At 39.7% G+C, this 1,153,433-nt stretch overlaps 24 protein-coding genes, 2 long non-coding RNA genes and 6 pseudogenes across 62 annotated transcripts; 20 read left to right on the plus strand and 12 right to left on the minus strand.

Moving 5' to 3' along the window:
- Positions 1-15,267: 15,267 nt before the first annotated feature.
- Positions 15,268-16,323, minus strand: LOC119538194 (annotated as a pseudogene).
- A 2,300-nt stretch (positions 16,324-18,623) lies between these two features.
- On the minus strand, positions 18,624-23,114 carry BTG4 (BTG anti-proliferation factor 4). Its single transcript, XM_037842032.1, has 5 exons — positions 23,040-23,114; positions 22,389-22,587; positions 21,777-21,914; positions 20,431-20,635; positions 18,624-18,815 (listed from the first exon to the last, which is right to left on the minus strand). Exons 2-5 carry the CDS (start codon positions 22,559-22,561, stop codon positions 18,624-18,626), a joined length of 708 nt encoding a protein of 235 aa, XP_037697960.1. The 5' UTR covers positions 22,562-22,587; positions 23,040-23,114.
- Positions 23,115-32,110: 8,996 nt separating this feature from the next.
- LOC119537301 lies at positions 32,111-32,968 on the minus strand (annotated as a pseudogene).
- Positions 32,969-36,725: 3,757 nt separating this feature from the next.
- HOATZ (HOATZ cilia and flagella associated protein) lies at positions 36,726-82,736 on the plus strand. 3 transcript variants are annotated; one of them, XR_005217560.1, is made up of 8 exons: positions 36,726-36,944; positions 41,014-41,470; positions 41,977-42,015; positions 42,490-42,560; positions 79,851-79,910; positions 80,387-80,439; positions 82,236-82,310; positions 82,552-82,684. XR_005217560.1 is itself a non-coding variant. In XM_037841385.1 (7 exons), exons 2-7 carry the CDS (start codon positions 41,251-41,253, stop codon positions 82,607-82,609), a joined length of 501 nt encoding a protein of 166 aa, XP_037697313.1. In that variant the 5' UTR covers positions 36,726-36,944; positions 41,014-41,250; the 3' UTR covers positions 82,610-82,736. The 3 variants fall into 3 exon arrangements, 2 of the variants coding, with proteins under 2 accessions (XP_037697313.1, XP_037697316.1); XM_037841385.1 differs by lacking the exon at positions 82,236-82,310 and having other exon boundaries at positions 82,552-82,736; XM_037841388.1 differs by lacking the exon at positions 82,552-82,684 and having other exon boundaries at positions 82,236-82,541.
- A 5,295-nt stretch (positions 82,737-88,031) lies between these two features.
- On the plus strand, positions 88,032-111,121 carry LAYN (layilin). 3 transcript variants are annotated; one of them, XM_037841389.1, is made up of 7 exons: positions 88,032-88,297; positions 91,216-91,513; positions 97,257-97,414; positions 101,579-101,611; positions 102,221-102,295; positions 108,389-108,491; positions 110,250-111,121. In XM_037841389.1, the coding sequence occupies exons 1-7, from the start codon at positions 88,213-88,215 to the stop codon at positions 110,611-110,613; spliced, it is 1,116 nt and encodes a 371-aa protein (XP_037697317.1). In that variant the 5' UTR covers positions 88,032-88,212; the 3' UTR covers positions 110,614-111,121. The 3 variants fall into 3 exon arrangements, with proteins under 3 accessions (XP_037697317.1, XP_037697318.1, XP_037697319.1); XM_037841390.1 differs by lacking the exon at positions 101,579-101,611; XM_037841391.1 differs by lacking the exons at positions 101,579-101,611; positions 102,221-102,295.
- A 69,340-nt stretch (positions 111,122-180,461) lies between these two features.
- On the plus strand, positions 180,462-327,784 carry SIK2 (salt inducible kinase 2). Its single transcript, XM_037841392.1, has 15 exons — positions 180,462-180,596; positions 199,177-199,293; positions 201,412-201,475; positions 272,796-272,957; positions 300,339-300,463; positions 300,874-300,997; positions 302,319-302,539; positions 304,402-304,554; positions 310,464-310,628; positions 316,977-317,205; positions 318,238-318,522; positions 318,663-318,826; positions 319,553-319,663; positions 320,368-320,459; positions 321,202-327,784. Exons 1-15 carry the CDS (start codon positions 180,462-180,464, stop codon positions 321,803-321,805), a joined length of 2,751 nt encoding a protein of 916 aa, XP_037697320.1. The 3' UTR covers positions 321,806-327,784.
- On the plus strand, positions 258,136-261,042 carry LOC119538461 (transmembrane protein 231-like). 2 transcript variants are annotated; one of them, XM_037841404.1, is made up of 2 exons: positions 258,136-258,475; positions 260,877-261,042. In XM_037841404.1, exons 1-2 carry the CDS (start codon positions 258,167-258,169, stop codon positions 260,913-260,915), a joined length of 348 nt encoding a protein of 115 aa, XP_037697332.1. In that variant the 5' UTR covers positions 258,136-258,166; the 3' UTR covers positions 260,916-261,042. The 2 variants fall into 2 exon arrangements, with proteins under 2 accessions (XP_037697332.1, XP_037697331.1); XM_037841403.1 differs by lacking the exon at positions 260,877-261,042 and adding an exon at positions 259,075-259,739.
- PPP2R1B (protein phosphatase 2 scaffold subunit Abeta) lies at positions 324,646-372,417 on the minus strand. Of its 8 annotated transcripts, none has more exons than XM_037841401.1 (17): positions 357,881-358,008; positions 357,019-357,109; positions 356,496-356,596; positions 352,591-352,823; positions 352,152-352,299; positions 348,086-348,241; positions 347,756-347,870; positions 347,078-347,148; positions 346,682-346,816; positions 345,610-345,783; positions 343,143-343,203; positions 339,346-339,500; positions 338,853-338,995; positions 338,422-338,513; positions 333,948-334,069; positions 325,924-326,004; positions 324,676-324,890 (listed from the first exon to the last, which is right to left on the minus strand). In XM_037841401.1, exons 1-17 carry the CDS (start codon positions 357,992-357,994, stop codon positions 324,786-324,788), a joined length of 2,097 nt encoding a protein of 698 aa, XP_037697329.1. In that variant the 5' UTR covers positions 357,995-358,008; the 3' UTR covers positions 324,676-324,785. The 8 variants fall into 8 exon arrangements, with proteins under 8 accessions (XP_037697321.1, XP_037697328.1, XP_037697329.1 ...); XM_037841394.1 differs by having other exon boundaries at positions 324,735-324,890; positions 325,924-326,024; XM_037841393.1 differs by having other exon boundaries at positions 324,646-326,024.
- LOC119538460 (60S ribosomal protein L23a-like) lies at positions 367,860-368,377 on the plus strand. The gene has a single exon (XM_037841402.1). It carries the CDS (start codon positions 367,870-367,872, stop codon positions 368,338-368,340), a length of 471 nt encoding a protein of 156 aa, XP_037697330.1. The 5' UTR covers positions 367,860-367,869; the 3' UTR covers positions 368,341-368,377.
- Positions 372,418-380,145: 7,728 nt separating the features above from the next.
- LOC119538466 (F-actin-capping protein subunit alpha-1) lies at positions 380,146-382,541 on the minus strand. Its single transcript, XM_037841410.1, has one exon. It carries the CDS (start codon positions 382,405-382,407, stop codon positions 381,547-381,549), a length of 861 nt encoding a protein of 286 aa, XP_037697338.1. The 5' UTR covers positions 382,408-382,541; the 3' UTR covers positions 380,146-381,546.
- Positions 382,542-382,894: 353 nt separating this feature from the next.
- On the minus strand, positions 382,895-545,855 carry ALG9 (ALG9 alpha-1,2-mannosyltransferase). 2 transcript variants are annotated; one of them, XM_037841407.1, is made up of 16 exons: positions 545,646-545,855; positions 544,606-544,744; positions 543,646-543,780; positions 516,555-516,625; positions 510,790-510,878; positions 508,097-508,232; positions 506,793-506,880; positions 506,519-506,624; positions 499,636-499,758; positions 496,737-496,891; positions 493,661-493,790; positions 492,872-493,019; positions 491,619-491,748; positions 420,081-420,211; positions 383,423-383,541; positions 382,895-383,145 (listed from the first exon to the last, which is right to left on the minus strand). In XM_037841407.1, the coding sequence occupies exons 1-16, from the start codon at positions 545,774-545,776 to the stop codon at positions 383,108-383,110; spliced, it is 1,869 nt and encodes a 622-aa protein (XP_037697335.1). In that variant the 5' UTR covers positions 545,777-545,855; the 3' UTR covers positions 382,895-383,107. The 2 variants fall into 2 exon arrangements, with proteins under 2 accessions (XP_037697335.1, XP_037697336.1); XM_037841408.1 differs by lacking the exons at positions 543,646-543,780; positions 544,606-544,744 and having other exon boundaries at positions 382,907-383,145; positions 545,646-545,699.
- LOC119535881 lies at positions 468,262-468,472 on the plus strand (annotated as a pseudogene).
- LOC119535882 lies at positions 468,642-469,391 on the plus strand (annotated as a pseudogene).
- Positions 545,856-548,199: 2,344 nt separating the features above from the next.
- Positions 548,200-555,066, minus strand: FDXACB1 (ferredoxin-fold anticodon binding domain containing 1). Of its 2 annotated transcripts, none has more exons than XM_037841405.1 (5): positions 554,870-555,066; positions 554,483-554,639; positions 550,343-550,546; positions 550,022-550,180; positions 548,200-549,632 (listed from the first exon to the last, which is right to left on the minus strand). In XM_037841405.1, the coding sequence occupies exons 1-5, from the start codon at positions 555,039-555,041 to the stop codon at positions 548,444-548,446; spliced, it is 1,881 nt and encodes a 626-aa protein (XP_037697333.1). In that variant the 5' UTR covers positions 555,042-555,066; the 3' UTR covers positions 548,200-548,443. The 2 variants fall into 2 exon arrangements, with proteins under 2 accessions (XP_037697333.1, XP_037697334.1); XM_037841406.1 differs by lacking the exon at positions 554,870-555,066 and adding an exon at positions 554,719-554,801.
- LOC119535883 (PRKC apoptosis WT1 regulator protein-like) lies at positions 552,513-553,269 on the plus strand (the record flags this gene model as incomplete). The annotated part of the gene is made up of 1 exon (XM_037838274.1): positions 552,513-553,269. A coding segment is annotated over one exon (729 nt), but the record flags the coding sequence as incomplete, so codon positions are not given.
- Positions 555,060-559,692, plus strand: C6H11orf1 (chromosome 6 C11orf1 homolog). The gene is made up of 5 exons (XM_037841411.1): positions 555,060-555,526; positions 557,138-557,257; positions 557,735-557,798; positions 558,040-558,166; positions 559,052-559,692. Exons 2-5 carry the CDS (start codon positions 557,189-557,191, stop codon positions 559,059-559,061), a joined length of 270 nt encoding a protein of 89 aa, XP_037697339.1. The 5' UTR covers positions 555,060-555,526; positions 557,138-557,188; the 3' UTR covers positions 559,062-559,692.
- A 309-nt stretch (positions 559,693-560,001) lies between these two features.
- Positions 560,002-560,985, plus strand: LOC119538129 (annotated as a pseudogene).
- Positions 560,986-573,090: 12,105 nt separating this feature from the next.
- Positions 573,091-576,379, minus strand: CRYAB (crystallin alpha B). The gene is made up of 3 exons (XM_037841419.1): positions 575,920-576,379; positions 574,758-574,880; positions 573,091-573,438 (listed from the first exon to the last, which is right to left on the minus strand). Exons 1-3 carry the CDS (start codon positions 576,118-576,120, stop codon positions 573,235-573,237), a joined length of 528 nt encoding a protein of 175 aa, XP_037697347.1. The 5' UTR covers positions 576,121-576,379; the 3' UTR covers positions 573,091-573,234.
- A 213-nt stretch (positions 576,380-576,592) lies between these two features.
- HSPB2 (heat shock protein family B (small) member 2) lies at positions 576,593-578,461 on the plus strand. Of its 3 annotated transcripts, none has more exons than XM_037841415.1 (3): positions 576,593-576,747; positions 577,087-577,318; positions 577,805-578,461. In XM_037841415.1, exons 2-3 carry the CDS (start codon positions 577,225-577,227, stop codon positions 578,257-578,259), a joined length of 549 nt encoding a protein of 182 aa, XP_037697343.1. In that variant the 5' UTR covers positions 576,593-576,747; positions 577,087-577,224; the 3' UTR covers positions 578,260-578,461. The 3 variants fall into 3 exon arrangements, with proteins under 3 accessions (XP_037697343.1, XP_037697345.1, XP_037697344.1); XM_037841417.1 differs by having other exon boundaries at positions 576,602-576,747; positions 577,137-577,318; XM_037841416.1 differs by lacking the exon at positions 576,593-576,747 and having other exon boundaries at positions 576,873-577,318.
- Positions 578,462-581,501: 3,040 nt separating this feature from the next.
- C6H11orf52 (chromosome 6 C11orf52 homolog) lies at positions 581,502-589,240 on the plus strand. The gene is made up of 6 exons (XM_037841420.1): positions 581,502-581,562; positions 581,647-581,828; positions 585,713-585,796; positions 586,548-586,585; positions 587,699-587,760; positions 588,418-589,240. The coding sequence occupies exons 2-6, from the start codon at positions 581,740-581,742 to the stop codon at positions 588,664-588,666; spliced, it is 522 nt and encodes a 173-aa protein (XP_037697348.1). The 5' UTR covers positions 581,502-581,562; positions 581,647-581,739; the 3' UTR covers positions 588,667-589,240.
- Positions 589,241-589,548: 308 nt separating this feature from the next.
- On the plus strand, positions 589,549-666,630 carry DIXDC1 (DIX domain containing 1). Of its 3 annotated transcripts, XM_037841413.1 has the most exons (21): positions 589,549-589,753; positions 590,847-590,939; positions 621,278-621,407; positions 625,133-625,258; positions 627,237-627,468; positions 628,085-628,192; positions 634,298-634,410; positions 635,934-636,082; positions 638,663-638,752; positions 648,835-648,888; positions 650,027-650,077; positions 651,408-651,512; positions 651,939-651,992; positions 652,486-652,578; positions 652,657-652,728; positions 653,680-653,769; positions 654,146-654,307; positions 654,971-655,037; positions 658,229-658,334; positions 659,280-659,388; positions 660,825-666,630. In XM_037841413.1, exons 2-21 carry the CDS (start codon positions 590,883-590,885, stop codon positions 660,903-660,905), a joined length of 2,049 nt encoding a protein of 682 aa, XP_037697341.1. In that variant the 5' UTR covers positions 589,549-589,753; positions 590,847-590,882; the 3' UTR covers positions 660,906-666,630. The 3 variants fall into 3 exon arrangements, with proteins under 3 accessions (XP_037697341.1, XP_037697340.1, XP_037697342.1); XM_037841412.1 differs by lacking the exons at positions 589,549-589,753; positions 590,847-590,939 and adding an exon at positions 595,721-599,268; XM_037841414.1 differs by lacking the exons at positions 589,549-589,753; positions 590,847-590,939; positions 621,278-621,407; ... (1 more) ...; positions 627,237-627,468; positions 628,085-628,192 and adding an exon at positions 630,588-631,048.
- Positions 666,631-667,392: 762 nt separating this feature from the next.
- Positions 667,393-701,241, plus strand: DLAT (dihydrolipoamide S-acetyltransferase). 2 transcript variants are annotated; one of them, XM_037841421.1, is made up of 14 exons: positions 667,411-667,784; positions 668,216-668,317; positions 668,644-668,768; positions 668,923-669,076; positions 670,912-671,038; positions 672,786-672,973; positions 674,054-674,207; positions 679,118-679,185; positions 680,047-680,139; positions 680,500-680,607; positions 688,751-688,866; positions 697,266-697,428; positions 698,670-698,806; positions 699,422-701,241. In XM_037841421.1, the coding sequence occupies exons 1-14, from the start codon at positions 667,506-667,508 to the stop codon at positions 699,549-699,551; spliced, it is 1,944 nt and encodes a 647-aa protein (XP_037697349.1). In that variant the 5' UTR covers positions 667,411-667,505; the 3' UTR covers positions 699,552-701,241. The 2 variants fall into 2 exon arrangements, with proteins under 2 accessions (XP_037697350.1, XP_037697349.1); XM_037841422.1 differs by lacking the exons at positions 697,266-697,428; positions 698,670-698,806; positions 699,422-701,241 and adding an exon at positions 692,732-693,512 and having other exon boundaries at positions 667,393-667,784.
- Positions 686,975-687,363, minus strand: LOC119535884 (annotated as a pseudogene).
- Positions 701,242-702,838: 1,597 nt separating the features above from the next.
- On the minus strand, positions 702,839-708,886 carry PIH1D2 (PIH1 domain containing 2). 4 transcript variants are annotated; one of them, XM_037841425.1, is made up of 6 exons: positions 708,599-708,886; positions 707,641-707,847; positions 706,926-707,049; positions 706,322-706,567; positions 705,715-705,980; positions 702,839-703,662 (listed from the first exon to the last, which is right to left on the minus strand). In XM_037841425.1, exons 2-6 carry the CDS (start codon positions 707,815-707,817, stop codon positions 703,528-703,530), a joined length of 948 nt encoding a protein of 315 aa, XP_037697353.1. In that variant the 5' UTR covers positions 707,818-707,847; positions 708,599-708,886; the 3' UTR covers positions 702,839-703,527. The 4 variants fall into 4 exon arrangements, with proteins under 4 accessions (XP_037697353.1, XP_037697352.1, XP_037697354.1 ...); XM_037841424.1 differs by having other exon boundaries at positions 708,595-708,886; XM_037841426.1 differs by lacking the exon at positions 708,599-708,886 and adding an exon at positions 707,938-708,536.
- On the plus strand, positions 708,727-719,590 carry NKAPD1 (NKAP domain containing 1). 6 transcript variants are annotated; one of them, XM_037841429.1, is made up of 7 exons: positions 708,728-708,997; positions 709,445-709,560; positions 710,191-710,267; positions 713,813-713,913; positions 715,442-715,591; positions 716,457-716,510; positions 716,938-719,590. In XM_037841429.1, the coding sequence occupies exons 3-7, from the start codon at positions 710,199-710,201 to the stop codon at positions 717,443-717,445; spliced, it is 882 nt and encodes a 293-aa protein (XP_037697357.1). In that variant the 5' UTR covers positions 708,728-708,997; positions 709,445-709,560; positions 710,191-710,198; the 3' UTR covers positions 717,446-719,590. The 6 variants fall into 6 exon arrangements, with proteins under 6 accessions (XP_037697358.1, XP_037697357.1, XP_037697356.1 ...); XM_037841430.1 differs by lacking the exon at positions 709,445-709,560 and having other exon boundaries at positions 708,727-708,997; XM_037841428.1 differs by lacking the exon at positions 708,728-708,997 and having other exon boundaries at positions 709,007-709,560.
- Positions 719,507-721,681, minus strand: TIMM8B (translocase of inner mitochondrial membrane 8 homolog B). Its single transcript, XM_037841434.1, has 2 exons — positions 721,526-721,681; positions 719,507-719,901 (listed from the first exon to the last, which is right to left on the minus strand). The coding sequence occupies exons 1-2, from the start codon at positions 721,646-721,648 to the stop codon at positions 719,734-719,736; spliced, it is 291 nt and encodes a 96-aa protein (XP_037697362.1). The 5' UTR covers positions 721,649-721,681; the 3' UTR covers positions 719,507-719,733.
- Positions 721,682-721,760: 79 nt separating this feature from the next.
- On the plus strand, positions 721,761-731,229 carry SDHD (succinate dehydrogenase complex subunit D). Its single transcript, XM_037841435.1, has 4 exons — positions 721,761-721,879; positions 724,539-724,646; positions 726,669-726,813; positions 730,540-731,229. The coding sequence occupies exons 1-4, from the start codon at positions 721,828-721,830 to the stop codon at positions 730,703-730,705; spliced, it is 471 nt and encodes a 156-aa protein (XP_037697363.1). The 5' UTR covers positions 721,761-721,827; the 3' UTR covers positions 730,706-731,229.
- Positions 731,230-731,594: 365 nt separating this feature from the next.
- On the plus strand, positions 731,595-864,057 carry LOC119538478 (testis-expressed protein 12). Of its 9 annotated transcripts, XM_037841440.1 has the most exons (17): positions 731,595-731,712; positions 813,520-814,263; positions 815,846-815,921; positions 816,821-816,932; positions 817,040-817,091; positions 820,958-821,013; positions 825,252-825,462; positions 828,122-828,333; positions 828,559-828,674; positions 832,855-832,957; positions 838,088-838,216; positions 838,985-839,145; positions 841,666-841,833; positions 861,259-861,396; positions 861,951-862,133; positions 862,651-862,712; positions 863,803-864,057. In XM_037841440.1, exons 3-16 carry the CDS (start codon positions 815,862-815,864, stop codon positions 862,696-862,698), a joined length of 1,749 nt encoding a protein of 582 aa, XP_037697368.1. In that variant the 5' UTR covers positions 731,595-731,712; positions 813,520-814,263; positions 815,846-815,861; the 3' UTR covers positions 862,699-862,712; positions 863,803-864,057. The 9 variants fall into 9 exon arrangements, with proteins under 9 accessions (XP_037697368.1, XP_037697366.1, XP_037697373.1 ...); XM_037841438.1 differs by lacking the exon at positions 815,846-815,921 and having other exon boundaries at positions 813,520-813,609; positions 862,602-862,712; XM_037841436.1 differs by lacking the exons at positions 731,595-731,712; positions 813,520-814,263 and having other exon boundaries at positions 815,387-815,921; positions 862,602-862,712.
- On the minus strand, positions 787,240-811,455 carry IL18 (interleukin 18). The gene is made up of 6 exons (XM_037841446.1): positions 811,269-811,455; positions 797,089-797,175; positions 796,123-796,134; positions 792,437-792,571; positions 791,529-791,665; positions 787,240-788,224 (listed from the first exon to the last, which is right to left on the minus strand). The coding sequence occupies exons 2-6, from the start codon at positions 797,165-797,167 to the stop codon at positions 787,982-787,984; spliced, it is 606 nt and encodes a 201-aa protein (XP_037697374.1). The 5' UTR covers positions 797,168-797,175; positions 811,269-811,455; the 3' UTR covers positions 787,240-787,981.
- A 4,449-nt stretch (positions 864,058-868,506) lies between the features above and the next one.
- On the plus strand, positions 868,507-876,191 carry PTS (6-pyruvoyltetrahydropterin synthase). Its single transcript, XM_037841448.1, has 6 exons — positions 868,507-868,678; positions 869,559-869,638; positions 870,806-870,828; positions 871,215-871,271; positions 873,324-873,394; positions 873,588-876,191. The coding sequence occupies exons 1-6, from the start codon at positions 868,596-868,598 to the stop codon at positions 873,709-873,711; spliced, it is 438 nt and encodes a 145-aa protein (XP_037697376.1). The 5' UTR covers positions 868,507-868,595; the 3' UTR covers positions 873,712-876,191.
- A 38,605-nt stretch (positions 876,192-914,796) lies between these two features.
- LOC119537467 lies at positions 914,797-921,130 on the plus strand. Of its 2 annotated transcripts, none has more exons than XR_005217432.1 (3): positions 914,797-914,852; positions 919,679-919,728; positions 921,029-921,130. It is a non-coding gene; the product is annotated as an uncharacterized LOC119537467 (long non-coding RNA). The 2 variants fall into 2 exon arrangements; XR_005217433.1 differs by lacking the exon at positions 914,797-914,852 and adding an exon at positions 916,111-916,223.
- Positions 921,131-986,635: 65,505 nt separating this feature from the next.
- LOC119537468 lies at positions 986,636-1,011,998 on the plus strand. The gene is made up of 3 exons (XR_005217434.1): positions 986,636-986,871; positions 1,005,635-1,005,728; positions 1,011,594-1,011,998. It is a non-coding gene; the product is annotated as an uncharacterized LOC119537468 (long non-coding RNA).
- The last annotated feature ends 141,435 nt before the right edge of the window (positions 1,011,999-1,153,433 follow it).

A 1,153,433-nucleotide genomic window follows, 5' to 3' on the forward strand; every position in this document is an offset into this window, starting at 1 on the left:
AACAAATGCCTCAGTGTATGACCTATTCAGATATTTCTGCCCTAGGATATTGGTACATTGCCTTGACACTCAACCTGCTTCTCAAACCACAATGACAATATTTTTTAAATCCTATATTTGACAGGACATACAGTGTTACATGGCTCTTTGAGTCCATGGACTATACTCACTACTTCATGCCCCACTGACATATCAATAAGTAAGCAGAATTCCATCTGTAAAACTCACTGTGACTCAGACTAAATTTAGATGCCTACATGATAGCATCTTGACCCAAGCTTACTGTGTGCTGTTTTCTGTGCAAACTTGACAACAGTATTTTTTTAATACTGTTGTTATTTAAAGCACTTTTATGAAAAATATTATCATCTCAGCCTTTTAACTATTAAAAATAAAAGATCATAAATTCTATGCCTCACCAATATGGACTAACTACAATGTGTAAACTCAGAATTGAATCTTAGAACATAGCCTAACATGGACACAATAATTGTAATAGTCCCTAGATTGTAAGCTCTTACAGCAGTTAACTCTATCCCTGAATTGTAAGGCCTATCTCTAAACTTTGAGATGCTGATCCTCTAGCGTATGTTGTCACAAACTTTGGGACTGGCGGTTTGATGTGCTGAGCCCTCGAGCATGGGACTTGCCCTTATGAAGCTCATTACCACAAAGGAGAGTCTAAACTTGTATGTAATGGTGCCTAAGAGTCTCCCCCTGAGTACCTCTTTGTTGCTCAGATGTGGCCCTCTCTCTCTCTAACTGAGCCATCTCGACAGGTGAACTCGCTGCCCTCCCCCCTACGTGGGACCCAACTCCCAGGGGTGTAAATCTCCCTGGCAATGCAGAGTATGACTCCCGGAGATGAATGTGGACCCGGCATCGTGGGACTGAGAGTATCTTCTTGACCAAAAGGGGGATGCAAAATGAGACGAAATAGTTTCAGTGGCTGAGAGATTCCAAATGGAGTCGAGAGGTCACTCTGGTGGACATTCTTATGCACTATATAGATAACACCTCTTAGGCTTTAATGTATTGGAATAGCTAGAAGTAAATACCTGAAACTACCAAACTCCAACCCAGCAGTCTGGACTCCTGAAGACAATTATATAATAATGTAGATTACAAGGGGTGACAGTGTGATTGTGAAGTCCTTGTGGATCACACCCCCTTTATCTAGTGTATGGATGAGTGGAGGAATGGGGATAAAGACTAAAGGACAAATGGGGTGGGATGGGGGGATGATTTGGGTGTTTTTTTTCACTTTTATTTTTTATTCTTGTCCTGGTTCTTTCTGATGTAAGGAAAATGTTCAGAGATAGATTGTGGTGATGAACGCATAACTATGTTATCATACTGTGGACAGTGGATTGTATATCATGGATGATTGTATGGTGTGTGAATGTATTTCAATAAAACTGAATTTAATAAAAAACAAACAAACAAAAAAACAAAACAAAAACAAAAACAAAAAGATCATAAATTTTAAGTCCATGATCTTAAAAAGGCCATCCTTCATTAAAGGCCAATCCATTCTTAGGTTATAAACAACAGGGTATCTTTTTTTTATTTTTTGTATAAATCTTTATAACTTTCAAAGTACACACACACACACACACACACACACACACACACACACACACACACACATGGTGGGGGGGGGGGGTTGATCCATTCAGCAATCCTGCAAAGTAGGTAGCATACATATTTTTAGTCACATTTTATAATTAAGGAAAGAGTAAGCAATTTGCCCAAAGTCATGATGATATCTGTAGTAGATCTGAGAATTAGGATCTCCTGACTCTATGTAAATGTTCCATATACATCTCTCTATAATCTAATCTCCATTAGTTACTGAGTCAAAGATTCATTTTATGGTTTTTGATGTTGATGATGTTTTGAAATACTTAGGTTCAAAACTGTTGGCCATCCAGACCACAGAATTCTGTTATACCCCAACTCCCACAAATCACAGAGAATGGTTAGTTCTCTGTCCTCACTTGGACACATCTGATCACTTTCTCCTCCTCGCTTGGTTTTTCTTCACTTGGTTTCCAGGTCACCTGCCTCCTCTGGTTTTCCTCCTGCCTCTCTGGTTGTTCTTTCTCAGTCTCCTTTGCTGATCTGTCCTCCTTTTCTTGACCTCTGCATGTTGGAGGGCCAGGGTTCAGTCCTGGTTCTTTTCTCTTCTCTGTCTATATTCACTTCCTTGGGGGTCTCATCCAGTCTCATAGTTTTCAATCCCATCTGTATGTCAATGACTCCCAAATTATACCTCTAGCCCTAACTCAACTCCCAAACTCATCTCATATATCCAACTGTTTACTGGGCATCTCCACTTGGATGTCTCATAATTATCTCAAACTCAACATGTCCAAAACCAAATTTCTGATCTTTTTTTCAAAACTACTCCATCCAAAAGCTTACCATATCTCAATTGATGGTCATTCCATTCTTCATGTTTCTTAGACCAAAGTCTTCCTTGAACCCTCTCTCTCTGTTGCAGATACCCACAACCAATCCATCAGGAAATCCTGTTGCTCTACCTTCAGATTATATCCAGAATCTGACTGCTTCTCATCACCAACACTACCACCAACTTGGTGCAAGCCATGACCATCTCTTGCCTGAATTACTGTAATCCTTGCTAATTGGTCTCCCTGAGTTCACCTTGCCTCTCTTCAGTCTATTCTCAGCACTAAAGTCAGAGTGAGATACTTTTAAAATGAAAATCAGACCTTTTCAAAATCCTGCTGTAGCTTCCCATTTCACTCAGAGTAAAAGCCAAAGAAGCTCAAGTCTCTACATGTCTTCCTCACCCCCTCACCCACTACCCTATCCCTCATTCACTCAACTCCAACCACACTTTCCTCCTTGCTGTTCTTCAGACACACCAGGTACACTCCCCTCTTAAGGATTCCCACTGCCTAGAACACTCCTTCCTCAAAGGCAGTGGTTCTCAACCAAGAGCAGCTTTGTCCCCTGCAGTACATTTTTGATCATTACACCTGGGGGTTGCTGCTGTCAACTAGTAGGTAAAGGCTAGGGAGGCTGTAAAACATCATACAATGGAGAGGACCGTCCTGCCACAATGAAGATTTATCCATCCCAAATGTCAATAGTGCTGAGGTTAAGAAACCCTGGACTAATGATGCTGAGGTTAAAAAACTAGTTAGAGCATTCCTAATTCCCCTACCTCCTGCAAAGTTCTGCTCAAATGTCACCTTCTCAATGAGACCCACTCTGAACATTTGTCTTAATTTTTGGCCCTCTTTAACCCCCTACTCATCAGATTTCCCTTACCCAGGTCTACTTTTCTTTTTCCTCTATCACTTTCTAACATACTATATAATTTACTCATTTATTATGCTTCTTGTTTATTACCTCTCTTCTCCTGCTAGAATGGAAACTCCATGAGGGCAGGGATGTTTGTCTGTTTTGTTTCCTGATGTATCCCAGATGCTGGGCTCATTGTAGGCCCTTGGAATATTGACTGCTTTAATGAACAAATTGATTTATACATATGACCTTAATGCTATATTCTGAAATATCCCAAAACTATCAGAGCTAACTTATAAGGCAGATGATAGCAGACATTTATTTCATTCTTGCCACATGCTAGATTTTATGCTAAGAGTTTTACATACATTATTTTGTTTAATCTTATCCATACTCCTATAATGTAGGTGCTACTTTTATTCCTATTTTATAAATGAGGAAGCAGAGAACTTAGAAGGGTTAAAAAACAACTTGCTCAAGACTTACAGATCATTGTGGAGCTGGAATGTTAGTCCTCTACCAACAACCAACCATGAAGAGGTCTCATTTTATTTTAAAAGCAAAATTGCATGCTATACTCTCAGGTCCACATTCCAATTAAGAAAATCCAAAAGCACTTAAAGGAAATGGGAACAAGGGTTTTATCTGTGTACTCCATGCTTTCTACAGTATATTAAGAAGAATAAAGACCTTCTCCTCTTCACCAATATGGAACATTTCCTGAAAAGCATACTTACCGCAGAGCAACAAAACCTAAGAAAACCAGGAGATCAATTTGGAGGTGAAGATAAGGTAAGAAGCCTGAACAAGATGAATAGCAAGGTCATTTGCTATTCACCTTGAAATTTATCGTGCATTTTGGGCCATATTTGTACTTGATTATATCAGAACAAAGGATTAGGAATTAATGGCCATATGAATAAATTATATCATCAGTAACTGCATTTAAGGGCTTCCCCAGTAACAAATGGTAGATCTTAGATCTCCGAGTTAGAAAGAACCCAATAGATCATAGAGTTTATCCTTGTACCTTCCAGGCAGGTAAAGTATGAATCCTAGAGAGCAGAAACTAAGCTAAGACTTGGCCCAGTTCACCCAGCTGGGAAGAAGACAAGAAGTAACTAGAATTTGGGTCTCCTGCCTTCAAGCTATATATTACAAGGTTGCCTACGGCTGTTTTCTAAAAAGGTTTTTGGTTTAGGGGCCTTTGTTAGTATTTAGTCACAAGCATTTAAAATGTTGGCATGGCTTAAAAAAAAAACTCAACCAACAATATGTGTTTGGTTCCAAACTACAAACATGAATATTTTGTAAGATCGATGGGCAATTTTAGCAGAGAGCACCCACATGCCATCACTTTAGTCATGCAAAGTGGAAAGGTGCCACATGGAGATCCCAATCAGAAATCAGCAAACCAAAGGATTAACACAGCCCTGACCCCAGCCCTGGCCTCCAATGTCTAGGGCAATAACTATTCTTTTAAAGCATTATTAAAATACAACACAGCTTTTAAAAGTGCACAAATCATAACTGTCGGCTCAATGAATTTTCCAAGATGAACACTCCCATATAACCAGCATCCAGAACAAGGAATAGATTGTCACCAGCTTCCCAGAAGCCCCTCATGCCTCCTTCCAGTCACCAATCCCCTGAGAGTAACCACTATCCTGACTTTGAAAATTATAATTTTCACTTATTCATGAACTAGATATAAATAGAATTGTAAAATATAAATGACTTTATTTACAGCCTCTTGTGCTCAACTTTGTGTTGCGATTCATCCATATGGTTGCACATAGTTGTAGTTTTTGATTCTCTTTGCTGTAAAGTATTCCATAGTGTGAATATATCATAATTTATTTATTCTAGTTGATGGGTTTGTGAGTATTTTCCGGTTTGGGGTTATCACAGATAGTCTTGCCATGAATATTCTCATGCATCTTTCAGTGATTATATGTGACTACACATTTCTGTTGGGCATATTCTTGGAACTGGAAACCCTGTATCTTAGGGTATGAACATGTTCAGTCTTAGTAGATACTGCCAAACAGAATTCCAAGACAATTGTATAAATATATACGGCTACCAGCAGTGGGGAAGAATTCTGGTTGCTCCCTATCTCCATCACCACTTAGTATTGTCCATCTTTTTAATTTTAGCCATTCTTCTGGGTGTGTGCTATCTCATCATATTTTAATTTGCACTTCCCTGATGACCAAAGAGCATATTTCATATACTTATACACCATTTTACTGTCCTCCCTTGTGAGCTACCTATTCTGGCCTTTTGCCCGTGTTCCATTGGATTTCCTGTTTCATTTTCTTATTGATATATAGAAATTCTTTATTCTGCAATCACTTTTCCTCATTCTGTGTATTATCTTTTCACTCTCAAGTGAAATGGCATCTTTTTATAAAAATAATTATTTATTAATGCTTATCCTTTTCTGTTTTATTTTTAGCTCTAGAAAGAGAATGGTGACCTTATTTTAGTCTGCTTGCTAAAAAGAAGTTGAAACATCAATACAACATCTGATGATTCTAAGAATAAGAATTATTTAAAGATATCTAAATTTCATGTATGAATCACAGATATGTTGTGTAATTTGGGGTATATATACAAGCAGTAATGTCTGACAGAAGATGAAGAACATGATTAAGAACAGAAAGAGATCGTGAGACTCCCTGTCTTAAGATAATCATTATTTTTAAAATATTTACTAAAACTGTTCTAGAAATGTAAAAGGTATAAATTGTATATATTTTCATTTATCAGACAAACATAATTGTTGAGTCACACAGGTAAATGAACATATTTCCACAATATTTGGAGAGTGATCTAAGATGAGAATATTTAAGATGTAGGTTATATGGGAGCTACAGAATTCCTTTTGGAGGCCCTAGTTGGAACACCATAAAGAGAGAAGCAGTCATCCTTCAGGACAGTTGAAACTGAAGTTACAGGTGTATTTGAGTGCTACTCAGGAGGGGCACACCATCTCGGGATTCAACGTAAGCAAAGCAAAACAGAAAAAAATTCCAAATACAAACGCCAAATCAAAAGCAACAGAAGCTCAGATTACAAATCCAATGCCAGCAATTCAAGCTGATTCTTACAAGGATAATTCTCTGTATTGTGTTCCAAGATGTGTAGTAGAAGGATTTTTTGATATAACAATTGTTATTCAGTCTCTCAAGCAATGCAAGAAAGGCAGGCTAGTAATGAATTAAAGCTTTAATTTAAACAAACATTGTTTGGGTGGATAATGAATAATTAGTGAATTCAGTGTCCATCTGGTGTTCAAAATTTTTAGCCCTGCAGGTCTTTTGTCATTATTAAGAGATGCCAATACATGGCTGAGGACTATAGTTCTAAATTCAAACAAAATATTGACGGTAAAATTATTTTAGAGAAAGTACATTAAAATAAAAATATTGTGAGGCAACATAAGATTTAAAATTACGTTTCAACAAATGTTTTTCAATCTTGCCATTAGGAAGATCTACTCAAAATCAACTCATTACGTCCATCTCCTCCATTCTCCTACTTGACACTGACATTCAGTTCTCATTTTTTTGCTGTTCAGGGTTGGTCACTTAGTAATCCTTATTCAGTTTAAATAGTTTGATTAACAGTCAGGCAAAGAAGGACCAAATCTGTCAGCCTTAAAACTGCTCCATTAGTTACTATTTCAATTAAAATTACCTGCTGCCAAATTTTTAACTAGGTCAAGTTTAAATGTTTGGAAATGGATAGAGGTGACAGGAGCACATTATTCTGAGTATAATTAACAATGCTGAATTGTGGGTGGACGTGGTGGAAAGGGGAAATTTAGTCATGTGTGTCACTGGAGGTTAAAACATGGCAATGTACATCACAGTGAATCTTGAGGTGGACGATGACTGATTAGGTGCACAAATATTAAAAAGTTCTTTCTTGAACTAGAACAAATGTACAGCACTATTATAAGGAGTTAATAATAGAGGAGTATATAGGAAAAAATTTACCTATTGCAAACTATGGACTACAGTTAACAGTAATACTTTAATATTCTTTCAGCAGGAACTAATGTAGCACACCAATACTAGGGGTCACTAATGGGGGGGGCAGTTAAGGGTATGGGATATTTTGGGTTTTTTAATTTCTTTTTCTGGAGTAATGAAAATGTTTTAAAATTGATCATGTTGATGAATGCATAACTATGTGATGATACTGTGAGCCACTGATTGTATACTTTGGATGTATTACATGGAGTATGAATATATCTCAATAAAATTGCATTTTAAAAAAATGGGTAGTTGCCTCTAAGAGAAGGCTATGCAGTAGCTGTTCTCCTGTCTCTTCCGTGATCTGGAAATTCTTAAAGCACACCCCCAAACCAATGCATAACAGCATTACAAGATTAAAGACTGCCAGTGCTTTAAGATGGAGGTAAATCTTGGTTTGATTTGATAAATACTGGGTATGTATCATCTAGAACTTTATTTAGCTATTCACATATATTATGAAATATATTTCCCAGAAAGCAAAGTGAAGATTATTTAAACCAAATATGCAAGACTATTTAGATTTTAGTTAGGCCAAGAGTCCAGGGCCTCAGGGAGAGGTGGGAAAGAAAAAGTAGTGTAGAAAGTAGAGATCTTTCTTGTATAGTTCCTATTCTTGGCTGAATCAGGCTCCTACCAGAATGTGCTCCTATTAATTTCCTGGCTGACTTCTTGAGCCCTCCATTCAATTTCCATTAATACACTAGCAGCTGTAGGCTTTTAATAAGCGCATGCTTCTTAATGGAAATGCCACAGAGTACAAGGCAGGGATCATGTTCGCCTTCCTGCAACATTATGTGTATTTATTGCTGAATCAAATCAATAGCAAGTTTCTTTTTAAAAGTTCTCAGATTCTAGTTATCTTTAAGGCATTAGCTTGTATGCATACATATGCATTCACTGGCCAGAAAAAAAAAGACAAGAAAACCTCAATAAATGTAGAAGCCAGATTTTACCAACTATTAACAAGAAGGACCCTTTCCCCAAAATATAGCAATTACTTTCAGATGAATTTTTTTATTTCAAAAGTGGTAAATATGATGGGATATTACTCAGCCATAAAACTGAATGAAGTTCTGATCCATGCTACAACAGGGATGAACCTTGAAAACATTTTGCTTAGTGAAATAAGCTGAACTCAAAAGGACACATATTGTATGATTCTGCTTACATGAAATATCTAGAGTATTGAAATTCACAGAGACAAAGTTGATTACAGTTTACAGAGTTGGGGGAAGGGAAATGGGGAAATTATTTAATGGGTACAGAGTTTCTGTTTCATGTAATGAAAAAGTTTGGTAATGGATGGGGTCAATGGAAGCAAAACACTGTAAGTGCAATTAATGCTACTGACACCTGAATGGTTAAAAAGGCAAGTTTTATATTTTATATGTGTTACCACAATAAAAAGAAGTGGTATATAGAATTCTGCGTTTGGGAAGATGGACTAAGCATACTTTTACCTATCCTTCCCGCTAAGTACAACTAACATCCCTGGACATTGTACAGAAAACAAAGGTAAGAAAACTCCAAAAGGTATAGAAAAGAAGGAAGACCAGCTAGGACCTCAGAACCATAAGGATGTGGTGGTGAAGTTCCTGGATTTTCATCTTTTTGCCTCATTCCAGACTTGGAACTGAAGAAGTTGGCAACCCATAAACACAAATGTGTACAGACCAAAAAAGCTCCAATAAGATCTGCTCCTTCTAGCCAGAGGCCAAGAAATGAAACAACCTAGCAAGACAGAAAACTTTTAAACAATAACTACTCTGCTCTACCCAAGCACCACAGAAAAAACTGTGGCACTGCCCCATCCACACCAGCAAAGTTCGAGCAGGAATCTAGACTCCCACCCTTGCCACAAGATGCCCCAACCTCTCACCAAGGTGGTGCCAGAGAAGGCTTGAGCACAGAGCTGAGACTTATCCCATGGGGTGATAACAAGCCCCTTCCCACCCTGTGGTGTCAGAGAATGCCCATGAGGAGCCTACACTTTCACCAACACCTGGCAGTAACAAGGCACCCCCCCAACCCACCTCCATGCTGGAGTGGCCTCAGAGGAGGCTGAGTCGAGTTAGGAATTTCACTATTACCCAGCAGTAACATGGTAAGATCCCCATACCCCCATTTCTTTCTCCCCCCACCCACTCCCCTACTCCCCCACTTCCCACAGCAGTGTTTGCAGAGACCACACGGGGAGCTGGAACTCCCACTCCCACCCAACAGTAATGAAGAATCCCACTCCTCAGTGTCAAGGGAAGCCTGGATTTTATCCTCACTGGGCAGTAACAAGGCAGTGCAATTCCTTCCCCTACAAGTGGTATCAAAAGAAGCCAGCTAAAACAAATGATTTAAGTAAGATCCTTAGTCTTATAATACCAAAATGTCCAGACTTCGATAAAAAAACACTCATACCACATCGATGTTCATAGTGGCATTGTTCACAATTGCCAAAAAATGGAAACAATCCAAACGTCCTTCAAGAGATGAGTGGATAAACAAAATGTGGTATGTATACACAATGGAATACTATACGCAACAGTAAGAAGGAACAAGGTCCTGAAAAGTTTGACAACATGGATGAACCTTGAAGACATTATGCTGAGGGAAATAAGCCAGACACAAAAGGAGAGATATTATATGTTACCACTAATGCAAACTCTGTGAAAAATGTAAAATAAGTGTCTTATAATGTAGCATATAGGGGCCTAGAGATAGTCAGAAGCTAGTGAAGGGGGAACAATAATCTAATATGTACAGATGTGATAATGAGGGTGATCTTAATGGTATGGGAATGGTCAGGTGTGACTATGGTTTGTTAACGGGATTATAAGTATCAGTGATGCATTGAAGGTGAACATGTTTGCAAATGGTTGTTTAAAGGCATGTAACCCACAGGGTAGCACCACAAACCTAAATAAGTGTTAGCATGATATAAGGTATGACACTGGTGTAGATAGTTAACAAAAGAGTGGTATGAGAAAAAACTACCCATTATGTATTAATGACTATATTAAATAGGAATATCTTACCCACTCTACACTAATACTAGAGATGAATAATTAACAGCTGATAAGAGCTCTGGGATGTATTATGTGATGATGATTGTTTAAAGTTGAGAGTGACATGGTTGCACAACTAAGTAAAGATAATGTGGGAGGCTGACCATTTATCTTGGGATAGAATATATATTGAGTGAAGTTAGGAACCCATTATTTAATAAATCAAATCCTTGACTGGAGGCTTCCTCTTGTGAAATTTAGGGTTGTAAATAGGAGGCTGAGCCCTCCTTTAATTATGCCTGAGAGGCACCTCCAGGAAACACCTTTTGTTGCTCAGATGTGGCCTTTCTCTCTCTAAGCCCAACTCAGCAAATAAATTCATCAACCACCCCCCAACCCCTCCATGAGAGACATGACTCCCAAGGGAATGAATCTCCCTGGTGATGTGGGACATGATTCCCAGGAATGACCCTGGCCCTGGCAGCAAGGGATTAAAAATGCCTACTTGACCAAAAAGGGCAAAAAGAAAGGTAACAAGCTGAGGTTACAGTGGCTGAGAGATCTCAAATCGAGTCAGAGGCTATCCTGAAGGTTTCTTTTATGCAAGCACCAGCTAAACATCAAATGGCCACAGTATGCTGTGCCCTTACCGAAAGTAGCCCCCAAACACCTAAGTCCCTACCTGAAATTCTATAAAAGATTCACTCACTAAGTCTTATCTTTCAGAAACTTAAATCTACCAGAGTGTTCCTATACCAGACAAGTCCTAAAACCCAGAAGCAACAGTCTTTTTAAGAGCAACAATCAGATACAGTCCCCTTCTCCTTACTATCGATACTCCCTTTCAATATGAACAAGTTAGGGTGCTCACTGCCTAGACACCCCTGAAGATGGAGAAAGATTAAGTGAGAGGAAGGAGTAGCAACAAACAAGATAAGATTTTAAAAAAGGTCTATGAATACAGACAGTTTATATAATTATAAATTTTTTTTGGATGCTGGGGTGTTGGAATGGCTGGAAGGATATAAATGACATGGTGGAACTGTAGCCTATAACATCTTCTGGAATTTGCTCTATAGCTGCTCATTGAATTGTGCCTTGGAGGTCTTCACCTTTCTGTATATACCTTCTATTGGATAATGGGAAAGGGACTGAGACTGTGGAATGGTAATCCATAACAATTTTTTAAATTACCTACATGGCTGCTTGTTGAGCTGTATGTTGAAAGCTGACACCTTTCTGTATGTACGTTATACTTTACAACAGTGGAAATAGCTGAAGTTGTACAACTGTGACCCATGACATTCTTTGAAATTTGCTCTCTAACTACTCGTGGAATCGTACTTTGAAAGATATCACTTTATGTATATATGTTAAAGTTCACAATAAAAAAAAAAAAACACTCACACCAAGAACATGAAGATCTCAAAATAAATGAAAAAAGACAAATGCTAATACCAAGATAATGGATATGTTAAGAAATAGATTAAGGCAGCCATTATAAAAATGTTTCAGTGCACAATTAAAACATGTTTCAAACAAATGAATAAACAAAGTCTCAAAGAAATAGAAGATATAAAGAAGAACCAAATGGAAATTTTAGAAATGAAAAATATGGTAACCTAATTAAAATTCTCCATCAACAGGCCTAACAGCAAAATGGCACAGGCAGAGGAAAGAATCAGTGAACTGGATGATAGAACAGGAATTACCTGATCTGAATAAGAGAGAGGGAAAAGACTGAAAATAATCATACAGAGCCTCAGAAACCTGGAGGACTGTAACAAAAGATCTAACGTTCATGTCATTGGAGTCCCAAAGGAGAAGACAAAGAGGGCTAAAAAAGTACTCAAAGAAACAATGGCTGAAAACTTCCCAAATTTGGCATAAACCTACAGATTCAAGAGATATAAACCTAGAGAGACATAAACCTACAGATTAAGAAGCTGAACAAACTCCAGTCAGGATAAACACAAAGAAATCCATGCCAAGACACATCATAATTAAAATTCTAAAAACTAAAGGCAAAGAAAAAAAATCTTGAAAGCAGCCAGAAATAAACAGCAACTTGTTTACAGAGGAAATACTATTAGAATGCTAGCAGTTTTCTTATCAGAAACCATAGAGCCAGGAAGAAGGGGGCCAACATGTTTAAGTGCTGGGAGAACAGAAAAGTCAACCCAGAATCCTATTATCCAGCCAAAATATCCTTCAGGAATGAATGAAAAAAAGGTTAGTATGAGAACGTGAAGTTCGTCACAGGCAGAACTACCCTAAAAGAAAGGCTAAAGGAAGTTCTCTAAACAGAAAGGAACAAAAGAAAGAAGAGAAAAACATGGTAAGCAAAAATATGGATAAACACAATAGTTTCTTTCCCCTTTTGAGTTTTCTAAATTATGTTTGATGGTTGAAGCAAAAATTATAACATTGTCTAATGTAGTTCTAAATGCTATGTGCAGGAAATATTTAATATACATATTATAAATGGAAGAGAATAATGGGACATAAAGGGTGGTAAGGTTTCTGTACTTCACTTGAACTGGTAAAATGATGACACCCATAGACTGCGACAAGATATGTGTGTATAACGAAGTATGTAGAACCACCACTAAAAAATAGAAATATATAGTGTTTTTTAAATTTAAAAGTTAAAATGGAATTCTAAAAAGTGCTCAGGTAATGTATAGGGAGGCAAGAAAAAAGAAAACAGAAACCAAAAAAAAAAAACAGAAAATGGCAAGCTTAACCACTAACATGTCCATAGTTACATTAAATGTCTAAATGTACCAGTTAAAAGAAATTGGCAGAGTGGACTAAAAAATGCAACCCAACTATAATATGTTATCTATATAAAACTCACTTCAAGTATAACAATATAAGCAGGTTGAAAATAAAAGGAAGGAAAAAAGATATACCATGCAAACCTTAATCAAAAGAAAGCAGAAATAGCTATTTTAATATCAGATAAAGTAGACATAAGAGCAAAGTAAGTTATCAGAGACAGAGAGGAACTTTATATAATGATAAAAGAGCCAATCCACTAAGACATAGCAGTCTCTTAAAAGTGCATGCCTGAAACAACAAAGCTGCAAAACAGGAGAAGCAAAAACTGATAGAACTGAAAGGAGATACAGATTCACAATTATACTTGGAGACTTCAATACCTGTCTCTCAACAATTTATAGAATTAGAAAGAACATTTATAATCAACATTTATAGAACAATCTACCCAACAATAGCAGAATATGCATTCTTTCATCTATACACAGAGCTATACCAAGATAAACTGTATCCTGGGCCATAAAACAAACTTCAATGAATTTAAAAGAACTGAAATCATACAGCATGTATTTTCTAATCACAGTGGAATCAAACTGAAAATCAAAAACAGAAAAATAACAGGTAAATATCCAGATATTTGCAAATTAATACTTCCATGAAATCTAAGGAAAAGAAGAAGTCTCAAGGGAAATAAACTTGTACTGACAATGAAAATACAACATATCAAATTTGAGGTACATAACCAAAGCAGTACTCAGAAGGAAATTTATAGCACTAAATGCGTACATTAGGAAAGAGGAAAAGTCTCAAATCAATAATCTCAGCTCCCACTTCAAGAACCTAGAAAACAGAGAGAAAAATAAAGGTAGAACAAGCAGAAGGAAGAAAATAATAAAAAATAAGAGCAGAAATAAATGAAACTGAAATCGGAGAAACAATAAAAAACAATTAGAGAAACGGCAGAGACAAATTAACAAAGAACTGATTCTTTGAAAAGATCAATAAAATTGACAAACCTCTAGCAAGAATACAATGAAAAAGAGAGAAGACATAAGTTTCAAATATCAGGAATGAAACAGGGGATATCACTATAGACCCTGAAGACATCAAAAGGATAAAAGAATATTATGAATAACTCTCCGTACATAAATTTGACAATCTAGATGAAATGAACCAATTCCTGAACCATACAAATTACTACAATTTATTCAATATGAAATAGGTAATTGAATAGCCATACAATTAAGAAAATTGAATTCATAACTCATGAAAAAGGAATTTCCAGATCCAAATGATTTCACAGGAGAATTCTACCAAACACTTAAAAAAAGAATTAACACCAATTCTATACAATCTCTTCCAGAAAGAAGAAGAGAAAGAAAGACTCCCCAATTCATTATTATTGTTTTAGGCACAAAATATTTCTTTCTACCCACCCTCCTGCTCTCTTTTAGCATATTATAAACCAAATTAATCTCTTTTGGACCCAGGGTTGTGACAGGAACCATCATGTTACAAAGCAGTGGCAGTCCTGTGTCTGCTTTTACATTTTTCTGGCCCCTCTCAACCTCTGGCTGTCACTTCTCTTGTCCCCTTAACAGTCTATTCTAACCCCTGTAAAGTGGGGACTCAAAGTACCAACCTCATTTTTATGAGGTTTAAGAGAATGCCAACACTAAACGAGATTCTTAAGAGCATTCAACTCCAACAGCTCTTCCCTGACCTTCAAGACTGCTTTTCCTCATCTGTCATGGGCTGAAGAACCAGGGAACCTATAAACCAAGCACATGAGTATAAAGTCCATAAGGCCAGGTTAACTCCTAGATGGTAAAGTGCATTGGTGTTGTGACTACTGCTGCTTACTTCCAGCCTAAGGACTAAAGTGAGCATTCCAAGACCCTTGAACTCATGGTTCCCTTATGGCGTCTCCCTTATTACCTCTATTGTGACCAGGGCTTGAGGGTTTCTCAATGCCCTTTGCCATACTTGGAACAGTATGAGGGATGCAGCAGAGGCCAAAGACTGAGTGATCAGCCCTAGGGAATCGATGGTGGGGGACAGTAACAAACCAATTTCAATGTTGGTGCCTTTTGTTCTTAGGAGGAGAGGTAGGGCCTGGGCAGGGATGCCAGCTGGAAGGCAAAGGGCAGGCCTGGCTCTCAGTAGCAGTAGAGATCAGGCTTGAAGGGGCCATCATGGAACATGCCCAGGTACTGGGCCTGCTTCTCAGTCAGCTTAGTCAGCTTCACATCCAGCTAGCCCAGATGGGCTTTGGCCACCCTCTCATCCAGCTTCTTGGGCAGGAAGTGGACCCCAATAGGGTACTTGTCCAAATGGGTCCACCACTCAATCTGTGCCAGCACCTGGTTGGTGAAGGGGTTGCTCATCACGAAGCTAGGGTGGTCCACGGCACAGCCCAGCTTGACCAGCAGGCACTCAAGTCAGCAGGATGATGTGGTGACCATTCTCCAGTCATTAGCAGTCCACCTGGGGCTTGATGTTCACTTTCTCTACAGTGTTTTCAGTGAGCCACTAACACCAATCTCCACGTCAAAGTGTCCAGCGTTACGCAGGATGGCATCATCCTTGATCTGCTCGAAGTGCTAGCTGAGGATGATGTTGATAAAGCCTGTGGTGGTGACAAAGATATTGCCTTCCTTACAGGCCTCATCCATGGTGGTTACTACATAGCTCTCCTCGGTGGCCTGCAGTGCATTGATGGGGTCGATCTCAGTGATGGTGACAGAGGCCCCAAAACCCCTGAAGGCCTGGGCACAGCCCTTGCCCTATCACCATAACTTAACACCACCACCACCTTGCCCACAATCATCACGTCTGTGGCCCACTTGATACCATCTATGAGGGAGCCCAGCAGCCAAAGAAGTTGTCAAATTTGCTCTTGGTGATGGCGTTGATGACGTTGATGGCAGGCATTTCAGGATCCCTTTGGCCATCACCTTGTAGAGGTTGCGATCCCCTTGGAGGTGCCTAGGATACCCAGCAGGAGCTGCAGGTACTTGGTGTGGATGAGGTTAATGAGGTCACCACCATCATCCAGAATCATGTTGAGGGCCCGTACTTGAAATACAGTGTCTGCTTGATGCACCACAGGTACTCTTCATCTGTTTCACCCTTCCAGGCACACACTGGAATGCCGGCCTTGGCAATGGCCCTGCAATATAGTCTCGGGTAGAGAAAATGTTACAGCTGGACCACTGAACCAACTTTGTAGGGTAGTTTTTCTGATGTGCTGGCAGCACCTCGGCATGGAGTAATGGGTACAGATGAAGGGGGCTGAGCCTCTGGGGACAGGAACAGGGCGGGTAGCACTGAGCAGGGCCCCAATTCATTTTTGATATTAGTATTACCCTCATATCAAAGTAAGACAAAAATAGTACAAAAAAGAAGAAAACTACAAACTAATATCTAATATCCCTCATGAACATAGATACAAATGTTCTTAACAAAATATTAGTAAGTAGAATTCAAATATATATATGTATTTACATTTATGTATATATGTAAAGTATTATATACTATGAACGAGTGGGGTTTATTCCAGGGATGAAAGATTGGTTCAGTCAATACTCAAAAAGTAATCAGTGCCTCTTCAACATATGGTACTGGGACAACTGGATTTCCACATGCAAAAGAATGAAGTTGGATCCCTATCTCACTCCATTTACAAAAATTTACTCAAAATGAATTAATAACTTATATATAAGAGCTAAAACAGTAAAACTCTTAGGAAAAAACAGGGAAATTTTCATGAATTTGGATTTGGCAATACTTCCTTATATGTGACACTAAAAGCACAAGCAACAACCACAACAACAAAATAGATCAAATGGACTTAATGAAAATTTAAAATTTTGGAGCAAAGGACATGATCAAAAAAAGTGAAAAAAACTACATAATGGGAGAAAATATTTGCAAAGCACATATCTGACAGGTGTTTAGTATCCAAAACATATAAAGAATACCTATAACTTAACAATACAAAGACAAACAACCCAATTTAAAATTAGGCAAAGGACTTGAATAGACATTTCTCCAAAGAAGATATATAAATGGCAACCAAGCACATGAAAGATACTCAACTGTCATAAGAGAAATGCAAATCAAAACTATGAGAAACCACATCACACCCACTAGGGATGGCTATTATTAAGAAAAAACAATAAAATGTTGGTGAAGAAGCAGAGAAATTAAGACCCCCGTACATTGCTGGTGGAAATGTAAAAAGGTACAGCTGCTGTGAAAAACTGTTTGGTGGTTCTTCAAAAAGTTAAGCATAGAATTACCTTATGACCCAGCAATTCTATTCCTAGATAAATACTGAAAAGAATTGAAAAGAGGGATTAAAGATATACTTGCATGAGAATGTTCATAGAAGCATAATTCACAATGGCCAAGAAAGATGTAAACAACCCAGCTGTCCATCAACAGATAATATGTACATACAATGGAATATTTTTCAACCATAAAAAGGCATGAAGTTCAGACACATGCTACAACATAGGGGAACCTTAAACATCATATCAAGTCAGACACAAAAAGACAAATTTCATAAAAGTCAGACTTATATGGAATACCTAGAATATACAAATTCAGAGACAGATAGTAGACAGCAGGTTACCAGAGGTCAAAGGATGAAGGGAATGGGGAGTTATTGCTTAATGGGTACAGAGTCTATTTGAGGTGCTGAAAATGTCTGGGTAATAGATGTTGGTGATGGTAGAACAATATTGTGATGTAATCAATACCACTGAATTGTACACTTGAAAGTGGTTAAAATGGGAGATTGATTTGTATATAGGTTACTAAAATTAAAAGTTTAAAAAAATAATTTTGGGGTGGTAGGAATTTTTATTTTCTTTGTGTATTTTCCTACTTAGCCTGAATTCTTTATGAGTATACATAATTTTTAATAAGTCATAATTAAGCCTATTAAGAGGACAAAATATAAACCAAATTTTCTTTTAAAAAACAAAAAGGGAATTTTGCATCTTAAAAAAAAACTAAGATTAATTTTCAAGCAAGCTCCTACTGGACTTGTGAAATAGAACAATGATAGAAGGTAATGCTGTATTTATCAGCTAGAATACTTTATTATGAAGATCTATCTCCCTAAATGAATGTCTGCTTTTTTTAAATCGCTAATGAACAAACACAAATGTTTAAAACTTTCTTGCAATAAACCAAAATAGGAAGGAATTAAAAACACAGTACGTTTATTTAAATTGTTGCTTTTCATAATTAGTCAAATCTTATCACAAGTCAATATCTTCATTCTATTACCTTATTGGGCACATTCATTAGTGATACATAAAAACTTCATATAAAATTAAATAACAATTAAAAATACAGCTAAGAACAGAGTCTTCATCTCTGTGAGAGGATTCACCATCATGCACCCTAGACCCTGAGGTGGTTATTTTTTCTCCATTTCTCAGTCTTACAGACAATAAAGCAGCTCCTCCGAGCTCTCCCGCACGGCGGGCCCAGTCCCTGCTCATCGGTTTGTGTTGACCCAGTGGTACCTGTCTACCCGCTGCCCAACCAGCATAGCAGCAGGCCTGTAACTCTTAGGGTTCTTGTGCCATGCGCGATAAGCATTTCCCAGGAGACTGGCTTGGCCATCAGTCATGTTCTTTTTGCGAGGGATTTGGAACCAAGATTGAAAGGGCTGTTTCAAGTTTTCAACCTATGGGGGGAAGAAAGGTTATGAAGATCTAACACTAATAAGCTAGCTCTAAGGATTAAATACGGGCCCAAAACTCAGAAGTTAAGCTTTTCAAAAGCATAGGAAGTACAAATGAATATAAACCAAAGTACATAAAAATCATCTTGGGAAAATTGGCTAGCATTTTGGGGGGTAAAAAATAAGTCTCTCCGTACTTTTTACCAAAATTAATTCTTTAATTTGGCAAAAATTTTTAAATATTTATTCAAATTTGTGTATATTCTTGGATTCTTCCCCCAATTCCCCACCCCAAGAATATAGCTCTATATATATATATATATCTATGGATCTGATCCATAGATAGAACTTTTTTAAGCAGAAAAAAAAAATAGTATTAAGGGCAAATATTTGATTACATAAGTTCAAACTTCTATACATATAAAAGATCAGTTTAGAAGACTGACAAGATAGGGATATTTGCCTCTATAATATGGCAAAGGGCTAAAATATCCCTGATCTATGAAAAGCCTATAATATGATACATTAGGACCTCAAATAATGGGTAAAGAAGAAAAAATTCCTAAAACAGTAATCTAAAGCATTTGGATTTTGGACAGTATCTGAAACATAAGAGGATTTTTAATTATTTCATTAATAATAAATGTTCAAAATACAGATTTTTTTAATCAAATTATCAAATTTCTAATCCTAGAGAAAATAGTAGAACAGATACTTTCATCTTTAACTTAAGAATCAGTAATATATTCATACAAAGTAACCCAGTAATTCCATGTCTGAAGCTCAGTCTCAAGAAATAACTTAAAATTCAAACATCTCTGTACAAGTTATCAGCTTTTTTATGTCACAACAATGTGGAAACAATCTAGATGTCTGCCAATAAGAAATAGGCTAAGTAAATTACAGGGAGGGGGAGCAAATGAATACTAAATTGTTAAGTATTTAAATTACATTAACATTTTAATTCATTAGTGATTAAGGAAATATACAAGCAGGTATATACATACAAAATGTTAACAGAGATTTTCTCTAGATCAGTGCTTTTCAAACTGTGGGTTGTCACACCATGGGGCCATGAAATCAATTCAGTGGTAGAAGTCCTTAATTTAGTTTAATAAAGTGATGGAGGCATTGCACCAGGAAAGGAAAAAGTATTGTTTGATGAAACCTATTTCAGATATAAATATACATATCTTTCTATAGGTTGTGGTTAAAAAAAAAAAAAGCACACATTGATAAAAACTGCTCTGGTGGTAGTTTTAGAGCCCTTTCAACTTTTCTTAATATTTCAAATTTTCTATAAGTGGCATGTTATTTTCTATTGACAAAAGAAAAAAACCCACTAATTTTAAGTCTGAAGAGACTTAAAAGGAAACTTGTGTATATTGAAATACTATATAAAGAAACAGGAATACAAAAAAATTGTGTAGATCCAAGCACTCCACCAAAAAGAGGGAATACATCCAGGAAAACTATTGCCAAAATATTAATAGTGTGATTTTTTAATCTTTGTTTTGTTCTTTCCATGTTTGTTTTTGTTTTGTTTTACAGCAAACATATTCTTTTTAGAATTAGAATAGGAAAAAAATGTGTAGAGAAGAACTGGAACACATTTTACCTGATAAATGCTCTTTGGATTGCTGACTTTAGGAATCATCTGAGGTTCTTTGCTACAACTTTCTTCGTCGGAGGAAGCACCGGAGTAGTCGTCTAAGTCTAATGTGAGCCTACTAACAGCTCGGCTGATTTGTTGAGATAGCTCCCATCCCTCCCATCTGTCTTTAAAAGAAGCAATTGTAAAGGGATGATTTTTCTCACCATACCTAAGCAAGAAAGGAAAATATTCATTAGGGATTCAGTTTCTCACAATGTTTATCTCTAACCTTTGCTGGAGACAACTCACTCACTTCACTTATGAAAAGAGGTATTTAAAAGGATTAGGTCAACAAAAACAAACTGAAATGGCTTGACAGCAAAGCAAGTTGAGGGACATTATGACTTCCAACAACTACACTGTCATAATTAGTGAGGATACTCAGTTATTTTGCTTAATTGCTCTGAAATTTTATAAAAGACTAGTGTTTTTAAATTCAACTAATGGACTGAATTTTCCAATGATGATACCTCTTCCCTCTTTATCTTGTTTTTTTTTATTGTTTTTTTTTTAATTTTTTGATAAAGTTAAAAAAAAACAATGAATGAGTGTTAAAAAAAAGTAAATAAGTAAATGAACAATGGGGGAGGAGGGGAATGGAATATTTTGGATGTTCTTTTTTATTTTAATTTTTATTTTATTTTTTGGAGTAATGAACATGTTCAAAGATTGATTGTGATGATGAATACACAACTAAATGATGATACTATGAACAACTGATTGTACACTTTGGAAGATTGTATGTTATGTGAATATATCTCAATAAAATTGCATTAAATAAATAAATAAATAAATAAATAAATGGGTTAGGTCAATAAAAACAAACTGAAATGGCTTGACAGCAAAGCAAGTTGAGGGATATTATGACTTCCAGCAACTACACTGTCATAATCAGTGAGGATATTCGGTAAGAGCTATTTTGCTTAATTGCTCAGAAATAGATAAAAGACTAGTGTTTTTAAACTCAACTAATGGACTGAATTTTCCAATGATAGATGATACCTCTTCCCTCTTTATCTTGCCTGTAATGCTTAGAAGTTATAATCCACAGTTTCCAACAGTGTCTGGTGATTAAAGTCAAATTTCAAATACTACTTAAAATCTTTGTTCTTGCCACTCCATCCACTCCTAATGGAGGTCTGCATTGGCTAATAGAAGTTTGCAACTAAACTCTTAACCAACCAGTGTCCTCACTGATAATCCAAGACTTTGGAGCACCATCTTTCACAAAGGTCTATACAGCTGACTTAATAAATTAAAGTATTCAGGGGTCACAAAGCAAACAAACGAACTCCAATGAGATTACTCACCTACAACATACTTCAAAGGGATCTACCCAGATGGTCATCTCCTTTGGAAGTCCCAGGTGAGAAAAATTCACATTACTTTCAGCACAAGCCCTTTCTAGAATGGGATCTTTATTCTGATTATTGTTTATCCTGATACACCTTAAAAAAGCAAGGAAAGGAAGACAAGGACATGGTGACAGGTGCTTTTAGCAGGAGGATCATACTGCTCCAATACATACAGCTCCCACTTCGCCCCCACCTTCCCCTCACTCCCTTCCTCATACCCTACTATTTTGCAAGTAGAGTAAAACATTGATTTTTTTACACAGTGACTTAGAACGTGTGTTGCATCACTAAGTCACACAATTAGTTCACCAACTATTCACTGCCTATCTTTCATGGCAAATACAAGTTAGATATTATTTAATCCACCTCACATATGAGATTTGCTCTACAGTTGTTTCCAACTATAATGTAACCTATCACATCTCTCTTTTTTGAGCCCATATTTGAGCAGATGAATTTGGGCCCACAAAACTTTAGTTACCTACAGACAGACAACAAAATTATCACATTTTCCTAGCAGATGGTTGCTTGTTTCTTCCCTTTGCCATACCTCATACTTGCTCTCACCTGAAGGCTTGCCCTTTAGAAGGGCAATCGGAATGCCAGTGACTTCTGTAAGTTTCATACAAGACTGTCATCAGCTTTTCTGCAAAGGCTTCTATTTGCTGTTTACTCAGTTTATCATGTTTTTTCACCAGTCTTGTGACAAAGAAAACTGTTGCTGCAATTTCATCTCTCATGATTCAAGAAAAATCTTTGAAGAGGTCTGCAACAATTAAAAGCAAGAAGAAATTAAATAGAAACAAGGGTTTAACTTATTATCAACATATGTCACTTGGAACCATTATAAACCTTAAATTTAGAACAGAAATCATTTGCTAGAAAGAATCTGTAATGAACTAGCAATCAATACAACTTTAGCCAAGAACACCAATTCCTCAGCTAGCTGGTTTTAAAAGTTTTTCAAAGGAAAAAATATATTTTAAAAACTTTAAAACATTAAAAAAAAAAAACAAATGAAACATTATGCAACTGCAGTAAAAAAAGATCCTGAGAAGGGAGAGTAAATTACACCAAGTACCACTCTTTAAAAACATTTTTATAGAGAGCAAAACATTTCAGAATACAGTAGTTCTGAAATGTGACTCTCAGGTTGCCTGTGGCACCTAGATTTCCTTAAATAAAAGTTAAGATTAATCAAACATATATTATACGTACCAGCAAAAGCTCTTGAGCCCCACCAAAAAGTGGGGAGGAGTTAGAAGAGCAACTGTTCTTCGTTTCTGACACTCACCCTCACCTGTATTGTTAGTTGTAGGCTGAACTTTATATAAGCCTGAGCTCTGAAGGCTGATAGGAGTTTAACTCAAACAGGTGTTTTCTATTAGGATAACCAGACAGCTTTTTCCAGGCCCCCATTAGAGTGTTTCTTGGCCTATATAGAGTGGGTTCTTTATTTAAAGTGTTTAAAAGTATTCAAATTGAGTTTATATTTTCTATTTTGCTATTAACTCTTATCTTTTATGACATGGATTGAGAATCAAGCCTTCTCCTTCCAAATCCCAAGATTCTACATCCTAATAATTTCATCTCTAATTGTAACTGTCAAGTTATTAAAGAATTTTGTCTTGGATCTTTTGTAAAACTTCACTAACCAGGAAAGAGATTGAACTAGAGAAAGGAGTAACAACAGACAAGCTGGAATTTAACAAAGGATTATGAACACTGAATATTTGTATAATTTTCTTTTTCTTAGTTGCTAGGGTATTAGAATAGTTTGAAGGAAAGAATTGAAATGGTTGAAATGTAACCCACAGCATCCTTTGAAATTTGTTCTATAGCTCCTTGCTAAATGGTAATTTGAAAGCTATACCTTTTTGTATATATGTTGTATTTCACAATAAGGAAACAACTGAAACAATGGTACTATAACTCATAATAACTTTGGGAATTTCCTATATATCTACTTGTTAAATCCTACTTTAAAAGATATTACCTTTGTGTGTATATGTTATATTTCATAATAAGAAAATAACTGAAACTGTGGAATTGTAACCTATAATATTCTTTGAAATTTGCTCTCTACTGGTTAAATTGCACTTGGAAAGTTGTCACTTTTATATATATATATATATATATATGTTATATTCTACAGTAAAAAAAATGAAAAATAAGTACAAAAAAACTTCATTGACTACACACATATTTTACTAAAATAAATAGAACACATAGAAAAGATCTGAGTTTATCTAGCCTTACTGGTTCTCAAAGTGTGGATCACTGACCACCAGATTTAGACCCACTGAGCAGCCTGTTAAAATTGCAGATTATTGGACCTTATCCCAGATCTACTGAAGCAATACTTCTAAAGATAAGGCCTTCAATATTTAAAAAGTTGCCCCAGTTAATTCTCACACACACTAAACTTGAAGAAACACCACACTTGACATGTAAGTATTTTCTTTAATACCCATAATCACTGGTCATTCAGCTTCTCTGTCAATGAAAAAGAATTCACTGCCTTACAAGGATGCCCATTTCATTTCTAAAAAGCTCTGAATACCAGGCAGTCCTTTGATTCTCTGTATGTGCAGCCTAGTTCTTCTCTCCGAAATGATACAGTTTGTATCTAATCCTCCACCACATGATGACACTTTAAAACTAGCCTTTCAGCCTCCCCTAAGTCTTCTCTTTTTGGAAGCTAAGTAGTCTCAGCTATTTAACATTTCGTCCTCACTGAGTTCGTAACTCACCCACGGATGAGTTTCAGGTGTGCCAGTAATCCCCTGCTAACATGCGGGGCCCACAATCGCACACAGTGCTCAGGCGTATTCTGCAAATCCCAGGATAGAGTGGGCTGTCACCTCCCTGGCTCTGTGCACTGAACTTCTTCAAATGCCATTCAGCTTGTTCACAGGGCATCCCGCCACTGCCTTACATTAAACTTGCAAGTAGTCTTTTTCACTAACGCTATTGTTTTGTCGCATCTTTCCCATCCTGCACAGCATAATGTTTAAGAATATGGGCTTTGGGGTCTGACAGACCTGGGTTTGAATTCCAACTCCACGACTCACAGTCTGTGTAACCTGGGGCAACTTGCTTAACCTCCTGAACATTCAGGTTCCTGTCTGTGAAAAGGGAGGTATGATAGCGACCTCATAGGATTGTTATCAAGATTACAATCGATAATGTATTGAAGCACCTGGTCCAGAGCCAAGTGGCTACACAGAGGCAGTAAAACAGAGTAGTTAAGGAATCAGCTATAAAAGCAAGCATCCTTGGGTTGAATCCCAGTTTTCCAGCTTAACAGAGACCTGGAGAAGTTTCTCAACCAATCTAATCTTCAGGATCTGTATCTGTAAAAAGCGGGGCAGAAGTATACCCTCTAGGAAAAGTTCAGGCCTTGAAATGAGATGGCTGGGTTTGGATCTCAGTTCAATTTCCTGTGTGACCTTAAGTGAGTTATTTAACTTCTCTGTGCCTCAGTTTCCTTATGTATATATGAGATAACAACGGTGTCCATCTCATAGGGTTGTTATGAGAATTAAGTGTAAGAAGCTTAGAACAGCATATGGTACACAGTGAACACTCTGTACATGTTAGATATTACCACTTATGCTACTGCAATTATTTTACAGGGTTCCTGTCAGGATTAAATTATAAAAGTGGTGACATTTTTTATTAATAAGTGTAAACGATTTTATGTTTCTCATTTAATTTTGTCATTTCTAATGCTTTGTGGTTTAGTGAGATATGAAACAACTATATATTGAAGCTATACCTATCATATACCTATCATACATATCATGTGTTATATTTAGACCTTCACTACAGGGAATCAAGATTATTTGTGAACCTGATTTTGTCATACAAAAAAATTTCTTCGTTTTGGCTACCTGTTAGCTGTAAATTTAGTAAGAATGCCACCTGTGTTCTCCCACAAGTAATGAATTAAGTTGAATAGGATAAAGCCCAAGCATAGTGCTTTGGCAAAACCCTAGGAAATCTCTCTGTGAATTGGTGTTTTTAGTACAGTCACTTTCACACCAACCAATTAATTCTGTTATCATCCAGTGGAAAAGTAGTCAATGTGGAATAAAGAGAGATTTTCCCAATTACCTTGCTGAAATACAGTACAATTTCCCAGCAGAGTAACCCTATTGTTAAAGAAGACAATTAATTTAACCTGGCAGGCCTTGTTCTTTGAGAGTCGTGAAGTTCCAAAGAATCCCAACTTCCACAATATTCAGAAACAATTTGTTCGATAAGCTGAGAATTTTGCCCCACTTGAGGTCAAGATCACTGGTCTATAATTTAAGGTATCTATCTTCTTTTCTTTTCTGCTTGAAAAGAAAGACAATGTGTAACCATCCTTGTCTTCTATCGAGTACAGTTTCTATCCACCATTAGGTCAAATTTTTAAATTTAGTTATATATAGAGAGAGAGTGTAGTGTATAGTATATGAATCTGGTATATGAAACTTCATATTCTGATATCCATGTATAGGGATTAGAGACACTTTGCTTTCATAAAATTAGTATAAGTAAAAATTCTTGTATAATACAAACCAATATTACATAAAGTTAGCACTTATTCATGAGATTTAAAATTCAAATATTTGTAATTATAACTCAAGTATATTTTTAACATATTAGTTACTTCCATAAAATGAAGAGTTCGGCCTAAATTCTAGTTATATCCCCACTTTTCCATATGGAAGTGGGCAAATTAATTATTCTTATTGTGTCTGTCCCAACTAATTCTCCCTGTCTCAGTTCAACTTATCTTAGTTCTTCAGAAAAAAAATGTTAGAATAAGATGTCTTAGTGATATAAACAAATACATAATATGAAAGATAATGGTAAAATAAATTTCATTGAGAAGTTCAAAATGAATAGAAAATCAAGTAAGTTAAACTTTAGGATCTACTATTCCTATATTCTAACAAGATGAAAATTATACCTATTGGCATAATCACACAAAGAAAAGAAATATTTCAAGTGACTCTAGAACACATTAGAACATAATCTAAAGATCAACAGAGCTGCAAGGATATGTATACACACATCTGCTGGCTGGCATAAAGTCTCATCACTAGTGGTAGTAGAATATGGATCTGGAGAGCTCCTGGAATGTTGTAGAGGTATAGTTGTTAAAACTTTCACCAATGATGAAATGGGGTGGAAAATACAGATATTAGGAGATGCACTGGCTATTGTAGTAACTTGGATGCTTGAGAGTTATGAGAAATGCTAATTATAAGGGTTATGGAAATAGATGGCTTTTGCTGAGCACCTTGATATTTAGGAGTGACATGATTTCAATAAGATTAGTTCAATTCAATTCATTAAGTATTTAAGTGTCTACTGTACGCCCAGAACATACAGAAGTAAAATAAAAATGAGAATAGCACTTAACAATCTTCCGCCACCACAATGATCTTATTTATTTCAGCTGTCCATGATATATTTCTTATTCCCTTTCACCCTATGTCAGGGGTCCCCCACCTCCTGCACTTTGGAATCATCTCAAGATCTGCCAAAAATGCTGATGCCAGTCTCTGACACCCAGACACTCAGATTTAATTGGTATGGAGTGCAAACCAGGCATCAGGATTTTTCAGAGTCCCCCAGGTGATTCTAATGTGCAGCAAAGGTAGACAGTCATTAAGATAGCTCTCTTCTAGATATCTAGGAGATTTTAAATGTATTTTACACTTTTGATTGCTTAATTATACGTTAAGCTTAACAAAGATTATTAAGACAAATTTGCACCATACAGTCTCATCTTTTCTATTTAACAGAGTAACTTTTGCAAAGATTATTTTTAAAATTTATGTTAGAATTGACAAAATTGAGAATTAGGACAACTACCCATATATTGCTGAAATAAAATTTGCTTCTTAACTAAAGGCAACGTATGTTCTAGCACATACAAAAAATTTTCCTCTCTCCAAACGGTTAGTGTTTGCATTTACAATATTGAAATGGTGCCAAGTTTTAATAATTCTTTCATTACTTCACCTCCAGATGACACACTGTTCTATTGCACTTTGAGTTGGTGAAGCACATTAACTGATGAGGCTGTAAACCCTCTCCTAGCATTATTTTCTGCAACAAGCCCAGGCAGGCCTTGGGAGTTATGAATAGAACAGAAGAATAACAATGTACTTAGATTTCAAGAAACAACAATCAAATAGAAACTAAACATCATGCAAGACTTACTCCAGTTACCTGTTTATGATGATTTAGACACCTTATTAAATCACGTCCTATACATTAATAACTACGCCTGTTTTAAGCAACATTCCCTCCACAACTATTTACTGCCTATATTAGTACACATAGTAATAGGCATATTAGCAGGGACATATCACAAACTTCTAAATGCAATTGGGGGCAAAAAAAATTAACTTTCCTTTCAAGTGGTTTATAATCTAGGGAAGGAAATCAAACATGTATACTCAAGTGACTATTTGGATGCATAGTCTGAGAAATGGGATGCACAAAAATTAGTCCAAGTTGAAACTTGTAACCTAAAGAATAATGTTATCTTTGGAAAAAAAACTAAAGAGTTCAGCAGAAGAGCCAGTATAAAGAGAATAATTAGTTCAGTTTGAAGAATGCTGAGTTTTCAGTGGCAACTAAACATCCAGGTAGTAATGTTCATTGGGAGGATATTAGAATTTAGCAAAGGTCCAGCCTGGACCAGTCTAAGCCAACCTCTTATTTGATAGAACAGATAATAATTACTGAAATTTGAAGGATACAAAACTGCTCTCCCACCCTTCTAGTGTAAAATCTAAAATCCCCATTATAGGACATTTTATTCCCTTGCTTAAGGCATTGTCTTACCAGAATTTCCTTTTGAAAATGCAAGATGAGTTATCCATAGTAGAACAAAAGGCTAATGTTCTGTCTGGAGACAGTTTGAGTGAGGAGAGTAAACCTGGGCGAGGCATCACAGAACACAGGGAAAATACAAAGTTGCTGGTCTTTGGAAAGAGGTTGAAGAAAAGAACAAGACAGAAGTGTCAACAACATATTTCACCTGCTTTTTAGCCTTTAATAGAGTATCAAATGATAGAAAACATGAAAATGACTGAAATGACCATGTAAAAGCAACAGTTTCTAGAATTGCATTTCTTCATTTTAAAATGAGGGAGTTCAACTTGATTGCTGGAGAGCTCCAAGCCCCCAAAGTTCATCAATAAAGGTAAAACTTGAAAAAATCTGGTTCTATATTTGCATTCTTGCTTTTAGTTAACCTTCACTTGCAAAATAAAACTAGTTATGCATACATCAGTTTTAAAATAGGCAAAGTCACTTTAAAATATCATCTAAATCAAACATGAAATTCGCTGAACTTGTGATGCCATAGCCAGTCTTACAATCGGCCCTATTTAATTTCTTTCCCTTCCTTAAGTTACAAATTTCATCTCCAGGCACAGCTATCCATTTGCAAATGCATGTTATTGCTAATGAGGGAGAAAGAATAGATGTTTTAGCACAAATCTGACTTCTGATGGACAGTGTATTTTTTAATGACAACGAGTAAGTGGCACCGTTTTATAAAACAATGAACAGATTCTACAACCTACACATGAACTCAGTCCGATTACAATCCAACTATATATAAAACAAGTTACATTAATTGTTTAAACAAAATTACATATCCCAAAATGTTGCTTGGTGAAATTCTAGTCATGCAATGTTGATTTGAACACCAAAGAAATTAAGTTGAGAGTAGCCTAATCTAAATGAACTCTAAACTCTGCGACATGATGTTTCTTTTGTGCCAAGTCTCCAGGCAAGTGCTTTACTTGCCACAGACATTTTTCCTACTTCATGTGTATTTTCTATGTGTGTTAGTAAACACTTACAATGTAAGTGACATTTGTGCTAGAAGACACAAACAAATTATTTTGTATATCAAATTGGGGAAACAACCCACCAAAAATAATTCAGTAAGTGAGAATATGTTTGTATATACAGTACTAGATACTAATATAAGCATGTATATACACATCAGCCCTCTATACTATTATAAAAATAAAATGCTAGATATGAAATACGAGTATAGGAATAATACTCTTTTACCAAAAGAAGATACTCATTGTAGAGTGAATATATTAACTACAAAGGGAGTGAGAGAAAGAAAACAAACAAAGCTGAGATGAGCTAAAGTCTCCAGCAAAGATTTGACCCTGAAAGTAGAATTTGAACTTGAGATTTAAATAAGCTATAGGTGAGCTAAGACGGGGAAGGGAAATTATGCTTGACTAAATATACATATGACGAGATCCTTGAGATATATTCGATGAATATTCTGAGAATAAACATAACAAATGAGTTACGTAGTTTTAAAAAACTAAAGGATATCAGCTAAGTTCCACATCTTAATAGGAAAAAGAGTTGGATATCAGATAAGTTCCACATCTTAATAGGAAAAAGAGTTTAAGTGCCAAATGAAGATAGTGAAAATAAAAATAAGTGGACATGGAGTGACACCTAAGAGAATGGCATATGTTCATTCCTGTAAATGAATTAATTTGCCAGAGAATCCGTCGATTTTCTCCTTTGGGCTCCATAGGTTTACAGAACATGCTCTAGAGCTCTTAAGAAGGAGAATCAACTTTCTCTGACTGTGCATCCAGACTATTAGCTGTACTGAAACCCTAAAATTACCTCTGTAAACCTTAAAAATCTACCTGAGGTTCTTTAGAGAGTTTACAGAAGCTAATCAGTGGAGGGAAGCAGCCAGAGAAATTAATCCATTTAATTATAGCTTAGAGAAGATACTTGACTCTTTATTTTTTTAGGAGAATATCTTTATTATTTGGGATAGGCAATGCTTTTTTATACAGGACACAAAAAGCACTCACTATAAAAGAAAAAATAAGTTTAAATATTAAGAACTTCCATTCATGAAAAGACACCATTAAGAGAATGAAAAGGCAAGACACAGGAATAGAAGGTATTTAATATATATATATATGTATATACACATATATATATACACATACATATATATATATATGACAAAGGACTCATTACCAGAATATACAAAGAACTCTTACAAATCAATAAGAAAATGACAGACAATCCAATCTGAAAATAGGCAAAGGATTTGAACAGTCGCTTCATAAAAGAAGACATCCAAATGAGCCAAAAGGCTCATTTTCATTACTCGTCAGAGAAACACAAATCAATACCACAATGAAATAGCACTATATACCAAGCAGAGTGGCTAAAATGGAAAAGATAAATACGGTCAAGTGCTGGCAAGGATGTAGAGCAACTGAGACTCTAGTACGTTGGCAGTGGGAGTGAAATTAGTTAGGACACTTCGAAAAATTAGCAATATCTATTAAAGCTGATCATATGCATACCTTATGACCCAGAAATTCATACCCAAGTATATATACAATAGAAATGTACACAAGTATTCTCTCAAAAGACATGTATAAGAATTTTCACAGCAGCACTATTCATAACAGCCCCAAACTGCAAACAACTCAAATGCCCATCAACAACTGAATAAATATGTAGGGTATAGTGGCATAACGGAGTATTATAAAACAATGAGAATAAGTAGAACTACATGCAACAAAATGGATGAATCTCACTGACATATGTTGAGCAAAAGAAGCTAGACATAAAAAGTACAGACTGTAATATCATTTACACAAAGTTTAAAATGGGTAATGCTAATCTACAGTGACAGCAGTCAGAACTGGTTACTCCTAAGGGAGGATGAATCAGCCATTAGGATGGCATGAAGGGGTTTCTGGTAATATTGGGTTTTTTATCTAGGCGCTGGTACCCATGGATGTGTTCACTGTGAAAATTCAATGACCTGCACACTTATGATTTTTGCACATATTTATATTTATATTATTGTTCAATGAGACTTGTTAAAAAATCAAAACAAAACAAAACCTTTGGGCTTATGACTTGTGTGGATCAGTGGCAGGGAGGAAAAGAAAGCAGGCATTGCCAAGATTCACTGAGACACCAAGTAAAATGCCGAGCTCATCAGTCTGCCCAGCCTCTTGGGCAGCAGGCCAGCTAACAACGCTTGGGAGGCAGGGAAGGTCCACTTTCTTTATCTGTTCCTTCTCCATACTGCCTCAGGAGATTTTTTATTCAGAGTCAGAAAATTCTAAGGAGTAGCCTAAAAGCATCTTCCGTTTCCTGCCATATGATGCCCTTGAGGTTGACACTGGTCCCAGGTTCACAAGGGCCCAGACATTCAGGCTTTGTGGCTAGAGCCACATCACATGTGTTCACCCCGACTGATCAGATGCAAACCATGATCTGCTCACAGGGGGATGAGATGTCATTACTGAGCACTGGCACCAAAAGGTGCAGCAGCAGCACAGCTGGTGTGGAACAGGGGATTCCATCTTTTCAGACTTGAGTTTCTTTAGCGGGCAACACTCATTCTCCCCTTCCTCTGGCTCTGGTTTAGCTCCCAAAGGACTAAGTGCGGCCCCGGGCTCAACAGCTATACTCCCAAGTGGCTCCGCAGGTCCTGTGTCCATCCCCGCTCTTCCATCACACTGACCACCCCATCTCCCCAAAGGAACTGGCTGGAGGACCCCAGGATCCTTTTCTGGACAAGTCCCCACTCCTTCATTTCTCTCCTTCTTGCTTTTTGATCAACTGTTCTCATTCTCCTTTTTGAAGCCAGCTACACTGCAGGATGTCTTGGCTGCCTTCTCTGGAAGCAATCGCAGCAACAAGGCCTCCTGCATTGGCACTGTCTCCTGAGTGTCCCTGCCCCTCTTTCTTGCTAGCTGCCCCCTCACTCGGAGTGAACAGAGAAGTCCCAGGAGTGGGTTTGCTAGTGTCTTTGCCACTCTTATTCCTTTTGGATTTTGATTTGCCTTCCTTCCCTTGAGGACCTGGCACCAGGGTAACAAACCTAATGTCGTCTGGTAGTGTGGCCACAGCCTTGGGAGCCGGCATCCCCAGTTCCTTTGAGCCCGGCATTACCAGGTTCTGCTGGTAGTTTTCCAGACAGCGTCCAGGTCAATGATGAGATTCCCTACTCCAATGTCCCATTCATCCCCACTGTCATATGTCTCAACCAGGTTTGCATCCACTCCTTTCCCTCCGGAGGCTCCACTGCTCAAGGACATCTTACAGTCAACGTCCCACCTCAAGATTCAAGACTCTGGACATGACTCCTAAGGGTATAAATCTCCCTGGAAACGTGGGACATGACTCCCGGGGATGAACCTGGACCGGCATTATGGGATTGAGAAAGTCTTCTTGACCAAAAGGGAGAAGAGAAATGAAACGAAGTAAAGTTTCAGTGGTTGAGAGATTTCAAATGGAGTCAAGACGTCATTCTGGAGGCTATTCTTATGCTCTATATAGATATCCCTTTTTAGTTTTTAGTGTCTTGGAATAGCTAGAAGGAAATACCTGAAACTGTTGAACTGCAACCCAGCAGCCTTGATTGTTGAAGATGATTGTACAACTATGTAGCTTACATGGTGTGACTGTGTGATTGTGAAAACCTTGTGGCTCACGCTCCCTTTATCCAGTGTATCCTCATCTACAGATGAGTAGAAAATGGGGACAAAAATTAAATGAATAATAGGGAGGGGATGAGGGGATGGGATGTTTTAGGTGTTCTTCTTTACTTTCATTTTTATTATTATTTGTAATATAAAGTAATGAAAATATTCAAAAATTGGGGTGACAAATGCACAACTGTATGATGGTAATATGAACAACTGATTGTACACTATGGATGACTGTACGGTATGTGAATATATCTCAATTAAACTGAATTTAAAAAAAAAAGATTCAAGGCTCTTTCTTGCCCCCGGCTTTCATTTTTTTAGCTTCAGCTATGTTCTCAGACCCGCCACAATGGTTAGTACATACCCAGTGGACATCATTGCGCATGGCTGATCCTGGGAGCGGCCACCTCCACCAGGCTGCTGTCCCGGGCCATAAATCATTGACTCTTCATTGACTCAAAGAACTTTCTGGTACAGCCAATCCAATGATCTGCCGCCCCATGGCCACTTGCACTGTGGTGGTGCCAAGACAGCAGTTTCCCTTGAATTCATCTGTGTTTATGACCCTGTTCAAAACAGCTTGGCTTTTGTGAGAGTCCCCTTTTCTGCTTCTCTTTGTGGACTGACTCTTCTCAAAATTTACTTCCTCCTGCCAGGCCCTAAATGGGAGAGGGACCTCTCAAAGTTTGGCCGTGAGCCTCTTGCTCTTCTCATCCTATTCTCTATTTAAGAATAACACAATGCTGCCAGTCACCTATCCTGGGCTGGCTGAACCATACCAGGTATTAGCAGGTCAAATAAGAATAAAGCAGCGTACCTCCCTTGGAGATCTCGTGTATCCTCATGACTTCAACTATTACAGCTTCAGAAAACTCTCTTTTCAGTTTCTGCCTAGCTCTACCTAACTCCACCATAAAATGTCCTTCCATTACCTAAAACTAAACTCATTATAATTTTCCTCTGACTAGATTAGCATCCGAACACCTCCATTTGTCACAGAAACCTGGAAGTTAATCTTTTTTTCTCTCTCTCCACTTTAACCAGTCACTCTCATTCATCCCATATTTTCTACATCACTCATACTTAGGCTATTAAAATAATCTCCTAAGTGGATATTCAGTCTCCTCTGTCTTTCCCTCTTTGAATCTATTCTCCATAAAACAACACATTGTATATATCACGGGCCTCTCTGTCAAAAGAATGAGACTAAAACCCCCTGGCCTAACATTTAAAGGTTTCCATAATCTATCCTCCAAACACATTCATTGCTCTCTCAATTTGCCACTTATGTTACTGTCTGCATGAATTTGCTTGTGTCTATCCCTTCTCAAGTTGTTTCTGCTACAAAGAACATCTACTTTCCCTCTTTCCTCCTTATCTATGTCCTACTTTTCTTCTAGACCCAGCTCAAATCTCATCTTTTCCATAGAGCCTTCTCTTGTTGTCCCCACCTATGTGATTTTCCTTTTTTTTTCCCCTAAATACTGGCAATAATGAATCTTACAATAATATTCAGGATTTCTGAAATACCTACTAATCTATCTATCTTGTTACTTAATATAATCTTAATTAGTTATCTCTGTATACAAGTTGTGTATCTCTCCAACTAGATCATAAATCCCGAGAGGCAGCGTTCACCAAAGATGGTGTTCCAGTTTGCTAATGCTGCTGTTATCCAAAATACCAAAAATGGATTGGCTTTTATAAAGAGGTTTTATTCGTTTACAAAGTTACAGTCTTTAGGCTATAAAGTGTCCAAGGTAAGGCATCCACAACCAGGTACCTTCACCGAAGGATGGCCATTGGCATCCAAAAAACCTGTTAGCTCAGAAGGCATGTGGCTGGTGTCCGCTCACTCCCAGGTTGTGTTTCAAAATGGCATTCTCCAAAATGTTGCTCTTGGGGCATTCTGTCCTCTCTCAGCTTCTCTGGAGCAAACTCTGGGCTAGCATAAGTCTGCTTTCAATGGCCGTCTCCAAAATGTCTCTCTCAGTTGCTTTCCAAAATGTCACTCTCAGTTGCTCTGAGGTCCCTCTGTTTGTGAGCTCTTTTTATAGGACTCCAGTGAACTAATCAAGACCCACCCTGAATGGGTGGGGCCACATTTCCATGGAAACATTCAATCAAGAGGTCACACTCTAATCAAAGGTGTTAGCAGTCACATCTCCATGGAAACAATCAAAAGGTTCCAACCTAATCGACACTAATACATCTGCCCCCACAAGACTGCATTATTTGGGGGATATAATACATCCAAACTGGCAGAGATGGTAAATATGCAATGTGTTTGCTCCTACTGATGAAGCCATAGCTAAGAGTTCAAGCAACTTTAATTACAAAATCTATTCTGCTAGATTGTTTCTAATTTACCTAAAAGATAAAATATTGTAATTTTTTTAATTGAAAGTAACAGTATTGATTAATCAATGAATATAAACAAGAAGCCAATTAAGAATCTAGTGCACTTTAACTAATGAGAGTACAATGAAATGGAATCAGAAGTATGTTATAAAAACTGCTGGCAGTTCACTTCAGTTAGACAGAAAATCTCCTTTGATAATCAAACAGATTAACTGATTTTTAGTACTTCAGAGGCACTAATGTTGATTTCATTTTAGTCTTGCTTCAAGATATAAACTAGTTCATAAGTATAGCATCATAAATGGTAATAAAGTAATATGACATCTACTGATCCATATCAAAAACAAAACACGGTTTTATATTTCATAAGACAAAATAATGCATTAACAAAAAAAAAAGATTTAAAAAGAAGTTGCTAAAATCCATTTATTTGTAATCAGTCCGCTTCTTGACTTCTTCCTCCAACAACGTCCTTGAAAACCTGTGGAAGATAAAAAATATTCAGATTGTGTGTTTGTGTGTGTTGAAGGGAGGGAGTAAACTGCTTCCACCTTTGTAAAGCCCCAATTCCCACTGCTCTAGTCTTTTATCTAGGGGTGGTTAAACAGCCAATATAAATTTGCAGAAGCTGAAGCAGAAGGTCTTTGTTTTCTGGACGCTTTTTGGCTTCCACCTAATCTCCAACTTCACCTCTCTTAGACTCCCCTCCCCCAATCTCTCTGATCACCAAAAGCCCACAAATTAAAACAGTAAACAATTCCCCTGAAAGGTGCCTTCCTGGTGCTGTCTAAAACAAATGCAGTCTTCTGTTTGGGCATTTAAAACACCACAAGCATTCCTACTTAGATTAAATTATGGGTCTCCCTGGTCTCCAGGCATGCCTAGACATGAACCATAAAGAGAATGAGTCCCTTGGAGTTTCTCTAGTAACTGCAGGCCAAATCAACAGCAACCATAAGAACAAGCATTCTTGGTGTTTTGTGTTTTTTTTTTTTAACAGAACTAGGCCACACGTATTTTTTTATCCTTAAGTTTTAGTTACATTACATATTAAATAAACTGCATTTTAAAAACATCATTTCAGTCAGCAATGCATCTTGATGAAGTTTACATGTGAGGTTTTTTGTTTGTCTTTTTACTACTTTTGAAGAAAAGTTTTTAAAATCTATTTATCAAAGCCTCCATCTCAACCAATGCCTTGGATGACAGCAATCCAGTTCAGGTAAGACATCTAAAATGCAACCTAATAATCATAAAACACCAATTAGGAAGTAGTATTAAAAAATTGTTTTGGGTAAAATGACTAATTATTTGAAAGATCAAAATTGTTTTAATAATCATGTCCTAAATTAAGAGATTTATAAGTCTGCATACTTGTTAATGGAATGGAGGCTATTTCATTCCCGATTTTGTTTATATATATTTAACTGTAGAATACAAAATTGGCCCTATAATGATCTGTGGGTAGCCCAGAGCTTAATTATAGCTCTGATTTCAGCATGTTGTCTGGTATGGCTTGGTATACTGTACCAGTTAAGTGAACGTGATTGATTTATGTTGTGTACTACAACATTGTGCCTTGCCCAAAGTGGGACTGAATATAAAATACAGTTAGTTGTAAATGATTTGCCTTTTTCCTTTAAAGTCTATGTACTATACATTGTATACTTTAGTGTCTTACTCTTCACTTTGGTGTTCACAGAGCAAACTATGCACTTGGCACAAATGTGCTCTGTCTTTCATTTACAAAGATAATACTACATAACTCACTCAAACTCACCATTGGGAGGTTCTTCTGGTATTTTAATAGTGTGAGTTCGGAAACTGCGTTGAATGCTCCAAGTTACCGGCCCTATGCATGTTACAAGTGGCATCTATGAGACCATTGCTGGGTTTAGAGAATCAATCTATAGCCAGGAAGTTTTCTTTGTGGAAAACTAGCCTTCAGGGTCAACAGTGAGTCCTCAGTGCTGGGTAAATGAAAGCTATATTCTAGGGGGGCTTCTACCAATTAAGTTGCACAAAGTGTGTAATCATTGAACATTCTTTTTCCTCTCCTGATTCATTCATTGAAGGTAAAGAGGGGGAAGGAGTAAGTAAAGGAATGAATTATTAGCAGAGGTCTCCCAAAAGTATTCTGTAATTGCTCTCTTTCTCTGACCTACTCCAAATATACATAAACACATCTATATCATCATAAGTAGAATTTTGAGAAAAAGAAAATGTAATTCCTCATGAGACATTGTCTCTCTGGCTTCGACAACCCTCACTCTGAATATCCAAAATTCTTGCTTGAAGTCCTTATTCAAGTCTCACCTGGTGGGGGAACCTCCTGATTGCAGCCCTCATTGATTCCAGCCCCATCCCCCCTTATCTATTTCAATCAAAATCTACACAGTTTAGTAATTTCTTGAATAGTAAATAATGTTACCACCTAGATTGTACATGAATAGTAAATAATATGTTACCACCTAGATTGTACATACAGAAGGACCATGCTTTATACTCTTAGGTGCTGAACACAGAACAGGTATTTAGATAAATATGTGCTGAAAGTAGGAATAATTGTGCCTAAAGTTAACCTTCAAAACATAAAACTGGGGCCTTGATTTCAAGATCACTTTGATCCAACTAAGAGCTGACACTGACCCACGATTTGCCTACAAGAGTCGGCCTTCCCCCTATTGCACAGCCCTCCAGAAGTGTAAGGCCAAGTCCCCAGGGGGAGGCAAGAGCAAAGATGGGATCCTGAAAGGCATCCAGGCCTACCTCCATTTGGAAAACTCAGGCCTACTATTCGAGGTACCTGTAAAGCTGTTTTCCCTGAACCCCTGAACGGGATGGCCTGAAAGCAGGGTTGTCCCCGAGGGGTGGGGGTGGGGGGGTAGGGGCAGGAGAAAGGGAAGGGGAAAGAGCCCTTGGCTCCTCCCGCTAAATCTAGAAGAGAAACTTCTCGAGAACCTGTGCCTCCCTCTCTTAGCCTCTTCCCTCGAGGCCCTCCAGGGGCCCGCCCTCTGCCCTTCCCGCATCGCTCCCCTCCCCCCGCCCCTCCCCCACCCGCCCCGTCTCGCGCCCGCCCCGCCCCCTGCGCCCGCGGGGTTCCAAGGGCGGTTGGGCGGCCACGGCCACGGTCACTGGGCCAGTCGGAGCTGCGGGGCGCACCGGGCTCAGAGACCCGGCTCTAGGGTTTGGGCTGGGAACTCAAGAGGTTTCTGGGGCGGGCTGGACCGAGCGTGAGGGAAGTGAGAATGGGGCCCGAAAAAGCAAAGGGAAAGGAACGGGGAAGGGAAGTGGGTGCTGGGGGTGACTGCGGGAAAGAGGAGGCAAGGCGCGGGTTGGGGCGGGGGGCGGGAAGTGGGTGAAGGGAAGCCGGCCGGCCGGGCGCTCCGGGTCACCTGGGGTCGCGGGGCGCGGCCCTGGGGGATGCAGGTCCCCTCCGGCAGCGCCGCCCGCTGGCCGTGGTTATGCGGCGCGAATGCGACGAGTCTGGTGGGGGCCCGCACGGGCCGGGCGACGGTGCCCGGTGGGCCCGGGAACGTCCTCCGGGGCCTCTCGCCTGGTTTGGAGCCCAGGCACTGCCGGGCGTCGCCCCCAGTGAAGTGTGTGCCGCGCCAGGGCCCTACCCCGCGTCCCGCCCGCTCGGGAACACCGCGTCGGCGCTGCGGACAGTCCGGGAGCTGCAGCCCACGGACGCCCGGTGCTCGGTTTGTAGGCAGTGTAATTAGCTGATTGTACTCTGGTGCTTACAATCACTAACTCCACTGCCATCAAAACAAGGCACGCCATCACCCGCCGCCCCGCCGGGAGGAGGACGCCACCCTCGGCAGCACAGGGCTCTCTCCGAGCGCGACCCGAAGCGTTTAGGTCGATTTGATGCTTTGAGATTTGATGCGTCAGCATTTGTCCCGCATAGCGCTGCTCCGCTAGCACGGTGTCAAAGTACGAGTTAGCTATCTCGATCAGTAAAAGTTAGTTCGTGCAATCTTATATAAGGAAAGCGCAATTTCTGGAATGTAAATGGCTTTGTGATATTTATATAAAGACATTTAAATTGCTTGGAGGAACCCGCTATATAACATTTAATGCTGTATGCTGAGATTCATTGTGCCTATTTTTCATTATTAAGTAAGGTATTCAAGCCGGCAACTAAAGTGAACTACAACTTAACCAATGATTTGCCAATCACAACGTATGGGGGCATCACTTTGAGACTGCAATTGGTAATGGAAATAACTTTTTCTGTGAGTCTGGTTACTAGGCAGTGTAGTTAGCTGATTGCTATTAGTACCAATCACTAACCACACGGCCAGGTAAAAAGATTTAAGAGTCCATCCAAGTGAGCTGCCTGTACATCAGCAAACACGCTGATGAGAGGTTGGGGGGACTGGTATATGCTAATATTATCCATTACCTATTTATCAATAGTTAAGCCAAGAGAGAAATCAACATTTTAGCTGCTAAGTATGCAAAGTATTTCATATGTTATATTTTTTCAATATTTCATGCTTTTAACGACAAAAATTTAGATGACTTAACATATTGGTAAATAGAATTTTTTCCTTAGCTGATAATTCATTATATAGATTTGTGATCATCAACTTTTGAACTTTCTTTTTGAGACTATATTGTTAATTATACTTTGAAAGAGTAAAGTGCCATAGAGACAAATTATGATTATCACTACGTGTCCATTTCCTTTTCTAAACTGGCTTTATGCTGTCCATCTCAGTTCCTGCCAGTAATTAAAATTTTCTGTTACTTACATGGTTAAATTGTTCCTAGATTAATATCTTGAGAAAGCTATTCACACATACTTGTTAATATTTTTATAAGACTACATTAACTGATTTTTTCTTAATTTTTCATGAAGGGATTCATTCCACTCATTAGATACATCCCTTCTTGTAGTAGCCTTTTACACCTGTTACACTCCAGGCAGTTTTTAGTGGGAATGATTAGTAAATGCAGTTAGAATCTAAATCAAACTTATAAGATTCCTCTTAAAAGTATTTGGGGGCAAAAATGTATCACAAATACTATACACCTGGGTACCCACAGGCCCAATTCAGACTTCTAACTCGCATAGGCTAGGATCTTAGCTGCCTTATGGAATTCTTCAACCAACGCAGGCCCAGAACTTCCCGGTAGGGGTTGCTAAACCGAGGCAGTCTAGATTGGAAGAAAGAATTGGTGCAGTGGGGCTAAGGGTTTATTTAGATTTCGGGCGAGGGGAGGGGTGATGAGCTAGAAGATACAAGGGGGCTGAAGTACTCTCCCACTGACTCCAACAGGACAGGACACGCCCCAAGGTTGCTGTTCCGACGCTTCCATATTCAAGGTTTGATCTGGTTCTGAAGCTTGTGATCACAGCAGAAGTGGGCTTCAGATCTACCACGAGCGCGCACTAGACCCCAACACCAACGGCGGAAACTAAGGGCTTCGGCGGTGGTGGTTACCGCCTCGGCGGTTCCCGGAGGGGCGGGGCTGGGGTGGGGGAGAGGGAGCTGGGAGAAGCGTCCCGAGTTGCCATGGATTCCGGGCCCAGCACTAATAGTAGCCTAGAGTCCCACGAAACACCCCTCCAGGGACTCCTGGTGTTTTCCGGCTCCTCGGAACAGGACGTAATCCTGGCCAAACAGTTCTGGATTTCGGCGTCGATGTATCCTCCTAACGAATCTCAGTTGGTGCTGTCCAGAGACAGCAGGCAGCGTCTGCGGGTGGCGGGGCCCTCTGGGAGCAGTGTGGCCGGTGAGTAGCTGCTTCCGGTCGGTGATTTTTACTTCCTCCAGAACCAGCGTGGGGTATACCAGATCCCTTTCCAACAGGAACTGCAGAATCTAATTCTAAAATAATCTTTCATTCCGTATGTTTAAAATACAATACAAATAGTTGCTGAACCTTCCCAGCAATCCTTCCAATTGAAAAAGATCAGTGGTATCTTTATTGCCTCTTAAAGTATCCCTTAAATTATGGCATCTATTTGGCTAAACAGTGTAGAATAATCTGGGGAAATTTTATATGCTGGTTGAAAGGATATGAAAAAATAGTTTAGTTATTTGAGTGCAAACATGAAATCCCTAGAGAAAGTTGAAAGCATCTTCAATATTAGGAACCAAGTTCCCTAACCCGCAAGCCCTTAGTGAATCCCAAGATATGAACGTTGTTTTTATGCGATTTTTGGGTGCATAAAAAGTTCAGATATCTTTAATGCCATGATCGTTTCCAATGATTTACTTCCCTTTTGTATTTTTTAGAGAAATGTCACTTCCAGCCTTTTTCTCCTGAGAATACCAGTAAGTACCAAGTTTTATGCCTATCAACATCCCTGACTCCTAAGTTCTTCAGAAAATAAGTAATAAGGATACATTTTCACTTTGAGATGACAGTCTGAATTGCACACTGAGACCCTGCCTCAGGGACTGCTCTATGTATCTGAAGGATGATGCCTACATTTCTATAACACATTGAATAGGAATGTAGAAGTTGGAATCTCTGATACTGCAGATATGTTCTCTTTAGAGACCTCTCCTTGTCTCTGGACTCAGGTTTACTCATCTTCTAAAGAGATTAGAGGTTCCTGTAGCTTTAGCTAATTAATTCAGTCTCCAATTATTTATGAATCTGGTTTGTAAATTTTCAAGGCACAGAACGTATTTGTGTTTATTCTCCTAGTCTATTACCTTTAACTCTTACCTAATTTTACATCCATATTATTGTAAAATCATGACAAAACAATTTCAGATTGAATTTGACTTTATTTCCTTTAGAAAATAGAGACATCATTGCAGAAGCCCTAAAAATACAGGCATCTGAGGAGAAAGCAAAATATCTCCAAAAGGTAGGCCAATATTTCAGGTCATCTGGATTTTCATAAAATTTCCTAAATAATCCTAATAATCTTTTCTTACCACATGTATATGAAAATTTCCTACTTCTGGTGTGTCAGCTTGAGCAATTGGGAAAATCTTTATTAGAATTTTAATTGAAGATTAAGAATTTCTATTATTGGTTTTTATGTCTGCATTTAGAGAATAGTTCCAAACTAATACTTAGATTTCTAGATATAACTTTTTCTACATTAGGAAATAAACTACAAATTTCAGTTTTCATTCATAAATAACTATAGAGTAGTAATGTAACAAATTAGTCACAACAAGCACATAATTGGCAGCCAAATCTATATAGATAGTCTTACTGATTTATTAACTAAGAATCGGGTCTGTGAAGATGATGCCAACATTTAAAACCGGCAACTGGGTATAGTTGGGAGAGCATAATATTGAGTGGAAAACACCTAGATTTGAGTAACAGCTCTTTTAATTACTTGAGTCTCTCTGAGTTTCAATTTCCTCTTCTTTAAAATGAGAACTACAGTACCTGCTTTGCCTGCATCAACAGATTATGGTAACGATCTTCTAATATATGTGTTTTGTGAACAAAAACTGCAAATATTAATAAGGTTGCTGAAAGTATTCTGGCTCAAAAAAAAAATAATTCTACTAATTTCTTTCCTTCCTTCCTATAGAAATTTTGAATGCCCCAAAGCCTCCTGGTATCACTTTCAATCCCATGGGAATGCTTTCAAACCTATAAACTCTTTACTGGAAGAGCAAGGAGTCTCTGAATGACTTGGTATCAGGATACAGGGTTCTGAGACCTCCTATGAGCTAATCCCAGTTATGTTAGGATTTATAACTCCTTGCAAATGGCTAGCAAGTGCTTACTTGGAGGTTTAACCTTTTGGCTTTTCTCAGTCTCTGCAGAAGCCCAAAGATGTATAGGAACAACAGAATCAGAGGAAAATGGGGAAAGGAAAGACAGATTCACACACTTTCCATCCAATAAGTCCCAAAACCATAAACAGCCTTCCAAGAACAGGAATTTGTAAGAACTAAGAAAAATCAAATAGAATTTACTGTCTTAATAGGTCAAAACTAAATAGTCAGAGGAATGCATTTGTCATTTAGAACCATTTTGACTAAAGGTTGAAATTAAACACATTGGTAGCATCAAATCAACTGAAGACCTCTCTTTGGGGCAGCATTTCTTGCTTGCTTTTCATGATTGAGGCACAGCCTTTAACTCAGCAATTAAAACAGTGATTTATGGAAGCATTTTGTTTTGTCATGGATAATGCTATTCCTGTAACTGTTCCTGTACTACAAAAGCAAAGATAGAGGATCCATTTTGGCCTAATGTCTTTAATCATTGGACATATTGGCAAACTCTGTAAGGTTTATCGGGAATTCTGCATAAATCACAGAACAATGCATTTGAGTTTGCTGATCACATTAATTCACTTTATGGACTACTGGTGATTCCTTCAAACAAATTAGATGATTTGGAACATTAGCATTTTCTTCTCTCTTTAGTGTATTATACACTGTATATTTAGGCCAGAACTTTATTGGCAGAGGGGAGCCTAATTTTCAGTGAAGTAAAAATCAATAAAAGTCAACTTCTACCATATTTTTAGAATGTCATTTTCATTTATTTCATTTTAGGAAGGGAATAGAAATAAAAGGTTAGAGGTTACCAATTTTATCAGCTTTTGTCAAACAATAAGACAATATGACGTGAGATACAGGTGGATGTGCTGCTAATGGATTGTTGTATTAATAGTCTTAGAATTGGTTTCATGCCTTGGGTTTTCTATTTATTAGTTAATTAATTCCACATATCCTTATTGAGAAACTACTATATTCCAAGTACTGTACTTGGATGCTGGGTATACAAATATAAGATGTGGTTCCTGATCTCAAGGGTTATACAGTCTGGGAGGGGAGACAATCAATTAAAATCAATAATTATGATACAGTATTATTAAAAATGTATGCACATAATACTATGGGAATATATTGAGAGAAATCAAAATCAAATTTAAAGGGTCAAAAAGCCATCCCAAAGGAGCTGAGTTTTGAAGGATGTATAGAGTAAATCAGAGTTATAATAAGCAAAGCAATCTTCTATATTGCCACAAGTTATCTTCCTAATACCCAAATCTGATTATGTTGCTCTTCTGCTTTCGTTTCTTTCCATGGCTCCCCATTTCCTGCAGGATCAAGACCAAATACTTCAGCAATGCATTCAGGTTCATTATAATCTGACCATAATCTAACCAGCTGCCTCTCCTACCACTCTCCTCTTTCCCCTCTCCCTGCTCCCTCACCCTCAACAGGGCTTTCTCTGTACAGTAGGTTCTCAACCACTAGGCCAAAGCACACTGTGAACCCCTGCCCATATGTGCTACAGAAGTAACACAAGGGTAAAATATTTTTGCTGCAACTAAACATCCACATTATTCTGTGATATCTGCCAAATTGTACATGGAGCCACTTTGAGTCCTGCAATGGGTCTGCAGTGCATTACAGGAGGTTTTATCTGTTGAGAGTAGAAGATAGGAGGCCCAACAAATCAGCAAGCCAGCAGGAAAGAAAGAGAAATTTACTAAAACTCTGCCTTGTGATTATATAGGAAAACTTAGTCAATCCTGTATAGTCTCTTCAAACAATGAAGAAAAGTGCACTGGTGCAGAAGGACAACTAATAGAATCCTGCAGTACCGGATGCTTTTAAATATATATATATTATATTTTTTATATGTATATTTATATATGTACTATATATATATATATATATATATGTAATCTCCAAAAATATGTTGTTACGATGTATTATTGATAACAATTTATTGAGTGCATCCTATGTGCTGTATACCAAGCTAAGCAATTTACGTTTGTCAACTCATACACTCATTAAAATAGCCCCATGATAATTATCCCCATCTTGCCAAACAAGACTTAAATGATTTTCCAAAGTTCCCATATCTGCAGAGCCTAGAATCAAACCCCAGTAGCCTAACTCCAAAGCCCATGTGATTAACCCAGTAATAGACTTGTAAGGATTGCTGATTTGGAGTGTTTTAATCCCTTCAGAATATGCTGCCAAATATTCTAAAATTCAAAATTGTAGTATGAATACAAGGGTGAGAAAAACTCTTCCTAGGCCTGTTTGACTATAAATTGTTTCTTCAATACACAATGTGCTTTCAGGTCTCTACTTGCATTCAAGGCCTAGCTCAAATGCCAGCTCCTTCCCAGAGATTACCTAGAGACTAGCAGAATAAATAGCTCCCTTCTCTGTGCTCCCATAGCAAGTCACATATACCTCACTGATAATATTTATCAGAGTCTCTGATCTATATTGTAGGCAATGGTGTATGTGTCTGTCTTTCCTGCTAGATAATGGGCACCATAGTGTAGTGATTGACTTTGGAGACAAGAAGATGGGTTTGGAAGCTATAGCCTTAAGCAACCTTTTGAACCCTTGAGAGGCTCAGCTTCTTCCCATAGTGAAGAAGGAATGATAAAAATATGCCTCACAGAGTTGATGTAAGATGTGTAAACCCCTGGCCATAGTTTGCCTTCAACTAATGTTAATTCTCTTTTTCTCTATGAGAGCAGAGGTCATGTCAAATTTGCTAAACCTGTGCCTTACTAGTTATTGCAACTCAAAAAATATTTGTTAGTTGAATTCATTAATGAGTGAATGAATGCTCTCTATAATGATATTTCAATTTTGTTTAGCCTTTTCCACATATATCCATTTGGCAAAGTTTTCAAGACTGATAATTTTTGCAAGAATGCTCCCAAAATTTGTTTGCAAGCCTGCTTTAAGACCATTTTAGCATTTCACCTCTCTTTTGAGTTTTGCTTTTGTCTCTGGGGTCAGTATATGATGGGAGGAAATGAGACTCCCTGTGATTATTGAAACACAGAATCTATTTTTGGATTCTACTGTGTTTTTAAGTCTATGGTACTATTTCTGCATTGCTGCCATCACCATTCTAGAATTTTTAGCTTGATGGCAGAACATAAATGGGTGGAGGGTACCTTTTGAACTAATAAAACATCTACAAATATCTATCTAATTTAAAAGAATCTTCTCCATGTTTTAAACACATACATTAATATATAAATTCCAGGTAAAATTGCCAGCTTAGAATGGGAAAAAACATTTCCCACTAATTCTCTTTTCAAGGTTTATTATTCTACTTTCTCCTTAAAATCAATGAAAATGAAAAAATTTTCCATCTCTCCTAAGAATGCCTTTATAATCCTTTCTCTCCAATTGATATTGATTTTTCAGTTGTTGAACTTTTTAAAAACTTTTAGCACTATCCTCCATTTTGGAATATTTTCCAGGTATACATTATAAATGCTTTTGGTTAGTGGACAAAAGGCTGTTAATCATAACTACTATTACAGTGATGGATATCCGTGGCAGAAAATCAAAAACAATTGAGTCTGTCAAGACTAAATGGCTTACTCTGTGTATAAAGGAAACCATGTAGCACTATACTGGGCCATTATTCTTCCTTGGAGAGTTCTGAAGTAGCCTAAAAACATTATAATAAATGAATAGTCAGCTAATTCTTTGGAATTATAAAACTAATTTGCTTTTTAGTTGTGCCACCTTCAAGAGAGCTCTTTAGCTGAGTATCTCTTTATTGAAAGAATTATACATAATTCATTTGCTGAGGGAAGGAAGAAGAGACCAGTAATTTAGAGAATATAATAGATTTAATCTTTGTAAATGTCAAACAGGAATCAGAATTTTAACATCAAAGAATATAAACTAAAGAGTTCTACAAGAAAAATATGTAATGAGCAAAGCAACATCTCAGAGATGTTCTTTACTGGTATGAGGTTTTAATATGTTCAATCAGACATCCTCTGCAACTAATACTGAGCACAGTGTAAGTCTCCCTCAAGAGTGGGCTTATTATATGGCACTTCCTCAAACCAGAAGCAAATCATGCTGTAATGAGAGCATGAATCTTAGAAAAAGGAGCTTCACAAAGGGGTATTTTTAGACACTGAGTAGAGTCATGAAAGTGGAAAACTTTCCTGATCCAGTGTTTTCATTTCCTTGGGAGCTCAAGCAAGCACCAATGCAGTGAGTTGGCTTAACAATGGGAATTTTTTAGCTCGCGATTTTGAGGCTAGGAAAAAGTCCAAATCAGGTCTCATCAAGGCAAGGCTTTCTTCCCAAAGACTGGTGTTCTGGGGCTGGCTGCCAGTGATCCTTAATTCAGGGCTCTTTTGTCACATAGCATTGCACATGGCAGCAAAGGGGTTCCTTTGACCTCAGCTTCTTTCATCTCATGGCTTTCTCTCTCTCTGTCTGAATTTTATTCTGCTTATAAAGGACTCCAGTAATAGGATTAAGACCGATCCTGATTGTGGTGGGCCACACCTTAACTGAAGAAACTTCATCAAAAGGTCCTACTTACAATGGGTTCACACCCACAGGAATGGATTGAGTTTAAGAACATGTTTTCCTGGGGTACATACAGCTCCAAATCACCATATTCAGTAGTGGTGAAAGTAGTGAGAGGGATGCTCAGAATCATTGTAAGTCGGCGTCATAGAGCCAAAGCGAAGATATACAGCATTTTCTCAGTGTCATTGCCAAGACACTCAAAAGAAAATCCGAGGCGGGGCAAGATGGCAGACTGGTGAGCTGTATGTTTTAGTTACTCCTCCAGGAAAGTAGGTAGAAAGCCAGGAACTGCGTGGACTGGACACCACAGAGCAATCTGACTTTGGGCATACTTCATACAACACTCATGAAAACGTGGAACTGCTGAGATCAGTGAAATCTGTAAGTTTTTGCGGCCAGGGGACCCGCGCCCCTCCCTGCCAGGCTCAGTCCCGTGGGAGGAGGGGCTGTCAGCTCTGGGAAGGAGAAGGGAGAACTGCAGTGGCAGCCCTTATCGGAAACTCATTCTGCTGATCCAAACTCCAACCATAGATAGACGGAGACCAGACACCAGAGAATCTGAGAGCAGCCAGCCCAGCAGAGAGGAGACAGGCATAGAAAAAAAAACAACACGAAAAACTCCAAAATAAAAGCGGAGGATTTTTGGAGTTCTGGTGAACATAGAAGGGGGAAGGGCAGAGCTCAGGCCGGAGCCCAGGCCCTGAGGCGCATATGCAAATCCCGAAGAAAAGCTGATCTCTCTGCCCTGTGGACCTTTCCTTAATGGCCCTGGTTGCTTTGTCTCTTAGCATTTCAATAACCCATTAGATCTCTGAGGAGGGCCCTTTTTTTTTTTTTTTTTTTTTTAAACCTTTTTTCTTTTTCTAAAACAATTACTCTAAGAAGCCCAATACAGTAAGCTTCAAAGACCTGCAATTTGGGCAGGTCAAGTCAAGAGCAGAACTAGGAGAGCTCTGAGACAAAACGCAATAATCCAGTGGCTGAGAAAATTCACTAAACACCACAACTTCCCAAGAAAAGGGGGGTGTCCGCTCACAGCCATCATCCTGGTGGACAGGAAACACTCCTGCCCATTGCCAGCCCCATAGCCCAGAACTGCCCCAGACAACCCAGTGTGACGGAAGTGCTTCAAATAACAGGCACACACCACAAAACTGGGCGTGGACATTAGCCTTCCCTGCAACTTCAGCTGATTGTCCCAGAGTTGGGAAGGTAGAGCAGTGTGAATTAACAAAGCCCCAATCAGCCATCATTTCAGCAGACTGGGAGCCTCCCTACACAGCCCAGCAGCCCAGAACTGCTCTGGGGGGATGGCACTCACCTGTGACATAGCACAGTCATCCCTCAACAGAGGACCAGGGGGTGCACGGCCTGGAAGAGGGGCCCACTTGCAAGTCTCAGGAGCCATACGCCAATACCAAGGACTTGTGGGTCAGTGGCAGAGACAAACTGTGGCAGGACTGAACTGAAGGATTAGACTATTGCAGCAGCCTTAAAACTCTAGGATCACCAGGGAGATTTGATTGTTAGAGCCACCCCCCCCCTCCCTGACTGCCCAGAAACACGCCCCATATACAGGGCAGGCAACACCAACTACACACGCAAGCTTGGTACACCAATTGGACCCCACAAGACTCACTCCCCCACTCACCAAAAAGGCTAAGCAGGGGAGAACTGGCTTGTGGAGAACAGGTGGTTCGTGGACGCCACCTGCTGGTTAGTTAGAGAAAGTGTACTCCACGAAGCTGCAGATCTGATAAATTAGAGATAAGGACTTCAATTGGTCTACAAATCCTAAAAGAACCCTATCAAGTTCAGCAAATGCCACGAGGCCAAAAACAACAGAAAATTATACAGCATATGAAAAAACCAGACGATATGGATAACCCAAGCCCAAGCACCCAAATCAAAAGACCAGAAGAGACACAGCACCTAGAGCAGCTACTCAAAGAACTAAAGATGAACAATGAGACCATAGTACGGGAGACAAAGGAAATCAAGAAGACCCTAGAAGAGCATAAAGAAGACATTGCAAGACTAAATAAAAAAAATGGATGATCTTATGGAAATAAAGAAACTGTTGACCAAATTAAAAAGATTCTGGACACTCATAGTACAAGACTAGAGGAAGTTGAACAACGAATCAGTGACCTCGAAGATGACAGAATGGAAAATGAAAGCATAAAAGAAAGAATGGGGAAAAAATTGAAAAAATCGAAATGGACCTCAGGGATATGATAGATAATATGAAACGTCCAAATATAAGACTCATTGGTGTCCCAGAAGGGGAAGAAAAGGGTAAAGGTCTAGGAAGAGTATTCAAAGAAATTGTTGGGGAAAACTTCCCAAATCTTCTAAACAACATAAATACACAAATCATAAATGCTCAGCGAACTCCAAATAGAATAAATCCAAATAAACCCACTCCAAGACATATACTGATCACACTGTCAAACACAGAAGAGAAGGAGCAAGTTCTGAAAGCAGCAAGAGAAAAGCAATTCACCACATACAAAGGAAACAGCGTAAGACTAAGTAGTGACTACTCAGCAGCCACCATGGAGGCGAGAAGGCAGTGGCACGATATATTTAAAATTCTGAGTGAGAAAAATTTCCAGCCAAGAATACTTTATCCAGCAAAGCTCTCCTTCAAATTTGAGGGAGAGCTTAAATTTTTCACAGACAAACAAATGCTGAGAGAATTTGCTAAGAAGAGACCTGCCCTACTGGAGATACTAAAGGGAGCCCTACAGACAGAGAAACAAAGAAAGGACAGAGAGACTTGGAGAAAGGTTCAGTGCTAAAGAGATTCGGTATGGGTACAATAAAGGATATTAATAGACAGAGGGGAAAAATATGACAAACATAAACCAAAGGATAAGATGGCTGATTCAAGAAATGCCTTCATGGTTATAACGTTAAATGTAAATGGATTAAACTCCCCAATTAAAAGATATAGATTCGCAGAATGGATCAAAAAAAATGAACCATCAATATGTTGCATACAAGAGACTCATCTTAGACACAGGGACACAAAGAAACTGAAAGTGAAAGGATGGAAAAAAATATTTCATGCAAGCTACAGCCAAAAGAAAGCAGGTGTAGCAATATTAATCTCAGATAAAATAGACTTCAAATGCAGGGATGTTTTGAGAGACAAAGAAGGCCACTACATACTAATAAAAGGGGCAATTCAGCAAGAAGAAATAACAATCGTAAATGTCTATGCACCCAATCAAGGTGCCACAAAATACATGAGAGAAACACTGGCAAAACTAAAGGAAGCAATGGATGTTTCCACAATAATTGTGGGAGACTTCAACACATCACTCTCTCCTATAGATAGATCAACCAGACAGAAGACCAATAAGGAAATTGAAAACCTAAACAATCTGATAAATGAATTAGATTTAACAGACATATACAGGACATTACATCCCAAATCACCAGGATACACATACTTTTCTAGTGCTCATGGAACTTTCTCCAGAATAGATCATATGCTGGGACATAAAACAAGCCTCAATAAATTTAAAAAGATTGAAATTATTCAAAGCACATTCTCTGACCACAATGGAATACAATTAGAAGTCAATAACCATCAGAGACTTAGAAAATTCACAAATACCTGGAGGTTAAACAACACACTCCTAAACAATCAGTGGGTTAAAGAAGAAATAGCAAGAGAAATTGCTAAATATATAGAGACGAATGAAATGAGAACACAACATACCAAAACCTATGGGATGCAGCAAAAGCAGTGCTAAGGGGGAAATTTATAGCACTAAACGCATATATTAAAAAGGAAGAAAGCCAAAATCAAAGAACTAATGGATCAACTGAAAAAGCTAGAAAATGAACAGCAAACCAATCCTAAACCAAGTAGAAGAAAAGAAATAACAAGGATTAAAGCAGAAATAAATGACATAGAGAACAAAAAAACAATAGAGAGGATAAATATCACCAAAAGTTGGTTTTTTGAGAAGATCAACAAGATTGACAAGCCCCTAGCTAGACTGACAAAATCAAAAAGAGAGAAGACCCATATAAACAAAATAATGAATGAAAAAGGTGACATAACTGCAGATCCTGAAGAAATTAAAAAAATTATAAGAGGATACTATGAACAACTGTATGGCAACAAACTGGATAATGTAGAGGAAATGGACAATTTCCTGGAAACATATGAACAACCTAGACTGACCAGAGAAGAAATAGAAGACCTCAACCAACCCATCACAAGCAAAGAGATCCAATCAGTCATCAAAAATCTTCCCACAAATAAATGCCCAGGGCCAGATGGCTTCACAGGGGAATTCTACCAAACTTTCCAGAAAGAACTGACACCAATCTTACTCAAACTCTTTCAAAACATTGAAGAAAATGGAACACTACCTAACTCATTCTATGAAGCTAACATCAATCTAATACCAAAACCAGGCAAAGATGCTACAAAAAAGGAAAACTACCGGCCAATCTCCCTAATGAATATAGATGCAAAAATCCTCAACAAAATACTTGCAAATCGAATCCAAAGACACATTAAAAAAATCATACACCATGACCAAGTGGGGTTTATTCCAGGCATGCAAGGATGGTTCAACATAAGAAAATCAATCAATGTATTATAACACATTAACAAGTCAAAAGGGAAAAATCAATTGATCATCTCAATAGATGCTGAAAAAGCATTTGACAAACTCCAACATCCCTTTTTGATAAAAACACTTCAAAAGGTAGGAATTGAAGGAAACTTCCTCAACATGATAAAGAGCATATATGAAAAACCCACAGCCAGCATAGTACTCAATGGTGAGAGACTGAAAGCCTTCCCTCTAAGATCAGGAACAAGACAAGGATGCCCGCTGTCACCACTGTTATTCAACATTGTGCTGGAAGTGCTAGCCAGGGCAATCCGGCAAGACAAAGAAATAAAAGGCATCCAAATTGGAAAAGAAGAAGTAAAACTGTCATTGTTTGCAGATGATATGATCTTATATCTAGAAAACCCTGAGAAATCGACGATACAGCTACTAGAGCTAATAAACAAATTTAGCAAAGTAGCGGGATACAAGGTTAATGCACATATGTCAATAATGTTTCTATATGCTAGAAATAAACAAACTGAAGAGAGACTCAAGAAAAAGATACCATTTTCAATAGCAACTAAAAAAATCAAGTACCTAGGAATAAACTTAACCAAATATGTAAAAGACCTATACAAAGAAAACTACATAACTCTATTAAAAGAAATAGAAGGGGACCTTAAAAGATGGAAAAATATTCCATGTTCATGGACAGGAAGGCTAAATGTCATTAAGATGTCAATTCTACCCAAACTCATCTACAGATTCAATGCAATCCCAATCAAAATTCCAACAACCTACTTTGCAGACTTGGAAAAGCTAGTTATCAAATTTATTTGGAAAGGGAAGATGCCTCAAATTGCTAAAGACACTCTAAAAAAGAAAAACGAAGTGGGAGCACTTACATTCCCTGACTTTGAAGCTTATTATAAAGCCACAGTTGCCAAAACAGCATGGTACTGGCACAAAGATAGACATATAGATCAATGGAATCGAATTGAGAATTCGGAGATAGACCCTCAGATCTATGGCCGACTGATCTTTGATAAGGCCCCCAAAGTCACTGAACTGAGTCATAATGGTCTTTTCAACAAATGGGGCTGGGAGAGTTGGATATCCATATCCAAAAGAATGAAAGAGGACCCCTACCTCACCCCCTACACAAAAATTAACTCAAAATGGACCAAAGATCTCAATATAAAAGAAAGTACCATAAAACTCCTAGAAGATAATGTAGGAAAACATCTTCAAGACCTTGTATTAGGCGGCCACTTCCTAGACTTTACACCCAAAGCACAAGCAACAAAAGAGAAAATAGATAAATGGGAACTCCTCAAGCTTAGAAGTTTCTGCACCTCAAAGGAATTTCTCAAAAAGGTAAAGAGGCAGCCAACTCAATGGGAAAAAATTTTTGGAAACCATGTATCTGACAAAAGACTGATATCTTGCATATACAAAGAAATCCTACAACTCAATGACAATAGTACAGACAGCCCAATTATAAAATGGGCAAAAGATATGAAAAGACAGTTCTCTGAAGAGGAAATACAAATGGCCAAGAAACACATGAAAAAATGTTCAGCTTCACTAGCTATTAGAGAGATGCAAATTAAGACCACAATGAGATACCATCTAACACCGGTTAGAATGGCTGCCATTAAACAAACAGGAAACTACAAATGCTGGAGGGGATGTGGAGAAATTGGAACTCTTATTCATTGTTGGTGGGACTGTATAATGGTTCAGCCACTCTGGAAGTCAGTCTGGCAGTTCCTTAGAAAACTAGATATAGAGCTACCATTCGATCCAGCGATTGCACTTCTCGGTATATACCCAGAAGATCGGAAAGCAATGACACGAACAGATATCTGCACGCCAATGTTCATAGCAGCATTATTCACAATTGCCAAGAGATGGAAACAACCCAAATGTCCTTCAACAGATGAGTGGATAAATAAAATGTGGTATATACACACGATGGAATACTACGCGGCAGTAAGAAGGAACGATCTCGTGAAACATATGACAACATGGATGAACCTTGAAGACATAATGCTGAGCGAAATAAGCCAGGCACAAAAAGAGAAATATTATATGCTACCACTAATGTGAACTTTGAAAAATGTAAAACAAATGGTTTATAATGTAGAATGTAGGGGTACTAGCAATAGAGAGCAATTAAGGAAGGGGGAACAATAATCCAAGAAGAACAGATAAGCTATTTAACGTTCTGGGGATGCCCAGGAATGACTATGGTCTGTTAATTTCTGATGGATATAGTAGGAGCAAGTTCACAGAAATGTTGCTATATTAGGTAACTTTCTTGGGGTAAAGTAGGAACATGTTGGAAGTTAAGCAGTTATCTTAGGTTAGTTGTCTTTTTCTTACTCCCTTGTTATGGTCTCTTTGAAATGTTCTTTTAGTGTATGTTTGTTTTCTTTTTAACTTTTTTTTTCATACAGTTGATTTAAAAAAGAAGGGAAAGTTAAAAAAAAAAAAAAAAGAAAAGAAAAACAAGGAAAAAAAAAGATGTAGTGCCCCCTTGAGGAGCCTGTGGAGAATGCAGGGGTATTCGCCTACCCCACCTCCATGGTTGCTAACATGACCACAGACATAGGGGACTGGTGGTTTGATGGGTTGAGCCCTCTACCACAGGTTTTACCCTTGGGAAGACGGTTGCTGCAAAGGAGAGGCTAGGCCTCCCTATGGTTGTGCCTAAGAGCCTCCTCCCGAATGCCTCTTTGTTGCTCAGATGTGGCCCTGTCTCTCTAGCTAAGCCAACTTGAAAGGTGAAATCACTGCCCTCCCCCCTACGTGGGATCAGACACCCAGGGGAGTGAATCTCCCTGGCAACGTGGAATATGACTCCCGGGGAGGAATGTAGACCTGGCATCGTGGGATGGAGAACATCTTCTTGACCAAAAGGGGGATGTGAAAGGAAATGAAATAAGCTTCAGTGGCAGAGAGATTCCAAAAGGAGCCGAGAGGTCACTCTGGTGGGCACTCTTATGCACACTTTAGACAACCCTTTTTAAGTTCTAAAGAACTGGGGTAGCTGGTGGTGGATACCTGAAACTATCAAACTACAACCCAGAACCCATGAACCTCGAAGACAGTTGTATAAAAATGTAACTTATGAGGGGTGACAATGGGATTGGGAAAGCCATAAGGACCACACTCCACTTTGTCTAGTTTATGGATGGATGAGTAGAAAAATAGGGGAAGGAAACAAACAGACAAAGGTACCCAGTGTTCTTTTTTACTTCAATTGCTCTTTTTCACTCTAATTATTATTCTTGTTATTTTTGTGTGTGTGCTAATGAAGGTGCCAGGGATTGATTTGGGTGATGAATGTACCACCATGTAATGGTACTGTAAACAATCGAAAGTACGATTTGTTTTGTATGACTGCGTGGTATGTGAATATATCTCAATAAAATGAAGATTAAAAAAAAAAAAACAACAAACAAATAGATGAAGCAAATATAAAATAAATGGCAAAATGGTAGATAGACCTAAGCCCAAATATGTCAGTAATTATATTAAATGTAAATAACAGCATTCCACTTAAAAAACAGAGATTATCATATTGGATGAAAAAGCAAACCCAGCTATATTCTGGTTATAAAGGATTAACCTTAAGTATAAAAAAACAAAGATAGGCTGAAAATAAAAGGATGGTAAAAGATATTTTATGCAAATCGTAAGCAGAAGAAAACTGTTGGATTATATTAACATTGATAAAAAAAGACTTATAGACAAGGATCACTGTCAAAGATAAAGAGGGATGTAATGATAAAGGGGGCATAAGAGGACTTTCTGTTTTGATGGAAATGTTTTATATCTTGGTGGGATGATAGTTACATGGATGTATTCGTTTGTCAACTTATCAAATTATACACTTAAGATCTTTGCAAAAAGAAAAAAGAAAATCCATTTTGCTGTCAAAATGATCAGGATTAGTTTCCTAGACAAACGTAAAATTTCTCAGTAACAGTGAATTCATTTGCCCCATAGAGATCCAGCCCCAGAGTTAGATAGGGCTACGCCCTTAATGCATCTATTCCCCCTTTTTTCCAAAGGTCTAATGCATTTTAGCTTCTATTCACATTAATCAAAACTAGAAATCAGACACAGAAGACAAGACAATGTTCCATACAGTAGAATTTTGGTACATGAGAGAGGTAAAGCTGTAAAAAAGAAAGCACAGTCCTAAAAGCATATACCCTTCCCTCCAGACTCCCATTCTATTGCTAAACATTTGTGTCATTTCCTACTGCCATATCCAGAAATCTACTTTAGAACCATCTGTACATGAGACAAATAAATTGACCTACCTAGGCTATTTTTATTTTTTTTTGGCCAAGCCAAAATAATATTGTTCAAAAATCAATTTAAAAATAGTTGATCCTATTGCTGATCTAAACTCTGTTAAATAACTTTTTAAGAAAAAGGTATATTTTCTTTCTAACAGTAATTCAGTAATTAGAAAAAACTTCTAATGAAAAATTATTTAGTATATACAAACTTGTAAATTTTTCTTATAAAGTATAGAGTTTAGAGCACTGAATAACCTAAAACATAAATAAAAAGACAGTTGTTTAGTTCTTAACTTTGATTGCATTATATTTTATAAATTAACTTTGCATTCTCTGGGGTTTATGGCCATAAATGCTACCAATAGATATAAATATAACATGGTCATTAGTCTATATGTGAGATTGAATTGGACAATGTTGGGTTTCACTCCAGAAAGGTGGGGGGCCTTTTGCTGGAAAGTAGGGTCATGGAGTGTTAGGGGTTAAATTGTATCCCAAAAAGATATGTTGAAGTTCTCACCCACACCCCTACCCTGACTGTGAATGCAACCTTATTTAGAGTCTTTGCAGATGTAATTAAGATGAGGTCATACCAGAATAGGGTAAGCCCTAAATCCACTGGCTGATGTCCAGAGACTTGAGCACACAGAGGGGACACAGGGAAGAAGGCCATGTGATGATAGAGGCAGTTACTGGAGTTAGGCCGCCACAAGTTAAGGAACGCCAAGGATTGCTGGCAACCACGAGAAGGCTGACACCTTGCTGACACCTTGTTTCTGGACTTCTAGCCTCCAGAACCAAGAGAGTAAATTTCTGTTATTTTAACACTCAGTTTGTGGGAATTTGTTACAGCAGCCCTAGGAAACTAACCAAGGGGTCAAGCTGAGCTTCACGGAGTATTTGCCCAAAGCAACTGAAAATTAGGTAGCTTTAAAAAGAGATGTAGGCAAGTTAAGGGTCAAAGGTGAAGAGGCAATGTCAACCTCAGGCAAGAAGGGCCAGGCAAAACCATGAACAGTAAGATGAATCTTAGGGCCAAAAGTTAGGAGAATCTGATTTGAAAGAATTGTGCAAAATTCATTCAATAAATATTTATTGAGGACCTCTGTGTGCCAGGCATTGAGCTAGTCACTGGAGTACAGTGATGAACAACAAAAACTATGTTTTAAAGATGCAAACTCTGCCCTTAAAGAACTTGTGGTCTAATCAGCTACTGATCAAAGAATTAAACATGGTGTTAGGAGGGCATATAATAGGGTGGCATTGATACATTCAAGGGAATCAGGGAGAATTTCTGCAAAGAATCAATGACTAATCTGATATTTGAAGGAAGAGTAAGGGTGGAAGAAGGGTTGTGAGAGTGTTCCAGGCAGCAGAAACAGCATGTGCAAAGACCCTGTTGTGAAAAAGCAGCACATTTCAGAAATGGAATGGCCAATGTGGTAATGGAAAGATTAGACCATAGTGGAGCAACAAGAAACCACTGAAGGTTTAAATATATATATAATTTTCTTTTGTTAGAGAACTTGTAAGTTTACAGAAAAATAATGCAGAAAATACAGAGTTCCCATATACACCCTCCCTGTGCCCCACGCCTACCCCCCATCTCCCCACACAAGAGTTTTCCCTATTGGTAAAACTGCATTCATGTGGTACCTTTGTTACAATTGATGACAGGATATTATTATAATTTTACTATTAACTATAGTCCATAGTTTACATTAGGGTTCACTGTATGTGTTGTACAGGCCTATGGGTTTTTAAATTTTTTATTCTAATAACATATATATAAAACCTAAAATTTTCCCTTTTGACCACATTCAAATATGCCATTCAGTGGTGTTAATTAAATTCACAATGTTTTGCTACTATCACCACCATCCATTACCAAAATTTTTCCATCATCCCAAACAGAAACTCTGTACCAAGTAAGCATTAACTCCCCATTTCCAACCCCCACACCAGCCCTGGTAACCTGCTTTCTAGTTTCTGACTCTCTAAATTTGCTTATTCTAATTATTTCATATCAATGAGATCATACAATATTTATCCTTTTTTGTCTGGCTTATTTCACTTAATATGTCTTTGAGGTTTATCCGTGTTGTCGCATGTATCAGACAACATGCAACATGGTTCATAGCTAAATAATATTCCATCATGTGTATGTAACATGTTTTGTTTATCCATTCATCTATTGATGGACACTTGGGTTGCTTCCATTTTTTGACAATTGTGAATAATGCCCCTATGAACATGGGTGTGTAAATATCTGTTCAAGTCCCTGCTTTCCATTCCTTTGGGGATATACCTAGAAGTGGGATTGCTGGGTCATATGGTAATTTTATATTTAACTTTCTGAGGAACTGCCAAACTGTTTTCCACAATGAATGCACCATTTCAGATTCCCACAAACAATGAAATAGTGTTTCTATTTCTCCACATCCTGTCCAATACTTGTTAATTTCCATTTTTTAATAGTAGCCAATCTGGTGGGTATGAAATGGTTTCCCATTGTGGTTTTGATTTGCATTTCCCTAATGGCTAATGATGTTGAGCATCTTTTCATGTGCTTTTTGGCCATTTGTATATCTTCTTTGGAGAAATATCTATTTAAATCTTTTGCCCATTTTTAAATTGGGTTGCTTGTCTTTTTGTTGTTGAGTTGTAGGATATCTTTATATATACTGGATATTAAACCCTTATCAGATATGTGGTTCCCAAATATTTTCTTCCATTCTCTTTTACTTTCATGATGAAGTCCTTTGATAAACGAAAGTTTTTAATTTTGATGAGGTCTTATTTATTTTTTCTTTTGTTGCTCATGCTTTTGGTGTTAAGTCTGAGAAGCCATTGCCTAGCACAGGTCCTGAAGATGCTACTCTATGCTATCTTCTAGGAGTTTTATAGTATTGATTCTTATATGTGGGTCTTTGATCCATTAGAGTAGATTTTTGTAAATGGCATGAGGTAGAGTCCACCTTCATTCTTTTGCATATGGAGATCCAGTTTTCCCAATACCATTTGTTGAAGAGACTATTCTTTTCCAATTGAGTGGAGTTGACATCCTTGTCAAAAATCAACTGGCCATAGATGTCAGAGGTTATTTCTGAACTCTCAATTCAATTCCATTGGTCTATATGTCTGTCCTTGTGCCAACACCATGCTGTTTTGATCACTGTAACTTTGTAATAAGTTTTAAAATTGGGAATTTTGAATCCTCCATCTTTTCCAGAATTGTTTTGGCTATTTGGGGTCCCTTGCCCTTCCATATAAATTTGATGATTGGTTTTCCATTTCTGCAAAGAAGGATATTAGCATTTTGATTGAGATTGTGTTGAATCTGTAAATCACTTTGGGAAGAATTGACATCTTAACAATATTTAGTCTTCTAAATGAACATGGAATGTCTCATTGAAGGGTTTTATGTTGAAGGTGATGTATCAGATTTGTTTGAAAGAGATCAGGAGACTTAATGTGGGGCTGAACTGAAAGTGGCCAGAGTGGAAGTGTGGAAACCAGATTGAAGGCTTCCAGTCGGGAGGTAATGGTAGCTTGGATTAGGATTATGGGGATGAGGTGGGAAAAAAAGTCAATAGAGATATATTTAGGAGATAAAATAACAAGGACTTGGGTTATATAGGTTATATATCGAATATGAATGGTGACACATAGCAAGGAATCAAAGATAACTCATAGTTTTCTGGCTTACACTGCAGGATGGATGCTGCCATTCTCTGAAACAAGGAACATTAGATAAAGATTAGGTGGGTTTTTTTTCATAGGAAAGTAGATCATAAGTTCATTTTAGATGTGTCAACTTTGAGGTGACTTTGAGCTAAGCAGGTGGAGCTGTGAAGTAAGCATGTGGATATATGGGCTAGAAACTCAGAGAAGTAAGGGCCAGAAATGAACTTTGAGAATCATCTGTGTGAGAAATCCCTTACTCCCTCCTTCTTAAGTCCTAGTGGGCAAGACAAGAAAGATATACCTGAAAGATAAGGTCAGTCCCACTCACCCATTCATCATATCTTTAGAGACAAATATGATGAAAACCTTAAAGATACAGTAGTCATTCATTTGCTAAGCCCAAACTTTGACAATTATTTCAGACCAAATTGTCAATAGTATATAATTCAATACATAAATAGATATAGAGAGGTATCCTTAAAGTATGTATACTTTATTGAATTTTTAAAATATAGTATTCATTTTATGCCTACATTTTTTCAACATTAAAATTGAAATCTCACATATTGCCTTTTTTAAAAAAATAAGTGCCTTTTAAAGTAATATTAAAGTAGTTTTTTAAAAATCACTTATACATTTACCCTGCATGCATTTTGTAGTGAGTGTTTTAAAACAAGAGCTATGCTCTTCAGGTAATTATTATTGGCTTTTCATTAAAATATATGTAACAGAACTAAGAAAAATACAGACTTTGTCTTACCCACACTGGATAAATTATGTTTCATTGAAACCTACATTTAAGAAAAATTGAATTGAGTCCCTTTTATGTAATGACTGATATGTTTTTCTCATTTTAGTAAACTTATTTTTTAAACAAAAATTATATGTCAAAACTGGGAATTGAGCCAGGATCAAGCAATTTCCAGGAGGTGTGGAAAGGTGCTGAGATCTGTATCTTTTTTCCTGCAAGTCAGCATTCTTCCTCCCTCTGATTAGTAATGCTATAACATCTTCCATCCACTTGCATAGATTACTGCCATTAAGTCCACCTTCTAAAATCAGATTAGTGCTAGAGAAAGCCTTTTCACTGATTATTCAGCCTATATTTTAAAGTGCATAGTAGATCATTTGGAGGTCCAACAATTTTGTGTCTTAATATTAGAGTAGATATACATTTACTACATAGCAGTTGTAGAATCTGCATAGCAAATTTCAGTTAATAGGCACAGGGACTCATAATAAATTCATAGATTAAATCCATAGTTGAAGCATTCTGTTATCAAAATCAACAAGGCATACTGCTTTTTGGAATCAAGTCCAAATGTGAGATTTTTACCAAAATATAATTTTACCTTAAGCTTATCATAATTGTCACCTTCCTCTAGATTGCATTGGTAACATAGAAGAGAAATGGAACCCACTAAAGTTTTAGATTTTGCGTAGGATAAAAACTAAAATTCTCTAGTTCTACTATTGGACAGTTAACTCCCAATTCATTGGCATAGAATCAAAAATAAAATTCTGAAGCCTGAATTAAAAAACAAAATCAGATAATGTCCTCAACCTCTGTTAAACCTTTATTCATTGGTCTTTAGGAGGGGCAGAAACTGCTTAGGCAATATTCTAAGTTTAAATATAATTCCCATCTTATAGTTACTTGTAATCAAATATCCTACATAAATACTTAGTTTACATTAAATAAGATCTTAGAAAGCTCATCGGTTTATAAGTGTCACTATAATTCAACTACTGTTTACCCTTTAACAGTATTTTCTGTAAAGTGCTACATGATACATTAAAATAAATAAATCATTAACTTTGATCCAAGCCAACCCCAAACTGGGTTAGGTTCCCCTGCTGTGGCTTCCCATAGCACACATTTTCTACTAGAATGTAAATTTTTCTGTGAGAGCAGAAACTGTATTTCTCTTTCTCACCATAATCAATTCTAATTAATTCTTCATTTTTAATATGAAGATTGAGTGTAGAAAACATTCTGTCACTGTATGTGTGTGTGTGTGTGTGTGTAAATATTCAGAATCACTAGTATGTGTTTGAACTAGTATAGCAAAAGAAGCAAAAGATTTGGCGTTAAACAAAACTCGAATCAGTTTGAATCCTGGTTCTGCCTGTTACTAGTTAGTTAAGTGACCCAGAGAGAGTTCCTAATTTTATGATTGAGTTCCTTCTATCTGTAAAGATTTAATAGTAATTCCTACCTCACCATGTTGTAAGGATTAAATGAGATAACATGTAAGGAATTCACACAAGGCCTAAAACCCATAAACTCAATAATTTTTTTTTAATCTTCTCTGCTTTCCCCTTTTTTTTGTAACCCATGGTTAAAAAATAAAATTTTAGCAGCTTCAGATAGGTTTTAGTATCAATAAATCTACTGTGACCAAAGCAGTAAATCCCAAAGAATGATGAGTAGATTACTAAAGGCATGAGTATCTAAGTATCCACATCCTGTTTAGAAGAAACAGATTGGCTTGGCCATACTGGTGAAAAAAGACTCGCATGGTGTTTCTTCTTAATCATTTCTTTATCACCTGTGAAAGAAAAAATTAATTTTGCAATTTCAGCTATGGAGCAATTAACCATTTGCAGATAAAGAAAAGGCAATTCAATTTATCCTCAGTAGATGCTTAATGCCTTCTCTACAAATGTAGATTAAAAAGTGAATACCATGATGATTTTGAAGGTTTGATCAGTGATTCTTGTACTAGTCTGGGTTCTCCAGAGAAACAGAACTGACAGGAGAAGATAGATAGATAGATGGGTAGGGATATAGAGAGCTAGAATATTAAGAGATTTATTATAGGAATTTGCTCACATAACCATGGAGATTGACAAGCAGAATTCTGTAGGGTAAGTTGCAAGTTGGGAATTCCAAGGAAGCTTTTGATAAACTCCCCAGGAGGTACTGGGACTGAAGTGGAGATAGAAATTCTTCTTAATGACTGCTGAAATCTTCAGTTCTCCCTTTAAGGCCTTTAACTGATTGGATGAGATTTCTGTTATTACTAAAGGCCGTTTCCTTTGTTGATTGTAGATGCAATCAACCATAAATAGATGCAATCAACTGACTAATGATTTAAATCCACAAAATGCCCTCCCAGTAACAGTCAGGCCAGTGCTTGCTTGACCAAACAACTGGACACCATAATCTGGCCAAGTTGACACATGAGCTTGACCATCACAGTTCTCAACCAGAATATAAAAAATCAGCTGGGAAAGGTATATTTTCAACTATATAATACACTCTTTGCAGAAGGCAATAGTTCTTGAAAACCTAGAAAAAAAGCTCTAGTATAGAAGCTAAGTTACTGAAGCCAAAGCACTGTTAGAAGTGGCTAGCACAGCAATACATCCAAGGCAATACAAGGCAAATCCATTTGATGAGCTAAATGGTGACTAAAAATACTTGAGATGATAAATATGGCGCTAGTCTGTGTAAGCACTATAGGTTTGGTTTGCTTATTTATTTTGTTTCTATTTGGGGGCAGAGAAATGGGCCTGTTTTTTATTTCTTGAATCAGTTTGGTAAATTAGTTTTTTGTAGGAAATTGTCCATTTCATCTACATTTTCAAATTTATTCGTGTAAAGTATTCATTGTGTACTTTAATCATCTTTTTCATATCTTCCATATATCTAGTAGTTATCCTTTTTCATTTCTACTCACTTGAATATTTTTTTTTGAGCAATTATGCCAAGGAATTATATATTTTAGTATTCTTGTTGAAGAACAAACATTTGGTTTTATTATCCTCTATTGTATTTTTGTTTTCTTGTTATTAGTTAATGATTTTTATTACTTCCTCCTACAACTTTGGGTAAATTCCATTTTTCTAATTCCCTTCTCATTTTCTTTCTTATTTTTCAGTTTTTTCTCCTTTCTATTATAAGGATTTAATGCTATAACATCCCTCAAAGACTACTTTAGCTATATCTCACAAGCCATATACATGTCATTTAATCACTATACTTTGTTCATACATACTATGTATTATATATGGCATATTAATTATTAAATAATAATTGATAATTATTTATTATTAAATCTATAGTATTATTCCATTTTAAGTAATTTTAAATTTTCTCTTTTAATTTCTAATTTGTCCCATGTAATATTTAGTAGTGAGCATTTTAATGTCCAAATACATGAGGTCTTCTTAAGTTATCTGTTATTTATTTCAAACTTAATTAGATTAGGATCAGGAATATAGTTTGTATGATACACTGAACACTTAAAAGCTGAGACTTGCTTTATGGCCTAGAGTATGTTCACTTTTTTGTAATGCTCCAAGGACACTTAAGAATGTATATTTGATAATCGTTGGATGTAGAGTTCCATATATATCAGGTTCTTGTTATTTGTGTTCTTCACATCTTCTTTAACTTTGTTTGTTTAATATATATTACGAGAGAGTTATGTTAAAAATATTCCACTATGATAGTGGATTTTCTTTCTCCTTACAATTTTGTCATTGTTTGATTTTATTTATATTTTGAAGCTGTGTTATTAGATGCATACATATTTAGAATTATTGTATCTTCCTGGTAATTGAACTTTTTATCATTAAGTATTGATCTTCTTATTCCTAAAATGCTTTTAGCCTTAAATTCTATTTTTATTGGTATTAATATGCTACATTTTTTTTTTGATATTTGTCTATTGTATCACTTTGCATTATTGTAATTTCAATATTTCTCTGTACTTTCATTTTAGATATGTCTATTGTAAATGCCTGTAACTGTTTTATTCGTTCATTTGATTGTTTTTATTCATTCTGACATATTCAGTTATTTACAGTCATGACTACTGATGTATTTGGAATTGTTTCTGCCATCTTGTTTTTCACTTTCTTGTTCTGCTATTTCCATATTGCTGCTTTTCTCCTTCCTGCTTTCTTTTGGAGTGTGTGTGTGTATGGGTGTGTGTGTGTGTGTGTGTGTGTGTGTTTCCACTTTTTCCCTTATTATTCTCAAAGTTACATCATCAATTTTTATTATTTTAGTAATTGCCTGTAAAATTTTAATGTTCACACTTAAAGTGTAAATCTAATTGGAATTTTTACTTTGCTCCTGAACAATATAATTCCCTTCTTCCTATTATTGACATGCACTATTTTAGTACTATCTTCTTTTAGTTTTACCCCACATTGGACATTACAGTTATTGTTTTACAGAATGAATACTTTTTAGGATTTATCCTCATGTTTACTAGTATCTTTGCTTACCATTCTATTACATAGAGGATTGCATAAAATAATCCCAGAAAGGAGATGCCCAACCATCCTGGTCTTCTTGAGATGTTCCAGTTTAGCACTAAAAGTCCCACATCTAAGAAAATCCCTCAGTCACAGGCAAACCAGGACATTTGGTTGCTCTAACTCTGCCGGGAAACCCAGACTACTACCAATCTGGGATCATTTTAATTTCTTATCTTGACGTTTCCTAAACTACACAAGTAATGTAAGTTTAAGCACTAAATCCATATGAGGGCAAGGCTGTGGTTATAAATTCTCAGAGGAAACATATTTTATTTCTTTTTAGACAGTAGTCTTCTTGAACTGTAGTACTCAGAATTTAGCTCAGTTCCACATAGATGTTGACAGAGTATACTAGACTGTTATTTCTTAAAATCAGAACAGCTTGTTTTGACTAATGCAAGCAAAGTTTACATTTGTTTTTAAGCAGATATTTTACACTGTTGACTCATATTACCCAGACTGCCATCATGGCCTCTCTTTTTTAAAAATACAGTTTTATTGAGATATAGTCACATACCCTACAATCATCCACAGTGTACAATCAGTTATTCACAGTACCATCATATAGTTGTGCGTTCATCACTAGAATCAATTTTTTGAACCTTTTCCTTACTCCAAAAAAAAAAAATAATAAAAGTAAAACAGACCGCCCAAAACATTCCATCCCCCCCATCCCACCCTATTTTTCGTTTAATTTTTAATTTCCATGTAATTTAATTTTTCTACTCATCTGTCCATACACTGGATAAAGGGAGTGTGAGCCACAAGGTTTTCACAGTCACACAGTCACACCATGTAAGCTACATCGTTATGTATTGTCTTCAAGAATCAAGGCTATTGGGTTGTAGTTCAACAGCTTCAGGTATTTCCCTCCAGCCATTCCAATACCCTAAAACCTAATAAAGGATATCTGTATAGTGCATAAAATGCCCTCCAGAGTGACCGCTCAACTCCATTTGAAATCTCTCAGCCACTGAAACTTTGTTTCATTTTGTTTCCCCCTTTTGGTCAAGAAGATGTTCTCCATCCCATGATGCCTTGATGGCCTCTTAACTGGTCTCTTCACCTCCACTCTCTTTCCATTTCTAGTTCACCATGTATACCCTCCTAAGTGCTGGGCTTTATCGTGTCCCTCCCCTGCCAAAAAGTCTTCGATAGTTCCTGTCTTCTCCTAAATCAACTTAAATGACTCTACCTTTATGTCAAGGTCCTCAATATGATCCCATTAAACTTTTGTACCCTTTATACTCCTGTTCCCTCAAACAAACATTTTGCTGCAGTAAATCCAGGTTTATCACCATCTTTAGACATGCTAAGCTCTTACATACCTTCATGTCTCTGTTTATTTTTAATTAAACTGTTATCTTCTTTTTATCACTGAGCATACTTTTTGTGTTATTATCATTAAGCTTGCCCACTACTTCCCTAGCCAGCTTTTTCCCTTTGACGTATTATTTTTAAATTTATGAATTAATTATTTTAGAACTCCTTTAAGGTTCTTCTGAAATTTTTATGTGTTTTAAACTTAAAAACTTATATTAAGATTTTAGATTTAGCCATGAATTTTATGTAAACATTATTTTCCTTTATGTGCTTTTCCACATTTTCTGACATTTGTATGTGATATGTATTTATATTCAATTGGAAGAACTAAAGATTTTTTGCCATTCCCATTTGAATTAATATATTTCCTCCAGTACTTCTTATTTTATTTTCTTTATGTTTTTTCTCTCACCTTCTGCTCCTTCCCTCACTATATAACAATTATATTTTTGAGAATTACTACTTACCATGTACACTGTAAGTGTTTTACTCATATTCTAATTTAATCATTGGAAAAACTGAGAAGCATTAGGATAGCCTCCATTTTACAGATGAGGAATTTGAAGAATTCTCTAAGTATTGGGGTGATTGCCAGGTAACTAAGTAAAGAGCTGATTTTGGAATCAATTCAATATAATTCCAAGACATTCTTAAGATTAAATTCAGTAATTCAGTATGGTAGTCAAGAGAGAATTCCTTTTGGTAATGTAGATAGATGATCTGAGAGGAATAGATGCTACTTCATATTATTTTGAATGAATGTTTCACTAAAAATATTTTAGTCATAATCTAAGGAAGAAATGCAATTTTCATATGAGAACTGGGTCTTGAGAAGAAAGGGCTTGCTTTTATTTTAAAGTCTAGTGTTTATTAAGAGATTTATTTTTGTAATGGGAGATTAATGGAGGAGAAAGTTTATAATACTCTGGAGAATTTATGGACAGAATTGGTACCTCATATTTAGTGACAGTATCTTAAATATCCCTCCTTAATTTTCCTTTCCTCCCTCCAGCTGCTTTCACCAGCTAACCCATCGGCCAAAGGTTGAATCATCAGAAGTCCTCCATGCCCATACAAATCCATCCTTCTTTTTCCCACTTTTTTCCACGTTTTGGAAACATTGAAAGAAAAAAATTTTTCTCATAATTATAATAAATAATATTATCATTGCTACCATTTATTAAAGGTCCACCATATGCCAGTCATTATGGCAAACAATTTCTGTATTATCTCTAATTTTCATAACAACCTTCCTTATAGATGAGAAATCCAAAACTCAGAAGTAGTTCATTAATTTATCCAAGATCACAACCTCTAACTTATAGGAGAAACCAGGAGGTATAGTTAAGATATTACTTGCCATTAATTACACAGAATTGGGATTCAAACCCAAGTTTGATTCCACTGTTCTATATTGCCCCCTCCAGGTTGCTGGATTTTAAAAACTAAAAAGAGAACTAAGAAATTTAACTCTTGAAGTAACACTAAAAATCATTAACCATCCCTGGGACATTAAATTTATTTATTACCACACCCTAATTTCCTGGAATCAATTTTTATTCTATAAATTTTAGGAATAGTATGTAAATATAAATTAATATAATTAATATAATATAAATATATATAACATAAAGTACTGTAAAATAAACTTGACCCCTTATAGTATTATTTTAAGAATTAGCAAATTAAATACCTTGTAAATATAAAATTCCATTAATGAACCCAATCAAAACACTATGATTAGAAATGAGAATTCTTTTGTTGTTATGAACAAGTAAATTATTTTTCCCTATTAACAAGGTAAATTGTAAGGATTTTCTCTTACCACCTGAATTGTATTTAGTTATCCTTTTCTTAGAATAGTCAGCAGTGTTTTTGTTCAGATGACAAAGTTGTTTACAGTAGTTTTAAAGCATGTTATTCATTCCCAGGAAGCATGTCCGGGAACTGAAATCAAATTATACTTAAAGTTTTGTTTCTGGTGCATTATATTACATTATAAAACTGATTTGGTACTAAAAGCCATTATAATTACAAAAGGATCTGAAATCAAAGGAAGAAAATGAATGTACTTTTAATTCTGTTATTTTAGAATCTGGTAATTAAATGTTTGTCTTTTTTTATATTTTAAGCATGAAAATATAGCTTGCCTATGGATACCCAGTTGTTAAACAGAAGATAATCATAGTTTTGTTTATACAAGGTCTTACAGCACTAAACTTATCCCATTGTTTGATTTCACTTTCTAAAACTTTTTTCTTTTTGCTTAGACTAATAATTGTGTATTAGACAATGCAGTGATTTCATTCATACATCATGACTCAATCAATTCAATTCAACAGATATTCACTGAGTATCATATACAAGGCACTGCTAAGCTCTAAGGAAGGATAAAAAGATGACTAAGACTGAAAGAAAAAGACATGGTAGCAACTAACAGAGCAGGAAAAGTAAGATCAATATCATAATAAAGGTTCAGTATGGGAGCAGTTAACTCCAATTGAGTACATGTGTAATGGAAAAGTTGGAAAAGAAACCACCACTAAATACCTACATTGAAAACATTGCAGGTCTTGTCTACAGACAATATTTTATTTAATCTATAGCAACTTGAAAAGTGTTACGAAACTTAGTTGTTGAAGTATCCTGAATTTTCTTTTTCAGTAACTCATACATGATTCCTAAAATTCAAGCAAAAAGTAGAAATCCAGTCCTAAAATAAATCAATTTAAAACCCTAGAGGCTCGTAGAAGGCAAGATTCTTTTTTTTTTTTTTTTTTAATCATCATTTTATTGAGATATATTCACATACCACGCAGTCATACAAAACAAATTGTACTTTCGATTGTTTACAGTACCATTACATAGTTGTACATTCATCACCTAAATCAATCCCTGACACCTTCATTAGCACACACACAAAAATAACAAGAATAACAATTAGAGTGAAAAAGAGCTACCGAAGCAAAAAAGAACACTAGGTACCTTTGTCTGTTTGTTTGCTTCCCCTACTTTTCTACACATCCATCCATAAACTAGACAAAGTGGAGTTTGGTCCTTATGGCATTCCCAATCCCACTGTCACCCCTCATAAGCTACATTTTTATACAACTGTCTTCGAGATTCATGGGTTCTGGGTTGTAGTTTAATAGTTTCAGGTATCCACCACCAGCTACCCCAATTCTTTAGAACCTAAAAAAGGTTGTCTAAAGTGTGCGTAAGAGTGCCCACCAGAGTGATCTCTCGGCTCGTTTTGGAATCTCTCTGCCACTGAAGCTTATTTCATTTCCTTTCACATCCCCCTTTTGGTCAAGAAGATGTTCTCCATCCCACGATGCCGGGTCTACATTCCTCCCCGGGAGTCATATTCCACGTTGCCAGGGAGATTCACTTCCCTGGGTGTCTGATCCCACGTAGGGGGGAGGGCAGTGATTTCACCTTTCAAGTTGGCTTAGCCAGAGAGAGAGGGCCACATCTGAGCAACAAAGAGGCATTCAGGAGGAGACTCTTAGGCACAAATATAGGGAGGCCTAGCCTCTCCTTTGCAGCAACCATCTTCCCAAGGGTAAAACTTATGGTAGAGGGCTCAACCCATCAAACCACCAGTCCCCTATGTCTGTGGTCATGTTAGCAACCATGGAGGTGGGGTAGGCAAATACCCCTGCATTCTCCACAGGCTCCTCAAGGGGGCACTACATCTTTTTTTTTTTTTTTCCTTGTTTGTCTTTTTTCTTTTTTTTTTTTTTTTTAACTTTCCCTTCTTTTTTCAAATCAACTGTATGAAAAAAAAAGTTAAAAAGAAAACAAACATACAATAAAAGAACATTTCAAAGAGACCATAGCAAGGGAGTAAGAAAAAGACAACTAACCTAAGATAACTGCTTAACTTCCAACATGTTCCTACTTTACCCCAAGAAAGTTACATAATATAGCAACATTTCAGTGAACTTGTTCCTACTACATCCATCAGAAATTAACAGACCATAGTCATTTCTGGGCATCCCCATAACGTTAAATAGCTTATCTGTTCTTCTTGGATTATTGTTCCCCCTTCCTTAATTGCTCTCTACTGCTAGTTCCCCTACATTCTACATTATAAACCATTTGTTTTACATTTTTCAAAGTTCACATTAGTGGTAGCATATAATATTTCTCTTTTTGTGCCTGGCTTATTTCGCTCAGCATTATGTCTTCAAGGTTCATCCATGTTGTCATATGTTTCACGAGATCGTTCCTTCTTACTGCCGCGTAGTATTCCATCGTGTGTATATACCACATTTTATTTATCCACTCATCTGTTGAAGGACATTTGGGTTGTTTCCATCTCTTGGCAATTGTGAATAATGCTGCTATGAACATTGGCGTGCAGATATCTGTTCGTGTCACTGCTTTCCGATCTTCCGGGTATATACCGAGAAGTGCAATCGCTGGATCGAATGGTAGCTCTATATCTAGTTTTCTAAGGAACTGCCAGACTGACTTCCAGAGTGGCTGAACCATTATACAGTCCCACCAACAATGAATAAGAGTTCCAATTTCTCCACATCCCCTCCAGCATTTGTAGTTTCCTGTTTGTTTAATGGCAGCCATTCTAACCGGTGTTAGATGGTATCTCATTGTGGTCTTAATTTGCATCTCTCTAATAGCTAGTGAAGCTGAACATTTTTTCATGTGTTTCTTGGCCATTTGTAATTCCTCTTCAGAGAACTGTCTTTTCATATCTTTTGCCCATTTTATAATTGGGCTGTCTGTACTATTGTCATTGAGTTGTAGGATTTCTTTGTATATGCAAGATATCAGTCTTTTGTCAGATACATGGTTTCCAAAAATTTTTTCCCATTGAGTTGGCTGCCTCTTTACCTTTTTGAGAAATTCCTTTGAGGTGCAGAAACTTCTAAGCTTGAGGAGTTCCCATTTATCTATTTTCTCTTTTGTTGCTTGTGCTTTGGGTGTAAAGTCTAGGAAGTGGCCTCCTAATACAAGGTCTTGAAGATGTTTTCCTACATTATCTTCTAGGAGTTTTATGGTACTTTCTTTTATATTGAGATCTTTGGTCCATTTTGAGTTAATTTTTGTGTAGGGGGTGAGGTAGGGGTCCTCTTTCATTCTTTTGGATATGGATATCCAACTCTCCCAGCCCCATTTGTTGAAAAGACCATTATGGCTCAGTTCGGTGACTTTGGGGGCCTTATCAAAGATCAGTCGGCCATAGATCTGAGGGTCTATCTCTGAATTCTCAATTCGATTCCATTGATCTATATGTCTATCTTTGTGCCAGTACCATGCTGTTTTGACAACTGTGGCTTTATAATAAGCTTCAAAGTCAGGGAGTGTAAGTCCTCCCACTTCGTTTTTCTTTTTTAGAGTGTCTTTAGCAATTCGAGGCATCTTCCCTTTCCAAATAAATTTGATAACTAGCTTTTCCAAGTCTGCAAAGTAGGTTGTTGGAATTTTGATTGGGATTGCATTGAATCTGTAGATGAGTTTGGGTAGAATTGACATCTTAATGACATTTAGCCTTCCTATCCATGAACATGGAATATTTTTCCATCTTTTAAGGTCCCCTTCTATTTCTTTTAGTAGAGTTATGTAGTTTTCTTTGTATAGGTCTTTTACATCTTTGGTTAAGTTTATTCCTAGGTACTTGATTTTTTTAGTTGCTATTGAAAATGGTATCTTTTTCTTGAGTGTCTCTTCAGTTTGTTCATTTCTAGCATATAGAAACATTACTGACTTATGTGCATTAACCTTGTATCCCGCTACTTTGCTAAATTTGTTTATTAGCTCTAGTAGGTGTATCGTTGATTTCTCAGGGTTTTCTAGATATAAGATCATATCATCTGCAAACAATGACAGTTTTACTTCTTCTTTTCCAATTTGGATGCCTTTTATTTCTTTGTCTTGCCGGATTGCCCTGGCTAGCACTTCCAGCACAATGTTGAATAACAGTGGTGACAGCGGGCATCCTTGTCTTGTTCCTGATCTTAGAGGGAAGGCTTTCAGTCTCTCACCATTGAGTACTATGCTGGCTGTGGGTTTTTCATATATGCTCTTTATCATGTTGAGGAAGTTTCCTTCAATTCCTACCTTTTGAAGTGTTTTTATCAAAAAGGGATGTTGGATTTTGTCAAATGCTTTTTCAGCATCTATTGAGATGATCAATTGATTTTTCCCTTTCGAGTTTTTAATGTGTTGTAATACATTGATTGTTTTTCTTATGTTGAACCATCCTTGCATGCCTGGAATGAACCCCACTTGGTCATGGTGTATGATTTTTTAATGTGTCTTTGGATTCGATTTGCAAGTATTTTGTTGAGGATTTTTGCATCTATATTCATTAGGGAGATTGGCCGGTAGTTTTCCTTTTTTGTAGCATCTTTGCCTGGTTTTGGTATTAGATTGATGTTAGCTTCATAAAATGAGTTAGGTAGTGTTCCATTTTTTTCAATGTTTTGAAAGAGTTTGAGTAAGATTGGTGTCAGATCTTTCTGGAAAGTTTGGTAGAATTCCCCTGTGAAGCCATCTGGCCCTGGGCATTTATTTGTGGGAAGATTTTTGATGACTGATTGGATCTCTTTGCTTGTGATGGGTTGGTTGAGGTCTTCTATTTCTTCTCTGGTCAGTCTAGGTTGTTCATATGTTTCCAGGAAATTGTCCATTTCTTCTACATTATCCAGTTTGTTGCCATACAGTTGTTCATAATATCCTCTTATAATTTTTTTAATTTCTTCAGGATCTGCAGTTATGTCACCTTTTTCATTCATTATTTTGTTTATATGGGTCTTCTCTCTTTTTGATTTTGTCAGTCTAGCTAGGGGCTTGTCAATCTTGTTGATCTTCTCAAAGAACCAACTTTTGGTGATATTTATCCTTTCTATTGTTTTTTTGTTCTCTATGTCATTTATTTCTGCTTTAATCCTTGTTATTTCTTTTCTTGTACTTGGTTTAGGATTGGTTTGCTGTTCATTTTCTAGCTTCTTCAGTTGATCCATTAGTTCTTTGATTTTGGCTCTTTCTTCCTTTTAATATATGCGTTTAGTGCTATAAATTTCCCCCTTAGCACTGCTTTTGCTGCATCCCATAGGTTTTGGTATGTTGTGTTCTCATTTTCATTCGTCTCTATATATTTAGCAATTTCTCTTGCTATTTCTTCTTTAACCCACTGATTGTTTAGGAGTGTGTTGTTTAACCTCCAGGTATTTGTGAATTTTCTAAGTCTCTGATGGTTATTGACTTCTAATTGTATTCCATTGTGGTCAGAGAATGTGCTTTGTATAATTTCAATCTTTTTAAATTTATTGAGGCTTGTTTTATGTCCCAGCATATGATCTATTCTGGAGAAAGTTCCGTGAGCACTAGAAAAGTATGTGTATCCTGGTGATTTGGGATGTAATGTCCTGTAGATGTCTGTTAAATCTAATTCATTTATCAGATTGTTTAGGTTTTCAATTTCCTTATTGGTCTTCTGTCTGGTTGATCTATCTATAGGAGAGAGTGATGTGTTGAAGTCTCCCACAATTATTGTGGAAACATCAATTGCTTCCTTTAGTTTTGCCAATGTTTCTCTCATGTATTTTGTGGCACCTTGATTGGGTGCATAGACATTTACGATTGTTATTTCTTCTTGCTGAATTGCCCCTTTTATTAGTATGTAGTGGCCTTCTTTGTCTCTCAAAACATCCCTGCATTTGAAGTCTATTTTATCTGAGATTAATATTGCTACACCTGCTTTCTTTTGGCTGTAGCTTGCATGAAATATTTTTTTCCATCCTTTCACTTTCAGTTTCTTTGTGTCCCTGTGTCTAAGATGAGTCTCTTGTATGCAACATATTGATGGTTCATTTTTTTTGATCCATTCTGCGAATCTATATCTTTTAATTGGGGAGTTTAATCCATTTACATTCAACGTTAAAACCGTGAAGGCATTTCTTGAATCGGCCATCTTATCCTTTGGATTATGTTTGCCATATTTTTCCCTCTCTCTATTAATATCCTTTATTGTACCCATACCGAATCTCTTTAGTACTGAACCTTTCTCCAAGTCTCTCTGTCCTGTCTTTGTTTCTCTGTCTGTAGGGCTCCCTTTAGTATCTCCAGTAGGGCAGGTCTCTTGTTAGCAAATTCTCTCAGCATTTCTTTGTCTGTGAAAAATTTAAGCTCTCCCTCAAATTTGAAGGAGAGCTTTGCTGGATAAAGTATTCTTGGCTGGAAATTTTTCTCACTCAGAGTTTTAAATATATCGTGCCACTGCCTTCTCGCCTCCATGGTGGCTGCTGAGTAGTCACTACTTAGTCTTATGCTGTTTCCTTTGTATGTGGTGAATTGCTTTTCTCTTGCTGCTTTCAGAACTTGCTCCTTCTCTTCTATGTTTGACAGTGTGATCAGTATATGTCTCGGAGTGGGTTTATTTGGATTTATTCTATTTGGAGTTCGCTGAGCATTTATGATTTGTGTATTTATGTTGTTTAGAAGATTTGGGAAGTTTTCCCCAACAATTTCTTTGAATACTCTTCCTAGACCTTTACCCTTTTCTTCCCCTTCTGGGACACCAATGAGTCTTATATTTGGACGTTTCATATTATCTATCATATCCCTGAGGTCCATTTCGAGTTTTTCAATTTTTTTCCCCATTCTTTCTTTTATGCTTTCATTTTCCATTCTGTCATCTTCCAGGTCACTGATTCGTTGTTCAACTTCCTCTAGTCTTGTACTATGAGTGTCCAGAATCTTTTTAATTTGGTCAACAGTTTCTTTAATTTCCATAAGATCATCCATTTTTTTATTTAGTCTTGCAATGTCTTCTTTATGCTCTTCTAGGGTCTTCTTGATTTCCTTCATATCCCGTACTATGGTCTCATTGTTCATCTTTAGTTCTTTGAGTAGCTGCTCTAGGTGTGTCTCTTCTGGTCTTTTGATTTGGGTGCTTGGGCTTGGGTTATCCATATCGTCTGGTTTTTTCATATGCTTTATAATTTTCTGTTGTTTTTGGCCTCGTGGCATTTGCTGACCTTGATAGGGTTCTTTTAGGGTTTGTAGACCAGTTGAAGTCCTTATCTCTAATTTATCAGATCTACAGCTTCGTGGAGTACACTTTCTCTTACTAACCAGCAGGTGGCGTCCACGAGCCACCTGTTCTCCACAAGCCAGATCTCCCCTGCTTAGCCTTTTTGGTGAGTGGGGGAGTGAGTCTTGTGGGGCCCAATTGGTGTCCCAAGCTTGCGTGTGTAGTTGGTGTTGCCTGCCCTGTATGTGGGGCGTGTTTCTGGGCAGTCGGGGAGGGGGGGTGGCCCTAACAGTCAAATCTCCCTGATGATCCTAGAGTTTTAAAGCTACTGCAATAGTCTAATCCTTCAGTTCACTCCTGCCACAGTTTGTCTCTGCCACTGACCCACAAGTGTTTGGTATTGGCGTATGGCTCCTGAGACTTGCAAGTGGGCCCCTCTTCCAGGCTGTGCACCCCGGGTCCTCTGTTGAGGGATGACTGTGCTATGTCACAGGTGAGTGCCGTCCCCCCAGGGCAGTTCTGGGCTGCTGGGCTGTGTTGGGAGGCTCCCAGTCTGCTCAAATGATGGCTGAATGGGGCTCTGTTAATTCACACTGCTCCCCCTTCCCAGCTCTGGGACATTCAGCTGAGGTTGCAGGGAAGGCTAATGTCCACGCCCAGTTTTGTGGTGTGTGCCTGTTATTTGAAGCACTTCCGTCACACTGGGTTGTCTGGGGCAGCTCTGGGCTATGGGGCTGGCGATGGGCAGGAGTGTTTCCTGTCCACCAGGATGGTGGCTGTGAGCGGACACCCCCCTTTTCTTGGGAAGTTGTGTTGTTTAGTGAATTTTCTCAGCCACTGGATTATTGCCTTTTGTCTCAGAGCTCTCTTAGTTCTGCTCTTGACTTGACGTGCCCAAATTTCAATTCTTTGAAGCTTTCTGTATTGAGCTTCTTAGAGTAATTGTTTTAGAAAAAGCAAAAAGGATTTAAAAAAAAAAAAAAAAAAAAAAAACCAAAAAAAAAACGGCCCCCCTCAGAGATCTAATGGGTTATTGAAATGCTAATAGACAAAGCAACCAGGGCCATTAAGGAAAGGTGCACAGGGCAGAGAGATCAGCCTTGCTTCGGGATTTGCATATGCGCCTCAAGGCCTGATCTCCTCCCTTCCCCTTTCTGTGTTCACCAGAACTCCAAAAATCCTCTGCTTTTATTTTGGAGTTTTTCGTGTTGTTTTTTTTCTATGCCTGTCTCCTCTCTGCTGGGCTGGCTGCTCTCAGAGTCTCTGGTGTCTGGTCTCAGTCTATCTATGGTTGGATTTTGAATCAGTAGAATGAGTTTCCGATAAGAGCAGCCACTGCAATTCTCCCTTCTCCTTCCTGGAGCTGACAGCCCCTCCTCCCCTGGGACTGAGCCTGGCAGGGAGGGGCGCGGGTCCCCTGGCTGCAAAAACTTACAGATTTCGCTGATCTCAGCAGTTCCACGTTTTCATGAGTGTTGTATGAAGTATGCCCAAAGACAGATTGCTCTGTGGTGTCCAGTCCACGCAGTTCCTGGCTTTTTACCTACTTTCCTGGAGGAGTAACTAAAACATACAGCTCACCAGTCTGCCATCTTGCCCCGCCCTCCAGAAGGCAAGATTCTTAAGACTTGAACAGAGTGAGGGAAAGCAGAGGCGCCCATTGCCTGTGGTCCAGCTGATAAGGACAGCCGCTGGCAGCAACGACAACGCTCATGTATGTCTGCGGGGTATGCCTGAGGCCCCCAGCTCCCCCTGCAGCTGAGCCATCAGGACTAAGACCTGGGGTCCTCCTGAGGAATTACTTTGCAGTGCACCTGCCTCCAGGCTTTGCACATGCTGTTTCCTCTGCCTTAAAGCTTTCTGCCCCACCATTATTTAGCAATTATCAGTTTCACGTCTAAGCTTGGAACTCACCTCCTCTGGGACTTCTCTGAGCACCCCCACCTAGTCTGAATTGAGTTCTTTAGTTCTCTAATTGCACCCTATACTAACCCCACTGTAGAACCTTTGAAGCTATTTACATGTCTTTTTTCTCCACAAGTCTGCAATCACCTTGCAGGCAGTGATTATGTCTCTTCCACCCTTTAGCACATGGTTAGGTGCTCAAGAAATTCAAGTGGATGGATGGATGGATGGATGAATGGATGGATGGATGGATGGTTGGTTGGATGGATGACTCAGCCATGACAATTCTCAGTAATTTGCTTCTAGTCTTGATTTAAACAGAGCTTCTTTCATTTTATTTGGCCACCTGAAGCTACAAGTTTTATTTGTCAGACCCTCCAGTTTTTCTTTTATTCTCAAATACTCCAGATGTGATTTTCTGCCTAGCTAACTGAACATAGCTGGATTCTATTTAAAAGTTTTGTATCTATAATTATCTATTTTTATGTAGTCTATATCTTTTATTATTATTATTATTATTATTATTATTATTATTATTACAGCAGTTGTCTTGACAGATGTTCATGCCTGTACCAAATGAGTTGTTTTACATTTAGAAAAACTTGCCTGAGAATATGTATTTCTCATTGTCTGAGTCAGAGAAAGGAGAGATGAGAGAAAAAGGCTTTGTTCTCATATACAAGCCACTAAGAAAAGCCCTCTGAACGGTAGACCTAGATGGTGTTAGCTGTTTGAGCTTGCTGATCTGGTATCTTGCCACCATTTAATGTCAATTTACTGTAGCAGTTAGTAGGCTGGGCCTTGGTGCCAGATGGAGCTAGGATTAAATCCAGTTCTGTCACTTCATAGCTTGAGTAAGTTATTTAACCTTACTAAGTGTCAGTTGCCTTATTTTTCTTTTTTAATCTTCATTTTATTGAGATATATTCACATACCACGCAGTCATACAAAACAAATCGTACATTCGATTGTTCACAGTACCATTACATAGTTGTACATTCATCACCTAAATCAATCCCTGACACCTTCATTAGCACACACACAAAAATAACAAGAATAATAATTAAAGTGAAAAAGAGCAATTGAAGTAAGAAAGAACACTGGGTACCTTTGTCTGTTTGTTTGTTTGTTTCCTTCCCCTATTTTTCTACTCGTCCATCCATAAACTAGACAAAGTGGAGTGTGGTCCTTATGGCTTTCCCAATCCCATTGTCACCCCTCATAAGCTACATTTTTATACAACTGTCTTCGAGATTCATGGGTTCTGGGTTGTAGTTTGATAGTTTCAGGTATCCACCACCAGCTACCCCAATTCTTTAGAACCTAAAAAGGGTTGTCTAAATTGTGCATAAGAGTGCCCACCAGAGTGACCTCTCAGCTCCTTTTGGCAGTTGCCTTATTTTTAAATGGAGTAATAGTAGTGGTTGTAAGACATAAATGGCACAATGTACAAAAAGTTGTTAGCATAGTTCATGTAGAAAAAGCTTAATAAAAGTTAACTTTTATTAGATGGGGAAAAAAACTCCATTTAGGATCAAAACCAAATTATTTTTACAAATTATTCCTCTGTTACATATTTTTGTATTGAAATAAAACTATAACTCCTTCATGAAAAAAAATAGCATTTTAAAATTCTGCCAAAGAATGTAAGAAAGAAGTGGAAGAAATTCTACCCTCTACTGGCACAATTCTTTATCATTAGTCAAAAGACTCATCCACTTTTTTTTTCTTTGATTTAAACAGGCTAAAAGGAGAGATGAGATTCTCCAACTCTTAAGAAAACAAAGAGAAGAAAGGATCATGGTGAGACTGATAGGCATTCAGATATGTCTGTCTGGAGTTAGGCTGTGGGGCAGCTTCTCAGAGGTTTTATAGATTGGCCCATTAAATCTAGGTACCATGGACCAGATGTTTCCATAAACTGGAGGTGAAGTATATAGAATGCACTTAATTTGGCAGTTCTTGATAAACCAAAGATATCTTCAGCGTTTGCAGCTCTGCTGGTGTGGGGGAGAAGGTACTATTGTCAGTGGAGCTTATTGTTCACACATGATAAAGCTGTGCTGTGAACTTACAGATATATAAACACACACTTTCCTGAATGAACCCCAAATTCTCTAATATGGAGTATTTCTGATCCCACAGTTTCTAAATTTAAGAGGCTAATCTGTATAAACTCTGTGATGATTTTACCTCAGTTTTTTTCAAGTGAGTAAATTTCAGTCAACGCAAGAAGTGATATTGTTCCTTTTTGGTTTTTGTTTTGTTCTATTTTTTAGAAAGAACTGATTTCCCTTCCTTATAAACCAAAGGCCAAAGTACACAAAACAAAGTAAGTTTACTTCTGTCAATATTCTCTACTTTCTAGTTATAGTGTAGAGAAGCACTTTGTTTTTTCTGACTCACTTTGCTCCCTATTCCAAATCTTTTAAAAACCAACCCCTGTAGTAGGAATTTCTTGCCTTGGATAAACTTTCTTCTCCTCAGAGACATTAAAGCCTGTATGCCCACTTGCATATCTGTGGAATTTATACAAGCATAAGTTGGTGCAAACAGAACAGACCAGCCTTGAATTTCTGTATACATTGTCTCTCTATCCCTTCTCATCCCAGGCTCTTGTAGTAACCTGCCATCATGTCCTCCCACCTCCACTCTCTCCCACTCACACCTACTCCCACCATCGTTAGAAGACCAGCAGGTCTTGTAGATCACCAGCTACGAAACCATCAACAACATATCTAAGCTTCCCAAGACTAAGATCATGTAGCAACTGCTTTACAGTCTCACAGTGACAGGTTACTAGCCTAATCCTTGGAATAATATTAGAAGGGTACCAGGCACATTGTCTAGAAGATTTTAAAGGAAACTAGCTATCACCAGATAATCATTTTTTTTAAAAACCCTAATAAACAATCTTTTCTTTTTGGATTATGACTGGAAACCGATCTGCCTAACAACATTAATTTGGGAAGTATTTATTTGTATACTAGATTCAGAGAAGAACAGTCAGAAAGTAATAGAATTATGATTCTAATATCATTTGTATTGAAGCTGACTCCCTTTAATGTTATCAAGATAATACCCTTAAAGAAGAATGAATATTTTGACACTAAAAAAAAAAAAAAAACTCATTGGAAAAAATGAAAATATCATTTAATCACTCAGCTATATATTGACAACACAGTGTTCAGCTACTTAATTTTTTGCTTTTTAAGCCAGGTGATTTAACATAGCTTCCAAGGGTGGAGCAAAACTAGATCAATTGAAAGATTCACAGATCTGATGTAAACAGTGGGTGAAGATACTACTTGAGTAGCATCAACAAATATGTCTGAGTGCCCTAGATCTCTGGGTCTACTTTTTCAGGGATGACTCAGAACATGCCTGCTGCTATCCATGTTGATCCGCCCTGAGAGTATAACATTATTTCACAGCTCCAGCAGATAATTCCCTTAATATTTGTAATGCTTAGTTATTTTACTCCTTTTGTATATTGACACCATGCTTAGTCCCCCTCCTCTATCCTGAAGCCTCTGAACTTCACTCCATCTCACCATGGTATCTCCTCCCTCTGAACTTCTTATACTTGTATTGTCTGTACCATTCTTCTGGCAATTAATCATGCTATGCTTTGAGCCAATATTTTATATTATTCAATTCTTATTTTCTCTTAAATTGTTATTTAGCTTTTCATATATTTGTGTCTTGTCTCATAACTATATTTTAAGCTGCATGAGAAATTGGGTCACCCATAACACAGTGCCCAGATGTAGGAATTCATAAAATATTTGTAACAAAAAAAGTTTAGGTCAAAAATATCATGCAGTTCAGTATTAAAGTGATGTTTTATACTGTACATTAATTTAGAAACATTTTTAAGTGGGTAAATATTTTAGACACAATTGTAAAATCCTTTAACTTTTCCCTCTTTTTTCTTGCCCCACCCCATCCTTTCCTCTCTGCCCCAAATCTCCCTACATGCGCAGAAATACCCTTATCATCCATCCTTCAACAGCTATTCTCAGAAAAATTTTAGTATCCTTCTGCCAGAAAGAAGGAGCTAGGAAATATGTTTTAGTAGCAATAGGTTTATTAACCACACCAGGAATATTTGCATTTTAAAAACAGACTGACTGGCAGGAACAATGAGTAATCCAAAGAAATGAATTACCAATGATGAAATCACGGAAGTTTGACTCTTGGGTGAGCAAAATATATTTAAGTAGGAGGTCTCCCCTGCCCTTCAAATCACACTTCATAGTATGATGACCACTTCTCTAAAATGTAAGTTTATACTTTGTTGCAAAGCCTAATGCATATTCAGAATCCCAGGACAGTGAATTTTTTTTTTATTGGGGAAATTTTCAAAAGCTTTTTCATCTTATGACATAGTCAAAATGACAGAGTTCTATGTGTTGGAACTGATCCATGTTACTACCAACAGGAAAGTGATATCAGAGTCAGATAAACAAGATCAAGAAGAAGTCAAAGCCTTGGAATAATTTGATTGGCACATGGTACAGGATGGTTTACTCACATATCTTCATTTTTGAAACACCTACACTTATATAAGGATCATTGGGATCATTTAGTTAAAATGGATAAAAAAATAAAGATCAAATATGCAGACTTCTTGGGAATTTTGCCAATTATTGAATATTTGTGTCTCTTTTACTTCTTGGATACTACTCTGTTTGATGCTAAACAATGATGTCTCCTTCCTGTTATACATTCCCAAACTCCTATTTATCATGTTAGTATTTCAATTTCTAGATTTGACCTATATTATAAATATCAGATAAAAAGACACAGGAGAGTTACATGCCCCAACTTATAGACCATCAGGAAAAACAGTCGGGAAATAGGGAGTAAAGAGCAATCCTGAAAACTTTCAAATTTTCCTGCTTTTAAAAAAAATCTCTTTTCCAAAATTTGGTTTATTTGGTTTCTGAAACATGTCTGATGTCACTCCCAGAAATGAATTGCTTCTGGTTCTGTTACTAACTGGTTTAGCATGCTTATGTCATGTACTCACATATGTAATTCCATTGCCAACCTCCCTCACAATCAAGGGTCATTCTCTTTAGTATATTTTGGAAAAGAGAAGGTTAAGTGTATTTCCCTTCTGAATTGTCCAACTGGCAGTCCTACTCAGGGGCACACACCCTTCCCTGGTGCTTGCACCTCTACTTGGGACTGCCACTCACTCCATTATTGGCCTAAACCTGAAGTCCTGGACATAATACCCATAAAATGCTACTCCCACTTCCCTTTATGCCTCTTACCCTTTCCCCACTACATCACTCAAGATGGTATTGCCTCAGACTTTACTGAAGTTTTGGGGTAAGTAATGGGAATTACAAGGAAAGGAAAGGAAATCTTCCCTCTGTATGCTTAGTATCTTTTCTCTAAATAAGGGGAAAAGATCCAAGAAGATAAACCGTCAGAGGAGACCTTCTTGACTGCAAGGAGACCACCTTGTTTTCTAACTTTGCTCTGCTATCTTTATACTCCTATGCCTGGTCCATTTATATCCTTTTAGGAAATCCCACTCGTCCCTACCTACAGAGTTCATTTTTCTTCCCCCAAGTGCTGCATTTCCCCAAGTCTGAGTTATTTGAATACATAACTATCTTCAGCAGTACGGTCAGCCCAAATCCCACAGAGCAGGATAATCTGGGAGCAACAAGGGAAGTCCCAAAAAGTGGGCTTTGGTGCTTCAAGTTCCATAGCATAGCCAAGAGTAAGTATGAGCCCTCCAAGACCGGTTACATTCCAAATTACCCAATAAGTAATACTGGAATCCATCTTTCTCTCTCTCTCTCTCTTTCTCTCTCTCTCTCTCTCACACACGCACACACACACACACACTTCCCAAGAGCAAGCAAGCATTATTCTACAGGGCATTACAATCTAAATAAAAAGGAAGGGAAATATTTTTTCCAGCTACAAGGCCACTGCTCGCCAATGGATCTGGGCTTTCCACAGACTATTTTTTTTTTATTCATTTTATTGAGATATAGTCACATACCATGCAGTCATACAAAACAAAGCGTACATTTGATTGTTCACAGTACCATTACATAGTTGTACATTCATCACCTAAATCAATCCCTGACACCTTCATTACCACACACACAAAAATAACAGAAATAATAATTAAAGTGAAAAAGAGTAATTAAAGTAAAAAAGAACACCAGGTGCCTTTGTTTGTTTCCTTCCCCCATTTTCCTACTCGTCCATCCATAAACTAGACAAAGGGGAATGTGGTCCATATGGCTTTCCCAATCACATTGCCACCCCTCATAAGCTACATTTTTATACAATCTTCTTCAAGATTCATGGGTTCTGTGTTGTAGTTTGAAAGTTTCAGGTATTTACTGCTAGCTACTCCAATTCACTAGAACCTAAAAAGCATTGTCTATATTGTGTGTAAGAGTGCCCACCAGAGTGACCTCTCGGATCCTTTTGGAATCTCTGCCACTGTAGCTTATTTCATTTCCTTTCACATCCCCCTTTTGGTCAAGAAGATGTTCTCCATCCCACGATGCCGGGTCTACATTCCTCCCCAGGAGTCATATTCCACGTTGCCAGGGAGATTTACTCCCCTGGTTCCGCAGACTATTATATAGAGTAGTATTCATTTCCTTCATGTATCTCCTAATCAGTTTCAAATTTTGCCTCATTTGAGCTTCCTTCAAATAAGAAAGGGGATATTGCAGAACTGCATTTCTCCTAATGGCTCTCCCTAACCACATAGACTGAGCTTTGAAAAGATTCATCCTGTGGACTCAGTCAGAGTTTAGTCAAGGGCCACCCTCATATCCAGTCACTGGAGGAAGAGAAAGGAATGGCACCATTCTTCAGATACAAATTCAACTTGCAGTTAAGAAATTTTTTTCATAAAAATGAAGTCTGGAAGTTTTCACTAGCCAACCTTTTGTTATCAAATGTTTCTTCATTTGAAATATTCTTTATGATGTCAGTCCTAGTCCAAGGCCACTTGTCAACACATAGGGATAACAATAAAGTACCCACTCAGAAATTGGGAATAAGGAAAATGAAGTTAACATCAGAGTTGAGCTAGTAAAATTTTCACACAATTGCTATTATTTTCCATCTGAAATTTGTAAGAAATTTGGGACTTACTGAAATGTCAGTTAAAAATCATCTAGAATATGGATTCTGGTAATCAAGTAAGCAGAAATCAAATCAATTGTTTGGTACCTACAATTTTTAAGTGCATTTTTATTGAGATATATTCACACACCATACAAACCATCTGACGTATACAATCACTGGCTCACTGTATCATCACATAATTGTGCATACATCCTCATGATCAATTTTAGAACATTTTCATTACTCCATAAAAGAAATAAAAAGAAAAAAGAAAACCCAAATCCTCCCCTACCGCTTATCCCTTCCTATTATTGATCCACAGTATTGGTGTTGGTACCCACATTTTTAAGATATTGGTTCAGCTGCTGTAACAGAGAGGCACAAAGCAATAGAAGTTAAATGAAATAGAGGCTTATTTCTTACACACATACAAAATTGGTCAGTTAAGTATCCCAGAGATGCTATGGAAGCTCTACAATCATCAGAGAGCCAAGCTCCTATCTTGCTGCTTGTCAGTGTCCACAGGCCGCTCCCATCTTGTGGTTGAGAATGACTGCTGAGTCCCCCTATTGTGTCCAGATTTGAGCCAACAGATGGGGGCAATGGAAAGTTGACTGTATACCTGTTCCTTTAAAGATCATGATCTGGAAGTTGAATATATCCCTTCTTCTCACATCCCATTGGTCAGAACTTAATCATAGGGCCACACCAAGCTGCAAGGCAGATGGGTGGCCATCTGTCTTGTTAAAACTCGGGGACTCTATCACTGAAAGCTGTATAGAATGAATATTGAGAGACAACTAGCATTTTTCTGCCCAGAACACTATTTGGGAAAAAAAGTTTTGAACAGAAGGAAGATAGGTCTACAAAGGGGCCATATAAAAAATTCTAAATTGGGATTGCCTATCCACAGGGAGAATATGTGCTCATCAGGCCAATGCAAATATCTGGTTTCCTGATGATTATATTTCTCAATTGTAAATATATTTATTCTTAGTTAGATTGTGTTTGAGCTTGCCAAAGTAAGGATTAGACTCTGGACCAAGATAAATTCCACTTTGTAAGCCCTTTTGGCAAACAGCCTTCTCCAGGTAATAACTGCCTGCATTGCCAGGTGTAATCATGAGCCATTGCTGCAATCATACTGCATAACAAAGTGGTCTAAAACAACCACCACCTATTATGGCTCCCATATCTTCAGGTCAGCTAGGGTTTGCTGATCTATGCTTGACCAGACAGCTCTGCTTCTTGCTATAAGTCTGTCAACTGACTGAGGCAACTCCATTCCAGGCATCTTCCCCTTGGGGCCAATAGGATACCTGGGGTATGTTTCTCTCAGAAAGTGGCAGAGAAGTAAGAAAACAGAAAAAAACTATGTGGGACCTCTTATGGTCTAGGCTTAGAAACATCTGGCTCGTTCTATTGCCCAAAGCAAGTCCCATGGTGTAATGCAAAATCCAGGAGTGGAGAAATATATTCTGCCTCTTTAGTGGATAGTGGTAAAGGGCCTGGATACAGAGAGGGATAAAGAATTTGGAACAATAATGCAATCTACCACACTAGGTTGACTGCCTACCTAAACAAAGCCAATATGAACCAAGGTCCAGGGAATCAAAGGGAGAGTTCTGGTCACCATTTAAATATCACAGACAAAGGAACAGCTTCTCTAAGCTGTAGTAGATGTTGTAAAATTGGAAATGAGCCCTTTTCAATTGATATTAGGTTCTGTGCCCAGCTATCTGCACACTTCCATATATATTTACTTTACTTAACCCTCATAAAACTCTTAAGGTAACTGCTAGTGTAACTAAGAGTTAAAAAAAAACTTTGAGAGGCAACGGGGCTTGCTGAAGACAACACAGACAGTAAGTGAAGAAACAGAATTTGAAACTGCACATCACATGCTAACTCAAGTGCTTCTTTTCACTGTAACAGTTCTCTCTTTGATAGTTTTGATAGCCAGGAGTTTCTAGAAAGAATGTTTGTTGGGTGTGAGATTTTCTAATCAGGACATAGAAGCAAGTTGTAAATGAACTTGCCATAAGGGTCAATCCTCATCCTGCTGAGGCTTCTGTTTTCTGCAGTAGCAGAGCTTCCCCATATTATCAGCTGATAAGGAAACAGAACCCCCCAGCCTGGATTCAGTCCTGCTAGTCTGGAATCGCAGTGCCTCAAGGCCTTGGGAGCATCTAGACTTTCTTGCCTGTTGTTTGGAAAAGCAGGACAAGTAAGCAGGCAGAAGCAAGGGGGACCAAAATTTCTTTGGAAGCCGCTCTCCTCTCAGCCAAGAGAACCCCGATTTAGCCACCTTCTCACCCATGCTGAATGCCATAACCTGCCTTGCCAGTAGGCACACTGCCTGCTGCTCCTGCTTGAGCAGCTGTTCCCTGTCTCAACCATCCCTTTCTCAGGTGTAGCCTGAACTCCGGAGCAGCCGCCGTCCCCGCCCCAGGGAAGTCTCAGTGCCTTGCCTCTCCCACTGGCCCACACCGCAGAGCTTAAGTCGCTGGGTGAACTTGGGGAGGTGGGTGAGGGGATGGTCGGAAGTAGAGGTGAGACGTGGTCCTGTTTTTAGCCACAGTGCACTCGGTTAGATTTCAGAGAAGCCAGCCTGGGATTTTCCGGCGCACTGCGCACTAGGCAAACGCAGAATCTCCCTGGGAAGCTGAGGGTGGAGATTGGCTCCACTCCCCGGCTCGCTCCCCTCGGGCCAGCCCAGTGGCTGGCGCCGAATGTGCCGGAGGAGGCCGTCGGGGCGGGCCAGCCGGCCGGGCTGCCCTCCCAGCAGTGACGTCCCAGGGAGCGGTGGCGCCGCAGGCTGGTTCCTCGCCCTCCCCGCCTCTTCCCAGTGCCCGGTCCCTCTGTCCTCGGGAGATGCTGCTGCCGCCACCCCCGCGGGTACAGTTGTCGCGCACGCCGCTGCCTGTCCGCCTGCCCCACCGCCACAGCGCCCCGGCGTCCGAGGGGACACCCGAGCACAGCCATGCAGCCCGGAGCGACCCTGCAGGCCATGCTGCTGGCCGTGCTGCTGGCGGGGTCGCGGGGCGCGTCGGGTCGCCTGCTGAGCGGTGAGTGCGCGCGCTGGGGCGGGGACCGCTGCCCGGGCGGACTCGCCTGATGGACTGTCTGCGCCCCGCTGCTGCTGACCCTCTTCCGGGCCGCGCGCCTCTCCTCTGACCCTCTGCGGCACAGAGACGGCGCCGTCCCAGTTCCCTGCGTATCCCGGAAAGCGCGAAGTTCATTCCCCGCCCGGGGTTACTGGGGGATCGGGGGGCGTCGGCTGGCGGCGGCGGACAAGTCTGCCCCAGGGGCGCCCCCTCGGCCCACTCCTTCGAGCGCGGCACGTAGTCCCCGGGACCCCCACGCGGGGCGGGCTCACCAGCCAGCTCTCACCTCCCGGCCACTGGGAGAGGCAGCCCCGGAGGCGCGGGCTCAGTAGGGGTCAGGATCGGCGGTGCCGTGGGAGCCCTGCCTGCGACTCCGGGTCCCCTCTGGGGGGAGGATGGCTGGATGCAGCGCCTGGAATGAGAGCGCTTAGAGATCGGGAAAGCAGCACAGTTAGCGCGGGACGAGCCCCGCCTGACTCCGGGGAGTGACTCTTGCTGCTTCCTTTCTTCTACCGTGTCATGGCAGCCGCGGACTTGTATCTCAGAGGAGGTACAGTGCTCTGCCTCGTTGCCTCCTCCAGTTGTTCTGCAGGTCCGGGCGCGGCGGGGGGGATGTCCCGGCCCCTTCCTCAGGGCCCCTTCGCGGGCGCCGACGGACTGGTTAAGAGTTGCGGAGGAGGATGGACACCTCCTTCACTCTCAGTTATCCCGGCTCACAAAACTGATTTAAAGAACCTAAAGTTGGTTCCAGGATGGCGTGCGAGGCGGCCAAAGGGGACGCTAACCAATTAAACTGCTTGGATCAGGCTACACAGGCTCCGTCCTCGGCCGTGGGGAACAGAGGCCCTCTGGCCCTTCCCTTTCCTGCAAGTGAGAGAAAGACACTTCCTGAAGGCAGGGGAACCAGATGCGCCCTTGGGCCTTTTTCCAGTTCTGCCTCTCTCAGTCACCCACCAGTTCTCTAGGTCACCAGATGCCTTGGGATGTGTGGCCAGGGTGGGACCACAGAGGAAGCTCTTTTGAGGTGTTATGATAATCCAACGTGGAAATGTGGGTCTGCCAGTAAATTCACCTCCAGTTTACTTATGCAGGTCATCAGGCTGGTGGTTTCTGGGGCTGTCTGTAGTCATTCACCTACCCTCTGCTGCCTGATTTGGAGCCGTCTTAGGGAATCACAGAAGATTGGCTTGCCCAGCCCCTCCCCAAGCAGTTTCCCAATCTTTCTTGCTGGTGGTCCCCTGGCTCTCTGGAACACCTTCTTGGTGAGAATATTGTGCTTTTTGAGGCCTTATAATTTGCTAGTGGACTAGTCCAGTTAGAGCGTCTCGGTTTTGTAGCAATAGCAGAAGGATCAGGTGAAGACGCAAACTCCTGTTCACCTGTTGCTTATTGAGAATTTCTATAAAGGGTTGATGAGAGAAGAAATCAAAAATAAAGATGCACACTTTCTGGGTTATCTTTGTGTTGTCTGTTCCCATTTAGCACTGATAATGCAGTTAACCAGCTGCAGCCTTTTGCCCTGTGTTCTGGACAGATTGGGAATAACAGCTGCAAAATAAGTTAGGAAAGTGAGAACATTCCAGGAGGGCTGAAAAGCGGTTTCCCCAAACCAAAATCCTTTATCCCTTACTCTCTGGCAGCTCTTCACACCCACAGCCCATAGTAGGCTCTTGCGTTGCAGACTATTCTCCTTGTTGAAATTTGGTTTTCACTTGTGTACATTCAGATCTAGATACTGTGTGCTCCTGTGGGAAAAGAATAGGCATTTGTTTCTGTATTCCCAGCCCCTAGCACAGTGCCAGGCACAGAGTGTACACCCCATAAATGCTGATTGACAAAAAGGTGTATAATGAATATAATGTTTCAGATGCAGCCAGGCTTCAGTCACCCAAACACAAGTGAGGGCAGTGTGTACTGGACAACGAGTTCTTATTGGTTGCTCGGGAAAATCCCGTCCGTTTACCTGAGATGGTCATCAGCCCTTTAGGTGTCAGCCAGATGAGATACATTGCATGGGTTCCCAGTGCAACCTGAGCCGGGGCGGGGGTGGGCAGTACAGTTCACTGGTTACCACGGTGACCCTGTAATCAGAGCAGGGTTCTGACTCAGGGAGTACTGCTGATAGCTGTGTGACCTTAGCCAAATTACTTAATTTCTCTGAGCCTCAGTTTTCTCATCTGTAAAATGGGGCATAAACAAGATCTATAATCGGGATTATTGTGAGTATTGAATGAGATAAAGTATGTTTATAAATGTAAAGCTTGTTGCATAGTTCCTAGCACATGGTATGAGTTCAGTAATCCTCAGCTGTTGTCTTTAGGCAAGGTCAGGAGAGACTGACAGTAGCCAAAAACCCCATGGATCTGCTGCTTTCAGCTTTTGGTTATACCAGAGACTGAGTGAATTCTCAGTTCTGCTACATAGGCAGAGGATTCCAGGGTAGAGGAGCCACCCCTGGCTTCAGAATGCTGCCCTTGCCTGAAGGATACTCAGAGATACTCACTTTAAACCACACTCTCCCTTGAGATGCCATCAGGGTGTGAAAGTGCCTTTAAGTGAAACCATAAATCTTCATATACCTCTCTTTTGAAGGATAGTAAAAAAATGTGTGCTTTTCAAGAATCTATAATGGAACTAAACAGTGCATTGAAACAGAACACGGAGTCTCTGCACAATATGGGCACTGGAGTTTAAATCACAGCATCCGCAAGCTGGAGGGGGTATTTGCTTTGGGAACCCTAAACCAACATTATAACAGTCCAATGATGAGGGATCAGAATTCCTGCCTAGACATACTAACATTCAAATGCCTCCGAGCATCCCTGTCTGGTATACTTTTAGGGATGATGAAATAGACTGTCTTCTTTTTTTTCTTCTAGGACAGCCAGTCTGCCGGGGAGGGACTCAGAGGCCTTGTTATAAAGTCATTTACTTCCATGATGCTTCTCGAAGACTGAACTTTGAGGAAGCCAGAGAAGCCTGCAGGAGAGATGGTGGCCAGCTAGTCAGCATTGAGTCTGAAGATGAGCAGAGACTGATAGAAATGTTCATTGAAAATCTCTTGGCTTCTGACGGTGATTTCTGGATTGGACTCAGGAGGCACGAGGAGAAACAGAGCAATAGCACAGCCTGCCAGGACTTCTATGCTTGGACCGATGGCAGCACATCAAAATTTAGGTAAGTGTATGGAATCTACAGCTGACTCACTTGACTTAACTCAAAAACAAGGTGGGCTGGATCCACGGTTCCAAATTGGTGGGGAAGAGAAGGCCCAGCCAGGCAGAGCCCTGAGTGGGTGAGGAGTAGCACTGCAATAGCCATGGACCAAAGCAGTGTAGTGGAGGTGGTGAACTCAGCCCTGATTCAGACCCTGCTGATTGCCAAAGAGCTCAGTTCAGGTGGGTGCTGCCCAGAGCTTTGTTTCACTGGCCCATGACATTTCAAGTTAGTGGTTCGGCCTATCAGGCCTTCTGGACTAGGACTCCAGTGAGAGATGGAAGGTCTGTGGGGCTGAGACTCAGGAAAGGACTCCAGACCCCAGGAACTGTGATCATGGGCAAGAAATTGGAGCCAAGATCTCACTCTATGGATTGGCCAAGATGGGTCTTCAGAAAGGCTGCAGTTTGTAGGATCCTCCTAAACTCACAGCCTCAGGACTCCCTCACTTCTCACCCCACCCTGGCACCAATGCATTGCTGTCATCCCTCCCTAAGAAAGGCAGTGAAATGGACACATAGGGACTATAACATTTTTAAAAGTCTGCCCATCAAAAAATATCAAGATGAAAAGGCAGACGCAAGACTGGAAAAATGTTTGTAACAAATCTGACAAGTTATCTTTTGAGGATAGTTTATTTAGATCAATAAAACATCAAGGCCCCAAAAGATAAAGAGGCCAAAGACCTGAGTAGACAGTTCAAACAATATAAAATTTAATTGGTAAACAATCATATGAGGAGAAGTTTAAACTCATTATCAATCAAAAGGACACAGATTAAAATATCTTTTTTTTTAAACTTACCACATGTAAAATATCATGTTTGGCATCTATTGAAATCCACCTGTTATGCTAATCAGATATACATCTTCATATAAGTTCTGGGAGCAGCTCCTCCAGAATTCTGTGGACCTCTATTCATGGGAGAAACCTAGAGGAGGAAGGTTAGTAGGATGAACTAGCTTCCCTATCTCTACAGCTTGTCTCAAAGCTACAACTGATACTCCCTGGGCCCCTTTCTCTACTAGCCATCTAGATTCCCCTCACCCTCCGCAGGTCTGTGACTTGCCTTGTAGCATGGCGCACACCCTCATCCCTCAGGAATCATACCACGTATTGCACCCCCCTAAAGCTGCCAGCCTGACTAGAGTGATGGAATAGCTTGTTGGAAATTTCTCAATTATCATCAAAATTGGGCAAGTGAGTACCAAGAGGTATCCAAGCGGATAATTTGGGTGCCAAAAATATTTCTCCCTGCCCATAATGTATAACAGCAGACCTACCTCCTCCTAATTATTGGAGCTAATTAACTCCTGCCAAGTTAATGACTCCTCTTCTTGCCTGCTGGTCTCTGGACACCAGAGTCCCTAACTTATAGTTCAGCAAGACTCTTGGTGTAACCCCCGGCAGAAGCATTCTCTTTTGGGAACTAGGATCTCTAAACCCACAGAGCCCAGCATTGAAGAGACAAGAAGCACAAATTCCCCAAGCAGGTCCTCGCAGTGATGGTACGTGGCACCACTCCTGCTTCCACCCCTTGGCTCCCAGACTTGTGTATTCTTACTCTTGGGGACACAGGACATAAAGTCATTGATTTAAAGTGTACACTACGTCTTGGAAGATGACTCCCCATCCTCACAAAGTATTGCCTCTAAGTTTGGGCTTCAACTGTGTGTTCAACAAGCTATTCCATCACTTTCGTCAGGCTGGCACCTTTAGGATGCTGCAATCTGTGATACGACTAATAAATTCCATGAGTGAGTACTTACTCCTGCACCTCCTTTGCTAAAAAATAGGTTCCTTGGTCTGATGAGCTATTATTTATGACCCTGTGCTTGTAGATCAAGTATTGTATATCAAATATTCTCTTTATATATATCAAATAGATCAAATATTGTTTTTGGATAGTGGCACTGGCCAAGATCCTGAGGTCAGGCAAGGCAAACACATACCCAGTTTGTATGTCCATTCCTATAAAAGTGAATAATTGTCTCTTTCAGGGTGGAAGGGGTCCAATGTAGTAACTTGCCACCAAGAGTCAAGTTGGTTTCATTAAGGGCTGGTGCTATATCAGGGACTTGGTGTTGGTCTCTGTTGCTGGCAGGTTGGATGTTAGTATCTAGATCAGCCTTAGTGAGTGGGTGCCAGTACTGTTAGGCCCAAACACAGCCTCCATCCCTGCCACCATGGCTACTCTCTTGATGCATCTGTGGCACCAGCACTGAGGTGACTGGCTGACATCAGCTGGCTGAGTCAAATTTGTCTCCTGGTTGTTCATTGCCTCTTTTATGGTAGATGACCTCTAGTGGGCTTTAATATGTGATAGAAAGATTCTTAGACTTTATGTCCACTTATGTGTCTATCTATATAACTATCCAAGACCTCCTTGTCCCCAGTCTTTCAGTCTTTCTCCTTTTAGGCTCCTAATCAGCTGGCCAAGATATTTGCCACTGTCCCTGAGTCCTGATATATTCTTTCCTCAGACAACTTCTCTTTCCATACAAGATGGCTAACTAGGTGCACCAACTAAAGGTTCAGCTACCAAGAGAATGTCCCCTATCTTTCAGGGCTACCTCTAAGTGGGGCTGTAGTACAGCTACTGTTCATTTCAGCTTGTACTCCCATACTTAGCTGACCTATCCATGAACCAAGTTCAAGCTGCTTCTCTCAGCTAGTCATAATGGATCCCTCCATGCAACTATACGTGGGAGCAGAGAGGCTCTGGCAATTGTGGTGAATGGCATGGTGGTTTGCACTACCTGTTCATACAGTACCCTTGGGCCCTGGTTACACCTCTTCCATCTTACAATAGATCAATTCTTGATCCATCCAACTTTATGACTAGGTGTGCCTGACTGTACCAAACTCAGGATGGGTAGATTGGTCCACATGGTCTCCTGGTGCTCTGTGCCCAGTAGCAAGCCAGGATTCATTTTCAAAAGGTATATAGGTCTCTGCTACAGATGGCATGGGCTTGCTCCAGAATCCTAGTGTCAGTACTGTGATTCTTTCATTGAGGCTTGTCACAAATTCTATGACATCATTTTCCCACCACTGTAATCTCTAGATCTCTAGTAACATAGGATCTGTTGGATCTTATGACCCAAGAGACAAGGCTGCTTGCAGTACAGCCTATACCTGGTTCAGAGTCCTTTCCTGCTCTGGACCCCACTCAAAGCAGGCAGTCTTTCATGTCACCTGAAGCAATATTCCCAGGTGTACAATATACTGCCTCTAGAACTCAAAGGTTCTATGCTTCCTTCTTCAAATTATTGTAAGATGCAATAATTTTTCTTTTAATTTTGAAAGTGGTGTCTGGCATTCCCTAGACCATCAGGCACCTACAAATTTTTATGCAGTGGCAGGTCCCTAAATCTTCATAGGATTTATCTCCAGTTCTTTTGGAGCATATGAGTCTTTCTAAGCCCCTAGTGTACTAGCCACTGCTTGCTCATCTGGTCTGATTAGCATGATGTCCTCAATATAGTGGACCTGGGTGATTTTCTGCAGTATGTCTAGGCAGTCCAGGTCACACCCACACCATATTAAGACAGAGGGTAGTAAAATAAGTATATCCCCAAGGCAAGACCATAATTGTATACTGTTATCCATTACAAATGAATGCAAACTGTTACTGAGTCTCTTTCTGATAATGATGGAAAAGAATGTGTTCAATAGCTGCATACTAGGTCCCAAGGGCGTGTTAACCCACTATAACAAAGATACCACAAATGGCAGAGGAGCTACAATTGCAGTTTTTATTTGATTGAGTTTGTGCTTTGCCAGTATCATCCTTCAGGATCTGTCTGGTTTTTGTAGGAGCCAGACTAGTTAACTAAGTAAAGGTATGACGAGGCACACCACCCCTACATATTCTAGGCCTTTAAAGGTGACTTTGCTTTCTGCCATCTTCCTCTGGGTAAGATGTTGGTTTAGATTTACTATCTTGCCTTGGGAGGAATGGGGACAGTGCAGTTCTAGAGGCTTCTACTTGGCCTTCTTCCCTATGATAGCTCTTACCCTGTAGGGACTGTACTGATTACCAAATATGTCTATTCTATTTATGTATTTGAGAACTGGGGAATGGCCATTAGGTGGGTCCCACTGTGAGCTGGCCTTGGCCAGAACTCCATTTAATATCCGGTCCCACTCTAATGGGGGTCTTGAAGACACTTCAACTATTCGCTTTCAATGGCAACTTGCACCCTGTATTGAACACTCTTCATAATATTTGGATATTCCTCTTTCTTAAGTTTATAGTTATCTGAGTAAATGGCCATAGGTCCCTTTGGGGGAAGAACAGGGTAAATCATTACCATGTATACCTGCTATGCTGTTAAGTTTCCATGTGGCAGTCCTCCTGAGGGCCTGGGCTTTCCTCTATCAGTGGGCTTGGGTCCAGAAACTTTGTGCCAGGCATAACATTCAATCTATTTATGAGATGAAATAACACAAAGCCATAAGGCTAATGGGAAGGGAAACAAGCAAGTCAGGGCAGGAGGCCCACCAAGGAGGTTGGAAAATAGGTTGGAGGTAACCAATGAGGTGCTGAGCCCAGCCCCAGTCAGGGCCTCCCAGCTGTCCAGGCATAGTATCCAAGGAGGGTTACAAGCTCAGTTACTGTTCAGGCAAATTCAACCCAATGAAGTCAGCAAAGGATCTCCCTTTCGTAGAAAGCAACACAGGACCCAAACATACAGTACTGTGGCTCTTCCAAGAGACCAATCTATTAGCTACCTCTTCTCTGAGGAGGGGCCCTGACAGGAGCTAAGCAGAGGAGCAGGGTGTATCTATATAGTCTGAGAATCAGGGAAAGCTCTGAGCCCTGGATGGTAACTGGGCTCCAGGCAGATAATCAGGCAGACTAAAACGTTCAGCCCTGAACCAACACATGGGATGGGTGCTCCCAGCATTTAGACACTCTGTGGAATCCCAGGGCTTTAACCTGGTGCATACACATTCAACTGGGTGGCAGCACCACTTAATTCCAAGTGTCACTGAACAGTGGAGCTGAAGTTGCTGAGGCATCATTTCAGGGAGCTAAGGAGACAAAGACAAGAAATTTGGTGGCAGAAGCCAAGGTGGGGGCAGGAGCACCCTCCTCACCCTCCCCCCATCACCCCCCACACCTCCAGACCAGTATCAGCCTGCACAAGTGAGAACTAAAAACTGAAAAACACTAAGTGGGCCTCCTGCTCATGTCCCCACCCCCTCACCTGCCTTGACAGCCTCTATATCTTGCTCGAATGCTTGAATTTTTCCTCTGCTTCTCAGGGCTAAGAAGACAGTTGTGCTTGCTTAGGCACAGGAGAGATGGGAGCAGGGCAAGTTCTGTCTCTCCTCAATGCATCTGGTCTCTAAAAATAGAGACATAAACCCCAATTAGCAAGAAAGAAATAAGATCATCCAGACTGGCCTGCTAGTTGCCTTTTCCTCATAATTACTTTGCAGACATCATATGGTAATATACGCCTCCTTGCAAAGAGGTTGTGGTAAATGTCAGGTGATTGATTGTGACCTTCATATTAGAAAGCGTGTGGTTCTACTTGTTGGCAGTACTTCAATTCCTTCCTAATCCTGTAAGGTGTTCTGAAGCAGAATCTTAAATTCATGGCTCGGTGAAACTTGATGGGAAAACAAAGACTTTGAAGTTGAAGACTTGTCTTCTCTGCAGTTGCCCTAACTGTTGACCCCTTTCCTCCAGAAACTGGTACGTGGATGAGCCTTCCTGTGGCAGTGAGATCTGCGTGGTCATGTACCATCAGCCATCGGCGCCCGCCGGCATCGGGGGCCCCTACGTCTTCCAGTGGAACGACGACCGATGCAACATGAAGAACAATTTCATTTGCAAATATTCCGATGGTAATGAATCCTCTCCTAAGCTATGCAGTAGAATTCTCAACCTCCTCGCTCATTTCATAAGCAGCTGTCTAGTACCAAGAATTTGTTGTGTGGTCTCTGAGAAAGCTGATTGCAAATGCCTGGGGTGTTAAACATGTGCAATTCTTGTAAAGGGAAATGTAAGGACACTCCCTCACTGAGGAGTAATTCTAGCAATGGAATGAATGGGTTACCATGCTAAGAGAAGGGATGAAGAAAAGAAATTGTCTGATTTATGTATGCTAAAGCAGGAATTACGAGAAACCTCAGAACATTAAAAAAAGCCCTCTAAGTGGACAACCACCAATTCCTATTCTTTCCACATTTGAGGTTGGCTGGGGGAGCTCAGAATAAAGAATAACATGAAAGGAAGCTAGCCATTGCTCCTGCAAGTCTTCTTACAGCCATATGAGATTATTTTCTGGGACTTTCAGGCAACGTAATGACCAGAGGAGGTAGTTGGTAAAGTACACCAATTTCACCAGCATCAGGGCAAGATAGCAGGCACTTTGGTAAGCAGGTTTAAATTCCCCGGAGCACCCTTTACATATAATGCCTTGCAAATTCAATTGGCATTTGCTTCCAGATCTGTTAAGTGTTGCGAATTGGCTACAAGCCCTAGTCTCACTGTGCCGAGGTTTCCCAGACACCTCCAACTGACTTAGATCTAAATTTGAAGTGATTTTTGATCTGTCCCTGAAATTTCTCACTTCCCTAAAACCAAGAGGTTGGCACCAATTCTGCATTGTATCCAGACAGGAGTAGAATAACTTGTTAGTTGTATCTAATTTGGGATTAAATAATCCTGTCGTTTTTTAATTGTTTGGATTTGACTATGCTTTTACTGCAATTTTGCTGCCAGGCAGTTTTTCTTCTCCCTTTTTCAGCCCCTCAGATCAATTCTCTCCAACGATCTGCCGCTCACCATCATACGGAGTTGCCTCAGGCAGGGAGATTGCCAAGAGGTCGCCTTTTCAGGGCAGTGAAAGCAAGGCGCTTGTTGAAATTGGCTTTCCATCACACTTTTCTAACTACCGTTCTATTAGCTTCATGATTCAAAATTGTGTACTTTTAAAATATTCTTTTAAAAGTGAAATTTGTTTTAATATCCTTCTATTTGTGTACCTATTTTGGTTTGTTGTTGTTTAGATCAGTCTGTTTGTTACTTGTGTTGTTGCCTGTATTACTTAGACGGAGTTCTGGCAGGAAAGAGATGGCACACTCAAAGGGTTTGAGGAAAATATAAGAAAAGAATATTTGCAGAGGTACAGGCAAAGAGCAAGAGATGGTGACGCACCCAGGGACTAGCAACAATGGGAAGCTTTACCACCCCTAGGCTAAAGGGGTAAGAGGAAGAAATGGTTTTACCAGAATCTAGAGAAGACTTGGAGTCATGGAACAGGAGCAACACAGCAGAAGCTGTAACCACATAATGCAGCTACTGCCAAACTAAGAGGAGGAAGAGAGGGGCCATGGGAATAAATTCCAGAACCTCTCTTTCTGCTGTGCTCTAAAATCCTGCCTCTGCCTCCCATTGGCTCAGTCCAACCAGAAGCCAAAGGACAAGGGAGCCCCAATGTCACAGTCCATAGGGGTTGGCCTCCCAGGACACAGAAGGACAGAGAATGGATCTGGCAGAAGGAAGAGAGAACACAGAGAAAAACCAACATATTGCCTTTATGTGGCTGCCCATCCTCAGGATAAATTCACATCTCTTGCTCTTAGCATACCATAAAAGGCTCGGTGTGATCAGACCCTTGCTTACCTCTCCAAACTCAATTCTCACCATTCTTACTGCTCTCCCATCCCATTCCCTATTTGCAGTTCCCCAAGAGCTCTTAATTGCTGTTTCCTGTGCTGGGAACACCCTCCACTTCTTTCCTAGGTAATTCATTCTCACCCTTCAGGTTCAGGTTAAATATCACCTTTCTGCATGACAACTAAGTGCAACAGGGGAGCCTGGATTGGATCCTGGACAATGATGATGATGATGATGATGATGATAATCATTTGCTATAATGGACATTATTAGGACAATTGCAGAATTTGAATAAGGTCTGTAGATTAGATAATAGTGTTGTGTCGGCACTAATTTCCTGGTTTTGATAATTTGTACTGTGATTACGTAAGAGAATGCTTCCGCTTTTTAAAATACATATTGAACCATTTAGGAGTAAAAGGGGTGCCATGTCTGCCACTTACTTTCAGGAAAAATTGCATCTATATACATATATGCACATATATGTATGTATGTATATGTATATGGGGTATAGGTGTGTGGAGAGAGAGAAAGAGAGAGAATAATTAAGCAAATGAAATGTGGTAAAATGATAATATTAGGGGATGTAGGTGAATAATATATGGGAATTTGTGTACTATTCTTGCAAATTTTCATATATATGAAGTTAAAAAAGCAACCTCCTCTGGAAAGCCTTCCAGGCACCCTCCAAACTAGGTTAGATGTTCCTTCTATGAGAATCATAGCACCTCCCACACTGTACTTCGCCTTTTTACAAGTCGTACCCTTGAATACATGGTTGGCATGAAGTCTGGAAACATGTCATGTCTGGCCAATTAAAGACTCTGCTTGATGGGTACAGGAAGGTCACCCAGCGTAGTTCCAAGATGGTACACCATCATCCCATTACATCAGGGTGGCAAGGGACTCATGGAATGATACCTAAAACTGGGTTTGACAATGAGGCCATATAGAATGAGCATTATAGTAGAAAGATCAGAACCCCCTGATTACTTCTTCTGGGGTATACTAAAGGCATGGGTGTATTCAGTGAAAATCATCTTTACATGTGTAGAGATTGATGAAAATGCTGCATTAGCACACCATGTTTGTTGCAATTTGGCACAGTGGATTGAACTACAGAGGGACAACAAAATGAACAGATCATATATTGGCAATAAATATACTATTTATTGCAGTATAATATCATGAAATTAATATGTATCAATATTCTCCTATATTTCCCGATTTTTATGGCCATCCTGTAGACTGTAGAGCAGGGACTATTTCTCATTTGCTGTTGTAACCCCACTACCTAGTACAGAGTTTGTCTCTTTAGCATTTAATTCAATTTGAATTTCTTTGGTTCAAATCCCAGCTCAGCTACTTACTTACTAATTGTGAGATACTGGGCATATTACTTAATATCTCAGTTTCTCGGTGTATAAAACTGGAATAATAATAGCACCTACCTTGTAAGGTTGTTAGGATTGAATTAGTTTTTATGAAACACTTAGAACAGTGCCTATCATATACAATATATCATTCAAAACACTTAGGACAGTAGGCACTACATAAGTGTTGTTAAAATAAATAAATGGATGTGCATCACCTCTACATACGCATTGTATGGAATTACGATTAAAGGCTTTTGTCCTTTCTGAATGACACTTGAGAAAAGACTTGATATCCTGGACTTAGGATGGTGATTTCTAACATCTTACCCTTAAGGAGCTTGTCCCTGTGAACCCCAGACTCACTATCAACACAAGGGATCAACACACTTCCAGCCAAAAGTAAAGGCATCAGATGCTGTAGGCTATCTGTGCAACCTCGCTTCCCTGAGGCTCTCTGAAATACTTAAAATAACTCGAGGTTCTGGATCAGCAGCATCTTCCTTGGGAAGGGCCAACCCCAACCACTTCCACTGCTTTGAGATTAGTGTTTGTTGCTCTTTAAAACATTCCCTAATATTAATTGATAAAATATCTGGGATTTGCCTTAAAATAATAATCCAGTCAGGGGGTGAGGTGGGAGAGGAGTCAAGATTATTGTTGAAACTAGATTAGCCATATGTCGATAAGAGTTGAAGCTACATGCCAGGTACATGGAGGTTCATTTTACTAGCCTTTCTACTATTGTATATATTTGAAAATCCTCATAATTAAGTGTTTTAAAGTACACATTTTAAAAAAAGCTGGGGAAAGCTGATCAGATTCTAGTGCACACCACTGGTCTTTGTGCAAAAGTGATCCTTTTGACTACTAATCCAGCTCCTGGCACCTGGTAACACTAATTATCAGGTGTTGGATGACTGAATAAACGAACACATGAGTGACTTGCTCTGGTAAATTTTAGCTGGATGATGTAGAAATTTAGTTATTTTTTTTCTGTTTCTTTCCATACAGAGAAACCAATAGCTCCTTCTACAAGGACTAGAGGTGAGCCTGTCATTTTGAGATCTGGGTTAATTTGTGTTGTTTCACAGCCCCTCCTCATGGGTTTAGAGCTGTATGTTCTTTAGACCAGATTATTCCACAAAAATGCCACTGGCATTAACCCAGACCATTTGGACAGATATATGCCACACCCAGTCATGCAAGGAGTTCGTTAGTCCCACTCTCTGCAGTGTTGTCATTTCTCTCAAAGCTGAAAAGCAACAGTTGCAAAGTTTGGATGTTACTTATCCTTATTCACCATGTGAAATGAATAATTTAATCTAATGAGATGGAAGTGAACCAAGCTAACAATTTAGGATCCTAGAAATAAATCATTGGCCCTTTCTCTTGGCACCTCAGTATTTTATGTACCTTGATGCCAACTGCTGTTTCAGTACCTGATCCTTGGTAGCAAGAGTCTCGCCTAAAAGATGAAGACAACTAAACCTCTGGAGCAGCACATGCAAGGCTTTACCTTTCTATTGTTATAAACTGCACTGGTCAAATTGTTACAGCTTTGTTGCATCCCACCTTGCACCTGGAAGGACCTCAAAGAATATCTGGGTTATCATACCATTTTCTGGGTTCTCAAGTCCATGTGTTTTTCTCCAGATGAGAGAACAGAGCCCTTTCTTCCAAAAGACTCACGGAAAGAAGATACCAAAAAAACATTCGAAGAAAGTAAAGGTATGTAAAGAACTGTCCTGGGAAAAATAGATAATGGGCCTCCTCTGATCACAAATTGCTAATGGTTACATTCCCCTACTTTGTCCTTAAAAATGGAACAGCTATTTAGAAATGGATCTAGATGGGGATTTACTGCTTAACAGGTACAGAGATTCTGTTTGGGGTGATGAAAAAGTTTGGGAAATAGTGATGATGGTTGCACAACATTGTGAGTGTAATTAATTCCACTGAATTGTACACTGAAAAAATGGTGAAAATGGCAGATTTTAGTTATGTATATTTTACTGCAATTAAAAAAATCTGAAAAAAATGGAACTAGACACAGCATCAGTGACTTTACAAAAACTTTCTTAAATGTTAAGTTTCACAGTGACGTAAGTGAATGGAGCTGCTGTCAGACAATGGGACAGATTAAACTAGTGAAAGAGGTGAAATATTGGCTTGAAGATGGGAAGTCGGAGCCTCGGGAACTACCCAGAGAGCTTGCACGGCAGTGGCTGAGAAAGTGGAGGTAGAGAAATAAGAGCAGAAAGATTCGGCTGTGATGCATAATACCCATGATTACTAAACTGCAAAACAGACAGAGGAAATGGACAAAACATTTTAAAAGATAAATCTTACAAGGCACAAGAAAATGGGCTGATACACTGGAATGCTTGTGAACCTTCAGCCTCAAAGAGGATTTTGTCACTGGAGAACTTTAAAAACCACTTAGTTTCTCTGTGCTTCAGTTTAATCATTTGCAAAATGGAGGTAATAATATTTTTTTACCCACCTAAAAGCATTAGGTGTCCATAAAATAAACTATGATGTAATGTTTAAAAATGCTTTAAACAAATTATAAAGTGCCAGGCAAATAAGTGGCATTTATATTGCTGCATTGTTATTATTGGTGGTATTTAAAATGTCTTTTTTTTTTAAGCAGTCAGGTTCATCGCCTCACAGAGAAACAAAGCAACAACCTCTAGATGGTTGAGAATCTTGGATCAGTCAGAGTAGGAAGGGGTCAGTCCTCAATTCTTGATTCCTCCTGATGCTCCTTGAGGGAAAATTCTCTGGTTCTAAGTTTTCTTTAATAATCCTTTTTTATTCTTTTTTTTTTTTTTTTTGTAAAATACAACTGAATATTTCCAATTTTAACCCCTGTGATGGTTAGGTTCATGTGTCAACTTGGCAAAGTGATGGTACCCAGGTGTCTGGTCAAGCAAGCACTGGCCTAACCATTACTGCAAGGACATTTGTGGCTGGTTAATAAACCAGAAGGCTGGTTTATTAAATCATCAGTCAATTGGCTGCAGCTGTGACTGATTACATCAACGAAGGGCGTGTCTTCCACAATGAGAGAATTCAGTCAGCTCCAATCAGTTGAAGACTTAAGCGAGACCGAGAGAGGACCTTCAGTTCTTTGGCTGACAAGCGAAGTGTTTCCTGAGGAGTTCATTGAAGTTGCCAGTTTGTTGCCTGAGGAGTTCATCGAACATCTTCATTGGAGTTGCCAGTCTGTTGCCTGACCTAAGGAATTTGGACTTGGGCATACCCACAGTTGCGTGAGACACTTTTATAAATCTCATATTTATACGTATCTCTTGTTGATTCTGTTTCCCTAGAGAACCCTAATTAATACAATCCCTGTCAAGTGTACAATTCAGTGGTATTAATTATATTCACAATATTGTGCTACCATCAGCAATATCCATTACCCAAACCTTTTCAGCACCTTAAACAGAAATTCTGCATCCATTAAGAATCAACTCCCTATTCCCTTGGTAATCTATAACCTACTCTGTCTCTATGAATTTGCTTATTCTTTGTATTTCATATAAGTGAGATCACACAATATTTGTCTTTTTGTGTCCGGGGTATTTCACTCTACATGATTTCTTTAAGGTACACATGCATCAGAAGTTCATCCCTCTTTACAGCTGATAATATTCCATTGTACAGATATACCACATTTTGTTTATCCATTCATCTGTTGATGGACACTTGGGTTGCTTCTGCCTTTTGGCCATTGTGAATAATGCTGCTATGAACATTGGTATACAAATATCTGTTTGGGTTCTGGCTTTCAGTTCTTTGGGGTAAATACATAGACGTGGGATTGTCAGGTCATATGGTAATTCTATCTTCAACTTTTTGAGGAACCTCTAAACTTATTTCCACAGTGGCTGCACCATTTTACAATCCCACCAACAATATATGAGTTCCAGTTTCTCCACATCCTCCTCAACACTTGTTACTTTCTGTTTTTTTATTAATAGCTATCCTAGTGGGTGTAAAGTCATACCACACTGTGGTTTTGATTTGCAATTCCTTGATGATTAATGATGTTGAGCATCTTTTCATGTGCTTATTGGCTGTTTGTGTATATTCTTTGGAAAAATGTCTCTTCCAGTCCTTTGCCCATTTTTTTTTTTTATTAAACAGTTTTATTCACAAACCATACAATCCATCCTAAGTGTACAATAAATGGTTCTTGGTATAATCACATAGCTATGCATTCACCACAACAATCAATATGAGAACATTCTCATTTCTTCTGAAGAAAAAAATCCCATACCCTTTATATCCTCCTATATTGACATTTAGCTTTGGTATAGTGCCTTTGTCACAATTAATGAAAGAGTATTACTATGTTACTGTTAACTATAGACCTTAGTTTGCATTAACTGTATTTTTCCCATGTGCCACCCTGTTATTAACACCTTGTAATAGTGACATACATTTGTCCTAGTTCATATAAGAACTTTCTTATATTTATACCACCATCATCACATACTCCAGGTTTCCCTAAGTTATACAATCTCAGTTTTTATCCTCTAGCTTTCCTACTGGTGACATACATGACCTTAGCCTTCCTCTCCCAACCACACTCACACTCGCCTTCGTTAACTACACTTACAGTATTATGCTACCATCACACAATATTGTGCTATACATTTCTGAACATTTACTATCAATCTTATTAAACATTCTGTACTCTGTATCAATTGCCCAATCTCTACTATCTCCTGATAATCTATGCCTTGAATTTAACTCCCAGAGTTTGCTCATTAGAGTTACTTCATATTAATGATGCCATACAATATTTGTCCTTTTGTTTCTGGCTTATTTAGCTCAACATAATATTCTCAAGGTTCATCCACGTTGTTGCACGCAGCATGACTCCATTCCTTCTTACAGCTGCATAGCATTCCATTATATGTATACACCACCGTTTGTTTAGCCACTCATCAGTTGATGGATATTTGGGCTGTTTCCATTTATTGACAATCATGAGTGATGCCACTGTAAACATCGATGTGCCCTCCCAAGTTTTTGTTTGCATTTGGCCAATGGGTAGTACTTGAATGACACTGAAGGGTGGAAGGAGAAAGAAGCCAGATATTTATCCCTCTCTCTCTTACTCTGGCAGTGACTGTATTCATCACTGGCCACAGATCCTGTCTGGCCAGCCCCCTCCCATGGCTTCAAGCTCTCTCCAGTTTCTGATAACTCCTTTCCCTCCAGTTGTTCCTTCAGGCTTAGGGATTGAAGGGCTTCCCAACATTAGGGATTCCTGGCACTTCACTATCAAGGGATGTTTCCTTAACCCTGCCCACAGTTCTGTAAACAGTTGCTTCATTAAGTGATTTTTCACTAAACCCTTAGGTTATGTCATTTATTTCCTGACTGATACAATCTCCAAATGTCACAGAACATATATTCACAATATGATTGAACCTATCACTTTGGGTCAATCCATTAAGGAGTCTATGGACTCAAATCTGATTTTCCCCCCATAGGTTTTAAAAAGAAAAAAAAACTGCAGATTTGATTGAGATATAGTCAGATACCATATAATCCATCCAGAGTATACATTGTCTCACAGTATCGTCACCTCACTGTGCAATCATCATCACAATCAATTTTAGAACATTTTCATTACTTCAAAAAGAAAAATAACAAACAGACATAAAAAAGAAAACCCCAAACACCCCATACCCCTTACCCCCCCCATTATTGACCCCTAGTATTGGTGTGGTTCATTTGTTACTGATGAAAGAGTAGAAAGATATTACTGTTAACTATAATCCATAGTTTGCAATAGGTACTTTTTCCCCCATATACCACTCTATTATTAACTCTTTGTGCAAGTGTCATACATTTGTTCTAGTTCATGAAACAACTTATTTATATTTGTAGTGTTAATCATAAACATCGTCTACCACAAGGTTCACTATGTTATACATTCCCATATTTTGACCTCTACCTTTCCTTAGGGTGACATATATAACACTAAACAACTCCTTTCAACCATATTCACCTACAATTCAGCACTATTACTTATAATCCCAATAACAAGCAAATGACACTTCTTCCATTTCCAAACATTTAAGTTCACCCTTGTTAAAAATTCTGTACATATTAAGCAACCACTCCCCATTCTCTAGCTTCACTCTAACTCTTGATAACCAATATTGTAAATTTTATGACTATGAGTTTACAGATTCTAATCAGTTCATATTATCGAAATCATACAATATTTGTCCTTTTGTGTCTGACTTATTTCACTCAGCATTATGTCCTCAGGGTTCATCCATGTTTTCGCACACTTCAGGACTTCATTCCTTCTTACTGCTGAGTAATATTCCATCGTATGTATATACCACAGTTTGTGTATCCATCCATTTGTTGATGGACACTTGCATTGTTTCCATCTTTTGGCAATTGTAAATAATGCTGCTATGAACATTGGTATACCTTTGCCCATTTTAAAATTGGATTCTTCATCTTTTGTTGTTGAGTTGTAGGAGTTCTTTATATATTCTGGATATTAAACCCTTATCAGAAATGTAGTTAGCAATCATGTTCTCCCATTTTGTAGTTGCCTTTTCACTTTCTTGGTAATACTCTTTGATGTCTGGTTGGTTGTAAGTTTTAAACAACACAAAAAGCAGCCTTCTGAGTGCTCTTCAGTCAAAGCTCATGGGCCCATCTCAACACAGTAAGTCTTAGTCAGAAATTTGGGGAAGGTTTATGGTCTAATTCACGAGCTTTGTGTGACCTTCTCTTTGCTGGGAATAACACCAAAACTCCTTACCTGCTTTCTTTTTCCCTCCCTCTCCCCCACCCTCCCTTAGGAACTACAAAACCTGTCTTTAGCAGCAAAAGCATCAACACTGCCCAAGAGTCTCTGCTTTTGCTAAGGAAGAGTAAAGACAAGAGAGAATCTCTTTCTCTGAAAAAAAAAAATTCTATTAAGAAAATTAAAATTTATTTTCACTATTACTTAGGATAAAAAGACAAGTAGAAAGTGCTCATTTATTGAAACTAGAAAACTCTTTGCTAATTGGGTAGCTGTATATCTACATCCAACTCACATTGTTCATGATATTGTATTATATTATATTTAGTTGCTGTGACACTGAACTAGCAAATCTTGAACCATTGCTCCTACAGGAAATAGAAGGTTAGGTTCCTGTAAGCCTCTGATCACATTTTCTACAACCGATCAGTATATAAACTCGTTTTATATGTGTTTCTGCTTAAAGATATCTTATTGCCTATATAGTTGATCCATTGACATTGAACTCATGGCCAGCAGCACTGTAACTCCTGCCTGAATGAAGCTTATCTAACACAGGTGTTTTCTCCATAAGTGCCCTTAGGAACACAAGACAGCACTTCAGCACTACACTTGGGGGGCCATTTTTAACAGGGACATCAACAACAAAAAGAAAAAAATGCAAAACACGTGGCACTAAATACACCATGAAAAGGACACATGTTTACAGTAGGCAGAGCATTGCTTTGTTTAACCTCAGTCAGGAACATGCATGTCAGGTGACTCAAAGTTTTGCCACTCTGTGCATGTCCACAAATGACCCCAAATGTGCCCTGTGTATTAATCTGGGAGTTACACCTAAATTGTGGTAAGTAGGAAAATTCAGAAATCCAGAATCTGTGAATAGTAAGGATCAACTTATTTCCTTGCAGGAATGGGCTCTTTGGAATACTTTTGGTTGATTAAGCTTTTAAAAGTGTGTTTTTGAAAGCATAATTAACATTAAAAACATTACTAATGCTGTTGGTGTGTGTTTTTCTTTTCAGAAGCTGGCTTGAATCTTGCCTACATTCTTATCCCCAGCATCCCCCTTCTCCTCCTTCTTGTGGTCACCGCAGTTGTATGTTGGGTTTGGATCTGTAGAAGGAGGCAAGTGAAATCTTCATTGTGAAAACCTTTGTGTCTTCTGCTAACAGGCACTCTTTGAGATTTAGACATTGCCCTGCTTCATTAAAAGCCTGGGCAGCTCCAAGTGAGAGTATATTTTCTGATGGGATCAGGGAATTTGTGCTTAGCTGTAATTAAGACAGTGATCTAGTATTTTAATTTCTGTAAGTGTGGAAGATTTTAAACTACTTCAGGGATGAAACTGTATTGTTTGCCTCCTGAGTATCCACACATCACCCAGAAAAGTGTTCTCATGAATGTATAACCTCACTCAGAAAATTAAGTGTGTGAGCAAAGAATGGATTGTGAGCCAATTGGAAAATAACCATTCCAATGCATTTTGGTAAATCTGAAACTAAACTGCTTATTTCAAAATGAAATAGCCAAGCTCCTTTTAAATGGCTTTTCATTTAATTGAATACACAAGCTATAGATTAGCTACACTAAGTGGCCTACAGCCCCTTTGTTAGGCTCTGGATCACCATTTTTGAGGTACTTAGAGCTCTGCTCATTTACATTTTAATTCCCCATCATCGTTGTATACAGAGATGAGGCCTATTAGTCCCATTTTGGAACAGGTAAACTAAGGTCTAACTTAAGATTTGACTCCCTTTGATCACCAGTTTAATATGAATTAGTAAGATTTCAATGTAGGACCTACCTAATTCAATCACTTCCTTATATAAACAGTAAACATTCACCAAATGTTAGCTATTATTATAATATTTTTTGTTGTTGTTTACTTTCACTCTGTAGAGTAGAATTCAGTTTTAAAATTTTGAATATATTTTACACCTGCTTATTCTGCAGCTGTTTCTTGATTTCCCTTTTGTACTCTATTTAAAACCCCTCTGGTGCATGCACAACTATATGGTGGTACTGTGAACAATTGATTGTACGCTTTGTATGACTGCATGGTATGTGAATATATCTCAATAAAATTGAATTATTAAAAAAAATTTAAAAAAAAAAACACCTCACCAGAATTTGGGAATTGTGACTCTGAAACTGGGGTTCTCTCCATCTCAGGGATTTTTAAGCATTTTTTGTGCCACAGGCCCCTCTGGCAGTCTGATAGAGCCTAATAATCCCTTCCCAGAACTATATTTTTAAATGCATAAAATAAAATATATGAGATTACAAATAAAGCAATTATACTGATAGGTAGTTTAGCAAAGTATTTCCAAATATGAATTTGAGACACAGTAATACACATGCTTCCTTACTAATGCTTCTTATTTAGTAGTAGCTATAGTTATCATAATTTTGAAGCAGAGATGTGTATAAAATATATTTTAAGACATCTGTGTCTTTGAAATGATAAATGTTATGATATGAAAAAATCTACCATTTCTGTTGGTGACAAAGACATAGATATTACTAATATTTACAATGTGGTTTGTTGCCTGCATTCACAACAGGGTATGCTAAATTTCAATTAGAGGTGACTTTTTTCCCCATCCATCCAAATCCATGGATCCTTTCGGTGCTCAATGGACCCTTGTGACTACCTCTGGCCTACACACTGGCATCTGTGAATGATAGATACACAATTGTTTTCCATGTAATCCTTTCCTCTGTTTTGTTCTCCCCACCCCAAGCCCTGGCCTGTAAGTTCAGGTAGGTGAGAAGTATGGCTTAGCAACTGTACAGAAATACCTCCTCTTGTCTGAACAGGTAAGCACAGGGATACTCTCAGTCCCCTTGTGGTTAAAATACAGTGTTTTGCTTTTCTCCTAGAAAACGGGAACAGCCTGACCCTGGCACTAAGGAGCAACACACCATCTGGCCATCTCCTCCCCAAGAGAACAGCCCAAACCTGGAGGTTTATAATGTGATAAGAAAACAAAGTGAAGCTGATTTAACTGAGCCCCGGCCAGACCTGAAGAATATCTCCTTCCGCGTGTGTTCAGGAGAAGCCACTCCTGAGGACCTGTCTTGTGACTATGACAACATGGCTGTGAACCCTTCAGAAAGTGGGTTTGTGACTCTGGCGAGCATCGAGAGTGGATTTGTGACGAACGACATTTACGAGTTCTCCCCAGACAGAATGGGAAGGAGCAAGGAGTCTGGGTGGGTGGAAAATGAAATATATGGCTATTAGAGCACATGAAAAAAACCAAGCTGCCAAGAACAGGAAAGAAAAAAGAAGCAAAATTCTCCTATTGCCTATAAAGGAAAGTACTCAGAAGGTCTATGAAAATGCTTACCTTGGTGAAACTCAGATCAAGTCTTGGGGGTGAGCATGTGATCCCCACTGGCCCCTGCTGAATGCCCAGGTTTTGGCTGTATCCCTCATCCCAGCCTTTCACCCAGCTCAACCATATGAGAAAGCACCTTGTCCAGGTGCTGGCAAGTATAGATTCTCAATAAATGGTGGTTGTATTGGTTGTATCTGACTTTGAAGGGTCAAGGCTGTAATTTGCAGGCATAAGGGTTGTGGCCAGGGTTCTTGCTCTACGCAGCAACACACAAAATCACAAGGAGACAGAAATGACGGATTTCCAAGGCCCACGCATGGTGGCATGAGGCTAGCCCGCATATCAGCAGTTCTCATATCTGTTGTTGTTTTTTCCTCAACGAATAAATCAAATAAAAAGCAGGAAGGAGAATATTAGTCACTCTCTGTCTATAGCCTTTCCTCTGCTCGTGGCCTCGGGGGACCTTGTTTTCTTTCTCCTGACGTCCAAACTTGGAAGTATCCAACTTGGAAACACTTTAGAAACTAAAAATGACATTTAAGTCTAAGCTTCTAGGCTTAACTTTCCTCCCAGCCCTGAAACTGTACATTTTTCTGTTGCTGTTGTTTGTTTTACTGTAGCATCAGCATAATATTGCCAATCATGATGATGGTTATACCTTTTGTTTTAGGGGCTATTTCAAAAATATGTGGACTCAAATCCAGAGAAAAATTTCCTGGTCTAACATCAGTCATTTACCCTTTGAATGTCTGAAGGTCATTATTTAAATCACTAGCAACATCCTGTCAGTTTAATAATCTTATTATTTTAGCCTTTCCTCCTACGTCTTATTTTTCAGTAGTTTAGCATATTTGTCTCACATATGAAGCCCCATCCTTGACAGAGTCAATGAGTCTGAATCAGATCACTATTGAATGTAATGGATTATAAACACTGCCCAATTACGTGCCCTGTTAGGACAGAGAACAATGGGAATAACAAAAACATCATTTATACCTGGGAAATACAGGAAGTATGTTTTGTAACCAAATGTCTCATTCTGTGGATTTACAACATTTTAGGCAAAAACAGTGAACACTGCTCTAACATGTCCAAATTCCCTTTCTCTTCAGACTTCCTGGCTTCATACTCTGTCCCTTTGCCCTTTGTTCTGCTCATGTTAGACTGCAAGCTCCCTGAGGGCAGGCATCACATCTGCCCCATCAGCGTTGTACCTCCTGCATCCAAGACAGTGCCTGGCCAAGTACAAGAAACTGTGATATTGATTTAAGGCAATAAATAAGTGTTGAATGAATGAACCATTCATTTTTCAGACTGATGTAAACTCATCCAAAAGTTTCAGCTTAAAAGTTGGCAGTGTTTGTTTTTCACACTCCCCCTGAGTGGAGGAGGTAAATGAGTAATTTTAATTTGAAAAGCACTCCTACTGCTGGGAAGAAGGAAGCATGGTAACATGTAAACAGAAGCTGGTGCATTGTGTGAGGGACATACTTTAATTATGTCACTAAAACTCAAAACAAGGACCCATCTTTAATGCATAAAGGGAGTAAGTTTATAATCAAAGTGGCCTCTTCAGCATCTTCCCTTTGTCATTAGTGTGCCTTCTCCACCAGGATCCAAAGATCTCTCTGCATTTCTGTACACAGCTAGTCTTAACCCCATATGTTAGTTATACAATTTCTTTATTCCTCTTCAAATTTACCAGCCTGAGTTTACCCAACTCCAGTTCTATCTCTAATAATTGCACTTCATTTATTTAGCAAACATTTGTTAAATGTTAAGTGTTTGTTATGTTCAAATTAAACACTGAGTTTATTCATCCAAGTATTCAGAAATGTAATAAACCTGATTCATCATTTTAAACCATAGTTCCCAACCTTTTATTCCATGTGACACATGTGACAGATGGAATGTATATATCAAATAACTCCCTGTGTCTATCCATTCAGCAAGAATTTCTTGCATAACTACTATGTGCCAATCATGCTGGATGCTATACTAGCCCACAGCCAGGTTCCAGGCTAAAGCTTGGATAAGTTGGCTTGTGGGTTATGTGCATTTTCAAATATTATAACTGTAATACTCTCTTTTATTTCCTCATTTTATTAAAAGTTGTAAACACACCTGCCTTGAGTCAGGAACTTTGCCAGGTGCTAGGCATATGATGAATAACACAGATACAGGCCTATCACCACAGAGTTCTTGTAGTGTATAGACACATCAGAGCAGAAATGAGTGAAAGTGAATTTGCAGTGATTTTGATGTTTGTTTGCAACACTCTTACTCTCCTTCCTCTCTCCCTGCCCTTCCTGTCCATTACTGAACACTTTAGCCCTGAAGTCATCAGATAAGTCGGAGGAAGGCAGGCATCTGTGCCGAGGGGAGGGGACGGGGGATCTTGGCAGCTCTGAGCGGGGCGTCAGGCTGGAACAGGGAGAGGAAGGTGTCCACATAGAGGAGCGGCAGGGGATGGGGCAGCAGTGACAACGAGAGATGATTACATACAGGGGGATGAGTGACATAAATCAATATATTAAAGATATGAGAGCCAGGTTTCTCGCTGTCAGAAGGGATATGAAAAGGGAGAAAACTAGAATGGAACCTGTGTTGGATTGGAATTAGAAGTATTGGGATGACCTCTTGGTTTACAATACTGAGTATATGGCACATGTTTGTGTGTGTATAGACATACATACATTCCCTAGCCAGCACTCAGATCTTGGCTTCTATATACCATTCTCCACGAAAATACACCAGAGCACTTGGGAAAATAGCTGATTCTGGGGCCAGGGCAGGGAAGATACAAGATTAACTTGGAAAATCTTTTTGTGATGGAAAACAAAGATGTTCAAAGAATGATAGGGCTATGTCAAAAGATCACCAGCGAGCATATAATGGTCCATATTGGCCAACTGTGGGATAATCTGAGCATCAAAATAAATAATTATAGTGATAGATTATAACTCATTGGGTAAAACAGGAAACTGTAAGTCCATACTGATATAAACAATAAATAAGTTGAAATTTTGATGAAGAATGGGATATTTATACAGCTTAAAAGTGTGTCCCCACAAAATGCTCATTAATTACAAAAGCAACACTGTAGGCAGGATGCTACCTTGATCAAATGATCAAAGTAAAGATCATCATCAACAATGGAACAAATCAAAATTATAGACTGCTGTGGTGGTTTGAAGATGTATGTACCCCAGAAAAACATGTTCTTAAATGTAATACATTCTTGTGGCCCCATGGTAAGTGGGGCCTTTTGATGAGGCTACTTCAGTTAAGGTGTTTCGCACCTCAGTCAGGAAGGTATTAATCCTCTTACTGGAGTCCCGTATAAGAGAATGACATTCAGACAAAGACAGAGAAAGCCAGGGAAGCAAGATGCTAAATTCAACAAAACCTGGAAGAGAAGGGAGAGACCAGCAGATGCTGCCATGTGCCTGGCCGTGTGGAGAGGAGCCAAGGATCCCTGGCAGCTAGTCTTTGGGAAGAAAGCATCGCCTTGATGATGCCTTGATTTGGACATTTTCCCAGCCTCCAAACTGTGACGGAACAAACTCCCATTGTTTAATCCGACCCCTTTCATGGTATTTGCTTTGAGCAGCCTAGGAAACTAAAACAAGCACCTAATGGAATGCAATGAGATGAACTCGGCCTCACCTCTATGACATTCCTCCCAAAGATACATAATCTGAATTTAATCATAAGGAAACTTCACACACACCCAAATTGATGGATAGTCTACAAAATAACTGGCCTGCAATCTTTAAAAGTCGCAAGATAATGAAAGTCAAATAAAGACTGAGAAACTCTTGCAGAGTGAAGGACACTAAAGAGAGAATAATTTAAGGCACTGCTTGATTCTGAACCAAATCTTTTTGCTACAAAGGATTCTGGAACATTTGAATAGAGTCTGAGGATTAGACGGTAGTAATTTATCGGTACTAATTTCCTGACTTTGATGATTGTGTTAAGGTTATCTAAGAGAATGTCCTACTTTGTAAGAAATACACATTAAAGTATTAATTTGTAACAAGGCAAATTCTTGGGTACAGTCCTTCTTTTTTTCTTTCAAAGATGGAATATCAGGTTGGCAACTTATTTTCAGATGGTTCAGAAAAAAAAAGTGCTTTGTACTGTGCTTGCATCTTTCCTCTTAATTTGAAATTGTTTAAGAAAAAGCATTTGCAAGCATTGTTACCATCATTATTACTTGCAGGATACCTTGCATCTAAGCTCAACACACCAGTTTGTCATGATGTTATGGGTAAGTGCCTCTGATCCAAGACAAAAATGAATCATTGATAAGCTGTCAATCAGCATTCTTGTCCCAGGCTCAAGCCCAGCCCTGACACACCACTTTTTCCATGTTCTTGCAGCCTAGAGGGAGCCACAAGGAGTCCTTCCTGTTTAGGATCACCATCTCCCAAAAGTCAATACAGCAATTCATTTCATCCAAGATTTCCTGTCTTTCTCCTCTGAAAACACAGATTGGGAGACCTGGACTAAATAAGCTCGAAGGTGTCTTCCTGCTCAAAATGATTTCTTCTAGCCCATATTACTTCTCAATTTGTAGTAAGAAATATCTAATGTTGGGTAGCAATTTGAGGTGCTAAGTGAAGGTCTAGGAAATTGTATGTCCAGAGATGGAGAAGCAACAAAGCAAATTCTTCAGCACAGTCCCTCTTTTTTTATTTTAAAGATCAGTAAATGGTTACTAATTGCTAACTAATCTTATGTTGTTTTTGAATCCTGACTCTGAACAGTACAAAGAAATAGTGACTAGAATGAAAGAGACTAGCTTTTCAAAATAGAATAAGACCAGGTACAAGATTTCAAAAATATAAATCTGTTAATTACGTATTATCACAGAAGAGGTGCTCAAGAGTTTTCTGTAATCAGTTACATATTCTAAACAGCAAAATGTAAACCACTTCAGGGATTCCAAGTGTGCTGTTCTGTTCTCATATGTCCCGTGTTTGGTTTGAAGCAGGATCAAGCAGATCTCATAACTGCTGGACTGCACTGATGGAATTAGGGAAAAGGCCTGTGAGCATTTCCTGTAGTGCAGTTTTGCGGGCACGTTGGAGTCGGCTTTAATGATTTGTACCACCAGGTGGCAGTGCTAGAATACCATAGAAATGTTCCCTAATTACAAAGTGCATTCCTTTCCAGCAAGTAACTTCCTGCTGGAAAGGGGAAGGGAAAGTAAGAAGGATATAAGGAGAAACAAGACGGTACAATGAGATAGTTAAAATCCTTGGGTCCTGAAATCAGAGTGCTTAGGTTCTAAATCCTGTTTTCTGCCACTTTTTGGCTGTGCGTTCCTGACAAGCTACCTAATTATGTAGGCTTCATTTTCATTTCCAAAATGGGGGTAATAATATTACCTACATGAAAGTGTTGTTATGAGAATAAAATTCACAAAATATAAGTAAAGCTCTTGGCACATAAGTGCTCATTAAATATTAGCTGTCATTAGCCCTGTATGCTTTAATAATAAATATATAACAGCTTTTCTGAGATATAATTCACAGACCATACACTTCATCTTTTAAAATGTATAATTTAAGGGTCCTCAGTATATTTACAGAGTTGTGCCACCATCACCAGAGTCAATTTTAGAACACTTTATCACCTCCCCTAAAAGCCTAATTCATTAGCAGTAACTTTCCTTTTCCCCAATGTCATGCCCTATTTCCCAGCCCCAGGCAGCCACTAATCGACTTTCCATCTTTATAGAGTTGCCTTTTCTGGACATTTCAGATAAGTGGAATCATACAATATGTGGTCTTTTGTGTCTCACTTCTTTCACTCACCATAATGTTTTCAAGGTTCATCCACACTGTAGCAAGGCTCAGTACTTCATTTCTTCTTACTGGCAAATAATATTCCATTGTATAGACATACCACATTTTATTTATCCATTAATGAACATTTGGGTTGTTTCCACTTTTTGGCTATTATGAATAACGATACTATCAACATCCTTTTAAAGTTGCCCTGTATGCTTTTAATGTAATTGTACTAAGACAACACAACTGCTTTTACTGTAAATAAAAGTGAATTTTCTAGCTACCATGGATTCATATCTCCCACTCCCTGAAATCATGACATTCTGTGGGGTGACAGTGGACAGAACTAGGACAGAGACACAGAAGTTGGAGGAAGGTGGATTTCAGCAAAGCACAGGATACTACCAACGAGAACTGTAAGTCTTCCTCCAGCAGAGGAAGATTCAGAACCCTCAGATGTGGTTTTGAGCTGCCCCACTGTGTGCTATAAGGTGCAGTCTAGGTGTTGGCTCTTATTAACAGAGGGGCGACTTGTTGGAAGGTCCTCTTTGATATCACTTAAGATCTCTCCCTCTCTTTCCATGCCTGGATTGCAGCCATTTTCCTTTGGCCCTGCAAAAGCTGGGAAGGAAGAGGGGACAGAGAAGCTTGGTGGCTGCTGGTTTCTTTTTCTTTACTAGGATCTAGAGTCTCTAACAGCTAATTTTATTGAACATTGAGCTCAGGTAGATAGGATTAAGGCTGAGGACTGCCTCTAACTCCACCCCCCACCCCCACCCTGTGCCGCACACCTCCTGGCCTAACCCACAGGCAATGAATAAACAAATCTTGAGTAAATTTGAACTGGAAAAGGCAACACCGCAAGTTACCATATTTGGCAGACAGTTCACCGCAAACCTTCCCTTCCCCAGGCTCAGAGAAAAGGCTCGGCCCATCCGGGAGCCTTGGGGGGAGAGGGGCGGAGCTGTCAACCGGGCAATTTGGAGCAGCCCATTTTGCATGCATGATGAAGAGAAGATAGGAGGGGATGTTCCCTGCCAGGGGGGCTTTAAAGGCTCCCCGCCGAGGTCCTTGCCATGACTTGCCTCTAGGGCAGCACCACCCTCAGGTGGGATTGCGATTTTGAGTAAAAGGTGACTTCGATATGGGGACCTCGTTTGGATCCTGATGTGAACAAACCAATCAGAAAAAGACCTCTTGAGGCAATTGGAAAAATTTGAATGTGGACTAATAGCTAAAATTAAAGATTTATCTTTGTTTTTATTAGAAGTGATAATGACATAATGATATTATAAAAGATAAAAGACTTTATCAGTTAAAGATGTAAACAGTAAAAGGGCACAATTTCTGGGGTTTGCTTTTAAACGTACTGGAAAAAACGGGTGGTGGGAAATGGATGAAACAAAATTAGCAAACTGTTGATAAATTCTTAAAGTGAGTGAGAGAGACATGGAAGTTCATTATATTATTTTCTCTACTTTTATGTGTGCTTGAAAGTTTCCATTAAACTATTTTGAAAAATAATAAAAAGAATGGGAAGGCCTCACCTGTCCACGGATGCCTCCCCAAACCCCTAGACAGAACTAGCCCTCCCTTCTTTCTTCCCACAGCCCACTACTTACACTTGATCATCACCTCCTTCACACTCTAACTCAACTGAGAATTAACTGTCTTCCTTGTTGGCCTCCCTATTGCAGAAACCATCTCGCATTCACCATCGTGACTCCAACTCTTAGCACAGTGCCTTGCACTTAACTGACAATAATAAATGTATTAACCAGAAATGAAAGACTTCCCTGAAAAGTACAGCCAGCATTAATTTTCCACCCTCCATGCCCTACAGATTTGTATCTGTTCCTTGTTTTGCTACTAGAAATATTCAATCTAGAATCTCTCAGCAGAAATCAATGTTTTAAAATATATATATACATACACAAGATAATCAGATATAAAAAAGTGCAAAGATTGAGATGCTTTTTGTGAAATAATACTTATTTCACAAAGTCCAAAGCAGACAGAGATCCAATGTAAATATTTACACTCTAGAAAGTTGCTCTGGTCTAGAAAACAGCTGGTGCACTTGTTATCTACAAAGTTTACTTTTTTTCCCCCAAGAAAGAAACTCGAGGACAAATATTATTTCATTCCACCTATATGAAAAATCTAGAAAATGTAAATTTATAAAGACAGAGAGTAGATCAAAGGTTACCCCAGGGGCCAGGGGGAAGGAGGGGTGGGAATAATTGCCTAATGTGTACCAAGTTTCTGTTTGGAGCGATGAAAAGGTTTTGGAAATGGATGGTGGGATGGTGACACAACATTTTGAATATAATTAATACCACCAAATTATATACTTGAAAGTGGTTAAAATGGGAAATCTTATGTTATATGTTACCATAATAAAAGATTTTTTGGTTGTTGTAGTTTTTAGTTCTGCAATAAGACAGAAAACAGACTAGTGGTTACCTGGGGATGGGAGTGGAAGGAAGGAGGATTGCGAAGGGCATAAGAAAACTTTCGTGGGTGATGTGTGCTATTGATTGCAGAGATGGTTTCAAGGATGCATGCATATGTCAAAATTCACCAAATTGTACACTTTAAATATATGGAGTTTATTTACCTTAATTATACTTCAATAAAGTTGAAAGAAATGTTAAACACATAAAAGGAAGGAAGGAAGGAAAAGAAAGAAAAAAAAAGAAAGAAACTTGCCTGCTTCCTTTTGGAAGAGATCACTTTTTCTTCCTCTTCTCTTTCTAGAAAGGAGCTTGCTTAAAATGACTTTGTGTATTTAACGACCAGTAAGCTCTTAGTATATTGCAATCAGCTCTTTTTCTCTGCCAATCTCTCCTTCATCTGTATCCTCCCCAAGCTAACTTCATACTTTTATGGCTTTGTCACTGAATGTAACAGCGAATGTCTCCTCTGACGCCCATGAAAACTACAAGCCTGTATCACCTCATGAGTTCTACGTTTCTCCTCCTGGACATGACATCAGTGTAGCACTGCCAAGGGCATGAGCAGGGAAACTGGCAAAGGGGAGGGCCTGGGCATGAATCCAGCCTGCCCTTTGGATTTATAGACCAATCACTTTAGCAACAGGGCAAGGTATATTTGTAAGGTTACAAAGCATCTTGATAATGGACAGATGTCCCAGGATCTGTCCCATGTTTATCAACAGTTTCTGAAATTTTCCCAACATTCTCCAAGCTCAGTGCCACTGGGTTCTACAGTGGGAGACAGCAAGGAAAGCAAGTCCCCTAATGGTCCCTTCTGGTTCCTTTTCCTTCTCTTGTGATTGTTGTCTTTTTCACTTTTCCCTTTTCACTCATTCCTTGCCTTTTTTTTTTTTTAATCCTTCTTTGCAGTTACTTATTTTTCTTTCTGCTTACTGCTTTCTATACACACCATTTGACTACACATATAATTTCAACATTCAGCAAATATTTACTAAGCTCCTACTCTGTGCCAGATACTAGGAATACAGTGGTGAGCAAAAACAGACCCTGCCCTCCTGGAGCTTGTTTTACAGCAGTGGAGACAGACCTTGATTAAACAATCACACAATTAAATCTACATTGTAAATCAGTTATCTCCTGCTGAGTAACAGACCACTCCAAAACTATGTGGCTTAAAATAATGACCCTTTTTTTGCTCATAATCCTTCAATCTGCGCTGGCCTCAGCTGGGTGCTCTGTGGGGCTCTCCTGAGCTCGCCCCAGTGGTGCAGATATCCAGGGGCTTGGCTAGGCTTGGAGGGCCTAAGGTGGTCTGGGTGCTGGGTGCTGGGTGCTGGCTGTTGACTGGGCTTCGTTCTCCACATGGTCTCTTTTCATTGGTTAGTATAACCAGGGCTTCCTAACATGGTGATGGGAGGGTTCCAAGAGGGCAAGCCCAATGAGCAAACTTTTATCAAGCCTCTGTTTGTCTCCTACTTGCTGATCCCCAGAGTCATGGTGGGAGAGAACTACACAACTACTTGGGAACTGGGAGGTGTGATTCGTTGGAAGCCATTAGTGTTACAAACACCACAGCTTGCAACTGTGACAAGTGTATGAAGAACAGGTACAGGATATATCAGAGGGTATAATAGGAGAATTTGACTTCGTCTATTGAGAGGGCCATAACTTGTATTAAAGCCAATAAGAAGGATCCAATTGAGAAAGGGAAGTTGAATATATGTAACAAAGGTGGATTAAATAAGATTCCTGAGAAGGCAGGGGATTCCAAAGTATAGGTGGAGGAGTTGGCTTTAAGTCAGAGAAGGGACAGTTCCTCCATTGTAAGAAGGGGAAAGCCACAGAAAGATTTAAAAAAAAAAGAAAAAAAACAACTTTCTGCCTCATGGCTTTTTTTTTTTTTTTTTTGCTGAAAAGTAGATGAATTGGCATTCTAAACATGAGGGCAGGGTGGGAAGGGGGTCAAAACATTGAGAGTGTGGAGAAGATTTGAAATAGTCATTGAGAGCAGTCTATGGGTTCCATGTAAATACATAGAAAAGCAACTTGTCTAATTCACACCAAACGGATAACAGGAGTTAACCTTTGGAGAAGGGCAGTAGGACCAGTGTTGGTGGTGGTGATCACAGGAGACTTGAATCTTATCTATAGTGTTTTAACATTTTACAAAGAGAATATATGTATGTTGTGTATTATCTATTATCTATTATATGACTTATTATTAGAATATTTTTTAAAAGAATGGGAGAGTGTATTGATCAGAGGAACAGAGTGAGGAAGGGTTATAAAGCACTGGGACTAGTGACCATGAGTTTACAGGGAACCCAACTGCCCTACTCTAATGCTTTGAAAACAGACATGAGGAAAGGGACAGGTTGAGCTTCTGTCTATTCATTTCTGTATCTTTTTCCAAAATTGAGTATTAACACCCATGAGCAAGGGGGCCTCTTGTCCCCAGGCTGTGATTAAGAATTGGGGTTACAAGAAGCTGCTCAGAAGCTACAATAGTAGTGCCTCCATAGCATTCTACCCAATTCCCAGCATGCTGGTGAGTCTCCATCGCCTGCCGCCAGATCCATTCCCTGACCTTCACCCTGCTCTGTGCCCCGGAAGGCTGACCTCCACCGACTGCATCACCCTGACTCCCCAGCCCACTGCCTTCCAGTTAGGTTTGGCAATGTGAGCACCAGCAAGAGACTGGAGTGCAGGGGGCGACAGGGGCTGTTTTTCCCCTCCCCCTCCCTGTCTCACCATGGTCCTGGCAGGGGCTCTGAGTCCTGCGGACAGATGTCCAGAACCAGATAATTACAATGGCATCTTCCTTAGCTTTGAGGAAGTCCTCCATTTCCCTTCATCTATCCCGTCTCCTTGATGTGAAATGCAGTCACTTTCTGAACATGTGTATTGGTGTCTGTAACAGAATTAAATATCAAGTCAGCAGCTCAGATTTCAATCATTTGGTCACTTTTCCTTATCTTGTGTTTTCTCAGATGAATTCTACCTTTTTTTCAACCCAGGTTAAATCTCTTCAAACCCATATATTATATTGGGTATATTATCCAACACTAATATTGGGTACAACTAGAAAATAACTAGAACAATAGTAGAATGAAAAAAGAAACTGTAATAGTCATTTGAATGAATGGTGTTTTTTTTTATTAAATTCAGTTTTATTGAAATACATTCACACACCATACAATCATCCATGGTATACAATCCACTGTCCACAGTATGATAACATAGTTATGCGTTCATCACCACAATCTATCTCTGAACATTTTCCTTACATCAGAAAGAACCAGAACAAGAATAAAGAATAAAAGTGAAAAAAGAACACCCAAATCATCCCCCCATCCCACCCCATTTGTCCTTTAGTTTTTATCCCCATTCCTCCACTCATCCATACACTAGATAAAGGGGGTGTGATCCACAAGGTCTTCACAATCACACTGTCACCCCTTGTAATCTACATTATTATATAATTGTCTTCAGGAGTCCAGACTGCTGGGTTGGAGTTTGGTAGTTTCAGGTATTTACTTCTAGCTATTCCAATACATTAAAGCCTAAGAGGTGTTATCTATATAGTGCATAAGAATGTCCACCAGTGTGACCTCTCGACTCCATTTGGAATCTCTCAGCCACTGAAACTATTTTGTCTCATTTTGCATCCCCCTTTTGGTCAAGAAGATAGTCTCAGTCTGAACGAATGGTTTCTAGCTTAGTATCTAGCATTTTGAATCCTCTCTACCTTGGGAAAGAATGTGTAGTACTGTAGTTGAGCTGCCCCAAATCAAAACCTTGAGATGGTCTTCGTCTCCTCTCTCATGCTTGTCCCCCATTTCCAGGCAGTTTCCAAGTCCTGCCAGTGTTATCTCTGCATTATCTCTTTTGCCTGAGCCTTTCTCTTTATTCGGGCTGCTTCTTACCTCTTGCCCAGATAAATCCAACAGCTTCCTGTCTGGCTTCTCCACCGTCAATACTTCCCCTCTCCAATCTATGCTGCATACTGCTACCAGATTAATCTTCCTTCTGATCAAAAACCATCAATGATTCCCGGCTGTTCAAACTCCTTAACCTCCACAATCAGGCCCCAACTCCCTCATCTTATTTTCCACCGGTCCCCTAAAACTAGTCAAATGACTCATTGTTCTCACACAAACCTAGCAAAAGCTTTCCCATTGCTGTCTTTGCCTCTTCCCTCTGCCTGGAATGTCCTTTCCCTACAGCCTTACGTGACAAATCCTACCCAGGAAGACCCAATTAAGGACCACGTTCTCCTTAAAGCCTTTCCCTTCTTCCAAACTCCTTTAGCTCTTTACCTGTATCAGCCTCTCATCATTCTCAGAACTTTTTGCCTATCATCAGTGCATGGAACAACAGCCGAGAACCCCTTAGGGCCTAGAAATAAAGAGGCTGTGCTGGTTTGAATGAATTATGTCCCCCAAAATGCCATGTCCTTTGATGCAGTCTTGTGGGGGCAGATGTATTAGTGTTGTTTATGTTGGAACCTATTGATTAAATGTTTCCATGGAGATGTGACTCAATCAACTGTGGGCAAGACCTTTGACTGGATAATTTCCATGGGGATGTTACCCCACCCATTCAGGTTGGGTCTGAATTAAATCACTGGAGCCATATAAAAGATCTGACACTGATGCTTAGACATGCTTGGAGTTATGGACCCCTGATGTTAGGTGCAACTGAGAGATACATTTTGAAGACGGCTGTTGAAAGCTGATGCTTGGAGAATGCCACTTTGAAACACAAGCTGGGAGCAAGCAGATGCCAGCTACGTGCCTTCCCAGTTAACAGAGGTTTTCTGGATGCCAATGGCCTTTCTCCAGTGAAATTACCCTATTGTCGATGCCTTCCTCGGACACTTTATGGACTTAAAACTGTAACTTTATAGCTGAATAAACCCCCTTTATAAAAACCAATCCATTTCTGCTATTTTGCATAACGGCAGCATTAGCAAACTGGAACAGAGGCCATTTGACTATTGAATTATGGAAAGTAACTTCTATATGGACCGAAAAAGTTTCTCCAAGACATCAGGGAGTGGCTAGCAGGTGATGTCTGACTGTAGGTTTGCAAATGTTGCAGAGTAAATGGTATTAATGTTTATTCAATGATTCAAGAAGTATCTATTGAACATCTGCTATATAACAGTTACTGTGCTTGGTATTAGGGAGATGAAATGGTGAATAAGATACAGTCTCTACTCTTGTAGAGATTATAGCCTAGTAAAGAACTAGATTAACAGTCAGTGAAATACAATAAATGCTATCATAGGGCTATGGGTGAGCTCAGGATCAAAGAACACTTCCTAGAAGAGGTGATGCCCAAAGCAAGAGCATGGTACCTTTGCAGGATTGCAAACAGTTCAGCATGCCTGAGCTCAGGGTATCAGGTAGGGGAAGAGGGGACAAGACAGAAGAAAAAGACGGTGTTAGATTGTGAATGGATTTATAAACCTTGCTACCTCCATGCTGGTTTATTCCTCATTTGTCGTACCTCCCCCTCCCCCTGATCCATTTTCTGCCCTGCTCTGTGCCCCAGGAAACTGACCCCTGCAGACTGCATCACCCAACTCCTTTGCCAGCTGGTGTCTCATATGTTTTATATAATCAAAACTCCAGCAGGTCATCTGTGGGTAGAAGGAAGGAAATGTCATGGTATTTCTTCCCCACTTCCTTCCTGCTTGGAGCCAAATCTATAATAGTAACTGAGCTCCACCGACTGGCCCCCTTGTCTAGCTCTCACTGTGATCCAGTAACTTTATTTCTTCTTCTTGTCCCTTCAGTACAAGGGGTGGTAACAGCTTCCACTGTTGCTAGTTTCTGGGTGCCTCGCCATTCCTTGTTTGTTCCCTTAACCCTAGCTATATCTACAACTAGACCTTTCATTAATGTTCTTCCTTTGAACCACCTGGGGTAAGTTCTATTTCCTGTCAAGGCCCTAATCGACACAATCCCAAAGGCTATGGGGAGACATTCAAGGGTTTTAAGAGGGGCATCACATGATCAGATGAGTGCTTTAGAAAGTTCATCATGGCTATAAGGTGGAGAAGAGATTGGAAGAGGGCAAAACTCAGGGAGAGTATGACTGGTTAGGAGGTTATTTCAGTAATACAGGCAAGAGATTATAGAGACAGTGGGAATCAAAAGTGGATAGATTCAGGAGATACTAAGGAAGCAGAATTAATAAGACTTGGTAATTGATTGGATATATGGAAATTAAAAATGACAATCAGAACCAGGATGGCCAGCACACACACACGCACATACACACACACACACACGAGAAAAGAGGGAAGGACAAGAAAAAATACAGTCAGCAATGTGTACATCCAATACTACCTAGGGGACAAGGCCCTTAAATTTCACCAATCTATTCCCAACGGCAGCTCTGTCCCTATTCCGGAGATGCAAACATCAGCAATCATAGAGTGGGAAACTCTGAATCATGCAACTAACTCCTGACTCTGATGTCTGGATTGCAAAGTAATCTTAGTAAGCTTAAAGCAGCTATCAACAGGAAGAGAAATATGCATGTCATAAGCATTCTGACCTCCATGACATTTATTTAATTATAAATTAACAAACTGCTAGTCTGGTGTATATATAAGACCACCATGAGTTTGGTTCCTGCAGACTCAATCTCCAAAGTCTAGTCCACTCTGAGATGCTGAAAGGATCAGGTTTTTAGATCTGCAAGAAACTTTTCCATCCTAGAGCCTTTGTGGGTATTTCTTGTTCCCTCTTTCCAAAGGACATCTTCTGTCCTACTCGGTTTTGCCTGGCTAATTCTAATGTGTCCTCTAGGACTCAGCTTCAAGGGCATTTCCTCCACAAGGTCTTCTCTAACCACTGCACTTATCTCTCTCATCATACTGGGTAACATGCAGTAAGGAACTTTGTTCCCCTCTGCATCCGCAGCACCTGGCTCCAAGCCTGGCCCATAACTTGTCTCCCTTGTTGGGCTAAAAGTATCTTGAGATCACAATATATGCCTGTTTCATTTTTATCTTTCTATAGTGACTAGAATAATGCCAGCACACAGTAGATCAATAAACATTTGTTAAATATACCAATGAATAATGTAATAAGTGTGGGTGCAGTGTTCTTTATTTCTGTATTTTAAAGGAAAAGATAAAGAATCACAGTAACAGAGCCAAACCAATCCAAAGGAACCTCCAGGAAACAAAAATGTGCAAATGTACCAAGAGGTTTCACAGAGTAAGTCCATATGGCTTTTAAAAAACAATAACACACGTGGCTGTAGGAGTTTGTGAATTGGATCTGCCAATATCAATGCTGAAGGAGCCAACCTTGAAGCCAAATACCAGCATTTGTTTCACAAGCACTGATTAAAACAAATATTTTCCAGTTGCCATGGCTTTTGGATCTATTTTTGGCATGCACACTGAACGCAGGAAATAATATGGAAACTCTGGCTCTCGTCATTGCTGTTTGACATTGAGACGTCTAACCTCACTAGCGAGGCCGGAAAACACCAGCTTCACAACCGCAAGACAATCCTCGGCTCTAGATTGACAATTCCAGGACTAACTTTGTGATGGTTCGCAATTTCTACTGGTAGCGTGTGCTTTAAAATTGAACATGGTCCGGACAACGCCATCCCCTTGCCTCCCCACCCCCGCAGCGCTTGGCGAGCAGCCCACGCGGGTGCCCCCGTGCCCCAGGGCCCGCCCGCTCCTGCTCCTGCTCATTGGCACTCAGTGCCAGTGCAGCGCGACCTCTTCGCCATCTCTGCATCTCTGTGAAGGGCGTTCTGTACCTGCAGATGGGCCGGTACCCCTCGGCCTCCCTGAGGGCGCCATCAGCTCCTCCCTCACGGCGCGCAGCGGCTCCCACTTCAGCGCCGTCCACCTTGTGTGTGAGCGGCCGCCGCAGGCCCTTGCTCCCACGGGACAGACGGAGCAGCATCCCAGCGACCTCTAGGCAGCGTCCGCCAGCGCCTGCGGCCGCGGTCAGGAGCCTCTCCAGGGACGCTGTCCACACCCCTCTTCGCGCCTCGACCTGCAGGCCTGCAAGCCGCATGTGAACCACACGCAGGAAGAGATTTCGGGATGCTATCTTTTTAGAAGAGGAAAGCACTCTTGGGCTGTTTCGGTGGACGTGTTTCTAGTCTGGTTCAGTGCCCTGGTGCTCTTGCTTTCTTCCTCCCAGCCCCTCTCTCTGGGCCTTCCCAGCTGCAGCCCCGGGGCTTTTGCCTGGCCTGTTGGGCAGCTTGCCCAGGCGGCCTCAGCGTCTCTCCTTTGGCCCGGCCCCACCTTCTCCATCTTTTATAAAGTTGGAGCTGCAGGGAAAAGCAGCCTGGAGAGATAAGGCAGGTCAGCCTGCCCAGCCTGCCCTGCGTGAAGGAGGGTCAGTCTGCCCCTGGCTTGGGGCTGCTGAGGGAGAGAAGGGAGCCGAAGCAGGCTTTGCAAATCAGCCCCTCCCCCAATCTTTGTCTGAAGCTGGGGGGTCCCTGGTCCTTACTGGCCCCACCCCCAACTGTGCCCTCCACCTGCTCGTGGCCCGAGGTCACTGCTTGACCTGCTATGGCCCCTGGCACAGCAGCTTCAGGGACTGAAGGAATTCTGGAAAGAGGCTTATGGGTGGACTGTGAGAATGTGGGTCTGGCTTCCAGGAGAGTTCTCACTTCTAATGTAGATCAACTCATAACAAGTTCCCCTGCAGATGACCTTTTCAAATTGGATCTACACCTCCTCCCTTTGCTCTGCAAATCCTTTAAAGGACAAGGTCAGGTTCCCCTCTTTAGGCCTGGATGATCTCTTCCCGGAGTCATTCCAGAGCCCTGACTCACTGCTAGGCTTCCACCCACTGGATGAAAGGTGGAGAGCATCTTTGCATAGCCTGGCAGATGAAGCGGGACGCCCGCTGCCCACCATGGCTGAGCTGGGTCAGACCAGCCTGAGATTCTTCTTTGAGCCCCTTTCCCATGTGGGTGGGAATATGCCCATAAGTTTGGGCTGTGGGGAAGGAAAGTGGTGCTGAGACCTGGTCTTGGGTTGTCCACCTTCCCAAGAGCAAGTCCTGCTTGTGTTCTTACAACAGTATTAGGATGGGGGGGGGGGGGTGCCTCCCACGAGGAGGTTTTGGGGTGTCAGCCTGCAGCTTGCTTAAATATAGGCTCTGTTCTGGTTTGCTAATGCAGCAGGAAAGCAAAGCACCAGAAATGGATTAGCTTTTATAAAGGGGGTTTATTTGGTTACACAGTTACAGTCTTAAGGCCATAAAGTGTCCAAGGCAAGGCATCAATAGGGTACCTTCACTGAAGGATGGCCATTGGCATCCAAAAAACCTGTGTTAGCTGGGAAGGCACGTGGCTGGTGTTCGCTTGCTCCCAGGTTGTGTTTCAAAATGGTGTTCTCCAAAACGTTGTTCTTGGGGTGTTTTGTCCTCTTTCAGCTGCAGCTCCTCTTCAAAATGTCACTCTCATTTGCTCTCCAAAATGTCACTCTTAGCTGCTCCAAGTTCCTTCTGTTTGTCAGCTTTTTATATGGTTCCAGTGATTTAATTCAGACCCACCCTCAATGGGTGGGGTAACACCTCCATGGAAATTATCCAATCAGAGATCTTGCTCACAGTTGATTGAGTCACATCTCCATGGAAACACTCAATCAAAGAATTACAGTCTAATCAACACTAATACATCTGCCCCCACAAGATTGCACCAAAGACATGGCGTTTTGTGGGACATAATACATCCAAACTGGCACAGGCTTCCATGTTTTTATCCAAGTTGCTGGATTGGCTCAGAATAGGTAGTAGAAGAGTACAAAGGCCCTCAGCAGCTCCATCCAGGGTCCAGACTAAGGGGACTGGATCCTTCCATGAGGCCTATCCCTCCTCCCCACAGTCTGGCCACAGGCAAACCAGTCCATAGGGCTCCCGGGGACAAGCTGGTCTGGCCACGGTGACTTCAGGCCTGAGAGAGAAAGGAGCAGGGGGCACAGGATGAGCAGGTGACGTCAGGCAGGCCTGACTGATTGCCCAGAGCCACATTCCAGAATCAAACATCTCCCTCCCTCCAAGCCAAGGGCCCCTCTGTGCCTGCTACCCATAAACCAAGTACTCTGCCCGTGGGCCTGCCTGCTCAATTCTCAGTGGGCTGGGCACCCACCCTACCAGGAAGGGCCTCACATTTTGATAAGGGATAGTGCATTTACTGGATTTCACTTTGTATCCAGTGGACATAGATATTTTAGCGAAGTTGTCTTTCTCCCTTGAAAAAGTATGTTTCTATTTCATTTTCTCAATATAAAAGTATGTTATACAAAAAAAAATTGAACACAGTCTCAACGTAGCTTTTTCAAGTTTGGAAACTAGTTAAAATAAGATAAGCCCTGTGTCTTTGTATGAAAGAAATCCCAACATTTTTTGATGCTTTGTGTAGCCCCTATATATTAATTTTTATTATGGAAATGTACTACACATACAAAATTAGAAAAGTAAAAGGGCCTATCACCCACTTCAACAATTATAGATTATGAAAAGAGAACACAGACACAAAGCACTAAGAATTTTTTTTCACCTGTACTATCTTGCAAGGGAGACCACACTTTGGAAGAACTGAGCTCTCAAAAAAAAAAAAAAAACAAACAAACAAAAAAAAAAACACTGTAGGTATTCAGAGAAAAAAAAAAACAAAACAAAATGGGAAGTTACCAAGATTAGAATCAGAATCAGTTTGTTCCTCACATTATTATCACATTTTCAAGGGTTCTCATGTATCTGTAGACATCAATATTGCAAAAATTAGGAATAAAGTTGTTTGCATTGATTTGTTAGCAGCTTTCAGGAAGGGCTCAAGGCTTCATTTAGAGACTAGTGCTAGACAGTGTGTTTCTGCCTTTGTTTAGTTTATCTAAGAATGCCATGTGCTTTTTTGATTTGTTAGTTACTGTGGTATATAATGTGCTAAGTCAAAACAGCAGCCAGGCAAGGTGTGGGTCCTGCTCTCTTAGCCCCTCCTTCTGATCAGCCCCTGCCCCTTAAGTGTACATTTGGCCACATGGGTTTATTAAATAATTTTCTGAGTCATATCATTAACTTGTTTTTTTTTTCCCTCTGTAGCCAGTTTAATTTACATGGGTGCCAAAAGAGGTGTTGATTAATACTCAGAGATTTCCTTGTTGAATGGTGCTATGGGTTGAATTGTGTCCCCCAAAAGACACATCGAAGTCCAACCCCCAGTATCTCAGAATGTGAACTTATTTGGGAAAAGGGTTGTGCAGATGGAATTAATCAAATCAAAGTGCAGTCATACTGGCATAGGGTGGGACTCTAATCCATGATGATTGGTGTCCTTACACAAAGAGAAGAGACAGCCATGACAGGAGGGAAGATGAGGCCATGTAACAACACAGGCAGAGGTTGGAGCATGGCAACTGCCAGCCAGGGACTGCCAAGGATGGCCGACAGCCATAAGAAGCTAGAGGAGCAAGGAAACCCTACAGGTTTCAGAGGGAGCACGGCCCTGCCAACAGCTTGGTTTCAGACTTCCCGTCTTCAGAACTGTGAGACAATAAATGTCTGTTGTTTTAAGCTATCCAGTTTGTGGTACTTTTTTTTACAGCAGCCTAGGAAACTAATACTTATCATTTAAAACACTAAAGCCATGTGACACTAAGGCTTGCAGAATTAACTTCTGTCCAGGACTTCCTAAAATCCCTAGTCATACTTAGATCACATCAGTGTTGGAGAATGATTTGAATTGCTGTTATTGGCTTGTCTATTTTGTCACCAGATAGTTTGCCTCTACAATGCTTTTTTCTGCAGTAACTATATAACTGAAGTATCCTTCCTTCTCTGAGATCCCCAAATCTGTCAGTGTTTCTGGCCTTTCAGGAAGTGACATACTTTGCTGACTATAAGGCTGAGATTTCGCCAGCCATAGAGCAGGTACAAGGCAAGCTTTCTGGAAGGATTTTGTAGGCATCATTTCCACATATGCAGTGCAGTCCTTGTTTCTTAATAGTGAGATTATCATACCTAATTAAATGAGATGTGTTTTTAAATGTGACATTTCTGACATGGTCATGGTGACAAATTTTCTTTATCCAATCATATCCTGATAGGAAAGAGGATGGATTCTTACTGAATCTATGTAAATAATGACATGGTCATGAAAAGTAAAGGAAACAATAAATGGCATTTTGTAAAACAACCATTGTCCTGTGCAATTTTTTTTTTAATTTTTTTTATTGTAGAATATAAAAGTGACAACTATCCAAGGGCAAGTTAACAAGTAGTTAGAGGGCAAATTTCAAAGAATATTGTCCCGATTTGCTAATGCTACCATTTTGCAAAACACCAGAAATGGATTGGCTTTTATAAAGGGGGTTATTTGGTTACAAAGTTACAGTCTTAAGGCCACAAAGTGTCCAAGGTCACGCATCAACAATAGGGTACCTTCACTGAAGGATGGCCAAAGGCATCCAGAAAACCTCTGTTAGCTCAGCAGGCACGTGGCTGGCATCTGCTTGCTCCCAGGTTGCGTTTTAAAAATGGCATTTTCCAAAATGTCAGTATCAGCTTTCAATGGCCATCTTCAAAATGTCTCTTTAAGCTGCAGCAGCTCTGAGGTCCTTCTGTTTGTGAGCTTTTATAGGGCTCCAGTAAACTAATCAGGACCCATGCTGAATGGGTGGGGCCACACCTTCATGGAAATAATCTAATCAAAGGTATTACCCACAGTTGGGTGGGTCACATCACCATGGAAACAGCCTAATCCAAAGAGTCCAACCTAATCAACACTAACACATCTGCCCCCGCAAGATTGCATTAAAGAATATGGCTTTTGGAGGAACATAATATATCCAAACTAGCACAAATATTACAGGTTACAATTCTATAGTTTCATTTATTTCCTTATTATGAAATATATATACAAAAAAGGTAATATCTTTCAAAGTATGCTTTAACAACTAGATATATAGGAAATTTCCAAAGTTATTATGAGTCATAGCACCATAGTTTCAGTTATTTCCTTGTTGTGAAATACAACATATATACAAAAAGGTATAGCTTTCAAATTACCATTTAACAAGTAGCTATAGAACAAATTTCAAAGGATGCTATGGGTTACAGTTCCACCATTTCAATTCTTTTCTTCTAACTATTCTAATACCCTAGTAACTAAGAAAAAGAAAATTATATAAAGATTCAGTATCCATAATCCTTTGTTAAATACCATCTTGTCTGTTGCTACCCCTTCCTCTAGTTCAATCACTTTCCCGATCTTCAGGGATGTCTAGGCAGTGACCACCCTAACCTGTTCACGTTGAAAAGGGGTGTCAACTTTATGAGCAAAGGGGACACACCTAGTTGATGTTCTTGAAGAGGCTATTGCTTCTGGGATTTGGGACTTAACTGGCATAGGAGCACTCTGAAGGATTTAAGTTCCTGAAGAATAAACTTGGTGAGTGAAACCTTTATAGAGTCTCAGATAGGGATCTGGGCATTCTTTAAAGTTTTCAGAACTACTGTTGACTTGGGCCTATCATATTGTGGTCATTTGGCATATTTAGGTGAAGTTTGCATAGGAGTAACCTCCAGGACAACCTTCCAACTCCATTTGAATTCTCTTAGTTACAAAAACCTCATTCTGTTGCCTTTCTTTTCCACCTCTTGCTCAAAAAGCACTCTCAATCCCTCAGTGCTGGGGCCAGGCTTATCCCCAGAATCCATGTCCCACGTCGCCAGGAAGGCTGATTCATCTTGGGGGTCTGTCCTAGTTTGCTAATGCTGCAGAATGCAAAACACCAGAGATGGATAGGCTTTTATAAAATGGGGGTTTATTTCGCTACATATTTACAGTCTTAAGGCTACAAAACGTCCAAGGTAACACACCAGCAATCGGGTACCTTCACCGGAGGATGGCCAATGGTGTCTGGAAAACCTCTGTTAGCTAGGAAGGCAGCTGGCATCTGCTCCAAAGCTCCGGCCTCAAAACGGCTTTCTCCCAGGACGTTCCTCTCTAGCAAGCTTGCTCCTCTTCAAAACATCACTCCCAGCTGCACTCCGTTTCCTCCCCGCCCCCCGTCAGCTCATTTATATAGCTCCACCGATCAAGGCCCACCCTAAATGGGCGGGGCCACGCCTCCATGGGAACATCTCATCAGAATCATTATGCACAGCTGGGTGGGGCACATTCCAAGCAAATCCAACCAGCACCAAAACTTCTGCCCCACAAAACTACAAAGATAATGGCATTTGGGGGACACAATACATTCAAACCAGCACAGGGTCCTATCCCATGTTGAGGGGAGGGTGATAAATTATTCACAGAGTTAGGCTTAGAGAGAGAGAAAGTCCACATTTCTGCAACAAAAGAGGTTCTCTGGAGGTGACTCCCAGGCATAATTACAGGTGGGCTTAGCCTCCTCTCTAAAGCCATTAATTTCATCTGAGCAAGCCTCAATATCGAGGGCTTGACTTATAAAGCAGGGGGTTACTAAGTTCACAAAGCATATGTTATATCCACAATAATCCATTCATATCTCACATTGTCATCCCTTAGTCATACAATCCTAATCACTCTCCATTTTAAACAATTCTCATGACCCAAAACATCTCATAGCTCTTGTCAGCCCTTAAGTATTTGTCCCTAATATTTGTGTAATACTAGTATGGTGTATTCCTATTAATCAGAATCCCTAGTATGCATTATATAGATTTTTCCCATATACCCTTCTGTTGTCAACTTGCTGTGCTAGTATCACACCTTAGAAGTATATCATGTTCCTATCTATATTTGTGGTGCTGATCTGTGGGAAACATGCCTTTAAACAACCCTTTCAATCCTATTCACCTTTAATACAGCTTTGATACTTATAATCCCATTAATAATCATCACCCCTATCCATTACCATACCTATGAATTCACCATCATTAACATATCTGAACATATTATATCATGTGTAATTTTATAGACAAAGCCAATCAATATGTCATTATTTTCCTCAGAATCATTTTTCTTAAAATTTTGTGTTGATTTGTTAGCTATAACCTATATCCCAAGATATTTTATAGATTTTTTTCCCTAAATTCTGAGTGGTCAGTTGCAATAAGACACCATTTGAAGAGTATTTTGTTCCACTTTGTACAGTTTTACCTTATTAAATTGAGAGTTAGAGATAGATCAGGAAGAAAGAACAGGAGGATTATTTGCCAAACAGAATATAGAACATTAGCCACAAGTATAATTTTCTTCTCAGTTTCCTTCAATCCTAGATAATTAATTCTTGTTTTCCAATCCTGGTTTAATTAGCCATCTAGTGTCACAAAGTCAACTGCTTTGGGACTAAAAAAGGCACGGATAGGGTAACTGATCATACACTTTGGATCTTTGGATAATCTCAATCTCAATAAAAACTAAAAAAAAAAACAATCTCAATAAAAACTAAAAAAAAAAACTCTAACATAGTTCATTATCTTGCAATAATAAATTGATTTAAAACAATCCTATAGAGGATCTAAGATGGCAGCATAGAAAGGAGTGGAAGCTAAGCAGTCCCCCTGGAACAACTGAAAAAAAGCCAGAAACAACTAGTGAATGCAGAACAACTGCAGGGGGGCAAATGAGACTGTCCACTCATCAAACACCAACCTGAATTGGGAGGAATGCCTGAGATCACAGCATAAAATCTGTAAGTAAAACCTGCAGATCCAAGTTGTGAGACCCCCTCCCCCATAGCCCGAGCTGCAAAGCCTCGTGCTGCCAGAGAGAAGCTCTCTCCCAGCAAGTGAATATAGCTCAGCTGAGCTCCAACTGGGGTTTTAAGTAGCAAGGGTGAACTGCTCACTACAGGTACACATCCCTAAAAAACAGAGGCTTTGGGTGATGACTGACCTTGGAGAGCTGGAGGGTTGCCTTGGACTAGATCTGAAGAGGACTATCTGTTTCTTTTTCGGCTCAGTGGAGAAAGCCCCAGCCATTTTCAGTTCCCAGTGCTGTCACTCAAAGAAGGGTGGAGATAGCACAAGCAGAGAGAGACACCATTGAAATACTAATAACCTCCCCCTAGGGGGTCTATCTTCTCCAAGAGGAAAGGGTTGGGGCCCTTTCCACTCAGAACCAGACCCCAGAGCCTGGGGGAACACGGCCATATCTCCTCACACCAGTCAAGAATCATAGGCTAAAAGGAGAGAAAAATGTACGACTTGCAGCCATCTCCCTGGTGGGCGGGTCACTCCTGCCCTGGGCCGAACCCACAGCACAGAGTCGTGCCAAGAAACCCAGTGTGACACGGAGTCTTTCCCGCAGCACTGCTCACATGCCACAACATCGGCTATGGACAGTGGCCTTGAATACACACCCATGGCTGATTGTCCCGGAGCTGGGAGGGCAGAGCTGTGCGGAAGGGGGAAGTTAACGTGTCCCATTCAACTGTCTTTGAAGCGGGCTTGGAACGCCCCTGCACAGCCCGGCATCCCAGGGCTTCCCTGGAGCCCAGTGCGCACTAGTGATGTGGCACAGCCCTCCCTCCCTCGGCAGAGGTCCTGGAAGAGCACAGCAGGGAAGGGTGAACCACTTGGAAATCCCAGGGAACCTATGCCAATACCAAGGACTTTTGGGTCAGTGGCAGAGAACAGCCTTAAATCTCCGGGAACAACTGGGAGGTCTGATTATTAAAGCTGCCCTTCCTCCCTAACCACTCAGATGCACACCCCTCATTCGGGGCAGATGGCACTGACAGCACACCCAAATTAAGTGCACCAAGTGGACCCCACGGGGGTCAGATCCCCACACACCACAAAGACAGGGTTGGGGAGAGCTGACTTGAGGGGAATTGGTGACTCACGGACGCCATCTGCTGGTTGTTTGGAGAGAGTGTATGCCACCAAGCTGCAATTCTGACAAATTAAAGATCAGGTAAAGCAAATGCCAAGAGGCCAAAAACAACAGAAAATCTTAAAGTTTATGATAAAACCAGACGATATGGAAAACCCAAACCTAAACACCCAAATCAAAAGATCAGAAGACACACAGTACTTGGTGCAATTACTCAAAGAACTACAGGCAGGCAACGAGAGCATGGCACAGGATATAAAGGACATAAAGAAGACCCTAGAAGACCATAAAGAAGGTATTGCAAGAGTAAATAAAAAAACAGAAGATCTTATGGAAATTAAAGAAACTGTAGGCCAAATTAAAAAGACTCTGGATACTCATAATACAAGATTAGAGGAAGTTGAACAACAACTCAGCCTCCTTGAGGACCACAGAACAGAAAATGAAAGAACAAAAGAAAGAATGGGGAAAAAAATCCAAAAAATTGAAATGGATCTCAGGGATATGATAGATAATATAAAACGTCCAAATTTAAGACTCATTGATGTCCCAGAAGGAGAAGAGAAGGGTAAAGGTCTAGAAAGAGTATTCAAAGAAATTGTTGGGGAAAACTTCCCAAACCTTCTATACAATATAAATACATAAAGCATAAATGCCCAGCGAACTCCAAATAGAATAAATCCAAATAAACCCACTCCAAGACATATTGTGATCAGACTGTCAAACAGTGAGGAGAAGGAGCAAGTTCTAAAAGCAGCAAGAGAAAAGCAATTCACCACATACAAAGGAAACAACATAAGACTAAGTAGTGACTACTCAGTGGCCACCGTGGAGGTGAGAAGGCAGTGGCATGACATATTTAAAATTCTGAGAGAGAAAAATTTCCAGCCAAGAATACTTTATGCAGCAAAACTCTCCTTCAAATTTGAGGGAGAGCTTAAATTTTTCACAGACAAACAAATGCTGAGAGATTTTGCTAATAAAGGACCTGCCCTACTTCAGATACTAAAGGGAGCCCTACCAACAAGAGAAACAAAGAAAGGAGAGAGAGAGATAGAGAAATTTAACAGACATATATAGAACATTACATCCCAGGTCACCGGGACACACATTCTTCTCTAGTGATCACGGATCTTTTTCCAGAATGGACCGTATGCTGAGACACAAAACAAGCCTCAATAAATTTTAAAATCTCTTACCACAATGGAATGCAAATAGAAGTCAATAACCATCAGAGACTTGGAGAATTCACAAACACCTGGAGGGTAAAAATGAGGGGGAGATGAAAACATTCCCAGATAACCAAAGGCTGAGGGACTTCATCACCAGTAAATCAGTCCTATAAGAAATGCTAAAGGAAGTTGAGCAGGCTGAAAGGAAGGGACACTAAATAACTGACTGAAACTACATGAAGAAATAAAGATTTCCAGTAAATATAAATATCAATACTACTGTATTGTTGATTTATAACTCCACTAGTTACTTCCTATGGGATCTAAAATACATAAACTGTAATGATAAATCAGTGGTTTTGGACTCAATGTAAAATATGTAATTTTTGACAAGAACTACATAAAGGTGGGGGAATGATGGAGTATAGGAACATAGTTTATGTGCCATATTGAAGTTAAGTTAGAATCAAAGAAAAACAAGATTGTTATAGATTTATGATGTTAAATTTAAGCCCCACGGTAAACACAAAGAAAGTATCAGAGAATATGACCATAGAGATAAAAAGTAGAGTAGGGGTTCCGAGAAGTGGGGGAAGGGGCAATGGGGAGTTAAGAAATGAGAGTAGGGTTTCTGTTTGGGGTGAAGGGAAACTTTTAGAAATGGATGGCGGGAAGGTGATAGCATTGCAACATTTTAAATGTGATTAATCCCACTAATGGAATGCTAGGGAGGGGGTGGAATGGGAAGCTTTAGGCTATGTATATGTTTCCACAATTGAAAAAAAAAAAAAGTCTAAATAGTTGACAATTAAATGCCCAGGATGGTCCTGGATGGGATCTGAGGACGGAGGAGAGGATCAAAAGGACACAGATGGGACATAAGTAAAAAAAAAAAAAAAAGAAAATACAGAATGTAAGCTTTATATCAATGTTGAATTTCTTGAACTTCTTAGCTGTGTTTAATGAGATTGCATAAAAGAATGTTCTTGTCCATGGGAAAGATATATGTGAATTATATAGTTTGTTCAAAGATATGTGCAGCTTGCTCTCATATGTTCAGAGGACAGAGCAATAGATGATGGATGATAGATAGGGAGGGAGGGAGGGAGAGAGAGAGGGAGGGAAAAAAAGAAACGGTGGTGTGACAGGATGTTAAAGGTGGTGGACTGGGGTATCAGGGGAGGGGGGTCGGGGTATGATGGAGTTCTATGTATGGGGTTTATACTGTTTTTGCAACTCTTCCTGTAAGATTGAATTTATTTCAAAATAAAATTTATCAAATTAAAACAAACAAACAAACAAACAAAATCCTATAACAAAACCACATGTGGTCAAAAAAAAAAAAAACCCTGGATATCCTCAGTCACAGTCTGGCAGTGTGCTAATCAAGTTGTTATATTCAAGATTGTCATATAATTTGTGTTTTATCAATAGTAATGGTATAAAAGATAAAAATTAAAATTTAATGTATTCAGACTATATATAATTTTATATTTTCATTAAAAATGTAAACTCAAGTAAATGCAAAAAATAAAAATGCAAAATAATATTGGATATATTGTCAAAAAAGTTATCTTTTATAATATTCATAAGTATCTATTAAAATTGAAAGGGAAAATACAAATTAATAAATATCAATACTTTAAAACTTTAAAATCTGACATTAATTTTTGAAAAGTTAATCAAAGATTATCAAATAGTTTATAAAAATAAAACTATTCATAATTTATAATTTATTGTCCACCTAGTTGTCAATGTAAAGAATTGGTATGATGCCTCATGCATGCTTTGGTTACTCTTTCATATATATAATTTAAGAGTGATATGAATTATTTAATATTGCAAAATATTCCCTGGCCACCACATGAAAAGTTGTGAATGCCACCCTAATTTGTGAATAAAAAAGAAGCAAAAAAAAAAAAATGTGCACTTAACGTTATTGAGGAAAAAGATTTGTCATGGAGAAATCTATTGCATTCTTGTTGAGAGGATTTCAGGTATTAATTAATTTGTCTTTCCTCTTATCTAAGCACTTTGATCACTTTTGCTCCCCACACTTCAAAGCAGCATTGGACTCCAACACTGGAAACAGCACAACCCAAAATCCTTCATAGCATTCAGATGCAGCCTCCTTTTGTTTTGAGGACATAGGAACAGAGATGTGGAGAAATGTTTTCCTGGGGTCTAAACAGTGTTAGTTACAACGGTGGATATTTAAGAGTATGGCCATTGCTGAATGCCCAGTTACAGAGGGGTCCATGTGTTCTTTAATAATTTATGGGGAGTGAGAGGCGGGGCAAGATGGCGGACTGGTGAGCTGTATGTTTTAGTTACTCCTCCAGGAAAGTAGGTAGAAAGCCAGGAACTGAGTGGACTGGACACCACAGAGCAATCTGACTTTGGGCATACTTCATACAACACTCATGAAAACGTGGAACTGCTGAGATCAGCAAAATCTGTAAGTTTTTGCGGCCAGGGGACCCGCGCCCCTCCCTGCCAGGCTCAGTCCCGTGGGAAGAGGGGCCGTCACTCCAGGAAGGAGAAGGGAGAACTGCAGTGGCAGCCCTTATCGGAAACTCATTCTACTGATCCAAACTCCAACCATAGATAGACTGAGACCAGACACCAGAGAATCTGAGAGCAGCCGGCCCAGCAGAGAGGAGACAGACATAGAAAAAAACAGCACGAAAAACTCCAAAATAAAAGCGGAGGGTTTTTGAAGTTCTGGTGAACATAGAAAAGGGAAGGGCAGAGCTCAGGCCCTCAGGCTCATATGCAAATCCTGAAGAAAAGCTGATCTCTCTGCCCTGTGGACATTTCCTTAATGGCCCTAATTGCTTTGTCTCTTAGCATTTCAATAACCCATTAGATCTGTGAGGAGGGCCCTTTTCTTTTCTTTTTTTTTTTTATCCTTTCTTCTTTTTCTAAAACAATTACTCTAAGAAGCCCAATACAGAAAGCTTCAAAGACTTGCAATTTGGGCAGGTCAAGATAAGAGCAGAACTAAGAGAGCTCTCAGACAAAGGCAATAATCCAGTGCATGAGAAAATTCACTAAACACCACAATTTCCCAAGAAAAGGGGGGTGTCCGCTCACAGCCATCATCCTGGTGGACAGGAAACACTCCTGCCCATCACCAGCCCCATAGCCCAGAGCTGCCCCACACAACCCAGTGTGATGGAAGTGCTTCAAATAACAGGCACACACCACAAAACTGGGTGTGGACATTAGCCTTCCCTGCAACCTCAGCTGATTGTCCCAGAGTTGGGAAGGTGGGGCAGTGTGAATTAACAAAGCCCCATTCAGCTATCATTTCAGCAGACTGGGAGCCTCCCTACACAGCCCAGCAGCCCAGAACCACCCTGGGGGGACGGCACTCACCTGTGACATAGCACAGTCATTCCTCAACAGAGGACCAGGGGGTGCACGGCCTGGAAGACGGACCCACTTGCAAGTCTCAGGAGCCATACGCCAATACCAAGGACTTGTGGGTCAGTGGCAGAGACAAACTGTGGCAGGACTGAACTGAAGGAATAGACTATTGCAGCAGCTTAGAACTCCAGGATCACCAGGGAGATTTGATTGTTAGAGCCACCCAGCCTCCCTGACTGCCCAGAAACACACCCCATATACAGGGCGGGCAACACCAACTACACACGCAAGCTTGGTACACCAATTGGACCCCACAAGATTCACTCCCCCACTCACCACAGAGGCAAAGCAGGGGAGAACTGGCTTGTGGAGAACAGGTGGCTCGTGGACGCCACCTGCTGGTTAGTTAGTTAAAGTGTACTCCACGAAGCTGTAGATCTGATAAATTAGAGATAAGGACTTCAATTGGTCTACAAACCCTAAAAGAACCCTATCAAGGTCAGCAAATGCCACGAGGCCAAGAACAACAGAAAATTATAAAGCATATGAAAAAACCAGACGATATGGATAACCCAAGCCCAAGCACCCAAATCAAAAGATCAGAAGAGACACAGCACCTAGAGCAGCTACTCGAAGAACTAAAGATGAACAATGAGACCATAGTACAGAATACAAAGGATATCAACAAGACCCTAGAAGAGCATAAAGAAGACAGACATTGCAAGACTAAATAAAAAAATAGATGATCTTATGGAAATTAAAGAAACTGTTGACCAAATTAAAAAGATTCTGGACACTCATAGTACAAGACTAGAGGAAGTTGAACAACGAATCAGTGACCTGGAAGATGACAGAATGGAAAATGAAAGCATAAAAGAAAGAATGGGGAAAAAAATTGAAAAAATCGAAATGGACCTCAGGGATATGATAGATAATATAAAACGTCCTAATATAAGACTCATTGGTGTTCCAGAAGGGGAAGAAAAGGGTAAAGGTCTAGGAAGAGTATTCAAAGAAATTGTTGGGGAAAACTTCCCAAATCTTCTAAACAACATAAATACACAAATCATAAATGCTCAGCGAACTCCAAATAGAATAAATCCAAATAAACCCACTCCGAGACATATTCTGATCACACTGTCAAACACGGAAGAGAAGGAGCAAGTTCTGAAAGCAGCAAGAGAAAAGCAATTCACCACATACAAAGGAAACAGCATAAGACTAAGTAGTGACTACTCAGCAGCCACCATGGAGGCAAGAAGGCAGTGGCATGATATATTTAAAATTCTGAGTGAGAAAAATTGCCAACCAAGAATACTTTATCCAGCAAAGCTCTCCTTCAAATTTGAGGGAGAGCTTAAATTTTTCACAGACAAACAAATGCTGAGAGAATTTGCTAACAAGAGACCTGCCCTACTGGAGATACTAAAGGGAGCCCTACAGACAGAGAAACAAAGAAAGGACAGAGAGGCTTGGAAAAAGGTTCAGTACTAAAGAGATGCGGTATGGGTACAATAAAGGATATTAATAGAGAGAAGGGAGAAATATATATGACAAACATAAACCAAAGGATAAGATGGCTGATTCAAGAAATGCCTTCATGGTTATAATGTTGAATGTAAATGGATTAAACTCCCCAATTAAAAGATATAGATTCGCAGAATGGATCAAAACAAATGAACCATCAATATGTTGCATACAAGAGACTCATCTTAGACACAGGGACACAAAGAAATTGAAAGTGAAAGGATGGAAAAAAATATTTCATGCAAGCTACAGCCAAAAGAAAGCAGGTGTAGCAATATTAATCTCAGATAAAATAGACTTTAAATGCAGGGATGTTTTGAGAGACAAAGAAGGCCACTACATACTAATAAAAGGGACAATTCAACAAGAAGAAATAACAATCATAAATGTCTATGCACCCAATCAAGGTGCCACAAAATACACGAGAGAAACACTGGCAAAACTAAAGGAAGCAATTGATGTTTCCAAAATAATTGTGGGAGACTTCAACACATCACTCTCTCCTATAGATAGATCAACCAGACAGAAGACCAATAAGGAAATTGAAAACCTAAACAATCTGATAAATGTATTAGATTTAACAGACATATACAGGACATTACATCCCAAATCACCAGGATACACATACTTTTCTAGTGCTCATGGAACTTTCTCCAGAATAGATCATATGCTGGGACATAAAACAAGCCTCTGTAAATTTAAAAAGATTGAAATTATTCAAAGCACATTCTCTGACCACAATGGAATACAATTAGAAGTCAAGAACCATCAGAGACTTAGAAAATTCACAAATACCTGGAGGTTAAACAACACACTCCTAAACAATCAGTGGGTTAAAGAAGAAATAGCAAGAGAAATTGCTAAATATATAGAGACGAATGAAAATGAGAACACAACATACCAAAACCTATGGGATGCAGCAAAAGCAGTGCTGAGGGGGAAATTTATAGCACTAAACGCATATATTAAAAAGGAAGAAAGAGCCAAAATCAAAGAACTAATGGATCAACTGAAGAAGCTAGAAAATGAACAGCAAACCAATCCTAAACCAAGTACAAGAAAAGAAATAACAAGGATTAAAGCAGAAATAAATGACATAGAGAACAAAAAAACAATAGAGAGGATAAATATCACCAAAAGTTGGTTCTTTGAGAAGATCAACAAGATTGACAAGCCCCTAGCTAGACTGACAAAATCAAAAATAGAGAAGACCCATATAAACAAAATAATGAATGAAAAAGGTGACATAACTGCAGATCCTGAAGAAATTAAAAAAATTATAAGAGGATATTATGAACAACTGTATGGCAACAAACTGGATAATGTAGAGGAAATGGACAATTTCCTGGAAACATATGAACAACTTAGACTGACCAGAGAAGAAATAGAAGACCTCAACCAACCCATCACAAGCAAAGAGATCCAATCAGTCATCAAAAATCTTCCCACAAATAAATGCCCAGGGCCAGATGGCTTCACAGGGGAATTCTACCAAACTTTCCAGAAAGAACTGACACCAATCTTACTCAAACTCTTTCAAAACATTGAAGAAAATGGAACACTACCTAACTCATTTTATGAAGCTAACATCAATCTAATACCAAAACCAGGCAAAGGTGCTACAAAAAAGGAAAACTACTGGCCAATCTCCCTAATGAATATAGATGCAAAAATCCTCAACAAAATACTTGCAAATCGAATCCAAAGACACATTAAAAAAATCATACACCATGACCAAGTGGGGTTCATTCCAGGCATGCAAGGATGGTTCAACATAAGAAAATCAATCAATGTATTACAACACATTAAAAATTCAAAAGGGAAAAATCAAATGATCATCTCAATAGATGCTGAAAAAGCATTTGACAAAATCCAACATCCGTTTTTGATAAAAACACTTCAAAAGGTAGGAATTGAAGGAAACTTCCTCAACATGATAAAGAGCATATATGAAAAACCCACAGCCAGCATAGTACTCAATGGTGAGAGACTGAAAGCCTTCCCTCTAAGATCAGGAACAAGACAAGGATGCCCGCTGTCACCACTGTTATTCAATATTGTGCTGGAAGTGCTAGCCAGGGCAATCCGGCAAGACAAAGAAATAAAAGGCATCCAAATTGGAAAAGAAGAAGTAAACCTGTCATTGTTTGCAGATGATATGATCTTATATCTGGAAAACCCTGAGAAATCGACGATACAGCTACTAGAGCTAATAAACAAATTTAGCAAAGTAGCGGGATACAAGATTAATGCACATAAGTCAGTAATGTTTCTATATGCTAGAAATGAACAAACTGAAGAGATACTCAAGAAAAAGATACCATTTTCAATAGCAACTAAAAGAATCAAGTACCTAGGAATAAACTTAACCAAAGATGTAAAAGACCTATACAAAGAAAACTACGTAACTGTACTAAAAGAAATAGAAGGGGACCTTAAAAGATGGAAAAATATTCCATGTTCATGGATAGGAAGGCTAAATGTCATTAAGATGTCAATTCTACCCAAACTCATCTACAGATTCAATGCAATCCCAATCAAAATTCCAACAACCTACTTTGCAGACTTGGAAAAGCTAGTTCTCAAATTTATTTGGAAAGCGAAGATGCCTCGAATTGCTAAAGACACTCTAAAGAAGAAAAACGAAGTGGGAGGACTTACACTCCCTGACTTTGAAGCTTATTATAAAGCCACAGTTGCCAAAACAGCATGGTACTGGCACAAAGACAGACATATAGATCAATGGAATCGAATTGAGAATTCAGAGATAGACCCTCAGATCTATGGCCGACTGATCTTTGATAAGGCCCCCAAAGTCACTGAACTGAGTCATAATGGTCTTTTCAAGAAATGGGGCTAGGAGAGTTGGATATCCATATCCAAAAGAATGAAAGAGGACCCCTACCTCACCCCCTACACAAAAATTAACTCAAAATGGACCAAAGATCTCAATATAAAAGAAAGTACCATAAAACTCCTAGAAGATAATGTAGGAAAACATCTTCAAGACCTTGTATTAGGCGGCCACTTCCTAGACTTTACACCCAAAGCACAAGCAACAAAAGAGAAAATAGATAAATGGGAACTCCTCAAGCTTAGAAGTTTCTGCACCTCAAAGGAATTTCTCAAAAAGATAAAGAGGCAGCCAACTCAATGGGAAAAAAGTTTTGGAAACCATGTATCAGACAAAAGACTGATATCTTGCATATATAAAGAAATCCTACAACTCAATGACTATAGTACAGACAGCCCAATTATAAGATGGGCAAAAGATATGAAAAGACAGTTCTCTGAAGAGGAAATACAAATGGCCAAGAAACTCATGAAAAAATGTTCAGCTTCACTAGCTATTAGAGAGATGCAAATTAAGACTACAATGAGATACCATCTCACACCGGTTAGAATGGCTGCCATTAAACAAACAGGAAACTACAAATGCTGGAGGGGACGTGGAGAAGTTGGAACTCTTATTCATTGTTGGTGGGACTGTATAATGGTTCAGCCACTCTGGAAGTCAGTCTGGCAGTTCCTTAGAAAACTAGATATAGAGTTACCGTTCGATCCAGCGATTGCACTTCTCGGTATATACCCGGAAGATCAGAAAGCAGTGACACGAACAGATATCTGCATGCCCATGTTCATAGCAGCATTATTCACAATTGCCAAGAGATGGAAACAACCCAAATGTCCTTCAACAGATGAGTGGATAAATAAAATGTGGTATATACACATGATGGAATACTACACGGCAGTAAGAAGGAACGATCTCGTGAAACATATGACAATATGGATGAACCTTGAAGACATAATGCTGAGCGAAATAAGCCAGGCACTAAAAGAGAAATATTATATGCTACCACTAATGTGAACTTTGAAAAATGTAAAACAAATGGTTTATAATGTAGAATGTAGGGGAACTAGCAATAGAGAGCAATTAAGGAAGGGGGAACAATAATCCAAGAAGAACAGATAAGCTATTTAACGTTCTGGGGATGCCCAGGAATGACTATGGTCTGTTAATTTCTGATGGATATAGTAGGAGCAAGTTCACAGAAATGTTGCTATATTAGGTAACTTTCTTGGGGTAAAGTAGGAACAGGTTGGAAGTAAAGCAGTTATCTTAGGTTAGTTGTCTTTTTCTTACTCCCTTGTTATGGTCTCTTTGAAATGTTCTTTTATTGTATGTTTTTCTTTTTTGTTTTTCTTTTTGTTTTTTAAAATTTTAAAAATTTTTTTTCCATACAGTTGATTGATTGAAGAGGAGGTTAAAAAAAAAAAAAAAAAACAAGGAAAAAAATATGTAGTGCCCCCTTGAGGAGCCTGTGGAGAATGCAGGGGTATTGGCCTACCCCACCTCAATGGTTGCTAACATGACCACAGACATAGGGAACTGGTGGTTTGATGGGTTGAGCCCTCTACCACAGGTTTTACTCTTGGGAAGACGGTTGCTGCAAAGGAGAGGCTAGGCCTCCCTATAATTGTGCCTAAGAGCCTCCTCCCGAATGCCTCTTTGTTGCTCAGATGTGGCCCTCTCTCTCTAGCTAAGCCAACTTGAAAGGTGAAATCACTGCCCTCCCCCCGATGTGGGATCAGACACCCAGGGGAGTGAATCTCCCTGGCAACGTGGAATATGACTCCCGGGGAGGAATGTAGACCTGGCATCGTGGGACGGAGAACATCTTCTTGACCAAAAGGGGGATGTGAAAGGAAATGAAATAAGCTTCAGCAGCAGAGAGATTCCAAAAGAGCCGAGAGGTCACTCTGGTGGGCACTCTTACGCACAATTTAGACAACCCTTTTTAGGTTCTAAAGAATTGGGGTAGCTGGTGGTGGATACCTGAAACTATCAAACTACAACCCGGAACCCATGAATCTCGAAGACAATTGTATAAAAATGTAGCTTATGAGGGGTGACAATGGGATTGGGAAAGCCATAAGGACCACACTCCACTTTGTCTAGTTTATGGATGGATGAGTAGAAAAATAGGGGAAGGAAACAAACAAACAAACAGACAAAGGTACCCAGTGTTCTTTTTTACTTCAATTGCTCTTTTTCACTTTAATTATTATTCTTATTATTTTTGTGTGTGTGCTAATGAAGGTGTCAGGGATTGATTTAGGTGATGAATGTACAACTATGTAATGGTACTGTGAACAATCGAATGTACGATTTGTTTTGTATGACTGCGTGGTATGTGAATATATCTCAATAAAATGAAAATTTAAAATAATAATAATAATAATAATAATTTATGGATTCCTAGTCCGAGGGTAGTGAGAAGTCTTCTTGTAAAGATGCAAAATGGAATTAAGAGGAGTGGATGTTCACCCTCACCCCCTCTCACCAGGGAGTGTATATTGGGTCAGAAGAGAGCCTAGGATCAAAGTGTTTACAAATTGCTTTTCCATAATTACCTACCAACCCAGTCAAGTCAGTAAATAAAGCAGACATGAGTATTACTACTTTACAAATTAGAAAACTGAGGCTCAAACTAAATTGGAGTGACCCTGCAATGGTTACCTAGCTACTACGTGGTAGAACCAAGACCAGAACCCAGCACTGCCCACAGAACCCTGATGCCTCATGTTTAGCTTCTTGATGCTCAGAATTTTTGCATCAGTACTTGGGTTTTGTGGTCAAGAATTATGTAAGTTGAAGAAAGTAAAGGGCCATTATTGTTCAGCTGCCTTCACTGTTTAAAGATGTGGAGGTTCTGGGAGTGGAGAGAAAGGGGAGTTGTTTTAATTGATGTTTTCAGAACCTGGTCATTGAACTTCAAAATCTTGGAATCAAAATATACTGAAAATTTTCTGTTCAAATAGTGATTATGGGCACAACAATAAAATTACTGTATTTAGTCTTCTGGTGAGCGGTCAGCATCCTCTTTCATCCGTTTGATTTGGATTTCCTTGGGCTACTGGATGGGGATGTTTTCTGTTCTTACATGGCAATTTGAGAGGGGTAGCTAAGTAGCATAATTGTTATTTACCATGTGCTATGCATTATTCAGGGTCAGGGGGCTGAACCTGACAGAAAATTAGATGTGATCTCTGCCCTCAGATGTCCCCATTTTACTCTGATATATATATTTGACATGTAAACACAGGAAGGAGAAGAGAGTACCAACTTTCAGGGGAAAGTGGATAGAGACACACTCAATAAGACAGAGTTTTGTGAAAATTTGACGATAAGTTGAAGAAAATGAAGAGGTTTTTTTTCCTGTGAAGCAAAGGCTGCAGATGCTGCTTCTAAAGCGGATCTCCTCATTTCTAATATTCTTCCCCCAAAGTTTTCATATAAATTTCATTATGTGGCATCTGCCCACAAGCCAGGTTCTTGGGGATATTTTGTCTTCTTCAAAAAAAATATAAACTCCTTTCTCTGTCAACTCCTCAAAAAAAAAAAAAAAAAAAAAAAATCAGGGCCCTAGAAATATGCATCAAATTATCTTTGCTCACAGGGGTGGATGGATGCCTATTTATAAAGATGTTTATGACAAAATGTGGAGGACCAGTAGAGGGGGCCTGAGCTTCACATTTGCTGTTCTTTAAAGAAATGAGAAACCAGACACGGAGCTGCTGGGGTGAGGTCAACAGCATAAATTAGGCATATAGCAAATCTATAAACGCTAAAAAGTTTTGTGAACATTCTCTCTACACCTTTACATTCTGGTGTGGGCCTATGAAAGAGGAACACTGTGCAATTCAAGGAACAAATCACAGTCTTGATCCAACAGTGCATGACATTTCTTAGTTGAGCTCTCTTGCATTCAAATTCTTATTACTCAATATGACATGTGATTCTATTTTAACACAGCTTATCCATTATGACACACATAAAAATTCGACTTGCCATGATATATGTTGCATGGCAAAATACTTAAATATTAGGTGAACTTTTACCTTCACATATCTGGAAACTGTTATCCTCAGAAAAACTGTTCTTGGTGGGTATCTTTGACCAGGAGCCTAACTAGGAGTCTTTGATTTTCTATGACGCAATCATATCATCAGCAAATAATGACAATTTTATTTCCTCCTTTTCAATCCTTATGCCTTCCCCTTCTTTTTCTTGCCCTATTGTACTAGCTACAGGGGCCAATGCAAGGTTGAACAGAAGTGATACTGGGCATCCTTGTCTCATTTCTGATTTTAAATGGAATGCTTCAATTATTTCCCCATTAAATATAATGTTTGCTGTAACATAGTTATCTTTCATCACGTTAAGGAAATCTATGCCTTGTTTGCTAAGCAGTTTTATTTATTATGAATTATGCTCTTTTGAGGCAATCCATGCTATTTTTTTTTCCTTTAAGCTGTTAATGATGTGAATTACATTTATAGATTTTCTAATATTAAACCACACTTGCACTCTTGGGACAAACCCTACTTGGTCATGGTATGTTTTACTTTGTGTACCCTGATGGATTTATTTTGCTAATGTTTGGCAACCCCATGTTTCTGAGGAAATGGATCTGTAATTTTCCTTTCTTATACTATTCTTGTCTTGCTTGGGGACCAACATTATATGACCTCATAAATGAGTTGGGGAGTATTCCCTCTTTTTCTATTCACTGTAATATTTGTGTAACCTGGCCCTGATGTTTTATTTATGAGATGATTTTAAATCTATTGCTTCAATTTTTCATAGTTACAACACTATTAATATCTTCTATTTCTTCTTCAGTTTGACAGGTTATATTTTTTTCTAGGAATGCATCCATTTCATCTATTTTCGAATATGTTTGGATAATATGCAGATGGTATTATGAATAACAAAATGGATCTACAAAGTTGAGATCAAAAATGATAAAATATTAGTTTTTAAATTACCTTTTTTTTTTCTCTTAATCATTTTTACCACAGTCTTCTCTATTTTATTAGCTTTTTTTTTTTTTCCAAAGAATCAATTTTGGGGTCTGTTGATCTGGATTTTTTTTTAATGTCATTAATTTTTGTTATTATTTTTCTCATTTCCTTCCTTTTACTTTCTTTTAAATTTATTCTGGTTTATTTTTTTATCCCAAAGAGTGTTTAACTTAGAGACACCACCCACTGATGTGTAGAATTTAAGTCTAGGTTATTGTGGATAAACTTTCTCATTTTCTTTTCTTTGATCTTTGCTAGTCTTTGAAAAACACCCAAGTTTACCCAGGTGTTCACATTTCTCTAGCAGCGTCTCCTGGATTTATTTCTTTTCTTATACAAATATCTCTTATAATACTGTTTTTAATATGGATCTTTATGTGACAATCCTTCTGAATCCTAATATGCCTAAAAATATTTTTATTATAACCTCACATTTAAATGCCAGTTGGCTGGATACAAAATTTAGGCTCAAAGTTCTTTTTTCTTTTCAATACTTTGGAAATATTATCCCTCTGTCTTCTTGTTGCTCTTGAGAGGTCTGAGATCATTATGATTCTTATTACTTTATAGTTGATCTGCTCTTTATCTCTGGGAACGTTTAGAATTTTATTTTTGCCTGTGATATACTTAAATTTAACTATAATATTATTTCATTATAATATTATCTTTTAGGGTTAGTTTGCCCTTATCTCTTTATAAATATGAAGTCTTAAATTTTTATTCAGTTCTGGGAAATTTATTTCCCTATTTCAAATATTTTCTTTTCTCCATCTTTATTTTTCTCTCCTCCACACACTCTTATCTAGAGGTTGGCATTCCAATTCTATCTTCTTTATCTCCTAATTTTAATTTTACATATTATTTTTCTTTGTACTTCCCTGTTTTCTTCTAGAAGTCCTTAATCTGATCTTCTAGCTCACTAATTTCTTTTCAGCCATGTCTATTCTACTCTGTATCTCATCTTTTTCATTTCTACTATCATATTTTTCATGCCTAATATTTCCTTTTATTTTTTATGACTTCCTTATTGTTTATTATGCTTATTTTACATTTGTTAACCGTCTGATCTAACATATTTGCTTCTTTAATCTAGGCATCTGTAATCTAGGTTGCTGTTTTCTTTTGAAGTAGTTGTGCTACCGATACATCTCATTACTTTGGCTGGTGATCTTACATTTCTCTGATGGTATCAGCTATTCTGTCTGAGCATTTGTAATTTTTGAAGGCCAAATCCAGACTACGGATGTTGATCCAATCTGTGTCTACCTCCAGCAAGCCCAAGGAGATGGAAAGGGAAAAGCTCTAGGGTGGAGAGCTCCAAGCAACAGATTACAAGAATTAATGGCTTAGGTTGAGTATCATGCCACAGGCAACTCTTCAGGTAAGGGCCCTACATTTAGACCTTATGTTCCACCCACCACTCCCATCTCCCCACAGAGAAGCAGCCTGGGGGAGAGGTACTACTAGATTTTAATTCACCAACTCTAGGGGTTGGAGGGAATGGAGTGGGGTGGGGAGTAAATGCCCAAAGTCAGTCAGTCTCCATCAGTTTTCCATGACTCTGGCTTCTATTCTACCCTGATTTTTATCCTTGTGCATGCTTATGTCCATAGTATGAGCCTCTGTTGTTAATTTCCACAGAAGCTCCTATCCCAGGCTACAGACACACACAGATACACACACATACACACTATTTTTACATATTCACAACACATATATACACATATACACAATACCTACATGTACATATACACACCAGTTCAAAGCTTCTCTCTCTTGGGGCATTTCTTCAATTTTTCTAATTTCCTAATTTCATGATGATTTTTCTCTATGCTTCCTCCAAGACTGATCTTGATATAGGTAAGCCATCCATGTTATAATTCTCTATTTTGGCAAAATTGGATGTCCTGGACCTAAAACCTGTTGTATATAGGTTTATACTAAACAACATTATGAAACAAGCATCCCTTGGGACCTGTAGCATACCAGGGCAGCCTCCTTTCCCCATCATCAGCCAAAGGTTTCCACTCTGTTCCTTACCTTCTTTGCATTTCATTAGTTGAAGTTTATCTGTTCCCTATGTAAATACCTAATTAATCAAATTGTGAAATTAATTGGGGGAAAAAATTAGGATAAGAGAGGAAGGAGGCCTAGGGATTTTGCTCTCAGGTAACCCAAGTACATTTTAATGGTTTGGGAAGGCAATCACCTCTTTCTTTTCTTTTCTTTCCTTCCTTCCTCCCTCCCTCCCTCCCTCCCTTCCTTCCTTCCTTCCTTTTCCTTTCTTTTGTTCAGAGGAACAATTTTATTTTGTTGAAGGGAAATAGTAGTTACAGGAGGAGGCATTTTATTCAGATATAATCTTTCAACTTTCAAATCTCACTGCGTAGAATCATATACCCATAATAGTATTATAATTTCTATTAATGCTTGTAAGCTAACAACAGCAATATTAATAAGTCAACTTTTCCCATTCCAAGTCGTATGAGTCAACATATCCTCCATGATTTAGTATATATTGGACCTTATATAATATGATCCCAACCTACCTCTTTGGCCCATTCCTCTTGATCCGTTATTACCACTCTCAGCTTATTCCCACCCCCAAGATATTCAGAAATCTTGCTTCTTTAGCTCGTAAGGCTCTCCCCACATCTAACTTCTACTGATTCTTAAGATCTCATATTAACTGTCACTTCCTTAGGGAAACTTCTTGACTCCCACCTCCCAGCCCAGACCAGGATCCCCAATTATACCATCTCATAGTATGCATTACTTTTCTTTTACAATATTTACCATAATTGTAATTATCTAATGAAATATGTAGGAAAGGGGGTATAAAATATGGGGAAGCAGGAAATAAAGAATTTTTACACATTTTTTTAAACAAATATATCCTGAGGACTTAATATGTTCTAGGCATTGTGCTAGGTACTGAGAGTACAGTGGAGGAAGGGGCAAATTCCTTTCTCTTCACTTTAATCACCCATTCTTAAGAAGATCCCCTGGATCTTATCATCACCTAGAGCAATATCTAATTCAAATATGCCAGCATAGAACATAATTCCTTTTCAAGATCTTTCCTGCCTTCACTTTCATCTCATCTATGCTCCAGACTCTTTAACTGTCCATTTTTCCTACAGTTTTCCTGCCTCTTCTTTTTTTTATTATTTAAAATTTTTTAAACAGTTTTATTCACACACCATAGAATCCATCCTAAATGTACAATCATTGGCTCTTGGTATAATCACATAGTTATGCATTTACCACTACAGTTAATATGAGAACATTCTCATTTCTTCTGAAGAAAAAAATCCCATATCCCTTATGCCCATGTATCACTGACATTTAGCTTTCGTACAGTGCCTTGTTACAATTAATGAAAGAATTTTACAGTGCTACTGTTAACTATAGACCATAGTTTACATTAACATATTTTTCCCATATAACACCCTATTATTAGTATCTTGTGATAGTGACATATGTTTGTTTTAGTTCATGTAAGAACTTTCTTATATTTATACAATTAACAACCATCATTGTCCACTCTAGGTTTCACTAAGTAAAACAGTCCCAGTTTTCATCCTCTAGCTTTCACAACCCTAGCCTTCCTCTTTCAACCGTACTCACACTCAGCTTTGTTAATTACACTTACAGTATTGTGCTACCATCACACAATATTCTGCTATCCATTTCTGAACCTTTAAAAATCAGCTTTATTGAACATTTTGTGTTCCTTAAGCACCAATCACCCAACCTCTGCCCTCTTTCTATCTCCTAATAACCTGTGCTCTCGAATATAACTCTCACAGTTTGCTCGTTATAGTTAGTTCATATTAGTGAGACCATACAATATTTGTCCTTTTGTTTCTGGCCTATTTAGATCAACATAATGTCCTCAAAGTTCACTCACATCATTGCATGCATCATGACTTCATTCCTTTCTGCAGCTACATAATATTCCATTGTATGTATATACTACAGTTTGCCCTTCTGCTCCTCAGTCAATGGACCCTTGGGCCACCTCCATCCATTGGCAATCTTGAATAATGCTGCCATAAACATCAGTGTGAAAATGTCTATTTGTGTCCCTGCTTTCAATTCTTCTGAGAATATACCTAATAATGGGATTGCTGGATCATATTTTCTGCCTCTCCTTATCTTCACTTCCTTCTCCATCCAGACTACACAGGTTTTCTTTTTAATCATTCTCTTGCCGAATCTTTAATTCCCTTGCAATTTCAACATCTGTAAGATCTACCCACCAAACTCCAGTCTTGTATCAACATGACACTTAGCCTTCATGCAGTCATATCCAGTCTAAAAAGCATTGTTATTAAAGGTCCCATGACCATGTGGATTGATTTTTTTTTTTTTTATCGGTTCATGGTTTTCTTGCCTCAATTGGACCTTCTTGTTGCCCAGCAAGTTTTCTATGGGTCCTAATCAATTTCCTTTCCCATTCTCGTGGCAGAGTTTTCAAACCTTTACAGCTCACCTAAAGCCACCCTCCACCCCTCTGCAGAAAATCTGCTCCCATATCACAGAGGAAACAGATGCCAAGGGTAGACTTCCTGCACTGCCAACTATCCATTTACCTGCAGTCAAAACCACCTTTGCTTCCTTCTCCCACCTGCATTAGAGCAAAGGAGGCATCTCACTTCCTGACTAAAGATTCCCCTGTGTTCTGGATTCCACTGCCCTCTACAAATTAGCTCTAATCATCTTTATTTCATTCTTCCTCTGCTGGCTCTTTCTAAAACTCTATACCAATTTAAAAAAATCAAAACATCAAATTTCTCTTGATTTTATGGCCCCCTTTATCTTCATTCCTTCACAGACAAGTTTCTTGAAAGAATGGTCCATACTTTTCTTCACTGCTTCCCACTCACTCCAGTATGGCTTCAGCTCCCAGTACTCTGAAACCCTGTGCAAAGATCATCAATTATCTCTTTGTGACTAAATTCAATAAATTTCTTTCACTCTTTATGTTGCTTGACATCTTTTCATGCTTGAAAATATTCCCTCCTTCTTAAAATTCTCCTTCTTTAAACTCGCTTTTGCCTAGATTTTTAAAGATACTTTTTTCTCTATATCCATTTTGCTTCTACTTCTCTGGTCTCTCCTTGGGGGAGAGGAGGAGATGCTTTTATTTGCTCACTCCCTTGCGTGCTGAACTGATACTGTAGGATCCTGCCTTCTCCTTTTATTCCCGATGCTCCCATTGAGTGACCCTGTCCACAATCATGACTTCAACAACCACCAGTATCAATCTCTAAATTTTCAGCCTAGATTTCTTTCCTGAGCTCCAGAATTATGTATTGAGACACTCCCTCTGTGCTGGTTTGGATGTATTATGTCCCCCAAAACACCATTATCTTTGATGCAGTCTTGTGTGGGCAGGAAACGTATTGGTGTTGATTGGGTTGGAGACTTTTGATTGGATGTTTCCGTGGAGATGCAATCACTCAACTGTGGGCAAGATCTTTCACTGGATAATTTCCATGGAGGTGTGGCCCCACCCATTCAGCATGGGCCTTGATTAGTATACTATAGCACTGTATAAGCTCAGACAGAAGGAGCAAGCTGGCTTCAGCCAAGAAGGACACTTTGAAGAATGCACAGGAGATGAGAGAGTAGCTGCAGCTTACAGAGACATTTTGAAGACGGCCATTGGAAGCTGATGCAGACATTTTGAGGAACGCCATTTTGAAACGTGACCTGGGAGCAAGCAGAAGCCAGCCACGTGCCTTCCCAGCTAACAAAGATTTTCCGGACGCCATTGGCCATACTCCAGTGAAGGTACCCGATTGTCAATGCGTTACCTTGGACACTTTATGGCCTTAAGACTGTAACTGTGTAACCAAATAATCCCCCTTTTATAAAAGCCAATCCATTTCTGGTATTTTGCAAAAAGGCAGCATTAGCAAACCTGAACACCCTCCCACAGAGCTTATAAATGGCAATGCAGAACATTTGACTCAGTGGCACAAATTCATTTTACTACAATATACACACATAATATATGTTGATTTCAGCAAGTTATTTAATAGTCTTTCATAATATCCTTGTACATATTAGAGAAATAAGGGTTAAATGTCTGAAAGAAATAGATTGCATGTTCTTTTAGGGCTGGGATCATATTTTATCTACTTCTGAATGTTCAATGTCTGGCAAAGTAAATGGCACATGGTACTCTCTCAGTAATTAATTGCATCTGTTCACTCCTGTCAAAAACCCTGGTGTGATATTCAACATCTCCCTCCCTCCTATCCTTCACATCTATCACTGCCTACTGTTAGGGTCTATCACTTAAGCAGCTTTTTAACCAGCTGCAGCTTCAGGATTTCTCAATGAGGGTTTTAGGAGCAGCAATCTGGCTGGAGGGGGTAGAGGGAGGCCTCCATGTCCAGTCCCCATATTTCTTTTAGTTTTATCTTTGGACACTCTCACTGAGTCTGGATGTTCACACCTCATGGTACTTACTTACCTGAGTACATCATGCCTCTTCTTACCTTCAGGACCATTGCTCATGTTTCTTCTGGAATACCAGTCAAACTTTTCTTCACCTGGCTAACTCTTACTAGACCTTTACAATCTGCTCATTTCATCTTTTGAAAGTCTCCCTTGTGGCCCTTAAATCAAACTTAGAGTCTCTCATCTGTGCTCCCTGTGCAAACCTCCTATCTTAGCTCTCACTAATTTACATTAAAAGCATCTATTTATGAGTCTTCTCCCCACCCAGTAATCCTTTGAAGTAGGTTCTATTGTTGGCCCTATCTAAAAGATGAGAAACTGAGGCACAGAGAGGTTGAGCAACTTTCCCAAGGTCAACAGCTAGTAAGTGGTAGAGCCACAGTTCAGACGTCAGTGGTCAGATTTTAGAGCTTTCACTCTAAACCACACGCTTCTCAAGGGCAGGGACTGTGTCTTATTCATGTTTGTATTCCCAGTGTCAGCTTGTGATACATAACACATAAATACAATAAACATCAAACTAAATTGCATTTGTTGAATTCTGCTAAAATGTTTAGAAATTCTCAAAAACAACCAAGACATAATCCTTACTCTCAAACAAGTTCATAACCTAGCTGGTGGGCATGGACTTGGGGAGAGGTTGGTAAAATACTCCAATAATAGCAAGGAATGTACTATGGGAAAAGTAGCTGAGAATTAAGGAGATTACACATTGAAACATCATTATTAGAATGTCAAGGATCCTCTTTAAAATCTTATTGCAGAAGCATACATATACAATCTTTCTAGAATGCATGGGTGCATGAAAAACCAAATTGAATGAGTATTGAATAATATGTTGTTGGAAGTCAAACCGGAAGATGTCTAGTGGCAAGTTCTAAAACTCTAGACCAGGCTCTTCCCTATTTAAAAGTTTATCAATCAATGGTCATGAACCTACTTGGAGCCATATATTTGTACTAGGAGTAGTGATGCAACAAATAATGACTGCAATAAAGATAGGGAAGGCATGCCAGTAGAAATTGCAAATGTAATAAAGTGTGTGGTAATTTGAAGTTGTTACATACCCATTGTAGGTGGGACCTTTGATTAGGTTATTTCAATTGAGATGTGACTCACCCATTCAAAGTGAGTCTTAATCCTCTCATTGGAGTTCTTTATAAGACAATAAAACACATACAGAAGCCAAGAGATGAAATTAAGAGAAGCTCACAGAGAAAAGCCCCAGAGAAGCTAAGATAGGAGCCACGGAAGCTCAGAGAGGAAGTCACTGGAATCAGAAGCAGAAAGCAATGAAACTTGGGAATGGAAGGACCAGCAGACACCTTCCCAGGTGGCAGAGGTGTCCTAGATGCCAGCAGCCTGTCTTCAGAGTAAGGTATCGTCCTGTTGATGCCTTGAGTTGGGATATTTTCAGGGCCTAAGAACTGTAAATTCTAAGTTAATAAATCCCCGTTATAAAAGCCAACCCATTTCTGGCATATTGTATTTCGTCAGCTTTAGAAAACCAAAACAAAATGCTTATGCGTGCTACTATATGGATGAACCTTGATGGCATCATGTTGAGTGAAATAAGTCAGACACAAAAGGACAGATATTATATGATTCCTCTTATATGCAATAGCTAGAATATACAAATTCATAGAGACAGAAAGTAGACTACAGGTTATGAGGTAGGGGACAGAGAATGAGGTGTTAATGAGAAATGGGTGTAGGGTTTCTGTTTCGGGTAATGGATGGTGATGAGGGTAGCACAACATTGTAAATGTGATTAATCCCACTGAACTGTATGCTTGGGAATGGTTGAGATGGGAAAGTTCATGTTGCATATATGTGTCCACAATAAAGAAAAAGAGATAGAGAGTAACAGGACAAAACTAAATGCAATTGCCTTTTAGAATCATGGGAAGATGGCAGAGTAGGGAGCTCTAGGGCTCAGTCTTTCTACCAAAGCAACCATGAAACAGGCAGGAACTGTCTGAACAAACTATTTGAAAACTCCAGAGTCCAGAAGAACACTGTACAGCATCCAGAGACGAGTGGTAGGAAGAGGCTGATAAATTATGGTAAAGAACAGTAAATTGCTTTCTATACATGATAGCTAGCAGCACTTTTCCCTGCTCTCATAGCAGGCTGCTGAGGGGTCCAGCTCCTGGTTAGCTCACTGGTGACAGAAAGGTACACAAACATCCTATTCCCCAAGAACAGGGATGGGCACAGCTGATCACTGATCATGGCCTTTGATTAGCCACTTTGGATTGTTGCTAGGGATCCAGCTCTGAGGGCAGTTTATTGTTTTGAACAGCCATTGTTTCAACCCTCCCCAGAGAGGGACAGAGGTGGTGGTGGTGGTGAGACTTAAAGATGCTGCACTTCCTCAGGGCTGCAGGGAACAGTTTGTTGAAGAGCTGCATTTGCTGGGTAGGCCAGGAAAGCTCAGCTTTGGGGAAATGTTTGAAAAGCTCTTGGCGTGCTTCCTGATCTCCTCCCAGGGACGTTTTGGAGCTGGTCTGCACCCCCTTCACAGGTCCCTGGCCCTATTTGGCTGGGAAAGACTGACTTAGGAAAGTTCTCTACAGTGTGCCTGTGCCGGTTTGAATGTGTTATGTCCCCCAGAAAAAGCCATGTTCTTTGATGCAATCTTGAGGGGCAGAAGTTTTAGTGCTGATTAGATTGGAATCTTTTGAGCATTTCCATGTAGATGTGCCCCACCCAACTGTGGGTGATGACTCTAATTGGATAATTTCCATGGAGGTTTGACCCCACCCATTCTGCACTATATATAGGCTCAGACAGGAGTGAGCTTGCTATAGCCAAGAGGGACACTTTAAAGAAAGCACAGGAGCTGCAGATGAGAGACAGTTTGAAGATGGCCGTTGAAAGCAGACTCTTGCTCTGGAGAAGCGAAGAGAGGACAAATACGCCAAGTTCAACTAAGAGCGACATTTTTGAGGAACTGCAGCCTCGAGAGGAACATCCTGGGAGAAAGCCATTTTGAAACCAGAACTTTGGAGCAGATGCCAGCCACATGCCTTCCCAGATAACAGAGGTTTCCTGGACATCATTGGCCATCCTCCAGTGAAGGTACCCGATTGGTGATGTGTTACCTTGGACACTTCATGGCCTTAAGACTGTAACTGTGTAACCAAATAATCCCCCTTTTATAAAAGCCAATTTATCTCTGGTGTTTTGCATTCTGGCAGCATTAACAAACTAGAACAGTACTCATCCTCCAAGAATTTGCCTTCCAGGTAAAAGCAGCTTGAGACAATGGAAGGAATGTAAAAAACTATAGAGGCAGGCAGTCTGGGGCAAAGGCCTGCCAGCTTCAAAAACCTTGGAGAGGGAGATTTGTCTCCTGGGAAACAGAGGGGACAATGAACTACCATAAACAGAGAAACTCCAAAACAGTTAACAAACAAAAACCCAGGACAAGACAGAAGCCCAGAAAGACAGGGAAAACCCAGCACACTGCATTTGCCTTGGGCAGACATTCCTGATTGGAGGACTGAAGCACAAGAAAGTTTCTGTCTTATCACCAGCTGCTTACAAAATCAAGAAACAGACATCTCGGGGAATAAAACCCAGAATTAACATTTTAAAATATTAAAATGTACAGTGTGCAACAACAGTACAAGACAAACAAAGAAACAGGAAATTATGGTCCATCCAGAGGAAGAGAGAAAAAATCCCAAAACACCATGAAGAAGATGAGATGTGGACATACTGAAAAAAGCCTTTAAAAAAATTATCTTAGAAATGCTCAAGGAAATGAAGGAAAGTAATGAGATAGAACTAAAGGATAGAAATTTTTTAAATGAATCAAATAGAACTACCAGAGTTGAAGACCACAATAACTGAAATGAAAAATTTGGAGGAGAGTTTCAAGAGCAGACTGGAGCTGGCAGAAAAAAGAATCAGTGAACTTGAAGACAAGCTACTTGAAATGAGTCAGGCATAGGAGCAGAAAGAAAAAAGAATCATTAAAAGCCAAACTAGCTTAAGACACCTCTAGGACACCATCAAGTTTACCAATATACACATAATAAGAGTCCCAAAAGGAGAAGAAAGAGAGAAAAAGGCAGAAGGAATTTCAAAGAAATAAAGACAGACAATTTCCCAAACTTAGGAGAAGACATGACTATGCATATCCAAGCAGCTCAGGGAATACTAAACAGGATAAACTACACCCTGTCATAAACTGAACACACTACTGAATGCAAAGGACAAGGAGAGGGTTCTGAAAGCTGCAAGAGAAAAGCTATGTGTTATGTACAGGGGAGTCCCAATTAGACTGAATGCTGATTTTCCATCATAAACCATACAGGCAAGAAAGCAGTGGGTTGAAATACTTAATGAACTGAAAGAAAACAAGTACCAGCCAAGAATTTTAAATCTGGTGAGACTTTCTTTCAAAAATGAGGGAGAGATTAAGACATTCACAGATAAACAAAAGCTGAGGGAGTTCATCACTATTGGATCTGCCCTACAAGCAATGCTAAAGGGAATTCTTCAGACTGAAAGGACACTAGAGAGTAGTTCAAAATGGTACAAAGAAATAAAGACCTGTGGTAAAGGTAACCATCTGGGTAAATATAAATGCCAGTATTATAGTAGTGTATTGTTTGGTATGTAACCCCACTTCTTACTTCCTACAGAAGCTAAAATGCAAATGTAAAAAGTAACGATAAATCTGTTTCTGGACATATAATATACAAAGATATTTAAAAAAGGTGTGGGGACAGAGGGGTAAAGGAAAAGTATATGTGTATGCTATTGAAGTTGAGTTGGTATCAAACCAAATAAGATTGTTACATATTTAGGGTGTTAAATTTTAACTCCATGGTAACCACAAGGAAAATAGATGGAAATCTATCAAGACAGAAATGAGAAGGCACTCAATATGGTACAACACAAAAAATCAAATAAATACAAGTAGGTATAAACGGAAGTGAGGGATGAAACAGGTATAAGGCTTACAAACACTAAATAGCAAAATGGCAGAAGAAAGTCCTGTATTATCATAGTGACTTTAAATATAAATGGATTAAGTGCTCCAGTAAAAAAGGCAGATATTGGCAGAATGGATAAAAAAGCATGACCCTATTATGCTGTCTGCAAGAGATTCACCTTAATTAAGATACAAGCAGTTTGAGGACAAAAGGATGGAAAAAATATATACCATGTATATTAGTTAGGGTCCTCTAGGGAAAGAGAACCAACAAGAGATATCTGTAAATATAAGATTTTATAAACATGTCTCATGCAACTGTGGGGATGCATGAGTCCAAATTCCTTAGGGCAGGCAGCAAACTGGCAACTCTGATGAAGGTGCTCAATGAACTCCTCAGGAAACACTTTGCTGGCTAGCCGAAGAATTGAAGGTCCTCTCTCCTTCTCCCTTAAAAGTCTTAAACTGATTGGATTAAATCCAATTGATTAGATTCTCTCATTGTGGAAGACACGCCCTTCGTTGATGTAATCAGTCACAACTGCAGCCAATTGACTGATGATTTAATAAACCAGCCTTCTGGTTTATTAACCAGCCACAAATGTCCTTGCAGTAATGGTTAGGCCAGTGCTTGCTTGACCAGATACCTGGACATCATCACCTTGCCAAGTTGACACATGAACCTAAACATCACAGTCCACCCCTTGTCAACTTGGCACATCACCTTAAACCATACTTTATCTATATATAAGTAGAGAACAATAACAAACATATATTTCACCTAACAATACTCTGCTGTCCTGCATACAACCGGAAATGCACTAAGTCTCTCCAGAATAGGGTGCAAGTCCTTGGGTGACATTAACTCTTAAACTTGATTTCCTTTAACTTAAATACTGCAAAATGAACAATACAGCTTATGTCATATGATAAGGGGATAATATAGAGAAGAAAACAAAGATATTTGCTTTATTGACAAAGAAAAACATACTCATAACAAAACAAGGAGGAAATATGCAATCATAGTCCTTGTTTCTATAACTGGTCATGTGGTCATAGTCCATATTTATCACTACCTTCTTCCACCACCCATTCTGTTTTCCCTTTACCCTCAGCAAGCACTTCAGCTGGCCATGGTTCTTTGCCTAGAGGGGTGACCCAAAGCTTCATTCCTGAAGTTTCTTGGGCATTGGTAGTCCTGTGTGGATTGGGTTGTTGCAGTTTTCCACTGACTTTAATCACAGGTATGTTAGCACTAAGAGATGCCCTAGGGAATCTCCTGTATAAAAGGAAAACTCTTCTTTACCTCCATTGTGTAGTTGCAGTGCTATTGCCCCTTGATAGTCAGGATCAATCACCCTAGCCAATACAGTAATCCCCTTCCTTGCCTGTTGATTCAGAGGCATCAGAAGCCCAAAGTGGCCAGGTAGCAGTCTTAACTTCCAGTTCAATGGAATTATTGTTGTGCCTCCTTGTGGAAGCATGCCTCCTTTTGGAACTAAGACTTACAGACCAGCAGAGCTTAAGGATGCAGGGATAGGAAGCAAAAATTTTCATAGTGGATCACTAGGAGTGATATTAAGTGGTGCCACTCCTGTTTCCACCCCTTGATTCCTGGCCCCATGAATCTTGGCTATGGGAGAAACAGCCCCTAGAGTGGACGCTGATTCAGAGCATACACAGCCTCCTGGAGAACACTGCCCAAGCCCTGCAAGGTATTGCCACCTAGTTGGCACCATAGTTGAGTCTTCAACTGGTCATTCCACTGTTCTATCAACCCAGCTGCCTCTGGATGATAGGGAACATGGTAAGACCAGAGAATTCCATGAGCATGTGCCCATTCCCTCACTTCATTTGCTGTGAAGTGGGTTCCTTGGTCAAAAGCAATGCTGTGTGGAATACCAAAACAGCGGATAAGGTATTCCGTAAGTCCAATGATGATAGTTTTGGCAGAAGCATTGCATGCAGGGAAGGCAAACCCATATCCGGAGTATGTGTCTATTCCAGTGAGAACAAATTGCTGCCTCTTCCATGATGGAAGTGGTCCAATGTAATCAACCTGCCACCAGGTAGCAGGCTGATCACCCCGAGGAATGGTGCCATATCGGGGACTGAGTGTGGGTCTCTGCTGCTGGCAGATTGGGCACTCAGCAGTGGCTGTGGCCAGGTCTGCCTTGGTGAGTGGAAGTCCATGTCACTGAGTGCATGCATAACCTCCATCCCTACCACCATGACCACTCTGTTCATGAGCCCATTTGGGCAATGACAGGAGTGTCTGGGGAAAGAGGCTGACTGGTATCCACTGAATGGCTCATCTTATCCACTTGGTTTAAAATCTTCCTCTGCTGAAGTCACCCTCTGGTGAGCATTCACATGGGACACAAATATCTTCATGGTTTTGCCCATGCAGAAAGGTGTATCCACATACCTCTTCCCCAGACTTCCTTGTTACCAATTTTCCAATCATGTTCCTTCCAAGTCGCTGACCATCCAGCCAAACCCTTAGCAACATTCCATGAATCAGTATACAAATGCACCTCTGACCGGTTCTCTTTCCAAGCAAAATGAACAACCAGGAACACTGCTTGAAGTTCTGCCCACTGGAAGGATTTCCCCTCACCACTGTCCTTCAGGGACATCCTAGAAAGGGGCTGCAGTGCTGCAGCTGTCCACTTTCGGGTGATACCTGCATATCGTGCAGAACCATCCATAAACCAGGCCTAAGTTTGCTCTTCTTCAGTCAAATGATTGTAAGGAACTCCCCAAGAGGCCATAGCTGTGGGCTGGGAAAGAGAAAGTAAGGTGGAAGGAGTGGGGGCCATGGGCATTTGGGCCATTTCCTCATGTAAATTACTTGTGCCTTCAGGGCCCATTTGAGCCCTATATTGTATATAGCTGTTCCAGTTTGCTAATGCTGCCTTATGCAAAATACCAGAAATGGACTGGCTTTTATAAAGGGGTTTATTTGGTTACAAAGTTACAGTCTTAAGGCCATAAAATGCCCAATGTAAGGCATCAACAAAGGGTACCTTCACTGGAGAAAGGTCATTGGCATCTAGAAAACCTCTGTTAGCTGGGAAGGCACGTGACTAGTGTCTGCTTGCTCCCAGGTTGTGTTTCAAGATGGCATTCTCCAAAATGTCAATGTCAGCTAACAATGGCTGCTTCAAAAATGTGTCTCTCAGCTTCAGGAACTCTCTCAGCTTCTGTGCATTCATCAGTGTCCTTCTTGGCTGTGTCAAATATCTGGGTCTGTGTGGCTCTTTTTAAAGTACTCCAGTGATCCAATTAACACCCATCCTGAATGGGTGGGGTAACAGCTCTGTGGATATTATCCAATCAAAAGTTTCACTCACAGTTGATTGAGCCACATCTACATGGAAACAATCAAAGGATTCCAATCTAATCAACACTAAATACATCTGACCCCACAGGACTGGATCAAAGAACATGTCATTTGGGGGGACATAATACATCCAAACCAGCACAACACCATTTCCATTTTATGATGGAGTGCTGCTGTGCACACCCAACTTTACGACTTGGAGGGTCAGGTAACACCCAGCTCAGGTTTCATGGTTAAGCGTTCTATCTCTACTAAGGCCCATGGTTAAGCATTCTATCTCTATTAAGGCATAGTACCAGGCCAAAAGCTGTTTCTCAAATGGAGAGTAGTTATCTTCAGAGGATGGTAAGGCTTTACTCCAAAATCCTAAGGGCCTACATTGTGATTCTCCAGTCGGAGCCCCAAAGACTCCAAGCGGCATCTCTGTTTGCCACTGACACTTCCAGCACCATGGGAACAGCTGGATCATATGATCCAAGTGGCAGAGCAGCTTGCATAGCAGCCTGGGCCTGTCGCTGAGCCTCATCTTGTTCTGGTTCCCACTCAAAACTAGAAGCTTTTCTGGTCACTTGGTAAACGGGCCTGAGTAGCACACCTAAATGAGGAATATGTTGTCTCCAAAATCCAAAGAGGCCAACTAGGCACTGTGCCTCTTTTTTTGGTCATAGGGGGCACCAGATGAAACAGCTTATCCTTCACCTTAGAGGGAAAACCTTGACATGCCCCACACCACTGGACACCTAGAAATTTTACTGAGGTGGGGGAAGAAATAGGTCTTAAAACGCAGTCTCTCAGACAGTTTAAAAAATTGGAAATTTCTAACTTAGAGAAGAGTAGACAAAGTAATAGCTATCATAACATATTTGATGTGCTATCATAGGGAGGAAGATTTGGCTTTTATCTTTAAAGGCCCAGAGTAGTACATAGGACCAAGGGATGTAATTCTGAAGAGACAGAAAGTTTGATGTAAGAAAGAACTTTCTAAAAGTGCAAGCTACCAAAGGATGGAAGGAATTTCTTGGCAAAGAGGTAGCATAAACTGGAGACTACTTTAAGGAACACTTTATCTTTGAAGGGGGTTGGAGTATGTATCTTTTATGGTCCCTTTTCGCCCTGAGAGTCTATAATTTACTAGGATTCCAGTTTGGACAGAGAGCAAACAAATGTACCCTGGCTTTTTTTTTTTTCTCCTCTTTATTTTAAAGGTTAAGTTCTTTTAAACTTCTTTAGGTTTACTTAAATTTCAGCATAGTGCTCCCTATTGGCCAAGCCCAACCAAAAAGCAGAGGACAAAGGAGCCATGTAAAAGGTAGCCTTCCAGGAGAACCTAAGATGGTGGCTAGGTGAGACAGGGCAAAATAACACCTCCATGAAAAATACTAGATAAAAACCAGAAGGTGACCCAGAATACCGGTTTCTGCGATGCACCAGCTGGACAAGGTCTGCTAGAACCACAAGGGGCCATACACTTGGTGAAAACGGGAGTCTGCATTCTGAAACGAGTGAGTAAGCCAGCTGAAAGACCCGCAACCACGCTGCAGTGTGGGGAAGCCGGGGGTTGGCATTTGGAGACGAACTGGTTCTTTAAAAAAAAAAAAAAAAGGAAAAACCCAGGAGCGGCTGCATTTGCGATGGTGAAAACCGTGCTGTGGAAGCACGGCAGAAGCAGTCTGAGCAGGCCTCTCGGTGTCTGGCGTGGAGGATAGCCCACTGCAGATTCCCTCAAGGCCAGGGGAGTGGAGGGGAGAGCCAGAAGGAGAAAGAAACCCCGCTGCTTGCAGCCGCTCCCCGGCGGGCTGGAGACACTCCTGCCCAGGGCCGTGCCCACAGACCAGAGCAGCGCCAGTTGTTCCTGAGCTGGGAAGGAGGAACTGTGCGAGGAGAGGGGAGGGGTGGAGACGCCCCGTTCAGTCATCTTTGCATCAGGCTGAGAGTGCCCCTGCACAGCCCGGCAGCCCGGGGCTTCCCTTGAGGAACGGTGCACACTTGTGATGTAGCATAGCCTTCCCTCAGCAGAGGTCCTGGAAGATCACAGCTGAGAAGGGAGGCCCGCTCGGAAAACCCAGGGACGCTACATCAATGCCAGTGGTTTGTGGGTCAGCGTCAGAGAGGATCGGGGGCAGAACTGAAATGAAGGCTTCAACTCTTGCAACAGCCTTGAATCTCTGGGAACACCTTGGAGGTTTGAATATTAAAGCTGCCCTTCCTCCCTAGCCACAGGGACACATGTCCCACATTCAGGGCGGACGGCTCCAGCAACACACCCAAATTGAGTTCACCAACTGAACCCCACAAGAATCATTTCCCCACACACCACTAGAATAAAGTTGAGAACTGACTTGAGGGGTATAGGTGACTCGCAGATGCCATCTGCTGGTTAGTTAGAGAAAGTGTATGCCACCAATTTGTATTTCTGAAAAATTAGACTGGTATTTTTTTTATAACTTGAAAGAACCTTATCAAGCAAAGCAAATGCCAAGAGGCCAAAAACAATAGAAAATCTTAATGCATATGATAAAACCAGATGATAGGGAGAACGCAATCCCAAAGACCCAAATCAAAATATCAGAAGAGACACAGGACTTGGCACAATTAATCAAAGAACTACAACTGAGGAATGAAAACATGGCAAAGGATATAAAGGACATGCAGAAGACCATGGAACAGGATATAAGGGACATAAAGAAGACCCTAGAAGAGCATAAAGAAGACATTACAATAGTAAATTAAAAAAATAGAAGATCTTATGGAAATAAAAGAAACTGTTGGCCAAATTAAAAAGACTCTGGATACTCATAATACAAGATTAGAGGAAGTTGAACAATGTCTCAATGTCCTAGAAGTCCACAGAACAGAAAATGAAAGAACAAAAGAAAGAATGGAGAAAAAAATCAAAAAAATCGAAATGGATCTCAGGGATATGATAGATAAAATAAAATGTCCAAACTTAAGACTCATTGGTGTCCCAGAAGGGGAAGAGACGGGTAAAGGTCTTGAAAGAGTATTCAAAGAAATTGTTGGGGAAAACTTCCCCAACCTTCTACACAATATAAATACACAAAGCATAAATGCCAAGCGAACTCCAAATAGACTAAATCCAAATAAACCCACTCCAAGACATATTCTGATCAGACTCTCAAATACTGAAGAGAAGGAGCAAGTTCTGAAAGCAGCAAGAGAAAAGCAATTCACCACATACAAAGGAAACAACATAAGACTAAGTTGGGACTACTCAGCGGCCACCATGGAGGCGAGAAGGCAGTGGCATGACATATTTAAAATACTGAGAGAGAAAAATTTCCAACCAAGAATACTTTATCCAGCAAAATTCTCCTTCAAATTTGAGGGAGAGCTTAAATTTTTCACAGACAAACAAATGTTGAGAGATTTTGCTAATAAAAGACCTGCTCTACTTCAGATACTAAAGAGAGCCCTACCAACAGAGAAACAAAGAAGGGAGAAAGAGATATAGAGAATTTTAACAGACATATATAGAATCTTACATCCCAAATTACCAAGACACTCATTGTTCTCTAGTGATCATGGATCTTCTCCAGAATGGACTAATATGCTGGGACTTAAAACAAGCCTCAATAAATTAAAACAAAAAAATTGGATATACTCAAAGCACATTCTCTGACCACAATGGAATACAAATAGAAGTCAGTAATTTGTGAATTGTAATGCCACTATTTACTTCCTACAGGGTCTAAAATACACAAACTCTAATGACAAATCAGTGGTTTTGAACTCAATGTAAAATACGTAAGTTTTGACAAGAACTATATAAAGGTGGGGGAATGGAGGAGTATAGGAGCATAGTTTATGTGTCCTATTGAAGTTAAGTTGGTATCAAAGAAAAACAAGATTGTTATGGATTTCAGAGTTTAATTTTAAGCACCATAGTAAACACAAAGAAATTATCAGAGAATATGACCATAGAGATGAAAAGTAGAGTATGGGTTAAGAGAAATGGGGGAAGGGGCAATGGAGAGTTAAGAAATGAGTGTAGGGTTGCTGTCTGAGGTGAAGGGAAATTTCTAGCAATGGATGGTGGGAAAGAGATAGCATTACAACATTCTAAATATGATTAATCCCACTAATGGAAGGCTAGGGAGGGGGTAGAATGGGAAGATTTAGGCTGTATATATGTTTCCACAATTGAGAAAAAAAAAAAAAAAAGGACAGTCTAAATAGATGACAATTGAATGCCAAGGATGACCCTGGATGGGATCTGAGGATGGAGGACAGGAGGCTCAAAGGGACACAGTTGAGACATAGGGGAAAAAAAAAGGAAATATAGAATGTATGCTTTGTATCAATGTTGAATCTCTAGTACTTCTTAGCTGCATTTAATGGGATTGTATAAAAGAATGTCCTTGTTCATGGGAATTGTATATGTGAATTATAGTGTTTGTTCAAGGATGGGTGCAGCTAGCTCTCATATGTTCAGAAGACAGAGCAATAGATGATGGATGATAGATAGGGAGGGAGGGAGGGAGGGAAAGAAATACTGGTGTGATAGCATGTTAAAGTTGGTGGATTGGGGTATCAGGGGAGGGGGGTCAGGGTATGCTGGAGTTCTGTGTATGGGGTTTGTATTGTTTTTGCAACTGTTCCTATAACTTTGAATTTATTTCAAAATAAAATAAAATTAAAAAAAAAAAAAGGTAGCCTTCCAGGTAACAGAGCAGCGTAGAGAAGGTTGAAGAGTGAATCTGGAATACACAGCAAAACTGCCTAGGGAGAAGAGGGGAATATATTTATATAGAGAGAGATTATTTGGGAGAATATGGACTACTAGGCAAAGAAGTATAGCTTGACATCAAGAAATAGGGAGCTTTGGGGATTCTTGAGTAAGGATGATATGACAAAATTACCATTTTAGGAAGACTAAACTCTCAATAGTGTACAAGATGGAGAAAAGTTGTACCCAAAGGGAACTGGCTGGTAGGCATGACCCAGATATGAAGTTTGGAAAGCAAAAGTGGAGAGGGCAGTACATGACACAATGATGGACAAAATTCACCAAGACTTGTCAACTGATCCCAACGCGGTTGAAAGAAAGAAAGGATCCAAAATTTCAGCACAATTTTAAGTTTGTGGGATGAAGAGAATTGTGATTAGAACAGGGCAATTGGGAAGGAACTTTAAGAAGTCCAGATGAAAACATCCTGGATACAGGTGAAAAGTTTCCAGGCCACTACCTTAGCGGATAATTTCCTCAGCTGATAATTTCCTCTTATATCAAGAGAGAGCCTTACCTCAAGAGAAGGATTCAGTTACTTTACCTGTGGTTATAACCCTAGTGAGGGAAAAGTTTTTTCTTTCCATTGAAGAGTTACCATATGAATAAAAGACAATTAAGTTGCAAAAAATTTTTTTACTGAGGTGGAAGGCCCCTGTATTTTTGTTGGATTTACCTCCCATCCTCTGACATGCAAAAACCTTACCAACAAATCCAGAGAAGTTGCTAATTCTTGCTCACTAGGTCCAATCAACATGATATCATCAATATAATGGACCAGTGTGATGTCTTGTGGGAGGGAGAAACAATCAAGATCCCTGAGGACAATATTATGACACAGGGTCGGAGAGTTGATATACCCCTGAGGTAGCAGTGAATGTAAACTGTCGGCCTTGCCAGCTGAATGCAAACTGTTTCTGTTGAGAAAAAAGCATTTTCCAGGTCAATAGCTGCATACCAGGTACCAGGGGATGTGTTGATTTGCTCAAAAAATGATACCACATCTGGAACAGCAGCTGCAATTGGAGTCACCACCTGGTTCAGCTAATGATAATCCACTCTCATCCTTCAAGACCCATCTGTTTTCTGCACAGGCCAAACAGGAGAGTTGGATGGGGATGTTCTGGGAACCACACATCCTTCAAGTCCTTAACAGTGGCATTAATCTCTTCAGTCCCTCCAGGAATCTGGTATTGCTTCTGGTTTACTATTTTGCTAGGCAGGGGCAGTTCTAGTGGCTTCCACTTGGTCTTTCCTACCATAATAGCCCTCACTCCATGAGTCAGGGAACCAATGTGAGGATTCTGCCAGTTGCTAAGTATGTCTGTTCCAATTATGCGTTCCAGAACTGGGGAAATAACCACAGAATGGGCCCAGGGACCCACTGAGATGAACCAGAGCTAAAACTCCATCGATTACCTGACCACCACAAGCCCCAACTCTGACTGGTGGACCAGAGTGACTTTTGGGTCTCCTGGAGTTAATGTCACTTCTGAACCAGTATCTAATAATCCCCAAAATATCTGATCATTCCCTTTTCTCCAATGTAGTTACCCTGGTAAAAGGCCGTAGGTCCCTCTAGAGAAGGCTGGGAGGAAGATCAACAGCATAAATTTTTGGCAGTGTAACAAGGTCCTTCCCCAAGGGTACCCAGCCTTCCCTTCATTCAAGGGGCTCTGGATCTGTGAACTGTCTCATGTATGGGAATTGATTAAGGGGCCATGACTCTGTTTTTGTAATTCAAGGTACACTTTTGTTCATGACCTAGAATTCTTCTGCTTATACAGCTCAAACAAGAATTTAGTAGACTGCCCATCTGTTTTACTTCTAGGTACTCCATAATCTACTAGCCAATGCCATAAGACTCTGCGAGTCAGATTATTTTGACTGCTGCTTTGAGCCTGTTTTCCATTATGGTAGCCACACCCACCTTGTCTTTGGTGATGAACTGCTGCCACATGGCTTCTGCCTACTCAGAATCCAGTTATCCCTATTGTGTTTAAGGATTCTAGCTCAGTGATTCCCACAGTAATATGTGACCTATAAAGAAGGGTGACTACAGAGCTCTTCAGGGATGATGGAGCTAGTCTCACAAATTTATTGCTCACAGTACTGGTAAAAGGTGTGTCCTCTGGACATTCCAGGGGTGAGTGAGCAGGTATTCCATGATAAATCCACTCTAACATTCCAGTCTCTCTAAGCCTTTGAATCCCTTCCTCTACATTATACCAGGGCAGTTTTGGCATTTCAACCTTGGGTACATTGATCCATGTTTCAGCCAACCACCCAAACTGTTAACGCCTTTTCTAATCCCTCAAGCTACAACATTGAATGCCAAATCTCTGCTTAGTGGGCACATATCAATAAATTCAGCCTGATCCAACTTTATAGTCCTTCCACCATTATCCCACACCCTTAATATCCATTCCCACACATATTCCTCTGATTTCTGTCTCTATAAATTAGAAAACTCATGCAGTTCTTTTGAAGTATAGTATAATTCCTCATGGGTCACACTTCATACCTCACCCTTTGGGGCCTGTTGGGACTTTAGTCTAGTCATAGGTCTTGAAGCAAAGACTGGTGGTGGGGGTGGGTCATGAAAAGAATTAGAAGTAACCCTCAAGCCATTTACCTCAGGACATTCTGTTGTAGTTTCATCTCGTGAAACAGGATTAATCTCTCCAGACAGCGAAGTGAAGGCTGCTTCCTCAGGGGAGGTGATTATAAGTTTAGCAGACACTGAAGGGTTAATCTCTTTAGGTGGAGGTTAGATGGCAGGCTCCCCAGGGCAGACTGGAGATGGGGAGGGGCTGTTTCCTCAGGGCAGAATATTACAGGTATATCTAGCAGAGACTCAGCAGAATCCAGGGTTCCAATGTCCCCACTGCCATTATTATCAATCGATATGTCCCCATCCCAAGTTTCAGGATCCCATTCTTTTCCAATCAATGCCTTTACTTTAAAATCAGATACCCTAAGAGGTTGAGATTTTAGTTTACGTTGTAAATCTACTACTCGCACAATGAGACTTGTTTTCAGAAATCTCAAATCTGCGGCCACAGGAAATAAGATTTTCTTTCAGGGCACACATAGAAACATTTACATTTGTCATACGGCACTTAAGTTTCAAATTTGAAGGCTTTAGCTTGTCCCTTTCTCTTATAACTTTATCCAACCTATCTAAGAGCAACTAGCTAACATCATTATACCTCTTAACTCCACAAAACTCTGTGAAAGTGTCAAAAACACTGTCACCCAGAACCTTGCTTTGTATAAGAGTATGATTAGGAGAATCAAATGGTGATATTTTGTGTATCTCTATTGCCAACTCATGCCATGGACTGTCAGTACCATCTTGATTATTGAAAATGGAGTCACTAGTGCCTTTAAATCTAATCAAAGTAGAAACCCAATTGTTAAGGCCTATTTTAAGATTCTGTTTCTCAAGAACCACTCCTGGTACCAGGCTGTATTAGGGTTCTCTAGGGAAAAAGAACCAACAAGAGATATCTGTAAATATAAGATTTTCTAAAAGCATATCACACATCTGTGGAGATGCATAAGTCCAAATTCCATAGGACAGGATGCACGAGTCCAAATTCCATACGGCAGGCAGCAAACTGGCAACTCTGATGTAGGTGTTCAATGAACTCCTCAGGAAATGCTTTGCTGGCTAGCAGAAGAAGAAGTGAAGGTCCTCTCTCTCCCTTAGAAGTCTTAAACTGATTGGATTAAATCTAGGTGATTGAATTCTCTAATTGCAGAAGACACGCCCTTTGTTGATGTAATCAGTCACAGGTGCAGTCAACTGACTGATGGTGCTGATTATTAACCAGCCACAAATGTCCTTGCAGTAAAATTTAGGCCAGTGCTTGCTTGACCAGACACTGGACATGATCACCTTGCCAAGTTAACACATGAACCTAACCATCACACCATAAAAGCAGTAACCAAAAGAGAGCTGGGGTAGCTATATTTTACCTGATATTAGTATAGCTAATATGAGGTAAAATAGATTTTAAGTCAAAAACAGTCACAAGGGGCAAAGATGATTATTATATACTGAAAGAGGGGACAATTCAACAGGAAGATGTAACAATTATAAATATATATGCACCTAACAGCACATATATTTATATGCTGTTTATATTATATGCTCCAAAATATATGAAGCAAATACTGACAGATTTGAAGGAAGAAATTGATGGTTCTTTATTAATAGTAGGAGAATTTAATACACCATTCTAAACAATGGATAGAATGTCTAGTCAGAAGATCAATAAGGAAGTACAAGACTTGAATGATACTATAAACCAAATAGACCTAACAGACATATATAGAACACTTCACCCAACAAAAACAATACACATTCTTCTCAAATAAACATGGATTATTTTTGAGGATAGCTTATAATTGGGTCACAAAACCTTTCAATAAATTCAAGAATATTGAAATCATACAATGTATACTATCCTACCACAATGGAATGAAGCTAGAAATCAATAACAGAGGGAAAAATGGAAAATTCACAAACATGTGGAAATTAAACAACATACTCTTAAACAAGCAATGGGTTAAAAAGGAAATCAAAAGCAAAATCAGTAAATATCTTGAGGAAAATGAAAATGAAAATACAACATACCAAAACTTATGGGGTATAGTGATGGAAGTGCTAACAGGGAAATTTATAGCTCTAAATGCTAACATTAAAGAAGGACTTCAAATCAAAGAGCTAACCTCAAAACTGGAAGAACTAGAAAGAGAAGAGTAAACTAAACCCGTGTGAATAGAAGGAAGGAAATAACAAAGATTAGAACAAAGATAAATGAAATAGAAAAAAAAATAGAATCAAGAAAACCAAAAGTTAGTTCTTTGAAAGGATCAATAACATTGACAAACCATTAGCTAGACTGACAAAGAGAAAAAGCAAAGAGGATACAAATAACTAAAATCAGAAATTAAGAGGGAGATATTACCAATGATCTCAGTGAAATATAATGGACTATCAGAAGATACTATGAACAACTGTACACCACTAAATTAGATAACCTAGATAAAATAGACAATTACCAGAAACACACAAACACTGACTCAAGAAGAAATAGAAGATCTCAACCAACCAATAACTACTAAAGAGACTGAAACAGTAATCAAAAGCCTCCTAACAGTAAAGGTTCCTGTATTGTAAGCTCTTACAGCAATGGTTATCTCTAAACTCTGATATGCTGAGCTCTTTGTGTATAACCTGGTCAGTCCCTAGAACTTTGAGTATCTGTGTGACACCTGAGACTGAGCTAGAGTTCGGCAGCTACGAATGTCAGTATTTCATACAGCAAACTGTTAAAAAAGCTGAAAAAGAGTTCAGACTTCAATTAGAGATATGAATGAAGTGGATCTGGTTAGGACTAAGGCAAATCAGACTAAAGGGTAAGGATGATATTGACTGTGCTTTAAAACTTCAACTTCTGTGTGATATCAAAGGAAGAGATGTTTATTTGGTGCAAAATCTTAATTTTCTGTAGCACACTGAATAATTTAACTTGTACAGTCTGTTTATTCAAACACCATAATTACATGGAACTTTGAACAGGGAGTGAGATCTGATTGGTTTGTACAGGTTAGTGTGAAACCCCGATACATCCCAAAGTAATTTGGGCAGAGAATAAAAATGTGTTTGCAAAGCCCCCCTGAGGGACTGGGGGAAAATGTGGAAATATTAAATTTTCCCCACCTGGGGAATTACTGATATTTCACACGCACTGGGGACAACCTATTTAGAAGGCCGAGCCCTCGAACTTGGGGCTTGCCCTTATGAAGCTTGTTACTGCACAGGAGAGGCTAAGCCTACTTATAATTGTGCCTAAGAGTCTCCCCCAGAGAACCTCTTTTGTTGCTCAGATGTGACATCTCTCTCTCTCTAAGCCCACTTGGAAGGTAAACTCACTGCCCTCCCCTCTGCGTGGAATGTGACTCCCAGGGGTGTAAATCTTCCTGGCAACATGAGACATGACTCCCAGGGATGAGCCTGGACCCAGCATCAAGGGACTGAGAAAGTCTTCTTGACCAAAAGGGGGAAGAGAAATGAAACAAAACAAAGTTTCAGTGGCTGAGAGATTTGAAATGGGGTTGAGAGGTCATTTTGGAGGTTATTCTTACGCACTATATAGATATCCCTTTGTGGTTTTTAGTGCACTGGATTAGTTAGAAGGAAACAGCTGAAACTGTTGAACTGCAACGCAGTAGCCTTAATTCTTGAAGATGAATGTATAACAATATAGTTTATACAATGTGACTGTGTGATCGTAAAAACCTTGTGGCTCATTTTCCCTTTATCTAGTATATGGACAGATGAGTAGAAAAATGGGAGCAAAAATTAAATGAGTAATAGGGGGGATCAGGGAGATGGGATGTTTTGGGAGTTCTTTACTTGTATATTTATTCTTTTTTTTTTTTTGGAGTAATGAAAATGTTCAAAAATTGATTTTGGTGATGAATGCACAAATATATGATGGTGCTATGAACAACTGATTGTACACTGTGGATGATTATAGGGTATGTGAATATATCTCAATAAAACTGAATTGGAAAAATAAACAAACAAACAACAAACAAAAAACAAAACAAAAAAAACCTCCCAACAAAGAAAAGCCCAGGATCAGATAGTTACACAGAAGAATTGTACCAAACATTCCAAGAAGACTTACTCTAATTCTGCTCACACTCTTCCAAAAACTTGAAGAGGAGGAACACTCTAATTCATTCTATGAGCCCAACATCACTCTCATCCCAAAGCCAGATAAAGATATCACAAGAAAATAAAATTACAGATGCATATCTCTTATGAATATAGACACAAAATTCCTCAACAAACTACTAGCAAACCATATAACAACAGCACATTAAAAGAATTATACACCATGATCAGTGGGATTTATCCCTGGGAGGCAAGCATGGTAGTTCAAAATAAGAAAATCAATGAATGTAATATACCACAATAACAGAATGAAGGGAAAAAATCACATGATCATCTCAATTGATGCAGAAAAGGCATCTGACAAAATCCAGTACTCCTTTTGATAAAACACCTAGTTTTGAGAACACTAGGAATAGAAGGAAACTTCCTCAACATGATAAAGGGCATATATGAAAAGCCCACAGCTAACATCCTACTTAATGGGGAAAGACTGAAAGCTTTCCCTCTAAGATCAGAAACAAGACAAGAATGCCACTGAATCACCACTGTTATTCAACATTGTACTGGAAGTTCTAGAGCTAGAGCAAGTAGTCAGGATAAAGAAATATAATGTATCAAAATTGGAAAGGCAGAAGTGAAACTTTCCCTATTTGCAGATGATATTATTCCATAGATAGAAAATCCTGAAAAAATGCACAACAAATCTCCTAGAGCTAATAAATGGCTCTAAGCAAAGAGGCAAGGTACAAGATCAACACCCCCAAATCAGTGTTTCTATACACAAGCAATAAACAATCAGAAGAAGAAATAAAAAAATTCCATTCACAACAGCAACTAAAAGAATCAAATATCTAGGAATAAATCTAACCAAGGATGTAAAGGACTTATACACAGAAAACTACAACACATTGCTAAAGGAAATCAAAGAAGACTTAAATAAATGGAAGGACATTCCATGTTTATAAATTAGAAGACTAAATATTGTTAAGATGTCAATCCTACCCAAAGCAATTTATAGATTCAGTGTATTCCCAATCAAAATGGAATATAGGCTGTAAACTTCATATATCAATATTAAATATTTGAGCTTGATAACTTTACTTGATGTGGTTACACAAGCGAATATCCTTGTTCTTAGGAAAAGTACATGGAAACATTAAATGTCCAAGGAGCATTATGTATACAACCCACTCTCAAACATTTAGAAAATAGACAGAAGATGAATAGTAGATAGATAGATAGATGGATGGATGATAGATAATGGAATGGATGGATAGATGGATAGACAGAAATAGAAAGAATGATACAGCAAATATGGCAAAAGGTGAAAAACTGGTGGATCTGGATATCTGGATGAGGGGTATGTTGGAGTTCTATGTATGGATTTTGTATTATTTTTGCAACTGTCCTGTAAGATTGAAATTATTTCAAAATAAAAAGTTTATGGTATTAAAAAAACACTTAAGAGACCATATAGGGTTAAAAATAGAGGGATAAGTAGATCTTTTGGATTGCAGAAGCTAAGGTTACAATATTCTAAATTAGTCTACATACATTTCTTCAGGGTTACATTTACAGCCTACCAGTAATTTTCAGAGGCATACCCGCTGCATTCCCAAGTGAGCAAGGTTTATTTTTGACACAGCCCCTCCTAACTCTCTTCTATCTCCGACCTCTAGACATTCAGCACCTTCATACTGAACTCTGGTTTTCTGAAACCCTTTTGGTCCTCTCTGCTATCTCTTTCCTTCTTCCAGGCCCACAATCAAGTCTTTTTCCTAGATTGTGCAAGTAGGGAGCTGGCCTGGCTATCTGATTAAAGTTATCAGATAGAAATGAGTCTCAATTCTTGCTTAAATGATGTACTTTAAAAGAGGGAGTTGTTAGCCCTAGTGGGTCTCCATGCGCATTTTCTGGTAAGCACCTTTTCATCAGATTTCCAAAGGAACCCACCCCCAGACCAATTAAGAAACATTACTCTAATTGGCAAAATGTATGTGGGAAATTTTCGTGAACTGGGGTACACATGTGGGCTCTCGGTCTAGTTAGAGGAAACATACAGAAATCTCACCAGTCTCACAACCACCCGCCACTTCCCTCCTTCATTTTGCAAACAACATAACTCACAGTTTAATAAGGCATTTCTTGGGGAAAGTGAGTGGCAGAAGCACAGAAAGCAGGTGGAGAACCTAACAGATAGATCTTGCACTAAAAAAAAAGAAAAAGTAAAATAATATGTATACATATACAAACATATTAATTTTCATTTAAAAATAAACATTACAGAAAACATACAAGAACAATGCAATGATACTCTTTACCTAGATTTATCAGTTTAACATTTTGCCACATTCCCTTTGCCTGTGTATCTATCTTTGCTAAATTATTTGAGAGTAAATTGCATACATCAAAACTTTTTACCCCTAAATACTTCAGTGTATATCTGTTAATATGGATACTCTTTCATAACCATAGTACAATTATAAAATTCAGTAAGTTTAACACTGAAAAAATACTATTATCCAATATACAATCCATGTTCAAATTTCAGCGATTGCCCTGAAAATAATACTTTATAGAATTTTTTTCCCAAACCAGAAGCACGTCTTTAATGGCATGTCTCTTTAATCCCGTAAACCTAGAGCAGTTCTTCAGCCTTTGTCTTTCACGACACATTTTTAGAGTTCAGACCACTTGTTTGGTAGAATATTTCTCAATTTACATTTTTCTGATTATTTGTGTTTAGATTCAGATTATGCATTTTGAGCAGGGATATTTCAAAAGAGATATTGGATCTTCATACAAGAGGCACATCATGTCATTTTATCCCATAATTGGTGACCCTAGCTTTGATCATTTGATTTGGCTGGTGTCTGTCAGATTTTTCCACTGTAAAGCTACCATTTTACCCCTTTGTAGTGAAAGGGAAATCCAAAGATACTTTGAGATGGGTAAAAATTCTGTTCTCCAGCAAACTCTCACCCAATGGTTTTAGTATCTATTGATAATTCTTGTTTAAATTATCATTACTATAATGGTTGCAAAATAGTGAATTTCTATTTCATCATTCCTTCTACATGTATCAGTTGGCATTCCACTGTAAAGAGCTTTTGCTTTTCTACCATTTACTTATTTAAATTTTCAAGAACAACTATGAACTGAAGATTATTTTAAAATTCAATGTGTTATAATCCATTCCTATCATTATTCAATCACAAATTGTCCCAGATTTGGCGACTGGGGGTAACTTCAAGTTTGCTCCTGTTTCCTTTTGACATGTCCTCATCATTCTTTGAAAATCTCTTTGCCTTCCAGCAGAAAATCTTTCAAAGGCCTTTTATACTTTCCCTATCTCTGCCCTGGAATCAGCCATTTCTCCAAGGAGTCTGATTCCTTTTAGCGGACAACAGTCTATAGAAACAAAGATCTGGAGGTACTTAATATTTCAAATTATTCAAATACTGCTGTTCCTGTTATCTAGGGGCACCATGTGAAAGACTGGTGTGGCGATTTGTAATTCTAACTCTATCATTACCTGCATGACCTTGACAACTATCTTCATTTCTTTGGGCCTGTTTCCTCATCTGAAAAGAAATTGGATAGATATTTCTGACCCTTTCCCGGGTCACTTACATATTTGGGAATCTTATGAAAGCTACGGTCCCTTCTTCCCAGAAACATGCTCAAATAAGCAAGACCGCATATTTCTCAGGGAACTCAAGTCCCAAAGCCCATTTAGGTCCCAACCCACTGGAATAAACGATCTCTAAGGTCTTTTCAGCTCTGACATTCTGATCCACCGTACTGTCAGAATGATTCCTCTGAGACATCAAAATGTGGAGAGATTTATATAGAAACAAGATGAGAAAAGGATACAAAGAAAGAGGACTATGAGCAATGCATTGCTCAGGCACAGTTCTTTGCCCGTGCTAAAATTAGGGCGCACTGTACTCATAGGTGAGAGGTTTTGGCGGGAAGGTCCTCGGGTAGGCGGAGAATGTCGGGGGTTGGTGGTAGCGGGCGGTGAGGAGACCGCAGGCCCGAACCACATCGCTGCACCCCTCGGCACTGCCCGCCAGGGCTCGCTCTTGCCCTTCGGCTGAGAGGCCGAGGAATGGGGCGGGCCGGGCGGCGACCCCGCCCCTGGCAGCAGTCAAGGCGGCGGGGAGAGGGGAGAGAGCCCGAGCCCGGAAGGGACGTGCCGGGCAAGCCCGGCGCCCCTTCACCAGCCCTCCTCCTTCCCCTCCCGCCGCCGACGTCGGCGGTGCTCCGGTCGCCATGGTGACCAATCGAGGCCCGGTCCCGCCCCCGCCCCCCTGCCCCGGCCCCCTGACGTCGGTGCACGTCAGCGGCGGCGCGCGCCTGGCTGGGCTCTGCGGAGCGGGAGGGAAGGAGCTAAGGAGCGAGCTGAGCGGCTGTCGCCCAGCCGAGCCCCGCCGCCCGCCGGTCTTCCCGCCTGCCCGTCCGCGCTCCAGTCCGCTGAGTCTAGCAGCGAGGCCCAGCATGGTCATGGCGGATGGCCCGAGGCACTTGCAGCGCGGGCCGGTCCGGGTGGGGTTCTACGACATCGAGGGCACGCTGGGCAAGGGCAACTTCGCCGTGGTGAAGCTGGGGCGGCACCGGATCACCAAGACGGAGGTGCGGCCCGGGGGGCTGCGGGGGTTCCGAGGCGCGGGTTTGGGAGAAGAGCTGTTTACTGAAAGGGGCGGCTGCAGTGGTGAGAACTGGGGAGAGACTCCTCGAGAGCTTGGGGCACTAGCTGAAGCGAGCGGGCCTGGAACTAGGAGGACCCGGGAGGTGCAAGGGGTCGGTGAGCACTGAAATGTTCGGGGCCCGGTCACCCTGAGCCGAGCGTCGTCCAACTGGAAGCCCGACCACCCGAGGCTTTGCTTTCCCCCACGCCACCCCTGGTGGCCACACGAAATTTCGCCCATACCTCTCCAGCCGGGCGGTGACCTGGTCTGTGGCCTCTGCTCCGGAGCCCAAGTTCCGCGTCTTCCCTGCTTTCGGCTAGGGGTGGAGTGGGAGGGGAAGTCTCGGTGCTCGTGGGCTGCGCGGTGAGAGACGTCGCCAGCCCCGAGGAGGGGACCGTTTGCGCTTCGGTTCCGCGCTCCCGGCATCTCTCCCCTGCCCAGCGAGGAAGGGGGCCCCTGGTCGGGAATGCCCGATGGCCACTACCCATCTTCTCTCTCTCCTTTTGCCCGACTCTGATTTGATGTGGGGGGCTAGCTTGATCTCGTGCCTGAGGCATTTCCGTCTAATGCTCCAGACAATAGAACTGGTTGAAATGGTCATCTCGAGCTTTGCACAGTTGGTGGGTTGGTCTTTCTTATCTAAGCCTGTCCTTTACCAGGTGTGCTAATGGCCATGAAAACACATTCCTTAAGCCACATCAGAGCTGCTTTTTACTCTTAACCCCACCCCCCAGCTGCTTCCTGAGGGTGAATCCAGCGCACACGCGCGCATGCACACACATGCACACACATACACACACACCCACTGCACATTCTGATCCACCGCACATATTTTCTCACCAGTCTCTGTTCTTACCTAAACCGCCCCCCTTCCTTCCACTGCCTCAAGCTGCTCTCTTCAGGGTCTCTATTTTAAGACGTGCAAATTAAATACCTCAGAAAAAACGGTAGAAACAAAGGCGTTCTTTGGAATAAAATCTTGTTTTGACTAGTCTACTGTGCTTTATTGTAGTCGCTACTGGAGTTTCATCCTTTTCCCTGTTCGGTTTTACCTTATTAGTACAAAGGCGCTAGAGTTTGAATGTGGAATAAAGTTAATACATGTTCGTTGTCCAGAAGACTTTTTTTTTTCCAGAATGCTTTATGTAGGGCAAAGGGTGTTTGAAAACAAGTAATTTTTGGAGCGATTGTTCTTAGAAGTTTTGCTAGTGTGAAGGAGTTTATTTCCAAAAAAAAGGGGGATGTATTATCAACTTCATTTTTTGTCCTCCTTTACTGATCCTGAAGCATCCCAAATCGGACTTATTTTTTAGCATTGGGACCAAAGTCACAAATTTTCCTCGCAGTAAATTTATCGGTGTTAGCAATCTAGATTAGCTTTGTAATAACTATAATTCACTATATTGATTACTACATCTGCGTAGTTCAATCTGATGTCAGCATGCTTTAAAATGAAAAAAAAAAAATTGTTCTATTCGTCCAAAGAACCATGGCCTAATTCCTTGCTATTTCCCCTTAAATTATATAAAAGAAGGTATTGAAATGTGTATTTTTATATGAGTCCTTGCTTTATGAATATCAAAAAATCACACAAATTGCATTAGGTTCTATAGAACTTCTCAACTGTAGTAAATGGTTGAATTCTAAGCCCATCCCTTCATAGTATTTTTTTTCTCATCAGCTCCTATCAGTATTAGTAACAAGATTTAATTAGCTCACTTGTTGTTGATCAGGTCAAATTTAGGTAATACCAATACAGGAACTATTTGAGTGGAGCTGATAGTGACTGACACTGGAGGTTGGCAATACAAAAGGTGTCCATTTTAAACTGACATATCTTATTATAGAGCTAGGGGGCACTGTAGAGTAGCATCTTGGCTATCCGATATAGTGAGATTAATGCATTTGTAATTCAAGGCACAGTTCATGAAAGAGCACTCAGATCTTAAAGAGATTTAGTGATAAAGTGATTTAAAAGCTAAATTTCTAGTAAAAAGAGCCCATCTCTCTTGTGCTTTTCTGAAAAAGCTGCCATAATATGTTTAAAAAAATGCTGTGAATTTAAGTTGAATGAGTGTGTTCGTGGTAATTTAGTGTGATTGGAGACTTAAGTTTGAGAGGACTGAGGGAAATGGCAAGGTAATGACTGATCAGAAACTTTCCTGTAGATCACACGTTTTATAAAAGTTGCTCTGTGAACTTTTATAGGTAATTTGCATTAAGAATTGTTAGCAACGTCAGATATATTCGTTTCTTAATCTATGCCATTTGTTGTTAATGAGTTTTTTAAAGCTGTATTTACTGTCTTCATTCACTGGACAAATAGTTGTATGCCTTTGATGAATACAGCAACTACCTCAAATGCCATAAATAAGATGGGAGTGGAAACTTTAAAGTTTTATTTTAAATTTATTTTAGGTTCTCATTGCTGAACATATGATAGTAAGTATAGTGAGAGCAGTTAATATTGTATGTATTAGCAAAATACCATAATTATATTTGTTGTTTATAAAAGTTTTAATGTGGTATGTTTTAACATTGATAGGTTTTTATGTTTTAAAACTCAGAGGCCTTTCTTCCCAAGTTTGAAACTAGGACAAATTTTAAGGCTTAGTTTAAACGTCCATGTGATGAACAATTGGACCATTTTGTTCTTAATTGGCTCTTCTTTGTCTCCTGTTCTTTATACCTCTTCCCTCTTCCCCACAAAATGATGCATTTTCTGCAGACCTTGGGAGATCTAAGACTTTGTGCCTTTTAGGAAAAAAAAAATTAGTAGGCATAAGAAAGCTTTATTTTTGGTCTAATCTATCAAACAGTTTAACAATGTCTAAGAAATATACTTACTCATCTGAAGTGGTATTTTTATGTCAGAACTCTATGTAAATTTTGCACACAAAAGGAAAGGCAGGTGGTGGCAGAATCCAGCTTCCTAATAATAATACTTCATAAAAGCTTTGTAGTATTGGTTTGTGGTTTATGAATTAGAGAAACTGATTTTATAAAATTAGCATAATGGGAAAAGAATAATAGCTTTAAGCTGTTAAGTTATTTTGGGCAGTAGTGTTGCTAGTTTGCTATTCTATGAGTGTCCTTGAGTAGTGTTTTATTTTATTAACACTATACTAGGGAAGAACTTTTTCCTTCTAGCTGTATTGCTACTCTGGGGGAGGAGTTGTTCATTTCATTTTTTGTTTTTGGTCTCTGAAGTAGAATTCCAGAAAAGCCTCTTGTACTCTTAATTTTTTATTTTGTTTTCTGATTATTAAAGAAATGTAGTCTTATTGTAGAAAATTTCTTAGAAGGAAAAGTAAAGTACACAAAAAATTTCAACCATAATCCTTCCATCAATGGAAATAAACCAAACCATTCTGAACAGTATGGCGTATTTCCCTCTTGTCTTTTTAAAAAAAACATTTTTTTCTGTAGATGAGATCACCTATATGCCTTTTTCCCACTTACCATTATAGCCCAACTATTTTGCTTGTTATATATAACTTTATAAAATATTTTTAATAGCTTCATAGTGTTTTCTTTGTGGATTGATCCTATTTTACTTAGTGATTCTAATATTATTGAACATTAAATAGTTTCCAATTTTCACATAAAGTAAATAATGTTGCATTGAACATTTTTGTGTATAAACTGCATTTTGAAATTTCTTAGGGAGGAAGGGTTGGTGGTAAATTCCTAGAAGGGAAATTACTGAGTGAGGTTAGAAGGTATTGTTTTTACATTAAAGGGTTATGTATTTTTTTTAAATTTATTTTCTTCTTTATTTTTTTATTAAGATTTATTCACACACCATACATTTGTCCAAAGTATACAATCAATTGATCATATTACCATCATATAGTTGTTCATTCATCACCCCGATCTATTTTTTGAACATTTTCCTTGTACCAGAAAAAGTGAAAATAAGAATAAAAAAAAAGAACAAAAAAACAACACCCAAATCATGCCCCTCCTCCCGCCCTATTTTTCCTTTAGTTTTTTTGCCCCCATTTTTCTACTCATCTGTCCATACACTGGATAAAGGGGAGCGTGATCCACAAGGTTTTCACAATCACATTGTCACCCCTTGTAAGATACGTTGTTATATAATCATCTTCAAGATTCAAGGCTGCTGGGTTCTAGTTTGATAGTTTCAGGTATTTACTGCTAGCTAGTCCTATTCACTAAAACCTAAAAAGAATCATCTATATAGTGTGTAAGAGTGCCCACCACGTAACCTCTTGACTCCATTTGGAATCTCTCAGCCACTAAAACTTTATTTCATTTCATTTCACATCCCTCTTTCGGTCAAGAATATGTTCTCCATCCCACGATACCGGGTCCAGATTCCTCTCTGGAAGTCCTATTCCACGTTGCCAGGGAGATTTACACTCCTGGGTGTCAGATCCCACGTAGAGGGGAGGGCAGTGATTTCACCTGCCAAACTGGCTTAGCTAGAGAGAGAGGGTCACATATGTGCAACAAAGAAGGATTCAGGGGGAGACTCTTAGGCACAATTATAAGCAGGCCTAGCCTCTCCTTTGCAGTAACAGGCTTCTTAAGGACAAGTCAAAGGGTAATGTATTTTTATTACCAAATCTAAAAAAATTAAAAAGAATAAGTAAATGAAGACACCCTAATGTCACCACCCAGAGAATAACCATTAGTAATTATTTTCAGACCTTTTCTAGAAATGACGTATTAGTGGGTTTTCCTCAACCCCATACCTCTTACACTGTTTAGCTAACAACCATGAAAATGTGTGGTTCATAGAATCTTAAAGCTGTTTCACAGAGGTTCTGAAAAATTACCTTATTAAAGTGGTATGTAGGTGTTGAGCTATTTACTTATTCTGAAGAACACCTAGAATGCAAAACTGAGAACAAAGATATTCTAAAAACTGCGTTTGTTCACTGAAAAGCTTTCTTTGTGCCCTTTGGGGTTTTTGTAGTTAGGCATAATTCTAAAATTAAATGTAAGAAACTTTAAAGCTTTCCAAAATAATTAAAGTATCAAAATTGAATTTTTCTAGCAAGGGTAGAACCAAGAGAAGGGCTTATTACATCCTGATTATGATGTTTCTTGAAGGAGAGAACTTTACATATATTTCTTATATTTGTTTAAATTTTATATTTTGCTTTAAAATTTTAAGACTCCTCTTCGTAGTCTCAGTATTAATCTTGTGCTGTGAAATATTCCAGCTTTTAAGAAGAAACTGCCATCTGCAAACAGAAGAACTTGACTTTTTACCTAATAACTTCATCACTAGTACTTATACCTAGACCTATGTATGATTTTTAATTGTGTGTAGAAATATTATACTTGTTGGAATTTATATGCTTTGTTGGAAATTGTTGTCAAGTCTCTTGACACCCCAGAAAACAATATTTGGCAAATTATTCTGCTAACTATTCAAAATGATCTGTTCCATTTTTCTTTTCTTTCTTTCTTTTTTTTTGGCTGGGGAAGTATAGGGACTGCGGTGGGGAGAGAGAACTAAAATGCAAAATACGAGTTGTGAAAATTTTGATATTTTGTAGAAATTTTTAACTTTAACAGAGTTTAATATGTTGTGATATTAAAATCCACTGGGAAATTCTAACTTGGCATCAGGCAATTAAGAAAACATTTATTTGGAAATAACTGAAACTGGCGTATCTTCTTGGATTCACATGATGACATCTGATTTGTGGCCCACTGCTAATTGCAGATTCTTTTCCTTGGAGCCAAATGGATTCCAGAAATTCATTAAGATATGTTTCTTTCCTCTTTAGTGTACCTAGTACCTGTCCTACTTTCCATCTCTACCTTTTTGACATAAAAATTTTTAATGTGAAAGTTCCTTTATGTAGAACACTTGTGGAGAATGCATTTCCATTCTTCAAAGAGGAACAGCTCATATATCCAGTTTGAGAAATATTTGAAAAATGAAATACAATTAATTAGAAATTTAATCAGAAATTCTTCCTTTAAAAATTCTTTTAAAAATACTATGGGCAGATTGAGAGGAATCTTGAATGAATTAAACTGAAAAAAAAAAAAAACACTAAAATTTAAGTTCTTGTTTAGAATAAACATAGTATTTATGTGGTGTTTCCCCTAATTACAAAAATGGTAGACATTTTTGAAAACGCCAAGGAGAAATAAACATCCTTAATCCCACTATCCAGACCCAGAGATAGCCATTGTTAGTATTTTGGTTCATATCCTTCTAGGTATTCACTTATTTTTGTGTGTACGAAATAAATTGTTGTCATTTCTACATAGTGTTTTATAATTTGTGTTTTTTACTGACTATGTTACTAACATTTCCCGGCGTTTTCTAAAAACTGTTTAAAGTGTTGTTAATATTTTGGTTCATATCCTTCTAGGTATTCACTTATTTTTGTGTGTATGAAATAAATTCTTGTCATTTCTACATAGTGTTGTATAATTTGTGTTTTTTACTGAATATGTTACTAACATTTCCCCGTGTTTTCTAAAAACTGTTTAAAGTGTGGTTAAATAGTATTCGTGCATATGACTGTCCATACTCTATTTAATCAGTTCCCTGTTATTGAATATTTAGGTTATTTCTTTCTTTTGCTGTTTCTCTTCCTAATATAATGCTCCAGAGGGTATTTCTATTCATATATCTTTGTGACGTATCCAGTTATTTCCTCAGGGTAATTCCTTAGAGATGGAATTCTTGGTTAAGGAGTGTGTACATTATTAAGTGTTTTGACATGAGATGCCAAATTACCTTCCAGAAAAGAAATATCCTTTGATTTTCACGAGGAAGAAGGCACATTTCCCAAGAATATTATTTTTAAAAATCTTTGCCAGTTTGATAGGGGAAAAGAATAATTTTATTATTTTAATTGGAATTTCTTTGATTGCTTTGATTACACAATTTTACATGATGGTCATCTGATTTCTTTTGTGACTTCCTGGTCTTTTGGCCCATTTTTAAATTGGGTAGTCTTTTTTTATTGATTTGGCTACTTTTAAGATAGAAAATTATTTTTAATCACTTCTTTTATAGTTTTGAAAATTCTCAATGTGTTCAATTTCTATGAACACATTTTTATAAAAGCATAGTGATTTTTACCTTTCCTCCATTCTAGTTTAGTAATCTGTTCTACTCACCATTGTAAAAGTTAAATCTTAGCGAGGATTTATTTTATTATTTAAATGCTTCTATTTTAAAATTCAAATTTTAAATTGAAAAGACGGTTAACTTTATTTTTCCTGAGAAGATAGAGAACTACATGTCTGTTTTATCCCTGACTTACTGCTTTCAGAAATCCTTTCATTGTAGACCAATCACACTCATTTTTCAATAAAATGATAGAATGGTATGTTCTAATTCTGCTGGTGATTTGATGTATCAGCTTGAAAAGTGTATTTATTTTTTAATTTCAAAGATCTAATTGTATGGTAAGAATGGTGCTCCCCAGAAGGACAGTGTGTAGATAGTGTTACTTGTAAATAGCACTGAAGCAAATGTTACCTGAGACAGCAAGTTTATGTTAATCTCTTCTGATTTGTTAATAGAATGGCTCTTGTTGTGTGATTTCCTTATGAAGTCCCCAAATCCACTTTTGGATGTGTGGTTTCTTTTTTTTTTTTTTTTTAAATCATCATTTTATTGAGATATATTCACATACCACGCAGTCATACAAAACAAATTGTACTTTCGATTGTTTACAGTACCATTACATAGTTGTACATTCATCACCTAAATCAATCCCTGACACCTTCATTAGCACACACACAAAAATAACAAGAATAATAATTAGAGTGAAAAAGAGCAATTGAAGTAAAAAAGAACACTAGGTACCTTTGTCTGTTTGTTTGCTTCCCCTACTTTTCTACACATCCATCCATAAACTAGACAAAGTGGAGTTTGGTCCTTATGGCATTCCCAATCCCACTGTCACCCCTCATAAGCTACATTTTTATACAACTGTCTTCGAGATTCATGGGTTCTGGGTTGTAGTTTAATAGTTTCAGGTATCCACCACCAGCTACCCCAATTCTTTAGAACCTAAAAAAGGTTGTCTAAAGTGTGCGTAAGAGTGCCCACCAGAGTGATCTCTCGGCTCCTTTTGGAATCTCTCTGCCACTGAAGCTTATTTCATTTCCTTTCACATCCCCCTTTTGGTCAAGAAGATGTTCTCCATCCCACGATGCCGGGTCTACATTCCTCCCCGGGAGTCATATTCCACGTTGCCAGGGAGATTCACTTCCCTGGGTGTCTGATCCCACGTAGGGGGCAGGGCAGTGATTTCACCTTTCAAGTTGGCTTAGCCAGAGAGAGAGGGCCACATCTGAGCAACAAAGAGGCATTCAGGAGGAGACTCTTAGGCACGAATACAGGGAGGCCTAGCCTCTCCTTTGCAGCAACCGTCTTCCCAAGGGTAAAACTTATGGTAGAGGGCTCAACCCATCAAACCACCAGTCCCCTATGTCTGTGGTCATGTTAGCAACCATGGAGGTGGGGTAGGCGAATACCCCTGCATTCTCCACAGGCTCCTCAAGGGGGCACTACATCTTTTTTTTTTTTTCCCTTGTTTGTCTTTTTTCTTTTTTTTAACTTTCCCTTCTTTTTTCAAATCAACTGTATGAAAAAAAAAGTTAAAAAGAAAACAAACATACAATAAAAGAACATTTCAAAGAGACCATAGCAAGGGAGTAAGAAAAAGACAACTAACCTAAGATAACTGCTTAACTTCCAACATGTTCCTACTTTACCCCAAGAAAGTTACATAATATAGCAACATTTCAGTGAACTTGTTCCTACTACATCCATCAGAAATTAACAGACCATAGTCATTTCTGGGCATCCCCAGAACGTTAAATAGCTTATCTGTTCTTCTTGGATTATTGTTCCCCCTTCCTTAATTGCTCTCTACTGCTAGTTCCCCTACATTCTACATTATAAACCATTTGTTTTACATTTTTCAAAGTTCACATTAGTGGTAGCATATAATATTTCTCTTTTTGTGCCTGGCTTATTTCGCTCAGCATTATGTCTTCAAGGTTCATCCATGTTGTCATATGTTTCACCAGATCGTTCCTTCTTACTGCCGCGTAGTATTCCATCGTGTGTATATACCACATTTTATTTATCCACTCATCTGTTGAAGGACATTTGGGTTGTTTCCATCTCTTGGCAATTGTGAATAATGCTGCTATGAACATTGGCGTGCAGATATCTGTTCGTGTCACTGCTTTCCGATCTTCCGGGTATATACCGAGAAGTGCAATCGCTGGATCAAATGGTAGCTCTATATCTAGTTTTCTAAGGAACTGCCAGACTGACTTCCAGAGTGGCTGAACCATTATACAGTCCCACCAACAATGAATAAGAGTTCCAATTTCTCCACATCCCCTCCAGCATTTGTAGTTTCCTGTTTGTTTAATGGCAGCCATTCTAACCGGTGTTAGATGGTATCTCATTGTGGTCTTAATTTGCATCTCTCTAATAGCTAGTGAAGCTGAACATTTTTTCATGTGTTTCTTGGCCATTTGTATTTCCTCTTCAGAGAACTGTCTCTTCATATCTTTTGCCCATTTTATAATTGGGCTGTCTGTACTATTGTCATTGAGTTGTAGGATTTCTTTGTATATGCAAGATATCAGTCTTTTGTCAGATACATGGTTTCCAAAAATTTTTTCCCATTGAGTTGGCTGCCTCTTTACCTTTTTGAGAAATTCCTTTGAGGTGCAGAAACTTCTAAGCTTGAGGAGTTCCCATTTATCTATTTTCTCTTTTGTTGCTTGTGCTTTGGGTATAAAGTCTAGGAAGTGGCCTCCTAATACAAGGTCTTGAAGATGTTTTCCTACATTATCTTCTAGGAGTTTTATGGTACTTTCTTTTATATTGAGATCTTTGGTCCATTTTGAGTTAATTTTTGTGTAGGGGGTGAGGTAGGGGTCCTCTTTCATTCTTTTGGATATGGATATCCAACTCTCCCAGCCCCATTTGTTGAAAAGACCATTATGGCTCAGTTCGGTGACTTTGGGGGCCTTATCAAAGATCAGTCGGCCATAGATCTGAGGGTCTATCTCTGAATTCTCAATTCGATTCCATTGATCTATATGTCTATCTTTGTGCCAGTACCATGCTGTTTTGGCAACTGTGGCTTTCTAATAAGCTTCAAAGTCAGGGAGTGTAAGTCCTCCCACTTCGTTTTTCTTTTTTAGAGTGTCTTTAGCAATTCGAGGCATCTTCCCTTTCCAAATAAATTTGATAACGAGCTTTTCCAAGTCTGCAAAGTAGGTTGTTGGAATTTTGATTGGGATTGCATTGAATCTGTAGATGAGTTTGGGTAGAATTGACACTTAATGACATTTAGCCTTCCTATCCAAGAACATGGAATATTTTTCCATCTTTTAAGGTCCCCTTCTATTTCTTTTAGTAGAGTTATGTAGTTTTCTTTGTATAGGTCTTTTACATCTTTGGTTAAGTTTATTCCTAGGTACTTGATTTTTTTAGTTGCTATTGAAAATGGTATCTTTTTCTTGAGTGTCTCTTCAGTTTGTTCATTTCTAGCATATAGAAACATTACTGACTTATGTGCATTAATCTTGTATCCCGCTACTTTGCTAAATTTGTTTATTAGCTCTAGTAGGTGTATCGTTGATTTCTCAGGGTTTTCTAGATATAAGATCATATCATCTGCAAACAATGACAGTTTTACTTCTTCTTTTCCAATTTGGATGCCTTTTATTTCTTTGTCTTGCCGGATTGCCCTGGCTAGCACTTCCAGCACAATGTTGAATAACAGTGGTGACAGTGGGCATCCTTGTCTTGTTCCTGATCTTAGAGGGAAGGCTTTCAGTCTCTCACCATTGAGTACTATGCTGGCTGTGGGTTTTTCATATATGCTCTTTATCATGTTGAGGAAGTTTCCTTCAATTCCTACCTTTTGAAGTGTTTTTATCAAAAAGGGATGTTGGATTTTGTCAAATGCTTTTTCAGCATCTATTGAGATGATCAATTGATTTTTCCCTTTCGAGTTTTTAATGTGTTGTAATACATTGATTGTTTTTCTTATGTTGAACCATCCTTGCATGCCTGGAATGAACCCCACTTGGTCATGGTGTATGATTTTTTTAATGTGTCTTTAGATTCGATTTGCAAGTATTTTGTTGAGGATTTTTGCATCTATATTCATTAGGGAGATTGGCCGGTAGTTTTCCTTTTTTGTAGCATCTTTGCCTGGTTTTGGTATTAGATTGATGTTAGCTTCATAAAATGAGTTAGGTAGTGTTCCATTTTTTTCAATGTTTTGAAAGAGTTTGAGTAAGATTGGTGTCAGTTCTTTCTGGAAAGTTTGGTAGAATTCCCCTGTGAAGCCATCTGGCCCTGGGCATTTATTTGTGGGAAGATTTTTGATGACTGATTGGATCTCTTTGCTTGTGATGGGTTGGTTGAGGTCTTCTATTTCTTCTCTGGTCAGTCTAGGTTGTTCATATGTTTCCAGGAAATTGTCCATTTCTTCTACATTATCCAGTTTGTTGCCATACAGTTGTTCATAATATCCTCTTATAATTTTTTTAATTTCTTCAGGATCTGCAGTTATGTCACCTTTTTCATTCATTATTTTGTTTATATGGGTCTTCTCTCTTTTTGATTTTGTCAGTCTAGCTAGGGGCTTGTCAATCTTGTTGATCTTCTCAAAGAACCAACTTTTGGTGATATTTATCCTTTCTATTGTTTTTTTGTTCTCCAGGTCATTTATTTCTGCTTTAATCCTTGTTATTTCTTTTCTTGTACTTGGTTTAGGATTGGTTTGCTGTTCATTTTCTAGCTTCTTCAGTTGATCCATTAGTTCTTTGATTTTGGCTCTTTCTTCCTTTTTAATATATGCGTTTAGTGCTATAAATTTCCCCCTCAGCACTGCTTTTGCTGCATCCCATAGGTTTTGGTATGTTGTGTTCTCATTTTCATTCGTCTCTATATATTTAGCAATTTCTCTTGCTATTTCTTCTTTAACCCACTGATTGTTTAGGAGTGTGTTGTTTAACCTCCAGGTATTTGTGAATTTTCTAAGTCTCTGATGGTTATTGACTTCTAATTGTATTCCATTGTGGTCAGAGAATGTGCTTTGAATAATTTCAATCTTTTTAAATTTATTGAGGCTTGTTTTATGTCCCAGCATATGATCTATTCTGGAGAAAGTTCCGTGAGCACTAGAAAAGTATGTGTATCCTGGTGATTTGGGATGTAATGTCCTGTAGATGTCTGTTAAATCTAATTCATTTATCAGATTGTTTAGGTTTTCAATTTCCTTATTGGTCTTCTGTCTGGTTGATCTATCTATAGGAGAGAGTGATGTGTTGAAGTCTCCCACAATTATTGTGGAAACATCAATTGCTTCCTTTAGTTTTGCCAATGTTTCTCTCATGTATTTTGTGGCACCTTGATTGGGTGCATAGACATTTACGATTGTTATTTCTTCTTGCTGAATTGCCCCTTTTATTAGTATGTAGTGGCCTTCTTTGTCTCTCAAAACATCCCTGCATTTGAAGTCTATTTTATCTGAGATTAATATTGCTACACCTGCTTTCTTTTGGCTGTAGCTTGCATGAAATATTTTTTTCCATCCTTTCACTTTCAGTTTCTTTGTGTCCCTGTGTCTAAGATGAGTCTCTTGTATGCAACATATTGATGGTTCATTTTTTTTGATCCATTCTGCGAATCTATATCTTTTAATTGGGGAGTTTAATCCATTTACATTCAACGTTAAAACCGTGAAGGCATTTCTTGAATCGGCCATCTTATCCTTTGGATTATGTTTGCCATATTTTTCCCTCTCTCTATTAATATCCTTTATTGTACCCATACCGAATCTCTTTAGTACTGAACCTTTCTCCAATTCTCTCTGTCCTGTCTTTGTTTCTCTGTCTGTAGGGCTCCCTTTAGTATCTCCAGTAGGGCAGGTCTCTTGTTAGCAAATTCTCTCAGCATTTCTTTGTCTGTGAAAAATTTAAGCTCTCCCTCAAATTTGAAGGAGAGCTTTGCTGGATAAAGTATTCTTGGCTGGAAATTCCTCTCACTCAGAATTTTAAATATATTGTGCCACTGCCTTCTCGCCTCCATGGTGGCTGCTGAGTAGTCACTACTTAGTCTTATGCTGTTTCCTTTGTATGTGGTGAATTGCTTTTCTCTTGCTGCTTTCAGAAGTTGCTCCTTCTCTTCTATGTTTGACAGTGTGATCAGTATATGTCTCGGAGTGGGTTTTTCTGGATTTATTCTATTTGGAGTTCGCTGAGCATTTATGATTTGTGTATTTATGTTGTTTAGAAGATTTGGGAAGTTTTCCCCAACAATTTCTTTGAATACTCTTCCTAGACCTTTACCCTTTTCTTCCCCTTCTGGGACACCAATGAGTCTTATATTCGGACGTTTCATATTATCTATCATATCCCTGAGGTCCATTTCGAGTTTTTCAATTTTTTTCCCCATTCTTTCTTTTATGCTTTCATTTTCCATTCTGTCATCTTCCAGGTCACTGATTCGTTGTTCAACTTCCTCTAGTCTTGTACTATGAGTGTCCAGAATATTTTTAATTTGGTCAACAGTTTCTTTAATTTCCATAAGATCATCCATTTTTTTATTTAGTCTTGCAATGTCTTCTTTATGCTCTTCTAGGGTCTTCTTGATTTCCTTTATATCCCGTACTATGGTCTCATTGTTCATCTTTAGTTCTTTGAGTAGCTGCTCTAGGTGTGTCTCTTCTGGTCTTTTGATTTGGGTGCTTGGGCTTGGGTTATCCATATCGTCTGGTTTTTTCATATGCTTTATAATTTTCTGTTGTTTTTGGCCTCGTGGCATTTGCTGAACTTGATAGGGTTCTTTTAGGGTTTGTAGACCAGTTGAAGTCCTTATCTCTAATTTATCAGATCTACAGCTTTGTGGAGTACACTTTCTCTAACTAACCAGCAGGTGGCGTCCACGAGCCACCTGTTCTCCACAAGCCAGATCTCCCCTGCTTAGCCTTTTTGGTGAGTGGGGGAGTGAGTCTTGTGGGGCCCAATTGGTGTACCAAGCTTGCGTGTGTAGTTGGTGTTGCCTGCCGTGTATGTGGGGCGTGTTTCTGGGCCGTCGGGGAGGGGGGGTGGCCCTAACAATCAAATCTCCCTGATGATCCTAGAGTTTTAAAGCTACTGCAATAGTCTAATCCTTCAGTTCAGTCCTGCCACAGTTTGTCTCTGCCACTGACCCACAAGTCTTTGGTATTGGCGTATGGCTCCTGAGACTTGCAAGTGGGCCCCTCTTCCAGGCTGTGCACCCCGGGTCCTCTGTTGAGGGATGACTGTGCTATGTCACAGGTGAGTGCCGTCCCCCCAGGGCAGTTCTGGGCTGCTGGGCTGTGTTGGGAGGCTCCCAGTCTGCTCAAATGATGGCTGAATGGGGCTCTGTTAATTCACACTGCTCCCCCTTCCCAGCTCTGGGACATTCAGCTGAGGTTGCAGGGAAGGCTAATGTCCACGCCCAGTTTTGTGGTGTGTGCATGTTATTTGAAGCACTTCCGTCACACTGGGTTGTCTGGGGCAGCTCTGGGCTATGGGGCTGGCGATGGGCAGGAGTGTTTCCTGTCCACCAGGATGGTGGCTGTGAGCGGACACCCCCCTTTTCTTGGGAAGTTGTGTTGTTTAGTGAATTTTCTCAGCCACTGGATTATTGCCTTTTGTCTCAGAGCTCTCTTAGTTCTGCTCTTGACTTGACGTGCCCAAATTTCAATTCTTTGAAGCTTTCTGTATTGAGCTTCTTAGAGTAATTGTTTTAGAAAAAGCAAAAAGGATTTAAAAAAAAAAAAAACAAAAAAAAACGGACCTCCTCAGAGATCTAATGGGTTATTGAAATGCTAATAGACAAAGCAACCAGGGCCATTAAGGAAAGGTGCACAGGGCAGAGAGATCAGCCTTGCTTCGGAATTTGCATATGCGCCTCAAGGCCTGATCTCCGCCCTTCCCCTTTCTGTGTTCACCAGAACTCCAAAAATCCTCTGCTTTTATTTTGGAGTTTTTCGTGTTGTTTTTTTTCTATGCCTGTCTCCTCTCTGCTGGGCTGGCTGCTCTCAGAGTCTCTGGTGTCTGGCCTCAGTCTATCTATGGTTGGAGTTTGAATCAGTAGAATGAGTTTCCGATAAGAGCAGCCACTGCAATTCTCCCTTCTCCTTCCTGGAGCTGACAGCCCCTCCTCCCCCGGGACTGAGCCTGGCAGGGAGGGGCGCGGGTCCCCTGGCCGCAAAAACTTACAGATTTCGCTGATCTCAGCAGTTCCACATTTTCATGAGTGTTGTATGAAGTATGCCCAAAGACAGATTGCTCTGTGGTGTCCAGTCCACGCAGTTCCTGGCTTTTTACCTACTTTCCTGGAGGAGTAACTAAAACATACAGCTCACCAGTCTGCCATCTTCGGATGTGTGGTTTCTTTACATTCATGGAATTAATATTTCTTTTATAAAGGTGGAATAATTTTTTCCTAAATTATCGAAAAGACAGGATAACATTTCAAAAATTACATTTTGAAAAATGAAAAAATTCCTTTTATCTGTCAGCTTAACGCTATTTTCTTTTCTGGTCTTAAACGTAATTCCTTGTCCTTGCAAATATGTATTTTACATAGTTGTTACTTATATATGTATTCTTTTTTTTTTTTTTAACGTAATCTTGTTGGAAACATTTTATCTGTATATAGACCTCTTAATATTTTTTTATTTTTTTATTTTTTAATTAATATTTGAATCCTATAAAATAATATAACAACTTTGTAAAGAGTTTAGAAAACAGAAGAAATGGAAACAATTTTTGTAATATTTCACAGATGGAGAAATTAGCATATAAGTCAAATTTAATAACTCCGTTTTTCTGTTTTTTCTGATTAGAAAAGTAATTCATTCTCACTGAAGAAAAATTGCACAGAGAAGTGTAAAGCAGGAAAAGAAATGATCCATAACCTTTTCACCCACTGATGAAATTTTGTCACCTTTGCATGTAGTTTTTCTAGTCTTTTTTTCTATGCATATCTTATGTTGAGACTTACTGATATCCTGACTTTTAGTTTAATATTTAAGTTTAAATTTCTTTATATTATTAAAAGGAACCATTTTAATAGCTGTATAATATTCATAATGTAATGCAAGTGATATAATCATTCCCAATTCTTCTACTTTTTATATTATAAATAACTATTGACTATGCATAAATCTTTGTCATCATTTCAGATTAATTCCTTCAAATAATTTCTGAGAAGTGGAATCCTTACACTAAATGGGGTGGGTGATATTTAAGGTTCTTGATAACGATTGTCAAATTGCATTCGAGAAAGATTATAACCTATTTTATATTTTCACCAGCATTGTGGCCATCTTCCTTGAGCCTTAGTTTCCAGGGATATTTATTTTTTAATCTTTCTCAATTTTATAAATGAAAATGGTTTTTTAATTGTTTTTAATTCACATTTTTCTGAGATTTAATATTCAGTGTTGTTACTTTATATGAGAATTAGTTTGATATTAATCATTTTAGGTTATCCTGTGTGTCCTCCAGAGTTGTACAGAAAACCTTCCTTTTGCCCTGCAAGCATAAATTCATTGGTCTATTTTTTTAGGATAATGCATGCATAATTAAGAATTGGAGAGTTTAATATATTAGATGAACAACAGCCAAAAAAAGGGTCCCTTCCTTGGCTTTCTTGACTCGCTTGACTTTCTTGTCTCACTTGACTTTCTTGTGACCATGCAGATTTTGTGCCTTGGTACCATGTTAGAACTAAGTAGGAGAAGGGATGCAGAGAGTAAGTTCCCAGAAATCTTAAAAATGAACTATTAGAACACAACCTTTTTGTAAGTTGAGAACTTTCAGTATACCATTGGGGAAATCCTAAAATATATTTTTTCATTGAAATTTGTTCTCTAGTATGTGTTACTTTTGTTCTCACCGACCCTCTTAGAGGGTAGGAATCAACTCTCATTCATTTGTGTATCCCTGGCATAATATCTGGCGTGCAATAGGTATTCAGTAAATTACGAGTAATTGACTCATTAGAATAGTGAAAAGATTGAACTTGAGTCAGAAGACCTGGGGTGTTTTTCCCTTAATTCACTAGCTCGGCAGGACCTTTTGACTTATGTAATATCTTTGATCCTTATTTTTATCAAATGCTTGTTCCATTTGTTTCACTGAGTTCAGAAATAAATGATATACAATATATTAAAGTATCTTCTAAAATTTAAAAATGCTGCATAGTTATGAAAGTCATCATCGTCACCATCATTCTATTTCTCAGAAGTACTTGGTACAAAAGTACTTCATTGTTAAGAAATTATCTGGAAGAGTATGACAGAGACTGCTAGCAGGTTAGCAAAATCCATCATTCCCTCTTCCTGCTGGACCTAGAGCTGGACTGTTTCTCAGCTTCCCTTGAATTTAGAAGTCTTGTGACTGAATTCTAATTAATGGAATGAGTAGCAATGATGTACTCCACTTCCAGGCCTTGCCGTTGAAAACTTCCCATGAGGGCTCTTCCTCCAAGTTCTTTTTACCTTCTATTTGGCTGGAAAGGAGACAACCTTCAAAGTAACCTTGGAAGCCACATGATGCAGAAAGTTAAAACCTCTTTGAACCTAATATTACTGCATGGAGGAGGGCCACCTGCTCAATGTCTTCACCCATCCAGTTCTACATGAACAAGAAATACACTTCCATTGTGTTTGAATTATTGTATATTTTGGGGTCTACTTGTTCCAGCAGTTAAACTACCCCTAACTATTAGAGGCTAATCCTAAGTATTAGAAGGATCATGCTAATACATTCTCTACTGCTTCTTCAGAGAAGCATAATCCTCATATAGCAGCCCTCAAACAAGCAGTAACTATGTAAAGACATAAATATATAGGTCTGTGGTCCATGTAGTATAGTCTGTGACGCAAGATAAAATTGAGGAATTATAATATTTTGACATTTGAAATTTTTTTTATTGTGAACTTATATATACAACAGCGATAACTTTTGAAGTAACGATTTCACAAGTAGTTAGCAAATCTCAAAGAATGTCATGGGTCACAGTTCCACAACTTCAGCCATTTCTGTTGTAAAATATAACAACAGAAACTTTTAACTTTAAAAGTTTTAAGTTTTTTAAACTTTTTAACTATCTTCTGCATGGCTGAGCATTTCTTTATAGTTACTTTGCATTGGGATGATAACTACTGCTGATACTTTATGTCTTCAGTTTATAAGTGGAATAAAAGGACATTACAGTTTTACTGAAGAAATGTTTTACTAAAGTAACTTAGCAGTTATTCTTCTTAGCATAGTAAAGATACTTCCAAACAAAATCTACCACCGTACCTCATACACAGTAGTTGTTTAAAAAATATTTGTTTAATGACTCAATGAGTGTGTGTGCATTGAATTTAAATTATCATTGTCATAAGAACAGATGAAGCCTGAGATTTAATTTATCAAGAAGATTAATTTGGAAATATTAACTTGTATACTATTGTATTTATTTGTGTTCTTGGTTGCAGGTGGCAATAAAAATAATAGATAAATCTCAGCTGGATGCAGTGAACCTTGAGAAAATCTACCGAGAAGTACAAATTATGAAAATGCTAGACCACCCTCATATAATCAAACTTTATCAGGTATGTTGTAACCTTACAACTCTCTGTGCTTTCTACATTTGGTTCTCTGTTTTTCAGCAAAATATTTCTCTTTTATGTTAGTTTTTAAATTTATCAGTGAAGGATAATTAAATGTTTTTATAAGCTGAGTATATCCATTTTTCCATATTATCTTTGAATAAAAATATTAGGAAATAAAAAACTACTACTTGTTGCTTAATTTTAAGTTGTCTCTTAGACTGTAAGTTATTTATTTAAAAAGTTTGCAGTTGTGAATTTATGATACCCTGCTTAAACCTGCAGGATTTTGGTGATGGTGCCATTAATCAGGATATGGCAGTTTTGCTTATTTGGCAAATGTGCTATTTATGTTTTATGAAATATAAAAGCCAAAATGTTAGTGTATTACTTGGTGTCATGATTTGTAAGACTTACAGCAAATCTTATATTTTTGGGGGGTTGATAGATGAAATAAATGAGCTACTTTTTTGAAATCAACTTTATTAAGGTGTAATTTATGTGAAATAAACTGCACCCATTTCAAGTATAAGCCATGTTTTTTAAAAGAAGAGTTTCTCAGATTTTTAAGAGTAGTTCATGTTTAAGAATGTTAATATAATATAAAACATTTAAACAATTTCTGTTCAGTGATAAGTAGAATTTTTACACATTAAAAGGTGACAGTATGCCAGCCTGTGTCACATTGATTTCCAAAGCAGAATTTGTACACCTAGTCCTACACTGGATTCAGACTGTACTGGCTTATAAGAGCCAGTTTGCTAAATTTTTCAAAGTTTTGTGAGCCCGTTCTCACAAAATTTTTCAATGGTGTTTATACCACAGAAGGTGGCCCATAGATCAGGGTACTTTTCTTTTAGTCAGAGAGTTTGTTCACTAGCATTTCACTGTGTGCACCACAATGGATTAGCACAAGTGTTTATATTTATTTTCTAAATTCCTCTTCTTGTATGCATTTTATAATGTACATAATGTATTTATAAAATGGCACATGTATGTATTTGTGTCCTTGTATGTGTACATGCATATATATACCTATATGTGCATATACATATGCATATACATACACATATATTCGGCTAAACAACTTTTTTTTGATAGAGATTTGCAATTAAATAGTTATGGTGACCATACCTTATGATATACCTGCTAAGAATGAAAGACTATGATATGCCACTTAAAACATTTCCTGAAGTTCCAAATCTGCAGTGGTTCTCTTAGATCAAATTTATATCAGAGTCTTTCTGTTTTAAGCTTTTTAAAAAAAATTCCTTAAGAGAATACAGGAAGTCTTTGATGAACCATAAGCCAAATTGAGGATAAAACTACCATGATTCATATGATAATTCTATCTTTATGTCAACTAAATAATCAGTTAAAGTTGATTACCATTTGACTTATTCAGGCCCAGATTATAGGTCATTCGTAGCTTTCTGGCCTGAAGCGGAATCGTCTTAAACCTACATTTTAGAGTAAAATTATAGTTTTCAGCCTTTCAGTAGGTTGCAGTTGAAATTTTACATAATTAGCATGTGCTAATATATAAAAAGATAAGGAAAAATTGTTACAGAGAAGTATTGTAAAAATCGCTCATCTTGAATCTATAAATGTATTTGCTTTCTGAGTAGACATCCCTTCAGTTTGAAAAATCAAATTTGTAACAGACACACTTTCTTTTTGAACCCCGAGAAAATAATTTAAATAAAACTGAACAGTAGAGCTATGAATAAAAATCTCTGGAAAAATATTTTAAATTCCTTTTGTCTATACTAGTACTTCTCAAACTTTAATGTGCATAAAAATCCCCTGGGGATTTTGTTAAAACGTAAATTCCATTTCAGTAGGTGTGGAGCGGGGCCTGAGATACTACACTTTTAACAGGCATTTAGGCAGTGCTGCTGCTGCTGATCCATAGACCACACTTAAAATATCAAGGATTTAGATGTTTCACAAAAAATGTTAACATAAGGCTATTATGAAGCTTGTAAACTTAGCCAGCTTCTGAATTATTCATAACTCCTTTTCTTTTTTTTAGTAGGTTTAATTTAGGGAATCCTGTAGAATGTTTTGATAAATTGCAATCCTTGCCTGTCAGACTAATATGGAATTATTTATCAATAGGTAATGGAGACCAAAAATATGTTGTACCTTGTAACAGAATATGCTAAAAATGGAGAAATTTTTGGTAAGTCTTTCCTTTAAATTGTTTTTTAATTTGAAGAGGTCACAAATCTGCATGAATGGAGAATTTTCTATTAATTCTTATTTAAGAATCAGTAGCATGAATTAGAAATGTTTAAGCATTAGAATATAACAAAATGCCAGTAATCTTAAAAATATGGAATATAATTTATTTTTGGATTTATGATATTGAAGGTACTGCTTAATTCTCAGATCTGTGTTAGAGAGATGGCAGAATCAGAGGGCAAAATTTTCAGTCATATTGCAAAGGAGATTTTCTTTCCTTTTATCTTTCTTTTTACCTTTCTTTTCAGGGGAAAGTTCAGTCAATAAATATTTATTGAGCTCTTACTATATTCCAGGCATTATACTAGGTTGGGGGCACAATAGTGACTTAAATAAATGCAATCTCTGTCTTCATGGATCATTGTAAGGCTGTTGACCACCTGTAAGACCTTGAGAAAGTCACTAAACCTCTCTGGCGTTCAGTTTCTTTATCTCTAATATTAAAGTTATCTTTTTGAACATCTGAAATGTGGTTATAATAACTTTTAATGTCCTTGTTTGCTAATTCTAGCATCTCTGTCAGTTCTGTATGGTTTTTTTTTCTTTTGTTTTTTAATGCAATTTTATTGAGATATATTCATGTAACTACAGTCATTCAAAGTGTACAATCAGTTGTTTGCAGTATCGTCATATAGTTGTGCATTCATTACCACAGTCAGTCTTTGAACATTTTCATTACTCCAAAAAAAATAATAAAAATTAAAAAAAGAGAACATCCCAAACATCCCATTCCCCTCCTCCCCCCCTTTGTTCATTTACTTTTTAAAATACAGTTTTATTGAGTTATATTCACACACCCTACAGTCATCCACAGTGTACAATCAGTTATTCACAGCACTATCATACATTTATGCATTCATCACCAGAATCAATTTTTGCACTTTCCATATTCCAAAAAAAAAAAAGAATAACTAAATCTTTCTTTTCTGGATGGGTTTTGATGTATTGATTTTTCTTCTCAGTTTTGGCCATATTTTCCTGCTTCTTTACATGCCTAGTAATCTCTGATTGTATGCCAAGACATTTTGAATTTTGCCATATTGGGCACCAGATATTTTGTATTCCTGTAAGTCTTCTTGGGCTTTGTTCTGGGACACAGTTAAGTTACTTGGAAACAGTTTCATCTATTTGGGTTTTGGTTTTTTGATTGGAGCAGTGATCAGTCTAAGGCTGATTGTTTCTCATTTCTGAGTACCTTACCCAATGCGCCATGAATTCTGAGGTTTTCCAGCCTGAGCAGTGGAAACAGGTACTAAACCTGGCTCTGTATAAGTGCTAGGCACTGTTGTTTCTAATCCTCTCAGTGGTTCTTTCTTTGACCTTGGGTTGTTTTTTCACACACATGTGCCAATCAATCCTTGAATGTTCAAGGAAGACTCTCTGTAGATCTTTGGGTTTTTCTCTCTGTATAGCTCTCTTCTCTCTGGTACTCTGTCTTGTGATTTCTAGCTGCCTTGGTCTCCCTGGACTCTCAGCTCAGTCTTAGTCTAGAAACTCTCAAAGCATTCATTGGAGGACATTCACAAGTCTCACTTTATTTGTTTCCTGTTTCTCAGGGATCACTGTACCTTTTTGCCTGATATCCAGTGTCTTATAAATCATCATGTCATATATTTAGTCTGAGTTTTTTTTTGGCAGGGTGGGGGGTATTGTTCTAAGCGGAAGAGTAAATCTGGTCTCTGTTACTCCATCTTGACTGGAAGTAGAAGCCTCTGATCCTCTTAAAATTATTATTTTGGTTTTATTAAAGAGAAAAATATGCATTTCTATAGTTTCAAAAAATAACTTTTTACAGTAAAATTTTAAATACATAGTTCTGAACTGAATTATTTTCTAATTGTGCTTCTGGAAAGATGGTCTTCTTGTCTGTTTTACTTATTCTTTTATTTCTACTGCTTATTGAACTTATTTAATTCTTAAGATATTTATTTAAACTAGAAGGTTCTGTAACTCCTGGTATAATCGAATGACATGGGTTTTGAAGCCAAGCAGATCTGGCTTACAGTGCTGGCTATACCATATCAGTTGTATTACTTTGGGCAAGTTTTTTCCTTTCCTTTCCTTTCATTTCTTCCCTTCCCTTTCCTTCTTTTCCCTTCCTTTCCCTCTTTCTTTTTGTTCTCTTCCTTACTCTTTCTTACCGATTCTTTTCTTACACCCACTTATTCATTCATTGAATCAGTCTTTTAAGAAATCTTGAAACCCACTATGTGTCATATACTTTACTATGTGGTAAGTATACCACATGAAGAAAACAGACAAAATCTCTGCTGTCATGGATCTTACCTTCTAGCATGGGGAGAGAGATAATAAAATAAATAAGTTCAATGGTATATTAGATGGTTATAAGTGCCATAGAAATAATATAGCAAGGAAGGGGGCTTGGAAGTGTGGGTGGGTAGTTGCAATTTCAAATTGAGTAGTTGGGAAGATCTCACTGACATTTGAGCAAAGACTTGAAAGCATAGTCATGTCGATGAGGAAGGGGGTGATCCCAGGAGAGGGAAGAGTAAATACAAATACCTTGAGGCACCAGTGTACTTGGTGTGTTCAAGAAATAGCAGGGAGGCCAGTATATCTGGAGAAGCAAGCAAGTGGAAAGAGCAAGAGTGAGCAGGGGAGAAGAAAAGTAGGAGATGAGGTCAGAAAGGTAAATGGGAGGCAGGAATGGAGCAGATTTGGGGGTTTTGTGGGCCAATGTAAGGATTTTGACTCTTATCTTGAATAAAATGAGGGAACAGAAGTGACTGAATCTAATTTAATATTTAAAAGAATCACTCTGGCTGCTGTGCTGAGAATAGATTATAGTGAGCAAGGATGGAAGCAAGGAGACCGGGAAGGAGACTCTTACAGTAGTCCAAGTGAAAGATGATGATGGCTCAGACTAGAATAGGAGCAGTGCAGGTATTGATAAATAATCAGACTCAAAATATATTTTGAAGGTAGAATCAAGGATTTCTTGGCAGATTGAGACCACCTAAATAATGTGTATAATTAGGGAAGACATCAATGCCTGATCCCTAAGTCACTCAAACATTAAAAGGTTGGGAAAAGAGGAGGAACCAGCAGAGAAAATTGAGAAGGAAGGACCAGCGAGATGGGTAGAAAACCAAGAGAATGTAGTGTCCTGGAAACTAAATGAAGAAAATGTTCTTGGGAGGTAGGAGTAAACATTTGTGTGAAATGTTACTGATAGGTCAAGAAAGAGAAAGAATGAAAATTGACTGTTTTATTTGGCAATTGGAAAGAGCAGTTTGGTGGAGTGATTGGTCCAAAAGCTAGATTGAAGGGTGTTAAGAGCAAATAGAATAAAAATTGGAGAGAGCAGAATAGACAACTCTTTCAAGGAGTTTTGTTGCAAAAAAAGCAGAGAAATGGGAAAGTAGTTCATAGGGGCAATCGGGTCAAGAGAAGGCTTTTTTTAGGATGGGAGAAATAGCTGTATATGTATATTTACTTAACTCTCTCTGATCCTCAGTTTCGTCATCTGTACGTCAGTATCTAACATGCAGTAAATACTCAAAATGCTCCTCCTTCTCCCTCTCTGTTCTTTGAGAGACACTGTTCTAACCAAAGTTTTTTTTTTTTTTTTTTTTTTTTTGGATGAGGTGATTTTCTTCTGTTTTCTGAAGATTGGTTTTAGAGTAGAAAATTTTCCTATAAACTTCTTATGAAAGTAAAACTATAAAAAATAAAAAACCTAATGAAAGAGTAGCTTACATACTGCTTGTTAAAATCTTTGCCCACTGGAATATTTTTAGAGCTTTTTTTTTTTTTACTTATGTAGTTTTATGAGTAAACTAGAAATGGCTATTACATGTTAGTTAACATTTCTCTGAAAATGGCATGTTCTAAATTGCTATTTTTTTTTGCTAAGACATTGATACAGGTTTGGATCACATTGTTTTTCATAAATTGAAGTATAATTGGAAATTTTTAATGTGCAAAGTTTGTTTTTAATGTAAAATATCTAGAGTAAATATGGAATTTAAGCTCTGAAGTGGAGTAAGAAGAATTGGATGGTAAATGCTAGTTATTTTATTTTCTACTCTGGTTCAGCTAATTTCTTGAGCCTTGAAGATCATCAGTAATAGATTTTCATGTAAAAAGAGGAAATCTTTTTGATTGGAAGAATATGAATTTAAAGGGAATTTGGAGATCATTTAGTCCAATTAATTTTTATTTACTTTGTCATACGGCTTATAGCCCAAGAGAACTCATTATCTGCAAAACTATTTCTCCTTTTACTGACTTGGCTTCATCATTTACAAATGATGAAGGAACTTTGGTGTCAGTATTGATTCCTTCTCCCTCATCCTCATTTCAGATGAGATTTAAATTCTACCTATTCTGCATCTTAAATATCTCAGAACTGCCCTTCTCTCCATACCTGCTGCTGTTGCCTCAGTTCAGGGTCCTCATTTTTGCTTGTCTATATTATGCAATAGTCTCCTAACTATTCTATTTGACACTGCCTCCAGAATCGTCTTTCTAAGACACAAACATAATCTTCTTGCTTATCTTTATTTTTGAAGTTTTTTTTATAATGACCATTAACCATGGTAAAAGTACTTTTACAAAACTGTAGGTGATAGCATGGAAATGGTTATCAGTAAAAGAATTGCTGCTTAATTTTATTCCTGTACTTTATTAATTTTGGCCCTTAAATATCCCTTCAACTTAATTTCCTCTTATAAGAAACGTTCTTTGTACTGTCTCAGGTTTCAGGGCTGTCTTGATGTACAAACAAGGAGTTACCTACCCTACTTAAATTTTCATTGTGGTCAGTAGGGGTGGGAAGAGTTGAATGTCATGCTAAGTCTGAGATAGAAAAGTAAACAGTGACCAAGAAGGGGGTGTGGGTGGGATAGAAGACGATGGTCTAAACAGGCAAAATATTGTTGACCATATGTGGATATGGAATATATAGGAATAAAAGACATAGTAAATTATGGACTCAGGTAGGTACAAGAATAGTCTGGTATCCAGCCAATTTCTGACATGGGGTCCATGAGGATAGTAAAATAGAAGTAAGACGATGTAGACCAAAGAGCAGTAATCAAGTAGTGATAAATTGTATAAGAATTTCAGTGAATTCTGAGCCAAAATGTTTAAAGTCAATTTGGAAACTTAGATGGAAAAGAACCACATATACAAAACCATGTATTTGGAACTATATATTATCTTTTGGGTTTATAACTTTGAAATTATTATCTATTTAACTTTACAAGTATTCCTTTAGTGCCTGCTCTGTGCCAGAGGTATTATATTCCTTACTTTTTTTCATTCCTTTAGTTTCATCTTTAGTTGGCCAGCAAATTAGTTAGCCAATTAGTTTGGATTTATCTCCATATCTCTAAATAATATGCTTGATTTCCTTCTTCTGGATTCTTCTGTTTTATTTATAATCTATTGAATCCTTTTGAGTTTTCCCCCTGCCCCTGTATGTAGGAGGCATATGTTAGAAAGGTATGTAAGGACCAGTTGTGGGAGACCTTGAGTGTCAAGGATAGGGGATTTGGATTGTGTCTGCTAGAGTGGGCATCTGTGAGAACTGAAAGGTAATAATAAGCCAAAAGGTGATGATGTATATAAGGATGTTTTTTAGGAAATTAAATCTGGCAGTAGTGTGTAGTGTGAATTAGAGGAGGAGAAAAGAGGCCATTTAAGGAGACTGTTTTAATTGACTAGATAGGAGAGACTGAATACCTGGATTAAGATGTTAATTATTTGAGTCATGAAAAAAGATTTTTAAGCAGGAGGCATTTCTAGTTCTAAAAAATAATAACAGCTAACATTTTTTGAGCACTCTCTTTTTGTTTGATACTATTTAAAGTACTTTACATGATTTATTTATTTAAACCTCAAAAAACCTTATAAGGTAGGCACTAAAACGTTCAGTAGTTTGTCCAAAGTCACATAGCCAATAACCAGCAGAGTCTGGATTTGAACCATGCAATCCTGGAGCCTGTAGTTTTAATAATTATGCTGTAGTAGTGCTCAAGATTTTTTATTGACTGGAAAGAGGAGAAAAGAGAGTTGGGAGTAGACTAATGGGCATGACTGGAAGAATATTGGTGATGTGATTGACAATAATAGAGAGGTTAGATAGGGCCCTAATTCCAGAGTTAACAATGAAAAGTTTGATTTTGGAAGTGTGTTGGTGATAATATCAATACATTTAGTTTGATATGGGCTGTTGCCAGGTGGAGATATGGAAGCAACAGCATTCAAAAGAGAGTTTAAATTTAGTAATAAAAAAACAGCCCATTAAAAAATAGGCAAAAGACTGGAACAGACACTTTACAGAAGAAGATATACAATGGCCAATAAGCACATGAAAAAGTATTCATCCTTATTAATTGTCAGAGAAATGTGAATTAAAAACACAGTAATTTAATATTTCGTATCAACTAGAAGGGTTAAAATAAGAAAGACTGACGGTACTAAATGTTAGCAAGGATAATGGAGCAACTAGAAGTCTCATAACATTGCTGGTGGGGGTACAAGATAGTACAGCCGCTTTGGAGAACTGTTCTGTCAGATTCTTATAAAATTAAATACACGCCTACCCTGTGACCCAGCATTTCCACTCCTAGGTATTTACCCAAGAAAAATGAAAACAAATGTCCATAAAATGACTTGTTGAAGAATATTCATAGCAGTCGTTTGCACAGCCGCCCAAAGCAATAGCACCCTCATACAGCTGTGCATCCATCACCACACTTAATTTTTGTACAATTTTTAGAGACTTTTCATTACTCCAGACAAGAAATAAAGTGAAAGATGAAAAAAAGAAAAAAAGAAAAGGAATAAACTCGAATCCTCCCCTATCCCTAACCAACCCCCCTCAATTGTTGACTCGTAGTGTTGGTATAGTACATTTATTACTGTTTATGAAAAAATGTTGAAATACTACTAACTGTAGTATATAGTTTGCAATAGGTATATATTTCTTCCCTATATGCCCCTCTATTATTAACTTCTAATTGTATTGTCATACATTTGTCTTGGTTCATGAAAGTGATTTCTAGTATTTGTACAGTTGATCATGGACATTGACCACCACAGGATTCAGTTTTATACATTCCCATCTTTTGACCTCCAACTTTCCTTCTGGTGACATATATGACTCTGAGCTTCCCCTTTCCACCTCATTCACACATCATTCAGCACTGTTAGTTATTCTCACATCTTGCTATTGACATGTCTGTTCATTTCCAAACATTTAAGTTCATCCTAGTTGTACATTCTGCTCATATTAAGCAACCACTCCCCTTCTTAAGCCTCGTCCTATATCTTGGTACCTTACATTTCATGTCTATGAGTTTACATATTATAATTAGTTCCTATCAGTGAGACCCTGCAACAGTTGTCCTTATGTGTCTGGCTTATTTCACTCAGTATGTTGCCCTCGAGGTTTTGTCATCAACCCATTTTTTTTTAATATGGTTTTGTTCACTCACCATACATTCCATCCTAAGTAAATAATCAGTGGTTCTCTGTATGGTGATATATTTATGTGTTCGCCACCTTCACCATTATCTATATAAGGGCATCTGCATTTCTTCCACAAGGCAGGAGGGAGAGTCAAAGAAGGTAAGAGAGGCAAAAGAAAGAGGAAAAAAAAAAATGACAGCTAGGAAGCAGCAAAAGGAAAAATAACCTTAAATCAAAGTAGAGTAAAGAATCAGACAATACCACCAATGTCAAGTGTCTAAGATGCCTCCCCTATCCCCCCCTCTTATCTGCATTTACCTTGGTATATCTCATTTGTTACATTAAAGGAAGTATAATACAATGATTCTATTAGTTACAGTCTCCAGTTTATGTTGATTGCATCTCTCCCCCAATGCCTCCCCATTTTTAACACCTTGCAGGGTTGACATTTGCTTGTTGTCCCTTGTAAAAGAACATATTTGTACATTTTATCACAATTGTTGAATACTCTAGATTTCACCAAGTTACACAGTCCCAGTCTTTATCTTTCCTCCTTTCTTCTGGTGTCTCACATGCTCCCAGCCTTCCTCTCTCAACCGTTTTCATAGTTATCTTTGTTCAGTGTACTTCCATTGTTGTGCTACCATCTCCCAAAATTGTGTTCCAAACCACGCACTCCTGTCTTCTGTCACTCTGTAGTGCTCCCTTTAGTATTTCCTGTAGGGTAGGTGTCTTGTTCACAAAGTCTCTCATGTCTGTTTGTCAGAAAATATTTTGAGTTCTCCCTCAAATTTGAAGGACAGCTTTGCTGGATATAGGATTCTTGGTTGGCGGTTTTTCTCTTTCAGTATCTTAAATATATCACACCACTTCCTTCTTGCCTCCATGGTTTCTGCTGAGAGATCCGCACATAGTCTTATTAAGCTTCCTTTGTATCTAATGGATTGCTTTTCTCTTGCTGCTTTCAGGATTCTCTCTTTGTCTTTGACATTTGATAATCTGATTATGAAGTGTCTTGGCGTAGGCGTATTCAGATCTCTTCTGTTTGGAGTACGCTGTACTTCTTGGGTCTGTAATTCTATGTCTTTCAAAAGATGGGAAATTTTCATTTATTATTTCCTCTGTTATTGCTTCTGCCCCTTTTCCCTTCTCTTCTCCTTCTGGGACACCAATGATACGTACATTATTGTGCTTTGTTTCATCTTTAAGTTCCCGGAGACGTTGCTCATATTTTTTCATTCTTTTCTCCATCTGCTACTTTGCATGTAGGCTTTCAGGTGTTTTGTTCTCCAGTTCCTGAGTGTTTTCTTCCGCCTCTTGAGATCTGCTGTTGTATGTTTCCATTGTGTCTTTCATCTCTTGTGTTGTGCCTTTTATTTCCATAGATTCTACTAGTTGTTTTTTTGAACTTTCGGTTTCTGCCTTATGTATGCCCAGTGTTTTCTTTACAGCTTCTATCTCTTTTGCAATATCTTCTCTAAACTTTTTGAATTGATTTAGCATTAATTGTTTAAATTCCTGTATCTCAGTTGAAGTGTACGTTTGTTCCTTTGACTGGGCCATAACTTTGTTTTTCTTAGTGTAGGTTCTAATTTTCTGTTGTCTAGGCATGGTTTCCTTGGTTATCCAAATCAGGTTTTCCTAGACCAGGGCAGGCTCAGGTCCCAGAGAGAAGAAATATTCAGTATGTGGTTTCCCTGAGGGTGTGTCTTAGAAAATTGCTCCACCCTGTGATGCCTCAGGTCACTGTGCTTTTCTGCCCAGCAGGTGATGCCTGTTAGCCTATAATTCTTGACTAGTGTGAGGACGTATGGCCGTGTTCCCCCAGGCTCTGGGGTCTGGTTTTGAATGGAAAGGACCCCACCCCTTTCCTCTTAGAGAAGATAGACCCCCTAGGGGGAGGTCATTAGCATTTGAATGGTCTCTCTCTTTCTGCTTGTGCTGTCTCCACCCTTCTCTGAGTCACAGCCCTGGAAACTGAAAATGACTGGAGCTTTCTCCACTGAGCCGAGAAAGAAACAGATAGTCCCCTTCAGACCTAGTCCAAGGCGACCCTCCGGCTCTCCCAGGTCAGTCGTCACCCAAAGCCTCTGTCTGTTTTTTGGGGATTCGTACCTGTAGTGAGCAGTTCACACTCACTACTTAAAACCCCAGTTGGAGCTCAGCTGAGCTATATTTGCTTGCTAGGAGAGAGCTTCTCTCTGGCACCACGAGGCTTTGCGGCTCGGACTATAGGGGAGGGGGTCTTGCGACTTGGATCCACAGGTTTTACTTACAGATTTTATGCTGTGATCTTGGGCATTCCTCCCAATTCAGGTTGGTGTATGATGAGTGGACGGTCTTGTTTTTTCCCCCCGCAGTTATTCTGGATTATTTGCTAGTTGTTTCTGGTTTGTTTTAGTTGTTCCGTGGGGGACTACTTAGCTTCCACTCCTCTCTATGCCGCCATCTTGATCACTTATCCCAATCTATTTTTGAACATTTTCCTTATACCAGAAAGAATCAGAATAAGAATAAAAAATAAAAATCAAAAAGAACACCCAAATCATCCCCCCCATCCCACACTATTTTTCATTTAGTTTTTGTCCCCAATTATCTACTCATCCATCCATACACTGGATAAAGGGAGTGTGATCCACAAGGTTTTCACAATCATACCGTCACCCCTTGTAATCTACATTATTATACAGTCGTCTTCAAGAGTCAAGGCTACTGCGAGCCCTCTATCATGGGACTTGCCCTTATGAGGCTCATTATGCAAAGAAGAGGCTAAACTTGCATATAATTGTGCCTAAGAGTCTCCCCCTGAGTACCTCTTTGTTGCTCAGGTGTGGCCCTCTCTCTCTCTAACTGAGCCACCTCTACAGGTGAACTCGCTGCCCTCCCCCCTATGTGGGACCCAACTCCCAGGGGTGTAAATCTCCCTGGCAATGCAGAATATGACTCCCGGGGATGAATCTGGACCCGGCTTCGTGGGACTGAGAGTATCTTCTTGACCAAAAGGGGGATGCAAAATGAGATGAAGTAGTTTCAGTGGCTGAGAGATTTCAAGTGGAGTCAAGAGGTCAATCTGGTGGACATTCTTATACACTATATAGATAACACCTCTTAGGTTTTAATGTTTTGGATAGTTAGAAGTAAATATCTGAAACTACCAAACTCCAACCCAGTGTGTAAGATTGTCCACGAGAGTGACCTCTCAACTCCGTTTGGAATCTCTCAGCCACTGAAGCTTTATTTCGTTTCATTTCACATCCCCCTTTTGGTCAAGAAGATGTTCTCAATCCCACGATGATGGGTCCAGATTCATCCCTAGGAATCATATCCTGCATTGCCAGGGAGATTTACACCCCTGGGAGTCAGGTTCCACATCCTACCTGGGTTTTTTTAACACTAAATCTAAGAGGAGCAGTTCAGCCTTTCTCTGGTGGAGGAAGCTGAGAGCAGTGGGAAACCCTCAGCACCAAGTTCCCTCCCAGCTGGAGAAAGCTAGTCTGCAACAGGAAAGAATAAAGCCAACACCCAAAGAAAAACTGAAATGAAAGGTAGGGAAAGAGAGGGACATGTTCATGTCTTGATCCAGGTGGCCCTGAGACCGAGCTGAAGCTCTAGCTTCCCCAGGCATCCATGAGGTTACTTCTCCTTCCTTCTCATAAATTCTCCTTTCTGCTTGAACATATTTGAGCTGGGTTTTACTCACCTGGAAGAAAGGAAATGAGTTCTAATTAAAACACCAATCAATCAGATATCTTTCTTTCTCCTATTCATCTGCATCCCATCAGAGCTTTGCCTTGAAGTATTTTCACATATGCTGTGGGATAAACTGAGAACCTGGAGTAGTTTCGGGGTTGGGGGAATGCCAAGTTCCTGGGAATTAATTAGTGCAGTTGGAGTCTTTTTTCTATGATTTTTTTTTCTTCTGTGATGTTTATGTGATGTTGTCTCAGGACAATTTGGTAGCAAAAGAGCAAATGCAGGTGTCTCAAGTGGTGCTTCTGAGAGGCAGCCCAACATGTGGAGCAGGGAGCATGCTAAGTCAGGAGATAGAGGATATGGGTTTGAGTCCCTGCCTGGCTGCGCATTAGTGTGAATTTGGGTGAGTCATAGCCTGACCCTGGGCCTCAGATTCCTCACTGGTAAAATGGAGGTGATAGCATATGTCATGCCTGTCTCATGGGAGGTTGTATGTTGGATGAAAGAATTCATTAATTCAACAAACCATCAGGTTGCTACACCAAGCCTGGCATTGTGTGTTCATGCAGAGCACTTTGAGAATATGTACTGTCTCATCCATCCTCATACCCTCAAGGAAAAACTGGGAAGCATGTCTGGGGAAGGAGGGCAATTCTCATCTGCCCTGACTCAGGACTCTAGATGGATAAAGGAGACAGCATCTCCAGAGCAGGCTCCCAACTTATATGATAACTTAGAGGTTTTCCCCTAAGATATCATAGCATGTTGGACATTGCCTATCTCAGGCTCACCATTACATACAATAATCACCCCAGTGGGGAGCTTTCTCCTTTCCATTCCTTTCTGCTGAGCCTTGGGGCCTCCTTCCCTCTCTGGGGACCTAGAATCAACATGCCCCTTCAGCTTCTTGCCCTGCCTGCCATTTTCCAACAGGCCAAAGCCAGGGCCATGGTTGTCTTTGGCACCAGTGTCTCACCTTTACAAATTCATACTTTCTTCTCCTGCTCCCTGTTCCTCAGTGTTCCCAACTGAAAAACAGGGCTAAAAAAACCCCTGCCTTCCTGACTTCAGAGGTAGGAAATTAGATTATAGATGTAAGATGCAGCAAAGTACTATGTGACTGAAGGTCCTATTATTTTTTATATATAACCTTAAAAATCTTATTACAAAAGTGATTAATGCCCATTAGAGAAAACTTAGAAAATGTAGATAAGAAAATGATAAGAATAAAAATAGTCCATAGTCCCATCACTTAGAGACAACTGCTTTAAATAATTTGATGTAGCTTTCTAAGATCTGTGTCTTTATACTTGAAATGGTGTTCTGGTTTGCTAATGCTGCCATCTCGCAAAATACCAGAAATGGATTGGCTTTTATAAAAGGGGGTTTATTTGGTTACAAAGTTACAGTCTTAAGGCCAATAAGTGTCCAAGGTAATACATCAACAATAAGGAACCTTCACTGGAGAAAGTCCATTGGCATCCAGAAAACCTCTGTTAGCTGGGAAGGCATGTGGCTGGCATCTGCTTGCTCCTAGGTTGCATTTCAGCTCCTCTCTCAGCTGCTGTGCGTTCTTCATAGTGTCCCTCGTGGCTGCAGCTCCTCTTCAAAATATCACTCTCAGTTGCTCTGAGGTCTCTCTGTTTGTGAGCTCTTTTTATAGAACCCCAGTGAACTAATCAAGACCCACCCTGAATGGGCAGGGCCACATTTCCATGGAAAGATTCAATCAAGAGGTCACACCCTAATCAGAGATGTCATTCACAGTTGGGTGGGTCACATCTCTGTGGAAAAACTCAATCAGAAGGTTCCAACCTAATCAACACTAATACATCTGCCCCCACAAGATTGCATTAAAGAATATGGCTTTTTATGGGGGACATAATGTATACAAACGAGCACAAATGGTATCATACTATTTGTGCTATTTTGCAATCTGATTTTTCACTTAAACAAAAAGAGGGAGGCCAGAGGGAGTGGTTAGCTTTAGAAGAGAGGAATTCCTCCTTCTCCTGTGGTGTGCATAGGTGCCGTCATAGTGAGAATTTGAGATCGTGCTGAGGATGTGGCTACAGAGGCCCTTTATGATGGGATGTAAAGAAGATGAGATTGTTAATCTAGCATAGATTTAATTCACTTCATAAAGTAGCAGATGAGACATCAGGGAAAGAGCAGCACATTAGATGCTGTAGTGTGGGAAAAGGCTTGGAACAGCTGGCTGTCCTCGTGATCGTTGAGGGATGAATAAAAGGATTGATAATTAGCAGCAGGGGAGTTTATGTTAGACTTATGGTTGGCAGTGCTTTGCAACCTAGGAAGAGAAAAAGTAGACAATATGAATGATCCAGGTTGGAATGAGAATGGTGGAAGGGTAAATATGTATAGGAGTTTGTATGGTTAGAAAAGTCAGAGTTGAAATGGCTGACTATGAGATCCAAGTACACAAGGGAGATGAGTGAAGCAATAAATGGCCCATGAGCTGGGAATGTTAACAGTGGAGAGACTAAAGGTTATGAAGAGTGTGAAGTCCTTTAGGGAAAAACATTCATATTTAAAAATGAAAACCCTAGATTTGAGTGTGTACCTAACTTCCTAGCAGCTTGTCACTTTCTGGCTGTCTTCTTCCCCTAGCACTGATTGCCCCAACTGTCCACCTAATTCAGGAAAGGCATTAGGTCTTTGTACTGGTCTCATCTGCGTCTTCTTTGCATAGAGAGAGGTTTCTTGGGCCATATGGTTTTCTTGTTTCATTTAACTAGTTTTATGCTGAAACAGTGATTGTGGTAGCATGCTGGGCATGCATCTACAGTATTAAGAAGATACAGTGTTTATGCTTTATTTTTATTTGGTTAAATTATATTGCACCTCACTTCATAAAGGATTGAAATAGCTTTAAAGGAGAATAATACAAAAGGTAATTCTAAAATATTAATAATAAAGACTTGAATCAGTCAATACATACAAGATTAGACAACAGTTACCAAGGGGAAAAAAGAACACCAATATGCAGACAGTAAGGGCTGAAGAGCTTCAGCTTTGGCTCCAAGCTTTCCGGCAATCAAAGTGAAAAGAAGGTAAAACCATTTACACAATTTTATCTGAGAAAGAAAGGTACCTACTCTGCAAAGAAAGCAGACATTTTCTTATTAGTAAACTCTAAAATAAATTTTTCCTTGGGGGTATCTTATAAATAGTAATAAATAAGCTGTCTTTTTAAAGCGAAAATCTGATCCTTTTAAAACTTTTCAGGGACTTCCATTGCTTTTGGAATAAAGTTCAGGATCCTTAACAAGGCCAACAAGGCTCATTATACTTTACACACCCTGGCTGTCATTTCTTGATCATGCCAGGTATGTTACATACACTATGTCATTTACTGTATCATTTAAGTCCTGTACATACAGTATCATTTAATTCTCTCACAAACCTTATAAGATGTGTACTATTAATATCCCCATTTTATGATAGAGGAAGCTGAGGGACAGAGAGGTTAAATAATTTGCCCAAGGCCACAGAGCAAGTAAGTGGCATAACCAAGGTTTAAAGCCATAATCTGACTTGAGATCCAGAACTTTTAACTACTCCACTATACTAATTGGTTATACAGCCTTCTTTAAGTTCTTTGAATTTAAGCTTTTTTCTGTCCCAGTGCCTTTGCACATTACTGTTTCTTCTGCCTGAAGGATTCTCTGCCTCTGCTGGTCCCCTTACGCATGTCATTTAATTGAATTGAATCTTGATGGCTATCATCATTAAAGATAAGAAACAGGCAAAGATTAAGCATTTAATGGTTTTGTCCACTATGGTGGGTATAACTATTCCTCTTGATGTAATGTGGGTCTTTAGTCCTGTATTCTTTCTTTAACTTTTATGGAAATAGGAAATATTTGAGCTCCTGTTTTAGATACTTTGGAAACTTGCTAGTGGACTTCATGCCAAATCTAATGACCATATCTAATCATCTCCTGCAAAACCCGTAACTAACTCATTTCCCTATTGATTCCCGAAGTAGAATACTACGAATTTCTGATTCAGAGTCTGTGCTTCTGTTGATCTGGAACCCCATAAAGCCTTTTGCTCTCTATGTATTCAAATCCTACTTTTTAAAAGGTGTAGTTGAAGTTCCACCTCTTCAATAAAATCTTTCTTAATTAATTCTGTCCACATTGAGGATTATAATTCTCTTCCCTATACAACTTATTTTAGAATTTATCTACATACTACCTTATTATCTAAATTCTTCATATGTATCATTCTATGTCTTCTAGATTATAAGCTTCTCTAGAGGGCTTAGTACAATATGAAGTGTTTTATAAATACCTATTGAATGAATGGTGTAATAGTCTACTTTGGCCTTATAGACCTTGTTTACTCAGTAGAGCCAACAGGAGAACACTCTGCCAGGTACTTCTTAGTCTGAGGTACTTGTTTGTTCAGTTTTTGAAAGGAGTTTTCTGTTGGTTTACTCTTTAGGAGATAAACATAAATGAGGGAATACTGATGGAATCAAGGGAGGACTTTGGCTTCCTCTGGTATTCTGAACGGCTTCTGAGTGCTTACTGGTAGTTACCACCCTACAGTTATGTTCTTTTCTTCCAACTCCCACATCTCCCTAAAATAACCTTTTCAGATTATAGTGCTAAATAAGAGCATATAAATTTAATCTGGGTAACTTTTTTCCAAATCTTATATAGCAGTTGGTGCTCATATCTGAAGGATATATTTTTCTTGGTCTGGCAGCATGGAGTATTTATTTAATGGCAAATGCATTTACTAAAAAGAGCCCTGGGGTATTTATAAATAGAAGATTTAAACTCTTAAAAAATTTTTTTCCTTTGTAATCATAAGTGTGATTAATGAAAGTTATTCAAGATTCCTACATTCCTTAGAATTTATTTCTCATATTTGTCCATGTGGTCACGTGCAGTAAACAGTGCAAAAATCTTAGGGTGGTCACCTCATCAGACAGTTTGGGCACTGTTCAAACAATTAAACCGGCAGTCAGCAGATTCCGGCCTGGTAATTAAGTTACCCAGAGCCTTTGTTTTCAGATCTCTGCTCCTTGATCTGCTGTGTCTTTCCAGGCCAAGCATGTGCCAGAGGTTTATTGATTCATTTCCTGTCTTTCCCTTTCGTTGGTAACATATTAGGATGCTGGCTCTGGTAATTGAAAAGGGGCTTTGTTTTAGTCAAAATACCTTTAGATACTTGGTAACTCAGAGTACTTAAGGGACAATTTTTGTGGCTTTTGGTTACTATCTTAACAGTCTGCAGTTCGTTTGCCTTCTATTATGAGTTTAAATAAACTGAAGGTAGATTCACTTACTTAACCAGTCTCTAATTTGTTTTAATTCCTTTTTTAAAAAATTATTATTACCTAGGGTCCCAGTACAGTATTGCTTGCATCTATCCTAACTTCTCTAATTTCTTCCATCATTGCTTTAGTTCAGACACTCAACATTTCTCATTTAAATTACTTCAGCAGCCTAAGGGTTGTGTTTGCCTCCAGACCTGTCTCTCTTTTAATCCATCTTCCAGGTTGCTATCAAAATGATCTTTCTAAAATGCAGATATGATCATAGTCATTTATTCCTCTTAAAAAAATTGCCTTCAGAATAAAATAAAAACTTAGGGGTCATATCATTATACTAATTTTATACTATGTTTTATATCTACCTTTCTAATCACATCCCAACATATGTTTTATAAGCCTTATTAACTGAACAAAATCTGCTTTCCAGATGTGTAAGTGAATGTTGCTTTCACACATCTGAGGACCGTAGATTTCAAGAAGAAAAATATTAAGTTGATGCATTCTTCAAAAGGGATATGCAAATGTTGAATTCATGCAGATAAAGTTATTCTGTCCTTAGATATAAAATTTAAGATCTTTTCTTTTGAATTTTTGTTAGTCTCATGTAACAAAGCTACCTTTGCAAGGGTCAGATCTAGTTGGATCATTTGTAAATCTTTCTAGTTAACTTTTAGGGAGACTAGTAACTACATAAGAGAGCCAACATGATTCATGATTCAAAAAGTTGTTGCTATTCTCCCCCACTTTGTTTAAAATGGGTCAGACCTTAAAAGAAAAGTCTAGAGTAAGGTCTGTGTGCTAGTCCTAGTTCTGCCATTAACGTCTAATATCTATATCCTTGGGGAGCCATGTAATGTTTCTGAATCTCAGTGTCTTCTAAAATGAGGGAGTTGTATGAGTTTATTGAGTGTTATGTGCTTGAGACTCTGCCTAATTCTGGGGATTTAAAAAAAATAGAGAAATGAGTGCACAGAGGTGTTCAGTCCGTTTTCTACATCTAAAAAAGTCATTGTCTGTAAATGTGAACATACATCAAATGGATTTGTCAGAGATGATTAAATACATTTTAAAATTAATTGTTTTTTATTGTGGTAACATATATAACATAAAATTTGCCATTTAGCATTTTTAAGTGCACAACTCAGTGGTGTTGATAACATTTACAATATTGTGTTACCATCACTACCATCACCACAACTTTTCCATCACCCAAAACAGAAACTCTGTACTCAGTATGCAATAACTCCCTATTCCCCCTGCCTCCAGCCCTACTAACCTCTATATGCTTTCTGTCTCTATGAATTTTCTTATTCTAGATATTTTGTATAAGTAGAATCATACTATATTAATCCTTTCCTGTCTGGCTTTTTTTACATAGCAGAATGTTATCAAGATTCATCCATACTGTAGCATTAAATATATTGTTTTTAAGCTTCATATGTTTGAAAATATAAGCATAACAGGCCTTCACAGAATAGACAAGTTTCAAAAAGCAGTCTAGTTTTCCTGTTGATTTCTATTTTAATGTCAGATATTGCCTGCTGATTATTGGCAGCCTGACTTTAGTTATGGTTCAAAGCAGGTATTCTTTACTGCGAACATTGAGCTTCTTCCATGGCTGGTAGCTGCAGCTGCAGCTAGGTTACAGGGAGAGGAAAGAGAGAAACATCAGCTATTGTGATCTTGGCCATAACCATATCCAGCCGAATTCTATTAATGTGAGGCTTTTGGCAGTCTGTGTTTGATTTGTTCCCTAGTTTTCTGTTTCTTTCAGAATAAATGTGTATTAGGTGAATCATTGTACTAAGGAATCTCAATAATATTGAATTAATTCAAAGGAAGCTAATTCTTTGTGATAGGGGAGAGCCAGAGGTATATTTTATCTGCTAATTAAGATTGTGAGAGGAATAGATTTCCTACTTAGGATAAAATGAAAAAAAAACATGGTCCACATAGGCGATGATTTTTCCCCCTGTGGAGAATATTCCCTCTGCTTTCAGAAATAGGTTTCTGGGTGATAAACTTACTGAGACCTTGTATTTCTGAAAAGATCTTTATTTTATCCTTACATGTAAATCATATGAGGATAGATAGATCATAGTCTGATTGCACTACTGCGTTGCCTACTTTTATAAAATTATTATTTCTATCAAAGCAACACTCTATTTATTGAGGGCCTGTTATTGGTCAGACGCTGTTCTAGGTACTAGGATGAACGACATCAGTGAACGAAGTGTCTGCCCTTATGGATATTATATTTTAGTGCATTGGAGGGTGGGGGGTGGGGGGGATTAAAAGAAAATTTACTGTATCAGTGTTTCAGAGACAAATAAGGAAGATAAGGGGGATAGGGAGGCCAAGATGTGGGTAAAGATTTGCTGTTTTATAAAAGGTGGTTAAGGAAAGCCACTCTGATACATATTTGAACAGAAACCTGAAAAAGAATACATGTTTTTTGAGATCTTGCGCAGCTTTCGAGGTCTTGCATGTCTACCATAATACTTAATAGTTTGTCTGGGAATAGAATTCTTAGTTGGAAATAATTTCCCTTCAGAGTAATGAGGGCATTGTTCTATTGTCTTGTAGTTTCCAGGGTTCTTTTGAAAATCCTAAAGTGATCTATTTCTAATCCTTTGTTATGAATTGTTGTTTTCTGTCTGTAAGATTATAAGATCATTTCTTTGTCCCCAGTGTCCTAAAATTTCACCATGATGTGTCTTGGTGTAGATGTGTTTTAATTCATGGTGCTGGGCTATTTAATCTGGAAACTCATATCCTCTGCTCAGTGGATTGCCTTGTATTACTTAGTTGATGGTTTCCTTCCCTAATTTTCTTTGTGCTCTCTTTCTGGAATGCCTGTTAATCAGATATTAACCCTCCTGGATTGGCTTTCTAATTGTTTTTCTCCTGTTTTCCTTGTCTTTGTCTCTGCTTTCAGTGAGATTTCATAAACTTTTACCTTCCAACCTTTCTTTTGCTATCATAATTTTTAATATCCATGGGCTTATTTTGTTCCCTGATTGTTCCTTTTTAAAATAAAACCCTTTTCTTATTTGATGATTACAATAGATTCTTTTAGCTCTTTGAGAATAACAGTATTAATTTTGTTAATATTTTCTTCTTTGTGTAGTCTATTTGTCCACATTGATTTTTTTTCCTATTGGTGAATTTATTTTGGTCTACATATTTTATCTTAGAGGGTTTCTTTAGATTATTACCAGACTTACTTGTCAATTCCTAGTGAAGAATAGTGAACCAAAAAGCTGACTGTAGCCAGTGAATGGAATTTGTCAGCTGTTATTTTACTGTAGGAGCAATCTGGCTGTGTTCTTTTACTGGGAGTTCCCAGTATTTGTATCTTTAATTGTGAGTTGATATATTCCCAAAATAAGATTCTTTTAGTCTTCTCCTAGTAGGAGAACATCTGGTTGCCATAGTTTCAGGAACTTAGTGGATGAGGAAGACCAAGGCATGTGAGTATCCATGCTTATTCCATCCCCCTGTTTTCATTGTAGTATCCTTCCCCACAACTGTGCCTGAGGTCTTGAAGTCTTAGGGCTCTCTATTTTAGTCTCTGAAGAGAGTAAGCTCTAGATTTCTGCTGGTGTGAAAGTCATGGGCACTCAACCTGGTTGCATGGAATGAGAGAGGAGATCTGGGGGTCATTGCTTCTTAAGTCATCCTTAACTCATCATCCTTATTTTAGCTTCACTTCACAGTCATTTTCAGAGTTCCTGTGCCATTAGTTCATGAATCTTTGGGAGATTCTACAAGGTAAATTATACTGGTTCTAGACTTTTTCCATTACCGAGGCTTCAGGTTTCTCAGGTCTGTTAATGTTTGTAATTTAACACTTTTATTTTTTGTTTCCAAGTGCTCTAATTAGTTCTCTTCCCCCATTTTCTACTCTTATTTCACAGACATAATGTGTTCCATTATCTCTCGGAAGATATTAAACATACATATTTTATCTCTAGATGTTCCGGTTTTTTCCCTCATCACTATATTTTCCTTTAAATACTAGAAAATAGATATAATGGCTATTTTAGCATTCTTGTCTAATAATTCTACCGTCTCTGTGATTTCTCGATCTTTCTATTGTGGTCTGATTTTTCTCCTGGTTATGGATCACACTTTCCTGTTTCTTAGTATGTCTAATAATTTAAAAAGTTTTTCATTGTCAAGTCTCTGGATTTTGTCATCTTCCTTTAAAGAATGTTGAGCTTTTTTTTTTTTTTTTTTTTTTTTGGTAGGCAGTTAAGTTACTTATATTTCAGTTTCATTCTTTTGAAGCTTGTTTTTAAGTTTTGTTGGCATGGTTGTAGAGTGGTCTTTAGTTAAGCCTCACTGCAAAGGTGTGGCCCTTCTATGGTTTCTGCTGAATGCCCAGAATGATCCATGAGCGCTCTCTACTTTGACTTGTGGAAATTTAAATGATTCTCAGCCTTCTGAGAGATCTGAGAACCAGTCCTCTCGCATTTCCCCAGTCATTCTTTGCCTAACCTTGTAGAATTTCAAGGCTTCACATAAATCTTAATATATAATGAAAACTTAAGGGCATCTCTGCAGACTTTTAGAGCCCTTTTTCTGCATAGCTCCCTCCTTTCTGGAACTGGCCAGGAACTCAGACTTCTTTAATTCCAATTTCTGTCTCCTCAGTTCTGTATATTCAGCAAGACAGCCATGCTCTTCTGCTTGGGAACCCTGCTCTAAAATCCAGTGTGCCTCCAGGCAGAAAGCCAATAGATCACAGGCCTCATCTCATTCGTTTCCCTTCTCACAGTGATTACAGTCCTATGTTACCCATTGTGTAGTGTCTAAAAACAGTTGTTTTATGTATTTTGGCTAGTTTTCTGGTTGTTTTGAGTGGAGGGTAAATCTGGTCCCTGTTAACACCATCATGGCTAGAAGCAGAAGTCATACATTTGTTTTAAAACCTTATTCTGCTTATTCTATTAACTGTTTCTTTGGGTGTGTTCTTCATTTGTTGAGCTTCTTGTCTGTGTTAAATGAGATTTACACTCCTTGAGAGTTTGCTCATTCTTTGATTGCATATGCATCTTTGTAATTGAAATTCCTTGTTAGTCTTTCTCCTGCCTCTGTTTAGGCAGCTGCTTGGGGAGGGGGCTAAGACCTGCTGTTGGGGTTTTCGCTCAGAATTTTCAGTAAGAGTGAAAGGAGAAAGATATCCTGGTGGCTGGAGATGAATGCTTCCCTTGCCTTCTGGGTATCACCAGCCACCAGGGCACTGTCCTATCTCTAAGATCTTATAATCATTACTCCCTCCTGGGATCATATATTCCCTGCTATTGACAGATGTTATGCAGGGAATGAACACAGACTGATTTGGATTGGCTGCACCCTCTATGGTGTTCCAACTAATATTGCTGTTGATTGCCCCTTGGCCCTGTCCTTTTCTTAGATTCCACCTTTGAGAATGGGCACTGGTCGTTCTATTGCTATCCTTTGTGTCTGTATTACCTCTTAAGTTCCCGGATTGATCCTAGCCTGTGATTTTCTTCTTTAGTTTGATTCAGTCTATTGTAGATCACGGAACCATTCCCAATTTCTAAACCATCAGTTTTTTGTTCTCAGGTGACCATTAGTTAATTAATTTTCTGTCATTTCCAGGACTTGATGTGGGAGGGGGAAACTGTAGCCAGTTCTGTTTTCCATCTTGAAATAGGCAGAATCATCTCTTTTTGACCCTGCTTATGTTCAACCATTTTAAAATAGATTTGCTTTTCATTGAATATCAATAATTATGTGTATAAATATCCAGCCTTACTGTTTGTGAGCTAAACATTAAATAGTATAACATTTGCTTTTTGCTCCTTTATCCGATTGCCAGCCACTTATTTGTCCCTTCACTGAATAAATAATTACTGAGTTTCTTATTTAGATGTTTGAGTGGGGAAGAGTGCTGTCTAAAAGGGGAATTATAGATACAACTATGGTATGATATGGTATATGACAGTGCTGTAAGAATGTACAAGAAAATTACCATAGAAAGTCAGAAAAAAATAGGAAGTCATTAACAGGTAGAGATGATATTGCAGGTTGTAGAGTTTTAAACGTCTGGCAAAGGTCATCAATGACCTAATGGCCAAATCTTAATTGCTTCTTTTTAGTCCTCATTCTCTTTCTCTCCATTGCCACAGTTTCACACTTAGCAAGCACTGTCTTTTTTTTTCCTTGGAAGTTCTCTTCTGTGATAGGTTTCTTTTCCTGCTTTTTAAACAGTTGTCTGTCTTCATTTCCTTGTCCCCTAAAGGAAATGAGAGAGACTCTCACTGCAGAACTCCTGTATTCCCAAGGCTTTGGTGCTTCTAGGCAGATGATTCTCAAACCTCAGCCTTTACCTTTCCCTGAACTCTAGATCCTTATATCTGAGATATAAATTGCAAAACTGAGTATACTACCTTCTCCTCTTCTAAATAAACTTCTGTGTTCAAAATTCTGTTACCAGTTTGACCATTTTTCTTGTCACCACTGAATTATCTTTGACTCATCCTTCTTTATGTTTACATTTAGTCATTTAGTTGCCAAATCTTATAATTTTTTCTTTGAAATATTTCTCGTTTCTGCCCTTTAATATGTTTTATATTTCCATTGCCTTAACCCTAGGTTAGCCCCTCATTAATTCATTGCCGGCTCATGGTTAGCATCCCAAGTAGTCTCCTGCCTCTAGTATTTCCCTTATCAATCTATCCCGTGTTTGCCAGTTAAATCTAAAGCATCATTTGGATGGTCACTTCTCTTCTATTACATCTTCCAGAGTTCCTTATTGCATATAGACTTCTTTGTCCTGCACATAAGGTACTTGAATGGACTAGCTCTTAGGTTACCTCAATTGCATTTCCCATTATTTCCCTATGTGTACTCTGAAAAGACAGTGGGGCTTTGGAATTTGAGAGTTGGATTCTTAACCCAACTCAGCCATTTATTAACTGTGTGAATAAGTATCTTTGGAAAAGTTACTAGCTTTTCTGAATGTCAGATATCTTATTTTGTAAAATGGTTCGTTAGTAGAATGAATAAGATAACTAAAATTCCAGGAACCATAATACCTGGTACTTAATAAATGTTAGTCTCTTCTTTTCTTTCTCAGAAGTAATTTGGATGGTCCTCTGTTCCTGGAGTGCTCCATGTTTTCCTATATCTATGCCATCACCCTCTTACTACTTTTGTCTAGAATTCCCTCAGTCCCATCTTCACTACACAAAATCCTCCTTATTTTTTTCATAGCTCAATAAAGTTATCACTTCTTTTGTGGAGGCTTTTCATCTGTTCCCTAGTTAAAAGAGGTCTTCCTTTCATTCCCTTTCTCGTGGTATTATCTGTTATGAAGTACCATTATCAGTTTATTTATCTTTCTCCTACTCCACTATGATTTCCTCATTTTCTCTATCCTCAACTCCCAGTAGTGTCTGTCATATAATAGGCACCTAGTAGTTAAATGAATGAGGTAGGACTTGTTTTGCTCTTAAAGTATGTATTATGTTTTAAAAAGTAATCAGGCAATCATTACAAATATATGAGATTTTATTTTTCAACTAAAACTTTTGATAATGGAGTAATAATTTTTGTAGGTTGGTATGTATTGATTTATGAGAAGTAGGTCACACCTTGAGAACCCCGCAAAACCTGCCTTGGCGTTATAGAAAGACAAATAAATATGTAAAGTCCTTATTTTCCCAAAAAGGAGTGAGAAAAAGGGAAAATTTTTTCTTAACATATTGGCTACATGTTACATATCTCATTAAATGCTTTCAGCATTTCTACTGCTTAAGCTTTATCTTCAATTTTGGAAAGCTGAGATTTGCTTGGATTGAGAGAAGCTCTGCTACATATTCACTTGTTAGTTTATTTCCAGACTTATATTCTTAATATACAATATGTATCATGCTGAAAAATATGAAGGAATCTGAAGAAGAATACTAAAAGACTCAGAAACTGTCATGAGAAGATTTTGCTTCTGCATTGTATGAGGAATTTGATTTGTGAATCTAAACTGCTTTCTTGACTGACACACTTAAACATTTTATGGGCCTCTTACTATTTCAGTTGAAATACAAATAGCATGGTTACAAAAAATTAGAAAATAAGGGGAAAATCATAAACCCATTTTCATTTTTTATTCCTATTTAGTCATTCTTCATTTACATATTTTTAAATTGAGGTTTAACTTACATACAATAAAGTGCACAAATCTCAAGTTTATGGCTTGATGAATTTTTTACATATATATCCTCTTAGGTTACCATATCCTAGAACAAGATCTAGAACATTTTCAGCATCCTAGAAGCTTCCTTTGGTTCCCTCCCAGTTAGTATCTCCATAAGGATCAGCATTAACCTTACTTCTGTCACCATAGATTAGTTTTGGCTGCTTTTGAATTTCAGATAAATGAAATAATACTCTTGTATGTCTACTTCTTTCACACAACATGTTATCCATGTTCATTCTTTTTCATTGCTATTGTATGTTTTCAAGTTCACTTTTTTTCACAAAAACAATATATTTATTGTAGAAATTTTGGAAAATAAGTAAAAGGTAGGTGTAGAGGTGGGAAAATGGGAGGTTAAGATCCTTCAGTGCTAAAAGTCAAATGTCCTTAAGTTTTCATTTGTTTCCTTTCACCTTTATTCTTCATATATACGCAGTTTTAGATAGTTGAGATCATGGTATATAAATTATGTATCTACTTTTTATTGTATAACAAATATTTTTGGAGTCATTAAGCAAGGGCAGCTGTCCTGCTTTACCCTGGGCCATACTTACTAATGGGCTGGGATTTTTGTCTGATAGAGTACTTACTCTTTCCTTCATTTAGTAATTCAGTGTTCAGCCCTACCAAGCACTGTTCCAGTCACTGTTCTAAGTGATGGGAGTAAAGCAGTGGACAACAGGCAAGGTTCCTGTTCTTATGGAGGTTACAGCCTAGATTGGGAAAGATGGGCATTAAACTAATAAAAATAATCAAGAAATTTCAGATCGCAATAAATGCTAGGAAAATAATACATGGATATGGAGCAATAGGAACTCTTTTATGTATTATTGGTGGGTATGTAAATTATTTAGTAAAGCCGAAAGTAAACAATACCCTATGACCCAGCGATTTTCACTGTTTCATGTTCATGTAAACCAGGATACAACTAAAACAATGTTCATAGCAGTATTGTTTTAAATATTCCAAAACTGGAAACCCAAAATGTCCACCAACAGTAGAATAGTTAAATATATTATAGAAAATTTATACAATGGGATCCTATGAAACAGCAAAAACTAACCTACTACACTCTGTATTAGTGAATCTTAAAAACATATTATTGAGGGAAAGAAAACAAGACATATATGGAACAAACATAGTCTATTTATATAAAGTCCAAAGCATGTAAAAAATAAGCTATATTTGAGGACACATACTTAAGTAATAAAAGTGTTCAAAAAAATAAAAGCAAAGAATTAATTACCATAAAAATCAGGATATGGTTACCTCTGGAGAGGAAGTTGTGATTAGGGAGGAAAATGTACAGGAGGCGTTTCTGGGGTGCTAGTGAAGTTCTATTTCTTGTCCTTAGTGGTGGTTACATGGATATTTATATTTATTTTTATTTATACTCATTAAACTGCACATTTATATTTTAGATACTTTTCTGTTTGTGTTTTATATTTCAAACAAAGCAGTAGGATCCTAACATAATTGTAGCTTATGTGTATGTGTGTTTATGTTTTTAACAGCTTTTTTGAGGTGTAATTTACGTATAATAAAACTACACATTTGAAGTATTCAGTTTGAAAAGTTTTGGCATATGTATTTACCCATGAAACCATCACCAAAATCAAGATAATGAATGTGTCCGTCTCCAAAAGTTTCTTGTGTCCCTTTATGATCCCTTCCTCCTGTTTTCTGTCACTATCGGTGAGCTTGCATTTTCTAAAATTTTATATAAATGGAATCTTATAGTATGTACTCTTATTTTTGTTTAGCTTCTTTCATTCAATTATTTTGAGATCTGTCCATGGTATTGCATTTATCAGTAGCTCATTTCTTTTCATTTGTGAATTATATTCCATTGTATGTGGCTATAATTCAATTATTTATCCATTCACCTGTTGATGGATATTTAGGTTGTTTCCAGTTTTGTGATATTATATAAATAAAATTGCAGTAAACATTCATGTACAAATCTTTGTATGGAGATGCCCTTTTTTTCTCTCTTAAACACTTTGGAATGCAATGGCCAGATCAGTATGATAGGTGTTAACTTTCTAAGAAACGTAGTTCTGTAACCTCATCTTTCACCTAATATCCTGTGAAAACATTTTCAATTTGATAACTATATTCCTTTAAAATTATTTTAAGTCACTGTATAGCAGCCTATCAGGTCATGACATAATGTATTTAACCAATTCTTTGTAGTTGGTCATTTAGATTATTTCTAGTTTTTCCATTATTATAAAAAGCATTACTATGAACATCATTGAAATTAAATTTTTAGACATACTCTCAATTACTACTTTAAGTTAAATGACTAGAAATGAAATTTATTGGCCCAACATTCAAGCTTTTGTTACAGATTACCCTCCAGACATATGACAAATTAAATCTTCATCAGTCAGATTTTTTCATTAGAATATTAGATCTATGTCAGATACAGTTAGTCAAACATTCTTTTTTTTTTTTTTTGCTGTGAGACATTTTTATTTTATTTTTCTTTAGTATTTATAGGTGAAAATAAGTCTAGAGTCTCAAAAATGGTTTATTCTATTTGTATCATTTGATAAATAAAAGTTCCTTTCCGAATCAAATGTAGCCATGAAAGAATTACCTTTGGAATTAAGAAATTTTTCATGTATTGTTAAGAAATTAAAAAATAAGTTGCAGAATAGTTGTGTATAGTATGACTGTACTGGGGTTTTTTAATTTATTGTAACTATTTAATATTCTTTATTATTTAAAGTAGTTCCTATAAAATGTTCATATTGATATGAAACATTTATATGCCATAAAATGTATTTATACATAAAATGTTTGTATTTCATTTTACATACATTTTCACAGGCATAGGGAAAAGTTGGAAAATATAAATTGAGTGGTACAGTGGTTGTGTCTGAAGGTTATGATTATGGGGGACTTTCATTTGTACTTTGTGTGTTTTATGTGTTTGAATTCTTTTCACAATGAGGATGCATACTGCTTTTGCTATTGGAAAAAATAATATTTTCCTTTGAAAAAAAAATAATGCAGCTCTACGGTTAAGTTCAGAAGATATCTTAAGAGTGTAGCTCTTTGGGAGAAGGTCCAACTAGATGGGAGGCTGTGGCATGTGCATATCCTATTGCTGAAATACATGTCTGTTCACCAATTATGGTCCCCGAGTCAGTGTTTGTGTTCTTGAGTTGTTAGGAAAATTGATACTTTTTACTCTCTCCTAAATTCTGTCAGTCTACACATGTTTCATAATTGATATGTTACGTAGCTTCTCAGTTCCAGAGTTCTAATGCCTATTATACATCAGCATACCACAACTTCATGTCACACAGTTTTATTCTTTTTTTCTGTGCTTATCTACCCATCTGAGAGTTCGGCATTTTGTTGATCGTTGCAAATATCCCATTTATCTGACTATACCCTGACTGAATCTGCTAATCAAACACTGTACACTTCAGTTGTTGACCAAGGTGTTCTAAAATAGTATATTGTTTTTGTAAGTACATAGCAAATTATTTTCCCCAGATCAGGTAACATCTTGCCTATAAATGAAGGTAACCAAGTGAAGCTGTTTGGATACTTGAAGTTTATAGTATTACAGTGGAAAAATCACTCACCTAGCTAACAGAAGACCCATGTAATTATCCTGGTTTGTTAGGTAGTTACATACTATATCACCTACTTGGGGCTACTAATATTCGCTTGCTGAGATAACCCAACAAAATTGTTATGAGAATTAAGCTAAGCAAGATTATGTTTTATAAATGGTTAAGTGTAAGGCAGATGTATATATGTTTTTGTTTTTGTTTTTTTGCTGTTTTGCTAATGTAGAGTCCTTATAATGGCACAGACGGTAACAGTGGTGTAATGTTGGTGATGGGAATACAGAAGGAAGATATTGCTAGTGCTTTTTTCAACACAGTTGTGTTCTTTTTGTTGTTTTGTTTTGTTTTTTTATCTCTAACAAGACCTTTTTTTCCGGGATATCTCTTGCATAAAAAATTTTAATTGCCCTAGAAGTACTCATAAGTATCTGCACATCCAGAAGTTGTTCTAGGGGATAAAGAGAGGCCAAAAAATATAGTTTAGTGGTTCACTAATAAGCACTAATTCAAGGCATGTGCAAATGCAATGGTATCTTCTCAGCATTAACTGTAAACAGTTTATTAGTCTTGAAACCTTTATGTTTGACTGTGAATGTATAGATCTTCCCCCCAGAAAACATTGGGTTAGTAGATGTACATGTCTTATGTAAATACGCTAAATAGCTAAAATATCACTTAATATCCTAAATTTAGCTTTGGCAATGATCTTTTTTCTTTTCTGAGCGACCATATTTCAACTCATGACTTTATGCACCTGAGGTTGAGAAAGCACTTGGGCAAAGAGGGAGAGATTCCTGTTTGCAGATGAGGGAAGTTGTCAGATAACAGTCAGCTAGTGGCTGCTGCAATGACTGGAGTATAAGATGGAATGAGATGAGGAATGGGGCAGAAGAGGTATTCAAAACAGTGTTGTGGTCAAATTGTCTCTGTTTTGAACTTGCTGAACAAGTAGAAGAAAAACTCTAATCTTTATAGGAAAACATGAATATAATGACCAGTAAGTATATATTCTACTTGGCTGTTCTCTAAGGTCCGGAAAGAATTTCAACCTCCACATTGGAAGTCAACAAGAAGAAGCTCTTAAAAAAATAGTGTTCTCCTAAAACCAGAAATGCTTCTTGCTTATTATTTTAAAAATACTTATTGTACCCCCATTACAGAGACTAATGATATGATGCTCTAGTACAGTTACATAATCTTTGGTATAATTATCATATTGGAGGAAGTAAAGGCTTAGTATCAGTATATTAAAATCTTATAAACATTTTGTTGATCATCTTAAACAATCATTCTCAATCTCTTCTATTTTTCCTATTCACATTTTCAATAATTCAAATAGCAAAATATAAATTATCTGAATTTGGCCATGTTGCTTGTTTTCCCATTATATTATGTTTATAATAGGAAAAATGCTTTTCATATAATTATATAAGGTAAATGAAAGTAAAAATAATAGACTTGAAGTAAGATTCTATTCAATAGATCTAAAACCAATGTGAACTCTACTTTTATGTTTACTCAAAGTCCTAATAATATGTCTGGTCTTAGTAGGCATGAGATTTCCAGAAATAGTACAGTTTAATATGAGTTTCAGCTAGAGGAAAAGCTCTGTTTTCCATCTTTGATTTTATACATGGAAATAAAATATTTTTATTGCTTTTAGTAGATCTCTTTTGTTTTTTGTTAAGGGCACTTCTGAGTTCAAGTTAGATTTATAATATTGTTAAAATGATATCAAGCTACATATTCTTTTTGAAACATTTGATATTAAGCAAGGACGATTTTCTTGTATTGTGGTAACATGTATACAACACAGTTTTCCCATTTTAACCACTTTCAAGTGTACAATTCAGTAATATTAATTGTAGTAATAGTTTTTTTTAACAAACACTCCCCTTTTCCCCCAGCCCCCTTCCCCCCTCCTCCACCTCTAATCTGCTTTCTATTTCTGTGAATTTGCTATTTCTAATCATCACTAATGAGTGATATAATAAGATTTTTGTCTTTATGTGCCTTGCTTATTTTACTGAGCATGTTTTCAAGGTTCTTGTGTGTTACAGCATGTCTCATAAAATCATTCTTTCTTATGGTTGGATAATATTCTGTTGTGTATATGTGTGTGTGTTTTGTTATCCATTTGTTTGGTGATTCATTTTTTGACTTTTTAACATCTTATGGTAGAATGGGGCACTCAGATGTGGAAGGGAAAGGAACAATAGAAATTGGTAGGGCACCAAAATGAATCTCCTGGTTTACATTTTGGAAACAATACTGGTGGCAGTGTATTAGTCGAGGTTCTCCAGAGAAACAGAACCAACAGGATAAATATTATATACATATACATAGATATACATGTAAATATTAAGAGAGTTATTATAGGAATTGGCTCATACGATCGTGGGGAGGCAAGTCCGAATTCCGCAGGGCAGGCTGCAAGTTGGAAACTTGATGAAGCTAATGTTGAATTTCCCAGGGGAAGCTACAAGATGTGAACTCTGATGAAGGTGGTGAAGAATTCCACAGGAAATACTGGCTATATGATAGAAATTCTTTCTAATTTCAGAAATCTTCAGTTTTCCCTTTAAGGCCTCCGTCTGACTGGATGAGGAGACTTCTCATTGCTGAAGTCAATCTCCTTTATTGACTGTAGATGTAATCAGCCACAGATGCAATCAACTGACTAATGATTTAAGTCCATCTACGAAATACCCTCATAGTAACAATCAGGCTAGTGCTTGCTTGACCAAACAACTGGACACCATGACCTGACCAAGTTGACACATGAAATTAACCACCACCAACAGTAAGTCATTAATGTCATCTTGGGGCCCCCTTTGACACACCACTCCAGTCTTAAGCATGTTACCATGAAAAACATAGGTCCCTCAGATGTGAATGAGAGTAACTTGAATTCATGATAACTGGGCATCTAACTCACATAAGTGTTTAGGGAATCAGAACCAACCAGATTCAGATGGCTTTAATTAGAAAAGCTAATTTAAAAATTATTGTCAATAATACTAATAACAATAACTGGCATTTATTAAATAATTACCATATGCCAGGCACTTTACTACTCACTTTTATCTATTATCTCATTCAGTCCTTACCTCAGTAAATGTATTATAATTATCATTTTATAGATGAGGAAAATGAGATTTGAAGAGGTGAAATAAATTTGCCCAAGGTAGAAGTAGTATGATTCAAATCCAGATGAGTCTTGATTAAAAAACCCATGCTCTTAACTGTTTCATTAGTGTCTGTAGACCAGTAACAACAAAGTTATGTTTGGGACCTGTGTAAAAAGTTTTCTAGGTTCCATACCAGCTGCTGAATCAGATTCCTTGACTGTAGGATCCAGGACTGCATTTTTAACAGCCTCCCAAGGTGATTCTTATGTACACTACCGTATGAGACCCACTGCACTATACTGGTATTGTTACCTAGTTTGGGTATATATAAAACATACAGTGAGGACTGATAGCTAAAAGGATGAAGAATATTTCTGATACCAGAAATGGTACATACAAAATAATGGAAAAATGAGTAAGTTGGGCAATACTGGAAAACATAGGTTGTGATATAGAGGACTCAGAAGATTTTGAAGTCCAAATTAAAGATTGGGACTGTGCTTTAGAAAGGGAGAACATTTTCAGTAAATTGAACAGAGTTTAATGCTAACTTTTTCCTGTTCCATTAACACCTTTCTCATATCTGTATTATAATGATGACACATTGTATTTCAGTTATTCACCTGTTTTCTTCATTAAACTGTCCTTGACACTGGATATTCTATTTTATTTGTTTTTATGTCTCCATCTACCAACCTAGTTCCTGGTATACATAGATTCTTAGCTAACATCAAATTGTCTCACTTTTTTCTTTTAAAACTTTTGAAAGGCCCAAACTGGACTGGAATCCTTTCTAGGCAAACTTGTAGCAATTTGAGAGCCTTGAGTATTTATTACCTTCCCATCTGAACTCAAAGATCTAGGAGGAGCTTCAACCTGTGTCTCAGCTTGCATGAATTGACCACTAAAGTTTAACCCATCCTTGAATCCTGAGTCTTTGCAGATGCCCCCAGAAGAAAATGCCCAGGAAAGACACAGCAACTTCTCATCCTTCCTCATCAGAAATGTTGATAGAGATCCTGAAAAACTTGACCATCAGCAGTGATACCAGCTACCCTTGTCCTCCACCAGAGGGACTGCCCCAAGAGTAGGACAGAGAAGATCCAACAATAAAGGTGACAAGAAAAGACATTGTTACTTCAGTTGAAAAGACAATTTAGTTGAAGATTTTTCAATCACTGAATAGAGCATAAAAATACTTCAGACTCAAATTTGAATGTTTTCAATTCTGGAATCCTTCTGGGAATAATAGAGTGAAAAAGAAGCCTCTCTTCCTTTCTCCTCAGGCCAGAAGTACTCAGTCCTGGTATCCACTACCGTTCCCGTCCATCAGAAGAATTGGTCCAACAGCATGAGTGAAAGGAGAAGGTCCGAGAAGGGCAGTGGGAAAAGGGAATTGGCATTTTCATACAAAAGAAGACTTCAAAGACTCCTGAAATTGTGGTTTAAAGAAGGCTTGCTTTCCTCACAGGATGAAGATCAGATTGGATACAAACATGAATATCTATAGTCGCCTTGCACAGAAGCTTTCTGAGAACTTAAAACAGTGGTAACTGGTCAGTTGTAGCAACAGGATGCATGCAGATTTATGCCATAGAATGAGAAGTAGATTTGATCCAGTTTCAGTGCCAGTATGAAAATGTTCCACCAGTAATTTTAGGATCACTGTGGGGCAGGCTGGGAGATTTCTATTGCTTTGAGTTGCCTTTTTCCCTCCTCAGATCTGTCTTTCTTTCCATGTTATCTACAATTTATAAATTATCTGTATAGTTTGAATGCCTTTCTGATTTCACTTTGCTTTCTAAAGAACTCCATTTTATTGATTTGGTCATTATTCAGCACTTGCATGTGTGTTTTAGAATTGTAAAGTCAATCATAAGATGAGACCCACTGTTAAGAATTAGAAGTCAAAAACAGTGAGAAAAGGAAAACAGAAATTGGTAGGTTTACGTTGTATTGTCTAGGTAAAACATAATTGTGCTAAAGTATGTGTTAGTAAATATTTTTCTGCTTCATACAGTGATCTTATTATTCCCCCTTAAAGGAATTTTTATTGTGTTATTTCAATTTTCAGTACAAAATAAATGTATTTAAAGGGGGTGGGGTCTTTTAGAAGCTCCAATGACTGGGCAAATCCTTTGGAAAAACAAAGAGAAAATAATTTAGGTATCAGGCTTAAAGTAGCTGATTTCCTTTTTTCTGCCTAACATTTCATTTGCTTGTTGAAATCTCTTTATTGCTACATGATCTCCTGTGCTTCAAGATTTGAGTCATTATTTTTCAGCTATTTGGCCATTGTCAGATTCTTTAGCCAAAATAAGTACTATTACCTCTTATTCTTTATTTCTTGACTCAGTTATATGATTTTGTTACTTGGTTCCTCTGTTCATAGTTCTACCTACATAAAGACCAAATTGTGAGTTTTTACAAATGAAAGGTAAATTCTTTAATATTGTGCTTTGTTTAATCAGTATAAAGTGACTATTTTTTTTTAATTTTTTTAATCTTCATTTTATTGAGATATATTCACATACCACGCAGTCATACAAAACAAATCATACATTCGATTGTTCACAGTACCATTACATAGTTGTACATTCATCACCTAAATCAATCCCTGACACCTTCATTAGCACACACACAAAAATAACAAGAATAATAATTAAAATGAAAAAGAGCAATTGAAGTGAAAAAGAGCAATTGAAGTAAAAAAGAACACTGGGTGCCTTTGTCTGTTTGTTTCCTTCCCCTATTTTTCTACTCATCCATCCATAAACTAGACAAAGTGGAGTGTGGTCCTTATGGCTTTCCCAATCCCATTGTCACCCCTCATAAGCTACATTTTTATACAGTTGTCTTCGAGATTCATGGGTTCTGGGTTGTAGTTTGATAGTTTCAGGTATCTACCACCAGCTACCCCAATTCTTTAGAACCTAAAAAGGGTTGTCTAAATTGTGCATAAGAGTGCCCACCAGAGTGACCTCTCGGCTCCTTTTGGAATCTCTCTGCCACTGAAGCTTATTTCATTTCCTTTCACATCCCCCTTTTGGTCAAGAAGATGTTCTCCATCCCACGATGCCGGGTCTACATTCCTCCCCGGGAGTCATATTCCACGTTGCCAGGAAGATTCACTCCCCTGGGTGTTTGATCCCACGTAGTGAGGAGGGCAGTGATTTCACCATAAAGTGACTTCAAAGTGTAGCTTTACAACTCTAATAAGACAGGCATCTCAAGTAGCTTTTAAATTAGTTTCCCACACCTAAATGCAAGTTAGAATCATACATTTTTCTGCTTGTCATCAACTCTTTCTTCTCCTCAATCTTAACATGTTTCACTAACCATGTCCATCTGTTATGTCTTAAGAATCTGTACCCATCAACTTAATACTCTTAGAAAAGTATAGTTCAAAAGCTTCATGGAGAATGTGACTTGATGTTTAATATGGGGTGAAATTTCCCTTCCTAAGTAAGGACTATTTTTATTTTTCACTGTAGATGAAGATACTTCAGAAGATAATTATGAGTATGAAATCTGATTTCAGCATACATTGCAGTTACTCCTTTGAGAGAATATTTAATCAGCATATTTAAAGCTTTATTCTGCAATATAGCAGACAATTTATTAGATTTATCAATGAGCACTTCAAGTATGTATAAATGGTATATGAAAGAAAATTAAATTTTTTTTTTACTTAAATACTTAAAAAAAAAATTCCCCCTTCCTTTAGTCACCTTATCTACCTGGTAAAATCTAAAATCTTAAATTTCTTTATATAGGTCAGGGGATATCAGTAACATTTTTATTTCAATTTTTTATATTAACTATCATTTAAAAGCTATGTAGGTTATCTTCTTCTACTCTTTTGTCTATGCTATAAGACACTTTTTTTTCTTTTAATTCGATTTTATTGAGATATATTCACAAACCACATAATCATCCACAGTGTACAATCAGTTGTTCACAGTACCATTATATAGTTGTACATTCATCACCACAATTAATTTTTGAATATCTTCATTACTACACACAAAAAAGAATAAGAATAAAAATAGAAGTAAAAAAGAACACCCAAAACATCCCATACCCCCCATCCCTCCCTATTATTCATTTACTTTTTATCCTCAGTTTTCTGCTCATCTGTCCATATACCGGATAAGGGGAGTAGGAGCCACAAAGTTTCACAGTCACATGGTCATGCAGTGTAAGCTATATAGCTATACAGTCGTCTTCAAGAATTAAGGCTACTGGGTTGCAGTTCAACAGTTTCAGGTATTTCCTTCTAGCTATTCCAATACACTAAAAACTAAAAAGGGATATCTGTATAATGCATAAGAATAACCTCCAGAATGATCTCTTGACTCTTATTTGAAATCTCTCAGAAGAGGGTTTTTTTTTAAATGAGAAAGCAGCATTTCAGTGAATGTTTAATATATTTTATCATTCCTTTCATTATCACACTGTTAAACACAGACACTGAAAAGAGAGAGATACATGTAACAAGTCAACTTATTGAATATTATCTGTAGAATATATATTTTACATGAGAAACAAATGGTTTATCAGTATTCATATAATATTGCTCCCTATAGGAAGAATGGTAGTCAACTTAACTGCAGCTCTGTTTTCAAACCAACCATGTGTTTGTAAATGAAATATTACCTTCTAATCCCAAAATTTACATGCATAATTATTTTTAGAAACAAATACTATGAAATTGATAAGAATCTAAGTTCTTAAGGCAAATAGCTATGAAATCTGAACAAAAAGCTCCTTAGTTTCTCATCTTCTAGTAACAGTATCACAAATCATTTGAGAAATCAGCCTGGAAGTAAACATAAACCACATGTCCGTCCTCCCTCCACACTGCCCACCCCCCATTCTTGAGCCACCCATTCTTGAGAAATGATCAAGCAGCACCTATTGTTGAAGATACACAATAAATCCTGAACCTGATACTGAAGATTTGTTTCTGGATCAGTTTTTTTGGCTTGTATTGGTCGGAATCCCTTCCTTCAGAAGCTTCGTTAGTGAATTTAAGCGAGCTTTTGAGCTCTCCAATCTTTTCTGATGGGGTACATTGTGAATATCCATCTCAGAAACATTTACCATGGCTTTTGTTTTTAAGAAGTAGCATGCCATTTTGTCACTGGAAGGCAGAAGTGAACTCCCACGGCAGCCAGGGAAGCATAGATGGAAACCAAAGGGAATCTTACAGGAACTATGGAATAAAAGGTTTTAAGAGCTGTCTTTGAGTGAATCTTCAATGCTAACTAATAAGGGTGCTTTTAAAATAATGGAACCACATAAAAACCTCAATAAGTACTTCCATAACCCAAGTTAAATATAATCAGGACTAACATAAGGTAATATCAGCAGGACTCAATTTGAGTGGGTGGGTAGAGGATGGGGCACCAGATGGAGAGAGACTGCAAGAGAAAATGTCAAGTCCTGGCATTTAATATGTATTATTTCATATAACAGGAAGTCCAGAGGGAAAGCAGGCTTTAGAATTGGTTGATTTGGAGACTCAACAATGTCATCAAGAACCCCCGGTTCTTTTCATCCCCTCACTCTGCTATCCTTGGTATTGACTTTATCCTTAGTAATATGACTACAGCAGTTCCAGGCATCACTTCCAGATACAACAATATTCAGAGGAGGAAGTTTCCATTTCTGCCTGTGGCTTTTTCTTAGGAATGAGGAAAATTTTCCTAAAATCTCTTAAAATGAACAGATTTCCCCTCATTTCTCATCAATCAAATCTGCATTTAGAGATTTGTTTGGGATAATAAGCTCTATTGGTAAGAAAGAGAAGCCACTGTAATATACCATTCCTGAACCCTTCACTGGCAAGGGGAATGGGATAACCCTGAGACCAAATCAGGCCCATCTCTGGAGTTGAGGTTGAGGTCTGTTCCAGTTTGAATCTGTTATGTACCTCAGAAAAAGACCATATTCTTTTGATCCAGTCTTGTGGGTGCAGACTTATTGTGGGTGGGATCTTTTGATTGAGTTGTTTGCATGGAGATGTGAACCACCCAGTTGTGGATGAGACCTTTTTTTTTTTAATATTCATTTTATTGAGATATAGTCACATACCATGGAGTCATACAAAACAAATTGCACACTTGACTGTTCACAGTACCATTACATAGTTGTACATTCATCACCAAAATCAATCCCCGACACCCTCATTACCACACACACAAAAATAACCATAATATTAATTAAAGTGAAGAAGAGCAACTAAAGTAAAAAAGAACACTGGGCGCCCTTGTCTGTTTGTTTGTTTGTTTGTTCCCTTCCCCCACCTTTCCACTCATCCATCCACAAACTAGACAAAAGGGAGTGTGATCCCCATGGCCCCCCCAATCCCACTGTCCCCCCTTATAAGCCACATTTTTATACAATTGTCTTCAAGATTCATGGGTTCTGGATTGTAGTTGGATAGTTTCAGGTATCTACCACCAGCTACCCCAATTCATTAGAACCCAAAAAGGGTTGTCTACATTGTGCATAAGAGTGCCCACCAGAGTGACCTCTCAGCTCCTTTTGGAATCTCTCTGCCACTGAAGCCTATCTCATTTCCTTTCACATCCCCACCCTGGTCAAGAAGATGTTCTCCATCCCATGATGCCGGGTCTGCATTCCTCCCCGGGAGTCATATTCCACGTTGCCAGGGAGATTCACTCCCCTGGGTGTCTGATCCCACGCAGGGGAGAGGGCAGTGATCTCACCCTTCAAGTTGGCTTAGCTAGAGAGAGAGGGCCACATCTGAGCAACAAAGAGGCATTTGGGAGGAGGCTCTTAGGCACAATTATAGGGAGGCCTAGCCTCTCCCCTGCAGCAACAGTCTTCCCAAGGGCAAATCCCGTGGTAGAGGGCTCAATCGTGTATGAGACCTTTTGATTAGATTGTTTCCAGTGAGATGTGACCCCACCCATTCAAGATGAGTCTTGATTGGTTTATTGTTGTCCTCTATAAGAGGATAAAAGACAGAGACATTATGAAAGAGAAGAGAGAGCCAACCTATGCTTGGAGATGCAGACAGAAAGTCGTTTGGAGATGCTAAGCTAAGAGATGAAGCCCAGAGTTTGCCCCAGAGAAGCTAAAAGAGGACCCCAGATGCTTAGAGACAAATGCCCTAGGAGAACAAGCAAGGATGCACAGGAGCTGAGAGAGAGAAGCTAAGAGAGTCAGAAGCCCAGAGACATTTAGGAGAAAGCCATTTTGAAACTAGAACGTGGGAGCAGAGGACCAGAAACGCCAGCCACATGCCTTCAGAGCTGACACAGGTGTTCGGATGCCATTGGCCTTTCCTTTCTTCAGTGAAGTTATCCTCTTGTTGATGCCTTAGTTTGGACACTTTTATGGCCTTAGAACTGTAAATTTGTAACCTAATAAATCCCCTTTACATAAGCCAATCCATTTCTAGTATTTTGCATAACAGCAGCTTTAGCAAACCAGAACAAGGTCATTTTCCTCTGTAGTAGATGAAGCCTTGTATCTGAAGAGTGGAAGGGAATAGCATTCTTTTGAATGCATCTGTTCAAAAATGTATGTTCATATGCATTGATATCTAAGTTCTTCTTTTAAAATGAAAATGACTATGGGAATTTTACCTGAAAAAGTTGGAGTTCTATCAGGATGAAAGATATTTTACTACAGTTATCTTTGGCTCACCTGAGTACCCTGTCGCATAAAACAAGGCCACTTTTGTACTATGGTGACTTCCCCAGAGGGGCATGGCAGACATATCCTGAAATATGTCTGGAATGTAACTCTTTTGGCTCCATCTTTTGAATTCTTACGACAGTTCTTTCTCAAAGATTTTCAGTAATAAATACGCAAGGAAACAGTACTTCTTACTATTGTCATCAGAAATAGTAAGTAGTCAGTCACATGACATTTTTGCAAAGTTTGGAATACAAAAGAAAAGTCCTTTGCATCCAATGAGTGTACCATATAAGATCACAGTACCAGTAAAAGACATACTTTCCAAAACCTGAACATAATAAATTTAATAACAAAGCTGTGTTATCTAATCTAATTTTCAGGATTAATTTTGAGTAAAGGGTGCCCTACCTTGGATGGTCTGTATCCTGAGTTTTTGCATACCAGTTTTTAAGATGAATCTAAAAATATTGAGTATCTTCCATGAGACTTTGCTTGGTAGGTATGGAAGCAAAAAGACTCAAAATATAACACCACTGAATAACAAGATTATTTAAATGAGTCAAAGGAAAACTAAAGTAGGTTAAAGGCCCAGAAAGGCTCTTCTTTTCAAAGATTCTGCTAATACACACACATGCAGTTTGAGATTTGTTTGGATTAATAAACTCTGTAGGTATGAATGAGAAGCCACAGAATGTGGAAGAGAGATGTCAAGAGGAAGGAAGTAGGGAGGACACAAAGACAGTTGTCTTCTTTTCAGGTTTACCTAGAGCCTGATGGCAATTTTTGAAAATGTTCTTAGATACTACTACAGGCCAGTATTTCCTAAAGCATATTCTACAGAAGCCAGTTCTTGACCTGCTCCTGGAAAAAGGATTCTGTAGTCACAAACAGTGGGAAGCCTATTAAGTAAACCCTTTCTCTGGAGATTTGCTTTGCATATTAGCAAATTAAAGCCTCTGTGACTTTCTGTAGTAAATGACCAAATTACTTTAATCCTGTATTTTCCAAACTTTCTTAATCAAGTCTCTCTTTTCACATAATGTCTGTTAACATGTTTCAGAGTACACTGGGAAACTGCTAAGATGAGAGAAGAGTGTTCTTGAGCAGAGGAACAACATTCTGAAAGTAGCATTTTAGTGAGAGTAATCCAGTAGTGTGTAGGAGGGAATGAAAACAGAAGGGACTGGAAACCTAAAGTCCTGTGTGGAAGCTGCTGGAATAACTTAGTATGAAGAGATCACAGAGGAAATAATAATAGCAAATATTTATTCTTCATCAAATCAATAAATATTCATTGAGATGCAGGGGATACAGCAAACAAAACATTCAAAATCCTTGTCCTCATGGAGTTTAATTACATTCTAAGAGAGGGAGAAATACGTTAAACAAACAAACAAAATGGAGAGTAGTGAAAAAGTGCTTAAAAGAAAAGTAAAGTTGGGTAAAGGTCTCTACCTTGAGCAGGTGTTAGAGGTAGACCTTTCTGATGAGTGGACATTGAAGCAAAGACCTGAATTAAGTTAGGAAAAAAGTAATGTGGATATCTAGGCAGAGGGAACAGCCATTCAGAGCCTTTGAGGTGGGAAGATGCTTGTTGTTGGAGGAGCCATAGGAACCCAGTGTGACTAGAGCCCACACTGAGGGTTTGAGGGTGTGGGGGTGGTTGTGGGAAGGCAGGGAATGGCCGAGATTGTATAGGGCCTTAAAGACCACAGTACGGACTTTGGATTTTATACTGAGTGATACTGGAAGCCATGGGTATTTTTTTGTTTGTTTTTTTTTTTTTTTTTTGAAATAAATTCAAAGTTATAGGAACAGTTGCAAAAGCAATACTAACCCCATACACAGAATTCCATCATACCCTGACCCCCCTCCCCCAATAGCTCAATCCACCAACTTTAACATGCTGTCACATCGCTATTTCTTTCCCTCCCTCTTCCCTCCCTCCCTCCCTATCATCCATCATCTGTTGCTCTGTCTCTGAACATATGACAGCTAGCTGCACACATCCTTGAACATACACTATAATTCACATATACACTTCCCATGAACAAAAACATTCTTTTATGCAATCCCATTAAGCACAACTAAGAAGTACAAGAGATTCAACAATGATACAAAGCTTACATTCTATATTTCCTTTTCCTTATGTCTCAACTGTGTCCCTTTGAGCCTCCTGTCCTCCATCCTCCAATCCCATCCAAGTTCATCCTTGGCATTCAATTGTCATCTATCTAGACTGTCTTTTTTTTTTTTTTTTTTCCAGTTGTGGAAACATATGTACAGCCTAAATCTTCCCATTCCACCCCCTCCCTAGCCTTCCATTAGTGGGATTGATCACATTTAGAATGTTGTAATGCTCTTTCCCACCATCCATTACTAGAAATTTCCCTTCACCTCAAACAGCAACCCTACACTCATTTCTTAACTCCCCATTGCCCCTTCCCCCATTTCTCTTAACCCATACTCTACTTTTCATCTCTATGGTTATATTCTCTGATAATTTCTTTGTGTTTACTGTGGGGCTTCAAACTAACCTCTTAAATCCATAACAGTCTTGTTTTTCTTTGATACCACCCTCACTTCAATAGGACACTTAAACTATGTTCCTATACTCCTCCATTCCCCCACCTTTATATAGTTGTCTAAAATTACGTATTTTACATTGAGTTCAAAACCACTGATTTGTCATTAGAGTTTGTGTATTTTATACCATGTAGGAAGTAAATAGTGGAGTTACAGTTCAAAAATTATTGACTTCTATTTGTATTCCATTGTGGTTGGAGAATGTGCTTTGAGTATATTCAGTTTTTTTTTTTTTTTTTTTAATTTCTTGAGGCTTGTTTTATGTCCCAGCTTATGGTCCCTTCTGGAGAAAGATCTGTGATTACTAGAGAAAAATGAGTGTCCTGGTGATTTGGGATGTAAGGTACTATATATGTCTGTTAAAATTCTCTATATCTCTTTCTCCTTTCTTTGTTTCTCTGTTGGTAAGGCTCCCTTTAGTATCTGAAGTAGGGCAGGTCTTTTATTGGCAAAGTCTCTCAGCATTTGTTTGTTTGTGAAAAATTTAAGCTTTCCCTCAAATTTGAAGGAGAGTTTTGCTGGATAAAGTATTCTTGTTTGGAAACATGGTGTTTTGAGCAGAGCTGTCACATGGGGTGACTTAGTTTTATGTGGCCACTCTGACTTCTATTCTGAGAACAGACTGTAGTGGAGCTGGAGTGGAGACAAGATAGGAACCTTGTTTCAGTCAAGGCAAGAGAAGATGACCTGGACTCAGGAAGTAGTGATACAAGTGGTGAAGGTGGTAGTAAATGGTCAGATTCAGGATAAATTTTGAAGGTAAGAGTTAACAAGCATTTCTGTTGATGACTCCATGTGGTAGGTTTTAAACATTTAACACTATTTAATCCTCATAAAACTTTTTGAGGTAGTACATTTATTATCTCTGTTTCACAGTTGAGGAGACTGAGGCACAGAAAATTAGCTTGCCTAGAGTCAATCAGCAAATAAGTGGTGGCACTGAAGTTGGAACCCAGCCATTATAGCTCCAGAGCCTGTGCAAACCATTATGCTACATTATCTGCCATCTCCCGAGGGAGGAATTAGAGGACAACCCTGGGCCAGTACCAGGCTTCTGCATCCTCTAGCAAATTACCACATAATGCCTTCTGTCTTCTGTCCAGTATGTGTAAAATTCATAATAAATAAAATTGAAGTTCTTCTTCTTTTATCAGCTTATAATGTGTTTGAGCTAGTTCTGTATTACCTTCTCCTTTTCATTTTTCTGTGAAACTGTTTTTAAAGACTTTCAATGTTGCATGGGGGGAAATGATGTCTTCTGACTATTTTGCCATAGGAAGAGGTTGGGACAGCATGAACTGGTGCTGGGCAGACTGGAATGCAGGAGAGAGAGAGAGAGATAAGATTCCAAGTATTCTTTTGGGGTTAATTCCGCCAATTCTTTAAAGCATTACCCTTCCTCCCCCTCTTACCTGCTGTCAGAGAAATGGGATAGCAGTCAAGGCATCATAGGCTGCTTTTTGTCTCTCTGTTCAAGGTGGCCCACCTACTTTGAGGGATTCTGAGAAGCATTGTTGGAACAGGAGAATTCTTACTACTGCTGATCAGATTACTCTTACCTTTTCATTTTTCCACCTTAGCCTGGAATATTTTTTTCCAGCTGCATTTACTCTAATTTAACCAAACAAATCAAGGTTAAATTAAATCTGACCTTCTCTCACAATCCATTGAACTCCATTTTTAAAATAGTGGATTTGAGAAAATAGCTGAAATACAGAAGCAAGGAATAGATACAGATACTGTAGGAATTAGATGTACAGATGATATACGAGGGATGCCATGAGGTGTAGATGGTCAGTATGTAGACCAGGGATGGTATGGAATGATCAAAGTAAGGCCAAAATGGGTGGGAGATCATTAGAATCAAGATTTAGAAATGGCAGAGGACCATTGAGCCTATGGTTCTGTTTTCCATGGATTTGCTTTTCCTAGTACTGCTGTCGAATATATGTCTGACCGCCATTAATGGTCAGAACCTTGGAGAGTTCCAAACAGAGTAGGGCAGGAGAAGCTTTGGAATGTGGATGTACTACTGCACTGGCATGATGTCAACAAGATGAGGCTTTTACTAATGATACTACAGCAAACCTTTTGTTTTCTTTCTATTGGAATCTCCAAGATATCAAAAGCTGGACTTCCACCTCCCCCCAAACTTATGGAGATGGTGGTGGAGCTAGAAGTTTCAGTCAATCTTGTGGAACAAGAACAAATCATCACAGTTGGGTTTATGTTAAATTCTGATATTACAGAGGGACGTCGGGGCCCCTTTCAGGTACTGTGCTTTCTCCTAAGGACTCTCCTATGGGTATGGTATTGTTTTTGTATGTTATTACCTGATCTTGTATAAAATTAATTTAAATCTCTGATGGGGTTGGGAGGGTAGATTGGCCTAAAAGTTATTTTCTGGTAGGCACTTACATTTGTAACTGAAAGATGAAAAAGATAGTGTGTGTATTAGAAGTAGTTTGTAAAAGCTGAAGGTACGGAGACTCGGGCAAGATGGCGGCATAGAGAGGAGTGGAAGCTAAGTAGTCCCCCTGGAACAACTACAAAAAACCAGAAACAACTAGTAAATAATCCAGAATAACTGCAGGGGGACAAACAAGACCACCCATTCATCATACACCAACCTGAATTGGGAGGAATGCCCGAGAACACAGCATAAAATCTGTAAGTAAAACCTGCGGAACCAGGTCGGGAGACCCCCTCCCCCATAGCCTGAGCTGCGGAGCTGCGTGGTGCCACAGAGAAGCTCTCTCCCAGCAAGCGAATACGGCTCAGCTGAGCTCCAACTGGGGTTTTAAGTAGCGAGTGTGAACTGCTCACTACAGGTACGCAGCCCCAAAAAACAGACAGAGGCTTTGGGTGACGACTGACCTGGGAGAGCCGGAGGGTCGCCTTGACTGGGTCTGAAGGGGACTATCTGTTTCTTTCTCGGCTCAGTGGAGAAAGCCCCAGTCATTTTAAGTTTCCAGGGCTGTGAAGCAAAGAAGGGTGGAGACAACACAAGCAGAGAGCGAGACCACTGAAATGCTAATGACCTCCACCTGGGGGCTCTGTCTTCTCTAGGAGGAAAGGGGTGGGGCCCTTTCCATTCAGAACCAGACCCCAGAGCCTGGGGTAACAGGGCCATACCGCCTCACACCAGTCAAGAATTATAGGCTAACAGGCGTCACCTGCTGGGCAGAAAAGCACAGTGACTGAGGCATCAAAGGGTGGAGCAATTTTCTAAGACACACCCGCAGAGAAACCAGATACTGAATATTTCTTCCCTCTGGGAAAACCTGATTTGGATAACCAAGGAAACCATGCCTACACAACAGAAAATTACAACCTACACTAAGAAAAACAAAGTTATGGCCCAGTCAAAGGAACAAACATACACTTCAACTGAGATACAGGAATTTAAACAACTAATGCTAAATCAATTCAAAAAGTTTAGAGAAGATATCGCAAAAGAGATAGAGGCTGTAAAGGAAGCACTGGACATGTATACGGCAGAAATCAAAAGTTCAAAAAACCTACTAGTAGAATCTATGGAAATGAAAGGCACAACACAAGAGATGAAAGACACAATGGAAACATACAACAGCAGATCTCAAGAGGCAGAAGAAAACACCCAGGAACTGGAGAACAAAACACCTGAAAGCCTACATGCAAAGGAGCAGATGGAGAAAAGAATGAAAAAATATGAGCAACGTCTCCGGGAACTCAAGGATGAAACAAAGTACAATAATGTACGTATCATTGGTGTCCTAGAAGGAGAAGAGAAGGGAAAGGGGGCAGAAGCCATAATAGAGGAAATAATTAATGAAAATTTCCCATCTTTTATGAAAGACATAAAATTACAGATTCAAGAAGTGCGGCGTACTCCAAACAGAAGATATATGAATAGGCCTATGCCAAGACACTTAATAATCAGATTATCAAATGTCAAAGACAAAGAGAGAATCCTGAAAGCAGCAAGAGAAAAGCAATCCATTACATACAAAGGAAGCTTCATAAGACTATGTGCGGATCTCTCAGCAGAAACCATGGAGGCAAGAAGGAAGTGGTGTGATATATTTAAGATACTGAAAGAGAAAAACCACCAACCAAGAATCCTGTATCCAGCAAAGCTGTCCTTCAAATTTGAGGGAGAACTCAAAATATTTTCTGACAAACAGACAATGAGAGACTTTGTGAACAAGACACCTGTCCTACAGGAAATACTAAAGGGAGCACTACAGGGTGATAGAAGACAGGAGTGCGTGGTTTGGAGCACAATTTTGGGAGATGGTAGCACAACAATGTAAGTACACTGAACAAAGGTAACTATGAATACGGTTGGGAGAGAAAGATGGGGAGCATGTGAGACACCACAAGAAAGGAAGAAAGAAAAAGACTGGGACTGTGTAACTTCGTGAAATCTAGAGTATTCAACAATTGTGATAAAATGTACAAATATGTTCTTTTACGAGGGAGAACAAGCAAATGTCAACCTTTCAAGGTGTTAAAAATGGGGAGGCATTGGGGAGGGATGCAATCAGCATAAACTAGAGACTGTAACTAATAGAATCATTGTATTATGCTCCCTTTAATGTAACAAAGGTGATACACCAAGGTGAATGCAGATAAGAGGGGGGGATGGGGAGGCATGTTAGACACTTGACATTGGTGGTATTGTCTGATTCTTTACTTTGATTTAAGGTTATCTTTCCTTTTGCTGCTTCCTAGCTGTCATTTTTTTTTTGTTTCCTCTTTCTTTTGCCTCTCTACCTTCTTTGACTCTCCCTCCTGCCTTGTGGAAGAAATGTAGATGCTCTTGCTTAGTATGAGCAGAATGTTCAATTAGGATGAACTTAAATGTTTGGAAATGAACAGGGGTGTTGGTAGCAAGATGGGAGAATAACTAACAGCACCGAATGGTGTGTGAATGAGGTGGAAAGGGGAAGCTCAGAGTCATATATGTCACCAGAAGGAAAGTTGGAGGTCAAAAGATGGAAATGTATAAAACTGAATCCTATGGTGGGCAATGTCCATGATCAACTGTACAAATACTAGAAATCACTTCCATGAACCAGAACAAATGTATAACAATACAATTAGAAGTTAATAATAGAGGGGCATATAGGGAACAACTATATACCTATTACAAACTATATACTACAGTTAGTAGTATTTCAACATTTTTTCATAAATAGTAACAAACGTACTATATCAATACTAGGAGTCAACAATTGAGGGGGGTTGGTTAGGGATAGGGGAGGTTTAGAGTTTCCTTTTTTTCTTTTTTCATCTTTCACTTTATTTCTTGTCTGGAGTAATGAAAAGTTTCTGAAAATTGAACAAAAATTAAGTGTGGTGATGGATGCACAGCTGTATGAGGGTACCCAGGGGCAAGTGATTGTACACTTTGGATCTTTGAATAATTGTATGGTATCTGAACAATCTCAATAAAAATGAAAAAAAAAAAAAAGCTGAAGGTACGTTCAGGCCATTGCCAGCAACAGACTTTTGCAGTATAATCAAGTTTAGACTATCTCTACTTATTACCTCTTCTTTCAGTAATCTGTTCTTGTGGGGGTAGGGGCACTAAAAAAAATCCAAACTTTAATTTCCATTGTTTCTTTTCTTTCTCCTCAGTTTTAGGGCATGTCCTTGGTTTTCATGTCAGATTAGTAAATTTCTCCTGCCTCAGGTAAAACTTTACCTAACTTAAAAAAAAATTTTAACCAATCTGCCTTTATGATGCCATATCAGGCAAAAAATAAGAACTCGAATGTGAACTTCAGGAAGCACCTACCTAGCAAATCCTTCCAGAAATAATAGCAAAGGACAGAAAATGATATGAAAATAGAATTTATTGTAAAAAATAAGTCATGATGTATTTATACTCTGTGTTACAGTTCCACGATTTATTTATAGTCTTTTTCCACTACTGGAGACAATAGGAGAATCAGTAAAATTCCTGAATAGCTAACTGATTCACAATGCCAATAATTAATATGGTCCCTAAAAAGTGTGTGACAAGTGAGTCTACAGGATTGTATTATTATTCTGATGAGATTTTGGAGATACGAAAAGAGTTACATTAAGTTGTGAATAGCAACAGTAAGGATTAATGAGAAATATTCCAGGTTCTACCAAGGTTTATTTCTCCTTCAAGAGGCATCTGTAGGATTAATATTTGTTCATGTCTGTTGTTGGTTATTTTAATAAAAGAGTGTTATTTTTAAAAATTATGAGGTAGGCACAGATTGTGGTTGTGATCTGAATTTGGACTAAGACTTAAATTTGTAGTTCACACCATATACATCAAAACACCAAGAGGCTTAACTTCAGGAAGATTATCAAGTGGGTTGATTAGGAGAGGTAGTCTGTTTCCGGAATGTGAATTTGCAATTGTAAAATTATTGGTAAAAACATCACAGAAAATGACAGAGTAAGGAGAGCCAGATGTCAAAGATGACTAGAAGGGGAATACTGGTCCCATTGACAGAAATGAGGTGTTACAAAGGAAACTGGTAAGAATGAGTGCCATTCTGAACATATTGAATATAAGGGGTTGGGATACATCTAGTTGGAAATACTTGGATGATAGTTTCCAATTTTATTCATCCAATAAATATTTATCAAGCCCTAGAGAACATTGATGGGATTGAGGTTACTAAGGGCTTTTTCCCTGCTCCCATAAGCCCAATAGTGTAGTTCCCAGCTGGTTTTTCCTAAGAAAATATTTTAAGTTAACTATGTAATATAACATTTTTTCACCTCTGTGTTTCATCTTACAGTGATCACAAATTGATGGTTCTCAAACCCAGAGACTGTTTTTAGTATTGTTTAAAAAAAAATTATTCTCCTTGTAAATGTTCTGGAAAGCATTGAATTGTGCAGTGTGAATAGGTGAATTATGTGTTGCATAAATTATATCTCCGTAGAGCTGCTAAGAATTATGCTTCACTGCAACACATCTGCAGTGAAGCAATGTGTTTGCGATCACTAGGGATGGCCATAGTTCTGTATCAGTGGTAGATCATGTGAAAAATAAATAAATTACATTGGATTTGAGGGAAAGAGAATAGACACCAATTGAATTTTAGAATGACATTTCAAGCCACTTTTTAGAATATAGAAAATGTAGATATTTTTCTTTTAATCTATTCACAAAATATTTATTGAGCACCTGCCGTATCCCACCAGAGTAGCCAGGGAAGGCTTCCGTTAGGAGACAATACTCTTAAGACAAATCTTGAAGGATGAGTAGGAATTAGCACAGAATAGAGAGCAGAGATATTTAGAGGAACAACTTGTTCAAGGGACAGAGTATGTGGAGAACTACACTCAGTTTGTAATTACTGAAGTACGAGGGGTGTATGTGTGAGGGGGGAGAGAGAGAGAGAGAGAGAAGGGGGGGTGGAGAGAGAGATGGAGAGAAGCTAGGTTAAATCATGTCAGCCCCCTGATGTAATACTAAGAGAATGAGTTATTTTACATAACCAAAAAATTCCGTTAAATTGATGTTTTATGTGCATGTCATTTTTAAATAATTTTTTGAAAGAAAGCTTTCTGAAATATATCACATAAATCCTTGCTTCCTTAAACTATGTGCATGAGATATCATTTACTATGTCTTATGATTTAGGGGCCTTGTTGACCATATCAGCCATTACAAGGTAAAATAACATTGCCTTAAAGGTTATTGGTATGAATGACACTCAGCATTCCCTTTTATTGACTTCCCCTCCATAACAGAGCGGACTTGTTGTATATCTATTTGTGATTTGTGTCATGTCCTTCAGGACTACCAAAGTGTCTATTTGTCATTGCTTTCACACTAGAAAGATGTTCTAGGTTTCCTTCTGTCTTTTTTGGAGCCAACTCTTTAACACTAAATAAAAATGATAGAGAAATAAAATGTTGCTATTAGCCTGTTTGCAGCCACCAAGCACTAACACTTCTTCCTCTACAGCTTGCTCTCTCTGTCTCCACTTTCTACTCCTTCTTTTTCTTTTTTCTTAACATTTTTTTTTGTGAAATATAACATACATACAGAAAAGTGATAACTTTGAAAATATGGCTTAACAAGTGGTTTTAGAGCAAATTTCAAAGTAGAGAATGGGTTACAGTTCCACAGTTTCAGTTATTTCCTTCTAGCTGTTCTAATACACTAGAGACTAAAATATATATATAATGATTCAGTAGTCATAATCCTTTGTTAAATCCTATCTTGTCTGTTGCTACTCCTCCCTCTCATTTGATTACTGTCTCAATCATTAGGGATATCTCAGCAATGACCATTCTAACCTGTTCATGCGAAAAGGGCTCACCCCTTCTTCTTTATCCTTTTTCTTAACACGTTTTTTTTTTTTTTAATTTTGGGCTAGTAGAAATTAGTTAAAAATGATTTTGTTGCAAAAATAATTCTACATATTGTAAAACAGTCAATCAGTAAAGTAAAATTAGGGACAAAGAAGTAAATTCTTCCTTCACAACTTCTTCAGATTCATTCCATACTGCTGTTAACGGTTTGGTGTGCATGCTTTAGACCTTTTCTCTGCACCTGATATGTAAATAGTTTATTTAATTAAAACAGGATTATACTGTTAATGTCATTCTTCAACCTACTTTTCTCCCTCAATAATACATCATGGATATTCTTCTAAAGTACATAAAGATTCATCCCATTTTTATAATGGCTTTATAGTATCCCATAGTACGATCATGTCATTATTTAACCGTTCCTCTACAAATGGACTTTTAGATTGTTTCCTGGTTTTGGCTATTTCAAATAATGTTGTACTATACATATGTCCTTGCAAACTTGTGAATATAATTTTTGTCAAAGGTTTTGATGGTCAGCATTGATCAATTCGATATATACCTTAGGTCTGAACTGTAGCCAGTCCTGCTTCATTATGTTGTATAATTTTTGTATCTTCAATTTTTTTTATTAATTCAAGAAGGTTTTCAGTTTCAGATCTTGAAAGGCCTTGCTAGGCCACAGTAAGGACTTTGGCTTTTACTCTGAGTGAGTTGGGAAGTCATTGGAAGGTTCTGGGCAGGGCACCAACATGGTAAAATTGTTTAATTTAAAGACTACTCTGGCTACTTGTTAAGAATAGAAGACGGGGAGGCAATGATAGAAGTAGGAAAACCACTTCAGAAGCTATTGTAATAGTCCAGTCAAGGGATAATGGTGACTTAGACTAGAGGGGTAATGATGGAGGTAAAGAAAAATGATGGGATTCTGGACATATGTTGGAGTTGGATTGACAGGATTTGCTGATGGTTTGGATGTGAAGAGAGAAAAGGGTCTCAAGACTGACTCGAAGATTAGGATGGGGCTTCTGCTGAGTTGGGAAGATGGGGAAAGATGCATGTTAAGGAGAGATGATCAAGAATTCGTTTTAGGGCATGTTAAGTTTGAGATGCACAGTGGCTATCCACATGGAGTTAATGAGTAGGCTGATGGAAGAGGAGCCTAGAGATCAGGGTGCCCAATATTTCATTAAGGAGTGAGTGTGTGAATAATTGAATGAATGGTGTGCTAGATAAATCAGGAAGGAAATGTATAAAACAAAAGTTTGAAAGAGAACAAGAATAACAGTTAATTCCTTTATTTTGACTCACGTACGTGGTCCTTTTTTCTACACTTCCAACCAGGTCTCATTTACAGTAGAATAGAACTGAACTGGTAAGAGTTTAGAGAAAGAGAAGAATAGAGGAAATACGTTTGTATATGCATAAATATCTCAGCATCTACCTGTATTTAAGACATGACAGTCCTCAAAAAAATAGCTGCTGTTAATTATTGGGTGCAGATATTCTTCATTTTATGTAATTGCTGTGCTTCATCAAAATTATTGTAAAGAAAACCTCTTTTCATTTTGAATCCCACATACAATTAGAAATTAAAAACATTTTCCAAAGACCAAAAATTCCCAATAATTGAGGTGGAAAACTTCTTGGTAAACTAGCAAAGATGTTAATCATTTTGCAGTATTCTGGCTGTGATAATTTACCCATTATTTAGACTTTATGATCATTCGATCCAGACTTTGGCTTGCCTTTTGAATGCATCGTTTCCTTAAACCCCACCGTCATTTCTGATCTCAGCTGTCTATCCCTTTCTTATAGATCATAGACTACATTTCCAAACCCTGCTCCACATTCTCAACTCTCAAAGTGTCTGTTCTGCCTTTTACTTATGTGTTTACAGTAACTAATAGAGTTAAATTACAGTATGACAATTTTTTAATAGCTACGGCAACTTGTTCTATTATGTCCTCTAATTTGAAAATTAGACATTTTACTTGCATCTCATTTGACCTCAAAACTCTGTGAAGTAAATGGAGGAAAAGGAAAAGGGGATTAATTAACTTGTTGAACCTAAGTCTTTCTGGATTCAAAGCCCTCACTTTTTCCAAAACCCCAACTCTTTTTTTAAAACTCAAGTCTTTGTGGAAAGTAATTTGCATTATGGTTAAATGCCTTTATAACATAGCTAATTATCATGTTAATTTAAATTTATCTTCATATAGTAACAGTCTAGTTTAATAATCTAAAAGGATTATCTTCCCTTCCTAATAACTTTTACTCAGAAGGAATGATGCCCCTTTTGATAAAACCTTATTCCACTCATGGCACAAACTGCAAGCTAATTGTAATGGATTAGAATACTGTGAATTAAGACTTTGTCATTTATTTGCATGATGAAATTTTCTTCAGGAACATTACAGAGCCAGAAACTCACTGCATGTGAATTATAAATCCATGGTGGCACTGATTGCTTAATCACATAGATTTCAAAGGATCAAATTGAAAGGCATTGATGGATCCTGCTGGCTTTTTTCCAACTTGTTAATAGACATCTTTATTTATAGAAAAGCTAAATGGTCCACAAATATTTGAATAGCACATAAGGTATTATATTTGAATTGTAGGTAACATTGGCAAATGATGGGTTTTAAATTAAAAATAAGGCAAACTCAGAATTATGAGATATGTTAAATTCGCATTGAATATTCTTCATTTATCTATAAGATTTTGCCTAAGGTGTTTAGTAAACCTTGGAGTAGCATTTTTTTTAAAAAAATACACAGACTATTCAGTTGGTAGTTAAGCATTGATTAGATTTAGTATGTTTTAACAGATTCCTCCTGGAAGGCAAAATGGACTTAACATTAAATTATTTTTTCCTTCTGCTAAAAGAAGAAGGAATAAGAGAAGGTAAAAGATTGATTAGAAAGATAGGTCAGAGACTGTTGATAAGCTGCTGACCAAACAGCAACAACAAGGTAGTCACAAAAGAATCTATAAACGACAGCACTTGTGAGAGTACTATGAGCCTTTCCAGTCCAGGAACCATGCTTGAACTTTAGTAAGTACAGAGATTTGAGATAAGGATGCAGACAGCATGAGAGACTTTATAAACTCTGTTGATTATACCACTGGTTGTTTTTAAACTCTGACTTTAAAAAAACATGACAATCAGTGAGAAAGATACCAAATTGTCTTAGAGTGCTTTATTTTAATTTTGCCCTCTGTGCATCAGCAGTACATGGTAATAGTGTGTTTGGTTTTCCTGAGTAATGATTAGAAATCCACGCTAATCTCTTTCCTGGTGTTAAGTACACCTATGACATGAGGCTAGCCATTTAAACCACCTGGAGATACAAGATCTGCAAACCCAACTCTGCAGTCATGTCCTTTGCTGAATATTAATCTTTTAATGGCCACAGAAGAAAACCTTGCTCGAGACTATTAACAGTTCCTCTATTATTCAAGGTTATCACCAGTAAATTACTTAGGACTAGCTGGTTTCATAAGCATTTTCAGTTTCTTTTTCTATTATTAAAAAGAAACATTTATTAAATAGCTACAAGATTAGAGGCTTTCATACTCATTCTTTCATTTAATTTTATTTCCGTCACTGAGTACTCTTATTTTGGCACGCTACTGCTAGCTTTGTGAATGTCAGATCTTGTTTCCTAAACTACCATATGAGACGCTCCTGCCTATCTTAGATCCCTGAATTCAGCTCAGGCCCATACTGGAGCCTGGTACCTTTTAACTTTCCTGTGGACCTCTTGGATTTGACCTGTTTTTCTTCTGGTCTCTAGCAGTCATTTTCCACCCAAGATTCTGTCCCTGTAATCTTGCTGCTGAAACAGAGAAGAAGTTTCAGAGCTGCCAAACCAACACATCTAATATCTCTCCTGTCCTAAAACAAGTGTCTTAGGGATATGTACTAGAAATTACAGGGAAAGAGATGAGATAAAACTAAACTAAGGAGAAAAATAAGTAAATAAATAAACAAACCAAGGAGAAGTTTGAAGTCATGTTTTTATGAAAAGCTGACAGTATGATTATTGAAGTACTAATATTGAATTAAAAAGCAACTTAGAAATTGCCTAATTATATTTATTTAGAAACTGAGGCCTGGAAAAATGAAGTGATTTGCCCAAGAGCTGAGAATAGAACCCAGTGTTTTTAACATCAGTCCATGGTGCTTTGGAACTACCTTCTTTAGTTACTCCTTGACTTGGGAGTTAGCCATAACTAATTTCCTCTATCTTTTTTATCCTCTTTCACTTCTGGAATTGATAATTGGCTCTTCAGAACCATTCCTAATCAGTTGTCTCCTTTTCCCAGCATTGAACCTGGAAATAGGAGGTAAAAGGTAAGTTTAGGTGATCATAGTGGGTAAATTGGCTTGGAAAAAGTGCTCAAGTCACTTTCATGCCTTTCTTACCTTGACATCATCTTACATAGTAGAGTCGATGATATAATACAGTCTATACAAGCGGTTCCAGACTAGGTATTCTTCCAGGCCAATCAAGTTGGGTTTGATATCTAAAGATGTCATACAGACATGTAAAAATTGTGCAAGTGTATATGTAGTAGTTAAGGAACACAGAATGTCACATAAATTGTTTGGCAAAAAATGTTCAAAAGATTTCTTTGTGCAATTGTTAGTTTTTTAGCTGAGCACCGCCCCACCCCCAATATTGTAAATTGTATCAGTCATATTTCTGCTGTGGTTTATTTATATCAACAAATATTTTTTGTCTGGGTCAGCTGGGTGGCTCCATTTCAGACTGTAGGTTAGGTTCTGATCTGCTCCACCTGTCTCATTCTGGGGCATGTTCTTCTCATGGCAGATGGTAGAAACACAAGATCAAGTCAAACCACACACATTCTTCATTGCCAAGAACAAAAGTAACAGGGCAGGAGGGATATGATATATACAGCACCTGTTCTAGTGGGAGGCATTGCATAGTTACGTGACAAAGGGTACTGATATATAATCCTGTTAGAGAGAGAGTGAAAAAATGGGAAGGGTAATCTACCACAGAAATATTTCAACCTTGTAATGTCAGTTTGTCACTTAATTAACTATCCTCTTTGATTTCTAAATAGTTGAGCAAACAGAGTCTTGTTTTTTTGCAGCTAGCCCTTACCTTTCACTGTTGCCTTTTCACCTCTCTGTCAAGTAACTTTACAATATCATTATTAGTTACTGTATAGGACCCCAGAAAACATACATCTTAGTCAAGCCACTGGCTGATAAACTAAGGGACTTGACTTTTGGTGCATTTGCTTACCCCCAAAATTTGATTTGCTATAGCTAACTTCATTGCAAACGCTTCATTTGAAAATTGGTCTTGCTCACACCAATTTATCTATACTCTTAAGTTCCCTTGCTCCCATTTCTGAGTGAACCAACCCAGCATTGCTTCATTATTTTCCACTCTTTCAATTCACCTGAAGAACTCAATAAAACAATAAAAGAAATGTATTTGCCCTTTGATTTATGAATGAATGATAATGTCATAGGTCTCATGTATTTGCTGAAAATGTAGATATCTTTAGATCACATATATTCAGAAACAAAAATATTAAAATTAAGAAATTTGCTTCCTTTATCAAGATCTTTTCTACAAGTTCAGCATTTGATTCCTAATTCCTAAAAATTGCATTGTTTGGTAAACTGTAGTCTGTTTTAGTTGCGATTACATTCCTTTCCTTCTTAAGAAATTATTGCATATCAAAATAGCTATCTGGATGTATTTATCTGTGTAAAGAATGTGTTAGAAGTGTGACCAGATTGCATTTATAAATATTATTATAACACTACCATAAATTGTGTAAATAGCACACAACATCAGTAGTTCAGCTCAGAGTGACTCATTTATCAGTCCAGTCATATGCATTACTCAGAAATAATTTACAACACACTTTGAGGTCCTCTAGGGATGATAAAAATAGGTGGGATGAAAATACCTATTTAGGGAATTGTCTGGAATGTTTAATCCATTGAAATGACATCACCATCTGATAGTATTAAATAGGACTTGGTGCTTTTCCAAGCTATTCAGTTGATACTATTATTCAAAAAAAACTCAAGACTGCCTAAAACACAGTGCTGAGACAGTTAATGAAATGTTACTACATATATCAAAATTAGTAAGAAAACCCACCTGTTGTGCTGGGATTATATTAAGAAAGTTTATGGTGTTTCAGACAGTATCTCATTATCTGCAAGCCAATTGTTACCCTGTGACATTTCTTATTATTGTCTTGAAGTGCTGATTGAAATTTATCATGTAAGCTTCTTTCATATGTACTGTGAATTTGTTTGCATTAGGGACTGAGTTTTATTTCCTTGTAGGTCCCTTATCACCTATTAGGACATGCAATTGGGGTGCTTAAATGTTTTGTTTTAATTTTTGCTTAATGGGACTGGTACATTTTGTTTAACATAGAGTTCAGAGCTTCAGATTATTTATAAGTGCTTTAAAAATATAAATTACATCAGGTCTCTCACCTACATAAAACCCTTAAATGGTTTCCCAATATATTAAAATATTGGCTTCCTCCTTAGACCTGTAAATTCTTGCTTAGTTTGACTTCCACTTCTTCAGTTTCATCAAATTCCTTCCCCCTTTCCTTGTTCTTGGCCCGGCTGCACGCGGCGTTCATGGCGCTCTGCGAGCTTTTTTCTCACCCCGCCGAGCGCCGGTACCGCGCGGGGCTCTGTTCCAAGGCCGCCCTGTTCCTGCTACTGGCCGCAGTGCTCACGTACATCCCGCCGCTACTGGTGGCCTTCCGGAGCCACGGGTTTTGGCTGAAGCGCAGCAGCTACGAGGAGCAGCCGACCGTGCGCTTCCAGCACCAGGTGCTGCTGGTGGCCTTACTGGGACCCGAGCACGGCGGGTTCCTCGCCTGGAGCACGTTCCCTGCCTTCAACCGGCTGCAGGGGGATCACCTGCGCGTCCCGCTTGTTTCGGTGCGTGGTTGGGAATGAGGGCGGAGGAGGGTGAGCGAACCCCGCCCTCGGGGGAGCCCATCAGTGGTCCTAAGGGGTCGCGAACCCACTGCACTTGTGTACACAGGTTGGTGGGCTAAAGCATGTGTTTACTTTCTTGCGGAGGAGATGTGTTGTTTCATTCAGCTTTTCCAAAGAGATCGCCGATCCCAAGTTAGCCGCTGCTGTCAGGGAAACAGCCTGTCCCTGGCTCTTTATTTCCGTGGAACTAGCCTGATGGGATGGTCCTGAAAATGTTTCTGTGAGCCATGGAGGCCTAGCATCACGACACCCTAGGAGCGGAAAGGGCCAGCAGTTTTATGCTGACTTCACACGTGGAAGCCGAGGCGCTGATTGACTCCAGAATGTGCCGCTGGCGGGGTCACGTCTCCCTGGGCTTGTCTTCTTAGATGCTGCTCTGTCCTGCACCTGTCTAGGATGAAATACAAGGATTTTATTGCCTATAATTTAGATTTTGGTTCAGGATAAGTGAATGCTTCCTTTACAGTCACCCCTTTCCACGCATTTTCTGAGAATGTTTTCCTTCGTAAGTGTGAAACTTAGGTTTCCTTCTTCCAAAGCCGAATCTCTTTAGCACCTCGAGATGGTGGTCTGCGCTGTACTTATTTTACTTCGCTGGGAAAAAAATCAGACTTTCTTCCGTCAACTCAATAAGATGATTTTTTTTAATCTGATCATTTGAATAACTAAACAAAGTATGGTTTTGATAACTTTTTTTCTGATTACTTTTAAAATTTCCCTTCATTTTTTTTTCTGATTACAAAAATGTATGCTCATTGTAAAATATTAAAGAATTACAAATATATATAAGGAGAGAAAAGGCTCAGGCACATGTATCAATATTTGCTGATCAACCTTATTCTTTTTAAAGTTTGCAAAGCATTTCATGATATGGAGGAGCTATAATGCTTTTAGCCAGTTCCCTGTGGATGGATATTTGATTTGCTTCCAGTCTTTCACTATTAAAGACAATCCTGCAAGAGCAGGATTTTGAATAAATCTATAAATCTTACACCTTGAATGTCAAATTGTGAGGAATTGGAGTACAAGCTGTTTATTGTAATTGTGAGAAGTACATGGAAAACTAAAAAAAAGCGTTAACTCTAGGGAAGTAAAAAATATGGAAAGGTATAGTAATCAGAATTGTGAATAGGGTTTTATGTAGCCATAAGTATGTGAACACTGAATACTGACTAACCAAAATGACAGTTTAACTCTATTGGGAGGATAGGAGGAATCCATGAGTGTGGTGGGACTGGTGGGAGTGAGCAGGGGAAGCTAACTTTTCACTGGAGGAAGTCAATAGAAAATGCCCAAAACTGAGAAATGCCAAGACAAACATTATTTAGAGACATAGAGATACATTTCTAAATAATCAGACAAATGAGATAAAAGTATTTGCCTTTGGGGAGGGGGGTGGAAGTCTGCTGTTTGTTTGTTGCTGTTGTTGTTGTTTGTTTTTTGTTTAATCTTCATTTTATTGATATATTCACATACCATGCAGTCATACAAAACAAATCGTACATTCTATTGTTCACAGTACCATTACATAGTTGTACATCCATCAAACCACCAGTCCCCTATGTCTGTGGTCATGTTGGTGGCCATTGAGGGGGGGTGGGCCAATACCCCTGCATTCTCCACAGGCTCCTCAGGGGGGCACTACATATTTTTTTCCTTTTTTTTTTTTTTTTTTTTAACCTTCTTTTCCTTTTTAAATCAACTGTATGGGAAAAAAAAATTTTAAAAACAAAAACAAAAAAGAAAAACATACAATAAAAGAACAAATATTGTTGAACTCTGATTCCTTAAGTGATATTAAATTGATCAGCTCTTTTAAATTGATTTTTAAAATGGGAATGGAGTAGGAAGACAAATTTCTTTCAATAACTCCTCACTAATCATGACATATTGCCCATTTTTATTCTTACTTGAAATTATAATGCCTCTGGGGAAGGGTAACTATGGATAAGGGGTCAGTGTAGAGGTAAACTTACATTTTACTGCATATCCATTACTTCTTATGTTCCACATGTATTTCCTTTCCAAAGGGAAACAAACAAAAAATTAACTTGCTAGCTTTACTTTAGATTAGCAATCCCTATCTTCTAAACTTTGGTGGAAGTCTTCTTCTTTCCATTTGTATATTCCTCGCTTTCATACTCTTCTGGTTATTTGATTCTAAGATAATCGTGAAAACTTAAAGCATTACAATTTTAAATCTAGAACCAATACTACCTGTTATTTTTATGATACCCCTAATCATTAATTTTCATACTGGATAATTTTACACTGTTGGTAAAACATAAAACCCAAACTTCTTTTTCTTGGTCTTTTTTTTTCTTCTTCTTCTTCTTTCTAGGCCAGTGCCTATAAGAACTTGATGACCTCATATCTATAGTCCTTCTTAGTAAATGTTTTGCTGACTTCTTGTTTGAGCTCTTGGTGTGGGAATAGTTTAAAATCAGTTGATACCAGAAAAAAAAAAAAAAAGTTAGAAGATATGATGCAAGAAACAACCTTGATGACTACCCAAAAGATAATAGGAGTAAACCTAACAAGAAATGTGCAGATATATATGAATAAGACTTTAAAAGATTGCTGAAAGAAACAAAAAAGGTGAGAACAAATGATAATTCATGCCATGTTCTTTGAGAGGAAAACTCATCATCATAAAGATATCTCTTCTCCCTAAGCTAATCTATAGTTTTAATGCATTCCCAATAAAACACAACAGAATTTTTTTGAGGGGAAGAAACAGACAGGAAAAAGTAAAAGTAGCCAGAAAATTCTAGGAGAAAAAGAAGAGAAATACAAGGAGACTCACTCTGCCAGATATTAAACTATGTCATAAAGCCATATGCCAGTTTGAATGTCTTATGTCCCCCAAAATACCATTATCTTTGATGAACTCTTGTGTGGGCAGACGTATTAGTATTGATTAGATTGTAATTCTTTGATTGAGAGTTTCCATGGAGATGCGATCTACCCAACTGTAGGTGATAACTTTGATTGGATAATTTCCATGGAGGTGTGGCCCTGCCCATTCAGTTTGGGCTTGATTAGTTGATTGGGGCACTATATAAGCTCAGACAGAAGAAGCAAGCTTGCTACAGCCAAGAGGGACATGAAGAACGCACAGGAGCTGAGAGAGGAGCCGCAGCTTACAGAGCAACATTTTGGAGATGGCCTTTGAAAGCAGACTTTTGCTCCGGAGAAGCTAAGAAAGGACAAACGCCCGAAGAGCAACTAAGAATGACATTTTGAAGAGAAGCTGCAGCCTAGAGAGGAATGTCCTGGGAGAAAGCTATTTTGAAACCAGAACTCCAGAGCAGACGCCAGCCATGTGCCTTCCCAGCTAACAGGTTTTTGGATGACATCGGCCATCCTTCAGTGAAGGTACCCTGTGTTGATGCTTTATGGTCTTAAGACTATATGAATACTTTATGATCTTAAGACTATAACTATGTAACCAAATAAACCCCCTTTATAAAAGCCAAAAAAAAAAAAAAAAAAGAACTAGTCCGTCTCCAAATGCCAACCCATGGTTTCCCCACACCGCAGCCCAGCCATCGGACTTTCAGCCGGCTCACTCACTTGGTTCAGAATGCAGACTCCTGGTTTCACCAAATACACGCTCCCTGTAGATTTAGCAGACCTTGTCCAGCTGGTGCATCGCTGGAACTGATGTTCTGGGTCACTTTCTGGTTTTTATCTAGTATTTTCATGGAGGTGTTTTTTTGCCCTGTCTAACCTAGCCGCCATCTTAGGATCCTCTCTATATTTGCTTTTAATTGTTGTGTAAAACTTGAACATGTAGTCATGGAAGTCATGGAAGTTAATGGTAAAAAAAAAAAAAAAAACCTTTAAAACTTTAAACTGTGTAACTAAAAACTCATTTTACTTCTCTGAAGACCATGGTTTGCTTCAGCAGTTCCAAATAGCTTGAAGAACTGATGCAGAGTCTAACAGATGCAGACAGTCTAGTGCAGGGAAATTGCTGAAAGCACAATTAAATTGCCAGTTTACCACAGGCAACAATTTCTTTTAATTTTTGTCAAACACATGATTTGAAATGATTATGTGCTTACAAAAACCCAAGGAAAAAAAGCGGAGTGTTTTAAAATCTGTAGTTTCATACTCATAAGTAGGCTTTAAGGTTAAAATTTAATATAATCTAATATTATAAATTATATTATTATCTGATTTTAAAAATTAGAATAACCAGAGTTATCCTCATTCAATACAGGGCACACACCTAATCCATTTTCTATCTATTCGCGCTCACAATATAAGGCAGTACATGTAGTAACGTGCTAAAAACTGTTTTTCAGGTTTCTGTTTTATCCAGTGGGTCTTCTTTGCTTAGTACATTTTGTCCAAGATTGATTGTAAGAACCAGCACAAGTGGAGCTGACAAAGAGGATAGTCCTGATCTACAATGAAAAGGGGTTTTATTTCTCAGTAACTTTTTGTACTAATTATAGGAAAGAAATTTTAGAGAGAAAGATGAACAGAGATTTGGATATAGGGATTGAAAACAATGGATCTTCAAAATATTTTGAAAGGAGAAAAGGGGCACAGTTTTGATTACCTTACTGGAACCTTAGGGTTCATAGAGATCATGTTCCTGAAAACACTATTTCCCTTCAGATTTATTAATTAGAAATGTGAAGTCTTTGCAGCTTTGTGGGTTAGGGATCTCTGACCAGGATTTAATTATCTGAGTTATTTTTAAAAAAGACTAATTAAGCATAAAATATTACAATGACATTAGCCTTTTTACTTCACTCCCAAATTACACATTGATGAAATTATAGATGAAATTCTTTTAACCTAAATTAAATATTTAACTGCATAAGTTATTAATCTTTTGGACCATTATTCCGCTCCAGGTTTGAGAGATGCTAATAATTTCTGACCAATGAGTCTGAGGCTGAAAGGTAGTCATTAAACCTTCTTACATCCCTGAAATTTAGGGAAACTCAGCTGGTTAGGTTCCCCCACTCCTTTGATAATATTCTGGGAAAGCTCCCCTTATCCCTGATGAAAAAGAAGAGATGCCATAAGTAGTGATGATGATTATAGCAGCTAACATTTATTAAGCATTTATTATGTGTCAGACACTCTGCTATGAAATTTATACTTGTTATCTATAATCACAGGATGAAGACATTGATTAATTATACTATGTAAAAGTTACATCTATATAATTTTAAACCTACTTATTGGAGCTTCAGCTATACTTAATTTAGGAGTTGGTAAAAGATGACCCTTGAATTTTTGAGGTTGAGTGACTATAAGTTGATGGTTATAGTGACTTAGGAGGTAATGAAGTTTATAAAAAGAAAAATGAGCTCAATCTTGATAACGCTGCAGTGGTAGAAAGAAAATCAATATACATATAAAGTTGAGTTGAGTCAAAAGGTCAAATGCACTTGGCAAATCTGGAGGTTATTTTTATAAAAATTTTAATCAATGAATGAAATCCTCAAAGGTAGGGTTTCTTAACCTGGTATTAAACTCCAAATTGTATAGACCCCCTTGAAATTACATATAAAATTTTATATGTATGTTTGTGTGTATACATTGTTTTCGTTAGATTCTCAGTAGGGTCTGTGAACGTAAGAAGGTCCCAGGCTAACATGTTAAGACATATCTTTGGTGGGGTGCTAAAGAGGCACCCATGAAACAGGCACTGAAAGAGAAGAGTGTGAAAGAGAACTAACACCATCTGGCTAAGAATAAAGCAAATCAGATTATCCTCATGAAGGTGAGAATTCAGATTAATTCTGTGAGGGAAGGAGTATAGAAAAAGAAAGGCTAAGGCTCAGAACCAGACTTTGGTAATTCTATGTGGTTAGAAGAAAAAGAAGAGCCTATTAGTGAAAGAGATGGAGGGAAACCAGGTAAACACAGAATCAAGCAGAAGAGATATTTATTTTGGAGCCCAATTAAGTGTTAAATATAATCAAAGGTTAGAAAAGATGAGAACTGAGAAAAGATAATTGGCTTTAGCCTAAAGGAGTTGCCAGTGATCTTAAAGCAAATTCAGTGGCATGTAAACATAGAAACCATAGCATAGGCTAATGGCTTGATAGTAAGTAGGAAAGGACAAGAGCTTGAGTCAACACTTGATAAGATAATGACAACAGCAATAGTAAAAATCACAATTGAAATAATAGCAGCTAACATATTTTTAGCACTTCTGTGTGTCAGGTACCATGCAAAGATTTTTTTTTAATTGGATTTTTTCATTTAATCTCACATACCTATGCAGTAGATTCTATTATTATCCCACTTCAGGATAAGAAAATGGAGGCTTCAGGAGGTTAGTTAATTTGTCACAGTTGTATAGTTAGCAAATGTTAAGCCAAAACTTGAACACAGCAAATTGACTCCTGGGCCTTCATTCTTAGCACCATACTGTTAAATTCTAAAAGTGTCTGCAATGCTGTAAAAGGAAATGTGGAAGATTTCTGTGACTTATTTGAAATGAAAAAAAAAAAGAAAAAAAAAGTGTAAATGTTTTTGCATAAAAAGTAGGGAGAATAAAATTATGTAAACATATTTTCACATATAAAATAAAGCACAGTGGTAAACCAAAAAGTAATTAAAAAAAAAAAAAAAAAAAAGGATACCTGTAGGCAGAGGACAGGAACAGGGATAGAAGCAAGACTTCTCTGACTTTATCTTGTAATATAATTTTAACTTTGGTATCATGTTAAAAATCATGTGTTTATATATCCAAAAATAAAATTAAGTCAAATAGGAGAAAGGAAAGTAATTCCTAATATTTGGAAACAAACAAATATATATATACCTATCTGTATAGCATGTTGAAAAACACAACACAGACACAGAGATAGCTCTTTTGAGTAACTTTAAAACAGTATTTGGACTATGCATTCTTAGTATAATATAAACTCAAGATAAAAAGAATTACAAACAATTATTAACTGTTAAGCTTTACCCAGTAGTTTTATTTTTAGTTGCAATATGAGTATACTTATTTTTTTTTTTTAGTGAGGCAAGAAGATTATTTTTTTTTTAAATCTTCATTTTATTGAGATATATTCACATACCACGCAGTCACACAAAACAAATCGTACATTCGATTGTTCACAGTACCATTACATAGTTGTACATTCATCACCTAAATCAGTCTCTGACACCTTCATTAGCACACACACAAAAATAATAAGAATAATAATTAAAGTGAAAAAGAGCAATTGAAGTATACTTATTTTTATTGTTAATTGTAATATTATTTTAGTTAGTTTGAAACTATTTTATACTTATTGTATGATAAAAGAAGTAATTTATGTTAATGTTGTTAAGAACCAAGATCTTTCATGAAGAAAAGAGATATAAAAAAATTTTCAAAGAAATATAATTCCAGTCATGTAAAATGTGAAGCAGAAATAAACAGCATGAATTCAAGATTTTTTTTTTCTTTTTAAAAATACTTATGTCCTAGCTCTGTCCCTCAAAATGCTGAGAAGCAGTATCCAACCCAGCAGTGATAAGCACTGAGCATCCAGATAACAATTTCCAGTAAAAGAACCAAGGCTTCTTGGAGAAATGACTGATTCCAGGTTTGGGGCAGAAAATATCAAGATAAGCATGGGACATTTTTATTATGCCAAAAATTAGTGAAGCTATTGAATATTTCTTTGTTCATGTTAAAAAAATAAATAAATAACGTAGAGAAGGTCCCAAGACCAAAGATGGGAAAATGAGCATCAAAAAGAATGACTGCCGTTGATTTAAACAAATTGATATATAAAAATCCATGCATTCTTTATGATACTTAAAAGGGCAAAAAGAAACCTAAAAAACCGAAAAAAACAAAAATCATAGTCACCATTGGAGAGAGCTAGTAGGCCAACCCCTTCCCCTGGAAACTGGTACTTAAAAAGGAAGAATTAAGCATTCATTCTTCCTATACTGTTCGAGTGGTATTTCAGGAAAACCAAATAACCCTAATTGACGAGAGAAAATTTGGAAGAATTTCATCTAGTGAATGTGGCAGGAATAAAATAATTAGAAAATCACAGTTTTGCAACTGCTACTGAAATCATTGATTCAGGTAACAACCACCAAAAAATACTAAAACTGTTAATGCTATAGTTCTCAAAATGTGGACTCTGGACCAGCATCTTCAGCGTCATCTGAGTACTTCTGAAAAATAAAAACACTCTGCCTGTGTGCCGGTTTGAATGTATTGTGTCCCCGCAAATGCCATTGTCTTTGTAGTCTTGTCGGGGCAGACGTTTGGTTCTGGTTAGATTTGCTTGAAATGTGCCCCACCCAGCTGTGGGTAGTGATTTTGATGAGATGTTCCCACGGAGGCATGGCCCCGCCCATTCGGGGTGGGCCTTGATCAGTGGAGCTATATAAATGAGCTGACTCAGAGAGAGGGAACTCAGTGAGTGCAGCTGTGAGTGATGTTTTGAGGAGGAGCAAGCTGGAACGTCCTGGGAGAAAGCTGTTTTCAGGCCAGAGCTTTGGAGCAGACACCAGCTGCCTTCCTAGCTAGCAGAGGTTTTCCGGACACCATTGGCCATCCTCCAGTGAGGGTGCCCAGTTGCTGGTGTGTTACCTTGGACGTTTTGTGGCCTTAAGACTGTAACTGTATAGCGAAATAAACCCCGATTTTATAAAAGCCTATCCATCTCTGGTGTTTTGCATTCTGCAGCATTAGCAAACTAAAACAGGCTGCTTCCAACACAAAGTATATCAGAAACTCTGGCAATCTATGGTTTAACAAGCCCTCTAAGGCTCTGATGTACACTGGTGTTTGAGAACCACAATATCGCCTCCAAAACCCATTGATCAATCTTAGTACCACTAAGAGCAGAAGAACCAGAAGTTGCATTCCTCCTAAAAGATACATTTTTTTGCTCCCCAAAATATTAAACCCAAATCTCTTTAAGCCCTTACATTTGAACTCCATTTTATAAGAAATATGGGAGATAGAAGAATAAGTTAAACTTTCATGAGGAAGCAAAAAACAAATCTGGAATATAAGACAACTTACCTAGTTTCTTCACTAAGTCAATAGCATGGAAAGAAAGGAGGAAAGGGTAGGGGTTCCAGAATAAAAGGATTCCAAAGACAAAATAAACAAATGCAAAATAATACATTTTGTTTGGATCCTGATTCAAATAAGCCAAGTGGGGGAATTTTAATTCTGACTGGATATTAGATGACATTAAGAAATTGTTAATTTTGTTAGGTGTGATAATGGTATTGTGGTTATATAAGAAAATGCCATTTTTTAGACATACAAAAGCATTTAGTGTGAAACAAAATGATTTCAAGAATTTGCTTTAGAATATTGCAGAAAAAAAGGTATGAAATAAAAAAGATAAATGAAACAAAATGGCAAAATATTGATAACTCTTGAATCTGGGGAATTCATTATACTGTTTTCTGTACTTTCATGTATGTTTAAAACCTGCATAATGAAAAGTCTAAAAGAGAGTTTAAAAATTGAACTACAATATCGTGGATTTATTAGGATATGTGTATTCCTGTGCTATCTTTTATCACACTGTACTGTAATAGCCTGTTTACTTGTATATTCCAATATTTCTCAAACTATCAGTAGTGAAATGCCAGTTTTTTTAAATGTCCAATCTGTCACAGACAATTATTTTTTAAAATACAATAAAAGTCAGTTACCACTGGTGGGAGTATGTAATGGTATAGCCACTGTGGAAGACAGTTGGGCAGTTTCTCAGAAAACTAGGTATTGAATTACTGTATGATCTGGCAAATTCACTTCTTGGTATATACCCAGAAGATTTGAAAGCAGTGACACGAACAGACATTTGTACACCGATTTTCATAGCAGTTTTATTCACAATTGCCAAGAGATGGAAACAATCCAAATGTCCTTCAACAGATGAGTGGATAAACAAAATGTGATATATACGTATAATGGAACACTTTGCAGCAGTAAGAAGGAACAAGGTCCTGAAACATGGCAAGATGGATGAACCTTGAAGATACAATGCTGAGTGCAATAAGTTAGACACAAAAGGATGAGAATTGTTTAAAATGGAGACTGATGAGGATTGTACAACTGAGTGATGATAATGTAAGATACGGGTGTATTACCATGGACAGAACATATGCTATGTGAACTTAGGAACCCCCTACTTCATAAGTCAATTGGGGCTTGCTCTTGTGAAACTTATGGTTGTTAAGGGGAGGCTAAGCCAACCTATAATTATGCTTAGAAGTCACCTCCAGAGAACCTCTTTTGTTGCTCAAATGTGGACTTTATCTCTCTGCAAATAAATTCATTACCCTCCCCCCATGTGGGACGGGACCTCCCAGGTGAATGAGTCTCCCTGGTGACTTGCAACATGGATTCTGGGAACGAGCCTGACCCTGGTATCGAGGGGTTAAGAATGCTTTTTTGACCGAAAGGGGGAAAAGAAAGACAACAAATTAAGGTTTCAGTGGCTAAGAGATTTCAAATAGAGTCAAGATACTGTCCTGGAGGTTACTCCTATGTAAGCTTTACCTAGATATCCCAAATGGCCACAGTATGATAAGCCCAAGTCAACAGTAGCCCCAAAAACCCTAAAGAAGACTTGGATCCCTATCTGAGACTCTAAAGTTTTAGTCACTAAGTTTATTCTTCAGAAACTTAAATTCTCCAGTAAGCTCCTATGCCAGCTAAGTCCCCAAACTCAGCCTCTTCAAGAACATCAACCAGATGTGTCCCCTCTTCCCATAATGTCGACATCCCTTTTCAACATGAGGAGTTAGGGTGGTCACGGTAGACATCCCTGAAGATTGGGAAAGTGATTAAACTAGAGGAAGAGGTAGAAACAGACAAGATGGAATTTAACAAAGGATTATGAATACTGAATCTCTGTATAATTTTCTTTTTCTTAGTTGCTAGGGTATTAGAATAGCTCGAAAGAAAGAACTGAAATGGTGAAACTGTAACCCATAGCATTCTTTGAAATTTGCTCTATAGCTACTTGTTAAATTACAATTTGAAAGTTATCATCTTTTTGTATAAATATATTTCACAGTAAGGAAATAACTGAAACTATGGTACTGTAACCCATAACATTCTTGGAAATTTCCTATATAAGTACTTGTTAAATCATACTTTGAAAGTTATCACCTTTTTGCATATATGTTTTACACAAGAAGGAAATAACTGAAGCTGCGGAACTGTAACGCATAACATTCTTTGAAATTTGCTAACTGCTTGTTGAATTGCACTTGGAAAGTTATCACTTCTATGTATATATGTTATATTCCACAATAAAAATATGATAAAATGTCAGTTACCAGAAAAGCAAAATTTAAAAATAGCACATACAAAGTATTAGCTTAAAAAGTTTCATTGTTAAAGTCAACAAACATTACATTGCATTTCACTTAATCAGAACAAATAAAACACAAGAAAAAAGAAAATAGTTTTTGACAACTATTGGTTCATTGAAAATCTGCACATAGGCAGTTAATATAGAGAATTGCTATCACACTCCTAAGTCTTTGTTCCATAATGTTAATTCACATTTTTAACGTGGCACATGAGTGTGCTATTTGCATGTTAACTTGAGGAACTTGTGCCTTAACTTGAGCTTGATGACAGTTCTCCCTGCTAGGGATGATTTATCCCTAAACTGATTTTATGTTTGCAGCCACAGGCTTTCCCTGTTACTTCTGTTACTGATTTCTCAGCAAATTTTACAGTTTTCAAGGATACCTGCACTGCCAAAATCTTAAAGAATTGGGAAGGTAATAGATAATGCTGGAATAATTGCCGGATTTTCTCTTAAAGAGTGAAAATACCACCTCTTTAAATAGTTGGTCTCTTAATCTCTAACACTCAGATGTTGTCACTTTTTTCCTTCCCGTGTGTTATGTATTTATTGACATGTGATGATGCTAGGTTCAGATATACCACACCTTTGTATAAATGTAGGTAATATTTTCTGTTTTTTCAGATAGTACTGATGCCAAGCTGCAAAAGTTTTTTCCCTCTTTGTTGGTAGTGCCAAGTTGGACTGATAACTTCTAAAAAACAATAATTGTAGATTCCATTGTGCCCACAGGACTCATTTTGTAGACAGTGATTTGGGTTCTTTTTCCATGTATATTAACTTTAACTTGTTTACATTGGATGTATGATGCTTTTCTGTTTTGTCAAAATCTCCAAAATTTTTTATACTAACCAACATTGACTCAGCATTTTCAACAGAAAGAAATTTTGTCCATCCAAAGAAGTCAATCATTTGTCCTTGAAAAAATTGTCTTGTTTTAGTGATGGCCATTTAAGTAGCAGTAGTTGTGAAATCTTAAGAAGGATATTATTAACTATCCAAAAGATATTTCCCTGGAGAAAACATGTTGCATTCCACTCGGTAGGTTTTGTTTGCTCAAGGTTCCAACCTTCTATTTTGGACTTCTCAGCTCATTCTGTATAGAAGTGAGATTCTGGTTTACTCTTATGAGTAGAAGGCCCTTTGTCCACTTGCCAGTTCTTAAACATAGTCACTCTGATGACAGTTTGGACATATTGACTAAAAACGCTATAGATTTGTCCCTAAGTGAATCCTCTTTTCCCCTTCAGAATGATGAATGGCTGTTATATGAGCTCTGTGAAGGCAGAGGGAAGATGTGACAAGCTGATTATCTCACTTTGTGATAATAGCAGATGTAGAAGAATATACAAAATGTTCACTTACATTTAAAGCCTATCCGTGTAGAATATGGCACTACTTCGGCACATTTTTATAATGTTGATGAAGAGGTTCATGATACCACTCATGGAAGGACCTTAGCTAAATATTTAAGTACTGTTTCTGTGACATTTTGTGCATTGAGGCAAGTACAGAAGAGAATGATGTTGTCCCTGTCCTTGGGAAGCTTAAATGAAGGTATCTTTTATTTTCTAAAACACAGTGGTTTAGGGGTAGATCTGTGTATGTGTGTGCGTTGGGAGATTTTTAATTTATATATGTGCAGGTAATTACAGTGTGAGACTGTGTGATAAGTGATAAGAAGTTCAGAGAAAAGAGAAATTTCTACCTGAAGTGATCAGGGACTGTTTGTGGGGGAAGGTAGCATTTAAACAGGGTTTTAGAACAATGGTTAGGATCTCCGCAGCAGGATACTAGAAAAGAAGCTTCATAGAGTGAAAAATGCAGTCAGAGATTTTGGTCCCAGATCAGTCATTCACTTACCAATTATATGAGCTCAACTTCTTCATCTATAAAATAGGAATTACATTAATAATTATCATAGTATTTAGGAGTATTAAATGAGATACTGTGATATGAACATGTTTTGTAAACTGTAAAGTGCTATACAAATGTTAGTAAATTTTATATTAAATATTGAGAATGGTGTGGTCCAAAGGCATGGAATTTAAAAGACAACAACAACAAAAAATTACAGTAAACCACATAGACCAGAGCAGAAAATGTATAAAGGTGACTGTGAATATTCACCCTACAGCTCATTGCTTGTGAAAATTATCTTAAATAGAAAAGTCTTTCAAGATTTATGTTGGCCACCTCCCCTCAAAAGATAATTTCGGAGGTCTTTCAGATCTTCAGCTGAAACCTGAATGTGTTCTAATGTACTGTTTTATTGAGTCCATGTAAGAGTATATGCATAATTAATTTTCATATAAACTGGTTTAATAAAGATTAGGACACTGCACAAAGATGGCTAATGTATATTCAAAATATTTTTGTCTTGCATGGGTATATGGCAGTGTTCACTTTAGAGAACAGGTCTGCCTAATTTTAGGTAGATCAGAATTGAACAGGAGAACAGGGTTTGAATTATTTAAGCTACTTCCAGGCACTGCCATATCTCATGTTACAGGTGGTTTATATAATAATTGCATGAAAAGAATGTCTTTAAAAAAGCTGTCCTTTGTCTGACGGGATGTCAGAGAATTTATTCATGTTCTTTGTTTTACATAGATTTTATTTTTTAAATGTTGGCTAGGAAAAATATTCAATAAATTTTTTAACAAAAAAAGGGAATGCTTAGGCATAAAAACCATTTTGAGTTGTACTGTGACTATTATGCCACCTGCTATTGTGCTCTCACCATTTACCTGGACTCTAGTGAAATATGGGAGTTATTACTCTAAAAGGCAAGGAAGGAAACTGGAAAATGACATGTTATTTGAACATTAAACCTTGTTCATTAAAAAAATTACAAATACTAATAGTAGGTTTATTTTAGTTTGCTGAGTAATTCTAAATTCTCTGTTCCTTTATAGACTATCTTGCTAATCATGGCCGGTTAAATGAATCTGAGGCCAGGCGCAAATTCTGGCAAATCCTGTCAGCTGTTGATTATTGTCATAGTCGGAAGATTGTGCATCGTGACCTCAAGGCTGAAAATCTTCTTCTGGATAACAACATGAATATCAAAATAGCAGGTAACTGGGACATAGCTGGCTCTAACATGATCAGAGTGAGCCAGTGTACTCAGCATGTGCTGAAACTAACCTATAGTCACAGATTCAGGATCATCTGTACCTGATGACACCAGGCTTTCTCCAGGTGTACTTCATTCATTTTCTTAAGATTATGTGTAGTTAAAAGTAAGGGAAATAAGTTCATTATTAATATACACAATAACAGGGCTGTAACTGGGTCTAATTTGTCTCCTCAGTTTGATTTGTGTCTAGGGCCCTTTGTTAGGTTCTGCTGGAGAAGGTACGTTTGCATGTATGTGAGAGTGATTGGAGGGACTGACACAGCAAGAGGAGCAGGGTAGGTTGCTAGTGCTATAACCTTTTCTCCTAATATGGTGATGGCTACAGGGAGGTTACGTACAGAAAATACAATGGAGGTGATGGAAACAGAAGGAGAAATGTTTGGAACACAAAAGCACCTTGCCTTGCTCTGATATAATAGGGTTTTGATTTATAACAGGGAGACTAAAGGTAGAAATTATTTTTGCTTATCTTACTCCCACTCTTTTCACAGTTGTAAACACTTTTATATTTGAGTTTCTTTATTCACATGATCAAAACTCATTCATTCGATAAATATTTGTGTCAGGTACACATATGCTAGGTACTGGGGATACAAATCAGAAAGTCATTTACTCTGATTTTAAAAGTTTAGTGGGGAGATAAGTATAATTACATACAATATGATAGTTGCCATAAATAAGGTATGTATGAATTGCAATGGGAGTGGAAGTGGGGTGAGGGACATTGACTGCTTGCAGAGCCAGGGAGGCTCCACAGAGAAGGAACTATTTGAGCTTATGCTTGAGAGATGAGTTAGAAGTTTGCTAGCAAGATAAACAGAAGTAGGATGGTCCAGGCAGTCAGAAAGACTATATCATATATAAATACCACAGGTGAGAGAGAGAGAGACAGAGAGAGAGGGAGGGAGGGAGGGAGGGAGAGAGATTGAGACTGAAATGGTGGGGAACCATTAATCTATAGTGGTTAAATGTAAAATCTGTAGGCATGGAGAATTGATAAGGAGGAGCAGGTAAGTAAAGACCAGCATATGAAGGGTGTTGAATGCCATGTAAAAGATTTAGAGTCTATTCTTTAAGGAATAGGGATGCCAGTTTATTGAAAATTGTAGGGCGAAGATGGGGGTGAAGTGGGATTGGGTTAGAATTAGATTTGTTTGTTAGATAATGTCTCTAACAGAGTGAAGATAGGTAGGAAATGGGTAAGATTAGAGACAGAAAGATTAATAAGGAATCTAATGCAGTAGTCCAATTAAGAAAATGTGGTCTTAAATAGAGCAGCAGCAGTAGAAATTGAAGGTGTAGATGGAGGGAAGGAGATTTATTTTGGTTAGTTTTGTTTTTTTTTTGTTTTTTTTTTGTTTTTTGATTTTTTAGAGATATATTCACATACCATACAGTCATCCAAAGTGTACAATCAGTTGTTCACAATATCACCATATAGTTGTGCATTTATCACCACAAGGTTTGAACATTTTCATTACTCCAAAAAAATAAAAGAATAAAAATTAAATATAAAAGAACATCCAAACATCTCATCCCACCATCACCCCCATTATTCATTTAATTTTGTCCCCATTTTTCTATTCATGTGTCCATACACTGTGTAAGGGGGGTTTGGATTGATTTGTCTTTTTTGTTTTGAAAGTGCAATACACTGTTTTAGAGTGTTTCCATAGTTTCTTATGTGCTTCCTCCATTTGGTTTTTGTTTTGGTTGTTCTTCCTTTTCCTTTGGCCCTTCTATTTGGTCTCATTCATTTCTCTCCTTTTTGCCAACCTTCTGTAATACACTTCATTGGATTTTGTTTGTTTGTTTGTTTGTTTTTTACTTCTCCTTGAAAGCATCAGCTGTCCAAAAATTGTGCTGTTCAGACTAGTTGCTCCTTTTTGAAGTCCTTAGGTCTGTAGAAAGAAGGGGGAGAGCCCTGCTTCATCTTTACATTCCTTTATTGCCCAAACAGAAATTCACAACAACAATAGCTCAGAGGAGTTCTGGAAGTCTTTTTAAGCAGGGAAAGGTTAGAGGTATGAATCATACTGCTCTAGGAATTAAAAAGTGCTCTGTCACTAACATTTTAAAAGAAAATTTCAAAGTGAAGCACCAAGGAAACTTAAAACAAAAAACACAGAATATTGCTTTAAGATTATAACCAAGTTTTGCCTGGCTATATTATGATACTATAATTCTACCCTAAAATATAAGTAGGTCCACTCAGTATTTGTAATATCACCGTGTGCTATCTAGATTTTTGTTTTGTTTTTGGTGTTTTTATTTTTGTTTTTGAATATCCAAACTCCAGGAACTTCTAATAATCTGGAATAGAGGGAAAATGTCAGATACCTAGAGTTGCTCTCTCCTGGTTAAGCTAGTATGACAACTAATATTTACTGCGCCTTCACTATTTTCAGTTACTCTGCTAGGTACTTAAATTGTTTAATCTTCACAGCAACCCTGGGAGTGTATAATTATCGCCAGTTTTTAGACGAGAAAACAAATATAAAGAGATTAAGTAACTTGCTAAGGTGACCCAAAAAATAAATAGCAGACCTGGAATTTACACCTAGGTCTCTTTAACTGCAGTGTAGCTTCCAAGTATTATTTGTCAATTATTCCTTCAAGGGTACTCACGAGCTACATTTTGGGTTCCATTATTATATTTATACATTGTGACCCTGATTGCATTCCTCATAAGAGGAATCACACGCAAGTATTTCTAAGCACTCAAATATTTTATTAACCACATTTTTTCTCTGTCATCCTCACCACCCCCAACCCCACATTTTAGTAAATGCTTATTTAGCATCTACTCTGCTCCTGGGCTAGGTCCTAGAGAGTCACACATAATCAAAACAATGACAACAGCAACAAACAGAAAAGCTCAACTCGGTTCTCCATGGTAAGGAATTAACAATCAACTAAAGAAACAGACCTTTAAGTAAATATAATACAAAAAGATAATTGCTTTGGGAAATTATTAGCTAAGGCTTGATTTGAGAAGGCATTTGTGGTGGGGTTAGAATGTGTGCGTGTGTACACACACACGTGCATGTGTTGAGAGGGTGAGGTAGGGATGGCTGTTGCAAGCAAATGGATCGACATGTGCAAAGGCAGAAAGAGGCAGGAGAAAACACAGAATGTTTAGGGAAACAACAGGTCTGAGCTAGTGGAGTATCAGTGCCAGTGAGGGGTGATGAGTAAGAGCCTGGACAGGTAAGCAGGGGCAGGTAAGGGTTTCACACACCATAAAAAGTTTAGATGTGTTCCACTGCCTTTAAAGAATTTCTCCAGAGTATTTTTATCCATGGTTTTCATAACTTTTAGATGGCCCAACTTTAAGACATTATCTTCTGATCTTGAGAATTCTTCTTGAATTTTAAAGAAATTTAAAACATGTGGGAAAGATGGGGCTCCATGGAAAGAAGTTGCAAAACCCAGAATAAAATGCAAAATTATTCCCTCAAATTATACTTTCTTTCTCTGTTTCTTCTACATATGAAGATCCCTTAAATTGATGAATGGGCTGAATAAATTTGCTGTTTTAGCCATCTAGTGTATTGAAATTGAAGAGAAGCATAAACCAAAACTAGTTTAAATTAAAATATTTGTCTGTTTCTAAGAAAGAAAATGAAATAGAAGTATCAGACATGATTCATTTTGATAAATATAGAAACATAGCTTTAGAATCAGCTTCTAATTTATGTTCCCCCAATGGGTAAAGACCTTAAACACCAGTGAACTAGGGACTTACCCACACCTGTGCCCAATGCCTGCCTCCGTTATAAGACCTCATCAACCTTTGTAAAATCTGAGTGTTAGAACATTCAGAGTAAGAGGGTAAATGCAAAGCAATATTGGCTTTCATTCGTCATTGTTTCTTCCTAGCTATTTTGGATATTTCTTTTCAGACATTATGTTGATGAAGGACATTAAGTTTTATCTTTCAACTTTGCTACTTCTGAAATGTTTATAATAAATACTTAGATAAGGTTAAAATTGTATGAATTACTTGGAGGAAATTTTCAGAAAGTATTACAATTCAAATAGGGCCTCATGTAAAGAGTGCTGAGTTTGGTATCAGACAGTACTGGTGCAAATTCTGGCTATGCATTAGTACTTGGTAGCTGTGTGACCTTGGGCTGATTATTTAAGCTCTCTGAACTTTGGTTTTCATATCTATTAAATGGAGATTAATCTGTTTTTCTGGAACATTTAGGGATTAGTGATAATATTACACAAGGAGTCAGTATAATAGTAAGAGTATAGACTCTAGAGCCAGGCTATATGGGCTAGAATCAACCGGCTCTGCCACTTACTGTCTATGTGACCTTGGACACATTGCTTAACCTCTCTGTCCTTAGTTTCTTTATCTGTAAAGGAGGAATGATAGTTCATGTCTCATAGTGTTTAATGAGATAATATTTGCAAAGTACTTAGTGCTATGTGTTTGTTAAATAAATTAATTAAAACTCCTGGTACCATGTAGGCACTCAATAAAAGGTAGCTATTACTTGTATTCAGTGTATTATTGATAACATGTGAAAACAAATCCTTAACATTTTGAAAGCTGTGTAACCTCCTTCAGCATTTTTTTTAACCAAGGCCTTAAAGCCTCGATACAAATCTTAAAAGAGCAAAGAAGGTTTATCGTTTGTTTTCTAAAGTGTCTCTACTTGATGCAAATTAATTTTTTGAGAGGGACTGTAAATATAATTAGCCTAAATCTGACCTATGGATCACAAGTCAGTTGTTTTTAACCTAGAGGGAATGCTTCCTTTCTGAGTTTATACGTTATATCATCTCTCATCATTGCCTCTAACAACCATCCTACTTCTAGGAGACCTTGAGACAGATTTACTGTATATGTAATTCTAGTTTTGTGAAGCTTTGTGCCCTAGAACTGGAAGAGTATGGGGAAATCTGAGATAGGTTTTATCAGTAAAATCATAATATTAAGTTTTATATTTGTTATCCTCCTGCTACCAGAATTATGTTTAAATGTAAAAAGAGCTTTACATTAGCAAGTACCATGAGACTTTTTTTCCCTTCAAACCTGCCTAGCACTAGCAGCATATTAAACCTGAGATACGGAAGAGAGCCCAAAGGTTTGTTTTGTGTTTCCCACTTCATCTGACTTCCCCCCACCTCCTTCCTCCATTTTGGGCTAAGGAAAATAATTTGGTTTTTTTAGATTATTAGACAGATGTATGTCTCAAACTGGTCAGCAAGAATACATTTATCGCAAGTGTGATTATTATTCTTTTGCCCTCCTGTCAGGTAGGGAGAGAGTGACTGATGTTTGGAAGTGAACCATGCAGCTGGCCTTTTCTTGCTGGTGAGCAACAAAGTTTGCATTGACGTCAGTGTTGATTGATCAGTATTCAGTTTGTGCAATGGGTCAGGTTTGTCTCTGTCATTCTCCTACCTTTCATTTGTCAGCTTTCATTTCCTTATAATTTTCTTCTTCGGTACTATTATGATAATTACAAAAAATGTGTAGCTCTTCATCAAGGATAGATAGCCAAATTCTACTGCTTATTTTAGAAGCAAGGATAAATTTAACCCTAAGGCCATCTGCTATTCTATGGGAGGGTTTTTAAAATTATATATTAGACATTATAGCACACTGCTGGAGATTTAAAATAACTCTTGTTGTGTTGATTCCTAGAAATAGTTTAATTTTTCTTAGTTTGAAGACTAGTTTTCAGTGTTTTGTTTGCTGTTTTCCTTTTTAAAAATTAGTTAATGTAACAACTTGTCTATTTAGTCTTTCATTTAAATAAAAATTCTAAAACTATTTAGAAATTATGATCATTTTGCTACAATAAATGCTGACAAACTGCTTAATATCTTCTTTATCTTTTTCACACACTTTTATTCTCTCTTTCCGTACTACTCAAAGAGTCGTCTAGGGACTAGCAACAATCAGCATCACTTCTGAGCTTGTTAGAAATCCAGAATCTCAGTTCCCACCCTAGATCTACTCAGTCAGAAACTTAATTTTAGCAAGTTGCAATGTGATTTGTTGTACATGTGTTCATGTTTAAGAATGACTGATCTATTTCACACCAGAATCCTGTAATGTGCTCAGTTACCATTAGACAGTAGTCATCAGGATCAGTATATTTACTCTGTGCAAGGACCTGTTATTCCTAAAACATTAACACTTTGCTAATGATGTCTGGGCACTGATAATTCACAAATTTAATTAGTGAAGACAATAATAATTGGTGTGTTAGCAGGAAGACTTAGGTCAATCAGTCAACTTACAAAATATAGGGCAGAAAACAATAATAGCAGTTCTAGTTCTGTGTTCAAATATATCCATGGTCTGTAACTGGGTAGCTGGATAAGAGGTAGTTAGATAGAGCACTCAACTTTTGAGACCAAGTTGATTTCCATGAGAGTCAATAATTGATCTTTTCTCTGGTTAAAGAGTCTACCCCAAACTCTATTTTTTTATAGGCATTTTAGGCCATGTAGAAACCAGAGAGAATAAGAATATATAAGGAAAGCCCAAAACCCATATTAAACTTCGGAGTACATGCCTTGGTGTTTTGAAAGGGATGGGTGCATGGGGGTATATTCTTGACATGCAAAGAAGAAATGTATCTAGTTAACACATCATGCATTCTTAAAATGCATGCAGAGTCCTAAAATGAATGTAGATATATATTTCTGACATTTGCTTTGTAAACCTCCTAATTCTTCCCATTCACTTATTAAGGATGCTGTTAACATAGCTTATAACATCATCAAGAAGAGAAAGCCCTCACTTGTCAATTTCTGCTATCAGAGTGATAAATTAGGAAATCTATCTTCTATGTTTAATGTAGAGGATTTTTTCTTAGTTTATGACAGCCTTACCTTCAATTTTAAGTTAACCCTTTGATTAGCTGGCATCCTTGGAACATCTGTGATATAGTAAAAAAGAACACCTGGTTTGAGTTCAGAGGTCCTCTATTTTGATACTAGCTAAGCCACTTGCACCTGTAGATACTTGGGCATGTCAGTTAACCACTCTGAGCCTTAATTTTCCCCTTTGTAAATTAAGGACAGTAATACCTCACTAAGTTGGCATCAGTATTACAATAGAATACATACAGAATATCAAGAATGCAGCATCTCACCTAAAGTAGGCATGATAATAAATGTTCTTTGCATATGAATATAACTCATAGACTGTGTTAAAGGACTAGTTGTCATTTTTTTATTTGTAAAAATACTTATGATTTCATATTGAACCTTCTTAAAATTGAGAAGCTAAGAGATTCTTCGAGGAAGATCTGTATTTTTCCTACTAGGTTCAGGAAATGTTGAAAATCATGATTGATCTGATAAATTAAAAGTATGTTATGAGAAAGAATTCAAACTTAATTGCTCCCACACAAATGACAAATTGCTGCAGAAGAAACTTTCTTTCAAAATTTTGTCAGAGTTGCTAAGTCAGTAACATAGGAATAAAAAGATGATAATGCTAGATAATGCTAGAACAAACCCTAAAATGGAGTCAGAGGTATCAGTATGAACTCATGGTTTTGCTTTGTTTTTAAAATGCATATACATATAGACGGATACAGAAGTAAAGATAGATGTGTGGGTATTCATGGGTTAGTATTAATACATATATTCCCTAGCTCTGTCTGCTGACAGAGCCTAGGAACAATGACGTACCAGTAGCAGTGAGCACACCTAGGGCTTTTAGTCTTGAATTCTAGATACCATTCTTCACTAAAAGAGCCAGGGATCCTTGGAGGAGTGGTTGATGTCAAGGCTTGGACAGAGAAAATACAAAATAAGCCTGGAACATATTGTGGTACGAAAAGTAAGGAAAAAGAGAAAAAAGATTGGGACATGTTGAAAGAACACAGGAGCCAACCTTAAATAGCTCCCAGTGGCCAAAGCTGGAATAATTTCAGCATCAACATAAATAATAGTATTGAATTATAATCCAAGAATAAAACTAATATTCATCAGTACATAATATATTATATAATAAATTAATTATTGACTAAATAAATGAGTAGAAGGGAAAATTCTTCCTTAGGGAAGAATTCTAGTTAATAAGTATAGAAGGAATGAGGGAAATGAAAACTCACTATTAGAACACCACAGTAATCATTGCTGCAATCAAGATCCCACTAATGAATGCTCAAATTAGTGGATAAAAATTTAAGGAGAAACAGGATATTTATATAGTGTCAATATATCTTCTCTAAAATATTTCTTCATTACAAAGAGAAAAATAGTAACAGTGAAGACACCTGGCACAAACCGCCTTGATCAAGTGATTGAGGTGATTAAGTGATGAAGGTTAACCTCACCAGTAATAAACATAACATCAAGTACCCTCTGATATGATGCGCTAAGAAGAGCACATTACTTCTGTGAAGTTCTTCCCCAAAATTCATGATCTTAATCTGACCATGAGATAACAACAAACAAAATATGGGATCCTGAACTGAAAAAGGATGTAAGTGAAAAATGGTTAAAAAAAAAAGTTTAAAAAATAACATCAAAGTGAATCCAGCATTGCTTGGCATAGTATTAAGACAGAGAAACAGCAAGCAAAACTTTTGAGGAGACTTGGGACTTCCGGTTGACCAAGATGGTGGCGTAAGACATTCCAGGGTGCCATTCCCCTACAGAATCTTTGAACCACTAGCAAAAACTGGCAGAGCCTTCTTCCTCAAAACTGCAGCAAACAGTTAAAGGGTTACGGTAACTGAGTGACTGCTAAATCAAGAAAACTACAGGAAAGGTTTGTGGCTCCCTTGCTGCCTCCACCACCACCCCCCTTTCTGGCACAGTGTGGTGCCCTGGCCCTGTTCCAGAGGGAGCAGAGTAACCCATAGGCAGATACTGGGTGCCTGTGTGTCAATACAATCTCTTACCAGGTGGCAGACTGAAAGACTGACCCGGAAAATACATCTCTGGTTTGTACTCCAGAACTTGCCCTATAAGCAGAAGCATCTTGTAGACACCTAAAGCAGTGTGAGAAATAATTAAGTCAAAGCTGCCTGGGGCAAAGGATTGCCAGCTTTAAGAAATAAAATAAAGCACGTGGAGTTGGGGAGAAGGAGTCTATTTCATAGAGAGGAATTCCATAGAGTGACAAGATGGAGAGGAGCCTGAACTTCTTTTCACCTCAGGCTGATTTTCTTGACAGGAGGGCTAAATTTGGAAAGAGAGCACAAGCTAACGAGACAATTTACAAAGGCTGTGAACAGTGTTTTCTGCATTGGTTTGTTTTTGTTTGCTCCTGATGCACTCAAAGGAGTTTATCAGTAGCTGGATACAAACTTAAGGAACAGACAGCTCAGGGACCGAATCCCATAGTTAACATATTTATATATTAAATTGGACAGTGTGCAACAAAAGATTACAAGACAAACAAAGAAGCAGGAAATCATGGTGCATAAAAGAAACAACATAACAATTCAGAAATCATTAGTGAAGGAGAAAAGACTGTAAACATAAAGGACAAGGACTTTAAAAAAAAACTGATGTCCAATGTGCTTAAGGAGGTAAAGGAAAATACAGAGAAAGCACTGAAGGATATCAGGTAAACAATGAATGGTTAATATGAGCATCTCAATAGAGACAGAAATTTTAAAAAGGAGCCAAACAGAAATACTGGAGTTGAAGGCCACAATAAGTGAAATGAAAAATTCCCTATAGGGTTTCATCAGCAGATTGGAACTGGTAGAAGAAAGAATCAGTCAACTTAAGACAAGACAATTTGAAATGATTCAGGCTAAGAAGCAAAAAGAAAAAAGAATGAAAAAAGGTGAACACAGCATAAGAGACCTGTGGGACACCATCAAGCTTACCATTATGGGAGTCTCAGAAGGAGAAGAAAGAAAGGGACAGAAGGAATGTTGAAAAAAATAATGGCAGGAAACGTCCCAAATTTAATGAAAGACATGAATATGCACATTCAAGAATCTCAACAAACCCTGAACAGGATGAACTTGAAGAAAAGCATACCTAGACACTTAATACTGTAGCTGTTAAATGTCACCTGCAAGGAGAGAGCATTGAAAGCTACAAGAGAAAAGCAACATGTCATGTACAAGGGAGCCCTTAAGTACCAATAAGTTTAAGTACCGATTTCTCATCAAAAACCACAGAGGCAAGAAGACCGTGCGGTGAAATATTTAAAGTGCTGAAAGATAGCAATTGCCAACTGTGCCAGTTTGATGTATTATGTCCCCAAAATGCCATTATCTTTGATGCAGTCTTGTGTGGGCAGACATATTAGTGTTGATTAGATTTTGGAATCCTTTGGGTATTTCCATGGAGGTGTGATTCAATCAACTGTGGACAAGACCTTTGGCTGGATAATTTCCATGGAGGTATTGCCCCACCCATTCAGGGTGGGTCTGAATTAAATTACTAGAGCACTATATAGGCTCAGACAGAAAGAGCAAACTTGCTACAGCCAAGAGGGACACTTTGAAGAATGCACAGGAGCTGCAGATGAGAGACGGTTTGAAGATGGCCATTGAAAGCAGACTTTTGCTCCGGAGAAGCTAAGAGAGGATAAATGCCCCAAGAGTAACTAAGAGTGACATTTTTGAGGAACTGCAGCCTAGAGAGGAACATCCTGGGAGAAAGCCATTTTGAAACCAGAACTTCGGAGCAGACAGCCGCCATGTGCCTTCCCAGCTAACAGATTTTCCGTACACCATTGGCCACTCTCCAGTGAAGGTACCCAATTGTTGATGTGTTACCTTGGACACTTTATGGCCTTATGATTGTAACTGTGTAACCAAACAAACCCCCTTTTATAAAAGCCAATCCATCTCTGATGTTTTGCATTCTGGCAGCATTAGCAAACTAGAACACCAAACAAAAAATTTATATCTGGGAGTGGTGTCTTTCAGAAATGAGGGAGAGATTAAGACATTCCCAGATAAACAAAAGTTGAAGGAGTTCGTCACCTCTAGACCTATCCTAAAAGCAATGCTAAAGGGAGTTCTTCAAACTAAAGGGAAAGGACATTAGACAGTATATCAAAATAGCATAAAGAAATAAAGACATCTGGTAAAGGTAAACATATGAGTAATTATAAATGCCAGCACGATTGTATTGTAACTCCACTTTTTACTTATGACATGTTCTAAAATGCAAATGCATAATAGTATTGATAAATATATGGTTTGGGACATACAATGAGTAAACATATAATTTGTAACAAGTACAGCAAAAAGGTGGGAGATGGCAGGGTTTAGGAACTGTGGTTATGTATGCTATTGAAGTTAAGTTGGTATCAAATGAAACAAGATTTTTATAGATTTAGGATGTCAAATTTAAACCCCATGGTAACCATATAGCAAATATATGAAAAATATATACAGAAGGAAATGCAAAGTGACTCAAAATGGTAATCTACAAAAAATAGAATTAATATGAAGAAAAGGCATTAATGGAACAATCAAGGAACAAAAAAGCTATAAGACCTATAAAGACCAATTATCAACATGGCCCAAGAAAGTCCTGCACTATCAGCAGCTACTTTAATGGTAAATGGATTACATAGTTCTAAAGGGGTCAATTCAACAAGAAGACATAACACTTAAATATTGTGTGTACCTAATGGCAGAGCCTCAAAATATTTGAAGCAAACGTTGACAGCTTTGAAGGGAAAATTAGACAATTCTACATTAATAATAGATGTCAATATACCACTTTTAAAAATGGATAGATCAGTGCATAGCTATATGAACAACTGATTGTACACTTTGAAGGATTGTATGTTATGCGAATATATCTCAACAGAATTGCATAAAAGGTAAAAAACAAATGCAAAAAAAACGGATAGAACATCTGTGTAGAATATCAATAAGGAAATAGAAGGCTTGAATTATACTGTAAACCACCTAGTCCTAACAGGCATATGTAGAACCCGTCATCCAGCAGCAATAGAATACACATTCTTCTCTAGTGCATACACATTCTTCTAGTCATTCTCCAGGACACACCATTATGTTAGGTCAAAAAACAAGTCTCAATAAATAAAAAAATATTGAACTCATACGGTATATCTTCTCTAATGACAATGGAATGAAGCTAGAAATCAGTAACAGGGAGAACTGTAAAATTCACAAATATGTGGAAAGTAAGCAGCATATTCCTAAAAAACCCAACAGGTCAAAAAAGAAATTACATGGGAAATTGGGAAATATCTTGGGATGAATGAAAATCAAAACTTGTGGGATACTTCAAGGGCAGTACTGAGCAGGAAATTAAGATCTAAATACTTACCTATTAAAAGACAAGAAAGCTCTCAAATCAAAGACCTAACCACAGAGGATCTAGAAAAAGAAAAGGAAACTAAACCCAAAGCAAGCAGAAATAAGGAAATACAAAGATTAGAATGTAAATAAATGAAATAGAGGATTCTTAAAAATAGAGAATCAACAAAACCAAAATCTGGTGTTTGAAAAGATCAGTAAAATTGATGAAACTTTAGCTAAACTGACCAAAAAAAAAGAGAGGGAGAGAAAGAGGATGTAAATAACTAAAACCGGAAAAGAAAGGGGGAGTGGTAGATTACTACCAACCCCACAGAAATAAAAAGGATTATAAGAGAATACTGTTAACAGCTATACGCCAACAAATTATATAACCTAGATGAAAGGAACAAACTCCTAAAAACACACTAATTACACTGACTTAAAGAGAAGTAGAAGATCTCAATGGACCAACAAAAAGTAAAGAGATTGAATCAGTAATCAAAAACTTTCCAAAAGAGAAAAGCCCAGGACCAGATGGCTTCACTGGTGAATTTTCACAGGCAGTCCAAGAAGCATCACTATTAGTCCTGCTCAAATGCTTCCAAAAAATTAAAGAGGAGAGAACATTTTCTAACCCATTCTATGAGGTCAACATCACCCAAATACCAAAGCCAGACAAAATACCACAAGAAAAGTACAGACCAATCTCTCTTAAAAATATAGAATCAAAAATCCTCAACAAAATACTAGCAGACCAAATCCAACAGCATATTAAAAAAATTACACACCATGATCAAGTGGGATTTATCCCTGGTATGCAAGGTTGGTTCAACATAGAAAATCAATTAATGTAATACACCCCATTAACGCAATGAAAGAAGAAAACTACATGATTGTTCTAGTTTGCTAATGCTGGCAGAATGCAAAGCACCAGAGATGGATTGGCTTTTATAAAAGGGGATTTATTTGGTTACACAGTTACAGTCTCAAGACCATAAAGTGTCCAAGGTAACACATCCACAATTGGGTACCTTCACTGGAGGATGGCCAATGGCGTCCGGAAAACCTCTGTCATCTGGGAAGGCACGTGGCTGGCATCTGCTCCAGAGTTCTGGTTTCAAAATGGCTTTCTCCCAGGATGTTCCTCTCTAGGCTGCAGTTCCTCAAAAATTTCACTCTTAGTTGCACTTGGGGTATTTGTCCTCTCTTAACTTCTCAGGAGCAAGAATCTGCTTTCAACAGCCGTGCTCAAACTGTCTCTCATCTGTAGCTCCTGTGCATTCTTCAAAGAGTCCCTCTTGGCTGTGGCTCCTCTTCAAAATGTCACTCACAGCCTCACTGAGTTCCTTCTGATATGTCAGCTCCTTTATATGGCTCCACAGATAAACATAGACCCACCCCGAATGGGCAGAGCAACACCTCCATGGAAATCATCCAATCAGAGTTATCACCCACAGCTGGGTGGGGCACATTCCAAAGAAACACTCAAAGAATTACAATCTAATCAACACTGATAATGTCTGCCCACACAAGATTACATCAAAGATAATGGTGTTTGGGGGGACACAATATATTCTAACTGGCACAATGATCATCTCAATTGATGCAGAGAAGGCATTGACAAAATCCAGCATGCCCTCTTGATAAGATCACTTAGAACACTAGGAATAGAAGGAAACTTCCTCAACATGATAAAGGGCAGATATGAAAAGCCCATAGATAACATCCAACTTAGTGGTGAAAGACTGAAAACTTTCCTTTTAAGATCACAGACAAAACAAGGATGCCCACTGTCACCACTGTTACTCAGCATTGTGCTGGAAGTGAATGCCAGAGCTGTTAGGCAAGAAAAAGAAATAAAAGGCAGATTGGAAAGGAAGAAGTAAAACTTTTCCCTGTTTGCAGATAATATGATTCTATATACAGAAAATGCTGAAAAATCCACAACAAAGCTACTAAAGCTAATAAATGATTTCAGCAAAGTGGCAGGGTATGAGATCAGTACACAAAAATTAGTATTGTTTCTATACACTGAATCTGAAGAGGAAATGAAGAAAAAAATTCCATTTACAACAGTAACTAAAAAAGCCAAATATCTAGGAATAAATTTAACCAAGGATGAAAAGGACTAGTATACAGAAAACCTACAAAACGTTGCTAAAAGAATTCAGAGATGACCTAAATAAATGGAAGGACAATTATTTATTCTGTGTAGTGGTTTGAAGTTGTAAATACCCCAGAAAAGCATGTTCTTAAAGTTAATCCATTCCTGTGGGTGTGAACCAATTGTAAGTAGGATATTTTGATGGGGTTACTTATAGTTAAGGTGTGACCCACCTCATTCATGATGAGTATTAATCCTCATACTGGAGTCCTGTATAAGGGAATTAAATTCCAACACAGAGAAAGCCAGAGAAGCAAGAAGATGAAAGCAGTGAAGGGAGAAGGGAGAGACCAGGAGATCCCGCCATATAGCAGAGGAGTCAAAGATTGCCAGCAGCCAGTCTTCTGGAAGAAAGCATTGCCTTGATGATGCCTTGATTTTGGACATTTTTCTCAACCTAAAAATTGTAAGCTAATAAATTCGCATTGTTAAAAGCCAACCCTCAACTCTGCAGGTAAACTCATTGACCTCCCCCATACGTGGGACATGACTCCCAGGGATGTAAATCTCCCTGGAAATGTGGGACAAGACTCCTGGGGATGAAGCTAGACCCAGCATCGTGGGATTGGGAAAGCCTTCTTGGCCAAAAGAGGGAAGAGAATGGAAACAAAATAAAGTTTCAGTGGCTAAGAGATTTAAAACGGAGTCAAGAGGTCATTCTGGATGTTATTTTTATATGTTATGTAGAGATCCCTTTTTAGTTTTTAGTGTACTGGAATAGCTGGAAGGAAATACTTGAAACTGTTGAACTGCAACCCAGTAGCCTTGATTCTTGAAGAGGATCATGTAACAATATACCTTACATAGTGTGATTGTGTGATTGTGAAAGCTTTGTGGCTTACACTCCCTTTATCTAGAGTATGGACAGATGAGTAGAAAATTGGGGACAAAAATTAAATTAATAATAGAGGGGAATGTGGGGGGTGGAATGTTTTGGGTGTTTTTTTTTACTTTTATTTTTATTCTGTTTTTTGGTGTAATGAAAATGTTAAAAAATTGTGGTGATGAATACACAACTGTATGATGGTACTGTGAACAATTGATTGTACACTTTGGGGGATTGTATGGATTGTGAATATATATCAATAAAATTAAATTTAAAAAAAAGCCAACCCATTTTATGGTATCCACTTTTAGCAGCCTAGGAAACTAAAACATTCTGCATTCATGGATTGTTAAGATGTCTGTTCTTCTAAAAGTGATTTACAGATTACTGCAGTCCCAGTCAAAATCCCAGTAGTCTTCTTTGCAGAAATGGAAAAGCCAGTAATCAAATTTATATGGAAATATAAGGGGTCCCAAATAGCCAAAACCATCTGTGCCAGTTTGAATGTATTATGTCCCCCAGAAAAAGCCATATTCTTTGATGCAGTCTTGTGGGGCAGACATAATAGTGGGGATTAAGTTGGAATGTTTGGATTGGGTTGTTTGCATGGAGATGCACCCCACCCAACTATGGATGATAACTGATGGGATATTTTTGTGGAGGCATGGCCCCACCCATTGAGGGTGGGCCTTGATCAGTGGAGCCATATAAACGTGCTGACTCAGAGATGGAACTCAGTGCAGCTGTGAGTGACGTTTTGAAGAGGAGCAAGCTTGCTAGAGAGGAATGTCCTGGGAGAAAGCCATTTTGAAACCAGAACTTTGGAGCAGACGCCAGCCACATGCCTTCCCAGCTAACAGAGGTTTTCCGGACGCCATTTGCCATCCTCCAGTGAAGGTACCTGATTACTGATGTATTACCTTGGACACTTTGTGGCCTTAAGACTGTAACTGTATAGCCAAATAAACCCCCTTTTTATAAAAGCCAGTCTATCTCTGGTGTTTTGCATTCTGCAGCATTAACAAACTAGAATACCATCTTTAAAAGAACAAAGCTAGAGGACTCACACACATTTCCTGATTTTAAATCTTATTACAAAGCTACAGTAATCAAAACAGAGTGGTCACAAGGACAGACATATAGACCAATGGAATCAAATTGAGAGCTCAGAAATAAAACCTTCACACCTATGGCCAATTGATTTTTGACAAGGCAGGGGCAAGCCCACTTAGACAGGAAAAAACGGTCTCTTCAACAAATGTTGCTGGGAGATCTGGGTAGCCATATGCAGAAGAAGGTAGGTGGACCCTGACCTCACACCACATAAAAAAATTCACTCAGTGGCCCAAAGACCTAAATATAAGAACCAAAACTATAAAACTAGAAGAAAGCATAGGGAAGCATCTTCAGGACCTTGTGTTAAGCAGTGGTTTCTTACACCACTTTACACCAAAAGCATGAGCAATGAAAGAAAAAATAGTTAAATGGGACCTCATCAAAATTCAAAGCTTTTGTGCACCAAAAAACTTTATCAGGAAAATAAAAAGATAACATACAGAATTGGAGGAAATATTTGGAAACCACATATCTAATAAGGATTTAATATCCAGAATATATAAAGAAATCCTACAACTCAACAACAACAAAAAGAAAAAAAGTTTTAAATGATCAAAAGACTTCAATACATACTTTTCCAAAGAAGGTATACAAATGGCAAAAAGCAGATGAAAAGATGCTCAGCATTATTTGTCATTACAGAAATGCAAATCAAAACCACAATGAGATACCATTTCACACCCTCTAGAATGGTTGCTATTTTTTAAAAAAAGGAAAGAAGTAGTGTTGGAGAGAATGTGGAGAGATAGGAATACTCATACATTGTTGGTGTGAATGTGAAGTGCTGCAGCCACTGTGGAAAACAGTTTGATGATTCTTTAGAAAATTAAATATAGAATTACCAGCAATCCCACTTACAGGTATATACTCAAAAGAATTGGAAGCAGAGATGCAAACAGTATTTGCACACCAATGTTCATAGCATCGTTACTCACAATTGCCAAGAGATGGAAACAACCTAAGTGTTCATCAACCAATGAGTGGGTAAACAAAATGTCATAAAAATACACACAATGGATTCAGCCCCATAAAAAGCAATGAAAATCTGATACATGTGACAATATGGATGAACCCTGAAGACATCATGTTGACTGAAGTAAGCCAGACACAAAAGAACAAATATTTTATCATCTCACTGATTTGAAATAATTTGAATAAATAAATTCATAGAGTCAGAAACTAGAATACAGGTTTCCAGTGGCCGGGGTGGGATTAGGAAATGGAGAGTTAATGCTTACTGTGCACAGAGTTTCTGTTTGGGGCAATGAAAAAGTTTTGGTAATGGTGGTGACGGTTAATGTAATTACAGTACTGAATTGTATAGTTGAATGAGGCTTAAAGGGGGGCAATTTTAGGTTGTTAGTGTTACCAGAAGAAAAAAAATTTTTAAACCATAGGATTGTACAACATGGACAGTGACTGTGGCGGTTTGAATGTATTATATCCCCAGAAAAAGCCATATTCTTCGATGCATTCTTGTGGAGCAGACATTTTAGTGCTGATTAGATTGGAATTCTTTGAGTGTTTCCATGGAGATGCGGCCCTCTCAACTGTGGGTGATGATTCTGATTGGATAATTTCCATGGCGGTGTGGCCCCACCCATTCAGGGTGGGTCTAAATTCAATCACTGGAGCCATATAAATGAGTTGACAAACAGAGGGAACTCAGTGCAGCTGAGAGTGACATTTTAAAGAGGAGCTACGGCCAAGAGGGACACTCTGAAGAATGCCCAGAAGCTGAGAGAGGAACTGCAATTTGAAGACAGCCGTTGAAAGCAGACTCTTGCTCCGGGGAAGCTGAGAGAGGACAAATACCCCAAGTGCAACTAAGAGTGACATTTTTGAGGAACTGTAGCCTAGAGAGGAACGTCCTGGGAGAAAGCCATTTTGAACCCAGATCTTTGGAGCAGTCACCAGCCACATGCCTTCCCAGCTAACAGAGGTTTCCTGGACACCATTGGCCATCCTCCAGTGAAGGTACCCGATTGCTGATGTGTTACCTTGGACACTTTATGGCCTTGAGACTATAACTGTGTAACCAAATAAATCCCCTTTTATAAAAGCCAATCCGTCTCTGGTGTTTTGCATTCCAGCAGCATTAGCAAACTAGAACAGATTTTGGTACCAGTGAAGTGGGGTGCTTTTGCTGCTGAGTTTGCAAATACCAAACAAGTTGGAGTGGCTTTTTAAATGGATAAGGGGAAGATTCTGGAAAAACTGTGAAGAGCTTGATAGAAAAGGCCTAAACTGCTTTGAAAAGACTGTTTGTGGAAATATGGACTCTAAAGATACTTCTGATGAGGACTTGAGCAGAAATGATGAATGTGTTGTTGCGAACTGGAAAAAGGCGATCCTTGTTTTAAGGTGGCAGAGAATTTGGCAAAATTGAGCCCTGGTGTCAGATGGAAGGAATAATTTGAAAGCGACAACCTGGAATACTTAGCTGAGGAGATCTCCAGACTACGTGTGGAGGATGTACCCTGGCTTCTCCTTGCAGCTTATAGTAAAATGCGAACAGAGAGAGATAAACTAAGAACTGAACTCTTGGGTTCAAAGAAACCAGAATCTGATGGCTTGGAAATCACTGGCTTCCAGGGGGTGGAATCCCAGAAGCTACATCCCAACATGAGGATGTAACCAAACATGGAGCCCAGCCACCATTTCAGTACAAGCCAAGATTGGAAAAGTTAAGCAGAAAGAATTTGTGGAAAGTCCTATTGTCTGATGGCTTTGACCTCTGTGTGCTTCATGCAAAGCCAATAGAATTTTTGCAAAATCTTTATAGACAGAGCCGTTGCCGGTCTGTACTGGAGGAGACAGATAAGGAACAAATTGAAGGAAAAATTTCTTCAAAGACAGAGCCATGGAGGTTGAGGTCTGGAGTCAAGAGGCCTTGGGCTGGGAGAGTGGAGTGGCCCACACGTGTGGAAAGGGTGAGTTTGCCTCGGAGGTCAAGGATGGGCATTCCACCTCGATGCTCCAGAAGAGCTGTGCCACCCCAGGTCCCAAAGAGGGTGGAGCACATTCCCAGGGAATTAGGGAGAGCCTGGCTGCCATACCATTGTTCTGAAGGGATTGAGCATATGCTCCAGAGGTGGAACAGAATCTGGGTGCTGCCCCGATGTTTGAGGAGGGTGGAGCCGAGAAGGTGGTCTCCCCAATGTGTGGATATGTTGGAGAACTCACCCAAGTGTTTGGAGAGGAAAGGGCTGCCGCAAAGGCCCTTAGGAAGGGTTAGACTCCTGCTCTCTCAACCCCCAAGGATGCAACGTCGTTCTGTTAATGACTCTCAGACTTTGAAATGTAATGGAGTTTGTCCTGTGGGTTTTAGGAACTGTTTTGGTCCTGTTAACCCTGTTTTCCTTACTCTTTCTCCTTATGGCAATGGGAATGTTTATCCTATGAATGTCCCTCCTTTGTATATTGGAAGCACATAACTTGTTCTAAGTTCACAGATCCACAGTTAAAGGAAAATTATGCCTTAGGAATGACCATGCCTATAATTGATTTTGATGGGATCTTGTACTTAACTATTGTTACTGAAATGATTTAAGTTTCTGTGATATTGTGATGGGATGAACATGTTTTGTATTTGGAAAGAATATGTTTTTCTGGGGTCCAGGAGTGGAATGTGCTGGTTTGGATGTATTGTGTCCCCCAGAAAAAGCCATATTCTTTGATGCATTCTTGTGGAGCAGACATTTTAGTGCTGATTAGATTGGAATTCTTTGAGTGTTTCCATGGAGATGCGGCCCTCTCAACTGTGGGTGATGACTCTGATTGGATAATTTCCATGAAGGTGTGGCCCCACCCATTCAAGGTGGGTCTAAATTCAATCACTGGAGCCATATAAATGAGTTGACAAACAGAGGGAACTCAGTGCAGCTGAGAGTGACATTTTGAAGAGGAGCTACGGCCAAGAGGGACACTCTGAAGAATGCCCAGAAGCTGAGAGAGGAACTGCAATTTGAAGACAGCCGTTGAAAGCAGACTCTTGCTCCGGGGAAGCTGAGAGAGGACAAATACCCCAAGTGCAACTAAGAGTGACATTTTTGAGGAACTGCAGCCTAGAGAGGAACGTCCTGGGAGAAAGCCATTTTGAACCCAGATCTTTGGAGCAGTCACCAGCTACATGCCTTCCCAGCTAACAGAGGTTTCCTGGACACCATTGGCCATCCTCCAGTGAAGGTACCCAATTGCTGATGTGTTACCTTGGACACTTTATGGCCTTGAGACTGTAACTGTGTAACCAAATAACCCCCCTTTTATAAAAGCCAATCCATCTCTGGTGTTTTGTATTCCAGCAGCATCAGCAAACTAGAACAGTGACCCTTTTTTTTTTTCTTTTTTTTTAAATTCAATTTTATTGAGATATATTCACATACCATTCAGTCATACAAAGCATACATTCATTTGTTCACAGTACCGTTATATAGTTGTGCGTTCATCACCAAAATTAATTTTTGAACATTTTCATTACCACACACACAAAAATAATAAGAATAAAAATTAAAGTGAAAAAGAACAATTAAAGTAAAAAAGAACACTGGGTGCCTCCTCCCCCCCCCCATTTTTCTTCTCATCCATCCATACACTGGACAGAGGGGAATGTGGTCCATAAGACAGTGACCCTTAAACTATGGGCGATAGTTAATAGTGTATGTTCCAGTTTGCTAGAGCTGCCGTTGTGCAAAATACCAGAAATGGATTGGCTTTTATAAAGGGGGTTTATTAGGTTATAGATTATAGTTCGAAGTCCATAAAAATGCCCAAACTAAGACATCAACACAAGGATGTCTTCACTGAAGAAGAGCCAGTGGCTATCAGCTGGGAAGGCACGTGGCTGGCATCTGCTGGTCTTTTGCTCCCGGGTTGTGTTTCAAAATGTCTTTCTCCAAAATGTCTCTGGGCTTCTGTTTTAGCACTTCTCTTTCAGCTCCTGTATGTTGTTGCCTGTTTCTCCCTAAGCGTCTGGGGGTCTTCTCTTAGCTTCTCTAGGGCAAACTCTTGGCTTCATCTCTAAGCTTAGCATCTCCAAATGTCCTCCTGTCTGCATCTCCAAGCATCAATGTCTATGTTGGCTTTTGAGCCCTCTTAAGGACTCCAGTGAACTAAACAAGACCCACTGTGCTGGTTTGAATGTATTATGTCCCCCAGAAAAAGCCATATTCTTTGATGCAGTCTTGTGGGGCAGACATTTTGGTGCTGATTAGATTTGCATGGAAATGCACCCCACCCAACTGTAGGTGATAACTCTGATGAGATATTTCCATGGAGGCACTGTCCCACCCATTCAGGGTGGGCCTTGATTAGTGGAGCCATATAAATGAGCTGACAGGCAGAGGGAACTCAGTGTAGCTGCAGCTGTGAGTGACATTTTGAAGACGAGCTACAGCCAAGAGGGACACTTTGGAGAAAGCACAGGAGCTGCAGATGAGAGACAGTTTGAAGACAGCCATTGAAGGCAGACTCTTGCTCCAGAGAAGCTGAGAAAGGACAAATACCCCAAGTGCAACCAAGAGTGACATTTTTGAGGAACTGCAGCCTAGAGAGGAACGTCCAGGGAGAAAGCCATTTTGAAACCAGAATTTTGGAGCAGATGCCAGCCATGTGCCTTCCCAGCTAACAGAGGCTTTCCAGACGCCATTGGCCATCCTCCAGTGAAGGTACCCGATTGTGGATGTGTTATCTTGGACACTTTATGGCCTTAAGACTTTAAGTGTGTAACCAAATAAACCCCCTTTTATAAAAGCCAATCCATCTCTGGTGTTTTGCATTTCGGCAGCATTAGCAATCTAGAACACCCACCCTCCAAGAAAATAATTTAAGCAAAGTCTCACCCACAGTTGAGTGAATCACATGTCCATGAAAACAATCTAAAGGTTCTACCCGAATCAAAAGACTAATAAGTCTTCCCCCACAAGATTGCATTAAAGAACATGGCTTTTCTGGGGGACATAATGTATCCAAACTGGCATAGTATAATTAAAATAATATTTTTTCATCCATTGTAAAAAAGGCGTATAAATGTAAATGTTAATAATAGGGGAAATATTTAAAATAAGTTAATTTTTAGAAAGATTAACACTGTTTGAGGAATGTAGCAGCCATAGTTTTAGATACTAACTTGCAGATCAGAGAATCAGAGAAGACATTAAACTAGAAGGATGTCTCCTTTCCAGCAAAGCCAGGCTTGATCTGCGTCTGGCATAGAGAAAGGAATGCCCAAGTGACTGTTTTCATGATGTTTTCCAAAAGTCTTCTTGGGGGTCTTTTTGTTATTTTCTGTATTTACACAGTGGTTGACACATGCATGACATGCACGTGTTTAGAGAAGGAATAAAAGAATTTGGTTAGTTTGATGAAACGTGAATATAGCCATTCCAATTTGAATAAGTGGTGATAAACAAATTTTGCATAGCTGTGCCATTTTCATATTTCATCCTTCTTGCTCACCTCTCACTTCACTATGTGTTTTTAGGCAGAAAGCTACAAACTGAAAGAAGCAAATTATCCAGTTTCCCATGAAGAAATAAAAAGACTTTTATTTTTAAGTGCCTTTCCACTGCCACTCCTTAGAACTGACAATTATTAAATTGCTCAAAAATAGTACATATTGCTGTGCCAGAGAAGGGCCGTTAACAGCGAAGCCTCTGTAGTCAGACTTGGTTTCTTTTCCAGTTCTGTTGCTTAGTAGCTAACTGTATAACCTCTGGTAAGGTACTTAACTTTCTACCCTCACTGTTAGGTAAAATAAGGATACCGCATAGGGTTATTAAGAAGAGTAAATGAGATCATCTTCAGAAATGTTAGGTGAGCTCCTGGCACATAGTAAGCACTTTTAAAAGTGATAATAATGACAACATATTCATTCAGGAAACATTTATTGGACAGCTGTTGTCTACAGACATTGTGCTAAGGGCTGGGACTACATGCTTGTCTCATTCCCCCATTCTCTACTCTCAAGGAATTTAGTCTGAATGGGAAGACAGATAAGTAAAACAATAAAAATAATAACAACAAATGTAGCTGCCATTTGTGAGCACCTACAGTGTTTCAATACCATGCCTAAAGCATTATACATTCTCTTTATATCAGTGCAGTGGTACCTCAGTGTTTGACTGTTCTGAAACTCATCAGATTTGGTACTTGATTTGGTACTTTGTATTTTGATGCAAAAATTTTGTTCCAGTGCTAGTCGTTTGTTTGGTACTCAGTGTGGAGTATCGGTTGCTTCATGACCTGCTGCCCTTTCCAGCCAAAACAAAGGGTCATGTGTTAGTCACGCAGTAGCTCTTGCCCCGTGCACATCCCCTTGTGGTCTTATCTTAGCTTCTGTGGTCATTTTGTGTATTTTTGCGCTTTTTATTTTTCTCATCATGGGTCCTAAGAAAATGAGGAGTGATAGCACTGAGCAGAAAAGAAAATTACTTCACACCACCATTGAGCAAAAAAAAAAAAAAAAAGAAGCAATAGACAAATATGAGAGCCGTATTCATATTACTAATCCTGCTAGGGAATACGGTATGCCTACAACAATGGTCCTCACCATCATTAAAAATAAAGAAGCGATAAAAAAGGCTGATGTTGAGGAGTTAGTGGAGGAGCATCGTGAAGAGCTCAGCACTGAGGAGCTGCAGGAACCACAGAAGGAGCAACAAGAGGTGGCTGAAAAGATTTCTTCAGGTGAGGAGGAGATGAGGGAGGATGTTCCCAGTTCCTTGATAAAAGAAATGTGTGCAAAATGGACAGAAGCTCAAAACTTTGTGGAGAAGTACCATTCGGACAAAGCTCTGACAAGCAGAAATGTGAATTTACTGAATGACGAAACAATTTCACATTTTTGAGAAATTCTGAAAAGAAGACAGAAGCAGTTCTCATCGGATAAATTTTTAGTGACGGTGACAAAGAGTGTGTCAGAGCCTGTGGTGCAAGTTAAAGAAAGTCAGAAAAGAGAAAGAACACGTGAAGTGCAAGTGCCCAGTGTTCTATGGGAGGGACTCGCTTTCCTAGCAGCTCTCCCTGTACCCTCTCCTCCCCACCCCTCTCCTCCCACCATCCCTTTAGGCCATGGACTCTTCTCAGTACAGGTAAAGTGAAGTTTTTATTTTATTTAATCTAAGTATTTATTAATTTTTAGGTTTATTTCTCGTGTAAAGTAATGATATATAATCATATCTTTTTACATATTGCCTTAAAAATGTCATTGTCTTTGGTTTGGGAACACGTTAAAATTATTCCTTATGGGAAAAATTTGTTTGGTACGCATCAATTTTTGGTACTCATTGCGACTCCCAGAACCAATTGACAACAGGTACTGAGGTACCACTGTATTCCAACAGCCTTACGAAGTTTAGGTATTGTCCCCATTTTTCAAATCGGGAAACCAAGGCTCAGAGAAGTCAAAAACCCAGGATTTGATCCCAGATCTGCCTGGCTCCAAAGTCTTCCTTAACCAGTACATTAGATGATTACAAATACAATGTTTTAAGGGCTTTGGCAAGGTTATGGAAAACATCTGCATATTGTGATATTGTAACAGCTTTAGTGAGCCCAATTTTCTTCCCGTGTTTTGAAAAGAATGTTTCCACAGACTCAGGTCTTTCTATTTTCCTCATTTATCTACAAAAAATGGAAGTAAACAGTTGCTTAGTCCCACTCTTCCTGTAAGTTCACAGGAAACTTTCTTTGTCCTAGATATGAAAAGGTTGAAACCAGGCTACCACAAGCTCTGGGATGCTTTCCTAGTACTTTGTGCTTTTGTCTATCAAGTGTACCAGTGAGAGAGCTGAAGGTAGTAGAGGCCAGGCTGTCTTCTGTTGGGCCCCTGCCCGTCATTCCTGTAATTTCATTTTCATCAGTTTGGGCAAGTTCAGAATGAAGTAGTTCTATAATGACTCTTTGAAACTTTGAGACATTGAAACTTCACAATACTATTTGGAGAGTATCCTCAACCTTCATGGTTAAAACTCATCCTGTGCTTATGATGTAGCATTTACCATACCTGTTTCAGGATCTCTAAATACATGCCCCTGAGTTTCTTGTGCTCTTCTGTGTCAGTGACCTTATATGAACGTCTTGTCCTTGACTCAGTTGAGTGTGTTTTTTCCTGGAAAATCAGAAGCATATCTATAGTACACATGGCTTATAATGTGATTTGAGTGGTTGGTTATAGAGGTGGAATTTAGAAGATAAGACCTCTCCGATAGTTATTTTGGAAAGCAGAGCGTGAGATGGAACCAAGGTCACATTGGGAAGGGAGCAGAAGTTCTCCTTGGTGTCCCCTTTGCCTCATGCTTCAGGAACCAAGTACTGGCCGCAGTGTTGCTCCTCCAGGCTTAGATGGGGTACCTGAGGCTCTTTCCCAGGTGCACCCTCTTTTCTCTTCTGAACCCTCAGTCTCCCTCTGTACTTCCTCTACCCCTCTGGTTTATTTTCTAGGGCCTTATTCTCAGAACAATAGTTAGTAGTAATGGTTTCACAGAAGGAGACAGGATTTGACATTTCACATCTACTAGGTTTTAGGCATTTTGCATTTTAATCTCATGTAATCTTCACAACATCCATTGTGGGTTCGTGATATTATCCCCAAGTTTACAGACAAAGAAAGTAAAGTTCAGAGAAGTTAAATGATTTACCTTAGGAGCTTGAAGCTAGAAAGTGGCAAAACTGGAAATCTCTTTTTCCCTGAAGCCGTGGTGGGGGTTGTTACTGTTATGAATGCTACTGCTGCTTATCCCTAGTTCTTACGTCTGTGAGCTGTCGAAGGGAGCAGATATATGCCTCGTCTCAGGGCTTAGGGGAGGAATAGAGTGCTGGTCGTGTATGTTAACTCATTTGATCCTAGCAACAACCTGCTGACTAGGTATATTTATTCTTTCAGCTTTACGAATGGGGAAACTAAGACTCACAGAGACTGATTCAGAGTCACACAACTAGTCAGTCTGGCGCTAGAGCCTTGATCCAGTTCACCTCAGGCCATCCCTTAAAGCTTACCATGCATGCAGTGCTGTGTGACAACTGAGAGCCAGTTCCTGTTACCAAGGCAGTGTCACTGCTGCAGTCAGGAGTGTGGAACAATATTAGACAATATAAATATAACATACAAAATGTAGGAATTCATTTCTTCAGTAAGACTGTGTAATGGCTTAGCAAAAGAACGTAAGCTTACATTTACACCAAAGCTAGTTGAATTTGTCTTCTGCCTTAATTTTTATGAGTATCAAAGTACATCTCAGTACTGTGTTTCCGGAGTTCAGTTTGTGTTTCAAAGCTGTAGATGGAGTATGACCCAGATTATAAAGGGAAGGCCACTAACTGTACTAAAGTGTAAGGCCACTGCATTCCATAAATGAACACGTAAGTGATCCTGGTGATAGGTGGCCCATTGCTGGGCCATGTAGCAGTCACGCTCATGATCTGTTCATATGGGTATTTGTCTAAATCTGGATGTATGGACCAACACTTAGAGAGCTGTTATTAGAAAACACTGACCTCAGTGGCCTTATAAGATTATAACCTGCTACCCTGGGGTAATGGCTGTAAGAACAATCACCATGTTGTATTTAAGTAAATATCAAATTCTACTCATTTGTTTCTTATCTTATAGACCATCTAAAATGGAACTATTGCTCAGTCATGAGATAACTAAAATTCTAAGATTATCACATTCAAGTTGATTGTCCACACCAAGGGATTTTAAATAAATAATTTAGTCTTTTTCCAGTCTCTCACTTACTCTCTATATGAAGAAAACTTGATTCACTCATTCGACAAATATTTATTGGGTACTTCACTATTAGCTGGTCTTTGTACTAAGTGCTAGGGAAATATCACAAGATAACTGGCATTCCCATCTTCACAGAGCAATGAGTGGTCACATTGTTAATATAGCCTATTATGAAATTCATTACAGAGAAATTCAGTATAGTTTGAGAGCATAAATGAAAATAACATTTATTTCCATCCCAATAGATTTCGGTTTTGGAAATTTCTTTAAAAGTGGTGAACTGCTGGCAACATGGTGTGGCAGCCCCCCTTATGCAGCCCCAGAAGTCTTTGAAGGGCAGCAGTATGAAGGACCACAGCTGGACATTTGGGTATTTCTTTGCTTTGCTATGTTAAATGCATCTATAATGATAATGCTTGGTACTCTGGCCCATCTTAAAAGCTCTTGGTACCTAACACTTGGGCAGTAAGTATTTCATATTTCCCTGTAGACTGTATTTAGAGCATCTTGAATTGGATCCCTAGGAAAGGATATCTGGGGACAAATGTTACCCTAATAGTAATTTAAAGTCAAATAGCAATCAAAATGATTAAATTCAGATCTTTTGTTACTCATTATAGGGTACTTTATTGCAGTAGTCAGCATTTCAGATTTTATCAAATTCTGAGAAAATATTAGATTCAGACAGAAATCTTTCTTATGATTTTAAGAAACCTGAGGATGGAAAGCACAGAGTGTTTGAAGTTCACAGAAATGTGACTCTACTGTTTTCTCCCCTAGAGCATGGGGGTTGTTCTTTATGTTCTTGTCTGTGGGGCTCTGCCTTTTGATGGACCTACTCTTCCAATTTTGAGGCAGAGGGTTCTGGAAGGAAGATTCCGGATTCCATATTTCATGTCAGAAGGTAACATGTTTATCTTGCTAACTGTGATTTATAGAATTTAAGCTCTGAATACAATGCCTAGGCAAAAGCTTCCTTTTTTCTAAGATTCGGGTGTCAGATAAAGTGACTAAGTCATATTAAACACCATAGAAATAAGCAACCCCCTCTATGTAGGTGAGACAAATTCCAGCCTTCCTGCTTGTATCTGAAAACAGAATCAGTTTCCCAGATTAACAGCACAAGTCTTCCCATTCACTCTGGTAAATGTCCTAGGTTTATTTTAGACTTGGAGGAGCATATCATAGATACAGATTCACAGCCATTTTACTCAGAATAAAATGAATTTTCCTATTTCCTTCGGTAGGAAGCTACAGGCTAAAAATTTTTAAACTGAATTAAAAGCCAACTGGCAAAACTGTTCAATTAAGATGAAACGCCATAATCCGTGCCAGCCTTGTATTAGGTTGTTACATAGGAGGGGGTTACCTTTACTCTTTAATTCAGTTTTGATTATCATCCTTAATTCTTTTGTTCCTAGTAGACCCTTAGTAGTTAGGAGCATGGGCTCGGGAGCCAGATTGCCTGGATTTAATCCCAGCTCCACCACTCACTCACTGTGCAACTTTGGTTTCAGTTTCTTCATCTGTAAAATGGAAGTATTTTTACAGATCCTACCCTGAGGGTGTTGTGAGGGTTAATTAAATTGATCTATATAAAGCACTTAGCACAGAGCCTGGCACATAGTGAGTGATAGAAGGTTAGCATATAAGGGGCTGGTGAGGAGCATGATGTCAACTCAGAGAATAAACTAGTGCCCAGGGTGGCAGCAGTGTAGTTTTGGTAGTGTAATCAGAAGTAAACAATGTTTTTCATACATTTTTCTCAGCTATACTGATGTGGAGAAAAGCAACAATCTGCTGGATAGCTATTTGTCTCCTACATTATATAGCCTTAATGTACAGGCCTTTCAGGTGACTGAGGATCAATATATTATTTGCTTATTCTAAGAATGAGGTTTATTTTTTTTCCTTTAGGCAAATCAGAGTCTATGTCTAGACATTAATTGTTTAAGTTGAGAAACACAGTTAGTAGAAAGGTTCATTTAGCACAGAATTGGATAGACCCACAACCTCCTGTTTTCCTTAAATATTTGTCTACCATGTGAACTTGACAAATATAAATAGCCTTCATTTGTTGATTTATTCATTTAAATCCCTGCTCTGTAGTGGGCACTGTGGAGGATACAAAGATGAAAGCTGTTGGACAGAGTCACATGAGTCAGGCAAATAACTGGAAGTGCAAGGTGATTTATGTGCCTTTTGTAACATTGTGTTTTCTCTAGATTGTGAGCACCTTATTCGAAGGATGTTGGTCCTTGACCCATCCAAACGGCTAACCATATCTCAAATCAAGGAGCATAAATGGATGCTGGTAGAAGTTCCTATACAGAGACCTGTTCTCTATCCACAAGGGCAAGAAAATGAGCCATCCATTGGCGAGTTTAATGAACAGGTTCTGCGATTGATGCACAGCCTTGGAATAGATCAACAGAAAACCATTGAGGTAAAGTGATCAGAGATTTGACTAAAGATATGTTAGGGTTCCATCACACTTAGTAACTTGAAATGTCATGCTCGTACTTGTCAACCTGGTCTTTCAAAGGTTCATCCCCAGCGCCTCAGCATACCATCCAGTTTTTCCTGACAATTACTTCAGACACTATATATGTTTGCTTTTATTCAGTTTATAAATCCCTTGGAGTGATGGAAGAGTTTTGGCAACAGCTAATGGAGATCGAGGCACAACTTTGTGTATGTAATTTACACCACTGAATTATATGTTGGAAAAGGAAAATTTTAGGTTGTATATAAATTACCCCCCCACACACGCACATAAAATTTAGAACTGTACAGTACAACACAATGTAAACAGTGTATTCAGGTTAATAGCATAATTACAATAATAATGTTTCATCAGTTGTAACAAAGGTACCACACTAATGCAAATTTTAATAATAGGAAAAACTGTGCGTTTGATGGAGAGGCATAGGAAGTCTGCACTACCTGCATGATACTTTCTGTAAACCTACAACTGCTCAATTTAAAATTAAAAAGAAATCAAGAGCAAGGCGGTATAGGGGAGTCAGAAAAGACAAAGATGAAAGGTTAACAAATGCAAAGTAGAGCATTTCTTGTAAGATGAAGCATAAAGTTTTATATAGGTATTAAACTAGTTTAAATGGAACATAAATGTGCAGTTATGGAACAAGGCTGAGGGCTGAGCAGGAAACAAGGAGAAGGGTAGGCATCAAGTTTTAAAAAGTCAGTTGGATTTAGATTGTGAACTGGAGAAAATTAGAAGACAAACTCGGATGGATTCCTGATTTGGAAGCATTAAGGATCATAGAACAGAGAAGGCCATGAACCTGGGAAATAAAAGTATTTCTATCCTCTAATAGCATATTCATAGGATATACATACTTTTTAATACCTTCACAATAATATAAAACAAAACTGAGGAAAAAATGCTGTTTTTAAGAAGGAAGCATAACATGAAAAGAATACAAAATATCCCCTTGGTTACCGTGAAAAAACAAGGCTCCAGACTGATCTGCCCTTTTCTCCATTGTTGTCATAAGTGACACCAAACTGGCTTTCCTGCTCTGCTCCTGAAGCACTCTGGTGTTTTTCTCCCATGTCCAACTGTGAGCAAGGGCTGATCGTCATGGAGAGGGCCCTGCACCTTGATGCAGATTGCCAGGTGGAATTATAAGCTAAAGGAGCAGTTGTTTCTCTGTTCTGTTAGTACCCTGGGAAAGCTGGCAAGCTAGAGATGTGAAAAATTGGGAATCAACTTTATTTTCAAGGTTTCTGGCGGGTGGGACTGCAAAAACATTAGGAAAACATTACCTAAGAATGGAGACATAGTGTGTCTCGATCTAGCATCCAGATGTCATTCTCCAGTCCAAAATAATCATCAGAAAGCTCTCCAGAGCCTTCATCATTCACTTCAGAGTTGTGAATGGGTTGGGCTGGTAGTGCAGCTATGGAATTAGAGCCTCCTGGCTCAGGATGCAAACTAAGCTTACATTCTAGTGACAGCAATGAAATGGGACCGTGTGGCACATTGGGAGATGTCTACATGAGACAAGGCATTTTCTCTGAATGCAGAAAAATAAATGGATCCTGTTCGTGTAAAAGGGTCAGTCAAGTCATTTGAAGATTTCACCCTCTACATAATTAATACTAGACACTTGAAATTTTGTCTTTCATTCTGAATTCTGTGGAACAGCTTTTATTTTGAGGCATATTTTCTTTGTGACTCTATTTCTAAGAACACGTGATTTCTTCCCTCTTAGAAAGGTATAGATCACTGGATTGGTTCATTATGGGTCCCTACCTTCAGCACTTGTTTTCTCCTTTTAGTCTTTGCAGAACAAGAGCTATAACCACTTCGCTGCCATTTATTACTTGTTAGTAGAGCGCTTGAAATCACACAGGAGCAGTTTTCCCGTGGAGCAGAGACTTGATGCCCGCCAGCGTCGGCCTAGCACCATTGCTGAACAAACAGTTGCCAAGGTAACACCCCATTAGCCAGTAGTCTTATCTGTGCATGTGCCTATTCACATATTTGACTCATTTTTCATCTTGTAGTACAAAGGATTAGGATTTCATCCTCTGTGCTCCATATTTCTGCCTTTGTCATTCACTGGATTCTCAAATGTTTTTAGTACCTTCCTATTTTTAAGGATTAACTTTATTTCAAACATTGTTTTTTCCTTTAAGAGATTTTTTGTTTTTTTACCATTCACTTATGTTGAGAATTAATGTAACTAGCCTGTACATTCAATTTCATTTAACACTTTTATTGCAGATATACTGTGTGCAAGCTTCTATTATTAGGCATTTTAGGGAGTAGGATGTAGAAAACACAGCCATTGCTCTCAGAGACTTCACAGTATAGAAGGGAAATAAACCAAGATCATAAATAAGCATATTTCAAACTAGAGAAAGGTAAGTGCTGTAGAGAAACTAAGGGCAAGAGAAAGAGATACATCTAAATGGGAAAGACTTTGTGGGAGAGATGGCATTTAGGAAAGGTCTTCACAGATGCGTAGGACTCTGTTAGGGAGAGGCAGTAGTTAAAGGCATTATAAGCAGGCAGAGGAAGCAGCACAAGCAGAAGTGGGCAATGCGGGATTTGTTCAAATTAATCCTCTTGAGCTGATAAATCAGGAGGTGAAAAGGTTGGTGGTAAAAGTGGTAAGTTGAAGCCATATTGTGGAGGGCTTCGAGCACCAAGGTAAAGAGTTTATTTATAATTTAGGAAGCAGTGGGGACCTACTGAAGGCTGTTAAGCAGAAAAATGATATAATTACATCCATGCTCTAAGCTATTTAATTTGGCAACATTGGGAAGGATAAAATTGAATTGGAAAGAGAAGAAATTTAGAGAGAGCAGTCAGGAGATTATAGTAGTTGAGAAAAATAATGAAGGCTTCAAATAATGGCGATGGCGGAAGTAGGAAGGAACAAGCATAAGGACCATTTTGAAGGTAGAGTCTCCATGAACTTAGCGGTGGTTTGGAGAGGAAGCTCAGCGTGGTGGTTAAAAGCAGGGACTCTGGAGCATGCCCCAGATTCTGCTATTTACTCTTGTGTGACCTTAAGAAAGTTACTTAAGGTCTTTCTGTGCTTCAGTTTCCCAGGATGTAAAATGGGGATAATAATAGAGGGTCATGAAGATTAAATTGGTTGATATTTATGAAGCATTTAGAACAGTGCCTGGCTGTAAGAGCGATGTAAGTGTTTGTTCTTTAAATTAATAAGTATGTGTTGGAGAAGAATTGGCAACAATGAGTTCCAGACGAACTTCAGTCTTGAGCCCAGGGCTGAGAGAATAGTGACAGTGCTGCCTCGGTTGCACAGGTGGAAGACACGGATCTGCATCCCAGGAGAGGCTGTGGCTAAAAAGATTTGGAGAATCTCCATAGAAGAGGAATGGGTCAGTAGTATGGTCTATTAGGACGTTTATCTACTGCTATGAGTAACTTTGTTCAAAGTGAAAGAAAGGGCCGAAGAGCTTTGACTTTGTATTTCTTATTTGTCAGTTTTATAGAATGTATAAGGTTTAATGGGATTTTCCACATGTAAAATAATGCAAGGAAATTAAAACCTGGTTTTAATAGGCAAATGATACATTCTGGTATACAGTCTTTAGAATAAAAAATAGTGTTAGTATTAATACTGATGTGAATAAGATAATGTATTGAAACAGTTTCAGATACTTGGTTTAGCGTATCTCTGAGCACGTGGGAACCTTCAAAGTGAATCTATTGATTTAAGACAGAGGGGGATAAAATGAGAAGTCTTTAGGTTAGGGTAGTAGTGGTGACATGTGGTAGAAGCCCCTTGCCATCTTGAAAATGTCCTGTGAGAGGGTAAGAAGCAGGAAAGCCTCCGGGACTGTGGCAGGCTTTCCCTCCCAAGTCTCTATTCTTCTTAAACATTATGTAGGTGAGGGAGTGGTAAGGGGCTACATAAGCTACTGTTTCTGAGTACATGCATGTTGTTGTCAGTTATATCCTTTGGTGGCGAAACTTGAAACAAATTCCTTGGGATATCTCAAATTATATTTTCATTTGGTAGGTTCACATGTATAATATGGCTTTTTATGTTTGATAATTTTTTAAATTACCAAGCACCCATGAGTTCTTTTTACTTTTTGCATTGACCCAAGTTGTCATAGAAACCTACATATTGTAGTTTAAAGTATTCTAATTTAAGTAGAAGTCTTCCTTGCTTATTCACAAACTTTGTCTTGAGTGCCTTCTAGATGTTAAACAGTAGGCTCTGAGGATGAATGAAATGCTTCCTCTCCTCAGAGATAATCATATCCTAATTTTTAGTGTTGAACTTGTTAAAAATAGACTTCTATGTTTATGGATATAAATAGTGCTTAAAATTTTAGTAGAGTCTTTTCATTTTAATTCTTTGATGTTCCAATATTTTTTAAAAGAAGTGGCAAATCACTTGTTGCCTGATTAGCAATAAGAAATTGATATAGCAATAAGAAAACATGATCCAGTGCAGAGATCACGTGAGCTTTGGAATCATGCATATCTTGGATTCTAAACTGACTGATTGTGGACAAGTCAGCATTTTTGAGCCCCAGTGTCCTTACATATGGAATGAAAATAGCAATATCTACCCCATAATGTAGAGATAAAATTAGTTAAACTATGCCAACAGTTCATTTCAGTTTACTTATTATGTGCCAGGCATAGTTCCAGCCACTGTGGCTTCAAAGGTCCCCAGGAAATAGTCCTTGCCCTTAAACAATTTAGAGTCTAGTAATAAGTGCCCCTTATTGTTATTTAGAAAACAGTGAGATTCCCATTTTAGATAGAGTTAGGATACTTACCTTTGCTGTATAATATACAGGAAATGTCTCATCTGATAGACTTCAGGCGACTATTTAGAAAAAGTCTGGGTCATTGTCATGCCTTTTTCTCATGAATTCTAACCACCAGTTTGTTGTTATTTTAGTGGTTGCTTTTTTTTAAATTTTATTTACACACATTTTGTATCTACCAACCATAAACTCCTCCTTCCACTCCCCCCCCCCAATCCCCTGGTAACCTCTATCCTCTAATCTGCTTTTTGTTTCTGTGGATTTGCTGTTTCTAGACATTTCTTATAAATGACATCATACAATATTTTTCCTTATGTGTCTCACTTATTTCACTGAACATCATGTTTTCAAGGTTCTTCCATGTTGCAGCACATCTCAGAACTTCATTCCTTCCCCATGGCCAAATTGTATTCTGTTGTGTGATTGTACACATTTTGTTATCCATTTATTTGTTGAGGGACACTTGAGTTGCTTCCACCTTTTGGCTACTGTAAATAATACTGAATAACCACTAGTTTTTAACAGTCCTCCCACTCCAAGTTTCCATCATTTGTCAACAGATAAGAATGAAACATCCCGTTTCTCCTTCAATTACTGATAGAGGTTGCCTTCCACACCTGTAGATCAAGCACATTGCTGTCAGTGCAGTAAAGATTTTTCCATAGGAGAGAACTTTCTTTTCATTTCAATGGTTCTGAAGGCACAAAGTCAGAATAAGAGATTCAAGACAAAGCATATGGTCTAAAAATTTATCAGTGAGACACAATCATTGTTTTTTGCCAATCTCAATGAAGTTGGTAATATCTGCTTCCTTGGGCTGTTGATTAACTATGGCTTTATTATGATACATTCTCTAGTCAGCTCTGTAGAGCTGAGCATGCCATTTGTATATTTATACTCTACCTTTTTTCAAAAAGACCTCTTCAGCGCATGCTATGTCTCGTCACTGAAGTCTCATCAGTGATTGCAAGACTCCTAAAAAGCAGACTCCCAAAACCCACCATCCTATTTCCTATGGAGTGACTGTCACAAAAAAATGTGTTGTTCCTCCGTCCTTTCCAAGTTTATGGTAAGTTGTTGTAGTCCAGGAAGGATGTGAAAGTTGTCAGGGAAAATGTGTTACACCTGGTCTGGCACAGCATGCTCCTGCCATTTAAAAAATCATAGCTAATGGGAAACAGGGACTGAGAAGGAACGTGTTGGCAGCACATTTCTAGTGCAGTATCTTCAAGTACTGCTTTGCCCTAATAATTGGCTACTTTCATATAGAAGGAAAAATCTAATAAAGTCAGGGCAACAGAAATGAAACTTTAGTTTTATCATTTGATTGAAAAGTTCATGATGTGGGTAAGAAGAAGGTATCAAATGTACTTTTTAAGGAACCTTATATTTTACGTTGTGACAGTGGTGGCTCTGAAAATTAATTTAAATGACTGATCCTTGAGAGGAAATAATAGTTGTTTAACTTCACAAGTGGCCCAAGATAGAAGCCTGAGGAATGATGATATTTCTTTATCATGGTCAAAATGGTATGCGGTGTATTTTTCCTGTTTTTCCATCCATGTGATTCTAATACTTTGCTATTGCTATTTTATTCTTTTATCTCATGCAGTATCTCTAATGATACTATTATTGGAATACGCCAAATACAGAGTCATCTCTTCTAACATAGCCACCCCTTGAAAAACATCAACCTAAAATTTTAACTGGGAGCCATTATATAGTATCTGAGAACAAACTACATTCATTTTGAGATCTAATTCCTATATTAAATTCTTTTGATCATTTTAAGACTTTAGAAAGAAGGGGAAAGGAAAAATTAACATTTAGAGTTGAGGACTTTACATGATACCTTTTATAATGCTAGCTTCCCTGTGAAGTAGGTATTATGCCCATTTCTACAGATGAAGAAAATGAAGCACAGAGTGGTTAAGTAACCTGATTAAAGTCACACAATTAGTAAAAGATGGAGGCAGGAATCAAACTTGGATCTTGGGAGAGGAGAAGCTACAATCCCAAACCGTTTTGTTACTTTCATTTGTTTAAAACTCGCTGTCATATATCCCTTGAAGTTGCCATTGCAGGAAAATTGTAGACCGTTCCCCTGCCCTTTAGAGTCCAGTGTGATGACTTCTTGAGATGTTTTGCAATGACTAACATTCAACACGTATCTAATAAATTTTTTTGCTAATTTTGAAGGGGTGGGAAGAAAAGGATCATCCAGTGGTTTCATCTTTAAAATCAATCCTTGCCCCTTGTCATAGGGAAGATTTTTTTCTTAAATTTTTTTTACAAGAAGAGTTTGTAGTCCTTATTCACTTAGAGTACTTAACGAAGAAGACATGAGTGAATAATGCCCATTAACAAAACACCTAGGAGCTTTCTGCAGTAGGGTAAGTTCAGGAGGGTCACTTTCTCAGCAGTAAGCTTCTCTCCTCCCAGTGGGCCAGCAGGCTGTGTTCAGGCTGCGCATTCAGGCTTCCGAGGAGAAAGGAGGGCATTCCTGTCCCCTCCATGTAGCTGCTCCTTCTCTTGTCTTCTTCTTCACACACTCATGTTTTTGTGTCATGCTGAAATGAGGCCACAAAATATATACTATCTCACCCCACGGGAAAGAAAAACAAAGTTGAGTGATCACACATATTTCAGTGTGCCTTGTATCATAGTTACTTGTGGGTGGGTGTGTCTATCCCAGGGTTCAATTTTGAACTCTTGGAAGCAGGGAATATTCCATTCATCTTTCCAGGGCAATATATTTAAGGAAATAGACAAATATATTTGTTGAATTGCTACATTCCTTACAAACTAGCTTTCTTGTCATCTATGTGAAAGTTACACATCTCATCATGGGACAGGAATGAAATTCTTCAACCTATTTCAGAATATTTGATTGCTGAGACTGTTTCAGAATTGATACCTCTGCCATATACATATTTTGTCAAATCTTTCTTGGAATTTCCAACAAATAACTGTTTATCCTTTAATTGTACCTGAGAGAATTATTTTAGTCTAAGAACTTTGTGTATTTATATAGAAAGTTTTAATGTACCCAAACTGTCTGTTCTTGCCCACAGGCACAAACTGTGGGACTCCCAGTGACCTTACAGTCACCGAATATGAGATTGATGCGGTCTGCCCTCCTCCCACAGGCAGCTAACGTGGAGGCCTTTTCATTTCCAGCATCTGGCTGTCAGGCAGAAGCAGCATTTATGGAAGAAGAATGTGTTGATACTCCAAAGGTATGGATGTGTTTGAGAGAGAGAGACTCAGAGTTTTATTTGGCTGGAGATTTAAATTTGGTCCACAAGTGTTATACTCTGGCATTGTTGAATGTTGTTGTTTCCTCAAGTCAGAATTTGTTTTTGTGGGGAAGAACTTACGAAAAGTGTCCAGTGCTAAACCTCAGCCCCTCATCAATGTCTTAGTATTGCAACCATTACATAACTTGTCAGGCCCCCTTCCTACTTTTCAAAAGCCCTCTTCTTTCTCCTTCTCAAACCGTCTCTTCTCTCTCTAAGTTTCTAGTTCCCTCACAAGTTTGTGGGTATGTTTTTTATTTTTATTTTTTTAATAAATTTTAATTCTGAAAACAGAACAGTAATTATTGTGCAACAGCTATAAAATAATGGGCCATCATTTTTGGTCAGTAGAACATTTTTATCCTGTTTGGACATACTAAAAGGAAGTAGGTTTACCATGGTGTACTGCAAAAAAGTTGACTGTTGGGATATGGAAGATGACAGCTTTTCTCATTCCACAGATATTTATTGTCTTCTGTGTGTTATATATACATAGCATACAGTGATGTACCATAGATCAGATCAATGGGTAGCAGAGTATCATAAAAGAACATAGGTTTAGGAGTATGTTCAAAGCAGACTACTCTTTCCTAGCTGTGTGTACTTGGGCAAAGTGACTAATCTCTTCAAATCTCAATTTTCTCTTGTGTATGAGGACAGTATAATGAGAACAATGCCAACTTTATGAGACAGTTTTGAGGATAATTGAGATAATGTGTGTGAGGTTCTGGGTAGATTGTAGATATTCAGTAATACTGGTTTCCTTTCTTTTTAGCCTCTGTGGGTAATACAAAGATGTCAGACCTGATTTCTGCCTCAAAGTTTATACCCTAGCCAAAGAGACGTATACATAACAAAAGACAATGTGCCAGGTGCTTAATAAATTGATAAGGGATAAAATAGGTTGTTCCCTTAAAGAGGTATAAATCAAAGTGCCTTGCAGTGAGAAGGAGGCGGGGGGAGTTGCTTTAGCTGATTTTGATCAGAAAGTCTTTGGGGAAAACTGTCAGAGGTGGGACTTGATAAGTGGATAGCAACGGGATGGGTAGAAATTAGGGTGTGATATCCTCAGTGGAGGGAAATGCCTGAGCAAAAGCAAATCATTAGGAAAACTTAGTCCCATCTAAGTAATAGCAGCAGTTCAGTTTTGTTTGAATGGCATGCCAAACAGTTAAGACTTTTTCCCTAGGCTAGTGTTCTCAATGTGGGGGTGTGTTTCAGTATCATTGGGAGAGTTTTTTCAGATGGATTTCCCCCAAGGTAGTAAGGAACAATTTAAGACTTTTGAGCAAGGAAGCATTATGGTTTATGTTATGCTTCAGAAAGATTACCCTGGAAGTACAGATGGCAAGACTTGGACAAAGAGACTGTGACAAGGAAAGTGGAAGGTTAGATCACGTGTCCAGGAGGGAGATGACAAGGGACTGAACTAAAACAGTGGTCGTGAAACCAGAGAGAGAGAGAGGAAGGGATGATGTGGAAGGAATTGTGCAAATAAAACCGATAGAATATTGGAGTCCAGAGAAAAAGAAGTTCCAACTGATAATAAGGTTTTGAGCCTTGATGATTGGGAAGGTGAGTGCCATTTTCAGAAATAGGTAGAGCTGACTCAGAAGTTAAATAATGAGTTTAATTAGAACATAGTCCAGGCCAGGCAGCTTGATGCCCAGCTGCCCCAAGCAGGTGGTAAGCCAAGTTGCTGACCATGAGTAGTTAGTGTCCACCCCCCTGAGGACAAGCCCACCTACCCACTTCCTGTGGACATTCTGTTTTTTCTGCCTGTGGTTGCCTAACATGTTCAGGCAACCTCATAAACTGCTACTAGATTCCCACCCCGAAATATAGAAATAAATTAGAGCAACGTGATTCATTTATTTTGAAGATCTAATTTCCTCAATAAAATTAAAATGCAGTCTGCTAAAGACTTGTCTGAGGGCATTGGGCCCAAAACACAGATTGGGCACTGTCTGCCATCTTATATGGGGCAAGCTATTTTTAAAGCTTGTGTTACCATAACTAGGAAACAGACAGGAAGTGAATGATTTTGTGAAAGATAGAGACAGTAGCTAGACAGAGTATTTGCATTTGTAGGAAAAGCAGTGCCATGCTGGAACTGGCCTCCCACACGGGCAGTGCCGCCCTGGCATTTAGCCAGGCCATAGACATCCACTGATCCTGAACAGGGACCATTTTACTTATGTCTGCAAGAATGCCTGTCCCTCTTCCCTCCCTGGTGCATCTTTCCTTGGGGTCTATAAATAAAGGCACAAAAAACATCAATCAGTTTCTTTTTTGCTCATAAATCCTTTGCATTTTATAAAACACCTGTTTATTGTTTCCTGAAAAATTCTTCATAATTTTGCGTATTTCTGATTTCATTTGTGCTTTCAAATGGGGGCATGTATTGTGCATCTCAGAGAGATTTCACTCTCCTCTCTAAGAGTCTTCAATGCTTTGCTCTCAGTAAAATCTCTTAGGGAGTCTGCATTGAGACTGTATCAGGTTCCTGCCAAAAAAAAAAAAAAAAAAGCACCTTTCTGTGATCATCTCCCAACTCTAGATAAAATGGTTGGTTCCAGGGTTCTGACAGTAACCGGGGCTTGCAGGTGAAGCCAAGACCATATAGAAAGGCAGATGTATAAACCCTGCAGATTACATCTTTTTTCTTTTGAATATTTCTTTGGAAGTAATGAATTTTTTTATATATTCACACATATTTCAGTCACTTTTAAGATTTTATTGGAGATTATCAAAGAGTGCAATAATAAAAGGATTTTGCAAGATACCAACTTTATAGCTGAAGAGCAGAAGGGAACTATGAGGCTAAACCATGAAAATTCACATGTAGTAGAGGTGTTTTGTGTGTATTTACATTACAATAACCTTTTATTATACAGGTAATGCACATAGGAGAAGGTCTGAAAGGATTTAAATCAAATTCTTAATAGTGTTCACCTCTAAGGCTTCATAAGGGAGAGGGATTTCACTTTTATTTCAGAATTTGAATTTTTTATAACAAATTTATAACTTTGAATTAAAAAAATAAAGCAACTCATAATTATGCATGGAAGATTCAGAGGGGATAAAGAAAAATATTATTTTATCCATAATCCCACTACCCAGAGATTAGCATATGTCATCTTAGAGTGGGTTATGATGGGTGGGTGTAGGGTGGTTCAGTAGGCAGAGTTTTTAAAACAAAATTGTATTATATGTAATTTTGTGGCTTATGTTACATAATATGCATAAGTATTTTCCTCATGTCATAAAATGTTCTTTGAAATAATGAATTTTAACAACTGTCTAATATTGATTATATTACCTGTCCCCTTATTTAACTATACTCCTGTTGTTGGACATTAGGTACTTTAATTTTTTGCATGCTTACATATGCTTCTGGTGAAATCCTTTTGTCTACGTCTCTGATTATTTCCTTAGGAAATAACCCTAGAACTAGGGTTATCCAGTTCTTTGCTTACTCACCTGTTGATTTGTTTATTTTAATTTGGCTCAATTTTATGTTAAAAATGCTTTAAAAGAAAGTGATATCACTTTCTTTTTAATTCTCATGCTTTCAAAATTTTTATTGTTATAAAGTATTCTCTTCACTCAAGAAACAATAATTATAGATAATATGCATTGAGTGCCTCAAGTTAAGGTACTATGCAGGGTATTTTATGTATTTTAATTTTACTTATTCTCCCAGACAATTTTACCCCCATTTTACAAGTTATTCCTATTTTACAAGTGAAAAAAAAAAGCAAAACAAAACTGAGCTTTGTAGAGGTTAAGCAGCTTGCTAATAAGTAGAACTGAGGTTTGAGCCTATAGCACTTCCTAAGCATATGCCAGACTTGCTAGGCACTTCAGATACAAATTAGACATATTCCCAGCCTCCCAAATCCCTGACTAGCATTGTGCATTGCTCTACCAGTCTCCTGTGCTAGAATCTTGTACTTGTGGTGGTAGGTTCAGGGCTTTATCAATTGGTATTGGGCCCACATGTGTGTTTTGGTCCTACATGTATCCCACTGATTGCATATGAGGTCTCAGAAGCAAAGTTATCATTTGGGCTTTAAGGAAAGACAAAAACAATGTATTAGAAACTGTACATTTGACCCACATTGTATTTTGAAATTCTGTAATTTATAGTTAATCTAGATTATTTCCTAGAGCAGTTGTTGTTATTTCTAGCAGCTGAGGTCACTTAGATAGTAATCAGCCCAGAATTTCAGTCACAAAATCCAGGAACTGAATTTAAGCTCTTGTTGTATCAAGTCCCTGGGTAAATTGGCAGGCGAGGGTGGCATCGTTATGAGCGGTTTCAGGAAACCTGAATTTATGGCTGAATGTGTTCACACCTTATTAACTATAAACCCCCAACCTCTGTTTTCTTAATCATCATCAGACATCATCCAAAAAATCAGAGCATTGTCTTTACCTTCCCAGGATTAAATTCAATTCAGCAGATGTTTTTTAATATAAGATATAATTCCTCTTATAGTCTAAATGAGTAGAAAAAGCTAAAAGCAATTTCAGTAAAATTGTAAATGTAGGGGGATGGCAGGGTTTTTTTGAGTACTCAGATAAAGGTAACTTTTCTCTATTAAGAAAAATAAAAGAACCTGGTTGTAAGACTTCTGTTATAAGAGATATCTGGTAAAATTTTGGCAGGGGCTATAAGTGTAAAGATGCTCAGTAGATAATTTCTTAATAACACTCTTTTCTCTGTTACTTTATTCATTTCTAAATCACCCTTGGTTAGTCTTAGAAAATTGTATTAGTAGACATTTAAGGGTCCTAGAGGTACGAATATACATTTTCAAACAGGCGTTCTTTACTCCAAGAAAACTCTTTAAGTGTAGTCAAAAAAAGGGACAATTTATCTGGGGAAGGACCAAGGAGAGAATAAGAATTGCTGGACAGATTTCAGAGTTTTGTTTTTTGGTGCCATGGAGAAGCTTGGGTGAGTCTGGGCATACCCTGAAGAAAGCATTTTGCCCCTGTCCCTTTTCTTGACCACTGGTCACTTTAAAATCCTGTAATGCATTAGCCACCTTATCCAAGTAATGGCTACAGCCCCAGAAACAGTTTTTGTGGAATAACCATCTCCTCACCCCAAGCAAGCAAAGATCTGAGTCACCCACGTCTCCCTGTCCAAATAAAGGGCCTTTAAGCGCCTTCAGATTGGTTGCCATGAGAGGAAAGTTTCCTTGCTTCTGGCCCAGGGGTGAGCCACGTCACCTCTCACACACATGAGGTCTCCTGTCTCCAAGGGAAACAATAGCTCTCCCCAGTGTACTCCAGGTGAAAGTACTGCTGAGAACCGAGTGTCTTAGGACTGGCTGTTCCTGAGCAGCTATTCATAGGAGACAACGGATTGATTTACACAGGGGAATAGTTAAGGTAATGAGGTAAATAATTGCCTCCTCATTGGGGCTTTTACCAGCCAGAACAACTCTGCAACCACAAACTCCCCTTTGTGTGCTGTTGCTGCCTGCCATTAGGTGATTTGCTTGGCAGCTGCCTGGGAAGGCAGAGTTCTTGCTTGGGAGCTGGGCTGAGGTCATCCCTGTGGGAGATGAGCTACAGACATTGTATGTCTTGATGCAGGAGAAAGAATTCAGTGCAGTGGTGCTTATTAACCTCTGCTGGAATTTTGGGCTTGTGAGTCACTTGTTATTTCTATAATGGAAGGCTTTGGCTGTTTGCCATTTGAATTTTTTTTTCCCAATCCTTTTTGTGGTATCACTCTGTCTATAAAGAATTCTTACTTTCCATTCCTCGAGTACATAGCACCAATTAAAGACTAAATCAAATGGGCACGTACTATAAATTATAAACATGTTTGTTTTGTGCTTGAAAATTAGAAGAATATTGGTGACTGCTCCTTTTTCTTAGCCATGAGCTATATTTAAAAAACTCTTCTTCTTCCATATCCGTCATTAAAAAAAAAAAAAAAAAAGGCAACAACAAAAACTGGTAGGCCTCAAGCTAATATACCCCTTTGTATCTGGAAACCACTAAAAAAATTGTTTATTGTAATGATGATGACTCAGAGAAACCTGGGAGTCAGTGCTAATTTGGGTCATAATGGGCGTCTGTCTGTAAGTGCTGCGGTTGACCTGCCTTAACTTCTTATTATCATTAGGAATAAATATGTACATTTTAAATATTTTACTTAATTTCTGGTTTGCCACAAGTCTTGATATTTTTTCCTTTGTGGATTTTTCTTGGGTCTCAGCAAAGCAGCAACTGATCGTTTCCTCTTTCCCCCCTGATATGTAGGTAAATGGCTGTCTGCTGGACCCCGTGCCTCCTGTCCTGGTGAGGAAAGGATGCCAGTCATTGCCTAGTAATATGATGGAGACCTCCATCGATGAAGGATTGGAGACAGAAGGAGAGGCTGAGGAAGACCCCAGCCATGCCTTTGAAGCATTTCAGTCAACCCGCAGTGGGCAAAGACGGCATACTCTGTCAGAAGGAACCAGTCAGTTGGTCGTGATGCCTGGTTCAGGTAAGGTGTAGGATAAGTAATAGGTTACATCATCACAGCATTGTCTCACATTCCAATCACCAAGAAATATTAATAGTACCAAACACTTCCTAGAATTTAATGTATATCTTATAATTTCTGGACCAGATTCAGCAGGCTTTAGGATTAGGCCTGCTCAGCAGCTAAGATTAAAATGAAATGTCTCTGTACTGCCTCCCCTAACTCCTGGGTTTCATCTGAGTGCCACATGATGCATCCAAGACTGGCTCTTTCAGAGTGGCAGAGATCTTATGGGTGCAGGTTGTGGAGTGTTTTCCCTCACTAAATTCAAAGACAATTAAATTTCAGCTCTTGCTCCCTGTTCCGGTTTGCTAATGCTGCTGTTTTGCAAAACACCAGAAATGGATTGGTTTTTATAAAGGGGGGTTATTTGGTTACAAAGTTACAATCTTAAGGCCATAAAGTGTCAACAGTAGGGTACCTTCACTGGAGAAAGGCCATTGGCATCCAGAAAACCTCTGCTAGCTGGGAAGGCACATGGCTGGTGTCTGCTTGCTCCCAAGTTGTGTTTCAAAATGGCGTTCTCCAGAATATCAGCATCAGCTTTCAACAGCCATCTTCAAAATGTCTCTCTAAGCGCTCCGAGTTTTGTTTGTCAGCTCTTTTATATGGCTCCAGTAGTTTAATTAAAACCCACCCTGAATGGATGGGGTAACATCCCCATAGAAATTATCCAATCAAAGATCTTGTCCACAGTTGATTGAGTCACATCTCCATAGAAACAATCAGTAGGTTTCAACCTAATCAACACTAATATGTCTGCCCCCACAAGATTGCATTAAAGAACATGGTATTTTGGGGGACTTAATACATCCAAACTGGCACACTCCCCAAAAGTTCCAGTTCAGGTAAAAAGTTTCTGAGGAAAAAAATGCTTTGATTGGTTATTTAGGACAGTGTAGCTGTCAGGGCTCAAGCTGGTTATGCTTTGTATCCCATGTTCAAAGAAGATGCTGTTGCCATTGGTTGAATCTGTTTTGTTTTCTCTTCCAGGGAAAATTTTCTCCATGAGTGACAACCCCTCCCTTGATAGTGTGGACTCTGAGTATGATATGGGGTCTGTTCAGAGAGACCTGAACTTTCTGGAGGACAACCCTTCCCTTAAGGACATCATGTTAGCCAATCAGCCCTCAGCCCGCATGGCATCGCCTTTCATTAGCCTGAGACCTGCCAACCCAGCCATGCAGGCCCTCAGCTCCCAAAAACGCGAGGCCCACAACAGGTCACCAGTCAGCTTCCGAGAGGGCCGCAGGGCATCAGATACCTCCCTCACCCAAGGTGACTGCTTTCTCTTCTACCTTTTCAAATTCTTATCTATAGGAATTTAGGGGTTTGGGTGCCACATTGGTTTCACACCTTTGATCACTGAGAGGCCTTGTGCTTTATTCCCACTGTTGGGTTGTTGTATTTTCTTTCAGGAATTGTAGCATTCAGACAACATCTTCAGAATCTGGCTAGAACCAAAGGAATCCTAGAGCTGAACAAAGTGCAGCTGCTATATGAACAAATAGGATCAGAAGCAGACCCTAATTTGGCACCACCTACTCCTCAGCTACAAGACCTTGCTGGCAGCTGCCCTCAGGTGGGTGCTCAGGCGCTTCCCACAATGGCCCTGAGGGTAGGAAGCAGGAATTTGTCCTAAAGATGTGTCATTTTCATTTAGAGGATTTACTCCAGTCCTGGAGAAAATAGGTTCTTCTGGAAAGCCCACAGCCTGAAAGCTTTCCTTTTGGCTACCACCCGGCACTGAGAGGTTAGACGCATCCACAGTAGCCCCAAGTGCCCAGTACTACATGGAGGGCCGGGCATTCCCAAGCTGGTTTTTTGGCAGATTTTATATGGATTTACTACCTCTGTAGCCCCCCACTCCGTCCCTCCCCACACACAAATTAAAAATCATAAATTTCATCCAAGTGGAAAGTGTTTTTTTGCCACTACTTTGATGTGCTGTCACTTCCTTAAATATTATATGTGTATTCTTCATGCTAAAAATAGAAAAATATTGCTCTTTAGCCAATAAATGTTATTCTGAGCCTCTTCCTGGCGCATCAAGGATATTACAGTATCAGAGCCCACAGGAAGGTGATGGCCTCCTGGCAAGACCGTGAGCCTTGGCCCTTATTATACATGTGTAAATGTTCTGCAAATAAATGAACCCTCAGCTGGCTATAGTTATGTAAAAAGATTTTGAGAATTAAGTTTTATAAAATCAGATTTCCTCTTGGACATTTGCAAAGGTGCTTAAACTAAGAATTGAGACTTTTTCTCCACATGGAGTAGTAAAAGTTTTCAACTCTTTTCTTCTCAGGAGGAAGTTTCTCAGCAGCAGGAAGGCGTCTCTCCTCTCCCTAATAGCGTGCATCCTCAGCTTTCCCGACGGCAAAGCCTGGAGACCCAGTACCTGCAGCACAGACTCCAGGTGGGGGCCTTCTTGTTCTTCCAGCTCCCCCTTCTCTTCCAGAATCTGCCATTCCACAGAGCAGAAACCCGTTCTACTTGGCATTTATTTTTGCTGCTTTATGGCTCTGCACTTGTAGTTTCTAGAAACACATTCAGACCTAGTCTTATGCTGTATTGGCAGTGAGAAAGGATTTGTCCTCAGGCCCCAGAAAAGGATGTATCACTGAATGGTAGAAAGAGGTAATGTGGTTTTGTTGTTTCTAATTTTATGCCTCTTGATAAAAGAAATGGAAATCTGGAGTCTGCAGAATTTTAACATCAGCTCTCAACATTGGTACATGAAAATCTTAAAAACTGATGTGATATAGATCCCAAAAAGAATGAATCATTCATTCATTTAGCAGGAACTGTGACTTTTGCCATAAAGATTTACTTCCACTTTTCTCACTGTTTTTAAACCCCGTGAATCCTCACAGTCCTAGAGCAGTTTCAGAAGTGGAAAACTGAAATAGATCAGAGCTGAGGTGGGTTCAGGCCTCCTGACCCAGTGCTTTTGTGCCCCAGGTCTCTACCGGGGTCTCAGTGAGCAGGCATCAGTCCCTTCATCCTGTGTGACTCGGGAGGAGACACTCAGATTCGTCCTCCAGGCCCAAGCATAGTCTGCTGACGGCATCCCAAGTGACAGCACGTTGTCATGCGTGTGTTGTTTCTCTGCTCTTCCAGAAACCCAGCCTTCTGTCAAAGGCCCAGAACACCTGTCAGCTGTATTGTAAAGAACCACCCCGGAGCCTTGAACAGCAGCTACAGGAACACAGGTGAAAGGGGGGCATTGGCCAAAAGTCACTTTCTTTTACGGGTGTCTTAAGAATGCTGGGTGTGTTGTCATTTCCCACTCCTTTATGCCTCTGATAGGAAAGTGGATTTTTGATGTGGGGGCTGCAGTCTTTGTAAGACATGATGGCTCAGTGGGATATTCCTGTATCCATAGAATATGGACCTGTCAGGGAATAGCAGCCCTAAAACATGCCTTGTTTTCCTTTTCTTCTAGCATTTAAGCTTTGGGATATAAATAGACCTAAGCATTCAGAATAGTGACCTGATATAATTTGCAGGGGTGATATAGCAGAGGCGGCCTCGTCCTCCCTTAGAGCAGTAGCCCCATGGCTCACTGTGATGGCCAAGATAGAACTACCCTAATTCATCAACCTTCAAACACCTGCAGAGGCTAAAGTGTTAGCTCCCCTTCTGAACACACCAGATGGGAATCAGCCTCTCACTTCATAGGGAGGAAAACCCAAAAGTCTTAGAGAAAATGAATGAGTTGCTTACTTTAGGACTGAGGGATCAGTCAGAGGGGTTAGAGAGGTGGGCAAAAACTGAGCTTAGGTTTAAGAAACCAGACACCAGTTGTACCTGCTCCACCTTGCTTGTCTGCCAGGGGCAAGAGAGAAGGGGTGAGGGTGGGGGGCTGATGCTAACAACTGATACTTGATTTATGTTAAAATTGCCATCACTGGAGCAGATTTAAAATTCTTCCTTTTGTTGTTGTCAATTCAGGCTCCAACAGAAACGACTCTTCCTCCAGAAGCAGTCTCAGCTGCAGGCCTATTTTAATCAGATGCAGATAGCAGAGAGCTCCTACCCACAGCCAAGTCAGCAGCTGCCCCTTCCCCACCAGGAGAGTCCACCACCCTCACAGCAGTCATCGCCATTCAGCCTGACCCAGACCCTGAGCCCTGTCCTGGAGCCTTCTGAGCAGATGCAGTACAACCCTTTCCTCAGGCAGTACCAGGAGATGCAGCTGCAGCCCCTGTCCTCCACACCAGCCCAGTTGCAGCGGCCGCCGCCACCACCTCCACCACCTCCGCCGCCACCTCCGCAGTCAGGGGCCGCCCCAGCCCCCTTACAGTTCTCATATCAGACTTGTGAGCTGCCGAGCGCTGCTTCTCCCGAGCCAGACTACCCCCCTCCCTGTCAGTATTCCATGGACGGAGCCCAGCCGAGTGGCATGGCAGTGCCAGACTGTCCCAGGAGCTCAGGACTGCAGGAGGCCCCCTCCAGCTACGACCCTTTGGCCCTCTCGGAGTTACCTGGACTCTTTGATTGTGAAATGCTAGAGGCTGTGGATCCGCAACACAATGGTTATGTTCTGGTGAATTGATTTCAGCATAGGAAGTGAGGTGGGTCAAGTGAAGGAAGTGTGTATTTCTATTTGTATTCCAGCCTTTTAAACTTAAAGCTTATTTTCTTGCCCTGTCCCTAATGGGGAAAAATCAAGTTGCCCAACTGGAATCAAAGGGCCTGGCTGGGATGGATGTGGCTCTGTCCCACTACAAAGGCTCCTGGCCCTGTCCCACCACAAAGTTTTCTGTGGCAAGTGCTGGAACATAGTTGTAAGCTGAAGATCATGCCCGTGGGTCAAGTGGAGAACGCTTTCAAGGGAGGCACCAATAAATGTTTATAAGAAGAGGATACTGAGACCTAGGTTTTGTGCCGAATTACAGCAGTTCATTATTGAGGGAAACCTTGGCCAAAAGCAGGAAAAATGTGTGCCGTTGCATGTGTTTTCATATATATATATATATGTAAAGGAGAAAAAGGCAATATGTTTCACTGAAGCAGAACAGCAACAAGTAAGCGTAAAAGCAAATCAAGAATACATAATGAAATTTGATGCACAGGAAGTAAAGGAACGTTTATACTTTGTCATTGACTTATAAGTTCTAAGCTGCTGATGCAAGATTTCCCCAAGGCTGTCGCAAAGCAGTGGAGCCTGAGCTTTGTTTTGGGAGCCACTGAATGACAGCAGGTACTGACCCCTGAGACTAGCAGCCATCTGCACATGGGAGCAAGAGACACCTCTTGAGAAGGTGCCCCTGGGCTCAGGTGGCAGCTACTCGTGCTCCAAAGATGGCACCTGTGGAACCAGTGGGGACCACACGGTGGAGACGGGGTGGGCAAGAAACTCCAGAAGCCACCATGAGCACCAGCCCTGGGCCAGAGGAAGACAGGCTCTTCTGCCCAACGGTCTCTTGTAGAGACTTATGGTTTGGAAGAAGCTAGTCTCCAGAGGACCCTATTATCTCTTTTAAAATGTAATAACTACTCTAACTTTACACTAAATGTTGCTAGTAGTTTACTGAGCTTTGTATATTTGGACAGTTTCCTGTAGGGCTTAGAAATTTTAAGGATAAGAAAAAAGAACTTTTATCTCCCATATGAAGTGGTAGTGCTGTGCCTTTTTTCCCCCAGATCATGCTTTAATTATTTCTTTTCTGTAGAATCCAGCAGTTTTCCATATATGTCAATGCTAAATCCAAAGTCACTTCAGAGTTTGTTTTCCACCATGTGGGAATCAGCATTCTTAATTTCCTTAAAGTTTTGACTTATAATAAAATGTTAAAGTATTACAGCAATAGTCAAAGATCCACAGATGTGTTAACCATTTAAGCAGATCATCTGCTAAACATGGTATATTACTAGTACGACTTAACCTTTAACCCTTATAATTCCTGGAAGTAAGATAAAAATTGATGCTACAGCTACTTAACAGTATACCTAAAATAATGAGTAACCTATCATTAGGACAGTAACATCCAAGTGTTACAGATTCAGTATTATTTACAAAGGTTATCATTTCGGTCCTTTAGAATGGCTCATCCTCTCAGCAGATTAATGCGTTAAGCACAAAGCATCTTCCATAAAGCACAAAGAAGAGAGATACTGCACTCATGCTGCATCTCGAAAACACCTTTAAGTTGCCTTTCCTCTTTGTAATAAATGTCTGAGCAGGTGAGGAGATGCATGGAAATTCTAAGGCGTTTCATTCTGGCTACCCCAGCCCAGCCCCTACTCACCATGGTAACTCAAGCAGTCCTGTTGCTGCCAGAAACTGACTGGGGTGGGCCCTGGGTGTTTGTTAGCAAGAAAGGTTAGTGTGAAGAACTGTCATTTTTGTGATTTAACAACATTCAGTGAAAAGCCAGGAAGAATGAATTATGTTCCTTCTATGGATTATTTATTCCTCCTTGTGCTTGAAATTAATGATTTCATGAAATAGATAAAATCATTTAAGAGTAACAGAATGTTAATTAGAACTGTCCTTGACTTGGGGATCCCATTCGAAGATACCACCAAATTTAAACTGGGAGACATTTGTTAACACAGTTAAAAGTACTTTATATTCTTAATTTGCTAAATTCTGACTCATGCTTTTTGTTTTTTGTTTGTTTTGTTTTGGTATATTGATCTCTAATCTGTTTCAAGTCTTTGCAAAACAAGTCAGTTATAAAACGGCTTGGTTTGTTTATACCGAAGAAGGATGTTTTCCCCAAATATTCTACAGAAGTGGTGTAATATTTATGAAATTTAAATGCCTCCCAGTTTGAAAATGGGAGTCGTTAATTTCAGAATTGCAGGAATAGCACGATTACAAATTTGCATTAACCCCTGCCCCCCTAACAAAGTCATGAGCTGCTTAGCCCAGGAAGCCAAGGAGCTATGTCAGGACAGCTAGGCCGACAGATGAGGGATAAGTGGTGAGGCAGTCAGAAGGTTAAAGGACCCAGTTGTAGAAATGGGGAAGCCCCCAGCAGTGAACCAGGGCTGTTAGAAAACGACAGGCGTAGCTGCCTGGGCACTCACCTGGAGCATAGCAGGACCCTTCTGCTGAAGCCCTTCACCAAAACCTAAGCTCCTGTGTGCTTATCTCATTTATTTCAGGCAGAAATCAATAAATTCCTTAACCCATCTGTATTTCCTGACATGTCCCCTGGTGAGAGAAGACTGGTTCTGCTGGTTGGTTAGCTGCTTTCCCAGCGCTGTGCCATCTCTGTCGCTCTGCCCCTAACCAGTGATATGTGTAAGCGTCCACGCAGTTCTCGCTCCATAAATGCTCAAGTAACACTATGAAGCCTTGGTACCACTCTTCGTATGAGAGGCGACTTGGAAATAATGACTCTTTCCAGTCTGTTTCACATTAGCTGTGTGTACACTACTGTATGATAATCATTAGCTTTATTATCTTGTAAACCAGGCTCCTCTGAAGAGACTTTGGTGAGATGAACATGAGGTAAAAATTTCATTCGGCAAAAAGTGCAATATGTGTGGTACTTCTTTATTTTTTTGTTTATGTTCTTTTTTTAATCCAGGGGTATTAGTCTGCTTTGGGGAAAGTGCACTAGTTTGGCAATTTCCAGTTGTGCAAGTGTGTCTCTAGTATTTACATGCAACTGATATGCTGGTCCCTGTAAGGCAAATGTATTATGTTAACATGTGGAAAGAGGGCAGGATTCCGTTTGTAAATTTCTCCCGACCTACACTGACCATCTCCAGCAGCTCCCTCTCCACCTCTGCCCGTCCTAGGCCTGCACTGCCTTTTTCTACCCGGGGAACAGAGAATGGGCCAGAAGGCTTTCTACACCAGCAACCCTCCAATCTCCACTTCATGGGGAACAGCCGGGGCCCCATCAAGGAGGAATAGGAGGTGGGACAAGAAGATTCCTTTAGTTCTAATATGATCAAAAACCCTTCATTTCTTAGACTGTGCCACCCAGGAAAGGCAGTCAGTGGTCCTTTCTTCCCCTGAAATAAATAACTCCTCCTGAGCTTTTAAACTCGGTGAGGTGGGACTGGCAGGAGCCTGGGATTGGGACCAAAGTCACATCTCCCATTCCCTGCACCCTTGTGACGCTGGCCCTGGAGTAATTAGGTCCCGTGCCCCAGGGAGGGCGGACGACCCAGCGGGGAACTGGGCTCTCCCACTGCTGCACCCACTGGGTGTCAGTGGTTCCCAAACGCAGCTAAACTCTTGAGAAAAAAGTGTTCTCCAGTTGTTAAGAGTTGGGAAGAAGGGTATATCCTCAGCTAGAGGAATTAGGTGATGGACTAGAAGCTGAAGAAAGGCGGAAAGAGCAGCTTCCAGGGAGAGATTTTTGGTAATTGGCCCCAGAAGTGTGGTCACTGGTGCACCGCTGGTTAGGAGCAGGCAGCTCGGAGCATGTGGACACAGTGACGTGAATGAGGCTTCCTTTGTGGGGTCCTCCAATCTCTAGTCAAACCCCAGGTACTTAAATATTGGAGTCTATGTTGGGGTCAGAGTTTTTCTGCTCTGGATTACATTTAAAAGCCTTTATCAACAGGTATACTTATGCTCCATAATGGCTTAAAGAAAATCCATACTCTAGGTAACTTTTTCACATTCCTCCTCCTCTACCATACTTCTTGTCACTTGACAGTATTGGGCCCAGTGAATTTCAGAATCCCCGGGCCGGGTCTGACCTCCGCTGCACTCTGTCCCCCTCCACCGGCCGCCATCACTGCCTCCTCGGTAGCCACCTGAGCCGCTCGGTCTCTTTCTGCCTGGACATCAAAGGCAAAAACTGGAGAGCAAACATTAAGTTGGAGTAATTGTATAGGCAGGAATCTTTGATCATTTTGTTGTTTGGGAAATTTTTACAGAACCTATCTTAGTCGATGGTGGAAGACAAGAGCAGTATCATCTGCCTGTTTCTAAACTGGAGAAAAGACATTTTAAAAAATGTATACATCGCCTCTGACAGGTTCAGTACATAAAACATGGTCCTCTCCAGGCTGTGGCCCCAGGGAGGGGATGGTGATTATAGAGCCCTTTTTGTCCCCCAAAGTGGGCTCCCCAGCTCAGCCCCTGAAGGCAGAGAGATGAGCTATTTAAGTGACCTTTCAAAGGCCCCTTTGGGCCCTGGAGTCTCTGAGCTCATGGTACCCTATCCCGTATTTGTTTTACTTTTTCCCAATTAAGGTAGCCTGGTTGATTTGAGAAGACTCACCACTGCCCTAGTTGCACAGCCACCTTATATCCACATTTTATCTGGGCAGATTTCAACACACTTGGCAGATTTGGGGCACATCCTATTACATACATTGAGAAATCGGCAGAGGAGTTCAGTACTGCCCACCGTTAACCAATGATAGTTTTGATGGTTCCTACCCAAATACTCCATTTGCCTGTCCTAAGGGAGCAACTGCTTACATTTCTACCAAGCACCTGCACAAGTAATCTCCCGTTACCCTCACAACAATGCTATGAATTTAGCTGGGCAGATACTGTCCTTGATTTTTACAGCTGAGGAAACCAAAGCTCTCAGAAGTTTCCATGAGCCGTCAAAGGTCACAGAGCTCGTGGGTGGAGAGGCTGGGACAAGGCTGGGTTTGCTGGTTTTCTGTGCTGCTTCTCCTCCTCCCCAGTAATGGCAAACAGCTGTATCAACACAGCCCTCCTGGTTAAGCACTGGGTGGATGTGATACTGTCCCCCCAACCTTATTCTCGACTTCACAGTGTCCTGGCTTGGGGGAGCAGTGCTCTCCAGGTGACAACTGCTGGTGTCCAGGGCGACCAAGAGCAGCCCTCCTTCACCTCAGAAATGTCTCGTTTTCCAAGTTACCCAGTAAAGCAAGTTCCTGTAGAAGAACACAACCCTCCTTCATCACCAAGGGGCCAGACCACCTGGACTCGGCCCACACTGCAGGCCAACAGACTCAAACCCAAGAAGGGGCTGCTCAGAGAAGAATCACAAAATGGGCCTGGGTTCTGACAGGTGGAGAAACATTTTTTTACAGTTGTTAAGTCCCATCAAGAAGAAATGCTGATTAGCTACTTTAGGGTTGAGAAAAATAACATGCTTTGAGTATTTTCTCTTTTCAGAGGCCAAAGGGTGGTGGGGGTGGGGGGGGTTAAAATAGAAGTACAAAACAACATCCTGGAAACTATTGACCCCAGACTGGAGTATAGTGTTAAATTAGCAAATACAGATAACCGGGACTTGCCACTGGCTGTGTGATGCCTATCTGTACAAGAATTGCTCAATCCAGAAATCCAAGTGGTGTTGCCTTCCCCCTACTGATCATAAAGGAAATCTGCCTTCACTATAGTCTTTGAAGGGAAAGAAGCCAAGAGGAAAAAGTTTTCTTTGGGGATGACAATGTAAGAAGCAAAAATTGATAGAGAAATATTTGCACTTTGTAGAAAGAGCCAAAATATTTGCTGTTTCTGCAAGGGAGGAAGGGTGGTCTTTGCTAGATGTTTGATCTGTGAAAGAGTTACTTTTGATAAGTTAATCTAATTGTAGTCATTTTTTTCTGTGTGCTTTTTTTAAATTACTAAGAAAAAATCAGTGAGTTCAATAGCTTTGGTATTGAGTGGAATCATAATAACACCAATGTGAAAAAATCAAAATATAATCTGTTACTCAGTTGGAAAAATTGCCTAAAATGTAGTCTAATAAATGATCATTGTACCAAATGATAATTTAAATGGAGTAAGTGTCTGCAAGGAAAAAAAATGTACCATTTTCATGTTTCCGGCCCTCTTGATTTAAAATAAAAACTTGTTTTTCTAAGAGCCTGGGTGTCTGAATGTCAGGCGAATGAGACTGGGCCTTTATCTCACCAGGTCGTGGGTGGAATTTTACAAGTATGGAAGGTGGCTGTGTTCTTTGAGCTCTGGTGCTCATTTCAGACTGGAGAAAAGGATAGCGGATAATAATGTTCTCATTGACGTCAGCTGGGTAAGTAATACCTTGCTCTGAACTCGCCCAAGTACATGTTAGCCACTGCGGAACGCTGATGGGAGCCTGCTCACCCCAGCCTCCTTGCGGACAAGGCCCGGAGGGTTCAGCCTGACACTAACCCCACTTCCCAGTCTTGGGGCAAAGCTTGTGGGACCAGGGTTCCAGGTGGCGCCCCAGGACAAGGAAGCTGCAGGTCTCAGGGTGGAAGCAGGAGGAGCCCTGAAAGCCAGGGAGCCTGAAAAACAACACTGCTACTTAATTTAAGATGTCACATCTTCCTTGAGGTCTGCAAATGGCCTCCGTGCTGCTCACGCGCACACTGTGGACCCCTCACAGGAACAGGCACCCTTCTGAGACGCAACTCAGTGCCCTCAAGGGTGCTGGGGAGTATTTGCCATGGAAGTTGGGGCTGCTCTCAACCAATGGGGGCTTGTTTCAGCGCCAGACCCTCAGTGAAAGGGCAATATTAAATCCTACTTTCTGGCAGCAAGTTCAACTAGGATTTGGTTTCACACAGACTGTTCCATTTGTCAAGGGAGCATTTGACTGAGCATGCTATAGAACTGAGGCAGTTCCAAATTGAGGACTCAGCTGCCCACAGTGGAAGGAGGGAGGGTAGTTACAGGCAGAGTCCACAGAGACTGCAAAGGGCGGGGGGGGGGGCCTCCCCAGGGCTCGTCCTGTGGCCCCAGCACCACTTACAGGAGCTTAGTCCTGCCTCTAAAACAGTGGTCCTTGTTTAGCTGTGCAAAAATTAAGTATCACTGAGTTTCCACTGAGTTTGGTGCGTGTGGAAAGCACTCATTTCAGTCATGATGTTTGCAAACTTTTCCCTTTCCCACCAAAATTTCTACATCATCTTTATCTTGCCAAAAACAACCCTAGTGCCCCAGGCAAAAATAACAAGCCTTGCCAGCAGAAACTGACCAGAACTTCAGCAGCCAGTCGGGCCCCTGCTCTCCACAGACCCCAGAACATCCTCCTGTCAGGCTGTAGCCTTTGAGAGCCAAAGACTCAGCACAGCACAGAGGGAGACTGGGGCTGGGGACCTGAGCTCTGGCCACAGGGTCTCTGCCTGCTGGGCTTGGGGCTAGGGCTCAGGGTGCAGTGTCTGCGGTGCCCCTCACCAGAGCCACTCCACCCCCTCACTTCTATTCAAGGCACTGCTCCAGGCCCCAAGTTCTGCTCTTGGGGATTTGCAACTTTTTATCCCGCTGGGTCATTACCTGAAGGATCACAGATCCCTTTGACACACTGATAAAACGCTATGGACACTTGCCCAGTCATGTATCTGGATCCAAAAACCTAGAGAAGGGTGGGTCCTAGACCCCCTGAAGCTCTCCCATGAGCCCAGGTTAAGAACCCCTGACTTAGAAGAGAGAGAGCATTGGTGGCACCATCTGCAATTCTTTGTCTCAGAGTTGAGTTCTTGCAGGGACCCTCCCTGCTAAGGATGTTGTAAATCTTCCCTGGGTGGATCCAGGTTACAGAGGGGGGGATCCCTGCTCGGCCTGCATCCCAAGGGCACTGTGGGAGAAAGTTCTGGGATTTGTGCACTAAATCCTGGATGCCAGGTGGCTACCAAGGAAACATCACCTTCACAGGCCACAGCTGCTCTGCCCTTCTCACTGCAGCCCAGCCAGGGACATAACTTCAAAGTCAGGAGGCTGAGCAGCTCTGTCATGATGGACTGTTGGGCACAGATAACACTGTGCAATGTCCCTGGGAAGACAGAAGAGGGCCTGACTGAAGCTAAGGGGTTGGACCCTCACCTCAGGCTCAGAGCCATCACTGGCAAGTTACCTGATCCCACCCAAGTACAGACCTATGATCACAAAGCCACCAGGACCAAACCAGACGGCTGGGTCAGACAGAGCAGGGAGCTCTGTGTGCCTCCAGCCATTTCATCTTCCCAACAAGCCTTCCTGCCCTGGTTGTCACAACTCGAACATTAAAACGGAAACTCTCTGGATCTACAGTTGGAAACAGCCCTATGGACTACCAATACATCCCTTTGTATGGGTTTGTAGGAGGTTTTCCTAGGGGGAACTGACTCAGAACTTATCTGAAATAGGCCAAGAGAATTTTCAGGCTGGGCTGAGCACACACAGGGCCAAGCCAAGTGAGGTACCTGGAAGGGCAGAGGGAGGACAGATGCCCTGGGGGAGCCAGGCCCCCAAGAACTAGCTGGACAGAAAACTTGGGCCCAGAGAAAACAAGGGGTTCAGCCTCTCAAAGGCAGAGCTGAGTCACTCTCCACCTCTGGCAAGCTGTGAGAGATTTCTGACTCAATGTTCCTCAAAGAGAGGACAGAAAATAATGGGCCTGAGATGCCCAAATGAGGCATTGGTTGGAAAGTGGGATGCACTGGAATCAGGAAAAGCCACTGCAGCATTTCCTGGTGGAAGTCCCCTCAGTTCACAGCCTCATTTGTCCCAACTAAGACTCAGGAACACAGATCTGGCTGACTTATCTCCCAGGTCAAAATGAGGTTCGAAATGCAGCCTTGTATGGTCCTGCCTGGTAAAATAAAGAACCCAGAAGACACTCCCCCAGACCTCTGGTGGCTAGTCCCAGGATCGCACCTATACAGGGCTTGCTTTTTAACTTAACTCATGACTGTCCCATCAGTGGACACAAAAAATGGTTGCTTAGTGCCTGTGAACTCTCGTCACAGATTTAAAACTGCATACCCTCTCCTGAGCACCCACTCCAAGTTTAGAACCAAGAATTTTGCCCCAGAATTTCTTAGTTCTCAGAGTTCTGGGAAGCACCTGCCATGGCCACCACACATATAAGAACATCCCTGAGAATCTGCTTCCACCTAGGCCAAGCTCCTGGGAGGAGGGTGGAAGGGCCTGGGGGAGTCTTTCTTTACCTAGAGGACTGCTCAGTCCCTAGGCTCCACAGAGGAGCCGAGAGGCCAGACACTGCTCCAGCTGACCCTGTGACCAGCCCATTGACCTCTGGGGGCCACTGGGTAAGGGATCGAGCATCTCTGGGCTTTGGCCTCTCCTCCGCTGGACTGGACTCAGGCCTCTTCCTGGGTTCAAGAAAACTACTCCTTTGGCCAAGAGGGTGGCCCTTGTGTCCTTAACCTCAGGCGCAGCCCCGTGGCCTCCGAAGCTGCTCTCAGGAGGATGTGGCCCTCCCTTTCTGAAAGCTGGTTCTAGGAAGGCCGAGGTGCCTGAGCTGCCTGAGCTGCAGAATGGTCCCCTCCTCAGGCTCACCAGAACAGCTTGGTTCACCAGACAGGGCTGGCACAGGACGTAGAGGAGACAAATGCCAAAAAGAGTGGGGCCCAAGTGACTCTCTGAGTTTGTGGGGGAAAAAATGAAAACAGGAAAAACTAGAAGTAGAAACAAAAAAGCAGAGGAGCAAGAGATGCAGAAGATAAGGTCTGAGTGGAGACTTGGTTTGCAGGGGCTGCCTCTAGTTAACATTGTACAGGACAGACAGTGCAGGCAGAGAAGGAAAGGAGGAGGGTGGACTCAGTCCGTGTCTGCAGCTATTATTTATGGACGCCTCACTTGATTTCAGTCTCCAAACCTGAGCTTGGCATGGAGACTAAATGTCCCTCACAGCTGCTCCTTCCTGCAATAACAAGACTGACATCACTGTTGTCAGGGAAATGGTGTTTTGATTAAAATCATGTGACAGCTACTTTGTGATTCAACAAACAAATCCCGTTAACCCTTGCGTTACAGCCATCACAGAGCATTCCATACAGGAGGGAAGTCCCACCCAGCAGAGGGGAGACACCTGGCCCAGGCTGGGAGTGGTTGAGCTGCATGCGGGGTTACAGGGCAGCCAGGACATCCAAACCGCTCTGGCCGTCCTGTGAGGACAGATACGGGAGACCGTGAGAGTAAGAAAGGCTCTGTACTTCCAGGGTCAGTCACGGAGCACAGCAGAACTGCCCCTCTCCCCCTTCCTTGGGGCTGTTCTCTCTCGGGGGCATGGAATGACTCCCATGGGGCCCTGAGGCCAGCCCAGGTCTCTCAACAGCAGGCCTTGGCTGTGACCCCTCCGCAGGCTACGCATCGGGGCAGCGAGGGGTTAAGAACAATCGCTGGTTTGCAATTGGATGACTTCCTGGATCACTCACTTGGCTACTGGTCCCGGACACACAGGGCTCAGCCTGGCAACTGCCAAGTCCCTTTCCATCTCACCCTCAGGCCATTTTCCTTAAGTAAAACAAATGTAGGGAGCACTTGAGTCACGAGTGGAGTCTCACGAGTCGAGTCATGCAGGCAGGGGATTTTCCTGGGTTAAATGAACTGCAGTCTCAGAGGCCTAGAGCTGCCTCAAGACAGACTCCCAGGTCGAGATGACAGGGCTGGGGGGAGAGGCTCACGCCCACCTGAGAAATGCATGGGACAGTACCCATCACCTAGTTTTGAGGATTAAATGAGATTTTTGTCAAGTGCTTGACAAGGCGCCTGCAGTTACTCAGGCTTAAGGAACGGCAGTTATTGTTTCCAGAGCTGTACCCATCACAGGGCCATCTTCAGTCCTGCATGGAGAGGTCCTCAGTGAGCCCACGTTCAATCAGGTGCACACCACACACTTAATGACATGGCCAGTTGGCCCCTAATTTGTAGAAAACTTAACTCCTTTCTTCCCAAGGAAGTCTGTGGTTTAGGCCTAAGAAAATACAACTGTGACTCCCTCTGCCTCAGCCAAGGCCTCTCCCACTAAGGCCAAGTTCTGTAGAGTAGTCAGGGAGCAGAGGACCCTCAGGCATCAGTCAGGGTCCAGGAGCAGTGCAGGCCGTGAGCAGTGCCACCCCCCACCTCCCCCAGTGTGGCCGCTGTGGGGCTGGGCCTGGAGCTGCCTGAACCCGCCACCTGGCAGCTAAGGCCCTGGAGCAGATCTTGAAAAACCCCCAGTGTGCAGCACCGCAGGAAGGAGAGAACATTCTAAGAGGAGTGACTGCAGCTCAGGGCCTGGGTGGCAGGAAAAAGTTTTCATGGCCTCCATTCACATAAAAGAATGGATTAAAATGGCAAAGTTTTTGATGTTAGAACATTCACCAAGCAAACCCACTGGGGTGGGTGTGAGGATACCAAATTCTTCCAAATAAGCTAAATGCCGCCTGACATCAGTGGGGAAGCGAGGTGGTAGGGCCCTCTGCCCACCTTCTCTGACTGTATAAGTAAATCGCCCTCCTCATTAACAGCCCCAGGGCGGTAGCTGGGACCAACTTTGCTGAATTTAAACTTTTTTTTTTTTTTTGGCACATCTTCTCCATGCAAGAGTGGCATCAAATGGGTCCCGTAAAACATTCAGATTATCACATCAACTTGACAAATGATTTTTTTCCTTGAATGCAAATGACCACATGAGAGGAATTACAGCAAATAACTTCCTATGTTCTGGGAAGTAAGGGGAAACAGCCCCGTTCTACTAAACTCTTCCAAACACCACTCTTGTCCCTCGCTCTGTCCTCGCTGTCTGAGATGGAGGGGTGAGGGGATTTACCTCAAGCCACAAGAGTGAGAGAGCTCTGGACAGCCCATCCACACCTTGTAAAACATTCCCAGAATGATGGAAGTGAAACAGGGAAACAGGCTTAAAAAACTTGCTCTCCTGGCCTTTCAAACTGGACACTGCTTCCTCGGGGACAGAGGAAAAGTTACTGCTTCTCACCTATCCTGCTGCAATGCCCTGTTGCACCAGGCCATGCTGACCGCCCTCATCCCATGCCTCAGCCGTGGGTGCAGGATTCAGAGCCTGGCCTTCTGGGGCACTTACCTTCCCAGTGTTCTCTCCAGGACCTCTGGGTCTCAGGAAGTGGTTCTTGTCAGCCCCAGGGGCCCTGGGCGCGTCACTGTCCTTCACAGGAAAATCTAGCTTCTTCAGTCTTTGCGCCACCACTAGAGATATAGACATGGGCGCTGTAACCACCCTGATAGGGCACAACCCTCCTGTGTCCCTCTGCCTGTGCTTCCTAGCCACAGTGCCCTCAGATGTTCTAGCACCGCGGTGGGGTGGTTGAGCAAGCCCTGTGGACATCAACCCATGTGCAGGGAAAGCCGGTTCACCCAGGACCTCCCCGAGGGGCCCTGCCTCAGGAGGCTGACCTCACCTTCCCACAGGACCTTACGACACCCAGCCGTGTGCGCCCCATGTCCTGGTCACTGATGCCTGCAGAGGCCCAACCAAAGACAAGGCCCAGCTACTTGCAGAACTGATATCATCCGTTTAAGAGAACAACACTGGAGGAAGAAATTACTCTGGCTTTTCTACCCAACAAGTAATTAAACTCCCTTCATCCTACAAAACATTTCCATCTCAACTGAACATTATGTAATTTCTTGGAAACAGTGGGTTTGTGGAGGCAAATGGGGAATAGTCAGACTGTTCTAAGTACAAAAAAGGACTGGAGACGTGAATGAGTACGAAAGAGAAAAGCAAGGAATTGGATGGAAACAGGAAAACAAGAAGAGAGTCAAAGGGAAACAATTATATAACATCAGACTGCAATCACTTCGTCAGTTAAATTAAGAACACTAGGTGACAGGTACTTTTCTATTCTACAATTTTATATCCAGGCAGTGGAGAAAAAGGAGGCATAACGGGAGTAGCAATAGAAAAACTAAAAAAAAAAAAAGTGTCAGGAATTTAAGTACACTGAAGGAAAGCAAGCAAAATGCAAGAGGAAAGGAAAAGCACCCAACCTGTCTGACTACCCTGCCCTGCCAGCCCTGGGGGAAATGGAACCAATGTGATTTCTACAGGAAAGCACCAGACTTCCAGTTCACTGACAACACAAACAGTTAATAAAGGTGCAAAACTGTACTAGGAAAGAACTGATATAGCTTAACCACTGGGTCAGGAGTAACATATTTATTTTCCCTGGAGGTCTATGCAAGCATCTTAAACAAGATGCTCAAAGGTCAGACTATGTCCATTGGTCAGGACAAGTTATCCAGCAAAGACCACTAGGGCCTTGCAATGTAGTGGTCAAGCGGTGGCATTTCCATTAACAGAGAGCTGGCCATTACTTCAATGAGGCCTTATCAAAAACCAAATATTAACCTGTTTATTCTGATTACAACAGCATGCATCTTCAAGTTCATATTTTCTCACCAGCACAGAGAGAAACAAACGCTGCTTTCTTAAACCCATGAGGGGTTAAATCCCACACCAACTGTAGAAACACTAAGGGGAATTCCAACGCTGATAAGGTATTTAAATTGGCATAAGGTTGTATGCCTGTAGGCTTCACTTTCCTAACAACCAAAGTGATGTACACCATATAGGATGAAAAACTACAGCAATGAATGTTCGAGACAAAAGAATCATGCAAATCAAAATGGAACCATGGCCTAGGATGGGGGACTGGAGAAGGGCCACATAAAGCTTGTAAATCCTTTCATTGTGTCAGTGGGAGAATGAGATGCACTCTAGTGCTCAGTAAGCCTTTGAAAACTCATTCCATGCATGGAGATGACAAATTTAAAAATTCATTCATTGAACACATTTTTATTGATCACCTACCATGTACAGCAGACAATCATCTAGGTGCTAGTGACACAGAAGACAAAACAGACAAAAACCCCTGCCCTTATAGAGCTTCTGGAGCTTACGTTACAGTGAAATCAAGATAGGAAAACTAATCCCTGGAGAAATAATCAAGCTATGAGCCAAAGAACAATTCATCTATAAAGGAACAAGAGGGACGTCCTATTACTTAAGTCAAAAAGAAGCAAATCTCTGAGGGGAACCCAAAGAGAAGGTCCTGCCAGGCTCACTGGACCACGCTTGAGAAAGCAGGGGCTCTATCTCCATTTAACACCGTCTTACGACAGAGAGGACAATGTACAGGGCTCCCCTTTGGAGGGAAACAAGGGAATTTTAAGTTTATCCCCAAACCACCAACATTCTCAAATAATAAAGTGATGGATGAATAGATTTGTTTCAAGAATTATGACAATATTCTCTCAAATATGAAATTCAATGAAGAAGAACATAACCTGTAGGTAATCAAAACTAAAGAGCCATGAAACTAAAATTAAAAAGTTTACAGCACAATAGTTTAAGATATTAAAATGAGAAAGTAGGAAATATTTTGCTTAGGAATAATTTAATCCACAGCCCAAAAAGTAATAAAATGGAAACTTACTATAAAGTAATTTGGCAATTTAAAAACGCAGGCAGATAATTTCTGATTTAAAAGGTTCTGCTTTTCTAAGCTAAGACAAATTTGAAACTATTTAGTCAAACTTGGTTTTATGCAATTGTTTAATATACAAAGTTTTATAGGAGTCTTTGGGTCTTCACAAAACAGAATAGGGCTAGGAGGTTGTGAATGAAACAATTCCAAAACCAAACAGAAATAAGCAAACTACATAATAAGTTGCACTGAGAGAAAAATAAGCTACAGTAAAACCTCATCAATTAAAATTCACTAGGGACAAGGTTGAGTCTGAATAGGTGAAAAATATAAATAAACTAAGAAAAAATATTTAAATTCTCCACAAAATACACGTTTATTTCAAGAATAAACAGTAAACCGAATGCATCTAAAAAAAAAAGTAAGGCTTTCTAAGGGACCTCAAGGAAGGCATTTTAATAAAATTGAAAAGAGTGATTGGTAATTGGCATATCAACTGTAAATGGGTGCTTTTTAGAAAGAGTTTTAAAATAATTTCTTTAGTACTTCACATAGGCTATTAATTTGCTTCAGCAAACCTTTCAGCTTAACCCATTATCTTGAATTCCAGGAGGAATTAATGAAGTTTTACTATAAAAGCAGAAAAACAAACATTTCAAACAATAAGATTTCGGCATCATCCATATCAAAAAATTAGTAATGAAACTTCAATTTGGAAAGCTGTTGTCCACTGTAGCAATGCTGGAAGCACAACCAGGTAAAGAGTAGGCCACCTGCACAGTATTATACCAGTGGCTCCTTTACTCATGAAAAATATAAACCTGAAATCCCACAATGAAACAGAACTAGTGCTTATCAGGAGGCACAAAATTTAAAGTTTCTCAAAAGAAAGAGAAGTATTTTTGAATGCAGTTACAGTGGTGAGCCATTGAGATTCAATTCAGTTTCAACATCACCTGTTAGCAGCAAGATGCATTCACAAGTTAGGTTTCTGAATGACATGATTATAGTCAGAATTGAGCAAATAAAAACCAAACAACCAGTACATTAACCCTGAGCTTCTGCATTCCCCTTCCATGTGAGACATGATGCAAACCATCATTATCCAGGAGAATGTGGCTTTCACTCAAGTCAAATCTTGGTATGTCTCCCAAATGGAGACTTTATAAAATAAGTTATTCTAAACCATGTATATCTAACTTTGGAATGATGGAGATACACACAGATAGATGTAAACATCAAGACACTCACTCCACTCCATGTCTGGGTCCAAATCCATCCATGCTTTGTGAGGAACATTAAGTGGCCAGGGCTCAATTAAACAGTGAGGATCCAGGAGCCCAGAAAGTCACAGATAAATCATTAGGAGACAATCAAGAGATGACTATACCAAATGTCAGGAATTGATCAGAAACAATAAGAATAACTTAAATAATCATCCCAACAAAGAGTAAAAAAAAAATCCCATTTCATCTTTACAAAGAATCAAGTCACTGAAATATGATTTCTTATAAGTTGTTGCCATTTGCTTGAATGAAATCTTGAAGGTATTCCATTTTTTCTCCACCCAGTTTAAGAACACATTGACTAGAAATCTGTGATAAGAATTTAGTAAAGTCTTTTCCCTCCTGTTCCTCATTATGTCAACGCAAGAACTGGAAAATTCCAAACAAAATCAGGTTAGTGGTACAGAAAGTTCATGAAATCTATGAATATTAAGAATGAGAACAATGATCCAAAAGCATGAGACTATAAATTTCTCATTGCAGTCAGTTTCTTTACTCTGCCATGTAAATCAGAAGTTAAACTTTAAAAAGTGATTTAAGTCCAACTAAAACAAAACTGTTCTTACCAGTAAAAATCATATTCCCACCTGGTGGCCATAGACATTGAATTGAGAAAAATGGCCAGCTCACTTATGAGACAACAGCAGGCCACAAAAGTTCTAGTCAAAGGTGGGAGGGGCGGGGGCAGTTACCAACAGTCCATGAACTCACCACCCTCCCTGCCTCCCATAATGTTTTTAACTTTGCCGATGTAAAATCACTTGAATAAAATAGGAATGAAACCCTATTAACCAAAGCATAAGCAGAAAACAGAAAGACATACCACTTATAGCTTCCTGAGCAAAGTATCTGACATCCATGTCTTCGTCTTGGCCTAACTTCTGTAGTACCAGTTTAACTTCCCCCTGCAAAGCACTGAAATTCAACAGTCATTGTGACTAGCAGTCTACTGGGCTCCACAGTAAATTTTAAAGTTAAAAAAACATTTTTTTAAACAACTATAATATAAACTTAAAAACTAACTATTTTCTAATGAAGTTATCAGAGAATTAGCTGCAAACGATATACACATATACAGAGTTAAAACACAAAAGTAAGAATGGACATCCTCAGAAACGGTTGTTAAATTACCTTATTTTCTTTAGGCAAACTTAGGTAAAGTGAAAATCACTGAACTTGATTTTACCTGTTACTCCCCAATATAAGGCAAATTTAAAACCTACTTTTAAAACAAGAGTAACACTAAAATCTTACTCAGTATCTAGAATTGGTCCAATTTTTTGTAGCGATTTGGCCACATTGAAACGAACATTCGCTACTTGGTCTCCTGCCATTTTTAATACGATGGGCAGCATTTGCTTAGTGGTTATTTCCTGACCACAGGCTTCAGACAGAGCCTAAAAAAATAAATAAGATGGCATGTTTAAAACACTTCCATTAAAAAAAAAAAAAAAAAAAATCCAAAATCTAATGACACAAATTAACATTTAATAAGAAAGTAATTGACCAACAGGAAAATGTTTCCAGTTTGAGCATCTTAGTGAGGGACACCAAGTACATTCAATGAATCACAAAATTCAACCAGAATTCATAAATACTACCATATATTTTAACATGAAATGTTAAATTGACATTTTCTCTTACCCCTTGTCCAAATTAATCAGTATAAGAAACATATTTAGAATTCAGAAATAGTCCTGAATACTTTAACGCCTGGGCATAGCAATAACATTTATGTAATACTTACATTAATGCAGAATAAAGTGGTCATTCTATGCAAGTAATTAGGATCATTTGCCATTACTAACACTTTGGGAACGATGTTATTTTGTGCCCACTCTGTACCAAACTTCTGAACTAGTTTCATGAGGTTGTTTGTGGCAGCTTCTCGAATAGCATATACTGCAAAAAAGGTGAAGAACACATTCTTGCGCAGTTCACATTATAAGATAATCTATTTTACTTCCAATCATCAAAGTTTGACCAATAATAAACCTCTCTGCAAACAGACTCCAAATTTAATCTTACTGCAATGACAAAAATGTTCAGCTATGTCTCGTAATATACTGATTCAGTCTTAGTTTCAAAATGTTTGTGTCTCAGGAAAAAAAACGTAAGCAGTTTGTTACATGCATCCTCAATTAATTAAAAAACATCTTCATGCCTATTATGTGCTATGTGTTATTAAAAAAAAAATACAGAAGATACTTGCCCTCAAAATCTTATACTTAGTAAAAGCTAACATACCCCAAGAAGTCACATGGTTAAGACTGACTATACCTAAGTATTAAATTGTATTGTAAAATCTGTGAGGGCCGCAGGAGTTTAAAGACAAGTGAACAAGGGAGATCTGGGAAGGCTTTTGGAAAGAGGGAGGCCTCAATCTAGGCCTTGAAGATTAGGGAGGATATGTATAAGAAAAAAGACAGAAGGAATGCCTGGAAAGAGCCAAAAAAAAATTTACCAAGGGCACAAAGGGAAAAAAAGAGATCTGGGTGACAACAAGTTTGTACAGTTAGGATAAACCCAGAACACAGAGCATCTTGAAACCTAATTATAGTCTTGATAAGAAAAACGATGGATTTTTAAAGCAAAATTGTGACCTGGCGACCGATGTGGTAGTTTTAGCAAGATTACTCCAGCAGCAGCAAGGGGAGAAAGAAGTCAAGGAGATCGTGTACAGGTCTCTGTGGTCATCCACACAATGGCAAATAAAATCTTTAGACTAACTTGCTTCTTTTCCATTAAAAAAGTTTACTTGAGATATGTCAAATATCTTCTGTGAATATATGTGCTTGCCTTAACATCTAGTAATTCCCTACAAGATCATTTATCAAAGACATCTTAAATCTAGATAATAAAGTTCTGAGCTACTAACTCCTATCTCCTCAACAATTAGGTGCTAAATATAGCACTGAACAAAGACAGGCCTGGTGTCACTTCACTTCACAGGTCGAATAAAACTCATGATTTGGGCTTGGATAACCAACCTAGGGTGGTGGGTCTGGATTCCCTATTCTATTCTCCACACCGGGTGGGCACATCCCTCCTTGGTGACAGAAGGGGCAGGATCACCTATCCAAGCCAGGCTGCCCTGGTCCCAGACAACAGATACATGCCCCCAGACAGGGAACATCCAACTTTCTCCAGTTCACAGATCCTTTTGGGAAATGAGGTTGATAAGGAGGACAGACAACACAGCATGGACAAGGAACTATATGATTTATTACCAGAATTTAACCTGACCCAAGTCTATGGGAGAAGCAACCTGTCAGCGCTTTCAAGAGCAAGCTCAAGTCAACTATTTTGCTCATAACACAAATTCTTTCCCTTCACATCCATAGTCTTTATCTTTGTCATAAACCCCTCCCAGCCTCTCCCCCCTTAAGTGGAGCTGGCTTGAGATTTTCCTCATCATAATGCCATCACCACAGGATGAGACCCACATGCCAGAGGACCCAGAGATGGAGAAGAGACCTTAACCATAGTAAACTCTACTTGGCCACATGCCTACCATGTTCTTGGCTTGTCTCAATTTTGTTGTCCAAAGAATGCAAACCATTTCATAGTTCTACCTGTTTTCTCTCCTTGTTTTGTCTCTTTTTTTCTCTCCTCCACCCCCTTAAAGGCTGGCTGACCTGCAAGGATTCTTTGAATGTCTAACTCACCTTACATATGCTTACTAACTTTGATACTTTTTCCTTTATCATTAAAAAAAAAAAAATGCCCCTTCTAAATTACTGCCTCTGATTAATACTACTCACTCAACTACTGGAATACAGGTAACTGACACTTTCTTCCTTATGCTTTTCTGGATTTTTCACAATATTCTTTCAGTAGTTTAATAATCAGGAAAAAAATTTCCAAAAAATCTAATTGGTCAGTGATCATTATATAAGAGTTACCTAAAATGCAAGAAGCTCCACAAACTTTCGATTAAGTAAATAATTTCAGAGCCAACATTTTTTTGCTTCAAGTAATTCTTGCAGTCCTCACTAGAGTATGTTGTTACAGAAAGAGAAACAAACATCTTTTCTCTCCCAAATTAGAAGCACCAAAAAAAGAAAAAAGAAAAAAAACAAAAAAAAAAAAAAAAAAAAAAAATCAGAGAAAAAAGAAGTAATAAGCTCCAGATTGAAAGGTGTAAGGATTCTTTGTGGACTACAAGGACTTTAAAAATTCCTTAAAATAAAACACCATCTTAATCTAGAATGCCAGTTTTCAAAAAAAGAATAAAATGATCTACTAGAATATATATACTAGAATATATACACTCCCACTAACATCAAATATTTTCCATAAATAATTTCTTACCTATGATTTGCCAAACTTAAAGAAAAAAGTTGTTAGGGCATAAAAAAGAAACTTTAAAAGAGAAGAAATAAAGAAATAATGCAGTCTTCACAATCCAATTTGAAAACACCAAAAGTATGTGTATGTGTGTATGTGTGTGTGTGTGTGTGTGTGTGTGTGTATGCCCCTACAGATTTTCACATATTTTCTCACACCCCTCTACTTCATACTCTTAACCATATGATCTCCCATATGATACAAATATTCCTTTAACAAAACCACCTACACAAGCATCTCAATTCATCCAACTATCCTGGCATAAGCACACACAGATGAACAAAGAGATACACTTGATATATATAAAGTATATAAAGATACTGTGCAACTGAAACAGGATACCTATCACATGAACCAAAGCTCAGAGGACAATATATTATGAGGTCCTAGAGCACTCAGCTCAACAGGTTTAAGATCACAGTGACGCTACTGCGTCTGCACCTGGGACCAAGGCCAGAGGTTACAGAGGTTCCTCCACCTACTGCCACCTGGCAGACAAGAGGATATGCATATATACATATGTATGAGACTTCACCAAAAAGTAAATTGTTAATTCCTGCTATCCTCTCTGGCCCTGTCCTGAGCTCATCCTTTTCTTAGCATCCTTAGCAGCAGCAGTTAGAGTACAAGCAGTAAGCTCTCCTTTCAACAAAACCAGAAATCTGGGCCCTCCTTTATCCTTAGTCACGGCTGACGTCTCCTACTCCCAAGAATCTTTTACTACCCTACTGTATACCTCCTTCTGTGTCACTTCAAAAAATCTTAGTAGCCATTTCTCCCTCCCAGGCTTTTCATTTGGATCCAGCCCTGTCCAGCCTAGTCTATAGCTGCTAAAGACAAAATGACAGAATGGTTAAACAGATGACCTTGGGATAAGAAAAAGTAAATACACATATAAGAGATAGTCAGAAGATAACAGGATGGAATGAGAAAGCAGCAGGGCAAAGAGTGTTTAATGAAGAAAATAAAATTTAAAAAGACAGAAAAGTATTGGTAGCAATTAAATGTCAAATTTGTGTCCAGAGGAAGCTAACTGTGACTTCAAGCAGTCTTTCTACACACCTGCATTGTGAAGGCAAATATCTGACCAGATCAGGATTCCTATTTAAAAAGGAAATGTAGGAAAATCAAGGGATATATGTGAAAACACAGGCTTTCTATAATAATCTCTTTTTAAAAAACTTATCTACTTACCATGGTCCACAAGCCAGGCCATACATAAAGAATTCAGCTTTTCATCAAAAAATTCCACACCCTATGGATACAGAAGAGTCCATCAATACGTATCTCCAAAGTTTATAACTCAAGATGGTCAATTTATATTACAATATGGTTACTTGAAAGCTAAAAAGCACTTGTTTCCAAATAAGCCAGAAAAGGAAAAAGAAGGGATTTACAATCTGTAAATATATTATACTGCATAGGAGTCACACAAAAAAAGTACAAGTGAGATGATGGAGGCCTTGCTAAGTGAGAGAGAGCAGGGTGGTTCAGACACAGCTACAGCACTGATAGATGAGTAGGGAGAATGTGTTGTAGATGGTCTGCCAAGAAATTCCTAGAATATTTGTAAAAATGAGTTGGCCAGGAAAATACCTGTCAATAATATTAGTAATTCTCCTCCCTCCTCCCATCTTTTTTAGTCAGTATCATAATCAATCCTTAAGGATGAAGAAATTGACATCAAAATTAGAGATATCCCCATTAAAGAGTATTTCTAGGATGAAAGAGAAAGCAGAAATGGCGAACTAAGCAGGCTCCTGTGTACAGGTGAAGTAGCCCATTGTAGCCATCCTGATGGAACCATCCTGGCTCTCCCAGCTCTGCACCTTCTGATGTTAGCAGGTGGCTGTTTTAGCTTAGGCTGCAGATGAACTCCTGGAGCTGTGATATGCACTTCCCCAGCGCTTCCCTTCTGGGGTCCACATATTTAGTCTTTGCTTCTTTGGAACCTAAGAAGTTCCTGACCAGTGATTATATATTTTAAATAAAGTGATGCAATTTAAAATTGCAGTGCTTTGAAAATAGTGATTTTATAAGACAAAATGGCTTTATAATAGATCATTATGAGAGGTTTAGGCATACACTTAGATTACCATGTCAACTCTCAAAGATCTCTTTTATTTCAGGTTGAGGATCTTCCATGAGTCTTAATTAACTTTTATTTTCCTGAGTTTTATGATTTAACTTCTTGCATCTAATTAGAACTTGAGATAATTTTATCAATTGAATACCTGATAAAAATTTTTACACATAGAAGAAAATCTTTAGGATAGAAATATACAATACTAATCAAAAACTGTAAAACAAACTTCGTGACTGACCCATGTCACCCCTGCCTTGCTTCCACACTGCTCTACACAGCTTTCAACCTTTGGAGACTTCCTTAGGTTAAGAAATGGTATTAAAAGCCACCCTTTCCTTCTGGACAGTTGTTTCAATCTCTAGTAAACCAGTTAGCCATTGATAATTTCCACTTTGGAGAGGTGATCCATGGCAGTCACCGATGAGATAGGAGAAACAAAACGTGCCCCTCAGCACTTGGAGATGACAGAGGAAGAAAAGAGTGATAAGATGATTCTACCTGACTCTACTAGCTGATATATTTAGAGTCCATCTTGAATGGGACACTTCAAATTTTTTAATATATATGATGCTACAGACAAGCATGAGGTGTATGTTCATAAACTAAATACCAAAATCAGCAATACAAACTCAGTGGCCAAGAAAGAAGAAAAATCCATTACGCTGTGGAATAAAAATGGGGGTGAAGTAGGGGAAACAAATTACAGTAAGGTTAGCAATAAACTGACATGCAATGAGCTTTCTCAAGAATATTCTGGTATCCATTTATTCAGTAATCAACAAATGTTAAATACCCTCTTAGTGCCAGGCACTATAGGAGATGGAAATAAAACACTGAACACAGATCCTGCCCTTATCTTCCCAACTAGATCTTAACAGACAGTTACAACACACTGTACTAAGTGCTATCAACAGGGTATAACAAACTAAGATCAGTCTAAGGCACCTACTAAAAAACAAAGGAAATGGGGTAAAAAAGAGGAAAGGAAGGGATGTGCTATGAAACCTTACTCAGAAATTTTAATTCACGCGTTATCAGTTAGAGTAAGACTCACACATGAACCCACACAGTAAGTGACAATGTGGTTTTTGGTTAAGATACTAGCATTATAAGCTTCAATATTCCTTTTCTATGTGATGATTCCTCCACTTTTAACCAGAATGTAGAAAAAGTGTCACCCAGGGACATTTAGCTCAGAACATAAGCAAATAGGGAAGTTGCCATGGGCAAAAATCAAAGCTGACATTTTGAAACCATACTGCCTTTTGTTCTCGGTTAAAAATTCCTTAAGTCACAGAGGCATGAAATATCACAAAATCTATGCTGCATGTAGTATAGTATTCTGTGGTTCTGTTTTTAGGTGGTGGTAAGATGAAATGTGTTTCTATAATACTTTTTGTAGGACGTTAATGCACTCATGAAAATAAAACCATCCTACAGGCAACGAGGACAGATCACACTTTCATGCATCTAAATGAACACAATCATATGACCTATTTGAGCCTAATGCTTATCAGGATAAATCTGCCCCACTACATGATGCTACCATTCAGTTCACGGAGCACACATACTCACCAGCTGGCCTGCCAACAGTGGCATATACTCTATGATGGCCAGACGGACTCTCCACTTGGCATCTTCAGCCAGCTCCACTATGGCAGGAAGGAGAGACTGAGAGAGCTGACGGATTCCAATCACTTCATTTACACAATCCAAATTGGAAATGATATTCAAACGAACTTCAGGACACTGCAAGTGCACAAGCCCCAGAAGAACACATAAAAAATCAAGTTCCTCCTGTTCTGTCAGCCTAAAAAATGCAGTTGGATCAGGGTTTATCACGTATTTAATTTTATACTGTTAATGACACTGCTGTGTTCTTAAATTTATGTTGGTGGTGTATACCTACTGGTCAATGATGAGAAGATCAATTAAATGAAAGTGTCTCCATTAATCAGACATCAAAAACAAAAATCAAGTTATTTGCTCAATATTCTCCTACTGTCATAATAAAGTAAAACACTGCTAAACAAATTTTAAAATAAGAAAGTATTGATCGAGTGGGAAAAAAAAGTAAAGTCTTAAAAGAAGTACTTAATACTGGGTACATGAGTAATTCAAGGCACTTAAATTTAGATGAACTTACACCAAAACTATAGGATGGTAAAGAGCATAGGCTCTGAAATCAAACTACACTGTTAAGAGATCTTGGGCAAGTTCTTTTCCCTCTCTGTACCTTGGCTTCCTCATCTATGAAATGGAGATAGTAAGAACTACCTCTCTTAAGACTGTTGTGAGGATTACAGGTAATAATGGATACAAATCATTTAGGATCATGCTTGATACTATTATATTTAAACTTAAAACAAAAGACTTTTTTAAAAAAAAGATACCCTAGTTTTAAAGATAACAAAACAGTGCATATAAGCAAGAATCAGGCAGAGAGGATGGACAGACATTTTTAAGTCTGCTTCAGTGGGTCCTTGTGTCCATTTCCTAGGGAATCCTAACCAGGGACCATGTCACTGCTTTAAAATAATTACATTTTTTAGTCCTCATCCCCGTTTTAGGTTCCATTTTAGTGAAAATGCAAACCAAAACCCACTAATCACTATCAGAGGGCAATACAATTTAGAGCCAGACTCACCTCATCCTTTAACTGAGCTAAAAAAAGAGGCAGAAGATGTTCAATGGTATTCTCTTTACCCAAAATGGTAGACAATCCCATAATTACAGAAGCTAGAGCCGATTTGACATGTTGATTGGTATCAGATACTAATTCCTAAAAAAAAATAAAAATTAAAAGACTTTCTTGTTTTGCAAAATGGCAGAAACTATTCTATACCATCTCCCAATGAATTTAAAAAGACAGCACTATTACAATATTGCTTAGCTGATGTTTCCTCAGTCCATCCACATATTAACGTATTTGCCCCATTCTTCCCTGGTCTACCTCTAAGCGTTAAGTGAAACAAAAAAATTGAGATAAGGTTTAACTTCATATAGGGCAGAGAGAAACAAAATAAGCTGAAGTTAGGTTTACCTTTACATAGGGCAGAATTTGACTCATGATTATGGTCTCTCTACCTTCAATGGGCAAGTTCTCACAAAGTTCTAAAAGAGATAAATGGAAAAAATAATACTTACGTAGAGCCATTTATAAGGGCCCAAATGAGGAAATTTAACCTAGTTTATCAACAGTTGAAAGTTAAATCAAATCATATTCAGGCATACTTCAAAGATATTGTGAATTCAGTTCTAGAAGCCGCAATTAAATGAATATTGCAATAAAGCAAGTCACACAAATTTTTTGGTTTCCCAGTGCATATAAAAGTTATGTTTACCTATTCTGTAGTGTGTTAAGTACACAATAGCGTTATGTCAAAAAAATGTGACACAGAGACACGAAGTGAACACATGTTGTTGGAAAAATAGCATCGATAGACTTGCTCAATGCAGGGGTGCCACAAACCTTCAATTTGTTAGAAAAAAAAAAAGCAATATCTGTGAAGCACAATAAAACAAGTTATACTAATAAGATCTGAGGGGGAAAACAGCTTTTATTCTAAATACACTGTTTACGGTGTGATATTCCTACACACTGAAGTCATCACTATCTGAAAAACCTATTCTATAACAAAAACACTGCAAAATTCACTGATACAAAAGAAAAGCACCAAAATGAGTGACCAATGTTGCAACATAAATTGAACCCCTCAACCTTTCACTTTGTGGGCAGCAGCTGCTCGGACTTCAGCTTCACAGTCTTTAAGAAGGTTCTGAAAGGCGGGGATGAGGTCATTTAGGGTGATTTTAGGACCCACAGCTTTCTGGAGCTATAAAAGAATTTGTACAGGTTTTAATGAAAACTGACAAAATAATTAACAAGAAAACAGAATAATTTAATTTTCAAGTATATATTTTCACCACAAACATTCCCCTTCAGAGGAATTAAATCAGAGACATGGTACAGCAGTAAATCTGTGGGGTTTTGTTTTTTGTTTTGTTTTTTCCTTTAGTACTTATAAAAATGTCAGTGCAATAATTTTACCTCTGAAAATTTGTCAGCTACCATATAGCGAACTCGCCAAGATTTGTCTTCTGCTGCCTGTCGAAGTGTAGGCATCACCAAAGCCTCGAGGTCATCCTGAGACAGTAACTGAGCAATACTGACGCAAGCTTCCACAGCTAGGAGGCGCACTGAATCCTGAAGAAGTAAAATTTCTTTTCTGTTACACAGTATTTTCTGAGACACATGGCACCAAACAGCACTGTGTGTATGTATGTACGTGTATGTGTGTGTTGGGGGGCAGGGAGAGGGCAGAGTTGTGAATGTTGTTTAAAAAAATAACAACATCATGTGGTTCGCCTTTATGTTTTGAAACAGCTGTTCCTTTTGCCTGGAATGACATGTAAAAGCCACAAAGAAGAGAAACAACTTTGTTCTATGAGTGAACTGCAAGGTAATTAACTTGGCTGGTGAAATGTTTTAAAGATTATATGAAAAAAGAGAGAACATTTTAACAATGTTTTCAAAACCATATGATAATAGCAACTTGAGTAATAAAAAATGAAAATTATACTTGTGCAAAGTTTTTATAACAGATTAGAGCAGAGAGAGAGATTAGGAGTAAAGAATTTAGGAAGCTCAATTTTCAAAATACTCAGTTTTGAGTGGCAATAAAGTCTAGGTAAGAGATGACTTGAAAAGAAATAAAAAGAACAAAAAAGAATTAGTAACAAAAAATCAGTTGAATTTAAATATGGAAGATCACAGAATCATCAACACAGCCATGTCTAGAAGAACACAGAAAAAAATCAGAAAAGAATGAGATTAATGAATTCAGCTTCCCAAATGTTAACCACAAGGGTCCACGTGACACCTACACGCCCTTTGAGCAAGCGGAATATGCAATTAGAAAAATCAATGAGAAATTGGGAATTGAGATTGTAGATTTGGGAACTATATATATGTGAACAGAAATTGCAAACATATGAGCACCCAGGAGAAACAGGACAAAAGTTTTAATAATATGTGTGCATGTGTCTACATATTATTATACATTATATGGAATATATAATATACATACATGCAGAGAGAGATAACCCTGACTCCAATTTTTCAATACATTACAAACTAAAAAACTTTGGATCAACAATAATTAACTGTATGCCTACGACACAAACTCCCTTGTATCCAATTAACAGGCTAAAAGGGACAGAACTAGGCTCTTGGTAATGGCTATAAAGATATTTTTGAATTCTGAAAATGATGCTAAATCTAGGGACAACTACTGTCTGTGGAAATACATGCCAATAAATCTATGTTCAATTAATAAATAACATCTCTTCCAGGCTCCTAATTTACTCCCCTATACCTACTCCTACTCCCAGAATCTTCTCCATCTCAGCGATGACATGACCCACCATCTGTCCAGCTGCTCAAGATAAAAGTCTAGATCTTCTTGACCCCTCTTCCCCTCAACCAATCCAACACAGCAGCAATTCTATGGAATCCACCTCCAAACCTTATCCCCAGATTCTTTCCACCTTTGCCATTACCACCCTAATTCACCACCATCATCTCTTCCTTAGATTATTACAAAAGTCTCCTAACTGGTCTTCCTATTTCTACTCTTGCCTCCCTTACAATTTAATTTCCACCAAGACTCCAGAATGATCTTTAAAAAATATAAATTACATCATATCACACTCCTGCTGAAAATCTTCCAATGCTTTCCCACCTCACCAAGGAAAAAAATACATCCAAACTCTTTACCCTGACTTGAAGGCACCCCATGATCTGGCCCCTGCCTATCTTCTCTAATCTTATCTCTTACCGGATTCCTTTCCTCCCACTATGTCCCAGCCTCAGGACCTTTACACTAGCTGTCCTCTCTTCCTAGAATTCTCTTTTCCTGGAGCTATGATACTGCAGGAAAGGGCATGGCTGGCAATTTTCTTTCTGGTCTCAATTTATATGTCACCTCCTCAGAGTCCTTCTCTGGCAAACCTAGAGGAATGCACTATAATCACTCCCTTATCACACTGTCTTACTTTATTTTCAACCTATCATATACCCCTACCTGATTCTTTCTCATTTATCTGTTTATCTGTTTTCCTCCATTAAAACATTAACTCTGTGAGAACAAAGTCCTTGTATGCTTTGTTTAACACTGTATCCCAGCCTGATACATAGTAGATGCTCAATACTTTTCAACAATTGAAAAAGCCAGAAGCAGCTTTTCTAACAGTAGTCAGAGGAACAAACACAGTTTTCAACTAAGCACTTAATATTTTTTGAGCATCAACTGCTGCTAATATCACAACTAGACATTACACTCCTCTTGATAAAAATCACATTCTCACCTATAAAATGATCTTATCATTCCTCAAAATATCAAATCTAAATCTGATTAAGCCTCCAGATCAGAGGTAGGCCAAACACTGGCCAAATCTGGGCCACAGAATCTTTGTAAATAAGGTTTTACTGGAACACTGCCACACCTGTTAGTTTACATATAGTCTGGCTGCTGATGCACAACACAACAGACCTGAGGAGTTGTAGACAGACCAACAAAACCTAAAATATGTACTATCTGGCCCTTCACAAAAAAAGTTTGCAAATCCCTGCTCCAGATTCAGCTACCAACTTACAGGAAACATAGATAGCAAAAGAAAATGTTAAACTGTATCATGGGAAATGTAATCAGTAAAATCCCAAATGAGGGAAACTCTAAATCCATGCTGTCCAGTATGTTAACCAAGTAGCTACTAAGCACTTGAAATGTGCACTTCCACATGTTCAAGTGATAATATTTTGGATAAACTAGAGTAATAAAACATTATTAACATTAATTTCACCTGTTTCTTTTTACTTTTTTTATGTGGCCACCAGAAAATACAAAACTATATAGGTGACTGGCATGATATTTGTGTTGGGCAGCACTGTTTTAAAACTATAATATTTAAGGGTGCATGCTTGGGTAATAAAAGTACAAAGAAAAGTTAAGGAGGTAATGACCATAAATGTCAGGACAGTGGTTACTCTTTAGGGAGTGGGGAAGGAAGGCTGTGTTTGGGAGGGAATGAGTGGAGAGTTTCTGGGGTAGCGGCTAGCAAAGTTGCATCTCCTTTCATAGTTAGAAAGTGTTCACCTTAAAATGAATCATTAAGCTATATATTTATTTTGTGCTGTTTTCTGTATGTTATTTTAACAAACAAAATTCAAAAATATTTTGAAAGATTTATCATCTTAAGATTTAGAATCTGGAAATGAGACACATCAGTATTTGTCCTGATGCTCTTGGTCCTGTACACATGAAGTGATTCTAGGGCAGGCACGAGACAATTTTAAAACCCATAAGAACACTTCCTCTAGAGTACAAGAACTCTAGGGGCTGATCCTTATTCGTAGGCATCATTACAGGGAGATGGACATCATTTCTGGAACCAAACTGCCTAGATTCAAATCCTGACTCCACAATGGATAACTATGCAACCTTGGGCCAGTAACTTAAACTTTTCTGTGTACCCTAAATGTAAATGGGGAAGCTACTTCATGGGGCTGTTGTGAGGACTGAATTAATATATATAACCCATTTAAAAGAAAGACTGAGAACTATTAAGTACTTTAAGTGTTTGCTATTGTTATTGTCATCATTGTGATTTCTACAATAAAAGACATCTAGAGCCTTGGACTTAGAACTGCTATTATGCTAAGAGGATACATTGCTTTCCTAACACGTTATGCTTATTTTATCTGAAAGTCAAAAATTCCAGGAAACTGCACTCGCCCATATTACAATACAGCCTGCAATTGCCAAAGGTACGTTATCCTGTAATGCAGCTTTGATCATTCCTTCTAATTATGGCTCCATTTCCTTTTTGAATCCTCCTCCTTTTAACACTTGCTAATGTAAGAGAGGAAATCATGGCCTGGTTAAGAAAGAAACATAAGGACACAGAGATGTGTCATATTATACTTTATCCAGGCCAAAACTTCATATTAATTTTGTAAAAAAGAACCTAACATGAGAACCAAAACTCCCCAAAGAAATTCCTAAAATGCTGAGAGGAGCATATGTGGATACATTAGATATTAAGAGTTAATTTACCTGTTCATCTGAAGCTAGGTTAGTGAACAATGGGACAATTTCACTTTTCACACTCTCTAATTCCAGAACTTTTGCAAATTCACCCAACTTGGAAGCAGCAGCCCGTCGTACCATTGGTGTATCATCTGAGCACAGGGAACGGAAGTGCCTGCAGCAAATAAAAAAAAGAAGCTATCTTCCGTCAGATATCAGTAAGCGCCCCAATGTGCACACACAGACACACATCTCAGAATTTTTCTCCTACAATCAGTAATTAGGCTTCTACTCATAGAAGTAAGAGAAATAAAACCACTGGTATATTCAATTGGACAATAAAAGACGATATCATGAATCCTACCATCCTTATTTGACCCACTCACTGCTAACAGGGTACTATGTAAAATTGTCAGCTATCAGTTCCCAATAAATCCAAATAGTTCAAAAACAAAAAAAAACTTACTGTCTGATTTCTGCCTGGACAGCATTTGAAGCCCTGGGATAGCAAACACTGAACAAACCACATGCAGATGTGCGAGAAGTGAACCAGTCCCCACTTGCTAGGCGTTTCACCAGAGGTACAAAATGAGCTTCCAGGGCAACAGGAGTATGCTCCTGGGAGATCTGCCTCAGGGACTCAACAGCTTTGTCACGAACCACAGTCTCTTCCACGGTCGCCAGACTTTCCAAAGGAGGCTAAATAAACCCAAAAGGAAAACCAGAGAAAAAAACTTAATGAATTGGGATACAGATTATCATCTTTTAAAGTGACTGAAGGGGAGTTGGAGCATGTAACCAGAATGTTAGCTACACCATACCAAATGGTTACTTTCAGTTCACACAGTGATAACATATGGTGTGTCCAACCTGAAGACACGACTTCTGTAGGACAGCCAAGATCTCATGTCCCAGATGGCAATTCGCAGATGGTGTCTACAAATGGCACAGTGAAAGAGACTTTACACAATATTAATATTATTGTGAGCTGAATCACTAGGTTTAAAAGAGATGTAGCCAAATTCAGACAGACAGATCATGTATATTTCCTCAAGAAAAAGTGCAAAAATACGACCAACACTGGGTACCACGATTACATGATGACTTCCTGTCAGGCTACTGAGTCCACAGCCTTTTGAGTATGAGTTCTACCATTCCTGGAAGTCCAAGTAACCCATGTCTACTAGCTCCATACCAACAGTTTATCCAACCTATAAAAGGCTAAAGAGTACAAAATCACTTTTTTCAGACTGTAGTCTGAATCCTTCCCATGAGCCAAAAATAAGGTAGAAGGAGTTTCTGACAGAACAATCAAGTAAAGAGTATAGAGAAGGCAGGAAACCTTGCAGCATTAGAAACAGAAGAGACCAAATGTGTTGAGGGTCTGGACTAGGATCAATTACTGAATATGATATGAGCAACTGCAAAGTAAAAATGGCTGATTCTCTGGGCCTCTGCCTTTCTGGGTTTGCACTTGCTCCAGGTAAATTTGGCATATTCATGAGATGCAAATGTTGAAGCACAAGACCCACATATAAAACTGACTAGAACAGAACAGAAGGATAATGAGTCAAAGGAAGGAAGTATATCTGCCTAATAATACATTTCCAAAATTGTTTGACACAACAAAGTAGAAAATGGACAACAAAGCACTCAGCTTCCCTAGAGGGGATTTCAGAAACCCTCTGAGAGGATACTGTTTCTTACTTGCAAAGGCTTTTCATGATCTGTCCCCTTCCTACTCTGACCTTGTCTCATACAATATTCACTGGATAATCTCTATCATAGCTAAGCTCCTGAGTTTTCTCTGCCCACTTTTCCATTTCCCTTTCCTACTCCCCCCGACCATGACTCCTGCATACTCCAGCCTGAACTCTCCATGGTCCAGCAGTCTGGAACCCAACCTGTTCCAAGCCTCTGAAACTCATTCTTTCAATGAATGATAACTGCTGTATTGTAGGTACTGAGGATATAGAAGTAAATAAGCAAAAGAGGTTCTCTGCTGGGGTAGAATTTGCATTCTAATGGAGGAAGACAAAAGATAGTTATGTCTGAATGACAAGGTGCCAGCCCAGAAAGCTCAAAAGCATTCCATTAGAGGAAACAGCTAGGGCAAAGGTCCAAAGGCAATAATTTGGTTAATTCTAAGAACAGAGAGAAGGCCAATGTGAATGGAATGAAGTTATCAATAGGGAGTATAGTATGAGGTAAGGTCAAAGAGGCAGGTCATGAAGGGTCTTGTAAGTTAAGGTAGGGAATTTGGATGCATTGGTAAGGAATGATCCATCTGCTAGGTGAAAAGTAGACTATAGGGTAGGGTGGGAGTTAAGAGTGGAAGGAAGCTAATTACAAAACTAATGTACTTAGCCAAAGAAAAGATTATGGCAGTAGAGTGGTAATAGCAGTAGAGATGAAAGAAAGTGAACTGAAGTGAAATATATGTAGAATCTACAGAATTACTAAGGGATTTGATGCACGGAATGAGGGAAAGAGGATTCAAGAATGCCTTCTAAGCTCTTGCTTGTGTGACTGGGCAGATGGTGATGCCCCTTACTGAGAAAGGGGCAACTAAATGAAAAGCAGATTTGGGGGAGTAAATTTAAGTTGTGTTTCAGATATGTTAAATTTGAAATGCCTGCTTGATATCCAAGTAGAAAAATCACAGATAGTTGGATATATAAATCTGGCGTTCCATGGAAAGTTCAGAAGTAAAGCTAGAAACTGTGAGAGTCCGCATCATAAAGATAATATTTAAAGCCCTGAAGCATACACCCCGATCTTGTCCAACTTGAATTCTTAGCTATTCTTCAAAATCTAGTTCAGCCATCACCTCCCAAGAAGTCTTCTCCAATCACCCTGAGTTAATCTCTTTGTCCTCTGTTACTTAGGTACCTTGTATGTGGTTCTCTTTTTCTACTTCACCCCACACAACAAGACCACAGAGATTTCATTACGTTCTCAATGGTCTTCTTTAACATTAACATTGTAACTTCAGTGTCTGATATAGTAGGTACTCAAAAAATGTCAGCTAAATTGAACTGAAATCATCAAATTCACAGAGTAAGTAAGAGTAAAAGTTATACTACAAAGACAAAAAGGTAATAAACATTTTCAAAGTAGTGACATAGCTAGGTGAAAATTAAGACTTCCAATTTCGGGGGTGGGGGAACATAAAAACAATCAAAAAATGCAAATCAAAACCACAATGAGATACCACTTCACACCCACCAAGACGGTTCTTATTAAAACAAACAAAAAACAAAAAAAACAAAAACAGAAAACAGAAAACAGTTAAGTGTTAACAAGGATGTGGAGACAGTAGAACCCTTATATACTGCTTGTAAGAATGTAAAATGGTACAAGCCGCTATGGAAAGCAATTTTGAAGCTACTCAAAAAGTTAAACAGAATTACTATATATGACCTGGCAATTCCACTCCTAGGTATACACATAAAAGAACTGAAAACAGGTATTCAAATAGAAACTTGTATATGAATATTCATATCAGCCCTACTGTCAATACTTAAAAGACAGAACAACACAAATGTCCATCAACTGATGAATGATAAACTAAATGAGGTATACCCATACAATGGAATATTATTGGGCTATAAAAAGAAATGAAGTACTGATACATGCTACATCATGTATGAATCTTGAAAGTATTATCCTCAGTGAAAGAAGCCAATCACAAAAGGCCACATAGTATATTATTCCATTTATATGAAATGTCAAGAATAGGCAAATCCATAGAGACAGAAAGCAAATCAGTAGTTGCCAGGGGTTAGGGAGAGGGAAGGATGGAGAGTAACTGCTTATTGGGTACATAGTTTCCATTTGGGATGATGAAAATGTTCTGGAACTAGAAAGCTGTTAATAATTGCACCACTGTTTATGTACTAAAATGTCAGTGAATTAACTTTTTGGTTAAAATGGCAAACTTTGTTATGTGTATTTTACCACAATAAAAAAAAAATCACATAATTATGTTGGTTTTTTTTTTTTTTTAAATCAGCACAAACCTGTGAACATAGTAAAAACCACTGAGTTGTTAAATGGCTGAAGGAGATAGTATGTGAATTATATCTCAATAAAGCTGTTTTTTTTAAAAATCAAATCCTTTTTCTCTCCACCTCTCAATTAATAAATAAGTCAACAAGCAGAAAAGGAAAGAGGAAGACCCTGTATTCATAAGTCGGAAAAAAATAAGAAAGGGTTGATTGAGTCCATATGCCTATATTATTTGTTCTCTCAATAGCTAAGGCTGTGACTATAAAGAGACTGCACAGTGCTTCAGTGGGGCTATCACCAAACAATGCATCATTTATATTGCAGAAGTCCTAAGAGGGTAGGTAACATATAAGTACTCACCAGCAGACAGTGGGCAAAGTCGGGACCTCCCACAAGGCCAGTGAAATTTCCCAGCTGCTCAGCAAGAGCTAACAGCACCTCATCTTCATCATAAATTGTATCTGGAAATGACAACAGGGTACTCCTCAATAAAGATAGCTGGCCCAGAGTTGGATACTCTTACAAAACTTGGAGTAGAATATGTGGCAAATTAAGATGGGCAAGTCACAATTCTAACAGGATTTCCTTCCTTCTCCTCAAATAGCAGTCTTCCTGGATATGTTTTACAGAACGAATTACAAATTAATATTCCCATACCAATTTTCAATTTTCAATTATCTACCAATTCTCAGCTAGCCAAATACTTAATGTTTGAATACATCTGGCCACAATATTACAATATTCTTTGTCCTGTTTTACATAGAAAGCACCAGGCTCTGCTTAGTAATACCATGGTTACCAAACTTTAAAAAACAGTCAAGGTTTTGGAAGTCACTGGAAAATGGAAACATTCATGCCCTTCTTTAAAGGAATATTCACATACCAGTAAGGAATGGCAGCAGTTCAGTTCGAGTCCTTTCTACTCCAAGTGCTAGAGCAATTGTTGATAACTTCTTAATACTGTTGAGACGGAGCTTTTAAAAAGAATGTGGAACAAGAAAAGTAAAGAAACGGCTGCAAACAGGTGAGTCTAATAAGACAAAGTCAGAATGAGGAAAGTCCTCAATTTAGATTTTATTCCATGAGGAACCTGTGGTGTAGCGTAACATGGCTTCATTAGCCAGATTTCCTAGGAGCAACATTAAGAAGAGAAATGAATGAAAAAGAATACAATACCCAGGAAGGAAGATAATTTTAAAGAGAATTTGGCAGCGGTGAATGAGTGAAACGGTCGAACACAACTCCTGACTTCAAAGAAAAGTTCCATCAAAGATGATACATCGCCTCAGCCATCCAACCCTCTTTCTACCCAACAAGCCCGGCCAGTTTCTAACCCCAGGGGAAGGCATTTCACCTGCACGCCAAAGGGTCCTTGGCCTCCTGCGACCCGCAGGCAGCTCCGGCCCCTCGCGGCGGGGAGCCCCCTCCTCCCGCTAGCCCATCATCAAGGGAGGCTGCCCGGGGAAGGACCGGTGTTTCCCACCGCGCGGACGCAAGGGGCGTCCAGGCGGGAAACCGGTTCTCCAACAACCGCCCGGACGCGGTCTGGCGCGGGCCGACGCGCCTCAGGGGTTCGGGAGGAGGAAGAGTTGGAAAGCCACCGGGAGCGTCAGGCCGGGCCACCACAGCACCTCACAAGTCTTCCCCTTCTCCCCCTCAAGTTTCTGCTCCGAGTATCCGGCCTTCTTCCTTGCCTACCACGCGCCCTTCCTGGCCCGCCTCAGATCCTCGGCCATGCAGAGTACCTGCACATCCTCATTGCGGAGCTCGTCGATTAAAACCGCGATCGGGTATAGCGAATCGTCTCCATCACCGCCCGCTGCCCCTGGGACGGTGCCGGGCCCCGCCGCACCCGCCATGTTCTTTCCCTTCCCGCCGGTCGCCGCCGCCCGGTCCGCGTCTAGGCCCCGCCCCGCCTCGCGTCCCTACCCCGCCCCCCCGTCCCGCCCCTAGGCCCCGCCCCTAGACCGGCCCCGCCCCGCGCCCAGAACTGAGGAGGAGGAGCTAAAGCCCACACGCGGGCTCCGCCGCAGCCGGGAAGCCAAATCTCTTCTCCTGGCTATTGCAGTTTCCCACCGGACCCCTGGTGCGGGAGCTGTCTGAACTCCAGAAGGCTGGGCTGACTGGGGGACCCGCGTCCTTTCCGCAGCCTAAAAAAACACAAACCGGGATTCATCCTCCTCCTTGTGGTCTGAAGGGGTCAAGACCTACCTGAGTGATCCCTTACTGAGCCCTCTGAGGACACGGGCATGCCAAAAAGTATGCCCAAGGCCGGGTGTGAGACTGGGGGGGGGGGGAAGTGGAGGATTTGGCGCCTTCCTCTTCCTTCATCCTGGCCCTGAACGACTGGGGTCTCCAGCACCAATTTCTCCAGCCTCGGACGTCTTGAGAACCTCCTCCTCCGGCCTATTCGCCAGAATGAATGTATCTGGCTCCTACTCTATAAGACAAATGACGCAGGCGGTGAGAGAAAATGAACAGTGCCTTCCAAACTCCCCAGTCAATATTTTTTCCACTTTCTCCATGCAAGCTGTTAAAAACATGCTGCTCTCTTGTTTTTGTGTTTCTTTTCAATCTTGGATCTGGAATGGTGCCTTGTGTTGTATTTTCTTCCTCTCTTTTTTTTTTTTTTTTTTTTTTTTTTTTTAGCTCTTTAGCACGCTAGAAGTAAAACTAGGACAAGCCGAATTCTTCAAATTGGGTGGAGTGAGTGGCTATTTGACTTGTACAAGAAAAATCCAAACTGGCCTCCCTAAACCTCCAACGGTTCTCAAAAGCTGCAATGGCGGGAGGGAAGGTCTGTGAGTTCTTTCATATTACAAAACCTAATGTAAATTTTTCATTTACCCTTGTTAGGGCAGCACAAAATAACTGGAAATTTTTTTTTTTTTTTGCTTTGAACTGAAATTTAAGCAAATCAGATTAACGACATAGGCTGATCACAAGCTCTGGCATGGTAGTTCTATGTGTTTGATTAATAAAATGTAATATTATTAATAAATGCAACTTTGGAGAAAAACATTTTTTTAAAAATATGGGGTTCCTGGGAGTAAACATAGTTAACAAAGTGTTTGGTAGCTGTGAAAAGTTACCAAAGTATCTGAACAGTGTTTCTCACATTAGGCCTGCAGATATATTCTCTAGGGTTTTAATTTGTTATTATTTTGTTAATTATTTTTAGATTTGCATAAAGAAATTCTGGATTATTTGGATAACCACTTTATAAACCAGGATTGCCACACAATTTCAGTACCTACATTTGCATGTGTATTTCAGGGCTCCTTTATTCTTCCGGGATAATAAAAGAACAGAGGTAGATGTAAAATGAAATTGATGCTTTCCTGCACAAAGTGAAAACCAAATGACATCATGGGACTGTATAGATTCAGTAACTGTAACAGAGGAAAGTGGTAAGAAAATTAAGATACCAAAGGTCACTTGGTAGCATATGCATATAAACTGAAAAGCAGCTGAGCTTTGTCAAGCAGTACCATAGTCACAATACAAAGGATGATTTCGTTTCACCATCATTTGTCAGGTTAAGTTACTATATTATTATTAATATGAATATTATTAGTTTTGTAGTTTCATTTGTATTTATTTGTAAATCTTTTATTTTTTAGTTTAATTTATCTTAGTTAGAAGAAATATAAATAAAAGGACTTTATATTCCTAGTTTATATTTGTAAAGTTAAGTAACATTGTAATAAAAATAATTTAAGTTGGGAACTAAGATAGCGCTAGCTGAGACAGGGCGAAAAAAACGCCTCCATGAAAAACACTAGCTAAAAACCAGAAAGTGACCTAGAATACCAGTTACAGCGATGCACCAACTGGATGAGGGCTCCTAGCTCCAGAGGGGCCGTATACTTGGTGAAACCGGGAGTTGGCATTCTGAAACGAGTGAGTAAGCTCGCTGGAAGAACCGCAGCTGCACGGCGGGCTGGGGAAGCCAGGGTTCAGCGTATGGAGACCAGCTGGCTGTTTAAAAAAAAAGGAGCGGCTCCAGTAGCAATTGTGGGAACCATGCAGTAAAACACAGCAAGAGGGGGCTGGGCTGGCCTCTTGCTGTCTGGCCGGGAAGATAGCCCGCAGCAGATCCCTTGGGTTCGTGGGAACGAAGGGGAGAGCCGGAAGCAGAAAGAAACCCCGTGGCTAGCAGCTAGCTCCCAGAGGGCTGGATAAACTCCTGCCCGGGGCCGTGCCCACAGCCCAAAGCCCTGCCAGTTGTCCTGGAGCTGGGAAGGAGGAACAGTGCGAGGAGGAGGGGGCTGAGACGCCCCGCTCGGCCATTTTTGCTTCGGGCTGGGAGTGCGCCGCCACACGGCCCGGCGGCCCAGGGCTTCCCTTGTGGGACGGCACGCACTGATGATGTAGCACAGCAGTCCCTCGGCTGAGCTCCTGGAGGAACGTGGCTGGGAGGGGGGATCCGCTCGGAGAACCCAGGGAAGCTACACCAAGTCTGGTGGTTTTTGGATCAGCGAGAGAGAGAGGCTGGGGCTGAACTGAAATGAAGGCTTAGACTTTTGCGGCGGCCTTGAATCTCCAGGATCCTGGGGGATTTGAACATTAGAACTGCACTTCCTCCCTGGCTACCCGTACACATGCCCCACATTCAGGGCGGACAGCTCCAGCAACACACCCAAACTGAGTTCTCCAACTGAACCCACAAGAATCATTTCCCCACACAAAGCGGAAAAAAGGTTGAGAACTGACTGGAGGGATATAGGTGACTCACAGATGCCATCTGCTGGTTAGTTAAAGCATACATCACCAAACTGTGTTCCTGAAAAATTAGATCGATATCCCTTTTTCTTTACAACTTGAAAGAGCCCTATCAAGCAAAACAAATGCCAAGAGGCCAAAAACAACAGAAAATCTTAATGCATATGATAAAACCAGAAGATATGGAGAATCCAAATCCAAACACACAAACCAAAATATCGGAAGATACAGTATACCTCGCAAAATTAATCAAAGATCTACAATTGAGGAACGAAAACATGGCAAAGGATTTAAAGGACATCAAGAAGACCATGGCCCAGGATATAAGCTACATAAAGAAGACCCTAGAAGAGCATAAAGAAGACATAGCAAGAGTAAATAAAAAAATAGAAGATCTTATGGAAATAAAAGAAACTGTTGGCCAAATTAAAAAGACTCTGGATATTCACAATACAAGACTAGAGGAAGCCGAACAACATCTCAGTGTCCTAGAAGCCCACAGAACAGAAAATGAAAGAACAAAAGAAAGAATGGAGAAAAAAATCAAAAAATTGAAATGGATCTTAGGGATACGATAGATAAAATAAAACGTCCAAACTTAAGACTCATTGGTGTCCCAGAAGGGGAAGAGAAGGGTCTAGAAAGAGTATTCAAAGAAATTGTTGGGGAAAACTTCCCCAACCTTCTACACAATATAAATACACGAAGCATAAATGCCCAGCGAACTCCAAATAGAATAAATCCAAATAAACCCACTCCAAGACATATTCTGATCAGACTGTCAAATACTGAAGAGAAGGAGCAAGTTCTGAAAGCAGCAAGAGAAAAGCAATTCACCACACACAAAGGAAACAACATAAGATTAAGTAGTGACTACTCAGCAGCAACTATGGAGGCAAGAAGGCAGTGGCATGACATATTTAAAATTCTGAGAGAGAAAAATTTCCAACCAAGAATACTTTATCCAGCAAAACTCTCCTTCAAATTTGAGGGAGAGCTTAAATTTTTCACAGACAAACAAATGCTGAGAGACTTTGCCGATGAAAGACCTGCCCTACTTCAGATTCTGAGGGGAGCCCCGCTGGAGGAGAGACAGGGAAAGGAGAAAGAGATATAGAGAATTTTAACAGACATATATAGTACCTTACATCCCAAATTACCAGGACACTCACTTTTCTCTAGTGATCACAGATCTTTCTCAAGAAGGGACCATAGGCTGGGACATAAAACAAGCCTCAATAAATTAAAAAAAAAAAAAAAAACATTGAATATACTCAAAGCACATTCTCCAACCACAATGGAATACAAATAGAAGTCAATAATTTTTGAACTGTAATTCCACTAGTTACTTCCTACATGATATAAAATACACAAACTCTTAAGGACAAATCAGTGGTTTTGAACTCAATGTAAAATATGTAATTTTAGACAACTATATAAAGGTGGGGGAATGAAGGAGTATAGGAACATAGTTTATGTGTCCTATTGAAGTGAAGGTGGTATCAAAGAAAAACAAGATTGATATGGATTTAAGAGGTTAATTTTAAGCCCCACAGTAAACACAAAGAAATTATCAGAGAATATAACCATAGAGATGAAAAGTAGAGTTTGGGTTAAGAGAAATGGGGGAAGGGGCAATGGGGAGTTAAGAAATGAGTGTAGGGTTGCTATTTGAGGTGAAGGGAAATTTCTAGTAATGGATGGTGGGAAAGAGCATTACAACATTCTAAACATGATTAATCCCACTAATGAAAGGCTAGGGAGGGAGTGGAATGGGAAGATTTAGGCTGTATATATGTTTCCACAACTGAAAAAAAAAAAAAAGTCAGTCTAACTAGATGACAACTGAATACTAAGGATGAACTTGGATGGGACAGGAGGATAGAAGACAGGTGGCTCAAAGGGACACAGTTGAGACATAAGGAAAAGGAAATATAGAATGTTAAGCTTTTATCATTGTTGAATCTATTGTACTTCTTAGCTGCGCTTAATGGGATTGCATGAAAGAATGTTCTTGTTCATGAGAAGTGTATACGTGAATTATAGTGAATGCTCAAGGATGTGTGCAGCTAACTCTCATATGTTCAGATGACAGAGCAATAGATGATAGGGAGGGAGGGAAAGAAAAAGCAATGTGACAGCAAGTTAAAGTTGGTGGATTGAGCTGCCGGGGGAGGGGGGGTCAGGGTATGATGGAATTCTGTGTATGGGGCTAGTATTGTTCTTGCAACTGTTCCTATAACTTTGAATTTATTTCAAAAAAAAAAAAAAATCTAGAATAAAGGTCCCAGGGGGCTGGGTTAGGGGTGGGAATGGGGAGTTAATGCTTAATCTATAGAAAATTTCTATTAGGGTTGACTGTAAAGTTTTGGAAATGGATGGTGGTGATGGTAGGACATTATGAGTGTAATTAACAGCACTGAATTATATATGTGAATGTGGTTAAAAGGGTGAAATTTTAGGTCATATATATGTTACCAGAATAAAATTAAAAGATAAAACATAGGACTGTATAACACAGTGAACACTATTATAAACGATTGACCACAGTTAAAAGTTAAAAAAAATAATAATAATAATGGATGGGGGTATTTAGGGGTATGGGAGGATTGGAGTTTCCTTTCTTTGTCTATTTCTTTTCTGGAATAATGAATATGTTCAAAAAATTGAAAAAATTAATTGTGGTGCACAGCTGTATGATGGTACCATGGTCAATTGGTTGTACCCTTTTGAACTTTGGATTGTTGTATGGTATGTGAGAAATGTCAATAAAAACTAAAAAAATAAAAAAATAAAAAAAAATTTAAGTTGACTAAGAGTTTTTAGGAATTTTTTTTCCTTTAAAAATGTATCTATACACTACTCAAATTTGAGGAACAGGACTTTACAAGTTTGAAGACGATCAGAAGGGCCTTTTGGCAGAGGGAAGAAAAATCTGTTCCCGTATACTTTATGTAAAAAGACTTCAGAAGTAATAAAGGAAACAAGTGCAGAGAAGCAGATCAAATCAGTTCTGCACATATTATCATCTAGATATTAGCTCAAGCTCAGAAGAGCCTTGTTGGGGATTGAATCAAGTCACCCTCCCCACCATCCTACAAAAGGCATGTTCAGGTCCAAACGCCTGGTCCTATGGGTATGAACCCTTTTGCAAATAGGACCTTTGAAGATGTTATTATAAAAGGTGTGCCAAACTGAATGAAGGTGGGCCTTAATCCAACATAAGCAAAGGAAATTGGGCAAAGAGTGAGAAAGCCATAGGGGAATAAATCGGAAATCAACAGAACCCAGAAGAGAAAGAAGACGCCTTCTTGGGCTTTACAATGTGATGGAAAAGCCACAGAACCCCAGAGATTGCCAGCCAGCCACAAGAAACTGACCCCAGGAGGATACAAGCCTTCTAGCGTCTGAAACTATGAGCCAATAAATTCCTGTTGTTAAACCAATCCATTGTATGGTATTTATTTTAGCAGCTTGGAAACTAATACAAGTCTCCATATGCTAACAAAAACTGGCACACTGATGACAAGTTATTTTGTTGAAAACTTAAATATGTTTTGCTTACCCAAGCACAATGAATTGGAGCCCTAAGGAATAACTATGATTAAATATTAAATCATGGGCTGAGAAAATAAACCCCAGAAAATTGCCTGGTTTGAGAGTCATCAATTCTGGACTTCAATTCCCACCTGTCTCTGACTCATCATAACCTTCCTCTTCCTACGCCTAAATGCCAGCCCCCCAATAAAGTGGGGATAACAACCTTTGGGTCTCTCTAGTTACCATGATGCTGTGAGAATGAAACAGATATTAAACGTAGAGATGCTAATAAATCCTTCAATAAAGAAAGTGACGGAAACAGACTTTAGCAGAAAAAAAGAGACTGTTTTAAAAACTGAGCCAAATGTAAACCAAACAAAGTCTAAGGCAGTCTTTTAGGGAGTGCAGTCTGCTGGCCATCTGAATTACCTAAGCTACTTGTTTAAAATGCAGATTCCTGGCCTCCATGCCAGACCTACTGAATCAGAATTCCTAAGAGTGGGGCTGGACATTTGTTAAAATTAATTTATTTATTTTTAATACAGTTTTATTGAGATACATTCACATATCCTACAGTCATCCACTGTACAATTATTCACAGTACCATCATATAGTTGTGCATTCATCATCAGAATCAGTTTTTGAACCTTTTCCTTACCCCCCCAAAAAAAATAAAATAAAAATAAAAGAACACCCAAAACATTCCACCACCCCCCATCCCAGCCTATTTTTCATTTAATTTTTGTCCCCATTTTTCTACTCATCTGTCCATACACTGGATAAAGGGAGTGTGAGCCACAAGTTATACAATCGTCTTATACCATGTAAGCCACATAGTTATACAATCATCTTCAAGAATCAAGACTACTGGGTTGTGGTTGCACAGCTTCAGGTTATTTCCCTCTAACCATCCCAACACCCTAAAAACTAAAAAAAGATCATCTATATAGCGCATAAGAATGCCCTCCAGAATGACCTCTCAACTCCATTTGAAATCTCTCAGCCACTGAAACTTTATTTTGTCTCATTTCACTTCCCTCTTTTGGTCAAGAAGATTTTCCCAATCCCACGATGCTGGGTCCAGGCTCATCCCTGGGAGTGACATCCCAAGTAGGGGGGAGGGCAGTGAGTTCACCTGCCGCCTGGGCTTAGAGAGAGAAAGAGGCCACATCTGAGCAGCAAAGAGGTTCTCTGGGGGAGACCCTTGGGCACAATTATAAGTAGGCTTAACCTCTCCTTTGCAGCAACAAAGATTGAGGGCTCATCCTACTAAATTGTTAGTCCTCAATGTTTGTGAGAATATCAGCAATAACCCAAGTGGGGAAGTCCAGCATTTCCACATTCTTCCCTAGTTCCTCAGGGAGGCCCTGCAAATATATTTTTATTCTCTGCCAAGTTACTTGGGGATGTATCAGTATTTCACACTAATCTATACAAACCTACCAGATCTCACTTTCTATTCAAATTTCCATGTAATTATGGTGTTTGAACAAACTGACTGTACAAGTTTAATTACGTAATGTGCTGCAGAGAATATAGATCCTGCACGAAATAAACTTCTCTTCCCTTGGTTTCACACAGAAGTTGAAGTTTTAAAACAGTCACTATTGTCCTTTACCCTTTGGCCTGATTTGCCTTAGTCCTAAATCAGATCCACTTCATTCTTATCTCTAACTGAAATATGAACTTTTTTTCAGCTTTTTTAAACAGTTGCTGTATGAGGTATACTGACATTCATAGCTGCCGAGCTCTAGCTCTGAGTTTCAGGTGGGGGCTGGACATTTTAACGTGCACCCCTGTTGATTCTCATGTACACTTATATTTGAAAGTCACTGATTTTAAAAGTTCATCTGGCAAAATAACTTCCAGATAAACATCTCTTTCAGGTGAAGTCTGAAAGAATCTTTGGAGGACATTTCTGTCCAGAAAAAGCCAATGACATCTACAACTTCTCAATAAGCAGTACTGTCCCTATCTACTGTAGTTTTTGCCAGATTAAAAAGATGTTCCCTCTTTTGCTGGATTCCTGGAAGTCAGCTAAACTCTACAAAAACAATGCTGTGGCATTGAGCTATTTCCATATCCTCATTTCCTCTCCATTGCTCCCTTTCCTCTCCCCTTCCCACACACACCACAAGAAGCTAAAGACCAAGGAATACGAGAGGCAGCAGCTGAGATTGGGTTGAGGATTTAAGACAGCCCCTGGAAAACAATGTGACATTCTCAGCACAAAAGCACTGAGTTCTGACACTCACAGGCTGTTCACTCATCCACTGAATCAAGGAAAGACAGGATTAGACTTGCCTACTTTCAGTAAAACAAAGCATCAAGACTATGGGGAAGCACAGGCAGATAGGATCACCAGTCATCCTCCCCTGTGCTGTAACAGCTCATTCTTAAAGTCTCAACAGAAAAGGGTCAGTTCTAACGAAGTCTGAATGACATCACTCTCATCCTCTGTGCCCCCTGGCCTCCCATTTACTTAGTTTGTCTCTTGCAATTTACAGAGCTTTACATAGAGGCTGATCTGCTCCACAAAGTCACCAGCTGGGAGAGAAGCCTGAGTGGGGAGAAAGCCCTGTGGACGGTTCTTTCAGGGCAGTCCCAGAGTGCTGTCCTATTAACAGGGCCATAAGAGAGTGGCGGTGGACCTTCTAGTTCATTCACAGAAAGACAAACTAAAGTGCACAGAGGTGTCTTCCAGCTGTCTTCCTTTAGCAAGATGACCCTGGCAAACTGATGCCCAGGTCTGTATTTAATACATTGCAGAGTAGTAACTGTTACCATAGCATTAATGGTATCTTGAATATTTATTTATAAAAAAGATGTCTTCTCAATTATATAATAATGTAGATTACAAGGGATGACAGTGTGATTGTGAAGACCTTGTGGATCACACCCCCTTTATCTAGTGTATGGATGAGTGGAGGAATGGGGATAAAAACTAAAGGACAAATGGGGTGGGATGGGGGGATGATTTGGGTGTTTTTTTTCTCATTTTTATTTTTTATTCTTGTTCTGGTTCTTTCTGATGTAAGGAAAATGTTCAGAGATAGATTGTGGTGATGAACGCATAACTATGTTATCATACTGTGGACAGTGGATTGTATATCATGGATGATTGTATGGTGTGTGAATGTATTTCAATAAAACTGAATTTAATTTAAAAAAAAAAAAGATGTCTTCTTTCTGTGGAACTCAAATATCTTCATCTCAATTTCACCTCAATATTATCAACTTTTTCCCCCTCTCTGTTTTCTTTGTGGCAAATTTTTATTCCCATTTTTATGACTGGGAATCCTATGACAATGAAAGAGAAATTTTGCCTGGAGTCAAACAGTGAATCAAAAAAAGACATGAAGCTCACAAACACAGAGTCTGGCTTTTAAGTTATCACTACTTCTTGCTTCATCCTCTACCTCCACTGCCCATCACTTTATATTAAAAACATATTGGGCTTTTCACGAAGATGGCGCCGAAAGCGAAGAAGGAAGCCCCTGCCCCTCCCAAAACCGAAGCCAAAGCAAAGGCTTTGAAAGCCAAGAAGGCAGTACGGAAAGGTGTCCACAGCCACAAGAAAAAGAAGATCCGCACTTCACCTACATTCCGGTGGCCCAAGACTCTGCGTCTCAGAAGACAGCCCAAATATCCTCAGAAGAGCACCCCCAGGAGAAACAAGCTTGACCACTATGCCATCATCAAGATCCCCCTGACCACTGAGTCAGCCATGAAGAAGATTGAAGACAACAACACACTTGTGTTCATTGTGGATGTCAAGGCCAACAAGCACCAGATCAAACAGGCTGTGAAGAAGCTCTATGACATTGACGTGGCAAAGGTCAACACCCTGATCAGGCCTGATGGAGAGAAGAAGGCATATGTTCGACTGGCTCCTGACTATGATGCTTTGGATGTTGCCAACAAAATTGGGATCATCTAAACAGTCCAGCTGGCAAATTCTAAATATAAGTTTTTTGACCATTAAAAAAAAAAAAAAAAAAAAACATATTGGATTTCCAGAACAAAATTTTGCATGAATTATTGGGAAGAGAAAAGCACAGAAATGGGACAGTCAGTTCTGGTTCAGGGCAGTATATACAATGGTTAAGAGCATGTACTTGGGAGTCAGGAAGTCCCAGATTTAAATACCAGATCTACTAGCCATGGGGCTCTGGGCAACTAACTTGTTCTCTCTGAATCTTGATTTCTGCACTTGTAGAGTGGAGCTGTTGAGATTAAATGAGACAATTTAATTAGATTGGTGCTTGCTAACAGTAAGCCCTCAAATATCAGCTATTATAATAGAACTAAGGAAGTAAGAACAGGTAAGGAAACATTCCAATCAACTGAGCTTTGGCAACAGAGAGAACCAGTGTGAAAGAATGAAAGGGGTACAGGATTTCAAGTCAGAAGACCTGACTCAAGGCTTTCTAGAAGTTTTCTCATCAGTAAAATGGGGGCAAATCTTACCCTACTTCTGTCTCAGGATTGTTGAGGAATAAGACCCATAATACAAAATGCTTTGTAAATGGAAAGCACCATTTAAATGCTAGGAGTTGTGTTATTTATTACAAAGGGCTCACTGAATCTCGTGTCCATGCCAAAACAAAAAAAGACCTATGCTCAAGGTGTGCAGGCCCCCAGGTCCCCAAGAATAGCAGTCAGAATCAGTACTTCCCCTGACCACAGCATAGGTTTATGCTGAAATAGGCATCGTGACCATTCTCAAAAGTCTTAGGCCTCTGAGTCCTATTATGGGCTCTAATTTTCTTGGGACAGAACCCCTGGTTATTTTTCTGGTATTACACATAGCTCAACAGAAAACTCGGCTACAGTGATAAGTGAAAAAAACCACAGTGCACAATGTTATTGAAGCTGCAGGGTGCTATTTAAATTGAAAATTTTCATAAATAACAGATTGCTCCTAAATGTGTAATATTAAAGTGATCTTAAAATTAACAATAACAAAAAACATGGCCAGAGCAGTGTATATAGTATGCTACCATTTGTGTAATATAGAATGCACACAAATTTACTTGCATGTGCACAAAGAAATCTCGAGAAGGACACACATAACTAATAACATTGGTTGGTTATGGGAAAGTAACTGGGTACCTGGGGAACAGTGATGGAAGAGTTTTCAATGTATAGTACATTCATATGTACTTTATTATTTATGAAACTCTAGACTTTACTCAAACTTCACCTGTTTTCCACTAATTTTTCTGTTTCAGGATCCAATCTAGGATACCACATTGCATTTACATTTTTTGAATTCTGAGTCATGAAAATTATTACCTGTTCAAACCAACCAACCTTTTGGCTTTTGGTTACCACTCTGCAGTCAGTGCTCTGCCGTCCCCTGGCCGGTCTTCCTCATGGCATCCCTAGATGTGTACACTACACTCCTCCTGCTCAGCTATTTTGTGTCCAACACTGCTATGTCCACAGGGTAGGGTCCAGATTTCCTTCCTTTCTCTTATTTTTGTAAGCCCCTTATCACCATGGCTTGTACTAGACCCAGTCAATGTAAGTAGTCGCTTTCAGCAATGGGGCACAGAGTCCCCAAATCCACCTAGACAGAGGTTTGATTTAGCAGAAGCAGGCTTAGTAAAATCTTCTTGGTCCCCTGAAAGCTTTCGCCAGTGGTCTCCCCTGAGTATGGTATTCTTTCCCACTTCCTTTTCTGATCTGCCCAGTAGAACCGTCCAGAGAAAGGTCACAGGAATAAGAAGGACCTGTGCCAAGATTCCCTGGACACACCATCCACATCTTGGCAGAAATCCAGCTGGGACTGTAATCAAAAACCGGAATTTCCACCAACTTCTTCTATGACTTCAGGAAATCAGCTCCTTCTCTGATCTAGCTGTGTGATTAAATAATAGCTGGGGGCCCACAGTGGTTCTAGAAAAGCCCCTACAAAGGCTGAGCTATCTGCAGTCTCTTTCTTACTAGAACTCCAGACTGTAGTTACTGGAAGCAGATGCAGAAGTAAACAGGTGAAACAACTTTGACTGGATCCTGGCCTCATCTTTGCCCATTAACTCCTTCCAGATACTCCAACATCACACCCAAAAAAGGTCATGAGCTGTGGACTTCAAACAGTTCATGAAATAGGGAGTATAATGTCATGATTAAAAGAGAGGCCATGGAGTCTTGGCCAACACTATCTATAAGCATCAGTTTCTCCATCTATAAAAAAGAGGATAATAATAGTTACCTACACTGGAAGGTTATTATGAGGACTATATGAGGAAAAAATCAACTTACAACATTCCTGGCACATAATAAGTGTTTAATAAATGCTAGCTATTATTCATATTATTTCTCCACAGAACAAACCTGACAATCTAGAGGGTAAAAACAAAACAAAACAATACATACCCCACGTGGTTCTAAGATTGAGTTCAAAGGAGGGAGACTGTCAGGTGTTACACAAAGTAGGGAATCCCCTCCTGTATCTGGCATAGCTGACCCTGTCTATTCCTAGGCCTAAATCTGCCTAGGTGGTTAGCCTAAACTTTTAAAATGCAAATTCTGTTTTCTTCTGCAGATGTTTGCTTCTTACCCCATGATCTAGGCAGAGGAGCAATCAAAGGCATTCTAAGGTCCCTTATTTTACAGAAGCTCAGGCCCTTCTGTGGTGCTACTGTGCTATGGATAATGTGTTGGCATTCATATATTTTTTGGGGTTGCCTTTGACAATATTAACAAGTTAGCAGAGGCAAAGTTAGGACAGTGTGTATGAAGTGATTCGCCCTTAAAGGGACAAATGACTGTTAATTGCCCCTAAAAGGAGCTGCTTTACTCTCTCAACCAAACACATATCTTTTATTAGCTGTGAATACAATCAACATCATGCCAAATAGAACTGAAATTAACTGAGAAGACTTGACTACCTGTGGATAGTCTACCACCCAGGGAATTGCTGTTGTGATAGATAATCCATACCCTGATAACTTGTGGACATGGTTTTCTCCAGGAAACTTTTACAAATATAGCAACATAGGAGTATAATGTAGGATACAGATTCTAAAGAAAAGCTACTAGGACTTTTCAACTTACAGTGGAATGACTACACCAAGAGTAGACAAATACTTCGAAAATTTCAGTGAGAATAGGATGCCCTCTGCTGGAAAGTAGGGAAGTCTCTGCGACCTCATTGCGGAAACCCTATGATGTTTTCAGAGACCATGATACCAAAGGGAAAAAAACAGAAACAAAACAAATTAAACAAATTAAAACTTTGGTGCTCTTTTTTCTTCTCCCAGAATATCTCCAGTAATCACAGACTGGAAACACAATTATCTAAAAAGGTCCAAGGAAGGGGGAAAGGGCTAAGTTTAAAAAAAAAAAAAAAAATCCCTAAGATTCCTTTGTAAATAAGGCACGGAAAAACAACCATCTTTTCTACACACTTCCACAAATATTTCATTGGCAAGAAAAAATGGGAACACATTATAGGAGATGCCAGGAAGGCTTAGAAACATTGCTAATAGTGAAATAAGAAAGAGAAAAGACCAACTCCTGAATCATACATACAATGTTTTCTTGTTGTTGAGTGCACACATTTCAGATCATTTCTCTTAAAATGAGATTAATCTTCGCTCTCATGTTTGAGGGGGTGGCGGCAGCTCCAGAGAAGACCAGTGGCAGGATGACAAAGGGAAAGAGGATCTTCACTGTATTCATCTCATATAAATAGAGCTAAGTACATACAAATTGTATGAGGCAAGCTCCCCTCAGTGAGTTGAGCAGGAGCTCTAACTAGCCACACACATTTTTTCCCATTCCCCACTCAAGACAGATACAGGTCCTTACCTGGGGAGGCCATGTGGTGCCAAGCAATATGGTTGAATTCAAAGGCCACAGTCTTCCTGAAGGTGAGATCTGCCTGTCTCTCCTCCTACCTAATTAAAAATAAATAAAATGGCATTGAATTTGCCTGAATATAGTCTTTCCTTCTTTTTTTCCAGCTGTATTAACATTCAAATGTACTGGGATGGGAGGATAAATGGGAAGAGTACTACAGTAAATCATTAACTTCCATTAGTGCACTTCAATACCATATTAGTTCATTGTTTTCTGGAAAGCAGGGCCCAGAAGGAATGGGAAATAGGACAAGTAAGGTTTGATAGGAAAGACAGAGTAAGGAAGAGGGTCTGTGTGGGGCAAGAGACCTAAATAGAGCCTGAGTAGCCAGAGGTCATAATTAGTAGTGTTCAACTCTAGCTGCACATCATAAAAAAAAAAAAAAAACACCTGGGGAATTTGAGGAAAAAATACTGATGCCTGGGCCCATCCCAGACACTAAATCAGAATTTCTGAGGGTCAACCAGAGTGGCCATTTTTTAAAGGGCCCCCAGGTGATTCTCATGTGCAGCTATAATTTAGAATCAATGCTCTATAAGTTATGTTTTCTTTAGCAAGGCATTCCAGGCTACTGATGCAACTACCATATAAACCAGAAAGCATACTCTTTCCAGACAAATGGCAGGTAAAGGACACCAGTTGTCAAACACTGGTCCTGCAGGTGAGTGAAGGTCAAAGAGAGCCCATGGAAAGCAGGCAATGTCTGGAATCCATGGTTGTAGATCTGCAAAAAAAAATCATCATCATAAGTTCATCTTGAATCATATAATCTTTTAGTATCAGGAACATTAAGAAGTCACCTGGTCTATACCTTTATCTCCAGGCATGCACTGACAGAGAAACAAGTACAGAAACTGGAAACAAAACCAAAACAAAAAACCTACCATTTTAAATTATTTTATGCAGATACCTTAAGATTCATTGAAAATTTCAGAAAAAAAAAAAAAAAGTGCTCATACTCAGGTAAAATGCTTTTTAGCCAATCGTTAATTTAAACAGAGCCGTTTATTCTAAGAAGCTACCACAGGAAATTCCCAGTGTGTCCATGTTACTATAGCACCATAATCTCCTATCACTAATCCAAATTCCCCTCATTTCATTATTCTGGTTCATCTATCAAATTTGTTGTTCATAATTTGTTTAAATGTCACATCTATGCTGAACTCAACTGAAGAGAGCCCAAACAACTTTCAATTTTAAAAAATCACTTGCGAGGCAGCCAACTCAATGGGAAAAAATTTTTGGAAACCATGTATCTGACAAAAGACTGATATCTTGCATATATAAAGAAATCCTACAACTCAATGACAATAGTACAGTCGGCCCAATTATAAAATGGGCAAAAGATATGAAAAGACAGTTCTCTGAAGAGGAAATACAAATGGCCAAGAAACACATGAAAAAATGTTCAGCTTCACTAGCTATTAGAGAGATGCAAATTAAGACCACAATGAGATACCATCTAACACCGATTAGAATGGCTGCCATTAAACAAACAGGAAACTACAAATGCTGGAGGGGATGTGGAGAAATTGGAACTCTTATTCACTGTTGGTGGGACTGTATAATGAATGGTTCAGCCACTCTGGAAGTCAGTCTGGCAGTTCCTTAGAAAACTAGATATAGAGTTACCATTCGATCCAGCGATTGCACTTCTCGGTATATACCCGGAAGATCGGAAAGCAGTGACACGAACAGATATCTGCACGCCAATGTTCATAGCAGCATTATTCACAATTGCCAAAAGATGGAAACAACCCAAATGTCCTTCAACAGATGAGTGGATAAATAAAATGTGGTATATACACACGATGGAATACTACGCGGCAGTAAGAAGGAACGATCTCGTGAAACATATGACAACATGGATGAACCTTGAAGACAAAATGCTGAGCGAAATAAGCCAGGCACAAAAAGAGAAATATTATATGCTACCACTAATGTGAACTTTGAAAAATGTAAAACAAATGGTTTATAATGTAGAATGTAGGGGAACTAGCAGTAGAGAGCAATTAAGGAAGGGGGAACAATAATCCAAGAAGAACAGATAAGCTATTTAACGTTCTGGGGATGCCCAGGAATGACTATGGTCTGTTAATTTCTGATGGATATAGTAGGAGCAAGTTCACAGAAATGTTGCTATATTAGGTAACTTTCTTGGGGTAAAGTAGGAACATGTTGGAAGTTAAGCAGTTATCTTAGCTTAGTTGTCTTTTTCTTACTCCCTTGTTATGGTCTCTTTGAAATGTTCTTTTATTGTATGTTTGTTTTCTTTTTAACTTTATTTTCATACAGTTGATTTAAAAAAGAAGGGAAAGTTAAAAAAAAAAAAAAAAGGAAAAAAAAAAAGATGCAGTGCCCCCTTGAGGAGCCTGTGGAGAACGCCTACCCCACCTCCATGGTTGCTAACATGACCACAGACATAGGAGACTGGTGGTTTGATGGGTTGAGCCCTCTACCACAGGTTTTACCCTTGGGAAGACGGTTGCTGCAAAGGAGAGGCTAGGCCTCCCTATGGTTGTGCCTAAGAGCCTCCTCCCGAATGCCTCTTTGTTGCTCAGATGTGGCCCTGTCTCTCTAGCTAAGCCAACTTGAAAGGTGAAATCACTGCCCTCCCCCCTACGTGGGATCAGACACCCAGGGGAGTGAATCTCCCTGGCAACGTGGAATATGACTCCCGGGGAGGAATGTAGACCTGGCATCGTGGGACGGAGAACATCTTCTTGACCAAAAGGGGGATGTGAAAGGAAATGAAATAAGCTTCAGTGGCAGAGAGAATCCAAAAGGAGCCGAGAGGTCACTCTGGTGGGCACTCTTACGCACACTTTAGACAACCCTTTTTAGGTTCTAAAGAATTGGGGTAGCTGGTGGTGGATACCTGAAACTATCAAACTACAACCCAGAACCCATGAATCTCGAAGACAGTTGTATAAAAATGTAGCTTATGAGGGGTGACAAGGGGATTGGGAAAGCCATAAGGACCACACTCCACTTTGTCTAGTTTATGGATGGATGAGTAGAAAAATAGGGGAAGGAAACAAACAGACAAAGGTACCCAGTGTTCTTTTTTACTTCAATTGCTCTTTTTCACTCTAATTATTATTCTTGTTATTCTTGTGTGTGTGCTAATGAAGGTGTCAGGGATTGATTTGGGTGATGAATGTACAACTATGTAATGGTACTGTGAACAATCGAAAGTACGATTTGTTTTGTATGACTGCGTGGTATATGAATATATCTCAATGAAATGAAGATTAAAAACAAACAAACAAAAAAAAAACAAAACATAATGCTGAGCAAAATAAGCCAGGCACAAAAAGAGAGATATTGTATGTTACCACTAATGTGAATTCTGTGAAAAATGTACAATGTTTTATACTGTAGAATGTAGGGGACCTAGAGATACCAATTAGTGGAGGGGGAATGATAATCTAATAAGAACAGATAAACTATGGAGGGTAATCTCAATGTTATGGGAATGCTCAGGAATGATTATGGTTTGTAAACTTTCTTGGATATAGTAAGATCATGTTGGAAGCAATAGAGTTATTTTAGGTTTTTTTTTCTCTTATTCCTTTGTTTTCTTAGGGGTTGTTAATTTTCTTGGGGTATGGTAGGAACATGTTGGAAGCAATGTAGTTATTTTAGATTATTTGTTTTTCTTACTCCTCTGTTTGGACATGGTTTATTAATTTTCTTGGGGTATGGTAGGAACATATTGGAAGCAAAGTAGGTATTTTAGGTTATTTGTTTTCCTTAATCCATTGCTTTGTTTGAAATGTTGTGGGGTTTTTTTGGTTGTTGTTTGCCTGTTTGTTTTTAATTTTTTGATAAACAAAGTTAAAAAATTGAAAAAAAATCAGTAGAAAAATGGGAGTAAAAACTAAATGACAAATAGGGTGGGATGGGGGGATGGTTTGGGTATTCTCTTTTCACTTTTATTTTTTATTCTTATTCTGATTCTTTCTGATGTAAGGAAAATGTTCAGAAATAGATTGTGGTGATGAACGCATAACTATATGATCATACTGTGAACAGTTGATTGTATACCATGGATGACTGTATGGTTTGTGAATATATTTCAATAAAACTGAATTAAAAAAAAAAAAATCACTTGCAGTTTACTATTATTGAACTTGATTGTATCACTACAAAGTCACCTTGAAGATTGACTTCCGTTCCCCAGCAGGGCATGTAGCTGGTAGGACCTGAGTACTTCCTGACACCCAGAGAGGCTTTCTGACCCAAACTCATTAAGAAAGTCTCTTGGGCTAAAGCCTGACCCTCCGAAATCAAGTAATAAAAGAAATATTCAATATTGGCACACCATCTTTCTTTTTAGAAGCTACCCAGAGGACTCCTTCTGCCTTTGTGTGGAAACCAGTGTACTTCAGGATAACTGCTAAAATATACACTTAATTCAGCTTCATTCACATCTTCCAAATTGTCTTTTGAGTTCCGCAGGATGTATGACTTGCTCTATTTTCTGTGGTCTATTTATCTCTGCCAAGCAGAAAGCAATGGCAGTCTATCAGTTCCTGGTTTCTTTGCACTTTTCTTTCTTCGTCATTGTCAATAAACATGTACAGTGCTACAATGTTCACAGAACTGTGTGGAACACTGGGAAACATTACAAGTGTGATGTGATCTTTGCCTCTAGTCTTGTCAACAATGTTCTTGGGAGACAGGTTTACAAGGTTTATATGTTAAGGTTCTAAGCTGCTGGTAAAGACACTAGGTACTCAAGAGGGTTCAGAAAAGGAAAATATCTCAGGGATTTTTTCATAGAAAATCCCTTCATAGAAGGTGGAAACTTAAGCTAGCCCTAAAAATAACAGTAACAAATAGACAGAAAGAAGGATGAGACTCTAGACAGGGGGAATGGAATTCATTAAGGCTGTGGACTTCTCCCTCCTGGAATTATATTAATAAGAGCATCTTCCCCTAAAACAATTTGGAAGAAACAAATCAAGTTACAAGGACATTTTGGGTCATATAAGATGAAAAATGATAACCAATGGTATAAAGCCAGATGGCTGCTAGAAGTTATTGCATACAAGGTACAAGGTATAGGAATGATGTTAGGAATTCATTTTCTTGCTCCTGACAACCCCTAACAAAGGGGGGAAATTACCTAAACATTAGATATAACTGACTTGCATTTCAATGAGAATTAGACTCCCACAGCCCAGAGATTCTCAATCCAAAAACTTAACATGGATTTAGGAAATGTATCTCTTTTAAGTACAACATTGAAACATCAAATAATTCCTACTATGCTTGGTTTTTCTACAGGTAAAATAAAACTAACCCTCACTGTTCCCAAAGGCTTCTTCCTAATGTTTTCAGGATAAACATTCTGGGCTCTTTGTTCTCTGACCTGTAGAAGACAGGTCTATACAGTTGAAGGAAGAGAGGGAAAGTTGGAAGGAGGTAAACTCCTTCAGTGTCCAGTTTCCAACAAAGATTTAAAAGTTAAAACAAAACAGAAAATGTCACCTTAAGATAAGGAAAATTAAACTGTCAAAATTTATTTAACTTTTTCGTTCACAGTAAATACAATAAAGTATGTAATGTAAACACTGACACATGAAACAAAATACAAGGATCAGGAAGACAAGTGAATTGGACAATATGCGTGCTTCAACATTGTACTGCTTCCTGATTTCATTTGCAGCATGAATCACATGGTTATATATACTGGAAAAATTAAAGGCAGTATTCATTTGGATCTATTGGCATATCAGAAAGCCGCTGAAATCCAACAATGCCATAAAGAAGTATGATCTTTCTGTTGCAAAAATAATAATAATAATAAAGCTGAGCACATGTCTATTTATCCATTTACCCAAGGCATTTAATGTAGGAGCATAAAGAATAGATTAACACATGAGTTTTAATATACCTGTGGAGGCAAAGATTAAACAGTGCTTCTTTTCTTTCTTTGGAAAGAAAATTAAATTAACCAAATTAGAAGCAGAGCTGACTGACAGTAGCCAGAACACTGCACAATCACAGTGAATTCTTACTTTGATAAATTCCCAAAAATGTAAAAAACTGTTATTGAGGCTTTGCCCTAGGGTTCCCCAAAACTTAATAAACCAAAATCAGAGGGTTTTATGGTTCTTTTCCAGAACTCAAAACTAGGAAAAATGACCCAAAAAAATGGGGATCAAGAACCACCTTGATTTAAAACAGAGTCTGTTTCTAAACTTGAATTTAGTCATGAAGAGTATGGGCTGCAACTTTCTGTGATTATCCCAAGAGATTAAAATGTCCTGTTGACACCTACCAGGTGAGAAGTAAATTTTGATAACAGGTGGCTACCACTCAGTCTAGCTGAATAATGGTTCCTGATGTCAGAGAATATGGAGTTCAGATAAGGCTGCTTAAAATCTAGAGATCACTGAGCCCTGGATTTGCCAATACACATACTACCTCCTTCAGACCCATATCAAAGGCTACTACAAATAATCTGTAGTCCTCATTCCTTGATACCCAACAGCCTACGGAGAAATAAGTATCTTAGGTACTTTATCCTTATAGCCAGCAGAACAGTCAGCTAAATTTGAACACTGATTTTTTGGGGAGGAGAAATACTACTCTGACTAGGTGTTTTGCCAATCTTCTCTCAGTCAAAGCCAATCTCCCTGCCTAAGAAATGGAGATTGTTTAACATGTTTGTATAATGTCATATGAAAAATGCACTCACAGCAAAAACCATTCATTTTTGTATCCCCTTCCTATAGCACTCGGCATAGTGCCCTGCAATTTATCATGCTCTCACTAAAAATACAACACATAGAACAGAGAAAACCAGAATCTGGTTTTTAAAGAGATGTATTCTCAGGGAATCCCTGGATCAATCATGACCTTTTTAACACTGTATTACAATTAAGTTCTAGCCCAAAAAGCTATTTTTGTTTTTTAATAAGCAAGACAATAAAATAAATAAGCATTGTACCACTTTAATTAGAAAAAAAAATGGTCACTCATCATGGACCTCCATTACTGGACTCTAATTTACCTGTGCAAAAAGTGGAGGGCTTTAGCCACTGTGAAGGACAATATGCTATTTCTGCAGATATGGCAAGAGATTTCTCCTAAAATTTTCTGAAAAGTCAGATTATATGCCAATATTTGCCTTGGAAAACAGTAATCAGGTATTGAGAATTAAATCCCCAAAATCTTTTAAGCAGCAAATGGGAGCCCAATCTATCTTTACTCTCCAGTTATCATTCTCTACTATCTAGACCTACTGCCTCTCCAGTGCTTCATTCCTTTATAAGGAATCCAAAAGAGGTGACTTTTTAATATGGTAACTAGTCACTCTTTCCCTTCTTCTCTCCCCTGTTGAAATCAATTTCTGTTGAAAAGCCCTTCTCTTTGAAAAATGAAAGGTGGAAACTCTGAAAGATAGATTCATCCTATTTGCAAACACTAGAAACAGTTACCCTCAGAGAAATAAGGCACCTATAATGTGACCCCAGATTTACTACAGGAAAATACTGATATTGGATCCTGTAAGGCTGCAAAAGAGCATGACTCCCTAAGTTGAGCACTACTTTCCTGACATAGGCCAGCCTGCATCATGAAACACACATGACAGTAATCACATGTTCCAAAGAACTCAAATAAATCCAGATAAAACTCTTACTAAAAATCAGAATGAGATAATGCTTATGAAAGGACCTTATAGATGGTAAAATGCCATAGGTAAAGGTAAAGTAACAAACTATACTTACTAACTTTTTTTTTTTTTTTTTTTTTTTTTTTTTTTTTTTTTTTTTTTTTAGAACAAAACAGGTATATTTCTATTAGACTACCTGATACAGAGGATAGTGTGGTATGGATGAAGAGTATGTATGACAAATAATACAAATATATTTTATTTGAAATAAAAATGCTTATACAGCACAACGAGTCACTTGGAAACACTCTTGCTTGACTGTATTACTGAGCAAAAACAAAGCTGAAGCACAATCACCCTTCTTTTTTGACATGTATTTGGAGATAGGTAGGAAGACACTACTTGGTTTTTAAAAAACTGACCTTCCTTTAAGGCCTGGTCATAGAAGTGTAAACAATGTAAATGAATCCATCATTACCAGTTGTCATATCATATCTATGTCACCTGTGTACTCTGAGATTAAACACACATACCTGCCAATATACCTGGGAAGGCTTGCTATATCAGAGTTAGGTTTGCGTTCTTGGCAGGCAGAACTGAAGAAGAGTAATTTGGAAAAAGTTTTACATCCTATATAGAACAAATCACTAGTATTCCCTTAAATAACAGGTTACAATAGAAAGATACTGACTGGAAGCTATCCTTCTTACTTTGGTTCATTTTTACTTTTTATTTGTGATTTACATAGTTAATTCATTTGCTTATAGTACAATCCTGCCACAAAGTATTAAAGCACAAGATACCTATTATTTCTTCAACATCTGCATTTTTCAAGTTTTAGATTTACTCTACTACATCCACAGTATGTCAGCAGTTCTTGAATATTAAAAAAAAAATAATAAATGGGTAAAACTCTCTTCTAAAAATGCAGATGTATATATTTATAATGGTACTAAATGGAAAACAGACAATGAGGGAAGGAAAAAAAGCAAACACGTTCATGTGCAGGGAATGTGGTTCAAGTCTTTGGATTTAAAAACAACTTCCCCAGAGAAGCTGGCTATAATGGAATTTCCAGAAAACTTCCTTTGCCCCACAAAAAGAACCTGAAAGCCCTAACCCCAAATTTTGAAAACCACCATTATGAGATGCCCTAAGTGATGATCAAAGCAGTTGGAGGGAGAAGGATGAATGTGTCTTCCATTTAGCTATAGTGTAGGACAGCCTCTTGGGCTGTTGGTAGATCAGTAAAAGCCTATGAAGTACCAGAAATGCTTTGAAGATGGGATAAAAAATATTGAACATATTACCTGTCTATATTGGCAACAGGGCTTCATGGATAGGAAAATTTTCTAAACAGTCAAATGACTCCTGGATAGAGCTCTCTCCCCAACATTAAACGTGGCAAAATTAAAAAAAAAAAAAAAAGTAGATGCAGCGGAACAAAAAATTACAAAGCAAAAACACAAAAGAATCAAGACAATCCTAGAGGTTCAACAGTATCCCATGAGGCTAGAAAACCAGTTAACTTTGAAAGCCCTAGCAAAATATCACTCTCATTTATAAACCACCTGTTTATCATATGACCACACGTTGAATGAATCCTCTATCCCCCATGTACTGAAGAATCCTACATTCAGCCTTTTAAGCATTCTGCATTTCTTTGCCAATCTTGTAGCTGAGTATCTTGTTCCAGTCGATTTTGGTGCGGGTAACTGGAAGCTGCCGGCGCAATGCCTTGAATGTGGTGTCTGACATTGTTTGATAGTTCTCACTAATTGCTGTCTGATACTCATTTTCTGCATGCTCTATGATTTTAATAAACTCCTTGGCAGTTTGGACTTCATTCGAAACAGATATTGAATCCTGTACATCTTTATGACTAACCAATTGAACATTGCCATCTTCATAATAGTGAACCTGAATCTTAAGCACTCCAACCACCTGGGCTGTAGGTGGTGTGATGGTGAACTTCCACTCTGATCTCCAACGGCCATTCCAGAAGTTTTTAGGCTGAAACTGGTGGCTTTCAATACATGCAATAATCGTCTGTTGCCCATCTATAGTTTTAGCGTAAACAGTACAGAAGCCGTTGGAATAATGATCTTTCACATAGGCCCTTAACGCACTGTCACAGGATTCTCTCCAAGACTTCAGACCTCCATCTACTTCCTCTGGTTGGGGGTCACTTGCTTCTTTCCGTAAGTGATCAAACTTAAAGGAAACTTTGTTTCTTGGATCTAAAAATCTGCTATTACCCAGGTCACCATGTTCTGTAATTAAGACCTGATCGTCATATCCTTCTATCTTCACAGGTGTGAACTGATCCATGTTATATTGGGCAAATGCATGTGCTGCCCCTTCCCTGAGAAGATTGTCATTATTAAGTAGTAGCCGAACATCATTAAACACTTCATTAAATTCCCCTGGGGGTGCATGAGTGATGAATTTAGCAGCTATGCGTACCTTCTCCTCATCCGACACCCGATCCTCAAAGTCGGCCATTTTGGGCTGCTCTCTACTTACTAACTTTTAATTAGGTCCATATCATTGTCTATTTGACTAGAAGAGCCCCATGCCAGGTGTGCTTTGCAGTAGACCGAACTCAAAAATAGGTGCAATAAATATACACTAGTTCTTTTCACTAGGGTTTGTTAAAAGTAAAGCCTTAATATCCTCAGAGATGGCCTCAGAATACATTACTTACAAATATGATGTCATCCAAGTCTACCAATTAAGGGAATTAACTTTCTCCAAATATGCCCTACAGAGCTACAGTCCGTCTGTTGTTACCCTTATACAGGGAGTCTTGAATTTAAGAAATAGTATGTTCAACTTAGAAAAAAATCATATAGTTACAATTTTTCATAAAGTAAATAAAATGAAAATTAGAGGCATTACATATAATAAAATTAGATCACAGTTCCTCAAACGGTTGTCTTTTTCCTGAGATATTTCCAGGACACGGTCCTAGTCCTGTGAAGTGCTTTACAGAAGCTTAGTTATGCTGCAGGTGAAATGGATATGTGGGTTGGCAACTAGGCTGCACTCATTTTCAGCACTAGCATTTGAACAAGAAGGTCTGCTAGGAGCTGCCAAACAGCTTTGGTGGAGAAGCCCATATGGCCAAAGAGAGACTTTCTAGTTCCCTGATGCCAGGCCAGAGTGGAGAACAGCTTAACACAGCCATCCATTCCAGGGATTGTCAATTCTTCCTGTGAGTGGATTCTGCTCTTCTCCGGTCTAGTAAATAATTGAACAGAAGAAAAACAATGAGATATGGAGCAAGGTATTTTACCCAGGCTGTCCCTGCCTACTTGTAAGAAATTTACATGCAGAACAGAGATACGGTAATGAGTGAATGTGATTGACTGTGACTAGCCCAAAGCACCCAGATGCCAGTATTCATATCAGAAGACCTTTATTACAAATGTTACAAGCCACAACTTGGAGGGAGTCATGTCAGTGGAATCACTAGTTAACAAGATGCTTGTCCTTTGGGGCCAGGTGTGTTGCTAACCTCCACTTTTCTTCCTGATTTGCTTTGCTTTCCGGGGTTTGAGGATGGAATAGTTTGCAAACACTGTATACTGCTCTGACAAGAAGGGAACATAGAACGCCCGCAGCAGCTTTGAAGATCTGAAAAACAAAGAAAATAGAAAAGACAGAATTTTATCATTTGAGAGAATTTAGCAATGGCACTGAAAAAGATTAAAGGAAATAAACTAAGTACTATGGTAAATATTATGTTTTATATAAGTAGTGCAGAAAAGTCTGTTATTTATAGCTTACCAGATCACGAGAAAAGACTTAAGACTAAGTACCTTGTTACCTACTCCAAAATGATAAGTCTCCCCAATGAGCCACAGCATCTCCTTCAGGACAGTACTACGTCTTCACTTTGCATTAGAATATACAACAGAAGTTCCAGGTCAATCAAAGGACTGCTATTACAGAACTAAATTCTTAACATGCAAATTGTTTCTGCATCTAAGAATCGAGAGAGATGCCAAATGTTCAAATGACTCTGACTTCAGCTCTAAATTTTGCAAGAGAGGTGAAGAAAAATATGTCATGGGCTTTATGCACATAGTATCAAAACAGTATTCTAGTAATGCTTAAGTGAAAGGAGAGTCTACACACAAGCTCATGTTGTGACAACATGTCCCTCGCAAATAGCAGTTCTACTTTTTACTGAAATATAAGTGTTATAGTTTGCTAATGCTGCAGAATGCAAAACACCAGAGACGGATTGGCTTTTATAAAAAGGGGGTTTATTTGGCTACACAGTTACAGTCTTAAGGCCATAAAGTGTCCAAGGTAACACATCAGCAATTGGGTACCTTCACTGGAGGAAGGCCGATGGCGTCTGGAAAACCTCTGTTAGCTGGGAAGGCACATAGCTGGTGTCTGCTCCAAAGTTCTGCTTTCAAAATGGCTTTCTCCCAGGACGTTCCTCTCTAGAAAGCTTGCTCCTCTTCAAAACGTTACTCACAGGTGCACTAAGTTCCTTCTCTTTGAGTCAGCTCATTTATATGGCTCCACTGATCAAGGCCCACCCTGAATGGGTGGGGCCATGCCTCCATGGGATAGCTCATCAGAGTCATCATCCACAGCTGGGTGGGGCACATTCCAAGCAAATCTAATCAGCACCAAAATGTCTGCCCCATGAGACCACATCAAAGATAATGGCATTTGGGGGACACAATACATTCAAACCAGCACAATAAGAAAAGCTGAAAACCTGATTTCTCAAGAGTTTCTGAAGAATGTGAAAAACACATTTATTGAATACTTATTATTAGGCACTTGGTAAGCACTTTTAATAGATTATTATTCTAATAACTTTACAAAGAAAGTAACAGTCATATCCCCATAGATGGGAAATTGAGACCTAAATAGATTAAGTAACTTTCTCAGCATCACACAGTGTTAGAGCCCTGATTCAAATCCACATCTGACTCCAGAGTCTGTACTCTAACCACTATGGTTTATCCTGCATTCCAGGAACAGACTAACAGGATTCACTGTTTCTTAGAAAAAGAAGCAGTGATTGTTTCAAATTCTATATGAAACACTGCTTCCTGACTCAGATTTCCAAGTGTGAATATCAAAAGGTGGCACAGTTACTGCCACCCTAAATGAGGTAGCTGAGGGGTGTTCCATTACAGTCCTTTTCCAGATCCTAAACTTGTATATGCCATGTCAACATGGCATTTGTGCTGGCAGCCTATCCCTGGGTTTGGCAGATGACTGCAATGCCTTCACACAATGCTATCGTGCTTGGCTCATATACCTCGCAGAGAATCTTCCCAGTTGGGACACTGGCAGTGCTCTGCACTCAGCAGAAATGCACTTCACTTCAACAGCTAACAGCTTAAGAGCTCTGATAGAGAAAAGAGGTTAGAAGAGAGACACACAAGCTAAAGCAGTCTCTTGCAAACAAAATGAACGGGAGGAGGAAGCACCTACCTCAGGGGAAAGTCAGAATAGAAAGATGGAAGCTAGAGCAAACTCTTCCAAGCTTAAGTGTAGTAAAGAAAGGCCAAAACTAATTAACTTCATTCCCATTCCAGTTGACTCCACAATAAAAGCTTCATTAATATAGCCAGTACATATTTCTGGTCAATTCAGCCCTTGGTTTAAAACATCAGGGTCCTCTGGACCCAACTTTATAGTTTTTACTTTCCTTTTGGAGCAGTTCCAACTATAAAGAACTATAAATAGTTCTAACTATTTATTCATTCTAGAGTCTACCAAAGAACAAAGAGATTATTTACTTATTTTTAAATACAGAATAAAACTCATTTTCTCTTTTAATTACTGTTTGGGTCCACTGAACCCTTTTATAAATGTAAGGTACATTAATAGGATTAGTGATGTTACTTTGTTCTATATCTTGATTTCAACTATACTTTAAAAAAGACTAAAACAATAAGGAAAGGGAAGAATGATGAAATTACTGAAAAGGATGATGCAATAGTGAAATAAATCATCACCATTACATTATCCTTCAATTTTCTTATTGCATTGCCCAAAGTATTGCATCACCTTTCAGTAAGGTATAAAAGACTAGAGATGCTATCTTTGTAGTCTGCTTTTAGCTTCCATTGAACACAGTTGAGAATTCCTGAATTTTTAAATTTTCCATTCATAATGGCAGTGAGAAGAAAACTGACACAGGAAGATATTTGACAATTATTAGGCAAATCAGAAGATAAATGCAAAAAGACAAAGAACAGTACTCCAGACTCTAATGATGATGGTGAAACTGATTGGATAAGCAAAATTTCAGACTATAAGTCTTCAGATGAAAATACACCTGAATTTACTCAAATTCAAGAATTGTTGAGTGAACAATGTATTTCTAAGGCTAAAAAGGAAAGATGGTATTCTCAATCAGTTAATCATTCAACAAGGTCTTCATTATACAATATTTTGCAACAAGAACCTGGACCAGCCTGTTATGCTTAAAGGACATGTGACAGTATCTGTTAATCTTTTATAGTGTTTGTGTTCCAAATTTTATTTGATTATTTCTTAAGTGGAAAAATCTGGAGGCAGCTGAGTCTACAAAGGTGACTAGGAGGAAATAGATGATGAAGACATAAAAAAAATTACTGGTCATTCTAATTGGTATTTATAAATCTAAAAATGAAAATGTTTAAATTATGGAGCAAAAGAAAATGGCTGTTTTCTACAAAATTATAAGACATCAAAGGTTTCAAAAAATTCTTTAAGAATTGCATTTTGATGATGCAAATGCAAGAAGAACAAAAAATAATGATAAGCTGGAACCTATCAGAGATATATCTGAAATCCGGAATCAGTATTTACAAGGTGTATATGTTCAAGGTTCATGCATGACAGCTGATGAGCTCTTCGTGGCATTCACGGATACTGTCTATTTCAGGTACATATACCTTCAGAACTAGGAGACTGTAGAATAAAAATTTCAGGTTTCTGTGTTTAAATTATTATTAAAATTTAAAATGAAATTGTTTTCACTATCCTTTTACTGATATTTCTGTAAAATATTCATAAAATAATTAAAATACATAAAACACAAAAAAGCTTCACTGGACCAAGATGGGAAATTGTAATGACTATTTTTCCTGGTATACTGACAGTTAAAAAATATTAACAGATAAGACAGGGGGTTCTAAAAGATCATTTCAATAACCATTTTTGGAAGCACATGGGACATAACACTGTCAAAAATACTGTCGGGACTTAAATGAAAGGGCCATTTGAGTACAGAAAGCTGTAACAAAGGTAAAAGAGAAAAGCTACTGGGAGAAAAGATTTGCAACATATATAACAGAAACTAATATCTAGAATATATAAAATGCCCCTGCAATCAATAAGATGACAAAAAAAAAAAAATGACAAAGGATATGAGTAGGCAAATAAGAGAACAGAAATGCAAACAGCCAATAAACATATGAAATAATGTTCAACCTGACTAGTAATCAGGGAACAGAAATTAAAACCAGACACAATTTTTCAAGAATTGGGTTTGCAGAAATTTAAAAGTCTGACAGTATCAAACATTGGTGAGAAAGTTAGGAAACCAACATTGCCAGCAAAAGTGTAAATGGCACAGCCACTTGGGAAGGTGATTTTAGCAGTATTAATTAAAACAAAAATTATGCATTCCCTGTGATACAGAAGAAGACTTTACTTTGTACTTTACACAACCTTGTTTATTTTTTTTTCTTATTTAACAACCTACTTTTTCCCCATTTGCTATAACAGAAATTTTCAAACATATACAAACATAGGATAAATACATTGCTTGTAGTAATTTTTTTAAAACCAGCCAACAAATTTTTAAATAAAGGAAACCCTGAATCCTTAAAAACAAACAAACGTAAGTGCCTACTATGTGTAGGGCTTTTTGTGTTGGCCCTGGAGACATGAAAGTCTCTGTTCTCAAAGAACTAATCATCTAGTTGGGGGAAACAATATAAATGATACATTACCATATCTTAACATATAATAAATTCTAAAGAGCTAAAATAGAAGTTGAAAATGATAATATACACATTCAGAAGAGAGGACAAGCACTGAGGATTGGTTAAGTATGAAAAAAGAATTTTATATACATTATTTCATTTTATCCATCCACCATTCCAGAACACCCTTAGGAAAGCAACTTGCCCAACCAGAACTAAATCCATAAGCACCTCAAGTTAAATACTCTGTCCATTCAGCAGCAACTAGACAATGGCTACAATAAAATCCAAAGTCTTTATCATGGCTTACAAAGCCCTAGGAGATCTAACCCTTGCTTCCTTGTCCTACCTCACCTTCTGCCATTTTCCTCCTGGCCTGCTATGCTGTCACCACACTAGCCACCTTTCTGTTCCTCAAAAATACAAGCTCTTTTCTAACCTAAGTTCTTTGCATATGCTGTTCCTTCTTTCTGGAACACTCTTCCACCCTGTTTTTCTCATGACTAAGTCCATCCCATGCTTCATGTCTCAGCTTAACAGTTACCTCCTTTGATGGTTTGAAGCTGTTATGTACCCCAGAAAAGACATGCTCTTTTTTTTTTTATTTCAGTTTTATTGAGAAATATTCACATACCATCTAATCATCCATGGTGTACAATCAACTGTTCATAGTACCATCTTATAGTTGTGCATTCATCACCCCAATCTATTTTTGAACATTTTCCTTACACCAGAGAGAATCAGAATCAGAATAAAAAATTAAAAAAAAAAAACAAAACAAAACATTTCCCCCCATCTCACCCTATTTTTCATTTAGGTTTTGTCCCCATTTTTCTACTCATCCATCCATACACTGGATAAAGGGAGTGCGATCCACAAGGCTTTCACAATCACACTGTCACCCCTTGTAAGCTACATTGTTACACAATCATCTTCAAGAGTCAAGGCTGCTGGGTTGGAGTTTGGTAGTTTCAGGTCTTTACTTCTAACTATTTCAATATATTAAAATCTAAAATGTGTTATCTATATTGTGCGTCCAGAGTGACCTCTCGATTGCATCTGAAATCTCTCAGCCACTGAAGCTTTATTTCGTCTCATTTCGCATCCCCCTTTTGGTCAATCCCACAGTGCCAGGTCCAGATTCATCCCCGAGAGTCATATCCTGCGTTGCCAGGGAGATTTACACCCCTGGGAGTCAGGTCTCATGTAGCGGGTAGGGCAGCCAGGTTACCCGCCAAGGTGGCTTAGTTAAAGAGAGAGAGGCCATGTTCTTTTAATCCATTCCTGTGCAGACCTATTGTGGGGGGGACCTTTTGATTAGGTTATTTCAATTGTGATGTAACCCACCTTATTCAGGGTGGGTCTTGAGCCTCTTGCTAGAGTCCTTTATAAGAGGATAAAACACATACTGAAGCTGAGAGATGAAATTAAGAGAAGCTCATAGAAAAAAACTCCACGGAAGCTGACAGAAGCCACTGAAGCCAGAAGGTGGAAGCAACAAAACCCAGGAGAGAAGGACCAGCAGATGTTGCCATGTGCCTTCCCATGTGACAGAGGTGTCTTGGATGCCAGTGGCCTGTCTTCAGAGTCCAGGTATCATCCTGTTGATGCCATGAATTGGACATTTGCATGGCCTAAGAACTGTAAATTGTAAGTTAATAAATCCTTATTGTAAAAGTCAACCCATTTCTGGTATATTACATTTCGTCAGCTTTAGCAAACCAAAATACCTCCTTAGAGAGGTCTTCAAACACTCTAGAAAACCCAGGTTTCCACTTCTATCACTTATTCTCTATCAGTGTACCTTGTGTGTTTCTTCATTACACTCTTCACACTTCGTAATTATTCAAACTTGGTTATTATCTGTCCGCACTCCCACCTCCACACCTAGACTTGCAGGATTGTGTCTGTTTTATCTACCAGTAGCATAGTGTCTGGCACACAGAAAGTGCTGAACAATGTATATTGGATGGATGGATGGATGGATGGATGGAAGGAAGGATGGGTGGGTGGGTGGCTGGGTGGATGGATGGACAGAACAAAGGAAGGAAGGAAGGAAAGATTGAAAAAGATAAAGAGGACAAGGAGTTTAATTCAATTCAGTTCAACCACCAGTGTCTGAACACCAACCATGTCAAGCACTGGGTTAAGTGTCAGGGATACAATGGTGAATAGGGTTACTTTTTATGAGGAAGCCAAAGTCCAACTGAATTTGGATTTGGAATAATCTTCTTGCTAAGGACAAACCTGGGTCTGAGTCAGATGCATAAGAGATCCCCCTCCCCCAAAGACAAAACAAAGCTAGCCTTACTTTTTTGCTTAAAAAATTCAAAAGGAAGAAACATCTTGATTTTACAGTGCTCCCTCAGTGTAGAATCATAAGAAATTCAGCATCCAATTCTAAATAATGTGTTCAGGAAGCATGAAGGCATTTCTTGGGGTCAAGCCTGAACACAAAGCTATGTAAAAGGTAGGGATTAAATAAGGAGAAGCTAAGAAGAATCTACTTATCATCAGAGCTTGTTACAGGTAAAAACCTTATTAGAAGATGAACTTTTTCTCCTGAAGATTCTGCTTGTGGTCTTTAATAGAACTATCTATCTTTAACATATGAAGCCACCAATTTCTTCTAGAAGATGAAGTGAGGAAACAGCTGGTATAAACCGAGGTCCATTCTCACCTCTGAGCAAGGATGGGAAGATTTTGTGGTTTTTTTTTTTAAACCAAAAGAACAAATTGGTTTGAATTCTTAGTTTCTAACATTGTAGCTGCTATTCTAGATGAATTTCTTTACCATTAAAAGCATTAATATATTAAGCATGACTAGGACCTTTTGCATTTCTGCTATATTGTACTGTTGCCGGAAAAAGGGAAATCGAATAGGTTATTTGCCTTTATGAAGGAAAAGAATGGTTGAGCATTGGAATAACATGTATGCGCACACATCCAAACACATGGAAACAAAGATCAGATTGAATCAGAAATTAGAACAAAACTAAAGACTATCAAAAATCACACAACAACATCTGCAATAAAATGAAATGCCAAAGTATTGCCCTGGGGGGAACACAGGCAGCGTAACTTAGAGATTCATAAAATATGTGCCTTTATCACGGAAACTGAGATACTTCCCCTCCCAGTGAGAAAGTCACTCAAACAATTCAAGGATAAAACAGACCTGGACAAAGCAATTGCCTGAACAGTATAATCAGCTGACAGCTCAGAATGTTTTCTAATTCATTTACCAGTCCTATTTATAAGGACTGGGAAGCATTCTGCTGTGGAGATTTAAATCTGCTCTGGCTGACGTCAATAAAACTGATGTTGCCAGTTCAGGAGGCATGAATGGAACTGCTGGGTCAATTGTTTATTTTAAAAAGAGAACATCTTTGTACTTAGTTTTCTCTTTTAATTTTTAATCCATCCATCCATCCATCCAAACATTATCCCCTGTGAACATGTATTCTAAGCCCACTGCCAATTCTCTTTCCAGCTGAGGCTTTTTAAAGCTAGGTTTCTCTCTTCTCTCTTCTCTTTTCTCTCTTCTCTCTCTCTTCCAATTAATTTACATTTCACTGGGAGATTTTCCATAACTCTCAATGCAGCCATCATCAGTTCTAGGAAAGTGGACCTTAGAATCCCCTCAAGACATAAACCATAGTCAATTTATAGTCCCATATCAAGCATCATAAGAACTGCTCAAAAAGCTGCTATGGAGCAAAAATGTAACTTTAGTTCTTAGATTTTGATAGGAAATGGGGTGAGGACATTACTCTAGTGTCACTAACTAATGCAGAGGTGACTTATAATTCTGTCCCACAATAGAGAAATGGACACATAAGTTACATGCTATAGCTTATAGTCTACTAGAATGTCAATCCCTTCAGGATAGAACTTTGTCCATCTCATTGCTCTATCTCCAGCTTTTAGAATAGTGCCACAGAAAGTTCTCAATAAATATTTTGCAAATGAATGAATGACTGTGCCCTGACTATTAAATCAGAGAATCTAGGCTACCCCCCTCCCTTCTGGCAATATTCCTCTTACAGGGAAAAGGAAATATCAAAAACAGTATGCAGTATTTCTTTCTCTTCTCTTACTAAACAATTCATTCCTAAAGTCATTACATAGGGCACAGCAAAGTAGGAGTCTACAGTAGAGGATGGGGGTGTGGGATGGGGCGCAGAGAGTGGGAAGCTGTTGTAGCCCATGGACTGTTACAGAACAAATGAGATGTGGAGGGTGTTCTAGTTTGCTAATGCTGCCGGAGTGCAGAATACCAGAGATGGATTGGCTTTTATAAAGGGGGCTTATTTGGTTACACAGGTATAGTCTTAAGGCCATAAAGTGTCCATCAGCAAAGGGTACCTTCACTGGAGAAAGGCCATTAGCATCCGGAAAACCTCTGATAGCTGGGAAGGCACGTGGCTGGCGTCTGCCTGCTCCTAGGTTGCGTTCCAAAATGGTGTTCTCCAAAATGTCTGCATCAGCTTCTAACAGCCATCTTCAAAATGTGTCTCTCAGCTGCAGCTAGCTATGAGCTCCTTCTGTCGGAGCTTATATAGTGCTCTAGTAAACTAAACAATCCACGCTGAATGGGCGGGGCCACACCTCCATGGAAATTATCCAGTCACAGTTATCACCTACAGTTGGGTGGGTCACATCTCCATGGACACTGAACCAATAGGTTCCAACCCAATCCACCCTATTATGTTTGCCCCCACAAGAATGCAGTAAAGAAAATGGCTTTTTCTGGGGGATATAAATATATAAACCGGGACAGAGGACATCCATATTAGCCAAGAAAATATTAATACAAAAGGTCAAGTAAGCTCTCCAGGCTTCAGCTGAAAAGAATTTGCTGAATCATCATTATCCATGTGACCAGTATGATACTCTATTTTCAGTAGTCACATACAATAGACCCTTGTCATTTAAGCCTTCAGTTTTGATTATTTGGTAGCAACCTCCAAAGACCCATAATGTATCATGACTTAGCTTTAAGCTTGCTGAGACACCAACTGGAATCATGGCACTGCAAGACTGATGTACAAAGGGAATCACTTCTCTGATTTGTGGCCCTGGCCAACCTGACATAACACTATAACCCCTTGACCAGTCACCTTTAGCCAATATACAGAATGAGGGAATTGAGACAGAACTGCTATTAGGCAACTGGTTATTTTATATTCTTTGGTCCTCCCCAGGTGCTGGAGAAATGTCCTTCACCGGTCTTTTTTCCATTTGATAGCTATTTAGATACTCAAAGCCACTATATGCTCCATTCCTGTGGAAAAGACACCAAACAATTCAAGAAGGTGTCTGTCCCTGCTATTTGGGTCATCAATCAGGCTACCTCTATGTGACAAATAGTAAGTAGCATTGAAGGCCACGTCAGGCAGATGATTCTGACAACCTTTATGGAGATGAAATAAACAATGATTATAATTTAAAATAATTCAACAACAATCTTTATTTCACCAAATCAGAAGCTCCTGAAGAAAGTCTTATTTTACCTTTTTTCTTTTTACTCTAGCATAAAACCACTGTTAAGGACAAGAAACACCAAATAATCAATAATTATTTTCTAAAACCCTACTATATGCTAGGAATTGTAGGGAATGAACATGAGATGTGATTCTAAATCTCAAAGAACCTAGAACAAAGACCTCTGATGATGTTACTTGTTTGATCTAAGCTAGCTAAAAGCAGTGGCAGTCCTAAAACCTATAAAAAACGTACCTCAACTAGATGGTCTATAACTGATCTCTTTCTAGAGAACTAATTTTACAACAATAAAATGTAGACTCTCTGAGCTTCAGAAAAACAAAAAGGTTTCTTCTTAAAATGGCAACAGGTCTCAATGATTTTGAGCAAAACACCAATGTGTTATGAAGTCAAATCTGGCCTGGGGCTCTGCCAGGTGAAGGGTCTCAGGGAAATATCTTTGGAGAAATAAATAAGGAAAAGTCAAAGGCTGAAAGAGAAAGTAATAAAAGAATAAGAGAATAAGAGAATAATGAGCTAATAAAAAATTGCAAAATTACAGAACCTCCAACGTCCTTCTTGTTTTCTCAGTTTTCTTGGCATAGATGAGGGAGCTGGAGGTACCGCCATGACCGACACATGAGAAAAGGCAAGAGCACCTCAATTATTGTTTCAGAGGGAGAACTATTTCTACTCAAGAGACCTGAACACCAACTGAAGCATGTCAAACTGTTGGCCTGCAACCAAATTCTGCCATGGGGTGCAGTCTCCCTTTCCACCAGGTAGAAACAACCCAATGGACTATTTTGTATACCATGTGTCTCTTTTGCAAGAAATCTCTTTAAAAAGAAACATTTGAAAAATCATCCAATTTGAATAAAGAATGGCATCAAAAGAGCTGTGTTGGTTTTCAAACACTTCCACAAGTTCTTTGACACTCCTCCCATCAAGAGGTGAAGTCTAATTTCTCTCTCCTGAAACATAGGCTATTCAAGTAACTTGGTTCCAACAAAGAGAATGAGGTGGAAGAGATACTGTATGACTTCCAAAGCTAGGTCATAAAAAGCTATACAGCTCTTGAGATACTTACTTTTGGAAGCTAGACATATGAGTGAGAAAGCCTTTGAGATGTTTCCAGCCCCAGCCACCATCTGATGGCCAGTGCATAAGAGACCCCAGGTAAGAACCACCAAGCTGAACACAGATAATCCCAGAACCATGAGAGACAATAATTTTGTTGTTTTACACTACTAGGTTCGGAGTGATCTTTTACACAGCAATAGATAATTATAACTTTATAGTGATTACTCCAACAGTCTTCCTACCATCTTCCAAAAGTAGACAGTTCTGCTTATCCTGCGACTAGAGGCTGGGGGAGTTCCTGGCTGCAACCAACCAGACTACTACATGGTAACAAAATGGATACAGGTGCCATGGAATCTTTATGCCTCAAAACTGCTGGGTTCACTACTTCTTGGGGACTGAAAGGAAAGCTATGAACTCAGTAAAAATACCCATGGTAGCTAAAACTCAATGGTCCTACCTATCTGGTCTAGGTAGGCATTGAAAGAACAAAAGCAAAATGTTTTATCAGCACAATCTCCACCTTACTGTTTATAGAGATCCACTGACTAGAAACGGTCTCTCTTCTGCAAACCAGTTGACAGTGTTAACTTCTTACTTGCATCTACTCTTCACCTATAATTATAAAATACGGGGATTTTGTCCTATTTAAGACCCATCAAATTGTCTAAAGCCCCTAACCAAGCAAGCCTAAATAAAATCCAGCTGTACCAAAAGAGGGAAGAATAAAATCTCACAATCCAAAAACCAAAGGTAAATGCAAAGCAGTCAAGGCAAAAGGGACCTTTAATAAAGGAGGAAAGGGTGGGAGGAAAGTGGCTGTGGGGAGCAGTGGAAGGGCATCCCAACATGTTTCAGAAGCTACCAACAGACCCCACTGCTCAGGAGGCCAACGCCAACATCCTGGAGAGGCATTTCCCACAGACTCCCACAGCCACACAATCTCACCACACTTAGAAAGGAACTCACCATGGAGCTGGTAATTTATTGCAACACTCTCCTTTCACTCCTCTCCAGGGAATCGCAGAGTAACCATTACATCTGCCCAAATGTCAAGATATTTTATACAAGTAACAATTATATCATGCTTCAAAGAAAGGAAAAAATCCTCTCTTATTTTAGTAAGTATGTAAAATGAGACAGCCATAGAGTGACAAATGCATCTGATTTAAAAAATGATGTCAAATAATTTAACCTCATATCCTGGAAGTATGATAAACTTTTATAAAATTAGCCAGACACGAGCATGGTAAACCCAGGGAAAAGAAGCTGTGGCTGTGGTACCAGCTATGCACAACAGATTAGAAAATGACTCAGAAGACCACATGCCTGGATCCTCTTTCAAGCTAAAATGGACTGTGGTCTCTAGTCCTCTCTGATAAGGCAAAGAAGCCTATTAAGAAAAGAAGTGAATGGACATCTTTGCTGCTGTTCTCCCAAATGCACTAACATTTAGCAACAATTACTCCTCCATTAGAAAAGACTCTTGCTTATCTTCCAGCAATTTCAACAGAAAACAAGCCTTACACATATTTCAAGATATTCAGAATTCCTAAATTTGTACCAATCACAATACTGTCCTAATAATCTTTAGGTTGCTTCTCCTTGGAGTTGAGTCTCCAATGACACATGCTCAGAGTATGATTTTTTTAATGTGCTGAAACTGTCTTCAAACTGTCCTGATTGCTTCCCTTTCACAAAGCTGAGGCCCAATCTAGGCTACAGTCATTGCAAACAACAAGGAATATCAACAAACTAAATCAAATAAGTAAATCCTGGGCAAATTCACATAATAAACATGGACCATGAGGCAAAAGAACCATATCCATATGCTTCATTCTCCCATCCTGCTTTCTGGGAAAGCCCTTTTATTTTGGTCACATTAAACCGGGATAACCTTATATTTGGATTTGCGCAAAACAGGGCCCCTTTTACTTTGAAAAGAATCCTGATTTGTATGATATATTATATGATTACTTTATCAAAAAGCAAATTCAAACCAGTCAAAGAGGTAAACTTTTTTTTTTTTTGCTGACTATCCCCTTGCCCTCAGGTCCTTTATACAATAAATAGGCTTGTTTATCTTACACTTGTCCTCAGGATTTCTTCTGCCTGAATTAAATAAGTGATTCTTCCCTCTTTATCACTGGTACAAATCCTGCTTTTCCTTTAAGCCTTGGCTCAAGTACCACTTCCTTCAGGAAGCCGCCTCAGTTTGCTCTAATCTCCCTGGATCTTTCATTTTTTTGAAGTTCTAGCAGATGATTTGGCACCTCCTATGTTCTTATACTCTTTTCAAATTTCCATATGTATAAAGTCATAAGGTATTCAAGAGCAATGTCTCAGTCTAATTACCTCTCTTATACTCCTTAAAGAATCTAGCTCTGTGACAAGCACATAATAGATGTTGAATAAATACTTTCTAATTTCCAAACCTGTTTAACCAGTTGGCTTAAGGACACAACAAGAGGAGTCCAGGCATCTGCCTGCTGACTCCTTTTCTCACAGCACACTGCAATTTTCCTTTAAAGCACCTTTTCCAGTTTGCTAATGCTGCCGTTTTCCAAAACACCAGAAATGGACTGGCTGTTATAAAGGGAGTTTATTTGGTTACAAAGTTTCAGTCTTAAGGCCATAAAGTGTCCAAGGTAAGGCATCAACAATCAGGTACCTTCACTGGAGGACGGCTGATGGCGTCTGGAACACCTCTGTTGTCTGGGAAGGCACGTGGCTGGCATCTTCTTCCTTTGCTCTCAGGTTGTGTTTCCAAAATGGCTTTCTCCCAGGACGTTTCTCTCTAGGCAGCTGGGGGTATTCTCTTAATTTCTCCTAGGCAAACTCCGGAGTAGCAAAAGTCTACTTTCAATGGCCGTCTTCAAAATGTCTCTCTTGGCTGTAGCTCCAAAATGTCACTTCTAGCTGCTCTCCAAAATGTCACTCTTGGCTGCTCTGAGTTCCTTTTGTTCGTCAGCCCTTTTATATGGCTCCAGTGATTTAATTAAGACCCACCCTGAATGGGTGGGGTAACACCTCCATAGAAATCATCCAAAGTTCTTGCCCACAGTTGATTGAGTCACATCTCCATGGAAACAATCAATAGGTTACAACCTAATCAACACTAATACGTGTCCCTCCCCAAGATTTCATCAAAGAACATGGCGTTTTGGGGGACATAATGCATCCAAACCAGCACAGCACCTAACATATTTTGTAATTACATGCATTGATTTGTATGTTTGTTTAATACCAGCTCCCCTGAGACTGCAAGGTCCAAAAGAACAGGAAATTGTGTATATTTACACTGTATACCCAATATCCATCACAGTGTTTGGCAGTGTTAAATAAGTATCTGCTGATTGGAAGGATGACAGACAGATGGATGAAAGAAAGAAGAAATGACCTCAAAGTGAACTGTAAAGAAAGCAGACATATTTTAGGGACTTAAACATTTGAGAAACTAACCTGCTTACATTTCTTAATAGATAATGTGGCTGTATGTCACAGACAAATTAAAACTTTCTCTTTTCCTCAGAAAGAGTTAAGTAGTTTACTACTTAGAATATCGTTAAGTCTGCAGCTAATAGGGTCTAAGACATGAATGGCCACCACAGTTGGATTATGTTTTCTTGTTGTGTAAATCACTAAAGTACAAAAACCATTGTCCAAGAAGGCAGAGATAATGTAACAACCCCAGTGAAGAAGCTTGAAGGCATTCCAGGATCATGCACCCAAGAGCATTTCACACACCATCCCAGAGAGACAGCTCTGAGGCACAGCCTCTGACAGTACAGTCTTTCTTAACTGGCCCAAAGTCAGCAAAATGAGATGTCACAGAACTGACAGTTATAAATTGCTTTGGCAAGTTAGATCAATGTTAGTATTAGGAAATGCTGAGGAAGAGAAATATAAAGAAAATCAGCATAATTTTGGAACCCTAGTCAAATTGCTAGTTAATTAAAGGGCCTGACATTTAGACGTTAAAACTTAAAAGCACTTTCATTTACCCACCCTCAATTAATCCTCACAATAACCCCATAAAGAAGATAAAATAGTATTATCTGTTTTACCGATGTGGAAATTTGGGACTCGGAAAGGAACAACCAGAAAGTGGTCAACATTAAATTCACAGGTCTGATCCTGTGCTCTTTTCAGTATACTTTGCAGACCTTCAGATGAACCACATCTCTTCAGTTCTTAACCCAACTGTTTTCTTTCCCTCTCAGCATTTGGTCATGAAAATAATACCCTGAATACAATCTATGGGAAATGAAAAAAAATCTGAAAGCATGCCCCAGGAACCTTCTCTTTCCCTCTACCTATACACTCCTGCACTAGAGGTATGCTCAGTGGGAGACAAGAAATGAAGTAGCAGGGACCGACGAAAAGGAGAACACACAATGAGATAAGCTTATGGAAGCGTTTCTCCATGGCAAGTTCTGCTCAACTAGCAAAAGCTTCTGCTCAGGAATCAGTCCAGCTGGAAAAACCAGTCTAGAAGTACTGTACTTCTTATATAGGAAAGAGGGAAGAAAAGCTTGAAACAGACCCCTGGGGAAAGTCATGGACTTCCTGGATCTAAAACATTACCTAACTCGGCTCTGAAAGCAATATGTCTTCTGAGTCTATCCCTTCTTTGCAGTCAAATTCATTCCTTATTATCTCTTATCTAATCAATCAGAGTAGCCTCCCTCCTATCTCATTTCTATGCCTCATTTCCCCCCTTCTAATACCCACACTATCACCAATGCAATCTTCAAATGTCATTTTGTCTTGAAATCTTTCTTGGTCACTCTTCACTCTGGCCTTTTTAAAAATACAATAGCGAAGATGGCGGCATAGAGAGGAGTGGAAGACTGTTAGTCCCCCCCGGAACAATTCATAAATGACCAAAAAAACTAGTAACTAACCTGGAATAACTGCAGGGAGACAAACATGACTGTCCACTCTTCATCCACCAACCTGAATTGGGAGGAATGCCCGAGATCACAGCATAAAATCTGTAAGTAAAACTGTGGACCCGCGCTGAAAGCCGAGAGCCCCTCCCTCACAGAAGCCTCGCGATGCTAGAAAGCAGCACTCTCTTAGCCCAGCTCCAACTGGGGTTCTAATGTTAACTGCTCAATACAGACAGCGAATCTTCAACAAGCAGACAGAAGCTTTTGGTGACAACTGACCTTGGGAGAGTCGGGGGACATATCTGTCTCAGCAAGGGGAGCCCAGAAGATCGGGTGCTATCTCTGGCTGACGGGTGAACCTGGGAGCTCTTCTGTCCCTTTCTCTCTCTCTAGAGAAAACCTCAGCCATTTTCAACCAGCAGCACTTTGCAATAAAGACAGCCTCAGCCATTTTAAAATCAAAATACTTTGATCAGCAGAGTCACAGAAACAAAGAACTTATTGATATGCAGATGACTCTCTGGAGGGGGCATAGCTTCCCAAGAGGAAAGGGAGGGGCCCAGCTCTACTGCCCACCTGTCCAGAACCAGACCCCAAAGCCTGGGGGAGGAGAGCCACAGGCCACACCCTCTTACACAGGCAGTGACAGGCTGACAGGTGCACCTGCTGAGCAGAAAAGCACAGGTGTATCAATCCTCTAAGAAAAACCATCAGGGAAACCAGATACTGAATATTCCCTCCTTCTGTGACCTGAGCCTGTTCTTGTCTGGGAAAACCTGATTGGGGTGGTCTAGGAGGTCAGATGCCTAGACAACAGAAAACTACAACCTACACTAAGAAAAACAAAGCTATGGCCCAAAGGAACAAATGTACACTTCAACTGAGATACAGGAATTTAAACAACTAATGCTAAATCAATTCAAAAAGTTTAGAGAATATTTTGCAAAAGAGATAGAGGCTGTAAAGAAAACACTGGGCATACATAAGACAGAAATCGAAAGTTCAAAAAAAAAAACTAGTAGAATCTATGGAAATGAAAGGCACAACACAAGAAGACAAAAGACACAGTGGAAACATACAACAGCAGATCTCAAGAGGCAGAAGAAAACACTCAAGAACTGGAGAACAAAACACCTGAAAGCCTACAAGCAAAGGAGCAGATGGAGAAAAGAATGAAAAAATATGAGCAACATCTCCGGGAACTTAAAGATGAAACAAAGTACAAGAATGTACGTATCATTGATGTCCAAGAAGGAGAAGAGAAGGGAAAAGGGGCAGAGGCAATAATAGAGGAAATAATCAATGAAAATTTCCCATCTCTTATGAAAGACATAAAATTACAGATCCAAGAAGTGCAGAGTACTCCAAACAGAATAGATCTGAATAGGTCTATGCCAAGACACTTAATAATCATATTATCAAATGTCAAAGACAAAGACAGAATCCTGAAAGCAAGAGAAAAGCAATCCATCACATACAAAGGAAGCTTAATAAGACTATGTGAGGATCTCTCAGCAGAAACCATGGAGACAAGAAGGAAGTGGTGTGATATATTTAAAATACTGAAAGAGAAAAACCACCAACCAAGAATCCTATATCCAGCAAAGCTGTCCTTCAAATATGAGGGAGAGCTCAAAATATTTTCTGACAAACAGACAATGAGAGACTTTGTGAACAAGACACCCACCCTACAGGATATACTAAAGGGAGCACTACAGAGTGATAGGAGAAGACAGGAGTGCGTGGTTTGAACACAATTTTGGGAGATGGTAGCACAGCAATGTAAGTACACTGAACAAAGATAACTATGAATACGGATGAGAGAGGAAGGTTGGAAGCATCTGAGACACCAGAAGAAAGGAGGAAAGATGAAGAATGGGACTGTGTAACTTGGTGAAATCTAGTGTTCAACAATTGTGATAAAATGTACAGATATGTTCTTTTACGAGGGAGAACAAGCAAATGTCAACCTTGCAAGGTGTTAAAAATGGGGAGGCATTGGGGGAGGGATGCAATCAATGTAAACTAGAGACTGTAACTAACAGAATCATTGTATTATGCTTCCTTTAATGTAACAAAGGCGATATACCAAGGTGAATGCAGACAAGAGGGGGGGATAGGGGAGGCATGTTACACACTTGACATTGGTGGTGTTCTCTGACTCTTTAACTCTACTTTGATTTAAGGTTACTTTTCCTTTTGCTACTTCCTAGCTGTCATTTATTTTCCTCTTTCTTTTCCCTCTCTACCTTCTTTGATTCTCCCTCCTGCCTGGTGGAAGAAATGTAGATACCCTTATATAGATAGTAGTGAAGATAGTAAACACATAAATATGTGACCATACAGAGAACCATCGATAGTTTACTTAGGATGGAATGTATGGTGAGTGAACAAAACCATATTAAAAAAAAAAAAAGAGTTGATTACAAAACCTCAAGGGCAATATACTGAGTGAAATAAGCCAGACACATAAGGACAAATATTGCAGGGTCTCACTGATGAGAACCAATTATAATATGTAAACTCATAGACAAGAAATATAAGGTACTAAGACACAAGACAAGGCTTAAGAATTGGGAGTGGTTGCTTAGTATGAGCAGAATGTGCAACTAGGATGAACTTAAATGTTTGGAAACAAACACGTGTCAGTAGCAAGATGTGAGAATAACTAATAGTGCCGAATGGCGCGTGAATGAGGTGGAAAGGGGAAGCTCAGAGTCATATGTGTCACCAGAAGGAAAGCTGGAGGTCAAAAGATGGGAATGTATAAAACTGAATCCTATGGTGGGCAATGTCCATGATTAACTGTACAAATATTAGAAAACTCTTCCATGAACCAGAACAAATGTATGACAATACAACTAGAAGTTAATAATAGAGGGGCATATAGGGAAGAAATATATACCTATTGCAAACTATATACTACAGTTAGTAGTATTTCAACATTCTTTCATAAACAGTAACAAATGTACTATACCAACACTGTGAGTCAACAATTGAGGGGAGTTGGTTAAGGATATGGGAGGATTCGAGTTTCCTGTTTCTTTCTTTTTTTTTTTTTTTCTTTTTACATCTTTCACTTTATTTCTTGTCTGGAGTAATGACAAGGTTCCAAAAATTGAACAAAAATTAAGTGCGGTGATGGATGCACAGCTGTATGAGGGTACCAGGGGCAAGTGATTGTACACTTCGGATCTTTGGATAATTTTATGGTATCTGAACAATCCCCATAAAAATTAAAAAAAAAAAAATACAATAGCAGTTTCTCTGGACTTCTGTGACAACATTAATCATATTCTATCATATATAGCAGTCATCTGAACACAGCCCTGTCTTTATAGGTATACTATAACCTCTCCACGGGCTAGAACCATGTCTGCATGCAACCTAAAGTCTTAAATGTAGAAAATGGAAAATGCTCAATAAATGTTTACCAAATTGAGTCCGTTATGCTTTATTTCTACTCTTACACTCTAATTTGTGGAAATAGGGAGTTTCAGGGCTCACTCCTCTTCCAAAAACAGCTAATGGACAGGTAGAAAATATCTGAAACAACTGTTCTGGGGCTCTGAAGACCAGGGGAGTACTGCACAGCATCCAGGGAAGAGCAGGATGAAGAGAATGAGAAACTGCAGTGAAAAACTGTGAGTAACTCATGTGGCCAAGGCTCCTGGTTCCCAACCCCCACCACCCTCAAGGCAAGTAGCTTCAGGTGGGCCCAGTTCCTGTCTGGCAGGATGCTGCAAAGTGGAGGGCCACGGAAGCCCTCTTCTCCAAGACGACCCAGCACTGAGCCACCTGTTAGTCAGCAAATTCAGACTGCTGGGTCCGCTGCCTTCGACCATCCTGGACAGGTGTTGCCCACACCACTGTTTTGACCAGTGCCAGAGGAGGAACTGTGAGAGGGCTAAAAATACCCTACCTTCTTAGGGCTGGGGAGAATAGGTTGCTGAAGTGCGCCATCTGCTGACAGGCCATGAAAGTGCATGCCCAGGAAGCCATCAAAAAGGCTTCTTGGCAAAGCGCGCCATCTACTGGGCAAGGCAGGAGAGCACACTATTGGGGAGATGAAATAAAGGCTTTCTGGCTGTGTCTGTCTCCCCAGGGCTCTTTGGAATTGGCCTGTGCCCCTAGCATGGGTCCCTGGCCCAATCAACAACAAAATGTAGACAAGAGAGAGAAACAAACCTTCAGAATAATTTCATCAAGAGAATCAGATGCCCAAGATAATTACAAGCCATACTAAGAAGCAGGAAGATATGGCTGAGTCAAAGGAACAAATTAAAAAGTTGGAGGAGATACAGAATGTGGAACAACCAATCAAAGACATTCAAACAAAACTCCAAAATCAATTCAAGGAGATGAAGGATAATATGGCTAAAGAGATAAAGGATATGAAGAAGACACAAGGTGAGCACAAAGAAAAATTTAAAAGCATGCAAAGAAAAATAACAATTTAGGGGAATGAAAGGCACAACAGATGATATTAAAAAATATGCTAAAGCCATACAACAGCAGATTTCAGCAGGCAGAAGGGAGAATCAACAAACTAGAAGACAGGACATCTGAAATGGCACAGACAAAAGAGCAGATAGAGAAAAGAATGGAAAAATTGAGTGGGGTCTTAGGGAATTGAATGACAGCATGAAGCACATAAAATACAGGTCATGCCATCCCAGAAGGAGAAGAGAAAGGAAAAGTGGCAGAAAGAATATTTGAGGAAGTAATGGCCGAAAGCTTCCCAACTCTTATGAAAGACATAAATATATGTATCCAAGAAGTACAACATATTCCAAACAGAATAAATCAAAATAGACCTACTCCAAGATATATACTAATCATACTATCAACTGCCAAGGATAAAGAGAGAATTCTGAAAGGAGCAAGAGAAAAGAGATCCATCATATACAAGGGATGCTCATTAAGACTAATTCTAATTTCTCATCAGAAACCATGCAGGCAATAGTATGATACATTTAAGATACTGAAAGAGAAGAAAACTGCCAGCCAAGAATCCTTTATCTAGCAAAACTGTCCTTCAAAAACAAGGGGGGAGTTTAAAATATTCATAGATAAAGAGAAGGTGAGAGAGTTTTTTAACAAGAGACCTGCCATACAAGAAATACTAAAGGGAGTTCCTCAGGCTAAAAGGAAAAGACAGGAGGTAGAGGCCTGGAAGAGAGTGTGGAAATGATGATTATCAGTGAGGATAACTAAAAACATAAAAAGAGAGACATAAACAAGATAAGAAATATAAAAGTCAAAGGATAAAACGGTTAAAGTAAGTACTGTCTATACAGTAATAACACTGACTGCTAATGGATTAAACTCCCCAATCAAAAGGCACAGATTGGAAAAATGGATTTTAAAAAATATGATCCATTTACATGCTGTCTACAAGAGACAAGGATTTCCCGTGAAAGACTGGAAATAAATATTCCACTCAAACAGTAACCAAAAAAGAGCTGGGGTAGCTATACTAATATCAGACAAAAAAGACTTTAAATGCAAAGATGTTATAAGAGACAAAGAAGGGCATTATGCATTAATAAAAGGGGCAATTCACCAAGAAGAAATAACAATCATAAATATTTGTATACCTAACCAGGGTGCCCCAAAATACATAAGGTAAACACTGGCAAAACTGAAGGAAGTAATAGATGTTTCTACAATAATAGTTGGGAGACTTCAATACATAGAACATCTAGACAGAGGATCAATGAGGAAACAGAAAACTTAAATAATATGATAAATGAACTATACCTAATAGACAGATGCAGAACATTGTACCCTAAAACATCAGGATATACATTCTTCACAAGTGCACATGGATCATTCTCAAGGATTGACCACATGTTGGGTGACAAAATAGGACTCAATTAAAATTTAAAAGATCAAAATCATACAAAGCACATTCTCTGATCATAACAGAGTGAAGCTGTAAATCAATATCAGGTGGAGATCTAGAAAATTCACAAAATACATGGAGGTTAAACAACATGCTCTTAATCAGTAGGTCAAAGAAGAAATTGCAAGAGAAATCAGTTAATATCTTGAGATGAATGAAAATGAGAACACAACATATCAAAACTTATGAGATAATGCAAAAACAGTGCTGAGAAGGAAATTTATAGCCCTAAATGCCTACATTAAAAAGGAAGAAAGAGCTAAAATCAAAGAACTAACTGCATACCTAGAGAAACTAGAAAAAGAACAGCAAACTAACCCCATAGCAAGCAGAAAGAAAGAAATACCAAAGTTTTTAGCATAAATAAATGAAATTGAGAACAAAAAAAACAATAGAATCAACAAAACAAAAAGTTGGTTCTTTGAAAAGATCAATAAAATTGACAAACCCTTAGCTAGACTGACAAAGAAAAAAAGAGAGAAGATGCAAATAAATTAAAAAAAAATGAGAGTGGGCAGGGGGGACATTAGTACTGAGCCCACAGAAATAAAAAAAAAAGATCATAAAAGGATACTATGAACAACTGTATACCAACAAAAGGCAACTAAGATGAAATGAACAATTTCCTAGAAACACACAACCTACACTGACTCTAGAAGAAATGGAAGATCTCAGCAAACCAATCACAAATAAAGAGATTGAATCAGTTATCAAAAACCTACCAACAAAGAAAGTCCAGGACCAGATGCCTTCACTGGTGAATTCTACCTATCATTCCAAGAATTAATAACAATCCTGCTCAAACTCTTCCAGAAAATGGAAGAGGAGGGACTGCTACCTAACTCATTCTATGAAGCCAACATCACCCTAATACCAAAGCCAGATAAAGATACTAGAAGAAAAGAAAATAATAGTCCAATCTTGCTAATGAATATAGATGCAAAATCCTCAATAAAATACTTGCAAATTCAATCCAAAAGCACATTATACACCATGATCAAGCAAGTTTTATTCCAGTTATACAAGGGTGATTCAACACAAGAAAATCAATTAATGTAATACATGACACTAAAAATCAAAGGGGAAAAACCAAATGATCATATTGATTGATAAAGAAAAGGCATTTGACAAAATCCAGCATCCTTTTTTGGTAAAAACACTTAGAAAAACAGAAATAGAAGGAAACTTCCTCAACATCATAAGGGGCATATACGAAAAGCCCACAGCTAACATCATATTCAATGGTGAAAGACTGAAAGCTTTCCCTCTGAGATCTGGAAAAAGACAAGGATGCCCACTGTCACTACTGTTATTCAACATTGTACTGGAAGCTCTAGCCAGAGCAGTTAGCCAAGAAAAAGAAATTAAAGTCATCCAAACTGGAAAGGAAGAAGAAAAAATTTCCCTCTTTGCAGATGACATATCCTATATTTAGAAAGTCCTAGAAAAATATACAACAAAGTTACTAGAGCTAATAAATTAGTTCACAAAGTGGCAGGATACAAGATCAATATGCAAAAATAAGCATTTTTTATACACTAGTAAAAAGCAATCTGAGGAGGAAATCAAGAAAAAAAATTCCAGTTACAACAAACTAAAAGAATCAAATATCTAGGAATAGATTTAACTAAGATGTAAAGGACATAAACACAGAAAACTACACAACATTGCTAAAGGAAATCAAAGAAGACCTAAATAAACAGAAGGACATTCCATGTTCATGGATTGGAAGACTAAATATCATTAAGATGTCAATCCTACCCAAATTGATTTACAGAATCAACACAATCCCAATCAAAATTCCAATGGCCTACTCTGAAGAAATGGAAAAGCCAATTATCAAATTTATTTGGAAGGGGCCCAGAACAGCCAAAAACATCTTGAAAAAGAAAAATGAAGTTGGAGGACTCACACTTCCTGGAGACTTAAAAGCATATTACAGAGGAGAAACTAAGATGGCAGCTAGGTGAGACAGGGCAAAAAAACACCTCCATGAAAAACACTAGATAAAAACCAGAAAGTGACCCAGAATACCAGTTACAGCGATGCGCCAGCTGGACAAGTTCTGCTAGTTCTACAGGGGTTGTATGCTTGGTGAAACCAGGAGTCTGCATTCTGAAACGAGTGAGTAAGCTGGCTGGAAGACCCGCAGCTGCGCGGCATTGTGGGGAAGTCAGGGCTTGGCATTTGGAGATCGACTGGCTCTTTTTAAAAAAAAAAAAAAAAAAAAAGGAAAAACCCAGGAGCAGCTGCAGTTGCGGGAGTGGGAACCACGCAGTAAAACACGGCAAGAGGGGGCTGGGCCGGCCTCTCAGTGTCTGGCCTGGAGGACAGTCCACTGCAGATACCCTCGGGGCCGGGGAAACAGAGGGGAGAGCCAGAAGCTGAAAGAAACCCTGCGGCTCACAGCTGGCTCCCTGAAGGGCTGGATAAACTCCTGCCTGGGGCCGTGCCCACAGCCCAGAGCCCTGCCAGTTGTCCCGGAGCTGGGAAGGAGGAACTGTGCAAGCAGAGGGGGGGCTGAGATGCCCCGTTTGGCCATCTTTGCTTCAGGCTGAGAGCGCCGCTGCATGGCCCGGCAGCCTGGGGCTTCCCTTGAGGGATGGCGCGCACTGGTGACATAGCATGGCATTCCCCTCGACTGAGCTCCTGGAGGATCGCAGCTGGGAGGTGGGACCCACTCAGAGAACCCAGAGACGCTATGCCAAGTCCAGTGGTTTGTGGGACAGCGAGAGAGAGGGTCTGGGGCTAAAATGAAATGAAGGCTTAGACTCTTGCGGCAGCCTTGAATCTCCGGGAACCTGGGGGATTTGAATATTAAAGATGCCCTTCCTCCCTGGCCACCCATACACATGCCCCACATTCAGGGCAGACGGCGCCAGCAACGCACCCAAACTGAGTTCTCCAACTGAACCCCAAAAGAATCACTTCCCCACACACCGCAGGAACAAGGTTGAGAACTGACTTGAGGGGTATAGGTGACTCACAGATGCCATCTGCTGGTTAGAGAAAGTGTACATCACTGAACTGTGTTTCTGAAAAATTACATTGATATCTTTTTTTTTTTTTACAACTTGAAAGAACCCTATCAAGCAAAACAAATGCCAAGAGGCCAAAAACAACAGAAAATCTTAATGCATATGATAAAACCAGACAATATGGAGAATCCAACTCCAAACACACAAATCAAGATATCGGAAGAGACTCAGTACTTGGCAGAATTAATCAAAGAACTACAATCGAGGAATGAAAACATGGCAAAGGATTTAAAGGACATCAAGAAGACCATGGCCCAGGATATAAGCGACATAAAGAAGACCCTAGAAGAGCATAAAGAAGACATTGCAAGAGTAAATAAAAAAATAGAAGATCTTATGGAAATAAAAGAAACTGTTGGCCAAATTAAAAAGACTCTGGATATTCACAATACAAGATCAGAGGAAGGTGAACAACGTCTCGGTGTCCTAGAAGTCCACAGAACAGAAAATGAAAGAACAAAAGAAAGAATGGGGAAAAAAATCGAAAAAATTGAAATGGATCTCAGGGATACAATAGATAAAATGAAACGTCCAAACTTAAGACTCATTGGTGTCCCAGAAGGGGAAGAGAAGGGTAAAGGTCTTGAAAGAGTATTCAAAGAAATTGTTGGGGAAAACTTTCCCAACCTTCTACACAATGTAAATACACAAAGCATAAATGCCCAGTGAACTCCAAATAGAATAAATCCAAATAAACCCACTCCGAGACATATTCTGATCAGACTCTCAAATACTGAAGAGAACGAGCAAGTTCTGAAAGCAGCAAGAGAAAAGCAATTCACCACATACAAAGGAAACAACATAAGACTAAGTTGGGACTACTCAGCGGCCACCATGGAGGCGAGAAGGCAGTGGCATGACGTATTTAAAATTCTGAGAGAGAAAAATTTCCAACCAAGAATACTTTATCCAGCAAAACTCTCCTTCAAATTTGAGGGAGAGCTTAAATTTTTCACAGACAAACAAATGCTGAGAGACTTTACCAATAAAAGACCTGCCCTACTTCAGATTCTAAAGGGAGCCCTACCAACAGAGAAACAAAGAAAGGAGAAAGAGATATAGAGAATTTTAACAGATATATATAGTACCTTACATCCCAAATCACCAGGACACTCATTTTTCTCTAGTGATCACGGATCTTTCTCCCGAAGGGACCATGCGCTGGGACATAAAATAAGCCTCAATAAATTAAAGCGTATTACAAAGCTACAGTGGTCAAAACAGCATAGTACTAGCATAAAAATAGACATATTGATCAATGGAACCAAACTGAGAGTTCAGAAACAGACCTGCACATTTATGGTCAATTGATCTTTGACTAGGCTACCAAGTCCACTCAACTGGGAAAGAATAGTCTCTTCAACAAATGGTGCTGGGAGAACTGGATATCCATATCCAAAAGAATGAAAGAGGACTGCCATCTCACACCTTACATACAAATTAACTCAAAATGTATCAAAGACCTAAATACATGAGCCAAGACCATAAAACTCCTAGAAGAAAACGTAGGGAAGCCTCTTCAAGATCTTGTGGTAGGTGATGGTTTCTTAGACCTTACACTCAAAGCACAAACAACAAAAGACCTTACACTCAAAGCACAAGCAACAAAAGAAAAAACAGACAAATCAAAATTGAGGATGTTTGTGCTTCAAAAAGGTGAAAAGGCAGCCTACTCAATGGGAGAAAATATTTGGAAACCACATACCTGATAAAGGTTTAATATCCAGAAAACATAAAGAAATCCTACAACTCAATAGATAGTGAATAGACATTTTTCCAAAGAGGAAATACAAATGGCTAAAAAGCACATGAAAAGATGCTCAACGTCACTAGCTATTAGGGAAATGCAAATCAAAACCACAATAAGGTATCGTTTCATACCTACCAGAATGGCCACTATTCAACAGAAAACTACAAGTGTTGGAGAGGATGTAGAGAAAAAGGAACATTTACTCACTGCTGGTGGGAATATAAAATGGTGTAGCTACTGTGGAAGACAGTGTAGTTCCTCAGGAAGCTAAGTATAGAACTGTCATATGATCTGGCACTCTTGCTTCAAGATATATACTTGGAAGAACTGAAATCAGGGATGCGAGCAGACATTTCCACACCAATGTTCATAGCAATATTGTTCATAATTGCAAAAAGACAGAAACAATCCAAGTTTCCAACAACTGATGAATGGATAAACAAAACATGGTATATTCATACAATGGAATATTATTCAGCAGTAAGAAGGAATGAAGTCCTATTGCATGTGACAACATGGATGAATCTTGCGGACATTATGTTGAGTGAAATAAGCCAAACACAAAAGGACAAATATTGTATGTTCTCACTACAATGAAATAAATATAATGAGCAAACTCATGAAGTTAATATCTAGAATATAGGTTACCAGAAGATAGAATGAGGGTAGAGAATGGTGAGCTGATGCTTAATTTGTGCAGAATTTTTAAAATGGTTGATTGAAAATGTTTGGAAATGGATAGAGGTGATGGTAGCACATTATTGTGAGCATTGTTGGGGACAATTAAGGTAGCATATATAATATTCACCTTCAGCGATACCGGTAACATGTAACATGGCCGCCAGGGCTGATGCAAGAACAGCCTAAGCTATAATTAGCCTTCTTCTAGGAAGTAACAGTAGTTCCCACCCAAGCAGTAGCTAGTTCGCGCCTAAACAGTAGCCGCCCATTGGCCATCCACCCCAGCAACAGCTACCACCAATCCCAGATCCCCAGCAACAGCAACCGCCAATCCCCCTACGTTTGCCTTCCACCCTAGCAACAGCAGCAGCCAATCCTAGATCGCCACCCATCCTTACTAGCCACTCCCTCCACCCTTAGAGTATATATACCCTGCCTCTTCAATAAAATTTTGCAGCTTGATCAGAAACCTCTCTTGCTGTCATTCCTCGTGTCTCTTGTCCCATACCATTCCTCCCTCACAGGACTTGGAGCCTCCGTTGAACGTCCCGCGGGCCGGGACAAACTGGCGCCCAACGTGGGGCCCTGAATTCTGTGAGAGACGGAACGCTGCACTCAAGGAGAGAGGTACCTCACACTCACCGCACCCGGGATCGCCGCAAATAAACTCGGTCGCGAGACAGATCCGTTCAGCAGTCAAAGAAAGAAAGAAAACCACACCAGGGATCACCGCGAATAAACTCGGTCGCGAGACAGATCCGTTCAGCAGTCAATCAGTGCCGGCGAAAGGAAGAAACAGAAAGAAGAAAAGAAGCCAACAAAAGGTAAGCCCCCATCCCTAACATGGGACAAGTAACTTCCCAACACGAATTATATGTTAGTCAGGTCAAACAATCACTCAAGGCACGAGGAACTCGAGTTAAGAAAAAAGATCTCACACATTTTTTTGATTTTTTGTTAAAAACCTGCCCTTGGTTCCCTCAAGAGGGTACTATAGACCACCAATGCTGGCTAAGAGTCGGAGACTGTTTAAAAGATTACTTCCAGGCCTTCGGTCCTGAAAAGGTCCCGGTTACTGCCTTTTCTTATTGGAACCTAATTAATGAAATTCTAAAAGTTCATTCCTCAGCTCCAGACATTCAAAATCTCTGTAAAATAGGAGAGGAAGTTTTAAGAGAGCACTCTCGCCCCGCTTCAGCATGCAGCTCAGTAATTATTAACATGCCTGAATATCCCTTAAACGAAAATTCCAACAGGGATAGGCCAAATACCCCAACCAGTCAAGCTAGTCTATTGCCCGATCAGCACAAAATCGAACCAGAGGCTGAAGGTGAATATTATATATGCTACCTTAATTGTCCCCAACAGAGCATAATTAACAGTGCTGAATATCATTATGTGATTGTGTTTGAAAGAGGATGTTTAGGGCCATGTATGTCACTAGAAGGAAAGCTAGAGGATGCAAAATAGGACTGTATAACATAGTGAACCCTGTTGTGGACAACAAAAGTGGTTAACAGTACAAATGTAAGAATGTTCTTCCATGAACTAGAGCAAATGTATGTCAGTATTACAAGGTATTAATAATAAGGTGGTATATGGGAAAAACACACCAAATGCAAACTATGGACTACAGTTAACAGTAATATTATAATATTCTTCCATCAACTGTAACAAAGGTATCAGACCAATGTTAAGAGTCAATAACAGGGATTTAAAGGGGTGCATGGTTTTTCTTTCTGGAGCAATGAAAATGTTCTAAAATTGATTGTGGTCTTAAGAGCACAACACTATGATTATACTGAGGGCCACTGATTCTAAAAATTTTTTTTAATTAAAATATAAAAATAAAAAGTCTAGCTTGTTAGGGAAGCAGGATGCTCAAGGGAAACAAGCATCTCTGGGCAAGGCGCTTGCATTTCAGGGTCTCCCATTTGTGTCACCTGCTCCCTCTGGCTGAGGAGAATACTGAACACACCAGGGGCCTTTGCAGCAACACTCAACCACATTACTTGTGTGACTGTATTAATCAACTCCAGTCACTCACTGCACACCACAAGACAGGTGGGAAGGTGATCAACACCTTCTGCTCTTCTGTCAAAAGATTTAAAATTCTCCAGTGAGAAGTACATGAGCTTTAGGCCTCTTCACCTTGTTCCAAGGGATCTCAATTTGTATATACAGGCTACCATGCTAGCATGCTACCAAAAAGGGAAATGGTAAGATGAGGAAACCTTCTCATTTCAATCCTTACAAACCAAAAGGAGAGGAAAAAAGTTACCCCACAAATATTCCTTTGCCCTATTTGCTATAAACAGAGTTTACTCTATGAACAATATATTGCTGGTCAGTAGTTGTATACCATGAAGTATCCCTTTGTTAACAGGAAATTGTTGGGGTTTACTGTTTGCTCAGGTCTCATGTTGTCAGTTTTCTCAACTCAGAAATGAAGGCACAGTAGAGACCTAGTCCAAAGAACTACATCAAATAAAAAAAGCATAGAACACAGAGAAACACATCCTGTTGCTTCTATGTTTCCAGCTCACTCCTAACAGCACCCCAATTCCTGCAGTCTTTTAAATTTCCAGGACCATCAATTCACAATCCTACTCCTTTTCATTGTCTCTCACTTCTCTTTCCCCAACCTACAGCCATGTTCAATCATTACACCACGTCCCTGCACACAGTCTCAAATCTCTTGCCCTTCTCATGCGTTGTTAAACTTTCTTCGTTAAAACCCAACCCAACACACAAAGACGTGCAAAGGTTCACAGTCTCACATGTCAGAATAGCCAAAAAGTGGAAACAACCCAAATATTCATCAACTGATGAATGGATAAACAAAATAAGGTATACCCACAGATATGCCCATACAATGGAACAGTATTCAGCCATAAAAATGAACACATTTCTAATACATGCTGTAAAATGAACGAACTTCAAAAATGTTATGCTAAATGCAAGAAACCAGACACTCAAACCCACCTATTGTATGATTCCACTTATATGAAATTTCTAGAAAAGAGGCAGAAAGCAGATTAGTGATTCCCTGGATGTGAGCCTGGATGTGAGGATGGGAATGAGGGATCTTACTGGAGTGACAAAAATTTTGTAAACTGAATTGTGGTGATGGTTGCACAACTTGGTGAATTTACTAATACCTGAACTTTATGTTATATAAATTATACCTCAATAAACTTATTTTTTTTTAATCAACACTGGGTTAAATCCACCTAGTTTGTGACTCAACAGTGCAGCTAAACATAGCTGGAGGGGTAAGAAAGCAAATACAGAGGCCCATTTAAAACAAAAATCTGCTCTTACCCTGTCCTCCAATCATTCCATATTATACACTCCAAATCCTTTCTTCTCCCATTCTCCTCAATTATCTCACACCTTCTCCTCTCTCCTCGAGTCTCTAACACCCTACTCCCTTTACTCCCTTCTCAGTTGATAATCCTGCCTCCTATTATCTGAGAAAATTGAGGCCATCAGAAGAAAACTTCCAGACTCCCATCATCACACCCACCTGCTTCCTGTTACTATTCTGCACTATCCACGTGTGACCATCTAAATTTAAATTAATTAAGATTAAATGATATTTAAAATTCAGTTCCTCAGTAATACTGGCCACATTTCAAATGCTTAATAGCCACATGTGGCTAGTGGCTACTGCACTGCACAATGCAGATGTAGAATATGGTTTCCACTACTGTAGAAAGTTCTAGTAAACAGCACTGCACAAAGATGATCTATCTGTGTGTCTATCCAAAACCAATCCATTTACTTGTGCATCTCCTCTTACCTAACTCAAGTGTATTGCTCCAGCAACTCTTTCCTTCCTCCTACATCATCAGTTTTTAGCTCTACAATGGATCATTCCCATCAATATATAAACATGCCTCTTATTTCTCTCATGTCAAAAAAGGGGCAAAATCAGAAATGAAAGGACAAATATTGTAAGGCCTCACTATTACAAACTATAATGAGCAAATGCTGAAAACTGAATTCAAGAGCATAGGTTATCTGGGGATAGAACATGGGCAGAGATTGGGCAATTGATGATGCATAAGTACAGAATGTTCAATAAGGCTCACTGTAAAGGTTCCTAGATTTTAAGCTCTTAACAGCAGTCACAGCTATTCCTGAGTTTTAACAGTTATTTTTAAATTCTGAGATGCTGAGTTCTTTGTGTATAACCTGGTAGTTCCCTGGAACTTTGGGTATCTGTGTGACACCTGAGACTCAGAGTTAGAGTTCTGCAACTCTGCAAGCAGGATTACTCCATACAGCAATTGTTAAAGAAGCTGAAAAAGAGACCAGACTTCAATTAGAGATATGAATGAAATGGACTTTGTTAGGACTAAGGTAAATCAAAATACAGGTTAAAGGATGATATTGACTGTTTTTTAAAACTTCAACTTCTGTCTGAGACCAAAGGAAAACATGTTTATTTGGTACAAAATTCATGTTTTCTATAGCACACTGTCTAATTTAACCTGTATGGTCAGTTTATTTAAACAACATAATTACATGGAACCTAGAATAAGGAATGAGACCTTGTTATTCTGTACAGGTTAATGTAATAACCCAATACATCCCAGAGTATTTTAGGCAGAAAATAAAAAAGTATTTACAAAGTCCCCTTGAGGGACTGAGGGAAAATGTGGAAATACTGAACTTCCCCAACTGGGAAATTACTGATATTCTCGCAAGCATTAAGGACTCCCAATTTAATAAATGAAGCCCTCGATTTGGGGCTTGCCTTTATGAAACTTATTCCTGCAAAGAAGTTGAGCCTACATATAATTACATCTAAGAGTCACCCCAGAGAACCTCTTTTGTTGCTCTGATGTGGCGTCTCTCTCTCAGCCAATACTGCAAAGAAACTCAGTACCTTCCCCCTACATGGGATATGATTCCCAGGGGTGTTAAGTCTCCCTGGCAACATGGGACATGACTCCCAGAGATAAGCCTGGCCCTGGCATCGTAGTATTGAGTATGACTTCTTCACCAAAAGGGAGAAAAGAAAAGAAACAAAATAGTTTCAGTGGCTAAGAGATTTCAAATTGAGTCAAGAGGTCAATTTGGAGGTTTTTCTTATGCATTATACAGGTATTCCTTTTTAGCTTCTAGTGTATTAGAATAGCTGGAAGGAAATACCTGAAATTGTTGAACCATAATCAGTAGACTTGATTCTTGATGACTGTATAAAAATATAGCTTTTATCATGTGACTGTGTGATCGTGAAAACCCTGTCACTGACACTCTCTTTATCCAGGGTATGGGCAGATGAGTAATAAAGACAAAAAAATAAATAGTAAGGAGGGATAAGCAGTAAGGGATGTTTTGGGTGTTCTTTTTTACTTTTATTTTTTCCTATTCTGAAATTGTTTATGATGATGAATGCACAACTATATAATGATACTGTGAGCCAATGATTTCATACTTCAGATGGAGTATGTGGTGTGTGAATATAGCTCAATAAAATTGCATTAAAAAGATAAAATAAAATAAAATATATCCACAAAAAAAGGGCAAAAAAATTCACTTACCTGCTACAGTATCACAAGATATAGCCCTATTTCTCTTCTTCCCTTTAATAGCAAAGCTCTTCAAAAGACCTGTCTATATTTGCTATCTCCAATTCTTTTCCCGTATACTCACTTTAATCCTTCCAAACTTTCAAATCCCTTTTCCCCCAGCACTCCACCAAAATTGCTTTCATGAGCTGCCAAATTCAATGGACACTTGTTAATCAACTTACTTGATTTACCAGCAGCTTCTCACACAGTTAATGACTCTCTCCTCCTGAAAACACTCTCCTCCCTTAGCTTCCAACTAACCTATCTTCATTTTCCAACTAACTTAGGGGTCATTCCTTCTCAGTCACTTCTGCTGGTTTCTTCTCTTTTCCCCAATCCTTTTAACACTGGAGTTCCCCTGTCCTCTTCTTGTCTCTAAATTTATCATTCTCTCGGTCATCTCATTCAGTCTTATGTTTTTAAACACCATCTAAACAGCAACAATTCTAAATGTGTATCTCTAGCTCAGACCTCCCCACTGAACTCTAAGACTTGTGTATCCAGCTGCCTACTCAATAATTCCATATGCTTGGTAATTGACATGTTAAAATTACACAACCAAAGTTGATCTCTCATCGTACCCCCAAAACCTGTTCAATTTGCAGTCTTTCTCATCTCAATTAATGGCAATTTCATCTTTTCAGTTGTTCAGACCAAGTCATCCTTGACTCCTCTCTTGCTCTCATACCTCAAATCCAATCCATAAGAAAACTCAGACCATTTTTTATCTCCTGAATCTATCCATATCTCACTAACTCCACTGCCTCTCCCTGATCTGAGCCACCTCATCCCTCATCTCTTGCCTGGATTATGGGAATAATCTCCCAATTAATGTCCCTGCTTCCATTCTTGTCCCCTACAATTCATTCTTTTTGTTGTTGTTGTTGTTGTTTAGTTTATTCTTAACATCGTAGCCAACACAATCCTTTTAAAACAGAAAGTATAATAAGTCATCAACTTACAACAGCCTACGGAGCTCTTAGAAATCTGCACTCTCACACCATGTTACCAACTCTGACCACAATGCTTATTGCTCTCTGCTTGCTCAGCTCCAGCCTCCCCAGCAACTCACTGTTCCTTCCATATAACAGAGCCTTGTCACCGGCTATTCCCCAGATACCCACATATTAACTCCCTTAACTCTTTTGAATCTATCTTCAAATACTTCTTTTCAGTGAGGTCTATCTTGACCATCCCAGTTAAAATTGCAACTCCCAGCACCAGTGGAACTCCCAATCCTCTTCTTAACCTGCTCTATTTTTTTCCTTAGCATTTAAAATCTTCTAATATACCATATAATTTATTTACTTATTTATCATGTTTACTGTGTCTACCTCCAAACAGTAAGCTTCACGAGGGCAGGGATCTTTGTTTTATTCACTGATATATTCAAAGCACCAAGAAGATGTCTGGCATATCATAGGCTCTCAAAAAATATTCATTGAAAAGAAGCATTATTTCCCATTATGTGCAAATGGCTCTCCTAGAAATTATACATCACATAATTGAGGGAAGGGCTTTAGGCTAGAGAATGGCTTATAGGATGATGGTGTGGTTTACGGTCCCGTATTTGAGAATCACTCCAGAACTCAGGCAACCTCATGACTGTCCTCCTCTCTCCACCCACCCAACTACAACTGCTTGTAAAGTCATTGAAGAGACTTGGCCTAAAGGCACAATGCCCTGCCCAGCTCCTGCAACTCTCCAAACTCAGCTCCAGCCTCAGCTCTGAGACCAACCTCGTGATCTAGTATCTACGTCAGCATCTCAGTCTTCCAGCTAGTCCTGTTTAGACTGAACTTACTTATAGTGACAGGGCTTTCGCATTCTTAAGAAGAACCATCCTTCAGTGGCAGAGAGATTCCAAAAGGAGCCGAGAGGTCACTCTGGTGGGCAATCTTATGCACAATATAGACAACCCTTTTTAGGTTCTAATGAATTGGGGTAGCTGTTGGTAGATACCTGAAACTATCAAACTACAACCCAGAACCCATGAATCTTGAAGACAATTGTATAAAAATGTGGCTTATGAGGGGGGACAGTGGGATTGGGGGGGCCATAGGGATCACACTCCCGTTTGTCTAGTTTGTGGATGGATGAGTGGAAAGGTGGGGGAAGGAAACAAGCAAACAGACAAGGACGCCCAGTGTTCTTGTTTACTTTAGTTGCTCTTTTTCACTTTAATTATCATTCTGGTTATTTTTGTGTGTGTGGTAATGAGGGTGTCGGGGATTGATTTTGGTGATGAATGTACAACTATGTAATGGTACTGTGAACCATCAAATGTACGATTTGTTTTGTATGACTGCGTGGTATGTGAATATATCTCAATAAAATGAATATTAAAAAAAAAAAAAGAAGAAGAAGAACAACCATCCTTATATGTCAGTTCCAGTAATTAGGTTCTCCCGCCTTTCTCCCCATATTTTATTTCCTGTCTTGATATCTGTGCTGGTTTGGATCTGCTACGTACCCCAGAAACAGACTATGATCTTTTAATACCATCTTGTGGGGGCAGATCTGCTGTTGGGTGGGATCTTTTGATTAGGTGGTTTCCACGGAGATGTAACCCAGCCCATTCAAGGTGCACCTTATTCCCCTTGCTGGAGTCCTCTATGAAAGGATAAAAGGCAGGGACATTTTGGAGAGAGCTCAGAGAAACTAAGATATGTAATTCAGAGCTTGCCCCCAGGAGAAGCTGAGAGAGACAGAAGCCCAGAAATATTTTGGAGAAAGTCATTGAAACCAGAAGCTAAACCCAACAGAGAAGGATGAGAAGAGCCAACCATGTGCCTTCCCATGTGACACAGGAACCCCAGATGCCATCAGCCTTTCTTTATCTTCCTGTTGATGCCTTAATTGGGACATTTTCATGGCCTTAGAACTGTAAATTTGTGAACTAATAAACCCTTATTTTAAAAGCCAATCCATTTCTGGTATATTGCATTTGGGCAGCTTTAGCAAACTGAAATAGTATCCCATCCCATATTCTGGTTTCCCAAACTTATACCCAGCACCTTGTGTTCATCTCGTCTTTCTAGATTCCTGACCTGAGCCCTAGTCCCTGTTTCTGAGTCCCAGACCTTCTTCTCCGGACCTGGTCCTCCACATTTTCCTTCCTATCAGACCTCATTGACCCTGGGCTCTGCCCAATAGACTTCTCTGGACTTCCTTAATGTCAACTCTCTATTTATCTCAGCCTCTGCTTTCTTCCTAACACAGACAACCTGATCTCCCCCGCCCCATGCACCCTCCTCATTACTCCTTCACCTGAATGTCTTGACTTGCCTCTCATCATTAATCCTGAGACCTTTCTGAAGAGCCAACCAAGCCCTGTTCTATTTGGTTTCTCTATTTAAGATCTGGCAAAGCCTGTCCCAGCCCTGACTAAGCCTTGAACCTGAAAATAGTGGACAGGAACTTCCAACTCCTTAAAGGACATAGTCAATCTTCCTAAAAGTGTTAGAATACTCTCAGTTAATATAACTGAATTGGTTGTCAAAAAATGATCAATTTCAAACACTTATATAAGTTTTCTTCAGTAGATCTTATATGTTTTATTTAGATTCTTTCATTTGGTTGATATCAGAATACACTTTGCATTCTGTTGCCTAGAAAATAAAAGCACTCTTGGATTTCTCAGGAAACAGAAGAATAGAATTTGTTGTTTTGGACCCAAATAAAACAAAAACACTGACTACTAGAGTTAGCCAATGACTGGAAGCTATTTGATCCTAGAATCCAATTTTCACCTTACATTCTTAATTCATCTCTTAGGGTTAAATCCACATACCTAGAAGCATCAAGGAATGGTCTGTAGGCCAGGCAGATCCATTCTTCTCTGTTGGATGAATACTTTGGCTCCCGGAGTGTTTCTCTCATAGTGTCCAAATCCACTAAATAATGGCATTTATTGATGTCAACCTGCAATGGAAACAAGGCCGATTCTTCATTAGTAATTGTGAAGATCCTTTCAGAGGTGGGAAAATCAATTGCAATCCTAAGAATCTCCAGATTTTTAGAGGAATAAACATACACATCCTCAGACATATCCTACAATGTTACTTGTGTCCTCTCCTTAGGAATCAGAGTGTTAGGTGTTGGGATATTATTTAAGGTCCAGAGTTAATGCACAGAGCCAAAGGTATATGTAAGCTTTAGATGGTCTGACTCTAGCTTGGGTTATTAAGTCCCTCTAGCCCCACAAATACTTCTGAAGCCACCATGAGCCCACAATCTGGAAATCCTATCTTTTCCTGCTCAATATTGCTCCCTTCCAATCTTCACTTCTTATTACAGAGATTGAAAGGGTATGCCTAAACATAACTGCTAATGTATGGGGAAGCCCTGACTTTTCTGACAGAGGCACATAAAGTTACACTACACCAGACAGGTGGTACAGAAATATCATGTGTAATATCTCCTTCAAAAACAACAAAATTAAGAAGTGGGAACTGTCCCTGTGCCAAAAGTTCAGTAAAACTGAAATATGAGAACTACAGGAGAGAAGACTGTGAAAATTAAATAAGTATTAGGAAAACTATAGTCATCCACCAGTTTCTATTGCTTCTTTTGTTTTATTTATCTTTGATTTGCTATTCCTGTATGATCTAGATTTAAAAATGAATGCACTGATCTGGCTGAACTCTGGGATTCTGCTTTGTTGAAAAAGAGAGCTGTATACTTTTATACGGTTATTGTAAAATTTTAAAAAATCAGTAAGTATTTATGGAAAGTAAGAAGCTGAAGTCTTTTCCTCTTCCCCACACAATCCTTCCCAACCCCAATTTGCCACTGTCGGTAATCCGCTGCCCCAAAGGTAGCTTCTGTTAACAGTTTGGTGTGTATTCTTTTGCGTTTATGTAGTTATATGTACAAATCTTTAAAATTTAAAATCACATTTTAAATAAAGTATGAGGCATATCATTTTTTCAAAAAATAAATAAATGCAATTAATTTTGAAAGAAAATTATAGTCATCCAGTCACAGGTACTCATAGAATATTAATGTATTTCATTAAGAACCGTGTTGGTACTGTGCTTCTCACAAAATTAATTCAATGGAATATGCTATAAAATCTGGAGGATCCTTCTGTTGTTAAACAGTTCACTTTAAACTGCAATCACATTCTTCCCTCTCAGTCATAAGAACACTTAACAGCCACAGGAAAATTTTTTAAGGTCCTTTTTAGTTTTTAAAAAAGTTTTAACTTTTTAAAAGCAAAAAATAAAATTTAAAAACCACTTAAGTTTTTAAGAGCTTAAACAAATCTAAAGATGGAAAACGTATCACTAATGTGGTCAGAAAAGTAAATCATAGGGGGAAGTGAAGGAAACTAACATTGTTTCAATGTCTTTTACATGCCAGTTAGTTACATATATTATTTTTTTTAATAATTTTAACAAAGCCAATAATGGATCATTACCCTTATTTTATAATGAGGAAGCTAAGACAGCAAGAAATTAAATTTAATTTCATTTTTTCAACATACGTATATTAAGGCCCTACAATGGACTAGACATTAAGTTAGAGCTAAGGATACAGAAGTAAATAAATTAGACACAGTTCCTTCCCTAACAGGGTTTACAGTCCTGACCAAGATGGCATGAATCTACAGCAGATCCATATTTGGGCCAAGATCTATGTGACTTCAAAACTCACGCTTTTTCCTTTGTCTATCTATATTACAGGTCACACCTCAAGATTGTTAAAAATAACTGAATCAGAGGTAAAGTACTCTCAGGAGTTCATTTAAATGTCTCTTAGAACTTAAAACCAAAAACAGTCCTCCTGCATTGTCAGGCTTCTGCTATGATAAAGACCATTTGCAAGATGAACAGATCTACAGCAAATCTCATATTTAACAGTGAAGGGATGAAATATTTTCCTTTGGGTTCAGGAATAAGACAAGGTTATCACTACTCTATTCAACATGGTACTATAGGTACCAGCAGAGTAAGATAAGAAAATAAATAAAGGGCAGAAGAAATGGAAAGAAGAAATAAAATTCACTGATGGAAAATTATATGACTGGGTATATAAAAAATCCAACAGAATCCATAGATAAAATTTTGCAACTATTAAAGAAAGCGTAGCAAACTTAGAGAATACAAAATCAATGTCATATTTCTATATAACAGCAATAAACAAAAATGAAATTTTAAAAAAGATACAATTTACAAGGATTAGAAAACATGTGCCGCCTTGGAATACTCTAACAAAAGGTTGTTAAATCTTCTCCAAAAATTTACAAAATTTTATTGAAAAATGTTCATCAACTAATGAGTGGATAAACAAAATGTGGTAAACCCATCCAATGGAGTAGTATTCAGAAGCAAAAAAGAATTAAGTATCGGTACATGCTACAACATTATGAAAACATTATGGTAATTGAAAGAAGCCAGACATAAAAGGTCACATACTATATGATTTCATTTATATGAAATGTAAGACAGAAAGCAGATTAATGTTGTCAGGGACTGGGGGGGGGCAGGGGAATTAATGCTTACTCAGTATAAAGTTTCTTTTGGGGGTAATGAAAATGTTCTGATATTAGATAGTGAAGATTGTTGCACAATATTTGTGAATGTATTAAAAGCCAATGAACTGTACACTTCAAAATGGTAAAATTTACATTATGTGAATTTTACTTCAAAAAAATTTTTGAAAGGCAATAAAGTAGAGATATATACCTTATTCCTAGACGAAAGACTCACTATTATAAAGATGTCAATTCTCCCCAAATTGATTGATAGATTATCTCAATCAAAATCCTAATAGATGCTTTTTTGTGAAACTTGAAAAGCTGATTTTTTTAAACTAGAAAAGTTGTAGGTTTACCGAAAAATCATGCAGAAAATACAGTTCCCATCTATCCCCATCTACCCCCCCCCCCAGTTTTCCCTACTATTAATACTTTGTATTAGTATGGTACCTTTGTTACAATCGATGAAACAATATTATAATTATGCTATTAACTATAGAATATCATTTACATTAGGGTTCACTGTGTAGTAAAGCAACAAAAAATTTTATTCTGGAAACATACATACATCCTAAAATTTTCCATTTTAACCAGTTTCAAATATATAATTCAGTAGTGTTAACTGTATCACAATGTTGTGCTACCATCACCACCATTCATTACCAAAACTTTTCCATCACCGCAAACAGAAACTCTGTACCAAATAAGCATTAACTCCCCTCTCCCTATCCCAACCCTGGCCCCTGGTAACCTGTATTTCATAACAGTGAGATTATATAAGACTTATCCTTTTGTGTCTAGCTTATTTCACACTACACAATTTGATAAGCTGATTTTACTGAAATAAAGAACAAGAATAGCCAACAAACTAAAACAACAACAAGGTGGGAGACTTATTTACTAGAAAGTTATATTAGTTAAGAACAGTTATTTAGGTATTGGTGCAGTAATAGATCAACAGATCAATGAAATAGAACAGAGGCTAGAACAGATTCACACACATCTGGACCCTAACTTAGGACAGAAGTGATACTGCTGAGCAGTAGAGAGAGATGTTCTTTTCATTAACTGGTGCCAGAACAAATGGATTCCAAAAGCAGAAAAAATGAAATTGGACCTCAATCTTACTCCATAGACAAAATCAACCTCAAATGGATTATAGAGCTAAATGTAAAAAGCAAAATGATAAAACTTTTGGAAGATAATACAGGAAAATATCTTCAAGATCTTGGAGTAAAAGATATTTTAAATTGAATTTTTTAAAAAGATATTTTAGACAAGACACAAAAAGCATTAACTATAAAAGAAAGAACCGATATATTTGAATACATTAAAATTAGGAATATCTCTTCATCAAAAGACAACATTAAGAGAGTGAAGAGACAAGCCACAGAATGGGAGAAGATATATGCAATACATTTAACCACCAAGGATAAATATCTAGAATATATAAAGAACTTCTACTAACAATAAGAAAAAGACAGAACACACAATAGGAAAATGTGCAAATGGCTTGAATAGATACTTCACAAGAAAAAAACAAAAAAGCCAAGAACAAATGAAAAAGCATTCAACCTCATTTAAATGAGGTTGGTGTTCTTTGGTGTTCAAGGAAATGCAAATTAAAATCACAATCAAAAATTACAAGACCAAGTGTTGCCCAGAACCTGGGAAAACTCTTATACAATGCTGGAAGCAAATGAATTGATACAACATATTTGGAAAACTATTTGGCAGAATCTATTAATATTTAAACATATGTATTTCCCATGATCCAGCAATTCTACTCCTAGGTGTTAGATTGAACCATATGAAATTGCTAATATTCAACTGTTTGATCCAGAAAAATGGCAATTTCATTTGGTTCAGTATAATGTATACCCAACAGAAATACACACATCATAAGATAAGTTCAAGAATGTTCAAAGTAGCATTATTTGTAGTTGGCCCAGAATGGAAACAACCAAATACCCAACAACAGTAAAATAATAAATATATTGTGGTATAGTCATATAATGAAATACCATACAGTAATAAAAGAGAACAAACTACAGCTACATGCAACATGTATGATTATTACAAGCAAAATGTTGAGTGAAAGGATCAAGAAATGAAAGAATAAATACAGTATGATTACATGTATATGAAGTTTGAAACCAGGCAAAATTAAAAAAAAGCAAGGAAGTTATTATCATAAGGGAGTGGGGAGTAACCAAAAGGAATTGTTGTGAATGTTGCTAAAATGGAAATTTTTAGGTTGTATATATGTTACTACAATTAAAAATATTTTTTAAATTCATAGAACTATACAACACAGTGAACCCTAAGTTAAACCATGGACTATAGTTATTAGTACAATTACAAAAATGTGCTTTCATCAATTGTAACAAATGTACTACACCAATGCAAGGTATTAATAAGGTGGTATATGAGAATCCTGTATTTTATGCATGATTTTTCTGTAAGCCTACAACTTCTCCAATAAAAAAACGGGGGAGGATTGCTGGGGGAGCTTCTGGGTACTGGCAATGTTCTATTTTTGACATGGATGATGGTTACATAGATACCTGCTTTATCATTATTTTATTATTAATTTACTGTACACATATTTTTTGCACATTTAGGCTTATGGGTTATTCACAACTGGAGGTTTAACACATTCCCAGTTGAGAGAAGCTGAAAGAGAAGGACAAAGAAAGCAAAGAGAAACCATGGAATAGAGAGGAAGCCACTGAAACCAACAAAACCCAGGAGAAAAGGGAGAGACCAGCAGACGTCGCCAGTGCCTAAAGCTGATAGCTGGTCTTCAGGGAAAAAGCATCTCCTGTTGATGCCTTGATTTGGATGCTTTCACAGCCTCAGGACTGTAAACTTTTGAATTTGTTTCCTATCTTGCTTGATCAAGACTGCTGGACAATGTAAGTACACGTCAGACACTATCTCTGCCTTCGAGCTGACAATCATACAAGGCAATAAGAAGTGCCGCAGAAGAAATACATATCTATGTATTTCTCATCGTTTTCTTGGCCATATGATAGAACTGAAATTTTAAAAATTTGGCTATTCTTGTTGACTACTTTTGTCCTTCAAAAGAGACCCAATCACTTAGCAGCAACAACAAAAACATGATTATTTCAGTAGTTTTCCTGGAGATTACAGTGGACCATGTTGTCAAAAGACAAACAGCAGCTCATAAGCTGACTCTTTAGAATTTGGAAAAAAACAAAACAAAACAAAACTTCCTCCAAAAACAGCGGTGGTTTGGTTCACAAAAGTCTGTGTGTAGAAAATACTCTATAGAAAACTCATCAAAGTTTAGAGTCAGGACTACTCAAAGAGGAAGCTGGGACACTCCTTGTGCCACTTTAGATATATTATGTCCCTCCAAAAGCCATATTCTTTAATGCAATCTTGTGAGGGCAGACTTATTAATCTTTTTGATTAGGGTGTGACCTCTTGATTTTCCATGGAGATTTGGCCCCACCCATTCAGGGTAGGTCTTGATTAGTTTACTGGAATCCTTTAAAGGGAGTTCACACAGAGAGCAGAGAAAACACCTCAGGATATGCTAAGCCAGGACACACAGACGTTAGACGCTTAGAAGCCAACAGAGATGATTAGAGATGCTTGGAGAGGCAGACAGAAGGATGTCTGGAGATGCTAAGCTAAGAGATGAAGCCCAGAGTTTGCCCCAGAGAAGCTAAGAGAGACTCAGAGACATCTTGAAGAACTCCATTTTGAAACGCAACCTGGGAGAAAAGGAACAGCAGACGCCAGCCATGTGCCTTCCCAGCTGACAGAGGTGTTGTGAATGCTATCAGCCATTCTCCAGTGAAGATGATGCCTTAGTCTAGATATTTTTATGGCCTCAGAACTGTGAATCTGTGACCTAATAAAGCCCCTTTATAAAAGCCAAAAAAAAAAAAATTCCCAGTCAAAATCCCAGCAAGTTATTTTATGGCTATCAACAAACTGATTCTAAAGTTTATAAGGAAAGGCAAAAGGCCCAGAATAGACAACATAATACTGAAGAAGAGCAAAGTCAGAGGATTGAAACTACTCAATTTTAAGACTTAAAGCTTTAAGACCATGGTATTGGCAAAAGATAGATCCATGTAACAGAATAGAGCGCCCAGAAATAGATCCACACAGTCAACTGACTTTTGACAAAGAAGCAGTGGCAATTCAATGGAGAAAGGATAGTGTTTTCAACAAATGGGGTTGGAGCAACCAGACATCCACAAGCCAAAAAAAAAAAAAATGAATCTAGACACAGACCTTGCACCTTTCACAAAAATTAACTCAAAATGGATCATAGAAGTAATTATAAAATGCAGAAGAATACAACTTCTATAAGATAACATACAAGAAAAGCTAGGTGACCTTGGGTTTCACAATGATTTTGTAAATGTAAAGCCAAAAGTCCAATTAATGAAAGAAAAACTATTAAGCTGGACGTCAATAAAATTTAAAACTTCTGCTCTACGAAAGACATTGTTAAAATAATGAAAAGACAAGAGTCACAGACTGGGAGAAAATATTTGCAAAATATATGCCTGATAAAGGACTTGTATCCAAAATATATAAAGAACTTTTAAGACGCAAGAATAAGAAAACAAATAACCCAATTAAAAAAATGGGCAAAAATATAAACAGATACCTCAGCAAACAATCTATACAGATGGCAAATAAGCATATGAAAAGACATCAATATCACGTGTAATTAGAGAACTGCAAATTAAAGCCACACAATGAAATACAATTATGTACCTATTAAAATGGCTAAAACTCAAAATACTAACACCACAAAATGCTGGCAAGGATATGGCACAACAGGAACTCTCATGTATTGCTGGTGGGAATACAAAATGGTACAGCCACTTTGGAAGAAAGTTTGGCAGTTTCTTACAAAGCTAAAACATAGGTTTACCACACAATCCAGCAATCATGTATTTACCCAGATGAGTTGAAAACTGATGTTCACACAAAAACCTGCACACAAATGCTCAGAGCAGCTTTATTCATAATTGCCAAAAATTGGAAGCAACCAAGTTCTCCTTCAATATGTGAATGGATAAATAAACTGTTATAGCCATACAATGGAATATTATTCAGGGATAAAATGAGCTATCATGAGGAGGAATATTCTGAAAAGGTGATATACTATATTATTCCAATTATATGATTCTGGAAAAGGTAAAACTAGAGACAGTAAAAAGATCAATGGTTTTTTAGGATGAACAGGTAGAACACAAGGCATTTTTATGGCAGTGAAACTATTCTATATGGTAGTGTAATAGTATATACATGACTTGATGCATTTATCAAAACCCATAGAACTGTGTAACACCAAAGGGTGAACCCTAATGCAAACTACATACTTTAGTTAATAATAATATATCAATATTGATTCATCAATTGTAACCAATGTACCACTAATGCAAGATGTTAAGAATAGAGGAAACTGTGCTGGGGGAAAGGAGGGCATATGGGAACTCTGTACTTTGTGTACAATTTTTCTATAAGGCTAAAACTGCTCTGAAATATAAAGTCTATTAAACAAAAAGTGCATCTGAGAACAACTTGGTCATCTCTGGTTTACAATGAACTCTGGTTTTCCCAACCTCCAACTCCCAGCAATGTTCTCATTCTCTCCCAGCATTATTTATCTGTAAAAATGACTTTGGTTTCACATTTGTCTCTACATATGGGATATTCCTCCAGGGGAAAGAAAGCACACTGAGAATTGACGTCAGATCCAATTACATTCCACATAACTCTCTAAAAATGATCCTCTGCATAAACACTTCGGGAAGCAGCCTTTTTAGTCTGCACACCCACTCTGTAGCTCCCAAGGATTTAAGAACATGAAACAAGTTTTTAAAAGCTTCCCAAAGACGGTTGCTGCAAAGGAGAGGCTAGGCCTCCCTATGGTTGTGCCTAAGAGCCTCCTCCCGAATGCCTCTTTGTTGCTCAGATGTGGCCCTCTCTCTCTGGCTATGCCAACTTGAAAGGTGAAATCACTGCCCTCCCCACTACGTGGAATCAGACACCCAGGGGAGTGAATCTCCCTGGCAACGTAGAATATGACTCCCGGGGAGGAATGTAGACACGGCATCGTGGGACGGAGAACATGTTCTTGACCAAAAGGGGGATGTGAAAGGAAATGAAATAAGCTCCAGTGGCAGAGAGATTTCAAAAGGAGCCGAGAGGTCACTCTGGTGGGCACTCTTACACACGCTTTAGATAACCCTTTTTAGGTTCTAAAGAATTGGGGTAGCTGGTGGTGGATACCTGAAACTATCAAACTACAACCCAGAACCCATGAATCTTGAAGACAGTTGTATAAAAATATAGCTTATGAGGGGTGACAATGGGATTGGGAAAGCCATAAGGACCACACTCCACTTTGTCTAGTTTATGGATGGATGAGTAGAAAAATAGGGGAAGGAAACAGACAGACAAAGGTACCCAGTGTTCTTTTTTACTTCAATTGCTCTTTTTCACTCTAATTATTATTATTGTTATTTTTGTGTGTGTGCTAATGAAGGTGTCAGGGATTGATTTAGGTGATGAATGTACAACTATGTAATGGTACTGTAAACAATAGGAAGTACGATTTGTTTCATATGACTGCGTGGTATGTGAATATATCTCAATAAAATGAAGATTAAAAAAAAAAAAAAGCTAAGGGAAAAGATACTGAGACAACAAAGAGAAAAAAAGGAGAAAATAAAATCTTTCTTAGCCTTTAAAAAAAAAAAAAAAAAAAAGCTTCCCAAGTGCCATGCCTCTGTAATCAAATAGAGCCAGCAAGAGGCTGACTTTATACTTAGACCACCTTTGGTGAGGAAGCCATCAGTGTGACATTTCAATACTTGGCCTTAGTTTGGCTTTTTCTGGCCAGATATCCTACAGGTCTGGTTATCTAAACCTGATATTGAGTACATGGTCTTCCAAAGATACGTGCAGTAACTAATTAATAGCCAACTATACCAGTCAGCTTTAGGCTCCACTCATCACACCATTGGTATGCAAATTCCATTTAAAATAAAGGCTTAAAAAAATACCAAGGCAAAATCATTATTAGTTAGGACACCAATCCATAAAAACAAAACAGAACAAAACAAAAAAACTCTTTTTCATCCTTTCTTGGAAGCAGCTGCTGAATATCTTTTTGTTCTAGGAAGCAGCTGTTGAACAACTAAAATACATAAGGACAAAGACCTCCTACAGAAAACGGTTACATACAATCAAGAGCAGATTCTTCATTAGCGAAGAAATGAGGTCAGAAAAGGAGTGTTAAGTCAGCAGACCTAGATTCAGGTCTGGGCTCCACGACAAACTAGCTTGGGTGTCATAAACTCATTTAAGTTTTATATACCTCAATTTCTAATTTCTTCATCTGTAAAATAAGGATAATACCACTTACCTCAAAGAGTTGTAGTGAGGATTAAATGAGATGATTCACATAATCAAAGGACTATACAAATAGCAATAATATTAGAAGGTATCCTTGACTAATTGTGAAATGTGAGAACTCAATTGTAGAAAATTACCTTGGAGCATTAAAGTCCATTAAACTTAATTATTCATGTTTTCAACCTAGATTGATATTTATGTCTATTCAAGTTAAGTTCAACATGTAAGACAGAAGGTTGACAACCATATAAGACATGAACCACCCACAGTGCCTGTTTAGTAATGAATTAGCAATGTCTTCTACTAAAGGAATGCTCTATCAAAATGGATCTTCTGGGTATAATCAAAGCATTTATTAAGTACTATTTGATGACTCCTAAACTAGGGCATATAAAATTCCAGTAAGAAATGCCTCTATTCTGAAGCTTATAATTTAGGTGAGGAAATGACATTCACATATAAGAAATACAGAAAGTATTATCATAAAAGCAAACAGAGTTCAGAGAGGAAGAGATGACTGGGGGCTACAGTAGTTGAAAAGATTTCTTAGAGGTAGGAATAAAAATTAAAGAGAGAACAGAGGAAATAAGGCATATATGAGCATAGCATACAGGGGAACAGTAGGAATACCTGTCCTGAAAGGTGTGCACTGAAAAATAAAACCAGCGAGTCAGAAGACTGATAACAGAGGATCCAAATTAGGAGAGTCTGGATTTTATGCATCAGGAATCCACTCCAGGTTTTTCAGACAAGGAGTAATATGATAAAAACTGGGTCTTAGAAGGAAAGCTCTAGAAGGTGTATACTGGCTCTGCTGGGAAGGGTCTGGCAGGGAAGTGTTGGAGAAGAACTCTGGAAGCAAGGACTCTAGTTGCTAATGCAGTATCCAGTTGTGAAGTGTAGAAGCCTTGAACTTTGATGGCAGTGGGAACGAAGAAAGAAAAGACAAATCTCAGTTCTATCCAAAAAGAAACAGCTGATAAAGACAATAACAAACCAGACAGGAGATAAAGGACAAAAATGAATGACACCAAGATTTCTAATCCAGTGAACTGGGGGAAAAAAGGGGGTTGCAGTGAGTAAACAGCTGAAGCAAGACTGAGGAAGGATAATAACTTGCATTTTATACATACTAAAGTGGAAAGAAGCATGGTTACATTCAAGTAATTGAAAGAAGGCCAATGTAACTGCAATACTGAGAGTTAGAGGGTTGTTTTCTGTTCCTATTGCCTAGAACACTCCCCACCTCCAACTAATCAATTCCCAATCTTCGTAGTTCAGCTAAAATTGAGTTTCTTAAGAAAATTTTCAACTGAACACTTAAACAAGTACCTAGCTCCTCAAATTGTATGCTCTCATCACAACCAGTACTTCTCCATTAAAATATTTTCATGATTATAATTTAAGAATTAATTGGGAAATTAGTTGCAAACTCTATGAAAGTTGGTGAGTGTCTATATCATTCCCATGTTCCAAAAACCTGGCACAGTACAATGAACAAAGTAGGAGCTAAGTAAAGGTATATTTAACAAACACATAAAAAATGCATGAAAAAAAGGGAAGGAAGAGTAGGAGAGAAGAAAAGGCAAAAGGGTAGGAGAAAGAAGAGAAAAAAGCAACAAGAGGAGCAGAATGCCATGGATAAAGTTTGGAAGGATGCCTGCAGTACTGAGCAGAAGAAAGAAGCAGAACAAGAAAGGGACAGAAGGAACCATTAGAGCGGTTGCTGGAGGAGAATCTGAAAAGTATACTGTTTTGAAAATCAGGGAGGGAAGGGGGATTTCAAATGCCACAGAAATGAGGAAGCTGAAGACTGAGAAAAGGTAACAACGGGAATGGGTACAATAGTTGTACCAAACGATAAATTTATCACAGTTTAGAATGCTGTGTGGGGACAAGGAAAGAACTGATAGTCCAACCTCCTATTCTTAGTGACCTTCCCTGCTGTCTATCCCGCTGCCCGAGTCAAGTCCCACAAGCCCTAAGACAGGAAGAATGTAAATTTACATTCAGTGTCTATCAGCTGGAAATGACAATGACGCACATAGCTGTAAAAATAGAGATCTCTGACAAGGGCCAACATAAAGCTCAGGGAACATCACAGAAAAACTATCTCCATATATAAGATGGCTCTTGTTCCTTAAATGTCATTGCAAATCCCCTGGTAAACAAATACAGTAAAGAAGTCTCTAAGAATCTAAGGGGATAGTGTGAAAGATCAATTGAAATCAACAGTCCTCTAGTCTCCAAGGCAAATAGTAGGTTTAAAGCTGAAAAACAGTTTAGACGCTTTGCCCATAACTAAGTATACTTTAGTCATAATTGAGGTTATCCAACAGTAACAATGGCTGACGCATGCTATTAATTTATACTTAACTATTAAGCAGTATTTTGGATGTCTTCTTTCTTTCCAAAACACATAATAAATTATAATTCTTTACATGTCTACATATCCCTCTGAGAAACTGTAACAAGGCGAAGGCCTTCTTATGGCTGGGCATTTTCAGTGCTGTGAAAGCAGGGACTAAGTCTGTCTTGATCACCCTGTACCCCTGCTTCCTGGTCCAGGACCTGGCTCATAGCAAGCAGTCAAAAAGTATTTGTTGAAGGAAAGAATGATCACCAGCTGCATCAGGAAACTGTGTATCTCCAAAAACCAAGCTATTAAAACTATGACCAGGTATCTGTATGTGTCAAGAATTCCTTCTCTTAGTTTCTAGCCCCTGGAGGACAATCTATTTCCTCCATAGCGTAATACAATAAAGATCCAATCACATTGTAATGAATCTACAAAAAAATCTCTGATTAACACAATGAGTTCAAGCTGCAGTAAACTGAATACTAATTTTGAGAAAGGCTAGATAATTTATCATAAAAGGATTTGAATTACTTGCTATTTTATAGAATGGAAAAGTAAGAGTATGTGAATTGCCCACAGAATCAATGTAAACAGTTATTCTTGGATTCCACTCCTGTAATCAGCACCTGCAACTCCATTCAAATCTATGAGTGGGCACCTACTCTTGGGAAGGGAATTAGAACCCTAAGGGCACAGAAAATTTAAAAAAACAACAACAACAAAAAAACCATTTAAGAGGAAATCTCACCAACACTTGTTATTTTCTGTTTTAAATAACAGCCATCTGTGGTGGCTTGGAACTGCATGCACCCCAGAAAAATCATGTTCTTAAAGCTAATCCAATCCTGTGAGTATGAACCCACTTTAAGTAGGACCTTTTGATGAGGTTACTTCAGTTAAGGCATAGTCCAACGTGGGTCTTAATCCTTTTACTGGAGTTCTTTATGAGAGAATATAATTCAGACAAAGACAGAAAAAGCCTCAGAAGCAAGAAGCTAAAATCAGTGTAACCCAGAAAGGAAGGGATAGACCAGGAGATGCCACCATGTGCCTTGCCATGTGGCAGAGGAGCCAAGGATCGCCGGCAGCTGGTCTTCAGAAGAAAGCATCACCTTGATGATGCCTTGATTTGGACATTTTTTCTCAGCCCCAAAACTGTAAGCATGTAAGCTAATAAATTCTTATTGTTAAAGCCAATGCTTTAACAGATATCATGGTTATCTGTTTTGAGCAGCCTAGGAAACTAAAACACCATCTAGTGAGTATGAAATGGTATCATATTGTGGTTTGGATTTGCATTTCCCTAATGAGTAACGGGGTTGAGCATCTTTTTTTGTGCTTATTGGCCATTTGTATATCTTCTTGGAAGAAATGTCTATTCAAGTCTTTAGCCCATTTTTAAACTGGATTATTTGTCTTTCTGTTGTTGAGCTGTAGGAATTCTTTATATATTCTATATAAATCCCTATCAGATTTATGGTTGCCAAGTATTTTCTCCATTCTGTAGGCTGCTATATCACTTTCCTGATAATGTTCTTTGATGCACAAAAGTTTTTAATTTTGATGAAGTCTAATTTATCTATTTTTTGTTGTTATTGCTTATGCTTTTGGTGTCATCTCTAAGAATCTCTTGCTTGACATGAAGTCCTGAAGATATTCCTGTTTTTATAGTTTTAGCTCTTATGTTTAGTTCACTGATCCATCCTGAGTTAAATTTTATAAATGGTGTGAAGTAGGGTTTAATATCATTCTTTGGCACTGGATATCCTGTTTTCGTAGCAAGATTTCTTAAAGATACTATTCTTTCTCCATTGAGAAGATTTGGCACCCTGTCTAAATCAATTGGCCATAGATGTGAAGGTTCACTTCTGGACTCTCAATTCTATTCCATTAGTCTATATGATTATCCTTACACCAGTACCACATTGTCTTGATAACTGTAACTTTGTAGTAAGTTTTGAAATCAGGACATGTGAGACCTCCAACTTTGTTCTTCCTTTTCAAAATTGTTTTGGTAAGGTATCTTTTGACTCTAGCCACAATTTTTTATGATAAAAAATACAAAGGTAACAGAAGCTTTCAACAACCAGCAAGAACTGACAGCAACATCTTTTTCAAGTCTCAGAACATAGTTAAAGGATTGCAGTAACAAGGCAAAGAAGCAAATCAGAAAAAGCTACTTAAAAAACAGTGAAGTGGAAAGACTGTGGGAAGATGGGGGAGTAGGAATGTACAGCAATCAGTCCCTCCACTAAGACCTGGCAGGAACCTTCTGAATCGACTATTTTGAAACTCTGGAGTCTACTGGAACACGGTGAAACATGCAGAGAAGAGAAGGAGGAAGAAGCTGGTAAATTGCAATAAATATCACTGAATTTCACCCTGTGTGGAGTGGCTACCATCCCCCATCCTCTACCACATGGCAGGCAGCAACGGGGACTACAGCCCAGGCTCCTGGTGCCAGGATGGGCTATAAAGAACTAGGGCTCCAAAATCACTGCTTTGGATCAGCTACTTCATTTTGGTGGCAGGCTGGCTCTGAGGGCGGCCACTGTTCCAACCCCACTCAGGCAAAAGTGGCAGAGAAGCCTTAAAGAGGCAGTACCAGGCTGGAGTGAAATCCCGACACATCCCAGAGTGATATGGGCAGAGACTGAAAGTGTATTTGCAGGGCCCCCTGAGGAACTGGGGAGAAATGCAGAAGTGTTGGACTTCCCCACCTGGGCTACTGCTGATTTTCCCTCAAACACTGAGGACTGCCAATTTAGCAGGCCAAGCCCTTGATCTGGGGGCTTTCCCCAGTGAGGCTAGTTGCTGCAAGGGAGAAAGCTAAGCCCACTTATAATTGTGCCTAGGAGTTCCCCCAAGAGAGCCTCTTTGTTGCTCAGACGTGGCCCCGTCTCTCTAAGCCCACTAGGCAGGTGAATTCACTACCCTCCCCCCTACGTGTGACATGATTCCCAGGGGTGTGAATCCCCCTGGCAATGTGGGAAATGACGTCTGAGGACAAGCCTGGACCCAGAATTGCGGGATTGAGAGGATCTTCTTGACCAAAGGGGGGAAGAGTGGTGAAACAAAATAAGGTTCCAGTGGCTAAGAGATTTCAAATGGAGTCAAGACATTACTCTGAAGGGTATTCTTGTGTGCTAAAGAGATATCATCTTTTAGTCTTTAGTGTGTTGGAACGGCTAAAGGGAAATACCTGAAGCTGTCAAGCTGCAATCCAGTGACCTTGATTCTTGAAGACGATTGTATAACTACATAGATTGCACAGTGTGACTGTGAAAACCTTGCGGCTTGCACTTCCTTTATCCAGTGTATGGGCAGATGAGTGGAAAAATGGGAACAAAAATTAGATGAAGAATAGGGTGGGATGGAAGGTACAGGAAGATTTAGGTGTTCTTCTTTGCTTTTATTTTTGTTTTGGAATAAGGAAAAGGTTCAAAAATTGATTCTGGTGATGAACACACAACTTTCTGATGGTGCTATGAATAATTGACTTTACACTAAGGTTGACTGTAGGGTGTGTGACTATATCTCAAGTAAACTGTATTTTTAAAAAAGTAAATGAACAATGGGGGGAGGAGGGGAATGGATGTTTTGGATGCTCTTTTTTATTTTAATTTTTATTTTTTGGAGGAATGAAAATGTTCAAAGTTTGATTGTGGTGATGAAAACATAACTATATGATGATACTGTGAACAACTGTTCACTTTGAATGACTGCATGTTATGTGAATATATCTCAATAAAACTGCATTTAAAAAAAGGAGGTCATACTTTTTTTTTTCTCTTTTCTATTTTCTCTTTCCATTCCCACTTGGGTTCAAATAGTTTGGAAAAGTCACAAATAGATGGCTCCTGCCCTCAGCAACCATAAACACCCAGCAATCCCAGAGGAGTGGGAGAACTAGATTTCCAGAGTTAAAACAATAAAATATTCAGAATGTCCAATTTTCAACAAAAAATTACAAAAACACACAAAGAAATAGGAAAGTATGGCCCATTCACAGGAAAAAAAGAACTTGACAGAAACCATCTCTGAGGAAGTTTATACACTGGAACTATGAATAAAGGACTTTAAGTCAACTGTCTTAAATATGTTCCATGAGCTAAAGGAGTCCATATACAAAGAACCTAAGGAAATTAGGAGAGCATTGTCAGACAAAATAAACAGTTGGAAATTATAAAAAGGAACCAAATAGAAATTTGGAGCTGCAAATTACAATAATTGAAATGAAAAATTCATTAGACAGATTCAACAGCAGATCTGAACAGGCAGAAAAAAGGATCTACAAACTTTAAGACAAGAAAATTGAATTTATCCATTGTGAGGAGCAGAAAGAAAAAATAATGAAGAAAACTGAATAGAGCCTAAGGGACTTATGGGACAACATAAAACATACTAACATATGCATCACCAGAGTCCCAGAAGGACAAGAGAGAGAAAAAGGGGCAAAAAAAGTATCTGAAGAAATAGCTAAAAACTTTCCAAATCTGACGAAAGACATGAATATACATATCCAGGAAGTGTAACAAACTCCAATCATGATAGACTCTAAGAAGCCTACACCAAGACACATTATATCAAAATTATCAAAATCCAAAGTCAAAGAGATTTTGAAAGCAGCAAGAGAGAAGCAACTTGTCACATACAAAGGAACCTCAGTAAGATTAACAGCAGACTTCTCATCTGATACTATGGAGACTAGAAGACAGTGAGATAACATATTTAAAGTCCCTAGAGAAAAAAAAACTGTCAACCAAGAATTCTTTTAAAATAACCTTTTAAAAATGGAAGAGAAATTAAGACATTTATAGATAAACATAAGCTAAAAGAGTCAGAATCTAGAATATAGGTTACCTGGAGGTAGGTTAGAGGTAGGGAATGGGGAGATAATGCTTAAATTGTTCAGAAATGCTATTCGGGTTGATTACACAGTTTTGGAAATGGATGGTGGTGATGGTAGCACAATATTGTGAATGTAATTAACAGCAATAAATTATATATGTGAATTTGGTTAAAAGAGGAAATTTGGGGATGTATAAACGTTACTAGAATAAAACTTAAAAGAAAAAACATAGGACTATACAACACAGTGAACACTATTATAAATTATGCACTATATTTACTTTTACGATTATAAAATTGTTCTTTCATGAATTATAACAAATGTACCACACTAATACAAGATGTTATTGATAGGGTAGTATATGGGCAACAAAGTAATACACCCTAATGTAAACTATGGACCATAGTTAATAGTATAATTATATTCTTTCATCAATTGTAACAAAGATACCACACTAACGCAAAGTGCTAATAACAGGAAGAATATATGGGAACCCTGTATTTTCCACATGATTTTTCTATAAACCTACAACTTCTCTAATAAAAAAAAAATGTTTATACCAATTTTAAAGTTCTTGAACTTGATAACTGCATTTAAGGTGGTTACATAAGTGCATATTCCTCACTCTTAGGAAATGTACATGGCAATATTAATTGTTCAAGAAACATTATGTATATAACCTACACTCAAGTATTCAGAAGACAGATTGGATGGATGGATGGATGGACGGATGGACGGATAGATAGATAGATGGAAGGAGAGGGGAGGGGAGGGAAGGGATGGTAAATGAAGGTAAATGGATGAAAGAAAAAGAGAAAGAGAAAGAGAAAAATGGCAGGGATGACAAAATGCTAAAATCGGTGGATCTGTGTATCTAGGGGTGAGTGGGGGTATACTGGAGTTCTCTGTACATGGTTTGTATTATTTTTGCAAGTGTCCTGTAAATTTGAAATTAGTTCAAACTAAAAAGTTATAAAATATACAAATGTAAAATGAAATCTTATTTATATGCCCTACCATATTTAGATTTGGATTATATCAGCATAAAACAAATGTTTGAAGCAGCTAACTGCAAAATGACACCAAAAGCAGAATATAATAATGTACTATACCCCATGACCCTCACTCCACTTTCAATATTTAAATCTATCTAATATTACCATTTGCATCAAAAAATAGTACTTCTAACTCTAGCTCTGTGATCTAGGGGAGTCAGTTAAGCTAGTTTCATAAGTTTTATCCTCTCTCCAAAGAGTTTGAACTGCAAATCACTAAGATCCCTCTCAAATCTAAAAAAAGGATCATTGTAGAGAAAAGAATTTCATCGTAATTGAAATATGCTCCACGTTACTGATTCTACTCTTCTCTAAACCGCTGCTGCTTGCCATTAGATATATTTTCATATTAAAAGACAGCCCTGTGCTGGAGGTAGTAAATCTGTTTTTTACATTGCCAAGTCTTGTGCAAAAAGAAAGTCTATGTCTTACTTCTAGCACCAACACAGTGGAGATACATATTTGTCAGGAACGACAAAGAACAAATAAGAGCATATAAGTCATTTTCTCTGAATTTGGTGATGTCAGAGAACTATTTAAAGCCAAGATACTATCACTATCATTCTGACACCGTTAAATAAGAAAAGGGTTAAGGAAATTTTGTGGGATTGCATACTTGAAAAATTTAAATTTTAACAGAGTTCCTTCAGCTCCAAGTAGAAAATGCTTTATCAATAAATAACACATGACTGGGGAACAGATAACATGTCTTCCTTACAGAATCTAGAAATCACCATAGAGATATATCCTGAAGGTGGGTGATGACAAATATAGAAAGCTCAGAAAGTTGTTTCCCTACCCATTGCTCATGCTTGACATCAGTAAACAATTGTTGCAAACTCATCAGAATACATCCTCATCATGCTTTCAACCCAGGGCTCCAGTCAGCCCCTACCAATTGACCAGAGTGTCAAATGAAATGAAACTATTAGCCTTCCTTGTTAAATCACTAAATGGGAGTGAATACCCACAGTGTTGATACTGCCAACTGAGTGAAGCCCAATGTGGATATCTTTTTACTCTCAATAACTGCACATAAACAAATCTACCACTTTATATAAAAATACAGATGTAGAAAACAGAAATCATGGGCAATTGCTTAATTTATTTTGCTTTACAATAAATGCAGGATTTCTTTTGCAAATTTGATATTAAAACATCAGTTTACATGAAATATTTCAAGATATCTATAATATAGAGTAAAATTCATTAGTATTTATGACTGAAGTTGCTGCCACTTCGATCATCAGGAAATGCCTACTAAGTACCAAATTAGGAAACATAAGAAAAACTAAATCACATAATTTTTGGAAAATTTTTACTTTGGAGTTAAGTCACGCCCTGTGTACAAAAAGTCCCATGTCATTTTTGTCAAAATTTTCAAAATTTTAAGGTTTTTACATTGTCATTACAACTTAAAAGAGGACCAGAGGGAGACAAACTATGTACATACATACCTGCCCCTTAGAAGCTTACTAAGGTGGACAACATCAGAAGAATAAACTTTAAATGTCATTCACCCAATAGAATAAAGCCATTAACGTGAAATATAACTGAAAAGTAACAGAAAGTTAATTTCCAATTATCCAGAGTTGGCAAAACATGCTCATAAAATCTTTTCTTATTATAATTTTCTCTGCTTAACTGATCAGTCAATTGACATTATTACCAGTTTCTGGTTTACGTTTGGTGATCTAAGACAGGAAATGTCTTCTTAAACCTAAATGTTCTCACAATTATTTTCATCGCCCATTCAAAAGCGTATAGATTCAATGGATGAAATTCTACCTAAGTTAATCATATGAACTAATTATATGACCTGTTCCTGGCTTGAAATGCTGGCAAAAGCTATCTGGAGAAAAAGGACTGCGGAAGGTGATCAACCTTCTGGCGATTCCTATGCCAGTTTTCCATAAGCAACTTGGTTACTTTATATGAAATTCTCTGAATTCTCAAAATATCTCGTTCTCATAATGAAGTGTCAGTAGCAAAACATAAGTAGTAGTTAGATACCTATGTACTATTTCCTCTATTAACAGTGACACTATGGAGGATTGGTTATATTATATACGTTAAGAGTAAATGGATCTTTAAAAAGATTAAGTAGAATTTTTAAAGGAAATGAGTATTAATTACATAATTATTAGGGGATTGGGTAGGGTAAATGGTCATAGAATTGTGTCAGACTAAGAAAATTTTAAAAATCAGTATCTCGAGAGGTGGGGCAAGATGGCGGACTGGTGAGCTGTATGTTTTAGTTACTCCTCCAGGAAAGTAGGTAGAAAGCCAGGAACTGCGTGGACTGGACACCACAGAGCAATCTGACTTTGGGCATACTTCATACAACACTCATGAAAATGTGGAACTGCTGAGATCAGCAAAATATGTAAGTTTCTGTGGCCAGGGGACCCGCACCCCTCCCTGCCAGGCTCAGTCCCGTGGGAGGAGGGGCTGTCAGCTCCGGGAAGGAGAAGGGAGAACTGCAGTGGCAGCCCTTATCGGAAACTCATTCTACTGATCCAAACTCCAACCATAGATAGACTGAGACCAGACACCAGAGAATCTGAGAGCAGCCAGCCCAGCAGAGAGGAGACAGGCATAGAAAAAAACAACACGAAAAACTCCAAAATAAAAGCGGAGGATTTTTGCAGTTCTGGTGAACATAGAAAGGGGAAGGGCAGAGCTCAGGCCCTCAGGCTCATATGCAAATCCCAAAGAAAAGCTGATCTCTCTGCCCTGTGGACCTTTCCTTAATGGCCCTAATTGCTTTGTCTCTTAACATTTCAATAACCCATTAGATCTCTGAGGAGGGCCCTTTTTCTTTTTCTTTTTTTTTTTTTAATCCTTTTTTCTTTTTCTAAAACAATTACTCTAAGAAGCCCAATACAGAAAGCTTCAAAGACTTGCAATTTGGGCAGGTCAAGACAAGAGCAGAACTAAGAGAGCTCTGAGACAAAAGGCAATAATCCAGTGGCTGAGAAAATTCACTAAACACCAAAACTTCCCAAGAAAAGGGGGGTGTCCGCTCACAGCCATCATCCTGGTGGACAGGAAACACTCCTGCCCATCGCCAGCCCCATAGCCCAGAGCTGCCCCAGACAACCCAGTGTGAAGGAAGCGCTTCAAATAACAGGCACACACCACAAAACTGGGCGTGGACATTAGCCTTCCCTGCAACCTCAGCTGATTGTCCCAGAGTTGGGAAGGTGGAGCAGTGTGAATTAACAAAGCCCCATTCAGTCATCATTTCAGCAGACTGGGAGCCTCCCTACACAGCCCAGCAGCCCAGAACTGCCCTGGGGGGACGGCACTCACCTGTGACATAGCACAGTCATCCCTCAACAGAGGACCCAGGGTGCACAGCCTGGAAGAGGAGACCACTTCCAAGTCTCAGGAGCCATACGCCAATACCAAGGACTTGTGGGTCAGTGGCAGAGACAAACTGTGGCAGGACTGAACTAAAGGATTAGACTATTACAGCAGCTTTAAAACTCTAGGATCACCAGGGAGATTTGATTGTTAGAGCCACCCCCCCCCCTCCCTGACTGCCCAGAAACACGCCCCATATACAGGGCAGGCAACACCAACTACCAGGCAAGCTTGGTACACCAATTGGACCCCACAAGACTCACTCCCCCACTCACCAAAAAGGCTAAGCAGGGGAGAACTGGCTTGTGGAGAACAAGTGGCTCGTGGATGCCACCTGCTGGTTAGTTAGAGAAAGTGTACTCCACGAAGCTGTAGATCTGAAAAATTAGAGATAAGGACTTCAATTGGTCTACAAATCCTAAAAGAACCCTATCAAGTTCAGCAAATGCCACGAGGCTAAAAACAACAGAAAATTATAAAGCATATGAAAAAACCAGACGATATGGATAACCCAAGCCCAAGCACCCAAACCAAAAGACCAGAAGAGACACAGCACCTAGAGCAGCTACTCAAAGAACGAAAGATGAACAATGAGACCACAGTACGGGAGATAAAGGAAATAAAGAAGACCCTAGAAGAGCATAAAGAAGACATTGCAAGACTAAATAAAAAACTGGATGATCTTATGGAAATTAAAGAAACTGTTGACCAAATTAAAAAGATTCTGGACACTCATAGTACAAGACTAGAGGAAGTTGAACAACGAATCAGTGACCTCGAAGATGACAGAATGGAAAATGAAAACATAAAAGAAAGAATGGGGAAAAAAATTGAAAAAATCGAACTGGACCTCAGGGATATGATAGATAATATGAAACGTCCAAATATAAGACTCATTGGTGTCCCAGAAGGGGAAGAAAAGGGTAAAGGTCTAGGAAGAGTATTCAAAGAAATTGTTGGGGAAAACTTCCCAAATCTTCTAAACAACATAAATACACAAATCATAAATGCTCAGCGAACTCCAAATAGAATAAATCCAAATAAACACACTCCGAGACATATACTGATCACACTGTCAAACACAGAAGAGAAGGAGCAAGTTCTGAAAGCAGCAAGAGAAAAGCAATTCACCACATACAAAGGAAACGGCATAAGACTAAGTAGTGACTACTCAGCAGCCACCATGGAGGCAAGAAGGCAGTGGCACGATATATTTAAAATTCTGAGTGAGAAAAATTTCCAGCCAAGAATACTTTATCCAGCAAAGCTCTCCTTCAAATTTGAGGGAGAGCTTAAATTTTTCACAGACAAACAAATGCTGAGAGAATTTGCTAACAAGAGACCTGCCCTACTGGAGATACTCAAGGTAGCCCTACAGACAGAGAAACAAAGAAAGGACAGAGAGACTTGGAGAAAGGTTCAGTACTAAAGAGATTCGGTATGGGTACAATAAAGGATATTAATAGACAGAGGGGAAAAATTATGACAAACATAAACCAAAGGATAAGATGGCTGATTCAAGAAATGCCTTCACGGTTATAACGTTGAATGTAAATGGATTAAACTCCCCAATTAAAAGATATAGATTCGCAGAATGGATCAAAAAAAATGAACCATCAATATGTTGCATACAAGAGACTCATCTTAGACACAGGGACACAAAGAAACTGAAAGTGAAAGGATGGAAAAAAATATTTCATGCAAGCTACAGCCAAAAGAAAGCAGGTGTAGCAATATTAATCTCAGAAATAATAGACTTCAAATGCAGGGATGTTTTGAGAGACAAAGAAGGCCACTACGTACTAATAAAAGGGGCAATTCAGCAAGAAGAAATAACAATCGTAAATGTCTATGCACCCAACTAAGGTGCCACAAAATACATGAGAGGAACACTGGCAAAACTAAAGGAAGCAATTGATGTTTCCACAATAATTGTGGGAGACTTCAACACATCACTCTCTCCTATAGACAGATCAACCAGACAGAAGACCAATAAGGAAATTGAAAACCTAAACAATCTGATAAATGAATTAGATTTAACAGACATATACAGGACATTACATCCCAAATCACCAGGATACACATACTTTTCTAGTGCTCATGGAACTTTCTCCAGAATAGATCATATGCTGGGACATAAAACAAGCCTCAATAAATTTAAAAAGATTGAAATTATTCAAAGCACATTCTCTGACCACAATGGAATACAATTAGAAGTCAATAACCATCAGAGACTTAGAAAATCCACAAATACCTGGAGGTTAAACAACACACTCCTAAACAATCAGTGGGTTAAAGAAGAAATAGCAAGAGAAATTGCTAAATATATAGAGACGAATGAAAATGAGAACACAACATACCAAAACCTAAGGGATGCAGCAAAAGCAGTGCAAAGGGGGAAATTTATAGCACTAAACGCATATATTAAAAAGGAAGAAAGAGCCAAAATCAAAGAACTAATGGATCAATTGAAGAAGCTAGAAAATGAACAGCAAACCAATCCTAAACCAAGTACAAGAAAAGAAATAACAAGGATTAAAGCAGAAATAAATGACATAGAGAACAAAAAAACAATAGAGAGGATAAATGTCACCAAAAGTTGGTTCTTTGAGAAGATCAACAAGATTGACAAGCCCCTAGCTAGACTGACAAAATCAAAGAGAGAAGACCCATATAAACAAAATAATGAATGAAAAAGGTGACATAACTGCAGATCCTGAAGAAATTAAAAAAATTACAAGAGGATACTATGAACAACTATATGGCAACAAACTGGAGAATGTAGAGGAAATGGACAATTTACTGGAAACATATGAACAACCTAGACTGACCAGAGAAGAAATAGAAGACCTCAACCAACTCATCACAAGCAAAGAGATCCAATCAGTCATCAAAAATCTTCCCACAAATAAATGCCCAGGGCCAGGTGGCTTCACAGGGGAATTCTACCAAACTTTCCAGAAAGAACTGACACCAATCTTACTCAAACTCTTTCAAAACATTGAAGAAAATGGAACACTATCTAACTCATTTTAAGAAGCTAACATCATTCTAATACCAAAACCAGGCAAAGATGCTACAAAAAAGGAAAACTACCGGCCAATCTCCCTAATGAATATAGATGCAAAAATCCTCAACAAAATACTTGCAAATCAAATCCAAAGACACATTAAAAAAATCATACACCATGACCAAGTGGGGTTCATTCCAGGCATGCAAGGATGGTTCAACATAAGAAAATCAATCAATGTATTACAACACATTAACAAGTCAAAAGGGAAAAATCAAATGATCATCTCAATAGATGCTGAAAAAGCATTTGACAAAATCCAACATCCGTTTTTGATAAAAACACTTCAAAAGGTAGGAAATGAGTGAAACTTCCTCAACATGATAAAGAGCATATATGAAAAACCCACAGCCAGCATAGTACTCAATGGTGAGAGACTGAAAGCCTTCCCTCTAAGATCAGGAACAAGACAAGGATGCCCGCTGTCACCACTGTTATTCAACATTGTGCTGGAAGTGCTAGCCAGGGCAATCCGGCAAAACAAAGAAATAAAAGGCATCCAAATTGGAAAAGAAGAAGTAAAACTGTCATTGTTTGCAGATGATATGATCTTATATCTAGAAAACCCTGAGAAATCGACGATACAGCTACTAGAGCTAATAAACAAATTTAGCAAAGTAGCGGGATACAGGATTAATGCACATAAGTCCGTAATGTTTCTATATGCTAGAAATGAACAAACTGAAGAGACACTCAGGAAAAAGATACCATTTTCAATAGCAACTAAAAAAATCAAGTACCTAGGAATAAACTTAACCAAAGATGTCAAAGACCTATACAAAGAAAACTACATAACTCTACTAAAAGAAATAGAAGGGGACCTTAAAAGATGGAAAAATATTCCATGTTCATGGATAGGAAGACTAAATGTCATTAAGATGTCAATTCTACCCAAACTCATCTACAGATTCAATGCAATCCCAATCAAAATTCCAACAACCTACTTTGCAGACTTGGAAAAGCTAGTTATCAAATTTATTTGGAAAGGGAAGATGCCTCGAATTGCTAAAGCCACCCTAAAAAAGAAAAACGAAGTGGGAGGACTTACCCTTCCTGACTTTGAAGCTTATTATAAAGCCACAGCTGCCAAAACAGCATGGTACTGGCACAAAGATAGACATATAGATCAATGGAATCGAATTGAGAATTCGGAGATAGACCCTCAGATCTATGGCCGACTGATCTTTGATAAGGCCCCCAAAGTCACTGAACTGAGTCATAATGATCTTTTCAACAAATGTGGCTGGGAGAGTTGGATATCCATATCCAAAAGAATGAAAGAGGACCCCTACCTCACCCCCTACACAAAAATTAACTCAAAATGGACCAAAGATCTCAATATAAAAGAAAGTACCATAAAACTCCTAGAAGATAATGTAGGGAAACATCTTCAAGACCTTGTATTAGGCGGCCACTTCCTAGACTTTACACCCAAAGCACAAGCAACAAAAGAGAAAATAGATAAATGGGAACTCCTCAAGCTTAGAAGTTTCTGCACCTCAAAGGAATTTCTCAAAAAGGTAAAGAGGCAGCCAACTCAATGGGAAAAATTTTTGGAAACCATGTATCTGACAAAAGACTGATATCTTGCATATATAAAGAAATCCTACAACTCAATGACAATAGTACAGTCGGCCCAATTATAAAATGGGCAAAAGATATGAAAAGACAGTTCTCTGAAGAGGAAATACAAATGGCCAAGAAACACATGAAAAAATGTTCAGCTTCACTAGCTATTAGAGAGATGCAAATTAAGACCACAATGAGATACCACCTAACACCAGTTAGAATGGCTGCCATTAAACAAACAGGAAACTACAAATGCTGGAGGGGATGTGGAGAAATTGGGACTCTTATTCACTGTTGGTGGGACTGTATAATGGTTCAGCCACTCTGGAAGTCAGTCTGGCAGTTCCTTAGAAAACTAGATATAGAGTTACCATTCGATCCAGCGATTGCACTTCTCAGTATATACCCGAAGATCGGAAAGCAGTGACACGAACAGATATCTGCACGCCAATGTTCATAGCAGCATTATTCACAATTGCCAAAAGATGGAAACAACCCAAATGTCCTTCAACAGATGAGTGGATAAATAAAATGTGGTATATACACACGATGGAATACTACGCAGCAGTAAGAAGGAACGATCTTGTGAAACATATGACAACATGGATGAACCTTGAAGACATAATGCTAAGCGAAATAAGCCAGGCACAAAAAGAGAAATATTATATGCTACCACTAATGTGAACTTTGAAAAATGTAAAACAAATGGCTTATAATGTAGAATGTAGGGGAACTAGCAATAGAGAGCAATTAAGGAAGGGGGAACAATAATCCAAGAAGAACAGATAAGCTATTTAACGTTCTGGGGATGCCCAGGAATGACTATGGTGTGTGAATTTCTGATGGATATAGTAGGAGCAAGTTCACAGAAATGTTGCTATATTAGGTAACTTTCTTGGGGTAAAGTAGGAACATGTTGGAAGTTAAGCAGTTATCTTAGGTTAGTTGTCTTTTTCTTACTCCCTTGTTATGGTCTCTTTGAAATGTTCTTTTATTGTATGTTTGCTTTCTTTTTAACTTTTTTTTCATACAGTTGATTTAAAAAAGAAAGGAAAGTTAAAAAAAAAAAAAAAAAAGGAAAAAAAAAAAAAAAGTTGTAGTGCCCCTTGAGGAGCCTGTGGAGAATGCAGGGGTATTCGCCTACCCCACCTCCATGGTTGCTAACATGACCACAGACATAGGGGACTGGTGGTTTGATGCGTTCACCCCTCTACCACAGGTTTTACCATTGGGAAGACGGTTGCTCCAAAGGAGAGGCTAGGCCTCCCTATGGTTGTGCCTAAGAGCCTCCTCCCGAATGCCTCTTTGTTGCTCAGATGTGGCCCTGTCTCTCTAGCTAAGCCAACTTGAAAGGTGAAATCACTGCCCTCCCCCCTACGTGGGATCAGACACCCAGGGGAGTGAATCTCCCTGGCAACGTGGAATATGACTCCCGGGGAGGAATGTAGACCCGGCATCGTGGGATGGAGAACATCTTCTTGACCAAAAGGGGGATGTGAAAGGAAATGAAATAAGCTTCAGTGGCAGAGAGAATCCAAAAGGAGCCGAGAGATCACTCTGGTGGGCACTCTTACGCACACTTTAGACAACCCTTTTTAGGTTCTAAAGAATTGGGGTAGCTGGTGGTGGATACCTGAAACTATCAAACTACAACCCAGAACCCATGAATCTCGAAGACAGTTGTATAAAAATGTAGCTTATGAGGGGTGACAAGGGGATTGAGAAAGCCATAAGGACCACACTCCACTATGTCTAGTTTATGGATGGATGAGTAGAAAAATAGGGGAAGGAAACAAACAGACAAAGGTACCCAGTGTTCTTTTTTACTTCAATTGCTCTTTTTCACTCTAATTATTATTCTTGTTATTCTTGTGTGTGTGCTAATGAAGGTGTCAGGGATTGATTTGGGTGATGAATGTACAACTATGTAATGGTACTGTGAACAATCGAAAGTACGATTTGTTTTGTATGACTGTGTGGTATACGAATATATCTCAATAAAATGAAGATTAAAAAAAAAAAGACATAATGCAGAGCAAAATAAGCCAGGCACAAAAAGAGAGAAAAAAAAAAAAAAACTAAATGACAAATAGGGTGGGATGGGGGGATGGTTTGGGTATTCTTTTTTCACTTTTATTTTTTATTCTTATTCTGATTCTTTCTGATGTAAGGAAAATGTTCAGAAATAGATTGTGGTGATGAACGCATAACTATATGATCATACTGTGAACAGATGATTGTATACCATGGATGACTGTATGGTTTGTGAATATATTTCAATAAAATTGAACTAAAAAAAAAAAAAAAAAAAGGCTAAGCAGGGGAGAACTGGCTTGTGGAGAACAGGTGGCTCGTGGACACCACCTGCTGGCTAGTTAGGGAAAGTGTACTCCACGAAGCTGTAGATCTGATAAATTAGAGATAAGTACTTCAATTGGTCTACAAATCCTAAAAGAACCCTATCAAGTTCAGCAAATGACAAGAGGCCAAAAACAACAGAAAATTATAAAGCATATGAAAAAACCAGACGATATGGATAACCCAAGCCCAAGCACCCAAATCAAAAGATCAGAAGAGACACAGCACCTAGAGCAACTACTCACAGAACTAAAGATGAACAATGAGACCATAGTACGGGATACAAAGGAGATCAAGAAGACCCTAGAAGAACATAAAGAAGACATTGCAAGACTAAATAAAAAAATGGATGATCTTATGGAAATTAAAGAAACTGTTGACCAAATTAAAAAGATACTGGACACTCATAGTACAAGACTAGAGGAAGTTGAACAACGAATCAGTAACCTGGAAGGTGACAGAATGGAAAATGAAAGCATAAAAGAAAGAATGGGGAAAAAAATTGAAAAAATTGAAATGGACCTCAGGGATATGATAGATAATATGAAACATCCGAATATAAGACTCATTGGTGTTCCAGAAGGGGAAGAAAAGGGTAAAGGTCTAGGAAGAGTATTCAAAGAAATTGTTGGGGAAAACTTCCCAAATCTTCTAAACAACATAAATACACAAATCATAAATGCTCAGCGAACCCCAAAGAGAATACATCCAAATAAACCCACTCCGAGACATATTCTGATCACACTGTCAAACACGGAAGAGAAGGAGCAAGTTCTGTAAGCAGCAAGAGAAAAGCAATTCACCACATACAAAGGAAACAGCATAAGACTAAGTAGTGACTACTCAGCAGCCACCATGGAGGTGAGAGGGCAGTGGCACGATATATTTAAAATTCTGAGTGAGAAAAATTTCCAGCCAAGAATACTTTATCCAGCAAAGCTCTCCTTCAAATTTGAGGGAGAGCTTAAATTTTTCACAGACAAACAAATGCTGAGAGAATTTGCTAACAAGAGACCTGCCCTACTGGAGATACTCAAGGTAGCCCTACAGACAGAGAAACAAAGAAAGGACAGAGAGACTTTGAGAAAGGTTCAGTACTAAAGAGATTCGGTATGGGTACAATAAAGGATGTTAATAGAGAGAGGGGAAAAATACGACAAACATAAACCACAGGATAAGATGGCTGATTCAAGAAATGCCTTCACGGTTATAACGTTGAATGTAAATGGATTAAACTCCCCAATTAAAAGATACAGATTCGCAGAATGGATCAAAAAAAAATGAACCATCAATATGTTGCATACAAGAGACTCTTCTTAGACACAGGGACACAAAGAAACTGAAAGTGAAAGGATGGAAAAAAATATTTCATGCAAGCTACAGCCAAAAGAAAGCAGGTGTAGCAATATTAATCTCAGATAAAATAGACTTCAAATGCAGGGATGTTTTGAGAGACAAAGAAGGCCACTACATACTAATAAAAGGGGCAATTCAGCAAGAAGAAATAACAATCGTAAATGTCTATGCACCCAATCAAGGTGCCACAAAATACATGAGAGAAACATTGGCAAAACTAAAGGAAGCAATTGATGTTTCCACAATAATTGTGGGAGACTTCAACACATCACTCTCTCCTATAGATAGATCAACCAGACAGAAGACCAATAAGGAAATTGAAAACCTAAACAATCTGATAAATGAATTAGATTTAACAGACATCTACAGGACATTACATCCCAAATCAACAGGATACACATACTTTTCTAGTGCTCACGGAACTTTCTCCAGAATAGATCATATGCTGGGACACAAAACAAGCCTCAATAAATTTAAAAAGATTGAAATTATTCAAAGCACATTCTCTGACCACAATGGAATACAATTAGAAGTCAATAACCATCAGAGACTTAGAAAATTCACAAATACCTGGAGGTTAAACAACACACTCCTAAACAATCAGTGGGTTAAAGAAGAAATAGCAAGAGAAATTGCTAAATATATAGAGACGAATGAAAATGAGAACACAACATACCAAAACCTATGGGATGCAGCAAAAGCAGTGCTAAGGGGGAAATTTATAGCACTAAACGCATATATTAAAAAGGAAGAAAGAGCCAAAATCAAAGAACTAATGGATCAACTGAAGAAGCTAGAAAATGAACAGCAAACCAATCCTAAACCAAGTACAAGAAAAGAAATAACAAGGATTAAAGCAGAAATAAATGACATAGAGAACAAAAAAACAATAGAAAGGATAAATATCACCAAAAGTTGGTTCTTTGAGAAGATCAACAAGATTGACAAGCCCCTAGCTAGACTGACAAAATCAAAAAGAGAGAAGACCCATATAAACAAAATAATGAATGAAAAAGGTGACATAACTGCAGATCCTGAAGAAATTAAAAAAATTATAAGAGGATATTATGAACAACTGTATGGCAACAAACTGGATAATGTAGAAGAAATGGACAATTTCCTGGAAACATATGAACAACCTAGACTGACCAGAGAAGAAATAGAAGACCTCAACCAACCCATCACAAGCAAAGAGATCCAATCAGTCATCAAAAATCTTCCCACAAATAAATGCCCAGGGCCAGATGGCTTCACAGGGGAATTCTACCAAACTTTCCAGAAAGAACTGACACCAATCTTACTCAAACTCTTTCAAAACATTGAAAAAAATGGAACACTACCTAATTCATTTTATGAAGCTAACATCAATCTAATACCAAAACCAGGCAAAGATGCTACAAAAAAGGAAAACTACCGGCCAATCTCCCTAATGAATATAGATGCAAAAATCCTAAACAAAATACTTGCAAATCGAATCCAAAGACACATTAAAAAAATCATTCACCATGACCAAGTGGGGTTCATTCCAGGCATGCAAGGATGGTTCAACATAAGAAAAACAATCAATGTATTACAACACATTAAAAACTCGAAAGGGAAAAATCAATTGATCATCTCAATAGATGCTGAAAAAGCATTTGACAAAATCCAACATCCCTTTTTGATAAAAACACTTCAAAAGGTAGGAATTGAAGGAAACTTCCTCAACATGATAAAGAGCATATATGAAAAACCCACAGCCAGCATAGTACTCAATGGTGAGAGACTGAAAGCCTTCCCTCTAAGATCAGGAACAAGACAAGGATGCCCACTGTCACCACTGTTATTCAACATTGTGCTGGAAGTGCTAGCCAGGGCAATCCGGCAAGACAAAGAAATAAAAGGCATCCAAATTGGAAAAGAAGAAGTAAAACTGTCATTGTTTGCAGATGATATAATCTTATATCTAGAAAACCCTGAGAAATCAACGATACACCTACTAGAGCTAATAAACAAATTTAGCAAAGTAGCGGGATACAAGATTAATGCACATAAGTCAGTAATGTTTCTATATGCTAGAAATGAACAAACTGAAGAGACACTCAAGAAAAAGATACCATTTTCAATAGCAACTAAAAAAATCAAGTACCTAGGAATAAACTTAACCAAAGATGTAAAAGACCTATACAAAGAAAACTACATAACTCTACTAAAAGAAATAGAAGGGGACCTTAAAAGATGGAAAAATATTCCATGTTCTTGGATAGGAAGGCTAAATGTCATTAAGTGTCAATTCTACCCAAACTCATCTACAGATTCAATGCAATCCCAATCAAAATTCCAACAACCTACTTTGCAGACTTGGAAAAGCTCGTTATCAAATTTATTTGGAAAGGGAAGATGCCTCGAATTGCTAAAGACACTCTAAAAAAGAAAAACGAAGTGGGAGGACTTACACTCCCTGACTTTGAAGCTTATTATAAAGCCACAGTTGCCAAAACAGCATGGTACTGGCACAAAGATAGACATATAGATCAATGGAATCGAATTGAGAATTCAGAGATAGACCCTCAGATCTATGGCCGACTGATCTTTGATAAGGCCCCCAAAGTCACCGAACTGAGCCATAATGGTGTTTTCAACAAATGGGGCTGGGAGAGTTGGATATCCATATCCAAAAGAATGAAAGAGGACCCCTACCTCACCCCCTACACAAAAATTAACTCAAAATGGACCAAAGATCTCAATATAAAAGAAAGTACCATAAAACTCCTAGAAGATAATGTAGGAAAACATCTTCAAGACCTTGTATTAGGAGGCCACTTCCTAGACTTTATACCCAAAGCACAAGCAACAAAAGAGAAAATAGATAAATGGGAACTCCTCAAGCTTAGAAGTTTCTGCACCTCAAAGGAATTTCTCAAAAGGTAAAGAGGCAGCCAACTCAATGGGAAAAAATTTTTGGAAACCATGTATCTGACAAAAGACTGATATCTTGCATATACAAAGAAATCCTACAACTCAATGACAATAGTACAGTCGGCCCAATTATAAAATGGGCAAAAGATATGAAAAGACAGTTCTCTGAAGAGGAAATACAAATGGCCAAGAAACACATGAAAAAATGTTCAGCTTCACTAGCTATTAGAGAGATGCAAATTAAGACCACAATGAGATACCATCTAACACCGGTTAGAATGGCTGCCATTAAACAAACAGGAAACTACAAATGCTGGAGGGGATGTGGAGAAATTGGAACTCTTATTCATTGTTGGTGGGACTGTATAATGGTTCAGCCACTCTGGAAGTCAGTCTGGCAGTTCCTTAGAAAACTAGAGATAGAGCTACCATTCGATCCAGCGATTGCACTTCTCGGGATATACCCGGAAGATCGGAAAGCAGTGACACGAACAGATATCTGCACGCCAATGTTCATAGCAGCATTATTGACAATTGCCAAGAGATGGAAACAACCCAAATGTCCATCAACAGATGAGTGGATAAATAAAATGTGGTATATACACACGATGGAATACTACGCGGCAGTAAGAAGGAATGATCTGGTGAAACATATGACAACATGGATGAACCTTGAAGACATAATGCTGAGCGAAATAAGCCAGGCACAAAAAGAGAAATATTATATGCTACCACTAATGTGAACTTTGAAAAATGTAAAACAAATGGTTTATAATGTAGAATGTAGGGGAACTAGCAGTAGAGAGCAATTAAGGAAGGGGGAACAATAATCCAAGAAGAACAGATAAGCTATTTAACGTTCTGGGGATGCCCAGAAATGACTATGGTCTGTTAATTTCTGATGGATGTAGTAGGAACAAGTTCACTGAAATGTTGCTATAGTATGTAACTTTCTTGGGGTAAAGTAGGAACATGTTGGAAGTTAAGCAGTTATCTTAGGTTAGTTGTCTTTTTCTTACTCCCTTGCTATGGTCTCTTTGAAATGTTCTTTTATTGTATGTTTGTTTTTTTTTGTTTTCTTTTTAACTTTTTTTTTCATACAGTTGATTTGAAAAAAGAAGGGAAAGTTAAAAAGAAAAAAAAAAAGAAGACAAACAAGGGAAAAAAAAAAAAAAAAACACGATGTAGTGCCCCCTTGAGGAGCCTGTGGAGAATGCAGGGGTATTCGCCTACCCCACCTCCATGGTTGCTAACATGACCACAGACATAGGGGACTGGTGGTTTGAAGGGTTGAGCCCTCTACCATAAGTTTTACCCTTGGGAAGACGGTTGCTGCAAAGGAGAGGCTAGGCCTCCCTGTATTTGTGCCTAAGAGTCTCCTCCTGAATGCCTCTTTGTTGCTCAGATGTGGCCCTCTCTCTCTGGCTAAGCCAACTTGAAAGGTGAAATCACTGCCCTCCCCCCTACGTGGGATCAGACACCCAGGGAAGTGAATCTCCCTGGCAACGTGGAATATGACTCCCGGGGAGGAATGTAGACCCGGCATCGTGGGATGGAGAACATCTTCTTGACCAAAAGGGGGATGTGAAAGGAAATGAAATAAGCTTCAGTGGCAGAGAGATTCCAAAACGAGCCGAGAGATCACTCTGGTGGGCACTCTTACGCACACTTTAGACAACCTTTTTTAGGTTCTAAAGAATTGGGGTAGCTGGTGGTGGATACCTGAAACTATTAAACTACAACCCAGAACCCATGAATCTCGAAGACAGTTGTATAAAAATGTAGCTTATGAGGGGTGACAGTGGGATTGGGAATGCCATAAGGACCAAACTCCACTTTGTCTAGTTTATGGATGGATGTGTAGAAAAGTAGGGGAAGCAAACAAACAGACAAAGGTACCTAGTGTTCTTTTTTACTTCAATTGCTCTTTTTCACTCTAATTATTATTCTTGTTATTTTTGTGTGTGTGCTAATGAAGGTGTCAGGGATTGATTTAGGTGATGAATGTACAACTATGTAATGGTACTGTAAACAATCGAAAGTACAATTTGTTTTGTATGACTGCGTGGTATGTGAATATATCTCAATAAAATGATGATTAAAAAAAAAAAAAAAAAAAAGAAGAAGAAATAGCAAGAGAAATTGCTAAATATATAGAGACGAATGAAAATGAGAACACAACATACCAAAACCTATGGGATGCAGCAAAAGCAGTGCTAAGGGGGAAATTTATAGCACTAAACGCATATATTAAAAAGGAAGAAAGAGCCAAAATCAAAGAACTAATGGATCAACTGAAGAAGCTAGAAAATGAACAGCAAACCAATCCTAAACCAAGTACAAGAAAAGAAATAACAAGGATTAAAGCAGAAATAAATGACATAGAGAACAAAAAAACAATAGAAAGGATAAATATCACCAAAAGTTGGTTCTTTGAGAAGATCAACAAGATTGACAAGCCCCTAGCTAGACTGACAAAATCAAAAAGAGAGAAGACCCATATAAACAAAATAATGAATGAAAAAGGTGACATAACTGCAGATCCTGAAGAAATTAAAAAAATTATAAGAGGATATTATGAACAACTGTATGGCAACAAACTGGATAATGTAGAAGAAATGGACAATTTCCTGGAAACATATGAACAACCTAGACTGACCAGAGAAGAAATAGAAGACCTCAACCAACCCATCACAAGCAAAGAGATCCAATCAGTCATCAAAAATCTTCCCACAAATAAATGCCCAGGGCCAGATGGCTTCACAGGGGAATTCTACCAAATTTTCCAGAAAGAACTGACACCAATCTTACTCAAACTCTTTCAAAACATTGAAAAAAATGGAACACTACCTAACTCATTTTATGAAGCTAACATCAATCTAATACCAAAACCAGGCAAAGATGCTACAAAAAAGGAAAACTACCGGCCAATCTCCCTAATGAATATAGATGCAAAAATCCTCAACAAAATACTTGCAAATCGAATCCAAAGACACATTAAAAAAATCATACACCATGACCAAGTGGGGTTCATTCCAGGCATGCAAGGATGGTTCAACATAAGAAAAACAATCAATGTATTACAACACATTAAAAACTCGAAAGGGAAAAATCAATTGATCATCTCAATAGATGCTGAAAAAGCATTTGACAAAATCCAACATCCCTTTTTGATAAAAACACTTCAAAAGGTAGGAATTGAAGGAAACTTCCTCAACATGATAAAGAGCATATATGAAAAACCCACAGCCAGCATAGTACTCAATGGTGAGAGACTGAAAGCCTTCCCTCTAAGATCAGGAACAAGACAAGGATGCCCGCTGTCACCACTGTTATTCAACATTGTGCTGGAAGTGCTAGCCAGGGCAATCCGGCAAGACAAAGAAATAAAAGGCATCCAAATTGGAAAAGAAGAAGTAAAACTGTCATTGTTTGCAGATGATATGATCTTATATCTAGAAAACCCTGAGAAATCAACGATACACCTACTAGAGCTAATAAACAAATTTAGCAAAGTAGCGGGATACAAGATTAATGCACATAAGTCAGTAATGTTTCTATATGCTAGAAATGAACAAACTGAAGAGACACTCAAGAAAAAGATACCATTTTCAATAGCAACTAAAAAAATCAAGTACCTAGGAATAAACTTAACCAAAGATGTAAAAGACCTATACAAAGAAAACTACATAACTCTACTAAAAGAAATAGAAGGGGACCTTAAAAGATGGAAAAATATTCCATGTTCATGGATAGGAAGGCTAAATGTCATTAAGATGTCAATTCTACCCAAACTCATCTACAGATTCAATGCAATCCCAATCAAAATTCCAACAACCTACTTTGCAGACTTGGAAAAGCTAGTTATCAAATTTATTTGGAAAGGGAAGATGCCTCGAATTGCTAAAGACACTTTAAAAAAGAAAAACGAAGTGGGAGGACTTACACTCCCTGACTTTGAAGCTTATTATAAAGCCACAGTTGCCAAAACAGCATGGTACTGGCACAAAGATAGACATATAGATCAATGGAATCGAATTGAGAATTCAGAGATAGACCCTCAGATCTATGGCCGACTGATCTTTGATAAGGCCCCCAAAGTCACCGAACTGAGCCATAATGGTCTTTTCAACAAATGGGGCTGGGAGAGTTGGATATCCATATCCAAAAGAATGAAAGAGGACCCCTACCTCACCCCCTACACAAAAATTAACTCAAAATGGACCAAAGATCTCAATATAAAAGAAAGTACCATTAAACTCCTAGAAGATAATGTAGGAAAACATCTTCAAGACCTTGTATTAGGAGGCCACTTCCTAGACTTTACACCCAAAGCACAAGCAACAAAAGAGAAAATAGATAAATGGGAACTCCTCAAGCTTAGAAGTTTCTGCACCTCAAAGGAATTTCTCAAAAAGGTAAAGAGGCAGCCAACTCAATGGGAAAAAATTTTTGGAAACCATGTATCTGACAAAAGACTGATATCTTACATATACAAAGAAATCCTACAACTCAATGACAATAGTACAGACAGCCCAATTATAAAATGGGTAAAAGATATGAAAAGACAGTTCTCTGAAGAGGAAATACAAATGGCCAAGAAACACATGAAAAAATGTTCAGCTTCACTAGCTATTAGAGAGATGCAAATTAAGACCACAATGAGATACCATCTAACACCGGTTAGAATGGCTGCCATTAAACAAACAGGAAACTACAAATGCTGGAGGGGATGTGGAGAAATTGGAACTCTTATTCATTGTTGGTGGGACTGTATAATGGTTCAGCCACTCTGGAAGTCAGTCTGGCAGTTCCTTAGAAAACTAGAGATAGAGCTACCATTCGATCCAGCGATTGCACTTCTCGGGATATACCCGGAAGATCGGAAAGCAGTGACACGAACAGATATCTGCACGCCAATGTTCATAGCAGCATTATTCACAATTGCCAAGAGATGGAAACAACCCAAATGTCCATCAACAGATGAGTGGATAAATAAAATGTGGTATATACACACGATGGAATACTACGCGGCAGTAAGAAGGAACGATCTGGTGAAACATATGACAACATGGATGAACCTTGAAGACATAATGCTGAGCGAAATAAGCCAGGCACAAAAAGAGAAATATTATATGCTACCACTAATGTGAACTTTGAAAAATGTAAAACAAATGGTTTATAATGTAGAATGTAGGGGAACTAGCAGTAGAGAGCAATTAAGGAAGGGGGAACAATAATCCAAGAAGAACAGATAAGCTATTTAACGTTCTGGGGATGCCCAGAAATGACTATGGTCTGTTAATTTCTGATGGATGTAGTAGGAACAAGTTCACTGAAATGTTGCTATAGTATGTAACTTTCTTGGGGTAAAGTAGGAACATGTTGGAAGTTAAGCAGTTATCTTAGGTTAGTTGTCTTTTTCTTACTCCCTTGCTATGGTCTCTTTGAAATGTTCTTTTATTGTATGTTTGTTTTCTTTTTAACTTTTTTTTTCATACAGTTGATTTGAAAAAAGAAGGGAAAGTTAAAAAAAAAAAAAAAAAGAAAAAAGACAAACAAGGAAAAAAAAAAAAAAAAAAAAACGATGTAGTGCCCCCTTGAGGAGCCTGTGGAGAATGCAGGGGTATTCGCCTACCCCACCTCCATGGTTGCTAACATGACCACAGACATAGGGGACTGGTGGTTTGATGGGTTGAGCCCTCTACCATAAGTTTTACCCTTGGGAAGACGGTTGCTGCAAAGGAGAGGCTAGGCCTCCCTGTATTTGTGCCTAAGAGTCTCCTCCTGAATGCCTCTTTGTTGCTCAGATGTGGCCCTCTCTCTCTGGCTAAGCCAACTTGAAAGGTGAAATCACTGCCCTCCCCCCTACGTGGGATCAGACACCCAGGGAAGTGAATCTCCCTGGCAACGTGGAATATGACTCCCGGGGAGGAATGTAGACCCGGCATCGTGGGATGGAGAACATCTTCTTGACCAAAAGGGGGATGTGAAAGGAAATGAAATAAGCTTCAGTGGCAGAGAGATTCCAAAACGAGCCGAGAGATCACTCTGGTGGGCACTCTTACGCACACTTTAGACAACCTTTTTTAGGTTCTAAAGAATTGGGGTAGCTGGTGGTGGATACCTGAAACTATTAAACTACAACCCAGAACCCATGAATCTCGAAGACAGTTGTATAAAAATGTAGCTTATGAGGGGTGACAGTGGGATTGGGAATGCCATAAGGACCAAACTCCACTTTGTCTAGTTTATGGATGGATGTGTAGAAAAGTAGGGGAAGCAAACAAACAGACAAAGGTACCTAGTGTTCTTTTTTACTTCAATTGCTCTTTTTCACTCTAATTATTATTCTTGTTATTTTTGTGTGTGTGCTAATGAAGGTGTCAGGGATTGATTTAGGTGATGAATGTACAACTATGTAATGGTACTGTAAACAATCGAAAGTACAATTTGTTTTGTATGACTGCGTGGTATGTGAATATATCTCAATAAAATGATGATAAAAAAAAAAAAAAAAAAAAAAAAAAAAAACTAAAGGAAGCAATTGATGTTTCCACAATAATTGTGGGAGACTTCAACATATCACTCTTTCCTATAGATAGATCAACCAGACAGAAGACCAATAAGGAAACTGAAAACCTAAACAATCTGATAAATGAATTAGATTTAACAGACATATACAGGACATTACATCCCAAATCACCAGGAAACACATACTTTTCTAGTGCTCATGGAACTTTCTCCAGAATAGATCATATGCTGGGACATAAAACAAGCCTCAATAAATTTAAAAAGATTGAAATTATTCAAAGCACATTCTCTGACCACAATGGAATACAATTAGAAGTCAATAACCATCAGAGACTTAGAAAATTCACAAATACCTGGAGGTTAAACAACACACACCTAAACAATCAGTGGGTTAACGAAGAAATAGCAAGGGAAATTGCTAAATGTATAGAGACGAATGAAAATGAGAATACAACATACCAAAACCTATGGGATGCAGCAAAAGCAGTGCTAAGGGGGAAATTTATAGCACTAAACGCATATATTAAAAAGGAAGAAAGAGCCAAAATCAAAGAACTAATGGATCAACTGAAGAAGCTAGAAAATGAACAGCAAACCAATCCTAAACCAAGTACAAGAAAAGAAATAACAAGGATTAAAGCAGAAATAAATGACATAGAGAACAAAAAAACAATAGAAAGGATAAATATCACCAAAAGTTGGTTCTTTGAGAAGATCAACAAGATTGACAAGCCCCTAGCTAGACTGACAAAATCAAAAAGAGAGAAGACCCATATAAACAAAATAATGAATGAAAAAGGTGACATAACTGCAGATCCCAAAGAAATTAAAAAAATTATAAGAGGATATTATGAACAACTGTATGGCAACAAACAGGATAATGTAGAAGAAATGGACAATTTCCTGGAAACATATGAACAACCTAGACTGACCAGAGAAGAAATACAAGACCTCAGCCAACCCATCACAAGCAAAGAGATCCAATCAGTCATCAAAAATCTTCCGACAAATAAATGCCCAGGGCCAGATGGCTTCACAGGGGAATTCTACCAAACTTTCCAGAAAGAACGGACACCAATCTTACTCAAACTCTTTCAAAACATTGAAGAAAATGGAACACTACCTAACTCATTTTATGAAGCTAACATCAATCTAATACCAAAACCAGGCAAAGATGCTACAAAAAAGGAAAACTACCGGCCAATCTCCCTAATGAATATAGATGCAAAAATCCTCAACAAAATACTTGCAATTCGAATCCAAAGACACATTAAAAAAATCATACACCATGACCAAGTGGGGTTCATTCCAGGCATGCAAGGATGGTTCAACATAAGAAAATCAATCAATGTATTACAACACATTAACAAGTCAAAAGGGAAAAATCAAATGATCATCTCAATAGATGCTGAAAAAGCATTTGACAAAATCCAACATCCCTTTTTGATAAAAACACTTCAAAAGGCAGGAATTGAAGGAAACTTCCTCAACATGATAAAGAGCATATATGAAAAACCCACAGCCAGCATAGTACTCAATGGTGAGAGACTGAAAGCCTTCCCTCTAAGATCAGGAACAAGACAAGGATGCCCGCTGTCACCACTGTTATTCAACATTGTGCTGGAAGTGCTAGCCAGGGCAATCCGGCAAGACAAAGAAATAAAAGGCATCCAAATTGGAAAAGAAGAAGTAAAACTGTCATTGTTTGCAGATGATATGATCTTATATCTAGAAAACCCTGAGAAATTGACGATACAGGTACTAGAGCTAATAAACAAATTTAGCAAAGTAGCGGGATACAGGATTAATGCACATAAGTCAGTAATGTTTCTATATGCTAGAAATGAACAAACTGAAGAGACACTCAAGAAAAAGATACCATTTTCAATAGCAACTAAAAAAATCAAGTACCTAGGAATAAACTTAACCAAAGATGTAAAAGACCTATACAAAGAAAACTACATAACTCTACTAAAAGAAATAGAAGAGGACCTTCAAAGATGGAAAAATATTCCATGTTCATGGATAGGAAGGCTAAATGTCATTAAGATGTCAATTCTACCCAAACTCATCTACAGATTCAATGCAATCCCAATCAAAATTCCAACAACCTACTTTGCAGACTTGGAAAAGCTAGTTATCAAATTTATTTGGAAAGGGAAGATGCCTCGAATTGCTAAAGACACTCTAAAAAAGAAAAACGAAGTGGGAGGACTTACACTCCCTGACTTTGAAGCTTATTATAAAGCCACAGTTGCCAAAACAGCATGGTACTGGCACAAAGATAGACATATAGATCAATGGAATCGAATTGAGAATTCAGAGATAGACCCTCAGATCTATGGCCGACTGATCTTTGATAAGGCCCCCAAAGTCACTGAACCGAGTCATAATGGTCTTTTCAACAAATGGGGCTGGGAGAGTTGGATATCCATATCCAAAAGAATGAAAGAGGACCCCTACCTCACTCCCTGCACAAAAATTAACTCAAAATGGACCAAAGATCTCAATATAAAAGAAAGTACCATAAAACTCCTAGAAGGTAATGTAGGAAAACATCTTCAAGACCTTGTATTAGGCGGCCACTTCCTAGACTTTACACCCAAAGCACAAGCAACAAAAGAGAAAATAGATAAATGGGAACTCCTCAAGCTTAGAAGTTTCTGCACCTCAAAGGAATTTCTCAAAAAGGTAAAGAGGCAGCCATCTCAATGGGAAAAAATTTTTGGAAACCATGTATCTGACAAAAGACTGATATGTTGCATATACAAAGAAATCCTACAACTCAATGACAATAGTACAGACAGCCCAATTATAAAATGGGCAAAAGATATGAAAAGACAGTTCTCTGAAGAGGAAATACAAATGGCCAAGAAACACATGAAAAAATGTTCAGCTTCACTAGCTATTAGAGAGATGCAAATTAAGACCACAATGAGATACCATCTAACACCGGTTAGAATGGCTGCCATTAAACAAACAGGAAACTACAAATGCTGGAGGGGATGTGGAGAAATTGGAACTCTTATTCATTGTTGGTGGGACTGTATAATGGTTCAGCCACTCTGGAAGTCAGTCTGGCAGTTCCTTAGAAAACTAGATATAGAGTTACCATTCGATCCAGCTATTGCACTTCTCGGTATATACCCGGAAGATTGGAAAGCAGTGACACGAACAGATATCTGCATGCCAATGTTCATAGCAGCATTATTCACAATTGCCAAGAGATGGAAACAACCCAAATGTCCTTCAACAGATGAGTGGATAAAGAAAATGTGGTATATACACACGATGGAATACTACGCGGCAGTAAGAAGGAACGATCTCGTGAAACATATGACAACATGGATGAACCTTGAAGACAAAATGCTGAGCGAAATAAGCCAGGCACAAAAAGAGAAATATTATATGCTACCACTAATGTGAACTTTGAAAAATGTAAAACAAATGGTTTATAATGTAGAATGTAGGGGAACTAGCGACAGAGAGCAATTAAGGAAGGGGGAACAATAATCCAAGAAGAACAGATAAGCTATTTAACGTTCTGGGGATGCCCAGGAATGACTATGGTCTGTTAATTTCTGATGGATATAGTAGGAACAAGTTCACAGAAATGTTGCTATATTAGGTAACTTTCTTGGGGTAAAGTAGGAACGTGTTGGAAGTTAAGCAGTTATCTTAGGTTAGCTGTCTTTTTCTTACTCCCTTGTTATGGTCTCTTTGAAATGTTCTTTTATTGTATGTTTGTTTTCTTTGTAACTTGTTTTTCATGCAGTTGATTTAAAAAAGAAGGGAAAGTTAAAAAAGAAAAAAGAAAAACAAGGAAAAAAAGATGTAATGCCCCCTTGAGGAGCCTGTGGAGAATGCAGGGGTATTCGCCTACCCCACCTCGATGGTTGCTAACATGACCACAGACATAGGGGACTGATGGTTTGATGGGTTGAGCCCTCTACCACAGGATTTGCCCTTGCGAAGACTGTTGCTGCAAAGGAGACGCTAGACCTCCCTATAATTGTGCCTAAGAGCCTCCTCCCGAAATCCTCTTTGTTGCTCAGATGTGGCCCTCTCTCTCTGGCTAAGCCAACTTGAAAGGTGAAATCACTGCCCTCCCCCCTACGTGGGATCAGACACCCAGGGGAGTGAATCTCCCTGGCAATGTGGAATATGACTCCCGGGGAGGAATGTAGACCTGGCATCGTGGGACGGAGAACATCTTCTTGACCAAAAGGGGGATGTGAAAGGAAATGAAATAAGCTTCAGTAGCAGAGAGATTCCAAAAGGAGCCGAGAGGTCACTCTGGTGGGCACTCTTACGCACACTTTAGACAACCCTTTTTAGGTTCTAAAGAATTGGGGTAGCTGGTGGTGGATACCTGAAACTATCAAACTACAACCCAGAACCCATGAATCTCGAAGACAGTTGTATAAAAATGTAGCTTATGAGGGGTGACAATGGGATTGGGAAAGCCATAAGGACCACACTCCCCTTTGTCTAGTTTATGGATGGATGAGTAGAAAAATAGGGGAAGGAAACAAACAGACAAAGGTACCCAGTGTTCTTTTTTACTTCAATTGCTCTTTTTCACTCTAATTATTATTCTTGTTATTTTTCTGTGTGTGTGCTAATGAAGGTGTCAGGGATTGATTTAGGTGATGAATGTACAACTATGTAATGGTACTGTGAACAATCGAATGTATGATTTGTTTTGTATGACTGTGTGGTATGTGAATATATCTCAATAAAATGAAGATAAAAAAAAAAAATCAGTATCTCCCCTTTGTTTAATCTGCAAGGAACTCCTGAAGAAAACATATCTGTAGCCTGAAAGATTGTTTGACAGTCTAGTTTGAAGAAAGGTGGTAAAAAAGAAAGAATGTCATTACAGGACTAGTAACTACCTTACTAAAAGCTTACAGATATAAGTGAGCCAGAGAAACCACAAACAAACAAACAAACCATAAGTGAGCCAGAGAGACAGGCTTGGTGGAAGAGGGTAAGTTAAGTGAAGCAGGCTAGAGCTCCCAGGTTTTGAATTAGAATTTCTGTAAATGACCCTGACTGGGGAATTTTGAAGTATCTGGGTGAAAAAAAATTAACGTAGCTAATATAAAAATATTCCGTCTTTCTGCAATATATCAAAATTGATATAGAACTAGCTAAAATGCAAATCTGCCAAATAGTAACTTCTGCCAATTACACTGGAAACAAATGGCAGAAGAAAACTAGCTCATTTCTCAAATGACTCTGAGGTTAAAAGCAGATAATGAAGGTCTTTGAAGCAAACAGATATTTTAAATTTCCTTTCAAGTTAAAGGTTGGGACTATAGAATAGAAAGTTAAGAAAGGTAAATACTGAATTTGAATGGAGTCAAATAATAGGTTACAGACTAGTAAGTTCCTGACAAAGGTCAGAATGCATCTCAAGGCCAGGATGGATGTGCTCAGAATTTCCAAGTAAATTAAGAAAATTTTAAACTAAAATCTGAAAGGAAAGCAGAAAAAATTAGACGCTCTAGTCCAAAAGTGTGATATTCTAAAAAACAACATTGAGGGAAGAACTAAATGATTTTGAGGAAAAAAAAAAAAAAAAAGAACAAGCTTGGAAAAAAAAATTTAAGTCCTCAAATATCAATGAACCACTGAATCTGATATACCAAAAGAAGGTGGAAAATAAAAAGCAAGAGCAGGTACTTTTCCCTATTCCTCCTGCCAAGTCCAGCTAAAAACCCTGGACATTGTATATAAAATAAACATAAGATTTATGCAGAGAAAAGAAGGCAGACTGCCTAGGAAACTCGGATCCTGAGAAATAGCACTTTTAGACAATAACCATTCTCCTCCAACCAAACACCTCAGAAAAAAACTGTGATTCCTCCTGCACTTCCAACAGCAAATACCAAGTGGAGAGCCTAGACTTCTACCATCACCGGGCTGTAACAAGAGGCCCCTCCCTCCTGGCCTGGAGGGTGTTAGAAGGTTGAGTGGGAAGCCAGGACTTTCAACCACGGTGGGCAGTAACAACACCCCTTTCACCTGTCATCAGTGAAAAATCACACAGGGAGACTGGACTTCCACCCCCACCTGGCAGGTGCTGTCAGAGGAGATCTAGTGAAGAGTCAGAAGTTTTACCACTGCTCAGGTAATAAGGCCATACCCCATGGGGTCAGGGGAGGCCATGTGGGGAGGAGTAATGAGGCACCCCCTTGCCCCTCAAACCAGGGTGATATCAGTAGTGGCCTACTGGGGAGCCCAAACTCCCACTGCTAGCCAGCAGAAACAAGTGCCATTGCCCACCCCAGACTGTCAACGGAGGCCAAATGAGGAACCTGGACTTCCATCCCAAGCTGGCAGTAAAAAGGCCATATTCCCCTTCCCCCCACAAGTCTGGTTATCAGAGGCCTGCTAAAACAGAAGATTTAAATAATATTCAGTCTCATAACATATGTGATAGGTTGAATTATGTACCTCAACAAACATATTCTTAATCTTAGTCCACATCCCCATGGGTGTGAATCCATTGTAAATAGGACCTCTTGAAGATGGTATTTGTAGTTAAAATGTGGCAAACTGAACAAGGGTGAGTCTTAATCCAGATTACTGAAGCCTTATAAAAAGAAGCTAGAGGTTGCATAAGTGAGAAGGAAGAGGACAATGCCATGTGACAGGAGGCAGAAATACTATCCAAAAACACACAAGAACAGCAAGCAGTCAGCACCAGAATGCTACAGATTTCAAAAAGAAAACACGCCTTGCTGATATCTTGATTTTGGACTTCTATCCTCAAAACTGTGAGCCAAGAAATTCCTGTTGTTTAAGCCATTGTGCGATATTTGTGTGATATTTGTCATAGCAGCCTGGCAAACTAAGACACATAATACCCAAAATATCTAGAATCCAAACAAAACTCATTCATCATATCAAAAACTAGAAAGAGCTCACCTTGAATGAGAAAAGACAATCAACAGAAGCCCACACAGAGACGCTGGTATTACCTAACAAAGATTTTAAAGCAGTGATAATGAAAACACTTCAACAATTACAAATGTTTGAAACCAACAAAACAAACAAACAAACAAACAAAAAAAAAACAGAAAGTCTCAGCAAAGAAACAGAAGATGTAAAGAGGAACCAAATGGAAATTTTAGAACTTAAAAATATAATAATTGAAATAAAAAGCTCAAAGGACATTCTCAAACACAGAATAGAGGACAGAGGAAAGAATCATTGAACTGTAAGAATAATAGAAATTACCCAATCTGAACAACAGAGAGAAAAAAGAAGGTTGCCTTGGGTTGACCTTGATAGGAGAGCTGAACGCTGAAAGAGAGTACCAGCCAATGCAAAGACACTTTGCGAAGACTTTGCCTAGGTTTGCTTGTTTGTATTAGCTCTTGACTTAAAAGAAAATCTCTCCCATATCACTACCTGGTTACAAACTCAAAAAAAACAGACATCTCAGGGAATAAATCTGAGTTGCCAGTTTAAAACATTAAAATGTACACTGTGCAACAAAAGATAATAAGACAGACAAAAAACTTAAAATAATGGCCCATCCAAAAGAAGAGGATAAAAATCCAGAAACACCAACAAAGAAGATCAGATGGTGAACGTACTGCACAAAGACTTTAAAAAAATGATCTTTGATATACTCAAAGAGATGAAGGAAAATACAAAGAAAGAACTAAAGAATATCAGAAAAACAATGAATGAAGAATATGAGAATCTCAATAAAAAGATGGAAATTTTTAAAAGGAACCAGATAGAACTTACTGGAGTTGAAGACCACAATAACTGAAATGAAAAATTTCCAGGAGCGTTTCAATAGCAGACGAGCTGGCAGAAGAAAGAATCAGTGAACTCGGAGACAAGGAAACTGAAATGAGTCAGGTTGAGAAGTAGAAAGAAAAAAAGAATTACCAAAAGCAAAATTAGTCTAAGAAACCTCTGGCACACCATCAAGTGTACCAATACATGCATTATGAGAGTTCCAGAGGGAGAAGAAAGAAAGAAGGAGTATTCAAAGAAATAATCACAGAAAACATCCCCCAAATAACAAAAGACATGTATATACACAACCAGAAAGCAAAGAGAAAACAAACAGGATAAACTGGAAGAGAAATATGCACCATCACATACTGATCAAACTACTGAATGCAAAGAACAAGTGCAGAGTTTTGAAAGCTGCAAGAGAAAAGCAACAGGTTTGGACCAGGGAGTACCAATTAAACTAAGTTCCGATTTCTCATCAGAAACCACGGAGGCAAGGAAGCAGTAGGCTGAAATACCTAAACTGCTAGGAGAAAAACAATTCCTAAGCAAGAATTTTGTATCTGGCAAGAGTTTCTTTCAAAAAGGAGGGAGAGATTAAGACATTCCCAGATAAACAAAACTGCTTATAGACGTGCCTATAAGCAATGCTAAAGGAAGTTCTTCAGACTAAAAGGAAAGGATACTAGACAATGGGTCAAAGCATAAAGAAATAAAGACTCCCAGTAACGGTTACCATTTGGATAATTATAAATGCCAGTACTATTATATTTTTTAGTATGTAATTCAACATCTTACTTCTCCCAAGTGCTAGTAAGGGCAGAGCAGAGAGGCAGCTAGAGATGCCCCACGTGCTGGCATGAGGAGTGGGCAGCAGCGGCATGATAGAGCGGGCCAGGGACCACTTACACCTGAGACGGACTACAGAACAGCAAGTGCCAGAGGTGGAAATCCAAATCAAACGTAGAATGACAGCCTCACTGGGCAACCAGGAGTGCCAGTTTTACCAGAGGCAATCAGTAGGTACCTGTGGTGGACTTCCAGGTGGAACTGAGACGGGCATTCTTAGCTGAGACACCAAGAGGCAGTTAAAGCAAACATCAAGGAAGCTGATTCCAAGCAAAACCCAGGCTCCATCTACTGTTTGAAGCTTCTGCCCAGCTTTTGTTGTTTGTAGGAGAACCTGCATCATACCTTTATTGGCAGCCTTCTCCTAGGTCTTAAGGATCTAGAAACTTTACTGAGGATATTGGTTTTGGTGGAACAGCAATCATGGGGCAAGAGCAGCAAGATGCTACAGCACATTGACTATAGAATGAGATGTATCATGCAAGATGGCCGAACCTTTATTGATACCTTTAAGGTTTTTGACAAGCATATGAACTTGATCCTCTGTGACTATGATGAATTCAGAAAGATTAAGCCAAAGAATGTGAAACAGCCAGAGTGTGAAGAAAAGCAGGTTTTGGGTCCAGTGTTGCTGCATGGGGAGAATTTGGTTTCCACAACTGTAGAGGGACCACCCTCCAAAGATACTGGCATCACTCGGGTACCACTTGTTGGAGCTGCAGGAGGCCCTGGAGCTGGAAGGGCGGCTAGCAGAGGAGTACCAGCTGGTGTCCCAATTTCCCAGGTGCCTGCTGGATTAGCAGGCCCTGTCGGAGGGGTTGGGGGACCACCCCAATAGGTAATGACTCCCTAGGGAAGAGGCACTGTAGCAACTGCTGTACTTGCTGCTACTAGCAGCACTGCTGGAGCTCCAACATAGTATCCACCAGGTCACAGAACCCCACCCCAACCTGTGGGGAGAGCAACCCCACAGCCAAGCAATTTGGCTCTTCCACTTAGCATGAGACCACCCATCGGCCCACCAATTGGGCTGCCCCCTACTCAAGGGATAACAATAGGCATGACCCCTCCAGGAATGAGACCCCCTCCACCAGGAGTTCGAGGTCTACCTCCCCCAGGGATGCATCCACTAAGACCCTACGTTACTGTTCATCCTTCCTGATCACTTTTTCCTGCAGTGAATGTTGTGAAACTGTAGAGTGTTTGTGAGATTTTTGTTTCCTCTTTGCTGCATTAATATTAGCAAATAATAAATGCATACAGCAATTAAAAAATATGTAATGATAAATCTATGGTTTTAGACAGACAAAGATATAATTTGCACATTACAAAAAGGTGGGGGAACTGTGAGGTATGGGAATAGGGTATATGTATGCTATTGACATCCAGTTGATATGTAATCAAATATGACTATTACATATTCAGGGTGTTAAATTTCAACTCCATTGTAGCCACAGGAAATATATGAAAAATATATCCAGAAAGAAATGAGAAGGAACTCAATATGGTATAATATAAAGAAACCAAATAAACATGAAAGTTGGCATAAACAGAAGAAACGAGGGACAAAAAAAAAGTATAAGACTTACAAAGACTCAATAGCAAAATGGCAGAAGAAAGTCCTGCATCATCAGTAGTCACTTTAAATGTAAATGGATTAAACTCTCCAGTCAAAAGGCAGAGATTGGCAGAATGGATAAAAAAGCATGACCCAACTCTAGGCTGTTTACAAGAGACTCACCTTAAATTCAAAGACATAAGTAGACTGAAAACGAAACGATGGGGAAAAAATATACCCTGCAAGTAGTAGCCAAAAGAGAACTGGGTAGCTATACTAATATCAGATAAAATAGACTTAAAGTAAAAAACTGTTAAAAGGGAAAGAGAAGGTCATTATATACTGATAAAGGGATCAATTCAACAAGAAGATACAACAATTACAAATATATGCGCACCTAACAGTACAGGCAGCCCCAAAATATATGACATAAATATTGACAGATCTGAAGGGAGAAATAGACAGTTCTACATTAATAATATGAGACTTCAATATATCACTTTCAAGAACAGACAGAATGTCTAGACAGAAGATCAATAAGGAAATAGAAGACTTGAAAATGCTCTAAATGAGTTCTTTATATATAGAAAACTTCACCCAAAAGCAACAGAATACACCTTCTTCTCTAGTGCACATGGATCATTCGCTAGGACAGACCATACCTTATGTCAAAAAACAAGTCTCAGTAAGTTAAAAAATACTGAAATCATATAATGTATCTTCTCCAACCACTGTGGAATGAAGCTAGAAATCAATACCAGAAGGAAAAATGGAAAATACACAAATATATGGAAAGTGAACAATGTACTCTTTAGCAACCAATGGGTTAAAGATGAAATGACAAGGGAAATTAGGAATGAAAATGAAAACACAACATAACAAATACTATGGGATGTAGCAAAGGCAGTGCTAAGAGAGAAATGTATAGCTCTGCATGCTTAAATTAAAAAAGAAGAAAGATGTCAAATCAGAACTAGAAAAAGAAGAGCAAACTAAAGCCAAAACAAGAGGACGGAAGGAAATAACAAAGACTAGAGCACAGATGAATGACAAAAGAATTTTTAAAAATACAGAGAGATTCAGCAAAACCAAAAGCTGGTTCTTTGAAAAGGGAAATAAAATTGAAAAACTTTTAGCCAGACTGATGAAGAAAGAAGATAGAGGACACAAATAATGAAAATAAAAAATGCAAAGGGAGATATTACTAACGACCCTGCTGAAATAGAAAGGACTATAAGAGGATACTGTAAATAATTGTACACCACCAAATTAGTTAACCTAGATGAAATGGACAAATTCCTAGAAATGTATAAACTACCTACACTGATTCAAAAAACAAAAAAAAAAAAAAGAAGAAGATCTCAACAAATCAGTAACTAGTAAGGAGATTCAATCAGTAATCAAAAACCCCCCAACAAAGAAAAGCCTAGTACCAGATGGCTTCACAGGAGAATTTTCAGACATTCCAAGAATTAACACCAATTCTGTTCAAACTCTTTCAAAAATTGAAGAGGGGAGACACTCCATAAATCCTCATATGAGGCCAACATCACCCTCATACAAATGCCAGATAAAGATACAACAAGAAAAGAAAATTACAAACCAATATCTATAATGAATATAGACATAAAAATCCTCAATAAAATACCAGCTAACCAAATCTAACAGCACATTAAAAGAATTACACTCCATGATCAAGTGGGACTCATCCCAGGTATGCAAGGGTGGCTGAACATAAGAAAATCAATGAACGTAATGCACAACATTAACGCAATGAAGGGGAAAAAACTACACGATCATCTCAATTGATGCAGAAAAGGTGTTTGACAAAATTCAGCAACTCTTCTTGATAAAAAGACTTATAAAACTAGGAACAAAAGGAAACTTCTTCAACATAACAAAGGGCATTTATGAAAAGCAAACCGCTAACATCGTACGTAACGGTAAAAGACTGGAAGCTTTCCATCTAAGATCAAGAACACGACAAGATGCCCACTGGTACCACTGTTATTCAGCACTGTACTGGAAGATCTAACTACAGCAACAGTCAAGAAAAAGAAATAAAATGCATTCACATTGGAAAAGAAGTAAAACTTTGCCTCTTTGCAGATGACATGATCCTGTATAAAGAAAATCCTGAAAAAATCCACAACAGTGCTACTAGAGCTAATAAATGAATTTAGCAAATGGGTTGGTACATGACCAAGACCCAAAAATCAGTAGTGTCTTTATACACTAGTAATGAACAATCAGAAGACTAAATCAAGGAGGGAAAAAAAACTCCATTTACAATAACTAAAAGAATTAAATTATCTAGGAATAAATCTAACCAAGGATGTACAGAATGTGTACACAGAAAACTACAAAACATTTCTAAAGGAAATCAAAGAAGACCTAAATGAATGGAAGGAAACTCTGTGTTCATGGATTGGAAGACTAACTATTGTTAAGATGTCAATTTTACTCAAAGCAATTCACAGATTCAACACAGTCCCAATCATCAAATTTGTATAGAAGGATAAGGGGCCCCAAATAGCCAAAGCCACATTGAAAAAGAAGAACAATGTTGGAGGACTCACACTTTCCAATCTTTAAAACATATTACAAAGCCACAGTAATCAAAATAGCATGATAATAGCTCAAGGACAGACATATAGACCAATGCAATCAAATTCAGAGTTCAGAAATCAACCCCCACTTCTGGGAAGATGGAGAAATAGGAGAGGCAGAGCAAACTTCTCCCATATGGAATAACTATAGAAAAGGCAGAAAACAACTGGGACAGCGGTTCTAGAGTATGACTGGCCAAAGAATGATCTCTACATATATAGTGTGGATGAAAAAGCAGAGAAATTATGACTCAAAGGATGGGGTGTTTATTCAATCATGACCACAGCCAACGCTGGCAGCTACATGCAGTCTGGGGTAGGAGAGGAGGAGCTCTGCACTCACACACTCCCATCTCAGCAACCAGATGAGAAGATAACCCTTTTAAACCCCACAGTCAGGAGCTCCCAGGAGGGAACTCGGGAAACAGTGGATGTGTGTTGGCCACACACAGAAACCTTGGTGCAGCATGCAGTGCCTACCCCTCAGTTCTGAGGTGGGCTGCTGTGGGGGCCTGGCTCTGGGGAAGACTTGGGGGCCCTTCTGTTGGGAGGAGAGGGGACACAGAGCTGAGCAGAGCCAATCCAACAATTAGCAGGCAAGAGAGACAGTCTGTGTGCCGCTGCCTTTACTCTTCCTCCATAGAAACCTGCGTTACACATGGGCAGAGATGCAGGGATAAGGGAGGGTGCCACATGGAAGCACCAGGAGGCCCTCCTCTACCCCAGAGGCCTGCAAACGCAAGCCGGGTAGGGATCTTGTGGGCCAACTAAAAGCGTACCTCTGAGCTTGCTGAGGGCTGAGAAAGGTGAAACTCGCAGCCCCACAGCCCAAGCCTGATCCACTCAGAGGCCTGGAAATCACCAGACCCGCTGTGCCTTTAAGCAGATTCTCTATCAAACCGCACAGCGCCCAGCCCCCACCACCCACCCCTGGGGCTGGCAATCTCCAGGGTGCAAGGAGGACTGCTGTGCTGACTGGATTTCCACCTGGTTGGACATGCAGCTGCAGACAGAAAAAAGCAGGCTCGAGGGGGAGAGGTGACCCTAGAATGCCATCAACTGGAAAGACAGGAAAAGTGCACTCTGGCAAAAGCAGTTCTGCCAAATTTTATACAGATGTCCAAATAGACTTGCATCTTCCAAAATAACCTTATTAAGAAAAGCAAATGTCACAGAATCAACAGAAAATCACAAAGCATATGAAGATCCAAGGAGATATGGCCAAGCCAAATGATCAAATTAAAAAGCTGGAGGAGGCATAGAACGTAGAGCAACTTACCAAAGAAGTACATACAAATCTCCAAAACAACTTCAAGGGGTTGGCTAAAGACATAAAGGACATAAAGACACTAGAAGAGCATAAAGAAGAATTCCAAAGAGTAAATAGAAAAATAGCAGATCTTATGGAAATGAAAGATATGGTAGATAAAACTAAAAATATACTATAGACAGACAACAGCAGATTTGAAACGGCAGAAGAAAGAATAAGTGAACTAGAGGATAAAGCAATTGAATGTGAATACACAAAAGAACAAATGGTAAAAAATGACTGAAAAATTTGAAATGGATCTCAAGGAAATGATGGACAACATGAAGTGCACAAATATAAGAATCACTGGTGTCCCAGAAAGAAAAGAGTAAAGGGCTATTTGAGAAGATAGTTGGGGAAAACTTCCCAACCCTTATAAAAGACATAAATATGCAAATCAAAGTAGTCCAATGAACTCCAAATAGAATAAATCCAAATAGACCCACTCTGAGACACATATTAATCAGACTGTCACAGATTGAAGAGAAGCAATTCACCACATACAAGGGAAACCACATAAGACTAAGCACTGACTACTCAACGGGCACCATGAAGAAGATACGGTATGACATATTTAAGATTCTGAAAGAGAAAAACTGACAGCCAAGAATTCTTTATTCAGCAAAGCTGTCCTTCAAAAGTGAGGGAATTTTTAAAATTTTCACAGAAAAACAAATGCTGAGAGAATTTATTAACAAGAGACTTGCTCTGCAAGAGTTACTAAAGGGAGTTCTGTCAGCTGAAAATAAAAAAAAAAAGGAGAAAAAGGTCTGGAGAAGAACATAGAAATGAAGAGTATTAGAAAGGATAATTTAAAGGAAAAAAAAAGAGAGAGAGGGAAAAAGTAGATCTGACAAATAAAAACCAAAGGATAAGATGGTTGGTACAAGAACTGCCTTTACAGTAATAACTTTGAATGTGAACAGATTACATTCCTCAATTAAAACATACAGACTGGCAGAATGGATTAAAAAGTATAATACATCAATATGCTGTTTACAAGAGACTTATCCTAGACGCAGCGACACAAAGAGATTGAAAGTAAAAGGACAGAAAAAACTATTCCACTCAAGCTGTAACCAAAAGAAAGCAGGGGTAACTACACTAATAGCAAAACAAAACAGACTTTAAATGGAAAGATGTTGTGCCAGTTTGGATGTATTATGTCGCCCAAAACGACATGTTCTTTGATGCAATCTTGTGAGGGCAAATGTATTAGTGTTGATTAGGCTGGAACCTATTGGTTCAGTGTTTCCATGGAGATGTGACTCAATCAGTGTGCGCAAGACCTTTCATTGGATTATTTCTATGGAGATGCCCCACCCATTCAGGGTTGGTCTTTATTGGATCACTGGAGTACTATAAAAAGAGCCACACAGGCCCAGACACAGACCAACTGAAAATGACATTTTGGAAGAGCTGCAGCTAAGAGAGGACAAAACACCCCAAGAGCAACATCTGGAGAATGCAATTTTGAAACACAACCTGCGAGCAAGCGGATGCCAGCCTTCCAAGCTTACAGAGGGTTTCCAGATGCCCCTGGCCTTTCTCCAGTGAAGGTACCTGTTGTTGATGCCTTACCTTGGACAGTTTATAGCCTTAAGACTGTAAACTTTGTAACCAAATAAACCTCCTTTATAAAAGCCAATCCATTTTTGGTATTTTGCATAATGGTAGCATTAACAAACTGGAAGAGATGTCATAAGAGACAAAGACGGAGACAATATATTAATAAAAGGGACAATTCACCAAGAAGAAATAACAATCATAAATGTTTATGAACCCAATAAAGGAGCTCCAAGGTGCATGAGATAAACATGGACAAAAATCAAGGAAGCAACAGACATTTCTACAATAATAGGGGAAACTTCAATACACCTGTGCCAGCTTGAATGTATTATGTCTCCCCAAATGCCATTACCTTTGATGTAACCTTGTGTGGGCAGACCTATCAGTGTTAATTAGATTGTAATTCTTTGAGCATTTCCATGGAGATGCACCCTACCCAACTGTGGGTAATGACTCTGATTGGATAATTTCCATGGAGGTGTTGGCCTGCCCATTGGGTGGGTCTGAATTAAATGCACTATATAAGATCAGACAGAAGGTGCAAGCTTGCTACAGCCAAGAGGGACACTTTGAAGAAAGCACAGGAGCTGCAGTTGAGAGACAGTTTGAGGATGGCTGTTGAAAGCAGACTCTTGCTCCAGAGAAGCTGAGAGACAACAAATATCCCAAGTGCAACTAAGAGTGACATTTTTGAGGAACTGCAGCCTAGAGAGGAACTTCCTGGGAGAAAGACATTTTGAAACCAGAACTTTGGAGCAGATGCCAGCCACATGCCTTCCCAGCTAACAGAGGTTTTCTGGACACCTCTGGCCATCCTCCAGTGAAGGTACTGAGTTGCTGATGTGTTACCTTGGACACATTACGGCCTTAAGACTGTAACTGTGTAACCAAATAAACCCCCTTTTATAAAAGCCAATCCATTTCTGGTGTTTTGCATTCTGGCAGCATTAGCAAACTAGACCACCACCACTCTCTTCTATGGTTAGATTACTAGACAGGACCAATAGGAAATTAAGAATCTAAACAATGTGATAAATGAATCAGACTTAACAGACACATACAGATCATTGCACACAAAAATATCAGGATATATATTCTTCTCTAGTGCTCATGGAATGTTCTCCAGGATAGATCATATGCTGGGGCACAAAACAAGTCTGAATAAATTTTAAAAGACTGAAACTATTCAAACACACTCTCTGACCATAATGAAATGCAGCTGGAAATCTCTAACTACCAAAGAATCAGAACTTTCACAAATATATGGAGGTTAAACAACACACTCTTAAACAATCAGTTGGCCAAAGAAGAAACTGCAAGAGAAATCAGTATAAACAATGAAAACAAGAACACAACATCTCAAAACCTATGGGATGCAGTAAAAGTGGTGCTGAGAGGGAAATTTATAGCTCTAAATGTATATATTAAAAAAGGAGACAGAGCTAAAACCAAAGATGCACTGGACAACTGAAGAAGCTAGAGAGTGAACAGCAAACTAACCTTAAAGCAAGTAGAAGAAAAGAAATAACAAAGATTAAAGCAGAAATAAATGATCTGGAGAACAAAAAAAATAGAGAATAAATAAAACCAAATGTTGGTTCTTAGAGAAGCACAAGATTGACAAACCCTTAGCTAGACTGAAAAAGTCAAAAAGAGAGAAGATTCAAACAAACAAAATCAGAAATGGGGGTGGGGTGTCATTACCATGGATCCCAAAGAAATTATAAAAATCATTAGAGGATACTATAAACAACTGCATACCAACAAAGTAGACAACTTATAGGAAACAGACAATTTCCTGGAAACACATGAACAACCTAGACACGAGAAGAAATAGAAGACCTCAACAAACCAATCACAAGTAAAGAGATTCAATCAGGCATCAAAAATCTTCCTACAAAGAAAAGCCCAAGGCCAGATGGCTTTTTACCAAACATTCCAAAAAGAACTAACACCATTCTTGCTCAAACTCTTTCAAAAAACTGAAGAAAAAGGAACACTGCCTAATGCATTTTATGAAATTAACATCACTTGAACACCAAAATCAGATGAAGATACTACAAGAAAGGAAAACTACAGGCCAATCTCCTTAATGAATATAGATACAAAAATTCTCAACAAAATACTTGGAAACTGAATCCAAAGGCACATTAAAAGAATTATACACTATGGCCAAGTGGCACTCATTCCAGGCACGCACAGGTGGTTCCACATAAGGAAATCAACCGATGTAATACAACACATTTACTGAAAGAGAAAACTCAAATGATCATCTCGACAGACATTGAAAAAGCATTCAACAAAATTCAGCATCCTTTCTTCATAAAAACACTTCAAAAGGGAGGAATCAAAGGAAACTTCCTCAATATGATAAAGGGCATATATGAAAAACCCACAGCCAGCATAGTACTCAATGGTGAGAGACTGAAAGCCTTCCCCCTAAGACTGGGAGCAAGACAAGGATGCCCACTGTCACCACTTTTATTCAACATTGTGCTATAAGTTCTAGCTAGAACAATTAGGCAAAAAAAAGAAATAAAAGACATCCAAATTAGAAAGGAAGAAGTAAAACTTTCATTATTTGCAGATGATATGATCCTACATTTGGAAAATCCTGAGAAATCAACAACAAAACTACTTGAGCTAACAAACAAATTCAGCAAATTAGCAGGATAAAAGATTAATGCCTCCAAATCAGTAATGTTTCTATACACTAGTAATGACCTAACTGGAGAGGCAATTAAGAAAAAAATTCCATTTTCAATAGCAACTAAAAGAATCAAGTTTCTAGGAATAAACTTAACCACGGATGTAAAAGACTTCTACACATGTCTCTTTGTTGCTCAGATGTGGCCCTCTCTCTCTAGCTAAGCCGACTTGGCAGGTGAAATCACTGCCCTCCCTGCTACATGGGATCTGACACCCAGGGGAGTGAATCCCCCTGGCAATGTGGAATATGACTCCCGGGGAGGAATCTAGACCCGGCATCATGGGATGGAGAACATCTTCCTGACCAAAAGGGGGATGTGAAAGGAAATGAAATAAGCTTCAGTGGCAGAGAGATTCCAAAAGGAGCTGAGAGGTCACTCTGGTGGGCACTGTTACCCACAATAAGACAACCCTTTTTAGGTTCTAATGAATTGGAATAGCTAGCAGTAAATAACTGAAACTACCGAACTACAACCCAGAACCCTTGAATCTTGAAGATGATTGTATAAAAATGTAGCTTATGAGGGGTGACAAATGTGATTGGGAAAGCCATAAGGACCACACTCCCCTTTGTCCAGTGATGGATGAGTAGAAAAATGGGGAAAAAAAAAAAAAAGGCACCCAGTGTTCTTTTTTACTTTAATTGTTCTTTTTCACTTTAATTTTTATTCTTATTATTTTTGCGTATGTGATAATGAAAATGTCAAAAATTAATTTTGGTGATGAATGTACAACTATATAATGGTACTGTAAACAACTGAATGTATGCTTTGTTTCGTATGACTGCATGGTAAGTGAAGACATCTCAATAAATAAGAATTTAAAAAAAAAAAAGACCTCTACACAGAAAATTATAAAACTTTACTAAAAGAAATTAAAGAGGACCTAAATAGGTGGAAAGATATTCTGTGTTCATGGATAGGAAGGCTAAACATCATTAAGACGTCAGTTCTACCAAATGATCTACAGATTCAATGCAATTCCAATCAAAATTCAAACAACCTACCTTGCAGACTTGGAAAGCTAGTTATCAGATTTATTTGGAAGGGAAAGGGGCCTCAAATTGCCAAAAACATCCTAAAAAAGAAGAACGAAGTGGGAGAACTTATACTTCCTGATTTTAAAGCCTACTATAATGCCACAGTGGTCAAAACAACATGAGACTGGCACAATGATAGACATATTGATCAATGGAAATGCAATCGAGTCTAGAGTTTGAAAATGGATCCCCAGATCTATGGTCAATTGATTTTTGACAAGGTCCCCAAATCTACTGAACTGGAACAGAATAGTCTCTTCAACAACAGGGGTTGGGAGAACTGGATATCCATATCCAAAAGAATGACAGAGGACCCCTACCTCATACTCTATATGAAAATTAACTCAAAGTGGATCAAAGACCTCAATATAAGAGCCAGTTCCATAAAACTCCTAGAAGATAATACAGGGAAACATCTTCAAGACCTAGTAATAGGAGATAGCTTCTTAGATCTTACACCGAAAGCACAAGCAACAAAAGGAAAAATAGATAAATGGGAACTCAAGATCAAATGCTTCTATGCCTCAAAGGACTTGGTCAAAGGTGAAGAGGCAGCCAACTCGATGGGAAAAAAAAAGTTTGGAGACAATATATCTGATGAGACTGATACCCAGCATATATAAAGAAATCCTACAACTCAGCAACAAAAGTATAAGCAGATACTGATAAGAGAAATAAGAGATTTCCAAAGAGGAAACACAAATGGCTAAAAAACCACGTGGAAAAATGTTCATCTTCATAAGCTATTAGGCAAATGCAAATCTAAACCACAATGAGATATCATCTGACACCTATAAGAATGGCTGCATTAAACAAACAGGAAACTACAAATGCTGGAGAGGATGTGGAGAAACAGGAACTCTTATCCACTGCTGGTGGGAATGTATAATGGCACAGCCGCTATGGAAGACAGATTGGCAGTTCCTCAGAAAACTATATATCAATTTACCCTACAACGCAGCAATTCCACTACTTGGTATATACCCAGATCTGCATGTAGTGACACGAGCAGACATTTGCACACTGATATTCAAAGCAGCTTTATTCATAATTGCCAGAAGATGGAAACAAATCCAAGTGTCCTTCAGCAAACAAGTGGATAAACAAAATGTGGTATATATATAAGATGGAATACTATGCAGCAATAAGAAGGAATGAGGTCCTAAAACACATGACAATATGGATGAACCTTGAGGACATAATGCTGACTGAAATAAGTCAGACACAAAAGGAGAGATACTGTATGATATTACTAATATGAACAAACTGGATAATGTAAAATCAGTGTCTTAAAATGTAGAATACAGAGGACCTACAGATAGAAAGAAGCTAGAGAAGGGGGAATGATTACCTAATATTTACAGAGTTTTAATGAGGTTGAACTTAAAGGTATGGGAATGGACAGGGGTGATGATAGTTCGTTAATGGGATTATAAGTATCAGTGCCATATTGATGGCAAACATCATTGAAAGGGGTTGTTTAAAGTCATGTGTCTCACAGATTAACACTGCAAATATAAATTCTGGTACATGTAACTACATTGATGACCCCTGAAGACATCAAGTTGAGTGAAATACGCCAGACACAAAAGAACAAATATTGTATGAGCTCACTGATATGAAATAATTAGAATAAACAAACTCATAGAGTCAGAATCTAGACTATAGGTTACCAGGGGATGGGGCAGACCTAAGGAATAAAATCCTTATTTAATGCTTAATTGTACAGAGTTACTGTTTGGGGTGATGGAAAAGTTTTAGTAATGGACAGTGGGGATAACACTGCAACACTGTGGATGTAATTAACACCACCAAATCATATATTTGAATGTGGTTAAATGGGGAAATTCTAGGTTGTATATATGTTACTAGAATAAAAATGTTTAAAAAAACAACATAGGACAGTTATGACACAGTGAATGAACCCTATTGTCAACGATGGATGATAGTTAATAGCTCAATCATAAAAATGTTCTTTTGTGAATTGTAACAAATGTACCACACTAAAGCAAAGTGTTAATAATAGGATGGAATATGGGAGTTCTGTATTTCATGCATGATTTTTCTGTAAACCTACAACTTCTCTAATAAAAAAATAAATAAAAAGAAATTCATGGGACTATATAACACAAACAGTGGATTAAAGCTAATAGTACAATTTTAAAATGTGCTTTTATCACTACTAACAAATATACCATACCTTGCTAATGCAAGGTGTCAGTAATAGGGTGGTAAAGGGGAACCCTGTATTTTATGCAAGGTTTTTCTATAAATCCACAACTTCTGTATAAAAAAAAAAGTTAAACAGTAAATGAAAAACAACAATACCCACCACAACCCTCCTTATTCCCCCATCCAGCTTCCTAGAGGCAATATTCTCAACTCTTCTAGCTTTTTCTTCTGAGTAACTTTTGACTTTTCAATTATCAGATAATACAAACTGCGTTCTTTTAGTACTTTTGGTGGCTTAGAGCTATGTACCCCAGAAAAACATGTTCTTAAACTTAATCCATTCCTGTGGTGTGGACCCTTATAAACAGGATCTTTGGAAGAAGTTACTTCAGTTAAGATGTGGCCCAGCTGAATCAGGATGGATCTTAATCCTCTTACTGAAGTCCTTATAGGGAAGGTCAGAGAGAGAGAGAAAGCCACAGGGAGAAGCCAGAAGCTGGATGTCAACAGAACCTGGAAGAGGAAGTAGCAGCCAGGAGAGGCTGCCTTGTGCAGTCATGTCACAGACAAGGCAAGTACCAAGGATAGCCAGCAGCCAGCCCCAGAACGCCACAGTCTTCTGAGAGAAAGCACTGCCTTGATGACGCCTCGATTTTGGACTTCTCCTAGCCTCAAAACCATGAGCCAATAAATTCCCATTGTTTAAGCCAACCCATTGCATGGTATTTGCTTTAGTTGACAGGAAACTAAAACAGTACTTGATATATCTTGGTATGGATCTTTTCTCATTCATCATTTTAGGTACCATTTATAGGCTCTTTCAATCTGAGAACTGATGTCCCTCAGTTCTGGGGGTTTTTCTTATATTATTTCTTTGGCAATTTTCTTTCCTCCATTTTATCTGTTCTCTCTTTATACCTCCTATTAGGTAGATTTGGATCCTCTGTGTGTTTTTTTTCTTTTCCTATCTTCCATCTCTTTGTGGGTTTGTGTATGTGGTTTTTGTTTGTTTGTTTGTTTTCTGTATATGGAAGAATTCTTCAACTTTATCCTCTAATCATTCCACTTTTTTTTTTTTTTTTTTTTTTGGTCTGCCAGAGGATTATCTATTTTATTGTCCAGTATTGCACTGATAGCAAAACCACATAAACATATTACAGGAAAACTCTTGAATATAGATGCAAAACTCCTCAAAAAATATTAGCAAACTGGATTTAGCAACATATAAAAGGATTATACATCATGACCAAGTGGGATCTATCCCAGAAATGCAAGGTAGGTTTAAAATGTGCAAATTAATTAATGTAATACACCATATTAATAGAATAAAGGGAAAAACCACACAATCATCTCAAGAGATGCAGAAAAAACATTTGACAAAAGCATTTGCACCTGTTCATGATAAAATCTCTCAATAGATTAGGTACAAAAGATAACTCTTTCAACATGATAAAGGGCTTCTACAAAAATCCTATAGCCAACATCATACTTAATGTTTAGACTGAATTCGTTCCCCCTAAGATATGCTCACCACTTTTATTCAACATTGTTACTAGGTGTTAGCCAGTTCAATCATGCAAGAAAAAGAAATGAAAGGCATTCAAGGAAGAAGTAAACAGTCTTCATTTACAAATGGCATTGTCCTGCATGTAGAAAATCCTAAGGATACAAGGTCAGTATACAAAAACCAGTTGCATTTTTACATATTTGCAATAAACAATCCAAAATGAAATTAAGAAAACAATACCATTCACAATAACTTAAAAAAGAATAAAATAATTAGAAGTAAACTTAGTGAAAGAAATTCAAGATGTACCCTGAAAATGACAAAATGCTGTTGAGAGAAATTAAAGACCTAAGTAAGTAGAGAGACATTCTGTGTTTCAAGGATGAAGAACTAATATTGTTAAGATGGCAATTCTCTCTGTTAAGGTTCTCTAGAGAAAAAGAACAAAGAGGAAATATATATTTCAAATACATATAAAAATTTCAAGAATTGGCTCACACAGTTACATTCCACTTATTTTTAAAATCTCCATTATCTTATTTTTAATTTTTAGGACCTCTTTCTTATTTTCTTACTGTTCCCTTTTCAAAGCATAGTTTTTGTTTTATGAATCCCCAAATTGTTTTTTTATCCTATCAGGGAATAATGAATACAGAAGTTTAAAACTTTTTCTGCTTCCTACATTGTTTCCTTTTTTTCTCATAGTTCATTTGTTCATTCTTTTTTTTCTCTCTCTCACTCTTTCACTCTTTCTTGTTAGGGACTTTCCTCAAACGACAGGAGGCTATGCTCTTTTTTACTTTGGTATTTTCCACACATAGTCAGAAGTTGAATGAATGGATGGATGAATGAGCCAACGCTGGAAGAGAATGAAGAAAACTTAAAAAACGACTAAGAATGAAAAACATGCCAAGAGATTTTCGATTACTGTTATTGTGCTGATAAGATTTATAGATCATTATCTTTATCTTTTTAAGCCAATCACTCAGGACTGTTGGAACTACCCAGACAACAAGTAGTCTCTGCCACACTTGCCAGACAGACAAGGTTTTCTGTCAGAACCCCAACAACAGGCAGATTAAATATACTCCCCTCCTCACTGGAAGAGTTTACATATTACTTCATAGTCTATTTGCCTTACCTACAGCAGCATCCTCGTTTTATTCTTTTTTTAAAATTGTTCCTCATAGCTTGTAAGTAGGTAAACCACATCTATTTCTTTAAAGCAATCTAGATTTTGTTTGCAGAAAGAGCAGCAAAGGCAGTTTTAAATATAATTATTGAAAATGACTTAATTTTAGACAGGCCAGAAGGATAAGAGACTAAAATTACTCAATAAGAAACATATCTCCCAATTTTGAGTTGAAATTTCTTCCTATGCTCAAAGAAGGGAAACCTGAAGTTAACTGACAGCATGCTGAGTGTTGTTTGAGAAACATACTAAAGAGCTTCTTAGTAGTTTCAAAGATTTGATACCTATGCTCCTAATTAGTTATTTATTTTTTCAAATGATGAAAGGAAAACCTGATTTATTATAAAAATATGAGAGAAAAAAAGCATTTTTAAAAATTACCTATAATCCCACCATTCAAAGGAAATCACAACCAATTCGTCACATCTTTTGTTCAATATATATTGATTCCTCCTCACAAAATCAGGATCAGGCTATATATACTGTTTTACTGTGACTATTTTTAGTTTGACATTTCTCAGCCTGAAGCCCTGGTAACACCAACTGACTACCCTCCCTTAGATCTGAAGGCTGAAGTAACACTAGTCAAGTTAGGCGTCAAAAAGAATAGTTTCCTCTCTCAATTTTATCAATATCTCACACTGCAAAATCCGGGCCCACTCTCCATAACCACATCATCTGCAATTCAAAAATCAAAACACTGGATTTAAATCTGCTTAAAGTTATACCAAAGATTCATTTTTTTTGTTTCTTCAGATTTAATCATTCTTTCTAGCATCAAAAATAACAAAATTGTAGGGTGACATTAACACATGATTGTGAAACAAAAATGTGTTTCATTTCATTAGTCACAGGCTACATATCAACCAGCTGTCGAAGCTAAAAATATGCCATAGTTTAAAACTTTGTAAAACACAAGCATTTAAGACTCATTTTGAAAGAAATGTGACTTCTTTCAGTTTCTAAAAACCCACAAGCAGCTTTGGAGAAGAACAAATTAGCACCTCTAAGTCAAAAGAAAAGAGATAGTGTGGGAAGGGGAGAATTTAAGCTCATTTACTGATGATCAATATCGCATTGTTAGGATCTTAGCAATAAAAATATGCTAAAGATGATAATTTAATGCCACTCCAGATGTAAACAAAAATACACATTCTCAAAGAAAAGAAAAGGCAGAGGTTAAGACACCATTAAGGTGGGCATTTTTGTGGGAGGAGGAGCAATTTAAGGAGAGTTGGGCAGGAATAAATATCTCACAGCTTTTCTTTGTCATCTGTAATGGAGAATGCCAGTGTTGGAGCCTGCAGTGATATCTTCTCAGTTCTCAAACATGTGCATCACACTCAGGTAGCACCACACAGAACTGAGCGAGCAACATGTGGACTTCCATCGCAAGTCATCAGCTCCTATGGCCCAGGAATCACATCTCAAAATAAGCTTTGGCCACTATAAAATACTTCATCAGAAAATAGGTGATGGGATAAGCTGAAATATAAACATTCGAACTGAATTTCAAGTGTAGTAACAGAAAATTGGAAAGAGATGCAAAGAAATCTCAAGGGTCTTGGAAATTCATAAAGTCATTCAGAAGAAAATACACTTCACTCAATTCCAGAAAAGAATCACAGACTCTCCTAACTCCTAGTCTAGTGCTTTTATAACCACATCGTGTTGCCAGGCATCAATATCTCCTATGATATTTCCTTTATTCAGACAGGAACATTGGGATCTAAGAGGAAACATTTGATAAGGAAAGAGTTCAAGCATTTTTCTGGCTTTTCATTTTCACTTTTATATATATTCCAATTAAATTCTAAAAAAGTAGTTGTGACCTAGACAGTCTTATATATAAGTTTTTCTGTACCCTACAAAATACTTGTTGAAATTTTAAACTCACAAGTAAAATTTTTACTGCACTAAAAAATGGAAACTCACAGGCAAAAATCTGGGCTCTTTCAATCAATATAAATCATGGAAACATCACTTCCAATTGCCAACATAAGGCATACTAGAGAATTAATTTTAAAGAAGTATTTCAAACAGCCTTCATTCAAATTTAGTAGATTTCAATTTTATTCCACTGCACATATTATAAAAACTTGAATTTGCTTGCTTTGATACCCAAGGCTGGTAACAATTAGTGAGAAGACCTAGAAGGCATTTTATTTTCTTATCCAATAAAGACTTCCAAAAAGGGAAGGAAAAAAGATACAAAGAAAGAGAAAAAGAAGAAAAAGAAAAGAAAGAACGGGAGGGGGGAGGCTCCTGATCATTCCTATTGATTGAAAAACACAATATTCATTACTTTTACTTAAAGTACCTGCGATTTATAATTCTAGAAACAGAAAGCAACCTTTTTTTTTAAAGTAATACTCACCTACTTAATACCTATTCAGTCCTGTTACATCGAGGAATGATGAAGTATTACATGAAAACATATATTCAAGTACTTTATCACATGAATAAACTGTAAGTGCTATAAAGGTAAGAGGAGGTGTGAAAAGAATATTAGGAAATCCTTAAACAAAGCTTCTTATCATGGGACCAACATTTGTCCAGCTGGAAAAAAAGTAATCAATAATCAATTTATTTTCCAAAGACGAAAACAGGCAAGCTTCAAGCAAGTCTGCTTAAGCATTAAATCAAAGTCAGACAAAAGTCTTACCTGTAAGCGCCCTTCCAAACAGTTGTTTTTTCTCCAAAGTCTATCCACTGACAAGATAGCTCTCAAATCAGATACCAGATTTGGAGCTGGAAAGATATCATTCTCCTTCAAATAGTGAATGAAAATTTGGCTTTGTCAAGAAACAGAAAGGTGTCACTGTTAGGATTATCTGTTTCTCCATGTATCTTCTAAAACCAGAATTTATGCTCGCAAAATATCTCAACATGTTCCACTATAAATGCCACCTATTCAGTAACGGGATGTTCACCAGCTAATCAATAATTACTATGAAAGAATTTACAGCAAAAACATATATTTCTGCAATATAGTTATAACAGTGCAGTAGAAATCACAAAGCCTTTATAACCACTCACTCCTAATGTTGATAAACTCAGAGGTTAAGGAGGATAGTGAAACAAAGAAGGTCATACATGTTTTCTAGTTTCCATGCAGGACAGAAACAGGGGATGGACTGAACTACTCAGTATTGAAGCCAAGCACTGCCTAAACCTTGTCACTCAGAGCCAAAAGGCAGATAAAATAAATACTGCTTCTTAGCAAGCTCAGGAAAGATGGAGAACGTAATTATTCTGCCTTCTTGAATGAACCGAGACTTAAAACCAGAATTGATACCAGAAGTAATGAGCATCAAGGATTGCACAGCATGTGCTCCTGCAGAGTTAGGGCCTAGTTATTTGGCCATTACAGTCATGATTCTGGTACCATTTATTGAAGAACTAAACACATTAAGTATGTAAATATAATTAGTTTTTTTTCAAATACCTATGTGCATATACATATATATATATGGGAAAAAAATAACAAAGAAGAAAAAGACTTCAAAATGGTTACAATGGTAATACTGGGTAATGAGATGACAGGTGATTTTTTTTTTACCTTACATATTTACCTTTCATTATTTTATACAATGAGTGTAAACTACTTTTATCATCAGGGAAAAAAATATATATTTTTTCAAACAGTTAACTAAATGAAATAAATCCCTGATCACACTTCATGTAAAATTCTCAGTAAGCCATCAAATGTCCCTTTTACTTTCCAAAGGGTCAAAGGTAAGTGGCCTGAATTTGGAGAGCATATCTCCCAGCCTATAGGGAAAGTCCCTAAAACCAGAACACAAAAAGAACTCTGCAGGAAAACTCTCCAACACAGGAATGAGAATAAGGCACAATGACAGACAACACAAAACCAGCAGATATCTGACTTGTTAGCTAGCTTTTCAGTGACTCCTATCAGCGTTCTGAAAAATCTTCACTTTTCAGACAAAAGTAACAGAGTCACTTTAAATCTAATTTTGCAGTATCTGGCAGCAGGGACTACAAAAATATGATCTAACCAGAGACAATTAGTGACCAAAGCCTAAGAAATGTGCAAAAAGCCACTGTAGATTTTAAAGCCAGCTTTTTCTCAAGGTCACTATCCCAATAATGATGAAAACGCATTTATTTAATCAGAACGCATGTATAGGCTAATTACTAAGTATGCAGAACTATCCTAGCTGTTATAGTGAATACAAAAGAAATAAGAGTCATTCCCTTCATACTTCATAGCATTCACAATCTGACAGGGAAAGATAAGATATTCATATCAGGAATATTTAAATAACATAAAACAACAAAATTAAATGGCTACATGAGCTGTACAAACAAGTACATAAGGCACTTAAAGGAAGGACTGCCCAATGTGACTTAAATTGCTGGCAAATGCTTCAGAGAGGAAGAGAATTTTCATAGTTTAGAAAGAGACAAGGGTAGTTCAGGCATGGTCCCCAAAAAAACAAAGTCTTTGGGGTGGAAAAGGCAATGATGAGTCTGGACAGACTGGAATAAAAATCAGGGTGGGGAACAATAAAAGTAAGGAAGAAGAGAGAGACTGGGGCAGATTATAAAGTCTCTTACATGTTCCTTTCCCTTTAATCCATCTAAAACACCATTATCAAACAAAGAATATTTGTTGGAAAATCTACTTTGTGCCAGAACCTGCGCTAAATATGACAGAGGGATGCAATATCCAATCTCATAATAATCTTCCAAATTATTATTATTCACATTTCATGGATAGAAACTAAAATTAGTTAAACAGAGGAGTTAACTAATTTGCCCAAGGTCACTAAAGTAATAAGCAACAGAGCTGGGATTCGAACCTAGGCCTCTTTAACTCCAAAGTCCATGCTTTTTTTTAACACCTCACACTACCTCTTCCTAAAGCATTGCTCTGAGAGCATCACTCTGAATTTATATCTTCTCCCTATCATGGTGTCTTTTCCTATCCTTCTTGACTGTCCCCATGTTCCCATGGTGATTCCCTGTACATCAAAACCTGCTCTTGGGAGAGCATCCACGGTGGGCCGATTTGAACGTATTATGTCCCCCAAAACGCCATTATCTTTGATGTAATCTTGTGTGGGCAGACATATCAGTGTTGAATGGACTGTAATTCTTTGAGTGTTTCCGTGGAGATGTGCCCCACCCAACTGTGGGTGATGACTCTGATTGGATAATTTCCATGGAGGTGTTACCACACCCATTCAGGGTAGGTCTAAATTAAATCACTGGAGCCATATAAATGACCTGATGAACAGAAGGAACTCAGTGCAGCTTGAGAGTGACATTTTGAAGAGAAGCTACAGCCAAAAGGGACACTTTGAAGAATGCACTGGAACTGAGAGAGGAGCTTCAGCTTACAGAGACATTTTGGAGATGGCCTTTGAAAGCAGACTTTTGCTCCAGAGATGCTAAGAGAGGACAAATGCTCCAAGAGCAACTAAGAGCGACATTTTTGAGGAGCTGAAGCCTAGAGAGAAACATCCTGGGAGAAAGCCATTTTGAAACCAGAACTTGGAGCAGACACCGACCACATGCCTTCCCAGCTAACAGAGGTTTTCTGGACACCATTGGCCATCCTCCAGGGAAGGTACCCGACTATCGAAGCATTACCTTGGACACTTTATAGCCTTAAGACTGTAACTTTGTAACCAAATAAACCCCCTTTATAAAAGCCGATCCACTTCTGGTGTTTTGCATTCTGGCAGCATTAGCAAACTAGAACACATGGCTAAAATGAAAATGACTAATAACAGCTTACCCTGCCCAGGGGATTTACACTGTAACAGGAATCAGAGCCCTAAATGAGAACAATGAAGCTCTGATATCAGTCACTTGGTGGAAATACCCATCTTACCTTCTCAGGGGGCCAGCCCAAGTATGTGTTATAAGATGTCCATTTTCATAGTTTATAGTTAAAGCTCATCCAATAAGAATCTCACCTATAAGACTGAGGGTCTCTATGGAAGTCTAACCAGCCCCAATCTGGGAGACAAAAGGCTAGATGTGACTGCATGTTTGCTTCAGAAGGGATTGGAAGTCCCAAAATTTTACACTTTAAGCATATGACATACAAAAACCTAAATGAACTATATTTGACATCTAAATTGTTAAATGTTTTTTTAACAGTCAATTGTCAAAAAAATGTGCTTCCTAATAATTCTGAAAATGATCTTCTATTATCTCTGGGAACAGAAAGGTGCATTACCTTCATTGCTCTTAACTTTCCCACAATCAAAGACTTTAAAGGTATCACATGTCGAAAGTGCCACCTCTTAAAGGAACTGAAATAAAATTAGCATGGAATCTCATAGTGCACTAAGACAAGCAGGCAGAAGAGCACAACACTGACCAAGAGTGCCCCATGGTACTATGAAAATAGTCTCCACTGCCTGTTCATTTTCTAAAAACCAGAATATATCAATAGTTAAGTCAAAGGTCCATCTGATAACTGGAAAGTTTCCTACCAGGTATTTTTTTTAAATATGGGTTTATTGAGATATATTCACATACCCTACAATCATCCACAGTGTACAATCAATTATTCACAGTACCATCATATAGCTGTGCATTCATAACCAGATTCAATTTTTGAACATTTTCCTTATTCCAAAAGAAATAAAAATAAAAGTACAAAAGAACACCTAAAATATTCCATCCCCCCATCCCACCCTATTTTTCATTTAGTTTTTGTCCCCATTTTTTTACTCATTTGTCCATACACTGGATAAAGGGAGTGTGAGCCACCAGGTTTTCACAATCACACAGTCACAACATGTAAGCTACATAGTTATGCAATCACCTTCAAGAATCAAGGCCACTGGGTTGTAGTTCGACAGTTTCAGGTATTTCCTTCTAGTTATTCCAATACACTAAAAACTAAACAGGGATATCTACATAGCACATAAGAATGCCCTCCAGAGTGACCTTTCAACTCCGTTTGAAATCTCTCGGCCACTGACACTTTATTTTGTTTCATTTCACTTCCCCCTTTTGGTCAAGAAGATTTTCTCAATCCCATGATGCTGGGTCCAGGCTCATCACCAGGAGTCATGTCCCATGTTGCCAGAGAGATTCACACCCCTGGGAGTCATGAGCCACATAGCAGGGAGGGCAGTGAGTTCACCTGCCACGTGGGCTCAGAGAGAGAGAGAGAGAGAGAGAGAGAGAGAGAGAGAGAGAGAGAGAGGGAGAGAGAGGGGGGCCACATCTGAGCAACAAAGAGGTTCTCTGGGGGAGACTCTTAGGCACAATTATAAGTAGGCTTAGCCTCTCTTTTGCAGTAACAAGCTTCACAAGGGCAAGCGCCAATATTGAGGGCTTATCCTACTAAATTGTTAGTCCTCAAAGTTTGTGAGAATATCAGTAACAACCCAGGCCCCACCAAGTATTTTAACAGGCCTAGGAATGATAAAGAGTTGCAGAATGTGTTCCAGAACAAAGGTTCAAACTCTACCATAAGGAAATTTCCAGCCCACCCAAAAGCTTAGAAATCATATTGAATTGTATGTTTCAAATAGGAAAAAAAATAAGAAAAAATGTAATTCGGAAATAAAAATGACACTGTTCACAATTTTTCAACAAAAGTTGTTACATCCCCCACCCTAAAGAAATTGTTTTCTAAGAAACTCCCATTTCATCAATGCTCTAATATGTAGGCTAACCAGTTCTAGGGTTATAACTCTTTTCACAGAAGGAGGAGAATGATGCCCTTACGTATCTGGATGGCTCTTCAAGGTTCTGGTCATTCATGTCAGTGGGAATGATGCGGGTGGCCAATGGTCCCTCGGCAAAAGGTTTTGGTAATTGGCCTGTGAACTCTGATGGAATGAACTGAAGCTGCCAACTGTCAGAAACACAAATAAGGAGAATAAGCAAAACACAGGGGGATCATATTGCCAAATGTACTTGAAACAAACAAACCAAAAAAAAAAAGAAAGAAATCATGCAAAAAACATTTCACTTGGAGAAAAAAATATTTCTGCTAAAACCTCAACCAGGGAGCACAGAGGCAGAGGGCATAATCCAGTCCAAGATGATTGAGAAATTAAAAACCAGAGGTCTCTTAACCCATTTCATCAACTCTCAGCAGTGAAATTTTCAACCAAATGACCATACAAATGGACAAAGATACAACCAGAGAAGCTTCAAAGCTAACTGTCAATTATCACATGATCACAGGGACTTATGCATATTAAAGCAAATTCATCAGTGTATAAAGCAAAGAATGAAACGTAATATACAACACTAAGAACACACTATGGGAGAAAGTACTTTGCTCCTGACTAAACCTTCAAAATATCTTTAGTTATGAAACTATTTCAAGTGTAAAAAGCAAAGGCCAAAGTCAATACTTAAAAAAAACAAAAGTCTTAATTTAATCACTAATGATGGATACAGGGTCTTTGTCAAGCACAAGATACCACCAGGTAAAGTTAAGTGCTCAAATGGAGCAACATGACTCATCTTAACCAGATTTCCCTTTTACCTTTTTTTTCTCAGACTGAGCTAAGGAGATACAAGGAACTCCGGAGCCCATGCCACCATCTCCAACAACAGACAGCATGAAGGAAAGTGAGACAGATGTCTTAACCACAGCTTTCCCAGTCCATAAGTTAAAGAATTTCACTGCTGTTAGATGGAAAAAATTCCTACTCTAAAATTGCTTTTAGCTAGAGTTTCTAGACTGCTTGTAGAAGTGGTTTTATATATGAATCCTCAGGAAGAGGCGCCAGCAGGAGTCTAAGGCCCAATGTGTTTTAGAAGTTCTCACACGTGTGCAGGGTGCACAAGCATACCCAGCACTCCATCTAATGAACAGTGCAGATCCTGTGGCTCTCTGAGATGGCACATCGTTCAAAAACTTTTTGTGAAAACTCCAAAATAAAAGACAAATTAAGAAGGCATTGCCCTAGAACTGCCACTTGTATTCCTTGATTTAAAACACTGGGAATTAAAATACAGCTTACTTATCAGGCAGAAGGAAGCTGCTGGGGAATCGATACCACTCTTTCCCTACGCAGACATTCACAGGTCTGCCTTCTGGGACAGTGTGGATGGTTGGGTCTGTAGCAATTCGGTAAAATTCTGGATACAAATCAAGGGGCCCATGATATCCTGAAAAGGAGAAGGGTATGTGAAAGCCAATAATGAGTAAGATGAGATTCTGACATTTAATTATAAAGTGTGTTAACATCCCACTGAAATCCATGAAAAATACAAGAGTGTGAAGGCCCAAGGCAACTCCAACAGGAAGTCTGCTCTACAGAACCTTCTCTGTGGTTAGGAAGATGGTTATGGCAAAAGTCCTATTTTGTCAAAAATAATTTGTTTTCTTTCCCTTCTCTTCACCGTTTTACCTTTTAAACTTCATGTTCTATGAGCTTATTTTAACATTCTGAGTCCAAATAATATCACAAAAAAGAATATAATCATGAGAATTAAGCCCCAAATTTTCATCTCAGTTTAAGGCTTTTTAAATTCATCGGCATGCTTTATAAGGAAAAAAAAAATCAACAAAAATAGAGAAAAAATTATAGTAAATCAAACTAAAAAATTATAGTTAATCAAACTAAAAAGAATTCCCAATCTTCTCTTCAATCTAAGGTATAGAAGTCATATTCTAGTCGTATGTCAACAAGTTCTCCCTGTAGGAAAAGCCTCCTCTTAGCTTCAGATGAATATGTATTAAACAATCAGGCATCAGGTAAAACCTCAGGTGAAATGCCTCAAGATTAAGATATTGTTGGCACACCTACCCCTGAATAGCGCCACAGAGCGAGAAAAGGATAAGAGCCCAAACAGGGAGACCGTTCCTAATGCCAGCCAATTGGACGTCACGGTATAATGCTCCAGGCGGTAGCGTTGAAACACAAAGTGGTAACATTTCTAGAAGGGAAGAAAACTGTATTGAAAAAGAAGACATATCTTGCAGAATATATAAAATCACAAGACATCACAATAATACCAAGGGTGAGGACACAGAAAAAAAGGTTTTATTAAGGGTCAGGGCATTTGCCAACAGTGAGGTATACGCCACAAATTCTAAGATAAAAGTAAACTCTAAGACAATCTGTATGGTCAGCTCAGCCAGAGGGCTTGCTAAGAAGGAAATCTCACCAGCTTCACAGACAAATGTGGATATTTCCCTGATACGTAAAGCCACAATAATTTATTTTTTAATAGTTAAACAAAAATTCTTTTTTGTAGTTTTGATAAATGAAGTATCTCAATGTGTTTCAATAACAAGTATTAATGTTTACTTTCCTTACCCACAAATTTTCATCAAAATTTTTAGTATCAACAAAATGTCTCATGATCAAACAAGAAGATAAAATAATCCCTCACAAAGAAGACTAAGAATAGGCTGTTAATTTTCTGCCAAAGTACTTTACAACTAGATGAAATATCGTTATAACATATACATGTGTACATGAATTCTGCTGACTGTCTTTGAGTACCTTCCCCCAGATTTCTTTCCTTTCTTTCCTCCTGGACTGGAACAAGACTTCTGGAAAGCAATTTTGCAATATATAACAAGTGTCATAAATATGTTTGAACTGTTTTCATATTTTGGGGGATCTGTTGTCCTAAGGAAACAATTCAAATACCTAAATGAAGGGACCTGAGATAAGTAGAGCAACCTAAATTCCAACATGAATTACATTATATCCAACTGTTATACTAGATATCCAATTCAATATATAATATGTATTATACAATAATGATTAAACATAGAGTATACATATATTATATCCCATTCAATAGAATGTTAGACTGTAATTAAAATGATGGGTAGATAGAGCAATATAGAGAATGTTATGGTATAATATTAAGTTACAAAGTATATAAAATCATACGTACACTTAGATTACAACCATAATAAACCTGAAATGCAAAAATGCTAGAAGGTAGGTAAGGGGACTTCCTTTTTTTTTTTTTTTTTTTACTACTTTCTAATGAAGTTCAATTACTTTTACAATTAAAATTATTTTTAAAAACTATCATCCTAACATGGATAAAACTTGAAAACATTAAGCTAAGTGAAAGAAGCCAGTAACAAAAGACCACATATATTATGGGTCCATTTATAAGAAATGTCCATAATAGGCAAATCTACAGGGACAGAAAGTAGCTTAGGGCTGAGGGGAGGGAGAATGTGGGGAAAGGCAGACAGCAGCTAAAGGATACAAGGTTTCTTTCTCAGGTGATGAAAAATTTCTAAGACTATGGTGATGGATGCACATTATCTGTGAATATAATGAAAACTATTGAACTGTACTTTAAATAGGTGAATTGTATGGTAAGTGAATTATATCTCAATAAAGTTGTTAAAAAACAATCTACCACTATTTTTTTCTGCCAAATGCAAATAGTAGCAGAGGGCAAGAAAGAGTCTAGAGGTTGCTGAGATCATAAATACAGAGATATTCAAACAAAGGTAAGATTAACTTTGACAGGATATTGACCTGGGCAGGTTTTAAGCCAGGATTACAAAGTGTCCTATATTGCTAAACTGCCTGAAATAATCACAAACATTTGAGCAAATTTTATTCTTATCTAGTTGCTAAAGAGCAGACATTCCATTAGCTCTCCTATGGCATCACCATTTTAAATGACTTTAAAAAGCATCTCTTAATATCAATTGGATTTTTGTTGGCAACAGAGACAAATTAATACACATCTGCAAATTAGAGTATGATAAACAGTTAAGCAATCAATACATAAAAGTTTAGTAACAGGATCTGTATCAGCTCTAATGTTATAGATAAAATATCTTAGCTGAAGCTCTCATATGTTCAGAAGACAGAGCAATGGATGATGGATGATAGATAGGGAGAGAGGGAAGGAGGGAAAGAGCGGTGTAACATGTTAAAGTTAGTGGATCGGGGTATCGGGGGAGGGGGTCAGGAAATGCTGGAGTTCTGTGTATGGGGTTTGTATTGTTTCTGCAACTGTTCCTATAACTTTGAATTTATTTCAAAATAAAATTTTAAAAAAATTAAAAATAAAAAATATCTTAGCTGGAAGCATTCTGTAATTTGCCCCCTTTTTTTTCTGTTCAGTTTTTTTAAATTCATTTTTATCAAGATATATTCACTTATCATGCAGTTACACAAAACAAAACATACATTCAATTGTTTACAGTACTATTATATAGTTGTGCATTCATCATCAAAATTAATTTTTGACATTTTCATTACCACACACACAAAAATAATAAGAATATAAATTAAAGTGAAAAAGAACAACTAGAGTAAAAAAGAACACTGGGTACCTTTTTTTTTCCCTTCCTCCATTTTTCTACTCATCCATCCATAAAGTAGACAAAGGGGAGTGTGGTCCATATGGCTTTCCCAATCACATTTGTTACCCTTCTTAAGCTACATTTCTTTACAAGATTAATTTCTTCAAGATTCATGGGTTCTGGGCTGTAGTTCGATAGTTTCAGGTATCCACCACTAGCCAATCCAATTCACCAGAACCCAAAAAGGGTTGTCTATATTGTGTGTAAGAGTGCCCACCAGAGTGACCTCTCAGCTTCTTTTGGAATCTCTCCACCACTGAAGCTCATTTCATTTCCCTTCACATCCCTCTTTTGGTCAAGAAGATGTTCTCCATCCCACGATGCTGGGTCCAGATTCCTCCCCGGGAGTCATATTCCACGTTGCCAGGGGATTCACTCCCCTGGGTGTCAGATCCCACGTAGAGGGGAGGGCAGTGATTTCACCTGCCAGGTTGGCTTAGCTAGAGAGAGATGCCCCTAACTTCTGTGAGCTATGATTTATAAAGGGAAACAGAATGATGCTGATAACACTCTTCCCTGAAACTCACCTGAAGTGCAGAAAGAGCCACAGCACCACAGAGACATATGAGTGGATACACAGGGAAAAGAAATCTCTCCTCTTTGTGAGGCTGGATGAAGAAAATTATAAACCAAATATACATTGGAGCCAAGGTAAGCCAATATGGGTGGCCTAAATTCTGCACTGCAAGACACAGAAAAATATCCACCTTTCACCATATTAGAACAAAACAACATAGTTTTCAATGTGCTTTTTGATTTTAGACATGGGATTATGCCCTAGAGCACCACATAAATTTCAATTCTATCATTCACAATTTCTTCAGTGCAACAAAGGTGTCCAGTAGAAAGAGGAATATACTCCATAGCTCTCCCAACAGATTCAAAATCTAAGGGAGACACAATACTAGATTTGGCTAGAATAAAAATGAAAGTCAGACTAATAGTCTATTGGGATTAACAAACTCTACATTAGAGGGAGGGGAAAAAAAGCCTTATCCCTCTAATGAGTCCTGTCTCTAAGACCAAAGGTTCCTGAGATTAACCAAAAGCATAACAAACTCACTTCTTGGGTTTTAATTCCCGTGTTCTGTTTAATACATTAATCTTCTTACCTACACACTTTTAGGCATAGATCAAAGGAAAGAAAAGGAAATGGATTCACAAACCCATCACTGATTTTCATTAAGCTACAAATGACAAAGAGCTTGTTTCAATGCAAAAAGAAAAAAACACTCTTAAAGGAAGATTTACTGATTAAGTTTTCTCTCCTCTTCTGCAATACGCATCCGCTATGAATCTCAAAATAGTAACAAAAAATGTACTAAAGCTTGTGAAAAAATTAAAGGCTGGGTATCTGGGTGAGGGGGTATGCTGGAATTCTAGGTATTATTTATGCAACTTTCCTGTAAGTATGAAGTTATTTCAAAATAAAAAGTTAAGCAAAACAATAATTAAAGGAACTTAATAAACAGTAGACCCATGACCCTTCTGGCAAGTTCCTGTGGTTAGGTGTATGAACAACGAGTGAAAAATCTGCAACCCACAGTGAAGCCATCTCCTGCTGTGCTTACGTTAGTAATAATGAGTAAGACAGTGAAATTACTGGCAAATAGCAGGTACACAGTGCCCCCTGGTGCCCACTATAACTACAGCAAACAAGTTTAGGTGACAAAATCCGGACAGTCAAGATCTACCTGAGCAATGCCCAATTTGGCGTTTTTAGGTTATCTGTATCTTTGGAAAAATTCTTTAGAGATAAAAATTCTTGAACTGCAATAACAAGCTTATTTAAAAAATTTTCCACTCTAAGATTTTATCATGAGATTATAGGCTATAATCTAGGATTTATATCTCTCCAGGAAGTCTATTTTAAATTGGAATTTTTTATAAGAATAGAAATCTATTTATTTTCTACAAAGAACAGTCTTTTAATGTTTCATATTTCAGAGGCTAACATAATTTTTAAAAACATGGCCTAAAATTTTGAAATGTCTTGCCTCTTTATATTTTGTTTTTTTATTTTAAAAAAAATACTGTTTCTATATTAAATTCCCATAAAAGTATAAAGGAAAACAAAAAACCACTCATTTTCTTACTAGGTGGCCACATGTATGTACACAGACATTTTAAAGCCAAAATTGCATTCATATTGTAGAAAACAGCTTACTCCTCTCCTGTTGTTTTTTTTTTTTTTTTTTACTTATATCACAAGAATTTCCAAATTTTCCACAAGTAGATTATTTTTATAGTCAGGAAAAAAAGTTACCTTTTTAAAAAAAAGAAAAAGTAATCCTTAAGAAATAAAAGGGATGGAAGAATAAGTTTACACCTTAAGGAAGCAAACAGCTGGATCTAAAATGTGAAACACTATGTAAGACAAACGACCTGGTTTCTTTAAGAAATCTTTGGAAAAAAAGGGAGAGAGGGAACTCTCAAGAAGCTTAAGAAACTAACAGAAAATTCGATATGTGACCCTTGTTTAGGTCATACTTCAAGCAAACTGAAAAAAAATTTCTTCATGAAATCTGATTTTATCAACTGGGTAGTAGACGATATTAAGAAATTATTGTTAATTTTGGTAGGATACTGGCATTATGGTTATGTTGAAATAAAAGTCCTAAAACAAAACACACATGACTCTGAAAGTTGCTTTCATAGTCTAATAACAAAACACAGGGAAAACCATTAAAAGTAGAAAAGCAGGAAGGGGGTGGGTTGGGGAGAATCAATTATATTGTATCCAAATCAGACTGAAAAATCTGTAATTAAATCTCTTTCCAAAGCTCATTCGAAATTTTGCTCAAATCTGTCTTCCATAAAAGAAACCATAAGCACAAGATATCCAGAGCCATAACAACACTAGCTGAGAAATACAGACTTGATGTAAGCAAAATGAATGACAAACCATACTTTTCACAATAAGGCAAACAGAAGCAAAAGGATAAAAAGAGAAATATCATGCTTCTTAAAAGTCCAAAGCTTCTCCTATTTCAGCTGGGGGAAACCAAATTACTTGGTTGAAGTAATTTCCCAAAGAATGTTTGCCTCTAAGCAGGGCTTATCTTAAGCAATCTAGTAGGTCAACACTTACATTTTTAGGACACAAGACTCAAATAAGCTTGTCACTCTCCGAAATTTAATAAATGTTTTGGCTTCCCTAGGTGATTCTGTAAGTTATACTGATTTCCTTACTTGAAACATTTTAAAGATCCTCTTCCTATCAGTTTAATTTGCAATAATTAACAAACCTTCATACGGGTTCAAAAATGTAGAAAAACAGGTTAAAAATTTGATAAGCCAACCATTTCCATAGGAAGACAACGGAGCATAAAATGCTGTAAGTAGAATTTTTTTTTCACTTCTTGGTAAACAATGTTACTTGCTCTTTCCTCCGAAAAAACCTATTATCCTTTTTAGGCCACTCACCATGAAATCTCTGCAGCAGGTATTCCATAAGAGAAGTCAGTGGCAGGACCAGAAGAGCCAAAGCAAAGGCTACATTGAAATTCAGAAATCCATTAATTAAATAGAAATACCAAGGTTCTGTACCTGAGGGAGACAAAGAGGTACAACATCATTAGTGAATACCTCCAATACCTATTTCAGTGCTTGACTGATAATGTCCTTTGCTCAAGTAATGTTGAGATCTAATGACTCAGGAATGTGAGTCCACCAACCCTCTCCTTCCATGTTCACCTACACATGGGAAGCTCAAAGGCAGAAGATGGGAAGGGTGCAGGATTGGTCATGATGATTAAGACAAAAATTCAAAAGTTTCAAATACTTAGCTGTATTTTCTATACTGACCACTATATCTAGCCCAAGTTGCCATGCCCAAGTGGGACTAATACTTTTCCAGAACAATCAAATAATTTAAATGGTTTAGGAACATAGAGCCACGTACAGATTTAATTAGATTAATTTAATCTAATTAATCCCTTAACATTCTACAGACCAAAAGAAAGTGATAAAAGAAACTTGTCTGAGCTATTCAGGCCTCTCCCATTTTGTTCACATGTTTGTTCCATTTACATTCGAACACCTTTCTCCTTGATATGCTCAGACACTATGTTACAGTCATGTACACAGGGAACCATGTGTTAGGATCATGTTTAGAGACTCAAACCCTGCTCAGAAGCTTTGAGGACTGCGAACGAAGCATAATGACTGAAAACACAAGCCTCCCTCACTCTAGTCTTGAATCTTTAACTCAAAATCCTTAAACCCAAATGATGAGAAACAGCCCCCTCTGCACATTTAGCAATTTTCTCATCTGCCTTTCCCCCCGTATGATTACTTCAATCAGCCAGTGAATGACACATGCGGGTTTTAATCACTGTGTGTTGTGACACCCGCCTTGCACCACAGCAATTTCCTGCAATCAGCATTGCTTAAAAGGGTAATCAGAAGGCAGAGGAATATTCAGGCAAACCTGACATTTTTGCAGCTTGCACAGCAAAATAAGATTAGAAACCAAACTCACAGTGCTAGAAACATTAAAGGAGGAGTAACAGGAAGGGATACATGAAGAAAGGACTCGAGTTCAATCAGGTGTGTCACCTTTGGGAACACTCACCCCTTCCTGTCTAAATACAATGGTTAGAATTGTTCAGGCTAAGTTCCTTATGGGCATTTATATCTTATATTCCTTAAAAATAACCTTTTGGACTACAGAACGCTAATGGGTGATTTTATTTTCAAAACAAATATCTGTCTTCTATAGATTTTTTTTAATTCATTTTATTGAGATATATTCACATACCACACAGTCATACAAAACAAATCGTACACAGTACCATTACATAGTTGTACATTCATTACCAAAATCAATCCCCGACACCCTCATTACCACACACACAAAAATAACCAGAATAATAATTAAAGTGAAAAAGAGCAACTAAAGTAAAAAAGAACACTGGGCACCCTTGTCTGTTTGTTTGTTTGTTTCCTTCCCCCACCTTTCCACTCATCCATCCACAAACTAGACAAATGGGAGTGTGATCCCTATGGCCCCCCCAATCCCACTGTCCCCTCTCATCTTCTATAGATTTTTATTCCTATTTAATAACACAGTTCCTATATTGAGTCTTTTAGGAGTCCAGTTTCCAAAGAAGTTAGTTTTCACACAACACTCTGCTGCCCACCAGTGTGCAGGAAGTACTTCCAACTTTTGACCCATTTTTTCCCTCAAAAGAATTCTGGAAATCTGACCCTTTGAAGAGAAATCACAGTGACTAGCAAGAAAAGGGGTCATCTTTTACATCATCTATTACAGATGCTAAGCATCAATAACAAGAACCCTCTTGTCTCTTTTATATTTGAAAATATGTTTTGTTTTTTTTTCTCAGGGAAACTCTTTGGTTCTCAGTAATTATTTGTCTTTACCACAAGTTACTATACCCTCCTGTTAATTATCTTTTTATCTAAGTATACTGTATTCTGAGATGCTGAACCAAGTGTGTTAAGTGGTAAACTCAATTATTTTTATTGTGTTAGAAGCTCATAGATCAAGTTCATGGCTAAGCAAACTGAATATTTCACAATAGACTGTTAGCATCCTGAAGGATGGGGCAAATATGGGAGAATAAGCCAAGAGTGAGGAAAGGTCAAGTGACAACAGCCTTAAAAACAATGGCAAAAGGGGACAGAAAGTGAACTCGGTTATGCCAGTATCCTCCCTTACTTGACCAGACATCTGCCTCAGAAGAGCAAAGGGTAAAAGCTTTTATCTCTTTCCAGCGAGATATTCAATGCTGCTGCTTAGAAAGTATCAAAGCTGAACTATGCATGAAAAATACGTCAGCATGACAACCTAAGCATTTAACTGATGCCAAGAAGTAGGATGAAAAAAACCCTAGAAGCCCATGGTCCCTGCAGGGAGTGACTCACCAGTCTCCCTCTTTTTGGAAAGTGCCTCAATGTCTTTCATTCAAATGAGTTAAAGGGAGCAATCAGGGAGGTTAAAAGAAGGGATAATATTTACTGTTCCATAGTTTGAATGAAGGGCAACTGTTTTAAAAGTCTACAATTTTATAGAACTGTAAGAATTAAATTATAGTAAGTCATCCTTATAAATATCAAGTTTGTATCACCAACTTTTCAAGAAAGAAAAGCCACCAAGGCCCAACAGAAATGATTAAAAAAAAGAGTGAAGGTTCTGTAACAGTTCTGGCTGGCAATCAGCTCTAAGCAGTCCTCCAAGACTCCACTTGCATTTTCTCCTCTGCCGCTGAGAGAAAACGGTAGACCCTTTAATAGAGGACATTCACTTTTACCTTCTGAAACTGCCTATCCAGTGATTGTGCAGATGCTGAAAAACTTACGAACAGGTCATGGAATCCTGTTCTAACTGCAAAGTAGCATCCTTGAGAAGAAACAGAATTTTGAGCAAGGAGAATTTCTTGTAACTTTCCTCATAAGCCTTCCCCCAGGCCTGCATACTTGTCATCAGAGCACCACACTTCACTTACCAGACAAAAATATGCATCAACATCAACATTTGAGGGCTCTAAATGTTACAAAGGTCAAAGGGGAAAATCACTGCCAAGATCTGTCACCTTTTTTGCGACACTAAATTTTTCTGCTTGATCTTTGACCACTTAGGTAGATGTTTTGCCTACATGTTCACAATTTTACGTCTACACTACTCTAAATTTCCTAAATGCCAAGTATTCTTTATCCTGTCCAAACATTCCTCCTTTCTTCACCAAGGGTATGGCGTAATGTTCCCACATGAAAGCAAAACCTGCCAGTATGCACGTCCCTCTGTTATCCAAGTCCTCCTGTGGCTCCTGGTCACCCTCCAAGCCAAACTCTGCACTGGGCCTTCAAAGGTGCAACTTACAGCCCATTCAATAGATTGGATCTGATCTTCTCCTAAACCTAACTCATAATCTCTGTTTTTGCAAGTTTATTCTCTTGTGGAGTCTCAAGAGCCAAATTACAGGGTTTTCATAAGGTTGTTTTAGTGTAAAGAACACAGGGCTAGAACCAGACAACCCTGCATTCTTTCCCTATTTCTGCCACTTATTTAACTATGCGGAAAGTTCCTCACCATCTCTACCTCAGTTTCCTATCTGCGAATAAAAATAAATAAGACCTACCTCACAGGGTTATTGAGGGGAATGAGATGGCATGTGCAAAATTCCTGTATATAACAGGTACTCAATAAACAGAAATTACTGTAATTAATAGTTGTAAAAAAGTATTCCTTTTCTTTCCCAAGCTTCCAAAGAAAGGACTCGAGCTCTGGTCTGGAGTGTGTGTCATTGATATCTATTTCCTAGCCAGGAAAGTATACAAAGGTGCCTTTGAGAATCAGGAATGACAGAGTAAATATTTAATGATTATAGTCACGATGGAAAGAATGAAATTATCTTGTTCATGCCTACTTTGTCTCTATGTAAAGTTCAGCTAATGTTGTAAAAATACTATTTTTTAAAAGAACTCAATATTCAATCTTTTTGCCTCATTTGTCTGAAATGCATCTCCCTAAAGAGTCTACTAAAAGGCAAACTCCTATTCTTCCTTCCTGACTTAGCTCAAGGACCACCATCTCTAAGAAGACTTTCCTGATTCCACCAGGTAAACTTCTTCTATGAATCCCTTACTATCTTTCCACAGGAGCATACAATACATTGTACTCTACTCATCTATTCATGTCTGAAGCCTTAGTAGACTGCAAATTCTATCAGAGGCCATATGGTAAGTGCTCAAAAGCAATTTATATAATGTTTCTTTAACTGAAGTTCCTTTGTCCATTCATTCAAGAAGTATTTATGGACTTATTCTTATGTATAAGAAATGACCCTAAAAGATGCTGGCAAAATCTATCAGCACTATGCACTTTCAATTTTCAGAGAAGAAACTATATGCCTACCATAGATAATGAGGCACATGGATCAGAGGAGATTCTTGCAAAATAGTCAAAATAACACCAAATAGTGCCAACATGCCAGTAAAGAACTGGAGTTACTTTGACAAAGAATGCCTCTCACTGCATTATCTTACAGCATCAAAGCACCTATTAAATGACAGATCTATGATATTTACTAAATGGACTCACCAATTACAATAAAATTAGCTAACAGTCATAAAGCATTTTTTGGTTTAAAAAGTACTTTTCTTACTTGGTATCAAGAAAATCCCAACTTGCACCATAGCCAGGTCTAACCAAAAGATTTCTAGGACACAATAGCAATCAAGGCACTATGTAACATGATGGATACTCCAGTATTCATTTATTCATTCTTGACAAATCTTTATTGAAGGCCTAAAATATAAAAGAATACCTAGTCCTAAGATGGAAGAAGTATTCTCTCTGCATTCCAAAGAATGGAAATCAGAAAACATTCAAAGATGAGATAAAAGCAGAAAAATTCTACCATCAAGGAAGAAGTCCCCAAAGTCCAGCTGACCAGAGCACTGCGTCAGTCCTATTTGTGCCCTGCTCTGGCAATTCCCTCTGTCCCAATAAAGCTTTTCCTACCACCAAGAAAGTGATCAGTTCCTGAACATCTAAAATATCAAAATGAAGCTATTCTAGGTTCATTAAAATGGGCAGAAAGAAGCCCCAAGGACTTCCCAGTAAAACACTTGCAAAATGAACAGTAAATTCTAATGTCCAAGGAAAGACTTGTCACTGCTCTGTTGGGTTCTAAGACCTACCATAAGGGTCCCCTGACCCACTATCAAACTAGAAACAGAAATCAGAATTGATTCTTTCTTTCCTACCCCTCCTAACAACCTTCATACTTCTAGATTCAATCAGATTACAAAAAAATATGTATTTTCCCTATACTCTCACAGATGTTTTTATAAATAGTCAGAATATCAATATGTAATAATGTATTTATGAAGGAGGTGATGACAATTTTTCAAAATTAAACTCAAATTAACACAATTTATTTACCCATACAGAATGGATATTACGTTTCTAGGAAGCTCCATGTAAATTGATTTCTAATGTGCAATCTGGGTCTAAGAAGAGAATCTTCATGTAGAATCAAATGAAAATTTGCAGGTAAACTCAAGCAAAAAAAAATTAAAAGCATACACACTCTCCCTAGCTAAAGAGAGACATCTAGAGGCGAAGACTAGACATTTAGGCAAAAAAGCAAAATTGGGACTTGCTCTCACTTCCTTGGGGATCTTGGAGCTATAAGGAAATCTTTTAAAGATTCTTCACTTAGCAAAAAACTTTGCTTATCTTGACCTATTACTTACCATTTAAAATGACAAAATTCCCCAAATTCCAGGAGGCCAAATTAAATCCCATTCATATTCTCACTTTAAATTTCCTCATTCAATCTATTGGTTCTATTGCCAAAATGGCACAGATAAATTATGGACAAAGATATTGGCAAGTCTTAAGTTTACAAGAGGCACCAACAAGGATATTAATCTGCTTCATAGCAGAATCCCAAGACAATCGCATATACAGAATGCTCCAAGACCTTCAAAAGATTAAGGTAAATGAAACTATACTTATTTTAACATAAAACTATCTCTCTCATAAAATATTTACTGACTTGGCTACAACTATTCCTGACCTGATCTCCATCTCATCCCTCTGCAACAATTCCTTCTCGGCCACAAATTCAAACGCTTATAGGGGCCATATAAAACAGCTCAAGTGCTGGCTGAGTGAAAGACATCAGGAGAGGGGTGGGGATGATGGTCAACTGGAGAAGATGTCCTCAAACTAATAGCATTCAATTTGTTTTTCTCTTAACCCTAAGCTGGCCAAACTACATACCTTCCCAGGCTGACCTCAGCCCACTTGCTACATTTTGTCTGCAGATTTTCCAAACTTTCTCCCATAATGCTGATATTGATATTGATGTTAAAAAAAAAAAGTATTATCAAATGTGTATATGTACAGAAAATGTCTGGAGGAACAAACTGTAAGATATTAAAAATAGTTATCTGGAGATGACGGCATTATGGGCATTTTTATTTTCTTCTTTTTGTTATATAGATTTTTTCATAGGAAGAGAAAAAGGTAACTTTTAATTTAAAAAAATAGTATCAAAATCTTGACATCACTGACAGAGTCTTTAAAACTCTGAAATCTGGAATAAGTGACAACAATATCTGAATAGTATACATTAATCAAGGAGAAATAAATATATGAGTGGCTACAACATGTCATCACTGTGACATATTCAAATGCCATTCTATTTTTAAATAAAACATCACTAGCAAAGAAATGTTATATTTGATTAAATGAGGCAATTAAATTTAAATTTTGAAGCTCAGACAAATTAAGCTATCTCCTAACTCTTCCCCCAATTTCCTAGAGCCTTACCATAAAGATCAGGTCCATGAGGAGTAAAGACATTATACAAAACAATGTTGAGTGGTGCAATCACCAACTTCCCATAATAGTAGCTGTCAATGACCACCACAGGCACCTAAAACAGAGTAGAAAATATATTAGCAATTGTAGGGTTTTGCTCTGGAAACATTCTCACAATGTTCAAAGGATACACCTCAGAATGAACTCCTAATGTTCTCTTTCCTACATCAGAACTTGCTTTCACTATGATTTTAGAACAAAATGAGGAAAAAATAAAACTCACCAGAAAGAGTATTAGGGCCACCAGTGACCAGTGAAAGAAACTCTTCCACCTGTGTTTCATGACCAGCAAATCAAAGGCAATAGGTAAACTATTTAACAGAGAAACAGAAAGTGGGGGGTTAAATTAAATACTTACAGAGAATACACTCAAACAGGTCAGATTCACCATATACCTCATGCTGAACTGAGAATAACTCTGCCAGTATAGTGAGGGAAGAAAGCTGGTATGTGAGAGGATGTCTTCTCAAGAATGAGCTGATCTCTTCACAGGACCTATCAGAGTTCTGTGCATCCCACTAGCTATGTTTTCATTAGGCTCAGTATTCCTCCTCTGGTAAGTCATCATACATTCATTTACTTATTCATGTTTTTCTTTCTTACTAAAATATCAACTTCATAAGGACAGGAACCATGATTGTCTTATTTATCACAATATCAGCAATGTCAAATCCAAAATAAGTATTCAATTAATGACCAGTTTGCTAACTGAATGACTGTTTGTTAACTTGCAATCACTTATCTCACTTAAGACACCAATAATCAAAATGAGCCACCCAGAAGTCTTGTGGGAACTCAATGAAGTTCAATTAGATGGAGCAGAGAATGAAAGGAATGGAGAAACTGACAAAAAGGCTGGAGAGGCAAATAGAGGGAGGATCATGCAAGTCCTTGTATGCATATCAGAGTCAGGATTTCACAGAGCAGGGGTTGGAAAACTTTTTACGTAAAGGGCCCGAAAGAAAATATTTTAGTCTTGCAGGCAACATATGGGAACAAAGAGTACAAAGGGATGAAAATACCATGGAACTTGGAGAAAAAATGCTAGAGGCAAGAACAGAGGAGGATTGAAGGAAGACTCAGATTTCAAGCCTGGGTGACTGGGAAAATGGCACAGCACATGGTGGTGAAGTATAGAAAAAGCATCAGCTTTAGAGCCAGAAAGAACTGGATTTAAAAGCAAGCCTATCTCAAGGCAAGTTACTCCACCTTTCAGAGTCTACTTCCTCATTTATAAAACGCTAATAATTGTATTTTTCTTGCGGAATTGTTGCAAGATTTAGGAATAAAGTTTATAAAGGATTTAGCAATGCTTAACATATAGCAGATGCTTAATAATCACTGTCTTACTAGAATTAATCATAATAATAAGCACTAAAAGAAATATTCTTCCATTTCCCGGGTCCTCTGTAGGCTTAACTAATTCCTATAACTTTAGGTCCTATCCAGAAAATATGGAGATAACCTAACATTAAGATATAATATACACCAGTGATAGGAGGGAGAGGAATTATGTCAGTTTCTTACCCAAGAGCCGCACTGAATGGCCAGCCTAAGATAGCACCAGATGCTACTCCCAGCACAGCGATGGAAGTCTTGTCCATATACCATCCAGTCATAGCTATCAATGTAGTATACATGCAGAAGCTACTAGGAAGAAATGCTGCAACAGTAAAGAAATGAAAAAAAAGGGGGGAAGGAAAAAATAGTTTGATTCATTAGGAATCAATTACTAAAAATCTACCTACATTGCAAAACATCAATAACCAGGAACATATTTTGTACAGTGCTACATTAGAAGTGCACAGTACTCTACCATAGGACTTGCTCTTGGGAAGACTGTTGCTGCAAAGGAAAGGCTAGGCCTCCCTATAATTGTGCCTAAGAGCCTCCTCCTGAATACCTCTTTGTTGCTCAGATGTGGCCCTCTCTCTCTAGCTAAGCCAACTTGGCAGGTGAAATCACTGCCCTCCCCCTCTATGTGGGATCTGACACCCAGGGGAGTGAATTTCCCTGGCAATGTGGAATATGACTCCCGGGGAGGAATCTGGACCCAGCATCGTGGGATGGAGAACATCTTCTTGACCAAAAGAGGGATGTGAAAGGAAATGAAATAAGCTACAGTAGCAGAGATTCCAAAAGGAGCCAAGAGGTCACTCTGGTGGGCACTCTTACCCACAATATAGCAACCCTTTTTAGATTCTAATGAATTGGAATAGCTAGCAGCAAATACCTGAAACTATCAAACTACAACCCAGAACCCATGAATCTTGAAGACGATTGTATAAAAATGTAGCTTATGAGGGGTGACAATGTGATTGGGAAAGCCATATGGACCACACTCCCCTTTGTCTAGTTTATGGATGGATGAGTAGAAAAATGGGGGAAGGAAAAAAACAGAAAAAAAAAGGGCACCCGGTATTCTTTTTTACTTTAATTGTTCTTTTTCACTTTAATTTTTATTCTTATTTTTTTTGTGTGTGTGTGGTAATGAAAATGTCAAAAATTAATTTTGGTGGTGAATGCACAACATTATAATGGTACTGTGAACAACTGAATGTATGCTTTGTTTTGTATGACTGCATGGTATGTGAATATATCTCAATAAAATGAATTAAAAAAATAAAAAAGATACCAAATGATATTTAAAAAAAAAAAAGTGGGCAGTAATGTGGTGTGGTGCTTTTCAAAAAAAATGAAGTTCAATGATTTTTATCATTTTCTCACTCCTGTTTTGCAGGGCCCCTAGTATATAACACTAACCATGTCATTCCTTTCCTGGCCTATACCTCAAATCCAAAACTTACAGATTCCAGGTTCCAGGTTCTCCTGGAATACCCCCAGGATATAGTTCCAGACAGGGAATATACTTCAATGTCTTAGAGCCATTGATGACCAATCTATCTCTGATAAATCTTATCTTTTGATGGTTTTCTGACAAGGTCCCGGTCCTAAACTATAAACCCAAAGGTCTTCTAGGAAGTTTTCTCAAGAGCTAAAAGTTGGATGATAGCATAACTTTGTATCCTGCAGTGACTGACACAGATTGGCTTTTAGTTAAGCTTCTAATTATTTCCCTCTAGCATAATCTTCTTGTTGGACACAGCAAGACCTCAGTACTTCCAAGGTCTCTGTTAATAGTAACACTGGACCAAAGAGTCTAATAAAAGTAGTCTATTTGTATTTCTAGCGACTGCAAAAAATTACTGTCATAAGGCTGCTCACAAAAAAATTCTGCCTGTCCTGCTGCGTAAGGCCTCTTTACATAGCATTAGGGAAGAAAAAGTAGCACCAACTCCAACAAGAACCACAATGAATACGTAGTATGATTTCAGAAACTCAGTAGGGGATTCAGAGGCTCTATACCAAAAGAAGCCTTCAACTTATCTGTGTCTTAACATGCTCAACTGAGATTACAAAAGTAAATACAATTTCAGGTATTGCCCATCATAAAAATCAATTTTAGTTGTGGCAAATTAACTAAAAAAAAAAAAAAAAGAAGTGAGATGCAACCTTCACAGCTAAATTTAAATACTGATGACATCCAAAGCTGATGCCAACACAGAGCACAAAGCTAACAGAGGAATCTTAGGTCTCTCTCAGCTGAAAGGGTAGAGTACAGTCTCATTTCAGACAGTGGATCTCAAAGTTATTCAGAGGTTGGAGCCCTGAAGTCCCTAGAGAACAACATTAATTTTGTTATTTTCGACAAAGGAAAGTTAATATAGAATTTTGTGCTAGATACCATTTTGTGTGTATATTAGATTCTGGTATACACACAAGCAGAAATTAAAATTGAGATAATTATATCTAGTAACAATTTTTCTGGAGAATTGTGAGCAGATTACCTCTACTCAATTTTGGCAGCAGGCTCAGTTCATGGAACACAACTGTTCAATGGCAGCACAGTTTGAGAGACATCACTTTAGAGTAACGTTTTTATTCTAAATATCTAGAAACTTATTTTAAGAGCCCAACAGAAGATGCACACCACTACAGAATACATCTCAAATAATGGGTAGGAAAAAGAACCATCATGAGCACGATTTGTAGGCACAAAAAAGTTCAATCAAGGTCAATCAAGAGAATGTAGACAACAGTGCTTTGCAAATTATTGACATTTTATACAAATAAAACCTACATTTTGACAAGGGCTTCCTTTCAATTCAAGTGTAGAATATCTGTGGACTTGTTAGGCCCTCATCTGCCCTTTTACTTACCTGATGATGAGCAAAACATGCCAGTGCTGAGAACTAAGAAGGCTAGCATCATTCGACTCACATGCAGCCCAAACTTCTTGCACACAGCCCTAAGAGAAAGACAAAGGCTATTAGCATAGCAAATCTTAAGAACAAACATTTCAAATCAAAGGACAAAAACATGCCTGCATCACAGATAACCCTACAGATCTAAAGTCAAACACAGAACTGCCTCAACAGGTTTGTTAGCAATTTCAAGTGGATAAGAAACTCAAACGTTCTTATTCCTTACATACTTATTCTCTATCTAAAAGGAAATGTCTAGTTTATGTGCTATGATTATGTCTACTATTAACAGGAAAACAACATGATGTAGTAGAAATATAATAAGCTTTGGATCCAAATGGACACAGGCTCAAATTCTGGCTCTGCCACTTAATAGCAGTGGGACCCTGGATACTTAACATAATCTGTCCGATTCCTCATCTGTAAAATGAGGATAATAATACCCACTATTTCAGGTTTCTGTGAAGAAAATGCACAGCAAAGTGCTTAGAAGACTGCCTGGCACACAGCTGCTCAATAGTAGTTATCAGGGGAAAAAAAAAAAAAACAGGAGAAAAACCAAAATGTTACTGGTTACTAAGTCAGTGTTTCTGAAACTTAAGCAATTATACAGCTCCTTTAGTTCCTTTAGTTCTTCCTTGTGGGTTTTTTTAACCTCACAAATTAAACATTAAGATATTTTTGTTGCTTCGTTTGGTCAATATTTGTTCATATATATCCATGTATTAACTATTCTCTTGCTCGGGTTCCTTCTTTACTGCACTTCAGAGCTTTCTTCCGAAATAATTTTGTTTCTAAGTATACCCTTTAGAAGTTCCTTTAGTGAGAATCTATTAATGGTAAATTTTATGTTTTTGTTTGTTAGGATGGTTGGTTATTTTGATTTTTAGTCTGAACAATCTTTAGTAGTTAGCCCTTGATCTTAAAAGGTGGTTTAGCTGAGAATACAAATTTACGATGACAGTCATTTTCTCTCAATAATTTGAGGATTTTTTTTTTGCCTTCTGGTGTTTGAGAAATCTGTCAATCTAACTGCCTAACATTGCTTTGTAGGTATTCTACTAGTTCTCTATCAACTTTTAAGATCTTTCTCTTTGTCCCTGGTGACATACACAGTTTCATTAATTCTTTTTACTTATCCAGTTTGGGATATGTTAGACTTCCTGAATCTATGGATTAACATTTTTCTTTCATCAATTTTGGAAAATAGCTATTATTTCCCTGAAGATTGCCTTTCCCCATTCTCTGTCATCTCCTTCTAGAATGTGATTAAATATATATTAGATCTTTCAACTCTTTCACATTTTTTTCTTAATATTTTTTTATTAGGGCAGTTGTAGGCCTACAGAAAAATCATGCAGAAAGTTCCATATACCCCTGTCTCATACACACGGTTTCCCCTTTTATTAAGATTCTACTTTAGTATGATACTTTTTTTTTCCAAGTTTCAACCTTTTTTTAAATTCATTTTATTGAGATATATTCACATACCATGCAGTCATACAAAACAAAGTGTACATTTGATTGTTCACAGTACCATTACATAGTTGTGCATTCATCACCAAAATCAATCCCTGACACCTTCATTACCACACACAAAAAAATAACAAGAATAATAATTAAGGTGAAAAAGAGCAATTAAAGTAAAAAAAGAACACTGGGTGCCTTTGTTCATTTGTTTGTTTGTTTCCTTCCCCTATTTTTCTACTCATCCATCCATAAACTAGACAAAGGAGAGTGTGGTCCATATGACTTTCCCAATCACATTGTCACCCCTCATAAGCTACATTTTTATACAATCGTCTTCAAGATTCATGGGTTCTGGGTTGTAGTTTGATAGTTTCAGGTATTTACTGCTAGCTACTCCAATTCACTAGAACCTAAAACGGGTTGTCTATATTGTGCATAAGAGTGCCCACCAGAGTGACCTCTCAGCTCCTTTTGGAATCTTTCTGCCCCTGTAGCTGATTTCATTTCCTTTCACATCCCCCTTCTGGGCAAGAAGATGTTCTCCATCCCACGATGCTGGGTCCAGATTCCTCCCCAGGAGTCATATTCCACGTTGCCAGGGAAATTCACTCCCCTGGGTGTCAGATCCCACATAGAGGGGGCAGTGATTTCACCTGCCAAGTTGGCTTAGCTAGAGAGAGAGGGCCACATCTGAGCAACAAAGAGGTATTCAGGAGGAGGCTCTTAGGCACAATTATAGGGAGACCTAGCCTTTCCTTTGCAGCAACAGTCTTCCCAAGGGCAAGTCCTGTGGTAGACGGCTCAACCCATCAAACCACCAGTCCCCTATGTCTGTGGTCATGTTAGCAACCATGGAGGTGGGGTAGGCGAATACCCCTGCATTCTCCACAGGCTCCTCAAGGAGGCACTACATCTTTTTTTTTCCTTGTTTTTCTTTTTTTTTTATTTTTTAACTTTCCCTTCTTTTTTAAATCAACTGTATGAAAAAAAAAGTTAAAAAGAAAACAAACATACACTAAAAGAACATTTCAAAGAGACCATAACAAGGGAGTAAGAAAAAGACAACTAACCTAAGATAACTGCTTAACTTCCAACATGTTCCTACTTTACCCCAAGGAAGTTACATAATATAGCAACATTTCTGTGAACTTGTTCCTACTATATCCATCAGAAATTAACAGACCATAGTCATTCCTGGGCATCCCCAGAACGTTAAATAGCTTATCTGTTCTTCTTGGATTATTGTTCCCCCTTCCTTAATTGCTCTCTACTGCTAGTTCCCCTACATTCTACATTATAAACCATTTGTTTTACATTTTTCAAAGTTCACATTAGTGGTAGCATATAATATTTCTCTTTTTGTGCCTGGCTTATTTCGCTCAGCATTTTGTCTTCAAGGTTCATCCATGTTGTCATATGTTTCACGAGATCGTTCCTTCTTACTGCCGCGTAGTATTCCATCGTGTGTATATACCACATTTTATTTATCCACTCATCTGTTGAAGGACATTTGGGTTGTTTCCGTCTCTTGGCAATTGTGACTAATGCTGCTATGAACATTGGCGTGCAGATATCTGTTCGTGTCACTGCTTTCCGATCTTCCGGGTATATACCGAGAAGTGCAATAGCTGGATCGAATGGTAACTCTATATCTAGTTTTCTAAGGAACTGCCAGACTGACTTCCAGAGTGGCTGAACCATTATACAGTCCCACCAACAATGAATAAGAGTTCCAATTTCTCCACATCCCCTCCAGCATTTGTAGTTTCCTGTTTGTTTAATGGCAGCCATTCTAACCGGTGTTAGATGGTATCTCATTGTGGTCTTAATTTGCATCTCTCTAATAGCTAGTGAAGCTGAACATTTTTTCATGTGTTTCTTGGCCATTTGTATTTCCTCTTCAGAGAACTGTCTTTTCATATCTTTTGCCCATTTTATAATTGGGCTGTCTGTACTATTGTCATTGAGTTGTAGGATTTCTTTGTATATGCAACATATCAGTCTTTTGTCAGATACATGGTTTCCAAAAATTTTTTCCCATTGAGATGGCTGCCTCTTTACCTTTTTGAGAAATTCCTTTGAGGTGCAGAAACTTCTAAGCTTGAGGAGTTCCCATTTATCTATTTTCTCTTTTGTTGCTTGTGCTTTGGGTGTAAAGTCTAGGAAGTGGCCGCCTAATACAAGGTCTTGAAGATGTTTTCCTACATTATCTTCTAGGAGTTTTATGGTACTTTCTTTTATATTGAGATCTTTGGTCCATTTTGAGTTAATTTTTGTGTAGGGCGTGAGGTAGGGGTCCTCTTTCATTCTTTTGGATATGGATGTCCAACTCTCCCAGCCCCATTTGTTGAAAAGACTGTTACGTCCCAGTTCAGAGGCTTTGGGGGCCTTATCAAAGATCAGTTGGCCATAGATCTGGGGGTCTATCTCCGAATTCATTGATCAATATGTCTATCTTTGTGCCAGTACCATGCTGTTTTGACAACTGTGGCTTTATAATAAGCTTCAAAGTCAGGGAGTGTAAGTCCTCCCACTTAGTTTTTCTTTTTTAGAGTGTCTTTAGCAATTTGAGGCATCTTCCTTTTCCAAATAAATTTGCTTACTAGCTTTTCCAAATCTGCAAAGTAGGTTGTTGGAATTTTGATTGGGATTGCATTGAATCTATAGATGAGTTTGGGTAGAACTGACTTCTTAATGACATTTAGTAGTGTGATACTTTTGTTAAAATTGATGAAATATTATTATAATTATACTATTACTATAGTCCATAGTTTACATTAGGGTTCCTTGTTTGTGTTGTACAGTTCTACGGAGGGTTTTTTAATTCTGGTAACATATGCACAACCTAAAATTTCCCATTTTATCCTCTTTCAAATATACAATTCAATGGTGTTAATTACATTCACAAAATTGTGTCTTGATCAACATCATCCATTGTCAAAACTTTTCCATCACCCCAAAAAAAGAAACTCCTTGTATTTAAACATTAACTCACCATTATCCACCCTCACCAGGGCGCTAGAGACCTATATTCTAGTTTCTGACTTTCTGAATTTGCATATTCTGCTTTGTTCATATAAGTGAGATCACACTACATTTGTTCTTTTGTGTCTGGCTTATTTCACTCAACATAATATCTATAATATCTTCAAGGCTCATCTATGTTGTCACATGTATCAAGTTTTCTATTCCCTCCTTTATTTCTTTAAAAATATTAAATATGCCTATTTTATGTTATTATTTTAATAGTTTCTAATAAATGAAGTCTTGCAAATCAGTTTTCTTCTGATTGTTATTTCTGCTGGCTCTCACTCATGACATCTTTCCCCATCCATGCTATGGATTCATTTTTATTATAGTCTCTTATTCACTAGAATTTCATCTGTGGTAATTCTTTGACACCTGGATCAAGAGTCCACTTCTGTAGAGAAATTTTACATTTGCTTTTGCAAGATGCTTGGGGGCCCTACCAACGCAGAACAATTTAAAATAAATTCTCAACTTGGGGCTTTGGAGACTATGTGGGTGATGTGAATTCATGCTCCTACCTATATAAATGTCAACATATAGTTACAATCCTCAGAGGTGGCATTGGCTTTTTTTTTCCTCCTCCCCTCCACCCAGAGTCAAAGTTAAAGATTTTTTTTTAATCTGACATTTTTAGCTGTTTTGCAGTGGGAAGATTTTTAATAATGATCATAAATCCATATACTTTTTAAAACTTAATTAAAATAAAATGTTTGTTAGCTGTCATGTAAAAAAAGGTTGCAACACTTAAACTTTTAAAACTTCCACTAATATTTAACCAACCAATAGCTACTTTTTGAAAGACAATGTACTGGGTGCAAATAAGAGCAGAGTCCCACACTAGACATAGTCTCCTACCAGCTAAGCTCTTGGAAAAGAGATAAACCATGAGCCTATATTTTAGGGCTAAAAATAAGGTTCTATTAAATCCTACCAAGTAAAGAATCAGTTAGATATGTACGGGCAGAATTAAAATTAATAATATGGGAGTCAGAATTAAAATTAATAATACGGGAGTCAGGTATATATGAGCCTCAGGAAAAGAAAGTGGTAATTAGAAGTATTCTCCAACTGTTTGTTTCAAACAAGTCACCCTTCAGATATAACATAAGGAGCTAGAAATTGTTTTCTATTTGTAAACAATGTCTCAACTATCAAAGACATAATCTATGTTATATTGGGTTTCCTCTTAGCACTTTTAGAAGCAAGACATGTATACTCACTTGTAAAAGTAAAGTTCACAAATACAGCTCACAAAAGCCAGGAGACATCGCAAAAAGTAAAAGACAAGAATCTGAAAGAAATCCAGAACAAAAAAGCAGAAGTCAGAAACAAGTTATAAAAACTCCTAAAAATGACATCACTTTTGTTTCTTCTTAATGACCTTATTAATTGGTAAAATCATTTTGAAGAGCAATATATATAATAACTATAAAAATTTTCATATCCCCAGACTTGGTACATCTACTTCTATGAATCCAGCCCACAGAGCAGTCAGGTTGTGCTGCCTGTGGCAGGAGATTGCTGGCTCTAGGATATACAGTACAGTGTCTAGGACTGTGAGGTATCTGTTTCCTAGGAAAGAGGGGACATTAGGATGGGGAAATGTAAATGGGGAAATTCCAAGGACAACATACACGTGCCCAAGACAATGCCCATGTGCAGAAAGGATCAAGGCAGCCCCTACACTTTGGCCTGGAGCTATTCTCCAAAGTCATTATATGGATACACCCTGAAGGGAGCACTTGCATAGGTCAATCTGCAAAGACTGGGAAAGGTGTTTTCATTCCCTTTTCTTTTCTTTTCTTTTTTGGTTAGCTCCAGGCATTCAAGGAAAATTATGAGTTATGTCATAATACAAGCTGGATATAAGCTTAAGGAACTGAAACCTCAGAGACTCAACTCTAGACATAAGACATTAAAACATAAAATGTCCAGGTTTCAACAACAGGTTTCCAAATATACAAAGAAACAGGAAGCAATGGCCCAGGCAAAGGAGAAGATTAAAGCATCAGAGGCCATCAATAAGGAGTTCCAGATCTGAGACATAACAGACAAAGAGTTTTTAAAATAGCCCTAAATAAGCTCAAACAGCTAAAGGAAAACATGGGACAAAGAATTAAAGGACATCAGGAAAACACTAGATGAACAAAGAGAATATCCAGAGAGATGGTAATTATGAAAAAGAATGAAATGGAGCTGAAGACCACAACAATAGAAATTACAAATTGCTTAGAGGGAGTCAACAGCAGATTGGAGATAGCAGAAGAAAGAATCAGTGAACTTGAAGATTAAGACAATTAAAATCATTCAGTCTGAGGAGCAGAAAGAAGAAAAATGAAAAAAAAAAGTAAATAGGGCCTGCGGGAACCATCAAGCATATCAATATACCATTGTGGGAGTCCCAGAAGGAGAAGCAAGAGAGACAAAGCAGAGAGAATATTCAAAGAAATAATGGATGAAGACATCTTAAAGTTAACAAAAGACATCAATATATACATCCAAGACACTCAACAAACTTCAAACAGGATAAAACCAAATACACTGTGGCATACTATAATGAAATTATAAGATGCCAAAGTTAGAGAATTCTGAAAGCCGCAAGAGAGAAGCAATATATCACATACGAGGGCACCTCAATAAAATTAAATGCTTATTTCCCATCAGAAACCATGAAGCAAGAAGGCAGGAGGATGACATATTTAAAGTGCTGAAAGCAAAAAACTGCCACCCAAGAATTCTATATCTGGCAAAACGGTCATTCGAAAATGAGTGAGGGATTAAGACATTCCCAGATAAACAAAAGCTGAAGGACTTCATCGCCACTTGACCAGCCCTACAAGAAATTCTAAAGAGAGTTCTGCAAGCTGAAAGAAAAAGACACTAGACAGTTGACTGAAGCCACATGAAGAAATAAAGACCTCTGGTAAAGATAATGATATCGGTAAATATAAATATCAGTACTATTGTTATTTTTGGTTTGTAACTCCATTTTTTACTTCCTCCAGGACCTAAAAAGCAATGCATAAAATGTAACGATAAATGAACAGTTTTGTACTTGTAATGCATAAATATGTAGTTTGTGCTAAGAACTACATAAAGGTGGAGGGACAGAGGGGTATAAGAACACAGTTCATGTATACCATTGAAGTTAAGTTGGCAAATGAGATTGTTATAGATTTAGGATGTTAAATTTAAGCCTCATGGTAAATACAAAGAAAATATTGGAGAATATGCAAGCTCATAGAGATAGAAATTCAAGTTGCCAGGAGTGGGGCAGGGGAGGTAGGGAGTTAACGCATAATGGGTATAGGGCTTCTGTCTGGGGAGATAGCAGTTTTAGTAATCAAAAGTGATGAGGGAACCCCCTACTCAATCTTGAAGCTTGCTCTAGTGAAACTTACGGCTGTAAAAGAGAGGCTAAGCCTACCTATAATTACACCTAGTTGTCACCTCCAGAGTCCTTTTGTTGCTCAGATGTGCCCTTTCTCTCTCTAAGCCGAACCCTGAAAATAAACTCATTACCCTCCCCGCTACATGGGACTTGACTCCCAGGGGAGTGAAGCTCACCAGCGACGTGCGACACAACTCCCAGGAATGAATCTGGCCTTGGTATAGAGGGATTCAGAACGCCTTTTTGACCAAAAGGGGAAAAGAAAGGTAACAAAATAAGGTTTCAGTGGCTACGAGATTTCAAATGGAGTCAAGAGGCTATCCTGGAGGTTACTCTTATGCAAGCTCCAGCTAGATATTCCAAATGCCCACAGTATGCCAAGCTCTAACCAACGGTAGACCTAAAAATACTGAAGAAAATATAGATTCCTATCTGAGACTCTATAAAAGTTCTACTCACTCAGTTTACTTTTCAGAAACTTATAGCCCCCAGAGTGTTCCTATGCCAGATAAGTCCTAAAACCCAGAGGCAAAAGCCTCTCCGAAAACATCAACCAGGTTCCTCTCCCTTCCCCATAATGTCAACACTCCTTTTCAATATGAACAAGTTAGGGTGGTTGTTCTACTTTGCTAATGCTGCCAGAATGCAAAACACCAGAGATGGATTGGCTTTTATAAAAGGGGGTTTATTTGGTTACACAGTTACAGTCTTAAGGCCACAAAGTGTCCAAGGTAACATCAGCAGTCGGGTACCTTCACTGGAGGATGGCCAATGGTGTCCGGAAAATGTCTATTAGCTGGGAAGGCACGTGGCTGGCGTCTGCTCCAAAGTTCTGGTTTCAAAATGGCTTTCTCCCATGACATTCCTCTCTAGGTTGCAGTTCCTCAAAAATGTCACTCTTAGTTGCACTTGGGATATCTGTCCTCTCTTAGCTTCTCCAGAGCAAGAGTCTGCTTCCAATGGGTGTCTTCAAAATGTCTTTCACCTGCAGCTCCTGTGCTTTCTTCAAAGTGTCCCTTTTGGCTACAGCTCCTCTTCAAAATGTCACTCTCAGCTGCACTGAGTTCCCTCTGCCCGTCAGCTCATTTATATGGTTTCAATGATCAAGGCCCACCCAATGGGCGGGCCAACACTCCATGGAAATTATCCAATTAGTGTCATCACCCACAGTTGGGTGGGGTGCATCTCCACAGAAACACTGAAAGAATTACAATCTAATAACACTGATAACATCTGCCCACACAAGATTACATCAAAGATAATGGCGGTTGGGGGATACAATATATTCAAACTGGCACACTGATAGCCCTGAAGATTGAGAAAGTGATCAAACAGAGAGAGAGGGGTAACAACTGACAAGATAAGAAAGGACTACAAATATTGAATGTTTATATATCTATGTATTAGTTTCTAGGGTACTAGAATAGCTAGCTAGAAGGAAATAACTGCATGATGGAATTGTAACCCATAATATTCTTTGAAATTTGCTCCCTACTTGCTAATTCATACCTTGAAAGTTATTACTTTTCTTTATATATGTTATATTTCACAATAAAAAACTGCAAAAAAAAATTGATGAAGGTACTGCAGTGTTATGAATGTGATTAAACCCATTGCATGGTATGCTTGGGAGTGGTTGAGATGGGAAAGTCTGTGTTGTATATACGTTTCCACAGTTAAAATAAAAAAAGAGGAACTAAAGAGATGATGATACTTAAATGCAATAGATGATCCTGGATGGGATCTAACAGGGGAGGAAAAGGCTTGAAGGGACATTATTAAACATATAGAAAAAGCAGAATATAGATGGCAAGCTTTATAAAAATGCTAGATTTCTTGAATTGGCTATACTTAAGGTAGTCACATAGGTGAATATCCTTATTTTTAGGAAATGTACATGGCAGTATTAAGTATACAAGAAACACGATGTGTACAACTCATACTCAAGTGTTCAGAAAAATGGATTGATAAATAGAGAGACGGATGGATAGACAGATGGAATGATATGGCAAATAAGGCAAAACATTAAAATTGGTGGATCTGGGTATCTGGGGGGACGGTATGTTGGAGTTCTCAATATGGGGTTTCTAACATATATTTTTTTTAAATCTTCATTTTATTGAGATATATTCACATACCATGCAGTCACACAAAACAAATCGTACATCCGATCATTCACAGTACCATTACATAGTGGTACATTCATCACCTAAATCAATCCCTGACACCTTCATTAGAACACACACAAAAATAACAAGAATAATAATTAAAGTGAAAAAGAGAAATTAAAGTAAAAAAGAACACTGGGTGCCTTTGTCTGTTTGCTTGTTTGTTTGTTTACCCTACTTTTCTACTCATCCATCCATAAACTAGACAAAGGGGAGTGTGGTCCATATGGCTTTCCCAATCCCATTGTCACCCCTCATAAGCTACATTTTTATACAATTGTCTTCAAGATTCATGGCTTCTGGGTTGTAGTTTGATAGTTTCAGGTATCTACCACCAGCTACCCCAATTCTTTAGAACCTAAAAAGGGTTGTCTAAATTGTGCGTGAGAATGCCCACCAGAGTGACCTCTCAGCTTCTTTTGGAATCTCTCTGCCACTGAAGCTTATTTCATTTCCTTTCATATCCCCCTTTTGGTCAAGAAGATGTTCTCCATCCCACGATGCCGGGCCTACATTCCTCCCTGGGAGTCATATTCCACGTTGCCAGGGAGATTCACTCCCCTGGGTGTCTGATCCCACGTAGGGGACAGGGCAGTGATTTCACCTTTCACGTTGGCTTAGGTAGAAAGAGAAGGCCACATCTGAGCAACAAAGAGGTATTTGAGAGGAGGCTCTTAGACACAATTATAAGGAGGCCTAGCCTCTCCTTTGAAGCAACAGTCTTCCCAAGGGTAAATCCTGTGGTAGAGGGCTCAACCCCATCAAACAACCAGTCCCCTATGTCTGTGGTCATGTTAACAACCATCGAGGTGGGGTAGGCCAATACCCCTGCATTCTCCACAGGCTCCTCAAGGGGGCTCTACATATTTTTTCCTTGTTTTTTTGGTTTTTTTTTTTAAACCAACTGTAGGAAAAATAAAAAAATAAAAAAAATAATTTAAAAAAAAACATACAATAAAAGAACATTTCAAAGAGACCATAACAAGGGAGTAAGAAAAAGACAACTAACCTAAGATAACTGCTTAACTTCCAACATGTTCCTACTTTACCCCAAGAAAGTTACATAATATAGCAACATTTCTGTGAACTTGTTCCTACTATATCCATCAGAAATTAACAGACCATAGTCATTCCTGGGCATCCCCAGAACATTAGATAGCTTATCTGTTCTTCTTGGATTATGGTTCCCCCTTCCTTAATTGCTCTCTATCACTAGTTCTCCTACATTCTACATTATAAACCATTTGTTTTACATTTTTCAGTGTTCACATTAGTGGTAGCATATAATATTTCTCTTTTTGTGCCTGGCTTATTTCGCTCAGCATTATGTCTCCAAGGTTCATCCATGTTTTCATATGTTTCACGAGATCGTTCCTTCTTACTGCCGCGTAGTATTCCATCGTGTGTATATACCACATTTTATTTATCCACTCATCTGCTGAAGGACATTTGGGTTATTTCCATCTCTTGGCAATTGTGAATAATGCTGCTGTGAACATTGGCATGCAGGTATCTGTTCGTGTCACTGCTTTCTGATCTTCCAGGTATATACAGAAAAGTGCAATCGCTGGATCAAACGGTAACTCTATATCTAGTTTTCTAAGGAACTGCCAGACTGACTTCCAGAGTGGCTGAACCATTATACAGTCCCACCAACAATGAATAAGAGTTCCAACTTCTCCACATCCCCTCCAGCATTTGTAGTTTCCTGTTTGTTTAATGGCAGCCATTCTAACTGGCGTGACATGGTATCTCATTGTGGTCTTAATTTGCATCTCTCTAATAGCTAGTGAAGCTGAACATTTTCTCATGTGTTTCTTGGCCATTTGTATTTCCTCTTCAGAGAACCGTCTTTTCATATCTTTTGCCCATTTTATAATTGGGCTGTCTGTACTACTGTCATTGAGTTGTAGGATTTCTTTGTATATGCAAGATATCAGTCTTTTGTCAGATACATGGTTTCCAAAAATTTTTTCCCATTGAGTTGGCTGCCTCTTTACCTTTTTGAGAAATTCCTTTGAGGTGCAGAAACTTCTAAGCTTGAGGAGTTCCCATTTATCTATTTTCTCTTTTGTTGCTTGTGCTTTGGGTGTAAAGTCTAGGAAGTGGCCGCCTAATACAAGGCCTTGAAGATGTTTCCCTACATTATCTTCTAGGAGTTTTATGGTACTTTCTTTTATATTGAGAGCTTTGGTCCATTTTGAGTTAATTTTTGTGTAGGGTGTGAGGTAGGGGTCCTCTTTCATTCTTTTGGATATGGATATCCAACTCTCCCAGCCCCATTTGTTGAAAAGACCATTATGACTCAGTTCAGTGAATTTGGGGGCCTTATCAAAGATCAGTCGGCCATAGATCCGGGGGTGTATCTCCAAATTCTCAATTCGATTCCATTGATCTATATGTCTATCTTTGTGCCAGTACCATGCTGTTTTGACAACAGTGGCTTTATAATAAGCTTCAAAGTCAGGGAGTGTAAGTCCTCCCACTTGGTTTTTCTTTTTTAGAGTGTCTTTAGCAATTCGAGGCATCTTCCCTTTCCAAATAAATTTGATAACTAGCTTTTCCAAGTCTGCAAAGTAGGTTGTTGGAATTTTGATTGGGATTGCACTGAATCTGTAGATGAGTTTGGGTAGAATTGACATTGTAAGGACATTTAGCCTTCCTATCCATGAACATGGAATATTTTTCCATCTTTGAAGGTCCCCTTCTATTTCTTTTAGTAGAGTTATGTAGTTTTCTTTGTATAGGTCCTTTACATCTTTGGTTAAGTTTATTCCTAGGTACTTGATTCTTTTAGTTGCTATTGAAAATGGTATCTTTTTCTTGAGTGTCTCTTCAGTTTGTTCATTTCTAGCATATAGAAACATTACTGACTTGTGTGCATTAATCCTGTATCCCGCTACTTTGCTAAATTTGTTTATTAGCTCTAGTAGCTGTATCATTGATTTCTCAGGGTTTTCCAGATATAAGATCATATCATCTGCAAACAATGACAGTTTTACTTCTTCCTTTCCAATTTGGATGCCCTTTATTTCTTTGTCTTGCCGGATTGCCCTGGCTAGCACTTCCAGCACAATGTTGAATAACAGTGGTGACAGCGGGCATCCTTGTCTTGTTCCTGATCTTAGAGGGAAGGCTTTCAGTCTCTCACCATTGAGTACTATGCTGGCTGTGGGTTTTTCATATATGCTCTTCATCATGTTGAGGAAGTTTCCTTCCATTCCTACCTTCTGAAGTGTTTTTACCAAAAACGGATGTTGGATTTTGTCAAATGATTTTTCAGCATCTATCGAGATCATCATTTGATTTTTCCCTTTGGAATTGTTAATGTGTTGTAATACATTGATTGATTTTCTTATGATGAACCATCCTTCCGTGCCTGGAATGAACCCCACTTGGTCATGGTGTATGATTTTTTTGATGTGTCTTTGGATTCGATTTGCAAGTATTTTGTTGAGGATTTTTGCATCTATATTCATTAGGGAGATTGGCCGGTAGTTTTCCTTTTTTGTAGCATCTTTGCCTGGTTTTGGTATTAGATTGATGTTAGCTTCATAAAATGAGTTAGGTAGTGTTCCATTTTCTTCAATGTTTTGAAAGAGTTTGAGTAAGATTGGTGTCCGTTCTTTCTGGAAAGTTTGGTAGAATTCCCCTGCGAAGCCACCTGGCCCTGGGCATTTATTTGTGGGAAGATTTTTGATGACTGATTGGATCTCTTTGCTTGTGATGGGTTGGTTGAGGTCTTCTGTTTCTTCTCTGGTCAGTCTAGGTTGTTCATATGTTTCCAGGAAATTGTCCATTTCCTCTACATTATCCAGTTTGTTGCCATACAGTTGTTCATTATTATCCTCTTTTAATTTTTTTAATTTCTTCAGGATCTGCAGTTATGTCACCATTTTCATTCATTATTTTGTTTATATGGGTCTTCTCTCTTTTTGATTTTGTCAGTCTAGCTAGGGGCTTGTCAATCTTATTGATCTTCTCAAAGAACCAACTTTTGGTGATATTTATCCTCTCTATTGTTTGTTTATTCTCTATGTCATTTATTTCTGCTTTAATCTTTGCTATTTCTTTTCCTCTACTTGGTTTAGGATTGGTTTGCTGTTCATTTTATAGCTTCTGCCGTTGATCCATTAGTTCTTTTATTTTGGCTCTTTCTTCCTTTTTAATATATGCGTTTAGTGCTATAAATTTCCCCCTCAGTACTGCTTCTGCTGCATTGCATAGGTTTTGGTATGTTGTGTTCTCATTTTCATTCGTCTCTATATATTTAGCAATTTCCCTTGCTATTTCTTCGTTAACCCACTGATTGTTTAGGAGTGTGCTGTTTAACCTCCAGGTATTTGTGAATTTTCTAAGTCTCTGATAGTTATTGACTTCTAATTGTATTCCATTGTGGTCAGAGAATGTGCTTTGAATAATTTCAATCTTTTTAAATTTATTGAGGCTTTTTTTATGTCCCAGCATATGATCTATTCTGGAGAAAGTTCCATGAGCACTAGAAAAGTATGTTTAAAAGTATTTTTAATCCATTCTGCAAATCTATATCTTTAAATTGGGGAGATTAATCCATTTACATTCACCGTTACAACCGTGAAGGCATTTCTTGAATCAGCCATCTTATCCTTTGGTTTATGTTTGTCATATATATTTTTCCCTCTCTCTATTAATATCCTTTAATGTACCCATACCGAATCTCTTTAGTACTGAACCTTTCTCCAAGTCTGTCTCTCCTTTCTTTGTTTGTCTCTCTGTAGGGCTCCCTTTAGTATCTCCAGTAGGGCAGGTCTCTTGTTAGCAAATTCTCTCAGCATTTGTTTGTCTGTGAAAAATTTAAGCTCTCCCTCAAATTTGAAGGAGAGCTTTGCTGAATAAAGTATTCTTGGTTGGAAATTTTTCTCTCTCAGAATTTTAAATAATATCATGCCACTGCCTACTCGCCTCCATGGTGGCCGCTGAGTAGTCACTACTTAGTCTTATGCTGTTTCCTTTGTATGTGGTGAATTGCTTTTCTCTTGCTGCTTTCAGAACTTGCTCCTTCTCTTCCATGTTTGACAATGTGATCAGAATATGTCTCGGAGTGGGTTTATTTGGATTTAATCTATTTGGAGTTCGCTGGGCATTTATGATTTGTGTATTTATTTGTGTATTTATTTCTTTGAATACTCTTCCTGGACCTTTACCCTTTTCTTCCCCTTCTGGAACACCAACAAGCCTTGTATTTGGACGTTTTATATTATCTATCGTATCCCTGAGGCCCATCTCAATTTTTTTTATTTTTTTCCCCATTCTTCCTTTTGTGCTTTCATTTTCCATTCTATCATCTTCCAGGTCACTGATTCGTTGTTCAACTTCCTCTAGTCTTGTACTATGAGTGTCCAGAATCTTTTTAATTTGGTCAACAGTTTCTTTAATTTCCATAAGGTCATCTATTTTTTTATTTAGTCTTGCAATGTCTTGTTTATGCTCTTCCAGGGTGTTCTTGATATCCTTTGTATCCCGTAATATGGTCTCATTGTTCATCTTTAGTTCTTTGATTAGGTGCTCTAGGTACTGTGTCTCTTCTGACATTTTGATTTGGGTGCTTGGGCTTGGGTTATCCATATCGTTCAGTTTTTTCATATGCTTTAGAATTTTCTGTAGTTTTTGGCCTCTTGGCATTTGCTGAACTTGATAGGGTTCTTTTAGGATTTGTAGACCAATTGAAGTCCTTATCTCTAATTTATCAGATCTACAGCTTCGTGGAGTACACTTTCTCTAACCAGCAGGGGGCGTCCACGAGCCACCTGTTCTCCACAAGCCAGTTCTCCCCTGCTTAGCCTTTGTGGTGAGTGGGGGGGTGAGTCTTGTGGGGTCCAATTGGTGTACCAAGCTTGCGTGTGTAGTTGGTGTTGCCCGCTCTGTATACGGAGAGTGTGTCTGGGCGGTCAGGGATGGGGGTGGCTCTAACAATCAAATCTCCCTGGTGTTCCTGGAGTTTTAAAGCTGCTGCAATAGTCTAATCCTTAGTTCAGTCCTGCCACAGTTTGTCTCTGCCACTGACCCACAAGTCCTTGGTATTGGCGTAAGGCCCCTGAGACTTGCAAGTTGGTCCCTCTTCCAGGCCGTGCACTCCCTGGTCCTCTGTTGAGGGATGATTGTGCTACGTCACAGGTGAGTGCCTTCCCCCCAGGGCGGTTCTGGGCTGCTGGGCTGTGTAGGGAAGCTCCCAGTAGATTTCGCTGATCTCAGCAGTTTGACGTGTTCACGAGTGTTGTATGAAGTATGCCCAAAGTCAAACTGCTCTGCGGTGTCCAGTCCACGCAGTTCCTGGCTTTCTACCTGCTTTCCTAGTGGAGTAACAGGCTTACCGAGCTTTATTATGATGGATCTGACTGGCACACTGTCACTGGGAAGCCTCTACTGAAAAATCCTGAGATGTTTCACAGAAGCCGTTATGTTTGTAGTAATGGGTCATTGCCTATTAATGAACTCCATCATCAATTGGTAAGCCGCAGAGCTGGGTCTCAAACTCAGGTTTTTCTGACTTCAAAGCCTGTTTTCTTAACCCAGATGCTAGGCTTCTCCTGCGCGGGCCTGCAGCAGACAGCTGAGTGCAGGAGACAGCCCTCGAGGGACCCGGAACTCCCCAGGCCCGCTTCCCCAGGTCTCTCTCTCGGCCACCGTTCTAGTATTTTTTTAATTGTCCTTTAAGTTTGAAAGTATTTCAAAACAATAAGTTTTAAAAAAGAATGTACTGAAAATACGTCATATGTCGAACACTATGTAGATGATGTTAGAAACACAGATAATTGATAATTTTAAAAAGGTATCTACCAGTAAGGACTCCTCATCTAACTGCGGAGAAAACAAACATACATTTAGAAAGTTAAAAACTAACATATTAATAATGTAGGGAGAAACTAAGATGGTGGCTAGGTGAGACAGGGCAAAAAAACACCTCTGTGAAAAACACTAGATAAAAACCAGAAAGTGACCCAGAATACCAGTTACAGGAATGTACCAGCTGGATGAGGCCTGTTAGTTCCACGGGGGCCATATACTTGGTGAAACCAGGAGCCTGCATTCTGAAACAAGTGAGTAAGCTGGCTGGAAGACCCGCAGCCATGTGGCGTTGTGGGGAAGTCAAGGCTTGGCATTTGGAGACCGACTGGCTCTTTCAAAAAAAAAAAAGGGAAAAACCCAGGAGTGGCTGCAGTTGCAGGAGTGGGAAGCACGCAGTAAAACACAGCAAGAGGGGGCTCGGCCAGCCTCTCGGTGTCTGGCCTGGAGAATAGTCCACTGCAGATACCCTAGGGGCCGGGGGAATGGAGGGGAGAGCCAGAAGCTGAAAGAAACCCTGCGGATAGCAGCTGGCACCCCGGAGGGCTGGATAAACTCCTGCCCGGGGCCGTGCCCATAGCCCAGAGCCCCGCCAGTTGTCCCGGAGCTGAGAAGGAGGAACTGTGCGAGGAGGGGGGATTGAGACGCCCCGTTCGGCCATCTTTGCTTCAGGCTGAGAGCGCCCCTGCACAGCCCGGGGCTTCCATTGAGGGACAGCGCACACTGGCGACGTAGCATGGCATTCGCTCGGCAGAGGTCCTGGAGAATCGCGACTGGGAGTGGGGAGCCGCTCGGAGAACCCAGGGACGTTATGCCAAGTCCGGTGGTTTGTGGGACAGCAAGAGAGAGGGTCTGGGGCTGAACTGAAACGAAGGCTTAGACTCTTGCAGCTGCCTTGAATCTCCGCGAACCTGGGGGGTTTGAATATTAAAACTGCCCTTCCTCCCTGGCCACCCATACACACACCCCACATTCAGGGCGGTTGGCTCCAGCAACACACCCAAACTGAGTTCTCCAACTGAACCCCACAAGAATCATTTCCCCACACACCATGGGAACAAGGTTGAGAACTGACTTGAGGGGTACAGGTGACTCACAGATGCCATCTGCTGGTTAGTTAGAGAAAGTGTACGTCACCAAACTGTGTTTCTGAAAAATTAGATTAATATCCTTTTTTTTTTTACAACTTGAAAGAACCCTATCAAGCAAAACAAATGCCAAGAGGCCAAAAGCAACAGAAAATCTTAATGCATATGATAAAACCAGACAATATGGAGAATCCAACTCCAAACACACAAATCAAGATATCGGAAGAGACTCAGTACTTGGCAGAATTAATCAAAGAACGACAATCGAGGAATGAAAACATGGCAAAGGATTTAAAGGACATCAAGAAGACCATGGCCCAGGATATAAGCGACATAAAGAAGACCCTAGAAGAGCATAAAGAAGACATTGCAAGAGTAAATAAAAAAATAGAAGATCTTATGAAAATAAAAGAAACTGTTGACCAAATTAAAAAGACTCTGGATATTCACAATACAAGATCAGAGGAAGGTGAACAACGTCTCAGTGTCCTAGAAGTCCACAGAACAGAAAATGAAAGAACGAAAGAAAGAATGGGGAAAAAAATTGAAAAAATTGAAACAGATCTCAGGGATACGATAGATAAAATAAAACATCCAAACTTAAGACTCATTGGTGTCCCAGAAGGGAAAGAGAAGGGTAAAGGTCTAGAAAGAGTATTCAAAGAAATTGTTGGGGAAAACTTCCCAAACCTTATACACAATATAAACACATGAAGCATAAATGCCCAGTGAACTCCAAATAGAATAAATCCAAATAAACCCACTCCGAGACATATTCCGATCAGACTCTCAAATACTGAAGAGAAGTAGCAAGTTCTGAAAGCAGCAAGAGAAAAGCAATTCACCACATACAAAGGAAACAATATAAGACTAAGTTGGGACTACTCAGCGGCCACCATGGAGGCGAGAAGGCAGTGGCATGACATATTTAAAATTCTGAGAGAGAAAAATTTCCAACCAAGAATACTTTATCCAGCAAAACTCTCCTTCAAATTTGAGGGAGAGTTTATTTTTCACAGACAAACAAATGCTGAGAGACTTTGCCAATAAAAAACCTGCCCTACTTCAGATTCTAAAGGGAGCCCTACCAACAGAGAAACAAAGAAAGGAGAAAGAGATATGGAGAATTTTAACAGACATATATAGTACCTTACATCCAAATCACCAGGACACTCATTTTTCTCTAGTGATCACGGATCCTTCTCTAGAAGGGACCATAAGCTGGGACATAAAACAAGCCTCAACAAATTAAAAAAAAAAAAAATTGAATATACTCAAAGCACATTCTCCAAACACAATGGAATACAAATAGAAGTCAATTTTTTAACTGTAACTCCACTATTTACTTCCTACATGATATAAAATACAAACTCTAATGACAAATCAGTGGTTTTGAACTCGGCGTAAAATATGTAATTTTAGACAACTATATAAAGGTGGGGGAAAGGAGGAGTATAGGCACATAGTTTATGTGTCCTATTGAAATGAAGGTGGTATCAAAGAAAAACAAGATTGTTATGGATTTAAGAGGTTAATTTGAAGCCCCACAGTAAACACAAAGAAATTATCAGAGAATATGACCATAGAGATGAAAAGCAAAGTATGGGTTAAGAGAAATGGGGGAGATTCTGGGAGGGCGGGGCAAGATGGCAGACTGGTGAGCTGTAAGTTTTAGTTACTCCTCCAGGAAAGTAGGTAAAAAGCCAGGAACTGCGTGGACTGGACACCACAGAGCAATCTGTCTTTGGGCATACTTCATACAACACTCATGAAAACGTGGAACTGCTGAGATCAGCGAAATCTGTAAGATTTTGCGGCCAGGGGACCCGCGCCCCTCCCTGCCAGGCTCAGTCCCGGGGGAGGAGGGGCTGTCAGCTCCGGGAAGGAGAAGGGAGATCTGCAGTGGCTGCTCTTATCGGAAACTCATTCTACTGATTCAAACTCCAACCATAGATAGACTGAGACCAGACACCAGAGACTCTGAGAGCAGCCAGCCCACCAGAGAGGAGACAGGCATAGGAAAAAAACAACTCGAAAAACTCCAAAATAAAAGCAGAGGATTTTTGGAGTTCTGGTGAACACAGCAGAGGATTTTTGGAGTTCTGGTGAACACAGAAAGGGGAAGGGCGGAGCTCAGGCCTTGAGGCGCATATGCAAATCCCGAAGCAAAGCTGATCTCTCTGCCCTGTGGACCTTTCCTTAATGGCCCTGGTTGCTTTGTCTATTAGCATTTCAATAACCCATTAGATCTCTGAGGAGGGCCGTTTTTTTTTTTTTGTTTTTTTTTTTAAAGCCTTTTTTCTTTTTCTAAAACAATTACTCTAAGAAGCCCAATACAGAAAGCTTCAAAGAATTGCAATTTGGGCACGTCAAGTCAAGAGCAGAACTAAGAGAGCTCTGAGACAAAAGGCAATAATCCAGTGGCTGAGAAAATTCACTAAACACAACTTCCCAAGAAAAGGGGGGTGTCTGCTCACAGCCACCATCCTGGTGGACAGGAAACACTCCTGCCCATCACCAGCCCCATAGCCCAGAGCTGCCCCAGACAACCCAGTGTGACGGAAGTGCTTCAAATAACAGGCACACACCACAAAACTGGGCGTGGACATTAGCCTTCCCTGCAACCTCAGCTGAATCTCCCAGAGCTGGGAAGGTGGAGCAGTGTGAATTAACAAAGCCCCATTCAGCCATCATTTCAGCAGACTGGGAGCCTCCCTACACAGCCCAGCAGCCCAGAACTGCCCTGGGGGGACGGCACTCACCTGTGACATAGCACAGTCATCCCTCAACAGAGGACCCGGGGTGCACAGCCTGGAAGAGGGGCCCACTTGCAAGTCTCAGGAGCCATACGCCAATACCAAAGACTTGTGGTTCAGTGGCAGAGACAAACTGTGGCAGGACTGAACTGAAGGACTAGACTATTGCAGCAGCTTTAAAACTCTAGGATCATCAGGGAGATTTGATTGTTAGGGCCACCCCCCCTCCCCGACTGCCCAGAAACACACCCCACATACAGGGCAGGCAACACCAACTACACACGCAAGCTTGGTACACCAATTGGGCCCCACAAGACTCACTCCCCCACTCACCAAAAAGGCTAAGCAGGGGAGAACTGGCCTGTGGAGAACAGGTGGCTCGTGGACGCCACCTGCTGGTTAGTTAGAGAAAGTGTACTCCACGAAGCTGTAAATCTGATAAATTAGAGATAAGGACTTCAATAGGTCTACAAACCCTAAAAGAACCCTATCAAGTTCAGCAAATGCCACGAGGCCAAAAACAACAGAAAATTATAAAGCATATGAAAAAACCAGACGATATGGATAACCCAAGCCCAAGCACCCAAATCAAAAGACCAGAAGACACACAGCACCTAGAGCAGCTACTCAAAGAACTAAAGATGAACAATGAGACCATAGTACGGGATATGAAGGAAATCAAGAAGACCCTAGAAGAGCATAAAGAAGACATTGCAAGACTAAATAAAAAAATGGATGATCTTATGGAAATTAAAGAAACTGTTGACCAAATTAAAAAGATTCTGTACACTCATAGTACAAGACTAGAGGAAGTTGAACAATGTATCAGTGACCTGGAAGATGACAGAATGGAAAATGAAAGCATAAAAGAAAGAATGGGGAAAAAAATTGAAAAACTCGAAATGGACCTCAGGGATATGATAGATAATATGAAACGTCCGAATATAAGACTCATTGGTGTCCCAGAAGGGGAAGAAAAGGGTAAAGGTCTAGGAAGAGTATTCAAAGAAATTGTTGGGGAAAACTTCCCAAATCTTCTAAACAACATAAATACACAAATCATAAATGCTCAGCGAACTCCAAATAGAATAAATCCAAAAAAACCCACTCCGAGCATATACTGATCACACTGTCAAACATAGAAGAGAAGGAGCAAGTTCTGAAAGCAGCAAGAGAAAAGCAATTCACCACATACAAAGGAAACAGCATAAGACTAAGTAGTGACTACTCAGCAGCCACCATGGAGGCGAGAAGGCAGTGGCACGATATATTTAAAATTCTGAGTGAGAGGAATTTCCAGCCAAGAATACTTTATCCAGCAAAGCTCTCCTTCAAATTTGAGGGAGAGCTTAAATTTTTCACAGACAAACAAATGCTGAGAGAATTTGCTAACAAGAGACCTGCCCTACTGGAGATACTAAAGGGAGCCCTACAGACAGAGAAACAAAAACAGGACAGAGAGACTTGGAGAAAGGTACAGTACTAAAGAGATTCGGTTTGGGTACAATAAAGGATATTAATAGAGGGAAAAATATGGCAAACATAAACCAAAGGATAAGATGGCCGATTCAAGAAATGCCTTCACTGTTTTAACGTTGAATGTAAATGGATTAAACTCCCCAATTAAAAGATATAGATTCGCAGAATGGATCAAAAAAAATGAACCATCAATATGTTGCATACAAGAGACTCATCTTAGACACAGGGACACAAAGAAACTGAAAGTGAAAGGATGGAAAAAAATATTTCATGCAAGCTACAGCCAAAAGAAAGCAGGTGTAGCAATATTAATCTCAGATAAAATAGACTTCAAATGCAGGGATGTTTTGAGAGACAAAGAAGGCCACTACATACTAATAAAAGGGGCAATTCAGCAAGAAGAAATAACAATCGTAAATGTCTATGCACCCAATCAAGGTGCCACAAAATACATGAGAGAAACACTGGCAAAACTAAAGGAAGCAATTGATGTTTCCACAATAATTGTGGGAGACTTCAACACATCACTCTCTCCTATAGATAGATCAACCAGACAGAAGACCAATAAGGAAATCGAAAACCTAAACAATCTGATAAATGAATTAGATTTAACAGACATATACAGAACATTACATCCCAAATCACCAGGATACACATACTTTTCTAGTGCTCACGGAACTTTCTCCAGAATAGATCATATGCTGGGACATAAAACAAGCCTCAATAAATTTAAAAAGATTGAAATTATTCAAAGCACATTCTCTGACCACAATGGAATACAATTAGAAGTCAATAACCATCAGAGACTTAGAAAATTCACAAATACCTGGAGGTTAAACAACACACTCCTAAACAATCAGTGGGTTAAAGAAGAAATAGCAAGAGAAATTGCTAAATATATAGAGACGAACGAAAATGAGAACACAACATACCAAAACCTATGGGATGCAGCAAAAGCAGTGCTAAGGGGGAAATTTATAGCACTAAACGCATATATTAAAAAGGAAGAAAGAGCCAAAATCAAAGAACTAATGGATCAACTGAAGAAGCTAGAAAATGAACAGCAAACCAATCCCAAACCAAGTACAAGAAAAGAAATAACAAGGATTAAAGCAGAAATAAATGACATAGAGAACAAAAAAAACAATAGAGAGGATAAATATCACCAAAAGTTGGTTCTTTGAGAAGATCAACAAGATTGACAAGCCCGTAGCTAGACTGACAAAATCAAAAAGAGAGAAGACCCATATAAACAAAATAATGAATGAAAAAGGTGACATAACTGCAGATCCTGAAGAAATTAAAAAAATTATAAGAGGATATTATGAACAACTGTATGGCAACAAACTGGATAATGTAGAAGAAATGGACAATTTCCTGGAAACATATGAACAACCTAGACTGACCAGAGAAGAAATAGAAGACCTCAACCAACCCATCACAAGCAAAGAGATCCAATCAGTCATCAAAAATCTTCCGACAAATAAATGCCCAGGGCCAGATGGCTTCACAGGGGAATTCTACCAAACTTTCCAGAAAGAACTGACACCAATCTTACTCAAACTCTTTCAAAACATTGAAAAAAATGGAACACTACCTAATCATTTTATGAAGCTAACATCAACCTAATACCAAAACCAGGCAAAGATGCTACAAAAAAGGAAAACTACCGGCCAATCTCCCTAATGAATATAGATGCAAAAATCCTCAACAAAATACTTGCAAATCGAATCCAAAGACACATTAAAAAAATCATACACCATGACCAAGTGGGGTTCATTCCAGGCATGCAAGGATGGTTCAACATAAGAAAAACAATCAATGTATTACAACACATTAAAAACTCAAAAGGGAAAAATCAATTGATCATGTCAATAGATGCTGAAAAAGCATTTGACAAAATCCAACATCCCTTTTTGATAAAAACACTTCAAAAGGTAGGAATTGAAGGAAACTTCCTCAACATGATAAAGAGCATATATGAAAAACCCACAGCCAGCATAGTACTCAATGGTGAGAGACTGAAAGCCTTCCCTCTAAGATCAGGAACAAGACAAGGATGCCCGCTGTCACCACTGTTATTCAACATTGTGCTGGAAGTGCTAGCCAGGGCAATCCGGCAAGACAAAGAAATAAAAGGCATCCAAATTGGAAAAGAAGAAGTAAAACTGTCATTGTTTGCAGATGATATGATCTTATATCTAGAAAACCCTGAGAAATCAACGATACACCTACTAGAGCTAATAAACAAATTTAGCAAAGTAGTGGGATACAAGATTAATGCACATAAGTCAGTAATGTTTCTATATGCTAGAAATGAACAAACTGAAGAGACACTCAAGAAAAAGATACCATTTTCAATAGCAACTAAAAAAATCAAGTACCTAGGAATAAACTTAACCAAAGATGTAAAAGACCTATACAAAGAAAACTACATAACTCTACTAAAAGAAATAGAAGGGGACCTTAAAAGATGGAAAAATATTCCATGTTCATGGATAGGAAGGCTAAATGTCATTAAGATGTCAATTCTACCCAAACTCATCTACAGATTCAATGCAAACCCAATCAAAATTCCAACAACCTACTTTGCAGACTTGGAAAAGCTAGTTATCAAATTTATTTGGAAAGGGAAGATGCCTCGAATTGCTAAAGACACTCTAAAAAAGAAAAACGAAGTGGGAGGACTTACACTCCCTGACTTTGAAGCTTATTAGAAAGCCACAGTTGCCAAAACAGCATGGTACTGGCACAAAGATAGACATATAGATCAATGGAATCGAATTGAGAATTCAGAGATAGACCCTCAGATCTATGGCCGACTGATCTTTGATAAGGCCCCCAAAGTCACCGAACTGAGCCATAATGGTCTTTTCAACAAATGGGGCTGGGAGAGTTGGATATCCATATCCAAAAGAATGAAAGAGGATCCCTACCTCACCCCCTACACAAAAATTAACTCAAAATGGACCAAAGATCTCAATATAAAAGAAAGTACCATAAAACTCCTAGAAGATAATGTAGGAAAACATCTTCAAGACCTTGTATTAGGCGGCCACTTCCTAGATTTTACATCCAAAGCACAAGCAACAAAACAAAAAAATAGATAAATGGGAACTCCTCAAGCTTAGAAGTTTCTGCACCTCAAAGGAATTTCTCAAAAAGGTAAAGAGGCAGCCAACTCAATGGGAAAAAATTTTTGGAAACCATGTATCTGACAAAAGACTGATATCTTGCATATATAAAGAAATCCTACAACTCAATGACAATAGTACAGTCGGCCCAATTATAAAATGGGCAAAAGATATGAAAAGACAGTTCTCTGAAGATGAAATACAAATGGCCAAGAAACACATGAAAAAATGTTCAGCTTCACTAGCTATTAGAGAGATGCAAATTAAGACCACAATGAGATACCATCTAACACCGGTTAGAATGGCTGCCATTAAACAAACAGGAAACTACAAATGCTGGAGGGGATGTGGAGAAATTGGAACTCTTATTCATTGTTGGTGGGACTGTATAATGGTTCAGCCACTCTGGAAGTCAGTCTGGCGGTTCCTTAGAAAACTAGATATAGAGCTACCATTCGATCCAGCGATTGCACTTCTCGGTATATACCCGGAAGATCGGAAAGCAGTGACACAAACAGATATCTGCACGCCAATGTTCATAGCAGCATTATTCACAATTGCCAAGAGATGGAAACAACCCAAATGTCCTTCAACAGATGAGTGGATAAATAAAATGTGGTATATACACACGATGGAATACTACGCGGCAGTAAGAAGGAACGATCTGGTGAAACATATGACAACATGGATGAACCTTGAAGACATAATGCTGAGCGAAATAAGCCAGGTACAAAAAGAGAAATATTATATGCTACCACTAATGTGAACTTTGAAAAATGTAAAACAAATGGTTTATAATGTAGAATGTAGGGGAACTAGCAGTAGAGAGCAATTAAGGAAGGGGGAACAATAATCCAAGAAGAACAGATAAGCTATTTAACATTCTGGGGATGCCCAGAAATGACTATGGTCTGTTAATTTCTGATGGATGTAGTAGGAACAAGTTCACTGAAATGTTGCTATATTATGTAACTTTCTTGGGGTAAAGTAGGAACATGTTGGAAGTTAAGCAGTTATCTTAGGTTAGTTGTCTTTTTCTTACTCCCTTGTTATGGTCTCTTTGAAATGTTCTTTTATTGTATGTTTGTTTTCTTTTTAACTTTTTTTTTCATACAGTTGATTTAAAAAAAGAAGGGAAAGTTAAAAAAAAAAAAAAAAGAAAGAAAAAAGACAAACAAGGGAAAAAAAAAAAAAAGATGTAGTGCCCCCTTGAGGAGCCTGTGGAGAATGCAGGGGTATTGGCCTACCCCACCTCCATGGTTGCTAACATGACCACAGACATAGGGGACTGGTGGTTTGATGGGTTGAGCCCTCTACCATAAGTTTTACCCTTGGAAAGACGGTTGCTGCAAAGGAGAGGCTAGGCCTCCCTGTATTTGTGCCTAAGAGTCTCCTCCTGAATGCCTCTTTGTTGCTCAGATGTGGCCCTCTCTCTCTGGCTAAGCCAACTTGAAAGGTGAAATCACTGCCCTCCCCCCTACGTGGGATCAGACACCCAGGGAAGTGAATCTCCCTGGCAATGTGGAATATGACTCCCGGGGAGGAATGTAGACCCGGCATCGTGGGATGGAGAACATCTTCTTGACCAAAAGGGGGATGTGAAAGGAAATGAAATAAGCTTCAGTGGCAGAGAGATTCCAAAACGAGCCGAGAGATCACTCTGGTGGGCACTCTTACGCACACTTTAGACAACCTTTTTTAGGTTCTAAAGAATTGGGGTAGCTGGTGGTGGATACCTGAAACTATTAAACTACAACCCAGAACCCATGAATCTCGAAGACAGTTGTATAAAAATGTAGCTTATGAGGGGTGACAATGGGATTGGGAAAGCCATAAGGACCAAACTCCACTTTGTCTAGTTTATGGATGGATGTGTAGAAAAGTAGGGGAAGGAAACAAACAGACAAAGGTACCCAGTGTTCTTTTTTACTTCAATTGCTCTTTTTCACTCTAATTATTATTCTTGTTATTTTTGTGTGTGTGCTAATGAAGGTGTCAGGGATTGATTTAGGTGATGAATGTACAACTATGTAATGGTACTGTAAACAATCGAAAGTACAATTTGTTTTGTATGACTGCGTGGTATGTGAATATATCTCAATAAAATGATGATTTAAAAAAAAAAAAAAAGAGAAATGGGGGAAGGGGCAATGGGGAGTTAAGAAATGAGTGTAGGGTTGCTGCTTGAGGTGAAGGGAAATTTCTAGTAATGGATGGTGGGAAAGAGCATTACAACATTCTAAATGTGACTAATCCCACTAATGGAAGGCTAGGGAGGGGGTGGAATGGGAAGATTAAGGCTGTATATATGTTTCCACAATTGAAAAAAAAAAAAAAAAAGTCTAAATAGATGACAATTGAATGCCAAGGATGAACCTGGGTGGGACTGGAGGATGGAGGACAGGAGGCTCAAAGGGTCACAGTTGAGACATAAGGAAAAGGAAATACAGAATGTAGAATGTAAGCTTTGTATCATTGTTGAATCTCTTGTACTTCTTAGCTGCGCTTAATGGGATTGCATAAAAGAATGTTCTTATTCATGGGAAGTGTATATGTGAATTACAGTGTTTGTTCAAGGGTGTGAGCAGCTAGCTCTCATATGTTCAGAAGACAGAGCAATAGATGATGGATGATAGATAGGGAGGGAGGGAGGGAAAAAATAGTGATGTGACAGCATGTTGAAGTTGGTGGACTGGGCTATCAGGGGAGGGGGTCAGGGTATGATGGAATTCTGTGTATGGGGTTAGTCTTGTTTTTGCAACTGTTCCTATAACTTTGAATTTATTTCAAAATAAAAAAAAATTAACAATGTAAGATAATAACTGCATTAAGGAACAGCTCAACAATGTCCACTATCACTAGTAATATCAGTGACGTAAGAGGAAGAATGTAGGGTTGGACATGTCAAATTTGAAGTGACAATAAATAATCAAATGGAAATAAAAAAAACTCTAAGCACTACATATTGTCATTTCTCTACTGAGCCCCTCAGAAAACAGAGAGGTTCAAAATGTACAAGTCCTATATTAATCATGTCTTTCCTCCGACAAGTTCAAAAAACAACAAAGGAAATACTAAGTAGGGAAGGAAAGGACAGTGTTCTTTTCTGCAGTTGCTACCTTGAATAAGTTCTGACCACCTCAAACCTAGTGGTTTGTAGCAGACTCCAAAACAGCATCCATGTGCCAAATGAAGTAAGATTTACCTAAGTGAGCTTTCCATTTCCTTGTTTCCCTTTTTCTTCTGTAGTTACTTCTCATCTTTTCTACTCTCCAAACATTAAATATTGAAAACCCTCAGAACATCGTCCCAAGCCCTCTTAGAAGCAGCTCAACAACCTCTCCTTACATCAGGGGTTCTAAACCTTTTTTTATTTTGGACCTGAAGGGGAGCTAGTGAAACACTGGACAGCTCCTCAAAATATTGCTTTTAAATGTACAAAATAAATTAAGAATGACTAACAAAGGAAACCAACCAGATTGAAATGCAGTTAACTAAATATAGTTTAATTGTGATGATAGATATGTTTTTTTATTAATGCATTAAAATTAAGATCTCGTGACTTATCCAATAACTGCTATAATTTCAAAGTAGTAATAAGCATAAATGATATTCAGAGTTACCTGCAATCTCTGTAATGTAATATGAAAGTCATGGGTACAGTTAATACTACTGTTCAAATAGATTCACAATTGAAGGAAATACTAAATTTTAATTAGAGATTAATGGAAATAAATACATAATTATTCCCCATCCAAATTCATGGATCATCTGTAATTCACCCAATGACCCCTTAGGGTCAGGAGATCCCAGGTCTCGCAAGCACACTGCCCTCAATGATCTCATCCATGCACATGGTTTCAATAACTTTTATATGTGGATTAGTTTTAAATGAGTGTCTTCAACCCACATCTCTCTTCTGAGCTCCAAACCCATTTATACAAATTTACTTAGTATTAGTATTTACATAAATTTACTTATAAATTTATTTAGTACCACACAGGCATCCCAAAGCTGGCATGTCCAAAAATGCACTCATCTTCCCTGCCAACCTTGCTGCTCCCCCCACTTTCCTTACCTCAGTAAATGCCACCCTATTCATGCTGATGCTCAAGCCAGAAACCCAAAACTCATCCCCCTCTTGATTTCCCTTTCCCCCTCAACTCCCAAATCCAGTCAATTACCAAGTGTAATCAATTCTATTTTCTGAAGATCTCTCAATTCTACATGATCCTTCATATCTCCACAGCAACCAAATTAATAACTAATTGTATTTATAATACATATAATAATAATTTACCAATATATACTTGGTGTTTATCATATGTCAGGGACTGTTCTAAATTACATGCATCAATTCCTCTGGTCATTTAAAGTATGAGCAAACCAAGGCACAGAGAGGTTAAGTAACTTGTCCAGTGTCACAAAGCAAGTAATTGGCAGAACCAGAATTTCAACCAAGACAGCCTAGCACCAGGGCACACTCTTCAGTCACCTCACCTGTGACCTCTACTCTCTTGTCTACATCACCACAATCACTTATCTGGACTACTGTAAAGCCTCCAGTAGTGCCATCCCCACATCCTTTCTTAACTCCTCTAATCCATTCACCACATCTAGACCTAGAGTAATCTTTCTAAATGCAAATGCAATGTCTCTCCTCTGTTTAAAATCTTTCAGTGGTTTCACAATGCACTTGGGAGAAAAAAACAACAAAAACAAAAACAGTCCTAATTCCTTAATAGAGCCATCCTGGTCTTGCACAAATCTGGCCTCTTCTTACTCCTTCAGTCACATCTAACCCACTCCACCACTCACTCTCTCTTCCAAAAGTCACACCAATTTCACAAGAAGGTCAGGATGGCCTTCTTGCCAGCCTCATTGTCCTTAGTCTAGAGGGTTGTTCCCAACTTCTTCCCTCGTTCCCATTCTTCCTTTATCTAGACAACTCCTACATTTCCTTCAGTTCCCTAATTAGAGACTTTTACTTCCAGGAAGATGGACTAGCCATCTGTGCCAGTTTGAATGTATTATGTCCCCCAGAAAAAGCCATATTCTTTAATGCAGTCTTGTGCGGGCAGACGTTATCAGTGTTGATTAGATTTCTTTGAGTGCTTCTTTGGAGATGTGCCCCACCCAACTGTGGGTGATGACTCTGATTGGATAATTTCCATGGAGGTGTTGCTCCACCCATTTAGGGTGGGTCTAAGTTGAGTCACTGGAACCATATAAATGAGCTGACGGACAGAGGGAACTCAGTGCAGCTGTGAGTGACATTTTGAAGAGGAGCTACTGCCAAGAGGGACACTCTGAAGAATGCCCAGAAGCTGAGAGAGGAACTGCAGTTTGAAGATGGCTGTTGAAAGCAGACTCTTGCTCTAGAGAAGCTGAGAGAGGACAAATATCCCAAGTGCAACAAACAGTGACATTTTTGAGGAACTGCAGCCTAGAGAGGAACTTCCTTGGAGAAAGCCATTTTGAAACCAGAACTTTGAAGCAGACGCCAGCCATGTGCCTTCCAAGCTAACAGAGGTTTTCCGGACACTGCTGGCCATCCTCCAGTGAAGGTATCCAATTGCTGATGTGTTACCTTGGACACTTTATGGCCTTAAGACTGTTAACTGTGTAGCCAAATAAAACCCCTTTTATAAAAGCCAATCCATCTCTGGTGTTTTGCATTCTGGCAGCATTAGGAAACTAGAACACCATCCTTTCCCCTATTCTTCCTGATAAGAATAGCTAGAAACCCTGGACATTATATGTGAAACAAAAATAAGATGACTCCAAAAGGTGGAGCGAAGAAGACAGACTGGATAGGAACTTTGGAACTTGAGGAACAACATGGTGGTAAGTTCCCAGGGTTTTCTTTTTGCCTTATATATTCCAAACTTGGAACTCAAGAAGTTGGCAACCTGGAAACACCAATGGGTATAGACAAAAAAAAAAAAAAGCCCTAACAAAAATGTGATCTCTCTAGCCAAAGGACCAAGACAGCAGTGGCCTAGCAAGACAAAAAACATTTAGACGATAACCGCTCTACTCAAGGCAACACCCCAGAAAAAATCGTGACCCCCATCTGCACCCATATCAGCAAAGGCCCAATAGGAAGACAGGACTTTAATTACCACTGGGTGGCAATGCCCCCCACCCTTACCCACTCAGTGTCAGTGGATACCATTTGGGGAGGTGGAACTTCTACATCTATCACGCGGCAGTAATGAGGTGTCCCTATTCCCTGCTAGGGTGGTGTTACAGCAGACTTAATGGAGAGTCAAGACTTTCACTATTGTCCAGCAGTAAAAAGCCCCCACCACCATCATGGTGTCAGTGGAAGCCACTTGGGGAGCAGTTAACAAGGCACTCCTACCCCTGCCAGCCAGGGAGGTATCAGCAGAGGCCTAGAGGGAGCTGAAACTCCCATTCCCACCCAGTAATAGTGAGGTGGCCAAGGGGGGAGCCTATACTCCTACCCCTGCTTTGCAGTAACAAAGTGGACCCCTGCAACTTTCCCTACCAGAGCAGTGTCAAAAAAACACAGCTAAAACAGAAGGTTTAAATGAGACCCAGAGGAACAGAGAGTCAACAGAAGAAGTATGGGCCCATAAATACAATCCAGAACCTCATAACATAATATCCAAAATATCCAGGTTTCAACTGAAGATCACTTATCATATAAAGAACCAGGAAGAACTCAAATTGGATGAAAAAAGAAAATCAATAGCTGACAATTCCAAGAAGACAGAGATGTTAAGAGTTATCTGACAAAGTTTAAGCAGTCATCACAAAAATATTCAACAAGCAATTAAGAACATGCTTGAAACAAATGAAAAAAGAGGAAGTCTCAGTAAAGCAACAAAAGATATAAAGAAGACCAAATGGAATTTTAGAACTGAAAAATTACACTAACTAAAACCCAAAGAAATCCATAGCACTTAACACAATATCAATTAAATAAAAGTTGATTCATTAGCATTTGTTAACCGATGACTGAACGAAAAAATGACCCTTCTTCAAAAACAGTCCCCCACTCCCAACTACCACTCTTTTGTCCTTTCCTTAAAACTGTTCCAGATGTGCTTTACATCTGTAATCAGCTGACTTTAAGTAAAGGCGATTACCTTTAATAATGGGTGGACCTCATCCAATCAGTTGAACACCTTAAGAGCAAAAACTGAGATTTCCTGGAGAAGAAATTCTGCCTGAAGATTGCAGCATCAATTCCTGCCAAGTTTTCAGCCTGCTGGCTGCCTTAAAAATTTCACACTCAAATCTGCAGCATAAACTCCTGCCTCAGTTTCCAGTCTGCTATCTTGTCAGCCTCTCTTACAGATTTCAGGCTTGCTAGCCCCCACAATCATGTGAGGCAATCCTTAAAATAAATGTCTTTGTGAGATAAAAAAAAAAACAAAAAAACTGTTCCAGAATATCACCTCTTGGTCAGTTGTGATTGTGTCCCAGTTGGCCTGCCCTTACCTTATTAGTTTGTAGAATTCTTGCATGAAATGCAGCTGGCCAGGCATGAAGCAACAGGTAAGCATAGGAACGAATGGCATAAACTGGGGAATATTCCCAAGTCTGGAACCCTTTCCCATAAATGAGGTAGTGTGTCTAAAATACATAAACAGAACAGTGGGTCAAAAATCCTCTTTAGGAAGATGCATGTGAAGTTTCTAAGTAAAAATATTAGAGATAATGGTACCCAAAAATGCTAAAATTCTCAGCAAGATTTGCTGCTAAAGGATAGGAAAAAAATCTAAATGACCTAAACTGAAAAATATTAGGACATTATAAATTCTACAAGATCATTGTTTGGTCAATATTAAAAGCTTGAAGGTAACCCTCTACTTATTTTTTTTTTAAATAGTCACTAGTCAAAATAGAGAAACTCTAAATCCTGTATTTCCTTATACTACCTACATCAAGCATTTTTCTGATTTTTTTCTTGACACAAAATGTGATCAATAAATTTTACTTTGAATTTTCTATAGTAAGAATTCCACAAATAATGTCTAAAATATATAAATAAAAAAATAACCATGTAAGTATGTTATTTAGCAACACTTTATTTTAGTAAATTCAGAAAAAAATAGCTAAAAGAGTTTAAACAAAGTGGTTGCCTCTAGGGAGTGGGATTTGGACATGAAAGTGGAGCAGTGGGCTAACTTATTCATTTAAGTTTTGTAGTAGTTGTAAACTTTAAAAACTATCTTCAATATTATTTTTATAAAGAGAATTCTAAATAAAATCACAAATTACAGCTTTAAGTAAACCAAACTCCCCACAGCCTTCAGTAGTAGGCAAATCATGTTTAGAATACAAAAGTGAAAATAATTTTTCTAGTAGTCACACTTGTATATTATCTGTATCCTGACTGGTAAAAAGTCCCAAACAGCCAAATCAAGAATAAAATAAAACTTTAAAGAAAACACCTACTGGTTCCCAGTAGTTGAATGTTTCATCACAGTCAGAGATGTTGCTCAGGAGAGCAGCACATAACCTTGCTGAGAGCAGACACTTGAAAGCAGTAGATCCTTCAGGAGCCCAAACTTGTCCTGCTTTGTTCCCAGATAAACTGTTCAGAAGAAAGAAAAAAAAAGAAGAAAAAGAAAAAGAAAGAAAAATCACAAAGCACTTGCTAACCAGGACTAAAACTAGCCAGAAAGGACAAGAGGGGAGGGGACATCAAAGCACTTATTCACCCAGAAAGGTGAACATTAGTTCTTCTGAGTACAATGAATAAGGAAAGAAATAAGACTTTACCACTCCTTCCATTTTTAGAGGTGTAAACTAATTCTTACACCTTAGCCCCTTAAATGACACTTTCATCCCAAGACCACTAATGATTTGAAGGCAACAACACTGTCATTCTCCTTTCTTCTCTTAACAAGGTTATTAATGTCCATGGCTTTATTCATTCGCCCATTTGTTCAATATGTAGGAACGTAATTAAGTGCAAGGTACATAAACGCCTCCAATTCCACGTGCTGAAAACTTCTTTAATGTTAACTTGCAGCTACCCAGGCTTGAGGAAAGCTGGCTGCTGATGCTGGAAGTTGGGGGGGGGGGGGGGGGGCGGCTGGCTGGGACGGACCACCAGAAGGGTAAAGGGGTAGGACTTCTGAGACAATGAAGTCAGCAGTGAGAAACAACAACAGTAAAACGTACACTTTTTGCTCCTGCCCAAGTCTCCCACCGAGGCTCTACCAACTCAAGCCCCAAGAAGCCAGGACTCTCGAGGCCTGAGCCAGAGACATCACAGACGCGCTTTCCAAGGTTTCTTTTAGAGAAGGGACCCAAGGCTAGGCAAAGAATGAACGTTGACCAGCCCAGAAAAAGCAGAAGGATCTGGCTGAAGACGCAGCCCTGGGAGGTCGAGCCGAAAGTCCGACCACCAACCCGGGTGAGACATTCCGGGGGCAGCCCCAAGCCACGCCGCGCGGCCGGCCACGCCCCCACCGCGCCCGCACACGTACTCGCTCCGACGCTCTGCGGCGCCAGTTTCTCGGCTGCACAGCAACTCCCGCAGCTTTTCTGCCGCCGAGGTCGTGTCCCCGACACCACCCCCACTTCCCTTCAGGCGCTGGCGGGCCCCTCGGCTCGCCATGGCAAGCGTGGGGAAAAAGGCAGAATTCAGCAACCTACGAAATCGGCGAGCGCAAAGACATAGCTTTGACTGGCAAACGGTGTCCGCCGAGGGACAAAAGACCTTGACATGCGCAGACAAGATTAAATCATTGCATGATTTGGTCAATGGAGGCAAATCCCCAGCAGAGAAGAAACAGGACTTTAGACTTTACTTTCACCATCATAACTATCCCTTCCACATACTTCTAACTCTGGCCACTCCTCCCTCAAACTTTCTTTCCTTCACTTGTCAATATTCTCCACTTGCCTGCAAAAACCGTCCTTCAGCTCCACTATTTAAAGGTAAGCACAAACATAAAGTGTCTAAACAACTCTACAAAGTTAGCTATTCAGTTAAAGCGCATAACACCACTGCCTACCAAAGGAGAGGTCCCTAAGAGGTCACTTTGATCTCTCTGTACTTTCGCGAGAGTAAGAGACACAGCGGTAATGGCAGAATATAGGATGAGAAGAAAAGTGAGACTGTAAAAATTCTGTGCAGCAAATTTAACCAAACAACAGTCACGGTCATTGCTACTACAGCATTTTACAACTTTTATCCTTTTAAAATTTAATACTAGTAAATAGTAGGGCCATATTCCAACCCAGATGTGTCTTTGATTATGAAGTCCACGCTCTTCCCACCAGGAAGCTCTGTAGGATTTTCAAACAGGCATGTTGATAATATCATTCCATCTGTTCCTGACATTCTGCCCATTCCCCCAAGCTCTACACCACCACCTGTGGAATTCTGCACTAGTAAATGAAATGAATTTATAGAGGGAGCACTGAACTTGACAGGGTCCCAGGTTACGATTTCTTGCTAAAAATTCCGAGTATGGAAAATGGAGATTGATCATATCACTTAACTCCTGTGTGCAATTGTAATTACCATGTTCAGGCATCCCAGATTAGGCACATGCCATAATCCATCCCCTCCTTTTCAGTCCCTCTTATATTTCACTCTAGTGCTGGCCATCCCTGCCTTTACCTGCTACTACAATAGCATCCTTATAGGACTCTCTCATCTCAAAGTCATCCTGTGCAACACTGTTCAATTAATTTTCCAAAGTACTACTCTGATTGTATCATTTCCTTAATCAAAAATCACCAGACTTTTCCTATTGCCTGTCAAATCAAGTATGAACTCCTCATTGTAGGACTCACAGCCTTTCATGAATTAGCCCCAGCCCCTTTACATTTCAACTAACAAGACTACTTCCCTGAAAATTGCCCCAAATGCTCCCTTATCCATTCCTCCACTTATGTATGCCCTCTTTTGCCTGGAATGGGCATCCTCCTCAACCAACAATCCTGTCCTATCAAATTCCTGCACTTGTTTTAAAATCCAGCTCAATGCAACCTCATCCATGTACCAGGCAATATTGGGGATGGAAGAAAAGTATAAATCAGATTACTTTCTCTCAGCTAATTTACAGCCTATGTGAAGAGCTAAGCCAAAACACATGTGCATACAAGATCCCTTGATTCTTTATTCCATTCCCCAAACACATTCCCATGCCAGTTTTTCCATCCCACTTCTGTTTCCCCAGTTGCTCAGGTAAAAAACCTAGGGGTCCTGCTTAATTTCTGACTTTCCCTCTCCCCACACCCCTCCCACACACACACATATTTAATTCTTAAGCAAGTCCATTTAAATATTACCCAATCCAATAACTTCTCACCACCTTGGTCCAGGTCACCATCATCTCTTGCTTGCATTACCATAATAACCTCCTAATTTGTCTCTTTGCTTCCACTCTTACCATTACATAAACTTTTCTCTACAGAAGAATGAATAAGACAAAGTCATTTCCTTCACAGAGTTTACAATATAATTTCAGTCTGTGGAGGGGAATTGCTAATCAACAGGAACATACATTATTTCACATTAGAGTACCCCATTCTGCAGAGTCCTGTGCTGAGCCTATCCCTCAATGTTCCTTAGAGATACAACAGTGGAAGGCTACAATATCTAGAGGGGGCAAATTTAGAGTTAAATCACAATTGAGAGGTTACTGCTGAAGACTAGATGAGGAGAAATAAGGTAACAGAAAGTAGCACAAAGAACATGGGCTTTAAGAGTCAGACAAACCTGGGTGTGAATACTAAATCTGACACTTACTAGTTCTATGACTTTAATATAGTCAACCATAGGATAAAAATTACGATGGTGAGAAAATAATAGTCATAATAGCAATAATACCAGTACTAATTATGGATCACTCACAACTTACCCAAGCTAACAATTGCAGATCTAACTCCAAAACCACTCTCATAATTTGATTTAATGAGACAATTCAATAGAGTTAAGAGACATTGCCAGTGTGGCAAATTTATTTATATATATATTTGATGAGAAACTCAGGTTCTACTGCCTCTTCAGCAACAAAACAACTAAAGTACAAGAAGCTGTTTTGTTTTATTTGTTTTCTTAGTCATTATTTGCACAGCTCCAAAGGTTAACAGTCACATTATAGTCTTAAGTTTAAGTGATTGAGTTGCAGGTATCTTTAGGGTCAACCAACAGTGGCTATAATCACAAGGTAAAAGACGTTAGAAAAACACAGTCCAGAAAGGATTACTGATTGAAAATTGGTCTTTTTTCATCCATAATGAATCACACTATAGAAATGAATTTACTGAGCTACCGAGGTGTCACATATAGTCGTTGCTGAATCTCTTTCCTAAGTTGAGACTGCATTGATGCTACTTGCTGTTGGGTGAGGGCCTTGTCACAGGTCTGGTAGGTCAATCTATAGCAGAGGCTGACTTGTTCAGTCTTTGGATGCTGAAAACGACTAAGGAACTGTATGGCTATGATAGTGTCCTGGGACACTGCTCGGGCCACAGTATGAAACTCTAGTTCATTAAAACCTTTCTTCTCATCTAACCAAAAACTAATATCATGCACATAGCATGGAGGATACAGGGAATAGCTTATAAAGGGTTCTACTTTTCCAGGGACAAAATTCTTCAGGAAACGGTTATCATAGGTCCATAACATTCTCCAGTCAGAGATACCCCAGACAAGCATAGTTAACAGGTCCAAGTTCATAGACACATACACAAAACATTGGTCTTTGTGTATAATGCTTGAAGCAGATATGGTAACAGACCCAATAATTAGACCCTTGGCATCATCTGAGCCAAAATTATATGACTTAATGCAAAGCACATAATCTTTTTCAGTTGGTTGAAGGATAAATTCCACTGAACTGCTCAGCTTAGACCCTTCCAGCAATGTGTGGGTGAAGAGGTGATTGAGAATGCCCTTCAGGTGATCCAACAGTGACTGAAGACAGCTGTCCTTCAGATTTTGATTAAACCCAAGAATAAATAAAATTTCATGAAATGCTGGCATTGTGAAAGGCAAAATATGGCACTTCCTAAAGACGGGTCCACTGAGGACATGCAGAGAACCTGGGAGGAAGTCTGGTGCTTGGATGACTGCCTGAACGTGAACTAGGAGAGAAGGTCTAAGGCAAACCTTGGCCTGGCTATATATTTCTTCAGGAGCTTCTTCATTATCATCTCTCCCAGGAGCCCTGAAAGCCTTGGACAGGCTAAGTTCTGAAAATGACACTATCAAGTCCTCCATATCTTGTGCTGTTCCACCAGTCAGGGACTCAGAATTTGAATTGTCCTCAAGATTAATCCAAAAAGCAGCTGACAGAATGTCATCGTTCCAGGAAGGGAGAACACTGGTGCCTCCCTCTGGCAGCAAAAAGAATGGACACTTCAGCCTTTTGAGAGGGAATACTTTGCCGAATTCAGCAATCAGCTTCTCATTTATGTTTTTGGTAGGATGACATGAAGGTGCTTCCAGGAAACCCCTGTTTAAACACACACACATAAAAATAACTTTTCCAACTTAAAAAATTAAATAACTGAAATAACTATAACATAGATAGAATGAAAAATACAAATAGTTGTTTAGAAAAAAATTATCCTTAAATTGATCCTGAAAGAAAACAAAAAAATTATCTACCAATAAGCAGAGATGTCATGTGTTTCAGAACTCTAACAGGCACAATCCCTACAATATACCAGAGAATATGACAGCTTTTAATTCTAAAGGGGCTTGAGGAGGCCTGATGGATATGGATTCACATCACCAACATCATTAACAATTTATATAACATTCATTCAATATATGTTTACCAACAAGCCAAACAGGATACAGCTTGAGATGGATACAATATCCACTAAAAGAACAAGTTACCTGTTTAACTTTCCTGCAAGTGATTCTGGTTCCGCAAAGAAAAAACATTGGTCACCTAGTTTGATTCTGAAGATTCTGGGCTGAGAAAATTTGAAGGGTAAACTCCGGGTGAAGATATGGTTCAAAGCACCTTCAACATGAAAGGACTTATTTTGACTCCTGGTAAAACAGACAACAAGTACAAAGTCTGTCACTATTGAAGAATGCAAGTATTTCTAGAGACTGAATCAGGAAATTGGAAGGGAAAAAGTCCACTGATGAAATTTTTTTACCATTAGTGAGGGAGATAAAAGAGAAGGCTTAGCCCATGTTATTACTTACTTATATCCAGTGCACTTGTACCCGGGCACAGCCTCACTGCTGAAGGGAAGCACATCACTTAAAATGAGCCCCCCCTGAGCTGCCATGGCAACCACTTGCCAACTGTTGTGCCATTCTCTCCTGGGCTTGTCAGCAGGAGTCCCACCTTGTCCTCTGCACAGTGCCACATGGACTTCTCCCTCCTCTGCAAGAACATCTGCACAGCTAAAGGAGGTGGGAGGAATACCAACCATTTATCAGCAACAGGTAGAAATTACCACAGGAATTAAGCTACATATACATAGTATGGCTGTGAAGACTGTACTTCAAATAGTTAAAATCTAAGCATACCTATTTGCAAAGATCCACTGGATTTCAAACATGCAAAAAAAGTGACTGGAAGTAAGTAAGAATGCAAATTCAGTGACCAACCCACTAACCCACTAACCAGGGTAGTCATCCAACTTGGTATTTGCTTTGTTCTTCTATGTGTCATAGAAAGGTCACTGCTTACAAGGTTCCTATACATGATTCACTGCTTAGGCTATTTCTCCGTGTCTTAATTTCCTAGGGCTGCCACAATAAAAGTACCACAAAATGAGTTGCTTAAAACAACAGAAATGTATTGTCTCAAGGTTCTGGATGCTACAAGTTTGAAATCAAGGTGTTGGCATGGCCATCTTCCCTCAAAAACCTGTAGGGGAGAATCCCTCCTTGGCTTTTCTAGCTTCTAGTGTTTGCAGGCAATCCTTGGCATTCCTTAGCTTAGTACTGCAGCACTTCAGTCTCTGTCTCAGTTGTCACATGGCATTCTCTCTCAACTCTCTTCTCCCATTCTTTAAAGACACCAGTCATATGAACTTAATTAATTCCATCTGCAATGACACCATTTCCAAATAAGGTCACATTCACAGGTAACAGGGATTAGAACTTCAGCAAATATTTTTGGGGGGACACAATTCAACTCATAACACTCTCCATTTACAGAGTTCTTCTTTTCATTTCCCTCCTATCGATATTCTATCCTTCAAATACAAGCTTAAAATACAGCCTCCATGGCTAAACCTGCTTATAATTGTGCCTAAGAGTCCCCCCTGAGTGCCTCTTTGTTGCTCAGATGTGGCCCTCTCTCTCTAAGCCACCTTGACAAGTGATCTCACTGCCCTCCCCACGATGTGGGACCTGACTCCCAGGGGTGTAAATCTCCCTGGTAACGCAGGATATGACTCCCAGGGATCAATCTGGGCCTGGCATCGTGGGATTGAGAACATCTTCTTGACCAAAAGGTGGATGCAAAATGAAAAGAAATAAAGCTTCAGTGGCTGAGAGATTTCAAATGGAGTCAAGAGGTCACTCTGGGGGACATTCTTATGTACTATATAGATAACACTTTTTAGGTTTTAATGTATTGGAATATCTAGAAGCAAATACCTGAAACTACCAAACTACAACCCAGTAGCCTTGACTCTTGAAGATGATTGTATAACAATGTAGATTACAAGGGGTAACAGTGTGATTGTGAAAACCCTATGGATCGCACTCCCTTTATCCAGTGTATGGATGGATGAGTAGAAAAATAGGGGAAAAAACAATGAAAAATAGGGTGGGATGTGGGGGAAAATTTGGGTGTTCTTTTTTACTTTTATTTTTTATTCTCATTCTAATTCCAGTATAAGGAAAATGTTCAAAAATAGATTGAGGTGATGAATGCACAACTATATGATGGTACTGTGAACAGCTGATTGTACACCATGGATGATTGTATGGTATGTGAATATATCTCAATAAAACTGAATTTAAAAAAAATACTGCCTCCATGAAAGGTTTCCTGATAACTATTTTGGTATAATAATAGTGCTAAACAACTGTTCACAATAATTTTTATGACATAATTACTAATCTCGTCATTTTACAAATGAGGAAGCAGAGCAAGTAAAGATTAAGTAAATTTCCCTAAAATCACTAGTAAATGGAGGGGCTGGGATTTGAATCCAAGCAGTTGAGTATGGTTCCTAAGTCCATATTCTTAGCCATTAGACAATACTGACTCCCATATTATTTTGCATTGTCAGAAATAAGTGATTCCCTATGTAGGCCCAAGAGGACACTATTTGTACTTTTATTTAGCATTTAGGGTTACATGTCTGCCTTTCCAACACGACTATGGGTTACTTTGGGGCTTTAAACTCTATCTACGGCCGTGCCCTGCGCGCGGAGGCCGGAGGACGAGTCCCCAGCCGCTGCCGGCTCGAGGACCCCGCCGCTCCGGGGAGAGGAGGAGGAGCGGGACGGCCCCCCAGAGAAGGGCAAGAGCTCGGGCCCCAGTGCCAGGAAAGGCAAGGGGCAGATCGAAAAGAGGAAGCTGCGGGAGAAGCGGCGCTCCACCGGAGTGGTCAACATCCCCGCGGCAGAGTGCTTAGATGAATATGAAGATGATGAAGCAGGGCAGAAAGAACGGAAACGAGAGGATGCAGTTACACAACAGAACACAATGCAGAATGAAGCTGTAAGCTTATTAGATCCAGCCAGTTCCTGTCTGCTACAAGAGCCATCTAGAACAGTTTCTGGCAGATACAAAAGCACAATTACTGCCTCTGAAGAAGATGTTTCAAATAGATATCCCCGAACAGATAGAAGTGGGTTCAGCAGATATAACAGGGATGCAAATGCTTCAGGTAATTTGGTTTCAAGTAGCACGCTGGAAAAGAAAATTGAAGATCTTGAAAAGGAAATAATAAGAGAAAGGCAAGAAAACTTAAGACTTGTGAGATTGATGCAAGATAAAGAGGAAATGATCGGAAAACTCAAAGAAGAAATTGATTTGTTAAATAGAGACCTAGATGACATAGAAGATGAAAATGAACAACTAAAGCAAGAAAATAAAACTCTTTTGAAAGTTGTTGGGCAACTGACAAGGTAGAAGATTCAAGGCTCAATATGGAAAAAATATTTTACAACTACTGATTGAATGTTATGTTCATTGCTAGGACAATATTCCTATGCTGCAATACTTTAAAATAACTATGTATATTTATTTCTATGAAACTGATGGATGTTTATTTTCAAAATACTTCTTTTTCATTGTTATGGTTCAAAAAAAGTCTCCACCTTTCATTTCACGTATCAGTAACATCTTCCAGCTATTAAAATGTTAGGTTTTGTCTTTTTTTGGCTTTTTGTGGTAGTCAAATAATTTATGGTTTAAAGTCATAACCATTTGAATATATTTTATCTGCAGTAGTGCATTTTCTCCCTAAAGAAATATACATAGTCATTGTTTACATGAATCCAGATACTTTGGGGGACTTACCTGCAAATGCCTTATTACTGATGTGTGCAACTTTTTATGTGTTGATGACTTATTCAGAAAAGTCTTTGTCTACTCTCATTTTTATTTTCAACTTAGTCTAAGTGATTTAGAATAACAGTCACTATTTTGTATAAGTCATCTCTTTTAAAAGGAAAGGTATTATAAAAAGTCACAATATCATGTACTAGTTGGCTAAATATAAATTTAGAACACTTGAAACAAAAATTTACTATTTTGTTTGAGTATTGAAAATTTTTAAAAATCACTTTATCTTTTGAAAAACTGTATACAATTGTGTTTTAATGTAAAATTTCTTATGTAGGTACTAATTTTTTTATTGCTCCAAGGTTTCTTAGTGAACATGGGATATTTAAAAAGTTGTTTAGTATTATTCTTCAGGCCTGAGAAGTGTGTACAATTTCAGTGTGTAGGAAAACAATCCATATTCTTGATTATCATATTATGCATTAAAATCAAAACCAAATTATATATCCACACTTAAAAACTTCTATATTTACATTAACAAAACAGCACACAAGCAGAAATAGTAGTTCTAAAATACTTTGCTTAATTTCTAACTTTTTATAATAACACTGTGACACAGTTCTTATGTGAGAGAGTATTCTGCTACCTGAAATTTAAGGAATTTTCTTCCTAACATTAGAATTATTAAAACAGACTTATTTTTGAAAAAAAATAAAATAAAATAAAAATAAAAAAAAATAAACTCTATCTACACCTATCATTGTAACTTATACACATCTGCCTTAGTTGCCCAATCAAAATATTTGCATGAGGTAACCAAATTATACACATCTTAAACATTTTGTAAGGGGCTCGCCTTTCCTCACCTCTGGAAAAACTTGGCAAGCAGTTCCCTGTTCTTAGCCACTCCAGCTTTGCGTCCACAGTGTGGGAAGTTAAAATAAATTCGATCAAACTTCCTGTCGTGCAGTTCAAAGGCATCTGCCAGCTGGGTGCAGTCCACACCAAAACGTAGCTCTGTACCTGGCAAGGAGTTTGAAAGCGTGAAATAAAGACAGGAGGATGTCATAAGACCTGGGCCCAGAGAAAAACCCTCCCTAACCTGAAATGTGCAAAACAACAGGTTTTCGGTAAATATCCATGGGATAATCAAGAGCAACCTCCGCGTTTTTCACATACCAAAGTCCCCACCCTACCCACTCTGGAATGCGCTCGCAGCTGGACCGAACTGCGTCAAGGGGCGGCCTCGCTACCTCGCTCGCGCAGGCGCCTTAAATTTTCCCGGGCCACCGGATCCCGGTCCAGGTCCGCCGGGCGCTGGAGGCAGGTGGCTGTAAGACTAGAGCTGGGACCCAAGGTCTCGAGGAGAGCAGCGGCGAAGGAGAAATTCCCCTCCCCAACCAACAGGAGGCGCCGAGAGGCCATTGCTCAATTTGCTTCTTGCTTGGGTTCTCAGGGGCGCTCGTTTCTTACGTCACTTCCTTCGCGGTTCTCGGGCCCACCCCCTCTCCATCCGTCACTGGTAGAGGACGTGGCCTCTGGTTGCCTTGAAAATCCTGGAGCAGCTCTTCTCAGGGATGACAGTAACCACGAGTGCAAAAGCGAAATCCCCACTCTCCTGTCCCCCTTATCCCTCAGCCTCTCGGAAAGATCAAAATGCCTTTTAGGCTGTGGACGGCCCTATGCGACTTCGTCACGCCTACATGAGGTCACAGTCATCTGTGCCGGAGGGGCAGGCCAAGGGCGAGGCGACTTCCGAGTGAAAGAAGCAGGGGCGGGGGCGTGGGGCTGAGGCGAAGGGGAGGTTGGGCTGGGTCCTGCATGTTCTTATCGCAGAGGATTTTGTAATTGACTTCGTCTCGTCCGGAATGGCTCTCTCCCACTGAGTCTGCTGTCCAAAATTTCCCCAGGTGCTTCTATCTCCTCTTATTCATTCAAGAAATTTTATTGAGTGCCTATTATGTGCCAGGCCACAGTGAGGGCCGTTTGGGAAATACAAGGTTGAACAAGATTCGGCCTATGATTTCACCGAGTCTGCAGTCTGGTGGAGGATGTACACAGCAAAAAGGCAATTCAGATACAGTGAGATGAGCGCTACGAATGGAGTAATTCAGGGTGCTTTGGGAGTACACGGAAGGGAAGTGGAAAGATTACCTGGGTAAAGTGACCTGAGTTGAAACCTAAGAGGGAAAAGTACATCTTACCTGGGTCAAGTGGAATGAATAATGTATAAAAAAGCATAATGGAGAAACAGAAATTTAGTTTGGCTGCAACGGTTGGAGGGACAGTGGGTAATAAATAGGACTGAAGGGTTTAGTGGGGGCCAGGTCATATAGAGCCTTGTAAACCATTTTAAGATCCTGGACTATCCTGAAAGCAGTAGCCCAATTGAAAAATTTCAGATAGAAAGATAACACAACTAGATTTTCGTTTTCAAAACTTGCTTTCCTGTGGAGGAACAATTGGGGAGGAACAAGGCTGATGGCAAAGAGATCAGATAGGAGTTTGCTGGGAGTAATTCAGGCAAGGACTGATAGTGATCTGAATTAGGAAGTTGGCAGTGGAGCTGGCAGTAGTGGACTGATTGAAAAATCAACAAAACCTAGTGACTGGATGGATGTAGGGGGTTGAGAGAGAAATCAGGGTCAAATACAAACCCCAGGTTTCTGGCTTAGACAAATGAGTGGATGGTGGTATCTGTTCTTGCAGTCCCAGAGATAATGTCACCTACGTCAGCAGTCTGATTACTAGACCTATTGGACCTAGCAGGACTAGCTCCTCTTCAGTCTTCAGGCTGTTTGGTGACATCAGTGCATCTATTTTCATAAAGGCAGATAGCCTGAGGGCAGTTACCTGGGATACCATACTTTAAAGCTATGGTGTTGACTTTGTCCCTGCCTGTGGAAAGGCAGGTGAGTGGTGGCTTCCAAATCATGGCCACAGGGATTCTGGGTCATCTACATTCTTTCCTTGCCTGGAGAACTGGAAATAACAGGTTTGGTGACATACTCTTTCCTTAAAGAACATGGAACAACTGAGTAAAGATATCTGTCTCTTTCCTATGAAAACTTCAAACACCACAAGCTACTCGGCATCAAATTACTCGTCTTCATGGAAGGTATCACCTTGCTCCCAAGACTCATCTTTTGGCAAAAAAAAAAAAAAGTTACGCTTTTGATTCCTTATAAAAAAATCAGGATTAAGATATTGATCACCTGGTATGTGCAAACCTTGACTGATTGGGAGGGCAGGCTGAGGGAGAGGTTGCAGTAAGACATGGATTCTGCCCTCAAGGGGTGTACAGTACAGTTCAGTAGAGGAAGTAAGACATGTACTTGAAGAACTCTAACATAAGATAGAAAGTTCTTAGTGAGATAAAAGGAGAGACAAGTTAACTTCAGGGAAGGGCCTAGAAGGAAGGAAGCAGTTTATTGATCCTTTACTGCATTATCTAATTAATCAACTCTCAGTTTTCCCTATTCTCTGACTATATTTATATAACAATATATAAATTTTTCCAGTATGGATGGAGATGTACCACTAATGAGAATGCCTATTCGAACCATACTTTGATGGGCAACTGGAACCAGGAAAGATATGACCTAAGGAATATCATGCAGCCAAAGCCCTTACCCTCCCAGGTAATCTTTCTCTTTTGTTTCCTTTCTTTTGACAAAATAAATGCCAGTGGCGAATTTACAGACAAGAATCCAGCACTGAGATTGGAGCCGCTGTTGAGTGAAATGGCTGGGAGAGCAATCCTCAGCTGGAACACCTATCTTACTTTACTATCCAGTTGAATTTATTTATTTATTTTATTTATTTCTTATCTGTAAGGTATTGAAAGGATGAGCTGTACCCTTTTTCTGTTTTTTTCTGTTTGTACTTCATCTATTCATATACCTGGTCCTTTCCTACCTAGACGTGTCCTTTATCTGAGTCTTACCCTTAAATCTCTCCTAAACATACAAACATAAATAAGATATGAAAGTTAGTAGGATATGACTAATGACATCTAAAATATGACAGAGCCTGTTAGAATTCATGTCACCATGTTCTTTATTTCCTAATATTAGCAATACACTCCTAGATACTTAATCTGTTAATTTTTTTTCCAGTTTGGACACTACTTTGAAACAACATATGATGCAAGCTACAACAAAATGTCACTTTCAACCCACAGTAAGTAGACTATTCTTTTTAATTCTTATATTCTCTGGTCCTAACTCAGTGCCTGGAGCATAGAAGGAATTCAATTAAAAATATACTGGATGAATGAATGTGAATGAATGAATAATTTCTCTCTTTTTTCAGTTTTGACAGGACTCACTATTGCCTCAGAATTAAGAGTTTTATCTATTACTAAAACTCCTTGTCGTTAACTGATTCCACTTCTCTTTCCTTCTTTTTTCTCTTCTCCCAGGATTTAAGCAAGAGCCTCACTGGTTCCCAGGACATCAACCTGAATTGGATCCTCCTCGATACAAATGCACAGAAAAGTCAGCTTATATGAATAGCTATTCAAAACCTCAAATTGATTATCACTCTGGGTATGTGTGGGATCCAAAGAATGGCCAATTTCAGGAACCAGGATTCTAAGAAAGAATAAGAAGCATCATTTCCTCAGAGTAGAATGTAAAAGGGAGCACATTCTAAACAACTAAGAACTCACTCTCTGAATAAAGCATAAAATACAAATATTCTCTACCCCTCTTTTTGTTTTAACCAAGATTAAGTGTCAAATTTAATTGTATCCACCCTTAGTTCTCTATTAGGGGTATGGTAGGGAGGCCTTAAAGAGAACTATTTCTCTCATACCTACAATTACTCCGTTTTTGCCTGCTTTCCATCAGTGGCATTCCTGCAAAATCTAGTATAACTTACATTCTGTTTGCCTAGATGCTTTCTGGATATAAGCCTGACAGTCACAATCATATAGTATACTTTGTTTAATGAACATCCCCTCTTGAGTGCTAGGTCAAGAAAAATAACTTTTTTGTTAAATAGATTTAAAACATGTGCAATAGTAGACAGAATAGTATAATGAACTTCTATGTACCATTACCCAGCTTCAACAATTTATGACCGTCTTATTTGTTTACTATAAATATCTATAAATATTTCAGTATATATATTTCAGTAAATATTTCAGTATATATCTCTAAAAGACAAGGATGTGCAGTTGTTGACTTTCCCATAAAGATTGCCAGGGAAACCTATCTTAGTAATGAATGATTCAAAAGGGGGATATTATGGTAAGGTTTTTATTGAGTTTGGGGATAGGTTTCCGTTGGCTTAAGATGGGTCTTTCAAAGTGGCAAACTGGTAGGGGATCGGGAAAAGTTTGTGAATAGGTTTGGTGAACACAGGCAGGTGTCTTAAAATGTGGTCAAACTTATCAATATTACCGTATATTTTTGTCTCCTGTTTAACAGGACAATATAATATATGAGCATATGGGTATACCTCCCAAACCTTCATTCTTTTATATTTCATATATAGATCTGGAATTTGTGTTGTATATGAAGTGAGGTAGGTACCAAGTTTCATTTTTTTTTTCTATATGGCTATCTGATTGTCTCAGCATTAGCTATTAAAAAGACCATATTTTCTCCACTGCTCTTCAGTGCTATTTTTACTGTAAATCAACTGTCTGTGAATGTGTAAGTCTGTTCCAGGGCTTTCTATTAGATTCTGTTGGTCTAGTTGTAATTCCTTGTACCAATACCTCACCATCTTAATTACAATAATTTTATAATGTCTTAGTACCTAATAGATGAAGTCCTTTCACCTTGTTGTCTTTTAAGAGTGCCTTAATTATTTTTGACTCTTTGCATTCCATTTAAATTTTATATCAACCTGTCAAGTTCCATAAAAAGAAACCGTTAGGATAATGATTGAAACTGCATTGAACTGTTAGGTCAATTTTAAAAGTATTGATTTCTTTACATTATTGCAACTCCAAATACATAATCATGGTATATCTCTCCACTTATTTAGATCTTTAATTTCTCTCAGTAATGTTTTATGGTGATCTGCAGAGAGGTTTTACACCAACATATCTTTTCTTTGATTTATTCCTCAGTATTTGATAGTTTTTGTTATTATTAAAATTATTTAACTTTTTTTAATTTTTATGTTTCTAATACATAGAAATAGAATTGTTTTTATGTTGACTTTCTATACATCAATTTTAATAACTAAACTCTCTTATTAACTCTAATAATTTATCTGTAAATAGTTTGTATTTTCTACATAAACAGTGATATCTGAAAGTAAGGATAATTTTGTTTCCACCTTTTCAAACTTTCACCATTTTGTTTTATTTTCTCCTCTGGCTTGAAACTCCATTGCCGAATACAAGAGGTGATAGTGGCCTCTTAGTATTATTCCTGATCTTAAAAGGAAAGCTATCAACTCTTCACCATTAATTATGACATTATTCTGATGTCATTTGGGGGACATGTCTTCCTGATATTGTGTTCTCCTTATTTAATCATATCACTTTTTAGTAGTCTTATTTGCCCAGAATGTTTAACCTTAATCTAATCATGAGGAAACACAAATCCAGGAAAAATTCAGTGTCTTGAAAAAACAATAGAAGACAGAAGGGCTATTCTTGATTAAAAGAAACTAAAGTGGAGGCCACCATGGCTCTGGAGGCCGCATTCTTGGTCCTGGCTTTGGCCCCAGCCAAGCTGCTGGTGCTCCCGCCCCGCTTATGGCCATAGCCTTGGGCTGCCTTGTTAGCATTGACACATGTGCCAAGGAGTGCTTCTTCCAGCGGGTCACCTCAGGCACCAAGATGAGCCTCATCTTCAAGATGGCTGAGGGTGACTTCCTAGACAATGATGTGGAGATTACAGGGCCTGATAATAAAGGAATTTATAAAGGAGACCGAGAGTCCAGTGGGAAATACACATGTGCTGCTCAGATGGAACGCAGAAGTTTTGTTTTATCAACAGGATGTCCACCATGACTCCAAAGTTAGTGATGTTCGCTGTTGATATATAGGCCCCAAAAGGACAAGACATGGAAACAGAAGCTCACCAGAACAATCTAGAAGAAACAACTGATGAGCTAGCGGTGGCTATGACAAGCATAAAGCATGAACAGGAGTACATGGAAGTTCAGGAGAGAGAACACACAGAGCGATCAATGACAACACAAACAGCAGAGTGGTCCTTTGGTCCTTCTTTGAGGCTCTTGTTCTAGTTCCCTTGACATTGGGACAGATCTACTATCTGAAGAGATTTTTCGAAGTCCAGAGGGTTGTCTAAAAGCCTTTTTTCCTAAATCTTCTTGACCAAAAGGGGAAAAGTGGAATGAAACAAAATAAAGTTTCAGTGACTGAGAGATTTCCAGTGGAGTCGAGAGGTCTCTCTGGAGGGCATTCTTATGCACTGTATAGATATCCTTTTTTAGGTTTTAGTGTATTGGAACAGCTAGAAGGAAACACCTGAAACTGCCAAACTGCAATAAAACTGAATTTTAAAAAAAAAAAAAAAGGCTTTTTCTCAGAAATACCTAAAACTGTTGAACTGCAACCCAGTAGCCTTGATTCTTGAAGACGATTGCATAACTATGTAGCCATGGTGTAACTGTGTGATTGTGAAAACCTTGTGGCTCACACTTCCTTTTTCCACTGTATGGACAGATAAGTAGAAAAATGGGGACAAAAACTAAATGAAAAATAGAGTGGGATGGGGGGATGGAATGCTTTGGGTGTTCTTTTCTTACTTTTATTTTTATTCTTATTTTCATTCTTTTTGGAGTAAGGAAAATGTTCAAAAGTTGATTGGGGGAGAGGCAGGGCAAGATGGCGGCATAGAGAGGAGTGGAAGCTAAGTAGTCCCCCTGGAACAACTAAAAAAAAACAAAAACAACTAGTAAATAATCCAGAATAACTGCGGGGGGACAAACGAGACCATCCACTCATCATATACCAACCTGAATTGGGAGGAATGCCCAAGAACTCAGCATAAAATCTGTAAGTAAAACCTGCAGATCCAAGTTGTGAGACCCCCTCCCCCATAGCCCGAGCTGCAAAGCCTCGTGGTGCCAGAGAGAAGCTCTCCCCCAGCAAGCGAATATAGCTCAGCTGAGCTCCAACTGGGGTTTTAAGTAGCGGGTGTGAACTGCTCACTACAGGTACGCATCCCCAAAAAACAGACAGAGGCTTTGGGTGACGACTGACCTTGGAGAGCCGGAGGGTCACCTTGGACTGGGTCTGAAGGGGACTATCTGTTTCTTTTTCGGCTCAGTGGAGAAAGCCCCAGTCATATTCAGTTTCCAGGGCTGTGACTCCGGGAAGGGTGGAGACAGCACAAGCAGAGACCATTGAAATGCTAATGACCTCCACCTGGGAGCTCTGTCTTCTCTAGGAGGAAAGGGGTGGGGCCCTTTCCATTCAGAACCAGACCCCAGAGCCTGGGGGAACACGGCCATACCTCCTCACACCAATCAAGAATTATAAGCTAACAGGCATCACCTGCTGGGCAGAAAAGCACAGTGACCCGAGGCATCAAAGGGTGGAGCAATTTTCTAAGACACACCCTCAGGGAAACCAGATACTGAATACTTCTTCCTTCTGGGACCTGAGCCTGTTCTGGTCTGAGAAATCCTGATTTGGATAACCAAGGAAACCATGCCTAGACAACAGAAAATTACAACCTACACTAAGAAAAATAAAGTTATGGCCCAGTCAAAGGAACAAACGTATACTTCAACTGAGATACAGGAATTTAAACAACTAATGCTAAATCAAATCAAAAAGTTTAGAGAAGATATTGCAAAAGAGATAGAGGCTGTAAAGGAAACACTGGGCATATATACGGCAGCAATCAAAAGTTCAAAAAAACAACTAGTAGAATCTATGGAAATGAAAGGCACAACACAAGAGATGAAAGACACAATGGAAACATACAACAGCAGATCTCAAGAGGCAGAAGAAAACACTCAGGAACTGGAGAACAAAACACCTACACGCAAAGGAGCAGATGGAGAAAAGAATGAAAAAATATGAGCAATGTCTCCGGGAACTCAAGGATGAAACAGAGTACAATAATGTACGTGTCATTGGTGTCCCAGAAGGAGAAGAGAAGGGAAAGGGGGCAGAAGCAATAATAGAGGAAATAATTAATGAAAATTTCCCATCTCTTAGGAAAGACATAAAATTACAGATCCAAGAAGCGCAGCGTACTCCAAACAGAAGAGATATGACTAGGCCTATGCCAAGACACTTAATAGTCAGATTATTAAATGTCAAAGACAAAGAGAGAATCCTGAAAGCAGCAAGAGAAAAGCGATCCATTACATACAAAGGAAGCTTAATAAGACTATGTGCGGCTCTCTCAGCAGAAACCATGGAGGCAAGAAGGAAGTGGTGTGATATATTTAAGATACTGGAAGAGAAAAACCACCAACTAAGAATCCTATATCCAGCAAAGCTGTCCTTCAAATATGAGGGAGAGCTCAAAATATTTTCTGACAAACAGACAATGAGAGACTTTGTGAACAAGACACCTGCCCTACAGGAAATACTAAAGGGAGCACTACGGGGTGATAGAAGACAGGAATGCGTGGTTTGGAACACAGTTTTGGGAGATGGTAGCACAACAATGTAAGTACACTGAACAAAGGTAACTATGAATACAGTTGAGAGAGGAAGGTGGGGAGCATGTAAGACACCACAAGAAAGGAGGAAAGATAAAGACTGGGACTGTGTAACTTGGTGAAATCTAGAGTATTCAACAATTGTGATAAAATTTATAAATATGTTCTTTTACGACGGAGAACAAGCAAATGTCAACCTTGCAAGGTGTTAAAAATGGGGAGGCATTGGGGGAGAGATGCAATCAGCATAAACTAGAGACTGTAACTAATAGAATCATAGTATTATGCTTCCTTTAATGTAACAAAGGTGATATACCAAGGTAAATGCAGATAAGAGGGGGGGATAGGGGAGGCATGTTAGACACTTGACATTGGTGGTGTTGTCTGACTCTTTACTCTACTTTGATTTAAGGTTATTTTTCCTTTTGCTGCTTCCTAGCTGTCGTTTTTTTTTTTTCCTCTTTCTTTTGCCTCTCTGCCTTCTTTGACTCTCCCCTCCTGCCTTGTGGAAGAAATGTAGATGCCCTTATATAGATAGTGGTGAAGGTGGTGAACACATAAATGTATGACCATGCAGATTACCATCGATTATTTACTTGGGATGGAATGTATGGTGAGTGAACAAAACCATATTAAAAAAAAAATGGGTTGATGACAAAACCTCAAGGGCAATATACTGAGTGAAATAAGCCAGACACATAAGGACAATTATTGCAGAGTCTCACTGGTAGGAATTAATTATAATATGTAAACTCATAGACATGAAATATAAGGTACCAAGATATAGGACAAGGCTTAAGAATGGGGAGTGGTTGCTTAGTATGAGCAGAATGTTCAATTAGGATGAACTTAAATGTTTGGAAATGAACAGGGGTGTTGGTAGCAAGATGTGAAAATAACTAACAGCACCGAATGGTGTGTGAATGAGGTGGAAAGGGGAAGCTCAGAGTCATATATGTCACCAGAAGGAAAGTTGGAGGTCAAAAGATGGGAATGTATAAAACTGAATCCTATGGTGGGCAATGTCCATGATCAACTGTACAAATACTAGAAATCGCTTCCATGAACCAGAACAAATGTATGACAATACAATTAGAAGTTAATAATAGAGGGGCATATAGGGAACAACTATATACCTATTACAAACTATATACTACAGTGAGTAGTATTTCAACATTTTTTCATAAACAGTAACAAATGTACTATATCAATACTACGAGTCACCAATTGAAGGGGGTTGGTTAGGGATAGGGGAGGATTAGAGTTTCCTTTTCTTTTTTTCTTTTTTCATCTTTCACTTTATTTCTTGTCTGGAGTAATGAAAAGTTTCTAAAAATTGAACAAAAATTAAGTGTGATGGATGCACAGCTGTATGAGGGTACCCAGGGGCAAGTGATTGTACACTTTGGATCTTTGGATAATTGTATGGTATCTGAACGATCTCAATAAAAATGAAAAAAAAAAAAGTTGATTGGGGAAAAAAAAATTGATTGGGGTGATGAATGCACAACTATATTATGATAATGTGAATGGTTGACTATGCACCATGGATGATTTGTATGGTATGTGAATATATCTTAATAAAACTGAATTTTTTTTTAAAAAAAAGCCTTTTTCTCATATCTCACTGTTTACCAAACAACTTGGTCACAATAATGTCACTAGTTTTCTGTGTTTATTTTCTGAACTGTACATTCACAGCTGATGTTTCTTTGTTGTTAATAATTATAAGGGGGAAAACATCTTTTTAGGAAAGTTATAATGAAAATACGACTTTTGGCATTATTTCTTACTTGAATTCTGCCTCCATTATACAGTCCTTTCAGAACTCAAACACTGTAAATGCAATTTAGGAGTATTGTCCTTTTTTTATGTATTTTTCTTGTGTTTTCATAATAAAATGCAATTGGTTCAAGAAATCAGCACAAAGGCTGATAGTACTTCACTAAAAGGACTGCATTCTGTGGATCCCTTTCATGCAGTTCTAGTCCTTAAAGATTTGTTTTGTTGAGTCTTTATGAGAAACAGCCAGTCTGCACCTGAACATTTTCTGCCCAGCCTAATGGCACAGCTCTCTGACTTTGGAGTATGCTACCGTGGCTGGGTACTTTTATACTTGCTTGTTTTTGCTTTAAAGATAAGACTTGCCCCAACACACATTTCCCCCCCTTTAATTTTTTACATTGACCCTTAAATCACCTCCATTTAAATTGATGACACAAGCAGCTAATAACCATTTTTTTTGGTTTCTGCCTAACCTTATAAGAAGTCTCTGTTAAACCAATTCTTTGGGTATTACAGCAAAAGGTAGCTCTTTTTCTTTCTGTGCTGGCATGTCCACTTTCTCCGCTCTTGGCGTGTAGGAAGTGTGTAGTCACGCAGTTGGAAAAATCTTGGATTTCATTGCAAAGATATACAGCCACTATTTTAGTTTTAATCAGTGGCCTTTTGGGCCACTATTAGTTTACTGAACAGCAGCATCAGTACTAGGTTTTTGTTTTTGTTTCTTTTGGCTCTTTCATTTTTGGCACATGTGAATTTTGTATAAAATGAAGTGACTCTCTTGGTCTCTGATGAGAGGTTTAAAATTAAGCATCTGGTTAGGTGTGGGGATGATTCAGGATTATGCTGTGACTGGTGTATGTTATTTACTTGCACAATTTTTTTTTTTGATCTTTGAAAGGGGAAAACTACAAGTAACGTGTTATATAATTAATTTTAATTTGTTACAGGTTTTCATGTTCACTATAAGCCATTTTTTTTTAACTTGCATGAAAATACCTGCAACAGTTTTTTGGTAAGATGTTTCACATTAGGACAACTGTTGCATTCCTATTATTTTTGTGTGTGTAAAAACACTTAAAAATTGAATTAAAATATATAAATTTAAAATTGATTGTGTATCTGATATCCCTAGGTTCAGTCAATAAACAATTCTTTTTTTAAAAAAAGACTAAAGTGACTTTATTAACTTTATTATGAGATTACGATTATGTCACATAATAATCCTTGATTTGATCCTGGATCCAAAAAAAAATCTATAAAAGATAGTTTGGAGAAATGCAAATCAAACCACAATGAGATATTACTTCATACACACTGGGATATCCATAAGCAAAAAAACAGATAATAAGTATTGGCAAGGATGTGGAGAAACTAGAGCCTTCATCCACGGCTGATGGGAGTGTAAAATGGTGCAGCCTCTTTGGAAAACAGTTCAGTATTTTCCTCAAAAATTGAATTCCTCAAAAAAAAATAGAATTGCCATATGGCCTAGCAATTTCACTCCTAGCTATATACCCAAGAGCAATGAAAGCATTAAAAAAAAACTTGTAATGAATGTTCATAAGCATTATTCATAATAACCCAAAGTGGAAGCACCCAAATGTCCATCACCTGATGAATGAATAGATAAAATGTGGTCTATCCATACAATGGGATAGTTTTGGGCAACAAAATGGAATGAAGTACTGATACACACTACAACATGCACAAGCCTTGAAAACATCATGCTAAGGAAAAGAAGCTTGACACAAAAGGTCACATATTGTATGATTCCATTTAAATGAAATGTCAAGAATAAGCAAATACATAGCGATTCAGGGCTGGGGAGGTTGGAGAGAAATGGGAAGTGACTGCTAATGGATACGTTTCTTTTTAGGATGATGGAAATGTTCTAAAATTGATTGTTGTGTTGGCTGCACAAACTGTGAATATACTAAAAATCATTGAATTGGTAAATTTAAGGTATATGAATTATTTCTCAATATAACTATTAAGCTATTTTTTAGAAGTCAGCTTAGGAGTATCGTGGAAATTTGAACAGGGGTTGTACAGTAACTATTGTTGAATTAATTTTAATTTAATTGGGTAATTAGGCTAATTCTCTTGGATATTTTGGGTCATGGTCTTTAGGTAATTTTTTTCTTAAAATTTTTTTTTGTAGATTTAAAATGTTTCAAGAGAAAAAAGTAGTGAGCTGTTAATTAATTATTAATTAATACTGTTATTTGGTGTTAATACTTTGATGTTAAACTATCTTTTTACTCTGGCTGCTTTTAAAGTTTTCTCTTTGTCTCTGGTTTTCTGTTTCTATGTTGTTGCTTCATTTAATATGCTTGGGACCATGGGGATTCTTGAAGTTTAATTTTTCAGTTTTCAAAAATTCCCAACTGTATTTCTTCTTCCTCATTCTTTTTTTTCTCTTTCATTCTCCTTCATTCTCCAGTTGAAAATGTACTAGACTTTCTCCCTATATTTCTGGGTCATTTATCCTCTCTTCTACATTTCCCATCTTTTTTTTTTTTAATCTCTCTGTGCTTCATTCTGGACAGTTTCTCTGAACTCTGCCAGTTCATTGATTCATTCTTCAGCTGGTCTAATCTACTGTTAAACATGTCCTTTGAGTTAATTCCAGTTTTTGTATTTTTCTGTTATGGAATTTATAAATTGTTCTTTGTCATGTCTGTTATGTCACCCTTTATAGTTTCTAGTTCTCAGTTGAAATATTCAAGTTCGGCTTTTATCTCATTGGACAAAGTGTCATTTTTCTACAGACGTATTCGATAAGTCAAATATCTGGAATCCCTGTTGACCTATTGCTGTTGTCTGTTGTTTCTACTGATTCTTGCTCATATCGTCTGGTTTCCTTATGTGCCTGGTTAGCCCTGATTTTGTACTGGATATTGAATTGGGGACAAAAAGCAATTAGAGACCTAGGATAACTTTTTCTCAGTCATTTTTGTTTGCTTCTGCCAGGAAACTGTGGCCCTATTAATCCAATTTCAGTTCTTCAGAATTTCAGTTGATTTGAAACCAGACAACACATTTTTCAGGGTTGGTTTACTTCTGGTTTACCTTTACTCCTAGGAGACAGCCCTTCAGAGTCCCTGTTCAAAATTGTGGAGGGTTATTGTGGCTCCCACTCTTGGTAGATCTTTGATTTTGCCTTTCATAGCCCAAATGTTGCAAGGTCCTCAAAAGCATGATTCAGCCTTTCAGCCACCTATTCCAGATCAGCAAATGCCCTAAAGCAAAAATGGCCCTCAACGCTGGCCTCACCTCTCTTGATATCCACCTACTGTCAGGTCTCAGGCCATTAATTCCTCACTATATTGTAGTGATTGAATGCATTATAATTTTTACAAGCGTATTTTAACAAATATTTTTAGTTGTTTTTCAATAGGACAGTGAAGATTTCTAGCCCACCATACTATATGAAATGGGTATCTATTCTTAATATTTTAACACATTTAACTAATATTTTTCTAGTAAGTCTATAGTTACTATATCTAGTCTCATACAACCTTAGCACATTTTAACTATCCATTGAATACTATGGCCATGCTATTATCATTATTGAACTTTAGATTTAAATTTTAATGCAAAAAAATAGTAATTTTAAAACAAAAAGAGTAATGTGTTTTTACAAGAAATGATTATATTTATTTATATATGTTATCAATTTTATCAATCGCTGTGCTTACCCTTGTTTCTTGTATGAATGCCTTCCCTATGAGTGTACTTTATTTCTTGCTGAATTACCTCCTTTAGTGTTTTTCAAAATAGGGTCTGTGGATAGTAAACTTTCTTAATCACTGTATGACTAATAACATCTTTTGTTTAATCTTAAAGAACATTCAATTAACTTAAGTTCTACTTATGGCACATTATTGTATTTTGTCATACAATTTCCTTCTCTTGAATTTATGTATGTATTCATTCATTTGTTCATTTGTTGACTATTTTTATCCTAATCTGCACTCCTATATCCCTCCCCAGCCTAGGTAACCATATAAATGTGTTTATTGTGTATCTTTGTATTTTACTGTGTTCTTGCAGTATGAATAATGTTTTATATGTACATATTTTAGGTTTATATGTTATATAAATTATTTTATTCCCTATGTATTCACCACATTTTAATTTGCTTCTAACTCCCCACTGCCAGAAACAAAGATGCAGAGAAGATCCTCATATGTGTCACCTTATGGACATGTATAAATTTACCATGAGTAGTATCTCTGCGTCATGAGGTATGTGTATATTTAATTTGATTATTGCTCTCCAGAATGGTTGTACTGCTCACATACCCCCAGCAATGCCTGAGGCTTCCTATTTGCCATATCTCTGCTCACACTTTGCATTAACAAGCTCCCTAATTTTGCCAGGCTGATAGGGTAAAGTTGTGGTTTTCAACCAGGGGCAATTTTGCCCTCCAGAGGACAACTGATAATGTCTAAGGAACATTTTCTTCACAATAGTGATGTTTACAGCCATATATGGATAGAGGCCAAGGATGCTGCTAAAGATTCTACAATGTACAACAGCCCCACACAACAAAGAATTATCTGGCCCAAAATGTCAATACTGCCAATATTAAAAAACACTGATGTAAAATAACTTACTGTTTTTTTATATTTTGCATTTCATTAACTACCAGTAATTTTTAATATTTCTTGATATACATGTTGGCTTTTTGGTTTCCACTTCTGTAAATTTCCTATGCATAGGCTTTATTGATTTTTTTTTCTACTGGAGTAGCTGTCTTTTCTTGTTGATAAGCAGGAGTTCCTTCTATATTCAAGATGTTAATGCTACTAACCCCTGTAAGTTTTAGATATTGCATATACTTTCCCCCTTTTTGTCAACTCTTGTAGAGGATAAAAGACAGCCACAAATTCTTTGACATTCTTCTGATCAACAGGTGGAGGTCTGAGAGTCACCCCAATCAAGATGGTAGAGTAAGACACTTCAGGGCTCTGTCCCACTACAGAAGCTTTAAATAACCAGCAAGAACTGGCAGAAGTATCTTTCTCAGGGCTCCAGAAAACAGTTAAAGGATTGCAGTAACAGGGCAAGTGCTGAATCAAGAAATACATTGCTTAAAAACAGTGGGATCTCCTGGTGCCCAGGCCTTCCTCTCCCATCCCCTAACCTGCTCCTCACACAGCCCCCACACTCCTAGTGCAGATTGCTGTTTTCTTAGGAAAAGGGGACATCGGTATCCATGTAAATGGGGAAACTCCGAGGGCCAAATACACATGCCCAAGACAAGATACGTGTGCAAAAAGGACCAGGGAGGCCCCTACACTGTGGTCTGGAGCTATTTTCTAAACTCTTTGTATGGATAAGGTCAATCTGCAAAGACTGGGAAAGATGTTTTCTTTTTTTCTTTTCTTTTTCTTTCTTTCTTTTTTTTTTTTTTGTTAACTCCTGGCATTTAATGAAAGCTCCATCAAAGCACTAGCTGGATACAAAGCTTAAGGAACAGAAGCTTCAAAATGTAAATTCCAGCAATAACACATTCAAATATCAAAATGTCCAGGTTTCAACAAAAGATTACAAAACACTCAAAGAAATAGGAAGTGACGGCACAGGCAAAGTAGAAGATTACAGCATTATAAACCATTAATGAAGAGGATCAGACCTAGGACATTCCAGACAAAGACTTAAAAAAGATGGTCCTAAATATGTGCAAAGACCTAAAGGAAAACACAAAGAACCATAGGAAATCAGGAAAATGATAGGTAAAGAAAAGAAAGAATATCAAAAGAGAGACAGAAATTATGAAAAGGAAACACAGAGCTGAAGACCACACTAACAGAAATTTAAAATTCCCTAGAGGGGTTCAACAGCAGATTGTAGCTGAAAGAAGAAAGAGTCAGTGAACTTAAAGATAAGACAATTGAAATCATCCAGTTTGAGGAGCAGAAAGAAGAAAGAATGAAAAAAAGTGAACAGAGCCTGAGGAGCCTGTGGGACACTATCAAGTGAAGAAATATACACATTCCGGGAATCCCAAAAGGAGAAGACAGAAAGAGAGGAGTGGAGAGAAAATTTAAAGAAATAGCATCTGAAAACTTCCCAAATTTAATGAAAGACAAGAATGTACACATCCAAGATGCTAACTGAACTCCAAACAGAATAAACCCAAATAGACCCACACCACACCATGTTATAATCAGACTGTTGAATGTCAAAGATAAAGAGAATTCTGAAAGCCTCAAGAAGCAACTTGTCACATATAAGGGAGTCTCATTAAGATTAAAAGATGATTTCTCATCAGAAACCATGGAGGCAGGAAGTCAGTGGGAAGATATATTTAAAGAGCTGAAAGCAAAAATTGCCAACCAAGAATTCTATATCCAGTAAACTGGCTTTCCCAAAAATAAGGGCGGGATTAAGTTATTCCCAGATAAACAAAAGCTTCATTGCTGCTAGAATGGCCCTATAAGAAATGCTAAAGGGAGTTCTTCAGATTTAAAGGAAAGGACAAAAGACAATTGACTGAAGCCATATGAAGATATAATGGTCTCTGGTAAAGATAATGACTTGGATAAATATAAATAACAGTACTATTGTATTTTTTATTTTTGTAACTCCACTTTTTATTCCCTACAGTATCTAAAAGGGGAATGCATAAAATGTAATGATAAATCAATGATTTTGAACTCATAAGGTAAAGAAAGAAAGAAAAAAAGAAATAGAAAAAAGAAAAGAAAAGAAAGATAAACAAAATGTTAAAATTGATGGATCTAGGTTATCTGGAGAGGGCAGGGGTATGTCAAATTCATCAACTGCCACTGCTTGCTTCTAGACCTAGAGTCTGTCTGATATATCCATTTCTCTGCATTTTACTGTTATTTATTTAGATATTTTGTTGTTTATTTTGCTCATATCATCATTTATCATTTTTCTACTTAAAAAGTGCTACCATTGCAATGGGTTTGGAGCACAGGATTGCATCAAACATGAAAGCATTGCTCTAACTTGTCGAAAAGTCTGTCCCCCATTTGTTCTTTGACCCACCACTTTTCTGGAACTGTATTTGTGAAAGGGAAAGTTTTGCTAAATCTGATGAACACTTAAGCTCATATGCTATTTGACTTTTATATTCTGCATGTGATAATCCACTTGACCACCCATCTCTTCCTTCTTGCAACCTCACTCCCTTAGTTTCTGTGACATTGTGTTAAACACGTTTATCTCCTGTCTCTCTGGCCACTTCTCAGTGTCTTATGTGCTCATCTTTCTCTGCCAATCCCTTAATGTTCACCTTTGCCTTGTTGGCCCTCCTTTCACTTTTTTTTTCCTAGCCCTAGATGATGTTATCCACTGCCATAGGTTCCATTCCAGAGCACTGGATCTGCACATACTATCCATTGAAATGATGTTTTTTTGTTTTTGTTTTTGTTTTTGTAGAGAAATATGTCTTTTCTTAAGCCAAATAATAGAATCCCTTATTGATGAATTATTAACTGTATTTCTAAAATTTAACTTTTTCTTGATCATTAATGGGATATTTCTCAGTCTTAGTTCATTAGGTGTTTGCTGGATAATTTACAGGCCACACCTTAGAGGCTTGTTAGGTGATAATCACTCAAGTCCTATTTGTTGCCCTTGCGAATCAGCTGAAGTAATGCTTATCTGTAGAATAATGTCAAATAAGGTTGGAGGCACCATGTCTTTTCTTTATTTCAAAGATGCAGTAAGGTCTTTTATATACAGTTACCCAGAGTTCCTTCAGATTTTCTCAGACTGTTGGCAAACTGAGGGTAAAATCAAAGAGGAAGGAGAGAGAGGAACTGACATTACTTGAACTCTGCCAGGGTTTTTATGTATTTTGTCTCCTTAATTTATTCCTTACAACAACTTTGTACAAATAAGTATCCCATGTTATAAATGGAAAATCTAAGAACAGAAAGGTCAAGTAACTTGCCTAAATGTAACCATTAGTAAGTGGTGCAGCTATTCTGACTCTAAAATCCCTGGAGTCCCATGAATCATGATTAAAAAGATCTGCTGGTAATTGTGCATTTATTTTTAAAACACTGAATATTCAAACATGAGACAGTTATCTGTTGCTGAATGATACTTTATTAGCTTAATAAATTGGGCCTGCCCTTAGAATTAATAAGCTTCATCTCTAGTCACAAGGTTTTCATTCGTTGGTGGGGAAGCTCCCTTGTTTTAAAAAAAAACACAATTAGAGAAAGGGCATCTACTTCTTGGGGGCTGCAGTGACAGCAGGCCTCTCTTCACGGGTGATGGGAATGGTGCGCTCAGGGCCAGAAACCTGTTTCCTTGGTCCATTCACAGTAAGGACCCCATCAGATGACAGGGATGAAGTGATGGAGACAGGGTCCACATCAGCCGGAATCCGGTATTTCCTGTGGAACTCCCGGGAGATGAAACCATGTTCATCCTAATCCAAGGAAACGAGGGAAGAGGCAGAGAGATAAGAACAGAAAATAACACCACTTGCCTGAAACCCAGATGTCTTCATTCCCCTTAGGTTGAAACAAATTCCACAGCCACAAGATGAGAGAAAGCTAAATAGCTGTTCATTTCAGATTTGGGGCTAAGATGAGGTTACCTACGTGATCACTCCTACCACCTACCAATGAGAGTCTGAGAAGTTTGAAATGGCCCTGAACTTCAAACTCCAAGGCACAGACATGTTTAGGTGTATTTTCCAAAGGTTTAGATAAATGTTTGCTGGACCTACAAGATTTGGAATCTCACCCTGACATTGAGGCCAGGAGTCCCTGAGGAAGCCCAGAATTGTCCTGACTCTTCACGAGTATCCCAGAATGTTCCAGACCAATGGGACTGCTGCTAAAAACGTGACTCCATTCAGGGAGACTATGACCCAAATTTAAATTGTATGAGCAAAACTGAACCAGCCTGAGGACATCAAACTGTTCTTTTTGATGCACAAATATCTGAGTTATCATTAATAATGAGAAGCATAGTCATTTAAAAAACTCTCCCAGAAAGTAACGAGAAGCTGCTCCATTTTTCAGAATCCCCCAAAGAATACTTAGTTCTAACCCTTACACCTGCTAAATCTCAAAGCATTTTTCCAGGCAGGCTCTCAATTAACTGATTTCCACATGGGCTCTAGAGTATTAGGAACTGAGTACAGATCTGAAACAGGCAAACCAACTAGTTCAGTATTAGGATGGGCTTAAAGAAAAGTGGATTCCTGAACATCTATAAAAGGCATCACAATCTCAAATGCCTTTGGGTGCATGCAATTAATTTAATTATGTGAAGCAACCAAGTATCTGACAAGCACTGTGCCTAAATCAGTGGTTTTCAACCCTGACAGTACATTAGAATTATCTCGGGAGCTTTAACAAATACTGATGCCTGGGTCTCATCCATAAGCATTCTGATTTAATTGGTCTGGGGTGCACCTAAGCATTAGGATTTTTGAAAATCCCCTGGTGATTCTAATGTGGTCAAGGTTGAGGACCGCTGGTTTAAATGGAGAATGGACATTCCATATCTTCCATTTAAGGCAATCAAATCAAAACAAACAACAAAGGTCACTTCCTTGCCCCCCCCCCCACAAAAAAAAATCTGTGACTAAATTAGTCTTCTAGCTACTGATTTGTGACCGTGATCTGGACCCTTACAGCTTCAGACAGGAATGCTGCCAGTCTCATAGGCTGGTGGCAGTGTCTGGCATATAATAGGCACTGAATGAAAGAGCAGAAGAGAAAATAAGCTACATACCTGGCGCTCTTCATGTTTGCCATGCACCTCAATCACATCTCCCAGCACCTTGACCTTGAGTTCCTCTGGGGAGAAGTGCTTCACATCCAGGTTGACAGAGAATCTGTCCTTCTCCAGGCGCATCTAGAAATAGCAAGGTGGGAGAGGAGATAGTGGAAAAGATGGCAGGAAAGCTGATTACACTGCCACAGTCTCATCATTCTATAGAATTGCTTTCTGTCTAGCTAGTTTATCCTCCTCTTTTCTGCTAAAAATCCCTTTTTGAATAAAGAAGCATGGCTTTCTGGTTCAGGGAGCCACCACAGTGGTACTCAAAGCATACAACTTGGTCATGAGGCCCAAAATTTATTTATCAGGACAAGGGAGAAGACAGACCATGCAAGGGACTCAGTCACAAGAATGGCCTGGGCATGGCTTCTGCTGCCTCTCTGGCATGAATGCCTGGCCTTGTCATTTGTCTGTGAGACAAAGGCCCCTTTTCTTTGTTCACAGCTCTGCCAAGTTTCCCACCCACTCAATCTGGAATGTTCTGCTGGCCCTGCTTGTCCTTCCAAAGCCCTTGTCCACTCAGCTCCTGTTTACTCACACTTGATTATTTTTAAACTAGGGTATTATCTCTGGCAGCTTTTGTCAACCCTATCTGTTCATCCCTCCTAGGACAAGTGGGGGTTCCTTTCCTCATAAGGCTTGGACCTGGGCCAATGCCCTGTCACAGCCCTGAGAAGCCAGGAAAACCACAGAAAAGAGAATAAAAAGTTATGTTGTTGTCTCCAGCTCCACCCAGTGGGGATGAAAAGCTCAGGATGGGGTAGGACTCTCCTAGTCAGGAGATTGAGGTATTAGAAGAGGTTAGCAAAGGAATCTGAAGGCAGCTCTCTCCTTGCAGATCATTATGAACCAAACCAGAGAAGTTAGGAGGACAGAAGATGATTTTTATCGTGCATAAACCAAGTGCACTAATAAATAGGATACAGAAGTGTATCAAACAGAAACAGGTAACTGTGGGAGGGAAGTGTTGGTAACCTCATCTTTCTTTACTACTGGACACTAAAGACATAAATATAATTGGGTTTAAGCAGAAAGGGAAAGGAAAGCAGATGGGGAATTTTCCAGGATGTTCCAGGAAGAATTGTTCTGTCCTGGCAGATAGGGGGGGACTCACCTCTGAGAGTCCAGTGTCAATCCAGCTGGGTGCCCGCAGAAATGAGGGTAGCCGAAGGTAGAAGGGGCTCAGGGAAGTAGAAGTTGGGAAGACATCAGATTCCAACAGGTGCTCCCCGAAGAACTGGTCAAAGAGGCGGCTGGGGGAGTGGAAAGGAAAAAAGGGGCGGCGGATCCAAGGATGGTGGATGGCGATATCCATGGTGGCTAGGTGAGCGTGGGGCCTCGGCTGGCTGGTTGGCTTCTTCAGCCTCAGCTACAACCAGCCCCTTATATACACAGTCTTGTGAAGCTTCTGGAACGGTGATGTCAGGGGTTTTATTATCCCAGCTCGCCACCCGTTCATGGAGACTTGTGATGGGGATTTGGCAGTGTGACACATACCCAATACTCACTGAGCTAAGAAAAGAGAAACACAAACAGGTCTGAGCTGGCCAGTGACTTGTCCTGGTCTTGTTTCACTGGCTCTCCTGTCCACACCCAATAGCAGCACCCCCACTCCCCACCCCTCATTCTTTTCTCTGGAGCTGGGATGCTGTCAAGAATGTCAGGCAGGCGGTGGTGTGCCCCTCCCCTCTCCTCTCTGGTCTCACATGCCAGGGGCATCCAGCCAGCAACTATCCTGGGCCTGGGCGGGCACTGGAATCTTCCTAGGCTGTGCCCCAGGGACATTAACTCTTTGTGGGTCCCTGGAGAAGAGCGGTGATCACCAACACGCCAGTGCCAGGCGTCTGCCTGGTGCCCTGGGTTGACCTGGGTTCAGAAGACGACCCTAACACTAATCTGGGGAGGGGAGACACCCCAACCCCGAACTGACCCCACGGAAAAGGTAGAAAGTTTAAGCCATCTTTCAACCTACAAGCCTCGCAAAACGTTAAATCCAGGAGTGCTGTATGAAGTAGGGAGCACGGTGCCTGCGATTGGGGAGGAGAAAGGGTGGCATGGGAAACGTGCAAATCGTTTGCGAGGGTCTCAGCTAAGCAGCTCCGGGCCCTCCGGGCCCAGCCTCCCCTCCCCCAGCCCGCTCCTGAGCCCGGACCCCCAGCTGTCCTCTCAGACACCTGTGACAGCTAAAGGGTGTGCGGGGGGAGGGGACTGGGGGTCCGGGAGGCACTAGTCACACGCACGTCGCACTCACCCAGGGCCCCCTTCCCCGCCCCTCCCCCAGAGGCTCGGCACTATTTTGGGTGGTGTAGACCCCGCCCCCACTTCCGACAGAGCCCTGGCTCTTCAAGCAGCTGGAGGGGTCGCGCCGCCGCCTGTTGGGGCTGCACCTCCGCCCAGGACCGCCAACGCCTGTGCAGCCATGTCGGGCCGCTCGGTGCCACATGCCCACCCGGCCACCGCCGAGTACGAATTCGCCAACCCGAGCCGTCTGGGTGAGCAGCGCTTCGGGGAAGGTATGGCACAGACGCCGCCCCCACCTCCTGAAATTCTGGGCAGACCTCCCAACGTTACTGGCCTCCACCCCACTTCGGGCTTAACTGAACTCCTGGGGTGAGCCATCTCCCACCGCAGACTGCCCTGCCCACCCCCCTCTCTCAGCCCGACCAGCAGGGCTCTTTCCCTTTCCTTCTGAGCTGAGAGCAGACATGGAATCTGCGGCGCTGATCCCTTCTCCTTGCCCCCCTTGGTGGGCCTTCTTGTCCCCCTTCTAGCCACCCTGTCCCAGTTTGGTTTGCCCTCCCCACCCCCATCGCATTAACTTTCTCGACCCCCTCTCCCTGATGCTGCTGCTTCCTCCTTAGACTCCCTGTGCCCCTCTCCCTACTTCTGACTCCCCTGTTGCTCCCCCATCCCTCCTTGTCTCCTAATCTCTCGCTTCACCCTGTGCTCACCTCTCCTCCCTCTTTCTGCTTCTTCCCTTCTCTCTCTCTGCCCCTCAGGCCTCCTGCCAGAAGAGATCCTGACACCCACTCTCTACCATGGCTACTATGTCCGGCCACGGGCCAGCTGTGCTGGAGAAGGCAGCAGGGCAGGGGCCTCCGAGCTTAGGCTCAGTGAGGGCAAATTCCAGGCATTTCTGGATGTGAGCCACTTTACCCCAGATGAGGTGACCGTTAGGACTGTGGACAACCTGCTGGAGGTGTCTGCCCGGCACCCGCAGCGCCTGGACCGCCACGGCTTCGTGTCCCGGGAGTTCTGCCGCACCTATGTTCTGCCTGCTGATGTCGACCCCTGGCGGGTCCGTGCTGCTCTATCCCACGATGGCATCCTTAACCTGGAGGCGCCTCGGGGTGGCCGACATTTGGACACGGAGGTCAATGAGGTCTACATCTCCCTGCTCCCTGCGCCTCCTGATCCGGAGGAAGAGGAGGAGGAGGCCAGAGTGGAGTCCTGATTGCTGCAGACCCAGCACCTAGCAGATCCCTTTCTATCTCCCATGGTGATAGGAGCAGCTGCCCACCACCCCAGAGGTAGCAGCATCCTTGGGGGAAGGGAGAGGTGCACAGTCCTCAATGTATGGTTTGGTCCTTTTGGGACATGTCATAGCCTTTGACTTAGTTCTGGGTGGGGGGTGGAGCTGAATAAACCCAAATCTCAGGGCCTTGTTTGTGCTGCTCCCTGTTGTGTGGCCTGGAGGGTGGGATGGGCAGGGAGGGAGGAGGTTATAGAAAGCTAGATATAAAGCTCTTCAGATAGATGTGCCCAACATTACAGCACCCTGAGCTCACACTTGGATGCTGAGATCATACCCGCAAGCTGGCACTGGCTCCAGATCAAATTCCTAGCCACAGTTTTCTCACAATGCAACAAAAGAGATTGTGATCCTGGGAGGGAAAAGGGATATGCCATCCAAACAGCCCAGAGGGTACTGTCTGAGCTGGTGATTAGAGACACAAAAACTAGGGTCTCCAGACTGTCTGGCCCCATTTGAGTAGGGGTTAGGGAAACAGTGACTGGCTGGAGATAGTTGCGGAAAGCCCTGGGGTGAATACTTTGTTTTCCCATACTAAGGTCTGTCTACTGAAAATGATTCTAAGGGACTGCCAATGCATATACAGGGGCACAGACACACAGCCTCTACCATTATCACCAGACCCCAAAGTCTCCTCACCCTTTGCACAGGGGAGACCCATGAGAGAAAGCATGGTCTCCAGTCTTGGAACATTCCAAACAGAGGAAAGTCTGCATCACCTCACCCAATCCAAGTCTAAATGCAGGGGCTCTAAGGCCACTAGTGTGGTGGTGATGGCTCCCAGGGAACATCCCCTTGGAATTGGAGTCCTACAACTAGGGTTATGGGTTATTCAGGAAATTCTGGGTGTCTGTCCCCTCAGTTACTCTCTGTAATGAAGAGAGTATGCATGGATCTGATTTGGGAAGTGTCCAAAATACTTTCCTGCCTAAAAATATATCTTTTACCCAACTGTGGTTGATACCTGAAATTCTTCCATTAAAGTGGTGGTTCTTAACTTTTTTGGGTTACAGACCTCTTTGAAAGCCTATATATACCCTCTTCCCAGAAAAATGCACATGTTCAAAATCTGGGCTACAATTTGAATAGGTTCACAGAAGTCTTTTGAGATCCATTCATGTATTCTGCTTAGGGATCCATGAATCTCCAGGATAAAAACCCTCACTTGAGAATTCAATGATTGGTTAAAGGATTGCCTCAGAGAAATAACTATTCATAGATTCAGTTTTTGATTCATTCATTCAACAAATATTTATTGAACCCCAAATAATACACTATGGGAGATATACATTATAAACATTAATTATGTAAAAATATGGTCTTTTATTATCTACTCTCAAGAATGTTAACATCTAGTTGAGAAGGAAAACAATTTTTAAAAATGTGCCTACTCAAATTTCAACTAGAACAGGTTCGCATTGTCTGTTTGGTAATTGGGGTGTTTATATGTGCTTTATTTAAAAGAGTTCCTTAGCTAGGAAAAATTTGAAAACCTCTTATTTAGTCCAACTCCTTACCCCATTCGAAATTCTTTTCAGGTTATCAGTCAACTTCTGCTGGGACATTTCTAGAGAATGTAGACCTCTATAAAGCAATCCACTTCATTTTGGGGGGACGTATCTGTCACAAATTCTTCCTTCTGTTGAATCAGAATCTGCATTTCAATAACTTCTTTTGCCCGTTAGTTCTGTTTATGTCCAGAATATAAATGCAATCTTTCTTTCACTTGAAATTTCTTCAGATATTTAAAGATAACCATCTTTAATGTCCTCCTAACATTTCCATTTTCCTAGATAAACATGCCTAGAACCATATCTTATAGCAATTTGCATACCACTTACTACCAAGACAGCCTTCTTTTAAACAAACTGCCTTTTGATCACTTGAAATTCAACTTGAAATTCAGCATGGAGACCTAAAATTATTATTCCAGTCATGGACCAACTAGTACAGACTTCAGTGGACTAATCAGTGTCCTTGTTTAGTATCTCTAGACTTGTTCATGCTGCTTAAGGTGTATCAGGTGTTCTGGTTACCGCAACACACTATTGGCTCCTTTGGAGTTTCTGGTCATCTAAAATATCTTAGGTATTTTCCTTTAAATTATGGATGTGGCTAGAAATGGACCAGATTGGGAAGGGCTTTCAGTGCCAGGCTAAGATATGTGAACTTTATCCTGCAGATATCATTAATGGCTTTTGATCTAGGCAGCAACAGGATGAAAAAAATACAGTTAATGGCAGAGTACACAAGAGACTGCAGGAGAGCATCATGGCTGGGAGACAAGAGGCTACTGATCCAGGCATGAGATAATAAAATAAGACGCTTTCCCTCTGACAAGTAGCTGAGAACAAAAAGTAATAGTAATATAAAAATAGCTAAGTCTTCCTGAGAGCTAGAGCTTTATGTACATTATCTCATTTAACCTTCACCATAATCCTATAAGGTTGTCACTTACAGGGGAGAACATGGGGAGGAATTATGAGTTCAGGGTACACTCTGTACAGACTGCAATGCTGAGTTCTGATCATCCATAATGGGCATGCAAATAACCAGGCATCTGAGGAAGATACCAAAGATGGGGGTGAGAGCACTGGAAACAAGCCTTCACGTATTTCACAAATTCTAGAATCTGTATTTTCTGCAGAGGAATTTGCTTGACGGCATCCTAGCTGCTGGTAAGTGTGGAGTGGGTCCAACTTTGGGTCATTGGAAGGAGAAGCTGGGTTGAGGGGTAAGTGGAGATTCTGTAGTTCTATGCTGTGTATGCGGAAGTGAGCAGTTAAAGAGTGCTGAGGCCAGCCCCATCAGAATCATATGATCTTAGACCAAAAAGGGGATTAGATAACGAGTTCAGTTCTTCGTTTTATAGTCCTAGGAACCTAGGCTCTGAAAGGTTAGGTTATATGCTCACATTAATTCTGACAGCCAGGGAGAACATAAAAGGAATCCATTTCCCTAAATTCAAGGTTGCAAGAGACTCGGATATTCAAACCCAGATTCTGGACAGGGATAATAAGAAACTGGCACCAATTACCTTGAAAGAGAAATTCAGTTAAATCTGAGTGCTGGGGAAACGTAAGGTAAGTTTCGAAGACAGTGAGATGTAATAGAGAAATATTTCCAAAGAAAACCCAGAAAGCCCCTTTCTATCTCAGGTTTCTTTTCACTGAAGCTTGAAGCTCAAAGTCTATGGCCTCACTAAAGAAGCTCAAAAGCCCTAAGGTGAGATAGCTCTCACCTGGAGCTGGGTTTGTGTTGCCCCGCCCTTTGGCTGGGAACCGAGTCACCTGGGAATCCTTCCAGCAGGTGGCTTCCAAAGTCCAACCTGCTAGATTGAAATCTGACACTGACAGAGACTCCCCTGGAGCTGCCACTGAAAGCTAGACGGGGAACCAGGAAATGCACAAGCCTCTTTATTGCAGAAAAACTGCTGGGCTCCCTCAGAGACACGGTACCATGGGAAACCATATCTGCTGTGGGGGAAGCTGGTGAGTAGGGGGAAAGGGTAGAGGGTAACACCTCTGATGGTGGACATGAAGGCCCCAAACTGAGGAAAATACCACTCCCTTCATTACATGCTTGAGTAAGAGAGAGCCCGGAGCTAGTTCTCTGTCACCGTCCTCTGCCTGGCACCCACTGTTTCCAGCATAGAGCAGTACCTCTTTCTGTGCTCACCCCTTTCAGGAGACCTTAGAAAACAGCCAAGCCAGCTGTCTGCAGAATGGCCGGAGCCGGGCTGAATGGCGAATCAGACACTGTCTCTCTTTGTCCTTCTCCTCCTCCCCTTTCCCTTCTCTCCCTTCCCTTCTTTCCTAGAGGATAATAATAATATTAGCATTTAAGAGTTTACTATGTGCCAGGCACTTTACAACAATCCCATGAGGTAAGTGGTCTTATCCCACCCCTTCATTTTATAGCCAAGAAGCTGAGGCTCAGAGAAGTAACTTGCCCAAGATCACATGGCTTGTAAGTAAACGCCGATTCCAACCCAGACTTGTCTGACCGTAGAGCCCAGACTTTTAACCATTATATAGTACTGCCTCTCAGATCAAGCAAATCAACTTTGGAGAAATGTTCATTTAAAAGGGCAGAAGTGGGAAGGAGGAGGATATCCACTGAATAGTTGAATATATTTTTCACACTGACTTGCTATGTGACCTTAAGCAAGTCCTTTAACTTCTCTGTTTTCTTGTCTGTAAAATTGGTTATAAATAATATGACCTACCTTGTTTAGATCACAGTTTGTTTTGAAGATGAAGGCATATGGTATATGTGAAAACCTCATAATAAATGGTGGTGGTGTTATTGTTCTTTCCTGGAATTTTCATCACTATAAACCCCTGGGCCGTTTTTTTTTTTTTTTTTTTTTTTTTGGTTTCATTCATTTTTTTTAATAATTCAATTTTATTGAGATATATTCACATACCATATAGTCATACAAAGCGTACAATCAATTGTTCACAGTACCGCCATATAGTTGTGCATCCATCACCAAAATTAATTTTTGAACATTTTCATTACCACACACACAAAAGTAATAAGAATAAAAATTAAAGTGAAAAAAACAATTAAAGTAAAAAAAGATCACTGGGTTTTTTTTTTTTTTTTTTTTTTTGTCCTGTTTTTCTACTCATCCATCCATACACTGGACAAAGGGGAGTGTGGTCACATGGCTTTCCCAATCACATTGTTACTCCTCATAAGCTACATTTTTATACGATCATCTTCAAGATTCAGGGGTTCTGGGTTGTAGTTTGATAGTTGCAGGTATTTACTGCTAGCTACTCCAATTCATTAGAACCTAAAAAGGGTTATCTATAGTGTGCGTAAAAGAGTGCCCACCAGAGTGACCTCTTGGTTCCTTTTGGAATCTCTCAGCCACTGAAATTTATTTCATTCCTTTCACATCCCCCTTTTGGACAAGAAGATGTTCTCCATCCCACTGTGCCGGGTCCAGATTCCTCCCCGGGAGTCATATTCCACGTTGCCAGGGGTATTTACACCCCTGGATGTCAGATCCCATGTAGCGGGGAGGGCAGTTATTTCATCTGCCAAGTTGGCTTAACTAGAGAGAGAGAGGGGCCTGGGCCTGGTTTTATCTGTCCACTGCCTTAGCTATACCATTCCATGCCTGGGTCAGATCTTGTTTATAAATAAAGCATCATCATCATATTTAGAGAGACAGGTGAGATACGTTGGAAAGCAGATAAGTTTTGGGTCTTTATATTGGATTCAAGTCTTGTTCCTACCACTCAATTCATTTATTAAACAGTTATTTATTGAACATCCACTGTGTACCAGGCACAGTGCTAGATGCAAAAGACATGGTAATAAAAGGAAATTTGATTCCTGCCTTCTTGAATAAGACAGCAAAGTTCTAGGTCCTTAGTTGACTCATCTGTAAAATGGGAGCAATACTATGAGTTTTCTAGAATATTATCAAGGTTGAAAAAACAAAAGGAGCACTTAACACACTCTTTCAACTATGAGATATTGTACAGACATTGGGCATTTAGAGACATAAAAAAGGCTTTTAGAGAAGTGGATGTAAAAGCTTTTTACTTCCCTTCTTTCCAAGTCTTCATATTCTTCATTATTGGTCAGTTCTTGTTCTGATGGCATTAGTCAAGGCAGTTGTAGTAGTCAGCTTTTACTGATGTTCATTACATGCCAGGCACCAGGCTAAGTATCTCATCTTTATTATTATATGTAATCCTTAAAATAATCCCATGAGGTTTAAGTTCTATTATCATCCTCATTGTATTAACAGAGAGGTTAAAAACTTGCTGAAAGTCACGCAGCTAATCTGATGTTGACAATCTGACTCCCCAGTCCATGATAGAACCACTACACCAAACATTCTAACCAAAATCTATTTTTTCTCTTAAAATATTATTAGGATTGGTTAAAAATTGCTCATTATCTCATTAAGCCTCCAGAGATTTAGATACTTTGACAATCCCAGAGTTTTACATATTTTTATATATTCTTTGTTTTGTTTTTTTTTTTTCTGATTACAAAAGTAATACACATCCACTGTATAAAATTTGGAAAATACCAGAGTAGGAACTAAGAAGTAACCATAAATATAAGTAACCAGAGATGACAGCCAGGAATATTTTAGTGGATTTCCATACATACCTTCTAAAATGCATATATACACAGTTTTATTCCAAAACATATCTTTTTTTAAAACTTAATAAAGAGTAGTTCTTTCCATACTGTTAGTTGTTAAAAGAAATAAAACAAAATAGAGTTTCTATGGCTAAGAGATTTAAAATGGATCAGGAGGTCATTCTGGAGGTTACTCTTATGCAGGTCTGGGCCAGATATCACAAACTGTCAAAAATGTGCAACGCCTTGAGCAACAATATTTCCCAAAACCCTAAGGACATCTAGACCATAAAACAAACCATAATTTAGAGAACTCAGTTAACTATCTAACCTGAAGGAGAATTAAAATACCTCAAATATCTACCGTCCGCAAACAGCTTGTCTAGTATTCTTTCCCTTTATGCCAAAATGGATATGATTTGGGTTGCTACCTGAATCTGTGCTTCCAAAATTGCAATTCTAAGACCCCAAATAAATGCCTTTGTTGCCTTGCAGTTTAATTTGTTATTTCTCAGTTGGCAGTGTTCTTTAAACATCTTTTTTACGTGGCTGCAGTGTTCCCCTGATTGGATATGCCATTTATTTAGTCAATTCCTAAATGCTGGACATTTAGGATATTTCCAATTGTTGGTACTTATAAATATTGCTACAATGAGCATCTATGTTTACTCAAGTCCAATTATTTCTAAGGATATGAAATTGTTACATCAAAGGGTGTATTTTCAAGGTTTAAAAAAAATAGTTGTCGCCAACTGCATTCTAGAAAGATCACGCCAATATTTATTCCTTCTACCAGTATCAGAGAAAACCACTTAGTTTTCTTAATTTTGAGTGAAAAATAAAATCCCATCTCCAATGAATGGGTTGTGTCCAGGCACTGTGCAATATCCAAACCGGGAATAGGCTCTGTTCACTAGAATCAGGTAACACCAGCCTACGTATTTTAGATTTAATATTCTCCTTACCCATATAAATAGAAATAACTAGGAAGACAGTGACTAAGGGCAAATTAGAGGCTAGGATAAGGCTATGACTTGGCAGCAGTGAGACAAAGCAAGAGCTGAAATGGCAGAAGCAGGCAAAAAACATAGAAGTATTTTCAAAACTGCTTCTGAACCACCTATAGCATCTGGATAGAGACTCTGCTCTTAACTCAACAAGTTGAATTAAAAATAAAAACCAAACCAAAACACAAATGTCCATCACTAGTAAAATTATCATGATTTTGAAGTCTCCCTCTCTCTTTCTTTTTAATTAGCAAAAGAAGAAAACTTTCCTGGGAGACAAATGGGGTTGGCTCTGGTGAGAGCTGGAAATATACTACCAAGAAAAAGCATGAAGAGTAAGTTCCAAACTATTCTGCCTGTTTCCCCAGACAAATGCTATTTCCCTGGACATCAAACACTTGACAATCACGTAGACACACTGGCTCCATCTGGGACCCCGGGGGCCCTGAAATGAATATAAGGGTTCTGTCCTGCAGCATGGGCGGGATAGCTGAGTCACTCACCAAATTTAGCATTCCTTGTGCTGTGGACAAAGTTCCCAAAAGGACATTAAAGGTTAAACATCTCTCACTTTCTCTGTTAATTAAAAACAAGGACTGGAAAGCCAGGAGCAAGGTCTGAGGGGGACCCAAACTAGTTAACCCTGAGTAGGGCAGCTTCTAATGAATCCCAGAATGAAAACCCCAGGTTGGCGTAGACCCAAGAAAAGCACTGAATAAGAAGCAAGAGGGTCTCTGAATGCAGGAATATGTCATTATTTGGCAGGAGTCCCTTGCCCTCTCCTGGGATTAGCCTGTTAGACAATCCAAGAATAGCCCTCAGCCCAGCTACATCCCTGGCATATAGCGCCTGGTTGTTTGAAGCTGTATTTGGGGTTTGGTTATGTCAGTTGTACCACTCTACCTTCCAGAACCATCCATGTGGGAGAGGTGTGCTATTCTTGATAAATGCTTTGGGGCTAAACTTGGCTCAGGGTGAATCTCTGTTAGAAGGAAGTGAAGGGGAGGGGTGTCATTCCAGAATTTTAAGAGGGAAGATGGAGGCCAGGGCTCTTGCACATCTGTGATCTGTTTTTTCCTATCACAGGAGCTTTCCATCAACTTTTCAGAGGAAAAAGAAACCAGGTAACAGTGTGGGGGTAGGGGGTGGGGGACAGGTGTCTCCAAGAAATCATGGGGTTGAGAGAGGCAAACTAGAGAAGCGAAGATAAAAGAAATGGTGTTTTTGGAAAGGCCTAAGGGTATAAAAGAAGAGTGGCTTTGGAAGGGACAAAGGGAGGCAATACACCAAAGAGAATCTTTAGGTCACTGGGCTCAAGACCGGCTCTGAACCTCCGGTTGTTATTCTTTCCATTAACAGATCAGCAAGGTTGGTCACTCATTCTTTCATTTATCCAGCAAACACTTACTGAACACTTATATTGTGCGTGAGGCACTGTGGCATCTCAAGTTGCAGAGAGGCACAAGAAGGAAACACTTTCTTGGCCCTGGAAAAACTGAAAGTCAAGTATGAGACAGATGCAAATAAATAATCATAATACCATCTACTGGTGCTGTAATAGACATACTCACGCTGTGGGAGAATGGGAGAGGACAACAATGTTAAAGGAATAATAGCAACTTCACAAGGAAGCAGAGGCGTAGTGGTGGTATTTTAAGCAGGGGAATTAGCCAATGCGAAAAAGAGAGAGAGAAGAGACTGACTTGATTGAAAGTGGCAGTTAATTTGAAGTAGCTGAGCATTTACCACACTGCATTGTAATAGTCTTTTTACTTCTTGGTCTCCCCTAGTAGACTGTAAGCTTCCTGGGACAAGGGAACATCTTACTCATATTTCTAACCCCCAGAACATGGCACAGAGCCTGACATGTAATGAGCTCTCAACATGTATTTGTTGTAGTTTATTAAGGGATGGTGAGAAATGAGGATGAGACACATTAGGGCCAGTTTGTGAAAAGGACCAGATTGTATACCCTTCTAAGGAGTTTCGATGTTATCCTTAGGCAATGGGGAGCCATTTGAGGCTCTGAAGCCCAAGAGTGACCCAATATGATTTATATGGAAACACAGAAATAACTCTGATAGCAGTGTAGGAATGGTAGGAGTGGAGAGGGGTGAGAATGGAGGCAGGGAGATGAGTTAGAAGACCACCATAATAATTTAATAGAGATTTGAAGAGGATAATCTCAGTGGAGACAGGGAAAACAGAATCTGTTTAAGTTGGTTTCTTCCCTCCAGGGAGCCAAGCAAGACAGACATTGAAGCAGCAGCAGCAACTGCAGCAACAGAATGGCACAAAGGTAATGACAGGCCGCTGTCCCTTCCCCTGGGCTGCTAAGACATGGGATCCCAAGACTGAGGTTTTTTTTTTTTTTTGCCCTGGGACAGACACATCTCAGTTATCTTAGAACTTGCTGGTTCTATCCAGCTCTCTCCACTCCTCAAAGGGGCAAAGTGAAGGGACATCAGTCTTACTGGCCCTGAATTGGAGGTGAGGGATGTATTAGTTCTCTGTGGCTGCTGCAACAAATTACTACCAACTGGGTGCTTAAAGCAACAGAAATTTATTCTTCCACCATTCTGGAGACCAAAGGTCTGAAATTAAGGTGTTGGCAGGGCCATGCTCCCTCTAAAGGCTCTAGGGGAGGATCCCTCCTTCCTCTTCCAGTTTCTGGTGGCCCCAAGAATCCCTTGACTTGTGGCAGCATATCTCCACCCACTGCCTCCAACCATGGCCATCTTCTCCCTGTATCTGTGTCACTGTGTCCAAATTTCCCTCTTCTCAGGACCCTAGTCCAGTAGGAACTCAACTAATCACATCTGCAAAGACCGTATTTCCAAATAAGGCCACATTCTGAGGTTCTAGATGGATATGAATTTGGGGGGACACTATTCAATGCAGCATAAGGGGCAAAACCAAGCCAAGATTCTTCCTTGATGCTGTTCATTCCTCGCAGGGTCCTGAAACACCAGGCCGTACATATAAGCGCGTGTTAGAGCACCCCAAGTCTCAAGAAAGGACTCCACGCCTCTGCTCAGAGGGGAGCAGCTTGCATTATGCAGACATCCAACTGTTCAGCCATAGCGAGCCACATTCTGCCCAGGGAATGAAGCACCTGCGGTCAGAAAACACAGTGGAGTATGCAATCCTTCGCTTCCCCCAGGTCACGCCTCACTATGACAGCAGGAATGGAACCCTGGTGTGAGCCTTGGGGAGCAGGGGACAGTTTCCATCATCTCACCACTACTTCCGTGATGAGAATCTACTTTGAGGAATTGGGTGGCAACCCAATTAGCCACGTTTTAAGCTTTAAGAGCTCCTGGAATTGTGAAGGTCACCAATCTTGCTCTCTCCCCTAGGTGTAACTCTTATTTGCCAGCATTGGCTTGGAGTCGTGTTTTGGTTAGCTAGCGGTGGAGTGTACCGGAAATAGGTCTTTGACGCCTACATGTATTCCTGCACTCAAGAAAAATGGAGAAAGGTTACCTCATAAGCACTTTGGGCTCATCTTGTTGGACTTTATTTAGTGGTTATCTCTTTTATTCACCTTAAACTCCAAATCTGAAGAACAGGCGCTTCGGAAAAGCATTCTGAGCTTGTGCAGACTGCCCCCAGACTGGCTTAGGCAGAGGCAAATGGAGGCAGGACTGAGGCCTGGAGGAAGGCTACAAAGACTTCTTGTCACCGATACCTGACAGCACAGTAGGGCTCGGAAACTCCCCTTGGCTAGACTGTTAACTCTCCCGGGTGCGGAGCCGCTGGGATCAATAAATCGCTTAAAGAACATGCCTGGTGTTTTTTCTGGGGCGGCGTTCTGCGGGCTCTACCCAAGTACAGCGAGAGACGCCCACCCTACAGGCGGTCTGGATGTCCAGGGGGTAGAGAAGCCATCACGCCTCACTCTTCAGGCCTCCGAGGCGGCGGAGCAGGGGTGGGGTTTGCTGCCGTCCGGAGGCGGGGTCCAGACCGCTAGTGGGCGAGGCCATGACAGGCAGTTGCTGGGGCGATCTCGAGCCGACAGCAGGCGGGGTTCAGGCAGACCGGAGGCGAGGTCAGGGGAGGTAGGGGCCAGCCTGGACTGGCAGGCGGCGGGGCCGGCTCGGGCATGCTGAAGGTGGGGATCGGGCCGGCAGGGGGCGAGGCCAGGGCGGGCAGGAGGCGGGCCGGGCCGCGGCCGGCCTCGGCGTCACCATGGCAGCGGGAACGCGGCCGCGACGCCGTAGTGTGAGGAGACCCGGCCCAGAAGGGCCCGGTACCCGAGTGCCGAACCAGACGGACAAATGGCTTAAACGGTAGGTGCTGAAAGGTGGTGGGTAACTGGGAAGTAAAAAAGAAACTCCTTTTAACCCCCCTCCACCGGTTAAGCGTCCAGAAACGTCCTCGAGACACGCGGAGGGGCCAAGGGTGGAATGGGAGGAAGTTTCAAGGTCCGAACCCCCTCTGAGCCTTACAGATTCTTAGTGTGCAGTTCCTGATTCAGACTTTGAGAGATTAGAACACAGTGGTAACGCACTTCCCTTTTTCAACCTGTACACCATGCTTCCTAAATACCGCTACCCCTCGGTTAGTCCCTGGAAGGGACAATTCCATTAAGATGGGTGGAGAGTACCGAAATAGAATCGCAGCACACACAAAAAAATTGGCAATAATAGTATCAACCTCATAGAGTGATTATGACATTTTAAAGCACGTGGAACAGTACATAGTATTCAGTCAAATATTGGCTGCTGCCGTCATCATCATCAGTGTTCTCTGGGTTAGAAGTAGTGCAGCTGGATTCAGAAGAGGTGGCCTGGGGGACTGACTGCCTCCATCATTACTGGCAGAGGAATTCCCCATGCCTGTATTCTATGTATTAACTGGAGGTGATAAAATTAACTGTCTCCAAAGGTTATTTACTGTGAAGAGCAAATAAGGTGATACAGGTGATAGCACTTTGTAAAGTGCTATACACAAATTTCTGCCTTAGAATGTAAATGCTGCTTTTCTGGGTTAAAATTGAATTCCTGGGGATGGAGGGATTTAAGTGCCAGGAGCAGAGCTCCCATATTTTTCCTGATTGTTTTCTGAACACTTCCTATGGTCTAGGACTGATAAGTGTAGAAAGGAGGGTAAATGCATCCTTGTTTGACTAATGATGGGGAAGCATTGCTCTTTATTACCATTAAAATCTAAGTGACTAGGTTTACAAATGCCCGCAGAGCCCTGTTTTGATTGTAATGTCTTGGGCTGGATTTCTGCTAACAAGGGCCTCGTTTCTGAAACCTCATGATGACTCAAGTTGGTAGGTTTGGGGGAGGGGCCTGACCCCACTAGGTTGGTTTAGCTCTTGGGATTTCTTTCCTGTTCTGTATTTTTGCACATTTCTTCCTCTTCCTATTTCAGGGTGGCCCTGATTCAGCTCTTCCTGGGACTCTGAAGATGGGGACCCAAGTGGTTATGAGACTCTGTACCTCCCTTCTGCCAGCAGAGCCCTCTGTAAGTTTCTTCTGTGCTGTTGAGAGAAGTATTAATGACATCACTGAAGTTTCAGTACAGTTAATACATCTGGGACATTTCTCCATCAGGACTCAGGTCCTGGGACAAAATTGTAATGTATTTGCCTTCTTTTCTTGCTTACACTTCATGCGGAAATTCTAGCTCATTTGGATCTTGATGCTCCTCCCTTTATCATCTTTTTCTGGAATTGATAAAATAAGGGAGAGCTTGGAAAATTCTAGGGATTAATCAGAATATATGCATTTTAAAAATATATTTAGATAAAGTTTGTTTTAGAAATAATGCATGGTAATTGTAGAGTATCTGGAAAATATCAAAAACCATGAGAAAATCCATAATCCTCCCATCCAGAAGCAACCACTGTAATATATTGGAATATTTTCTTCCAGTCTTTTTTTCTATGTGTATTTTTTACATACTTGAGATCATATTATGTACATAATTTTGACTTTGCTTTTTTCACTTAACGTTTGTTAATATGAAATTGTTAAAACGTTATAATGTTGTAAACATTATATTGGCTCTAATTTTCTTGACCTTTCCTCTGTTGTTGGACTTTTGGTTATTTTGGTTTTTCTCCCTATTGTAAATAACTCTGTCCATATTGGTCTTGAAACACAAAATTTATTTACTCCTTTAATACTTTTTTCTTAGGGTAGATTCCCAGAATTGGAATCCCTAGGTCAAAGGATGTGAACATTTTAAATAATGTTACCTTTAAAAAGAAGAATTGTGGTGTCAGATTTTGTATACATCAGTCAGAAGGCAGCTGGACATCAGTTAGGAGCTAGGAAGGTCCTTGGTAGAAATTTGCCTCTCTGTTTCAATGAGACCTGGGCTCTGCAGAAAGATTATTTCATGATGGAATAATTTGTATTGTGGAGCCCCAGTCCAGAAGCATAAGGGCGTTTATAGTGATTTGATAGTAAACAAACTCAAGGGTCATTTCCAAAATATCCACCAGATGTCGCCAGTCCCATTTAATTTTTATCCACAGGATAAGCTGGCAGATAACGTTTGAAATACAAATTTTAAAAATTCATGTAGAATATATTTGCATATCCACTTTGGCACAGTTTATATTAAGCACTTGCATCTGGTGATTATTTTGCCGACCTCCTACTCTAGTCTCTCGCTATTCTTTTTTCTTTTCCCTACCCACTCAGTCTGTCACCCTCACACTGTATACTCTGTCTCCACACAGTAATATTGGATTCTCAGTTTTGCCAGTCTTTCTTTTACTATTCTTTCTTCTAGTCTTTTTTCTTGCCTGTGTATGTGTGTATTTGTGTTTTTATGTAATTGTCTGTTCTTAAAGTTTTTACTGAAAGAATAGGATCTGGCATATAATGGCATGTAATAAGTGCTCAACATATATTTAATGAATGTTTAATGAATGCATGGATGAGGGAGAGGAAAGTAAAGAAGGATATCAAATATTTAGTACAAATATATGTTCATTTGGCTTGGGAATATAGTAAAAGAGGTGAAGATTCACGTTCCTAAATTAACGATGATTAAATGCTAAATGATATATTATATAGCATGTTATGATCTTTGAATTTTAAAGACAGAAAGATTCATTTATTCATTCAACCAATACGTCTTTAGCATCTACTCTGTGCCAGGAACTATTCTTGGTGCTAGGGATAAACCAGCAAAAAAAAAAACATAGAAAATTCCCTGTCCCCATGGAGCTTATATTCTGGGAAGTGGGAGGCTGACAATAAATAAATAAACAAGTAAAAATATAGAATATACAAGATGTTGATGAATGCTATGAAGACACATAAAAATAAATTATGCAAAGGGGCAAAGGGGAGGGAGAGTTTTGGGGTGATAGGTGTTGCCATTTCAAACAGTAGTCTGTGTTGGTTTTTCTGCTGCTAAAACCAATACCATATAACAGGTTGGCTTAAACAATGGGAATTTATTAACTCACAGTTTCAGAGACTAGAAGGCTTGCTTCGTCCCAGAGTTGGTATCTTCTCGCTGGCCAGCAGTTCTTGGGGTCCCTTGGCTTTTCTGTCACATGGTGATGTCCTCTCCTTTTCTTCTGGGTTCCTTTGACCTCCAGCTTCTACTCCTCCCTATGGCTTTCTCCCTCTATGTCTGAATTTTCATTCTGCTTATAAAGGACCCCAGTAATCCAGATTAAAGCCCAATCTGATTCAATTTGGCCACATCTTAACTAAAATTAACATCTTCAAAAATCCTATTTACAATGAGTTCACACCTGCAGGAATGGATTAAGATTAAGGACATGTTTTCCCAGGGTACATAATTCAATATACAACAGGTCAGAGAAAGCCAAATGGATAAACTGACATTTTAGCAGAACCTGGAAGGAGAAGCAGGAATGAACATCCCGAGGGATGAGTGTTCCAGACAGATCAAGAACACATCAAGATCAAGAGTGGTCAGGGGAGTTCCCTGGTAGAAGTGCTACTTGACCTAGGCCTAGTGAAGATCTGGGTAGCAGAAGGGTAGAAGGTGGGACATTCTAGGCAGAGGGAGTCATGAAAGCATGGAAGTGAAAATGAGCCTTGTAAATCCGAGGCAGTGAGAAGCCTCCTAACCTGAGCAGAAGCAGTTTGTGGGAAGGCCTTAAGAGCTGGGCATACTAGGAAAAGGGAGTGTTTGAAGACATTCGAGCACGTGAGCTGCAAGATGAATGCAGTGTCTAAGGAAGATTAAGATGGGTGTAGACTGACAGGTGGAAAAGCCTGGAGACAAAGAGAGCAGCTTAGGAGCCAGAACGTGTTTGGGACCTTTGCCAGAAGACATGAGCCCTTTTTGTATATCTAGGCTGATGTCTCTGATGGGAAATGCAATAGAAATTTTAAATATATGTTACTGTCAAGGAACTCAGCTAAATTTTTAAAAAAAGAAGAAGAAAGATTAAGAGATTATCTCAGAGGGGCATCTAAACTATTTCATTGACAGTTTTAATTGTTTCTTTATTCAAACTGCCATGCTGGTTCTTCATAGTCATTAATGCCGATAACAGATGTGCTAAATTTGACATAGGTGTGAATTGCACACATCTTAGCTCTATCCATGGAGGAGTCACAGTCAGTATCTTCACCAAATGACATTTTTTCCCCCAGTGGTAATGAAAATAGTCTTTATTATTAGCAGACAGTATCACTCTTCAATTTAAAAAATATTTAGTAGTTATTCTAATAAATTGCATCAAGCAGACTGGAATGTTTGATTGTCCAATAAAAATATCTATACATGTCATCCATTTTATCACTTATATGTGCATATCCTAACTCCAAGAAATAAATAATTTCTTAGTTTATTATCCTGCAATTTTCTGAGCTGCTTTGAAAATGGATTTCTGCTGGAATGATAGCTGGTGGTAAGGTTGCCATGTTTTATTCCCTCCCATGTCTTCAGCATTTAATCTCTCATAAGTAGAACTTCTTGGTCCCTAACTCCTATGAAAATAAAATTCCTTCCTAGATTTAAATGAAAATTGTCAGAAAAGTAAAAATACACCTGTATGACTATAAAGAATTTAGAAGACATCTGTGTAGCTTATCAAAACCTGGTGTTTACATTTTAAATTGTTTTTAAATATCAGAGAACTACTACAAAATTTTCTTCTAATATATCATTGTTATAAGACACCTCATAAAGTTTTAATGTTTACTATAGCCAGTCAACAATGAAGTTCAACTTAGTGCCCAGCTTGTTGGAGCTAATGGCAGAAGACAAGTTAATAAAACCAACACATTCCAATTGTTTGATCATTTATACAAGAGGTTGTTGGGAATGTGTTTTTTTAAGGTAATTTAATTACATACCTGGATGTCTTTACTCAGCCATTCTGTAACATATATTTTCCCAATTTCAGCATATAACCCTTCTCTACTCTCAATTAGCTACAGCACTGGGCCTTTGCTTCCAAACCCCATAAGTAATATTAACTTAATTTTCAAAGCCACAAATCAAGTAGACTCATGCTCCACAGCATGTGTCCCATTTGTTTTTTTTTTTAATCTGCAGAGATTTTATTGAGATGTATTCACATACTACATATTCCATCCAAAGTATAAAATCAATGTCTCACACTATCATCACATTCAATTTTTTATTTCATTGCTCCCAAAAGAAAAATATCAGATAGACACAAAAAGGCACAAAGTCTTAGTTAGGCTAGCATGTTATTATCCTTATTGACAGAAGTGGTAAGTGCAGCTAATGTTTCCTCCACTGGCACAATCATTCATTCATTCAATTAAAAACATTTACTGAGTACCTTCTGAGTTACAAGCATTGTATAAGAGTAGTATTGCATAATGGTTAAGAACTTGGACTTTAAATTAGACCTGGATTTTAATGTGGTTTCACTATTTAGTAGCTATAAGGTCTGAGGCAAAATAACCTCCAAATCTCTCTTTCTTCATATGTAAAATCAGGACTGGCAATGTGGGACCTGACTCCCAGGGATGAGTCTGACCCTGGCATCGTGGTATTGCCAATGCCTTCTTGACCAAAAGTGGGAAAGAAATGTAACAAAATAAGGTTTCAGTGGCTAAGAGATTTCAAATAGAATCAAGAGGTCATTCTGGAGGTTACTCTTATGCAAGCTTCCACCAGATATTGCAAATTGCCATGGTATGCCAAGCTCCAACCAACAGTATTCCTGAAAACCCTAAAGAAAACCCAGGACTCTATCTAAGACTCTATAAAAGTTTTACTTTATAGTTTAGTTTCTAGTGTATTAGAACAGTGAGAAGGAAATACCTAAAACTGTGGAACTGTAACCCATACCATACTTTGACATTTGCTCTTTAACTATTAGTTAAACTCTAGGTTGAAAATTATCACTTTTCTGCATATATGTTATATGTCACAATAAAAAATGTTAAAAAAAAAACAAAACCCACTGTTCATAGTACTTGGGACCATGAAGTAACCTAATGTATATAAGTGTTCAGTACAGGGCTTGGCATGTAGTAAAAAGTTCAATTTTGCTATTGTTACTGTTGTATATAGGTATTTGAGTTGCTTTTAGTTTTAGTTTGTGAGGGAAGTGTCTGCTATTACTGCCAAAATAATGTAGGACTGAGGAAGCCCAGTGTAAGTTCTGAAATCAGTGTGGCAGAGGCAGTGCAGAAAGAGGCTTGCTATGTTTCTTTGCCTCTCCTCCCAAGCAGAGAGAATGACAGGCCTGCAGCCCTGGAAGTGGTTCCCGCTACCCCTTGGGCTTACAGTTTTCCCATGTATAGGGATTACAGGATGCTAATCATTGTTCTACTTTTTCCTAGTTCCTTTAGCTAACCCACTTACTCTCCCAGCTCTTATGTTGATATCACAACAGGGTGGGAGGAGGAAGATGGAAAGAATAGAAAATGTTAGGGCTGCTTAGGACTTTTAAAGCTCATGTCTTCACCTGGCCCACTTTCTAAGCCAGAGCACAATAAATATGATGAACATATCTTTTAAAGCAAAAACTTGTGACAGGAATTTTGTGCTTTTTCCAAGTGTAAGGGGGAGACTATATGTGAAAATAATTTTTGGAATATTTCAGTAGTTTCATGGGGACAATGGGGTAGAATATTTTGAAATTGTAGTATTTGTATTTAAATCAAATAAAATTAAATACCATTAAAAAGTTAGTTCCCACAGTTACATTAGTTGCGGTTCAAGTGATAATGTCTTGGCCACCATATGGGACAGCACAGATACAGAACATTTCCATCACTACAGAAGGTTCCATGGGACAGCACTGCTCTAGAATATTTGGTAAAATTGCAGAATTGCAGGGAATAGTCCAGTCTTGGACCATATGCCCTATAATAAATCTCTTTTATCAGTTCACCACAATTCTTGCTAAGTCCTCCAGCATGCTGGGAGGTACAGAGCAAAGAGCACAGGGCCAGGTCTCAGAAACCTTTGGTTCTGATCTTAGCTCCTCTAGGGAATTGCTGAGTGACTGTGAGCACCTTTCCTAGCCTTGGTCCCTTCATCTGAGAAATGTGGGAGTTGAACCAAATGGTAGATTTCAGGGAGTGCTAGCTTTAAAATTCAGTGATTGGATGAGACTTTTCACAGGTACATTGAGCTCACAGGTCATACTTTGACAGATGACTTGTTTTGGCATAAGTAACTGTCAGCAGGACCTCCCTCTACTGTCTCAGTATTTTCTGCTCTGTGTCCAAAGCATGATGGTCTGTCAACCAGTAGGGATCCTCCATCCAGGGATCCACCAACTGGGTGCTTTGATTTTGTATCACTCTGCATTTAGATGTGTTATAATGCAATTTTATGCTGTTGGAAGTTTCAGGCTTCTCTTTAAAAAGGGCTTGTTGCATTAACTGCCTACACATGAACTGTGGTAGGGCCAGGGGAGGTCTTGGCAACTAAACTCCCCAACTTGATTAGATTATGAAGGACAGAGGTCTTCTGACTCATGGGCTGCTCCGGCTCAGTTTGATTTTGCTATTATAGCTATTCCCCAGCCTTGACCAGAATTGAACCCACACATCCAACCAGCAGCTGTTACTCAATACATGTTCTGGCCATCAGCTTCCTGCCTGTTGTGGTCAGAGGGAGATGTGTCTTTTCCCAGTAACATCTTTGCGTTTAACAGCTTTAGATATTCAGACAAGATCTTGCTGATCTGGTTACTTAGGGTAAGGTATTTCTTTTTCTCCAGTGACCATGGGAGGAGGACACTGGGTTGAGTATGAGCCATTATAGATTTTCCCTGCTAAGATGCTAATGGGGATGGAATCTAGGCCTTCTGAAAAGTCATGAGTGTTGAGTACTAGCTCCTCAGCTGCCTCTGTCACTGACCAGCTGTGTCCTTGGGCAAGGCCCTGACTGTCTCTGAGCCTTAATACCCTGAAAACTCTTCCCCTCCATATGGGATCACGAGGAGTAATGCATTATTAGTGTTCTTTCAGCTTTTGCTTTTCCTACAGAAACAAGATTATGTACTAGAGCAAATAAATAATCAAGGTTGTGATTGAATAACTAGAAACAAAGGGGAATATCTGTTTCACTTGAGAATGCTTTTAAGTTAACTCAAAAGTGCCACGACATTTTTTGGACTTTTTGTTTTGATTAAAACTTATTTAAAAACCATTAAAATATGGGTTTTACATTTTAGTGGTAATTTTAAAAAGAAAGAAAAAGATTTTTTTTGGTAAAGCCTTGGGCACCTGTGGTTTGCCCTTGAGGCTTCTGTTGTGATCCTGCAGGATTTGCTAAGCACTGTTCTAGTAAACATGTTCCAGGACCATCAATAACTAAAGTTCTCTCTTTCTATCCTTTTATAAAAATTCTCCATGTTGATGGTTCTTCTTTCTCTGACTTTTTGTTTCTCTTCCTTGTGCTTCCTTTTCTTTAGACTAACCCTACTGTCCAGGCCCCATTGGAAAAAGGTTGCTATTTTCAGCTAGCCTGGAAAAATATTCTTATTATTTTCCCACCCACTTACCAGTGGGTTGCCTGGGGCCTTAAATCAGCCGAGTATGAGTGTGTCTGTGTAGCGCAGGCTCAAGCCCGCATTCCTGCAAGCCTAGAGTGTGTGTGTGTGCGTGTGCGCGCGCGCGCGCGCATGTGTGTGATTGCAAGCGCATGCACACGCCGACACGGATTGCAAGCGCATGCACACACCGACACACCCGTCTGTATGCGAAAGTGTGTTTGCGTGTGTGTATGCACGCAGCGCGCGCACACATGCCGGCAAGCCCGCTTCCAAGCCTGGTGTGTGTGCGTCTGTAGAGCACGAACGCATGCCCCTCCACCCTCGTGTGTGTGTGTGTGTGTGTGTGTGTGTGTGTGTGTGTGCGCGCGCGCGTCTGTAGAGCACGAACGCATGCCCCTCCACCCTCGTGTGTGTGTGTGTGTGTGTGTGTGTGTGTGTGTGTGTGTGTAGCGCGCGCACACGCCGGCGCGCCTGCCAGCCCGCCCGCGCGCCCGTGTGCTCTCCCTTACGCAAGCCAAACAGGGGGTAACCCGCCCGCGCCCCTCCATCCTGTGCGCGCCCAGCTGTTTCTATAGGAACTGCTACAGCGCCGGAGCCCCTCCTGCAGAGGCCCGGTTGCGAGCATGCCCAGTGGAAGCCGCTACTTTGGCTCTAGTCTGGGTTTCCAGTAAGTGGCATGCGGGACTCAGGAGAGATCCCGAAGAGCTGAGCCGAGAGTCTTTGTGTGCAGAGGGAGCTGGAGGCGGCGGCGGCCGTTTGGCCTGGAGACCCCGTCCAGGGAGCTCCCCGGCAGGAACAATGCTAGCCTGCCTGACCCGGGGGAACTTAATGGACGTTCTGCAGGAGGGCTTCAATGAGGTAACTGTCTTCCTCTTCTCACTCCTCAGCTTCCCTCCCCCAGCGCCTCCCGCCCAATCTCTGGAAGGGGTCCTTCTCCACCCCCGTCCTTACCGGGACCCTAGAAGAATCGCCCGCACAGCCCCTACGGGGGCTGAGGTGGCGGATACGGTGGACCCGGGTGAACAGGAAGAAATCAAAAGGGTTGCCTGCCTCCAGCTAAACTGGAAGATGACCTTCCCTGGTAGCTTTCTTGAGCCCAGAGGGTAGGATCACAAATTCAGAAGTCATCTCTTCCCAAAAGTGGTCTCCCGCTCTCCCTGGGGATTTTCCCCAAGGAAATCCTTCGAGAAACTTCTCAAGGTATTTCAGGAGCTAACCGGGTTGGCAGCTAGTGAGCCAAGGGAGGGGCTTGGTGGCCTTGCATTGGTAGAAAGTTTGAGAAAAGGCAGAGGGTGTAGGTGGCCCATTTGACGTGCCCTCACCACGATTGTATCTCTTCCTAAATCCTGGGCTTTAGATTCTCCACAACCAAGGATGTGGTTGGCAGAGAGGAGTTATGAAGAAGAGAGGGGGCCTGGGTTCCTGGGCCCAGTCCAGTGGAGCCAGGGTTTGCTCGTTTCTGTGTGAGAATGGGGAACTGGATTGGACAGGCAGTATGGGCTAGGGTCTTGCCTGGGGGTCATTTTCCCTTCATAAGGAAAAGAGACTTGTCTTCTCTCAAAATTCCATTGTTTATTCCATTTCCTTCTCTTGTGACCCAGGAAATTCTTGTGACGCTTCCCCCTTGCGACTTGCTCTGATGTGCTGCGATTTGCTGCAGTTTGCTTCCATTGCTTCTGAGCCCCATCCCCTTGGTTTGCTTCATCCCAGCATCCAGGAACACTCCTACAAGGAGGTCTAGGCGTTAGTTGTTTCCTCCTTTCTCTCTCTCTCCCTCTCCCTCTCTCTCTCTCTCTCTCTCTCTCTCTCTCTCTCTCTCTCTCTCTCCCTTTCCCTCTCTCTCTCCCTCTCCCTCTCCCTCTCCTTTTCTTTCTGCCTCTCCTTCCCATCCCTGCATGTCTCTCTTTCTTAAATTTAAGTATTCTTAATCACACAGGTAACACATGGATGCATTATCTTCTTAATTACTGACATTACAAGCAAGACCAAAGTGCCCTTGGTCACCCCTCCAGTCCCAGCCAGAGGTAACCACTCTTAGGAATTTGTGTATACGATTTTCTTTCTACAGCAGTGTTATACAGGCTTTTCCTTAATTCCTGTTTCTAATTAAGAAACTCTGCAGCCTGATCTGCCTCAGAACCTACCCCAGTCCCAACCTGTGTGCCCTGGCCTTGTTCCTGACACAGAGGAAAACGTTTTGCAGAAGTGCTGTCCCTACAGAAACAACTGAGTCAGAATTTTCCTTTGGCTGAGGGGCATCACAACCTGCATTGAAGGGCAAAGCTTACCTCCTGTCTACACTGCAGGGCTCCTTATCCTTTGCATCTTTCCTGTCTGAACACCTACAAAGGGATTGTTAACAAAGAGTGCAGTCTAAAAGTTGTAATACAGAAGAGCTAGGAAGCCACCTCTTTGAGTGCTTCCAGTATTCCTGGTTCCTCTGTTCTCATTCTCTGCCTTTGACCTCCCCTTGTCCTTTGCCTCATAGTGCTGACTCATCTACCAGTTGTGGAAGAAGCTTCTTTGGTCCTTTTATGGCCTCCCCTTCTATTACCTAGCCCCCAGGCTCAGGTCCCTCTGTCTGATGAGTAGGAGGAAACCAGCAGAGAGTCAGTCCTGGTCTTTGTCTTCTGCTCATTTTCACTTTCAAACCTGTCAGCTGAACAACCAGGTAAACCATGAGGCTTGACTGTCTTTGTTTTGCTTTGGTGTTTCCATAAATATCCTGGATCTCCAATTCTTATAAAACATAAGGGAAAATGGGAGAGGGAGAGTTTTTCTTTTTGTGGTGGTGAGGGAGTCTTCATAAAATCAACAGATATACAACTTTATATTAATATATCTCTAGAATAATGCCTATTTTCCCTCTCTGACATTTGATTTTCTACCCATCCTGTAAACTTCTCTCCACAAGCTATACTTCTCTTTCCTTCTATTGAACTTCGATAGCCAATAAATATTTTTGGTTGCTCTGAGAAATTGGCATCATTTAAATAATAGTAATAATAAGTTACATTTGAATGATCCTTTACAATTTAAATAATTCCTTCACATACATAATAAATTATATTAAATAATTCTTTTTGCATAAGATCACACTTAGTGCTACTACATAATGGTATGATTGGTTATTTCAGATTTGAAGGGGCCCTGTTTGAACTATTCCAGCCTCTAGGGTTGCTTAATAGATCCAGTAATATTCAATCTGTTTTGTTAAGACTCATGTGATAAAGATGTAAATAGGGACTTAAAAACTGGGGTCAGAATACACTTCCTCTGACAAACTCTTCCTACTGACGGTAAGAATACCACACATGTATCCATTCATCTGGGGATAATCCTAGCATATCTGAAGCTATTCTTTATCACCCGGGTACTGTATAGGTCTGTGTGGTTAGGGATGTGACCTCATTCTCTGTTGCCATAGGAAATGGGGCTCTGACCCTAATTGGCTAATTATAAGGAAACTCTGCAGCAGGAAGAACCCTGAATCGAGGTTTCCCTCTACCCACACTTGGCCTCTGTTCTCAATCCATTTGCCACTATGCATAACTATGCATGACAGATTTCTTCTTCATTTCCTGAATGGAGCCCCAAACTCAACCTACCTGGTAAATTACTCACAGAATTGATCCATGTCAGTGCTGTCAATGCAGTCCCTTTTATTGACATGTTTAATTCGCACTGTGAGTTATCCACAAGTTTTGGCTTCTGCCATATTCTGTAGTTGGACCTGGACTGTCATCTCCTGTCTTCTATATTCTGGGTCTGGCTAGGCTTTCTACAGTTCACAACTTTTTCACTCTGTATCTGCCTCAAAGCTCTTATATATTTGTTTTCTCTGCCACCTGGTATTGGTGTTGTCATATGAATGTTGTCTTTGGTTAATACAAGTGTTTCTCTGGGGGCTGAACTTTCATTAAAAAAAGACTCTGGCACTTGTGTTGGAAGGTTTTGGTAAACCCAAGACTATAATATGGATTGGCCAGCAAGCATTCATTCATTCTTTCAGGTATTCAGTCATTTATTGTGTGAGAGGAGGGATAAAATAATTGAAAAATATCTGGTCCCTGCTGCCAAAGAGCTTTCAGGGAGAGACAGGGTGTACTCAAAAGACCATATTAGCGTGCTTAATGTGATAAATACCATAAAAGAGGGAGGGTTTATAGGAGATCAAAGAGATACCTTCTAATTAATGATAATCATGAAAAGCATCAAATATTTATTAACCCATCTACTCATTGGGGCCAGTATTTTTTTTCCTGCTAGTCAGTTAAACATGCATGCAAGCACTCATTCACTTCGCATCTACTGAATTGCCCTGTTTACCAGGCACTGTGCCAAGATCTGGAAATAGAAGTCAGATAACATTGAATCAGTGCTCTAATGGAGCTCACAGGCCTATGAAGATAAAGAAGGGAAATGTTCAGAGTATCAAACTTGGGAACATTGTGATTTAGAAATCTTGCTTGTGAGCACAAGTGAGCCCATACCTGAGCTGTGGTGTGAATGGCCTGAGGGGCTGCAAGTTGTAGGAATGATTTATTAAAATGTTGTTCGACAGGAGATCAGTTGTCTGAGCCTTAGCCTTTTAAACATACTACCTGGAAGACTTTCCCTGCCAGTTTGTAACCAAGTAGAAAAGCAATTTAAATCCCACATTAAGATTCATCTGCTTGGCAGTCCTTGAGAAAATTCAGAAGAGCTTTTGTCTGGTTTCATCCTCATCAGGGGAACAGAGAATGAGTGAGGAAGAGGAGGGCAGGAGTAGCAGCTGCAGTGAACATCTCTCTCCTTATGCCCCATGCCTTCCATGGAGAAGGATATGCAACATCAGGCCAACTTGAGGCTCCCAGACATTTCCACAAAGGATTCCTCTGTGCTTTGCTGTAGAAATTAAAGGCCTATTAAGTCTTTAATGTAACAAAGCACCACACTCCCCAGCCTTCTTTTTTTCTGTCCTGAACTGATTTCTCCTCTCTCCACCCAGGCTCACTGGCTTTGTTCCCACAGGAGTCTATGCCAGGAAAACAGATGCTCCCTGGCAGCACGCTGTCGGTAGCTGTATGTTCTTCGTGGTGAGTGATGGGCTGGCCAGGCATGTGAAGCAGTGATAGGGCACTGTTTGCCAGGTGCCACTCCTCGGGGCAGCTCTGAGAGTCTGGGGAGCACTAGAAATGCTTCGCCTGCCATGACTGGACTGTTTAGGCCATAAAGACCAAAGACTCAAACTGACACTTTCCTGAATGCATTTCCTTGTTTCTTATCCCCCAAATCAGGCCCTATTTAAGAGATCATGGACATACCCTTCAGTAGCCATATGTGGTTAGGGGCAGGGAACCAATTCTGAAGGACCTCAGGGTAAACTCCATGCTCTAGGATAAGGGATACTCATAGACTATGTAGTGATACCTCATTCATTCATTCATCCGTTCATTCACATGCATTTATTGAGCACTTACTTTGTAATGTACTCGTGAAGTAACAGAAGGGGACTCATCACCAAAGGAAATGGAAAAATAAGGTTAGGAGACAATATCTTGCTTATCTTTCAGAAGTCTTTTGCTTTTTTACTTTCTGATATGCCATCCTTTGACCACTGAGCTGAATAATTACCTGAGGTTCCCTGTCCACACAGAGAAGAAGAAATGTAGTGATATTTTTGCTACTGAAATTTTTTTTACCTAATTAGCTATCAGTTTCAATAAACAAATAACCTTTTCTGGTTGAGTAAAGGCCTGAAAGAGTTAACAGAAAAGAAATACAATATTGTGTTCTTTTTTTCCTGGCAGAATTTAGGCCAATAATAACTCAAGGTTCCTAAACCTCCCGCCTTCCTTTCAATCCCTCAGCAAATCTTCCTCTTCCCCCTTCCCCCATCTCCCCATCTTCTGCTGCTGGAGGGTCTCAGAGTTCTAAACAGGTATCTGGTTTCATTGTAAAACTGATTTCCTTCCGGAGCCTTTCATGTCTCCTCCTGAACTGTCTCTCTGGCACACCACAAAACTCCTGCTGCTTTTCTTCTTGGCCAGCGGGGACCCATGAAGCAGGCTTCTTGGATGTTTCTCCACTGGAAACAGGTCCACAGACTTCCCTGGTGAAGCCCAGTCAGTGCTTTTGCAGCTCTAACCAAACAAGTGCCCTGCAGTAATTCTCTTTGACCTTGAAGGTTGGAGGATGCAGACAGCAAGGCTGGGTTTACACACTTTGTTTGGAAGGAAGGGCAGGTCCCAAAGAAAAACAGAAAGTTAAATTTGGGGGCAAGAATGTTTTCAAGGTCAAGATTTCCTGCCCAAATGAAGAATGTGGACTGAATTGTCTATACTGGAAGAGCTTTAACTCAGATCGTAGAGCTATTTGGAGTGCATGAGAGGTTACCAAGGCCTCGCCACAGTGCCACTTCTTGGTACCACCACTGCTGTGACAACTTGAGAGAGCCCCAGACTCTATCACACCAAACCCTCAGACAGCTTTGACTGTCTTGATTGCTGTGTCTCCTCTTCCATCTCCTACAGCCTGACTCAGAGGGTTGGCATAAAAGCCCTCAGCTGTTCCAGACTGCTGGATTACACTGGCATCCTTCCAGAACACATTAGCTGGAACTCTGGGCTGAAATTAGTTCTCTGCTGCCACTGACATTGTATGCACCAACTGTCTTGCTTTTTTTCATTAGCTTTGTTGCAATTGACAAGAACCCAACTTGAACTAGAGAGATAGAAAGTGGTATTTATTGACTCTTGGAATCCAAGGAAAGGTTGAAAAACCAAACCATGGAGAGGGCAGGGATGCAGCAGAGTCTCAGGGACAATGAGAACTGAGAACTCACACACTGACAGGATCCCTCCTCCCTCTGCTCTCTTCCTCTTATGGCTGCTGCTTTTTCTGGGTGGTTTTGTTCCCTTTCACCACAAATAGCTTTTCCCTATCAGGTAGGCAACCTCCCTATGGCAATATTTGAGCTTTGTATCTTCCAATTTTGTCCACTAGAGAGAGACTGATTCTGTTCCTAAAGCCAGTTCAAACAAATTCCACAGATTTGACCTATAATCTCGGCTAAGAGTTGTAATATACTGACCTGGTCACAGGTCCCATCGTGCCTTTCCGGCTGTTGCTGGAAAGAGGCCAAGAACTGGGGCCATGTTCATGGTATTTTTTCATATTCCAGATATTTTATTTTTGCTGCACCTATTGCATCTTGTCTTTGCTGAATAATAGAATTATAAAATGATAGTGTTAGGAGGCAACAAAATACAGTATGGACTTTTTTTCCCAACTACTGCAAGAGGCCCTTAAAAAGTTACTTTGGATGGTGGAGGGTGGGGTGGGGGGGGACTTGGAGGTGGAGAAAAAGAGGATGAATCACCCACTCTGGCTCTAACCAAAGAAGCTCTGTTTTTTCCTATTTTACATATATGACTTTAACACAAGTTATAATTTAAAAACAGGATTATGAAGCAAAGGAAAAGAAAACTACTAGTCTAACCCCCAGCGAGTAATGACCTCATGCATTAGCATTTGGTGTTTCATCTACTGCAGAAGTAGAAGCTCTAGAAAATTGTTAAAACCAAACAGCAGAGCTATTCATGGCCTAGGCTTGCACCACAGGCATCTTTTAAAATAAACATCTTTGTGGGAAAGTGGGTGGTGTGGCTGGTCCTCATAAGTGTATATTCTGGCCTTCAAATCTGTTTTTTCAGAGCCAGCAGAAGGTGTTTATAGCAGGAATAGTCTTGCCTGCTCCTTGGGCGAGAGGTGCAGATATCTTCAAGTCAAGCAGGTAACAAGCTCAGACTCAGTTTCCTCGTTGGTGCCCAGATTAGACATGCAGGGAGAGACAGATACCTAAAGTGAGTGTAACCCTTACCCTGTGGGTAAGGGTAGCCCCACTAGAGTGCGAAGCTCTGATTGCTTTGTTAGTTGCCAACTAACATTCATGTTGACATTTACACATAGTGTGACATTTCAAAGCCTTTCTCCAATTAAAAATTTTTTTATTAATGATTTAAGTGGAGGCATGCTTATCAGCTGTTTTTTTTTTTTGTTGTTTTTTTTTTCAATTACATGAATCTGTAATGATTGTTGCCCTCTGTGCCATTTCAACAGTCCACACCGTGGGACTTATCCCACAGCATTGCCTTACCTCCTGAAATCCTGAACCCCCAAACTCTACTTTCTGCTCTAAACCCCTTTTTTCACAGTCTTAAATTCCCACTAAACTTATTTTTTCAATTTTATCAAGTTCTCTTCTCCTTATTCTCTATTCTCTCAGTTTATTGGTTCTTTTAATTTCATTTCTTCTCTCTGGCCCAGAATCCAAAATTAATCACTTCACTAACATCCTCACTTCCTTTGCCCTGGTCATCTCTGCCTCTCCTCTGACCGTTTCCAGTCAGCCCTACATGAACCCATTCTTGGTTTTCTCTGCCCATGGTCCAGGCCTGCTGAGTACTTCTAGAGTAAACTGCATAACCTTGCTGATTGATTCATTTACAAAATTATGATTTCCAGTCCTATCTGGGTCCTCGTTGCTGCCAGGAAATCTTTACTAGTCACTGTTCTTTCCAGCTTCTTACAGGGTTGTTCCTGTTTGCTAATGCTGCCGTTAAGCAAAATACTGGAAATGGATCGGCTTTTATAAAGGGGGTTTATTTGGTTACAAATTTACACTCAGAAGCCCAGGGAAATGTCCAAATTAAGGCATCTGCATAAGTATACCTTCAGCAAAGGAAGGCAGATGGTGTCAGGAAAACCTCTGTTAGCTCGGAAGGCACATGGCTGGCATCTGCTTGCTCCCAGGTTGCATTTCAAAATGGCAACGAAGTCTGCTTTCAATGGCCATCTCCCAAATGTCTCTCTCATGCTGCACCAGCTCTGAGCTCCTTCTGTCTGAGCTTTTATAGGGCTCCGGTGAACTAATCAAGACCCATGCTGAATGGGTGGGGCCACACCTCTAAGAATCTAATCAAAGGCATTACCCACAGTTGGGTGGGTCACATCTCCATGGAAAGAACCTAATCCAAAGATTCCAACCTAATCAACACTACTATGTCTGCCCCCACAAGATTGCCTTAAAGAACATGGTGTTTTGTGGGACATAAAACAAACATCCAGACTGGCACAAGGGTCTATTCCAAACCTCAGTCCCTTTCCTGGAGACTTCTTAATTCTTCCTGTCCCTTTCATTATCAACAGATAAATTGGCCTTCCACCTACTTCATAATGAATAGTAGGGCAATCAGGTTTGAACTCTCTCAACTTCCTTCTTCCCTACCTCCAAAGTTAGCCACCTTGGTACCTACTGTTGCATCCTCAATATCAGAGGAAGAAGTGGCCTTCATCCTGGTTGACTCTGGGATCTTACTATATTTATCCCCTCTGTCTTGTATTTCTGTTTCTCACGCACCACTAACTCCTTATCAGCCTACAAATGTCCTCTTATCTTAAAAAGTCATTTTCCCTTATCCCTACTTTCGTTTCCAGCTAATACCCTTTCTCCTCTCACTGCTTCTGTTTTCCTACTTCCTTGGGACTTTTCATATCATTGATATCCGACTTTTAACTCCACCACTTTTTAGTATCTGTCCTCAAAAAGGTCACCACATTAACATCAAGGGCTGTTAATTATGAAATCAAATGGTCTTTTTCAGTCCTTGACAGCATTTGATCTTATTGACCATCCTTCTTAAAGTTCCCTCTCTTCCCTTGACTCCCATATAACACTCTCTCCCAATTCTTCACCTATCCCTTTGTTTAGTTTTGTGGCTGCTAAAACAGATACCATACAATGAGTTGTCTTAACAACAGGAATTTATTGACTCACAGTTTTGAGGCTTGGAGAAGTCCAAAATTGAGATGTCAGCAAGGTGATGCTTTCTCCCTGAAGACTGTGGTGTACTAGGGCTGGCTGCCAGCAGTCCTTGGTCCTTGGTTTTTCAGTCACATAACAATGCCCATGGCAGCATCTTCTCCATTCTCTTCTGGGTTTCGTAGACTTCCAGCTTCTCACTGCTCCTGTAACTTTTCCTTATGTGTTCAATTTCCTTTGCTTATAGGGACTTCAGCCATACTGGCGTAAGGCCCCCTCTTGTTCAGTTTTCACACACCTCAACATCATCAAAGGCCTATTTACAAACGGGTTCCCACCCACAGGACCAGGGGTTGAGACCTGAACATGCTTTTTGTGGGGGACATGATTCAATCCCCAACACCCTCTGATTTCCTGTTCTAAATATATTTTTTTTTCATCTCACTTAACTTGTCTCTTTAATATTGATATATCCCAGCTTCTGTCCTGAGTCTTCTTTTCTTTTCTTTCCTCATATGCTTTCTTTGGTATAGGAGAAATAATATCTTCTTTGGAGAAAGAAGGAGTAGGTTCAAATCCCAGTCTCACAACTTGATTTATCTCTTCAGCAAGCGTTCTCTATTTTAATGATTGGGTATGAGGATTAAAGGAGGAATGCATATAAAGTGCCTCCTTCAATGCATGAGTTGCCATTCAGTACATTTTGGTTCCCTTCTTTCCCTTCCATGCCCTCTTTTCCCTCTTATTTTCCTGCCAAATAACTTCTTATAATTCACTGTACTTTTTTGAGATATGGTAGAGCCTAGGATTTGGAGTCAGCATTAAGTTCAAATCCTTGTTCTGCCACTTACCAGCCCTATGACCAAAGACATGTTACCTCTCTAAACCTTGGTTTCCTTGTTTGTAAAATGGGAATAATAGTTCCTCACAGGATTGATGTGAGAATTACATAGGAAAAGATGAGATAACGTGTTAGTATAGTATCTGGCATGTATGAAATGCTCAGTAGGTGTTAGCTATTATCTCATTTGCACCTATGGCTCTATCTGTCACTTGTAGGTAGATACTCTCAAACCTGTATCTCCCACCCCACTCCCATTGCTTGTACTCTAGACCTGTATTTTGCCAACTGGCTGTGGCACATCTCTACTCTGATGTTCCATAAATAGCTCAGACTCTCATTCACAACTGAACTATTTGCCTTTCCCCCACACTTGCTCTTCATGTATTCTCCATCTCTGTTAAAGCATCACCAGTCAGCCAGTCATTCAGGCATCACTTTTTGGACCCTCTCTTTTGTCACTGCCTATATCCTATCAGTCACCCTGACCTGTTTCTGGAATTTGTCCCTTTCTAACTTTTCCCCCTGCTCTTCCTTCAGTTTAGGCTCTCATGTTTTCTCATGTGAATTATTACCTGCTCTCCTCATTATTTTCTCCAAATGCTTCTCTTTCTCCCTTTATTCTACTCTGTATCCAGAATGACCTTTCTAATATGCAGATCTAACAGTTTCACTATCTTCTTTCAAAACTCTCCACACTTTCCCATTCAAGGTCTTTAACTGCTGGTGGGTCTTGTGCAGGCTCTTTCTCCATCATCATCACCTCCCACTGACAGCTCTGTCCACACACTAATTTGTTAACTGGCTAGTCTTCCAAGATACTGTATGCCTTCTTGGCCCTTCCTCCTTCTATCACTTCTGCCTAGAATGTCCTTCTTCTCTTCTCCAACTGGCAAACATCTTTAAAGTACCAGCCAAATTGCCTGCTCCCCTCTTGACCCTTCGTTCATCATCCCCCATCCTTCCTTCGTGTTGCTTCTTCTGTGCACTGATAACATTTTTAATGTTTTTTCACAGTAGCGGCAATTACTTTTCATCATAGTTATTTATGTGCCTGTAAGCTCTGGGTTTAGCACAATGCCTGGGAGATACTAGGGATTCAAGAAATGGTCAATTTGATTAAATGTATGCATTGAATGACAGGGTCTAGAAAGATTTTGAGAGACCAAATCTAAGAAGTTGAAGTTTATTCAAGGTAAACGGGGATCAAGGAAACGAATTTTACATGCACAAAGATGGAAGAGATTGGTTTACATCAGAACGTATTTTAAAAATTAGAAGTTTTGGTTGACAGCTAAGTGTGAGTCAACAATGTGAGGCGGTAACAAAAAAAAAAAAAAAGAAGAAGAAGAAAAGAGTGTGAATATTTTGAATGAGAAAGCTGAGGGTCTGGTTTTCATCCAAAATATTGTGTTTGGTTCCAGGTTTCATGGTTTTAGAGGAATTTAGACCAGACTATCAATAATTCTAGAAACTTTTTTTATTTTTTAAGGATTTTTGAAAAAATTACCAAAATAGACAAACCAGTAATGAACTTGATCAAAAAGAAAAGGAGAGAAAGCACAAATATACAAAATAAGAAATGACAATGGGGAGTTACCATTAAAATAAAAAATTTAAAAAAAATTAAGAGAGACTTTTCAGGCCTCTGTAAAACTATATTTGAAAACCCTGATGAAATGGATAACTTCCTAGAAAAACACAGATTACCAAAACTGTCTGCATTAGAGATAGAAAATTTAAACAGACCAATTTCTTTAGACAAAATAGAGAACCTTATTAAGGAACTACTGCTCAAGAAAAGTACCAGACAGATTATTTTTCAGGGGAATTCTACTGAATTTTCAAATATCAGATAGTCTCAATTCTGTATAAATTGTTTCAGAGCATTGAAAATGAATGGAAACTTTCCAGGTCTTTTCATGAAGCAAATAGAACACTGATATTTACACATGATAAAAAAGTACAAAAAAGAAAACTACAGATCGATATCATTTATGAATAACCATGAAAAATTACTAAATATATAGTACTATTATAGAATTAATAAATATTTCATTAGCGAATAGAATCCAACACCACATTAAATAAAATATAATTGACTATAATCAGATGGGATTTATTCCAAGAATGCAAAGTTTGTTCATTATTAGGAAATCTACTCATATCATATGGCATATCAGTAGTTCTCCAGAAAAATGATAGGATATCTCTGTAAATGCTGAAAAACTTTTGTCAAAATTCAACATCCACTTTTCATAAAAAATGTTCAGAAAGTAGATTTAATGGATACTTTCTTAACATGATACCAGTAACTTGCTAATTGGGAAACATTATAAGGATTTCCCTTAAGTCCAAGAACAAGGAAATGATGCCCACTATCTCCACTACTATTCAGCATTGTACCAGAGGTATTAGCCAATGCAGTTTGACCAGAGAAATTAATTAGAGGCACAGGGATTGGAAAAGAAGTAGTAGAATTATCTCTTTTTGCAGATGATATGATAGTAAACCTGGAAAATCATAGAGAAGCAACGATAAAAGTAACTCAAAGAAAAGGTAAGATAACAGGATATAAAATTAACATACTGTACTCAATAGCCTTAATATACACAAATAATAACAAGTTAGAGAACATTATGGCAGACAAAACCTCATTTACAATAGCAACAAAGAAGAGAAATAGTTGGGAATGATCTTAATAAGAAATGTGTAAAATCCATAGGAGGAAAACTAAAACACTCTTGAAAGACACCAAGATAGACTTGAACAACTGGAAAGACATCCTATGTTCTTGAATAGATTGGGTCAACATCATAAAGATGGCAGCTCTTCTAAGTTAATTTGTAAGTTTAATACAATCCCAACAACAATTTCAACAAGCTTTTTTAGGGAGTTAGACAAATTGATACTAAAGTTGTATGGGGAAATAGCCAGAAAACCTGAAAAAATAAAATTTCCAAGAGGGACTAGCTCTGCAAGGCATAAAAACATACTGTAAAGCCTCTATAATTAAAACAATGAGGTATGGTGCATGAATAGACAAGTAGACCAGTAATATAGAATAGAAAGCCCACAAATATATCCAAAAACTTAAGAAAATTAGGACATGATAAAGGTGGCATCTAAAATCACTGGGGTAAAGATGGAGTTTTTGATAAATGGTGTTGGAACAACTGGGTATCCGGTTAGAAACAGATAAATTAGATTCATATGTCACACCATACATAAGAATGAACTCCCATTGGATCAGAGATTTAAATGTAAAAATGAAATCATACAAGAATTAGAAGAAAATAGGAGTGAACAGGAGTGAGTTCCTCTTTCACTTGGGTGTAGGGAAAGTCCTAAGACTCAAAATTCAGAGGCTAATATTCCTAATATATAAAGATTTTTTTTTAATGTAGGGACAAAGAACAAAATGACATGAATAGACAATTCTGTTTGATAAAAGAGATAGCATTGGTTTTTAAACCTATGAAAAGAGGTTCAAACTCACTTATAATTAGAGAAATGAAAATTAACACAACACTAAGATACCATTTCTCACCTATCCGAAAATTAAAAGTATGACAGCATCTTCTGTTGGTAAGACTGTGGTATGCTCCTACATTGCTGTTGGGAATGCAAATGGGTACAGATTTGGCAATATCTAACAGAGTTACATATTCACTTGCCTTTGGACCCAGCAATCCCATTTCTCAGAATCTGTCCTGAAGGTACACCTTGGTCAACACGAAAATACATATGCCCAAGGTTATTCACTGTAGCATTATTTCTAATTGTAAAATATTGGAAACAACTTAAATGCCCATGTATAGCAGAGTGTTTGAATAAACTGTGGTACATCCATATAATCCACATAATGCACCTGTAAAAAAAAATAATGGGGCAGATCTCTAAAACTGATTTGGATTGCTTTCAGGATATTAAATGATTATTAAGTGAAGTGAAGTGAAGTGAAAAAAGCAAAGTGCAAAAAAATGTCAACACTATGCTATCTTTCATATAAGAAAGAAAGAGAAATAAGAAATTATGCATGTTATCTGCTCTCCAGAGATACTAGGAACTAATCTAAAGGAATGAAGTGGAAAGAATAGGAAAAAGGGAACAGAGTAAATAGAGTGATGGGGAGTAAAACTTTGTGAATATATGTTTTTGTATAACTCTGATTTTTAGAACCATGTTAATGTTTCACATACCCAAAAAATAAATAATTAAACTCAGCCTTGATGTGGGGAGAAATAAAAATGGACTAAAAACAATAATGAATGAATCTAAATCTATTACAAATGAATAAGGGAAGGGAAAAAGAAAAGAACTAACCTAAGTAACTTCAGAATCAGTATTTTGACTATATGTTGTAAGGCCAAATAAAAAAGAATTGTACACAATTATTGTAATGTAGTTAGGAAATTTGTTTTACACTGGGTATGAATAGACATTTTGCCAAAGAAGATATAAAATGGCTGAAAGTATATGAAGAGATGCTCAGCTATCATAAGTCATTAGGGAAATGCAAATCAAAACCACAATGAGACACCACTTCACACCAACTCGGATGGCTATTATTAAAAAATGGAAAATAACAAGGGTTGGGAAAGATTTGGAGAAATTGGAACCCTTGTACATTGTTGGTGGGAATGTTAAGTGGTACAGCTGCTGTGAAGAACAGTTCGGTAGTTCCTTGGAAAGTTAAACACAGAATTACCATATGACCTGGAATTCTACTTGTATGTAATATACCCCCAAATAATTGAAAACAGGAACTTAGACAGATATTTGTGCGCTAGTGTTTATAGCAGCATTACACACAATTGCCAGAAGGTGGAAGCAACCCAAGTATCCAACAACATTTGATTGGATAAACAAAATGTGGTATATACATACAGTGGATTATTATTCAGCCATAAAAAGGAATGGAATTCTGTTGCATACTACAATATGGATGAACCTGAAGATATCATGTTGAGTGAAAGAAGCCAGATACAAAGGGACAAATACTGTATGATTTCACTTATATGAAATAGCTAGAATAAGCAAATCCATAGAGACAGAAAGTAGATTACAGATTACCAGAGGCTAGGGTAGGGGTGTAAGGAAGGGGGAATTATTGCTTAGTGGACATACAGAGTTTGTTTGGGGTGATAAAAAGTTTTGATAATGGATGATGGTGATGGTAGCACAATATTGGGAATAAAATTAATGTCACTGAATTCTACATGAATTCTATAATGAAAGTGGTTAAAATGGGAAATTTTGTGTTATTTATGTTACCATAATAAAAATTAAAACAAAAAAAAAATAATGAACCCTGTGGTGTTGGGTTGGAATTGGAGGTATCAGTATAATTTATGGTATATATCTCTATAGTTCTATCTATCTGTCTGTTTATCTGCCTATCTATTATCTAACAATCAAGAGATAAGCAGAGATATATGTGTGTGTATATGTGTATAGATACATATATCTCCTACTCTCTCTACTGAGAGGATCTAGAAGCAATGTTGTGCCAGTAGCAGCAAGCACACTTCATACCCAAATCTTGATTCCTAAAAACTATTCTCCAATAAAAGGAACCAGGGTATTTTGGAGAGACGGCTGACTCCAGAGTAGGGGCAAGGAAAGTACAAGATAAGCTGAATATCTTTTGATGCCAGAAAGTAAGGAAGTGTTTAGAAAATGATGGGGACATGTGGAAAGAATGGAGGAGCCAAATCTGGAATAATTTGAATGGGGGAATAAATAGAGTAATGGGTTAATAGAATAGATAAATAAAAATAAAATAAATATCCATGAGTCCATAATGCTGTAAATAAATAGGGGAGAAGGGAGAACTCTTCTTCATTACATTAATTAATGTAGAAGGAATGATGGAATTAGAAAATCATCATTTGGCAAATGCCACAGTGGTAATTGTTGCAGGAAAGAAAATAAATGCTAAAATTAAAAAGGGATGTGAAAGTGATGATGAGAAAAAGTATTTTCACAGTTTCAAAGCATATTCCTACAAGATGCTTAATAATTATAAGGGGAAAAATAGCAACTTGGCAGCACTACCTTAACCAAGTGATTAATGTTAACATCACCAGTAATGAGATGTATTGCCATCGTGTACCTTTTCACTAAGATGAGCACAATATGACTTCTGTGATATTCTTGCCAAAAATGCATAACCTGAATTCAGTCATGAGAAAGCATCAGACAAACCCAAATTGAGGAACACTGTACAAAATAACTGGCTGTTACTCTTCAAAAGCATCAAGGTCATGAAAGACAAAGAGAGACTGTAGAACTAACTGTCCTAGATTGGAGGAGACTGAAGAGACATGACAGCTAAATGGAGTGCAAGATCTTGGATTGGATTCTGGACCAGAAACAGGACATTAGTTGAACAATTGGCAAAGTTTGAATAAGGTCTGTAGATTAGTTCATAGTATGGTGTCAGTGTTTATTGCCCATTTTGATAACTGTATGATAGTCATGTAAGATGGAAACATTTTGGGAAGCTGGGTAATGGATACAGGGGAACCTCCTATGTACCATTTTTGCCACTTTTTTGCAAGTCTGAATTATTTAAAAAATAAAAAGTTAATATATTAAGAAAAATACTTAGGGGTTTTGATTGACTGCTCAATGTCAGTCAATGTGATCTGGTGGTCAAAAAAAAGATGAAGAAAAGAAAAGAAAGAATATTTTGAATGACGTAGCTGCACTTCTCCTTTCCACCCAGTGTATTGAGTTCGGTTCTAGGTGTCATGGTTTCAGAGAGAGTTAGACTGGAATAGCCATGATACTTGAAACCATTTTACGTAAGGAATGGTTAACCTTGGTTCTCATCTCTGAATGCACCTGGGAGCATTTAAAAAATATTGATACCTGGGCTCCACTTTCAGAAATTCTGATTGGTCTGGGGTGGGGCCCAGACATTAGTATTTTCTTTAAAGATTTTGATGGACTTTAAGGGTTGAGAACCGCTGAGTTACAGGAACTGACATGTTTAGCTGGAAGACACAGATCAACTCCACAAGAATCATTTGGGGGAGCTTGGGAAAATAAAGTTTTCTGAGTTCTAACTCCAGGAGAGAATTTAGTGATTTGGGATGAGGTCTGCACATCTATATTTTTGAAAAACTTTTCCTGTTATCTTGAGGTACAGCCAGATATGGAAATAGTGGGCTGGGTCAGTGCTTCTCAGACTTTAACGTGCATGTGACTCACCAGCGGATCTTGTTAAAATGCAGATTCTGATTCAGTAGCTCTGGGGTGGAGCCACAGAGTCTAACAGGCTTCCCGGTTGATGCTGATGCTGCTGGTCTGGTGCTGATGCTGCCCGAGTGTAGATTATTATACATGGGATTCAAGCACTGAATATGGGATAGGGGATGGGTAAGACTAAGGTCCCTTCCAATCCTGAGGGCTGTAGTGAGGTCATTTAAGCCCCAGAGCTGCATTTATTTAGGTGATGGTGCAGGAGAGTGGAAAGAGCATTGGCTTGGGAGTTAGATCTGAATATCATATCCATAGTTTACCATCTGGGTGACCTTGAACAAGGTATTTCAGCCTTTTGTCTGCATTTCCATTCAGCAAAATAGATACAATAAAATCTCCCTGGCAGATTAGTATTAGAGAAAATATTTTCAAAGGACCCAGCAAAACTCTTAACAGAGTAGATATTCAGAAAAGTGGAGACTATTATTGTTTATCTTGTTAGAATCCTCTTTTGTTGAAACACCAGAGCTGTGGTTTATGTGCATGAAATGTACTGTTAGGAACCTCTTATCAGTTGTGCATCACAGATGACTTACTTCCATTCTACGGCCAAGGGAAGGCTATGGTTACTTAACTAGAAATTATCTTGACCTAATGAAAAATACTTGTTCTTTGCTGCCCCGCATAATTAACTTTTGTAATCATTTTAAGTCTTGATCTGATGAAATGTGACGAATGATTCATTTAAGCAAATTACAGTGCGTCTAAGCCTCTGAACTGTTGTAACTCGCTGCATGGATCATGTTTCAGATCTTAGTGCCTTTGCCTCCTCCTCTGCCTACAGGAAACCTCCCTGAAGCCTCAGGTTGGGCTAGTGCTTTCTTCTTTTTTTTTAAATGCATTTTTTTATTGTGAACTTTAACATATATGCGTAACAGTAATTGATAACTTTCAAAGTATGATTTAACAAGTAGGTAAAGAGCAAATCTCAAAGAGTGCAATGGGTCACAGTTCCATGACTTCAGCTATTTCCATTTTTGTAAAATATAACATACATACAGAAAGGTGTTAACTTTCGACGTACAGTTCAACAAGCAGTTATATAGGTAATTTCAAAAATTGTTATGGGTTACAGTTCTACAGTTTCAGTTCTTTCCTTACTTTGAAATATAGGGTATATACAGAAAGGTGAAGACTTTCAAAGCACAAATCAACCAGTAGCTATAGAGCAAATTTCAAAGAATGCTATAGGTTACAGTTCCACCATGTCATTTACCTCCTTCCAGTGAGTCCAACACCCCAGCATCTAAAAATATATATATATATTTATTTATTTGTATAAAGTTTCAGTATTCACAGACCTTTGTTAAATCTTACCTTGTTTGTGACTACCCATTCTTACTTAATCTGTTTCTCCATCTTCAGGGGTGTCTAGGCAGTGAGCACCCTAACTTGTTCATATTGAAAGGGGGTGTCGACAGTATGAGGAAGGGGGCTACATCTGATTGTTGCTCTTAAAGAGGCTGTTGCCTCTGGGTTTTAGGACTTGTCTGGTATAGGAACACTCTGGTGGATTTAAGTTTCTGAGAAATAAAACTTAGTGACTCTTTTATAGAATCTCAGGTAGGGACCCAGGTATTTGGGGACTACTGTTGGTAAGGGCATGGCATACTGTGGCCATTTGGGATATCTAACTGGAGCTTGCTTAAGAGAAACCTCCAGGATAGCCTCTTGACTCTTTGTGATCTCTCAGAGCTAGTGCTTTCTTGGCACCCTTTGCCCTTTTTTCATAGCACTTGTCTCCACCAGCCTGCCAACTTTTCCTTCTCTTCCCTCTTTTCTTTCCCCCTACAAACCTCTTTGTAGGGCCTGTACTCCTTGTGCCGGACACATTGTTGAACTAAGTATGTGACACAGAAAGTCCTCAAAGAGATCAGAGTCTAACATGTCAGGGAGGGTTAGAAAAGGTTTCCCGGAAAAGATGATGCTTGAGTTGAGGCTTATGAAGAGATGGCAAGCAGGAGGTAGTGACTAAAAAGTATGGCACATTTGGGAAACTGCATATAATTTGGAAGGGCTGAGTCATGGGGAATGTATGGGAGTTGTGGGTGAAGTTGGAGAGAAGACAAGGGCTAGAGTATGATGACTTGAATGCAGTTATGGAGATTGGATTTTATCTTGAGGATAATGCGAGGTTGATGAAAGATTTTAAGCTTGAATGTGTGGTTATTGGATGGGAGGGTGTTATTAGATAAAGGGAGATTGGTTAGGAGTTTTATGCATAAGTCAGGTAATCAGTTCCCAGCTGTTACCCTTTGTACTAGTTACCCAACTGTGATCACAAATACCATGAAATAGCTTGGCTTAAACAATGGAAATTTATTGGCTCATGGTTTGGAGTCTAGGAGAAGTGCAAAATCGAGGTGACAGCAAGGCAATGCTTTTTCCCTGAAGACTGTTGCATTCTGGCACTGGCTGCTGGCAATCCTCAGTCCTTGGCTTTTCCTTCACATGGCAGTGCACAGGTCAGCGTCTTCTCCTCTTTCTTCTGGGATCAGTTGACTTCCAGCTAGTTTCTTTTCCACATGGCTTTCTTTTCATCAAGCTACCAGTAATCAGATTCACTTAGGCCACACTAACTAAAAATAACATCTTAAAAAGGTCCTATTTAAGATGGATTCACACCCACAGTAATGGATTAAGATTAAGAACATGTTTTTTTTTTTCTTTCTGGGGAGCAGAATTCAATTTACTGTACCCTTAATGCCTTTTCTGGTCTGAACTCTTTTCCCCAAGTGGTTTACACAAGAGGCACCCTTTGCCTGTCTTGTCTCAGATAGCGCTCTGGCTGTGCAATGGGAACAGACCTTGGACCTTACACATTTCATCCAGGCTCTGGGGATAGGTGTCAGCCAATGTTAAGCAGAAGGTGCAGGTACCTTTGTTCTATAAAATGAGTTTCACATCTTGACCAAAAGGGGTATGTGAAATGAGATTAAATAAGTTTCAGTGGCTGAGAGATTCCAAAAGGAGCCAAGAGGTCACTCTGGTGGGCACTCTAACGCACAATATAGACAACCCTTTTTAAGTTCTAATGAATTGAAATAGCTAGCAGTAAATACCTGAAACTATCAAACTACAACCCAGAACCCTTGAATCTTGAAGATGATCGTATAAAAATGTAGCTTATGAGGGGTGACAATGTGATTGGGAAAGCCATGTGGATCACACTCCCCTTTGTCCAGTGTATGGATGGATGAGTAGAAAACGGGCGAAAAAAAAAAAAGGCACCTAGTGTTCTTTTTTAGTTTAATTGTTCTTTTTCACTTTAATTTTTATTCTTATTAGTTTTGTGTGTGTAGTAATGAAAATGTTCCAAAATTAATTTCGGTGATGAACGCACAACTATATAATGGTACTGTGAACAGCTGATTGTATGCTTTGTATGACTGCATGGGATGTGAATATATCTCAATAAAATTGAATTTAAAAAAATGAATTTGATAGCAAGAGGCCCTTTGTAACTGTTTGGACAAAATTACTGGGTTTCAGTACCAGAACTTCTATCTCCTAGCTACGGGGACATTGGAGAAGTTATGTAACCTCTCTGAGCCTCATCCATAAAATGGAGATACATACCTACCCATCAGTGCTTTTGTGAGAATTAGATGATGATGATGAAGATAATAATGACCTTTTAGTAGGTGTCAGCTGTGTGTCAGGCCCTGCGTGAGGTACATTCATTAACTCATTAAAACATGTACAAAACAACAAAAATGGTTTGGTTCATGGTAATATGTTAAATCATCCCCCTGCCTCCTTCCTGCTGACCATTGCACTTCCTACGATTTGCCGGTAGCTGGCAGAATATTGCCTAGTACTGTTTTCCAGAGAACATTATTTATTCCCACAAATCGACATAGAAAATAATGAAGATTTGATTTAAGCTCAGGAAGCTGCCAGGGAGTAATTACTAACATCATTTCTTCAGGAAGTACTGGGGCTTAGAAAACAACTAAACTTTAACGAAATTATAGTTTAATGCAGTTATCCCTTGAACTTAATTTTTAGGTTCTGGGTCTCAGTCTGCTATAGAAACCAGGCAGAGCTATTGCCTAGATGATGACATTTTTCATGTGCTGTTTTGAGATTTAATGCCCATCTCTTGACCAAAATATCAGAATAAATACCTGAATTCAAGCTCTGTTTAATGGACAAAATAGAATATGTAAGGTTGTCAGGGGGGTGGAATGCGTTATATGCCCCTATCAGTCTGACAAGCTTCTGATCTAACAGGGCCCTAGATTTGTCTGAAAATAAATGAATACTTCCAGTCCTCAGTAATGCTGCTCTCCATAGCCTTTCTTTTTCCTTCTTTTTGTAAGTTTTAAGTAATTCAGATCCTCTTTGACAGTATAAAGCATGGATTAAACCTAACTCTATAGCAATCCCAGGATTATGGGCTCAGAGAATCAATCTTTGGGTGACTGAGATATTTCAGTTGTCTCATTCTGCTGTGGGAAAGGTGGTCCTGAGCTTGGTTTATTCTTTATTCCTGGTCCCCAAGATCAATTCTTATGAGTATCACAGCCCATCGTGCACATGGTGCATGAGTGATTGTTCCCGAGAAGCAGGGTGGGTCACTGGCAGCAGTGATTACACCCAGCAACTGCTGTGGTTCTGGCCCAGCCCTTAACCCTAGTCAAAAGAGAAAAACTCCAGAAAAGCAGGAGTCATAGTCATCAAACAGTCATCTGCTTATCTGTTTCTACCCAAGTCAGAGGTTAGTTTACCCCTGGAGATTAGCTTAAAGCTAGAGAATTTTAGCCCATGCACCAATGTCTGAACACACTACCATCTTTCTTCTTTCATTGTTTAAAGCCTCCTTCTTCTCCCTTGGGTTTAGATTGCCCACCATAGCCCAATCTCAAATCCTGCCCTAGAGGATACAGGGTAGGGGATTAGATTGATATGTAACCTTTCCCTTATTTCTACTTTTCATTTTCTAGCAACAGCTGCAGGCATATGTGGCCTGGGTGAATGCACAGCTGAAGAAGAGACCGGCAGTGAAGCCTGTGCAAGACCTGCGACAGGATCTCCGGGATGGGGTGGTTCTGGCATATCTCATCGAGATTGTTGGTCAGTTGGCCCGGATTCTACTCTAGACCAGAACATGACCTTCTTTATCCTCTATATGGCCTTCCAAGCAGAAAGGGGAGAGTGGGTTATTTCTTCTTTTAAAATAAACGGAAATGGCAGTAGAGAAGGCATAAAATACTTTCCTAAGGTTAATCCATTTATTTATTTGTCAATAAATATTGTGTGCTAGGCACTGTATTATGCTTGGGATATGATGCTGAACACAGTCTATGCTCTCAAGAACCTCTCAATCTAGTTAGGAAGACTGGAAAGTGAAGTCAACTTCATTAATATACTGTGTGGGGGGAAGCGTGGATGGGAGCTTCAGTCTTTGGGGTTCAGGGCTGGCTTGTCAGGAGAACTGATGTCTAAATTGAAGTCAGAAGTAATTTAGCCAGGGAAAAAAGATCCCTCCATGATAGTCACTACCACAATACTTCATGAAAGGGCTTTTTCTTTTGGAACCTTGGAGTTGTCAGTTTCTCTTCTTAGATGATGCCCTAACCTGACTTCTATATCATTTGTCCATAGCTCTGTTAAAATTTGTCTCACCAAATGGTGAATATTTGTGGTAATTATTTATTTAACTATCTCCTGTCTAGGCTGAGCTCTTTAAGAGCAGATACGGTATCATTTTTTCTGTGATACAACCCCTACCTAGTGCCTGGCACTTAATAAGTCCTCAGACTTACCTTTTTATTGTAATCAGCTGACTGGCTTAGAGTCCTTGAGAGATGTGGGACTTGTGTGTGGTATGGAAGAAGCCCCGTTTGCAACACGCAGCCTCTCCATGAACACCTCATTGGGAGAAATCATGGATTTATCGGAGTATTCATTTATAATAATAATAGTAATAACAGCTGCCATTTAGTGAACACTTTCTATCTCATTTGATTTCATTCCATTTAATCATCACACCCTTTGGAGACAGATATCATCCCCATTTTAAGGAAACTGAAGCACAGAAGAAAGGATTTTTATATAAATAAATGAACAAATGAATGAATTAAATAAATTCTTTGAACATTTAGTATCTGTCAAGCATTTTGCTAGCATGCTACATTATATCGGTATGATATGAGAACTACTATTGTACTCATTTTATGAGGTTTAGAGAAGCTAAACAACTTTCCAAGGTCACACTACTTAGCCAAGGTACGTAACTAAGCAAAGCAAACATACAAATCAAGATCTGCTTTCATTCCAAAGCCCATTTTAAACATTTAAGTTTAACTTATTATTTGAATAGGATATACTTGGACCAGTAGAAAATTTAGAGGATTCAAAGGGGTATAAAGTCAAAACACTTTTTTCCATTTGGTAATGGATGGTGGTGAATATAATTAACATCACTGAACTATATATTTGAAAAGGGGCTAAAATGAAAAATTTTGTTATATATATGTTGCCACAATTTAAAAAAATCAATTGTAAAAGAACAATAAATAAATTTTTAAAATTACTGATTATTCTACCTCTAAAGATAACCAATTTTTATGCATTTTCATATATATAAGATTATCTTATGTATACAGCTTTGTACCTTCTTTTTTTTTCACTTATGGTATCAAAAACATTTTCCTGTGTCACTAAAAATCTTGTAAAACAAAAAACAACAACAAATACAAAACCCTTTTTTTTCCACCTCTGTCTCCCCTCCAGTTACCCATTATCCTTCCTGTTTCTTTCTAGAGATATTCTATACATATGCAAGCACTTATGAAAATGTATTCTGAACTTCCCAAATCCCAAGTTCTTCTTAAACTCTGCACTCTATTGTGACCTTGCTTATACAGAAAAACTTCTCAGAAGATTTTGTCCTACTTTCTGAATTCACTTCCTTTTTCCCCATTCTTTCTTTAACCCACTCTTATCAGGCTTTGATCCTCCTACTCCACTGAAACTGTTCTCATCACAGCTACAGTCTCCATTTTGTCAAATTCAGTGGATGGCCTCCATACTCATTTTATCAGATTTAGCAGAATTTGATAGAGTTGACCACTCCCTTCTCCTTCAAGCAGTATCTTTACTTGTCTTCCAAGACCCTATTGACATCTGGTTTTCCTCCTTCCTCACTGACCCCTCCTTTCTGATCCCTAAATGTTGGAGGGCCCCACGTTCAGTTCTAGACATGAATATCCAACTTCCTATTCAACATCTGTACTTGGATATCTAATACGCAACTTGTCCTAATCAGAACATATGATTTACTTTCCCCTACCAATTGCTTTATTCTCCAAGTTCCTTCATCTTAATTACAGTACTGTTCACCTAGTTCTTAAAGCAAAACACTTAAAAGTTGTCCTTTATTCCCTTTGCCTTATATATCATAAACATCCTTCATGAGTGCTGTTGGCTTCCTATTCAAAATATATCCAATATCCGACTTCTCACCAGTCAACTTCTTCCACTTTAGCCCAAGCCATCTTATCTCTTATCTTGACCATTTTCAGTATCCCTGTAACTGATCTCCCTGTCTTCTTCTCTGCATAGTCTATGTCCATACAGAGTGCACATTTTAAAACATAAATTGGATCAGGTCAATCCCTTGCCTCAAACTCTCCATTGACTGCCCATTACACCTAGAATAAAATTCAAACTCCTAACTGTGGCTCACAAAGCCCTGTATGATCTGGTCTTGCCAATCTCTCTGGCCTCTCCTAGGGCTTGACTCCTTGCTCACTGTACTCCAGCCACGCTGGTTGTTGCTGTCCTTCAGCTAAGCTGAGTTCATTCCTACCTTGGGGTTTGGTACCTGCAGTTCTTCACTCTGGATTGCTTTCTCCTCAAATATTTTTTGTTTTTTTTTTAAATTTTTGCTGTGGTTACATATATACAGCATAACAGTTCCCTTTTAACTACTTTCAAGTATACAGTTCAGTGATGTTAATTACATTCACAGTGTTTTGCTACCATCACCACCATCCATTTCCAAAACTTCTTCCATTGCCCCAAACAGACTCTCTGTACCCATTAAGCATTAACTGCCCATTTCCCTCCCTCACCCCCACCTCTGGTACCCTGTAATCTTCTTTCTGTTTCTATGAATTTGTATATTCTAGTTAGTTCATATAATGAGATAATACAATATCTGTCCTTTTGTGCCTGGCTTATATGTCACTTCACATGATGTCTTTGATGTTCTTCCATGGATCAGAACTTCATTCTTTTTTATGGTCGAATAATATTCCATTGTATGTATATACCATTTCTCCTCAAATCTTAACATCCCATACTTTTTTCAAGTCTCTGCCCAAATGTATTATCAGAGAGGTCTTGATCACTCTGATTTATTTTTCCTCATAGCAATTATCACTACCTGAAATTATATTAAACATGTACTTGTTAACTTTGTTATCCATCACCCCTACTAGAATGTAAACTCTATGAAGGAAGGGACTTTATCTGTCTTGTTTATTGCTACCTCTTGGTGCCTAGAACAGTGCCTGGCACTGTAGGCATTCACTGAATATTTGTTGATGAATAAATGTACACACAGTAATTGCACTGGTACCTGGGTATAGATTTGAAAATTTGAAGGCACTAGAAAAAGGCTTTCTTTTTCCTATGTTCCATCTAAACTAAAAACATGAGGGTTTAATTCCCTTGAATACTAAAACATAATTTTAGTGCTCACATCAGATATTCCCTTCCTTTGTGTCTGGCTGCTATGAAACTTTGATGATATTCCTCCATATAATTTCATATATTTTCTCTCCTAACAGCAGGAGAAAAGCTAAGTGGGGTACAGCTGAGTCCCTGCAACCAACAGGAAATGAAGAATAACGTAGAGAAAGTGCTACAGTTTGTGGCCTCCAAAAAGATTCGAATGCACCAGACTTCTGCCAAAGGTCAGTGCCTCAGCACACCCTTGGTGGGTGGGCGTACTCAGCTTTAACCGATGATTACCGGCCTCAGAACAGCCCTTGGTTGTGTAAGGTTCTGAGTAGACTTGACAGACTTGAGTAGAAGCAGGCCTGTGGCCTCGTATTATTTTTCCATAAAGAAAGTGATCCTCTTGGGCAGAGTGATTATCAAAATCTGAGTGCTTTGGATACCTGGGTAGAGATAGAAGTTCTCTATTCATTTTAATTGAATGCAGGTTTGCTGTGAGTGTGTGTATAGGAAAATTAATGGTTAGAGAAGAATTTGCAAAATTGGGATTTTAATTTTAGAATGTCCCATTTAAGATATCAAAAGTGAAGATAGATTACTTTTCATTTTTCAAGACCTTTGGGTTTCATGACCAAGTATAATTGCAAATCATCATAGCCCACATTTTTCCCATCCAGTTTTCCAGAAGGAAAATATTTTTATAGCATTTATTTGGGCCATCACAGAACATTCTAGGCAGGATGAAAGGGGCTCTGTAATCTCTGCATACACCCTCTACTGTAGCCATGTGGCCCAGGCGGGTTTGCCAGAAGAGGACAATTCTCAGTCCAGTTGAGCCTAGGCTGCAAGGAAGACTCAGTGGAGGTGTCCTCAGAGAGCACTGGCTCTCTAGGTCTCTTGCTGCCTCACCAGAACTGACTGTTCATCTAGTTCTGTTTCAGCCTCAGTTTCTGGGCCTTGCCTGTGGGTCTGATGAGAGGTGGGTATGAGGGAGCCCTCCTTTCGTGGTGGATTATTGTTGTTCTCTGTGTTGGGGTCACTTGGTGGGGCAAATATTGACCATTGGGTGTGCCCTGTAGAGGGTATCACTCAATCCTTCTCTAAGCCTCACATGTTTAAAAGGCTATGATATTACAAAAGTAGAATTTTACCTGTTTCCTTACATTAACTTTCAGCAGACCTATCAAATTGCTTTCTGCCAGCATTTCTCTTTTTTTTTTAAGGCAAAATTTAGAGTGCTATAATATATGTGATCTAGTTCCCATGCAGACTGGGCTTGGGGGATCTGGCTCATTAAAGTTGGTTATTTTGAGGGAACAGTGCCATTTGAGACATCATTGTGTTTTACCTGGAGCTTCCTAACTAGTCTCGCTGGATTGATTTTTGTTTCCCTCCTTTTTGTTCTCCACACTGCAGCTAGACTGATTTTTTTAAGAGCACTAGACTCATACCACTCCTCTGTACCTGAGGGCCCTTAGGATAAAATCCAAAGTCCTTCCTATGGCTTCCTGTGCCACTTCTGACCTGACCTCTGATTTATTCCCCTGCGGCCTCTTCCTTCATGGCTCACCCTGCATGCTGTGCTGTAGCTATGCTGAACTTCTTTCAGTTCTTTTGCTGCAGTGTTGCTCAGTGGAAACAGTCATGCTAAAAAAAAGGAAAACTAACAGGTGAAATTAATTTTAATAATATATTTTAACCCACAATATCCAAATATTATCATTTCAACATGTAATCAATATAAAAAGTTATTAATGAGCTATTTTACATTCTTTTTTTGTGCTAAGTACTATACTTACAGCACATCTCAAATCAGGCAAGCCACACTTTTAAGTGCTCAGTAGCTGCATGTGGCCAGTGGCTCTAGACCTTCATCTACTGCTTTCTCTTCCTGGAAAATTCCTTCTATTCCTTCATCTGATGAATCATTATTCATCAGTCAAGTCACACTTTAGAACTTTCCTCCTCTAGGGATCCTTCCCTGAACCCTCTAGACTAGATAAGCCTGTACTCTGAGCTCCCCCAAAATTCTGTTCTTCTCCTATCATAACATGTTATCATTCCCTGTTGTAATTGTATCATTCTCTGTCTCCTTGTTGAACAAAGTTTTGTGGGGACACTGCCTTGCTTACCTAGTCAAATATGTATTAAATCAGTGTGTGAGTCCTCTCTCTGCCTCCCTCTTAGGACCTCTTGGTCTGTTCTGTCCCACAGATATTGTGGAAGGAAACTTGAAGTCTATCATGAGGCTAGTCCTTGCCTTGGCAGCTCATTTCAAACCTGGCTCTAGCAGGATGGTTAGCCAAAGGCGGGACTCCAGAACCCCTCTGCAGAGTCACCAACCCCACTGCGCCACTGCTGTGGCCCAGGGGGCAGCCGCGGCCCTGGCTGATGTGTGCCATGACATGTCACGGTCAGGACGGGATGTCTTTCGATACAGACGGAGGTAAGGGTAGAAAACTGGCAGTAGGGAACAGGTCCCTCTCTCTGATAGTTCGACCCTTAAATGATAACAGCACAGGCGATCACCCAAACAGCCTTTACCTTGCAAAGAAAAACATGGAGTGGAGGATGGGGAGGGCACTCCAAAAGAGAAGAGCCCTTTCTTCTAGAGATGTTTATCTTGCAGTTAGCAGAAAGTAAAGGAATCATATGTGTGATTTTTTTTTGCTCTGATGCCCAGAATTTTAAATATAGGCCTTTGGTACAGTGTGTTTTCTTCACTGGGAGATATGTGGAGGCAACGTTCCTATTCATCTGAGGGAGTCTCTACCCTGAAATGTATCCAAAAGGCCAAGCTGTCCTGGAGAGTCATGGCAGGAAATGCTTTGGGGGTTATGTGTCTGCTGAGGGAGAGTGTGACCCTGAGGTGTTACAAAGATTGGTGAAATTGCTTGGTTTTCTGTCTATCTTCCCTACTGGGTTTTAAGTATCTTTAAGGCAAGGGCTTTTGCCTTTTTCATCTTTTTATCCATGGCACTTCACAGAGTGGCAGTATTTATGGAGTTGTCTTGAACTGGAGGACTGACGCCCTCTCCTTTGTGACTGCCCTCTGACTTTAGGAACAGCAGCATGGACGAGGAAATTGAGAATCCGTACTGGAGTGTGCGAGCCCTGGTGCAGCAGTATGAAGGACAGCAAAGGTCCCCATCTGAGTCCAGCTGCTCCAGGTAATGTGTGACTTCAGGCTCTTTACCATTGCAGTTCTGGTTGACAGCTCAATCCCTGGGGATTCCCAGGGTTCAGCTTCAAGAGACAACACAACAAGCAGTAAGGCACCTAACTCTTTTCTCTTCCCCTCAGTTTATGCTTGGCTTTAAAGGGGTAATCGTCAGCACCACCTTGTGCTTTATGCTGGCAGGATGGTGGAGTCAGGTGCTGGTGAGTTCCACACATAGCAAGCTTTGTGCCAAGCCACAGTGCCAGTGCTTAGTTGTGACCACCTGGGGCATGACTGGGACCTGTCAAGCCCCAGGCCAATAGTTCTGGCACTTGCATGTCCGCCGCCAATATTTATGACATCCAGTTCCATTACATTGTCTTTGAGCCTGAATGTAACTCTAAGTTATGACCCAACAATGCTGTATAAAGCTCAAGGCAAGAGAGTAAATTGAGCAGAGTTGTCTGAGATCATTAGAATGTTTCCAACTTCATTTATTGGGCTGGGAATTGAGGCATATTAGTGTGCCTTTGAGTGGCCTAATGATGTTTGTGAATCTAGCTGAAAGGCAGTCTGTATTCCTTAGAGCTAGGTGCAGAGACCAAAACAGGACATAATGCTCTAATAAAAGCTTGATCAATTCCAAGTATAGTGGCAGAAAAGGATTACTTTCCTGGCTCATGTAAATCATGCTCCTATAAACACATCCCCAGACTATGTTAGCTTATTTCCTATCTTCACTTCATTGCTGAATCATATTTAATTTATGCTCTTGTGACCTTTTCTCTCCTACCTCCACCCAGCTTAGTTTGTTGTATTTAGCTTACCTGATTGTTCTTTGTCTTATATGTGTTTATTTGTTTTGGTTTTCTTCTTCCTATTCCTTTTCCTCATAAAATTCCATTCTATTTTGAATGACCGTTTCCTTAATTTATTGTGGTCACATGGAATTCTTTCCAGCACTTTATTTTCACATTTAATAGGTATGCTTTTTAATACATTTATTTGTTGAGGCAAAAATCACGTAACAAAATTAACCATTAAACATTTAAACATGTTCAGTTCAGTGGCATTTAGTACTTTATAATGTTGTGCAACCATCAATTCTATCTGGTTCCAAGATGCTTTCATCACCCCAAAAGGAAATCCCATACTCATTATGCAATAGTTGTGCTTTAATAAGAATCTAAACCATTTCTTCCTTGCTTGCTGCTTAGACTTTCACTTGGTACAGAATCAAAGGATGTTTGGTGGTATAATGAGAAATATTGCTTCCTGTATGTCTATAGGCCTTTTACTCCTCAGAGCCTGGTAGTGCCTGCCAGTGTTAGGGAGCAAAAAAATAAGAATATGGATTTCTTTCTGAGAGCACCAGCTTCGTTGGTTGCTGGCCATAACGCTCAGACGGGCTGTGAGACAGTGTGAATAAGGGACCCCCTGGAAATCAGGCTGCAGTGGACCAGTGGTGACAGTCTTCTAGCTGAGGGGTCAGAGGAGAATAATTTGCATTCCTCTGACTATTTTTCTCTCCTTATTTTGCCATTTTCTTCTAATGCCGACCTCTCACTCACTCTTTGGGATGTTCAGTCGGCACTGGGCCTTTTCCTCCGTGAAGTGAGCCCGCAGGAAAGGAGAGGGCTTCCCACCGCTGCCGGGGACCCAGCAGGTTTTCTGGCATATTTTGTCCCCCCGCCCCCCACTTAGGGGCCCCACCTACTGGCTCTGTGACCCATGAAGGGGCCAGGAGATCCCGGGATGTGGTTTAGGATTGGGAGTGCCTCAGAAGATGGGAAAGATAGCCCCTGGTGTCTGATCCCCTTTCGCGGCTCCTCGAGAGACGCTCTGGCGGGCCCCTGCCTGCCTGTTGCTTTGTAAACCTCAGGCCACCTTCTTACTGTGGCCAAGCAAAATGATCCTCCGAGTCGGGGAAAAATGAAAGTAGAAAAAGCCGGAGGGGAAGGTGGGAGGAGATAGGCGTTCTCCAGGGGAGACCCTGAGTCTCCACCCCACCAGTTTACTCTCTCCCTCCGCGAGCCGGGCTGAGCCTCATTTGGGCTAGACCTGCCCAGACCTCCTGTCCACGAAGGGAGAGGCTAGATTAGAGAAGGCAACGTTTCAATCCTGGGATTCTCAGGACAAGGACCACCAGACCCCTCCCGGTGATTGTACGGACCGTCGGCCCCTCCCCCGCCCTATCCCGGTGCTCCGGGTGGGCCCCCAGCCCGGCCCCGCCCCTGTCGCCGGCCCTCGCCCACCTTACCTCCGCCCAGAGCTCCTTCGGCCGCCCGGAGCCCCGGCTTGGGTCCGAGCTCGGCACTGCCTCGCAGCATGTGACAGCCTGGGAAGGGAGGGGAGGGGAGGGGAGGGGACGAGAAGACCGGGGAAGGGAGGGTTTGGGAGAGGCTGCTGCGGAGCTGGGATTACCCGCAAGCTCGCCGCGGGGAGTGTTTCTCCCTGTCGGAGATGGGTTGAGATGCCTCGGCCCGGGGGGATGCCCGGAGCCACGCGGCGGGGGAGACCAAGATGCGGCCGCCGAAGACCGGCAGCTTGCGAGGGGAGGTGGCTTCCGCGGATTCCTGGCTGCTGCAGGGCCTGAGCTGCTGGGACGGCACGCCTCAGACCCGGGAGCATCCCCACCTCTGGGGCCGAGACGCCTGGCTCTCTGTCCTTCCTACTTTCTCCCGCCATCAGAGCAAGCAGCTCCGGTAGTTAGTCTGTCCGTGGAGTCATTCTTCGGGCCCCAACGGGGGTTGACATGCCCGAATTTGAGAGCGATGTGACCCTCAGCCTCCCACTTCATCCAGGGAAGCAGGTTTGCTGAAGCCGGAGCCAGGAGGGGGACCATGGGAGGGACGCAAGTCAAATGGTGAGCTGAAGCCACTTTGGCCTCAGGGGCACGGGTGGGAGCAGGGTTAGGGCTGGAGGGGGCTGTTGGGATGGTTGGGGGGGTATATACTGGGGCTGCTGGTCAGGGATTATCACTTTAAAACACAGTGGGTTTAGGAAACTGAGCCAGCATAGGGAAGGAGGAGTGGCCTTTACCCTGTTGGTGACTCTGCCATGGGAGGGCACTTCAGGAGGGGACAGGACTCGTTTACTTATTGCCCATTTATATTTGAGAAATTGATTTGAGTCTAATTTGTTAGTATTTTTGCTGGAGTATTGCTCCTCTAATAAATTATGATTAGAGAGATGTTAGACATGTGGGAGTTAAGAAACATATCAGTAGGACCTGATATGCAATCAGTCATCCTCTGCCCTCAGGGTTATGATGGCAAGTAGGGAATTATTTGTTCATAATATAGGGACTTTAAGTGAATCAGGGAGGAGCCTAAATCATATAATGAATAAGCATTAAAATACTTTTCTCTAACCTGAGGAGAAGATTAGATTGAATGCACATTCCTCATCCGTGAATGGTGCTTCTTAGGGAGGCAGAAGATGCTGCTCTGACACATGCCTCAATAATTGTCTTCCTCCTGTCCTTTACCTTTTGACTTGGCCTTACTTTTCTGTGGCCTCTCACACTGGCAACCTTAATTCAAGAAAGAGAGATGTTGTTTTCCCTTGGCTGGGTTGCCACGCCCCCAGCGGGGTTGGATATCCAGACATCCGCCTCCTTCTGCCCTTATATGGGAGACAACTCAGGAGGGAGAAGGGAGCTGAGCCTGTGTCTGTGCTTTTAGGAAAGCAGTTTTCCAGCATCCTGGTTCACATTTCCCTCCCACCCCCACCTCACCCCCCTTCGTCTGGCACATTCCCACTGTTGCAGGCAGTGGAATGTGTGATCCATAGCACCTTGTCTGCTGAGGAGGTGTTGTTTTATTCTTTCTCAAAGAGGAGCTGTGGTTGCAGGTCTCTTTCTGCACTTGAATCCTGGGTTTCATAAGGCAAATGCTGAGTCCTAAGCAGTCATAAACCTATTCTCATGAATGACATAGAGTTCTCAGAGCAGTGCTTTTCCAGCAGCTAATTCATGTTGGCTTGGAAGTCAGATTGCCTAAGTGGTAAAAGATGGATAAGAAAGTTATGCAAAGGAACGCCCATCTCTAAATACCAGCTCTTTCCACCCGCCCACCCGTTTGGGTTGTAGATCTTTAGAGGTAGTTAAGTGACTTTCTTTATTCTGTTTGGAGTTCGTTGAGCATCTTGAATGTGTATATTCATGTCTTTCATTAAATTTGGGAAGTTTTCAGCCATTATTTCTTTGAATATTCTCTCTGCTCCTCTCTCTCTTTCATCTCCTTCTGGGTCACCCACAATGTGTATATTGGTTTGCTTGATAGTGTCTCACAGGTTCCTCAGGCTCTGTTCACTTTTCTTCATCTTTCTGCTCCTCAGACTGGGTGATTTCATTTATCTTATCATCAAGTTCACCGATTGTTTCTTCTGCCAGCTCCAATCTGCTGTTGAACCCCTCTGGGGATTTTTAATTCCTGTTACTTTTGTCCTAAGCTCTATTTGGTTCCTTTTTATAATTTCCATCTCTATATTGATATTCTCTTTGTGTTCATTTATTGTTTTCATGATTTCCTGTAGTTTTTGTCCATGTTTTCCTTGAGTTCTTTGAACATATTTAGGACCAATTTTTAAAAAGTATTTGTCTGGTCTGGATCTCCTCATCGATGGTTTCTAATGCTTTACTCTTCTTTGCGTGGGCCAGGGCTTCCTGTTTTTTGTATGTTTTGTAATCTTTTGTTGAAACCTGTACATTTTGATATTTTCGTGTTATCACTGGAATTTAGACTCTGAGGCATGTGTTCCTTATGCTTGTATCCAGCTAGTTAAGTGACTTTCTTTACTTTGAAGAAGTGAGAAACTTAAAAAAAGAAATCTGTGGTTCTAATAAGGTAGAGAACCTGTTACTGGTTGAGGTCATTCCCACCAAAACCCCTTAAACTCTTAAAACTCTGGGAGGAATAGACACTGGTGCTCAGGCTGCTTCAGAGATTTAAAAATCTCTGACTACTGCCACTGTGCTTGGCTCTTGTTTTTACTGGTTTCTAGGAAGACAAAATGTTAACTCCTGATTGTGGTTGTGAGGATTAGCCTGGGAGACTTCAAGGGCACATTAAGTGGGTCAGTGAATCCTAGACACTTTTGCTGTTGTCTGGGTGACAGATTTGGAAGGAATTCTTGAGAGGGGGCTGGGCCTACAGACCTCACAGCCCCTAAGATTGTTGCAGTGCTGATGTTCTCAAAGTGCAGTGCAAAGAAAAATGGCTCCTCAGGCTCCTTTTTCCTTATCAGGTGGAAGCATCAGCCTCACATTCCCATCTTGTCTTATAGATTTGCTGCCATTCTGGAGATTCAAAATCTTAACAGTTCCTTCCAAGGCTAGTATTTATATCCCGAACTTAAGAATTTTGTTGAAATGGTTTCTGGTGACAATTTGAAAACATCGTGGCAGAGATATAAATAACTCTAATGGGAGTAAATCCCGTAAACAGCAGTTCCCTTTACTCTCCCATTCCATAGCAGGTCTTTACCCTTTTGACATATTATCCCTCTCCTACCATATTCTAGTTCAATTGTTGATATATATATCTCTGCCCCTCTGCCCAGCCTGGCACTGTGCACACTCCAGGAATTTCTTCCCCCATACCATCCCGTTCTCTGTCCCCTCCTTTGGGATCCACTTAGAGATGATCTGCTGGGGTCACTCTGCTGGTCCTGCTTGTCTCTGTAAGAGATCAATGTCTTGGATACAGATTTTCCTTCCAGCTTCCAAAGCTACTATGATACAGCCTGTCATCAGTCATTTAACTGGGGCCTGAGGATGATAGTGGTGGTATGGGAATTAAAAACAAATACAATGTGGAGTTCTTTAGATGCTAGATTACCCATCCTTCTGATCTCTTTGTGAATTAGGCATAAAGGCACGCTTGGTGTGGAAGAGACTTCCTGGGACTAGGTCATTCATTCATTCAGCACTCATCTCATTCATTCAACAAGTTCGTCACTCAACTAATATTTGTTCTTACTGTGGGGCCAGCGTACCATGTGAGGTGTTAGGAGTAAGATGAATAAGAACATGTCTCTGGGATAAATGGTGAAAGTTGGTTTTTAATCAGTTGTTGGTAATAACTTTCTCTTCTTTTTCTTTTGATTACAGCCTGACCTCACCCAGTCCAATCCACAGTGCAAAGAGTGAGTCCATTATAACCCAGTCAGAGGAGAAGGTGGATTTTGTGCTGATTCCTTCCGAAGGAATAGAGAACAGAACAGGTACTGTCTATCAGCCTTCCCGGGCTGACTCAGGGACTAGATTTCAGATTGAAGAGCTTGGAGATCCTGACTATCTACCTACCAATTCCCTGTCCTGCCTCCTCTCTGCATGCAGGGTCAGCTCTAAAGGGCTCTGTGTCTTTGGGAGCAATTAGGTTGCTATATTCTTGTAGTATGTCCCTTCTGGTGTCCTAGCTGTCAAAAATCTTGCAACAACCTGGATAGGGCCGTCCTCATCTGATTGTCAGTAAAGTAGGAAATGACTTTGTGACAGACAGAAACCTTGTTTAGTAAACAGTTTTTATTCCTGTTTTATACAAATAATTTTAGCATTTCCCTAACTTAAATTAGGACCAGGAATATATAGTATGAGTTGAGGAGTCTGTGAGAACATCCAGGAGAGAACAGGTCTACATCAGGCTTGATATGAGGAGTACAGAAATGATAAGCAAGAGTTTCCTCTGTTTAGCCTTCCCCTTGCTCGGTTTCAACTGCTCTCCTTTATCTTACATAAACATAGAGGAAAGCGTGGAAGAAGCAAAGCAAGTGATATAGGTATTATGAGATTTTTGCACCCATAAGGGCTGTAATGAAACTAAAGCCCTCAGAAGAAAAACTGGAATTAAATTCTTCTTGCACTGCTCCCCCTCTAGCCCTGACTTTAGTACCAAATAGCGAGTCATGTTCCTGAGTCTGAAACTTCTGGGGCCCTGGGGAAGGAGGGGGAGAGCATTTATTGAGTGCCTGCTCTGGGCCAGGCACCACCAGATCCTGCACATAAGTTACCGCATTCCATCTTCACAACAACCCAGAAGGATTGTAACTTGTCTTACAAATGAAGAAACGTGCTCAAATAATTTATATACTGCTGTGTTCCATAATGTGTTTGAAATGACTGTCCATGCAGTTAGGTACAATAAAATAGACAAGGAAACCAGGGCAAAAGGACTATAAAGGGAGGAAAAGAAAACTAAACCATGTTTGTGCAAGTATGCTTTCACTGATTTCTTTCCTGAGTGACTAACACAATGTTATATGTGAGAGAGGTTCAGTTATTATGGGTGAATGGTCAAAGGAGTATTGATTTAATCAAGGTTTCCCCTCTAAAGCTCCAAAGCAACCAATAGGAATTTTATTTTCATTGCACCTGACAGCTCCTCTCTGTACCTGGCAGAATCAGGTTCTGGGAATCCCAGTTCTAGAGAATTAAAAGTAAAATCTATGTGTCCCATTCCAAGACTCCCAGGGAGAGAGTCTTACTGCTTCCTAAGGGTTCTGAAGAGGAACTAACAAAGTAGTACTGTCAAATACTAAGAGTAACTGATGCTTTGAGAGCAGGGATCCCGAGTTTACAACCAATACTTTATGCCTCACAACCCCACCTGGTGGAGAGTCCAGTTTGTGCGGTGAGGACAGGTTCAGAAGGCAGGTGACCTGAACCAGTGAATGCTACTGTGAACGCTTTCTGCCGGAAATTTCAGTTTTCATCAACATGAACTGTACTCCGTCCTTTCATTTTGTAGAGGAGACAGATTCTCCATTATCCCGAGACTGGCGACCAGGGAGCCCAGGAACTTATCTGGAGACCTCATGGGAAGAACAGCTGTTGGAACAACAAGAACATTTAGAGAAAGAAATGGAGGAAGCAAAGAAAATGATATCAGGACTACAGGTAGCTTTCCCTTGTAGTGTGTCCTGGGTGCACCAATTGATTATTATTTTTAAATCACTAATATCAATTGAAAATCAACTGATTTTAGTTTTATAGATCAGGGTTGCAGGGAGGAGCTTAGGTAGAAGGAGATAGTACACGAAGAGCAGGATATTCCTTTCTCACGAGTACTCTTAAAAGGACTTTATGGACTCTTGCGTAAGCATATCTGTTAGGATTTCCACAAGTCCAGGAGCCATTATCAACCCCTACCAGATTCCTACTCTGGCTCTCTACTTCACAGGTGGGTTTCTCGCTTTTATGTGGGTGCAGATCTGTAATTGCAGATTTCACCAAAGAATGGCACTGTGAATAGTCAAGGATTTTCTCCTAGGAATTCTCTGGCAGTGGGGTGTAAGAGCCAGCAATGTTGTCAGGATTCCATTTGAGTCTAGCTAAGGGACTTAAGCTTATTCCTAATGCATTTGCAAGTGGATGCCAAGGCATTATGATCAGGTAGAAGTCTTCCTTGAGCCACAAAGCCCTTCAGTTTTAACTATACCTGCATTGCCGGCTCAGCAATCCCCAGGGACTGACTGACCCACTTGACATGGTTTCTAGCCTGAATGACCCCCACAATCCTCTCTTTGTGTGTCTGTCCCCATTTGGAGGGAGCCCTTGTAATGTGCTGATGACCCTGAAATTTCCTAGGAATATTCCTTTCTCTTTGTGCTGGGAACTGCACTGCTTCTGAATTGTCAAATATTTATGGACACGTAAACAAAGCCCACTTTATGTGTGTGGCTCTGGCAGCCGGCAGGCGGTGGAGGGCTTGCTCCCAGCCAGCTAGCTACAGGGTGGGGACACAAAGGGTTCCTAAAGAAAAGAGGAGATTGGTGCTGCGGTAAAATAATTTGCATAATGTCTGCCCCAGGAACCGAGAAGGGTTGTAGGAATGTTTACTTGCCTAAATATTCCCATGGAGAGTTGTTGGTTTTCCCCCATTTGCTCCGTATTTTTAAAATGTCTGGCTTGTGAAGCCATTTAGATCCCTTTTCTGCCACTCCATTAAGGAATACCTTAATGGAATGGTTATTTGTGCTGTGCTTTAATAGGAAGTACTCCATGAAGAACTTTGAGATTATATTCTACCAAGTTTTTCCCAGGATATTATATGAAAATAGATATCCATCAGTTTGGCTCCTAGTTTGGTTTGCATTTCTGGGAGAAGCCTAGGAGAAATCTGATGGCAGATTAGATAGAAAAAGAAAAGAACTGACAGGCAGAAAGTCAGCATCCTAATAGTCCCAACAAACAGAAGAGTTTTAATGCAAGCCACATGATCACAATGAGAATTCAGTTCCATTGTAGAATACAAAGGGGCTCACAGTGTCCTCTGGGCTTCTTAACTCTTTCAGTGATGAACAAGTAGCATGCTAAGCCACATCCAGAATTTCTGACTTACAGGAATGCCTTAATTAGAGCTCTTGAACAAACAGTTTGTCATTAGAGTCAATATTTCTATAATATTGCTCTCCCTTAGCTCCTTGCAATCCTGCAGCTTTTTATATATGCCTGGACCCCTGCAACAATACAATGGGATAACCAAATTCATTTAATTTATTGAAATTTTATTTAGTGCTTGGTAGACCAACCATAGACTGGATTGAAAAATGTTCTTTATATTTAAACACTTGTGATATAATTTGGGTTATAGTTATTGAAACAGGATTTAACCTCTGTAACTGTTCTCTTTTGATTGACTTTGACCAAATCAAGATATAAAATGAGGACACCTGTTTCGATCTTAAACTGAAAGGTCTGAGTTGATGGCTCTGATAATACCTACCTGCAAGGGTGGATCCTTTTTTGGGTTTTATGGGTCCTAAAGGCATACAATTTCGGAGGACTTCTTTAAGAATAAAATTACAAGATTATGAATACAGTAATAGATATAGGGCCTTGAAAGGGGTTCCTGCAAGTGATGGGGGCCCTGAAGCTTGAGCTTCCTTAGCTTCAGGGTAAATCAGCCCCACCCCTCCACTCACTGATATGCCAATGAAAACAATGCCTGGTGTAGGGAGTTCAATGACGACATGGCTGCAAATATGTTTTTTTCTTATTCTACCCAGGTTGCCTTCAGGACTAAAAAAAAAAATGCAGAATTTTTAAAACAAACAAAAATCAAACAAACCCAAGTCAGTACTCTAAACATTTTCCAAATTATTCATTATAATAAACTGTAAGCCAGGATAATTCTACACTGCTTTTTGTTCACTCTATGGCTGGTAAAATTCAGTTGGAGCAGCTCTGATTTGAAATGTTTTGCAATTCTGAAAGGGAGGTCCATTTTTAGATTTTCTTGGAGCAGAGGATTCAGGAGTATCCAAGTTAATGAAAGAGGCCTAGAGCATGGGCTTGACCAGAGAACTCCAAATAGTCCCAAGATAGCAGTTAAGTGTCTAAGGAACAAAAATTACTGAGGAGATTTCTAGAGGAAACTGGGTTATGATTTCATTTTGGTGTGAGCTTGCCATGCCCAACTCTGTGCTGAGTTTTCTGACGGGGGTTAAGTTTCTTTCTACCTTTGTGATTATTCAGGCCTTGCTGCTTAATGGATCCTTGCCTGAAGATGAACAGGAGAGGCCCTTGGCTCTTTGTGAACAAGGAGTCAATCCGGAGGAACAGTTGGTGAGCTCCCTCTTTTGTAACTGGATACTAAATAATCAGTCTTGTGTGTTTGATTTATTTTTAGGATGTGACACTGTTGACCACGCCTTCTTGATATACTTTCTTCCCTAACCCCAGCTATCCTGGTTTCCTTCTACCTTTTTGACTCCTGTTTCCTTCTTTCTTTCATTCATTCAATTGACAAACATTTACTGAGTGCCAACTATGTGCCAGGTAGTGTATCAAGGTGCCAGAGACAGAGTAGTGAACTAAGGAGACCTAAAGTCCCCATCCTTTGGAATTTACATTTAGGTTGATCCTGATCAAAGCAATGGGTACTCTGCCCACTATGCTCAAATGACCAATTTCTGAGACACCAGGGTTTCAGTGTAAGAGTTTATTGCTAGGTGGGAAGCAGGAGATCAGATGGCCTATCAACCTGAAAATCTGTCTCCTGAACTGCAGTAATTTTGATAGTTTTATCATATCAACAGATAGGCAGGTTTTAGGATAATAAGCACAATGGTTTGAAATGACAAGGTTAGAGATGATCTAATTATTGAGCATGCACAGATTGATTACATGCTTGGTCACAGAACGTATGTAAGAAAATGGCAGCCTTGATATGATGATGGGTGTGGTTTTTAGTATTAAAATGAGGTATAGGTCACTTATAGTTTAAAGTTTAAGCTACTTCATATTTCAGGTGGGCCAATTTTGGTTAGATCTAGCTCTGTCTAACAAGATAGCTTTGGAATTGGGGTGGGTTGGTTCTGGGATGACTCAAGGCCCTTCATTAATTAACATTAGGGGCCTTCTTTAGTGGTCATAAGACCCTAAAATTGAAAAACAGGATAAGGGAGTATAAGTGAGGGTCAGTCACAAGGTTTTTACAATCACAACATAAAATAGATATACAGTCATTATCAGAGATCAAGGCAGAGAAATTCCTTTGAGGTGCAGAAACTTCTAAGCTTGAGGAGTTCCCATTTATCTATTTTTTTGTTTTGTTGCTTGTGCTTTGGGTGTAAAGTCTAGGAAGTGGCCGCCTAATACAAGTTCTTGAAGATGTTTTCCTACATTATCTTCTAGGAGTTTTATGGTACTTTCTTTTATATTGAGATCTTTGGTCCATTTTGAGTTAATTTTTGTGTAGGGTGTGAGGTAGGGGTCCTCTTTCATTCTTTTGGATATGGATATCCAACTCTCCCAGCCCCATTTGTTGAAAAGACCATTATGACTCAGTTCAGTGACTTTGGGGGCCTTATCAAAGATCAGTCGGCCATAGATCTGGGGGTCTATCTCCGAATTCTCAATTCGATTCCATTGATCTATATGTCTATCTTTGTGCCAGTACCATGCTGTTTTGACAACTGTGGCTTTATATTAAGCTTCAAAGTCAGGGAGTGTAAGTCCTCCCACTTCGTTTTTCTTTTTTAGAGTGTCTTTAGCAATTCGAGGCATCTTCCCTTTCCAAATAAATTTGAGAACTAGCTTTTCCAAGTCTGCAAAGTAGGTTGTTGGAATTTTGATTAGGATTGCATTGAATCTGTAGATGAGTTTGGGTAGAATTGACATCTTAATGACATTTAGCCTTCCTATCCATGAACATGGAATATTTTTCCATCTTTGAAGGTCCCCTTCTATTTCTTTTAGTAGAGTTATGTAGTTTTCTTTGTATAGGTCTTTTACATCTTTGGTTAAGTTTATTCCTAGGTACTTGATTTTTTTAGTTGCTATTGAAAATGGTATCTTTTTCTTGAGTGTCTCTTCAGTTTGTTCATTTCTAGCATATAGAAACATTACTGACTTATGTGCATTAATCTTGTATCCCGCTACTTTGCTAAATTTGTTTATTAGCTCTAGTAGCTATATCGTAGATTTCTCAGGGTTTTCTAGATATAAGATCATATCATCTGCAAACAATGACAGTTTTACTTCTTCTTTTCCAATTTGGATGTCTTTTATTTCTTTGTCTTGCCGGATTGCCCTGGCTAGCACTTCCAGCACAATGTTGAATAACAGTGGTGACAGCGGGCATCCTTGTCTTGTTCCTGATCTTAGAGGGAAGGCTTTCAGTCTCTCACCATTGAGTACTATGCTGGCTGTGGGTTTTTCATATATGCTCTTTATCATGTTGAGGAAGTTTCCTTCAATTCCTACCTTTTGAAGTGTTTTTATCAAAAACGGATGTTGGATTTTGTCAAATGCTTTTTCAGCATCTATTGAGATGATCAATTGATTTTTCCCTTTTGACTTGTTAATGTGTTGTAATACATTGATTGATTTTCTTATGTTGAACCATCCTTGCATGCCTGGAATAAACCCCACTTGGTCATGGTGTATGATTTTTTTAATGTGTCTTTGGATTCGATTTGCAAGTATTTTGTTGAGGATTTTTGCATCTATATTCATTAGGGAGATTGACCGGTAGTTTTCCTTTTTTGTAGCATCTTTGCCTGGTTTTGGTATTAGATTGATGTTAGCTTCATAAAATGAGTTAGGTCGTGTTCCATTTTCTTCAATGTTTTGAAAGAGTTTGAGGAAGATTGGTGTCCGTTCTTTCTGGAAAGTTTGGTAGAATTCCCCTGTGAAGCCACCTGGCCCTGGGCATTTATTTGTGGGAAGATTTTTGATGACTGATTGGATCTCTTTGCTTGTGATGGGTTGATTGAGGTCTTCTGTTTCTTCTCTGGTCAGTCTAGGTTGTTCATATGTTTCCAGGAAATTGTCCATTTCCTCTACATTATCCAGTTTGTTGCCATACAGTTGTTCATAGTATCCTCTTATAATTTTTTTAATTTCTTCAGGATCTGCAGTTATGTCACCTTTTTCATTCATTATTTTGTTTATATGGGTCTTCTCTCTTTTTAATTTTGTCAGTGTAGCTAGGGGCTTGTCAATCTTGTTGATCTTCTCAAAGAACCAACTTTTGGTGATATTTATCCTCTCTATTGTTTTTTTGTTCTCTCTGTCATTTATTTCTGCTTTAATCCTTGTTATTCCTTTTCTTCTACTTGGTTTAGGATTGGTTTGCTGTTCGTTGTCTAGCTTCTTCAGCTGATCCATTAGTTCTTTGATTTTGGCTCTTTCTTCCTTTTTAATATATGCGTTTAGTGCTATAAATTTCCCCCTCAGCACTGCTTTTGCTGCATCCCATAGGTTTTGGTATGTTGTGTTCTCATTTTCATTCGTCTCTATATATTTAGCAATTTCTCTTGCTATTTCTTCTTTAACCCACTGATTGTTTAGGAGTGTGTTGTTTAACCTCCAGGTATTTGTGAATTTTCTAAGTCTCTGATGGGTATTGACTTCTAATTGTATTCCACTGTGGTCAGAGAATGTGCTTTGAATAATTTCAATCTTTTTAAATTTACTGAGGCTTGTTTTATGTCCCAGCATATGATCTATTCTGGAGAAAGTTCTGTGAGCACTAGAAAAGTATGTGTATCCTGGTGATTTGGGATGTAATGTTCTGTATATGTCTGTTAAATCTAATTCATTTATCAGATTGTTTAGGTTTTCGATTTCCTTATTGGTCTTCTGTCTGGTTGATCTATCTATAGGAGAGAGCGATGTGTTGAAGTCTCCCACAATTATTGTGGAAACATCAATTGCTTCCTTTAGTTTTGCCAGTGTTTCTCTCATGTATTTTGTGGCACCTTGATTGGGTGCATAGACATTTATGATTGTTGTTTCTTCATGTTGAATTGCCCCTTTTATTAGTATGTAGTGGCCTTCTTTGTCTCTCAAAACACCCCTGCATTTAAAGTCTATTTTATCTGAGATTAACATTGCTACACCTGCTTTCTTTTGGCTGTAGCTTGCATGAAATATTTTTTTCCATCCTTTCACTTTCTATTTCTTTGTGTCCCTGTGTCTAAGATGAGTCTCTTGTATGCAACATAATGATGGTTCATTTTTTTTGATCCATTCTGCGAATCTATATCTTTTAGTTGGGGAGTTTAATCCATTTACATTCAACGTTATAACCGTGAAGACTTTCCTTTAATCAGCCATCTTATCCTTTGGTTTATGTTTGTCATATATATTTTTCCCCTCTTTCTATTAATACCCTTTATTGTACCCATACCGAATCTCTTTAGTACTGAACCTTTCTCCAAGTTTCTCTGTCCTTTCTTTGTTTCTCTGTCTATAGGGCTCCCTTTAGTAACTCCAGTAGGGCAGGTGTCTTGTTAGCAAATTCTCTCAACATTTGTTTGTCTGTGAAAAATTTAAGCTCTCCCTCAAATTTGAAGGAGAGCTTTGCTGGATAAAGTATTCTTGGTTGGCAATTTTTCTCACTCAGAATTTTAAATATGTCGTGCCACTGCCTTCTCGCCTCCATGGTGGCTGCTGAGTAGTCACTACTTAGTCTTATGCTGTTTCCTTTGTATGTGGTGAATTGCTTTTCTCTTGCTGCTTTCAGAACTTGCTCCTTCTCTTCCGTGTTTGACAGTGTGATCAGAATATGTCTCGAAGTGGGTTTATTTGGATTTATTCTATTTGGAGTTCGCTGAGCATTTATGATTTGTGTATTTATGTTGTTTAGAGGATTTGGGAAGTTTTCTCCAACAATTTCTTTGAATACTCTTCCTAGACCTTTACCCTTTTCTTCCCCTTCTGGAACACCAATGAGTCTTATATTCGGACGTTTTATATAATCTATCATATCCCTGAGGTCTGTTTCGGTTTTTTCAATTTTTTTCCCGATTCTTTCTTTTATACTTTCATTTTCCATTCTGTCATCTTCCAGGTCACTGATTCGTTGTTCAACTTCCTCTAGTCTTGTACTATGAGTGTCCAGAATCTTTTTAATTTGGTCAACAGTTTCTTTAATTTCCGTAAGATCATCCATTTTTTTATTTAGTCTTGCAATGTCTTCTTTATGCTCTTCTAGGATCTTCTTGATATCCTTTGTATCCCGTACTATGGTCTCCTTGTTCATCTTTAGTTCTTTGAGTAGCTGCTCTAGGTGCTGTGTCTCTTCTGATCTTTTGATTTGAGTGCTTGGGCTTGGCTTATCCATATCGTCTGGTTTTTTTATATGCTTTATAATTTTCTGTTGTTTTTGGCCTCTTGGCATTTGCTTAACTTGATAGGTTTCTTTTAGGATTTGTAGACCAATTGAAATCCTTATCTCTAATTTAGCAGATCTACAGCTTCGTGGAGTACACTTTCTCTAACTAACCAGCCGGTGGCATCCACGAGCCACCTGTTCTCCACAAGCCAGTTCTCCCGTGCTTTGCCTTTGTGGTGAGTAGGGTAGTGAGTCTTGTGGGGTCCCATTGGTGTACGAAGCTTGCGTGTGTAGTTGGTGTTGCCCGCCCTGTATATGGGGCGTGTTTCTGGGCAGTCAGGGAAGGGGGGTGGCTCTAACAATCAAATCTCCCTGGTGATCCTGGAGTTTTAAAGCTGCTGCAATAGTCTAATCCTTCAGTTCAGTCCTGCCACAGTTTGTCTCTGCCACTGACCCACAAGTCCTTGGTATTGGCGTATGGCTCCTGAGACTTGCGAGTGGGTCCCTCCTCCAGGCCGTGTACCCCCTGGTCCTCTGTTGAGGGATGACTGTGCTATGTCACAGGTGAGTGCCGTTCCCCCAGGGCAGTTCTGGGCTGCTGGGCTGTGTAGGGAGGCTCCCAGTCTGCTCAAATGATGGCTGAATGGGTCTTTGTTAATTCACACTGCTCCACCTTCCCAACTCTGGGACAATCAACTGAGGTTGCAGGGAAGGCTAAGGTCCACGCCCAGTTTTGTGGTGTGTGCCTGTTATTTGAAGCACTTCCGTCACACTGGGTTGTCTGGGGCAGCTCTGGGCTATGGGGCTGGCGATGGGCAGGAATGTTTCCTGTCCATTAGGATGATGGCTGTGAGTGGACACCCCCCTTTTCTTGGGAAGTTGTGGTGTTTAGTGAATTTTCTCAGCCACTGGATTATTGCCTTTTGTCTCAGAGCTCTCTTAGTTCTGCTCTTGTCTTGACCTGCCCAAATTGCAAGTCTTTGAAGCTTTGTGTATTGGGCTTCTTAGGGTAATTGTTTTAGAAAAAGAAAAAAGGATTAAAAAAAAAGGGGGGGGGCCCTCCTCACAGATCTAATGGGTTATTGAAATGCTAAGAGACAAAGCAATTAGGGCCATTACGGAAAAGTCCACAGGGCAGAGAGATCAGCTTTTCTTTTGGATTTGCATATGAGCCTCAGGGCCTGAGCTCTGCCCTTCCCCTCTCTATGTTCCCAGAACTCCAAAAATCCTCCTCTTTTATTTTGGAGTTTTTTGTGCTGTTTTTTTTCTATGCCTGTCTCCTCTCTGCTGGGCTGGCTGCTCTCAGATTCTCTGGTGTCTGGTCTCAGTCTATCTATGGTTGGAGTTTGGATCAGTAGAATGAGTTTCCGATAAGGGCTGCCACTGCGTTCTCCCTTCTCCTTCCCGGAGCTGACAGCCCCTTCTTCCACGGGACTGAGCCTGGCAGGGAGGGGTGCGGGTCCCCTGGCCACAAAAACGTACAGATTTCGCTGATCTCAGCAGTTCCACGTTTTCATGAGTGTTGTATAAAGTATGCCCAAAGTCAGATTGCTCTGTGGTGTCCAGTCCACGCAGTTCCTGGCTTTCTACCTACTTTCCTGGAGGAGTAACTAAAACATACAGGTTCCCAGTCCGCCATCTTGCCCCGCCTCCTCCTAAAGTCTTAAAATACAGACAGGATCAACTTTTACCCTGTATTGTGGATTTAACTTAGTCCTAAGTAGATCAGCTTCATTCACATCTCTAATCAAAGTCTAATCTCTTTTTCAGGCTCCATAAAACAGTTGCTTTATGGAGTAGTGCTGACTTGCAGAGATAGAGAATTCTAACTTTGAGTATCAGGTGTCACACAGGGAACTACCAGGTTATAAACAAAGAACAAAGCAGCTCAGAATTTAGAAATAACAGCTAAAGCCCAGGAATAAATGTGACTGCTATAAGCACTTACAATCTAGGTCCTAATTTTCTTATATGCATTTCTAAATGAAGCTATTTTCAGAAATGTAAACATTTGGCAGCTGACTTATATTGGGGTCATCAACCACAAACCATAGCAGAAGTTTCGTCCTTTCTCAACTTTACACATCTACCAAGGTTATCTTAATTAACAGGTAGAGCATAATTTATATACTTGCCTTGCTTCTCATTTAAAGTCCATTTTTGTTGAAGATGAAGTTCTGACTTACAGCTGATCTCTTGTACTTTTAGAGAAGCATTAGAGCAAAGTAGTGTAACTGACAAGCACATTTTGTTGTTTCTGTGATCTGTAACCTTTTTCTAAGAATAACTAAAACCATGATTAACAGCATCATACTGTTGTCTAATATGCAAATCAGTATCAGGATATAACATGGACAGTGAGAACATTGTCAAGTCTTTAGGAATTTTATACAGTCTCTAAATATATGAATAACATTTCACCCATACAAAGGATAGAAAACCCCTTTTAATTATTGTGATACTTACCAAACACTTCCTATGTAAAATCTCCAGGCCCAGTAGAAAGAATTCTAAACCAAGCCCACACCTCCCCCATCTTTCTGCACCCAGCCCTTCCCCCATAGCTGCCTTAGCTCATTAGGCCCTGAGGGCAGGGATAAGTGAGATAGAAAGAATGAGGCCCAGTCTGTTGAAATTGGTTTTAAAAGTTTTAAATGAAGGTGGTGGGATTTAAGACTCCTAAGGTAGCCTTAGTGTTGATGAGAGTTCTCTGCCCTTTGTTTTTTTTTTTAACTGTTTCCAATCATTAGGTCTACGTATTTCACCTAAAGCTGTGACCTGGACGTTTGGGAAAGTCTTCGCTATTTCCTGAGACAGCCCTCTGCTGCCTTTGGGAAATTTCAGAGGGCAGTTTCTTTCCAATGTCCAGTTTTTTTTTACAGTAATTACAAAAACTAAGGCTTTGAATTACCTACAGGGTTTTTTTAATTTTTCTCTGGGACTCCAGGAATACTAATTTATTTATATAGATATAAAAGTGCTTATTTATCTTTAAGCAATTCAAATAGAGCTCTTTAAGAATTTTTTTTGTTAATTTGCTATTACCATCCAGAGGTATGAAAATATTCATTGAACAAGCAGACAGACACAAATAGAAAGTTAGTCATACACAAAAAAAAACAGAAACAGAAATGTACTTTTGAGAGGGACAAATTGGATTGAATTTATTGGATTGAATATATATCACCTCATCCCATTTCTGCTCTCCTTTGCAGAACAATTCTAACAGTAATACAGCATCCTTTTCCATAGAACCATATTCAGGCCATTTCTTTCCTGATTCTAAATCCTATTGAGGCCAGACTATGTCACAGAAATAAACTCTTTTTGTTGTTTTTTTCCATAGACTTGTGACTAAAATCTTGTCCTGCCAGGGTTCCAGAACTTCGAGCAGTTGTACTCTTTGCTTCTTAGGAATCTTTGTCCCTTCTAGGGTCACCAAATTGATACTAATCAAAAGCAGTGGGTTCTCTTCCTGATGTGCTTAAATGACCAATTTCTGAGACACCAGGGTTTCAAAGAGAGAAAGAGTTTATTGCCAAGTGTGAAGCAGGAGATCAGATGGCCTATCAGCCTAAAAATCTGTCTCCCCAAACTGTAGTAATTCTGATAGCTTTATAGTATTAAAAGACAGGCAGGTTTTAGGATAATTAGCACAATTGCTTGAGATGATGAGGTTAGAGATGATCTAATTATTGAGCATGTGAAGATTGATAACAGAGCAATTAGATTTGTCACAGAATGTAAGTAAGAAAATGGTAGCCTTAATATGATGATGGGTGTGATTTTTAGTGTTATAACAAGGTATAGGTCACTTTTAGGTTTAAGTTTAAGCTACTGCACATGTCAAGTGGACCAATTTTGCTTAGATCCAGCTTCATTTATCAAGAAAGCTTTGGAACTAGGGTGGGTTAATTCTGGGCTGACTGAAGGCCCTTCATTAATAAACATTAGGGGCTATCTTTAGTGATCACAAGACTCCAAAGTAGAAAAACTGGATAAGAGGATATAAGTGAGGGTCAATCACAAGGTTTTTACAATTACAAGATAAAGGCTATATAGTTATACAATCATTATCAGAGATCAAGGCATCTGGATTACCGTTCAGAAATCTCAAGTATTTCCCTCTATTCTAAAATACTAGAAAGCAAAAGAAATATCTAGGTAATCATTCAGTAATCATAATCATTTCTTAAATCCTAATTTCTTGTTTATAAGGTCTCCTTTGAGAGCTTCTCTTTTTCTGCCTGTGCCTTAACTGTTGGTGTCCCTCAGTGTTCCACTCTGGGCCCTCTTCTGTCTTATACATTCACCTGGGCACTATTATTTGCCTCCATGGTTTCACACACTTCCTGCCTGCCTCAGATTTGCCTCTCAAATGTTTATTTTCAGCTCAGCTCTTTCTGTGGAGTTCTAGATTTGTATACACAATATACACCTGCCTGCTAATGATCTCCACTTAAATGTCCATAGCATCTCAATTTTCATGGTCCTAAATTAAAAAGCTTTTCTCTCCCCTCCCCCTACTACCTAAACTACCATCCTTGAAATCTTTCTAGTCCTTGTCTCTACATCTGATCAATCAGATAGGGTTATCAGTATATGTCAATTTACTTTAAAAATATCTTCATCTTCTTTCCCCATTCTCATGGACCCCACCTTAATTCGGGCCACCATCCAGTACTTTAGGGACCATCCATCTGGTTTTCCTGATTCCTCTCCTTTCTTCTTTTAACCCATTTTCTATTAAACAGCAAGAGAAATTTACCTTATAGGAAAATTTTATTCTGTCTTTCCTTTGCATAAAACTTTCCATTGGTCCCCATTGCCCTCCCTGCCTCTTCAACCTCTTGTCCCAGCCCCTGTGCACATACTTACTCTAAGCTTTATCCACCCTGATCTACTTGCAACACCCTAGACATACACGTCCACTAGAGGGCAGGGTCTGTTTCCTGTTATTCTTTTTCTGTATCCACAGTTCAGAGCCTGGCATCTAGTAGGTGTTTAAGAAATATTTGTTGAATGAATGGCCTCTAAACTTAACAACCTAAGGTGCATAACTGTCTCTTTGCCTTATATCCAGATTATAATCCAAAGTCGTCTGGATCAGAGCATGGAGGAGAATCAGGACCTAAAGGTATGTCAGGATCTGCACAGTTTACCCTTTGAAAAAAATTATGGGACTGTTACACACCAACTTCAGGACAATAATGGGGGGAGGGAAGGGGATGCAGAGTTGGAACTTTATTTGTATCAGAATCTATATTATGTCTTTAATTGAAAGAGAAAGATCTGTCCTAAATATAGCAAAATGGTGACACCTTTTTAATTCTGGTGGTGGGTAGTAGGTGTCCATCTTATTATTGGTTGTACTTTTCTGTATGTTTGAGATGTTTCATAGTTCTTTTCTTAATTAAAAGAAAAAATGATTTAATATCAGTATGACCTTTTTAAATGAATACTTCTCAGACTTCTTTTAGATCAGTGGTTCTTAACCTTTTGGGGTTATCAGTATATGACTAAAGCCATTGACTTTCTCCCCAGAAATATGCATCTGTGTATGCATACACCCCCAGACAAGAATTTTTAATAGAGGAACTTAAGCCTATCTGTAGAATCCAGGTTAATCCCAATTTTAGATATGTTAATTATAAATTCTTGGTGTGATGTGATGGGAAAAGAAGAGAACAGAGTCTGGGTTATGGGTATTCCCCACCTAAAATCTCATTCCTAGAGAGAATCCTCATGTACATATGTTTAATCTCTTTTAAGGGAAGGTTAATTACTCAGTATTTCATTATTAGGCTAAATGTGGTTTTTTTGGACCATAAAGAACAATACCCTTTTAGGGAATCAAAAGCACTCTGACTCTTGGCTGAACATTAAGAACTGAGACATTAGCGGTAGATGTATTAAGATATGATCATATATTTCAGTGAGAGGGATTTGGATTATTATGATGAGGTTTTCCTTTCAATGAACATTGCTAAATATAGGGGAATGTGTGGTGTCGTCTTTCTTGGCACGGCTCTCCTCTCTACCTGGGAGCAGTTGAGCCTCAGTGCCTCTGGGAAGAATGGAATGGGTCCGGCTCTTGATTCTCTAGGTCAGCCTTTACTGCTTGCTTACTGCAGACCTGCTTTCTGCCTTAGTAGAGGGGTAGTTTTTCATGAAATGTTCTTCTGGGTATTGTCCTCTTACTGACAGAATGAGGTAATGCTTCTGAAGCAAACCAGATGCTGCTAACATCTGATCTAACTATATTTGGTTTACAGAAGGAGCTGCTGAAATGTAAACAAGAAGCCAGAAACTTACAGGGGATAAAGGTAAGAAGGAAGACATTTAACTTTTGAAATAAAGTCTCTGGGAGGAAAAGTAGTCTGCTGGTGAGAGTGGGCAGTAGGAGGATAGTTGGGTCCTATAGTCTTTTCTTGTATAGATTTGCTGGGTGCCTTTATTAGGCGCTGGGCCTTTGGTAAATAAAGGCCTTTTCAGTGGGAAGTGAGATATGTTGAAGAAGACACCTTTGTTTCCCTGAGGCTTATTCTTGGTAGTTATGACCTATGGTGCTATCACTTCCTTCCCTGTATCACCGTGATTATCTCTATTTGTAAAATATTCCCCTTCAGTTCTAAGGAAGAAGCACTTTTTCTCACCCAGAACACTTACTAGAATCCAATGGAGCACCATCAGGAAATACTATAGATGCCAGAGACATTTTAGACTGTCTTTGCCATCTGCTTTCGTGGCAGGCAGTATATTTAAGAAGGGGCTCCCACATTTTCCAGGGCCTATACCATTTCTCTGCTATCTAAAGAGAAAAGTCAGAGCCAGTAAACTGAAAGCAGGGGGAAGCAGCCCAAGTCCATTAGTTCCATTCAAAGTTGCCCTAGTTGAGGAATGTATTGTAGCAGCCTCTCACAAGTGAGTAAATACAGCCCAGCTTTTCTTAGACTTGGTAGGAACCCAGAGAGTCCAAGGTGAGGGAAAGATTGAACTAAAGCTGATAAAAGCTTCGGCATTTGGAAAGAGGAACATCAGTCTAAGAACACTTCTGAGCAGTGGAACTATAATCTTCCACTGATGTTGGAAGCCAGTGGAAGCAGAGCAGAAGAGGGCTCTGGGAAGCAGGGTGGGAATGACTGCATGGATTCTATATGAACAGAGTGGGTGGGCAGGGATAGGCTCTGGGAAATGGAGACTGGATAGACAGGTAGAAGGAAAAAGAACTACTATGGATAAATTATTTATATGCCCAAGATATAGATGAGAAAGGTAAGGTGGGAGTGGGGAGAGTGTTGTCCATGTTCACAAAAGTACCAAGTGGTAGACTTTTAATTTGAGTCTAGGCCTATCTGATCTCAGAGGCCACGCATTCTCTGTCCAGGAATGAAGTTGAGGGTAGGGGTGAGTAGGAGGTGAAAGAAAAATCAAGTTTCAGTCAGCTTGGTAGAGCAATGGGTAGATGCTACTGTCCTGGAAGGGGGGACAGAAAAACCCTCGCTCAGCTCCTTGTGAGGAGACCCTTATAATCCCTTTGTCTTTCAGTTTGACAGAACTACTGCTGGACGTACAATAAGAGGTTTAATAACTTTTAGTGATAACTGACTGATTGACTAATTGGGACCACAGTGATTGGTATGCTTTTTTCCCCAGGATGCTTTGCAGCAGAGATTGACTCAGCAAGACACATCTGTTCTTCAGCTCAAACAAGAACTTCTGAGGACAAATATGGACAAAGATGAGCTGCACAACCAGAATGTGAGTTAAATGAATGAACTCTGACTTCATTCAGTCCAAGTAGCAGAATAAGACACCATGTGATCCTCTTAGATCTGCTGTCCTAATCTCTTTTATTTTTATTCCCTGTCAGGCTCATCTTCCTAGACGGTTCCTAGGTGAACCATCTTCCTAGATGGTTCCTAGGTGAGAGCCCAAACCACGCTGGGCAAGAAGGTCCTTGACTTTCTTTGAGGACACTGGGACACTGAGGCTAAATTGTGCTTCTACTGTCTGATGATCATGCTAACTGCTTAGAGAGGAGCTGTGTGTTTTTACCCTAACGTGCCCTCTCTGTGCTGTATATTGTCACTGCCAACATCAACTCTTTTCTCAGCGGCTGGTTTCCTAATGAGGTTGGCAGACAATATTTCTAGGCTAGTGAATTCTTTCTTACCCTTCTTGCAGGTGGATCTGCAGAGGAAGCTAGATGAGAGGAACCGGCTCTTGGGAGAATATAAAGTAAGAGTAAACAACAGTTTGGAAATGATTTCTTTCTGACCTTTTATGAACAGCTTGACTGTTGTCCATTGCTGCCATTACTCAATGAGCACTTGTGTACCGTGTTCTCTTCTTTGTTTTCTGCAAGGAAATCTTTTTCTATGTTCTCTTGATTCACTAGCCCTAATAAATAAGTAGCATGGCTAGAAGAAGGAGCACAGAACTAGGGGTCTGGAAACCTGATTTCTAGCCTTACCTTTATCTCTGACTAGTATGGATGATACTTAGTGGTCCCCCAACAAATAAATAGTAGTTCCCTTCCTGCTTACCCTTCCAAGCATCCTTTGTACCATGTAAGATTATTATGGCATGTAATGTCTTCCTGTTATAGCTTGAGGAAAGGACTGTTCACCCAGAGGCTCTACTTTACTCAGGTGGAAATTGCATCACAAAGGGTGGATTGCTCCATGTCCTTGGTCTTGCCACACATCTGAAAGCTCTATCTCCATTGCAGAAAGAGCTGGGGCAGAAGGATCGCCTCCTTCAGCAGCACCAGGCCAAGTTGGAAGAAGCACTCCGGAAGCTCTCCGAGGCCAGTTACCAGCAGGTGAGAACACATTGAGCTACATATGTTCCTGTCCCTTTGGCTTGAAGAAATCCTTTTCTGATTTAGTCTCTCTTGCAGGTAGATCTAGAGCGGGAGCTGGAACACAAAGATGTCCTCCTGGCTCACTGTATGCAAAGAGAGGCAGATGAGGTAATAGAATTCGGTTTCTCCCTCCCACATTTACTAGGGCAAAGAGGAAGAGTCTGTTTGTGACTCTGGGCTGAAACAAGGCCACAGGTCAGTTTGCTAGAAGTCTGTATGGTGAGGTGGGTAAAAGTTCCGATTTCAATTCTAGCTTTACCTCTTAGGCATTTTGTGACCTTGAGTGAGTGGCTTAACCTCTGAGCCTTAGAAATAAGGTTCATCTGAAAAATGGAAATAATAGGATTCTTGGAAGGGTAAGCAGAAAGGGAACTACCATTTATTTGTTGGGGAACCACTAAGTATCATCCATACTAGTCAGAGATAAAGGTAAGGCTAGAAATCAGGTTTCCAGACCCCTAGTTCTATGCTCCTTCCTCTAGCCATGCTACTTATTTATTAGGGTTAGTGAATCAAGGGAACATAGAAAAAGATTTCCTTGCAGAAAGCAAAGAAGAGGACAGAGTACTTCAGTGCTCGTTGAACAATGGCAACAATGGACAACAGTCAAGCTGTTCATTATGAGATAATTCATGTAAATAAACTAAACATGATCCTTTTAGTTACATCTGACACAGAGTCAGGTTCAAAGCATATTAGTCTTTGTTTTTATTATCTTTTTATTACTGAAGCAAAGGCAGGTGTCGTTGGTGCAGCATTCTGACTCTTCACAAGTGTGAGGTCCTCCAGTGGCTGTGGCAGAAGCTGGGTTGGGGGCTCTCGGCTGAGGTTTCCGTTTCATTCATTCAACATGTCAGGTGCTGGAAATGCAGCAGTGGACAAAAGGGGAAAGCATCTCTACCCTCATAAAGCTTGCATTTTCATAGAAAGAGATCTTAAACAAAATAATTATATACTATGTCAGGAAGTGATGGATATAAAAGAGAAAAATAAGACAGGACATCTACCTTGGCTTGTAATTCTCCCCTAAAACAAGCATCCTTTTTCTTGCTGCCATAGGTGACCAACTACAACAGTCACAACTCTCAAAGCAATGGTTTTCTCCTACCAGTGGCAGGAAAAGGAGCTGCTTCATTCACTCACAGAGGGGTAGGTTCTTAGGATCTGGGTACAGACCTGCCGCTTCTGTCTGAAACAAGAGAGTGCCCCAGCCCCGTCATGAGTGGACTTAGGCCTTTCATATTCCAGTCCTTGTATTTGTTGGGTGTGTAAAGATGGGAGGCATTTGCTATTCTTCAAAATTAAGAATTAATGGGATTAATGGGAAAACAGATGGCCTGCTTCTATGGAAGAAAAGTTCCTACAGTTCACACCTCCCCTCTACTCCACCCGCCTTCCCTCCACCCCCCAAAGAAAAGATCTATCCTGAAAACCTCTCTCCTATATCTTCTTAAGCCCAGCAGCTGGGACCTGGTTGATAATATGGTACTGCTCCATGCCAGTAGCACCTTCTTTTTGCCCACAGACCAGTGACCTGCAGCTTGTTCGCGATGCTCTGCGCAGCCTGCGCAACAGCTTCAGTGGCCATGACCCTCAACACCACACCATTGACAGCTTGGAGCAGGGCATCTCCAGCCTCATGGAGCGCCTGCATGCCATGGAGACCCAGAAGAAACAAGAAAGAAGGGTGCGTCTCTTTCCGTGGTGCCTCTCTTAGACAAGCTCCTGAGAAAGCTTGGCTTTATGAGTTTTAATTTAGGTGAAGGCGGGATTCAAAGATTTAGACTCTTGGAAGGTTGCAGTTGTTTCTCTCTTTGGTTTTCCCTTAGTTAAGCTGACTATTCATCATGGTATGATAATCCAGGGGAGGAGTTGATGATAACTCCTTTTTGTTTTTTAATTATATTGTAGTAACATATATACCACCTAAAATTATCCATTTTAACCATCTTCAAGTATAAAATTCAGTAATATTAATTACATTTACGAAGTTGTGCTACTGTCTCCATGATGATAACTCGTGCTTCTAGCAGCTGTATAGGTGTCTAAGGAATTGTGACTCCTCACCCCACAGGGTGTCTCTTTGCTTCCTCCCAAACCCTCCACCCCTAAAAGAGCTCTTGACACAGACAGTATTAGATGAGATAATATAGGGGGAAATGCATTGGAAACTAGAAAGCACTTTATAAATGTACATTGTCAAGATAAATATGTTCAATTTTACATACTGTGGAAGAAGAGGTAGTGGGAGAAGTATGCATTTTAGGTAGACTTATATTTTATGATTTAAATTTCCTGGTTGAGTTCCCCCATTGATGATGACTCTTGTGATTTCTGTGTGGCTCCCCAGGTGTGGGGCAAGTCCCCCAGAACTCAAGGTGGTGGCGGATACCGGGAGTCCTGGCCCCCTAATTCAAGTGAGTATTCATTATTGCTCAGCAAACAGTCCTAGCATATTAGACAAGACATTTGGTATTTTTCATGCTACTAATATTTTGAGGATAGAATTTTTCTTGTAGTATTTCACACTTACTGAGTTATTTCCAGGACTATGAGGACATATACCATCATCACCACCACAATCACCCCAAATGCTAGTTAGCCATGGGCAAGATGCTGCTGACTGAAAGAGACTAAAACATCTTTGGAAAATATACAAGCTCAAAACATTTAATGTTGAACAAAGCAAAATATAAAACAAACAAGAACACACACAAATACACACAGAAGTCACCCTATAGCAGGACAGAAATTTTCATTTCTTCCTAGAGGTAAGAAGTTAAATGTCTTTGAGAATTTTCCTTAAACTTTGAATGCTTAGGTTATTCAGTGTTTGTCTTGCAAAATATTACACCATCTAGTGCCCTGGCTAGGAAATATGGTTTGACCTGCTCATATATTTCATTTTCCCATCTGTTCACTCCACCATGTAAATCCATCCTGCCTGGTAATTTCTGTTTTACTTTGTAGCTTACCTTTTGGTTTAATAATGTTAACATTTTCTTATCTTTTATAATTTATCCAAGCCTACTCTAAAAGTATATAATAATTTATAAAAACCAAATAGTAGTAAAAAGCTGACTAAAACTAGTTTTGTATGTAACATACACGGTTTTTAAAACCACATTATTAAACAAAACCTAAAGTAAACCACTTAAAATATTTTCACAAATATGTAATATAAAATAATTTTTGAAGAGTTAATAATATAGCATTCTCAAACCTCTGATCTCTGTTCTTTTTCCTCTTGGATGAAAATTGTCTGTGCTGGAAATGAAACAAATTATTTTAGTACCAAAATTAGTTTCAGTTGCTTTTTCTAGCATTGCTTCAAAATATTCATTTCTGTATTCTTGAGAGGATTTTTTTTAATCTATTGTCATCCTCTTCAGTACTTTCTATAGGTTGGTGTAAATTGCCAGTGTAGACAAGACTGAGTATTTGGAAATTCTCCTTCAAAAGTCTAATTCCTCTCTTTCTGGAAAAATTGTTTCATACATATGCAGTACTTATTCAAAATACTACAGATAAATTCATAGCTGCTTGTAAACTAGGGTCTTAAGCTAAAGCTTCCAGTGATATCTATACATACAAGCTGAAATGTCTAATCTGAAAATATAAGAACCTCTTTACCTCTGCTAGCCCACTAGCTACTGAGTTATTTCTCTTATTCCCCTACATCAAAACTTCTTGAAAGAATTGTTCTAACTGGCTCTCTCTTCTTCCTCACTTCCCATTCACTACTCAGCCCACTACAGTCTGACCTGTACCCAGTTACTCCACCTGGTATTCTTTCTGTAGGTTGCTGTTGACTTTCTTATTGTCAAATCAAGTGGTTACTTCTCAAACTACCTTTCACTGACTTTTTGAAAGCATTTACTATTCTTGACAAGTCTGTCCTTTGGAAGCATTCTTCTTCAATGTCAATGCCAACCAATTACTCATTCAACAAACACTTATTGAGCATCTAATGTACCTATGGTAGACACTGGAGATAGAGAGTTGAACAAGGTGGAGTTGGTATCTGCCCTCATTGGACTTGCAATCTAGTGAACTAGATAACCCAGTTCTTCCATATTTCTGACTACTAACTCTTCTGAATCTCCTTTTCTTCTCTTTCTCTGTTTAACAATTAAATGTTGGTGTGCCCTGGGATTTCCATTTGAGGCCTAGCCCTTTTCATATTCTTTTTGGGTATTCCCTTCCACTCCTATGGCTTTAACTACTCTTGGTGTTGATTATTTTTAAACCCTTATCTCTAACCCCACCTCTTTTCTGAGTCATTTTTTACTTTTCCCTATTATATCCCCTAGGTTCAATTATATCCCAAGTTGTAAGACTTTTATGTTCTAAAGATCTCTCAAATCCATCCCTTCTCTGGTACCTGTAATTGCCTCCTAATAGGAGTACGGGTTTTAGAGTTTCTCCCATCCAGTCCATACTTTACTTTGCTGTTAGATTGATTGTTCTAAAATGCCAGTCTGATCATACCAATCCCTTTTAGTTCCCTCCCCCATAGCTTAAGACTAATACCTAAATAGAGTCAAGCCTGGCAATCAGAGTCCTTTTTTTGAAGGATTTTCTTCAAAGGTAACTTCAACTGTGGGACTTTTCTGATCTCCTCTAGGTAGAATTAACCTCCTCATCTTTAGCTTTCCCCTACAGTTTGTACAAGTCTGATTTTAGGTGTTGTAAAAGTATTTGTAGTAATGTCTGTCATCTGTACTAGACTATAAACTCTTTGAGGATAAGGAACATATATAGCTGATTTTTGTATTCTCAAAATCTTATGTACAGTAGGTACTCAATAAATGTTTTTGAATGAATGAATGAATCTTAATATACACTTCAATGCTAATTTGAAATTTCTCTTATTCGACGAATATTTATTAAACAACCTTTGCGTACCAGGGCTGTGCCAAGAACTGGGGTCAAAAAAGCATCATGGCATGTGGGTGAACGTATAAGACAGAAGAGGGCCCAGAGTGAAACACTGAGGAGAACCAACATTTAAGGCGTAGGTAGAAAAGACAAGCTCTCAAAGGAGACTTGAATGTAAGCTAAAGATTCTACGTAGCTAAGGGATAATAAGGTAGATCTTGTATCTTTTAGACTGGAAGCAGAAAGCCCTTTGGGATCTGAATTTCTAAGATTACTTTGTTCCTATTCATTTCTTCTTTCCTATATCACATGAGCATTCTGTACTAGTATCCTCCAAAATCTACGTAGGCAGCCTGCAGCTCCTGCTATGTTTCTACTCTGCGTTGGCCGAAATCTTGCCAGGCTTCTCTGTCTTCCTTTGACCTTCAGCAACAGTGCCTGTCAGATCAGTTGCTGTTCTCTTGCCAGAAGTACCTGGAATGAGTGAGAAATTATACTCCTGGTGATGGTGCCCATGTCTGAAGCACCTCCTGTCCTCACAGCTATATGGGTGACTTCCTGTGGATCATACCCTATGGACATAATCTTTGGCAGGGTGTGAAATCTGTTCAGTGACCTCCATCAGCTTCATTCTCCTGGGATATTTGAATAACTGGGAATGAGGAGTGATTTGAGTAAACTGAATGTTCTGACCACAGGGTCTTTCTCTGATTCTCTCTGATTGCAGAGTTGCCTCACTCACAGAGCTCTCCAACTATCAGCAGCGCCTGCACTAAAGTGCTCTATTTCACCGACCGGTCACTTACTCCCTTCATGGTCAATATACCAAAGAGGTGAGATGCTGGGTTCATTATTTCTCTATAAAAAATGAAAGGAAGGCAGAACCAAGGTGGCCCTTCTGACCAGCTGAGAGGTATTTGGAAAGCAGTATTGTGCAGTGAGAAGAGCACAGGATGTAGGGAGTCTAGTTGCAGCTCTGCCACTAACCAGTTGCATAAGCAGCATAGGTCATCATCTAAACTGCTGGGTTCAGATACAATAGTAGTACTCCCAAACCTGGTAACTATGCACATATGCTCCAAGTTTGGAAAAACAGCTTTCTTAAGTGCTCAAAATAGCTCCTGCCAGTAACCACAGATTGCAGCCTGGCACTCCAGGGATATTACTCATTGATCTTTGTTGCTATTTAGGAATTATTACTAATCCCTAGTGAAAATTTATGTTAAAAATCTTCCAAACATTCAGTTAACATATTCCCTCCTAAGGGAAATGGTTTTGTACTCAAGAGTTTAAAACTTTGGAACAAACTACCAAGATAGGTTATATTATTTTCCTTTCCTAGGGAAAAGCCTGCCTATTTTTCTAGAAAGTCTGCCTATTTAGTCTGAATTAGAAAAACTGGAATATTGTAGCAAAGAAGGAAATCAAGAGAACTTGGACATACTTACAGTTGTTCAACAAATTTGGTTTTAGAGACCTATGTTTTATTACCAGAGAAAAACAGAAGTTATTTGGGTGCTGCTGAAGCAATAAACCTGTTTTAAATTCTCAGATCACCCCATATGTAGTGTCATTTTCATTCCCTGGTGGTGACTGGTTCCCCAATCCTCTGCTGTTTGAGAATCTTCTGGGTTATCAGGGGCAGTGACCTAACAAGGCTGTGCTGTGCTATTTTTGCATGCAGTAACTTCAGTGTGGGCCTGGATTTAAAGTTAACACCTTATCTTTCCAGTCTATTGATTAACAGTCTGTTTGAGTGCTCTTTTCTTTTGTTGCAGGCTGGGGGAGGTGACACTGAAAGATTTTAAAGCAGCTATTGACCGGGAAGGGAATCACCGGTATCACTTCAAAGCGCTGGATCCTGAGTTTGGCACTGTCAAAGAGGAGGTACAGAGTCCGTGGGGAGTCTGGGCATTATTAATGATGGCTCTTGAACCCCACAGCCTCCTACTCAGAGGCTAGTGCCTGGAAGTGCCTGAGTTCCCTAAGCAAGTCAGAGGAATTTCTCAACATCTCAGACCACACTTGGGGTTACTCTAGACTTAGAAGGTCATGGAATGGCCTAAGAAGTTGATGGCTTCTTTAGTTCAAGGACTTTGACCATTGATCAAGAATGAGGATAGAATTTTTATTTGAAAAAGAAAAAAGTTTTATTTTGTTAGGGAAAAAAAATCTAGACGTGTTCTTGTCTTTTGGGTCCCCCCCCCTTTTTTTTAATCTGTAGCTAATCTTCGAAAACTTCCTTCTGCCTAAATGGAGCAAAGTAAACAAACAGGCATGACTCTGTAGAACTGTACGTTATGTGATATTCGTTCCTCAGGTGATTAAAATGAGGAACTTTTGAAAAGTCATCTATGTTTATTCCCGTCTCTTTGAATGTTTCCTCAGCCTACACTTTTTTTTTTTTCATGTTTAATAATCTTTAATTCAAATGTAAAAGTTTAATACAAACCATTTGTAGGGCTTGGGATTTGTTCTTTTAAAAACAAGGATGGGGGAATGCAACAAAATGATCTTTCCAATTTTTCGTCAAAAACTTTCAGGGAAAGGATAGATCATGGGGCCATGAAAGATCCACTTAGCCAAACCCACTCACTTTATAATCCGTCTGTCAAATGTAGACAATTTTTTTTCCTGGTAGAGTTTTCTGTGTTATGAAGAATTGCAGATGCCCTCATTGTGGATTATAGAATGAAATAAGTTGGAATAATCAGTATTTGATTTGTAAAGATTTTCTCACTGAAATGTTTTATTAGCCCTGTTCTAGTAGTGGCTTACGAAATGAGCTGAATGAAATAAATGAAAAGAACTGCATCTAAGGTACATATTAAGATTGGTCTTCTTTCCAACCTTTTCTTTACAGTGCCATGGATCAAAATTTTCCCCTTTCCCGATTTTTTACACTTATACTATTGCTTTCACCTAAAAAGTCCCAAATAATAAATAAATTATTTATTAATTTATTAAATTTTTTAAATCTCTGTGAGCAAAGCAGTGTTATTTTACCATTTGATAGATATGGAACTAAGAATTTTAAATAATTAAATAAATATGAAGGAAAACTATGAAAAATAAATATGCACACACAAATATAAAATAAATATTCACACATATATTAAATATTTATATTTTTATACATATAAAAATTACTAGTTACAACTTTAAGGACAGAACCAAAGGGCCATAGGCACGAACTCAAAGCTTTCTTCTGTACTTTCTCATCTTTTATATTTGAGGTATTATTTTTATCAACAGCAGTTCCTCAGTAGGACTTCCTACCTTACTCTGTTACTTTCTATTATGACTTTTTTTCCTTTCTCTAGGTTTTCCATGATGATGATGCCATCCCTGGATGGGAAGGGAAAATTGTAGCCTGGGTGGAAGAAGACCATGGAGAGAATTGATGCTGATTATTAGATTAGAGGCTTGTGGAACGTGGTCACTCCCTGGCTGCTTCACTCAGGAAAGAGGACTAAAACCAGAATACACTAAGAAGTTTCTGGTTCATGCTGCCAAAACAGAAGTTTCTCCAAGTGTGACAGCCACTAGCCAGTTCAGTTTCTGTGCCTGGCATACCTGGTACTTCAAATCCCTGTCCTAATGTAGACCATGGGTTCATCTGGAGTTCCTTGTCTGGGAACACAGTGTTTTATTTTACTCTGAGGACAACAAACCAAAGGCCTTAACTAATGGGAATGGATGATCTTGGCCCCTATAGGGGCATGGCTGCTATTATCTGAAATCTGGGAATTGGATACATCACTCTGGTGTGTTACAGTATTATTTTAATTGGCCTCAATGGTTGCAGCAGAGTCCCAGCATTTGTACTCACAGACAAGAAAAAGGTACCAGCGTTTCTGCTTCCTTGCAGCTATTGCAAACCAAGACTAACTCATGAGGTGGTACCAAAGATGAAGCATGCTCTTCAGTAATCTTTTGGACTGAACATGGATGGTGCTCAATTGTTGATTGGATGGAAAAAGGGCTGCCCATATTGTGCTATACCCTTCTCAAAACCATAATTTAGTAAGACATTGGGCTGACTCTGTGTCTTAACTGAATCTGCAACTTGTCCTTTAGCCCACACAGGGCATGTTTCCTGTACTGCTAATTTTCTCTGGGGACTCTTTAACATTAGAGCCATTTTTTTTTTCCTTCCAGCTAATGAACTTTGTGTTTGAAAGAAATAAGGAGCGAAAAGCTCCTTAAAAATCCAGGTGGGTGTGGAAAGGTGCTGCTACCCATTTCTTCTTGACTTTTTTTCTCTCATGACTTTGTTTAGCCATCAGGCTCATGGAATCTCCTCTGCAGTCAAAAGGAGACAGACCATTAAATTCAGTATTTCTTTGTGATTTATGAGTACTGAGCATGCATTATTGTTCTGCCCCTCCTCATTTTAAGGCCAGGAGTTATATTCCATTATATATGTAGTCTAGGCTGATCCTTTGTGGAACTGTAGAAACCATGGGGCGTGAAGCGTTAGTTGTCAATGGCAAGATTGATTCTGGGTGAAAAAACCCAGAGTCCTTTCTCGCATGCAACACTGTCAAGTGTAGAAGCTAACAGAAAAGAGTTAAATTTCCAGAGATTACTTAATAACTTGAGTTTTCACATTCATCCACCAAGCATTATTAACTAATGAGCCATTATTATTTGTATATTCCCAAAAAGCAGTCTGCCTGTGACCACCAGTGTACACTGCCAGCTAGAAGAGTTGGACAGATCAGTTCTGGGTTCTTTACCTGTCTGTCTCCAGTTCATCTCCCCTTTCAGCCATTTCAACAGATTCCTCTTTGGAGCTCTGAGATGACATCTTGTTGTTTTATATGGATGTGTCTTTTTAAAATAGCTCATGTTTGGAGAATTCTTTTGTACTCATTTGCTTTTTGTCTAAAAACCATGTCTATTTTTATAACTTGAGTGTGAGTTCTGAATATTCTTACGTTCTATATAACTTGTATCCATTTTTTAGAGAACCCAGTAGCTTTTGTACAGGCTCTTCTTACCACCCCTTGTGGTTTCAGAACAAGCTTTATTTTGTTACGAGGATACTAATGACAACTAATTTCTTTTCCAAATCTACCTGCCAGTTTTAGTTGTGGAGGTAGTTTCATCTAAGACATTTGATTGGTCCACCAAGCAGTCAAAAGGAGCCCAAAAGACACCTTGTATCTTTCAATGTAAGTTTACCTGTCCACCTCGCTATTGAAGAATGATTTCTCATCAGAAATGCCTGGGGAAGTTTGGGAAAGTCAGTCAAAAGCAAAAACAATTCATTATGAAAAGAAAACTGAAGAAAACAGTATAGTGTCAGTTTTTTTCCCAGGAAATAAGGAGAAAAAGTCCTCATATCACCAATTTCTTTGTTGCATGAATTTTAGTGTTTCACTGTAAGACAGCATGAGGGTTATCAGTCCAAACTTTATTATATTTCCAATGCAATTTATCTTGAATGTCTGTCTCTTAAATTGTTTGTTTTGTTTTGTTTTGTTTTTTTAATTTGTCAGTTTCTTTCGGCTAATTCTTACTATTATGTGGAAGTTTTCAAAGAAGATTAAATTAGAGAAAATTTCCAAGATCCTCTACCTTATTTGTCTTCTATTCCTGTGTCCTTTGGAAAAGGAGCTGCATGGCCTCAGTGCCTTCAAAGACAGCTGAAGTTGAGTTCAAGGGACAGAATGAGATCATTTTTTCCCCATTAGCTAGTGTAGCCTGGGTGGTGATTAAGCATCCCTCCTGTGTGATTTTGCTCTAGTAACCGTTGTGTAAAATGTGTTAATGATCCTCATTCCAGTTTTTAAAGGCAGAGGAGTTTTCTGAGGAAGAGTACTTATTCATTCTGTTTTGAGTAGTCTGGTATTTGAATGCATCGTGGCTTTATCCATAGTATTGTCCTCTTGACTTATCCATAGTATTGTCCCCTACTGGCACATGTGTGGTATAGTCCATCCTGCTGCTGCTGAAGCTGTCTTTTCTTGAGAAAACTAAGGAAGTAGAGTGTTTATAGAGTTCATAAAATAATCTCTATATCACTTTAGATTAAAAAGTAAATGACCCTCTCAAAAACTAGTTGAGAGCACAACTCTTTAAAAAGTCTTCATTTAAAAACTGAAGACTATTCTCTTCTTGCTCAGTTCCCTGAGTTAGCAGGATTGGAACACTTTACAGTGTGTGCCTCAAGAATTTGGGTTCAGTCACTTGGTAATGGCAATCCTACTTACCTACCAACTTTTTGACTCTTTGACCAGGATAGATGTAAATTAGGGAAATATCTTTTTGCTCTACATCCAATCCAAGAGGACTTGTTCATAAAAAGCACTTAGGTCATAATTATTATTTTCATTTTTTTCCATAAAATGAGCATTATGATTACACATTCCCTCTCTTGTCTGAATTTATGTAAGAGATATAGCTTGCTTAAAAAACATATATATGTAAAGTTATATTTTCTTAGAAACATGGATGTTTGCAGTCATTGCTTTCAAACAGATTATTGCTATGTATTCTCCCTGTCTTACAATATGTTTTCATGAAGACTGTGTTATACCAGAGGCTTTGGATTATGGAAGTGGTAACCAGTTTTAACTGCCTGTTTGTACCAGAGATTTGTGTACTGATAAAAAAAAACAAACCACAGAAATAAACTGTGAATAAAATGGAGTTTGCAAACTAAATTTCATTAATCCTCTTCACTTGCTTATCAACTGAGGATTAATCAATAAAAACATTTGTATTTAGTGAAAGTAAATTTCATCAAGTGCTCTCCCTGGTATCATGTTTACTCTCTACTTGGAAGAGTGGAGATAAGGAATACTTAATTGCCACAGATATTTTCGCTATTGATATTTCTAATGTAAGCATAAAATAGGTTATTACTTTCAGAGAGAATTCATTGATTTAGTACTTCTTTGGAAGTTATATATAAATGTGCAAACAGATAATGTAACTGGCACCCTGCTGGCAGCAGTGCCAGGCAGCACCCTGTTCCAGATTTGAGACTCGCTGCAGAAAGAATTCAGAGACGAGAGGCCAGTAGAAATAAGTAGTAAAGTTTATTAAAGAAAAACAGAAAGAAGACACATTAAAGAAGGAAAGTTGGCATGTTCGAGAAGTATGCCCTGAGTGGGAGTGGGTTGGCTTGTTATACAGGAAAGTTTTACTGTGATCTTATCTCGACCTTTGAACACCAGGTGTCTTTTTTCTAGGAGGAGACAGTTATCACAGTGATCAGAACTTGTGACCTGCCCTCTCAGTATCTAAAATTTTTCTTCGGGCAGATGTTTTAACAACCCTTATGACCCCATGCTTTTTTTCACTGACTGACAATTTGCTTTAGGCCCGTGATTTTCCAAGTGTTTATGGTCTAGGGAAGCTTCAGAGCTTTAGGGGGAATTTTGGCTCCATAAAGTCTGCAGGTAAAGCTCTGCAGGTTTGCATTAACTCTTCTGAAGCTGAATAAAAGACCACAGCCTTGATGCTGTATTCTATCCTGCTTCAATAAGAACCTGAGGCTATAAACTGTATGACAAAACTGTTTGTTAGACAAAAGCAAGCAACATTAACATGACTCAGAAACATTTCTGCCCAAAACTTAAGTAGGCTTCATTTATGGCTTCATTTCAAAGGTTTTTTTTTATTTTATAACTAAATCATTAGCCCTATTTTCACTTGACTTCCAATTACATATTTCCAACTATTAATTATTAAGGTATTTTAATTGGGAATATCCCACTATTATGTTAAAATTAATATGTACAAAACTTAAATTCTTTTGCTACCAACCATTTCCCCTTTCCATCTGTCCACTTTGTATCAGTGATACAGCTATTCTGCATGTCTCTAGTTCATTCCTTTGAGGTTTGAGTATTCATTCCTTTTCTTTAATTATTTCCTTGATCTAATCTGTTTAGGGGAGTTCAGGTCTGTTGTCCCAGGATTGATTTGACAAACCTAAGAATTCCTAGCCTACCTCTGGGGTAAATTTACCACCCCTAGATTATTCAGATCCCATAATTTAGCTATACCTAGGCCAAAAGTATACTCAAAATGCAAACTTGCTATGCTTTGAAAAATGCAAAACAAGTAAGTGAACAGTAGAACTAAAGATAATCTCATACTTTACAAACAAAGATCTGGTTACTAAATTCAAATGCAGTTGTAGTAGTAAGATACTTTTTAGCCAATTCTAAATAGTTAAGCATTTTAATAATTATAAAGTTACAGAATAGCCTTTTCAGTATTCACAATTCTTTGTTTTTTCCAATTGTTATTCATTAGTAAAGTTTTACATAATTGTAATAATACAATTGCTCTACTCCTATGTTATTGCAAATGTCTTTCTCTTTAATATGTAAATTTTATATTTCTCAACTGTATTGCTTGCATATTATTCTATTAGGCTGTGGTGCCTGCTTAAAACTTTTCCTTATTTTAGGACAGTTGTTTTTCCAATTCTTTCTCTGTTATAAAGATATTAAAACTTTTTTTTAATGTTTTGAATGATTCAAGGAAACTAGAATCTTTGGGAATGACAAACTTTTTTTTCTGATTTTGTTACTTGTTGCAAAATTGTCATCCCTCAACACATCCAATATTCATTACTCCCAGTTGCATGTATCTCTTTCTCTGCAATCTCATTAATACTGAGTTTTTAGAATTTTTACTGTTTCCAACTTAAAATAAGTATGAAATAGCACATCATGGCTGTTTTAATTTTCTATATGTTTAATTACTACAAGCCTGAATATGTTTTGAAATTTTTTTTTTTCCTATTTCTTCTTGTGTTCTTGGTGTTCTCTGACCATCTGTACACTGGGGACTTGGTATTACAACTACAGCACATGCTTCCTCCTAATCTAATGTCCCTTTCTGTTCAGAACTGAAGAGATATTTTTCTAATTATAGGACGTTAGGCCCACAATAGAATTATATGTAAGAAATATGAGAAGATAACTCTTCATTAATTCCAAATAAGTGCCTTTAAGCCTCCACTACTTGCCAGGTACTATTCTACGCTCTGGAGATATATGGAAGAATAATACATACAAGATCCCTGCATTTACCGGCTTATTAAAGCTTAATTTTGGTTCAAAATACTTCAAACATAATAAAGACCATACAAAAAGAAAATAATAAAGGCTTTTACTATTTAAAGGGATTTGCTTTTGGGTAAAGCGAATGTTTTATAAACTTGGTCTTCATATGGGAAATATACTTAATCTCGCACAAGTACACAAGAATGTGGGAATGTAGTTTCCCCTTGGCTGCTCTTCTCACTATTAAACTGGAAAACCTGTTCATTCCAGTTTCCGCTGGGGCTACAACCTGAAATTAAATCTGCAACCCAGTACTGCCTGCGCACGGCGGGACCCCAAACCCAGTCATGGTTGGGTTAGCAGAGGCGGAGGGCGTGTCACTTTCCACTTGGTTTCCACGCTAGGGCGGCCCTGTGCTTCCTTCTCTACAGAAGCGCTCCAAAACCACGCCCGTCCGCAGGCACCTTCCAGCCCTTCCTCAAAACTCGCCCTCTCGCTTCAGCCCAGCTTCACAGACCATTCTGCCTCTCACTTTATTAGCCCGACTCTCTCTGCCTTTATAGGCCCTTTCCTTTTGTCGTGCCCTTCACATCTCCCAGGGCCCGGCCTAGCCTTTGGGATGCTTCTCCTAGGACTCCACTGTCTTAGAACTCCCTCCACATCTTATTTCTCCCAAACTACCGCCTGCATAGGCTCCACTGGAAAGCCCCTACCCCCGCCCCGTGGCCTCAAAGTACCTGTCTACCGGATTTGTGGTCACCCTTTCCCTCATTGTCCCAAAAGGAAAAGCTTGCGACCCACGCATTTCTGGCCTGAGAAGGGGATGGGATGAATCTCCGGGGACCGTTTTACGACAACGTGCGGCCGCGCGGCGTGGCTGACGGCAGCGCCGCGCTACATTTGGAGAGGTCACTCAGGAGACGGCATTGGGCTCGGGGTCTGGGGGGGGGTCTCAGAGTCCGCGGCATTATGTGGAGCGTCTGTGCGCGGCGGGCCCAGCGTGCGGCCCCGAGGGCGGGATTCGGGGCTCGGTGCACGGCCTTGCGGGAGGGATCCGAAGCTCCCTGCACGACCCCCCTGTTTGGCTGGGCCCCGGCCCGCTGCAACAGTGCGATCACAGGGTATGGCGGGGTCCGGGCACTTTGCGGCTGGAGCCCCAGCTCTGCGGCCACACCGCGGAATCGGTTTCTGCTGCAGCTTTTGGCCTTGCCCGGCCGCCGGTGTTATAGTTTTCCGCCGCATCAGAAGGTGAGCCCCCAAGAGTCCTTCGCGGGACTCCGTTGCCCTTCAAGACAGACTTCTTGGCCTTGAGATCCTCCCTCAGAGGCATCAGGGAACCCTCACCCCTTCCCAATAAATGTCATCGTCCTTTCTTCAACACCCAGCTTTGCTGTAGCTCTTGAGCTTCCCTTTGCTGATTTATTCCATTGAAAGAAGAGCTCCAAGCCTGGAGCAGTTTGTGAAATATTTGCTGAGATACGTGATCTGTCAGACCCGCGAGCTGGGAGCATAAACTTGGCACTATCTGTTTTTGTATCCCTAGTGACCAGCGTGTAATGGGACTTAATTAACTCTTTGCATTAAATTAGTTGCATTAAATCGAATCGAATAAAACCTTGAACCAGACTGGGAGTTAGTAGCCCCTTTTTAAAGTTAGGGTTTCTTCTTTTCTTTTCCAGGTTCCATTGCCCTCTCTTTCCCCTACAATGCAGGCTGGCACTATAGCTCGTTGGGAGAAAAAGGAAGGGGAAAAAATCAATGAGGGTGATCTAATTGCAGAGGTAAGTTGTTTTAAAATATGGAGATGACTTTGAAGGGACTGGCTTAATACACTGATTGAGCATTAACACTGGGTGGGTAATTATCCGCTTTGCTAAATAAACTGAGATGTTTTTTACAGCTTGGCATTAGAGAAGATTGGTTAGCTAAGTTTTGTCAGCAGCGGGCCAACCTGATTTTTAGCTAAGATGTCTTTCAATAATCCTTCTTTCAAATCTGTGATAGAGCCATTATATTCACATAACTGTTGGACTGTATGATTCTGGAAAAGGCTTACAAAATTCATGCTGGCTGCATGAACCTAAACTAATGCTTTTTGTGTTGAAAGGTTGAAACAGATAAAGCCACTGTTGGGTTTGAGAGCCTGGAAGAATGTTACATGGCAAAGATTCTTGTTGCTGAAGGTGCCAGAGATGTTCCAGTTGGAGCAATTATCTGTATTACAGTTGAAAAGTGAGTGGTACCTTGGTAATTTGTGGAATTTTGTGCTTAGTGGAGTATTTTAACCTAGAATTGAGAAATGAGGAGTTAGAGTGTTCTGTTGCTTGTGTGGGAGCTGAATCTCCTTTATAACCCTTTATGTTTATGCATTGTTTCTCTTCCTTAGGCCAGAGGATATTGAGGCCTTTAAAAATTATACATTGGATACCTCTGCAGCACCTCCCCCACAAGCAGCCCCAGCATCAACCCCTGCTGCTGCTGCTTCACCTCCCACACCTTCTGCTCAGGCTCCTGGTAGCTCATATCCCACTCACATGCAGGTGAGGCTCAGCCTCTGAGTGTTTGCTGTAGAGAATTTATTATTTATTCATTATTTCTCCTAGATGGCTATCATCTCCTAGAGATTGGCATTAAATGTTGCTAGCTCTTGTCATTTTGGGAGTAGAGATTGAAGCATGGAAACACATAGCCTTTATTCCTAGTTGTTATTTCAAGGTCTTTGAACTTGAACAGTTCCTTTAACTTTTCTGAGCCTCACTGTAGTACAGAGGATAATGTGTGGCACTTCTCATTCAAGAAGAACATTGTTACAGATTTTGAGAATGATTTGTCCTTATATCTACTCCCTGTATTAATAGAGTATGTAATAGGCCTCAAGTGCTGACTGTTGAATAAAGGATCCGCATTTGGGTTTTCCTTTGATAAGTAGTCTATGAGTGGGTGAAGTAATCCAATAGTATTAATAAATGAGAAAACTGATAATGAAGAGAAATAAGTATAGAAAAATATAGTATATAATAGCATTCCAACAAAGCTGAAAGCAGTAAATGTAATCACTGTTGATTGTCTTATCTAAATCAGTTTTTTAAGAAATGAAATCAGCTTCATGGATATTAGTTATTCCATGTATTTTTCTGTGTTGAAGATTGAATATGGATATATACCAGCTGTCCTTTCTAAAGGATTACGATTAAAACTATTCACTTATTTTATTTGTAGAAATTTCTGTATGGGAATTATTTTCTCCTTTGGGCATCATGTTCCACTCCATAGGACAGAATAACATCTGTTATTATTGATCTTTTTGATTAAGTTTTGCCTGGTATTCAATTCATAGATTTATTTCATCTTGTTCGGTAAACTGTCTCACTACAGAGAACTTATTTCTTTTCTCTCCATATTATGTCTGGCTTTGTGTACAAGTGTTAGGATTGTGCCTTAATTATGTAGAGATTTTTGGCTCCAGTAATTTTTAAGAAGCAGATGAAAATGGCAAATTCTAGTAAAGAAATGCATTTTTCTAATTAGAGTTCTTGTTTTACTTTTTTTTTCCTTCCTTCCAGAGACATCATCAATTGAAATAATTTTTCACTTGCATAATCCTATTGCTACTTAGATAAAAAAAGACTAAGAAGACAGCAAGTGAAACCCACAATAAATGAATAAGCATCTGAATTCAGTGGACACACAAGCCATATAAATAGGAGAGGAATTTTAAATTTAGATCAGTGAGTCTGATGTTTGGATTTTGTTGGGGTAAAAGTGACTTGTGAGAATAGTTCTGAATATTAGTTTTGTTTTGTTTTTTTTTTTTTTTTACTTTTTATTGTAGTAACCAATGTATAGCACAAAATTTCCCTTTTTAACCACATTCAAGTGCACTGAATATTAGCTTTTTGTCTTAGAAAGACACTGGGGAGTTTGGGAGAAATGCTTTTTTTTTCCTTATCATAAGATGACACCTAGATGAGATGCTAGGTACAGAGCACAGCAAAATTTTAACAGAATGATCTGAGACAAGATTGTAACATGAAAATGAAAATCTTCCAACTTAATCTAAGTGTTTAAAAAAAGACAAGAGTTTGGTTTGTTCTTAGATATTTATCAAGGAATTAATTTTGACTGTCTAGAAAGAAATCTTTCCCTATTGCTTTTGACATTGGAGGATCAGTTGGAGTATTGCTGATACTTATGAAGTTTGTGATTTTAAGGGTGATTTAACTGATGTGAAGCTGTTGAGGCACTGTGCTCTTGCTGATGGGAATTTGGATTCCCATAGTCACTATCATTCTATAAAAATGATACAAGTTTGCCTGAGTGCCATTGTGACCAAGTCTACCTAGTCTTAAGCAATAATATGTATTTGTTTCTACAGGTGGTTCTTCCTGCCCTTTCTCCCACCATGACCATGGGCACAGTTCAGAGGTGGGAAAAAAAAGTGGGTGAAAAGCTAAGTGAAGGGGACTTGTTGGCAGAGATAGAGACTGACAAGGCCACCATAGGTGAGATTTCTTCAGCTCTCAATGGTTGAGGCACTGAGTTTTCCAATGAGGAAAGAGCATTGCCATCCTGTCCTATACTGAGTGAGTGATAACATGAAAACTTCCTAATTTTGTGATTCAATTCCTGGGACAGGATATTTTATAGCAAAAATATGCACAGTAGGATTTGTCTGTACCATACTGTATTCTCACTGAGTCAAGCATATGTCAACTCACAGGTTATTCTTAGGGCAGAATTTGCTACTTAGCTTAATTATTATTTTACTGAGAAGTCATATTTGAACTGCCATTCTCTGAACGGGAAGAGGGAAGAAAAGAAGAAAAAGGAGAAAATAACCTCCAAGGCAGGAAAATAACAGAATTTTGTATGGCTTTGAGGGAAAACTGAAATCAGGGTTTAGATGGTATTCATCACTTAAGAGTTACTAATAGAATTTGTTAGTACATTCAGATGTTCAGATACCTTTCACATTTCCTTGTATCCATTTCTGATTCATTTTTTAAACTACTCAGAAACAAAACCCACATAGATAATTATATATTTATGATAATATTTCTAGATATTCATAGATACTTTGAATATTTTCCCTCTGCCCCATAATCACCACTAAAGAGAGACCTGTCCATTTCCCACCATTCTAGTGGGAAATTGCTGGAAATCCTCTATAGTGGTTATTTTTAAAACCCCACAATTCCTTGATGGTTCATTGGAGTGGGGATGGGGAGGGCTACTTAAGAACAGGGTTCTGTACTCTACCCTGCTCATCCACATTCCCACTTCCACTAGAGCAACTCCTTTTTATCTTTTTGCATACTGTGCTTTCTCGAAAGATTTTATTAGGGGAAAGGATTCTGTTTCTTTTAAAAACCAAACAAACCAAAAATACCTTGAAAATGACAAGTGTATATTTCAGTTTAACTTCAGCACCAGTGTCACTGTACTAGAAAAGTATTACCTTGTTCAAAGTCTTTGAACTTTATGGTGGCTCTGGGGCCTTTTCTTTTTTTCTTTTTAATCATATCTTTTATTGGATGTTAATTCTCTACTGGGAAATGGAAGGATTCTTCAAGGATTGCATTTATCAAGGAAAGACACTGGCATAGAAAGCTAAGATCAAGAAAACAAAGCTTGTCCTCTGCATTGGCTTCTTTTAGTTGTACTTTTGCAACCTTTCATGTTTGAGTTCTTTTAAGAAAAGCAGTAACTGAATAAAATGTTGTTTCTAGCATCATAGAAACTCCAGTAATGCTGAATTTCTTCACATTGGAATATTTGGTGTGATACCAAGTATAACCTCTTTGAAAAGCTCCAAAAATGCTTTTAGATGTGAAAGCCCACCTCATTGTCCAGCTTGGTAGTTGCCTTAATTTGACATCCTTGAAGGTCTGCTTTTTAGTGGTATAACTGATGCCATCTTGGAGTGCTGTGGGTCTGTATGGTCTGTATGGAAGATGTTTTTAAGAAAAACTTTCAGGTCTAAGCATTGTCTGTAGTCTCTCATAGTTTTATTTAACAAATACTTATTTGGTAGTCGTATTGTATCAGATACTGTTTCATAATACCCCTGTGAGATAGGTACTATTATGATCCCCATTTCATAGGTAAAGAAACTGAGAGGTTAAATAACTTAACTAAAAGGTTAAATAGCTAGTTTGATGGAGGAGAGCCTTTTACTTAAAACTGTGCTTTGAATGTAGAAGAATACTATAGTCCTTGAGTCCACAATGGTTTTTCTTTCTATTTAAGGTTTTGAAGTTCAGGAAGAAGGTTACCTCGCAAAAATCTTGATCCCTGAAGGCACAAGAGATGTCCCTCTAGGAACCCCACTCTGTATCATTGTAGAAAAAGAAGCAGATATACCAGCATTTGCTGATTATAGGCCAACTGAAGTAACTGATTTAAAACCTCAAGCACCACCACCTACCCCACCGCCGGTAGGTATGCTTCTGGATTTGAGAGAACAATTAATTTTGTTCATTTCTAAATTAAGGGGCTTGGATCAGATGATATTCCAGGTTCCTTCCAGCTCTAAGATTTTGTGAATGAGAAAGAAGATGGTCAGTTACCATTTATGGAGACCACTGCAACATTCACTTAATGGTCATTAGTTTAATTCTTATAGCTTTTTTCCCCTGCTGTTTTGAGTCCTGTTGAAAACAAATCATATTGAAGTTCTAGGTATTGAGGTAGCATGTTCTTTTTCTCCTTTAGATGTAGATCTCATGCTTTTGGAAGGTAAGGCTTCATTCCTCAGTTTTCATAAAATGTACTTTATAATCTCTGACACTGTCCATCTTGGTGTATTATATATTATCTCGGTTAAGCATGTATTTGTAATCCATTGGAACATTTGCATACATGACTTGTTTTGGCATAGAATTTAGTATATATCTATGAATGGTTTCACCTCTAAACATGAACTTGTATGAACTCCCAAGCATAGATAACATAGCAAGTCTTCTGCAGATGCTAGAATCAGGTGAGTTTAGATTAGGTACACATTTCTGTCTGCAAAAACTTGTTTTCTGACTGCTATACATTTATAGGGAGCAGACAGATAAGTAGCGTTGGTTTATTGGTTGAGATACTTTTCAACATGAAATCTTCCAGCATAATTTTGTATTTCCAAATTGAATTAAGTGAAAAAGAAAAAAAACAAACAAACAACCATATTGGTGATGTAAGAGAATGAGAATGAAAAAAGCAGCCAGAGATTAAAGTACTAGACAGGTTGTAAGAATATATTGATCAACAGTATTAAATTCCACACCTTTCCATGTTGTCATGGAGTAAGATAACTTGACTTTGCTCTATAACTGACAAAGTATTATTCTTGGTATTCACATTGCTATATTATGTTGGTTAAGCAGAAAACAACTGCATTATGGTCTATAGAAAAAAGGTGAAATTATTTAATTCAAACAACTTTTAAATTCTTAATGGAAAGTAAACCCTTGATCTTTCAGACCTATCTTTGCAGGGGTGAACTAACAATTTGTAACTTTTTTCAAAAGGTGGCCACTGTTCCTCCAACTCCCCAACCTGTAGCTTCTATACCTCTAGCTACCCGCCCAGCTACTTCTGCTGCACCAAAGGGAAGGGTGTTTATTAGCCCTCTTGCAAAGAAATTGGCAGCAGAGAAAGGGATTGACCTTGCACAAGTGAAAGGTAAGTCTGTTTCTATGGTAAGGGATTAGAAAGTTAAAATCTGGTTGAATTTCCTCTTTAAGACCAGCAAGTACAACTATTGTCTTCTTAACTGGGATAGTGGGGAGAAGGGTGAGGGAGGGAAATTTGTCCTTTGCTGCCACCAGTATAGGGATACTATTATTGTGTTTTGTTTAGTCTGCCTAGGGCTTATCTGTGTAATTTAGATAACCTATTTTCATTCTCTTCTGTTCTTTAGAACTGCTTAATTATTGGTGATAGCTGAATGTATAAGGTGCTTGTTTGAGAAGGTTGGATTAGAGGACTGGATTATGTAGTAAGAAGAAATCTCTTTATCAGTGCTAGGTTGACTGAATGAAGCAATCAGCCAAAAAACAAAACATAATATGAAGTTGAATTGATTCAAAATGACTTAAAATAATAAAATTCATGTAAAACTGAACTAAAACTCCTTGAGGAGAAAATGTTGTACTCATTTTTCCCTCCCATAAGAGAAAATATAGCTTAGCGATAAGAGCATGAGGTCTGGAATAGATCGCCGAGGGTTAAATCCTGGCCTTATCATTTTCTTTGCATATGTCTTTAGGTCAGTTACTTAACTTGTATATGCCTTTAGATGAATTATATAACCTATCTGTTTTCTCATCTTTGAAATTAGGATAATAATTAGTGTACATCAATATAGAATTGTGAGAATTAAATGAATCAAAAGAAGTGAAGTGCTTAGAACAGTATCTGGCATATAATAAGTACCCAGTACATGTTAGTTGTTGTTCATATTATTATTGACTGATGCTTGGATAAATGTTTTTAAATTAAACTTGGGCTAAAATTTAATGTTAGGTAATTAAAATAGTTATTTGGAAAAAGGGGGGAAATTATTATCTCTGGAACCTGATTTGATAGCTAGTACTATATCCTAGGCATTTAACTTGCACATTTTATTTTCACAATATTTCTTTGAAGTAAGAATCACCATTCCCTTTGTTTTGGGTAAGAAAACTGAGACTCTCCAAGAGGTCTCCTTTCCTGTTAAGTAGTAAAGTTGTGATTTGAATCTAGCCTTGTTTAACTCTAAAGCCTGTATTCTTCCCACTACTCTATGCTGCCTTCTGCTTTGATGCTCTGCCATCTTTAATTACTAAAGGAAAATACAGTTCTTTCCCCAGTTTTCCAGTTATGGGCACTCAGTTCTGGTTATCATCTGTGTGCAATCTACTGTTTTTTGGTTAGAAGGCAAGCCCATCTCAAAAGACAAAAGAACAGAGGGTTGTAAGTTTTTTGGACCTTAGAAGATTCTTGTAGTATTGGAAGATCCTTTTTTCCATCTTAATGTTATTTCACTAATTGTACCATTCATTATATACATGTGATTAGAATCAGGGACCGTACTGTAAGCTGGAATAAATTTTAAGGGGAGAAGAAACTGTATTAACAATTATGTCTCAAGATGTTTCGGTAATGAATGGTGTTGATGGTAGTACAACATTGTGAATGTAATTAGTATCACTGAAATGTATACTTGAAAGTGGTTAAAATGGGAAATTTTATGTTGTATATGTATTATCACAAACTTCTTAAAAAGAGAATTAAACAAGTAAAGATGGGCCATTTATTGAATATATAGCAACACGGGCTACTTTGCTAAAAATATAACTGCTAAAAATATATCATGCAGGCAGTGTCAGGTGATTCATTTATTATTTCAACAAGTATTTGTTGAGTACTGTCTCTCTGTGTCAAACGTTTGTTCATAGGATGAATAAGATAGACAAGATTTCAGTTGTCAAGTTGCTTATATTACCAATGATAAAAAATTAAATGAACAGAGAGAAGAGAGTATAGCATAGCAATTAAAGCATGTGGACTCGGGAGCTGGAAGGCTTGGGTTCACATGCAGCACTGTAAGATAATTTAAGTGCTAAGGAAGAAATAAACCATGTGATACACTAGTGAGGGACAGTGTGGATATATGTGGAGTTATGACTGGCTTTAGACAAGTGGTTGGGGAAGATCTTTTTGATGAGGTGACATTTGATCTGACCTGAAAGATGAGGAGTCAGCTATGAGCCAACCATGTGAAGAACTGAGGAAAGAGCATTTTGGCATGGTAGACCAGCATTACATCTTCTGAAATGGGCAGGAATTTGTCATGTTTGAGGAAGATAATGGAGGCCAGTGCGAGTGGACTGTAGCAAGCAAAAGATCTAGTGGTAGGATATGAGGTTGGAGAATATAATAGGGGTGAGAACATAAAGGACCTTGTAGGTCCTGGCAAAGAGTTAGTTTGTATTTTATTTAAAGTGCAGAGAGAAACCATTAAAGGATTTAAGCAGAGAAGTGACATAAAATGATTTGTTTTTAAAAGATCATTTTGGCTGCTGTGTGGAACTGGATGAAATGAAAGCCAAGGTATGCATTAAGATGTTGTTGCTGGAGCTGATGATGGTGGCTTAGACAAAGGTAGTGAAAGTGGAAATTACAGAATCATGATATGTTTTGACATAGAATCAAGAGGAATTAGTCAAGGATTGGATATAGGGACTTGACAATAATTTCAGAAGAAAGTGGGATGGAAGTGTCACTTGGGAGGCAAACTTGCCCCAATTGAAAACCAGTGGTCTGATAAGAAAGTATAAATCAACCATGGAGAAAGGGCAGAATGATTTGGTAAGGAACAAAGTTCTTGAAAATGTAAGAGGGGATGGGGTTGGCTTTTGAGAAGAATTAGGGCCATTTTGTCTATTTTAACAGAAGAGAAGAGAATACAGGATTGATTTATAGGTTTTTGGAAGAAGATGAGGAGAATTCCTCGCCAGTTGCATCTGTTTGATCAATTAAGTATAAAGTGGGGGTATCACCTGGAGTTTGAGGGCAAGGAGGTTTGAGGTTAGAGAAGTTATGAGGTAGTATTCTTCAGATAGCGGGAAAATGAACTTAAGGGAAGCATAATGGAATTTCTGGGCAGTTTTGTGTGTCCATTTTAGGTTTATGGTTGTGAATTTATAGAACATTCAGCCCAGGTATTTAGAGTTTTGCAAGGGAGTGATTAAAACAATAATCTATAGAATCAAAACTGGGTAAGGAGGCAAGTGAAGACAGGAGGGATAATGAGATACTGAGATAACTTAGATAATGAGAGTAGAGGGCTCAATGGGAGTATGAAAGTGTTGATGAGGTAGAAGAGATTTTGCAGAGATGAGTGGGGTGGTTTGGAATAAGTGAGCTGAAAGGATCAGTGACAGCAGTCAGAGAGAGAATTGCTTGAAATCTAGATTTCAGAGATGTGCAATTACTGGTGATAACAAGGTCTAGGATTTGACCTTAGAAGTTGGAGAGCTCTTATGGGGTGGAGGGAAAAGTCTGGGATGAGTAGGTACAAGAACTTAGAAGCCTGAATGTTGGATGGATTTGGGTCCCCAAGATGACAGTGGGCCAGCATCCAGATTAATCTGAATAAAAAGTGGTAATTATGAATTGGTAGACAAGACACAGCAAGGAGGAGTAGGTTATATAGCCAGATAACATGCACTTTAAAGGGAGTTGAGGTTTTTGAAAGAAGGAGGAGGAGAATGATTTCGAAGTGCTTAGGGGGAGCAGAGGGGACAGCAATCCCACTTCCCAACCCTGAGGAACTTGAGGTATGAGAGGAAAAAATAACCCAATTAGGGATGTACCAGGGGAATGTTGAATAGAGGGACAGATTGCTTAGCAAATTTGACCAAAATGTAATCATTTGGGGAAAAATTGTGTTGAAGTCTAGCCTTGATGTTCAGGGTTTGATTTTGTCTCAAGGCTACCCACGTAATAGTTTCTATTTCTGTGCATTTTAACCTCACAACAGTTCTGTGAGCAGGGGATGTGATCCCCATCCTGCAGAGGAGACTGAAGAATTGATGAGATTAAGTGACTGTGCTCATCTGCCTAGTTTATATTCAACAAAGACCTTCCTTACATTTTTGACTCATAGGCCAATATTTTTCCCAGTATGCCATATTGCTTTATGATGGCCTGTTGTACCTTCTTAGGGAAATAGGTAAAGGGTTTAAAAGCTTTCAGCTAATTCCAATACTCAGTAAATTCTTGTGGGTGACTGAGACTTAGCATAAGGCAAGTGATACTCCAGCTGTCCTCTTGAGGTGTTGTGGTATCCAGATAGCCTTGGTTGTAAAGGGAGGTTATAGTTTCTGTCTTTTATAAAGTAGGAGAATCTAACAGGGGTACTGCCACCTCTGTTCTAGAGCTCCTGGTGAAGATAAACACAATCCTAGCCAACCCTTCAGTTTTCATAATGAAGGAAAAGAGTTGGAAATAATTGCACACAATGAGAGTCCTTTTAAAAGTCTGTCTTGGGAGAAAATGAGTTGCTGGTGACCAAATTCTTTCTAGAAGTGTGCCAATGTAAAAGGTATTCTAATATCTTAATTCTGAATCTTCTTAGAATTAAGGTTCAGGATTATCTTCTTGGCTCTAAAATTATACTGAAGAGTTTGGGGATGAGAGGAGGAAGGAAGCTAAATAAAAATAAAATTAAACCTATTGACAGAACTTTGATGATCTCTCCTCCTGTACAATTTTGTACCTATTTCCTTCATTGTCTCTAATACAGATCAGTTTAGAGTCTTGGCTACTAACAGAAAGTTGTGAATGATGGAGACTACCTAGGGATTGAATCAGTCCAAAGATGAGATAATTGCAATTAAAAGTTATATAGGCTATCTTGGGGGTGAAAAAATTGACTTGTCCCATTTGTCGAAAATAGTTTTCATCACATCTGTTGATCATATATAAAGGGATTATTTTATGGTCAAATGAATCTAGAACCCAAATGAGATCCTTCCTTTCTTCTTTCCTCCCTTCCTCCCTTCTTCCTTCCTCTGTCTCTCTCTCTCTTTCCTTTTCTCTTGTAGGGACGGGACCAGATGGCAGAATCACCAAGAAGGACATTGACTCTTTTGTGCCTACCAAACCTGCCCCTGTGAGTTACATTTAGTTCTTTTTTGCAGTTTGTCCCTGCAAAGTGTTTTGTCCAGCCTGTTAGACTGGTTCATACATTATGAATGAAAGAGCTTATCCAGAGTATGTTTTCCTTTGTCTAATCTCAGTGGCATAACAATATTTAGATATGAATGTGCTGTCATTTATATATAAAATCAAAGGTGATATACCTGGTACTTCATTGACATGCATTCCAAATTGTTTTTTGAGTAGTGATAATGTTTAATAATATACCCTCTCCTTATTCAGCTCCTATTTTTAACATTATGTTTGCAAGTTGATGGACTTGAGTTTGGGTTTTATATGGATAACTGGTCTACACAGGGATTAAATCCATATAGCTAGTGTCTGTTTTGATTGGTTAAAGGACTAAGGTAATTAGCTAAAAGTAAGGAAAATTATTCTGTTATTTAGATTTTTGCTTAAAGATGAAAGATTTGTGATTGTTTTTTCCTTCTCAACACTGTTCAGGATAATGGATTAATTTGTTTATATTTATCTCTTAATCCTTTTTATTTAACATGCTTTGATTGCTCTTCTTGCAATACCAGAATTATTTTGCACAAACTAGTCATTGAAACATACTTTGGCTCAAGGGAAGATAACAATTAAAACATGATCTGAGAATTCTAAGTAAAAAAAGCAAAAACATGGCCCTTAAACAGTCAAAATCTAAGTCCTTTTGCTCCTTGGAGATAGTGATAGCTGTTCTTCTACAAGACTTTTTTTTTTTGCCATCCATTTCTTACTTTACCATCTATAAAAGGGCCACTGTCAGTCTTGCTAGGTGCTTATGCTAAGATCGAATCACTGTTGTTAAGAGCTTTTTCCTCCCCCACAGGCCCCAGCAGCTGCTGTGCCTCTCCCAGGTCCAGGAGTGACACCAGTTCCTACAGGTGTCTTCACAGATATCCCAATCAGCAACATTCGCCGAGTAAGAGTATTACCATAAACTAAAACCAAAGCTGTTGGGGTCACCTTTACTCAGTTTGTTTAATTGCATCCATAGTTTAACAACACTAACAGGGGCTTCTTTCAGTTGGGAATCTTGGATGATTAGTTTAAGGGCTATATGGTTTAGCCAGCTGAATACTAGGGATAAGCACATCACTGTGTTCTGGTTAAATACTGTTAGAAGGTGCTGGTTTATGGTGCAATCCTCCATTTTTTAATTCTGATAATGCTTGAGGTAAGCATTATTGGGGAGCAGGGTGTGGGGGCAAGCAGCACTGTCAATTAGATAAGGACTCAGCTCCACTCAAGATAATTGAATTTTGAATCTCTTTGGTTTCAGGTTATTGCACAGCGGTTAATGCAATCTAAGCAAACCATACCTCATTATTACCTTTCTATTGATGTAAATATGGGAGAAGTTTTGTTGGTACGGAAAGAACTTAATAAGGTAAAAGGTCTGGAAATTCCAACTCTCTAAATGGTAAAAATTTTGTGTTTTCCTACTGTACGTTTATAGTTTTGCTCATATTCATTAATATTGAACTCATAGCCAATAGCCATATAGCTCATGCCTCAATGAAGCTTATCTAATGCACGTAGTTTCTCCATAAGGTACATCTCAGCCTTCTTGAGCTTAGCACTTCAACACTAACCTTGGGGTCCATTTTAACTAGTGAAATCACCAACAAAAGGCAAAAAATGCAAAAAATGTGGCACCAAATATCCTGTGACAATAGTGGTTTACAGTGTGAGAGCTGATACACAAAGGCAGCATGTTGCCTTGTTCAGTGACTCTGCTGGGAACTTGTATGTTGGGTAACTCACAATTTTTTACCACTCTGCACATGTCTGGGAATGACTGTGAAGAAAGTGCTGTGAGTATTGATTTGGTGGCTACAGATAAATTTTAGCGAGTAGGTGAGTTTGCAAATATGGAATCCATGAATAATGAGGATTCACTCTATATGGTGTAAGGTGTGGGTTCAACTTCATTCTTTTGCATGTGGATATTCAGTTCTAGAACCATTTGATGAAAAGAGTATTCTTTTTCTGTCAGATGGCCTTGGCACCCTTGACAAAAATCAATTGATCATAAATTTGAGGGTTTATTTCTGGACTGTAATTGATCTGTATGTCTTTTCTTATGCCCAGTTCCACACAGTTTGATAACTGTAGCTTTGTAGCAAGTTTTAAAATGGGTAAAAATCAGGTAAAGAACCTGATTCTTTTTAAAGATTGGTTTGGCTAGGTCCCTTGCATTTCTAAATGAATTTTAGGATCAGCTTTTATATTTGTGCAAAGAAGCTAGCTGAAATTTTGATTCAGGTCATGTTCAGTTTGTTGATGAATTTGAGAAGTAATGCCATCTTAACAATATTAAATCTTCCCACCACGAACATGGATGTCTTTCCATTTATTTAGGTATGCTTTGATTCTTTTCAACAATGTCTTTTTAATAGTTTTTAGAATGTAAGTTTTGTACTTCTTTTGATAATATATTCCTAAGTTTTTGTTTTTCTTTAATTTTTATTGGGATTGTTCAGATACCATACAATTATCCAAAGATCCAAAGTGTACAATCATTTGCCCGTGGTGCCCTCATACAGCTGTGCATCCATCACCACACTTAATTTTTGTTCAATTTTTAGAACCTTTTCATTACTTCAGACAAGAAATAAAGTGAAAGATGAAAAAAAGAAAAAAAAAAGAAAAGAAAAGGAAACTCGAATCCTCGCATATCTGTAACCAACCCCCCTCAATTGTTGACTCGTAGTGTTGGTATAGTACATTTATTACTGTTTATGAAAGAATGTTGAAATACAACTAACTGTAGTATATAGTTTGCAATAGGTATACATTTCTTCTCTATTATTAACTTCTAGTTGTATTGTTGTACATTTGTTCTGGTTCATGGAAGAGTTTTCTAGTATTTGTACAGTTAATCATGGACATTGCCCACCATAGGATTCAGTTTTATACATTCCCATCTTTTGACCTCCAGCTTTCCTTCTGGTGACATATATGACTCTGAGCTTCCCCTTTCCACCTCATTCATGCGCCATTCGGCACTGTTAGTTATTCTCACATCTTGCTACCGACACCTCTGTTCATTTCCAAACATTTAAGTTCATCTTAGTTGAACATTCTGCTCATACTAAGCAACCGCTCCCCATTCTGAAGCTCATCCTATATCTTGGTACCTTATATTTCATGTCTATGAGTTTACATATTATAATTAGTTCTTATCAGTGAGACCCTGTAATATTTGTCCTTATGTGTCTGGCTTATTTCACTCAGTATATTGCCCTTGAGGTTTTGTCATCAACCCATTTGTTTTTTTTTAAGATGGTTTTGTTCACACACCATACATTCCATCCTAAGTAAATAATCGATGGTTCTCTGTATGGTCACATATTTATGTGTTCACCACCTTCAGCACTATCTTTATAAGGGCATCTACGTTTCTTCCACAAGGCAGGAGGGAGAGTCAAAGAAGGTAGAGAGGCAAAAGAAAGAGGAAAAAAAATGACAACTAGGAAGTAGCAAAAGGAAAAGTAACCTTAAATCAAAGTAGAGTAAAGAGTCAGACAACACTACCAATGTCAAATGTCTAACATGCCTCCCCTATCCCCCCCTCTTATCTGCATTTACCTTGGTATATCACCTTTGTTACATTAAAGGAAACATAATACAATGATTCTGTTAGTTACAGTCTCTAGTTTACGTTGATTGCATCCCTCCCCCAATGGCTCCCCATTTTTAACACCTTGCAAGGTTGACATTTGCTTGTTCTCCCTCGTAAAAGAACATATTTGTACATTTTATCACAATTGTTGAACACTCTAGATTTCACCAAGTTACACAGTCCCATTCTTTATCTTTCCTCCTTTCTTCTGGTGTCTCACATACTCCCAGCCTTCCTCTCTCAACCTTATTCATAGTTATCTTTGTTCAGTATACTTACATTGCTGTGCTACTATCTCCCAAAATTGTGTTCCAAACCATGCACTCCTGTCTTCTATCACTCTGTAGTGCTCCCTTTAGTATTTCCTGCAGGGCAGGTGTCTTGTTCACAAAGTCTCTCATTGTCTGTTTGTCGGAAAATATTTTGAGCTCTCCCTCATATTTGAAGGACAGCTTTGCTGGATACAAGATTCTTGATTGGCGGTTTTTCTCTTTCAGTTTCTTAAATATATCACACCACTTCCTTCTTGCCTCCATGGTTTCTGCTGAGAGATCCGCACATAGTCTTATTAAGCTTCCTTTGTATATGATGGATTGCTTTTCTCTTGCTGCTTTCAGGATTCTCTCTGTCTTTGACATTTGATAATCTGATTATTAAGTGTCTTCGCATAGGCCTATTCAGATCTATTCTGTTTGAAGTACGCTGCACTTCTTGGATCTGTAATTTTATGTCTTTCCTAAGAGATGGGAAATTTTCATTGATTATTTCCTCTATTATTGCCTCTACCCCTTTTGCCTTCTCTTCTCCTTCTGGGACACCAATGATACATACATTCTTGTACTTTGTTTCATCTTTAAGTTCCCGGAGACGTTGCTCATATTTTTTCATTCTTTTCTCCATCTGCTCCTTTGCGTGTAGGTGTTTTGTTCTCCAGTTCCTGAGTGTTTTCTTCTGCCTCTTGAGATCTGCTGTTGTATGTTTCCATTGTGTCTTTCGTCTCTTGTGTTGTGCCTTTCATTTCCATAGATTCTACTAGTTGTTTTTTTGAACTTTTGATTTCTGCCTTATATATGCCCAGTGTTTTCTTTACAGCCTCTGTCTCTTTTGCAAAATATTCTCTAAACTTTTTGAATTGATTTAGCATTAGTTGTTTAAATTCCTGTATTTCAGGTGAAGTGTACATTTGTTCTTTGACTGGGCCATGGCTTCATTTTTCTTAGTGTAGGTTGTAGTTTTCTGTTGTCTAGGCATCTGACTTCCTAGGCCACTCCAATCAGGTTTTCCCAGACGAGAACAGGCTCAGGTCACAGAAGGAGGAAATATTCAGTATCTGGTTTCCCTGATGGTTTTTTTTAGAGGATTGATACACCTGTGCTTTTTCTGCTCAGCAGGTGCACCTGTTAGCCTGTCACTGCCTGTGTAAGAGAGTGTGGCCTGTGGTTCTCCTCCCCTAGGCTTTGGGGTCTGGTTCCAGACAGGTGGGCAGTAGAGCTGGGCCCCTCCCTTTCCTCTTGGGAAGCTATGCCCCCTCCAGAGAGTCAACTGCATATCAATAAGTTCTTTGTTTCTCTGACTCTGCTGATCAAAGTGTTTTGATTTTAAAATGGCTGAGGCTGTCTTTACTGCAAAGCGCTGCTGACTGAAAATGGCTGAGGTTTTCTCCACAGAGAGAGAAAGGGACAGAAAAGCTCCCAGGTTCACCCGTCAGCCAGAGATAGCACCCGATCCTCTGGCTCCCCGTCCTGAGACAGATATGTCCTCCGACTCTCCCAAGGTCAGTTGTCACCAAAAGCCTCTGTCTGCTTGTTGAGGAGTCTGTCTGTATTGTGCAGTTAACATTAAAACTCCAGTTGGAGCTGGGCTGAGAGACTGCTGCTTTCTAGCACTGCGAGGCTTCCATGAGGGGGGAGCTCTCGGTTCTTGGCTCTCAGCGCAGGTCTGCAGTTTTACTTACAGATTTTATGCTGCGATCTCGGGCATTCCACCCAATTCAGGTTGGTGGATGATGAGTGGACAGTCACGTTTGTCTCCCCGCAGTTATTCCAGGTTATTTACTAATTTTTTGGTCATTTATGAATTGTTCTGGGGGGGACTAACAGTTGTCCACTCCTCTCTATGCCGCCATCTTAGCTCCTCCCCCTAAGTATTCTTTTTAATACTAGTGTAAATGGGGTTGCTTTCTTAATTTCATTTTCAGATTGCTTATTACAAGGGTATAGAAATACAATAGATTTTTGTATATTGATCTTGTATCCTGCAGCCTTCCTGAACTCATTTATTAGTTCTGGTAGTTTTTTTGAATGGATTCCTTAGGAATTTTTATATCGAACCTCATGTCATTTGTAACAAAAAATAGTTTTATTCTTCCTTTCTAATCTGGGTGCCTTTTATTTCATTTTCTTGTTTAATTACTCTGGTATCTCAATACAATGTTAAGAGTACTGGTGAGAGCAGCCAGCCATACTTGTCTTGTTCTTGATCTTGGGGGAAAATAAGTCTTTCACCATTGATTGTGGTGACTTTTGTAGATCCTCCTTATCAGGATGAGGAAGTTCCCTTCTATGCCTAGTTTGTTGAGTGTTGGTTTTTTTTTTTTCACAATGGGGTGTTGAATTTTGTCAAATGCTTTTTCTCTGTCTTTTGAGTTGATCATGTGTTTTTTGTCCTTTATTTTATTAGGACATTATAGTATCAGTTGATTTTCAGATCTTAAACCAACCTTGCATTCCTGGGATAAATCTCACTTGGTCATGGTGCATAATCCTTTTTATATATGACTGGATTTGGTTTGCTAGTATTTTGTTGAGGATTTTTGCATCTATAGTCATAAAAGATAACAGTTGTGGTGGTTTGGAATTGAATGTACCCCACAAAATCATGTTCTTAAAGCTAATCCATTCCTATGAGTGTGGACCCATTGTAAGTAGGATCTTTAAATGTTTGGTAGAATTTACCATTGAAGCCATGTGGATCTGGGCATTCCTTTGTGGCTAGTTTTTAAATTACTAGTTCAATCTCTTGTTATCTATTCACATTTTCTATTCTTGAGTCAGTTTTGGTGATTTATGTTTGCTTATGAGTTTGTCCATTTCATTTAGGTTATCTAATTTGTTGGCATACAGTTGTTCATAGTATATTCCCTTATAAACTTTTTTTATTTCTGTAAGGTCCCCTTTTTTCATTCCCGATTGTAGCAATTTAAGCCTTACCTCTATTTTTTTTTTTCTTTTTTTGTCAGTCTAGCTAAAGGTTTGTCAATTTCATTGATCTTTTCAAAGAGTCCAGTTTTGGTTTTGCTGATTTTTGTCTGTTGTTTTTCTCCTCTAATTCATTAATTTCCACTCTAATCCTTAATATTTCTTTTCTTCTGCTTTGAGTTTAGTTGCTCTTCCTTTTCCAGTAGAAGTTTAGGTTGTTGATTTGGGATCTTTCATCTTTTTTAACCTAGGTATCTACAGCTCTAGGTGTCACTTTAAATTCTGCTTTAGCTGCATCCCATTAGTTTTGATGTGTCTTCATTTTCATTCATCTCAAAACATTTTCTAATTTTCCTTGCCATTCCTTCTTTGACCCATTGACTTTGTAGGAGTGTGCTGTTTAATTTCCACATTTTTGTGAATTTCCTACATTTCTCTGTTATTATTTTCTAATTCCTCTCCATTTCAATCAGAGAACATACTTTGTATGATTTCAGTCCTTTTATGTTTATTGAGACTTGTTTTATGACCTATCATATGGCCTATCCTGGAGAATGTTCTATGTGCAGTTGAGAAGAATGTGTATTCTGTAGTTGCTGGGTAGAGTGTTCTATAGATTTCTGTTAGGTCTAGTTTGTACACAGTGTTGTTGAAGTCTTTTATTTCCTTGTTGATCTTGTGCTATCCATTATTGAAAATTGTTCTATCCATTATTGAAAGTAGGATATTCACATCTCCACATGAATTGTCTATTTCTCTCTTCAGTTCTGTCTGATTTTGCTTCATGTATTTTGGATCTCTGATGCTCAGTGAATATATCGATGTATTTTTGTTTTTTTTATTTTAATGGGATAAGGAGTCAATGCAATTGCTAGTCTTTATTCAGATGAAGAAAACATTACAGCACATTTAGAGTGAGTCAGTGTAGGGGTTCAGTAGTGGCTTAACTGGTGGGGCACCAGCTTGTAAGGGGTTCCACAGTTAGGGTATTACTGGCCTTACCTTTTTGCAGCCCAAACCGGATGACAGCACTGTTGTCCTCTTCACAGATGCAGCCTACTATTTGCTTATTGGTGATGGAGGGGACGAAATAAAGGTCCTCTTGGTGCCTGCAGCTGTTTTTTGGGGTAGTATATTGTATGAGTCCAGTCCCTTCCTTGTAGACATCATGACCTCCTCTCCAGCCCTGTTGCCTGCTGGACATTGGCAGGAACACCACCTCCATACACCATGGATTACACAGTGACTACCTCACTGGGGCGCTGTGCCCACAGGTCTGCTTGGCCAACCCTCCAGCTCCATGAAGTAATCTTGAAGCCATCATGCCAGTGATAGGAAACTCAATGTATTTTTATACTATATTTTAGGCCTCTAGGATTGGCAGATGAAAATATCAACACCTTTTTGAAGTACATTTGATTATAACCCTTTGGGATCAAATTTAATACCTATATATATGGAAATTTGAAAATTACTTTCCTAATTATTCCTTACCTTGTTCTAATTTAGGGCATCTTCACTCTAGAGTTCTGTATAGTATAACACTATTTTGATTTTTTGTTTCATTATCAAGTGATTAATTCCTATCATGTCTAAAAATTACCCTAAGGTAATATTATCAAGTATAACCATGGTTATTCCAGTTTGCATATTGATTTCACAAGTGATGAAGGGTTCTGAAGATAAGACTATTTTATGGCTGTTTCCATCACAAAAAACCCTAGAACCCTGGTTCTCAGAGTGTGGTTGGGGCTCTGTAGGGTTCCTAAAACCTTTTCAGTGTATCCATAAGATCAGAAGTATTTTCATAATAATATTTGCCTTTTATATTTTCATTCTATCATTTTAGTGGTGTTTTCCAGAGGCTACATGAAGTGTGATACTGCAGTAGAATGAATACAGATATGATACACAGATATGAGCATTGGTTTATCAACTATTAAATCAGACATTAAAGAGATTTGCAAAATGGAAAGCACTGCCACTCTTCTCACTGATTTTTGTTTAGGGAAATATCCTTTTTTTTTTTTTCCCCATTAAAAATTTGTTACCTATAATGGGTTTATTATTTTTAAATAAACTAATAAATATTTGATAGGTTTCTCAGTTTTAATTCATAACAGTATTTATCAATAGATATAGAAACTCACATAAATAAAAGCTCTTTGAGATCCTTAATCATTTTTGAGACTGAAAAGGGGTCTTGAGACCAAAAAGTTAGAGAACTGCTGTCCTAAAGTGTTACAGATATTTAGATAAACTCTCTTAAGTCTCTTGAAGGAAAATTGATTAATAACCCTCAACTCAGTTCACATTTAAAAGGGGGAAGTGGACCTGCATCTCCACAGTCAATATCATCATATCTAGCCTAGACATACTACAGGAGCAGCCTAAATTGTCCACAGTGAAGTAATTGATGGTTTCCCACTGCATTTAGAATAAAAGCCTAACTTCTTACCATGACCTACAAAATTATGTATGATATGATTTCTGCCTGCCTCTTCTAATCTTGTCTTTTAATGCTCTTTCCCTCACTGAAATTGGATCTAGCCATAATGACCTTCTTTTGGTTAAAATATGCCAGCTTGCCTTCTACCTTTGAGCATTTGTGTATTCTCTTCCCCCTCCTCCCTTTCTCAAGATTATATACTTTCTGTCTCTAAGGAGAGAATTAAGAAACTACAATAATTTCTTGTTTTTTTTTTCAGATTTTAGAAGGGACCAGCAAAATTTCTGTCAATGACTTCATCATAAAAGCTTCAGCTTTGGCATGTTTAAAAGTTCCTGAAGCAAATTCTTCTTGGCTGGACACAGTTATAAGACAGTAAGTAACATTACTGGGTAAGTATTAATTCATCAGCAGTTTTCTTTTCTTGTCGAAAGTATGACTAGGAGTGTAAAGGATATGGAGAAATGGAAGACAAGAGTTCTCTGGAGTGCGGAAGATGACTTCCATAGGCAAAACAATGTGAAAGCAACAAGAGATGGTGCTAAATTTAGTTAATAAAGGCTACAAATTCTTTGTATCACTTTAGAAAAGGGAGATCAGAAAATATAAAAATTAAACTGGATAGTAACTATATCACAAATCAGGGTAGAATTAGATGGTTTTTATTCACCAGTAAAACAAAAACAAAAGCTGTTTGTTATATATGGCTGCAATGATGCTCAGTGTGTTTTGAATATTATCTCATTTAATCCCCATGACAACTTTAAGAGTTAAGTACTTTTACTCCCATTTCATAGATGAAAAAACTGAGGATCAGTAAGTATAGTAACTTGCCCTGAGTTAATAAGTTAGTAAGTGGTAGATTGGAACCAGAACTCTTTGACTCCTAAGCCTAGGCTTTTTCTACTTTGTGGACCTACTATCATTATCATTATTAATTTTTGTCAAAATAATAATACATAGTGTGAAATAGTGCTACATTGCTTACAGTGAACTACCTCAACCTTTAATCCAATTCCCACTCCTAAGTGGCAAAAATACTTTTTAAACAATTGTTTCTTCTGGTATTTACCTTCATATTTCTAAATATCATTTTTCTGCTGCTTTTCATGGATTTTTTTCATTTGTTTTACTTTATCAACTGACTTCTTATTAAAATAAGTTAAGATTTAGCTCAGTTAAACCCTCCCTAAATACACACTGACTTCACACACTCCCCCAACCATCCTCTCAAAATGATTATAGAACAAATTTTGGTTAGTATTCAATAGTGTTAATATCTTTATGCCTATGAAAATGTTTTTCATGACTTTAAGCCATGCATTATATCATGAATCCTAACCTAATTGATTTTAATGATTGCCTGAGGGGGGTGTCTGGTTTTCTGTATACTCATCATGAATTCTTTTCTCAAACTCTCCCTGAGGGAACTCTCAAACATTTCTCAGACTGGCCAGACATATAAGTAATCCATTAGTTCTACTCTTTTCCTTGGTCATGCCAAGGAATTTCCTAGAGCTGCAATAACAAGTTATCACATAATTTGTTGCTTAAAACAACAAAAATTTATGCTCTCACAGTTCTGGAGGAAAGAAGTCCAAAATCAAAGTATTAGCAGGGCCACACTCACCCCAGAGGCTTTAGGAGAGGACCCGTCCTTGACTCTTCCAGCTTCTGATAGTTCCAGGAGTTCTCTGGTTTGTGACTGCATACCTCCTGTCTCTGCCTGTCTTCAGATGGCCTTTTCCTCCTCTGTGTATTTGTCTTTTCTTCTGTCTCTTATAAGGACACTTGTTACTAGATTTAGGGCCCACCTGGATAATCCAGAATGACCTTATCTCAAGATCCTTAACCTCGTCTACAAAACCCTTTTTCCAAATAAGGTCACATTCACAGGTTCTAGGGGTTAGGATATGGACTTAACTTTTTGGGGGCCATCATTCAACCGACTATATAGATTTTGAACCAATCTTTCTATTTTCATCACCTGCCTATACCACTGATTCATGGATAGATTTCTGGTACATGAGCAGAAATGGCTTGCTGCTTAAGGTATCCAGATCCTTCTGTAATGCAGTCAAGGCCTATTTTCTATTACTCCTCTATAAAACCTTCTTCTCTTTCCAATCTGTGTTAGTTACTATTATTGAACATGCCTTTCAGTTCTCTCTTTCTAGGATGCTGTTTGGGCTTTCCTTGCTCTTAGATGCATTCCTTTCCCGTGTTATTTATGGTCATGATGATGATCCACCATCACTGCATCTGACATTTAATCAGTGCTTACGTAGTGTACATTCATTATCTCATTTAATTCTCACAAGAACCTTATGAAGTAGGTACCATTATTGTCTCCATTTCACAGATAAGGAAACTGAGGCACAGAGTAGCTAAGTAACCTGCCCAAGGTCACATAGGCAGTAAATGATGAGCCAAGATTTGAATCTAGGCTATCTGAAGATAAAACCCAGGTGTTTTACGACAACTGTATACTGCCACCTTTTGTTTGTTGAAATTGTACCCATCTTTAATGTCTTACTCAAATTCCACCTCTTTTAGTAATTAAGGCAAAGGGCAAAAGTAAGCTCCCCCTCCTCATAATCTTGTAGGTATTACTCTTTTGGCACTTTCATTAATGCAAACTATTTATTATGTATTCTTTTGCTTTTTAACCTCCATACATATGTAGTTCCTCTCCCTAATTAGAATTTCAGCATCTTGAAGGCAGCAGGGATGCTTAGTTTACTTTCAGTCCCCTCTATGTCTGGCACATAGTCTTTTTTTTTTTTAACAGTTTTATTTTTCTATATATTACATACCATAAAATTCATCCATTCTAATTTGTGCAATTTGATGACTTTTATTAAATTTAAAGTTGTGCAGCATTCACTACAATTTAATTTTAGAACATTTATGTCACTCCACAAAGATCTGACATTTGGAGTCAATCCCTGCTTCCACCCCAAGCCCTGGGCAGTCTGTTCTGTTGCCTCTATAGATTTGTCTTTTCGGGACATTTCATGCACATTGAATCATAAAGTATGTGGTCTTTTGCATTGACTTCTTTCATTTAGCAAAATGTTTCTGAGATTCATACATGTTGAAGCGTGTATCAATATTTCATTCCTTTTTATTGCTGAATAGTATCCCATTGTATGTTTATACCTCATTTTTTGTGTGCAGTTACCAGTTGTAGATATTTGGGTTGTTTCTACTTTTTGGCTATTATGAATAATGCTGCAGTGAACATTTGCATACAAGATTTTGCATGGACATACGTTTTTAGTTCTGTTGGATTGGTCCCTAGGAGTGGAACTGATGGGTCACATGGTAATTTTACACTTAATTTTTTAAGAAATTTCCAAACTATTTTCCAAAGTTGTACCATTTTACTTTCACATCAGTGGTGGATGAGGGTTCCAATTTCTTCACATCCTCACCAGCATTTGTTATCTTTTTATTTTATTGTCATTCTAAAGGGTGTGAAGTGGTGAAGTGAGAGACCTCATCCACTTTTTTTTTTTTTAATTAGCAACATGAATTTCATGTGACAGTGATGCTTTTTATTGTGGTAACATATATGCAACATAAATTTCTCATTTTAACCTCTTTCAGAAGTGTATAGTTTAGTGGTATGACCATCACATACCATCCATTATCAAAACTTTGCCCGCATCCCAAACAAAAACTTTGAACCCATTAAGTAATAACTCCCCATTTTCCCCCATCTGCCCACACCTGGTAACCTGTAAACTGCTTTCTGTCTGGACTGTTAAGAATATCTGAGGAAAATACTACTTAGATGAAAGGATTGAAGTTGCAGGGTAAGTTCTATGAATTTTTTTATTAATTCTCACCAAATGCCCTTCATTTATTTGTTCTGACAGCCATTCAGCAAATATTTATTGAGCGTGTACTGTTTGCTGGATTCAATGGTGAACAAGATAAGACCATTCCCTATTCTCTGAGGGGGAAGATTATTAAGCAAGAAATGTTACAATAACAGGATAAGTATTCCTGTGAAAGCAGTATTTGCTGTGTGATACCTTGACTAGAGCTCGGCTGTGGTTACTGATGAGGGTCACACACTGCATTTCTAGATCAGGTCCCTGTGTTTGCAAGTGACAAAAACCTGCCTCCAGCTGGCTTGGACATATTGGGGTTTTAGTAAAGAGTTGGAGTTCTTTCTTTGGAAGATAGAGGTATGCCTTCTCTTAAGTTCTTAACTTTTTCTTGATTGCAGAACATTTCAGCAGGGACCCTTATACTGGAGTCCAGAAACCCCCAAGAAGTCCAGTGATATAATTCAGGAGGTTGTGAACTTGGATGGAGTGGAAAAATCACATCTTTTCCCCCTAACTTCTAACTGAAATTTAGAATTTCTTCCTAATAAAAATGTAAAAAGCAAACCAAAGAAGTGTTAATAGTACTGGTGGCTGGTCACCAGTAAAAATCATTTTCACAACACATTGCAGTTGCAGTTGTTGCATAGTATTGTTTTATGCATCACTACTTCAGAATTATATATAGCCATTATTAGACCTGCTATGAGATCTTGTTATTAAGTGGGTTAATACGGAAACATGTTATGTCACAATTGTGTTTTTAAAATATTTTGATAAGTGACTTTCAATACAGTTTTTTTCCTTGTAATTTGAATAGTTTATCTTCTGCATTAAAAAATATTCTGTATAAGGACCCAAGTACAAAGGGGCTCGTGGTGCAGAAAAGGTTAGAAACCCTAATTTAAAGGCTTATTTTCTTCTGAGACAACGCCACCCCTATGTCCTTAGTTCACGTTTGATCCCACAAGGCAGTTCTTTCCCTCCACTCTTCCTTTCATTGGCTCAAGCTCTGCCTGCAAAGACCCAACTCCAGCCATTCCAGCTCCTCTCAAAATCCAAGGAGGGGAGAACCTAAGATGGCGGCTAGGTGACACAAGGCAAAAAAACACCTCCATGAAAAACACTAGATAAAAACCAGAAAGCGACCCAGAACACCACTTCCAGAGTAGCACCAGCCAGACAAGGTCTGCTAAATCCACAGGGAACGTGCATTTGGTGAAACCAGGAGTCTGCATTCTGAAACGAGTGAGTGAGTCAGCTGAATCCCTCGGCCATGCTGCAGTGTGGGGAAACGGTGGGTTGGTGTTTGGAGACAGACTAATTCTTTAAAAAAAAAAAAAAAAAAAAAGCCCAGGAGCAGCTGCAGATAAGATGGGAGTGGGCTGGGCTAACGCCTCGGTGTCTGGTGTGGAGGATACCCCTTCCCACACCCACTGCTGATTGTCTCGGGCACAGGGGAGCAAAGGGGAGCCAAAAGGAGGAAAAAAACACATGACTTGCAGCCATCTCCCCAGCGGGTGGGGTACTCCTGCCCGGGGCCGAACACACAGCACAGAGCCAAGCCAAGAAACCCAGCCTGACAGGGAGTCTTTCCCACAGCACTGCTCACACGCCACGATATCGACCGTGGACAGTGACCTTTAATACACCCACGGCTGACTGTCCTGGAGCTGGGAGGGCGGAGCTTTGCAGAAGGGGGAAATTAACGTGTCTTTGAAGCGGGCTGGGAATGCCCCTGCACAGCCCGGCATCCTAGGGCTTCCCTGGAGGCCGGCGCACACTTGTGATGTGGCACGGCCCTCCCTCCCTCAGCAGAGGTCCTGGAAAAGCACAGCAGGGAAGGGGGAACCGCTGGGAAATCTCAGGGAACCTACGCCAATACCAAGGACTTTTGGGTCAGTGGCAGAGAACAACCTTAAATCTCCGGCAACACCTGGGAGGTTTGATTATTAAAGCTGCCCTTCCTCCCTAACCACTCAGATACACGCCCCTCATTCAGGGCGGACAGCACCGACAGCACACCCAAATTAAGTCTACCAGTTGGACCCCACAAGAATCAGATTCCCACACACCACAAAGTTGGGGAGAACTTACTTGAGGGGAATAAGTGACTCATGGATGCCATCTGCTGGTTAGTTAGAGAAAGTGTATGCTACCAAGCTGCAATTCTGACAAAAATCAAGTAAAGCAAATGCCAAGAGGCCAAAAACAACAGAAAATCTTAAAGCATATGATAAAACCAGACAACATGGAGAACCCGAACTCAAATACTCAAATCAGAAGATCAGAAGACACAGAGTACCTGGGGCAATTAATCAAAGAACTACAAACAGGCAATGAGAGCATGGCACGGGATATAAAGGACATGAAGAAGAGCATGGCACAGGATATAAAAAACATAAAGAAGACCCTAGAAGAGCATAAAGAAGATATTGTAAGAGTAAATAAAAAAAACAGAAGATCTTATGGAAATTAAACTGTAGGCCAAATTAAAAAGACTCTGGATACTCATAATACAAGATTAGAGGAAGTTGAACAACATCTCAGCCTCCTTGAGGACCACAGAACAGAAAATGAAAGAACAAAAGAAAGAATGGGGAAAAAAATTGAAAAAATCGAAATGCATCTCAGGGATATGATAGATAAAATAAAATGCCCAAATTTAAGACTCATTGGTGTACCAGAAGGGGAAGAGAAGGGTAAATGTTTAGAAACAGTATTCAAAGAAATTGTTGGGGAAAACTTCCCAAACCTTATACACAATGTAAATACACAAAGCGTAAATGCCAAGCGAACTCCAAATAGAATAAATCCAAATAAACCCACTCCAAGACATATTCTGATCAGACTCTCAAATACTGAAGAGAAGGAGCAAGTTCTGAAAGCAGCAAGAGAAAAGCAATTCACCACATACAAAGGAAACAACATAAGACTAAGTAGTGACTTCTCAGCGGCCACCATGGAGGCGAGAAGGCAGTGGCATGACATATTTAAAATTCTGAGAGAGAAAAATTTCCAACCAAGAATACTTTATCCAGCAAAACTCTCCTTCAAATTTGAGGGAGAGCTTAAATTTTTCACAGACAAACAAATGCTGAGAGAGTTTGCTAATAAAAGACCTGCCCTACTTCAGACACTAAAGGAAGCCCTACTGACAGAGAAACAAAGAAAGGAGAGAGAGATACAGAGAATTTTAACAGACATATATAGAATATTACATCCCAGGTCACCAGGACACACGTTCTTCTCTAGTGATCACGGATCTTTCTCCAGAATGGACTGTATGTGGGGACATAAAAACAAGCCTCAATAAAATAAAAAATAAAAAAATGAATTTGTTCAAAGCACATTCTCTGACCATGGTGGAGTACAAATAGAAGTCAATGGCCTTCGGAGACTTGGAGAATTCGCAGGCACCTGGAGGATAGGAATGGGTGGGAGATGGAAACATTTCTGGATAATCGAGGGCTGAGGGACTTCATCGCCAGTGGATTGGTCCTATGGGAAATGCTGGGGGGAGTTGACCAGGCTGAAAGGAAGGGACATTGGACGGTTGACTGAAACCACATGAAGAGACGATTTCCAGTGAAGATCGCATGGTGAATATGAATACCAATACCACCGTATTGTTGATTTGTAACTCCACTGTTTACTTCATACAGGATCTAAAATACGTAAACTGTAATGATAAATCAGTGGTTTTGGACTCAGTGTAAAATATGTAATTTTTGACAGGAACTGCATGTAGGTGGGGGAGTGGAGAAGTGTAGGAACACAGTTTGTGTGTCCTATTGAAGTTGGGTTGGTATCGGGGAAAAGCAAGATTGTTGTAGGTTTAAGATGTTGGATTTGGGCCCCATGGTAAACACAGAGAAGGTGTCGGAGAGTGTGGCCAAGGAGATGAAGAGTGGAGTAGGGGTTCCAAGGGGTGGGGGAAGGGGCAATGGGAGTTAAGAAATGAGAGTAGGGTTTTTGTTTGGGGTGAAGGGAAACTTCTGGGGATGGATGGTCGGAAGGTGATAGCATTGCAACATTCTGAATGTGATTAATCCCACTGATGGAATGCTGGGGAGGGGGTGGAATGGGAAGATTTGGGCTGTATATATGTTTCCACAATTGAAAGGAAAGAGAAAGGGTAAGACAGTCTAAATAGATGACGGTTGAATGCCGGGGATGGTCCTGGATGGGATCTGGGGATGGAGGAGGGGAGGCTCAGGGAGACACGGATGGGACACAGGAAAAAGAAAAGGAAAGGAGAAATATAGAGTGTAAGCTTTATATCAATGTTGAATTTCTTGAACTTCTTAGCTACGCTTAATGAGGTTGCATAAAATAATGTTCTTGTCCATGGGAATGGAATATGTGAATTACATTGTTTGTTCAAAGATATGTACAGCTTGCTCTCATATGTTCAGAGGACAGAGCAATGGATGATGGGTATTAGGGAGGGAGAGAGGGAGGGAAAGACAGTTGTGTTACAGGATCTTATAGGTGATGGATCGGGGTGTCAGGGGAGGGGGTCAGGGTATGATGGAGTTCTATGTATGGGGTTTATACTGTTTTTGCAACTGTTCCTGTGGGATGGAATTTATTTCAAAATAAAATTTATTAAAAAAAAAAATCCAAGGAGTTCTGTTTGTTTCTCACTAAATGACAACCCTTTTTTCCTCCTGCACCCATGTTTTGGTTAAAGCAAGATGGGGGGGCAGTGTTGAAGGTACATGTGAAACCAACCTACTGACATTTCACATTCATTTTTAAAGTTTGCAAAACAGGGAGGGCACAACAAACTGGAAAAATGTCTCTCTGGCTGAGCATCAGCACAAACTGGTTCTAAAATTGTTTGGAAGTAAGTATCAGTATTGTTGCTTACCCTAGCACATACATTCTTAATAACGTTAATTTAGATTTCCTTTTTTTCTTTCTGAAAAGGAATCACGTTGTTGATATCAGTGTTGCTGTCAATACTCCTGCAGGACTTATAACTCCTATTGTATTTAATGCACATATAAAAGGACTGGAAACCATTGCGAAAGATGTTGTTTCTTTAGCAACCAAAGCTCGAGAGGGTAAACTACAGCCACATGAATTCCAGGTAAAGTATTGCAAAAGTACCTCATGTGTGCTCACAGACATTGGGGACTGGTGGTTTGATGCGCTGAGCCCTCTATCACCAGACTTGCCCTTTGGAAGATTGTTGCTGCATGGGGGAGGCTGGGCCTGCTTATAATTGTGCCTACGCGTGTCCTCCTGAATGCCTCTTTGTCGCTTGGATGTGGCCCCCTCTCTTTAACTAGGCCAACTTGGTGGGTGAAAGCACTGCCCTCCCCCACCCTACATGGGATTTGACACCCAGGGGTGTAAATCTCCCTGGCAATGTGGAATATGACTCCCGGGGAGGAATCTAGACCTGGCATTGCAGGATGGAGGGTATCTTCTTGACCAAAAGGGGGATGTGAAATGGGATGAAGTAGGTTTCAGTGGCTGAGATATTCCAAAAGGAGCCAAGGGGTCACTCTGGTGGGCACTCTTATACGCAATATAGATGACCCTTTTTAGGTTCTGGTGAATTGGAATAGCTAGCAGTAAATACCTGAAACTATCCAGCTACAACCCAGAACCCTTGAATCATGAAGATGATTGTGTAACAATGTAGCTTATTAGGGGAAAGCCATGTGGATCATATTCCCCTTTGTCCAGTGTATGGATGGATGAGTAGAAAAACGGGGCAAAAAACAAAACAAAACAAAAAACCAACCAACCAACCAACCAAACAAAAGGCACCCAGTGTTCTTTTTTACTTCAATTGTTCTTTTGCACTTTAATTTTTATTCTTATTACTTTTGTGTGTGGTAATGAAAATGTTCAAAGGTTAATTTTGGTGATGGACACACGGCTATATGGTAGCACTGTGAACAATTGATTGTACGCTTTGTATGACTGCATGGTATGTGAATATATTTCAATAAAATTAAATTTAAAAAAGTACCTCATGAATTTTACAAATTATTTTTAAGGTCAGCATAATGCTTTTATTGCATTTTCTGCCTCTGATTTTGCCATATATTCTAACTGACACAAGGTCCCCAAAATAAAGGAAAATTGAGTAACATGGCAAAAAGACATTTTCCAACTAGTGTGTAGAAGCAGCACTGACTTTTGTTCATATTGTAATGGTTGTATATTTTTGGTAAACTGTGTTTCATTCAGGTGTTTCTTAAAACAAAGTAAAAGATTATCCTGCAATCTTTTCCTGAAACATTTGCCATTTTTTCTGATTCATTTGATAAGCAGTTAATTTCTATTTTTAATTTTTAAAATGTTTTTTTCCTGTAGGGTGGCACTTTTACAATCTCCAATTTAGGAATGTTTGGAATTAAGAATTTCTCTGCTATTATTAACCCACCTCAAGCATGTATTTTGGCAATTGGTGCTTCAGAGGATAGACTGCTTCCAGCAGATAATGAAAAAGGGTAAGTGCCAAATGGAGAGGGAGTTGTAAGCCCATTTTTATTACATTATATCTACTTTTGCATCTCACTTTTACAGACATTTATTAGCATGGTATATTGAGCTTCAAGTAGAGTTAGATATAAATACAGAATGAAGACGCTCAGGGCAGCAATTTTTCTTAATTTACTAATTGCAGTTAATCCTGTTTGAGATGGGAAGCCTTATATACTGTAGATCAGGGTCAGGTTTCTTAAAGAACCAGATAGTAAATATTTTACTCTTCATGGGCCATATAGTCTGTTGCAGATATTGATCTCTGCCATTGTAGTGTGAAAGCAGGCATAGATACATAAATGAATGGGCATGGCTGAATTCCAGTAAACCTTTATAAAAACAGGAGGAGGGCTAGATTTGGCCAGTGGGCCATAGTTTGCTGAGCCATGCTCCAGATGGCTGTTTGGTCTTTTTCTTTAAGCTGTTAATTTGACCTTGAAGTGTAGGGGACATCAAGAGTAGGCAGAAAGTAATGTTAACTGATTGAGATTATAAGATAGGCGTAAGCATTTGGGTTGGTTACTGGCTAAAATCTAGCGACTGCTTTTGGAGTGCCTAATAATGTTTTTATCTTTTTCTAGATTTGATGTAGCTAGCATGATGTCTGTTACACTCAGTTGTGATCATCGGGTTGTTGATGGAGCAGTTGGAGCACAGTGGCTTGCTGAGTTTAGAAAATACCTTGAAAAGCCTATCACCATGTTGTTATAATTAACCCAAGAATTTCTAGACGACTCAGTCATATCAGTTCATTCTTATAAAAAAATATTTATGTGTTATTAAACATGTGGTTCTTTTTATTTTAAAGTTAAACAGTTATTTTGTCCAGATAAGTTATTTGTAATGGGCATTACTGGATTTTTTTTTTTTAATGCCAATTACACCCAAATATTTTGCACATTTAGTAATTAAATACCAGATTTTAAGCTGTCTTCCTTGTCACAGGACATGTGGCCTAGCCCTTTGGTGATAAGTACTTTCACTCAGAAATATAGTAGAGGCAGAATTGTGGTTCCCTGTTGAGACAGGTACATAAAAGCAACCTGGGTGAAACTTGGAAGCTCTGCAATTAATTACCTAAAATGTTTTACTGGGTTTAAAAAAAAGAGAAGTCAGGAAAATTCTCTTGGAAAAAGGGTTTGGCTTGAAGGTTTATTTTGGAATTTAACCTCTAAATTTTTCTATACATGATTTATCATGGATGGGGAGGATAGAGAACATCGAAAATAAGTGAGATTTCAAAAGTCAACATTTTCTTACATCTCTTCAACCATGTTATTTTTCTATGAATCCCTAAACTGTTTCGTATCCTATTGAGATGATGACATAATGACATATAAACCAGTTACTTGGTGTGAGAATTTCTGTGGGTATTTAAACAACTTAAATGGGTAACTCAGAGTACAATTCTGCAGTTATCTCCAAATAAAATATGCTTGTAGAATTTAACAGAAAGAAGTTGTGAAAGAATCCTTACTTCAAGATTAACTGGGTGGTTACTTCCAAATGAATTTAACTATCAGAATTTGTTGCTTGGAAAACTATGGAAGAAGTGTATATATATATAAAATGGCTACCAAGAATTGGATGTGTGCCAAAGTCCATTTATTACTAAGACCCATTTGCATTGTTGAACAGTTTGGAGTGATGAAAGGATCAATCGCAAAACAAAGTGGTCATTTTTACTTGGATAAATAGAAAAAAGATAAGTGGAAGATGTTAAATATATGCAAAAAAGGCCTATGTCTTTCCACCCCAGGGTTGTCGCATATAAATAAGAAAGGTAGTGGAGAGAAAAATTTGTTTAGTTGCTATCTTAACAGCTTAAATACTTTTTTTTTCCATTTTGTTATAATTTGCCTTTCTTTTGTGGGGAGGGAGGGGAAGATATTCAGGATGATAATAATTGGAAACATTATTACAATTCCAGACTTCCTTATCAAATTGATGTGTTTTAGTAACTGTTTGGAATTGTTTATGACTAAAATAAATTTGACCAGTGCTTCCTTGTATATATGTATTATGTGGTGACACTAGCCCAGGATATTTATTCTGTCTTTTAGCGTTGACTCTATTTCTAAATGTTCATTTACATGATGCATGAGTACAAGTGACACTCCATATATTCTATAAATATTCATTTTGTTGTATTATTTTGAAAACAACTGAATCCATTAATCTAATTTTTCAGTAATTAGTTATTTTATCTTGAACTGAAGATTATGGAGAAGGAATAAGCTTATCACAAGGGACCATCATCAGTATGAGCCAAATCTGGTTCAAAGATAAGAAATTTCAAAGATAATTCACTCTTTGCTAATGCTTATGGCTCTGTTATTCCCTTGAAAGAAAAATAAAAACAACTGCCTTTTAATAAAAATTGTTCTGAGTTAAAAATTAATCTGAGCTATAATCTGAACCTGGATTCAGTCTTTCTTTTACCAGGACTGAAAGAAACAGTTAGAAATAGTGTTTGAGGTTAAATTAGATGGTTTAAATATTAAAGTAAATGATATGTTTTCAACATGTCTGGTTTAATTTTTGATCTGTTGGTAATTATTTTTCAAATTAAATGATTAAGATAGGTATGTAAAGATAACTTCTAATGCAGATTGGCCTCGACACAGATATAATTTGAGTTTATAGAACTGGTACAAGGACTAAGTTTAGGAGGATATAATCTAACACTTCAAGCTCAAGGAATTACTAAAGTACCTCATGTTGGAGTGTGGCACATATTAGCAAGATGCAAGTGTAGTCTGGCTCTGTTAGATACTTTATTCCTATTCTGCAGTTTATGGGCGTGAAATTATGGTATGCCAACACCTGGTCTCCGAAAGAAGTTGACTAACATGAGAGAGGATAGGGATGGGCTGCAAAGGAATAGACATCACCTAGTAATACACAAGCCCTGGAATACAAGAGGAAGTCAGTTACCGTTGATAGTTGCTTTAAGATCAACTTTATAGAAAAATCTGTTCCCTAAATCAAGGATACTGTTAATGACTCATCTCAATTTCCAGTTTTGAGGAAAAAAGTTTTTATAAGATTCAAATTTAAACAAGTTCACAGTTCATTATTACTTAGTGCCCTTTCTGGGCAAAGTTTTGCTTTTTGTAAGGAAGGGGAAGATGTCACTTGGAGCTATGTACCCCAGAAAAACATGTTCTTAAACTTAACTCATTCCTGTGGGTGTGAACCCTTGTAAATAGGACTTTTTGATGAGGTAACCTCAGATACAATGTGGCCTAGGATGGGTCTTAATCTAATTATTACTGAAGGCCTTATAGGAAGGTTATAGAGAAAAAAAGACACAGAGCAGCCAGAAGCTGAAAGTCAACAGAACCCTGAAGAGAAAGAAGAGGCTACCATGTGCACTGCTATGTGACAGAGGAGCCAAAGACCAAGGATCACTGGCAGACGGCCCCAGAACACCTGTCTTTGGGAAGAAAACATCACCTTGATAAACCTTAATTTAGACTTCTGGCCTCAAAACTGAACCAATAAATTCCCATTGTTTAAGGCAACCCATTGCATGGTGTTTGCTTTAGCAACAAGGAAACTACAAGTGTCAAGAGATGTTTTTATGACTAAAATCCACTGAAGTAATATGGTTAAATAGAATAACTGGAATGTAAATATAGCATGTTACATGTTTGATCTTGATGTGTGTTTTATTAATGGGTACACAAATAGATACTGACATAAATAACATCAAGTGCTGGGAGTGCAAGAGTAGAGGTTCAAACAGCTCCATGTGGTGAGGTAGGAAAGTTTCTAGGAAACTTTCTAGGAGGTAGGTTTTGGCTACTATTCTGTAGAAGAAAAGAGGATGAGTGTATTCCTAACAATATCCTATTAGAATTCAAATCCAGGCCAAGTTATTTGCTTTTAAATGTAACATCAATTATTTTATAACACGTGCAACATTACTTTCTAAAATTCAAAAGCTTTTAAATTAATAAGGACTTTAAAAAATAACTACAAGGAAACTTGTATATAGAAAATAAAAATTGAATTGGAAAGTTGGTACTTTTTTATTGAACAAACCATTTGACAATTTACAAGGGAGGAATGGGAGTAGAAAAGAATTTCACTTCTGTATTGTTGACCATTCTCTTAGGAAAAAGGCACTTATTTCAAAGTCACTTCCTTTTTCCCATTCATCTTAGAGATGGATATATTTTTGTGTTATATGCATTAACCGCCAATTACTATTACTGTATCTTTGTATTCAATCTGCAGAAAATCCACATCTGGCATTAAAAGCTCTGGCTCAGTAGCTTGGACTCCTGGCAGAGCTGTTTTATAGATGTATAGAGGTTCCTAGAAGTATAGATTTGCATATTATTGCATTTGCCCTGTATCTTTATTGCTGGAAGAAATTTTCACTGCTACAGTCCATCCTGGTAATAAAAATTTTTTGCACAGTCTGGGACTTTTATTCTGATGCAAAAATTTACTGAAGACTTCAAAATAGAGTTTTTTTGAGTCTTCTCATTGTCGCTTGTTACTTAAAAACAAATAGTACCAATCTACTTCAGAGTATTAAAAAAAAACAGCTGAAGAGAAAAATCTCATTCCATCAAAAGGAATCCTTAGAAAATATGAAATTGGTGTTTTAAGATGAACTGTAATGAAGACCGTATAAATTACATGAAAACCCAAAACACACGATGCTCTTGTCTTACAATAGTTGCATTGTGATGATCAATGTAGCTTTTTCTTTGATAAATTTTGCTGTGGTCGTTTCAGTATTAACCAGTTCTGGAAGATTCAGATGTAACCTATACTTTTCAGGGACCTCAATCAATAAATCATCCTAGGAATAATAAACCAAGAGAGAGTTTTAGAAGTGAAAATGGAAAGTATGTCCTGGTTAAGATTTGTTTGATGCGATTATTGTTTTCAGTTATTCACTGCTCTGCCATAAGTAAAGGATCCCACTCATGGTCATTTGTCTTGCAAGGAACAATAAAACTGCTCTTGTAAGCTACTGAGGTTTTGAGGTGATTCGTTATTGCAGCTCAGTGCATCAAAAGTTAATTGACATGGTACCTCAGGTAGGGTGCTGCCATCCTAGATTATGTGGCTAATGAGCAGCAAGCAAACACTATTAAACTAGAAAGATGGCAACTCATGTTCTAGAGATAAAGCCTTTAGTTAAACTTTCTCAATAACTTGGAAGGCAAATAATGTACCTAATTAATTTGTAACTTTAGGTGAGGAAGTAGGAAAGTAGAATGTTGGTAGCACGCAATGGTTGGCTGCATTTATTTAACAAGGTATTATAAGAAAGATGAGCTTAGAAAAGAATTGCCGAGTTTGGAATTGAAAGGAGAGCGAGCCCAGAAATTATATTACTAAGGGGTGAAAAAATGGAACTACCTTTATTTTCAACCAGTAAAAGATAAAATTGAGAAATTATCTGATCAACAAAAGCAGAATAAGACAGCTAGACGCAAAGGCTAAATCACAGGCCTTGATGCCCTTTGTTAAAAACCTCTGACTGAATAGATTCAAGTCACCCTTTGTAAATCCTTTCATTTGGCCAAAAGGACAGCAATTAAGTTTAGAGAGGCAGGCAAATGTTGAAAATTGAGCATTGTCTAAAAAAGAACTGTGGAGCACTGATTGGAATCAAATAAATGCTACAAGCCTGGTCTAAAAGAAAATTATTTCAAGATTTAAAACAACCTTTGGATTCACCACATTCCTCGGCAGAAGACAAGCTGAGAAAACTGCTCAGCACCTAAGGATGGCATATTCTCTGATGCTGTTGCAGGTGTGGCCAAGGTGGATATTGGAATAGGACAAACTTCCCAAAGAATGGAGCCAAAAGTCACGGAGAACAATGAAACTTGAGTACTAGTTAATCAAAGAACCTTAAAAGGGACCTAAGCAAGAATATCTCCTTCTTCCAGGAAAGTGGCCCTAGAAATGTCTAGGATGAGAATTTCAAAATTGCTGGCACTGAATGATTGTATACTTTGGATGGTTTATATGGTGTGTGAATATATCTCAATTGCATTAAAAAAAAAAAAAAAAGTCAAGAGAGGCCTCTCCACAAGACTTTCTCCCTCCAGGTTTTGGTAACCTCTCCCTTTTTTCATCCCTTCTGGCATCACTGCTGCACTATCTCTTGTAGTTTCTTTACACCCTACCCACATGTCGTTAATCTCTTTATTAAACTCTCCTTGAATTAAAAAAAAAATTGAAACATTGCTGGCATTGGTAACTGCCATGTGTCTTATATTTTTCCCATTTCAGAATTGAGACTATTAATGGTTGCCCTCTTCCCTTTCTGCCTTGTATGATGGATGGGGTTGGGGGAGTAGATAACCTTATAGTTCATTCGTCTGTGGTTCAAGAGGAGCAGAATTCAGATTACTATGACAAAACCCTGTATTTTGGAGTCTGATACTGGGATTGGAGGTGTTTTCCTTGGGGAAAGAAGCAAATATTTGTGACCAAGAGGGGAGACTGTGGTAGACTGTAGGATTGTTCCCAATTATTTGCTCTTCTTCTGTAAGATTATATATCCCTGCTATGTGACTTCCTGTGACTACCTGGGAGAAGAATATACTTCCCAGCCCTACTGTTGTAAGATTTGGCCACGTGACTTACTTTGGCCAATAGAATGTGAGTAGAAGTGATATATGCCATATTGAATGGAAGTTTTAGGATCCATTGCATGGTTTGGCCATTTCTATTTTCCCTTTGCCATGAGAATGGCAAATCTCAGAAGGGAATCTCTCCTTCACCTAGATCATGCAGCAAAGCAGACCTAGATGACCTAAAACCTGAGGAAACTGTTGTAAGTCACTAAAGTGAGTGCTGAGTGATACAAATTTACATTATCTATTCAACTTACCTCAGAAACACTAAGGTCACAGAGAGAAATTGAATCAATACCAGGTAATTCAACTTTCAATTCAATTTTCAGAGGTTTCTCATTCTGATCCTTCACAATTTTTAATTCATAGGTTGGAATCTTCATCTCTACCTGGATCTCAGTACTGGAAATCTCCTGTATCAGACACCCTGTTTTGCCCAAATCTTGGTCCTTTGACAGTAAAAGTTGAGGAAAGTGATCTGGATTGTTCACAGTTCTGTTTCTTATCTGTTCAAGAGTTACTTCTTTGTGGAAAAAAGAGGGAGAGATAAAATCACGAAATTAGTCAATAACATAAAATACTATCAGACTGTGATATATGTAATGTTAGCCAAGATGGCAGTTGAAGATGAAGCTAAATTAGTTGGGGAATCATAAGCCAAAAGAATCTTAAACCAAGAATTTTGTTTAAAAGTTTGCAAGAAGATCCAAAATCTTTTAGGATATCCTAATATTTCTAATACCTAATCTTTATATTTTTCTATCTGGAGTTTCTCATCCTTTAAAAGCAAGGCTCTTGTTTGCAAATGTACACAGGATGCAAAATGTCTTAAATAGTTTAATTTTCCAGTTACATTCAACTTACCCTTTTTAATTTTCTGTCTTAAATCTGGGGAGTCAACTTGGATTCCCATCAGATTTTGTTTCATCCTTTGAATGCTTCCTTTTATTCTAAACTTTGTAATATGGTAAGAGTGGGAGAGAGTGATTTGGAGTCGTTCCTCAATGCATTTCATGGTCATCTGTATCAATTGATCCTTTTTCATTAGGTCCTTTTCTGCTGCCTGGAGAACATCAGGATTGTAGGCAACATCGATGACTGTGTAAACATCTGTGAGTATAATTTGGAGGGTGTGAAATGAAAACAACTTGACCTTTTTTCACTATTGATATTGTCAGGTAATATATTAAACCATAATCTTGATAAAGCTGGGAAATATAATTTCCATTCCTGTATTTTTCAAATACAATCACAATGCTATATATACAAAATTCCAATTTTTATATGGGTTAAAACACTTCACATTGTTAGAAAAACTAAACAAAAAGTATTTAATCTGCATAAAGGTACACATTTACATTATCACCAAATAAAATATTTTACTTGAAGCATCTTTTATCAAAATCTGGTCCATCCTTTTGCCAATAAAATTTTTCAAATGTGCTTCCTCTTCCATAATTCTGTGTACCTGATGTCTCAGACATATCTTCTGGCCTGCCAACACTCAGGGTTACTGGATGAGTGGTTGATTGGGGAGCTGGGATTCTTTTCCACTGGCATAGGTTGATAAAAAGTATTTTTTCTCTTGGTTTCTAGAAAGCAAACATTTTTTGCATATTTCAAAACATAGTTTATTTTAAAATAATATCCTAAAGGCAACTCATCACAGATTGTAAGGGGGAGAATTTTAGTCTCCATTAATCATTTCACATATTAAAACTGTTTTTGATAAATTATACTCCTGCTACTTGATTTCCCCAAAGCTGCTGGTTTTCCATCTAGAATCCAGTTGCTGAACTCAGAAGGAACCGGCGTGGAGGTGTGGTAAGGGAAGGAGGGACTGATCTAAGCAGCTGTTCCAGATGATTTAGTTTGACCCTATCACAGCACTTCTTACTGCCCCAACCAAATAGTCATTTTTATTTTAAAAAGCTCCAATTCCATGATTCTCCATTAAATAAATTACTTTTTCTTTTCATTCTAGCAGAAAAAATAACTCATTTGAGATCTCCAAAATACAACAGGTATGAATTTACCACTCTTACTCCTCAACACAACCTTCCACACAACTTTTCATTTTCTAGAGTGGCAGTTTCCATTAAGATTTCTTGTGCCCTATTCTCTGGTTATCCCAGTATCATTTCATTCAGGACCTCCCCATCCCTGACACCAACTCTACACACCAGAATCTTGGTCTGTAGACAGAGCTGTGGTTCTGGGGCAGCAAAGAACTCTTTCCCCTCTTTCAGCTGCTGTTGAATGAACTTCTCATAGCTCTCAGGGTCACTTTCAGCCAGATCATCTAGGAGGTTCCAGAATTGAGTAACTTGGGTGAGCAGACCCTTTGAGGATGCCTCCATGACCAGTGATAGTGAATGGGTCTCTTAAACCTGTGGAAAGACATGACTTAAGGGGAAAAGTCTATATGGATGATTCATTTCTTCTTTTGTGGGAAGGAGAACAGGTATGGTAACAGTTACCTTAACACCCGTGTCTCAAAGATTATGGATCACCGCTGCTATATCTTTTCCTTATTCCCTATCTAGTACCCCTTCCTAAATTCTCAAGTTGTCCTCTAAGATAAGGCCTTATCCCTACCTGGAACCTCACAAGAGGTGGGAGAGGAGACATTTTCAGTTTGGATTTCTGGCTGTCTTCTTGTTCCAGTACCTGTGTATTGGCTAAGTGCTGGCTGCTCCCCAGTCCTGAAGTTGCCAGTGGTGCATGTGGGGTGCGGTTCATAGGAAACTTCCACAATCCTCAGTATAGCTTAGTAGTTAAAGGCACGGACTCTGGAGCCAGAAGGCCTTGCTTATAATCTTAGCTCTATCACTAGCTGTATGATCTTGAGCAATTAATTTTCATATATGCCTCAGCTGACTCTCAAAATGAGGACGATAATATAATAGCTATCTGACAGAGTTATTTTGAGGATTGAGTAAGCTAATACAGAGAGATTTACACTTAGTAAACACTATATGAAAGTAAAAATACCTTTTCCAGGTTTTGGGAATATCACTTCCTCCACCCCCACCCCATCTCCCTCTTCGCGCCCACTGGAGAGGAGTCCCACACCATCCACCAACTGAGGCTTCGAATACTGTATTAGGTTAGGCTAAAAAGGAAACTTAACTAACGGACAGTCATTCCAGAAGCCGCTGAATCCACTTCTCTGTTTCCAGACACACCGCGACGCCTGTTACTAGGGTAACCAGACCGGGTACAATGCTTAATTGGATCCGGGAAGCTCCAGGCAGAAAGGTCTCTTTACATCCAGTTCCGGAATCTCTCCCTTCCGGTGGTAGATTCGCTTTTCAGTTGGGCCTGACCCACTTCTCTTCCAGAAAAGCGCCTGCCTCCCTCCTGCACCCATCGACCTCTGGAATGTCCTAGAAATCCTCCCTGTGAGACACACTGTGTCATCCGTTAGTGGGAAGAATTTCTCAGGAGCACGACTTCCGGCCTGAAAGGGAAGCCTCCTCCTTTTCCTCCCAGATCGCTTCCTCCCCCCACCCCCGCCACGCGAGGCTGCGGCGCACGGTATGGGTGTATTTGTGTGTATTTGTGTGGGGAGGGCGTTTGGAGGGAAGGTTACCGGGAGCTCCAAGGCCGCTGGCCTCTGGGTGGCAGGGATACCAGTGACAAAGATGGGGGTATTTTCTCTGTCTTCCTCTTGGAGACCTCAACCTCCCCTTCAGGCCCCCTAGACACTTCCCGGGGCCCAGCCGAAAAGTCATATCCATCCAAAGCGCTCCCGCCTTTTCTGGGGAGTGAAACTTAATCCCCGGGTCCATCCCAGCCAAGCCTGAGCGGGGAATGCCCTGGCGGACGGGGCCGTCCGGATTCCGCGCCAGCGCAAGCTCCGGCCTCAGTTCGGGAAATCTGCCTGTCGGTCTGGGCTGGGGGAAAGGCAGCCATGCCTGGGCCACGGGTGAGGGCAGAATAACCGGTGGGAAGGCTGCGTTTTCACGAAGGACTCGGGTGAAGCTGCAGAGCTGCCTTTGAGCCCTGACTCCTTGGCTTCCTGGGTCGGAGGAGATCTTGTAATGGAGTGGTTCTTCGTCTCACACTAACAAGATGCCTGATTTCCTCAGGATCGAGGGGTGAGTGAGCTGTGGGGTGGTTGCACAAAGTCCCTGCTAGCTACACACGTTAATATCCTTGTCATCTATTATTTGGAGGGTTCTGCACAAAATAGGAAATAAAATTCTCCTGAATGAAGAAATTTAGGGCATCTCTGCCTCTGATGTTTCCCGGAGTCAGTTTTTGTTTTCAACGTTTGGAGTCACTGACACTCTTAAATTTAGGTATTTGCTTCATTGCAAATTAATTTTAGGAATCGAGAGTTGTTTTCTAATCTGGATCTCGGTGTATACCTTGTTTACTTTAGACTCTGTGACCTGGGGCAAGTTAGGACTTTCAGGGAAGTCCATCTGTAAAATAGGGATGAAGATACTTGCCTCATAAAACACATAGTTATTGTGAGGATGAATGAAATGGTGCTCATGTCATCTTGTGCAATTTCAAAGAATCTTAAGGAACTCTAATTATCTCCTTTCATCCTCATACTGGTGTTGTCAGGCATTTTCCCGTTTTATTGGTGAAGGAAAAACTATTCCTCAGGGCTTCTGATCCATAGTTCAGTGACCTTACCTCATGCTTATTTATAAAATTGTAATAAAAAATAAGGTAATAGAAATCATTATTAAATGTTATTTATTGATTCATTTTAGATTGAAGAATGTCCCGGGTTCCTTTGGGGAAGGTCCTCCTGAGGAATGTCATCCGGCACACAGATGCTCACAATAAGGTGGGAGGTACAACCCAGCCATTCCGTAACACTTCCTGAGGGCATATAATGTGCCAAGCAGTATTTTGGTACAGTTGGGAGGAACAAAAATGAATTAGTAGATAATTACAATACATTTTATTAGGTATTATGATAAGGCATATACAAAGTGCTTTAGGGCACTGAAGAAGGAATCATGAAGAATGAAATCTGCCTTTAGGAATTAGGAAGAATTTCACAAAAAGGGTAGTTTTTGATACTTTTTTTTGTGATATGTCTTGTTAAATGGGTACAAGTTTCACCAGGTAAAAGATCATCCTGGACAGAGGGAACATTATATGCTAACATATGGCAACAAGAAAGCATGAAGCACTTGGGCATGGTATGAAATTGTTTGTGTCTAACCTGTAGGGAATTGCAGAGATGAGGCCTTAGTTGTCAGTTGGATTTTGAGGGGTCAGATTTCATTTGAAGAGATTTCTGTGTGATGCTTGGGAGATTTTAGTCTTTTTCCTCTGGGCAATAAAGAAGCCCTCAAATGTTTTAAGTAGGGGAATGACATAATCATATTTGTATTCTTGAAAGGTGATTTGTCAACTGGGTAGGGCATAGATCAGATGAATAGAAACAGTAGGTAGACAAATTAGGAGTCAACTACAGTGTACCAGGTGAGAGGTGAAGGTTCAAATGAAAGCAGTGACAGTAGGGTTAAAGAAGAGGAATTTAGGAGATAGAATCTGAAGAACTTGTGACTGATTGGATGATGATGATGCTATTGATTGAGATAGGGAACAGAAGAAAATGGACAGGTATGAAGGGGAAGGTTATTAGTGTGGTTTTGAACATGTTGATGGTGAGGTGCTTATAGAATGTCCAAGATAGTTGGAAATTCAGACTTGGTGGAAAGGAGAAAACTTGGGACATGAAGGATTGGAAATTATTGGTATATAGGTAGAAGTTAGAAGTTATGAGAGTAGATAAAGTCACCTTTGGAGAGCACGTATACTGAAAAGAGGACCAAGGACTCTTGATTGGCTTTCTTCAGTGAACTGTATAAGTCTTGGTTTGATCATAAATGTTATTACTATTATATTACCTGATAATTTGAAGAGTGGTGGGGATAAAACTGTTACCCAAGCAGCCTCTCCAATTGTGTTAACCCACCCCTAGTTATAGGGTGAGCTTACATTTGAAAGTGGTGGGCTAAGAGATCTAGCATGTATTTTATAAAATGATGCAGGAGGACTTAGAATTAAAATGTATTCTTGTTCTTTGGCAATTGTAATCATTTTTTTTTTAATCTTAAATTTTTATCATGGTGACTCGTGTTCTGCTTTTCAAGAAATTCTTTAGCAACCATATTGTTTAACTTTTTTTCTTTTGTTTTTGACAGATAAAATGTAGTGAAAAGAGACTCAGTCTAAAGACCTGTCATTGCTAGTTTTTTTGACTTTGGCAAATCATTTGTTATCTCTGAGCCTTTAATTTCTTCTCAGTAAAATGTAATAATGGTACCTCCTTTGCTTTCATAAGATTTCTTAAGGTTCAATTGAGATGATATAATTAAAATCATTAAGCATCTTAGAGACATGGGATTATCAGTTACTAATTGCAACACAAGTGCAAAATTGATAAGGTGATAAGTGTGTATATGCAGGGTTTTCTGTTTTTTTTTTTAGTTTATTGTGATATATTAGCACACCAAACAACCATCCAAAGTATATAATCACTGGCTCACAGTAGCATCACATAGTTGTGCATACAACCCCATGATCAAATTTAGAACATTTTCATTACTCCAGAAAAGAAATAAAAAGAAACAAGAAACCCAAATCCTTCCAAACCCCTTATCCCCTCCCGCCATTATTGACCCATAATATTGGTGTAGTACATTTGTTACTGTTGATGAAAGAGTATTAAAATATTACTGTTAAACTATAGTCCATAGTTTGTAATAGGTATATTTTTTTCCATAAACCCCTCTATTTTTAACTCTTTCTAATAGTGTCATACGTTTGTTCTAGTTCATGAAAGAACTTTTTAATATTTATACAGCTAATCATGGACATTGTCCACCACAAGATTCCTGTGTTATACATTCCCATGTTTAACCTCCAACTTTCCTTCTGGTGACATACATTCACACACCATTCAGCCCTATTAATTATTCTCACAATAACATGCTACAGTCACCTCTATGCAGGGTTTTTTGTTTTTTTTTTTAAATGCAATTTTACTGAGATATAATCACATAACATACAATCATTCAAAGTGTACAATCAGTTCACAGTATCATCATATAGTTGTGCTTTCATCACTACAATCAAACTTTGAACATTTTCATTACTCCAAAAAATAAAATGAATATTAAAATAAAAAAGAATATCCAAAACATCCCATTTCCCTCCTCCCCCCATTGTTCATTTATTTTTTTTTTTAAACAGGTTAATTGAGATATATTCACACACCCTACAGTCTTCCACCATGTACAATTAGTTATTCACGGCACCATCATACAGTTGTGCGTACATCATCAGAATCAATTTTTGAACTTTTTCCTTACTCGAAAATAAAAATAAAAGCAAAAAAGAACACCTAAATCTTTCCATCCCCTCCATGCCACCCTATTCTTCATCTAATTTTTGCCCCCATTTTTCAACTTTTCTGTCCACATACTGGATAAAGGAAGTGCAAACCACAAGGTTTTCACAGTCACACAGACACACTATGCAATCTACATACTTGTACAGTCATCTTCAAGAATCAAGGTTACTGGGTTGCAGTTTGACAGCTTCAGGTATGTTCCTCTAGCCATTCCAACACACTAAAGACTAAAAGGTGATATCTATATAGCACATAGGAATACCCTCCAGAGTGACCTCTTGACTCCATTTGTAATCTCTCAGCCACTGGGACCTTACTTTGCTTCATCTCTCTTCCCCTTTTTGGTCAAGAAGATCTTCTCAGTCTCACGGTGCTAGGTCCAGGCCATCTCCAGGAGTCGGGGATTTACACCCCTGGGAGTCACGTCCCATGTAGTGGGGAGGGTAGTGAGTTCACCTGCCCAGTGCTCTGAGAGAGAGTGGGTGGGCCCCATCTGAGCAACAAAGAGGCATTATAAGTGGGCTTAGCCTCTCCCTTGCAGCAACTAGCCTCACAGGGAAAGGCCCCCAGATCATTGGCTGTCCTCATTGTTTGCGGGAAAATCAGCAATAGCCCAGGTAGGGAAGTCCAATACTTGCACATTTCTCCCCAGCTCCTGGGTGGGGGGGCCGCAAATACGTTTATACTCTCTGCGCATATCACTCTGGGATGTGTCGGGATTTCATCCCAGCCTATGCAGGGGTTTTAAAAGTTCCCTATTCCTGTAGAATTCTAAGCATTTGGAATTTACTGATTGTTTAACAACTTTATAGAGAAACTAGAATTTGTTTCCCAGTTTTCTGATCATAACCTAGCCTGTAATCCAATATTAGTGCAGACTGTATTTTCAATCGGTTACTCTTCTGTGATGTAAAGGGTTAATTTTTGTAACTTGCTTTTGTTTTCTTTAAAAAAAAATCTAGATTCAGGAGGAATCAGATATGTGGAAAATAAGAGAACTGGAGAAACAGATGGAAGATGCTTACCATGGGACCAAAAGGAAAATGTTACCCAGCAGTTCAAGGTGAAGTTGAAGCTCTGAGGACCAAAACAGTTCTTAATCTTTTTCAGAATCATCAACTTTTGTTTAACAACATTTTGGTGTGCTAAGGATAGATGATGATTCACATCCAGAGTTCAGTTCTGTGAGTCCTTAAGCCTTTCCTCTTTCATAAATTTAGACTCAAGTAAAAAGGTAATGACTATGATGCACATGGGCCCACTCTGTACATATGTGCAATGGAGAATTTAAAAATTCTACCTTGAACAATTGTAAATGTTGACAGTTCAATGGATTCTGACCTTGTTTGATGGCTTTTAACCTAAGATTTTTTACTGTTACTTTATAGTCATTTAGCTGACTATTCATTCACTCTTTTTCCCTATTAGTCTTTCATTCTCTTTCCTAGCATTCTGTACCCCATCTACACACTTTGTTAAGTCACTTAGCTTTCCCCATTATCTTCTTAATAATTTGAATGTGACTATGAAGGATTGTGCAGGCTCACTTGCAGGAGTATAGGAATGTTTGAGTACACATCTCTTGGGGCTTATATACCTGTGACTGTAGGAGCCGTGAGTATGAAAAGTGACTGTAAAGTAATAATCCTGATTTCTAAAGCCATTCAGGAAAAATTACTAGTTAATAGTGAGATAAAAGAGAGTGTGTGTGACTGTGGAGTATGTGGACTTTGGTATATGATTGGCTGTGTGTTCAGGTTTCCAAGGAAAAGAAGACAGAATCTGCAACATAAGAACAAACATCTTTTCAGTTTCTTTTCATTCTGAAAGTGGTCTTGTAAGGATTTAGAAGTACAGTTAGTACAGATGATGATTTATTTTGCATTATGTTGCTTAACTCCAAATGGCATTTCTGGGAACAAAGTACTGCTTTTTTAGAGTGGCCCCTATGCTGATGATTAACATGGTGGATAAGAACATAATCTCTTTAGGGGTGGGGATTCTGATAGTCTCATTGCTGTATTCCCAGCAGCTAAAAGAGTGCCTGGCACATAGTAGTAGGCTCTTAAAATTTTTGGATAAATGATTGACTGGCTTACTGACCAGTTAGTGGATTACTATAGTAAACAGAGGTTGGATCAGTGGTTTTCAACTTAATTTCTACCCCAACAAAGCCTTGCTCCCACTGCTATTGTGGCCTCACTATAAGGAGTCATTGGTTTGTGAAGTGGAAGAGGTATTCCAGAATCTTTAGGGTAGTTTGAAAGTCCCTAGCTATGATTATATTCTGCTTCCTTTTTGCATGCCCTCTTAAGTTGAGAAACGGTGAGTAAGCTCTAGCATGCTACAGTCCAGAAGTGATTTCCTTCCTACTTTGCAATAGGATAGGTAGTAATGGTCAGGTTGTTTTCATTGGACAACTTTACAAATGTAGAGAGAGGAAGAGGCTATGAATTTTTTGTGTGTGATTTTTATATTTAACATTAAGTATCAGTCGTTTTATTCTTCCGTCATCTTGTTCCATGAGCTTTCTACATGTTCTTCCATAAAGTAAACTCAGAGATTGCTTCTAAAACTTTTTTTTCTTATAGTAGGATGCGTAGTGATGGTTTTGATGAAGAAAGTCAAAGAGATTATTGGAGGCCAAAGCATGAAATTTCTGGGACACTGGAAGATGATTTTCTTAAGGCTAAATCCTGGAACAAGAAGCTATATGATTATGAAGCTAACATGCCAGATAGGTTTGTGACTAAATTCCTATGACCCTTAATGATATTTGGCTTGAGAAAATGTAATTCTAAAAATAATTTTTCCCACAAATGTTCATAGCAGAGCAACTCTTTACTAAATATAAATATATCAAAAACCACTGAATATAAAGGGGCAAAGTTTTATGTTATGAATTATATCTCAATAAAGCTGTCTATTTTTTAAAATTAATTAATCCCAATTAGAAAGCATTATGTTATGAAGTGTTTCGGGAGAAGAGCTTCCCAGCTAAAGAGCATAGTATTAAAGAGTTCGTTAGTCTTTTTTTTTTTTTTTTTTAATTCTGGTAACGTATAACACAAAATTTCCCATTCTAACCACTTGCAAGTGTACAATTCAGTGGTATTAATTACATTCACAGTATTGTACCATTATCACCACCATCCATTAAAACTTTTTCATCATCCTAATCTCTTTACCCAAAAGGCGGTAACTCCACATATCATACCCCATGGCCCCTGATAACCTGTAATCTACTTTCTGTCTTTGAATTTGCACAATCTAGGTATTTCATATAAGTGAAATCATACAATATTTGTCCTTTTGTTTCTGGTTTATTTCACTCAACAGGATGTCCTTATTGTTTCTTAAGGAACAGAAAGGCAAGTCCTCTTACAAGTGGACAAAGGAATCCTTTGTTTCTGAAATGATAGTGCGCAGTGCAGAAAATGTAGCCAACTAACTTATTGTGCCATAATGTGGGGTTGGCTCTATCATATCTCTTTTTTCTTTTCTATGTGTATCTGTGTGTATGCACATATTCATAAGCCTAGTTTTATTTTAATTTCCAAAATGTATGCATTACTTTAACAATGCATGTAATATGTCATCTTACAGATGGGGTCACAGTGGCTATAAAGAGTTATATCCTGAAGAATTTGAAACAGACAGGTAAGGCTAATAGGCTTACTGAAAAAAAAAAATTAGAAATTAAGATAGTACCAAGTCCCTACTATAAATTGAGTTCCTAACTTTTTCAAATGCTATTAATATTATTTTCCTTTGAAAATGTAACTAGAGAAACAATAGGTTGGTAGATTGATCTGTATTTTGCTTTCTGATGTTTGGCATGTCTATTACACTTAGGTTTCATATATAGTATTACATACAATAACTCAATATAGCAGATTTGAATTTTTGTCATTTTAAAGATGAGGAAACAAACTCATAGTAATAGTTGATAGTCTCACAATAACTATGTCAAAGGTCTGATTTAAAATTCAGATAACTCCAACTTCTTACCTAGAATGCAGAATATTAAAATATAAATACACATTTTTCTTTTCTGTAGTAAAATTTCTCTTTTTTATTTTATCAGTAGCGAGCAGCAAGATATTGTCAATGGAAGAATAACATCTCCTCAGGTAAAATCACCTACCCATGAATCCCGCAAACACAAGAAGTCAAAGAAATCCCACAAAAAAAAGCAGAAAAAAAGGTCACGTAAAAAGCAGAAGAAAAGCAAAAAGGAAGCCATAGATATAACAGCAGATTCCTCAAGTGAATTCTCAGAAGAAACTGGAGCTTCTAGTACCAAGAAAAGGAAACAACCACAAAAGTGCAAGAAAAAATCCAGGAAAAAGTCTCTCAAAAAATCTACTTCATTCTTAGAGTCAGAAAGTGGCACTTCTCAGTCAGATGATTCAGCATCCAGCAGTTCTGAGGAAAGTGAGGAAAGAGACACTAAGAAAACCAAAAGGAAAAAGAGAGAGAGAAAAGTTCATATCCCTGTAGTTAACAATGAAGTACAGGAGAGGACAAACAAACGTACAAATTGGAAAGTGGCTACAGATGAAAGGTCTGCTGAGAGTTCAGAGGATGACTAAATGCAAAGAAAGGTCCATTCTTCAGTTTCCCACGTGCCTCTGCATATTTACAGCCCTTACATCTTGGGGTTTTGCCACTGACTCCCGTTTAGCACAGAGGCTGAGGTCCGAGCTGTCTTGTGCCATCTGTAAACATAGACTTCCTCTGTTTTGGCCTGTTAAACTTGATTCCTTTTTATTGTTAATAGGGAATTGGGTATTTTGTTATGGAGGTTCTTGAAGAGATTATTTTTTGCAATTAATCACATTTAGTGTAGAATACGTATACAGCAAATTAAAGGACCCAGAAAGCTAAATTCAAGAATGACCTGGGCACACCTATTGGAATATTCACTTTGGGGAAAGCAAGAGCTGGGATCGAGGGGTAGATTGGAACCAGTGCTGTATAGAATGGTATGCCAAGGGAACATTTTCTTGCTCTCTGTCTTCTTTTTGTATAGCAGGTGTCACAACTTTTGTTTCCAGCCTTGGTGCTTTGAGCCTTCTACATTTTGACCCCACAGGTGTGGTCCAGTTTAAAGGAGAAACCGGCATTAAGAACAAACCTTTTTCCTTCTGGATAACATCCATAGACAGCTGTTAATACAAAATAGGATCAAATTTCCCTGCTGGGCAGGGTCTATACCTCTAAACATGGTAATTGGATAGCAGTTGAAGGGTTTTATCGCTCCATTGCTGGATATTACCGAAATGGACCTGTATTTGTAATTAGTTCTCCAGTTGTCATTGATAATCCTCACCCAAATGAGGAAGAATTAGGAGTTAGTCATGCTGTCTTACGGTGCTCTGAACAGGATTCAGGGCAACTGCCATTTGAATGTGTGTTCTATGTTTATTTCTGAAACTATTAATGAACTTCAGATTTTCCCTGAAACTAAGATGAATCAGTTCCAAAATGAAACAGGTGTCTCAGGGTCATACATACACACTTCTTCCCAGTCTGCCTCTGGGTTAAGGCACCAAGCAGAAACCACATTATTTCTCTTTATGATTCTGTCATCCCTAATATGTTAACTGTTAAGAAACTAAAATGTCACTGATAGAAGGCAGGCAGGACACAAGTGAATTTTTTTCATTATGGGAGAAAGCATCAAGTGATACACTGTTATTGTTTTTTCTTGGTTGTCACTTCATGGGTGGAGTAAAAAGCTGAAAACTCAGACTTTTGACTTGGTCTTGGTTCTGCCACTAATTGGTTATGATGTCCAGAGCAGGTAAGTTAACCATCCCTGGCCTCATTTTCCCCATGTGCAATACAGAAGTACTTCATGATAGCACAACAGTATAAGATACCAGCAGTAGAATACAATTCTAATGACATTCCAGAAGGTGATAATATTTTGTAGTTTTCACTAACCACTAAATTTGTTCACTTTACAGAACAGATTTCTTAATAAAGTGCTTAGTCTTAAAAAATACATAGCTGGCCAGAGATTGCCTATCCTTTGATAGCAGGTGCTGCCCTTTGGGATATCTGAAATAACAACTTTGGTACTAAACTTTCAGTGTTCCATGGCATATATTTTTATCCTTGGGACTGGTGGGGGCTTATGGAGGAAAGAAGAGTCTATAATTACTACCTCATATCCTAAAGTAACTTGTTCTTGTTGCAAGTGAACTTATTGGAAAACTTTTATCATGTATTTTTTTAGCATTGTTTCTGTGCTGATTCCAAGCACAGACTCAGTAAGGTAGTCTAGTGGTACAAGGCATCTGCAGAACTTTGCTCTCTTTGGGTCATGACTCTCCCACCACCCCCATGCTAGCAGGCCTCTTACCCAACTGTTATGGATTCTTGGCTGTTTTTTTTTTCCCCCCCGTATTTACTTGGTCATGTGTGAGCAATGAAGCTGCCTTCTGTTTATCACCTTTCTCAACCCCAAACTCTGCTCTATGCCTTAGGCTAAGGTTTTGATGGTTCTTCCTTAAATATGACTTACAGTGGCTCTTTAAAATCTAAGGTCTTCCGTTTGCACTACCAGCCCTGGTACATATTTCTAGTGTTTATACGAGTCAGAGGTGTCTATATGAAGTCCTAACATGGGATTAAGGAAAAGAGAGTGTTGGAGAATTCACATTTATTGAATAACCAATGTGATACAATCTGGAATTTCTGGATTCCAAATAAATTTCACTTTTTGAACATTTGACCTGTTACTTTTTAGCACCACAAGGCTTGTTAAAAGCCTGATGTTGACCTGACAGTGGATTGACAACCTTCTCCTACTGGCACTTTTAATGTCCCCAATAACAAGTCCATTGCTTCTGTCATTCTCCCAGGGAATGGCCTACTGCCCTCCTTTCTGTACAATCTGAGCAAACCGACTGGTGATGGCAAGAGTAGTGTCAATGAAACGGTCCACACAGCTAGAGAGACAATTTTCAGTGCGAGAGTCTAGGCGATTCCCTGGCTTCTCCACACATTTATCCCAACATAGCTCCATGAAATGATGCACCTAAGAGGAAAGAAAAATAGCAATCATTGGTGTCTGCAGGTAGTCTTAATTTTATCTTATCTATTCATTTTCTGTTACCTGACAAAACCATTCTTTAAATCAACCATAAATCACTTGGGTTCTGTTTCCTCACTTCCTAATTTGTCACCAATATGGTCTGGACTCTCATCCCTAGAGTGCAATAAAACCCTTTTATCTTCTCCTTTTCTATTTTCCTCCTCTGGTAATTGAGAAACTTTCCATCATCAAGTCACCCCTGTGTTTGCTTAGTGCATCAGTCGTAGATGTCTCTGCTAGCTGCTCAGGACACTCCTTTATAAAATAACCCCCAACCCACTATTTCAATGAAGTCCAGATCCAGTATACTTGATTTGACTCTTAAAAATGATCCTGGAATGCACTCCCTAGAGATTTTTCCCACTTTTCAAGACAGTCCCAATTCTTTCTGAAGGTCACTGATAACAGTCTTCTGTGAACCTATCCTACAGTACCTATAATAGTATAAGATGCACGACTTGTTCCATGATTATGTACAGCTTTGTTGTTCTCTTAATTGTGTCAAGTCTTTAATCAGATTGTAAATTCTCAGGCAGGGCTTAATACCTTCTCTTATATTCCCCAGAGCAGCTAGCACCAGTGTAAACTCGGAAGGCAGGGTACCAATTCATTACCTTAAACCACTACACTCATCTCATTCTGGACCTAGGATTGTAGTTCTTAAGTTCTTAACCTTTTTGGGGTCATGGCTACCTTTGACAATCCGAGAACAGTTAAGGCCCAATCCCCCAGAAAGATGCACATACAGCAAAAAGAATGTGCATTTCAGAATGTTCGGGACCCGAAGATTTCTAACCAGGGTTCTCACTCCTCAATTTTCCGTGCAGTCCCCCTGCCACCATCCTCCTCCCAGCCCCCGAAAAAAGAAAGGGAGACGGGAAAAAAAAGCTGTTACATTAAGTGCTTGCTATTGGGAAGGCTGAGCACTAATCATCCTTTCTGCACTCCTAAATGATAAAAGAGGCGTGGTTAAGTAATTAGCCCAAAGTCATAAAGCTGGTAAGGGATCACCGCCCGACTTCGAACCAGGTCTACAGGACGCCAAACCGAAAGTCTACTTCAGAGCCCACCTTTTCCCAATTATGTCCTAGGGCTCCTTCGTTTTTAAATACATTATCGCATATGACCCCAACAATCCGATGAGGCAAGGCGCGAAGGCAAAATCAAGTCCTTCAGAGGTTGGATGCCTGGTCTAAAGGCACATGTGACCTGTGAGGAACTAAGGCAGGATTGGAACCAAGATCTTCCGAATGCCAGCCCAGGGACCTGGCCGCCACACTAGGCTCCCGTTTCCTCTCATCTCCCAAACCTTTCGGCCCCTGCTTTACACTTTCTCTTCTTTCCAAGCGGGAACTGCTTTCAGGGCACCTGAGCAGTACATGGCACCCGCGGCAGGGGGGCTATAACTAGTCCTTTTTTTTAGAGGGGACGGGGCGCAGCAGCGATCAAGTACCCGATAACCGTCAGCGGCCGCCCCGCTCCGCCAGTGTAGAGTTCCGCAGCCACCAGGACCTGTACTTCACCCTCCTTCCCCTTCACCCTCCAGGTGTGCTCCCCGTCCCGGCACCTGTGCAGTGAACTGCGCCTTCTGCTGTTCGGCCGCCACCAGTCGCTGCAACTCTGCTTGGTCAGCTTCACCAAGATCTGCCATTGTCTGGGTACGGCTCCGGCTCTTCCGACGAAGGGGCATGCGCGGTGGGACAAGAATCGAAGTACCCTCCCCACGTTCCCACGACTTCCGGTTCCCTCTGCGGTTTCATTTTCCTTGTTTTCTTTCGTGGTTGACGGCGGGAATGGGGTGGGGGGGAGGGGGGGTTGTCACAGAATTGTTTCCGGGTTGCTGGATGACCTTGAGGGCTTAGCGGCAGGATGGCGGCTCTTGGGAGGTTGGTTGTCCTCTGTGGTGCCCAAGGAGGCCGAGGTGAGGAGTCATGGCAGCCAGAGATGCTTAGCCCAGCATCCAGTGGGAGCGGGTATAGGGGTGAGGACTCGTCTGCCGGGTGGTGAGACCCCCTTAAGGAGAAGGAATCGCTCCTTCTTCCCTTCGGCGGTTCTGGCACCTACCCGAAACCGCGACAACGGCCGCTGTCGCCTGAGGGCCCAAATGTTCACCCAGGAGCGTTTCTTCCGTCTTCTGGGCCTACAGGTTGATAGTTTAATGTGAAAAAGAGCTCCTTCTGGAAGTTAAACAGCCCAAGAGTTCCCTTTTTTACCCTTTCACCGTCCTTGGAATGCTTCCACCCCGAATCGGAGAGGAGGCTTAGGGTCTGAGTCCCAGTGTCTATTCTTTCTCATTTCTCCTAGAGTTGGTGTGTGTGTGGGGGTGGTGGTGGTGGGATGGTGGTTCAAGGGATCAGATCGATAAGCATTTAACTGGACATTTGTGTTTTACCAAGCACTGAAAGTATGGTTGGGATACACATGTGAATAAAACATGCTTCCTGCCGTCAAAGATTTCATTTTTATGGGGAAAGCATATGTAAGCATAATTTTAGCATAAAGCAAAATCTGTTGTGCTATGTATAAGGTGTTATGAGAGTCCAGAGAGAGAGTGTTTTATTTAGCTCTGTGTTTTGAAGGATTACCCTATTTTGGTTCGTGAAGGAAGTGTCCTGATCTAAGGATCAGAAAAGCCAAGGAAAGAAGGGCATTGCAGTTGGAGCTACTGGGATGAGCAGAAGTGATGATGAAAGCATAGAAATAGTATGGTATAAGAGAAAAACAAAACAAAATGGATATTATTAGAGCCTCAGGGTCAAGGTGAGGAAGAGAGGTAAGTCTGGAAAAGTGTGTTGAAACCAAGTCACAGAAGAACATATGAGTTTTGATAAGGAGTGTGCATTTTACCTGGTGTGTGAAGGGGACCAGTTGAAAGGTTTGACTTTAGTTTAGATGGATCATTTTGTAGCTATTGCTATTAGTATAGCTATTGTTAGGGTAGTGATGGTCCTGATGGGAGATGGTTCTGAAGCAGGGAGGTGAGATAGGACACTGTTGTAGTCATCCTGGCAAGGAAGGTGAGGTCCTGAACTTAGAAAGTAGTACAGAGAGAAGAAAGTCTCAGGAAATGTTAAGGAGATGTATCAACAGGACTTGGTGATTGTTTGGATAGGGGGAAAGTCCTACATGAATTCCAGTTGTGAGTTAAGTTAAAGACTGGCTGGAGTGTCATTAAATGAAGTTGGAAACATGCAAATGGGAAGCAAATCATGGATGAGAAAGTGAGTTGAAGGATGATTTCAGTTTTAGGCATAGTGAGTTTGAGGAACATGTAGGGTATCTCAGTGGAGAGATCTGGCGGACAGTTGAACTTATAAAACCCCGGAGAGCTGTCAGGAAGGAGATTCAGATTTGGGTGCCAGCAGTTTATAGGCAATAGATAAAAACCTGAAAGTGGAAGAAATGGCCTGGGGTGGGCAAAGAGAATAAGGAGAGCAATAGGCACCTGATAGAATCTTGGGAAAAACAGTTTAGGAGTGAGACTGATAAATGATTATCAGAGAAGGAGGAGAGCTAGAGGAGAGTTCTGTCAGGGAAAAAAGGATGAAGAGGCCACCAATGTCAGGTGATGCAGAGAAGCCCAATAACATGAAGACTGAACAGTAACTGTTGGATATGGCCTTATGGAGATCATTGATGACTTACCAAAGCAGCTTTGGTGGGAATAAAACAAGTGTAAGAGAATCGAAGGATTGGGGAGTGAGGAAGTGAGATAATTTGGATAACGTTTTAAGGAAGCATGGTTGGAAAGAGAAGGAAGAGTGAGAGCAGGGAAGAGATTGCATGAGTATTAGACAGAGGACATGGAACCCAAGGGAAGGTTACAACATGGGTTGAAGGAGAATGGCCAATGGGAGGAAGGAGAGTTTGGAGCACAGGAGAGAGAATAATAAGAAATTACATTTTGTTGAGTACTTATAACATTTTGGGGATGAAGCTGCATACTTTGCATTCATTATTTTAATTTTCATCTGCATATGATGAAGTAAGTGCTGTTACTTCCATTTTACAAATGAGTAAATTGAGCCTTAGAAAGCCAAATTAACTCGTCTGCCCATCATCGCATAGCTAGTTAAGTAGTGGAGCTGGGTGAACTTAAATCTGTCTGTTTTTTAACTGAAAGCCAAGTTCAAAAGGGAACGGAAAGGGATGGGATCAGTGGACAAATTGGTCTTGAAAGGAGGAAGGTAGTAGATGAATTCACCAAACTGGATTAAATTCCTTGAGGGCAAGGACTTTGGCTTTTATCCCTTTTGATCCAGTACAGAGCACAGAGTCTTTCATATAGTATTCGTTTGTTGGATGAATAGATGAATAAATAGAAGGAAATAGAAGCTACTGTTTTTTTTTAAAAATGAATAAAAGTGAAGCCCTTTTACGTAAAGGACTCATTGATTCTTCATCAATTGATGCTTTGCCTGGCTTCATAGCAACCCAGTGAAATAGATGTTATCTTCATTTTACGGGTGAGGTGCTATCCTTATTTGGAGTTATGTGACTTGTGCCTTGCCATTTAGAAAGTCTCTCAATCCTGGTAAAAGTAGAGGTGCCAATAACCCCCCTAATGTTTCTTTCCTCAGCTCTGTTCCTCCGAACCCCAGTGATCAGACCTGCTTATGTCTTAGCGTTCCTCGAGGACCGGTCCACCCAAGGAGTGCAGCACATTCACCTGTCCCCCAGCCGCTATAGTACGTTCTCTCCATTACCACTGTTTTTTGGGCCCTAGTCATCTTGACTTGGGCTAATTCTCATGACTTTGTGCTAAGATCTAGCCTACAACTTTGAGCAGACAATGCCAGCATAGTTGAATGATGCCACTTACACTCATGGAGAACCTTATGGCCTAAGTCTTTTTAAAATTTTATCATTATTATTTTTCAAGAAAATTTTCAGTAGAAAGAGTCTGTTCAGTATAGTTTACTATATATATTAAGCTAATAGAGAGGAGCCAGATATAGATGATTTAGAATAGTAGAAGGTTAGAAAGTCCTATCTTGTGGAATGCATCATGTGTATTAATGGCTGTGGTTGACTTGCTTATTTTTATTTAGGTTGATATTAAAATCATGACATTTCCTAGATGTATACTGGAAATTTCTTTAAAAATCTGTAAGTGAATAATTGAGTTGATTACATTTACATTTTTTAAGTCTGGAAAGATCAGAAATACAGATCTTCTTGATTTTCGTGTCAACCACTTAGATATAGTTGCAACTGAATTATGAGAGATTAGATAAGAATAGTGCTTTTTCTGTTTTTTAGAATTTTTTTTTAATTTTTAAGAGTTTCAGTTTCTGGATTCCTTAGATTAGTTCAGTTAGATCTTCATTAGAGAAAGCGTTTTAAAAGAAAGTCTTATGTTCAGAAGTATATACTAAGTCCAGACTCAGCTATTGCCAAAAAGAGAATCTTTGGAATCTACTTTAACATGTTATATAGCATTCCTGTCTCTAGCAAACTACCAGCATTTGCAGAAGTTAACTTCTATAGGTCTCAAAGAAAAGGAGACATCCTGGAATAGAGGACTTCTAACAGAGAGCAGGAAGCAAGTAAGCAGGCCTCCATCTTCTTAGTAAAATGAAGGATTGGATAAAGAGCATTTTGGTTGAACTTGGCTTCGCTGAACAATCTGGGTCAAACTGGAAAAAACAGCTTGACCTTAGGTGTTGAGATTTAAAATTTTAGGTGTACAATGGCTGCATTATTTTAGAGTTTAGAGACTGATGAAAAAAGAACTAAGAGTAGTCTGTGTGTAATCATTAGTCAGAGATGGGATTCATAAATTCTGGTAAAAATTTGACCCTGCAAACTAATCTAACCATGTCACCAGGAAAGGAGGCCTCTTATTACATTCCCTTTTAAGCAGTTTCCAGAACCACAGAGCCATGCAGCTGGGGAGCCATTTGTCTGTTCCTTCCTTAGGGAGCTGACCCCTTAGCAGAGTAGTTTTAACTTGTTATCCATAGGGTTGCAAGTAATCCCCTGAAAGCTGTATACATAGTTTTTTGTTTGTGTACATGTGCGTTTTTCTGGGAAGAAACTCCATCCTTTTTATTAGATTCCCAAAGGGGTCTATAACCAAAAAAAAAGAGAGCCACTCAAAGTAGTATTTGAAGCCCATATTGTTTCTCATTTGTTTAAAAATTTGTATGTTGTGTATCTGTTTTGGGCTCTTTATAAGTAATGAGACAAAGAAAAACCATGGTGTTAAAAATTTACACCAGGACTTTGCTTCTCTTTGAGTTGGTTGGTTTAATTTTGTTTTTGGAGGATTGTTATTACTACATTACTTCCAAAGATTAGAAGGTATAAATAGACAAGTAATATTTTAAAAGAATTCTTTGGCATCATTCACTTCTATTCACAAGATAGCTGTCCATTCACAAGATAGCTGTCCATTTCACTGAAGCTGAAAACTAGCTTAACTCTGTAAAGATATTTCACCCATCCTCTTGTTTATAATAAAAGGGACTCTCTCTTTTAACAGAATAATGAGCATTGAGACACCCATGTGCTAAAAGACTTCAAAGAAGGAAGATAGCATCTCCCTGAATTATCTGTTTAAATCTTTTACCCTCTTTATGCTTAGACTAAATCTTATATGTATACTGTTTACCCTTCTGTTCATTTGGGTTATTTTGTGGCAGATGTTGAACATGGGAAGTGTGTGTTTCCCTCCTCAACTCTTATGAATCTGGTCCTTTTTATAGCTAGTTCCAAGGCTGCATCTCTTCACTGGACTGCTGAGAAGGCTGTCAGCATTTTGATCCTGGGCCTCCTTCCAGCCGCTTATTTTACTCCTTGCTCTGTAGTGGACTACTCCCTGGCTGCAGCAGTCACTATCCATAGTAAATGGCAAGTACAGAAGTCTCTTCAGTGTGACATTGCTCAGTTTGTTTGTGAGCTTGTCTCATGTATTACATATGGGGGAGGAGGGGGAGACTGAGATGCTCAAGACCTGTAGAAAGCTTTAAAACCTATAGAAAAATGTTTATTTCACCAGATTTGTATATATCTACCTGTCTATTACATATTTTCATGTGCCTATCTAATAGGCATTTTGATTATAGCATGTTATAAAACTGAGTTCCCGATATCCCCCAAGTCTCTTCCTCCTGCCTGCCCTCTTGTCCATTTCAGTGGCATTTTTACTCTATTTTTTCAAGCCCCCAAACCTTGTAATTATCCTTGACTACAGTAGTAATCTCCTAGCTGGTCTCCTGCTTTTACCCTTGTCTCCCTTCTATCTATTCCCAACATTGCAGCCCCAGTGAGATGTTGTCAGGTCAAGACATTGACCTTCTCAAAACCCTCCTTTGTCTCCTGAACATAAAGTAAAAGCCAAAATTCCTAGTGCCCTATGGGCTCTGTATGATCTTGCTCCCGTTTCTTCTCTCATCTCCAGCTACTCTCTCCCTAGTTCACACCGGCTTCCTTGATATTTCTCAAATACACCAGGGACACTCTAGGCCTTACTATTCCTTCTGCTCTGAACTCTCTCCTGTTATATACCTGGCTTGTTCTCTCATCTTCAGATCTTAAATGTTTTCTCTACAAAGCCTCCCTTAATCTCTTATTTTAAATTGCAGAATTCTTCCCAACATTCCTTATCCCTTTCCCCTGCTTCATTTTTCTCAGTAGCACTATTACCTTCTAATATATTATATTTTCTATTATTTTGTTTATTAATTGTCTTCTGCCACTAGAATGAAAGCACACATACACAAAAACACAAAAATCAAATATATGGTTTAATGAGTTACTGTAATATCATCCTGGTCAAGAAATAGAACTTGCCACCTACCCCAGAAGTTCCTTCCTTTTTCTCCATCTCAGTCCTAACCACCACTACTGCCTGAAGTAACCATATCCTGACTTTTAAAGTAATATGTTTTTACATTTTTTCATAGTTTTATTACCAAAATGTGCATCCCTAGACACTGTGGTTCAGTCTTTCCCTTTTTATAAATATGTAATATGGATTTTTGACTGTTTTTGTATGCTGATGTATCCCCAGTACCTGGAACAGTACCTGACACATAGCACACAGTAAATAATTGCCAAGTGAATGAATTTCCAGCCTCTATTTATTTCACCCAGTGTAGTTGGTAAGAATTTCTAAGTTAATGCACCTTGTAGACAGATTGTAAATAATAGGTTGGGTTCCTTGAGTTTATGTTGTTTTGCCTGAGGACAGATGATGTTGTATGGGTGTGTGTTGTTGGATTCTCAGAACTGGAAGGACTTTAGGGAGCATTTTCATCACCTCGTCAATTTACAGATGTGTAAACTAAGCCCCAGGGAGGGTAAGTGACTTATCAGAATCATTTTCTAGCTAGAATTAAGGAGGTTTTCTTATCTAGTGTTCTAGAGCTGATTAGAAGAATTAGCTTTTATATAGATAGAACTTTCAAAATAAGGGATTCTTAGTTGGCTATGTGATAATTAGATCATAAGTACAGTAATATTTCTCTAATGTGTTTCTTGGAAGGAAATCCACTTAAATTAATGAAAAATCAAAAGAATGGAATAATTCTAAAGAAATACATTTTTATTACACTTGACTTCTTGACTTCATTTTCTCCTCCAATTATCTCACTAATTCTCTGTTCCCTTTCACAGAAAAAAAGTTATTTAGAAGAGTTGTCCATAATTGTGCTCCAGTACCTCAATACCCAATCTCTTTTAGCCCACTGTAATTTGGTTTTTATCTTGACTATTTAACTGAAGACATTCTTACCAAGGTCACTGGAAACCTTCATCTTTCCAAATACAGTTTTCTATTCTCTGTCTTCCATGTATATGAACTCTCAGTAGCATTCAACTCAGTTGATCATTCCCTCCTTAACTCACTTTTCTTTGGCTTCCTATATGCCATATCATCTTGTTTTTGTCCACCTCACTAGCTATATCTTTGCAGTCTTCTCTTCCAGCTCTTTCTCCTGACCTCTGAATGATCAAGGTCCTAGGACCAGTTCTTGGCCCCTTAATTTCTGTCTGTATACTTTCCCTAGGTGACCTCAGATCTGAGCTGCAGACTTGTATATCCAATTGTCTAACTGCCATATCCACTTGATTATATGACAGTCTGATAGTCATCCCAAATCTAACATTGCCAAAAATCACTCTCTTCCTCCACCTCCCAAATCTCGATTTCTCCTCAGAACCTCTCTCCCATTCTTCCCCAACTCAGTTAAATCTAGTGGCTGAAGCCAAAAATCCAAAGGGTCATTCTAGATATTTCTTTTTGTCTTACTCCACTGTTAGCTCTTTATGTTAGTCCTATCTTCAGATCATGCCCTGAATTGTTACTTCACACTATCTCCCCTGGCACAAGCCTAGGCTACTTCACTTGCCTCTCAACTTAGTTTTCTGTTTCTGTTCTTGCTGCCTTTCCCTACCTGCACTGTCCATTCACTACACTGTAGCCAGAATGATCTTTCTAAAAAGTAAATTTCTTTTTAAAAAGATATGCAAATGGCCAATAAGAACCTTAAAAGAGGCTCCACATCATTAGCCATTAGGGAAATGGAAATCAAAACCACAGTGAGCTAGCACTTCACCCCCACTAGGAAGGCTGTAATAAAAAAGATGGACAATGACAAGTGTTGCCAAGGATCACTGGTGGGAATGTAAAATGTTGCAGTGGCTTTGGAAAATAATTTGGCAGTTTCTCAAAAAGTTAAAAACATAGAGTTACCATTGAACTCAGCAACTCTACTCCTGGTTATATACCCAAGAGGATTAAAAGAAAAAAAAAAAAAAGCTTATTTAGGAATGTTCATAGAAACATTTTTCATAATAGCCAAAAAGTGGAACATAATTGGTGGGCATAATGGGTTTACTATTATATTTCAAATAAAATTTAAAGTATCATGACCTTCAAAGCCATACGGGATCTACTTTCCTGCCTTCTTCTGGTCACTACAGTCATGTATGTGCTCCAGCTGCCCTAGCCGCCTTACTGTTTCCTCAAAGATGCCAAGATTATTGTCACCTTTGTTTGGAATGTTCTTTTTATTCAGGTCATCCTGCCTAAAATATTTCTTCATAGTGCATATGTATTTACTTTTTCTGTTTTTCTCCTTCACTGGAATATATGCTTCATAAGAGCAGGGACCCTATGCTACCAACATCGAATGCTGGTTCTGGCATATAATATCTGCTCAATAATTCTGTTTGAATTAATGAAAAACTCCATTGAGCATTTGCTTTTGTTAAAAAGAACCAAGATTTTGTAAATACAGTAGCAATTAATTGCTGTCTCTGACAAGAAAGACTGGAAAATTGAATCCCAAGACTAGGAAGATGTCTTAATTATACTATCAGAACACTCTTGGTTCCTTCATTTTGGTTTATGAATCTTATTGTGAGTTGCTTTGGTTTAGAATCTCAAAAATAGAAATAATTCCACCTATAAAAAGAGCTACACAGAATTCCCTGAAGGAGTAAATAATTATTGAATTGGCAGATGGAGACACTGCATTTTGAACCTATTTCTTTGCAGCCGTGTTATTTGTATAGACTTCTAACTCCATTTGTGATTTTTCATTTGTACTGTGGTTTTCTTTTTTCCTTTAGGGGCCTTGAAGAAGTTATTTCTGACTATGTCCCTGGGAAAGCATTACAGAAAACTGCCAAGGCAGGCCTTGTGACACTCTTGGCATTATCCTTTGCTGGGCTTTGTTATTTCAATTATCATGATGTGGGTATCTGCAAGGCTGTTGCCATGTTGTGGAAGCTCTGACTGTATGTATGAGCTTTTGCTTTTTCATTTACAATCTGCTAATGGGAACTCAGTTTTATTACTCTCCATACATTGTGATCACTCTTCTATATTTGCCTTGGGAATGATTGACAAAGGGAAAGACTGTTAATAAAATAAAGACTTTGCAGAAAATTAGATTCTGTTTAATTTTTTAAAATTTCTCTGTATAGTTGATACCAGCTATAATGGTTACATGTTCCAAGGAAACTTTAAAATTAGGAAATGCTGACATCTCACATTACTAATTTCTAAATGCGAGGAGGAAGAGCTTGGAGAGCTTCTAGTTTCATTTAGGGAAGAGGTCCCTCTTGTTGACCTTTCAAAATATTTCTCATTCTGTACTGAGACTTATCCTTCAAAAGTGTTTATTTTACTTGACCTTAAATGAAATGTCCATAAATATAAAACAATGAAGTAATTGTTATTTTCCCACTGTAGGAATCTCTAATGTCGGAATGTATTTAAAAATATCTTTTTCTTTAAATAAAATGCTGTATAATAAACGTGTATTCTAATCTTTTATATATTAGCTGTGTAGTTTTATTCAGTAGACTTAGTGTCTGCTGCATCCACAGCACTTTGGGTAATTCTAAAACAGTTAGGACTGAGTTTAAATTTCCTTTTTGGGTTTACCGGGTGAGACAGACACAAAATGTTGTCACACAAAAAAGATGTACAATAGGCAGAAATATATTGAGTATAAATTGTTATGAATAGAGTATTCAGATTAAGTAATAGGAATTAGAGTGAGGTCCAGATTATGGTGTTCTGTCAATACCAGCCTTCCAAATTCAAATTATAATCTGTACGCATTTAGTCTGGCTTAAGAGTTGTGTGTAAGGCATGATGGTTTCTCCTATCAATATAGACTACCTGAGATGGGAGAGGAAGCTGGGACCCAGCACAGTTCATCACTGAAGAATTGACTTTGCAGCTGAGGCAGACTGATGAAGGATAGCTGGCTAGAGGGGCACAGAGTCCAGTGGGTAAGCCTATTTGTGAATATCTGTGTACTAGGGGGTTAAAGACAAGCTTCCTTTAAGTTGCTCAGGGTCTCTTTTAGGAGATTCATGTGTGCATTAAGGGTTTGGGAAGAGGTGATTAATTCTGTTTGGGGGATGGGTTGCAAAAGAAAATAATGTCTTAATCACAGTGGCATAACAAGGGGTGGTGATAGTGGGGCCCATCTGCCTGGTGGGGAGGATTCTCTTGTTACTGACAATGTTTACCATTGTTGATACGTGGTGATGATAAAAAGCAGGCTATTTTAGTTTCCCAGTTGCTAAAACAAATACCGTACATTGGTTGGCTTAACAACAGGAATGTATAGGCTCACAGTTTCAGAGGCAGGGGCTAACAGCAATAGGGCATCCCTGAGGTTGAGTAGGACGTGATCAGATCTGTGCTTTAGAAAGAATTTAGGTGACATTCTAAAGCTAGAGACAGAAGAATGTGTAAGAGGATAAAGGTATAAGTAGGAGCCTGAACTTGGAGAGTGGCAGTGGGAAGTAGAAGTCAATTTCAAAAGGTACTGTAGAAGTCAGTAACATTCATTCATTTGATAAATACTAAGTACCTCATGTAATTGGCACTTTACCAGGAACTGTGGATAAAGAGATAAAAAGATTTTCTCTGCCCTTGAATTCACACTGTAATTGGGGCAATGGATAAATGATTACAATACAGGGTGATTAGTGCTGTAATAGCTAGGTACACAGTACAGTGATGTAACAAAGGGTGAGTTAATAATTTGCCTGCAAGTTTCCTGGAGGAGAAGACTCCTGATCTGGGTTCTGAAAGATAAGGAATTGAGGGGGGCGGGAGGTAAGGAAGCAGGAGTGACGTGTGAGGATGACTGGAGGATGGCATATCAAGCAGAAGACTGCACATAGCTTAATATGACTGCAGCATGGAGAGAGAAGGACTGGTTGTAGAGGGCTTTATATGCCATGATAAATAATTGAGATTTTATCTTGAAGGCAACGAGGAGCCACTGAAGGTTGTTAATCATGCAAACGACATGGTCAGATATGGTTAGGCTGGCATCTCTGTAAAGTATGGATTTGAGGGAGGTAAGCATGGAAACAGATTATTTCAGTGGTCCAGAAAAGAAATAATGAATTCTCAAGGCAGTAGTAGCCAGAATGAAAGAGGGAGCAAATTCAAGAGAGATTTAGGTGATTCAGTGAAATGTTACTGAAATAAAAGTGAAATCATTAAAAAAAAAGATATTTACAACTTAGAATCACTAAGCATTATATTAGGATGTTAAGGATTGAGAGGAGGATTCTATGCCCCTCCCTTTTTTTTGTCTTATGACAAGATGGATGCCATTAATTAGAGAAAATTTTTGAAGGAAAATTAGATGGTGTTAGTGGGAGTATAGGTGACTACTACTAAAGTTTTGGATCTATGAGATATCCAGGACAAGATAGGATTTGTAGACTTATATTTCTGAAAATACAACAGACTAAATTTTTGAAGTATTTTGCAATGAAACATCTAAGAATGTTAGATAAATAGCAATAACAGAACATTCTTTACAACATGGCCGAGCTTACAAAAGGAAATCCTCTGAAGTCAGAATAAAGTGAGGCAACTGCATTTAGGGAAGCAAGCAAAGGCTGAGGGCATTAGTTGCCCTGGGAGCATCTACTAGTTTCAGGGGGGCCTAGAGTTCTAGTTTTAAGGAAAGACTACACAGGGGACACAAGCAAAGTTTGGGGCCCAAATCAGGGAGTTAGATTGAAGACTCCCTTCCTAAAAACAGGAACCACAAAGAGTTTTACCCTCAGAGAAAGGATGAATTAGGAAAAAACAAAACAAACAAACAAACCTGAAAAAGCAGAGAGCAAAGAAACTTGTTTATCTTGCCATGTTTATGGTTGGAAGAAAGAAAGTCTCTGAGAATATATGGCCAAGGGCCAGCCCTCATGCCAGTTTGTGCTCTGAGTCATATTACCTGTATGGTCTAAAAAAAAACTGCTGAATATTCAATTTGTTTACCTAGTTTAATTTAATATTTACCTAGTGCTCCAGATACCTGGTAGAGAAAACACAAATTTTCAGTGGAGGAATGTTCCCCCTACCCAAGCCTCAAAAATTCCCCACAATAATGACATCATCAACATGGTGATGTAAACAGCTACTGAAAACCTTTTCCCAGTGATTTAGTGAAAAAGACAATTCTCACTTTTCAGAACTCTGGAGTAAGGTATAGAGTTGAGAAAGGATCCCACAAACACTGAATCAAAGAAAGAGAAAAATATCATGTAGGGAACTTCTGTCCCAGAGTGGTTGGTTCTCTCCCCTCCCCCTCACTCAGTCCCACCCAGCTTGGGAAGTTCTCAGAGGCAGCAGTCGGGATCTCTCCCACCTCCCACCAGGGACACAGGCTGAAATCTCTCACAGCAGGGAAACAGATCCTCATCTGTATCCAGACACTGAGACCCAAACCCACAGGGACCTACAACAGGACTTAAGCCACGGAGGAGGGCAGAATACAAAAGGGCAGCAAGAAAGAGCTTCTAAGAGGATCAAGGAAGGAACCACAAATTCTTTCCTAAAAGCAGCAAGTAGCCAGGCAGAAACTACCCAAGTCAACTTCTTGGGGACTAGGGGACAGGGGAGGACAGTCTCAGGTCAATGAGGGATGAAGTCTGAGAAAATGTGGGTAGAGACTGTGTTTCCAGTCATGGGTTCTGGTGCCCACCCCCCACCCTTGAGGAAAACAGCTGGAGATCCAGTCCTTGTCTAGGGGATGGCTACAGACTGGGGCAGTTGGGGGAATCCTCCGCCACAAGTACGAGGGGGACACAGCCCCATACTGAGCCAGATTTTGGCCGGGGAAGTGAAGACACAGGAACCCTGTGGTTCCTGAGGCTCCAAGAGGTAAACAGCTTCTGAAGACGATTAAGTCACCAAACAGCATCATCTTCTGGGAAGGCCAGAAAGTGCAAGGGAAAATTACAGGGCTTTTTCAGAGACTCTTCAGACCCTATCCCAGGCCCATTGGAGCTGGTCTACATCCCCTGCATGGGTACCCAGCCCTGTTTAGGCTGAGAAATACCAATGACCCAACTATCAAAGCAGTGTCCTAATACAAACCCAGGCATCAACTAAACCCTAGACGAGAGAGAAATCGACCTTCAGAATAGACCCACCAAGATAATCAGATGACCAGATACCAGTAAAGAATCACAAGGCATACTAATACTAAGGAAGAAATGCTCCAGTGAAGGAACAGATAAAAAAGTCAGAGGATATACAGAATCTGGAACAACTAATCAAAGATATGCAAACAAATCTCCTGAATCAGTTCAAAGAAATGAAGGAAAATGGGTATAAAGAGATAAAGAATGTTAAGAAGACACTAGAAGAGCATAAAGAAGAATTTGAAAAAACACATAGAAAAATAACAGATATTATGGAAATAAAATACACTGTAGATGAAATTTAAAATATACCGGAGATACGTAACAGCAGATTTGAAGAGGCAGAAGAAAGAATCAACAAGCTAGAAGACAGATCAACTGAATTTGAACCGACAAAATTAAAAATGGAGGAAAAAAAAGGAAAAAATTGAGCAGGATCTCAGGGACATGACTGACAGCCCAAAGTGCGCAAATATGTGCATCATAGGTGTTCCACAAGGAGAAAAGAAGGCAAAAGGGCCAGGAAGAATATTCAAAGAGATTGTGGCTGAAAATTTCCCAAACCTTATGAAAGACATAAGCATGCAAGTCCAAGAAGCCCTACATACTCCTAACAGAATAAATCTGAATAGACCCACTCCAAGATACATAGTAATCAGACTGTCAGTTGCCAAAGAGGAGAAAATTCTGAAAGCAGCAAGAGAAAAGCGATTCACTTCATCCAAAAGAAGCCAACTAAGACTAAGTGTTCATCAGACACCAAAGAGGCAAGAAGGCCATGGTATGATATATTTAAGATATTGAAAGAGAAAAATTGCTAGCCAAGAATTCTCTATCCAGCAAAGTTGTCCTTCAAAAATGAGGTCAGAGTTTTAAATTTTCACAGATAAACAGAAGCTGAGAAAGTCTGTTAATGAGATTGGCCCTTTGAGAACTACTAAAGGGAGTCCTGCCAGATGAAAAGAAAAGACAGGAGAGAGAGGTGTGGAGGAGGGTACAGAACTGAAGAATATTAGTAAGGGTAACTTAAAGGATAAAAAAGAGAGAGAAAAAATAGATCTGATGAATAAAAACCAAAGGGAAGACAGTTGAATCAAGAGCTGTCTTTACAGTAATAACCTTGAATGTTAATGGATTCAACTCCCCAATCAAAAGACACAGATTGGCAAAATGGATTAGAAAATACGATTCCTGTATATACTGTTTACAAAGAGACTCATCTTAGACCCAAAAGTGCAAATAGGTTGAAATTGAAAGGATGGAAAAAGATATTCCATGCAAGAAGTAACCAAAAGAAGGCTGGGGTAGCTATACTAAACCAGACAAAATAGACTTTAAATGCAAAAATATTATAAGAGATAAAGAAGGATGCTATATGGTAATAAAAGGGGCAAATCAATGAGAAGAAATAATCATGAATATCTCTGCTCCTAATCAAGGTGTCCCAAAGTACAAGAGGCAAACACTGGCAAAACTGAAGGGAGTAATAGACGACTCTACCATAATAGTGGAAGACTTCAACACACCACTTTCTCCAATAGATACAGCAACTAAACAGTGGATCAGTAAATAAACGGAGAACCTAAATAATGTGATAAATGAACTGGACCTAAAAGTCATATATAGAATACTGCATCCCCAAACAGTATGATACACATTTTTCTCAAGTGCTCATGGAAAATTCTCAAGGATAGACCATATGCTGGGGCACAAAACAGGCCTTACTAAATTTTAAAAGATTGAAATTATACAAAGTACTTTCTCTGATCATAATGGAATGATGCTAGAAATAAATAACAAATGGAGAACTGGAAAAGACACAAATATATGGAGGTTAAATAACATGCTCTTAATCAGTGGATCAAAGAAGAAATTGTAAGAGAAATCATTAGATATCTTGAGATGAATGAAAAAGATAACACAATCTATCAAAACTTAGGAGATGCAGAATAGGCAGTGCTGGGAGGGAAAATTATAGCCCTAAATGCCTACATTAAAAAGGAAGGAAGAGCTAAAATCAATGACCTAACCAAATAACTGGAGAAAGAACAGCAAACTAATCCCAAAGCAAGCAGAAGGAAAGAAATACAAAGATTAGAGCATAAATTAATGAAATGGAGAACAATAAACAATAGAGAGAATCAACAAAACCAAAAGTTGGTTATTTGAGAATATCAATAAATTCAACAAACACCTAGCTAGACTGACAAAACAGAAAGAGAGAAACTGCAAATAAATAAAATCAGAAACAAGAGAGGGGGAATTACCATGGGTCCCAAAGAAATAAAAAAGATCATAAGTGGATACTGTGAACAACTGTATGCCAACAAGCTAGCCAATTTAGATGAAATGGACAACTTCCTACAAACCTAAGAACAACCTACACTGACTCAAGAAGAAACAGAAGACCTCAACAAACCAATCACAAGTAAAGTAAAGAGATCAAATCAGTCATCAAAAACCTGCTAGGAAAAGAAAGCCCAGGACCAGAAAGCTTCACAGGTGAGTTTTACCAAGCATTCCAAGAAGAATAAATACGATCCCTACTCAAACTCTTCCAAAAAATGGAAGAGGGAACACTACCTAACTCATTCTATGAAGCCAACATTACCCTAATACTAAAGCCAGATAAAGATAGTACAAGAAAAGAAAACTTCAGACCAATCTCTAAACTAATCTCTCTAATGAATATAGATGCAAAAATTCTCAACAAAATACTTGCAGATTTGGGAAGATGGCAGCATAGAGAGAAGTGGAAGCTAAGTAGTCCCCCTGGAACAACTACAAAAAACCAGAAACTACTAGTAAATAATCCAGAATAACTGTGGGGGAACAAATGAGACCATCCACTCATCATACACCAAGCTGAATTGGGAGGAATGCCCGAGAACACAGCATAAAATCTGTAAGTAAAACCTGCGGATCCAAGTCGTGAGACCCCCTCCCCCATAGCCCGAGCTACAAAGCCTCGTGGTGCCAGAGAGAATTTCTCTCCCAGCAAGCAGATATAGCTCAGCTGAGCTCCAACTGGGGTTTTAAGCAGTGGGTGTGAACTGCTCACTACAGGTACACATCCCCAAAAAACAGACAGAGGCTTTGGGTGACGACTGACCTGGGAGAGCCGGAGGGTCGCCTTGGACTGGGTCTGAAGGGGACTATCTGTTTCTTTTTCTGCTCAGTGGAGAAAGCCCCAGTCATATTCAGTTTCCAGGGCTGTGACTCCGGGAAGGGTGGAGACAGCACAAGCAGAGAGCAAGACCATTGAAATGCTAATGACCTCCACCTGGGAGCTCTGTCTTCTCTAGGAGGAAAGGGGTGGGGCCCTTTCCATTCAGAACCAGACCCCAGAGCCTGGGGGAACACAGCCATACCTCCTCACACCAGTCAAGAATTATAGGCTAACAGGCATCACCTGCTGGGCAGAAAAGCACAGTGACCTGAGGCATCAAAAGGTGGAGCAATTTTCTAAGACACACCCTCAGGGAAACCAGATACTGAATATTTCTTCCCTCTGGGAACTGAGCCTGTTCTGGTCTGGGAAAACCTGATTTGGATAACCAAGGAAACCATGCCTAGACAAACAGAAAATTACAGCCTACACTAAGAAAAACAAAGTTATGGCCCAGTCAAAGGAACAAACGTACACTTCAACTGAGATACAGGAATTTAAACAACTAATGCTAAATCAATTCAAAAAGTTTAGAGAAGATATTGCAAAAGAGATAGAGGCTGTAAAGGAAACACTGGGCATATATACGGCAGCAATCAAAAGTTCAAAAAGACAACTAGTAGAATCTATGGAAATGAAGGGTGCAACACAGGAGATGAAAGACACAATGGAAACATACAACAGCAGATCTCAAGAGGCAGAAGAAAACACTCAAGAACTAGAGACCAAAACACCTGAAAGCCTACAAGCAAAGGAGCAGATGGAGAAAAGAATGAAAAAATATGAGCAATGTCTCTGGGAACTCAAGGATGAAACAGAGTACAATAATGTACGTATCATTGGTGTCCCAGAAGGAGAAGAGAAGGGAAAGGGGGCAGAAGCAATAATAGAGGAAATAATTAATGAAAGTTTCCCATCTCTTACAAAAGACATAAAATTACAGACCCAAGAAGTGCAGCGTACTCCAAACAGAAGAGATATGAATAGGCCTATGCCAAGACACTTAATAATCAGATTATCAAATGTCAAAGACAAAGAGAGAATCCTGAAAGCAGCAAGAGAAAAGCGATCCATTACATACAAAGGAAGCTTAATAAGACCATGTGCGGATCTCTCAGCAGAAACCATGGCAGCAAGAAGGAAGTGGTGTGATATATTTAAGATACTGAAAGGAAAACCACCAACCAAGAATCCTATATCCAGCAAAGCTGTCCTTCAAATATGAGGGAGAGCTCAAAATATTTTCTGACAAACAGACAATGAGAGACTTTGTGAACCAGACACCTGCCCTACAGGAAATACTAAATGGAGCACTACAGGGTGATAGAAGACAGGAGTGTGTGGTTTGGAACACAATTTTGGGAGATGGTAGCACAACAATGTAAGTACACTGAACAAAGGTAACTATGACTATGGTTGAGAGAGGAAGGTTGGGAGCATGTGAGACACCAGAAGAAAGGAGGAAAGATAAAGACTGGGACTGTGTAACTTGGTGAAATCTAGAGTATTCAACAATTGTGATAAAATGTACAAATATGTTCTTTTACGAGGGAGAACAAGCAAATGTCAACCTTGCAAGGTGTTAAAAATGGGGAGGCATTGGGGGAGGGATGCAATCAGCATAAACTAGAGACTGTAACTAATAGAATCATTGTATTATGCTTCCTTTAATGTAACAAAGGTGATATACCAAGGTAAATGCAGATAAGAGAGGGGAATAGGGGAGGCATGTTAGACACTTGACATTGGTGGTATTGTCTGATTCTTTATTCTACTTTGATTTAAGGTTATTTTTCCTTTTGCTGCTTCCTAGCTGTCATTTTTTTTTCCTCTTTCTTTTGCCTCTCTACCTTCTTTGACTCTACCTGCTTTGACTCTCCCTCCTGCCTTGTGGAAGACATGTAGATGCCCTTATATAGATAGTGGTGAAGGTGGTGAACACATAAATGTATGACCATGCAGACAACCATCGATTATTTACTTAGGATGGAATGTATGGTGAGTGAACAAAACCATATTAAAAAAAAAAATGGGTTGATGACAAAACCTCGAGGGCAATATACTGAATGAAATAAGCCAGACACGTAAGGACAATTATTGCAGGGTCTCACTGATAGGAAATAATTATAATATGTAAACTCATAGACATGAAATATAAGGTACCAAGATATAGGACGAGGCTTAAGAATGGGGAGTTGTTGCTTAGTATGAGCAGAATGTTCAACTGGGATGAACTTAAATGTTTGGAAATAAACAGACATGTCAATAGCAAGATGTGAGAATAACTAACAGTGCGGAATGGTGTGTGAATGAGGTGGAAAGGGGAAGCTCAGAGTCATATATGTCACCAGAAGGAAAGTTGGAGGTCAAAAGATGGGAATGTATAAAACTGAATCCTATGGTGGGCAATGTCCATGATCAACTGTACAAATACTAGAAATCGCTTTCATGAACCAGGACGAATGTATGACAATACAATTAGAAGTTAATAATAGAGGGGCATATAAGGAAGAAATATATACCTATTGCAAACTATGTACTACAGTGAGTAGTATTTCAACATTTTTTCATAAACAGTAACAAATGTACTATATCAATCCTAGAGTCAACAATTGAGGGGGGTTGGTTAGGGATATGGGAGGATTAGAGTTTCCTTTTCTTTTTTTCTTTTTTCATCTTTCACTTTATTTCTTGTCTGGGGTAATGAAAAGTTTCTAAAAATTGAACAAAAATTAAGTGTGATGGATGCACAGCTGTATGAGGGTACCCAGGGGCAAGTGATTGTACACTGCATCTTTGGATAATTGTACGGTATCTGAACAATCTCAATAAAAATGAAAAAAAATAAAAAAAAATACTTGCAGATAGAATCCAACAGCATATTAGAAGAATTATACACCATGAGCAAGTGGGTTTTATTCCAGGCATGCAAAGGTGGTTCAACAAAAGAAAATCAATTAATGTAATATAACCATATTAGCAAATTAAAAGGGAAAAAAACACATGATCATCTCAATTGTCGCGGAAAACGCATTTGACAAAATTCAGCATCCTTTCATGATAAACACTTAAAAAGGTAGGAATTGAAGGAAACTTACTCAACATGATAAAGGGCATATATGAAAAACCCACAGCTAACATCATACTCAATGGTGAGAAACTGAAAGCTTTCCCTCTAAGAGTGGATATAAGACAAGAATGCCCACTGTCACCACTGCTATTCAACATTGTGCTAGAAGTTCTAGCTGGAGCAATTAGGGAAGAAAAAGAAAGAAAAGGCATCCAAATTGGAAAGGAAGAAGTAAAACTGTCGCTATTTGCAGATGACATGATTCCATATTTAGAAAATCCAGGAAAAAGGACAGCAAAACTACATGAGCTAATAAGTGAGTTCAGCAGAGTGGTGGGATACAAGATCAACATGCAAAAGTCAGTGGTATTTCTGTACATTAGTAATGAGCTATCCAAAGCGGTAATGAAGAAACAAATGGCATTTACAATAGCACCTAAAAGCTTCAAATATGCAAGAATAAATCTGACAAAGGATGCAAAGGTTAAACTACAAAATGTTGCTAAAGGAAATCAAAGAAGATTGAATAAATTGAAAGACATTCTGTGTTCATGGATTGAAAGGCTAAATGTCCTTAAGATGTCAATTCAACCCAAACTGATCTACAGATTCAATGCAATACCAATCAAAATTTCAACAGACTACTTTGCAGAAATGAAGAAGCTAATTATCACTTTTATTTGAAAGGGTAAGGGGACTTGCATAGCCAAAAACATCTTGAAAAAGAAGAATCGAGTGGGAGGTATCATGCTTCCTGACTTTAAAGCATATTATAAAGTCACAGTGGTCAAAACAGCATGGTACATATTGATCAATGAAATGTAATTGAGAGCTCAGAAATAGACCCTCAGATATATGGTCAATTGATATTTTTTTTAATCTTCATTTTATTGAGATATATTCACATACCACGCAGTCATACAAAACAAATCGTACTTTCGATTGTTCACAGTACCATTACATAGTTGTACATTCATCACCTAAATCAATCCCTGACACCTTCATTAGCACACACACAAAAATAACAAGAATAATAATTAAAGTGAAAAAGAGCAATTAAAGTAAAAAAGAACACTGGGTACGTTTGTTTGTTTGTTTGTTTCCTTCCCCTATTTTTCTACTCATCCATCCATAAACTAGACAAAGGGGAGTGTGGTCCTTATGGCTTTCCCAATCCCATTGTCCCCCTTCATAAGCTACATTTTTATACAATTGTCTTCGAGATTCATGGGTTCTGGGTTGTAGTTTCATAGTTTCAGGTATCTACCACCAGCTACCCCAATTCTTTAGAACCTAAAAAGGGTTGTCTAAAGTGTGCGTAAGAGTGCCCACCAGAGTGACCTCTTGGCTCCTTTTGGATTCTCTCTGCCACTGAAGCTTATTTCATTTCCTTTCACCTCCCCCTTTTGGTCAAGAAGATGTTCTCCGTCCCACGATGCCAGGTCTACATTCCTCCCCGGGAGTCATATTCCACGTTGCCAGGGAGATTCACTCCCCTGGGTGTCTGATCCCACATAGGGGGGAGGGCAGTGATTTCACCTTTCAAGTTGGCTTAGGTAGAGAGACAGGGCCACATCTGAGCAACAGAGGCATTCGGTAGGAGGCTCTTAGACACAATTATAGGGAGGCCTAGCCTCTCCTTTGCAGCAACAGCCTTCCCAAGAGTAAATCCTGTGGTAGAGGGCTCAACCCATCAAACCACCAGTCCCCTATGTCTGTGGTCATGTTAGCAACCATTGAGGTGGGGTAGGCCAATACCCCTGCATTCTCCACAGGCTCCTCAAGGGGGCTCTACATATTTTTTTCCCTTGTTATTTTTTTTTTTTTTACCTTTTTTTTTAAAAATCAACTGTATGAAAAATAAAAAAAAATAAGAAAAAAATACTTAAAAAAAATACAGTAAAAGAACATTTCAAAGAGACCATAACAAGGGAGTAAGAAAAAGACAACTAACCTAAGATAACTACTTTACTTCCAATATGTTCCTACTCTACTCCAAGAAAGTTACCTAATGTAGCAACATTTCTGTGAACTTGTTCCTACTATATCCATCAGAAATTAACAGACCATAGTCATTCCTGGGCATCCCCAGAACGTTAAATTTACCCACAATAGCTTATCTGTTCTTCTTGGATTATTGTTCCCCCTTCCTTAATTGCTCTCTATTGCTAGTTCCCCTACATTCTACATTATAAACCATTTGTTTTACATTTTTCAAAGTTTACATTAGTGGTAGCATATAGTATTTCTCTTTTTGTGCCTGGCTTATTTTGCTCAGCATTATGTCTTCAAGGTTCATCCATGTTGTCATGTTTCATGAGATCATTCCTTCTTACTGCCGTGTAGTATTCTATCATGTGTATATACCACAGTTTATTTATCCACTCATCTGCTGAAGGACATTTGGGTTGTTTCCATCTCTTGGTAATTGTGAATAATGCTACTATGAACATTGGCATGCAGATATCTGTTCGTGTCACTACTTTCAGATCTTCCGGGTATATACCGAGAAGTGCCATCACTGGGTCGAACGGTAACTCTATATCTAGTTTTCTAAGGAACTGCCAGACTGACTTCCAGAGTGGCTGAACCATTATACAGTCCCACCAACAATGAATAAGAGTTCCAATTTTTCCACATCCCCTCCAGCATTTGTAGTTTCCTGTTTGTTTAATGGCAGTCATTCTAATCGGTGTGAGATTGTATCTCATTGTGGTCTTAATTTGCATCTCTCTAATAGCTAGTGAAGCTGAACATTTTTTCATGTGTTTCTTGGCCATTTGTATTTCCTCTTCAGACAACTGTCTTTTCATATCTTTTGCCCATTTTATAATTGGGCTGTCTGTACTATTGCCATTGAGTTGTAGGATTTCTTTATATATGCAAGAGATCAGTCTTTTGTCAGATACATGGTTTCCAAAAATTTTTTCCCATTGAGTTGGCTGCCTCTTTACCTTTTTGAGAAATTCCTTTGGGGTACAGAAACTTCTGAGCTTGAGGAGTTCCCATTTATCTATTTTTTCTTTTGTTGCTTGTGCTTTGGGTCTAGGAAGTGGCCGCCTAATTCAAGGTCTTGAAGATGTTTTCCTACATTATCTTCTAGGAGTTTTATGGTACTTTCTTTTATATTGAGATCTTTGGTCCATTTTGAGTTAATTCTTGTGTAGGGTGTGAGGTAGGGGTCCTCCTTCATTCTTTTGGATATGGATGTCCAACTCTCCCAGCCCCATTTGTTGAAAAGACCATTATGACCCAGTTCAGTGACTTGGGGGCCTTATCAAAGATCAGTCGGCCATAGATCTGGGGGTCTGTCTCCGAATTCTCAATTCTATTCCATTGATCTATATGTCTATCTTTGTGCCAGTACCATGCTGTTTTGAAAACTGTGGCTTTATAATAAGCTTCAAATTCAGGGAGTGTAAGTCCTCCCACTTCATTTTTCTTTTTTAGAGTGTCTTTAGCAATTCGAGGCATCTTCCCTTTCCAAATAAATTTGATAACTAGCTTTTCCAAGTCTGCAAAGTAGGTTGTTGGAATTTTGATTGGGATTGCATTGAATCTGTAGATGAGTTTGGGTAGAATTGACATCTTAATGACATTTAGCCTTCCTATCCATGAACATGGAATATTTTTCCATCTTTTAAGGTCCCCTTCTATTTCTTTTAGTAGAGTTATGTAGTTTTCTTTGTATAGGTCTTTTACATCCTTGGTTAAGTTTATTCCTAGGTACTTGATTTTTTTAGTTGCTATTGAAAATGGTATCTTTTTCTTGAGTGTCTCTTCAGTTTGTTCATTTCTAGCATATAGAAACATTACTGACTTATGTGCATTAATCTTGTATCCCGCTACTTTGCTAAATTTGTTTATTAGCTCTAGTAGGTGTATCGTTGATTTCTCAGGGTTTTCTAGATATAAGATCATATCATCTGCAAACAATGACAGTTTTACTTCTTCTTTTCCAATTTGGATGCCTTTTATTTCTTTGTCTTGCCGGATTGCCCTGGCTAGCACTTCCAGCACAATGTTGAATAACAGTGGTGACAGCGGGCATCCTTGTCTTGTTACTGATCTTAGAGGGAAGGTTTTCAGTCTCTCACCATTGAGTACTATGCTGGCTGTGGGTTTTTCATATATGCTCTTTATCATGTTGAGGAAGTTTCCTTCAATTCCTACCTTTTGAAGTGTTTTTATCAAAAACGGATGTTGGATTTTGTCAAATGCTTTTTCAGCATCAATTGAGATGATCAATTGATTTTTCCCTTTCGAATTGTTAATGTGTTGTAATACATTGATTGATTATGTTGAACCATCCTTGCATGCCTGGAATGAACCCCACTTGGTCATGGTGTATGATTTTTTTAATGTGTCTTTGGATTCGATTTGCAAGTATTTTGTTGAGGATTTTTGCATCTATATTCATTAGGGAGATTGGCCAGTTGTTTTCCTTTTTTGTAGCATCTTTGCCTGGTTTTGGTATTAGATTGATGTTAGCGTCATAAAATGAGTTAGGTAGTGTTCCATTTTCTTCAATGTTTTGAAAGAGTTTGAGTAAGATTGGTGTCAGTTCTTTCTGGAAAGTTTGGTAGAATTCCCCTGTGAAGCCATCTGGCCCTGGGCTTTTATTTGTGGGAAGATTTTTGATGACTGATTGGATCTCTTTGCTTGTGATGGGTTGGTTGAGGTCTTCTATTTCTTCTCTGGTCAGTCTAGGTTGTTCATATGTTTCCAGGAAATTGTCCGTTTCCTCTACATTATCCAGTTTGTTGCCATACAGTTGTTCATAGTATCCTCTTATAATTTTTTTAATTTCTTCAGGATCTGCAGTTATGTCACCTTTTTCATTCATTATTTTGTTTATATGGGTCTCCTGTCTTTTTGATTTTGTCAGTCTAGCTAGGGGCTTGTCAATCTTGTTGATCTTCTCAAAGAACCAACTTTTGGTGATATTTATCCTCTCTATTGTTTTTCTGTTCTCTATGTCATTTATTTCTGCTTTAATCCTTATTATTCCTTTTCTTCTACTTGGTTTAGGATTGGTTTGCTGTTCATTTTCTAGCTTCTTCAGTTGATCCATTAGTTCTTCGGTTTTAGCTCTTTCTTCCTTTTTAATGTATGCCTTTAGTGCCATAAAGTTCCCCCTCAGTACCGCTTTTGCTGCATCCCATAGGTTTTGGTGTGTTGTATTCTCATTTTCATTCCTCTCTATATATTTAGCAATTTCTCTTGCTATTACTTCTTTAAGCCACTGATTGTTTAGGAGAATGTTGTTTAACTTCCAGGTATTTGTGAATTTTCCAAGTTTCTGATGGTTATTGACTTCTAATTGTATTCCATTGTGGTCAGAGTATGTGCTTTGAATAATTTGAATTTTTTTAAATTTATTGAGGCTTGTTTTATGTCCCAGCATATGTTCTATTCTGGAGAAAGTTCTGTGAGCAATAGAGAAAAATGTGTATCCTGGTGATTTGGGATGTAATGTTCTATATATGTCTGTTAAATCCAATTCATTTATCAGATTGTTTATTCTGTCTGGTTGATCTATCTATAGGAGAGAGTGATGTGTTGAAGTCTTCCACATTTATTGTGGAAACATCCATTTCTTCCCTTAGTTTTGCCAGTGTTTGTCTCATGTATTTTGTGGCACCTTGATTGGGTGCATAAAAATTTATGCTTGTTATTTCTTCTTGTTGAATTGCCCCTTTTATTAGTATGTAGTGGCCTTCTTTGTCTCTCAAAACATCCCTGCATTTAAAGTCTATTTTATCTGAGATTAATATTGCTACACCTGCTTTCTTTTGGCTGTAGCTTGCATGAAATTTTTTTTTCCATCCTTACAGTTTCAATTTCTTTGTGTCCCTGTGTCTAAGATGAGTCTCTTGTATGCAACATATTGATGTTTCATTTTTTAAATCCATTCTGCAAATCTATATCTTTTAATTGGGGAGTTTAATCCATTTACATTCAACATTATAACTGTGAAGGCATTTCTTTAATCAGCCATCTTATCCTTTGGTTTATGTTTGTCATATATATTTTTCCCCTCTCTCTATTAATATCCTTTAATGTACCCATACCAAATCTCTTTAGTACTGAACCTTTCTCCAAGTCTGTCTCTCCTTTCTTTGTTTCTCTGTCTGTAGGTCTTCCTTTAGTATCTCCAGTAGGGCAGGTCTCTTGTTAGCAAATTCTCTCAGCATTTGTTTGTCTGTGAAAAATTTAAGCTCTCCCTCAAATTTGAAGGAGAGCTTTGCTGGATAAAGTATTCTTGGTTGGAAATTTTTCTCACTCAGAATTTTAAATATATCGTGCCACTGCCTTCTCGCCTCCATGGTGGCTGCTGAGTAGTCACTACTTGGTCTTATGCTCTTCCCTTTGTATGTGGCGAATTGCTTTTCTCTTGCTGCTTTCAGAACTTGCTCCTTCTCTTCCGTGTTTGACAGTGTGATCAGAATATGTCTCAGAGTGGGTTTATTTGGATTTATTCTATTTGGAGTTCGCTGGGCATTTATGATTTGTGTATTTATGTTGTTTAGAAGATTTGGGAAGTTTTCCACAACAATTTCTTTGAATACTCTTCCTAGACTTTTACCCTTTTATTCCCCTTCTGGAACACCAATGAGTCTTATTTTTGGACATTTTATATTATCTATCATATCCCTGAGGTCCATTTCGATTTTTTCAATTTTTTTCCCCATTCTTTCTTTTGTGCTTTCATTTTCCATTCTGTCATCTTCCAGGTCACTTATTCGTTGTTCAACTTCCTCTAGTCTTGTACTATGAGTATCCAGAATCTTTTGAATTTGGTCTAAAGTTTCTTTAATTTCCTTAAGATCATCTATTTTTTTATTTGGTCTTGCAGTGTCTTCTTTACGCTCTTCTAGGGTCTTCCTGATATCCTTTGTATCCTGTACTATGGTCTCATTGTTCATCTTTAGTTCTTTGATTAGTTGCTCTGTGTACTTTGTCTCTTCTGATCTTTTGATTTGGGTGCTTGTGCTTGGGTTATCCATATCGTCTGGTTTTCTCATATGCTTTATAATTTTCTGTAGTTTTTGGCCTCGTGGCATTTGCTGAACTTGATAGGGTTCTTTTAGGATTTGTAGACCAATTGAAGTCCTTATCTCTAATTTATCAGATCTACAGCTTCGTGGAGAACACTTTGTCTAACTAACCAGCAGGTGGTGTCCACGAGCCACCTGTTCTCCACAAGCCAGTTCTCCCCTGCTTTGCCTTTGTGATGAGTGGGGGAGTGAGTCTTGTGGGGTCCAATTGGTGTACCAAGCTTGCGTGTGTAGTTGGTTTTGCCCGCCCTGTATATGGGGCATGTGTCTGGGCGGTCAAGGAGGGGGTGTGGCTCTTACAATCAAATCTCCCTGGTGTTCCTGGAGTTTTAAGCTGCTGCAATAATCTAATCCTTCAGTTCAGCCCTGCCACAGTTTGTCTCTGGCACTGACCCACAAGTTCTTGGTTTTGGCATATGGTTCCTGAGACTTGCGAGTGGGTCCCTCTTCCATGCCATGCACCCCCTGGTCCTCTGTTGAGGGATGACTGTGCTATGTCACAGGTGAGTGCCGTCCCCCCAGGACAGTTCTGGGCTGCTGGGCTGTGTAGGGAGGCTCCCAGTCTGCTCAAATGATGACTGAATGGGGCTTTGTTAATTCACACTGCTCCACCTTCCCAACTCTGGGACAATCAGCTGAGGTTGCAGGGAAGGCTAATGTCCATGCCCAGTTTTGTGGTGTGTGCCTGTTATTTGAAGCACTTCCGTCACACTGGGTTGTCTGGGGCAGCTCTGGGCTATGGGGCTGGCGATGGGCAGGAGTGTTTCCTGTCCACCAGGATGGTGGCTGTGAGCGGACACCCCCCTTTTCTTGGGAAGTTGTGGTGTTTAGTGAATTTTCTCAGCCACTGGATTATTGCCTGTTGTCTCAGAGCTCTCTTAGTTCTGCTCTTGTGTTGACCTGCCCAAATTGCAAGTCTTTGAAGCTTTCTGTATTGGGCTTCTTAGAGTAATTGTTTTAGAAACAGAAAAAAAAGGTAAAAAAAAAAAAAAAAGCCCTCCTCGCAGATCTAATGGGTTATCGAAATGCTAAGAGGCAAAGCAATTAGGGCCATTAAGGAAAGATCCAGGGGGCAGAGAGATCAGTTTTTTCTTTGGGATTTGCATATAAGCCTCAGGGCCTGAGCTCTGCCCTTCCCCTTTCTATGTTCACCAGAACTCCAAAAATCCTCTGCTTTTATTTTGGAGTTTTTCTTTGCTGTTTTTTGCTATGCCTATCTCTTCTCTGCTGGGCTGGCTGCTCTCAGATTCTCTGGTGTCTGGTCTCAGTCTATCTGTGGTTGGAGTTTGGATCAGTAGAATGAGTTTCCAATACGAGCTGCCTCTGCAGTTCTCCCTTCTCCTTCCTAGCGCTGACGGCCCCTCCTCCCACATGACCGAGCCTGGCAGGGAGGGGCGCGGGTCCCCTGGCCACAAAAACTTACAGATTTCGCTGATCTCAGCAGTTCGACGTGTTCATGAGTGCTGTATGAAGTATGCCCAAAGTCAAATTGCTCTGTGGTGTCCAGTCCACGCAGTTCCTGGCTTTCTACCTACTTTCCTGGAGGAGTAACTAAAACATACAGCTCACCAATTCGCCATCTTGCCCCGCCTCTCCAACTGATTTTTTATAAAGCTCTCAAGCCCACTCAACTGGGACACTACAGTCTCTTCAGTAAATGGTGTTGGGAGAACTGGATATCCATAACCAAAAGAATCAAAAAGGACCCTTATCTTACACCCTACTCAAAAATTAACTCATAATAGATCAAAGACCTAAATATAAGAACCAGTACCATAAAAATCCTAGAAGAAAATGAAGGGAAACTTATTCAAGTTCTAGCGATAGGCAGTAGTTTCTTAGACTTTACACCCAAAGCACAAGCAATGAAAGAAAAAAAAATAGATAATTGGGAACTCCTCAAAATCTGGTACTTCAGTACTTCAAAGGACTTTGCAGAAGGGTGAAAAGGCAGCTGACACAATGGGAGAAAATATTTGGAAACTACATATCAGAGTTTGATATCCAGTATATATAAAGAAATCCTACAACTCAATTAAAAAACGGGCAAAGGACATGAGTAGACATTTCGCCAAAGAAGAAATACAAATGGTTAAGAGGCACATGAACAGATGCTCAGCTTCACTAGCTCTTAGGGAAATGCAAATTAAAACCAGAATGAGATATCATCTCATACCTATTAGAATGGCCGCTGTTAAACAGAAAACTACAAGTGTTGGAGAGGATGTGGAGAAATTGGAATACTTCACTGCTGGTGGGAATGTAAATGGTACAGCTGCTCTGGAATATGGTTTGACTGTTCCTCAGGAAGCTAAGTATAGGGTTACCTTACGACCTACAATCTTGCTACTTAGGATATACCTGGAAGATCTGAAAGCAGGTATGTGAACAGATATTTGCACACTGATGTTCATATGGCATTTTTCACAATTGCCAAAATATGAAAACAACCCAAGTGTCCATCAACAGATGAATGGATAAACAAAATGTGGTATATACATACAATGGAATATTATTCAGCAGTAAGAAGGAATGAAGTCCTGAAGCATGTGACGACATGGGTGAACCTTGAGGATATTATGTTAAGTGAAATAAGTCAGACACAAAAGACAAATATTTTATGATCTCACTGATATGAACTAATTGTAATATGTAAACTCATAGACATAAAATATAGAATATAGGTTACCAAGATATAGAATGAGGATAAAGAATGGAAAATGGTTGTTTAATATGTGCAGAATGTTTAGGGTGAATTGAAACATTTGAAAATGGACAGAGGTGACAGTAACTCATTATTGTGAGAATAATTAACAGTGCTGAATAGTGTGTGAATGGGATGGAAAGGGGAAGTTTAGAGTCATGTATGTCACTAGAAGGAAAGCTGGAGGTTAAAACATGGGAATGTATAACACGGTGAATCTTGTGGTGACAATGTCCATAATTAACTGTACAAATAAAAAAAGGTATTTCATGAACTAGAGCAGATGTATGACACTGTTATAAGGAGTTAACAACAGACATATTTGGGAAAAAAGTAACTATTGCAAACTATGGACTGTAGTTAACAGTAATATTTTAATACTCTTTCATCAACAGTAACAAATTTACAACACCAATACTTTAAGTCAATAAAATGGGAGGATAAGGAGTATCAGAGGATTAGGGTTTTCTTTTTTCTTTATATTTCTCTTTGGAGTAATGAGAATGTTCTAAATTTGATCATGGGGCTATATGCACAACTTTGTGATGACTCTGTGAACCAGTGATTGTATATTTAAGATGTTTTGTATGGTGTGTGAATATATCTCAATAAAATTGCATTAAAAAAATAAAAAATCCCCCAGAATTCCATTAACAAAAAAATGAACAACAACAACAAAATACCTACAAGAACACTTGAAACAAGAGTCAGCACAAATAACAACCATATCCACAAAGAATTCAGACATAAGAATTTTCAGATGCAGAATATATAATGAATATTTCAATATGTTTAAGGAAATAAAAAAGAATGAAAAAACTTTGGTTAGGAATAACAGTCTACTGAAAGAAAAGTTACCAAGCAGATTTGAAAGGAGCCAAATAAAACTTTTAGAACTGATAAATCTAATAATTGAAATAAAAAATTCAACAAAAGAATTAAATATCATAGTGGACACTGCTAAAGAGAGAATTAATTGAAAGACAAATCTGAAAAAATCAACTATGCAGCATACTGAAAATAAAGATGGAAATTACTGTAGAAGTTAAGAGGCATGGAAGACAGAGTGAGAAAATCTTAATATACAGTACCCGAAGGAGATAGAGAGTGGGAATGAGGTGATATTTAAAGAGAGAATAGGTGAGAACTTTCCAGAATTGGTAAAAGAAAAATAATAATAATAAAACAAAAATCATGTATCCTCAGATTAAAGAAACACTGAATCCCTATTAGGATTAATAAAAAGTGTACCATGCCTGACACATTGCCGTGAAACTCAGCAAACCAAAAACAGATGATCTTAAAAGCAAGTGAGAAAAGGTGAATACTTATAAACGAATGACAACGGTAGTGTCAATTTATTTCTCAATACTAAGAGAAAGCAATGTATTATAGAGAAAGCAATATATTATAGAGGATATTGTCCAAGTACTGAGAGAAAAAATATCCACCTAGACCCACTGAGATTATCTTTTAATAAGGAAAGCAAAATAAACTTTTTCAGACAGATGAGAACTGAAAGTATGCAACCTTAGGAAAGGGACTTCTAAAGAAAGTAGGATGGAGGAGAGGAGGCGGGGCAAGATGGCAGACTGGTGAGCTGTAAGTTTTAGTTACTCCTCCAGGAAAGTAGGTAAAAAGCCAGGAACTGCGTGGACTGGACACCACAGAGCAATCTGTCTTTGGGCATACTTCATACAACACTCATGAAAATGTCGAACTGCTGAGATCAGCGAAATCTGTAAGTTTTTGCGGCCAGGGGACCCGCGCCCCTCCCTGCCAGGCTCAGTCCCGTGGGAGGAGGGGCTGCCAGCTCCGGGAAGGAGAAGGGAGAACTGCAGTGGCTGCTCTTATCGGAAACTCATTCTACTGATCCAGACTCCAACCATAGATAGACTGAGACCAGCCACCAGAGAATCTGAGAGCTGCCAGCCCAGCAGAGAGGAGACAGGCATAGAAAAAAAAAAAAAAAATAACACGAAAAACTCCAAAATAAAAGCAGAGGATTTTTGGAGTTCTGGTGAACACAGAAAGGGGAAGGGCGGAGCTCAGGCCTTGAGGCGCATATGCAAATCCCGAAGAAAAGCTGATCTCTCTGCCCTGTGGACCTTTCCTTAATGGCCCTGGTTGCTTTGTCTATTAGCATTTCAATAACCCATCAGAACTCTGAGGAGGGCCCTTTTTTTTTTTTTTTCTTTTTTAATCCTTTTTTCTTTTTCTAAAACAATTACTCTAAGAAGCCCAATACAGAAAGCTTCAAAGAATTGCAATTTGGGCACGTCAAGTCAAGAGCAGAACTAAGAGAGCTCTGAGACAAAAGGCAATAATCCAGTGGCTGAGAAAATTCACTAAACACCACAACTTCCCAAGAAAAGGGGGGTGTCCGCTCACAGCCACCATCCTGGTGGACAGGAAACACTCCTGCCCATCGCCAGCCCCATAGCCCAGAGCTGCCCCAGACAACCCAGTGTGACGGAAGTGCTTCAAATAACAGGCACACACCACAAAACTGGGCGTGGACATTAGCCTTCCCTGCAACCTCAGCTGATTGTCCCAGAGTTGGGAAGGTGGAGCAGTGTGAATTAACAAAGCCCCATTCAGCCATCATTTGAGCACACTGGGAGCCTCCCTACACAGCCCAGCAGCCCAGAACTGTCCTGGGGGGACGGCACTCACCTGTGACATAGCACAGTCATCCCTCAACAGAGGACCCGGGGTGCACAGCCTGGAAGAGGGGCCCACTTGCAAGTCTCAGGAGCCATACGCCAATACCAAGGACTTGTGGGTCAGTGGCAGAGACAAACTGTGGCAGGACTGAACTGAAGGATTAGACTATTGCAGCAGCTTTAAAACTCTAGGATCATCAGGGACATTTGATTGTTAGGGCCACCCCCCCTCCCCGACTGCCCAGAAACACGCCCCACATACAGGGCAGGCAAAACCAACTACACACGCAAGCTTGGTACACCAATTGGGCCCCACAAGACTCACTCCCCCACTCACCAAAAAGGCTAAGCAGGGGAGAACTGGCCTGTGGAGAACAGGTGGCTCGTGGACGCCACCTGCTGGTTAGTTAGAGAAAGTGTACTACACGAAGCTGTAGATCTGATAAATTAGAGATAAGGACTTCAATTGGTCTACAAATCCTAAAAGAACCCTATCAAGTTCAGCAAATGCCACGAGGCCAAAAACAACAGAAAATTATAAAGCATATGAAAATACCAGACGATATGGATAACCCAAGCCCAAGCACCCAAATCAAAAGACCAGAAGAGACACAGCACCTAGAGCAGCTACTCAAAGAACTAAAGATGAACAATGAGACCATAGTACGGGATATGAAGGAAATCAAGAAGACTCTAGAAGAGCATAAAGAAGACATTGCAAGACTAAATAAAAAAATGGATGATCTTATGGAAATTAAAGAAACTGTTGACCAAATTAAAAAGATTCTGGACACTCATAGTACAAGACTAGAGGAAGTTGAACAATGAATCAGTGACCTGGAAGATGACAGAATGGAAAATGAAAGCATAAAAGAAAGAATGGGGAAAAAAATTGAAAAAATCGAAACGGACCTCAGGGATATGATAGATAATATGAAACGTCCAAATATAAGACTCATTGGTGTCCCAGAAGGGGAAGAAAAGGGTAAAGGTCTAGGAAGAGTATTCAAAGAAATTGCTGGGGAAAACTTCCCAAATCTTCTAAACAACATAAATACACAAATCATAAATGCTCAGCGAACCCCAAATAGAATAAATCCAAATAAACCCACTCCGAGACATATACTGATCACACTGTCAAACACAGAAGAGAAGGAGCAAGTTCTGAAAGCAGCAAGAGAAAAGCAATTCACCACATACAAAGGAAACAGCATAAGACTAAGTAGTGACTACTCAGCAGCCACCATGGAGGTGAGAAGGCAGTGGCAGGATATATTTAAAATTCTGAGTGAGAAAAATTTCCAGCCAAGAATACTTTATCCAGCAAAGCTCTCCTTCAAATTTGAGGGAGAGCTTAAATTTTTCACAGACAAACAAATGCTGAGAGAATTTGCTAACAAGAGACCTGCCCTACTGGAGATACTAAAGGGAGCCCTACAGACACAGAAACAAGACAGGACAGAGAGACTTGGAGAAAGGTTCAGTACTAAAGAGATTCGGTATGGGTACAATAAAGGATATTAATAGAGAGAGGGAAAAATATGGCAATCATAAACCAAAGGATAAGATGGCCGTTTCAAGAAATGCCTTCACGGTTTTAACGTTGAATGTAAATGGATTAAACTCCCCAATTAAAAGATATAGATTCGCAGAATGGATAAAAAAAAATGAACCATCAATATGTTGCATACAAGAGACTCATCTTAGACACAGGGACACAAAGAAACTGAAAGTGAAAGGATGGAAAAAATATTTCATGCAAGCTACAGCCAAAAGAAAGCAGGTGTAGCAATATTAATCTCAGATAAAATAGACTTCAAATGCAGGGATGTTTTGAGAGACAAAGAAGGCCACTACATACTAATAAAAGGGGCAATTCAGCAAGGAGAAATAACAATCGTAAATGTCTATGCACCCAACCAAGGTGCCGCAAAATACATGAGAGAAACACTGGCAAAACTAAAGGAAGCAATTGATGTTTCCACAATAATTGTGGGAGACTTCAACACATCACTCTCTCCTATAGATAGATCAACCAGACAGAAGACCAATAAGGAAATTGAAAACCTAAACAATCTGATAAATGAATTAGATTTAACAGACATATACAGGACATTACATCCCAAATCACCAGGATACACATACTTTTCTAGTGCTCATGGAACTTTCTCCAGAATAGATCATATGCTGGGACATAAAACAAGCCTCAATAAATTTAAAAAGATTGAAATTATTCAAAGCACATTCTCTGACCACAATGGAATACAATTAGAAGTCAATAACCATCAGAGACTTAGAAAATTCACAAATACCTGGAGGTTAAACAACACACTCCTAAACAATCAGTGGGTTAAAGAAGAAATAGCAAGAGAAATTGCTAAATATATAGAGACGAATGAAAATGAGAACACAACATACCAAAACCTATGGGATGCAGCAAAAGCAGTGCTAAGGGGGAAATTTATAGCACTAAACGCATATATTAAAAAGGAAGAAAGAGCCAAAATCAAAGAACTAATGGATCAACTGAAGAAGCTAGAAAATGAACAGCAAACCAATCCTAAACCAAGTACAAGAAAAGAAATAACAAGGATTAAAGCAGAAATAAATGACATAGAGAACAAAAAAACAATAGAGAGGATAAATATCACCAAAAGTTGGTTCTTTGAGAAGATCAACAAGATTGACAAGCCCCTAGCTAGACTGACAAAATCAAAAAGAGAGAAGACCCATATAAACAAAATAATGAATGAAAAAGGTGACATAACTGCAGATCCTGAAGAAATTAAAAAAATTATAAGAGGATACTATGAACAACTGTATGGCAACAAACTGGATAATGTAGAGGAAATGGACAATTTCCTGGAAACATATGAACAACCTAGACTGACCAGAGAAGAAATAGAAGACCTCAACCAACCCATCACAAGCAAAGAGATCCAATCAGTCATCAAAAATCTTCCCACTAATAAATGCCCAGGGCCAGATGGCTTCACAGGGGAATTCTACCAAACTTTCCAGAAAGAACTGACACCAATCTTACTCAAACTCTTTCAAAACATTGAAGAAAATGGAACACTACCTAACTCATTTTATGAAGCTAACATCAATCTAATACCAAAACCAGGCAAAGATGCTACAAAAAAGGAAAACTACCGGCCAATCTCCCAAATGAATATAGATGCAAAAATCCTCAACAAAATACTTGCAAATCGAATCCAAAGACACATTAAAAAAATCATACACCATGACCAAGTGGGGTTCATTCCAGGCATGCAAGGATGGTTCAACATAAGAAAAACAATCAATGTATTACAACATATTAAAAACTCGAAAGGGAAAAATCAATTGATCATCTCAATAGATGCTGAAAAAGCATTTGACAAAATCCAACATCCGTTTTTGATAAAAACACTTCAAAAGGTAGGAATTGAAGGAAACTTCCTCAACATGATAATTTGCATATATGAAAAACCCACAGCCAGCATAGTACTCAATGGTGAGAGACTGAAAGCCTTCCCTCTAAGATCAGGAACAAGACAAGGATGCCCACTGTCACCACTGTTATTCAACATTGTGCTGGAAGTGCTAGCCAGGGCAATCCGGCAAGACAAAGAAATAAAAGGCATCCAAATTGGAAAAGAAGAAGTAAAACTGTCATTGTTTGCAGATGATATGATCTTATATCTAGAAAACCCTGGGAAATCAACGATACACCTACTAGAGCTAATAAACAAATTTAGCAAAGTAGCGGGATACAAGATTAATGCACATAAGTCAGTAATGTTTCTATATGCTAGAAATGAACAAACTGAAGAGACACTCAAGAAAAAGATACCATTTTCAATAGCAACTAAAAAAATCAAGTACCTAGGAATAAACTTAACCAAAGATGTAAAAGACCTATACAAAGAAAACTACATAACTCTACTAAAAGAAATAGAAGGGGACCTTAAAAGATGGAAGAATATTCCATGTTCATGGATAGGAAGGCTAAATGTCATTAAGATGTCAATTCTACCCAAACTCATCTACAGATTCAATGCAATCCCAATCAAAATTCCAACAACCTACTTTGCAGACTTGGAAAAGCTAGTTATCAAATTTATTTGGAAAGGGAAGATGCCTCGAATTGCTAAAGACACTCTAAAAAAGAAAAACGATGTGGGAGGACTTACACTCCCTGACTTTGAAGCTTAGTATAAAGCCACAGTTGCCAAAACAGCATGGTACTGGCACAAAGATAAACATATAGATCAATGGAATCGAATTGAGAATTCAGAGATAGACCCTCAGATCTTTGATAAGGCCCCCAAAGTCACTGAACTGAGCCATAATGGTCTTTTCAACAAATGGGGCTGGGAGAGTTGGATATCCATATCCAAAAGAATGAAAGAGGACCCCTACCTCACCCCCTACACAAAAATTAACTCAAAATGGACCAAAGATCTCAATATAAAAGAAAGTACCATAAAACTCCTAGAAGATAATGTAGGAAAACATCTTCAAGACCTTGTATTAGGCGGCCACTTCCTAGACTTTACACCCAAAGCACAAGCAACAAAAGAGAAAATAGATAAATGGGAACTCCTCAAGCTTAGAAGTTTCTGCACCTCACAGGAATTTCTCAAAAAGGTAAAGAGGCAGCCAACTCAATGGGAAAAAATTTTTGGAAACCATGTATCTGACAAAAGACTGATACCTTGCATATATAAAGAAATCCTACAACTCAATGACAGTAGTACAGCCGGCCCAACTATAAAATGGGCAAAAGATATGAAAAGACAGTTCTCTAAAGAGGAAATACAAATGGCCAAGAAACACATGAAAAAATGTTCAGCTTCACTAGCTATTAGAGAGATGCAAATTAAGACCACAATGAGATACCATCTAACACCGGTTAGAATGGCTGCCATTAAACAAACAGGAAACTACAAATGCTGGAGGGGATGTGGAGAAATTGGAACTCTTATTCACTGTTGGTGGGACTGTATAATGGTTCAGCCACTCTGGAAGTCAGTCTGGCAGTTCCTTAGAAAACTAGATATAGAGTTACCATACGATCCAGCGATTGCACTTCTAGGTATATACCCGGAAGATTGGAAAGCAGTGACACGAACAGATATCTGCACGCCAATGTTCATAGCAGCATTATTCACAATTGCCAAGAGATGGAAACAACCCAAATGTCCTCCAACAGATGAGTGGATAAATAAAATGTGGTATATACACACGGTGGAATACTACGCGGCAGTAAGAAGGAACGATCTCGTGAAACATATGACAACATGGATGAACCTTGAGGACATAATGCTAAGCGAAATAAGCCAGGCACAAAAAGAGAAATATTATATGCTACCACTAATGTGAACTTTGAAAAATGTAAAACAAATGGCTTATAATGTAGAATGTAGGGGAACTAGCAATAGAGAGCATTTAAGGAAGGGGGAACAATAATCCAAGAAGAACAGATAAGCTATTTAACGTTCTGGAGATGCCCAGGAATGACTATGGTCTGTTAATTTCTGATGGATATAGTAGGAGCAAGTACACAGAAATGTTGCTATATTAGGTAAATTTCTTGGGGTAAAGTAGGAACATGTTGGAAGTTAAGCAGTTATCTTAGGTTAGTTGTCTTTTTCTTACTCCCTTGTTATGGTCTCTTTGAAATGTTCTTTTATTGTATGTTTGTTTTCTTTTTAACTTTTTTTTCATACAGTTGTTTTAAAAAAGAAGGGAAAGTTAAGAAAACAAACAAACAAAAAAAAAAAACAAGGAAAAAAAAACGATGTAGTGCCCCCTTGAGGAGCTTGTGGAGAATGCAGGGGTATTCGCCTACCCCACCTCCATGGATGCTAACATGACCACAGACATAGGGGACTGGTGGTTTGATGGGTTGGGCCCTCTACCACAGGTTTTACCCTTGGGAAGACGGTTGCTGCAAAGGAGAGGCTAGGCCTCCCTATGGTTGTGCCTAAGAGCCTCCTCCCGAATGCCTCTTTGTTGCTCAGATGTGGCCCTGTCTCTCTAGCTAAGCCAACTTGAAAGGTGAAATCACTGCCCTCCCCCCTATGTGGGATCAGACACCCAGGGGAGTGAATCTCCCTGGCAACGAGGAATATGACTCCCGGGGAGGAATGTAGACCTGGCATCGTGGGACGGAGAACATCTTCTTGACCAAAAGGGGGATGTGAAAGGAAATGAAATAAGCTTCAGTGGCAGAGAGAATCCAAAAGGAGCCGAGAGGTCACTCTGGTGGGCACTCTTACGCACACTTTAGACAACCCTTTTTAGGTTCTAAAGAATTGGGGTGGCTGGTGGTGGATACCTGAAACTATGAAACTACAACCCAGAACCCATGAATCTCGAAGACAGTTGTATAAAAATGTAGCTTATGAGGGGTGACAAGGGGATTGGGAAAGCCATAAGGACCACACTCCACTTCGTCTAGTTTATGGATGGATGAGTAGAAAAATAGGGGAAGGAAACAAACAGACAAAGGTACCCAGTGTTCTTTTTTACTTCAATTGCTCTTTTTCACTCTAATTATTATTCTTGTTATTCTTGTGTGTGTGCTAATGAAGGTGTCAGGGATTGATTTGGGTGATGAATGTACAACTATGTAATGCTACTGTGAACAATCGAAAGTACGATTTGCTTTGTATGACTGCGTGGTATATGAATATATCTCAATAAAATGAAGATGAAAAAAAAAAAAAAAAAAAGACATAATGCTGAGCAAAATAAGCCAGGCACAAAAAGAGAGATATTGTATGTTACCACTAATGTGAATTCTGTGAAAAATGTACAATGTTTTATACTGTAGAATGTAGGGGACCTAGAGATACCAATTAGTGGAGGGGGAATGATAATCTAATAAGAACAGATAAACTATGGAGGGTAATCTCAATGTTATGGGAATGCTCAGGAATGATTATGGTTTATAAACTTTCTTGGATTTAGTAAGATCATGTTGGAAGCAATAGAGTTATTTTAGGTTTTTTTTTTTCTCTTATTCCTTTGTTTTCTTAGGGGTTGTTAATTTTCTTGGGGTATGGTAGGAACATGTTGGAAGCAATGTAGTTATTTTAGATTATTTGTTTTTCTTACTCCTCTGTTTGGAGATGGTTTATTAATTTTCTTGGGGTATCGTAGGAACATAGTGGAAGCAAAATAGTTATTTTAGGTTATTTGTTTTCCTTAATCCATTGCTTTGTTTGAAATGTTGTGGGGTTTTTTTGGTTGTTGTTTGCCTGTTTGTTTTTAATTTTTTGATAAACAAAGTTAAAAAATTGAAAAAAAATCAGTAGAAAAATGGGAGTAAAAACTAAATGACAAATAGGGTGGGATGGGGGGATGGTTTGGGTATTCTCTTTTCACTTTTATTTTTTATTCTTATTCTGATTCTTTCTGATGTAAGGAAAATGTTCAGAAATAGATTGTGGTGATGAACGCATAACTATATGATCATACTGTGAACAGTTGATTGTATACCATGGATGACTGTATGGTTTGTGAATATATTTCAATAAAACTGAATTAAAAAATTAAAAAAAAAAAAAAAAAAAGAAAGTAGGAAAACAATCCCATAAAGAATGACTGAAATGGAAGAAAAATGTTTGCAATGAAAATGGTAAATGTGTAAGTAAATCTAAAACACTAATGCATAAAATAATTTGTATTCTGTTGGGTTAAGTAAAAGATAGAATTAAAATGCTAGATAGTATTAATAAACTAATCTGTGTGATGGAAAAGACTGGCACTAAAATCAGTCCAGAAGTCTAAAGTTTGTGTGTTGTTGTTGTTTGTGTGTGTGTGTGTGTGTGTATTCTGAAGGAGAGGGGAGGTAAAGATAATGATTAAGTTTAATTGATTCAGGAAATAATAGCGGAATAGATGCCTGAAGGCAAGAACAAGCCGTTATACAAAAAGAACAGTTAGACTTGAAAACCAACCGATAGTATGACTAGAAATACTTTTTTAAAAATAGTGATTTGAAATTAAAAAATCAGTGGGTTGCTTAAATAGCAGATTAGACAAAACTGAAGCAATAACTGGTGCACTGGAAGGGAGAGAAGAGGAAGTTACCCAGAGAGGCACAGAGAGATACAGAAATGGAAATTGTGTAAAATAAGTTGAGAGAAGGGATAGAATTAGAAGATTCAATATACATCTGTCAAGACTTCTGGAAAGTGAGAATAGAATGGGGGTGAGGAAATACTTGGAAGATAATGAATGAGGATATTCCAAAATTAGTAAGAGAGATAGAACTGCAGAATGCAGAATCTTATGTTCCAAACAAGATAAAAAAATGAATCCAATGTTAGCACACATCATAATGTAGAACATTAATGCAAAGAAGAAAAATCTTAAAAACAATGAAATTTGTGATGACGCTATTGTGGATATGTTTTTATGAAAATCTTTTTCTGAAATAGAAGCACACTGAAGTATTTTGGAGTGAAATGAAAGGCTGTCAGGCATTTTCTTCAAAGAATTCCAGTGGGAGGGAAATCCTGAAGTGGGTAGGGGAGATACATGAAACAGTAACAATAGAATGATGATAATTATTGAAGTTGGATGATGAGTGCATGGAGCTTTATTATTTTCTTTTGTGTATGTTTGAAATTTTTTCATAAAATAAAGGTATCTACTGTTAGAGAATAACTCAAAGACACTTAGTTATCAGTATGCAAGTTTACTCTTTCATGTGGGAGAGACTGATGAAGTGTTGTCATCAAATGAAGGCAAAAACCAGATTTATAAAATAGAGGTGGGGGAGAAAGTTCTGTAAACTAAATTTGTTTTCTTTTTCTTTATGCCAATTTGTTGGAAGCCATAAAGTCAGGATAGTCTGAACAATCTGCTGTAGAGCTGGCTAACTAGATAGTTGAGATACCATTTCAGATATTTATAGATTCTCTGAAGAACCCTGAGAGTTTAGGTGAGGATAAGTGATAGGCTGTCACTGCAATGTCTGCCAGTGTCTTTCCTTGGCACCTCCCCCTTACTTAAGCCATGACTGCACCATCCTCCATTAAAAATTTTCTCATTTCTTCACTTTGGTCAAAATGTAGCTGCTATAGGACTAGATTTGACTATAAGGGCATTAGTCTTTTTTTTTTTTTAATAAAATATCAGTTGGAGATCAGCTTAGAGTAATGGCTGTGTATTAATATTTGAGCAATTGGGTATCAGCTGAGGAAGTAAAAATAAAGTGTGGGGACAATCATAATTATCAAAAGAAACATTTGTAACCTATATTCAATTTTTAGTTGCTCTAGGCCCAGTGGTGTGCTAGATCTGACTTGTATAGGATTGCAAGAGCTGATTCTGTGTATTTCTTCCCAACTCCACATTCGCTGACATATCATTGGTAGCTTGAAATCAGTGGGAGTATTTACACCATGAAAATCAGTAAACACTACAAATCAGGGCCCGCCTACCCCTACCCACTGCCCACCTCCAGCCCAATCAGCCTACCACTGTAGGAGAATGAATATCAAGGAGTAATTTGATTAACTTTAAACGAGAAGGCTTTTTTTTTCAATTGACTGATTGTTCCACCTTTTTCTGAGGTGTTTACTGAAAAACAACATGATGTATTAGCCTAGCCTCCATGTTGGCCAGCCAGTAAATAATTGAGGGCAATTCGATTATATAGGAGTAAGAGATATGTACTTAACCTCTGGACCTCTAAAGTTTAAACTGTTTCATTGCTGTTCGGAGCTGCTATCAGGTCCTTAGGAGGAGAATATGTATAATTCCGTGATTCCCTGCCTCCACTTTTAAAAAATCAGCTTTATTGAGGTAAATTTACATATATGATTCCCTTTTAATTTTGCAGAACACATATTACAACATATTTTATTTTATCTTCTATTGGAGAAGTTGTGGGTTTACAGAAAAATTGTGTATAAAATAGAGGGCTCCCGTATACCACCCTACAACATAGGTTGTTGATCTTAATCTTTGTTTTCAAACTAAGGAGTACTGATATCTGGAAACTTCTTCATCCTCACTCTCCAGAAAATGTGTTCACTGATTCAGTTAACATTTGAGCACTGTATGTTGGTACTGTGTGAAATTTTAAATGCTGATGTAATAGAGAAGGCAAATTGCATTGTATAACCACAACAGAGAATGGGAACAGCACACAAAGAGAAATCTTCTGAAAAGGTTAGGTATGTGAAAATCTCTTGTTCTGTTGAGCACCTAATGGATTGAGAAACTTAGAGGTTGCTCTAAACCCAAGTTAGGGGAGAGCTGAATTCATCTACGAAATAGAATAAGGAGAATTTGAAGCTACTAGGACTAATCCAGGAAGGGGCTGTGGAAAGAGGAGAGATCAGAGGAGCAGAAGAGAAGAGAGAGGCAAGATGGAGTGAAGCTGGGATCTACAGGTCTATGGGGAAATAGTGACCAGTGGAAAAAATTCTAATTGTGGAGTGATCAAAATATGAACAAGGGTGTCCATGTGCAATTTGAAGATTTTTTTTTTTTTCGCATTTTGATAATGTAACTCACTCTTCTGTCCCTCACAAATTTCAGCAGTATCTACTAAGCCTTGCAAGAGTAGTTGTTTTTCTTTTATTTTGGATATATGTTAGGATGAATTTCTGTCAGGGTCAAATGAACATGGAATGTTGGTTACCCAAATGATCCACAAACTGCATCAATTCATTGGAGGGAGTTTGGAGCCAGAAGTAACCATGAGAATGTAAACTTCCCAGGAATTGTAGACATTTTCAGTAGTGGAGGGAGTGGGGCTTGGAACTTCCACAGAGCATGCTATACTAGACCTGAATGGGCAGGGGAACTTCAGCTGACATCTAGGTGACACCAAGCAAAATCTTGGTCCAGTGTTCCTTTCCATGTATCACATTTAGGCCTTGTGCACTGAGTCCCTTCCACCCCCCAGGGTGTGGTTTGAGGTAATAGCCTACCTGGGTCTCCTATCTCACCTAAAAACCTCACTTACAACTCTATTTACTCTTCTAATCTGGATGCACAAGCGAGGCATTACTTTGGCAAAGCCCTACTTATTTTACAGGGTTGCTATAAAGATTTTAATAGATGTTAAAGTACTTGGAATATTTTTGAGTACTATACCAATATAAACTTTCATTATGGTGTCATTGTCGTTGTTATTTCTAATAATAATATGACAGTAAACAGTAAATGGTACATATAATTATATACCAGGTATGCTGCCACTTTTCTCATTTAATACTCATGACATCTGTATTAGTTTCCTAGGGCTTCTGTAACAAATGACTACAGACTTGATGACTGAAAACAATAGAATTTATTTGCTCACAATTTTGGAGTCCAGTCATCCAACATCAAGGTGTTGGCAGGGTCATGCTCTCCCTGAAGGCTTGGAGTAGATCCTTTCTCGTCTTCCAGCTTCTGGTGCTTCCTTGCATTCCTTGGCTTGTGGTTGCATAACTCCAATCTTTGCCTTCATCTTCACATGGCCCTTTTCTCCATTTCTCCCTGTGTCTTCTCCTTTTCTGTCTTTTATAAGGACACTTGCTGTTGGATTTGGGGCTCACTCTAATCCAGCATGATCTCACCTTGAAATCCTTAAGTTAATTATATATGCAAAATGCTTATTCCAAATTAGGTTACATTCTGAGGTTCTGGATGGACATATCTTTTTGGAGAGTCACTTTTCAACACATGCAATATCTCTCTGAGATAGGAGGTATTATTTTTACTCCTATTTTATAGATGATGACAATTGTCCAGAGCCAGGAAGTAAAAATGAATCTACCTAATTCCAGAACCTGTTCTTCTAACCATCAAATATCAATTTAATAGATTGGCTTATAGAAGAACTAATTGTCACTTTAGAAAATAAATAAATCAGTGAGAAATACAAACAACTCTATAGAAAAATGAGCAAAGATTATAGACAAATGACTTATGAATATATAATGAATATATATATATGAATGTAGTAACATCTTTATTCAAATTTACTATAAATTAAAACTATAATTAGATACCATTTCATTTATATTAGCATAGATGAGAAATCATAATTCCTCTTCATCAGTAACAATGCAGAACAGTTTCTCCAAGCCTTGAGATTGGACTCTGAATTCTATATAGTTTTCTTTTGTCACTCTCAGAAAATGCATACTAATCATTTAAATAATTTTTTTCATCTTCTGGAAAACTGAAAAAGCACTTTTATATATTGGACTTTAGTAGTATCAGCCTTGTGGCTGGGAGAACCTTAAAAGTGATGTGAAAGCATGATGACTGTCTCCAAATTAACCCTACATCTTATTATAATTTTGTGTTCATGTTTCATTTACCCCACTGGACTGTGATAATTTTAAGAGCTGGGATCAGGTCTCAGGTACCTTTATACCTCCACTCTTGAGTCCAGCACATTATCCAGTACATGGTAAGATTCAGGAAAAAGTTGTTGAGTGAACACATGAATGAACTATGACTTCTATGGTCTCCATCTTCTTAATCAATACATGAGCAGCAGACCTGTGTGTGGAAGGCAGTGCTGAAAACCAAACTGATGCATCTGATGCATCATGCAGCTAGTGAATGATCAAGATACTCAAAAACAGTGTGGCATTGTAAACAAAAAGGTTTTTGGCAGTAGCAATTACATCTGAAAAAAAACTAGACATGAAAAAAAAAGCTAGACATCATGGCCAAAGTATGCAGAAAAGTAAGACTCTAGAACTTAAAATAAATGTTAGGACAAAAAAGAATCTGAATGAGAATAGAAATTGTAACCTATACCTATTAGTGTGGCACTTCTTTAAGTATTGTATTAAATCTGTATATAAACTTGGAAAGCATTGCCATTTTATTGCATTTAGTCTTCTTGGTCATGAGGATTTCTCTATCTATTTTAGAGTTCCCTTGTTCCCCCTAATAAGTTTTATCATTTTCTCTAAATAGTTCTTTTATTACCTAAATTAGTTATTCTCAATATTTAATGCTCCTTGTTATATTATAAATGGAATTATTGTATTTTTAATTATGTTTTCTAAATTTTATGTTGAAATTATTTTTTGTGGGTATACATAATATTTTGCAATTTTATGGAATTTATTATCTCTAACAGATTTTTAGTTAAAAATTTTTTATCAGAAAAATGTTCAAAGTTACTCAAAAGTAGAATAATATAATAACATGCCATGTACTCATCATCCAACTTCAACAATTATCAACATTTTATCTTATTTCTTCTGTTCCTTTCCCAGTTTTTCCCCCAATGGATTTTTAGTTTATTTATTTGCATTGTCTAAATATGTGATCATGCCACCCCAAAATAGTGCTTTGTTATTTTTCTTTTCCTATATTTGTTCCCCACTTAAAAAATCCCAAGTTGTTATGGTGAGTATCTCTGTGAAACCGAAATGAAGGAGGACAGGGGAAACATTCTTTTTATCTTTTTAAATGAGTATGTCTTTGCAGTTTTAAAAAAATCCAGGCTCTTTGTTTTAAGCATGTATTGTTTTTACTTGAAAGAAAGAGAGAGAGAGAATGAAGGGAGAGAGCGAGGAAGGGAGGAAGGAAAGAAGGAAGGAAGGGAGGAAGAAAAGGAAGGAAGGAAGGAGGGAAAGAATCTTCAATAAAGTACATCATTCAATATTGGTGAAGGTGTGGGGAGATATGCACATTGACACATATCCAATGGCACAAACTGTCTGGAAGTCAACTGGCATTACGTAACCAAGACTGTAAACCAGGGTTCATGCTGATTTACCTAGAAATTCCAATTCAAGATTCTGTCTTAAGGAGTTAATGAGAAATGTGGTCCAAGATTGATGTACATAATTTTTAGTATCCATGTAACGTTCTCTAGTATATTGTTGGCCCACCCAAAACCCATTCCCAGCCCCTTTCACCCTTGTTAACTCTCATTACAGAGGCTGAATACAGTAGATATTATTTTCTCTAAGCCTTATGTTTCAGTTCTGATCAATGAAATGTAAAAGGAAGTCTGCTGAGAACCTTCTAAGAAAGATGTTCTCTCAGCTAATACATATCTTTGTCTTTTGGTGAACAATTATTTTTTGTCTTTGTCATTTTCCTCTGCGTCTGAGAGATTTATTTTAATTTGTCTTCCATTGCTAATTTTATTGTGACAATTAAATTTTTACTGCTGCTTTTGTGTTTTTAGTTTCCTTTGAATCCTTCCTTTTCTTTCTCCCTTTTTATCACATCTAGTTTATGGTTTTATCTCAGTTTATTTTCATCTGTTGCTGTTCCATAGTTTCATGTCTTCTTCAATTCCATTTAAGATGCCCAATAATTTTCTAGATTTTTTTCTGGTTCCTGCAAAAAAAAAAAAAAAATCATTTTCAGGTGTATGTAAAGCTTCTTAACCTTTGAGATACTTTTTCCTTTCTCTTGCCTTATAGTTTTGTTTTTCATTAGGTCCCATGCTGATGCTTTTTCTTTGAACAAGGCTGATGTCTATACCGATCCAATGTTTGTTGCCAGGCTGAATGACTGAGGATTTCCTTTCATTCTGTTTTCTGCCCAGTGGTGTGAGGGTTGAATCCTCCTTGTATCCGGAGAGCAAGGTGATAGCATATGTCCCATTCTCATTGCCAGTTTCCAGCAGTTTTCCACTTAGTACACCTTAGAATATCTCTCTTCTTTTGTTGCTGATAGAAAACACAGTTCTAAATACTCAGGCCCGCCTGGTCTCGCATCAAACAGAGAAACAAGTCTCTTTGCTTTGGTGAGAAGGTGAGTTTATTGAAGATGCATCAACAAGGAACTGGAGGGAAAAAAAGGGCTTTCCAAGACCAGTTAAGAGTGAGAAGAATTATTTGGGCTTTTATAACCGCATACAGACAAAGAAATGGCCAGAAGCCAGAAGAAAGCAGAAAGGAAAAAAAATAGAAGCGAGAAAGCTGTTTGGTCAGCATCTCCTTATTATCTTCAGGTCCTCCCCTCATTCAGCCTTGTGTTTCAAGGTCCTGATTATGAGACCATATGGTTACATCCCTCATATCTTACTGCAGGCAATGCTGGGAAAGTTCCTGGGAGCAGAGAATAAGTTTTTGTTGTTGAGACTAGAGCAACAGCAAGTTATTTTAACAAGGGCTTTTCATGGTCAGAATAACTCAAAGCTGCTTGAGTGAAGTGATCTTAATGAACAGTTTTTTTCCCCCTCTATTGGCTATTGAAGACTATACTAACCATTTTCCAGCTAAAGAATTATATTGAGTATTTTCTTATCCAGCCATCACTTTCGCCTATCGCCTGGCTCTGAGTCTCAGCTGATCTGGCATATGAGGAACTGATATTTCTTGAATGCAATCCTATGAAGTTTTCCCTGCTCCCTCCCCCAACTTCAAATCACACCAGGACTCTTCTTGGGGACTTGTTAGTTTCCCCAAATGTTTTGCCTAGTGCTACTGTGTGATCTCTGTGTGTGTATTTTTGAGAGGAGTGAAGGTGTGGGTGGGGTGACTTTCAGGGGAATGGGAGGCTGTAGAAGAGAAACGAGGCAACTGCTCCCACTAGTGGGTAGCCAGGGACATGTGAAAGGACTTGAGGCTTATCCAAATCTTCCCTGACTCATCTGAATATTTTGACCAATTCAAAGCTTTTTTTTTTTTTTTTTTTAAACACCATGCACTTAAAGGAAATTAGGTTTATATCTTAGGTACTCTGAGTAAAGAAGGAAGTGGCACTTTCCACTGTTCACCAGTTCTTCTGCTTCTGGCCTGAATGTTCTTCCCCTGAGAAGACGAATGTAACTGATGGCTGATAGAAACAGTGTCTCCTGAATCATGACTCACCGATGTCAGTGAGTGGTCCTGCCAAGTTTGTGGTCCAAACTGTGGTCATCACTGGTTCCTCTCTTTCAAGGCTTTTGCAGCAGAATTAGGAGCTTATTTGTCATTGGCTTATTTCTTCTATAATTTAAAGGCTTGAGGAATTCAATACTTTTTAAAATATAGCTCTTTTGCCTTACCTACTGAGATAAATTTAGTAAATCAAAATATTTTTCTAGCCTGATCAGGGACTATTATAATTATTTTTGATTTAGTGTACATTTTAACCCAAACATATGCAGCATCTCACCCAAACACAATCAATTTGGCCTCTATCTTTTTCCAAGGGGAGATGATCCTAACAATATTCTCTGGAAAATTCTCACTCATAAGCTGACCCACATTCTTATGTTTCCTCACTCCTACCTGTTCCGGTTTGCTAATGCTGCTGTTATGCAAAATACCAGAAATGGATGGCTTTTATTAGTTCACAGATTTACAGTTCTAAGGCCATAAAAGTGTCCAAACTAAGGCATCAGCAAGAGGATACCTTCTCTGAAGGATGGCTTATGGATGAGTTACACTCGTCCAGAACACCTCTGTCGGCTGTGAAGGCACATGGCTGGCATCTGCTGGTTCTTTGCTCCCAGGTTGCTTTTTTTTTTTTTTTTAAGAAATTTTATTTTGAAATAAATTCAAACTTACAGGAACAGTTGCAAAAACAGTACAAACCCCATACATAGAACTCTCCAGCATACCCCGACCCCCCTCCCCCAATACCCTGATCCACCACCTTTAACATCCTGTCACACCACCATTTCTTTCTTTTCCTCCCTCTCTCCCTCCCTCCCTCCCTCCCTCCCTATCTATCATCCATCATCTATTGCTCTGTCCTCTGAACATATGAGAGCAAGCTGCACACCTCTTTGAACAAACAATATAATTCACATATACCTTTCCCATGGACAAGAACATTCTTTTATGCAATCCCATTAAGCGCAGCTAGAAGTTCAAGAAATTCAACATTGATACAAAGCTTACATTCTATATTTCCTTTTTTTTTTCCTTATGTCCCATCTGTGTCCCTTTGAGCCTCCTCTCCTCCATCCTCAGATCCCGTCCAGGATCATCCTTGGCATGTAATTTTCATCTATTTAGACTTTTTCTTTTTTTCAATTGTGGAAACATACATACAGCCTAAATCTTCCCATTCCACTCCCTCCCTAGCATTCCGTTAGTGGGATTAATTACATTTAGAATGTTGCAATGCTATCACCTTCCCGCCATCCATTTCTAGCAGTTTCCCTTCACCCCAAACAGAAACCCTACACTCATTTCTTAACTCCCCATTGCCCCTTCCCCCACTTCTCAGAACCCCTACTCTACTTTTCGTCTCTAGGGTCATATTCTCTGATACTTTCTTTGTGTTTACCGTGGGGCTTAAATTTAATGTCTTAAATCTATAACAATCTTGTTTTTCCTTGATACCAACTTGACTTCAATATGACACATAAACTATGTTCCTACACTCCCTCATTCCCCCACCTTTATGTAGTTCTTGTCAAAAATTACATATTTTACATTGAGTCCAAAACCACTGATTTATCATTACAGTTTATGTATTTTAGATCCTGTAGGAAGTAAATAGTGGAGTTACAAATCAAAAATACAGTAGTATTGGTATTTATATTCACCATGTGATCTTTACTGGTAATCTTTATTTCTTCATGTAGTTTCAGTCAATTGTTTAGTGTCCCTTCCTTTCAGCTTGCTCAACTCCCTTTAGCATTTCTTATAGGACTGATCTACTGGTGGTGATGTGTCTCAGCTTTTGATTATCTGGGAATGTTTTCATCTCCCCCTCATTTTTACCCCCCAGGTGTATGTGATTTCTCCAAGTCTCTGATGGTTATTGACTTCTATTTGTATTCCATTGTGGTCAGAGAATGTGCTTTGAACAAATTCTTTTTTTTTTTTTTAATTTATTGAGGCTTGTTTTTATGTCCCAGCATATGGTCCATTCTGGAGAAAGATCCGTGATCACTAGAGAAGAATGTGTGTCCCAGTGACCTGGGATGTAATGGTCTATATATGTCTGTTAAAATTCTCTATATCTTTCTCTCCTTTCTTTGTTTCTCTGTCGGTAGGGCTCCCTTTAGTATCTGAAGTAGGGCAGGTCTTTTATTAGCAAAATCTCTCAGCATTTGTCTGTGAAAAATTTAAGCTCTCCCTCAAATTTGAAGGAGAGTTTTGCTGGATAAAGTATTCTTGGTTGGAAATTTTTCTCTCTCAGAATTTTAAATATGTCATGCCACTGCCTTCTTGCCTCCATGGTGGCCACTGAGAAGTCACTACTTAGTCTTATGTTGTTTCCTTTGTATGTGGTGAATTGCTTTTCTCTTGCTGCTTTCAGAACTTGCTCCTTCTTTGCAATATTTGACAGTCTGATCAGAATATGTCTTGGAGTGGGTTTATTTGGATTTATTCTATTTGGAGTTCACTGGGCATTTATGCTTTGTGTATTTATATTGTGTAGAAGGTTGGGGAAGTTTTCCCCAACAATTTATTTGAATACTCTTTCTAGACTTTTACCCTTCTCTTCCCCTTCTGGTACACCAATGAGTCTTAAATTTGGATGTTTTATTTTATCTATCATATCCCTGAGATCCATTTTGATTTTTTTGATTTTTCCCCCATTCTTTCTTTTGTTCTTTCATTTTCTGTTCTATGGTCCTCGAGGAGACTGAGTTGTTTTTCAACTTCCTCTAATCTTGTATTGTGAGTATCCAGAGTCTTTTTAATTTGGCCAACAGTTTCTTTAATTTCCATAAGATCTTCTATTTTTTTAATTTACTCTTGCAATTTCTTCTTTATGCTCTTCTAGGGTCTTCTTGATGTCCTTTATATCCTGTGCCATGCTCTTCTTCATGTCCTTTATATCCTTTGCCATGCTTTTGTTGCCTGTCTGTAGTTCTTTGATTAATTGTGCCAAATACTGTGTCTCTTCTGATCTTTTGATTTGGGTGTTAGGGATTCGGTTCTCCATATCGTTTGGTTTTATCATATGCTTTAAGATTTTCTGTTGTTTTTGGCCTCTTGGCATTTGCTTTACTTGATCTCTGATTTTTCAGAACTGCAGCTTGGTGGCGTACACTTTAACTAACCAGCAGATGGCATCCATGAGTCACCTATTCCCCTCAAGTCAGTTCTCCCCAACTTTGTCTTTGTGGTGTGTGGGGGTTTGATTCTTGTGGGGTCCAATTGGTGCACCAAGTTTGGGTGTGTTGTTGGTGCTGTCCACCCTGAATGTGGGGTGTGTGTCTGGGTGGTTAGGGAGGCAGGGCAGCTTTAATAATCAAACCTCCCAGGTGTTCCCAGAGATTTAAGGCTGTTGCAGGCACCTAAGCCTTCATTTCAGTCTTTCCACAGATTGTTTCTGTCGCTGACCCACAAGTCCTTGGTATTTGCGTACGGTCCCTGGGATTTCCGAGTGGTTCCCCCTTCCCTGCTGTGCCCTTCCAGGACCTCTACTGAGGGAAGGTTGCGCCACATCACAAGTGCGCACCGGCCTGCCAGGGAAGTCCTGGGTCACCAGGCCATGCAGGGGCGCTCCCAGCCCGCTTCAAAGATGGTTGAATGGGACATGTTAACTTTCCCCTTTTCGCACAGCTCTGCCCTCCCAGCTCTGGGACAATCAGCCGTGGGTGCATTAAAGGCCACTGTCCATGGCCGATATTGTGGCGTGTGCGTGGTGCTGTGGGAAAGACTCCCCATCACACTGGGTTTCTTGGCGCGGCTCTGGGCTATGGGTCCGGCCCCGGGCAGGAGCGTCCTCCACCCACTGGGGCGATGGCTGCAAGGAATGCAGTTTTTTTTTCTCCTTTTGGCTCCCCTCTGCTCCCCTGGTCTCAAGACAATCAGCAGCGGTTATGGGAAGGGGTATCCTTCATGCCAGACCCTGAGGCATTAGCCCAGCACTCTCCTGCTGTGCTTCACTGTGTGGCTCTCTCCAAAGAACTAGTCTGTCTCCAAACGCCAGCCCACTGTTTCCCCACACTGCAGCACGGCCGCCGGACTTTCAGCCAGCTCACTCACTCGTTTCAGAACGCAGAGCTCCTGGTTTCACCAAATGCACGTTCCCTGTGGATTTAGCAGACCTTGTCTGGCTGGTGCTATGCTGGAAGTGGTGTTCTGAGTCATTTCCTGGTTTTTATCTAGTATTTTTCAAGGAGGTGTTTTTTTGCCGTCTCACCTAGCCGCCATCTTAGGTCCCCCCCCCTCCAGGTTGCATTTCAAAATGGTTTTCTCCAAAATGTCTCTGGCCTTCTGTCTCTCGTAGCTTTTCTCAGCTTTCTTCTTTGTTCTCCTGGTGTGTTTTCTCTCTAAGCATCTGGGAGTCCTCTCTTAGTTTCTCTGGGGCAAACTCTGGGCTTCATCTCTTAGCTTAGCATCTCCAAATGTCCTTTTGTCTGCATCTCTCCAAGCATCTCCAAGCATCAGCGCCTGTGTTGGCTCCTGATGCACCAATCAAGACCCATCCTGAATGGGAGGGGTCCACACCTCCATGGAAATAACCCAATCAAAGGTCTCACCCATAGTTGGGTGAGTTACATCTCCATGAAAACACTCAATCAAAAGGTTCCACCCTAATCAAAAGACTAATAAGTCTGCCCCCACAAGATTGCATCAAAGAACATGGCTTTTCTGGGGGATGCAATAAATCCAAACCGGCTGTGCCAGTTTGAATGTATTATGTCCGCCCAGAAAAAGCTATATTCTTTGATAAAATCTTGTGAGGCAGATGTTATCAGTGCTAATTAGATTGGAATCCTTTGAGTGTTTCCATGGAGATGTGACCCACCCAACTGTAGGTGATAACTCTGATGAGATAATTTCCATGGAGGCATGGCCTCACCCATTCAGCATGGGCCTTGATTACTGGAGCAGTATATAAGCTCAGACGGAAGGAGCAAGCTTGCTACCACCAAGAGGGACACTGTGAAGAATGCACAGAAGCTGAGAGAGTAGCTGCAGATGACAGACAGTTTGAAGACGGCTGTTGAAAGTAGACTCTTGCTCCAGAGAAGTTAAGAGAGGACAAACATCCCAAGAGCAACTGAGAGTGACATTTTTGAGGAACTGCAACCTAGAGAGGAACATCTTGAGAGAAAGCCATTCTGAAACCAGAACTTTGGAGCAGACACCAGCCACGTGCCTTCCCAGCTAACAGAATTTTTCCGGACACCATTGGCCATCCTCCAGTGAAGGTACCTGATTGTTGATGACTTACCTTGGACACTTTATGGCCTTAAGACTGTAACTTTGTAACCAAATAAACCCCCTTTATAAAAGCAATCCATTTCTGGTGTTTTGCATTCTGACAGCATTAGCAAACTAGAACACTGGCACACCACCCTCCAAGGTAAAAGAAATTTAAGAGGAAATTAAAAAAAAAAATAAGCTCCTATGGAGAAACACTGCATAATTTTCTCTTAGGTATAGAACCCGAGTTTCTGAGTTGGTGGGCACATGTTGGGAGAGGTATGAAGTTTTAGTTTTTGGGGTCCCCTTCTCTCTCTTCACATCAATTCATTCTTATATTTTGGTCATCTAAAATGCTTTTAAAACTTTATTTTCTGTACCTTATATGTCTTACAATGTTATCCAAAAACATTAATTGACATTATTGTGTTAATTTTGTTTTTATATACATGCATCTTCACTTACTTCTAGTGTTTGCTTTCATGTTTCCATTGCTTCTATAGCCAAGTGGGTACACCAGTTTGTCATAGCTTAATAACACCATTCCTTATTAATAATCACATTTCTTTGTTTGTACAGTGCCTTACTATTTGCAAGATCTCACATACATCATTTTGTTATTCATTCACTCATGTATTAAAAAATATTTGTTTATCTGCTATGTGCCAGGCACTGTGCTGGGCCCTGAGGATACAAAGATAAAAAAGACACAGCTCCTCAACTCCAGGAGCTCACAAACTCATTGGGGAGGCACATAAGACAACAGAGAGGACACTATAATCAAAAGCAACTTTCTGATAATGGCTTGGTTTCTAAATAGATTTCTTTTTCTACTGGGAAGTGAGTATATTGACTAATAGATGCTGGAATTTTGCTCATTTGACAGTTGTATTGTGTGTGTGTGTGTGTGTGCAGAAAATGAATAAATTGGTGTTTTGGCTTATAACCTGGTCTCTAAAGAGCATGGCCAGAATTTATTCTCTACTGGGTAACTGAATATATGTAAAGATCTGCCCCTTAAACCTGTAGCCCATATCCAGGACCCATGGTGATCCTACCAGAGTTCAGACAAACTGAGAGGCCCATTCTGATCAGTTAACTGTCCTTATTCTCCTTCTCACATACAGAGTATGTTGTCCAATATTGCTGGATAAGTGAAGGATTCCTGCCAAAGGGTAAAATCCGTTTCTCCTTTGCTGGCATTTATGTTGTAACTGACATACAACAAGTTGAACCTTTTCCTGTGTTGCTTTGTGCTTTGGTATCATTCAAAGTGGAAATGGAAACTGATGGGGTAAGCGTTATTCCTTGGCAATAAAACCCTTAAAGAGAGAAGTGAGTCAGCAGGCCCACAAAACTTATGAGCCTAGATTAGTCACATAGGGAGTGTATCTGCTCAATATGAATTTAACTTTCTCTTCATATCATTACCCTTGAAACTGGGTGGAAACCCCCAGCCTATTGCTCAATTTCCATCTGGCAGCTGCAAGGATGTTCTAAGGCAATGTCTGGCAATACTGTAGTGTTAGCTGAGGGTATTTGAATAATCACAATAGTTAATCCACTTTATTTTGGAATTTTTTCCTCCATATGTTTGAAAAAAGTATGAATAATTAGGAATTTTGCAATATCCAATTAAAAGGACAGATTCAGAAGTGGCCTCAGAATCATAGCAAAAATTAAATGCTGTTTTAATTTTAATTTGGGGGTATTTTGGAATGAAGCAGTCCCGTGCTCTCAAAGAAAAAAGTGCAGTGTGACTGCTTTTGAATGTCAGTAGGACTAGTTAACAATCTGATTACCTTTCTAAAGGTTTCGAAGTGTAGTCCTAAAATGGACCTCATTTCCCCCCCTGAAGTAAACTTTAATTTCAAGGCTGATTTTTGGCATTTTCATAAAGGTTATTTCTAAAATTCTGAGCTAATTAATTATAAGTGTAGTTGGATACATGGTAAAACAGAACTTTAAGATTATGCTGCTTCTTGACTTTTAAGTGGAGGCAGTAAATCACAGAAGAAATTACCTAAAGAAATCACTTGATTGGCTTTTCCTAGTTTTGTAAGTATAACTGTTTCTCTATTGCCCAAGGGAAAGAGTATAACTGTATCCCCTACATCACCCCAGGCTTCCAAATTCCTTTTATGTGAATAGCTTTGAGGAGGGGATGGAAAATTTATATAAGGTACTCAGGAACCTCTGGAAAGGAAAGGCTCTAAGAGTCTGTCAGTTTCCTATGGCTGTCATAACAAAGAACCACAAACTGGTTGATTTAAAACAACAGAAATCTATTGTCTCACTGTTCTGGAGACCAGAAGTCTCAAATTAAGGTGTCGGCAGGGCTGTGTTCCCTCTGAAATCTGTAGGGGAGAATCCTTGCTTCTTTCTGGTTTTGGCCACATTCCTTGGCATATTCTTGGCTTGTAGCTGCATCATTTCAATCTCCACTTCATCTTCACATGGACCTCCCTCTGTGGGTTTGTACCTGTGTCCAAATTTCCCTCTTCTAAGGACACCAATCATATTGGATCAGGGCCCACCTTACTCCAGTTTGGCCTCATTTTTACTGAGCACTTCTTCAAAAACCCTATTTCCAAATAAAGTCACATTCATGGGACCAGGGGTGAGGACTTGAACATGTCTTTTTGGGGGGACACAATTCAACCCATAACAGAGGCCAATCTCTTGCCCCAACATTCAAAGTTAGGGAGGTTTGTTGGAGGGCAACTGTATGACCTGTTCAAGACAAGGTGGCAGGTATGAGTTCCCCAGTATAAACTTGCCAAGGTGCCTGGAGAAGGAACCAGTGAGCTGGCCCCTCACCTGTGATGGGAGGAGCAGAAGGGGATGCTTCTTGTTCTGTGAGGTGACCAGAGCTGGAGCTTGGCCTCACTTAGCTTTCTTGGGGGTAGACTCGTCTCCTGGAAAGTAACTGTGCCAAAGAGCTGCCATCTTGAGAACTCCTGATAAACTTAAGAGTGAGGCACGAGCTTGTCCTTTCTCAAGGAACTCTTTAGTCTAGACTGTAGCAGAAAGTGGAAAGTCCCTCAGACTTCCCTGAGGTCGTTTGTGATACAAGCTCCTACAGTGACCCTTCCAGGAACACAACCAATCTGGTAGGGTTGGAGGCATTCTCCAGCCTCGACTGTCAAGTGGGCTTGAGCCTCTCTTTCTCCCTCTTTGAACATATGTCTGCACACAAGGGCGTCTGCACACAAGGGCTCCTGCATACCTAAAGTGTGTGTGTGGAGGGGGGTTGGGGGTTGGTGCTTGAGGGAACTGAACTTGACTTGCTTGTGGAGAGGCTGAACATTACATTGTGGGGGAAGGGGGTTATTTACTCCTCCAGCTGTAAAGTTGGATACAACAGTTAGAAGAGTAATGACTCACCTACTAATGCCCACAGCCCAAGAGAACAACTGATTTATTCCCCTGAGAATTTACAAGAGAACTGCCTTATATTTTTCCCCATTCTCTCTTCCTCTTCCCCTCATTTCCTCTCCCTTACTTATATTGCCTGTCTCTGTTTTATCCTGATATAAAGTAACTTTCAAAATAGGATAAAATCATGACTCTCATACAGATATAAAAATAAACACAAGTTAAAGATTAGATTTTATTCTACTCAGTAACCAATGAGGGAACCAGGAAGATGTTACAACTGGTTCAAAAGAGAATTCAAAGAGCAGACACACTTATAGATTAGAATATTGAAATAAATCTGCAAAAAAAAAGCTGGCTTTTCCACAGGGGAGGATGGAAGCCAATAACTTTTCCCCTGGAAAGGCCAGAATTTGCAAATCTATAGACAAGAATTATTTACATTGCTATCAGTTACCTGTATGCCTCTATCAAGCTCTCAATCAGTCTCTATTTTGAAATTCATTTTTCCTCTCTCCTTAGGGCCCAGGAATACCCAATAAATAGAGCACTGGATTAACCAAGGGGTTGGGAGATCTATCACTACCAGGGACTAGCTATGTGACCTTGGGGCAAAACATTTTGCTTCCTGAGCCTGTTTATTATTTCCCCTGTGCCTCAGTTTACTTTTCTATGCATTGGGGATAACAGCCTCTATCTTATTTTTTCTTTTCTTTCTTTCTTTCTTTCTTTCTTTTTTTTTTTTTTTTTCACTTTGGGGCATTGTGGAGACCTATGTATGTGGAATTCTATGGAAGCAGTTAAAGAACATGGAAAATCATGGTCTGTAATTAATTTTTTGTTCCCAAAATTTTTGAAAGTCACAAGCATGTGTATTGGTTGTGTATGTTATAATGAATACACACACAGTAGGATTATCTCTCAGTTGCATTAGGAATTGAAGATACACTTCCTTTGTAGTCATTATTTCAAACATGTGACAAATCAATCATCAATATCAGGCCTGCCTGGAGGCCTTCTTGAAGATATCTGCCCATATGTGATGCTGTACATGGAAAATGCCATTGCAAATGTGGAACTGCACCCTTCAGGTATTCAGTTTGCTCAGGAGGTAAGGTCGGGTAGGCCAGGAATTTGTGAGCACAGTGATGTCAGCCCTACCCCTAGGAGTCATCCTCATTTCCTCCCTTACTCTTTTTTTTTTTTTTTTTTAATCTTCATTTTATTGAGATATATTCACATACCACGCAGTCATACAAAACAAATCGTACTTTCTATTGTTTACAGTACCATTACATAGTTGTACATTCATCACCTAAATCAATCCCTGACACCTTCATTAGCACACACACAAAAATAACAAGAATAATAATTAGAGTGAAAAAGAGCAATTGAAGTAAAAAAGAACACTGGGTACCTTTGTCTGTTTGTTTCCTTCCCCTATTTTTCTACTCATCCATCCATAAACTAGACAAAGTGGAGTGTGGTCCTTATGGCTTTCCCACTCCCATTGTCACCCCTCATAAGCTACATTTTTATACAACTGTCTTCGAGATTCATGGGTTCTGGGTTGTAGTTTGATAGTTTCAGGTATCCACCACCAGCTACCCCAGTTCTTTGGAACCTAAAAAGGGTTGTCTAAAGTGTGCGTAAGAGTGCCCACCATAGTGACCTCTCGGCTCCTTTTGGAATCTCTCTGCCACTGAAGCTTATTTCATTTCCTTTCACATCCCCCTTTTGGTCAAGAAGATGTTCTCCGTCCCACGATGCCAGGTCTACATTCCTCCCCGGGAGTTATATTCCACGTTGCCAGGGAGATTCACTCCCCTGGGTGTCTGATCCCACGTAGGGGGTCCTCCCTTACTCTTACCCTCACATTGAATCCATCTGCAAGTCCTGCTGACTCTCCTCCACAGTCTGGATCTGAGAGTTCTCTCCTCCTCCACTGCTACTTCCTGGTCTGTTCTCATCACCCTTCACCTGGCTAGTGCATTCACCTCCCAACTATTGTCTGTGCTCCATATCTACATGCACAAACAAACAAAAAACCAACAACAACAAAAAAATCTAGACACAGACCTTACACCTTTCACAAAAATTAACTCAAAATGGATCTTAGACCTAAATGTAACCTGTCTAGATTCATTTTTTCTTGCATGTGGATGTCCAGTTGTTCTGGCACCATTTGTTGAAAAGACTGTCCTTTCTCCACTGAATTGTCTTTGCTTCTTTGTCAAAGGTCAGTTGACTACATTTGTGTGGGTCTATTTCTGGGCTCTTCACTCTGTTCCATTAATCTATTTGTCTATTCTTTCATCAACATCACACTGTCTTGATTATTGTAGCTATTATAGGAAGTCTTGAAGTCTATTTAGTGTTAAGTCTTCTGACTTCATTCTTCTTCAATATTTTGTTGGCTGTTCTGGGTCTTTTGCCTTTTCATATAAACTCTAGACACATAGCATTTTCCACTATCTGCTAGTTTGATCTTTAAAGAATGTTTTGGTTATAGTAATTATCCCTCTGCTAGAATGTAAGCTATTTGAGAACAGGGGTTCACCTCTCATTTGCTGAATCCTCAGTCCTATAAAAGTGCTTGTTCACAGTGAGTGATTAGTAAGTATTTGCTGGATGAATGAGAGGCACTCAAATAATTCTTGTTTAGTTGATTTGTCTTCCTCTGCCTATGAGTGAGTATGACATGTGAGCTTTAGGGCTGCAGCACATCCCTGCCACACACTCCTTGATGAGCTGGCTGGAAAACAGCTGAGTAAGGAGATAAGGAGGAAAGGAGCTGGTGGCAGATCAAAGACACTGTCAGACTACAAAGATGGGAAGGGATCCAGAAACTAGGCTCTTATTTTCATGGAACTGCTAGCTGACCTAGTTTGTTACTTTGGCAGGCAGTCCAGGCTTAATAACCACTTGGAGGAGAGGGGTGACTCTGCCCTATCCCTAACATGTCAGGGATATGTTTCTTCCTATCTTCATTTAGCAATTTCTGAGCACCTTCCATAGACTCTTCTGTAAAAGGAACTTAGTTTATGGGTGCCTGTGTAGTTAAGTGCCAACAATGTGTTGCCCATAATAGGAATTTAATAAAGAGGAGTCTCATTGCTCATTGCCTACATATAACCAACCCTGTCAAGTGCCAGGAGATATCTGGAGACTGGATGCTGGATACTGGAAGGCAAGGGTGTGATGTGTTACTAAGGTGGGAAAGAAATGCCAATCAGTTAGGCCCACGATGTTGGTCTTATACATCATGTACCACCTGCACAGCTATCTTCCGTGGCCCTGGTTCCAGCAGGTTGGTGTTCTTTTCTATAGTTATTTTCTCAGTTAAGATGCTGAGGCTACTAATCACTGCTAAGTGATGGACAAAATCAAAAGCCACAGCTGAGCTGAGGCTGTTGACTCAGGTCCTCAAGACTTAAGAAACCTTGGCAGTTTATGCATTTTATCACCTGACTTGCTCCATCTGTTAAAAAAAGTATTAAGCACCAGAATTTATACTTTCCCTTCTTCATTCATTCAACAAGTATATATTGAGGTACCTGATATATTCTAGGCTCTGCACTAGGCGCTTGGGGTACATGAATAAAACATGCAAAGATCCCAACCCTTGTGGAGCTTGCATTCTATTGGGGGATACAGACAATGCACAATAAGCACAGCCTGTAGGTTAATTATATTGGATATCAGAAGGTGATGGGCCTGCAGATGAAAAGTAGTGCAGTGTAGGGGATCAGGCAGGCCTGAAGGTGGGCAGGAGAAGGTTAAGGTATGAAATACAGTAGTCAGGGTAAGCCTCATTTCAAAAGTGAGATTTAGCCAAAGTCTTGAAGGAAGTGGAGGAATTAGTCCAGTGGACATCCATGGGGAGAGAATTCCAGGCAGAGACAACTAGGCGCTAAAGTGGGAGTATGCATGGCATGTTCCAGGAACGTAAAGACCAGTGCAGCTGGAGCAATGAGGACAACAGAAATAGGAAACAAAACTGGAAAGGCCAGATGATGCAGGGACTTGTAAACCATTATAAAGACTTTGGCTTTTTGATGAAATGGGGATCCTATGCAGAATTTGTCTCTCGACAGATGTTTTCAAAAGGATCTCTGCAGCTGCTGCATTGAGGATAGATAGTAGGAGACCAAGGGCAGGGTCCTGACACCAGGTAATCCCAGTGAGAGATGATGGTGCTCAGATCAGTGTGGTAGTAATGGAGGTTCTGGGAAGTAGTTGGATTCTCAATATATTTTAAAGGTAGAGCTAACTTGACTTCCTGATAGATTAGATGGGGGCTTGAGAGAAAAACAAGAGTTAAGGGATACTTGAAAGTTTTTGGCTTGGACACTAGAAGGATGGAGTTGTCATCAACAGATGGGAAAGGCTATGATGGAGCCGGTTTTGGAGGACGATCATGAGTTCTGTTTTAGACAAGTTAAATGTGAGACGCACATTAGCCATTAAGTGGAAACTTTGAATAGGTGGTTGAATATAGAAATCTGTGGTTCAGGATAGAGGTTTTGATTCAAATATAAATTTGGGCATCAGCTTTTATATGGTATTCAGAGCTGCAAGAGTGGATAAGATCATCAAGGGAACAAGCATTGATAGAAAGCAATTTTTGGTTTTTATTTTTTAATCTTTAAGTCTTCAAAAATTTCTGCATTCATTCATTCATCCTCATCCCCAAATACCGAGCACATACTGTGAGTGAGCACTGTTTTAAGTGCCAAGGATACACACAACAGTAAGCCAAACTCTCTACCCTTTTGAAGCATACATCTTGACAGTCCTTTGGTATCAGCTTATTTCATCATCTACGTTTTATTTAGCCTTCTGTTTTTGCGTTTTTAAAAATGGTTTCACTGCATTCTTTTGGCTGCCTTTCTCCTTTTCCTATTATTTTAAGTTACTTATTTTTTTCTGTCTGGTACATGCCTCTTACAAATAATTGAGATTGGGCTAGACCCAAGGGAAGGTCCATGAGGCAGATTTAAAACAGTTTACTGAGGACAGGCCTGGCTGTGTGCAGATGTGCAGGTGCTCTGTGGCCTGCTTCCATGTTGAGATGGAGTACCCTTTTACTTTTTAAGGCTAACTCTTCAGTGCTGGTTATTCTTGTTTTCCCACCCCATGCCACCCCCAATACACACACAACAGATCTATTATGAGCTCTTCTTGACCCGGGTATATGTCCTGGGAGGCTAAGCTGAATGGATTGCTTCAATGAGCTCCTTTATCTTCTGGCCTCCTGTTGAGTCAAGCCATTGGGAGCACTGACAGGGGGGCAAAAGGCAGAGAAGAGAGAGTGGGGTATTTATTCCCCACCTCTCCCAATTTTCCTGCTGCCTGGCTGCAGTTCTTGTGATGGCTGTGTTTCTTCATGGTGTTAGCTCTTGATAGGCAGTTCCTCTTTCAAGGCTCCAGCTCTTGCCAGCTCCAGTAACATTGTTCCTTCACCTCTTCCCTTTTAAGTCCAGATGTGGTAACAACTTTCTGCTGATGCTAGTCCCTGGGTGACTGACCATCTCTTAATGGCTACCTTAACCCTGTCCATTCCTCTGGAAATGCCCCTTCATTAAACTCTCTTAAATTACACCCTTTTCAACATACTATCTGTTTTCTGGCAGGACTCTGACTGCAATACCTACCATTTGCTTGCTTGCTTTCCAAAACTGAGTTTGTCAAGGTAAGAAGTTACCCTAGTCTTTGTCTTTGAACAAGACATTAACAAGATAAAATCCAATGTGAAGCAGTGTATTGACAAGTATAGAATTTTTACTGCAGTATAATTGTAAAATGAACGAAGCATACATTTGAGTACCCTTTTAATCAGATCTAAATAAAATGGTGCAAACAATATGCTCATAGTAGTAATTGTTGTGGAATAAATGGTTATCTTTTACATACATGTAAGTATACTCAAGGCTTTCCTATGTATATCTTTAGCTATCTCCATATCTGTATCTATGTATATGTGATAAATACTTTATTGAAACCACTATCACTAGGGTCTTTTTATCTTGCTTGACTTCTCCAAGGTTTTTGAAATTACGTATATGGACCATCCTTCCTTCTTCTTTTGGGCTCCATGACATTCATTATTCACCATGGTGGACATACCTTAGGGTGATCCCCCAAAGAGTCACACCCTTGTATAATCCTCTTCTCTTTAGTGCAGGCAGAACCTGTGACTTGCTTCAAACCAATTGAAAATGGCAACACTGGATGGATTTTGAATCTGTATTTAAAGTCCCTAATCAGATGACTTTAAATTAATCAAAAGAGAGATTATCTGGGTGGTCCTGGCTTAATCAGGTGAGCTCTGTAAAAGGTCTAGAGATCAGAGACTGAAAGTATCAGAGACTCTCTCCTTTGTTGTGGGTTTGAAGAAGCAAACTGCCACCATTTCTATAGAACTTAATTCTAAAGAAATGAATTCTGCCAACAACCTGAGGAAGCTTGGAAGCATCTAGTCAAGCTTCCAGATGAGAATGCACCTGGCCAACACCTTGATTTCAGTCATGTGGGACCCAGAGAAGGGGACCTAACAAAGCTGTGCCTGGACTCCTGACCCATGGAAACTGTGAGATAATAAATGTGTGTTGTTTTTAAGCTGCTAAAATAGTGGTAATTTGTTACTCGGCAATAGAAAACTAATGCAGCCACATCTGGTTTTCCTTTTCTTTCTCCATTCCTTAGTCTCTTTCCTGGATTCTCTTCCTCTGCTCATTCTTAGAGCTGTTTTCAGTCTTCTGATCTTCTCTTTTCTATATGCTCTCCTTAGATGGTTTCACCCATCCCCAATTTCCCTCCACTTATATGCTAATGACTAGAAAATATACATTTCCAGCCCAGCTCTCTTTCCTCAGCTCCAAACTTATTTATCCAATTGTGTACTGTACTTTTCTACTTGGATGTTCCACAGCCAACTCTAGCTCAGTATCCAAAACCCATCTTTCCTTACAAATCTAACGTCTCTTATCTCAGCCTCATCCAATTAATTCTATCCCGGGAGTGTCACTGAAGTAAACTGGATTAGTGAGGATGGGATTAGAATGCTTGTGGATGGAAGTAAAAGAAAATCCAATTCAAATGGATTTAAACAATAAATAGATTTTATTGGTGCAGTAATAAAAGCTCAGAGGTAGGAGTGATTTGATCAGGCGCTGGCTCCATTTCTGGCCCCTTAAGGGTGTTTGCTTCTTCCTCAGGCTGGCTTCCCTCCTAACAGCAAAAGTGGTTGTACTGGTTCCAGGCCTCACATCTGCTGATTCAGAAAGAGAACTTCTTTTCTCCCAGTCATGGAAAGATATTACTGGGCTTCAGTTCGGAACAACTGTCACATGCCCAACCCTGAATCATTATGACCTGATATAAACCGCTCCCTTCTCTCAACCAGTTCCACCCAACCATCTGGCTGCTACAAAATGGAGAGTGATGAAATGGATCTTGGACCAACAACTAATAATGTCAACCATGTAGATGGAGAGAGATACCCTTCTGTAAGGGTTTTATGGATAGAAGTGAGTGTCTACTCAGCAGCCACTATGTGGACAGTATGCCAGGGACCAGAATGGGATGACAGGCATCTCAAAAGATGTCAGCATCAACAGAAAATGACCAGATTTCCTACCCATACCACCCCTGACATCTTTGCTTTACTTACCCTATGGAACTTACATACAACTCCAGAAAAAGAGTGTTACCCAGCAATTACTGAGGTTAAGTTTCCACTACTCTCAGCATAGTGTGGGCTTGGAGTAGAAATTAAAATATAGAAAATAAAGTTACATTTCTCATTAGAGTTTGTGGACTAAGACTCATACCTACTGTATCAATTAGCACTTGGACCTCTGGAGATAAGTTTTTAATAAATCCACGTTCATACTCTAGGATTAAAGAGTCCTTCCTCCCATTTGTCTATTGTAATTCTTCTTGTCCTTCAAGGCTCAGCTTGAAGGACATTGTCTATGAAGGCTTCCCCAATCAGCTAACCAGAAGTACTTGTCTCCTTCGGTTCTTTATTTTTATCCCTCTTGTTGCAGGGCATCTTTGAAAGGCACAAGACTCTGCCCTGGTGTGTGCCTCTGGTGTTAAAGACATTGTGTTCAGAATATGATATCTAAGAGCTTTCTGGAAATATCTCCAACTTTTTGTAAAAAAAAATGGAGTGAGACCCACAGCATCTTGCCCCAAATTTTATTATTTCCAATGCCTATCACCTTTGACTGTTTCTACATCCCGGTTTCCCAAATTGAGTGAGCTGTGTGAGATATACTTAATTTAGGTTCTTAGACAAAAAACAAGTCCAGACATAGGGGGGTGAGGCCTATCCATGTAGTAAACCCATTACCATTGGAGGAAAAGTCAAAGTATGAATTTTGATCATGCTTTCAGATGTGAATAGAAAATTCTATTCTACTCATATGCATTTTGTGGGTCCCAAGACAATCCTAAGCAGAGATAGCTAATATCTAAGTTGTGAAATGCTATTTTCTGCTGTCTAGGTTAAATTGGATTTCCTCTGAGCAACAAATTCAAGGGTCTGAAATTTGGAAAACAAACGAAGAAAGCCAAAGAGGCTTTTATGTCCTGACATTTTCTCTTTCAATTATAAAACCCATGTACTGAGAGAACATAGAGAAAAAGCTACCATGTTCCAGTGCAGGTACTCCAGAGAGCTTTATGTTTTCTCATTTAATCCATGCCACTACCTTATGAGGTAGGTATTTCTTTTCATTTTCATTTTATGAAGAAACAGCCTCAGAGAGATCTGTCCAAAGTACAGTTGAGTCTTGGGTTATGGCATAAGATTCAAAACAAAGTGGTATAACCACAACTCATTCTTCTCACTTTAGCACTTCACACTGCCTCTTTAAGTATCCACATTATATTATCAGGAATCAAAAATAAAGAAGCAAGATGAAAGGAGTTTCGAAAACAAAAGGACATGACTTAGCCCTTTAGTTTCTTAAATTTGACAAGGTCAGAGACAACTAGTCAGGGGTCCCAAAGCAAAGCTGCTCTCATATACATTAGATGCTGTTTTGAATCATTATTTTTTTATTTTTCTGTAAAAAAGTTTAAGAAACATCAACTGTAATGTAACAAGGCTTACAGGTAAAAGAGCAGCACATTGACAGATATGTTTTTCCAAGACCCAAGCCTGTAACAGAGACTGATTCCAGATCAGCTAATCAAAAAAGTGATCAAACTGTAGTTAAGAAAAAAAGGACTTAAATTGACTTTTAATATGATCCCAGTTGTTTTTTTTTTTTTTTTAAGTTCTCTAACTGTCCATTGAAATCTTGTTAAGATGGGCTCAACCTCTCATTCTATAGATGGAGGAAAGTTCAATGTTTTTCTCAAAGCTTCTTCAGATTCCTGAGGGCTTACAGACTCAGGGCCACTTTTACTTCCTCCAGTAGTAATTATCTCGATATCCAAAGCATGCTGTTCTTCTGTTCACAACAATTCAAATGTAAAATTCAGCTCTTTCTTCTAATTTCCACAAAAAAACAGTCACTCAAAGTGTTATGTGTGTAGCAGGCTTCATTAAAGTTTATGAAGATGGAGGCATTTACATCAGAAAAATGCAAATAATTAAAATTATATACTATATTTAATCAATTCTAAGACATGCAACTTTTCAAATTTCACCATCTCTGAAATAAGAGTGAGTCTTACAGTTGAAGGCACAGCATAGTTTAATGGGCAGTCTTTCTTGGTGGCACCTAAAATAATGGTGCATTTTACAATCAATGGCATTTTAGATTAGACATAAAAGGGAAGTCAACTTCTCTGTCCTTTAAAAGTCCTCTGGCCATTTCTGCTACTTAAGCTTAGCCTTAGTGCTGGATCCATACTGCTTGATCCAGATGTCTCTGGTGCCATGTTAAAGCTGTTCTTCCATTAAAACCATTATTTATTTTGTTCACCATTGTACTTAACAGGCTCTTAAATTCTTATAACCTTTCTGAAATATGAAAACTCAGAGTCCAGACTAAGCGATTTTAATATCTAGTTGTTCTGGTTTTTCTACAGTGAACATTACAGATTTATCCCCATCTTGGACGTTTTCTTTCAAAATGAGTCTGAAAAGGTCTACATCTTTTTTACAAGCTAGATAGTATCTTGGGTACAGTGAAGACTCGAATAAGATCTTTCTCTCATGTCCTGGAACACTTCTCATAAAGAAGATCATGTCGCTTCTTATATTACTGATATTTTCAGGAGGACACATTTCCTATAGAGAAAAAACAATATTACCTAAGTTTTTAGGACATCAATATATGCCATTAACTGTGAGGTATCATACTGTACAGAATTAAGGAAGTTTTTCTTCTTCAGATTTAAGGGGAAAAAAAAAATCTCTGAATAGAGGAATACTGATCTCTTCTTAATTACTAATCTCATACTCTCCCTGCTCACTCTGGCACGTCTCACATGGGCTTCTTATTCTTGTCCAGGCCTCTAGTTTTACCCCAATTTACCTACTATATAACTTCCTTCTCTCTTCTCCCATCAAGTGGAGTCTACAACTGCTCATCTTGAGCAAGGACCATCTTGGGCTAATGTCAGTTCCTGTCTTCTCCAACCATTCACACTTACTGACATTAATGTCCTCCCACCCTCAGGCCTAGGTTACCCAGAGGTTATGAGCCTACTGTGTGAAAGTCAGGAAGTGCCTGTAATCTCAGTTTCTTTCTTCACTGGAGCCTGGATCTGAAATGTACTATAAATAGACTTAATACTTGTTCTAGGGCTAGGTCCTGGGTTCCTGTATAGCCCTGCTGAATTGGATCAGTCAGCAGTCCTTGACTTTCCCTGCCAAGCACTCCAGTTCCATAGCAGTCTTGAATTTCTGTCCTGAATATAACCTACTTGGCCAGGCCCTCTCCTGGAAGGCCAAATGCTGATCCCTGTATCTTTCAGCCAGAGGATAGAACAACTTAAGACTGCTGATCTTCTATCTGCCAATACTGCCTGTACTTTTCTTATTATTGCATCTTGCCTACTTTTCAAGGACTCGAAAATGCAGGGATTGCCAAATTTTTCCATGTTAATCCTGGAACCAGTACACATTTTGAACTTAATTTTGACTCCACGGTAGCAAAGAATCCCGCAATCCTAAGGATTGATGGAGAGACCTTCAAATGAAAATAGCTTTCCAGAATACTAAGATACCTGAAAGAATCTCAGGGATGTCTTCAAACTTCTCAATCAATTACGGAATTTATAGTCATAACTCTTGGCCTTTGCCCTTTACCAACAAGTGTGGGTCCTGAATTGATAACAGTATAAACTAGTTCCCCTACTAGAGCTGTCTATAGCTCGCAATTCCTAAGGAAGCTCTAAGCTGGGGGAGCCCATTTGGGACAAGCGGAAATCTAATGTATACGTGAGAAATAATCCTTAACCAAAACTCCAAAAGCTCTAGAAATATTACAAAGGGAGGTGAACCTGTTGGTTCAGACCTAGCATGGAAAGTTATAGTTGATGGGGGGGATGGGGTAGGTTGGATACATGATTCCTTTAACCACAGTTGGATGTCACATTTCAGAATAAAGGATATTTGGGGCAGTAGCTTTCCTTAGTTTTGGTACTGACCACTCACAGCCACCATAGGAAAAGGGTACAGCAAGTGGATATGGAAATAATCCCAGTGACCTTGGGGAACCCCCAACTTGGTGAAACTTGAGTGTTCCAAAGGTCCAGGGGTTTCTTTAGATCAGGTGAGGTTGAATCTGACCTTGGAAAAAGTTAAGCTCAACCAAACATCTGTTCTTTGGGCTCTCTCCAAAGTACATTAGTAAGTTTGAGACAACCCTGACTAAGCTGGGATGTATACACAGACATTGACAGCAACTTCTTGAAGCAAATCCCTCTCAGTGTTGTAAAGGTTCTTACCCAAAGAAAAACAGGGTTACCCTGAGCACTAGGACTTCATAGCTAGTAACAAGTATAGAAAGGTAAGCACATAATAGTAACAAGTTGTGTGTTATTATCTAGAACCTAATCTATATCTATAACCACTACTAAGATCCTTTAGTGGGGAAAAAGAGAATTAAAACGAAAAGCTAAAGCCTACTCCTCCCTCCCTCCCATCCATCCATCCATCCAACTAACACTGAGATTCCACTGGAAGTAGATTTGCTGTGAAGCTAAAGAAGCTTAAGTGTCAGAGCTGCTCACTTGGAAAGGCCTCTTCCAAGGCCCCTTCTTTTCTTATGCTAGATAAATCGGTGAATTTATGCCTTTGGTAATTTTATATTCTCTTCTTTTAAAAGGGCTGCCAAAATTGTTTAAGTTTCAGACATCCAAAAACCTGAATTTGACCCAATCCTTACTATGTGCCAAACATTATTTCTATCTTCCTAACACTCTTCTACGTCTCTCCAACAAGTATCCACTTGTAGGCCAGGTTTATCTCAGTTTCTGAATATGCCTCTGCAGCTGAATTAGTTTTCTTCCACCCCACACAGCTTGCTTGACCATCTTCACCTTTTCTTCTGGTTCCGTTGCTCAGCTGACAACATGCTTAACTCTCTCCTGTCCTTCCACCCCCAGTCCCCTAATGCCGTTATGATAATTAAGCTTCCTGTCTGTGAAGTCACAGAGTGGGGACTTCACTGCCACCTGAAGGAGTGGCACTTTGGTTGGAAGGGGATGGATAAGGGATTTGTATGGAGACTGTATTTATTGCATATGCACTGTTTGTTCTTGGATCATATTTTAGAATGGGTTTTTTTTTTTCTTCCCAAGTTTCTCCTTGGCAACTCCACTAAGATCATACCCTAGTGGGTATGAACTGGGTGACTGTGACAGTGGTTCTTTATTGGCAAATCCCCATATTCTGAAAGAGTCTTCACAACATGGATTTTCCTTTGAAGCAGCCACAACTGTCAACTTGTGAGCATCCCCAGGGTGCTCCCATTGGGAGGAAAGTTCTCTGGGTCGGTCTATAGCTACAGTTAATGTTATTTACCTAATAGAGGAAAAAAGCAGTAGCCAGAAATAATTTATACTTCACTATGAGATACATTACACTGTTACATTTACAGTTGATCTTGTTCATTTTATTCACCTATATTAACATTGAAAATGATACACATCAACTGAAAGCTGAAAGCTTTCCTAAGGTTAAGAAGCAGGAATAAAACAAATCAGGAGTTAAAATATTATCACCATAATTTACAAAGTGATTATGATTAATAGAAGGATAATGGGCCTGATTCTATGTAGTAGGAATTATTCTAGAAACTCATATGGTATTCTTAAATAAATATGACAATTCACATTCATATTCTATAGTATTATTTATCTATAGATTGATTATTCAGAAGAGCCAGGTTATGAAAGAAGTGCTGTGCCCCTTCCTCCCTCTGACAGGCTGAGAAAAACCATGATGTTACCACAAGAAGTAAGAGTTTGACCATTTTAATGGTTCTCTACCTCTTGCTATTCCTGTTCTAGACAACATGTTGGTCCAAGGGTTCTCTAATTTCATCCATAAATAAGACTAAAACCAAACTGAAGCTCAGTCTTACCTTAAAGGAAATAGCTTTGTTCTCACAGGAGAGAGTAGAAATTCTTTTCTCACACTCCACCGAGATAGTCACTGCCACACCTCTAGGTTGGCTATCTTTATACCTATATATTATAAATGTGGTGTGGGGTGCATTACCTGGAATAAACAGTAATAAAGCAGAACATTAGTTAGAAGAAATGTTGCACACAAATATATAAGGAAATTAACCAATGGGTCATCCTTAATATACCTATTCTCAATCTCGCACTCTGTGATTCGGCCAATTGGCACAAAGAGAACAGGCAAGCTGGTCAGACATTCTTTAAAATACATTTTAATGTGTATTATAGCACACATGCAGCAACTTTTTAATATTCTGAATTCTAAGTGATTACTTTTAATTTTCAAATGCTAAATAGAATATTAAAATCCATCTAAGTTAAAAATTCAGTATTTTTCAAGAATGCACATTCTGATTCCTTCAACTTTGCCTAAAATTCTGATATTTGGAATTCGTACCTTGGAAGGGACAGTAAACATTAATTTTCTAAGACACTTGAAGGTTCTGGTGGAAGACAGACTCATTTGAAATGTTTACATGCTTATTTTTAATTAAAAAAATGCTATCAGCATATTCAGCTATAACTAGCAGGAATTAAGGATACAACTCTATAGAGCTCTTATGCAATTATAGCAGTACAACAAAGGGCTTGGTGATACAAATGTGGGCTTGGGGTGACATAACTCCTAGCAATGTCTTTATTGTATCCAATTTTTCTCCCTAATTAATTTGGATGTTTTATAAAGTTTCTCCTACTCTTATGACTTTTCATCTAATTATTGGTCCAGTACAGAAAAATGTAGGCAGTAAAATGGAATAAAAGAAATATCTAGTCATTTATATGTCTGCAAATATAAAAAAAATACCTGCACATTCATAATCAGTCATATCCTCAAACACAGGTTTGTTTCCCTGGTCAATGAAGAGAACTTGGTCATTCAAATTTCGTATGATTGAGACCGTAGGTTCAAGCCTCCCAAAGTGATCTGATTCCAGGCTTTCTACAATACACATTAAATCTCATTAAAATTTTTTTAAAAATCTACAAATAGGCATACTATATGCTACAGTTTTGATAACTATTAATGCTTTTGTTACAGAAGCATTACAGATAAAGTTGCTATTGTTTTTTAACTCACTTCCAAGGGCACATACTGTTTCTTGTTATCACTCAGAACTATTCTACCTCTGAAACCATAAATTCAAATTTCCCATGGTCTGACCACAGTCTCCTATCCTTTTAGTTTTCTCGTGCTTTTACTCCAACTATATATATGTTCTTAGACTTCATGGAGTCCTTCAGTTTCCTGACTCTCGTATTTCCTCCCTATTTAACAACCCCTTCCTGTCTTTCCTTCCTACCCTACGCAGCCTGGACCCCATGGTTCATCACTTTATCTACCCTTTTTCCAGTATCTTACATTCCTAATTCATTTGTCTTTCTACTACCAAATTCCCAACCTGGCCGTTGAGGGATGCTGGAGAAAAATTATACAAATGTGCAAACTGGTGCCATTGAAAATACATCAAATGGGCCGTCAATACATCTTTTGTTTTCCATTCATCATTCCCTTCCATAGTCGATAGCTGCAATCTCAAACCTTCTTCTCTCTCTCAGGTCTTCCACACCATCACCTCTGCTTTCACTTTCAGAAAATGGGCTTCTGCTACTCCATTTACAAAGTTAACTATGGCACCATCAGTTAATTCCTCTATCCCTCTCATCCCAAGGGAAAATGTGGAAAAGGTAACTCACCTGGTATCTAAAGCTAACCCCATCTGTGCTCCGCATGCACCCTCTACTGAGACCTTACTTTACCAATCATCATCTTTTATCAACCCAGGAATTCTACTTCCTGGACTTTATCCTAAAGAAACATCAGACAAATGTGTAAATATTTCTGTGAAAGAATACTTATGGGAGCACTGTTAATGATAACAACAAACTAGAAGCAACTTAAATGGCCATTAATTGGCAATTAATTAACTACATTTTGATATTCCTTTGCTATGGGATACTATGGGGCCACTAAAAATTTAATATATTTGTAATTAATAGTGATAGAACGACATCCACATATATCACTAACCAGAAAAAAAGCTTAGATATAGTATGATCCATTTTAACAAAAATATAAGCATTTATGTATATAAATGTATATATTGAAATCAGTATCTTAAGATTACATCAAAATGATAAGAATGGTTATTTCTGGATGATTTTTGTGTTTTCAGTTTTCAAATTATCATCGTCATTGCCTGAATTATTTAAAATAAACACATTTTTATAATCAGAAGAGCATAAAGCTCTTTTCACTTTGAGATTTAAAAACCCTCTATCAACCCTATCCCACTTTGTAGCTGCAGCCTTGTTTCTATTCTCTTTTAAATAGCCAATCTTCTAGCAAGAATTGTCTGTATCATTTCCTTACCTTTCATTCACTCTTCTGCTTATTACAAACTACCTCTGCCTTCATTTCTCCATCTAACTGCTTCCACCAAGATCATCAAACCCTTTGTTGCTCAATCTAATAGATGCTTTCTGGCCCTTGATTTTGAAGGCTACAAAATTCAACAGAATGCCCATTACCCTCATCTTGAAACAGTGTCCTGGGATTCCATGACTTAACACACTCCTGGTTTTTCTTCCTCCTCTTTGGTTTGTTTGTTCTATCTTCTTTATTAGCTTATCTTTCTATTTGCATCCTTCAAATGTAGTTATTCCTCAGAATTTAGTCCTTGGCTTTTACTTTCTCACTCTACACATTTTCCCTGGAATATCTTTTTCCCCCCTATAGTTTCAGATGCCATTTCTATGCATAAGCCTGCTGCATTTTTATATCCAGAGCTCCGAATCGCATGCCCATCAGTCTACTGGACATCTCCACTAGGATGTCCCACAGACATCTCAAGATTCAAAACCACACCCGCCATCTATCTTCCTCTTTACTCTGCATACCAAACTGACTCTTCCTACCGTGTTTCCTATTCCCTGAACATGCAAATTACTTAGATGAAAACCTTAGGCATTATCCTTTCCATCATCTCTTCCATTCCCTTCACATCCAACTCCAACCACATCCTATTGATTCTTCCAAGTATTTCTAAAATCCGTTCATAGATCTTCATCCCCACTGTGTATACTTTATGTCATCATAATTTCCTACAAGAATCACAATAGTCTTTTAACTGGAACCCACCCTCCCTTTTTTGGCCACCTCTTGTCAATTCTTTATGCAGATGCTAGAAAGATATTTTAAAAATGAAAATATGAGCATGTTATCTCTGAATTGAAATGAGGCACATGACCAGCCAGAACTAATCTATACCCTAGTTAATACATATTATGCTTAAAATCCTTAAATGGCTTCTCATTATCCCAAAGATAAGATCTAAATTCCACAGTTTTGAATTAAAAAAACTCTTTATCTGTACTGTTTATCCCTCCAATTTTTCTCATCATTCTTCTCCTTCTACTCTGTACTCAGCCATCCTGAATTACCCTTAATTGCTCATATATGCCACGCTTTCTTTCATATCTTGGCTTTTGCATGCGGTATTCTCTACCATTTCTTGGCTAAGTCCTATTCACTCTACAAGTCTCTTTTTAGATGACACCTCCTTCAAAGTGTCTTTCCAGAACCCGCTGGACTGAGTTAGGTATCCCTTCTATGTGCTCCCATAGCATTCTGTGCTATGCAACACTTACCTTACCACATTCCAATTGCCTTTCTTATGTGCCTGCTTCTGTCTGTTTTGCTTACCATTGTATTCTAATGCCTGTACCAATAATTACTGAATTAAAGCAATGGAGAGAAGGACAATCTTTGAGAAACAAAGGGCTAGAATTTGAAAAAGTTGTTTTATTCTATTTCTAGTTTAGGGAGGATCACCTTAAGATTGGGGAAACTGTTACTTCTAAGGGAAACAGTATAAGAAACTAATGAGTTTTAATAGTCTGAGGTCTGCCAGTGGGTTTTTGGCTAGATATGCTTCTGATCCTCCCCAAATGCCTGAAGGACCAGCTGCTAAAGGGCTTTATTAAGAAAATTTAATGACCCAACCTCATGGTTCTCCTTGCCCCACCCATCCCCACCTCTATTTCCAGAATTCTCTGCCCTCTGGGAGTCTCGCAGGCTTCTTCTCAAAGGATTTCTGAGGAAGAGGGTGGAAGAAGATGAAAATTCCTGATTTTGGACAACAATCCTCATGCTTTAGTCCCCTTTTCCTGTCCCTTCCAGAGAATCTATGACTCCCTCCTAAGCTTAGGACTTATATTACAGTCAAGGTCTATTTTGTAGATTCTAAGAGCTGGATAATTTCTTAAGATGTAGAGAAGTACATCTTTTTAAGAGGTTCTTCTTTTTATCCCTTATCATCTCCTTCATTTCAAGGTTGTGCCATATTCCTTTGAGGGAAGATTATCTTCCTGAATAGAGTGGTGCCATGGACATTTCTCCCAGCTGAGAATGGTGATATGGATGTGTCTGTGGGATGGATGCTTGCTCAAGCAGGTACTTTGCAAAGAAAGATAAATAAATGTATACTTTACCATCGTCATCAGCTAAGGGGAAAAGAGAGAAACAAAATATATTAAATTCTACATTTCAACTCAAAATTGCCTCTCACTCTATCTTTTTTACAACTCTTTACTGCCATATCCTATTCTCTAACCCCTATCCTTTTTTTTTAATCCCTGTATGCTGCCTGTCCATTCCCATCTCCTTTCTGTCTATCTGCATCTGTCCATCCGTGTCTTCTGTGTCTAGTCTGTCCATTCGCATCTCTTGTTTATCCATCTGCGTCTCCTATTTGTCCACCATGTCTCTGCTTCTTGTCTATTGGCCTCCATCAGAAATATTATATAATTAGCCAAAAGATCCCATACAATGAAGCTCATTAACCTTAGTGTGTTCTCAAGAAAGTAGGATATAAAACCTTAAATCCAGAGTCCTATGAATTTAAATTTGTAGCCAAAAGGCAATCTTATGAAGTGTTAGATTTTGCTCTTAAATTTATTGCTTCAATGGAAAGTCACCTAAGACCTTTCTAGGAAGCTTTCAAATGAAGTCAAATTTTCAATGGAAGAACTGCCCAGGGAAGATTAACTTTGAGAATCCATTTCTATTTGTCAGGTATCTTTGTATAAAATGGAATACTTCACTCATAGAACTCTAGATTAAAGGTATCTCATAAAATTTGCCAATTTCCTTTGGAAAATAGTATTTCCTGAATGGACCCAGTTTTGTGGGATTTTCATGACATGCACCTGCTGCTACCTTGTGAGTGGGCTACTGTCAACTGAAGTGCTAGGACATGTACTGGATAAAGTGCTGGGAACTTGCACATGTTAATGCTTAATATCTAAGGTGCAATTTTTTTTCCAGAGAAGAGTGTCATTAATATTACAATGGAATTTGGTGACAAGAAGGAGTCACTTAATAGTTTACCTCACAACATCTTTTCTAGTTAAATACATTTGTTTGAACCCTGTTATGGCCCAATGCTTTAGACTCACCTATAAAGTAAAGCGTATTGTCAATAAATTTCATTCCCACAAAGCTGATGCAATCATCTTCTACTGGTTCAGCAGCCATCTTTATTTCTAATGAAAGCAAAGAGCCATTTGTTAAGAGGCGATGATCGTACCTTTGTCACCTTGTATTACCTTCAAATTCAGAAATCAGTATCAACCAGTATGCTGATAAACACTCTGGGCATTTAATAAATGCCTGGAGTCTTCAGCTTATGAACACCCATGTTCCAAACATTCCTTTGCAAACCATCAGCTATTTGGAATCTAGAAACTTTTTTCTCATCAGAGAATATTGTAAAGGTTGGATAAGTAGCCCACTAATGAACTGAACTATTGTTCTAGTATTTTTGGGGGAAATATAAATATATTATCAATATCAACATAGCTGCAGCTTAGGAGTCCAGAAACACACCTAATCCTGTCCCAGTTCCATCTCTGTCTTACAAACAATGGTCTCGCATGGGTAAGAGACTGATGGTTTGTGACGTCACTGTCAAAACGCTAAAGGTGAGAAATGATAAAAATAGTATTTCCACCTGGGCAGGGGGCAGGGTGGGAGGAGGTAGAAGGGCTCTGGCATCTGATGGCCCTCTTTCTCCTGAACAGCAGCAGGCTTTGCTCTGGAAATTGGAGTATACTAGGTTTTTTACATAAGTAATACATTCTTGCTGCAAATAAATAATAATATAGGACTTGAAAGAGTTACAAGTTCCTCTTCTTGCTTCCCCCTCCTCCTCCCCAGCCTACCCCACACCGATATGATGTGTACTCTTTTAGCAGAGGTTCTAAATCTGGGAAGTCTGTAAATTTGGATGGGGAAAAAATAACATTTATTTTCACCAACTTCTAACTGAAATTCAGTATTCCTTCCATTATGAGTGTAGGAAACAAGCCATGGTATTATTAACAGTGACTCTGTCACTAATAGAAGTACCTATTTTCCTGTTGTGTTACAATTATTGCAGATATCTTGAAATATAGTTTAAGCTCATTATTACTTTGAAATTACTGAAGTTATGAGTTCCACCAGTAGATCTTATTGTGTTAATAAAGATGTACATATATACTATATCAAAATGTGTTTTTTGATAACTATTTTAAAATAATTGGTTTCTCTGGTAATCCTAAGTATTCAATTTTGTACATGTAAAAATATTATTCTGTGAAGGGGTCCACAGACTTCGCCAAACCATCCAAGTGAATCCATGCCACAAAAATGGTTAAGAAACCTTGCCCTAATCTAGGGTTCAGCAGTGGCTTTGGTCCCTGAGGGCCGTTATGCTTAGGGCATCAAGGGAGGTGGCTGGATCACAGTGGTCACTGATACACATGGGGGTGTTTATAAGTCTGTGCTCATATGTAGAGAACTGAATCAAATATTTGCTGGCATAGTCTGAAGCCAAACATGTGGTAGAGGAGACAGGAAATTAAAACCAAGTAGAAAAACAATTTAATCTAAATTAAGACAATCCAAAAATACCTGTTAGTTGGTGGCTTCAATGACAGAGGGACTGGACAAAATGGGAAGATGTGGAGGGAAGCAAAGGGAAAAATCCCAAAGAGCTCTTTTCCCCATACTTTGTATATATGAAGGTTTATTCTAAGAGGAATAATTGTTTCTAGTATGAAAAGAAAGGTAACAAAATTTTGGTTGAATCTGTAAGAAAAGGATGGAGAAAATTTTATCATAGTCTTATCCAAAACCTTAGGCTCTTTTAGGATGTAGTAAGTAAGTAAACTATGCTCAGACAGATTTATTTTTTAAAACTTAATACTAATATACAGGAATGCCTTGCAATCATATATCATTTGGCTCTTTAAAAAAGTTGAGTTTAAGCTAATCAGTTTTAAGTAGACTAATCACATTTAAAATGGAATTCAAAATTTAAAGGGATTGTTTCATGAATATTTGGCTAAAATAGATAATTGCTCTCCAATCTAAATTTTCCTACATTAAATTTACTTAAATGGAGTCTGAACAACTCCATGGAATATTTTCTGCTCATTCCACATCTTGGTGTTGCTCCCTCCAGTGAACTCAAAGCACTTCATCTACTTAAATTCCAAAGTCAATCATGATAATCACTTTCTTGCATAATACTCTCAGATCTTTTTTCTTCTTTCACTTCATCACACTCACCTGGAAAAGCCCCAAACCTATTAAATAAAACTGAAAAAAAAAACAAAAACAAAAAAACTGTACTTCTTATTGTGCTTCTACAGCTGACCAGCTGACTGTGGTTAGAGGAAAACACACCAGCATGCTGGTCTCAATTCAAATCATGATGATGAACCCCAGGAGGGCCCCAGCAAACACACCTGTATTTCCCTAGAGCAGAAGTATACAATTTTTTTTTCTGTAAAGGGCCAGATAGTAAATACTTAAGGCATAGTGGGCCATACAGTCTGTCACACCTAATTCAACTCTGCTATTGTAGCGTGAAAGCATCCATAGACACTATGTAAATGCATGATAAAATGTTATTGATGGACACTAAACTTTGAATTTCATGTAATTTTCATGTGTCATGAAATATTACCTTCTTTAGATTTTTTCCCATCTATTAAAATATATAAAAACCTTTCTTATCTCGTGGGCTGTACAAAACAAACAGAGACCCATAGGCTGTAGTTTGCATGTGCCTGCCTGAGGGCATTCACGCTCCCATTTTCCTAGATGACCATTCACTTTTTTTTTGTCTCTTCTTTCCCCTGCAAACCTGACACCTTGCCCCCACCTTAACTCCAGCTCATGATCTTGATGCTATTTCACTGAGATAACAAGGCATCACAGTGAAGTTCCATTCATGATATCTACCCACTGACCTGCCTAGAGCCATGAACTCTACCTCCTCTCCTGTATCTACAATGACTGTTTTATATTACTGCAAAGAAAAAACCCTACCAGGGTACCACATCTCATCCCTTCTTACACATACTCAAAGAATTCCCTCCAGTCATTCTACCTTCTCTCTCCTGCAACTTCAACTTTCCATTTCTACTGGGTCTCTCTTCTCAGCATACAAAGTTATTATTTCTCCTTTCTTTAAAAAAAAAAAAAAAAAGAAAGAAAGAAAAGAAAAGAAAAGCCCCACAAAACTCTAGACTCCTAAATGCCTAAAATGGAAATAAGACAGGAGAGAGAGAAAAAAAACAAACAAAAAAAACACACAATCATGTAACAAAGGAAGGACTTTGCATTCCTAGCAATTTCCATCTTTCTTCTGGTCTCTGATTTTTTCTTCTCTTTGACATATTTCTTCTATTTGACATTTTAATCTTGCTTTCTTTCCTTTTTACTACCATTTTATGGAAAAATTCCTATTAAAACTGTTTTATTATTTTTTTATTTAAAGCTACTAGAGTTTTGCAGTTCTACATGATTGTTACCCATGCTGCAGATGTCTCCCCTCTTTTTAATGCTTCTCCTGTCATTTTTCCTTTCACCTAACCCCTTTTCTCCACCTCTCACCTGCAAAACAGGATCTTCCTCTTTTGCTCCTCTTCTAAGAAAAAGTGGGGCTAGCAAAGGGAAAAGTTGAAAGGTAAGAGAGAAAAAGAGATAAAAATAGAGAGACAGCTAGGTTTTTGTGATGCATAGAGGGATCATCCCATCTTTATTTTTCATATCACTGAGTATGTGTTCTTGGACTTAAAACCTTTTTCTCTGTTAGTAAACATTTTTAGAATTTGAATTTGGTCAACTGGATGTTCCTTTCCCCACCTTTTTATAGTTCAATTTTTATTCTGATAACATATATATTGACATACAATTTACCGTTTTAACCACTTTTAAGTGTACAATCAGTGGCATTAATTACATTTACAATGTTGTGCTGCCACCAAAACTTCTCCATCATCCCAAATACAAACACTTTATCTAATAAGCTGTACTCCCCGTTCCTCCTACCCCTAGCCTCTGGTAACCTCTAATCTACTTTCTGTCTCTATGAATTTGCCTATACTGGATATTTCACTTAAGTAGAATTGTACAATATTTGTCCTTTTATCTCTGGCTTATTTCACTCAGCATAATACTTCCAAGGTTCATCCATATTGTAGAATGTATCAGGACTTCATTCCTTTTTACAGCTCAGCAGTATTCCATTATATGTTTATACCACATTCATCTGTGGAGGGACACTTGGTTTATTTCTACCTTTTGGTTATTGTGAACAATATAGCTGTGAACATCAGTGTACAAGTATTGTTGAGCCCTTGCTTTCAGTTCTTTTGAGTATATACCTAGAAATGAGATTGCCAGGTCATAAGGTAATTTTATACTTAACTTTCTGAGGAACTGCCAAACTGTTTTCCACAGTGGCTGCACCATTTTACACTCCCACCAACAATGTATGAGTGTTCCTATTTCTCTATATCCTCTCCAATATTTGAAATTTTGTTTTTTTTTTAATAGTAGTCATTCTGGTAGGTATAAAAATGGTATCTTATTATGGTTTTGATTTGCATTTCCCTAATGGCTAATGATGCTGATCATCTTTTGATGGGCTTATTGGCCATTTTGTGTCTTCTTTGGAGAAGTATCTATTCAAGTCCTTTGCCCATCTTTAAATTGGGTTGTTTGTCTTTTTTTGTTACTTTTTTTATTCTGGATATTAAAACCTTATCAGATATATGATTTACAACTATTTTTTCCCATTCTGTAGGTTGTCTTTTCCTTTGTTTGCAATGTTCTTTGATGCATAAGTGTTTTTAATTTTGATAAAGTCTCTTTTATCTATTTTTTCTTTGTTGCTTGTGCTTTTGGTGTCATATCTAAGAATCCACTGCCAAGTACAGTTCCTAAAGATTTTCCCCTATGTTTTCTTCTAAAAATTATATGGCTTTAGTTCATGAGAACTAATGCTAATATTTGTATATGGTGTGAGTTAGGGATACTGCCACCCTTTAAATGATTTTTTCCTTACTTAGCCATTCTTGGTTTAGTACTTCTAAAAATTCCTCAAGAACAGTTAAATGTTCCCTTCCCTTATGTACAAATTGTGGTTGGGGAGGAACAGAAAAAAACAGTCAAAGAATATAGAAAAGGGTGGAGGCTGTTAGGATGGAAAGTTCTTACTTTGTTCCTTGGCTATTTCATTGCTAACCTGTGCCCTAACCCCATCATACACTATACACCTGCAAGGGTCTTATAATACTCATGGTTACTAAGGGGCTATAGGTTTTTCTTGGGTGGCATTCTACCCAGACTCAGGATGTTCCCCACCTCTATTGACCTAGACTTGCTTTCCAACTAATAAAAAAGTCTCTACTTTATTTATTTTCCCATTCCTCCACCCCATTATGTGACTTCTGCTTGACTCAACTGTCTAGAGAAAAAAAACATTTTGTAAAAAAATTGTCTACATAAAAAAGATGTTTATATGATATGTATACTGTATACATAATTTATATATCACTAGTCATGTGAAATCAGTAACTTCTCAGATGCATGTTTCATTATTTGTAAAATCAGACAATAAATCTATTCTCCCTACCTCAGTAGGCTATAATGAAGATTTAAAGAGATAATGCATATGAAAACCTTTGAAAACTGTAAAGTGTAATTCCAGAGGTAAAACATTATTATTTACCTGCCTTTATGTCATTAACAGAAAACAGAGTCCTAAGGGACTAGACATAGCAACTTCTGAAGAACAGGGAAAAGTTCAGGCAAGAGCTAGAAGATGATGTTACCCAATGGCAGCAGGCACTGAATAAGGCCCAGTATCAACAAAGGCTTTTGAAATCATGGCTTCCACAAGGTGTTGGATTATTGGAAAGGGCTGTAAAAAATTCACTTTGCCCAAATATCTAGGAATAAATTTAACCAAGGATATAAAGGAGTTGAACATGGAAAACTACAAAATACTGCCAAAAAATATTAAAGATCTAAATAGATGGAAGGACATTCCATGTTTGTGAACTGGAAAACTATATATTGTTAAGATGTCAATTCTACCCAAAGCAATTTATTGATTCTACACAATCCCAATAAAAATTCCAACAGCTTTGTTTGCAGAAATGGGAAAGCCAATCATCAAATTCATATGGAAAAAAAAGGGGTACCAAATAGCCAAAAACACCTTGAAAAAGAATAAAGTTGGAGCACTCACACTTCCTGATTTTAAAACTTATTACAAAGCTACAGTAATAAAAAAACATGGTACCAGCACAAGGACAGACATATAGACCAATGGAATTAAAATGAAAACTCAGAAATAAACCCTAACATCTATGGCCAACTGATATTTGACAGGGGTGCCAAGTCTACTCAATGGGGAAAGCACAGTCTTTTCAACAAATGATATTGGGAAAACTGGATATCCGCTTGCAAAAGAATGAACAGATCCTTACCTCACAACATATATAAAATTAATTCAAAATGGATCCAAGACCTAAATATAAAAACCAAAACTATAAAATTCCTACAAGAAAATATAGGAAAGCATCTTCAAGACCTTGTATTAGGCAATGGTTTCTTAGACTTTCTACTAAAAGCACAAGCAAAAAAAGAAAAAATAAATGGGACTTCATAAAAATTAAGAACTTTGTGCATCTAAGGGCATTATCAAGAAAGTGAAAAGACAACCTACAAAATGGGAGAAAATATTTAGAAACCACATATCGATAAAGGTTTAATATACAGAATATACAAATAAATCCTACAATTCAACAACAAAAAGACAATCCAATTAAAAAATGGGCAAAGTACTTCAATAGGTATTTCTCCAAAGAAAATATACAAACGGCCAATAAGCACACGAAAAGATGCTCAATATCATTAGCCATTAGGGAAATGCAAATAAAAACCATAATGAAATGCCATTTTACACTCACTAGAATGGCTACTATTAAAAAACCAGAAAATTTCAAATGTTGGAGAGGATATAGAGAAATAGGAACACTCACACATCATTGGTGGGAATGTAAAATGGTGTAGTCACCATGGAAAAGTTTGGCAGTTCCTCAGAAAGTTAATTATAGAATTACCATATGACTGGCAATCCCACTTCTAGGTATAAATCCAAAAGAATTGAAAGCAAGGACTCAAACAGATATTTGCACGATGAAGTTCGTAGCATCATTGTTTAGTTTCTAAAAGGTAAAAACAACCCAAATGACCATCAATGAAAGAATGGATAAACAAAATATAGCATATACATACAATGGAATATTATGCAGCTGTAAAAAGGAATGAAGTTCTGATACATTTTACAATGAACTTTGAAGACATCATGTCTACTGAGATAAGCCAGACACAAAAGGACAAATACTGTATGATGTCACTTATTTGAAATAATTAGAATATGCAAATTCATAGAGTCAGAAACTAGAATACTGGTTACCAGGGGCAGCGGTGGGGATGAGGAATGGGGGAATTAATGCTTAATTAATAGAGTTTCTGTTTGGGGTGAAAAATTTCAGTAATGGATTGCGATGATGGTTGTATAACATTGTGAATAATTAACACCACTGAATTGTATACTGAAAGTGGCTAAAACAGGAAATTTTAGGTTTATATCTTATCAGAATAAAAAAAAATCCCATAGAACTGTACAACAAAAAGAGTGAACCCTATTATAAACTTTGGACTATTGTTAATAATATAATAATATTGTTTAATCAATTATAACAAAGGTACCACACTAATGTGAAACGTTAATAGTACAGAAAACTGTATGGGGTGAGAGTATTTGGGAACTCTGTACTTACTGCATTGTTTTTCTGTGAAAAAAATTAAAAATAAATGATCTGAAAAATAAAAAAATGCATTCTGCCTATTTAACAGTTTATCTAGGTTCAGTTCCTTACACACATCCAGATATAGTTATTAAATTTTTGTAGATATACAATATACACACACATATATGTGTACAATTCTTTTAGAATTATTTCCTGATATTTTAAAGGGTGGGTATGGGGGAGGAACTGAGGAAAAATAATATAGTAAAGGATGAAAAATCTGCTAAGACTAAAATTTACCAAAAATCAACCCAACTTTAAGATTAAAAAACAGAGCTACAGTGACTAGATCGAGCACTGGTGGGCAGTTTCTTTATTCATCTCTGTGGCTTCATTGCCTAACACAGTGTATGTCTGTTACCATTGTCAGAATGCAGCCGTTAATGACTGCATTAACTGAGAAGACATTTGTTAACCTGAGAGCAACTCCATGTCTTCAGTAACTATCAACTGGAGAAAATAATGGCTATGGGTGGTTTTCTCTACAAACTTAAATATTATGTAAAGTATACATATTTATGAAAGTAATTCACCTGGAAAGAACCAAGTAATATGGGCAGGAATTGAATCAAATTACTAGTTTTTACTATGGTGCTTATATAGTAAGTCAGCGAGCGAATGGATGTAGAGAAGGACATAGTGACCTTAAAAAATAATAGTACTACACAATATTTAAATTCATTCTTCAATTCCTTGTTGAGGATCCACTATGTACCAGGCATGGGGCTCGATGCTGGCAAGACACACGTGAATGCGACTCAGCTCCTTCCCTCCAGTTTCTCTCTTAGTGGGAGAGAGAAATATCTAACTTAACAAAACAGTATAACGAATGCTTAACAACCGGGTCTACCACGGATGCTTTCTCTACCTGGTGGCGTTGGAGAAGGTTTCTCAGAGGAAGTGATGACTGTGCTGCCTTGAAAGAGGGGCAGACATTTTCAAAGCCAGGGGAAGAGCATTCCAGACAGAAGGAACAGTGTGAACAAAGGCCAGAAGCAGGGAGGCTGAGAAAGAACATGGCTTGTTCGAGGTCTCACCACTTCTACCTGAAGTAGTGCAAATAGTCACTTTCAGGAAGAATGAATTTCTGAACATTTCATATAATTCAATTTTAGTTTTTTCTTGGGAATAAATATAAAGTATGTGTGGACATAGTATTGGAGTACATAAATGTACAACAAAGTGTATTTTTTTCTTTCTTTTTTCCCACTTCCTCAGCATTATTACTCAAGTTTTGTAAAATGCTCTCTCTACACAGCCTATCATGGTGGCACTTTGGCCTTTTTTTTTTTTTTTGCATTTAACTTCTGTTCCACAATTATTTATTTGGGGGTGATTTTCAGCAGAAACAGAAACAGTACACTTAACACTTTCTTAACACTGCTATCAGATATAAAAATACTTTAAATTACAATAGCACAACAAACTATACAGCACATAAAATAAAATAACAGGATAACAATAACCTATGTATTTTAAGAAATTCTGAGGCATTTAAAGAATAGCCTGGCTTACATATACCAACCACTGCGGTAGCAGATAATTCTACCAGGTGTAAAAGACACTTCCATGGCCAATAGTGTAAACAATTTACAATTCACTTGACCTAACAGCTTTGAAATTATTTCTTTCTAGATAAACTATTTGATTTGGAGGAATCCACATTATTTCCAGTGTTGCCTATAAAGTGAGATAATTATTTTTATATTAGTTTGATTTTGTCCATGGACTTCATATAAAATGCAAATTGCAACATAGTTCAGTTTGACAAAAGCTTGACTAAAGCCTTATTTAGCAGACTAAGGAGTTTGAACTTTTTTTCTGAAAAAAAAATAGTGACTTATTTTATGTTGAAGAAAGATATGATCAAATTTATGTTTTAAAAATCTCACTCTGGCAGCAGGGTAGGATTAGACGGGGCAAGATTGGACAAAGCTCAGAAAACAGCCTCAAAAGCAATTTTTTTTTATTGTGAAGTTAACATATATACATAACAGTGATAACTTTCAAAGTACGATTTCTAAAGTAGTTAGAGAGCAATTTTCAAAAAATGTCATGGGTCACAGTTCCACAACTCCAGCCATTTCCATTATTGTAAAATATAACATACATACAGAAAGGTGTCAACTCTCGATACACAGATCAACAAAGTTATATAGGTAATTTCAAAAATTGTTATGGATTACAGTTCCACAGTCTCAGTCCCTTCCCTATTATGCAATACAAGGTATATACAGAAAGGTGAAGACCTTCAAGGCACAATTCAAAGAGCAGCTATACAGCAAGTCCCAAAAGGTGCTATGGGCTGCAGTTCCACCATCTCATTTACCTCCTTCCAGTCATTCCAACACCCCAGCCTCAAAAAAAAAAAAAAAAAAAATGTATATATATATATATATATATATATATATATAATTATATAAAGTTTCAGTATTCATAGACCTTTGTTAAATCTGATCTTGTTTGCTGCTACCCTGTCCTCTCACTTAATCTATATCTCCATCTTCGGGGGGTCTAGGCAGTGAGCACCCTAACTTGTTCAAATTGAAAGAGGGTGTTGACAGTATGGGGAAGGGGGCTGCATCCAATTGTTAATACTAAAGAGGCTTTTGCCTCTGGGTTTTAGGACTTGTCTGGTATAGGAACACTCCGGCAGATTTAAGTTTTCAAAAGCAATTTTAACAGTTAAGGTAATTGTTGATGAAGCTGTACAGGAAAGCAGTGATTGTGGGCATGGGGAGTCGGGGGAGAGGATGGACTTAGGGTAGACTAAACCAGCAGGATTTTATAAGTGACTGGTTGTGGGCCAAATGGCAGAAGGACGAATTGAGGATGACTCCAAAGTTTCTGGCTTCATTTATTTGTTGAATGGTGCCCCCATTAACTAAGAAAAAAAAGAGAATGAAAGATCAGGCTTGAGTGGAAAATGATCATTTAGTTCTGCATATCTCAGAGAAGTGCCACAGAAGCCCTTTAAAGAAGAGAGGACTTTCAGGGAGAGGCTGCTTGAAACCAGATGCTGCAGAACCCATAATTAAAATACAAGCTTATAATTGCTCACCGAATGAGGCAATTGGGAAATTTTGGTATCCTTAGAACAGTTTGGGTAAAGTGGAGGTAGCAGAAGACAGGAGGCCAAATATCGAGGACAGAATGGGATAGAAAAAATAAAGACAGTGAACACAGACTTTCATTTGGAAAGCTTGGCTATAAATTGAAATGAGAGGATGATAGTTATTGGGAGAGAAGTAACTTGCAAATTTCAGTATCTGGCTCCAGATCCTTAGTTTCACTTGTAAGATAGCCTAATGAGTTACAAAACTGAAACCTGAGAGTCCTTCTTGACTGCTTTCCTACCTGCTTGACTACCTTTTCTGTCCAATAAATACTATCGATTCTAACTCAGAAAAAGCTCTAGAACGTGGTATCTCCTCTCCATTTCCACCAGCACTGTCTTAAATCAAGCTCTTATTACTTCCGGTATCTTCTATTTTAATACTCTTCTACTTGGTTTTCTTGCTTCCAGGCTTTCCCCATCTCTAAAGTGCTGGCAGAGTTATTCCCTCTGCCAGGTTGGAACTTTCCCTTGCCTCTTTTTTGTCTGCCAAACTCTTCTGCATTCTTTAAGTCCCAGCTCAAATATCTCCTCTAGAAAAACTTCCTTGACTCCTCCATCCCTAGCCAATCATTCTCTCCTAATTTCCTGGCCCACCCCACACTCTCAGCCACCCTGCCCTCTGTTCAATATTCTGAAATAGTTCTTATTACACTGAATTAAGACTCCTTGTTTACAAACAAGAAGTCTGCCCAGGTTCACTCTGAGTTTCTTTGAGACAAAGAGTTTAATCTTCTTTTTTGAATCCTCTACGCTTGGAAAGAGCTTACCACACAGTAGGAGTGCAATAAATGTTTGTCAAATGAATAAATATTTGCAATGATAAAACTTGTCATGACAACAGTGTGTAAAGGAATTAGTAGAATTTTTTTTCTGTCTCAAAATGTTCTCCCCATTGGAAAGCCAATGAGAAAGAGAAAGAAAATGAGAAGAGTCTGAAAACAGATTTTTAAAAATAGAATAATTTTTCTAATATTCTTCCCCTTCTTTTTTCCCCTAGTATTTTATTTCATGTGAGTGTTTATTTTGAATCTTCATTTGTTTTATTTTCCTCCACTTTGGTTATATCTTTGATTATAATTGTTGGGTTCTCACTCTGTACATCCTCCCCCCAATTTTCTTTTTTTCCTCTTTCACCCGTGGTCCTTTGCTTTCTTAACTTTAATTTATGAAAATTATAGTTCCAAGATTTGAATATTTCATCTAAAAATCTCAGATTATTGACTTTTTTTTAAGAATAATAAATTACGTTTCTCAGGAATATGCAGTGTATATGATTCTTTGAAACAAAGAAAGTTTTTGTTATTTAAGTCTTTGGAAACTAGCCCAAGGCTAGGGGAAGGTAGAATATCATGATGGAAATTAGGCCACAGGAGCTCCAATTCTGTCTGGGTAAATCACTTCATTTCGAGGGTCTCAGTTTCCTTATTTGTACAATGAAGAAATTGGATGAATTACTCTTTAAGGTATTTTCCAGCTCCAGCTTTCTGTGAGTCTAGATTCTAGTTAAAGCTGCAAGGAGAGAACTATTCATCTGTGGCAAATATCATAGTGACTTCCTCAAAATTCCAAGACAGCAAGTATTTACTGAATATTTATTGTATAGCTAGCATTGTTAAGCCACTAGGAGTTTAAAAATATAATATCACATTAAAAGCAAAAATGCCTTGAACTTGAAAAGCATCTATAATTACACTTATCATTATACAATTCTGTGGAAAGGTATGGAATAAAATCCAGAGGCATACATAAAATCAAGTGGTTATCGACAGTGTCGGGATCAAAACCTAATTTTTAAATTATATAAATCACTTAGTCCTTGAAAACCTTGCCATCTTATGTGTGTGTGGAAAAGGGAGTAGATGTGGAAGAAGACTTAAAAATTAAATAGTTAATGATAAAGGGTATATTTAATCATGTGCTAAATAGACTTCAAGTGCCATAATACTTTCGAGAGGCAAAAATCCGAAATAGAACTGATGTAGTTGGAGTGGCCTTGTGTGGAAAACAGAATTGAATTGAAACTTAAAGGATGGTTAATATTTGAATAGATGGAGAAGGGCATAGTTAAGATTTGGTGGATGAAAAAGGGCATTGAAGAGCAGTTACATGATAATCAAAAGGGAGACTGAATGAAGCCATTTTTTCACTGTGGGGAAAGCAGTGAACAAAAGGTAAAACAGAGTTAGGATATGGAGGGCTTCTAAAGTCAAGTAGAAGAGTTTTAATTTAGTCTCTCAGGCAATAGGAAAACCTTGCAGGTTACTGAGCTGGCAAGTGCATTATGAAAGAGATTAGAGACAGGCTATGAAACTACTGCAATTCACAGGGTAGGAATAGTATGAACAAGTCAGATAAAAAAGATATTTTGAAAGAACTTGAAATAGTTCAAGAGGGATTTAAGGGTATCTAATTTTTGTTATTCATACTCCAAATTAGAAATATTTATTAAGCCCTTTTCTTATTTAGAAATAAAATTCTCCTTTGGAAGGCTGTAGCCCAGGCCAAGGGTGCAGATGTAGATTCCACAGATTCCATCAAGATTATCAACCTTTGGCAAACATTTTTTTTTTTAACACAATTTATTCAGAGTTGAGACTTCTTTAAGAGAAGCTTATTTATTTTGTCACTTTTAAAGCAGGAATTCTCAGGGTGTCCACAAGGTCAAAACTATTTTCATAATAATTTTAAGATGTTGTTTGGCTGTTCCGCTCTCATTCTCTCACCAGTATACCACAGACTTGGCTACGTTAAGTGTGACAGTACAAAAGAGAGAATGCAGAAGCAGATGTGAGAATCCATCTCCATTAAAGAGATTTGGAAAAATGAAAAACAGTATCACTCTTTGCACTAGACTTCTCTGAAAAGTTATTTTACATTAAAAATGTTATTTATATTAACATGTGATGTGCATATTGTTTTTATTTTTAAATAAATTAGATATATATATTTTAAATTTCTCAGTTTTAATTTCTAACACAGTAAATTACCGTAATACACTAAAAATCCTAGATCAACAAAAATTCTTTGGGGTCCCCAATGATTTTTAAGAGTGTAAAGGAGAGACCAAAGGTTTTGAGAACCTCTGCTCCAAAGTGATACTTTCCAATATTTGATAAAAGAGAGCAAAATAAAGTTTCTACTCTGACTTTGCTTTTATTCCTAACGCAGTTGCCTACTTTCCTACTTCCAATCGCAGAGATGTCGCAGGACTTAAAATTCCTCTCGATCGCTTTTCTAGCTTGTAGACCTCTAATCAGCAAGCCAGGTTTTCAGATAACAGAGGAATGATACATCTTACCCGCGCTCACGAGTTTCCCACGAGAGGAAGCGATCTAGGAGGCCTGCGGTCCTTTACTTTTTCCTGAGGCTCTGTAGAACAGAGCAGGCGCCAGCGGCGTCAGAGCTGAAGCAGGCAGCCAGGAACGCAGAAAGGATTGGAAAACTCAACTCGCCGTTTGGCCACACGCAGCAGTTTTCTGGCAGGAAAGAAATGCGCGGCGCCCGCGGGCCCAGGGGCGGAGCCTGCGGCTGGTGCGCCTCTACCCGCCTTCGAACTTGGGCTCCTCCTGGGCGCAGCAGAACTTGTAAGAAAATGTCAGAGAACACGGGTATTTCTTTTAAGGCAAAGGAGCTATTTTAAAGAGATAATTTCTTCTATAAAAGTTGGGATTTTAGCCCTTGCCAAGCTTGTATCTCTTTTGAAAAAAGCACCTCCTTGGTTCATTAGAAGAATCTGCTTTTCTTGCATCAGTCTCTCTTTGTTTTGAGACTTTGTGGTCATATTGAAATGTGACCAAAATTCTTTCTTGGATTGTCTAAATTCATTATCTTACTGTGACGAGTAATCAGTCTTAGTAATTACTACAGTGTAATCATAGCATAAAATATGTCTAAAATGTAACTTTTAAGGAGGCGAGTGTAAATATCATAACCTTGAAAATGATTAACATTAACAAAATTTCTTAGACAATATTTTCTTGAACATTCCCCAGATTGAATTAGTTTTCCATCAAGGGAACCTTCCCCACCCCACCCCCATTCTTTTCAGTTCAGAGACAGTATGAAAACAGAGGGTTGCTAGTGTTAGGAAACAAAAATGCTTATATAAGCAGCCAGTTATTTTGTTGTTGTTTTTGTTTTAAATAAGATAGATAACTTTCATTTCATAAAGTCATAAAAACATTATGTCCATAGACGTCTGTTCCAGGAAGTCTGCTGCAGGATGGTCTGAGTTTCTCGGTGTAGAGACTACAGAAGAAAAAAAAATAGTACATTTAAGAAGCATACAATAAGAATACATGTGTGACTGAAATTGAAATGACGAAGTTTCACCCTCCAACTGTAGTGTCCAATAAGGCCAATTAACATGAAAGCGTGAAGTAGGGTCAAACAGGGATCAGAAGCAGAGCACCAAACTACGATTTCTAATTTTAAACTGCCCATTGCCAGTGATGTTTTTCTAGCTGTAAAGATAGAGAATGCACAATTTACCCATTTCTTACAAATGGAGAAACATTTTTGTCTTTGATACAAAACATCTCAGTACCCTGCCTACTTCATAGAGTTGTTTGTGAAGAGTAATTGAGATGATTAGAGCCCTTAGAACATTTTAAAGTATTAGAAAATTACAACCCCACACTGTCACTTTTCCTTAACCCATTCTTCTTTAGTTTACACAATGGAAATAAGATGTAAAAATAAAATAAAATGTCCCTCTTAATCTGATGAAAGCATTTATGTGTTAGGTAGAATAAATTTTCCTGGAAATATATTATGAACAAATGGATAACCACCTATTTAGGTATACATTGTGAAGACTGAGAGAGGAATTAGTTCAGTATTTTCCCAAGACTTTCTGTAAGTTGGTATTTAACAGACTGTTAAAAAATAATAATGAAGAGATTAACATTCAGTGGTCAACTTTATATTTTACCAAGTGAGGACACTGAAAAAATTTTAGATCGTTATATTTTTATTTCATGAAAGGACACTACCACCAAAAGAATTAGGGATGATACAGTACCAGAATAAAGGATAGTCCTTTAAAGTGAATACATTTAGCTTTATGAAAAATACTTTCCCCATCACCCCCCATTTTACCACAGATAGTGAAATTTTCAATACAGATTGACATCATCCCCACAGAGTGATTGGGACCCCTTAAGTACTGTGTCATTAACTTCACTATAACCATCAACTGTAGTATTTATAAACGACCTATATTTCACAACATTAGCAAGTCAAGTTTAACAAACCAAATGCCTGTTTTTTTAGGAGCTTAAAACAACTGGCACTTTGACAACGAGTATACAATACATATACAATACTTCCAAGTCTTGGTGACAAATAACATTTAAATACAAGCAAAAAGGCAAAAACATTCATAATGTATACAGTTGTTAAATATAATTTGCTAAGGTGTAAGATTGTGTACCTGGAGTTTATGGAGGAGTGTCATTGACCTTTGTTTTATGAGATAATGCTCTTGTTTTTTCTTCCACAACCAAGTAACTGGGCATAAGTCTAAGGTGTCTTCTTTGAAATTGCAGGTCAAAGTTTCCACATTGAAACACCTGATGAGGCTAAGATGCAAGTATGTGAACGATTCATGTTCCAAAATATCTTTTGAAAGCTGCTAGGTAAGTCGACTGAATTAATTGACAGATACAAGTATGTGAACCATGCGTGTTACAACAGATTTTTTGAAAGCTGCTAGGTAAGTCGACTGAATTAATTGACGTATTAAGAAAGTAATTTTCTAAAAGGGTATGATTCTGAAAGTTTGGTTGCACCACATAAAAAGAGGGGAAGGAACTGAGGCTCTGAACCTAGAAGCCTCACTCGAGGGACAGGGAAACTCGGGTTTAAACCTTTCTTTCAAACAGATCATTTGGAATAGGATGCCACTTTTACTCTCTTTGGGTGTATTATTTTGTGTTCATTTACTGAGATCCCAAGCCTCTGAAACACACCCCAGACTTGTTTTGGGAAGTCTTCTTTGTTCCTTTTTGAGAGACCAGTTTCAAATTTTCCTCCTTCTCCCTCAAACATATACTGTGAGGTGGAAAAAAAATTTTGTTTCACAGATTCCAAGAAGACCACCTTTTCCTATTAGCGCGGAGAGCTCCAAGCCAGGATAGAAGAGAGGTGAAGCACACGGACAGGCCTGAGCGTCCCGGTCACGTGGCTAGCGCACTGCTTGCTGGGAGCGCCCTGTGCTCTTAGTCACGTGCGGAGTCTGCGCACTAGGGTTCGGTCACCGCATTCCCGCACTTTCAGTGAGGAGGAGTAAGGTGCTGACGCCGCGTAGAAGAGTGGTCCTGGGGTGGGGCTAGAAGGATTAGCGCTGTGAGAGTGTGACTGAGTGTGAGGCGGTGAGAGAGGACGGATGCTCTCTCTCAGAGTCTCTAGTGGGACTAAAGCACAAGTAGGGACGAAAGAAAGGGGGTCTGGGTGGAAAGTGAGGTAAAGGTAGGTGAAATGTCCTGAGGGGCCTGGAGGGCGGAGAGAAGAGAGGCCTAGAAGAGAAGAGTTGGGTTAAGGCAAAGGGGTAGTGCTTGGTAATGACTTAAGTCACCTTAGATTGCATAGCCTGGGTCATTTGCTGTGAATGGTGTTGGTTGTGGGATGAGGACCTGCCTCTTAACCAGGCCTAGATATAGATAAGCTGAGGCCTTAAATTATGACAGAAAAATTAACCTATTTTTACAGAAACAGAGAATTACTTAATTATACAAGTTTCAATTTGATACATGTAAACATTCTATTACATTCAGAAAGGAGAGAAGTGTAAAAGAAAGAGGAAGGAAGAAGAGAGCAACCCTTGTTAGCTTTTCTGAAACTTTTCCAACTTCTCAAGGCAAAGTTTGTACCCCTGTGCATGTACAGTATTTTCTGAATATTAATATTATAGCATTTAGACTTGTAGGAATGTAGAAGCTTTATGTGGAATTTACGGAATTTACTAAACACAAATCTTTCTCTATGGTTTGTTAGTGTTTGTTTCATTTGTAAGCATATTATATATGCCTAATCAGATACATTACAGTTATCCAGGTCACCCCCCGCCCCAAAGAAAAACCTCAAGCAAAAAGTAAATTGATAACTTGAGTACAGACAGGGCTCCTCATCTCTAAGATGTAGAAACTATATACCGTTCTAGGTTTTCAAATTTTTTCCTTAAGTTTAACGTTAACTTTTTAGACTCCTAGGGAAAAAGTCCTTCCAAATTTATGGGAAAATAATTTAAAAGTAAAAATTGAATTGCATGAAGTTAAGGTAGGACAGTGGAAAAAACTCAGATTAGAAGTAATGAGGAGATCTTGGTTTCATTCTGGCCCAGATTTACTTGTTTGACCTCAGTCAACAATTTCTGTCCCTGTTTACTCATTTGTAAAAAAAAAAAAAAAAAAAAAAATGAGATTGAATTAAATGAACTGTAAGATCCACTCCAACATTAAGATTTTGTGAAGATAGAAGATTCCTAAATGAGCCAATCCTGAAACAAGGGTAAAGTGCCAAAGAGGCTAGTTTGGCTGGGTTTGTAAAGAGGGGTAGTTGAAAATGACAGGCATGGTAGGTTGGCACCAGGTGAGGTAGGATGTTGGTTGCTGTATCATCCATGGAATTTGAACTTATTCTGGAGGCAGTGAATAGTCAAGGGAAGGTTTTTGAGGTAAAGTAATACAGTAGTCAGAGTTTTGAAAGATTACCCAAACAACAGTTGGTAGGATGAATTAGAGAAGCGAGTAGTTGAGTGGTTTGGGTAACTGGCAGATTAAGTGACAGACTGTAGGAGTGGAAAGAAGGGAAGGGTTCAGGAGAGCAGTAGCATGGAATTTGTGCCTAAATATGGTATTGCTCTAAACGTTGCAGTTCTTGCCTCCAGAATATGGCAAGTAACCTTGTGAAACTTGATACTAGAAGTTACAAGAGACCAAGAGAGTTGGAGGTAAACTATGTGCCCCTGGAAACTTAATCTTTTTATTCTATTTTATATACTTCTTAAATTTCTTTTATTTAAGAAAGCTCTATTGACAAATGGAATTTAATTTAATTCCCAGAGCTAAAATTGTCCCAGCAGGAACTAAGTTGACTCCAACTGCCTTTTCACTGAGTATAGGCTTCCAAGAAACTATTGGGAAATTTCTTTATGGGTGTTTGTGGTCTTGAAACAGAACTGAGTCCGTGCCTTTGTTATATATGTAAGACTTTCAATAATTTTTTTTTTACAATGTCATATTCTTTTTATTAATAACTTTATTGTGATTCCATATATATGGCATATAATTTGCCATTTTACCCATTTTTTTTTATTGAAATTTTTTTTTTATTGAGATATATTCACATACCACGCAGTCATACAAAACAAATCGTACTTTCGTCAATAATTATTTTGCTATGATAAGTAGGAAACCTAGGTACTATAGTTATAGATATTTTTAAAGAAGGTCACAGTCACCTGGTCCTCTTCACTTCTCTCTTAAAAATTATATTTTCTTGTAAAATTCTATGAGTATTTGGCTTTTATGCAAATGATAGTTTTGCTATATTGCTATGGAAACTTTTACTGGTTAAGATGCAGGAAACTTTTTCATCAGAGGATTAAACTATATTAAAAGTCTAGTTTAAAACTAAACTAAAATTTAGTATGTTGAGCAAGATACTTCTTGAGCCTAAAGTTTCCTTGATAATAAAATTTCAGATAACTTATTAGGGCATGAGATATATAATTTCTAACATGTCTGTTTTTTTCCTGACATGTGTTTGATATACATTTTTTTAAATAGAATCTTTATGTCCTAAGGATCTCTTAACTATATACCTATTTTCTTTGCTTTCTTTTGTTAGCCTCAAATGCCAGATAGTCCACAGCTGTCCTCTCTTGGAAAATCAGATTCATCATTCTCTGAAAGCTCTGGATTATTTTATGATGATGAAGCCCTGGAGAAAGATTTGAATGGTGATGTATAAAATGCTTATATTTCTTTAAAAAAGAACAATACAGCAGCTTTATAATGCAGAAGGTTTGTTATAGTTCATAACTTACTCAATGATTTTTTTGAACAGATATGAGCAAGGAAATTAATCTAATGTTGTCTACATATGCAAAGATCTTAAGGCAAGTACTTATAGTTTGGTCTCTTGAATCTTTGTCTTAGAAATAGTTTTCTTCTGGAAATTCCATGATCAGAAGTTTAATTCAGTGGCTGTGAAAATTATCCAGTAATTATAATTTTGGAATTTTTAATTCTATTTCAGTTTCTTATAATAGATGTTATTTTCAAAGTATAGCCCTAACTTTTTCACTAAACATCCTTTGTTTTGTTATTGCCAGAGGTAATACTGGGTTGGATGTATCTTGGTCTCTAATTAGATGACATTACACTTTAAATTTTATGTAAAAAACTTTGAGAAAAATCCTATTTGGTGAAATTAATGATAATAGAGCAACATTAAATATAAATGAATATTATATATATATTTGAAGGCTGAATTAAAATTTTTATTAGCCTGAGATTATCATGTTTTATAAGGGAGTTTTATAAACTAATGGACAATCATTGTATTTGAATAATGGTTTTTTCAAAAGAATGTATTTTATTTAATATTGAGTTATAATGCATAATATATACTTCTGCTGTGTCAGGAGACTTTCTGAGCAGTCAGAAATATTTATGGAACCAATTTAACTTTTCCCAAAGAGTTTTAGTAAATTAGTAGCATGCAAAGCCATTTAAATGAAGTTTGTAACAGATGTAGTATAAAAAAGAACATCACTATGTTGATATGTTTAGACTTTATACAACTATTTAGTTTAACATAGAACTTTTTTTCCCATTAGTGAGAGAGCAGCAGTAGATGCATCTTACATTGATGAGATAGATGAACTCTTCAAAGAAGCCAATACTATTGAAAACTTTCTAATACAAAAAAGAGAACTCCTGAGACAGAGGTTTACAGTGATTGCAAACACGCTGCAAAGATAAAATTGTATACCTAAAATAAGCTGAGAATTTAAGCGATATAGCCTGTTGTTGTAATGTAAGAGTAACATTTATGCCCTGAAAGCTCCCTAGTTGTTAAAGAAAGTGTGTATTTTAAACATAGAAGGGGAAACTCCTTGAATTTATTTTCTGGTTTTCAAAGGGGCTTTATACTCGACACTAATATGAAGTACATAGGTTTTCTTTTGAGGATTGAATATTTGGCACATTTTATAGAAGTGTAAATTATTTAAATCGTATGTGGATTTTCGCCTGCCTTAAGCCTCCTAGCCTTTCTTAAACTTTTGAATGACTCAATGAGTTTATTTGACAATGTTTAACAACATTGCACTTTTTCTATAGGATATTTTGTTTAAATGGCAGTTAGCTTTAGAGATAGGTTTTAAATGTTTTGGTATTGGTTGGTATTATTTTTCAAAAGTTAAACTTTTTTACTAGAGGCAATTTATCTGTTTCTCACTATGTAATAAAATTTAACTGTGTGTTTTGCTATTTAATATTAGCATTTAATTCATTTCACTGTTGGTTATTATATATGACTAATAAAAACTTTTGGTTTAAGATTATTTTCATGTAGTAAAAGTAGTAAAATAAAAACCAGAAATTATTAACTGGAATCTTGTATGAGTTGGCTTTTTTACACATTAACAATATCGAAGTGTGTAGTTAATGAGTTACGTTCAGAAGCCTTAGTAGCAATATGGTATGGGATAAAGATTAGTGGTACAGAAGTAGTGATAGGTTTAAAAAACAGCGTGACCTTGGCAAGTCACTTCAATCCTATTATAACTCAGAAGTTGAATTTGGACTAGAAGTTCTAATATCCATCTAGCTAAAAAACATTCTCAGTTTCATGTAAGGTACTGTTAAAAATTTTCGAAAACTTTCAATATGCTATGTAACCATCTGGGATAACTGTATTAATCAGATTATTTTTTAATCACACTCCCATTTTTCAACTGTAAAGCTAATTCAATTTATTGAAACTGTATTTTTGCCAATATAAGCAATCACAAATTTGGCTACATTTGCAAACAGTACCACAGGGAATTCATTCCTAAGGTAGACAGCCTGTTTGTCTTGCTGCCTTTTAAACTCTAAAATAAAATCTCATATCATCAAATTGCTATTTTAAGGCATATATACCACATAAAATAAATATCCATACAAGAAAGGAAGACAACGTAAAACAATATTTACAAAAAACCTGGGTGTTAAGTGGAAAATATTACTCAGGTGGTAGAGGGATGTGATGATGACACAGGATAGGTTGGAGGCAATGAAGTAATTATTAGAAATGGAATTATTAATGCTAACTGCAACCAGAGGACTATATTTGAATTCATATGACTTGTCTCCTGGATTTTGAACAGATTTTCTTAATGTTCTAAATACATGATAACTCTACCGACTCACCGTCATTAAGAAATGTTTTTGAGTTATTATTTCCAAACATTTATTATTAATATGAAAGATAAGGCTATCGGTTTGTTTCAGACTGAATTTCATGATATACTTCTTATGTCTTAATGGTGTCACCATTGTTCAGTATCTCGTTCTTAGCTTTGCAGATTCAGAAAATTTATTTCATTTGGTATAATTAAGACTAGGGAACTGATTTTAAGTCATAAATGTGTTTACTGGTCAGAATAGCTACCTCCTAATATGAAAGTGCCTGAGAGCCCATTAAAGCTTCTGTTAGCAAATTTGATGGTTTTAGTACCATCCACATAGACAAGAATAATTATCTCACAACTGGAGGTATGCTATTGTTTATTACTCTTTAATTTACACTTCTAACATCACTTTTCTCATTTCAATGAAGTTTCCCAAGTTTATAAATTATTTGATTACTAATCAAAATATAAATTGAACATCTTTGTAAAAGCATGTTCTGTGCTAGGCACTGCATGGAATCCAGAATAGTTTGAGACAAACTCTTGGTTCACCCTCATGACAGTGTTAGTCACTCCTTTCTTGAAATACATTTCAAATTTGCTAGGAAGATGTTATATGTAAATGCTAAAAACATTTCACAGAATAAGACATTGTGTGACAAGCACTATGTTATTGGCAATATATGCTGTGGGATTTCCTAGAAGACATTAGGTAAAGGGATCAGAAAGGTAGATTTTGAATTGGCTTTTTGAAAAGTAGAGAAGGAAGGTATTTCAGGCAGGGAAAAGTTTATTCAAAGACACAAAAGAACAAAATCATGTGGTGTGTTAGCAAGTCATTTTACCGGGATGGGAGCTAGTATGATCTAAACCGCCAGAGAACAGGGACTGAATCTTTTTTGTTGGTATTCTCGTTGTGTAGCCTAGTAGTTGATACAGTGGTGCTCAAAAATTTTTGTTAAATTAATGAATTTATATATAGTTACATATTTTTTAAAGGCATACCTTTGCACGACCTTACACTAGATTGTCAGAAAATGTCTTGTAAATTAAATGAATAGAAAGAAAAAGAAGGATGAAATGATAAAAAGGCAGAGAGACAAATGATGAAAGGTAGGCTATGGCAAGATTGTAGAGGCCTTTATTGCCAGACTGAATTTAGACTTTATTCTGTAAGGAAAGAGAAGGTCTGAGTATTTCAAAGGAGAGGAATACATAATGAAATCAATCCTATGGCTCAACGGACTTCACTTTAGTTTGAGTTCAGATTAAAAAGAGGAAAGAGTTTAGATAGGGAGACCACTATTGGTGGTCCAATTTTAATATGTCAAACCGCTACTTGTTATAGACAGGTTGTTGGAATACTTGTCATGGAAATGAGCCTGAAAGATTACACACAGTTTGAAACCCCTCCCCTTCCTCCTCCACTCCCTTTTGTCAGTGAGCCAGGGACAGCCCAGGAAGTTCTGTTTGTCTTCACTGTTACAGGTGCATAGAGCTGCCAGTGAGTGTGAGGATTTGGAAATCTTGGGATCTGAACTCAATGCAAAAATGTTTTTTCAAATCTTTCTTTGTTTTGTCAGCAGTCTTTCTACCACTGCAGTCGGTTTCCTTTCTGTGATAATGCGCTGGATTCCAGGTAGGGCATTTGCCCCTTCCTTCTCATTTCTCTTCCTACTGATCCTTAATAGAATTCTGTGCTTCTTTATTATTACCAGGGGCTTCTAAGTTTTCCACTCTGTGTGCAGCATTTAGAAGCAGCAACACTGCTGCTAACTTCCTGCAGAGCCGGAAGTTAAAGAAGACAGTCCAAATTTATTTCCTCATCAGGTTAACAGCCTTCACATTTGTATGTCTTATACAGCATATAGGGGCAGGATTTGGGGGATAGGGATTCTCTTGGATCTGCAATGTTAAGAATATTCACTAATCAGAGTTTTATAAATTGAAATTGCTGCTACAGTTTCTAATGTTAATGTTTGGTCTTCTATATGTATTCTGGGAAACTGCCTTAATACCTCTGTTTATTGCTTTATAGCTTTCTATTATAGCTACTATTTTACATAATTTTACTCCTTGAAATTTACTGATAGAGAGCTATTGGAAATCATACTGATATGCACTTTAAAATTATAAACTTTAAAATTATTTAATTCAGTAATTTAATGCTTGGTTTGTTCAGTGCAATGTGTTAGTACTGAGAGAGGGGGAGATAAAAATAAAGACCCTGTACTCAAGGAGCTTATATTCTGGTTGTAGGGTTGATAAAGGTATGAGAGCTATAAATAGATGCTGTGGAAGTTCAGACTAAGGAGACATCAGAGGGAATTGTGAATGCTATGGAATTCTATAGGAAATGTGAATGCTATGTTTATGAAGCAGGTGATATTGGAACTTGATGTTGAAGGATGAGTAGGGCAAGTAAATTTCATTTGAAAGAGTTGGGAAATATTCTAGGTGACAAGAGTGGTATGATTATGATGAGGCAAAAAGAATGGGGAGTGGTCCAGTTTGGCTGAAGCAGAAAGCATTAGTGAGAGGCCAAACTGGACAGGTAGGTTGAGATGGAACTGTACAGCGCCTTCCTTCAGCTCCTGGCCAGGCAGTTTAGACTTGGTAGACTCTGAAAAACCATTTGATGAAGGTTTTATGCAGTAATATATGATGCAATCAGATCCATACTTAGGAAGACTAATTTAGTAGCAGTAATTTCCATCCTTTTTCACATCATAGCACATGTTAAAAAATGATAATATTTTTACTGCACACTGGGGTAAATTGGATGAGATCTGGACTCTTGGATGAGCTGCTTACAGCTGGAGGCAATTGGCCTTGGATCCCTGGCCATCCCAAGGGTTAATGAGATCAAGAGATACCCCAATTAGGAAGCTCTCCTGTAGAAGATAGCTTGGTTTCCTATCTAATTTCTCTTTCCAATCAGAATATATAGATATATATTCCAAACGATAATAGACCAACTAGAGCCTATGCAGGCATAAATTAGGACAATAGAAAGGAAGTGACTGATAAGCAAGAACAGTTGAGGCATCAGTGCCAAGAGAAAATTGGGGGTGGGTGGGGGGTGGGGTTGCTGCTCCCGTGGAGTAGACTGATAAAAATCTTTACAAAGGATATGCCCCAAGCTCCCTTGCAGACTGCTGGGCCCTAGTAATTTATACTGGCTTCGTATATCATCCTCTTTGCTTACAGCTAATGGCCGAGCATGGGAATGGTTGGGAGAATTTATTCATTTAGTGAACGTGAGGACCAGTGCGGAATTTATATTGAAGGCCCACAGAGATTTTGAAGCTAGATGATTTAGCAGGTAGGAAAATTAATTTTGAAAGGGTGAAAATGAATAAATGTATGTTGGCACGTTGAGAGTCATCTGCAAGAATTGGCGAAATTAAGGGACTAAATGAGATTACCAAGGGAGAGTGCTAAGACTAAAGAGTAAAGGTCCAAGGACAGACTTTAGGAATACGTTTATGAGGTGATAAGGGGAAGAGGAACCAATAAAGGGAATTGATATTTGGAAGCTATCTACTATATTAAATACATATATATGTATTTAATTGTGGCAACAGATAAGAACAGGAACTTTTATCCCCGTCGTATCCCCATTATCCTATTTTATCACTGAAAAACCTGGGGTTCATAAAGATTATGTAATTTGCCAAAGGTTGTGAGCCAATAAGTAATGAAGCTGGCACAAAGGAGAGAATAGTCAGAAAGGGAGAAGGAAAGTTAGAATAGTAGTGTCTCAGAAGCCAAGAACACAAAGGGTTTTAAGGAGGTGTTGACAATTATATCAAATGCTATGGAAAGTTTGAAGAGCATGTAATAGACTGCCAACAGCATGCTGTGGAGTACAGAACATATAGACATGTAAATATTTTCTAGAATGTAAAATGTTTTTAATTCATGTATCTCTATTCCATTGTTGTCCAATTGGGCTATTTAATTTAATTCTACCTAAATAAGTTAAATCAGAAAAATAATACTACTAAAAATCATTCCTCAGGGAATTTGTTTTAATCTAAGAGGAGAAGAAAATAAACATATTCAATGTTAATAAAAGTAGTATATTATGTGGATATATCTCAAAATTGCATTAAAAAATGAAGTATAAGATAAATACCTGGAAGTTTCCTTCTCTGTTTTCAAAGCATCCTCTTTCTGTCTCTAATACTGTGGTTACCAAACTGTAGTGTGCCTAAGAATACCTCCTTTCTCCACCCCGGAGATTCTGATGACTTACTAGGTCCAGTGTGGAGTCAAGGAATCTGCATTTTAGCAATAACCCTAATAGGTATTTCTATTGCAAGTAGTACTCAGATCATACTTGGAGAAACGACACTCAGACAAAACACTTAAACAGTATAAATTATCTGGTTTATATGCCTGTTTTCTCTACTAGGCAGTGAGTTCCTTTACGTCAGGGTTCTGATACTTTTTGTCTCTCAGGAATACCTAGCACTTTGTTGAATGAACAAAGTAATTTAAAGAAAGAAGATATTGTATCTTGTTGGATTGATTGTTAAAAACTACATAAAATAATAGTAATTGCTTGCTTTTTTGAGTATTCACTACATTCTAAAAGCTTTCCATCAACTGACTCATTTATTATTTACAGCCTTAGGAAAGACTGGAATTATTATTATCCCCCTCTCAGAAAGGAGGAAACAGAGCACAGAGAGGTTAAGTGTTTGCTCAAGACTATTTATTTGGGAAATGGCAGGTCAAGATTTGAATTTAAGCAGTCTGTGTGTACCAAAGCCCGCACTCTTAAATATCACACTATGCTGCCTCTTAAAAGAAGTAGCATTTGAGATAGGCCTAGAACAATGGATAAAATTTCCTTAGGGATAAGTAATGGGAAGGGCATTCAGGGGGAAAGTCCATTTTATTTGGGAAATCAGGACTATTAATGTAAAGGGGTAGAAGGTCTCCTGTGTTCTAAACTGAATTTTTGGAAGAGTTGAAAGAAATGTCATAATAGATATAATACAGTAAACTATTTTGCTAAAATGATAAAAATCTCACTTTTTCAGAGGAATAGTGTCCCTACATGTTAACTTTTTTCTAGTCTAGAGATTTTTATGTCAATAGTCAACTTGTGTGAAAGAAAATAAAATAATTATATTTTATAGTACCTAATGATTATATATCTGACTATACCTCTGTGTTATGCAATACTGCCTTGTAAGCACTCAATAAGTATGGGATAAAGGGACAATTTTCAGCTCCTGGTTATACAGGTTATACAATAATGATTTTTACTTCTTGTAGCTTTTGAATTCAGGTAATTTCAGACCAGCTATCAGTGCTCTAATTTAATTATGATACCTTTTTCCTAGAAATTACCATGTACACTCTTTTGTATGCCATTCAAATAGAAGGAATTAAATTTAAGATCCTGTTAAATTCACAGAAATCTCTATGAAATATTTAGGATCACATCCTGGTTGTGAAATTACTAGAGTTAATGAAATTATAATAATTTTGAATGATGCTCCTTTTTTTTTTTAATCATAGCAATGAGTTTGGTGTTAGCACATCAATAGCATGTAGATTTATTCTTGTAAAAAGGCACATATTGTTCAACTATGAAAAATGAAAATAGTAACTAAAATCCTGAGTTAATTCTTAGGAAGAGTTGTACTGCAAAAAGTACAGGAAGGATTGTTGTGGTTTGAAAATGGAGAACCAAGGAATGATGATCTGAGAATGAGGAAGGAGAGAGAATTTGGGGACTGTATTTGGTGCCAGGTTTAGGTTTCTCTCAAGCTACCAGTAGATTATTGTCTGAGGAGAAACAGTCATGTTTATAGATGATTGTTAAAAGTTTTGGTGCATTTGGTTTCCTCTTCACAGTTTTGAAGAACTATGGGAAGAACATGGGAAATGCTCATCTGAAAAAAGTGATCTTCAGTAACCGAACAAATTTGCCATGTATTGCACCACTACTGACCACGGTGGAGGAGACTCCACAGATCTTTGCTCGAGTGCAAGGACATTTTCCTAAGTGGCTTAATGGCTATCTAGTTCGAATTGGACCTGGGAAATTCGAGTTTGGAAAGGATAAGTAAGCCTTTATTTGGGAGAACAATTTGGATTTCTTGCCATGTGCTGTTTCAATGCATTAGTATCTGATTCTTCTCTGAGGCTAAGTAACATTGGCATTCAATCTCTTTTATTACCCATTAGGAAACTATAGTCAATAGGAGAAAAATGGATAATTCCTCAAAGGAGAGACTTAATTTTTTTTTTAAAGTTCTGAGTTTTTCTGCTCTGCAGTGTATTGTAAACTTGAAGCCTCTTCATATAACTGCCCCACTCTTTCTCACCACCAGTTCCTGAGGGAAGGAACAATGTTTTCACCTCATACCACTCTCTTCCTCATCCAGAACTTCCATCTTCAGTGGCTTCTTTCAGTTCCTCAAACCTGGCACATTTATTTTTGCTCATCTCTCTTCCCTAATCTTCTTAAGTTTGGCTAGTTCTTGTCATTCAGATCTCAGTTCAGATTTCACATCCTTTGAGCCTTTTCCCTGATATCCTAGTCTAAACACTCTATTTTTTTTTATCATGTTACCTATTTTAAATTCTCTGCACAGCACTATCACTGTCCAGTATTTGTTTGTTTATTTGTTTATTCGCTGTTTCCCTCACTAGAATGTAGGTTCCATGAGGGCAAGGGCTTAGTTTTTCTTGTTCATCCCATATCTGCAATAACTAAAACAGTGCCAGGCACATATTTAGCACTCAATAAATATAAGTAAATAAATGAAAACCCTGTAACTCATTAGTATATCATTTTTCCATATGTCAACTAGGGACATGAAGAGATGTGAAGGAAGGAATCTTCTTTGTAGTAAACAGTTTTAAATATTTTAAATGTTTAAAATTTTTAAAATATTAGATACTTTTTATTGTAAAAGTTTTTAACTGTGTAAAACTTTGTGAAATATAGAAAAGGGGAAAAATAGCATGTATCACTTGACGCATCCTCTGTTAGCACTTCGGTGTATTTCTTGCCAGTCTTTCCTGCCTATTTTTTACAGATTTGTTTTGAATAATTGCAGTCATATTGTACATAGAATTTTTTTTTGCCCTGTGTTTTAAAAACTTAACACTGTGTTGTAAACCTCTTTATCTCCATTGTTGCAAAATCTGAATGACCATGATTTTTAATGGCTGGATAATATTCCAAGAACCATTACCTTTTTTTTTTTTTGAATGCGGTTTTATTGAGATAAACTCACACACCATATAATCCATCCAAAGTGTACAATTAATGGCTCACAGTATCATCATATAGTTGTGCATTCATGGCCACAATCAATTTTAGAACATTTCCATTACACCAAAATAAATAAAAAAAATAAAAAAAATAAAGAACACCCCAAACCGTCCCATACCCATTCTCCTCCCCCATTATTTATATATATATTTTGTCATTATTTTATTACTCATCTGCCCATACAGTGGTTGAAGGGAGTGTTGGTCACCAGGTTCTCATGATCACATGGTCACATGACAAAAGCTATATAGTTATACAATTATCATCAAGAATCAACCCTTCTGGATTACTGTCAAGAACCATTACCTTTTAAGACAGTGATACTAGATTTGCTTATCCATGCTGAAGACATTAAGCATTCAGTCCTCTCAAGCAATGCCACATACAGTAGGGTGCTCACTAAGAGTGTATGCTGAGAGAATGAGATCACTAGTCTGCACTTCTGGTGAACTGGGGTCCTTCCTGCTTAGGAGCCTGGAAGCTTTCCTTGCCCCCTGCATTGAGCCTGGGAACACAGTGGGTGCTCAGGAAAAGTTCTACAGCCACGGACCTCTTTCCAGAAAGCTTTCACTATCTGTTAATAAAAAGGCCACCATTGAAGGAAAAAACAAAAAAAGCAATGCCACAAACTTTTACTTACATTTTTTCAATTTCCCATCATTTTTTTTTTAACTTCATTTTATTGAGATATATTCACATACCACGCAGTCATACAAAACAAATCGTACTTTCGATTGTTTACAGTACCATTACATAGTTGTACATTCATCACCTAAATCAATCCCTGACACCTTCATTAGCACACACACAAAAATAACAAGAATAATAATTAGAGTGAAAAAGAGCAATTGAAGTAAAAAAGAACACTGGGTACCTTTGTCCCCATCATTTTTAAATAGATAATTTTTAGTGTAATTCATATGAATGAAAATGATTATCCCTATAACGATGACAGTATTTTTTTATTTATTTTGGTATAATTTTAATAAATTGGAAAAAAAATTGAAAGTAAATGGAAAATTTAGTACATATAGGATATAAAGAAGATAACTACTTCTAAGAACTTCGGAACTTGTTGTAACCTTTGGGAAACGTCAAGCATTTCGTATCCCCTCTTGGCTGTAGGATAAAGGTAAGAAATATCTCAGGAGTCACCACTGAAGGGTTTTTCCTTAGTCCTTTAAAATGTGAGCTTTTTCATAGGGGGCTAAAGGAATAAAGGTCAGAAGAATGTAAGTTGCTCTTTCCTGTTGTATCCAAGGATATATTCAAATTCTATCCTCCCTTAATTTCAAGTTCTCTGACTATTCGGGTTATTCAGATATTGTAAACCCATCCTATTTCCCTTTTCTCTATATTTGAAATAAAGATACATCACCCCATTCCTTGTTTTTGCTTTTCTTACTAATAGCTGCTTTTCTGTATTTGCTCCTGTTTGAAGATACAATCACTGGTTTGATGGAATGGCTCTGCTTCACCAGTTCAGGATGGAGAAGGGCACTGTGACTTATAGGAGCCGATTTCTACAGAGTGATGCGTATAAGGCCAACAGCAATCAGAATCGAATTGTGATCTCAGAATTTGGCACACTGGCTCTCCCTGATCCATGCAAGAATGTTTTTGAACGTTTCATATCAAAGTTTGAACTGCCTGGTAAGCAGTTGTTTAATGTGCCCAGATATTAACAGGTGTTTAAGGATTAGTGATGATCACTTAAATCATTTTGATATATGACAGTCTATACCACTATCAATGTTAGAATGTTCTTTTGCTTTTTGTTGTAGTAGGATGTTAAAACTGCTTTCACCCTTTGAGTGTGTGCTCAGGGCCTACTACAGTAAGCAGTGGTGCTTAAATAACTCTGGAGTTTGGTTTCAGCAACAACTGACAACACCAATGTCAACTACGTGCAGTACAAGGGCGATTACTACGTTAGTACTGAGACCAACATTATGAATAAAGTGGACATCAGAACCCTACAAAAAACAGAAAAGGTAAAATCTAGGGCAAAAATGAATAAATTACATCCTGAAATTTCTTTCTATTCAAGATGCATTCTAGAGTAGTAGACATCTGAAGAAGTAATTGGAGCCGTTTAACTGAACAAAAACAAAGTTATCCACTGATTCAGGTCATTGTACACCCTTTGTCCTAAATGGAATGGCTTGTGGGATGGGTCTTTCCCTTGAAAATAATCTAACTCCTTACTTTGTCCTAACTTCTGAAAACTAGGGTAAAGGAGAAATAGAATAGTTCAGATGTAACTTGGTCGGGATATTTTCTTCCTAGCTGGAGGTAGTATTGATGGATAGTTGTCTAGACTTGTATAGTTTTCACTTAACTCATTAAGTAAGAATAAAAAAAAATTTGGGAGCAGAATTAAAAAAAATTTTTTTAAATTTTTTATTTTTTATTGAGATTGTTCACATACCATACAACTATCCAAAGATCCAAAGTGTACAGTTAATTGTCCATGGTATCATCATACGGCTGTGCATCCATCACCACAATTAATTTTTTTTTCAATTTTTAGAACATTTTCATTACTCCAGAAAAGAAATAAAGACAAAAAAAAGGAAACTCAAATCCTCCCATACCCCTAAACACCCCCCCTCCATATTGATTCATAGTTTTGGTATGTTACTGTTTTGGTATGCATAGTTTTGGTATGTTTTGGTATGTTACTGTTGATGAAAGAATGTTAATGTTTTGATGTGTTACTGTTGAAAGAATGTTAAAATACTACTAACTGTAGTATATAGTTTGCGATAGGTATATATTTTTTCCCTATATGCCCCTCTATTATTAATTTCTAGTTATACTGTCATACATTTGTTCTAGTTTGTGAGAGAGATTTCCAATATTTGTACAGTTAATCACAGACATTGTCCACCACAAGATTCACTGTTTTATACATTCCCATCTTTTAACCTCCAACTTTCCTACTTTCTTCTGGTGACACATATGACTCTGAGCTTACCCTTTCCGCCACCTTCACACACCATTCAGCACTGTTAGTTATTCTCACAATGTGGGAGCAGAATTTTTAATTTTTATTTTGATGTTGATTTTGAACTTTCCTGTGATCCTGGGCAAATCTATTCCAGTTTCTTTCTTTTTTTTTTCTTTTTTTTTCTTTTTTTTTTTGCCTCAGTTTCACCTTCTTAATGGGAAAAATAATTTTGATTTCCTAGAGATGAGATATTAGAACTTAGAGTGTATTTTTCATACCTTATTTTTAATGTATTTGACACACTTCTATTTATACACCTAAAATAAGATCTGCTTATGTAAGAGTTTTTAACTTTTTGTTTTTGAAATACTTTCAAACTTATAGGACAGTAAAAAAAGCAAAAACCAAAACAAAAAAGCCCATACAGAGAGCTCCAGTATACCCCTGTCTCCTCAGATACCCAGATTCACTAGTTTTAATATTTTTCTATATTTTTCATATCAGTCTATCAATCCCTTTATCTATCTATCTATCTGTGTGTTACTGTTTATCAATCCATTTCTGAATACTTGAGTGTAGGTTGTATACATCATGCTCCTTGAACACTTAATCCTGCCATGTGTATTTCCTAAAACCAAGGATATTCACTTATGTAACTGCCTTAAGTGCAGTTATCCAGTTCAGAAAATTTAGCATTGATATAAAGTTTATAGTCCATATGCCAGTTTTGTCATATGTCCCCCAGAATCTCCTTTTGAGCCTTTTTTCCTCCCTTGTAAGATCCATGGAGGATCATGTATTGCATTTAATTGTTAGATGCTCTTTTTTTATTTTAAATTTTGGGAACATATATACAACATAAACTTTCCCATCTCAACCGCTCCCAAGCATACCATTCAGTGGGATTGATCACTGTTAACAATGTTGCAGTAACTCTCATTACCTTCCATTACTGAAACTTTCCTGTTACCCAAACAGAAACCCTACACCTATTATGCATTAACTCCCCATTTCTCCTGCTACTTGTCCCTGGCAATCTGTACTCCAACTTCTGTCTCTATGGGCTCTATTGTGTATTCTCTGAAAATTTTTTGTGTTACCTTGGGGCTTAAATTTAAAATCCTAAATCTGTAACACCCTCTTTGGTTTAGATAACAACATAATTTCAACAGCATGCACAAACTATGACCCCATACCTGTCTGTCCCCCCACCTTAATGTAGTTCTTGTCACAAATTACATGTTTATACATTATGAATACAAAACCACTGATCCTGTGAGAAGTAAAAAGTGGAGTTACAACCCACAAATACAACCGTATTGGCATGTATTATATTTACCTGTGTCATAACCCTCACCAGAGATCTTTATTTCTTCATGTGGCTTTGATCTGTTGTCTATTGCCTTTCCTTTCAACTTGTAGAACTCCCTTTAGCATCTTTGGTAGGGCCAGTCTAGTGGTGATGAACTCCTTTAGCTTTTGTTTATCTAGGAATGTCTTAATGTCGCTCTTATTTTTGAAAGACGGTTTTGCTGGATTTAGAATTCTTGGTTGGCAGGTGTTGCTTAAGCACCTCTTGCCTCCATGATTTCTAATGAAAAATTGGCATTTAATATTATGGAGGCTCTCTTGTATGTAGCACATTGCTTCTCTCTTATGCCTTTGAGAATTCTCTATCTTTGGTATTTGACATTTTGGTTATAATATGGTGCACTGGGGTCTATTTTGGTTTATCCTGTTTGGAGTTTGTTGAGTGTCTTGGATGTATATATTAAAGTCTTTCACTAAATTTGGGGAATTTTCAGCCATTATTTCTTTGAATATTCTCTCTGCTCCTTTCTCTCTCTTTTTATCCTGGGACTACCATGGTGCATATATTAGTGTGCTTGATGGTGTCCCACTGGTTCCTCAGGCTCTGTTCACTTTTTTTCATTCTTTCTTCTGCTCCTCAGACTGGATGATTTGTTTATTTTAGTTGAAGTTGAATCTTGAAGTTCACTGATTCTTTCTTCTTTGAGTTCCAATCTGCTATTGAACCCTTCAAGGCAATTTTTAATTTCTGTTACTGTGGTCTTCAGCTCTGTTTCCATTTCATAATATCCCTCTCTCTATTGATCTTCTCTTTGTGTTCCACCTATCATTTCCTGATTTCCTTTAGTTATTTGTCCATGTTTTCCTTTAACTCTTTGAGCATATTTAGGACCATTAAAAAAAAATCTTTAGTATATTCCAGGTCTAGTCCTCCACACTGATGCTTTGTAATGTTTTAATTTTCTCCTTTGTCAGGGCCACCACTCTCTGTTTCTTTGAATGTTTTTTTTTTTTAATCTTTTGTTGAAACCTAAGCATTTTGATATTTTAACATGTTATCACTGTAATTTAGACTCAGGTATCTGTTCCTTAAGCTTGCATCCAGCTAGTGTTATGAAGAGCTTTCCTGGAATGCCAGGTGCCAGGAGATAAAAAAAAAGGGGGGGGGGTGGCCTGCATTTTCCCAGTCTTTGATCTGTGTTGGTGCTCTCCTTCAAAACTTATCCATATGAGTTAGAGAATAGCTCCAGATCAAAGCATAGGGCTCTCCTGGTCCTTTCTGCACATGCGTCTTGTCTTGGGCATGAATGTATTATCTAAGGAATTCCCACATTTACATAGATACAAATAACCCCTCTTCTCTAGGGGACAGTTTCCTCATGGTCCCAGGAACTGTAGTGTATGTCCTACAGCTAGCAGTCCCTTGCCCAGGTAGCCATAACTTGACTGCTCTCCCACAGCATTCAGTAGGAGCATTCTGTGAACTGCCTTCTACACGCAGGGCCAGTTCTGGGAATGTGAGCCCCTGAGTCACCAGATAGATTGAGCCAGACACTTGCTCCCAGTTTGTGCACAAAGGTTTCTCTGTTTCTTCTAGAACTGTGACCAGGGATCTGCACTGGCAGCATGGGCCAGCTCTGTGCCAAGGCAGTGAGGGATGGGGGATTAGAGGAGGGGCCAGATAGGGTACCATGATCCGACCACTTTTACATAACCTTTTTCTTGATTTGGCACTCACCCTGTCCTGCAGTCCTTTATCTCTTTTCTGGAGCTTTGAGAAAGATGTTTCTTCCTGTTCTTGCTGGTTGTTCACAGCTTCTGGATGAAGTCCTGAAGCATCTCATTTCACCATCTTGATTGAGTTGAGGCCTCGTGACATTTTAAAGTCTGTGATGGTCTTCAATTTGCAGGTGGATTGGAGCAAATTTATTGCTGTGAGTGGAGCAACTGCACATCCTCATTATGACCCAGATGGAACAGCATACAACATGGGGAACTCCTATGGACCGCATGGTAAAGTTGAAATAGAAGTCCTTTTAGAAATAATTGAGTTAACTATGTTTCCAGGGTTCCATTCTGGTTAAGAGGTACATGTATGTAATTCCATTTAGAAAGATTCAGAAGGAAATCTCCAAAGTGACATTACTACACTTAAAATGTATAATTTATCATTAAGTATCTTTCTGTGATCCTTTTGCACATTTACTTTGCAGCTAATTTTCTATTTGACCTGTTCAGCAGGACAGTTATAGATGACTCACATTTTTATGGCTGTTCCATTGTGCTTTTTGGCTCACAAACATTGTAGGAATTTTCAGTACGTATTTCTCAAACTTTAATTTTTAAGTACCATATTATAAAAAACTTAGAATGCTGCATCAAAGAGATGTAGAGTAGGCATATTGCCACATAGGAAGGAATTTTTTTTTTAATCACAGGGGCAGTATACTACAAATTAAGGGCATAGTGGGGTTGCATTCACAATCACTTACCTCTCTTTCCAACTCATCTATACATTTCTACACCCACGTACCCATCTGCTCCTGAAAGTTCTAAAAGCTAATAATGATAAATAACATTGTACCACTATGTACTGGTGTTAAGCATTTTTTCCTATATTTTCTCATTTAAGCCTTATTCCAGTTCTCTGAAAAAATACTATTATTACCTCTATTTAGCAGAAAAGGGCAGTGGCCCTGATGAGGTTTAAATCACTTGCTCAGCCAAGCAGCTTCTAACTGTCTGAGACCAGATTTGGTACTCAGCCTGCATCTCACCCAAAGGCTTGCTGTTTGTCACTCTGCTAGACTATCTCATTAGTTATTGATCACTAAGTGCAGAAGACTGCCTTGGTATTTTTAATTCTCAATCTCCATCTATGCACCACTTCCTTCTCCACTTATCAAGGGTACATACATATCTCTGGTTTGAAAAGGATTGTTTAAGTATAAGCATTAGATGTTTCTGACCATCTCTATTCCTATCTCTGTCAATTATCTACAACCTGTGATACCTTTGTATAAGAGAATGTTGTATTTTTGGTAAGTAGTTGGCTTTGCGGGTTGCTCTGTCTACCTCTCCATATTTAAACACATATTTAGGAGGATATGGAGGGTATATGAAGATAAATTCTGAAGGTTTGTTTGTTTTTGACTCAGGTTGAGGTAGGGTGCCCTGCAGATCCTGCACCCAGCTCTCTCTCCTCCTCTTTAGTACCTGATCTCAGTTAGAAATGTATTCTTCAAAGCTATTATAAGAAACAGCAAATATCTTTCTAGGTAAAATGTTTCAGCAAATGAACAAACTGACTCAGAATTTTTTTGTCCCATTCATCTTTTTTTTTCTTTTAAAATTTTATTGTGATAATATCTATAACAGAATTTCCCATTTTAACTATTTATAAGTGTACAATTCAGTGGTATTAATTATATTCACAGTGTTCTGTTACTATCACCACCATCCATTCCCAGAATTTTTTCGTTTCTGAAACTTTTTCATCACCCCAAGCAGAAACTCTGTGCTGTTGATGAAAGAAATAACCAGGGGACTTGCTGCAAAGGCAAGAATGAGGTTTTATAGAGCAACAGCAAACATGCATGTGGAGTAGAGCCAGAAAGAAGCACCTGCTTGAGGGTTGGGATTTAGAGAGCGGCTTTTATGGGCTGCCTTGGGAGAGGTTAGGGCATTGTTAGGGTTGGTTTTGGGTGGCGTGTCTTTGAGCACAGTGGGCCGGTTCAGATACAATGGAATCAGGATGTTTGTCAATGGGAGTGTCTTTGGAGACAGCTAGTCAGTTCAGACACCACAGAGGCAGGATGTTTGCCAGCAGATTTTTCTGTAATTAGCTTAAACTCATTCTTTCTGGGAGACTTGTGGTTGCTGTAGCTGCAGAATTTCCTGGGCACTCAAGGGGTCATGGGTATGTCAAGCTGGAGCTGCCTCATCAGATTCCCAGTTGACTGTTCTCTCCTGGATAAAGTGGGAGCTCAAGCAGATCAAGACGGTTAGTGTAGCCATTAGACATTCTGTCTTCTCAGTACTCATTAAGCAAAGCTCCCCATCCCCTCCCCCTGTGACCTCTAATTTACTTTCTGTCTATGAATTTCCTTATTCTAGATATTTCATATAAATGAAATTATATAATATTTGTCCTTTTGTGCCAGGCTTATTTGTCTCATCCATCTTTTGATCATTAAAAACCCCACTTCTTAAGAAATTAACTCTATTAACCAAGTAGATAACTTTGTGACATTCATAACATGAGAAATTCTGTTTAACCTTACTGAATTATGTATTCTATAGTAGTCACTAGATCAGTGATTCTCAGTCTTTAGTGCATCTAAGAATCATCTGAAGGCTTGCTAAACAATGTAGATCACTGGGCTTCATCTTCAGACATTTTATTTAGCAGAACTGAAAAGAGGCCAGAAATCTCTATTTTAATGAGTTTTCGTGCCCCTTCTCCCAACATCTAGGTGCGAGTGGCCCTTGGATCTCATTTTGAGAAACTCTGCCACCAGTCATCAGAGGCTGTGCTTGTTTCTTTGCTTCAATTTGCCATTTATACAAATGCCTATAGAGTCTTCCAGTTGGGCAGGTCAGATCTTTCTGGTCATTTCTCTGCTGGATCTTTCATGGGTGTCTGTTTACTTTGTCTAATGCTTTCAAGACTTGCAGTTAGAACAGTTCATTAATTATGTTTAAATTTAATGAACTGAATAATCATCTCTTAATCCAATTGCTGAGATAGGAAATTCTTCTCTTTATCTTCTAATCTCAACTCAAACTGAATTTACTTCCTTTTTTGTTACTTGAGTATTTGGTTCAGTGAAAACTTTTTCAACTGGAACTCACTATAGATGTAGCCACAGGGAGTTCAACTACCTAGGAGGAGTTTGGGGAAAATTTAGTGATACTCACATTGTAATAAAGTGCTTGCTAGTAATTCCTACCTGTAGGAAATGAAAACCTTTAAATTGTTTTAGTTTTTAAAGATATTTTAAAAGGCTTTTTAAAATGAACAAAAATCCTCTAAACATTAATCAATCCAACTAGTTTAATACTTATTTAAAATGTGTTCTTCGTACTAATCAGAGACAGTAATGCGGTACATTTGAAATTACAGAGCTTGTCCTTTATTTCTTTTATCACTTGTCACTATATAAAACATGATGTTTTATATATAATGGGTTCCAAAAATACATTTATATCCCCAACCTAGACTTCTCCAGTGTTTTATATCCAATTGCTTACTCATCGTTTTCACTAGGATTCTAATAGGCATCACAAAAGTAACTTGTCCACAACCAACTCCTGATGTTTCCCCTAAACTGCCTTTCCCATTGCAGTTGATGGTGGCAACTTCCTTCCAGTTGGGATAATAACTTTGGAATCATCCTTAACACCTGTCTTTTTCTCACAGCTGCATCTAACCGGTCAAAAAGTTATTTCAGCAGTACCTTCAAAATATATCCAATATCCAACCACATCATTCCACCTCTATTGCCACCACTTTGGTTTGAGCTACCATCAGGCAATAGCCCCTTAATTAGTCTTCCTGTTTCTTCCCTTGCCCCACTTCAGTCTACTCTCAGCCAAGCAACTAGAGTTATCCTTTGAAAACATGTTAGAGGATGTCATTCTTCTGCTTAAATACTCTAGTTGCTCCCTAACTCACTCACAGTTATAGCCTACAAGGGCTTCCACAATCTGTACCTTCTCCCACCCACCTCTCTGACCTCATATCCTACAGTTCCTCCTTGCTCACTATGATGGGGCCTCACTGACCTCCTTGCTGTTATTTGAACACTCCAAGCTTGCTCCTGACTGAGAGCTCCTGCATTTGCTTGTCCCTCTACCTGAAATCCGTTCCTCCCAGACATCCTCAGGGATCTCTCCCTCACCTCCTGCAGGCCTTTATTCAAATGTCACCTTAGTGAAACCTTCCTTGACCACCATACTTAAAATTGCAAACAGTAACCCCCACTCTTACACACTCACTCCTGATCCCCATTCCCTCATTTCTTTTCCATTACAGCCCTTATAATCATCTTATGCATTGTGTTTTTAATTATTATTTATTGAATTTGAGCTTCATAAAAGAAGAGATTTAGTCAATTTTGTACACTGCGTGCATATCCCCAGCACTTACAACAGTGCCTGGAATATAATAGGTGCTCAGTAAGTAGTTGCTGAATAAATGAGTAGGAGAATTGTATGATTATCTGGTTGCAAAAGATGCTTAGACCTTGTAAAATTCTGTGTTGCCCAAGATCTTCAGGACCTACACTGGTAATTCTAATACCAGGAAGATAATGTAATATGACCTAAATATTTGTTAATTCATTGACTGATTTAACAAACATGTGTCATCAATTAATCTATAAATAGCCTACTGAATGCCAGGCCTTTGGTTGGTACTGAGAATGCAAAGATGAATCATAGATAATTCCTGCCCCTGAGGAGCTCACTAATCTACTGGGGGAAGCAGATAAACAGGCAGAAATTTATAGTAGAATGATATAAATGCTCTGACTATATAGGATATAATGAGGGGAGAGGAGGGACACCAAATGCCTTTGGGATGGGGAAGAGTCAGGAATGGCTACTTGGGGGGTGGTTATCCGAGTTGATTCTTAATGAACTAGTAAGCAAAAGCCAGAAGAGTGATTGAGTGAATGAATGTTGGTGAGACAGGGTGGGATCTAGAGTGACAACATGGGACCCAGAAAACCTTAGGAAAGGAGTCAGGCATGGATGGATGCAAATGGAGATTGTAGTTACTGGGGTTGGGGAGGAGTGGGACAAACAGAAGTTGAGGATGTTCCTGGCTGATCCCTTTTCTTTTCCTATGAAGCAGTAATTGAGTTCATATACTGAGAGTTTCATGAGAGCATTAAAATGCAATGAATTGTTGGTTGATTACTTTTTATGGATTACTTCAAAACTTTAAATAATGACTTTCTTTCAATTCATATATGCTTTATATCCAGTTCTCTTTTTTTGTTTGAAATAACTCTTCACGTAATACGAGTGTCATGCACATGGCATAAATCTCTTAACTTAGTTTACAAGGGCTGCAAGGGTTATCTTTTATTCTAGAATGTATGTAAAACAGTTAAGATAGGACTTTCTATTTTCTAGGTTCCTGCTATAATGTTATTCGGGTTCCTCCAGAGAAGGTGGACCTTCGGGAGACAATTCATGGAGCCAAGGTGATATGTTCTATTCCTTCTGCAGAGAGGATGAAGCCTTCTTACTACCATAGCTTTGGTGAGCTCCAAAATATTGCAAAATACAGTGGGACCTGTGTTAATGTGTCTGTAGCAGAGTGACTAGTTTTGGCAAGAGCTTTGTCAATACAGTTTGCCAGAGTATGGTGATGAAACCACGGTTGCATTTGACTTCCAATTAAGTATATTCTGTTTAGTGCTCATATGCTCCTTACCCTAGTCAGCTGTCTGCTTGAAAAGATATAGTTGCTTTAGTACAAACAATTACTAAAAATTCAATTGACAGAAAAAAAAAAATCAGGTAACTTTGAAGTCCACAAATAATAATCATAAATGAAAAAGTCTTGACTATTTTTTGGGAGAGAAATTTATATTTTTAATTTTTTGTGCTTCAGCTTATACTTAGAATATTTATCTTCTGCATTCTAAATCATTATATCCAAACTGCTCCTGGAGTGTTACCCCCAGAGTAAATAGGAAAAGAGTGAAGGAATAAAGGTCCAGATAACAGTGACACTTAAATGCTTCTTTACTTTGTTGCGAAACCAAAACAGTTGGGAAAAAGAAAAGAAAATAGAAAAAAAGTAAACTGAGGACACTCAACCCAAGCTGTTCTGAGCAGTTCCCTTTTTTTATGTAGGGACAGGAAATGTGTATAGCATAGCTGGCAAACTGAAGAATTATTACTGGCTGGCATTTGTTTAGGTCAGCAGTAATATGTACAGGCATTCAAACAAGTCCCCAAACCGTCACATTTTAGACAACTGTTTTGCCAAATAACGTTTTATTGTTTGCTGGAACTTTTTAGGAATGACAAGGAACTACATAATCTTCATTGAACAGCCTCTAAAGATCAATCTGTCGAAAATTATCACTTCTAAAATTCGGGGGAAAGCCTTTTCAGATGCGATAAGCTGGGAACCCCATTATAATACCCAATTTCATGTGGTGGATAAGCACACTGGAAAGGTAAAGTATTTTGAGTATATTTCTCATGAAAATGGTTGGACACAAAGACAAATTTTGATATGGTTGATTTTTACCTATACTGGACATTACTTCATAAGACACTTTTTTTCTTCTAAAAAATATATTCATTCTTTTTTTCCACTTTTTATTAGAGCAGTTGTACATTTACAGAAAAATCATGCATAAAGTACAGAGTTATCATATATCATAACAGTTTTCCCTATTATTAACATTTTGCATTTGTGTAATATCTTTGTTACAATTGATGAAACAATATTTTTATAATTATACTATTAAATATAGTTCTTACCTTACATTAGGGTTCACTCTTTGTGTTGTTTTTTTAAAAAAATTGTTCTGGTAATATATATAGAACTGAAAACTTCTCATTTTATCCACTTTCAAATATGCAATTTAGCAGTGTTAATTACATTCATATTGTTGTGCCACCATCACTACCATCCATTACTGAAACTTTCCATCAGCCCAAAGAGAAACTCGGTACCAATTAAGCATTAACTCCTCATTTTCTACCCCAACCCTAGCACCTGGTAACCTGTATTCTGGTTTCTCACTCTGTGAATTTACATATTCTAATCATATCTATCAGTGAGCTAACGCAATATTTGCCCTTTGAGTCTGGCTTATTTTACTCAGTGCCTTCCAGGTTCATCCATCTTGTTGCGTGTATCAGAATTTCATTATTTTTTATGCCTGAATAATATTCCATTGTATGGATATACCATATTTTGTTTATCCATTCATCTATTGATGGACACTTGAGTGGCTTCTGTCTTTTGGCAATTGTGAATAATGCTGCTATGAACATTGGTGTGCAAATAGCTGTTTGAGGCCCTGTTTTCAATTCTTTTGGATATATACTTGGAAGTAGGGTTACCAGTTCTAATGGTAATGCTATACTTAACTTTCTGAGGAACCACCAAACTATTTTACACACTGGCTACAACATGTTACCTTCCTAACAACAGTGTTTGAGGTTTCCTATTTCTCTATATCCCCTCCAACCCTTATTTTTTTCTGTTTTTTTTTTATTTTTATTTTTTAAATAGTAGCCATTCAGTGGGTGTGAAATGGTATCTCATTGTGGTTTTGATTTGCATTTTCCTTATGGCTAATGATGTTGAGCATCTTTTCATGTGCGTATTGGCCATTTATGTGTCTTTGGAGAACTATCCATTCAAGTTTTTTTTTTTTTACCATTTTTTAATTGGGTTGTTTATCTTTTTTATTGTTGAGTTGCAAAGATTTCTTTATATGTTCTGGATATTAAATCTGTATTAAATATGTGGCTTCCAAATATTTTCTCCTGTTGTGTAGATTGTCTTTTTACTTTCATGAAGAAGTCTGATGCACAAAAGTTTTTGATTTTAATAAAGTCAAATTTATCTATTTTTTCTTTTGTTGTCATTGTTATAGGTGTAAAGTCTGAGAAACCATTGCCTGACATGAGGTCCTGAAGATGCTTTTCTATGTTTTCTTCTAGGAGTTTTATAGTTTTGTTCTTGTATTTAGGTCCTTGATCCATTTTGAGTTAATTTTTATATATGATGTGAAGTAGGAGTCTGTTTTCACTCTTTTGCATGAGGATATCCAGATTTCCCAGCACCATTTGTTGAAAAGACTGTGCTTTCCCCATTGAGTGGATATGGTACTTGCATAAGACACTTATAATTGAGACTATTACGTTCTTCTATGGATAGGGCTAGCTACTTATTAATGAGTACAGGGGATTTTGCATATTAGAAAATTTTAGGAAATGATTTTATCCTTTTAATTATTTGATTCAATTACACCCTCTTAACATGTTTTTCTTTTCCCATATCATAATAATTACTGAAGAGGGTATTGCTCATGCAGAGATCTTCTGTAACTTTTGTAATGCTACTTTAATTAGTTGTCTCTATGACTTCTTGATATGTAAATGGGATAATCCTACCAAAGTCCAAACCACATTGGTTGAATATCTTTCTGTACTCCTGAGTCACAATACATTATATTTGTTCATTTTTTTACCTTTATGAAGATATAGTATACTAAATTTACTCTACCTAAATTTCAGTTAAAAAAACATTCTAATAATAAGTACTTCTTTCAAAGAATTAGTCACTATCTTAGTTTATTTTAAGCATACTTAATAGCAATATTTCCTATTTAACCTTGTAGTCAGAGTCCATGGTTTATTTGTCCTTCAAAACATTGGGTCATATTTCACGAGGACTTTTATGTTAGCTGTAATAGTTGATTGGATTATATCAAATAGTCCCAGTTCATTAATTAATATGAGATAAAGTGGCTTAAGCAAGTAATGTGTAAGTCAAAGCATATTTGCTTCTGCATTCTGGACTCTACTTCTTTTACCCTGCTGGGACTGTCACTTAAATAAAGGGAAAAATTCCATGTAAGTTGAACTTTGTGAGTCTGCTTCCTAAAAAGAAAAAAAAAGGAAAAAAAAAAGAAAAGAAAATGACTGTTTTTCATTGTTTGTGTTTTCCCCTGCAGCTTCTTCCAGGGATGTACTACAGTAAACCTTTTGTTACTTTTCATCAAATCAATGCCTTTGAGGACCAGGGCTGTGTTGTACTTGATTTGTGCTGTCAAGATAATGGAAGAAACCTAGAAGTTTACCAACTACAGAATCTCAGGAAAGCTGGGAAAGGGCTTGATCAGGTAGATATGTCTGATTCTTCAGGAGTTGTCAAAATACTTTTGAATTAGCCAGGTTCTGGCTTTGGCTTTGAAATTAGCTGTTTCACTTACACCAACCCTCCGTCCATGGCAAACCAGTAGAGAAAATGGGCTTAAAGCATTGAAAACACAGCTTTGTCACCTATTTATTTAATATTGAAAAAGAATTTGAAGTCGTTTACTTAATACCGAATCAATGAAAAGCATGCTGAGAGATATATTTTGAAACGCTTGTCATTAGTTCCTTATTAACTTCAGTACTAAACATACTTAAATTTCCTGAAAGGGATAGCAAAATGAACTATAACCTTATTTCTCTGATAAAAAGGAAGTATATGAGTTCATTTATCTTAAGGGATTTGCTTTTTCCCAGTACTCAATCCAGGGTAAAATTTTTCCTTGGATTATTTAATGTAAATATCTTTAGTTATATTTTGTTTTTAAATCTTTAGAAAATTTATTACTTATTAAGTTTATTTATATTATGAAAGCTTTATAATATGTCTTATTATCTGTAGTATAAGTCCTTAAGCTCTGTTCTTTTTCAAGATTGCTGGGTTTTTCTTGGCGTTTTGCATTTCCATGAATTTTAGAATCAACTTGTCAATTTTTGCAAAGGGAAAAAAAAGTGAGATCATGATGCATCTAAAGATCAATTTTGGGATAACTGACTTCTTTACAATATCAAGTCTTCCAATCCATGAACGTGTAATATCTCTCCATTTAGTTGGCTCTTCTTTAATTCTCTCAATAATGTTTATAGTTTTCAGTATAAGGATATTGCATAGCTTTTGTTAAATTTATCCCTAGGCATTTAATGTGCTTTAAAAGTATTATAAATGATATCTTTTAAACTTACATATTTTTTTGTCACTAGAATATAGAAATGCAATGGAATTTTTTTAACTTTTTATTTTGAAATACTTCAAGCTGACAAGACAGTTACAAAAACGGTATGAACACCCTGCAGTAACTATAACACACACACACACCCCCCCCCAGATGCCCAGATCCACCAGTTTTAACATTTTGCCACATTTGTGAAATCATTCTCTCTCCCCGTCTATTTACCAGTTCATCTACCTATCCATCCATCTGTCTGTCAATCCATTTTCTGAACACTTGAGGGTAGGTTGTACACATTATGCTCTTTGAATACTTAATACTGCCATTTCCATTTCCTAAGACCAAGGATATTCACGTATGTACCCACTGTAAGTGCAGTTATCTAGTTCAAGAAATTTGACATTGATATAAACTTTACAGTCTACATTCCAGTTTTTTCATTGTCTCAAAAATGTCCTTTTGAGCCCTTTTCCTCCCTTGTTAGATCCCTTCCAGGAACATGTATTGCATTTAATTGTCTTTGTCTCTGTCTTTTTTTTCAGTGTGGAAACATATACGACATAAACTTTCCCATCTCAACCACTCCCAAGCATACCATTCAGTGGGATAAATCATTGTCACAATGTTTCAGTACCCTCACTACTTTCCATTACTGAAACTTTCCCATTACCCAAACAGAATCCCTACACCTATTATGTATTAACTCCCCATTTCCCCTGCTCCCTATCTCTGGCAACCTGTACTCCAACTTCTGTCTCTATGAGCTTGTATATTCTCTGAAATTTTTTTGTAATTGCCATGGGGCTTAAATTTAATATTCTAAACCTATAACATCCTCATTTGTTTAGATACCAACTTAATTTCAACAGTATACACAAACTATGTTACTATGCCTGTCTGTACCCCCACCTTTATATAGTTCTTGTCACAAATTATATGTTTTTACATTATGAATACAAAACCACTGACCTATCATATTTTATGCATTTGTCTTTTAGATCCTGTGGGAAGTAAAAAGTGGAGTTATAACCCCCAAATGCAACAGTATTGGCATTTATATTTACCTATGTCATAATCCTCACCAGAGATCTTTATTTCTTCACATGACTTTGATCTATTGTCTACTGTCCTTTCCTTTCAACCTGTAGAACTCTATTTATTTATTTATTTTCCTTGCAATTTTATTGAGATATAGTCATATACCGTACAGTCATCCAAAGTGTACAATCAGTTGTTCACAATATCATCATATAGTTGTGCATTCATCACCACAATCAACTTTTGAACATTTTCATTGTGCCAAAAAGAGTAGTAAAAATTAACAATAAGAATAAAAGTAAAAAAGATCACCCCAACAACGCATTCCCCCCATACCCCCTGTTATCCATTTACTTTTTCTTCCCATTTTTCTACTCATCTGTCCATACACTGGATAAAGGGAGTGTGAGCCACAAAGTTTTCACAATCACATGGTCACATCATGTAAGTTATATATTTATACAGTCATCTTCAAGAATCAAGGCTACTGGGTTGCAGTTCAGCAGTTTCAGGTATTTCCTTCTAGCTATTCCAAGACACTAAAAACTAAAAAAGGCTATCTATATAATGCATAAGAATAACCTACAGAATGACCTCGCGACTCCATTTGAAATCTCTCAGTCACTGTAACTTGACTTTGTTTCATTTCTCTGCAGAACTCTCTTTCAGTTCTTTGGTAGGGCTGGTCTAGTGGTGATGAACTCCCTCAGCTTTTGTTTATCTGGGAATGTCTTAATGTTTCTCTCACTTTTGAAAGACAGTTTTGGTGGATATAGAATTCTTGGTTGGCAAGTTTTTGCTTTTAGCATTTTAAATATGTCATCCCACTGCCTTCTTTCTTCTATGGTTTCTTTTGAGAAATCAGTACTTAATATTATTGAGACCCTCTTGTATGTGGCATGTTGCTTCTCCCTTATGGTTTTTTCAGAATTCTCTCTTTATCTTTGGCATTTGACATTTTGGTTATAATATGCCACATTATGGGTCTATTTGGGTTTATGCTGTTTGTAGTTTGTTCAGCATCTTGGATGTGTAGATTCATGTCTTTTATTACATTTGGGAAAATTTCAGCCATTATTTCTTTGAATATTTTCTCTACCCTTTTCTTTCTTTCTTCTTCTGGGACACCCAGAATGCATATATTGGTATGCTTGGTGGTATCGCACTGGTTCCTCAGGCTCTGTTCACTTTTCTTGATTCTTTCTTTTGCTCTCCAGACTGAATGGTTTCCTTTATCTATTTTCAAGTTCATAGATTCGTTTTTCTGCCAGCTCCAATCTACTGTTGAACACATCTAAGGGATTTTTAATTTCTGTTTCTCTGGTCTTTAGCTCTGTTTGGTTCCTTTTCATAATTTTCATCTCTTTATTGATACTCTCTTTTTGTTTATCTGTTGTTTTCCCAATTTCCTTTAGTTCTTTGTCCATGCTTTCCTTTAGCTCTTTGAGCATATTTAGAAGTATTTTTTAAAAAGCTTTTGTCTGGTATGTCCCTGATGTGGTCCTCCTCATCAATGGCTTCCAGTGTTTTACTCTTCTCCTTTGCTTGGGCCATTGCTTCCTTTTTCTCTGTAACTCTTGTAATTTTTTGTTGAACCCTGGACATTTTGCTATTTTTAAGTCTTATTGCTGGAATTTAGACTTTAATGGACATGTTCTTTAAGCTTGTATCCAGCTAGTATTATGGCATGTCTTTCCTTGAATGCCAAGACGTAACAAAAAAAGAAGAAGAAGAAAAAGAAAACACTTTTCCTAGTCTTTGCAGATTGATCTGTGTTGGTGCTCTTCTTCAGGATTTATCCATACAATGGGTTTAGAGAATAACTCCAGGCCGTAGCTTAGGGGCCTCCCTGATCTTTTGTGTTCTTGTGCCTTGTCTTGGGCATGGACCTGTGGTCTGAGGAATTCCTGCATTTATATGGTAATAAGTGCCTCCTCTTCCCTAGGAAACCATTTCCTTGTGGTCCCAGACATTGTACTGTATGTTCTACAGTTAGTAGTCCCTTGTCTTGAGCAGCAGTGACTGGACTGCTGTCCCTTAGCATTCATTAGGAGGGCTCTGTGAGTTGCCTTCTACATGCAGTTCAGGGCAGCAGGCATGTGATGAGTATCCTGGTTCCATCCGTCAGGCTGCCACCAGAGAGATTATGCCAGACATACATGCTCCCGCTATGAGCATGAGGGTTACTCTGCTCCCTCTGGAACAACAATCAGGGATGAGGACTGGGAGCGGGGGTTGGCTCTGCATGGAGCCAGTGAAGGGAAGGGCTGGCGAGATGGCCAGCCAGGGGACCACATGATCCTACCATTTTTAAGTAGACTTTTTCTTGATTTGGTGTTTGCCCTGTTTCTGAAAGCCTTTAATGGCTTTCTGGGGCATTAAGAAAGATATTGCTACAAATTCTTGCTGGTTGTTCAAAACTTCTGTGTGTTGACAGAACCCTGAAGCTTCTCACTCTGCCATCTCGATCAGGGCTGGTGATTGATTTTGTTTTTTAACCTCATATCCAGAGATCTTGCTAAATTCACCTATTAATTTTAACAGATTATCCATAGATTCTTTCGGATTTTCTATGTATACAATCATGTTATCTGGAACTACTGACAGAATTATTTCTTTTTTTTCCCCAATATTTGTGACTATTTTCTTCTTGCCTTATTGTACTAGCAATTTCTTGCCATATTCTTCTCAAATTGAATAAAAGTTGTGATAGCAGTAATCATTTTCCCCATCTCAGTTGGAAATGTTTAATAATTCATCATTATATATGAAATTTGTTGTAGGTATTTTTATAGATACCATTATCAGATTATCTTAATGGTATCTTTTTTTTTTAATTGAGATTGTTCACATACTGTACAATTATCCAAAGATCCAAAGTATGCAATCAGTTGCCCCCAGTACCATCATACAGCTGTGCATCCATCACCACAATTAATTTTTTTTCAATTTTTAGAACATTTTCATTACTCCAGAAAAGAAATAAAGACAAAAAAAAGAAAACTTAAATCCTCCCATACCCCTAACCACCCTCCCTCCATTGTTGACTCAAAGTATTGGTATAGTACATTTGTTATTGTTGATGAAAGAATGTTAAAATTCTACTAACTGTAGAATATAGTTTGCAATAGGTATATTTTTCCCCTATATGCCACCTTATTATTAACTTCTAGTTATAGTGTCATACACTTGTTCTGGTTCATGAAAGAGATTTCTAATATTTGTACAGTTAATCATGGACATTGCCCACCATAAGGTTCACTGTTTTATACATTCCCATCTTTTAACCTCCAGCTTTCCTTCTGGTGACATACTTGACTCTCAGCTTCCCCTTTCCACCACCTTCCTGCAACATTCAGCACTGTTAGTTATTCTCACAACATGCTACTGTCACCTCTGTTCATTTCCAAACATTTAACTTCAACCTAGTTGAACATTCTGCTCATAATAAGCAACCACTCCCCATTCTTTAGCCTTATTTTATATCCTGGTAACTTATATTTCATGTCTATGAGTTTACATATCATAATTAGTTCATATCAGTGAGACCCTGCAATATTTGTCCTTATGTGTCTGACTTATTTCACTCAATATAGTGCCATCAAGGTTTCTTCATCAACCCATTATTTTCAAGATGGTTTTGTTCACACACCATACATTCCATCCTATGTAAACAATCGATAGTTCCCTGTATAGTCACATATTTATGTATTCACCACCCTCACCACTATCTATATAAGGACATCTCCATTTCTTTCTCAAAGCGGGAAAAAGAGTCACAGAAAGTAGAAGGACAAAAGAAGAAAAAAGAAAGAGAACAACAACTACAAAAAAAAAAAAAAAAAACAAAACAAGCAAACATGACAGCTAGGAAGAAACAAAAAGAAAGATAGCATTAAACTAAAGTAGAATAAAGAGTCAGACAGCATTACCAGTGCCAAGAGTCCCAGACCCTCCCTTATGCCCCCCTCTTATGTGCATTTAGCTTTGGTATATTGTCTTTGTTACATTAAGGGAAGCATAATACAATGTTCTGTTAATTATAGTCTGTAATTTGCATTGATTGTATTTTCCCCCCAGTACCTCCCTTGCAAGGTTGACATTCATTTGTTCTCCCTCATGAAAAAACACATTTGTACATTTTATCACAACTGTTAAGCACTCTAGGTTTCACTGAATTATACAGTCCCAGTGTTTATCTTTCCTCTTTCCTTCTGGTGTCCCTCATGGTTCTAACTTTTCTCTTTCAACCATATTCATAGTCATCTTTGTTCAGTGTACTTACATTGCTGTGCTACCATCACCTGAAATTGTGTTCCAAACCTCTTACTCCTGTCTTTTCCTATCTGTCTATAGTGCTCCCTTTAGTATTTCCTGTAGAGCAGTTATCTTGTTCACAAACTCTGTTTGTCAGAGAATATTTTAAACTCTCCCTCATATTTAAAGGACTGTTTTGCTGGATATAGGATTCTTGGTTGGTGGTTTTTTCTCTTTCAGTATCTTAAATATTTCACACCACTTCTGTCTTGCCTCCATGGTTTCTACTGAGAAGTATGCAGATATTCTTGTCAAGCTTCTTTTGTATGCGATGGATTGCTTTTCTCTTGCCGCTTTCAGGATTCTCTCTTGTCTTCGATGTTTGATAATCTGATTGTTAAGTGTCTTGGCATAGGCCTATTCAGATGTATTCTGTTTGGGGTCTGCTGTGCTTCTTGGATCTGTAATTTTCATAATAGATGGGAAATTTTCATTGGTTATTTCCTCTATTATTGCTTCTGCCCCTTTTCCCTTCTCTTCTCATTCTGGGACAACCATGACACATACATTCATGCATTCCATGTTGTCATTCAGTTCCCTGAGACATTGCTCATATTTTTCCATTCTTTTCCCTATCTGTTCTTTTGTGTGTAGGCTTTCAGGTGCCCTGTTCTCTAATTCCTGAGTGTTTTCTGCTGCCTCTTGAGATCTGCTGTTGTATGTCTCCAGTGTGTCTTTCATCTCTTGTGTTGTGCCTTTCAATTCCATAGATTCTACCACTTGTTTTTTTCGAACTTTCAATTTCTACCTTATGTATGCCTGGTGTTTTCTTTATAGCCTTTGTCTCTTTTGCCATATCTTCCCTACACTTTTTGAATTGAGTTAGCATGAGTTGTTTCAATTCCTGTATCTCAGTTGAAGGGTAAGTTTGTTCCTCTGACTGGGCCATAACTTTGTTTTCCTTAGTGTAGGTTGTAGTTTTCTGTTGTCTATGCATCTGGTTTCCTTGGTTACCCCAGTCAGGTTGCCCCAGACCAGAACAGGCTCAGGTCCCAGAAGGAGGAAATATTCAGTATCCAGTTTCCCTGAAGGTGTGCCTTAGAAGATTTGAGACACCTTGTGAAGCCCCAAGCTGCTGTGCTTTTCCTAACCTGCCCAGCAGGTGGCACCTGTCAGTCTGTAGCTCCTGACTGGTGTAAGGAGATGTGGCTTGTGGCTGTTTCCCCCAGGCTCTAGGGTCTGGTTCTGAATGGAAGGTGGGTAGTAGAGCTGGGTACCACCTCTTTCCAATTAGGGAAGATACACCCCCTAGGGAGTTTTCATTTGTATTTAAATAGGTTCTTTGTCTCTCTGACTCTGCTGTCTCCATCCTTGTGGGTGTCAGAGTGCTGTGAAATGGCTGAGGCTTTCTCCACTGAGCTGCTCAGGTTGAGAGAGAGAGAAAAAGGGGCAGAAAGCCCCCTTTCAAGGTCCGTCCATGGCCCCCAGTTTCTCTTGTCAGCCAGAGATAGCACCCTATCCTCTGGGCTCCCCCTCCCAAGATAGAGAAGTCCCCTGCCTCTTCAAGGTCAGTTGTCACCAAAAGCCTCTGTCTCCTTGTTGGGGATTTTCAGCTGGCCTTGAGCAGTCCATGTTTGCCAGTTCAAACCCCAGTTGGAGCTGGACTGAGGTATATTCACTTGTTCAGAGAGTGTTGCTCTCTATCACAGCGAGGCTTTGCAGTTTGGGCTGCTGTGCAGGGAGGGGGCTTCTAGCTTGGATCTGCAGTTTCTACTCACAGATTCCACACTGCAATCTCAGACATTTCTCCCAATCCAGGTTGGTGCGCAATGTGTGGACGGTCACGGTTGTCCCCCAGCAGTTATTCTAGATCATTTACTAGTTGTTCCTGGTTGTTTATTAGTTGCTCTGGGGGGACTAACTAACTTCCACTCCTTTCTAAGCTGCCATCTTCTTCCTTCTCTTAATGGTATCTTTTGATGAATGGATGTTCTTAATTTAATATGGCTCTGTGTATATCAGTCTTTTCCTTTATGAATAATACATTTTATGTCATGTTTCAAACATCTCTCCATGCCAAAGTCATGAAAATATTCTCCTATATTATCTTCTAGAAACATAAATTATTCATATATATGTTGATATATTTCTGGACTGTATATTCTATTCCATTGGTCTGCTTGTCTGTACTTTGTTCTACTTACTATCAATGCATAATAAATCTTGATGTTTAGTAGATCATGTATCCTTAAATTTTTTTTCTATAAAAGTGTTGTGGACACTCCTGCCCTTTGCATTTTTGTGTAAGTTTTAGAATCAGCTTGTCACTTTCCACAAAAAGAAAACTTGTCAGATTTTAATTGCATTTGCACTGAATCTGTATATTGCCTTGGGGAAGGAATAATATATTTGCACAAAGTTGAGTCTTCTAGTACCTGAACATGATATAGCCTTCATTTATTTGAGACTTTTGAATTTCTATCAGTATTTTATAGTTTTCTCTGCACAGGTTTTGAATATAACCTCTTCTTAGATTGCTAGGTTTTTTTTTTTTTTTTTTTTTACTCAGTTTTATTGAGCTATAGTGACATACCATACAGTCATCTTTGGTATACAATCAGCTGTTCACAGTACCATCATAGAGTTATGCATTCATCACCCTCAATCTATTTTTGAACATTTTCCTTACACCAGAAAGAATCAGAATAAGAATAAAAAATTAAAGTGAAAAAGAACACCCAAATCATCCCCCCCATCCCACCCTAATTTTCATTTAGTTTTTGTCCCAATTTTTCTACTCATCCATCCATATACTGGATAAAGGGAGTGTGATCTACAAGGTTTTCACAATCACAGTCACCCCTTGTAGGCTACACTGTTACACAATTGTCTTCAAGAGTCAAGGCTACCTAATTTCTGATTCCCTCTCTCAACTCTGTCCCCTGGTAACTTAAATTCTAGATTCTAACTCTATGAGTTTGCTTATTCTAATTGTTTCAAATCAGTAAGGTCATACAATATTTGTCCTTTTGTTTGTGGCTTATTTCAGTCAACATGATGTCTTCAGGGTTCATCCATGTTGTTGCATGTATCAGGACTTTATTACTTTTCACAGCTGAATAATATTCCATTGTATGTATAGATCACTTTTTTTTTTTTATCCATTTATTGGTTGATAGACACAGGTTGTTTCCATCTTTTGGCAGTGTGATTAATGCTGCTATGACCACTGGTGTGCACATATCTGTTAGTCTCTTCTTTCAGTTTTTTTGTATATATCAAGTAGTATGATTGCTGGGTCATGTGATAATTCTATAATTAGCTTTCTGAGGAATTGCTAAACTGTCTTCCACAGTGACTGTACCATTTTACATTGCTACCAGCAATGAAGAGTGTTCCTTTTTCTCCACATCCTCTCCAACACTTGTAATTTTCTATTCTTTAAATAACAGCCATTCTGTTATTTATGAAATGGTATCTCGTGGTGGTTTTGATTTGCATTTACCTAATAGCTAATGATATTGAACATCTTTTCATAAGCTTTCTGGCCATTTGGATATTTTCTTTGGAGAGCTGTCTATTAAAGTCTTTGGGCCCATTTTTTTTTCCCTTTTTTTTTTATTAGAGAAGTTGTGGGTTTACAGAAAGGTCATGCCTAAAATACAGGGTTCCTATATACCACCCTATTATTAACAGCTTGCAGTAATGTAGTACATTTGTTACACTTCATGAAAGCATGTTTTTATAATTGTACTATTAGTATTAGTCCATGGTTTAACTTAGGGTTCACTGTTTGTGTTGTACAGTTCATTTTTATTCTAGCAACATAGATTTCAGACATGGGAAAAAGCCTAAGGTCATTAGTAAGTGAGAAACAAGTAGACTGCAAAATATACAAATGTATCTTAACCCTGTAAAACACTATGTAGAGAGGTACATATGCCAAAATGTCCATAATGGGTGCTGAGCTTATTAGTCTTAGTCTCATGTCTTTTAATTATGGCTAATGAATTTCTAGGCTTTCTTAAAGAGGTATATATTACTTTTAAAATCTACAGAAAATAAACATGTAGTAAAAAATACAGTGGAGAAATCTGCTTCTATTAGTAACAATTTTAAAGAATTTGCTCTTCTTTTATAATGAAGCAAAGCCTATTATTATTTATCATTCTCTGTGGGTAGGCAAAAAGCCCCTGCCTTTGTTAGCCAGCTCTTGTGATTTCCTGTGTATATCTCACCTCAAAAATGACCTAAGTTTTGGCATTTATGACAGCTACCAACTTTTTTTTGACAAGTCAGGACCATTTGGTTTTAGCTTTGATGTCCATGGGCTTTGTCTTTCCATCTTTAAGAAGTGTGATAAAATTCCACAAGCAGAAATTGCAAGACACATACGTATGGTAAATATATTTACAAATAGAAATTTCCAGTGTTGTAATAAAATCTTGATATAAAAAATAATTGAGTAATTAAATATTCTAAGTTGCTAACATTTTATTTTTGACGTTTGACTCTTTTAGGAGAAAAAGGCAAGTTCCTTTATGGAACTACTCTAATCTCTTCCCTCTCATTACCACAGTGAAATTGGTAAATAAGCTTTTTTTAATTTAACGCAATTTTATTGATATATATTCACACAGTCATCCAAAGTGTTCAACAGTTGTTCACAGTATCATCATATAGTTGCGCATTCATCACCTCAATCAGTTTTTGAACATTTCTGTTACTCCAAAAAATAAAAATAAGAATAAGAATAAAAATAAAAGTAAAAAAGAGCACCCAAAACATCCCATAGCCCTCCTCCCCCCCATTATTCATTTACTTTTTGTCCCCATTTTTCTACTCGTTTGTCCATACACTGGGTAAAGGGAGTATGGGCCATAAGGTTTTCACAATCATGCATTCACACCACATGAGTTATATAGTTCTACAATTGTCTTCAAGAATCAAGGATACTCTATTGCAGTTCAATTGTTTCAGATATATCCTTCTAGCTATTTTAATAAACTAAAAACTAAAAAGGGATATCTATATAATGCATAAGAGTTACCTTCAGAATGACCTCTCAACTCCATTTGAAATCTCTCAGCCACTGAAACTTGACTTGTTTTATTTCTCTTCCTCCTTTTGGTCAATAAGACGTTCTTGATCCCATGATGCCAGGACCAGGCTCATTCCCGGGAGTCATGTCCCATTTTGCCAGGGAGACGTACACCCCTGGAGTCATGTTCCACGTAGGGGGTGGGCAGTGAGTTTACTTGCTTAATTGGCGTGGAGAAAGAAGCCACATCTGAGCAACAAAAGAGATTCTCTGGGAGTGACTCTTAGGCACAATTGTAAGTAAGATTAGTCCTTCCTTTGCAATAACAGTCTTCATAAGGGCAAGCCCCAACCTCGAGGGCTTGGCCTACTAAACTTGTAGTCCCCAGTGCTTGCAAGGATATCAGGAATTCCCCAGCTGGGGAAGTTTAATATTTCCACATTTTCCCCCAGTCCCTCAAGGGGGCATTGCAAATCCTTTTTATTCTCTGCCCAAATTACTCTGGGATATATTGGGGCTTCATGCTAACCCGTATAAACCAACCGATCTCATTTCCTGTTCAAGGTTCCATGAAATTATGGTGTTTGAGTAAACTGACCATACAAGTTAAATTACATAGTATGCTACAGAAAATATAGATTTTGCACTAAATAAATATCTCTTCCTTTGGTCCCCACACAGAAGCCGAAGTTTAAACACAGTTAATATCATCCTCTACCCTTTAGTCTGATCTACCCCAATCTCAACCAAGTCCGTTTCATTCATATCTCCAGTTGAAACTGGATCTCCGTTTCAGCCTCTTTAATAGTTGCTGCATAGGGCAATTTTGGTCCATTTTTAAATTGGGCCCTTTCATTGTCAAGTTGAATGATTTTTTTATATATTATGGATATTAAACATTTATCAGATATGTAGTTTTCAAATATTATCTCCCATTGTGTAGGTTGTCATTTTACAACAATCTTTTTCATGATAAAGTCCTTTGAGGCAGAAAAGTTTTTAATTTTGATGAAGTCCCATTTATCTATTTTTTCTTTTGTTGCTTGTGCTTTGGGTATAAAGTCTAAAAAAAACTATTGCCTAATACAAGGTCCCAAAGATGCTTCCCTGCCTTTTCTTCTAGGCGTTTGATTGTTCTGGTCTTGTTTTTAGGTCTTTGATCCATTTTGAGTAAATTTTTGAATATGGTGTGAGGGAGGTGGCCCTCCTTTTTTTTTTTTTTTTTTTTTCCAAATAGAGAAGACCCAGTTTTCCAGCACGATTTGTTGAAGAGACTATTGTTTCTCAATCAAGTGGTCTTTACCTCCTTGTCAAAAATCAGTTGGCCATAAATGTGAGGGATGATTTCTGAGCTCTCAGTTCCATTCCATTGGTCTGTATGTCTGTCCTTGTGCCAGTACCATGCAGTTTTGATTACTGTGACTTCTTAAGATCTGGAAGTATGAGTCCTAGAACTTCCTTCTTTTTCAAGATGGTTTTAGCTCATCAGGGCCCCTTGCCCTTCCATATAAATTTGATGATTAGCTTTTCCATTTCTGCAAAGAAGGTTGTTGGGATTTTGATTGGTATTGCATTGAATTGATAAATTGCTTTGGGTGGGATTGACATCTTAACAATATTTAGTCTTCCAATCCATAAACACAGAATGTCCTTCCATTAATTTAGGACTTCTTTGATATCTTTTAGCAATGTTTTGTAGTTTTCTATGTATGAGTCCTTTACATCTTTGGTTTTATTTATTCCTAGGTATTTGAATTTTTTAATTGCTTTTGTGAATAATTTTTTTCTTGATTTCTTGTTCTGATTGTTCACTGCTTTTATATAGAAACACTATTGATTTTTGAGTGTTGATCTCATTTCCTACCACTTTGCTGAATTCATTTATTAGCTCTAGGAGTTTTGTTGTGGATATTTCAGGATTTTCTGTGTATAGGATCATATAATCTGCAAATAGGGAATGTTTTACTACTTCTTTTCCCGTTTGGTTGTGTTTTATTACTTTGTCTTGCCTGATTGCTCTGGCAGGAACTTCCAGAACAATGTTGAATAACAGTGGTGCAATAGGCATCCTTGTCTTGTTCTTGATTTTCGAGAGAAAGTTTTTAGTCTTTCACTATTAAGTAGGGTGTTAGCTGTGGACTTTACATATTTGCCCTTTATTATGTTGAGGAAGTTTCCTTCCATTCCTAGTTTTCTAAGTGTTTTTATCAAGAAAGGGTGCTGCATTTTGTCAGATGCCTTTTCGGTATCAATTGAGATGATCATGTGTGGTTTTTTTTTTCCTTTATTCTATTAATGTGGTGTATTACATTAATTGATTTTTTTATGTCGAACCAACCTTGCATCCCAGGGATAAATCCCATTTGATCATGGTGTATAATTCTTTTAATATGCTGTTGATGTTTTCTGGAATTTTGCCCTCTTCTTGTGGATCACCATCATTTACTGTATCTTTTGTTGCACAATGTATATTTTAATATTTTAAAATGTTAACTCAGAGATTTATTCCTTGAAATGTCTGTTTCTTGATTTTGTAACCAGCTGGTGGTAAAACAGAGATTTTCTTGAGCTTCAGCCCTCCTATCAGAAAGATCTTCCCAAGGTGAATACAGCGTATAGGTTTTTCCCTGTCTTTCTGGGCCTCTGTGTTGTCCAGGGCATTTGCTTGTTAGTTGTTTTGGAGTTCCCCTGTTTATAGGAGTTTGGTTGTCCCCTCTGTTTCCCTGGAGACAGACCTCCCTTTCTCATGTGTTTGAAGCTGGCGGGACTTTGCCCCAGACTTTCTGCCCCTATAGTTTCTTACTCTCCTTTCTTGTCTCAAGCTGCTTTTGCCTGGAGAGCAGATTCGGGAGGAGGGGCACGCTGGGGAGGACTTTCCCAAGTCAGTCTTTCCCAGCCAAAACTGGGTCAGCGATCCACGAAAGGGGCACAGACTGGCTTCACAGTGCCCTGGAGAGGGAATCAGGAAGGGTGCCAAGAGCTTTCATGGCTTCCCACAGCTGAGCTTTCCTGGCCTGCCCAGCAAATTCAACCCGTCAACTATCTGTCCCCTCCAGCCCCGAGGAAGTGCAGCATCCTTAAGTCTCCACTTCAGAGCCAGGCCCCTGTGATCTGAAGTCACTAATCAAAAGCCATGATCAGCGTTTAGCCATGCCCACCCCTGGTCTTAGGGAAGGGGATTTTTTTTTTTTTTTTTTTTTTTTAATAATCCAATGGTTCCACTTTTATGCCTCAGATCATTTATGTACATGGAAATTAGTCAAAGCATTCTTTATAATTGCCCCAAATTATAAACCAAATGCATGTGCAACAATAGGAATTGATCAAATAAACTAAAATATGTTTGTATATTTAAAAATATTTAACTCTTTAAAATATTGTAAAAGCATATATAAAGATATGGGAATATGGTCATAAAATTTCAAAATGCAAATTATAAATTTATAATCCTATATATATATAACTAAAAACACAGGAGTATATAAGCAAAATTTTAGGAGTGCTTATCTCTGCTTGTTGGCTATAGATAGTTTTTATTTCCTTATTTGTGACTTTTGGTATTTTCTGAATTTTCTTTCATAAAGATGCTTCTTTCTGGCGGTTTGGGGAGGAAAAAAAAAAAAAAGAAACTTTCCAAGGGAGGAAAATATGCAATGAAGGAATTTGCTTCCAATATTGACAAACACATTATAACAGCTTTTTGCACACAAAGAAACAAGTAAATGCATTCACAACACTCAAGTCATATTATTTTCTTAACTTGGTCATGTCCGTTTCACCTAGCTCAAATATTGAACATTTAGGCTTAGCCTGATGGCAAAACCCTGCTCTATAATCTGAAGGTTGCCTGGTGGTGATGAGGGTCCTTGACCTCCTATCTGTCCTTGCATTTATATACTTGTAGTTTCTGTTGTCTCAGTTCACTTTACTTTTATGATATGATCACTTTACTTTTATGATATGGTATGATGAAACATATAAATCAGGTACCCCCAACCATCCTAAACCATCCTAGATTTTAATCAGTGATGATTAAATAAATCAGAAAAGCTTTGTACTTTTCAAAAATTAATATTCATTGTGCAGGTACTGAAGAAGAGGCAATGATAATATCATGCAAGTTGTTAGGTCTGTGGATGTCACTTCTGTACCATCTAAATTGCAGTATTCATCATATTTCTCTCTATGGTGGGCTGTATAACAGAGATCATGAACAAAATTTTAGAGCTTCCCAGAGGCTTAGTGGAAGCTAAAAACCATGTTAAAGGACTCAAAAAATCCTTGATGCTTTAATATCGTCATGGGCAAGGGAGTACTTGAGAGACAATGCCTCAGAATAAAGACAGGTTGGCAGGCTCTCTGCCATCTAAAAGCTTTAAGACAAGAGAAAACCTAATTTGTTCACTCCCTTAAGAAATTGAATGAGAAAAGAGAAGAAAAGAAAAGAAAAAGGAACTCTTATCTCCGTAAAAATCCAGCTAACTGTTCACTCGTCTTAAAATGTAACCTCACATATTTAATTAAAGTGTATAGTTGTTTTCTATGTTGTTCAATTGTCACACACATTTTAAGGTAAGCCTTTCCTTAAGCTATTTCCTTTGAGCTTGAAATGCTCTATATGAATCCACGTCTGAAAGGAGGTGAAGAATATAATTTAAAAAGGAACCTCCCAATGTCTTGCTACAAACTGAGATTCATCCTCATGATTATGTTAGAAAAAATGAATTGCAGATATTCTAAGCTGATTCCCAGTTTTACCTTCTAACTGTGGAAAGGAATTGTGTGGGGTAAACAAACCCACATACTAGAACCCGTCTCCTTGGTGGGATTGATGACCTTCCTCAGGAAGCATTTTCAGAAGTTGTAAAGCTATTCATAATTGCCAACACTGGCCAACTCTGTGCTTTAGCCTACTCACCCTTTGTCACCTCACCTTCTTGCATAATTGCTAATAAGCAATGAAAGGGCTGAAGTGAGGTGACAGAAAGGAGTTACAGAAAAAATTCACTTTTTAAAATGAATGCATGAGGAAGTGAGTTGGCAAGCAAAATGTGTAGAGGATTTAATATAAAAAATGAAAACTATGGTAGGCACCTTTTATCTACATTACATCATGTAAGGATGATAATAATGAAAACAAATGATAGTGTGAAACAAGTTGCTACATGGTGCATCATGGGAACACAGGCTCAGGCACAACAAAAGCTTTCAGCAAATGACCAGTTTGTTACTTACATAGCACAAAAAATCCAAAAGAGCAGGGGAAGAAATTCCATCATGGCAAGTCTCTCAGGGAGGCCAGCTGCTCAAGTCAGCATCGGTGGGTGGCAATTCCGCAGGCCCCACTTTGCGTAGGAGGGGAGAGACCCTGTGCTGTTTGTTGAGTATTTACACACCCCAAGGGTAGAGCACACTGCCACTGAGTAAAAAGCATGTATCAAGCAAACTTTGGACAGAGCTCCCACTCCGGCAAGCAGCTGGGGCAGTTTGCTCTTGGTTTCAGGTTCAAAATATAGTCAGGCAATTCCATTAGACCTAACGTCCCTCCCAGGCTGTGGAATGGAAACATGCTGAAATAGCTACACACAAAAAGAAAAGGAGGGAGTAGGTGAGGGCTACTAGATGTGTTGCTGACTCCTCCAGCAGACAGCAGCCATGTACAGTGGTACCTCGGTACTCAACTGTTTTGAAACTTGTCGAATTTGGTACTTGATGCATTTTGACGTGAAAGTTTTGTCCTGGTACTCGTCATTTGTTTGGTACTCAACGCGCGAGCATCAGTTGCCTCATGACTCACTGCCCTTTCCCGCCGAAACAAAGGGTCACGCCTTAGTCATGCAGTAGCTCTTGCCCTGTGTACATCCCTTTTGGTCTTAACTTCTGCAGTCATTTTCTGTACTTTTGCACTTTTTTTCTCATCACGGGTCCATATATAACATAATCAGCAGAGTTGTGTGGGAATTGAATTTAGATCTTTCTTACTCCTTTGCTCTCTCCACAATGCCACAATTCCACGTGTACTTGAAAACTAAAGACTTGGTCATAACGACTGACATCAGAGGCAAAAGATGGCCTCTATCTGAGGTGGTCTCCATTTTCCAGGGAAGAGAAGAGATAATGCAAACTGTATGAGGTCCCACACTTCAAGGCTGTACCTACAGGGTGGGGAAGTCAAGTCACATTGCCCAGAAATCAGGAGATTCTCTGAATGGATTCAGGAGCTGCTCTAAATGGCGGCCAGTTCAGAGCACAACATAGAAATAGCTCACCAGGAAGGGGATTTTTATGTCCCCTTCTGTCACCAGCCAGCCGGCCGAGGGCCTGAGTCCACAGCAGTCCGTGACAAGAGTGGGGGATGGGTGCCAGTAGCCATTGTGTGGAGAGAGCAATTTACTGTTCTTTACCATAATTTGTCAGCCTCTTTCTCCCACTCTTCCTTGGATGCTATACCATGTTTTTCTGGCCTTTAGGGTTTCAAAATAGTTGTTTCAGACAGTTTCTGCCTGTTCAGTAGTTGTTTTGATGGAAGGACTGAGTCCTGGATCTCCCTACTCTGCTATCTTCCCACAATCCTCTCGACATTTATTTTTGACACTATTTTAAACACTGTGTGTTTCCTTTTATTTTATGTTATAAAAAAGAAATAGAATTGATTTTTGTTTGTTGATCTTGAATTTGGTAATGCTGTAGTTTCACTTATAAATCCAATAATTTGTAGATTTTTTTTCAGATTTTCTACATATATAATGATATCATTGCAAGTAATGACACTTTTTTCTTCCCTTTCCAAACTTTTTATCTGATTTGTTTTTCTTGTCATATTGCACTGGACCTCTGGGTTAGCCATTTCTGTCAAGATTAACATGAGAAGAGTTCCTCTAAAACTTTGATGTTTCAGAGACCTTTGAGTCCAGCGATTCATTTACCCAAATTACTTTAGCAGAAAGCTGAATGAGAAAAGCATCTGAAACCTTGGTCATGGAAGAATTCATTTTCTAAATGCCAGGTCTCTTTTAAATAGAGGAAGCTGGAAGAAATGGTGAGGTTTGTTCTCCATTTTACAGTGTTTCAGGAGAAGAAAATGTGCTTAAAGAATTCTTATGGTCAGATAAAATGCACTTATTTTATTTGGGTCTCCTGCTAAACATCATCTCTGTAGAGAGGCTATGTCAGGGGTTCCCAGGACCATCCCTAGGTTGAATGATTTGCTAGCACAAGACTTAGCATATAGTCTTATTTGTAGTTATGATTTGTTACACAAAATGATACATGTCTTAGCATATAGTCTTACTCATAGTTATGATTTATTACAGCAAAAAGATACAAAGCAAAGTCAGTAAAAGGAAAAGGCAGTGGAGGAAACCAGGGGCAAGCTTCCAAAAGTCCTCTCCTGATGCAGTCATACAGGATATGTTTAATTCCTCCAGCAACAATTTGTGGCAACACATGTGAAATGTTGTCCTCCAGGGAAGTGCGTCAGAACCTGGTTGTCCAGCGTTTTTGTTGAAAGTCAGTCACTTAGGCATATAGTACCACTCTGACTGATTTCAGTTACTGAAGCTCCAGACGTCCAGAAGGAAAACATGCATTTATCATAAATCATATTGTTAATATTAACTGTCTGGACAAACATGTCTTGTATGGCTCAAAGCCTCAGACATAGAAAAGCACACTTACCATATAGAACGTTTGACGAGCACAATTCCCAAAGACTGGTCCTGAAAACAGGCCTTTTTGGGGGAAGGTACAGGATGTGAGTATCCCAGGCTTGCAAGTTAACCCTCTTCAGAGGACTACCCTGACCAAACCTGAATAAGGAAGCATCCTTACTACTATCTAGTCCCTCACCCTACATTATGCTTCTTAATGACACTCATCACTATTAGACATTTGGCTATATAGTAATTTATTTATTTGACACTAATTAAATGTCATATTTTTAAAATTTCTTATTTATTTATTCTCATTCTTTCTCTAATAGAATATAAGTTTCATGATTCCAGAATCTTTGCTTTGTTCATTGCTGTATCCCCAGTGAATAAAACAGTGCTTGGCCTATAGTAGGTACTCAACAAATATTTGTTGAATAAATGAATGAATGAAAATGATCATTTACACACTTGCTTAGGAATGCCAATAATGTTGATTAAATATAAATTATTGGAGCACATCGTTAACCTATGAATGACAATTTTCTCATCTGTCTATTTCTATTTCCTGAACAGGTCTATAATTCAGTAGCCAGATCTTTCCCTCGAAGGTTTGTTTTGCCCTTAGATGTCAGTTTGAATGCTCCTGAGGGAGAGAACCTCAGTTCATTGTCCTATTCTTCGGCTAGTGCTGTGAAACAGGCTGATGGAAAGGTAGGCACATGAAAGGACATTAGACTAAGATGTTGAACTTAGAGGTGGTACTTCATTCATTGACTGTGTTCCGTAATGTTTGGTGCCCAGTAGGTTTTATAACATTCAGCTGAACATGGTAAGGTCATGTAACATTGCTTGGACAAGAATCATAGAAACTGGGCTGGGGTAGATTGCTGTGTGTTTACTTATCCTTTTTGTGTTTTCAACCAGATACATACAACTATCTAATGGTTGTAAAATGTCTAAGCATTTGAGATGGGTATCAACTAGCCCCACGTTTTAGATAATTTTTGCTTACCACAATCATATCAATGTACAACCATTAATGTTTTACCTTTAGGTATGAACCATTTGACGGCTTATTCATAAAACCTAATAATCTTTTATGCATTCATACAAATGATGGAAAGAGGAGCAATATAAAAGAAATTATATAGAAACTTGGCTTCCAAGCACTGTTACAAACTCCTTTAGGGTATTAGTCCCTTCACTGACCTACAGTGAGAAACATAAGTGAGAATTAAAAAACTACTTTTTGGAACCTCTTTTAGATCTGGTGCACTCATGAAAATCTGCACCACGAGGACTTAGAGGAGGAAGGAGGCATTGAATTTCCCCAGATCAACTATGGCCAATTCAATGGCAAAAAGTATCATTTCTTCTATGGCTGTGGCTTTCGGCATTTGGTGGGGGATTCTCTGATCAAGATTGACGTGGTGAACAAGACACTGATGGTAATAGAGTATCTTTCCTTCTCTAGACTTTTAAAAGATCTATGTGTTCTTTGAATTAGTTTGTTTTGTTTAAGGTAACTCTTGAGATTCTTTAATTTTAAGCAGCTCAGCCATTTACTTTTATTAAATTTGAGAACCATGGAATCACCTAAATTAGGAATATGTTCCCTCTAGGGAATCTATATGAACACCGAGCCCAGAAAAATAATTCTATGCTGGATGTTGTTTTGGGAGAAACTGTGGGGTTAAGGCTATTAGGACACCTACATTTTTCAAGTTGTTGGGAAATTATAATTACATAAATCATGTTTGATGAATCTTACTCTAAGTTCAACTCAGTAAACCTGATTCTTTTACTGTTGCAATACTGTATTGACAGTCAAACTCATGCTGGGAGTACAAAAGCTATAGAAAGCTTCTAGCTCATAACTGGCCTTTTCATAAATACTTTTTTTGGGGGCCTTGCAGGTATGGAGACAAGATGGCTTTTATCCTTCAGAACCTGTTTTTGTTCCAGCACCAGGATCCAGTGAAGAAGATGCTGGGGTTATTCTTTCTGTGGTGATCACCCCCAACCAGGTAAATGTATTTTACCTATTGCTAATCAAGAGGAAAAGTAGTAGTAAACCATTTGAGGGTTGTATTTAGTAATGTTATGGATAGTTTATTTTGATTCCAATATGGCACCTTCTCCTCTTCCCCTCCTTGCTATTTATACACTCTTTTATCATAGTCAGTAATTTATTATTTAAAAGTTATATTTGTAGAGACATAATAATAATTTACATTTGCATAGGAATTTGTTATTTGCAAACTACTTTCATGCATTTTAATCTTATTTAGTTGTCAGAACAACTTTTGGGATACCATTTTAAACATGTGGAATTTGTAACTTAAAGAAATTAAAAAAGGCTTGCATAAAATCTCATGGTGGTAAAGCCCAGTATTTAAATACTTCTAGGTTAACGTGCTTAGCACCATCTGTGCTGCCAATTTCAATTAACTGACCCAGAAGTCCAATGTCATAAGCCCTGGCCTAGTGTCTCATCAGTGTTGATATCTAACTACTTATCTAGGGCTATCTTGTGGCAAATAGGTTCACTTTGTTTGCCAACTTTGATCAATTATTAATAGCTGCCTGGGGTGTAGGAGTCTGGGGCCTTTTAAGAGTTCATTGAGAAAAGTGCTGCGATCAATTAGTGATGTCTGCCACTCCTGTCTACAGATGTTTGCCACTCCTGTAATTAGACTGGGGCAGATCTCAGTTTGCCTTGCAATGCTGCCTTTTGAACAGCTCTAAAGTAACGCAAAATGGAGACAGTTCTAATTTGGAAGAAAGAGTTTCCCTGTATCTTAGGAGATTGGAAGGGGGCAAGTAAAAGGGTGCTTAAATTCAGAAGGATTCTGTGAAGGTGATTAATATAAAGACTTAATTTCTTTGCTCTAGGTATGAACTTCTTCAGCCAGGATTTCCTTTTCAGTCCAGTTCAGCAATTCATCAAACATGTAGTGAGTGGATAGGGTAGGCTGGACACTGGGCTAGTACAGGGGGTAGATATAAAGGTGATTAAGACATTGTCTCTGCCATTAGAAATTTTACAGTCCAATGGAAGAGATAGATTTTAAATGAAAATAAAGGGAAATTTCAGTGTTGTCTTTCCTTTTCTAGAATGAAAGAAATTTTCTCCTAGTCTTGGATGCTAAAAACTTTGAAGAACTGGGCCGAGCTGAAGTGTCTGTGCAAATGCCTTGTGGATTCCACGGCACCTTTGTACCCATCTGATGGGACAGCCACATGGTCTGGGATCTGGGTGCAAAATGAATGTTCTCTATAAAAAAGAGAGAAAAAGAAGGGCACCCTGTTTTCCAAACTATAGACACTTGAGTACATATTAAATTTCTATTAAAAATGGGATTCATGAGACAATTATGGCTTCACATTTTCTTACTGCTCTTCCTTGAAAACATTAAGCAACTGTTGATACAACCTTTTGAAGAGGGTTTTAAATGTACATATATTGGCTATAACTTCTTCTAGTTAATACATGGAAAGAACTAAAGGGGTCATTAACACCACCAGATTAAGTGGGTAACACAGATGCTCAAACTTGGGAGAAAAAATACAAATGGTCATGGGTAGTACATTTTGAATATAGATGTGAAAAGCATCTTGTTCTTTCCATCACAGCCTGCCTGATACCACTGGTCCTGAGGTACTCCCAGAGGATAGGATCCCAGTTATATCATGTTTGGAGGTTTCTTCTGAACTAGATATTTCTCTGCTGTCCACCATGGATGCCACTGCAGTTGCCTAACTCTCCCAAGGACCTCTCACTACCACCACCCTCCCTGTCCCCAGCTCAGCTTCGGAGGTGCTTGTTTTGAGGGACAGCTCTACAATCAGGCATTTCCTCTAATTTCCAGGTGTATAGTTCTCCAAGGATTAATGAAAAACCCGTAGTTGTTCATTAATTTGGGCAACAGGTGGCACTAGACACCGTATATTCTCCACATTTCTAGACCCCATCAGTTTTTATCAACAGCCCTAATCAGTCTAGATCTGCAGGTCTGTCACTTAAACCACACTCTTGTCAACACCCTAAAAATCCCACGCTCCCTTTTTCTTTGGTTCCAACCCTCCTTGTCCCACAGGCTGAACTCTGGTCCTGAATAATTATCCCGTCCACTCTCCCTCTGCATGCTGAATGTTGCTGGAGAAACTCCCCAAGCACATAGTTTGGGCCAACTGTGAACTCATGGTCACTAGCCTCAGATTTGCTACACATCCCTGGCCCAAAATAGTCAATTTCCTCTCCAATTTTCCTTAAGAGTTACTTCAAACTTCACAAACACTGTCATCTTTTGAGAAGCACTCTATACATGTAAATGCCATCTGTAAGGATTTGATTGTGGCAATAAGTAAAACAGCTGAGTTTCATATCAAGGTTGGTGACAGCAACAGCAGGTATGGAATGGCAAGAAGGTGCCTAAATTGAATGAATTCAGCAGATGCATGAGCTTAGTGCCTGAGGTAATCATAAGGACATAAGTCCCCTGATATTTCATGGAAGTCCCTGAAAAGGCATTGTACTTCCCCAGACATGACATGGAGGTTTGATCTATCTTATCTAGATCTTAAGGGTGAAGGAGACCCTGGCTGACATCTGGAAAGTGCACAGATCTCATGAAGTCTTTCCTCTCTTTAAAAACCTTTACTCCATCCTAAATACATAGGAAGTGAAGTTCAAACATAAAAAGATTAGCAAAGTAGAATCATAAAATTTTAACCCAAGGTATCCTGCATTGTGCCTCAGTCCTTCTATCTATAAGGTTCCTGAAGGAAAAGACAAAAAAGGATAGACGCCATTTTATAATCCAGTTGTATAATCCTGGTAATTCAATGCACAACTTTCTGGTAAAATGTGAGTGAATATATAATTAAGGCTCAAAGCCTAGTCAGGGCCTCTTCCCCTCCCTAAGCCCAAGACTTAAGGAAAGAGAGAGTGAGCGGTATATGAATGAGAGGAAAAGGGAGAGAGATGGCCTGTCTGTCCTAAGGTGCCAGGCCCTGGAGAAGCTTATTACAGGGGCAAGAGACAGAATAGAACAGTGACTAAAATGCCCAGGCTTTCTTGGGGGTGGGGGGGTGGGATTTTGACCCACTTTAATCCTTTGTGCATAGCACCAGATGTAAGCCACAACTATATGTGGGACTTGTAACACATTGTGACCCTGCTTGTGAGCAAGTGAGGCCAGTTGGTGGCTAGAAATGTGATTCAATCAGATGAGAATTCTCTTTTCTTGGGGAAGAGCCAGAAGACAGTTGAAAAGGGGATGGAGCCTCTTCCCTTTTATACTTAAAGTGACATTCAAGGCCCTTCAATAATTTGGTCCCCAATGGATATTTTCAGTCTCATCTCTCACCTGTTTCCCCAGTGCAGCCTAGAACTTATTGTGCACTACACAAGCTGTGCTTTCCTGTGTTTTCTTTGCTCTCTCTTCTCTTCCTGGAATTCTCATCCCTTCTTACCCATCTGGTGAATGCCTTCAAAATCTTGCTCAGAAGTCACCTGCACTTTGAAACTGTGGTGGTTTGAAGCTGTGTGTACCCCAGAAAAACATGTTCTTAAATTTAATCTATTCCTATGGGTGTGGACCTATTGTAAGTAGGGCCTTTTGATGAGGCTACTTCAGTTAAGCTGTGACCCACCTCAATCAGAATGGTTCTTAATCCTCTCACTGGAGTCCTTTATAGGAGAATAAAATTCAGACAAAGGGAGAAAGCCACAAGGAGCAAGAAGCTGAAATGGAACCCAGAATAGAAGAAAGAGACCAGGAGATGCTGCCATGTGCCTTGCCATGTGGCAGAGGAGCCAAGATTGCTGACACCTAGTCTTTGGGAAAAAAAGCACTGCCTTGATGATGCCTTGATTTGGACATTTTCATAGCCTCAAAACTGTAAGCTAATAAATTCCCATTATTTAAGCTAACCCATTTCGTGGTATTTGCTTGGAGGATGAAACCAAAACAGAAGCCTTCTTTTACTTTCTGAGGCAGAATTAGTGTTTTCTAGTATGTATTGATAATATTTCTGTATTTGACTCTCCCATTAAACAGAACTCTATGAGGACAGGGATCATGTGTTTGTTATTCATCTTTGTGCTTCTGGCACTTGTGTGTGAAGTAACCTTTGTTGACTTAATGAGTGACTGAGGACTGGAGGTGATCTTTATGGGGGCTACCTTCCCTATTTTTGTCCATTTGTGTACCTTCAGGTATCTCTTCTAGAAGCTAACCTCCTGAGTACAAAGGAGCAAAGCACAAAGCTCTGCCTTAGTAGGTTTCAGTAAATATTGCATAAATTAAATGGGGACTTTGATCTCAAAGCACTGAAAGCAAAGCATTGGAAGTTAGGGGGGATGTTGTTTGTTTATTGGTTAGTTAGGATCACTGAGGGTGAGTTTGGTGAGTAGCCTTATATAGTATTAGATTTAGTGAAATATTTTAGAGCAAAAACTCTAAATGCAATGAAATGTTTTTATTAAACTAATCAAGTAATAAATGCAATTTCTCAGAAATCTCTTTTACCCTTTTACTTTTTGTTGCATTTTAATGCTTTAAACTGCTTCCAGCATGAGTAAAGTGTTTGTGTAACCACTGAATGTTAGTGTATTTACCTCTGAAGTATACCTGGGAAATAGTGTTTATATTTTGAGTGATCTTGGGAGAGACATTAACGTTTCTGTGCCTGGGTTTCCTCGTCTGTAAATTGAGAGGATTAAAAGAGTCATCTCTATTTCAAAAATTTCTGAAAGGTTATTCTTCGAAGTCCTTTCTTTACAGCCTAATGGGGGAGATGGGACAAACATTTGAAAATGTATAAGAATGTTTGCTACATAACATGCTAACAGTTTAATTCAGAACAAACAATATACACCTGGAGACATGAGATAGTTGAGAAAAATCACCATTGTGCCTTATATTTCTGAAATAGCCATGATTTTAATATTCCTTTTCTAAAATTATAGGAAACTTTTCCAAGTCTGTTATTAATTATTGACTTGTTCTGCTTTTCATCATTTGAATCATTTATTTTCTCATATAGAATGTACACTGTCCTCCCTAGTGCCTGGATCAGTACCAACCATATAATAGATGCTCAATAAATATTCAATGAAAGAATGAATGGAGGCAAGAGGTAACATGATCCTAGGGACTGTGAATAGTTTGGAAACTCTTATGAGCAGATTGAGTAAACAAGATCTTTTCTCTCCAGCGGTATCTACATTGGCCAGAGAATTGCTAATGCATGTGTTTATGTGTTCAAACTATGCCAACCCAGAGCACTAAATGGGTCCTGCATGCTCGTGGATGGTAAAGATGGCTTGATAATTTCCCTTAGTAAGAACTGTTATTACCACAGTTCAAGTTAGTATCATCTCTGAAAGCCACGTGTGCCTACAAGTACTCTCAAATTCCTGTTCCTTTTATGTTATAGGTAAACTGTGGCTCTGGTCTCATTTCAGATAGGGTATCATGAGGCTGGAGGTTTCAGTGTAACGAACCCAGGGATTTCTAGAAGGGAGTGGGAGGGGAGGCTCAAAGAGGTCACTCCAGGACCCAAAATGTGCCCAGAATGACCCTAATCGGGTGATGTTTACTCAGACTGAGCAGACAAAAAAATCAAAGATATTTGACTGTTCCAAGGTATGCTTAGCTATCTGAACTCTAGCTCTCAAAAGACATTCTGATAGTGAAGGACCCCTGTCACGGCCTCCCAGCCGGCAGGTGGCGCTCTCGAGCCCGGGAAGTGGCCGGAGCCCAGCCTTGGGAAAGAAGCCGGGGAGCACGTCCGGGGGCGCGCGAGCCTGCACTGCGCAACCGCGGAAGGAGGCGCTTTCCCCCCGCCCGCCGCGGGCCCAGGGAGGAGGGGCGTGCCGAGGCGCGCGGGCCTGGAAGACCATGAGCGCTCTGGGCTTGGGTCGTTGTCGCCGTGCCCAGCTTTCCCGCCTCGTCTCTTTCAGCGCGACCCACCGGCTCCACAGGTGGGGTGTGCCCACAGGTGCCCAGTGGTGGGAGGCGGGGCGCGTACCCCGCTGGAGTACGTCACCGGGGGCTGGGCCAGGGGCCATGCTTACACTCTTGCTTTTGAGCCTTGTCGATGGGGTACCGGGTGTTGGAGGGGCGACAGGGCTGGGTGCCTTCACGTGGCGTCCGCGCTTTATTATTGACCACAGCAAAAATAACATTGGCAACTAGAATTGGCCGGGCTCTTGAGGCGTTAAAGCGTGGTGGTTAACGGAGCCGACCGCGGAGTGAGAATGAAGGGGCACCACTAGCTCTGTGACCTGAAACAAGTTTGTCTCCCAGATTTCCTTAGTTTAGTTAAGAAGATTGATGTGAAGTTTAAAGGAATTAATCTTGCTCATATTGCACCGTATCCGGCACATCATAAACACTCAATAAATGTTAGCTAACATGTCCCAGGAGCATTAGCTACCGTATCTAATAGAATTGCAAGGTAAGTTTCATCCCCTTTTTACTGTGGGTAAGAAAGGACCCAAATTCCGCTTCCTGAGGCAACTCAAAAGCAAGCAGCACAGTTGGGATTTGAAGCCAGGGCTCTCGGCTTAAATGCACTGAAGATGGACAGAAGCAAGCTTTACCATGCACTAGGGAGACGCATTCTGAGCCTCTCTTTGCTGCTTTGTGTGGTACAGTAGTCTGGGGGGCACACATTGGTTCCAGTCAGTATAGCCGAGCCTCGAAATCAAATTAATTTATGACTCTAAGCCAAGGTAAATAAATTGTGAAACTTTTCAAAGGCTAGAACAAATCATAAATGTAGGGAACAGAGAAGAGGTGTGAGTGTAATACTTGTGTCGTGTTTTATTGACTTTTGTTGTTATTGTTGTTTTTGGTCAGCAAATCTTTAAGTAATGAAGAAAACTTGAAACTGTTTGGGAAATGCAACAATCCAAATGGCCATGGACACAATTACAGAGGTGAGAGAAAAATTGATAAAATTTTAGCCGTTTTAATAAGGATGGCAGTGTTCAGCTTATAAGAGCTTAATGAGTAAAAAGACTTATGGACAGTACATGATTACTTTGAGCCTTGAATCAGAAAATAAATGAAAATTCAAAGTGAGAAACTTTATTGCCTTGGTTGGATGCATCTTAAGTTTAACCTCTCAATTGTCTGTTCTGTTCTGGATAGTCCAAAACAATGAGTGGTTTAAATCACTTTTTCCTTGGCCTTAGAGTACATAATAAGATTCTTTTGGCATCCTGTTTCCTTCTAATTAGGTATGGAACAGGCTAAATACTAAAATTAGATTGGATTCTTTGAGTAAATAATAATGACTGAAAATGGCAGAATAGGTTGGATCTAAAACTTTGCCAGCAGTGTTCTAAGAAAGTAATTAATTTATGCAAGGATAAGTGATTTGATTCTTTGAGATACAGCCAGTGTCTCGAAACGCTGCTACATAAGCCTTAGAGTGTAATAGAATATGGTATGGTGGAGTAAAAGAGCAGATAAGGTGTCAGAAAGTCAGGGTTTCTAGTTTAGGTGCTGCCTCTTATTTGATCTATGATGTATCTCAGTATTGGTTTACTCACTATCATGTAATAGCTATTGTGTTCGTATAGAGCTAAAAAATATGTAAGTATATAAAAGTTATTAATTTGTAAAGCATTGGTCATCAGGATTTTCAAATGCTTTATTCAAGCACTTGTTAATTCTTAAAGCTATGTAAACTGTATATATTTGTGCGAGTAAAAGGATAACAGTTTAAGACCCGGTCGTGGTTTTGCTTGATTAGAAACATATCATCCAGAATTGGGTGCGCTCAGTATGTAGTTGGACACCTGCCTGTACATTTTCTACTTTTACTGGCAGAACTCCAGAAGCAGTGACTTACCACCTAGTGAATCAACATCATAGGCTGAATGTATACCCTGGGTCTTGGCCTTTGCTACTAAGTTCCTTTGTCTTGGTTGAGTCTTGGCTTTGGTTGATAAAAAAATCTTAACTAAAAGAATAACTTGTTATACATATAGCTTTGGGTGGGGAATCTCTAATAGTTAATTTAAGTTGCTAACTTGTGCTGGGTTGTTAATCTGTTGTAAATCATGCTGGTTTTTGGTGTTTTGTTTTCTTTCCCACAGTTGTGGTGACAGTACATGGAGAGGTACATTCTGAAAATATTCGTGTGGTTTGTGCAGATTGCTGGGCCTTTTCTCAGCCAACATGGCGGCTTCTGTGTTGAAAACTTCTGTTCCAATTCATATTGCTTCATTGTCATCCTTTGTCTGTGTGGTGAGCTGCTACCATTCCAGGCCACTCCTCTCCCAATGTATTGTCTTTAGTATGCTATATGTGGACAGGTTGAAAAGAAGTACAGTGAAACAGGTGCCTCAAGCATACGGTGTTTCTATGCCGAGATCGATGATTGTCTCTGGCATGAAGGCAAATGTAGGCCTAGTCTCTGCACATTGTACAGCTTTTAACAATTTGCTAGAGGTTTAAATATGGAGAGCCTATTGTGATAATATTTACCTTTGTTTTATTCTTTAGATTGATCCTGTTACAGGAATGGTTATGAACTTGACTGACCTCAAAGAGTGTATGGAGGTAATGGCATGTTGGGTGCTTATTATATGCTGTCTCCAAGTATATTTGATGCCCCCATTTTCACCTCCCCAACCAAGTACCTTCAGAAGTTCCATGACCTTGTACATAGAATTGGGTGTGGGAGTAGAGGAGAAGTTGGAGGCCTTCTAAAGTTGCTTGGGTGACTCAAAGAAAATTAGTCAGAGTGGTATTACAGTGATGGAAATAAATGTGACATGCTTGTTTTCTATCCCTTGCTTAGAATATCCTGATTTCTTCTCTTTAACAAATTCAACCCTTTCAAGATACAGCTTTCCCCGGAAGCTTTCCTTTCCTTCTCTTAATTTTCTTTGACTCTTTTGGTCATAGATTTTAACACTATCATATCTTATCCACTTTTGCTTTGTTATAAACTCACTGGGGAAGTGTATAGATGAAAATGAATATCCAAGGAAGTGTTCAATAAATGATTTATTGATTGTATCATTATAGAATTTTTGCATTGTAAGAGACCTTAGAGATTATCTAAGCCAATTTCTTCATTCCATAGATTATGACCAAGAGATGCTGAATGGTTAACTGACTGGCCTAGGTCATGTGGTTAGCCAGCTGTGAAGTTGGAAGTCGCTTTCCTTCTATCCAGCATATTTTTTATTACATAACACTTGACCAGTTTTTAGTTCTTTACTTCAGCTCTGCTCTTTATTTTTGTCCTAGAATTTGACATTTGCTTCATTAAAATGTTAATTATTACTTCTTTCACATTACTTCTCATCCATGTATTCACCAAATTTGTCTACTTTGCGTCAGTCTTTGTACTAAGTACTAGAAATACAAAGATGAATGAGACATAGCCCTTACCCTCAGAATGCTCACATTAGTTTTTCTAGGAGGTAAAAATAATAGGTGCTCAATAAGTGTTGGTTGAATAAATGAGGAAGAGAATGAGTGAACAAACAAGTAGCACTATGCTCAAGGCACTTTAGGAAAGCAGTAAAGACAGAGGTCCTGTATTTTCTGGGGGTATAACTTATAAGGACGCAAAAGTGTTGTACAAGATAAAACAGCAGTATAAGATGTTCCAAGCAGGCATATTATTCAGTACTATAGTTGAGTTCTCTCCACTTTTACCCATCTTTGTATACTTGAAGGACAGCACACATTCCCATCAGTAGAAGTAGCTCATCATGGCATATAGAGTAAAATTAGAAAATGCTCTGCAGAAATGACTTCCACGTTGGAATTGGACCTGAGTTGGGATTGAAGATAAAGCAAAGACATTTATTTTCTTGACATCCATGGAGCATCCTTTCATTTGATCTATTCTAAAGGCTGTTTGATCTAGGACTTAACTCTTTTTAGATGATTGTGGCTTTGCTCAAGAAACAATTGATATATTGTTATTAACATACCCTTCTTAAAACCATACCATATGGAAAATTAGATTGCTTCACCAAAAATTAGGTCTTGTACAGTAGCTAAAAGTAAAAACCTCGAAAGAATGAGGCAATTATAATTGTTACTAATGACAAGGAAAAACATTGTGTTATTATATATGTGGTAGGAAATAATAGTCTTCACATTTACAATAATTTTTTCTTCTAAAAACCCAAGATCTTTCCTAAATTATTCCTCATCACAGAAATTTAGAACTGCCTCATAATTTCAATCTTAGTCTTGTCCTAATGATGTGTGGCATTGAGTTGTAGGTGAGACTGTTATGGAGAAGTGTTTCAGGTAACTTTCTGGACAGAATTCAGAAAGTGTTAAACTGAATTCGGAATCACGGTGGCTTATGTTACGAGAAGGCTCAATTGAATTCTCTACTTTTTGGTTTCTTACCTCCTTGGCATTCAGTTACAAGAAGATAACTGGTGACTACAGAGAGCTGGGCCTTAACTTTATCTTACAACTTCATACTTGCTAAGATTGCTTTGTTAGACACAGGCCTAGTATTTATAAGTACTAAGTTAGTGGCTAAATGATACAGGTAAGGCTTAGAGGCATGGGTGGAACGCTTTGGAATTTGAGTCAATGGAACCCGTGAGGTTTTTCTTTTGTTTTTGTCTCTAGGAGGCAATTATGAAGCCCCTTGATCACAAGAATCTGGATCTGGATGTGCCATACTTCACTGATGTGGTGAGGTGGGCATCACTGTCTTGCCTTACACAGATAGTTAAAAGGAAGTATTGATTTTAACATTTTCTCTGATTGCTGGGTGATTTCTTAAGTTTTAGTTTGATATCTTTTAAAGCTAGAATTTCTGTTCTTGGTAAATATTAACACATGAACATTTGTTTATCATTTGCTTTTTGAACTTCTTTTTTTTTCCTATAGCACGACAGAAAATGTGGCTGTTTATATCTGGGAAAACCTTCAGAAATTTCTTCCTGTGGGAGTTCTTTATAAAGTAAAAGTGTATGAAACTGACAATAATATTGTAGTCTATAAAGGACAATAGATCTTTGGGTTAGCATTGTAGAAAGACCTGATTTTTTTCTGTATTTGAAAAAGATCTTTATCTCCTTAGAGCATTAAGGAGTCATCACATAATTGTTGTACCTGCACATTGTGTTCTGGAATGCAGATTTATTTAAATTATTGTAAGACCTGTTTTAAAATTAAATCTGTTTTAAAACCAAATTTGTACTATATCCTCAATGTCATTCTGGGAATCTTTTATTTACAGATTAAAAATCACTTATATTTTCATCAAAATGTTTTGGTATAGAATTATTTGAAAACCAAGAAGATAAAGATAAATTTTTGTACTGTTTCCTCCATTATCTCATATTTGGTACCCAAATTTTCTTGGATTATACAAATAGTAAAAATGTTTATAAGATTTACAATAGATGAATCTTACAAAAAATAAAATACAGGTGGTCACAAAGTCTGGAAACTTACACAGTATATATATTTTTAATAGATTGAACTCTCTAAATTACTGCTTCTAAGATATGCTGAAGGTGCAAATTTACTTAGTGAAAATTAGAGACACAGATCATCTAAGACAATGCATAGCAGATGTATATACAAGGATTGATGGAAATGCTGCTTTAATGCACATTGTTCATTGCAGTTTTGCACAGCTTACTGAAATTTGAATTGTTAGTGAGGAACAACAGTTGAACATAGCATACATTATCAGTAAACTATTATGTATTTGGTGTGTGTTTGCAGACTTTATGACCATCTGGACAATTTTAATTCAAAAGACAAGAATAATAAACACTTGTTTTAAATCCAGGTAAAATAGTCATCATGAAAAGGATGTATTATTCTGTGTAAGGCATCTCCTACATACACTTTTTCCTAATTGATCCCATTTTGTTCCAATCATTAAACTTACCTGCATAAGTTGAAGTATATATTTGGCATTCGTTTCTGGTATGTTTTCCTCATGACTGAATTATCAAGAATGTCTTTGCGTGCCTCACTCAAAGAACTGTTCTCCCATTCTTATTAGTATTCCAAACATCTTCAATAAATTGTTTTATTTTTCTCTCCACATAACAACTGATACACAATAGATTCTCAGAATGTTGCCATTTGAAAATAGTAAAAAGACTTGTGCAGTGATTGCTATGCTAGAATACTTTTCAAAGAAGTAGATTTTTAGTTTGGAGAGTCAGTAGTCGCAGGAATTTTATTATAAATTTTGGCAGTAATTGTACTGACCAGTTAATTAAATTTGGATGTGTTTTATGTATCAAATACAATTTTTGTTACTTTTCATGTAAAATGTTTTGTATCCATTATGTGACAGTGAAAAGCAGAATCATATAATTTACTAAGGCAATTTAAGTTTTAATTCTCACAAATGCCATGCAAGGGTGGGTTTTATGCCCATCAACAGAGGAGAAAAGAATGCTTGAGAGAGTTTAAGTTCCTTGCTTAGGATCACCCAGCAAATAAATTGCAAACTGGACATTTGAAGCTCAAGGTCTGCCTGACTCCAAAACACAGACTCTATAAGAAAGAAGATGTGTGCATATTTTTAGATTTTTTTAAAATGCCAAGTTTTACAGATCTGATATCACAAAGAAAAACTAATACTTCTTGTAATAACGTTGACGCTATGTGTTGGTTGTTCATAAGTTGCTTTGAGGAACATATTTTTCCTACTTATTCTCAGTAAAGGGAGAAGTGTTTTTATTTGGTGAATAGTTGGAAAGACCAAAGATACTATGTTGGTGTTCTTCTAAGTGTATCTAGAACCTGGTATCAGAGACCATATCAAGTTATACTGTAATTATTGCTTTACCTGTTTTTTCCCCCCTTCTTACTACCCTGAATTCCTTTTGGGCAAGGTCTTTATTCTAAGTAGAGTATCTGGTAAACAGTACTCGGTTAGTTTTTATTGATTTAATAAATGAATTGCATATTGGTAGCACTATTGGAATTTTACAGTGCCTTATACATAATGGGTACTTGGCAAATACTTTTAGAGTTAATATAACTTGAAAATTTTGAGGATTGAATTCTGGCCCTAGTGCTGTTACTTTTAGTCGTGTCACTTTCATCTCTGGGCCTCAGTTTCTTTACCTGTAAAATGAATGTTTGGACTAGATACTTTCTGAAGTTGCTGCTGCCTGTTCTTAGATTTTTCATCGTGATGACTTTCAATACCAGATGAGTAAATATTAATTTAGAGAATATAAAAGATTATTGTGAGTTGGTTAGATTTGGAAAGGCTTAGTGGTAGAGGTCAGGTCACTTAAAGTGACGGAGAAGGGAAAGGGTGGTTTAGAATTCAGGAGAACAGAGGGAATGAATATTGAAAAGGTAAAATTTTATTACTGAGTTTATTAGGGTGGTGTGCTGGTTTGAATCTGTTATGTCCCCCACAAAAGCCATGCTCTTTAATGCAGTCTTGTGGGGGCAGACATTAGTCTTTTAATTAGGTTGGAACATTTGTTTAGGTTGTTTCCATGGAGATGTGACCCACCCAACTGTAGGTGAGACCATTTGATTAGATCATTTTCATGGAGGTGTGATCCCACCCATTCTGGGTGGATCTTAATTAGATCACTGGAGTCCTTTAAAGAGAGCTTACACAGAGCAGAGAAGACAAAACACCCCGAGAGAAGCTGAGAGAGAATTTGGAGAGAAGCTAAGATCCAGAGTTTGCCCTGGAAGAAGCTAAGAGCTCACACAGACCCAGATGCTTGGAGATGCTTGGAGATGTAGACAGAAGGACATTTGGAGATGCTAAGCGAAGACATGAAGCCCAGAGTTTGCCCCAGAGAAACTAAGAGAGGATTCCCAGATGCTTAGAGAGAAACACCCCAGGGGAACCAAGCAGAGAGCTGAGAGAAGCTAAGAGAGTCAGAAGCCCAGAGACATTGTAGAGAAAGCAATTTTGAAACCAGAACCTGGGAGCAAAGGACCAGCAGATGCCAGCCATGTGCCTTCCCAGCTGACAGAGGTGTTCCAGATGCCATCAGCCTTTCTTTAGTGAAGAAATGCCTTAGTTTGCAATATCGGTATTGTTGATGCCTTAGTTTGGACACTTCTATGGCCTTGGAACTTTAAATTTGTAACCTAATAAATTCACTTTATAAAAGCAAATCCATTTCTGGTATTTTGCATAATGGGAGCTTTAGCAAACCAGAATAGGTGGGAATGTGCAGAGTATACTTGGGATTAGCGAATAGATTAATCTTAAAGTGGTGAGGTATGAAAATGTAATGGGAAGTATAGTTAGAAATCTAGCATAGATGCAGCCTGGAGGGTCTTGAATGCGAGTTTTTCTCCTTTATGGAATAGGGAGGTGTTGAAGTTTTGTTTTTTGAGGAAAATAACCAGCTGGATCAAGGGAAGCTAGGAAACCATTTGCAAAGCTATTGGAGGAACCTAGACATGAAGTGATGGGTGCTTGACAATGGTGGTGGCAGTTGAAATAGAGAAACGGGAAAGGAGAACAGAGCTGACATTGTGTGATGCCCACTGTGGTGTCAGGCATTTTTCTAAATACTTTTTAAATCACCTCATTTCATCTGCACAACCACCCTGCAGGGTGTGTGACAGATTGTCCCCAAACAGTGGCTTAAGTCAACTCGCATTTGTGGGTCAGAAATCCAGCTGTGGCTTAGCTGGGACCTCTAGCTCAGGGTCACTCACAAGGCTTCAGCCATCTCAAGGCTTGACCAGGAAGGATTCACTTCCCAACTCACTCCCATGGTTGTTGGCAGGATTTAGTACATCACAAATTGTTGAGCTGAAGCCTCCATTCCTCTGAGGTTTCCGTCTGTTCCTTGCCATGTAAGCCTCTTCATAGCAAGTGAGAGGGCCAGGTAGAGTGTCGAGAGAGAGAGAGATCGCACACACTAGCAAGATGGAAGTCACAGGCTGTTGTAACCTAATCAAGGAAATGACATCCCACTGCTTTTTCTGTATTCCTGAGAAGCAAAGTCACCAGGTCCAGCCCACATGCAGGAGGAGGGTATTACACATTTATTGCTAGTATTTCAAATGTGGTGTGGAGAGCAGCAGGTGATGAGGCTAGAGGGGTAGGCACGGAATGTATGTCATACCCTTTTTGACTCCAGGGGAGTAAAGCATTCCATTTTGCAGGAATGAAAAATCAGATCAGCAGTGGTTGTTTCCAGTGGGAATGGTGGAATTTGTGGGTAGAGAAATATAAAAATCTTTAAAGCATGACTCTTGAAATTAAAACCAACCTCTAAGATGAGATGTTAAGAAAAATTATAATGACCATGTGAACAAAATGACCAGAGCCCAGCAGGTTTCAGCCATCATAGGCGTTGCTTAATTGATGTAGTCACCATCAGTGGGTTATAAAAATGGCAAGAATTATACAATCAGCTGTGTATGTGGTAGCCACTAATGTACTAGAACTTTGATAAGTGAACAGTTTTGTATGTGTTTTACATTTCAAGCTTTTACATTCTTTCTGAAATTTGAGTTATCTTAAAGATAGGAAGCAGATTGTGCCCATTTTGCTTTTGTTATGTCTAGGTATTTGTAGCCTCCCTTGCATATAAAAAAATCATTCTTACTTTCACACAATTTAACTTTATAGCAAAATTCTGCTACAAGACAGTTTTGGAGAATGTCCCAGATAAACACTGTTAACATCTCCACATAGCTGCAGAGAGAATTGCTATCACTACAAAAGAAAAGTAGGGAAAAGTGGTCTTGCACTGAAAGATTTTCAGAGCAGCAGTTATGCTTTCAAGGTGATTGGTTGCTTTGCTTTTTTCAGAAATCCACACCCACTCCCACCTGTATTGTGCAACCATCGAAAATTCATGATTAAGAAAAGAGAATTGGAGTGCTGGTCTCCCTCCCTTTACTTCCCAGCAGTTATTGGCTTAAGAAACGATATCCCTTTAAAGATGCCCAAGAAATAGGTCCTCAAATTCACCCCCATCCAACCGGTTTATTATTCATTGATAGTGAAAATACCCAATTCAGTATGATAATTATGAACCAAGTTTTCAAACTCTGTTTACTTTTCGCAGGTATCTTACAAGGTATAAGCACTGTGGCTAGGAACAACCTGAAGAAATAGAAGGGCTAGTTTTTTTTAAGTTACCTTTTAAAATGAAAAAAAGAAATCATTTGATCACAGATAGACCCACACATGGATAACTCTTTAGCATTCACACTTAACATTTCCAAAAGTGAGTTTCTGATTTCTCCCTCAAAATCTATTTCTACAGAAATTTACTTCCCTATAAATGTTACCACCATCCACTCTTTCTCAAGCCAGAATCCTGGGAGTTGTCCTTGATGTTTCCCCCCATTCACACTTCTTATATACCAACTATCAGAAAGTTCTGTTGGTACTATCTCCAAAATATGTAATGATTTTTTGTCTCCCATTTCAAATGCCATCACCCTAGCCTAAATGTTCACCATATGTTGCCTGTATTACTGATATGGTCTCTAAACTGGTCTTCTGTTCCATTTTTGTTCTCTTCCACACTACTGTGGATCTTTCTAAAAGTGCAAATCAGATCATGTCACTGCCTTCCCCTTGATGTCTGTTGAAAGTTTCCTCCTGCTTTTAGAGTATAATCCAAACTCCTCACACTAGCCTAACAAGCCGTATATCATCTAGCTGCTGCTGGAGTTCTTCAGCCTCAGGCCCGTCAATGTGTTTTTGTCACATTGGCCTTTTCTCAAGTCTGAAACCACCAATTTCATTCCTGCCTCAGGATCTTTGTGTTTACTGCCCTTTTGCCTGATATGCTGCCTTTCCCTTTTTCCCCATTTCCTTCATAAAACTGACTTACTCTTTAGAGCCACAGTATTAGCTAGGGTTCTCTAGGGAAACAGAACCAACAAGAGCTATCTGTAAATGTAAGTAAATTTTATAGAAGTATCTCATGCAACTGCGGGGATGCATGAGTCCAAGTCCTATAGGGCAGACAGTGAACTGGCAACTCCGGTGAAGGTGTTCGATGATCTCTTCAGGAAATGCTTTGCTGGCTAGCCGAACAAGAAGTGAAGTTTCTCTCTTTTTCTTTCTTAAGAGTCTTCAACTGATTGGATTAAATCCAGCTGAATGAATTCTCTCATTGAGGAACACATGTCCTTTGTTGATGTAGTCAGTCACAGGTACAGTCAATTGACTGATGATTTAAACAACCAGCCCACAAATGTCCTTGCAGTAATGGTTAGGCCAGTGCTTGCTTGACCAGACATCTGAATATCATTATCTGGCCAAGTTAACACATTAACCTAACCAACACAGTCCACCCCTTGTCAACTTGGCAGTTATACCAACTTAATCTTAAACCATACTTAATCTCTAAGTAGAGCACAATTACAGACATATTGTGTCTCAGATGTCCTGCATACAACAAGAAACACACTAAATCCAGAATAGGGTGCAAGTCCTTCGGTAACATTGACTATTTTTTTTTTTTAATCTTCATTTTATTGAGATATATTCACATACCACGCAGTCATACAAAACAAATCGTACTTTCAATTGTTCACAGTACCATTACATAGTTGTACATTCATCACCTAAATCAATCCCTGACACCTTCATTAGCACACACACAAAAATAACAAGAATAATAATTAGAGTGAAAAAGAGCAATTGAAGTGAAAAAGAACACTGGGTACCTTTGTCTGTTTGTTTCCTTCCCCTATTTTTCTACTCATCCATCCATAAACTAGACAAAGTGGAGTGTGGTCCTTATGGCTTTCCCAATCCCATTGTCACCCCTCATAAGCTACATTTTTATACAACTGTCTTCGAGATTCATGGGTTCTGGGTTGTAGTTTGATAGTTTCAGGTATCCACCACCAGCTACCCCAATTCTTTAGAACCTAAAAAGGGTTGTCTAAAGTGTGCATAAGAGTGCCCACCAGAGTGACCTCTCGGCTCCTTTTGGAATCTCTCTGCCACTGAAGCTTATTTCATTTCCTTTCACATCCCCCTTTTGGTCAAGAAGATGTTCTCCGTCCCACGATGCCAGGTCTACATTCCTCCCCGGGAGTCATATTCCTCGTTCCCAGGGAGATTCACTCCCCTGGGTGTCTGATCCCACGTAGGGGGGAGGGCAGTGATTTCACCTTTCAAGTTGGCTTAGCTAGAGAGACAGGGCCACATCTGAGCAACAAAGAGGCATTCGGGAGGAGGCTCTTAGGCACAACCATAGGGAGGCCTAGCCTCTCCTTTGCAGCAACCGTCTTCCCAAGGGTAAAACCTGTGGTAGAGGGCCCAACCCATCAAACCACCAGTCCCCTATGTCTGTGGTCATGTTAGCAACCATCGAGGTGGGGCAGGCCAATACCCCTGCATTCTCCACAGGCTTCTCAAGGGGGCACTACATCTTTTTTCCCTTGTTTTTCTTTTTTTTTTTTTTTTTTAACTTTCCCTTCTTTTTTAAATCAACTGTATGAAAAAAAAGTTAAAAAGAAAACAAGCATACAATAAAAGAACATTTCAAAGAGACCATAACAAGGGAGTAAGAAAAAGACAACTAACCTAAGATAACTGCTTAACTTCCAACATGTTCCTACTTTACCCCAAGAAAGTTACCTAATACAGCAACATTTCTGTGAACTTGTTCCTACTATATCCATCAGAAATTAACAGACCATAGTCATTCCTGGGCATCCCCAGAACGTTAAATAGCTTATCTGTTCTTCTTGGATTATTGTTCCCCCTTCCTTAATTGCTCTCTATTGCTAGTTCCCCTACATTCTACATTATAAGCCATTTGTTTTACATTTTTCAAAGTTCACATTAGTGGTAGCATATAATATTTCTCTTTTTGTGCCTGGCTTATTTCGCTCAGCATTATGTCTTCAAGGTTCATCCATGTTGTCATATGTTTCACGAGATCGTTCCTTCTTACTGCCGCGTAGTATTCCATTGTGTGTATATACCACATTTTATTTATCCACTCATCTGTTGAAGGACATTTGGATTGTTTCCATCTCTTGGCAATTGTGAATAATGCTGCTATGAACATTGGCGTGCAGATATCTGTTCGTGTCACTGCTTTCCGATCTTCCGGGTATATACCGAGAAGTGCAATCGCTGGATCGAACGGTAACTCTATATCTAGTTTTCTAAGGAACTGCCAGACTGACTTCCAGAGTGGCTGAACCATTATACAGTCCCACCAACAATGAATAAGAGTTCCAATTTCTCCACATCCCCTCCAGCATTTGTAGTTTCCTGTTTGTTTAATGGCAGCCATTCTAACCGGTGTTAGATGGTATCTCATTGTGGTCTTAATTTGCATCTCTCTAATAGCTAGTGAAGCTGAACATTTTTTCATGTGTTTCTTGGCCATTTGTATTTCCTCTTCAGAGAACTGTCTTTTCATATCTTTTGCCCATTTTATAATTGGGCTGTCTGTACTATCGTCATTGAGTTGTAGGATTTCTTTATATATGCAAGATATGTCTTTTGTCAGATACATGGTTTCCAAAAATTTTTTCCCATTGAGTTGGCTGCCTCTTTACCTTTTTGAGAAATTCCTTTGAGGTGCAGAAACTTCTAAGCTTGAGGAGTTCCCATTTATCTATTTTCTCTTTTGTTGCTTGTGCTTTGGGTGTAAAGTCTAGGAAGTGACCGCCTAATACAAGGTCTTGAAGATGTTTTCCTACATTATCTTCTAGGAGTTTTCTGGTACTTTCTTTTATATTGAGAGCTTTGGTCCATTTTGAGTTAATTTTTGTGTAGGGGGTGAGGTACGGGTCCTCTTTCATTCTTTTGGATATGAAACTCTCCCAGCCCCATTTGTTGAAAAGACCATTATGACTCAGTTCAGTGACTTTGGGGGCCTTATCAAAGATCAGTCGGCCATAGATCTGAGGGTCTATCTCTGAATTCTCAATTCGATTCCATTGATCTATATGTCTATATTTGTGCCAGTACCATGCTGTTTTGGCAACTGTGGCTTTATAATAAGCTTCAAAGTCAGGGAGTGTAAGTCCTCCCACTTCGTTTTTCTTTTTTAGAGTGTCTTTAGCAATTCGAGGCATCTTCCCTTTCCAAATAAATTTGAAAACTAGCTTTTCCAAGTCTGCAAAGTAGGTTGTTGGAATTTTGATTGGGATTGCATTGAATCTGTAGATGAGTTTGGGTAGAATTGACATCTTAATGACATTTAGTCTTCCTATCCATGAACATGGAATATTTTTCCATCTTTTAAGGTCCCCTGCTATTTCTTTTAGTAGAGTTATGTAGTTTTCTTTGTATAGGTCTTTTACATCTTTGGTTAAGTTTATTCCTAGGTACTTGATTTTTTTAGTTGCTATTGAAAATGGTGTCTTTTTCTTGAGTGTCTCTTCAGTTTGTTCATTTCTAGCATATAGAAACATTACTGACTTATGTGCATTAACCTTGTATCCCGCTACTTTGCTAAATTTTTTTATTAGCTCTAGTAGCTGTATCGTCGATTTCTCAGGATTTTCTAGATATAAGATCATATCATCTGCTCTTTCTTCCTTTTTAATATATGCGTTTAGTGCTATAAATTTCCCCCTTAGCACTGCTTTTGCTGCATCCCATAGGTTTTGGTATGTTGTATTCTCATTTTCATTCGTCTCTATATATTTAGCAATTTCTCTTGCTATTTCTTCGTTAACCCACTGATTGTTTAGGAGTGCGTTGTTTAACCTCCAGGTATTTGTGAATTTTCTAAGTCTCTGATGGTTATTGACTTCTAATTGTATTCCATTGTGGTCAGAGAATGTGCTTTGAATAATTTCAATCTTTTTAAATTTATTGAGCCTTGTTTTATGTCCCAGCATATGATCTATTCTGGAGAAAGTTCCGTGAGCACTAGAAAAGTATGTGTATCCTGGTGATTTGGGATGTAATGTCCTGTATATGTCTGTTAAATCTAATTCATTTATCAGATTGTTTAGGTTTTCAATTTCCTTATTGTTCTTCTGTCTGGTTGATCTATCTTTAGGAGAGAGTGATGTGTTGAAGTCTCCCACAATTATTGTGGAAACATCAATTGCTTCCTTTAGTTTTGCTAGTGTTTCTCTCATGTATTTTGTGGCACCTTGATTGGGTGTACAGACATTTACAACTGTTATTTCTTCTTGTTGAATTGCCCCTTTTATTAGTATGTAGTGGCCTTCTTTGTCTCTCAAAACATCCCTGCATTTGAAGTCTATTTTATCTGAGATTAATATTGCTACACCTGCTTTCTTTTGGCTGTAGCTTGCATGAAATATTTTTTTCCATCCTTTCACTTTCAGTTTCTTTGTGTCCCTGTGTCTAAGATGAGTCTCTTGTATGCAACATATTGATGGTTCATTTTTTTTGATCCATTCTGCGAATCTATATCTTTTAATTGGGGAGTTTAATCCATTTACATTCAACGTTATAACCGTGAAGGCATTTCTTGAATCAGCCATCTTATCCTTTGGTTTATGTTTGTCATATTTTTCCCCTCTGTCTATTAATATCTGTGCCGGTTTGAATGTATTGTGTCCCCCAAATGCCATTATGTTTGATGTAGTCTTGTGGGACAGACTTTTGGTGCTGATTAGATTTGCTTGGAATGTGCCCCACCCAGCTGTGGGTGGTGACTCTGGTGGGATAGTCCCATGGAGGCGTGGCCCTGCCCATTCAGGGCGGGCCTTGATCAGGGGAGCCATATAAACGTGCTGACTCAGAGAGACTGAACGGAGTGCAGCTGTGACGTTTTGAAGAAGAGCAAGCTTGCTAGAGAGGAATGTCCTGGGAGAAAGCCATTTTGAAACCAGAACTTTGGAGCAGACGCCAGCCATGTGCCTTCCCAGCTAACAGAGGTTTTCCGGACGCCATTTGCCATCCTCCAGTGAAGGTACCTGATTACTGATGTGTTACCTTGGACACTTTATGGTCTTAAGACTGTAACTGTATAGCCAAATAAACCCCCTTTTTATAAAAGCCAGTCCATCTCTGGTGTTTTGCATTCTGCAGCATTAGCGAACTAGAACAGATTTTGGTACCAGAGAAGTGGGGTGCTTTTGCTACTGAGTTTGCAAATACCAAACATGTTGGAACGGCTTTTTAAGTGGATAAGGGGGAGTTTCTGGAAGAGTTGTGAGGAGCTTGATAGAAAAGGCCAAAACTGCTTTAAAGAGACTGTTTATGGAAATATGGACTCTAAAGATACTTCTGATGAGGACTTGAGCAGAAATGATGAATGTGTTGTTGCAAACTGGAAGAAAGGCGATCCTTGTTTTAAAGTGGCAGAGAATTTGGCAAAATTGAGTCGTGGTGTCATATGGAAGGAAGAATCTGGAAGCAACAACCTGGAATACTTAGCTGAGGAGGTCTCCAGACTACATGTGGAGGATGTATCCTGGCTTCTCCTTGCAGCTTATAGTAAAATGCGAGCAGAGGGAGATAAACTTAGAACTGAACTCTTGGGTTCAAAGAAACCAGAAGCTGATGGCTTGGAAAATTATGAGCTTCCAGGGGGTGGAATCCCAGAAGCTACAGCCCAATGTGAGGATGTAACCAAACATGGAACCCAGCCGCCATTTCAGTACAAGCCAAGATTGGAGATGGAATTATCCAGAAAGGATTTGTGGAAACTCCTATTGTCTGATGGCTTTGACCCCTGTGTGCTTCATGCAAAGCCAACAGAATTTTTGCGAGAACTTTATAGACAGAGCCGCTGCCAGTCTGGACTGGAGGAGACAGACAAGGAACAAATTGCAGGAAAAATTTCTTCAAAGACAGAGCCATGGAGGTTGAGATCTGGAGTCAAGAGGCCTTGGGCTGGGAGAGCGGAGCAGCCCACACGCATGGAAAGGGTGAGTTTGCCCCGGAGGTCGAGGGTGGGCATTCCACCTTGATGCTCTGGAAGAGTTTTGCCACCCGAGGTCCCAAGGAGGGCGGAGCACATTCCCAGGGAATTGGGGAGAGCCTGGCTGCCACCACACTGTTCTGAAGGGGTTGAGCGTGTGCCCCGGAGATGGAAGGGAATCCGGGAGCTGCCCCGATGTTTGAGGAGGGTGGGGCCGAGAAGGTGGTCTCCCCAGTGTGTGGGTATGTTGGAGCACTCACCTAAGCGTTTGGAGAGGAAAGAGCCGCCGAAAAGGCCCTTAGGAAGGGTTAGGCTCCCGCTCTCTCAAGCCCCAAGGATGCAACATTGTTCTGTAAATGACTCTCAGACTTTGAAATCTAATGGAGTTTGTCCTGCAGGTTTTAGGAACTGTTTTGGTCCTGTTAACCCTGTTTTCTTTACTGTTTCTCCTTATGACAATGGGAATGTTTATCCTATGAATGTCCCTCCTTTATATATTGGAAGCATATAACTTGTTCTAAGTCTACAGATTCAAAGCTAAAGGAAAAGTATGCCTTAGGACTGACCACGCCTATATTTGATTTTGATGGGATTTTGTACTTAACTTTTGTTACTGAAATGATTCAAGTTTTTGTGATACTGTGATGAAATGAATGTATTTTGTATTTGGAAAGATAATGTCATTTTGGGGTCCGGGGGTGGAATGTGCCGGTTTGAATGTATTGTGTCCCCCAAATGCCATTATCTTTGATGTAGTCTTGTGGGACAGACTTTTGGTGCTGATTAGATTTGCTTGGAATGTGCCCCATCCAGCTGTGGGTGGTGACTCTGGTGGGATAGTCCCATGGAGGCGTGGCCCTGCCCATTCAGGGCGGGCCTTGATCAGGGGAGCCATATAAACGTGCTGACTCAGAGAGACTGAACGGAGTGCAGCTGTGACGTTTTGAAGAAGAGCAAGCTTGCTAGAGAGGAATGTCCTGGGAGAAAGCCATTTTGAAACCAGAACTTTGGAGCAGACGCCAGCCATGTGCCTTCCCAGCTAACAGAGGTTTTCCGGACGCCATTTGCCATCCTCCAGTGAAGGTACCTGATTACTGATGTGTTACCTTGGACACTTTATGGTCTTAAGACTGTAACTGTATAGCCAAATAAACCCCCTTTTTATAAAAGCCAGTCCATATCTGGTGTTTTGCATTCTGCAGCATTAGCAAACTAAAACAATATCCTTTATTGTACCCATACCGAATCTCTTTAGTACTGAACCTTTCTCCAAGTCTCTCTGTCCTTTCTTTGTTTCTCTGTCTGTAGGGCTCCCTTTAGTATCTCTAGTAGGGCAGGTCTCTTGTTAGCAAATTCTCTCAGCATTTGTTTGTCTGTGAAAAATTTAAGCTCTCCCTCAAATTTGAAGGAGAGCTTTGCTGGATAAAGTATTCTTGGCTGGAAATTTTTCTCACTCAGAATTTTAAATATATCGTGCCACTGCCTTCTTGCCTCCATGGTGGCTGCTGAGTAGTCACTACTTAGTTTTATGCTGTTTCCTTTGTATGTGGTGAATTGCTTTTCTCTTGCTGCTTTCAGAACTTGCTCCTTCTCTTCTGTGTTTGACAGTGTGATCAGTATATGTCTCGGAGTGGATTTATTTGGAGTTCGCTGAGCATTTATGATTTGTGTATTTATGTTGTTTAGAAGATTTGGGAAGTTTTCCCCAACAATTTCTTTGAATACTCTTCCTAGACCTTTACCCTTTTCTTCCCCTTCTGGAACACCAATGAGTCTTATATTTGGACGTTTCATATTATCTATCATATCCCTGAGGTCCATTTCGATTTTTTCAGTTTTTTTTTTCCCCATTCTTTCTTTTATGCTTTCATTTTCCATTCTGTCATCTTCCAGGTCACTGATTCGTTGTTCAACTTCCTCTAGTCTTGTACTATGAGTGTCCAGAATCTTTTTAATTTGGTCAACAGTTTCTTTAATTTCCATAAGATCATCCATTTTTTTATTTAGTCTTGCAATGTCTTCTTTATGCTCTTCTAGGGTTTTCTTGATCTCCTTTGTATCCCTTACTATCGTCTCATTGTTCATCTTTAGTTCTTTGAGTAGCTGCTCTATGTGCTGTGTCTCTTCTGATCTTTTGATTTGGGTGCTTGGGCTTGGGTTATCCATATCGTCTGTTTTTTTCATAAGCTTTATAATTTTCTGTTGTTTTTGGCCTCTTGGCATTTGCTGAACTTGATAGGGTTCTTTTAGGATTTGTAGACCAATTGAAGTCCTTATCTCTAATTTATCAGATCTACAGCTTCGTGGAGAACACTTTGTCTAACTAACCAGCAGGTGGTGTCCACGAGCCACCTGTTCTCCACAAGCCAGTTCTCCCCTGCTTTGCCTTTGTGATGAGTGGGGGAGTGAGTCTTGTGGGGTCCAGTTGGTGTACCAAGCTTGAGTGTGTAGTTGGTGTTGCCTGCCCTGTATATGGGGTGTGTTTCTGGGCAGTCAGGGAGGGGGGGTGGCTCTAACAATCAAATGTCCCTGGTGATCCTAGAGTTCTAAAGCTGCTGCAATAGTCTAATCCTTCAGTTCAGTCCTGCCACAGTTTGTCTCTGCCACTGACCCACAAGTCCTTGGTATTGGCGTATGGCTCCTGAGACTTGCAAGTGGGCCCCTCTTCCAGGCTGTGCACCCCGGGTCCTCTGTTGAGGGATGACTGTGCTATGTCACAGATGAGTGCCATCCCCCCAGGGAAGTTCTGGGCTGCTGGGCTGTGTAGGGAGGCTCCCAGTCTGCTGAAATGATGGCTGAATGGGGCTTTGTTAATTCACACTTCTCCACCTTCCCAACTCTGGAACAATCAGCTGAAGTTTCAGGGAAGGCTGATGTCCACGCCCAGTTTTGTGGTGTGTGCCTGTTATGTGAAGTGCTTCCATCACACTGGGTTGTCTGGGGCAGCTCTGGGCTATGGGGCTGGTGATGGGCAGGAGTGTTTCCTGTCCACCAAGATGATGGCTGTGAGCGGACACCCCCCTTTTCTTGGGAAGTTGTGGTGTTTAGTGAATTTTCTCGGCCACTGGATTATTGCCTTTTGTCTCAGAGCTCTCTTAGTTCTGCTCTTGTCTTGACCTGCCCAAATTGCAAGTCTTTGAAGCTTTCTGTATTTGGCTTCTTAGAGTAATTGTTTTAGAAAAAGAAAAAAGGATTAAAAAAAAGGGCCCTACTCAGAGATCTAATGGGCTATTGAAATGCTAAGAGACAAAGCAATTAGGGCCATTAAGGAAAGGTCCACAGGGCAGAGAGATCAGCTTTTCTTCGGGATTTGCATATGAGCCTCAGGGCCTGAGCTCTGCCCTTCCCCTTTCTATGTTCACCAGAACTCCAAAAATCCTCCGCTTTTATTTTGGAGTTTTTCATGTTGTTTTTTTCTATGCCTGTCTCCTCTCTGCTGGGCTGGCTGCTCTCAGATTCTCTGGTGTCTGGTCTCAGTCTATCTATGGTTGGAGTTTGGATCAGTAGAATGAGTTTCCGATAAGGGCTGCCACTGCAGTTCTCTCTTCTCCTTCCCGGAGCTGACAGCCCCTCCTCCCACAGGACTGAGCCTGGCAGGGAGGGGTGCGGGTCCCCTGGCCACAGAAAGTTACAGATTTTGCTGATCTCAGCAGTTCCACGTTTTCATGAGTGTTGTATGAAGTATGCCCAAAGTCAGATTGCTCTGTGGTGTCCAGTCCACGCAGTTCCTGGCTTTCTACCTACTTTCCTGGAGGAGTAACTAAAACATACAGCTCACCAGTCCGCCATATTGCCCCGCCTCTGGATATTTCCTTATGGCCAACATTGACTCTTAAACTTTATTACCTATAACTTGAATGCTGCTAGATGAGCAGTACAGCTTATGTCACATGATAAGGGGATAAGATAGAGAAGAAAACAAATATATTTGCTTTATGGACAAATACATTCATGAAAAGAAGGAAATATTCATGCCATCATAGTCCTCATTTCTGTAACTGGTCACGTGGTCATAGTTCATATTTATCACTACCTTCTTCCACTACCCATTCCATGTTCCCTTTACCCTCAGCAAGCACTTCAGCTGGCTATGGTTCTTTGTCTGGTGGGGTGACCCAAACCTTCATTTCTGAAGTCTCTTGGCCTTTGATAGTCCTGCCTGGATTGGGTTGTTGCAGTTTTCCATTGACTTTAATCGCAGGGCATGATGGTACTAAGAGATGCCCTAGGGGATTTCCTGTATTCCAGGAAAACTCTTCTTTACCTCCATTGTGTAGTTGCAGTGCTATTTCCCCTTGATAGGATCAGTCACCCCAGCCAGTACAGTAATCCCCTTCCTTGCTTGTTGATTCAGAGGCATGAGAAGCCCAAAGTGGCCAGGTGGCATTCTTAACTTAGAGCTCAATGGAATTATTGTTGTGTCTCCTGGTGGAAACACTCTTCCTTTTGGAACTAAGACTTGTAGACCAGTAGAGCTTAAGCTTCCAGGTACAGGAAGCAAAAATTTTCCTAGTGAATCACTAGGAGTGACAGAGAGTGGTGCCATTCCTGTGTCCACCCCTTGATTGCTGGATCCATGAATCCTGGCTATGGGAGAAACAGCCTCATAGAGTGGATGCTGATTCACAGCATACACAGCCTCCTGGAGAACACTGCCCCAGCCCTGCAAGGTATTGCCACCTAGTTGGTGCCGTAATTGAGTCTTCAAAAGGCCATTCCACTGTTCTGTCAACCCAGCTGCCTCTGGATGATGAGGAACAAGGTAAGACCTGAGAATTCCACGAGCATGTGCCCATTCCCTCACTTCATTTGCTATGAAGTGGGTTCCTTGGTCAGAAGCAATGCTGTCAGGAATACCATGATGGTGGATAAGGCATTCCATTAGTCCATGCATGGTAGTGTTGGCAGAAGCATTGCATGCAGGGAAGGCAAAGCCATATCCAGAGTATGTGTCTATTCCATTGAGAACAAATCACTGCCCCTTCCATGATGGAAGTGGTCCAATGTAATCAACCTGCCACCAGGTGGCAGGCTGATGACCTCGGGGAATGGTCCATATTGGGAACTGAGTGTGGGTCTCTGCTGCTGGCAAATTGGACACTCAGCAGTGGCTGTGGCCAGGTCAGTCTTGGTGAGTGGAAGTCCGTGTTGCTGAGCCCATGCATAACCTCCATCCCTACGACCATGACCACTTTGTTCATGAGCCAATTGGGCAGTGACAGGAGTGGCTGGGGAAAGTGGCTGGTCTCCACCAAGTGGGTCATCTTATCCACTTGATTATTAAAATCTTCCTCTGCTGAAGTCACCCTCTGGTGAGCATTCACATGGGACACAAATATCTTCATGTTTGCCCACTCAGAAAGGTCTATCCACATACCCCTTCCCCAGACTTCTTTGTCACCAATTTTCCAATTATGTTCCTTCCAAGTCCCTGACCATCCAGCCAGCCAAACCATTAGCAATGGCCCATGAATCAGTATACAAATGCACCTCTGGCCAGTTCTCCTTCCAAGAAAAATGAACAAGGTGCACTGCTTGAAGTTCTGCCCACTGGGAGGATTTCCCCTCACCACTGTTCTTCAAGGACACCCCAGAAAGGGGCTGCAGTGCCGCAGCTGTGCACATTTGGGTGTTGCCTGCATATCATGCAGAACCATCTGTAAACCAGGCCTGAGTTTTCTCTTCCTCAACTGATTCTAAGGAACTTCCCAAGAGGCCATAGCTGTGGACTGGGAAAGAGAAGGTAAGGTGGAAGGAGTGGGGGCCATGGGCATTTGGGCCACTTCCTCATGTAACTAACTTGTGCCTTCAGGATTTGCTTGAGCCCCATCTCGTATATACCATTTCCATTTTATGATGTAGTGCTGCTGTGCACAGCCAACTTTATGGCTTGGCGGGTGGAGCAATACCCAGCTTATGATGGTAACTCAGGTCTCATGGTAACTTGGTGGCTCATGGTTAAGTGTTCTGTCTCTACCAAGGCCTGATAGCAGGCCCAAAGCTGTTTCTCAAATGGAGAGTAGTTGTCTGCAGAAGATGGTAAAGCTTTACTCCAAAATCCCAAGGGCTTGCATTGTTATTCTCCTATAGGAGCCTGCCAAAGGCTCCGAACAGCATCTCTATTTGCCACTGACACTTCCAGCACCATTGGATCAACTGGATCATATGGTACAGGTGGCAGGGAAGCTTGCACAGCAGCTTGAACCTGTTTCAGAGCCTCATCTTGTTCCAGTCCCCACTCAAAACTAGAAGCTTTTCTGGTCACTTGGTAAATGGGCCGGAGTAGCACACCCAAATGAGGAATATGTTGTCTCCAAAATCCAAAGAGGCCAACTAGGTGTTGTGTCTCTTTACCTCTTTTTTAGTCATAGGAGGGGCCAGATGCAACAGCTTATCCTTCACCTTAGAAGGGATAGCTCAACATGCCCCGCACCACTGGACACCTAGAAATTTTACTGAGGTGGAAGGCCCCTGTATTTTTGTTGGATTTATTGCCCATCCTCTGACATGCAAATGCCTTACCAACAAATCTAGAGTAGTTGCTACTTCTTGCTCACTACTTCCAATCAAGATGATATCATCAATGTAATGGGCCAGTGTGATGTCTTGGGGGAGGGAGAAGTGATCAAGATCACTGCGGACAATATTATGACAGGGCTGGAGAGTTGATATACCCCTGAGGTAGGACAGTGAAAGTGTACTGCTGGCCTTGCCAGCTGAATGCAAATTGTTTCTGGTGGTCCTTACTAACAGCTATTGAGGAAAAAGCATTTGCCAGATTAATAGCTATGTACCAGGTACCTGGGGATGTGTTGATTTGCTCAAGCAATGATACCACATCTGGAACAGCAGCTGCAATTGGAGTCACCACCTGGTTAAGCTTACAGTAATCCATTGTCATCCTCCAAGATCCATCTCTTTTCTGCACAGGGCAAATAGGAGAGTTGAATGGGATGTGGTGGGAATCACCACCCCTGAGTCCTTTGAGTACTTAAGAAAGGCATTAATCTCTGCAATCCCTCCAGGAATCACAGGAATCTTGGTTTACTATTTTGCTAGGCAATGGCAGTTCTCGTGGCTTCCACTTGGCCTTTCCCACAATAATAGCCCTCACTCCACAAGTCAGGGAACCAATGTGGGGAATTCTCCCAGTTGCTGAGAATGTCTACTCCAATTATGCATTCTGGAATTGGAGAAATAACACCACAGAATGGGTCTGGGGATCCACTGAACCAACTCCGAGACAGACCTGAGCTAAAACTCCATTGATCACCTGGCCTCTGTAAGCCCCTATTCTGACTGGTGGACCAGAGTGACATTTTGTGTCTCCTGGAATTAATGTCACTTCTGAACCAGTGTCTAATAATCCCCCAAATAGCTGATCATTTCCTTTTCTCCAGTGCAGTTACCCTGGTAAAAGGCCATACATCCCTCTGGGGAAGGCTGGGAGGAAGATTTAACAGTATAAATCTGTTAGGCAGTGTAACAGGGTCCTTCCCCAGGGGTACCTGGCCTTCCCCTCATTCAAGGGGCTCTGTCTCCAGCCTGGGAATTGATGAAGGGGCCATGACTCTCTGTTTTTGTAATTCACACAAGAATTTAGTAGACTGCCCATCTATTTTACTTGTAGGTACTCCATGATCTACTAGCCAATGCCATAAGTCTCTGTGTGTCAGATTATTTTGACTGCTGCTTTGAGCCTGTTTTCCATTATGGTAGTCGTGCCCACCTTGTCTTTGGCAATTAAATGCTGCCATGTGGCTTCTGCCAACTTGGGATCTGATTATTCCCATTGTATTTAAGGATTCCAGCTCAGTGACAGCAGTTTCCACAGTAATATCTGACCTACAGAGAAGGGCAACTACAGAGCTCTTCAGGGATGGTGGAGCTGGTCTCACAAATTTATTCCTTACAGTCATTGTAAAAGGTGTGTCTTCTGGACATTCCAGGGGTGTGTGAACAGGTCTTCCATGATAAATCCACTCTAACATTCCAGTCTCTCCAAGCCTTTGAATCCCCTTGTCTACATAATACCAGGGCAGTTCTGGCATTTCAGCCTCAGGTAATGTCGGCCACCTTTTGAGCCATGGTTCAGCCAACCACCCAAACTGTTAACACCCTTTCTAACCCCTCAAGCTATAACATTGGATGCATTCTCTGTTTAGTGGGCCCATATCAATAAATTCAGCCTGAACCAACTTTATATTTCTTCCACCATTATGCCACACCTTTAATATTCATTCCCACACATATTCCCCTGATTTCTGTCTATATAAACTGGAAAACTCATGCAATTGGAGTATAGCATACTTCCTCATGGGTCACACTTTGTACCTCACCCTTTGGGACCTTTAGGGACTTTAGTTACATGTCTTGAAGAAAAGAGTGGTGGTGGAGGTGGGTCATGAAAAGAATTAGAAGTGTCCCTCAAGCCATTTACCTCAGGACATTCCATTGCAGTTTCATCTCTTGAAACAGGATTAATCTCCCCAGAGAGAGGAGTGAGGGCCGCTTTCTTAGGGGAGGTGATTATAGGTTTAGAAGGCACTGAAGGGTTAATCTCTTTAGGTGGAGGTTGGATGGCAGGCTCCTCAGGGCAGATTGGAAGTCCAGAAGCTATTTCCTCAAAGCAGGCTGGAGGTTTGGTAGCTGTCTCCTCAGGGCAGACTGGAGGTGGGGGGAAGGGGCTGTTTCTCGGGGCAGACCATTACAAGTATATCTAGCAAAGACTCAGCAGAATCCAAGGTTCCAGTGTCCTCACTGCCATTATTATCAATCCATATGTCCCTACCCCAAGTTTCAGGATCCCATTCTTTTCCAATCAATGCCTTTAACAACAGACAGCCTGCGAGGTTGAGATTTTAGTTGATGTTGTAAATCTGCTACTCACACAATGAGACTCTGGGTCTGGTTTTCAGAAATCTCAAGTCTGCAGCCACAGGAAATAAGATTTTCTTTCAGGGCACATGTAGAAAACTTTACATATCATACAGTGCTTAAGTTTCAAATTTGAAGCCTATAGCTCATACCTTTCTCTTATAACTTTATCCAGTATATCTAAGAGCAACCATCCAACATCATTATACCTCATAAGTCTGCAAAACTCTGTTAGGGTGTCAAAAACACTGTCACCCAGAGCTTTGCTTCATGCAAGAGTATGATTAGGAGAATTAAATGGTTATATTTTATCTCCATTGCTAACTCATGCCATGGAATGTCAGTGCCATCTTGATTACTGGAAATGGAGTTATAAGTGCCTTTGAATCTAATCAGAGTAGAAAACCAATTGTAAATGCCCATTTTAAGATTCTGTTTCTCAAGAACCACTCCCTGTACTAAGCTGGGGAAACAGAACCAACAAGAGTTATCTGTAAATAAACACTTATAAAAGTGTCTCATGCAACTTTAGGGATGCATGAGTCCAAGTTCCATAGGGCAGGATGCACGAGTCCAAATTCCATAGGGCAGGCAGTGAACTGGCAACTCCGATGAAGGTGTTCGATGAACTCCTCAGGAAATGCTTTGCTGGCTAGCTGAAGAAGTGAAGGTTCTCTCTTTTTCTCCCTTAAAAGCCTTCAACTGATTGGATTAAATCCAGCTGATTGAATTCTCTCATTGTGGAAGACACACCCTTCATTGATGTAAACACAAGTGTGGTCAGTTGACTGATGATTTAATAACCCAGCCTTCTGGTTTATTAACCAGCCACAAATGTCCTTGCAGTAATAGTTAGGCCAGTGCTTGCTTGATCAGACACCTGGACACTACCACCTGGCCAAGTTGACACATGAACCTAACCATCACAGCCACCCTCTCAAAGAAGCCTTCCTTGATCACTTTTCCTTGAAAGAAGAAGTCCTTTGTTATTTTCTATTATAAGATGTACATTGTTAACCTCATTAGGACCAGAGCCCTCTCTGTCTTGTTCACACTCATTTCCCTAGGACCTAGCTCAGTGCCTGGTACCCACCAGATGCTGAACAATTATTTATTGAATGAATGAATGTGCTTACCATCTGTGCCAGTTTGGATATATTATGTCCCCTAAAAAGCCATGTTCTTCAATGCAATCTTGTGGGGGCAGATTTATTAGTCTTTTGATTAGGGGGGAACCTCTTGATTGAGTGTTTCCATGGAGATGTGACTCAGCCAACTGTGGGTGATACCTTTGATTAGATTATTTCCATGGATATGTGGCTCCATGGAAATTCAGGCTGAGTTTTGATTAGTCACTGGAGTATTTAAGAGAGCTAAGAGCCATCACAGACCTAGATGCCTGTGGTGCTTAGAGATGCTAGGAGATGTGGACAGAAGGACATTTGGAGATGCTAAGCTAAGAGTTGGAGCCCAGAGACATTTTGGAGAAAGCCATTTTGAAACACAACCCAGGAGCAAAGGACCAGCAGATGCCAGCCATGTGCTTTCCCAGCTGACAGAGGTGTTCCAGAAGCTATCGGCCACTCTTCAGTGAAGGTATCCTCTTGTTGATGCCTTAGTTTGGACACTTTTATGGCCTTAGGACTGTAAATTTGTAACTTAATAAATCCCCTTTATAAAAGCAATCCATTTCTGGTATTTTGCATAATGGTAGCATTAGCAAACTGGAACACCATCTCTAAAGAACTGGTTGAACCTGGTTTGGTAAATGTTTTGAGGTTTAATATCAAACTTTTTGAGCAAACTTCATATAGGTATTATTCTTTGTGCTCTTCAGCTTAGAGCATCAAAACCACAGTGTAAAAATAAAATCCCATAAAGTATTTGTGCCAGTTTGGATGTATTATGTCTCCCAAAATGCCATTATCTTTGATGCAGTTTTGTGGGGGTAGACATATTAGTGTTGATTAGATTGTAATTCTTTGATTGTTTCCATGGAGATGTGACTCAATCAACTGTGAGTGAAAATTTGATTGGATAATTTCCATGGAGGTGTTACCCTGCCCATTCAGGATGGGTGTTAATTGGATCACTGGAGTCATATAAAGGAGTTCACAGACAGAAGGACCTCAGAGCAACTGAGAGTGACATTTTGAAGAGGAGCTGCAGCTGAGAGACACATTTTTGTTGAGGTCTTCTATTTCTTCTCTGGTCAGTCTAGGTTGTTCATATGTTTCCAGGAAATTGTCCATTTCCTCTACATTATCCAGTTTGTTGGCATACAGTTGTTCATAGTATCCTCTTATAATTTTTTAAATTTCTTTGGGATCCGCAGTAATGTCACCTTTCTCATTCATTATTTTGTTTGTATGGGTCTTCTCTCTTTTTGATTTTGTCAGTCTAGCTAGGGGTTTGTCAATCTTGTTGACCTTCTCAAAGAACCAACTTTTGGTGTTATTTATTCTCTCTATTGTTTTTTTGTTCTCTATGTCATTTATTTCTGCTTTAATCCTTGTTATTTCTTTTCTTCTATTGGTTTAGGATTGGTTTGCTGTTCATTTTCTAGCTTCTTCAGTTGATCCATTAGTTCTTTGATTTTAGCTCTTTCTTCCTTTTTAATGTATGCATTTAATGCTATAAATTTCCCCCTCAGTACCACTTTTGCTGCATCCCATAGATTTTGGTGTGTTGTATTCTCATTTTCATTCCTCTCTATATATTTAGCAATTTCTCTTGCTATTTCTTCTTTAATCCACTGATTGTTTAGGAGCATGTTGTTTAACTTCCAGGTATTTGTGAATTTTCTTAGTCTCTGATGGTTATTGACTTCTGATTGTATTCCATTGTGGTCAGAGAATGTGCTTTGAATAATTTCAATTTTTTTTTTTAATTTATTGAGGCTTGTTTTATGTCCCAGCATATGTTCTATTCTGGAGAAAGTTCTGTGAGCAATAGAGAAGAATGTGTATCCTGGTGATTTGGGATGTAATGTTCTATATATGTCTGTTAAATCCAATTCATTTATCAGATTGTTTAGGTCTTCAATTTCCTTATTGGTCTTCTGTCTGGTTGATATATCTATAGGAGAGAGTGATGTGTTGAAGTCTTCCACATTTATTGTGGAAACATCCATTTCTTCCTTTAGTTTTGCCAGTGTTTGTCTCATGTATTTTGTGGCACCTTGACTGGGTGCATAAAAATTTATGCTTGTTATTTCTTCTTGTTGAATTGCCCCTTTTATTAGTATGTAGTGCCCTTCTTTGTCTGAGAGACACATTTTGAAGCCACTGGAAGCTGACACTGACATTTGGAGAATGCCATTTTGAAATGCAACCTGGGAGCAAGCAGACACCAGCCATGTGCCTTCCCAGGTGACAGAGGTTTTCTGGATGCCATTGGCCATCCATCCTTCAGTGAAGGTACCCTATTGTGATGCCTTACCTTGGACACTTTATGGCCTTAAGACTGTAACTTTGTAACCAAATAAACCCCCTTTATAAAAGCCAATCCATTTCTGGTGTTTTGCGTAATGGCAGCATTAGCAAACCAAAACAGTATTCTTCAAACCTGTTTATCTGGCTAACCTTATCTTCCTGGGAATTTTCCATTTCCATTCATGGGTAAAATTTGTTTTAGCTCTCAACCAAGAAGCTAGAACTTTGAATCAAAACTCTTTTAGTAAAGAGCTGTTCTCTTGTGACAACATCATCATTTGTTAGCAGCCCCATTTTGGGGTCTCAGACTGACAGGAGTAGGCAATCCTTACTGTTTATCCTGTAGAATTGGCTCCTGTAGTTATTATGTCTCTAGCTCCTTTAGGGTAGTTTGCCCCAGGCGGGGAGGGCCTCTTTTTTGGTTTGTTTGCTTTTTTTGGTTTAATAATTCCATCTGTTTGGCCCCTGAGCACAGGGTTCTCTGTGGAAAGTAGAACTGAACTGATCCATGGTAACTCGGAGGCAATACGTGTTTTTTCTTCCAACAAGGGCCTGATTTGTTACCATAATAATCTCCTCTAATGAAATAATCGTCTTTAACTTAATTTTTAATATTTTCAGCATTCACTCCAAAAAGCAATGTGGGTGCCCTCTAGGATAGCTAGTATCAAGCAAATGGAAAATAAATGTTGGCGAGGATGTGGATAAATTGGAATCCTCATACATGGCTGTTGGGAATGTAAAATGGTACAGTGTGGTGATTCCTTAAAAAGTTAAACTTAGAATTACATTTGGCATAGCCATTCCATTCCAAGATATGTACCCAAAAGAATTTGTTTTGGTTTGCTAAATCGGCTGGAATCAATATACTAGAAATGAGTTGGTTTCTCCAGTGGGGATTTATTAGTTTACCATTTATAGTTCTTAAGCTGTGAAAAGGTCCCAACTCAAGGCATCAACAGGATGAAACCTGGACTCTGAAGACAGGCTGCCGGCACGTGGACACTCTGTCATGTGGGAAGGCACGTGGCCGGCATCTGCTGCTCCTTGTACACCAAGGTTCATTGCAACTGACAAAAACCTTTTTTCTCTCTCTTGACCAAGCTTCCAGCCTTATTCCCTTCACTCCCTTACCTACTTCCTCCCTCCATCCTTATTACCTCAAAACTAACCTAGCAGCTATGGGACTGCAGAGATGAACTACTTGGACTGCAGGAAAAAAAGGAAATAAAGACAACTTTAGACCCTAACTCTTTTAAACATTAGTTTTGGCCCCAGCCTCCCCTTCCCCTTTCCCTCTCATCTTGGCTACCAAGGTTCCTGAGAGACTCCTAATTATACAGTTCCTTATCTCCCTCCTCTTTCCCAGCCCTTACAGACTCTGGATGGCTTAGTTTCCATAAAAGAAAACATTCCAATCAAGTGGTCTTAACTGTAACCTCAGTAAATCCTCTCCCATCCCAGTGGTCAACCCCACTTACTATCTCCAATGCCTTTCTTTCAACCCCCTCCCAGGTCTCAAAAATCTTGCTGTCTTTTGTTTCCACAGAGTTAAGTTTTACTGTCTGTCCCCTGCTGTAGCAGCCCCAGAACAAAGTCATCCTTGTATGTTTAACATTGTCCAGTGCAGTTGTTTCTTTGACATAGCATTATTCACAACAGCCAAAAGGTGGGAACAACCTAAGTATCCATCAACAGATGAATGGATAAACAAAATATGGTATATACATATAATGGAATACTGTCCAGCCATAAAAGAAATGAAGTCCTGATACATTCTCCAACATGGATGACCCTTGAAAGCATAATACTGAGTAAAATAAGCCAGGCATAAAAGGATGAATATTGTATATTCCACTTATGTGAAATGTCTAGCATAGGCAAATTCATAGCGACAGAAAGTAGATTAGAACTTACCAGGGACTGGGGAGAAGGGAAATGGGGAGTTATTGCTTAATGGGTAAAGAGTTTCTATTTAGGGTGATGGAAAAGTTTTGATAATGGAAGGTAGTGATGGAAGTAGAACATTGGAGATAGGATTAATGTACATTTAAAAATGGCCAAAATGGCAAATTTTATGTTACATATGTTTTATCACAATAAAATTGAAAAAAAATAAATAAAAATAAAAGCATGGCACAAAAAAGGAAAGAAAAGTAACGGGGGAGGTTAATAGACAACAAGGTACTATCTAAATTTTCTGCCTGTTTGGAATTTTTTTTTTCACCTGTTTAGAATTTTTTTCACTTCTCTAAATAGTTGGTGTGATATAGTTGGACCATTGACCAAATCTGGAACTCTTTCTGCTGGCTGAAGATCTTTGTGGTAATGGATTTGGAAGACATAAAATTTCTTTCTACTTGTCCAGAATGAATTATTACTACCCTTAGATGTATAGGCAATGGCTGTTTCTAATGCAGCATAAGAATGTATTGAATCTACCAAACAGAAAAATGAACTGAGCTTAAGGGACTAGTGGAACACTATCAAGCATACTAACATATGCATAAGGGGAGTCCTAGCAGGAAAGGAGAGAGAGAAAGGGGCAGAAAGAATATTTAAAGAAATAATGGCCAAAAACTTAACAAATTTGATGAAAGACATGAATCTGCACATCCAAGAAGCTCAACAAACTCCAAGTAGGATAAATTCAAAGAAATCCACACCAAGGAACATTATAATTCCAGCTTCCGTTTATTGTGTAGTTATTACCACTATGAGTAAAACTCAGTGAAGCAGGGTAAGTGTTGGTATCCCCCATCATCCAGCTAGTTAAGTTTGGGGCTGACTCAGAGGCATCATGGTTAAATGGAGGACAAGTCTTTGGAGCAGATGTGAATGTCTGCCATTCCTTTTACTAGATGTGGGATTGGGGGCAGTGCATAACTTCTCTGAACCTCAATTTCTATATCTTTAAAAATGAAGATAATAATCAGGCAACTTCAAGGTGGTGGCTTTTTGTGAGGATTAAATGAAAACACCTAGCACAGTGCCTGCACATAGAAGGTCCTTGAGGATTCATAACTTACTTTGTGAGGGAATTGTGAGATGGGGAGAGAAACCACTAGAGGGTGGGGCTCCTTGTTTTACTCAAGAGCCCAGAACTGTACCTGGCATGTAGGAGGAGCTACATAAATATTTGTTGATTGAATAAATGAGTTTGAAGCAGTAGAGAATAGCTAATAACCAGGCTAGAAAAGCATTGCTTAAATGGATTGCATTGTAGTAAAAATTCCTTTTCTACTTTTTCTGAGGAGAATTAATGTTAATGATAGAAGGAACTTATAACTGAGAGGGCATTAGTACAAAAACTAGGTTATTTCTTATTGTACTTGGATATCAACAGTAATAAAGCATAAGGTAAGTGCAGTTAAATGTGCATTGCGGACTTTTCCTCATTCCAGATAATTGCCGAGCCTTTTGGGGCATAGGGTACTTGTTGCTCCTTTTTCAGGACTGGTGGAATCAACCTAAGAGGCAGCATCTCTGAAGAGGTTAGGAGCATGCTACTTTTCTAGGACCCAAAATCAGTAAGTGGATAGACTTGGATGGAAAAATTCGTTGTTTAGCTTGTTTGGGTGTCTTTTTTGGACACTAGAAAAGATTCATAGCCAGCCTGTCTCTATGACAGTTACTAATTTTAAGCCAAGCATATATGAATAAGCAGATTAAATAGTTTCATAAGGCAGTTTTCTTCCTTTACAAAACAACAGGAGTCATGAAGAATATCATCAGGGTGTCCTAAGGAGAAGAAGGAAGAACAGAACCAACCTTGTAAAAGGCACACAATTTGAGGACTCAGGAAAGAATGTTGGCATTCTGGAATTTAGCATAGTTATTTAAATAGAACTTTGTCTTTGTTGCTTATTACAAGCTTGTTAGGAAATAGCATGCTCTCTTCGGGCTTACCTTGTAGTATGGATATTATGAATATGTTTGCCCATTTCTCATAGTGGAAATTACCATTATGGGAAAAATGATCTGTTTGCACTTAAAGAAAATTAGAGTTGTGATAATTTTACCCTTAGGTTTGGCCTTGAAAAAATCCACACACTACCATGCTGTTAATTTTTTAATGCCCACATATATGAATAAGATTAGATAACAGTCTCTATATTTTAGGTAAAAGAAAAGTAATCATTCATTGAAGATATATTTGAATTTAGCACATTTGTTTGAAGTGTATAATTTATTTGGTATGACAGGAAAAAATGCCTTTATTAGCATAATATTTTCCTATCATTGGCTGCTCAGATATGGTGTGTGCGTATTTTCTTGCTCTTCAAAACTCTTCTGGTGTGGCTAAATGGGAAGTAACTAGTAGCATCAGATTTATGCTTTCTCCTTCCTTGATGAGTAATAAGAGTTCCGGAAGCTCGGTGAAGCTCTGTGAAGTCACAGAAGTGCCTGCAGGCCCCCAAGAGCCCGAGCAGTCCTGGCTGCCCACCAAGTCCTTATCATCCAAGGTGCCCAGCAAGAAGACAGAAGCCAGGAACTAGGAGCCAGGATAGAGAGAGACAGATTCTGCATGAATTTTTATTCCCCCCAAAACCAATATTCTATTTATTTAATTATAAAATATTTATCAATAAAGATTTTTTTTTCCTCTCTCTCAAAAAACAAAAAACAAAAAACAAAAAACAAAAACAGTTTAGAAATCTGAGATCATCTCCAAAGCTGGGGAGGATTGTTCCCATGAAAATTTGGGGGCACAGAGGAATCATTTGGCAATGAACAAAAGTTTAGATCAGCTGTGGAGCTGACTGTCAAAAATGTTAAACTGAGAGACAGAACTCCAGGTTATGCTCAGGCCAGGTCGAGGTAGTTACAAAAAGCATAATCTGAATCCTGAACAATCCAGTTGAACGTCTGTGTGACCCAAGTCCCCTGTGAGTAGACTGGATACCCTCTGCCAAGTGACCTTGTGTCTCTGTTTTGGTAAGAAGCAGTGACAGTAGAATTGACCATTTGAGAACATCAAGCCTTCATTCACACACATGTTCAAACACTGATTTGGAATTTAGTAGATGAGGAGGCAGTGGAGCGATTGCAGGAGCAATTGTTTCCCTAGCTTCCTTTTAGAAGATAAGTTTGCTGGTAAGAAAGATGAGCAGGATATGAATGGCATGTATGATGGGGCTGCTGTAAACTCTGTTGCCCAAACTTTGGGTTGTGGCTATGTTAGTGGTTGTGGCTGTGGTTATGACTGAGGCTGGGGTTGAGCCTGTGGCTGAGGGTGTTGTTGAGCCTATGGCTGAGCCTGTGGTTGAGCCTGTGGTTGAGCCCGTGGTTGAACCTGTGGCTGAGGCTGTGGTTGAACCTATGGCTGAGACTGTGATTGAGCCTATGGCTGAGTCTGTGGTTGAGCCTGTGACTGAGACTGTGGTTGAGCTTGTGGTTAAGCTTGTGGTTGAGCCTATGGTTGAGCCTGTAGCTGAGCCTGTGGTTGAGCCTGTGGTTGAGGCTGTGGCTGAGCCTGTGGTTGAGGCTGTAGCTGAGGTTGTGGTTGACAGTGTGGTTGAGCATGTGGCTGAGGGTGCATTTGAAGGTGTAGTTGAGCCTGTGGTTGAGGCTGTGGTTGAGCCTGTGGCTGAGGCTGTGGCTGAGCCTGTGGTTGAGGGTGTGACTGTGCCTGTGGTTGAGCCTGTGGTTGAGGGTGTGGTTGAGGGTGTGGCTGAGCCTGTGGTTGAGCCTGTGGCTGACCCTGTGGTTGAGGGTGTGGCTGAGCCTGTGGTTGAGCGTATGGTTGAGCCTGTGGCTGAGCCTGTGGCTGAGGCTGTGGTTGAGCCTGTGTTTGAGGGTGTGGTTGTGCCTGTGGTTGAGGCTGTGGCTGAGGCTGTGGTTGAGCTTGTGGTTGAAGGTGTGGTTGACCCTGTGGTTGAGGCTGTGGTTGAGGGTATGGCTGAGCCTGTGGCTGAGAATGTGGTTGAGTCTGTGGTTGAGCCTGTGGCTGAGGCTGTGGTTGAGCCTGTGGTTGAGCCTGTGGTTGAGGGTGTGGCTGAGCCTGTGGTTGAGCCTGTGGTTGAGGGTGTGGCTGAGCCTGTGGTTGAGCCTGTGGTTGAGGGTGTGGCTGAGCCTGTGGTTGAGCCTGTGGTTGAGGGTGTGGCTGAGCCTGTGGTTGAGCCTGTGGTTGAGGGTGTGGTTGAACCTGTGGTTGAGCCTGTGGTTGAGCCTGTGGTTGAGGGTGTGGCTGAGCCTGTGGTTGAGCCTGTGGTTGAGGGTGTGGCTGAGCCTGTGGTTGAGCCTGTGGTTGAGGGTGTGGTTGACCCTGTGGCTGAGGGTCTGGTTGAGCCTGTGGTTGAGGGTATGGTTGACCCTGTGGTTGAGGGTATGATTGAGCCTGTGGCTGAGCCTGTGGCTGACCCTGTGGTTGAGAGTGTGGCTGAGCCTGTGGTTGAGGGTGTGGTTGAGCCTGTGGCTGACCCTGTGGTTGAGGGTGTGTCTGAGCCTGTGGTTGAAGATGTGGTTGAGCCTGTGGCTGAGGCTGTGGCTGAACTTGTGGTTGAGGGTATGGTTGTGCCTGTGGTTGAGACTGTGGCTGAGGCTGTGGCTGAGCCTGTGGTTGAGGGTGTAGTTGAGCCTGTAGTTGAGCCTGTGGTTGAGGCTGTGGTTGATCCTGTGGTTAATCCTGTGGTTGAGGCTCTGACTGAGTCTGTGGTTGAGTTGGTCATGGAGATCTTGGAGGTCGAGGTTGTGGTCATTGCTGAAAAAAAAACAAAGCCTTCAGAACCTTTAGATGATGGGTGGACACTAGAGAAAGGAACCCAGTCTGACTGAAGCTGGAGCCAGAATTCATGAGCAAAATTCATAAACACTTATCAGGTGCCAGGTGTGTGCAAAGTAGAGGGAAAATTACAGGTACAGAATGTCAAAGAACTAAAATAAATAAGAAACACTGGCAGTCCTTGAGGTCTGCATAGTCCTGTTGGGGGAGGGGAGCACCTACTGAATTGATACTGAATTTGTTGTTGGGTGGGCACTCTGCCTTTGAAAGTCTTCATGTCCTTTATTTATTATTTAATCTCAGTGCAAATGTGGTCCAGAATGGCACAATTCTCTTTTTACTTGCTAGTTTCAAGGGCCGTGGTGAATGAGACAGACATTATTCTTACTCTTGTGGCAGTTAGGGTCTTCTTGGAAGGATAGATTTTAAAAGAATAATCAGCCAATTAAGTAATTAATCGCAGTTGTGGTAGTTGGTCTGAAGATGTAGTGGAAGTTAGGATAGTATATAAGAGACCCTAAGACTCTAACTTCATCTAGCAAGTATTTAGGAACTAGATACCATTCAGGCCTGACAGCTGCCATCCCTGCTTCATAGGAAGAAGAAAGATGCCCCAACCAAACCCTGAATCTCTTTGTGCCTCCATTTGCAGGCAGTGGTCATTTTCACATGCAGGGATCTGACCAGGCATTGCTCTGAGAATGGTTTGCTTTGGTAACAAGAAAGCCAGGTCTGTACTGTAGCCTTGGGGGGTTGTTTGATCCTGAAAAAAACAGAGTTTGGCAATAACAGCTCCAAAGGTGTGAGTGGACCAAAGTGGGGACTGTAAGGAAAAGGAAGGAGGGAAAGGAACAGTAATCTACTCAGCACCCCACATTTTTCTGTCATCTGCCTGGAGGGCACCTTCCATTTCTTATCTCATTCTGCAGTTCCAGGGCAAATGTTTCCCTGGCATTCCACTGAGCTAGAAAGTCTCAACACAACCACTGTCTTTTTCTTTTTTTAACTGGATCTTATTAGCATGGAGCTAATAAGATCCTGCCTGGATGGCAGGAAAGTGGACAGTGATTGGACTAGACACATTTCATTGTTTTGAATGTATTTCTCCATCTAGCGATTGTCTAGATGTACTCATTGAGAGTAAGACCTGTTATCTGGTCACTGAGAAAGATTAGTCCATCTGGTCCTTGGTTAACCTTGCATTTTAAAAATTCATTAAAAATAAAAGGATTCTCTTTGTAGTTTTGATGTAAATCTAAGTAAAGTGGGAAAAGTATAATGTGTGGAGTCTGAGTCCCAGTTTTGCCATTTACTTTCTGGGTGGCCTTAGGCAAATCACCCATCTTTTCTGAACCTCACTTTCTTAAATTTGTTTTAGCTCCTGAGAGGGAAGTGAGAGAGAGGAAAGAGAAAAGAGCAAGGAGAAGGTTGAGGAGCCTCGGGATGGTGTGAGATGAGAGACTTTAGCCTGTGAAAGGCCAATGAAAATTCCTGGAGGTGGTGGTGGCCAAAGACCACTTTCACAACTAATGAAATTATTGGTATTTCTATGACATAAAAAAAAAACTTTCATTGTGTATTTCCTCCCCATGCCTCCCTGTTTCCCCTCCATTAAAATCCTTTGGTTGAAGTCATTTATACCCATGAAGGCTTTTGTGAGTAGGAATTCTTTGTGGAAATTGAGAAAAGACTGATTTTCATATCAGTGCCTGTGTGGTATTGAAATAGAAACAGTTCCTGTGGAAGCAGGAGTTTGGACCCAGAGGTGACCTGGAGAATATAAATCCCCTGGGAATTAGCAATTTTGGGGAGGGCTTTCGTTTTCCACAGGGCCTGGGATAAGGACTTGAGCTAAACTTATGTAGTTCTCAAGAGGCTGGGAGACCTCAGCTACTACCTGGGTAAGGCATGATTTCAAGACCCTTTTTTCTAGGACACCATAAGTAATTTTCTAGGTTGATTGTGTTGCCTGCCAGATATGTAAATGTACTGAAGTAGAACTTACCTGTTTTACTCAGTGTCAGAGAAGAAAATATGACTGGGCTGTGGGGGTGGACAGTGATGGCTCTGTGGAGGACAATCAGTGAGAGACAATGGTAAGGACCTTATCTGTGCAAGTCACAAGTTCAGCTCACATTCCTGTCTAGAGGAGCCTCCCCACAGTGTCTCAACCCCTAATTCCTTTTGTGCTTCCTGTCACTCATGCACAATTAGCACATCATTAAATACTGGTCTGTTCCATATTGTCTTGACTAAGATCCTCTGTAATCTTGCCCTAGACCACCTTCACCATCCCCCACTCCACCCATCCACTCCAGCCTGAACTCCTCCAAGCCAGTCCTTCTGCCTTTAATGCCCATCCCAGCCACATCTCAGCATTAACCTCCATGAAGTCGTTCTCATCATCATCATTAACCCAGCCAGGTCTCCATCAGAGAGCTATAAGCCTCTACCCCTGGAGGGTCAGCAATTTGCCAGCAGTTTCTACTGTCAATTTTTTTCTTGTGGTCCCAGTCCCTAGTACGACACCTGACACATAGTAAGTGCTTATTAATGTTTGTTAGATAACCTATACAGCTTGGTCTGTTGTTACTATATCAGTGGGTCTGTTATTATATCTGTGCCTTGTTTATACTACAACAGATTAATGAAAGAGGCCTCCATGCCATCTGCTATGGTCAGTGCCGAAGGGACCGTGGTGAATGAGACAGACATTATTCTTACTCTTGTGGCAGTTAGGGTCTTCTTGGAAGGATAGATTTTAAAAGAATAATCAGCCAATTAAGTAATTAATCGCAGTTGTGGTAGTTGGTCTGAAGATGTAGTGGAAGTTAGGATAGTATATAAGAGACCCTAAGACTCTAACTTCATCTAGGGGTTTAGGGAATGATTCTTTGAGAAAGTGATGTTTAATCTCAGGAATTATTTCTATATAAGCTTTGCCTTCTAACCTGATGGTAAAGTCCAGGGGGTGGCAGGGGACCTCTTCTCACCCCTGTAGTGCCCTCCCCAGCACAATGCCAAGCACAGTGGCATTCCTTGCTTTTGGGTCCCCCATAGTATGTGGTGCTCATCTCCATGGAGACTGACTGGCTGATCAAGGCCGTGGGTTACATTGTGAACAAGCAGAGCTGTCAGTGCTTCAGATGGGGGTATGCCAGTCAGGAGGGGTCTGGACACCACATCGTCAGCAGGAATGAACACGCTGTTTCTTGTGTAGATGGTCTCTGGTCTTTCATCTGTGGTTGCGTGGAGTGTGAAGGCTTTAATGAGGTGAGATGAAGGAAAGTGATTGCTCTAATTAGCCTTGGTTGGCTTCTAAACAACTGCTGTCATTGTATGGCTGGATTGTAGCAGCTTCCTTTGGATTCTGCGCTTGCAAGATGCTCTAAGGGTATGAGAGTACCCCCTCCAAAGCCAATGAGGTCAGAACAGGCTGAAGGCCCAGCAGGAGAGGGTGGGGTGGCTTGACTGCATCGTCATTGTCCTCAGCACCGTTCACAAAGACTTGATGGCTGTTCACAGTAGGCATGCCTCATGGTCAGACCTGCTCTTTCAGTAAAAATGGCAATCTGAGGGCCTAAGCACCTCCCAATATTTGGTTCCTAAAATTAACCTGATGGCAAATCCCTTGCTGGGAGGAAGCTTAAGTGTGATGTGAGTCCCCAGTCGGCCTCACCTCAGAATCTGAGTGCATCCCTTTTGCGGGACACTAGAAAAGCCAGTTTTATTACACAACCACCATACTTTCTGTTGGCAAGCCATTTCCAAATCAATCTTTTTTTTTTTTTTTTTTTTTTAATGATTATCCAGGTTGAGGGTGGAGAGTTTGAAACAAACAGGGTACCCAGTTATTTTTATTTATGTTGAGCATAACTGGGGTGTGTGTACATGTGTAAACTCCAAGAGATAAAAAGGTATGACTAAGATGATGAGGCAGAAAAGGGAGTGTGACTATTAAATTTTCCACATCATAACTGGATTGTATATTGAATCCTACCAGGTCAATGCAAAACTGCGTAAACTAATATGAAATTTTTAAAGCCCAAAGCAAGTCATGTATCAATAGGTTCTTACTGTATCTCGACTGCAACTGTGTCCACCGAATTAGGAGAGGACCAGTTGGCCATGAAAGGTGTGTCCATCAGGTTCTTCGTCTGATACAGAACGCTGTTGTTACACTGCTGGTGTGCTCCTTGCCAGAGGCCTACGGAATTATTGTTCTTGTCTGCTGCTCGCAGGATCACAGAGCTGTTACTTTTCAACCCAGGAATCATTACTATGAAGACATAATTAAAGGAAAATCAGCCATCTATGCAGTGAGAAAAGAGATAGAGGTTGTGAAATAAAAATTAAGTGTGAAAAAAAGCAAGTTACAAAATAGTATGGTGAAAAAAATCTGGAAGGAAATATACTAAGAGCTTAACTCTGGTGATTTTTTTGGGTAGTAGGTATACAGATTCTTTTTACTTTCTTCTCCTGCCTTGTTGTGTTTTCAAAATTTTCAACAGTAAAAGATGGGCAAAAGAAGACCTGTACTCTGGCCTTGGTTTTACCATATCCTAGGGGTAGATCCTGGGCTGTCTCTTAACCTCTCTGAGCCAAATGAGGGCAGAGTGTGAGGATGGAAGGGGCTGATGCATGTGAAAAGGTCAAGTGGGTCCCTGGAAAGTGCTAGGAATATAAGCAAATGTTAAAAACAAAGCCCATTTCCTGGTGCCAGAAATACTGATGCTCTTTGTCTGTGTTGTTCAGGGTGACAGGGAAGGGGGCCTCTGAACCACAGGGCCCCTAGTCCAGGCACCTGTCAAATAGGCCCAGAGAGTCCCTGGACCTTCTCCACCCAGGTGAGTCTTTCTCTGTGACCTAGCCTAGCACACACTCACCAGGGGCCTCACTGACACGTGTTCAGAAGAGGAAATCTGGAGACAGACCAACATCCAGAAAAGACAGCCATGTGATGGAGGCAGATTGTGAATTATGCCACAAACCAAAGGATGCCATGGATTGCTGGCAAGCCACTGCCATTACCCTGCAGACTTCAGAGAAAGCTGCCAGCATCTACAGATTTTGGACTACCAGCCTACAGCATTGTGAGATAATAAGTTACTGTTGTTTTAAGCCACCCAGTTTGTGGTATTTTGTTATGGCAGCCCTAGCAAAATAGGACACTAGCTTAGAAGATCCTTTCTGAATGAATTCTGCCATGCTAGGGTGTTGTTCTCCAGGGCCCCCTTAGCCACATGAAATTCCTTCAAAGACTTCTTCACAAAGCAAAGAAAATTGATCATATAGCACAATAGGCTCAGACAATCCTGGATCTGAATTCTGACTTAAACAGGAGTAAGTCATGTCACCCCTGAGCCTCAGTTTCCTTAATGTTCATCATTCACACCACAAATATTATCAAATGCCTGCTATGCCTGGTTTCAGGACTGGGAATAATGACATTATCCCCATTATATGGAGATTCCAATACCTTTCTCAAAAGGTTCTTGGGAGGATTAAAGAGGAAAAATATAAAGATTTTAACATCTGATTGGTGTTAGATAAGTTGCAGTTGTTTTCATTATATTATTTTTAGCACATCACATTTTTCTCTTCTGTTTGTCAAAGCTGGCTGACCCAGTTCCCACGCGTCCTGACTTGCTCAGTGAGAACCTGTCCTTTGTCCTAGATCTGGGCATGATGGTGATGTAGAAAGTGACAAGTGGTGGTATCATCCAGATAGTCATCACGTCTGTTAGCTCTTCCTTGGCACATGCTCTTGCCTCTGTCCTTTCCTCTGCTTTCCCTCTTTGCCTCTGATTCAAGTCCTCCTTCCCTCCCAAGTCATTGTAGGCACCTGGATTTCTGGGCTCTAGGCTTTTCTCCCTCCATGCTGCCAGACCGGCCTTCCTCAAACACCACTTCCATCAGGTCACACTCTTTTCCAAAACCTTCACATGCATCTGAACCTTTCTAGAGCATCTGAACATTTCTACTAATGTTCCATTGCTTCTAGTTCCCGGCACATGATTTTGGTGACTCTTTGTAACCCAGCCTCACTGCTATTTGCCCTGTCACCAAGGGGCAGCGAGTCTTCCACCCCTTCTGCAAAGGCCCCTGGCTCCCACCTGCCCCTGGCCTTTGTCCATGTCTGGCTCCTTGTCTGGAATCCTTCCTTCCTTCACATCCCATTCCCGATTAAACTCTCAGATCCAGCTTTTATGTCCTATCCTCTGACCACTTTAGCCCTCTTTTCCTCCCATTCTCGAAACAGTTACATTATTTTACCGTGAAGTTAAGTATTTAATTATATCCTGGCTTACACTATGCACTGTGGTTTCATCTGTGTCAGTATCTGGCCATCCCAGTGCTGGGTACCTGGAGGGCACTAAATAACTACTCACTAATTGACTTATAAAGTCTGGCATCCAATATTATATAGTGCCCTTAAAGCAGAAGGTTCGGAATAAAGACAGGCAAGTCACATCCCTCTTGCCCATAGAAGTAAAAAATGGAGGCAGATGCTTACCCAGCACTGTCTTAATGTGAAAGTCATCGCATTAAGGGTTTCTTTCATGGATAACAAGGCAGATTCAGGGAACTTGTTCTAAGAGACTTTGCCTGGGATGCCATTGTCTCTTGGGACCTGCCAAGGCATTTATGTATGACTTACCAATGTTGACATAAACTTGAAATTAAAAAAAAATTAATAAATAAAAACAAAGTAAAGAAAAGCAGTTGGCTTTTGTGGGCATTTATTCATAGTCTCCCCAGAGGTCACGGCTGTGTCCTGAAGTGATACCCCACCAGGAAGTCATGGAGCTTGCTGTGGAATCCTGGGTGTGGAATCTGACATTTTGTATCTCCGTGGGAATAGGATTTTGACCCTCAACTAACATCATTCCCACTGCATGTCAGTTTATCACAGGGCTCTAGCACATTTCTGTTCTTTCTGAGATGGAAATGACATGAAATTTTGGAGGTACATGGCATGGAGTGAGCAGCCAAAGGACCTTAGTTTCTCTCCTCCTTCCCCTTGCCCTCTGCTGTTCCTGAAACTGATGGCTGTGATTGCCTTTTCACCCTGGCATGTTCCCTTTCAAGGGTCTTATGGTTCATCTTTTGTCTCTTCTTTCTTTTGTCTTCCTACTTCCAGACTGCCCCCAGATCCCATGACTCTCCCTCCACAGCATCTACACAAGATAGGTTTTTCCCCTCTCCATTCCAACAGCTTGTAATCTCTTTCTCTGTAGTCGCTCTGACGACCCCCTACCCAACCCCCCAGCTCCTTCTTCACTCCCAAGGTCACATATATGCCCGACTGGTCATCATTTTGAATTACAAGCTTATTTTCCCTGTCCTGGTAGGACAAGATCCACTGCCTGAGCAAGTGGGACATATTGAGCTCCCTCGTGACCATCAATGAGAAAAAGTAATACAAGACAAGCCAGTATGAGTGTGTTCAGGCATGTCACGGTTGTTCACCTGCCGAGGCCTGAAATCTGTAGGCCATCACCCAGGGTATAGCTATCACCCTGGAAGTCCCTACAAGATTTGGTTGGTGAGCAAAGAGAGGCAGGATAACATAGTAGATAAGAAGACAGGCTCTGAAACTGGACAGCCTGCACAGATAAAACTTGACAAATTTTGGCTGTATTAGTTAGGTTCAATAGGTTACTTACTAGGTATGTGACTAGATTGGGTAAATTTCTTAACTTCTCTGTACCTCAAATCTTATCTGTAAAATGGGGAAGATAATAGATTTTGCCCCTAGAACAGTACCCAGTACATAGTAAGAAGTGACAGTGCTCATTACTGTAATTGAGAGGAGGTCAGCACAGTGGTTAAGGGCAGGGTCTCTGCAGCTAGAATGCTTGGGCTCATCTCCCAGCCTCACCATTTAAGTAGCTCTGTGACCTGAGTACGTCACTTAGCATCTCTGTCTCTGTTTTCTTATCCACAAAAATGGGAATGATGATGGTATCTACCTAATAGGTTGTTATGAGGATCACATACATTAATACATGTGAAGAACCATATTACATTTTGTTGTTCTTATTATGAAACTAATTAGAAAGCACATTCCTTGACTTGTAGCTTTGGCTAATCAAAAAAAAAGGGATATTTATAAAATATTACTTGACATCTGTAAGAAAAGCATTGGATTGGGAATGAAAAGATCTGGATTCAAGTGCCAGTTCTGCCACTTGCTAGCAGTGAGAACTTGAGCAAGTTGTACACTTCTCTGAGTTTCAGGTTCCTCATATAAAGAGCGAGGAAAGTAATACTTTCCCTGTACAGCTTACTGGGTTGTTTACCCATTGACTAACTGTGAGCAGTGCATCCTGGAGTTGTACAATATACAATCACCCATAGTAGCCATTGTTTTATCAAATGGATGTGAAAAGACTACCTATTATGATGAAATTATTATCACTTAAAATGATGAGGACGCCCTCCCCCCTGCCCTTGCTTTTTTTTTTTTAAGTCAGAGAACTTGCTCCAGGTATTCTCCTTCTGGGGCTCAACCTGTGTGTTGTGACTTAATGACTCTCGTGGCTTAGGTTTGCACAGGAAACATGCAGAAATAGTCCTTTCCAGTCCACTGTTACCTGTTTTCATTCTTTCTCCACCCCCCTCCCCCACTCCTCTGCCACTTCCCATCGGGTTAAAAAAATACATGTTTTGTGTAACCAAAAGAAGGGACAGAAGGGTATGTTTTGAAATTCTGGCTAACTCCCCTTGGAGAACAAAGGACAGCAGAGTGAATGGCTTTTACTCACCTACGTATGTTGTATTGCTTTCATAGACATTTGAATTGACCCTGATGTCTGGACCGCTGCTGGTGGTGTAGATCTCATCAAAGAAGATGCAGTTGTCACTGGAACTTTCAGAGCTGGCAGAAGAAAGCAGCAGTCCCAGGCACAGAAACAGCCCGAGTGGCAGCAGTGCAGAATGGAGGACTGCCATGGTCTCAGTCTCTTTGGGAAACTCTTGTGTCTGGAGCTGAGTAAGACTGACAACCCACCCCCCTGTTTATATGTTCTGGGCTGGAGCTTCTTGGATGAGATTAGACATGCAAATCTCCTTTCCACACTTCCCTAAAATGAACCGGCTTCTGGAATTTGGCCCAAAATATCACCAGGAATGATTCTCCTTCTACTTGTCACCAGTGATCCTTTTCCAATATCAGTTCTGCTCCAGAAAAGGAATGCACTGATTATTTGCATCTCACTTATCTCAGGAAATGCTATTTGAAGAAGCCTATGGAGAAGGGGTAAATACAGGCAAAGTGAAATTCAGAGTTGAGTAATCCTTACATACCTGGTTCACTTAGAAGCTCCTCTGTTTTTTCTGTAGGATACATAGGCATAAAAGCCTTCTTACTCTAACATATCTCTAACCCCTAGCTTAGAACTAGAAAAAGATTGTGCTTCTGGATTTATACTTATTTCTTTGGAAAGAAAAGATGTGGTCCACCTTGCTCCTGATACTTTCTTCCACAGCACCATAACACAAGGAAATGACTTTAAAAAAAAATCAGAAAAAAATTTTTTTTCATATCCCCCTCTGATTTTTGTGATTTATTCACTGAAGGAGAAAAGAGGAAAGAACCATTTTATTATGTGAATACAAAGAAAAACAAATCTAAAAAAAGAAATGAATCAAGGTGATACTTGTAAATGTTTCTTCAAGAGAAGCACTTCCAGAATAGTGGAGTGAGGACCTTCAAAAATCACTGCTCTATAACAGCAATGAGAACCCTGGAAAAAATAGTCAAAATTAACTTTTTCAGAACTTTGGAAATTAACCAAAACCTTGCAACAATATGAGGAGCATTTGTTTAAAAAAAGCAGCTGTGTCTCAGCCATTAGGATGGCTATAATAAAAAAGGTCAAAGCAAATGCTGGTGAGGATATGGAGAAATTGGAACACTCAGGCTGGTAGGAATGTAAAATGATGCAGCTGCTTTGGAAAATGGTTGGCAGTTCCTCAACATGACCCTAATTCTAATCCTATTATATATCCAAGAGAGTTGAAAACATATGGCCACACAAAAACTTATACACAAATGTTTATTGGAGCATTACTCATAATAGCCAAAAAAATGGAAACAACTCAAATATCCATCAGTGGAGGAATGGCTAAACAAAATATAGTATATACATACAATGGAATATTATTCAGTAGTAAGAAGGAATGAAATACTGATTCATACTACAACATGGATAAATCTTGAAAACATGCTAAGACAAGGAAGCCAGATGCAAAAGGCCACCTATTGTATGATTTCATTTATATGAACTGTCCAGAAAAGGTAAATTCATAGAAAAAAGTGGTTGCCAGGGGCTGGGGGAGGGGGTGAAATGGGAAGTGACTGTTAATTGGTTGGGATTTCTTTTGGGGATGATAGAGATGTCCTGAAATTAGATAGTGGGAATGATTGCAAACTTTGTGAGTATAATAAAAACATTGAATTGTACACTTTAAAAGGGTGAGTTTTATGGTATGTGAATTATATCTCAAAAATTTTTATTTATATAATTTGTTGAGTAGACAAGTTGGGGTAATAGAAGGAATGAGACAGGGCTTTAGTGTTAGATTCTATTTAGATTCCTGGCTTTGGGAGAGTTTTAACCTATCTGAGCTTTAGGTTAAAGTAAATATTTACAAAAATTATTTTGGGGGATGGGGTGGATCTGACACACAGTATGTATTTGACATGTGTTAATTCCCTTCCTCCTCCCTAAATTTGTACCAGCATAAGCCAGTGGTTTAAGAGAAAAACAAAATATAGGAGTCCTGCTCTTAATATGGGGACAAGAGCCTAAATGTCTCCATGAATTGGGGGACAGAGTCATGGATTGGAGTTGGTGAGTAGTTTGGAAGGGAAAACTCTAAGCAAAATTGCTCAGTTCATTCACTGCTATGTGGCGCTCAGTCCAGCGGATGCCTGTTTGCGACACACAAGCATTGCCTCTAGGGAGGGGAGCATTGTCTGCTGGCTACAGGGACAGTTGTTGACAAAACAAAGTTGTTCATGGATTCCAGTCATCAAAGTCTTGACTTTTTTCGAGGACAGGGGCCCCAAAGAAAACTAGTTTTTCCAGAAATACACAGAAATCGCCCATCCTGTCCTATGCCCTCACCCTAGAATTTTGGATTTTAGAGCCTGGAAATCCACACGTTTTAAAAGCTCCACAGGTGAGTCTAGAATAGTGCTTTTTAAACTTTAATGTGCATTCAAAACACGTGGAGGAGCTTGTTAACGTGCATGTTCTGATTCTGTAGGTCTGGGGTGGGGCCTGAGAGGCCTCATTGCTAACAGGCTCCCAGGTGATGTCAAGGTGCTGCTGATCCATGGATCATAATTGAGTGGCAAGGGTTTAGCAGCTGATCTGAGTAAACCAGGCTGGAACTGAATGCCTGGCTAACCATTAAACTTGGAAAAGCTGGGTTCTATGACTACTATGTATCACAAATTTGCCTGCCCGCATGGAGCTTTTATGGAGCGTATATGCAGAGACTCTTCGTGCTGCGGAAGGAGAGCTACCAGAAGAGGGAGCAGCTGGTCTTCCCAACGTCACATCTAAAGGGAGACTCACCTAAATTCATCACATGTGACCACTGGTGAAGGCAGGGAGTCGTCAGTTTGAGGAGCCCTGGGGTTTTTGATCCAGCCTCCTGGGTATGTCAAAAGTATGAAGAAGTAACATGGCAAACACAGGGAAAAGAACACAGGGTTTAGAGTCAGAGGCCTCAGACTGAAGCCAGCTTCTCACGTTGTAACTTTGGGCTGTACTTAACCTGTCTGCACCTTGGTTTTCTTACTCAGATTATGGCTTGCAGGATTGTTTCAAGGGTTAAAAAAGAATCATGCATGTTGAATGCCTGCCACAAAGTGCTTGGTAAGTGGCAGTCATTACCATCAAAGGAAGAGGGAGGGCAGAGGACTTTGGCTCTCATTTGCTTGCCCACAGTGGATGCTTCATCCACTGCTTATTGATTTATGGACTGATTGGGTTATACCCTTTGGCTCTGTTTGTTTGTTTTTAATCATCACTCTCCATTTTAAACAATTCTCATGACCCAAAACACCTTGTAGCTCTTGTCAACCCTTAATTATTTGTCTCTAGTATTTGTGTGATACCAGTAAGGTATTCCTATTAATTATAGTCCCTAGTATGCTACAGGTAGATTTTTCCCATATACCATTCTGTTTTCAACTCTCTGTGCTAGTGTCCTACCTTAGAAGAACTCTTTGGTTCAGGATAGTGGATGTTATGCTTCTGAGGACCCCATAACCCAGTGGTCAGCTTTTTAGAAGATGCAGACCATCCTCCTCATTCCCCAAGGCCCTACAAATTCTCAGAGAGAGAACACACTATTATATATCACATTAAGAATTTTAAAGCTGAACTGTCCTTAAGAGATAAGTTTCGTCTGACACCCTCATTTACATCTGAGAAAACTCAAAAGAAAGATTAACCACTTACCTAAGGTAGTAGAACCACTTGTGGCAAAGTCGAGGCCTGGCTTCCGTCCTCTTGGCTGGGTTTTCTCCCCACTGTACAGCTCTACTATCTAGTTAATACATGTTTGCTCTACTTAGAAATTTAGATTCAGATAAGCCAAAGTCAAGATACAGTACATTTTAATTTTAATATGCTGTGTGTATACTTTGTAGTACATTTGGGACTCTTGCCTAGTCTATTTGCATTTTATAGAGTCTGGAGAGAAATTTGCTATTGCAATGGTTAATTGTTGTATCTTTGCTCATGACTTTTTGTTGATCACACCTGTGCTTTCATTTAATCCTAACTCTTGTGTCAAGAGCACAGCTCCATCTGCACAATGCCTTATTCACATTGCTTTATTTATTTCCAGTGGTCAGTGAACTGGGGTTGGGGTGGGTTGGGGTGGGGGTTGATTAAACTGCTCAAGGTCCTATAGCCTTAGAAGAGAATAACTCCTGCTGTACAATAATTGGTGGCTAAACTCCAGGCTGGTGCCAATCTTGATAAACTGTTCACTTGTCTTCTGCGGAATGAGAGAAATGAGGGCAAATAGATTTTAAAAAATAAAGTAAAAGTTATTCAACGCAAAGGTCTTTTATTCTGACAGTATAGCTTTTTTTTTGTTAAATGTCCTTTCTTTTATTCAATTATGGTTATTGTAAATTGTAGATGGTAGGATTTTTTTTTCTTTTTTTCTGTTTATTTTTAAAATCCTTATTAGGTAAAATGGAAAACTGGCATCCTTTCTAGGTCCCTGAAACACAAAGCCCAGAAATCAGGGATGTATGAAGATTTGCTTTCCGTTGTAGCTTCCCAGGAATGCCTGGTGTTACTGGGGGGGGAAAGCTGTGTCTCAGGGTGAAGGTACAGGACCCTTTCTCATTGAGTGGGAGGGCAGACCTTTAAAGCTCCTCTTTCTAACATTAGAATCCTTAGTCTCCCCCAAATCAGGAATTGATTTCATTCACATTTAGGAAGAAATAAAAGTGTTGAGGGCAGTAAGTGGTTTTATCAGAGAGTGGGTTAGTGGATAAGGAAGTGAAGATGGGCCACGAAGTGAAGTCAGGGCTCCGGCCTCCCAAAGCCCAGCCGGAAGAGCAACCAGAAAAGGTGTCTCCCACGTTGGGGGAGGAAGGTTTGGACACACTCTGTCCCCTGCCAGTGTGGGTTCCCTCCTGGAGAAGCAGTGACTATGCAGGAGAGAAAGCACATTGCAGGGCACCTGAAAAAAGTTTAGCAATCCCAGGTCAGTTACCACTAGAAAGAGTAGCTTTTTAAAATTCTATTTAGCTATACTTTCAAATTTCATTGGAGGGCTGAGCATTTCATCAAACAGTACAACTGCATGGGCCCTACTGTTTAACTGGAGAGCTCAATAGTGAAAAAAATACAGGACAATTTAATCAGTGGGATATGGATTGCAACATCCAGGGTGAACTGTGGATTAGTGTGGTGGTAAATGGCACTAACCGTCATATGACAAAGATGTGACGGAGACACCCGTCCAGGGGCAAAGTCAGGGCAATAAGCTAGTCATGGGAATTCTCTTGCATCCAATTCTTTAAAGTGTATTTATTTTCTGAAACCTTAGCTTGTATTTTATATAGCTTGCAGAAATGCATTCAAGATTTGAAAAGTAAGAAATTAATAATATAGGAAGAAAAGGGTAGAAAAATATGATACTAAGAGGAAGGTGGGGGTCACTCTTTAGCAAATGTTTATGGAGTGTCTCTGTATTTGTGGTGCTGGGAGAATAAAACAAAGTCCCTGCTCATGTGGAGTTTATTGATCTGTTAACAGAGTATATACTTCTAACAGGGGGGCTAATTATTTACAGCAAGTCTACTGAAAACCAGTCTTGAATCCAGCTCCATACTTCCACTCTCAATATCATTAGATTAGTTGAGTCACAAGAATGTCCTTTAAATCATTTATTTCCCTTTGCTGCTACTAACTTCTGCCATTAATCCTGAACTGTGATTCTTTTCCTTTTGTACTGATTTCAAACCATGAACTAATATTTAGATATCATTACTGTATATTGTATCTTATCTTTCCTATAAACAAAACGGATGATACAATCTACTCTCCTGAGAACAAATAGACTGTTCTTTGCTTTGGGTACAAATGCAATTTTGTCACTTACATCATTTGTTATTGCTACATTAATTTTAGAATTATTTGTAGCAGTATTTCCTCAAACTTTAAGGAATGAGGACTTAAGAAATTTAAAGTCTTATTCTATGAAAATGTCCTTCAGTTGAGGATTATCGCTTCAAAGATGTTTTTTTCCCCATAACATGTAAAATATATTTGAACATTTAAATTGAAATTAAAACAAAATTAAAAAATTCTAATGGAACTTATTGATTCTAAGAATACAATAGATGTTAGCTGGAGATATACTGATTTATATAATTTTTAATATATCGATTATTGATTCATATATTATCACCCTATTTTTAGAACTGATACAAATAATATTACTTTTATTTTTGGCATCAATAAAATTTAATGAAAGATAATATATTGCCTTTATCATGAATAAATATTTAAATAGTTACAATATATGCTCTCATGTCAGCACTTCTGATTTAGTTGGTGTACTTTTTTTGAAACCCCACAGGTGAGTCTCAGGTGAAGCTATGCTGGATTGGGAAGAGGAAAATAAATCAGGTATGCAGGATGCTCTGGTGACAAGTGGGGAAAGGGAAAGAACTGACTGTTTTTGAGCCTTCTTGAGGCAGACCTTGCAAGATAGTTGCTTTCAACTGTTTCGCCTTTAATCCTCACAAAAATCCTAGGGGCTAGGAACTTGCCTCCCTATTTTATAGGAAACTGAGATACAGCAATATTAAGTGTATTGACCAAAAGCTAAAAAGTAAAGGAACTGAGATTAAAGTTTTTTTATCCTAACTCCATCTTGTTCTAAAAAGCTGCTAGCTGGGATATGAACCCAGGCCTCTTTGTAAACCCTATGACATCCCATTCTGAGAGATTCTACAAGCAGAAAGTGATTTAGTTCAGGCATAACAGGAAGATTATCTTGATCTTCTGAAATTGGTGCTCTGGGGCTTTTATCTTACAACTAACTCTCAGGAACTCTCCTATTTATTAACTACAAGTAATAAGAGTGCTGTTTTATGATAGGTAGAAATAAGCTTTCTTCTCTGAGGGAATAAGTACTATCATTTTTATTTGCTTACTCTAGAGCAGTGATTCTCAACTGGGGGGCGATTTTGCCACCCAGGAGACATCTGGTCATGTCTGGAAGAATTTTTGCTTGTCGCAACTAGGGGGAGAGGGGTTTCGCTACTGGCATCTAGTGGATAGAGGCAAGGGATTCTGCTAAACATCCTACAATGCACAGAACAGGCCCCTACAAGAAAGTATTATCTGGCCCAAAAATGTCAGTAGTGCTGAGGTTGAGAAACCCTGTGATAGAGGAAAAGAATTACCTGGTACATGAAATATTACCAATTTTAATAACAACCAGAAATAGCATTTATTAAACACTCATGGTGTTTTAACCACTTTAGTTGGTCAGTCAGCATTTATGTTCTTGCATCATTCCCAAAAACGGTATTAAAAATGGTTCCCTACCCTCAGGAATTTTATACTCCAATGGGAAACCAAGATAGTTCTGAAAATTTGAGCAGATATCAAAAGGGAAATATCATAGCCCATTCAATGAAAAGGAAGATACACAGCGGCAAGGAAGACAGTTCCTTCTGAGGGGGTGGTTAGGTTCTCTGCACGTCAGGAAGAAAGATCTGTTTGCATCCTTGCTTTTGCTACCCATGTGACCTCAGACCAATTACAGAGCTGGTCTGTTTCCTCATCCATAAAATGGGTATAAGGTTAGTACCCACCTCATAGCGCTGTTGGGAACTTTTAATGAGATAGCACATATAAAGCACAATGCTTGGCATAGAGAATGCACTCAATAAATGTTTATTTTCCTTGTTATCAATAGTGGCGAGATTCCACTGAGGTGGTGTCTGGAAGCTGTCCCACACCTCTACCAGAGAGATTTCAAAGATTCCAGGCTTCTTTCCCTCTTTAAGCAATGGAAGGTGAGTTGGGATTGCTGAGCTACTACCTGTGCTCAAGACTGTGGCCTGTGCAGCTGATAATGAGCCCTCCATTCCAGCTGAGTTGGGGTGAAGCTGAGTGGTTGGCTAAGAGGAGGTAGAAAAGAAGAACAGCAGATTCCATTTTCTTGTGAAACTTTGTAAACTTAAGGCCCTTATCTCAGGCTGCAGAACAGAAACAGGTGTATATGATGAATGTCTCCACTTGTGACTGTAAAACATGATCAGAGCTGAAGCTGCTAGAAGTTACCAGCAGTCTTCTGCTCCAGTCCCTTTCCCTCAGCAGGGAGGGAGCCCTCCAGTTCATAGAATGCTGTAGGGAGGTGATAGGTTGGCTTGAATCCCAGAGATTCAGTGAGGACCGAGGGCAGGGATGTTCCCTGGATGCCTGCCAGATTGTCTGCTAATGAGGCCATTCTTGCTCCTCACCTTTGCTGGGCATGGATTCACCTGAGCAGGGCATTGCAACTTTATCCTGTGTTATCTACACTCTTCCTGCCTTCTCCTATGTTTTGTAAATACAGGATGGTATTTTTGGTTTTCTTTCACTGCAATTATTCAAACCCTATATCCTTGTGCCTTCTTTGTCCAGAAGCAGCCGTCTTCCAGCTTAGGAGTTCCAGAGAGGGTTGTGCAGGGAGGGCCATGTTCTGCTGTGTGCAGGTGTGGGGCCTTTGGCCACGTCTAACAGTCCCCTCTGTTGCCACTGTCTCAGAATGTCCCCTTCATCCTGTGGGTTCCTGGGCCTGGGCTTTCCTGGGCTTGTCTTGCATTTTGACGCCTTTTGTTGGCTGCCTTCTGCATTTTGGGTTGTAGGGGAAGGCTGCTGAAGGGTGGGTGGAATAGGGATCTCCCAGGAGAAGCTGAAGGGACATCACAGCTCTTCTTCACATGGTCAATATTTATTTCTCTTCTTTGGAAGATTCCATGTCTTGATCTACAGTAGGAACTTTCTGGAGGCTGGTGCCCAAGAGAGCTGGTGTCAGCTGGGTAAGTGCAGGATCCAGAGAGGTTGTGAAGCAGAGTTATGGGTATTTGTGGGGACATTGGCTGCCTGAGGCCCGTCATCCAGGTTTAGCTGGTGGCAGCTCAGGCCTGACGCTGCTAGGCCGTTTATCATATCAGGACTCTACTTAGAATCTCAAAAACCCAGGGCCTCAGCTTTGTATTCTTCTGCCTCCAGAATCTTGCCCACCTTTGTTTCCCAAGATTCCTCACCCACACCACTGTCACCAGGTTGGTGCCCTGACCTGTTATTCTCAATTCCATCTCTGTCCTTTGCTGTGTTTTCCAGCATGTACTTTAAAGAATTCAGGCCTTTGAGTCAGAGTTGGTTTCAAGTTGCTGCTCTTCTATCTGCCAGTGTGGGACCTACTGAGTCTCCATTTTTTCATTGTAATACCTGCATCATAGCCTTTCTGCGAGAATTAATCAATTCAATAATTATTTCTGGAGCACGTAATATATGTCAGAGACTAGGGAGCAGGGCCAAAGACCAGTATCCTTGCTTTTGAATAGCTTTTGGTTTACTTTTGGGAGGTAGGCCCATTAACAGATAATTTCACCATAATGTGGTAAATGCTGAGATAAAGGTAAACACAGGAAGCCTGAAGAATATCAAGGAAAGGCAAGAATGCTTTTGGGAGTAAATGTTGGACAACCAGAAGAGGTGGGAGATTTGGAAGTGGGAGTTCCTGGAAGAGAGAAGTGTGGTAGTGTGAAAGAGCATGATGTGAGTAGGGAATTAAAAAAATACAATGTCCAAGGCAAGGAGAGAGAGAGACTGACACTGGAGAGTGAATAGGGGCCATGTCATGGGAGGCCTTAGAGGTCATGCCAGAAATGTTGGAATTTATCCTGTAGGCAACAGGGAACCATTAAAGGGTTTTAAAGCAGGAGGGTGACATGGCCAGATCTGGGTTAGATAGATGACTTTAGTGATTAGGTGGAATGAGGCGTTGGTTTAGGAGACTGTTGCAATAGTCAGGGTGAGTGATGAATTATCACAGAATAGTCAGCAGATGTAGGCCTGGAGGGGAGGAAGCAGAGTTCTAAAAATCATGGTAATACAAAGAGCAGATTTTAGGGGTAGATTGTTGATGAGATGGTCGAGTTAAGGATGATTCCAGGTTTCCAGCACTGAAAGACGAGTGGATCATGGCGCAGTTGGCTAATATGGGGATCACAGGAGGAGCAGGTTTGGGGCAAGGATGAGATGAAGAGTTCGGTTTTGGACAGATCTAGTTTGAAGTGCCTGTGGAATGTCCCTGTGGAGATATGCAGCATGTAGTTGAATATACAAATCTGATGTTCAGGAAGGAAGTCTGGGCTAGGGGTATAGATCTGAGAGTTACTGGGATATAGGTGATAATGACAATTTCAACCATGGATGATATTGCCCAAGAAAACTGGAATGAGAAAAACAGTAGTTTAGGGACTGATTGCCAGAGAACCTGAAAGCTCAAGTGGTGGATGGGAGAGGAGTCCGCGGATGAGAACCGCACTGACTTAGAGGGAGTGCATTACAGTCACCAGGGAGTAGACAGTTTCAAGAGAGAGAGAGTATGCTATAGGGTCAAATGCAACAGTCATAAGAGTATAGGAAATTATCTGCTGGATTTGGCAATGGGAAGGTATTGATGATTTTTGACTGAGGAGTGGTGAATATGGGATCAGCAACTGCAGTGGATTGGATTGGGAAGGGGAGGTGAGGAAGTAGAGAGAGCAAGTGCAGAGTTTAGTAGGAAAGGGAAGGAGGGAGATAAGGCAGAGCTGGGGGAGCTAGGTGAAGGGAGGTATTTGCTTTTTTCTTTGTTTTTAAATGTTGCAAAATGAGCATATTCATAGGCTATGGAGCAGGAAACACAAGAGGAGAGGATGAAACATAAGGAGTGAAAACTGATTAAGAGAGTTCCAAGGATGGAGAACTCTCATCTTGGGAGACTGGGACTGTGAAAAGGGTGAGATTGATAAAGGTGAATGTGGAGACTGGAAAGTTAAGGTAGTTCTCATCTTATGGCCTCCTCTTTCTCATTAAAATAGGAAGAGATGGTGTATGCTGAGATGGAGGGATTTGGGGGATGGGTGGAAGGGCTTAAAGAGGGGGTGGAGGTTGGAGCAGTTCCAGAGGAGAATGAGAGAGAGGGCCTACAAAATTCAAGCAAAAAGGATCTCTAACTTGCAGCACTGAGAGCCCAGCTCAGCTGTAGACCATGTATTTATGGTGCCAACACCATTTGTAGGATTGTAGTGCTTTTTCTTCAGCAGTACTCCAGCCTGGGCAGAGGAGGGTGGAAGTTGGATAATGAGATTTAGTCAGGATTGGGATTTTTCCAGAAAAGTGGAGGTAGAAGGTAGGTGTCTGTGAGATAGTGTTTCAGGTGGTCAACTTGCGGTCTAGATTGGGCAGGCATTAAATGAAGGAATTGGGGGTTGGGAGACTCTGGGATGCTGAGGACTGGTGTTATAGGAGTGAGAGCAGGGAGAGCTGCACAGGAAGAGGACTGTGGTTTGGGGCTGGGTATTGGAGTTTGAGATGTCTGACGTGTGACTTTTCTGACAAGGTTCCAGGGTGTGGGGGGATGTGAAGGGAGTGCAGGTGAAAGTCACTGTGTGGAGGTTCGTGAGCTGTGAGACTCCAGTGTTGGATGAGTTGTGGACATCCAAGTTACAAAGCAAGATGGTGGATGGTGGAGATGTCTGTCATCAGTGACTGAGGCTGTGGGCTGGTCACTACTGTGAGGAGCCTTAGAGACTTAACTGAGCCTCAGAGGGACAGAGGCTTGACAGGAAGGGGTGGAGTGAAAGTTTGGAAATGGTACTGGCCTGCGAAGAGAATGTCAACCACTTTCTGACCTTGGCGCTGGTGGAGTGTTGGGGAATGAGTGGTCTCCGTGGAGGCACAGTTTGTGCACTGCAGAGGAGGGGAGGGCCTGGAATCCAGCCTGCCATCCTTTCACCAAGCTTTTGGCCCTTGGGGCTGAGTTAGTCACAGGTGACCTCCCACCCAGAGGCCCTGCCTTTTTCTAATTTACCTAAGGTACCCTAGAGGTAAGATGTGGCTCTGGGAAGGGGTGTCCTCAGCAGAGAGCTGGGTTTCATCCAGGGTCATAGGGTGCAGGAAAGGGTTGAAGACAGAGGGGAGTGTACCAGAAAGTGGGGGTTTCAGGTGGCACAGAGAGAAGCTTTGTGAAAGAGGGAGACAGTGAAGGGTGGGGGGGATGGAGCAGTGTTGGAAGAGCATCCTGGGGAGGAGGGATGACTGGAGGGGCTTTCACTGGACAGTGACTGTGGAAAGTGGGCTTGGAGGTATTTGTAGGTCGGCTGTCCCAAGGGCCCAAAGGGAAGCTGCTAGCCTTCCAGGGCCAGGTCCTTGGTCATCTGCATCACAGTCACAGGATGCTTATTAAAAATGCATGTTCCTGGGCCCCACCCCAGACCTAAGGAACCAGAACCTCTGCCATTTTTTTAAAGCAGTCTTATTCACACACCATACAATCCATCCAATGTGTACAATCAGTGGCTCTTAGTGTAATCACAGAGTTGTGCTCTCATCATTACAATCAATTTTAGAACATATGCATTGCTCCAAAACTACCCATTATACCCCTCTTTGATTGACACTTAGCATTAATCTGGTACCTTTCTTACAATTGATGGAAGAATATTATATTACTGCTAATATAGTTCATAGTTTGCATTAGGTGTATTTTTTCCCATATACCACCCTATTATTAACACCATGTAATAGTGTCATACATTTGTTTTAGTTCATAGATGAGAATATTCTTATATTTGTACTACTAACCCCCCTCTGTGTGCCATTTTAATCAGCTCCCAGAATATGCACCCTGAAGTTTGAGAAACCCTGGCTGGGAGTCTTGGTGCCTGATGGTGCTCAGTGAACTGATATAGATACAGTATCTTGTACAGCACCTATTTCTTGAATGATTGTTACCAGGACAGTCTGCAACCGCTTGTTATGTCTGTGTCATATGGGAGGGTGTATAGGTACATTCCATTACCAGTAAGAGAGTTGTATTGTTGGCTAATATACATGGCATCCAAGAAGATGGGGTAAACTATTTTCTCACATTTCCTTTCACATTACCTCTCAGTCACATCTCTCGGAAACACTTTCTTGTTCTGGTCTCCCTCTTTCCTCTTTCACAGTTCTCTTAGTCTTTTGCATCTACCACCCTCTCTCAGGATTCGCTGCCTCTCCCAGGGGCAGGGTCACCTTGAGGCTCATGTGTGCCTGGGGGAGCTCAGGTCCTTCCCCGGCTTCAGAGTAGACTGTGAACAAGGCACCTAGTACTGACTGCCTCTCCTAGCATCCTTTTGCTAGCAATCGGCCTCTTTTCTCTGTCTTACCGAAGACTCCTCAGAAACGGGTGAAGGGGGAAAGGAAGGAAAGAGAGGAGGTAACAGAACTCCTCTTGCCCCCATCATCATCTAAATCGTCTATCTCAAGCTCAGGTGCAAATCCTGCATTTGGCAGCCAGCCCTTTCTAACCACTGCAGCCCCCAACCTTTCCTCACTCTGAAACTCCCTTGAAATTCTAATCAGTGACAGACTTTTCAGAGTTTGAATTAAGCAAATGTTTATTTAGCTGTGCTGGCTCTAGATGCTTTGGGTGATACAGATAAAATACATCAGTGAACAGTAAATAGACAACTCAGGGAATATCCATGGTGTTAGGAGATCTTGCCTTAGAGAAAAGAGAAAGGGGACCTTGCAGGGATTGAGTAGAGAACGGCTTTGAGTGGGGGAAAAGGGACAGAGCAGGAGTGAAGAGAGGGCTGGAAAAAGCACAGCAGGAGAGAGGGGAAAAAGAGGTAGCCACTACAAGTGAAGTGAACCTCATTCAACCCATGTGAATGTGGCTGGTTTCCTAAACCAGTGCTCAGATGAGGCAACCAGGGCAGATGGTGAGGTCCTTGTGTCCCAGAAGGGTAGGAAGGAGATGTGAACATCAGTAAGTGATGAGAAAAGAGTAAACAACAAGAAGAGCAAAGCCCCTTGAATCCCTACAAGTTCAGCTGTGTAAATGAGCTGAAAGATGCAAATCTTAGGACTCAGGCAGTTTAAGGGGGTGTGGCTGGTTATTCAATCAAACCAATGCATTGATGTTCAATATTTGCTTGCTCTCATTCATTTTAATGTCTGCAGGGCTTAACGCTATGCTCTGCGTGGGGTAGGTACTTGGTTTTTAAAAAATGAATAAAATTAATTTTTTCTTCCTCTTATCCCATTCCTTCATTTCCTTCCTGTCGTCTGAGGATTGGGAGCTGTTCCTTGTATAATCAGTGCTTATTAAACTGAATCTTGAAATGGTCAATGACATTAGAATCAACAACAATAAGAAAATTTATTTATAAAATTAGCAAAGGTTGATAACAATAAGATAATTCCCAACAACTAATGTGTTTGCAAGTAAATGGAATTTTTATAAATTGTTAAAGAGAGAATAATCATTCAAGTTTTTTTGTAGGACTTTGACACTGTTTGTCAGTAGCCTTAAGAATGGACATACCCTTTGACTAAAATCTTCACCCTTTATAAATTTATCCTAAGGAAATAATTACTGAGTGGAAAGAACTGTATGGAAGGAAATAATTACTGAGTGGAAAGAACTGTATGGAAGGATGGTCATAACAGCAATGTCCCTGAGGGTAAAAAACTAAAACATCTGAAATGCTAATAAGTAAGAGACTGGGTAACAATTGTGTGCTTAATATCTTGAAGCTACTTATAATGTGGTAGGAAAACACTAGAAAAAGAAGAGTATGTTAAAGTTGAATTAAAAAAAAAAAAAAAAAAAAGATGGTCACAAAACAATATATACGGCCTCCAGAAACTGGGACCCTGGGAATTCTGATCTGTCATTTTCTGGTTATGTGACCTCAGTCAGGTTGCTAGACCTTTTTGTACTTCAGTTTTCTTGTCTATAAAATGGTGACACTGATCGCTCCCCCGCAGGGTTGTTAAAAGAATTGGTGATACGTGTGCCTAACACTTAGCCCTGTGCCTGGCATGTATCAGACACTCAAGTTAGTAGGGGATATTATTACCCAATTTCAGTTTTTTTTAAACATATGTGTATTTGCACAGAAAAAGAAAGACCAGTAGTAATTATAGCAGAATGTTAGCGGTGTTATCTCTGACTGGTGATGTTTTAGTGCTTTGTACTTTCTTCTTTGAATTTTTTCCCTTTTCCAAATTTTCTACAATGAACGTATATTAAATATTACAACCAGAAACAGAGTATTTAGAAACGAAATGAGCTTGAGTTAAAAAAATAATAGAATGAAAAAGACAAATTACTGATTCCTTTAGGTTAGAATTTTGAGACATTAGGGATCATCCATTTAACTTCATTTTACAGTTGAGGAAACAGAAACACCAAGATGCAAAATGGCTTGTCTTAGGTAGTAAATAAATTACCGGCAGCTCTCACATCTCCTGAGCCAGTGCTTTGTCTGCTACACTGTCTTTGAGGACATGGGGCTCAAGAGAGGGGATGTTTCAGTCCTGGATATTCCCCAATTGATTGGAGTCATTAGCAGAATATCTCCTGAATCTCCCAAGAAACAGTTTCTTCCTGCTTTCCCCTCCCCAGGCAGCACGGTTTCAGATAGAATCCACGACTTGACCCCACTTCCTCATACCATAAGCTTGAACAAGTTACTTAACCTCTCCGAATTTTATTCTCTTGTTCACTAAATGGAGACAGCGATATCACCGGAAATCCTTTGCACTGTTTCCAGCCCTGCGCCAGACCCTTGTGTTCATCTACGTGTTTTCCTGCAGGCCCATCCGGCTCCACGTGTCTGGAATGGGGACATTATCTTCCCCTCAAACCTGTTTCTCTTCCTGTGTTCTGCCTTGGAAAATGGCTGCACCAGAATCCAGGATGTCTTCCCCAGGCCTCCTCCTTCTAACCCCTACCAGATTCCTTATTAAGTCTTGTAGAAGCAGCCTCCCAAACTCTGGTTTCTCCTATCTTTCTGCTCTCCGCTGCTGTGTTTCCAGCACTCGGCATTTCTTGCCTAGTCTGTGGTGATAGTCCTTTAACTGGTCTCCCTGCTTCTAGTCTTTCCCCTTTCCGATCCAGACTCAGAGTGAGAATCTAAAATGCAAAGCACGTCTCACACACCCAGACTTGGAATCCTTTTGTGGCTCTTCATTCTCCCCAGGATAAAATCCAGACTGGAATAGGGATATGAATCCCTCCATTATTAGCCCTGTGGACCTCTTCCAGCTGCCAAGGATCTCCTCCCTGTACTCATCATTCAGCTCCCAGCTCAGACATTTTCTTTCCCCCTCTTGCCAAATGGGACAGTTTGGTAACAGGTCACACAGTGTCCGGTCAAGCATTGGAGAGCAGGATGCACCCTGCTTTGTCTCATAACTTTACTGAGATCAAGGACAACTGCCTCTGCCTCTCATCCTTGAGGGTTCCTCCAAACGTAGAGGAAGAAGAGTCACATTTTGGGACAGAAATTGACAAATGAAAACACTAGCTTACTGGAATCACTGAGTTTCCTTCTGGGGAAGAGAGCAGCTTCCTCGGCCTCATTCCTAGAGCCAGCCTCTGCTTGTGTCTGTGAGTGGCCCCAACTGTGATGTGATCCCCAGGAGTTTATTTCTTTAATATTCAGTATTGGCTTTAATGTAAACACCTCATGAAACATGGGGTTCTGAATAGAGGATATGTGTGGCCAGATTTCCTGGTGTGGGTCAGGAGGTGAAAGGAGAGAGGCTCTATGGATAGTATCAAGGTTGAAAAAATGTAGAACACCCTGCACTAGAATAGCTCCTAAAAGATATTCTTAGGGGCTAAATCCTACCTTAGCAGTAATGGGATGTGGCAGCCAAATGGTCTTGCAAATATTAAGAGAAGACTGCTCTCTTCTCTTGGGAGTAGGGCTTTGATGAAATGGTGGTGACCTTTAGTTCAACGGTCAAATCATAGACTGCATGGAATCCCTTATGGCTTGACTTGTGCCGTGAGCATTATGAACCCTCATGTACAGGCTGATGCAAAGGAAGCCACAGGATGGACTGCAAAATTATAGAGGCCTTGATTTCACTGCTTATACCCTGGATAAATGTTGATGATAATGATTAACGGGAGGGTGATATACAGAACCTCAGAACTCAGTGGAGGGCTTATCCAGAGACTCTGGATTCCCAGTCAGTGGGGCTGTGGGGTCGTGTTGGCTGTGTGTGTGGGAGAAGCAGGAGGGCAGGGGATGGGGTGGCTTGAGAGGGCATTCACGTCTGCTTGCGCCTCCTCCAGCCCAGCTCAGAATTCTGAAGGACCGTCGTGCATTCTCCTCAGGCTCTGCTACCTGAGTTTGCTGTACTTTCACTTGTCTCACTAACTCAGCTCGGTTGGCATGCCTTTGGAAGTTCTTCCTAAACTCTTGCCCCAGTTCTCTGGGGCAGTTGTAGTGCAGCACCCTACTCTGAACACAGTAGGTACTCAATAAATATTTGTGGAATGAATGAGTGATCAAGCCATTGGGATGGACCTTTAGTCATGTATTCATTTCTTCCTCTCATTCATCAACCAGAATTAATTAGAACAAGGCACTCTCCATCTGGGAGGAACTACAAAGATGAATCAGACCTGTCCTCAAGGAGCTTATCCTTGGGAGAGGGTTTAAGGGACATAAACAGCAATCCTCAGAGAGTGGTGGGCATCATAGCAAAGGACAGGCAATGGGCAGAGGAAGTTGAGATGAAGAGAAAGTATTTCTAGAGGGGGGTTGGTAGAGGAGGAGGAGGAAGAGGCATTTGATCTGGAACTTGAGTTAGGTGTAGGATTTGGATATGCAGAGAAGGGGAAGAGAATTCCCCTTGTGCATGAAGGCACCAAGGGGAAAGGCCCAGAGGATATTCAGGGAAAGTGAGGAGTCGAGCCTAGTGGAAGGAAGAGATGGTGAAGAATAATAGAGGAAAGGAGAGCTAGTATGGGCTGGGGAAGGTCTTGACCTCAGATGCATGGTTCCTAACTGCACATCCAGGGTCGGAGGGGTCAAAGGTATGAGCAACAGAGCAGAGAAGGGTTTTGAGGAATTATTTTCACTCTTGGTGGCTGATGGGAGTGATATATTTAATTCATTCCCTCAGTATTTGCACTCTATGATAAGCACAAGCTTGCCAGTGGTGAGCAAATACAGTCCCTGCCCCCATGGACCATATGGTTTAGTGTGGCACAGACAATCAAATAGTAAACAAATTAATCACAAATTATGATATGTGTAGGCAGAAGAGGATTTACTGTGAAGCTAACAGTGCTTAACCTTCAAGGTCCCTTGCTTGCACAGGCCCTAGTGGTTTTGAATTGTGATTTTGTGACCTTTTTAAAACAGGGCCCTCCATGTTGTATAAGCATCAGGCTCCTTAAAGCCTGGATGTGCCTGGCTTATGGGATAGAGAATAAGGAAGGAGGGACAGAGGGAGCCTACTTAGACAGGTATGTCAATCACAAGAATCTCAAGCCCATGCTGCTCAGCACACCTCTTCCCTGCAAACGTTGACCCTCGTCCCATCTAACTACACGCAGCAGCATGTGACATGGTGAGTCTCCTCCCTCTTGCTCTTGCAGGCTGTGCTTCCCACTTTCTCCTAATTCTCTCCAGCTTGAGGACTTCTCACACACTGTTCCCTTGACCTGGAGTTCTTTCTTCAGCTCCTCACATCACAGGCTATGAAGTTTGAGTGGGGGAGCAACAGGATCAGATTTATGTTTTTAAATGGTCACTTTGGCTCCTGCAAAGAGAGTCAAGTATAGGGAGGCCTGAGGTCAGTTAGAAGGTGAGAGATAATGGTGGCCTGGGTCATGGTGAGAAGAGGTCAGACCCAGCATATGGTTAGAAGGTGAAAGAACATTTGCTGATAGTTTGGATGTGGGGTGTGAAAGAGACAAATCAAGTAAAACTTCCTCGTGGTCCCCTTCATTCTCTTCTTATGAAATGCTGATTGGATGTTTGCCATCTTAACTACTCTTTCATATCTTTATCTCTTTGTATCACTGGCTGCATTTTGGGTGAATTCTGCAGTGCCTTCTTTTACTAATTCCCTCTCTGACTGTGACCAGTATAGAGATTTTTTTGACTATTGAGGTTTTTTTAATGCATTTTTTATTGTGAACTTTAACATGTATATACTTAACAATGATAACTTTCAAAGTACAATTTAACAGTAGTTAGAGAGCAAATTTCAAAGAATGTCATGGGTCACAGTTCCACAACTTCAGCTATTTCCAGTATTGTAAAATATAACATGCTTACAGAAAGGTGTTAACTTTCGATGTACAGCACAATAAGCAGTTATATAGGTAATTAAAAAAAATGTTATGGTTTATAGTTCCATAGTTTCAGTTCTTTCCTTATTATGCAATATAAGGTACATACAGAAAGGTGAAGACTTTCAAAGCACAATTCAACAAGTAGCTATAGAGTAAATTTCAAACGATTTTATAGGTTACAGTTCCACCATGTCATTTACCTCCTTCCAGTGACTACTGAGTTTTTAAATTTAATTACTACATTTTTCATTTCTAAGATTAAAAAATCTTTTTCAGGTCTTCCTGTTTTAGTTCCATAAACTTTCTGTTGTTCTTTCTGAAATGGGTAATGAGAGATAAGGGTTGTCTTGTCTGGGACTGATCCCCTACAGGCAGGCCTCCCAGAAAAGTAACTGGCCTTTGGTGGGGATCCATGGTAGTTGCCCAGTGTTTATGACAATCAGTCCTGGTCAACAGTAAGAATTGGATACCAGCCCTGTACCTTCATTCCATGTCATGCCTGGGAGGGGAGGAGGTTGGTGCTTCTTTAACCATAGATACCTGCTATTAGGTGGCTAAGTCCACATAAGCTGCTCCAACAAGGCTTGGACTTCAGGCCTTGCCCACGTGGGGGGTGCTTATGTGACCTCCCACCAAGAACACTGAGCCCAGGTTCTGCTAGATCATTCTGCTATTGCATCCCAGCTGCTTTCCCAGCCAGCGAAGAGGCTAGTGCTTGCCTAGCAAGGCAACTCAAAGCCTCTCAGCCTGAGACTCAGGGTCCCTCTCCTAGACTCTGATGTCTGGTCATGTTTGACCTCTCTGTGCTGCCTTGGGATGAAAGCCCAGTGGGTGCAGCTCTAGCAAGTCGGCTGTGTGTGCTGCTTGGCTGCCTGCCCTTGTTTGCATGACAGGCATTATGCCTGCATTTATCTCTCAAACATCCTAAATGTACTTATGTATGTTTGTGATGCTGTTTTATGAAACTAATTTCACCTGGGTTGATTCATGTTCAGTTTGTTGATGCTGGCTGTTTTTCTTGGCATTAGATATCTTCATGTGTTTTGTAATTTTGGATTTGAGTGGGAGGCTTTTGAATTTTTTCTTTTTCTTCCTGTGTGCTCAACTCTACCTGTCTAGAGGTTTGTGTTTGCTTCCTCTTGGCTCCCTGAATCCCTGGTACAGGAACAGGTCTTCTGACGTGGCTCATGAGGTGAAGATACTGGAGCTAATATAGGTCCAAGCACAAAGCCAGTGGGTGGCCTGGCTCAGTTCCTGGGAGAGGGTCTGTGTCTTCCACCTTCCCAGACCCACAGCGTCCTATGAAATCGTAACCCCAGGCAGATCTCGGCTGCCGTTTTTTGTTTGTTTGTTTGTTTTAGTGTCCTTTCTGGATTTAAGCAGCAGAGCACTTCTAGTTCATTTGTTGTTGTTAGAGTCGACCTCCCCAACCCTACTGCCATCTTCCACCCCTGGAGCCTAGCAGTCTTATAGCTTCAGCCTTGCTCACTGCTTTGGGTTTCTCTTCCATTTCTGATCCACAGAGACGTATGTGTGTGTGTGTGTGTGTGTGTGTGTGTGTGTGTGTATTTTTTTATTTTTCCATCCCAACTATATCCTTTAGGTTTTCCCTTTCTTTGTTTTCCTGCCATTGCTATGCGTTTGGAGCAGCGGGAGTGCAACAACCAAGACTCATCGTGCTATCCTGACCTAACAGCTACTCTTATAGATGAGGGTGGGCCCTTAGCCCTCACACTGTGGTTCCAAAAACCTCACTTAGTGGTGTGGCTCCTCTCAGCACAGCCCTCCCCTCTGGTGGTGCGTGCAGATGTTTCTGGCAAAGATGGCAAAGAACCACTCAGAGGGAAGGTGGTGTGTGTGAGCATGTGCACATGCTCAAGACTACTTTTCTCCTTCCTGTAAACTCAGAATTGGAAGAGATCTTAGAGGCCATGAGACCAACCCCCCACAGAGCACCAGTGTCCCATCTGTAATACACTTGAAAGATGATCAAGGCTGCTTGATTACTCATGGCCAGCAACCCAACTGGACATGTGAGATCCTTGAAAGGACACCTCTAGAGTCAGGCAGGCTGAGACAGAAGTGGTGCTCAGCTTGGCCCCGGCAAGGCAGCCACTAACACTTGGTATTCCCCATCAGGGGAAGCAAATTCACTGTTTTTAAGGAGCTTTTATTGTATTGAGCTGCAAAGTTTCTCCCTGTAGCTTTCACCCGTGGGTCCTAATTCTGTCATTTGAAGCAGCCTTGAACAAGTATACACCTCCCCCATATACTTTCAGATACTTAAGGGCAGCCCTAGACTTCTCTTCTCCTGGCTCCATTTTTCAACTTTCCCCTTCCAGACAGCATTCATTCCAGTTGCCTTTCTGTGCATGAGCTCTGGGTTATCCCTGCCCCTAGAAAAACATGGCCTTGTCTTGACCAAGGCAAAGAAAGAAGGGGAGCAAGTCCCTTCACATTCCTCTGGTCTCTCTCTAAGCATCCTCCCCAGAAGGTAACTGGCTGTGAAATGTTTCACAAGGAAGCATGTCCCTCTGGCGGTTACCAGGATGTATTTCAAGATGCTATCTTCCCTTGCCTTGCTCTTTGCTCCACCAGGAATTTCTTACCCTCCAGAAAATTCTCTGACATGTGGCTTGGAGAGCTGTAGATTGAACAGCATCCCATCTAATCTTGTGCTTAAAAGAACTGATTCTGTAGTGGTGACTAGTGAGTGAGAGCTTGGCTTGCAATTTCCATTATTCTCATAATTTTCCCAAGCAAAAGTTTCCAAGTGTTTATGCATGGTACTTGTTATTTTTCCCAGAAACTCCAGAACAATTGTTCTTTTAGGTGGATTCCTTATTAGTTGGCTTCTTTCATGATTTTCACAGTCCATCTCTACTTGCTAAGTGGTTTGGTTGAGTTTTTCTAGTTGTAATAAATAGATTCATTCGTGCCAGCTCAGGTGAAGTTGGGGAGGTAGTAAAAAAGACAGTGGAGTGGGCTGACATCATCAATATGGTGACATAAGACACCCCCTGAAAAAGCCTCCCCAGAGATTTAGTGAATAAAAGGACAACTCCCACTTGCTTAGAACTCTGGAGGATGGTAGAGACTGGAGAAGGAATCCACAAACCTGGAATCAAAGAAACAGAAAAATACCAGGTAGGAAAATTCCATCCCAGACCTGCCAGTCCATTCTGGTTCCCCTCCCACTCAGATTTTCTCTGTTGCTGACCCACAAACCACCAGCATTGATGTAGAGTCCCTGGGTTTTCCGAGCAGGCCCTGTGATCTTCCAGGACCTCTGCTGAGGGAAGGCTGTGCTACGTCACTAGTGTGTGTCCCTCAAGGGAAGCCCCGGGCCGCTGGGCCGTGCAGGGGCACTCTCTGCTTGATGCAAAGATTAGCCTATAATTCTTGACTGGTGTAAGTTCTGAATGAAAGGCAGGTAGTAGAGCTGGGCCCCACTCCTTTCCTCTTAGAGAAGATAGACGCCCTAGGGGGAGGTCATTAGCATTTCAGTGGTCTCTCTCTGCCTGTGCCACACCCCTGTCTGGGTCACAGAACTGGGAACTGAAAATGGCTGAGGTTTTCTCCACTGAGTCAAAAAAGGAACAGAGCTAGTCCGAGGTGACCCTCCAGCTCTCCAAGGTCAGTCATCACCCAAAGCCTCTGTCTACTTGCTGGGGATTCGTACCTCGTAGTGAGCAGTTCACACTTGCTAATTAAAACCCCAGTTGGAGCTCAGCTGAGCTATATTCGCTTGCTGGGAGAAAGCTTCTCTCTGGCACCACGAGGCTTTGTAACTCGGGCTGTGGGGGAGGGGGTCTCCCGATTTGGATCCACAGTTCTTACTTACAGATTTTATGCTGTGATCTCGGGCACTCCTCCCAGTTCAGGTTAGTGTATGATGAGTGGACGGTCACATTTGTCCCCCTGCAGTTATTCTGGATTATTTACTAGTTGTTTCTGGGTTTTTTTCATTTGTTCCAGGGGGACTACTTAGCTTCCACTCCTCTCTATGCCGCTATCTTGGATCTCGCAACTATTATTATTCCCATTTTATAACTAAGGAAATTGGGGCCCAGAGGTCAAACTAGGGCTGCTGTTTCTGTTTATACAAGTTGTATCTTTGCATAACTCCATGTGATGCTATTCACCTTGTAGTGAAAGTTGCCATGTTGGGTAACAGTGGAGCCAGTAAGTCACTTGCCCAAGCCACACAGAGAGAGAGAGGGGCAGGGATGGGATTCAAACCCAGGTCCGAATGACTCCAAAGCCCATATTTCTGCTACACCAATCTGTTGGACACCTATAGAGGTAGGAAGCAACTGGATTTTGGCTTTTGTTTTCCTCCTAAGAGAAAGTTCCATTCATCTATTCTGAAATCAAGTTCAGGAAACATGGAATTTTATCCAAAATAACAGCAATCTCTAAGAAGGAAAAGTGAGCATCTACTATGTGTGACAGCTACTATTGTCCTAGGTTGTTGGGCTATAGATAAGACACAAAGTCCAGCAAAGACTATGCTGGGATGGACTGTGGCCAGACAATATGGTTGTGGGGGGGCTGATGAAATCAATCTGAGAACTGGATTTAGTTTTCAAGTTAGAGTTTCTCTACTCCACAAAGATGTGGTTATAATCATCTGGCATGAGACTATCTCAATTTTTAAAAGCTTCCTCAGTGATTCTAATGTGCAGCTGGGGTTGAGAGCCACGGATCTAGTCCAGCCCATCATTTTAGAGAAGGAAGGAAAAGGTGCTCAGAGAAGGCAAGTGTCTTGCCTAAAATCACTCAGCTAGTTAGTGTTGCTAGGAGGTTAAGAGTTCGTTTCCTATTGGATCCTCTATTGTGCTTGAAGGGGAAGAGAAAGGTGGAGGCCAAAAGGAGGAGGATAACTTGTTAGAAGAAAGGGAGAGGCTATACTTGTCTCTTAATGCAGGTGGTCCAGATGGTAGGAAGTGAGGGATGGCATGGACAGACACTGGGAATGCTCAGTATGTGCCCTTAACCACCACATTATATTAAGTTGATCCCTAGGGGGTATTATCACTACTGTGATCTGAAACCAGACATGACTCATGCCAGGAAATTGCCTGCACTTATTATTAGTTAGGGTAAAAGGCAAAGCTGTTGTAAGAAAAACACCCAAGAATACAGTGGCTTAAAGAACATCAAGGCTTATTTCTCCCTCATTTAACTGTCGGTGGTGAATAGATGAGCTAATCTATCCCACAAGGTCACTCAGGGACCCAGCATCATCCCCTAGGGCATTTGTCAGAAGTTTGCAGAAGCTCGAAGCAGGCACTTCTGGGTTCCAGAAAAAAACATGGAGGAGCACATGTAGGTATTTTGAGGGCAGGACTGGAAGTGACATTTGTCAGTTTTTCTCCTTTTCCAATGACAAGGACTTAGTTCCATGGTTGCAAGAGGCATTGGAACATATAGTCCCTATCTGGGTAGCCAGTGCCTAGTTATAATTCTATTCCTATAAAAGAAGGGGAGGACCCATTTTGGTGATCAATGGGTGGTGTCTCCACTGTAGCCCTCAAGGGAATTTATTTTCTTGTGTTGTCTTTCACTCATCCAGGCAAGAGGCATTTTTGAGCACCTGCTACATGTCAGGTAGGCATAGGCATGGAGCACAGAGCAGGGGCATCTAGATTAGAACTTTTAGGCCAGAGTAGGCAATGTTTGAGTTTTGAACCAGGCAGAAGAAAGAGCGTGTGCAAAAGCTTGGAGGTGCATGGGTGAGTGAAGGACTGAATGTGGCAAAGTGACTGGAGCTGGACTAGAGAGGACAGGCTGAGCCAGACCATGCTGTGTCTTAATTATGAAGCTGAAGAACAGAAATCTGCAATCGATAGTGTTGAGGAGAGAATCCACTGGCACCTACATGTTAAAGGGAACTTGGGTAGGACTGGATCCTTGTATTTTAACCTTTATTGAAAAGAGATTGTAAAGAAACTGGACTGTGCTTTGACTCCCTACCGGAGCTGAGCTTCTGGCATCCCACTCATGAGGTTATTTGAGAACAGAATCAGCCAGACTTTGAGAAATGAACTGTTTGTGACATTGTGAGATACTCTTGCTCAAGCCCATCTGGACTACAGGGCAGGGTGGGCATGGTGTTCTCTGAAAGGTAGGGGGTATAGAAAAGGGCACTCCAGGACACATATTGGTCTTGGGGACAGGCCTTAGACTTGAGTGAGCAACGTCTCTCTCTGACCCAGATTTCAGAGCCTGAAGATGCCTTGAGGTTATTGGTGGTGGGAGTTAGGCAGCACCTGGCTCCGTGAAGGTGGGTGGGTATGAGTTGGAAGGCAGCTGGGTAAGGGGCCTTAGGCTTCTTTGGGGCCTATGTAGGGCTCCTTCTTTCACCTCCACTCCTCCAGGAAGTTGATGGTAAAAGTAACAGCCTGGTCTCCAGCATACTATGTGGAACTAGAGAAGGGTGGATCCCACAGGAAGGACTGAGAAGTAGAGGGCATTTGGGCATACTGAGCTCACGGGTGCTATGGGGCAGCCTTACGGGGAGGCCAGTGTGGATGAGCCCCTGTGAGGCAGCCCTGGCACCTCTGAGATGGCTGCAGGACATGCTGGGTTGGTGAGGGCTTAGTTAATCTAAGCCTTAGACCACAATTTGAGGATTGAAAGTAAATGCCATCTGCCATCTAGCTTTGTAGTTACCAGCCAGCAAGCTCCAGGATGATCTGGTTATGCGTTCATAACCCTGCCCTCACACCTACTCCCCAGGGAGCCCCTCTCTCTCCCATGACTCTCATTGCTCAAGAAACTTCATTATTTTAAAAATTTTTTTAATTCCTTTAAAAATGCTCTACTTCTGTCTCTCAATTTGTATTTGTCTTTTTATCTCTCCCCATGCCTTCTCTGTCTCTGTCTATCTCCCTCTCTCTCTGTCTCTCTCCCTGTGTCCCTGTTTCCCTGTCTCTGTCTCAGTCTTTCTGTCTCCGGGTCTCTGTTTCTGTCTGTCTGTCTCTGTCTCTGTATTTCTTTCTCTGTCCCTCGCTTCCTGTCTCTTTGTCTATCTCTCTCTGTCTCTGTGTCCTCTCTCTCTCTGACTTGCTCTCCTTTCTCCCCATGGTCTTTCAGTGTTTTCTGTTCTTGCTGGTTGGCAGACACTCAATCACCTCATGTGTCTTAAATATTTATTCTCTCTCTGGCCTCTCCTGGTTCTGCTGCAGAGAATCCATAGTTTCTCCATAGGTGGTGGGAAGGCTCTGCTTGCCTTTCTCCAGAGCCTTTTTCTCTTGCCATTGTCTTCAGGTGGTCTGTTTGGGCTCCATCACCAGACAAGCTTCCCGCTCATGATTAAAGTGCGTGCTCTGATCTTCTGAAATAAAGAATCAGGGTCAGAAGCCAATGACTAAAGTACAAATCCCTCACATCTCCCCAGGGCTGGCTGCCCAGGGCCGGCAGATGGCAAACTTTGCTGTTAAGAGTCATCTCCTTTGTTCTTACAAGTTGTTATTCTCTTGCTGCCCAGTCACATGTTCACTGCTGTTCTGGCGATTTTTCTGGCAAGCTATTTTTGCTGTAACAGAGGCTGGGGTGCCTGCTGCTGGTGGAGGTGACATCACAAGCCCCTCAGGAACAATCACGGTGACTGATGCAGAGCTTTGGAGGCCTGGGCACCCACCAAGGCGGAAGGGAATGAAACTGGGTTCATGACTGCCAGTGACGCAGACTCAGAGCCTTAAGAAACAACAGTAACCTGTGACCAGGCCTTTCCCAGGGTGTCATTCTCTTGGTGCCTGTGGTTTTAGCAGGACACCTTCCCCAGTGCAGGGACCTCAGGATGCAGATGTTCTCCAGGACATTCTCCAAGATCCTATGAATGCTGACAGCACAGACTAGAACTATGACAAGTTATCTGGTCTGGTAATTCATTCAGCCACTCATCACAAATATTACTGAACTAATATCTGGAGGCACAGACCCAAGGGCTGGAGATGCAAAGGTGAGTAAGTCACAGTTCTCATGTCAGCACAGCTCACACACTTTGTTCGGGGAGGCAGAACCACATACACACATGTAATTAGGATGGAGGGTGGTGAGTACATGGGGTATTTTGAGCACAGAGCCCTCAGGGGTTAGGGCAGGCTTCCTGGAGGAGGAACTATGGAACTGGGTCTTAAAAGCTAAGCAGGCATTAGGCAAGCAAGACAAAAGGGAACACAAAGGTGGGGAGAGGAAAAGCGAGTTGTTTTCATCTCTGAACCATCCAGTTTAATAGTAACTTGGTAAAACCAAATCATGTGAAGGGGGGAAGATGACAAAGCACAGCTCTCCTGACTTTACAAACCAATCTTGAATTTCCTCTCCTTTGTATGAAGGTCTCAGACCTAGTGTCCAGTCACCCAACCATTGACCTGCAAAGTCCCCTGCCCAGTTCCTTCCAGAGGTTTGTGGCAATCTGAAACTCCCTGGGAACTGCAGATTAATGTGCCCCGATAATTCCTACTTCACTCAGGGATGGCTAAAATGTGTGCCCTTTAGCACCTGGTGCAGTGCGGAAAGCACAGTAGGTGCTCATGGAATGCTGGACTACAGCTGTGGGTGTGTTATCCCCTGCCTGTCAGGGTGATTGCCAGGAATTTGGCAGTGTCGCCAGGAATATGGCAGCTTGTGGCTGCCCCGACAGTTACATGTGTCATTAAGTTTACAGGGAACATGGTCCAGGCCAGAAGATACAGCCTCCCTGTACCAGCCCCAGCTGGAGGGATCAGCCAGGCAAGGCCCTCTCAGGGAGGGAACCCATGCTTGTCTCCACTGGGGATTGGGGTGGGGCCCAGAATTCCAGATGCCCTATTCAGACCTGGGCCAGTTTCTCTTCTAAGGACTCTGGGTTTAGCCCCCAGCTTCCATGACTTTGCCAGTGGCCTCAGATTTTCTAAGCAGATAATGGGAAGTCCATGGAAGGCAATGTGGTTTTATGAAAAACAATCTTTGTACTCAGGCAGATCTGAGTTTGGTTCTTAGCTCTGCCACTTTAGCTGTGCAGCCTTGGGAGCTTAACTTCCCTGAATCTTCATTTCCTCATCCATAAAATGGGGTTAATGAAAGCTATTTTTTAAATGGCTGTTGTGAAAATCAAAGGGGATGACAGATGTAAAGCCCATTCGTCATTAATATTCTATACACTGGGTGTGGCTACAGTTATTCATTAAATGACTATTGTTTTATTGCTAAGCATTGTTCTGTGTTCTGGGGTAATGAACAAAGGTCTCTGCTCTCATAAAGCTCAGCTTCTGGTGGGGAAGCTAGAACATAAGTAAGTAAACAGATGTAAACAGGATAATTTCAGAGAGTGATAAGACCCACAAAGATAAGGAAATGGGTTGATATGGTAGTGGGTGATTTGTAGGGAGGCCCGAGAAAGCTGCACAGAGTGTGGGGGTATTTGGGAGATTAGAAGGCTGAGAAGGAGTCAGTCAGCCTTGCCAAGGCTTGGGGAGGACAGTTCAAGACAAAATGCACTGAGCAGGAAAGCTCTTGGCATAGTCAAGAGTTGAAAGGAGGTACTTGTAAGCTGGAGCATCGGGAACCCCAGGGAGTGTGGTATGAGATGAGATGGTCAGCAAGAGCTGAGTCCACCTTCCCAAACTGTGCTTGGTGTCGGTGGGAACTGCAGTGAATTCACTGGGGCTCTGTGGGATATTTTAAATGTTTGAGGCAAAGACAATAATAATCCACATCTGTGGACTCCATGCAAACTACTAGCTCAGGGCACTTTGCAGTTTCAACATAAGATTGACCTACACTCCTACGTCACAACTTTGCAAAGCTGGGTTTTCAGTGGTTGCTATGATAAAAAGTAAGTACCACAGGAAAAATCAATATAGAATAGGAAATGAGGGTGGCAGTGTCCAATCCGATTCCAAAGTTTGAGAACCTTTGCACTGCCCAGCAAGTACACATGCCCTGTTAGGAGGTAGTTGTGGTTATTTAAGAATGAAATAAAAATATATTTTTTTCCAACTTGAATGTATTATTTTTTCTAATGGCTACTAAGTTGTTAGGACATAAATCTTATTAAATTGTTTGTGACCTAACTACTTAATAAACAGAATGGTTAGGCATTTCATTTGGCCTAGGGGCGCTGTGAAAAAATTATTGCCACTACGGACACCATGAACCGAGAATGTTGCAAACAGTGAAATCACTCATTCCTAGCTGGAGGCCTGATATAGTGTATTTGTCTTTTCACAGACTCTTAGGAGTGTATGTCTGTGTGTGTAACCCGAAAAGGTCATGTCGCTTTTCTAACTGGGTGCATCCCCAACTTACCTGACCCTTAGGATCACCTGGTGAACTTTGCAAAAATCGTTTCCAAGCCTCAGCCCTGGGTTTTCTAATTCAGTGGGTCTGTCATAGGGCCCGGGAATCTGAGTTCAGACATCTCTGCCGGATGATCCTGCATCCCTTCAGGCAGTTAGGAAGGCCCAGGCGGGGCCCGCCAACCCAGATGTGGGGGTCCTTGGTTGTTATTAACTGTTCCTGGGGGCCAGGCCGTGGGCAGGGGAAACGTGCGGCTTTTCCGTCAGCTCCAGGCGGGGAAAGGGCGCAGGGAACCCGCCTCCGGAACCCTGAGGGAGGTCCGTGCCGGTTGCGCTTAGCCCACCTCCAGTCTGGGTGCGCAGCCAGGGTGACCCGAAAGGAAGACGCTTCTTTCTCTAGGGAGCCTCACCATGCGCAGTGATTACGTACCTCCCCGGCGCGGGGCGCCTACAGACCGCGAAACCGCCTGGAGGAGGGTTTTGGGGGCGGGGTGGGAATAGGGGGTTGGGAGCACCGCTGAGTGCGGCTGGGAGACAGCGGCCTAGGGGTGGCAGCAGCGGCCCACTAGCTGCCGCGGCGTCTCCGCGCGGACAGGGCACGCGAGTACGCGGGCGGCCCCCGGCGGATCCCGGAGAGGAGGAACCGCGGGCGCGGTGATAGACAGGGGGTTATTCGAGCAGCTGCCCGACTGCAGCCAGGGATGGGCTGTGATTCGCTCTGTACACATTGATTTGTAGGGCAGAAACACCGTGTGTTGGTAACACCCAGGGGAGCCCAGGTGTGTGTCCCCGGGGCCCTGGGTCACAGAACGGAAGCACTGTCTCAGTATGTTTTTTGGGGGTGGGGTGAGTTGGTGGATGGAGTACTAAAATACTGCCGTTGCTTGAAGTCTAAAATTCCACTATTAGAGATGTGTACTTTTGTATTAATATTGTCCTCTCGCAGGCTCTGGGAAGGGGCAATGCATTAGAACTTGAACTCCTTAGAATGTGTGAATGACAGTCTTTTTTTTTCCTGGCAAGACAAGGTTAGCTCAGAGCACTCGAGAAACAAAAGAGGACTGAAAACGCATTAATTGGTGCTTGCTTATCAAGCTTTAGAGACCAGGGTACCCCCGTGAAATGCCCCAGAACCGTCTTCTTTAGAGGGAAAGCTCTTTGGCCCTGGGGCAGCCCCATATCCACTTTGTGAATGTTTTAGAGAGTACTACTGACACTAGCACAGTATGATTAGTTCAATGCATTGCCTTTTTGTTATTATAAAAAGGAACTGCCTGTAATAATACTTTAATAAATTATAAAATTAATCTCTTTACTCACTTTCCTTGTAACCTCTCTCTTTGAATTAGAGAAATGGAGTGATAATGGTTTGATGAAATTTTGAGCCAGAAATTCCTGGCTTGTAACCATATTTAAACAATTGCTGTCACCAACTTTCTGGTGCTGTAATCTTTTTCTTTTCTTTTCTTTTCTTTTGGATTGACAGTGTAACATTGAGAAACTATCCTCTAAGCCTCAGTTTTCTCATCTGTAAAATTGGAAAAATTTTGCCTACTTGGATGATTGTCATGATGATTTGATGAAATAGGGGATGGAAAACATCAGGCCTAAGTACTGGGTGTATAATAATAGTTACTTCGTGTGCTTCCCTGTGGCCTGAGGTTTGTATCTTTCTTTTACTCAGTGACACCAGCGATACTATTGAACAAGACCAGTCCTGCTTGGGGTTGTCAGGGCTTCACACTGACGTCAGGCAGACAGTACCCTGTAGTAGGTTAGGGGTGCCACAGTGAACAGGAATGCCGGAGCCCTTTCATAACAGACTTTAGGATTCTTTTACCAAAGGAATGGAAATTATTCATGGGCAGTAAGTTCTAAACCTCATTTGAAGACTGGTTCTCCACAGGCTTCTTCAATGAGTTTAACATTTGTTTCTTCTTTTAAGAAATTAAAACCCATCCAGTGTGTTGGCTACAGGTTTTCAGACTATTAATATCTTGAGGCAAGGGTGAAGTTTTATGTATCTTTGTAATTACAGACAGCCTGCTACTCTCATATGCAATATGTTTCCAAACATGTGTGTGAATACCCTTTAATTGATATTTCTTTGATTGTTAAAGTCAAGGATAAAGGGTATTTTTAGGTTCACAACTGTAGGAGGGAGAATTGTATACTTTTATTTTCCTCCCTACCCAAAAGTTTATTAGTTAAATATGAGTTTGGGATCTGGGCTATTATTCAGTTATTTTGAGGAGATGATATATGTTTCTTGTTTCTTGAGTTATTTTGACATTGATATTCTGTCTTGTAACCATATTTAAACAATTATTTTAGACCTCTGGGTTTAATTCACTTCAGGCTCTCTGCTAGTCCTCTTATACTCTGATTCTCCCATTCTTGAGCTTCTAATTTTAACTCATAACTTGGGCAGTTGGCATATATATTAAAGTGATTTAAAGAAGAAAACGTGAGTGGTAGACATTCTGAACTCATATATGTGAGGATGTCTTTTTGTTTTCTCTTCTCAAACACTAAAACCTAGCTGTGAGAAAAATTCTTGAGTCTACAATCTTTTTCATTTCCAAACTGTGGATATTGCTTCATTGTTGTAGGAGAGAAGACTGAGGTCAGCATGACTTTCATTCATCTATAGATATTGCTGCTGCTTCTTTTGTCTGGGTGCATATAGAAAACACGTTTTTTGGTTGTTTCTAATTTAAAAAGTTATCAGAATATTTCTAGGTACGAGTCTCTCTTGGTTTCTTTTACCCAGAACCTGGTGAATCCCTTTCATTCCTTTCAGGTTCCCCTCTTCACATTCCTTTTTGGAACGTTTTCTTTAATTTTTAATTGTTGCTTCTCTTTTGATTGTTCTGGGTTCTTCTTCGGAAATGTTGATAATTCTTAGAATGAATCTCTATTCTTGGTCTTCCATATCTATCATCTTCTTTTTAATTACTCTCTTTTATTGAATCTAAGATAATATTGATTTTAAGAGGTACTATTTATTATTTTATGTACAACTAAAGAAGAAAAACATACTGCCATTTAAATTGACATAATGCCATAATTTCAGTCCTGTGAAAATGGTAAGTTGATTATACCAACCTCTTGTTTTGAAAATTTCCATCTACTTTGAGAGCTTCGGCAATTTTTCCTGCCTTCAGTTCCATTGTTTGACATGTGATAGTCAATCCTTTTTGGCTTGAATCTCAGTTATAAACCATAACCCAGCTTCTACCTAAGCATACCTTCCTTTCTTGGGTCCTGTAAAGCACTTGATTTTTCTTAAAAAAAAAAAAAAAAGAAGAAATTGTGGTCATTGCTCTAATAACAGATACTTGCTTCAGTAGTATCAAATTACATCCTGCTGCTCTAATTCTGATGCCTTTCTGCGTACACAATAACTTCTTGTTTCAGTGCCAAACCATAGTGTAATCTTTAAAAAGACATTTTAAGTGGCAATTAAACTAACTCAACATATGTAATTGCAGCAATATATAGACTCAACTGAAGTGCTTACTACATGAATAGCTGAGGCCAAGTTCCCCCTGCCCAGACCTCGACAATCTCATCATGACAGCTCCCTGGCCCACAATGATTTTAAGATGCCATTGACTGTAAGACTATTTGATTTCAGAAATGCTAAAATGTGGAAATACTGGCATCTTAGAATCCATGAAATATAATAGTTTCAAATCTTTTTCCTCTTTGTCTACATTATGAAAGTGTTTCTTTAGTTTGCCACTCATAGTACTTACTAGATTTTCTGCTATGTTAATTCTACTCATTTACTGCTCCCTATGTGGTTTTTTTAAAATTCAATTTTATTGAGATTGTTCATATACCATACAGTCATCCAAAGTGCACAATCAGTTGCCCATGGTACCATCATACAGCTGTGCATCCATTTTTCAAGAAAAGAAATAAAAACAAAAAAGAAAACTCAAATCTTCCCATACCCCTAACTACCCCCATCCCCCAATTATTGACTGATAGTATTGGTATAGTACATTCGTTACTGTTGATAAAAGAATGTTAAAATACTACTAACTGTAGTACATAGTTTGCAGTAGGTATATTTTTTCCCTGTATACCCCTCTATTATTAACTTCTAGTTATAGTGTCACACACTTGTTCTAGTTCATGAAAGAGATTTCTAATATTTCTACAGTTAATCTTGGACATTGTCCACCACAAGAGTCACTGTTTTACACATTCCCATATTTTAATTCCCAACTTTCCTTCTGGTGACATATGTGACTCTAAGCTTCCCCTTTCCACCACATTCACACACCATTCAGCATTGTTACTTATTCTCACAATAACATGCTACCATCACCTCTGTCCATTTCCAAACACTTAAGCTCAACCTAGTTAAACATTCTGTTCATAATAAGCAACCACTCTCCATTCTTCAGCCTCGTTCTGTGTTCTGGTAACTTATATTTCATATCTATGAGTTTACATATTATAATTAGTTCATATCAGTGAGACCCTGCAATATTTGTCCTTTTGTGTCTGACTTATTTCATTCAATATAGTGTCCTCGAGGTTTCTTCTTCAACCCGTTTTTTTGGTTTGTTTTTTGTTTTTTTTCTTAAGATGGTTTTGTTCACCCACCATACATTCCATCCTAAGTAAACAATCAATGGTTCCCTGTATAATCACATATTTATGCATTCACCACCATCACCAGTATCTCTATAAGGACATCTCCATTTCTTCTACAAAGAAGGAGGAAGAGTCAAAGAAGGTAAAGAGACACAATGTAACAAAGGCAATATACCAAGGCTAAATGCCTGTAAGAGGAGAATATAAGGGAGGAGTATGGGATTCTTGGCATTGGTGATGTCTGACTTTTTATTGTACTTTATTTTAATTTTATATTTTCTTTTGTTGCTTTTCAGCTGTCATTTTTTTTCTCTTTTTCATTTTCTTTTGTCTTTCTACCTTTTTTGACTCTTCCTCTTTCTTAAAGGAAGCATAATACGATGTTTCGGTTAACTGTAGTCTCTAGTTTGCATTGATGGCATTTTTTCCCCAATGCCACCCCATTTTTAACACCTTGCAAGGTTGACATTCATTTGTTCTCCCTCATGTAAAAACATATTTGTACATTTTATCACAATTGTTGAGCACTCTAGGTTTCATGAGTTATACAGTCCCAGTTTTTATCTTTCCTTTTTCCTTCTGGTGTCCCACATGCCTCTAACCTTCCTCTTTCAACCATACTTGCAGTCATCTTTGTTCAGTGTATTTACATTGCTGTGCTATCATTACCCAAAATTGTGTTCCAAACCACTCACTCCTGTCTTTACCTATCTGTCTGTAGTGCTCCCTTTAGTATTTCCTGTAGAGTAGGTATCTTGTTCACAAACTCTCTCATTGTCTGTCAGAGAATATTTTAAACTCTCCATCATATATGAAGGATATAGGATATTTGGTTGACAGTTTTTCTCTTTCAGTATCTTAAATATATCACACCACTTCCTTCTTGCCTCCATGGTTTCTACTGAGAAATCCGCACATAGTCTTATCAAGCTTCCTTTGTATGTGATGGATTGCTTTTCTCTTGCTGCTTTCAGGATTCTCTCTTTGTCTTTGACATTTGATAGTCTGATTATTAAGTGTCTTGGCGTAGGTCTATTCAGATCTATTCTGTTTGGGGTATGCTGTGCTTCTTGGATCTGTAATTTTATGTCTTTCATTAGAGTTGGGAAGTTTTCTTTGATTATTTCCTTTATTATTGCTTCTGTCCCTTTTCCCTTCTCTTCTCTATCTGGGACACCCATGACATGTAAATTCATGCAGTTCATGTTGTCATTCAATTCCCTGAAACATTGCTCATATTTTTCCATGCTTTTTCCTGTCTGTTGTTTTGTATGTAGGATTTCAGGTGTCTTGTTCTCCAGTTCCTGAGTGTTTTCTTCTGCCTCTTGAAATCTGCTGTTTTATGTCTCCATTGTGTTTTTCATCTCTTGTGTTGTGCCTTTTATTTCCTAGATTCTGCCAGTAGTTTTTTCAAACTTTCGATTTCTACCTTATGTTCACCCAGTGTTTTCTTTATATCCTTTATCTCTTTTGCCATATTTTCCCTGAACTCATTGACTTGGTTTTTGATATGATTTAGCATATTTCTTTGAAAATCTTTAATTATTTTCTTCATTATAGTGAAACAGTATCTCAACTCTATCTTAATTGAGGTGTAAGTTTGTTCCTTTGGCTGGGCCATATCTTTGTTTTTCCTAAAGTAATTTGTAGTTTTCTGTTGTCTAGGCATCTGGTCTCCTTGGTTACCCCAATCAGATTTTCCCAGACCAGACTGGGTTCGGTCTCAGAATGGGGTTATATTCAGAGTCAAGTTTCCCTGAGGGTGTGTCTTAGAAGATTGACAGACTTTGCTGTGAGGCCTCTAGCCACCGTGCTTTTCCTAACCTGCTCAGCAGCTGGCACCTGTCAGTCTATTGCTCCCGACTGGTGTAAAGAGGTGTGGCCCCTTTAATTCTTAACTTAGTTTGTTTCTGTTTTGACTGTTTTCCCCCAGGCCCTGGGGTCTGAGTTCTGAAGGGTGGGCTGGCACTAGAGCTGTGCCCCACCTCCTTCCTTTTAGGGAAGATACACCCCCTAGGGAGTTATCTTCTGCATTTGAATAGCTCCTTTGACTCTCTAACTCTGTAACTCCACCCCTGTATGGATCAGAGTGCTGTGAACTGAAAATGGCCACTCAGGTTGAGAGAGAGAAAAAAGGAAAGAAAGCCTCCTTTCAGAGCCAGTCCACGGCCCCCTGGTTTTGCCCTTCAGTCAGATAGAGCACCTGGTCCTCTGGGCTTCCTCTCCCGGGGCACTGGTGTCCTCCGACTCTCCATGGTCAGTCTCTAAAAGCCTTTGTATTTTTCCTTTTTTATAAATTAATTTTTTTTTTCCATCAGCCCTACCTCCTCTTTGCTGGGAGTGACCTCAGGGTACTTTGCTGCTTGTTAGGGTTTTGTGTTTGTAGCTTGTAGTCAGCAGTCCACTTTTGTTAATTAAAACCCCAGTTGGAGCTGGGCTGAGCTATATTCACTTGCTCCAGGAATGCTGCTTTCTCCCACCGGGAGATCCCACAGCTCAGCCTGCCATGGGGGGAGGGGGCTCCCAGTGTGGGTCTGCAGTTTTTACTTGCAGACTTTATGCTGCAACCTCAGCCATTCCACCCAATCCAGGTTGTTGTGTGATGTGTGGACAGTCACGATCGTCCCCCAGCAGTTGTTCCAGATTATTTCCTACTTGTTCCTGGTTATTTATTAATTCCATAAATTCCACACTTCTGTATGCTGCCATCTTTCCCCTCCTCCCCTATGTGGTTTTGAATTATTGTTGAATACTTTATTTTCCTGGAAATATTTTTTTTATCATAATCAGCTTCCTTTCTATTTGTTCTTGGAGTCCATGGGCCACATTCTCCTTTAGAGGTCTGCAGTCACTATGTTTACCATGTGACTGAGTAATAGTGTGAATTGAAGTGATGTGGGCAGCTTCCAGGACTGCCCCATAAGAGCCTTCTGTGAGTTCTCTTCCATGCTCTTTTTAACCTGTTCCAGCAGTGTGCCAGGAAGTTACAATGAAAACCTTGGAAGCCACATGATAAAGAGGGCAGGGCTTTTGTTAGCTTGGATCTGTAAGGATAGAACTCTTATCTCGGGCTGTTGCATAAGTGACAGATAAACTTTTATTGTGCTTGAGACAGTATACTAATGTTGGGTGTATTTTTACAGCAGCTAATGTCACTCTGATATATTCTGTAATCAGTATGTACCTCTTCTAAAAGGCTATTTTGACAACATTCTTGCAAAACTTTTATGAGAACTGCCCTGAACTATGCTTTCATATTTATTTACTGGTGCTAGGAAAAAAAGAGACTAACTTGGACAATGAAGCTACCTAAAATGAGGTCATGATGTTTTTACTGAATTTTAACACTTTTGTCATTTCAGTCAAAAAGAAAGTTTCAGAATACCATCCTAACTCCTTGCCTGTTTGTAGACAAAATGCTCTGCCTGTCCCCTCCCCCAACAGTGGGTGTGTGGTGTTCAACTTTGCTCAGACACTGATAAAAGAATAACTTGCACAATCAGGGAGCCAAAACCCAAGTGGATAATGTCAGTATTGTTTTGGATAAAGCATTTAAAAAAAATTCTACCTTTTTAACTAACTGCTGCCTCCTAAAGACCTAAAAGTTCTGCCTCATTATTTATTTAAAAAAAAAATCACAAGTGAGTTTCCCCTCACCATAACTATTGGTTTGTTTGTTTGCTTGTTTTAGAGAAGTTGTGGATTATAATAATCATATTTGATTTGATATCAACTTGACTTCATAGCATACACATACACTGTTCCTATACTTCTCTGCTCCCTACCTTTTTTGTACTTGCTGCAAATTATATCTTTACACATTGTATGTCCAAAATCTTAGATTTATCATTACTTTTTATGCATTTGCCTTTTAGCACCTGTAGGAAGTAAGAAGTGGAGTTACATACCAAAAAAAAAATATATAATACAATAGTACTGGCATTTATAATTACTCAAATGGTTACTTTTACTGCAGATCTTTATTTCTGTATGCCACTTTGAACTACTGTTTAGTGTCCTTTCCTTTCAGTCCATAGAACTCCCTTTAGCATTGCTTGTAGGGCAGGTCTAGTGGTGATGAACTCCCCCAGATTTTGTTTATTTGAGAATGTCTTAATCTTCCTCATTTTTGAAAGAGAGTCTCGCCAAATACAAAATTCTTGGCTGGCAGTTGTTTTCTTTCAGTTGAAATTTTTCAGTTGAAATTTAAGTATTTCAGTTGAAATACTTAATTTCAACCCACTGCCTTCTTGCCTCCATGGTTTCTGATGAGAAAATGACACTTAATCCAATTGGGACTCCCTTGTACATAACATGTTGCTTTTCTCTCCTAGCTTTCAGAACTCTCTCCTTGTCCTTTGCATTCGACAGTTTGGTCAATATGTGATGGGGCATATTTTTCTTCTAGTTTACCTGTGTTGTGTTCTCTGGGTTTCTTGGATGTTCATATTTATGTCTTTTGCTAAGTTTGGGAGGTTTTCTGTCATTATTTCTTTGAGTATTCTTACTGCCTACTTCTCTCTTTCTTCTCCCTTTGGGACTGTCATAATGTGTACATTGGTACACAGGTATCTTAAACTATTTTTGCTTTTTGTAATTCTTTTTTCTTTCTGCTTCTCAGCCTGACTTATTTCAGTTGTCTTGTCTTCAGGTTCACTGATTCTTTCCTCTGCCAGCTCCAATCTGCTGGTGAAACCCTCCTGGGAGTTTTTCATTTCATCTAGTTTGGTCTTCAATTCCAGTAGTTCTGCTTGGTTCTTTCATAAAACTTCTGTCTCTTCATTGAGATTCTCATATTGTTCATTCATTGTTTTTCTGATACCCTTCAGTTCTTTCTCTTTCTTTTTTCCTTCATCTCCTTGAGCATATTGACTATTTTTCCTGGTATCCTTTAGCTCTTCCCTGTGTTTTCCTTCGTCTACTTGAGCATATTGAAGATCATTTTTTTAAAACTTTTTGTCCAGTGTGTCTTCTTCAGTGTGGTCTTCCTCATTGATGTTTTCTAGATTTTTTTCCTCTTCCTTTGGATCACCATCATTTCCTGTTTGTTTGTTTGTCTTGTAATCTTTTGTTGCACACTTTACATTTTAATATTTTAAAATGTTGATTCTGGGATTTATTCCCTGAGTTGTCTGTTTCTTGAGTTTTATCCAGCTGGTAATGTAACAGAGATTTTCTTGAGTATTAGGAGCTAACAAAACCAAACAAACCTAAGCAAAAACACCTTTCACCGTCTTTGCAAACTGGCTTTGCGCTGGCCAGTTGCTCTCAGTTGGTCAGCCGTCCTATCAGGAAGGTCAACCCAAGGTGAGTGTAAACTGTCTGTTTAACAGTTGTTCTGGCAGAGGGACTGATCCCTGGTGCTTCTTAGCCTGTCTTTTCTGGGCCTGTGTTCTGAACTGGGCTTGGGTTTGCTAGTGGCTTTAGGAGGTCCCTTGAAAGGAGTTTTGCAAGTCAGACTTTCCCAACTGGAACAAAGCCAGGGATTCACAAAGTGAACACTGGTTGGTTCCAAACTGTCCTGGAGAGGGGCTGAGGAGAGGCCAGGAGGGGCACCAGGAGCTTCTTCCATGGCTCCCCAAAGCTGCACTTTCTTGACGAGGCCCCTGCCCGGCAACTGTGGCCCTTCAGCTCTCCTCTGCAGCTCTGAGGAAGCATACCATCTTTAAGTCTCCTTCGCCACCTTCGTCCTGGGCAGGTTGGAACAATGGCCTTTCTCAGAGCTAGGCCCCCAGTGTTCTGAAGTAGCTAATCAAAAGCAATGATCTGCAGTCAGACAGCTCCTCTCACTGTCTTCCTGATTTTGGGGAACTGGATTTTTATGTTCTTTTCTGGCACCAGCAGGCTATGTCAGGAACTAAACCCCACTGTTGCCTGCCATGAGAGTGGAGGATGGGTTACAGTAACTGCTGTGTGGAGAAAGCAATTTACTGGCTCTTCCTTGAATGCTGTACAGGGTTCTGCTGGACTCCAGAGCTTCAAAATAATTGATTCATAGAGTTCCTCCCTGTTTAGTAGTTGTTCTGGTGGAAGGACTGATTCCTGATGCTTCTTACTCTGCCATCCTCCCACAATTCCCACCCATCACATTTTTGTGAGGGCCTACAGTTTCATGTCACCTAATGGTCTTTGAAACCTATCCTGGTATCAGCTTATAACAACTTGTTCTCTATATGGTTTTCAGTTTCAATTTCATAGAGTCATCTTGTGTTTTTCATATTATTGATGCCAATTTTCATGAAGTTTTCTTCTGATTTCTATAGTAAATCATCTTCAGAGGTATGCTTTTTTTTTAGCCTCCCAAGAGATGTGCTCTTTCCCTTATGTGGCATTGTTTTTCTATAGGTCCCATGAAGGTCCCTCCCCCCTCACTTTAGTTACCTTTAAACAAATGGACCTCTCTCAAGACATTGTGCTTACTAATAGAGAGGAAGTATGGATTGTCCTTGGTTTTGCTCACTGCCTTATTCTTAGGTCTGTAGCTGGAGGGCTAGTTGAAGGGTACATCTCCAAAACAATTTCCAGAATTGATGGACATTCAGTTGTGTACCCCTGCTAAATTGATATGGGACCTTCTACTTTTCCCTCCTATTCTCTAACTGAAAAAGTATGTGAAAACTTTACTCTCCAGCACAAACTGCTTTTGTCTTGCCCACAAAGCATTATGTGTGGAAAAATTATCTTCCAGAATATGATGTGTCTTTGCTAGTCCTCTCCTACTTCCTGCTCAGTGGTTTCCCAGTAAATGTATCTGAACGGATGGCAATAGCGTAGGAAAGAGAGAACAGGTCTTTGGCTATCCGATGAATGGCAGACATAATAGAGAGCCAGGTATTTGTTTGGTTTTGCCCTGGGTCTCTGAGCTGGAGTAGAAAATATTGTTCAGGTGGATGAGGATATTCTTTTTGTGAGGTGAAACATGGGTTGGCTTGGGCTCCTTGTCTTAATATGATTCAGCTTCATTAACCTTATTTAGTTGACAGAAATTCCTTCTAGATTCTGGTAACAGGTTGTTGGTCAGTCTTAATTTTCAATGTTGTGAATTTTTGTCTTTTTTCAATGTTATAAGTAATTTATGGAGATATTTGGAGTTACTTCATCAGAAGCTTCTAACCAGATGCAACTTTAAACTCTAAGTAGACTTGATTTTATTTTACCTTTAAGAATTAGGTCTAGGAACTAGTTCAGTTTACTTATTCATTATGTTCTGTTTGCCTAGGTCATTTCGTGAAGCATCCATTGGTTTCAAAATTGCCTTCAGATGCTTTTCTAAATCCTGTGGCATGGGCCTTTAGAGGAGGCAGGGGTGAGTGAGACCTCTTTTGGTAGCGTGTAGCCATGTCAAGCCATGTCATCAAATGCTGGGTGATTTCTCTTACCTGAGGTCTGATTCAAGGTTCTATCAATTACTAATAACAGAAACCAACTACGGCCAGGGCAAAGAGAAAGTGTATCGGGATGCTGGAGTGTCTTAGAGAATCTGAGGGAAGTTGGCATTTTAAGGGTTGGGACTAGGAGCTCTGAAGCTGTTAGGGACTCAGAACTCCATGCATTCTTTGCCTTCACTTCACTTTGAAAGAAACATTAGTTGTAAATAAAGTCTTGTTCAGGATATATGTGTGACTTTCTCTGCTTGTCCATGTGCATGGTGAAAAATGGATGTCTCATAGCTCCTGAGTTTTCCTCTTCTCCGTTCAAGTAGCCCAGCTCAGAGTGACTGGATGCCTCTATGTCCTAATTCCATATACAGGGAGAGAGGATTTGATGGTCCTGGCTTGGGTCAAATGACCATCCTGGTCCAGCTAACTGTGGTTGTGTTTTTCTGTATGAGATGGTAAGCATGACTGCTCGCTCCATCTAAGGGCATGGTGGGGGGGGGGGGCAATTCTCAGAGAAAGGGGCTCATTGTAAGATGGGAGACTCCCTACAGTGCCCACCACTATTGGCTTTGGAATAAAGCCCATTAGATTCTGTCCTGAGGGGAGCTGGAGTGCCAGGCCACGAGCCTCCTTTCAGGCCTATGGAGTTACTTGGGTGCAATGAAGTACCCGTCTTCTCATTGCTATGGGGTCTTGGAAGGCTCTTGTGAAGAGCTGTTGAGTAAGTCATAAGTCTGCACACCTGTATCTCCAGCTGTCTCCCATTACATTTTCCTTGGCGTTTTTCCCACTCCCCTCTAATCAGAAAGACTCTTTAATATGAAACCCACATTTTGCAAACTTTCTAGCAGTGACTTTATTTAAAAAAAAAAAAAAAACTTTCCCTTCATTTCTAAAGGAAGACCAGTCGCAACTGGACATGGTATGTCTGCCACATTCTGTTTCTTAAATGTGGGGATAGAAATGGAAGTAGATTTCTCATGGATACATTCAGTGGAACTCAGTTGGAGTAGGCAGTGTGGGGAAAGCACTGGTAAGGAGTCAGAAGGTCTGGATTTTATTGCCTTTCACATAAAATTTTGAGATTTTGTGCTGTTTTAGAAATGGACCAAAATCTCAGCTTTTAAATTTGTAAAATGAGGATAATACCACTTTCTTTCTTTGCCATGTATAAGTGCTTTAAATATGATCATACAGCTATAAAATATAAGGTATTCCTGTTACTTGGCTTTGCATAGACCATTTATAACTTTCCAATCACATTCCAGTGTGAATAGAGATTTGTAGCCTGATGTCAGGAGGAGAGGTAGGAACTTAGAGCAAACAATCTATCTAATGTCATAAGGTAAGTTAGAGGCAGAGCTGGGATTAAACATAAAATTCTGGACCTGAGGCTCACCTGTCTGAAGGCTCTGGCTCGAATATGGGTCTCCATGCTCCTGTTCCTTCCAGCACACCCTCCTGACTCAGTTTGCAGTCACCCCTATCCTGCCTTAGCCAAAATGAAGAGACTCCAGGGTAAGATCGAACTAGAGTCCTTGATTCTGGCCCACATCATGAGTACATCTGTGCACATCCTGGAAAAGCTTTGTAGCGAAAATTGTAAGGTTGTAAGGCTTGTGTGGTCAGACCCGAGTGCCCTGGGTCCTCTCCCATCAGCTTGCCGAGAGGGAGACAAAAAGAGAAGGGGTAGGCAGGAGACTCGGTAAATGCTGCGTGAGACAATCTAATGGATTATATTTTTCTTCCATATCTCCTAAGAATTGTGTGTGTGTGGGGGTGGTGGTGGTGGTGGTATATGTGTGAATTAGGGTTAAAATAAATGACAAAAGCAAAAGAAATGAAACCTCACTTCCTTTTGTTTTGAAGCTGCAGAGGAAATGTGGTATGAAAGGCAAAAAGAATAGGCACCCCCACAATAGCGCTTTAAGTTTGCCAGACCATCCACAGTTTCTGGGTCATAGATCTTGACAGACAGCCCTGTGGGTGGATATCATTATTGTCTCTAATATCCAGAGGAGGGCCCTGGATCTCAGAGACTTGAGATGCCTGCAGTGACATAGTAGATGGAGTCAATTTGAACCCAGGTCCACCTGGCTCCAGATTTCTTACTCTCAACAATCATACATTAATGACTTCCACCCCTGCTGGGGACTTTAAAAAACACTAATGTCTGCAGATTCTGATTTAAGTGATTTGGTGGGGGCTGGGCACTAGGATTTAGGAAAAAAATTTTATTTTGATTCATTTTTAATCATATTTTTTATTGCAGAATATAACATATATACATAAAAGTGATAGCTTTCCAAGTGCAATTTAACAAATAGCACATTTCAAAGAATATTATAGGTTATAATTCAGTTTCAGTTATTTCCTTATTATGAAATATATATACAAAAAGGTAATATCTTTCAAGGTATAATTTAACAAGTATATATATAGGAAATTTCCAAAGTTATTATACGTTACAGCACCATACTTTCAGTTATTTCCGTATTGTGAAATATAACCTATATACAAAAAGGTATAGCTTTCAAATTACAATTTAACAAGTAGCTATAGAAAAAATTTCAAAGCATCTATGGGTAACAGTTCCACCATTTTATTTCTTTCCTTCTAACTATTCTAATACACTAGCAACTAAGAAAAAGAAAATTATATAAAGATTCAGTATTCATAATCTTTTGTTAAATTCCATCTTGTCTGTTGCTACCCCTTCCTCTAGTCACTTTCCTGATCTTCAGGGATGTCTAGGCAGTGACCACCCCAACCTGTTCATGTTGAAAAGGGGTGTCAACTTTATGAGCAAAGGGGACACATCTAGTTGATGTTCTTAAAGAGGCTGTTGCTTCTGGGATTTGGGACTTAACTGGCATAGGAGTGCTCTGAAGGATTTAAGTTTCTGATGAATAAACTTAGTGAGTGAAACCTTTATAGAGTCTCAGATAGGGATTCAGTTATTCTTTAAGGTTTTGGGGACTACTGTGGACTTGGGCTTATCATATTGCAGTCATTTGACATATCTAGTTGAAGCTTGCATGGGAGTAACCCCCAGGACAACCTCCTGACCCTATTTGAATTCTCTTAGCCACTAAAACCTTATGTTGTTGCCTTTCTTTCCCCCCTTTTGGTCAAAAAGGCATTCTCAATCCCTCGATGCCAGGGTCAGGCTCATTCTCAGAATCCATGTCCCATGTCGCCAGGAAGGCTCATTCATCTTGGGGGTCCTGTCCCACATTGGGGAGAGGGTGATGAATTTTATTTGCTGAGTTAGGCTTAGAGAGAGAAAGTTCCCATTTGAGCAACAAAAGAGGTTCTCTGGAGGTGACTCCTAAGCATAATTACAAGTGGGCTAAGCTTCCTCTTTACTGCAGTAAGTTTCACCCGGGCAAGCCTCAATATCAAGGGCTTGACATATAAAGTAGGGGATTCCTAAGTTCACATAGCATATGTTATATCCATGACAATCCATCCATATCTCACATTATCATCACTTAGTTGTACAATCTTCATCACTTTCCATTTTAAACAATTCTCATGACCCAAAACATCTTGTAGCTCCTGTCAGCCCTTAATTATTTGTCCCTAGTATTTGTGTAATACTAGTATGGTATTCCTATTAATTATAGTCTCTAGTATGCAATGTGTAGCTTTTTCCCATGTACCCATGTCAACTCTGTGCTAGTGTCATACCTTAGAAGTGTATCATGCAAGCACCTATCAATATTTATGGTGCAGACCATGCTAATCTTCTCTGTATGTTCCAGTTTTAGTATATGTGCCTGCCGAAACAAGCACGACACTAGGAGTTTATAAGCTCCCCTGGTGATTCAATATCCAGCCAAATTTGAGAACCATTGCTCTATGCTTTCCCCAATTTAGTGGCTGGGGACCTGCTACTTTCTGACCCTGTGCTTCTCAAACTTTAATGTGCATAAGAAACACATATGGATCTTGTTAAAAATCAGAATATGATTCAGTAGGTCTGGGAGGTCCTGAGATTCTGCTGCTGCTGGTCCTGGAACTATACTTCGTATAGCAAGGTAATCTACCAATATACCTGCCTAGTACTAGCCACTTGCAGGTCTCTAAGTACCACCTGGCCCAGGCTCTCCGGCTGTGCTCAGTCAGCTAGGTCCCCTCGGAGCTCCCGCTGCCCTTCCCAGCTGGTGTGAGACTCAGGCTGCTTGTGTGATTGTACTTTGAGCTCTGGGTCTGCTACTCTGAATCCTGGCCTGGGCTGCCTTCCAGCAGCTGCTTCTAGTTCCAGTATCTGGTGCCTCCCAGTTGCCCCATTTATTGAAGTCATCCAGTCTGAGATGTGACACAACAGGAGGAGGGCCACAGTGAAGGTCAGAAAGCCTAGTGTTTGGGTTCAGATAGGTTTGAGCCCTAGCTCTGCCCCTTAGTTGTACGACCTTGAGCAAGTTACTTGGCCTCTCTGAGCTGTGGTCTCCTCACACATAAGGGGGTGAAAATTCCCATGTCATAGGTTTGCAGTGGGATTAAAATGAGTTGATATAGGTAGAGTGCCCAGGTTAGAGACTGGTATGCTCCATAAACAATAATTACATTATTAAGGAGGTTGGGAACTAAACACTTATTGGCTGTCCAGCATGTGCCATATCCTGTACTAGGTGATTTCCAGACACAATCTCATTTGAGCCCCAGAACATCCCTGCACTTTCTCCCTTGCACAGATGAGGTAATTGGAAGCAGAAAGGGTAATAACTCACCCAGGTATGAAAGGCTAATAAACTTTTGGGCCAGAATTTGCATCCAGATTCTTCTGGCCTCAAAAGCCTTTTGCAGGTCCCCTTGGATGGAGTTTTGGCCAATTTGTCAGATAGGAAGGGCTCAATAAACACTTGTTGACCTAGCTGTTTGGACAGAGAGCAGTACCCACAGGGCTGGGAAGCTGCTTGCTGTGCTCCATTTGCCCTAGAAGGACAGGCTGGTGGGCAGGAGCAGGACTGGTTAAGAGAGAGAATCACCAGGTCAGAAAATGGCTTTGATGAGTAGACACTAACAAATGCTACCTGCCTGGCCCCTGTGTGAGCCAGGGAGTGTGGGGGCCACAGGAGCTGTAGGCTCCTGCACCCTCCTCGAGAGTGAAAAGCAATTTTTTTTTGTGCTCTATGGGGTTGAGAATGAATTGCCTGCAGCAGGTGTGAGTACCAAGGGTGGGGAATAAACGAGATCTCCCAGTAGCCGGGCCTGGGGCAGAGTGGGGGCAGCCTGGCAGGTTCCGGCTCAAGCCCCGCACAGAAGAGCTCCATGGGGCCTGAGCCCTCTGGGCTCCTTGCCAGAACCAGACGCCATCATCAGCCTCTGCCTTTGCCATATGGGCACCAGGTTGTTGATGTAAAATGTAAATCATGCCTCTAATCAAGCAGCCTGAGAACTGGGAACATGCTGATGGGAGGCTGTAGGGAGCCGGCAGCACAAAGTCACAAATAACATGACTGTTGTGGTGCAGAGGGGCTTGGTCGGTCCCTTGCAGAGGACCCAGCCCCAACCCAGGCCTTGCTCAGTGGGCTGAGGAGACAATGGAGGGAGGGACGGTCATGGAGGTCAGAGACTGCAAATAGGGCTGTATTTGCTTCATCCACCATCCACCGTTCCCTCCAAGCAGACAAGCTGCAGCATAAAAACTCAGGATGCTCAGCAGTGTGGCATAGAATCGCTGTGCCCTGCTATGCAGTAGAGTAATAGGTTCAGCCTGCACTGCCCTTTCATACACTTTAGCACAGACCCTCAGATGAATCCATTTGATAGACAAAGAGACTGAGCTAAGAGAAGCTCAGCCAGAGTCTTCTGGCTTCCAGGTGGTGATGTCAGCTTTATTTTGCTCTTTGGGAAAACCCGCTTTATCCACCAGCTCTTCCAGTGGCAAACTGGTGCTGTCTACCTTGATGAAAAATTTGCGAATTTTACGCAATTACAGAAAAAAGGAGAACTATGACTTATGCTTTGTTAACTTATATAATAGCTGTTTCCATACGTTTTTGGATAGGTCTATTAAATTCTTTTTTTGTAAGACTAGGGAGTAGGGGCTTGGTGGAACCTCCCCTTATCCTTATAATCTCTAAGTTGAGTTCCTTTAATTCACTTAAAGTTTAATTTATTTTTTAACTTTTCCTTTTGACTTCATTTCAGACTTAGAAAAAAGTTGCAGAAATAGTACAAAGAATTCCCATACACCCTGTGATGGTTAGGTTCATGTGTCAACTTGGCCAGGTGATGGTACCCAGCTGTCTGGTCAGGCAAGCACCAGACTAACCATTGCTGTGAGGACATTTGTGGCTGGTTAATAAACCAACATGTTGATTTATTAAATCATCAGTCAATTGGCTGCAGCAGTGACTGATGACTCAATGAAGGGCGTGTCTTCCACAATGAGAGAATGCAGTTGGCTGGATTTAATCCAATCAATCAGTTGAAGACTTTTAAGTAAGACAGATAGAGAACCTTCACTCCTTCTTCGGCTGCAGAGCAAAGCATTTCCTGAGGAGTTAGTCAAAGTTGCCCGTTTGTTTCCTGAGGAGTTCATCGAACATGTTTGTCGAAGATCCCAATTCATTTCCTGAGGAGTTCGTGGAAGTTGCCGGTTCATTTCCTGAGTTCATAAGACATCTTCATTGGAGTTGCCAGTCTGCTGACTGCCCTATGGAATTTGGACTCATGCATACCCACAGTTGCGTGAGTCACTTTTATAAATTTTATATTTGATAGATATTTCTCATTGATTCTGTTTCCCTAGAGAACCCTAATACACACCCTCACCCCAGTTCCCCAAATGTTAACTTCTTACGTAACTTTGAGTACCATGATCACAATCAGGAAATTAGCATTGATACAGTACTATTATCTAATTTACAGACTTTATGCAAATTTTGCCAATTTTCCCATAATGCCCTTCTGAAGGACCAGGACCCATTCCAAGTTCACGTCAGCTGCATATGGTTGTCATGTCTCCTTAATTTTCTTTAATCTGGAATAGTTCTTTAGTGTTTGTCTCTCGTGACCTTGACACTTTTGGAAGTTGTAGACCAGTTATTTTGCAGAATGTTCTTCAGTGTGGGTTTGTGTGATGTTTCCTTGTGATTTAAGCCCAGTCATCCACTTTGGCAAGAATACCACGGAAATGATATTGTGTCGTATCAGGAGGTACATGGCATCCATTTGTCCTGTTGTTGTTGGTAATTCTGATGTTTTTTTTAAGTGGTGACTGCCAGATTTCTCCACTATAAAGTTCCTATTTTTCCGTTTTGTAATTAATTTGTATTTTGTGGGGAGATACTTTGAGACTATGTAATTATCTTGTTTCTCGTTATTCTTTTGCTCATGGATTTTAGAATTCATTAGTGATTCTCACCTGAAACAATGATTACAGAGATTTATTTCACTTCTAAATGGAAAGTCTATACAATACAATGATAAAGCAAGATTAAAAGAGCCTTCCAGGCATATGGCAAGATTGTATCACTTCTTAATCCTCTGACTAGTTGCTTGGTTCCCTTCAGGTTCTGGTCTCATTTAGTACAGCTCTGTCTGTTGTTACCTGAATACAGTGTTGAATGTCACAGCCACACCACTGTGTTTACTTTTATGAGTAACAAAATTCCTGACTATTCTATCTGATTCATTCTCATCTTTCAGAGCAAACAGCCCCTTTGGAGCTCAGAACTACCTTCTAAATTTCATCTGAACTTAAGCTCTGTCTCCCTCTATTTAGACTGAAGATATGTGGTATCACTCAGATGCCCCAGTGATTCTAATTTCTGCTTTGGACCCGCGTTTTCTTGGTGAATGACTCAGCATTTTACAATCTGACATTTAAAAAGAATTAGACTGCTTTGCTATTAAACTGAAGCCATATATTTAAAGTTAAACCCTGAGGCAAGTGTGGGTCCAACAAAGGTTAGAAAAGATAAGACAATCTGTCACACCTACCAGCCTGTGAAGTGCTCAGCAGAAATGAAATGAGATTCCCAGAACAAAGCAGGCTGGGGCCTTTGGCTACAAATTCTAATGTAGACCAGCTCTTCTCAGGGGTGATTGTAGCTCTGGACACTGATGAACCTTCTCTTGGCTGTGTTCATAGACTATTCGGAGGGATTCTGTGCCCTAGTCCTGAGGCCCAAGTTGGGACAAAGTATTTAAAGTAGGCTTAAAAGTTGAGCTTCCAAATTGGGAAAGTTGTAAATTTGAAGTGAGGTTATTATTGATTTTTGTTTTGTACCAAAGAAGAATTGATGAATTAGAAAGGAAAGCCTTGCCGCGTGAACATCTAGCAGGCGGGCAGGCTGTCAGTCGGGTGATGATACTTCGCTCATCATTTATCCCAGGATGAGCAGAAATGCTGAAGCCTTCCCTGCCCTCTGGACTGTGCGGGCAGGGGTGGCAGCATGAAGCAGCGTGACTATTTAGTTTATACATCTCGGCATTCTGCCTACAAAATAACTGCCCTGGACTGGCTTCCCCTTTGTTCGCCTTGCCTCGCCTTGCTCTTCCTGAGTATGGCAGGGAAGGGAGAGGTAACTGGATGGAGAAAAGGGAAGGAAAGGAGAGGGACATGGAAGGCAGAAGGGAAGGAAAAGGGGAAGGGAAATGCTGCTATTACTGTCTCCATCCCTTTCCAATATTCTACTATCTTAATCCAGATATCCTGAGGCCCCAGCACACCTGGAGAAGGCCCCAGCACTTCTATCCCGTGGCCAACTTGTTGCCCTTTATCAAGCAGCATTAAAGTCAACACCATTCATAGCCCCCAGACCCTCCCTCCCACAGGCTTGCCATAGCACTACCTTTTCTCACATTCAGACCTAAAATCTGCGTCATTCATGCATCATCTTTTCATTCATCCTTCAATAATTTATTGATGTCTGTTCTAAGCCAGGGTAGGGGTTATGCTAAGTACTGGAGGTACAAAAATAAATTAGACACAGTTCTTGTCCTCAAGGAGTGCTTGTTTTTAAGTAGATAATCATAATGTAATAATAATGCAATACTTAACCACATGCCATGGATTGTTCTAAATAAGTTACATGCTTTGCTCATTTAACTCTCAAACAACCCTATGAAGTAGGTACTTTTCTATCCCCAGATGAAACACAAGAGGTGAAATCATTTACCTACATGTCATTTGGCTAGTAAGTGGCAGGCCCAGGATTTGAACCCAGACAAACTGACTCATGACCAGTGTGTTTCACTGCTTCTCGGTGAGTCAAAGATGATAGCGAGTACCCAGGGTGTTAGTGGCACGTGTGGCAGGGCTTGGCAGAGATGGCAGGGTGGTTTGAGGAGGGCTTTGTTTGGTAATGAGGAGGAGGTAGCTTGGTAGTGATCTGGGCAGCCTGAGGTTCCATCCCTCTCTCCTTTTCTTTTTCCTTCCTTCAATATTTATTGAGCAATCACTATGTGCTAGGCCTGCTGCTAGGCACTGAAGTACAAGGAAAGGCTTTGAGTCTAGTCTGGGAGATGCTTGTGCACATCCAGCTGGAATACAGTGTGGCCACTGCTCTACCAGCAGCATTTGCAGGATGCTATAGGAGCTGTAGTGGAAGACTTCCCAGAGGAGGTGAAGGGTCCATTGTATGGGGAAGGAGAGGATGATGGCTGATTTGATGTGTCAGTTTGGCCAGGTCACAGCATCCAGGTCAAGATGTTGCTGTGAAGGCATTTCATAGATGTGTGTTACAGTTTGCTAATGCTGCCGCTATGCAAAATACTAGCAATGGATTGGTTTTTATAAAGGGGGTTTATGTGGTTATAAATTTACAGTCTGAAGGCCATAAAAATGTCCAAATTAAGGCTTCAACACAAGTATACCTTCACTGAAGGAAGGCCAATGGCATCTGGAAACCTCTGTTAGCTGGGAAGGCACATGGCAGGCGTCTGTTGATCCCAGGTTGTGTTCCAGCTCCTCTTTCAGCTCCTGTTCATCCTTCAAAATGTTGCTCTTTGGCATTTTGTCTTCTCTTAGCTTCTCCAAAACAAACTCTGGGCTAGCATCTCCAAAGTGTCAGCAAAACTCTGCTTTCAGCAGCCATCTCCAAAATGTCTTCTTGGCTGCTCTCCAAAATGTCACTCTCAGTTGCTCTGAGCTCCTTCTGTCTGTGAGCTCTTTTATAGAACTTCAGTGATTTTATGAGACCCACCCTGAAAGGGTGGAGAACACCTCCATGGAAATTAATCAAAGGTCTTGCCCACAGTTGATTGAGTCACATCTCCTTGGAAACACTCAATCAAAGGATTCCAACCTGATCAACACTAATACATCTGCCCCCCCAAGGTTGCATTAAAGAACATGGTGTTTGGGGGGGCATAATACATCCAAACTGGTACAATGTGATGAATAGTGACAATCACTTGACTTCTTAAAGGACATTACCCTAGATAATGTGGGTGGGACTCATCTAATCAATTGAAGGCCTAAGAGCAAAAAAAAAAAAAAAAAAAAAAAATTCCCTCGAGACTACAACGCCAAACCTTGCCTGAATTCCCAGACTGATGACCTGTCCTACAGACTTTGATCTGGCCAGCCACCACAATTACAGAAGCCAATTCCTTAAAATAAATGTCTCAAAATAATTGCACACATGCACACACACACACACACACACTCACTCACACATCTGATTGGTTCTGCTTCTCTGGAGAACCCTGGCTGATACAGAGAGGAAGGTAGTAACTGTTAAGAGCTGCTCCATGATGCTCAAGTACAAGTAATGCTGCATTTTAATTTTTTTAAGTCAAGTCAAATCTAGCTCCAATCCCTGCCATCCAAAGTTGATGAGAAGTCTAAAAACCAGTCATTCTTTGGAGCAACACTTTCTTCCCTAAGGTTCTCCAGAACCTTCCAGAACGAATGTGGGTCCCTGTCTGTAGTTTCTGCTTTGCGGGGGTCTGAGGCCGCTCCACAAGCGGGTCCCCCACCGTCAGTCCAGCAGTGTGGCGCCTTCTGAATTAGTCACACCCAACCATCTTCCCGCTGCTGGCCTCCCAGACGATGGGCAGCCGTGCCGGGGCACTACCCTCACCACGCCAAGCTGCAGCTCCCAGGGCTTGGTGCTTGGTACATTCATTTCCCCAGCACCATGCAGGTGCCAGTCTGCAAAGTCTCAGCCCTCCCAATAGGCTGTATTGGAGCAGATCCCTCTTTCTCCTTACTTGGACTGAAATATAAAACCATGTTGACCACCCCTGGTGGTTAGGACAACCTTGGCCTTAGGAACAGTGGCCTAAGTCTTAAGAGGGGAGAAAATACTTTCATCCCTTTCCAAAGAGCAGCCTGGATATCAAGTGTTCCAGTAACCGCTACTGGCACGTTCCAGGCAGAATGGACAGTGAGAGCCAAAGCACAGAGGTGTCACCGTGTCAGGGTCTATTGAGAGTGTGTGCACCGCAGCCTAGGGTGTCATTGGGAGATGTGGGGAGAGGCAGCTGGGGGCCAGGATGTGAAGGGGTCGAAGGCCCAGCTGATAGGAGAGGCTGAGCTTTCACGTGAGGCAGAGTAGGGCTGTTTTCAGAACTGGTAACTCTGTGTTTTTGTCTGGAAGGAAAACCTGCTAAGAATGTCTTAACTGACTGCATAACCGGGGGGCCCGGGCCAGGTGCTGTCCTGTTGCCTCTGTGGACTGATGTGCTGTGTGGGGCGACACAGCCCACAGGCACACAAGATGCTTGCCCCACTCCACCTTGCCTCTTAATCCAAGCAAAATAAAGAGCAGGGTGGGGAGTCAATGGCCCCTGTCCTATGGGATAAGTGGGTTGCAAAAACCAGTCAGAAGAGCGATAAAATTAATTTTGTATCCTCATCCTTGGGAAATCAAAAAGAATGTGCTTTAGAGGACTCTTTGGCCCAGGCTCCTTAGCAGAAGTGAGGGAAAGATTAGACCAAAGGTTTTTCATTTCTCCATGAACCCTGCCAGATCCAGTTTCAAGGACTCAGAGCTGCCTCTCGGAGCCAAGATGCCCAACTCCCTCTAGTCCTGAAATGACTCCAAAGGCAGGGAGACTGCAAGCCACCACGGCGTCAGAAACACAGAGCCAGGTAATGAGATGAGAGGAAAAAGTGCCCAGCCGTGACATTAAGTGGGATTTATTTTCATCATCTCAGGTTCCCTATTGTACGGCATACTCCTTCACCACCTGCAAATACAGCCATATTTTAGGATACAATGCTGAGATTTTCAGGGCTGTCTCAGAAATAATGGCTCTGTGTGCTGTCACTGCGTCGATGTGCCCTTTCCAAATATACAAAACAGGAAGGTGACCTGCCGATTCAGTGCAGGGCAATAAACCACACATTCAATTAGAATGACATACATTTAATCACAATTGTCTAATGGTATTTGAGATTTCTTATTTAATCAGTAATGAGACTATCCAGCAATTAATGTTCCTGGAATTGCAGCTGCCCTTACCAGTGCAGTGTTGATTTTAAACTAATCTTTCTATTTTATATCCTCTTTCTATTTCTGGAGTTAATAAAGGTGCTCTAATGAGTTGTATTAAAACATCAATTTCTTCTTTTGTTGCACCCACAAGTTTATCATGGTTTTTAATCAAAATGCTGAGTTACTCTGCAGGAAGGAGTTTTGGACACTGGGCTTTTCCTGGATGGAGATTCCAAGGTGGGAGATGGCTTGGCTCATTCCCTGTGACTTGTCTAGCTGTTTTGACCCCTTGGGGAGTGAGCCAGCTTCATGGGCATATGACCTGTGTGGTTACACAGGGCCCCGTGCTCAGAAGGGCCCCATGTGTGGTTAAATGCTCTGCTTTTGCTGTCTTGAAAGTCTAATACTTTTTGAACAAGGGATCCCCCATTTTCATTTTGTACTGAGTCCTGCAAATGATTTAGCCAGTACTGCCCAAAGATCTGTCAGAATTGGTGAGGGTTGATTGTCAGAGGGCAGCTCACCAGAGGCTGTCCCCCTCGCCACTCCTTGAATTAGTGCTGTGGGACCCTAGGCTGAGGGGACAGTGTGTGGAGTGGGGGAGATTTGGGGGAATAGGAGTTGGGGGCAGGTGAGATGAGCTCTGCCCCTGGGTTTTCTGTCCCTGAAATTGCTCTCTTCCTGCACTGCTAAAGTTCATGCTGTAGGAATGGCAAATAAAAGTTGATGTCAATGAAAAGGGCATTAATAGAAATTCCTTTTTGGGGGATGGAAAAAGTCTTTTTTCTTAAACCCATTAAAAACGTTATAACAATGATTAACATTTATCAATTACCTACCTTGATCCTGGACACTATTCTAAGAATTTGCATGTGTTATCTCATTTAATACTCGCAATGACCCTATGAGGTGGATACTGTGCTTAACCCCAACTTGGAAACTGGGGCAGGATAGGTTAAGTCAATTGACCAAGGCCACACAGACAATAAATGGCAGACCCAGGCTTAAATTCAAATTTATGTTCTGGCATGGTGAAAAGAGATGGGCTTTGGAGCAGATCTGGGTTTGTTGCTGCTTCTGCTGTTTGTTGGCTGTGCAACCCTGGGAAAATCACTTAACCTCTCTGAGCCCCACTTTCCTCATTTGTAAAATGGGATAATGGAATCTAGCAAGTGGGATTTTGGGGGAAGATTAAACAAAATAATACACACAAAGCATTTAGGCTGGTGCCTTGCACAGCACCCAATTAAATGTGAGTTTCCTTTCTCTGCCACTTCGCAGATTTGTACCCAAGCTGTCCTTCAGCAGAAAGCCTTCCTCTTCTGTTCTCCACTTACACACCTTCCTCATTTACATTTCCTTAAAAATTCTATTCATATCATTATGTTAGTATATACTTATTTTATCCATAATTTGTTGAGCACATTAGGCACATTAGATATATTATTTACTTAGCAAGTATTGTGTTCCAACCATGAGCAAGTGCACTGGGTGTATACTATGTTTATTTAAGGCACAGTTGTAGATTGTGGGGTGTACTGACCAAGCACAGGATGCAATTCCTGCCTCAAAGGACTCAGAATCGACTTGGGAGATGCAATCCATAAATATGAAATAAGAAAATAACTTTCAAAGTATTCTATGGAATCAAGGTGTCCACCGGGACTGCAGTCATCTCAGTGTTCAACTAGGGCAGATCCACTTCCCAGCTCCCTCACATGGCTGTTCGCAGAATTCATCTTCTCGAGGGCTGCTGGAGCCAGAGGCCACCCCTTAGTTCCTTGCTAGGTGCCCTCTCCATCAGGGCAAGATGCAAAAAAGAGCCAGAGAGAGAACCAAAAAGACAGAAGTCACAGTCTCGAGAGTGATGTCCCATCACTTTTGTAGTTTTCTGTCTTTGGAGGCAAGTCACTAGGTCCAGGCTACACTTAAGGGGGGATGGGGGGTGGTGATTTTACAAGTTGTGAGAATACCAGGTGAGAATCACTGGGAGCTGTTTTTGAAGGTGCCTACTATAGGCTCTTAAGGCTTCCATCTAAAATGGAAGCTTTGCCTGGCATGTGGCCACCCCTAACTTCAGAGGGGGTGGGGAACTATTTCTCAGTTCTTCCATGTGCCTGGAAAGAGAACTGGAATATTTGTGAACAGTTCTGATGACTTACATAAATGGTCTCTCTGATTGAATCATGACCCCAATGAAAGACATGATCTTAATCTTAATCCATGTTCCTGTGGGTGTGAAGCCATTTGTAAATATTATCTTTGAATATGTTAAGGTGAGTCAGGGTGTGGACTCATTTGTGAGTAGGATCTGCACAGGTCCTATGTAAGTGTGGCCGGCTGAATGGGGGTTACTGGAGCCCTTATGAAGAGAAGAGCCAGAAGCTGGAAGTCAGGGAAATCAGAAGAGCAGACACGGGGAGAGACAGGTTATCATATGATTCAGAGAATGGAGGGATATATAATGAAAAGCAAGGTGCTCTCCCATCTCCAGCTCTCAGCTCCCTCTCCTCAATGACAAGCCTTTTCATTTTTTTGTATATCTTTTAGAAATATTTTAGGAACATACAAACTATATATGTACACAGCCTTCCTCCCCCTTTAAATCAAATAGACATGAACCTTACACACATTGTTCTGCATTTTACTGTTTTCACCTCACCATGTATCTTGGAGATCATTTCATAGCATGTATGGTAGTATTTTAGAAAAGATCTAAATGGGTGGCCACGTAGAACAGAGCAAAGAGAGAATGGAGCAACTAGACCAATTGAGAGGTCCTTTAATAAATCTAATGGTTCCATTCATTCATTCATTCATTCATCAAACATTTATTTAGCTCTTTGCCAGGCTCTGTGACAGCGAGTCATGTAAGAAATGATCCTTGCCTTCAAAGAGCTCAAGGGAGCTCAGACAAGCAAACAAATAAATCCTAATACAATGTGCTTAAATTTTGTAACTGGAGTGAGGTGACGAGTATCTGGACCGGAATGTCTCTCCAAGATTAAAAACTGAGGTGGCTTGAATACTCTTTCTCTGGGAAAAAATGTCAACAGTTGTAATCTGATAAAGGGTAACTTCAGGCCCTCCTGAAAGGATGAATTGGCACATCTTTTATTTATTGTGTACACTGCCCCCAACCACATGCACCCAACTAAAACGGTGTCTGACGCAGACCAGTGTTGCCCGACATACTGAAGGGAAGGCTAAAGAGAGCTCATGTCAGAATCAATGGTTTCTCTGGCATTTCTCAATCTTTGCTGTTAACATCTCCAACTTGCGCCTGGCTGCAGTGCAAACAGTGAGCGAATTCTTGATTATGCTGGAATATGAGCCTCTGATTCATTTTTGATGTTCAATGTTACGAGGCAAGCTCCCCGGCCATCTGTTCAGAGGAGGAACATGTTACATATTTTGATTATTTTATTTTTATCTTAATCAAGTGGCAACTTTCCATCTTGACGCATCTTAACCTGAGCAGTTGTGACTGGGAAGGGCTTGAACAGACTGATGAGGGAGGGGGAAAAGGATATGCCACCTGGTGCAAGGCTAGTGTCAGAGGCAGCAGCAAAGTCTCCTCCGCATGGCCCTTTCATCCTCCTAATTAGTGAGGAAATCACAGTCCCTCCAATGGGCACCAAAATGCTTAGAGCGCCTGCTTCCTGGGGCTCATTATGCAAATGAGAGCAGAAGACAGAAACAGTCAGCATCTGCTGGTCATAGCCAGAGGACGGTGAGGAGCCCGGGCTGGGGGTGAGAGCGCCAGCCCTGGCGCATGGAGAGCTGCAGCTTCCTGAAGTGGTAACAGGCAACAGGGACAAAGGCCATTCATTGCAGCTTCCTCTTCAGGAAACAGCCAAAATGTCTTCGCCCATTTACTGACATTAAGAGCTTTATGTTTTCCCAGCCATTGGCATTTGATGGAAATGAACAATTAATCTCTGGCGCTGGCTCTAGGATTCCACAGAACAAGTGAGATGGAGGAAACAGTAATCATCTAGCCATTTGTCTTAGTTTAGGTGTTCTGAAAGTGGAGTCTGAAGGAAGGAATTGGGAGCAGTTAGTTTACTTGTGAGAGGAGTAGGGAGTGGGGAAGGTGAGGCAGGGGAGCGGAACGGTGGACCCTGGGCTTGTTCCCACTGTGGGCAGCAGGGCTGAGTCCTGAGGAGGAGCCCGCGGGAAGGAGGGGGCTGGAGCACATATTTACTGCCTGAGGGCTGCCCTTGGGGCGTCAATCCCACCTAAGAATGCCCTGTGCTCTGAGCTCCTGGACTCGGAGAGATGTGGAGGGTGCTCGAGTGGCTCACCAGCTGTGTGCACGGCAGCTGTCTCCACCGCTGCAGCAGAAACCTGTCTCTACAGCTCTGCGAGCATCTGGGTCACTCCTGGAGAAAGGGGCCACATGCATTTCCTGTGGCTGTGGTTACAAAGGACAACCATCGGGGTGGCTGAAAACAGAGTTGGATTCTCTCACAGTTCTGGAGGCCAGAAGTCCACAATCAAGATGTAGCAGGGCCATGTTCCCTCTGGAGGCTCCAGGGTTGGCTCCTTCCTTGCCTCTTCTGAGCTTATGGCGTTGCCGGCCGACCTTGGCATTCCTTGGCTTGTGGCTGCATCACTCTAATTCCTGTCTCCTTCTTCCCGTGGGCCTCTCCCTCCATGTCTGTAAATCTCTGTCTTTGTGAGGATACCAGCCACTGGGCTTAGGGCCCATCCTGTCCCGGCTGCCGTCATCTTAACCTGATTACTCCGTCAGGCCCTGTTTCCAGATGAGCTCACGTCCACAGGTCCCAGGCTCAGCCCTTCAACATGTCTTTCTGAGTGACACAAATCAACCCACAAAAGGGGGTGTGGAGGGGAAGAAGGAACACTACTGAGTCATCAAAAGTGAGCAGCATGTGAGTTTTGTTGGTTTATCGGGGAACAGTCTCTGTCCCCAAACTCAAATGGATCGAAATCTCAACTTCTACAATTATCCATAAATTAACTTAATTGTGACTCTGAGTTTCCCTTGTGTGGTGCTGATGGGACATTAGATCTCACTTTTGGACTCTCCTGCCCTTGTACCAACCTCCTGGCCTGCTCCAGGGTTGGCTCTAAGTTTCTATAAGCCGTTGGAAGACTCGAGGCAAGAAGCTTTCTGCTTGTACAGGTATCTACAGAGACCAGTCTCAGTTGTTTATACTGTGCAGAGGATTGTTGTTAGTGTTGGTGTTTTTTGGTGGTGTGCCACACTTCTTGTTCACTTCTCAACTTGAGTTAGCCAGGGGTTTTTATTTTTCTTTTGCAAGTTGCTTTATTTTGCACACTTTGGAGGTCTTCTGTGAACCACCGTGCACAGAGAATGCCTGCTTGTAAGAAGATAGAATAAGTTTTATGACTAATTACTGTCCCACTGTTCTTCTGTCAATGGCTTGGCCCCTGGTGATCTGAGAGCTCGTCTCTGTGGTCATCTGCAACAGCCACGGTACAGCATGAGGCTGGTACTTGGCCTCTGAGTGCTTGGAGGGAGCAGCTACACATTCATTGTTACTTCTTTATAAACTAGCCTATGGGTCTGTCTATTTTTTGCTGAGAAAAGACTGTTAAAATTTTAATTTAATTAAAAGATTATTTTCCAGTAAAATTGACTTTTTTGTCTTTGGTGTATAGTTTGTGAGTTTTGACACATGTATAAATTCATGGAACCACTGCCAATACAATCAGATACAGAGCTGTTCCATCACCCCAAAACACTCCCTCTGCTGTGCTGCCTTTGTAGTCACATCTCCCCCACCCATAACCCCTGGCAACCACTGATCTGTTTCCCATCAGTATAGTTTTGTCTTTTTTGAGAATAAGACCTTTGTATTTAAAACATGGGAATAAAATCCATTACGTAAAGTAGTTCAGATCGCATATGACCATATACATGTTTATTTGTCTTCTGGTTTGTTGAAGCAGCAGGTTTGACAGCATGTGCCCAGGACCATCTGTCACAGTGGCTGGGTGTAAGACGCCTTCAGAAGGACACTCCTGAAGAAGGGACCAGCTTTGCCGATCCCATCAACTTTACCCTATTTCAGAACAACCAGCTCAGCCTTCTCTCTCTTACGCTTTGTTCTTCTTGGGAGTAGTATAAGATGACTTCTTATTCTTAGGACTACCATGAAGCCTCAACAAAGAAAGTGGTCTCTCTCTTTTTGTTTAACTTTTTATTTTGAAATAATTTCAAACTTACAGAACATTTGCAAAAATAATGCAAAACCCATAGAGGGAACTCCGACATACCCCCCCACCAGATACCGGGATCTACTAACTTTTAACATTTTGCTACATTTGCTGTATCATTCTGTCTTCTATCTATCTATCTATCTATCACCTATCATCTATCACCTATCATCTATCTATCACTTATCTATCTATCTAATCATCTCCCTATTTTCTAAATATTTGAGAATAGGTTCCATATATCATGCTCAAGGTGCATCCATCTCGTTTCTTCTGAGCAAAGATGAGTCCCTGCTGAGTGGCAGGAACCCTGGCCTTCTTGTTTTCTGTTGTATCCATGTGTTCAGTCTTGAGCATGATGGTGTTTCCTCTTAATGGCTTTCATGAAAATCTGCATCTTGGCAGTGGTTCCACATGAAAAATTGGATCTGAAAGGAAGAGTCAGTTCTGATTAAATGTTATTCGCATTTAGTTTAAGCTGGTTTATTGGGAAGAAAAGGAACAAGGAGTCTGGTGTCACAATTGGGGTTCTTACTTAAAATTCAGGTCAACATTGGTCATTTTAACTGCTGTCTTCTCTTGGACCATCCCAACTTAGTCCATCCTGGACTGTTAAAGTCCCTGGCTCCTGTGGGCTAAAGTGAGAGGATCATATTAGAGCCTGGTGACTAACTTTAACTAAAGCTGCCCTGGAATAAAGCAGGAGAATCTAGGAGTGCTTCTTTCTCACCCACTCCCCAGAGATTCTATGTTCTGGCTAGTGATCCCAAGGGGGAGGGTGAGAGGCCTCAGGGAAGAGGGAAGAGGGTCTGTAAGACACCTCCAGCATGAGATTTTTCTACTGAAAGAGAGGAGCAGGCATGACCCACTTCTGGAACTCTCCATGGTAACCTTATTCCCCACCCTGTGTAGCATGAGGGTGGCTGCCAAGCTATTTCAGGACTCTGAAGAGATTCATATGCACACCTGATAAAGGTCTTGGACTCTACTAGGGCAGAAGATCTTAGAAGATTTTCTCTCTCTATTAGCCAAGTTTAGGCTTGGCTGTGAGGGGTAGAAAGTCCAACCCAATAGTGATTTAAATGAAATTGAAGTTTATTTCTCTGTCATGTAAATATAGGCCATCCTGAGCTGATATGGCAGTTTCACAATCAACAGAATCACAGGCTCCTTGTCTCTTATTGCTCCTCCAGTTTCAACATGAAGCGTCCACCTTGTGGTCCAAAATGGCTGCTCAAGCTCCAGCCATTATGCTCACATTCCAGCCAGGAGGAGGAGTGATAATCTCTCTCTTTAAGGGCTCTGCCTGGAAATCACACTGACCAATCCCTCTTACCATATCTTCTTACTTTTCTTTGGCCAGGACTTAGTCAATTGGCCATACCTAGAAGCAAGAGAGACTGGGAAAATTAGTCTTTGTTCCACTCAGCCATTTGTCCAACCAGAGATTAGAGAACACACATGATACAAGAGGAGAACATGACAGTCTCTGCCATATTTGTGTTAAGATAAATACAAAACCTCTAGCAGAGAAGAGTTACGAAACAGAAAATATCCAGATATGCGAGTCAACTGAAAGAGCTTGGCCCCTTGAGTTTCAGTTTCTGTTTGGTGTTGTCTTACCTATTTGACACTCCAGGGTAAAGAGCTTCCCCTTTGAAATTTAGACTTAAGACATGTAATACCTCCTTTCCTTCTTTGTCCCTAGAGTGAATGGGATCTCCTGGCATTCTCAAAGCTCTCTACTAAATACTCAGGCATACAAAGAAGAAAATAAACAAAGAAAATACCAGATGCTCAGAAAAGTAAAACTTACGGGTTTGGATCTTAAAGTAACTGCTGTCTATCTCCAAAAGGCAGGTATAAATACATGTGCCTGGCCTTGTTCTTTTCAGCAACCATCAGGGCTCCACGTGGAGGGGAATAGCTTTACTTTCCCAGAACGAGGCACAATACCATTTCCAAACTCTGCCGTCCCACTGAGCTCAGCCATTTAGATCTGGCTTTCTGCTGAGGGATGGGCTTTGTCAGCGGTCCACTGTCAGTTGCGGTGATTAACAGTAAGACCCTTCTCTCCAATGTGGGGAATGACCTTGTTCCTTCAGGCTCCCAGGGCAACTCGGCCATAACCACATGCTAAATAGTATATCCTGGAGATCCTTTCATATCAGCCCCTACAGATCTAGTTCATTCTTTTTGTTGGTTGCATAGGTATTCCATTTTGTGGATGACTCCAGTTACTGATAGCATTAAGAATTGATGTTCGTGTAGTACAATCATCTGATTATTGAATTTTTTTTTTTTTTAATCAGGGGGAACAGCCTGAGTTTAGAGGGAACCTAATGAGGAGGAAAGTGACTGGGCTGGTGGACTGGAAAGACCGGCACCTCCCACTTCACGATATTTTGGGGGATGGCCTCCTCTGAGAAGCTTGAATGAGAATGGCTCAATTAGTTATGGACAAGAAGCCAGATCCAAAGGTGTCCTTGGGATCAGAGAAGAGAATAGAGTCACCAGCTTGAAAACTGGATCCACTGAATCAGCAGGTGGGCTGGTCTACAAACTTTTAAGGTTCATAGCTCAACTCAAGACCTTGGGATCTAACACTCGAAATGTGGTTGTGAAAAGGAGAGGTAGATAACACCAAAAGTTAAGGCTTCAGAAATCAATGATGCCAAGAGCAAATGGCCACTCAATTTCTTAATCAAACTTCACAATCCAATATGATTCTTCTTAAATAGCACCAGTCTCGACTTTTTAAGCAAGTTCCCTTATAGGTTTTGGTGGACCCCACCTTCCCATATATGCTTGCTTGTCCCCCATTCCCTAGTGGTGGCCTTCTCCTGAACAATAGGAATTCAGTTGCTCTTCTAGAGTTTTACTATCAAAATCTGCTCTAAGAAGATGCAAAAACTCACATTTTGATTTAAATTGCTCATAACTGTTTAAAGTGATGTCAGGTAGGAAGAGAAACTAACTGGGAAGGTGTAGGGGTGTGTGTGAGGTGTGTGTGTGTAAACAAGGGAACAGTGCATGTTTATATGAATTTAACTTTTAATTTCAAATATACACAAAGTAGAGAGAAAGGTATAATGAACTCCCATGTATCCATCACTGAGCTTCAATACTTCTCAATAATCTGCCGTTTTTGTTTCCATCCATCATCTAGTCCCTGTCCCCACCCCAGCATATTTCCTCCCACCTGGCTTATTCTATATTATTTTAAACCTTTTCGTTTAATCCACAAATATTGGGAAAGTATGTTTACTGGGATTAAAACCTCACCAGAGGTTTAGTACGATAGTGTCTGCCTGGGTTGAGAAGGAACCCAGTGCAAAGCCAGGATGCAGCAGGAAAGAATTCCAGATTGCTTAGAGGTGCTGCGTGCCATGGATGCAGAGAGAGAAGGGGTGGCAGGCAGAACACACCTCTCCCCTTGCTGTTCTTGCTTTCAGTCAAAGGAGTTAAATTCTCACTCTAATAGTTTAGGCATTTGCAGCAGGTGCAAGGTAATTTTTTGGAGGGAGGAAGAATTGTCATGCTCAGATTGTTCCCGGTAGGCAGTTGTCTGTTCCCCTACCCTCTGCTTTGCATCGCTTTTCCAACTCCTTGATGTGGTTTGCAGAGAGTGGAGTGTGGATGTCAGGCAGAACACAAGCCTTGCTGCCAGTGTGTCTCCGTAGAGGGGAACAAAGCCAGGCAAGGCTTCAGGTGACAGCCTGCACACTGCGGAGCGAGAGGGAGGGAGCGACAGAGCTTGCCATTTGGAGGGACCGTGGGCTTCAGGCCTCCTGCAGGAGGACCAGCAGCTGTCAGTGTTATACAAACTCCACTTCCTGCCCAAAATGAAGATGTCATGGAAACAGAAGGAAATGTCAGCCATGCCCTTTGTTCTGTGAGTTTTTCCCAGCAGCAGCAGTTTTTGTCCCCCATATTCCCTTCTGGCAAAGCCACTGTGGCCCAGGGATTGCTTCTTCTCCATGTGCTAGAAGTCAAAAGGTAGCCCTCTGTGTGTGCAACGTGTGTGATGTGCAGGTGGTGGGGGAAGGGGGCTGAGGGCATGTGGGGGCTGGATGTATCCAATGGACCAGGATGTGGACTGTGAAGCCTGCTGCCGTACCCTTCCCTGCGGACTAGAAATGTCTTCCAGCATTATTCTGTGTCTTAGTTTGCTAAGGCTGCGTAACAGAGTACCACAACCAAAGAGGCTTAAAACAACAGAAATTTATTGTCTCTCAGTTCTAGAGGCTAGAAGTCTGAAAGCAAGGTATTAGCAGGACCAGGCTCCCTATGAAACTTGTAGGAGAGCATCCTTCCTTGCCCCTTGTAGCTTCTGGAGTTTGCTGGCAATCCTTGGCATTTCTTACCTGCCGCTGTAGACTTCAGTCTCTGCCTCTGTCGTCACATGGTGTTCTCCCCTCTCGTGTCTGTGTTTCTGCGTCCAGTTCTCCCCTTCTTATAAGGACCCCAGTCAGATTGGATGAAGGCCCGCCCTACTCCAGTTTGGTCTCAACTAATCACATCTTCAAAGATCCTATTTCCAAAAAAACTCACATTCAAGGGCCGGAGATTAAGATTTGAACATGTCTTTTTGGGGGACACAATTCAACTCATAACGGTTGGCTATTTGGGGAACAGGTGTTCTGGGGCTGGACTTTCCAGCCCTGGTTTGACTGAAGGCATGATGGTTCAGATTCTGTGTTGAGCACAACACAGTGGCGGGAGCCCAGAGGAGCTGCCCCTGTTCTGCTGCTCCCTCAGCAGGGTTCACAGGCTGCACAGGTTGGCCCATTGTATCCTGGGCTCAGATGGATTTTGCTGTCATTCATATACCACCCACAGAATGTTAAGGACTTTTAGGAGAGAATCTGGTTGTTCATGGTGAGGTGTCCCCATCTGCAGCTGGCCTCACAGTCCTTACTGAAGTCTCATGAACTATTTTCAGTGTTAGGGAATTTGTGGAGACTATTAGCTTTGGCTTGAGCTAAACAGAATCAACAAACCCTCTACTTTGGCATTTTCTAAAGTCTGTTCTTCTAAGCTCCAGTTCAGTGAAATTTGGGTGAGCAGGGGATATTTGGGTGGAGCAGGGCCAAGAGTGTGTGAAAGAGTTCCATGATGAAGTAAAATTGAGAAACTGTGGGTTGAACAGGTCTACTGCAGGACTTCTCAGGGCCTTTGTTACACTAACGTACAATGCAACTTTCCAAAAGAGGCCTGTAATATATACATTCCCCTATTTATTTGGCGATACAGCCCTTGATGCAAATGTTTCCCCAAATACAATTGAGGTAATAGAGCCTTTCTTGTATGAAGATTCATTCTGTTGATTTTCAAAGGCATGAACATCAAAAGGTTCAAAGTACCTCATAAGTATCTTCTAATTGGAATTTTTTGTTGTTGTTTACTTGACTCATATTAAACTAGAAGTAATTTGACACTTATGTTGTTATAAGCTTCTTTCCAAGGGGTGTTGGAACTTTGATTTTATACTTCTTTTCTGTCCTGTAAAAAAAAGAAAAAAAAAGATTTTTCATCTGTGTAACTCCATTTGGGAGGCTTGACACCTTCTTACTCTTATACCAACCCTGAAGGGCAGATGTCTCTGTTCTACAGATAAGGAGACAAAGCCTTGGAGAGGGTTACTCATCAGCTCTAGGTCTCGCCTCTGGCAACAGTGACACACACCTGGGTTTGCCCAGCTCCAAAGCCTGTGTTCTTTTCTTGCAGAAGTTGAAGAAAGGGCATGTTTTCCTTGTTTGGCATCTGCCTTGCCCACTAGAATATAAATACTTCCCATGAGGGCAAGAACTTTGTCTGTTTTGTTCACTGCCTTGTACCCAGGGCTCAGCCTGTAGCAGTTACTCTGCAAATACTTATTGAAGGAAATATTCACTGTCTTCTCATCTATGCAATCAATATGGATGGAATGTCTCCTCTAAGCCCCCAAGAAGGTGGGTCTGTGAAAATGCAGCTGAAATCACATACTCAGAGAGGCTGAATAAAATAATGAGGCAGGGATTGCTTTGAGGAACCCAGCCAGAGCGGGACTACTCTGTGGGAGTGTTTGAGTGTTGCTTCTGAACCCTGGCCTCTTATTTTAAATTCAAAAAAGAAGAAAGGAATAGTAACTACACACGTGCTGGGAAATAACAATTAAAAGAGTACAGAAGGTATGGAATGAAAAGTAAAAGTAAGGCTCCTGCACCTCCTTTGCTAGTCCTGCTCATCACTTGAATTTTTTTTTTTTTAATTTTTTTTTTTTATTGTTTATGGTGGTTTTGTCCGTAACTCAAATAATATGCTTACTTTTCTATTTCTTGATTCATCAATTTGAATCCGTAGCTGTTGACTCCCCACTATGATAGATGAAGCATGTGTCTTCTGCGAACTTCCTGCCAATTTTTGTTATATTTTTATTCTTCTATTTATTTCCTCTATGATTCAAGATAATGTGCTTGTACCTTCCTTCTCTGAATCATTAACTTCATGTCTCTTGTTTCTTCACATTCCTCCTCCTTCCTCCTTGGTCAGTGTCAACTTAACTTTTACAATGTCAAAGTTTAGAACATTTAAATTTCATACCATAACCATAATTAGTTCATTTGTACTTTGTTTACATATAAGTTGATTCTGAAAATTGAAAATCAATGCAAAGCTTCAACAGTATTATGATTTTGTAATTCTATATGATTGACCACAGAATCGGTAGAGCGGCTGGATCTATAGAGAAGGAGATGTAACCCCAGGTCACTAAATCTCTGCTCCTTTTCCGAGGTGGTTCTAGGCATCAAAGTCAAATGGATTCCTGCTGTACTCTATCAACTGTTCAGAATCATAACTCATTTTCATTTATTTCATATCTGGAACAAGACTTTCTCATCCTGGAGCATGTGCCTCTTTTCTTGTCGACAGAAGTAGTACATTCCTTCTTCAGCCTATCACTGAGCTTGTCCAACTTCTGCCTCCTCCTGTTCGTTGAGTTGGCCAGTTTGGAAGAGACAACTTTCTATGCTGTGTCCTGCTGAGACTTTTCATTGCATGCCTGACTTAGTTCCACTCTTCCCTGGACCCCATGTCTGCCCTTCTTAGATTCTTTAATGTTTGTTTGTTTTTCTGGAGTGTATCCTCAGGTATTTTTTGTTTTCAGGTAAAATTTGTGAATCTTTGCAAATATGAAAATATCTGTATTTTTTCCTTTCACTTGGCTGAGTATATAGATTTCTGGGTTCAAAATTACTTTACTGAAAACTTCGTAGGAATTAGCATCCAGTGTTGTTGTTGAGAGGATTATGAATCCTTTGTAGGTGAACTGTTTCTCCAAGTGGTTTTAGCATCTTCTCTTTATCTATGTTCCAAAATTGTCTGAGGATATGTCTAACAATTGGTCTTTATAGACACATCCTGCTCAGCATTTGGTGGGTGTTTCAGTATGAAGACCTGAGCAATACTGATTGGATTCTTTTTTCCCTTCCTTTTTCTTAGTTTTTCTCTCTCTCCAGACTTCTGTGAAATGGATGTTGACTCTGATTAATCTTCTGTCTTCCATTTTTTTTTTTCTCTCATTCCGTCTTTCCATGTTGGAGTAGTTCCTTGTGTTTCTTCTTTAACAATTGTAATTTCATAGAATCCCTTATGGAAGTAGTTTCTTCTCAATGCTCTTTAGGGTTACTAAATTGAATTCTTCTAAAATTCTTGGTGTGTGTGTGTGGAGTCTCTGTCCTGAAAAATGGCTCTCGTCTCACTGCAGGCTCCTTCTGTCTCTGATGTTTGTGATTGGTACTATTTAATTCACTTTGTGACTTCTTTAGCTCTTTTGTATTCCCTTTTCTGCATTTTTATGAATTGATTCCCCTTTGAAATTTTTTATTGTCATTTTGGTGAATTTGGGGGAAGTTTGCTTTGTCCACTATCCTTTAATAGACTCAAGTGCTTTTTTGTTAGATTCATAACTGAGAGTGTAAGAGCACCAATTCTATGACCAAAGGCATATCATTTCAGTTTTACAGTCTATGGCCATCACTCCGAAGTACCCTCCAAGCCACAAAGAGACAAGAAAACACTTGTGGAAAGGCAACACAAATAGGGATGGGAGTCCTTTTGCTCTTTCCTCTGCCCCGATAAGTTGGTGCACGTAGTGGATGCTGCAGGAGCACATCTGGGACCCGGGGAGATTTTGCTGGGCTTTGCCATGTGATCACCACTCTGAGGGTCATCAAATAATAGTGTGAAGATTTTGCAGAATTTGTTTGAAAAAGCACCTAGAGTTATTCTCTTTCCTGGAGTCTTACCCTAGCAGAAGTCTGAATTATGGTAACCTAACATTGGAATAACAAGATATATGTGTTTCCCAGACAATTTGAAAATACACTCATAAACAACTTTGCAGAGAAGGGTAGCAGGGAGAACTCTGCTAAAAAAAGAAGGAGAAGGAAAAGAAGAAGAAGAGCTTGTTGGACCATTTTGTGAACTGATTAGAAGACGAGGATCTTGAGGCTGCTACTTATATATTGACACAAATAGGGAGTTGTGAGTAGGAGTCATTGCCTGGTGGCCAGCAGTTCCAGTGTGTTAGAAGCTCCAGTGAGCCCAAGATGTCAAACAGTGGGAGCAGCCTGCTCCAGCAGGAGCCGGTAGTCCTCTCACTGTGATAGGGTGTTGGTTGTGCATGGATGTCACCATCTCCTTTTGTAGAGTTTAAGTATGTGCCTAGGGTCACACAGCTGTAGGAGGCAGAGGTGGGACTTGCACCTGGAACTTCTGACCTCAGAGCTTGGGTTCTCCCTTCTGTAGCATTGCTGGAAAGAATTTGGCATCAAAGGGGCAATAACGACTCGGCCGTGAACATTGATGGTAGTAAGCTGTAAAGTGCCATTGTGGTTCAGGGAAGGGAGTGACCCAAGGAACTGAACTGAAGTGTGAGGAAGGCAGGGGCTGAGCCTGTCCAGACCCAGGACCTAGCCTAGTGCAGAAGGTCAGTCAGTATTTGCTGTTGAATGAATGAGCTGGAGCAGTCAGAAGGGGTTTTGTGGAGAAGGCAGGATCTGAGCTGGGCTTTGAAGGAGCACTGGGTCTGGGAAGGTGGAGAAGGTGGAAAAGCATTCTGGGATGGGAGAGGCAGGACGGAGCAGGACATGCAGGTGGGGCAGAGAAACATGAAAAGGCAGCGAAAGCCAGATTATAGCAAGACCTAAACAATGGTATTTTGAGATTGGAAAGAAAAGGGTGAAGGAATTAATTAACGGGAAAGCTGCTCTATCTTTAAACATGCAGCCATGATGAAGATGCTTGATTTCTGAGGTTCCCGATGACGAATAAAATCTGCTAATCTAATGAATTAATAATTATACTATTTATTGAGTCCTCACTATGAGCTATAGATTTTGCTGAGTGCTTTTCATACATCAACTTGATGATCTAATCCTTACTTCAGTTTGTGAGGTAGATATCGTTATCGCTATTTCTATAGAGAAGGAAACAAGGGCTTCAAGAACTCAGAGAGGTTAAGAAACTTGCCCCAGGTCACACAGCTAGCAAGTGCAGAGCAGGGGCTTGAAGTCAGGTGTGTCAGACTCTGAGCTTCTCTGAATGACCAGGTTTTGCTGCCTCTGAGAATGGGTACATTTTGCTCTTACTGCAACAGTGGGGGTCCCTGGGTGGACTGAAGTTGCATCTGGCTGCTGTGTTGTCTGACAGGCAGAACTGGGCAGGCTTCTAGCAAGCGTGGGCTTGCCTTGTCAAGGGCCAGGTTGGCACAGTTTGATTGCTGCTGTGCTATAGCAGGACACTGAGCTGATGCCCTCAAGGTCAATTCTAGCCACATTTCTCTGTGTTTCTATTGCTCACAGACTTTCAAACAATCTCAACAGTGTAAATAAATGAGGGAGCAAAGAATTTGCTCTCCCCTATTAAGCCTTGGCTGGAAGGCTGTCTTCCACACTCCTCTCATGTAAAATGCAGTTTGCAGGAGCAGATTAACATTTCAAACTGGTTCATGCAATTAAACTGGAACACCTGGTTTTGTAATAACTCTTATTTTCTGTGTGCACTGAGGGATTCTTGAACTTCTGTGGCTTGGTGGATTACCCTGATGACTGGTCACCAGCTGTTCTGTTGGCATGTTGCACCACAATTTATTGCAGCTCCCCACTGGCACCTGGCAGAGGCCCCAGCAGAAGCAGGTAGCCGGGTAGTGCTGACACCTTCTCTTCATGTCACACGGGGCCCAGGACCCTGTTCAGCGACCAGTGGCTCAAGCTTAGGAGGGAAGTGTCAGGAGCTGCAGATCGTGGGAGCTGGTAAGAAGAACCCTTCTTGCCCCAGCATCTGGGCCGATTAATCAAAGCCAAAGGTGCTGGTAGGAGACAATTCGAGGGCAGGAGTTTGGGTGATGTATCATCCTAGAATCCGTGCATTGCTTCATGAGGCATTTAGGCACACGTTATTTGATTTGGGTTTCACACCAACTTTATGGGCTAACAGAGAACAAGTTTTAGAATCTCATTTAACAACCAAAGCAGCAGCAGCAGCAACTCTTCCTTCCCTCTGCGAACTGGGGTCTAGACAGGAACACGTAAAAGAAGTCTTTTTTTTTTTCCTAGGCGGCCTAATATTTCAGCTCTCTTCCCCATTGTGTGTAATATTGGTGAGATGCGGAACCCCTGCCTCTCTCCTCAAAAGCCAAGGTGGGGGGATTCTTTCTCTCTGGCCTCCTAACCATAGGACAGAGGCACGTGACTCAGTCTGGACCATTCGGACCCTCCCACCCAGGACTTTGAATCTGGCACCAAAGCCTCCAAGGTGAAGATAAAAAGGGGGAGGAGGGGATGATTAGAAGTCATCCATGGGGACCACAGCAGCACCCAGCAGCGGCAGAGTCCTGCAGCAGCAACGGAGTCCTGGCAAATGGTTTTACTAAAATATTGATGTTTTACTTGCTCTTTGATGCTTGGTTCTTGGGCAGTTTCTTTTTCTTTTTTTTTGTTTAATAAAGCTCAGTTTTATTGCGATATACCCGCGTACCATACAATCATCCACAGTGTACAATCAACTGTTCACAGTACCATCATATAGTTATGCATCTATCACCCCAATCTATTTTTAAACATTTTCCTTACACTGGAAAGAATCAGAATAAGAATAAAAAATAAAAGTAAAAGAGAACACCCAAGTCATCCCCCCCATCCCACCCTATCTTTCATTCAGTTTTTGTCCCCATTTTTCTACTCATCCATCCATATACTGCATAAAGGGAGTGTTATCCACAAGGCTTCACAGTCACACAGTGTGCCAGTTTGAATGTATTATGTCCCCCAGAAAAAGCCATATTCTTTGATGCAATCTTATGGGGCAGACATATTAGTGGCGATTAAGTTGGAACATTTGGATTGAGTTGTTTGCATGGAAATGTGCCCCACCCAACTGTAGGTGATAACTCTGATGAGATATTTCCATGGAGGCATGGCCCCGCCCATTCAGGGTGGGCCTTGATCAGTGGAGCCTTATAAATGAGCTGACTCAAAGAGAAGGAACTCAGTGCAGCTGAGAGTGACATTTTGAAGAAGAGCTACAGCCAAGAGGGACACTCGAAGAAAGCACAGGAGCTGCAGATGAGAGATATTTGGAAGACGGTCGTTGAAAGCAAACTCTTGCTCCAGAGAAGCTAAGACAGGACAAATACCCCAAGTGCAACTAAGAGTGACATTTTTGAGGAGCTGAAGCCTAGAAAGGAACGTCCTGGGGGAAAGCCATTTTGAAACCAGAACTTTGGAGCAGATGCCAGCCATGTGCCTTCCCAGTTAACAGAGGTTTTCTGGACACCATTGGCCATCCTCCAGTGAAGGTACCTGCTTGCTGATGTGTTACCTGGGACACTTTATGGCCTTAAGACTGTAACTGTACCAAATAAACCCCCTTTTATAAAAGCCAATCCATCTCTGGTGTTTTGCATTCAGGCAGCATTAGCAAACTAGAACACACAGTAACCCCTTGTAAACTACATTGCTGTACAATCTTCTTCAAGAGTCAAAGCTACTGGGCTGTAGTTTGATAGTTTCAGGTATTTACTTCTAGCTATTCCAGTACATTAAAACCTAAAAAGGGTTATCTGTATAGTGCAGAAGAATGCCCATCTGAGTGACCTCTCAACTCCATTTGGGATCTCTCAGCCACTGAAACTTTATTTCATTTCATTTTGCATCCCGCTTTTGGTCAAGATGTTCTCAATCCCATGATGCTAGGTCCAGATTCATCCCCGGAAGTCATATCCTGCATTGCCAGGGAGATTTACACCCCTGGGAGTTGGGTCCACATAGGGGGGAGGGCAGTGAGTTAGAGGTGAATTAGAGAGACAGAGAGCGAGCGAGAGAGAGAGAGAGAGAGAGAGAGGGCCACATCTGAGCAACAAAGAGGCACTCAGGGGGAGACACTTAGGCACAATTATAGGCAGGTTCAGCCTCTCCTTTGCAGTAATGAGCCTCACAAGGGCAAGCCTCTTGGGCAGCTTCTAAAACTAGTCTCAAGTCTCCAGTTGAGTGTGGGAGCTCCTGAGAGCCTTCCCTTGGCCAGAGTCACTTGCTGTTGCTTACAACTAACAATCCCAGCCAGTAAGAAGGAAATGTGTTGAGTAAGCCTCTACTACCGCCAGGCTCTCTTGTGGACATTATCTCAATTACAGCCCATGGGGGTAAGTTATCAGTATCACCACCATTTTACAGGTGTCAGTACCGTGTGGAGCAGGGATTGAGAAATGTATTGGGAAATGGCTGAGCTGAGACTTGAGCCGTGGTTCCTGTGCTTTCAGGGGTGCACACCTTGCACCATGTTGTCTCTCTGAAAGCTCTCAGTGACTTATCTAATACCACAAACCTGGTTTATTTTTAAGGCACTAGCATAATTATTTGATACCTAAACGATCTGTATGTATTTGTGGAATAGTTCATGATAAGTTACATCAATATTCAAAAGAATATGAAAATGGAGATAAATTACAAGTTCAATTTTCTAGACTGAAATTTTACTCTATAATTTCTATGCAGCCATCAGTGCTTACTCTGGTTAACAGGCTTGTCTTCTAATGCAAAACGACTGCATCAGTGTAGCCAGCCAACCACCCCCACCCCTAGAATTGCAGTCAATGCTGCTGCAAGCCCTCTGCCAAAATAATTCTCAAGGAATAAAAAGAGAGATGTATAATGTACACCTTTCTCTTTGTGTCTTTTCAGATTTCCCTACCAAATAACTCCCAAAACAAAATACAGTGGGGATGAAGCATTTGTTGTGTCAGTATAGGATCCAAAACTGAGGTTCTGCTTTGGTTGTGAGAAAGCCTTAGCTCCCTGAGAAGGCTCTGAGAAGGCTCCATGAGAGCAACTGGTCTAGAGGAATCTTCTTGCCAGAACATGGGGTGAACAGCTGCTAAGCCTCATGAAATCAGAGTGCTGCAGTTCTGCAGTGAAGGACCTGGGATTCTGCCCACCACGCCGTCCTGGCCCTTCAGATGCCGCAAGGTAAGGGTTAGTGCCTGGGTGCTGCTTTCTTCCTCCTGTTCAACTCCCTCTAAGCTACCCAGGGCTGACACATGACCATCCTTTCTCGTCATAGATACCTTCTCTTCTAGCCTCCATGGGGTCTGCCATCTTGCTTCTCCATTGTATACCCACATTCCAATGTCTTGGGCCTGCATTGGGACCTCAGAGCCAGGTCATCTCAGGGTGGTGACCAGCAAAGCCTCTGGTGTGGTCGTGGGCTATGGGCTCAGGTTCTAGACATAAATAGTCATGGATTTAGTTCTGGCTCTTCCATTGACTTGCTGTGTGGCTTGGCTAAAGTTAATGCAGTCCACTGTGCCTTAGTCTCCTTATCTGTTGAAGGGGGGTTGATAACACCCATCTTACAATGTTGTGAAGGTTGAATGAGATAATGCAAGTCAAGTATTTAGCACACAACAAGCACTTGATAAATGTTAGATGATGATTATTATCATCATAATAATAAACCAAATATATTAATCTATGCTTATGGGAAAGGAGAGGAGGTCTGCTGGATCCTTCTCTTTCTTGCAGGAAATAGATGGTCACCTCCGATGCTAATTTCTGGAGTTTTGTCATCTAACCCACGGTTGTCCATCAGTGCCCCTTTTGGCTGGGTAGGTCACAGCAGTGTGGATGGGACTCTGAGTTTCGTAATTTCATAATGGCTGCTAAGGTCTCACTCCCCCGCAGTGCTCTCTTTGACCCTCCAGTGTGGCACACCTCCCCCTGCTGACCTCCCTGCCCTGCTGTTGGCCAGGGAGGACCCAATTTATGGTTTGGCTGAGCTTTCCTTAGCATGGGGTCTTGCTGCCTTATCTCAGGAGGCAGCAAGGCATATGGGGAAGATGGATGGATTCAGATCTCACCCCTGCTACTTCCTATCTGTTTGGCTTTAGACAAGATACTTAATATCTCTGAGCCTTGGTTTCCCCTTCTGTAAAATAGAAACAACAGTGGTAATTTACCTCATAGAGTTATTGTGAGGATTAAATGAGATTTAAGGTGCCTGGCATATAGTAGGAGCTCAGTCAAACTTTTCTGGTTTAAAGGAAGACAGTTTTTGAAAGAATTACACTAAAAAGTCACTTAGGTTTTTCTACTTCCTCTGTCTGCAAAGAAGAGCCAGAGTGAGGGGTGGGCTGTAAAGTATAAATAGAAAAAAACACCAAATTAATTCATTAATGACATTAATGGGGGGTTGTGGGGGGAGATTGGGGGTCAGGTTGGAGGCCCCCAGTCCCTCCCATGGGCTCCAGGGCTGACTGGGCCAGCTCCCCATCATGATTTGGGGCTTTGGTTGTGCACATTCACACCCACAAGACCCCTTGCAGAGCTTCCTTCCCAACATCCCGCCCTGCAGCCTTCAGCTCTGCCTTCCACCCCGTCTCCACTCAGACCTTTCCAAAGGGCTCAGAGTCCTTCATGCAGAAACACATTTTAATTTGGGGTTGGAAGGGAGTGGAGGGCCCCGGAGCTCCCGACGCCTGCCACTTTCACAGAGGCAGTTAAGAGCCTGCGAGGAGCAGGTTTCGACGCTGGCTTATTACTTTTCCTGTTTCAGTCAGGCAGGCAGTTACATTTATTGAGTGCCGATAGTGCAGAAAGCTGCACCGGATGCTGTCGGGGAGGGGGTGGGCAATAGAGAACATGCCCAGTCTCCCTTGCCGAAGAGCTTATAGACTAATCAGGAGGTTAGGATACACACCAGCAAAGATTAACAGATTTCATGCTACTGAGTGTATTTTTATGAACTGGGTCTCTGCAGGGGTGGGGAAGCTGAGATGGGGGTGGCAGTGGTGTTTGGAATTGGATAAGGCTCATCAGAAAAGTCTTTCAAGAGGAAATTCATTTGAGCAGGGGTTGGAGGCAGCCAGGGACACAGAATGGTAGAGAGGAAGGGACTAGGGTGCTGTAGAAGGGACAGTGGTGCAAAGGAGTGGAAGCAGGACCTGTAAGCCCACTGATGTAGCTGGAGCAGATCATCTTCAAGGTGGTAAAAGTGAGGATGTCTGTAAAATCATCTTGGGGAAGAGTGGTGGGCAGGAGTGGTGGATAGGTGTGTGTGTGTGTATGTCCATGTGTTTGGTTTGGTTGAAGTGAGTGGTGAATTAGTTAGGAATCTTTGGTTTAAAGCAACAAAAACCAAATTGTGGTAGCTGAAAGCAAAATCTTACAGGGGCTAGGAAACTTTTGAAGTTGTGTTTGCATGCCAAGCCCAGTTTTTACTCAGGTTATTTATTTATCAGGGGTGGATTAGGGATACTGATGGAGTTAATGGGGTAGGTAAAGCCAAAGCCACAAGTCCTCCCCCACCCCCCAAACACCCCTGAAGTCATCCTTTGGTCTCCAGCAGGGGCAGGGGCCCTAGGAAAGAACTGGAATCATCAAGCCTCTCCCACCCCGCCCCACTCATCTATGCTCTTTCTGTGTGTCTGTGTCACTCTGCAGAATACCTTCCTTTGCACCTTAGATCACAGGATGGGCAGCAGGCCACCTTTAAGAGCCCAGCACCAACTGAATTAGGATGTCCCTGCCCCTATTACAAATACAGGGAGAAAAATCGGATTGGCCAGACGAGTCAGATGACCACCGCTGATCTAGTAAACTCTACCCAGGGGAGTGTGGTCACGTGGTGCAGCAGGACCGCCGGGTTCCACTTTTGTGGGTGAAATGGGCATGAAAGGGACAGTGTGAACGGGGCAGACACCCCCAAAAGTGTCTCGGGTAGGTGGTTATAAGGGAACTGAAAGGAGTTAGGCTTCTGTTATGGAGTTCTCCTGTAATACTGGAAGGCCAAGGGGCATCCAGCCAGGAGATCTGGGTTCAAGTGCTGACTCTGTCACCAAACGGCTGTGTGACCTTGGGCAATTTCCCCTTTCTCTGAGCCTTGATTCCTCATCTGTCACATTAGGGATTGGACTGACTGATTTCTACCAGCTCTAAAACTGTTTTCTCTTGCCCATATATGTGATGACGAGGGCCTGGTTTGGGGTGAGGGCAGTGGAAATGGAGTGGATGTGGGAAAACTGTCATAAGAATAATTGGCAGGAGTTTAAGAAGGACAAGTTATAGAGTGTAAAGTAAGTAGAGGATTCCAAAGACCTCAGAAGTTTGAGTATTGTGGTACTCCTCATGGTGGTATGATACCAGGAAAGAAGAGAGAAAGATGGGGGAGCTTTATATTTGGCATGTCCAGGATTAGGTGGTGGAGTATCCAATTAGAGAAGACCTGCTGATAATCGGAGGTGGTTGCTTATCATGAAGACGTGGGGTCAGAGTTAGAGATGTCGATTTGGACTCCTTTTAATTGGCCTGGCATTTGCAACCAGGGGAGCTGATGTTGAGGGAAAGGAGAAGCAAGTCAAATCTGACAAGGAGATAAAGGGAGAACACGAGCCACAGGAGAGGCAGACAGTTGGAGGAGGAGGGGCTTCTGTGGGTGTGGGGTCCACAGTATCAAATGTTGAAAGATGCCAACAGCAGACGGGAGGAACAGACTGGAGCTTTCCAGGGAAAATTCATTTGAGCAGGGTGTGGAGGCATCCAGGGACAAAGAATGCTTGACGGGGGTGCCTAGGGCTTGTAGAAGGGACAATGACCTTTGCAAAGGCACTGGTGACATCTCAAGAGCTGTGGGTGTGGATGCCCAATGGCAAGGGATTTAGGAGCTAGTAGTAGTGAGGCAGAGAAGGCAGCAGGTGGAGCCCTCTTTTTTTTCTTTTTTCTTTTAAAGAAACTGGGCGATGAAAACAAACAACAAACAAACAAAAAACAAAAACAGACTGGTAGCTCTAGGGACCAATGAAGTCAGTAGATTCATGAGGTCTCTCTCTCCCTCCCTCCCTATCCCCCCCTTCCCTCCTGCTCTCCCTAAGTACAGGGTGTGATGGGTCCTTCTCCTTCTGCTATTGCACCCTTGGTGATCTTGATAGCCCCGTGGGGAATTCTGATGAGTGGCGGGTTGTTCAGGTGAGAGATTTTGTTTTTTCCACAGCTGTTGGCCTCAGATCACTAAGTCTGGGAGATTTGAAAAATGCCCCAGCTGTCAGTGGTTCATCTCGTTTATTAGTCATTGGCTACCAACAGGTCTCAGCGAAGCCTTGCAGACAGTGTCACCTGTGGATGTTTTGGGACCAACCACCCACAGGAGCAGAGGGGCCAGGAGGGCCTGGACCCAGCCCTGAAGCTGTGTAGCAGGCAGGCTTGTGAGCCTTGCAGGCCTCCCTGGGGTCCAGCTCCTGGCTGCCACCCTGGCAGGAGCACAGAGCTTGGCCCCTGGACCTGCAGTGCTTCAGGTGTGCAAGCCAAGAAATTAGGAGGCTCCAGAGACTGTGTGGCCTGTCACCTCACGACTCTTTTGTCTTCCCCTGTTTCTGACCCCCCAAAAGATTCCGGGGAGCTCATGGAGCTTGTAACTGCTCCTGAAGAGATTTATAGAACGTTCTGTTCACCCAGCATCTTGTTTAACCTCGTTTGACTGATGTTTCTCAAGCTGCAGTTTTAAAAATGCAGGGCCTCCTCTTGCTTGGAATTCCCTGCTCTTAACAGAGCCAGCCTCCAGGCCTCCCACCCCTTGTTGGAAGAGCTGCCATGTCGGCTGTAAATGAAGTACCTCCCTTTGCAAGGATGGAGATCCCAGGGCCCTGCTCCTGCTTTCACACGTCCGACCCAGTGGGCCTTGAGGGGAACTCACAGGGGTTTAAGCTACCCCAGTTGGCCTTGCCCCTTAGGTCAGTCTGTCCTTTTGTCCCCTCGAGCATGGGCTCCAGACTGAAGCTGGAATGTATTCTGCACAGGAGGTGGAGGGAACGTCAGATCACAGGCAGCAGCATCAGGCTGACATCTGCCTGCGGCAAGGTGATTGCTTCTGCCAGCCAGCAACGCCCGCTTCTCGTGGGTCCAAGCCCAAGTCTGGTTTTGTTGTTGGCAGGAGCACCCCGTAGTTTCCCTCACTCAGCCATGCACCCAGCCTTCTCTTTCATCATCGACTCTGCAGTCCAGACGGTTAGAGGCAAGCTGGCTTTGAGGTGACCCCTCCCTGCTAGAAGAGACAGGAAATGGAGAGGTAGAGGCAGATCTTCTTGGGGAATGAAAGCCTGAGCCGAGCTTCCTGGGCACACCTGGCTGAGTGGAGAGCTGGGAGCAAGGTGTTCTGCATCACTGAGCCTTTGTGCATTTGCTCACAGACACAGGGGCGTCTCAGATCAGCCGTGTTCCTGCCAGTCCTCCATGTTTATCCATTCATGGGGTTGATTTTCTAATGAAATCCTACTGCATGATTTAGGTTCATTTATAGAAATTATGCTGTGATTTATTTAATGACCTACTTGGAGCACTATAAATCCTACAGCATCCATGCAATTTATTATTTAAATGCCATATAAATCATGCAAGATGAGGAGACAGAATTGTGTGTCAGTATCACAGGCTTGGAGTAGATTGTCTTGTGGAAGTCCCAAGTGGGCTTTGTTTTGAGTCAGGAAGACAAAGAGATACATGAACACATGCAGCTCTTTTTTTGGGGAGTTTGTACCAGGAACCTTTGTTTCTCAGCTCCAACAAGGCCAGACTAGGATGGTATTCACTGCTGCTTGGCCCTCAGAGTGTAGGATGGTTCACGTAGAGATTGACCTGCTATGGGGGGTAGGGGGTGGGGGTGCGTGGGCTCTTTATGGCCAGAGACAGTGAGCCCAGTACTTTGACATTTCCTAGCTCCAAGAGTGAGCATGCTTCATGCTGGACTGATGGAATGGCTCCCAGGCTCTTGTCTAAGCCCTGGTACCTTTGCTTAAAAAATGATATCCTCTCTTGTGTGAAATCACCAGCCCCTTCTATCTTTCTTAGTCAGTCAGTGCATTCTCCATACGTCCCTCCAGGCAGCAGTGGGGAAAGGAAACCTGTGGCTATTTATAAGGAGGCCCATTCTTTTCCGCTCCTCCCCAAATCTAAGAACAGGATGCACGTGACCTATAAGTACAATGTGTATGATAACTGTTGATGTGGCAGGTACATCATTCATTCAGTTACTTACCCACCCACCCACCCACCCATCCATCTGTCTACCCATCCATCCATCCATCCTTCCATCCATCCATCCATTCATTCACCCACCCATCCACCTATCCATCCACCCATCTGTCCGTCCGTCCATCCATCCATCCATCCATCCATCCATCCACCCACCCACCCACCCATCCATCCATTCATCTGTCCATCCATCCATCCAATAAACATTTATTGGATTCTTCTTAAATTCCAGTTACTGTGGGAGGATAGAAAGAATGAGGTATCATGCGTAATGGGTATGACAATCTTGGAGTCAGACAGAACTGGAGTCCAACAGTCTTAGAATCAGACAGCTTCCCCAGAGGCTAGCTTCGTGGCTTTAGGAAAATATTTAACCCCCCACCTGAACCTCAGGTTCCTCAGCTGTAAAATGGGGATAATAATAGTACCTACCATCAGAGATCATGATGAAAAGTGAGATAAAAGTATCAATAATGAGGCTTGGCAGACAGAAAATGCTCAAAAATATTAGTTATTATTTGACACGAATTTCACCCTCACAAACTATAAAATATAAAAGAGGATGCAAAATGTGTATATAAATAAAGATGGTATAAGGTAGAAAAAGATAAGTACCACTGAAAAAAGTATAGAGGGCTATGCTAGGCTTTTCTTTTTTATTATTTGAATATTTTGTAAAAAAGTAAAACATGCAGATGGTACAAAATCCAAAAAGGCACAAAAAGAGATACAAAAAAGAGTAATACTCCCTCTCCCGGCTGTACCAGCCTGCAGATCCTATCCCTAGATGCAACCACTGCTATCAGCTTCTTGTGAATCCTTTAATAGGAAGTCTTTGCTTATGAAACTGTATGCATATGTGTCCTTTCTTTTCACCCAAACAGCAGCCCACCACCTCTGTCCTGGGCACTTTTCTTTTTTCACTTAACAATGTATATTGGAGTTCATTCCATGTACAGGATCATTTAAATCTGCCTATGTCATTCTTTTGGGTTGAGAGAGCATTGCTGAATTAACCAGTTCTGCATTGGTGGACTGTAAGTCTGCTTCCGATATTTCATTATTACAAAAAATGCAGCAATAAATATCCTTTCTTGTTGAAGTACTTCTCCTGGTTAAATAATTAGTTGTGGAATTGTTGGGTCAAAAGTATATGCATTTGTAACTTTATAGCTCTTGCCAAGATGTGCTTCTCAGAGTTTGTGCCCCTTTCACTCCCACCAGCAGAGGATGAGGATACCTGCTTCTCACACCCTCCACAGCAAAACGTGCTAGCAGGCTTTTTATCTTTGAAACAGAGTATCTTTTTCATCTTCTGGAGTTCTTTATGTGCTTTTAAATGAACTGTCCATTTCAAATGATCATTTGCTGATTTTTCTTTGGGGGAGTTGGTTTTTTCCCACTTATTTGAAGGAATTCATTATATATAAAGGAAATTAGCCCATTGTCAGGTGGTGTGAGTTGAAGATCGTTTCCAGACTGTCATCCGCACCACTTCCAGTACTGCCCTTAGACCCAGCAAGAAGGGTCCTTGCCTTGGGCCCATGCTTTAGGGGACCCCTTCTGGCTTCTTGTGGATGTGCTGCTCTCCACAGGGTGAGGGTCTTTGGCACTAAGGGAAGTCCTCCCTCTTCGAGAACACTGTAGGTGTACGAGACCCCGGGATTTCTTCTTAAACAGTCCCAAGCCCATTACATGGCCTCTTTCCCAGGTCCCTCCTCTGGAGAGGGGATTACACTCTGTGTATATACCCCTGGTGCACATACCCTTGGGCCTAAGGGAGCTGTTGAATTGGCAGTTATGTATGTGTTTGTTTATGTATGTGTGTGTGCACAGAGAATGGACATGCAGGTTGTTGCTTGCAAGTGTGTGTGCAAGACCCACTGCAGTGTGAGCTCGAGCCAGGAGTTGGAAGAAAGGGGAGGAGGCTGGGGCCGGCTCTTCCTACTGCTGTGTTGTTGTGTGGAACTCTGATGAATTAAAAATCCCTGATGAATTAAAAACTCCGGCCTTGTGGGTCATTTTGAAGGCATATTTGTCAAGGTACGGGAACAAAACAGATTTTATTTAAGAGTTTATTCATTTGGTCTATAACTTTTAAACATTATGTCAGTATGATATGTGGGTCTCTGTGGGTCCTGCAAATGTCAGGGGCAGGCCTGACCACCTCCCCCGGGATCAGCAGGAACTATGGGGCAACCTGGCATTTATTTGCATTTTACTTTGGCATGAACTCATAGGCCTCCAATATATCACAGGTTTCTGTGCTTGAAGGAAATACAAGAAAGTCAAAGAAGTATAATTAAGTCAATTGCACCTTAGATAGTTGATGTCTTATCCCTATTTTACAGATAGGGAAACTGAGGCCCAGTGAGTGACTTGCCAGAGGTCAGTTTGTTTCTTCCCCTTTTTTCTGGGCCCTTTTATACCTGTGTTAAGTGTTTCTGTGGAAAGTATTTGAATATCCAGCTTTTCATTTCACAACCAAATCAGATGACAATAAAGTCTCAAGCAAGAGAGAATAAACGTGGCTTCCAATGCAGGGATCAGATGGGATTTCATACCAGCCTGGAGCTGTCTGTCTTCAACTGCAGCCTCCTGATGACTACATTTCCTAACAGAGGATCCCTCTCTCTGATTTTCTCCCATGTGATCATCTGGAGGCACAGGCTCCAGATAGTTGGAATGACGCCATTAAAAATATTTATATTGGTGTGGAGTTGTTTGCATCTTAGCCTGTGCACTACACTAATAGCACAGTGGCAAACATGACATTTTCCCCAAGTAATTATAGAAGCGAGCAGACATTTAGAGGGGGTTGTCTGTTCATTGACATGGGAAGCACAGCCTCACAGACTGGGGGTTCCAGAATCATGATCGTGTGGCTTTTTAACCCAGTTTGTGCTCCTTTCTGGCACTGAGCAGAGAGCTGGGCACTAACCTCAGGCCTGGGAAACAGCCCCAGGTGGGTCAAGCAGACCGGGCCTCCCAGTCGCAGACCCTCCCCCCTCCTTCCCTGCACTCGGTGGAGCCTCAAGGCCTGTGTGTTTTGGGGAAGAGGCAGCAGGTGTTGCCCCCTTTCCCGACAAGATCAGTCGCCTGCCATAGCCACGGACCCGGCCAGCCGCAGCCCCTAAAGGTCCCCGCTGCCCAGAGAGGCCTAAAGGACATGGGTTTGGGCCCAGGGCTGGCAAGGTGATTCCACGGCTCGGCCCCTCCACACCGATCACCGGCTGACCTCCTCCACTGTCATTTAGGGCCCAGACAGTCTCTGCCGAGGAACTCCCCAGGAGAATGGCATGGCTAGAGTCTCTCAGTTGTACATCTAGTCTTGTTTCTAAGAGGAGAAACTGGGTCAAACTGGAATCCAGTTAGTTTTCAGCTTGTATGATGGAAAGTGTTAGGAGTCTGGAGCTGGACGGAGCTTAACGTCTTAACTTCTCTGAGCCTCAGTTTTCTCCTAAGTAAAAAGGGAATGGCAATACCTATCTCCGAGGATTAGGAATTTCAAAAGGAGGTGACATAGTATGTGCTGACCACAGTTTGCATTGCTAGGTAGCTACGATTTTTAGAATTCTGCATGGCTAAAATGTTTTCAGCTTTTCAAAGTTCTATCACTTTCTCCTCATTAATCCTCAGAGAGCTGCTGCAAGGGAAGAAGGGCAGGTATTATTCCCTTTTGGCAGATGAAGAGGGTAAGACAGAGAAGTTTTATAATTCCATTTAACAAATGTTCTTGATCCTCTGTTTTGTTCAGAGCACTGGACCTTCCTTATGCAGTTCCCATCCTTGAGATGTTTATAAGCCAATGAGCAAGATTAGCAGGTGTAATCAAATGTAAGCTCAGTGAGGCGAGGAACTCTGGCCATTTTGTTCATTGCCGTATCCCCAGTGCTCCAGAAACGTTTGTTGACTGACTAAATGACATGATTTTAATACAGGACACAGAGTAGGGTAATAGCAGATGTGCAAAACCCTTTAGAAATTCAAAGGGGGGAGAGAGGAAGCATGAAGAAGTCTTCAGGGAAAAGAGGTCATGTTTGGGTTGGGCTTTGAAGGGATGGTTGGCTCTTGATAAGCTGTGATGGGAGAGGAGAATATTCTGGAAGCAGGAATAACAGGGGCAAAAGCACCGAGGCTGGACCAAGGCCACATTAAGGAAACGAGCAGGATGGCTTGACTGGAAATTGGGGTGGGTGATGCCCAAGTTGGGGACAACAGGCCAGGTAACCATACACCCAGGTTTGCCAGAGAAAATCCTAGTTTATGCCTGTTTTTAGGGCCTCCTTTTACTCTCAAAACTCCCCTGGTTTGGAAGATACATCATATGCTCACTCCATCTATAGTGAGAGGTGAGGCTGCAAGGGAAGGATTAGGGAAAGGATGTCAAAGGATTTGGACTTTATTCTCTCGGCTGGGGTCTCAAACTCTATGTCTACAGGGGCCACGGGCAGAGTGGGCAGCTTCTCTGAGACAGCGCCAGCTGATGGTTGCCATGTAAATATACAGACCTGGGATTGCCAGGTCTCCAGGTTTTTTGGAGTAGCTGGTCATCTGAATTTTTATGTGCTACTTCTGCTTTTAAAATATTGCTTCAAAAATTTTGACAACACCATGTAACTCAAACAAAACATGTCTGCAGACTGCATCTGGCCTGAGGCCACCTGTCTGCCACTCTGCTGGGCAGTGAGGAGCTGGGAAGGAGTTCTGAGGAAGGGAGTAGCCTGGTTGGAGCCAAAGATGGCTCTCACCTCGGTGTCAAGGAGTTCTTGGGAGGGGTGAGGTTAGAGGTGTGATTTGGGGTTAAATGTTCCTTGCCATAGTCCAGGTGAGCCCTGAGTTAGCTCTGAGCAAGAGGGGGTGGGCAGTGGGGTTGCAGATGAAGAAAAGATGCTGGATACGCTTCAGAGGCCTGGAAGGTAAGAGCTGGCCCCTGACTGCACCTGGGAGGCACCGGGAGGCAAAAGCAACGATGAAGAGGAAGGCCCCAGCAGGCTGTGGATGTGGCCTCTCTGCAATACGACAGAGGGTCCTTGGGCACAAACCCTGTAAACGTTCCTTTTTCCTCAATAGCTTCTGCCTGGACTTCAGCATCTTTGGTGAGAGGAGTGTCCAGGAGCTCTGGTGGGCCAAACTCAGGTAGCCGCCCCCCCTGGGTGGGGAAAGCCAGCTTCCTGAGTTGACTCAGTCCCTGAGCCTGCTCAAAGGGCAGATAGAAGTATCAGTCCTCTGGCAGTGCGTGAGAAACACATTATAGGCTTGGTTAACTTATTTGGGAAACATATGTTAACTCTGGGCCATCACTGGCAGCATTTATGGTTCATAAAAGACATTTTTTTTTAAGAGTAGGTAGTTCAGATAGCAGCAAATGCAGCCATTTCTTACTGTGTTGTTTCCTGCTCCAGAACCATAACTTGGCAATTCTGGGAGTCAGGTGGGAATCTGAGCTGTCGAAGTCAGAAGAGGTCATCTCATCCTGGGTAGCTGACCAAGGTGGGGGTCAGCAAAGTCAAAGCCAGGCCCAGGGAGGGTGTTCCGGTTTGCTAATGCTGCCATTAGGCAAAATACCAGAAATGGATTGGCTTTTATAAAGGGGTTTTATTTGGTTACAAATTTACAGTCCTACAGCCATAAAAGGGTCCAAACCAAGGCGTAAATATGAGTATACCTTCACTGGAGAAAGGCCATCGGTGTCCGGAAAACTTCTGTTAGTTCAGAAGGCACATGGCTGGCATCTGCTTGCTCCAGGATGTGTTTCAAAATGGCATTCTCTAAAATGTCTCTGGCCTTAGCTGCAGCATTGAGCTCCGTCTGTCTGAGCTCTTATAGGGCTCAGGTAAACTAATCAAGACCCATGCTGAATGGGCAGAGCCACACCTGCGTGGTGATAATCTAATCAAAGGTGTCACCCACAGTTGGGTGGGTCACATCTCCATGGAAACAACCTAATCCAAAGATTCCAACCTAATCAACACTAATACGTCTGCCCCCACAAGATTGCATCAAAGAACATAGCATTTTGGGGGACATAATCCATCCAACTGGCACAGAGGGAGAGGACCCAGGAGCCTCTTGCTCTCCCCACCAGCCCCGGGCTCACCCTGTCATGGCACCTATCTGGTTCATGTCTGTTGAGTCTTCCACTGCCTCCCTCTCTGGGCTATGAGCTCTTTGTGGGGAACAAGCATACTGGCTTCATTTGTCTATCCTCCAGACCAGCACTGTGCTGTAACATTAAGAACTCAACAAATGTTGGATGAGCTAGCAGCAGCGGCAGCAGCAATAGCAGTGGTGGCAGCAAACATTCATTTTTCAATCAAGTACTTGTTACTTTTCAAGTCCTGTGCCAAGCCCTTTACAAACAGTATCTCATTCTGCAACCATCCTGTGAGATAGGTAGGCATTATTATTATCATGACCATTTTCTAGGTAAGGAAACTGAAGCTTAGTGAGGTGTAGGTATTTTGCCTGTGGTGACACAAGTAGTCAATATTGGAACTGGGCTTTGACTCCAATTCTGCCTGATCCGTGCTCCTTCCCCCATATAACCACCTGCCATAGGACATTATATATATTGTAGCTAATTCTCACAATGACTCATGAGCAGGATCTTGTATTATTCCCATATTGTATGTGAGAAAACAGAGGCTCAGAGGGGAGAGGAGAGAAAGGGCAGAAAAATGGAGAAAGGAGATCAAATCCAGTACCAAACAGATTTATCAAGGGCAGGAAGTGCTTCATTACTAGACAGTATTGTCTGTGAACACACGAAGGGTGTTCATGGTTATGTCTTTACTCAAAGAGAAATCATGTGCAGCGCCATCCTTCTTCCTCCCTAAAGCACCCTAGGAGGTGTAGCGCAGTGGTCAAGAACCAGACCTCTTGGATTCAAATCCCACCCCCACCACTTAATAGCTGTGTGACCCTCAGCAAATTACTTAACTTCTCTGTCCTTCAGTTTCCCGACCTGTGCTCCAGGTGAAATGGGGATGATAACAACACCTACCCTACAAGGTTGTTGCAAGTAAAAAGATGTGTAACAGGATATTTTAAAAGTTTCTGTTATGACACCAGGATAGAATAGACACCAAGGTCAAAGGAGGAGTTATCCAGCAACTGGTTAACCACCTCCTGAACCCCCTTACCACAGTGAGGATGCAAAAAATTTAAGAAGATCTCTTTCTGAGAGAGTTGTAGATGAGCTGGGGGAGTGGGGAGGACCGTGCAGAGAGCCTGCCCTGCACCCCAGGCCCTCAGGGACACAGGGGGCTGCATGTGTGGTGGCCGAGTGGAGGGCGGCATCTGGAAGCAGACACATTCTCCTCCAATAGCAGGTCAGAGGTGCATGGGTCCTGGGCCAGGGCTGGAGCTCATGTTAGAAAGTAGGCCTGGAAAGGGACCCTGCTCAAGACGGTGACCTGCAGGAGAGTGGCCCTCAGGGGCAGCGGCAGGGGTGGGGGTAGAGAGAGGATAGGAGAGCTAGTAGAAGAGGCCCTCCTGCATCTGAGGTGTGGTGTTCAAAGAACCCTTAAATGCCACAGGAGGAAAACTGTGCTTCAAAGCCCTGCTGGGTCCTAGGAGTGGGAGGCCACCTTAAGTCCGGGCCAGTCAAGTAACTACCTTCCTACCCCCTTACTTACTGTCTCCCATGCTTCCACTGGGGTTTGGGTTGGGGGTGGAGGAGGCAAATGAGCAGCCAAGTAAGAGGGGGAGCAACAGAGAGAAGAGGAGAAGCTGACTACACCTGCCTCTCAGGTTGCCACTGGCCCCTTTGTCTGGGGAGCAGTAGGAATTGCCAGTCAGGAAGAGAGAGGGCCTCCTATCGGGCTGAGTCCCTGAGAAGTGGAAAGTTATGAGGGGAAATACCTAGGAAGAAGAAAGGAGAAGGAAGCAGGCTTTTGACTGTGATACCAGAGGGGAAAGGAAGGAGAATTGGCAGGAAGAGTCTTGGACCTCCTTACAATGCTGAGCAATTCTGGGTGAAGCTGGCTAGTGCCCTGTCCTGTCCTTTACCGGAGGTTCCCCATTGCAAGAGTCCCCTGTTGGGCAGCACTGGTTGGGTTCTAGTATCCTGGCTGTACTGGGCCTTTAGCTGGGAGCAGCCCTGGGAAGTGTGGCTTTGGTGCAAATGAAGTGGTGGATCTGAAGGGTGGCAGCTGAGGCTATCAGTCACCTCTGCTGACGGACAGCAGGTTCCCTTGGCCTCCATGGTCACCATGGTCCCTTCCATTGCTCACTTGCCAACATTCATATGTCCCACAAAGGGCCCACATGCAGCAGAACCTGGCTGAGCAGGGGAATTTTGTTTCATTTTAAGTCAAGTTTCAAATTTTGATTATTGTGTGGGATTGGACCATTGTAATTGCTGAATTGAGGTGGTTAGCAGTTTAAAGTGACCAGAAGAACCATGTAGACTATTTGAGTTTTTATCCAAGTATGAGAAGGGCCATCCCCACTGAGCAGGTACAAATGAACTGTGGGCACAATGTAGAATACCTTTATGATACAATTTCCTGACTCCTGCTTGTTCAGTGTGATGGTTTCAACTCTGAAGTGCTTAGAAGAGGGCCCTGCCTATAGTAAGCAGTAAGCAATGGAAGTTATCTTTGGCAAAGAGGAGGGGGAAGAGTCTGGGGGCAGGAAAGAAAGGGGGAAAGCAGAAAGGGATGGAGGGAAATGTGTCAGTGTGGATATCCAGCCTTGTTAGCAGAAGCTGGGCTCTGGGGATGCCCCACCCAAGCATGAGGTTGTCTCCTTCCAGCTCTAAGAGGGGCCTGAGGTGGTGAGGCAATGGCTGATTAGTTCACGAAGCCACGGTGTTTGCAGGAGAGAGAGGCCCATCTGCCCAGCCAACAGGAGCCCAACCCTCTGAGGAACCTACGTGCTTCCTTGGAGGAGTGGGCATGTCTTTATGGTTATTAAGAGACTTAAAATAAAAGCACAAAACAAAAGCTCCAGGTGATAGTGTTGAGCTGGGTTTGGATAGTTGCCAGCTTCATTGCCAAATGAATGTTTCAGATCAGAATTGCTATAGGTATTCAGGATGGAGAGGCCATTGACTTTGAATCAAACTGATGGAGTTAGACTCCCATTCCTGCCTTCCCTGCTGGGTGACCTTGGACACACTATTTAATCACTCTGAGCTTGATTTTCCTAATCTGTAAACAGGGGTGTAGGAATATGGGAGAGTAGAATGAGGTCATGCTGGTAAATGCACAAAGCACACTAAGATTTTAATAACTATTAATTTTCTTTCTTCCTTTCAAGTGGCTGGGGTGGAGAGAATAGTCAAGGGCTGATGGGGCTTGAGCTGAGTCTTACACTCTGAGAAGGATTTTGTGTGTGCTGTCACAGGTAGATGACAGTCACAGGGAACGCTCGGAAGAGAGAAGTTCAAGGTCTTTGGGTAACAGGGACTGAAAGGGTTTGACTGCTATGGGAATCATGGACATAAAGATGGATGGAAAGGCGAGTTGGGGTTTGAAATTGTGGAGGTCCTTGATTCTAGGATAATAGAAACAGCGATTACCATTTTTCTAGGGTACATGTATTACCTTGGCAATAGGCTGGGGGTTTTATTTTCATTGTGGAATGGCTACAATCTTAAGGTTGACTGCTTGGGTTAAAATCCTGGCTCTGCTGTTTATAGCTGTGTGACCCTGGGCAAACTACACAAGAACTTGGAGTCTTGGACATCAAATGAAGATGGTAATAATAGTGGAGGTGGGATTGGGGAGAAGGTGTGTGAGTAGGGGGGAGTGTTAATTAGGACCCAAGAAAGATTAAGGCATACACAGTTGAACGTGCTGTCCCCTAGACTTCATCTCAGGAGAACATCTAGGAGCCCCATCATGCCTGGTGAACTTCTTTACCAGTTTTACCTGGATCCTGACATAGAACTCTTCTATAATTTGTCCCTGCTGCATTTTTTAAATTAAATTCGGTTTTATTGAAATATATTCCCAGACCATACAATCATCCATGGTGTACAATCAATTGTTCACAGAACCATCATATAGTTATACATTCATCACCACAATCTATTTCTGAACATTTTCCTTACATCAGAAAGAATCAGAATAAGAATAAAAAATAAAAGTAAAAAAAGAGCACCCAAATCATTCCCCGCCCCCATCCCACCCTATTTTTCATTTAGTTTTTGTCCCCATTTTTCTGCTCATCCATCCATACACTGGATAAAGGGAGTGTGATCCACAAGGTTTTCACAATCACACTGTCACCCCTTGTAATCTACATTGTTATACGATCGTCTTCAAGAGTCAAGGCTACTGGGTTGCAGTTTGATAGTTTCAGGCATTTACTTCTAGCTATTCCAATACATTAAAACCTAAAAGGTGTTATAGTGCATAAGAATGTCCACCAGAGTGACCTCTCGACTCCATTTGTAATCTCTCAGCCACTGAAACTTTATTTCATTTCATTTTCATCCCCCTTTTGTCAAGAAGATAGTCTCAATTCTACCATGCTGGGTCCAAATTCATCCCCGGGAGCCTGATGCATTTTTGGTTCTAGCTGGGAAGCAGGGTTTTGGTGCAAATGAAGTGGTGCATTTCCAGACCTGTCCCTTAAAAAAAACTTCCCATTCATGCTCCCCTGTACTATATTCTCTTTCCAGTTGATTGAGATGAAAGTAATCCTTAGGGTGATGTTGGAAGCACGTGTTAAAGGTTGTTAGCCTGGATCCCTGAATAGCTGTGTGGAGCAGAGCCTCCTGCATTTCCTGCTGCCCCAACTTGGTTGGTTTCTAGTTGGTTCCTGCCTACATTGGCTGCATCTTGAAGGGCCCTTGACTGAGCCTGTATTCTCTGTTCTGCTGCCCTCAGCTTCCTTCCCTGGCTTTTGTGACCAACTTCCTTTTGCAAAACAAACTCTCAGTCATCAAGTATTTATTGGGGTGAGAGAAGGGGAGTCAAAAAAGATTGCAAAATTTTGAGCTTGAGAGGCTTGAACAAAAGAGGGACCTTTGGCAGAAACAGGAACATAAATATATTTGAGATGATAGATACATATATTTTTTCAAGCAGAGGGTGCTAGTGGTCAGTAAAGGACTGGATACAAACAGAATAAGAGGATTGAGTAACACTGTTGGCTTTTTAAAAAGAATATTTTATATTTTTCTCCATTTATTATAAGAAATGTAGAAAATTTCTCCAGTAGAACTAAAGAGAGAGAGAAAAAAAAATATTCCCAATATTTCTGATCATGTAAAGACAAGGGTGTAACTGGGATACTGAGCAAGTGGGAATCTGTAGAATATGAGTAAACAATTTTATTCTTTCCCCCTACTGCCTGTTCAAACCTGCCCTCTAGCTAGTACTTTTTGCTCCTTCAGTAAAATCTAGGGCAGACCTCATGACTTTTTCTACCATTGTCAAATAACAAAGGTTCTCTTGTGACTTTTAATCACAAAACTTATCCTTTCAGTAATTTAAATGTCCATCTCATGTGTGGTGCTTTGGAGCTGAATGTACCCCAGAAAAACATGTTCTTAAACTTAATCCATTCCTGTGGCTGTGAACCCATTGTAAGTAGGACCTTTAGATGAGGTTACTTCAGTTGAAGTGTGATGCAGGTTGGGTCTTAATGCTGTTACTGGCGTCCTTTGTAAGAGAATGAAACTCAGAGAGGGAAAAAAAAAGCCACAAGAAGCAGGAAGCTGAAATTCAGTGAAACCTGGAAGAGAAGGAAGAGGTCAGGAGAGGCCACGTGCATTGCCGTGTGACAGAGGAGCCCAGGACCAAGGATCGCTGGCTGTCAGCTCCAGAACACCAGTCTTAGGGAAAAAAGGATCACCTTGACGCTTTGATTTGGACTTTTTTCCTAGTCTCAAAACCATGAGCTAATAAATTTCCAGTGTTTAAGCCAACCCATTTCATGGTATTTGCTTGAGCAGCCAAGGAAACTGAAAGACTGTGTAATAGCAAACTTCAGGATTTAATTTAAAGTTTCTCTGTAATGGAGGCTAACAACTGCCCACCAAAATCCATTTTCTCCATTTTCTATTATAATAAAAGGCTGGCCAGCTGGGCGACATTTGCAGCTAGGAGTGGCCATGTGACTGAGTTTTAACCCATGGAACACAGTGCATTTCCAGGCCTGCCCCTTAGAAACTTCTCATTTGTGCTCCCCTGTACTAATTAAACTTTCCAGTTAATTGAGATGAAAGTAATCCTTGGGATGATGTTGGAAGCCATGTTAAAGATTGTTAGCCTGGATCCCTGGATAGCTGTGTGGAGCAGAGCCTCCTGCCTTCTCTGCTACCCCAACCTGGAACTGCCTTGTACTGTGATGGGAAGAAGAAATAAACTTTCATTGTGTTCAATCACTAAATGTTGGGGTCTATTTGTTATTGCAGCTTTGCCAACTCTAACTAAGCCATTCTTCAGCTCAGGTCTGAAAGCCTGCAGTGGGAAAAGGAGGCTCAGTGAGCTTCTCAGTTTCCCTGCCTCCAACTTTAATGACTTGCCAGCTGAAGTTTCTGATCCGTTCAAGGTTGGCAGGGGCAGAGAGGAGGGCTAAGGGGCAGGAAAGATCTTGCTTGACTGGAACCATCATGATCTTGTTGTTGTTGTGTCCTCTCGTTTTGGTAGATATTGAAGGTTGACTTTCTCTTGTGGGTTGCTTTTGTGGGGTGTGCTAGATATTTTCTGTTTGTCCCTCCTGACCCAACCTCTTATCTTTCTTCCCCCAGCTCTGCCCCAGAAGGCTGACCTGTATAGACAGTTTCAAAGGATTTCCTTACCTTTTGGCTTCCTTGAGGAGCCTGGAGAGGGGAAGGCAGCGAGGTAAGTGTTCATTCCACTGGTTCCCGCCCTGTGCGGTCGCCTGTCTGGCTGCACCCCTGTATTGACAGTCACAGCTCCCATCAGGAAGTTCTCTGCACACATCCCTCCCTGTATGTGGACTCTGGCAGCCACACTCGCTCCTTGCACCTTCAGGAGGGTAAAGGTGCCGGGCTGCTTTTAGCACTTGGGTGCTTGCTCTGTCCCCTGAGGCTTCCCTAGAGCCTGCCTGCACCTTTATACATAGTCCTCTCCTCAACCTAAACTCTTCTTAAGTTATCTAGTTTGAGTGCCACCTGTTTTCCCACAGGCCCTTACTGGAAGCATCCACGGGCACGTACTTCCTGTGATGCAGGCAATGCATCTGCTATGCCGTTGGCAACAACTCCTCCTTCAGCTCTTGAGCACTCAGTGGTCTACCCTTCTGCTGGAGGTCACATCGCACCTCAAGTCATCTACTTGGGCAGGAAATTGAGGCTTGAGATGTTCAATGATTTGCCCAGGGCCCCAGAGCTAGTGAGTGGCTGAGCCCAGAGTCAGACCTAGCTCCAATTGCCATCAAAGCTGGTGCTTTTCCTTTCTGCCATGTGCCCACCCGCATTGCCAATTGCTTTTCCAAAGCAGTTATGCAAGTCTGGATTCCCACCAGTCAAAAAAAAAAAAATGAAATGATCCTATTTTCCGGCCCAACTATAATTCTGCGTGGGTAGAAGAGAGAGTTGATGGAGCTGGCCTTGGGCTAGCTCATTCTTCTGACATGAAGACAAAGGCCTGCCATGATGATTATATCAGGAAGTCATAGTAAGGGGATGTGACAAATAATTTAGGCCTGGAATCTGCTGTGCTTCTGTTGCACAAGACAGCCAGTGACTCAGCAAAATGAAATGCCAGCAATGGGCCCACTCAGTGGGTGGGGGTGAGCCAAGTGGCCATGTTTGTAGACACTTCAGATTAAGAGGCCGCCATCTCTGCCCCTGCCAACTCCCCCACCTCGTCCTCCCCCAGTCCTGCAAACATCTTACGACCTCCTGGGTTGGTATCTCTTGAAGGCAGTATTGATACTGCAGCACATCAGCCTACATTTGAATGTTGGCCGTGGGCGGGAAGATGTCTGTTGCCCCCTTGCATCCTATTCCCCAGAGGGCAGCTCTCTTGCTGGCCCCTCAGCCTGGGATTCCCATTTGGCCTCAAATTGCAGTGATGCCACTATAGGCATGAAGAGTCTCCTCCAGGATGCTGTGCTTGACCTCCAGCTACGGGCTAGCACCTTTCCCATGTGCTTACCCAGTGCCCTGCTCTTAGGACCTTCGTGAGCTCAACAAATGTTTACTGAGCACTGATTATGTGCCTAGCCCTGTTCTAAAATCTAGACCCCCTCATAGCACTGGTTCCACACTGTTTTGTAATTGTTTAGCTATTCCCTAAAAGATACCAGGTGGCTTGGGCAAGATGGCAGCATAGAGAGGAGTGGAAGCTAAGTAGTCCCCCTGGAACAACTTAAAAAAAAAAAAAAAACAGAAACAACTAGTAAATAATCCAGAATAACTGCGGGGGGACAAACGAGACCGTCCACTCATCATACACCAAACTGAATTGGGAGGAATGCCCAAGATCACGGCATAAAATCTGTAAGTAAAACCTGTGGATCCAAGTCATGAGACCCCCTCCCCCATAGCCTGAGCTGGAAAGTCTCATGGTGCTAGAGAGAAGCTCTCTCCCAGCAAGCGAATATAGCTCAGCTGAGCTCCAACTAGGGTTTTAAGTAGCGAGTGTGAACTGCTCACTACAGGTACGAATCCCCAAAAAACAGATAGAGGCTTTGGGTGATGACTGACCTTGGAGAGCCAGAGGGCCGCCTTGGACTAGGTCTGAAGGGGACTATCTGTTTCTTTTTCTGCTCAGTGGAGAAAGCCCCAGCCATTTTCAGTTTCCAGGGCTGTGACTCAGAGAAGGGTGGAGACAGCACAAGCAGAGAGAGAGTCCACTGAAATGCTAATGACCTCCCCCAGGGGGTCTGTCTTCTCTAGGAAGAAAGGGGTGGGGCCCTTTCCATTCAGAACCAGACCCCAGAGCCTGAGGGAACACGGCCACACCTCCTCACACCAGTCAAGAATTATAGGCTAACAGGCACCACCTGCTGGACAGAAAAGCACAGTGACCTGAGGCATCACAGGGTGAAGCAATTTTCTAAGACACACCCTCAGGGAAACCAGATACTGAATATTTCTTCCCTCTGGGACCTGAGCCTGTTCTGGTCTGGGAAAACCTGATTTGGGTAACCGAGGAAACCATGCCTAGACAACAGAAAATTACAACCTACACTAAGAAAAACAAAGTTATGGCCCAGTCAAAGGAACAAACGTACACTTCAACTGAGATACAGGAATTTAAACAACTAATGCTAAATCAATTCAAAAAGTTTAGAGAAGATATTGCAAAAGAGATAGAGGCTGTAAAGAAAACACTGGGCATACATAAGGCAGAAATCAAAAGTTCAAAAAAACAACTAGTAGAATCTATGGAAATGAAAGGCACAACACAAGAGACGAAAGACACAATGGAAACATACAACAGCAGATCTCAAGAGGCAGAAGAAAACACTCAGGAACTGGAGACCAAAACACCTGAAAGCCTACATGCAAAGGAGCAGATGGAGAAAAGAATGAAAAAATATGAGCTATGTCTCGGGAACTTAAGGATGAAACAAAGTACAATAATGTATGTATCATTGGTGTCCCAGAAGGAGAAGAGAAAGGAAAAGGGGCAGAAGCAATAATAGAGGAAATAATTAATGAAAATTTCCCATCTCTTATGAAAGACATAAAATTACAGATCCAAGAAGTGCAGCATACTCCAAACAGAATAGATCTGAATAGGCCTACGCCAAGACACTTAACAATCAGATTATCAAATGTCAAAGACAAAGAGAGAATCCTGAAAGCAGCAAGAGAAAAGCAAACCATCACATACAAAGGAAGCTTAATAAGACCATGTGCGGATCTCTCAGCAGAAACCATGGAGGCAAGAAGGAAGTGGTGTGATATATTTAAGATACTGAAAGAGAAAAACTGCCAACCAAGAATCCTATATCCAGCAAAGCTGTCCTTCAAATATGAGGGAGAGCTCAAAATATTTTCTGACAAACAGACAATGAGAGACTTTGTGAACAAGACACTCGCCCTACAGGAAATACTAAAGGGAGCACTACAGGTTGATAGAAGACAGGAGTGCGTGGTTTGGAACACAATTTTGGGAGATGGTAGCACAACAATGTAAGTACACTGAACAAAGGTAACTGAATACGGTTGAGAGAGGAAGGTTGGGAGCATGTCAGACACCACAAGAAAGGAGGAAAGATAAAGACTGGGACTGTGTAACTTGGTGAAATCTAGAGTATTCAACAATTGTGATAAAATGTACAAATATGTTCTTTTACGAGGGAGAACAAGCAAATGTCAACCTTGCAAGGTGTTCAAAATGGGGAGGCATTGGGGGAGGGATGCAATCAGCATAAACTAGAGACTGTAACTAATAGAATCATTGTATTATACTTCCTTTAATGTAACAAAGGTGATATACCAAGGTGAATGCAGATAAGGGGGGGATAGGGGAGGCATGTTAGACACTTGACATTGGTGGTATTGTCTGATTCTTTACTCTACTTTGATTTAAGTTTATTTTTCCTTTTGCTGCTTCCTAGCTGTCATTTTTTTTTCCTCTTTCTTTTGCCTCTCTACCTTCTTTGACTCTCCCTCCCACCTTGTGGAAGAAATGTAGATGCCCTTGTATAGATAGCGTTGAAGGTGGTGAACACATAAATATATGGCCATACAGAGAACCATCGATTATTTACTTAGGATGGAATGTATGGTGAGTGAACAAAACCATATAAAAAAAAAATGGGTTGATGACAAAACCTCAGGGGCAACATACTGAGTGAAATAAGCCAGACACATAAGGACAATTGTTGCAGGGTCTCACTGATAGGAACTAATTATAATATGTAAACTCATAGACATGAAATGTAAGGTACCAAGATATAGGACGAGGCTTAAGAAGGGGAGTGGTTGCTTAATATGAGCAGAATGTTCAACTAGGATGAACTTAAATGTTTGGAAATGAACAGACATGTCAATAGCAAGATGTGAGAATAACTAACAGTGCTGAATGGTGTGTGAATGAGGTGGAAAGGGGAAGCTCAGAGTCATATATGTCACCAGAAGGAAAGTTGGAGGTCAAAAGATGGGAATGTATAAAACTGAATCCTGTGGTGGGCAATGTCCATGATCAACTGTACAAATACTAGAAATCGCTTTCATGAACCAAGACAAATGTATGACAATACAATTAGAAGTTAATAATAGAGGGGCATATAGGGAAGAAATATATACCTATTGCAAACTATATACTACAGTTAGTAGTATTTCAACATTTTTTCATAAACAGTAATAAATGTACTATACCAACACTACGAGTCAACAATTGAGGGGGGTTGGTTAGGGATAGGGGAGGATTCGAGTTTATTCCTTTTCTTTTTTTCTTTTTTCATCTTTCACTTTATTTCTTGTCTGGAGTAATGAAAAGTCTCTAAAAATTGTACAAAAATTAAGTGTGGTGATGGATGCACAGCTGTATGAGGGTACCCAGGGGCAAGTGATTGTACACTTTGTATCTCTGGATAATTGTATGGTATCTGAACAATCCCAATAAAAATTAAAAAGGAAAGAAAAAAAAAGAGTGAATTATCCTACAAGTGATCATGTGACCTGAGGCTCAGTCCTGCTGGGGCACTTTGGAAGATGATGTAAAATCTGATCCAGATCTTGAGGCTTGCCCTTATGAAACTTATTCCTGTGGACGAGAAGCTAAGCCTACTTATAATTATGCCTAAGAGTCACCCCCAGAGAATCTCTTTTATTGCTCAGATGTGGCCTCTATCTCCCAGCCACCTCTGCAAATAAACTCACTACCAACCCCACAATGTAAGTCTCCCTGGCAACATGGGACATAGCTCCCAGGGATGAGCCTGACCCTGACTTCAAGGAATTGAGAGTGCCTTCTTGACCAAAAGGGGGAAAAGAAATAAAACAAAATAAAGTTTCAGTGGATAAGAGATTCTAAATAGAGTCGAGCGGTCATTCTGGAGGTTATTCTTATGCATTGTATAGAAATTCCTTTTTGGTTTCTGGTGTATTAGAATAGCTAGAAGGTAATACCTGAATCTGTTGAACTGTAATCCAGTAGATTTGATTCTTGATGATGACTGTAAAACTATACAGCTTCTATCATGTGACCTTGTGACTGCAGAGACCTGGTGACTGAAACTGCCTTTATCCAGTGTATGGGCAGATGAGTAATAAGATAAAGATAAAAAATATGTAAATAATGGGGGGGGTAGATAAGGCATATGGGATGTTCTGGGTGTCTTTTTGTTTTTATTTTTTTCTTTATTTTAGAGTAATGAAAGTATTCTAGAATTGATTGTGGTGATGAATGCACAACTATGTGATGATACTGTGAGTCACTGATTGTATACTTTGATTGGATTATATGGTGTGTGAGTATATCTCAATAAAATTGCATTAAAATCTGAAAAAAAAAGATACTAGGTGAAATGCTGACTTAAAAAAAATGAAATATTTATATTTTTAACCTGGCTAAAGTTCTGCGCGCATTCTGAGGGCAAAGGTCATGTCTTATTTATTATTGTCTGTAATCTTTGTAGCCTAGTGCATTGAAGAGTGCCTGCAATAGTAGATACCCAATATGTGTTTACGGAGAATGGATATTGCATTTGGTATGGATTATTGGATAATCCCTGGGTCTGGCTGGCATTTGGAGTTTCATCAATGGTCTTTCTTTCGGCAGGGTCTTTCTTTCAGCAATCTGTCAAGTGCATTCAATGACATGTCCAAGGCCATGGGCAGAGTCCAGATTGCAACTCAGAATCCTGGAGTGTCTGCGTCTCTCTCCAATCTCCTTGCAGTTCCTGGACCATCTCACCTTGGTGAGATGAGTACAACCACCTGAGGCAGATGAGAGGTAGGAGTTTCTGGTTCTGAATTCTGTGGCGAGGCCCCAGAGAGCTGAGAAAACAGTGAGGCATCACCACAATCTCCGAGTTTCCCAAATGAGACTCCCAGGTGGAGATGTGGGATAAGAAATGAACTGCCGGGTCCCAAGTCCATTCCTGTGCAGCCACACACTGTTCAACCAACAAGGGGTCTACCCTGGGAGAATTTATGGTCTACATGTCTCCTTATTGGTCTGAGAAGTGACCTTCGCACATTCACAGTCATGGTTGGTGGGCACCCATGACACATGTGTAGGTGTTTGGGGCAGTACTGTGTGTCCTGCCCAGCCCTCAGACCCTGGCCCGGGCAGTGCACACAACAGGCTCTCAGTGAATATGTGCGGGAATAAATTGAGTCATTTGCCTAAGGATTTTTAGGACAATGCAAAAACATTAATAATAGTTTGTATAACACCTTACCCTTCCAGTTCTCTAAGAGCCTTCACTTACATGACCTCATTTCATGTACCTGCTCTCCTTTGCAGTCATTACAGGGTGTAAGCATATAATTAAAATATCAATTAAGCCAGGTTCTGAAATAAATCAGGCTGTGCTTGAGCCTGAATTTAAAGAAAAATACAACAACTCATTAATCTAGAACAAATTCCCTAGGCATCACCCACAGCCCACCTCCCTTCTACCTGATTTGCTCTAACTACAACATGGAGCTCTCAGGACTGGGCTCCAACGAGTCTCCCTGCTGCTGCTCCTGCTGGGCTGCCTGCCAGGAATTCTTCCCCTTCCCTATCTGTGAAAAAAAGAAACCTTCCTTAATGTTCAAAACCTGGTCATGCATCTCCTATTTTGTTATTGTTTTCTTAACACTTTCTTTTGCCCTCTCTAATTCTGCAAAATTAGCAGCTCCCTGTGTTTGTTCCCACAGAACTACGCTATATCACTTCTTATGCTGTGTTATAATGATTAGCTTTTCTTCGGTCTCCTTCATCAGACTGCGCATCTTATGGGCAGGGATATTTGTCTCTAGTGCTTGGTGCCATGTAGGTGTTCAGTACATTTGTGTTAGATGGATTAAGAGACGTGCCCAGGTTTTTGGGGTCCGGGTGGACCCTCTGATGGATTGGCATGCATTAACCCTCTTTCCCCATGGTGTCCCAGCCCAAGGCCACACAGAACAGATTCTCTGGGGGTGCAGCCAGCACCGCAGACCCAATCAATCTTTCAGTGCAGCCCTGTTTCTGCACCAAGCTGCCTACCAGGTAAAGAATAAATCTTAAAATTTGCAAGTTGTTTGCTGTATTTTCTAACCAGCCTTCTCATTAAAAAACAAAAATAAAAATCCATGTTCTCTGGCAAACAAGAAAATACCCAGGATTATGGAAGATTTGGCTTCTCTGAATATATCTGGCAGTGTGTTCTATGCTGCTTTCTCCAAAAAATAATTGCTTCTGTGGACAGTAGATAAGATACTTTGTGTTTGTGTGAGCATATGTGTGTTTCTGAGTGTGAGCGAACGTGTGTGTGTGTGAGTGAGCGTGTGTGCACACACACTGATGTCGTGGGGTGGTTGAAGGAGTGTGGGTTTCGAAATTCAGGTAGACTGAGGTTCCAATCCAGCTTGTCTGATCACCCACTGTATGCTCTAGGGCATCTGTAAAATATGGATAACAAGACCTATATTGTGAGGCTCTGTGAGGATCCCAAAGCAGGCAAAGCCCCAGTGCAGTTCCCAGTACCCAGAAATGCTCTCCCCAAAGGGCAGATTGGAGTATGAGGATGAGCCTGGGTGGGCTTGGGACTGAGCGATAGTAGTAAATGACAAGTATGTTCAGGCAGACCACACATGTTTCCTGAGCCCTTTCTAAATTCCAGGCATGATAGTAGTGCTGGGAAATCAGCAGTGAGCAAGTCAGAAAAGTCGCTCTCCTCTAGGAGCTTACATTTTAGTTGGGGAGACAGTCAACAAACATATATAAAAGTACATAGTATCTCAGATGGTGTAAGAGACTTAGGGAAAAATAAACCAGGGACACGCTAGGAGTGGTGGGAGTGGGTGGGCGGTACAGGAAAGGTTTCACTGAGAAGGGGTATCTAAGCAAAGACATGAAAGAAATGGGGGAGTGAGCCCTGGAACTATCTGGGGAAGAGCATAACGGGCAGCAGGCAGCAATGCCAAGGCCCGGAGGCCTGGCGTGTTCAAGGAACCATGAAGAGGCCAGCGTGACATCATCAGGGGGCAGAGTGAGCAAGAGGAGGTGTAGCGGGTTGTGAGCCCACAGAGGCACAGCTGCCAGGAGCAGTTTGGGCTCCAGAAGAAAAATATGGGGGCCCCTTAGAAAGAGCAGGCCACCTAAAAAATCTTTCCACACACTTTCATTAGGCCTCAGGCTCCCTTCCTAGCTACTGGCCTGGGTAAGATTTTTTTTAAATTAAATTCAGTTTTATTGAGATATATTCACATACCATACAGTCATCCATGGTGTACAATCAACTGTTCACAGTACCATCATATAGTTGTGCATTCATAATCCCAATCTATTTTTGAACATTTTCCTTACACCAGAAAGAATAAGAATAAAAAATGAAAGTAAAAAGAACACCCAAATCATCCTCCCCATCCCACCTTTTCCCCATTTTTCTGCTCATCCATCCATACACTGGATAAGGGGAGTGCAATCCACAAGGTTTTCACAGTCACACTGTCAGCCGTTGTTATGTAGTCTCTTGAAGAGTCAAGGCTACTGGGTTGTAGTTTGGTAGTTTCAGGTATTTACTTCTAGCTATTCCAATACATTAAAACCTAAAAAGGGTTATCTATGTAGTGGTAAGAAAGTCCACCAGAGTAACCTCTTGACCCCATTTGGAATCTCTCAGCCACTGAAACTTTACTTTGTTTCATTTCACATCCCCCTTTTGGTCAATAAGATGTTCTCAATCCCATGATGCCAGGTTTAGATTCATCCCTGGGAGTCATATCCCACGTTGCCAGGGAGAGTTACACCCTTGGGAGTCAGGTCCCATGTAGAGGGGAGGGCAGTGAGTTCACCTGCCAAGCTGGCTTAGCTAGAGAGAGAGGGCCACATCTGAGCGACAAAGAGGTACTCACAAGGAGACTCTTAGGCACAATTATAAGCAGGTTTAGCCTCTCCTTTGCAGTAACGAGCGCCATAAGGGCAAGCACCAGGATAGAAGGCTCGGTGTACCAAGCCGTCAGTCCTCAGTGTTTGTGAGAACATCAGCAACAATCCAGGTGAGGAAGTTCAACACTTCTGCATTTTCCCCCAGCTCCTCAGGGGGGCCCTGCAAATATGTTTTTATTCTCTGCTCAAATTACTTTGGGATATGTCGCTATTTCACTCTAACCTGTACAAACCTACCAGGTCTCACTTCCTATTCAAAGTTCCATGTAATTATGGTGTTTGAATGAATTGACTGTAAAAGTTATATGGTTTAGAAAATATAGATCCTACACCAAATAAACATCTCTTCCCTTCGTCTCACATGGAAGTTGAAGTTTTAAAACACAGTCAGTTTCGACCTTTACTGGCTAAGATTTGAACTGGCCTCCTTTCTCTCCCCCAGTGGACTCTGCAGAGAGGTAAAGAGGGTGGGGCTAGGGCAGACCCTGCAGGGCCTCGAAGGCCGTGTAAGGACTTGGGCTCTTATGCTAAGCAAGATGGAAAGCCATTCTCACCTGCTACCCTGCTCATACCCTCTCTCTTCTCCCCAGCCCCAAACCAGGCGTGAAGAACTGCCTTGAGTCCCAGGTCAGTAGCTGGGATTCTCCCTCTTCCAACTCCAACAGACACACATCCTCTTTACTAGACTGTACATTTCCCAAAAATAGGGCCCCTGCCTAGTTAACATGCCTCTGTAGGTCTAATCAGTGCTTGGCACCCAGTTGGGGCTTAATAAATACCAGTTGAATGAACAAACAGTTGAGCAGACCCTCATACTTCACTTTTATCACCAGAGTTATAGCAGGTTGACTCAGCTGCTAAGCGTCAAAGTCAAAGCCAGTGTCAACTGGGTGCACAAAATCAGTCTGACAAGTTAGTTGGAATTAGTGCAACAATATAGGAGTTGCTTGATTGAATTTTTTATCTGGTTGCACGAACCTTGTGAGGTTATCTCAGTCTCCATGAAAACTCCAGGGCCAAGGAGTTATCACACAGGGGGAGTGGTGTCTACCCCAGTGCTTTCTGGTAATGACAGAGGTTTTTTTTTCCACCTTTTATTAGTGATGAAGATTTTGTTGGAGATAATTGTATTTTTAGCCTCACAGTTAATGAACTAGCTAAGCATCAAAAGATGGAATCATAAAACCATTAAACACCAAGAGCAATAATGGGAAACCGTGTCTGGTGGTAATGAAATTAAGTGTCTTTATGAGGTCACTTTATTCCCTTTCTCCTCAGCTCCCTTGCCCTCCTGAGTCATGGTGGCTGCCGCTCCTAATTGCTGTTTCACGAAAATGCACAATGCTATCCATTTTGTGTTCTAATTCAATGTATTTCCAGGGCCTTCAGGATCATTAAACCCTCTACCAAGAGAGTGCAGTAGAAATGGTTGTGAAAGCTTCTGGAGGTGGCCCAGAAGTGTAGGAAAATGAGGACAGCAGGACAGGTTGAGAAGGAATTTAAAAAGGCCTGCTGGACTTAGGACCAGACCCCACCTGGTTGAGCCCATCCATGCTGGTCTTTTGTACAGTCTCTGAATCAGGACACAGTCACCCACAGAGGGTTGAATGCCCACAGCTATACCTGGTACTGGGATCACAACTTTTAGTTTGGGAGCCCATTCTATATGTGTAATTCCCTCTGAGTTTTGTGACAATCCCATTAGATCAATTTTTATTTCCACTTTTCAAATGAGGAGACTGAGGTTCATGGAGCTTAAGTGACATGATTAGGATCCCTCTGCTAATTAGAGCTCAAAGCTAGTATTCTTCCCCTAAGCCAGGATGCCATATGGGTGTGGAGACAAATCACTTGCCAGTGATTTAAGACTTGCCCACCCAAGCTCTTGGTGCCCCATTACTTAATTAAATAATCCAAGAAGCATTTATTGAGTGTTAACTGTGTGCTGGGGATATGGTGATGAGCAAAGCAGACACTGTCCCTATCCTCAGAACTTGGATGTAGCTAGAAGAGCTTAACTAAGCAACAGCATCCAGTGAATTAGGTGATAGGAAAAGAAAACACCACATAGGCTAAGCTGGTGCAGGAGTCCCTAACTAATCTTTGGGACAGAGAAGCCTTCCTGGAGGAAGTGACGTTTAAGCTGAGGCCTGAGGCATGGCGCTTAGATGAAGAGCAGGCAGAGGGTGCACCAGGCAGGGGGATGGCATGTGCAAAGGCCTACAATTTGGTGTGGTTGAAATGTAAGAGGGAGTGGGAGCTGAAGGACTGTATTTATTTATTTAGGACTGAGTAACTGGTTTTATGTGGGGGCTAAGGGGAAAAGGACTCAGGAACGCTGCCTCTGTTCCTGGCTTGGGCACCTGGGGGATGATGGAGCTGTTTACTGGGATAGGGAGCACTGCAGGAAGAGTCTAAGGGTGGAGGTGGAGTGGGAGAAGATAATGGTTATCTGCATGGGTCCCAATCTTGTTAAAATGAGCCCTAAAAGCCAGTTGAGCTGGTCAGGCCTCATGGTATATCAGGGCCAAGAAGTGAGTTAAAGCCCTGGTTTGTAGTTTGGTGTTAATTCTTTCATTGAGGCCACCCATAAAGGCTGTGTTCAGTAAGTTTGTTTCCACCCAGATGACGAATTGTGACAGCATGAAGACTCGAAATGATCCCCACCTGCTGGAATGATAAGGCTAAATATGGTGGAATTTAATAGGGACAAATGTAAATTATGCCCCTGAGGGTTTTTCTTTTCTTTTAATGCAATTTTACTGAGATACATTCATATACCATACAATAAATCTGTTACCGTTTGCTAATGCTGCTGAGATGCAAAACACCAGAACTGGATTGGCTTTTATAAAGGGGGTTTATTTGGTTACACGGTTATAGTCTTAAGGCCGTAAAGTGTCCAAGGTAATATATCAACAATCAGGTACCTTCACTGGAGGATGGTCAGTGGCATCCAGAAAACCTCTATTATCTGGGAAGGCACATGGCTGGCGTCTGCTCCAAAGTTCTGGTTTCAAAATGGCTTTCTCCCAGGACGTTCCTCTCTAGGCTGCAGCTTCTCTTCAAAATGTCACCTTCAGTTGCTTTTGGGGCATTTGTCCTCTGTTATCTTCTCTGGAGCAAAAGTCTGCTTTCAAAGGCCATCTCCAAAATGTCTCTGTAAGTTACAGCTCTTCTCTCAGCTCCTGTGCATTCTTCAAAGTGTCCCTCTTGGCTGTAGCAAGCTTGCTCCTTCTGTCTGAGCTTATATAGTGCTCCAGTAAACTAATCAAGGCCCAGGCTGAATGGGCGGGGCCACACCGCCATGGAAATCATCCAATCCGAGTTATCACCCACAGTTGGGTGGGTTGCATCTCCATAGAAACACTCAAAGAATTACAATCTAATCAACACCAATATGTCTGCCCACACAAGATTGCATTAAAGAATATGGTTTTTCTGGGGGGAGATAATATATACAAACCAGCACACCATCCAGTTATTATCAGAGGCTCACAGCATCATCACATAGTTGAACGTTCATCACTACCATCAATTTTGGAACATTTTCATTACTACAGGAAAAAAGAAAGAAAGAAAGAAAGAAAATTAAAAACAGAGAAAACCCAAAACATCCTGTATCCTTTATCCCATCCCCACTCCCATCACTGGTCCCTGGCATCGATGTGGTACATTTGTTACTGTTGATGAAAGAATATTAAGATATTACTGTTAGCTATAGTTCATAGTTTGCAGTAGGTATGTTTTTCCCATATACCACTCTATTATTAATTCCTTGTACTAGTTTCGTACATTTGTTCTAGTTCATGGAGGAAATTTTTTATATTTGTCTGTTAATCACAGTCATCATCCACCATGACATTTGCTGAGTTATACATTCCCATGTTTTAACCTCTGGCTTTCCTTCGGTTGACATATGTGACTCTTAACTTCCCCTGTCAACCACATTCACACACAATTCAGCACTGTTGATTATTTCCACAATAATGTACTACCATCACCTCTATCCATTTCCATGCATTTAAATTCAACCTAGTTAAAAATTCTGCACATCTTAAGCAACCGCTCCCCATTATCTGCCCTCATTCTATCTCTTGGTAACCTATATTCTAGATACCTCTGAGGTGTTATAAAATCAATTGTTCACGTACAGGATTAAACACCTGACAATAGCGGCTCATGTCAACAAAACCTGATAGTAGTTGGTTGTGAATTCCATATATGCCAGCAATAGGATATGACTGTGTCCCGTCCCCCATTTCTAATGCCCCTCTGAGGTCTGAAGTTCTGTGAGGGAACCCAGGAAGGCTGTTATCTGGCCAGAACAGAGAAGAACCTATCAGATGAGTTTGCAATGGTCTAGGAGGCAAGAAGCTATTCAGAGATGTCTGGACAGGGCAGTCAGGGGTGGCTTCTAAGCTTGAGCTTCAGGGGGCTGCTTGGAGTGTGATGAGGGGGTGTCTCCAGCAAAATACCTTGAAAAACCAGAGGCAAGAGGCTTAATCCTCAATCTAGCAGGGGGCATCAGAGAGAGGTGTGATCAAGGAGAATCTTGCAGAACAGCTGGAGCTCCAGCAGGGCCTTGACAGAGAGATATAGGGAAGATGTTACTGGCAAGGCCTGAGCTGGGGAAAAGGAGAAAACCAGCTGACCAGTGTCTTGGGAAATAAGGTGGGGCAGGTAGGGGCAAGGCCAGATCTTGGCACTCCTGGTTGGCCAGGGAAAGGAGCTGAGATGTGATGGAGGTGGCTGAGGTGGGCCCTGACTCATGGAGTGCAGAATTTATGGAAGATTATCCTGGCTGGTTAAGTGGAACTGAATGATGACTCTGTGACTGTCCTGATCTGTTTCTCCTCTTGTAGTACGTGTCCTTTGTGGTTGATGCCCCTTTGGTTGTGCTGATGACCCACCCGAAGTGAGTGCACTCCAGAGAGGGGCAGGTGGAAAGCCCGAAGGCAGGTCTTTGGAGAAGCCCCAGTACCCTCTGTGGTACTAATGGAAAGTCAAACTATGTGAGAGAAGGGTAAAGTGCTTCCTAAATTGTAGAGTGTGACAGATTTCCCTTCCTTCCTTCTTTCCACCCTCCTCCCGCCCTCCCTCCTCTTTCTCTTCAACACTGATTGAGCAATTCTGCACCCCAGGCACTCTGCTAAGGGGTAGGGATACAAAGACAACTAGAACACAATTCCTTCTCCCTGGGAGTTCATAGTCTAGAGGGGAAATCAGATGCATGAATAAATAACACATCTCTGGTTTTAAGATGCACTCTCAATATAATAACAGCTTTTCAGAAGGAAAAACAATCAGTAACACTATTACTCTAAATGTGTACACTGTTTGCAAAACATCCTGATTTCAGAAACATTCCAATGTGGAAAAAAGTATTTTAGAATCGAACCATACGAAAAGGGTAATCATTATCACATTAGGAGTGGGCACATTGACCTATCAGAACATAAAAATGTGGGGGAAAATGTCTTAGAAATGGCAGTTACAGCAGTGTGGACATTCACACAACAGGTGTGGAACCCAAAGGAGGCAGCTCTTAAATGTGCTTGGGGACATCAGATAAGACTTCCTGCAAGAGACGGTGCTGGAGGGACGCCTTCTAGGCTGACAATGGTGGACAAGAGTGAGTGAGGAGGCCCGAGGAGGGAGGGTTCCAGGCAGAGGGAGCAGCTTTCACAAAGGCAGAGAGAGGGGAGAGTAGGATGCATTCTGGGAGCAGCTGTTTGTTCTCATTGTCATTGTTATTATCAGCAGTGGAACAGAGGGGGGCCATAGAACAAACAAGAGCTGAAGGTAGCTGGGCTGGAGCTGGCAATGGAGATGGAAAGAATTGGAAAGATTGGGGGATATTTAGGAGGCAAACAAGCAAGACATGGGTGGGTGGAGTCAAGGTTAGCAGGAGAAATAATCTACAAAAGCTGGGATGGGCAAGCTCATTTACTACTCCAATGTATTATCTTGCTTTTAAGAGGTAATGCTCCTTCCTAAAGCTTCCCAATGTGCTGCATCATTTACGATAACTTCTGCAAGTTGAGAAGTTTCCCCAACTCAACCGTCTTAATTAGGAATCATCTCACATAGCGATGGTGTTGCCCCCGGGTGGTGGGTCAGCTCTGTGATGTCATGGAGGCTCTAAGGGCCCTTCCTTGCTTCACCCTGCTGACTTAGTTCTCAGCCCCGTTTCCCTTGGGGGAGCAAGTTGACGGAGGCGTTTCCAAACATCACGACATCCAGTCACAGCCATGGCCTTCCGGGGTCAACTGGCCGGATTGACTTGCATCCCCACCATGACTGGAATGGATGGCTGAAGATTTAGCTCTGGACTGGGGATGGGGTTGCCTTCCCTGAGGGTTGATAAATGAACTAAATTGGCGTTCTGTTAGGAGGGAGTGGGGATAGATCTTGGGACTCATTGGGTTTGTCATGGGGTCCTGGATCATGTCCCAGATTTTGGATTTTTTTAGATCAAAAGGAGTGGGTGAGGAAATTGACATAAGAGTGCCAACTTTTAATTTTTACCAAGTAAAGACATTAAAAAAAGACCACTGACTGTCCCTATCATTTCATTAAAAGAACAATTTAAAGGAAAAGAAAAAATTCTTCAAGTTTAAGAGGTTTAGCATTATGAAAACTTATTCTTTTTCCCCTTTCTCTTATCTGAATTGTGAGAACCGCCCTCTTGTACTATGCATGAACCATATAAAACGGATGTTCTCCAAGGGGGCCCATGGGCCCCTAAAGGATCTGTGGAATGGGAGTCAGAGGTTTCATGAACTTGGATGGAGAAGAAGTATAGCTTTATTTTTACTATCCTCTATATGAAAATTATCATTTCTTTCAATCATAAATGTGGCAATATATTGGTAGTATTAGCACAACCTGTGATTTTGTCATCAATAGAAACTACAGATATTTTCATATATTACAGTTGGCGTAGATATCTGGAAACGTCATTTATGCCCACCACTAATTTGAAATTACAGTAGTGATTCGATGGGCTTCTAGACAGTAGGCAATTGCAGTGTTCCCTACGGACTCCCCTGCAACATAGCTGGCCACTGTCTGGCAGCTCTACATAAGCAGGGCAGCCGTTGAGCAGAGAATTCGCATGTTCTCCTATGGGTGACCCAGACAGGCCAACATTCCTTTTCTGTAATTATTTTTGGATCAATAAAATAGAAGGAGCTGAATCCTTTTCACAGTTCACTAAAGTTTTGCAAATCTGAATCATTCTAATGTGAATGTTTAACTCTTGGTAGGCAGTGCAGACTTTAGTGATGCAGGCAAGTTCAAGACATGTCTGATTGCTGAGATAATTGTGAAATGTGATATTTAAAGTGACTTCCTGTGATTGCTAACAGATTGCAGAGGGTTATGGGTCATGCACGGTGTGGTCATCTCTGTGGAGAGGAGTCCTTTCTTCTCTCTGCTTTTTTCTTCAGACTCTCTCTTTGTCTGTGTGATGAAGTAAAGCTTACATGCACTGTATGTTATCCAAGTGTTGTTCTCATATCATTAGTCTGTGAAAAAACCACACATTTAAAAAATACCCTAGCAAGAAGCAGTGAACAAACAATGTCAGAAATGAGAACCATTAATTTTTAGAAAGTCACAGATAATCAAGTGACTCTACATGCAACAACAGAGAGGACTGGATTCCTGAGCCACGGTTTGTAATCCACCTGTCTATGGTGTTAAAAGTGCCAAAACTGCAAAAATTGTAAAACCTGCCTTATTTTGCTTACTTGTCATAAAACTAATTAATATTTTATAATTAACTAACATACAGATTATTCACTTCTGTGTAGATTTGTCAAACCAATTAAGAACCATAGACAAAATATTAAGCTTCAAAGAATGTCAATGGAACAAGATAATTTATTTTAGCTTTGTTTATTATTTTTTTATGGACCCAATTTATCTTGAGTTGTCAAAGAAAAGGCAGGTATGATGAAGACTGTGTATGTGGTTTCATTTACATTAGTTAAAATGATGGGACAAAAAAGCCATAAAGATTTTTTTTTCTTGTTTTTTTTTTTTTTTCTGTGAAGAAATTCCTGTGAATAGAATTTTGAAGTCAGGGAAACTAAAGCACCTCACATCTGTCCATGTAGAAAAAGTAACCAAAGAAAATGAGGGGGTTAGTGTTTGAAGAGAGCTCAATTTTGAAAAAGCTAGGACACTTTGAAAATGTGGATTTGCCATTTCACGAAAGCCTTTTCTTGAAGAATCCCATGAAATTGCTTACAAAGTTCCAAACAAAAGAAACCCCACACTATTGGGGAATCTTGCCCTAAAACCATGTATACCAGAGATCTAGAGTGGATTTGTGGTCTGGAAAAGTTAAGAAATAGAAGTGTTCCCTAGTTCAATGAAATGATTCCATAAAGAATAGTTGGCATACTTTTTAACACTTGAAGCAGTCCCTTCAAGAAATTATAGACATCTTTCACTGTAGCCATTTCCTTGTTTTGTTTGTGATGTGCATGCTGACATCAACAAAGAAAAGTTCTTGCTTTGCCTACGTTTTGGAAATGGTATAAAATATAAAGTTTTTTACTTTAAAAATTATTATTATTATTATTATTATTTTAACTCAACAAACCTGCCTGGACAGAAAAGCTTCAATCCTTGCAAAAGAGCTCCTATGAAGTTTGTGTTGACTTTTTGCTGCCTCACGAAGGAGTGCCTTGTCCTCTCACTGATTCTGTTTAGCACAGACCGATTCCAGTTCCTGCAACAACCCTGAGAGAAGTTTTGTCGTCGACAGCCATAAAAGTCATCAGCTTCATCATAAACAGCCGGTCTCTGAATCATAGCATTTTTCAAGGTTTTGTCAAGAAATGATAGCAGATAATGAAGTGCATCTCTACCACAGAGAAGTTCACTGGTTTTGGGGAGGAAAGTTTCACTTTTTCTGAAAGAAAAAGAAAACCCGTCTTGGAACACTTTGAAAGGTTTTTGTATATGGGTTGGCTTACTTGGCAGATATTTTTAACCATATGGATGAGATGAATCTTTCAATACAAAGGCCCTGATACCGCCATTGTGGCTGCTTCTGAAACATTACAAGCTTTCTTTCCTAAGGTGGTGATGAGAATAGAGTCTGACATCTTTGCAAACGTTCACATGCTGGAGGAAGTGCTTTAACTCAATGGAGTTAAGATACAAAATCCTGTCACTTAATTTGAAAAGAGAAATCCACAAACACCTGGAAACACTTCAGAACACTTTCAAAAGTTATTTCTATCTTGGTATCAAAGTTGAACGATAGAGTCAATTTTTTTTTTTTCCTGACATAAACGTAATCAAAGGTGTTGACCTCTCCAAGATGAAGTCATTGATTTTAGGGCAAAAAAACTACTACCACTGGAGTCTAACTAAAAAGCCTTAGAGAGTTTTGTGCTCCCTGAGAGAAATCTATCTTCACTTTGGGGAAGCTTTAATTCCATTCTGAACAAGATGTCTTTCAGGATTGGATTTTCAACATTGTTACCATAAAAAAATCAAAATCATTGAGATGTCCAACATGACGTGTATTGTCTCAACAAAGACCATCCCACCATTTCATTTCTCATTACAGCTAAACAAAAATAGCTTTCATATGGGTATGAAAATTTAAGTTTTACTGGCCTACATTTCAAATGAAATTCATTTCGAATTTCTGTCTTATTTTTAATGTGATACAAAGAAACAAATCTAGTGCTATATCACAAATATATTTTAAAAGTAATGTTTTGATAATTGTATTTCAGTATACTTGGTTTTCTTTGTAATCCTGTGTATTTGTTTTATGCATCTAAAAACACTGTTCTAAGAAAGGGTCCAAAGACTTTAGCAGACTGCCCACGGGGTCCATGACGTAAAAACAATAAAGACCTCCTGACGTGAAAGGATGTGACCAGCTACTGTGCTCTCAAGTGGCTTAAATTTGGGGAAATGCAGCTTTGACATATATTGTGGGGGACCCTGGAGAGAAAGAAGCTGCCCTCACAAAAGGGTGGGACAGTCACAGCTCCTGTGCTTCCGGGAAAGCTCAGTGAACGTGGCAGCCTTCAACGTTCAGCCCCATCACTCTCAGGACAAGGACGGAAGGGGGAGATGACGGCAGCCCAATATATGAAGCTAGCTCTGCTCTTTTCTTCCTGTAATACCGGATTCTAGGAAGTTTGCCACTTTTTGATCCATTCCCAGGTGTTGTGAAATCCATTACCGAGTTCTTCCCGTGTGCGCGGAAAGTGATGTTGTAGGGCCACGGAGAAGGGGATCACATGGTACCATCACTTGAGGAGTCAGTTTAGGTGTGGAGACAAACTAGTGCACAAAACAATTAAGGATAATTAAATGCAGGGCTAGATAGTGTCTTGAGAAAAACCTGCCTGGCGACTTTTTCATCACAGTATCCCCAGAGTCTAGAATATTGCCTTATACATGGTATGTGCTATAAAAATAATTGTTGAATGAATAAATTGATGGCTGAATTTGTAAAATAACATCTATTGTTATGAGAATAATACATGCTCATTGATGAAAACTTGTAAGTACAAAAGAATATAAAGAGATAAAAAAGAAAAGAAGTCAACATTTTGCTGTATTTCTTTTAAGTTCTCTTTTTCTAAATACACATGCACAATGAACACATTCATACTTTTTTCAAGAACAGAATTGGAACCTGAGTTTTATAGCCTGATTTGATTATTTTTTTTCTCTTAAAATTATATTGTGAACATTTTTCTGTGCCATTAAATATTTTTCAGAACATTATTTTTAATGGCTGCCTCATACAGTGTTCTATAAATAAATCATGCTGTGGCCTAATTTATTCCCACTTCCTTATTGTTGAACATTATGGTTGGAAACATATAAAATAATACCAAGAGCTGCATTTATTTGTTGCTTGCTCTGTTTCATGTATTACTCTGAGTTTTTCCCTCCATACATAACCTCATTTAATTTAACTCTCACAGCAATCCAGTGAGGTAGAATTCATTACACCCATTTTGCAGAGGGAAAACCCAAAAGTTTGAGGCATCAAGTGCCAAGGGTAGCAGTGCTAGAAAATGGCAAAGCTGGGATTTGAACCCAGGTCTGTTTGATGTCCAAGTCCAGGCACTCACCTGTAACTCCAGATGGCTTCACTAGCATGTATGGAGAAGGCACGAGGTTCATTAGGCAGTGGAGACTGACAAACATAGGAAGGTAGGAGGAGATTGAGGGGAGAGGAGATCTTAAGGTGTTTTTCCGAATCCAAAGCTGTGGAGTTATCAAGAAAGATGAGACTAAAGCAGACACTGCTGGATATGTTTCCAGACAATCATTTCAAAAGGGTGGTGGGGGTGGAAGATGTGTTCTGAGCTCACACTCCTGACTTCACAGCAGTGGGGTGACAAGACCACTCATTTCTTCCTGTATCAAAAGTCATCTAATGGCCTCCTTACCAGTGGCTAAAGGGAAGGTGACATAAAAAGCAGCAGAGTGCCGCCTCTGCAATTAGGCATCCCTGTACCCCCTATTCTGTGAGCACTATCAGAAAGGAACTTGCAGGCTTGTGAGGGGATGCAAGGCAGTGATACCACCCCGCAGGCTAGGGCAGAACTTCAGGATGACCAGAGAGGGCAGGCTGGGCCTTGAACTGAGCACAGCCCTTTACTTGGGCCAGCTGGAACCAGGCTTGGGTGACCAGCTGTCCCAGCATGCCTGGGACTGAGGGGTTTCCCAGGAGGTGGGAATATCAGTGCTAAAGCCAGGAAAGTCCTGGGCAAACTGGGCCTGTTGGTCTTAGGCTCAGGCCCATCTGAGAGCTGGGGTTCATCCAGGGGGGCAGGCCCATGCACGTTTCTTGAAAGAATAATCAGTTTGTCTGTACTGTCTCCACTTGCTCATCTTCCACTCCTCCCCATCGCAGCCTGACCGTCCCTTTGATGCTTCACCGAAGCTGCCTCTATGGTTTCAAGTTGGCAAGTGTCACCAATGACCAACCAACTGCCAGATTCTAGGGCAACTTGCAGGCTAAGCCTCTGTCATCTCTCCCCCGGGTGGCTGCAATAGTCTCTATAGTCTCTCTGCTTCCATCCTTGCCTCCTACGATCCATTCTCATCCCAACTGCCAAAGTGATCCTTTTTAAAATTTTTGAAACTTTTTTAAAATTAAGGAATAACTTATATACAGTAAAATCCACCTGTTTTGGTATACAGTTCTGTGTGTTTTAATAAGCACATCCAGGTGTTTAACCACCACTGTAATCAAGACATAGAATAGGTCTATTCCCCCAGATTATTCCCCTGGGCCAACTCTTACCCCTACAGAATTTCATATACACAGAATTACACAGTATGTGGTCTTTGAGTCTTGTTTCTTTCACATAGCATAATGCATTTGGAATCCATCCATAGTGTGTGTGTTAGTGGTTTGTCCCTTTTTAGTGCTGAGTAATATTCCCTTGTATGGATGTGCCATAGTTGTTTATCCACTCCCCAGTTAAGGAACATTTAGTACTTTCCAACTTGGGGCAGTTATGAATAAAGTTGTTATAAACATTCATGTACAGATTTTTGCATAACTATTTTTCCGTTTCACTTGTGTAAGTACTTGGGAGTGGGATTTCTGGGTGGTATGGTAAGGGCATATTGCACTTTATAAGAAACTGCAAAACTGCTTTCCAAATGGCTGTACCATTTTTTCATTCCTACCGGGAATGTATGAGAGTTCCAGTTGCTCTACATCCTTGTCAGCACTTGGTATTATCGATTATAAAATATTTTAGCCATTCTACTAGGTATGTAGTGCTATCTCATTGTAGTTTTAGTTTGTATTTTCCTAGTGTTTAATGATGTTGAGCATCTTTTCACGTGTTTATCTGCCATCCATATATCTTACTTGATGAAGTTTCTATTCTATTCTTTTGCCATTTTTTAAATTGGGTTGTCTGGTCTCTTATTATTATCAGATATGTGATTTGTAAATATTTTCTCCCAGCCTGTGGCTTGTCTTTTTATCCTCATAACCATGTCTTATGAAGAGCAGAGTTACTTAATTTTGGTGGAGTCTAATTTACCAATTAGATGACATATGTAAGAAATATTTGCTTAACCTAAGTTCATAAAAATTTCTTCCTATGTTTTCATCTAATGATTTTAAAGTTTTAGATTTCACCTTTTGGTCTATTATCTATTTTGAATTAAATTTTGTATGTAGTACAAGGAAAGGATTGAGTTCTTTTTTTTTTTTTTTTTTTTTTTTGCATATGGATGTCCAGTTGTTCCAGCACTATTTGTTTGAAAAATGATCTTTTCTCCAGTGAATTGCCTTTGTACTTTTGTCAAAAGTAAATATGGGTGCATCTATTTCTGAATTCTCTATTCTGTTTACTTGATCTACAAGTAGAGGTGCTGGTAAATGTTTAAGAACTGACTTTCTGGGGAAAAAAAAATCCTGATATGTAGCATTTGCTGTTTTTTTTTTTTTTGTTGTTGTTGTTGTTACAAATATTCTCATCATGGCCAATTTCAAGGAACCAACATGATGTTGACCAACATGTAAATTTCCTGAAAATTTAATGTTTTGCTGGTCTGAGCTAGCGCCAGCATATCACTGTTTATATGTCTATCCTTTTTCCAAAAAGTGTCCCTCTTGGCTGTAGCTCCTCCTCCAAATGTCACTCTCAGCTGCGCTGAGTTCCCTCTGCCCATCAGCTCATTTCTATGGCTCCAGTGATCAAGGCCCACCCAATGCGTGGGCCAACACTCCATGGAAAGTATCCAATTAGCGTCATCACCCACAGTTGGTTGGGGCACATCTCCATGGAAACCTTCAAAGAATTACAATCGAATGAACACTGATGATGTCTGCCCACTCAAGATTACATCAAAGATAATGGTGTTTGGGGGACACAATATATTCAAACTGGCACATGGTCTGAGAACCTACTTTGTATAATTTCAATACTTTAAAAATTGTTAGGTTTATTTTATGACCCAGAATATAGTATTCTTGTCAGATGTTCCATGTGTACTTGAAAAGAGCGTGTATTATGCTATTATTGGGTGGAGTATTCTATAAGTGTCAATTAAGTAGAGTTGTTTGATAGTGTTGTTCAACTCTTCCATCCTTACTGATTCTCTGTTGAATTGTTCTATTGCTTACTGAGAGAGGAGAGTTAAAGTATTCAATAATCGTAGCTCTGACTATTACTTCTTTTGATTCTATCAGTTTTTGCTTTGTGGATTTTGAAGCTATGCTATTAGGTGTATATTTAGGATTGTTGTGTCTTCTTGGTGAATTGACCCTTTTAACATTACATAAGGTCTTTATCGTTTGTAATATTCATTGTTCTGAAGTCTACTTTGTCTGATATTAATATAACTACTCCAGTTTCATTTTTTTTTAGAATTTCCATGATGTATCTTTTTCCATTCTTTTACTTTTAACCCATCTCTTTATTTTTCAAGGCCCCAGAGTTGTGTCTTTATATATCCAGTGACAGATTTTGCTGCTCTCTCCATTGGCTTTCATTCCTCTGAAGACTTCTTAAGACTTTTATTTTATTTAAGACTTTTATTCCTTTGAAGAGCTAGGGAAGAAAGATCCAGGGGCTTCATGGCTGTCCTTCCTGAGATTTCAGATTAATTTGTTGCCCAGAGTCCTCAGCTCTCTGATAGGTTCAAGAAAAGTTGTGAATTTGCAAATTAAATGGCATTATTTTTTTGCTGTAATGGTGGAAATGATGCTCTTTACAGCTTTCTATATCCCAAGTGGAAGCCAGAATCCAGAATCATCCTATTAAAACATAAATCAGATCATGTCATTGCTTTGCTCTAAATCCTCATCTACTCTTCTTTCAGAGAAAAAGTAGAAGTCCTTAAAAATCTGCAAAGCCCTAGGCCAGCGATTTTCAATCCTGGATGCACATTACAATCACCTGAGAAGCTACTAAATTATCTATACCTGGGCCTCATCTCCTGGATTTTCTAATTTAACTGGTCTGGGGCAGGGCTCTAGTATTTTTTTAAGTTTCTCAGATGACTGTTATGAGCATGCAGGATTGAGAAATGCTGTCCTACATTCTTGATTCTCAAAGTCCGGTCACCAGCATTATTGGCATGACATAGAAGCTTGTTAGAAATGTAGAATCTCAGGAGTGAGTTGTAATGCATTCCTCGAGTGATTCCTGTGCACATTACAGTTTGAGAAGCACTGCATACACTATCTTTACCCCATACCAGATGTTATCTCTCTAACCCAGTCTCCTACCATTTTGCCTCTTGCTATCCTCGCTCCAGTTACACTGGCCTCCTTGGCATTTCTTGAATCATCCAGGCAAACTCCTGCCTCAGGGCTTTTGCACTGGCTGTTCACTTTGCCTGTAATGCTCTTTTCCAAGATAGTTGCATGGCTCCCTCCCTCATCTCCTCAGCAGAGCCTTCTCTGACCCATTCCCTACTCTCCATCTGACTTCTCTGCTCCTTAAAAAATTATTTTCTATAGCATTTAACTTCTAATATACTAAATACATTTACTTATTTATTTTGCATATAATCTGTCTCTCCTCAGTAGAATGAGAGCAGCTCCTCACAGGTAGGGAGTTTTATCTGTTATGTTCAATTGTCTGCTCAATCCTCAGCACCTCAAATAGTATCTGGCACATAGTAGGTGTTCAATAAATCTTTGTTGACTGAATGAGTCTCACTTCTTGCTGCAGCATCAGACACTACTGAGCATCTGTTTTGTTTCAAAACTCCCCTTTCTTGGTATTCTGGTTTGGAGCTATTATGTAGCCCAGAAAACATCATGTTCTTTTAGTCCATTCCTGTGGGTACAGACCTATTGTTGGGTGGGACCTTTTGATTAGGTTGTTTCCATGGAGATGTGACACAGTCCATTCAGGATGGGTCTTAACCCTTTACTGGAGTCCTTTAAGAGCACTCATGGAGAGAGAGAGCTTAGAAAGAAAATACTCCAAGAGAAGCAAGAAGGACCCACAGAAATTGAGAGAGCCATTTTGAAACCAGGGCCCAGGAGAGAAGGACCATCAGACATTGCCATGTGCCTTCCCATGGGATAGAGGGACCCTGGATGCCAGCAGCCTTTCATCAGAGAAGGTATCATCCTCTTGATGCCTTAATTTGGACATTCTCATGGCTGTAAAACTGTAAATTTGTAACCTAATAAAACCCCATTGTAAAAGCCAACCCATTTTGGGTACATTGCATTCCGGCAGCTTTAGTAAACTGAAACACTTGGTGTCTGAGACCCCACTTTTCTGGTTTCTCCTTTCTGTTCTGATTGTTCCTTATTAATCTCCATTGTTGGAGCTTCTTCCTTTCCCCACCCCTTAGCAGTGTGTCCCTGATCCTCTTTTCTTCTCCCTCTGTTCCCTCTCCCAGGCAGCTCACCCAACTCCATGGCCAATCACTTCCTAGAGGCAGGTGACACATCTCTAAATCTCCACCCCAGCCTTTCTTCAGAGCTGTATTTCCAGTTTCCCTTTTATCTGAGTACTCCACAGGCACTTTATAAGTAACATACCCAACACTCTAACACGTCATCTTTTTCCTTCAAGCCTGTCTTCCCACCTTCCAGGGTTCAGTACCTCCCAGACACCAAAGTCAGAAGCCCGGGAATCATCCCTGAGTCTCCTGCATCCTGTCACTCATCAGATCCTGTCTGTTTTCCCTCTTACATCTCTCTTGGATCACTCCACTCTCCCTGTCCCCACTGCCACAGTTCAGCCATTGTCATTCTCTCCCTTGTCTCCTACTTCTTTCCAAAATGCAAAGAAAGTGGTCTTGTTCCTTCTCTTCCTAAGCCTCTGCAGTGACTTTGCTTTGAGTTCCTCATCATGGGGTCCCCCACACTGCCCCTGCCCACCTCTCTGGGTCCATCCCTTGAGGCCTGCTCTTGCCTCCTGTGATCCAGCCCTGATGAACTTGCAGCTCTACAAGTTCACTAATCCCATGGGCTGGAGCAGGGGGCTGGAAAGCAGAGCACCCCAGCATAGAGCCTCCTGGTGTCTCCGTCGCCGTCTGCCCCGTGGACCATGGGAAAACTGCAGTGGAATCTGTTTGGACTGAAAACATTTTATAAAAATGTCTTCAAATTTGGGGGAGGGGGAATTGTCTGTGAGAGATTTTCGGTTTCATTTTACTCTAGGGTTGTGGCAGTTTCTTGGAGAACTTTTACTCTGTCTCTGCTTTTGTCTCCTTAATTATTGGGATGGATGCTGTAGCAATTATATCATGTTTACTGCAGCTACCACATATCTGAGGCTTAAGTGTTGCTAAATGTCACTTTCGTGCTCCCCAACGTATGGGGTGTAATTATAACTGGTTCACTACTTTCTCTGTGAAGGAGGAAGATGCTTTTAGCCTGAAAAAGTGAATAGAAATGCATTTGTTCTAACCTTACAAGGGCCCTCACTTCTGGAGGGATCCTGGGAGATAGGGAGAGGAGCATGGTGCAGGTTCTTCATCATGAACAGCACTGCCTGCTAGGAGCTCACCTCCTAAAATGTGCAGGACCACTCGACTCCTACCTGCCAGGTTGCTGGGGACTTCTGAGGGCCTCAGATCGAATCCAGAGACAAAGGGACAGAAGAACTGGGAACCAGAGTGACTGGTGACACAGCTATGAAACAGTACATCATCAGGTTTTAAAGGAAATGGGGCACGGGGAAAAGAGTGTGGGCTGGAAGTCACACAGCATAGGGCTTGCATCTAGCTGTGTGACTTTGGATAAGTCACTTGGACTCTCTGATTCTCATTTTGTCATCTGTCAACAGGAATAATAAATCCTGTCTAATTTGCCTCAGTTAAATGCAATTCCACAAATCATTTACCAAGTGCTTGCTAGAGTCCAGGCACTGGAAGATACGGTGAGGAACAAATTAGATGTGGTTCTTGCCTTCGTGGAGCTTAGGGCCTAGAGCAGGAGTTGGCAAACTGTGACCAAAAGGCCAAATCTGTCCCATGGCCTGTTTTACTATAGCCTGTGAGCTAGGAATGGATTTCACGTTTTCCAAAGGGGTTGTTAGCAACAATCAAAAAAGAATACACCACCAAAAATGAATGTGGCCTACAAAGTCTAAAATATTTATCTTATCCTTTATGGAAATATTTGCTGACCCCAGATCTAGAGCTGTCTGACTATCAAGGCCTTGAAATGTGGCTAGTAAAACTGAGATGTGCTGGAAGTGTAAAATACACTTAGGATTTCAAAGACCAAGAAAAATATTTTGCATGTAATTTTTTTTCTATTGATTACATGTTAAAATGATAATATTTTGGATATGTTTGTCTAAATAAAATACATTATTAAATTAGTTATGCCTGTTTCTTTTTACATTTTAATGTGGTTATTAGAAAATTTAATAACACTTAAGTGGCTTACATTATATTTCTATGAATAGCACTGGTCTAGATGGGAGTTTAATCTTGAGTCTAAACTCAGACCTGTTTAGACTCAGATCTGTTACTTATTATTATGTTATCTGGGCAAATGATTTTAACTGAGTTTCAATTTTTCATTTCTGCACTGGGGGTGGAGGGAGGCATAAAGACAAAAATCGTGTGGTATCTTGTAAGAGATAACTAAAAATAGCAAATTTGCAGAGATAGAAAGCAGATTAGAGATTGGGGCATGGGGGACAAGTAGTGTTTGTAAAAATAAAAAAAATATAAAATTTGAACTGTTGGTAGATACCTGGGAGAATAGATTAAAAATAGATAAATTAAACAGGGGGAGTGGTAGTAACAGCTAACTGATGAGTACTTTTGAGGCTCAATGAAGCAATCTAAAGCATTTTGAGAGGTACTAGTTGTTTTGGGTCAGCCTCACCTGGAAATACAGAAAGGTATTTAGACTCCTCTGCCGGTTACTGATCCTCTATGTCACTGTGGCAGGGATGAGGATCTCTGTGCCATTCGGTGCTCCTCTCCCCAACCCCTCACCTGGTCCCCTGTGCTCTCGTCCCTGTTGCTGGGCCCCAAGCTCCTGACGGCACTGGCTTGTAGCATGAAGAGTCGCTCCTTCCTCCTGGAGCACCTGCATTTGAACAGGCTGTAGGAGAAAGACATTGTGTCAGGAGCTAGGAGATCTGGAGTAAAGGTTACAAAACCCATAACGGTAGCTAACATTAATGTCTTATTAAGCATTTTAAATGTATTATTTCATTTAATCAAATTGCAACCATATGAGGACCTGATGTTCCCATGTGACAAATGAGGCATTTGAAGCTCCAAGTGGTGAAGTGGCTTTCCCAGCCTCTCACAGCCGGTAGGTGGCAGAGCCTGGGCCTGAACCCACGTCTTCTGACCCCACATACAGTGCTCTTCCCCTGACCTCCGAGGTCATTCAGGGTCCTTTGTGTGTCCTTGAGTAAGGGGTAAGGCAGGTGAGAAAAGCAGTTGTCAGGAGTCGCCGCCGTGGGGTAGAGGACACGCCATGGGACAGACCAAGAGTCTGGTCCTGGTGCCGCCCCTTATTAACTGGGTCAAACCGCCTCCCTGTAAGGGCCTTGAGGCCCTGCTCTGTGGAGTGGCACCGCAACCTCACAAACGCTCTTCACACTCACATTCTTGGAGTCGTGAGTTGAGGCCAACTACAGGGGCTCCCAGTGCCAGTCCAGGGACCAACTGCCTTATGATCCCAGGGAAGTGGCTTAAAAATGCAGGTTCCTGGGCCCACCTCTGGAATGTCTGCTTCAGTGGGGCAGAGTGAGGTTGCAGAACTTCTGTGGAATCTCCAGGTTTAGGAACCACTGAGTTAGAGGTTGTGGTTGCCTCTTACTAGGACTTAGAAATTAGCAGTTTTGAAGCCATGATCTCCAACTATCTTTCTCTCATACCTTATAATGTAATTTAAATGCTAGTCTTGTCAGCACTAATTTCCAGATATAACCAGGATCCGGTCACTTCTCACCACCTCTGTTGGCTACTGCCACTCTCTGAACCACCATGATCTCTTGTTTATGGCAGCCTAGCAAAGTGGCTTAGAGCTACACCTTCTGGATTCACACCCGGCTCTGTCACGGACTTAAACCTCTCTGTGCCTCAGTTCTTCAGTCACGAAATGGAGATGGTAAAGGTGCCTTTTGTTGCTGTATTTTGTTGCATGTATTAATACATAATAATACACAACACAGTAAGTCATCAATAAATATTCTCTATTCCACATTGGTCTCCTAACTGATGACCCTGTATTTCTGGACTATATGATTGGTTCTCCACTCAACAGCCAGAGACCTTCTAAAATGTAAATCAGGTTGTGTCACTGTCCTATGTCAAACCTTCCACCTGCTTCACACCCCCCATTGCATCTAGAATGAAACTATTTTCGAAGGCCTAAAAAGCCCTAGAGGCTCAGCCCTTGCCCACCCACCCTATCACCCACTCTTTCCCTTACAAACCCTGTTCTAACCACATTGGCCTTCTTGCTGTTTGTCAAACATACCAGGAGCATTCTTGCCCCAGGAACTTCACATTGGCTCAGCCCACTTATGGCCTGACATGATGGTATGTATTTGTTTACATTTGTCTGTCTCTCCCGCTAGATTGGAAACTCCGTGAGGACAGGCAATATATCTCTCTTCTTCACTTCTGTTACCCCAGTGCCTGGCATATAGTAGGCATTCATTAAATATTTGTCGAATGAGTGAATGAATCAATGGATGCACTGGCACATTCTCCCTCCCGCCTGCCCCTGCCCCATCTTGTGAGTTCTAACTCACTTCTTTTCTGTCTTGACTCCTCCCAGGTCACACTGCTCTGCAGTGTGTGGTCTCAACCTTAAGCAGTAGTTGATCAAGGCCTAGGAAATTATTCTCTGGGAAATCATAACTTGAAAGACACATTGCTTTTGTACGTTGTGTGCACTAATGAATTACGTGGAGGAATAAATTTCTGGAGATGTGAGTTACCCAGCCAGGCTTTTTATCTTCCCTATCAGGAGGGGAGGAGGTCATTTATTACCCCCTCACTTCCTTTATGGAATCACAGACTGAGACTTCGATCATTCATCTGATTTTCCACTTGATCACTAAATCCATCTCTTGGACCTGGCCATCTGTATTTAATGTACCCAGTCAGTGGGCTAATTAAGCACTGAGTTAGCTGGCCTTTTCATAGTCAGCTTACAGTCTAGCTTTCTCCCCAGGACCCATGGAATTTCTCCCCATAGGCAATAAATCTGAGCTCAGTCTCCTTAGCCATGAGATAATAGATGACAGCCATTCATTTTCCTGGTTCCCTTCCTTTACTTGTGCCAGCTTCTCAGCCCTTCTGCCCTGGGGTTACTTCTCTCAAGCTGTTGTTTAACCTCCCAAAGTCTGCATTAGTAAAATTGGGATCTTACCTTCCATCCCATGGAACGGTGAGGATTCAGTGTGTCGCCAGTGGTGGTGGTGGTGGGGGATATGAAAAAATATTTACACGCTCATGTGACCCAGACTGGCCAATCAGAACAATGCTAACGGGGTTCTGGGGCAGGTGGGGAGGTCTGAGGGGTCTTAGAAGAGGTGTGGGAGGCAAGGTGATGGAGATTTTGTGTGGCTCAGGAAACTGGCTGTCAATAACCAGCAGGAAGTACTTCAATATTTTAACAACAGGTATGTTTCAAAATACTGGCTTCTGGTCAGCTGGCCCCTTCTGCTAGCTCCTAGAGACATACATATCCAGCATCAAATAACAGAGAGGCTCCAGCACATCACTGCAGCTTTAGCTCTCTTTACTTCTGTTCCGTGCTCCCAGTGCTGTCCTATATCTAACTTATTGGCTACGGACCTTCTGACTTGCTCTCCCACTTCTGTTCTTACCCCACCCTTGGGCTCGACACCCACCACCACTCTCCTGGGCACAGGCCTGTCTTCCCTGGACAATTGGGTCTGCTTCTGTATCCAGCCTCTGGGGCTCTGGCCGCCTCATGCAAACACCCCTTGTAGTTTTTCCTGGTCCAGACACTCCAGCTCTAAATTTCAGGCTTGTCCACCCTCATGAATAAGGAAAGGGCTCTGCTTATTCAAGCCTCACTCACTCTCCGAGTCAAGGCTCACCTGAAAACTCCTTTGAGAAGTTTTTTCTGCCATCCTCAATTGGATACATGGTAAATGAAATATCCAGCCCACCCCCCACCAAATGCTGCTCAATATAAGGCAGGTTGTGACATGCAGTGGAAATAGGGGCCGTAGAAGTCCAGGGAAAGGGCAGCTAACACAGAGGGCTGGGGTGTTAAGACGGCATGAGCCGCAGTTAGGCAGATCAGGGAAGAATCTTGCTTCTTGCCCCTGACTGGTTATGTCATCTGGGGCAAGTTGAACTTTGTGAACTATAGGTTCTTCCTCTGTAAAATGGACGGTCCATGTGAGTATCAGATCAGACAAGGTTTGTAAATTCTGTAGCATAGGACTTAGAGTTTAGCAGGTGCTCAAAATTGCACATGGTTTCCTGTTGTCCCATTTCGGATTCTTCCATGAGAAGCAGAGTGGTATGGGGACAAGAAATGGGCTTTGGAACCTGGACAGTTCTGAGTTCAAATGCCTGTTCAGTTACTAAAGAATTGTGAGATCTTAAGTTATAGATCTTTCTGAGTCCCATGGTGATAGATCAGGGCCACCCAGGCTTTCCTCTGGGCTTTTGTGGAATGTTGAAGGAGGTAAAGGGTGTGACGTGCCCAGGAGAGCGGTGGGCATACGGTAGGCATCCCACAGTGCTGGCTCCCCTCTTTCCCCTCTTCTTTATTGATGGATAATCTGTGGCAACAGTAACCGACAAAAAAATATGGTCCATTTATTTGATAAGGAGCAGTTTTCCATTCTCATTTTGTTTTTTTAACCTGTACGTAAAGGTACCAGAGGAAACAGGATTATTGGAGAATAACCTTGTTTCCAGAAACATTAGATAAATTAGATTACATATTTTATTGTTCCTGAATTCTGTACAATGATTTATTTCCCTTCTTGGAAGACAGCCAGAGTGCCTGTTGCAACACCGCAAAGCACTGCTTTGTGCACGTTTGATGGGATCTGCTCACCCGATTTATACTTTGTTCAAATGAACTTGCTTTAATATAATTTTAATTGTTTTTAATGCTTTAAATTAATTATAGCCATTTCAGCGGCTCCTCTGTGTCTTTGCTGGTTCTCTGTTTCATCTCCATGGCAACCTTTCTTACAGAGAGGAGGCTGTGTGTGTGTGTGCACGTTATGTGCATGAACATGTATGTGCATGCATGCGTTTGCCTCTTCTGTTCTGGATGTTGACTTAAATCCTGTTCTAGCTACTCCAGGGAGAAGGATTCTGGGGATAACAAGTGAAAGCTATTTATTGTTTTTCACTTGGGAACAGCATCTGACTTAGAATGCCTGCTGTGAGCTCTGCTCCCTCTCCCCCTCCCCCTTTCCCAGGCTGGGAGCAGCTGAGAAGAAGGATGGTGGGGGGTTAGTGCTGGGATGACCGAGTGCAATGCTTGGAATTAATAAATTAATATTCATTGAAGACTTCTATGTTCTAGGCATGGTTCTTTACAAATGTTAGCCAATTTGATCCTTGCAGCAACCCCATGAGGCTGGAATTATTTTTCTCACTTTAGAGATGAAGAAAAGGCTCCAAAAGGTTAAATGATGTAGCCCAAATGACTCAGTTGGTGAGGAGTATGGCCAGGGTTTGATCTCAGGTTTGTCTGATGTCAAATGACAAGTTCTCTGCACTGTATCACAAGGTCTCTTTCCCTCCACTTATTTGGTCTGTTACACTTGCCCCTGTCTTTTGGGGCCTTCCTTGCAGCTTTCCTGATTCCCCCAACCTGCTCCATCTTTCCCTCCTCTCACCCGCTCTGGCTCTTTGCTTTCTTTGACCCCTTCCTTGCATTATAATCACTTGCATTCATCCCAGGTTTTTGGCTGGAAGCAACTTGAGGGAAGGCTGATGGGACTTGTCATCCCTTTGTATCCAGCATAATGCTTTGCACAGGTGGGAACTTGGGAAATATTTAACCAAATTGGGGAAAAACCACAAGAAAAGCAGAGATGTGTTGCATGATTATCCCTATTGTAAAAATGAGAGTGAACAGTTGTCCTCTGTCTTGCTGACTTGCGTAGAAGCTGAGCTCCATACTCAGGTGTGCTTGGGAGAGCAGGGCAAAATTCAGTCAGACACATTGTAAAATTAACTAACCTCCTGCGTGTGACGGCTTTGGGGCTCCTGTCTTTGAAGCCCTGGAGAACGTCACCTTCCATTTCATTAGAACTGGCAGGCTTTGGCGTTAGAATACAGTCTGGCTCAGGAAACAGCAGAAAGTCCAGGTTTTTCAGGTTTGGGCTGTCTGGGCAGGAAAGGAGGTGATGGATTAATGGGAAAAGCACCAGAGGTGGGGCTGGTAGGCCAGGGTGCAGATGGATCTTTCCTCCCCGCCTTCAAGAATTCCATGGACTCAATGAATAGGCATCATGGAGATTTGAAAAGGGGCGGGGGTGGGAGAATTTGAAAGATAAGCAGAGCTACAATGAGGAGATGAGGCTATAACATGCTATTCTGAATCATTTTCCAGCATATACATTCTGGGGCCATGCCCCTATTTCATAGATGCTAACGATGCTCAAAACAGTATTTAGAGTTTCTCTGTGGAAACAACTTTCAGAACCAGGCTGGTTTATGAACCATGGAAGCCGACAGTCTCACAGCCCTGTGCTGCACCTCATAAAGCATCTCTGCTCCTCATAGCACACAGCTGCCCTCCCTCACCTCTGCCAACTCTCACCTCCTCGCACATACTCAGCCTACACACATGCACACCACCTGGCCTCCCCTAGTGTTTGCCACTGTTATGGCTTGGTGCATCCTTTGGGGTCTTAGCAAGGAGGCAGAATCTAGAGGCAATTTTCTCAACTAGTATTACCAGGGCTTAGTTCTACAATTGGATTCACAGCCTTGGATGGCTCCATTTTGTTATTTGTTGCTCTTTGACACTGAGTTCTCCACTTCCTGACACAACGAGACTGCCCTTTGGGCTTGATCTTAGGGAAATGAGTTGGTGGGGCTCTGTAGGGTTGACATTTGCTGGCTGGGTTTCAGACTTGTTGCCATCCTGGTCTGGCCAGCTCCTTGGTCTTCCAGTCAAGAGTGAGTTATATTTATCATCAGGTCAATTTCCTTGAAGGAAGGACTGACCAGTGCCTGGCTGTCATCACTTGATGTTGTCCACTTGATTCGTGGCCAATAAACCTGCCAGACCTGGAGCTCGGGCATCAGCGATTGTTCAGGTGGTGAACCTCAGTGGCTTTGCCTGGAAGACATGGGAGAAAAGAGTTGCCTTCAGGAGGCTGGGATTCTATGATTTTGAATTCTGTGATCCATTAACCCACTTTTCAAATGTCTACTCTGTCTAAAGTCATTGGGACAATTTCCTGATGAGCCAGTTGTGCCCAGATGTTGCAGTGGAGCTCCCTAGGTCATCCTCTTGGCCTGTGGGCCCTTGGCATGCTTATCTGCTCAGCAGGTGGCAGAAGACAGAGATTCAGGAAGATCCCTTCTGAGGTTATGCTAGGGAGGAAAAAGGGGTTGTCCTAGGGTTGGGGGGGAGCTTTGCTTCTCCCTGTCTCTGCAAGCACTCAAGGAAGTATAGTATATCGAGATGCTCTTCTATCTCAAAAACTGCTCTGGAATGTCTCACATCCACCTGTGGGGCCCTGCTCAGGTAGGGAAGATGGAGGCAAGAGTACAAATGACCCCAGGCAGCCCTGGAGACCGTGCTTGCCTCTCCTCTCAGGTGCTCCCAGAGACAGTGGGAGTCGGGGAGCAATTCCATTTTCATTGGAAATTCCTGAAGAACCCTTCCAGGCAGGTAGCTGGTGCCAAGAACCTAGGCTGGCAGTGAGCTATTTGGGGGCACAGCTTCCTGACCCTCAGCTTCCCCAGGCAGCCAGAAGCTATGCAAGGGCTCCCGGGCTCTGACAGTCACCTGTGGGTGAGTCTGTTTTCAGGCAGCAGAGGCTCCCAGAAGCACCTGTCTTGACCCCTGTGTGGGATGCTGGGTGTGCGAGGCCACGCTAAGTGGAATGTTAGGTCTTTGCAGGGAAGCCAGATGCTCAGTTTTTTCTCCCATAACTCACAGCTTTGCTGCAGCAGGGCTGTCTGCTCTGCCATATTAATAGGAAACAAATACATTGTTTTGTTGTGTTTGATTTCCGTGTTAGGCTGGAGTCTTCAAGGGCTGTTTAAAATTTAATAAGTGAGAATAGAATAAGGAGAAAAAAATTCCACTAGGGCATTTGGCTGCATCAGACCTGTTAATTTGGGTTGTGTTTGCAGCAGCTGATAGCTGCCCCAGCGTGTGGGCTCCACCTCCATTCCTCCAGGGCTCAAGTTTGGCTCAATCTCTGTTCTAGAAAGAGACTCACCCCTGGGAATGACGCAGAGATGAAAAAGGCGTGAACCTGCCCTCAAGGAGCTCACAGATTGGAATCATGCAATTAGGAGGCAATGTGTAAAGGGCTGCAAGAAGACTAAGTGCAGGATGTGTAGGAGTGAGTAACAGGGGTTCCCGTGGAGCACCTTCAAGACTTAGCCCCCCCCAGCTGCTGGGAATGCTGTTGGCAGAAAGCGTTCAGCAATCAGCCCCCTAGAGAGACTTCTTCCTGTGAAGCAAAATCACACCCCCTTCCCAGGGCAGCCTGCACCCATTGACTGATGGATGTGGGTGTAGAAAGCCCCATTCTCCTTTGGACAGCCCTGAAGAGTCATTTGAGCCTTAGAACCTCATAAGGTCAGTGAGGCCTTTGTTGGGACTGCATTAGAGCTCAGCTTCTTCCTCTTACCAGTCCTGCTTCCTTCCCTTCCACAGGGGTTGATGGCAAGAGCATTCCCTAATAAGCCTCCTGAATGTTCATCTCTGTCTCAGTCGGCTTCCAGGGGGCCCAACCTAGAGCAGTACCTAACACAGTCAAAGTTGTTCAGGGAAGGCTTTCTAGAGGAAGTGACTTTTAAGCTGGAACCTGAAGGATGAGTAGGAGTCAGTCTGGTGACAGCTGTGGATTTGGAAGTGAAGGGTATTGGTTCCAGATAGGGGAAGACCATGTGTAAAGTCTGATAGACAAATGGGACCAGAGCAGGCCCAGGTGGGGAAAGGCAAAGTAGGAGGCTGGGAGTTAGGCTGAGTTCATGGGGATCTCGTGAGGTGTATTGGGAGTGCTTGGGCTTTATTATAAAGTTATTGTGGTGGCATTGAAGGATTGTAAGTCAAGAAGAGGAGTGACATGGTTGTGTTTATTTTCTTATAAAAAGGTCCTGATAGGAGATGAGAAGAGTAGCAAGGAGACCTGCTAAAGAACTGTTGTACGAACTGAGAAGAGAGATGATAATGGCCTGAATTAAATTATACGGAGAGGGGTGGATGGATTCAAGAGACATTTATTTAGGAGGAAGAACCAATTGTCAAGAACTGATGAAGGATTGGCTGCAGAGGGAGAGGGAGGTGGGTTCAGCAACTGGGAGGACGCTAGTATCATTTAGTGAGATAGGGAGCAAGTGGAGGAGGAGGTTTGGGAAAGGGATGGTTGAGGGAAAGATGTGCTTAATCCAGAAATGCTGAGTTGGAGTTATCTCTGGGATATTCAAGCAGAGAGCTGGGCATTTAGGGATCTGGATATGAAGTGTAAGAAAAGCAACTGAGACGTTGCTATGTACATCTATCGCTATGTAGCAAGTTGTATTGATGAGGAATTGAGGAGTGTCTTAGTGTGGGTTCTCTCATGAGGTTGCAGCCAAAATGTTGGTCAGGGCTGTGGTCACCTGGAGGCTTGCCTGGGGCTGGCAAGTCGGTGCCTGGCTGTTGGCAGGAAGCCTTAGGTCCTTACCATGTGGACCTCTCCATAAGAGTTGAGTGTCTTCATGACATGGCAGCTGGCTTCCCCCAGAATGAGCGATCCAAGAAAGTAGGGCAGACTTGGTAGCCTCATACATGATCATCTCTGCCATATTCTATTGGTGATATGGACTGACCCTGATGCATGAGGGAGGGGACTTCATAAGGGCAAGGACAACGCACTCAAGAATCACTGGGTCCATCTTTGAGGCTGGTTACTGCAGTTGGAGATAGAGATTTGAAAGTCATTAGCAACTAGATGATATGTGAAGACTTGGTAAAGGAGGAGATCACCTAAGAGAAGTGTGAAGAGTGAGAAGAAGAGGGGGTTAAGGACAGGGTCCTGAGAGATGCATAGAGAAAGAGAGGCCAGTAAAGGAGACCGAAGGAGGTGGGATCATATGTCCTAGTTAGCCTGCGATTTGTTCTGACTTGTGACTGTTGAATCATGCAAGAATTTATGCTGCCCCTTTCACTCTCAACAGTGTGCTGGATTAGATGATAAATTATCTGGTCACTCTATGATAAAGAGCAATGAGAGCTGCAGAGGAAAACCAGGAGGATCTGACATCTTGATGGACGATGGATGAGGATGTCATTGACGACTAGCAGCAGATGTTTGAGTGAGTTGTGGTTGTGGAAACCAGGTGTGTGTGGGTCAAGGTGTAAGTGAGAGGTGAGGAAAGTACAGAGTGTTCTTTATAGAAGCTTGGCCAAGAAATTAAGGGGAAAAATGGGGCTTTTAGGGCATATGGAGTGGTGGGAGAATTTTTTCTCTTAAGATGCCAGGCACTGGAATATGTATAAATGATGAAGAAAAGGCTCCAGTAGAAAGAGAAATGTTATTTACCTTGCAAGTTCCCCAGATCAGGGGAATCATCTGGAAGATAACACTTGTGGCATCAATGTCTTAAACCTTAAATTCAAGATCAAGGGGTAGAAGCTGATTAGGAAGGACTAGAAGCCTCCTGAGACCTCTGCAGTCATCAGGCTCACACCAAGCCCATCCTGATGATGGGGGCAGGGGGGGGTCTTTCGAGTCTGGAAACTAATGTGACCTGACATAAAAGATTCTCCTGGAGTCATGAGAGCTATCATGACTGCTCACTTTTGCCCTCTCCTTGTGAAGGCTGCCTCCCTGGGCCCTCTTTGGAGGTGCCCTTGTTATGTCAGCAGAACTCAGGAAAGGTGGATTGATCACCTGTGCTTGTGGGTTGGGGTAGGGATTCTGGAGATACCTCAGCCTGCATGTGGAGCCAAATGAACTGAAATTCTCCCCACCCCATCCCCAATCACGGGGACAAGAGAAAACTAGAAGAATGGACCCATTGTCCTAGATAACTCTGGCAGAGGCATTTGGGTGCCTTTGGTAATGAACTGGCCCGGGAAGGAAAGGAAGGTTCCTTTATCCTAGAAAAGGTCAGGATTATTGCTTCACGAGGAATAGAGTCAAAGTCATGTAACTAAGATGAATATCTGGCTTTCAAAAGAAAATGAATTCTTGTGGTAGTGAGCTGTGCCTGTACCCCAGAGCATTAGGAGGAAGCTGGCCATAGCCAGCTCTGGGGGAGAGAGATCTAAATGCATTTGAAGCAGTCACATTTCTCCATCCACCAGGAGATAATAACTGCTCCCTCCCCGACCTTCCTGTCATCTCCCCTCCCTGCACTGGTGAGCAGATGCCCAAATGGTGAAGGTCTTTACTGACATCCAGCTGATCAGCTGCAACCTGAGGCCCTCACAAGAAAGGAGTCAAGACTGGGGCTCCCCTTACATGTGGGGGTGGGGGTGGGGGTGGAGTGTCCCCAGAGAGACGAAGCTTTCTGAATGGTGAGAGCTTAAAGAGGAGAGTGCTGGAGGAGTGAGGGTACAGCTAAGTAAACCTCGAAGGGTGAGCCGTGTCCTCACCTCCACCATGTGGTACAAAAGGCAAGTTAGCCAGGTTGAGTCACCACTCCTGTCCTCTGATCCTGTACCAGGATACTTTCAAGAGCCCTTCATTAAAGGAGAGCTTAACTCTTTAGGCTCATTTGGTTCTGTGAAGATGGCCCCAGGGGTTCTCCAGTCTGTGTCACCTCCCTTCCCGGTTGGATGAGAGGAAGGGCGGATTCCACATTGAGAGAGCGGGAGTCCAAATCTTTGGATAATCTCCCTGCATCCATCTCTTCACGTCGCCCAAACACACACACTCTTCACATGGCCCTCCCCACCCCAGGACTGAAGGGACACGTTAGATAAGCATCAAGATTCTTAGAGGAGGACACCTCTAGCAATTGTGCATGCGCCAGATGAGGCCATGTTAGACATTTCCAGACCCAGTGCTTTAGCTGGGGAGGGAGAGAGGCCAACTTCCATCTTGCCCCCACAGCTTGGCTTTGGCTGCACATGCAAGGGTATAAATCTTTTGCCCTCCGTGTCAGATTGGGGGTCTCACCACAGCTCACAGTGGCTGCTCCACAGCACCACGAAGCATATTTCCGGCAGAGAGTCAACTCTTCCCGGCAGACTTATAATTTAAAAACAAATTGATATGCTATAATTGTAAATGTCTGGATTGTTGGGCCCTGACAGGAATTGTCTGAAGGCAAACAGCCCGGCCCAGCTGGGGGAGGTTGTTTCCTGACAAATGCATGCTACTAATACAAGGATCCCTCTGCATCCTAAATCCTTCCCCATTTTATGGCAGGATGTAAATTCTGCATAGGGTATGTTTTTTTATGATTCCTTTTCATGAAGCTTGAATTCTGAATTTCATTTCTCCCTTGAGAGGAGCTGGAATCATCCAGCTATTCTCCTTGTCAAAGTTATGGGCAATTTGACCTGCCATTTAGCCATTTCCTGGAGCTGGATGAGTGATTCCTTTGGAGGTTTCTGCCTTGAGGACAACACACGGTGCATTATGGGCCATGCAGATGAGGATGGCACCGGGACCACTGGCACGAGACTCATTGCCCTTGTGAATGTTCATTCCTCCTCCACTGGACTGCGGAAGGTTGCCCCCAGTCCCCAGACCCTAAGTGGGGGGAATGGGCTCTTTCCTAAGTGACTGATTTAGTTTTAAACATCAGGGGTTAGATACACAAGTCAGGGAGAGAACCAACCATGAGGAATGTGGTGTTATAGAGAAATTTCCAGAAACCTGGGTATGTTACATAAATCTCTTCTGAGCCCATATTGATAGGGAAAAGGCAAACTGAACCCACATGCAGTATGCTTCTAACTGCACTCATTTACCAAACATTTATTGAACACCTATGGTGTGATAATTGCCAGAGATGAGGGAGACCAGGATTATCTGTGCAGTGGTGGAAACAGATGTATCAGCAGATCATTTCAACACAGTGTGGAGAGTGCTCTTACACAGGCGTGTCTCAGCATTTTGTGGGAGCTATGGTGGGTGGGATTGGGGGGTTAATGGCAGCTGCTGTTTGCTAAATTCCTACTATGCATTAATAGCTAGAAATTATGCTAAATATATTACCTGTATTGTTACATCTAGTATAACAACCCTATAAGGTAAGTTTTATTCTCCCCATTTTACAGTTAAAGCTAGAGTTTAAAAAGGCTAAATAACTACTAAACCCATAGGTAGAAAGAGGCAGAGCTGGGATTCAAAGCTGGTCTATCTGATGTCAGCCCTGTGCTTTTACCCATGATGCTTCATTTCCCCTTCCTGGCCTGCAAAGATTTAGAGAAGCGTCAGGATGCCTGAGGTGAACCTCAACAGCAGGGGAGGAACACCCAAGTGTTGGCCGGTGTCTTAGTTTGACAGACCTGCTGTGACAAATACCATATAATGGGCTGGCTTAAACAACAAGCTTTTATTGGCTCACAATAAGGCAAGAAGTCTAAAATCAAGATGGCGGCAAGGCCATCTTCTCCCAGGGTTGGTACCAGTCCCCCACCAGTGGCGATGTCTCTCCTCTCTGCCTTCTACTTTTGGCTTCTTCTGACTTCAGGCTTCTTCTGGTTTTTGCCTTCTGGCTTCTGCTGGCTGCCTCCAAATTTCCTCTCTTTAAAAGGCCTCCAGTCATATGGATTGAGGCCCACTCTGATTCAGTTTTGCTACACCTAAATAGGATCCTCGAAGATCCTATTCACAAATGAGTCCATTCCTTAATTGATAACATCTTTGAAAGGTCCAATTTAAAGATGGGTTCACACCGATAGAAACATGGATTGAGATTCAAAATTTCTTTCGTGGGGGACATAACTGAATCCTCAACAGTCAGGGTGGGGTCATCTGAGGGATATTTGCTCAGGAGGAGTGGACTTTCCATCCCCATACCACTGTTTTCCTCCCCAAATTTCCAGGCACTCTTCTTGGCTTCTGCGCAGGAGAAGGCAGAAGCCTCAAGAGGGGACCACAAATTGGTAGCAATTTAATTGAGGCGTTTTGCAGAGATTGAAACCAGCTGGAGAGAGGGTGAAAGCCAAGAGACTGTCTTTGAGCTGGATCTAAATATAGCATTGCCAAAGCGCTTAATTTTTTTTTTTTTTTCCCTCATGATTTCGTTGTTGATTTTGAAGGAGCTTGGCTCCTCGGAGGAAATGCTTAAGGCTGGAGAAATAGAGTTTTTCTTCAGTTTGTCTTCTGTGTAAATAAGAGGAACATGAAGCACAAATGTTATACTGGTTCTTTCCGATTAAGGTCCTGACAAGTTAAACAGTTTACAGTTGGCTAGCTTAGAGTCTTCTCACGGCTGAGAGGCAGCTCATCGTGGGAGGCCGGGCCTGAGGTGACGAAATTTCTGTCTTGGGTCCCAGCTCTCCACTACTCTCCTGTCTTTTCTCTCTGTGCTTTGTCTCTCTCTGTTTCTCCATGTATTGTTACCTTTTTCTTGTTCTTTTGGTAACCTTGCCTCTTTCTCTCTGTCTGTTTCTCATCGTAATCTCTCTTTCATCTCCAAGGATCTTTCCCTTTTGTTCTGTTTTTAACTTGGGATACTGCAGTGAAAAGACAGACCCTGACCTCAAGGAGTCTACACTCCATTGTCCTCTCTCTGGTCTTTACATGTTGTTCAGTCTCTATCAGTGGCTGGGTGCAGCGGGGCTGTCAGGCCAGCTTTGTGGCTGCCACCTCAAGGATTTGAGAAGATGGAAACCGTGTTCTTTATGACTAAGCCCTCAGGAACACACATCCCACTTAGTTGTTTAAGAATCTTGGTAAGTACTTCACTTTGGGTCAGGGCTTCTCAGCTGGGTCTGTGATGGGCTCCAGGGAGATGCAGAAGCTCTGAAATAGTAGGTAATTTTTGAATATCTGTGTCTATGTGCATTTTTCTTGGGGAAGTTCCGTAACTCTTGTATTCGCCAAGTTCTCTATGAGCCAAATAAGGTCAGGAAGAATTACTCTATCCTTGCAAAGGATCAGATCAGTAACCCAGTCACTTAGAAGAGTCAGGGTTCAGCTCTGGATGTGGGTTCTCAGTGGTTCTCCCACTCTACAAGGGAGTTTGAGTGGTGTCAGTAAAGAAGGAAACCAATAGCCACATTTGACCCTTTATCTGTCTTTAAAAAATATCTTCTTTGTATTTTGTCTTATCCTGGGGGTTGATTTGCAACTAAAATACTAAATTATTGGACTTTAATATGTGCTTGAAGCAGTGGAATGTTTCCATTCTAAGAAAAAGATGGAATTACTATTGCTTTATTTCTTGATATATCCTAGAATTGCAGACTTAGAACAGAGCTAAAAGTTTATGTAGTCCACCCTGCAGCCCCAAGCCCTGCTGTTTCATTGAGAATATTCTTTAAACAGTTTCTATCACATGGCTTGTAGGCACTTTCAGGGACAGGGAATGCAGTGTTCATTCACTCATTCAACTGTACTCTCCCAAATGACCTGTACTAGGCTGCGTTCTGGGAATTTGATGGTGAACAAGACAAATAAGGCCCTTGTACTCAGGGAATTTATAATCCAGCAATCTAGAAAGACAGACATTAAACAAGTTTGAAGAAGATTGGAGCAGGGAAAACTCTGAGCCTTGGGAGGTACATACCGGGGACTGCTCTGGTTTGGGGGTGGAGGTGATCAAGGAAGTTTTCTCAGAGGAAGTAACATCCAATCTGAGCTGAATGAGGAGTGGCAACCAACAAGATGAAGGAAGATGGGTGGAGGGAGTGTTTCAGGCAGAGGAAACTGCACATTCAAGGATCCAATCAGATCCAAAGAGAACGAACAAGGTTTAATGAAGAAAGTGAGAGAGAAGATTAGCATGGCTGGAATGGAAAAAGACTGTGGATAGTAGAGTGTCTTCCATGGCAGGCCATTTCATTCTTTCTTCTTCTTCTTCTTTTTTTTTTTAACTTTTTATTTTGAATTACTTTCAAACTTGAAGGACAATTACAAAAATAATACAATACCATACAAAGAACTCTAATTTACCCTTAGATTCTCTGATACCCAGATCCACCAATTTTAACATTTTCTCAAATTTGCCATATCACTCTATCACTCTATCACTCTGTTTATCTATCTATGTATCTTTCTGAACACTTGGGTGTGGGTTGTATATATCATGCTCCTTGAATATGTAATACTGCCATATACATTTCCTAAGAACAAGGATATTCACTTATGTAACCACCTTAATTGCATATATCAAGTTCAAGAAATTTAACATTGATAAAAAGCTTATAGTCTATACTGTGATTTTTTTTCTTATGCCCCAGTCATGTCCTTTTGAATGTTTTCTCCTCCTTTCCTAGATCACAACCAGGATCAGATATTAAGTATCATTGTCTCTTTAGTTGCACTTTAAAAAAAAAAAATGATGATACGTATATACAACAAACTTTCCCATCTCAAGCACCCCTAAGCATACCATTCAATGGAATTAATCACATTCTCAGTATTGTGGTACCCTCTCCACCTTCCATTACTAAAACTTTCCCATATCCCCAAACAGAAACCCTACACTCATTAAGCATTAACTCCCCATTCCCCCTGACCTCCACTCCTGGCAACCTATACTCTAATTTCTGTTTCTATGACATATGTATTCTCTGGCATTTTCTTTGTAGTTATTATAGGGATTAAATTTAACATTCCAAATTTATAACAACCTTGTTTGCTTTAATACCAACTTAACTTCAATAGTATACACATCAGTGTTCCTATACCCCTCTGTCCACCCACCTTTATGTAGTTCTTGTCACAAATTACATGTTTATACATTATGAATAGGAAACCACTGATTTATCATTACATTTTGTGCATTTGCCTTTTAGATGCTGTAAGAAGTAAAAAGTGGAATTACACACCAAAAATACAATAGTATGGCATTTCTGTTTACCCATGTCATTACCTCACCAGAGGTTTTAATTTCTTCATGTGGCTTCATTCTATTGTCTATTGTCCTTTCCTTTCAACCTGCAGAACTCCCTTTAGCATCTGTTCGGTAGGGCCTGTCTAGTGGTGACAAACTTCCTCATTGTTTATTTGGGAATGTCTTAATCTCTCCCTCCTTTTTGCAAGACAGTTTTGCCAGATATAGAATTCTTGGTTGATAATATTTTGCATTTAGTACTTTAAATATGTCATCTCACTGCCTTCTTGCGCTTAGTCTTATTGAGGCTCCCTTGTATGTGATGTGTTGCTTCTAATTTCCATCTCTCTATTGATCTTCTCTTTATATTCATCTCTCATTTTCCTCATTTCCTTTAGTTCTTTGTCCGTGTTTTCCTTTAGCTTTTTTATATTCAGGACTATTTTTTTTTTTAAAGTCTTTGTCTGGTATGTCCGAGGTCTGGTCACCTTCATTGATGGTTTCTTATGCTTTAATCTTCTCCTTTGCCTGGGCTGTCACTTTCTGTTTCTTTGTATGTTTTGTAATCTTTTGTTGAAATCTGGGCATTTAAATATTTTAGTGTGTTATCACTGGAATTTAGACTCTGGGGCATCTGTTCCTTTAGCTTATATCCAGCTAGTGTTATGACAGAGCTTTCTTTGAAGGCACCCACGGTGCTAACAGTAAAAAAGGAGGGGGAGGAAAGGAAGAGGAATGAGAAGGAGGAGGAGGAGAAGGAGGAGGAGGAGGAGGAGGAAAGAGGAGGAGGAGGAGAAGGAGGAGAAGAATTAGGAGGAGAAGGACACTTTTTCCAGTTTTTGCATATTGATTTATGCAAGTGCTCTCCTTTAGGGCTTATCCATAAAATGAGTTTATAGAATAGCTCATGGCCAAAGCATAGGGGCCTTCATGATCCTTTCTATGTATGTGTCTTGTGTTGGGTATGTGTATGTAGCCCTGGGATTCCCCCCAACTACATGGATATGAATGTCCCCTCTTCCTTAGGAAATAGTTTCCTTATGGTTTCAGGCACTGCAATCCTATAGCCAGCAAACCCTTGCCCCAGGCAGCACAGCTTGATTGCTCTGCTCACAGCATTCAGTGGGAAAACTCTGTGAATAGCCTTCTACCTGCAGGGCAAGTTCTGGGATAGTGAGCCCCACAAGGCCAAACATACTGGGCCAGCTATACATGCCCCCAGTTTGTGCACAAGGGCTGCTCTGCTTCCTCTAGAATTGGGACCCGGGATCTGCCCTGGGAGTGTGGACTGGCTCTGTGCCCAGTTGGTGAGGGGTGGGGGAGGGTCCAGCCAGGCCACCTTTAACCTTTCCACCTATGGTCTATCAGTACTTCCAGGTAAACAAAATCTTCATCTGTCAATTATGTTTCTTGTTTAAAAGTTTTGCTTAAATATAAGGAAATGGAAGAGGAAACACATAGCTGCTATGTTTCTTTCTTTGTTCGTTTATTTATCTGGTGCTGAACACTCACCATGCCCACTACCTGAAATGCTATTCCCAACCCTGTTCACTCGGAGAACTCCTGAACATCTTTCGAGACCCAGCTTAAGTGTTTGGTTAATGCATGGTCACTTGTTTAACCTCCTCCATCAGTCTGTGTGCTCCTAAAGGGCAGGGACCATGACTAATTCTCTCAAGTGCCTCGCACAGGTCCTAGCAAACAGCAGGTGCTCAATTAGTGCTTTGTGGTTGATGAATTAATGACTGGCTTAGATGCTAATCAGTGGTGGTTCTTACAAATGAAAGTCAGTATGAAGTAGACAAAGACCCGTAGGAAAGCTAGAAGAGCCACAGTAGGGGCTGTCAGTGTCATGCCAGGAAGTTGAAGTTCCTTTTATGCCACAAATTTCATGGATGTCATGATTACATTTCTCTGTATATTTACAATGGTTCCAAATTACAGTAGTTCCCCTGGTTACACAATACTTCATTTATACAAATTTAATAGCATGAAAATTGTTGCATAAGAACCATAATTAGATTTTAGAGATCCAGGAGAGTTTGCATTACCAACCAATAAAGTAATCCAGTGTGTGGATAAATACTGCAAAAGCAGAATGCAAGACTGGCAATAACTAACCTGAAGGGAAGGCCTCTGCTCTCTAGTCTGTATTTCTGCTATTAAGCGACTTCTCAATGTTCTGCTCATTCTCACTTTTGTGTCATTTTAAAATATATTATGTATGGCATGGTGTGTCATATCATATCATCTCACGTTATATTAATGTGACAGATGATCTCTAAATGGCCTCCAATGAGCCCACCTCCTGGTATTCATGCCGTTGTGTGAGCCCCTCCCGTTGAGAGTGAGCTGGGCTTCATGTCTTGCAGCTAACCAATAGAATATGGCAAAGGGGATGGCATGTCTCTTCTGAGATTAGGTTACAAAAAGGCTGAGGTTGTCTTGGGCTGCCTTCTCTTGCTCTCTTATCCACTTGTTGTAGAGGAAGCAGCTGCTAAGTTGGGAGCTGTCCTATGGAGAGGTCCATGTGGCAAGGAACCAAGGGAGGCCCCCTACCAACAGCAAAGAACTGAAAGGTGTTGAATCCTGCTAAGGACCAGGTGAGTGAACTTAGAGGTAGATCTTCCTCCCTGAAGTTCTCAGTTGAGACCACAGCCTCAGCTAACTCCTTGATGGCAGCCTTATGAGGGACCCTGAGGCTGGGGCATGTAGCCAAGTGCCCAGATTCCTGACCCACAGAAACTCTGAGTAAGAAATGTCTGTTGTTTTAAGTCATGAAATTTTAGGGTACTTTGTTATGCAGCAATAGATAATTAATACATCATCATCATCATCATTATGGTCATTTATCTGTACAGCCAGAAAAGTGTCCATCTCCCACTATGGTAAGGTAAAACAGAGGATCACTGTATCAAGGACACAAGGTAGCAGAGGATGGGAAACTGTACTGGAAATAGGGGAATTGAGAAAAAGTTATATTTATTATATATAAGATACTGAGTGTTGTGGCCCTAGGATTTTTTTTTTTCTGGGAAATTTGACAGTCCAAAAGGAAAGATCTAAGGAGAATAATGTCAGGTATATAGAGAGCATACTGAGATGTACTGTTTACCTGTTGTGAAGACTAAGATTGATAAGTTCTAGCCATAAACACAGAGCTTCCAATGAAATTATTGGCATACCACTTCTAAATATGAACAGACACTGAAATATTTGAGGAAAGCACCTGATAATGAAAGACAGACACCAAAAAAAACACAAATAAACAAAGGCAGCTTGGAGGAAACAGAGGCAGAAGAAAATATCAGAGAAAATTATCGAAATGCTCAGAGAGATAAGAGAAGATAGTGTAGCCCCCAAATGAGAATAGAATGCTATGAAGAAGGAGCACACAAACAGCTCTGGGAAAACTAACATTTGGTAGCAGAAACATAAAAACTCAACAGTAAGGTTGAAAGACTGTGTGATCAGTGATGACAGGGAGTTTTGTTCACGACAACATTCCTAGCACCTTAAATATTGCCTGTACATAGAAGACACTGAATAAGAACTTGTTGAGTGAATGATGATAAAGTTAAGGAAATCTCCCTGAAAGTAGAACAGAAAGACAGAAATAAGAAATAGCAGAGGAAAGAAAAGAAAAGGACTGCCAAGAGATCCAACACATGAATAATGGGAACTCCAGAAGGAAGGAACAGATAAATCAGATGGTAGAAATAATCATCAAAAAATAGTTCATGAAAAATTCCCCAAAATGAATAACATGGATTTCCAGAATAAGCGCAGTGGATGAAAATAGAGCTATACCAAAGCATATCATTATAAAATTTCAGAATACCAAGGTCAATTCTACCAGAAGCTAAAATACAATGGAGCAATGCTTTCAAAAACTGACAGAAATTTAATTTCCAACCAAGAACTGTATACTCAAATAGTCAATTAAATATGAGGGTGGGAAAAAGACATTTTCAGACATTCAGGATCTCAAAAAACTATGTTTCCCATGCATACCCTTTCCTATGAAGCTACCAGAGAGTATGTTGTGTTAAGATGAGGGAGAAAATCAAAGTAAGGTAAGACTGAATCTAAAAAATGGGAGTTCCCAGACAAGACACAAGTGAATAAAATCCCCAGTATGTAGGTGAAGGGATATCCTGGGATGACAGCTGTGCTTCACACCCAGAGAACAACCAGACCACATTGGAGCTGGCCAGAAAGCTCCAGAGAGCTTTATTCAAGAGCATGAAATTGATAGAATGCCTTTGAGAGGAGATTTACACAACTGGGGGAGAATTTGGGGTTAAATCTGTGGTAAGTACATAGAAAACCGGCAAGACCTGGAAACAAAATGCTGCATGGGAAAGGAAAAACTATAATGGTATACAGTTAACTTCACTGTGAATAACTATTACATAATGGTAATGTAGACACTAAACATCCAGCTAATCAAATTAACCTTCTAGCTCTACGAGAATGGGGACAAGGAGAAGGGAAAGTGGGCATGTATGTGTGAGACCAGGAGAATGAAGGGGAGTGAAATCTTCATTTTTCAGATGAGTCAGTAGGGTCTGATAATATTTTTAAGGTAGTAATACAAGCATCTTATTAGAAAATCAGGTAGGAGAATTGAAAGTCATTGCCTCTGGGGAGTGGGAAAGGGAATGGAGGTTGGAGTAGTGGGGGCATGCTGTTTTAAAATAATTAGCCTTGTAGAACTGTTTTACTCTTTAAATCATGTGTATGTAAATCTTTGATAAATGAAAAATTGAATTAATAAAAAAATAAGAGAAAGAAAAAGGAACCAGGTGGTAACAAAAGAAAAAGACCCGTTTATAAATAGCAAACCCTGATTTAGAATAGAAAATGAAAATACATAAAAAGCTATGAAGGTAACCAAAATCGTTTCTTCCATTCCACATGAAATGCATTTTTTCTGCTTCATATGAGAAAATTATTTTGGACGTTAGTGATTGTGTAAATTATTTTGGATGATAGTGGATGAATGTGAAATATCTATCATGTTAATGAAGCAGCACTTTTGACTTGGGCAAAATGTAGACAACTCTTCAGAAGACTATGTGGGTCAGGAAATATCTGTCTGTGAGCAGAAAGCCATTAAGGAAGACCTTAAACTTCCTTTGCAAGGAAACAACCCTTCCAAATGCCTATTCCTATGATGAAAAACCACATTTAAGATGCTTATTTATTAAGCACCTAATGTATGCCAAGCCCTTGCTAAGAGCTTCCACATAGATTGTTATCCGTCTTTGCATCAACATTGAGAGATGGATATCAAATCCCTAATGTATAGGTGAAGAGTATATAGTTGGCATAGAGTGCAGAAAGACTCGGAGAGGGTATCATTTCACTAGACTAGTAGATGACACCAATTGGATTTAAACCTGAGTCTGTCTGAATCCAAGAATTACCTCTCTGTGATATCTGGGTGAATGCACCTGGTCTAAGTGCTGTGGATTTAATGAAGTCCAACCTCCTGAGAGGCTGTGGCTACAGGAGGAGGAGTGGGCACCAGAGGCAGGCTTCCAGGTCTGGGCTCTGCACCTAAGTTGCTGGGTGACCTGGGGCAAGTTCCTTTGTTTCTTGTCTGTAAAGTGAGGAAAATGAACCCTCCGATCTTAGTTTCCTCCATTTTTGAGTATTCAGTGATTCTGTAATTTGTACTTCATGTACTAGAAATGTGACAGTGACCTAAAGAGGTCAAGGGCAGTGGGCACTGGCTTGCCATGGGTTTTGAATCAGAAAACTTAAGCTTTGAGTCCTGGCTTTACTACTTTCATTCTTGCTTTCATTTACTCAGTGAATATTTACTAGGTATCTACTATGTGTGAGGCACTGCCAGGAGATATAAAGGTGACTAGGATATGATCCTTGCCCTCTGGAAGCCCAAGGTGTGGTAGGGGAGAGAGGTGCGTAAACAAATGCCTATAATTTAAAGGTTTATTGTCTATGAAAGAAACCTATACTGGGCCTAGTTATGACCGAAGGAGGTGGTTAGAAAAAGCTATGCAAAGAGACATGAATTACTCTTGGTGATGAAGTAGTGCTCACCAGAAAGATTGGGGAGGGGAGCAAGGGTGGCACAGGGTGGCAGAAAGAGCATTTTGGGTAAAGAGAACAGCATGAAGAAAGGCAAGGAGGTATGGAACCACAGGACATACCTGTGAAGGTAGTAAGAAAAAGTGAGGCTTGGCTTGGTTAGCTGCAGGGAGTTATGTATCTTCCTGGAAGAGAGAGAGGCTGGTACTTACCATTAAGGCCAGAAGGCAAAGGGGGTGTTTTAGGGAGGGATGGAGAATCTAGTGGCACAGAATGGAATAAGGGTTCTATGGGGCTTGGAGGGCTGTATTTGGGAAGAGAGCTGCAGGAGAAGGAAGGGCAAGGATGGGAGAAGCACAGAGCCGTGTGGGAGTGGAGGTAGATGACCAGGGGTTTGCATTTTGTGCAGAAGCTGAATAGGATAGGGACTGAGCTTCGCAGACGGGAGTCAGTGACACTGGCTTTCCAGGCAGACAGAGGCCATCACTTAGGGTGGAGTTAGAGACTGTAGGACCTGCCAACCTCTGCCTCTTTTGTTCCTACAGGCTTTGCTTCCCAGCTAGAACATATGTGAGAAAGTGTTCTGGACCGGAGGGAATGGGCTTTGAAAGTACCCTGCCCATGTGGCTTAGAAGAGTCTGGCTGACACAAAGGATATCATTTTCTTAATGCAAAGTCCTTTGAGCTCTCTGAATTTCTTTCCTCCACTATAATGTAGAGATGATATAACAATAACATTATCTAATTCTTGGGGTTCTCATGAAGAGGGCCAAAATGAGCTGACGTGGGTGAGACGGTATTATGCACTGTATAGAATTGTGCAGATTGGAGTTATCTTAAACCTCCCTAAACTCTGTTCCTCCACTCCATGCCTCCCTCTGAAGCAGGTGGTGTATTTGCTTTTTGACTCTGAACTTAAGTTTGAGTTGACCTTGCATCTCCCAGTTGCCAAATCTATTTTCAGGTATCTGATCTTTGTGCTGAATTTCTGGAGACTGCATATTTGTTCTCTTGAACATTTAAACCTCAGTGGCATAATTTTTTAATGGGATGTTGCTTGGAATGATTAAAACATTTGATATCTGATAATTCAGCTTTTTAAGTTCAGATATACTTGTATAAATTATTTCATTTAATAATATTCTGTGCCGAGAGAGAGAACATCTGATTAGGTGTTGAGCCTTTTATTCCTTAGGAAGCAGAAAGAACAAAGTGTGATTGATCCTAGGATATTATTTGGGGCTTGCCATGATCACAATATCTTCACCTCCCTCCACTCCGTATCATTCCTTGCATCCAATAAGTGGAGTTCTGCTCTTAAAGGAAGTGTGGCCAAAGTCTCCTTGGGATGGTATGATTTAATGTCAGATGAAGGAGTTTGAATACCTCTCACTCTTGTATGGGTTTCCTTCTTTCCCTGTCTGTTTTCTATTTCCCTCAGTCACCCTGACCCTGGTGCCTGTTACAGTGTTGGCAAAAAAAGTGGCCCACTCGAGCTGTCTCAAGTAAAGAGGGTTTTGTGCTAGCGCTCTAAGTGGAGTGGAACTGGAGTTGAACCTGGAAGTCCTTCTGGAAAGGTGGCTGCTCTGGAGACAGGTGTTGATTCCCAGCTTTTTTCTGGACTATAGTATCCTTCTCTTCTTGCCATCCACTGGCTTCATCCTGCCCCACTCTATGTCTTTTTTCCTACCTCAAAGCTTCTGCTTACTTACAACTTTGCAACATCAAGACCTTTAATGCCCCTGCATCACCTTATGGTACGTTCTCACCTTCAGGTCCTATAGCTAACTGGCCCATTCTATCAGTATTTCCTGGTTAAAATCTTGAGAGATGGAAATTGGCCCAGCTCATCATTTTATACCAGAATCGGTGGTCAAGCACCCACCTCTGGTCCAATCAGTTCTGGCTGCGAGGGGATGGGGTCTGTATAACCAAACACCACCACCTCTGTTGCAATAAACTGTGGTGGGCAGGGCCTGTGGTTGACATCTCCAGGATAAGCAAAGTCTTTCATAGAGACAGGGAATGTATGAGATGAACTTCTGAGTGTTCTTTCAGCCAGAAGTCTATGATGAAACATCTTAACAAATTAAATCCAGACCCACTGGTAGGACTGTGGGTGATGGCCTTTGTGCATGTATGTATGCAGGTACATATGTATGATTGGTAGTGAACATTTTTAGAGCCTACTCCGTTCATACACATTTTACGTACTCCATATCTACAGATGATTCTTATTATTCGTGGTAGTTAGGTTCTATAACATTTTTGCATTTAAACTTTATAGTTTCTAGATTATATTTCAGCTATTTATAGCCTCCCATGTAGTTAGACAGGAACAAAGCATCTCTGAAAATCGAGTCAGTGACTGTTCTCTCCAAATCTGTCTCTGGTTTCGTAGTTACCCCTGTCACAGGGCAACTGGCCCACCTCAGATCCCAGCTGCAGACGTGGAAGAGTTGCTCAAGAGATGGAAATTTCTGCAAATAGAAGGAATCCATCAGTCAAATACCCCAAGATAGAGAGGTAATTTCTAGCAAAGGTTTTTGTAGCATTAATTTGTTTTACTCTGACAACTTGATTAATCAGTTTTATTGTGACAACTTGTTTTGCTGCAATGCTGCCTAATCAGGGAGCTGTCACCAAAATACTTTATGGCTCCCCTATTTTCCATCACAAATCAAAAGCTCTTGCGACAGCTCACCAACATAAGAAGCAGCGATAATTAAAATGCATTCCGACAGAATTAGGAGGCATTCAGTTGGGTGATGTTATTAGGAGAGATTGCACTTGCGGAGAAAGGAACAATCAGGAGGCACTCTTACTAAGTAATTACGCAGCTCCCCTGGTGAATCCCAAATGCCACACCTGTGTAAATGTTTGGGCCTGAGCTGAGGGCATTTCACACACCTCTGCTGGATGCCTGTGGTTTTCCCAGCTGGATCTGGGGGAAAGCAGCATCTCTGCTCTTAGCTGATCATCAGGAGCAGACGTCCCAACAGACAGCAGGAAACAGGAATGTAGAGGGCACTATAGGTGACGTTCAGGAAACTCATTTCTCCTGCTCTCTAGGGGTTGTGTAGGGGGCTAGGGGAGAAAGGTAGGGAACCAAGGGGGTGGAGAGAAGAGTATGTACAACTTCAAGAGGGGGTGTAGTAAGCAATCATTTCAAAGAATTCATGAAATTTATTTTTCTGCCTATTTGCTCATCGTTATACCCAGAGCAGAGGTGCTGAAGTGAGGCATTGAAAACACAATCCCTCAGCAATCTGAAATTAGCTAGCTTGTTAATATTTATAAAAAGCAAAACATTATTAATGGCAACTATTTTTCAGGTGCTTATAATGTGCTGGTTACTATATAAACTGCTCTGTGTCCATTATATTATTTAATTGTCACAACAACCCTATAAAGTGGTTGGTATAAGCTCCATTTTTCAGAGAAGGAAACTGAGGCTCAGAGAGGTTAAATGACTTGTCCAAGGTCATATAGCTGGTCAGTGATAGAGCCAAGATTCAAATGCAGGTTGGTCTGACTCTCAAGTTTAAGTTTCCTGCTGTGCTTCATCAGGGCTCCTCTCCCTGTCTCCCAGCCTGGCCAATCCCGTTGGCAGCCTGATTTCCTTCTCATGGGGGTGGGTGCAGCAGGTCCAGCCACTGTGTGCAGAGGCACAAGGGCAGGAGAGAGCAGCTCCGCTACATGAGGCAGCCTGTCTCTTTGCCATGCTGAGTTATGAACGGGTGGTGCAAGCCCTCCTGGGGAGGGGCCTGATTTGCAAGAGCTACAGGGATGAGCATTATGATAAGCAGGACATTTATGGCCCCAGATGCCACAGGGCACAAAAGTCAGTATGTTGCTTTCTCATTTAACCTATTTGACTCTAATGGAACAGGTTGGAAATAATTGCTTCTAAAGAAATGTTACATTTCATCTCATTTCAGTTAGAAGGCACACACCTGCTGGGCGGTCATAACTCCAGCCTTCACAAATTCACCTCATTCTGAGATTGGCAAGAGGGAGATGGTGGGGGAAATAGATGTACATGTGTGGGGGCAAGATGGCAAGGAAGGTGTTCCCATAAGGAGTGCACAGGCTGTATATTTTCCATGGTTGTGTAGGATCCCCAAATACCTGTTCTTCAGCAGTTTGAACTTTTCTGGTGGTATTTCCTCAGACATGTGGTCCGTTATTTCCATATCAGCTGATCAAGGTCTAGCATCCTGCCTTTCATTGATTCTTTATTGAAGTTTATGGAATCATGAATGGCACGATGCTTGAAAGTGGTAAGTTTCAGAATCAACAAAAGGTTATACTTTTATGTCAGTCATGGTTGAGCTACTAAAGTGGAAATGACACTAGTTATTTCCACATGGAACATTGAATATAGGGAATTGATTAAACAGGTCTTGGAGGACTGAAAATGCAGTGAGGGAACATTGAGGTAACATAAAGGCAGCATCTGCAGGAAGCATTTTAGGGCTGGGGGAATAAAGGGAGAAAGTTGGGGTTATCAGAACCCAGAAGATATTTGATGAGTGTCATTGTTGGGACTCAGATGTCTGAGGAGAGGGCTCTGCCCAGATGGGCTGGTACTCCAAGGGTTGTGATGAGCTGGAAAAATGGAACCAACTTCTACTGTAACCAGCTGCTGCTTCTTAGGCAAGATACTGCTATGGGGGTGACATTGACAGGAACTAGAAGTCGACAGAAAAGAGCAGTCCTCTCTTCCTCCCTAAACTTCCAGCATCCGTCTTCCAGCATCCACCCCCACCCATCCATTGGCAGAGCCTGACAGAGAACCAACTGTCAGAGCAGAAATGAGGTTTGCAGCATCCTAGACCCAGCATTAGGAAGTATGGAAGGGTGGGCATGAAACTGAGACAGTAGCCTGATAACAGGCACAACTGTGTGTACAGAATAGCACAGTGGCTAAGTGCATGTAAGAAGCAGGCTTCTCAGATCTGACAAGACCCTAATTTGTATACTTAATGTCACTTCCCATTAAGGGCTCTGGAGGGCAAAGAATACCATGATGCGATCTGCTGCATCTGCTCTGGGCGTGGATGCTTCTTATAAGATTCTGCCTCCTTGGCTAAATATATTGGGATTTTAATCTAGCCTTACTGTTATGGATTGATTCCTGTCCCCCAGAAAGACTTGTTCAATTCCTAAGCCCCGGTCCTGTGGATATAAACCTGTTTGTAAATAGGATCTTTGAAGATGTTATTAGTTAAAGTGAGGCCAAACAGCATTAGATGGGACTTAATCCAATATGACTTGAGTCCTTACAAGCAGAGGAAATTTAGGCACAGTGCTAGGAGACAGATGGAGAGAGACATGGCCAGGTGATGGGGCAGAGATTGAGTTATCATCGCCGGGAGCCACCAGCAGAGTGCTACAGACTTCGGAGAAAGCGTGATGCTGCCGACACCTTGATTTTGCACTTTAGCCTCCCAAACTGTGAGACCAAAAATTCCTGTTGTTTAGGCCAACTGGTTTGTGGTATTTGTTGAAGCAGTCCTTAACTGCTAGCCCTTAGCAAGCTAGGACACTGTGTGTGTGTGTGTGTGTGTGTGTGTGTGTGTGTGTGTGTGTGTGTTTCCTGACAAGCCTGAAGTCCTCAGAAAGGTTGCAATTGGTGCCAGAAGTATGACTGATAGCCCCACCTCCACTCCCACTCCCCCCACGCTTAGATTTTGGGGGGAGGGTCAGGAAAGGAAAGGAGAAGATGGGGCCCTGAGAATGTTTCCCTGAAGGTCATTGCATGAGAGGTGTAGGAACAGCATAAGATAGGGAAGCTGACTTCAAAGAGACCATTGAAGATTTGGTTGTCATGCTATTATTTTAATACAAGTGAGTTAATCTTTGCTTTTACAGAAAAGTCTTTTAACAAAGAGAGCTATGACCTGAGTTGTTAAAAATGGCTTTTAGATGATAGAGACTCAGAAAATAATTTTATACTTCAGCAAAGTGACTTTTAAGTAGAAAATTTAAAATACCAAATTGAAATAGTCTCAAGGTAGTTCAACTGAAGTGTTAAGCAATTATCATGGGCCATCATTTGGTTTAGAAAGAGATACTCTTTGTGGAATGGAGCTAAGAGAAACAGGAGGCAATGGCCACAAGACTGGGCAATTCACATCAAAGTGTTCTTTTTCAGGAGTAGAAGTCTTGGGAAGGTCACACCCCTCCCCCTTTATTTGGGTCACTTTAGAATCTTGGCCTGAGGTCATGGCTTTTGCAACTTCTGCACCTAGAAAGGGTGACCGAGCTCTCCCTGACAGATTCTTTCAGGTCTGTGGTAATGCATACCATGCCCTAACCGGACCTCGCTGAGGGGCAAGAGCAGAAAGACAGGTGGGAAAGGAATCAAATGGGACATGGTGAAGAAGCCACATTCTCCAGCTTCAGAATGGAAAGAGAAGTGGGAAAGGGGTCACTGCTGACTTAGATGAGGGGCTGCTCAGAGTGCTGAGCTGCACAAGGGGAGGCTGACTGCATCTGTCCAAAGGTCATCTGGCTCCTGGCCTCCAAGAGACCGGTGGCTCTTTGTGGAAGTGACACATGATCATGTCCCCCTTGCTTAAATGCACACAACAGATAACCAAGAAAATCTCTTTATCTAGAGCTACTTGACATGCAAAATGGGAGACTCTAGTATTGCTAGTCTCCAAGCAGGTAGTGTATCCTTAATAATTAAGTTTCTAGGGATCATATGAGTGGGGATTATCTTAAAAAAATAAGTAGGGGGCCCAGTCCTCTCCAGGTCCAAGCAGGTAGTTTGATACTTCATCAATTTGTTCATATTTGGTAAAACAATATCTTTCACTTCTGGATCTTCTTGGGCCCTACCCACAAAGTTACTCTGCAGAAAGTGACTATATTTCTTCTCTCTTGTGGATGAGCAGTTAATGCAAATGCAAAATATACTTGTGTAATTTTTAGTCCATGTGAAAATTCAGGTTTCTTACTATAAAGACAAACTGGCTAAGACTTATTTTGATTATTATTGGAATTGACGTTGGGGGTTATGAGACTGTAATGTGAACATAATGCTACAACTGAAATGTGTTCCACCTGAAATGCCTTTTATTGTTTGAGTTTGTTATTGAGAAGCTCATTTAATATTGCATAAATTTTAAGGACTTTCAGGAATTGTTTACTTGAACTTTTTAAGAAAGTATGAAAAATACTTATAATTCTTTATTTTAGTTGCATTTTCTGATATTCTTAATTGGGTTTTGAAAATTGGACTAGCATAATGCAAAAACAATGACTATCTATCTAAAGGCCTTTAAATAACTGCAGTTCAAAACCAAAACCACCTATGGTAAAAATTAAATAATGCCTCTGATGATCATGAAAATGAAGAGTTAGGCTAGACTTTTACATAAAACCTGTGGAGCTAATATTTGTCTGTATTCTACCTTTCATTGCTATTGTTACTTATTGGCTCTGATTTGTTCTGAGATACCAGGTATTTTTAACTTGTCTTTGGTAGTTCTCTGGAGGGAGGTTAGAATTGCTTTTTCCTTCTAGATAGTTAGTGTTTGAGTGGTATTGAGTATACAGCATGTAGATCTGTACACTTTGGAGCCAATTCCAGTACTGGAGCCAGAGATCAAAATAGGAAAAGAATGAGGAACTTTTAACTCTGAGGGCAATGGTCTGATTTGGACAAATTATTTGGTATGAGAATATATGGCATGGTACATCAAAGTTAGAGCAAGGTAAAAAGAAAGTAAGAATGGAGGTAAATGAGCTAAAATGGAAATATCAAAATGGATCCCCACTCTTTTGAAAAAAAGATGACTTTTTCCTACTGTCACCGAAGCTCCTCAAGTGCTCATGTGAAACAAAAAACAGACTCCTCTAGTAACCACATTGGGTCTCTACCACCATTTTCCACAAAGGGGAGCCAAGGCTCCCAGAGTTGAGCTGATTCTGTGTTTGGAGCATGAGAATAAGAGATGGTTAAACTATAACAATGTAAGTTTTAAAAAAGTAAATGCCTGTGGTAAATTAGAGTAAGTTAAGTTACGAAGACCACAAGGCCATCGTGATACTCAAAAGGGTCAAAAGTAAGAGTTGTGCTCATGTGAGTTAATTGATTGGTGCAGGACTGTAGAAATGCCAAATGTACGACTCATGGTGGTGGAAGCATGAACACTTCCAAGGATCAGAGGGTGGATTGTGGAGTAATGAACTGTCATGGCGACTCTCAGCTGATACTTAAGATCAGAATTGCCCAAATAAAGGAGCATCAAACCAGATTCAGGAGTACTCTGAGAGAAATGGACCTTGTGGATAGCAGAGATATTTTTCAGGGACTCTTGGGCACTGATTCAGCTTTCTCCCCCGGGACCTGGGTCCTCCTGACAACGAGTTTGGCTTGAGATATAGGAGGACCCTATACTCTTAAGTCTTTCCTATCAAAGACCTCGATTATTTGTATAAGTTCTTCCTGAATGGTATACCCAGAACTTTTCCCTCTGCATTCCACTTCTTTCTTATATTTGCAATTCCTTCCTCTCTATTGGTAATTTCTCCTTAGATTATAAACAGGATCAAACCCCTACTTATAAACAAGAAGCAAGCAAGAAAACAAACCAAAAGAAAAGCAATGTCTCCAAACCCAAACCCCCAACCCCCCAAACCCTTCCTTGACTCTGCAGCTTCCTTTAATTATTGCCCAAGATCTTTCCTCTCATCTGAACTTTTTTTTGCCTTGAAATCTTTTAAAACCAGCTTTATTGAGGTATAACTTACAAACAAAAGATTCACCCTCAAGTATACAATTTGATGACCTATGACAAATGTATGCAGTCATATAGCCACCACATAATCAAGTAATAGAACGTTTCTAAAAACTCAAAAGGGTCCCTCATGCACTTTTTTTTTTTTAAGAAATTTTATTTTGAGATAAATTCAAACTTACCGGAACAGTTGCAAAAATAGTACAGACCCCATACATAGAACTCCAGCATACCCCTCCCCTCTCCTCTGATACCCCGATCCACTACCTTTAACATCCTGTCACACCATTTCTTTCTTTCCCTCCTTACCTCCCTCCCTCCCTCTCTCCCTCCCTATCACGCATCATCTATTGCTCTGTATTCTGAGCATATGAGAGCAGGCTGCACACATTGTTGAACAAACCATATAATTCACATATACATTTCCCATGAACAGGAACATTCTTTTATGCAATCCCGTTAAATGCAGCTAAGAAGTTCAAGAAATTCAACATTGATACAAAGCTTACATTCTGTATTTCCTTTTTTTTTTTCCTTATGTCCTGTCTGTGTCCCTTTGAGCCTCCTCTTCTCCATCCTCAGATCCCATCCAGGATCATCCTTGGCATTTAATTGTCATCTATTTAGACTGTCTTTTTTTTTTTTTCTCAATTGTGGAAACATATATACAGCCTAAATCTTCCCATTCCAACTCCTCCTTAGCATTCCATTAGTGGGATTAATCACATTTAGAATGTTGCAATGCTATCACCTTCCCACCATCCATTTCTAGAAGTTTCCCTTTACCCCAAACAGAAACCCTACACTCATTTCTTAACTCCCCATTGCCCCTTCCCCCACTTCTCGGAACCCCTACTCTACTTTTCATCTCTATGGTCATATTCTCTGATGGTTTTTTCATGTTTACTGTGGGGCTTAAATTTAACATCTTAAATCTATAACAATCTTGTTTTTCTTTGATACCAGCTTAACTTCAATATGACACATCAACTATATTCCTATACTCCCTCATTCCCCCACTTTTATGTAGTTCTTGTCAAAAATTACATATTTTACATTGAGTCCAAAACCACTGATTTATCATTACAGTTTATGTATTTTAGTTCCTGTGGAAGTAAATAGTGGAGTTACAAATCAAAAATACAGTAGTATTGGTATTTATATTTACCATGTGATCTTTACTGGAAATCTTTATTTCTTCATGTAGTTTCAGTCAATTGTTTAGTGTCCCTTCCTATCAGCCTGCTCAACTCCCTTTAGCATTTCTTATAGGACTGATCTACTGGTGGTGAAGTCCCTCAGCTTTTTTCTCTGTTGGTAGGGCTCCCTTTATTATCTGAAGTAGGGCAGGTCTTTTTATTAGCAAAATCTCTCAGCATTTGTTTGTCTGTGAAAAATTTAAGCTCTTCCTCAAATTTGTAGGAGAGTTTTGCTGGATAAAGTATTCTTGGTTGGAAATTTTTCTCTCTCAGAATTTTAAATAGTCATGCCACTGCCTTCTCGCCTCCATGGTGGCTGCTGAGTAGTCACTACTTAGTCTTATGTTGTTTCCTTTGTATGTGGTGAATTGCTTTTCTCTTGCTGCTTTCAGAACTTGCTCCTTCTCTTCAGTATTTGACAGTCTGATCAGAATATGTCTTGGAGTGGGTTTATTTGGATTTATTCTATTTGGAGTTTGCTGGGCATTTATACTTTGTGTATTTATATTATGTAGAAGGTTTGGGAAGTTACCCTCAACAGTTTCTTTGAATACTCTTTCTAGACCTTTACCCTTCTCTTCCCCTTCTGGGACACCAATGAGTCTTAAATTTGGGCATTTTATTTTATCTATCATATCCCTGAGATCTGTTTTGATTTTTTCGATTTTTTTCCCCATTCTTTCTTTTGTTCTTTCATTTTCTGTTCTGTGGTCCTCAAGGAGGCTGAGTTGTTGTTCAACTTCCTCTAATCTTGTATTATGAGTATCCAGAATCTTTTTAATTTGGCCAACAGTTTCTTTTATTTCCATAAGATCTTCTATTTTTCTATTTACTCTTGCAATTTCTTCTTTATGGTTTTCTAGGGTCTTCTTCATGTCCTTTACATCCTTGTGCTATGCTCTTCTTCATGTCCTTTATATCCTGTGCCATGCTCTTGTTGCCTGTCTGTAATTCTTTGATTAATTGTGCCAAGTACTGTGTGTCTTCTGATCTTTTGATTTGGGTGTTTGGGTTTGGGTTCTCCATATCATCTGGTTTTATCATATGCATTAAGATTTTCTGTTGTTTTTGGCCTCTTGGCATTTGCTTTACTTGATCCCTAATTTGACAGAACTGCAGCTTGGTGGTGTACACTTTCTCTAACTAACCAGCAGATGGCGTCCATGAGTCACCTATTCCCATCAAGTCAGTTCTCCCCAACTTTGTCTTTGTGGTGTGTGGGGGTCTGAGTCTTGTGGGGTCCAAGTTTGGGTGTGTTGCTGGTGCTGTCTGCCCTGAATGTGGGGCGTGTGTCTGGGTGGTTAGGCAGGCAGGGCAGCTTTAATAATCAAACCTCCCAGGTGTTCCCAGAGATTTAAGGCTGTTGCAGGAGCCTAAGCCTTCATTTCAGTCTTTCCACAGGTTGTCTCTGCCGCTGACCCACAAGTCCTTGGTATTCGCGTAGGGTCCCTGGGATTTCTGAGCGGTTTCCCCTTCCCTTTTATGCTCTTCCAGGACCTCTGCTGAGGGAAGGTTGCACCACGTCGCAAGTGTGCGCTGGCCTGCCAGGGAAGCCCTGGGTTGCTGGGCTGTGCAGGGGCGCTCCCAGCCTACTTCAAAGATGGTTGAATGGGATGCGTTAACTTCCACCTTTTCACACAGCTCCGCCCTCCCAGCTCCAGGACAATCAGCCATGGGTGCATTAAAGGCCACTGTCCATGGCTGATATTGTGGTGTGTGTGCAGTGCTGTGGGAAAGACTCCCCGTCACACTGGGTTTTTTGGTGCGGCTCTGGGCTGTGGGTCCAGCCCTGGGCAGGAGCGTCCCCCACCCACTGGGGAGATGGCTGCAAAGAATGCGGTTTTTTTCTCCGTTTGGCTCCCCTCTGCTCCCCTGGTCTCGAGACAATCAGCAGCGGGTGTGGGAAGGGGTATCCTCCACGCTAGACACCAAGGCATTAGCCCAGCCCACTGCCGCCCTGCTTCACTGCATGGTTCTCCCTATCTTATCTGAAGCCACTCCTGGGATTTTTTTTTTTTAAGAACTAGTCTGTCTGCAAACACCAGCCCACCATTTCCCCACACCGCAGCGCTGCCGCCGGACTTTCAGCTGGCACACTCACTCGTTTCAGAATGCAGGCTTCTGGTTTCACCAAATGCACGTTCCCTGTGGATTTAGCAGACCTTGTCTGGCTGGTGCTATGCTGGAAGTGGTGTTCTGGGTCACTTTCTGGTTTTTATCTAGCATTTTTCATGGAGGTGTTTTTTTGCCCTGTCTCACCTACCCGCCATCTTGGGTTCTCTCCCTCATGTACTTTTATAGCCAGTCCCTTCTATCCCATCCCCAGCCCCTGATGACCACTCATCTACTACCTGTCGTTATGGTTTTGCCTTTTCTAGCATTTCATATAAATGTAATCATACAATATGCAGTCTTTTGTGTATGGCTTAAATTAACATAATTCTTTGTAATTTCTTGCATGTTGTAGTTCCTTTATATTGCTGAATAGAATTCCATTGTATGGATATACCATGATTCATTTGTTTATTCACCAATTGATAGACCTTTGGCTTATTCCTAGTTTTCGGTTTTTGTGAATAAACCTCCTGTGAACATCTTGCATAGGTTTTTTTTTTTTTTTTTGAGCATATGTTTTCCCTTCTTGGGTAAATAGAAGTGGCTCATATGCTAAGTGTCTTTTTAATGTTAAAAGAAACTGCCTAAAGATTTTTCAAAGTTTCTGTACCATTTTGCATTCTCATCAGTAGTGTGAGAGTTACAATTGCTTCACATCCTCAACAACACTACGTATTTTCAGACTATAAAATTTTAGCATTCTATCAGCCATGCGGAGTATCTCATCGTGGTTTTAATTCCTGTATTTCTAATGACTAAAGGTGTTGGGTATCTTTTCATGTGCTTATTTGCCACTCATATAAATTTATTTATTGGGTTGTAAAAGTTTTTTAAAAAAATCTATTCTGGATATGAGTCTTATATCAGATTTGTGTTTTACAAATATTTTCTCCAATTTGTGTCTTACCTTTTCATTTCCATAACATTATACTTCAAAATATAAATTTCTAAATTTTGATGAATTCCAATATGAAAGTTTTCTTTTATGGTTTGTGTTTTCTGGGACATAATTAATAAATCTTTGCTGAACTCAAGGTCACAAAGATTTTCTCCCAGGTTTTATAGTCAATGCTCTTACACTGTGGTGTGTAATCCATTCTGGTTAATTTTTGTCTATGGTAGGAGTTAAGAGTTAAGGACCACTTTTTTGCATATGGAGAGCTAATTGTTCCAGCACCATTTGTTGAAAAGATTATCCTTTTGCCATTGAATTATCTTGGTACTTTTCCTTGAAAACCAATTTACAATGTATTTGTGAGTCTTTTTACTGAACTCTCTATCTGTTCCATTGATCTACATGCTTATCTTTATGTCAATACTTTGCAGTCTTGATTTACTGTTGCTTTATAGTAAATCTTGAAATAAAGTAGTGCAAGTCCTCCGACATTGTTCTTTTCCAAAATTGTTTTGGCTACTCAAATTCCTTTGCAGTTCAATATAAATTTTAGATCAGCATGTCAATTCCTAACAAAAAAAAGCTGCTGGTGTTCTGATTTGTATTGAGTTGAAGCTATGGATTAATTTGGGTAAAAACTGCTATCTTATTATTGAGTCTTTGAATACATAAACATGATCTATTTGTCCATTTATTTGGGTCTTTAAAAATTTCTGTCAGCAGTGTTTTGTAGTTTTCAATGTATAGTGCTTGCACATATTTTGTTAAATTTATCCCTGAGTATTTCATGTTTTTGATACTATTGTAAATTGTATTGCTTTAAGATTTTAATTTCCAATAGGTCCCTAGAAATACAGTTGACTTTTGTACATGAATGCTGAATCCTGCAACCTCATTAAACACACTTATTAATTCTAGTACTTTTTAATAGGTTCTTAGATGATCATGTTGTCTGTTAATAAAGACAATTTTGCTTCTTCCTTTTCATTCACTATGACTTTTATTTCTTTTTCTTCCTTTATTGCACTGTCTAGGATATCTGGTACAATGTTAAATGAAAGTAATTATAGTGGACAACCTTGCCTTGTTCCTGATCTTGGAAGGAAAGCATCAGTCTTTTGCCTTTAAATATGATGGTAGCTGTCTTTTTTTTTCATAGATGTCCTTTATGTATTTATTCCCAGTTTTATTAGTTTTTTTTTAAATTATGAATTGATGTTGAATTGTGTCAAATTCCTTTTCTGCATCAAATGAAATAGTCATATACTTTTTCCTTTTTCATTTATTAATATGGTGAATTACACTGATTTGCTTTTGAATATTAAAACTCTGTTTTCCTGAGATAAACCCCATTTTGTCATGATGTCATTTTTATATATTGCTGGCTCTTATTGCTTAAAAAATTTAATGATATTTATGTCTATTTCATGAGAGATAGTAGTCTGTGGTTTTCCTTTCTCATAATATTTTTGTCTGATTTTGGAATTTGGATAATCCTGGTGTCAAGAAATGAGTTGGAAAGTATTCCCTCATGTTCAAATTTTTTGATGAGTATGTATAAGACTGTTCTGATTTCTTCCTTAAATATTTAGTAGATTTTCCCAATTAAGCCATCTGGACCTGGAGATTTCTTTGTAGGAAGATTTTAAACTACATTCAATTAATTTAATAGATAGAGAGCTATTCAAATATCTATTTCTTCTTTTTTGTTTGTTTGTTTCATCAGTTTTACTGGTCATTGTTGCAGTTTGCTAAAGCTTCCGAAATGCAAGTTACCAGAAATGGATTGACTTTTATGAAGGGGATTTATTAGGTCACAGATTTACAGTTCTAAAGCCATTAGAGTGTCCAAACTAAGGCATCAATAAGAGGAAACCTTCACTGAAGAAAGGCTGATGGTGTCCAGATCACCTCTGTTAGCTGGGAAGGCACATGGCTGGCATCTGCAGGCCCTTTGCTCCCAGGTTGCATTGCTTTTAGCTTCTGATTCCAGTGGCTTTCTCTTTAAGCATCTGTGGGTTCTCATTTAGCTTCCTTGGGGCAAACTATGCACTTCATCTCTTAGCTTTGCATCTCCAAGCATCTGGGTCTATGTCGGCTCTGAGCCCTCTCTCTCTCTTTCCCTGAGCTTTCTTAAGGACTCCAGTAAACTAATTAAGACCTACCTTGAATGGGCAGGATCACATCTCCATGGAAATAATCTAATCAAAAGGTCCCACCCTCAATTGGGTAGGTCACATATTGTGGAAACAACCGAATCAAAAGATCCCACCCACAATAGGTCTGCCCCAACAAGAGTGAATTAAAAGAACATAGTCTTTTATGGGGTACATAATAGATTCAAACCAGCACAGTCATGTATCCCAAATTCATTATACAAATCTTTCAAAATAACTAGATATTACAAGAATAGCTTGCAATTCAGCGCTGACTACACAAATACTTCACACAGGAAACCATTTTGCAAATACATGTTTTCTTTTAATTCAATTTTATTGAGATATATTCACATACCATGCAGTCACACAGAGTGTACATTCAGTTGTTCACAGTACCATTATATAGTTGTGTGTTCATCACCAAAATCAATTTCTGAACATGTTTTCTTATAAGAATAATTTAATAAAGAAAATAAGTCTCTATATATCTTACAGCAAAATTTATGTAATTTCTTTACCCCATTCAGTCTACCATCATCTCAGGTTTCTATCACAGTGTGTCCATCACATCTGATAAACCAAATTATAATCTGCTGCTTCTAAGTTTTTACTATTATTGAGATTTACACTGTTAAGAGTTTTTAAGCTTCCTTTTCTAATTTTACTGGTTTGAAAGAATTCACATATTCAAGCTAGGAAAGGTCATATAAACTACATTCCTTCTGAAATATAATTTGTTTCACGTTAATCATCAGGTGAAGGATCTTTTTTACTTGTCATCCAAGCTAGTAGTTTTACCCTCACTGTATCAAGCAGAAAGAGTAAAGCCTTTACATTCTTAGTAGTTTCTAAACTGGAAAAATGAAATGCTAGAAACGAGTTAAATAGAAAAATAAGAAAACCAGAACATTTGCTGTTGATTAGAGTAGGTAACACTTATAAATTCAAGGTCTCTCCCAGGTTGAAGAGTCATAAAAGAAGGTATAAGGATGTGGCAGTAGTTTTATAAAACATTGAAAAACTGAAAAATGTTAATTTTGGGGGATAGTGGGATATTATTTTCAAAATGCCAGAGGATATAGAATCTTGGACACTGTGGCCAACTAAACTCAACCTTTGACATTCTTATGCTCTGGCTTTGGAATAGCCTTTAAATATCCACATGCCCAGAGCAAGTAATCTTTAGGTCAGCAACCTTACAGAATACCTACCTCATTTAGCTGAAGAGAGAGGTAACCAGGGGTGACATTCGACATTCATTCCATACCTTCTCTTAGTGAAAAGTGTGTCTTCTTGGCAAAGCTCATTGTCTTTCTTTTCAGGTAGCATGAATTAAAACCAAGACTAGCAGTCAAATTCAAGTTCCTGAGTACTTGGCTCCAATTATCCAATATTCCTAAAAGGAATATTATCCAATATTCCTAAAAGGATTCCTAAAAGGATTCTTTAATCAGACCCTTGTCCAATTAGAGGTTGTGCCAGTTTGGATGTATTATGTCCCCCAAAACGCCATGTTCTTTGATGCAATCTTGTGGGGGCAGATATATTAGTGTTGATTAGATTGGAATCCTTTGAGTGTTTCCATAGAGATGTGACTCAATCAACTGTGGGCAAGACCTTTGATTGGATAATTTCCATGGAGGTGTTACCCCACCCTGAATGGAATCACTGGAGTCCTATAAAAAAGTTGTTCACAGACAGAAGGAGGAGCTGCAACTGAGAGACATTTTGAAGATGGCCATTGAAAGCTAACACTGACATTTTGGAAAACACCATTTTGAAATGCAAGCTTGGAGCAAGCAGACGCCAGCCACATGCCTTCCCAGCTAACAGAGGTTTTCCAGATGCCAATGGGCCTTTCTCCAGTGAAGTTACCCTGTTGTTGACTGTAACTTTTTAACCAAATTAACCCCCTTTATAAACGCCAATCCAGTTCTGGTATCTTGTATAACCGCAGCATTAGCAAACCGGAACAGAGATTTAACAGTATATAGGGATTGCCATATGTCCTATTCTTCTTCTCCTTTATTTCTCTTGATTTCTGTTTCTCACCCCAGTGTGAGAATTGCTACCAGTTTTCACCAAAATATTGCAGCAATAAATTATTCTGCATTACCAAAAGCGTTCACATTATAATGGGTCACATTTCCATATAACTATGAGAAAGCCAAATAGCATCTACTGCAGTGATTTTGCAAATTCAGCATAGTCAATGCATCCATCACTGTTCTCATTATCATCTATCAAAATGCCATTTATTAAGTTAATCCGTTTATCTTCGTTCATTGATAGTGCCTGTTCACTCCCTTCCATTGCCATCCTCACTGCCAAATCACTTTTCCAAATGTGAAACCCTTCAAGATGAGCCTTACCAGCTCCAGTTCTCAATTTTTTTCTCTCTCTATTTCTTCTTTGATGGTTTGGTAGTTAGTGTCTTTCCAGGGATTTTCCATTTCATCTAAGTTGTTTATGGGGAAATTTGTTCATAATATTCCCCTGCTATCTTTTTAATGTCTATATGATCTGTATTTACATCCACTATTTCGTTTCTAATGTTGGTAATTTATGTCTTCTCTTTTTGTTCCTGAATCAGTCTATCAATTTTATTGATGTTTTCACAGAACAAGCTTTTGGTTTCATTGATTTTTTTCCTACCATTTTTCTGTTTTCTATTTTATTATTTTTCTGCTCTTGTTATTTTCTTCCTTCTGATTACTTTGGCCTTATTTGCTCTTCAGTTTCTAAATTTTAAAGTGGTACTTAGACAATTGATTTTAAATATTTCTTATTTCCTAATGTAAAAATTTAAAGGTATATATTTCACTTTAAGCCCTGCTTTAGGTGCATCCCATAAATTTTGATGTGTTGCCTTTTCATTTTCATTCAGTTCAAAGTTTTTCTAATTTCCCTTGTGATTTCTTCTTAGGTTATTTAGAATTATGATGTTTAATTCCCAAATAACTTGGGCATTTTCCAGCATATTTCTGTTATTGATTTCTAATTTAATTCCATTATGGACAGAGAAAATATTTTGCATGATTTCAATCCCTTTAACTGTATTAAGTCTGGTTTTATAGCCCGGAATAAGCTCTATCTTAGTTAATGTTTCATGTACATTTGAGTTACTTCTGTAACTGCTAAACTCAAACACTTAAGTTTCCCACTCCATGGAATCCATGTCCATGTCCGAGTCACAGGAGCTGTGGGCCATCAGCGGCCAGAATCGGGCCTCCTTTGCTAACTGGGATTCCATCTGCTTCTTGAGCTCCTTGAGCTCCCAGCTGATGTCATTCTTCTGTTTGCACATGTCGTCCAGGCTGCACAGGGCCTCAGCCAGCTCACTCACCACTGGTCCCACTCCCGCCTCAGGTTGTCACACAGAGTCCAGATGCTATCGCTCTCTGCCACGATCTCGTCATGCTCCTGGAAGACCCAGTCCCACTGGCATTTGGACACATCCACCTTCAGCTCGTGGCACGGAGCCTTGCACTGCTTTCGAAGGATTTCATCCTCCCTGTTGGCTCTCCCAGTGTCTACTGTCACTGTGTCTTTGATCTGTTGCACCACCTCCAGCTCCTCGCTGGCCACCGCCTTCTCAGATGTGATGCTCTGGAGCTTGGACTTGGCCAGCTCTGCCTCAGTCTGCAGATTGTCCTGCTTGGATATGAATCCAGGGAATCTGGCTGCAGTATCTGAGCTAATAACTACTATGCTCTGCTGCCTCTCATAATTATTGAAATGAGTAAAGCAAACATATCAAGATGAAATTCTCTGTCTCTGATCCCCAGTCCTGTTTTCCTGATTCCTTACTCAGAGACAAATAAAATGATGAATTTTTATATCCTTCTGGTCTGTTTTTAATGCTTTTACTTTCATTTACACATCTTAATGAATAGTGGGTAGCATTTCTGTGTTTTAAAATTTTACATAAAGGTTGTCACATTCTACATATAATTTTATGACTTGCTTTTTAGTTTTATTTTTGAAAATAGTTTATATTGAGACATGTATTAATTAAAAATATTAAAAATTAAAAATAAATTAATTAAAAATATTACATATTTTTGTTTGCTTAAGTGTCCTATGTTACAAATCACTAAAAAGTCCCCCCCCAAAAAAAACAGCAGAATTCCTCTGAAAACCATTTTCCAGGTAGTCAAACACATCAGGTAATCTGTACCTGTTCTTTTTGTCCATTTCCTGGAGCCCTCCCTTCTGCTCCGCTCTGTACTGGCTGCACTCCAGCTCTGCTTAAGAGTTGTCATCCCAGCCCTAGAATCTTCTGTTTCTTAGATCTGTGCATTCTTTTCCTTGGTTTACTTCCTCTTTTTGAAGGAGCATATTCTCTAGTTACTTCCTAAGAAAGAGTGCATGGAAAGTAAAATTTTTGAAACCTTGCTTTTTGCAATTTTCTTTATTCTGCTCTTTATCCCATAGTTGAGTGATACTTTGAGTAGAGATTCTTTATTGAAATAATTTTCCCTCTGACATTTGAAGACCTTGCTCTGTTGCCTTCTGGCATCCAGTGGAGGTGATCCTAGATAATTTGTATGTGACCTATTTTTTCTCCTTGGAAACTTTTTAGAGCTTTTCTTTAGCCTTGGTGTTCTAAAATTTCAAAATGGTTGGGCATTGGTGTAGGTTTTTTTTGGTTGTTGTTATTGTTGTCCCTTTTTAGATACAAGTTGCAACTTTTTATTCTGGAAATTTATATTATTCATTTTTTGGAATTTAAAAATATTGTTATTTTAAAAATAGCTTTCTCACCTCTGCTTTTCTGTTCTCTCTTTCCAGATCTTCGACCTGGATTGATTTGTTCTCTTCTCTCCTAATTTTTATTTCTTTGTCTTTTTGTTCTGCTTTCTGGGACATGACCTCAACTTTATCTTTCAACTTTTCTATTGATATTCTTTCATTTCTAATACTATATTTTAAAAATTTTAAGACCTTTGTATTATTATCTGAACATTTCTTTTTATAGCAACCTATTCTTGACTATTAATGTGTCATGAATAAAATTGTCTCATTTCTCTGAGAATATTACAGGCTTTTTTTTTTTGTTGTTTCTCCTCTTGTCTTCATTGTCTCCATTTTTTTCCCAGTTGATTTGATCTCATTTTTCACCCTTGAGGATTTCTTCAAAAGTCTTGATATCTTTGGTTGGCCCTTCCTGTTCAAGAGTAAGGCACTATGGTCCCGGCATCGTGGGATCGAGAAAGCCTTCTCGACCAAAAGGGGAAAGAGAAATGAAACAAAATAGCTTCTGTGGCTGAGAGATTTCAAACGGAGTTGAGCGGTCATTCTGGAGGGCATTCTTATGCACTATATAGATGTCCCTCTTTAGTTTTTAGTGTATTGGAATAGCTAGAAGGAGGTACTTGAAACTGTTGAATTGCAACCGAGTAGCCTTGATTCTTGAAGATGATTGTATAGCAGTGTAGCTCACATGGTGACTGCAATTGTGAAAACCTTGTGGCTCACACTCTCCTTATCCAGTGTATGGACAGATGAGTAGAAAAATGGGGACAAAAAGTAAATGAATAATAGGGAGGGATGAGGGGATGGGATGTTTTGGGTGTTCTTTTTTAGTTTAATTTTTATTCTTATTTTTTGGTGTGTTGTAATGAAAATGTTCAAAAATTGTGGTGATGAATGTATATAATGGTACTATGAACAACTGATTGTACACTGTGGATGATTGTGTTGTTTGTGAATATATCTCAATAAAATTGCATTTAAAAAAAAAGAGTAAGGCTCTCAAGGTGAGCTCCCTTATGGGTGGTACTTGTTGACTGGTGGGCTTCCCTGTAAGGTGGTCAAGTGAGGACCCTGCTGTTTTATATTGAAGCTCACAAATGTATAGAGCTTTTCCCTTGAGACATTCAGTTTCTTCATAGAAGAATCCATGAGTTTCCTGTCTGGAATGTACTTGCCTAGGAGCTAAACGCTGAAAGGAGCCTCGGACTCTCACTCATATCAAATCTTTTAGCTTTTAATTAGGCACCTGTCTTCCATTCTTTTGTTGGCCTAGTTTTCTTTACTATGGAAACTCTTTGGATGAATTTCACCACAGAATGAACCATTTATCAACTGCTGCATTGATGAAGGGTCGTTGCTTGGCTGGGCAAGAGCAGGGAGAGTACTTGAGAGATTTACTGTTTTCCCTTTCATTAAGTTCATCTTTTTCAGTGCCAGGCCCCACCCTTACCTTCTGTAATTCTAGTTACTACAGAACACTGAGCCTTTCCAGGATTCTGCATTCTGGTTTGGCATTGCCATCCTCCTCTGCAGGTGCTTGGTATTTGGCTTTCTTGAGTCTGCTAATTCCTTTCCCTCCTTTCCGTCATCCATCATTTGTTTGCATCTCCCATCTTCCGTTTTCTTTGTCCTTGTGGTTTTATACCACTTTTAATTCTTTACTCTTATTTTAGTGGGGTGTTGGGAGGGAGAAGAGATATATGTTCAAGCAGCACATTTAACAGATAGCTGGTGTTATCTGCTTCTATCCTTTTAATTTTAAACTTTTTTTCTCATTATCAACTCTCAATGGAAAAGCAGCTCATTTCAACCACAACCCCTGCCTCTGTTTTCAGGTGGGGGCACAGTTCTTGGCTTCATGCAGGGAGATGGCTCTAGTCCTTTGCCACCTTTCACGTGTGTTTTGTACCTATACTTCCTGCTATCAGTGTGGCCTCCCCTGCCTGAGCCTGGTCCTGTTGCCCTACCGACCTCACGAATAGAGTCCATTGTGGGTTTTAGTACATTTCCATAGAGAAATTTAATCTTGTTTTTAAAAACTGATACACACACACAAATACACACACATATATACATAAATACAAACACATTCTCACACATATATTCCCCACACATCCCTTAAGTTTGATGTTTATGGGGGTTATGTCTTAATATACTGTTTCCACTGTCTTGATCACAAACCCTTCTTCTGACATTTTGACTGGAAGACCCAAACTTGTTGCCCTTTATTGCAATATGCCTTCCATCCTTAGTAATTAAGTGAAAGTACTTTTGTTATAGTTTCCTAATATCCAAATTCAGTGGGTTCTCTTTGTTTCTTATTTTATTAACTACCCTGTTGCATTTGACACTTGACATCACCTCCACCTTCAAATTCTCTTTTTTTGCCTCTCTGCTGTGTTTTCCCAGTGCCCCCCTTACATCTCTGACCAATCCTCCTGGGTCTCATCTGGGGCTCCCATTTCTCCATCTGCCACTGGAATATCGATGTTACCCATGGCTTCAAACAAGCCTCTGCATTTCTCACAGTTCTTACTTGCCTTGGTTGATCTCATCCATACTCACCATTTCCCATCCACAGTCATTATCCTCACTCATCATCATACGCTGATGGGAATGAAATCTACGTCTGTATCCCCAAGTTCAACTGTACCACAAACTCTACGTTGCAAGTGTCTTTAGGTTGCCAAGGAATAGACACATGGTCAATTTACCTTGAATAATGGGAGCTTATTTGGGCAGAAAGGGAGTCAGGGATTGCATGGCAATGAGTCAGGCCTTATAAGAAGTATAACTGGACCCAAGGCAGCTCTAGAAACTGCAGGACTTGCAGTTTGTGGAACTTCCTGAACATCAATGTGGCTCAACATCTCTACTGTATCCACCCCTGACAGTTACCTTTCCTATTCTTTTCCTTCCATCATGTGTCTTTTTTCTATGTCATAGATTATCCTCATAACCTTGACTTGCCATTACCTTTCATGGGTCCAACCCTACTTCTTCCTTCCTATAGTCCCAACTGAATTTCATTTGGGCCTCTGCTCACAGTCTTGTTTTCTCTGTGTTTAATGTTTTGGATCCCCAGGGGCAGGAATCAGATTGGCCCAAGCTCGTCTTTTCACAATAGGCCACATTGCAGGGTACTTGCCAGCAGATTGAAAGATTGTTCTTACATCAGGGGCCATCCCTCTCCAGCACCTGTGAGAGGAGGGGTGGGTTAATGTGATGTGGAATGTGACCACTTAACTTTTCCCCCTGAATGCTGTGGACTGGACACTTATCCTTCAGAGGGCAAGTGGGAAGTGCAGACTGTAGTTGACATGGTTAGTATATTTCTTATTCAAAATATCAAGTCCTATCAATTTTATCTTCTAAACAGTTTTCAAATCTGTGCCCTTCTTCCCAATCTCAGTGAACTGGTTCAAGTTCTCATCTTCTTGCACTTGCCCTGTTGCAACAGTTTGGTGCTCTCTCTACATCTGGGCTGTTTCTCCAAATTTCCCTTCTGCATTAATAAGAGAGTGATTTAACCAAAACAGCTCTGGCCATTTCATTTCTCTACTTAAATCCCTTTAAATCCTCCCTCCCTTATTATTCCTAGGAAAAATTCCATGTTTCTTTAACTTGACTTTCCCTCTTTGTTCTCTTTAGTAACTTACTTCTCTCTTACCTGTCTTCTCTCCCCTGTCTCCTTCCCTTTCTTCTTCTTCCCTAATTGATCAGATGATCAATTTTAAGTATATTTGAAATATCTTTGAATTTATTGAATGAAATTTGTTACTAGTCCTTAACTATAATATTAGATGAATTCTACTTTTTCTTTGTCCCTTAGAAAGGAATCCTAAAAAAGCTAAACAAATTAAGTTTTTTTACTTCCACATGATTAATTTTTCCTCCCTGAGGGTCAGTGTTTCATCAGCTGTGACCTGGATCATTGCAAAAGCCTCCTAATTGTCTGCTGGCCCAGTATCATCTCAATTCCAATCCATCTCTCAGATTTATTTTTCAAAACATATTTTTCTAAAACATGCCCCTCTCCTATTTAAACATCCAAGGCCCCATTCAGTCCTGTTTTCTCCCATTCCCCTCCCTGGGCAATGGACTCTAGTCCATAGGATGCTCCTACTCTAGGTTTTGATGTCTGTCAACTTCTATTTCATGCAGCCTAATTATTTGAAAAGTGGAAAACTCAGTCATTTAATCTAGTGTTTCCCTTACCACCAGGCTATTGATTGAGCTGTCAGAATGCTGAGTCCAAGCTCCCAGCCATGAGGGCACATCCCCTCCAGGGCTGGACTGTCTACGGTCATTATCTCGTCCCACTTTCCCATGTCCCCTCTACCCTGTGGAGCTTTACCCCTGGGCTTTCCCTCTTGTTGGCCCAACAGTAACATACACTTTTCTCCAAAGTCCTTGATTATGAGCTGTCTGTGTTAAGGAGTTAACAGAAAAAAGCCAACATCAAAATGTTTAGTGTAAATTTATTTTTTAAGCCCTTATTTATTTTGAATCTGAACCTAATGGTTGAGAGCAACCTGAGGACAGGCAAGGTGGAGCTTAAAGCACACAACTGGGATTGGTGCCACCTGGTGGGTGGTGGGGGTGGTGCATGCGGTGGAGATTGGGGTAGGTGAGTCCCAGGGGTTCTTTTTAGAATCAGGCCCATCCTATTTAAATTTTTTAAAAAATGTATTGGGACAAATGACATACAATAAACTGTACATATTTAGAGTTTACAACTTGATAAGTTTAGATACATGTTTATACTTGTGAAACCATCATCACAATCAGGAGAATGAATATACCCATCACTCACAACTCCCACCTGCTCTTCCCCATCTTCCCATCCCCCCTCTCTAGGCAACCAATGACCTGCTTTCTGTCACTCTGGATTAGTTTACATTCTCTAGAATGTCATAGAAATGGAATATTATAGTATGTAGTCTTTTATGGGGGTAGCAATGTTGTGCTGCCATTATGACCATCCATTACCAAAACATTTTCATCATTTCAAATAGGAACACTGTACATTTTAAGCCTTAACTTCCTATTCCCTAGCCCCCACCCCATCCCCTGGTAACCTAAATTCTAGTATCTGACCCTATGAGTTTGCTTATTCTAATTATTTCAAATCAGTGAGATCATACAATATTTGCCCTTTTGTGTCTGCGTATTTCACTCAGCATGATTTCTTTGAGGTTCATCTATGTTGTCACATGTACTTTTTTACAGCTGAATAATATTCCACTGTCTGTATATACCACATTTTATTTATCCACTCGTCAGCTGATGGAAACTTGGGTTGTTTCCATCTTTTGGCAATTATGAATAATGCCTATATGAATATTGGTGTGCAGATAAATATTTGAGTCCCTGCTTTCAGTTCTTTTGGGTGTATACCTAGTAATGAGATTGCTGGGTCATATGGTAATTCTGTATTTAGCTTTGTAAGGAACTGCAAACTGTCTTCCATAGTGGCTGCACCATTTTACATTCCCAGCAGCCAAGAATGATTGTATTTTACATTTCCACGTCCTCTCCAACACTTGTTATTTTCTGTTTTTTAATAGCAGCCATTCTAATGGGTGTGAAATGGAATCTTATGGTGGTTTTGATTTGCATTTCCCTGGTGGCTAATGATATTGAGCATCTTTTCATATGCTTTCTGGCCATTTGTATGTCTTCTTTGGAGACATGCTCAGATAAGACCCCGTCAGAAATGATGCAGAAAACCAGGAAAGGCAGAGAGTGGAGTCAGTTACAACCTTTCCTTCAGGATGAAATGTGCCTAATTACCTGAACTTGTGTCAGATCAGTCATCATCTACAAGAGCCAATGCTATCACAAAAGCCCCTCATGAGAAGAGGAAAACCTTGATTCACCTCCTCTGGATGATCTGCTCTTATGGAGGGTGTGAGGCTGTACCAAGCCAGGGCAGCATCAGAGTCCAAAGAGGAGTCAGGATAGTGCTGTAAGTCCTTGCTACAGGGGGCACCAAGCCAAACCCCTGTTTGTCCATGACAGACACATGCACCAAACAGTCACCAGGCTACTGCTGGCTCCAGGACCAGAAGCAGATTCAGGGAGCCAGGAGTTCATATCTTTTGCGGTAGGGAGACCTGATGTTCTCCCACACAAGGGAGGGGACTAGAATTAGGGTTGCTGCTTGAAACAAGGGTCCAAGGTAGGGCTTTCCTGTCTGGGAAAGGGGTCAAAAAAGAGCTGCTGCAAACAGCTGGCTCATCAGGATTAGAGCTAATACTTACTGAGCGCTTGCTATGTGTCATGCACTTTACTAAGCTTCTTGCCTGGTTTAATGAATCTAATTCTCCCAACCCTATGAGGTAGGTGAAGTTATTATTTACATTTTAGAAATGAGACAAAGAAAGATTATTTATGTTTCTTGACTCAAATCACACAGCCAGTAAATTGCAGATCTAGGTTGACACCCAGGAAGTCTGGCTCCCAGTCTGTGTGGTTAACCACCACCATGTCCTCTGAGTGAGTTGCAGGCCTGGGGAAGTTGAAAGAAGCAGCTACAGTATTGCAGCCAGACTCTGGGCAAAGTCATGTGCTGATGCCACTACAGGACTTGTGACCCCAGTCTCAGTGCAGGACAGGACTCACTGATGGAAGGTGGCTTCTGTTCTGGGGCTCCCAGAGTCTGGCTGGAGGACAGCTAAGGAACTGCTAGATGGGGAGGGAGAAAGTGATAAAGCAAGTGCATGAGTGAGCAAGTAAATGAGCAAGGAGAGAGAGAGGGAGAGAGAAAGAGAGGAAGAGGGAGGGAGGGAGGAAGGGAAAGTGAGTGAGAGTGCACTTCCACTGAAATTGAGACTGCAAAAAAAATTCTAAAACATATGAGTAAGACTAATGTAGAAACACAATCAACCAACATCAACATATGGTAGATGAGTTCACTTTAGAAGAAATGAAAACCATAGAGTGATATGGAAACAATTTTAAAATAAAGCTATTCATGATCTTCAAAGAAATAAAAAATAATATAATATTCATTAAAAAGTACAAGCAATTTTAAAACAAAAAAAGGTAAAAGTGAAATAAAAATAGATGGCTATAAAAGGGGATCAAATAGAAATCTCATGAATTAAAAAATATTTTCATTAAAATAAAAACAGTGACAAGATAAATTCTAGTCTGAATAAGTTGAAGAGAGAACTAGTGAAACTGGAAGATTAAATTGAGAAAGTTATCTAGAGTGCAGAATAGTGAACTAAAGAGATAAAAAATATGAAGGAGAGATTATTTGTATCAGTTAGCTTTTTTCATGTACTAGGCACTGGGTTAAAGACTAAATATATGTGATGTTGTTTAAGATTCACAGTGACCCTTTGGGATCAGTACAAATATTATCCCCATTTTACAGACAAGTGAATAACATGAAGCACAAGGAGACTAAGCAATTTGCCTGAGGTCGTATACTTAATAGAACTTGGATTTGAACTCAGACAGGCTGACTTCAGCACCTGAATGAGTTGAAGAGAGAATTAGTGAAATTGGAAGACTAACTATGTGATGAAATACTATGCCATTTTATTTCCTGTTAAGATGTATGAGAAGACTCAAAAACACAGAATTTCCACAAGAATAAAAGCAATGTTTGAAGGGTACTGGCTGAGAATTTTCCAAAATAAAAGACAAGACCTGTAAGATTAAGAGTACACTGTGGAAGCAAGATAAAGAAAAATAAACCCATGCCTAGATACATCTTAGTGAATCTGAAAAAGTCAAAGATAAAGAGAAAATCTTATTAATTACTAGAGAGAAAAGCAGATTACTCAGAAAGGAAGGACAAATAGACTGACAGAAGAATTCTGTAAGAGAAGATAATGAAGTGATATTTATTTCACTGAGACACTGTAGTTGTTCCAGTCTCAATTTCATCATTTGTGAATTTGGATTTTGAGGCTTGCATGAGATAATGTTCCTGAAATGGTTTGTCAATGGAAATGTGCCCTCTAAATACCATATGAGGGAAAATATTCGCTTCTTTTATTGAAGGTCTCCTCTGTGCCAGGCACGGTGCTGGGAACCATCCATAATTACCTCTTATCCTTACCACAAAAATTTGAAACAACTATTATTAACCCCATTACAGAGATGAGGTACAAGGTTCAGGACATGTTCAAGGTCACACGATGAGTAGACTGTGGAGCCAGGATCCCACGGTCAGGCGGTCCTGGGAGTTGTGTTTTACGGTTGTGTGCCTCCTCACTAGGTTTCTAAATGACAAGCTATTTCCAAGCTTTGGCATGAGAGGATCAACCATGCTCTTCAGTGTTGGTCAGGAGCAACCTATCCATGGGAATACACATTTTAGGCAATATTGAGACTGAGGCCCAATGGAATATTCAGCAGAGATTCTATGTCAAATCTTACTGGTTTCCTCCCATCTTGGATAGGGAATTCCAAAGTTGTATCAAAGCCAGAAACACTCTCAGGCAGCTTAATATAGGAAGAATCCTGGCTCTGACATCACAGGGCCAGTGCTTGTGTACCTGCTTGTCCTCTCTGAGCCTCGGTGTTCTGATCTGTAAAATGGTCACAGTAATCTTTCTTGTAGTATAGGTGTTGAGGGTTTAAATGAAAAAAATTTAGTGACAGCACTTTATAGCCATTTATAGCCATATACACGACTTAAAGTTTACAGTAAAAGCTTTTTAAAAACAAAAACAAAAACAGGAGAGAGAGAATAGCAGATTCTCCTCTAGCATCTTTAGCAGTTTTTATACTGAGTTCTTGGGTCTTTAGGTTCTGCATGATTTATCATTGACCAGCTGTCCTGTGTCAGAGACTCAGAGGCAGTTTCTCCCAGTGGTAAGTGCAAGTAATAAAATGGGTAGATTCAGCCATTTCTCTGTAGACACTACAGTCATTTTTATTTCTTGTTTATCACACATACACCTCCTACTCTAATTATAAAAGTTACACATATTCATAATAGAAAATGATGAAATGTACACAAACAGGAATCATCTGTAATTCTACAACCCAGCAATATCTAGAGGGTCAGGATTTTGTTGCATTTCCTTCTAGGCTCTGTTCTGTCATACACATATGTGCATATATTTGATGTTATCTATAATAATTATTGCATTATATAATACGTATGTAAACTCCAGTATTGTTTTTTTAACCACTTAATAATATATCATGAGTTTTTTTCTCATTCCCATTAAAATTCTTGGAAAAACTCCCTACCAACTGCCTAATAGAAGTGCCATAATATTTTTTCACTGTTCCCCTGTTGTTGAGATTTTAAGTTAATTCAAACTTTTTAATTTCCACTAATATAAAGAACACTTTAAATATACATCTGTGTCTGTTTCTGATTGTTTTATTAGTTTTCTGTCTTTGAGGTATTTAATATTTAGGAAAGTGTTTAGCACCTAAATTTTCTACTTAAATACTTTTGTTATTAATTCTTTGTTTTACTATGTTGTCAGAGAATGTTGCTTATACAATATATATGCATGTAGGAACTTATTAAGGGTTTCTTTGTAGCTCACTACCAACTTTTGCAAATGTTTCCCCGGTACACTGAAAAGAAAGTATATTTGGTGATTGTAGGGTACATTGTTTCATGTATTTTATTAATTCAATCCTGTTAATTTTATTATTCAAATCTTTTCTTATTTGTATTTTCTTTATCAAGATAGAGTGGGTATTTCCATATTCCACAACAATTGTGTTTAATAATTTCCCCATGTGTTTCCAACAATTTTTTCTTTTTATAGTTTGCTGCTGAATTATTTGACATATTAAAATTATGACTATTATATTTTCTTTGTGGATTGTAACTTTTACAGCTATAGTGTCATTTTATATTCTATTGAATGCTTTTTGTGTGGAATAAAACTTTTTCAGAATTTAATGTTGCCACTCCTGTGTTGTATTGTCTTGTACTTACCTGAAAAATCTTTACTAGTTCTTTTATTTTATACTTTATTTTTGTTCTTTTGCTTTTATGTGTATTTCTTATAGGCAGTCTATTTCTTGATTTTATAGCATAATTGAAGAATATTTGTATTTTAAAAGGGTAAGCTCCTTATATTTATCCTCATGATTGATTTATTTGATTTTCTGTTTGCCACCTATTTTATGTTTTCCATTTTTATGCTTCTTTGCCTTTTCTTTGTTTTCTGTCTTAAGCTAATCAAATATGTTTTATATCCTTTTGTATTATTCAGTGATTTGGAAAACACTTCCTATTTTAAATTATATTAATGATTACTTTTAAGTACTAGAAACATTTAAAAATATACTTTAAAAAGTTTTTAGTGTTATATAAACACATAAATATATAAAATATGTTCAATTTATCGAATAATTATTAAGCAAATATCTGTATAAACATAACCTTTTACTTTCAAGGTTTTACTTTCTGTATTCTTCTGGTTTAGATGTGCTTCTTGTATGGATGATATAGTGGGTTTTGATTTTGATTTTCATTCCAGCATGATTATCTTTGTCTTTTATTTGGAACATTTAGTCTGTTTAGATTTGATGTAATTACTGAAAAGATGCATTTAAATATACCACCTTATTTTGTGGTTTCCATTTGTTCAGCCTCTACTAGGTTTCTTTTATTCTCCTTTCTTGCATTCATTTGGATTTATGGAGTATTTTTAAAAATAATTTCATTTTTCTCTCAGACAGTTTGGAAGTCTATATTCTGTTTCTATTCTTTTGGAGAAATTGTTACATTCATACTGAATTATCAAAGTCTTAAGCTAATTGATATCTTTAGGCCCTTTCTAATACTACAAGGACCTTAGAACATTTTAAGTCCTCCCCCCCCCTCCTGACTTATTATTGTTATCATATATTTTAATTCTTTATTTTTTTAAATCCCTCGAGTCATTTAATACTATTGTTTTATATAGTTAATATTTAGATTTACCCACATATTCAGTATGTTCTTAGCTCTTCATTTCTTTTTAATCTAAGTCCTTCTCTCTGGGATTGCTTTCTTTTTAGCTGAGGTATACCTCTAGAATTTCCTTTGCTTAATATCTGCTAATGGTAACGTCTCAGTTACTATTGATCTGAAGTGTCTCTATATCACCCTCAATTTTGAAAAATACTTTTCTTTTTTTGTTTGTGACGAATAGAATTCTAAATTGATACTTGTTTCCTTTCAGTGCATTGAAGATACTATTTTGGCTTTTGGCTTCCATTTCTGCTTTTGAGAATTTGACTAACAGTATAATTGTTGCTCCTTTGAAGTAGTCTGTCCTTTAAGATTAAAAAAAATTCTTTTTTCTCTGATGTTTTTCAATTTATCTATGTTGGGACTGGGTGTAGATTTCTTTTTATTTTTCATTTGGCTTCTTAAGCCTGTGAATTGGTGTCTTTCATTAATTTTAGGAAATTCTCAGTTACTATCTTTCCAAATATTGCCACTACCCAATTCTCTCTCCCGTCTCCCTCTGGAACTCTCTGTTTTATATTCTGAATTATTTCCTCAGCCCCATCTGGTTTACAGATTCCCCCTTTAGCATATTTGTTGGCTGTTACACCCATCCATTGTTTTTTTTTATCCTAGAAGTTCCTATTTTAAAAATGCTGTAACTTTTAATAGCTTCATTGCACAGACTTATTGCAGTTATTTAAAAACTTGTCTTTTAATTATTTAAACACAGTAGTAATGGTACTTGATTTTTTTTTTTTACCATTTTTTAATTGAAATATATTCACATACCATAAAATCAAAGTGTGAAACAATTGTTCACAGTATCATCATATAGTTGTGCATACATCACCACAATCAGTTTTTGAACATTTTCATTACTCCAAAAAATAAGAATAAAAATAAAAGTAAAAAGAACACTCAAAACTTCACTTACCTCTCTTCCCCCATATTAGTCATTTACTTTTTATCCCCATTTTTCTACTCATTTGTCCATACACTGGGTAAGGGGAGTGTGAGCCATAGGTTTTCACAATCACATGGTCACACCATATAAGCCAAATACTTATATGCTCATCTTCAAGAATGAGGGATACTGGATTGCAGTTCAACAGTTTCAGATATTTCCTCCTAACTATTCTGATAAACTAAAAACTAAAGAGGTATATTTATATAACACATAAGACTTACCTCCAGAATGACTTCTCAACTCCACTTGAAATCTCTCAGCCACTGAAACTATTTTGCTTCATTTTTCTTCCCCCTTTGGTCCAGAAGGCTTTCTTCATCACATGATGCAGGGTCCAGGCTCAATCCTGGGGGTCACAAGTCATGTTGCCAGGGAGATTTACATCCCTGGGAGTCATGTCCCATGTAAAGGGGAGGGTGGTGAGTTTACCTGCTGAGTTGGCTTAGAGAAAGAGGCCACATCTGAGCAATAAAAGAGGCCCTCTGGGGGTGACTCTTAGGCACAATTATGAGTAGGCTTAGCCTCTCCTTTGCAGTAACAAGCTTCATAAGGGGAAGCCCCAAGATCGAGGTTTCAGCCTACTAAGCTGGTAGTCCCTAATGCTTGCAAGAATATCAGGAATTCCCCAGCTGAGGAAGTTTAATTTAATTTCTGCATTTTTCCCCAGTCCCTCAGGGGATTTTGCAAATACTTTTTATTCTCTGCCCAAATTACTCTGGGTTGTATCGGGGCTTCATACTAACCTGTACAAACCAACAAGATCTCATTCTCTAGTCAAGGTTCCATGTAATTACGGTATTTGAGTAAACTGACTATAAAGTTAAATTATATAGTGTGCTACAGAAAATAAAGATTTTGCACCAAATAAACATCTCTTCCTTTGGTCCCACACAGAAGCCACAGTTTTGAAACACGTTTAATATCATCCTCTACCCTTTAGTCTGATCATCCCCAATTTCAACCAAGTCTATTTCATTCATATCTCCCATTGAAGTCTGATCTCCTTTTCAGCCTCTTTAACAGTTGATTCATGGGGCGACGCTGACATTCACAGTTGCCAAACGCTGGCTCCAAGTCCCAGGTGCCACACTGACACCTGAAGCTCCAGGGACCAGCCATGTCACACACAAAAAGCTCAGCATCTCAAAATTTAGAAGTAACTGTTACAACTCATGAATAGATGTGACTGCTGTAAGAGCTTACAATCTAGGAACCTTTACATAAGCCTTCCCCTTTTAACCCATGCCCCCAGATTCAATTCTCAGAGTTTGCACATTATTATTGTTCCATATTAGTGAGGCATTATATTTGTCTTTTCATTTCTGGCTTATTCAAACTACTGTCCTCACAGTCCATTCACCTAGTTGCATACCTTACAACGTCATTCCTTCTTGCTGCTCCCTCATGCAAAAACATATTTGTACATTTAATCACATTAATTGACTACTCTAGGTTTCACTAAGTTATACATCCCAGTTTTTATCTTCTGTCTTTCCTTCTGGTGTCATACATACCCCTAACCTTCCTCTTTCAACCAGGTTCACAGTCATCTTTTTTCAGTGTAGTTACAATATTGTGCTGCCATCACACAGTATTGTGCTAACCATTTCTGGATCTATACAATCAATCCTCTTGAACATTCTGTACTCCTTCAGCATCAAATGCCTGATCTCTACCCTCTTTGTATCTCCTGATATCTTCATTTCTACACTCTTCTCCAAACCTCTCCTGTCTTTTCCTCTCTGTCTGTAACACTCCCTTTAGTATTTCCTGTAGAGGAGGTCTATTCACAAATTCTCTCAGTGTCTTGTTACCTGTAAATATTTTAAACTTTCCCTCATTTTTGAAGCACAGTTTTGTCAGATATAGGATTTTTGGTTGGTAGTTTTTCTCTTTCAGTATCTTGACTATATCATACCACTGCCTTCTTGCCTCTGTGTTTTCTGCTGAGAGATCTGCACTTAGTCTTTTCAAGCTTCCCTTGTGTGTGATGGATCACTTTTCTCTTGCTGCTTTCAGAATTAGCTCTTTGTCTTTGACATTTGAGAATCTGAGTAGTAAGTGTCTTGGAGTAGGTCTATTTGGATCAATTCTGTTTGGGGTACATTGTGCTTCTTGGACCTATAATTTTATATCCTTCATAAGAGTTAAGAAATTTTCATTGAATTTTCCTCTATTATTCCTTCTGCCACTTTCCCCTTCTCTTCTTCTGGGACACCTATAACATGTATATTCATGTGCATGATATCATCATTCAGTTTTCTGAGACCCTGTTCATACTCTTCTATTCTTTCCCTTATCTGTTCCTTTGTGTGCAGGATTTCAGGTGTCCTGTCCTCCAACTCAATGATCCTTTCTTTTGCCTCTCCAAGTCTGCTCTTGTATGTCTCCATTGTATTTTTCATCTCTTCTATTGTGACTTTCATTCCCATAAGTTCTGCCATTTGTTTTTTCAAGCTTACGAATTCCTCCTTATGATCACCCAGTATCTTCTTTATATCCTTTATCTCTTCTGTCACATTCTCCCTTAACTTGTTGATTTGATTTAAAAGATTTGCTTGAATATCTATAATTAGTTGTTTTAACTCATGAACCTTGGTTGAGGTATTGGTTTCTTCCTTTGACTGGGCCATATCTTCCCATTTCCTGATGTGGCTTGTGGTTTTTTTCCTGTCCAGGTATCTGATTTTCTTGACTGGTATATTCTGGAGGTTGTTTTCTCTCTTTTGCCTAAGGTTTTCTTGTTGGTTGACTTTGATCTCTATATTTCTTTATTTCTCTCTATGGTCAGTTGTCAGATTGGCTCTGCCCTCCAGTCTTCCCCCCAAAATTAGGCACCCACCGTGGCCTGCCACAGGGATGGGAGGTAGGCACTGGGCACCCCAGCAAGTTCACTGTGTGTGGTAATATATATCTGCTGGCTTCCAGTGGTGCTCTATTTTCCATCAGCTAGCAAGACTTGGGTTTGTTTTGGGGACCTGCTTTAATCATTCGGTATTCCCTATTTCTCAGCCAAAACAGGGATGGGTTTCCATACAGGGCATGTAGACCAGCTTCTGTACTCCTAAGAAAGGGTCTGAAGCATCTTTTAAAAAGTATTTTACTTCCATTGCATTGTCCGGACTGTCCAGCAGATGGTGCTTTTGGTAACATACTCATCCTTAAAGGCTTCTTTGCCTCCCAGCACAGGTTCTGTCTGACCCGGTGGGGCTGAAACTGTGGGATTCCTATGCCCTCATTTTCCTGGCCAAAATCCAACTTGATGTGGGGCTCCACCTGTAGCAAAGTACTCCCTCAGCTGACCCAACACTCCAGCTGTCCCCAATGCAAGGAAATGGCCACTGGCTAGTGCTTCTCTCAAGGGTGGGGGAAGAGGGCTTTCAGATCCAGAGCTGGAAACAGTCTCTGTCCATGTTTTCTCAGTCTCTCTGTCCCTCACTGACCTGGGCCTTGGAATGTCCTCCCCTGTCCACTGGATCTTCAAACAGTGAGGGTATTTTTCACTGCTGTGAGAGTTTTAAAATCTGTGTCCCTGGTGGGAGGGTTCTGGTCTGCTGTTTCTGTGCCTTTCCCACATGGAAACTGAGTGAGGGGAAGGGGAGAGGACTGACTGGTTTGGGACAGAAAATTCCTACCTGATATTTCTTCTTTTTCTTCAGTTAGGCATTTTCAGGGTCTTTCTCCAGTCTATATCCTCCTCCAGAGTTTCAAACAATTCAGACTTGCCCTTTTTCCCCTTAAATCTTTGGAGAGAAGTTTTCAGTAGCTGTTTATGTCACCATGTTGATGACATCAGCTGGTAATTGAATTTTAATCTAGCCCTATAATCACAATAGCTGATCTCTTTGCAGGTGTGTTTCTGCTCTCTGTTGTTTCTGCTTGTTCTCACTCCTGTTTCTTTATCTGTTTAATTATTTTTGACTGTATGAGTCTCATTGCCCTCAGAAATATTATTTTTAGAGATTATTGGAGGCCTAGTACGAAGGTGCATTCTTTCAGAGAGGATCTGTGTTTATTTCTTCTGTGTGCCTAGAAGAAGTGCCAGTCTAGAACCTCATTAAATTAAATTCAGGGCCTGGTTTTTTACCCCAACCAAGTGATGTGAAGTTCAGCTACAAATTTGCTCAAGGGTTGCTTGTGTTTGAAACTTCTCAAGTAACTTTTTGTTTTCACTTTTTCCCCCCTTGTGCTGGTTTGAAGCTGTTAGTTACCCCAGAAAAGGCCATGTTCTTTTAATCCATTCCTGTGGGTGCAGACCTATTGTGGGTGGGACCTTTTGGTTAGGTTGTTTCAACTGAGATGTGACCCACTCAATTCAAGGTGGGTCTTAATCCTTTTACTGGAGTCCTTTATGAGAGGATAAAGTAGAGAAAAAGCCAAAAGAGCAGAGACAGAAAAAGCCCCCAGAGAAGCTAAGAGAGGACCCACAGAGGAAGCCACTGGAACCAGAAGCTGAAAGCAGTGAAATCTGGGAGAGAAGGACCAGCAGATACCAGCCATGTGCCTTCCCATATGACAGAGGTGTCCCAGATACCAGCTGCCTGTCCAGAATCCAGGTGTCACCCTACTGATGCCTTAATTGGGACACTCTCATGGCCGAAGAACTGTAAACTGTGAGTTAATAAATCCCCATTGTAAAAGCCAGTCCACTCCTGGTGTATTGTGTTCCAGCAGCTTTAGCAAACTGGAACGCCCCTCCTCTGACCAGTGCTGAGGCAGCTTTCCTACTAGTGTCCTGGGGTGGTGGCAGTGAGGGTGGAGGAGGCAGGTTTTTTCCTCACTCACCCTTACCTTGAACATGCGGCCTCTTTGGGGCCCCAGCTTTATGTGGTGAGGGCCTCTGGATAAATGTTTGGAGGACACCTGGCCCTTCTGTGTACTTCAGGCTCTGGGATTTTATGTCAAAATTGAAGCAGAGATAGATAGACACTGTTCCAGTTTGCTAGTGCTGCTGGAATGCAAAACACCAGAAATGGATTGGCTTTTAAAAGGGGGGTTATTTGGTTACACAGTTACAGTCTTAAGACCATAAAGTGTCCATCAGCAATTGGGTACCTTCACTGGAGAAAGGCCATTGGCATCCAGAAAACCTCTGTTAGCTGGGAAGGCACGTGGCTGGCATCTGCTTGCGCCTAGGTTGTGTTTTAAAATGGTATTCTCCAAAATGTCTGCATCAGCTTCCCACGGCCATCTTCAAAATGTCTGTCTCAGCTCCAGCTAGCTATCAGCTCCTTCTGTCTGAGCTTATACAGTGCTCCAGTAAACTAAACAAGGCCCATGCTGGGACCACACCTCCATAGAAATTATCCAATCAGAGCCATCACCTACAGTTGGGTGGGTCACATCTCCATGGACACTGAACCAATAGGTTCCAACCCAATCCACACTAATACACCTTCCCCCACAAGAATGCATTAAAGAATATGGCTTTTTCTGGGGGACATAAATACATAAACCGGCACAGACACCTTCAGGACAGACTGCTTTACTGCTCTGTTTACCTGTCTGGGTTTCCACTACTACTTAGACTTTGGTATGGTAATTCCTTGGTATGTTTGCAGGTCTCTGCTTTTGAAATGATTTAATAGATACATTAGTGGAATTTTTAGTTGTTTTCAGCAGAAGGGATGGTCTGAATTACTTATCCACCATAATCCCACAAATGGAAATCAATATACATAGGATAAGAAATTTGACATACATTTTACTTCCTTCCACCATTCTCTTCTCTCCTTCCCTCCCTCCTTTTCCTTTTCTCTTAATACAAATTGGAGTTTTAATTCCAGAATATTAATTATAAAATATTGTTATTTTTACATCATGCGGCTTCTCTTTCAAAAATTATTTCTGAAATTTGAATTCAGTTTTGTAATCATATGTATAGCAATTCATTAGATTTATGTTTAACAGAATTCATAAGTCAACAAAAACTTCCCCCATTCTTAACTCACATTTCTTTAACTAATTAAAAAAAATTAGGAAAGAAAAATAAGAGGGTATGTTTTTGAATTCTTGCATATCCCATATTGTCTTTCTGCTTTAATGTTTGCACGGTAAAGAATAGCTGGCTGGGTCTAGAATATTTTGTAACACTCTTCTTTTTAAAGTCCTGTTTTCTTCTGTAGTACTTTGAAGTCATCTTGGTTACTTCTATTCCTTTGTAGGTAAACTTAATTTTTTTTTTTTTCACTAAATGATCATCTGATTTTTAAAATTCATCCCTAAGTTGTTAACATGTCCTAGGCTTTACTCATTGGTGAGTAAGTACCCTACGTGCACAAAATAACCCCAAATTTTCAATACACCAAGCCCCGACATACTCACTGGCAGGAGTCTTAGACCTTCTTCAGGTCCTCTGCCTCTACTATTCCTGGGATTCTCCAGGGATACTTACATGTCCGGCCTCAATGTTCCACAGGCCCCACCAGTCAGAAACACTGGCTTCCAGAATGTTGGTTTCACGTTTACCCAGAGTTGAATCCTGCAGCTCTCATTGTCTGTCTGTCCCGTTACCTGCTGGTGTCCCTCTCTGCATTGCAGACCATCTCCCAGCTGCCCACGCCAGAGCAGCCCTCGGGCACTGCCTGCTGCACCCCGCTGACCTCCCCTGGACCGAGCCTCCACGACTCCTTGTCTCTGTGGCCAGTGTGAAGTTTCGTGCCTCTGCTTTTGCCCAGCTCTGTCAGCAGGTGTTCCCAAAGCAGAACTGTCTGACCCTCATGCCCTCATCTTTCCTACTGGATGCCCTAGCTTCATGAAAATTAAGGGATAGACCTGGGCAACTGTTTTATGTCCTTGACAGTTTTACAACAATTGAGAAACTCTGAGAACATTCTGAAGCCAGCAGTTAGAAGGATAGTGTGCTTGAACCTCACTGCCTAATTCCACACATCAGTCTAACAGTCTCTGTTCTGAGTCAGCCAAAATACTTCACTGCATTATCAATTAAAAATTTGTGCCAAGATGCAATATCTAGGTAGAGATTTTAGTTTGCACATTATGGTTTTGCTTACTAACCAGTGGATATTTTTCTAGTGCTGGGCTGGGACTGAGTGGGAACTTTTTGTATTTGAGCACCTTGTTTCAAATGCTTTGAACAGATGAAAAGTACAATCTCCAGAATGCAGGGTTACCTGTCAGTGCCTCCTGTTAACACAACTCAGGATAGCACCCTTCTGATAGACCCATCAGATGACACAGATGGAGGCAAGGCAGGACTTTATCCAGGTGCCTCAAACAGCATGATCTACTTGGTTTTCTGGCTAATTCAGGTTCTGTGTCTCTGATCTGGGAGAAGGGGCAGAAAGCATGGAGTGGATGGTGTGCTACCTGGTGCAGATTCCCCTTGGAGACCCAAGGACCCATTCCCCCAGCTGCCCGAAGTGCAGCCTGCAGACAGCCCTCAGCTGTCAGTCCTCTTGGGAATGGCCTCAGCCAAGGTCATGCTCCCTTCCCATGGCAGCCTGTTTCCAGTGGCAGATTGATGTGGAGATAAAAAGGCTTGTCCTACTCGCTCGCCCAGCTGGGGACGACTCTGAAGGGCCATTCCAGTTTCAGAGCTCCCTGAAGGAGAGCAGGCCTTTTGGAGACCACCTCATAGCACAACTCCCTCTCTTTACCAATCCTGCTTCCTTTCTTTCTGCTGGTGGTGATTCCGAGAGCACTGTTTAGTGAGAGTCCTGCACCCTACCCTCCATCTCAGTGCTTGCTTTCTGGAGAACCCAGCCTGTGGCACTGAAGAGGGGGGACACCTCATCTCTCCTGGATCCTGCTGTTTCCAAGGTGAGGCATGGACCACCCCACACCTGTTTCATAGTCCAGCTCCACTGGCCTTGTACTTAGTAGGGACTCCTGACTTCAAGCAATAGGCTAACAGAAAGTGTTAGTTTTTAGGGATTTGGGGTGTCTGTTTTTTCTGTGATTTTACATTTTAAAGGGAAATGGGGGAAGGTCTGAGTTCAGAATTGCCAGCTAAGACGTGTTTTAAATGAGATACCCTCCCTCCTCCTCTCTTCTCTCCTTATGCATTTTGTGTCCGTATTAGGTTCCTAGGATGGTCATAACAAAATAACACGGAGTGGCCTAAATCCACAGACATTTATTTTCTCATGGATCTGAACCCTAGAGGTCTGAAATCAAGGTGTCAGAAGGACCACAGTGTCTGAAACCTTTCGGGGAGAACCCTCTGTTGCCTCTTCCAGCCTCTAGGGGTTCCGGCAGCCCCGGGAGCTTCCTCACTCTTGTCTCTGCTTTACCTTCGCATGGTGTCCTCTCTGTGTGCGTCTGCTTTATGTCTCTTCATATCAGGACGACAATTATTGGGTTTAGGGCCTTCCCTAATCCAGTGTGACCTCATATTCACTCACATTTTAATTACATCTACACAGACCCTGTTTCCAGATAAAGTCACATTTATGGGTTAGGGGGTAGGATTTGAACATATCTTTTTGGGACAACAGTTCAGCCCATTATACTCTTTCTCTTTAAATTTAATCGTAAGTGAGGATGACTGAAACTTAAGTCTTGTGTTCATTTGAAGAGAAAAAAAAAATACACACACACACATACACACACACACACACACACACACACACACACACACCATGTTGAGGCAGCCAGGCACAGGACAAAGAGAGGAGCCCAGAGCTGGGGATTTGGAGCCTCTTCTCTGGTCCCTGCTCCATCACTGACTGTGCAGGTGAAACATCAGGTAGTGATGGGGCACCCTTTCAGCCTTGTGTTACTTCTTTCTCCTAAAGGCTGATAACCCCATTTCCTCAAAGGCAAAGAGGAAGGGGCAAGAGCAGCTGCTGGAAGGTGGGGGAGGGTGCTTGGGGCTCTGGGGCCTGGTGGAACTGCATCTCAAGACCTGGAATACCCACCTTCCAGGGTGTTCTGTCCTCACCATCCTGGAAGTGAACCAAACACTGTGAGTGCTCATGCTCCATCTTCCATTTCCAGGAAAAAGAGGCTGTGAGAGATGTGTGTCACCCATCCTTCTAGATGACAGTGGGGCATGGGGCTGTGGCCTGACCCGTCTAGAGGTGAGAACAAAGAGGAACCAATGTCTGGGTCTTGGGCAAGATGGGGCAGCTGTGGAGTGTGGTGTATGTTCACATTTCAGGACTAGGGATCAGGGGAGGGTTTGAGGCATTGAATCCTGGGGTGCAGCAGAGAGCAAGAAAGGGATTCAAAGCAAGCATTGGCAGCTGAGAACTGGGAGGTAGAAACCAGAAACCAGAAGCAGAAGCCAGAGAGAACCCGTGGGACATGAGTGTTCTGGGAAAGATTTCAGCATGTCAGTGTGCTGGAGGGGATTTTGGTGTGCCAAGCTGGTTTGAGGAGGAAGGAAGGAAAGACAAACCAAAAGGAGGAGCCCTTGAATAAAAAAGCAGGGCTGGGAAGGCAGAGCCAGCATAAGGAAGCACGGAAAAGAAAATGTGTGTGATGATTTAAACTGCATTTGCACGGTGGCAGTGTCTGCCTGCGGGCGGAGGGGTGGTAATTGAAGTTCCAGAAGCATGGAGACATTTAGTGGAAGATTAACTCAAGAGAGCTTTGTGCCTGTAGAAGGAATCAACTGGCCTGAGGGTGGCAGGCAGTGATGGACGCTTCTGGCTTCCCACCACTGAGTGGGAACCGGGAAGCAGATCTTTCGCTTTTTTTCATCCTCACAGGGAGATACTGGGCTCTGTGCTAATCCTCAAAGACAAAAACATCCCTCATAGTGACACCAATGCCCGGGCCCACCTGGGGGACGGATGTGCCCCACTCCTCTTAGAAGTCATCACTTGTGTCCTGGGTGGGGTGCTTGCTGGTTCTTCTACTAAAAAGGCACCATTGACTGGACAGCTGGATGAGTGGGTGGGTGAGTGTTTATGGAGGCCGCAGAGGCCACTAGGACACTTGGTGGTCGCTGTCAGTGCATGAGCAACCTCCTGTTGCTTCTGAGTGGGTGTCTTAAGTCTTAACTGGACTCTGGCTTTCCAGGGGCTACTTGGGCAGTGTCCCTGCCATTGCCTCGGTGTCTGCTTCCTCTGTGCTAACAGTGAGGCAGCCTTTCCATTCTGGGTTGGGAGGGCAGGGAATGAGTAACTGGAAAAGCAGGAGGTGGGATTTTCTTCCATTCACAGACCAAGGAAAGCTGAGAGAAGGCAGGGGAAGCTGTTGTTTGTGTCTTAAATACCATTTTTGCCTCAGCCCAGGGTTTCATGTGATAGACCTTCATACCTACAGGGTTGGTTCTCTGATGATCAGACTCTCATTTCCCCACAGGGTTTTCCGGTGAGGTGGGAGTTACCTGGCTCATGACAGAACTGCTCTCTGTATCTGGGTCCTCTGGGACCCTGGGCCTCCCCTCCTCCTTTCCCAGGGCACTGAGGCAGCTGGAGCACACCTTACCTGATGCCCTCATGCCTGGCACCCAGACCTGCACAGAAGGTCCTGGGATGCCAGTCCTGGGCAGGGGTCTCCTGGGCCGGTGATGGGCAGGTACCTCCTCTTCTCTCTCCTTCTTCCTCAGGGAACTCACATTCCTGGGTGCAGAAGAGGAAATTAAGAAAACTACTATCATAGATTTATTTTGATTGCACAGAAGAATCTCATCTGCATCTATTAGAGTAATGCAGGCATTAGCCAAGTGCATTATAAGCATGTTTTCTCAACATAGAAATCTCCTTGTTTTAGAGAAAGATTTGACATTGGCATCCTTTAGCCCGTGGGATTTGGTGATCAGAAGGAGCCCCTAAGCCCCTAAAAAGGGCCTAGAAAGGTGCTCCTATTTCCTACAGTCTTTCTGGCCTGCCTGCCACAATGCTTGACATTCCCACAACACTTACTCCTTTAGGTTTAAGGAACTGAAGCTACTTTTAAAATTTAAATGTTGACTGGGAAGAGTAACATATTAAATCATAATTTGCATTAACTTGAATTAATTTATCAGGTTAGTGCTCATCTCCTATGAGTGCTCTGCAGAAGTGGAAATTGGTTTTGATGGAGGCTGGGGAGGGGAGCCAAGGGGCTGGCTGGGAGGCAGGGCCAGTGCAGTCCTCACAGGGGAGGGCAGCCTGACAGCACCAGCTGGCCCTGGCTGAGGAAGAGGTGAATGCAGAACACACAGCAGGGGCTCTGGAGCCAAGCCGGTTTGCAGTTGCTTCTTAGAGACCTGCCTATCAATCATACACATGCAACTAATACTCTACTTGGTTGTTCCTTAATTGCCACATCTGTCTGATCTCCTCCACCAATGCCACAGCTTAGCTGTCTTTGCATTAGTTCTTCTACTGTTCCTTGTGCATGAATTGCAATATCCAATAAGCCAAGGCCTGAGTCATTTTTATTAAATCACAGAAGAGCTGGTTAGTTTTGTTGCATTCCATTGAAATGAAGAGTGTAAACCAAGTTTCCGTGGGCTCTACCAGATGGAAAGCAAATGGGTTATTTGTTTTTCACTAGCTTATCCTTCCACCTCCTAATGCAGGGCTTATCGCTCATCTCAAACTCGTACCCAGAGTGAGGTAGACAGAGAAGAGACCACTGAGAAGCTCTTTCTACCATGGGCACCTTTTCTCCTGGGGTATGGGGCATAACAGAGCCTTTGTGACTTGACGAGGTCCCCCCTTCCCTATACTCCTTGGTGGGCAGAGCTGGTCCCTGGGGGAGAGGTAGATACATACAAGGGCTGATACACTCAAGGCTGCCAGGTAAAAAGGCTACCAGGTAAAAGACCAATGTCACACCCGTCTTCACAGCTTATGCTCTGTGGGTCTATGATCATCGTTATCATTTTTATCGTAGATTTATTGAAATGGGAGACCAAAGAGAACTCACATCTCATCCAATTCTTTCCCCAAGAATCTCTGGTTCCCTTAAGACATCTCCTGCCCTGGGTGGGGGTAGGGGGTGGGGGGTAGAGTGGAAATCTTGACCACAACCCCTTCCCCAGTTCAGTAGTATTAGAACTTCACTAATAGATTGGGAAGGTCTGAATTGAGGTTCCTAGAAATGAAAGAAAAGAAGTCCTGCAGGGAACTCACTGTGATGACTTGTACTCAACCCCAAGGACATTTCCTACTTCGTGAACTCCCTTGCTCCTTCCTTCCTCTTTATGCAAGTGGCAAAACATCAACCAAAGTCTGCCTCTTTCATACCTGCACAAGAACAGTGAAGAGTGGTTGGGAAAAAAACAAAGCAGCACACGCTAAATTTACACTACTAATCTCAAGTGGATCCTCAGCGCTGTCGGTAGCTCCTACCATGAATTATTTTTCAATTTACTCTTCAAGTCTCTAAAATTCCTTCTACCTTTTGCTCTCCCCTTAACCTCCAAAAGCCCTCTCCCATCTTGTCAACTGACAACCCCACCCTCCATTTTTCCAAGAAATTAGAAGCAGTCAGAACAGAATTGTATCTTTCTATCATCAAATCCGTAGCCTTCTGGCCTCTGAAGTTCCATTCTCTGCCTCCCTCCAGGATAAAGGATGAGCAGTCCCAGCTCCTATAGAAGCCCAGCACCTCCAGGTGTAGTCTGGATCTCCTTCCCTCTTTTCTACCCAAGGATATTGCTTTTTCATTTATCCCCTCTCTCTTGGATGATTGATAACTTCTCTACTGAACTGCAGACAGATAGTGCTGTACTATCTCCCCCAACTCAACAACAACCCCAAACAGCCTACACTGGCCTCTGTGAAACACTGCTCGCCATCCCTGTCACTCTGAATCCTTTACCCTGCTTTGACATTATTGTACCTTCGTTAATTTGTTTATTGTCTGTCACCCTCTTCTCCATGAATGTAAACCCCAGTGCCCCAAGTGCCTGAAAGAGTGCCTTGTGTATAGTAGATACTCAATAAATACTGATTGAATGGATAGCAAATGAATGAACACAAGGAAAGTGAAAACTCCCACTTTCTGAGGATACTCTAACCACAAAAAGATAGTATAAAGTGTTCTGAGATAAAGTGAATGGCAGGATGCCATTGGATGACATTAACCACAGGTTAAAAAATATGGATGATAAGAAATCAGCACAGAACACACTGCCCATAGGAATCAGATGAAAAGGGAATGCAAGTCAAACCAATGAGCAGGTGTAAGACACCCCTGTAGACGTCTCTCCTGAAGCAGGACTTCTGGAACAGCTATTTCCAGTTCCCATGGTACCCTCTCCTCAGTGGTTCCTTGGACACTCATGGAGAAGGACATCTGGCAGATTGCTTCTCTGTATCACTAGTCATTCCTAGACAAACCTGAAGGCCAGAAGCAGGCTCAGCCTTGGCTCAAGCCAGAACTTACTGTGGAATAATTTGAGGGCCCTACAGAGAAAAGTTATTCTGGCGGCAGTAGAGGAATATCAGATTAGAGCAAGGGCTTTCTGGCCTCTTGAAGGACAGTGGCTTTTAAAAAAAAACATTTTAAGTGAGTGCATTTGGCTTTTTCCCAGTACATCCTTCAGAATCCCAGGCTAAGCAAAGAATAGGAAGGCACTCTTGACATAGGGACAGAATGATGAGAAAGTTGTGGAAAGAGATCCTTGAGGAAGTGATGAGCACTACAATATGGCAGTAGGTCCTGGGCAGGTTAGTCCTAGGGCAGGAGATGGCCTGAGGGAACGGGAGATTCTTGGGGGTAAAAACTAGGTGAGACGCGAGTTCTCTTTGGTCTCCTGTTTCAATACACCTATGGTGAAAATGTTAATGATGGTCATGGACCCATAGGGCATAAGCTCTGTGAAGACAGCATGATGTTGGTCTTTTATCTGGTAGCCTTTTTACCTGGTAGCTTCCCCTGACATACTGCCCAATGAAGTAGTATTTGTTGAATGAAAGAATGAAAGAAATTATTACTCTAATACTGACCTTCCAGATCTGGAGTAAGCATATAAGAAAAATGTAAGATATTATTTTTTGCAAAGAAAGTGATCTTAAGCCCAAAATCCCCCCTCCCTCTGCTCTGGGATCTCTAAAGCAGATTGGTTGATGGTTAGAAGCATTCTTCTGAGTGTCTTGTGCCTGTTGTCTCCTGGGATTGGCACCTGGAGCAGGTGTAGGGAGATAAAAATAAGTACTTGGAGTAGGGATTCTTAAACTCTTTGTGGCAACAAAACTCCCTTGAGGATCTGGGGAAAGGATGATCCTTATGCCCAAGGAGATTTACTTGCACACAAAGGATGAGGAAGTTTGCATCTGTGCATATTTTTGTTGGGTATATATTAATCACTGATTTTTAACTTTCTCTTCTTCTTTCCCTTTCTCTACAACAAGGTTTCTTATCCTTGGCATGATTGACATTTGAGGCCAGATAATTCTTTGGGGGTGGGGGATTATCTCCTATGCATTGTGGGATTTTTAACAGCATCCCTGGCCTCTACCCACTAGATGTCTGTAGCAGCACCACCCTAGAAGTGACAATCAAAAATGTCTGTGGCCAATGCCAAATGTTCCCTGGGGGAAAAAAATTGCCCCAAGTTGAGAACTATCTTTTATGAGGATTGCTGGTACTCATGTAACTTACCAGCTAGAAGAGGGGGACTGTGTATTGCCTGGTGATCCTGAATTTGAAGGGTTACAGTGACCTCCATTGGTGTCTCCGGCAACAGCCTCATCTGTGGCTCCAGTTCCTGCAGGGTGGGCCCACTGGGATCCCAGATTCTGGGATATGCTTCTTGCTTTTGATAACAGAATGTAGTGGTGCATGCTCAACTTTATTGATTTGGAGGATCAGACAGCAACCAGTTCATGGCAGGTAACTCAGGTCACATGGTCACTTGATATCTCATGGTTAGCTTATCAAAAGTAGATAAGTAGGAGGGCATGCCTTCGCTCCAACACCCACGAGGTCTGTGCTGTGGTTCTCCAACTGAGGCCCCCAGAGACCACATACAGCCTCTTGGTTAAGTCCGGACATCTGAGCACATTTGCATCTGCTGGGTGAGAGACCCGAGTGCCAGGAATGCTTGCGATTTGCCACTTCTTTTGCTCTGGGCCCCGGTTCCTCGGGAAATGGGTCAGAGTAGCATGCCCATTATGATATATACTGCCTCTACAATCCAGAGAGGCCCAGGACTAATATATGTGGATAATTAAAGCAACCCAAAAATAGATCCTCATCTGCTTACCAACTCACAGGGTCAAAGATGTTCACCTACTTGGAGTCGGGACTAGTTCTGTAAACTTTTGGGAGCTGTGGAATGCAAATCACCATCTCAAAGGGAGAACTGGCAGGCAGGCTGCTGGGTTTTTTTCCCCAATACTTCATTCTTGTGCATCAATCAATTATTAGCATTTGTTTTCTCCAGCTTGTTAATTAAACACAGATACTGTGTCTGTATGTTTCAGTGCCTGAGTTGTCACAGCACCTAATTTGCAAGAAAACATAGTTAGGCTGGCTTCTCTTTTCCTGGCCCTCTGTGTGTGGTGGGCGGCTCCTTGGCTACTCAGTGCTGTGTGTCTCTCCAGCCATAAACAATCTACAAATGTGCAGATAAGGACTCCATAGTCCACCTTTCTTGCAGAGAGTGCAAGAAAGTGCTCTGGAAGATGCCCAGAGGAGATGAAGGAAATTCACTCTCTAGTAAAAAGACCCATTCCATTGTCAGGGAACTTCAGATGTTGGAAAGCTACATCTAACGTTGAGCTTTGTGTAGTCAGGCTTGCAAACTCAGCACTCTAGTGCCAGTTTATTCCCTCTTAGGTATTTTGGTTTCAATTAAGATACCTTGGTTATTGTCTTATAGTCCCAAGAGTTTAGCTTCCAAAAGACATGTTTCAATGGAATGAAAAGGTCTTCCTTTAAAAAATAGAGCTCTCTATTAAAAACAAATAAAAACAGAAAATGAAAACAGAAACAAAATCAAAGACTGATCATTATAACCTTGAGTAAAATGCATCTTTCAATTCCCCCTACATTTTCAGTATTTTAGTGTAAATCTTTTTGGATTGTGGGTATATCTTGGAGGCTTCGGTCATTTATTATTTCCATGAATAGAGGAGAAACCTCTGGTTTAGAAAGGTTAAGCAACCTACTTCAGTGTACACAGTAAATATTCAGGCTAGGATACGAACCTGCTCTGCTGGGAGACACACTCCACCTGACATCTCCCACTCCTCCGTGCAGTGTGGAGTCTCTGGCAAGTGGAAATTCAATAAATGACTGCTTTCCAAAAATCAAAGAGAAAGCCGTAGTTTGTTGAGCAGTTTTTCTTCTCTACCACCAAAACAGAGCTACATGGATTGCCTGCATTTGCCAGAGTGAAGAAATTCTCATTTCCAACTTTTCCAACAAGTTTTCTCTCCACTTGACTTTCTCATGACTATTTTTGTTGATTTTTGAGGAACACTTGCTCTAAGATTAATCTCCAAGGTTATTTTCTTTGAATTTATCTGCTAGAGTGCTCATAGGAACCAGCTCTTTATGGTAGTTACAAAGCCTCAGTTTATACCAACACTGTGTTCTAAAAGGGCCAGGGCCATTCCAGAACAGCCATTTGGACAGCACATTTGAGCAGGATATAGCAAGTGCATCAAGGGCTCACCCATAGCGAGCATGTACCAAATTTCAAACAGACACAGAGCTACAGCATGTGGAGGTATAGACCACATATTGCAAGTAAATAAAAAGCAGAAAGAGATGTTTAAGAAGTGGTTTTCCCAGTGGGCAAGTATCTCAGGCCACGGAAGTGTCCCTTGTTCCTTATGGTCTCAGAAATCTCTGGAGATGACACAGCACCTGTCCTGGGACATCAGTAGCCTGAGAAAACACAGTCTCATCGTGCCTTTTGTGTTTCACGAACGTCCATCTTCCTGCACAATTTCTTTCAGTCCTGTGAGTTTGTCAACGTGCATTTGATGCTTCTTTAATCATGTATCTGTACCTATTATAGCACCTGCTCACTTCTGGGTACTTGAAACCTGTTACCTCTTATCTTCTCAACACCCCTGTAAGCTATATTATCCCTCTTTCACAAATGAAGACACTGCAGCACAGAAGTTAAGTGATTTGCTAAGACCACATAGTAAGTGGTAGAGCTGGAGACAACATTGGGTCTGTATGACTCGCTTTTCTTTTCCTTCCTTCTTTCATGCCCCCAAATTATCAACTTCCAGAGCCCCAGAGGTTTCTCTACTAGAAACTCTCACACCTATTCTTTAATCAGTGTTAGAGACTGAGTCATGTCCCCCACAAAAAAGATGTTCAAGTCTTAATCCTCGTTCCTGTGGGTGTGATAGGACCTTTGACGATATTATTAGTTAAGGTGTAGACTCATTTGTGAGTAGGATCTTCAAAGGTCCTATTTAAATGAGGCCAAACGGAATCAGGGTGGGCCTTAATCTATATGGCTGAAGTCCTTATGAGCAAAGCAAAGTGGGTGCAGAAGACAAAAGTCAGGAGAAGCAGAAGCCAGAGGAAACTAGAGGAGCAGACACCAAGGAGAGAGAGATGACCATGTAACACTGCACACTGGGAGAGAGCCCTACCAGTACCTTGATGCTGGTCTGCTAGCCTCCAAAACTGGGAGACAAAAACTTGCTGTTGCTTAAGCCAACCCAGTGTGTGGTATTTGTCACAGCAGCCCTGGCAAACTAAGACAGTCATCACAAGCCATGTTTTTCCAGGGACACACTGGTGGAAGTGGCTACATGGCACCATCTTTCCTGGCCTGCTGGTGGGATTCAGGGCTTTCCTGTGTCCAGACAGAGACCACCAGTGCTCTGGGATGGAGGCCGCTCTACTGGGGTTGAATATGTGCTTCATTACTACTGCAGTGATGGTTGAGAGGCCTCGACAGTTACCCCAAGCCAATGACCTCATTTAAGTCCCTGGGCCTAACTTCTTTCCCAGAGAGTCAGATTTGGGGAAGAGGAATGGTTGGTAAGAGGTGGATCATGTTATTTTCCCCAGGGTCCGCTGCTCCCTCTTACTTCCTCCTGTCTCTGCGGAGTGACATTTGCACCAGCTGCTCCCAAAGGGAGTCATTTTGGTGAAATGTCACAGGCTTCAGCACGGATGATCCTTCTCCATCCTTCATTTCTCTCCCTACTGCCTCCCTTCCACCCGTCAAGTGTCTTTTTTATTTTGAAAGGACACTGCTTTGAAATTCAAGTGCAGGAAAAAGTAATTACATTTTCTCTTCAGGTCTATCTCTCAAAAAGCCTCCAAATCATCTCTGGCTGAAACACTGGGATTATTCCACAGGGAAAATAGCATTAGCCACAGCCTCGGCTGATTTCCTCTCTGGTTTCATCTGCCACTTTTCTCCCATTCTGAGGGCAACAATAGCAAGGTGGGCTTCTGCTGCCTCTCTCCCTGTTCCCTTCTGAGGGTGGAGGCCCCTCTCCCAGCAGAGGTCAAGCGTCTCATTCAATGTCATACAGGTAGTAAGTTATGAAGCTTACCTGGATTCACAGCCAGGCTGCTCTAACTCCTGAGCCACGATTTTAATAACTCTGCCATGTAATTGCGGTGACTGTATTTGCAGAAGCAAAAATTGGGAAACATGGTCTAACCAATCAGGTTTAACCTGATTTATTGCTTTCTTCGAATTTTTAATGTGGAAAGATACCCAAAGGAAATCATATTTTGCCATACCTCTAAAAATCACCGTGATTGACAAGAATAAACCATATGATTGAAATTGTCCCAGGACATCCAGGACACATAGTTCCTATTTGGTGGGAAGAGCACTTGATCAAGAGCTGAGTGTCCTCCTCGCTGTGTGATCCTGGTTGATTCGCTTCACCTTTCAGGCCTTTATTTTCTTGTTGGTGACGGGAGAGAGTTGGGTTAGATGATATTTCAGAACCCTTTCGAGCACTGATGTTCAGTGACCTTGTAATTCCAGCTCCAGACCAGATTTCATTAGTTAGGCTGTCACCAGTATAAAGATGAGATTCTAACTTTGGAAATGCTTTTAACTCCTCTCCTACTTTGGACAAAACTTGGCCACATCTGAATTTAGTTCTTTGCCATCTAGGACCCTCTGCTTTTCCCTGGGGACTCTACTTTTATTTCCAGATTGACCTCCTAGGAGCGGATTTTTCTGATTTTTTCCAGAAAAATGATCTTTTGGACTTGTCTTCTTGCTTGCTCCTTTCTCATCCTTCCACTTAGACTCCCTCTCTCTCCTTCTCTTAAACTCTCCCTTAGGGTTCCCAACCCCTCCTTGTCCTGCTGCTTCTAGCCTCCCCAGTATCTCCCACTCTCTCTTTAGAATTACAGTCTCCCTCTGTACTGGCTCCTTCCTCTCTTCATAGTTAATCGAGATGTAATGCACCCTAGCTTTGCTGTCCCTGGGCCACAGCCGTTTCTGTCCCCCTCCCATCTTTTCCTTTCCTCATTGCCCCTCCCCCATCCCCTTTAAGTCTTTCCTCCCTTTCCACACTTCTGAAATTGTCTTCTTGAAGATAAGGGACCTATTCTCTAAATCCAAATCCTTTTCTCCTCATTGCCCTTGACTTTTCTGCAGTGTCTGGTATTGTCACCCTTACCTTTTGAAACACTCTTGTTTGACTTCAGTGTCATGACACAGTCCTACTGTGTCTGGTTCACTTTGTATCATCATTTATACTGGACGTTTCTGGGGTTCTGACTTTGATTCCTTTTTCTACTTTCCAAGAGATCTCATATACTCTCACAGCTTCTACTCTCTTTGAGATTTTGACAGTAAATTTCTGACTGCCCCATGGACATCTTCACTTCGGTATTCCATTGTCACCTTATCAACATGTTTGCAATTGATTCTCTTCAGTCAATCCTAGCCAGATTTCCCATTGCTATCAATTTTCTGTCATTCAGTTTCATGGGGTTGAAATCTAGTCAATGTCCTTCATTCCTCCCTTCTGTCACCCACTCATTCAATCAGACACCAGACTGATCTATTTGTTGTTTATCAAGTCTCTCAAATACGTGCCCTCCTCTCTATTTCCACAGCTACTTCCCTGGTTCTGATTCACACAGGACTGTTGAAAGAATCTTTTTACTAGTCATTAATTTCTTGATTCCCCAACCCATCCTATTTTCCTCCATGACCATAATCTTCCTTAAACATCACTCTGCACATTTTCAATGGATTCTTCTGCTTCCTATGTTCTCAATTACTGCCCTCACTTTCAGAGGCTCCCAGAATAATACTCAAAACTCTCAGGTGGACAAAGGCATCCAAAATTTGGCCCCGATTGGTTCCCTTGTTACCTCCTATTAGTTCTCCCAGTTGTACTATTTCCCTTAGATGAAGTCGCTATCTACCTCTTTGTTTATCCAGAGCTTGCTCCTCCTCATTCCCACCCTGTCAGGTGGTTGAATAAATGGTCACTAACTGTGATGTGTGGGTTAACAGATTGCAGATAGAAAACAGTTTCAACAGGATGAAGAGAAGGGCCAAATTTTATGACATTTAATAGAGTTAAATGTACAGCTCTACAGTTAAATTTGAAGGACCAATTCTGTGTGACTTGGGAGCAGTGCAGGGAAATTACTTAGGAATAGGTTGGCTGTGAGTCAAGACTGCATCATTAGGAGCGCAATCTCTAGAACAAAGGAGGGGATTGTCCTAGTGTGGATCAGAGCTCACTGGGATTATAAATTTTCAGCTCTGGGCTATGCAAACCAGAGCATACTAAGGAAATAGAATCCAATGTTGTGAAGAGACCTGATATAAGAGAAATGGCTGAAGGAACAAGGTTAGGGAATGCAAATTTCACAGGGCAAAGGACTTGTGTGTACTTCACTTACTTTGCATCCCCTGGTCCTAACTCAGTGGTTTGGACCAGTGGTAGGTGATGAATAAATAAACAACTATCTTTTTATGTTTCAAGTCATCTCACAGAAAGTCAGCAAAGTGGGGTGGAAGGAACCTGGATTTGGTACAGAAACATGGATTCCAGTCAAGTTACTAAATGAACCTGAGTGTCCTCATCTATAAAATGGTAATAGTACCTCTTCTGATTTCCTTAGGGGGCTGTGAGGATCAAATTCACTAATTCAACAAACATTTAATAGAGAGGTATTGGGAAATTTCAAAACATTTATATGCCATGTTCTGGGATTTTACAATGATAAATAAATTACCGTCCCTCCCTCAAGTTGCTCAATTTGGTTGGGGAAATATACACTTAAAAAAAACTAAAGTATCAGTACAGGGGAGTGAGGCTGGTAGAGGTAAGGGGGCTGGCACTCCTGGTATGTGGATTACTTTTGGGGCCAGAGTTCTCTTGCTTACATACTATGCACCCAGGCTGGTCCTGCCCCCCACCCCCCACCCCAACCTGAGCCCCGGCTCAGTGCTTTTCCAAGCCAGGCTTCATCAAGGACTACCTGTCCTCCTTCGTTCCCTCAGGGCCCAGCTCTCACTAATGTGAAAACGAGTGATAATGGATGCTAATTTAATGTGTTACTTCTTCCAGGTGACATATTTACATTTTAATAGGAGACAATTCAAAGGAGGATATTTTAAGCTCTGTGACAGGTAGGTGGGGACATATTTTGTGTTAGGGAGGCTTTGGGGGACCTCAAATCACACTCTGTAGGTGCCTACAGATTCCACTTTGTTGGGGTGGGCTCCACTCAGGTGTGCAGAGATGAGAATCGCCTTCCTGGGCTGTATCACCTCCCTGTGCTATCCAAGCACTCCAGAATCCTGGTGCAATGATGGATGAGACATCTGTTCCATGATGGGCTATTACCAACAATTCATTACTGCAAAATGGACTTACCCTCATTAGCCCAGGAGCTCTGAGTTTAATGTGGCATTCTGCAATCTCACAGATTCTGCTGCACACATTGAAGGCGTGCATCACATTTTATAGAGCCAGGAAACCTGAACTTCAGAAAACAATGGAGATTTAGCATGCCTCTTGAATTAGTTGACATATTTACTCTTTATGAATAAGCCTGTTTTGTAGACAAACACTCTAGCTCACAGCCTCATTATTAGAAATTAGTCTGCTCCGCTGCTCTGCCCAAGGGCACAGTTCTCCTTGGGAAACAGTTTTGCCCTTATCCTGGTGCTTGCAGCAGGTGAATGGATTTCTGAAGTTCTGGCCTGGGATGTTTTTCCTGGGCAGTTCTGGGAAAGGGGCTGAGTATGTGGTCTCCGGCTGGCCCTTCATCACAGGTGATCCGTGTGAAATGTGCACATGCTGCATTGGGCCATTCTGGGACAGTTTCTTTTTCCCTGTGTAATGCCTTCCAGCAAAACCATGGTCCTATAACCACAGTTCTGGGGAGTGAATTATCCAGAACTGGTAATCAGTTCAAATAATGTGCAACAGCCACGATGTCAATTTCCCAAACTTTTGTTATTATAGGCCCTGCTACTGATGCTTGAACTCCCTGCTTGGGCTCAGCTTATCCTTGAGAAATTACACAGCTACTTGTCACACTCCCACAAAATGACAGTTCTCCTTCCAGGCATCTTTTTCTTCAATAGCTCCTGGACCTCTAAGGTCCCTTTCAGCTAGAAAATTCTATGCTATCATTTACCAAACTACCAATCAGAAACTTAGGGATTCTAAAACCATGCTCCAAATTCCAGATGTCCTGCCTCTTTGGTGGTGGTGATGGCAGATGAGGGGAATAACATTTTTGTGTCAAAGCATGGTCAGTTACTTAATTTTTTCCCTTAGGGGTTTAATTTGGCACATCATTTTCCTCACTCTGGTATGTCTCACAAATATGCATAGCCTTTCCCCCAGGACAAAATGTGCTTAATTCATTCAACCATCTATCCTTTTCACAAACATTTATTGAATGTTTATTTTGTGCAAAGCTCTGTGTTAGGTGCTGGGTGTGGGGTTGCCATGAGACTGTTTAGCTCCAACAGAGACATAATCCAATTAGATTCATCAAGTATTTGTTGAGTATTTGTAGTGGACCAGGTCCTAGGGTACAGGAAACCCAGACACTTTCTGAAAGGTAGGCACACCATTCCCGGCAGGTCAGACTAAGACAGACACATGCTTTCGAGCTTAGTGTTCCATTTTCCAATTTCCTGCTTCTTTCCTCCTCTCTTAAGGAGACTCCCACTTGCAAACCACACTTCCATTAGGAGTCTCAGCCAAAGGATCCATGATGATTTCCCACCTGAATTGTATGGAAATACTGGAGAATGCTTGTATGTATCAGCAGAAACTTCCTATTCACCACCTTGACAACTTAGGTTTCTTTCCTCACCAACAACTTACATTCATTTCTCTATTACCATACTTGTGTTGATAGAAAATCAAGGATTCTGTATAATTTTTATTTACTTGGCAGAGGTTTGTGACTTAAGGCAAATTTTTATCCATTCATCTGTGGGTGGATATTTTGGTTGTTTCTTCTTTTTGACTATTATGAATAGTGTTATTATGAAAATCCACAAGTATTTGTGTGGATCTATGTTTATGTGTTTTCATTTCTCTTGGGTATATATGTAAGAGTGGAATTTCTGGGTCACATGGTAACTCTATGTTTACCTTCTTGAGGAAGCTGTGGCACCATCTTATATTCTCACCAGCAACGTATGAGGGTTCCACTTTTGCCACATCCTTGTCAACAGTTGTTATTATTTGATTTGGTTTCCTGGCTGCTGAAGCAAATACCATGCAATGGGTTGGCTTAAACAATGGAGATTTATTGGCTCACAGCTTTGAGGCTGGGAGAAGTCCAAAATGAGGGCATTATCAAGGCAATGCTGAGGCATTCTGGGACTGGCTCTCAGGGATCCTTGGTCTTTGGCTTTTCTGTCACATGGCAATACACATGATGGCTTTCCTGGCTTCTCCTTTCTCTTCCAGTTTCCATTGACTTTTAGCTTCTGGATGCTTCCTCTGTGTGGCCTTTTTTTCCCTCTATGACCTTCTGTATAAGGCCTTCCAGTAACAGGATTAATCCCATCCTGATTCAGATGGGCCACACCTTAACTGAAGTAACCTCATCTAAAAGTCCTATTTACAAGGGTTCACACCCCCAGGGATGGATTAAGTTTAAGCACATGTTTTTCTGGGGTACATAGCTCCAAACCACCATATTATCTATCCTTTTTTTTTCTTTATTGTAGCCATCCTAGTTGGTGTGAAATATGATTTTCATGGTAGTTTTTATTTGCATTTCCCTGATGACTAATAATGCTGAGCATCTTTTCATGTTGCCTATTGGCCCTTTGCATATCTTCTTTGGAGAGGTGTCTATTCAGATCCTCTGTCCATTTTCAATTGGGTTATTTGTCTTTTTGTTATTGAGTTGAAAGAGTTATTATACTTTTTAGATGTAAGTCCCTTATCAGATATAAGATTTACAGATATTTTTCTCTGTGCCTCAATTTTCTCATTTGTAAATTTGAGATTGTCAGATCCCAGAAAAAAGAGTCTAACGTATAGAAGGAATGTCTGATCTACGGGCCCTGCTGCTTATCTCATAAATACCAAGTGTGCCATAAACTAAGGGTTGAAGGCTGTTTTAGGAATCCCAGTCACAGTGGCATCTAGACTCCAGGGGGCAGACAAGGCAAGATCAGATATCCCCATAAAGATGAATGACCACAAACAAGTCAAAAGGCCTGCTTCCTCCACATAGATAATATAGTGCACATCAAAGAAGAGTAGTGTGTTAAAACCGTAGTAACCGGTCAGCAGAAACTGATAAGCACTCACCCAGTCGAGGCCCAGAACACACTCAGCAGGACCTTCCCCCCCAATACCCAACGTGGGTTTTTCCTTTAAAAAATGCTGCTCTCAGAAAGAGGGCCGGAGCCATTTTTCCTTCCTTTCTTTTCTGATGGCTCTCACCTGCTTTCTTCTGCTTTCTTCCTCTAATAAACCTTAAACTCTCTACTTAAACCATAACTCGCTGCGTTTGTGTGGATTCTTGAACGGCTCTGAACCTAACAGAGATGATAACAGAACCTACCTCTCAGATTAAGTTTACATGAAATAATAGATGAAAAGCACTTAGCACAGGGCCTGGACACACAGTAAGCCCCAATACATGTTAGCTATTTTACTCTATTTAAAAAATTTCTTCCTAATGTCAAGAGCCTTGGTTACACAATCCTACTTTTTCCAGAGGACCCTGGTATATGAAATGCCTCTGAAAACTTGGTTTCAGGCAGTGGATTCAGGTAAAGGGTAGCATAACAACAAGAATCAGAGCCATAGTGGCTGTCCCTTCTGAGGGCTCCTTACATGCCAGATCTCCATGGAATGCCCTGCAAACTGGGGCTGGGGATGGGGACTTCAACAACAACAGCTGCCCCTGAGCTTGACCTACTTCCCCCTGGCTGGCATGTGGAATGCAGCGGAGACAGCTGAGTGTCCAGGGCCACAGAGGACACTGGACAGTATATAGTCCCTGTGGAATCTTAGGACTTGGCTTGAAGAAGCCAGAGTCCACAGGCCTGGATTCTAGTCTGGCATGTTTTAAAATAGACCCTAAAAAGCATTTCACTTGGGGGTTCTCATTAGTCAGTGCTGGGAACTGGTTATGAATTGAATTATGTTCCCCACAAAGACACGTTCAAGTATTAACACTGGTCTATGGATGGAGACCCAGTTTTTTTTTTTTTGTTGTTTGTTTGTTTATTAAATTCAGTTTTATTGAAATACATTCACACACCATACAATCATCCATGGTATACAATCAACTGTCCACAGTATGATAACATAGTTATGCATTCATCACCACATAAATGTTCATCTGAACATTTTCCTTACATCAGAAAGAACCAGAACAAGAATAAAAATTAAAAGTGAAAAAAGAACACCCAAATCATCCCCCCATCCCCCCCCATTTGTCCTTTAGTTTTTATCCCCATTTTTCTACTCATCCATACACTAGATAAAGGGGGTGTGATCCACAAGGTCTTCACAATCACACTGTCACCCCTTGTAATCTACATTATTATATAATTGTCTTCAGGAGTCCAGACTGCTGGGTTGGAGTTTGGTAGTTTCAGGTATTTACTTCTAGCTATTCCAATACATTAAAGCCTAAGAGGTGTTATCTATATAGTGCATAAGAATGTCCACCAGAGTGACCTCTCGACTCCATCTGAAATTTCTCAGCCACTGAAACTATTTCGGGAGACCCAGTTTTATGTAGGGTCTCTGAAGATGTTATTAGTTTAGGTGAGGTCAAACTGAATCAGGGCAGGCCTTAATTCAATATGACCAGCATCCTTATAAGAAGAGGAAACATGAACACATATTGGGATTGAATCATGCTCCTCACAAAAGCATGCTCAGGTGCCAACCCCTGGTCCTGTGGATGTGAACCCATGTGCAAATAGAAACTTTGAGGATGCTATTACATAAGGTGTGCACAAACTGATGATGGTGATCCTTAATCCAACATGGCTGAAGTCCTCATAAGCAAAGGAAATGGAGAAAGAGAGAGAGAAAGCCACAGGGGAATAAATTGGAAGTCAACAGAACCTGGAAGAGAAAGGAGAAGACACGTGCATTGGCATGTGACAGAAAAGCCAGGGACCCCCAAAATTGCCGGCCAGCCAGGAGATACTGACCCTGGGAGAAAGCAAGCCTTCTAGCCTCTGAAATCATGAGCAAATAAATTCCTGTTGTTAAGCCAACCCATTGTGCAGTATTTGTTTTAGCAGTTGGGAAACTAATACAACACAGCAGGAGGAGAGGGGAGACAGACGGCCATGTGATGGGGCAGAGATCTAGTTATAGATCACCAGCAAGCCACCACCAGAATGCCACAGACTTCAGAGAGAGCATGATCCGCCAACACCTTGATTTTGGATTTTTAGCCTCCCAAACTGTGAGATAATAAATTCCTGTTGTTTAAGCCAATCAGTCCATGGAACTGGCTATAGCAGCCCTGGCAAACTAAGACAGAATTCAAATGAAGGGAAAAATATCTCCCTTATGCCTGTTTTGCCATCATTATTCAGTGGTAATCCATTGCTTAAACTGTACAAGCTACTTTCCAGGAGACTGAACCTAGTTTGAGAAAAAAATTACCCAGTTGCCATGAGTAATAGTGTAAAATACCTGGAAAACAAACACATATTTTCAAGATTGGGGAATGTTGCCTATTTGTCTGTAGGATGATATTAAACAAAAGCCAGGGCAGCATACTAGTTTCTAAGCATCATTTTCACCATTCTGAATCCCTTATCTACTAGTACTAAGTTGTTTACTGACCCTGCAAAGTAGGAGGATCCAACATCCTGCTTCTTTCCTTTCCTCCTCTCTAGTTTAGCCTCTCCCAGCCATCCCACAACCATTCCATATTTAGTTCCTACCTTGTTCAAGCCATTGGGTGAGGTGCTGAGGGAGATGGAAATAAACCATGGACTTTGATCCTAAAGGATGCCAATGCTCAGGAACCCTAGAAAGCAAAGCCTGAGGCAAAAACCCATGTATTAACATTTTATTAGAGACTGCAAGCCAAGGCAGGGAAAGGGGAAGAGGAGACAGAGGGAGTGCATTACCGAGCCGGCCACTGCTGGATCCAAGCAAGAGTAGTTGCACAGTCTCATGTGACTGTATTCAGAGGCTGTTTGAGCTACTACATCTCAGGACAGTTTGTTAACAGAAGAGAGAACAGAGAAGGAGTGCTTTCTCATCTCTTGTCTCCTTTCATCAAATTCTTCCACGTGAGGAGTTATCTAGTTTGCATGACCCGGCCCTTTGGGGACCACCGTGGAAGCCAGATCATTCCACAGCTGAGTCTGGAAGGAGGCTGGATAGCGGTTGGTGGCATCCACATGAGGTTGATGGCTGAAGCAAAGCCTGGTGTGGGAAAGTGGTCAGGGGCCCTGAGACAGGTGAGGCCAACAGTGGGTACATGGGAGATGTCTCAGAGAATTCACACTGGCACCACATGGTTCTCCCACTATATCCAGCAGCGTCCACACTAGAATAAGAAGCCTCTGTGTTTGTGAGAACAAGAGACCCTCACTTTTTCCCTGAGTGGGGAATATAAGTTCAATCAGTTGCGGACTCTGTCAAGGCTGTGAACAGCCACTCCCTCTGAAAGACAGAAAGCAAGAAGATAAATGAAAGAAGCTACAGTCCCCACTTCTGCAACTGGTTTGAGGCCATAGTTAATATTCATCACCTCATTCACCCCTCTCCATTACTTATAAATTTCTCCTGCCTTCAGCCAGATGATCTAGGTTGCTTGCCTAGGCAGGTTGATCTAGGCTTCTCCACTTTAACGTGCATGGGAATTGCTTGGAGACTGTATTAAGAGGCAGAATCTGACTCTGTGGTCTGGGGAGAATTCAGTGGTTCTGCATTTCTGACAAGCTCCCAGGTGGTGCTGATGCTGCTAGGCCGTGTGTATGTTGGGTGGCAAAGACCTAGGCTAAAATTACCCCTCAGGGGTCTGGGCCCCAGTTGCCACAGCCTTTGCTGAAACATGGTTGCTGCAGTTACCCCTTTATTGTTTTTACTAGGTATCAAAAACCTAGAAAAGCTCCTGTGAATCCCCTAGATTCTAGCCATAATCCTGCTTCCGCTGTGTAGCAGCAACTCCGGCTCCTTCTAGTAATCAGAGCTATTAATCCCAGCAGTAAAGTCACTCCTTCCTCTTCTTGTTCATCCACTAGCATGAGGAGTGCAGAGTGACTAAGTGGTCGTCTCAGCTGCAAGTTCAGTGGAGCCCTTACTGGAAGAGGAGTTTCCCTGCTGGCAGGCAGACTTCTAACCTGACAGAGCCCAGGTGGTGGACAGGAAGCATAGATTCTGCAAGTGGGTCAAAGAGGGATGGTGAGAGGGACAAACCCTACATCCACTCCTCAGTTCCAAGATCTTGTCTTCTAGCCATTTAGGACATGGTACCATGTATGATGTTGATTCAGTGCTTAGACCACATCACTACCGACAGTGTCCTACGACGAGTGTCCTAACTCTCCAGGGGTGTTGTCGCTGAGGTGGTGCCTTTGCTGAATGGTTAACAGGCTGTTCTGCCATTCCATCAGGCTGCTTCTGGATGAGGAGGGGCATGGTAAGACCCATGAATCCCGCAACCAGGCACCCACTGTGTCTACTTTGCTGAGTCAGAAAGTGGCCCTGGGACCCAGTGTGGCGCTGGGTAGTGGTTGGGTAGAGTCCGTGCAGGCTTGGTCACTGGAGACCCAGCTGGGGTGGAATAGAGGTAGGAACCTGAGACAGGCGAGGCCTGGAGGATCTGAGAAGGTGCATGAAAGGATACAGAAGGCTTGTGTCCTGGTGAGAAAGAGAGATAGGGACACCTGAAATCACAGGGCAGCAGAGACAGTGCCCCACACGGGAGGTCAGAAGTTTTAGAGGTGAAGGGGTGACCAGGGCCTGGGGTATGGGGATTTCAGAAGCAGCTCTATCTGGACCTGGTCTTGAAGTTCATGCAGGCATGAGACTGCTGGAGAGGAAGAGGGAAAGTATCCTAGGTGGTCAAGACCTGTGTAAACAAGGGCCCAGATGTGGGGGTGCATGAGGTTCATCCAAGCACCAGAAAAACTACCAGTTTGGAGCCAGTTTGTTATTATTTTTCGTAGTAATAAGTAACCTTTATTGACAACTTACTATATGCCAGGCATCATTCTAAACATTTACATGCATTACCTTATTTAATCCTCACAACTATCCCTCAAGTAGCTCAACGCCAGGCTGAAACCAGATTGGGAAGGACATGGAATGACCAACAAAGTAGTTGGACCTAATCTTTGCCACACTGGGGTTGGAATAGATATGAACTTTTAAAAAATTTTTAAAAATACCACACAATGGGTTAACTTAAACAACAGGAATTTATGGGCTTACGGTTTTGAGGCTAGGAGAAATCCAAAATCGAGGTGTTAGCAAGGCGATGCTTTCTCCCAGAAGACCATGGCATTCTGGGGCTGGCTGCCTGCAATCCGTGGTCCATGGCATTTCTGTCATAAGGCAGTTGGCACGTGGCAGTGTCTTTTCCTTTCACTTCTGGGTTTCAAGTTCTGGCTGCTCCCCGTGGCTTTTCTCTCCCTCTGACTTTCACACTGTTTGTACAGAACTCCAATAATCCAGACTAAAGCCCAGCCTGGCCCCACCTTAACTGAAATAACATCTTGAGATCTTATTTACACTGGGTCCATACCCACCAGAATGCAGACTAAGACCACGAACACATCCAAACCAGGGTACACAGTTCCCCACAAGGCGCCATGAGGATAAGGCCTCCTTCTCACTCACTGTTATATTCTTGTTCCTTGTATAGGGCATGGCACATGGGAAAGTCCCCATGATTTCACTTAATATTGATAATATCTATCCTTCACAAAGCACTCATTACTTGATATGGAATAACTTAATCCTCACACAGTCCTGTGAGGTGGGCATTATCATTATTCCCATCTTATGGAAGAGAAAATTGAGGCACAAAGAAGTTAAGTGACTTGTCCATAGTAATAGAGCAAGTAATTTCCAGAGCATGGCTTTACCCAGGCAGCCTGGCTTTAGGTGCACACATTTAATCACTATACTACACAGCCTCTCAAAAACCTTTAAGGAGAAGATTTTGTCAGTGGGAAGTCAGGCAGGCAGCTGCTTTAGGGGATAAGAGAAGATGTGCTTCATTGGGTCATATATGGTCTCCATCTCTGCCTCCTCCGGCGAAAAAGCACTTTCTCCAGTTTTCTCAGGTTTCAGCCCACACACAACTCTGCACATTAGTGGGTGGTTTGTGTGTATATGTTTTCTCTTTTTTCTTAATGGGACTCAAGATTGAGATAAACATCCATTTGCTTTAACACACGGAAAAATACCTTAGCAACTTCCTGCAGCTCTGGCCTGTTGCTAAGCAGTGACCCTGCTGTTACCATGGCAACACCATCCGAGATGCCAGCATGTTGCCGGTACCAGCGTTCTGCTCCCGACATGACTGGAAAACCGCTCTGGCAGGGCCTCGGAGTACCATCTACTCTCAGGGTCTGGCCTTGTCCTCTTCCTGTTTGGCACTAGCAGAAGGTCCTGTTTCCACCTGAGGGAGCTGCCTGGGGAGAGGAGCTCTCTGGCTCGGTTGGTCCTATCCACTGTTGCTTCACCTTTGCTGCTGCCTCACATCACTGGGGGACACCTGTGGTGTGTGTGTATTTGTGTGTATTGGGGTGGGGAGCGGTTCATGATGGATGCCTGAGAAGGTGTGGTGTAGGGAACTATTTCTTCACTCTATTTCTCAGAAAGACCCATTCCAGGTACTTCTGTCCGGCAGAGGGGAGTTATGGCGCACCTTGGGGCGGGGCCAGGTAAGACAGGTGTGTCAGTCAGGGTCCCGGCAGGAAACTCAGAGGTTCAAGAGACTCTGATGAAGAGACCACTTAGGGAGGGGTGGGCAGGATTAAGGAAACGAGTAGGGGATAGAGCTGCACCCAGAACTAACAACATCAGGAAGCATTTATCTCCCTGAGCACTGAGGGGAAAGGAGGAGGAAATCGTTTTATAGCACGTATCTCCAGTTTTAAGGCTGAAACTATGGAAGGAGGACACCCAGTAGAAGTTTTAAACAGAGTATGCTGCAAATACTGCCAAGGATACACCCTAAGGTGGAAGGAAGAAAAGAAAGACCCTGAAACGCCTTTCCCCTCATCCTTCGATCCCCTGCCAGTGCCTCCCAGTGGCCAATCTTAACTGGAACAGCCTGGCAAGGGAGCTCATGTGCTGCAGCCCATTAGGGCATCAGCCTCTGGGGCACAGAGCAGAGCAGAGAAGGGGGAAGAATGGATCTGGCTGGTGTGCATGTATGGGGGGCAAACAGAATAACTAGTATGACTGAGCTAACTCTAATGGGACTGGGCATGTTGGCAGGACCCATACCTGCAACTAGACCTACCTGTGGGATAGAAGACCCAGAGAGAGAGCCAGATGCGGACACTGGGAGGAAGCATGCTCAATAGGTGGGCACCAGGCTCTGGAATAACAAGCAGTCAACATCAGGGATGTGCAACCCACAGGCAAGATTTGAAAGCATTATAGAAAAAGTTTCCTGCCTCTGGATTGCAGGCCTGAATGACTATCCTTTCAGGTTCTCCTAAATCTTCCTTCCTCTTATTGCCTTCACTTGGCATTTCATTGCTCTCAACCTGGTTGTATTTTCCAACCCACGTGCTTTGGATTGACACAGTGTAGAGCAGTGGTTCTTCATGAATGTCCCTAGACCCGCAGCATCAGCACCACCTGGGAAATTGTTAGAAATGCAAATTCTTAGGCCTCACCTCAGACCTACTGAATCAGAAACTCTGGGGGTAGGACCCAGAGTTTAAAAAGCCCTTCAGATAATTCTAATGCACATTAAAGTTTGAGAGCTACTGGTTTAGACAGTGTGATTAGCTTGCAACCCTCCTTTTGCCCTGGAGGCTACTTTCATATCTTACCTGGCTCCTTGGCTCTGCAGCCTCAGGCCATCTCTGCCCCATTCTCATGTTCTGTCACAGCTGGATCAGAGCCTTGGGTAGCCATTTGCCTGGGAAGAAAGTTTGGAGAGAAATAGTCTGGGGAATCATGGTGATACCAATTCAGGTGGGCTATCATAGTAGTTCTGTAATGTCAAGTATAGTAGCTGACATTACAGAAGCAGGTCTTGGCTATAGAACTGGGACTCAGTGATAGGACATTAGCTCTGGAGAATTAACAAGAGTAAGGGCAGCCCCAAGAGGCTGGTTCTAGGCTGGTGAGCATGTCAGGGGCTCCAGCACAGGGTATTAGATGTGGGATGCTGCCGGGAAACAGTTCTCCATGGATCTGTTGCAGGCAAGGCACTGATAGCTCCTTGTTCTGGATTATCTTTCAAGGATATTTATTCAGTGAACCACCTGGAAGATAGACATAGTGTCTCTTTCTGGAGCAAAGAGCAGTCATGCTTATTGCCCATTATAAAAGATTTGAGTTTTCAAAACTCAGGATTCCTACCCTGTAACACAACCCAATTTGTGTTCAGGTGTCATCTGACCCTCTACACCTTGCTCAGTGGATTTTGGAGCTTGAGGATCTGGTGCAAAAATAATGATACACCAGCTACTGTTATTGCTGTGCATAATAAACTGTCCTTTGTCTCTGACCCAGGAGGCTTATGCCTTGTTCCAGCATGCATGAAAATGTGACAGGCTAACTTGTTAGATTGCAAGTAGGGTAAAATCTCAGATTCTTCACAGTTCTTGACAGACATAAGGGAGGCCTGAGCCTCAATAAATAAGGTGAAAACCCAGTTATCAGGTCAGGGGCCAAACCAGCGGCAAAGATGACTGAGCCTCAAGTGAGGATCTGGGGTTCAGTCGGGGCTAATTCTAGGGATGGAGCAGAGCTGAACCCAAAGTGTGGGGGCCAAGAGGCCCTATTTGGAGGGAAAGAAGGGAAGAAGAGACTAGGAATCAGGATGACCATGGGTACCAGTGCCAGTACAGAATCACAGATAAATAACTCTAAAAGAGACACCGGGGATCATTTAGCACCTTGGTTCTCAACCTTTCTTATGCATTTGATTCATCTCAAGAACTTTAAAAAAAAATACCAGTTACCTGAGCTCCATCCTCAGAGATTCTGATTGGGAAGAGTCTCATTGGTAACAGCATGGGGCTGGTTATCAGTATTTAAAACCTCATCAGAAGATGCTAATATGCAGCTAGATTTGAGAACCCTTGACCTATCCCAGCTGTGTCCCTTCATCTGGGAAGAAACTGAGGCTCAGAATGTTGAAGTGACTTGGTTAAGGGTCTGTTCACTTTCCATTTTACTAGGCTGAATTTCTGGATTTCAGGCTTTGTGCCTGGCCCTCAGAGCCCTGGATGTTGCCTTCTGTGACTGAGGACCCGCACTCGGCTCGAGCCAGTCTCACCTGGCACTTGACCAACAGAGGCTGTCTCTTGGGAGTGCACCAACCTTGGGACTCAGAGAGAGGCTTTCAGTTTTATCTTGTCAAGTAGGGGTCCAGGTTGCTAGGCAACCAGACATTCTTAGGCAGCTGTGCTGCTCTGGAGTGATGCTTTGCATGTTGAGGTTCCTGGGGTAAATTCTGGAGACCTTCAGAGATCTAAGGGGCAGCAAATGGCAGCTGTGTGTGAGAGAGTACAGGGTCTCCCCCTTTTCTGCTGTACCTTCAGGGAAGTTATACATCAGACAAAGATTCTCTGCCTCACGAGATTGTGCACTAGGAGAGTCAGTGCTTTGTTTCTTTTGTCCTGATGCACAGAGGAGCTTATCTTGCAGGGGAATATTATATTATAGTCTGAAGCCCCCTTTAAATGTTTTTTTTTTTTATTTGGAAATAATTTTAAATTTATAGAAAGGTTACAAGATTATGAATAGTACAAAGAACAAGCAGATTCCTCTATTTTTAACATTTAATCCATCTGATTTATTTTTGTCGTCTCTTTCTCTTTTTCTCTCCCTCTCTCTGCATAGTATTTTATTTCTTAACCATATGAAAATAAGTTAGATACATCATGATCCTTTACCCGCAGTCATTTCATCTTGTAATCAATGGCATTAACAAAGTGTTTCTGGGTTTGGGGGACAATCCATCCATTTATTTATTCATTCAAATAGTTAACAAGTATTTGAGTACCTACAATCACCATGCAGTATACTAGTTGGTGGGGGAAAATGGTGAATACAACAGGCATGGAGTCTATTATTAAGACATGTAAGGTCAAGTGGGGAAGACAGACGAAGTACAGGTAACTAAAAGTATACTAAATTTCACAAAAGGGAAAAGTATAGAAGCCGTATGAGCAGGCATCAGCCGAAGCTAACCTAATCTGGAGGTAAGGGAAGCCCTTCCTGAGGAAATGAAATGAAGGATGAATTGGCTGACAGTGGGTAAGATGGGAGAAGCAAGTGCAAACTCCCAGACATGAGAGCTCATGGAGTGTTCTCCCGTCGATTTGGCTGGAGTATGGGAAGCCAGCACAAGGGTGGCTCATGATGAGACTGGAGAAGTAGAGATGATCCAAATTGTGGAATGCCTTGTGAGCCTTGATAAGGATTTTGTTTTTATCCTAAGAGCCAAGGGAAGCCTCTGCAGGATTTTAAACAGAAGAGTGATAAAATCATATTTGTAAATTAAAAAGATCACTTTGGCTGCAGTGTGGAAAACGGATCTGAAAGGGTCAGAGAAAAAGGGGGAGGGATCAGTTTGGAGGCTGCAGGGAAGTCCAGGTGGAAAATGCTGATGGCCTGTCTACAATGGTAGCAGAAGGGATGTAGGAAAGGGTTATGAGTCCTCTGATTTCCCGTCTCTTGACAGGGATCTTGGATGCTTCATGAAATCAAATGCCTAGGAACAATTGCTACTCTGTTCAGACATGAAAAAAGTACCCTCTTAGAAGGACCAAGCTCTCAATCTAGCTGGGAAACAAGCATAATGTTCCTGAGAAAGAAGTTTAAGGAGGTTTCCTAAAAGTAGCCAACCATGGACTAGGCTCTCATCATAGTTAATGAATTAGGTTCGCTGTATTATTTCTGACTTACTCTTTTCTATTTTTACAAAAGGAGATGATCCCATTTCTAAGTGCTCTACAGCTTAATTTGATTTTGAGTAACCATTTGCTCTTTAGAAGTGTTACGAATGTGGCCAATTTTGGTTTGCAGACAACACAGAATTATAGTGGAATCTTCTCCCCCAACCTAGCATTCTTTGCTTTGACTGCAGTTTTTATTGCACATGATACTTCCCCATTAACTTTTATTAGATCCATAATTTTTTTTATTAACATTGAGTAATAACTGTTTTCTGTGGCATCACTCTTCCGAGGAGTCCTCGATTAGTAGTCCATGATAACAGTTGCTAAATTGAAGTTTCTTCTGCCAGCATTTCACCCACAGTAAATCCAACCATTCTACCTCATCTTGCTTAAAAAGCCATGAAATTCCCAGACATTATTAGAAAAATGACCACAGTCAAAGTGCTCTAAATGGAGATGGAAATTGAGCTGTGGCCTATTTGAATCAAGATGTTTCATGGTTATGGGCTGGGAGTGGAAACTTTCAACTCCAAGCTAAAACTCTCCTCTGAGGAATTTCTCTTATTAGAGAGGTTGTTGGTTTAGCCACAGATATAGATTGGGACTATGTCTGGTGGAAGCAAAGGGAATATTTTAACCATAACAATAGTAATTGCTTTTCTTTCCTTAGGTTAAGGATGAAATGAGCCTCAGGTGGGAAACTGCCAGAGCAGAGTGGAAAGGGGTATGGGTTTAGTGGCTCTCAGAGATGTGCTATCAGGTTCAAATATCTCTCACCTTGAGTTCCCTGTGAAATTTCTCTTGTCTAAAAGGACACGGCTTCAGTGTACCTAGTATCAGTTCAGTTCAGGGCAGTTCTGTTAGATTCAATTTGATGGCAGATTCTTGCTATTTCTCATGTTGTGGCCAGCCAGGATGCCTATATTTGTTAGGATCAATTAGAATGCAAGTGATAGAAAGCCCCAAATTTCTCCCTTGTAAAAGAAGTGTTGAGATAGGGAATCCAGGGGTCATTGGGCAGGTCACAAAGTGGCTCAGGACCTGGGCTGGTATCTGGCTTCTCTGTCGTCTCAGTACGTGGCTTCAAACACGTGGTCCAATATGGCTGCCTGCATTGTAGTCATTGCATCTGTATTTTAGCACAAGAAAGGAAGGGAAGAAGGACATGTCCTCTTCCTTTAAGGACATTTCCAAGAAGTTGCATATGACTCTTCCATTTGTATCCCAAAAGCCAGAATTTAGTCATATGGTCACATCTATTTGTAAGAGAGGCTGGAGAATGTCATTATTCCCAGCACCTCATGCCCAGCTAAAATTTGGGGGTTCTATTACTAAGGAATAATAGGAGCATGCATATTAGGGGATATCTAATAGGTTCTAATAAAAGACATCCAAGCTATCATTTTTAGATTTCTTTCAAGGCTCCCCAAATTGTTCTTGAAGTACTCAGGAAACAAATTTTTAAAACAAATGTTTCCTAAAATAGGAAAAATGAAGCTCAAAGTTCAAAATCCAAACTAGGGGCTGAGAAAAGGGAATGTTTTTAACATATACATAGCTGGTGACTTTGAGAAGTACTAGAGTACCCAGCAGCTTCAAGCAATCATCCATCCATCCATCCATCCGTCCATCCATCCATCCATCTATTTTGTCAGCACTTTTATTGAGCACCTCCAATATGCCAGACACTGTGCTCAAAAATAAGGGATATCAATAAGACAGTCCTCACCCTCAAAGAACTCATGCACTGGTGAAGGAAAAGACAGGTAAATTAATAATTAAAGGGTGATGAATGCTATAATAATCATTCATTTATTTATTCATTCAACAAATATTTATTAAATGTCTGTTAAGTGCTCTTCTAGACACTGAAAATACAAAATGAAAAGTCAATGTGTCTACCAGAAAAATTAAAATGCAGAGTGATAAAGAGTCTAATGGGAGTATGGATAGGTACAATGGAATCCTATGATGAGCTTAAGTTTGTCTGGATGAGTCAGGAAAAGCTTCCTAGAGAAGGTAACACTTGAGCTGAAACATGAGGGAGGTGAAGAACTTTTCCAGTACAACCTTGGACCTCCTTCTTCTACCCATTAAGCGTTGAAGGAATTGACCTCCTTTCCTTTTATGTGCATATGCAATTTACTGTGTCATGGGTGGCTGGTATTTGCCAACAATCTATACTAGGGCGTGTTTCCTACCCAGTTGGATGCACAAAGGTATCTTCTTGGTAATATTTCTTGTATGAGTAAGTAATAGGAGATGTTTATGCTTTTCCTTGGTTTTAAGCAGAGTTGAGAGGGCAATAATTAAAAAGTATCTTGGTGGTGGGGGTTGACAATTGCATTTCCACCATGGTAAGGAACTTGAAACCAGAAGTGATTGAAATGAATGAAATGAAGAGTCTGACAAAATACATCCTATCAGTGGAATGAAATTAGATATCTGTCAAAATGCATTTGTCCTCTAAATAACCATCCATATGTTTTATGTTTTGGTATAAATCGACATTCATCAGTTTATCACAATTGTGTTGTCAGAGACCCAGCAATTTGAAATGGAATTTTAAAGATCCTTCTACAGCAATAACCTAGGAAGACTTTTCAGGGGTTGTTTTTCTTGTTTCTCATTTCTTCTCTTTTCTTCTTTTGATTTCTTTCGGCTCCCTTCAGAGCCCGCACTTCATTACTAAGGAGAAGTGAAACATCTATTTAAAATCAATCCAATAATACTATGTTCCAAAGCATTAATTCTTGCTTGCAATCAGCTCCTTGCAGAGAGTGCTCTTTGCTTCCTCAGTCTTCCTCTTCAGGTGTGGCCTGTGGGAGAGGATGCTGGGTTTGTAACTGCTGGGTGCCTGGCCTGTGGGATCCCTCTGGCCTTGCAACTCCCTTCCTGCTGAGGAGTGTGACCTTGGGTCATGACAAAGAAGGGGGTGGGGCGAGGAGGTGCTCGGGACTCCCAAAGAACCTCTGCTCACTGAGAGCTCTTCCATCCCGGTCTGGACCACTGTCCTTCCTCATTTGGCTACAGGCTCAGCTGCAGGTAGCAGAAGCAGCAGTTCTGAAGAGGCCAACCAGAGGGCTGGAGAGTCTGCAAGACCTCAGGGGTGGGCATTTCAGTCTGTTTCTGGAGCTGGTTGCTAAAACAATTACTATCTTGTCAAACACTCTGTCCAACGAAGAAAATTAATATGGTAACTTTGCAGACAAAAGCACACTTTGACCAAAGCCCAAAATTATGCATTTAAATAAAGCCTGGAATTAATGCTGTGATTAGCATTAGTATCTGCCAAGGACATAAATTCATTTTTAAAAAATTAAACAGTCAAACCAACCAAAGCTCCCTAGAGGAAGGAAGACCACTGTGGAATGTAAATCAGGTTTTCACACGATGGGCACATTTGCAATTCCTGTAGCAAGGCCGATTGCCAGCCTCTTCTCTTGGTCCTTCTCCTCTCAACAGGGCAACTCTTTGAGTCTCTGATGCTCGGTGCTCCAAAGCTCTGTTCTGATGGAAATGGGATGGAAGGATGGGATGGAGGCCATGGAAAAGGGACAGTAGGAAATCAGGTCTAGAATCTCCAGGAGCTCGGTTCCAGATCTAGGTTCCAAAGAAGGAAGAGGGAAGAAGAGAAACAAATGTGCCAGAGGAGACACAGATGGAAGAAACATAACTGCAATTGCCTACCCAGAGCACCCTGGATCCTGGCTGCAAATTCCTCATTCCATCTCCACTCTCCGTGTTTACCTGTCCCCATTGTAGCACACCTGGTCACATCAGTCAGAGCAGTCTCCAGCAGGTCATATCTTCCTGTTTCAAACTCCTTCAGCTCACTGTGAAAAATGTGTTCCTATTTTTAGGGACCCAAAGATATCAAATTCCTCTGTGATATTTGTAACACATCAACATTATCACTTACTTCATTGTACTGCCATCATTTTGTAGGTGTCTGGCTTTCCCCTAAGGCAATACGTGTGTGTGTGTATGTGTGTATGTGTATGGGAAAGGGTTGGTCTTTGCATCTTTACAACCCAAGTACCTACCCAAGTGCCTACTCTGGATGCTTTGAACCCACCATTTTGACCCCATGGTGACCACATCCTGGGAGGTGTCACACAATGCATTTTGACACCATCAATCTTATCAAGTGCTGTGACACAGCTGTGTGATTAGCAGTTTGTTCTTGGCTTTTCCATGGCTGGGAGAATAGTATACATCTTTCCAAGTGTTCAGAAGGCCACACGAATTGGCTCCAAAATCTATCAGACCAATATTTGCCCACAGAGTGAGACTGGAATATCTCAGGAAGAATGTCTACAATTTTCTCATGGATTAGCTATCAAACCTTTTAGCCAAATCATAATGCATATCTCTGGTTGAAGCAGTCAACACAAAATAAGACTGACAGCAACTAAATTGACACGTGGTTTATTGGTAAGAATCCACATGGTACCATTTAGGTGTAAAATTGGATTCAAGAAAATGGCTTGTTAGAAATGGTGGCAAAATAAACCTTCTAATGGCAGAAATAATAACTAGTTTTTGTTTGATATAGACAAAAACTTGATCAATGAATCAAATACTTGTTCTAAAAGTTATATGGAAAATAATTCTGACAAAAAATTTTTGCTAAAATGAAAACAGAAATAGAAAATTAGAAACAGTTTATAATGAAAATGGCAGTATATAAAAATAATTGAGGATTTGAATCATCTTAGTGGAGTTCATAAGGGAAAAGGTTTGCTCCCTGGAAGTTCATCAATGTTGGTATAATTCTGAGTAAAATACACATATTCACAAGCATGGAGAAAAATGTGTCTGGAGTGAGTGGTTAAACATTCTGTAGGTCAGAAAGATAGGAAAAAACAGTGAGGAGCAAAAATTCTGTATTTTGCCTGGCATGCATTCAATAGAAGTGTAAGTAAGCACTCTCTTTACTGCAAACAAACAAAAATAACCAAAAACAATTTTTAAAAATCTATTTTTTCCTTTTGTCTCATATTCTCTCCCTCTCTCTTTCTTCACATTCCCCTCCCCACCACCTCACTATTTTTCTAAAAATTGATTAGGTAATACAAACAGTGGAACATATGTGGGGAAAGTCAGTCTCCTTCCTACTTCTGACCTCACAGTCTTTGCATTTCAGTCCCCAAAGGCCACTTAACAATTTGTATTTCCAGAGGTAGTACATACCAGTCCTTTACAAAACTTTTTGTCTATAACCAAGAATAAGAAATACACTTCCCATCACAACTCACTATGTGATTATATAACTGGAACTAAAGTTTCACAAAATAATACCTTTACTATACATGTGTATATATTTGATAAAAAAAAACATAAAGTTAATACCAAATATGATTTTATCAATATTTAAGTAAAACAAAAAAATCCCCAGATTAAAAAAATACAAACATTGAAGAAAGTTGGTTGCAATCTACTAAGTTGATTGGGCAACCTACCAATGGGTTGCCACCCTATTTTAAAAGCACTGGTCTATTGCATAATACATGTATATCTTTATATAATACAATTTTTAAAAACAAAAATTGTAGAATGTCACTACACAGTGAACCCTAAGTTAAATTACGGGGAACAGTTAATAATACAATTATAAAAATGGGCTTTCATCAATTGTAACTAATGTACCACACCAATGCAAGGTGTTAAGGAGAAAGTGGCATATGGGAATCCTGCATTATATGCATGGTTGTTCTGTCAACTCACAACTTCTCTAATAAAGAAAAAAAAAAGTAGAATATGATATGTATTGTTCTGCATTTTGCCTTTTGCAGTTAACAATTGGAAGACTGTTCCATATTAGCACATATAGGTCTGCCTTATTCTTCATAATGGCTACGTTATATTTCATTGTATAACTATACCAGAATTTACAGAATCAGTTCCCTGTTGACATGTATTCAGATTGTTTTCTTTCTTTTGTTATGAGTAGTACTGCAGTGCATATCCTTGCATATACTATCAGATAAATTTTTAGAAGTAGAATTTAAAATTTTGATAGCTACTGTGAAGTTACCCTCCAAAGAGGTTGTGAGAACTCCCACGAATAATGCATCAGAGTGCCTGTTTTCCCAATGAATTCATTCTCAAACTTATTGCTCTGTGCCAATTTAATAAGTGAAAAATGGAAAGTCATTGCAATTTTAATTTGCTTTTCTTTTAATATGAGTGAAGTTGAATATCCTTTCACATGATTAAAGGCCACCTCTTTTTTTTTTTTTTTTCCTGTAATGATGTTTTTCCACTAATTCTTTTTTTCTATTGGGTTTTTTTACTTTTTCCAATTGATTTGCTTAGAACTCTTTACATATATGATAGAAATTCTTTCTCCTATTCTTTGAAAACATTATCCCCTTCTTTATTGCTTGCCTTTTACCTTGGTTTATGGTATTTTTGTCATGAGGACATTTACAATTTTATGTAGTCAGCTTTATCAACCTTTTTATGTCTTCTGGGTTTAGTGTTATACTTAAAGAAGCCTTTCCCTTCAAAATTATATAAAAAAATTATCTTGTGTTTTCTTGTAGCACTAATATGGTTTAGATTTTTACATTTAAATATTTTATCCATCTGAAATTTATTGTGGTATAAAGAAATGAGGAAGTGATTCAATTTTTTTTGCTTTCAGATGGCCTAGCCAATTGTGCAAAGCCATTTTTCAAATAATCCATCTTTTTACCACTGTGTTGAAAAGGTATCTCTACATAAACCACATTTTTGTATATATTTGAGTCTACTTCTGGTTTTTCTATTCTCTTTGATTCATTTGGCTATTAACTGTTGAGGCAGTACGATACTATTTTAGTTAGTGACTTTATATTTTAATATCTGGCAGGGCTAATACTTCTCCCATAATCTTCTGTATCAGAAATATTGTGGCTTTCTTTCACTTTATTTTTTTGAAAAGAATTTTAAGAGTCCACCCAAAAATCTTTCCTTCCTTTCCTCCCTCACCTCCATTTCTTTTCTTTCAGTATTTATCATGTTGAATTTATAGAATAATGTAGATCCTAATAAGGAATCTTTCTATCCAACACGTGAGAATATCTTTCTATTTACTTCAATCTTTTAATTTACATTAGTGGTTATTTAAAATTTACTTCATATAGGTCATAAATATTGCTTATTAGATGTTTTCTAGATATTTTTTCTTTTGCAATCCAAAAGAAAAATAGGGATCTTTTCTTCCATTATATTTCTAGCCAGTTGTTTCTCTTGAGGAAAGCTATTGAATGTTGTATATTCATTTTGTAAGAAGCTGTCTCAGTCTTATATTTGGGGTAGTTTTGTAATTGATTCTTTTTGATTTTCTGAATATCTACTCATAATATCTGCAAATTATTATTTCCCTTTTTGGTCTGATTTTTATGTTGTGTGGGCACAATTATGGGGTCTTACCATATGTTTTTCCTGCCTGACCTGGAGATGGTCAGGCGTGAATGCCGGGTGCTTTGCCCTCTGAGCCCTGTGTAAGGGGCAGTAGAGTGAAGGAGTTATTAGCAGGAGCACTGGCTCCAGGTTGCTGGGATCAAATCCCAGCTACACCATTAATCAGCCATGTAATTTTGGGCAACTTACTTAATCTTTCTGTGGCTCAGTTTACTCATCTATAAAATAACAGGACCTACCTCATAGGGTGATTATAAGGATGAAATGAGTCAGTACACATAAAAGTACGTAGTACTGTCGTTGGCATATGAAGAGGTGGAAAGAGTTCAAAAAGGTTGGCTAATACTGTCATCAGAGCCAAAAGTCATAAATACTTCTGGCAGGCTCTACAGAAACCTATATTACATTAACTGCATCTTTAAACCTTTAAAAGCCAATCCCCAAACTCTTCAGCCCTTCTCCTTAAAACATTTTCTATAAAGAATCTGTTGAGTCTGATAAATTTATTTACATTAAGACATGCACTACTGTCAGGTCTCGTCTTTTGCCTGAGACAGAGCCTGAAGAAGTGAAACAGGCCACAGAGACCACATCCCATGATGGGGTGGGGGGTATGTGGGTGGAGGGATTGCTTGAGAAGCCAGTTAACCAGGGAAGGTTTGGTGGTCATTCTTTAATTCAACAGCAGTTAATTATCGGGCACAATAAATGACACAAAGATGAATAAGACCATTTCCTGCCCTTGAGGAACACACAGTCCAATATGTGAATAGATGCCCATACAGCTAACTAACATTTGTTGTGGGGAGGTCTCAGTTTGTCTAGACCAGTTTTGGAGACCAGATAAAGGAACCATGGGGGATCTGTTTGTGTGAGGCACTACAGCGTCTGGGGAAGGGCCAGGAAACTCACCCTCAGGAAAGAGTTGAGATACGGGAACTTGACCCCAGTTAGCAGATGAGAGAAAATTTTAAGTGTCCATGACTCAATAATTATAGGCATCATTTATTGAGCTCTTGTTATGGACAGGATATTTTTAATGTGTCAGACTTATCTCCTTAATCCCCTCCACACCCTCAGAGGAATGCATTATTGGCTTCATTTAACAGATAAGAAAGCAGAGGTTCAGTGAGATTAAGTACTTGCCCAAGGCTAACAAAGTAGTAAAGGGCAGAGCTAGGATTTGAACTGCTGCCTGCTGGCCGCCATCACCACTGATTTATTGATTGTCTTCCAGTTTAGCTCACATGGGCTTATGCCAGAGTTCTAGGTGAGGGGCTCTACCAGTGAGGGAGTAAGAACTGAAAGAACTTGGCTAAAATCTCTGGGACCTTGATGCTAAATGCAACCCTGCTTTGAGCCCACATTCAGAGTCAGGTTGCCTAGTAGGAATTTGTAGGTTGTTCACTGCACAAGGGTACCCAGCTAAGGGGTTGAGAGAGGGCTGAAATCCAGCCTGAGCTTCCCCTTGGTGCAGGGTTGCAGGTGCTCAAGAAAGCTGCACTTTTTTCCAGTTCCTACAAAGGGAATGTACAGGCCAGCTGCAGACTCAGAGGATAGCACAAAAGGGGGCTAACAGTATTTTCCTCACTTGGAGTGGCTGCTGGAGCACAGAAATGACCTAGAGCCCTGGGCAGTGGACCAAGCAGCTTTCAGGTCTGTTTGTTCTTCTCCAGGTCTTTAGATGACTTCCTTGGTCCATGATGCCTTGCATCAGGCATCCTCACTCTGTTTAAAACTGGTCTGGTCTGCAGTCCATCTGCCCCTTCACTAATCCTCCTCTTTGGTTTTTCTTCCTTCCTCTATTTGGAGCAGATCCAGGTTTGTTGGACCTGAAGCCTATGAAATTGTGACTCCTTTTTAGGAAGACATATAAAACACTGAGTAAAAAATTGGGTGCAGAGCCTTATAAAGGTCCTGCACAAGTGAGGAAGCCCCAAAGTGTGCGCTTCAGAGCCTCATGGTAAATCTGCCTCCGTCTCCACCACACCCCCTCTCCCACCCTTTCGCTGGGCCTTACCTCCTGCCTGGCCCTCCTGGATGGACATGACCCCAGCTTGGGCCTTTAACATTCTACCAGTGCATGCCTTCCACTCCCTCTGCTCCAGCTCCTCATGGAGCCACCTCGGGGAAGAGCAGGCCCTCCATGTGCTGTTCTGCAGCCCTTACCACCCTGACCTGCCTGTCCATGTGGGCCCTGCCTGACAGGGGGAGGGAACAGGCTGGACTAGAGAAAAAGTGTGGGAGGACAGCAGGCTCTAGGGGCTTCATGAAGTACAGGTGGCCTTCGGGGTATTCGCAGCAAGAGGAGATGTCACCACAATGAGCCGGAGCAGGCAGGAGGAAAAGGGAAGACTAGCAAACAGTCCTGGGACCCTCCAATGCCTCTTTCCATGTCTACCCAGAAGTGGTCAGGAGTACATGGAAAGCTCTGACCTTACCCAGAGCACACAGAAAACAAGCTAGAGAAAGCCACTGTGTGATCTTATTAGGTGGCTGTGGGAGACACACAGGTGACATGCACCCATGGAATGAACCCAGTGATGTGGGAGAACAGAGGAGGGAAGCTTCTAGGGTGCCCAAGGAGGTGACGCGGGAGCTTGGCCTGGAAGGGAAGGAAGGTGTTTCCCAGGCAGAGAAGGAGAAAGCGCCAGTGGCATTCCATGCAGCAGGGCCGGGATTGGTGGCGGAAAGAAAAGGGGAGCCCTGAAGAGGTGTCAGGAGCCAGCCAATGGATTTCAACTTTCCAAAGAGAGCCCAGTGGTAGCCTGGCCTCAAGCAAAGGTGTTTTGTCCCCTGCCCTGGGGGTGGAGGCTCTGGTAGTTGTGGGAAAGCTGCCCAGTGCAGGAGCTGGGGACAGCCCATCTGGCACCTACAGGGTCCTGGAGACCAGCTTTCAGGCTCAGGGTGAAAAGGCCCCAGGAGGGACAGGGGCAAGTTGGCCCATCAGCATGAAATCATGAAATAGTTTCATTCACAGGCACCCTGGATAACCCCTAAAAAGAGAGCTAGTAAGGGAGGAAGCTTCTTTTTCTTTTAAGTTTCAAGTTAAAAAAAAAAAAAAAAAAAAAAAAATGCCGGGGAAGTCAGAGGAGATCTGACAACCTACCCAGGGAAAACGCAATTACAGAGCAATCAGTGCGTGCAAAGATTTGAACACCGCCTATTGTGTGCGCCGCTGCTGTGGGAGGACAAAAGGGAGCCGCGCACGGTTGGGGATCAAGGTAGGCGCCCCCCGCACCTCGAGGGAGGCGGAGACGACCGCCACGGGGTGCAGGAAAGAGCCTGGATTGGTCTCCCGGGTGGCCCGAGCGGCAGACCACGGCGCGCGACTGGAGAGGCGGTTAGGACCCCCGAGTTCGCCTCCGCCGCGGGAAGAGGTACGGCGCCGCCGGCAGGGAAGGCGGAGGCCCCACAGGTGGCTCCTGGTGGGGACAGCGGGACAACCGCGCAGCCAGGTGACAGCTGCACGACTCGCCACCTGCCCCAGGAGAGGCGCACAGCGCCTGGGACTGTGAATTTTTGTAACCTCCAAAGTCCTGTGCACCTCCTTTTAATGTGATCTGCAACATTGCTCATATTTCCTTTCCCTTTAAATCCTTCCCCCCTCTCTATTTTTGTCACATAAGAAAATTGAACTCTTGGTGCACTGTGTGGTGCACACGTAAGGAGAGGGAGTTAGATTTCCCCTCACCGAGGGCAAGGATCCACATAAATTACTTGGAATTCTTCTGCACTGGAGATTTGTCTTTTTCTTCCACATTAATTTATATCATTATGGACTCAAGGAGATTTATTTTATACTTTAGGTTATAATCCAACACTATACTATTTTCTTGCTCAAATTGTTCTAGCTTTGGCCATTGGGCTTCCATTAATATATATATATATATATTGTATTCTTTTGAGTTTTAACAGTTCTTTGTGTATTTTGGATACAAGTCATTTATCAGATATGTATTTTGTAAATATTTTCTCCAAGTCTGTGGCTTGTTTTTTCATTCTCTTAATAGTGTCTTTCACAGACCAGAGGTTTTTAAATTTCAGTTTTTTTCTCTTAAGGATCGTGCTTTTGGTATCGCATCTAAAAACTCATCATCAAGCCCAACGATACTTAGATTTTCTCCTATGTTTTCTTACAGAAGTGTTACAGTTTTATGTTTAGGTCTCTGATTCATTTTGAGTTAATTTTTGTGTAAGGTTCATATTTTGCGTATGTTGAAAAGACCATGCTTTCTCCATTGAATTCTTTTGTACCTTTGTCAAAAATCAGTTGACTGTAATTGTGTGGGTCTCTTTCTGGTCTTTCTCTTCTGTTCCACTGATCTATGTTTCTATTATTTCACCAACACCATGTTGTATGGATGATTGTAGCTTTCTAGGGAGTCTTAAAATAGAGTAGCATGTACTCCAATTTTGTTCTTTTTCGGTATTGTTTTGGTTATTCTAAGTCTTTAAACTTTCCATATGAATTTTACAATATCCACAAAACCGCTTGCTGGAATTTTAGTTGGGATTACATTGAATATATAGATCAATTTGGAAAGAATTGTAATCTTAACAGTATACACTCTTCTAATTAATCAGCACAGGATATCTCCCTATTTAATTTAGATCTTCTATGATTTCTAAGATGGAAGCATAGGTTATTGGTTTTAGCTCTTCTTTTTTAATATGTGTTTAATGCTATAAATTTCTCTCTAGGTACAGCTTTTGCTGGATTCCACACACTTTATTAAGTTGTATTTTCATTTTGATGTAGTTAAAAATAATTTTCAATTTCTCTTGAGGCTCTGTTACCTATGGGTTATTTAGAAGTGTGTTGTTTAATTTCCAAATATTTGGGGACTTTTCAGCTATCATTCTATTATTTATTTCTAGTTTAATTCTATTGTGGTCTGAGAACATTCTTTATATGATTTCTATTCTTTCAAATCTATTACAGTGTGTTTTATGGCCCAAATGTGATCTTGGTGAATGTTCCATGGGGGCTTGAGAAAAATGTGTATTCTCTTCTTGTTGGATGGAGTATTCTATAAATGTCAATTAGATCAAGTTGATTGATTGTACTGTTAAGGTCACCTATATCCTTATTGATTTTCAGGCTTCTTGATCTGAAGTTACTGACAGAGGGTGTTGAAGTCTCCAACTATACTAGTGTATTTGTCTGTTTCCTTTTTCAGTTCCATCAATTTTTGTTTGATGTTCTTCTGTTAGAAGCAAACATGTTAAGGATTACGTCTTCTTGGAGAATTTACCCCTTTACTGATGTGTAATGCTCCTCTTTATCCCTGATAATTTTTCTTGTTCCCAGGTCTAATTTGTCTGAAATTAATATACTGACTCCAGATTCCTTTTGATTAGTGTTAGCATCATGTATCTTTCTTCATCCCTTTACTTTTAACTTATCTGTGTCCTTATATTTAAAATGTTTTTTTTTTTTTTTTGTAGACAACATATAGTTGCATCTTATTTTGGTTTTGGTTTTAAACATTTTTTAATCCACTCTAACAATCTCTGTCTTTTAATTTGTGTATTTAGGTCATTCACAAATAAAGTGATAGTGGTGGGTTGAATTATGTTCCCCAGAAAAGAACATGTTCTTAATCTTAATCCATTCCTGTGGGTGTGAACCCGTTTTAACTAGGATCTTTTGAAGATGTTACTTTTAGGTAAAGTGTGGCCCAGCTGAGTAAGGTTTGGTCTTAATCTTATTACTGAAGGCTTCATGAAGAGAAAGCCCCATGGAGGAGCAGAAACTAGAAGTCAACAGCACCTGGAAAGAAAGGAGAGGGCATCGCCATGTGACAGAAAAGCCAAGGACCTAAGGTTCACAAGCAGCTGGCACCAGAATGCCAGAGTCTTTAGGGAGAAAGCATCATCTTGCTGATCCCTTGATTTTGTACTTCTCCTAGCCTCAAAGCCATTAGCCAATACATTTCCATTGTTTAAGCCAACCCGTTGTGTGGTATTTGTCTTAGCAGCCTAGAAACTAATTCAGTGATTATTGATTGATATAGGTGGATTAAATTCTATCATGTTTATGACAGTTTTCTGTGCATTGCGTTTTTTTTTATTAAATTCAGTTTTATTGAAATACATTCACACACCATACAATCATCCATGATATACAATCCACTGTCCACAGTATGATAACATAGTTATGCGTTCATCACCACAATCTATCTCTGAACATTTTCCTTACATCAGAAAGAACCAGAACAAGAATAAAAAATAAAAGTGAAAAAAAACACCCAAATCATCCCCCCATCCCACCCCATTTGTCCTTTAGTTTTTATCCCCATTCCTCCACTCCTCCATACACTAGATAAAGGGGGTGTGATCTACAAGGTCTTCACAATCACACTGTCACCCCTTGTAATCTACATTATTATATAATTGTCTTCAGGAGTCCAGACTGCTGGGTTGGAGTTTGGTAGTTTCAGGTATTTACTTCTAGCTATTCCAATACATTAAAGCCTAAGAGGTGTTATCTATATAGTGCATAAGAATGTCCACCAGAGTGACCTCTCGACTCCATTTGGAATCTCTCAGCCACTGAAACTATTTCGTCTCATTTTGCATCCCCCTTTTGGTCAAGAAGATACTCTCAGTCCCACGATGCCGGGTCCACATTCATCCCCGGGAGTCATACTCTGCGTTGCCAGGGAGATTTACACCCCTGGGAGTCGGGTCCCATGTGGGGGGGGGGCAGCGAGTTCACCTGTCGAGATGGCTCAGTTAGAGAGAGAGAGGGCCACTTCTGAGCAACAAAGAGGTACTCAGGGGGAGACTCTTAGGCACCATTACATACAACTTTAGACTCTCCTTTGTGGTAATGAGCTTCATAAGGGCAAGTCCCGTGCTCGAGGGCTCAGCGCATCAAACCGCCAGTCCCAATGTTTGTGACAACATCAACACCAGTCCAGCTGAGGATGTCCAACACATCCGCACCTTCCCACAGATCCTCGGGGTTGGGGAGGGGGACATTGCGTTTTTATTTTGTTTCTTTTCCTCCTATTTTTCTGTGTCCTCTGGTTTTAATTGAATGTTCTATATGACTCCAGTTTATCTCCTCTCTTCATATATAAATACATTTCTTTTTAAAAAAATTTTAGTGATTGCCCTAGAGTTTGAAATATACATTTTTAATTAATCCAAATCCACTTTCAAATAACATTATACCACTTCATGTGTAGTACTTGTACCTTGTAGCAGACCATTCCAAATTTTTTCCTCCCGTCTCTTGTGACATTGCTATCATTCATTTCACTTATCCATATGCTACAATCGCCTAATATGTTGTTACTGCTTTAAACAAATAACAATTTTCTTTTTAAAAAACAATATCAATTATCTTTTAGATCAATTAAGAAGAAAATAAAAGATTTTGTTTTACCTTCACTAATTCCTTCTCTCATGCTCTTCCTTTCTTTGTGCTTATCCAGGTTTCTGACATATATAATTTTCCTTCTGCCTGAATAACTTTTTTTTTAATTAAATTCAGTTTCATTGAGATATATTCACATACCATACAATCATCCACGGTGTGCAATCAACTGTTCACAGTGTCATCATATGTTTATGCATTCATCACCCCAATCCATTTCTGAACATTTTCCTTACATCAGAAAGGATCAGAATAAGAATAAAAAATAAAAGTCAAAAAGAACACCCAAATCATCCCCCCATCCCACCCTATTTTTCATTTAGTTTCTGTCCCCATTTTTCTATTCATCCATCCATACACTGGATAAAGGGAGTATGATCCACAAGGTTTTCACAATCACACTGTCACCCCTTGTAATCTGCATTGTTATACAATCGTCTTCAAGAGTCCAAGTGAATAGCTTCTTTTGACATTTTCTTTCTCACTCTCCTGATAGTCCATGCTTGGCCTCCAGCAATTTGTCAACATTTCCATTTAATTATTCCTATCGGTTTATGGCTCCAGTGGCTTCTGGTCCAGGTAAAAAGATCTCAGCTATGTCTTTCTGGATGTACCTGTTTACAGATCTTGGTTTGGTGGTTTGCCCTGTGTGATGGTTAGGTTCATGTGTCAGCTTGGCCAGGTGATGATGTCCAGGTGTCTGGTCAAGCAAGAACTGGCCTAACCGTTATTGCAAGGACATTTGTGGCTGGTTAATAAACCAGAAGGCTGGTTTGTTCAATCGTCAGTCAACTGGCTGCAGCTGTGACTGATCACGTCAACGAAGGGTGTGTCTTCCACAATGAGAGAATTCAGTCAGCTGGATTTAATCCAATCAGTTGAAGACTTTTAAGCCAGACAGATAGAGGACCTTTACTTCTTCTTCCGCTAACCAGTGAAGCATTTCCTGTTGCGTTCATTGAATTTGCCAGTTCGTTTCCCGAGGAGTTCATCGAACACATTCATCGAAGTTACCAGTTTGCTGCTGAGGAGTTCATTGACCATCTTCATTGGAGTTGTCAGTTTGCTGCTTGCCCTATAGAATTTGGACTCATGCGTACCCACAGTTGCGTGACACACATTTGTAAAATCTTTTATTTATAGATATCTCTTGTTGATTCTGTTTCTCCAGAGAACCCTAACTAATACACCCTGTGATCTCAGTTCTGTAATGGGTCCAGAAAAAGTCACTGATTTTCAGTTTGACTAGCTTTTTCTTAGTACAAGAGTGAGAATAACTTCCAAGCTCTTTGCATATCAGGGCTGAATCCAGAAGACCCAACACAGTTTTTATGAGAATTCATACATGTAAAAGTTCTTTGTAAGCTATAAAATGTTGGAGGGGTCTTGGTTGATTTAATAAGTGTGATTAGATTGGGGGCAGGTCAGGGGGAGAGGGAAAGGGAGAGGGAAAGAGAGAAGAGAGAGAAGAGAGAGATATTGCTGTCACTGACCATCTCTGACTTCAAGAAAATAAACTCGTTTAAATGGGAGACAGAAAAAAATGACATGAAAGAAGGAAAAAAAAGGAGAAAACTGAGATGAAGAGAGGTTCTTTCCTTGTCTACCTGCTCTGCTTTCCTTCCTCATCATTCCATTAGTCACTTCCCAGGTTCCAGCAACTTAATCCCGTTTGGCTTCTGCTGTGCAATCAGCCTTGGGTCCATCAGGCTGCCCATCTGCAGGTACTTGAGGCCCCAGTGGTTCTGAGTCTTCAGGGGTGGATGGGAGGTGTTTCAAATGGGCCTCAGGGTTGGCTGTGATCCTGGAACTCCTCCCACAGAGGGCGCAATCACAGAGCAAGAATCCTTAAGCTGAATTCTTGAATCTGTGACTTTATGTCTTTCATAAGTTTTGGAAAATTCTCAGCCATTGTCTTTTCAACTATTGCTTCTATTCTATTTTCCATTTCCTCTCCTTTTGAGACTTCAGTTAAATCCATATTAGACCTTCTCAATGTACCCTTTAGATCTCTTATCCTCTTTTCTGTATTTTTCATTCCTTCATCTCTACGTCTTTTTTTTTTTTAATCTTTTTTAATCTTCATTTTATTGAGATATATTCACATACCACGCAGTCATACAAAACAAATCATACTTTCGATTGTTTACAGTACCATTACATAGTTGTACATTCATCACCTAAATCAATCCCTGACACCTTCATTAGCACACACACAAAAATAACAAGAATAATAATTAGAGTGAAAAAGAGCAATTGAAGTAAAAAAGAACACTGGGTACCTTTGTCTGTTTGTTTCCTTCCCCTATTTTTCTACTCATCCATCCATAAACTAGACAAAGTGGAGTGTGGTCCTTATGGCTTTCCCAATCCCATTGTCACCCCTCATAAGCTACATTTTTATACAACTGTCTTTGAGATTCATGGGTACTGGGTTGTAGTTTGATAGTTTCAGGTATCCACCACCAGCTACCCCAATTCTTTGGAACCTAAAAAGGGTTGTCTAAAGTGTGCGTAAGAGTGCCCACCAGAGTGACCTCTCGGCTCCTTTTGGAATCTCTCTGCCACTGAAGCTTATTTCATTTCCTTTCACATCCCCCTTTTGGTCAAGAAGATGTTCTCCGTCCCACGATGCCGGGTCTACATTCCTCCCCGGGAGTCATATTCCACGTTGCCAGGGAGATTCACTCCCCTGGGTGTCTGATCCCACGTAGGGGGGAGGGCAGTGATTTCACCTTTCAAGTTGGCTTAGCCAGAGAGAGAGGGCCACATCTGAGCAACAAAGAGGCATTCGGGAGGAGGCTCTTAGGCACAACCATAGGGAGGCCTAGCCTCTCCTTTGCAGCAACCGTCTTCCCAAGGGTAAAACTTATGGTAGAGGACTCAACCCATCAAACCACCAGTCCCCTATGTCTGTGGTCATGTTAGCAACCATGGAGGTGGGGTAGGCCAATACCCCTGCATTCTCCACAGGCTCCTCAAGGGGGCACTACATCTTTTTTTTTTCCTTGTTTTTCTTTTTTTTTTTTTTTAACTTTCCCTTCTTTTTTAAATCAACTATATGAAAAAAAAGTTAAAAAGAAAACGAACATACAATAAAAGAACATTTCAAAGAGACCATAACAAGGGAGTGAGAAAAAGACAACTAACCTAAGATAACTGCTTAACTTCCAACATGTTCCTACTTTACCCCAAGAAAGTTACCTAATATAGCACCATTTCTGTGAACTTGTTCCTACTATATCCATCAGAAATTAACAGACCATAGTCATTCCTGGGCATCCCCAGAACGTTAAATAGCTTATCTGTTCTTGGATTATTGTTCCCCCTTCCTTAATTGCTCTCTATTGCTAGTTCCCCTACATTCTACATTATAAACCATTTGTTTTACATTTTTCAAAGTTCACATTAGTGGTAGCATATAATATTTCTCTTTTTGTGCCTGGCTTATTTCGCTCAGCATTATGTCTTCAAGGTTCATCCATGTTGTCATATGTTTCACGAGATCGTTCCTTCTTACTGCCGCGTACTATTCCATCATGTGTATATACCACATTTTATTTATCCACTCATCTGTTGAAGGACATTTGGGTTGCTTCCATCTCTTGGCAATTGTGAATAATGCTGCTATGAACATTGGCGTGCAGATATCTGTTTGTGTCACTGCTTTCCGACCTTCCGGGTATATACCGAGAAGTGCAATCGCTGCATCAAACGGTAACTCTATATCTAGTTTTCTAAGGAACTGCCAGACTGACTTCCAGAGTGGCTGAACCTGATTATACAGTCCCACCAACAATGAATAAGAGTTCCAATTTCTCCACATCCCCTCCAGCATTTGTAGTTTCCTGTTTGTTTAATGGCAGCCATTCTAACCGGTGTTAGATGGTATCTCATTGTGGTCTTAATTTGCATCTCTCTAATAGCTAGTGAAGCTGAACATTTTTTCATGTGTTTCTTGGCCATTTGTATTTCCTCTTCAGAGAACTGTCTTTTCATATCTTTTGCCCAGTTTATAATTGGGCTGTCTGTACTATTGTCATTGAGTTGTAGGATTTCTTTATATATGCAAGATATCAGTCTTTTGTCAGATACATGGTTTCCAAAAATTTTTTCCCATTGAGTTGGCTGCCTCTTTACCTTTTTGAGAAATTCCTTTGAGGTGCAGAAACTTCTAAGCTTGAGGAGTTCCCATTTATCTATTTTCTCTTTTGTTGCTTGTGCTTTGGGTGTAAAGTCTAGGAAGTGGCCGCCTAATACAAGGTCTTGAAGATGTTTTCCTACATTATCTTCTAGGAGTTTTATGGTACTTTCTTTTATATTGAGATCTTTGGTCCATTTTGAGTTAATTTTTGTGTAGGGGGTGAGGTAGGGGTCCTCTTTCATTCTTTTGGATATGGATATCCAACTCTCCCAGCCCCATTTGTTGAAAAGACCATTATGACTCAGTTCAGTGACTTTGGGGGCCTTATCAAAGATCAGTTGGCCATAGATCTGAGGGTCTATCTCCGAATTCTCAATTCGATTCCATTGATCTATATGTCTATCTTTGTGCCAGTACCATGCTGTTTTGGCAACTGTGGCTTTATAATAAGCTTCAAAGTCAGGGAGTGTAAGTCCTCCCACTTCGTTTTTCTTTTTTAGAGTGTCTTTAGCAATTCGAGGCATCTTCCCTTTCCAAATAAATTTGAGAACTAGCTTTTCCAAGTCTGCAAAGTAGGTTGTTGGAATTTTGATTGGGATTGCATTGAATCTGTAGATGAGTTTGGGTAGAATTGACATCTTAATGACATTTAGCCTTCCTATCCATGAACATGTAATATTTTTCCATCTTTTAAGGTCCCCTTCTATTTCTTTTAGTAGAGTTATGTAGTTTTCTTTGTATAGGTCTTTTACATCTTTGGTTAAGTTTATTCCTAGGTACTTGATTTTTTTAGTTGCTATTGAAAATGGTATCTTTTTCTTGAGTGTCTCTTCAGTTTGTTCATTTCTAGCATATAGAAACATTACTGACTTATGTGCATTAACCTTGTATCCCGCTACTTTGCTAAATTTGTTGATTAGCTCTAGTAGCTGTATCGTTGATTTCTCAGGGTTTTCTAGATATAAGATCATATCATCTGCAAACAATGACAGTTTTACTTCTTCTTTTCCAATTTGGATGCCTTTTATTTTTTTGTCTTGCCGGATTGCCCTGGCTAGCACTTCCAGCACAATGTTGAATAACAGTGGTGACAGCGGGCATCCTTGTCTTGTTCCTGATCTTAGAGGGAAGGCTTTCAGTCTCTCACCATTGAGTACTATGCTGGCTGTGGGTTTTTCATATATGCTCTTTATCATGTTGAGGAAGTTTCCTTCAATTCCTACCTTTTGAAGTGTTTTTATCAAAAAGGGATGTTGGATTTTGTCAAATGCTTTTTCAGCATCTATTGAGATGATCAATTGATTTTTCCCTTTTGACTTGTTAATGTTTTGTAATACATTGATTGATTTTCTTATGTCAAACCATCCTTGCATGCCTGGAAGAAACCCCACTTGGTCATGGTGTATGATTTTTTTAATGTGTCTTTGGATTCGATTTGCAAGTATTTTGTTGAGGATTTTTGCATCTATATTCATTAGGGAGATTGGCCAGTAGTTTTCCTTTTTTGTAGCATCTTTGCCTGGTTTTGGTATTAGATTGATGTTAGCTTCCTAAAATGAGTTAGGTAGTGTTCCATTTTCTTCAATGTTTTGAAAGAGTTTGAGTAAGATTGGTGTCAGTTCTTTCTGGAAAGTTTGGTAGAATTCCCCTGTGAAGCCATCTGGCCCTGGGCATTTATTTGTGGGAAGATTTTTGATGACTGATTGGATCTCTTTGCTTGTGATGGGTTGGTTGAGGTCTTCTATTTCTTCTCTGGTCAGTCTAGGTTGTTCATATGTTTCCAGGAAATTGTCCATTTCCTCTACATTATCCAGTTTGTTGCCATACAGTTGTTCATAGTATCCTCTTATAATTTTTTTAATTTCTTCAGGATCTGCAGTTATGTCACCTTTTTCATTCATTATTTTGTTTATATGGGTCTTCTCTCTTTTTGATTTTGTCAGTCTAGCTAGGGGCTTGTCAATCTTGTTGATCTTCTCAAAGAACCAACTTTTGGTGATATTTATCCTCTCTATTGTTTTTTTGTTCTCTATGTCATTTATTTCTGCTTTAATCCTTGTTATTTCTTTTCTTCTACTTGGTTTAGGATTGGTTTGCTGTTCATTTTCTAGCTTCTTCAGTTGATCCATTAGTTCTTTGATTTTGGCTCTTTCTTCCTTTTTAATATATGGGTTTAGTGCTATAAATTTCCCCCTCAGCACTGCTTTTGCTGCATCCCATAGGTTTTGGTATGTTGTGTTCTCATTGTCATTCGTCTCTATATATTTAGCAATTTCTCTTGCTATTTCTTCTTTAACCCACTGATTGTTTAGGAGTGTGTTGTTTAACCTCCAGGTATTTGTGAATTTTCTAAGTCTCTGATGGGTATTGACTTCTAATTGTATTCCATTGTGGTCAGAGAATGTGCTTTGAATAATTTCAATCTTTTTAAATTTATTGAGGCTTGTTTTATGTCCCAGCATATGATCTATTCTGGAGAAAGTTCCATGAGCACTAGAAAAGTATGTGTATCCTGGTGATTTGGGATGTAATGTCCTGTATATGTCTGTTAAATCTAATTCATTTATCAGATTGTTTAGGTTTTCAATTTCCTTATTGGTCTTCTGTCTGGTTGATCTATCTATAGGAGAGAGTGATGTGTTGAAGTCTCCCACAATTATTGTGGAAACATCAATTGCTTCCTTTAGTTTTGCCAGTGTTTCTCTCATGTATTTTGTGGCACCTTGATTGGGTGCATAGACATTTATGATTGTTATTTCTTCTTGTTGAATTGCCCCTTTGATTAGTATGTAGTGGCCTTCTTTGTCTCTCAAAACATCCCTGCATTTGAAGTCTATTTTATCTGAGATTAATATTGCTACACCTGCTTTCTTTTGGCTGTAGCTTGCATGAAATATTTTTTTCCATCCTTTCACTTTCAGTTTCTTTGTGTCCCTGTGTCTAAGATGAGTCTCTTGTATGCAACATATTGATGGTTCATTTTTTTTGATCCATTCTGCGAATCTATATCTTTTAATTGGGGAGTTTAATCCATTTACATTCAACGTTATAACCGTGAAGGCATTTCTTGAATCAGCCATCTTATCCTTTGGTTTATGTTTGTCATATTTTTCCCCTCTGTCTATTAATATCCTTTATTGTACCCATACCGAATCTCTTTAGTACTGAACCTTTCTCCAAGCCTCTCTGTCCTTTCTTTGTTTCTCTGTCTGTAGGGCTTCCTTTAGTATCTCCAGTAGGGCAGGTCTCTTGTTAGCAAATTCTCTCAGCATTTGTTTGTCTGTGAAAAATTTAAGCTCTCCCTCAAATTTGAAGGAGAGCTTTGCTGGATAAAGTATTCTTGGCTGGAAATTTTTCTCACTCAGAATTTTAAATATATCGTGCCAATGCCTTCTTGCCTCCATGGTGGCTGCTGAGTAGTCACTACTTAGTCTTATGCTGTTTCCTTTGTATGTGGTGAATTGCTTTTCTCTTGCTGCTTTCAGAACTTGCTCCTTCTCTTCCGTGTTTGACAGTGTGATCAGTATATGTCTCGGAGTGGGTTTATTTGGATTTATTCTATTTGGAGTTCGCTGAGCATTTATGATTTGTGTATTTATGTTGTTTAGAAGATTTGGGAAGTTTTCCCCAACAATTTCTTTGAATACTCTTCCTAGACCTTTACCCTTTTCTTCCCCTTCTGGGACAGCAATGAGTCTTATATTCGGACGTTTCATATTATCTATCATATCCCTGAGGTCCATTTCGATTTTTTCAATTTTTTTCCCCATTCTTTCTTGTATGCTTTCATTTTCCATTCTGTCATCTTCCAGGTCACTGATTCATTGTTCAACTTCCTCTAGTCTTGTACTATGAGTGTCCAGAATCTTTTTAATTTGGTCAACAGTTTCTTTAATTTCCATAAGATCATCCATTTTTTTATTTAGTCTTGCAATGTCTTCTTTATGCTCTTCTAGGGTCTTCTTGATATCCTTTGTATCCCGTACTATGGTCTCATTGTTCATCTTTAGTTCTTTGAGTAGCTGCTCTATGTGCTGTATCTCTTCTGATATTTTGATTTGGGTGCTTGGGCTTGGGTTATCCATATTGTCTGGTTTTTTCATATGCTTTATAATTTTCTGTTGTTTTTGGCCTCGTGGCATTTGCTGAACTTGATAGGGTTCTTTTAGGATTTGTAGACCAATTGAAGTCTTTATCTCTAATTTATCAGATCTACAGCTTCGTGGAGTACACTTTCTCTAACTAACCAGCAGGTGGCGTCCACAAGCCACCTGTTCTCCACAAGTCAGTTCTCCCCTGCTTAGCCTTTTTGGTGAGTGGGGGAGTGAGTCTTGTGGGGCCCAATTGGTGTACCAAGCTTGCGTGTGTAGTTGGTGTTGCCTGCCCTGTATATGGGGCGTGTTTCTGGGCAGTCGGGGAGGGGGGGTGGCCCTACCAATAAAATCTCCCTGGTGTTCCTAGAGTTTTAAAGCTGCTGCAATAGTCTAATCCTTCAGTTAAGTCCTGCCACAGTTTGTCTCTGCCACTGACCCACAAGTCCTTGGTATTGGCGTATGGCTCCTGAGACTTGCAAGTGGGCCCCTCTTCCAGGCTGTGCACCCCGGATCCTCTGTTGAGGGATGACTGTGCTATGTCACAGGTGAGTGCCGTCCCCCCAGGGCAGTTCTGGGCTGCTGGGCTGTGTAGGGAGGCTCCCAGTCTGCTGAAATGATGGCTGAATGGGGCTTTGTTAATTCACAATGCTCCACCTTCCCAACTCTGGGACAATCAGCTGAGGTTGCAGGGAAGGCTAATGTCCACGCCCAGTTTTGTGGTGTGTGCCTGTTATTTGAAGCACTTCCGTCACACTGGGTTGTCTGGGGCAGCTCTGGGCTATGGGGCTGGCGATGGGCAGGAGTGTTTCCTGTCCACCAGGATGATGGCTGTGAGCGGACACCCCCCTTTTCTTGGGAAGTTGTGGTGTTTAGTGAATTTTCTCAGCCACTGGATTATTGCCTTTTGTCTCAGAGCTCTCCTAGTTCTGCTCTTGACTTGACCTGCCCAAATTGCAAGTCTTTGAAGCTTTCTGTATTGGGCTTCTTAGAGTAATTGTTTTAGAAACAGAAAAAAGGATTAAAAAAAAAAAAAAAGAAAAAGAAAAAAAAAGGGCCCTCCTCAGAGATCTAATGGGTTATTGAAATGCTAAGAGACAAAGCAACCAGGGCCATTAAGGAAAGGTCCACAGGGCAGAGAGATCAGCTTTTCTTCGGGATTTGCATATGCGCCTCAGGGCCTGAGCTCTGCCCTTCCCCTTTCTATGTTCACCAGAACTCCAAAAATCCTCCGCTTTTATTTTGGAGTTTTTCGTGTTGTTTTTTTCTATGCCTGTCTCCTCTCTCCTGGGCTGGCTGCTCTCAGATTCTCTGGTGTCTGGTCTCAGTCTATCTATGGTTGGAGTTTGGATCAGTAGAATGAGTTTCCGATAAGGGCTGCCACTGCAGTTCTCCCTTCTCCTTCCCAGAGCTGACAGTCCCTCCTCCCACGGGACTGAGCCTGGCAGGGAGGGGCGTGGGTCCCCTGGCCGCAAAAACTTACATATTTCGCTGATCTCAGCAGTTCCACGTTTTCATGAGTGTTGTATGAAGTATGCCCAAAGTCAGATTGCTCTGTGGTGTCCAGTCCACGCAGTTCCTGGCTTTCTACCTACTTTCCTGGAGGAGTAACTAAAACATACAGCTCACCAGTCCGCCATCTTGCCCCGCTTCCCCTCTATGTCTTTTTAGAAGTTTTCTTCCTGAAATATCCCTTCACCTTTGTTAATCTGCTATATGATCATTTTTTGTTATAACTTTCAATTATTACAGTATTCAGTTATAGAATTTCCATTTTCTACTTTCTGTTTTTTTGCCAAATTTTTCAATCTTTTATATTTTGAACATAGGAAGCACAGTTGTTTTGAAGTCTAAAAATGATAAAACTAATATCTGGAACCCCTTTGGGTCTATTTTTATTGTTTGGTATTCCTCCTAGATTTTTCTGTGTAGTCTTATCTCCTCACATGCCTAGTTAATTTCAATTATGTGCTGGATATTGTATTTGCAAAATTGCTTGTTGAAATATTTTGAAGGTTCAGGATATTATTTCCTTCTGGAGAGAATTTATATTTCCTTCTCTTTTGTGCTTGAGGGTACTAACAATCTGAAATCACCTCAATTCAATTTCAGGTTTTGGAAGGATTTGAAGTTGAGCTACAGTTTCCAAGATGATCTGTACACTTGCAATCAAGGGGATGCATCAGGGCTTGGTAGTCTCTAGATTCCTATTTCTCTTTTCCTTGTCCCACAAGAAGTATTTCTCAGTTTCTAGCCAACTCCTCAGGAATTATCAAGCAACCCCAGGGAAAAACATCCCAAAATGTCAGTTTCACCTTCCAGGGTTCCATCATCCCCCAATCCTGGTACAGTAACTTTTCCCTATTTTTTCTAGCTCTGATGCCTTCAAGTAGGTGTTTTTAATATATTGTCCATATTTTCATTACCATTGTTGGTTTTAATCATCTACTTTGCCATTATCAGAATCAGAAATTTTCCATCTCCTCTATTCAACTTTAAATGCACATTCCTTTCCTTTCCTTCTTGTTAAATGATAAGCCTACAGGTTTCCTCGGCACCATGAATGTACCAGGCAAATTTTGTAAATGGATGGCCTTCATTTTCTGGGTCTCACTTCCTAAAATTTGTGTGTCATCCCATTCAATGTTTTTCCTCTGATTCAGATTCCTCCTCCTGTACACTACCCCCACTACTCCTACCATCAGTCTGGGTTGTTTTCTTTCCTTCTCACTCTACCTCTTAACTTCCCCCAAGGTAACCAAATTTTCCTTTTCTTTGTAGGTATCTCTAATTACCCAATATGAGTTTTCCTTCTTTTGAATTCCTCTGTAACTTTGTGGTAATACTTGGTGAATTGTTAACCAGGTATAAATTAATTTATCATTTAACTTTTTTGTGTGTGTTTGGATGATTTATCCCCTATAGCAGACTATAAAATTCTTGAAAGTAGGCACATCTTATCTTCTTTCTAATCTCTGTAGCATCTAGCCCTGCAACTTGGACAAAGTAGGTATTCAAAATATGAAATTAACTGAGCATCTCAGGTCTGTCCTCCAAAAATTGTTCCATGCTCAGGCCTTTGTATCACTTCACAACACATCATAACACAACAAAACACAGCACATCTGTGCTGGTTTGGATGTATTATGTCCTCCAAACGCCATGTTCTTTGATGTAATCTTCTGGGGGCAGACGTTATAAGTGTTGATTAGATTGTAAGTCTTTGAGTGTTTCCATGGAGATGCGACCCACCCAACTGTAGGTGATGACTCTGATTGGATAATTTCCATGAAGGTGTGACCCCGCCCATCCAGTGTGAGCCTTGATTAGTGTACTGGAGCACTATATAAGCTCAGACAGAAGGAGCGAGCTTGCTACAGCCAAGAGGGACACTTTGAAGAACATTCAGGGGCTGAGAAAGGAGCTGTAGATGAGAGACAGTTTGAAGATGGCCATTGAAAGCAGACTCTTGCTCCAGAGAAGCCAAGAGAGGACAAATGCCCCAAGAGCACCTGAGAATGACATTTTGAAGAGGAGCTGCAGCCTAGAGAGGAACATCCTGGGAGAAAGCCATTTGAAACCAGAACTTGCAGCAGACGCCAGCCATGTGCCTTCCCCGCTAACAGAGGTTTTCCGGACACCATTGACCATCCTCCAGTGAAGGTACCTGATTGTTGTTGCATTACCTTGGACACTTTATGGCCTTAAGACTGTAACTGTGTAAACAAATAAACCACCTTTTATAAAAGCCAATCCATTTCTGGTATTTTGTATCCTGGTGGCATTAGCAAACTGGAACAACATCATATTACATTAATGTATTAGAAAGTTTCCACTGTCTACCTACCTACAGACCCTACTCTGTGATCCCAAGGCACAGACTGAGTCATGGGCCACATACCCCTATTACAGATAGTTTAACAGGAGGGAGCCCTGATCCACTCACTAATACATTCATTGTCAAGATTTTAAATATAGGAATTTGGAGCTTGAAATAATAATAATGCATGTCTGCAGAAAAGACATGTAGATTCTTTACATAGTCCATGAAGTGAAAGTAAAAATAATGGAGATGAAGAATCTATGAGCAATCAAAGGAAACTGGTCCATAAAACAGAGATGAGAAAGCAGCGTTTATGCAAGGAGATTGAATAAGATGAGAGTCCGTGTGGTCTCTGGGAGTCACCTTTTGTTCCCCACAATTTTCCAATAGCCCCTGAGTCTTTGAGTTTAGGTCTTGCATCCAAACTTGAGGTAAGTTCTGTGGGCTTCTATTTCTTACAACCAAAGAGCATAGACCAGAATAGTAAAATTTCTCTTTAATTTTTCCAGTTGCTTTCTGTTGCATGTAACTGAAACCAACGCCGGCTACCTTAAAGCAAAAGGGGAGTAACTGAAAAGACAAAGGGAGCCCAGATTTGACAAATGACTAGGGGATCAGGCATGGAAGACAAACAGGAACTGAGCAGCACTTAGGACCAAGGGGCAGGAAGCTCAACAACCACCTGCAGGAATAGTCTGGCCAGAGCACTAGCCCTCTTGTTGCTGGAAACTGTGCTCCACTGGACTCCGCTGCTGTCTTTGAGATGTAATTCTCTTCATTCATTTGTCTTAGGTCATTTCTTTAGGACTGAAGGTACTGAACAATAGGGTCTGATTGGCTGAGTCTGAGCTACATGTTCTCACAGCTGCCAGAGGGCAGGGAGAGGAAGGATCTGGCCCTTTGGGTTTTGTAGTAGGGAGCAGGACCCTGTTCCCAATAAGACAACACACAATGGAGGGTACTCCAAAATAAGGGAGTTGGATTTTGGATAGACAGCAATATCAAAGACAACATTAATCTTTATAGGGACCTGTTTCGATTTGCTATAACTGCCAGAATGCAATATACCAGAAATAGACTGGCTTTTACTAGTTCACTGGCTTTTATTAGTTCACAGATTTACAGTTCTAAGGTCATGAAAATGTCCCAATTAAGGCATGAACAGGACGATACCTTCTCTGAAGAAAGGCGATGGTATCTGGGGTTCCTGTCACATGGGAAGGCACATGGCTGGAGTCTGCTGGTCCTCTCTGGGTTTAGCTTCAGGTTTCCATGGCTTTCTCCAAAATGTGCCTGGACTTCTATCTGAGCTTCTCTCTTAGCTTCTCCTGGGAGCAAACTCTAGATTACATCTTTTAGCTTCTCTCCAAAATGTCTCTCTCAGCTTCTCTGTGCCCTCTCACTCCTGTAGGTCCTTCTTGCTTCTCCTGGGGGCAAACTCCAGATTACATCTCTTCGCTGCTCTGAAAATGTCTCTGCCTTTTTATCCTCTCATAGAGGACTCCAGCAAAGTCTATTTAAACCCACCTTGAAGGGCGGGATCACATCTCCATGGGAACAACCTAATCAATAGGTTCCACCCAACAATAGGTCTGCCCCCACAAGATTGGATTAAAAGTACACAGCCTTTTATGGGGTACATAACAGATCCAAACCAGCAGAGGACGTTCTGATTAAGATGAATATGCTAGAAATAAGTTTGATGGGGTGAGAATGATTTGGTGGGGGAAAAGGTGTAAAGCTATCAGTCTGGAACAGTTTCTTAAGGTCAGGATATACATCTGGTGTGCGCTTTTTTTTGCCCTTCCCCCCTTTCTTCTGCTTCCCTCTTGGAATATGGACACGGTGACTGGAACTCCAACAAAACATCTTAGGATCTTGAAAATGGAAACCACACAAGGATGGCAGAGCAGAAAGATAAAAGGATTCTGGGTCTTTGATGGTAAGGGAATCTCCATCCCAGCCCTCGGCTGCCCACGTGCGTATTTCTTTTACAAGGCAGCATAAACCGTTGTGTGTTCAAACCACTGTGGGCTGGTCTCTGTTTGCTAAGCTGTACACAATTCCTAACAGATACAGTCATTATTGTTATTGGGATTGTTGTGTTGGTCACCAGATTGAGTCATTAGCAGTATGGCTATTATTGGCTGGTTTCAGAATTCCTGTCACTTTCTACGTTCTCACAAAAGGACTAAGTGGTAGACACTAAATTTTTAGTCAGAAGAGCCCTGAAATGAATTGGGTATAGACTTTTTAAAAGACATTCACAATGCACTTTGAGAAGCTTGGAGATTCCCTGGCATATTACTGTCTCACTGGGAGGCGCCTTTGCTGTAGCCAAAAGGTAACACTATTTTCGAGCATATTCCACTCATTTATTAATGATCATGGTGGGAGTAAGGGTAGAGGCTAAAGCCTGAAAATCCAAAATAATCATGAAAGTACTCTTTATTTTTCTATTTTTATTTTGTACTAACATAGGAAAAATACTTTAAAAACAACAAAAGATGTCCCTGTGAATGCTCAACTTGAGTTTTACATTGTCTAGGCTCCCATCACATTATACATCCCCAACACTGCTCACCACTGCTCATTCCCTCCTACTTCCCTCTGCTCTTGGCATGGAGAGCAGGCAGCACAGCTCTCGCACTGACGTATCATAAGCCAGAGAAGGCTGTTTTTATTTCTCATTGAGCTCTTTCATCCCTTCCCTTCCCTTCCATTTTCCCCTTTCTCCACACCCTCCCTCTCTCCCTCCTTCTCTCCCTCTCTCTTTTCTTTCTTTCCTTGTCAGAGGTAAGGGCTGGGGTGGAGGTGATAAAGGAGAAAGAGGAGGGCTGCAAGTTGAAGAAGTATCTGACTAACTATTGAAAGGTAATTAAGTGTTTTTGATTTTCTTTCTTCCCAACTCCTGCTGGATTGCGGCTGCATTTAGGAATAAAACTAAACATGTTGATAATACTGCATAGAAGTTACACAAAGGAATCAATTAAGTAGAGGAAGAGATAATAGCAGAGTGAAGTTTAAATCCTCAGAGCAGATTATCCACAAGGAAAATGTTGGCAATGTAGAGAATACTCCAATTGGCAGCAATTATGGTATTAACAAGAAAATTAATACAGACAGCAGAGGCTCTCTAATTCCAAAGTCTGACCATGGGGGATGATGTAATCTCATCTTTCCCAGGTAAAATTTTCTTATATCCTTTCCAAAATCAGTTTCCAAACTCCAAGAGGGCAAAGCACAACATCTGTACAACTCTCCTGGTAGAGCACCTAGTAGAGAACT

This window comes from Choloepus didactylus, chromosome 6 (genome assembly GCF_015220235.1).
Source record: "Choloepus didactylus isolate mChoDid1 chromosome 6, mChoDid1.pri, whole genome shotgun sequence".
NCBI lineage: Eukaryota > Metazoa > Chordata > Mammalia > Pilosa > Megalonychidae > Choloepus > Choloepus didactylus.

Bases quoted from the DNA above. Each gene is read 5' to 3' on its own strand.
- LOC119538460 (XM_037841402.1), top strand. From the start codon at position 367,870: ATGGCGCCGAAAGCGAAGAAGGAAGCCCCTGCCCCTCCCAAAACCGAA.
- HOATZ (XM_037841385.1), top strand. From the start codon at position 41,251: ATGGATTCCGGGCCCAGCACTAATAGTAGCCTAGAGTCCCACGAAACA. The intron at 41,471-41,976 runs GTGAGTAGCTGC...TGTATTTTTTAG, and splicing joins CTCTGGGAGCAGTGTGGCCG to AGAAATGTCACTTCCAGCCT. The intron at 79,911-80,386 runs GTGAGACTGATA...TCTATTTTTTAG, and splicing joins AAAGAGAAGAAAGGATCATG to AAAGAACTGATTTCCCTTCC.
- FDXACB1 (XM_037841405.1), bottom strand. From the start codon at position 555,041: ATGGCCTCTCGGCGCCTCCTGTTGGTTGGGGAGGGGAATTTCTCCTTC. The intron at 550,547-554,482 runs GTGAGGAAAGGC...CACCTCCTTTAG, and splicing joins CTTGCCAAGTTTTTCCAGAG to CTGTGCAGATGTTCTTGCAG. The intron at 549,633-550,021 runs GTAACTTGTTCT...GTGTTTAAACAG, and splicing joins CTTGCAGGAAAGTTAAACAG to GGGTTTCCTGGAAGCACCTT.
- DLAT (XM_037841421.1), top strand. From the start codon at position 667,506: ATGTGGAGCGTCTGTGCGCGGCGGGCCCAGCGTGCGGCCCCGAGGGCG. The intron at 667,785-668,215 runs GTGAGCCCCCAA...TTTCTTTTCCAG, and splicing joins GTTTTCCGCCGCATCAGAAG to GTTCCATTGCCCTCTCTTTC. The intron at 688,867-697,265 runs GTAAGTAACATT...CTTTCTGAAAAG, and splicing joins CTGGACACAGTTATAAGACA to GAATCACGTTGTTGATATCA.
- TIMM8B (XM_037841434.1), bottom strand. From the start codon at position 721,648: ATGCCCCTTCGTCGGAAGAGCCGGAGCCGTACCCAGACAATGGCAGAT. The intron at 719,902-721,525 runs GTGCCGGGACGG...CTTTCCTCTTAG, and splicing joins AGGCGCAGTTCACTGCACAG to GTGCATCATTTCATGGAGCT.
- LOC119538478 (XM_037841436.1), top strand. From the start codon at position 815,862: ATGGCAAGTAACCTTGTGAAACTTGATACTAGAAGTTACAAGAGACCA. The intron at 828,675-832,854 runs GTAAAATCTAGG...TTCAATTTGCAG, and splicing joins CCCTACAAAAAACAGAAAAG to GTGGATTGGAGCAAATTTAT. The intron at 861,397-861,950 runs GTAGGCACATGA...AACCTCTTTTAG, and splicing joins TGAAACAGGCTGATGGAAAG to ATCTGGTGCACTCATGAAAA.
- C6H11orf1 (XM_037841411.1), top strand. From the start codon at position 557,189: ATGGGCAACTGGAACCAGGAAAGATATGACCTAAGGAATATCATGCAG. The intron at 557,258-557,734 runs GTAATCTTTCTC...TTTTTTTTCCAG, and splicing joins CAAAGCCCTTACCCTCCCAG to TTTGGACACTACTTTGAAAC. The intron at 557,799-558,039 runs GTAAGTAGACTA...CTCTTCTCCCAG, and splicing joins AATGTCACTTTCAACCCACA to GATTTAAGCAAGAGCCTCAC.
- NKAPD1 (XM_037841430.1), top strand. From the start codon at position 710,199: ATGTCCCGGGTTCCTTTGGGGAAGGTCCTCCTGAGGAATGTCATCCGG. The intron at 710,268-713,812 runs GTGGGAGGTACA...AAAAAAATCTAG, and splicing joins ACACAGATGCTCACAATAAG to ATTCAGGAGGAATCAGATAT. The intron at 713,914-715,441 runs GTGAAGTTGAAG...TTTTTCTTATAG, and splicing joins ATGTTACCCAGCAGTTCAAG to TAGGATGCGTAGTGATGGTT.
- LOC119538461 (XM_037841403.1), top strand. From the start codon at position 258,167: ATGGCGCTCTGCGAGCTTTTTTCTCACCCCGCCGAGCGCCGGTACCGC. The intron at 258,476-259,074 runs GTGCGTGGTTGG...CTTCTTCCAAAG, and splicing joins TGCGCGTCCCGCTTGTTTCG to CCGAATCTCTTTAGCACCTC.
- C6H11orf52 (XM_037841420.1), top strand. From the start codon at position 581,740: ATGCACAAGCCTCTTTATTGCAGAAAAACTGCTGGGCTCCCTCAGAGA. The intron at 585,797-586,547 runs GTAAGTTCCAAA...TTCCTATCACAG, and splicing joins ACCAAGAAAAAGCATGAAGA to GAGCTTTCCATCAACTTTTC. The intron at 587,761-588,417 runs GTAATGACAGGC...CATTCCTCGCAG, and splicing joins AGCAACAGAATGGCACAAAG to GGTCCTGAAACACCAGGCCG.
- PPP2R1B (XM_037841401.1), bottom strand. From the start codon at position 357,994: ATGGCGGGTGCGGCGGGGCCCGGCACCGTCCCAGGGGCAGCGGGCGGT. The intron at 352,824-356,495 runs GTGAGTACTTAT...GGGTTTATTTAG, and splicing joins ACTTTGCCCACTGTCTGCTG to CCTCCTTTGGAAAGTCTGGC. The intron at 346,817-347,077 runs GTAAACCTAACT...ATTTTTTTTTAG, and splicing joins AAATTCTGCCCTATGTAAAG to GAATTAGTATCTGATACCAA.
- PTS (XM_037841448.1), top strand. From the start codon at position 868,596: ATGAGCGCTCTGGGCTTGGGTCGTTGTCGCCGTGCCCAGCTTTCCCGC. The intron at 868,679-869,558 runs GTGGGGTGTGCC...GTTTTTGGTCAG, and splicing joins GCGACCCACCGGCTCCACAG to CAAATCTTTAAGTAATGAAG. The intron at 870,829-871,214 runs GTACATTCTGAA...TTTATTCTTTAG, and splicing joins TGGTGACAGTACATGGAGAG to ATTGATCCTGTTACAGGAAT.
- IL18 (XM_037841446.1), bottom strand. From the start codon at position 797,167: ATGGCTGCTGAACCAGTAGAAGATGATTGCATCAGCTTTGTGGGAATG. The intron at 791,666-792,436 runs GTATTTTTTTTA...TGTTTATTCCAG, and splicing joins GACTGATTATGAATGTGCAG to GTAATGCACCCCACACCACA. The intron at 788,225-791,528 runs GTAAGACTGAGC...TTTTCTCTATAG, and splicing joins ACAAAGCTATTTCCTTTAAG to GAAATGTGTCCTCCTGAAAA.
- SDHD (XM_037841435.1), top strand. From the start codon at position 721,828: ATGGCGGCTCTTGGGAGGTTGGTTGTCCTCTGTGGTGCCCAAGGAGGC. The intron at 724,647-726,668 runs GTACGTTCTCTC...TCCTTTTTATAG, and splicing joins CCTGTCCCCCAGCCGCTATA to CTAGTTCCAAGGCTGCATCT. The intron at 726,814-730,539 runs GCAAGTACAGAA...TTTTTCCTTTAG, and splicing joins GTCACTATCCATAGTAAATG to GGGCCTTGAAGAAGTTATTT.
- SIK2 (XM_037841392.1), top strand. From the start codon at position 180,462: ATGGTCATGGCGGATGGCCCGAGGCACTTGCAGCGCGGGCCGGTCCGG. The intron at 304,555-310,463 runs GTAACACCCCAT...TCTTGCCCACAG, and splicing joins CTGAACAAACAGTTGCCAAG to GCACAAACTGTGGGACTCCC. The intron at 310,629-316,976 runs GTATGGATGTGT...CCTGATATGTAG, and splicing joins AATGTGTTGATACTCCAAAG to GTAAATGGCTGTCTGCTGGA.
- PIH1D2 (XM_037841425.1), bottom strand. From the start codon at position 707,817: ATGGAGGCATCCTCAAAGGGTCTGCTCACCCAAGTTACTCAATTCTGG. The intron at 707,050-707,640 runs GTGTGTAGAGTT...TTTGCTTTCTAG, and splicing joins GTCTACAGACCAAGATTCTG to AAACCAAGAGAAAAAATACT. The intron at 705,981-706,321 runs GTAAGTTGAATG...TTTTCCACAAAG, and splicing joins AAGACAGAAAATTAAAAAGG to AAGTAACTCTTGAACAGATA.
- DIXDC1 (XM_037841412.1), top strand. From the start codon at position 599,209: ATGCTAGCCTGCCTGACCCGGGGGAACTTAATGGACGTTCTGCAGGAG. The intron at 621,408-625,132 runs GTCAGTTGGCCC...CTCTCCTAACAG, and splicing joins ATATCTCATCGAGATTGTTG to CAGGAGAAAAGCTAAGTGGG. The intron at 651,513-651,938 runs GTGAGTTAAATG...CCCTTCTTGCAG, and splicing joins ATGAGCTGCACAACCAGAAT to GTGGATCTGCAGAGGAAGCT.
- CRYAB (XM_037841419.1), bottom strand. From the start codon at position 576,120: ATGGATATCGCCATCCACCATCCTTGGATCCGCCGCCCCTTTTTTCCT. The intron at 574,881-575,919 runs GTGAGTCCCCCC...TGCTATTTCTAG, and splicing joins TTGACACTGGACTCTCAGAG to ATGCGCCTGGAGAAGGACAG. The intron at 573,439-574,757 runs GTATGTAGCTTA...TCCTTGGATTAG, and splicing joins GCAAACATGAAGAGCGCCAG to GATGAACATGGTTTCATCTC.
- BTG4 (XM_037842032.1), bottom strand. From the start codon at position 22,561: ATGAGAGATGAAATTGCAGCAACAGTTTTCTTTGTCACAAGACTGGTG. The intron at 20,636-21,776 runs GTGAGTAATCTC...TTTCTTGCTTAG, and splicing joins CCCTTTGAAGTATGTTGTAG to GTATGGTGAGAAAAATCATC. The intron at 18,816-20,430 runs GTAAAATGTGTT...TTCCCCCCATAG, and splicing joins ATCCAAAGAGCATTTATCAG to GTTGAAAACTTGAAACAGCC.
- ALG9 (XM_037841407.1), bottom strand. From the start codon at position 545,776: ATGGCGAGCCGAGGGGCCCGCCAGCGCCTGAAGGGAAGTGGGGGTGGT. The intron at 506,625-506,792 runs GTGAGTTTTATT...ACTCTGTTTTAG, and splicing joins TGGCCCTAATACTCTTTCTG to GTGCCTGTGGTGGTCATTGA. The intron at 493,791-496,736 runs GTGAGTTTCAGG...CTTCCCTTCTAG, and splicing joins TGGCTCTTTCTGCACTTCAG to AAATGTTACCACTTTGTGTT.
- LAYN (XM_037841389.1), top strand. From the start codon at position 88,213: ATGCAGCCCGGAGCGACCCTGCAGGCCATGCTGCTGGCCGTGCTGCTG. The intron at 102,296-108,388 runs GTATGTAAAGAA...TTTTCTTTTCAG, and splicing joins AACATTCGAAGAAAGTAAAG to AAGCTGGCTTGAATCTTGCC. The intron at 108,492-110,249 runs GCAAGTGAAATC...CTTTTCTCCTAG, and splicing joins GTTTGGATCTGTAGAAGGAG to AAAACGGGAACAGCCTGACC.
- HSPB2 (XM_037841415.1), top strand. From the start codon at position 577,225: ATGTCGGGCCGCTCGGTGCCACATGCCCACCCGGCCACCGCCGAGTAC. The intron at 577,319-577,804 runs GTATGGCACAGA...TCTGCCCCTCAG, and splicing joins TGAGCAGCGCTTCGGGGAAG to GCCTCCTGCCAGAAGAGATC.
- LOC119538466 (XM_037841410.1), bottom strand. From the start codon at position 382,407: ATGGCCGACTTTGAGGATCGGGTGTCGGATGAGGAGAAGGTACGCATA.